The sequence below is a fragment of the Colias philodice genome, chromosome 12, assembly GCF_061535455.1.
Source record: "Colias philodice isolate Cphi_HAF_F1 chromosome 12, ilColPhil1 Martin Lab GWU primary, whole genome shotgun sequence".
NCBI lineage: Eukaryota > Metazoa > Arthropoda > Insecta > Lepidoptera > Pieridae > Colias > Colias philodice.
The window spans coordinates 4,057,361-5,210,793 of NC_143097.1; the positions used below are offsets into that span (position 1 = coordinate 4,057,361).

At 33.5% G+C, this 1,153,433-nt stretch overlaps 64 protein-coding genes, 12 long non-coding RNA genes and 2 pseudogenes across 117 annotated transcripts; 33 read left to right on the forward strand and 45 right to left on the reverse strand.

Moving 5' to 3' along the window:
* Positions 1-16,465: 16,465 nt before the first annotated feature.
* On the forward strand, positions 16,466-31,089 carry LOC149483898 (arylalkylamine N-acetyltransferase 1-like). The gene is made up of 8 exons (XM_089701910.1): positions 16,466-16,492; positions 20,692-20,766; positions 28,222-28,272; positions 28,443-28,608; positions 28,993-29,105; positions 29,357-29,449; positions 29,806-29,936; positions 30,852-31,089. The coding sequence occupies exons 1-8, from the start codon at positions 16,466-16,468 to the stop codon at positions 31,045-31,047; spliced, it is 852 nt and encodes a 283-aa protein (XP_089558036.1). The 3' UTR covers positions 31,048-31,089.
* An 805-nt stretch (positions 31,090-31,894) lies between these two features.
* Positions 31,895-36,808, reverse strand: Ppt1 (Palmitoyl-protein thioesterase 1). Of its 2 annotated transcripts, XM_089701391.1 has the most exons (7): positions 36,653-36,803; positions 36,432-36,530; positions 36,109-36,346; positions 35,734-35,898; positions 33,769-34,045; positions 32,460-32,617; positions 31,895-32,290 (listed from the first exon to the last, which is right to left on the reverse strand). In XM_089701391.1, exons 2-6 carry the CDS (start codon positions 36,511-36,513, stop codon positions 32,492-32,494), a joined length of 888 nt encoding a protein of 295 aa, XP_089557517.1. In that variant the 5' UTR covers positions 36,514-36,530; positions 36,653-36,803; the 3' UTR covers positions 31,895-32,290; positions 32,460-32,491. The 2 variants fall into 2 exon arrangements, with proteins under 2 accessions (XP_089557517.1, XP_089557518.1); XM_089701392.1 differs by lacking the exon at positions 31,895-32,290 and having other exon boundaries at positions 32,457-32,617; positions 36,657-36,808.
* A 1,813-nt stretch (positions 36,809-38,621) lies between these two features.
* LOC149483900 (uncharacterized) lies at positions 38,622-63,312 on the reverse strand. Its single transcript, XM_089701390.1, has 2 exons — positions 62,893-63,312; positions 38,622-40,058 (listed from the first exon to the last, which is right to left on the reverse strand). Exons 1-2 carry the CDS (start codon positions 63,051-63,053, stop codon positions 39,758-39,760), a joined length of 462 nt encoding a protein of 153 aa, XP_089557516.1. The 5' UTR covers positions 63,054-63,312; the 3' UTR covers positions 38,622-39,757.
* A 9,136-nt stretch (positions 63,313-72,448) lies between these two features.
* Positions 72,449-73,279, forward strand: LOC149483901 (uncharacterized). Of its 2 annotated transcripts, none has more exons than XR_016316446.1 (2): positions 72,449-72,683; positions 72,855-73,279. It is a non-coding gene; the product is annotated as an uncharacterized LOC149483901 (long non-coding RNA). The 2 variants fall into 2 exon arrangements; XR_016316447.1 differs by having other exon boundaries at positions 72,449-72,624.
* Positions 73,280-75,077: 1,798 nt separating this feature from the next.
* Positions 75,078-78,618, reverse strand: LOC149483902 (uncharacterized). Its single transcript, XM_089701393.1, has one exon. It carries the CDS (start codon positions 78,584-78,586, stop codon positions 76,358-76,360), a length of 2,229 nt encoding a protein of 742 aa, XP_089557519.1. The 5' UTR covers positions 78,587-78,618; the 3' UTR covers positions 75,078-76,357.
* A 3,332-nt stretch (positions 78,619-81,950) lies between these two features.
* On the reverse strand, positions 81,951-96,187 carry MsrA (methionine sulfoxide reductase A). Its single transcript, XM_089701394.1, has 5 exons — positions 95,977-96,187; positions 93,265-93,425; positions 85,016-85,136; positions 83,980-84,116; positions 81,951-82,811 (listed from the first exon to the last, which is right to left on the reverse strand). Exons 1-5 carry the CDS (start codon positions 96,022-96,024, stop codon positions 82,577-82,579), a joined length of 702 nt encoding a protein of 233 aa, XP_089557520.1. The 5' UTR covers positions 96,025-96,187; the 3' UTR covers positions 81,951-82,576.
* A 2,660-nt stretch (positions 96,188-98,847) lies between these two features.
* Positions 98,848-134,307, reverse strand: MYPT-75D (Myosin phosphatase targeting subunit 75D). Its single transcript, XM_089701395.1, has 10 exons — positions 134,069-134,307; positions 132,430-132,521; positions 119,768-119,919; positions 117,783-118,231; positions 116,049-116,174; positions 115,798-115,873; positions 115,355-115,496; positions 113,716-113,833; positions 103,761-104,253; positions 98,848-102,831 (listed from the first exon to the last, which is right to left on the reverse strand). Exons 2-10 carry the CDS (start codon positions 132,507-132,509, stop codon positions 102,605-102,607), a joined length of 1,863 nt encoding a protein of 620 aa, XP_089557521.1. The 5' UTR covers positions 132,510-132,521; positions 134,069-134,307; the 3' UTR covers positions 98,848-102,604.
* Positions 134,308-137,196: 2,889 nt separating this feature from the next.
* Nhe2 (Na[+]/H[+] hydrogen exchanger 2) lies at positions 137,197-169,994 on the reverse strand. 6 transcript variants are annotated; one of them, XM_089701399.1, is made up of 20 exons: positions 169,826-169,994; positions 155,519-155,780; positions 151,941-152,211; positions 147,473-147,736; positions 147,170-147,395; positions 146,225-146,452; positions 145,723-145,940; positions 145,555-145,638; positions 145,163-145,371; positions 144,970-145,095; positions 144,284-144,441; positions 143,964-144,102; positions 143,619-143,759; positions 142,650-142,716; positions 142,217-142,306; positions 141,215-141,415; positions 140,694-140,747; positions 140,334-140,510; positions 139,468-139,816; positions 137,197-139,150 (listed from the first exon to the last, which is right to left on the reverse strand). In XM_089701399.1, the coding sequence occupies exons 2-20, from the start codon at positions 155,627-155,629 to the stop codon at positions 138,958-138,960; spliced, it is 3,306 nt and encodes a 1,101-aa protein (XP_089557525.1). In that variant the 5' UTR covers positions 155,630-155,780; positions 169,826-169,994; the 3' UTR covers positions 137,197-138,957. The 6 variants fall into 6 exon arrangements, with proteins under 6 accessions (XP_089557525.1, XP_089557522.1, XP_089557524.1 ...); XM_089701396.1 differs by having other exon boundaries at positions 142,626-142,716; XM_089701398.1 differs by having other exon boundaries at positions 142,626-142,716; positions 155,519-155,795.
* LOC149483906 (uncharacterized) lies at positions 147,928-150,336 on the forward strand. The gene has a single exon (XM_089701896.1). The coding sequence runs from the start codon at positions 147,928-147,930 to the stop codon at positions 150,334-150,336; it is 2,409 nt and encodes an 802-aa protein (XP_089558022.1).
* Positions 169,995-176,736: 6,742 nt separating the features above from the next.
* Positions 176,737-181,194, forward strand: LOC149483907 (uncharacterized). The gene is made up of 8 exons (XM_089701403.1): positions 176,737-176,812; positions 176,892-177,032; positions 178,332-178,595; positions 178,896-179,040; positions 179,559-179,700; positions 179,797-179,989; positions 180,191-180,329; positions 180,558-181,194. Exons 1-8 carry the CDS (start codon positions 176,739-176,741, stop codon positions 180,915-180,917), a joined length of 1,458 nt encoding a protein of 485 aa, XP_089557529.1. The 5' UTR covers positions 176,737-176,738; the 3' UTR covers positions 180,918-181,194.
* Positions 181,195-181,308: 114 nt separating this feature from the next.
* Positions 181,309-183,437, reverse strand: LOC149483908 (mpv17-like protein 2 pseudogene; annotated as a pseudogene). Of its 2 annotated transcripts, none has more exons than XR_016316358.1 (2): positions 183,308-183,437; positions 181,309-182,268 (listed from the first exon to the last, which is right to left on the reverse strand). The product of XR_016316358.1 is annotated as a mpv17-like protein 2 pseudogene, transcript variant X1 (transcript). The 2 variants fall into 2 exon arrangements; XR_016316359.1 differs by having other exon boundaries at positions 183,304-183,437.
* On the reverse strand, positions 182,329-182,996 carry LOC149483909 (mpv17-like protein 2 pseudogene; annotated as a pseudogene).
* Positions 183,438-190,955: 7,518 nt separating the features above from the next.
* On the forward strand, positions 190,956-196,102 carry Neos (nuclear receptor coactivator protein neosin). The gene is made up of 8 exons (XM_089701405.1): positions 190,956-191,127; positions 191,218-191,494; positions 192,201-192,325; positions 192,777-192,929; positions 193,699-193,813; positions 193,925-194,124; positions 195,165-195,337; positions 195,743-196,102. The coding sequence occupies exons 1-8, from the start codon at positions 191,121-191,123 to the stop codon at positions 195,974-195,976; spliced, it is 1,284 nt and encodes a 427-aa protein (XP_089557531.1). The 5' UTR covers positions 190,956-191,120; the 3' UTR covers positions 195,977-196,102.
* Cdc27 (cell division cycle protein 27) lies at positions 196,095-199,905 on the reverse strand. The gene is made up of 4 exons (XM_089701404.1): positions 199,748-199,905; positions 199,595-199,670; positions 199,282-199,429; positions 196,095-198,927 (listed from the first exon to the last, which is right to left on the reverse strand). The coding sequence occupies exons 1-4, from the start codon at positions 199,769-199,771 to the stop codon at positions 197,061-197,063; spliced, it is 2,115 nt and encodes a 704-aa protein (XP_089557530.1). The 5' UTR covers positions 199,772-199,905; the 3' UTR covers positions 196,095-197,060.
* Positions 199,906-200,527: 622 nt separating this feature from the next.
* Tmep (Transmembrane endosomal protein) lies at positions 200,528-230,158 on the forward strand. Of its 2 annotated transcripts, none has more exons than XM_089701408.1 (8): positions 200,528-200,860; positions 203,594-203,741; positions 211,973-212,138; positions 216,784-217,010; positions 218,645-218,846; positions 220,747-220,982; positions 221,841-221,925; positions 229,992-230,158. In XM_089701408.1, exons 2-8 carry the CDS (start codon positions 203,595-203,597, stop codon positions 230,141-230,143), a joined length of 1,215 nt encoding a protein of 404 aa, XP_089557534.1. In that variant the 5' UTR covers positions 200,528-200,860; position 203,594; the 3' UTR covers positions 230,144-230,158. The 2 variants fall into 2 exon arrangements, with proteins under 2 accessions (XP_089557534.1, XP_089557532.1); XM_089701406.1 differs by lacking the exon at positions 229,992-230,158 and adding an exon at positions 227,500-229,331 and having other exon boundaries at positions 200,532-200,860.
* A 4,560-nt stretch (positions 230,159-234,718) lies between these two features.
* On the reverse strand, positions 234,719-462,041 carry LOC149483913 (uncharacterized). Its single transcript, XR_016316368.1, has 2 exons — positions 461,958-462,041; positions 234,719-238,082 (listed from the first exon to the last, which is right to left on the reverse strand). It is a non-coding gene; the product is annotated as an uncharacterized LOC149483913 (long non-coding RNA).
* LOC149483914 (dual specificity protein phosphatase 22-like) lies at positions 237,019-267,446 on the reverse strand. 2 transcript variants are annotated; one of them, XM_089701469.1, is made up of 9 exons: positions 267,001-267,446; positions 258,685-258,801; positions 252,443-252,567; positions 246,004-246,175; positions 244,505-244,658; positions 242,708-242,875; positions 241,565-241,751; positions 240,118-240,205; positions 237,019-238,421 (listed from the first exon to the last, which is right to left on the reverse strand). In XM_089701469.1, the coding sequence occupies exons 1-8, from the start codon at positions 267,019-267,021 to the stop codon at positions 240,151-240,153; spliced, it is 999 nt and encodes a 332-aa protein (XP_089557595.1). In that variant the 5' UTR covers positions 267,022-267,446; the 3' UTR covers positions 237,019-238,421; positions 240,118-240,150. The 2 variants fall into 2 exon arrangements, with proteins under 2 accessions (XP_089557595.1, XP_089557596.1); XM_089701470.1 differs by lacking the exon at positions 240,118-240,205.
* On the reverse strand, positions 270,702-272,302 carry LOC149483915 (uncharacterized). Its single transcript, XM_089701472.1, has 4 exons — positions 272,076-272,302; positions 271,678-271,827; positions 271,211-271,333; positions 270,702-270,909 (listed from the first exon to the last, which is right to left on the reverse strand). The coding sequence occupies exons 1-3, from the start codon at positions 272,220-272,222 to the stop codon at positions 271,211-271,213; spliced, it is 420 nt and encodes a 139-aa protein (XP_089557598.1). The 5' UTR covers positions 272,223-272,302; the 3' UTR covers positions 270,702-270,909.
* LOC149483916 (uncharacterized) lies at positions 273,116-273,945 on the forward strand. Its single transcript, XR_016316367.1, has 2 exons — positions 273,116-273,322; positions 273,755-273,945. It is a non-coding gene; the product is annotated as an uncharacterized LOC149483916 (long non-coding RNA).
* On the forward strand, positions 277,059-281,006 carry CIAPIN1 (cytokine induced apoptosis inhibitor 1). Its single transcript, XM_089701410.1, has 5 exons — positions 277,059-277,382; positions 277,768-277,994; positions 278,370-278,535; positions 279,652-279,758; positions 280,811-281,006. Exons 1-5 carry the CDS (start codon positions 277,241-277,243, stop codon positions 280,913-280,915), a joined length of 747 nt encoding a protein of 248 aa, XP_089557536.1. The 5' UTR covers positions 277,059-277,240; the 3' UTR covers positions 280,916-281,006.
* On the reverse strand, positions 281,545-314,117 carry Atx-1 (Ataxin 1). The gene is made up of 4 exons (XM_089701409.1): positions 313,565-314,117; positions 286,509-286,903; positions 285,926-286,159; positions 281,545-285,507 (listed from the first exon to the last, which is right to left on the reverse strand). The coding sequence occupies exons 2-4, from the start codon at positions 286,893-286,895 to the stop codon at positions 285,217-285,219; spliced, it is 912 nt and encodes a 303-aa protein (XP_089557535.1). The 5' UTR covers positions 286,896-286,903; positions 313,565-314,117; the 3' UTR covers positions 281,545-285,216.
* On the reverse strand, positions 340,149-352,500 carry axed (BTB/POZ domain-containing protein axundead). The gene is made up of 2 exons (XM_089701411.1): positions 352,256-352,500; positions 340,149-343,275 (listed from the first exon to the last, which is right to left on the reverse strand). The coding sequence occupies exon 2, from the start codon at positions 343,248-343,250 to the stop codon at positions 341,871-341,873; it is 1,380 nt and encodes a 459-aa protein (XP_089557537.1). The 5' UTR covers positions 343,251-343,275; positions 352,256-352,500; the 3' UTR covers positions 340,149-341,870.
* Positions 356,719-357,647, forward strand: LOC149483920 (uncharacterized). Its single transcript, XM_089701412.1, has one exon. The coding sequence runs from the start codon at positions 356,872-356,874 to the stop codon at positions 357,523-357,525; it is 654 nt and encodes a 217-aa protein (XP_089557538.1). The 5' UTR covers positions 356,719-356,871; the 3' UTR covers positions 357,526-357,647.
* On the reverse strand, positions 357,847-359,846 carry vnc (GNAT family N-acetyltransferase vnc). Of its 2 annotated transcripts, none has more exons than XM_089701413.1 (4): positions 359,720-359,846; positions 358,945-359,286; positions 358,722-358,870; positions 357,847-358,105 (listed from the first exon to the last, which is right to left on the reverse strand). In XM_089701413.1, exons 2-4 carry the CDS (start codon positions 359,102-359,104, stop codon positions 357,875-357,877), a joined length of 540 nt encoding a protein of 179 aa, XP_089557539.1. In that variant the 5' UTR covers positions 359,105-359,286; positions 359,720-359,846; the 3' UTR covers positions 357,847-357,874. The 2 variants fall into 2 exon arrangements, with proteins under 2 accessions (XP_089557539.1, XP_089557540.1); XM_089701414.1 differs by lacking the exon at positions 359,720-359,846 and adding an exon at positions 359,371-359,621.
* Positions 363,158-551,410, forward strand: LOC149483922 (uncharacterized). Its single transcript, XR_016316365.1, has 3 exons — positions 363,158-363,485; positions 364,111-364,341; positions 550,051-551,410. It is a non-coding gene; the product is annotated as an uncharacterized LOC149483922 (long non-coding RNA).
* LOC149483923 (uncharacterized) lies at positions 364,829-369,887 on the forward strand. Its single transcript, XM_089701465.1, has 9 exons — positions 364,829-364,995; positions 365,083-365,435; positions 365,524-365,592; positions 365,846-365,867; positions 365,956-366,091; positions 366,467-366,616; positions 368,560-368,713; positions 368,929-369,026; positions 369,670-369,887. Exons 1-9 carry the CDS (start codon positions 364,949-364,951, stop codon positions 369,865-369,867), a joined length of 1,227 nt encoding a protein of 408 aa, XP_089557591.1. The 5' UTR covers positions 364,829-364,948; the 3' UTR covers positions 369,868-369,887.
* p130CAS (Serine_rich_CAS and FAT-like_CAS_C domain-containing protein p130CAS) lies at positions 370,831-426,196 on the reverse strand. Of its 4 annotated transcripts, XM_089701451.1 has the most exons (10): positions 422,999-423,113; positions 408,402-408,437; positions 378,629-378,769; positions 377,147-377,287; positions 375,966-376,268; positions 374,147-374,333; positions 373,411-373,651; positions 372,986-373,154; positions 372,556-372,779; positions 370,831-372,322 (listed from the first exon to the last, which is right to left on the reverse strand). In XM_089701451.1, exons 3-10 carry the CDS (start codon positions 378,764-378,766, stop codon positions 372,010-372,012), a joined length of 1,716 nt encoding a protein of 571 aa, XP_089557577.1. In that variant the 5' UTR covers positions 378,767-378,769; positions 408,402-408,437; positions 422,999-423,113; the 3' UTR covers positions 370,831-372,009. The 4 variants fall into 4 exon arrangements, with proteins under 4 accessions (XP_089557577.1, XP_089557574.1, XP_089557575.1 ...); XM_089701448.1 differs by lacking the exons at positions 408,402-408,437; positions 422,999-423,113 and adding an exon at positions 426,067-426,196; XM_089701449.1 differs by lacking the exons at positions 408,402-408,437; positions 422,999-423,113 and adding an exon at positions 423,139-423,833.
* On the reverse strand, positions 427,059-435,093 carry Ns2 (nucleostemin 2). Its single transcript, XM_089701416.1, has 5 exons — positions 432,894-435,093; positions 431,216-431,714; positions 430,384-430,561; positions 429,915-430,062; positions 427,059-427,088 (listed from the first exon to the last, which is right to left on the reverse strand). Exons 1-4 carry the CDS (start codon positions 434,961-434,963, stop codon positions 429,969-429,971), a joined length of 2,841 nt encoding a protein of 946 aa, XP_089557542.1. The 5' UTR covers positions 434,964-435,093; the 3' UTR covers positions 427,059-427,088; positions 429,915-429,968.
* LOC149483926 (transmembrane protein 170A) lies at positions 436,264-437,682 on the forward strand. Its single transcript, XM_089701417.1, has one exon. The coding sequence runs from the start codon at positions 436,548-436,550 to the stop codon at positions 436,944-436,946; it is 399 nt and encodes a 132-aa protein (XP_089557543.1). The 5' UTR covers positions 436,264-436,547; the 3' UTR covers positions 436,947-437,682.
* LOC149483927 (uncharacterized) lies at positions 437,916-441,840 on the reverse strand. The gene is made up of 2 exons (XM_089701418.1): positions 438,571-441,840; positions 437,916-438,161 (listed from the first exon to the last, which is right to left on the reverse strand). Exons 1-2 carry the CDS (start codon positions 441,691-441,693, stop codon positions 438,021-438,023), a joined length of 3,264 nt encoding a protein of 1,087 aa, XP_089557544.1. The 5' UTR covers positions 441,694-441,840; the 3' UTR covers positions 437,916-438,020.
* Positions 442,950-457,426, forward strand: LOC149483928 (RAB11-binding protein RELCH-like). The gene is made up of 16 exons (XM_089701439.1): positions 442,950-443,408; positions 443,595-443,765; positions 443,913-444,073; positions 444,396-444,620; positions 448,422-448,735; positions 449,282-449,476; positions 449,880-450,042; positions 450,309-450,474; positions 450,902-451,273; positions 451,617-451,962; positions 452,223-452,507; positions 452,737-452,855; positions 453,262-453,418; positions 453,988-454,202; positions 454,622-454,748; positions 455,255-457,426. The coding sequence occupies exons 1-16, from the start codon at positions 443,180-443,182 to the stop codon at positions 455,472-455,474; spliced, it is 3,465 nt and encodes a 1,154-aa protein (XP_089557565.1). The 5' UTR covers positions 442,950-443,179; the 3' UTR covers positions 455,475-457,426.
* On the reverse strand, positions 457,940-460,048 carry LOC149483929 (uncharacterized). Its single transcript, XR_016316366.1, has 2 exons — positions 458,977-460,048; positions 457,940-458,729 (listed from the first exon to the last, which is right to left on the reverse strand). It is a non-coding gene; the product is annotated as an uncharacterized LOC149483929 (long non-coding RNA).
* Positions 460,262-465,076, forward strand: LOC149483930 (pyrimidodiazepine synthase-like). The gene is made up of 5 exons (XM_089701471.1): positions 460,262-460,490; positions 463,283-463,450; positions 463,536-463,693; positions 464,409-464,648; positions 464,924-465,076. The coding sequence occupies exons 1-5, from the start codon at positions 460,373-460,375 to the stop codon at positions 465,047-465,049; spliced, it is 810 nt and encodes a 269-aa protein (XP_089557597.1). The 5' UTR covers positions 460,262-460,372; the 3' UTR covers positions 465,050-465,076.
* Positions 465,145-468,128, reverse strand: dup (chromatin licensing and DNA replication factor double parked). The gene is made up of 3 exons (XM_089701452.1): positions 467,406-468,128; positions 467,189-467,318; positions 465,145-466,752 (listed from the first exon to the last, which is right to left on the reverse strand). The coding sequence occupies exons 1-3, from the start codon at positions 467,924-467,926 to the stop codon at positions 465,580-465,582; spliced, it is 1,824 nt and encodes a 607-aa protein (XP_089557578.1). The 5' UTR covers positions 467,927-468,128; the 3' UTR covers positions 465,145-465,579.
* On the forward strand, positions 470,333-472,294 carry LOC149483932 (uncharacterized). Its single transcript, XM_089701446.1, has one exon. The coding sequence runs from the start codon at positions 470,333-470,335 to the stop codon at positions 472,292-472,294; it is 1,962 nt and encodes a 653-aa protein (XP_089557572.1).
* On the forward strand, positions 473,280-475,980 carry SRPK (SR splicing factor protein kinase). The gene has a single exon (XM_089701453.1). It carries the CDS (start codon positions 473,400-473,402, stop codon positions 475,209-475,211), a length of 1,812 nt encoding a protein of 603 aa, XP_089557579.1. The 5' UTR covers positions 473,280-473,399; the 3' UTR covers positions 475,212-475,980.
* On the forward strand, positions 480,066-523,283 carry Gbs-76A (Glycogen binding subunit 76A). 3 transcript variants are annotated; one of them, XM_089701456.1, is made up of 2 exons: positions 480,066-480,218; positions 520,593-523,282. In XM_089701456.1, the coding sequence occupies exons 1-2, from the start codon at positions 480,210-480,212 to the stop codon at positions 522,213-522,215; spliced, it is 1,632 nt and encodes a 543-aa protein (XP_089557582.1). In that variant the 5' UTR covers positions 480,066-480,209; the 3' UTR covers positions 522,216-523,282. The 3 variants fall into 3 exon arrangements, with proteins under 3 accessions (XP_089557582.1, XP_089557581.1, XP_089557580.1); XM_089701455.1 differs by lacking the exon at positions 480,066-480,218 and adding an exon at positions 488,799-488,974 and having other exon boundaries at positions 520,593-523,283; XM_089701454.1 differs by lacking the exon at positions 480,066-480,218 and adding an exon at positions 505,046-505,382 and having other exon boundaries at positions 520,593-523,281.
* LOC149483935 (uncharacterized) lies at positions 494,645-495,660 on the forward strand. The gene is made up of 2 exons (XR_016316448.1): positions 494,645-494,840; positions 495,198-495,660. It is a non-coding gene; the product is annotated as an uncharacterized LOC149483935 (long non-coding RNA).
* Positions 498,303-499,912, forward strand: LOC149483936 (uncharacterized). The gene is made up of 2 exons (XR_016316360.1): positions 498,303-498,835; positions 499,326-499,912. It is a non-coding gene; the product is annotated as an uncharacterized LOC149483936 (long non-coding RNA).
* Positions 525,901-605,903, reverse strand: pip (heparan sulfate 2-O-sulfotransferase pipe). 4 transcript variants are annotated; one of them, XM_089701462.1, is made up of 10 exons: positions 605,752-605,903; positions 605,186-605,345; positions 570,789-570,928; positions 538,317-538,405; positions 537,854-538,067; positions 536,882-537,020; positions 535,688-535,844; positions 527,123-527,247; positions 526,491-526,645; positions 525,901-526,348 (listed from the first exon to the last, which is right to left on the reverse strand). In XM_089701462.1, the coding sequence occupies exons 2-10, from the start codon at positions 605,227-605,229 to the stop codon at positions 526,122-526,124; spliced, it is 1,290 nt and encodes a 429-aa protein (XP_089557588.1). In that variant the 5' UTR covers positions 605,230-605,345; positions 605,752-605,903; the 3' UTR covers positions 525,901-526,121. The 4 variants fall into 4 exon arrangements, with proteins under 4 accessions (XP_089557588.1, XP_089557585.1, XP_089557586.1 ...); XM_089701459.1 differs by having other exon boundaries at positions 605,186-605,421; XM_089701460.1 differs by having other exon boundaries at positions 605,186-605,437; positions 605,752-605,898.
* Positions 571,257-574,382, reverse strand: LOC149483938 (uncharacterized). The gene is made up of 2 exons (XM_089701419.1): positions 572,899-574,382; positions 571,257-572,593 (listed from the first exon to the last, which is right to left on the reverse strand). The coding sequence occupies exons 1-2, from the start codon at positions 574,289-574,291 to the stop codon at positions 571,407-571,409; spliced, it is 2,580 nt and encodes an 859-aa protein (XP_089557545.1). The 5' UTR covers positions 574,292-574,382; the 3' UTR covers positions 571,257-571,406.
* On the forward strand, positions 587,292-588,996 carry LOC149483939 (uncharacterized). The gene is made up of 3 exons (XR_016316361.1): positions 587,292-587,638; positions 587,938-588,113; positions 588,514-588,996. It is a non-coding gene; the product is annotated as an uncharacterized LOC149483939 (long non-coding RNA).
* A 3,481-nt stretch (positions 605,904-609,384) lies between the features above and the next one.
* Positions 609,385-610,427, reverse strand: LOC149483940 (uncharacterized). The gene is made up of 3 exons (XR_016316363.1): positions 610,222-610,427; positions 609,899-610,072; positions 609,385-609,568 (listed from the first exon to the last, which is right to left on the reverse strand). It is a non-coding gene; the product is annotated as an uncharacterized LOC149483940 (long non-coding RNA).
* Positions 610,428-610,485: 58 nt separating this feature from the next.
* On the forward strand, positions 610,486-611,437 carry LOC149483941 (uncharacterized). The gene is made up of 3 exons (XR_016316362.1): positions 610,486-610,723; positions 610,859-611,013; positions 611,344-611,437. It is a non-coding gene; the product is annotated as an uncharacterized LOC149483941 (long non-coding RNA).
* Positions 611,438-614,939: 3,502 nt separating this feature from the next.
* Positions 614,940-617,898, reverse strand: LOC149483942 (uncharacterized). The gene is made up of 4 exons (XM_089701421.1): positions 617,400-617,898; positions 616,781-617,129; positions 616,114-616,360; positions 614,940-615,868 (listed from the first exon to the last, which is right to left on the reverse strand). Exons 1-4 carry the CDS (start codon positions 617,896-617,898, stop codon positions 615,563-615,565), a joined length of 1,401 nt encoding a protein of 466 aa, XP_089557547.1. The 3' UTR covers positions 614,940-615,562.
* A 6-nt stretch (positions 617,899-617,904) lies between these two features.
* On the reverse strand, positions 617,905-618,464 carry cnir (cornichon-like protein). Its single transcript, XM_089701422.1, has one exon. The coding sequence runs from the start codon at positions 618,379-618,381 to the stop codon at positions 617,905-617,907; it is 477 nt and encodes a 158-aa protein (XP_089557548.1). The 5' UTR covers positions 618,382-618,464.
* A 7,840-nt stretch (positions 618,465-626,304) lies between these two features.
* On the reverse strand, positions 626,305-665,542 carry Mrtf (Myocardin-related transcription factor). The gene is made up of 6 exons (XM_089701423.1): positions 665,349-665,542; positions 632,319-632,538; positions 631,776-631,918; positions 630,346-630,411; positions 629,877-630,010; positions 626,305-629,783 (listed from the first exon to the last, which is right to left on the reverse strand). Exons 3-6 carry the CDS (start codon positions 631,900-631,902, stop codon positions 627,669-627,671), a joined length of 2,442 nt encoding a protein of 813 aa, XP_089557549.1. The 5' UTR covers positions 631,903-631,918; positions 632,319-632,538; positions 665,349-665,542; the 3' UTR covers positions 626,305-627,668.
* Positions 665,543-666,984: 1,442 nt separating this feature from the next.
* On the reverse strand, positions 666,985-676,401 carry Pect (phosphoethanolamine cytidylyltransferase). 2 transcript variants are annotated; one of them, XM_089701467.1, is made up of 8 exons: positions 676,194-676,401; positions 675,476-675,726; positions 675,082-675,148; positions 674,345-674,422; positions 673,806-673,962; positions 671,157-671,345; positions 668,489-668,647; positions 666,985-667,786 (listed from the first exon to the last, which is right to left on the reverse strand). In XM_089701467.1, the coding sequence occupies exons 1-8, from the start codon at positions 676,241-676,243 to the stop codon at positions 667,604-667,606; spliced, it is 1,134 nt and encodes a 377-aa protein (XP_089557593.1). In that variant the 5' UTR covers positions 676,244-676,401; the 3' UTR covers positions 666,985-667,603. The 2 variants fall into 2 exon arrangements, with proteins under 2 accessions (XP_089557593.1, XP_089557592.1); XM_089701466.1 differs by having other exon boundaries at positions 666,986-667,786; positions 673,806-673,965.
* Positions 676,402-677,273: 872 nt separating this feature from the next.
* Positions 677,274-680,022, reverse strand: LOC149483946 (meiotic recombination protein DMC1 homolog). Its single transcript, XM_089701473.1, has 5 exons — positions 679,698-680,022; positions 679,430-679,597; positions 679,213-679,315; positions 678,243-678,410; positions 677,274-677,531 (listed from the first exon to the last, which is right to left on the reverse strand). Exons 1-5 carry the CDS (start codon positions 680,018-680,020, stop codon positions 677,274-677,276), a joined length of 1,020 nt encoding a protein of 339 aa, XP_089557599.1. The 5' UTR covers positions 680,021-680,022.
* Positions 680,023-680,370: 348 nt separating this feature from the next.
* LOC149483947 (uncharacterized) lies at positions 680,371-694,675 on the forward strand. Of its 4 annotated transcripts, none has more exons than XM_089701440.1 (16): positions 680,371-680,507; positions 681,179-681,925; positions 682,033-682,184; positions 682,681-682,779; positions 683,378-683,516; positions 683,979-684,132; positions 685,397-685,547; positions 686,607-686,791; positions 687,368-687,530; positions 687,881-688,113; positions 688,980-689,060; positions 690,230-690,383; positions 691,183-691,270; positions 691,817-691,934; positions 693,139-693,218; positions 693,551-694,675. In XM_089701440.1, the coding sequence occupies exons 2-16, from the start codon at positions 681,181-681,183 to the stop codon at positions 693,691-693,693; spliced, it is 2,685 nt and encodes an 894-aa protein (XP_089557566.1). In that variant the 5' UTR covers positions 680,371-680,507; positions 681,179-681,180; the 3' UTR covers positions 693,694-694,675. The 4 variants fall into 4 exon arrangements, with proteins under 4 accessions (XP_089557566.1, XP_089557568.1, XP_089557569.1 ...); XM_089701442.1 differs by having other exon boundaries at positions 688,995-689,060; XM_089701441.1 differs by having other exon boundaries at positions 680,382-680,779.
* Positions 694,676-695,020: 345 nt separating this feature from the next.
* Pop1 (POP1 ribonuclease P/MRP subunit) lies at positions 695,021-697,948 on the reverse strand. 2 transcript variants are annotated; one of them, XM_089701425.1, is made up of 4 exons: positions 696,336-697,943; positions 695,851-696,212; positions 695,485-695,766; positions 695,021-695,384 (listed from the first exon to the last, which is right to left on the reverse strand). In XM_089701425.1, exons 1-4 carry the CDS (start codon positions 697,726-697,728, stop codon positions 695,085-695,087), a joined length of 2,337 nt encoding a protein of 778 aa, XP_089557551.1. In that variant the 5' UTR covers positions 697,729-697,943; the 3' UTR covers positions 695,021-695,084. The 2 variants fall into 2 exon arrangements, with proteins under 2 accessions (XP_089557551.1, XP_089557550.1); XM_089701424.1 differs by having other exon boundaries at positions 695,485-696,212; positions 696,336-697,948.
* A 3,890-nt stretch (positions 697,949-701,838) lies between these two features.
* Positions 701,839-769,561, reverse strand: LOC149483949 (uncharacterized). The gene is made up of 4 exons (XM_089701911.1): positions 769,376-769,561; positions 733,498-733,558; positions 712,038-712,133; positions 701,839-702,173 (listed from the first exon to the last, which is right to left on the reverse strand). Exons 1-3 carry the CDS (start codon positions 769,559-769,561, stop codon positions 712,075-712,077), a joined length of 306 nt encoding a protein of 101 aa, XP_089558037.1. The 3' UTR covers positions 701,839-702,173; positions 712,038-712,074.
* Positions 769,562-773,137: 3,576 nt separating this feature from the next.
* Positions 773,138-815,925, reverse strand: Zip48C (Zinc/iron regulated transporter-related protein 48C). Its single transcript, XM_089701468.1, has 7 exons — positions 815,631-815,925; positions 815,321-815,555; positions 810,255-810,442; positions 809,638-809,828; positions 790,447-790,545; positions 779,688-779,846; positions 773,138-773,357 (listed from the first exon to the last, which is right to left on the reverse strand). Exons 1-7 carry the CDS (start codon positions 815,736-815,738, stop codon positions 773,279-773,281), a joined length of 1,059 nt encoding a protein of 352 aa, XP_089557594.1. The 5' UTR covers positions 815,739-815,925; the 3' UTR covers positions 773,138-773,278.
* Positions 815,926-827,215: 11,290 nt separating this feature from the next.
* LOC149483951 (uncharacterized) lies at positions 827,216-846,379 on the forward strand. Of its 2 annotated transcripts, none has more exons than XM_089701457.1 (9): positions 827,216-827,490; positions 840,585-840,615; positions 841,166-841,401; positions 842,878-843,014; positions 843,337-843,478; positions 843,688-843,833; positions 844,269-844,477; positions 844,743-844,975; positions 845,311-846,379. In XM_089701457.1, the coding sequence occupies exons 1-9, from the start codon at positions 827,449-827,451 to the stop codon at positions 845,461-845,463; spliced, it is 1,329 nt and encodes a 442-aa protein (XP_089557583.1). In that variant the 5' UTR covers positions 827,216-827,448; the 3' UTR covers positions 845,464-846,379. The 2 variants fall into 2 exon arrangements, with proteins under 2 accessions (XP_089557583.1, XP_089557584.1); XM_089701458.1 differs by having other exon boundaries at positions 843,337-843,469; positions 845,311-846,377.
* A 1,252-nt stretch (positions 846,380-847,631) lies between these two features.
* On the forward strand, positions 847,632-848,834 carry Aptx (aprataxin). Its single transcript, XM_089702037.1, has 2 exons — positions 847,632-848,342; positions 848,642-848,834. Exons 1-2 carry the CDS (start codon positions 847,916-847,918, stop codon positions 848,800-848,802), a joined length of 588 nt encoding a protein of 195 aa, XP_089558163.1. The 5' UTR covers positions 847,632-847,915; the 3' UTR covers positions 848,803-848,834.
* Positions 848,835-848,982: 148 nt separating this feature from the next.
* On the reverse strand, positions 848,983-852,083 carry ldbr (lariat debranching enzyme). The gene is made up of 5 exons (XM_089701426.1): positions 851,695-852,083; positions 851,397-851,563; positions 850,960-851,185; positions 850,459-850,788; positions 848,983-850,329 (listed from the first exon to the last, which is right to left on the reverse strand). The coding sequence occupies exons 1-5, from the start codon at positions 851,889-851,891 to the stop codon at positions 849,765-849,767; spliced, it is 1,485 nt and encodes a 494-aa protein (XP_089557552.1). The 5' UTR covers positions 851,892-852,083; the 3' UTR covers positions 848,983-849,764.
* A 7,500-nt stretch (positions 852,084-859,583) lies between these two features.
* On the forward strand, positions 859,584-877,456 carry LOC149483954 (transcription factor SOX-9-like). The gene is made up of 3 exons (XM_089702039.1): positions 859,584-859,863; positions 872,001-872,147; positions 876,450-877,456. Exons 1-3 carry the CDS (start codon positions 859,754-859,756, stop codon positions 876,841-876,843), a joined length of 651 nt encoding a protein of 216 aa, XP_089558165.1. The 5' UTR covers positions 859,584-859,753; the 3' UTR covers positions 876,844-877,456.
* Positions 877,457-881,023: 3,567 nt separating this feature from the next.
* On the forward strand, positions 881,024-885,118 carry Naa60 (N-alpha-acetyltransferase 60). 2 transcript variants are annotated; one of them, XM_089701427.1, is made up of 5 exons: positions 881,024-881,194; positions 881,441-881,546; positions 881,752-881,983; positions 883,033-883,204; positions 883,411-885,118. In XM_089701427.1, the coding sequence occupies exons 1-5, from the start codon at positions 881,178-881,180 to the stop codon at positions 883,625-883,627; spliced, it is 744 nt and encodes a 247-aa protein (XP_089557553.1). In that variant the 5' UTR covers positions 881,024-881,177; the 3' UTR covers positions 883,628-885,118. The 2 variants fall into 2 exon arrangements, with proteins under 2 accessions (XP_089557553.1, XP_089557555.1); XM_089701429.1 differs by lacking the exon at positions 881,024-881,194 and adding an exon at positions 881,202-881,353.
* Positions 885,119-886,130: 1,012 nt separating this feature from the next.
* On the reverse strand, positions 886,131-925,218 carry Shab (potassium voltage-gated channel shaker cognate b). 2 transcript variants are annotated; one of them, XM_089701430.1, is made up of 13 exons: positions 924,952-925,218; positions 894,225-894,490; positions 893,486-893,713; positions 892,982-893,288; positions 890,314-891,160; positions 889,468-889,589; positions 889,145-889,237; positions 888,757-888,834; positions 888,324-888,474; positions 887,603-887,994; positions 887,237-887,309; positions 886,960-887,099; positions 886,131-886,656 (listed from the first exon to the last, which is right to left on the reverse strand). In XM_089701430.1, exons 2-13 carry the CDS (start codon positions 894,419-894,421, stop codon positions 886,561-886,563), a joined length of 2,724 nt encoding a protein of 907 aa, XP_089557556.1. In that variant the 5' UTR covers positions 894,422-894,490; positions 924,952-925,218; the 3' UTR covers positions 886,131-886,560. The 2 variants fall into 2 exon arrangements, with proteins under 2 accessions (XP_089557556.1, XP_089557557.1); XM_089701431.1 differs by lacking the exon at positions 888,757-888,834.
* A 7,342-nt stretch (positions 925,219-932,560) lies between these two features.
* Positions 932,561-948,694, forward strand: Setx (probable helicase senataxin). Its single transcript, XM_089701432.1, has 16 exons — positions 932,561-932,963; positions 933,538-934,513; positions 934,600-935,440; positions 935,563-935,723; positions 935,947-936,081; positions 936,180-936,418; positions 936,962-937,070; positions 937,515-937,676; positions 938,778-938,917; positions 939,843-939,962; positions 940,050-940,183; positions 941,092-941,236; positions 941,624-941,864; positions 942,615-942,771; positions 944,153-944,333; positions 947,481-948,694. The coding sequence occupies exons 1-16, from the start codon at positions 932,781-932,783 to the stop codon at positions 947,625-947,627; spliced, it is 4,071 nt and encodes a 1,356-aa protein (XP_089557558.1). The 5' UTR covers positions 932,561-932,780; the 3' UTR covers positions 947,628-948,694.
* Positions 948,695-950,962: 2,268 nt separating this feature from the next.
* scny (ubiquitin specific peptidase 36) lies at positions 950,963-962,754 on the reverse strand. The gene is made up of 11 exons (XM_089701444.1): positions 962,330-962,754; positions 961,805-962,032; positions 956,492-956,645; positions 956,229-956,403; positions 955,873-955,986; positions 955,623-955,787; positions 954,543-955,531; positions 953,851-954,088; positions 952,804-952,953; positions 952,503-952,618; positions 950,963-952,413 (listed from the first exon to the last, which is right to left on the reverse strand). Exons 1-11 carry the CDS (start codon positions 962,598-962,600, stop codon positions 952,380-952,382), a joined length of 2,634 nt encoding a protein of 877 aa, XP_089557570.1. The 5' UTR covers positions 962,601-962,754; the 3' UTR covers positions 950,963-952,379.
* Positions 962,755-965,133: 2,379 nt separating this feature from the next.
* Uev1A (Ubiquitin-conjugating enzyme variant 1A) lies at positions 965,134-966,975 on the forward strand. The gene is made up of 4 exons (XM_089701433.1): positions 965,134-965,368; positions 965,467-965,609; positions 965,775-965,900; positions 965,984-966,975. The coding sequence occupies exons 1-4, from the start codon at positions 965,344-965,346 to the stop codon at positions 966,122-966,124; spliced, it is 435 nt and encodes a 144-aa protein (XP_089557559.1). The 5' UTR covers positions 965,134-965,343; the 3' UTR covers positions 966,125-966,975.
* Positions 966,976-967,047: 72 nt separating this feature from the next.
* On the reverse strand, positions 967,048-977,602 carry Snrk (SNF related kinase). 4 transcript variants are annotated; one of them, XM_089701436.1, is made up of 12 exons: positions 977,469-977,566; positions 977,325-977,371; positions 977,167-977,246; positions 976,851-977,071; positions 976,475-976,680; positions 976,059-976,394; positions 975,700-975,990; positions 974,797-974,914; positions 973,469-973,624; positions 972,840-973,182; positions 972,287-972,447; positions 967,048-971,958 (listed from the first exon to the last, which is right to left on the reverse strand). In XM_089701436.1, exons 4-12 carry the CDS (start codon positions 977,058-977,060, stop codon positions 971,830-971,832), a joined length of 1,950 nt encoding a protein of 649 aa, XP_089557562.1. In that variant the 5' UTR covers positions 977,061-977,071; positions 977,167-977,246; positions 977,325-977,371; positions 977,469-977,566; the 3' UTR covers positions 967,048-971,829. The 4 variants fall into 4 exon arrangements, with proteins under 4 accessions (XP_089557562.1, XP_089557561.1, XP_089557560.1 ...); XM_089701435.1 differs by lacking the exons at positions 977,167-977,246; positions 977,469-977,566 and adding an exon at positions 977,578-977,602; XM_089701434.1 differs by lacking the exon at positions 977,167-977,246.
* A 3,769-nt stretch (positions 977,603-981,371) lies between these two features.
* LOC149483961 (putative ATP-dependent RNA helicase DDX20) lies at positions 981,372-984,715 on the forward strand. Its single transcript, XM_089701445.1, has 3 exons — positions 981,372-981,898; positions 981,991-982,161; positions 982,278-984,715. Exons 1-3 carry the CDS (start codon positions 981,718-981,720, stop codon positions 984,155-984,157), a joined length of 2,232 nt encoding a protein of 743 aa, XP_089557571.1. The 5' UTR covers positions 981,372-981,717; the 3' UTR covers positions 984,158-984,715.
* Positions 984,716-984,920: 205 nt separating this feature from the next.
* On the reverse strand, positions 984,921-988,575 carry LOC149483962 (protein disulfide-isomerase TMX3-like). 2 transcript variants are annotated; one of them, XR_016316364.1, is made up of 9 exons: positions 988,258-988,575; positions 987,920-988,169; positions 987,637-987,820; positions 987,417-987,561; positions 987,108-987,330; positions 986,781-986,997; positions 986,438-986,633; positions 985,966-986,290; positions 984,921-985,587 (listed from the first exon to the last, which is right to left on the reverse strand). XR_016316364.1 is itself a non-coding variant. In XM_089701464.1 (8 exons), the coding sequence occupies exons 1-8, from the start codon at positions 988,292-988,294 to the stop codon at positions 986,268-986,270; spliced, it is 1,275 nt and encodes a 424-aa protein (XP_089557590.1). In that variant the 5' UTR covers positions 988,295-988,575; the 3' UTR covers positions 984,921-986,267. The 2 variants fall into 2 exon arrangements, 1 of the variants encoding a protein (XP_089557590.1); XM_089701464.1 differs by having other exon boundaries at positions 984,921-986,290.
* A 2,576-nt stretch (positions 988,576-991,151) lies between these two features.
* Psa (puromycin-sensitive aminopeptidase) lies at positions 991,152-1,004,672 on the forward strand. Its single transcript, XM_089701475.1, has 12 exons — positions 991,152-991,597; positions 991,683-992,644; positions 992,896-993,085; positions 993,170-993,283; positions 994,406-994,540; positions 995,358-995,450; positions 995,797-995,946; positions 996,128-996,405; positions 996,919-997,138; positions 997,429-997,551; positions 997,739-997,954; positions 1,003,883-1,004,672. Exons 1-11 carry the CDS (start codon positions 991,211-991,213, stop codon positions 997,949-997,951), a joined length of 2,865 nt encoding a protein of 954 aa, XP_089557601.1. The 5' UTR covers positions 991,152-991,210; the 3' UTR covers positions 997,952-997,954; positions 1,003,883-1,004,672.
* Positions 1,003,121-1,003,876, reverse strand: LOC149483964 (uncharacterized). Its single transcript, XR_016316369.1, has 2 exons — positions 1,003,577-1,003,876; positions 1,003,121-1,003,305 (listed from the first exon to the last, which is right to left on the reverse strand). It is a non-coding gene; the product is annotated as an uncharacterized LOC149483964 (long non-coding RNA).
* Positions 1,004,673-1,015,534: 10,862 nt separating the features above from the next.
* Positions 1,015,535-1,021,750, reverse strand: LOC149483965 (F-box/LRR-repeat protein 16). Its single transcript, XM_089701476.1, has 7 exons — positions 1,021,557-1,021,750; positions 1,019,934-1,020,597; positions 1,019,732-1,019,854; positions 1,019,303-1,019,471; positions 1,018,887-1,019,082; positions 1,018,601-1,018,749; positions 1,015,535-1,018,076 (listed from the first exon to the last, which is right to left on the reverse strand). The coding sequence occupies exons 2-7, from the start codon at positions 1,020,504-1,020,506 to the stop codon at positions 1,017,928-1,017,930; spliced, it is 1,359 nt and encodes a 452-aa protein (XP_089557602.1). The 5' UTR covers positions 1,020,507-1,020,597; positions 1,021,557-1,021,750; the 3' UTR covers positions 1,015,535-1,017,927.
* A 2,270-nt stretch (positions 1,021,751-1,024,020) lies between these two features.
* Nup160 (nuclear pore complex protein Nup160) lies at positions 1,024,021-1,044,996 on the forward strand. Its single transcript, XM_089701568.1, has 27 exons — positions 1,024,021-1,024,301; positions 1,024,377-1,024,482; positions 1,024,571-1,024,787; positions 1,024,871-1,024,976; positions 1,025,067-1,025,262; positions 1,025,606-1,025,778; positions 1,026,585-1,026,748; positions 1,026,834-1,026,927; positions 1,027,146-1,027,297; positions 1,027,542-1,027,681; positions 1,027,889-1,027,970; positions 1,028,221-1,028,341; positions 1,028,916-1,029,109; positions 1,029,414-1,029,540; positions 1,030,098-1,030,194; positions 1,035,091-1,035,231; positions 1,038,354-1,038,563; positions 1,039,839-1,039,957; positions 1,040,223-1,040,395; positions 1,040,497-1,040,592; positions 1,040,685-1,040,817; positions 1,041,080-1,041,241; positions 1,041,973-1,042,136; positions 1,042,681-1,042,762; positions 1,042,857-1,042,990; positions 1,044,244-1,044,444; positions 1,044,853-1,044,996. The coding sequence occupies exons 1-27, from the start codon at positions 1,024,208-1,024,210 to the stop codon at positions 1,044,955-1,044,957; spliced, it is 3,783 nt and encodes a 1,260-aa protein (XP_089557694.1). The 5' UTR covers positions 1,024,021-1,024,207; the 3' UTR covers positions 1,044,958-1,044,996.
* An 861-nt stretch (positions 1,044,997-1,045,857) lies between these two features.
* PMP34 (Peroxisomal Membrane Protein 34) lies at positions 1,045,858-1,048,466 on the reverse strand. The gene is made up of 3 exons (XM_089701590.1): positions 1,048,144-1,048,466; positions 1,047,837-1,047,897; positions 1,045,858-1,047,750 (listed from the first exon to the last, which is right to left on the reverse strand). Exons 1-3 carry the CDS (start codon positions 1,048,198-1,048,200, stop codon positions 1,047,029-1,047,031), a joined length of 840 nt encoding a protein of 279 aa, XP_089557716.1. The 5' UTR covers positions 1,048,201-1,048,466; the 3' UTR covers positions 1,045,858-1,047,028.
* A 2,211-nt stretch (positions 1,048,467-1,050,677) lies between these two features.
* Strump (WASH complex subunit strump) lies at positions 1,050,678-1,060,268 on the forward strand. 2 transcript variants are annotated; one of them, XM_089701572.1, is made up of 11 exons: positions 1,050,678-1,050,922; positions 1,051,128-1,051,230; positions 1,051,361-1,051,552; positions 1,051,689-1,051,900; positions 1,052,124-1,053,541; positions 1,054,122-1,054,381; positions 1,054,681-1,054,808; positions 1,055,367-1,055,768; positions 1,055,845-1,056,071; positions 1,059,109-1,059,259; positions 1,060,001-1,060,268. In XM_089701572.1, the coding sequence occupies exons 1-11, from the start codon at positions 1,050,801-1,050,803 to the stop codon at positions 1,060,140-1,060,142; spliced, it is 3,357 nt and encodes a 1,118-aa protein (XP_089557698.1). In that variant the 5' UTR covers positions 1,050,678-1,050,800; the 3' UTR covers positions 1,060,143-1,060,268. The 2 variants fall into 2 exon arrangements, with proteins under 2 accessions (XP_089557698.1, XP_089557697.1); XM_089701571.1 differs by lacking the exons at positions 1,050,678-1,050,922; positions 1,051,128-1,051,230 and adding an exon at positions 1,050,933-1,051,076.
* LOC149483969 (leukocyte receptor cluster member 1 homolog) lies at positions 1,060,153-1,061,790 on the reverse strand. Its single transcript, XM_089701588.1, has 2 exons — positions 1,061,565-1,061,790; positions 1,060,153-1,061,426 (listed from the first exon to the last, which is right to left on the reverse strand). The coding sequence occupies exons 1-2, from the start codon at positions 1,061,585-1,061,587 to the stop codon at positions 1,060,568-1,060,570; spliced, it is 882 nt and encodes a 293-aa protein (XP_089557714.1). The 5' UTR covers positions 1,061,588-1,061,790; the 3' UTR covers positions 1,060,153-1,060,567.
* A 767-nt stretch (positions 1,061,791-1,062,557) lies between these two features.
* On the forward strand, positions 1,062,558-1,074,270 carry LOC149483970 (uncharacterized). The gene is made up of 5 exons (XM_089701478.1): positions 1,062,558-1,065,124; positions 1,065,239-1,065,414; positions 1,065,788-1,065,998; positions 1,067,072-1,067,215; positions 1,072,923-1,074,270. The coding sequence occupies exons 1-5, from the start codon at positions 1,062,854-1,062,856 to the stop codon at positions 1,073,079-1,073,081; spliced, it is 2,961 nt and encodes a 986-aa protein (XP_089557604.1). The 5' UTR covers positions 1,062,558-1,062,853; the 3' UTR covers positions 1,073,082-1,074,270.
* On the reverse strand, positions 1,067,376-1,069,460 carry LOC149483971 (uncharacterized). Its single transcript, XM_089701489.1, has 3 exons — positions 1,069,342-1,069,460; positions 1,068,484-1,068,663; positions 1,067,376-1,067,902 (listed from the first exon to the last, which is right to left on the reverse strand). Exons 1-3 carry the CDS (start codon positions 1,069,435-1,069,437, stop codon positions 1,067,471-1,067,473), a joined length of 708 nt encoding a protein of 235 aa, XP_089557615.1. The 5' UTR covers positions 1,069,438-1,069,460; the 3' UTR covers positions 1,067,376-1,067,470.
* On the reverse strand, positions 1,071,596-1,072,306 carry LOC149483972 (uncharacterized). Its single transcript, XR_016316370.1, has 2 exons — positions 1,071,834-1,072,306; positions 1,071,596-1,071,636 (listed from the first exon to the last, which is right to left on the reverse strand). It is a non-coding gene; the product is annotated as an uncharacterized LOC149483972 (long non-coding RNA).
* Positions 1,074,271-1,075,429: 1,159 nt separating the features above from the next.
* Positions 1,075,430-1,092,788, reverse strand: LOC149483973 (chromosome transmission fidelity protein 8 homolog). The gene is made up of 2 exons (XM_089701490.1): positions 1,092,649-1,092,788; positions 1,075,430-1,075,781 (listed from the first exon to the last, which is right to left on the reverse strand). The coding sequence occupies exons 1-2, from the start codon at positions 1,092,666-1,092,668 to the stop codon at positions 1,075,460-1,075,462; spliced, it is 342 nt and encodes a 113-aa protein (XP_089557616.1). The 5' UTR covers positions 1,092,669-1,092,788; the 3' UTR covers positions 1,075,430-1,075,459.
* Positions 1,075,643-1,092,788, reverse strand: hay (ATP-dependent DNA helicase hay). 8 transcript variants are annotated; one of them, XM_089701483.1, is made up of 17 exons: positions 1,090,966-1,091,224; positions 1,089,502-1,089,531; positions 1,089,339-1,089,403; positions 1,088,948-1,089,095; positions 1,088,334-1,088,474; positions 1,087,755-1,087,949; positions 1,087,343-1,087,491; positions 1,087,045-1,087,193; positions 1,086,581-1,086,747; positions 1,085,651-1,085,821; positions 1,083,845-1,084,065; positions 1,083,165-1,083,348; positions 1,081,371-1,081,714; positions 1,080,618-1,080,760; positions 1,080,458-1,080,541; positions 1,080,072-1,080,247; positions 1,075,643-1,075,781 (listed from the first exon to the last, which is right to left on the reverse strand). In XM_089701483.1, the coding sequence occupies exons 3-16, from the start codon at positions 1,089,394-1,089,396 to the stop codon at positions 1,080,074-1,080,076; spliced, it is 2,328 nt and encodes a 775-aa protein (XP_089557609.1). In that variant the 5' UTR covers positions 1,089,397-1,089,403; positions 1,089,502-1,089,531; positions 1,090,966-1,091,224; the 3' UTR covers positions 1,075,643-1,075,781; positions 1,080,072-1,080,073. The 8 variants fall into 8 exon arrangements, with proteins under 8 accessions (XP_089557609.1, XP_089557607.1, XP_089557606.1 ...); XM_089701481.1 differs by having other exon boundaries at positions 1,089,502-1,089,610; XM_089701480.1 differs by having other exon boundaries at positions 1,089,502-1,089,618.
* Positions 1,092,789-1,097,030: 4,242 nt separating this feature from the next.
* LOC149483975 (uncharacterized) lies at positions 1,097,031-1,103,151 on the reverse strand. Of its 2 annotated transcripts, none has more exons than XM_089701492.1 (4): positions 1,102,624-1,103,151; positions 1,100,913-1,101,013; positions 1,098,031-1,098,211; positions 1,097,031-1,097,476 (listed from the first exon to the last, which is right to left on the reverse strand). In XM_089701492.1, exons 2-4 carry the CDS (start codon positions 1,101,011-1,101,013, stop codon positions 1,097,162-1,097,164), a joined length of 597 nt encoding a protein of 198 aa, XP_089557618.1. In that variant the 5' UTR covers positions 1,102,624-1,103,151; the 3' UTR covers positions 1,097,031-1,097,161. The 2 variants fall into 2 exon arrangements, with proteins under 2 accessions (XP_089557618.1, XP_089557617.1); XM_089701491.1 differs by having other exon boundaries at positions 1,100,913-1,101,030; positions 1,102,624-1,103,113.
* Between the last annotated feature and the right edge of the window lie 50,282 nt (positions 1,103,152-1,153,433).

Consider the following 1,153,433-nt stretch of genomic DNA (forward strand, 5'->3'; position numbering starts at 1 on the left):
TTCCCTACTATTGTATCCGGATCCAAAACCAGGAGGTACGACAGGCTGATTAATTGATTCAAATTATACATATAATAAAAAATAGATGATTGTTCTTTTTACAAAATCTTGAAATATAGGTACCTATAGATGATTGTTTGATTAATAAAAGCTATTCTTTTGTATGTAATAATTATAATTTTTAGTTTTAGAAAGAAAGAAAGTTCTAGTTAATGGCTAAGTTCTAGTTTTTAGGCTTTGCCTTGTGTTAGAAGTTATATGACATCGAGGACAAAATGAATTAAAATTGATTAAATTCAAAGATTCTCATATCTATGTGTCTGACCTTATGACCTTATCTTCATTATAAACAGAGGTTCCTAACTCTTTTACACATTATAAATTACCTACTCTATAGATGAGATACAATAAAATTTGACATAATATAATTAATAATATATTAATTAATTGTGCAGAAACAGTGGCACCACGGCAGACATAGAGATTAAGAAAATGACGAAAGAAAAAAAAAACAGGCTGTTTTTATAACATAGTGGGAAACTATGTATATAATATTACCTTTCACATATTCATTAAATTGAAGATACAGATGGTGTTTCTTTTTTTAGTATTCGTAGTTCAAAGTCTTGATCCTATCGACTAATTACTGTAAAACCTGCAATTGATAATATGTACCTATCCTGTATCATGAATCATACCACGGATTATAATCAAAATAAAATCTGAATATAAACCATATTTTGTGAAATCAAAAAAATCTCAAAATAACGAGGAACTAAACTAAAATTACCTCTCCCTTACCAAAATTCCAGTTACTAAGCAATTTTCGTAGCAAGCGTAAAATTCAAGGAAAATAATAAAGCTGCATGCAAAACGTAGCCGGTATGTCAGGGCAGTCCAATTAGTTAATTAATCTTTTTTTCCGCGTTAAAATAGCATTTATAAACGAGACGCAAACCAGTGGGAAATGCCTCCCCTGTTACACGGCACAGGGCTGCCGCTCTGATGTTTTAAGCTGTGTCATAAAAGCTTTTTAAATAGGTATATTAATTATACATAGAGAGAGTAAATATCACTCTGTTTATAGGATTTTTTTTATTTCGCCAACAGTAGGTATTATAGATAAATGGGTTTGTATATTAAGATATAAAACTACAGTTACATAGTTGGTTAGTTTACATTCATTTCTATGTATAAACTATAAAGCTGTGCTGTTGAGATATTCCAAGTGTAAAGATAAGTGATTTTGCAGCGCAATACAGTTTTTGTTGTTATATTATTGTCATTGATAGTTGAGTTCAGTACATCACATTTTATCGTTAGAGAAACACAGAAAAATAACAAAGAAAAAATATAGAGTTGGATGTACTCTTGATTGTTAAACATTCTAAGCTCTTCAAAGAATAACACTATTACTTGATTTTTCGTTATATTATGTATTCAAATCAGTCTTAATTATTATGCTAGAATAGAAAGCGACTTGATTATTATCAGATAATTTACCTGTAGCACTCTGAAATATTACGATTGCTCTACAATATCACCAATCACCAAATTAGCTGGAGCCTGCAGCTTCACTAACGTACCCTGCAAGAAGTGTACTGCCCCCCTAGACCCTAGTCAAGTGGCTTTCTGTTAGCGTAGCGTTCAATAGAATAGACTACGAATGTATGAGATTGACGTAACCTGTAGATACGTTTATCTACAGCCTACGTCAATCTCATACATTCGTAGTCTATTCTATTGAACGCTACGCTAACAGAAAGCCACTTGACTAGGGGGGCGTATAATACAGTACATCTATCTATTTCTACAAGCTTTCGCATTAATTTAATAGGATGAGAGGTAGCAGCCCTATGAGGTACAGTCGCTAACAGAGTTTAGTTATTCGCTGCGCAGCGGTCGGACAATGGCGACTGCGCATCTCCGTGCTCCACATAGCTTGCTGCACCTGCTAATTAACTTAGCTTGATTAGATTGCTAATTGAAGAGCTTATTGTCAAGCTTCGTCTGCTTTCCTTGCGCTGCTGGTACAGTCGTGTTAACTGTAAATGCAATGAAACGATTCGCTTATATTCCCGACTAATTAATGAGAGTGAGAAAGTCAATTGTCTGAATTGTCAAAAAAGTAATACATAAATGACTAAAAATATATCGAAAAACTATGATTTACAATCTGCAGGTCATTGACTGGAGTCGATATGTTAATGGGTTTTGTTTTGGAAAAATTATGCCTACGTATTAATGAATACGTAGGCATAATTGAATGATACGAATACGAATACTACGTATGAATGATAGTTTTCCTGCTCTATTTTTTATAAAGCTCTAAATTTATCTATGATAATTTATGAGAAACTACGGATTGACTACATCATCACTACATAGTATAAAACAAAGTCGCTTTCCCTGTCCCTATGTCCCTATGTCCCTTTGTACGCTTAAATCTTTGAAACTACGCAACGGATTTTGATGCGGTTTTTTTTAATAGATAGAGTGATTCAAGAGGAAGGTTTATATGTATAATAAGATCCATTAAGTAGTGGAGAAGTACTGTTATTTTTGAGGTTTCTAATGTGATGTCGTAAAAAATTACATTTATTCCGCTTACATTGCAAACGCAGGCTGAACCCTACGAGTTTTATCAAAATAATGTATGTACTAAGTATTATACACATTGAAAAGGTCTACAGAAAAGTCCGCGATGGTATATATGTCTATCTCTTATGGATAACCCACAATAACTTTTTTTTGTCATTTACTTTTTACGACAAATAATGGCTAATTTTCGATGCGATTTTAACCAATACAGCATTAATCCTTAACCAATTAAATACCATGGATACATTGTTCATTCAATATAGATCTATATGGCCCTTTACACCGTATGATTTAAGTGAATATTTTCGAAGATATTACAGATTTAAAAATTGCAGGACGTAGCGTTTGCGGCCGCCCGGCTATGTATTTTATACCCGTGCGATGCCGGAGGCCGGAGCGGGCCGCTATATTTTTATACCTATACAACGTTCACAATTTTTCTGTAGTGTATTTAGTATCAGCATTGCACCCGTGCGAAGCCGGGGCGGGTCGCTAGTTAAAAATATATTAAAGTATAACCTAAATAATATCTACTATTACGACATGAATCCTATATTTTTTGAAATACTCGAAAATTATTTACCTAACGCACGTAATTTCGAGATAAGTGTAAAGACTAGAGATGTAATATGTGGAATATTCAAGAAACTTATATTTTATATTCACGTTAAGTCGCCTTTGCGAGGAAATGCTGAGACAAAGCCTTTGTGCTTAACCGCTTTTATTTAATCTTTACAGTAAATAAGAATGTGAGACCCAGGAAACATACGTTTATAACAAAACATTCTGCTTATAAATAATACTATTAATATTTTTTCAGAATGATGGGAAAGTCATACTGAAACATTTATTTGATAAGTTATTTTTCATGTATTCACCTTAAATGATTCTTGATATGAATATCGGGATGCATGGTGTCAAAATTGAGAAAAGTTTATTAATTATCTTAAATTAATTAATTTATTCCGATAATCAATTAAAGTAGGTTGTTGTATTATATTTATTTCTTCCACCGCTTCAGCTATGTTTTTTATCTTTCAAATCATCAAAATATCCTACGTTAAAATTAATAAAATTCATCATTTCAATAGCCTCCTAGTAAAAAATTACCATGCTTATAAATGTATGTACTATTAAACGTAGTCTAAAATAGATTTACAAAAAATAACTACTGATTAATTTTAATAAAATTTCTATACTCGTGTCATGAAAAGCGAATTACATAGGTACTTTTCATAATTAATTGAGTAGTTATTCTAAAATTTAAACAAGGCTATTGATGTTATAAATAGCATTTTTTAAATTAAGAAATGAATGAAAAATAGGTAACAAAAAATAATGTATATATATATATATATGTAATTGTAGCCTGTAGGTATGTATATTTTTTAATTTTCTTTAAATTTTGTTTATTTTCTCTTAGAAGTACCTACGTTCCATTGCTATGTATGTAATATGTTCATCATATTATCTGGGATATTGCATATCTGCACTTAGATAACTAATTCAAATGAAAATAATTTATACCTAAATACTATTTAGTATACGAAGTCATACGATTAGGTACAGAGAAAAAGATCTAGGTTGTAAATTAAACAATCCTGAAATAAACAGTACCTGAATATAAATCAGTTTTATTTACTAGTGTAGGTATGCGATATACCTGAAATCGGGAAATGAGCTTATGCACGCTAAAATAGTTTAATAACTGCATAGAAGCATATCCTAAAATTCTCATCTGGAGGTCTCCACCTTAGTCTTCATTCGTGACTTGACTAAAATCCATGCAAAAATTTTTAAAATATGTATAAGCAAAAGGATTGGATATACGAGAGTAGTTATACAATTACATATAACAAAAATAATAACCGGAGTAAGTACACTCATTATTTTCTAAACGCTGGTAACTTATATGCATTGTCGAATCCGTAGACATAAACGGTGTACATAAGACGTGTTCATTAATCAAAATATGTTATGTATGATAATATCAAAAGGCTCGTAATACGGGAACGCGTCGCTTCCTTTGTCCAAACTCATCCGTTTTGTTTTAACACCCCTTTTAACTTTCATACACTCATGTGCATACCTCCTTCCAGAAACTTGAGACGTGATTACACTTGATCTTGTTTACCGTAATTTAATTTGTAGTGAAATCAAAGTTGTTTGTAATTTATTTTGTAAAATAATTCATTTTTAGGTGTAGGGAAGTTTCATGTATGCTTCAGCTTCATGTAGGCATCTCTTTAAACTCACTCACTGTTAAACGAAACCAAGCTGCTTCGTTATTTTAAGGTGAAATAACTAATTGTTAGGTGTAGGTTCTATTGAGGCAATGCTTCATGTATGCTTTAATTGCTTAAGCTTTATCACAATTGCTTTATCATTAATTATGTAGGTACCTACTTGCTCATTGCTCTATAAGAAAATTGCATGGTAATTTAAACTATTTAATAAAACTTAAGGCTTTAGTACTTCTTGTAGCTCAAATTGTAAAATGAGTTATTGGCTAAAAAGAATAGTACCTACGACTACTGTAACTATTAGTAGGAATATAGTTGTATCAAATACACAAAATATATTATTTTCTCTGGTCTTGCTTATTACAAATAATCAATTAGATAATTGATTGTTACACAATGAGTAATATAACCTACTTAACTAGACTATTATATCCGTAACGACAATTAGAAACTTTATTAATTTACGAGTAAACATCGCAATATATAATGGTTTCTTCGGTTATTAGTCGAGAATCATGCCACGTATTAGATCGTAGAAGATCAAAATGAACTCTACTTTAGCAACTAGTCATACTCTACCAAACAGTCGAAGATTTGTTTAAGATTTTTCTTTTACAGGTGTAAAACTTAAAGATAACTGGATAATCCTGTAAGCCAGCATTGTGCACACAGCCTATCCGTGCCTCCACTTGATATATTTATGATTAAGCGAGTCCAAAGCGCGATATTGTCTTTGCGAGGCCCCTCTGTGGCGCCCCATCTGTCTTGCTTTCACACCACTTCCCCCTTTCTTTGCAGGCACGAGATTTTTTTAATTATGACGTTGGGCTTTTTGTCTTTAAAGTTGGTTCAGATGCAACGCGAAGCGCGGAAGTGGAGTCGATTCCGGTCGGAATCACTTGTGTCTCGCTTTGGTGGAATTATGATAAAAAATTGCGAGAAATAATAAGCCATTTATGTTTTCTATACAATGATTATTGTTTATGGTGTATCTTTTAAACCGCATTCATAGACTAGATTTTTTAGTTCTAAGTTCACCTAATCGACTTTTAAAAAGCTCTACTTTTTTCTCTATGACTAAATAGCCTACTTTAAACTGATAAAGTGATCCTGCAGTTCAAAGAGCAATCGTCTTTCAAATTCAGCTTTAACCGCAAATAAGCTTAATCCCATTGTCTAAACCAAGCGAACGAATTGTAATAAACGAAAATATTCGCAGCGTAAAAACCAATTTTGCCACCAGAGAATTTATAACAGAAAGGCACGTCCGTGATAAAAATTCAAGAGTTTCTTATAAAGATGTTCGAGCTCCGCAACAAATAAACATCTTTGACAAAGTGAAGATACTGCGTCGCGGGGCGGGCTTCACGGAAGTTCTGATTACGTAGAGGAATTAATTTCAAGCGCGACGAAACTGTACTGTAGTGCTGGGGTGAGGAGGGAGGCGTGTGATGAAACAAAACTACCCCGTCCGCACCTGAACAACGTAATAACTGAGCGCAAATCAGTTTGAGTCTTGCTGGATGACGGAGATTGCCTTCATGCCTTGTTTGTTTTAATTATGAAAATACTGTTTTTGTTCGGATTTCGGATTTATGTATTCACTGGCTAGTAGGAATTGTTTGGATTGAGTTGGAGGGAAAGTAAAATGTGGGTAATTTGAATAAAGAGTTGAACAATTTTTAGTCAAATGTTGTTTTAAATTGATAAAAAAATTTCATTATCTTGTGCAAGCACATTAATAAATTGTTCAAACACAAACGTATTCAGGCTGAACCACGCTCATTGTTATCTAAATGTTTAAAACGTCGGGATAAATAGTACCTAATCCATAAATCGCATTTAAAATAAGAACTGTTCGAAAGTCTTTCATTTCTAAATTTATTATAATAGATTATACCTATTCTCTAAAATTTGGGATTGTTTCAAACAATAGCAAGGTTAATAATGACGTAAAACTATATTAAAAACGTCACCATCAACGTCAAGATGTATCTTTTTATTTTAATTATTAGTTTGATAACAGGGCATTTTTCCTAGTCTATTACTTAGGTTTCTTTGATAAAAAAAATACTTACACTTCTGAGAAATTTTTAAAGAATAGAAAAAATTCGATCTCGAGACGGGACTCGAACCCGCGCCTTCATTGCCTCAATAAAATAATTTTTAAGATTTTTTATAGTAACATTGATTTCATTTTTCAAAATGTTAAAAAGTTTAGTTGCAATAGCGCCAGCTAATGTACAGTGATGTAGTGGTACTTCTAAATAAAACTACTGATACTGATATTTCTATACCGCATATCCAATTGGTTTAATGCTAATAATTTACTATTAAATACAAAAAAAACAAATTGTGTAGAATTTATCCTCCCAAATGTAAAAAAGGTGAAAAGGAATATTATTTTAAACGGGGAGGCATTATACCCTGTGGAATCGACTGTTTTTCTTGGTTTGACATTAGATGAGAAGCTTCAATGGGGGGGCCCATGTTACCACCACCGCTGCTAAGCTCAGCTCATCTGCATATGCAGTTAGAAGAATAAGGCATCTCACCGATGAAGAAACGGCTAGATTGGTTTACTTTAGCTACTTTCATAGCATAATGTCCTATGGAATTCTGCTATGGGGCAGGGCTGCAGATATAGAAACTATATTTATATTACAGAAAAGAGCCATACGCTCTATATATAATCTGCGTGCTCGAGACTCACTAAGAGATCTCTTTAAGAATACTGGTATCCTTACTGTACCGTCGCAGTATATATTTAATAATATTTTATATGTACACAATAACGCTTACTTACACACAAAAGTAGGAGATAGACATTGTTATGACACCAGAAACAGAAATAAAATTGAAATGCCATTTTTCCGGCTAGCTAAAGTTAAAAATTCATTTATGGGCCAAGGTATACGCTTTTACAACAGAATTCCTCATAATATTAAAGAGTTTAGTAGTTCTAAATTTAAAACTTATATAAAAAATGTACTTGTCCAGAGAGCCTATTACAGTATTAAGGAATTTATGGACGATAAAAACCCATGGAGGGTTGTCGCGTAAAAACCACAGGACAGTTCTTTGGCATATTATGATAATATATTATGATAATATTACATATGTAATTTGAAAAATTGTAAATCTGACATGATTAAAAAGAGCAACTATGGAGTTTCTTGCCGATTCTTCTCCGTAGATACTGCTTTCCGAATCGGTGGTAAATGTTAAAAATATGTACTTAATGACGTTTCAAAAGTGCTTCTAGAAGAAGTCTAATTGAATAAATAAATGTTTGAGTTTGAGTTTGAGTATACATTCATCAAACTATATTAAATAGTCATGCTTTCCAAAAAGTTTGACTAATAATGGAGTGAAAAGTTTACTTAAACAATGGTTTATGTAAGGTTCGGATTCGTAACAAAAATTTAGTAGCTCCTTATAAAAATATACCATCTTACAAATACAACCCCAAAATCCGGGTAATAAAAGCTAATTAAGGCATGAAATTTTTACCTCATTCTTGCCGGTTATAATTCCATACGTATAAGTCATAATCTCATCCACGATGCGAGATGATTAAATGGCTATAACACAATGTTTGGAGGGTCTTGCCTTTGTGAGTGCCTCTCGACATGCTATTAATATGAAAACAATTCGTCCCCTGTTGGTTACATGCGTCGGTACAGTGCGGGACAGTGTTGTGGACGAATGTCGGGGTTTGTTCTGATTTTTATTGTCTATTTATTAGGTATGTAATTTTTAACGAACGAATTTCCGATTGTTTTATTTATTAATTTTATGTATAATTAATAATTATTAATTACATTAGGTACTTAATTCTGCAATGTTATATCGTGAGTATAAAGTCGTACCGTCGGTACCTAAGTTACGTCAGAAAATGGAAATAGAAAATTGTAAATGTGGGCTAATAGTTAGACCAAAGTTTTATTTTTGCCTTACCCAGTTTATTAAATGGCTGCAAAACATTCTTTCTTTATATTCTATCTGTAACAAAATCTAGATATACCTACTTTCGACCAAAATTAGACTAAAAAAGGCAATGTCACTTCAAAATTATTTATCAGCTTGCAGCTGCAGTAGACAACACTATAACTTAATCAATCAACTGCACATCAATTGAAATGTTTCTACAACCTTACCAGCAGTGTACACTAAACGTTCCCCAAAGAGTATGCATATGCGCACCGCCTGCAATCACCGATTGCTCCCATTGTGGCGTAGATTAAAATTTTAGGGTTCAGCCGCTAATGTGATTGCACTCTTCTCACTACGGAACCGACTCATGTGATCACAGCTATCATACGGGCGGTGTGTTATTTCTAATCATCGCAAATCACATTCGCCAATTTTTGGACTGAATGTGGGGTTGTAGGTATGGCTGTTTATTCTGTGTTAAATGTGTCATCGCATTACGCGCTACCAAGAAGCGCGCTACTAAAATGTGACTTTCTTAAATATATTATGCATATGACCATTTTCTTGTTAGTTTTGTTTACTTTAAGCATACATAATTTACTTTAATATTTGTAACAAAATTTAATTTCTTTATTTGTTTGTTTACTTATAAAATGGTACGACTTTTGCGTCTAAGAGCATTAATAATTTTCGTGATAATCGTTTTTGAACGTAAGCTTCCAATTTTTTTAGATGGATATAAAAATATACTTGTAAATCTTCATTTAAATTTGCTTATACTTCTCTTCTACCCTATTTTTAAACAAAACTGTATTTCTTAAAACATTAATTTACTCAACCAAACGTCTACAAAGCAAAAAAACAACAGCTGATAAATGAAAAGAGAATTAAGTGCAGCCGAACGATTTCCATTACAACTAGAAAGATTTTAATTTCAATTCCCATTTTTCTATAGCCAGCAATGATTGAATAGGCAAATTGATTGCTGCAGTCTATTGTACGACTCGGAGTACGATATCGACTCGCAAAGTTGATTAAACGTACGTCCGGAGCGTCTACCATCTCGCCAGTCGATCAACAATTGTTTTTACCACTCAATGTAATTACTGCTTGCGTTGTTGTAAATGTTTATTTGTTATAAAATACTATTTGTAATTCTTTTTAAATTCCTTCTTATTTTATATTATTGGGACGAAGTTCCCTATCGCGTGGTACGCGGGCAACTCTTGATTACATTTAATAATAGATATAAATACAACTTTAAAATAAAACTCACAAAATTAAATATCTCATGAACTTCAAGAAGTGCCTATTACTGTGGCTATTATTTTGGCTATAGTCACAGAATATATAAATGTTGCTAAAGTATTTGTTTTTTTTATTCTACTTGTTTCTCAAGTACATATTTATAATTTTAATATTGAACATATTTTAATTAAAATTACCTACCTATAAATTAAAATTACAAATATTGAATTCTGGAAACTAGTTTGGCTTATCTTCACTAAATATAATAGTATAAAACGTTAATTTTTGTCCCTATGTATGTTTAGATCTTTAAAACTGCGCAACCTATTTCAATGCGGTTATTTTCAAAAAGTTATGTACCTATACAGTGATCCAAAAGGATTTTAGACTTCTGGGTAATTTGAAAAGAAAAAGGGATTTCATGAATTATCAGTAAATATTTAACTCTCTCCTAGAAATAAATATCTCTCTTCTTCAGATTCTTTCAAAAATTCAATAAATCATCATCAAAGCGTAAATTCCATTTTAATCTAACATCGTATATACTTTAAAACTAATTGGATACTACGCAATGAATGTACCGTATTGAAATTTCGAATAAAATATTCCATAAAAAATACATAAAGAACCCGCGAAAGCAGATTATCAATAAACGTTAATGCGAACATCTCATTTCAAATAAAATATCCTGGGAAATATAAATCACTTGATTTTCATTCAGCTCGCATTTTGCTCGCGCTCATTCAATATTTTGGTATGAAATAAATGTATTGAATATTCGATATTAATGTATTCAGCGGCGCCGGGCCGCAATTTTCATTTTGTAATTTTTACCAAGCTCCCATTTGCTTGTCAGCGGTCGTCAACATGTAGCCAGATATTTTATTTCAATGTTATTATGAAAACGTTTTTAATGCGATCTTATGAAAAACGCGTAATGTAATCTAGTCATTATTCTGGTTGTTTAGTTGATCGTAATCATGTATACGTAATATGGCTTGGCGAAGAGTGCTAAAAATAGTATATTAGACAAGGTCTAGAATTGTTTTAATCTAATGTATGTACCTACAGATTTTTTTTTGTCTCAAGCGATTTAGTTTAGCGTTAAATACTAGCAAAATTAATTGATGTAGGTAATTATTAATTTTTTTACTCCTATCAGATATTTTAATTAAAATGTATTGTAAATTAATTGAAAAACGTGAAAGTTTGATTAATAGTTTGGTACCATTATTTTACGTTTCATTTCAATTGCACTGTTATACATAACAATTTTATATATAAAATCGATTACCCTAACACAAGAAAAAGCAATGTTTTGTATAGATGTGTATCATGTAGGTATGATACATTAGAAAACAAAGGCGTAATTTTCCTTCGACGTGCCACATATCTATAAGCAGGTGCATTATAACGTCTTTGTTAGTGAGGCAGATTGTTAGGTCTTTTGTTATCTATTCAGCTAGACTCCCTTGTCTCACTATGTGACACTGTTAATTAGTAGGTGCGCGGTGTCGCGGGCGTCAGCGGAGTAATCAATCTTGCACCTGCCGTTGTGGAGTTAGATGTCGTGGATGTGATTGGGACAGTTTAGGAAAGATTATGAAGAAGTGCGGCAACAAATGAAGGAGTATAAACCGGACAGATATTACCTATAAATTGACGTAATACAATAATTATGTTCGAACATAAATAAGCACAGATAATTATAATACTACACACTTACTAATAATGATTTGTAGGTATTCTATTCCAAATGCGTTTCATCCAGTTGCAGTTACTTATTTGATCTAGTCTAAATTACATAATTCCTATACATGTACATTGCAAAAATGTATGTATTCCAAATCAGCAAACAAACCACTTAAATAGGCCCCACCAACCATACGCATTAGAAACTATATCTTCTTATTTTCCCCTGAATTATTTACTTTTACTTTAAATGGGAATTAAATAATATTATGTATGCGATACAATGTAGGTGCCATCGATTGCACGATGCGATTTGCTCTACGTATGTATTTTATCCGGGAGCAATCAGTCAATCACTTATAAAGGCAAACAATATAAAATCATACCAATATTTTTAAATGGTTAAGTATTCTACCTATATTCTCAACTCTCTCTGTATAGGTAGGTGTGGTAAAATATATTAAGGAACAGGGCGTTTCCAGCGGCTCTACACCCCCATTACACCATCTTGCGGCTACAAGCTCACCTGGTACAATCCGTGTAGTGCATTAGTTGATGACGTCACGGTTCGTGTGCCAGCATTGCCACACGTGGTAATCCCCTAAAAGATTGAAGTACCATTTCTGAGGTGGGCTCTACGCGAGAAATCTGACACATTGTGTAAAAACAAAAGAGGTCACATAATGCTATGCTGGTGTTAGGTGTTAATATTTTAGACGGGTGACGCCTTTTTGTGCTTTAATTTCAAATGCACATCTTCTATAATACATACTTAGGTGAAATGGAACAAAAAATGTATATCACTTTGTGGATGAATAAGATGGATATGATGGAACAAACAGTAAAGGGGAAGAATGTTAGTTAAGTCTGTTTCATTATAATTTAGATATTGAACAACAGGTACCTATTTATTTATAACCTACTGTTTTATTCGGTAGAATCATATAAATACGTGTAATAAAAAGGTAATTTTAAAATTACTTCTTTCCTTCTGTATGACATCAATACATAAATAAATAAAAGCTCTTTAAATTTATGATTACATATAGTCCGTTTTCTTATGGGCATGCTTGTATGGAAAGGTATACATTTTTGAGTAAAGCAATGAAATTTGGTTCGAATGTTGTAATCGTCCACCTATGCCCAAATCGCCTGGTAGCCAGTGTCTACTCCCCGGCAGAAGGGAGGGAGGGGGGGTTATAGAACAGAGCGCCCGGCGCTCGGAAAAAAATTTCTGGCGGATTCATTTGGCCCTTTGAGTCGAGTTTGGTGTCGTTATCAGGTAACTAGATGATGCCCAATTCATTCCCCATACCAGTTTTTTAGGGTTCCGTAGCAAAATATGTCACAATCTTTAAAATAATAAACTTTTGGCAGTGGCAAAATCCAAACAAACCAGTATATTTTTATATTTTTGTATCAAATTTGGTTTATAAAAAATACTGTCTGAAAAGCCATTTCATGCAGATTATAAAAAAATTAACATGTAACATATATCTTACCATTTTTAATGTGAAATAAATTATAGAAAGTACAGGAACGTTCGTCAGCGCAGCGTAGGGGACGGCTAATAGACCCGAAATATAAGCAATAACATAAAACAAAAAACAGTCAAGTGCGAGTCTGACTCGCCCATCGAGTGTTTCGTACTTATTTGTCCTATACCATGTTATCTTGTCTGGTAGGACCTGGTTAACTGATACACACACACTTTCGTCTTTATAATATTAGTGTGATTTTTAATCATCTTTAAATTATAAATGAAGTCAGGTAACATTGTTAAAAATAAAGATATATAATAATAGAACGTTTTTGTATTAATAATAATGACAACCACCTCCACAATTACATAATTCGGTACATTTGAGCTGGCGTATAAAACACTTCAATCTGGAATTGCAAGATTTCACGCACGTATTCCAAGCTAAAAGGTCTAAAAGAACTATAGGTACACATGCATTTGAGGTATGGAAGGCATATCCGAATGGCACACGAGGATTTCAAGCACTTTAGGGCGCTTGTGCACTACAAGGAATTTTACTGTCCGGCATTCCGATTTTTTACGGTCCGGTGTGGCATGAAAAAACCGATGAATTGCTTGTGCACCTGTCCGTCTTTACTCGGATCATTGCGGTACAGTTCAAGGAAGTTTGGCAGTATTATGCTATCATAAATGATTGTTTTTGCATTTTAAAAGAAACGAGTAAAAAATATAGAAGGTGAAATATTATATTATGTACTTCGTTATAATAAAAAGTAAAGTTCCGTAAGAGATTTAAAATGCGTGTTTCACTTATTTATTTTAATCGGTGACGAGGAGCTAAAGCTATTCCCACTTGAACTTTAACTTACCAACACTTACTTAGATAATAATTATAGGTCAATGCTTGGTCAATGTATATAAAATAACAATACCGACTTCACAAATCTCATTGCCAACTAAAAGAAAGTAAAACAAGAGCTTGCTTTCAATTGGCATATGCAGTAAAAACAGTAAAATCCAAGCAAGTGGGCATTCGAAAACAATTATACCTACAGCGACTCGTAGACACAAAAAACCATCCGGAATAGGGAAAAGTAAAATGTCGGACAGTAAAATTACGTATAGTGCACAAGCTAGTATATAGATTAATGGCGTGCCATACCGGACCGTAAAAAATCGGAATGCCGGACCGTAAAATTCCTTGTAGTGGACAAACGCCCTTACAGTGACAAATATGCAGACAGTGAAATTGAAAAGTTTGTGATTACAATGCATGATAGGTAAGGACGGTCACGATATTTTAAGGATACTCTTATCCAGAACTTATATTTTTTTTATAATTATTATAAGTACATGTTTATTTTTCACATTGTACCCCGCTGTGACAGTAAATGAGGGTCGCAAACTAATTTTTAACAAAAACGGACAGGCAAATCGAAAATTTGCCTCCCACAGAAGCTGCCCTTAAACAACACACCTTAAGGGCAGTTTTACAGGCTGTATATATTAAGGGACCTAAAAAAATCAAAATATTCCTTGCCCATTTGAAATAAAAAGAAAAGAGAAGCTTTGAATTGATAAGATGTCGGTGCGTGAAATCTTGCAATTCCAGATTGAAGTGTTTTATACGCCAGCTCAAATGTACCGAATTATGTAATTGTGGAGGTGGTTGTCATTATTATTAATACAAAAACGTTCTATTATTATATATCTTTATTTTTAACAATGTTACCTGACTTCATTTATAATTTAAAGATGATTAAAAATCACACTAATATTATAAAGACGAAAGTGTGTGTGTATCAGTTAACCAGGTCCTACCAGACAAGATAACATGGTATAGGACAAATAAGTACGAAACACTCGATGGGCGAGTCAGACTCGCACTTGATTGGTTTTTAGGGTTCCGTAGCCAAAATGGCAAAAACGGAACCCTTATAGTTTCGTCATGTCCGTCTGTCCGTCTGTCCGTCTGTCCGTCTGTCACAGCCGATTTACTCGGAAACTATAAGTACTACAGTGATGAAATTTGATGGGAATATGTATTGTATGAACCGCTACAAAAATATGACACTAAATAGTAAAAAAAAGAATTGGGGGTGGGGCCCCCCATACATGTAACTGAGGGATGAAATTTTTTTTTTCGATGTACATACCCGTGTGGGGTATCAATGGAAAGGTCTTTTAAAATGATATAAAGTTTTCTAAAAAACATTTTTCTTAAAGTGAACGGTTTTTGAGATATCAGCTCTCAAAGTCGTAAAAAGTATGTCCCCCCCCCTCTATTTTTATAACTACGGGGTATAAAATTCTAAAAAAAATAGAGGTGATGCATGCTAATTAACTCTTTCAACGATTTTTGGTTTGATCAAAGTATCTCTTATAGTTTTTGAGATAGGTTGATTTAACTGTAATTTATTATATTTGCTGCTACGGAACCCTTTGTGCGCGAGCCCGACTCGCACTTGGCCGGTTTTATTTTTTTATGTTATTGCTTATTTTTCGGGTCTATTAGCCGTCCCCCACGCTGCGCTGACGAACGTTCCTGTACTTTCTATAATTTATTTCACATTGAAAATGGTAAGATATATGTTACATGTTAATGTTTTTATAATCTGCATGAAATGGCTTTTCAGACAGTTTTTTTTTATAAACCAAGTTTCATACAAAAATATAAAAATATACTGGTTTGTTTGGATTTTGCCACTGCCAAAAGTTTATTATTTTAAAGATTGTGACATATTTTGCTACGGAACCCTAAAAAACTGGTATGGGGAATGAATCGGGCATCATCTAGTTACCTGATAACGACACCAAACTCGACTCAAAGGGCCAAATGAATCCGCCAGAATCTTTTTTCCGAGCGCCGGGCGCTCTGTTCTATAAAACCCCCTCCCTCCCTTCTGCCGGGGAGTAGACACTGGCTACCAGGCGATTTGGGCTTAGGTGGACGAGTACAACATTCGTACCAAATGGCATTGCTTTACTCAAAAATGTATACCTTTTCCCATAAGAAAACGGACTAATATCAACTCTTCCTTCTTCATGTCACTGACTAAACTGTGTAGTTCATAAAAAATTCAATTCATAAAATAATAATAATCATACCACATTTTCATTGCAGATATTTCATACGACGTAAATAAAAATCGTACCAACAACCTGCCTTGAAATTAAGATAAGATTTGAATTTTCGTCTTAAGACGTCTCGCTCGTCTCGCGGATATGATTTTCTTCGTTCCAACCGAAATAGAACTTAGGAATGACTACACAAAAGAAATCTCAGAAAGTAAGTACATTATGATATCATGAAATGTACAAAGGATTCAGCCTTCAGAATGCGAGAATAAGAAAAAGGGCGGCACATGCCCAACGTGGCATTGTAACAAGAGAATGGGAAAAATTTTATAAAAAATAAAGGTGCGAACACACTAGACTTATCACATACGAGTTATGATGAGCGTTCACTGTGCAATAACTCATTAAATAGTTAAATGGAAGACTTTGTGAACTACTCAGAGTTATGCTTATCATCCGTTAAGGGTGGATACTTGAATAAGAATAACATAAATTATTTACTTTACGTAATATCACTGGGGATAAATTTAATTTGAACAAAATTGTCTGCGATATAAGCATAGGTATGTAGTTAAATAAGAAAATATAATCAATATGCAGGCATGAATGACAAATAGGCACTGAATTTCTTCAAGGCTTCTTGTGACAACTACTGTATTTTTAATTTCTCCAATACGAAATTAGTAAAATAAATTCAATATAATATTTATCCAAAACCAAAGCCAACGATGAACGCCAGCAGTCGCCACAACGAGGTATAATCACGATGCGCCTTTACGAGCGAATGTGCACAACCATTGTTATACCAACAAAATATCCCAATTACGTTGCGGTGAAAAGAATATAATCAAAAGTGATCTCACTCCTGTAAGGACAGGGCGGGCGGGAGCTGAATGAAAAATTTTAATTTCGAATGCAGTTTGTTAAAGAGCGTACAATAATACGCTCGGAGGAATTATTCAGCGGAAAGTAGATAATGTACAAAAGGGGTCCAAGTTTTTTGTTTGCATCTGATAATTATTGCCGGTTCGCTATTGTGAAAAATTTTTTTAATGTTACATGATAAATATGAATATAGCCGCTCCGGAACGTAAATGAAAATTTGCGGGCGCAATGCAGTTTACTCGGTTTACTGTAAAGTGTGGAGTTTTGTTTTTTTTTCTAATACCCTAGCTGTGTTTTGTAGGACTTTAGATTATACCCATACCCATACATAAGAATGTATTTAAGACATAACATAATTATTATAAAATCTTCTACTACCTATGTATAGACAACTAAACATATTTTGTAATTGGTATGTAGATACATAATTTAAGAGCACTTGATATTATACTATTTTGATTGATTGACAATAAATTTATTTCTTTGTATCCAGAATTTCCATTTTATTTATCATATTTGTTATGACATAGTGTATAATTTCTACTTGTCTTTTACCTATCTACTTACTGACTTATATGTACTTACATTGAATAATAGGTAAGTTATAATATGGATTATGGAGCCAAATTGTAAATTACTATTTCATCTATTTTGTACTAGTACATATTATAGTGCCTATTATATTATCTGTGCTTGTACTAAATGTTGTACAATAAAATAGTAATACAACGTTATTACTATTGAGTACATTAATAAAATAGATTAACTCTATCGCCAAAATGTTAAAAAAACAAATGACTGAAACCTGTTTCATACGTATAAATTGAAATAGAAATTCAGTCCAGTCGGACGAATGACTAAACTAATCTTTTTTAGGACATTCTAAATAGCAAGAGAGCCCTTTGAGGCACGTCCGCAGTCCACAGAGGCTAGTGATAGAGTAACCGTGTTCGGAGTGAGCAAAAACGAGTAATCCTTTAATTAAAGCTGCGGTCAAAGATAGAATTCACTGAGGGTGACAAGGATTTTTGTTGGAGTTTTTTTGGTGGTGTATTTTGAGATGAGGCGATTTCGAAACGGTTTAGGACATAATGAGCAGTGTCGAGCCAATGAATGAAATTAAAAAATAAAGATACTTTTTTGAAGATCTGAATAAATTGGATGTTATTCTGTTTCATTGTTTATTTTATACGAGAGTGAGAAATTTACAACAGTCTCGTGAACCCTTAACTTGATCGGTACTTTTACAATATGGAAGTAACTACATAATATGAAAATGTGAGTATTGTAAGTAAATTATATTTTGCATCAGTTTATTGAGCAACTGTTCATTTTATTTTTGAATTTGCTACTCAAGAAGAGCTTGAATATTTTAAAGATCTTTCGGACATGGAGAGATTTATAGCGACAACGTTGTAATTTTAGTCGTCTATACGTGATGGATAGTGATTATGATAATATAACATGAAGTTTGACAGTAACTATATAATGTTTGAGGAACAGCAGAGGATAAAAGTACAAATATTTTTGATGAAAAAAACTAAAAATCCTCAAAAAGTAGAACATTTGGAGACCCTAATTAAACGAAATTCTATCAACACAGTTCATTTCGAGTAATTACTTTTACGTTTCACTTTTCCCGGTAATTTTCAGACGTTTTAGCAAGCGGTCGCTCAAAGCTATCTTCCACTCTATTTCATTTATCTTAATTAATATGCTTTAACAAATTCGCAGTTTAACTGCTTCTTATCTTGTAATACAGAATCATATATCCTAAATTGTAAAATATTTATTATTATTTTAGCTTTTAATTAAATTCATGTTATACATATTATTATGCTATGACTTATGTGTTGCACCTCACATGTAATAATTAGGTAGGTACCTACTTATAACTAACTATAAAATACATATATACTATTTAGAGTTCTTTTTAGGATTACGAACCACAAAAGGAAAATCCCTTTTCTCTACTCTAATAGAATCACATTTTGTTCGTCTGTTTATTATTTTTTTAATAAGAACAATTCGCGTGTTTGAAGAACAATTCGCGTGAAAAAATTTGGAAATAAGTTCGTTAACATAATATTTTGCTGATATTACAATACCTTCAGAAATTTATTGTACAGATAACATTCGAGATACAATTTGTAAATTCTAAAATCATACAATCATCACCACTAATCCAGTACATCTCTATTGAGCGATTCCCTAGAACGAGTAGAATGTTCCAATGAAAATCAGTTGGCCTTAATTACCTCTTAATGAATTGACTCTGGATCCCACCGCAGCCCGCTATCCCATCCGGTGGAAAATTGTCCGGCTTACGTGTTTATCTCTGCAAATGGCTTCTTTAATATTGTTCAGGGATTTTGGTTTGTATAGCAAGTACACTATGTGTAAAGGTATAACATTAGCGGTTACGGTTTATGCTACGAATAATTAATTATTTGTCAGTTATTTCAGGGGAGGTGGGAAATTTATTGACACGGATGTTGTAAACATGGTTTTTGTTCTATTTCAGAAAAAAAAATAGATTTATAACTGGATGATAAATTGAAATGTTTAATTTAATAGATTACGTAAGTAGTTATTTAGTTTCGTACATTTTCAAATGCTCTACATTTTAAAATTATGCATAAATAGTAAACTGTGCTTTATCATCGTCATTTTTTCAACAGATAAACATGAGATTATAAATAAAAATCCATCAAGTAAAAAATGTATCTATTGGTAATCAACCAAATTATTTTAAATTTAATCGAAGCACTATAACAGCCATGTTAAGTAGGTACATACCTACCTACTTATAAAATTTAATTTTTAATATTACCCATGAAAAAAAAACGACTTAGGCGTTAAGAATCATTAGCGATACACTACTGATAGGCAATCCCATAAAATTCCTATCCCATTCTTATAAGGGCAGACATTTGCGTGCCATTGAGCCGCGATCATCTGTGGGGGGAGGGGGAGGGGGGGCAATTATTGAGCAAATGTAATAGCAGCATTGTGATAGAACTGCGCTCTGCCGACGAGCGTTGATTAGTGGCTGGAGTGCTGTGGAGTCGATGTGGTATTATTTCTGGTTATATGTACTATATGGATATGATTTATTTAGGGATGGTTTAGTTAGTAAAATTGTATACAATTAGCTTATGTCACTCTTGAATAGTTAGCTTGGTAGCTTTAGTAGCTTTAGTAGCTTTTTGTTAGTAAAATAACTTTCATGATCGGATCGTATTTTCCAAGATTATCCCCTACAAACATACAAAACTCTTTATTATATTAGTACCTATAGATATAGATTAATTAAAAAACATCTGATGTGATAAAAATCCTAAAGTATAAGCAAAATTGCGTTGATTTGTCTTTCTTTCACGTACCTACCTAGTACCTACTTAGTAATGAAGCATAGTTTCTGTGTCTGACTTGAAGCTTTAAGTTTTAATTTTTAAACTACTTGTTAACGCATGAAATATCTCATCCCCAGATGGACTTACTATCTACTATTATACTTAAAAGATTAAACTTACTCACTTTACTTTAATCATTAAACTATCAAAAATATTAAGAACATATTGCCGAAAACTTCTAATTATCAGTATTCAATACTGATCTTCATTATAAAAATATTTAGATTAAAGATAATATAATTATATTTAGGCAATTATAATTTATATTTTAATTTCATCTAGCATCGATAATCGATATCTATAGTTTATTCATATTTATTGGTAATGTATGTCGACTCCATTGGAATCCCTGTTCCTGATTATATTTGCGACGAGCCACGAACACGCCCTCTTCCATCCCCTATTATATTAACTAAGTATTACAAAACGACATATTTGCCCTCATAGAAAACTGTAAATCCAACTTTAACTCTATACAAATAAAGCTTATTTTCAAGTTTTTCGTTTTATATTATGTAAGCACATAAATTCACGCAGTTTCGATTTGTCTATAAAATAATACACTTTGAGCTTTGTCTGAGAATCATTGAGAGGCAAGTGATGTTTTAGCATTCAATGAATTTAATTAATTAAAACCCGCTTTTGTTCGCCGCTTTTGATTAAATAAACATTAAAAATTATTACTTTGCTGGCCATTGTTATTTGATTATTGTTACAATATAAATATTATAATATTTATTTGAATTAAACATTGATTTTATAAGAATATTTAATACAATAGAATCAAATTATACCTAGAGATTGATTTATATTACGGTTATGACTTATGATATTTAAGTTGTTTGAATCGGTGCTAAATTATTTATGAAAAAGAAGTAATTAATTTCACAAAAATAATTTAGAAACCGAATAACAGCTGTTATAAGATTATTTTAATATCAAAATTCAAACTAATTTCTAAAAAACTACACTTTAGGGGAGACCGAGGGGAGTTGAAACAATTTTCAGGTTTTGTTTAATATAACTCATACTATTATCAGAAATCTTATGGTACTGGTACCAATCGATAGGTTATTCTATACACTTGCGAATGGTTAGCATAAATAAACGGTAAGCGTTAAAAATGATGGTGAAAAATTGACTTAATCGCAACAAGTCAACTTGTTTCAATTCCCCTCATACCGAGGTAAGATGAAACAGAGGTCGAGGAGAGTTGAAACATTATGATTCTGGGGAGTAAGAGGAGCTGCAAAATAAAAATGTTGATTTGATTCAAAGGTTTTAATTAAAACTTATATTTTCAAGTGATCAACGACCTTTATTTGTAATATTTTAATGACATATCAGTCAAGTAGGTCTAATACAAATAATAAACACTTAAATTAATAAAAATTAACATGCAAATAACAGTAAAATAACAGTCAAATCAACAAAATATTTTACATTTTTATAAAACTAAATCTTTGACATAAAATAGTTAATAATCAGTAGTTTTTTAAGTATTACAATCAGTACCTACTATAAACTATTTAAGGAACAATAATTTAAGAAATTTCAAAAACAAAGTTCTCCACCAGCATAAGCTTCATGAGCCCGAGTCCACAATTGGCATTTCAGATATTGAGCCCACTTTTCTTTGGATCTGTTATTTGAATATGATTCCATACAGCAAATGCAGCAGGATTCCTATTTTTCTTCATCACTATCGTCTTTTCTTGACAACCTTAACCTTTTTAGTTTTACAGCCTGGTTTTGATCTTTTTCTTGCTTTAGTTCCTCCAGTAGGCATGCTTAAACAAATAAACACATTAAATCTAGGGGAAGGTGAGGTATAATGATCCCCTTAAGGGAAAAAATTTAACTGTGGCTAAAGTTGAAGGCAAAATCGTAAAATTTCTATTGTTGGAAGTAGTGAATTTACCTAACTTTGTAACTGCATACTTATTTTTTATTATATGAATACAGTTTTTTTGTATTAGAGGTTTTTGTTAAAGTTTAGTAAAGGATCATTTTATACACACCTATGTATAAAATGATCCCTGGGGTTGGGGTAAAATAATCCCAGGGATCATTTTATACCATAAGTTAATAAATATCAGTGAAATAAAACACTCGGCTGTTTATTTTAATCATATGTATTGTTCATAACAATCACAAGTTACACAAAACTTTTGCAGTCTTCTAGTTTCATTAGAGATCTTTTTTTTGAAATTATTTAATACTCAATCAACAAAACTAAACATTAAATTTTGCACCAAACTTTTAAAATGTTTGGAAAATCAACAACTAGTCAAGCAATAAGTAAACAAATAAACTCTTCTTCTAAATAAAAAAAAAAAACAAATAATACTCATCCCTATCAAAGGTTTTTTATCAATGTAAAATGCAATAGAAAAATCAACTCTTCATTAAAAAAAATAATAATTTGCATAGGAATTTAGAAATAGAAATTAGAATAGCCTTAAAAATTTTTTCACACTATCAAATTGATTACCAGAAAGGCAAATATCGCAAGTAATATATTATAATAATAGTTTCTTGTCTTTGGAGTAGCTTTCAGTACAGAAGAGGCATTCGGTATCACTCTCCTCTTCAGAAGAATCTGATCTGTTTTGCTTTTTTTGCCTTTTCCCTTTCCGGCTCCTTTTCCTTTCCCGACTCCTTTTCCTTTCCCACCACCTTTTCCTTCCCATATAAATTCTCGGCATGATCTGTAAAAACAACAAATACTAATGTGGTAAAATTATTCCAGGGATCATTTTATACACACAGAAAGGGATCATTTTTCCCCAAACACCAAATTCCAAGATATCGATCAAAACATAACCTTCAAATACCGCGTGTGGTGATCGAAAATTGCTTAAATATTAGCTAACTGTTATTAATACCCGCAAATAAAACAAAATTTCAATAAACACGAACATGTAAAAAGTAATGAAAGTCCAAAAACAGGCTTACCTTAGATCAGAGCCAAACTTTTTGATGATTTTTTAATAAAATCACGCCAAGCGCTCATACCGCGATGATACTTAAAGAGGCAACTGGCAGGGATGCAGGGAATATGTTTCATGCGTATTTAGATAGATGGCACTACTTGTCTCTGATTTACGCCGGGGGATCATTTGACCTCCAGGGATCGTATTACCTCAGCTTCCCCTACTATCAAATCCTATAATCTTCGTACTTTTTAGCTATAATCAGATATTAAATTGAAAACAAGGAGAGTTGAAACAGTCTGTTTCAAATCACCTCGGTGAGAAAAAACCTCCCAATTTTTACTCAAATCACGATCAAGCAGTAAATACACAGAAATCAAATTTACCAAGTATATTTCAAGAATCTATAGATAATAAGTTTTTAAAACGTATATAACTCAACCCAAAAAACAAAACCAATATTAAAGTACGAGCATCGTAAAAAATCATGAAATACTTACTTTTTGCGATTTTCGGCACATGTCATTCAGAACTACAAAACTGCACAAATGACGCTACCGGCGTGAACTGACGTGATAGCTGGTGGCGGGAGGTGGTTAAAAAAGACGTTGCCAGATCGCTAAAGGTTTTAAGTTCCGAGAAATCGGGACTGTTTCAACTCACCTCTGTTTCAAATCCCCTCGGTCTCCCCTACCTTCCCTATTTAGCAGTAAAGTATTAAGTAACAACGGAAATCTCATTTCACGATTAGGTAAATTAATTTTTATTGTTTTATAAAAACGAATTGGTCTAAGAGCTTAAAAATACTTATTTTTTTTTTTTATAAAGTATTTAAATTTATGAACTTACCTAGTAGTAGTTACCAGTTTTTCAAGAGTATTCATGGGCCATGGCCACACCAGTCACGCCATACCTACACTTCCACTAAATATGTTATTTTTTAAACATTTTATTAATTTATAACGCTTCAGTTTTCATTTTATTATCTTATTTTATTTTATGAGTAGGTATTTGTGCTGTTGATCATTATCCCTACCTGAACACTATAAATCACATTTTATTATAAAGTAGGTACAGCAATAAATATCTACTCACCTTGCCTGGAAATTTTTATCAAAGTAGACAATTAATATCTACTTAATTTTTTTTACAAGCATCAAAGTGGAAATAATGTTATCATTATACTTTATAGTAATTATCAATATTTCAATTTACACACACTTAGTCCGAACAATAACAAATAGAGAATTTTGAATATCTTTTCTTATAATACTACCTAATGGACGGACGGACAACTCTTATTCACAACCAATCTTCATATTCCTCAAAAGCATTGTTCCAAACATCATACTTACCCGTATTTTTAAGTAGTAACTTAAAATATGGCGTTCCGCGCAATTTCGAAATGTTCATATAAACGAACAATGGACGCGTTACTTGTATCTCTAAGAGGTTCTATTGTTTAATGCCACAATTAGTTGTGAATTCTCGAATGAAAGAAACTGCCCAAGTCGCTGGACAGTGGTGTGAGAAGGAACAATCTTGATACTTGTATTTGGCGCTTTAAAGTGTAACACATTTGGTGTTGGGAGAAATGCAGTATAAATAATTCTGATAAAGTCGCTGATCCAATTTAGTTATGATCCGATAGTTATTGTGTGAAAGTTACAATACAAGCTTTCATCAGAACAATCTTCTTGTATAATAGTGTTAATTCATAATTGGATAGGCTTTACTCGTACCTACCTGCTTTGTAAATTTCAGAATAACCGTAACATTATATTAATTACTCTAATCTCTATCAGAAATAGTTCTTCGGCAAACGAATGTAGGTAATACTTAATTCAGACGCGACAAGCACTAGCACTTTTTTCTTATTGTTTTCCTATTTACTTAATTCAAGGAAAGTTTTACAAAAAATATATTCCCTTATAAATAAAATAAAATCGTTTTGGTAACATAGTATCAACACGGTTCGCTACACGACCGCTTTTCGGCAGTATTCTGTCCACGAAGCCGAATGATAGCCACTGAAATATGTTCACATACACGGAAATAAAACATTGATGTACCTACATACATTTTATAAAATCCATTATTTTTATAATTAATTATTAAATGATATTGCATATTGCGAGTAGTATATAATATCACATATAAATAACTACGAGACAAACTTCTATTATATATTTTAGTGTACGCGATCCAGTATCCTTTTCCAAATTACGATGATTATAATAAAACCAAACATTCAAATTGTAAATTATTATACGGCGAATTTAAATACCGGCATAAGTTTTATCGATAATTGTGTATAATAATTCATTATTATTTATTATCTAGGTAGTTACTACTTACTTCCCATATTATAAAAAAATATATATATTAGAACTTATTGACCGGACATTTTAAAACCTGTCAGAAAAGAATGAATTCACGGCAGTGTATCTAGGTTTTTTAGGTCCACGCTAAACATGGCTAGACTCCAAACTCATATTCATAAAGCAACTGCCGAAACAGTGATCAATTTAGCAATAACGGGGCTATTTTTATGTTTCACTGTACAATGGACATTATTTAAGGGCTGTATAATGTAAATTCTGTATATATCCTGAAAATCTGATGATTACTATGATAATTATTATTTTCTTATTTTATATCAAATAAAGTTTGAATTAATGCTTTTGCTTTTTGGAAATGTAAGTTGATAACAAAAATAATAGTGATACTTGTTATTTTACTAATGTTCAATAAGGAAAGACTATTAAAATTTGTAAGTCGATGTGCAATTCTTTATTTTACTTTTTCTGTGTAACTCAAAAGAATTGAGACAACAAGGGTAACGCAGATCACATATTGGCTTCTTATTAAAAAAAATAATAATGAAACGGAGTAAATAAATATTGCCGTAGTAAATAGCGCAGTATTACATTCCCCAAACACTTGGAGCTGGTCAGCCCTACACTCAAAATATATCTATTTCACATTCACCTAGACTCCATTGTTTATTAAGCCAAAAAAAGTTTCCATTTTTCCATTGTTATGCTCTTTTGTTTTATGAAATGCAAAGCTTTGGATACTCGGTTTTTATACAAATTGGGGAAGAGTTATTCGTACGCGAAATCTATATTTGTAGTTTACATGTATTTATTCTATCCAATTTAGTTCAGTTCGTTTTGCCAGCCTTTTGTGTAATATAAAATATGCTATTATTTTAGACAAAGGGTGTGATTATGAATATGTAGAGTATTTTCCAACACACGTTGAGACTATAAAGAAAATTATATTGATAGGAGAAACACGTGTGTTCACACGATCAAATCAAATTATTATGTATCTGATATTCAAAAAATATATGATAAAATTATCTAGTTATAGATAGATATACCTATGTATAAACAAAAAATAATGGTGATCCAGTATGAACACAACTTCGTTGAATTGGATGCACTGGGATGGTCCAATTAATGCGAGAAAAATATTAATTAAGAACGATGGAATAATATTAATGTAAATACACATAGGTACCTACATAACATTATATACCTTCTATTTTTAAAAGCCCAGATATCCTAGTGGGAATTTGAAACTGTCTATATAGTCAATACAATTTGCTACCATACTGTATATACCTATATTAAATTTATTAAACTAGCTCTATTTCAACAAAACCACTCGCTTCTTCGTGTCACCCGTATGAGTTGCATTCATGTATTGTATATGCACCTCCACTAACTGTCTAACAAGATTTGTTGTATCCACATTTGTATGGACAATCAGTTCAAATACCTTCAATTGTTCTAGAGCCTTCCAATCATCCTTATGTCTTATAGCCACATTAAACAATTCGTTAAGAACATCCTTAGACTTCTTTATAAGACTTAAAATGAATCCAGCTTTGTACGGAGCATCATCTTTATGAAAATCTTTTATCGATTGAAGTGACTTTATTTTAACCTGAGAGTCGTATAGAGTTTGCTCTACAAGCGTCGCAATTTTGCTTTTAATGTTTTCATCTTTGTCATCTTCCTCTTCGTTAGCATTTTTAGGAGGAAGTGGATCATCTAGTGTTCCAGAGACTAGCCAGTATCTTCGGCCATCTATGTGTTTGCTAGTTGTGACTGTTGTTTCCTTTTCAATGTTAACGGTTCGTGGCGAAATTGTCGATTCCATATCATTAGAGACTGTTACGTCAATTAGATTTAAACCATCACAATAATGAGGACTCGTGAAGCCTGAAAATTTTGCGTTATATATATTGATTTATAAAATAATTTGTCGAAAACAAATTACTAGATTAAATTACTACTAGGTATTACTTCAGCCCATTCTTACCGAGAGAAAATATTAATAACCACATGATTGTACATACGGAAAATACGTTCACATATCGCTTCGGTAATAAAAATCTTAATAACAATAAAAGCGGAGAACTTAATTTAACAGTGTTTAAACTGGTAATAAAAATATTATGGGTACTGTTTTAAGGTTTTATCACTATTTTCCATCTGTCTTCTATACAAGATCTTCGTTTTATTTCTGCACGAATATTTTGTTCTTGACATTGTCTATCAAATTATGAAATAATTATAAATTGGTGGCTAAATTTGAAATTATAAATTAATTGTAATAATATAAAAATGATTCGAACATCTCAGCGTATTCTAAAATTTTTCTCACATGATTTTCAATTGAGCCAATACAGATATTGTCATAATGTTTTTGGCATAAAGGATTTGCTGCAGCCTGAAAAAGTAAAACGTTATATTAATATGTTATTTTAACAATAATTATCTTTTGATCCTCACCTAGTGGAAAATAATTTAAAATTGAAAGTGACGCTAACTTAAAAAAAAATCTAAAATTTAACGAGTCGGTTTACCAGCAAATTTAACTAGACTGATTTCTGTTTAACTGTTTTTAGCATGAACCATTAACAATAAAACAAATAAGGAGCGACGATCATAATGTAGTTATAAATATAATAAAAGAGTATTATCTAACTGAGCATGTCTTCGTAAAAACAAGGAATATGGACCTCAAAGAAGATCGTGCAATTGATGAATATATTGCTATGTTGCTCAAACAAGGTATTATTATTCATGCACATATTATTTTAAAAGAGTTCACAGTTTATAGGAAGCTAGTTATAAATAACTAGCTTATCGGATTCCTTCCAAATTAATCCAGTTTAGTGGCTTAGATGCGAAGAAAAAACAGACAGACAGAGTTACTATCGCACTTATAATATTGGTAGAGTATAAATCCGTTTTTAGGCTTTATATTAGCAATCCTTCTATTAATATCTGGTGTGATGCCTTTTTTACATTAAAAAGGTAGGTAGATCATCTAGCTTGATTGCGTACCTAGTACCTACCTACTGTCCATTCTTTAAAATTTTGTCAACAAAATGATTCGATCCTATTTATCGTTTCATGTATTTAAAAATCACTGTACTACTTACAAATTTACAGGTAATTCAATGTATGCAAGAGCTAAAGACGGCTCAATAGCTGGACTATGTGTTAACTTCGCTTCGAGTCCGGTTGATCCGAAAAATCTCAGAAACTATGCTTTTTATCGACAGGTAGGTAGGTATAATATTATTGTAATGTGGTCGCGGATCAATTCTTATTCATTGTAAACAGTAAAATTAATTGAAATTGTATTTATTATTAAATATACGTAAACATATTAGATAAGTATGGTTCATAAAGGTAATTTTTTAATATCTAATTTAATATTTAATTATGTATTAAAGTAATACTCAATAACAAAACAATTTTTATAATATTTTTTATAATAATCGTTGTTACCTATAACATGCTATAACTATAGGATCCCAACACGAAAGACTTCCTCTACTTTATTGCGAAATTGCAAGAAACACCCAATTTATGGAACATTTACAAGCAGCCGAAAATTTTCGAGGTAAATCTTTACTTATAAAATAAAAACTCTAAATAAATCACATGCGACATCTGTATGTATTTTGGATAAACACCGCATTTTACTTGAACCGAGAGGCCCTATGCCGAGTACGGACTAACAAAAAAATGTTTCTTTTTGGAAAAAAAATGCTGGTCACTTGTAAGTAAAAACATCGATGTTTAAGTTCAAAATATTTGAAATACATCTGGCCAATACGTCGTAACAAAAAAGAAGAACATAGAATCTAGTTTAATATTATAATATCTGTGATAGAACTTTACTTAAGAACTTTGGGGAAATCTACAATGCCCTAGCAAACTACTAGCTACATTACGTTCATGCATTTGGTTTTCCAGATAAAAATGCTCGCAGTACTGCCGGAGTATCGTCGCCAAGGTGTAGCTGTGATGCTGGCTGAGAAATCCAAGGAACAGGCTCAGGACCAAGGCTATAATGTCATTAGGATGGATTGTATTAACCAATATGAGTAAGTTGCTTTTGTTACTATTCTTATTAAAAGAAATACGAAAAAACTTTGGGTATGAAATGCAACAGGATGGCAAAATTATTTCAAGTGTAGCTACCTACCTGTTAAAAAAATTACGCCAGATAAGAAAATGTATTTGAGGCATAGAAATCTAAATAACAAGACACTGTTGACGTGTCTTGTTATTTAGATTTCTATGATTTGAGGTCTAAGAACTCGCATATTATTTACTTTGACTGCAAGTGATTATCATTTTCGTACCTATATACTACCTATAATGTTTAATCCTTTTTGTTTGGTAAGCTAGCTATTTACCTTTTACACATAAACAGATTTTAAATACGATTCTCAATAAGGCGTACGTTTATGCGTATCCTTTCAATGTTATAGCTGTGCGAATTATATACACCGTTAAATATAGCAGTAGTTAAAAAGCAATTAATATGTTTTTGCACGTGCATGTATGTGACGATGTATGAATTTTATATGGTACTGAGGTCTATGTACGATGACAAATGATTTAGCACAGGTGTATGTATCAATGTTCAATGGTAAGTTGTTATAAAATCTACTTAGATATTAATGTATTCAATACTTTAAGAATTATACGTCTTATTGAATGATTAGACAGTGATAAGCTGACAATAGCGATAAAATACCTCAGAGATACCTAACTACACTATCAAAAAAGCACAATACATATCAGGAAACTTACATAACCACTTCATATAAAAGCAATTTACAAAACAACATGCTTATTACATTAATTTTGCTGACCATACATAATACATTGATCTGTTACCTACGACTTCTATGGATGGTAATATATTTCTGCCCACCATTCCTGTACTTTTTACGGGCCTGTACCGACTTATTTATATCTACATACCTAATCTTCCTATTTCTTATTGCCAGCTTCAAGATAGCAGAGCGCTGCATGATGTCTTGCCTCGTGAAGTTTCCTCTGCACAAATTAAGAGGACCAAACGCACCGTTTATAAAACGAAGTTCCGACCACAATAGATGTGTGCGTGTGTACGTACACGCACGCATTCACACGGATCGCGATAAGGAGATTCGAGGACGGGATTTTGAGAATTTGTTGGAGTAAATTGTTTTGTAAGGATGAAGTTACAAGACGTGTTGGACAGATTTGTTGATTTTTGTATTTATTTTGTTTGTGAATAAATATTTTGTTTAAAAAGGTGTTGTTTATTTTTATAGATAACATCGCATCGTGCAAATAAAATTATATGATTTGAGGTTATCCATATTTTTTACATTATAAGGCTTTTAATGATATATACTCAATACAAATAAGCGAAGAAGAATTAATTAGAAATCGTTTAATTATGTGCAGTCTGTAAAAAATACTGCGACAAAGATGGTTGGTGAACATAAGGTGAACATGTTGAGAATCTTGGAATTAGGTTAATTAGATTTCTCACTTTATTTACCTACATAATTATATTGTATGTATGTGTGCCAAGTAATAAAGCGCTAAATTGTCCATTTAATAATATAGAGATATAATATATAGAGCATGTATTCGTTAGATTTGATATTGCAAATTCACAAAATATATTCTCCAATTGGCTTATACGATCATATAATATAGGCACAATGTTTTGGCTGTTACCCAAATAAATTGGCTTGAACATTTTCCCTTTTACGATGGATTCGCGTGACTTACCTCGCTCTATTGGAAATTATTTATATTTTTACATGCCAAGGTTTTAAATACCTACGAGGTTTTGCATAAAAAATATATAAGTAGCTATTTAATTATTTCAATGGATTATGATTTATGACGTTATTGAATACAGTTAAAAATATATTTTTTTATAAATTATAGATGCGTTTATTCTTAATCGCAGTTAAACTGCTCGATAGAAGTCAAGGTTTCGGTACATAATTTCAAGTACATATTAGGTACCAAGTGTATTAAAACAAAAACGATAAAAATTACGATTTTATTTGTTCATATTATAATATCACTGATTTACATATTTTGGTAGTATTATTGCATTTATACTTATATCTACAATATGAGATTCAATTTTAAGTCTTATACACTTCAACATAAAGTCCTTTTTGAAATCCTGCTTTGCATGTGTGACAATAATACAATATTACTTACCTACATCGCCAATAAAGCGTTCAATCTCCATCTCTTTGTACTAAACTGATATAAAATAGTTTTTTTTTTATAGGTATCTAATAATTAAATCCAATAAAAAAGAGAGCATAAATTAATATTAAAATTATTAGTGTAATAATAATTATTTTAGAGTTTATATTTTACTACAACACTATTATTATTTATTAAATCATTGGATTTTTTAGTTTTTCTAAGGGCCGATTTTTCAATGCTTGGATAAAACTTATCCGTCCAATAAAGTATTACACGATACTATTAAAATGTCACGTAAACTGTCAAATACGGGCAATTAGAATACGATTTTAAAATGGTAGTTTTATACATTATTTGACGAATAAGTTTTAACCAAGGATTCAGCCCTTAAACTTACATTACAATTAATTTCGAAGAGTATTTAAATCAAGTAAGTTTTAAGAATATTTTGTATGAACCAATCTTCGGAAAAGCGAAGGTGATCGCCAGGTACTGACAGGAATACTAATTTACCAACCTCGTCCATTTTCTTTAAACCTAGACGGTCCTGGAAAAAGAAAAAAAAACGTTATACAATGCCAAATTTAGTTCAAGGTTCCGTGTAATACATAAAACCGAACTAGGTTTCCGCAAACCTTAACAAATTATATACGTAAACTACAAGCTTCCTCCTGAATGACTTTCTCTAATTAAAAAGTCGCTTCAAAATCATATAAGTAGCTTACATAGGGACGGTCATATAGCGACGTTGTTTGCCGAGGTTCGTGGTCCCCGTCAAGGGGGGACGCCCTTGTGCATGTCGCTACCAGGGTGAACCTTCAGTTCACCCCCGCGTCCGCGTTAAAATGTAGAAGCCCTTCTGGCTAACATTGAGAGACACCACACAAAAAAAAAAAAAAAAAGACGTTGTTTTATACAATGTAGTGAAACTGTAAGTTTTATAACTTAAAAAAAATTCATTATTTTATTATATAGGTTTATAAAATTGAATTTAAACTGGTTTCTATGTATGTATATAAACATTTGAAACAGTTATTTTCCTTCGTAAATAACAGGTAAAATGCCAGAATGTCTTATCCTAGGACATTGAAGCCTTACATTTTACGAGAAATCATTGAAAAATATCTTAGAATAAAGGAAAAAATAGTACGTTTACGTCTATAGCATAATTACTACTTAAACTGATAGTTTTACATTCACCGCGACAGATAAAATTACAACCTACGACCACTCGATCGCTAGATAATCAGAAAGTTTACTTTCCAGTGTCATATTTATTTGCAATATACTTAATATAAATTTACATATACACTAATTCTATATTATAATTATCACTCGCGGCTTCGCCCGCTTTGTCTAAAACCTAATAAATTACATATAATATATACCTATTAAAACCTTGCTCTTGAATCACTCTATCTATTAAAAAAACCGCATCAAAATCCGTTGCGTAGTTTTAAAGATTTAACTATACAAAGGGACATAGGGACAGAGAAAGTGACATTGTTTTATACTATGTAGTGATGACTAGTTCCTGCTACTCCTAAGTGCTACTCACATACATTTAGGTAATATAAACTAAAAGATTTTTTTAAGTTAAATAGGTAACCATAATTCGTTCCTGGATTAAAATAAAAAGAATTTAACCATATTATAGATACTAATAATAAACGAATCAAATATATTCACGAAACTTACTTGCAAATACAACTCCGACTCTTGTAAAGTAATCAATTTCTTTGCTTGCCCAGGCTCATAAAAACCAAACCATTCTGTTTCCTTTGGCTGCACTATGCTATCTCCATCGAATTTAACCAATACAAAATGTTCCAGATTATTCAAGTTTTGTATATAAGTCGTATTGATTGTTCTTTCGTTGTTGATATCTGCTAGGAATTCGCTGTGAGATTTGTAAGTGTCTTCGTCTAGAGGGTCATGCCAGTAGGTTGCTTGGACCAGGGATTTTTGGACCCAACTGGGAACAAAAGTAAATAATTAATAATTATATTTTAATAATATGAAGTTCGTATATGACGTCATCGAATATGAAGTATAAATAAACATAAGAGATGCGTGTAATGTGTATATTGTATTCTAATAGAATAACGTTGCCGGATCAACGGATTTTGATCATACTTTTCAGTGATGTAGTTATGCACCAGAACAACACTAATCTATAGAAGTACCAGCAAAAAATTAGAAAAAAAAATGGTTTAACTGCAATCGTTATTTACGATTCTCTAAGTGGCGGTTAACAGTGGTCAGTGACACGATTGAACACAAGATAACCTTTGCACGAAACTTGTACGCTTGACCTGACTATCGTTGAGGACAATATTTATCTACAAATAACTTCACATGAACTCTTAGAAACGTGATGACTTTAATTATTGTTCTAAACTATTGGGTATAGTTACTGAGGTTTATGTACTTCACATAATCCGTAATCGTACTATTCTTAGGGCAGAACTTTCAATGCTTGGATAAAACTTATTCATCGAATAATGTATAAAACTACCATTTTAAAAACGTATTTTAATTGCCCGTATTTGACAGTTTACTTGACATTTTAATATTATCGTGTAATACTTTATTGGACGGATAAGTTTTATCCAAGCATTGAAAAATCGGCCCTTATTCTACTACTAGCTGTGTTCTGCGGTTTCACCCACATTGCTACGCTCCTATTAGTCTTAACGAAATGATATGTACAGGGTGTAATCGTTAAGTGTGCACAAGCGATTATTCCGTAACTATTGCAGATATAAAAATCTTTAAACTGATGTCGAAAGTACTTAACCTAATGAGTAAAATGGCCATAATAAATTTTTAAAAATAAAACGAGAAATATCCAAAAATGTTACATTAAACGCTCCCATACATTTTGTATTCATAGAAGATTTTCGAAGTGACGACTGACGTCCTCATTGTGCAATACAATCAGGAACTCTATTTACAGTTTCTAAATGAACTTTCCTTCAAATTTGCGAAGTAATTTATGCAGAAAACCAAAAAAAGAAAGAAAAAGCTAAAATCTTTCATATTAAATGTACATGGGATATTCATATCTCATACTAAACCATTAGGTCATTTCCTATTTACACTGTGTCTGTAGAAAAACACTACATAATATGCGGACAGACTTTTTTCTTCTCAAATGCGTCCTTGTTGTTTCTAAAGACTGTTATTACATAATGAAATTATTATGCAACATTACTAGTTAAATACATAAGCATAACAAGACATTCTCTAAGTCTAAGACAAGATATAATCATGTTACATAAGGGAGTTAATTTATATTATACATCTGATAGTTATTTACTTCTTCATGTGAATGTTTTATATTAATATGGAGCAGATATTTCCTACCATATCCAGTACACTTATCAGATGCAACATTCTTCCTTTTTAAAATAATATTTAAATATGGATTTTTACTCTAATACATGGGCTTTATTGGTCTATGTTATTAATAACAATAACTAAGTGCTTGGAAGTTGGAACATAGCCTTCTGGAAAATCTATAAGACTTTGAATGTAAAAGTAACTGTTATTTAATCATTAAAATAAGAAGCAGATTAATTTCACACAGAAAATGCTTCTTATAAATTTATAACATGTTTGAATACAATGATGTAACAATCACTGATAAAAAAAACTTACCTATAATATGCAGCATAGTTCAATAGTTTCCGAACATAGTCACAGCTCTGATGCTGCAAAGCACCACAATGAGGTAGACCATACACTCCCTGATGCTGTCCTCCGAGGCTTATGAAATTCTTTATCGGCCCTATTTTGTGACCGCATCTCTGTATTACTGCTCGGCTGAAATATATTTATACATTTACCTTTTTACTTATAATATCATTGTTGACAAGTTGACAAGTTTAATTTGATTAGCTATCTTTCACAGCAAATGTTTAAAATTCACACTGAGAACAAGACCTCAAACTAGGTTTTTGGTAAACATCTAAATGCTAGTCTTACGTGTAAGCTATTAGATACTATATAATATGCTTAGGATATTGTACTTACAAGAACTGACATCCTTGTGAAAACCCAATTGCATTGAAACCATTCTGTAATTTTGGATCCTTTGAAATCTTATCACAAACATAATCAACTTGTTTGTTGGGATACATAAAATATCCATTTTCCATATCCTCTACAGTAGAATTCCCAACCCTAAGTGAGTGAACATACACTCCTGGAATTTGTTCTTGGAGAAATATTTTAAATGAACCTAAACTGAAGGAAAAACAGCAGGTATCACCTAAAAGAAATCAACAATAATTAATTTGATACCCATTTAAGAAAAAAAAAATATTCAAAAATAGAATATTGTAAAAAAAACATACCCATTCCATGCCATAGCACAATCGGTGTAGGGTCTGCATTAATACTTTTTATTAAAAATAATAAAAGTATTTTCGTCCACATTTTAGAGCAAATATTTTCTGAAAACACAAATAAATAATTTATAAAATAATGTTACAAACGTATAAACGTCGTTAAATAAAGAGAATACTTAAATTAATTTATTACCGGCTATATTTTATTTAATTATCATATAACATACCTACGTAAACAGCAGTTTTCTTGTAGGCGTGTAAATGTTTCTCAGGATCAATATTGTGCCAATTTAACTTGCAAATATTAAAGAACAGAAAACACTACTTCTATCGAAATCAAAACAAACTGAATAACGTCAAATGTCAATAACAATTAACAATTCCTATTGCTTTTAAATGTCAATAACAATTTGCCAAACATGTCAATGTCAACATGGCAATTCTCAATAACTGGCAATTTTGAATCCGTATTCCCACGCCACCGTATTCCAAATCCGAAACAACATTGTTCCAAGCTTATTTCATAGATGGCATAATATCAAGTATAAACGAAACATTCAAGATGTAAGATGGCGCTAGTTGTAGCTTTATGAATTCTTTACTGCCTGGTTGTTCCATCAAGGCTCTGCAGGAAACTAGTAAGTACCTAATAACCACTTAATAACTAATAATAATTTTAAATATTCTATCGAGCTATGGCTAGTTGTGCATACTTTGAGCACGGTAATAATATCTCTATTATTACCGTGCTTTGAGCATTAAGCCAATGCTCTAAATCACACTAATCTTAATCATATTGTTGTAAGTATTAAAATACGTTAAATTCTTTTAGATACTGAATACTGAATATTGATACAAAATCTTCAAAATTGTACCTACTACCTGGTTTAATGCTCTAAGTACTACCTACATGAATAATAATAAGAATATTAAAGATTATGCATTAATTTTATAATTACCCACTTAACCTAGGTACTATGTATAAACGTCAAACAATAGACAAGTACCTAATTCTATATTTATATAAATACGATTAATAAGAGCAAAATATATGACCAACCTGAAATTGTGCAATAGACGCAGAAAGTATCTAAAATCTAAACCTGCGTAAAGAATGCGATAACGTATTCGAATAAATTTACATAAAAATGAGATCTATGTGTAAATAGAGGAGCAATGGGTGACTTCTACCACCCATGCAAAACTTTTTATTACGGTTATGCAGTAAAAATTGGTTTGATTCGTCTATTGATTCGAATGCAATGGTAAAAACCTTATCTACCTACTAGATATTTTATAAATTAGGTGGTAGGTATTTGTTTATCTATGGATAGGGACATAATATCACATATTATTATACCTAATAATTGAAAACATGCTTTAATGTTTTTAAATATTTCTTTATTCAAAGGTTTAACCAGAAATTGTTACACAAATTGACAAGTATACATAAAATTAATACTGTGTTGTTTGATTTTGAAACTTGCGAATATATAATAAGTAGGTATAATAATTTATCGCTTGCTCTTAAAATTTTCATATTGATGAATTCTAATAAGAATCCCTATTTAATACCTTTTAAATTCGAAAAGTTAAAAAACAAATTACCTAGTTATTGCCCTCATTAATAATTTAATCAAGGAATAATGAAGCTAGGTGCTACTGGCACAGATAACATAATATACCTAGACCTACTAGGCATCTACCTGTGCATCTACTGGTGGATGAATTTGATTTTAGATTACATTCAAGCACTAAGCAGTGCAAACTGCAATGTCATAGTTTAATATTTAAACTGTGGCCATATTATCTACCACGTTTTATATTATGGTTTTATTATAATTAGGTACTTAGGTACTTATAGGTTTTTTTAAATACTTAGTTACTAATAAATAAAACAAGAGCGTACTTTTAATTATGTGTGATTTATTCGTTATCTTAAAATATCTCACTTTTCTTTCGCCATTCGTAAAAAATATAAATGTAGGTACAACGCAAGTTAATAAACATATATAAACCTTTTATGCAAACATAGTCTCAATATTGTTAGGTTATTAATTACAAGATGACATCATTTCTCTCCATCAAGAGTAATCAAATAATCACAAATAGTATTGTTTGTTTAATAAAAGAAGCGATTAAATTCAAACAATGATCATTTGCTAGATACATTTTTGTTAAACCAATTAATATTTAGTTCAAGCTTTATCATCATAGATATTCAATAGATCAACACATACCTATACAGTAATACAGTACATAAACAATTATAAAAATTAATGAAAAGATTAAATTTGGTATAAACCAATATATATAGACATAGACTTAGACAATTATTCGAAGTTCGAACTTTGTCGTTTCCTTATTTTTTAGTCTTTTTTTTAACCAGAGTGCGTTTCCTCTTGCAATCAATTATATTTTTTATTCGAAATATATATTCTGCGTCATTATTTAATGTTAACTTATCTTAATACCACAGTCGCATTCAATATTTTATCTAATCTTACATTAAAAAGTTAGATTTGTTATTATCTTTAAAAGTGAAAAATTAAACATATTTTGTTGTTTAAACAGCCCTCGTGGATATTCTTAAATAAATCCTTTTTATTTTTACAAAATACATATATCTTAAATCTAAATCACTTTTGAGATAATAAATACATTAACATACTCTAACACGATCACAGTCTCATAAGGAAATCACTTAATTTAACCGTTGGTATATTCACATAGGCTTGGCTTGTAACTGACACACCCATTGTCTTAGGTCTTAACTTATATAGCTTACTCACGCTAGGCACCATGGACTCACGAAACCTAATGTTAGGTCCCTTTTTAAGTAATATAATATTTCTAAATCATCAAATATTTACGTTTCATTACAATTTGCAAGAAATCATTTTGTAATAGTGACTTAGAAAACATCAAACAAATTGCAAAAACGTTCATATTTTAATGATGATAAATTTTCCATCTAGCAAGACCTCAACATTGTTTTCAGAGGTTTTGCATAGAGGATTTGCAGAGGATTTTATTGTAAAGTCTACAAATGTCAAATTGATACTTAAAACTATATTAATTTCAGTAGCACTAAACATATTCTACAAGTATCCATGATGTTTTTAAATATAAGTTATAGATGTATTTCTATTTGCAATAGAATACATATCAGGCACCATTTCATTCTTACATCGTCAATAAACTCAAAGATATGCATCAGCCAATTGATTTCGTATGTGTGCGTAGAATGTAACCTATTTTTCTGTATGAGAAACAGCTCACATCGATGTTGTGCATTAGCCTGACCCGCGAGTCATTCAAGGCATCAGATCTTATAGAATTCTCATTGAATCCGAGTGTTTCACGATGTTATACTCTATGCTCTTCCTTTTTGGTAGCTCGCAGTAGTCGCTGGAGTCTGACGATTCAATCTTTTGTCTGTTGTAAGCCATGATTCTTCTAGTGCGGGTATCAGAGTCGTAAGAGAGAGAGAAGTTTTTCTTAGACCTGAAGGGCAGTCTGTATGGTGTACTGCTCTGAACATCAGACATGGAGCGTATATGCCTTCTGTATTTGTACTCCTTTGTGAGGGGTGTGAAAACGAAAGTCCGAGTTTTGTTTTCCTCGACTGACCTGTAATGAAATAAAATATATAGGTATTAGAAATTGATCAAGAGTCAAATCAAATGAGACAATCAATCAAGAATACCTAATAAAGTTTTCTTGATTCTTCATATATTATAGGAACACGGATACCATCATAAATCAATCAGCAATCATGCTTATATCGAGCCTGTTTATTTTTGTCTTATACCTACTAAAAATAAATGAATGAGAACTACGTAAGACCTTTGTTAATGCCATAATGAATCATGTATCGCATTGCATTAAACATTCTTGCAATATGAGTTTTCTTTGATAAAAGTCTTAGGTAACAAAATTACTAAACAGAATTTAATTTTTTCATCGCGATTCTTAATTACCTCGTTTTACAATTATCGTTTAATGAGCACCATCTCCGACCATTTTCAAAGTTAAACAAACAAAAACATTAATATATTTATTTTAATACATGTATTTATGAAATATGTAGCGATAAAATTGATAACCTATTATTATAAAATTATCTTTCAAGTTTAAATAATTGAGATATGTAGATAAGTACAAGACATTATTTTCATAGCAAATACAGACAGGTATTAAATATGTATCTAAGAAATAATATTGCAGAATAATTTATTTACTTTACATGTAGTAGCGCAGAAAACCACATTAACAATAGTCAATACATTTCAGTATTTTTCCATTTTGGATCTTGTAATTTTCCTAATTAAGAATTTCGTCATCGTGTATACAATTACTAAAACGTTTAAAATGCCATGACTAATGACTAATTCAAGAGAATTAGTTTCTTATCATAACCTATTCAAAATATTTAACACTCCTGACTCCACATAAAATGGTTTAAAAATATAATGTTGAAGCATTGTTTCATTTTCAAACATAATTTCATTTGTCATATGAGATATGTACTACCTAGATAATTAGATATGAAGTTCGTTCGTGTTAGTTAGAAAATATCAATCGAAATAAATCGTATCTAATGACTAATAACAACTTCACTATTTTTTTTCTATTGCACTGTTCACCATATTTAAATAAATAATATTATACCTAGTGATTATGATGATCCTTTATCATAATATCCCAAAATAATCAGTATTTTTGTTTAAATAATTATATCGTAGTATTCAATTATAACTTCCTAAGATTAAATTAATATCGGATATATCAATCAAGGTTAATTTAGAATGATTACTATTTGTCAATTACCTGGTATGTATAGTACCTACCTACCTAATGACCTATTGTGCTGTAGCATATTTTAAATATAATTAATTCAACGAAGCATCGTTTCTTGTGAATGACAGTGAATTAATTATTTTTTCCAGTAACAAATTACTATTATATCGTATTTAATAGAATCAGTTCCAAGGTGCAATACAAATGAGTAAAGCAATAAGGGTTATTGTAATTTGTAATTATAATATGTACCTGAAGTCGTGAGGAGGCTTCTAAGTTTTAGAAACTATTAACGATTTTCATTCTGCAGAAGGCCTAACTTCAGTTTATATCTTCGTGATCGTTTGTTTTCAGGAAAAAGTAAAATACATTATGTTGTGTATATTATAATTTATGAACATAAAATTATCTAGGTAACTACGTAGGTGCTCATTATAGATTTTTTCCAAAAATGGTGTAGGTGTTTACTGCTTGATATACCCATTTAATTTTCACATTAAGTAGGTACAGTACCATTCATTGATACAAGAAGATTTTGAATATTTTTTATGAATTGCCACATAGAATCAATTTCTGCCAATTCAATTATAGATATTATAAAATTTATATAACCCATAATAGAAAAAAAGGTTTAAGGTTTAAAGACATTTATTCCCATTAAGACAATAAGTCACTTACATGAGAAACTTAATTTTAAACATAGGTATGTATAAAAAATAACATTCGTTAGTTAAATATTTAGAGTAGGTTATTTACATAAGTTAGGTTAGGTACCCACTCATTCATTGCATTCAAAGTTTGAGCGTGTGGTCTTCCAGGATGTGTTTCGCTAATTGTTTTTTGAATACAATGAATGAGTTTACACTTTTCAATTTGCTTGGCAATCCGTTATAGAAACGTGCTCCCTCGTATGTTGCCGTTCGCCTTCCATAATTCGTTCGGATCTTCGGGAGGGCAAGATAGCTAGCTCGTCTATTAGGATAGTGGTGATTTGATGTTGAGAATAAAATATTTGTATTTATGTTTTTGTGTAGCGCTTTGTGGATGAACATACACGTATTATAAAAGTATAATTGTTTTAAATTCATTATTTTAGTATCGTCGTAGATTTTATTCGTAGAAGTTAAAAAAGGATAGTTAAAAATGGTTTTAATAATTTTATTTTGTAAAATTTGTAGTGGCGCTAATTTATTTTTGTAAGCGCTACCCCATACTTCTATTAAATACATTAGGTGCGGTTTGACTAACGTGTTGTAGATGGTGTGGCGTAATTTATGAGGAATGCAAGAAGTGATATTACGCAGAGATCTAAGAAGTGCTGATAATTTATTTTTTAGGTGGTCGATGTGATAATTCCATTTTAGAGAGCTGTCGATTCGCAAACCTAGTGTAGTGTATGTGAGTGAAAGAGACGGAAGTATTATGTCATCTCTTGCGCACGTGCAACGGTGACACCGCTCACACAGCTCAGTTGGCTGCAGGCGGTCGGAGTGAGAGGTCGTGTGCGTCTAAGAGCCGATAATAGGGAAGGACATACACTACATTTTTGGCGACGAGGTAAATCGGGAATATATGTAAGTAATTTTTTTTGATAATGAAAAAAATTACAAAACAAAAAAAAAAGGGAGGAAATAGGTGTGCTGTGATAACTATTGAACTAATTATATCCACAGTCGAGTTACATCGAAGGGAATATTAAAGTTAATAATAATATACACACATACCTATTTTCATTATGATATTTTGTGCCGCTTACATAAAAAAAAATATCCGCACAAAGTAGATAAATAACATGTGCGTGCCTTTCGAGAGGCCTCCGGCCTCCGCGCCGTAGAAAACGAAGGTTTCGTTTACATAAAGATTTAGCAAAACCTCTTAAATAATTGCAGCCAGAAGGATAAACTAGGTGTTGTCAATTGTTTCTCGTATACATAACTACACCGATACCAATGCATACGCGGGCTGTCCTTATTGTTGAGCGTATGGTGCCTGTTTGATAAATACACTGTACAGTGTACGGGTATACAGCTAGCGTCGTCCAGTATATGTACTCACGTAGTCATGCATAGGACTGTAACTGCGTTATGCGAGACTAAATGTGATATTTTGTTTAGTCGAGGCTGTAGATTATTATTTTGGGACATTTGTTTACATATAAATTTATTGATACTGATATGTAAAAACCTGCTTAAAGGATTGGTTAAACATGATTAAATGAGCTAAGAAGGTTCGATTCCCTATCAGCTCAGAATAGATTTGTCTGGTTACAAAAATATAATTATACCAAATACCCACTTATATCTTATTTAATTACTCGATGTGAAGTTGCATGAGTATTATTTAAGATTATTCATTATTGCATAAAGAATTAATTAATGGTTATCATGCAAGGAACGTAAGTTTCCTGGACAGGCTAATATAGTAACATTATGGAAGTTCATGTAAGTTGATGTATGTGTTTCGATGGTGATGTGGACCACGACAAGGGATTTCTAAAGTTGTTGTTGTTAAGCTATAATGTTACAAGATGAAGCCTGACAAAAAAAAAATGTTGTGTGGTTTTATGAAGCCACGGTAAAAGTGAAACTGTTCGAACGGTTCCGAACACTGCTTTATACCTACTCGGCAGCCGACCGTCACGCGACATGCGCTACACAGACCAAAAAGTTTGAGACGATGTAATAAAAGTGTACTGTGTTACCAGATAATGCCTGGTGGTCAAGAAAAATTGGGTGACGCCCGTGTGTATTTTATAATATTATACCAGATGATGCCTGGTGGTACAAAAACTAAAATCGGGTGACGCCCGTGTGTATTTTGTAATGTTATACCAGATGATGATGCCTGGTAGTGCAAAAACAAAAATCGGGTGACGCCCGTGTGTACTTTGTAATTTTATACCAAATGATGCCTGGTAGTCGTAATATAATTACAATACAGGTGATGCCTGTAGTGATGTGATACGGGTGATGCTCGTATCAAATGTTTATATTTTGGGTGATGCCCATATTGCGAACTCATGCACTTAAATACGCGATCTTAAAAAAAAAAGTGATAGTTCGTCACCATTTCACAGTGAAGTATTGTTCGTAAGATAGATTGTATCTTCGAAATTACTTACGGTTAGTATTGATATCCAAATAAAAAATGGAATAATACAATTTTTAAGAGCATACAGTAAATACTAAAATATTTACAGTAGATTTTATTATTCTTATCTAAAAGTGACTTAATATTTTCATAATTTCATAGCAGATTTTGTTAAACAACGAAAGAATAATCATAATGATAACAATACCTAAAATATCTGCGATAGGTATTGCACATTTAACCGACAACTATAAAGTTAGACAGGTTAAGTGATAATATAATAATCATAAACAGGGTAAGGTAATAAAACAATGAATATTCGAAAACAAAAATAAATGGAATGAGAGACATACAGAGTAGTCTCAATATTCATTATTTCAAACTACCCACCTGGCAGACGTTGTAATGCTCTTTCGCCTTTTATTGGTTCGTTAAACGAATTGGAACATGAATATTATCCGAATTGGTCGAGCCGATACGCTGCGCGCCGAGGTTTGAGTTTTACACTTAGCAACATATTTGGCTATTCATTTTTATTGTATATACTATGTGGCGTTGTAGGTGAGGTGGAAACAAAAAAAATAATAATAAGAACTAGATACTCACCATACAGTCGGCAATTAATTTAGTTAATTAATAAAATAAAATACAAATATCAGTAACAATAAGGGTCGTGGTGTACCTAGGTCCAAACCCTCCGGTAGGGCTCTTACTGATATAGGTGGACGTAAGATGGAGTGCGCGTCTCGTTGCGAAGGCTAGGCGGTAGGGTGTCTTTAGGGTTGGTCGCTGAATTCCTTCAACAGGAATTAAGAGCCGAAGCAAGCAAGACGTAGAAGGATTTCCTTAGCGGCAATCGTAGCAATGTCGTAGTACTACTGAAGATGGGTCTTAAGCGGTATGTAGCAGCGTATGAGGTTCCTTATCGGAACGTGGCAAGGACGCGACAATTCCCTGCGCGGGAACGTTGCGGGTATGTAGAAGCTTTCTAAACGGAACGTAGCAGTAGCATAACACCACTCTCTCAGCGGAAATGTAGCACCCCGGTTTGGGGTTAGGTATAACACACTGTTAATCATTACATGTTGGAACGTTGAAAACGACTTTTACGTAATTTATATGTATATAAACAATAATATACCGTGAAAGACAAAAGTTGGACAATAGACAGTTGGCATAAAATATGAATCGTTAATTGTTAATAACTAGCAAACCTGGCGAAGTCCGTTTCGCACCAGAGACACCTTTTCCTTGTTATAAACCTCACGGAGCCCGAGACCTTTCCAACGAGTGCAAAGCCGTGGAAATCGGTTCGTGCGTTCTGGAGTTGTAGCGTCAGGAAGGAAAACCCGACTTATTTTTATATAGTAGATTACTTTGATAGATAGTGTATAGTGACAAACAACCTGTCAAATATACACTTAAAATTTTTAGATAGATAATAAAGGTTAATTTCAAGACGAACATTTAATGTAAAATAAAAAATGGATCATAACCACATCATACCGCAAATATTGGTATATGCAAAGTATATGTAAGAACCATGGTAAAATCATACACCATGTGCATATAGTTATTACTATATTAATAAATATACTACTACTATATAAATATCGCACCTAATGCATTAACACCGCTGCGAAAAAATAATGGATATCGTACTAGATTGAATAAAAGATTATCAATTAAGAAATACGGTAAAGATTTCTTGTCAAAGCAAAAAAAAAAATGTATTATCGCGAAAAGGTCACCATTCGTGCCTTAGTCAGAATATAAATTCCAAGTATTAATCTCTACAATATTGAGGTGGTATAGTGGTATTGATTTCGAAATGCAAAATTGAATATTGTAAATTCAAGTTAATTACATAATTTATGCAAATACTTATATAGTTATAGGAAAACAAAGTTTTTATTGATTGTTACAGTTAAATTTGTATTACTGATTGTTACAGTTAAATTTGTATTACTGATTGTTACAGTTAACATTGTACAGTTAAAAAAAAATATGTATCCAACTACTTATTTTCAGACCATTAATGTGTGATTAATGTCTAGCCATTATTATTGTCATTAAGTTATCTTTTTCTTTTTCAAGTGGCTATTAAGTTGTCAGTAATACAAATACAAATGTTATCATAAGTAACAAAAAAGTCATCAACAAAATGATACATTTTGATTCGTTTTAGGTTCGTTACATTAATTGAATTTTAAATACCTATGTGTTATTAATGTAATAATCATACAATGAACAACACCGCGTGTGTGTTAAGGTTACAATAAGAAGTATAAAAAAAAGTAATACATTATTAATCACGCTTTACTAAATATTCATTATTGTATTGTCAATAAATTGTTGTAATATTGTCACTGAAGTTAAATCTGTACGGTTTGGGTAGGTCATAAGCGAATCGAAAAGAATCGGTTGCATACAGTTATACGAACATACAGGTGAAGCTAAAAGCGGTTCAATAGAAGTCAATGGCACAGTATAGTATGATATTGTACTGTTGCAGAGCAAGCTCCACTAAGACTATAATTCTGTCAGAGTGGTTTATACCCGAAAGTTGGTATTTAAATAATTGATAATTATGAACCTTAACGTTGTAATACTATGTATCTGTATGAATTAAATATATTTAATGCGCTATAAAAAAGGCTGCCACTTTCTAGCCTCTAAACTTTCACCCAAAAATATATCATAAATCGCTTTATTGCGATATGAAAGAGAGACGGACAAAGGAATAAATAAACAAATCTTCCTTGTGCCTAAGGATCATATGATAAGTTGTTGTTGCTTAAATAAGAATAAATAATGAACCAATTAATGTTTGGTTACAATTTTGCCGTATAATATTTATTATATTATTTAGGGTACAGATATATACATATTATATTACATTCCGATTTTATTAGGTATATTGAATTAAAATCGGAACATATATTGTTTTAGTAACGAAGTACATATACAGAATATAGATATTAAAGAATAACCGAGCATTTAAGTAGGTATGTACCCAGTCTATAGGCATTTCACTTGGTAATAATTCGGTTTGCAGCTATCGTTTATTAATAATTTTAATATGTGGGAAAACAGTGGAAACTTAGATGGTGCAGATGCCGGTGCAGGTAAAGTGAATTAAATTATGCGTCAGAAGAAGCAGCATTCACCTCTTCTAAATGACCTGGAGTGCAGGTCATGATAAATAGTGAGTGAAACATATCAACAAGGTAGTGCAATAGTCATGTAAGGAAAAAATAAAACAGGTTAAGTACAGTACAGGTACAGTACAGGTACAGTACAGTACAGGTACAGTACAGGTGCAGTACAGGTGCAGCACAGGTGCAGTACAGGTACAGTACAGGTACAGTTAGTCAAAAGTATAGTTAAGTTACAGAAGGAACATTAAGTTACTGAAAACGATTTCGTCCCATTGGTTAATAAATAAATAATGACTTAATAAACTTAAATATAAGTGTACAACTTATTCATGATAGATTGTCGTATACTTAAATAAATTGTCATTATTGTTATTATAAATACTATGATTTTGAAGGAGCGACTATATGTCTATATATTCTTGCCGGCTCTTCTCTGTTGAGGCGGCTTTCCGAACCAGTGGTAAATTCATATTTTGTCCTTATACTGACGAAACGTTTTAAACGTTTCTGGACGAGGTCTGGTTGATGAATGAAGGTTGGAGTTTGAAAAAATTATTAATTAATATCGATTTGAATACATATATTGTAAAAATTATTATAATTTTGAATATATATATACTTAATGGAAAAAAAAAAGAAAAAAAATGAAAAGGAGAGATGTTGCATATAGATAGAATTATATAACTAGGCCAGGTGACACATTCTACTCTATCGCTGGTATGGAGCGGACGTGTCCCTGAGCTGTGTTTACTAACAGTGATACCTATGATATATAAAAAAGCTAGATACGTTACCCGCTCTCTATTTTGGCAAGAAAAAACTCAGCTAAGTGCCCGAGTTTCACTTAGTCACGCACCATTCAGCGTCGTGGCTGGACGTTCTTTTTATATTTTAATCGGCAGTTGTTATTACGAAGTACATGAGTGAGACGTGTATTATGTCTCGTGCGTGAGAGTGAAAGAGAGAACAACTGTAATAGTGATAATGCGTTAGTAAGTAGGTATGTATTAATTACGCTGTTTTTTAGTGCAATGATGTTGGCGTATGCCGCGTCTACTAGTATAATAGGTCATTGACTGATACTGGTGCTTAGGTATAGACTAGAATAGAAGCGTACATATAACATACCCGAATAGAACATAATATTTTATTTAATAAAATTAATTGAAAAAATTAAAAATTTCTAAAATAAAGGAGGGATGTAGTGTATGTGAGTGAAAGAGAGGGAAGTATTATGTCATCTCTTGCGCACGTGCAACGGTGACACCGCTCACACAGCTCAGTTGGCTGCAGGCGGTCGGAGTGAGAGGTCGTGTGCGTCTAAGAGCCGATAATAGGGAAGGACATACACTACAGTATTAATGTATTACCACAGAATATATGTAGATGTAACTGCACAGTTTAAAACAAAGTCCCGTTATGTCTTTTTCTATTTAGGTTTAGATCTTAAAAACTACGCAACGTAATTTGATGCACTTTTTAGATAGAGTGGTTAAAGAAGAAGATTTTAGTGAGCGACTATATGCCTATATATTCTTGCCGGTTCTTCTCTGTTGAGGCGGCTTTCCGAACCAGTGGTAAATTCATATTTTGTCCTTATACTGACGAAACGTTTTAAACGTTTCTGGACGAGGTATGGTTGATGAATGAAGGTTTGAGTTTGAAAAAATTATTATTTAATATCGATTTGAATACATATATTGTAAAAATTATTATAATTTTGAATATACATATACTTAATGGAAAAAAAAAAGAAAAAAAATGAAAAGGAGAGATGTTGCATATAGATATAATTATATTACTAGGCCAGGTGACACATTCTACTCTATCGCTGGTATGGAGCGGACGTGTCCCTGAGCTGTGTTTACTAACTGATACCTATGATATATAAAAAAGCTAGATACGTTACCCGCTCTCTATTTTGGCAAGAAAAAAACTCAGCTAAGTGCCCGAGTTTCACTTAGTCACGCACCATTCAGCGTCGTGGCTGGACGTTCTTTTTATATTTTAATCGGCAGTTGTTATTACGAAGTACAGGAGTGAGACATGTATTATGTCTCGTGCGTGAGAGTGAAAGAGAGAACAACTGTATTGGTGATAATGTGTTAGTAAGTAGGTATGTATTAATTACGCTGTTTTTTTAGTGCAATGATGTTGGCGTATGCCGCGTCTACTAGTATAATAGGTCATTGACTGATACTGGTGCTTAGGTATAGACTAGAATAGAAGCATACATATAACATACCCGAATAGAACATAATATTTTATTTAATAAAATTAATTGAAAAAATTAAAAATTTCTAAAATAAAGGAGGGATGTAGTGTATGTGAGTGAAAGAGAGGGAAGTATTATGTCATCTCTTGCGCACGTGCAACGGTGACACCGCTCACACAGCTCAGTTGGCTGCAGGCGGTCGGAGTGAGAGGTCGTGTGCGTCTAAGAGCCGATAATAGGGAAGGACATACACTACACCTAGGTATTTCTCGTGGGTTTTCTGTTCTAATACAACACCGTTAATTTTAAGTGGAGCGTGTGGTGGAATAATTTTGTTCTGAGCTTTGAATTTAATATAACACGTTTTAGATATATTTATTGTTAGTAGATTGTATTGAAACCATTTATTTAATTTATTTAAATCATTTTGTGCTTGCTTTATCATGTCATGTATAGAGGGACCAAAATAAAACAGACAGGTGTCATCCGCATAAAGTGTTAGATGACCATTTAGTTTTAAATCTTGTAAATTATTAATATAAATTAAAAAAAGCAATGGGCCTAAAATCGAACCTTGTGGTATGCCACATGTAATTGGTAAGGGAATGCTATTGTAGTTATCTATTTTAACGATTTGTGATCGATTTTTTAAATATGATTTCAGCATATCTAGTGCTTTACCAGTAATGTTAATGGATGCTAATTTCTTTATTAGAAGTTCGTGAGAAACGGTATCGAAAGCCTTTTGTAGGTCAATAAATACTCCCAAAACTAGATTTTTTGCGTCAATGTTCTGTTTTATTTTAGTAGTCAGGTCTATAGTCGCTGACAGAGTGTTACTTTTTGGCTTAAAACCGTATTGACGAACTGATATAAAATTAAATGAGTCTAAATATTTTTCTAATCTCGTGTGTAAAATCTTCTCTAATATTTTTGACAACACTGGCAAAACCGAAATTGGCCTATAGTTACCAGGTTCAAATTTTGAACCACTCTTATAGATAGGAGTTACCTTCGCTATTTTCAACGAATCCGGAAAACGTCCTTGATTTATAGCTTGGTTGAAACAATCGCTTAAGGTATGATTTAATTTTTCTTTAATGCATTTAATTGCTTTTGTGGTAATACCATCAAGACCTGTACTACAGTTTGAATTAAGGTTATTTATAATTTTTAAAATTTCATTAGGTGTACACGGATCAAAAGTGGATAATTCGTACTTTTTTGATGGCGATTTAGGTAAGGTTGAGGTAGAGTTGGTTTGATATTGTAGGGGTATTAAATTTGCTAGACGAGATCCTATAGTAGAAAAATATTGATTAAATATCTGGCATATTTCATTTGGCTCGGTAATATATTCAGAATTTATAAGTAATTTAGTAGGTAAAGTACATTTTACAGTTTTATTATTAGCTAATTTATTTACTAAAGTCCATAATTTCTTGGGTTTTTTTATATTCCTTGTAAATTCTTGGTAATAGTAGGAATCTTTCGCTAATAGAGCTATCATATTCATAAATAATAATCAACCCAGATGCGCAAAGTTCACGCAAAAGGGTTCAGGGCCACTCCTCTATTGTCTATTACCCATATCGATCCCCGTACCTTTGAAGCAATATTAATTAAGATTCCTTCAAGGCATACTATGTCACGACATCATAAATAAATATAATGAAAGACACGCGATACTGTAATATGTCCGGGTACTAGAAACTTCTAGGTAGGTACCTAAGCCTTTTAAAACATTGATTTACTAAATTTCAGTGATCTTAATTGAAGGACAAAGTAATATAGACTATAGAACGATACTGAAGCTATTAATTAAAGAGGCGTTATATAAACAGGTATTTTAAGTGCTATTTGATTAGCAGTGATCATCACAAGTTCATGGACTGACGTGAACTAGGCTTGTTAGTGTAATGACTTAACCGTGATAACATTGAGGAAAATTAATATTATGTTGTTACTACATATTATTATCCCTACTAATATTATAAATGCGAAAGTAACTCTGTCTGTTTGTCTGTCTGTTACCTACGCTTTACCTCTCAACCGATTTTGATGTGGCACAGACAATCTTTTGACCCTGAGAAAGAACATAGGCTACCTTTTATCAAAACACCACGCGGGCGAAGCCGCGGGCGGAAGCTAGTTGAAAAATATACTTGTTTGTGGTTTTCATTAATAATATTCTTCATTAAATATCTCTAGGTACCTACTTGCCTCGGTGTTGTTCTGTTTGGGCGCATGATCAAACAAATTATGTGCACTAATAATAGGCATTTTGAATGCTAGCGATTATGATAAATTATAATGAGCGTTTTACTTAACCCAATTGTTTAAATTAACCTATGATGGATGATTATATTTATAATAGGAATTCATAAAACATAATATTGGTGATATTTTTATCAATTACTAGCTTTCCGCCCGCGGCTTCGCCCGCGTTTTCATAGAAAAACCCGTTCCCATAGGATTTCCGGGATAAAACCTATCCTATGTCCTTTCTCGGGTAACAAAATATCTCTGTACCAAATTTCATGCAAATTGGTTCAGTAGTTCAGGCGTGATTGAGTAACAGACAGACAGACAGACTTTCGCATTTATATAATATTAGTATGGATTAGTATAGATAGCGCTATAAATCAATTTAGTGCATTTATTATATCGAGCCGCGAAGACTTTGTAGCTATAAAATATTATATTGAATCGATAAATTACGTTATTCATAGAATAGGCATGACGACAGTATCCATAAATGGTCGTATTAGTGTTTTTAAGGGAAAATGTATAATAGATAAATTACATATAGTGACTTAGAAATCTTAAAAACATTAAGATTAATGAGATTATCAATAAAATAAAACATTGAAATACTGCAGTTGGCCATTTTGACTAAAACACGCGTGACGTCACGCTTAAGTAAACAACTCAAATCAGATGTTTTTTGTTGTTATGAATATGTTGAGAATACGCATTTTTATTTATTTTCTATTGTTTCACGTATGATTTATCGACTCAGAACAGAAATATAATTGCGAATTCACGAATACATGGTTCGGGGTTCTCCGCGCCAACTTTATACAATCATTTCTTATTATTTTCTCGCTTAAAATAATTACTTACACATTTTTGAGCATTATTTTTATGTGGATTCACACTGCAATACTGCACACCACTTATAAACTTTGAAATTCGTTTCTATAACACATATTAAATAAATATTTTTTTAATTTTCTTCGCAATGCGTACAAATAATTACGTATTTACCAAAATGTGACGTCACGCCTACGCCATGACACCTGCGAGCTGTTTTGGCACAGTTAATAAATATTTTTTGGAAAATGGCTTTTATCTTCGTTAAATTTAAGTATATTACCGAAATATAGGGTTTTTCTTGTATAGTAAACGTATACACACATTATGGAAGAGGATTTCAAAATCTTTCGTCATGTCTATTGTCTACTGAGTCATAATTGTTGTAAATCAAAACAAATTTATAAAATATAGCCCCATAATCTACGCTAATATTATAACAATGCTTTCCACCCACGGATTCGCCCGCGTTTTCAAGAAAAATCCACATAAGTACTTAGTTTCCATTCCCATGAGATTTCCGGGATAAAACCTATCCTATGTGTTAATACAATTTTGAATTTACCTTCTATATGTGTGCTAAATTTCATTGTAATCGTTTCAGGAGTATTTATTCGTGAAAGTAACAAACACACACATACATCCATTCTCACAAACTTTCGCATTTATTATATTATACTATATGTAGTAGGATAGAATAAATTATATTATTACACTGTTAGATAGTCTATTTATCGAGGTGAGCTATATGCTAAAATATATTATCATCACGCTAAGACCAAAATCAGCGGTGCAATGCGGGTAAAACCACGGGGCACAGCTAGTTATATTATTATATTATATTTGAAGAAATTGTTAAAAATAGTAGTTAATATCCTGCCATGAATAGCAAAAAACGTGGTAAAATGTCTTATAAACCAAGACGATATCTAAAAACGAGAAAAGGAAAAGTAAGCCTAATAATATTGGCAGAAAAAGTTGAGTTACCTAATATCATTAATTTAAAAATATATTCATATTATCAAGGGTCAAGGAGGTCTCTAGAAAGTAAATTGGAAAGCTTTGAATAATGTAACAGACCTCTTAAATCTAAATATTCAGTATAATTTTGTCAACCGTCGTTTAAAGTGCCTTTATAAACCGGAAGGAAGTTGGCGCGGAAAGTTTTTTTTTTAATTATTATTAATAATATTATTTATATTATAATATTATTATTAATATATTAATAATAATTTAAAAAAAACTTTCCGCGCCAACTTCCTTCCGGTCCTTTATAAATAACAATAAGAAAAGAATAAAAGATATGGGATACTAAGAATTAGATATTATGTATTATGATAAAGGTTGTTATCGATAAAATTTAATATTTTCTTAATAAATAATCGCCAAATCCTCCGATAAATTTATCAATGATGACACCAAATAGATATATATTGACTCCGATTACATGTATCTAAATACGATAAGAGAACTTTCTTGGAAAAGTGATGATATAACGGTCATAGTCATCGGACTATCAAATGGCAAAATTAAAAAAATAGAGGCACATTTTTTTTGCGAAAACAGGTTTAGATTGCAATTTACAACATACCTATACCAAAATTTTTAATCATTTCTTTCAGCAATTTCTTGATCGTTTTCTATGTAAATTTATTATATTTCTATAGATTAGATATTGGTTTTTGGGATTGCAACGGCACATTTAGATATCTACCTTTAAAAATGTACTTAATTTGAAAGGTTTTCTTGATACAGGTAGACGTCACTACACAACCATTTAGGTAGTTAAACTTAATTACATTATTAAACCTTTGAATAGTTATAATCCTGCTGCACAACTCTTCATTTATATCACTTTTCATTCATATCGATCTCGCTCATTAAAATTACCCACAAATGATAACTGGAGTTCATGAAAACATGACCTTGTTATTGCGTTTTTCAGCGTAGCGTGTAACTAATTGGTTTTGACAATGACGTTCCTAATGTTGGTATTTGTCGGTAATGTATATGAGCATTAACAAACACGCAAACTGATAGATAATATAGGTATTATATTAAATATTCACCACATTGACATTAGATACCCATTACCTACTTGATATTATTTTTTAATTTGAATTCTAAAATGAATCCATCAAGAGATATTGGTATCTTATTACATTTTATTAACTTACTAGCGGTCCGCCCCGGCTTCGCCCGTGGTACATAATTACGTTTTCTCGAAGAACCATCCTCGTACTTCAAGGAATATAATAAAAAAATAATTATCGAAATCGGTTCAGCCGTTCTCGAGTTATGCGCTTACCAACACATTTTGCGATTCATTTTTATATATAAGATGTATGTATTGTAAGTTTTGTTTTCCGTTGTCCTTAATACAACTTAGTACACTTTACAATTAAAATCAAGTACATAATTGACTCCTTGATTGGATGCTAATAATAAGGTAGTAAGTACTGCTATATTAAAACTTAAAAGCCGTTTTATAAATATTCAACCCTAAAACCTAATTCAAACCAACGCAACGCGACGTCATTAATATTCAATAATAATAAGACGTAGGCAAGGGCTTATCAATAAACAAAGAAATGAAAAATGAAAACGTATATTATAACAATATATTATGAAACATGAATAGATCGAACGACATTTAATCAAAATTGCATTTTAAACCATGAGTACCATAGAAAATTAGAGTACCTACAGCTAAATGTTCACAATAGATTTAAAAATATTCCATAACGCAATGAAAACGTTGGATTGCTTCCAAAGAACTGAAATCCGAGTCGCTCGTAGGTCAAGTTCATTTCACTTATTTTCAGTAATTTATTTGAAAAGCTGCATTGGTTTTACTGCAACCAAAGTAGATTCACAAATCATAATTGCGAGCTTTTTATAAATACGAATCGCTTCTTTATATGTACTTCAATCCTACACAGTTACGAAAATTATTTAATAAGTAGGTAAGTATATGAATTGCATCTAATCACTAATGAATTAATTTTTGTATTAGGTATGTGAGATTAAAAAAAAATCATTTTTTTTAGGAATTTTCATAAGAATTTTCATAAGAAACTATGGATAGGATTTTGTTAAAAAAATTTTCGCTTGGGAAATAGACAAATATCAAATTATGTGAAATTGTTGTTCGCAGTGAATATGCTATGAATTATGATGTAAAATTTGGCACAAGTTGCACCATTATTTTGAAGTGTTATATAACTAGGCATAGATTTATACGACCTTCCCCAAAATAGTGATTATGAATACCAAACGTAAATGTTTTGTCTGGCAAATTTGAAAAAGGCGTATCGTAGCGTGTTTCTTGTATTCCTGGAATCCTGGATTTCAGTGACAATATAGACAATTCCTTGCGAATGAAAATATGACCAACTTCCGTAAATGATGTGAATGTCTGCATCAAGTATTAATGAATTCATCATAGAAGGTAAACTATATCAAGCTACATGTTTACGTGAACTCGGAAGTGCTCCGCAACCTTCGTGTAACCGAACTGACTCAACCGGTTATTTTTAGAACTTATCCGAACAGCACTGTATTTGTTAATCTGTTGAATTGATTTTTCATTTATTAAAATAAGGATGAAATTTTGTACTATTGGACACATTTCGAGAGGAGGCAGTATAGTTCTCAACTGTATCGAACCGTAACAGTATCATTATATTGTTAGATCCATAAATAATATTATGTTCTACATACATACCTAATAACTAATAAAATGAAAGAGGATTCTTTAGATTGAATGGACCGAAAATATTTTTTATACTTGTATTATGAAATTGTATTATGAACCAAAATCATATTCACAATGCAGAACGTCTGAAAATTTTATTACATGTCGTATTATATGGATTGTCCATCGATACAATGACTTACAAATCTGACTATTTCTATAGAATTATTTGATTACAGCAAAGCAGTCTCTTCCCTCTATCTGAATGTGATCTATTATATGACATTCAATAAAAACCAATGTAAAATTTGAACAGAATAAGCTTAATAAATGACAATGATAAGGGTAAGCCTTATGAATATCAAATGAGGGTAGAAATTCAATGTATGATTTGTGAGAGTATCTTTCAGTGTGATATTTTAGCTGCTATTTTAAACCCTATTCCCACATCAATGTCGATAATTTTAAATTATCTAATCTTGCATAATGTCATGAATCACGTGTGATTATTGAGTGTATTTACGACATAGTGCAAGTGTACATTACTACATACATGCGTCCAAAATAATAGATTGGACTCCGATATTATATGATAATAGATCAATCAATAACTTATGAACTTTGGCGCGATACTTGTAATACTGTTCCAATTAAATATGCAAAATGCAATTAGAGGTAGGTACATATTACAAGCTGCGACCATGAAATTATTATTATGCAATAATGAGGTTTAAAACGAGGCGTTAGTGTTTATAATGCATTACTTCTAATAATTTCCTGGCCTTTGTTTAATATTGTTCTCTCATAATAACAACGTCTCGGATAACTTAATTCGACGATAAAATAGTGAGTAATGTTCTCCCAAGTTTACAGAGCATCTATTTAAATTTATTACTATTACAGTAAAGTCCCTAGAATGAGGTTAATTCCTTATATTGTTAGGTGCCCACGTTTTATTAAGCTAATACCTGCGTTTGCCAACTTTTCTTCCAAGTATAGATAAAATAATATATGTACCTACATACTACCCAAAAGAATAAAGATGTAGTTACTACTACGACATTAAAGATTCAAAATCACAATAGAAACTGATAATTTTACCTGAAAAATGCTTAATTTCTTTCACTTCCGGCCCCATTGTTCAAAATGTATGTTTCTAAATCATGGTTTTTGGATAGAAATCATCATATTTAAAATCCTAAAAAAATATATAGCACAGATAAACGTTTGATCTAGTGACTTTTTTGGATAAAAACACAATATTAAACATTTAACTCGATCAAAAAAAAATCAGAAGTAACATCGATTTTGAAAGCATAATCAGTTTTATGAGAATTAGGGGAACGCTATGTTTATGAAAATTTTACATTTAATTTACTAATCAGGTTTTACAGGGAAATTTTTGGATAGATTTATAATTTAGCCCTTATTTTTTTCTATATAAAATATAATACGTAAAATGCGACTCGCGCGCACCACGTCAGTGCCGCCAGAGTCCAGCCGGACGTCATCGAAGGAGGACCTGTGCTAGTTTTGCTCCCGACCACGTTGTAGTCGCCGCTCGCGTATTAGAACCGAGCGGCGAGTAAAACGGCGAGCACGTCACGGTATAAATAAATCAGTAGTTTGATTTTGTTTGTTATCCTAGGATTATTGTTGTAAATATAAATTAACTTCTTATTCTATACTATTAAACGAGCAATATTTGCATATTAATATATTTGTTTGTAAATACAGTGTGGAAATTTTCGATGGGCCCTGGGTGAAAGTACTAGAAATACTGGAGATAGCAAATTTCCTTTATTTTAAAAAGAAATAGAACTGCATTCAAAGATTTTCAAAAATTCATTTTCTTCGACCGGGAATCGAAAGAACTATAAAATCCGTTGCGTAGTTTCAAAAATTTAAGCGTACAAAGGGACATAGAGACATAGGGACAGTGAAAGCGACTTTGTTTTATATACTATGTAGTGATTTAAAAAAATTACCTTGTAAAATGTTTTAAAAATTACCTTGCCTGAGATCCTCTTTTATATGGGTTGTTGAATAGGAATAGCGGCAAAGTTTTGAAGTACTAGTAGAAAGACTATTATGATGTTGGTTGATCTGTATTCAATGAGTATGACAAATATTATTTTTATAAAACAACAATCCAAGATGGCGCCGACGAAAATTTGACTTTTTTCGTGATGAATGTCATTTTCATGGTTTTTGGGGTAGCTATTAACGAATATGAGGCCAAAACTAAAATCCAAGATGGCACCGACGAAAATTTTACATCTTTTCGTCATGGGTGTCATTTTCATGGTTTTTGGGGTAGCTATTAACGAATATGAGGTCAAAACAATAATCCAAGATGGCGCCGACGAAAATTTTACATCTTTTCGTCATGGGTGTCATTTTCATGGTTTTTGGGGTAGCTATTAACCAATATGAGCTCAAAACTAAAATCCAAGATGGCGCTGACGAAAATTTTACATCTTTTCGTCATGGGTATCATTTTCATGGTTATTGGGGTAGCTATTAACCAATATGAGGTCAAAACTAAAATTCAAGATGGTGCGGACGAAAACTTTACATCTTTTCGTCACGGGTGTCATTTTCAATCATTAATTGATTATTATTCAAATTGTTGTAAAATACACTTTTTTAAGTTGGTTGAATACACTAACATACTTATTACATACTTATATTCAATTACATATTATTTTGCCTTTTTTATTTGTTTTACTTTTAATTATTATTACCAATATTTTCAGAAGAAAATAAATTAATGTATCCAGAACGAGAGTTTCATTTTAAACTTTAAATGTATGTATAAAATAGACCAATAAACCAGAAGCGTTCTTTATGTTGAGATGATGTTGATTCTACAATAAAAATGTTAGATTCCATGATATTTTTATTTCTAAGAGCAAATATTTTTACGAAAAATTAACAATAAATTATATTTTATATTGTTTCTATCGATTTTAATAATAAAGTAAAATTTGAAAAAGGAATGTTACCTTTCAGAAAAATTTGCTACCCCTAGTATTTCAAGTACTTTCCATTTAGGGCACATCGAAAACTTCCACACTGTATATATACAAACAAATATATAAATATGCAAATATTGCTCGTTTAATGGTATAGGATAAGTAGTAAATTTATTTATCAAATACATTCCTACGATAGCAAATAAAATCGAACTACTGATTTATTTATACTGTGGCGTATTCGCCCGCCTTCATAGGTCACCGGAGTTCATGCCGCGCCGGCTCCTGCGCAACGCGGGCGCGAGCCGTCTCAGTGCCTAAAATGCCTAAACTTTCAGTATAAGGGGCTCTTAAATAAAAAGCGGGAAAAAATGGCAGGAAATGACAAAATAAAATTCTAGCAAAGATAAAAAATCACAAGGGTGGGTTGCCTAGTTTTTTATTTGTAATCAAGTTACTATTGTTTTTAGTGGTGATAAAATAATTTGCTTTTAAAAACTAAAAATGTAAACTGAAAACAAAAGGGATTAATAACGCGCAGCTATTTTTCTTTTTTTCAAGAAAATAATATTATAAACTTAGGTACTTAAGTACCTATGTTGACAATATTGTAAAAATTTATATCCTTGAATGGATTACGTAATTTATAACATTTCGAAAATATTGTAACTACCTACGCAGTTTATAGAAAAACAATATTTGCGAAATAGTAAACAAATATTAGTAAATTTATTTTGATGACGTCATTACAGAAGCATGAGGCCGTTTTGTGAATCACTATCTACGTCTTCATAAGACATGAAGACATAATAATTATTAGAAAATTGTTGCTTTTGTTTTTCCTAAGATAAGAAATACCAACCTATGTGCTAATAGACTTTTAATTGATATTTTAACTATTTCATTAAATTATTTATCAAATTCCTTGTCTGTGGTTTTACAGTTTAGTTCCATGTAAATAATTAATTGCCTTTATCAAGTAATTAACAAAAATATTTTAACAGTTAGGTAAGATGATTTTTCAATATAATTTTGAGATATATCAAGATTTTTAAATTTATTTATCAAATTGGCAAATGTGCCTGTAAAAATATAAATTTTTGGTGCCAAGATACAATCAGAAAAATGACAACGCGCTTCATAAACCTATTTATGATACGACTGCCCTAAAAAGGAGCGCATTGTCATACCTACCCAGTAAATGATTTCAGGGTAGGGTATGACCGTATATGTACTATGTAGATTGTAGGTACCTATAATATTATACTTTTTTTGTTGTATGGTGACTACGGTAGGTATCGTAAAGAGGCATTTTTACATGGAGCCTGGAGGTAGTACATAAGTTCAAGATTTATATTTCCTAATAAAAAAAAATAATTAAATCTATAAAATTTGTAATTTGGAGTGCTTCCCGTTATCAAGTTCTAACAAAGTACCTAGATATTAGTTAAAGTAGGAAATCAATCACAAACACTTAAATTAAAATAATCATAACACTTCAGCTGTTCCTTCGCAGTTCACAGTTCTCATTAAGATAATATTAATAATCTAATTAACGACATTTAAATCTTTACTAACATCACATGTTGTTTTTGTATGATGAACAAACAAAACGTGTTTATTTGTTAAACTGATGCAAAAACAATGGTTTATGTCGCGAATGTAATTGTTTCAAACAAACAAACAAAACTAGTTAAATCAACAAATTTTGTTTACAAATTCCAAAATCTGTCAAATTGAATGAATTGTTTGTTTGTTATCAGAAAGAAATTTACATAACGTTTGATCACAAATTGATTAATTATGATTTATCAAAAACTAGCTGCGCCCCGCGGCTTTACCGGCGTTACACCGCTCCTGTTGGTCTCAGCGTGATGATATAATATAACCTATAGCCTTCCTCGATAAATGGGTTATCTAATACCGAAAGAATTTTTCAAGTCGGACTAGTAGTTAGCAGATTAGCGCGTTCAAACAAACAAACAAACAAACAATCTCGTAAGTAGGTATAGATAAAAAATAAATATGTACTATCTTATAAAACGATTTTGACAGAAAAAAATCCATTATTAGGTTAACATTACATAACATTATTTCCAATCTTAAGATTAATAACAATAATATGTTCTCATTTCAGGTACCTACGGTAGATTGTAGACGGATGTGTCTAGTTCTTAAAAACATGTCTAATAACATTAAAAGTATGGCATAGGTACCTACTACCTATATAACAAAATGTTTTAAAACAAAAAATCACTAATCAGAAGAATAATTTCAATTAATGGAATATGAAAACAAGGAAGGCATTAAGATTCATGATAAAGCGGTTCATTTGAGATGTTCTATGATTGTTTATTATATTCAAGGTACCTAGGTAGGTACCTAATTGTGCAAATAATTATTTTTACTTGAACATTGTATTTTATTGACAATTCGGGTACCTATGCGCATATTTCCACTAGGTAATAGTTAGGTATCTATGTACGCATAATATCCGGTATCCCTCGCTACAAAATCAGTTCGTAGCAAAATGCCATAGCATTCACTTTACACTTAACCCTTGGCATTCAAATAGTACAAAACGTATTTGAATCAATCAGAGTACTTCTATAGTCTATAAAGATTATATTGTCTATACTCTTTACTCTATAGTCCAAATACGCCTGTAACCTACTCTATACTTCTGACCTATCACTAGTTTGTTAATGTCACGTGCCTACATTTCGAGGATAAGCCATTCGCATTGCTAGCTTCAGAGTTGTCGACAAAGAGATTTTGTTTATTAATAACGACCCTAACTACATAGCTATTACAAATCAATTCGTATTCTTACCAAGACTTGATCAAGGATGCAGGTTAGGTTAGACCAATGAAAACAATCAAGTTCAAACTGTTAAAACTGTTATAGTTTTGACATTAAGATAAGGAAAAGTGGTTCAGAGACCATACAATGGTGGAAATATTTGAGGATTTACGGTTACAGAACCATAGACAAACCTATTTTTTTTGGAAATATCAATCTATTTAAAACACAATACAGTTTTCAGTACCTATATTATATCTACATGTAAACTGTAAAGGTCTTATGAAGCAATAAAACGTGACACTGACAAGAATTAATGAGTTTGCTAAGAGAATTTCGTATCAAAAACTACCATTATCCTCTGACCAGAGAACCTAATGTTAAAAATATTACGACACAAAAAAAACTCAAAACTAGAATCGAACATTGGCTGTATAATGTATTTGGCATATTAAAATAATTAATGCAAATGTTAAGGATATAATTTACCGTTAAAAAAATATTTAAAAATTAGTCTTATCCGCATACAAATAGAGTGAGTTTTGCACTACACTCTGCCTTCGGAAAAATCGGTAAACAAAAATATCTTGCAAATTCACAGTTTACAGTATACAGTATACTCACTTTTGTTTAAAATAGTCCGATATTTGGCTCATTTTCCAAAATATCTGCAGCAACAACATGAGCAGCGTGTGGTTGATCCATGTGTACAGTTTGTAGCAACTTTCCATGGCGCCCCCTTGTTTCTCACGGTCCACCAGCAACGAGAGCGAAATGTCAGTCATCCGTCTGGATTATGTGAATTTAAATCGGGAAACTGTTCGGAAATCGGTCACAGCACTTATAACGTTCGTCGTCAACGGTGGCGCGCGCCAGGTGCACACGTACTCTGCCGGCTTATCATTCGCGTCGAGTGAACAAAAATAGTGGTTCGATTGATAGTGGCGGGTCTATTGACTGCGCTCTATCACCGGTGCGCGCGAACTGGCAGCGGCAGCCCGCACTCGGTCGACGCGGTGGAACGATGACGACAGATGACTCAGTTGTATCGAGCTGATAATGGAATTCAAGAATTGTGCGATTCCGACTCAATGCCAAAACAACAGCGATTCGAAGATTTTATTTCAAAAATACTTTGTAACAAGCCTTCTTCAACTTCAATGTAACTTTTATATTGACCTAGAATAAGTATTCTAACCCTACAGTAGTTTTTATCGTGGATTTAAATATATCTATGGGATACTTGGAATGATACGTCGTTATCGCTTTTGGTGTCAAACACGTTTTTGAAATATTATTACTACGAAATATTACCTTCAGCAGTCTGCAGGACGATAGCGATAGACATTTTAATTTTTATACAAAGTTTATTGTTGTTTGTTAATTTTAAACAAAAAAATAATAAAAACTTATAACTTTAAATTGTAATAAATAGACCAAATTTAAAGGGGTAAACCGGGAGGCACCAGCTTTCGATTGAAAAAAGAATCATCAAAATGAGTTTACTCTGTCGAAATTCACACCCCAAACCCCAAAAATCAGTTGCATTGAAAACCTCCTCCTTTTTTAATTTGTTCGAAATTACTTAAGATATGGTAGAGGCTCCACCCAAAAAATTTTAAAATATTTAGTCAGGCCATAAAATAGTCAACGAAGTCAGAAGAACCAATAAACAAAATGGACTGATCATTTTAAAGAACTACAGTCTATTATAATTTCCAAAAAGTAATTAGTCATTATATTATTTTAACATACCTAATATCCATTAAGTACATGTAATATTATGTAGTATATACCTATGCTTATTTACTTTAGGTATAGCCATACTTATACAATTGGCAATACTGAGCTTAGAAAACATCATAACGCCATGTTCTATGTAAACTATTTTTACAGGCTGGGGTTTCCAAATCTACAAAATAAAGTTAAGATAATGAAGTCATAAAAGCATTCTATCTTAAATGTTTGCAGTCTCGTCACAATGACTGTACATTCCTTAATATTTAATCCCATTAGATACATAATATTGTATTCATAAAATCACAAAAATAGATATTTTATTTTTATGAGTCACAGGCGATTGCTTCAAATGTACAAAGTCCTAGAAATAAAACGTCAATAGCTCTATTCCTATACTTTCTTCTATTACCTGCCATAATCTCCACCTTTATTTAATCTCTACATTAGTTATATAGAATTATCTTGTACTAGAGGTCCGCCCCGGCTTCGCCCGTGGTACATATTTCGCAATAAAAATTGATTTTCGCAATTTAAATTGGTTCAGTAGTTTAGGCGTGATTGAGTAACAGACAGACAGACAGAGTTATTTTCGCATTTATAATATTAGTATGGATTTATGGACTTTTCATAACCCTTCTTGTTATTAAAGCCGATTACATATTATATAATTGTCAAATACATGACATTTTAAAGGTATTGTTTTGTGGTTTCTTGATTTCAAAAAGGAAATTTAGGATAAGGAAGTTATAGGTAGGTATTAATTATTGGCTTAACATGTAGTAATAATATACTATGTAGTTACTCGTAGACATGACCTAATTACAGCTAGAACTTAGAAGATATGATTGGAATTCGGTATGCTTGATTTTTGCCATATAAAATTAAAAAGTGAAGCTGTTTAAGGAAAGTTAGTTTTTAATCAAAATAATCATGTCTAACCAACCAAGCTTACGGCGAAACAATAGCGTGCATTTAGCAATTAACGAATAGGTACAGGTAAAATAAATTCATTTGTTGAAAAAATATATAGAGCGCTGTAGAAGTTCTAAGTATCTTTCTATTATAAGACATTTTGTTTACAGTAACGTATCTGTTTGCTATTTATAGTTATCTAGATATACAAAAAAGGTAACGCATACATCATATCATGTAATATACCGCACTCATTACCATTCCCGCTTAGAGGTGTGGCTGTTTAGGCATCGTAAACTTATTTACAAAGTGATAATTGGAACGTCTGTTTTGTTTTTATCTTGTAATTTTGTGTAATTACAATGTATAATACTTTAATGCTTCAAACTTCAAACTTCATTAATGTATCGGAAATTAATAATGAATTGATAAACCTAATACAATTTAAAGAAATAATGTATTCAAAACAAATCTAGGTTATTATAACATACATTCTTTAGTTTGAGGCTTCTAAGAAACCTAATAATAACATGATTTCTGGGAAACCTCAAACATAGTAGTATCGTCAAGTATCGTATTTATTATTCTCTGTTAATTATAGATAAGTATTGTGTAATGTAATTCATTTATAAAAAACCATAGTCTGCATCATCATCTGTGTCTTGCATCATGCAATTAAATAAATATATTTAATTTAGGTATCAAACATAGTTATATGATAAATATGTATTATAAATGTTATTTTCTATGTATTTGATAAAAAAAAATCAGTTCTAAAACCTGAAGGTCCATGGAAATGAAGCAAATACGGAAGTTTATAGCATTAATTAAACGTCATGTAGGTATATTATTTTGAAATCGAATGCACAATTGAAACTAATGTATGCATGCATAGTTGCAATAGGGAAACTGTAGTGTAGAAGATTTGTGATGTATTTATTTTTGGATGACTTGCTTGCAATTTGCAAAGAACACGGTCCAAGGCGGAAATTGAAAACGTTTCTTCAAACGAATCGTAATTAATTGTTTTTTGTTGATAAAGGTAAACAATTGTTTTTTGTGTTCGTAATGCACCGATTTTTAAAAATTCTTTTCAAGGTTAAGCTTTTCTATTCTGTATTAAGAATTTTTAATTATAACGCTTCCTGATCAAGCCGCGGTCAAACAATAAAATATAGGTAGGTTAAAGGTTTAGGCGTCGCGTCGCATGAAACACGCCCTTTTAGCATTTCATTATTATCACAAAATAATAGTGTAAGTTGCCAATTGTATTTCATTAATTATTTAAATTGGCGACTTCATCGTTACATTAAGGTCTTTGTTAATTTCGTACCTTGTGTGTATGTATGTGATATGGTAATTTTATAATTATTTATGATTGCAGTTATTTGCTTATGAATCATCTAAAACAAATAAGACACAAATAAATATTTCACCACATATGTAAATATAATTAAAGATGAAAGACAAGCTATTTATTTAGCGTGTAGTTAGGTACGTGCAATTTTTACGATATTGTTTCTTTTTACACATAAATTATTACGGTTGTTTGCAAAGCTTTTAAAGTTTGACGAACCCAGACGTAGAGAAGGGCGTGCCGCTAAACATAACATGTTACTGAATGATATCATATTACGGTAAATAAAATTACGTAATTAAATAGAAAACAAGATTATATTTTGTTAATTTAATTAAAGTTATTACGTAAATACATATTTGTTTTGTTAAAATATTCAACGTCAGTACTAGTTTCATTGAATTCTATCTATCATTTGCCTGTTTTTGTTACTATGGCAGAGGCCAGAGATACGAGAAATGTTTCTAGGAAGTTTAATTTCACAACAGCGGGTAAGGGTAGGCAAAAATTAATAATTATTGGTTCATATTGTTTCTCTCATAAATATGTTGTTAATAATATATTAGATACCTGCCTATTGTTGTAGTTTATATTCAATCAATTAACTTGAAAATTGTCCTAATTGCTTTCTCATTAAACTTTTATTTACAAATACCCTCTTCACAATGATAACAGAAAATGAAAACGACACGGTTGCTGAATCACACCAATTCGAAAGGTCAGTTACAGTCGGGAGTCAATTGTTTCCTCGTTGGCGCACTCAGATTGTTATCTCAATTAATATTCTAATGTTTATTTTTAATTTAGCGTTGATTGAGATGTGTGGCTGTGAACTGGTTGATCTATATTTATGTAACGTTTAAATGATAATGATATAAAGTGTAGGCCGTAACGAATACGTATATTTTACAGTATACTGATTACTGGTGCGGGCTGGTAAGTTATTGAGTGGAATCAAAGCTATAATATCAACTACATAATATATGTATGTATATTTGTATGCCTCACTAGCTTTCAGCTTTTTGCCTACGTGCGCGTTGGCACTTTTAACCATTCTAAAAAACTGTATCAATATCCGTTGCGCTTTAAAAGTTAAGCATACATAGAGAAAGGCGAACAGCGGAAAGGGACTTTGTTTTATAGTTTTACTAGCGACCCGCCCCGGCTTCGCACGGGTGCAATGCTGATACTAAATACATTACAGAAAAACTGTGAACGTTGTATATAAAAACATAGCGGCCCGCTCCGGCTTAGCACGGGTATAAAATAGATAGCCGGGCGGCCGGCCGGTACCGTCGCAAACGCTACCTCCCGCAATTTTTAAATCTGTAATATCTTCGAAAATATTCACTTAAATCATACGGTGTAAAGGGCCATATAGATCTATATTAAATGAACAATGTATTCAAGGTATTTAATTGGTTAAGGATTAATGCTGTATTGGTTAAAATCGCATCGAAAATTAGCCATTATTTGGCGTAAAAAGAAAATGACAAAAAAAAGCTATTGTGGGTTATCCATAAGAGATAGACATATACTATCGCGGACTTTTCTGTAGACCTTTTCAATGTGTATAATACTTAGTACATTATTTTGATAAAACTCGTAGGGTTCAGCCTGCGTTTGCAATGTAAGCGGAAAAAATATAATTTTTTACGACATCACATTAGAAACCTCAAAAATAACAGTACTTCTCCGCTATTTAATGGATGTTATTATACATATAAACCTTCCTCTTGAATCACTCTATCTATTAAAAAAACCGCATCAAAATCCGTTGCGTAGTTTCAAAGATTTAAGCGTACAAAGGGACATAGGGACATAGGGACAGGGAAATCGACTTTGTTTTATACTATGTAATGATACTACCTATGTAGTGAAACAATACAGAGTCAAGAAGATACCTACCTATATCTGCATTATGCATAATGCCAAAAAAACAAAATCTGGCACCACACCAAATCCGGATTATTGATTGTATTCTTGATCCAGGAAGAATCTCAATTCTACTTGTAAGTACCTATTTGCTTATATATATATATATATATATATATATATATATATATATATATATACACTTATTAATAACTGCGCTCTGCGGTTTTAACCGCGTTGCTCCGCTCCTGTTGATCTTAGCGTGATGATAATATAGCCTTCCTCGATAAATGGGCTATCTAACAACGAAAGAATTTTTCAAATCGGACCAGCAGTTGCTGAGATTAGCACGTTCGATCAAACAAACAAACTCTTCAGCTTTATTATACCTAATAATAATATTAGTATAGATAGTAATTATTACATTGAATTATTAGTATAGTCTATAGATGTGAACTTTGATAAAAAAAACTCTTGATACATAAATTATAACCTGTAGCTGTAATATATTATCTGTGCTATAACTAATCATACAGTTTATATATCTATCTCAACAATTAACAAAATAAAAATATCTCATGATATTCTGTTATCATTTTCCATTCCATTTAAAAAATATAACTCGTGTAATTATTGCATTCTCTTGCATACGACAACACGCTATCAGTATTTTATTTAAATCTCAAGCTTATTAATGTCCATTTATCTTAAATGATGGTTTTAAAAATAAACTGGCACATATTGATAGTGAGACGGCCAATTGATCAATGATCCGTATTGGCTTCGATGCATGAATCTATTAATGTTTTAATTGCATGCATTGTTTCTGGCGCCAACTTTCTTTATCAGTTCATCCATGTGTAGTCCTTATGTTAATTAATAATGAATGAATGTATTTACAGACAAGGCGATCTAGATAGTAAAGGGGGACAGGCAAATATTAACTCGATCCAATTTTTACTCGTACAATGAATGTTCTTTCAATAAAACTTCTACTGAAATATAAATATATATGTCTATTTATTTATGGTAATGGTTAAAACTTTAAAAGTAAGTATTCTTAGATATAATTATTTATTAACTATCTTATGTGTAGAAAATTGAACAAGAATTTTCCAAAATATGTATAAAAAAATAAATATATGGAAACAGAAATGATTACCATCAATTTACAATTATTGTCCAAAACGTATTACGTAGATTGAAATTCGATATCTGAAAGTCCGACGCGGTAAAAATAAAGAATCCTACAAAAATGCTCAAGTTAAATCGATATAAAACATTAGTAACTCAAGCAATGACCATAATATTGACTTCCCTAACTTTGAGTTCAAACTGAGTACACTTGTACTAAGAATATGATTCATGATATACCTTGAGCTACCGGTACTCCGTACTACACATTACAATGCAAAGCATGCTTTATTAGTTATTACATAGTTTAACATATTCTATGTTTAGAAATTTAATTAGTGTTAGTACCAATTTCACGGAGAATTAATAATGTTTATGTTTTGTTTGATTAATCCATACTAATATTATAAATGCGAAAGTAACTCTGTCTGTCTGTCTGTTACTCAATCACGCCTAAACTACTGAACCAATTTTCATGAAATTTGGTATGGAGATACATATTTTGATACCCGAGAAAGGACATAGGCTACTTTTTATCCCGGGAAAATGAAGCAATCCCGGAAATCCCACGGGAAAGGGAACTATGAGGGTTTTTCTTTTACTGCGCGGGCGAAGCCGTCGATAAAAATAATAATTACTTAATACTCGACCCAGATAAGCCTAGATTTAAATCAGAGATGAAACAAAAATATTATTTAGGTATTTCTATAAATAAACCTTTCAACAATTTTCAAATTTGGTTTCTTACATGTGTGCTTCTTTATAAAATTGCAAACAATCAAACTTTTCACTTTAATAGGTAATACCTGTGGGTAATACCTATCATAAATGGCTTATACAAGATTAAAATATTTATGTTCTACATATTCCATTTTTCTCCGGAAAAATAATTATGATGGAATTTCCCAATCTATATAAGGCTTAAGCTATTCTCAAGTCATAATAATAGAGACACGAATAATATAATACGTTTATAGTTACGGGCATCTTATAATAAATTCTAGCTCTTTCTCTTGAGTAATATCGTTATATAATATATAAATAAGTCAATATAACCTTGAAATGGATTAATAAAAATTACTATAAAAAGATAATTTACGTCATGTTTATGCCGTACCCAGATAATTAGATATACCTATTAATTACATTAAATGGGTGATGAGCGAACACGTGATCGTATAATTAAAGGGTAAGATGTGTTTCAATAGAAAGAATAAAGAAGGTGGTGGACACAGTAATAAAAAACATTAAATCAATCCTGAAATTACTATTGTTAATTTGTTAGCATTATCCAAAAACGGATAAAACTGATAGGTTGATAAGATAAGTATAAATGCGTTTGTAAGGCGCCACAGCCTGTATCTAAAGGCAGAATTAAAAGATAAATTATAATCTTGTCTGCATATCTACGTTTTATATTATGAGCATAATGAGATGACTAAATATTGACTAGAGCAGGGGTTCCCAAACTGTGTGCCGCGGTGCCCTGGTGCGCCGTAGATCCCGTAGAAAGTTAGAGGAGCGCGGGCGCCGTGAGTCTTCTTATATTCGCGAGTACCTTTTTGAGCGCTCGAGTCGATAAGAAACATAGCGTCGTAAATGACATACAGGGTAGGGTGCCGTGACAAAAAAAATAACATAAAACTGCGCCACGAGCTGAAAAATATTGGGAACCCCTGGACTAGAGAATCGTCCATCATTCTGAAACATGACATAGTACCTAATCATGTATGTCTCACCCTTCACGAAGTCACACAATGTCAAATTAGTAACTCATGAATTTATTTTATTACAGGAAAAATAAACGAAGCGAAAGAAGTCTGCTATCAAGCGATAAATGGCGAACCTTTTTTGGCGTTGAGGAAAACTGCAATTGCGCTGATAAGATGGATCTATCGTCGAGGCTTTTCGCGGAAATGATTCAATTGAGATCATTTTTACCTGTCATCTTTTATAAATTATCGTGAGGATTGAATACCTACTTGTGCAGTATCACGCAAAAATACATTATGTATTCAGCATTAGCAGTGAGGCTAAGTGAGGAGGGATTCGTAGTTCCTAAAATAATAAGATATTATATACATAGTATTATGAAGTGGTAGTAGATCGAAACAAATAAGTCCACCATCAATTAATTTAAGAAGATGAAACGAAAGCTGCACATATCCATTTACCAAGATTTATTTTATAAAAATTCGTTAAACAATTCGGTATCTAATAATGGAGAAATTCATGTATAGAATTGACGTAAAAAGAAATGTAGCTTTTTACGTCCACGTAAGGAAAATACATTTAAATAATATTTGACATGCCATGTTAGGGTCCATAATATAACAGTATTTCAAAGTATATCTTCTGAATTATTCATTCGGTATTCAATACGGTCGCGAATTTTCCACTGAAATCATTTGGAACATTTTATTTAGCAATAAATATGAAGCTATTGAAATTGTATAATTGAATGAAGAAATCATCACGATATCTTTAATAATAACACATATTAGAGAGTTACATAGTCAAATAACATGTTATGTATTTCGTTTATATTTTCTATACCATTCATCGTATGACGTATCACTTCCGTATTTACGAACTTCATTTATCATTAGTATCCGGTCCAATATTTATAACATCACCAATGTATATTCTAATCTGTCAATAAAATATAAACTGCGTAGTTAGTAGTTTCTAAAATGTTCCGTTCGCTAAATGAGTGGAGTGGGTATAAATGTATTTACAGTGGGCTAATTCAAACATACAAATTAGCATAAGCTAATGGTCCACCATAGAACAGTTTTAATGAATCAGTAGGTACCTACTAATAAACAAGAACATGATATTTTGTAGCATAATTCCATAGTTCGATCTCATTTTAAAACGTGGTCGAATTATGACTCACAATGGTTATGTGATCATTATTCAATGTCTATAATAGGATTTTTGGCCCAGATTACTAACACTTTAATTATCACATACACATTAATATTTATTCATATTTAATTAGTAAAAAAAAACATAAATTATATTAATCATTTCTTAATGATTTTTCAAGCCTTTTTTTTAAAACGACCGATGTTCTTACTTCGTAGCTCATATTAAAAAAGTTAAGTTTGTCACTCAAACATTCATTTCATTAAAAGCTGTAGGGGAGCAAGGGGCTAGTTGTAACAGGGGTAAGTAGTAACAGACCTTTTTCAATAGCAATGTAAACCTTATTGACGTCTTTTTTTTACTGAATCTTACGATTATAACTGGCCACACCGCTTCATCACAGCCAGTGTCTTGCCAGCCAGATGATTAGCTAGATGTGTGCAAGGGCTTCATTGGCGCCAGTTAACGTATTATTTCACTTTCGTAACTTTTTGGTTGGCTTTACTATTTACGACTAATTAGAGTTGTATATATTTTATTTGATGATAGAATATAACTATTAATGATGTTCTGTAATTGTTTTTAAAATTACTAAGTTGATTTAATAGTTATCTTGATAAATATTAAAAATTATACCTAGGGGCTAGTTGTAACAAAATCTCGGGGTTAGTAGTAACATGTTACAACTTGCCCCCAGATTGCTGTGAGTTCCACCATACAGGACATACCATACAGGACATACCATATTTGTTTTGATTTAGAATGAAAGAGTATAAGAGAAAGACAGAGCGGGCAATACTAAGAAGAAGAAGAGCAATGAAAGTCCAAAAGTAGGTTATGTCAAGCCTAGACAAGTATTCACAGAAGAAGAAGAACGTAAAATGTCTATATATATACTTAAGTGTGCCGAAATATACTTTGGATTACTTCCTATCGAAATAAGGAAACTAGCTTACTAGTTAAAAACTTAAATCGTTAATTTGTTGATTAAGTATATAAAAAGTATGTTTCAGTTAATTATTTAATGAGAAAATACATATTTTAGAAGTACTTAGTTAGTTATTGTTATAAACAAAGCAAAATAATTAGATATGTGAAAAAAATAAATGATTGAAGGTGTCACATTTTTGTTTTTAATTGATGTTACTACTTGCCCCAATAGATGTTACAACTAACCCCAAGCACGGGGTACGTTGTAACACTTCCCTTTTTTAAATAAAACAGTAATTGCGGAAAAGTTATCTGGATTTTTGATATTTTTTCGATTTAACATAATAGAAGAATAGTTAAAGTTTCAATCAAAGTTTAGTTGATGATAAGCTAGCCAAGATATCGCGAGATATAAAAGTATTTTTGAAAATTGTTACAACTAGCCCCTCGCTCCCCTATAATAGCTACCATTAAAGTATATTCCTACATGAATGCCCTAATAATCACAAATTGACGGAAGCATATAATATGTCCAATAATTTACACAATCTCACGGGTTGGCTTACACAAACGAAGCGTGAGAAAATCACCAATTGATTAATGATAATTCGACGAAGTAATAGAGACAGCTTGTTTTTACATTTTTCCTTCACACGGATTCGTAAATTTGAGATGGAATCGCATTACTATTTTTATTCCTAACTAAAGGCTGAAATGCTCTTTGATCAGTTTTTACTTTTTAGTATCTGTAAACGTTTAATAATATTTCATTTTATGGTCAGTGGTTACATAATAGCTATGTAAGTCACACAATACCTATTGCAGAAAACATAAGGAATAACGTTTAGTTTTAAATCCATATCAATAACTATACTTTTCCTCTTGAATCCTACTACTCAGATTCAGAATTCTAATAATCAAGTAAATCCCGTCAATCAATATAACAACAAAAATTAACTTTTGCATTTACCACCTAACACCTCGAACCTTAAAAAAGAAGCACTTGATGAACTCACCATGACCCCAGAATCACTGAATTATCTTGTTACTGGATCAATTTCGTCCGGTGCATTCTAAGTGTGGCCGCACTAACTGTCCTTACCTATGCCATATTTAATCGTACGTGAATCATCGATCAAATCGCATTACACATGATTTTAATGGCCTAACCTTCTGTTTGTGTTTAATATGATGATGAACAGACCGTCTGAAGGAATATTTTTAGAAAATTCATCGATAACAGCTTTTGATTCAGAAAAATAATGATGATATAGCGCAAGTTTTCATTTTATATCGAAAAGGATTATAATGACTGCTATCTACAATCTACATCTATCTAAAACGAATGACATAAGCTCGAATCGGGGCATTAGCCAGCAAGCACATCATCAGGAAGGAATAAACAATAGTAAGTACATACATCATCATAATAATTATCAACCCATCTTTATTCCTCCATTAACACATATATATAATAATAATAATAATAAGGGCGTAGGGATGTGACGACCCCATCGCCCACGGTTGGAATATCTATTGTCTACGTGACAATAGATATTCCACCCGTGCAATCAGTCAACCCGCAGGACACCTTGTGGCGGGGTGTCGGGGAGTAGCGACCCCGCGGGAACCGAGTGCTCCCGGGGGAGGCCCCTGTCTTCATCTCCGGCTCGCCTTCACCGGCCGGTCGGAGTGAAGCCTGACGAGGACAGGACCCCCACCTCTGGCTTGCCTTAACCGGCCGGCCAGAGTGGAGTCGCGAGAGCTTTTAGCTCGAAGGGTGGATGCGAAGCGTAAGTGGCGAGTGGGCACGTGATGCTGGACCCTCAGGGAGCGCGTGATCGTAGTTTAAAGTCCAGGGACGCCTCTCCACCCTTAGCTGCTCACAATATGTTGCCCCCTTGTCGCACTTTTGCAGCGACTTATTTCGGGGGCCCATACAGTGAGAGGGCGAGTCAACACCTGCCAACATATTTTTACTTTCCTTTAGTAGAAAGGCAGGTGCCATAGTTTCCAATAGCCCCTAAATACCGGCCCATTTAACATCCCACTCCATAGCCCAGTTTATTTTGTTTTCCATATCTCGAAATAGTCCTACATCGGCCGCGGACTGCCTAGGACTGTATCTCTATAGTGCAGTCATGGGCAGGCTGCGGCTGGTGTCCCACAACACAGTAAAGTTCTCTAAAGGGCCTCTGCGTGTTGGATCCGTGTCCCCACGTAAGCCTTCCAAAGGACCGGGTACCTTCCTTATGATGGTACCCGAGTATTATGGATGAGATACACATAATAATAATAATAACGGCGTAGGGATGTGACGACCCCATCGCCCACGGTTGGAATATCTATTGTCTATGTGACAATAGATATTCCACCCGTGCAATCAGTCAACCCGCAGGACACCTTGTGGCGGGGTGTCGGGGAGTAGCGACCCCGCGGGAACCGAGTGCTCCCGGGGGAGGCCCCTGTCTTCATCTCCGGCTTGCCTTCACCGGCCGGTCGGAGTGAAGCCTGAGGAGGACAGGACCCCCACCTCTGGCTTGCCTTAACCGGCCGGCCAGAGTGGAGTCGCGAGAGCTTTTAGCTCGAAGGGTGGATGCGAAGCGTAAGTGGCGAGTGGGCACGTGATGCTGGACCCTCAGGGAGCGCGTGATCGTAGTTTAAAGTCCAGGGACGCCTCTCCACCCTTAGCTGCTCACAATATGTTGCCCCCTTGTCGCACTATTGCAGCGACTTATTTCGGGGGCCCATACAGTGAGAGGGCGAGTCACCACCTGCCAACAATTTTTTGCTATATCTTAGTAGAAAGGCAGGTGCCATAGTCTTCCATAGTCCTTAATTCCGGTCCATTAACATCCCATTCCATAGCCCAGTTTATTTTATTCCCTTATCTTGCAATAGTCCTACATCGGCCGCGGACTGCCCAGGGCTGTATCTCTATAGTGCAGTCATGGGCAGGCTGCGGCTGGTGTCCCACAACACAGTAAAGTTCTCGAAAGGGCCTCTGCGTGTTGGATCCGTGTCCCCACGTAAGCCTTCCAAAGGACCGGGTACCTTCCTTATGATGGTACCCGAGTATTATGGAATTGAGATAATAATAATAATCATTTATTTCAGATTCATCCTAAGATTACATCCATATAGTGTTAGTACAATTGCGAGCTTACATACTAGTGTTAGTAATAAAGAATGTTTTTTTTTTTTTTTTTAACCTAAAATAAACATAAAGTGGCAGGTCCGGGTGGACTTCCCGATGATGGCGGTAAATCACTAAACGACTGCGTGCAGCCGTATCCAGCGCGCCAGCATCGGAGAGTCCCACCGGTCCGCCAGCGCGCGCAGGATGGTGTTGGGACTGTCGCGCGTGCGGCGCATGATAGATGCGCACCGTTTACGCATGATGGCCGCAAAGCCGTCTGTGTCAGCCGCCGCGAACATCGCGGAGGCGCTGCAGTGGCGCGGCAGCCCCATCAGCACCCGGAACGCGTTATTGTATTGAACGCGCAGATCGCTGTATGTCCGCTGTGTATAGTTAACCCACAGGCTGCAGGTGTAAAAGGACTGACAGTACGCTTTAAAAAGTGCAACTTTGACAGTCCCCGTGCACCGTGAAAACCTGCGGGCCAACATGTTGCATCGGACAGACAGCGCTCTGCGCTCCCTTTCAATGTCCACACTATCCTTAAGGTCTTCGGTGACCCAGTGGCCCAAATACTTAAATTGCTCGACTTTGTTTAGAGCTGTACCACTCAGAGTGAAATTCGGAACAAATGTGTATCGCTTGTTGTCCGGCCTGAAAATCATTATTTCACTCTTTTTCGCGTTGTATTTGAGCCCATGAGCCACTGCGTAGGATTCACAAATTTTTAAGAGCTTTCGTAAGGCACCAATCGACGGGCTCAGCAGCACCATATCGTCTGCGTAGCTGATGTTATTCATGCAGACTCCATCTATATGACACCCTATGCCGGTGCTGCTGAGCTCATCGATCAGTCGGTTGACGTACAGGCTGAAAAGCATGGGGGAGGTCAACCCCCCCTGCCTCACCCCGCATTCCAGCCCATACTCCCCCGAAAGAGAGCCTGCCCATCTTACAAAATTCTTTTGATTGTTATACCAATGCATAAACAATTCCACAATTTCCCTAGGTAGACAAGTTTCATTCCTTAATTTACCCCATAGAATATCGTACGATACAAGATCGAATGCTTTGGATAAATCGAGGTAACATGCATAGACTGGAGTCTTTCTACTCGTGTAATACTGTACAGTCTGCTTGAGACACAGGATAGCACTCTCGGTGGAAAGCCCGGGCCTGAAACCAAACTGAGCGTCGTTTAACGAGACGTGTTTATCCAGGTGCTGACCAAGCAGACTGTCCAGTACTTTGGCGACCACTGTAGCTAGTGAGATCGGTCTATAGTTGTTTACATCCGATGTATCACCAGTTTTATTTTTGATGATTGGTACAACTATAGTACGCATTAGATTATCGGGCAGATGGGAGTGGCCTAAACACAGGGTAAAAAACATAGCAAGCACTCTGGGTAGGTGTACACCTGCGTGCTGCAGGTGCTCGATGCTAAGGCTGTCGTGACCCGGGGATTTACCCCTCACCATGCCTTTGATCACCGCACGCACTTCCTTCGTAGTAAAATAAACACTACGCTCACCACCTTCCTCAGCATCGGGCCCCTGCCGCGCTGGCCCCAGAGGCGAGTCCACCCTGAAATGGTGGGAGAACAAGGTGGCAATCTCACTTGGCTCGTGCACTCCCGCCACGCTGACGGGGAGGCCCGGCTTATGATTCATTTTATTGGTGTTTTTCCAGAACTGACCAAATTTCTTGTTTGAGTGAAGTTCAGCAATAATATCCATTTTTATTTGCTGTTGGTTATTCTGACACCACTTTAATTTTGATTTAAAAGTGCGCCTTGTTTCACACATATCATCATAAAGACGGCCGGCCCCGGGCTTACCCCCATACAACCAAGCCTGAAAACATAGCCGAGCCTTCTCGTGAGCGCCGCGGACGTGCCTATTCCACCCGGTAATGTATTTACATCTACGCTTTTCGGTAACATTATAACTACTAATAGCGGCCTCCGACAGAATAGAAATAATCTCGTCATACATGTTATCTAATAGGATTTTATGATTTTGGTTACGACACATATCATCTGAGCAGCTTCTTAATTCTGAAGGAAAATTAATCTCACGAAGTCTAGAGTGACATACAGTTTTAAATTTCGTTATCTGAGTTGAGTCACGTTCGCCCCAGACTACCCTATTTATACAAGTAGTAGGTATAGAAATCTTAGGTTTAAGCAAATTAAAGTTACATCGTATAGATACAGGGTAATGATCAGACCAATAAGTATTATACAACACACAGGCCGCGGACACGGATTGCCGCGCGGCACTTGTCACAAGACAGTGGTCGAGCCAGCGCCGACAGCCGTGCGCATCACTTACAAATGTATGACTGTCCGCCGGCATAAGTTCCAGGTCTACACAGGACCACGATTGTTCCGCACAATCACAAATTTTTCTGGATATATGTTTCGACTTTTTGAATGAAGTCGGAACTATGGTGGACATCCTAACCTTTGAAGCACCGCTGGTCAGAAGGTTTTAAGTTATAGGAATTTAAATAGTTGTTACTGTAAATCAATATAGGGGAAGGCTTGAGGCCCCTTTAACTCTTTAGTCCAGATGTAAAAAGTTGTAAGTAAATCCAAAGGGGACTAATAAATGCTCAATTATTTCAATTCATTGTTGGCTTCCGAAACTGCCTAAAGCAATATATGGTAGGTACGCAGGATGCTATATTAAACTGAACACACGTGACCCGATACTTTAATAATAGGGGCATTTGGGAATAAAATACAGAATAACTAATAGAAATGCGTATCTAATATCCATCGATTACATACTTTTTAGTGACCTCCACGGTATCGTGAGGTCGATCGCCTTCAGAATGCTAATGCTAACATAAATATTATAATATCTATGAGTTTACAATACATACATGTTTACCTACAAACCGTTTACTCATTCTTACAGCTCGCAAATCATTGCAAAACGTGAAACATACATTTAGGTATATTTTTCTGGATACATTCGAAATTCCTAAAAAAAATTAAATAAACAGCTTTCGTGATTCGTCATATACTATGCCACAACTCACATGTCTTCTACAGCTCCATTAAATTAGTGGAAAATGTCACTGATTAGTGAAATATAACTTTTTCAATTCGTTCAACTGAAATGCTTCCATTTTACTAGTCTACTCTTAAAAATTGCTCCTCAGTATCCGTTCTGGGGTAGAGCGAGTGGAGCCTAGTGTCTATAGCCAGTTATAGCTCTAGCCAGTGACTCTAGCCAGTGGCTCTAGCCAGCTATAGGCGCCAGCCAGATCGTAAGGGGCGCCAAAATACATAATGCAAGAGATAACACCTAGTCGTATCATTGAACAATATGCATTTTATTCATAGATGTTTATCTTGTTGGAAAATAGCAGTAGAGTCATGAAATTGAAATCACTAAATAGTAAAATTGTTCCTACTATTTAGTTTATAAAAAATATGGTAAGTGTTTACATGTCATTTATAATGAAAATAATCTATGCATGCTTCGATGATAGGGGGGGCCTTTAGAATTTTCGGTTCTACCTTCAATACGTGCTACGCTATCAGTCCTGCAGATGTCGTAGTCGCTCCTGTTGAGTCTGTGGTTGAGTTTTCAACTCGATTTCTAATAAAATATGATAAAAATAATATTATTCTTATTTGGGATGATATGGCAGATGGCTTTTATATGTATACGTACGTAATATTTGAGTTAGATCTTAATTTTTCTTCTGATCATATATTTCTCGCCACGAAAAGAAAATTTGAACTTGGAAAATGAAATATGCGGAAGAAAATTCTGTTGCCGTGATGCTATTATTAAATATTTTATGACACGTTATGCTGATTATTACTCCAAGAGAACAAAGCTTGAGAATACAATTTATTATCTAATAAAACTATCTAAGCTTTGAGAACGTAAACACATCTATTACGCCGAAGTTACACGGGGAATATAAAACAATGACTATTATGCGTTTGTAACCATGCATCGTGATAGTCATGCCGATGCGTGTTTCCGATAAACCTTTTTATATTACCTACTACTTAGTACTTGCCTACTACAATATGTTGACATTCCGCAATATAAAATAGTGTTAACTGTTAGATGTAAGAGTTATTAAAAAATACAGTTCAAAAACATATAGGTAGGTTCATAATATTTATAATTATATTCCTCCATATTGAAGTGATTTTGAATAGTTTTTAGAAATTGTCTAATTATTGGTATCCAACCTAATATCAAGCTTACTTTATAGATTTAATGTAACGCAATGTTTTTTTATGATATTATCAATATTTATTAGTGTAGATGCATTATTACTCGACAAAGAGAAATTAAAGTAGGTAAATTCTTTTAACGCTATAGAATTGTAATTAATATTATGTAATTATATTTGAGAGAGAAGATCATGGTTTACTAGGTGTTTTCTTTTCAATCAGGCTCTACCACAGATTAGTAAATAGTCCTACGTAGGTAAGCTCTACTCTGCTCTGGGTAGTACAGAAACAGAAGAGAAACGTAATTCAATTTATACATATAAAGCTGATGTACCTACCTATTAATTAAGAAGAAAATTAGTAATGCAAAATTATCTGTAAGTAAGTATGAGTGTTAGTATTTAAGTAGTATTATTATAGTATTATATTATCAGTGGTATGAGTTTGAGTTGTGAGGTAGGTAATACATAAATATACCATTTAAACTAGACGCAGACAGAAGTAGCTACTTAATTATTTTTCGTTCAAAGTTATGATTTATGAAGTATCTAATCGTTTGAAATGTGAATTGCAGTGACATCTAGCGATCAAGATGAACACTATGTAAAACCTATTATTTACCTTTCAGTTATTAATTTCTACTTCAATTAAAAGATGGCAGGAAAGTTGCAGTTGTTGAAAAATAATTACCTACTGAAATAAAATATATGAATTCAATCTGAATAAAAGTGAAGTCCCGTGTCCCCAAGTGGGGTAAGGGGCAGATGCATTATGCATACATCTGTTTCACTGATCGATTTTCTTTAGGGACTAGTAGGTGATCAGCCTTCTGTGTCCTGACTCCTGCCAGACCGAGACTTTTTTTTCTTCGTCTCCACCGGGAATCGAACCCAAGGCCCCTCGGTCTACGCTCACGCGTCAACCACTGTACCAAGGAGGCGGTCCAATCTGAATAAGGATCTCCAGTAAATATTTGCTATAGATTAATTTTGAATACATATTATATTAATTATTATACTCATTACTAAATAACCTGTTGTTAGTTTTTGTTTTGCCAGAATTAATACTTAGGCAAATTGTTTAAGTGGGTAGATAGTAATTAGCGTTACATAGCCGTTATATATTGATTTCAATACTTTTCAAGATGAAAACTTTATAAAAAAAAGATTGCAAGCAAGAATCCTCTTCCTGGTTCCTGCGAGGTAAATAAAGAACTAACATTCATGATACTGAAGCCTCTTGAGAAAATGGAAAAGATAATAAATTGTGACTAGGTACTCTATATGTATTTTGTAAAATAAATTAACTTACTGCAATTTCTAAACATATTAATTAGGTATATGTTATTTCGAATTCAATCACGAGCAAATAGAAGGTATGTAGTTTCGTCATGAAAAAAAAAATTAAAATGATCTATGTTTTTAAAAAACAGCATAATCAAGGTTCTTTTCTGTTCATACGGCAAAAGCTAAGGCATAGAAATTACTTAGATAAAAAATAAAACAACCATATTCTCTAAAAATACTTTTATGTAGTGTGTACATAAATTCCTTAACTATTAAAAATATAATCTACAAGTGTTACCACAATTCCAATTATTATATTGTCTCAAAAATAATGATTTTAAATTTGAAAATCAGATTCAAATCACGTGCAATCATTTATTTTTCTGTAACAATACTGTATTACTTAAATAAACCGTACATTAAAAGGAACGAAAACTTAACAAAAATCCCCTGAAAAAGGACGTGGAATGGACAAGTACAAAAGACTTTTTTCTTCTTTACCATTGTGTAAGAAGATGAAACAAAATATACTGTTATAGTATTCAAAATTTTCATCAAAAGTTAAAATGTTATACAAGCGAAACCCTCAATATTTCATATCGTTTTGCATTTCACAATAAAATATATTTTACTTAATTAATTTTAAAAGCAAAATTTATAAGACAGATCTTTGAAACATTACTCATTCTTCATTATAAAAATACTGATTATTGAATTTGCGTAAAACATATGGAAAATTAACGCCTTTTTTTCTTTAGACCTGAGTCTTATCAGCAATCTGCATTATTTACCAAAACAATTAGAGAGAAATATAATTAATCGTAAGTATCTATGCGGAAATGTTAAAACATTTAGCAAGCGAGTCCACCACCCTCGTTTCTTTCCAATTCTCTTCGCACATATTCTGCTTGTTTCTCTGTTAAACCCAATCGCACGACTTCTTGTTCGAATTGCGTTTTCCCACCAATTCCCACGAGGTAGCCATTGAGTCTTGCCGCCAAATGTGATGTTTGCAACTTCGAAGAATCTAGGCCAAGGCTGCGGCACAAATCTTTGTGACCTTGCAATCTGTATTTTTGGTGATAGCTGTAAAATAAAAATAAAAATGTGTAGAAATTTAGAGGATTTTGAAGCTTCATGAAACCGAAAAAATGTTACACAGTTGACGGTATAAAAATAACTTATAAATAATGGCTGTAGTTCGCAATTTATGAATTAAATTGATATCAATTGAAATGATATCAAGATCAAAATCATCGACCTCTTACTAACTCTAATCAAAATTCATTAAGCAGCTAAATTGCAAATATGTATATATATATAAAATATAAATAAAAAATAGCTGTATTCTTTGGAATAGGTATAAGCTTAGGTATTTATCTAGGTATTAAGATTATGAGGAATTTTTCACGGTGAATAGATAACAATTCCGCCAAAAGATTTGCTTCTTTTTTTCGATACAGGTAAGTAACACAGATTATGTTACGCAAGAAACAACATAAATTTTACAAAAAAGGACAATAAATTACTTTAAAAATATACCGCTTTACAACTGTCAAACTAATCTTTGAATTCTTGTCTTTCATCTCATCAACATTGTAGCAGAGGAAAATGCACGCGACATATAAATGGTAAGGTTAAGTGCCACCATTGGCAACAGATCACGCTAAAACGTGGACCTTGACATAATTAATAATAATCGATATCCATACGCAAACAGAATAGTGGTGCAGTGCCCCGTTTGAATAAATGTGACTAGGAAATCGAGGCCAATCTTATTGCTAAGTCAGTAATGTATCTAACATTGAAAAGATTGTGTGACAAAACAACTAGCGGAAAATACAGATCCAGACAATAATTTGTTTAGAATATTTTATTGTTCCGATACCTTGTTAGATTAAGGAATGCTTACAATTCCTATACATACATTTTTATACTAAACTAGCGGTCCGCCCCGGCTTCGCCCGTGGTACATATTTACGTTTTCTCTACATAAAAACCATCCTCGTACTTAACGGAATATAATAAAAAAAGAATTATCGAATTCGGTTCAGCCGTTCTCGAGTTATGCGCTTACCAACACATTTTGCGATTCATTTTTATATTATAGATATGTATAACATGACACCTTTTTATTCAACAACGCGCTAACCTGTACCTACCTAACTTAAAGTTAGAGCGAAATGTTTCCTAGAACAATGAATTTAGGATCCCCCATATGTTTTTAATTTTACAATTATTCTTATAAACTTACTCTTCAGCTGGATAAAAGGTTCCTGCAGGTGCGATTTCAGTCCTCAACTGTCCGTTGCAACGAACTTGCATCTCTTTATGGGACGCCTCGGCTGCTGTCCGCTGCTCCTCGTCGTGGTACAGAATCATGGATTGGTACTGGAATGAGGAATTTATATGTCAATTCACATATACGTAAAGAAAGAGGGATTTTTAATATCATATAACTAACTTCTCGCATAGATAATGTAGAATCTAGTGGTTAAAAATTCATCAGTAATTTCAGAAGTTATTCTACTAAAATACAACAATATTTTTAAGAAGGTGTGGTGGAATAAAGAAGAGCTAGCTGCCTCATTGGTTAATAGTATGTAGGTTGAGGACCTAGTTTCAGAAGCAGGGAGAAGCCGAAAATTATGTAGGCGTTTTTCAAATTTCCCTACAGCAGAAAACAACGAGGTGGTGTTGAATCATTAAAATGAAACCAGAATATTTTTGCCATAGCATTTTTTGAATGTGGTAGTAGACATTCAATGTATTATTGTTCTGTTTTATAGATATTTCTATACATGAAATTGAAGTTTATTATCAATTTATTATTATAAAATCAATAATACAATCTACGTAGTATATTATTATTAGTCTGTGATACAATTGAAACAATGTATAGTTATCATTTATACTATATTCCAATAAATATAAGAATAGGTGATAAACATAATATAATATTTGTTACGATCAAATACAATGAAAATTTGCTTTTCTTGTATACTTCAAGAGAATACGCGGACCATAGAAATCTAAATAAGTGATCTATCAACGCACAGCCCAAACCACTGGACGTATCGGGCTGAAATTTGGCTTGCAGGTAGATGTCATAACGTAGGCGTCCCCTAAGAAAGGATTTTAGAAAATTCATCCCCCAAGGGGATCAAATAGGGGATGAAAGTTTGTACCATGAAAATTTATCTTTTCCACGCAGGCGAAGCTGCGGGCAACAGCTAGTACAATAATAAATATGAAATATACAATAATAAATAGTAAAAAAGACAAATTACCTGTCTTTTCAACTTAGTAGTTAGACCATACTCGTGGTTAGCCCAAAACATCTCCAACAAGTCTTCATACGTGACGCTCTTAGGATCGAAATCTATTTCTATCACTTCCGTGTGGTCTCCACTGTAAAGATAAAAAAAAAATATTATCTTTAACATTTTAAAATAGCTAGTTTTTGAATACGTTGTAGAAATATAATAGAAAGATCAAAGAACCTCCTACGGTTCTACCTTATATCAAGTAAGTACTGTATGCTACGAGTATTCGTTTTTTTTTCCAAAAACGTTTATAATAAAACGAAAATAAAGCTGAAAAACGGAAAACCTTAAAAAAACGTTATACCGGGTCAGAGTCGGAGGGTGCAGCAGCTAGTTAATAATATATTAATTAACTATGTGTTTATTAATTACTTGCACCTATTCAATTAGCATTAAGACAATCTACGATTAATTGAATTAAAAACGTTTAAGCCAATGGATAAGCTTTTAGCATAACATTAAATAATTAGTTTTCCACTTTTCTAGGAAATAACAATTAATAAAACCGGCCAAGTGCGAGTCGGGCTCGCGCACAAAGGGTTCCGTAGCAGCAAATATAATAAATTACAGTTAAATCAACCTATCTCAAAAACTATAAGAGATACTTTGATCAAACCAAAAATCGTTGAAAGAGTTAATTAGCATGCATCACCTCTATTTTTTTTAGAATTTTATACCCCGTAGTTATAAAAATAGAGGGGGGGGGACATACTTTTTACGACTTTGAGAGCTGATATCTCAAAAACCGTTCACTTTAAGAAAAATGTTTTTTAGAAAACTTTATATCATTTTAAAAGACCTTTCCATTGATACCCCACACGGGTATGTACATCGAAAAAAAAATTTCATCCCTCAGTTACATGTATGGGGGGCCCCACCCCCAATTCTTTTTTTTACTATTTAGTGTCATATTTTTGTAGCGGTTCATACAACACATATTCCCATCAAATTTCATCACTGTAGTACTTATAGTTTCCGAGTAAATCGGCTGTGACAGACGGACAGACGGACAGACGGACAGACGGACATGACGAAACTATAAGGGTTCCGTTTTTGCCATTTTGGCTACGGAACCCTAAAAATGTGTTAGCGTTATTAATGTGCATAATAAATTAATTGGATTTGCTACATCCGTTTTATATCTATTATTATTTACTTACCTAGGTAATACATCAGTCTACAATTTACACCTTTATAATAAAGAAAGTAAGTACCTACCTATCTACCTATATAACCTATATTGCAACAATTATTATCAATTTAAGAAAAGGATGAGAATATGACTTATAGTGTAATTTTGTGAAGTAATTCGATAAATAGCCCTGAGATCGTAATACAATAAACACATACATACATATTATGAATGTACATATTATGTGTCCAACGAGTGATGTTTCATAATATTATGAAATTCCATCGTCATCACTATTATTAACATAAGTCTTTTATTTTAAAACATATCAAGGACCTGAAATTTCACGAACAATTGTGTTAGTAGGTTAATTGTATTTTAATTTATACGTTGTAGGTGGCTATACTTTTTTAATACCCTCATCTGGCCCATACAACGGTTTCCCTACTTTTTTGTTTTTATCGCAAGTCGGTCAAGCCGCCAAAAATAGTGTCATGCGTAGACGCATGTCACAGACTAATCGACTATCGCCTTGGCCTTGCGACGGAACCTTGGCTCGAACAATTTTACAATCTTTTAATTATACTTTTATAGCAGAGATGTATATTTTCTACTTCCGCTATATACAATGTACGTTTTGGGTTTTTATTAATGTTTTGTGGTTAAAGTTGATAGTGTTGTTAGTATAGTTTTATATTTTTGAAGCGAAACTTCTTTAGGCGCGTTGAGAGTAAAATTTCAAGGTCGTCATGGCTATACCGTAACGTAATGGGGTAAGGCGACGATACTGGTATCTTTGAATCTTACCAAAGAAGTTTTACTTCTGACACGTGTGCTCGGCACTCACGCTCTTTTTTTGAATGTGAATAGCAAACTCTACATATAGAGCCATTTTATGTCCATTATTTTAATATTATTCTACGTTGAGAAATATATTTAACAACTGATTCATCTATTTTGGCTATAGCGCGACTCACATATTATTTTAATTTATATAATTATTTTTTTCTTTTCTATGACATTAATAATTAAAATATAGCAATCTTTGTTACTATTATCTAAGTAATGAATATGCAATAGGTAATGTAAAGTAATGCATCGGAATCAAATTGCCACACGTGTCTTTCTGTGAAAGAATAATAATAATATGATAAGCTGCTACCGTGTTAATTGCCTGCCCATGCTTTAATACAAAGATATTTTATTTCACATAAAATGCTTGACGGATATTTATGAATATAATTATGTATTCAAATTAAAAGGCACAAATCAAGGTCAGACAAACATCAACCTAAAAGTATTTTGATTATTTAGTGTTTGATAATTAAAACTTATCTTTCAAGTTTTGCAAAAAATTTGAATTTAATTTTGAATAAATTGAGAGACGATAAAAAAATATCTGATGATTGTGTCAGTTTATGTTTAGTGGAACACGCAGGTAATATAAAAATACATACATAATATAATAATACAAAAACAATAATAAATGAATTACGCAACCGACTCGTGTAAGTGCATTAACCTACGTAGATACTACGTTTTACTCCGTACGTAAACACATGTTCGATATAATTACCATGTTCTTACTCATTCATCGTAAAACTATCTATTTTCATTATGATTTATTAATATCAATGATATTATATGAAATTCATACTCGTATATTATCATAGAGACGATGACAATGTATTTTAAACAGCTAGCAGATATGTAGAATGTAGATCTTATGTTCACGATTGTGCCATAAAATATTACAATTTTCTAATCTTTCATCATTCATGGTATCACGACAAAGATAATCTTTTACAAATTATAATAAAATACACTGTGATGTGATATTATATGCCTCTCACATTGAAATTATTGTAGTTAAGTACCTATGTTGTAAACTGTAAATTGTATTTCTCATCTCAAAAACGGAAATTTGTACTCCGTTTTTGAGTTATAAGTGGTGTAACTACGACTTTTTGTAATAATAATAGATAGATTGCAAAATATTATGAAATAAAGTTATTTGTTACTAAATAAATTATGTAAGTATATTCATGACGAATGATTTTTCAAATGATAATATCATGCTATCGTCATCAAGACATCAACTAAAATCACGCGTACATATTATATCATTACGCTGAATCACTTAGCAAAATATATTTAAAATGCAGATAAAATAATAATTAACCTTGACATAAATAATTTACTGTCTGGGTACGTACTCTACAAATATATAACAAAAAGAAATTATCTATTCGTTTTTAAACGACTTTCGATTGTAAAAAAGCTCTACTACCAATTCTAAATACGTAAGCGTATAATGTATATGTAATTGTAACATGTTTATTGCTCATTTAAAAAAAACACAATGTATTGTGTTCTTTTTTTAGACATTCATATAAAATGTAGAGGTTTCGCGGCAAATTACATCCCGATGGGTCATGATTTGTTGCCATTTTGTTTCAGCATTTTTTAGAGAAACGAAAACGCTTCAGAATTTATTGTTTTATTCTTGTAAACGCTTGCTTAAATTTATATCAACAATAAGAGTTAATCTGTTTAACGGTGTAACTAAGTTTAGTAACTAAGAACAGTTAACAGTTTTAGAAATATTTTAATAATATATAATATAATAAATTCTTTATTTCAGAACAATTTAGTCCCATAATTTACATGTATACAATTTTAATAATTTTAATACACCAATGAAAAAAAAAAAAAAAATATAAAGCCATTACTTAATTATCTCATAATAATTGAGATCCAAGTTTTATACAAACTACTAGTTATATTTCTGTCAGCCAGACTGCGTACAATTTTATTTCTACACTTGTCAACTCTGGACATAAATGTAGCAATCCTGTGTCTCTGGATGGCATTCAAGGAGTTTACTCTAAAGTTGGTATACATCTCCGAAGCGCTGCAAAATTTGTCGAGCCCCATCAAATATCGGAAGATGTTATTGTGCTCTACTCGAATGCCATCGTATGCTTTTTTGGTGTAATTAGTCCAAAGTTGACAAGTATAGAGGGACTGACAGAAAGTCTTAAATAAATGAACTTTAACGGAATTGGATGCCCTACGAAATTTCCGGATGATCATATTGCCGACGACACAGAGGGCACGTCGTTGTCGCTCAATATCGGCATCATCTTTTCTTTTGGATGTAACAATGTGGCCAAGATACTTAAAGCTATCTACTATTTTAATAGGGTGACCGTTAATGCAGATTGGCGGAATGTTATCCGGTCCCTTACCCGATCTGAATATCAACATTTCTGTTTTCTTTACATTATACTGTAGACTATGTGAAAGAGCATATCTTTCACATATGCCAACAAGTTTTCGTAGCCCTTTGATTGAGGGGCTGAGTAGGACCATATCATCAGCATAACTCAAATTATTGACATATCTGCCATCTAGTTTGAGTCCAACTTCAGTCCTACTCAGCTCCACAATCAAATCATTAATATATAAGTTAAACAGATCGGGAGAGGTTACTCCACCCTGTCTAACACCACACGGGAGAATATAGCTGTCGGATAGAGTACTGCCCCACCTAACGCTGTTCGTCTGATTATCATACCAATATGTAAAAAGACCAACAACGTCGGAAGAAACATCACTGCTGCGAACTTTTTTCCATAATATATCATGGTTCAAGGTATCAAAGGCACGACTTAAGTCTAAAAAACATGCATATACACTAGTATTCTGATTATTATAACAGTTAACAATTTCTTTTAATGTATATATAGCCATATCAGTTCCCAATTCAGGTCTAAAACCGAATTGGGCATCGTCAATATTAATATATGGTGACAATTTGGAGTGCAAAATTTTTTCAAGTATCCTGGCCACAATTGTTGCCAGCGAGATAGGTCGATAATTAGCCACGCTCGAGATACTACCGGTTTTATTCTTAGGGACAGGGATAACTATAGTTTTAATTAAATCCTTAGGTAAATAGCAATGTTTGAGACAGAGAGTATAAAATTGAGCCAGAACAGGGTAGATGTTTTTACCAGCATATAAAACGTGTTCTATACTAAGAGCATCATGACCCGGTGACTTTCCGCGCTTCATATTTTTAATCACCTGAGAAACGTCCTTAGATGTTATGATATTATTACTTTGCTTATGTTTCTCAGTTGATTGTACGGTCTCAGCTGAAGTTGATACATACACATTACCATTGACATTTGCATTAGCTATAGGGTTCGTATTAAACTGTGCCTTGAAAAGATTAGCTATAGCTTTAGAATCTTGTTGTCCATCTACGCAAGCAGGTAAAACGTTTTTGTAATCCATTTTCTTAGTTTCCTTCCAAAATTCAATAAAATTTCCGGTATAATGATTTTGAGCTAAAATATCTAACTTTATTTTGTCTTGATTTTTTTGAACATATTTTAATGCAGTCTTAAATTCTTTACGTGCCGAGAACATAGCATCGAAATAGTATCCCGAACGCGGCTTACCGTAGGACACCCATTCCAGGAAAGTTTGCCTAGCGAGTAGATGAAAATGTTTAACGTGTGAATTCCAACCAACTATTTTATATTTACATTTTTTCCTATTATTAAAACTTCTTTCAGCTGATGATTGCATAATCGAAATAATATCACAGTAAAATTGATCCAATAATTTAAAATGATTGTTGTTTATACAATTGCTATCACAGTCTTTACATATAAAATTACATTCATTATCATATTTATTTTGTATATTAGTAAATTTTAGTTCACACATTTTTGTATAAATAGCAATATGCTCTTCATCTCGTATACCCCACATATATTTAACATTATGGTTGACATAATTATCACATTTCTTAGGTGTTATCACATTTAAATTACAATTTAGGACTAGAGGTAAATGATCTGACCAATAGGAGTCATATTTAATATATATTTTAGTGACTAGAATTTCGGCAGCCGCCGTTACAAGACAGTGATCGAGCCATCTACACGACCCGTAAGAGTCACTTATGTATGTATATGTGGCTGCCGGAAGCCTGTCTATATCTAAACACTGCAAGTCCTGTTCACTACAATAATTTGACATTTCTCTGCCGAATCGTGAGTCAGGATGTGCATTATAATCCCCACATATAAATGCACATTCGGTGTCAGAGGCCTCAATTACTGTAGTAATCAGTGCCAAACATTCAGTAAACATTGGTAGATTTTCTTCACTGTCTGTTGGCATATAGACAGAAAACACCAAAAAAGATCTATCGCCCCTACCTAGACGCACAGCCATGACTCGATCACTGTCACACGGTATAACTTCAACCTCAGAAAATAGATTCGTACGCCATATGACAGCAATACCCCCATATGGCCTACCACGCAGAAGTGTGGATGTGTCTACAGAAGACTTGGCTGAGCCTCCAAAATCTTTATGTATTTCATTCACGAAACCTAAGTCATATGGCATCAGCCAAGTCTCCTGCAGCGCAATAACATCCGCATCGTTACATAGGTTCCTAATTTCCTGCACGGAACGCTTAACTGATTTACAATTGTACGAAATTATAGTTATATTTTTATCCCAACAATCCATTACAAAGGTTTGCTAACAGTCGGTTGTTTAAATTTACGAAAAACTAAACCTTGCGGCCAGAATTCATTATTTAGAAAAGTGTTTAGTTTTGTCGACAGGATAGATATTTTAAATGAGTTAAAATTCGTCTCCCTACTTTGTTTCAACAGTTGCACGTCCAAACATTCTTCATTCATACTTATTATATAATCTTTAATATCATTTTCTGTTATATGTTTTTGTGCCCGTGACAAATAAATATAAGAATTGGGAATAGTCGCTTGCAGTTTAGACGTACTCTGCAAAGTACCGCGAGTATTACGATATTTATATATCTTTTTCTTCTTTGTAACCGTAGTATAGCCATCGTTATTTGAATTACTAGATTCTTGACGAATCGCGTTATCTCCAACCATTATATCCCGATACGTAGGTATAGGCGTCAGCTGTAACTTGTCGCAATCCCGCTCCTTACGAATAAGCGCAGCCGCAGTCAGCGAGCGGCCGCCGTGCGGTGCACCCGTGCTATCGCCGCCTGCACATGGTTCGGACTCGCTATGAATGTGCTGTGAGATTCCACTTATTGCCTGCGTTGAATGATCCATCGTATCATTTTGCAAGCCCGCTGTACTGCCACTGCCTGTATCATTATATTCATTGTTTCGTTTTCCAGTATTCTTATCATCACGATAAGACTTAGGAAAGGACGAGTGAACCGAGTTACGTGAGGATTGCAACTCGTGCATTAACTGTTTAACGTTCTCTAACTCTGTCTTGATGTACACAATATCTGATACATAGTCATTACAAGAGGTAGAGGTAGATTTCATATTAGCGACTTCACTTTTTAACAATGCCATTTCCTTCAGGAATGTGGTAACGTCAATATGGTCGAATGAGACCGGCGGTAGTTTATTTAAGTTACTCGCTACAAACTTGGGTAGACTGTCAGGTTCAAATTCTTTTATTAATTTTATAATTTCTTGTAAGCTTTTCTGCTCCGATCCATCCTTCCTTCTTAGAAACTTTTTATTAGGCGCCATCAGCTTATAAACAATTTGCCTCGCACATTCTATTTCATCACAGGAGTATGTACTTAAACATATCTGAATAATACTAGTTTCTGGGAGAGTGTCAACCTTATTTGATATAAAAGTTAATAGTTCATTTATAACGACATCACATTCAATACATTTATACTCATTTCGAACTGTCGTTTGACGATTCACGTTATTAGTACTATTTAAGTATTTACGCGAGTTATCGCGACGTCAGAGGAAGGAGATCGGACCATCGGCATCGTGTGAGCGGCTCACACAACGGCCGTAGGCAGACTGAAGTTTGAAATTTTAAGTGATAGATACACTATATTTATCTATCAGTCTGCCAAATGACTCGTAAAAAGATAGGACATGACTTCACATATCTCCTATTAATGTAATAATTTCAACCATTATCAATTATATTTGTCTGAGACGACGTATAATTAAATTCTACTTCCTACGTATAGAAATACCTATAAGGTAGAAGTAAATAAACTTACATGTTTCTATAATGCGGGTTTTTAGTAGTTCCACCGGAGTAGCCGACTCTAGTCCGTATGACGCCTGGTGTGACTCCGAACAGGGAATCGTTTGACCAGAAACACCCCATTCCGAAGGTGGCCTTCTTCGTTGGAATGTCGACATCATGCAGGAGAGCGGCCTGTTTGAAAAAATATCTATGAATAGGGATCTGAATTGTATATGATACGTTGGTTTAAAACTAACCGTTTTCCAGGATTGCGTAAATAAAATCAGTTAGGTATATCAGATGTATTTCGTCAAGAGCGTAACAATTTTAGATGTTTGTTTGTCAGGATTAAATTATATCTTTTAAAGTTTGTGATCAAAGGGTATATCGACTACTGAAGAACTTTAAATATTTCAATAAAAAATTATGATCTATTCTTATTTATCTATTCATATCTATCTTACATATTTTAAATGAAATAACCTGCCTTTTTAGGAACTTTTAAAAATTTCCAGTCATTATCTACCTACCATTAAAAAGTTTAAAAACTTGCATCGGCCCAAAGTTCGCTTACCTGTTTATAATTTAAGAAGTTGAACTTAAACCAGTTTCAAAAAACATATAATTTTCGGCAATGCAGGTTCACGGCTTTATATATCGAGATTCGAAATCACAATATTAATTTAAAAATATTTCGATGTATCTTTAGGTACGTGTTGTACGTTTCAATTAAAAAACTTAGATTAGATAATCATCATACTTAATATTATTACTCATTAATTAATTATCTGATATTGTACTTTAATTGATGCATAAACAATAAGTGATGGTACTGTATTTAACTACCTACTATGGATCCCCTATATTGGCGCAGTCAATTTGACCTGTCAGTTAAGTTAATAAGGTCATATTACTTATCAAATATGACAAAGATACCTTTGTTTACTTATCACCCATGAATAAACACTATAGAGTCATAATTATTATCGTGATAGTTAATTTTCTCTAAGGTCCATTATCTAAAAATTCTTCCGAGTTATCATGGGAGACCTCAATATCACAAACTACGCATAAATTATTCATTAATATTACTATGACTATGAGTATGTTAATAATAATTATTATTCATTAATATTACTTAATTAAAATTACCATCGCCCATTAGCTTATTTTTATAAATCACAACGATTTCACTAATGTAGAGTCATGACCTCTATGATTTTGGTGTGTATTATAAATATTGATATTTGGCATATTTTCTACTGTTTTTTTTCTTCTTGTTTAGTAATGATATGAATATTTTGTACATATTATTTGATATTAACATATTTGCAAGGTCTTATCTTTTTTATGAAGTAATTACCTAACTTCAAGTGCTTTATGTAGTTAATCTGATTCGAATCCTAAAATTCAAAATATCTGTACTGATCACTGATGACAATGATTTTATTTATACATGTGGTTTCGATGTACTAACATTAAAAAAAATTCATAAGTTATTTTATCTAAGATAATTTCAGCAAAATTGTAAGACTACAGCAGACAGCTACGCTATCTACGTTGACTAGACTATTTGTCGCCAACTGGAGATAAGCATCAAAGTGAAAGTGAAATGTCTTCAGTACCTGTACAATAAATAAGCTAAAGAAATAAAACACTTTACAAATTTACTTCTAATATAGCTTAATTAACTACAAAATATATAACTTCATTATGATTTATGGATTACTCTAATTAATGTTCCTTAATTTTCATTCAAACATTCGATAAGTAGGTATAGGTATTATACAGTTTTTTTTTGTCACATTTTTCTAACTTTTATTTATAACCGAAGAATCTACACTACACTGACAGAGCTACATTGTATAATATCGACGAATCAATCAGTTAAATTGATACGTGTGTACATTGATCAATCACACGTGATAAATCTATTTTTATTTATTAAAATCGTTGACTTCCCTCGAGGTTCCATTTATTGGCTGTTCACGTGTACGGTGTAACTCTTAGAAAATGAATCGTCAGTTTGTATGTGAGCAAATTGATAATGTGATATATAGCAAACATAATATTATTGTGATTAATGCTATTGAAAACCCTCTACAACTCTATAAGCTGTTTAATGACTATGAAATAAACTATATTTTATTTGATACATAATTAATCAATATTTTAAAATACAAAGTTCTACGTTTTTTTTAATGAGTCTTTTATCTCACTAAAACTTATTAGTCTCTACATTATGCATAACTAACAAAAAATATACGCTATTATAACTTATCATACATTATAACATCCGCAAAAAAAATAACTGAACGATAAGTTCAGTGTTCTGATTTCAATCGCAAAAAGTCTCATTACCTTTGGGCGATAATCATATCAATATTCAAGTAGCTCTACCGTTAACTTTTATAATAAAAAAAACTTAAAGAACAAAGCATATCATTGAGGTTAATTTTATAATCATGTGTGTTTTAATGTGATTATAATATTTTAATTAGTAAGTATTGTATCATTTTTCCACTAACTTTTTCTAATGTAGAGCTTTTTTAATGTAGAGGCATAGAATACAACAAAAAAATGCTTGCTTTTACATAACATAGAGTCAATAACATTTTTTCACAAGAAAGTTATAAGACTACACCATTCCTTTAAATTAATAAATATTACATCAGAAAATTTCCGAGAAAAGTCGGTGATGAGGAGCAATTAAGCAAAAAGCAGGTTACAAAAAAGGACTTACGTTTGTCGGTGGTTTCATGGTGCAGATTTGTTTGATAAATCGCAACATACACGGGTTGGTTTGTTTCGTGTGTAACAATTGTTGATTTCCTTGTATTTCCCGGATTGTGCTTGCTCCGCGTGTATGTCTGGGGTATCTGGAGTGAGGCCGCGACACGTCTGCACGTTGTGGCGGTCCGGCGAACACTGTCAAGTGTCAAGTATCAATGCCGCAGTGTTCTTCAAACCGCAATATTTTCTATTGTCACGCCGTATTTTTACAACAATCACACACATGCGCTACTAAATTCAATACATTAATGCTGAATAGACTTGACTAGGCTAGGTGCTAAATGTATAGTAACGGTGACAACTTTCCATACAGTTATTGTGATTGAGCACTGCGCCTATTATGGGCCTATGTAACTCTGTTAATTGATAAAAATTGGCAGGTGATTAATTAAATGATGCAATTAGTGTTTTGCTTACGCTATAATATATTGTCTCTACCATGACGTAGTCTCCTTACCTTTTATTATTACAATACAAATATTTGGTTATAATCAATATACCTAGCTGCCAATCAACTAATAAAATAAAATAAAACTCTATCATAGATAAGAGCCTCAGATTATCAATAAACAAATTAACAAGGCTAAATATATTTTTGCTGTATTTACTATGCTTGTTATACCTAATATTATATTCTTTACCATATGTAATTAAGTAAAATTCAAATGACTCTACAAGAATGTTTAATGTGTATAGAGCAGGAGTCAGCAGCAGCAGGAGTCACGGAGATGCCTATGAACCTGAATAGTTCAAATAATTTTTGAACTACTCAGGTTCATTATAAACATTCCAAGAAAATCATTTTTGCAAGCTATTAGTAGAGCCAAAAGAAAAGTCCCTGCAAGTATTGCACTTACCTACCTACTTACGTAGGTAAGTTTCATTCAGTCTAACTCTACATTTTCTTTTATTGCTTTTCCAAGGTAATTCTGCATACTTTGACTTATATATACTATATATGTATGAATGAATGAATGAAAAATTCTTTATTGCACACACATACAGGATTACAACAGAAGAGCGATAAAAGTTAAAAAAAGATAAAAGTTAAAATTATGTATATTGTATGTGCTAAAACATTATTATGTATTGATATATGTAATAGAAAAATATTATTAAGTAGTGCTTTTTCTTTGCAGCTCTATCCAATTTTAGAACGGACCAAGAGCTCGCTAGTTATCATCAAACATACATTTTTATTGTATAGGTACTTACGTACTGACATTTTTACTGAATTAACGATGATCATGTAAGTACCTACTTACCTAATCCCTACTAACTTTAGTTTCCAAAAATCACATCGATCAGTTTATAATTTTTATTCCCGAATATACTTCACTACATAGTATAAAACAAAGTCGCTTTCCCTGTCCCTATGTCCCCATGTCCCTTTGTACGCTTAAATCTTTGAAACTACGCAACGGATTTTGATCCGGTTTTTTTTAATAGATAGAGTGATTCAAGAGGAAGGTTTATAGGTATGATAACATCCATTAAATAGTGGAGAAGTACTGTTATTTTTGAGGTTTCTAATGTGATGTCGTAAAAAATTATATTTTTTCCGCTTACATTGCAAACGCAGGCTGAACCCTACGAGTTTTATCAAAATAATGTACTAAGTATTATGCACATTGAAAAGGTCTACAGAAAAGTCCGCGATGGTATATGTCTATCTCTTATGGATAACCCACATTAACTTTTTTTTGTCATTTACTTTTTACGACAAAGAATGGCTAATTTTCGAAGCGATTTTAACCAATACAGCATTAATCCTTAACCAATTAAATACCTTAAATACATTGTTTATTTAATATAGATCTATATGGCCCTTTACACCGTATGATTCAAGTGAATATTTTCGAAGATATTACAGATTTAAAAATTGCGGGACGTAGCGTTGGCGGCGGTATTCCGCGAAGCTGGAGCGGGCCGCTACGTTTTTATATACAACGTTCACAGTTTTTCTGTAGTGTATTTAGTATCAGCATTGCACCCGTGCGAAGCCGGGGCGGGTCGCTAGTTTAACTATAAAGTTACATACCTACATTTGCGGTCAAAATAAATATATTGTATAAGTATGTAATCAAGGTGTCTGGAATTAGATAACGTTATACAAGAATGAATTTATATGTTCCTAATTGTACAGTAAACACGTGACCATTATTGATCGTTTTCTTTTGGTGACGTAGATTCATTTCGACTATGTATGGTTTATTATGATGTATACAACCGAATAAATAAGACAAATTACTAATTTGTAGTTAAATAAAATAAGTTTTTTGATAAAACTGAACTATGAAATGGAGATTAATAATATTACGCATCAGCTTATCAATAGATATGCAATATAACTATAATATGCAATAAAAAAAATGGTGTACCGGGAAATTATAGATAATCGAGATATACGGTATCAATAATCCAAATTCATGAGATTTAGTCAATCGATAGTGGATAAGACTAGCATATATACCTAGTTATGTGGCTTCATTGCGTGGGTGCTATGTTTATTTTGTTTATATACTATGTCGTCTTGTACAGTGTCATTTCTATAGTGTAGACCAGTGTAAACAGCGTAGTCATAATTATGTACTTAACTACTATTTTCTTTACTCTTTAGGCCAGGTGCAATATTATTATATGGGACAAACCGTGGCCACCCCCAAATAAAAAACAAGAATTTAATTTAACCTTGACATTTTAATATAAAAAATAACCCGGTCTGTAATACACGGATCGATGCTGTATTGGCGTTCCACTAGATAATATCCCCTTAGAATTGATATTAACTATATTCAGGCTGTATAAATAAAACAAAGTATAATCTCAATAACAAATTTATTTTCACATTTTAGGAAGTAGGAATCACGATTAATAATTTATAAAACTACTGCTTAAACGTAATTAAGTACACAAGATAATATAAATAAAATATGTAAATTATTATGAGCAAAGGGGAAATTTTTATTACAACAGTATAAAATTGCATTGATGTAGACATCTATACAAGGGATAACATTTGTACCATACAAATAGTGACTTTTAAACAGTAGTAGACCTTACCTCCGAACACTTAGACGGTACTTAATTTTGAGGCGTGTCTAAATATTCTTAAGGCATGCCTGAACATATTATTGCTATTAAAATTTAAGCATTTTCAAGATTTTTTTCCTTGTACAATAATATGCTATGGCATGCCATTTATACACTGTATACAAGACAATGAAGGTAACCCGCCTCAAAATTAAGTACCATTTCAGAGTTCGATACTAAAACTAAACAATACATATATTTCTTTCATTTCACATTAATACAATAATTTTATAGGATCACAATATCTGGAAAGTATAACGACAAAACACCGCGCTATCTGGGCAAAATAACTGATACAACCTTATCATATAATTTTGTATAATATTTTAGACAGGGGCTGAAATAACGTCAAAAACGAGTGTTATATTTGACCTAAGTATCAAATATAACAAATTATGAAGTCCTTTCTCAGAATCAATATTTTTTTATATCCTACTAGTATATCAAGGGGAACACATATGCTCTTATCTATAAAAAGTTCGAAGAGACATAATTTGTGAATAATAAAGTTTTAATCTTCGGTCTTAAAATGGTAGACATAGATTTTTTAGTCAGCTTTTTTTTTAAATCAGTGTTACTCTAAAGGTGATAGTGCCGCTTAGGATAGTAAAAATGCTTTTGAGCTAGACAAAATAACTAGATATCTCTTAGAAACGTCTGGTCTAGGCCATAGTGTTGTGCCTTTAAAATTCTACTAAAAACAATAAATTTTTGTAATTTTAACGTATTTTCTGGTTAAAATTGTAAATATTTTAGGATCAATTTGAAAACTTGGTCAGAGTCAAGGCAAGATAAAACTGGCAAGTTAAGAAATTTTGTGACTACATATATTATGTGCAGTTTTATTATCAATTCTATCAAGTATTTTACGTATTCTCTTTATTAATTTACATTAAGATATATTTATTTTACAGATGAATCAATACGGCTATATTAAAACCGCTTTAAAGAAGTTTGAAATAAAAAGTTCGTATGGCCAAATTTTTTTTAGTTTCACGAACACGGACCAATCAAAATAATTTAAACAAGTTTAAAACGTAATTTGTTCAACATATTGCATAAAATATAAACTCTTTTGAGTATTCAAGCAAAATCAATTACATTTTTCAATTTTAAGGCAAGAATTTATGAGGCACTGATATGACTTCCTAAACATATAATAATTTAAAATATTTCTCACATACTTTTATGTTCACTGCTCTTTATATACATAATTTTTCCTTTATTCAAACATAATTTCAATAATATTTTAAAACCAGTAAATATACCTTTAAAATATAAATATTGTTTCAATTGCGCCGTATACTTTGTTATTCATATTAAAAATAAATTTATCGATATCTATAAATGCTTTAGGGTCCGATGAAATAAATAAACTATCACAAATTATTTAAAATGCGTTATAAAATAATACTGTACCGAAAAACAAATAAACAACCATATTGTGCTAGCGTAAGGCCATCCATATTGCTTGATGTTTGTAAACACCTGATTGATTAATACAAATTTAAGTACTTCTTAAGTACTATAAGTTCTTAAGTAATCGATGATTTATCCTAATGACTATGATATGGACGAATGGTTTACTCATTACTGGATGAAACTTAATCTAATAAATACATTTCCAAAAGTATTGTACATAAATATTATAAAACAATGGAATGATTTGAAATTTTTTCACTAAGGATGCCGAGGTGGCGTGACGGTGAAATTTTAATATTAAATCTTATTTTTATAGTATTAATTTTTATTTAATAAACAATAACACACATGTCTATGTAACATCAAACCACCTCATATACTAAGTTACGTTGAACACCAAGGTAATAATTACAATATTTACATATATTTTCACGAATTGGAAGGGTTACCATCAAAACAGGATAACACGTAAATAATATAATGACAATAATTGGCACACACAAGAGTAAAATCGCCGAAGTTTTAATGAATATAACATCTACATTGCGCGAGGTTAAACAATATACATATAAAATTTAAGCTAAACGATGACATTAGAATTATATTTGTAAAACAATAAATAGTCTACCGTGTAATGGGGTTTTTGTTTGGAAACAAAATAGTACAATGCAATGGCCCCCTCGTTTGCATCAACCGTAGCTGCGTTTTATTAGAGCTACTCTTCATTTACTTTTATTAAAAACCGTTTCAAATATAAACAGTTGTTTGGAGAAATTATTATATCCCTCGTTCCGAATATAAATTATTATAATATTATTACGTCATTCTATTACGCATTTATTATTAAATTCAATAATATATATACACAACAATTCCAGTCTTAAGTTTCGAAACTCTAAGAACTATAATGTATAAGGAAGCATTGTATACGTAACACGAATATAAATTAATAGAATTATATACAACAATATAAGGATCTTGTTTGAAAATTTCCTTAGGAAGAAATATTCAACAGATAATATAAATCAGGTCACGTGATAATGAAATTGGAAAAAAGTTTCGATACCATGAACCCATCTGAACAATGCACGATTAGTCGTAATATCTTAAATACATAGTTTCAATCCCTTTATCGATATATCACACTAGTTATTTCCAGGCACTTCTCACACCCAAAACTTTTTTCATACAAAAGTTTATAACGATTTTATACTTCAACAAGCAAAATACGATGTTTCAACTGAATTCAACATATAAAATCAGTTTGGAATGTTCGTTAAGGAAAAAGGTTCATAAAATTTACAATAATTTCTCGTACAACATTAACGAATATTATAACATAGAAACCATAATCCTTACGATAATCATCTTACAAAACTATCACATGCTAAGCACATTGCGAAAGATAATGGCAATTCTTCAATCGGCAAATCGATTTTCTATCGATAATAATCGGTTTTTACAATCGATTTAAAATTATAGCAATACGCGATTCGATAGATATAACTTTGTACCGAGTATAGCGATTATTGGATATTCAATTATACTGAAGAAGGAAATTATTATATTGAAAATCTAATATAGGCCTTGTTCCTGAAAACAGAATCATTTATATACAGAAAAATTAATAGCTATTTAGTATATTTGTACAAAGAAAATGTTTACATCCAATCATATCTTTTTAATTACAGAACTACAAGTACAAAGTTATAGTTCGTAGAATCGACGGTTGCATATTTAGTTTAAAATATATCTTTGAAGTGTCAATGACAAACAACAATTAACACGCATTTTTAAAAACACAGATACAATTAGCTGCCATAAACCACAGACTATAAAAGCGCATTATATCTTACATTTTTAACAGATTATAAAAACCATAGATCAGAGAGTATAAAAGGTTGAAGTCTTTCACACTAACGTCAAGGGAATCATTTTCTATACATAACAGCTGCCATAGGCTGTGGTCACAGAGTAAAAACGTGGTAAACAACATTTACAGATAATAAAAGCCATAGACCACAGAGCATAGAACGTTCAGTAACATCAGTTTGAATTTTTTTTTACATTATTATACAGCACCGATGAGACTTAGTATCTCCAATGACATCGCTCGTATGTCCTGAAAACCTTGGCACTGCGCCCGTACTAGGCGTTAGTACTGAGTTTTGTTCCTGTTTCGATTCTGGTATCGAACTTAGACTGTGGTTATTTGAATTCATACAAGACTCTATTGGACTGCCGTTTGTTCTTATTTGGGCGCGTTGTTTCTTCAAATCCGCGAGCGTTCCTGTAATTTGATGATGTTTATTATAATTTGTGTTTTTATTGTTTTTTTTTTATGAAAAATGGTGCGTTGTGATTATTAAATATAATTGTAATAATATTGATTGTTAAAAATAAGTTATGTTCGTGAATGATTATAATTGAATATTTAAATAAAATGTTAATTATCTAGAATGACTATACAAATAAAGAACAATTAAAGGCCACGTGTACAGCAAATAAAAAGAAGAAGAAAATAGTCTGCAAATATGTAAATTAGAACAACACTATTTACAATGATGTATGCACGACTGTAACGGAATGTGTTTCAACGCATACACTTTCACGTGCATTTAATGGACATAAATAGTGATTTTCATAAAAACGCCAACGTTTGAAAGTAAAATAAGCAATAAAAATTACGCAATTATTACTTGAGACGCGATGGAAATCCATCGTGGCGTGAAAACATGCAGAAGATTTGAGATTTTTTTTGGAAAGGAAAGAAACGACACTACAGCCATCTATCGGACACTACATAGCACTATCTCTATACATTTAACTACACGAAATTAAACGATATCACAGTAAGGAACACTAGACATCTACAGTTATTCAGAGACCTCTTGCCTCCAATATGCATCCTCAAGATTATCGCCCTCACTATTCCGCTGTCAATCCCTTCTATATATAAAACTGTGCAAAATTTGTTAGATCAATTATGTATTATATGTTACGGCTATTTCATATTCGATGGGTGTGGCTAGGTCTTACATCAAATTTCATGCTTTTTTAAACAATATAACATAAGCAAATGTATGAATTTTTCAGTGCATTTTATATAGTATTTTTATTATGTTGTTTTAGACCGAGCCACACCCGCGTTTAGCCGTAACGTATACATGTGCAAATTTACATATAGTGCAAAATGTTCGTAAGGATGCATATAATTACCTGCGTTAATCATGACGGTGACATGAACATTGATTTTACCATTATTGTCCGTTGTGTACGTCGCCGTACTGCCGTCGGCGATCGCAATCTGGTTTGGTATTACCACCTCTTTCCTACCATCGAGCTGATCTTCGTTTTTGAACGCCTCGTTGTCTTGGCCTTCAGGTGCTTTCCTTACACCGTTGGGCAGAGTTCGTTCGTAATGTTTACCATCGTTCTCTTGTATGGTCTGTATGGGCGCCGGCGAGTAGTGCGAGGCCGCGTTCACACCGAACAGGGGGTTCGTAATCTTCGGCTGGCCGTACGGGGTTTCGTTCGCGTCGATGTCGTTCGTGCGGTGTGTACGCGGGTACGGCTGTTTGGGCACGGCGTAGTCGACGTTCTCAGAGTCGTAGCTCTGGTTGGAGGTCGTTGAACTGATGGACAGTCTCGTGTTGGATATGTCAGCTGATAGACTTGTGTTCGGATCGTTGTCGACGCCGTTCGCCAAACCCTGGAAATTAACAAAAGCAAGTTCATCCATCGCTTCAGTAAACATTGCACTGATAACTATTATTAGTATAGAGGTCAGAACCACTGTAAGGAAACGGCAAGATTTCGAAAAAATGTTAATATTTTTTGTTTTATTAATACGGTTTTAATTTATGTGAAATTAATCAAGATCATATTATTTATTTTGACAAAACTAGCACACACACTAAGTGCAGTAAGTCACGACTAACAAATAAAGTAAGATTAATTAATGCGTCTCGATATATCGAAAATTACTTCAAAAAGTGTTATAAAAAACCGCACTATTATAATAGAGTAAAGACAAATTGCTCCATAAACTTTATCTTACAAAATTTACCACTATAGACTAAGGTCACAAGGATTATAAATCGCGATACAAACTAATCTTCTACATAAATAACTGCATCATATTTTGTTTGCGATGAACCAAAGCCAATATTTGGAATATAGCGCCAACAAACTAGATCATATATTATGTTACAGCGAGATGAGCCTTTGTAGTTCGTATATAGTTTCAAGGTTTGATCATTATTTAGTACATATTCCTTAATATTTATTCTTAGATTTTGATGATATTAAATACGTAAAGACGAGAAATGTTTTTCATATACGAAGTGTTCAGAACCCTTCAGTTCGAAGATTTATAATAATTTATTCATACACACTTATTTTCATCACACACATAACGTACCTTACGTTATGTCAATCGATCAAGCAATAATAAATAAAAGTTAATATTTATATACCTAATGCTTATATTAAACAGATTTTCAACACTTGTACATACAAGGAAATCTTGAAAGTACATAAAATACACATAGTGATGCCAAAGATAAATAGTAAAAAAAATCTCTTCATATTATTACTACGTTCTACGTTCCTACACGTGGTACGGGTACTTACTATGAGAATACATTTTCAAAATAACGAAACATAATGATGAAACTATTTAAAAGTAAACAGTTAAATAAAAGCTGACATAGTGTATATTTATCAATGACACAAACACTCATTCAATCACAAATAACTTTTAGACACAATAATTTTATCCTCCGTTATAAATATAATTAACGTATGTGTTTAATTACTCGTTAAGGAATTATAATTAATAAAACGCTGAAAACTATAATATCGGATGGTTGGAAAATTATTTCCTTTCTAAAAGAATTTATACTTTTTATTTTATAATCACGAATTAAAATTTGCTCTCATAAGTTTCGCTGTAGGAATTTTGACAATTTTTACATTAAAATAAACATTTACTCATTAATATTAGATTAGATACTTACTTATAACAATTCGGAAAAAAATATGTGTTTGTTTATTTAAATTAAAACGTACCCTATATCTAAGACCAAGCACTTCGGGCTCCCTGCGGCCGCGGTGCAAATTATCGTTCGTCAAAAACATAATATCCAACGACATTTTCGTTTGAAAAATACGCACGCACACTAAAACACTTTAGCACAAACACATTCAAACTTGGCACTTGAGTATATCATAATGCATTATATTTATAAAAAAAAAATTGCGCGGCACGATTAAAAAAATAATAATTTTGCGCGGCGCGTATAGTTCAGTTCTGAAACCGTCTGCCGCGTACGGGCGGCGTGCGTGATAAGCGTTGGAGGGAAATCGCAAGAAAACGTCGATTGAAGTTCGATGCGTTCAACGGAACGGGATTCCGCTCGCGATTATAGCGCCCCGGCGATTTTCATAACTCCTTATGAAATTAACATTTAATAATAATCAGATATATAAATATATCATATGGAGTCACTATTTGTGGGTAATTATGGAGAGAATTTTGAAACTAACGTGTTAAGAGTAGGTACAATAAAAGCGCGCTATTTCATGATTTAATTCGAGCGTTGTAGATTTAATCCGCAGATTTGGTTTAGATAGAACAAAACCTATGATTTTATAATAATTTTCCAATTTTCAAGTGATTATCATATTATCAAGGTTTAGATTGATTATGCACTTTAATTTCGTGTAAAATCTAAATAAAGATTAAGAAGCGAATTTTTAAAGAAATTACTAAGACCGTGGAACTTACAAAAACAACGAGTTATTACCAAATAAGGTACCAAATTCAAAGTGAACAGACAAACATGTAAGGTGTAAAATTAATTATCTAAGTACGTCTAATTATCCGGACTGACGTTGAAAGTAGTAGACCGGGAGATACTGACACAAAATTTCGAGTCATTTGTAACAGGATGGCGGTTCTACAGGGGTCTTAGTACGCAATGACAAAAAGAAAAACGATGGCGTGAACGCTGGTACCGGCGGCTTAGTCGCGTGGGCGTTAGTCGAACTCGTCGGAAAATAGCGAAAGTCAAACGATTTGTAACAGTATGGCACTTATTTTTCCTGTAAGTTTGAGGATCAACAAATATAAATACAAAATTTCAAAGATCTAAGTGTTGGAAATCCTCACTTATATAAATTAATAATAAATTAAGTTTTCAAGTATAACAGCACTTTTTCCCCCTACTAGAAGTATGGCAAATATAATAATGGTCACATTTTATCAAATACTCTCCAAAAATCCAAATGCAATACTGATACAAAAAGTTTGGCGAAATAAAAATTTTTTGCAGATTTTCGGCGGTATGGCGACCGTTTGGAATCGTCCGAAAAGTATGGCATGGCGATTTTCGTAAATGGCTGCACGACGATAGTTACCTGTGCAAAAGTTAGCCTGGTACAAATGGTTGAATGATTGTTTTATTTAAATCAACACATTCGCGTCGGTATGGCGGGCTGTAAGTCACACCGGAAAAGTATGGCATGACACTACCGCCTACTACTTTTTTATGGGCTATCGGTAAATTCTAAAATTTTTGTGTTACAAATCGTTTGACTTTCGCTATTTTTCCGACGAGTTCGACAAACGCCCACGCGACTAAGACACCGGTACCAGCGTTCACACCATCATTTTTCTTTTTGTCATTGCGTACTAAGACCCCTGTAGAACCGCCATCCTTGTTACAAATGACTCGAAATTTTGTGTCAGTATCTCCCGGTCTATAGAGAAAGTACGGCCAGCGTAAAAACGATTACAGTGAATATTATTTATTATGATAAAGGAATTTCTGCACATGTTTTAATGCCAACTACTTACGATTTATGGTTTCAACATATAATTAATATTATTAGTGAAGAATGAGTGACAGTAATAACTAATAAACATTAACGGTATCATTGAAAACTTCCTCATACCACCATTAGATGCGTATAACGAAATGTCTTGGAATTACAATCCATTCCGTTTGGTTTAGATGTTCTCTGTACTTTAATGATAAAAAAATAACATCCTGAATTCAGGGCGAAATGTTTCATTGCCATCTATCTTATCTCTTTGAGTATATTAAAAAAACTTTTTACCAACAATGTCCATAATATACAAAATACAATATACGTATCTAGTTCATCATATACATCTACGTCATCTCTATTAAGCATAGGTACGCTCTACTGTTATCCTACAAGATAATCGTTACGCGCAACATAAGAAAACAAATGAACCTATAATTTATTCCCATACAGCTACGTCATAACTCAGACCTTTATCGGCCCATAGACAACATCGCACACATAAGATCTATGGCTTGCAGAGTGCTCTGTTAAAATAATAGCAATTAAGCTTAGCCGGGCCGCAGTAAATACTTTCTGCCAATTAGTTCTGTACCCGATCTCAATGGCTGCTCGCGCATATGTCCGTTCTACTTGTTATTATCAAGTTATTAAATATAATTATTTTCTTATATCCACATACTCGTACTAATACGTTAATGTATTAGTACGAGTATGTGGATAGACATTTCTAATAATTATCGGATTAAGGAAATAGACAAACACATTAGTTCCATGAATACACCGTGTTTAATGATACAGAAAATTAAACTTTTGTTAGGTTCCCGTTTTTACTATTTCCACATACCCAAAAACGGATGTTACGATGCATTTAGACCAAACGAACATAGAGCTAAAGCTAGAGCAAGAGCATTCTTTCGTGATCTTTTAGTGTAAACGAAAACTCGTATTCAGATTTTAGTGTTGTTCAGTATTAGAACATTGCATAGAATCTTTTCGAACGCACTTAGAAAAACGAAAGAAGCTCTACGTCTGTTAACACTAAAAGAATTTTACATGGTGGGGTTAGAATGAGCATTTGCTCGTTTAAGCTGAATTTTAATTATTTTAATTAAAAGCACCCAACTTTAGAAAAGTAATGGTTCCTTTAATCAAAGTTAAAATGCTAAATTAAAAAAAACATGAACATTGACAACGACCAATTCTAGTTTGAACCTAAAAACGAAGTACCGGTTAAATTAATAACTTTTTTTACTCCGTTCGTATACCGTTCATTTCGTCTTTATATTTACAGCACGACAAAATTTAAAAATGTTTATTAAAACTTTTAATTTAACGCTAAATCGGAAAACTTTTTATCAAAACGATCTATTCGAAGTTGCCATAGTTCACCAATCTATTACATCCTAAAAACAAGAAAAAAAAATGTAGTAATATAACACAAAAAATCTATTACACTCAAGTAACCGCAGTTCACTAATTTGGTATAACGAAAATAGAAAAACAATGATCGAATATATTTTCCGTATTATATTATATTCTTATCTACTTTGATTGGGATCTTTTTGTTTATACAGTAGCACCTCGTTAAGTCGAACCTCGATAAGTCAAAAACCTCCAAATCTCGAAAAAATGTCTTGTTCCCTTCCCTTCAAACCCGAAAACCTCTATTACTTGAAATTTTGTCCCTCTGTTAGTCGAAATAATCACCGAGTCCCTCCAAGCCATTTTGGTACATATTTTCACTCTATAACTCGAAAAATCAAATTTGACCTCTGTATCTCGAACATAGCAACGTTTTATTTTACAACCAGTACACTATTGTTTCTTAGAAAACATTTTAGGAGTACTTATACGATAATTAATTTATGACTCACGAAACACGTGTTTGCGTTAAGTATCTGATGACGAAATTATCGATTCAGTAGCTCAGAAAACCGATACTAATGATTAAGATGACATAGAAGACGTGAATAGTACATGCGCTCCATGGGTTTCCATCAAAGAGGCAAGAACCGTATTGAATACCTACCTTACGAAATTTTATAAAGCAAACCAGTATCTTTGAAAAACAAGAATTTTCTGCTCTTTATAGATTATAAAATGCTAGAGAACAACCAAATTATCTAAAGCAAAAAAAAATACTGACTTTTTTAATGCCATATTTTTTATTTTAAAATGATTTGAAATAATGTTGATTTATAATAAATAAAAACATGTTTGTGACCTCTGCAAGTTGAATTTTAATTTATTTTACCTCTGTAACTCAAAATTGATAAGAATAAACCTCAAACTCTATATGTCGAATCAAAATCCGCCTAAGTCGAAATCCTCCATAAGTTGAAAACTCTATAACTCGAATTTTTTGGCGTCTCCCTTGATATTCGACTTATAGAGGTGCTACTGTATTATAATTTTGTTATAAATGTATATTTTTCTTTCTTTCTTACAAATATTTTAATTAGAGCTTAATATAGATGGTAAATTAAAAAAAAATGGAAGCTGTCACGGCAATATTATTATAAACATAACCGTTGTACCGCTATATTACGATATTTGTAGACCATTTAAATTATGATAATTTCCTTAGAAAAAAGACTAGCTGAGACTGAACTCATTCTCGGTCAATCGGAAAGTCTAAATAAACAGGAAATGACAATTAAATACATGCTCCAAAACAACCCGCATCGATTGAGTAACATTTCCTAGAGCATAAATGCTGCACTATTATTTTTCTAAAATTAATTACTCCAACGAACAGATTAATACAAAAAGCATATAACAATTACACAACACAGATACTATCTTGAGGATGGCCTAAAAATCCATTCAGATATACTATTGAAATGAACGTTGATTAAGATAGCATTACATATTATGCGTGTTCAGACATTCCAAGAAATTTGTATGAGTTATCTCGTAGCACGATGCAAAATTTCTCATCCATAAATCGTAATTAATAAAGCGCGATTTATTTTTATCTGCACATTGCATACGTAAGTTATAATGTGAATCACAATATTCAAATATATTCAGTGTATTAGGCAGATATTTTATTGTTCATTGAGGTTAAGTATAGATTACAGAAGAGTCGAGACAACTGCTTAGTTTAAAAATAGCATATAAGTTAGTTAATATAGTTTCTCAACATTTTTATGCTATAATATATCTAAGAGGATATAGATTATATTGTCACTTTATAGTTTATACAGGGCATGACTATTTTTTCTTACGTTAATACATATCATATCTAAAAGAAAATCCTTATGTCCAAAAGGACCAATACTTACATATGGTTGTGAAGCCTGGACCCTAACCCAGAACGAAGAGCGTAACCTTTTAGTTACCGAACGAAAGCTTCTTAGGAAGATCTTTGGTCCTATCCAACAAGAGGATGGAAGCTGGAAAGTCCGTAAGAATGCCGATTTAGAAAAACTCATGGCCGAGCCAAATATACTTGGGGAAATAAAATCACGACGCCTGCGTTGGCTCGGGCATGTAGAGCGAATGGGTGAGGAGCGAGGTCTGAAGAGAGCATACTTGGGTCGTCCGTCGGGCCGACGGCCAGTTGGTCGACCCAAGTATCGCTGGCGCGATCAAGTGGAGAGGGACCTGAGTAAGCTCCAAGCCAATGACAATTGGCAAGAGACCGCTCAGGACCGGGGAAGGTGGAGAGTTCTCGTCTCGGAGGCCAAGACCCACTTCGGGGTTTCAGCGCCACAGGAGTAAGTAAGTAGTAAGTAAGTAAGTATGTCCAAAAGGGCCACGCCCGATATTTAATCTACTACGAAAACAGGCAAGTCTCAAGTCAGTTGCTTGCTACATTGACCCATGGTAGATGAAGCGGACGGTTCAAACTCCGTACCCTACCTAGTTGATAAATCCAAGTTTGTTACTGTAAACTTCTTAAATAATATACCAATACATAAACCTCCAAATTTCTTTACAGATCAAAATTTACTTGTGCTTACGAAAATGTCATCAAAATCTTATAAAAAGTATCACGTCTCGTTCAAACTGATAATTATCGCCATTATAAAAGTCAAGTACATTTGAAATGAGATAAATATCTCCAATATCTTTTCTTTATGGTGGAGAATGTATTGTTCCAAGAATAGAATATAATGTTTCTAAACCTAGTCTGTAATATTTCAGTTTACTCAATTCGCCATCTTGAAATAATAATTGGAAATCCTGACAGCTGCAATTCTCAGTAAAACTTTTAGTCCTTCCTATACAAACTTGGATTCCATTCAAAGAAGACATTAAAAAATCCGACCATGATGCCCAATGAACCGGCATGGTCAGGTTTCCTTTTCATGGCCGCTGGCCTAGTTTACACGCGTTATGCACAAAATTATCGCTTGAATGATTGTATCGAATCTACGGAATCGACCTTAGGAATGAACCTTCCGTCAACAATAGTGTAGGATATGAAGGGGCGTATTCATTTAGCAATTTGATCTGCAGTTTGTATTAATTTTTTTTTTATAAATATGAAGTTAAAACAATCACAAAAATTTTAGTTAAACCTATTTTTCTTTTTGAGGAGCCGTGTGTCATTTCAAGTAATTACAATTTTTTCTCAAATGTAGGTATTTTGTTTTTAGGTCTACCAAAACCATACATAAAAATATTTGTGCCTCCCTTTCTGTTACTGTATGTACGCTTGTTTAAGATTAAGTTTGGAAAGGCTAATTAAAATGGCATATAATATAGTGGATCGTTATTATGCGGATATAAAAAAATGATATTTTTTAAAGAATAATAAATATTAGTTCAAATAATCGACACTCTATTTTATAAACTAATATATAAAGCTGAAGAGTTTGTTTTTTAACCTTTGGAAACAATAGACCGTTTTCAAAAATTATTTCATCGTTGAATATGTACGTGATCCCTGAGTGCTATTAATAAATAAAATATCGCACTATGGCCATGCTATACAGTGTATTTATTATCTCTAAATTTGCACAGGAGGCAAAATTGGTCGATAATTAAATTAATAAAAATATTATTATTATACATAGTTATTATTCTCAAAAATATTATAATATACCCATTTTACATCCTAACACACAGTGTGTGGGTTAAGATCTATTTATGTTCATTAAATTATATTCACTCTACATACATAGGTCCTTTATTAAGGAAGATATGAACAGAAACAAAGCAATTCATAATATGAGAAATATAGCATTGTTTTACAATTTACAAATTGGTCAAAGAATTTCTTTCCTCGGTTTCAGCACTACCAGAAAGAACTACATAATAAATTAATAACAAATACAACGATTATTAATTATTGTATATAATTATAGTATAGAATAAATTATCAATCGTTTTAATAGCCATTCAGATAGTTAGTTAAAATTTATTTATTTTGAATTTATGTATATTTTATATTGCAAACATAATTGAATTACTATGCGATTCACCTATGAAAAGAAACGTCAATGACCTTTATGCAGTAGTGTGCAATCCATAAAGACACTGCCTCCATTATCAAACAAAGATCAATATTTAAAATACAAAAATTATATATTCTATCCGAATCCAAAAAGTATCCTTGCTCATTTTATTCTATTTAAATGCTCAAATGTTTAATTTATTGTTACGAAACGTAATACACACGTAATATAAATCAACTCCATCTACCGGAATTTCGCTGCAATATTATCGATGAATTAAACGACTCCTACGACAAATGCGCTGTAATTACAGGGGACGGCTTTTATTTTATTTTTTTAGTTTATATATCTTTCGTGGACACGGAAATATTGCTTGTGATACGCAGCACACAATCTTATTAATAACCCTTATAGAACGTATAAGTGTCTTTTTACATATAGAGATGAACTCGAAACTGAACCATAAGACCGATTTAAAAAGTAAAAAGTACCCTTACTTTTTTTTTCGTTGATTGATTTATACCACCTCAATTTTTTAACGATTCTGTTTACAATCCTACATAGAAGATTGTAATGCGACGGCAAAAAATTATCCTTAGCGGTGGTAACATTTAAAAGCAGTCATTTAGAACTGTCAGAAAACAGTGTAGCGTTGTTATTTTCGTTACTGACTACTCGATGATATCTTAAGCTTTTAAATTAAAAAAAAATTGGTTGTTTGTAAAGTAGGTGTACGATCGAGATGTTTACGTGATACCGTCTTATTGGTGGCAGCGCTCGAGATGAGACGGGAGATCGGTCCGTCTCTCTCTCGTTATACCTGCGATCGCGCTCGTGAGTGAGGTTTTGGTGTGACACAAGTTTCTGAACATGTCACCCGACTAAAACGATTTTAAAAACGTTATCATGTCAAAACAATAACTACAAACCTGATACTCATCATCGACAGCGGAATCGAACGTCTCTCGCAGTCTCGCTTCGCCCCGCGCGTCCGCTTTCGCCGCGAGCTGTTTCTCGCGTAGTGACGTACGACGCACCGACCGTACCCTGGTAAGGAAAAAACACTTTTAATACATTGAGATAATATTATTACGTATGGAGGAGACACCACGAACAAAATCTGTGCGCCATTTTTTTGCTCTGACTAATTTTTAAAAATTATTATCTAGTTAGGTACTTACTGATGAAAAGTTATGTTAGTCACTTTTCCGTATTATTTGTATTATTTGTGCAATATCGTAACATATCGAAGGCATATTTGATGCGTTTCACTTTAAAACAAATAAAAAATAAGCGTGCAGTTAAGCCTTATATTGAGTTAAGTTAAGTTAAGGCTTATATTGAGCGGAACATAAGTGATGTAGGCGGTGTCGTCTCCATATGTATATCTCAATGTATTTCATACAAGATAATAATAAAATAAAAATAGTAATAATGCATTAAAAATATGAGTATGTGAAATTTAATCTGTTTATATATTCCACCATGATTTCCTTATTTGTACTTCCAAACTTAATAGATAAGAAAAACTAATCGAAATGTGTTTCATTACCTCTGGGTGGAAAATAAGCGTAGTATAAAATATAATGTTACCACACTACAATAAGCTGCTGATTAGGGCGCCGTCTGAGAAACGTCGGGATCCACACTTTAGCGTTGCGACAAAGCGCTGTTGCCGCACTTATAACAAGTCTTAAATGACGCATAAAGCGACGTCGCCACGACTAACCAGCTAGTAGAAGCCGTGGAGCTCGATCGGAGTACAGTTCTCACACACACGGTTGCCAATGAATGTACTTCAAACTCGACAATAACAATAGCGCTGTTGCCGCAACAAAGCTGCTAGCCGTATGCTGCTGGCTGGAGCAGCGTAAAGTCCACAGACGGACGCCAACGAATGTACAACGAACCCAAAAATGACACTGCGGAAAGCCCTATTGCCACACCACCACCTGTACAGTTCCGTATAGCGACAATAGCGTGCAGTGTGCAGAGGGTCGCAAATGAATGTACTAAGAATTCAACAATAACAATAGCGACGTTGCCGCACTTACACCATTAACATTTCTGTATAGCGACGTTGCCGCACTAACCTGCTAGTAGAACCAGTAGATGAAGATTGGCGTGCAGTCCGCAGCCGGTCACCAACGAATGAACTACGATTTCAAGAAGCTATGTTGCCGCAATGTTCAAAGCGTCCGTGTACACAGTTAATGCGACGTTGTCATAACTAACCTGCTATTAGAAGCAGTGGAGCTGGCGCGGCGCGCGGTCCACAGACGGTCACCAATGAATGTACTACGACCTCAACAATGACGTTGCATAAAGCGCTGTTGCCGACTTACACCATCGACACTTCCATATAGGGACGTTGCCGCACTAACCTACTAGTAGAAGCAGTAGAAGAGGTTCGACGTGTAGTCCGCAGCCGGTTGCCGACGTAAATACTATTAACTCAACAATGACGCTGCCTAAAGCACGGTTGCCGAGCTTATTCCACCTGCACTTCCCCATGCAACGTTGCCGCACCGTATCATGTACACAATAAAGCGACGTTGCCGCACTAACCTGCTAGTAGAAGCAGTAGAACTAGATCGTCGTGCAGTCCGCAGCCGGTCGCCCGCCCCGCTGGCCGCGCGTCTCCGTACTTCCTCTTGTTCTGCCGCTAAACGAGCTATGCGGCCACGCATTTCGCCCTCCTCGCATATATCTGTTGAAATATAATTGTATTTGTTATGTATATAGTTGTAATACGATACATTAAACTTAGTATAAATTATGCTTAAGTAACAATATAAATAATCTACAACATAAATAATAATTTACTATATTTGTAAGCAATCATTCTGATAAAGTTATTTTTATTTATTAAAATAACTTTATGATCAAACAATACACCTTCTCGCTTACAAAGAAATAAAATGTCACTTTTCATCCAACAAAATTTATATTTCAATACTATGTATTATTGACTAAATTAATATAGTATTGAAATATTTGGTTACACTAACCTGCAGGTGTTTCATCGTGCTTATTTCTTACATTGAGATCAGCTCCATATTGTACTAATAGTTCTAATACTTCTAACTGCAACAAAAAAAATATATTAAAGAATAAGAAAAAGCGTTTCATATTATTGTATAGTACTTTCAAAATCAGTTTAAAGTATTTTTGATATCTGTAATAGTTACGGAATAATCGTCTACGCACACTTAACGATTACACCCGGTATAAATATATAAGTATTTTATACATTACTCACATGTCCCCAGCAAGCGGCCGCATGCACCGGCTGCCACATATCATGATCCACCACGTCGGTGGACGCCCGATGTTCTAGAAGGAACTCCACTACTTTGATGTAGCCGTTCGCGGACGCTATGTGCAACTGTAACAATGTAAAAGTATATTTTTGGATGCTTTTAGGATTCGGAATGATATAGTTTTTGTAAGTGTCCTAGTCGAATGATTAAATGCGTGAATTTGAATGTGAATGATATTTCTAATTAGATATTTTGACAACTTAATGTGCAACGAATAAAGGACAGCGTTATAATTGTATTCTTGTAATTATTCAAAAATTCCAAGTGGCAAAAAATAGAAATTAAGTTTAAATTTCCCGGGTAAAAATTAGTTTTTTTTTTTATTGAATAGAGAAACCATGTTTCATAAGATCTAGTTAAGAGATAAACAAATATTATGAAATCCAACATTACTTAACTAAGAAACAGGAAATTGACATGTAAAGCGAAGATGCGGTTTAGATACTGTATCGAATTGCGGATGAAGGCAAGCCGCGAACTTGTATAATTAATTGTATCCATTACAAGAACTTTTTTCCTTTTTTTTTTAATGAACAAGTTTCATATGACGATGATGATGGTTCAAACGAGAAATTCAAAATCAGGTAAGTACATATTTAAACATTGTTCTTCAATTTTACTATGAGATTTAGTTGTATACCTTTTTAACTGACTTCAAAAAAGGAGGAGGTTTATGAATCGACTTTGATATATATACTTTTTTGTTTATGATGTAATTTATATCACAAGTATCAAGATTAATTGATGTCTAAGCATATCAAAAAGCCACAAACTCCATTGAATGACAGTTTTAATATAATACGTCATTTGAATAATACTTATTAGTCCGACTCGTAACACGACCCTGTACAATGTCATCCTCTTCATTACTCATAATGGAGTAGCATACACTTGGGGGCCATCTCTAATTTCACAACCACTTAAGGAAATATCAAATAATTCAAATTGTCTAGGTCGTTTATTTCAATCATAATTAGCACCAATTTGTGTGTTCTTTTTCACATCTATATGATGTCGTGAAAAGAACATACAAAAAAGTAAGGATTTTTTTTTAATTTCTTGCAAAAATAGTCTTTGCCTATTTTAAAAAGTTTCAATATTTAAGGTAAAAAGAGTATGAATAGAATTTAATAAAATACGTTTATAGTTTCCTTGTAAGATTATGGCAATCATTATCTAATCTGGGATAGAAAAGGGATTTACTATTCGATTACAAATTTACACATTTTCTTGGAAAAAAACATAGCGTTTAGATAGATAACTCAATACATTCTGATAAATATGTTTGGACCATAGTTTTCCTTTACAAAAACTATGTTCTTCCTATTCTACATTAAAATACACTTAGACTAATTTTTATGTTCCATTTAAACTTTAATTAACAAATATATAAAAATGAAACCCGTTTTCCTTGGTCACGGCATCACGCGTGAACGGGTGGACTGATTTCGATAATTCTTTTTTTATTATATTCCTTAAAGTACGAGGATGGTTCTTATGTAGAGAAAACGTAAATATGTATCACGGGCGAAGCCGGGGCGAACCGCTAGTTAACAATAAATAGATTATCACCTATTTTGACAAACCAGTCAGAATCACGTGCTGTCAAAAATAACGTCAACTACACACAGATGATTCCTAATTACCGTCTAGTAAGCCATAAAATTACTCACCAACGTCGCACCTTGGTTATCTCTCGGCTCATCCAGATCCATCCCCTGCTTGACCATTTCCGCGACATCCATAAGCATTTTCATCTCTGTAGCTGCTCTTGTTTCATCTATCAGCCTTTGAGTCACTCCTCTAGCGGCCATCTCACTTTCTATCGCATCTAATGTTCTTTCCTCTTCACATATATCATATGGCATGTTTCCATCTCCATTAACGGCTAGTAAATTAGCTCCCCGTTGTATTAAAATTCGAACTAGATTGAGATTGCCACAAGTAGCTGCCGCGTGTAATGGCGTCCATTTCTCGCTGTCTTCTGCGTTTACGTTCGCGCCGTGGTCTAGTAGGAGACGCATCATGGCTTCGTTGTTGTCTATACAGCATTGGTGGAGCGCTGTGAGACCGTCTTCGTTTGTTGCGTCTGGCGTCACGCCACGGGCTAAAAGACGTCGCACTGAAATATATGAAATTAATATTATTTTCAAGTTTAAACCACTTAAAATAAGAGGTTCTCAATTCAACTTTTTTGCATTGTTACCTCTGAAATTTCGAATGGGTAAATCGATTTTGAAAGCTGGTGCCTTTTGACCTATTTCTATTAGTTTGAAGGCGGTATAGTTTTTTGTAGAACAATTATTCAGTCTGTGATTGAAATACTATGGTTTCAAGCTATCAATGCCGTTACAAAATACACAGCTTATAACAATCAGCTTATATGTGAAGTAAATCATATTATCTATGTAAATCTAAAAAACCGTATAAATAAATCCATTTAAATGCAAAATCGGTTTAGCTGTTCAAGCAACAAACATAACTACAGAAACTTTAGATTAAACTAGCCGTCTCAGCAAATGTTGTTCTGTATTACCTACTCTTATCGGTATGAAAAATAGATGTAGTCCGATTCTCAGACCAGACTCAAAATTTCATGAGAATCAATGCAGCCGTTTTAGAGCAGAACGGTGTAAGAATTTTATTTTATATTAAATGTGCGCAATTTTGTCGTAGATACATTAAGCATTACAACCTAAACACATAAAAAGATGATAATGTATAGCTATCATTAATAATGAAACGCTAATTTATCACTTAACGGTGTAACGTTATACGAACAACAAAGCGAGTAAACGTCTTTAATAATGCACATATTGTGAGCTATAGACACAATAAATAATTTCCAAGGCGATGACATCATTTATTAGCTTGATGTTATAATGTAAGCGAAGCGATTAATTCGCTCTAATCCCGACAAGTCGAAGATTTCTAAGTTAAACAACACGAGACATTCTAAACAGCTTATCACTCTACAGTCAACGACTCAATTAAGTGTATTATTAGAATCTATTTTTAACTCGACAATTCAATTTATTACTTGTTGACTTCGTCTAGAGTAGTGAAGACAAAGATAAAACTCAATAAAAACTGAGTGAAAGTAAATTATACCTACCTAAAAGAATATTGCTCGATTGTGGTAAATTTAAAAATGTAATGACGATTCAAAAGTGCTTCTGGAAGAAGTCTAATTGAATAAATAAATGTTTGAGTTTGAGCCAAGTCCTGTAAAGACAGATTCATGGCCGATATTTTTAAATTTATGTAAACGAGATAAAGATAACAAAACAAGATATCTAAAGCGTAGGATGACCTGCTAGATACAAAACATGCGAACATAATTCTAATAATCAAGCGACCCTTTAACCTCAAGAATTTTTATGTATCGCTCGAGACGCTCGAGACTTTGTAATTCGGACATAAGGATAATAAGTGAAAGTGAGTTTTACATACATACCTACATTATTGGTAATACTTTCACGGATTCTGAATAACAATATTATACGCATTTTAACATTCATAATTTTGTCATAACCATTTTGTTAATTCCGGGACTTAAATAAATCCACCAGAATTTCGAGTGAAGCCTGTAACATTGACGTCATTCTAATGCATGTTTACATTTTGCCAAATTACTTTTACTATCAAATGTATGTACCTTCTTCGATATCATTCCTCGCGGCAGCTTCAAGCAGCATCACGCTGTCGCTGAAATATATGCATCTCTTGTTGCTCTTCTCTCTTTTCGTTTTGATCCTCGCCCACTCCTTTTCCCTTTGCTGCCATATCTTGAGCTGTTGCATGCGACGTCTGGAATGATGATAATTGAATAATTAGTACAAGATTAGTATTAAGAAATAGATTTTTCGCCCACGGTTTCGACCGCGTTTTCAAAGAAAAGCCCGCATATTTCCCATTCCTGTGGGATTTCCGGGACAGCCTATGTCTTATTCTGGGTCTTCAGCAACCCAATTTCTTGCTAAATTTCATTGTAATCGGTTCAGTAGTATTTGCGTGAAAGAGTATCAAACATCCATTCTCACAAAGTTTCGCATTTATAAAATTAGTAGGATTACTCGTAAATACAAGTGAATACTATGATATATATTCACAAATTAGTGTCATATATTATGTAACTAAATCTAAATAAGAAGACAAGCCGATTGGCGCAGAGGTTAATGAGCTTGACGGAGTAGGTTCAAGGTGTTATTCGAAGGTACAAGATGATGTTCTGTGAAATGACAAGGAATTATTTTAATTCTCATTGGAATTGTTTTCATTATGTGAGAGAGCAGTGTTTGCAATAGCAGCATTTTGACTAATGTTAACAAATTTTCTATCATATCGTAGAACATACGGAGGATGTTTTTATTGTAGGTAGTACTCCTATTAACTAATTTATCGTCAAACGAAATATTTACCAAACAAAAAATCTGAATCATCATCATACCTACTTTTGAACCAGTACATTTCTTCGTAAAAATATTTGTAATTCCACTATTGACTTTTACACGGTATTCCCCCATAATATTTGTTATCAAGATAAATTAAATGTTTCATGCGGGTGCATTATAGTTAAAATTCCAATAGATTAAGATAGTACCTATTACAATTTCGCAAAAAATAAAACAGTAGGCACTTGTAAATTGGTAAACAGTGATAAATTCAGTTTGCCAAAACTAATGACTTTTGTATAGTGACGATACGTTTGTCAGATAACATAGATAAATAATTGATTCACGATTGAATTTTGAAATTTTATATCTTGCAATCGAACGGCAAAGTTTTCGGCACCATCCAGATACATATTACCTGTGCATATTACGATAAAAACTGGCTGTACAATAATTCTTTATTTTTTTCAATTGCGTTAAATAACTGGAAATTTTTAATTAACAAGATATTAAATATATGAAGTATGTTACAAATATTACAGTGAAGGTATTAAGTTAATTATATTATTTTTCTCTACGCTTTGATATTTTGACAGATAAACCAGTTTAAACTACAAGAATAACAGCCAAATTCCTAGTGTATGCGCACACGTTTAAAAGCATCAACCAGAGAAGGAAGGATGCATCACACAGCCGAGTATAATCTCCGCACACGTTTAAACCTTGTTTTCTAAAGGTAACCGCTAACCACACACGACCAATAGCCGTCAGCTGTTAATCTCGTCATTAAACAAACGGCCCTCAATATAAACAGTACGAGAACCGGTCGAACGCGACAGGCACACGCATTTGTCCAGGATACGAATGTGTTATATTATCTTTTATGTGTTATAACTCAGCAACTGGGTCACTCGCGAAACGCACGCTCTAACGCAATACGCTATCGAATAAAACTTTATGGACACGACGATGCAGTAAAACAGTTACATATGCATGTATATTTTAATCACTACTATCTATATTTTATGAAATCGTCATATCAGTAAATCATAACAGTATCAGTAATTTTAGTATTTACATACACATCTTATCAGGAGTATATTAATTAGTTTCCTTTTTCGCATGCAGGCGTAGACTATGTTAAGATTTATGCGTGTGATAATGTCCATAAGATTAGTTAGTAGGTACATTATAGCATTGTATAGTATGAAGAGTGGAGACTATTTTGGTTTAATAATATAGTTTGACGCCGCATAACCGTAGAGGCATTCCTGTTACATTTAAGTTAATAACCAAACTTAAAAACAACCAGAAATTCTTTTACCCTTAAACAAAACTCATCTTAGACTTGTGTTTCCAACCGTATTAAGCCATACTCTATAATCTATATGAATGCGCTAAAAGTAACGATTGTATGAATCATGGTAATTTCATTTTGAAACGATTTCACCAAGTTACTTCTATGTTGCGGTGCCAATCAATTTGACACGAGTGACTGAACTTATGACACAAATCAGCATAAGCCCATATTTTGGCAAATAACACTCGGTTTGAGCAAGCATCGTTATAGTTCACGACTAAAGAGTGAAAGTTGTGCTCCAAAAAGGGTATCACTTCTTGAGGAAAACTGTCATAGTCTGATTAATGTTTTATTAGATGTTTCACATTGCTTAGCTGATGTCTCAGTCATCTATGTACCTTTGAGGGCATAAATAAAAGCCTTTATTAGAAAACAAAAAAGAATGTTACTAGAGTCTGACTCAACAAATTTGGCTCCTTGTTAGGTACAAGTTTTCAATAATACACAGCTCCAGTTTAAGAAGCCCAGAACATTGATCCCTATAGGTTTGGAATATTATGTATACCCTCTGCATGCTCCGCTGGTTCACAAGATCTTAGAGGGAATAAAATATTCAAGTAAACAATGGTCGATTCAAATTACGTAGACTTTTATACAAATAATTATAATTTTTTTTACATCACAATTTAATCACAGAATACTACAGTTTCAGTTCAAATTAAAGGAAAAATAACTAAAAAAAACAATCCTACCCTGTCATGTCTTTATTGTCACAATTGCTGTTCAATTTACACTGCATCTTGTTGAATTGAAACGTAAATAAACTGAATCACAATTAATAAATTTAAATGTGAAACAAAACACCTCACAACTATCTCTACATTTTTATATGTCTATTACCTATCTATTACAAATAAATTTTGAAGAAAATAAAAATAGTGTGTATACAATACGGCTTCGTTTATGTTATTTATAAGATATTTAAATGTATACTTCCATTATAAAATCCTGCGTTTAAATTACAATCTTTATAGAGACACTCATTTAAATCTTAAATGTGTTTGATATTACTACTTCGTAAACATATTTTTCAGCACGCACAGGTAAGTGAGACTATTCTGTAGTACTGTCTAGAAATCTTGAATATAATTGATCTTTTTTTTCGTATTAAAATTTGCAGTAATATATGTTTGCCTATTTGCCGCTTATCTGCCCCCTCCAAACATGTTAGTTATAACGAATTATATCAGAGAGGAAAATGCTTGATAGAACTTTTCACACATATTCCAGTAATTTAACCACTACGTAGGTTATAAAAGGTCAATCGGATATAAGAGTGGAACAGAGGAAGGTCTTTATAATAAAAAATAGCCAACGACCTGCCCTCGCCACGCTGCGGTTTTCCGTGAGAAATGATGTCGTTAAAAGGATCTATTGAACGCAGACCTCCCCATTTGGTTTATATTTCAGATATCTATACAGTATATTTAGTTTTATCAGCATTACACCCATAGGTATACAAGCTTTCCGCCCCAAGCTTCGCTTGCTTTCACGCTATCGCGTGACTGTACATATTTCCATCCCCTATTTCACTTGTATCAAGTTTTGTTTTCTTGATAGAATGTATCTTCTGCCTTTTCCAAAGCTTCAGTTCTACTAGTATGAAGTAGGAAAGCAACATAAACAGAAAAACAGAGACATTCCGTATTTATAATGTTAGGACGGACTCTATCCTATCTCTATATTTGTACAAAGAAACCCAATGCAAACATGTTCACATACAATCCCCCAATTCATTAAGGAAAAAGAAAAAATTGTTAAACAGTGGCCTTGTGTCAACGTCCACGCCTGTTCTCTTGGGCCAAATTCAATTACATTTAAGTCGAGTAAACGTCAATTACACGAATTAAATTGCCGCAACAGCCTTATGCCGTTAGCGCTTAATCTTACAAGTTACAAATAACATGCGATAAAATTGTAAACGATTTAGAAACCAAACAAAACGTTTTGTTGGTACAATTTTTTTTCTTTTTGTTTTACGATTAGCGTCTAGTAGAGCCATAGACCATAGTCACGAATTAATATCAGATCTTATCGATTCATATTAAAGAACGATTAATGTACAAAAACTAAACTGCTCATTACCCGTTGTTTTAATATAAACACATTATTAGATTATTGCCTATCTTCTGAACGTTTTTAATGAAGTATACCTTGCAGCAGTTAGTACTTTCCTCAAAATAAGCCTTGTATAATGCATATTGAATCTTAATTGAAGCAAATAACGTATAATGAGATAAATATATTTTTTAAAAATTGTAATAATAACACCAAAGGCTTTCATTATTTTTCTCATCATATTAAATACATTACCTAATCATTTCAAAATTAAAAAAGTAAGCTTCCATTTTGTTTAAGTATTTTAAACTAAAAATTCAACAAATTTAAATCCAAAAATAAGAAAGTATGATATTTGATGACGTCTGCGTTCAAGCCGCAAAATAAATTAGTTTCTGTCGTGTTACCGACGCAAACGGGCGAAACAATTAAAATTTTCACGATGTTCTTGAGATACTTGTAAATTAGAACGTAGAGAAAGAATTAATTGTGTTTCGTTAATATTGCAATTGTTATTTTTTCGAAATGTATTTTACATTATAAACCTAACATAATAGTTTACACAATACTTACAGTGTGAAGTTTTTCAAAATTAATAAACCATTATCTATACTAATTATATTATAAAGCTGAAGAGTTTGTTTGTTTGAACGCGCTAATCCCAGGAACTACTGGTCCGATTTGAAAAATTCTTTCGGTGTTAATTAGCCCATTTATCGAGGAAGGCTATAGGCTATATACAATATAAGGCTATAGGCTATATACTATATACAATATAATATATGAATAATATATGTATAATCACGATAAGACCAACAGGAGCGGAGCAATGCGGGTAAAACCGCAGGGCACAGCTAGTTATACATAATGACAATAAATTATATAATTTGGTACACGTGACTGTGTATTGGAAATTACTGTGTCGCATTCCTAGGCGTGTTTTGACTAAAATTAATATAATATTATATGAAATCATAATTATTAATGCTATGTGAGTCCTTGAGTGAGAGTTGTCTCAAAGGAACTTGCGTATTTGTAACCCCAGGGCCTTAACGCATGCTTATCATAAAAGGCAAACAAAAATGACTTATTCAAAAATTATTAGCAAGTATGCGATGTTGTCTTATTTTTAACCGACTTCAAAAAAAAGGAGGAGGTTATCAACTCGGCCGGTATGTTTTTTTTTTTTTTTGTATGTATGTACACCGATTACTCCGTGGTTTCTGAACCAATTTACGTGATTCTTTTTTTGTTCGATGCGGGATGGTGTCGAATTGGTCCCATAAAAATTTTATTCGGATAGGCCCAGTAGTTTTTATTTTATGAGCATTTTTGTCTGTATTTTTAAATGTTGCAAGTGCAAGTTTGAAGTCGGTTGTTTTTAACGCAGTTATTGACTTGTTATTATTAATAATATGGTGTACGTAGTCTAGGAATATTATTTTGCTCATATTTTTAATAATAAACTTGTCAGAAACAAGGTAAAGCGGAGAGCATATCGGGTTAAACCTACATTAACGTTGTATCGTACCTTTTGTCTAGATTAATTAAAGCCTTTAATTAGTAAAGTGGGTAAAGTAATTAATAGTATGTACACATGCTACATAGCTCAGACTTATTTATTCCTAGGTCCGTATTGAAGAAGCCGCGTACATAGATAATGACTTATTTATACAATAGCATTCTCTACTATCAAATACTTGAAATGGAGAGACACTTATAGCCTGTAATTACTAAATATTAGTATACCTTCCATAATCATAATATAATGTATGTTGTGTGCGTTTTTATTCAATTTGCTAATATTTCAACCATCAGAAAACATACCTTCATTTTTAGTATATAAAATTATGTCAATCGATTTATAAACGAGATTCTAAAAGGAAACAGTGTGTACTGTTTTGTTCCATCTTTATCAGCCAGATAAAATCATACCTACATACACGTAACACATTGTTGAACACATCTCATTGTATATCTGAATAAAATTATAGTCTCACTAACATTTTGTAGTAAAAGTGTTCGCCACTTTCATCATTTCCTAAACGTGCGTAAAGAAAGTATTGCGTGAGCATTGAGAACAGTTTTAATTGATTTCTTAATTTTGTATTACTTAAACGAAACATCTCGTGAATAACAGCGTTTTTCGTACAAATGTTAAATATAAATAAGACAAATCTATTTTTAAAAACGTAAACTAGTATATTATATCAGTGCCGATAATTTTTGAAACAAAAAAGATCACAGTAGTATGAAACCCATTTGAAAAGGAGGGGGTGTGATAAAAATGAAACGAAAAATATATTACGGTCGATCCGAGTTCGGGAAGTGGGGGAGGATTCAACAGATCTTAATACTATTTTGCACAGCGTGTATAGTTTCGTCTTTGGTTCAAACAGGCAGGTATCAGCTAAGAAAAGAGAAAATAATCCAAAACTGTTGAAGAATTTAGAAGATAGGTGAAATAAAGAAAGCCACAAACATACAAAACCCTGAATATCCTTTTATTTTCCTTTTTAGTAAAATAACAACACAAGTCTAGCCAGCCAGAAAGTTTCCTCTACGTCGTCTATCTCAATTCTCAAGTGCCTTACATATCAATACTTTATCCTTTTATCATTGGCTAACAGCTGTACTTCATATTGAATTGTTTTCTTATTATTCAACAATGAAGTTTGAACGCTACATCTTCATTTTACTACAGTATTTGGTAACTTTTGTTGAGAGCAATTAGTTATAAGAAAATGCTGTTCTGGATTTGAAACCCATTCCCGACATGTTGTGTTCAAATATTTCAGTTACAGAATGATTTACTTACTAACATCGCACTGAAAAAGCAACCAGAAATTTAATTTAGATGAATCAATAAGTTATTATAACTTTTATAGAAGTAAAATAGTCGTGGACATATACGGTAATCATATCTACATGGCATTAACAGGGATCTATTACAAAAATAATTCTTCAATTGGCATAACGGAACGCAAGATGCATTGCAAACCTTAATGAGAAGAGTCGGCGAGAAATTCAGATTCTCCTAAATCTCATAAACTTAAAACACATCAAAGACTTGATATATTTAAAAATTTCATATAAACTCTAGGTAACTATTAGCAACGCTCATGTTTATTCACGCGCCTTTTAAATTTAGCGAATAAAATGTATCAAGTAGTTACCATTTCAGGATTTTCAAGGTTATCTCTCGTATTTATTTATTTTTTTGACATTGCTCAGTCCTCAGTCCTCACCTACACTTGAGTGACTTATATTTAGAAAAGGATATTAATAAACAACTAGGTTTTACATACAACACGAAATACTTTTGAATATGTATAACTTAATGTATAATATCAATATGTTACGGAAACAATAAAAGAACAAATTCTATCAGAATTGAGAAGTGAAAACACATTAATCAATAGTATAGTTAGATGAAATAGAAGACTGAGGTAAGTTTGTTATTGTTATTGGAGCAAAATCATTTTTGACTACAGAATATTGACCTAATAAGATGTTGACGATATATCAAAACTATAAAGTAGGTACATACCGCTTCCTATACATAGCGAAATATTCTTGACTAGGGAGAATGAACGAGGAGGATATACTTGTATGTTATTTGATACACGATTGCAATTTTACATTTCTCCACCAAACATCCTCTCGATAAAATATAATCTTTGCGATACGGAGACGTGACACGTCTGCTAACGAGACAAAAATCACGAAGAAACTAATTTAGTACAAAACGTGATCTACGAACGTAGCACAAATCACAAACGCACATATTATGACATAAATATGCGTGATAATAACGCATGTTTTCCTGAAGGTACACAATATATCAAAGAGAGACGGGAAAAGGCCAATACTATCAGTTATTTTGTTACATATTTAGTACACAACCTTCAGTAGCCATTGCTAATTATTATTATGAACAAGAAAACGTAAAACCTAACAATGTCGTAAAATATTACATAAATATAAATTGATTTCATGGAATCGTATCTTATCTGTTTAGTGGTCCTTTTTTATTATATTCTATAAGACAATAATGTGTTATGTGATAATATTATATATCTTCTTAAATCTTCTTTAGTAGATGGTATCTGCAGTTCTTAGAAAATATTACCTACTATCTTCCAAATAACAAATTAATTACAAATAAATTTCAACAAGTACCGTCTGATATTTTTTATTTATTATTTTAAAATACAAATCCTAAATAGGTATACTTTGAAAATAATAAATTTCCATGAAAACTTCGTTTTCATTGTACATATTCTATAATAAAAACATATTTATCAAGATTGGAAACTGTCCACGGGGTCGTTCTTTAAATATGTATATCAATGAGTATAGTGTAGCATTTATCTAATATCTGCTGTATCGGAGTAAATCGACAGGCCGATATCTTAACGTATCACTAAATAATCTGTGTATATTCAAAACTCCTTCAATATATCATGTTTATCTAGCGAGCGTATGATAACATAGATATCCTCTATGAAATAGCTTCAAGTGTCTTAGAGCAGACACAACAATTCACGAAAATTCTTACCAAAACCACCAAACATGTTAAAAGATCTCACATTCATACAATTTAAGTTGGTTGTTTTATGGACATATTCAGCTTTTCGATACATTTTTCACACGACAGTTTTAGCTCTAAAAGTCTTCTTTATTTTGGTGCACTATCTTGTCTCGAAATTAAATTCTCCATATGTAATATGCATACTTAATTGCACGCCTCATAAGCGAAGCGTTGAGGTGGGTACTACTGTCACTTCGCGCAAAACATCTGATTTTTCAAACTTAAAATGTCTTTATGTATCATACATTGCACTTGTAAGATAATACATACACACACATATTAAGAAAAAACACTATTTTTAACGTTCATGATATTTTAGATGTAATTTTTGTTATTTAAACTAGTTAAAAAACAGTTTAAAAAAGTTCTGTCTTGGACGTCCGTGTGTCTGTATGTGCGGATCCTTTTTCTTGTTAACACGATAGCGACCGAAATACTTTACTAATCGAGTCTTTTTTTTTCTCTTACGCTTGAGTATGCTCAGGAATAGAACCCTTTCATTTTTCAGGGTCTGATTCGATGTGGTTTAATTGTTATTAAATAAACAAAAATAATAATTAATAAATATTTATTAAAAAAAAATTATGAGGCGTGCACTTTTGGATGTTCCAAATTATTTTTAAATATTGTTCGTAGTTGTTGCATGTCTTTCCTTGTAATAAATTAAACAAAGTATCTACACATGGATGTTTTTGCTAAACAATGTGAGTTATGTTAGTTAGCTTCAGCATGTGCAATTACTGCCAGCCGTAATAGTTAGTTATCTTCTACAATGAGTAGCAAAATTGCAGCAAAGTACCATGATACATGAGGCCATGAATTGATTAAAAATGCATACTATTTCGAAACTCAAGCCTTGCCATTCGTTTACGGGAAATATTCGAAATAGCGAAGTATATTTGGTAAACACGATCGTCGATGTTGTTGTCTTAAATTCATAGAATACTATTATAGTGTAGACAGACACATTCTACAGACAGATAAAAGTAGCATATTTTAAAATATTTATGTCTCTCTTATTGTAGGTACTTTAATCTATAATTTATGAGGCAAATGGTAAAACAAGATTTCTTTATCAATTCAACGAAACCTGTATTTTAAATCATTGTAAATTAAAACATTCGTTCCTTTTCATTACCAAACCATGACTGGATATTATACAATCGTTTCGTTATTTTAAGTCAATTAAGTATTCAAGAAAATTACTTATTATACGAAGTCCTTTTTTTCTGAATAACATTTCCTTGTTTTAATAGGTCTATGGATTCAGTAGAAATGTATCTACACCTGTGATATAAATGGTTCACTTGTCAGTTGGTATTTCAGTTTGTCGTGTTTCATGAAAGGGGTTCACGTCGTAAAGGACCAACTACTAGGCATGAATACCAGCAGTACAGTATGACAGTGACATAGGCAACCTTTAGTAAGGGGAATTTCAGACAATATTCTATAATAATATGTGTTGTTTATAATCAGCAAACACATATTGTATCACATGATAGCAAGTGCTAGTACAATATGGATTTAGGAATTTGAGCAGATATTTAAATTACGTTATCATTTATTAGCTTAAGCTTTTCCGAAATCGTTAAGTCTAGTACAAAAACACATTTAGCGATATGGCATTACAGGTAATACTGTACATTTATCTTGTTTTTATTATTTCCTAGAGATTATCTGCACGATTATGTGTAAAACACGTGTTTATTAATTTAGCTAAAACGGTCTCCAGTGTTGATATAATAGGTGTAAACATTAATAGAAATATAGTTTAAAGTTTTAAGTAAGTACTTACTGATAAATTGATAATAATAATTCATTCGTAGATTTTACAATGCAATAAAAACATTCCTACACTTCAGTAAATTCAATCGTAAATCGCAATTTTACATATAATCCAATATTTATTACTTATATAACAGCAATCCTGTTCTACCAACACATTAGCTCATAGCACTAAACCATACAATTTTGTCTTAAGGTTTATTTTCGTTTGAACATTCTTCCATGTAACAAACTGTACTTCTAGGGTGGCCCCTCTTCACGGTAGAAAGCACAACCCGTTGCCGTATAAAATCAAATTTACTCAACCCGAACGGTTAGGCATGAGGCAGGTACCACATTTTGTCTCATGTAAAACGGACCGTGTTAGGTTCCATACGAGCACCATATGTACAAACGGAACTAAACCGCATTGATGACATCATTATCTTGTAGATAATGTTGTATTAAATATAAAGACGTGCAATTTACCTACATTTTTTTATTATTAAAATTCGCTAAGTTTCATATACACATATACATCCTTTTTTAAGATTAAAATGTTAAGACGATTTTTGACCACTTTCTAGACAAAATTTTCCTATGGAAAAGGATACACGTTTCGACAGATTACAGAAAACTTGAATGGACCAAAGTAGAGAAAATTAATAGCAATCTAATCAAATACACACGATTACTTGATATGCAAAACCGCTGCCATAAATGCTTAATAAATTATACAATGAAATAAAAGATCGCAAATTGTGTATATTCGCAGAGATAATTAAAATAAACGTCCTACTTGTCTCGACAATCTTCGTCACTGCGACATTTCCATAGAGAAAAGGACAAACACTCGATTAAAATTCAAAAATGCGCTAGATGTGGCGGATAAAAATTAATAACACAGAAAGACATTGTCCTCGCGTAAACGCAATCCATTTATGCAACGCTGAACTTATAAGCAAGGCCAAGAACTTGGATGTCGCAATTTTTTTATGCCTTTGTAATGCGAAATGTAAAAGCTTTATGGATTTTTTTCATAATTGTATAACATTCTTTGTTTGTTTATATATTAGTAGACATAATATCATAATATAATATATTGTTAAACTCATAAAAAGTTTTCTGAGCACCTGACAAATATTTTTACGTCAATAAACAAAATACATTGAAAAATAAAATGAGTGTGTACGACAAGGGCATTTCGAAATCCGGATATAACTTAATATCCAAAGGCATTACAGAAAAAAAAATATCTTGATAAGTACCTTTAAGGAATTTAACATATTGGGAATATGAAAAAATTCGATCAGCTTAGACTTTAAATTATGAGCACCATCTTGCTAAAAAATGAATAATAGTAATGACCTTTTAATCCATACTATAATATTATAAATGCGAAAGTAACTCTGTCTGTCTGTCTGTTACTCAATCACGCCTAAACTACTGAACAAATTTGCATGAAATTTGGTATGGAGATATTTTGATACCCGAGAAAGGACATAGGCTACCTTTTAGTGCGAAATATGTACAACGGGCGAAGCCGGGGCGGACCTCTAGTTCTAAATAATATTTCGAGGCTCAAGACAAAATTGACTAGTCTCTAGAATGAAATTAACTTTACCTTATACAGAGCAATTGCATAAATAACAGCAATGAACTAATATCATACAATTATGTATGTAACTTCGACACTTGCAATAAAAGTAAAGGAAAGGCAGGTTGAAGTGAGAGGTTGATTAGTCAACAATATGTAGTAAAACATAATGTGGTTGATAAATATCTCTAGCTAAAACCTATATGACTCAAAATAATCTATACTAATCTATACTAATACATATTATAAATGCGAAAGTAACTCTGTCTGTCTGTCTGTTACTCAATCACGCCTTAACTACTTAACAAATTTGCATGAAATTTAGTATAGAGATATTTTGATACCCGCGAAAGGACATAGGCTACTTTTTATCCCGGGAAATAGGATAGATTTTATCCCGGAATTTTTCTTTGACTGCGCGGGCGAAGCTGCGGGTGGAAAGCTAGTATAAAATATTTATAATAATGTACATTAAAAATTTGAAATGTCACAAGAAACAGACAAAAAGTTTAGGGCTGTTAAAGTTTTGTTATGTAGAAAAATATATATTTACCTGCGAGCTAGGTGAAGCCTCTCCTGCGTTGTGAGATGCTCCACCTGTGCCATTTCTGACACCAGATCGGCATGCTCCATAATTGCCGATAACTAGAAGGAAAAAAATAATTAAACTTCTACAGGGTTTTTCACAAAAAATGGATACAAAATCAGAATTTTTTGTTGCTCTATAAATAAATCTATACTAATATTATAAAGCTGAGTTTGTTTGTTTAAACATGCTAATTTCAGGAAACAAAGGTCCGATTTTATAAATTTTTCCACAGTTGGATTAGTTAGTTATTTATCGAGGAAGCAACAGGAGCAGAGTGAAGCGGGAAAAACACTGGGCCTAGCTAGTTTTATTATATCGAAACATTATAAATACTTAATAATTTTTCTTTCTATCATCACCTTCATTGGTTACCACTGTGGGACATGGCTTTCCAATGAGATTAAGGCCATAATCCAGCTTGCCGAGATTGTTATCAATCTTTTTGGTTTTTTGACATGCCACTTTCTTATCAAAATTTCCTTCACCAATTTGACCAGAAAATTCATATAATAGTAAAAATTAACAATAATTTTATAATGAACTAGTGGTCCGCCCCGGTTTCGCCCGTGGTACGTACATGTTTAAACTATCTCTCAAGTTGGATCAAACTGCACATGGTGTGCGAATCTTAATATCTTAATCTTAATCTTAATACTATTATAAAGGCGAAAGTTTGTATGGATGTATGGATGTATAGATGTATGGATGTATGGATGTATGGATGTTTGTTACTCTTTCACGTAAAATCTACTGAACCGATTACAATGAAATTTAGCACACATATAGAGGGTAACTTGGATTAACACATAGGATAGGTTTTATCCCGGAAATCCCACGGGAACGGGAACTATGCGGGTTTTCCTTTGAAAACGCGGGCGGAAATCTAGTTTTATTATAATCGGCTAAGAGGTTTAGGAGTCCATTGCGGACAAACATTGTGACACGAGATTTATATATATTAAGATTACTCTATTTAGTATAACAACTATAGAAACAGAAGCTTATGAGATTTTCCCTACACCAGGTTTCACTACAAAGTGGCATAAAGCCTTCATAATCCAATTTGAATCAAAACATGGTTGTATTCAACAAATAATACAGTAATGATAAAATACACAACTCAATTTTTATACCATTATTTATTATTTCAAGTTCAGTTGGAACTCAATATGATCTTTTTTTTTAATTGCATTTTTACTGATATCCCAAAACTATGTAAGGAAATGATCTGTAGTAACAAAACTATGTCATGAAATATCCAGCAATTTTATTGAAAAAACAAATTTGATTTTTAATAAGAAAATATCTGAAGTGGCTTTTCAATTGATAAATTCAACAACTGATAAGATAAGTGACTGGCAGTGTTCTTACAATCATGCACGAAATTATTGTTCATATATTTATTGAAATATTTATAACAATGACAATGTAAACAAAATCTATTTCTGAGCAATATCAAGAACGGTCAACAACTTATTAGAAAGGTGACAACCATGTTAGGCCTTTACTTAGCTTTCTTTAAACTTTTTATTATCAGTACTGTAAAGGATAATAAGCGTCTACAAATATTTATTTAAATTTCAGAGTTTTATTAAATACATACCTGTTTATTTAATTACTACAAAGCCCAAGTATGTTTCATTCCCGTCTTGTTATGTTTAACACACATAATTCACTATAACTAAGTGTACACGCTGACTGATTTATTTTAATTAAGTCAGAACGATTCAACATAAATTTTTACAGTTACACGGCATTTTCCGTTATTTTTCATGAAAATTATGAACACTTCTCGATAAAGAAAAACTGAGACACAACAAGCAGCCGAGTGAGCAACTACTGTCACAAAGACACAGACTAAACCGGAATATGTCAGTGAAATGAAAACAGATAACAAATAGTAGTATAATGTAATCTAGGTATCACAGATAATTATTATCTTTAATTATAAACATTATATTTTAACATAAATATTATGTTTACAATATTAATTATTATAAATTGTCATTTTATTTCATGTTTGTTTTATTGAATATAATGTAATAATATTATGTACAGAGTATCGGCTTAGTTCTCATCTCATGTGTACAAAAGCCTTGTATTCGATTTCAGGTGGATTTCAGACAAGATTTCCGATAAAGCCACAGAAGATCTGTGGATAAAGCCTAAGGGCGTATTCAGAAAGAAAGCTTGAAACTTATAAGCGCTTATAAGCGCCAAAGTTCCAACAAGTTTCAACAAACTTGTCGGCGCCGATCAGCGCTTATCGGCGCATGTTCATATATTTTCCTGCGCGGGTTACCAGCGCTGATAAGCGCCGATAAGCGCTTATAAGCGCTTATTAGTTTCAAGCTTTCTTTCTGTATACGCCCTTTATTTTCTTTTTCTATTCTTAATTCTTATTTGACAGCCAGTATCATAGTGCGAAAAAAGGCGCGATGTTTCAATTTTAGAAGGTAAGTACCTACCTATTTTTAGAAAATATAATCAATACAATATGTAATTAAATGATAGAGTAAAGTAATACTGTGGGATTAAATGATGGTAAGATTACAATATATTAATTAATTAATAATAATATACTAGAATATTATATTGAATAAAATCTGTAGTAACAAATAATGTCTAAAATGTTTCCCAATACATATTTTAGTGGGTAATTTAAAATAAAAAAAACAGACTTGAATAATCGTTATTTATTTTCATTATTTTACATAGCTTGTCACACTATACGTCTAATTTACAATAATTATATAACAATACTCAATTCAAGGTTTATAATAATATCAGTGAGCGTTCATAAAATATTCTAGGCACTATTTTCTTCAATTGACACACCAAATTTTAATCAAAAAGCTTACTTAGGTAGGTATATTTTTTATAGTAAATCAATGTATAGATTTATTTTAGATGTAGGTAAGATTATATAATGTGCACGAATTAAATATTACGCATCATTTATTTTTTCCAACATAGGTAGGTAGGTATAGATTACCCAACCAGCAAAGATGTCCTATAACAATAACTTACATCACTAAAAAGCTTTTTAAATGACGTATAACAGTGTCGCGGTGACAAGCTTGTTGTATAATAGCGTTTAATGAGATGATTTTGCTCTATAATCATACACAGCAAATTTGTCCCATAACAAGGTGATTTAAACGTTTATATCACTATTTTATACGGCGTTTATAGAGCAGCTCTTATCCAGATTTTGGTACAGCAATAACAGGACGATATTATCACATAACAGCGCTAGTGGTCTCTTTTTTACAGCAAATTAGTGCAATAAACGATTCTAGGGTAACCTTTATAGTCCCATGCCTATAGAGGCGTAAAAAAATCTACAATAGGACAATTTAGTGTTGTAATGGTTTTCCTTATTACTATTATAGCACTGTGAATCTTCATGGTTGCTGAAACTCCATAATAGAGCAATTAGGTGATATGTCCGAGTTTTATATCACTTCTTTGTAACCTAATTGAATTATATTAGTGTTTTTCTGCCCATTATAACGCAGTGGTTTAATAGCTGAGTGGTCAGAGTTATAGGACTGATTTACTGTATAAAAGAGTTAATAACTGTGTTATGTAACAAAAACGGCGTATTAATGTAGTAAAATGCGACACTTACGAGAGATATACGGCCTATAAGAGAGTTTCTTTCACTTTAAAACAACAAAAACCTGCCATATTGTCAGCACCGTCTCGTAAATAATTGAAGGGTTCTATTTAATAATCATGGATTGAATGAATTAAAAAAAATCGCAGCTTCAGTAACGATTGACACCAGACAAATTCAAGGTGAGGCTTCGAATACGGACAATGATTCCGTACAATCTGTTACATCCTATGAACAGAACCAAGTTAACAGCCATCATGTGGTTTGTGATAATTCAGAAGCAGACCATTCAGACACTAGTGTTTTGCTTGACACTTCGGGATCGGAATCTAAAAATCGGAATTTACACTAGAAAATACAAAATAAAACATGTTATGGGTTTTCTATTTACATCAGGGAACCCTACTAATTTAATCCAGTATATGGCATGACAGTTGTCAAAACTACGTTCGTTTGCGGACGTATAATAGCCACGGAGTTGCTATTTGGCATCCTATACAGCAATTTGGTGTAAAATTAGTTTTTTAATTACTTAAAACTCAATAATTCGAGGGGGGCATGAAAAAAACAGCGTAATTATACATATAATCTATCAGTAAAATTTCATTCACAAGTCAGTTTATGTATCTAACATAATTAACAGTGTAACAAAAATTAATACTCGACACCACGATGATGGTTCCTATAGACATTTACTCGTATTATCAATTGGTACACGATTTACCATTTTGTATTATAATTATAGCGTCGCAGTGACTTGTACATCGCAACTTCGTGCTACAAAAGATTTGCGGTTACTCTTAAAACACAACTTCGCGCTGTAACAGCATCGCGGTTCCTTTTATATCACTACTTCGCTCTATAACAGCATCGCGATTCTATAAGTGTACTCTTCTATAGGTCCAATTGGCATCTGAGTTGCTGCTACAGCAACACAATACCATCAAATGGCTTTATAAATGCGCCACTTTGGGGTTTATACAACGTTCTTATCACCCTTATAGAACTACCAGTTAGCACCTCTGAAACGTTCTTATCCCTTCTATAGAGCAACGATTTGTTGGTTGGGTATATTTTATACATACGTACATAATATATTATTATACAGGTGTTTTATCATTTATGAAATATTTAACATAAAAGATGCAATATTTTAATATTATGAACACGATTGTAGAACAGTATATTTTATGAATACATAAATATATGAACATGTGTCTAAGTATCCAACAGCTATTTTTTATAACCAACTAGGTACGAAAGGGACATAAAACAAAGAGCCTCTCGGAAAGTAATACTTCCACCCTTCTTAAGTAATGTTTCAGGGAGGATTCGAAATATTATGTACCTATATTACTTACTTTTGAACTGTTACATAAATTAAAAAGGTATAGGTATATAATAATATAACAACAACAAATTTTGTCTATCTATTAAACCTGATAAAGATCTACTGCCTTATATTTATTAAAATGATTCGAATATCTTATTAAAAAATTTAGGAAAGTGAGTACTAAGGTGCAAGGAAAAATATTCTACTCTATTGTCAATTTTGCCTACTTTCACTAACCTAAGCTTCATTTTATTCTAAACTTATAAATTACCTATGTGTTATTTACAATATCACAATTCTAGTGAATAAATAATAAGTAATACACGTTAAGTGTTTTCTATTTGGGCCTCAAATATATATATTTTCTTTAATAAAAATATATTTTACGAAAAAAACAACGATCCTTTTATTTGTAGTTACTTAACACAAAAAATTAAATTGTAAAGTTGATTTTTAATACTGTTTTCTTTATTCAATAGCAGCCACTAAATTTTATGTTTATCTCGACCTCCCTATACACCCCCTATTTAACCACACAATATCACATTGCCAATGACAGTAAGATATTTAAATCTATAATATTTTGTAATAAATATTATGTTATTTGTAAAAAAATGTGTTTTGAAAAATGTTGATGATAGTAGGTAATTCATACTTGCACAAAATGAAGGTATCATTAATAGGTAAAAGGCAATATAGGATTTAAATCTTCTTTTTATTTTAATAGTTTATGTTCACAATATTTGTAGTTTAGTGATTAAAATTGGTGGTTATTTTTACACAACAAAGATAAACAATAAAAAATTGCGAAGAAATTGTTCCATTCCGACCTAAGCTTAAACTATATCTATACAATGTTATGAATTAATGAATTATGATATATAATACTATGAATTATATACACAACAAATTAATTATCTACAAACAGTTAATTACTATTTCTATTTGTATTGTCATTGGCAACCGGTACCGGAATAGGAAATTTCGACTCTCCTAAATAAATAATAACAAGAACTTTGTCTATAATTTCACTACCTTATCATACCGTATCATAAGTACATACTTTGTATAATTTGTATTTTAATATACAAATTGCATAGAAAAATACTGTTGAAACATTTTTCTCAACGAAACATCTAAAATAAAACGGCTAGGTACACAAATGAAAGCCATCTCTTATAAAAACCTGTAATTGTTCAAATTGAAATTTAATAATATAATAATATCACATATGCAGGCGAATATTATGCTTTTTATATTATTTATTTTAATATAAATTGATTACAGCATCGGGTAATACCGGTATCGATTTTACTTACTAAGCATCTAAGTATATATTTACAAGTATACGTCAAATCGTTCAACTTTTGCTAAACAACTTCTACGGCTATTTCGATAATTCATTCTAAAGCAAAGTTTTCATTTTCAATAATGAATCTAGCCGGGTTATATAAATGCTATACAGAAAAGCTAACTTTTAATTCAACGTCCTATATTTAAGAAGTGGTAACCGATCTGGGTCACCACGTCTTGATACTCAGGTGTTTTCGTCGGAGGAGTCGTCTGACGATGAGCTGGTGAGAACGTTGGACGTGAGGGTGTGCTGTCGGCTGAAGGTTTCGCGGGGAAGGCTCTGTTGACCGAGGGCGAGCCGGCGAACACCCATTCGCTCGCTCTCTGGTAGAGATTTGCTGCATTTCTCTTCGGTTATCGCATCCCGTGACAGTGAACTGAAATCGATACAAAAAAAAATGAGACTCTATCGTGCTAAAAATCCACCTACTTGTGTAATAAGCTTTTAAGAAACAGTAAGTTAACATAGTCTAACATCAATATAATTTTGTGATATCTTTCCAAAGTGTGCTGTTTCGATTTCATTAAAAACAGTGAAAGGGCGAGTGACATTTGCTTCTACTATATACCGATTGGATTGATTTTCCGAAATCAACATCAGTGGATTAAGCCACTAAACTTTGCCCAGAAATGTGACAAAAGTAACATTTTTAATAACAATATCAAGCTTATAATAATTCTAGTAAAACCTTACCCCGTAAGTTCTAGCATCGATCCTCGTCGACACTGGCCTCTGTGTGGGCCCTGCATGATGCTCGCAGGTCTTGACGACGCGCCCAACGGATCTGAATGAGCTACGTCCTCCATTAGAAGCACCGTTGGTCCTCCCAAGCTCGTGCTTCTCTTTGACAGTAGACTAGGGCCTTGCTTCGCTAGCCCACTTATATCACCTCTACTCGAAGACGTGTCCCCTTTGCTCGACTCCGCTTTACCCTCAGAATCTGACATCACAGGAATTTCACTCCCACCTTGCGTGGAACTAGAGCTCTCTCTTCGGAACAAACCTATGATAGATTTCGGATGTTTTGGCTTCTCTATACCACCTGAGTGATAGTTGAATGAGGGGTAGGGGAAAGAAAAAGAAATAAATAAGTTTTAAAAATTAATAACTAATAAGTTAGGGTATCATGTCTACATTGCTTCTGTTGAGCTGTGAGCAAAAATTGTAGACGTTGAAAGGATAGAATGTGCAATAAAGCATGTTGTGCTCATATTATGCAGTTAACATGAAAATAAAAAATAATTCAAGGGGTATAGGTACCTACCAACTGCTAACTTTGGGCCAAAATGCTACTCGCGCAGAATTCGTTAAGTCGTAAGTAGAGCGTTTTCTTTTTAAAGTTAAACGTATATAATAAAGAACTTATTAGGTACTAGATAACCGTTTGTCTTTGCATTTTTGCGATTTAATAGTTAGCAAGCTTTTTTTTTTAATATCATCAATCCATCGTCATTTAACCATATTATTTAATAAGTAATTTAAATAGATTGAAAGTCCAAAAAATTCCATATTCAACATCAAAAATATGAATCCGCTAATAACATTGATTAAGTAGGTACCTAAAAATGTAGCGGAGGGTGAGCTATAAGCCAAGTATTCCTTGTTTGACGCCCAAGAGGGGAACTCGAATTGTTTGAGGGCACTGGCCTCCGTATCTTCCCGTTTCCATGGCAACATGGTCTCCGTAGCCGTTGGGGTCGCAACGCGCGCTTGCTCAGCTACCGTCATGTATGTATCTGAAATTACGATTTATTAATTGTGTATGACAAATTGAGAATTCCCAATAAAAGATCATTTATAATAAATAAGAATGATCTAATGCTAAACAGTACCTTTCTAGGGATAGAGCTTACGAATTAATGATTCGGAGATACAACTTTTTTTTGTATTATTATGAAGCAAGTTAAAATGTTAATTACCGTTATCATCGGACATTCTCCTTTCATCTTCTTCGAGTATATCCTCATTTGGTACTAAAAGAAAATTTTCCAATGAAAATTAGCAACTTACTATGAATTTGTAAATATTATTTTGTGTGAATGGGCATGCGGCTAATGTTAGTTCCCATTGCTATATTTAAACCTGGCAAATTATCAAAAGATGCAGTTCTACATCTATGTGATACCAAGATGGCAGTCGTTTATTGGTGAAATGGTGCCATTAATAGTTACGTTATGCAATATTAGTAATTACGCTAATTATAAATAACATAACATATACTTACGATACGAATAGGTAACACATAAGCTATAACTCATAAAATATATGTATATACATAAACTACAATAAATAAAAATCAATAGGTACATATAAACGCGACAAGATCAACATTGACAACTAAATACGTAAAGTGAATTAGAAAAAATAATAAGACATATATGCGAACAAAACATCTGAAAAGCTGGTGGTGCTATCTACGTTGGTCTCCATTAACACATACCGAAGTTGTACGTGGATCTGTCTCTTCTCCACGGTAGAGACTTTTCGACAGCCGTTGGTAGTATCTCTTCTGGTGTTTTAGCATACTGCTTAACGATCCGCGCTTTCAACGGATTGAATCCGGGCAAATTTGCCAACTGGTTCAGTAACGAACTACTGTTTTCTTTATGCGAAGATGTTGGACTTATTTGTTTATACCCGGCTGATTCAATTCGGTAGCCAGTTGATGATTTTATCAGGAATTTTCGGTGCCACATGAAATTTGCCAGAAGGGAAGAAACCGACAATCAAACATAAATTATATAAAAACAAGCGGAAAGAGCAAGAAAATATACGAGGTTGAAAACTGGCTACTGTTACTGTTGCTAGATATTTTAAAGATCAAAAATATTGAAGTATTGTAAACGTAGCTAACTTAATTAGAAAATAAAACATTTTTAGGAAGCAAGCTGTCGAGCTTAATTAAAACAAAACCAAAATAAATTTAACATTTCAAAGAAATCCATAAAATTCTGTATATTTAGAAATGTAGAAAACAACAACTTCACACATGCAGGAAGATATTAGATGACCAAATAAAATCTTCTGTAGTATAATTAAGAATTTAGTTTATGTACATACCAATAATTGACATACCTAAGTGTCCATTATTATTGTATAATTTTACTATTGTTAAGAAAATGAATGATAAAGCGACAAACATTTGTTAACAACATCAATTAAATCAAATTTGAACTTGCAAAATAAGAACGAGCCCAATTCTCGTTTTTATAGTGTTATTCGAAAGTAGAGCAAAATAAGAGAAAAGAGAGATTTTAAATGTATATAAATCATTCCCTCCAAAAAGTTATCAATTTTATTTAGACACTAAATCATAGGAACCTAAATGTCATAGACAAAAACAGCTAGATGTTGTTATAACAGTTTTTGCTCTACATTCCGACTATTGTTAGAACAATGTTCAAATTCAAAAAGGGATCACACAAACATGCAGAATACCTACGTGGAGATTTGGCAGTGAAGGTAATACCACCATCATCATTTTCCCGCCTTGGCGTCTCCTCATCCTCTTGCAAAACCTCATCTATATAATCTGTGGAAAAAAGTTATGGTTTACGTAATTTATCATATTACGGTTTAATACAGTGTAAAAATATCGCTTTATCTGTTTTACTTATACCTAAGTGTGGGCAGCACATGCATTAAAATTAAAAATAGCAGCGTAATAACTTAAAATCGTCTCATTTATAGAAATGTTTCGTAATATAAGAAGAGTTGTCTCTATACGAGTGACACAGAAGCACAACAGTTTCGCAAATAATAAATAGATAGTTTAAAATAAAAATTAACCAAAAACCCACGCTTGCATGCGACTGACACTCGTGATATTAGTAAGTAATTTATTTAAGTACCTAATCTATAATACTTTTTTTTACCGTGCGTGAACTGTTTTGCCGAACCATTTTGCTGGAATTCTGGGAAGGAGACATGGTTTTTGCCATCCTGAAAAACAAATTATAATTACTTATAATTTCATGAAAAATGCCAACATTTAAAATTATTTATTGAATAATAAAATGTGTTTATTGCCTAAAAGGCAAATTACGTATTCCGTTATGAATATATATATATACTTAGGTATACAAATAGGTACAGCGCGCAAAATATTCATGATATTTGCATAAAAGACCAATCCTGTTGCTATGTATATAGAAGAAGAGTCCTCGTAAATGAGACCTACTGTCATATTTGGCTGAACTCCAAAGCATATTTTATGGCAATCGATCTTAGGTAATTCTCGAACTAGAACTCTCTCTCTCTCAACGGACTTTGAACCGCTATGATTTACCGTCACTTGAAAGAACTGTCTCGGTTTTTCCAATCTATACTAATATTATAAAGCTGAAGAGTTTGTTTGTTTGTTTGTTTGTTTGTTTGTTTGTTTGTTTGAACGCACTAATCTCGGGAACTACTGGTCCGATTTGAAAAATTCTTTCGGTGTTAGATAGCCCATTTATCGAGGAAGGTTATAGGCTATATTTCATCACGCTACGGGCAACAGGAGTGGAGCCACGGGGGTGAAACCGCGCGGAGCAGCTAGTGTTTTTATATACAACGTTCACAGTTTTTCTGTAGTGTATTTAGTATCAGCATTGCACCCGTGCGAAGCCGGGGCGGGTCGCTAGTACATAATATAGGTGGTATAAATTCAACACATTCGAAATGATATGAAGCTACGAGTAGAATGTTAATGCTGATTGGAATGCTTGACCGATATTAATCTGGTCAATTTCAAGATTTCCAAAATTTTCCGACTTAGATACATGTTTACTCACACTTCATAGATACCACTCCATTCATATAGGTAATGTGGAAAATATAAATTATTTGATTGGTTCATTTACCTGTTTCCCACGCTTACTACGCTTATGGTGGTGCTTTCTATCGCCAACCAGCCTTCTAATGTTCATGTGCGTTTTGTAGTTCACTTGCATTCCTAGATCACGGTCATTTACGGCATGGCGGCTATAACTCAGACGACGATGCTACAAGAAAGTTGTTCCTTTATTCACTGATTCGTAAAGATAAAACTAAACGAAATCAAGAAATGCCTATAAGAGAAAGGAAATTCTTGCAAAGATGTGATGAAGATTTTTCAATTTGAATTTTTCCTTTCAATTGAAGTTAATATATTATATATATTTTTTTGTTTTTTTAGACCAGTAATTAATTAATCATCATTTACATACACGTCTATAAGGTTTGCACAATTCTTCAGCAAGAAGGTGATGAATTCTAGCATCTGTTAAATCCTTTTTGGACGGATTATATTCCAGTTCTTGCATATCTATATTCCACGTTGACGAATCTAATTGACTGAAGCTTGGACTGGAAGAATAAGAAAATATGAAACATTCCAAAAAGAAAGAGAAAGAAACATTTAATGGCATGGAATTTTATGGTATCTCAACAATGTATATTGAAACAGTGGTATACATATCAAAAATTAAGGTTTAATATCAGATAAATTATCCTATGTATATAATATTAGTATAATATACGTACGTACCTTCCATTTAAATTAGCATTTGCATAGTTTTTAAATATACCCGACATCGACTCTGCACCGGAAATGTTTCCAATAGTAGACGCATTTCTTTGCATGTACTCTATTGCATCTCGCATGGCCAATTTGGAATAAGTCTCTAGAATCTTTGGCTCCGCGCCCTGTGTACAAATCATTTGTATTCCATAAAAAACACAGTTCTAGGTAATCTCTTAATGGATTCACATGATAAGTAAGTAACTACAGTACGTGTATACGTAGGTATACAATCGAGATAAAGGGCAAAATTTTAAGTTGAATAATGTATTGGTACATGACTCATTGAATAATTATTTAAACTGCTACGACTAGTAAAATCTTGCTTTGATTTTGCCACTTACAAAGATAAAAGAAGTATCCAAGTATAATCTACCATCCTATAATACAACATTGTAATAAATCAATATTATAAGATACAAAAAGAAACTTAAAGTGGCAGAACAACAAAGCTTCGCGAATGGGGTCAAGACTGTCCACAGGAAGTTATCAGTCACGATATCACAAACGTTATTGGAAATTGGTATTTAGAAATAAGTGAAAAGGACCGACATACAAAAACCGTTAATAAAACTTATACTAATAATTTAAGATTTATAAATGAACTTTAAAAATTTAGCCCGAAACTGATGAAGTATATTGAAAACAAATACCTGATAATTTCTCAGCAAAAACGGCCTTATGAATCGATTATCGAACCTCTTGAATTTATCACGCATGTGATGATTCCCGTGTTTACCCAAAATATCTTCAATTCCCGCCATGAGATGGTCCATAAACTATAAAATATAAACATTGTAGTACAAGTAACTAGTTTATAAATACTAGAACATGAATCTCATTTACCCTTTCATGTATGCGTTCATTCATAGTAGGCTTTCTTTTCTCGGCCGTCTTAACATTGAGTATCTTTACTAGAGGCTTTATCGTGATCCCTTGTATAAATACAGTGAAATATATAACAGCTATCGTGGTCGTAACGAACATTGGTTGCAGTTTCACCACTTTCGGATCTATTAATAGCACCAGAGCGAATGCCACCGCTCCCCTGAGACCTATATTTTCCGGAAAATAATTAGATATGGATTAGTGCTGGTTATTGAACACACCCAGTTAATACGCTTAGCATACTCTGGATATATAAGATAATACTTTACAAAACAATTGAAAGGATTAAAATACAAATTCATTTAAATATAATCTACCTACTACTACCGATATAATTAACTATTACTTACCTCCATAAGACATGACAAACTTCTCAACCGTATTTAATTTGTGCAGCCTAAACTTATTTGCTACAGCGCTAAATATGTACACACCTAAAACAAGAAAATGATCACAATACCTTATTAATATCAAAGATATTAATACAAAAATAGAGACATCATATATTTTCACCTCACCTATAATACGAAAAACGGAACAGAATACAATTGTCAATAGCACAAACCAAGTATTCCAAACGTGATTATTATTAACAGTTGCAACACCAAGGAACATGAATATGATAGTCTCTGAGGATGATGATAGCATCTTCATTGTATATTTGATTGTGGTGTGAGACTTGTGCGATATATTTGCTTCCACGTAATTTTTCATCGTTATTCCGCAAAAGGTTATCCTAAAAATAGTCAATATGATATTAAGTTCTGCAAAACAGAGTTTATATTTTAAATCAGTTAAATTATATTGAGTTTAAAAATCCCTAATTCCATTATAACGAATGAACTGAGCTACAAAATTAAATTCCCTTGAAAAAGAAGTTCTTAAGTTAATTACTGACAAACTTCAGAAATAAAGTGAAATAAGATTGCAAAGTTTGAAGGAGCTTTGTAGTAATACGGTATAAAGTATTTTATCTCGTTTTTTGCTTCGTAATCGTGTAAAAAGGAAAAGAAAACTTACGCCAGGATTCCACTCATGTGGAACATTTCAGCATTCAAGTATGCAAGATATGCCATCACAAAGATGAATATCGGCTCTATCACTCTCACTTCATGTGTGAACCTTGTAACAAGGCCTGTAGCAAAACCCCAAACTACTCCAATACACGTACCACCAAAAGCTACCACTATAAAAGACGCAAAGCCTGCGAGGAAGTCAGTGTACATTAGATTCGATGCCCCCATTTCTCTACAATGAAATAAAAAAGAATTATTTGGATACCTTTTTTATATTGGATGGCACTCCGCCAAGAATTAGTGCTAAGTAGGAGCTAATATAAATATTCTATTATCTAATCCATACTATAATATTATAATTGCGAAAGTAACTCTGTCTGTCTGTCTGTTACTCAATCACGCCTTAACTACTGAACCAATTTCCATGAAATTTGGTATAGAGATATTTTGATACCCGAGAAAGGACATAGGATAGGTTTTATCCCGGAAATCCCACGGGAACAGGAACTATGCAGGTTTTTCTTTGACTGCGCGGGCGATGCCGCGGGTGGAAAGCTAGTTAAAAATAAATCAAAAGTAAGGAAAACATACCTACACTTATATCTTATTCAATGTCGATTTTACCAATGTCAATTTTTTCCCTCATTTTTTATTACTTTTATATTTGATTATACTAAAAGCATTCTAATTTTTATTGAAATGGGCTTTTATTATATTACGACAATCCTTCAGAAGAGATAGGAATTGTTGGCAAATGGATGATAAATTAATAGGAAGGGTCTGTGTTGATCCAAAATACAAACTTTTGTTCAATTAATTTTTTTCTTACTTTCAATATCATTTTCAAGGTCTGATATTTAATCGTTCATACATATAGAAGAACTTTGAAAATACATTTCACATTCATTAAAAAACCATGCAAAGATTACGAAATGATATGGGTACATACGTGTAAGCTTCAAACATGTGATAAAGAACAACAGTAACGGCATCATTTAGAAGAGATTCCCCAAACACTACTATGTACAATATTTCATCTACGTGAATCTCTTCAAAAACCGCTAGAACTGCCACCGGGTCCACAGCCGATATTAAAGCCCCGAATAATAACATGTCCAAAAGGGGAGTTGGAAACGCGAACATGCCGGTCTGGCCACAAGCCCACAACGACAACCCTATAAACATTCGAATTCGAATAAAATGACAGTGAAAACTATAACGGAATTTGAAAAAATAACATTGTCGTACTTACCAATGGTTAAAGTATTAAAAACTGTTCCAACAACTGCAAACAGCAGTATAGTTCCAAGATGGTCAAAGAATAACCTGTTAGGCATGAAGTATCCTGCGTCCAAAATAATAGGAGGCAGCATATACAGAAAAAATGTATCAGGCGTTAGAGGTTGCACATGAACACTATGTGTGCTTAATAGCAAAGCGCCTATAAGTACTCCTACAAAGATAAGAAGGCAGGACTCCGGAAAAATCTTCGAAAATCTGGGAGCCATGTGAAATCCTGCAACCAAAGATAATGTATTATGAAACCTTCTTTATTTTTTAAATGTATAAGCTGACATTTCCTGCATGTCTGTGGCTATTTTATGTGTTATGATTTTAATATGACAAACAAAAAATCCAAAAAAAATTACGATAAATTTTCTAGTTGTAAATATTAGTTTAGTGTTTTGAATCCTTTATTATTTTATAATGGCAGAGAGGAAAACATCTCCAAACAAAATAAGAAATCACATAGCGAAATCCTATACGAGTATTTATGATATTTTTGTACAAACACGTGAAAATGAAACTTGCTATTCAAAACCTAAACAGGTATCAAACTTTCAAGAAATTTTTAATGATCCCCATAGAAAATATTCAGAAATACGCGAGTCGTATACATTTGATAATACTCCATACGTTACTAGCGAAAAATATCATGCTCTCAATAAAAGATCGAGCGACAAATCAATTGTTCGTTCAACTAGCACTCTCTTTTACGATCTAGATAATTTAGCAAAACGACATTCATATCATTGTGGCTCGGATGTAAAAATATCTACTAATAATATCGTTAATTTGGTTCAAGACTGTAAAAGTAATGGGTTTGATACAAAAACAGATGCAATAGGACAAGAATGTGCTACAGATATACAAACAGGAATACATGCAAAAGACAGTGTAGCAATCATTACAAAAAAAGTAAAAAAGTCACCAAATGCATCTCTTATCTCATCTGAAATATATCTTAAAGATAATGGATGTATTGATAAGAATATTAAGTTTAATGAAAAACAGCAGAAGTTTTGGTCATATGCTAAGTATCGTACTGAGTACACTAAACCTATTCCTGAAGAAAAGAAAACTAAGAGAACGGATCGTGGTAAACGCACTGAAGATCCATGCCCATGTCAATTATTTTCATATGCCTGCCCATGCACTGATAACAAATCATTAACTAAACTAGCTGGTAATAGTAAAACTATCACTGTAGCTAATCAAGTGGTTAGTGCTATGAAAGTGGGCTCGTACCAAAAAGAAAAAGTGAAGTCAGATATTGCTGTAATTTTAGCGGATAAAGAAACAAGTGCGAGAGCAAGCAATATACACGTAGAGTATGAATCAACTAATAAACACGATGAGGGAATAAAGCGCGTTTCAAAACAAAATGGGTCAAACAACACTTGTAACGAAATTAAATCTAATAATAGTGGCAAATACAGATGTAAAAAACCTCGGCAATACTTATGTCCAAATTGTAATGAGAAAGTTGAAATCGTAACTATAAGTGAGCAAGAAGAAAGTTTAAATCTAAATCTCTCACCTATCCATCGAACGCAAGAAAATTTCAGTCCAGCTCAGTATTCTTATGTCAGTAACATGAGCCAAAAAAGTAAACCTATAGCAGATAAAGATAGTTGCAAACATGAACCACCTTGTGAACTTGTTCCTGTCTGTCAAATTCTTCCTTGCGAACAAGTATATAGTAATTCTACAAAATGTTTTAACAACCCACCAAAACTAAAGAATATGCCAAGAACAATTAAAGTCACCAAAGCTTGCCGACACCATCCACCATGCACTGTCGCACCTTCCTGTCAAAGGCTTAATGTATTAAAAAACAATTGTGAATACATTCCTCCCTGCCTTCACCGACCACGCTGCATCAATCTACCTTTATGTGTTCCTTTTTCCAAAACCCTGAACTACGATGAACTTATAAACAAAACTGCTAATGAAGAAGACAATAATTTAGAATATCCTGTTTATACTCCAACTAAATACGTTCCCACACATCAGCATGATTCACTTAACAGCGACTTGGAACATCGTCATCACTTTCACACAACTCAGAATACATGTGAATATGTGAGTGAATATGAACCAAGATATTTTTTTGCACCTCAAATGAATTATACTTCGCCATCACGATCTCCTTATCAAATGCCATCTACAATGCCATGCGATTTCCCAAAATCAAATAAATACTGTCAATACGAATGCACATATTCCAAGAGAAATAGAATAGAAGAACCTGGAGATAATGTTGGTGGTGATGCCATAATTTATATCAGAGACGTTGGCTGTCAGTTTAGAAATAAACATAATTCACAAGATAATTCACTGTTGCACTCAAAAGCGTATAATGCTTCATTTGATGAAAATCATTCAAAAACTAGCAACTTTTATTCGAACTATCACACATTGCGATATGAGGATAAATTTACTAATCCTTTATCATGTGGAGATCATTCCATGTCAACAGTATCAACAAGTTCTATTGAAATTGATATTCATTGCCCCTCCCACGGGAAGGATTCCAAAAAAATTAGTGATACTAAGCCGATAACGGGGTTTGAACCGAGACAATCACCCGTTATTGCGAATTGCTTTTTGGAGGATCCTATCTTAAACTTGTGTGTTTCCAAAAGCAACAATTTAAATAAAAAACTACGTCGTAAATCACGAAAATGGTTACACACACACCCAGTATGCTCTCGTAATAGTTTTCTCAGAAATAAATGCAAGAAAGTATTTTCTGTGAGACGACGGGGAAAATCTCGACTTAGTTATCAAAGTATTTTCAACTTAAGCTCAGCGAAGCCTTCATCTCACTAAAATACGTTGTAGTTCTTTTATTTGTTGTTATATTTATATATTTTGTTATTTTGATAAAAAAATATATTACCGTTTGTTTGAAAGTGGAGTTTTATTACTACCTACCTTTCCCTCATTATCTAGAAAATAGATGTAATTTATAGACTATTTTTTATATTTAACACTAGAGAAGAAAAGCTCAGTTAATAGCGCATGCAATTTTCCAATACAACGTTTCTATTTCGATATGGCATTTAATAATATGTTTATGATCAGGAATAAACTTTACTGCAATGTAGTTCGAACCAAAGAGGATTTCTCAACACATAGAGTGACTGGCTTGTGTCGTAACGAATCTAATAATAAACTTCAGTGAGCAGAAACTGTGAGCTTTCATCATAAATATGCACATTGAAGTTAGTAATTCTCTTATATCAAATGTCGAAGTACCTAATTATCAAACCTCACTGTTGATATGTTCATTGTTCATGTTGTTATCGTTGTGGAATTTGTTTTACTAGAACTTGTATGCTATATACAGGGTGTCCAGTGGCAGATTTCAATGTTTGAGGGCTTGTAAAAAAAGAATTATTATTTCTAAACAAAATATTTTTATTAAAGTCAAAAGAAGACGAGTGCGGATTTTATCTCCTGAAAATTACATTTTCCAAATGCCGCCCTTCTACTCTCACACACTCCTCAATCTATTCCGCATGTTGAGAAAAACTTGTTTGCAAAGGGTACTGGGACTTCTGTTTATTTCAGCCCGGATATTTTCCTTCAGTTGTCTTATGGTTGTTGGATTTGATTAGTAAACCACAGTTTTTAGATAGCCCTACAAGAAAAAGTCACATGGACTTAGGTCTGGTGACCTGGGTGGCCACGGGATGGTGCCGTTTCGGGATATGTGCTTTTCAGGAAATAACTGCCGCACTGAATTCATTGACACATTAGCAGTATGAGCCGTAGCAAATCTTGAATAATCTGAATTTAGTATGGATGGAGCTTAACCTTTTTTCACATAATGACCTGAAAAACGATTTAGGAATTCCCAATATCGACGAACGTGTGCGAAGTGATAAACGAGGATTTTCAATTACAGAATTCATAACAAGTTTAATGTTTTCTATCGTGTATACTGATGGTGCTGGTCCCGGCCTAGGGTTATTAATGACTGAACCTGTAGCCCTAAACCTTGCTAGCCACGACTGTATCAAATTTATCGAAGGTCCATCTCTTAAACGTTGAATTTGATAATGGTTATTAAACCAACGGCGTGTTTTTGCCAGCGAAATCACCCGAAAAGTATGCCTCAATAGCATAAGCGCGATGCTCTCCGCTCCACTGCTCCATGGCGACAAAAAAATCCGCAGAACTCACGCGCTGAATGACACCTCCCGCGTCCCCCTCGCACGTCGCGTTTTAAAACTAGAAGCGTTCAAACATTGAAATCTGCTGCTGGACACCCTGTATTATGAAATGTATATTAAAGTCCCTAATTAATTTGAACAAACTACGAACACACATTACATCAACGACGTCATATCAGTACATAGCTATAGCATATCTACGAAAGACTAAATTTAGTTAACAAAAAATCATGTTTGAACATAAAAAGCTCTTACCAATTTTAGCGAGGCTGGCAAAAAATATCCATACACCAATTAGGAACGGTGTTTCAACGCGATGGAATTCGAACGCGGCTATCACCAGTGTACTCTCCTTTTTCGGCTCTTGAGTGACCGGTAATTCTGTTGTGGTCTCCTGTTTCTGTTGGAGCTGGGTGCCCGGCGGCTCCCCAGGTAGGGGTGCCACAGGACCCATGGGGCCAAAACCGAGTCCCGGATACGTTGAGATCCCATCGACTGCTATGGACGGACTTGCTTTTGTGGTGCTCTGGGGAACAGGTGTTTTTATTGGTTGACTATTGTTCACGTAAAAATATTCGTTGGTCAACAATAATATGGGCAAGGAAATTAAAAAATAACATTGGGCTAATTGGGTCGGTTGAGTTAAGATAATGTGTCCACTTAAATGCATAAGCACAGTTATCGTATTTTAAATGATATATATTACGTATTATTCGCGTGAAGTCTATCAAAAACAAATCCTTATCATTAGGTCATTATGGTTTTAAAAACATCAAGACAAGGCTCACAATAATTATACTGGTTTAAAAGTCTCAATATTTGAATTTATTATAATTATGTATTTTTTATGAGACCAGGATAATTATAAGAGTCTACATACATAAATAAACCTTTTTAAATATTAAATGTCTTGCAACATTGAATCGCAGACAACAAAGGTATGTATAAAATAAAGTCTGCGGGATGCTGAGCGAATATAACAATCCTCTATAAACCGGATTACTATCTAATCCTGTGTCAGCATGTTACGGGAATAGTCTCCGAAATATTTCTGTTGTACTGGCTTACGTAGAATATTTGTTAGATAAAAATTGGTTCGAGGAAGTGCAATTATTTATTTATTTTACAAACTAATCATGATAAATGTTAGAAAATTATATTTGTTTACGATTCCAGTAGTGTGATAAATTATTGCGAACTAAAAATAACCTAAGTACAATGACTGAATTAAGATTGATGATATTGGTTATAAAAGTGTTATGTAAGTATATAAAACATAAACTCTACATTTTTCGAACACTTCAAACATGAAATACATGTTCATACGACATGATCATGATGAATTAATACAATAAAAATAACCAACTCAATTAGAGCCTATTTCTTAACTTATTTCATATAACGTCTGTAATACAATAAAATTTAGATTAGATGTTCTCTCTCTGTCGAGAAGGCAATCACGTTGCGCTATTGCTGAATTCTTGCCAGCCACAAGCCATTGAAGGTTCATCTTGACCTTTGGCTGGACATTCTCTGTTCTAGAACTTTCTTGAACATTCAACTTATAATGGACGTTTATATTTTTGTGAGAGTAAATGAAATTATAGACGACAATAGGAATTATAATCGAAGTCCGTAATTCACTACATAGACCTACTATGCAAACATGGAAACATTATTTTAAATAGATTCAAGTTTTGTTTATTTAACATAAAATGCCTAAACTATACATATCTATAACTATCGTCTATCCTATCATTGAGTTACCTAAGTATACGGAATAACTGCAAGAATATCCTTTAATATTTAAAAACTGCTTGTTTATTTCTAAATCTCACAGAAAGGAACATGAAAAGCATCTTAATATATTCCAATACACTAGTGTATTCAGATAAGAAAACAAAGAAGAAAATTCTCTTTAGTTATTTATAAATATGCGAAGACCAATAAAATACGAATATGGCATCCATTTTCTCAGCCATAAAGTTATTCATATAAACATTTTGTTTATACCGTCACTTCAATAATCGATTATATTCTTGCAAGGTCAACACAACCATGAAAACACGTGCAGTATTTTACTTGCATGAATATTTCGCTTTAAATATTTGGAAGCAAAAATTGTTAGCTTACATTTTGCCGTGTTCGCACAACGAGAGGAATTGAACTAAAATAATTCTTATTTAACAAGACAATTGAAGCTTTCTTGTAGCAGTAGTCAGCAGATGAGTAATACAATTTTAATAGTTGTAGATTAGATCCTTGAGTAAGTCTTTTACTCAAGACTTGCTCTAGTCAAAATCGTATATCGATAAAAACGAAAACAAAACTAAGATTAAAGAATGTGAAATGCGTCTACCCTATATAAAAACAATATGTTAGTATTCTATACATAGAATCACATTTGGTTATCTTTCGTATAAAGATTGGTGTATTAATATGGGAGATTTCATTTTATAAAAAGAGTTGTAATTTAATAAAATATTTGTTTGTATAAAGATCAAGTACAAAATCAAAAATAATAGAGTTGCTTATTTAGTTGATTTGTTATAGTACCTTTTTTTTTTTTTTTTTTTATAGTGGGGAAATCTTCTTAGATACCCCCGGCTCCCGGGGATGGAGCCGTGGTTATGTCGGATTTCTACCGACTAAAACCCCACTCTGTTCCATCGCGCTGCTTTGGACGGAACTGCGGGAACGGTTACGACTCTACCGCGTGTCCCGCCCAGCAGATGCCCGTTTCCAGGCCCACCACTAGAACCCCCCTCGCTGGCGGCTGCTGGAACGAAGGCTTACGCCACCAACGCGCAGACAATGGATCTTTCCCCGCTCCATCATCCGCGTTCCCCCGAACCCCCGACCCCATCACCGTCCGGCCGGAGGGTGCACGCCGGAAGGTCCTCCGATGTGTGAAATACACGTCGGGGGACCCTCCGGCGCACTTTTATAGAGATTACCTCGCAGCCCCCACCTCACCAGAGGTGGCGGCCCTCGGTCCGGCCCCACGGACCGGATTACAAGTTGGCAGACGGCCGTTTTACAGCGGCCGCCGCCCCACACCTCTCTGCAGGAGTCTCCGCACGTCATCACAATGACGCGTCGGGATCCCGCCCTCCGCTGCACGGCGTGGCTTGCTAAAACAGCGAGCCCGCCGCGCCACGACCTCTGGCCGCCATCCACCGCCGCATAAAAGCCGGCTCCTCTCTGGCCCACAAACAGGACCTCTGCCGTCGGGTCAGTCGAGGCTTTCCAACCCCAACTGCCGTTCAGCGCCACCTTTGCCTAGTGGACACGGGGTCCGCCAAGCCACGACCTCTGGCCGCCATCCCACGCCGCACACAGCGGCCGCTGGGCCACACCTAGCCCTGGCCGTCGGGCCGGTCGAATCTCCCCGACTCTAAACCAGCCGTTCAGCCCCTCGCTGGTCCAATTTCGCTTCACTCAGAGGGCCATAACTCTGAGCTACTGAGCCCCTCCGCCACGACAAGGCCTGGACCGTTGGGGGGTTTGTTATAGTACCTGCCTCTACGTTAACTAAATCGAACTTTGCTGAGCTACAAATATAAACTTCTGACTAAGATTTTACTGATACTTAAAATAACAGATTTACGTTGTCGTTTAAAGTTCTACAAACTGTTAGGAAAACGACCGTGAAAAGTAATGAACTATTACGAGAACAAATAAAATAGATTATTTGCTGACTGAATGATAAAATATTTGAAATTCTAACGTTTTCATACTTTAAGATATCGGTAGGCAATATTTTAAAAATGAACCTTACTTTTCAGTTATACATTTATGACATACTTATAATTAATTAACTGAATACTTACTTCGATAGGATTTGAGTTAGCAATTGAGAGAAGAACAGCGGCAGTAAGCAGGCCAAGCGAATGCCTGCACGCCCGCCGGCTCAAATTGACGCCATGCTTTAGCGACGTCATATCTTCTAATCCAAATCACCTCCCACACATTTATTTAAACCAGTTTACTTCTTATTTCTTGTGCATTTTGGTTTATCACAAATATCACTATTTAACTGTTCAGTACTGCGGATAACGGACTAATGTTCTTAGCTCATGCGGGTTAAAAATTCTGTAATTCGCGATGCTGATAAGTTAAAAGCATAGTTAATTTTATGGCTGTACGTCGTAATATGAAATAATGGATCCTTTGTAATGTAAATTAACATTAAAAGTTATATTATTTTTTTGTTTAAAAATGAATTATAATATTGTATGTATAGATTTATTATTGCAATTTTATATTCAAATTGGATACGAATAAAACTATCAAGACATTGTGCAGTTTTATTTAACAATTGAAACTCTGCCGGTATCAAATAATACGATTTGCTTTACAAATTCCAACCTAACCTAACCCATATTTATACATGTGATGTAGGAACGGCTTCTACGATATCGTCACTTATATCGGAGAAACAGTCTACGATATGAATGATCGGAAATTAATTTACTTGAGCGCGAGTAAATGTGTTTTGCTATAAATTACAATATTTAGAATTAAAACCACAAAATTTCACTGTAGAAATTCCTTCAAGTTTAAAATTGTGTATTGTATTTTGATTTTCAAAGACATCGAGATTGATAGAGCTTAATTCATTATGCTTCAATGTTCTGTTTGATGCTAATTAATTATTATAATTACTCGCTACCATTTCATAGTTATAGAACATCATTACTTCCAATACCATACATACCACACTATTGATCACTACCATACACTTTGACTGACGATATTTTTCACTCTTAAAAAGTTCACGCGTTAAAACTACCTGGCTTTATTTAAGACAAATGACTCTTAATAAACGCATCCTTAGGGCATCATAAATAAAATTTCCCTCAAGCGATACACAATGAACTTCTTTCATAACTGTCACGGGAATAATTAATATGTTTCACTATGAAGGAAATTCTACTATCTAGACAAGTAGGAGCAAAGACAAATGCCGTCCAGTTGGCGCCACGCCGCCCTCAACTCAAGAATGTAAGAGCTCCAGGACATTAGTATTTAGTACATATAGTACTACTAGCTGTGCCCCGCAGTTTTACTCGCATTTCTCCGCTCCTGTTGGTCTTAGCGTGATGATATATAGCCTATAGCCATCCTCGATAAATGGGCTAAGTAACACCGAAAAATTTTTTTTGAAATCGGACCTGTAGTCTGTACTTCCTGAGATTAGCGCGTTCAAACAAACAAACAAAGAAACAAACTCTTCAGCTTTATAATATTATAGTATCTACATATATACACAATGTCTAAGCATTGTAATATCGCTACTACTAATACACAATACGGTAAGTATAAAAGCTATGTGTATTGTAATATCGCCTTATTAGTGCACCTCGAGCAATTATTTTTATATTAGTACATGGCCACGATAGCTACATCAATTTGTTTTATTAACCTTGAATGCTTTAATTATACTTATTACAATTATGGATAAGGTTAATCCATAATCCATACTAATATTATAAATGCGAAAGTAACTCTGTCTGTCTGTTACTCAATCACGCCTAAACTACTGAACCAATTTGCATGAAAGGAGAATGACCACGGGTGGTATCGGTAAAATTTTAGTTGTGCCACGTATTCGTGATATTGTTAATTCCTATTTGTATTTATAATGAACACATGTATCACTATTAAGTCTTAATTATACCGGATAAATTGAAATAATAGTAAAAGTTTGTGTTTTGAAACATGTATGACCACGTATGGAATCGGTAAAATACTAGTTGTGTCACATGTTTGTGATATTGTTAATTCCTATTTGTATTTATAATGATCATATTTATCACTATTAAGTCGTAATTATACCGAATAAATAGAAATAAAAGTAAAAGTTTTTGTTTTGACACATATATCTATCTCTCTTGCAAGCGTCCTGCGTCATCTGTCATTAGCGGCCTTTACACGCAAACTCTATCGCGCGTTCTGTGGATCGTACAGGATTACGCGCGGGAAAGCCTGCACGCTCAATCGCTCGCGATTACCTTTGTATGTCTTAACTGCGACACTCGTTCTTTCGCGCGCGATTATTCGTGTTTGCTTTCCTTAGCGGAATGAGCGGCCGTGTAAAGACTAATCGCCCGTGATAGACCGCGTGAAAGAGGCGCGTGTTGGAGTGTGTGCAATGCACACGGTTTTATCGACAACCGCGAGTGAAAGAAGTGAAAAAATGGAGACAAGATATCGCGTGGCGCAAGTTATCATCGTTAGAAACGTTCAGTGTGGGATAAAAAATATAGACAGCAATATTGTCACATGCCTTTGATTAAAGAATTAAGAGAAAACTATCCAGACGATTTCAAGAATTATTTGCGTATGAATAATGAGTTATGTATTTAATATACTGTTAAATAAAATCAAGTTTAAAATATCAAAACAAGATACTGTTATGAGAGAATCTTAAAAAATCTTGTTTTTGTACTCCTCCGATTTAATTTTCCAGAGACATGGGAAAGATCTGTTCCAATACTAATTCCTTGCTCCACGTGCGTATGTCCGCCATCTTATTCGTGCGCGAAAGAATTTGTGTGTAAAGGCAACCACAGTACAATCGTGAGTGCGATTGCGCGCGCGACTGATGAGCGCGGCATGTGGTCTTTCCTTCCGCGCCCTACACCCTTTATACGCACGCTCATTCACGCACGATTGCTGTTTCATGCGCGATAGAGTTTGCGTGTAAAGGCCGCTATTGTGTTCGACGCATTGTTCGACGTTATTTATTTTGAAATAATGTTTATTACTTTTCACATTTGTCTTGTAAATTAAAATATTACCTATGTAATAAATGTAAAACTTAACGTTCATCGTTAGTTTAAACTCGATAAAGTATTTTTTTAAAGTGTTGAATAACACTATTGTTTTATTTTATTGTCGCAAACTGCGGCTTATTTACATAAAAACTTTAATCGTTTCTAAAAGTACTAACATCAAGCTTTAAATTGAGCTATATTTCATCTTGACACAATAAGTTTGGTTGCGATACCAAGTGCCATAGTAACTTGGGCAATCTCCTTTGGTATGGAGATATTTTGATACCCGAGAAAGGACATAGGCAAATGTTTACCCCGGGACATAGGATAGGTTTTTCGGGAACGGGAACTATGCGGGTTTTCTTTGACTGCGCGGGCGAAGCCGCGGGTGGAAAGTTAATACAAAATAACATAGCTATTTATAAACCCATTTTTATATTATATTCTGTAGATTATTTTCACACTCTCTGAGGTGAAATAATAACGAAAGAAAATAAATATGTTTCTATAAAGCAATTGCGAAATATGAGTTTCATTTAGTTATTTTTATTCATTGCTTTGAACATAAAATTATATTCACGTTATTGAAACATTTATTGGCACATGTCTCTTTTATGTTAACATTTAAGATAAAGATCTATATAAAAAATACTGTTTCATTTTCTGTTATTATTCCGATGTTCAAAAGAACAATATCTTCCTATAAATAGGGAAATTAGGCCGCGCGAAATCATTTTAAACCAGCTACGACGTAGACGCGTAGACAATGTAGAGCCGCTTCGTAGCAGATAAGCATGATGAGCTTATTTTATGTCATACTAGCGGTCCGCCCCGGCTTCGCCCGTGGTACATATTTACGTTTTCTCTACATAAGAACCATCCTCGTACTTCAAGGAATATAATAAAAAAAGAATTATCGAAATCGGTTCAGCCGTTCTCAAGTTATGCGCTTACCAACACATTTTGGGATTCATTTTTATACTATAGATTACCGATGCATATTATAATCACTTATATACTAGCTTATGTAATACAGTATTAAGTAATAAGATACAATGCCTTTATAATAAACGATATCATAAATCACGGTGAGAAATAATGATAGGAAAAAGTTAATACAAAAAAATTACCTTTCACTGACGGTTTATTTTGATTTAAACAATTTTAAATGAATTATTATTCATTGGAACTGGAGTTGTGTTATTCAAATAACTTTGTGATGCGAATTCCAGCTAGCATTGTGAAGTTTGGAGAATGTGCCGAAAATGATCAATAGCATTCATCAGAAGAGCGAGTGTTCAGTCAAAGTTTCATACAGTTTTAGAATATTTTGAGACATAACTTCAGTATATTACAAGATATTATTTATTACTATTAAATATATTTCGAAAGTATCACGTCATAATCTTTAAAAAACCAAAATTAATTGCATAAATATCTATCGTATTATGCTAAAAACCATTTTTGACTACCCCTTTTAAATATATGTACAGGTACATTTTAAATCGATCTCAATACCATTATCATGAATCTACACTAATATTATAAAGAGGAAAACTTTGTTTGTTTGTTTGTTTGTTTGTTTGATTGTAATGAATAGGCTCATAAACTACTGGACCGATTTTAAAAATTCTTTCACCATTCGAAAGCTACATTATCCACGAGTAACATAGGCTAGGTTTTATCCCGGAAATCCCACGGGAACGGGAACTATGCGGGTTTTTCTTTGAAAACGCGGGCGAAGCCGCAGGCGGAAAGCTAGTGTGTGATAAAATTATAATAGGTACCTATGTGTTTTTCTTCATCGTAATCTTTAACAAAAAGCTCGCGTTAAAACTACATTTTACAGAATTTTACCTCTCGAACTCTCGCGATGTTATTTAAGTTGTTATGCTTAATCGCTTTCACAGTAAGCTGTATTAACATTTTAATCAAAGTGAAACATATTATTATAACATTGTTCGTTTTATTAAAACTTGTTATTATTATTTACTTAATAAGCTTTAGAACAATCGCTCAAGATTCATAAAATAATAATTATATTTAGAATATATATAGCCATATTCCAATTTAAATATTCATTAGTAGCCGTGGTATAAATATTTATTCTAATTAATATCAAAATCGAATTGCACTTGTATTTGTATAAATAGGTTAATAGCGTACTAGGATACTTAATGCGAAAGAGATAAACAAACAAAACTTCCAAATAGCTAACATCACGTGTAGCGACCGTGCGTTACTAACCGATATTAAGCGGTTCATCAGTTAAATAAATATACCATATAACCAGAATAAACAAAATTTATGTAGTAGCTATGATTTATCGTATTACACTCGGATGTTAGGCTTCTCTTTCGAGAAATCGATCCAATCTAACGATAAGTATGGAATGTGTGTGAAAAATTATTATTTTACCCACGATTAAACGTAGCATTCATGCTTCAGCCCCATTTGAACCCTAAACAGCTTTTATAGGGCAGCACTATGTTTGTCATTTCACAAGTAGGTCGCCAGTCGCCAGTCGATTGTCTTATTTCAAGAGAAACGACTAACAGTCAGCAAAACCTTATGTTCAACCAGCCATTAAGCAGCGGCTAATGGAATAAACCAGCCAACGTTGAATGAACATACATAAACTGATTTGATTTGATTTACCAACACTTTATAACACTAATTAAATAGTCCTACGTCAATAAGTCTTTCATAGCGTTAAAACAATAGAAGAAACTGAATTAGAAAATTAATTACGTAAATATTTATAGAACCGTATAAGGTTATTCCGTACTCAAGTACGATAATGTTTTGATTAACTAACGGAATATATTCTTCTACTAGTAAATTCACGCTTTTCTATCGAATTGTCGGGACAGATGATATCATATTTTATAGGTAGACATTATTTGCGACAGGTGAGATATTTACGCTGCCATTGCCATTACAATGCTCGAATGGTCATCTGTTGTTGACAGCTACTGGCTCCCAGTGGAATATTTGTACAAAATATTACATAATAATAGTTTCACAGAGTGGTTTCATGGAATTTAATCAGAATGAAGAGTCGGGTTCAGATTCCAAGAGCGCTTTTCAACGTCGTGTTTTAACTTCAATATGCCTTAAGCGTATCATAGATTCGATGACGTAGGTGGGTAGGTACCTACTTTATTAATATTAGATATTGAGATTTATTGAGATGAGGAGGCTAGTATAACAAGCCTACACGTAACCGTTTTATGTACGATCTGTATACTATATTTTGTGAACTTATTGCCTCAATTAAATGAGTTTAGTCAATAGTCTAATAGTCTAATCTATAGGTATCGAGATGAAATTCATGTTATACACTCTTCTTAGTTTTAGAAGGAACTATAGACTTTTAAGATTTAGTACCAAATTTTCTTTTTGAGAATTGAGCGTCTCAGCAAGCTTTATACTAACATCGAAAAGTCATGGTATATGTCGTCGTATTGTATTGTTCTTATAGTTAATGATGCGTGACAATTTACAATTTGTATAAGAATCCAATGGCGTCTTAACTATCATATGCAAATATGCCTTTAACCACTATAGAGCTTTCAGTTAGCCTTGGCCGCATGTATAACTTCATATTTCTACTTTCCATAACTAGGGAGACTGTCAATTTGCATACAATAACGATAACCTTGCGATGTCATATCAAATGGTTTATAAAATCAAATATAGAAATACAGCTCGAGGACATAGTGGAATTATTATAGGGACATTGGTCTGATTTGGTCACTTGGCTTTATAGAACATTAACTATAATGACACAGTATGTAAATCTAAACTATCGGTCAATTTTATGACTAGTTTATTTTAATCGCTTTTTCAACAACTATACCATAATCACAAATTACGATGTCTTTTAAAGATATGAAGACTAACACTCTGAACCGATTTCGATAATTCTTTTTTTATTATATTCCTTGAAGTACGAAGATGGTTCTTATGTAGAGAAAACGTAAACATGTACCACGGGCGAAGCCGGGGCGGACCGCTAGTTTTATATAATAATAGGTACATTGCACTTATCTGCACGTGCTATATAGCATATTTATACCTATAGCATGCACTTGGGTCCGTACATGTTCCGTACTTTACTGAAGAAAAAAGAAAAAAGTTAAACTACTCGAGCCTATATACTGAAAGGTACGAGTGACCATCTCAAATTGAACTGAAATTTGAAGACTTTAGACTGTTTATGAAAAACAATTAGAAATTAAAGTAATAGGTAGGCGTTTTTTTTTCGATCCCTTGTGAACCAGATGCATTTGAAAACTGGTTGAGATGTTTTCACTACTCGTTTCTAAACATCTCGGGTTGGCCGATAGTTTTTATAGTCTCAATATTTAAATCGGCACTAACTTTAGATGAATCGATCCGAATTCATTTAAGCCAAAACAATTGCGTAACCCGCCCAAGGTTCGTGTTTCGTAACGGGAAAGCGTACACGTGCAAGTTTAACCAAATTTTAATGAAAAATTTTACATCGAGCTTCAAGTCACGCTTTCACGTGGACCGTGGTATACAATTTAAATTGACCGTGACGCTGTTAATGTTTCTTACTCTAGGTACATTTTTCAACAAAATATTTGAAATGTACTTTTAAGGGTGTTGTGTAAGAAATTGGGTGTTTTTGTTATTTAAAATACGAAACCGTATAACAATGGTATAACATGTCGCATGTTACGGTTTTTTTATTAATTTATGTTGATAAAATTACAATTTAAAGTATAAATTTTTTCTTGATTGCTTTTTATTATTTCATGTTATTTGGTCGTTTTTATTGTTTCAGTTTTATTAAATTAGATAATTATCCACATTTAAGGCTTATGCTTTCAACGTCTTATAATATTACACCCCCTCAAGGCTTCTTAATCGAGGTATGAGCTAGCAGTTTTTGAACGTCGCTAGTTTGCCTCAAGGTTATCTGAAAAAGATTCTGAAGTAATTTATTTTTTCCAAGAAATTTAATTGCATACCCTCGTACACACATAATTATGTTTTAAATTACTATATTAAGATTTAAATATTGCACTTATTGTTATTATAGTAATAAGGTATTTAATCTTAATATGCTTTGTTCACGATAATTATATGTATTATAATTGTATAAAGCGTAAATTAAGCCATAAAATATCATAATAATCTTGATAAAAGCACATTTAATCTCGTGAAACATCTCGTATTCGGCCAGTAAATTCTCATTTTGTTAGAAACATAGTAAAATGAGGTAATTATTTTCGAGAAGAATAATCTATTGTTCTACCGTTTATTTATACTCATACATCCAAGTTGCCTACGTCATTCATCTTAATTATGCTATAAACTCGGAAGATTGAAGTATCTTATTTACGGAGAATTCAATTCAATGCATTATCCGAGATAAGTATCTTATTAACTTTATTATCATAACAATATTATACAAGAGAGCTTTTCACTTAATATGATTTTATCATCATAAAAGCTGATTCAAATGTATGATGAATATATTTTTTTATTGTTTGTATTATTGTACATTTATTTCTTATGCTCTATTAAATGGCTTCGTAATAACAATTAGATAACCTTCCTTGAATATAACTAGTTTCAGCCGAAGTAGAAATAAGCTTACTAGAACAGTTAGAATTGGAAAAAAAATATACGACATACTTGTAACTCTTACGTATAGTATTATACATATTACCTGTGCTCTTAGTAATTTTGTATGTTATTAATTATCTATGTTATTATATGCAATATCCCATTTACTTCATACATTTCCTTTCCCATCAGGTTGCCTGGTAGAGATTGCTGCTTAGCAATAAGGCCGCCTCTTGTACAAACTATGCATTTCTTTTGTATTAATGTTATTTTTGTCATAATTCAGTTTGTGCAATAAAGTTTTATAAATAAATAAATATATTTAATTTAGTATCTACAATACAACCTACAATGTACATAACATAATTGTACAAAGAAAATGTATCATTGAACTTTAGAGTGGGTGTTACAAGGGACAACAAAGTGAAAAAAGCTGTGAAAATAAAAAAAGATTAATCGAATCTTTTGTCAGCGTCACGCTTTTATCATATTTTATAATTCATTTTCTCGTACAATGTGTCATTTTTAAATTAAAATAATGATAAGAGTGTTGTCTCTGTTTATAAATAAATGTGTTCAAATTAAGAAACTGTTCCCTAGAGTCTAGACACTAGACAATATAAATTACATACAACATTTTCTGAAAATTAAAGGAAAGTTCGTCTTATTTTTAATTCAATAAAACCTTATTGCGGGCCATGTTAATGACGTACGTTTCAATTAATTATTTAAATAATGAATTTCACGTTGGATCTCATGCTCGTGCTCATTTTACATTTATGACGTACCTTCGCTGTTAGGATAATATGGTAATTATGATAATCCCCACTTTAATTGCGCCTAATTAGAGCTTACCTCTCAAAGTACCTACTCACGGAGGAAATAATAACGCAGAATTCATTCCTAGTTACGAAGAATCCAAGATGAAAGAATTTTTTTAACGATGTCTCTACCGATTCCGATTCATCAAACACGTTCTTATATTTAGAAATTGTATCTTATGTAATATTAATTGCCTATTTGTGAAGGTATTTTTTATAAAAAATGTAACAAAATTGTTATATATATTTCTTTTTCAAGATTCATCTTTAAAATAATTTATTTTTATTTGATGTGTCAATATATTATTGAAATGAAATGAAAATGAAAAGAAAAATACTTTATTGCACACTTAGTACAGAATATATTATTATATATATATATTAAAAATATATATATAATAATATTATTATATATATATATTATATATTTTATTATATATATTAAAAATAAATAGAAGATATTAATGTCATTTAAAATATCTATCGTTGCTTCATGTGCTCTAAGAGCCAGCGCGCACGAGCAACTTTGTCTCCGCAACTATTTTGTCTCTCCCATCAATTTGTATGGGGAGTTGCGTCGCTACGTGCGCGCACTTTCATACTAGCCCATGGGTGGGAGAGACAAAATAGTTGCGGAGACAAAAAAGTTGCGGAGACAAAGTTGCTCGTGCGCGCACTGTCTAATTTGTCACAAGTATTTAGAGCGAGCGCGCACGAGCAACTTTGTCTCCGCAACAATTTTGTCTCCGCAACTATTTTGTCTCTCCAGCCATGGGCTAGTATGAAAGTGCGCGTACGTAGCGACGCAACTCCCGGGAGACTTTTTTGTCCGCGGGTTCGGAGACAAGCCCGCGACGCAACTGTCGCCCTATCTATTGGTTTCAATGCAAGTGCGCGCACGGCGACAAAAATGTTGCCTGTCGGCGGCCGCCGGCCAGTTGCCGCGTAACCGGCGTAGCGATAATACGTATTTATGTCAACGTTTTTATTCTCGTACACAGTAGTTTTAACCGACTTCAAAAAAAAGGAGGAGGTTATCAATTCGGCCGGTATATTTTTTTATGTATGCACCGATTACTCCGAGGTTTCTGAACCGGTTTACGTGATTCTTTTTTTTTTGATGCGGAATGGTGTGGGATTGGTCCCATAAAATTTATTCGGATAAGCCCAGTAGTTTTTATTTTGTGAGCATTTTTGTCTGATCTCGATGACTTAATTGAAATGTAGCAAGACTTTGATTCATTTCCAGGTAACCGATTGAACTAAAATTTTGTATACGTATGTAAATTGGATAGCGATAAAACATTATCATGACATAGAGCTGATTTGATGATGGAATCGGAAGGTGGCTTAGTAATATATTGACTCAACTTTATCGAGTTTGGGCTCGTTTGATTCGTGTTGAAAACACACACTAAAAAGTATTAAATAAAAATAACTTCGTTAAAAACAACCGACCTCAAAGACGGAAAAGTAAAAAATAAAAAAGATTTGATATTATTAATTACTACATATTATTTACCTAGATGTGTTATTTACTACAAAGGTTTGATGTCGGTGCACGGGCTTTACTAAGTGCTTAGTGCTTGGCACCGACTTCAAACCTATTTAATAAATTAATAATATTGTTTTTAATGAAGTTATTTTTATTATTAGTAGTTTTTCTGTCTATAGTAGAGCCATTTTAATAGGCAACATTGACAGTTCAACAAAATTCAGCAACGTAATCTAGTAACGACGCCATAAAAAATATGTTATTTCGTTTGTTGGAACTGCACATTTACTTAACTTTTTTCAATTACGATTACATATCTATACTAATATTATAAAAAGGTTTTTCAGTTTTCACGCATAAACTACTGAACCGATTACAATGAAATTTAGCACACATATATACAGGGTAACTTGGATTAACACATAGGATAGGTTTTATCCCGGAAATCCCACGGGAATGGGAACTATGCGGGACAAGAGCACAGACCACAACCGTTTCTTCGAAAGCCATGTTGATAAATGCAGAAAATTTTAAAGAAAAAGTTGCGTTGCTGTCGCTTTCGTGAGCGCATCGTTCAAAACTTTGCGAGGAGACAGCGACAGAGACAAAATAGTTGCCGGGCAACTAAGTTGCTTGTGCGCGCTCGCTCTTATACCAAACATACATGAATCTTTCACATAACTAACTTTAATTTTAAACTATTATTTTATTTTATACCTCTACCTTCTTCCTATGCGAATTCCTATAAATATACCTACCTATGTCCAAAAATATTTATGGCGTATTTTATCACAGTAGCTTTTAAAATTTATGATCTTATTAAAAGCATTAGCTAGTAAAATCCCGTGAATGAATACATATAGTTTTAATGCATATACTACTATTATACCTAGTATCTGTGCTTCCGTAAGTAGTGGACCAAAAGGTTATGGGGGGTAGAGAGACTTATTATCTAACAAAAAAACTAAAATTTATTGTCCTAGACCATACATTTTTTTTACACCAGCTTTGTTTAAACTTTAGTCTGTAAACTTTAAAACGTAAAATTTTTACCTATTTTTTGGTCTAATTTTCTTGTTGCTGTTATTATTATGCTTCAGTATCATTTTAATCAGGAAGACTTATGTATTCTTAAATACCTTGAACAATAAAATAAAAAACAGAAATGGTAAAAGTTCATATTTAGCTTATGTGGATGATATTTTTATCAAATTTTGAAAATAAAGCATAAATCAAAAACTTTATGGTCTAGGACTATAAATTTTGGTATTTTATGTAAGTCTCTCTACTCCCCATAACCCGTTGGTCCACTACTTACGGGACACCCTGTATAATATACAGTACCTATCACTTCAGATCAACATAACATAGATAAAAAACTCCTTTGACCTATTCTTTATTTGACGTAAATAGCCACTACCGGAATCGAAGGGCACAACGGTATTTACGTATGTTTGTTTGTTTTTCTTTGACGCCGTAGCCGTTTGCATACTGGTAAAGCAAACATTATACACGCCAAGGTTCATTTACCAGTAAATATTCATTTAAACTGAAGACTATGAATCTATTTTCAATTACCATTGTTGTTACTGTATCCTACAATAACAGTTTAAAAATAAGTTTATTTTTAATATAATAACATGCTTAGTTGTTTACGTATCAGTCACATCTACACAGGTAAAGTTTTAATGCTATTTAAGATGCCGTAACTCTTACGTTTAATCAAAGGGTTTGTATCGGTGAACAAAGGGAAATTGGTCCTATCTCGTTACAAACTTAAAGCTGTATCTATATTGAGGTGTTATTTTTACCATTACTTTAATTATTGTGTATTAAGTATTTTTGTTTTAATCAATCATGACTTAATTTTGTTTGTGTATTTAAGGTTAGAACTAAAGAACTTAAGTTCATATCGTAGGACTACATAAAAAAAAATAAACTTAACGTTTAAAAGATTTACATGAATTAAAGATAAGTATTCATTTCACAAAGCTGTTTATAAGATTATAACGCCTCGAGCAGTTATTCCACCTACGTGTTTTAGAGTTAAGGCTGAAATTTCAGTAGCCAGTCCTAGACATCCTTGAAATGAGACCTAGATGAGCTGGCAATTTTTTAACCGCAAAATATACAGGGGTCGAATATACAAGGCCAATATGGAGGACGCCGCTTGAAGTTTTCAGGGGCAAAATTCTCGAAAACAAATTACTGTAATACGTTATAAAGAGAACTATGACGAAAAATACAGTTTTGATTTTATATTAAATACGTGCTTCATTTAAACGGAAGATTAAGATGCTCGTCTCCACATTCTGTTAAAATTTCTTTCGCTACATCTTACTGGCATAGTTAAGATGCAGATAAATAAGGCTGAGTAATTAAGAGCTTTTCAAAACCTAAGAAAAATAAAATTAAAACAATATTTGAGTATAACGATAATACATTTAAAGTATTGATTGCAGTACTTAGGTACTACCTCATTCTATTAAAAATATTTAAAAGTTATTTAAATGAAGAAGAATATGGAACATATTAATATTATCACTAAAACAATTGACAGTCTAGCGGTTGTAAATTAGTCAAGATTTTATTATTTTTATTTTTACATACAAGTTAAATAATAAATAATAATATTTATAAAAATAAAAATAAACCTTCTATGTGACAATAAGCAATAATATATATGTAATATAAAAATAAATATATTTTACTGTTTTTCTTATAAGATTTAAAAAAGCAATGTTCCAATATCAAGGTTAAAAGTACCGCAGGATATCAGCTGTTTCAGATGTTATATATCTCGCACTCTTTGACAGAAACCAGACTAAATAATGATAGATTATACACATACGATACTTATATAAGGTAATAAGAAATTATTAAGTGCAAATATGCATGCAATTTAATAAAAACCAGTCTAGGTATCTAAGCTATATATACTTGTATCGTACTCATAAGACAATAATTACGTCACAAGGATAGCGTTATATAATGCAAAAACCTTTATGACTTTCGCCTTATAAATCATATCGCATCAAATACTTATTGCTCATTTATAATATAATAATACTTAATATTAGAAAATAATAATTTGATGGCTATGGCTTTTGCTTTGCCTTCAAGCGTTTATTATGATTTTATATTAATTTTCTTTGTTTATCTAACGATAACATAATTAAAAAGAAACCGTTCCTTGTCCCATCACTTGGAGTCTGCGGGTCTGTAAAATTAATAATTTATCGATTTCAAAACGTCCGCCGTAACATTTACGTAACGCGGCAAAGCACGCGTATCCATCAAAGTTACACCGGCCGATATATGCAAGTGACGAGCACATAAAATACAATTTTAGTATCGACGATCATGTGTTTGGTATGGTGGCCATATTAATGGTGATGACAAGTTCAGCATCGCGAATTGTATCACTGAAAAACTCACTTTTACGCGTTCGTAACAACCGATAAATTTTGTTCGATGGTGGTTATGGTTATTTTAATTAATGTTATGGTTAAGGGTTATGAGGGTATCGATCGCGAAAGACACCCGATGTTCGCGCCGGCGGCAGGGTGAGCCGCGACTGGGCGGGCGGCCGCCCGACGCAAGCGGTCCAAACTACGACTGCGCGTGTTTTTATGCCGGCTACCGACTTACTTGAAGCCGAATGAATTACACGTGAACATGATTCTAATTTACGTTGTTTATTTTATCTTCTCAGCTAATAATAGAATTTGTAATGGATGTGAAACTAGCACACACATAACACCGCCGTACACTATAATATTAAGCTTCATTGATACGAGCAGACATTTCTAAGCCGAAAATTAGACATATACCAAGCATACCTATACTTTAGCAAATTTGGTTAAATTTCTAAATCTACACTATTCTTCCTATTACATTGGGGACCAATAAACGAACCGGTTATTATTGTTTGAATATAACACCCGAATAAAAGGAATATTATAAAAGAAATATTGATTATGCAAATAGGTTTCCAAAAAAGCGTGGGCAGAAGTAGCATCAATTGTAAAGGATAACAAGACGATTCTAGATATAGCCTGACAACAGTTTGCTAGCGATCGAATATATTCTTACATTTATTTTTTTCCTGTGGCACATCCACTAAATCATCAGAGTTCAGACCCACTTGATGTTCAACGAACACCTACAAAAGAAAATTCAAAAACGAGAGAGCTTTGGTTTTTCCCAACTTTTAAAATCTTTTTAATTGTTGTATTGTATGGTTTCTACTTTCTTTCGTTATAACTATTTATCGGATAGAATATTTAAATTTAGTTGTAAATAAATTACATATAGAAGTATATCCCTATTTATCGTGTTATTAATAATTTTATAGTATTTTAAAGTTCCAATTAACTTATAGTAGGTAAGTACAATATGGATCGCAAAAAAACTTGGCAAACACAAAATGTTTTTGCGTGCTAAGCGCATTCTAACTATCATACCAGGTTTATTTATCTCGCAAGACATATAAATTAATACTCTCAAACTATTTTCATGACAGTTTTTATATCATTAAAATATTAATTCGTTTCACACACATTGAAAGTAGGTATATATGTACAACTAAATTCTTAATTACTGCGCTTTTGTTTCCCAGAGTATAGATATATATATCAATAAAAAATACCATTTATTGTTAGTTACAAATGAAAATGAAAACAAAAGGGACTAACTGAAATGGTTCAGTGAAAACAATAGAAAATGCTTCCGAGACCTTTCTTTCAACTATTTACGCTTTTTTAATTCTGAGTTTGGTAAGAAATTAAATATGGCCGCATAAAAATAGTGAAAATAAACTATGAAATCTTGGAATGTTGTTACAGAATTTAAGAATTACTTTGTAAGCGTTTATTTACAGGATGTAGTTTCAAAAGGCAACTTTGTTGCACTTATTGTAGTAAGTATTTTCCACAGAGAACTCTATTTATAACATACTTACACTTTTTTCCAGATTTATACAAAATGTCGCAACTTATTTCCAAGCATATTTAATACACCTAATTTAACGTATACTTATGAATATATGTAGGTTTCAACCACAAAATACGAGTACCTACCTCTACAAGACTTATTAATTATTCGTAGCCTACAAGTAGGTAGGTACCTACATAAAAGTGTTTCTATACGTGTATCGGTTCGATTCAGAAATAAGAGCTGTTATTGTGTGTTGATCAGATAGTATCAGACACCTCCGAGTGTTAGGCTTTTAAAAGAGTTACAAAAGCCAAAGAGTTTGGAAATTGGGTCGTGACACCGATCCCCTGTTAGCGTGATACCCTATACACTATACAGTCTAGAACAAATCCAATTACAATAACAACGTAAAAGAATTCGAACCCAAACCCTCAGCTATGTTAGTAGGTCAAAGAACCTCATAATAACGCTATAGATAAATAACTATATTAAACTATAGTAGAGCCATTTTAATAGGCAACATTTGACAGTTCAACAAAATTCAACAACGTAACCTAGTAACGACAACATAGAATAACATGATATTTCGTTTTGTTAGAACTGCACATTTGCTTAACTTTTTTCAATTACGATCACATATTTATAATAATAATGACCGATACAAGTAATTTTAAGATTTCATTTTACTGATAAACCATTCTAAACATAATAAACAATTTCTGAATTGAAGAACTGACGTTGCTACAATTTTGTGTCAATAAACCTTTTTTCTTTTTAAATACCAGAGACGTTACTCTAAAAATCGAAATCTGACATTTAGAATCGAATGCATTGATTACTTGTGAATAAAAATCATCATAAATTAATAAATTCGATTGACAAATGTTTAAAATCCGTATCGATTAATTCACTTTAATCGATGTTTTTAAGCAGGTTACCTCTCTTCGAAGATAAAATTGATAGACGTCAAATGTTGCCTATTAAATTGGCTCGACTATAGTAATCCATCTGTACAGTGTACTTCATGCTGTCTATATTCGTCCATTCTGTAAATACCAAAGATTTTTTCTAATATTTTCATCACGCGAGTTTGTGGTTGGCAGTCGTAAATTTTGTTTGTTCTAGGTCATGGTTTTTATGTTTCCTTTTACCTTTCTACCGTGAAGTAAAACGTTCATAAACATTCCTTATTTTTTATCAGAAATGAGAAGACTTATTGTGATATTTTATTGTAGATAATTATAGAAATAAGAATTTCTTTTTAAATTATCTTTTGCTAATATGATTTTAAGTTATAACATATCTATCTGTAGCATTAAATATATTCGTAAATATATTCGTAATAATATATTTATATACGATTCGCAAATTTATTTTTCAAGAAACAAGTGACGCAAGCGACCTATGAATAATTCACGTGTCTGCATCTCAATGATGCATTTCGTCTTCTCTATGAAACATGTGAATGTTCCATTTATAGGGGAAGTCTTTAATTAGGAGTAATGAGACGAGGTCGATAATTGTACCCGTAAAGTAACGTATATATAGTTACGGGTTACCTATAACACAAGATATAACGATATTTAAATAGATACCTCATTTTCGTATTGATTTAAAATTTATGTAGAGCTGTGGTAGAGCTAAGTTATCGTATTACAAAAGAAAGCCTTTTACTACGACGGGCTTTCAAAGTAGTTACTACAAATACTACAATCCTTGGTTAGTGAATATAATATTATATTAGTAGACATATATTTTATTAGTCATGCAATTAACAGACTTACTGCAAAAATAATATATTGCTGATAATTGCTTAATAATTAAATTATCTTTTGCATATTTATATAAAAGACATTGAAAATGTTTTCAGTAAGTCACAAATCAGCTACATCTCAATACATTAAAATGCCAGGTGTTATTTTTATTGTGTGCATTCCGACAAGTAGCTATGAACATATTTTGAAATATGGCAAACCAAAAGAATTAATATCCTTAGAAGAGTCCGATATGAAAAAATGTAAATTGGAAGTGGAACTGCGAAACAAAAAGGCTAAAAGTATACCTATACATTTGACTCAACATCAGTATAATGACGTTTACTACAACCACAAGTTGGAAAAAATAAAGGAAGACGATGAACTGATTACAATGGAAAATGTAAGTCTTGTAGCTCGGCCTACTTTAAAAGATGCAAGCTGTTTATTCATTTTAAACGCAGCTTTACATCGTTTAAAAATACTGACTGACGAAGCGAATTTTTAAGCCGTCTTTATATATTTTACTTTTCAAGATTTTACATGAATTACTAAGAAAACTTGATGTAGAGCACGTAGTGTGGATTAGCGATGAAATGGGCAATTATTTTGAAGTAATTTTCCCGCTTTCTACTGGAGATAAATGTGAGACGATGCTTCACTGCCTTACTCAACTCGGTATTGGAGTATGTTGTAAATCTATTGTTAGGTAAGGTTTAATAGAAAATATCTGTAGGTATTTGCCTCTATCTACTACTAACTGTAACTACTAATTATTATAACAACATACAAAGGTCAAAAGCTTGATTACCTTTGAGAAGCCCACCCAAGATGTAAATGAGAAAGTCGAACACTTCAATAACCTCGTCATTGGGCTTTTTGATAAACACGCTCCGTTGCGACCTATTAAACTGAAACACCTGCCCGCTCCTTGGTTGACCGAGGAAATTAAAGTACTGTTAGCAGCAAAAGCCAAGGCTAAATCCAAGCTCAGATCTGACAATAGTGAGATACTTCGGGAAAAGTTCAAAAAAATTCGAAATCGTTGCAATACACTATGTAGAGATGCACAAAGACGCCATATTCACAAATCGGTCGAGGACGGCGACTCTGCTAAAGTTTGGAAATTCCTTAGATCCCTTGGTATTGGCAAATCCCCAAATAATTCCTTACCTTCATGCGTAAACTTGGATAGTCTCAATACGCATTTCTCTTCTCATGTTAACAATTTCGACGCTAAAGTTAAACAGCGTACTTTAAATAGAATTACCTCTGACTCTGTTCCTTTGCATCCTCCGTTCAAGTTTAGTCAATTTTCTGATTGTGATGTTAAGAAGAACATATTAGCTATAAGCTCAAAAGCTGTCGGCAGTGACTGCATTAGCCGTAATATGATCATTCCCATCCTAGATACTATTGTTCCCGTAATCACACATATCCTGAACTATTCAATTTCCTCACATACCTTTCCAAGTGCTTGGAAAAATGCTTTCATTATCCCTCTACCAAAACATTCTAAACCCTCTACGCTCACCGATTTCCGCCCGATATCTATCCTTCCATTTCTGTCAAAAGTCCTAGAGCGCTTAGTACAACAGCAGCTTAGCGTTTTCCTTAATAAGTATGATCTCCTTAATCCTTTCCAATCCGGTTTTCGTCCCGGTCATAGCACGGTTACTGCTCTAGTTAAAGTCACTGACGACATTCGCTTTCATTTGGATCAAAAACAGCTTACGCTACTAACATCTCTAGATTTTAGTAATGCTTTTAATACAGTTGACCATGATATCCTTCTCAGCACGCTTAGTTCTCTTAACATATCTCCAACAGATATTGATTGGTTTCGTAGTTATCTACAGGAACGCCAGCAGCGTGTCCAAGTTGATAATTCTTTTTCCTCTTGGGCTGACGTTACTGCTGGTGTTCCGCAAGGCGGTGTGCTTTCTCCTCTTCTTTTTAGTTTATTTATTAATTCAATATCCCTCAACATCACTTCTCTCTATCATATGTATGCCGACGACTTTCAAATTTACTGTCACACTTCGCTTGAAGACCTGCCGAATGCTATTGCTAAAATGAACGACGACGTATCCACTATTGTTGATTGGAGTTATAGTCATGGCCTAAACGTAAACCCAAAAAAGACGCAAAGTATAATATGCGGTACGAAATACTTTGTATCCAAAATAGATTTTTCTACTTTGCCTAGGGTAATAGTTGATGGGATTGCTATACCGTATAGTACCGAAATTAAGTGTCTGGGGATTTGGATTGATTCGTGTCTATCTTGGAATCGTCAAATAAAGGAGGTTCGTAAAAAGGTTTTTGCTGCTGCGGGTTCGCTCCGTCGCTTACGTAATTTTCTGCCGATACCGACTAAGATTGCGCTCGTCCAAACACTCCTTTTACCTATCATAGATTATGCTGATGCGTGCTATCCTGACCTCTTCGAATACCACCTAGACTGCCTTGAGCGCCTTCAGAATTTCTGCATAAGATTTGTGTTTGGCTTGCGCAAATACGATCACGTCTCCGAGTTTCGCACTAAGCTCAAATGGCTTCCCATCCGTCTTCGCCGAAATACTCATATCCTTCACCTCCTGTATTGTGTTCTGTTCGATCCGAGAACTCCGCTATACTTAAAAGAGAGATTTGAGTTCCTTGTGTCTAACGTCAACCCGACGCGTTCCTCTAATAAACACCGTCTAGCAATGCCACCGCATGTTAATCATGTTTATAACTCTTCGTTCACTGTGCGTGCCATTAGACTTTGGAATGCTTTACCCTTAGACATAAGAGCAGCTCAATCTCTATCTACGTTCAAAAACTTACTGAAGCAATTTTATTTATCCAATTAGTCGGTAATTTCATTGTTTATTTTATTAGTCAATTGTGTTGGTGTGCGTTTTCTATTTTATGTATGTGTATTTATATATGTATGTTTATTTTCCTATTATAATATATGTATATGTTTGTATCTATTTATTTAGTTATATTATGTATGTACATTATGTATATGTATATATGTGTATGTTTATGTATATTTATAAGCTTATATTATTATCTATTTATATAATATGTATTTTTATTTATTTTTAATTTATTTATTTTAAGTATTTTATTTTTTCTGTTCTTAGTGCACTTTGCCCTGTTTTTAATTACTTTTGCACTGCGTCTCCTTGTCCACCAGGTTGTCTGGAAGAGATCGCTGTCTGAGCGATAAGACCGCCTGTTGTGCTCTTTTATTAACTAATGTATTTTGTCCTTATTTGTACTTTTCTCTGTGGTGCACAATAAAGTATTTTTGTTTGTTTGTTGTACCTTTATGTGAGACATACATTGAAATATAGGTATAACAGAAAGGCTAGACTAAGAATTGAAACTGGTTAGAATTTCAGACCCATCAAGATAAAAACGTGACAGAAATAACATGACTCCCAGTCCCAACTCTATCGAATTAACGTCGTCTGTAAAATATTGCGTTAGTGAGCCACGTTTTGTTAACTATTAACTTTAACAGTTTCACCCCTTGCTTAGGTACTAAACATTTAGATAGAAGTACTTAAAATGATTGAGAGCTCTAAAATTTACAAAAGTTTGTTGTTGGTTAGAGCCCGTAAGAGCACTCGAAATAAATTTTAGAAAACTTATGATATGGAATGTTTTCTAGTGTCCTTCCATGCAACGTTGTACATTCGGCAATAGAAATTGCAAAAGATGATGATTGCATTCTGTAAGTTTATTCAATAATTATTTAACAATTTACTCGGTATACTTATTACTAAATACCTAACTATTTTTTTATAAAATAGAAAGAAAAACGAAGACGCAAGGCGATGGCGGCAGTTTGTAGAGTCAATTAGATCGAAGTTAACTGTCAAGCAAGTGGTAGACGGTGTAAGAGGTGGTGGTGAACTGTCGTTTGATTATCTCACACTAATTATTACAGCTGAGTAAGTGTTAAAATGCAGTAAGTATGCCAATATACCAAGGGTATCTGTATAACCCCGGACCAAAAAACTATACCTAGTTAAGTATATATACCAAAAAGTATAGTTTTTTTGGTCCATGCCCCGGTATATCGGCACATAACCCTAGTTTTCTTCATTTAAATGTGCTAATTAAGTTTATTATTAAGTTATTTATTTCTTCACCACATCAAGCCTATTAATATTTGATATTACAAGTGCAAATGAACATGTTTTTTACAATTTTAAATTCACATGCGTAAAACCATTTTTGCATGATGGAAAAATATTTGCAGTTTTGAGTCACGTTTATTACTTTTTTTACGATATCGATCGACGGACGATACCGTACTATCAAGTGCATTGACGTAGCTGAAAGATTAAATCATTCCTTTGGAGACATTGAGACACATTAATTCCAAGAGAGATATTAAAATGAATTGAAATGAGACAGCAGTATAGGTAATTTTAAGTAGATTTACTTAGCAATTATCTAGCTATATCTACATCTAGATAACTCTCAGAGAGTAATTCTGAATAATTTGGAAAATCCAAAAGTGCACGCCTCATAATTTTTTTTTAATAAATATTTATTAATTATTATTTTTGTTTATTTAATAACAATTAAACCACATCGAATCAGACCCTGAAAAATGAAAGGGTTCTATTCCTGAGCATACTCAAGCGTAAGAGAAAAAAAAAGACTCGATTAGTAAAGTATTTCGGTCGCTATCGTGTTAACAAGAAAAAGGATCCGCACATACAGACACACGGACGTCCAAGACAGAACTTTTTTAAACTGTTTTTTAACTAGTTTAAATAACAAAAATGACATCAAAAATATCATGAACGTTAAAAATAGTGTTTTTTCTTAATATGTGTGTGTATGTATTATCTTACAAGTGCAATGTATGATACATAAAGACATTTTAAGTTTGAAAAATCAGATGTTTTGCGCGAAGTGACAGTAGTACCCACCTCAACGCTTCGCTTATGAGGCGTGCAATATCAAATCTGCTATTCATATTGATTTTCATTTTCATAAATTCTTACCTTTATAGACGTACCTAGTGCTTGTAGAATGTAGATATTATATTTCAAAGAAAATATAAAATACGATCCTTATTACCTTCATACGACTGTGTCACGCGAGATCCTTATTTTCTGTGTGAACTAGGTTATACCTTTAGATAGTGTTCCTACACATTTACACAATAATAACCTGGAATCAAATTATTTCTTAACAAATTCGTAATATTCAGGTACTTTCCTGTATCTTTTCAGTTCTCTTGCAGCACTCGGTCTCGTAGAAAATAACGCTTCAAATATAGTGGCTGCCATGTTGGTTTCTCCCCTAATGGGCCCCGTCATGTCAATTACCTTTGGAACTATAATAGCCGATAGAAGTCTTGTGAAAAGCGGTTTTGAAAGCCTTATAATCGGAATGCTTGCATCTTTGCTGTTTGGATTTATTTTTGGTTTGATATTGGGTACAACAGAAATGCCATGGGGGTATGGCGATTGGCCTACGGAGGAGATGAAAGCTCGGTAAATTTTACAGTATACTTTAATTAAAATATTTCAGTAGTTACATTAATGTTGAAGTTTTTGCCAAAATATGCTACCTACATTTCCGTAATGCTGCGATCGGCACTTTAACTCTCGAAGATTCAAATCCCGTCCGTTGTAATAATTAAGCCAATTGCTAATAATAAATAGCCGATGACCATAAATTATTTTTTTACCTTATTTAAATACAACATCTTTAGTTACATAAAATTACTATATAAATCAGTAAATAACAAGCAAATAGTCATAAAGCTTTGAGAAACTATCATTATTTTGCAGGGGTAATGTAAGATCGTTATGGATGGGTGTGCTATGGGCCCTTACATCGGGCACTGGCGTGGCGCTGGCTCTCCTGCAGGGAAGTGCAGGTCCACTCATCGGCATTGCTATATCTGCGTCTTTGCTACCGCCAGTAGTTAACTGTGTACGTAAATATAGATAATATTTGTATCCTAGATAATTATGTAGTAAAACGCTTCGATAGATTATATTTTTGTCAAGCAAGATAAGAGGCTTATTTACCGCTTACAGATGTGTTTTATATCATTGTGCATTGCATTACCATACAATATTAGTTGTCATTTAGTCTGGCCGATAAGCAAAACAGGAGATATCAGGAAGCTGTGAAACACGCATGGTAAGCTGCAGGGCGCTACCTCAATTAGCTTGTTTGTACTTTTTCTTATTTCTAACTAGATTTCCACCCGCTTTGTTTAAAACCTAATAAAAATCACTCCATCTACTTAAAAAACCATATCAAAATCCATTGCGCAGTTTTAGAAAAGCATACATATGGATATAGGAACAGAGCAAGCGACTTTGTATTGATTTAATTTTATCATTTAATTATACTGTCAATCAAGTAGTTAACTATAAATTAAAAATTGGTTTCGATTTATTCTCTTACTCATTCATGTGAAATTATAATTTAAATATTTTCAGGGATTATATTGGGCTTTGGCCTGTATATGGCTTCTGTACCCAGGGACAAAAATTCCCCATTTGAAGGGAGAACCTTATTACGGAAACTCATCTTACGAACCGCTTTATCATAATTATTTGCCAATTGAATTCGCCGTAAACGGTAATAATAATAAAACCTTCTTTGAAGAATATCCTGGAGCCATTTACAGATTTCATTTTCAATACGGTAGCGTTATAAAAAGGTTTTTTTTTTCAGGAATAGTGAGCTGTTGCTTAACAATTGTTAACGTAATATGCATATTTATAACAGCTATAATGTTTCTCAAAATAAAAGAAGTCGCAGCGCCGTACACATCCACACCAGATTTGCGAAGATTTTGGGAACAAGACATAAAAGTCGCACGTGAAGCTAATAAAAGCAATGCCAAATCGGATGATGATACAGCTGAGTAAGAGAGAATACAAAATTGTCCTAAATTACCTATCTTAAATGTTAGTTCGAGAGATGATATGAAGTGTGCTTATATCAGCACTAATAACAATTAGGTACTTGCATGATGCTGTTTCGACGGAAAATTGCAGAATTTTGTTTTCTTTTAAAAATAGATACCTAGTTAGTAAGTATTTTATTTTCATTCCTTATATTTTAGGCTCGTGATGGGCGAAATGAATCAAGCTGAAGACGAGGAAATGAAGGAAAAGCTAGAAGCAGCTGTGCAGGAGGCGCTAGATGACGAAACTTATAGAAAAGTGAAACGTATGAGTTACCAAAGCCATACTGCGGACGAGGTTTGTTTTCAGCACAGTATAGACTTCAGAAACTACATAATATCCCAGTTATTTCTAACTAGCTTACCGTCCGCCTCTTCGCCCGCCGTGTCTAAAACCTAATAAATTATACATATAAATCTTCCTCTTCAATCGCTCGCGATTAAACATACATAGGGACAGAGCAAGCGACATTGTTTTGTACAATGTAGTGAAGAAAGGATTCCAGTAGATGAATTTTCATTTCAGGTTATCCGTACTATTGGTCTACAACCGAGAACGCCTACCTCAGTGCGCTCGAGCGTCGTATCTGGAGGAATTTCCCCGAAATTACTACAACCTCCAAGAGGTTCCAATATCAACGACATAGCAACATTAGATAAACTTTTAACTTCATTACTGGGACTTCAAAAGCGACGCTCATATAGATCCCACATTGGTACTCCTAGAGCGAGTCATTTACCGACTTTACAAGAAACCGGATTAAACAGACGGTCAGAATCTTGGCCCGACAAAATCTATGAAGATTCCATTGTACGCAACGTGCTGCATAATTTGAAAAGTAAACGTAATTCTCCCAACGATGAAGGGTTTTTGACACCAAATTGATTCAATAGTATAAATAGCTAATCAATAATTGTCCGTGCTTAATCATACGCACAGTAAATAACAGGTTTAAGGAAAAATCTGTTATTTGTGATGCGCACATACTAAAAATTAATTAACATTTCATTACTTAATTACATAACAACCTTAAATTATGGAACTAATAATCTGATTATATTTAAATATATTGTACTGTTGAAATATGGTTGAAATCCATTTACAACAGTACAAAAAGTATATATTTTTTCATTTAAATTATATTTTAATGATTTTTATAATTGGACACATGCAACTTGGAAATCAAACTTCACAACAAAACATCAGTTAAATTAATAAAAATAAGATTTAAATAATTTTCATACATTTATACACAGTATAATAAAATAAAACTACATTTAACAATTAATTAGTTTGTATGTATATTTGATATGTACCTATCTATTGTAACAATATTTGATATTTCATATCTTATGGTAACAAGTATTATTGAAAATATAAAATATATTGTACATGATCACAGCAGCTGAGCTATAGTTCTTAATAATATTTATTTATATCCCTAGCAATAATTGTCAATTATTGACTATTATGACATTATCACAATAATGTGCCATTAGGTGTACTTAAGAACAATGTACAAAGTATTACATTTAGTAAACAATTAAATAATAATAATTAATTAATTAATTACCTAACGATTTGTTAAACATCAAGACAATTTTTTGTCAGTTGTATTATTACTTCTAAAATTTTTGCCATGCTTAACTTGTGAGGTATAAATGTCATATCCTAGAGATATTGTATTATCGTATAAAACTCTAAATCTAGTTGGCAGGAAATAAAAGTTAATTATTTGTGCCGGCGGCCACACCATCCACTCCGCTTTGTATAGTGTGACAAATTTATCTTTTACTTCGTCTTTAAAATTATCTACAGGATTATCTTCTAACAGGGCTAAGCTTCCGAAAAATGTGACTATCATTATTGGAGAGAATATCAATTGGTCTAAAAGTAGTTTCTTTATCACCATGTCTGTAGTCTTGCCTATAATAAACCTATCTAGCACTTTATACCAGTGGTGACACAGCACGCCTACAGCCGCACCAGAAAATCCCATATGCATAGTCCGTTTGAAATCATATTTGTCCATATCTTTTGTATACACTTCATAGGTCTGTTCTAATAAATCACCCACTGCAGATAAACTTATAGAAATGGTCACATTGGTGTACAGCAAATATTTATTACTGAAAGCGACCGTCCCTATATTCTTTAACCTTGTTATCGAACTGGATTTCCGTATGTTTGTTGCTATTTTTCTCCAAGTAACACCTATGGCTTGCATTGTATGTATCTGGAAATAAAATTAATTAACATGAATAAGGTTAAAATAAAAACAGTTTTTATTGAAATTTTTTATTTATTATTTTACAACATGCATAATTCTATGTCTTATCTGCTTTATCATCTTTTTGCTCCTTATGTGAATGTTTGATTGATTTACTATGTTTTATATGAGAGGTGTAGATATCATAGCCCAATGAAATGGTGTTGTCATACAATACTCTATATTTAGTGGGCAAAAAATAGAAGTTTATAATCTGTGCTGGAGGCCACACATACCACTCAGCCTTATATAAGATCCAAAACTTATCTCTCACTTCGTCTGTGAAATTCTCAAAAGGATTTTCTTCAAAAATAGCAACAGTGGCAAAGAATGACATGATAACTATGGGGGAACATATGAACTGGTCGAGCAGTAACTTTTTAATGACCATATCAAATGTGCGGCCTATGATAATTTTGTCAAGGAAAATGTACCAATTGTGGCATATAACACCAGCAGTCATTCCAGAAAATGCCATTTGCGCTGTTCTTGCATGGTCTAATTTATCTATTTCTTTAGTGTACAATTCGAAACATTGTTCTAAGAAATCTCCAGTAGTGGATATTCCAATGGAAAGGAAAACATTTGTGTAAAATAAATTCTTGCTACTGAATGCTCTTTTTATTGCCAACTTGTAAATCTTATATCCGTTAAGAAATAATCTTCTAAGAGTCATTGAATATCTTCATCGAAGGTAATTCCTTCAAAAATTAACAATATTGTATTATTCTAATTGCTCACAAATAAATAAAAGGGCAGCAAATATATTACTTAACACCAATGGTACTTAATTATTAATTATGAAGGCTATTTCTAAAGTTGATAAATTACGAAAGACGCATTAAGTATATATTTATTATATAAATACACCCATTCTAATCTTGTGACTACATTTCGTAGATAAATATAGATATTTGACGAAATAAATGAATAATATAAATAAATCATTATACTACAATAAAAATCAATATAAAATACTTTGATATCACTTTACTATAATACTTACAGTATTCAATTAATATATTGCTTTTTTGCCCACACTTCACAAAAATACATAACCTAACCTAAAATATTAACGTGAAAAAATAAACTAAAACCTATAAACTTGAATTCAGCCAATATCAGCTGCTGTTGCCTGTCAACTGTCAAGTCACAAGTGCCAACTAGATCCAAAAATAAATATACTGAACATAGACAAGTTGACTACCATTTTATGATTTATATAAGATATATCCTTATTTTTAGAGAAACTAGAATATGATTATTTCAAGTATATCTATTCATTCTAAATTCAATTCCCTACTCAAATAACAGCATCAATACTGTCCATATTTTGTTTTTTCTTGTATATGATCAAAACACTGTGAAAAGCGGACAATGTTGGAGGATATGACGGTCTGCTTTGTGTAATTTTTTATCATAAAAATCTTAGTTATATAAAAAACAATCTCTAAACATTATAGAATTATATTAAACTATTAACTAGATTAATAGACTCTTACAAGACGGCGTATCCACAAAATCACAGAGCAAGTAATGTAGTACACAAAATATTTGATTTGATAAAATTAGATTTGTTATTTAGTATTTTTTTATAAGTTTTCATTGCTATTTTCATAAAAGCGGAAGTCGAAGCGGAACCCGGTCTGTAACCGGAAAAGAAAGGTTTCCCAACGGTAGTCGGGAATTTGTCTTTGTTCTTACTGTTCTCTGTGCCGACTCAAATAACTTAAAAGTTATAATGGTAGGGTCATTGCGCTTGTTCGCGTCCACTTAGTGCAGTTGGAAAGTTTGAAGGAGAAATTAAAACTGTTCCAGTACAGATTTCAACGCAAAATTTATGTAACGTAGTCTATTTTAAGATTTACTTTCTATAGTGTGTATATATTGTGTTGAAAATATCATGAGGTTTTTATTTATCTAGGCAAACAGCAGAATTTACCCAGTTCGCGTCCAAAAATTCCAGTTTGCGTCCAACCGTGGACCAGTTCGTGTCCACCATCTTAGAAAAGCTTAGTAGAAAAGGAATTAAGAGTGTACCTACTGGGTGATATTATATTATCAGATAAATGCAAATCAAAATTATTATTCAATAAATTATATTTATTATGTATATACGATTATAGTAATTTGATAAAAACCGGGCAAAAGCGAGTGGTATATAAGCCACGGTATAAAAACTTTAATCTTGCTGAAGTTGACGTCCGATTTTGCCACTACCATGGGCGTAGCCACGGTGGGGCAGGGTGGGGCGCTTGCCCCACCCTGGCTCTGACCTGGAAGGTACCTAACGAAATCTAAAAAAACTAAATTATCTAGGTACTAACTACAAAACCAAATATCCGGAAGAAAATTCACACTCGAAAATCGTCAGTCGACACAAAAAAATGTGTAAAAAATGCTTTGGCATGATTGGCCCCATACGTATCACGTACACAAACGTAATCGTTTTGTTTTTCTTTGCGTGTATGAGTCAAGTACCTATGTGCAATTATTTACCTCTAAATTGACGGATTAACAAATTGTCATACGCCAAGCGCTGTTTTTTGGCCAACCTCGCACAAAATTTCCGATAAAATTTTATTTTTGTTTTAGGTTAAGGTTCACTTACTGCCATAAAAACACAAAATGCTGACGGATCTTGGTGTAACTTCGCTCGCAAAAAAACTATCCACTAGGGCAAAAGTTATTCAGACTTTTTTGTAGAGAGTAAAATTTCGCATCTTTTATACCCTGAAAACTTTTTTGTAAAATTTACCGTTTACGATTTATGGCCTATTTAATGAACCGGTTCATCGTTTATGACTGATAACTCTTAAAATATTGGATTAATCGATAAAACGAAAATATCAATTTTAAGAGAGCTCTATTCTGTACAACTTCTGTTTTAAACTTTTTTTTTGTAATGCCCACACTTTGAGTTATTTTTTTTTGTAATGCCCACACTTTTTGAGTTATTTAATGTTTAATGTTGGATTACCGGGCATAAAATTGTAAATTTCAAGGTATGAATGGCATATAATGGTACAAATTCAAAAAACTTATTAAAAATTATGTCCTGTAGTACATAAAAATTAGTAGTTTATTTCCTCACTTGCTAATGTGACGTTGCTGTAATGGACTTAATAATATTAAGTTATTATTTTATATTTGGATGCCAGAATAAAATAAAAGAAAACGAAAGGAGAATATTTTGAAAAATGTATAAAAAAGTCATTTTCTATTAAAAAGTAAATCTATTTTTTTTTTTTCAAAATTTTGAGCCGTTTCGGAAACGGCGAAAATTCACTTACATCTCATCTCTTCTTGGTCTTCATTAAATCCGTAAAATGTGGTAAAAATCCGACTACGGTTAATTATAAAACTAGGTATACCGCAGTTATATATTTTTGTTGAAAATTTTAGATTCGCCCTTGGCCGGTTTTTTGGTTGTTTCTACTATTAACTACATCCATGTAGTATAGAAGACACAACTGTTTGTGTATCCGTGTACATATGTTATAGTCAAAGTCCGATACACAGTCTCTTCGCGGAAGGACTGGTTTATCCTAGGTTTGGCCAAAGCCATCAGGCAATCCCCGAAATACATTTCAATTTCGCCCTTTGCCTGAAGTATTTTTAGTCAAACCCAGGAGCTCCTAACTTTTCAGTCAAACGTCGAAAGTAAATTATTCTGTTTCGGTTTTGGCCTAGTCAATCCTAGAAGCGACTGCAATTCTCGGTCAAACGTTGAAAAATTTCTTAAGATCGAAGATGTGCCTGACGTTCGGCTGTCTCTTAGAGAAATCAGTGCAAAGGATTCAAAATTTGGTGGCCAAGGCTTTATAAAATGCCACTGCAATAAAAAATGCTCTTCAAAATTATGCAAATGTAAAAGGTCTAATGTATTGTGCAATTCTAAATGTCATAATGCCTCACCATGCCAGAATAAAGATTAATTTTTCATTTTAATTACCTAAGAAATTATTAAAACAATTAACATTAATGCCTCACCATGTCAGAAAAATGATTAATTTGTCACTTTAATTACCTAAGAAATTATTAAAACAATTAACATTAAAAAATTTTAAAAATGTTATTTTTTTATACTTAATCTTATACAAACTAACCTCCGTATATTCCAAAGCATTTATTTATTTATTTTATACTTTATTGCACATCGTACAAAAGGCGGGCCTAATGCCACACGGCATTCTCTCAAAGCATCTCAAATATAAAAGTGAAAATCACGTAAGCACGTAATCAACCAATCAGGTGTCAGAACTGGCAGAGTTAAGCGGTTCTTAAGACTTGAAAGCTGCTTAAATGATAAAATGCTTCCAAATATACGAAGATAAGACACTTCATACCTATATCGGAGTTTGACTCGTCAAACCCCGATTTAATAAAATTGTGTTTTGACGTTTGCCTGACCAAATTAGTCTCTCCCAGGTTTGACGAAAATTGTTTAGTCAAAGGCCGAAAATTTACATTTGTTTGGGCTTTGACTAAGGCATTCAGTCTGACCTGAGGATTGACCAGTCCAACCTAGGAGCGCCGGAGCTTCGGAGTTTGCCTATAACACATATACCTACAAAGTCATAGATACCAGGTGCAGGTAACAGTTTTTTTATGAAATAAAAACCGCCCAAGTGTCATTCAGACTCGCGCACTGATGGTTTCGTATAAAACCGTTTCTTTATATGTTGTTACTGTATATTTGAACATTTTCACAATTTTTCCTTTATCTGTACTATAAGGCGTAGCTTGGTACCAAATTTCATAGGTTTTGATTCCCTTGCAAATTAAATCTGTTTTCTTTCTTCTTTCTTTCAAATGTCGAAATTTGTGGAAATTCGCAAATTAAATGGCTGTAGAGTTTCGTTTTTTTTCTTTTTAGGTTGTCCGTCAGTCCGTCTGTCTAACACCCTTTTTCTCAGAAACGCGTAGAGATATCAAGCTGAAATTTATACAGCCGTAAATGCTGAAAATTTTAGCAAATTTCAACATGAACACAGAGTCTTGAAAGGTACAAAGTAACGTTTTATAACACACAGGAATAATTTCGAAAAACATGAATTTTTAATTACATTACATTAAAAAAAAAATTTTTAATAATTTTAAACTTACAACCCCTTTACTCATGAATGCTTAGGTACATGTATTAAATTGATATTCACATAAAAAAAGGTCTATAATACTTTTGAGCTGTAATAAAATCAAACTTCTATCATTAGTAGAAGATCCGAACATAGGTCGACCTTCACCGGCGTGATAATAGAATGAGACCAATTTTATAATAAATGTTGTCTATTAAAAAATCTATTAAAGATGGGTTTGCTGGAAAAATCCTGGACAGCTACGAAGCAACATCTTGTAGCACAGATAGAGGAACTAAAGCAAAAAATACCTCATATAAAAACAAAATCTTTTAATTTAAAGTTTGTCTGTCGGTTAAGACCTTTTTCTCAGAAACGCGTGAAGATATGAAGCTGAAATTTATATCGAATACTCAAGTCTATAGTCCCCTTAAGCTGAGTAAAAATTTATAAGCTAACGCAATCAAATGATACAGCCATTTATTCTGCAATCGCAAATTTCAACATTCACAAGGGAATCAAAACCTACAGGGTGCATTCCGTGATCACAGAGTCTTGAAATTTGGTTAAAAGCAATGTCTTATAGCACAGATAAAGGAAAAAATTTTAAAAACATAAATTTAAAGTTACAACATAACAAAAAATAGGTTTGTTCGGAGCCCTAGGTGCGCGAGTCCGACTCGCGCTTGGCCGGTTTTTTTATTGTTGCCCCACCCTGAGCCCATGGCTAGCTACGCCCATGCCACTACAAAGTACAAACCGATCCAGCTTTACTGCAAAATGTAAGATCCGGTGCAGTGGTATAGCGCATTCAATACATGCGTTACACACGCGCTCTTGTAAATGTTCAGATAAGTTTTGCAAGTACGTCTATGGTTTTACACTAGCATGGCATCGGGAATCGGTAGATAGGTCAACTTTTGAGTCTTAGGCCGTATTCAGAAAGAAAGCTGGAAACTGATAAGCGCTTACGGGCGCTTGTCAGCGCTGGTAACCCGCGCAGGAAAATCTATTAACACGCGCCGAGAAGCGCTGAACGGCGCCGAAAAGCATCAATACACGCTGGTCAGCGCTGGGCGCTGCCATAAAAAAAATTGTTTTGGTCTGCATCAACCTGCTTCCTTTGTGTAGAACGAACCAGCGCTGACAAGCGTCGGTAAGCGCTTATAAGTTTCCAGGGGGCCTAGTCTCGACACATTAATCGACATCGATCTCGACCGAAAACGGTCGGTAACTAACGATGTTCAGTAACTATAGTATGGACCTAAAAAATTTAGTGTTGTTTTTCCAAGAAATTTACCCTGATATTATGGAATATATAGTAAATTAAAATTAGTTACATAAATTTTTCGCATTATTACAAATACAATTGCATATGAAAAAAGCACATGTTATGCATAAAAAACATGGCAGTTAATTTAATTTTAATCAAATTCGATATTTTTTTATATCAATCGATTAATTAATGTTCTATTTATTACATATTCATGGAATCCAAAATTCCATGTATGGCAATCTCCTTATTTACTTTTTTGACATTTGACATCAATCAATCAAAATAATATTTCTATCAAAATAAATATAAATTTTGTGTTTTCAAGAGGATAATTTTTAATTATGTTCTTAAAAATCCTATAAATCTATGGGATAACAAATATCCTAAGAAAACATCAATCTGCGTTATGTTTTTATATAGTTAAAGCTATTAGTTTTAGATTACTAATATTTTGTTATTTGTGAAGTGCAATAAAATTCTAATCAAAAGACTCTAAAAGCTCTACAAGATAATTCTGCTCAATTCGAAGCCTTTCGAGAAATCTTTAAGACATTATAGAAACGGACGGAACTAAAACTAAGGACGGAACGGATAATTTGTATCACTTGTATTTTTAGCTTGTATTATTACATATATTATATTATGTGCATCATTGTATATTTTATTACAGTTAATAATGTTCACGGGTAATTATTTATGTAACAAATATAAATATTTATGTATAAATTTTATAATTTACAGATGAACAAGTTACTAGAATTATGTTGATGAGAGATGATGGTTTTGAGCCAAATTTTCAACTACGCTATTATAAACTGTTAAATTTAAATTTTTCTAATAAATTTTTCTCTTAATTCGGTCGTTTTTTATTTGTATTCATCTGTATAATTTTATTATCCTAGAAGTTCAGAAAGAAATTAATCGAATATGAATGCAATAATTTAGGCTGAATAAATGCAGACAGCAGTACACTACATATTTTAATATTTATTTAATATAATATAAGAGGCTTCTTAACATCCATACTATAATATTATAAATGCGAAAGTAACTCTGTCTGTCTGTCTGTTACTCAATCACGCCTTGACTACTGAACCAATTTGCATGAAATTTCTAAATGAACATAAAATGAATAGGTTTTATCCCGGAAATCCTACGGGAACGGGTTTTTCTTTGAAAACGCGGGCGAAGCCGCGGGCGGAAAGCTAGTTTTCAATAAAATTTTGAAACCATCTTAAAAATAAAACATTATTTGTTTATTTTATTTTAATTGCAATAACTTTATTTAAGAGAAAACAATATTGCGTTAAATCATGTAGCATCGGAAGTTTGAAATATCTTTTTTATTATAAAATTATAATAATTTATAATTTTTCCGACATTATCAACCGTATCTACAAATCCACACAAACCGTAAGGCCCTTCTCCCATTACGATACTTCTAGAATACGATACTCGAGTAGAATACTAGTTAGATATTTGCTCGCTACCCGATGCTCACATATTATGCGACTGAAAAATGACTAAATTCATCATTATTGTGCCTCGTTTTTGTAGACGGACGCTATGTCGAGCGATTCCAGTGACGACGTAAAAGTAGGGAAGTAGGTACTGCAGGATTCATCCATATATTGAAAGAAACATAAATTGTAGTTTTTATAGCCGCACGAGAACTACAACATGATGATAAGAATTTTTTATCTTTCTACCGAAGAGATACGCGCGAAACGCGACGCAAAAGCGACCAATCAAACTAGTCGCGGACGTGTAGGATACCGGTAGCGTAATGGGACAAGGGCCTTCGAGATCTTGTCGAGATCAAACGTCGGTATCATAACGATTGACAATGTCAAAGAATAATTTGTTTTGACAATATTCGAATGTGTTGCAAAGAAATGATTTTCCAAATCCATGAAATCTATATTTTATTTATTTTTCATATATCTACGGAATTGAAATAATGATGTTATTAATTTAGATAAAAATGCATTGCTACAAGGCTATTATTATATAAATATTTTGACGCATAACGGAAAGTTTTGTGAAGAATAAAAATTATAAACAAATATGTATCCATTGTATACTTCCATCAAATTGGGGAGAGGTATTAAGCGACATCATTTTCATTGCTGAAGACGGGACTATAAATTAGTTATCGGTAATTACCGTCTAATTTGTACAGACTACGGCCCCAGCTTTCTTTTTGAATACGGCCTTACATAGTAAATAATACTAAAGTCTGTCTCTGTGCTTGAGTCTTATCTGTGATTCTTGTCAAATGCCAACGAAAGCTTGACTTCTTCACTTTCTTGACGTTTATTTGTCGGCTATCGCAACTCGCAAAGTGCAAATTCGATAAGTTTTGTCAAAGAGTATAGTTTTGTATTGTTTTCGTACAAATGTAAGAAACGATCTTCTAAATTCCGAATATTTTTTGAATAAAAGTTAAATAAAAACCAATCACAATGTCAGGTTTGTATAAAGAGTATTTAACTGCTGTATTGCTTATTTCATTATAAACTAATATCGTGATATTAACCGGTTAAATGCATCATTTTGCAGAGAATCTAACCCTCGATCGTAATGCTATGAAAGATAAGTCTACAGCTCACCTGCGAATATATGTTGGCGGGTTAAGCGAAGATCACACGGAAGTGGATGATTTATACAATCATTTCATAGCATATGGTCAAATCGATGGAATCGTGGTCAACCGAGTATTTGGATTTGTGCAGTTTCATAATGAATCAAGTGCACAAGAGGCAATTAATAAAGCTAATGGAAGTATGTTTCAAGGCAGAAAAATTACAGTTAGATCTGTCTTGAAGAATGAACAGAGGTGAGGAAGTTTAACTTTGAAAGAAATTAACTAGATAATGATCTCGCAAAAATGTAGTCGATTCTAAATTATATATTACAACCAGTGAGTGTTATAGGTAACTTGCAGCCTGTCTAAGCGTCATACTGTGATAAAACATAATATTTTATTCAGGATAGATGATTCTTACATAAAATAATATTGGTAAAACTGTATAGAACATCTAGCTGTTGAGAGGTGTACATTTTTTGTGCTTAGTACATTTTGATTTTATTACCCACTAACTGCTCCGCGCGGTTTCACCCCCGTGGCTCCACTCCTGTTGGTTGTAGCGTGATGATATATAGCCTATAGCCTTCCTCGATAAATGAGCTATCTAACACCCAGAGAATTTTTCAAATCGGACCGGTAGTTCCCGAGATTAGCGCGTTCAAACAAACAAACAAACTCTTCAGCTTTATTATATTAGAGCGAGCGCGCACGAGCAACTTTGTCTCCGCAACTATTTTGTCTCTCCCATCAATTTGTATGGGGAGTTGCGTCGCTACGTGCGCGCACTTTCATACTAGCCCATAGGTGGGAGAGACAAAATAGTTGCGGAGACAAAGTTGCTCGTGCGCGCACTGTCTTAGTATAGATATGTATTGTATTGACTGTGTCAAATTGTACAGTACCTGCATAACGCTAAAATGATCAGTGGCTAGCTGCAAAACTAAAACCTTTTCAGACGAGAAGTGGAAGTAATTCAGCCAGAAGTACCGCCAGCAGTGGCTCTCTCTGACAACATACCTGTTGACGATGATAACCAAGATGATATGTATGATAACTATGGAAACTATATCGGTGATCAATGTGAGTGCAAACATTTCATAAAGTAGAATTTTGAAATGACTGATAGGTTCTAAATTCTGATAGGTAAAATATGACTATAGATGACCCGCAGCTTTGCCCACTTTTTCAAAGAAAATCCTGCATTGTTCCTGTTCCTGCTGTCTTATTCTGTGTCTTCAGCTACTTACATACCAAATTTCATTGTAATCGGTTCAGTAGTATTTGCATGAAAGAGTAACAAACATCCATCCTCACAAACTTTCGCATTTATAATATAAGTAGAATATATAAATATATCTTCTTATTGTATTTAACAATAAAAAGCTCCAGTAGTGGAAAGAGTATGTAGGGTAAATACTAAATAGGTGGAACTTTACAAACAAGCACTTTAATACATACACCTGCTTTAATAGTAATTTTCAAATTTCGGAGTCATATTACAATCATCATTAAGAATGTTCTATTTAAGCAGCTAGAGAAGAAGAAATACACCAAGAAGAGAAATACAATAAGGGCTGGAATGAGCCTCGTGACCTTCCCCCAAGGGGCAGGGGGAGAGGGGCACCGCGTGGGAGGGGCAGAGGCAGGGGGCAACCGGGCTTTCGAGATCGGTCTCCAGTTAGAGGTAAAATAACCTTCATTAGAAGAAAGATGAAAGAAAGGAAAGACATTTAATTCATTACTTGCTATGTATGCTTGCCGACCGCCTCCTTGGTACAGTGTTTGACGCGTGAGCGTAGCACCGAGGGGTCCTGGGTTCGATTCCCGTTGGAGACGAAGAAAAAAAAATGTCTCGGTCTGGTAGGACACAGAAGGCTGATCACCTACTTGTCCCTAAAGAAAATCGATCAGTGAAACAGATGTATAATGCATCTGCCCCTTACCCCACTAAGGGACATGGGACTTCACTTTTATGTATGCTTACTTATTTATTGCTAATGCACAACTATAACAAACTTCTAGCAACATATAGCATAACCTGTGACAAGAATATTAGTTGTTTTAATATTATGTTTCATATAGGTACTTTCTGAAACAATCTTGTTCAACATGCTTATCATAAAGTATTAAAAAAAAAGTATAATTATGCAGTTTATGACCTATTCTCAGATCCACCTAAATATACACAAATATTGTAAAAAAAATTGTCAAGCAGTAATACAACAAGTAACATTTGTAGTAGTAGTATTTAGTAACATTTGGTTACAAACACTAACAAGAATAACGTCATAGATAAATGAGGGAAATATTTTTTTTTATTATTAAGACGGTCTATAACTCATGCAAGTCATTTGATGGTGTGATTTAGAGTTTCTCCGGTATTTATAATATACCTATAATAGTGATTAGTAATTAGTATAGGCATTTACATTTATGTATTTGAATATTTTTAGCTGGAGGTGAATGGCCAGAGAGAGAACGATTCGAAAGATTCCCAGAGTATCCAAGAAATTTGCCTGTACCAGAGCGCAATGACTGCGAAATTATTGTCGTATCAAAAATGTTGACGTAAGTTTTATTTGCGTTAATTTTTAAATTTGATTTCCATACAATTATATATTTTGTGCATGAAACTAATTCAAACCCAGAAAAAAATTATTTCATAATTCTGCATTCCAGTGAATATGCCGAATACATAGAGGGTCGTCTAAAAAGACTGGGCATAGTGGTAGATCTACTATTTCCCATGGAAGATGTGCCTATTGGTAAAGTGCTGGGAAACATTGCGTCTCGAGGCTGCCTCTATGCTATTCTAGTCATGCCACAAAATCAAGAGAATCGATCGCTAACTTTAACGATTTTGCATGGGTTACCTCAAGGTGAGATTTATTTTTTGTTCAATAATTTTAGGCAAATTTTGTATAGACGACTGAATTAATATAAATGCTACTAAGACAATCATACCTTTCATAATTGAAATTTACTATCGTAATATGAAACTGTACATGAAAAATCATATTTCATAATGCACTATATATAAATTTTATATATATATATATATATATATACAGGGTGTCCCAGCAACGGTATACTAAGCCCCAAGGAGGTTATAGTTTTGCATACGCTGAGTACGTAAAAAATACTTATAAAATTCCAGACGAATTTTTTTGACAAATAGATGAATTCTCAAAACTCTATGTGTATACCCCTAACAAGCAACCTGCTCAACTTTTCTACCCACTCGTGAGCTATCGTTTAAGATTATGTTTTCATAGACAAAATGCTCACATTAGCGAAGCGGTATATGCCGGCTGCGCGAAGCTAGAGACGAAAACATGGATTTTAAAGAAAAATTAAGCAAACAATTTTTGGCGTAATTTTGTTGTTTCAGTATTTTTTACGTGATCAGTGTATGCAAAACTACAAGTCCCTTCGCGCTTAGTATACCATTAGTGGGACACCCTGTATATATATATATATATATATATATATATATATATATATACTGGCTATAAAAGGTTTGTTTTTTGGGACGTGTCAAAAAAAAAATACTAATACTAATAACACAATGTTATATATTATGTTACATGGATAAGATGCTTTTTATCTATACAAATATTGAAAATAATTGTATAACATGCAAAACACAGTTATTCCTTTTCCACCCTACACAAAAAAAATCATCAAAAAATACATGTTAAAATTGGTTGTCTGTAAAGTCGGTTTACTGACGATAGTTGAACGTGACAACGTCCGATTGTGCTTCTTTGTCGCTCGTTCCGCGCTCTCGCTCGCACTTCAAGTCTTACATGGAACGCCTCAGAGCGAGGTAACGCCGCATGAGTCATTTTCGTGCGTGCAGCCGGCTATATCGAATTATAAGACGTAGTCACGTCAAAAATAAAACTTATTTTTCCAGAACACCGTAACATGCCAATAGAAGACGCGTTACAGTTACTATCTAGAAACTTCCAAGAGGTACAACGCGGTGGGCCGTCCGGTCGGGAGGCGGTGTATGCGCTCTTGGGCCAACTAGCGGATGGCAGGACGCTAACCGTGCTACAGTATGATAAAGTTATGGAGTATTTACAGGTATGTTAATGGCTAGGAAGAAATTTTTTGTGTAGAAAAAAATATAATTTTTGTGTAAGAAAATTATTGGAACAACTCCTCTTTGCAAAAAAGCAACTGTCCCACTTATATTTACTTCATGTATGCTTCGCGGCAGAGTTAACCTTGGTTAAAAATAATTCAAATAAATCTTGATTATTGATAAGTATGGTTTTATGTTCATGTATTATAATTATATTATACATATATAATTTTAATACTTTTTATAATATTATTATTATAGAAAGTGAATTCAAGTTCGTCTGAATGTAAGAATTTAAAACACAAGAATAATGAATAATGTGATTAATTTATTACCTACTGTTAGTTAATTAGACATAATTTACGGTCTAATGAGTCAAGTTTTAACTTTCTATTATTTTTCAGGAAAAACGAGAACAGCAAGTAAAGATCGAATTGGGTGAGCCACTTACTACCGCGGCGCCCACAAATAAGACTCAAGTTGATCTTCAACAAAGGATTTTGAGCATACTCAATGATAAGAAAGCAGAGGTTGAAAAACCAAAGCCCCCTACGCCACAAAAACCTGAGCAAAGCAAATTACTAAACGACCCAACAGTTAGAAAAGCTTTAGACTCTATCCTACAGAAATTTACTTAGATGTATTTTTTATTTAAATAATTTAAGTTATATTATAATAACTTTTTATTGTAAGAGACTGGAAAAATATCCAATTTTATTGTATTTCTCATAGAAAATAAACAATAAAACATAAGTGTACCAGTACATTTGTTTTATTTCTGTTCTAGTATTAAAATGAAACACAGTTTATTTTAATATGATTTTTATACGTTTATACATTAATAGGTGGTCTAGACATGTTTTCACAGAGCTAGCAGTTGAATTGTGATTTGCAAGACAATAGTGCTTTATTTAATTTTTTCGTACATTCATATCGACACAAAATGACTTCACTAAAAACCTACTTATTTCTGTACATAACAATCAAACTAATATATCTAATAGCTCAATGAACATTGCGGCGTTTAGATGTTTCTCGCAGTTCAATGCTTTATCGAGCTCTATGTCCCTTTATGGATACTATTAAAACATCTTGGCGTGTCCAATAATGTTAGATTACAAGTTATGACAGTGTTGCAAAATAACAGTTTGTCAAACTACAAAAAATTACAAGCCATTAATGTTATGAGAGGTGTAAGAGATTTATTTGATTATAAATAACCTATGAGAATACCGCCAGCGGTTATTGTCAATTGATAGTAATAGTCGTTTTTAATTTTAAAAATTTCATAATTATGTTATAAGTAGAAACCTCGCGGATTAGCATGGCAATTAAATATATTGCAATGTCAAATGATTTATATTTTACACAATACATTCAAATTATAAACTCCACATTGAGATCAAGGCCCTTTGTGTTTAACAAGCATATCTTCCATATTTATATAATTATTATTTTGTGTTATAGCTATACAGATAAACTAAAATAATATTAGGAATATCCACATCTTACTCTATATAAACAAATCCACATACACCCTAACTACTACAGCAACTAAATGCCTCCACACAAACCAATTTCCAAAAAACTTTGGAGGATTTTAGTTACATTTGGGAAATTGATCAGTGTGTGCTTATGTACAATATTCAGTCAAACATGAATACAACATCTATAGCCCTGATATAGGCTCGATTATTATATTTTTTTACCAGTTATGACAACTTAAGATCTTTCAGAACTATCTTCTTGTTTTAGAGGGTCAAATCCTTCCTTTATATGTCCACCTGTTCCTTTAGGATCTAAATCAGTCGCCCAGCTAAAATGCATAAGCGCTAAATGTGAATTGCCTAATTTATTATGAACCTTTCCAAGTAAATAGTAAACTAGAGATTCTCTGGGTGCGATATCCTTTAAATGTTGGAGATCAGCTAATGCGTCTTGTGGTCTTCCCGCTCTTAATAAAACAGATGCTCTGTGGAATCTACATAATGGATTTTCTGTGTCAAGTGCAACAGCCCTTTCTAGTGTAGCGAGGGCTCGGTCCATTTTGCCTAACGCTGCCTGTGCGAGACCAAGTTGACACCGTAAAACACCAGAATATGGATGTATCGCTAACGCACGACGAATATGAACTTCAGATGCTTTCCAGCGCTCTTGTCTAGCATAAACTGTGGCAATGCCAAACCATGCTACATAATTGCGAGGGTCAATGCTAACAGCAGTCCTAAAGCTCGATAGTGCTTTATCAGTTTCTTCAGCAACTGCATATTCATGGCCCAATAAGGCATGAGCATATGCAGCATCAGGGTTAATTTGCACTGCTCTTTTGAAAAATTTAAGGGCAGTTTCCCTCTCTTTATGTAACGAGAAACAGTTACCAGCAGCCAACCACGAAATTGCATTATTTCTATCTAATTCTACAAGTTCTTGTGCTAATGCTGACAATTGAGCTTCCTTTTGCAAGTGCCATAAACAGGTACTAAATATGTCCATACCTTCTGTCCGGTTGGGATACAGTTTACGAATTTCAGTGAAGATCTTTACGGCAGGCTCATATTGAGCTAGTTCGTAGTGAGCTTTAGCTATCATTGTTTGCACCCATGGGGATGCTAACTGTTTCGGGGGGATGTCTTGAAATTGCTTTATGGCATTTTTACAATCAAGAAATGCTAGTGACTTGTACGCCTCTCCGAGCTCTTTTAATAAAATTAACAATGATACAACATTAGAATTCTTTGGTGTGATTGTTGGTGTTGCAGTTTCTATACTCTTATTTCTTTCATTTGTCTCAACATTTGATTTAACATTCTTAGCTGTGCGCTGTTTATTTTTCCTTGATGGACTTTTGGGCGCTACAAACTTACGGCTAGGTGATTTATTATTTTCCTTCACCGAATAACTGCTGTTATTAGTGCTAAAAAGTCTCGATGATCTTCTAGGACCCGGGCCGAGAGTACATCTTGGTCCAGGATTAAATACTGCATCCTTTAGTTGACCTACATGAGCTCTTAAAGAATTAACAATTTTTGGGATAGCTTTTTGTTCATTCGAGTCTGTAAGGGTGGGCGTATACAAGACAGGTGATTGTATTGGAAGCATTTCAAATGATGGTGAAAATGGTATCGGAGCCATACCACTGAATACGCTATGCATTTTACTTTTAACAGGTGCCGGTGGCTCTGGAGTGACACTAGGTGATATGGCCATTGGCATGCGTGTGGAAACATTATTTGGTGTAACATTAGTGTTAATACTATTATTATTAGGAATGTTACTATTAACAATTGATATATTTTCTGAATTGTTGACTAGATTCACTAATGTGGAGACGCCAAATGAAAACTCGGGATTTATATGGAACACTTGGCTTGGTTCTATTTTCTCCCCCATGTTACATAATTGAGCGAAGGACTTCCACATGAATGGATTGAGGGATAAAGCTTTCCGGTGTGCTTCGGCTGCTTTACTTTTCCTTTCAGTGATGCTATAGATTTTAGCAAGCAATTGTAATGCATATGGTGCTTGTTCTCCAAATTCAGAAGCCACAATGTCTAAATTTGTTCCAAGTGCAATTTCAGCATCTTTATAGCTGCAAATAAAATAAGAAATAAAAATTACCAATTATAAAGAAAGCTATGATAATATGATTTTGCCTGATTAAAGGTTAAATTACTTGAAGAAACGAAAAAGTTAGAGATATTTGTTAACATAACATTTACTTTCAAATAAACTGGATAAGAAACTAAATATAAATGTTTAATTTTATTAATTATTCCATTATGCATAGACTATTTAAAATGAGATTATTTAATTTAAATACATTTTAAGAACTAATTAATACACTAACTCAATGAGAAATTATCCTAACTAAAGGTAAAGCTATGTTCCTACAAGAAAACTATAAATACATAATTATAACAAGTGGACAAGAAAAATTACTTACGATTTGAGATCTACAGAACATTTTGCTAGAAGAAAACGGGATTGTGGTAATGTAAGCGTTAAATTTTGTAATAAATGTTGTGTCTCATTAACTCTTCCAGCTCTATAGTAACAGGTACCAAGTAGAAATGCTGTTTCCTCAGAACCAACTGCAATTTAAATGTTCAATTAGTAAAGAAGCGAAGATTAAATAATCAATTAGTATTTAAACAAGAAATTGTACAATGCATATGCAAAGTTTGAACATAATCAATAATGTAACATTTTCACCTCAAACTAAGATCAATAATAACTATTGAAACATTATAACTCACCTTCAGCGTGTAATCTTTCAGCCAAAAATATAGCATTGTCATATTCGTAATTATTGAGGCAATCCCAGACAATAACCTGCGAGAATAAAAATATTTTATATTTCCTAGTAGTTAGATACTTTGACAGTTAAGAAAATATTCGTTAACACTTACCTGTAAGGGCTCTTGAACAATCATTTTGGTTTGGTATAAAATTTAGCAGTATAATGTTAAAATATTTTACATTGCTTGCCACATTTGTTACACAATAAGAAATTAAAATAAAAACGTATCATCTACGACTACGACGGACATTTTTCGAGTTTGTTGATTGTCTATGTGCAAACTGTCACATAGATTAAAAATATTGTAGATACTAAATTATTTAACAATTTAGGGTGCGCAAAAATATTAATTTTAAGATCTCAAAAAAATCTGTATAATTTGGAATAGCAAATAAATATTAAATAAACATCTATTTATTAATTAAATGCGATATAATGAATTGTCCTATCTTTATTATTTCACAAGCTATTCTTTTTCGGAATCCATAGATACACGTTTTGTAGAACTACGAAGTTGCCATACTTTGAAGTATTCCCCGCTCAGAGCAATTCCCCGATAAATAGTGCTTTTTTGCTTCTGTGAAAAGTCTGCCAATTATTTCCAAAAATTTTAAAGAACAAGAAAAAAATTAAATAAAACGTACTAAACCCTTTTCTCTCATTATTGGAATTTAAAAAATCAATAATAATAAATCTTTATACTTTTTTATTTTACAGTTTATATCTAATTGAAGACTGATCATTTACATTAGATAAACTTTGATACTAAATATGTAGGTGAAAAAAAAACTGGCACTAAAATTTTATTAGTTATTTTCATCCTTAGATAATTTAGACATCATGGCAGTAACACAATGGCCTTATTTTTTAGTAGTTTCGGGAATTTATGCATAATTTATTGGCAACACTTGTTTTACTTCTAAATACGATTTACGAACGAATCGTCACGAAGATAAAGAATTTATTTGTGATCATATAAACATATTTGTTAGTTTTAGCTATAGAAAACACCTAATAACAGTTTGGTGTTTATAATAAAAGTGCGCTTTAATATAGTGTTGTGTTGGATAAGTGTTTATATTGTTTTGTTGTGACAATATTGTGTGGAAAATCAATGAGATCCTGTATGGAGCAGCTGCTACAATATGTGCAGTGTTGATTACGAATGACATCTGACGTGAAACAAAAAGAAAATAGTACGAAGGAACTGCTAACGTAAAAGGTAAATCATATTGAAAGTAAATGGCTTTCATAACTTTCTGGGGAAATCAATCTAGGACGTATGCTAAAATCGCCCTTCACTAGAAGTATTGCAATAAATCAAGGAAAATGTTAAAAATATGACCTCCAACTACATCTTCCTATTTGTTTTCGACGAAATATGCTTCAGTGAAATTCGAAACAAAGTATATTAATTGATAAGGAATCTCGATTGTTCTAGTTATCAAGTAGGTGAAGTGAAATGGTTCATAAAGAAATAATCAGTCTATAATTTAAGAAATTATAAGAACACATAGAATCATACCAAGTACCTACATTAAATTTTATGAATGTAACAATGAAACATGAAAGTGTGTTAGCACAGTTGTTATTTTGTTTATATTGGTGTAATGACCTTGTTATTTGTTTCAATTTATAACTTTATACTCGTTGCTCAGAGGAGCTAAATTGCACACTTTTATAATATAGTAGTACCTCTTTGATGCATTCATATCTGCTATATTATTAAGATGTTGATAAATTGGTGAAACAAATAATTGCAATAAATCTAGAAGAAACATCACAATAAAATATATAAGTACCTATTATAGAAGAAATATCATTACAATGTGCACACACTTATTAAATAAAAAATACTCCTATTTTTTAATCTCTAGAACTTGATTTTATAATAGCACACATTCATAAACTGACCTTAAAGCCATATAGAAGCACTTCATATAATTATGAGAGCTTCACAAAAACAAGTTTATAAATTGCCACTTTATATGACATTTATATGCAGCCAAAGCATGTGTGTAACTTTAAGATGTGAAATTTGTAAATGGTGGTTTTCCATTAATTATTGGGGTAAAAGTATCTGAAGTTGTGGTGGCTTTTTGTTATTAATAAATTAATAAAAAAAAACTGTTTAATTTTATTAAATTTTAAAATTGTATACCTATTAATTAAACACAAATTTCTCTTAGCTAGAATTTCTATGTTATTTCCATAGACTGATATTTTCCTTATACATACAAATTCATTATGTTGTCCTGTAACAGGACTAGACACAAGGTTTGTGAAACCTTGAGTAGTTTGCATAATCTAGGTTAGTAAGTACATATTATAATTTTTTTTTTATATTAAATTTTATTATAATTACTTACTAGTTGTGATATAGTTTCCGTGACTGTGTCTGTCTACTTGGATTAAAATTCCAAAGGTGTTCGCTAAAAATAGTCAGTTCCCAGTAAATTGCAATGCTCGCCACCTATTCCATCTAATTAAAATATTTGAAGGGCTGTTCAAAAACCATGGGAAGTTTATTTGTTTGTCTCCTATATTTAATACAAGCATAAGGCAAAATAACACACAACAATAAGACTATATTACAGGTGCAATAAGCCATATCAAACTTTGTACCTTATCAGCTTATCAAAAGATTTATTTTACGAAATGGCTTATTGTGTTCATAATACAATTTTGTATTGTGAGAAATGATTAATCTATTTGGCACTGCAATTCGTAAATTCAGAATATATTTATAATTTCAAATTTTATTTTTTTCAGTCGGTATTCAAAATGTTGATTGTTCAAATAAAAGTATGTGTTTGCATTGTGACATCAATTCTGAGTAAAATACTTTGTTTAACCCTTAATTACTCGCGTCCATACAGTTACACTTACGCTCGCGTGGGGTATATTTAACCCCAATTTTAAAGGTACAATAAAACATATTTTTAATGACATACTTTTATTTTTATTATAAAAATTAGAAAGAGACAACATTGTTCTAAATTATAATACTATCTTCAATCAATATAAATATAATAAACTTTTAAAGATGAAACTTTAAATTTAGGACCTTTTTATTCAATACATTTATCACATATCATAGTGGAATGGTCGTGACAAACTTGCTGGTGGAATTTGGCACACATAAATTTTATTTTTTTATCCTTTGACCTTGGACAGATACGGCACTTTTTATAAGTTGTCGATGGACCACCTCTGGAAGTGGGGCTAGGATCCTGAACTTGAGCATTTTTTTAGCCGTTTTTGTATGGCCCTAGGCAGTGTGGTAAATATAACCATAGGCCATCTTTTTGTTCGTCTGCCGACGTTATAGTTAGCACACATTTGGTTGAGTTGTGGTCACTCTGGATCACGTCCTCGTCTACCTCATCTTCATCGGAACTATGTATGATGCTTTCTTCATCGTCTTCCAAACGCTCAACAATCTGGTAGTCAGAAAGACGCTTACTTGTCATTTTAGGCGTTCTAACCTAAAACAAATAAACATAAAACAAAGATAAGTAAAAAACGAACCATTTAGTATATGAACTGCACATTATAAAATAAAAATACACATACTCACTCGTCCAAAAAAGTTGCACGAATACTCGCGTGGGGCAATATATACCCCAGACGCGATCTCCTGACACAACCACACGACATGGAGCGGCGCTCGCGAGTGATTCACGGCAGGGGAAGGTATTTAGGCAGCTACTAAGAAAGACACGCAGGTAGCTTTAAAAATGGCGGAGATACGACGCTTCAAATACGCCGTGGGGTTAGATATACCCCACGCGAGTAATTAAGGGTAAAAATTTTTGGGCTGCATGCTTTGTCCAATGCAAAAATATTGCAAAGAAACAAATCTATGTATCTCTCACAGTCATCTGGTTGAATCTGCTATTTGATTGAATGACTACCACCTTCATTAAATGACGACATTTAATTGTTTTCCTAGGATGGCAGAACAAGTGATCAATGTGACGGCTCAGCCAATGTCTGAGCCTGTCCACAACATGTCGAAGGCTATATTTCTACAGACGACCACAGCACAGGCGATATCTGGAATCTTTGTGTGGACGGCCCTATTTATTACTTGCCAACAGGTAATCTTTTTTGTTCTATAAAATATAAAATGCTAATAATAATGATGGTTCTAAGTTTGTCATATTTTTTTGTGTTAGTGTAAACAATGTAAAAGTGTAAAATATAACAATGTTACTTTCAAGGTTATAAAATAAATTCTTCAAATTTAAATAGTATTAAATACTGAAAAAAAAATATATTTTTCAACTAAATTTAAAACAAGACAAAGTGAAAGTTTATTGCTAAATTTAGACTGAAGTTGCAGGATTTCTTTCAAAAATAATGTGAAAATAAATAAAAATAATTTGGAAAATCCAAAAGTGCACGCCTCATAATTTTTTTTTAATAATTATTTATTAATTATTATTTTTGTTTATTTAATAACAATTAAACCACATCGAATCAGACCCTGAAAAATGAAAGGGTTCTATTCCTGAGCATACTCAAGCGTAAGAGAAAAAAAAAGACTCGATTAGTAAAGTATTTCGGTCGCTATCGTGTTAACAAGAAAATCCTCCGCACATACAGACACACGGACGTCCAAGACAGAACTTTTTTAAACTGTTTTTTAACTAGTTTAAATAACAAAAATGACATCAAAAATATCATGAATGTTAAAAATAGTGTTTTTTCTTAATATGTGTGTGTATGTATTATCTTACAAGTGCAATGTATGATACATAAAGACATTTTAAGTTTGAAAAATCAGATGTTTTGCGCGAAGTGACAGTAGTACCCACCTCAACGCTTCGCTTATGAGGCGTGCAAAACATTCATTTTTTTATCTTAGAGAATTGAATAAAATTTTAAATGACTTCATTGATGATACTATAAACTTGTACACACTACACCATCATGACACATAGTATTGAATCATATAAATAAACCAATGTTTTCCTTTAGCTATCGACACTTACAGCATCATCATATTAAATATCTCTGATACAAAAATGAACTGCAACAATTTTACACACAAAAAAAAAACAATATAAAAAAATCTTTATTGTTACTAAAAATGTACCTAAAATTACAAAGCATACATACAGGTACCTGCAACATTTAATATTAACTATAATACATATTATATTGTATTTAAATTTTAAGTAAAACCAAATTTACTTTGTCACTTACATTGATACATGTTTTCCCGAAAAGTAGGTATAATATACCTACCGCAAAAACTAACTAAAAAAAATATACAGACAATCATAGTTAATATTTCGACGAAAAACAATTTATTTTTTGTCGAATATTGAATTATTTTGTGTAATCGTCCGTACAATACATAATTTGCTTACCTACACCGTCCAATTCTTTCCCACTGATGCTATTTTTCTATTCTATACAATAATATTACTAAACCGGTTTTCTACGAACGGCGATTTGTCGAATACTTGCTTCATAATTAGGTATTATGAGGGTATTATGCTTTCTAATGTGGACGTTGCCGCGTAATGGTTTTTATCGTAAGTTACCTGTAAAAATGCTTAGAGAAAATTTACGTTGCTAACACGCCAGTCACTGTTGTATTATAATGATTAGGAGTCAGATTACATTACCTTCATTAAATTTTACTTTCATCGGAATGACCTGTTCCGAGTAATAAACTAGAAATTTAAATACTTTATAACTTAATAATGATGAGGATTTAATTATTATTGTAATCTCACCTTAATATATAAATCTTTGTGTATAAATCTCGTGTCACAATGTTTGTCCTCAATGGACTCCTAAACCACTTAACCGATTATAATGAAATTCGCACACCATGTGCAGTTCGATCCAACTTGAGAGATAGGATAGTTTTTATGAAAAAAAACGTAAACATGTAGGTACCACGGGCGAAGCCGGGGCGAACCGCTAGTCTAATATATGTATACATATTCGTCTATTAGTAAATTTGATTATTTACTTAATTTTCTTTTAGTTTCAAATAAACACTTTTAATTAGACAAAATATGCCCAAAAATATATACATACTGCTATTAGGCTAAAAGGAAACAAAAGTAAATTATTTTTAGAGAATGTATTCGAGATAGAAAAGCTTTAAGCCTTAAATCAATTCAATAAAAATGACAAAAAATTATACGTCGATGTTTTTACAACAAGTTTCGTATAAAATACAGAAAATAGGTATCTTTTTCTACTTATAAATTATACTGGACTTATAACATGCTATGCTCCATTTATCCATCTCAAGCTTCTCATATTACCTACCTACGTTATGTGTTACAGCTGTGTTCGTGTGCAATTACTGCTACCATATCTAACATAGAAGAAAAATATTAGCATACGAAATAATTCTAATGTATGGATGCGAAAGTTTTTTTTGTTTGGTTGTTAGTTATAGCAATAATGTAGCAAAGGTTTACAATGATTAAAGGGGGTCGCTGAAGGATTATAAAGTAATTTGGGATATTTCTATTCATCGTAATGTCCTTTAGTCACGTAGTTTAATATAATACACGCTGAACTAGTAGAGAAACTCGATTTGATCCCTTTGGGATATGTCACATTAGGTACCGCGCTAGCAATTCCGGTCTATCTAGTTATGTAATAATTAATAAATTTCCTTTAGGATTTTCATTTTCTTTCCTATTTTAAAAGATAAGAAATGTTTGGAGTGCTAGGTCGTAGGTATTGAGTCCATTAAATTAAATTAAAGTATTGAAAAACTTGGCAGTTTATTTATAAGGTGAACTTCTTTTAGGTAAACTTCGCTCTATTTATATAGCGAATTTATATTCGCTCTATGTAAAATTACTTTTATGAAACTAGCCTTCTACCCTAAGTACCGTACCACAGTATAATCCACAAACTCTAGGAAAATTCATCAAATTTTCAAGTAAATCGTTTCGTTAAGAATAAGAACAGACTACATAATTCCAATATTAATGTTATTCATTATGAGCTAGCTTGGTTAAGACTTAAGTCGCCTTATAAATTGACTTAATCCAACCTTCAGAATCAGTTCTTACTGCAAAATCTGATTAATCGAGAAAATTCTGTTCACAAATAAAAATAAGTGTGAGAACTAAAAAACTGGCGTTCGCTTATCAAGGTCGTACGGTCTTGAATATATCGAATAAAGGACGAGAACCGATGTGGTTTGTCAACATAAACTAAAATAGACGACATAAAAAACTTAAGCAATGCTCATAGATCCATTCACCCGTGTCATTTTATCGAGATTCATAAATATCTAGGTGTTTTGTTTACAACTATGTATCTATTTTTAAATATGTTGTTAATTTACTTTTTTCTAATTTGTGAAACTCGTAATTCGCGTATTATAATATGTAAATAGATTCTACAATTCATATTTTTAACCCGTATCATATTGTTTATTAATCTTAAACGCAATAAGTTAATTTATTATGAAAAATAAACAAACTATACAAAATAGCCACGCGGTTTGATGTACTTATTTTCCATTTATATTAATTACAACAGTTACTCTACTTAATAGGTTTCTACACTGTTTGAAATACATAATTTGCTGGGTCATCAATTACATGCGATCGTTGACACTAACGTTACATTACACGCTAAGTAAATTGAGAAAATTAACTATCTACAATAAAAATACTTAGGTATATTAACCTATGTAGTTAACTATTTATAAATTATCACTTTAACTTTCGACAAAACTGAAACGCGCAGTCAAATTAGTTTGTTTACTAAATATAGGTAAAACTTAGGCGAAAAAGGATTCTCTTCACAACTTAAATTGACTTACAAATTCCATCTGGTAGGTACCTATAAAAGAACGCTAAGTCTTAATTAATAGAAAAGCAGTGATTTGAAATAACTTAAAAACAACACTATCTAAGAAATATGTTTAGTTCGCTAGTTATCCACGAAGCCAGCTTGTGTTGGTGAAATGGGGTGTCTTCCATTGAAAACCCTAATAACTTTAATACCATTTCATAATCCATTCCTTTCGCCAATCTACTCTATCAAAACCTTGACATATTAGCATTGACGGACATATTTACTGAAGGTAGCGTTTGCTATTTCAAAGAATTTTATTGGGAGCCTAAAAATTGCACGTCCAATTTACCAATTCGTTTTGCTATTCGAGAATCAAAGCTTCAATGCATGTCAGAATGTAACTTTTAGTCGGTTGTGATGGATGACCTCTAGTAACACGATCGTTTACACGAATAAAGTTTAAATCAATAAACTATGGTGTTTTTATTACGGACACGCCCATTAAGGACGGAGTAATGTGCCTATAGCATCAATTTTAAACAATATGCTAAACTGAACTTGAACTATAGCCAATCTTGAAACTTAAGTATAACCCGAAACTTCTCAAACTAAGGGTCCACTTAATTCATGTTATTACTGCTTTAAGTACGCTATAACCTAACACTTAAGAGGGTAGTATAAAAAATAATAATGTGAGAACAACATTATTAAAAAGCTTGCGGTCATTAGCCTTGAAAATTACTAAACATTATTCACAAAGCCTTTGCCCTTCAGTGTACAATTGTTTTAGGTGACAAAATGATAATTTTATTTCGTTAATGCTATTGTATTGTGAAATCTCATACAAATGTTTACACTCAGTATATATTATGATAGATATCGAGCTCTCATCTGGGCGAAATTGCCAATTTCACTCGTCGTAACCGCCGCGTTATCAAACTCCATCATTGTAGTGACATAACCACTCATAAAGTATCACTGCTAGTAGAGCGATAAAATCTATCCTTACGATTATTAAAAGTTAATTAATAATTATATTAAATCGTATTATTAATTACAAAAGAAGAGACATCACAGCCCATAAGGTAGTTAGAATATACAGGTTCTATGCCAGTAGAAAACCTTATTAAAATTATTCAAACATCTCAGTATTTCTTTACCAAATAGCTCGTGGTGATTAAATCGAAGTTCATTTCCCGGGTCAATCAGTATGGGAAAAGTTCTCGGATCTTAAACGAGTGACAACTCGTGTGCTGGAAAAACTTGTGTAATAATAGACATAGTTGCCTAGTGTATCCAGTTTTTTATAAGATTTATCAAGAAGCTGATCTTACGGTTGAGCGTTTTGTTACAAAAGCGTCATACCACAATGTACACAGAATGCTACTGAATATAGTTGTAGGGGAATACCGCATAAATAAACAAGCACAACATTACATCACAATTATATTTCTTTTTAATTGTTCATACTTATTCTGGGATTAAGCTCTTAATTATTGAAATATCGGAAGTGTATTGCACGCCTCATAAGCGAAGCGTTGAGGTGGGTACTACTGTCACTTCGCGCAAAACATCTGATTTTTCAAACTTAGGGTGCACTCACACACATCAGTCACCGTCACGGCACGTCACCGGACAGGATTAAAAAAAAATATGTATCAATAGTTCTAGTATGACTCTGTTCCCACACGACAGTCGCCGGCACGAAATCTATCAGTGACGTCACCGGTCAGGCACGTCAAATAATCTTTCCATACATGTATCATACTTTTATCCCCACTCACCCGGTACCGTCACGTCTCAGTTCAGTCAGCGTCGTGCTACCGTCAATAATTGCTACATGTTCTCTAGCGTGACACACGTCTAATCACTGACTAACCTGATGTATGTGTTCAATGATTCAGTCAAACCGGCGACGTGACTGACGGACAACATGACGGTGACTGGTGTTTGTGGATACGTACACAAACCGTCACCGATCAGTCATCGGTGCCGTGACGGTGACTGATGTGTGTGAGTGCACCCTTAAAATGTCTTTATGTATCATACATTGCACTTGTAAGATAATACATACACACACATATTAAGAAAAAACACTATTTTTAACATTCATGATTATTTGATGTCATTTTTGTTATTTAAACTAGTTAAAAAACAGTTTAAAAAAGTTCTGTCTTGGACGTCCGTGTGTCTGTATGTGCGGAGGATTTTCTTGTTAACACGATAGCGACCGAAATACTTTACTAATCGAGTCTTTTTTAGGGTTCCGTAGCCAAAATGGCAAAAACGGAACCCTTATAGTTTCGTCATGTCCGTCTGTCCGTCTGTCCGTCTGTCCGTCTGTCACAGCCGATTTACTCGGAAACTATAAGTACTACAGTGATGAAATTTGATGGGAATATGTGTTGTATGAACCGCTACAAAAATATGACACTAAATAGTAAAAAAAAGAATTGGGGGTGGGGCCCCCCATACATGTAACTGAGGGATGAAATTTTTTTTTTCGATGTACATACCCGTGTGGGGTATCAATGGAAAGGTCTTTTAAAATGATATAAAGTTTTCTAAAAAACATTTTTCTTAAAGTGAACGGTTTTTGAGATATCAGCTCTCAAAGTCGTAAAAAGTATGTCCCCCCCCCTCTATTTTTATAACTACGGGGTATAAAATTCTAAAAAAAATAGAGGTGATGCATGCTAATTAACTCTTTCAACGATTTTTGGTTTGATCAAAGTATCTCTTATAGTTTTTGAGATAGGTTGATTTAACTGTAATTTATTATATTTGCTGCTACGGAACCCTTTGTGCGCGAGCCCGACTCGCACTTGGCCGGTTTTATTTTCTCTTACGCTTGAGTATGCTCAGGAATAGAACCCTTTCATTTTTCAGGGTCTGATTCGATGTGGTTTAATTGTTATTAAATAAACAAAAATAATAATTAATAAATAATTATTATTTAAAAAAAATTATGAGGCGTGCACTTTTGGATTTTCCAAATTATTTATTGACTATACGATGTTGTTCCTATCGTCTGTGATCTCAGAAATAGAACTATACCATTACTTTTAAATACATTATGTAGTAGTACCAGAAATTAGAAAACAGAAGCTCAAATCTTTGTGTTACTGGAGCACGCTTTGTGTGAAGATGATTGATGGTGGTTTCTGTACTCTCTATTTTGTGATTACGGTACCTACTACCTACTGAGACAATTGTTTCATTGCTCTCTGATCAATGGTGTATCTATAAGGTTACCTATTTATGTTAAAGAAAGTGAAAAAAGAACCAATAGTAGGTAATGAGTAGATATAAGCTCTAAACAATCTACTTTTGTATTCATTTTGTTTGTTAGAATGTTTACTAGTACGAATAGTATGTAGAATTGTGGCAATGTAAATTTTTAATCTCGTAAAAGTTGGATAAGTTTAAAAAAAGGTTTTTCATTAAAAATAGTTACTTAAATTAATTTATTCTTATCGCGCACTCCACATAGGTAATACCTATTTGTACGGTTTGTTAAATTCTATAACTGCTAATAACGTTTCGTATTGATTTTATATACCATTGTTAATTGTAAAGCACTTGACCTTGTAATCATCCATAGTTATTAGCGAATAATTTTCTAAACGCTTTGTTATGCAGTTATTAATTATGTTCTGAGATTAGCAATTAATAATTATTAATTATCAATCATTATGATAATTTGATGCAATAATAATTACACTAATGCACATTTTTATAGAGCAATATTTATTGAGTGCATTTTAACCAAACTGGAGATCGATTTTCTGTGAAGTGATGAATCCAATTTTTTATTCACATGAAATTTGTTATATAAAGATATACCTACGTTTTACCACAAAAAGCTACAACAATATAGATATTGTGTATGTGTATGTCTATATAAAGTTTATTTTCGCAAAGTAATCATAATAAAATAAATTAAATATTGTAGTGAAAGGCCAGTATCAATTTAATTGAAGGTATGACGTTATGATGTCCAATAAATGACGAAATACTGACAGCAGAAGAATTTTCGGTATTCATAACACCTGACAAAGCACCTATTGCTTTAAAAATTTACCGATTTGAATAGAACTATCTTTGGGGAAGGGAAGTACTATCTTTTTTCTACAAAGTTAGAGTAAAAAATAAGAACTCTATTTAATATAACCTGGTTTCTGAAATGTTTGGTTATTTTTATCAGTAGTATACAGTTATAATAATTATTTGTATTTATAGCTATTAAGAGTATGCAATATGTATCAGGCTGATAACAAATGCTACTATAAACATTTGCAATTAATTTTCATTACAGTTTTCCTTTTATCCGCTTTGAATAAGGGCAATGTGCAGAAATTATTACCAACGTTACGTCTAATACTCAAAGGTTATAATAATTTCTTACTTCATAACATACAAAGAAACTAAATCTCGCTCTAACGATATATTGTATAGCCGAAATGGCATTCATAAAAATGTCTTTGTTCAAGTAAACGAAACAGACTATCACTATATACATTGCTTTCCATTGCAGATTTACCAACACCTGCGCTGGTACACGAACCCCTCGGAGCAGCGATGGATTGTGCGCATATTGTTCATTGTGCCCATATACGGTTGCTACAGCTGGATTTCGCTATTGTTCTTCATGGGAGACTCGTATTATGTGTATTTCTTCACAGTCAGGGATTGTTATGAAGGTATGGTCTCATTGAAATTCCCTTAACGTTCTAACTAGTGGAATGAACTGCTTTATAATGTACCTTTTTTAATAAGTACACGTCTACATAGACTGTAAAACTTTATAAATATTTTTGGTATATTTTATATGCAATAAATTACATTAATTCATGCACCGTCGTTTGAGAATTGAATTTCCGCCTAGTCGTAATGAAGTCTAGAATAATCCAGTATTCATGACTTAAGTAACCTCACGATCGAACTTTTTCTATCCTTAAACTATATGAATATCAGAAATATAATTAATTCCTTGAAATTTATGTATTAACAGATCGACACTCACACATGCATTCATAGTAGGGATGTAACGATACATGATTTTGCCGATACGATACCGATACCGATATTTGTAGTAATGTATCGGCGATACCGATACCGATACCGATATCGATGGCTTGGTAGAAAAATAAATAGTGAATTATGCATAAAAAGTTACCAACATTTAACAGAGACAACTGTTAATCGTATTCTTTTAAATAAAAATGCCAAATCAAAAAACAACAAAACCATTTATTTTAGTATTATTATTTTACGAAGTCATTTAAACTTTAAGTCATACACATACAATCAGTACCTAATAAAAGTTTACTATAATTGGTAGAGTTTTTTCAGAAAACAATCTCAAATCAACAACCTCCCGCATCGTTCATTGGGCGCGGATTTTTGAATTATTTGATATCAAAAAAATTGGTTGTTTGTAAAGTAGGTTTACGATCGAGATGTTTACGTGATAACATAATGCAGTGGCAGCGCTCGAGATGAAACGGGAGATCGGTCCGTCTCTCTCTCGTTATACCTGCGATCGCGCTCGTGAGGTTTTGGTGTAACACAAGTTTATGAACATGTCACCCGACTAAAACGATTTTAAAAACGTTATCACGTTAAAAATTAAAAAAATTCAAAATTATTTATTTCTTTCCTTTACATAAACAAATTTGTGATTGGAACACTCCTAGTAAGCAAATAAAATGCTTGTGTCAGGAGGTTCCGCTCTTCCTTAACACTATTACAGAAACAGAAATAAAACAATATGAATGAATACAATGCAAAAACATAAAAGAAAAGAAAGAATTTAATAAAAAAATATCGGTATCGGCTGATTTATTATCGGCGATACCGATATATCGGCTTGCCGATATATCGGTATCGGTATCGGTATCGTTACATCCCTAATTCATAGTGTTATTTGTTAATGCGAAATCTTGTATGTGTGTGTAGTGTATGTCTGTGTAGGAATATAATATTAAAATGCGGTAAAAAGTCTTTAATTTCTAAAATGTGGTAAATCTTTAAATATATCAGTGATTGTGGAAAATCGAGGTACTTATTTCCTGTTTATAGCTTGTCAATGCTAAGCGATTATAAAATAAATCGAAACAAAACAACTTTTTAACATCATGGTCTTGTTATACGAAAGTCCAAAATCAACGAAGGTTTACCACTTTTGCTTATATCTCTAAAGTACCCATTTTTCTTAGGTAGTGTTTTTTAAGAGATTCGCTTTCCATAGATTGACTCATACACACACGTTTTCTGTCGTAAACTACTTCGATCCTCGTTCATTTTTCCATGTGAAAGATTTACGTAAAACGTGACTATTGCATTAAAATGTACATTAATGTAATTGCAGTATTAAGGAAATAGATGACTATAATTGCCTATAATAATAATTAAGCTATTATAATTCTAATGCATTTCCTTTTGAACGTACCTACTGTATCTTGTTTGTTTGTCCTCACTCTATTTGAGGTTATCGCGCCTTTTTAGCTCATGCAAATGGTTTTTGTTCTTGACCTTTAAAGGTGCTGTAGGAGAAAATAAAGCACGTTAACGAGATGAGTTCTTTAACTAAGCCAGTTTCATAAGCCTTTCAATGGTAAAGTTTTTTTTTTGACTTGTTGGAAATCACAATGGCAGTGGAAGTTTAAATAAAAGTGCAAATGGACTGCATCACAGCACAGTTCCGAGAGTTGATTATAAGTTATTATATGACCTAACCAGGTATATGGATCATATATTGGATCACGTATTGGATTTCCAAAATGAACTAATCCAACGTTGCTCTGATTTGCTCTTGCACTAAAATATCCGAACGAGGTCGCTGTATTTATACATGGTTATTTATAAGTAGAAATAAGCTTGCACGGTACTGATAATGCATATTTCGAATTACCAAATGGTATTAGATGCATTGATTGCGTTCGTTTTCCTTTTGCATTTGTACGTAATTTATTAATATTGAAATTTACATCTGGTAATTCGGATACGCATATAGATTGGTTTTAAATTAATGTTTCTAATACACGTTGATGTATTTAGATTATTTTGTGAGTGCAACATTTCTGTTTAAAACTATTCTGGAGTAGTGCAATTGCATGTTAGCGTTTCTCTATCGTATTTCTACAATAAGCCGTAAAACAGTAAATTGCTCGTTAAAGATGAAAATAAAAATGCACAATACAATAATAAAGTAACCTAGTTTTCGCCAGCATTCAATTCGCTAGAGTTCAATCTATTTAAGGTACAATCGACTTTTAGGGGCTCATAATGATTTCCGTATCTATTCCATTAGTTAAGTGTTGCACAAAACAGTAATTTAATTACCTGTAATGGCGTTGCGTTCCGTTAGCAGCTGTACTTCACTTTTTCTAATGAATATAAATTGCAGACATACACAGTGATGTGTAACCTCATTTTATGTAATCACGGATATTAAGGGGGCGCATAAAGCAAAATAACCAATCTTCTATTAGATGATACGTGTAATATGCAAGACCAAATCTAAAAAATAAAATATATATCAAACTAGATGATATGTTCAACGATTCTGTTTAATCAAAAACATAAAATATTAAAATTTACTCGATAAAAAAAAATCACCAAGTTAGCTCTAATTTTCACACTTTTACGTTTTCTACTTGACATGGTAATACTTATTATGATTTTTTTTTCATAAACAATTATATTAAAACATTTGCAAGATATTTGTCAGAGCATTTTGTGTAATTATTTTTAGTTTTGGTTTTATCTGCGATAAACCACTTTTATCGTGACAAAATCAAACGTTTATCTCGAGAAAAAAAGAGCGCCAAAAGTGGTTTATCGCAGATAAAACCAAAACTAAAAGTAATTACACAAAATGCTCTGACAAATATCTTGCAAATGTTTTAATATAATTGTTTATGAAAAAAAAAATCATAATAAGTATTACCATGTCAAGTAGAAAACGTAAAAGTGTGAAAATTAGAGCTAACTTGGTGATTTTTTTTATCGAGTAAATTTTAATATTTTCTGTTTTTGATTAAACAGAATCGTTGAACATATCATCTAGTTTGATATATATTTTATTTTTTAGATTTGGTCTTGCATATTACACGTATCATCTAATAGAAGATTGGTTATTTTGCTTTATGCGCCCCCTTAATGTAGGATCGTAGGCGAGTGGATTGGATAATATTATTAACGTTCGTGCGGTGTAAACTCGTATGTTTAACTCTATTAAATATTCTTCTTTTCACTTATCCGTATACCGCAATGTACAGTATTCTATCAAATCTGTCGAGTTTTATTACACATTGAATAAATTATCTGATCAGAGATAAAATCTGCCTTCCATTCCCGATGATGAAAAAGGTATAAAAGATTGGTCTAGACTAGACTAGACTAGACCGAGTCGAGCCTAGCTTGAAATTAGTTTTATCGAAATGTAACGTGCTTGCAATTTAAATTTTCTTTAGCCACCTAATTTATCCTATAACTATAGCTCCAGAACTCTGGCATAATTTGTCGGTATATTCTGATAGTATGTATAACCCACATTTCAGAAACTAGGAAAAGAGATGCCCTCATTGCATTGTAAACTACGGTGCAATAGTAGTATTTTATATTGTAACTATTGTCCGTAATTAGATTATATGTAGATTAAGACAAGGGTCAATGGACACTAATAGCGCCTAAGGAATATACCTAGTACCTACTTCTATAGACACTCCTGCGTTTTACACGCTAACAAGTGACAATGTCTTGTCTATATCATGCTATTGACGTTTCTTATTTCGAGCTTCGTTGCTCACTTTCACCTTCTCATTTCCACCACCACGTTAGCAAAGTGTTTGTCACGGTGTGAATCATTTAACCTTGCCCCAGTCAAGCAGAGATAAATGCTTTTCGTATGGCTTTTAGGAAAGCCGTTAGGTCTTCGAAATGTAATGATGTATTGAGAATGCCTTGATATATTCGAAGTCAATATTTGTAGCAACACAAATGTGGAAGTTGTATAATGTAAGATTTTAAATCTTAATTTGTTTTCTAAATATTGAAAAGTTGAAGGTAGTTGTAGGTTGGCCTTTAGGTACTTTACTGTTACATACATGGTTCACGTAAATAATAATTTTTAAACAGTTCTTGTCTTATTTATTTATTCTTAGTAATTGCATACATCGTAATACAATAAATTTTTGAGGATGTAACAAAATACAACTTGTTTATTGCTATGTAAGAATAATTTCCAATAAAATTTAAATTCTCTTCACGTAAAGGACGAATATAAATCAACCGTTGCATCAAACGAAATTATATAACACCAATAATACATCCCGTTTGCAGCGTTCGTGATATACAGTTTCCTATCCCTCTGCTACGAGTACCTGGGCGGGGAGGGTAATATAATGTCGGAACTGCGGGGTCGACCGGTTCGGGCCTCTTGTGTTAATGGGACCTGCTGTCTCTCGGGCGCCACTTACACCATCGGCTTCCTGCGGTTCTGCAAACAAGCGACGCTGCAGTTCTGCCTGATCAAGCCGGTGTGCGCGTTCGTCATTATCTTCTTGCAGGTGAGATTTGGATTGTATTGTGTGTGTGTGGGTTTGTTACAGGAACAAAATGGGAGACGTTAGAAGATTAGAGATCCGGCTTAAACTTTAAGACTGACCGTTTAAGCAAACTGACCTTGATTTAAGTGTCGCAAAAGGCTAAATGGCATAAGTGGCATATTTCTAAAATAAGTTTCCAGGATTGCTCCTTGCCATTAAATTGGGTCTTTGAATCTTAAGCAAAACCTGATCTCTGTCATTCTTGGTAAGGTAGAAACAATAAGGTCATAAGCGTTTTAACTGAAATGATATTGGACTATGTAATTGAAGTAGAGCTGTTTCGAGCTAAAAATAAAAAATGTTCTCTATCTGCGGAGAAAATCTTTATTCGAAATTAGTAAAATTATAGATTGGGTAATCATATACGAGTATGAAAATTTGGATATAATAAACATAAAAATGGTTTAATTTATAAATCGGACACAATACTTTTCTATCACGATAAAACATTTCATTAGAGTTGGCAAACTCGTCGCCATATTCGACAACCTGATAATTAGACGATAAATCTTATCTTAATTATTCCTTGTAGATATGATAGTGTACAATGTACATGATTCACGACTGCGTAGTTTTTGTTATATTGAGTTTATGAAACTGCTAAATACAAAACATACGGGTAGTAGGAATGCTTATAATCTTCTTAAAGGTGTTACGAATTTCCTAGAAAGTTATAAACGTCAGACATATGGAATGATAAATACGTTAAGAACGTTCATACTGCATTTTACATACGATTAATACATAGAAACATAAGAAAAGAAAGCCAATAAGTAGATAATTCATATGATTAGATATTGACACATGTTGAAATTAACAAGAAGTAATTAGTAAAAATCTAGATGGTATTTCGATTATTTTTTGTTGCTCATCTTTATGATAGTGTCTGTATTTACAAATTTGAAATTCATGTTTTTTTCATACTTAAATCAAAATCACCCGTAATTTTAGTTTTCTATATTACGGTAGGATATTATGATAGCTTTGCCTAGCCTGCATTTCTTGTTCTTAATAGAGACAGAAGTCTGCTGAACCTGATAAAGCTCGATTTTTTTTTTAATTTGGCTAGGAGTATTTGTTGTATCTACTCAGACATCAGATTTTGAAGAAACCATGACACATACATCATTATTATCTATACGATAAAAATGAATCACCAAATGTATTGCTATTTGCTAAGCGTAAAAATCGAAAACGGCTCGACCAATTCGGCCAATGTGCGTTAACAAAATTAAAAAAAAAAACTCAATTAAGTCGAGTCGTTCTCGCGTTTTACGCTTAGCAACATTTGGCGATAGATTTTTATTATATATAGCTATACTAGCTGTTTCGGCAAACGTTCTGCCTTACTCTTATCACTGGGTTATGAAAAATAGATGTTGCCCGATTCTCAGACCTAACCAATATTCACACAAAATTTCATGGAAATTGACCAAGCCGTTTCGTAGGAGTTTAACTGCAAGCACCGCAACACGATAATTTTTTATAACAGATTGTTAATGAATCGTAACTATAAGTTAAACTGCAAACACCGCGATACGAGAATTTTATTATATTAATAGTTTTAATAAATCGTTATAATATTTCCCTTGCAGTCAGCTGGCCACTACCACGACGGTGATTGGTCGCCAAGCGGCGGGTACATCTACATAACCATAATATACAACTTCTCAGTGAGCTTGGCTCTATACGGGCTGTTTTTGTTCCTGGGAGCCACGAGGGAAATGCTCAAACCGTTTGACCCGGTGCTCAAGTTCTTCACCGTTAAATCTGTTATCTTCTTGTCGTTCTGGCAGGGTGAGTATTTCTTAATATGGACATGTGTTTATTTCTGAAGAATGAATTAGAAAGTATGGAAAGGTGTTAAAACTAAAAAAAAAATTGAGCGTGTGTGCCGAGCACACGTGTCAGAAGTGAAACTTCTTTGCCAACATTTAAGATGCCCAAATCGTCGGGTATCTGGTCGTACTCTATGGCGTGACGGTATTCCCATGACGCGATATTTAAATTTTACTCTCAACGCGCGTAGAGAAGTTTCACTTCAAAATGGAATAAATATAAGACGCAGAATATTGAATTTTTATCTATGTAATTGATGTTCTTTGAATTAATTAAATGAACTTTCAAATATCATGCGACATACATAATCTTAAAAAATCAATGGATGTCAATACAAGTGTCGTCTACATTATTTTTATTATGTGAACACTGCTTTCGTCATGTATTTGTAAACAGGTGGTTTCTATGGAACAAATAACAATGTGATCGTTTAATGCGAAATTGTATACGAATAATGAATGCTGTTTTGAAATACAGATTATTATCATTAATATTTACTTATTTTTGTTAAAAGATTACAATATTTTTGTTGTTAGTATAAAAAGCTTTCAAATATTGAAAAAATCAGATCAGATTTAATTGTTAATTTAGCAATTCTGACCGTAAGTTGGCCAATGTAATTTTAATTAAACTGAGGAATAATCAATTAATGGATCTTAATGTTATCGCTTATTCGCTATTTGCAAAATGTCCGCTTAAAATTCGTCTTCAATTTCTAATAGTAGGGGAGCCCAGGATGCTAAATGTGGATTTACTCGAGCGTCACGGGAACCTATTAGAATTGGTAGATTAGACCATAGCGAGAAAAAAAGGTCCTATAATGTTTTCACTTTTAGCGGTGGGGAAGGGTTTTTTGATTTTTTTTAATTTAAAAAAGAAAAAAATTGGCTTGGAAATACTCAAGCGCGTTAGATATTGATATTTTGCATGCTCCAGGACGTCACTGAAAAAAAGTATACGTTAATCTGACGATTTAAGTGGCGATTTAATCGCTATGAAGAAAGGGTAAAAAATTAAAGTAATATTATTCGAGCGCGTCAGATTAATATATGGGGGGGTTAATTACAATATAAGAAGTCCCCATTTCGCTAATCTGACGATTCGAGCTCAACCTTAGGGAATTATGGATTATTCAAATTTTCCAGCGGGGCCCCTGAGCGCACCCACCAACCATAACTGCTCATATTGACTAGAGGTACTAATGAATAGCTAAGGTACCGTCCCTTATAGTAATCTGACGCGCTCGAGTAAATCCCAAAATCCCCTCTTGGCCTCCCCTACTATAACAGTTTACATTTCCAAACAACCATTTTGAAAATGTTATAGATTATAGAATATCGCGAAATTGGTAATATAATGCAACCTTTCGAAATAACTAGCTGGTTTCGCAACTTCTGTATATGCTCTGTATATCTTTTCCCAGATAAAATGTCAAATAAACTCAAAACTCAATCATTTATTCATACAATTTCCCTCATCACCGATTTTTGAACCGTCAAAAAATGTGTATCATACATTATATTTACATTATGACAATAATTAATTAAAATCTGATCCTTTGCTTGCTCTGATATAAAAAAAAAATTGAGCCCCGAACAACAATCGATCGGGCCACGATACAATAGATTTTCTATTGTGTCTGTGATTCCCTGTCCCCGCTTTCCCTGTCCCTGTGTCCCTTTGTTTGCTTAAATCTTTAAAACTACGCAACGGCTTTGATGCGGTTTTTTTAATAGATAGAGTTATTCAAGAGAAAGGTTTTAGTATATAGTTTATTACTTATTAGGTTTTAGACAAAGCGGGCGAAGCCGCGGGCGGTAAGCTAGTTTGTTATAAACCCATTATTCCAACATTCCAGGCGTAGGGCTCGCGATCCTCGAGAAAGCCGAGGTTATATCACCAATAATAGACGAGAACGGCATCCCCACCACCGCCGGTACAGTGTCCGCGGGGTACCAGAACTTCCTCATTTGCATCGAGATGGTCGCCGCAGCGGTTGCGTTGCGTTACGCGTTCCCCGCGGCGGTGTACGCGCACGCGCACCGCGACCCGCACAGATCGGTCACTATGCAGTCGATATCCAGCAGCCTTAAGGTACGTGACACGTGCGTTTGTAGGTACATGTATCGACACGTACGCTACGCGCACACATGCGTATTATACGGTACATATATACAGATACATATACGCGTATAGAAGTTCCAAGTGCGTTGAAAACACGGATACATAATATTATGTACACGCACACATACGCACGTGTGTAGATATGCAGCCACACGGTTTACACATGCGTATGGGTGTGGTTATGGAACCACGCGCGTCATTATGCTCCACACATACACGAATACATGTACACACACGCACCCGCGTATAAGTATGTAGACATGGGTGCATCAATAGGCACTCGTACACATGCGTGTAGAACTCTAGATATAGACACCGAACATGCAATTACAAGAAGCAAAAACACGCCTCCATATACACGCATACTTACGCTTATTTACTGATACGTATTCAAGTCCGTATAGTTTATACACACAAACACACACGTATAAATACGCACACATTTACACGTTCACGTACTAACCCGTAATCTCGCACACATACGTGTTAAAATACAATCATAAAAACACGCTTAGACGTATACACCGACACTTTTTTCCACATGTCCACATAAACACATACAATAATTATTTTTCGTTGTTGAGTTACATTAGTAAGGGGAATTATAGGGCACTGCTCATAGTCACACATATAACATACATAACATATATTTCATATAGCTCATAGTATTTCATGTAGGTAAAAATTGTAATACTAACACTAGAATAAGATTTTACTAATACTATATGGGCTATGTGACCTGAAATAAATGAATTTTATTTATTTATAGTCTACGACTGAAAGCAGATGCTTTACAAAATAAATTATGATTAATATTTGTCCCCACAGGAAACAATGAACCCGAAGGACATAATGACGGACGCGTTCCACAACTTCCACCCGCAGTACCAGCAGTACACGCAGTACAGCTCCGGTGAGTTATATGTATATGTGTGCACGTCTGTACGCTTGTCATGTTTCTTTTGCTAACGTTTTTTTGTTATTATCGTACTTTTGTACTGTAGGGTTGTTAGAGTTTAGTAGTGAGAGTTAGGATTTTGTCTTGATCATTTTTACTTTTTAATATCGTATGTATACGTATTTTAGGGTTGTTAGTGTAGTTAAATAAGGCTTAAGATCTTTTTGTTTTTGAAACTTTTTTGGTTAAAAAAAAATGAGGAAGTGAATAAGTATGGTAATTTATGTTATGCGGGTAATTATTAAAAGACATACTGGTTAGGATTGCCAGTTTTTAATTTAGTCATGTAATCTAGTCAAAGTGCAGACATTTTAACAATCAGCGATATTAGGCAGAATTTAGTCCATTGAATAAAAAGTCCTAGAGTGCGTGAGTTAGTAACGTAAGATGTTTCTTCGGAAACATGTCAAGAGTCCCTAGGTAATAAACATACTAAAACCCCGGGCCACTAGGAGGAGCCCCGGAGTGGGGGGAGGGGGGAAATGGGTCCATTTTTTCATTTTTCGCTTAAATCTCAAAAACGGTACATGTTAGAGAAAAACTATCAAGGAAAAGTTGAAAGGCCATAAAATTATCTACAAGTTGTACCTGAATCATTTTTTCCTATATCCTACCGTTTCTGAGTTATACGCAGTAAAACATGATTTTGGCTCAAACAATTTCCACATCAATCGATCAAAAAATATTTCTTTCTTCCAAAAAACTAAAATGTGCAACTTGTGACCGGTACTGATAGATTGCTCTTAATTAGGTCTATAATTGGTAAAATAAACACATTCCTCCATGGAAGCCTTTAGGAGGAATCGATTGTCAAAATATTATATTATGGTAGTTTGAGTTACTGAACTTGATCTTTTTATTTTTTTCTTCCAAAAAACTCAAAAGTGCAACTTGTGACCAGTACAAATAGATTGCTCATAATTAGGTCTATCATTGATAAAAATACCAGATTCCAGCACGGAGGCGTTTACGGGGAATTGAATTTTATTAGGGTAGTTACGATACTTGAACTTTTTATTTTTTTTTCTTCCAAAAAACTCAAAAGTGCAACTTGTGACCGGTACTGATAGATTGCTCTTAATTAGTTCTATAATTGGTAAAATAAACACATTCCTCCATGGAAGCCTTTAGGAGGAATCGATTGTCAAAATACTATATTAGGGTAGTTTGAGTTACTGAACTTTATCTTTTTATTTTTTTCTTCCAAAAAACTCAAATGTGCAACTTGTGACCAGTACTGATAGATTGCTCTTAATTAGTTCTATAATTGGTAAAATAAACACATTCCTCCATGGAAGCCTTTAGGAGGAATCGATTGTCAAAATATTATATTAGGGCAGTTTGAGTTACTGAACTTGATCTTTTTATTTTTTTCTTCCAAAAGACTCAAAAGTGCAACTTGTGACCGGTACAGATAGATTGCTCATAATAAGGTCTATCATTGATAAAAATACTTGATTCCACCACGGAGGTGTTTACGGGGAATTGAATTTTATTAGGGTAGATACGATACTTGAACTTTTTATTTTTTTTCTTCCTAAAAACTCAAAAGTGCAACTTGTGACCGGTACCGATAGATTGCTCATAATTAGGTCTATCATTGATAAAAAAAACCAGATTCCACCATGGAGGCGTTTAGGAGGTATTGAATTTTATTAGGGTAGTTGCGATACATGAACTTTTTAACTAACTACCCTAATAAAATTCAATTCCCCGTAAACGCCTCCATGGTGGAATCTGGTATTTTTATCAATGATAGACCTTATTATGAGCAATCTATTTGTACCGGTCACAAGTTGCACTTTTGAGTTTTTTGGAAGAAAAAAAATAAAAAGTTCATGTATCGTAACTACCCTGATAAAATTCGATTCCCCGTAAACGCCTCCGTGGTGGAATCTGGTATTTTTAGCAATGATAGACCTAATTATGAGTAATCTATCTGTACCGGTCACAAGTTGCACTTTTGAGTCTTTTGGAAGAAAAAAATAAAAAGATCAAGTTCAGTAACTCAAACTGCCCTAATATAATATTTTGACAATCGATTCCTCCTAAAGGCTTCCATGGAGGAATGTGTTTATTTTACCAATTATAGAACTAATTAAGAGCAATCTATCAGTACTGGTCACAAGTTGCACATTTGAGTTTTTTGGAAGAAAGAAATATTTTTTGATCGATTGATGTGGAAATTGTTTGAGCCAAAATCATGTTTTACTGCGTATAACTCAGAAACGGTATAGCTAGAGAGCTAGCGCAAAGCTACCTGTATGTATTTGACCAGACCTGGATTTTTGTGTGTTGATTCCCCTATACCTACTATACATGAGATGAGGAGTCACTAAGCCCAGAGTGGTGGACGAGCCGCGCGCTTAGGTAAGACAGGTGGAAATTTTTGGCGAACTTTGAAACCATTTGACCACGTCTGCCATTTTGATATTTGAAAATAGATTATTATTACTATCGGAAAATAACAATGGCAGACCATTATCACGCGGATAACATTCTGGCAGACACTTATGAAAGTGCTGAAAAAAATACAATTTTGAAAGTATTTGACCAGATCTGCCATTCATATATTTTATTTATTAGGGTCTTAAAAACTTATTTTCGAAACGGCAGACATTTTCATTGCGTACAGACTTCAGCAGACAACAAAAACTAGCTACTACATCGTCAGATCTATGCATACAGTAATATCTCTGTAGCTATTTTTTTTCCATATATATCAATATTATTCTCACTCTAGCCTATAGTATTTTTATTTTATATAGTTACTAGCATTCAAATAGTCTAGGTTTTATACCTGAGAGTAGGGATGTAACGATACCGATACCGATACCGATATATCGGCCGATATAATCGGCAAGCCGATATATCGGTATCGCCGATAATAAAACAACCGATACCGATATCAAACAATTCAAAAAACCGCGCCCCATGAACGATGCGGGAGGCCGCCCGCGCGTGCGCACTTTGTTTTCTGAAAAAACTCTACCAATAGTAATTATTAGGTACTGATTGTATGTGTATTACTTAAAGTTTAACTGACTTTTTAAAATAATAATACTAAAATAAATGGTTTTGTTGTTTTTTGATTTGGCATTTTTATTTAAAAGAATACGATTAACAGTTGAGTCTCTGTTAAATGTTGGTAACTTTTTATGCATAATTCACTATTTATTTTTCTACCAAGCCATCGATATCGGTATCGGTATCGGTATCGCCGATACATTACTACAAATATCGGTATCGGTATCGTATCGGCAAAATCATGTATCGTTACATCCCTACCTGAGAGGGCTCTTTTCGGTTCCCACTCTAACGGTTATTGCCAGATGTTTTCAGTACAGATTAGATACTAGCAGATACATCACTTCCATGCAAAAGTGAAAATTACTACGCTATAAATAGCCTAAAAATCTTAATAATAATAATTACGCTTCACAGCAAGAAGAAATGTACCATATGTACCCGCACAAAGTCGATATTGTGTTGCCTACCGTTCGACTCAATGGCTAGGGTTGTAACTACCTTTAATAATTATTACCAAACTAATAAACCGAGTGATGCGAAATAACCATAATTCTTTAAGAGTTTGATAAAATGATCAGGCAGGTATTTTCTTTAATCCTTCTCTGAATTATCGGTTACTAAATTGTATCGTTGAAATTATTCTTAATCGCGTAAATTTAATAAATAATCATATGGAAAACACTTTTCATTTGTTTTTTTACTTTCACGCCCAACTACTAAATACAATAATTACGTTGTTTCGGTATTTTGACGAGAAAACGCAGGAAACATCCGTTGTATCATTTTAGATTGTATATTTTGTATCTGTAGAATTGAAATCAAAGCTATGTATATGTTGTCTCCATTCTTTTCTTATCGGATTGTTGATCCCAATGCGAATGCGTCACTTAAATTTTATAAAAGACAATTAAGAACATCAAAAATAAAGTGATACGTAAATATTTCACAGTGCAATATATTATGTAATTAATAATAATTATATATTTATGAAAAAATAATTACATCAGATTTAATAATCGCAATTGTTTTGAATGTACATATGAATAAATGATTACATCATAATAGTAATAATCACAATTGTTTTATTTCCCATTTGTTGCAACCCTAGCATATTTTCATGTAGCAGCAGAAGTACCTACACTGGCGGCGCGGCGGCATCGTGCGACATCAAAGGCATTGCCTTACTAGGTAAGTTTATAATGATTAACTCTTTAATAATTATTTTTGACTTTACTCATTTCTTTTATTATATAATTTACGTTTTACTTTTACAGAATCCGATTCAATGGATTATGAAGACGAGTCACACAACGCCATACGATAGTGATGATGAATGAACATTTCAATAAATGCATGCGTGTTTTTTTATGTTGTTTTGTAATTGTTAATTGTTTCTTAAATAAAGAAATAAACTAAATATTTAAATGATGATTTGTTATTTGCAACACAACTTTATATTTGAGATTCTTTACAAATGTATTTAGTTTTGTATCATCAAATTTATAAATTTTATTCCATAGTTTTCAAAATTAAATGTAAATGACCATAAAAACATTAATAAAGTAAATCATTGATGTAAGGTCAGGGAACGTCATACAAATATACATCTGACCATGTAGAAGCTAAGTCTTGTTGACTGCTGAAGTCTGTAAAGTTTTGTTGTCTGCTGAAGTCTGTACGCAATGAAAATGTCTGCCGTTTCGAAAATAAGTTTTTAAGACCCTAATAAATAAAATATATGAATGGCAGATCTGGTCAAATACTTTCAAAATTGTATTTTTTTCAGCACTTTCATAAGTGTCTGCCAGAATGTTATCCGCGTGATAATGGTCTGCCATTGTTATTTTCCGATAGTAATAATAATCTATTTTCAAATATCAAAATGGCAGACGTGGTCAAATGGTTTCAAAGTTCGCCAAAAATTTCCACCTGTCTTACCTAAGCGCGCGGCTCGTCCACCACTCTGGGCTTAGTGACTCCTCATCTCATGTATAGTAGGTATAGAGGAATCAACACACAAAAATCCAGGTCTGGTCAAATACATACAGGTAGCTTTGCGCTAGCTCTCTAGCTAGTAGGATATAGGAAAAAATGATTCAGGTACAACTTGTAGATAATTTTATGGCCTTTCAACTTTTCCTTGAAAGTTTTTCTCTAACATGTACCGTTTTTGAGATTTAAGCGAAAAATGAAAAAATGGACCCATTTCCCCCCTCCCCCCACTCCGGGGCTCCTCATAGTGGCCCGGAGTTTTAGTATGTTTATTACCTAGGGACTCTTGACATGTTTCCGAAGAAACATCTTACGTTACTAACTCACGCACTCTAGACCCCCCTTGGAGGGACTCATTCAGTGGACTAATTAAGATTTAATAATTAATTTACACGCGAAATCGTATTTTTTTTACAGAACTTTTATTATTGTTTATTTGTCTACTCATAATTTTAGCCGCGAATCTCGAGATGAGTCTTCATTTGTTTTGGTTTTATTTCCTTTCAGATGTCACTTCCCACCTGCCTTATGAGAAACTATAAGCTCTGCCATAGCTGTGCTCTGCATGAAGTGCATTGCTGTTCGTTGTAAAACATGCATTTATCAGCGACTGAAATTTTAACATACATTGCTCCTTATATTAAGCTCTCAAATAAAAACAATAGTGACAAACGAACATAAGAAGCAATGTACGTAAAACAATTGTTATCAGTCGCTGATGAAAGTATACATATTATGTACGTTAACTCCCACGCTGTTATGTTACTTGCGACTGATTTAAAAATGGAAAAAGAAAAAAAAAAGAAATTCTAGCAACACCTTTTGTTGCCAGTAACATAATTTTCCACCGAGCATGGAAAGTCTACTAACAGTATTTAATTGTATGGGACAGATAATATTATTTTATCGTCTGCCATATCTTGAAGTATTTCGAGTATTTATAGATTATTGCATTATTCATTATTAAAATTCAAACAATTGATAACAATTTTCCAGCTATTATTATTTTATTATCATTGAGTCACTTTTGGCATGCCTTTGACAATTCCCTGAGTATTAATTTTTGGGGAACTTATTATTATATTTAAACAGAATACAGCTTTAATAAAAATATAGACATAAATGTAAAGATTCATTTTTATACTCTTTTGACTGTCCCTCCATAATATATATATTTATTTCTATAGTATTTATAACACATTTTCTAATAAAAGAAATACAATTAATTTCATTCAATTTATAAGAAGAACAAAAATATAACCATTATGAAAACTAACTCTTTTCACAAGGCTTTAAATACTTGACAAAGCTTTTATTGCTGCCAAATATTTATTTTGCTTCGACAAGTACCTAAGTGAATAATTTTTTAATATTCTATAAAATCCAATGTCATAATAAAAAAAGAAAAATAATTAGAATTTCGGTGCTCGGTTATTTGAACCCTTCGTTAAGTAAGATAATTTTAGTTCTAGATAAATTTTAATAAATTTACGGTTATTGAGTAGTCCGAAATTAAAGACCATAAATAATAATAATATATTGAGCGCTTGTAATTATGTAAATTTTACGCTTTACTAAAACATATTCGGACTAATCATTGCCATATAGGACTTGTACCCTTTTTTGTACTTATTGCCTAGATTTCGGACCGCGGGTTGGCAACACTTTCTTTCATTATCTATATTCTATGGTCAAATATTATCCAGTTATATTTTTTAAAAGTAAAAAAGTCCCGTTCTATATTTGAAATTTCGAATGTTTGCATGATTTGCATGCGAATGAATTTCGTTTAAATACTTTCTTTTTAATTATAGCTCTGGTTAAATAAATGATAAGTTTGTTTTTAATAATTGCCTCCCTTCGGTACCCACCATAATATTAAATGTTAGTGTTAATGTTAGAGAATAAAATTATTGTTTATTTCTGTGATTATATTATTTCTTTTTATGTTTTTTTGTTACGTACTTTGAAGGATGTAATCCCTTAGTTGAGCTAGTATTGTATCGAAAATGAAAACGAAATATTGAATACAGGTTTGTTAAATTGTTGGGCATTTATTTTCTGTACCGGTGTTTTACCGAATTTATTATTTTGCCAAAGACAGGCTTTTCGATCGATGTATCTAGGCAAAATAATGCTTTGTATGTAGCCGTCTTGTAAAGAAATTATTTTTTATTAGTTAAGTTTTATATTCAGCTTGATTTAAATAATATATATTGCTTAAATTAAAGTTATCGATGTCTTTTGTAATATTAGGTATAAGTCATTGTCAGCAATTTTATTATTTTGTTATTTTAGTCCTACTTTTGCGGTTTCACTAATAAATGTCATTCTGTCTATTTAATCTTTTATTGAACGTTATTTTTGGATAATCGTAAGGTAAGTATGAAGTTATTTGGTTTTTTTATTATTGAGTTTGCTAGCATGTGTATCTAATGTGTATGTTTGTTCGTAACAAGTCATTATCACTAATTAATTTTGCTTGTATGCACTGCGTATTAATGAACACTTTAGGAATCATATTCATTAGTATGTACACTAACTAACGTAAATTTCCATGACATGTTAGAGATATAAATCTTGTCTGTTTTATTATGTGTTTTAAAATAAGCGGGGTTTTTAAGTAAATACGATAGCATTTTTAGGGTGGTGGTCGTCATGCATATTTCAAAAACTACCCATGTTTTTTGTATTTTTACTTATAACTAATTATTTCTTTTTGTAGTTCTACTATTGTCTGTATAATATAATAACAAACAATTGAAAATTACTTAAGGTGTTGCTTACTTATTTTTATGAGGGTTTTTGCTTCATTGAGAACGATAAAAAATATTAAAGAATAATCATGCTAAAAGTAGTGTGACCCACATATCGAATAATGACCCCATAGTTTATTAACAACTTCTAAAATACCTTGAGTGTGTTAGTAATTTCAATTAACGGTGGTGGTTTAAAGATTTTTTGGTGGTGGTATCATTTAATATTTTCTTATTATCTAGTGATGCGTGGTACCGGCGTGGGTAAGCGCAATGGTGAGGAAGGAGCAGCTTTAGCCCCAAGGCCCCCGCCACAGCGCGTAGCTACCATCAGCCAAGCAGCAAATTACCACGAAAAAACCACTTTACTAAGCTCTGACGACGAGTTTCAGTGAACTATCGTTTATTTCTCCTTTAGGCGAACGGGATCAATGTCTCTTCGACGGGTTTAAAGTCTAGTTTACAACTTATTGGTTATACTTTTCCATTTCTCGATGTCATTGCATTAAGCGCTTGGATAGGCATTTATGTGATACCTTTATGTTAGTTGTTGATCGTTGTTTTCGTTTAGACTTCACCTAAAGTAATATATTAAATAGGCACTTATAAATCCGGCACAAATAATATTTTTAATAAATGTTATTGGATTGTCGTATTTAGATGTTATAAGGGAACGATCACAGACGACTCTGGCGTGAATATATTTAAATATCGCTGTAAGTTAATAAATAACGATATGTATAAATAATATTTTATCCATAGATATTATAGATCATAAATATTTTGGTAGATTACTTTAATTTCGTCTCTATTTCTATGATGATATTTAAAATAAACAATACATTTAAATAATGGCACGTAGTTGCAAAAGAAAATGTTTTAAAAGTTAGATTACCCTGATTCTTTAAGTAATCGATAGAAATAAAATGTGTACAGATAAAAAAGATGTGACATGCAATGGGTTGCCATAAAATAATTTGAAATAATAATGAATATCATATTTGCTGTATATAAACTAAATAGTAATATATTTTTTTAAAGGAGTAACCTTGCACTTCTGTTATAGGTAGTTGAATTATAAGAGGTTCGCTTCAAAACAACACTGCATTGCTTCGCCGTCCAATTTTAATACTTTCCATTTCCGGTTTTTGAATCTATTTTTAAATGTGGTAATAATAGAAATTAATAAAACATTTTCTTCAGGTCTTTAAGAATTTTTTTGAATGTTCCAAATCTTTATTACCTATATTTATTGTAATTAAGGTTATCTATGATGCATGATACTTATGATACAAAATTGCACATTTGCCTACTAATTGTAGCTGTAAGTAGGGAATTATAATATCTTTAATTAATGTGCGATTCCGAATAAACTGACGTCATAGGGCTTTGTGTAATTGCTGTTTTTATTTCATTGTAGTAGTTATTTGTCAATGTGTATGTGCCCCGGTTATATCTTTGGGAATCGTTAATATGTATTTATTGTAAATAAAACAAATAGATTTGTTATTTAACAAACTAGATAGTTTAAATGCTTTCTAGATTTTTTTATCCCATATATTTCTAAAGACGCTATGTTATTTTTCATCTGTAAGAGTCAATTAATAAATTTGACTAACATCGTAAACATAAAAAATGTTTATCTAATGGTAGTTCTTAAGGATTTCCCTTCGTTTGAAAAAGGAAATTATTTTTGTAACAGAAATAGTAAAGTTTTATTTCATGACAAGTATAAGATTATAATTAATGTTAGTTAATATAAAATATGTTTTAGCCCGAGTTTTTAAGAGTATAAATACATGATATTTAATTAAAATATATATTTTCGTTTTATTTCTGAATATCCCTCTCCTTATACAGAATACACAATTATGTTTAATGGTGTTCACGAACTTCTATACAATTTAAATAATATGTAATCTTGCTGTGACACACCTCTTTATAACACCTAGATTCTCATAAATTGATAATAATTATTAAAGGAAAGAAACTGGAGAAAATTTTTATTCATAGGTACAAAAATAGTTAAATATTGGCATACTAAACTATTCGCAAAAATAACTAGCGCCTTTTTTCTACACTTACGAATACCATAGTATAAAGAGAACAAGTAGCCCGACTCCCGGCGTTTAGGAGCGCACGACACCTATTCGTATAGGAGCTACCAACGTTGACAAGTGAGAATTTTAGTATAGTTGGTTCTTTGATATACTGTTCCTCTTGCTATTTCGGTTAGAGTCCGGGCTGTCTGGCTGGTCGCAGTGGTTGCGTTTAGTAGTGCGCATCGTATCTGCACACGATAATTTCCTTAATTTTAAGTCATTTTTTAACGCGTAATTTTTAATCTTTTGCCTTTAGATAGATCCATCAGACATATTTTTTTTATTGCAAGACGTTTTTTTCGTTGTTAAATAGGTGCCAGACGCAATTTTTAATTTCGTTTTTATAAAAAATTCAAATTATTTTAGAATGTCTGTAAATTTCATATTATGTTCTTCAAACATAATATAATCTAAAATTAATTAGCCAGACGCTAATTCGATTGTTAAGTATTAAAAAATGAGTATAAATAAAAAAAAGTAATGAAGCATGCAGCTCATCAGCTAGTGTATTTTAATTATGCGACAGGAAATAATTGCAAGAATACAATATTATTTACACTTGTTCTTATAAATTAAAAAGTTAAAATGAAAAAAAAAAACATAAAAGTGAAAAATAAATTAAAGTTACCATACATTAAAAAGAATGGAATAAAATCTATATCAATGAAGGTTAAACAATTACATTGTTAAATTTAAAAAGCCATCTTCATAATCATCATCATCATCATCTTCCCTCTCACTGTCAGAATTATTTATGTTATCGTCTAAGCCGTCTAAGGAATTGTTATTGTTTTCCAATATTCCATTATCTGTAACAAAAAAATAATAATTCATTTATTCAAAGTAAAAAGATTTGTTCGTTATAATACCTATAATAATTTAGTTTTTCTTGATTAATGTTCTATTCAATACTTACTTTGAATAATAACATCTACAACTGTGGAAGGTGATTGCTCTTCCTCAAACCAAACAAAATCGTATTTATCTTTGTTGATGGTCCAACCAGAAGCAACTGGAGATAAAGCTGTCGGTTGTTTTTGGTGTGCATTTCTCCATAGCTTAGTCACATAGCGAACCCTTAATAAATGTTGAAGCAATTCAGCTTTACAGGGTGGTAAACTGGAAGAGTCGAAGTTTCGAAATTTTTTTGCAAAGTTTTCTTCAGATTTTTTACACTTGAAAGTATCTACTTGAAAACAGATGAAATCGAACATCATTAAAAACTCGAAAAAAAAAAAAAAAAAACGAAAACTCCTACAACTCACACCTCTTTTGCTCATAAATTCTTCTCTTTCCTGGTTCCTTACTTATTTAATAAAATCAACATTAAATTAAATATTCTTAAAATGATTAGATGGAAATTAAAAAAGTCCCAGAGTTTTTGAAATTGGAAGCGAGACATCTAGAAAATTAGTTTCAATATTGATGTACACAACACACACACACACACACACACACACACCAAACACGACACACACAAGTGAACACACACACACTCGCATATTTAAGTTTGTATTGAATTTAACTAAAGTAGTTAGCATGAATTTATATAGGTATACTAGCGGTCCGCCCCGGCTTCACCCGTGGTACCTACATGTTTAAACTATCCTATCTCTCAAGTTGGATCGAACTGCACATGGTGTGCGAATTTTATTATAATTAATCGGTTAAATGGTTTAGGAGTCCATTGAGGACAAACATTGTGACACGAGATTTATATATATATTTTAGTATCAGCATCGCATCTGTGCGAAGCCAGGGCGGGTCGCTAGTTGAGTAATAAAAAAAATTGTTTTGTATAGAAGATTGTTGATGTACCCTAATAGTTTATTTTTTAACCTAAGGAATAAAATGTACCAATGGAAGATACTTGTTCCCACAACACAGGGAATCCTAGAGTAGGAACAATTCAATTTCTATGCATTTTATATTTTCGAAAAAAAAAAGTTATTGTTTATTGTCATTTAATTTTCGCGGCCGACCCTTTCTATCTCTCTTGCACTTTAAACTATCTCTCCATATACACAATCATCAAATTGTTATACTTACCTACTTTCACTACGTTTTTATTTGTACATATTTAATACTTAACAATCGAATTAGCGTCTGGCTAATTAATTTTAGATTATATTATGTTTGAAGAACATAATATGAAATTTACAGACATTCTAAAATAATTTGAATTTTTTATAAAAACGAAATTAAAAATTGCGTCTGGCACCTATTTTACAACGAAAAAAACGTCTTGCAATAAAAAAATTATGATTGATGGATCTATCTAAAGGCAAAAGTTTAAAAATTACGCGTTAAAAAATGACTTTAAATTAAGGATAATTTCCTGTGCAGATAAGATGCGCACTACTGAACGCAACCACTCCGGCCAGCCAGACAGCGCGGACTCTAACCGAAATAGCTAGAGGAACAATATATCAAAAAACCAGCTATAATACTAAAATTACTTTTTTTTCAACGTTAATAGCTCCCGTACCATATTTTCACGAGACGCAGTGTTTTCAACTTTTCACTTGTCATATTGATATTTTAAATATTTTTTAAGTAATACAAACACCGACCGCTCACAGCAATGGCGCGGCCCTCACGAGAACGGTCCATGAGAAAGAACGGCGGCGCACATGAACATGATATTATTATTTATTACATATCATATTATGATTATTGCTACATACACTATATACATTGCTTAACGTGTAACAATAAGGTTATCCTTTACGTTATGCATTTATCAGTTCAGCGACTACTTCACACACTACCGTCAAATGTTTTTGATTAAGCAACATTATAGGAATGTCGTAAGTCGTTGCCAACTGGCAAAGGTTGGTCACAGGTTGGATGAAATAAAACACAAAGTTATCATAAGTTTTTTATTAAAAATATATACAATTGCATAATTAATAAGGAATAAATATAATTATTATAGTAACATATCGTGTTATTGCTTTATTTCCATATGTGTAGGTACGTGATCATTTTTTTAAATAATATTTTATCTAATTACGTTATGATAATCTTATGAATTAATAACAATGATTCAATCGTAACACAGTAACATTTGTTTGTGTATATTTATATTTTATTTAACATGTACATATAATTTAAAAAATGGACAAAAATAGTGCTTTAATAACCTTCTCAAAATATGTAGGTACTGCTATTTTTGCTACACTTTGATCAACAGATTTACATGGAAATTATTAGAAAATTATAATTTGACGAATGACGAGATGTTTATGTGATTCCACCACATAAAAAGTATGGTCACAAGGTCAATCTTTTTGTCATACTAGTAGGTACTAATTATATTTTGAGAAGAAAACATTGAATAGGTAATTCAACAAGTAGGTTCAGATTTCGATTATGATTATGAGAGATGTGAATTTCTATTTTATTTATTAGTTCTACTAACTACATGAACGTCTTAACTTTAAATCGTAACCAAGCCACGTGGGATGGATTCGTATTTATATATCCTACGACATTTCCCATAAATATACTCTGTGGTGCAGGTAATAACCATCCATAGCCTATAGTATAGAATAGGTACATAATTAAATTTTTATACAAAAAAAACAGTTTCGATTGGTATAAGTACATCGTAGAAAAACAAACATCATGTTTCTAGAAGTAATAGGTAGGTAGGTACTTATATTTCTTTTTTTTACTTCGGAACTAGGTACGTATACCAATCAATTATTTTCATATCAGAACCGCATCACAGAATAATTTGTGAGATTAAACATGAGATTATACTCTACTCATTAAGAGACAAGCTAGAAATAGGAAATGTAAGAACTAGCGGTTGTGGTTGGTTACATTCTTATATAAATTAATATCTACGCCGAACTCTAAAGCATAATGAAGTCTATTCACAACGGTTTTAAACCGTCCAAGAAAGACACTGTGCGCACAATGTAAAGGCATCTAAATCACCATTGTCCTTATATTATTATAACCTAAATTATTATATTTAGAGAGAGAGAGGGGAAAGATATGCAAATTCACAACTTATTATTCTTTGTCACAACTTTAGGAGGTACACGCTCACTCCACAGAATAAGGGTGCAGAATATTATAAAACTATTGCAACAATATTTCCACAGATGATATAATATTCTACTGCCATACGTCTTCTATTTCAATTTGATTGAGACAGGGATGCAACATATTACATAATTATTATAATGCATAGACTAACCTGTCTACCTTTCAGTGTACAATAATTTACACCAATAAGGCCAAGTCCAGAAATCGTTTAAAGGCAAGGATTACCTTTTGTTGTTCAGACAATTATCATTATAAAATGGTAACTAACTTTATTGGTAATCAATACAAATCCTTTGTAATTTACCTTTATGAAAATTATAAAAATATTTATTTGATGGAACATTTTTCGTTGTTTAATCTGTGGTATAAATTACATTACATCGTTCACTGGCTGTGGTACAAATTACATTACATATTTCTACGAATAGAGAAAAAGTGCTAAGCAATAAATAATGTATTGCTTGTTTAAATCTACCAATAGCTTAGAGATACGCGCCAAATATCGACCTACTGTTTGAGCAAAGACATACTTAATAGTAGTTTTTGTGTTTAATCCATAATCAAAATACATATAACAGTTTGTCTAATAGAGCATGACACCAATTATATTTCATAATAATTGAACTGTCTATACTCTATACAGTATACAGAGTGTTTTTAATTTATGTATTTCATCGTGCCCCGTGTCTTTTTAAAACAGTCTGTTATCTAATCTCTAAAATAATAAATTTTCAAAAGTTCTTAAGTAAAATGTCTTTAAGTAATTTCTTAAAATCTTTAAAGAGATCTTTATATCTTTACTTTTTAGTTTAACTTAGTATCATGCTGCATTACACAAACTATGTTCGTTTAGTTCGCGCCAAAACTGTTAAGTATGTATTATCTAGTAGGTATTAAATTATCTACGGTAATATTATCCTGTCCCAAATATGTAGTAGACGTATAAAAATACCATTTATTTTACATTATTACATCAGAAATAATAACATCGAAAGAAGAACAATGTTAATTTAGAATTGATGGTAGTTTTGGCGCCAACTTTTAAATCGTCATCATATAAATAAGTAATCATTTAACATATGTGCTGCTAATTATAGTTATTTTACAGATTAAATAGAAGTAGGAATTGGAAAGATTGAAATAGTTAGTAGAGAATATTAATTAGAAATAGCTATTTAGAATTTACCTTTATTTACCTACAAAAATCTTGGACAATTTTATTGTAACGAGATTTTTTGCGCAAAGACTTTTTATTATTTACACATTCGAATTCAACTTTCTATTAAATTCAATATATTAATTTGATCTTAAGATTTTAGAAAACGATTCGTTTCAATCCCCTATTCAATTCCCTAACTGACATTGGGTAGGCAACGCAGTAAGGAAAATAACTTACTTTATTAGTGTTTTAATTGTTTTGCAAATGTTTGATTACGAATATACCTAGGTAATAAATGGTAAAGTAACTAGATTAGGAACATAGATAAATACGATATGCAATTCATACAAAATCAAATAAATCTAAGCAGTTTATAGTTACTTTATAGTTTACATTGTTCTTAAACGTTTGTTTACTTCTATGTTAAACCCACTTTACCATTTTAATTTTTTATTCGCGGATTAATTCCTTAATGGGCTTGTAAATCAGCTTCCTTGATAACACAATCGCGAAATATAATAAGTATTTATATTTAAGATAGTTAACACGTTGTCAAACCCGGGACCTCTTACGTTTAAAATAGTTCATGTTTGTTCATAATAGAACCACTCAAATTACCAACTGGGTTTTCTAGAAGACGTGAGATTTCATCTCTCAATAGTCAATAGGTATTTTATGTTTCATAAAGTTACTACGAATTTCACTTTTTTAGAAGTGAATATAACAAAGTATATTTTGGATACCATACATTTTAGACATTGTCCACATTGCTCCATTCATTTTTAACCTAGTCAGCCATCGATAAATTCTTCATACATACCTACGATTAAGAATTGTGCATCAATTGAGATTACTATTCATCAAGTAATATTAATCGCTTTACAATTTTATTTACAAACTAGGAAAACAACGGCCGGTTTTTGAATTGAGAATTTGACGTAAACAGCGTATCAAAGTTGGCATCAAATCATGTTTAAACGCTGCTTAAATATATTTTAAGCTATTGCATAGCTTCTATCGCGGGCCTCGAGCGCGGGGACCGAATCCAGAAATCCCGTAACGAAAAAACCTCACGCTCCCCACTCCGACGGACACGGAGGTGTGGCTTGAAGGCATAGCATGCAATAGCTTTACCGCGGCAGTCCCCGAGTGCCACACGTCTTTTTTTTATATGAAGCATAAGCTTTAACCTTAACCAAATCAATTCTCAAATCAATAACCGGCCTATGATCGCTTTCCAATAATGGCATAAAGATAATTATGACAAGAAAGTATCTACAAGCTACTGTAATGGCCGGATGAGTCGTGCGTGCGGTGCGGTGCTACGAACACCTCTGTAATGCTCGGGATCTGAAAATTGGGAATATTGAATTAATTTAAAGACACTATTTATTTAGAAATTAAAGACTTTTTAACGGATTTTAACACTTTACATCGAGCGTGGTCACGTGTCTCCCCGTGACCACGCTCGCTGTAAAGTGTTCGAAACGTCGGGAAAATAATAGAATGAATATATCGCGTTAAAAATCCGTTAAAAAGTCTTTAATTTCTAAATGTATAATACTCGCGTAAAATCAAACATTAGAAGACACTATTTATCTTTATATTTTATTGAAAACCCTAAGTTGTTTTTAAAGGTATTGACAAGTTGGGTAACACAAAAGTCAGGTAATTGCCCGATCGAGGCAAGCGATCGAAATGTATTCTATTTTATACATAAGAGTAAAAGAGACATAAACCTGTATATCCTTTCGATACATCATTGCTCTACCCCAATTTTATTCAGAAATAAATCTTTGTATTCCTGCCGCGACGATGTCTTGTATTACAAATTGTAATACGGTACCTACCTACTGCATCGTACAATACAATGCAGGTTTGTCGAAAATGTATTTCATCACGATACGTGCAGTGAAACCCAAGAGAGTCGTTACATGACGAAGGATGGAATCTTATTTCGTGAAATTCACTTTTAGGTTTCTTGTATGTATGGTCTGAGTAAAAAAGGCTAAATCATTGGACGATACTACAATAAGATAAGACCTCAATATAACCAAATAACCAATTTGTTTTTATATGTAACTCGTAATCTAATCACATCTCTTGCAGTGATCAGAAAAATATGTTATTCCTAACAAATATCTGACCTACATAAACCGAATGAGGCTGTCATAACAACCAAAAGGAAATTTCAATCTATTGGACGGGTGCAGATAGCAAGATGAAATCGCATCTGCTGAGTTAAGCAGATATATCTATGGAAATTTATACTTGAATGCAGTAGACGTCATTTTTATATTAGAAAATTCTTATTAAGATTTACTGTTTAGCTCGAAAATACATACTATTTACCAGCTAGTTTTGTCATATGTCTGTATTTATCAAAAACTGTGTTTTACTACTGTGTCTTATAGAGTGTTAGGTATAGAGAAAAAGCCATCTATATATTTCTTACAAATAGGTAGATACCAACAGATTTTTAATGGCATAAACTTTTTATTATAATATAGAAACAAACTCATTACTATTTTAAAAACTGTATGCAGACGAAAATATATCTAGTGTACTGTGTAATCAGTGTACCAAGAATACAATATAGATAAAAGTTATTAAAATACTACAGATAAACAAAAAAACCTCTTTTGATTTTACCCGAGCATTTATTCATTTACCGAGAGAAATGTAACGTTTCTCCTCGAGAGTAAACAGATTTAACCAGATTAAGGTTTTAGCAGATTATCTACTTATTATTTCATGTGTGCAAAGCGGCTTTCACAATATATACGCTGTGTTGACTTATTTAAATGAGCCGAGTTGTGGGAATATTTCAGGAATTTGGTAATTAATATACTTGTTTGAAAAAAGTGGTTTTTTATTTCGTATTTTGTCTGAATAGGTAGCTATATATTTAAATAAGGATTCAGTATGAGAAATAAATCACAAAATAGGAAACAATGGTGATCGAGTCAATTCAATGTATAAAAATAATGTTAAAAAAGGAAACTAAAAATAAACTAAAATTCGAAGAGATAGCAAGATAGCTTACGGATGAAGGAGTGACGATATGAAGTGATGATCGCTACAAAGATTTTGGATCCCATTGCACTGTCGGTATCGTCCAAGAACATCCACCCCTAGTGAAACATAAAAATAAGAGAGATAAATAAAACAAAGAAAAAGCGGTTGATAAATATTTTATGCTTATAGGTACTCTTCCGATCTTTTAAAATCAACTACCGTTTTGCTCCGTGTAGATATATAGAAGAAAGAAAGATGTAGGTATATTTCCATCAATCCAATAAAATTTGCGAATTTATAATTTTTAAGATTCTATTTAGCCATATTTAAGAGGATGAGATAAAAGTATGCCGCTAAGTGAGTAATTCGAAGCGTCAGTTGAGCCAATTATTAAAATGGCACATCGTACTAACAGGCGGAAGAGCGCTTTTTATTCTATTAAGACTTGAACATTCGTCAAGCATCTCAGATTCTGTGCAATGAAATATCTCCTTAAATTAAGATTTAAATTTGGCTTGAAAACATTTTGTGAAGTTTGTTACATCTCAGTGCTAGCGTGAACTGATAAGAAGAGGTCCACCATAGTACAAAAAATTTGAAGTTTATACATTTTGTGAAGTTATCACAAATTTGTAAAGTTTAGGATAATTTGGGAAGTTTAGGACTATCAGACCAGTTTATAAAAATTCACACAATTTAGGATTAAGGGAATCAAAAAGGTTAAGGAAAAAGTTTAAAGCTTAGTATCATTTAAGAAGGTTAAATGGGTTAGTTTTTGACATTTCTGAAAGGTTACAACAATGAAAAAACCGGCTAAGTGCGAGTCGAACTCGCGCACGAAGGGTTCCGTACCATCATCTATAATAATATCACGTTTGTTGTAGCTGTATATTGAGCAAACCAAATACGAAAAAAACGCGTTTATTGTATGGAGAGTGGAGACCTCCCTTAATATTTCTTTTTTTGTATTTATAACGGCAATGGAAATACATCATTTATCACGGTTTATGAGATACAGTCTGGAGACAGACAGAAAGACAGCGGAGGCTTAATAATAGGGTCCCGTTTTGTCCTTTAGGTACGGAAACCTAAAAACTATAGGTAGGTAATTGAAGTTAATGTCAATTAGAGCTGATTTTTCAATCCTTGGTTAAAACTTATTCGTCGAATAATGTATAAAACTACCATTTTAACAACGTCTAATTGCCCGTATTTGACAGTTTACGTGACATTTTAAATTTTAATATTATCGTATACTACTTTATTGGACGGATAAGTTTTATCCAAGCATTGAAAAATCGGCCTTAGGTAAGTGTATTCGCCAACCCGCACTTGGCTAGTGTGGTGGATTATGGCCTGTATTCTCATAGGAGGCCCACGGGCCTCCTATGAGGATACAGGCCATAATGGACACGTCCCAGCAGTGGGAACGTATGTGGGCTTATGATGATGATGATGGTGATGATGAGAGTGACCTGTGCGGCGCGCGGTGCGGCGAGGCGGGCGGCGAGGCGGCGGGCGACGGCGCGGGCGAGGCGGGCGCGGACGCGGCGCGGCGCGAGTACGCCGAGCCGCCCACCGCCAGCGCCGTGCCGCCGCCCGCCGGGTCCGTCACGCGCGTCACGCTCAGACCAGACACCGAGCGGCTCGGCCGGGACGGCACTGCTCGGGAATAATACATATAAATAAACAATAAATAAATAAATAAATAAATAAATATTATAGGACATTATTACACAAATCGACCTAGTCCCACAGTAAGTTCAATTAAGGCTTGTGTTGTGTGTGGGTACTAGGCGACGATAAATATAATATTTAATAAATACATATGTATATAGATAATAACACCCAGACCCAAGAACAAATAATTGAGTTCATCACACAAATATTTGCCCTGACCGGGGATCGAACCCGGGACCGTCGGCTCAGTAGGCAGTTACTTTACCACTGCGCCAACCGCGTCGTCAAATAAATTCGTCAACAACAACAGTCGTCAACAAATAAATAAATATTTCAGGACACTTTTCCCATACGGCCCCAGATGGCTATGGAAACCAGATGGCTGATAAACATACATATATAATTTTAAATAATAATAATTAACATCCAGACACAGAGCGAACGTGTAACGAACTATATTCATCACACAAAATATATTTGCCCCGGGTGGGAATCAAACCCACGACCTCTGACATGGAAGGCACTACCGACCGAGCCAACCGGTCAGAAATAGTCAATACATCATCTATTTTCACATAAGGATTTGACACAGGTCACATGCCAAGCGCGCCAGCATTGGCACCAACCAGCATACAGTATATCAGTGACAATTTAAATAAAATCAATAATCAATTAAAATTTACAGAAAAGAATATAGAATAGATAATAGATTGTAATGTCCCGTCTGGTAATCGCATCCCATGACCCATCCCATCCCGTCTGGTAAGAGACATTTTAAACTTCAACTAAAAACAGCGCTTTGTTTTGATGAGTATAGTTATAAGGATTTTGCGTATCTTAACCCTATCTACTATCGGTCTGTGATAATGAAAATATAAATAGAAATATATAATAAAAAGCCCAAACATATGTACTAGTCTTGTATCTATATAACTTACCGCCAGTGTAGCTATAAAGGCCAGCGGGAGAAGACCGCGGCCGGTAGCCAGAAGCAGTGGAAGCTGTGGAAAGTGTTGAGGGCGAACGCTTCAAACCCGAGGAGTCTCCCGCGCCAGACGCAGACGGTCTGCGGCGGGGCTGCCTCTTGGAGCCGGTCCTACATACACCTATAGGACAGGAATGTATACGGGTGGTAGAATAGTGGAAATCATCACAGTTTCAATTCACAAAAGCATAAACATCACGGGACTGGAACATGCTTCCTGAATCTGTGTTCCCCAACGAGTACAACATGGGGGTTTTCAAGCGTAGAGTGAACAGGTACCTTCTAGGGAAGCGAGTACCATCTTAGACCACATCTCAGCTCAACACCAGGCGAGATTGTGGTCAAGCTCTTCCCTATCGTCAATAAAAAAAAAAAAGACGTGTGGCACTCGGGGACTGCCGCGGTAAAGCTATTGCATGCTATGCCTTCAAGCCACACCTCCGCGCCCGACGGAGTGGGGAGCGTGAGGTTTTTCGTTACTAAAGTAACCGTCATGAGAAGCTATAAATTTTGTAAACAAGTGTTCAGGAGTTCACAACATTTGGACCAACAAAAAAAATGAATTTGTTTAAGATTTAATAAATTATTAAGTAACAAATATTACAATTAACAAATATACCAATACACATATATATACAAATATAACAAATATACCAATTAACCTAACCAATTACTTCACAATTTAAAACCTACTTCTAATATTAACCTTAAGTTTCCAAAGATTAGCGCGTTTGAACAAACAACTCTTTCTTTTTACTTATTATATATTTTAGATAAATTGTATTACGCACCTTTTGACGTTTTTTTCGTGGCGAATTTATTTCCTTAGATGTACTGGCTACTGGCTCCATTATACGTAATAACAAATAAAATTAACGCAACAATTAAAGTAACAACAATAAAAAAGTGATAACGAAACAATAACAAAATTAACAATAACAACCAGATCCGCGATATATGCAAAGCAATGAAACAAACTCGTACGCATTCGAAACTCGAATGATGCGTTTATTTCAAAATGGCGTCCCGATAGTTCACAATCCCTGCGACGGACGCGTTCCGGTACCAAGAAACACAAACGATAGCGCTTTGCGTCGTTAAAATATGATCCGACTAAATTAAATAGGTTGTTACTTTCATATAACCCGTCTATATTTCATGTCGATTGAATATGGTCAATTTATTATTATCTCGCAGTATAAAATGTTTACTTAGTAAAAGATGTTTGTTTACATAATTTATAGCTTCTCGTGACGGGTACTTTAAATTTCTGGATTCGGTCACCGCGCTCAAGACCCGCGATAGAAGCTATGCAATAGCACACCCCGGACACTCCATACAAAATTATCGTTTTGACAGTCACACTGTAGAGACTGCAAATGTGTGTGTTAACGCTTTATGGTTGGCACATTTGTGACTAGCGTAAAAAAAAATTCGCGTTTTTCTGATGAAATACATCCGTAAACAGCACAATATCTAACCATTTTCTACGAAAAACGATAATCACAAATCCAAAATAATAAAATTACTTTAAGTCAATTTGATTAATGTTGTCAATCTTCGTTGCGTATCGTCCTTGCAGAAAAATATGGCCCATTTTAATCACGATCGCGCGGGGTGAGGTAAGTTTAATTTTGGCGGGAGGCGGAGAGTGTCCGTTCTGTAGCGTTTAGCTACTATTATGTATTCTGTGGCCAATAGCTTAAAACATAGATAAAATGTAGAAGAAATTGAAACCGTTCTTACCGACCTGTCGGGCACTGTCTGCCCATGGCGCACTTGCCCTCGCAGATCGTCCGCTGGCTCAGCATGGTCTGATACGAATCGAGCATGACACGACACTCCGCTATGTCACTGTCAGCAAGCGCTAGGGACGGGTATCGTTCTTTTAAACGTCTTCTCTCCTAAAATAGGGAAATGGTGTTTAAATATCAATATACGACTAGCAAACCGGGCGAACTCCGTTTCGCCACCAGAGACACCTTTTCTTTGCTATAAACCTCACGGAGCCCTAGACCTTTCCAACGAATGCAAAACCGTGAAAATCGGTTCGTGCGTTCTGGAGTTATAGCGTCAGGAAGGAAAATCCGACTTATTTTTATATAGTAGAATATGCGGTATTAAAGAACACAAACGAACACAAACGCGTTAGTAAATATTATGTAGTGCATTCCCTTTTCGACCTGCATTTTTCCCTGTTCGCGAATTCACTCAGTAACTAATATTTTATGTTAGCAGGGATTTGTTTACCTCTAATCTAGAGACATTGCATGAATGAAAATCCCATCTTGCAATATGTAATGAGACAACCGCAAACAAGATTGTGAAACTTGGTTATTCTCTAAATATTAATGTCATAACGTCAGAACTCACAACCATATTAGGAGAATCATCAAGAGATATCGCTTGCAATTTGTATTCATGTTTATATATATTTTATTAAGCTATTCATATGAATGACTCTCGTTATCACGTGGGTGGGGAAAATCTAATTAAAGCGATGGTACCGTCAATCATTAAATTGGAAGTAATGTGGCGGTTCGGTAAGCCGTTAATCGTAATTATTCTACACAAAGGTATTAAATCGTTTTGTTTCAATTAGTGTTCAGTTTAAATGGCGATATGCGATTAATTAGTATTATTTACGAAACTTGTGATTCAAACCTGATCATTTATATTTAGTTACACAATTTCGTACTTGTATGAAGTTAATTTGTAGATCTTTTGCTGTTTTAAACGGGCATTGGGTATCGTAAAATATGTTTCATTTGGTCGATATCATTCCAAGTTAAAAATTCAAAGAATCAAAATACGTACCTAATGGTAGGTCTACCTTAATACTATAACTATTCTAACTTATTATTTAAACGGATGATACAAATTCTATTATTCAATGGCCCAATTAGATTCCAATTTAACACCAGGGGTTCGATATTGATGACATAACGCTATTTATGCACTTAAAACTTGCATACACCTAATCTTATGATTTTCAAAGCTAGCCTCTAGTCCATCATCGCAACAATAACAAATATGTATTTATCAACAGTTTCATTTAAAAAGGCTACGCTCCCACATAGTTAACTGTATTTAAGTACAAAATACGCCGTTTCTGTATTAACCGATCCGGCTGGATATCATTCAGGTAGTTAACAAAACGGCGCCGTTTGACTAAGAGCCTAGGCCATTTATAAAACGACTGATTCAACCAACTGGTTCCGACTAGGCTCTACTGTAAATAATACTTACTTCAACAAGTTTATAAGTCTCAAAGTCCTGGAGTTGTCTAAGAAAGCCAAGATTAGGGTTCGCCACTGCGCGGCCAGCTCGCACCACCTTGAGAGCTTCGCGCCAGGAGAGAGGTGTCACTGACATTATGTACGCTACCGCCACGGTCACGCTTCGCGACATTCCCGCTAAGCTAAAATGTTACAAGTATTATTTATTTTTTCATTTCATTTACTATAAGATGAGATAAAGTTTATTAGTTATCTAGATATAGTTTATATATCAAAGTTTATACATTTAAATTTTAAAACATATATAAATAAATAATAAATAAATATTATAGGACATTATTACACAAATCGACCTAGTCCCACAGTAAGCTCAATTAAGGCTTGTGTTGTGGGTACTAGGCGGCGATAAATATAATATTTGATAAATACATATGGGTGATTATACAAAAATGGGGTAACTCGATGTCATCAGCCAATTTAAACAAATTCTTATTATATTTTATTCAAATAACAATCTATTTTAAAACAATGAAGCGTCCTTTATTTGGTCACTCAATTTCACTTCTTTATTTAAAATACAAATGAATAAAAATAATAAATTAATACCTTAAATGTCAGTACTTTGGCATGTCACAACTCCGAAAACCAACAATCAAGTGACTATCGTTTAAACATTATCATCGATTTAAGAAAACTTACTAATTCACTACAATCTTTGATGTACATAGTATTATATACTACAACTTTCATAACGCAATGTTTTCCATTTTATTTAAAAAATAAAATTAAACTTTGTCATCGTTTTCACTAGTCAGTCCGTTGTGTGTTTTTTAAATTCGAAATTCTCGCTAAATATCACCAAGTCGAGGTCAAATCCCTGTCTAAGTATTAATGTTGGTAATGAAGTTACTTGTGCACCGCATATTTTGACGGCCGTCATAACTGTACCAGCGCTAGGGTTGTGTTTGTCCTCTAAAATCTTGCTGCGCCAGTCAACATTTCAGTCCTATGGTGAGTCGTTATTTTATTGTTAATCCGATTTTTATTTTCATTTATAAATGGTTAACTATGATTTGTAAAAATATAGTTTGTTGATATTAGAAATTAGGCAAAAAAACCTAATTTGTGATTATAACCTCATATTAAGTCCCTTTTCATCAATCCGCTGGCATCAGTCCTTTGTCAGATATCGCGCCAGAGGACTGACGGGCCCCCATAGTACTGATGACTCTATCATTTTTGAGAACTTTTATCTTGATTGCTATTGGTATAAGCATTTCTATATTATATTTCAGTTAAAAACATCATGCGCCACGCTAAAAGAAACTGAATTTGACTAGGGAAGAAACATTTAAAAAAGAGTAGCAAAGAAAAGAGCTATTGAAACAAACTACTAATAATTTTATTAAAAAGATCTTATTTTCTTTTAATTATTGATTTTGATGCTTTCAGGGCATAGCTTTTTATATTTATCAGATAAATACGTATACGTATAATACTGTGAAGTAAAATTACCTCAAAATAACATAAAAGTTAATTAATATACTTAATAACATTATAAAAATGTCAAGGGGCTCCTATGAAAACTCAGATGAGACTTTCATTCGAGCCTTTGGTTTTTATTTTTATAATAATTAGTACTTTTAACATAAATATTGGTAGATTTTTAGGGCTCCGAACCTCAAAAGGAAAAAACAGAACCCTTATAGGATCACTTTGTTGTCCGTTTGTCTGTTAAGACGTTTTTTTGGAACGCGTGGAGATATAAATCTGAAATTTATATTGGATACTCAAGATTAAGAACCCTTGGGGCTGTAAAAAAATCAAACTTATAACGCAACGCAATCAAAAGATACCTACATCCGTTAATACTGCAAATTTCCACAAAATTCAATATTCGCAAGGGAATAAAAAAACACACAGGATGCTTGCCGTGTATACAGTCTACTATAGTTTACTTCTACTCAGTAAATAGCAACGTCTTATAACACAGATAAAGGAAAAATTGCTAAAAGTGTAAATTTTAAGTTACAAACATAATAAACAATAGGTTTGTTAGGAGTCCAACTCGCACTTGGCCGTTTTTTTGTTTCTATTGTTTGTGAATTACTTAAAATATCAAGTAAAACTAATTCAAAGTAGTAAAAGTTAAGTAAGAGAGTAAGAATATTCACGTTGCGTTAAATGTCAGAAGGCTGTTTTAAAAATTGAGACATTGTTTTTCCCAGTATCACATATTATTAATTATCATTTTTAAACATGTTAAGTACGTAAAAGACATGTGCCATTATTAAAACTGAGAGATTTGTAGTAATTTTCATTGAACTTCTTTAAGAATATTACAAGTTATAGTTTTTTATCAGTACCATGTTAGCCTCGTCAGTCCCCTGGAGGCCAAATCCAGAAAATTTAAAATATCTCACAATCTATTTAAAAAAGTGGCTGGCCCGATTTGGAACAATATATTCATTAGATTAGCTATCATATACACCCTAATTTGTAACAATCTGATATAAAAAATATAGTAAACAAAATATCCTCAAAAGTTACCCCATTTTTGTATAATGACCCATATGTAGATAATAACACCCAGACCCAAGAACAAATAATTGAGTTCATCACACAAATATTTGCCCTGACCGGGGATCGAACCCGGGACCGTCGGCTCAGTAGGCAGTTACTTTACCACTGCGCCAACCGCGTCGTCGTCGTCATATGAATTCACAATTTAATTATTCAATCCTTGTTCGCTATTTTAAACATTTTAAATCGAACTGTACAAAAACATTACTATATTTTGTTTGGGTATACCTACCCATATTTTTAATTTGGTTTTCGATACAAAATTAAAAATAAGTAAACAATAATAATAAATTGTAAAATGGTAAATTGAAATGGAGTTGTGCAGGTCTGCCGACATAATGTATTGCTATTTTTATTATATTTCTCGTAAAATAATAAACTAATAAAAATGCCATTACATCGCATGTAGCTTTATTTTATTGTTAATTTTCCGATTAGGTTCACCTATATTTAAACATACGAAAGCACTGTAAGCTCCAATTTATGAATTATACCTAGATTATGGAAGAATTTTAAATGAGAATCGGTGGTAAATGTAAAAATGTTATGACGATTCAAAAGTGCTTTTATAAGAAGTCTAATTGAATAATTAATAATTGTTTGAGTTTCAGTTTGAATCGCTGATGATAAATCAAAATGTAGCAATTAAAACGAGACCGCATATGTTTTGATCGCTTTAGCATATTGCACTCATATCGTTAATTAAATTTAACTATGACATTACCATCTGCACATAAGGCTGATTGTAATCAGCCTTATTCAGAATACGAATTAAATATATGATTCGGATTGTACAACTAATAGTTAACATAGTAGACATAGGTATCTATCTTTGGAGAAGATACTGATTTTTTATACAATAAAAATAATAAATTTAAATAAGCCCACATATCGACGATGAATAGATGATTATTTAAACCGCCAACCCTACTCATTTTATGTTACAGAGGGGTACTTTGCGTTTGATTAACCTTACATAATAAAATAGTTACGCCTGTGTGAGTTTTCAATAAGCCCCTAGGTATCGATATAAAAAAGCGATAACTTCGCTTAACATATTGATTTTCTGTATTATAACGATAGGTTTGTCATGAGCTTCTCTAATATCGCCAATAAGTAATAGAAAAAAATCCATATATACGTGTATAGTAGACCTTATACTTAATAGTTTTCAGTACAAGGAATAAAAAAAATACAATCATATTGAATGTAACAAATGCGCCATGTCATTCACGAAAAAATATATGGAATACATTTCCCGATAACATTCCACCTTTTTTATATTATTCTAAGATTGCATCTATCTACCTATACCTAGTCCTATACCTATGTTAGAAACAAATAGAAAGGAAAGTTAAGTATAAGAATAGTTCAAAAGTAGGCGCTAATCAATTGTAAATATGTGAACCGTTTGTAGAATATAAAGGAGAAATCCTTTATTCGTCGCAAGATTATTGGATATTGCTTCGAATGAACTTCGTGCCGTTGGGAACTGTTAAATTGCTTTGAGCTCCGAAATCCACGTGTAAATATTTTCATCAATATTGTTTAGTATTCTGGTACGAAAATAATGAAATATCATAGACGTTTTAACTACTTTTGGCTTGTGAGGAATGGTACAACAGTGCCTAATATATTTTTAAGTATGATTAATGGTCATATATACAGTCCCCGGCACGTAAGTTGGCAAGGTTTTGGCGTAGTGGGGGCAAGTTCGCGCATCCTACACTTAGTGGAACAAAAAACTGATCACTTTTATTGATTGTTATTATGGTTATTGCCATCATTTATTTTTAATCTTGTAGTTAAACAAAGCGGAGGAATTCGTGACATTTAATGGGTGTTATAAATAAAACATAATATTATGCATTTTTTTATTCAGTAAAAAAAAATATTATTATTAAAAATTATAAGTTCTCGTCGTCACTATCGGTTAATAATACTGTTACACCTGGCCTCGTATACCATCGTATACATCGTATACCATTTTTCTGGCATGTCTGCGTAAAACAGTATTTGGTCCTGGCATTGTAATACACGTTACAAAAACTAAAATTAAAACAAAAACTATAACACTAACAAAGCCAAAACAAAATCAAAACTTAATTTAAAACTGAACTCGTAACAAAAAGTCAACCAAAACAAAGGGTACAACTTTCGTGCACGCAAGTGTAATCGGGAGCGAACGGAACGTGCGGGAGGCAAGGGTCGACTGACGCACCAATAGCGAGTCGTGATCGGCGCTACGTTATACCCCGCGTCCCGCTTGACCACCAAAGAGACCTAAAGAACGACTTCTGCGCATCTAACGACTCTTGCCAAGTTACGTGCCGGGGACTTTACCTATATTATAAGTGGGAAATAGTTGTTTACTATGTTTCTATACAGTTGTCAATAAATTCTCACAAAGTTAAAACAGAGTTGAAATGGAAATTCAAAACTTAAAGTCGATTTCAAAAAACGTTGCTTTCATAAGTCTCGGTGCCGATTACATCACGTGCATATAAATCTCGTACCGAGTGTGCAGTTGTGGCTCCGTGCCAGAATAATTGAAGATGGGTTGTTATCACGCTATTTTTAAGGTTATTTTACTTAGTTATGGTAATAATATAAACGTCAAATTGAAAAGCTAGATTGGATCTTGAAGAATCAATTCAGAATACCTGAATGACAAAGCCTTTGTATTTTCTTGTTATCGAAATAAAGGGGCAATAGTTTCCATTTTATGCTAGACAATTCACAACATTTTAAAATTTAAAGTATCAAGTTAGGTATTAATTGGACAGTCGAATCGCAATCCTTAAACTGAAGCTGAAGCTGAAGAATTTGTTTGTTTGTTTGAATGGTTAAACGCATTGAACTTTCACATAATATCTTATATATAAAATTCTCGTGTCACAATGTTAGTCTGCATACTCCTCCGAAACGGGTGGACCGATTCTCATGAAATTTTCTGTGCATATCGGGTAAGTCTGAGAATCGGCCAACATCTATTTTTCATATGTACCACGGGCGAAGCCGGGGCGGACCGCTAGTCTTATATATAAAATTCTCGTGTCACAATGTTAGTCTGCATACTCCTCCGAAACGGGTGGACCGATTCTCATGAAATTTTCTGTGCATATCGGGTAAGTCTGAGAATCGGCCAACATCTATTTTTCATATGTACCACGGGCGAAGCCGGGCGGACCGCTAGTCGTAATATAATATTAGTAAGATCAGATACCTAGTTCATAAGCAAATTGGAATCAAAATGTATCAAAACAATCTATTAATTTATATTTAAGTACTAAGTATAACTTTTACTCATTAGTGTAGGCTTATCGAAAGCCTGTCTTTGTCTCCAAATTTTAAACTACGTACCTAATAGATCGATCATCAGTTTTAATTTTCTTACATCATCGATGTAAGAAAATGAAAACAGACTGGTACGAAAACTTGGCCTATTAGGCTAAAAGCTTTCAATAGGTAATTATGTAGTTTGTAATACCATTATTTTTTGCGCTATTGCGTCAGTCTGAATAAGATGAGTAAAAATAAAGGTAAAGACTAAATATAATATGATTCAAAACAGATAGAAAAAGGTGCATTTTTTGTATAAATTAACTTTTTGGATCCCTGAAATATTTGTAGATAGAAAAATTAACTTCACTATTTTCTTGGCATTGTAATATTGACAGAAATAAGAAATAGCAATAGGTACCTGATGCTTAATTTAAGATTAAGGCTCTACAATTTTATAACTAACTAATTATCCATAGCGCAGTGTTTAGTTTGCTCAAAACCGAGTTGCCCTTTTTATTACCGAGAAAGTAGGTTCATCCTATTATAAAATTGCCAACTAGGTAAAAATCAATTTTACTCACCAATGAATTAAAACATTTCCGTCACGAAGTCTCGCTGCATGAATGAAATCGTTGCACAAACTGAAGTATTGGGTCAGATTCTGATCGGGTGAATCTGATGCCATTATACATAAATAATGCTTGTCCTGAAAGCAAATTATAACTTTGAAAATAACCGATATGAATATGATGATCTTGTCAAAGATAGGTGTATGTATTAGTCGAAAGTCAAAACCAATAGGTTACACATATTATAAAGAGGAAAGACGTATTTTTTTCCTTTGTTACGATTTAACAAAAAGAACTACTCGATCGATTTTATTGATTCCGGGTTAAGACGACCGGTCTACCGCCCATGTAGATTTTTCACGTTCTGGTCAGGGATTTTTTTTTGGGCATAAGACTATCCTTATTGGTTTCCTTTTATTTGATTTCAATAAAACATTCCAAATTTCATTGAAATTGATTTCGTAGGTAACTTCAAACTTCCTAAACACATGTATATTTGCCCCTTTTAGTTTTAAAGGGAAAACAAGGGTGTGCCGTTACACTATAATAAATGAAAACGGTACCAAACATCCATTGCCTTTCACTGAACCTACCCTCAAACAATAAATCATGGAGGGCGAGCCACATCCGCTACGCAACGCGGTTCGCCGCCCGTTTCCATATAGTTTATTTTATTCGGAAAAAGGTTTGTTTGCATTGTTATGCAAATATAAAAGCTTTTTGTCATTACGATTGACTAAGAGGAGTTTAAAAGCAATCTCACGTAAAAGCGCTTACACAGCGTCTACAATTTCGTGATTTTTAGCCTTTTAGGCGTCGTTTCTAAATGGAGTGAAATGAAAATGTGCATCTGGCAGACTCAGGGCAGTGGGGCGTTCAATTAACTTTACGAGATATACGAGCATACTTGACGAATGCTTAGAATATATATTTCAAAGGGGCTGAATTTCCAAATGAAAAGGTGAATAGATTATCGCGGACAGAGGCATTCTTTGAGAGTAATGAGGTTTTTTCAGTTTTTAGTAATTAAAAAACTAACTTCAAGTATGTGACCATATTATTATGAGAATTTACTTTATCTCAATTTGCTTTAATTTTGTCATATTCTGTTTAGGTAATTAAAATGAAAAAATCTATTTTAGCTATTACATTTTCTATTCAGGATAAAATTTAAAATGAAAACCAGCATAGCCCTTGATATGAAGGGCGAAAACGGTTATCATTGTAAACTATTCACACGATCATTTTAAATTCAGTCTCCAGACTAACACAGTCATAGCATACTAAATTGTTTCGTTAGTGTCTAGGGAATAGACCCATTTAAAGTTGAGAAATGAATCTACGTGACGACCTAATAATGATTATGTTTATTTTTTCCTTTATATATAGAAGGTCCTCTTAAATGGTAGTAGGATATGGAATGATGTAGGGGTAATGATGATCAATGGGTAAATTGAATGAGCAATTAGAACGTGGTAATCATAAAAAAAATACTTGAGATACGTTTACCGCTGGTAGCTAGTAGCTTTTTATAACTGAATGGAACTGCTAAAAGATGGAAACTAAATATAAATTCATTAAAATTTGTAACAGCACAATCCCTTTAATGAAAAGAGCCGCAAAGCTATGTTAGAACTTCCAACTTACAATGATTACATCCATTTCACATATGACTACTTACATAGCTCTCGCATACCACTATGCAGTTTAATTACTCTACAAGGCACAGAAGGGTCTTTGTACTGCCTACATTCCCTAGTTCTGTTAATGGCTATATTTCGTGCAACATTCGTGGACTAGTTTCGACTCATTCTCTAAAATACGGCCGCGTCATACAATGTTAAACTACACACAAAGGATTTGTTCACAGAAATAAGAATTATAATATAATTATACAAGTTCAAAAGTCAACCGTGTTATTAAAAATGTAAAAGTTTTCTATGAGCCTTTCTGGATCGATTTTCTTTATGGGAAAGTTCAGCGGTTTAAAGCTCTATACTGAGAATAGAACGCAATACTCCAATTTAAAAACAGCGAAAGAAGGCCTACAATTTACAAAGTTAATAAATGCAATAAATATCTGCATTTATCTTTTTTTTTAATGAGCATTATAAAATTAGTTTCCTTTTCACGGTATTAAATCAATGAAAGAAACAACTCAGAACAATTTAACTGCAAATTCATCTATTGTATAATTCCAAGCAATAATTTCTTGCTGCAATTTTTGTTTTTTACTTCCCGTGTGAACTACCCGGTGAAACAAATTACCCTGTAATATATTAACGTGGTTTTTCTACTGCAAGCGATGAAACTTTATTCCTGGGAATTTCGGTTGAAAAACATGAAATGATAAAAGGCGCTGTGAAACGAGAAGTTTCAAAAAATGTGAGCTTTATGTTATTAATTTTTCGTTTTTATATCTCTGTATATACATATTTTTATTTTTCTGTAGTAAGAAGGCTTATCTCCGTATAAGGCTATGGCTGTTGTATATTATAAGCATTCATTTATTATAAACATTTTATTCCCCGAAATAACTTCTAAGTATAATTAGACAACGTATTTTCATTTTATATTATGCAAACCGTTATCTCACAAACGTGAAAAAATAAGCAAAGGTAGACAGCTTACTCGCTCGTTTCGTTTTTATTTACAAAGGTTCGTTACGTAGCCCACAATTCTCTCGGCTTATCGTTATTAAGTTATACAAGCCTTCGTCAGCTGAATGTGAATAAATGAAGGGATGTCGAGATTAAAGCGGCGTTATTAATACCGCTGAAGGTGTAATAGGGCTGCTAACCTTATATTTATATAAAAAGTTTTGATTAGAGCTACATAATGATGTCCGCATTTTTGCATGAGCGAAAGCTCGTCCTTTGTGTATTACTTCAGGTTTTGAGACTGAAAAGTTTCTACTACTTAAATCTGAAAAAACTTATAGCTTTAAAGTGTTACAAACTCATCAAAGTTTGCCATTTATAATAAACTAGCTGAGCCCGGCGATACTACAACGCCCAACATTTCTATAACATAATATGTTTATTACTCTGGGATATAAGACACAAGTTTTATCGTACACAAGCTTCATCAAAGCATTATGATACATCAAATAGTGATTATACATATATCCAACCAGTCATACTTTCTTCTCGGTATGACTTTATTTAGTACGTATCTAATGATAGTTATATTAGTTATTATTGATTTAATAAAATATACATATTTTGATTTTCAGACAAAATAATTATGAATAAAAAGTAAAAAGGCCATTTTCTAAAGGTGCCAGCCCTACAAACACCTATGTTACACATTGGAACATATGAGAATTTTATAGGGATGAGCATCACAGCTCTCTTAAGACGTAACAATGGCTCGATATATTGCTGAGTGGGGAATATAGATAAAAACGTATTTTAATACGAGTTTTATGTGTGTAAATCCTTGAATAATAAGCTTTAATATCTAGTTGTGTATTTAATATGGAAGAAATAGCTTTATTTCTTAAAATATCCTCATTTAATAGGGTAATAGCGATTCATTAAGAAATTGATAAAAATGTGAAATGAAAATACCTAGGAAATAAAAAAAGTTGCGTGTAGGGTGTGGTCGATCGAACCTATCGCCACAACACTGATCTAAACATCAAGTCTGGCTTTATAGCGTCTAGCTAACTATCGATTTATCACAACAAAGTTAGGTATATTTTTTCACAGCGAACCTAATTCTTTTGCACGCCTCATAAGCGAAGCGTTGAGGTGGGTACTACTGTCACTTCGCGCAATTCTTTATTCAAATACGTCTGAAGTTGTTTTTCTAAGTTTTATGTTCTTGCTTCGTCGTTCTTTGCTTTCACAAACAAATAATCTCAACTATGCTACTATTAGTATTATTAGTAATTAACTATTATTAGTAATAACGTCAATGAGTTTATTAATTTATTTGTACATTCCATTTTCGCGTCACTATGATTTATCTTTCAGTTACCAATGTTGTAAGGGTATAGCCGCAAGAAGTACACACAAGCGGAGCCGTGGGCATTTAACTAGTAGGTAAAACATAAAAAGTACATACAATAAAAACGCATATAAATGTTTAAAAAATAAGCTGCGATTACAAAAAGTATTTTCCACAAATCCTACATTTAAACTTCACTGTTCATTCAAGGGAAATGTGCATTTTTTAATGTGGCAATGTGGAATTTAAACTTACCTACAGAAAATTACACCCACGCTTCTCCCGTATATAATGAGGTCAATTCATATGTAAAACGCGAATGTCGAAATATGTTGGATGCAGAATGTGTACTGTGTAGGTATAATAAATACACGAGTGCAAATATAAATTGTATGCATATTTCATTCAATCTCAATAATGAAATACATTCCAGAGCTTCGTTTGAACTTTGCTCGCCCACTTCTGATGTTATCATTTTTATTTAAACTACGCGATACATACAATTGTAATATGTTCAATAAATTAATGCGAATTTAATTAAACATTAGAGAAAATGGAAGCGTTATAGAAACGGAAAAGCGGTCATTGAATGATAACGTGAAACAAAACCTAACGGCGCGGACAGACATCCGAATATTCACTATATATGAGATAATATTTTAATAGGATACAATATGCAAATGGGCGCACAACTGGTCTGAAAAGCACGATCCATCATTCTTAAACCTGTCTCCACGAACATATGTTCAAGATAAAACCATTATTCAATGATATTCATGAGTGTCACTAGCGTATCTTTACTAAAACAAATACGTCTGTGATTGAGTCTATTTTGATGAAATGTTGGCAAACACAGATTCAGGGAAACTAATGCAATCTTAATCAAATACCCAGTATCTAGAACGAATTTAAATCTCTGAGGAAGCGTAGTCTAATTTAAATGTAAATAAAATGAAAAAGGTTTAATAGAAAAAGTAAAGAATAATAGAAAAAGCTGATTGATTTCTATGCGCTGATTGGTCGGTGCGGCGAATGGTTATTCAATAAAAACAATAAATTAAGTTTTAACCTTCCATGGGGAGTAGTAAACCTAAAAGAGGATTACAGGTTATTAAATTCATTCACGTTGGATGTAGAACAAGACTATTTTACACAAAAAACATAACAAAAAACCCCTTTTTAGTACTGGAAAAGAGAAAAAAAGCTTAGTCCCTAATGGCAGATGGCAGGCGTCGAGATCAAATAATAAAAGTCCATCGTCCTACATTCTAAAATATTCTGACCCCGACATAGTGTGTGGCTCTACATTATACGATACTTACCTGGTGTTAAGCAAATATCGGCTTTCTTTGTAGTATTCAAATACCATTTTAACTGAATTAGTTCTGTTATTTTTTTTAATTAAAAAAGTAACTTTTTTTTACATAAGTAGATATTATATTCTTAACTGGAGTGACTATATTACCTAAGTACCTACAGAAGGTATTTCGGATTCAAGTAAAATCTGATTACCCTACATCACATTGAAGTATACTTATTACACAGCGACAGGAATCCGATAATTCATTCAATGAGAGTCTTCAGCCACGCCAATATTATATTTACCGTGCTTCAGATTGCGTAGGCTATTTTTGATATTCAAATTTTATCAATTTGCCACAGCATTATTAAAAAATAATAAATATCGATAACACGTATTTCGTAGAGGACATTTTGTTAAATTTTCTTAAATGACATCTGTGGATTTTTTAATCTGTACAATATAGGCACAAGGTTCTAAGATATTATCTGTGACATCGGGTCAAGTCAAACGTTATAAGCTGCGCTTAGTATAAAAATAAACGCAGAAAGGAGAGTAATGTAACAAGGTCACAGACGCCTTCGTCCAAGGACTAGAAGCTTAGACTTTTAGAGGAGATAATTGCTCCCTCGGTACCTACAGATCGTGATGAACTTGAAACTTTGAAACGAGAACTGAATAATGTTCATACTTTGAAGGACTCGTGTATATGTCATTATGTGAACAATTAGCAGCTTGCCCTGGCTATGTTCGGGTTTATAGAATTAAAGATACGTGTAGCTTTCTAATAGCTAATTAAAGATTTATAAAATCAATGGAGTAATTTTTGTTTAAATCGTAACAATAAACAACTCAAAATTCTTTCCTCTTTATTATTTTATAAGTTAATGAATAATTAACCGCTCGCCCTTAACTACCTTCTTTTATAATATAAAAAAATACTGGTGATATTCTATGGTACATTATGTAGTAGGGGTACTGAAATAATTAGATTACTCACCGAATGTATTCTTCTCGCAGCGTCGTGAATAGACAAAATGTGCGTAATTTTATATTTATCTAATTGTACTGGATCCTTTGAGTCTCTGTAATTACCCACATAAAGCCCGGGAAGCACCTGAAACAATTATTAATTTTAAATAAACAAAGAATAGTAGTTGTGTATGAATTTATAAATTACGGTTAATATCTGCCTGAATTCACAGGTAATTAAACTTATAATAGTCTATGTTTATCAGAATACACCTCAGTAAATGTGATAGAAGTTTAGAATTAGTTTAGTAGTTTCAAACATAAACCTACAACTTACGACTAAGCAGTAAATCCCAAATCCCAAAGGAACCTTTAATCAACTCTTTGTTCAATGTCCATATAATAAAGTTGTCAGTTGTGTCACAGATTAGTAACTAGGTTGTGTATCATGTACTAGGTACATGTATGTACATGGAGGCTTTTATAGTTTTTAAGTATATTGAAAATACTGAAACTACAAACATTTTTAATTTTCAGATCATTCTACTAGGTTCCTAATAAGAAAACAATTGTAAGTTGCAATCATTCCAACAATTTATATTTCGTGGTATTTCGAAATAAAAACGTTTCAATGAAAAAATACTATTACAATACAACCTATATTTGCATTATATTCTGAATATTATTTTTTATTCATGCACACAACAATGGGAGTTATAAAGTTCAAACTGCAGTCTTCATTACAAATGCGGGTATACAAGAAAAATACGGCCCCAAACACAATGCATTCTGATGATAAAAGAATCTAGTAGAAAAGGGTTATGTCCGTTCATAGACTTTAATAGATTTTAATCAACAACATTTCAAATGTCGTCTTACAGCTTCTATGAAAATACCAAGAGGAAGGTTGTTTCAGAAATGATAATAACAAGCCTTGGAATACATAATTGCAATGTAGATACTTAATTAGAACTGTAAATTGTCATTGTAAATTATTCATTCATCATAATAATTATTAACCACATCATTAAGAGATACGTAAAAGGGTATTTTTACAGAAGTATCTGACAGAATATAGGTTACAGAATTGTACCTTATTAGTATTGGTATCAGATAATAATATTTTTCTTTCAGGATTTAGAAAAATATTCTCGTAAAAAATTTACTAAACAACTTTTCCTTCATAGCTGTAGCAACTTAAACTTCAATTCCCTACTCTTGTAAAATAACAAAAAAAATGTTAAAATAACTCCTCGCACAGAACAATATGGAGGAAATTGTATGTTCTTTTGTTGTGAGCAAATTAGTTCCCGCGGTTGGTTAAGTGTAACCAAAGTGCGGAGAACAATAGCTTTGCCGCGTAGAAACAAAAGTACCTCGATTATCTACAGCTATCATTTATTTCAAGCTATTAAGGTAAATAAAATGAGGGGTCGTGGTTTTAATGTCTTGAAATAACACCTTAGTTAGGGTTTTCCTACACTTTTTATGTTTTGTTTAAGTATCTGTCGAAATAAAGTTCTGTATCGTTTATCGCTGCATTGTTTTTCTCTACAAAACACGTTATAATTTATGTATTAGTTTTATTTTTATGTGGCTCAAGCCATAAGACGACTTTTGACACAAGACAAATGGGTCTACCATTTGTCTTGTGTCAAAAGTCTTGTGAGCTTTTCGTATATTTCATGAAACTTATGACACGGACGCGATAAAGGTGAAAACGAAATATAGTTTATAAACCTAATAAATTCCCAAATTATAATGTGATTTATAAAAATCCACGAACAATCTGAATGAACGAATTGCAATTTATGAATTGCTTTTAAAATCTGTAATAAATTATGTAATTCAAGACCAATTAATTGTTGGAAAGATATTTCATACTGCATTTACATTGCGTGACTGTACCTATAGCGTGACGATGTCGTGAAGCTTGTCATTTCAATGCGTCATTCGTAGCATTTAAAGCAGAGGCAAACATTTTATGTGACGAGATAATATCAGCAATGAGCACTATCTTTGAAGTGGCACACAACTTCATTTAAAAAGTGAAATTTAAAAATATCTTAGTACATTTTCATTGGCTTATGCATCGTTACATAATTAATGTAATGGATAGAGCACTTTATTAAATCACTAATACTCTTTAGTATGTTTATGTAATGTATTATGTACCTAGTAATATTCTTAGTGGTGTTTGGGACTCATTTTATAGCACGCATCTCCTGTGTTTTAGCTACGATTTTACGGCATTGACCTTATGTTTTACGACTACAGCCAAAATGAAGCGAATGACCTTTTTGCAGGACAAATTAATAGATTTGTATTTGATTGATAAGTTCAATTAATTATCTATATGGTGACAAGCTTTGTCTCTTACTTTGTCTAGTCTGCCAAACAACAATTATTGCACGCCTCATAAGCGAAGCGTTGAGGTGGGTACTACTGTCACTTCGCGAAAAACATCTGATTTTTCAAACTTAAAATGTCTTTATGTATCATACATTGCACTTGTAAGATACTACATACACACACATATTAAGAAAAAGCACTATTTTTAACGTTCATGATATTTTTGATGTCATTTTTGTTATTTAAACTAGTTAAAAAACAGTTTAAAAAAGTTCTGTCTTGGACGTCCGTGTGTCTGTATGTGCGGATCCTTTTTCTTGTTAACACGATAGCGACCGAAATACTTTACTAATCGAGTCTTTTTTTTTCTCTTACGCTTGAGTATGCTCAGGAATAGAACCCTTTCATTTTTCAGGGTCTGATTCGATGTGGTTTAATTGTTATTAAATAAACAAAAATAATAATTAATAAATATTTATTAAAAAAAATTATGAGGCGTGCACTTTTGGATTTTCCAAATTATTTTTCTTCTGTAAGCGTTGTCTGTTAGTATAAAACCGGAAGAGAATGGATTGAGAATTATTTAATTTTATGCTTTTAGCTATATTATGGCAGTTTGTAAGCCTATTGTAATAATATTATAATTTTTTGACAAATAAAACGTAGTTGTAAAAACAATGATTTATATTAATGTTATTTATAAATAATCATACACCGACCTTCCATTGAAGCCTTGTTTAAGAGTTCTTAAGCGTGCTGACAAAAACAGTTCGAGAAGAGATGATTGTTGATACGACACGTAATGGTCTAAAGATATCCGTTTTAAAAAGTTCTTCCATTGAGCTTTAAGATAAGTTCAGAGGAGATAAAATGTGTCGATAATATCTGGCTGTTGACATTTCACTAACGCTACACTGTGTTGCAGTCGACTTTCAATTTAACAGACGATAGCGTTCAAGTATTTTCAATCATACATATTTATAATTTATATTAGTAACTTTAAAGAAATTTCATTTTTTTTATTATTGGGAATATTAAAATATCGATTATTATCGACAAATGAAAATTACCAATTGCGTGATACATTGTAAGCACTAATTTAAATACTGTTAACATTTTAAATGCATTCTTTTCAACTTCAAACATAATGCTTGTGTTTGAGACGGATAATTTCTCGATATTAGTTAATTTTATAAAATTAAAATAGCTTAGTATATGTATGTTTACATTGGCTATAGGTATTCAATAAGGCACAGGGCATACTTAATAGTAGATAATGCTTATAGTTCGAATGAAGGTCTCGATACCCAACAATCTGAAAGCTCAAATCTATCAAGCCACGAATTCCTAAATAATGATCTGGATATCATTATTGAGTAGGTATCATTTATTAACTAGGTATCAATTTTACAGTAAAATGTAAATGTGGGTTCATTATATTTAGAACAAAACGATCACTGAAGCCGTTCTATTTAACAACTGAGACGACTGTTTTCAACAATTCAGAATTGCAAAGTTAAAATTTACACAAGCGCGGATTACCGGTTAAATAAACAAAAACCGGGCCTATTTGCCCGCTGGGTCGCATCTTTGGGCTTTTGACACGTTTGCGAGACTATTTCCAATTCGTTTTTACTGCAAATCGTTACATTATTGGGGACGATTACCTTTGAGTCTCGCGATTGTTAAATGAGGCTTTATTTGCCTGTAACATACAATCAATTACGTATGATATTTGAAAGCATTTTCATATTACTACTTTCGCTTAGGTATACTGTATTAATATACAATGCTAGATACTCAAAAGGCCAAAGAAATTCGTGTTACTTCGTCCTATTTCTGAAAAAATCAGAAGTTAGTTTGGTATACCGGGTTGAACAAACTACAACAGAGCCACGGCGACATTTGCCCTAAATAATAAAATTAACTACCCCACACTATAATTTAATTGAATGTTTTATATTATTGAAACTTTCTTAATGACTGACTTTTTTATGCTTAAGTGCCTATCGTAATCCTTATTTAAATCCTATAAAGAACTGCCTTATTCTACTTGATCCGATTGAGTGATTAGGTCCTAACTCCAGTCTCATCGGATTTTCTGTCTCATCAGATTAAGAGAGAAAGCTTATGGAGTGTTCTTATTGTATTTTAATATACTAGGTAGAGTACCTCGGTTGAAAGTAGTAGGTAAGTTAAAGTATGGTAAGTAGCAAGTAAGTCTAATCTAGATAATAATCTCTGCCGAATAACAAAGATTCAATCAGCTGTTATTGCGTATAATCGACACTCCTCCTTCCAAACTTTAACGTTTATAATATACTAGGTTTCCGCCCGCGGCTTCGCCCACGCAGTCAAAGAAAAACCCGCATATTTCCCATTCCCGTGGGATTTCCGGGATAGCGTCATTTTTCCGGGATAAAAATATGCCTATGTCCTTTCTTGGATATCAAAATATCTCTATACCAAATTTCATGAAAATTGGTTCAGTAGTTTAGGCGTGATTGAGTAACAGACAGACAGACAGAGTTACTTTCGCATTTATTATATTAGTATGGATTAACCAGGTAGGATTAAGAGCAATAATGCTTATTCCTATGCTGTTTACTGGTCTTCGAGGAATAGGAATAAATCTTTTAGGTCAGGGAACTCTTTTTTAAGTGTACATACATAAAACATATACCTGCCATAAATTATTTAAAAACTGCATTAACGAAGTTTAATTAATGTAAATGTCTACCTAAAGTAATCACAAGAAAAGTGTTTTAGCGAAATAAACGCCGTATAAACTCCGTGGCCACTTAACATAACATGCCTCTTAATGTCAGGTTAACAGCCAAGTAAAGTTTTCTTTGCGAAAGGGAAATAGAACGCGTATTATTAAACGAAATTGAAGCTGAAGGGATAGGTAAATATATGAACAGAAATTATATAATAATATAATATGACTCTATATTAGATATTTTGCCACCTACATAAAAGACATAATATGTGAAGACGTAAGTAAATAATATTTTTGTGCGTTAAATATTGGTAAAAATATTGAATTCTTTCTATGCATTCATTATTTTTACCAATACATATTTCTTTCCAAGTGCAGACATAATAATATAGTCGTTGTATCTATCGTATGTTTGAAGCGAAGAGAAAATCGGTCTACCGGCAAATTAACCATAAATTTGCTACTACAGCTACAAACAAGTAAATTATTAAAAAAACAAAATACCCGACTGCACACTAAAAAAAGAGTGATTGAAATGAATCTAATGATACCGCATACATATTTTTTTAAAGGGAAATTTAGAAAAAATATTATTATGTCTTTATCCCGTGGGACTTTTAGGATAAAATGTATCCTATGACACTCCCGTAATCAAGACAAATCTAACGATACCTCATACATCAAAACCCATCAAGCCGTTTAGGCTACAGGTGGTCACAAAGGAAAAGACATACATACATACTTACATACACTCGAAAAACATTACCCTCCTTCTTTGGCAGTCGGGTAAAAAGGACGACTTCAAATATTTTCCGTCAAACCCGTCTACCTATATTTTATTCATAATATATAACCCAAGCACGCTAAAGCATTTTCCCCAAGGTAAGCATGTCTTGCTCTATTATTCTTGTTTATTCCTCCCAACAGGCAATTTTTAAAATAGGTTTACTTCAGGGACTCGGGACTTACAAAAACTCTTTTGACAGAACGTTAATGCACCCACAAATAAAATTATATTATAAATATCATATACCCTATACCTATAAACCTAATTATTATAACTCTCAATATGTTATATCGTGCTTAAATTTTTTTTATGGATTTTAGTACGTACGAGGCACATGCGAAGAAAGTTTTAAGGCTAATCGTTAGCCTAATGGAAGGGTAAAGAGAGTATGTATTTTACTTGTTTTAAGGGGGCGCATAAAGCAAAATAACCAATCTTCTATTAGATGATACGTGTAATATGCAAGACCAAATCTAAAAAATAAAATATATATCAAACTAGATGATATGTTCAACGATTCTGTTTAATCAAAAACATAAAATATTAAAATTTACTCGATAAAAAAAATCACCAAGTTAGCTCTAATTTTCACACTTTTACGTTTTCTACTTGACATGGTAATACTTATTATGATTTTTTTTTCATAAACAATTATATTAAAACATTTGCAAGATATTTGTCAGAGCATTTTGTGTACTTGTACTTGGATGCATACACATAATATGTAACTTTCTCCGTTTTGTCTTTTTTATGTATATCGTTTCTAAATTCAATAGGTTTTAGTAAGGTACTGTAAGTACAATGGAAAATCTGGAAATGGACTAGATTTTATTTATACATAAGCTTAGATTATAAAATAAAAGGCAGATGGAGCATGTCAATCGTCCGTCGCCCTTGTCAAAGAAAATACGAAATCAAAAACGAATACGAACCTCCGCCAGTGCTATAGCGATTCTAGTGTCATGCAATACGTCAAAATGGATTGATATTTTAGTAAAAAAATGCTGTCTTGTGATATTAAAACGCTGTAAAAATTGTTCCCGAAAACAAACAAAAAGATAAAACATCGTTTTACAGGTTTTCTGTAGATTATTTGGCTTATTTAATTTTATATACAAATAATAATTTTACATATACGAAGGAATTCAAAACTTCAACGTATGCTGCCAGTATTTTGAAAATGAATTTGCCAATTTTAGGGGTAAAACGGTAAAATGGGGTAGTGCTGTTGGATTTTTCGATCGTGAATGTGATTATTTCTATAGTGCAATAAAGGTTCATGATCATTATTAGATTATTTTAATAAGCATTATACATTTTTTTGTTACTTTTATAAAAAGCGTCATAGTCGTTTTCACTCGCGTTTTAATTCATGTAAACTCCATGCTGGATATGATGAAAATTCCGCATTCTCGACTAAAAACTACCGCTATCGCATTCATATGTTTTGAAAAATAAAAACTTATTTAATTAAAAATTGAATAAAATTATTTCGTCCATATTTAACTTTAGTAGATAGGTGCTTCATGTAACAAAATAATTTTTACAATATTATAAAATAATATCATAAACCCGAATTTATATTAAAATTAAAATTAAAACATGACTGCTAATTTATGTAGCCTACGTCACTACCACCACAACCTTCATAATTCAGATGATTGCAATGACACCTCACAACTCAAAATCGATCCAACAGTTTATACTGCAGGGCGTCTCAAAGAAATATTATACATACATACACTCGAAAAACATAACCCTCTTTCTTCCGTAGTTGGGCAAAAATTTGGGAAATTTTTCAATATCTGGTAACATAACACGCACACAGAAGCACAGTGTTCGTACAGTGCAACGGCGAAATGACAGCACACATAGCTTTATGGAAATGACGATAAATCATTCGGTTTAGTTCGGCAACGCTCCATCTGTCTTTTATTTTGTAATCTAAGTACATAAGTTAGATTTTATTACAGAAATATAATTATTATGTTATTAGTTGCTACTCTAGAGTCTAGAAAGTAACTATTTAATAATCTATGCTCTCCATTGACTCCATTGATCCCCAAAACCTATTTTAGTAAATATTTTTTTATCCAAAACGTACTTACATAGACGATAAGTTTGATTTTAGATTAATCATAGCAATAAATAAATATGTTATGTTTTGTTAAAGGCAAGAATAAAAAAAATATTTAATCATATTTCACTACATAAATAAAAGTTCTATTATAATAAATTATATAAATAAAATATTATATTTAAACTAAGTCGTATTTTGTACTGTACTAGAAAATTTGACCAAATATTGAACTGCAAATCATTTTTTACATTATTTTACAAATTCTCGTAGTCTGGGCTACGAAATTTACGTGCGACAAAATATCGTAGCGATGCTACGTTAACATTACGTAACCAGCCCCGCTCCATACCCTCTCCGCAGAACAACAAAAGGTATGTGAATGTGATATCACTTATTCACTTACCTTATTCATTCCATTCCCCATTTTTAATGACGTTTACTATCTAACTATCGAGTAAATTATTGTCGTTTATAACAATTTCTATAACATCTACTATGGCTAAACTTTTAACACTTTTTGTAAAATATATAATTTCAACATTTGATACAATTATTATTAAGTTGTTAATGTCAATTGTCAACATTCACATCACTATGACTACATTGTTGATACCGGTGAAACGGGATTTCGTCGATATCTTTACGACTTTTTATGTTACATATTTTGAAATTACGGTACGCCGTATGACGCGCCAGTTTAAAAAATGTTTTGCCCGCGGAAAAACTTGCTTATTTTCGCTGAGTAAACGTGTATCGATCGCGTTTTTTGACTCGTATTATAATTTAAGTCACGGGTCGTTCGTGCAGAATGAAATACATGCAGTCATCGTTGCTGGCGGCGCGCCACTGCCGACGGCGAGTGCCGGGCTCGGGCGTCACTGCGTCTATAAACTGAAGTGGTGCTCGGCATAAATATCGATATCGATATTTTACATAAGTTTTATTAATTTATTAATTTATATATGTGTGATTTTCAGGTACCACGTTAGCATGCCATCACAAATCGAAGTGGTTTCGTCGTAAATATCGTATCGGTATTCAACTTGTTTTATTTGCTTTTTAAGTCACCTAGGTACCTACTTAGTACTTCTCAAAATTGGTTTTCTAGATTTTTTGCCTGAAATATACCTACAACGATGTGCAACATTAAATAATTGAGGTGATAATACATAGTGTACATGTTTGCTACTGCATAGTAATAGAAGAAAATTATTAAACAGTTGGTTATAATAAAGAAAAAGCATATATACAGATGTTTATTTTACTATCACTAGAATCCTAAATGATACCTACTTTAATCTAATCAAGCAAATAGTAGGTAGTTTCGATAGTTAACAATAATCACAGGACATCACTATCATTTTACTGGTAGAAAAGGCAAAAGGACCTGAGTTAAGAGTGAAAACATGTAAAAGGTCGATTTAATGCCCCTACATTTTACTTCTTACGCGGTAAAAGCTATTGATTCTTATTGTTATACTATTCGTGTAAGTAATGATTTCAAACATAGACTATTTAACTTCCCTGACTCGTTCCGCGTAGATTCGATAAATACAATAAACTTTCCAATTGATAAATGAACTAATAATGTTACTCATTGGAAACACCCACTGCAGGATAGTGTGTTTTGTCAAATATAAATCGGGTATCTTTCAAATAATAATAATTAATGTAGGCTGTAATTTGACGTGACAAAAATAGGCCAATTATTTTTAAACGTGGAAACTCAAGCCTGAGTTGAAGTATGTTAGTCTGAAGCTAGTCTGGACTAAAATATTTTTTTTTTGGTCTGAAGTTTTATATTTAAAAATAAACAATTACATACCAATTCTATGTCATAATTTTAACATTAGTGGTGAATACGAAACAAAATATTATGTAAGTACCTACCTATGAGTAGGCAGCGTTAGACCTCATTGAGTGCCTACGTCTAGACATTCCACCATGAATGCCCCGACGCCTTTCTTCACCCATTCCTAAAATAGTATATGTATAACTGTAGAAAGTATCTTCCAACGACACAGTTATGTTGGTCGATAAGTGACCTACCATTTTTTTTATAGTGGGGAAATCTTCCAAAGATACCCACTGCCCCCGGGGAAGGAGCCGTGGGTTATGTCGGATTCTTACCGACTAAGTGACCTACCCTATAATATTCGTAGGCGTGATACATAAAATGTCCTCGAATATTTATTTCCCATATCTTAGTGCATACTTCATGTTCGGAAGGCCGAATGAAGCATATTTTTCCATAAATAAATCTACATTTTCACGCTCCAATTGGCACATAATCCATCAGTGTAGAATTTATAGATGTTCCCTTTAACGGAGCTATTCAGTAAATATTTATGAAACACGAAGTTTGAGGTGAAGTCTAACAAACTCTTAACTTTTAAGTACCTCCTAAACTAGACGACGACTGTAATAGGAACTGCGATAAACTAGCTGCCAACTTTATCAATTACTTGGCACGTTATTTTCATAGTACCTAAAGGTCTAATTACTTCAAAAGACATCCACAATTATTGTATTAAAGCTTTATAAATACACTTTTATAGAACCTTTATACAAACATTTTTACAGAACTTTTACAGGTAAGAAACGATCTTTCGTCCTACCAAACGAGATGATGGAAGCTGGAGAGTCCGGAAGAATGACGAATTGGGAGAACTCATGGCCGGGTTATCTTACTATTAGAATATTTATTTGACAATTTTATGTACCACACCAAGTTAAAATATTTACAAGTAGGTACATATACTATAAATGACTATAAACGGATTTATACTGTATACTATACATAAGGCGGCTTTATTGCTTACCAGCGATTTATTTCAGGCTACCCAAGGTAAGGGATAAAAAAGGTAAAATAAAATTTACGCGAGAAGTGGATATATAAAATACATAAATTACTATTAGGACACGATAAAATACATAGGTAATATTAATTATAAGGAAAGAAGAATATTAATTAACATTTTTTAAACGACAAAGTTATATTTATTTATTTTATCCGGCGGATCGGGGAGCCGAAGCTGGCAGTTAGTTTCAAAATATAAATATATTTAAACATCTTCTGAACAGCCACGGGAATTACGAACAGCGATACCTACTAATTACAAAGTTATCAGTATAAACTTTAGCGACTCATCGATGTTTTAATAAGTTTTATTTAATAACGTTGTAGTATTACATAAACTTTTCAGTTTTATTTATTTAGAGTTCATTTTATAATTAAATTGTTAATATTATGAATTGGTTTATTATAATATGTAAGTAAGTAAGTACTTATATGAAAATGGTTATGTTTTTCAATGTTATAGGCGTAGTTCTAGCTGCACGCATCCTTATTTAACTCATAGTTCACTAGGGACCCAGGATAAAACATGAAAGTTATATAGTAAAGAATCGATTTTCCGGTCCTCAATTATTTATTTATTATACCCCATCAAATTACTTTATAAGTACTTACCTTAATTTAATTTAATCGAATCGCAGGGCGGGTAAATCGGCGCAGCAAAGCTAGTATGAATGTAAAACACCTGAGGACTTTAATATCCATACTAATATTATAAATGCGAAAGTAACTCTGTCTGTCTGTCTGTTACTCAATCACGCCTTAACTAGTGAACCAATTTGCATGAAATTTTGGTATACTTAGAGATATTTTGATATCCGAGAAAGGACATATAGGCTACTTTTTATCCCGGGAAATAGGATAGGTTTTATCCCGGAAATCCCACGGGAACGGGAAATATGCGGGGTTTTCTTTGACTGCGCGGGCGAAGCTGCGGGTGGAAAGCTAGTACGGAATATATGCAAAAGGCATTAAATAAACGCTAATTATTTAAAAACTTTAATGTATACGGTAAAAAACAGTTTAACATCTCATCACTCATGATACATTTATTAATAAATAATAAATAAATACTTACTCGTAATATGTTAAGTTACATCACAATATGCAATATGTTTATTCTACTATATGTTTATGTTTATTCTAATTTTAATACATTATATCTATCATCTCTGATAAATTTTTATTTCAGTTACTTTAAATGCAAATACTTAACAACAAGAATCATATTATATTATATATTGTATAAGTAATGTATAAGAAATATATATGTATGAAATATGATTCATATATCAAAATGAAATTTTCGAAAATGCGGAAGAATTCTAACCAATACCCGCAGCCCCATCATTAAAGCGATTTGATGGAACACAGTTCGATTTTAGTCAGTAAGAATACTACATAACCCATGGCTCCTTCCCCGGGGACCGTGGGTATCTATGCAAAATGTCCCCACTTTAAAAAAAAAAGATGGGTTGCACTCCTCGAGTGCCGGCAGAAGTGAAAACTTGATTATTAACGTTCAGCATGTTTGATATTTTGGAATGGTATCCGTCTTACACATGGAATATAAGGGCTAAAAAAAAAAATAAACATCCGTCTTACGCTTTTTCGATCAGGCCACGTGTCCTGAAGCGAGTTTAAGATTTTATACCCAACGCCGCTAAAGAAGTTTTCACTTCAAAAAAGTTAAATACACTATCTTTCACTTCAGTTCGTTTTAGGAATGTTGATTAGACAATAAAAAATGAGGTACCTATGTTATTTTTTGCTTGTTACGAGGAAGTGATACAAGTAAAAGTCCAACAATTATAAATAGAGCACCGATCCACCATTTTATAGATGTAGCTTCATTAAATAGAAATACTCCTATTAGGCCCTGGAACAAAAACAAATATACTTACAATTAATATAGATTCATGCATTTTTATATCAAAGAACTAAAAATAAGCGTTCTGGTTTCATTGAATAATTAATAGCTCCATAATTTTTATTCACTTTTAAGTTTTCATTAATTTCAAACTATTATCAGGTTCTTTTTATGAGAAACATGTTGTTTCTGCCTGAGCTAAACATATATGTAATTTTAAAGATCCTTATTACTGCAAAGAATAAATTATTTACCTATTACAGTTGTATCTATATTATTTCTAGTGTAAATTCTTTTTTACTGTCACTGAATAATAAACAATGCAATTATAATATGATATAAGATATACTTACAGATAATACATAGCTAGATGCAGAGGAAATGACAGTTGGTGTTACAGTACTAGGTGCTGCATCAAGGGATCTCATGAAATGCCGTAAGCTCCATGTATTCACTGTTACCATCAATAGTAATAAGGCTGCCCAGATAATGTAGCCATCACCCTGGAAATATAGCACGTTTTTTTAATTAATTCGAAATGAAAGGGTTAGAAGCTACATAGTTCATATATTGTTATGTTGAATTTGTATAATAATGATTAAGAGTATTTAGAACTTGGATCATAAAATGTTTGCAACAACAACAAGAGCTGTTATTATGTGGGAATGATTATATTAACAGTGTAGTATTGCAGACATACAGCATAACTTACTACTACCACAGACTAATAATAATATACTACGTATACAACTACTACGGAAGATGTGCCTGTTAATTTGCCTAATGTGTTTCCCATGGATGCCCATAGTCCAGCAAGAAAGGCTTCGTTCATCATTCTGATTGTTTTGTGGTTATAATAATTGCTATTTGAGATCAGTAGAGTTATATTCGATAGCATTAAATACTGCTTTACTTCATAATACCCTTATATAAAAGCGTCTGAAAAAACATGATTTTGAAATGGAAGTTATTAATTGTTATTGAATTGTTAAGCGCGCTCCACATTCTCAAGAGAATCTCGCGAGAACGCGAGAAACATGCGAGAAACGTGAATGTGGAAGCGATTTCTCGAGTTCTCGCGTTGTTCTCCAGCTTTTCTCCACTTTTTGTCGGTTTTTTGGCGCGAGACAAAGGAGCGCGAGAACGTGAGAACAGGCGAGAACGTGTATTGACTCCACACTCGCATGTTTCTCAGTAGCGCGCGCGCCACCGACTTGAACGGAAGTAATTGTGTACCTTTTGTCGTCAATATGAGCGTACACTTTATTCAATAAATATTCAAAATCCACCGAAGACATTCGAGTAAACTTTTTAAATTCATTTGATGGTTCGATGAATACTTGTCATCCACCATCTTCTTTTTCGCCACTTCTTTTTTATAACTTTTTTCTCTTTAGCATATGCATCATTATAATATGCGAATGCGCATAACAATAAACTTGTCGCAGCGGTTACTTCTGCGTCCATCGTCATCGAACGCGAGTACTCTAGTGAGAACTATATAAAGAACTTTGTGAGAGTGTGTACCCAAAGAAGTTCTCACTACAGTTCTCGCAGAGAATCTCCGGAGATTCTCGCGTGAATGTCTCGCGTGAATGTGGAGCGCCCATTATGGCATGAAATATGAATACAAATCAAGATTCAAGATATAAAATCTCAGAGGAATAAACCTATAGAGTTCTTATATTGAGACAGAACAAAATACATATTTTCTAATCTACTTACTCTTAGTCAATAACAGCATAAGTCAGATTGAGATAGCGATAGAGTATCTGCACTATCTTCAAACGTAGCGCGCCGGCAGTCAGTTTGTTTTCCAACCAGCTGGTGGGCTCAGTGCGTCAAGTGTTTTTAACGAAATATTTAGAAAATATAAAGTGTATAGTGTTTCTTTTTATTTGTCAGTGTGCTAAAATGACTATTGTATGTTTAGCTACCGGCTATTACTAGTCGAATGGGAGTTTTGGATGAAAACAATGAAAAAATATCTTTCCATCGGTAAGTGATTTTCAGAAAATTGATAAATATTTATGTTCTAACCCTATTTGAAGGTTTTATCAAGCGCTTTTTTATAAGTTTATGTTGTAACTGTAACATTTACCCACTTTATGGGGTTGTGGAATACAAAAGAATTAAATAATTTAAAAAAAATGTCACAATATTATCACGTTTGGCATTTTGTTTACCACCGTAGTGTTGTAACACATCTAGCGTATATTATCGATTTATGACAAAAAATTTATTTCATATTAACGTTGATTTATTTATTTTGTTTCTTATATCAGATTTATATGTAGTTGTTGTTGCAAATAATAGATGTAAATTTTCTACAGCAGGAAAATAAAAAATACCACGTGGTTGTTTTATTTGACTTATCTGTTAAGTTTGTTGTTTCTCTTTTAGATTATTAATAAATTCATTTTGTTTTAGATTTCCAGAGCTAAATAAAAAATGGGTATAAAACATGAGACGTGTAGATTGGACGCCGTCGAAATTTGCTAGATTGTGTTCACTGCATTTCGAGCCTGCGTGTTATCAAGATGGATACTCTAGAAGAATTGTGCAATCTTACGCTTACGTTTTTTTTTGTTCCTTTAGATAATAAATACATTTGTGTGTGAGTGAATTTTTATTTGGAAATTTTTTTTACACAATACCTTAAATGTGTAACTATGTGAAAATTAAACGGTTGATTAAATGACAGTTGTCATAGATGAGAAACTACTATTGAAATACATACTTAATATACATGCGTTTTCAAAGAAAAACCCGCATAGTTCCCATTCCTGTGGGATTTACGGGATCAAAAGTAATTTTTCCAAATTTCATTGTAATCGGTTTAGTAGTATTCGCGTGAAAGAGTAACAAACTCTTACAAACTCCCAAACTCCCTCACAAACTTTCGCTTTATTAGTAGGATGTAAGGAAAATGTTTTCTTTAAGACTGTCCTTTTATGAACTTGTTAAAATTCATGCTGACTGTGCCTTTCTCCTCACTCCTTTAACTTTATCATCATTTCCATCTTTATTTTAAATTAGTTACATTTCAAGTTTTAAAATTTATTTTAAAATATACTAGCTTTCCGCCCGCGTTTTTAAAGAAAATCCCGCACAGTTCCCGTTCACGTGGGATTTCCGGTATAAAACCTATCCTTTGTGTGTATGTACAAAATTTCATTGTAATCGGTTCAGCAGTGAAAGAGAAAGTTATCCATTCTCGCATAATTTCGCATTTATTATATTCGTAGGATTAAACAAATAATGTATTCAACTGAAATTTATGATAAATTTTGTTTTTTTTTATTATTTATTATTTCACGAAACCATAAATGCAAAATGCATTCACGATTTTATCGATTGAAGCACATCCCATCACTATCACCTTCTATCTATCTAAATACGTACCTATAGTAAAAATGGTGCCATGACTATGTTGAAACGTAGCTTGTAGTCTATAGCTATCTCATTCTTTCATACGACGTTTTCTTTAGATAGAGAGAAACAAATATATGTAAATTGTATACGCTCGATACAAGTACTCTATAGGTTTATAAAATCATAATATCAACACAAACGTCAAACAAAAAAGTCAAAACATTAAACTTAATAGACATGTCAAATGTCAGCCATCATTATTTACTATAGTTTAAACAAGATTATTTAATTATTACCACAGCTCTTTACCAACTCAATAATAAGTTATAGATGTGGTTAGAGAACATCTTACATACATACTCCATTACTTGGCAAGTTAGGTGTGAAAGGGATAAAAAACATACAGGCGTCATTCAAGGTCATATTTTCTTGTTACAAGTTAATGTTCATACTGAAATCTCCAGTGTATTAGATATTATAAGCTTCTTGAATTTATCCAATGATTGATGTAAAATGTAAATGGACCATTATTAGAATAACCATGTTTTTTGAAGTGAAAACTTCTTTAGCGGCGTTGGGTATAAAATCTTAAACTCGCGTCAGGACACGTGGCATGATCGAAAAAGCGTAAGACGGATTTTTTTTTAGCCCTTAGACAGTGCGCGCACGAGCAACTTTGTCTCCGCAACTTTTTTGTCTCCGCAACTATTTTGTCTCTCCCACCCATGGGCTAGTATGAAAGTGCGCGCACGTAGCGACGCAACTCCCCATACAAATTGATGGGAGAGACAAAATAGTTGCGGAGACAAAGTTGCTCGTGCGCGCTAGCTCTTATATTCCATGCGTAAGACAGATACCATTACTAACACCGAAAAAATTTTTCAAATCGGACCAGTAGTTCCCGAGATTAGCGCATTCAAACAAACAAACAAACAAAAAAACAAACTCTTCAGCTTTATAATATTAGTATAGTATATAAAATAATAAAATTTGGCAGTATTGACATTTAAATTAACATATCTTGAGGCACCTTAAACATCTGAGTTTTTAAAAAGTATTTTTAATTTAAAAAAGTATTGAAATACCTAGAAAGATTAACTTACAGTTTATTACGAATGATATAAGGTTGAAGTTATAAAATTACTAGCTTTCCACCCGAGGCTTCGCACGCGTTTTCAAGAAAAACTCGCGTACTTCCCGTTCCCGTGGGATTTCCTGGATAAAACCTATCCTATGTTTTAATAAAAGTTATCCTCTATAGCTTAGAGTATAGATATAGTATAGAGCGCGTGTATTGCACAAATTGCTTAATGCTTTGTGCACATCGTAGGCAGATGAGCTATAGATAATAGATAGATGTGTGTGTGACAAATAGGGATGGATAGATATCAATTGCGTGATGAGCTATCGATAAGTTATGTAAATAAATATGTATCATATGTAAATTTTATGTTCAATATGTTATTAAAGGAGAAATGTATGAATAAAGTATAAATATGTAATTTTAAAAATGAGAAATAATTAATAATTTAAAATGAAATAACTAATAAATAATATTAATAATTTTTTATTTAATTTTATCCATTCTATACCTACCAAAATCTTCAAAATCAATTTAGCGGTCCATATATCGTAACATTACATACTTTTCATTTACACTATAATACATTCGCATTCATAATATTAGAAATTGTATCATACCAAACACACCACAAAATTATTTACTTATAATACATTTCTAGAAGAGTTTTAATTTTAAAGTAAAATAAATAATAAGTTAAAATATAGTTCTTCTAGTAAACTATCGAGTACAGCGTTGGTCAAGTCACATCACTACGATCACGTGAGTTGCGCGAGCGAGCCTGCGCGGGTCCCCTCCCACTTTCCCTTCACCCCCGCGATGCTAGATTTATTTTCATAAAAATAATTATAACAATCGACTTACCGATGAAATGTGATACTGGATTTCAATTTTGTGATTTTTCTAGTATCGTTTTTGCAAGATAGAACTGCACATTTCAGCATGTTTATTCGTAAATATGAATAAAATTCCAGAGCAACGCACTTCGTCAGCACTCAACCACGACTACGAGCGCGCGCGGCGGGAACGTCGTGTTGTTCCCACCTGTGCCTACTGTTCCCACTTGGTTGTTCGCGCTCTATAGATATCTATATTCTATACTCTAAGCTCTATAGGCTATAAGTATGCTTTTCATTGTAATCGGTTCATTAGTATTTGTGTGAAAGAGTAACCATAATTATTATGAATGGTAACATTAAAAAAGAAAAAAAGAAGTTGTCCAAATTTCAATATGTCAAAATGAGTTTAATTTTGTGACAGCAGACAGACAGTTCGATTCAATCGGTGCAATTCTTCGTTTTATTGCGTTTGCGTCGTCGCTTAATCGCAATATTATTCATTTTAATAACTGAGGCTTTAATCCAGCAGAGGAAACATTAAATCAACGTAATTAAATTACACAGTACAAGTTCGCGTCTAATTTTCTTTCTCACAACAGTCGGTACATTCGAAAGCGGAAAATGGAAAATATCAAAACTGGCGATTCTGTCTTATTGATCTGGAATGATACTAATGAAAGCGAAATTGAAAAAATCTTCAATGATATTCAGAAAATTACAAACATCCCTGTGGTTCTCGAAAATTCAGCTATGATTACAGAAGGTTCGTATGAATATTTTGATTTATCAATAAAATTAAACCACAAATTCACACGAATGTTATGAAAGGAATAATTATTCTTCAAGTATATCAGTGTAATTATTTAGAACTAGATTTCCGCCCGCGGCTTCGCCCGCGTTTGCAAAGGAAAACCCGCATAGTTCCCGTTCCCGTAGGATTTCCGGGATAAAAACTATCCTATGTGTTAATCCAAGTTACTCTCTATATGTGTGCTAAATTTCATTGTAATCGGTTCAGTAGTTTTTACGTGAAAGAGTAACAAACATCCATACATCCATACATCCATACATCCATACATCCATACATCCTTACAAACTTTCGCCTTTATAATATGTATTAGATTCATGGATTTCATTCAACATTTCAGGTTCAAGACCCCATTCCTCATTCAACGTAATTTTATCGAATTGGTTACCGCCTCATAACATTGAACACAACGATAAATTACTTTCTATATTAGTAAAATTATTGAAACCCAGTGGTAAAATACTATTAAAAGATAGCAATGATATAAGTTCCAATCTCAAGCTAAATGGGTTTGTCAATATAACATCATCGGAAAATGTTTATATTGGAGAAAAGCCAAATTTTGAGGTAAGTCAAATAGTTGACTTCATCATTTACTTTATAGTTATAATATTTATAAACCAAATTGTATAATTCAAATATTTATAATCACTTTGTCAATGAAAATGCCTGTATAAATGTATTAAGTGAAGTCCCGTGTCCCCGTAGTGGGGTAAGGGGCAGATGCATTATTCGTACATCTGTTTCACTGATCGATTTTCTTTAGGGACAAGTAGGTGAACAGCCTTCTGTGTCCTGCCAGACCGAGACATTTTTTTTTTTCTTCGTCTCCACCGGGAATCGAACCCAGGACCCCTCGGTTGTACGCTCACGCGTCAACCACTGTACCAAGGAGGCGGTCATATATAAATGTATTAAAAAGTAAATAATGTTGATTTCAAGGTTGGATCTAAAGCTTCGCTGAAACTAAATGGAAAACCAGCAGTATGGAAGTTAGATGACACAGTAGAGGAGGCATGGACTAAACCAACTGATGACGAAACAATTGATGCAAACAACTTGCTGGATGAGGATGATCTGAAGAAACCTGATCAAGCATCTTTGAAAGGTTAGATTTTATTTGCATATTGATGATAAAAAGCACCAGTTTACATGTGAGCTACTGATTAATGTTTGCAAATTTCATAATAATTAATTAATTATTTATCAATTGAGTATATAAGGTGTGACAAACAAACTCACTTTCATACTAATTATGAAATAAGTATGTGTTATGTAAATATGTAGGTAGTGTACTAATAATATTTTAATTTTGCTCTGCTAAAACATTTAATTTTAATTCTATAAAAATGTACATTTATTTTTAGACAATTAGTAATATTTTGTATATCTTGTTTTTATCATGATAGACAACATTGAGGTTTTGTGTTCCGAGCGCAGTTGAGGTTAAGTGTTTCAAACATTGTCAATGACTTGTGGTGTCGAGGTTTTGTGTTCCAAGAGCATTAATGTATTGAGGTTGTCAATAATTGTAACTTCATGACTTGAACGTGAATCACCTGGATGTTTATTTACTTATTTGTCTATTATAGTGAAAAGAAATGTTTTTGTTATGTAGTTATGCATGTATTTTATTCTTCAGTGGTAACAGGAAAAATTGTTTAAGATATATTTTTAATAATAGATGATTTAATTTTGGACAAATACTATGGAATCTGAATAAAATTAAACTAAAAAAAAATAATTATTCATCTGACATGTAGTTAAATTCTATACTGTTTTAATATAGGATACACTTATCTAATATCTTCATTCATTTAGCCCTGCAAATAGTGATAAGCATGGCCTTGAAGAACTCATTCATCAATATGTCATTAGTAATTTTCTAAACAATTTTATTAGTAAATTAGCTGTTACCTGTGGCTATGCACATTGCACATAGCAAATTGATTCCCATCTTAATGTTAATCTCCTTAACCTCCACAATTCTCCAATGTTTCGACACAGTAAAACATAATCTATAATTTTTTCGCTATTTTGGCAAGCCGCTGGTTCGAATCGTGATCGATAGTATTTGAATGCTATAAAACTAAAATATTTAAATTCAAACAAACTATATTACTAAAGGTAACCTACTTTTTAGCCTTTTGACCCAAATAATTGCCCAGCCCAAGCAAGAAATAAACAAATTTATAATTATAATATTACTAAATAATAATTTCAGTGTGTGCGACGACTGGAAAACGCAAGGCGTGTGCCGATTGTTCGTGTGGACTAGCTGAGGAGTTGAGGGGAGAAACTAAGGACACACCAAAATCTTCTTGTGGAAGTGTGAGTATTTAAATATTTCTTGTGTTTTATGTGTGTGTGAGTAAAGGTATTAAAGACTGTTGGAACAGGATGGATGCATATTACAATGGTTTTACTATTTATGTAGAATCAAGCGTTATAATCAATGATCATTATCTTGTTATCTATACATATAATAAATCTGTAGAAGGGTCAATTCTGTACATTAAAAATATTGAAAAAATAAATAGCAGGGGGTGTTACTGGATCGATATCAAACCCAAATATGTGATTAAAAAAATTTTTGTCTGTCTGTCTGTCTGTCTGTCTGTCTGTCTGTATGTGAAGACATCACGTGAAAACTAACGGTTCGATTTCGATGAAACTTGGTATAATTATACCTTCTTATCCTGGGCGTAAAATAGGATACTTTTTATCCTGGAAAAATACGTAGAAAAAAAATTATCTTAATTTTTCAGTTTTATCCATAGACGTTGTTCTGTAGAACCGCGAACACACGTTGCGTATTATTATAGGCCTAGCCGTATTTGGGTCCAATCACAGGGTCCAATAGATATTAATAAGATGTCATTGTTAGAGTTAATGGAGAAATAAACCATCCACGCGAAGACCGACATCCGCGCGGACGGAGTCGCGGGCGGAAGCTAGTAATACATAAATTTTTGAAGTGATTCTTCTTTAGGCGCGTTAAGAGTAAAATTACAAGGTCGCGTCATGGCAAAACCGTCACGTAATGGACTAAGGCGATGATTTTGGCATCTTTGAATCTTGCCAAAGAAGTTTCACTTCTGACACGAGTGCTCGGCACACAGGCTTTTTTTTATAACAGCAAAGGTCAGCGCCAGACAGCGTTTCCTTTATTTTGTGAAAATCGTGTTTAAGCGTTCTTACAAACGAACGGCAAGTTATGAACGGCAGAGACTTACTTCAGCCGTCGCCACCTGTCGACGGCAGTCGTCGAAGCGTCGGCGGCTGCAGTCCAAACGTCGACGGCTGCCGTCAGAACACTAAATAGTTTATTGTCATAAACATTTGTTTATTTATGTTTAGTTAATATTTTTTTTTTCTTTCAGTGTTACCTCGGCGATGCTTTCCGCTGTGCAACTTGCCCGTACCTCGGAATGCCGGCCTTCAAACCTGGTGAAAAGGTCAAACTGGATCTCAAATCTGATATATGAACGAACTCCATGTGATTATCTGTAGATTACTTTTAGTATTTAATTTTTGCTTGTGATGTCTTATGCAAATATAATGTTATGTTTAGGATTATGTTTTTGTTTTTTTTTTTTTTTGTGGTGGATAGTTGGTATCCTTGATGCGTTTTATAAGTTGTTTTTGATCATTGACTTAGAAATGATGTAATAAGATATGACATGGAAGAAGTATTATTACTGAAAAAGATTGCAAGTAAGCATTTTCGGCGCACAATCGGCATCTTTACCATGCCAATTATTTATTAATATTATAAATAGTAACAAATTTTGTTTTGTATCTTCAAGTTGAGGAAGAACTTGCTTTTAAAGCCGTTTGTTTCTAGTCTAAGTCAATGTTATTCGAATATTTATAAGACATTAATAAATGTATTTATTCCATGGATGTGCTCGGTATGAACGAATGTTTCATAAATCAACATTAATGTACGCTTAAGCCTGCTTAGACATAACGTAGATAACATTTTTAAATATATTCAAATAGATGACGCTAGCGGGATATTAAATTATAGCTATGTCTAAACGGGCCGTTTTAGCTTTATGTAGAAAAGTGTAAACTGGTAGTAAACAAGGTGAAATAAATAAAACAAAAGTCATAGCAAATATTCAATTATACATATTCTCTTTCTTTTTACAAACAGTTAACTTAGTTTAACATATCTCGGTCTATAACACTTCAATTTACATTAATCTGAAATATTACTCAATCCGCTATACAATAAAATATACATATATATTTGTCATATATAACAATTCATAATATCTATTTATTAATTAAAATGACACAGTATTCCCGTTCTGCGATTGGCTAAATATTGAAAAACAGTTAGTGACAATATTTTTGTGATATTTAGACAATGAACTGCGATCAATTATCACATATTATTATTAGATGTAATATCAAAATGGCGGGTATCGAACCCATTGGTCATTTTTTTACACCGAGAAAACAAGGATGGCACAATCATTTGTGTCAAAATATCAGCTTGGCTATTGTAACTATAGTAATATTTGAACCATTACTGGCCATTTTTAACATTGGCAACATTTAAAACTTATTTAATGCGATCTATTGTAACTATACAACACTTATATAACTCAGTCATACAGTATCATTCACTCGAGTTAACAAGAAAACGTAGCGTATTGAAAATAATGATTTAAAATCAATTTTACAATAAATGAAACTATTAACGATTATTCGCTATATAACAAAACACTTGCGGAAACAAGCTTTTAATTTTAATTAATTAGAAGCAATTTAAACCAATTTATACATTACTGATATAACAATAGTAAGAGAATATTACGATATTTAAAAAAATAATTGCTTAATTTGTCTGGGGTAAAACACGATTTATTTGTACATCAATTAGATTGGCCCTATTCGAAATATCGAATCAAAAATAGTAAACATTGGTAGTACGAATCAAGGGAATGAATTAGTTAATCGGTTTTAACACCTGTGACCAGTTGTTATAAATTACAACGACGTAACACACTAGAGGCGCGGAAGAACATCGATTGTGCCAATACTATTATAACTTATTAAATGTGCTTAGGCTTCATAGTGCATCCATTTTCACGTACCGTGATAGCACCTTTCAGCGGAAAAATTAATACTTTTTTGAATTTGGATTTTGGGAAATAATACTTTTTGTAACGAATTTTGTACTAAACGATTGTCCATCCTGTCGGAAACGGAGCTAGCGCTTCCGAAAACAAAATAAATGCTCCTATCTCATAATTTAAGTAATATCTTCGAAGAAACTACTATCCCACAACATTCAGTAAAGCATCCCAGTCTTTTTAAAAGTTTATTTTCATCAAATTGAGATCTTGCTTAGACTTGAATACGACCGGCTCGGCGTAGCGAGGCTAGTCTTAAAGTTTGTGAGGTAGGCTTAGTCATGATCTAATGAAAGCGCCTTGTTAGAAAATACCGATTAATAAAATGAGATCTTTCATTACAATTACAAATAATAATATAAGACGATAAAACTAGAATTACATAATATATTATACAACAAATTATTAACTCTTACGACACCCTTCCTATAAATGGTGTATTCGTAGTCTATATAGTCGATACTTTAACATACAAATAACAAGCACGCATCGTGTGCGGTACAATGAAGCGTTCCTTCTTAAATCTTACAATTCGTTTCCTTGCTATTATGTGTTGGGTTCTGCATAGGGTATATTCTGATAAATAATGTTGGAAGTGTGGAATATACGTGCATAAATAAAGAAATGTGTTTTAATCTGAATGAATTGAAATGTATGGGTAAAATACGAATATTACAATATCATGATAATATTTTTTTTTTAATATAATATAACGCTATTTTTGATAATATTTTAGAAGTAATGGAAGGATTTTCATGAACATATATATCGTATTTTACTGGAACAAAGTTTCGATAACTATTGTCGTATAATTGCCAAGTTGCAGTTAGACAATAGCTACAGAAATTATAATCATTTAGCATTTAAGCTGGATTGAAAAGGTTTTCACAGACTTCGGTCAATGTTAAATCTGGAAGAGCTGTATAAAATATATTTGAAATAGTATTGTGCTAATTTTCAATTGGCGAAGTGTGTGAAAGCTTTTCAATACGACCCAGGACTGTTATGACAACATAACTGTTCAATTAGAAGTTTATTTGCGAATTCTTATATAATTTCTTAAGAATATATTTCTTTTTGATATGGCCATGCATATTCGTTATACCAGATAACGATATATGTGCATTAATCACAGACTCTAATTTGTTGTTTATTTAAATATATTTTCGTTTCTATTGCCGTTTAAATTAACTATACATTTTTCTTACCAATAACGCGCTTATTATTCTTAACATCTATATTTTGTTTATTCAAGCAATACTTCATACCTACTCTCACCAATAACTACAAAATATCACAGACTGTGTGTTTATTATGTATACATCTTCTCATAGAAAAGTTATGTGTATCACACATGGACGTTAAAAAACCAATAGAGATGGCATCTAATAACCATGACCATTAAATATATATCTTTATACATTATATAGATATTAACAACATTTACTTATATTATAAAGTCGAATTATTTGTCAGAAGTGTTTGTCAGTTCAGAAGAAACTACCGTAACCTACCTATGCGAATGAGAAGGTATCAAAAAAATGCCCAGTCGAAGTCTACGAAAACGAATAAACGACGAAGCATCGTATGGATATGTCTGCAGTCACAACCATGAGGGAAGTACGAAACGATGACTGCGCGTAAAACAACATTGAAAGGAACCTTCCGAAAACCCACAAGCTCTATTCAGTCAACATATAAGCACACATCACCATACCTGTAATCTAACATTCATTGTACCTTTAACAATTTGTCTGGACACTACCGCAAGCACGATAATCTGCAGACTGGCGATTTGAAATCTCATTAATTATCACAATATCTATCCTATATAAAGATCTGGTAGTTTACGATTTGTTTGTGCTTATGAAAATTACGCTTAAAATACAATGTGACGTACGTACGTCATTATTGCGGCGCCTACGTTGCAGCATTACTAGCCAGCTCGTAAACGCGGCCCAGCGTTATTGTAATTTGTAACGTTCAATCATCTATTTTAAAAATAGCGATTTATTAAAACGAACCCAGGACGATCGGAATTCAAGAACTATGGAGCTTTGGTTCTAAAGATTACAGAATACAATGTATCAGCGAGTTTTTGACAGTAGTAGATATCGATCGAAGTGAAAAAGTTAAAATATATATTTTTTCATCGTAAAGCCATGTACCGGTTAAAATCGTATTTACAAGGCATATGCGTGAATTACTATGCCTTTCGAATTTATTGATATGTCGCATTCTATATGAACCTACTTAACGCTGTGAATTTCGTGATACATTGTTATCAGCAACAAGAAAGATTGACTGACTTAAGATACATAGATATTTACAATATCGTACACGAACTCATATAGAAGCACCCGACTGTAAAAAGCACCTAGTTTCCAAATAGATTATTAAGCGTACGATTGTGGATTGCCGATCGCTATAGAAATAATTACATAATATTATATGCGTCGAAGGAACGCATTTAAATCACTGGGGTGATCTATCTGCCCACGCGTACGTGGCGATAGTACCTGTCACGAGTCTTTCGAGCCTCGATTGGATAGACACGACGGATTCATCCGTACGTACTAAACCAGAGTCTCGAAGTGAATGTTTCTGACTAAAGATCTCTTCGCCGCAACTGTAGAGCTTCAACGTTTCTTTAATGGGGGACCATCGTCGACTACGTCAGACGCGGACCACCGGCGTTTTCTAGCGTCCTCTTTCACACTGAGGTTTTCTGGATGCGTCTGTGGCGGGGCGGCTGACAGGCCCGTGCTTGGCGGCGTCGGTTTGCGCGCCACTAAGGACACGCACACGTCGCCAACTTGCAATCTCTGCACTCGGAGTCCGTATCTTGCTAGGGTGCGTTCAGGCTTACACGACGCCCAACCGCGACCGTACACGAAGAACGGATGCTCCACGGTTGATTCTAACTCTACCTGTAATTGAAAACCATTATATTAATAATCTATGGTATAATTATTACATTAGAGTTATTTTTCAATCGCTGACGTGTTTTGTTTGCTCTTTACGAAATAAGAAGTTTCATTCATTGGTGTTCAAGGCTATCTATTTTCAGCGCTCAAGCGTTGAGTGCTGTGACTTTATTTACGCTTCATGTTTCACTAATTTTACAATGTTTAGTTTACGTATGTTTTTACAAAATTTTGCTTGTTTGAACAATTAATTTTGGACTAATTTCTGCTTCTGTTGATTTTTAAGACTAAGCTGAAGATTAATTTATTATAAGACAAGACAATCTTATATAGGTATGCTTTTCTAAAAATTTATCTTATTCAATATTTCCAACAACAACTTAACTGTAACTGCGAAAATTGAATATGAATTTAAACTTACTTGTGAACGATTTCTATCATATGCAAGTGTGAGAGCGAGTCTGTCGCCTCGCTCGTCCAGCCTGAGCAGCGTGCACTGCGTCAGCGAGAGGTCTCCGCTCCGTTCCGCGCTCATCACGAAGTCCTCCGTCCTCATCTCCTCTACTCGCCTCAGAGTGCCATCTTCTAGCCGTATTAGTGCTCCACGACAGAAGTACGGTGCGGGCGCCCCTCGCTCTGGTGACATAGGCGGCTCCTGGAAATCAACATACATATTTGAATCAAATATATTTATAGTACGTCACTGCTTTAAATCTAGAATTACAAGTACATATATAAATAAAAACTTTGCCGCACGATAAAATGCTCATCTTCGGGCTATATTGAATTATTCATGTAATAAATCAAGGGTCTTAAGTAATTTCAAAAGTTATTAAACTTTAGCTCCGGTTAGCGTTACGCGTGCATAGTATTAAACAAATTAAAAACTTTATAAAGCGTTGATATACTGTTATGTATTGATGAGATGAATTATTTTCTTAATATTATTCACATAAACGTAAAGTTTATTTTTGAGATTTAGATTGCAATGATATTCAACTTACTTCTCTGGGAGGTGGTTGAGGAGCCGGTGCCGACACGGGTGGCGAGTGCGGCGAGTGCGGTGCCGGGGCGGGCGGCACGAAGCCCGACGAGTGCCGGTTACGTATCGGGTATGCTGGCGGCTGCGGGGCCCGCGCGCGGTACAGGTACGGCGCGTACGACGCCGGGTGCGGCAGGAACGGGGAGTAGGCGGTCGGCACGGGGGGGAAGGGCGCGGGCGCGGGGGGCGCGGGCATGGGGTCCCGCGGGCGCCGGGGCGCGTAGCGCGGGTACGGCCGCGGCGGCGGCGCTAGGAACTCCGGCGTCATCGTCGGAGGCGGGTACAGGTGGCTCAGTTGCAGCTGCCCGAGCTGGACCAGCGCCTCGCCGGGGAGGCTCGCTGAGATCATTGGACGCGCTGGAAATAAACACACATTCTGTTAACATATATCTGTTGCGTCCACAAACAATAAACAACACATTACACGTAATATTGAATCGTTTTCCCCATTCCGAATCAGAAAATTTCCATATCTGGATATTATAATGTAACCACAAAAACAGCTTTAGCAATGCCAAATTCCTTTTAAATTAGTATAAAGTTTGATGAGGATAACTTTGCAGGTACCTACCGATGATATCAGAATACTAAATATTGTATTATGAATTATGATACTAAACGAGAAACAATTTATTATAAATTATTATGTATGAATATTTTACTCAAATTCGAGCAAACTGTAATCATCCGTAGGTATTAACATTTTGGATATATAAGGTGATTTTATGCGACAATAATATTATGTTGTCCTTGAAGTGGTTTATCATGCATGTTTCATAAATACTCTTTATAAATATTGCACTTTCATAATGTTTTATAGCCTATAAATCACTAACGTACAATGGTTGCAACGAAAAGTCGTATAAGTTGAATAACAACGTACCTATCCTTAAATACGATACGACTATAATATTGAAATGCTATAGATAAGACAATAACTCTTTCATAAAAGTGCTATCGCATCGTTTGCATTATTTATAACCTGCAACACAATTACAGCCTTGTCCGTAATGATATGTTGTTCCCACATAGTAAAACTACATGTGCGTTCCTTTCTTGCGTGACTCGTGTTTGGTGATGAGATAAGAATGTGGAACGGGCGACGTCAACATTATAAATAGATTTTATAAGTTAGCAATTGAATACACAAGATACGTGGCGTAGTTAAACCGAATGTTAATATTATTGTAAACGTAATGCGTAAGGTTTATTTTTATTGCAGGAAAGACCTGTTGATTAGAGTCTTTCCTGTTTTGATTTATTTTCCAAATCCTCGTTGCGGAGGAAACTGCATGTGATATTATATTTATTACCTCATGTCTATAAATAGCACGTAAACACGATAACCACATATAGCTATACAATTTCGTGGTGAACCAACAATTAGCGTCGAGGGTTAGAGTAGAGATGGAGATGATCGTCAACATTCCAGTTCGTGTTTGAGCAGTGAGCGATAATTTGGAGAACAAAGAGTGTGGTGCACCTGCGTAAACATTATCCATGTTAGCACGCGTCTTTGTGTTAGGGGATGCATGTATGTGCTGCTAACTATGTAATAACACGCTTTCGTAAATGTAAGACGAACCTCTTATGTGCGTATTACACGAGTATCTAATAGGATTATTGGGAATCGTAAGCCATGGTGGTAGACGAAAGTAATGAATAGGTACCTATATATAGGATGTGTTTTCGTCGTTAGTTATTACATGTCTTTTATTAGCTTATTGAGATTATGAATGTGAACATCTGTATTTGAAATTCGTATATTATAATGTACCCGCAGACCGTTGCACAGTATTTTTTTGACCCTTCTTTTGCGACAGCCTAATTTTATTGAATGAATGTATGGATATATACATGACAAACGCAAGAGTAAAACTCCCATGAAGCTCACTATCATACTTTTCGAAAAAATTCAATCTGAATAAAAAGTACCGGTATTTTATATAATTCAATTTTAATTTTTTATTAATTTTTCTACCATTATAACACATTTTTTTGCATTGCGAGCGTCAAGGCTAGCCATAGGGCCAATTTTCGATCCATTCGGGGAAGAGCTGTGACTTCGCAATTTCGAGATAATCGCATAAATAACAAAATTTCATTTCTTTTTTTGTGACTGAACTTTTAAGAATAGGCAAATTATTTTTACTTCAAAACATAGTTATATGTATGGACTACTTCCACAAAAAAAACCGATCGCGAAAAGAGCGGGATTCGCGAGATATTAATTTCTGAAAAAGTACCGGTTCTTTAACGATTTTTTTGTATAAAATCCTAAATCACACTTTATCAATATTTTTATTTCATACTTTCATATAAAGGTAAGTAGGTACCCCAATTACTATTTTTTTTCTTTATTTATATACTTATACCACATTATACTATGAAGAGGATTACATAAATTTGTAAGTTTCCTTGTTTGTAAAATTATTAAAATAAACTTGACCTTGGATTTGGCAGGAAAAAATATGTAGCTAAGGGAGTGAAATGAAATGTGAAAATGTCTAAACTAAAAATACGTCATTTTCATTTGTTAGAATGAGTGAACTGTCTTCAATTTCAGTACAATATGATTCTTCTTCGTTGTGTTCATCTTCTTCTTCATTAAATTGAAATGGTTTCAACATTTCGATAACAGCAGAGGGCAAAGGCAATTTTTTCATACTGTTTTGGCGCATACTCAAACGTGTATTCGATATAACTGGATCGGACGATTCCAATGCCCTATGAAATAAGTCTTCCATTGTGTGTTTTCTGTCGTCTTTTCGGCTGTGATGTTCGCGGTCATATCGCCAATATTTATTTCTGGACTCTCCAGCTTGTTCGGATAAAACACCTACGGGCAGTACCGAGTTTTCTATAATTTCTTGGCCGTGAATAAGGATTTTGTGCATTGTCGTCGTCATGGGGTGCCAGTTGTAATTAGCTACATATTTTTTGGCTAAATTTCTGCAAAAAATTCCGAACTTCGTTGAGTCTACCGGTAGACCGCAGTTAATTGCCACTAAAATTACGTGTATGTCATCTACAAGCCATCTACTTATTCCTAATATGTCTGCAAATATGCCGCGACTTTCCTCATTAGCGAAAACTCTTCGAGCAGTATTTCCGTCATTAGTTGTTCCAGAGTTCGGACGTACAACATCTACTAGTATACCCAGACGATCCCGTATTTGCGCCTGAATTGTTTTTTTTCGGTCTTCAGTAATTATGCCCGCAGGTGACAACTTTGAGACTCGCCACTGTCTTACTCGGGGGTCATTTTTGTATCCCAAGTGGAGTAAGAACTCTAGAAATCTTATAAATGCATGAAGAGGGCTCAGACCATTTTTTATAGCTTCTTTATTAATTTGTGTAGAGAACGCCAAATCCAGGTCATTGAATTTAGTTGCTGTCAACCCGCAAATTGGACACCTTAGTTGAGAAAAGGTATTGTTGATGATATTGTACACCTTGCCATCTATTATACTTAATGTAAGATTACAAATAGTTTTTACTATGAAGCCTTTTGATGTGGCTGCTGCGATAGGGGACAAATTTTTTAATTGTTGTTCAACGTACTGTTTTTCTCTGAGAATAAGAGACTTTGACTCTTTTCTATATTGAATATGTAGAGGCCTGCAAGAGCGATATGATTGAGGTGTTGGATTTACCCAGAGAATTTGACTGCTGCACGTTTCCATGACCTTTAATGGTACGAAGGTTGTGGCAAATATAGTATTTTCATCATACAAAGGATCTTGGGGTGCCTTCTGCTTATATAATGATTGGCCTGTGCTGCCGTCAAAGCCCCAAGAGCCTTCAAATTTACAAGACAATTCGTCCAAATCCATTCGTTCGCAATACGCATTAATGACATCATCACAGAGACTTACAATTCTTTTAAATGTGTGTGCAAGCAGACCTTGTAGCGAAACAGAAGCTTCAACTTCATTTGCCAAGACTCCATCCTCTGGGTAACACTCCAGTTTTGCTTTTGCTACAAGTCTGTACGGTGGAAAAGCTTTAAAACCTCTTTTATTTAAATCTTGTTGTAAAAATTTATATGTTTCGACACTATATTTTCGGTCAATAAGTATACCAAGCGCTTCTTCTGGAGAGTATGGATTACTGTACTGATTTATTTTTGCCAACACTTCAGTTGATTTATTTGCAGACTCCAAACATATCTTTATCACAGCTTCTAAGTCATGGGCACTTTTTTTGCTTAGTTTTTTGTTGTCATGAGATTTAATGACTTTAGTAAATGATGAAATCAGTTTTGCTGATGGTTCATTCTGAATCAATAATTCTAGTGATTTTTGTTTTCTAAGTTGCGTTCGTTTATGAAGTTTTGCATATTCTTCATCTTTATTACAACAGGCAATTTCACGCAAGACCAAGCGATGAGGATCGGGAACTATTGGGTGTTCATCGGCTACCTCAGATGGCACGTCCAAAACCATAGGCGATACATCCAAGACGGCAGGTGGTACATTCACAACCTCAGAAGGTTTCGAAATGACATCTTGAGGAAGATCATTTATAAAAGGCTTATTCAACCAAGCGTTATTTTTTTTTCGAAATTGTGACAAAATTCTGTTGCTATCGTTATATCTTTTCTCAACTTTGTTGATAAAACGGTTTATAGCAATGTTAAAATTTTTCTCCTGTGGTTCTGAAAGGGGTGTATTTAATATAGTTGCAAAAATCGATTTTACAAAAATATTCCTTTCCGATTTGGATAAATCAAACGGTTTTCCATAGCGACCATGGAGTTTTTTACTCTCTTGATCCAGATATATGTATATATCATATCGAGTTAGTGTATGGCAGCCTGTTTCTACATCTAGCCTGTATGAGGCCACCTCCGAAGGATAAGAGGTTCCAGCTACAGCGTTATCCATAGCCTTTACGTATACAAAACTGTATGAATGGCAGTGAAAGTATTTAATCAAATAAAATAATTGGATTAAAGAAATTAAAAAACAAAGTAAAAAAGAAAAGTCAAAAATCAACAACCAATAAATGGCTTTACAAAATGAAATAGAAGATTTAATTAGGGTTTTGACCCACAACCAACCAACTGAAACGGTTGGACCGATAAAACCAACCGATTTTTCGTTTAAAGCGGATAAAACGCTAATTCAACCAACCTTACTTTTCAAACTACCAACTTTACTTTTTTTTACTTATTTCTCCAAACCAATTAACCCAACTCATGGAAATCAGCTTACATCTTATATGTAACTAACAAAACATTTCAATAGCGCGATTCAGCGCGCAAAAGCGCCCTCTAGTCTGGATTGCGAAAACTCCACACACCCCGATAATGTCAACTAATAAGTTGAAATAAATAGTCGTAATCTTGATATCTAGTGCCTAGAGAAAGCAATTTCAATTGATGGATGAGTTGAATAAAAAAAATTTGAACTATTTATTTTTATTTATCTAATTAAATGTCATCCGACCAAACAAATAGAGAATTTATTGAAAGTCTTTTAAAGCAAAAACATTTTTATTATAACACCTTATGTCGCGATAAACGCTAAATAACATCAATAAAAAAATAATTAAGATTAATTTGTAAATGATGTAATTTTACTGCATAAAGAAATTTTGTTTAATTTTAACTCAATTTTTTTTATAACTTTTTTATTTTTTATATTTTGTTATAGACACTTCAATTTACTAACAATATGTCTCATCAAATTTTCTGTAGTATTCCGTCATCTGAGAAACGCAACTCTATATAAGTTCAATTTATATTGTGGATTTTATACAAAAAATTCGTTAAAGAACCGGTACTTTTTCAGAAATTAATATCTCGCGAATCCCGCTCTTTTCGCGATCGGTTTTTTTTGTGGAAGTAGTCCATACATATAACTATGTTTTGAAGTAAAAATAATTTGCCTATTCTTAAAAGTTCAGTCACAAAAAAAGAAATGAAATTTTGTTATTTATGCGATTATCTCGAAATTGCGAAGTCACAGCTCTTCCCCGAATGGATCGAAAATTGGCCCTATGGCTAGCCTTGACGCTCGCAATGCAAAAAAATGTGTTATAATGGTAGAAAAATTAATAAAAAATTAAAATTGAATTATATAAAATACCGGTACTTTTTATTCAGATTGAATTTTTTCGAAAAGTATGATAGTGAGCTTCATGGGAGTTTTACTCTTGCGTTTGTCATGTATATATCCATACATTCATTCAATAAAATTAGGCTGTCGCAAAAGAAGGGTCAAAAAAATACTGTGCGTTGGTGAATTGAACAATGAAATAAAAATTATAATTACCACGTTGTTTTACTATTTACAAATTATCACTGAGAAGGTAATCATTTAAATCGTGATTCATGCTTATAAGCAATTGCAGTAATAAAGTTAAGCAATTCCATTGAATCTAGAATTTTAGAAATCATTGAAGATGTGGAAATGTTACTTAAACATGTTTCTAGCTATTTGAACCTTTGTTTTCTAGACGTTTCCAGTCACGAACCTTGTGTGACCTTGTATAAAATAAATAGATTAAGTTTTTAGGTAGTATTTAATTCTTACTAGATTTCCGCCCGCGGCTTCGCCCCCGTTTTCAAAGGAAAACCCGCATAGTTCCTGTTCCCGTGGGATTTCCGGGATAAAACCTATCCTATGTGTTAATCCAAGTTACCCTCTATATGTGTGCTAAATTTCATTGTAATCGGTTCAGTAGTTTTTACGTGAAAGAGTAACAAACATCCATACATCCATACTTACAAACTTTCGCCTTTATAATAGTAGGTATTAAGATAGATTAAAACTTCGATATAAATTTGTTGCTTACCAGTAATATTAGTTGATTGCCACGACTAGATATTTATTTTATTTATTTCATCACGAATAATGTTTCACCTTTATTTGTATTGTATTAAAATGTTTTCTTTCTGTCAATCAATCCGTAACAAATTGTTAACTACATTTGAATGAATTTATATTTTTGGTTTTTATGGCATTCAAATGCTTTATAAATATAAATTTATAAAGAATAGAAAAAATTCGATCACGAGGCGGGACTCGAACCCGCATCCTTCGCGCCATTCCGGGGCGGATGCCTCACCAACTCAGCCACTCGTGACCCGCCCGAGTGATCGAATTTATTCTATTCTTTCAGTTTTATGTGTCTGAAGGGACACACCGCGCGCCATCTATTGAGATGATTAACAACCATTTCAACCAATATGAAGCACTTTTCAGTGAATACAATATTGTAACGATGGAACACGACCTTTTTTGTTGAATTTATATTTTTGGTTTTTATGGCATTCAAATGCTTTATAAATATAAATTTATAAAGAATAGAAAAAATTCGATCACGAGGCGGGACTCGAACCCGCATCCTTCGCGCCATTCCGGGGCGGATGCCTCACCAACTCAGCCACTCGTGACCCGCCCGAGTGATCGAATTTATTCTATTCTTTCAGTTTTATGTGTCTGAAGGGACACACCGCGCGCCATCTATTGAGATGATTAACAACCATTTCAACCAATATGAAGCACTTTTCAGTGAATACAATATTGTAACGATGGAACACGACCTTTTTTGTTGAATTTATATTTTTGGTTTTTATGGCATTCAAATGCTTTATAAATATAAATTTATAAAGAATAGAAAAAATTCGATCACGAGGCGGGACTCGAACCCGCATCCTTCGCGCCATTCCGGGGCGGATGCCTCACCAACTCAGCCACTCGTGACCCGCCCGAGTGATCGAATTTATTCTATTCTTTCAGTTTTATGTGTCTGAAGGGACACACCGCGCGCCATCTATTGAGATGATTAACAACCATTTCAACCAATATGAAGCACTTTTCAGTGAATACAATATTGTAACGATGGAACACGACCTTTTTTGTTGAATTTATATTTTTGGTTTTTATGGCATTCAAATGCTTTATAAATATAAATTTATAAAGAATAGAAAAAATTCGATCACGAGGCGGGACTCGAACCCGCATCCTTCGCGCCATTCCGGGGCGGATGCCTCACCAACTCAGCCACTCGTGACCCGCCCGAGTGATCGAATTTATTCTATTCTTTCAGTTTTATGTGTCTGAAGGGACACACCGCGCGCCATCTATTGAGATGATTAACAACCATTTCAACCAATATGAAGCACTTTTCAGTGAATACAATATTGTAACGATGGAACACGACCTTTTTTGTTGAATTTATATTTTTGGTTTTTATGGCATTCAAATGCTTTATAAATATAAATTTATAAAGAATAGAAAAAATTCGATCACGAGGCGGGACTCGAACCCGCATCCTTCGCGCCATTCCGGGGCGGATGCCTCACCAACTCAGCCACTCGTGACCCGCCCGAGTGATCGAATTTATTCTATTCTTTCAGTTTTATGTGTCTGAAGGGACACACCGCGCGCCATCTATTGAGATGATTAACAACCATTTCAACCAATATGAAGCACTTTTCAGTGAATACAATATTGTAACGATGGAACACGACCTTTTTTGTTGAATTTATATTTTTGGTTTTTATGGCATTCAAATGCTTTATAAATATAAATTTATAAAGAATAGAAAAAATTTTTCTATTCTTTATAAATTTATATTTAGACACAGACACAGACCTTCAGACACATAAAACTGAAAGAATAGAATAAATTCGATCACTCGGGCGGGTCACGAGTGGCTGAGTTGGTGAGGCATCCGCCCCGGAATGGCGCGAAGGATGCGGGTTCGAGTCCCGCCTCGTGATCGAATTTTTTCTATTCTTTATAAATTTATATTTATAAAGCATTTGAATGCCATAAAAACCAAAAATATAAATTCAACAAAAAAGGTCGTGTTCCATCGTTACAATATTGTATTCACTGAAAAGTGCTTCATATTGGTTGAAATGGTTGTTAATCATCTCAATAGATGGCGCGCGGTGTGTCCCTTCAGACACATAAAACTGAAAGAATAGAATAAATTCGATCACTCGGGCGGGTCACGAGTGGCTGAGTTGGTGAGGCATCCGCCCCGGAATGGCGCGAAGGATGCGGGTTCGAGTCCCGCCTCGTGATCGAATTTTTTCTATTCTTTATAAATTTATATTTATAAAGCATTTGAATGCCATAAAAACCAAAAATATAAATTCAACAAAAAAGGTCGTGTTCCATCGTTACAATATTGTATTCACTGAAAAGTGCTTCATATTGGTTGAAATGGTTGTTAATCATCTCAATAGATGGCGCGCGGTGTGTCCCTTCAGACACATAAAACTGAAAGAATAGAATAAATTCGATCACTCGGGCGGGTCACGAGTGGCTGAGTTGGTGAGGCATCCGCCCCGGAATGGCGCGAAGGATGCGGGTTCGAGTCCCGCCTCGTGATCGAATTTTTTCTATTCTTTATAAATTTATACATTTGAATGGATTACTTCCATATAAATAAATGCGTTACCGAGGTGTTGTTTTCAACAAAGTGACAAGGAAACAACGTAGAAATTCTTAGCTTTTCTGACTCACCAGCGAGATGAGAGGCCATGACTAAGGCTTCAAAAATGCATTCCAATCTGGTTTTAGTCTGGACTTACCCGCAAGTCTATTTAACGAACTGCTGAGAAACTCATTAAAAATAATAAACTGTCATTTTGGAATAAATAATGTAAGATTGATCGTTGAAGCTTATTATGAAATAATCTCGATTGGAATTTGGAATACAAGTCTATATTAAAAGTTATGTGCAATTAACCTGTTTTTAAAAAAATCGAAGGTAATTAAAGTTATAAATAAATGCTTATTAACACAAACTGATATTAAATGCAGATGATATTATGTAGAGTAGGTACTTTAACTTATATTATTCTACGGTAGGTACCTACTAAACTAATTCTCTCAGAAGCTCTGTGCAACTACGGTACTCAAATGCCACCGGCTGTCGTCCGGTTGTATATATTATTATGTTGTTAAATATAGATTGTTCTAAATTCGTGGCGTTTTGGCGTGGTGATCAGACCGTCTCTGTTATAGTGGACTGTGTAGGCGTAAGATGCCGTGCGCCGGGGGTTCGCCGCCCGACGGCTAGGTACTTTGTAATGAATGGCCGATGAAGTTAGCGCTAAATACAAACAGCCTTGTTGAAAACTAGTATAATAAATATGTGCATGTGTGTGCATATGTGTTAGGAATCGGCTAATTGAAATGATATTATGTAATAAATGAACTATTTACTGCAATATTATGAGTGCTCTACAATTTAGACATGTGCTTCTGGGTGCATATTAATTCCAGGAAAATAGGTGTTGTAAAGATTTTTCCTTATTTATAGATGGTTCTTTACAATGTATTTATATTTAAAAATACGTGATAATAATTCCAAGGAAATCATGATATATCAAAAGAACAGTGAACTTGTCAATTATTTGGCTTATAGCAAAGGCGAGATAAATGATAAGGCTCGATTCTTATAGGCATAAAATAATATATTATTCGATGAGAAAGAAATCAACATCACTTTTCTTTGTTACTTGTGTATTGAAATACATATATAATGTTTTTATTTTTCCTGGAAAATATTTATTCGTGGAATCTTTCCAAAATCTGCCTATTTTCTTAGAATTCAGTTATTAATTCTTATTATATTATTTATATAAATATTTCACAAAACAGTTTCGTTATAGCATGAAAGGCGGACAAATGAACACATTTAATTTTTATAACATTCACTGTGGATACAATAATTTGAGATATGATTTATTGTGTAAGCTCGGTCTGCATTCAGCTAAGCCCAATCCCGAAAATTTAAGACGTCGCTAATGTTACTGCGAACACAAAAGCACTTCAATTTACCACCCACGCACTCAGTATCAAAACAAACGAACACATCTAAATATAGAAGCGCTACTTAAGCCAATAAGCGATCTCGATACTTTTTGCAAGTTAACCAGTAAATAATAACATTGCAAATCTGAGGCGGTGCGGTCGATAGGGCGCCCGTAACCCACTTCCGGCGTCCGTGACCTTGCCGTAACCATTCACACCGCATCTTATCACCCGACCCCTAGAGCCACCCAGCTAGCCCCCAGACACCCCGTCCCCTTGCACCCCGCAGCCTGCTTGCCCCAGGGTTGCCAGCGGGGATAAATATAGCACAACATTTCATGTACCGTCACCGTATTGAAAATTTCGACCCAACGTAGTTAACGTTGGGTCGAAATTTTCACCTACATAATGAAATATTTTTGCATATTATTGGATTTAGAAAAACAAGAACACTTGAACCAGAAAAGCTTATGAAATACACTGTATGTTGTCAACATTTTGTGTAGAGCTATTTCTGTTTACTGTTTTATGTGTTTACCTTTCTTACTCAAATGGTGACTGGTGACCCTAAGTGCGCAATTTACAAGCCGGCTTACTTCCACTATTGCCTCCGATTCGCATCTTACGACCCGTATGTACTAGACTCCGATAGCTTTTACTGAGATTGGGCGTTCATCTTACGAAATTTCTACTTGAAATTGATATTATGTACATGCTTATTTACAATGTACTTTTATTATAAGGATAAGTGAGTGTTTTCATTTTCAGAGTTTGCTGTTATTGTTATAAATAAAGAGCAGTTTCTTTGTTTGTAATATCTTTGAGCAGTCCGCTCATTATGACCATCTATTAAAAAATAAACGATCGTTATACAGGCACGCTGAACACTAGGCATTTATTTTTAGATTTTATTACGACTTCACTATTGTTTAAACACAGAAGGCTGAAACAATACTTTCATATCGTACACCGTAACTGTAACGTAAACTATCAGTTACATTGCTAGACCAATTTAAGCAAATTACTATGAAATTACGTATCGATAGGATCGTGATTCGTGATTGGTGCAATCGTGAGTTTATCTAGTTAAGCTCATTACTGTTACCTTTGTAAACCTTCATTCTTAAACCGGTTCTAAAATATCGCTTTGTAATTCATTTATATAGTACATATGTATATGTATTGTTAAGTATTGTAACTGCTTTGAATGATTCGAGGTAAACGTAACATTTAAATAATTAAATTATTGCAGAATGACTACGGCACTAACAATGTACGTAGAATTAGAACAAATGTAAATAACGTTAACTATGCATAATTAGCATCAAAGATGTTTGTGGCTTAGAAGAAGTAGGCGTGAAGTACCTACCTGCATTGTATAATAGAGTTGGAGGATGAAACATGGAGGATAGCCAACTAGCAATTGGCACATTGGGAAAATTGGCAATATTCGTAGACGCAAATATTATGAACGCGTCCGTACGTCTGTTTATTAATGAGCGGCTTGACGGCGTGCTTTGTGATGCCGAACATCGCACCTGTTGTCTACAGCTGTCGTAACGCTACTGGCTTTCCTAATAATTACATTACTAGATGTTTATGCAAATGCTAACGGAAGTCCAATAAATAGACGAAATCGTAAATTACTTTAGAAGACGGTGGCGGTACTTACGCTAATGATGTTTTATGTAATAGCTGCATACAATGTCATTATTGACGTCGGTACCTATTCAGTTGTTGAAAACAAATTTACTCAATAATGAAATGTAATTATCTTTTTTCATCAATTTAACGTGAAAGTGATTAAAAAGACAAAATTGTGCCACATTTTCACAATACAGAAAATAAGGCCATCATTTTTGATGGCCTTATTAGTATCATAGAGATATAACAATATTCCATGTAATTCTACGAAAAGTAACAATGATGTTCATACTTGACATCGCTAATGATATATTATTTGCAGAAAGACAAGGAGCAAAATTAGTAAGCTTTCGTGGTGTTGAATGAACGGGCGTCTAGTCACGCGACAGTCATTACGTAACTCCCTGTTTCAACAAAGTTGCTTCGTCGCCTCGTTCGCTACAAAAAGAAGGCTGACGTCTTAATTGTCTTGCAATAGTACTAATTACAATAACGCAGCATTTATATTACACACTTTCAATAAACTGGCACAGTTCTACCTAAACGCTAAAAGTTTCGCAAGATAATTATCCGTGAATAAAACCTTTACTCGCTATACTAGTAAATGAGGTTTAAGTACCTATGCAGAATGTGATAAGTCGAATAAATGGCGATACGGCGATTCGTGAAAATTCACGGATACAATTTGCGCGAAGCGGGCGTTAGTTGCGAGCAATTTGGAGTCTTAACAACAGTTTTATTGAGTGGATCACGCAATAGAGTGGAGGCAAACAACCCCGCCTACACTATGCCGCGACGCGGACGTTCGGTACGCGGACACTGCTATATTTGCATACTCGTCAATATGCCGAGTCGTGGACTACTGAGCGCTGGCCCGTGGCCGGCGTGTCACAAGAGCCAGCGCCCACGCAGCCACACATCCTACTACGTGTGAACGATCAGTGGTAACAGGCGCCATCAAACTGTGAAACCGTTTAAGAAACAGCATCTAACACGACTAATAAACGTGGAAATTGGTATCGTCAAAATAAACATCGTGATGTATAATGTACACAAACATATTTAGGCTGCGGGAAGAAAGTTGTTTGTAACAAATTTCACGGTTGATTTCATGTTTAAATAAACCGGCGATAAATTTGTATCGAATTGCTGTCACATTAACATTAATTAGAGAGTTCATCGACCGACGAGCTATTAGCTAATACTCTTTTAAATCTAGGTAATTGCAATGCTGCTCTTTATAGCATTGGATCATGATAAATGGATTCATTTTGGTAGAGAATGAATGGCGTTTTTGCCCGAATACTGATGCTGGCGCCTACGCGGCTGCCTGTCACAGTCACTTTATGTTCTCACAACTATTTTACAAATAAATAAATACCTACTATTCTATAAGCCGATAATAAGCTTCTATACCTTCCAGGCACGTAACAAATAAATACAATTACACGACGCAGTGTTGTCAGTGTTAGTAAAGTGTTCATTACAGTTTATTTGTTCTCAGAAAATATCGCTACGGTATTATGGAGACAATTCATGAGATAAATTGAAGATTGATAACATTTATCTGTATCGGGTATTCAGTTGCTATCAAGATCTAAATGTCTCGCATTTTTTTTGTTAAATCTCAATTTTCATAATAATTATGCGCTTTCATAAGAGCTGTCCATCGCCCACAGCTAAACACTAAAAGCCTCTAATTTAGATGAACTTTATTAGACGCGGTCAAATACATATATATAGGCACTAATAAATCAGAGTGAATATCCATTCAGCTCTTCCACCCTAACATTTATACACTAACAGATATGACCCAATTGTCTAAAAATTTCGCAGCCTCCATTAGTATGCAGTAGACGCTTTCAGAATTTAGATCTGCCAACTTTAATTAAAATTTGCTTTTACGACCTAAAACAGTAGGTAATTCAAGAGAGTTGAAAGCTATAATTTTAACAAAAAAGTTATGCTAATTGGAAAAATCAAAGTTTCATCAAAGAACGGGTTATTAAATAGCTCCTAAAATAAAAGTAATTTAAAGGTAATTCGGTCACAAGTATAGTTTTTATTTATAATAAAATATGATTCAATCAGTAATCATATCGAAAGTAAACGGGTAATTAAATTAAACTATGAATACATAATGGGCATGCTTAATGTTTAAATAGGTGTAGATTACATGAACCAGATCTTATCAAAACTCCTTAAACAAGATTTCGGGTAGGTAGTGTTAATTAAAATTGAAATCGATAACGACATGATGAAATAAGATGACCTTATACAGCGAACCTCCAAAACCCTTTACTTTACGTATGCAAGATAAATAATTATTGATTGGCGAATTATATTTCTTACATTTGGTTACCACACAACAATTTAGTGACATAGAAATGAAAACAGACATTGCACATTATTGAAATTGTAATAACTAATAATGTGTTAAATTATGCTTGGTATTTAAAATATTATTTTATGACAAATTCCATGTTTACTGTGTCCGTTCATATATTTTTATCTATAAAAAATGAGAATAATGCTCTATTTTTTTCAAAAGATTACCTACTACATAAAAAACAATAACTTAACAAAATGATTACGTAACATGGCATCCTAATAGTAAACAAACAGTAACTACATAAATAATTCAATAAAAATAAATTCAAAATGGTCGCCGTGCTTCTCGTAAATTGGCATAATAAAGTACTTAAGTTGAATCGCCACAGAATACATATTCAATCAATGAAACGATCAGTTAATTGGCAATCACACACACAGTAGCCACACTGACGTCAAATTAATTCAATAATTATTACACTCGTACGAGTTTTACTCATTTTTCGGTACATTGGAGTGGTTAATGAGTTTCGGAGATGGTAATTAAAGAAAAATTTGTGTCGTTATGTACATAATGTAACAAAAAATATTGTCAAATATCAATCGGAAATGGAATTCATGAACACAAAAAATGGGGCTTGCAATAGTAAGGGATCAATCAATTGGTCGCCTACGGAGCGACGTTGGCAAGTGTTCTATACAATATAGAGTTGCCAGGATTGTTTTGTTATATTCGTTTATTCATTCCCGATTAAAATACTTGGAATCGCGATCAGACAGCGGCCGCAGCGAGCGCATTGGCAGGTCTCACGTAACGCAGGCGTGCGCCATATTTGCGGCGTGGATCTGTATTGAAATTATTACAATTCGCATGTCCTATTTCGTATATGCAAACATATCAATTCTGACCTCGTGTGAACAGTTATTGTTTGTCGTTATACATTCTAACCGTGAGTGCAACACGCGTATTCTAAGTTTGCCTTTTCGGAATATTAATGGCATATCTGACTTACCGCGTGACTAAGCCACCTGCAGGATTTACCAACGTTTGTATGCTAAGAAGCCTTCGTATTCACTACATGTTTGATTCAACAAGCGTTGCGTTTAGATATCTAATGGAAACTAATGTAGGATTTTCTTAACAAATGCACGGGATTTCCAAGTACGTATCGACTGGCGACGGGTTATTTTAATTCTTGAAGTATTTACTTTTTGTGCGGATAACTTGTATTAGATTCTTGGTAACTTATTATACATATTATAATAAAAAAAAATACATTATACCTACTAATGAAGTAACACATCATGTTTGATTTTGTTTCCATAATAACTTCGTTATCTCTGTTATACCTATTATTATCAATGAGAATATGACAATAACAAAAACGGTTAAACTAATAGCATAATAAATAAAACAGTAATCAATAGTTATGCGTATTTTCAGGTGATACTCAATGTAAAATAACAAGAAAAAAAATTTTTTTCATGGTACATTATTAACGCTCATCAAAAACATGCTCACGTGCACTTACTTTCCGCCTAGTTACCGAATATTTAAGTATTTTTCATATATTATGTATAACAATATCACGTTGCATGGATAAGATAATTCTGAGTAAACAGTTTCTGTTACTGTGTACGTTTGTAAATATCAAGTGACCCTAACGGAATGGCTCCATATTGGATCAAGTGATTATAATTTATAATGTAATCGAAATAAAAATAAACTACACGTTTTTCCGACTCAACCCGCTGTCTGGACGTTATTAGATTTATGAGAAATAAATGTCAACACCGACGTTACAAATTATCATTATTAATAAATATTGGATCGATAACTAAAGTACACAGATGTTTCAAGAGTGCTATAAAATATTCTCTACTTCTGTTTTCAAGAATTATTTATGTATTTAATAATATTAATCAGACACTAGGTTTTAATGTAGGTAATATTTTACTACATTTTGTTTGCGGTAAGATAGTAGCGCAAAGCCTTCACTGTCAAGAGCCAAGTCATCTATTCAGCTAACCATGAAGAGAGCTAGACTAGAAATTTAGTTTTCAATTTTCGTTATTTATAATAATTAATATTGAAGCATTAGCGATAAACTGTGGTCCCTGTTATCTCCACACATACAGTAGTCATTCTGGCGACCTCGATATCTTTGAGTACATGAAAACAAAATTTGCTACAAACAGTATTATCGTTAACACAATATTGTTCAACTTTGAACTTATATTTATATTAATCACTTGTGTTTCATTTCACTTGTTTTCAAATTTGTTTCTGAATTGAGATGCTGGACGATATGTTTATTATAAGAACATGTAAACGAAAATCTATGTACATATTTAAAGCACTGCATTCTCAAACATCTTATTATTCTTATACTTTAAACGAATTATTGTTGTTAAATGTATATCTGACAATAAAAGCAGTGGTAAGTTTGATAGGAACATTGATATGTATTATAATACTATAATATAGTAGCTGTACATTGAATGACGTGCGTACGCCGTACTGCGTATGGCAACAGACAATGTAGTGAACAGAATGCGCACGCGCGTTTCAGGGAAGTGGGGTAGTTGGACAAAACGCGTGCTGTTGTTATCACAACGAATTTTTCTTAGAACACCGGAATATTTATTAATCAAACGGTAATTCTGCGTAGGCAGTGTAAGCTATTTTATGAATTTTAAGTATAATATTTTATTTTTTATCTTTATTATCAAAATATTTTTCGATAGATCAGATTCTCGGAATGATTCATGATTATATAATAGTAATTAGTTTGCAAGAATCGGACAGACTGAAGCAGAATGCATTAAGTTGTAAGCATCGAATGATACCAAATATCACAAGTAAAACGTCAGAATATCCAATTTGTATATATGTTTAAATTATCAATTAAAAAGTAATTTATGAGATCATCACTATATACATATTTATATACACAGATGGCATTGAGACTGTATTTCGTATGTATATAAAATCAATTATTGCTGAAAAAGAGGCTATTTGCATTTATATGAATATTAAATTAGGTGGAAATTAATATGCACCGTTTATCGAGCTCTACATTTCTAAATATATTGAAATGTCTTTCTACTGTTGCTTATCGCTGTGACCTTGCTATATCCTACTTACACAATAAGTATTTTATTTAAAAAAGTAATACAAACATGAAATGTTATTATCTGATACAATTAATATTTATAAATTTCGATAAAGTAGTAATGTGTAGAGTTATAATGAATACAAAGCATTTTTGAAAAATAAAACTGATAAGCACAATTAATAAAAATGAAGCAAATTCTTCTAATAGGTTTTCCAATAACCAAACCTATTGGCTCTGAACTACACCACCTTGACATAACCTTCCAAAACGCAATTGCCTTGCCCGCTTGAATAAGTCTTACATGCCACCTACTATAATAATTATTAGACAATAAAAATACATGATATTGTCAAATCTAAGATCGTGTCTGACTCACAAATCACAATGCACAAACCATTAGATTCCTTATACATGTGGACTTGAGGGGTCAGAAAGACTCTGAAACTTATCACAGCGTATGGGCGCTTTTCCAACAATTATGTGCGAGGATGTGTCGCACATTACTGGTGGAAAATACACCCTTAGGTTCCTTATTATAAATGTAGACTTGTAAGGGGTCAGAACGACCCTGAAACTTATCACAGCGTTATCGTTGGTAAGCCACGGTGAAATTAATATCCAACATTGAACTTGAACGCTATGCGTGTGTGACGTCAGCCTACCTACACGTGAAACCGCAAGGCCACAGCATATCGCCTGCCACATCGCCGTTACAATTCAAACATTTTCAAGTAGATTAACGTAGTTTTTTGAACGCCAGGGGAATTCGTTCAAGCTATTTTTACATGAAGATTGATTGTTGCCTCGTTTTTTATGGTATTGTCAAAGTATTGAAGATTTGTGGCGAGGCTACTAGTTATATCGCTACTAATAAGTAGAACCACCGCTAAACAAAGAAAAAAGTATACACTTTTATCTATTTTATACCATTGTTCATTCTCTTTTTATTTGATTACAATTTATCACGTGGCAAAATACTAAAATAGCTTTCGTAGTTATAGCCGCCGCAGGTAGAGTCTGCCTTGAAAGTCGTTATAAGTAGGTACCGCTTTTCATATTCAACATGTTTCTACATGTTATAAAAGGCTACGCGTTGCCTCATCCATATTTTATTTTAGAAGATGAATAAAGAATATTAAACACATGAATGACTAACTATTTCAGATGCCAATCATTATTTTTTGCTATAAAATAAAGAATATCTTTAAATAAACGATTTCTAAGCTCTATATTCTGCCAAATCTATGTTTATCTCTTGTACTTACATTAACGCTTCTATTTTCAGCGTATAAACAAAAATCAATTTACGAAAGCGTGAAATATTGTAACAGGATTTGATTATTTTAATTCATATCCATAATCTAAATTAATCTCTTATAAAGATTATTAAATCCTTAGCCTAGATGAATCTAAACTACTCAAAACAAAATAGGGCCCACCCTGATTTTTTGCTGTGTTGTAAAAACTCTTCACTTTTTTCTTATTTTATGAATGGGTACAAACGAACAAGGTGTAGGACAATTGTTTTAACGTAAACTTAAGCAAAAATTAGCGATTTTATGAAAATTATGCAAAATTAACAGTATTAGAGAAAAATTGCACAAATAAGACACATGACAAAAGTTTCAATAAAACCATTATTAACAAAAAAATCTGGTTTATTTTGTAATTAGTAGCGTGTGGGACCCCCTCTGCTCCGTATGCACTCTCTGAGCCTATCTGGGACACTTTCAATCAAATGGGTTACATTTTCGTCAGGTATTTGCTCCCAACAGACTTTAAGAGCATTTATGAGATCTTGTTGGCTGTTTACGTTCCTGATATTTGCTTTGACGCTCCTTTTTAATTGATCCCACATATGCTCTATTGGATTGAGGTCAGGACTCATGGCTGACCACGGCAGAACTCTTATATTGGCATCAGAGAGTGCTCTTTGAGTGATACGGGCTGTATGTGGGCGGGCATTATCTTGCATTAAGATGAATTCTTCGCCAATTCTTTGTGAAAATGGGATCATGTGAGGCTGGATGACCCGTTCGACATAGGTATAGTAGCAGTCACGGTACCTACATCAAGAACTACGAGCTCCGTTTTGCCATGTAGGCTTATGCCGCCCCACACCATGACGCTTGGACCTCCAAATCGGTCAGTTCCGTGGACACAAGGTTCAGAAAAACGTTCACCTTCCCTTCTCCATACACGCACTCGACGATCGTCACGTGTGGTCGATGCCCACTTGAGAATAACATTAAAAAGAATAGTTAAAACAGCAATAAAGTTTCGTTAACATGTCAACAACGTAAGGGAATACTCAAGTACCCCAATAACTACCCTATAAATTACGTGTAGGCAAAACTTTGAGATAAGTGTAGGTGGGCCCTATTTTGTTTTGAGTAGTGTAATATGTACCTAATATAAAACTGATACTGTGGTAATGAATGAAAACATCTATTTTAAGTGTGTATGTGTATTTTTTATATCATTATATTATTAATAAACCTTGAGTAGGTGGGATTTAGAATCGACAAGAGGCATAAGAGATATCTATCTATATTTATTTACAATCTTATACAATAAGTAGAGGTAAATCTATAATCTCTTTTTATATATTTTTATTATGTTTATGACTTATGTATTGTTACTTGTTGAGAAAATTAGATACACCGAGGCCAATTATTTATCCAAGCATACGAAGCCTCTGACCTTTTATGCCTAGAATTTTGCGGCCTGATATTTGTCTTTCACGATCTTGGGATAACAATTTAATCAGAGTTCCTAAAATAATAAGAGATAGTATATCAAATGTATTTCGTTATCTGCTGAATAAATGTATAATGAATGGTGGCTATCCGATAAAAGTATTACACTTGTGACTGTATCTTGAGATAATAGTCATGTTGATAAGACTTCATTTGTGTTTATTATATAAGTAGGTACTATAACTTTGTACTATCAGTTACACAAATAATGAAAATTTATAAAGATAATAATAATATGTACACGTATATGCAAACTTACTTTATTTCACGGTTGTTATTCGTTATTCACAATTTGTGTGTGTTCAGAGTTACATCACAAAAATATTCTAAAATGTTGTTCATTGAGTCATTCCGATTGCTATTTTCGTATCATCACATAAGAGTTTTATGCGAGCTGATAGCGAAAAGTTATGTAAACAGTGTGTGTAAAAGATTGCTATAGCATTGAAATGATAGATTGCTTTAAGAAGATTGCCTAAACCTTTCAGCTTATTGTTTCCTGTAGAAAAGAAAATAGTAAGAAAGTTATCCGGGTGAGAGAGCCGTATATCTTTCTCCACCGATACATTTATAAGTCCAATATAAATATCAATGACACGTTTCCCGATTGCCAACACAAGATGCATTGTACATACTCTGATGAATTTGCGTATCACATTATTGCATAAGGCATATATTTCGCAAACACTCGCCACTGCAGCGAAAGCTGTGACGTAATTTGTGCCGGCGCAGGCCACTCATTGATTAGACCTGTGAATGTAACCGGTTACTTAATCCAAATCATACGAATATACTTTTTAAATAGAAAAACGTGAAATCGTATCACGACGTCCATATTCCATACCACGTAGTTGCACCAGTTTGTTTGAAACTGCCGACAAAAGGATATATTTTGTAGCTAAATATATGACCTCATCCAATAAATATGTTTGCATAAACTTTGTAGATTATAAAATGTTGCCAATTATAAATGCAAAAGGAAAACGAACCAAAATCAAGATACATCAGGTAATTGCAGATTTGGGTTTTTATTACTCTTTAAATATAAAACATGATGCATAATTAACTGTTGCTATGCTGAGGTAACCTTATTTGTTTATTTCGCACTAACCCATAGCAAAGGTAACACATACAAACAAACAGTTAAAGGGCCGTATTGGTAAACAGCTCATCACAGCATATTGTTTACAACACAACAATGTCTGCTATGAATTTAAATGCAAATTATTTTGTAACTCACTATTGTTTATTTCACGGAATCGACTGATAAGGTATGCTCGATATTATAATATGAAGTGAGAGGGAAGGAGGGAAGAGGATATGAACTATTTTAAATTGTTTGCGAAAATGGAAGCTCGAATAATGTAAATAATTGCGAAATGTCCTTGTTACTTAAAATTAACAAATAATTATATTTTTAATTACCGTGTAGATTTAAATACTAAATGATATTAACATTTTAGTTCTCTCTAGATGGTTTTAAATTTTAATATGTTTTTTTTTTATTTTTCTCTCTTAACTCTACATTTCTATACAAACTAATATCACTTCCAGGAAATACGAGATGACATATTCAAACAAGTATACTCTAGAATCATTAAAAGCCTTTGGTTATATGCTCACATTTCTTCATATCTATTTTATTAAATATTGTACAAAAACCAGGCAGTAAATGCATTAGCATTCGATTAAAAATACTCGTTTTATAATCGGTAGACAATAATTGAAATTTCATGAAAGTCAGATATTCTCTCACAAAGTGCATTTAGCGATAACTTTAGTAATTGTATTGCTATGCATTAAGTGGAACTGTTGTAGAAACGATAACACCAGTATTTAATATACAAGAAATACGAAACAGTACGGTCACGTACGGTCATACAAGCTTTAATGTTGACATATTATAGGAATATAATACCGTTCTTTCAGCCGTGAGAAAATTATTCTTTTCAATGCAGAGTTCACGATAACCGTAACATAATCCATATTTTTTATCTTATTAACGAACCGCCAGTCATTGTTTCAATTCAAACCGCTTTTAAATGAAGGCTTTTTAAATAAACATAAAGAAACCAGAAAGAGCGGACTGTGGATACTTATATTTCTTTTTGTATAATTGGAGTGTTCAAATGATTTAAATTAGGGATGTAACGATACATGATTTTGCCGATACGATACCGATACCGATATTTGTAGTAATGTATCGGCGATACCGATACCGATACCGATATCGATGGCTTGGTAGAAAAATAAATAGTGAATTATGCATAAAAAGTTACCAACATTTAACAGAGACAACTGTTAATCGTATTCTTTTAAATAAAAATGCCAAATCAAAAAACAACAAAACCATTTATTTTAGTATTATTATTTTACGAAGTCAGTTATACTTTAAGTAATACACATACAATCAGTACCTAATAAAAGTTTACTATTGGTAGAGTTTTTTCAGAAAACAAAGTGCGCACGCGCGGGCGGCCTCCCGCATCGTTCATTGGGCGCGGGTTTTTGAATTATTTGATATCAAAAAAATTGGTTGTTTGTAAAGTAGGTTTACGATCGAGATGTTTACGTGATAACATAATGCAGTGGCAACGCTCGAGATGAAACGGGAGATCGGTCCGTCTCTCTCTCGTTATACCTGCGATCGCGCTCATGAGGTTTTGGTGTGACACAAGTTTATGAACATGTCATCCGACTTAAACGATTTTAAAAACGTTATCACGTTAAAAATTAAAAATATTCAAAATTATTTATTTCTTTCCTTTACATAAACAAATTTGTGATTGGAGCACTCCTAGTAAGCAAATAAAATGCTTGTGTCAGGAGGTTCCGCTCTTCCTTAACACTATTACAGAAACATAAATAAAACAATATGAATGAATACAATGCAAAAACATAAAAGAAAAGAAAGAATTTAATAAAAAAATATCGGTATCGGTTGATTTATTATCGGCGATACCGATATATCGGCTTGCCGATATATCGGCCGATATATCGGTATCGGTATCGGTATCGTTACATCCCTAATTTAAATTTTATGATCTTATTCTAAATTCAGTTTATTCAAAAGGTCTTTTAGTCCTCAATTCACAATTACATACCTTACCTTACCTTAGACTCTACAATCTACATCCTCATTCTTCAGGACTTCATTAGAAAGAAAGAAACAGAAAACTTGATGATGACATAAAACATAAAATATGAAAATTATGAAAAATTTAGATTTTTTTATACTTAAAACTAAAACTATGGTAATATTTTGACGCATATTAAGTGATTCATATTCACTAGATTGAAAAACATAATATTGGTTAGGTATTAAGGGTAACAGATAGCAGATTATATCACAACGTAGGCGGTGGCTCGTTTGATAAATGCACATACTCAAATACTCTACGCACACATGGAAAATATTGTGTGTAGCGTAGTGCAAGATATAAGTCTTTGTTTTCTTTGCAACCCGTTTCTTATCTGACATCTGACCGTTTATTCTATTACGTATCCCTTTACACAATATAAAGAACTACGATGACCCTGTTAATTAATTATGGCCTAAGGTACATTTCAATGTAATTCTCCTCTACCTTGAGCCTCTAGTTTTTCCAAGACATGAAACTGCTACTTATTTAGACTTTTTATGAGTTTGTAAGGATTATATCTTTATGGATAAAAGGTTTCTGAGGTGGTCCAGAGAAGTTCACCAAAGTGGAATTGATGCTAACTACTTATTTATTTGTAGATAAATGGTAAGCAATAAACTTATTATTTTACTAAGGGCTGATTTTTCAATCCTTGGTTAAAACTTATTCATCGAATAACGTATTAAACTACCATTTCAAAAACGTATTCTAATTGTCCGTATTTGACATTTTACAGGTGACATTTTAAAATGTTCGTGTGATACCTACTTTATTGGACGGATAAATTTTAAGCAAGGATTGTAAAATCGGCTCTAAGTATAATTTTAAAATATGCTCAGATATATAATTTTTAATTTTTATATAGAGCTAGATAAGAATATTGTTTTTGTAATTATGTATACTATCGTTTACAACGATCGCTGTGAGCATATTTTCTTTTAAAATACCATTTAATATTTGAATTGATAAGACTCAGCAAACAATTAAACAATTATTATCTACACGTGCGCAAATTCCTCATTTTTTAATTTTATTTTTCATATTAATTAAACTATTTATGTACTAAAATGCAATTAAGGTTTAAAATTTAAATGTAAAGGCATGTTTATCGTAATAATTATGCATGATTGACAACGAGTTTTTAAAACAGCATTATATCATTACAAACTGTGGCTTATTTTAAAATGCATTACAATTATTTTTAAATTAACAAATTATTATTGTTCATGAATTATGAATATAAGTACCTGCTATGACAAAAACTTTATAATTCTACACATGACGAGGAAAATTAACCTACTCCTACATTCGAATACCTATTCATAAGTCAAATTTTTGTTTACGTTTTAATATAATCTAAATATTACATTAGTTGTTTGTATTGTTGAACAATATTTCTCCATTGTATAAGAAAAAGCAATTAAAAGTTTAAATACAAGTCTAATGACTTATTCAATTATTTTCCATGGGGAAAAATGTGTGTTAGTATCATGTGAGATCCATACCCGTAATATGTCAAGGGTACTATGCAGTAATTAATTACATAATTAAATTATTATTCTGTAATATTCTCCAACGAAGGTCGTGAGAGTTGGACTGGAAATAATTACATAACACACATGCTTACGTCACGCTAGACTGCCTAATTTAGAGCTAAAAATATATTAGGCATTTACAGCCTGAAATCCACCCAATGCCTGTAATTTTGCGATTTAAAGGTAAATTAAAACATTGTGTAGGTATGTTATAAGTTATTACGCGACAATATAGAATATCATTTAATTATTTAAAAATACCTAAATAAAAAGTATCAAATCGATTAGTAAGTAGGTATGTAGTTAGATTGTAAATTTTACAATGATATGAATTACCTAAGTATAATAATATTTAAATAACGTTGTTTTGTCTATTATTTACTAATACTTTATTTATGTTATCCTTATTTAATTTGACAACTAAGCAGCCGCTATAATGAGTTGAAGTAATAGTAAAATACAAGATAAGATAATGTTAATGAACTTTGAAAATATCTGACGTAGGTAATTTACAAATTCTTTGAAGACCGCGTGGAATAATATTTTATGAACCGTATTTGAGCTATTTACGTTAACTGTTCTAATTAGTGCATTGATATACAAAGGATAGATATGTTACTATAAATGTCAATAATTGTGTAAACAGGGAATCTCGTGTAAGACAGGTTAAAAGTTTATCGCATGTATAAGTGCCGGCAGAGTGCTCTGTACTTTTCCTTGTTCTAATTTTAACATAATGGTAATTGTACTATAATCGTTAAATATAACATATTGGTGATTGTATTCTTATGACGTGAATTATTTTACGATATAGATGAAAGTATTTATGATGAAAATTGATTAGTTAGTAATTCCTGAATTTTTTATTAATTTATTAGAAAAAATACAGTCATTTTAATGCTTGGAATGACGACTTTGCATCTTAACTGCTCCAAAAGATTGTAAAATATAGTAAAGTATAGAAGCCTTGTTAGGGAAATTATGTAAAGCTTTTTATTTCAAATTTTTTATTTAAGATTTTTACCATACTAAATATTCGTCTTAAAATATGTACAAATTGATGAACTTCCTAACTAATTTGAAGTCCCAAGTCCCAACCTACAATTCGCTTGCAGCCCGTATGAATGCTAATAATTCAATTGTTTTTGTCAATGGAAGGTCAAGTAAGCACCTCATAAAGGTTTCCTTTGTAGATAATTCCAAAAGGACATTCCGAAGGTTGTAGCAAAATGAGGTGAAGAGTAAACAAATGTTTATCGAATATTGTTGAACCGGTATTGTTGAAAATAATCTCGTTATAAATTGTAAATACTATGACGTCAAATCAAATAAATAAAGACGTATAGACTGTATCACACATGTGAACGTAAAAAGAGTAAAAAAATGGGGCATTCGGGTTAAATTGCCAAGCGGGGAGATGGGTACGAGGAAGGTAGAATAGAATGTAGAGCGGCGGGCGGAGTGTTGTCGACGCGCTCAGAAACAACCTAAATAAAACAGGCCAGCAGGGAGTAGCCGTCTCGATGAACAGTGAACACGGAACGCACACACGGCCACTACACACGCTCGCCGGCTCGCACACTCTCGCCACACTCACACAACCGCTCTCCAGACGAAAATAAATCCACTCGTATCGCCATGCAAATAGGAAGGCGCACGGGCAAAATAACGCCAGCTGTCATAAACGAGGAGATCCTTACGTTTCGTGGTACTGTCGTAAGACGGTCACGGGCGCAGCATCTCAGGCCGCGGGTCACGGCGACGTCAAATCTCATCCGAAGGCGCCGTCCGCCACTCCGAACTGGTTTTGTGGGCGCGTTTGGATTCCGATGGAAAAGTACACGAGCGTGACGTCCACTAACATTCGGCACTCGCGGTATCGCGTCTCACTGCGGTCACCCAGCAGGAAAATCAAACGGAGATTAGCATGAATGATATAAAAGTAAACGCGAACGAGGTGCGACGTCGGCGCGGGTCGCAGCGCGACTGGCGGCGGCACTACGAGGAGCTCCGTGCGTAGTGAGTGGCCGTGAGCCGTGAGGCGCGGGGACGAGGAAACCCGGCGCTCGTACGGCGTGCCTCGCTCAGCCCACGCGAGGGGGAGGGCGCGGGGGGGACGCGGATTAATCACGTAGTAAGTATGCCCCCCGGGGCCGCACCGACCCGCGCATAGAACCTGCGCCCGGCCAATACATGAATAAATACTAAATGCAACGAACGCTCGTCGTGCCAGACTGAAACCGGACACTTATCGAAGCTAAATGAATTCCTGCGTGAACGTTGCCACCGAATCTTGGCCCAACGTCGGCCTACGAGGCGCCACACCTCAACAGCTCGTGATGCAACATTGTAATGCGTTTAATTTTATGAAAGTAATTGACTGGAAATATCTGCTGATGCTTTAACTTTTAAATCTTGATACATTTCTTAAATAATGGATTGACAGCTCTACATTTATTAACTCTACATTAAACTTGTCTGGCAGGTTTGAGAAAAAGGTGGTGTGAAATTTGTAAAAATAAGTCTCTATAAATGACAGCAATAGAGTTTTTATTTATTCAAGAAATACTTAAGAGTCCGATTTAACTCAAAAAAAGCACTATATTTAGTAATCTGCGCTACTACTAACACTGCTAGTGGGAAGTTGTTATTTGTAAATATCTATATCACAGTGTACGTATAATTAAGTTTCTACACCGAAATGTTTTGTTAAAACAATTTCACTTCATCTTAAGCGTTAGATAATCAACAATTAACTAAATGACTCAGTCACGAATTCCGTAAAACATGAAATCTCTTATTGTCTTTTGTAAAAAGCTTACAAAGGCTAGAGGAATGATTTTCGCAATACTACAGTCTACAGTAGCAGCCGTACACTCGAGTGTAATCCACGTCTGCCTATTGTTCGACAAACGGTATCTAAGATAAGCCTTAAAAAGGAGCGAGGCGGTCCTTAAGGACAAATAGACGTTATTACATCCATTGTGGGACTTCGTTTTATCTAGATTAACCATTTAGAGTTTTAGAATGGCCTTATCTTCATCACGTATGTTTTTGCACTTAACTGCTCCCAATTTTGGAAATTGTTTTATATATAATGTTATTCATAAAATAGGTATGTTTTAAAAGATATTAAAGTTTTGGTTTTTAGTGGTAATTTGAATTAATTGAATTTCACGGAAGGTAGGTTGGATATGAAAATATTACTATAAAAAATTGTAGAGGTACACACCTCTGTTTTAATTCAATGTTTTTTGATATGATTTGTTAAAAATTTAAGAACATAAATACTCGTTGTGGCATTTTTTCCATCACAGTATAAAAACCATACAACATATATTGGACATTATAATATTAGAGGTATAGCTGGATTATATTTTTGGAATATTTTCTGAATACGTTTGTCTAAAGTGTACATTCACTTTAACGTTTTACGATGTTTCTCAGAAACGAATTTACAAATTATATTTTTTTATATTTTAACATATTAAACAACCAATTAATCATTGAAAGTGATAAAATTTCTTCTCGTACATGGGAACTTATTTAAAAAAAGGTCTTAAACTTAAATTCTAACGCGTTGAACTCTACTTAAGGGGCATCGATCGATTCGATACGCACACCTCAAGCGATACCTACTTAAACATGTTTTACTTAGCTCCTTCGTGCGTCAAGCATATAAATATTAATGTTTACTTAACGAAACTTTGATAAATTCGTATATCTTTATAGTCTGGTTAATATTTCATGTCGAGAGCAGCTGTTGAATAATTAAGAAAAACTATTAAGATAGTTGTAAAAGGGTTATTTAGGACGTCCATCCGTGATCTTGATAGCTTTATATTGTTATCTCGTTATTTACCACTTGAAATATCACATTTTGTGTTTTTAAATAACAGCTTGTAGAAATACTTTAGTATAAGTAATTCAATTTGCAGGTACAACGTGTAAATGAGATATTTAAAAACACACACGTGTTTTAAGAAAAACTTAAAGTTATCAAAGTTATTGAATAAGACGCTACAAATATATTTTAATACACTGAATATTTGGTATTATTCAAACAACATGATTGTAATATACAAATATTAATATAGCAATACTTGCGCTAAGATTAAAAACACGTTCATAGCAGTTTGTTATTAACAAATATTGTGTTGGTTATGAATTCGATTTAGCAGTGACCTTACAATATAGAGCCTACGCACGGTACTCACAACATACCAAGGCCGAAAAATATATTCAGAAAATTTAGGTATTAAACTATTGAAATCGATTCTCCTGTTACTAATTTGCTTGTTTTTCTATGTTTTTATCCAATCTCGCTTATCAGCTATCATACATAATCCTTTCAATTTATAAGCCTTTCTTTTTATCTGGTAGGTCCGTAGGTATATAAGCTCTACGTTGAACATAATATACTTTTTTAGACATATACCATTCAAGTTAGGAACTTGAATGGTATACTCATACGTGTTTACATATCTTACATCGAAAAACAAAAAATGTTTGGAATAAATACATAACAATATTTTTCTAACAGAATAGTGGATTTAGAAAAAAACACACTCTTTAATTAACAAATTGATTATTAATGTAAACTATTTGTTATTTACTAGTAACATGCTTTCTCAATACTTTTTGTAGAGCGTGGTAAATAATTTATCCCCACGTTTGAGAAGATTTGTGTGTCTTTGATAATAATAATCAAAACTAAATTAAACTAAATTACACAGTTTATAGCGCACGTCATTCATTCTCTAATTCTTATATATTGGTACCTATAGATGACATGTAAGTAGTAGCAAAATAAGTATTTAGTGATCTGTGGTAGTAGTGTGTAGTACTATAGACCAAAATTGAACTATCGAAGCATTTGGCAGTCTCTATCAGCTATCCTAAACCTTGCATTAGAAAATAGCAATTTAAATTCAAAATAAACTAATTGATAATACAATGATGACCACTCGCAGACATGCGTGGGTAAGCGCGTACCAGAGCGTGGCGGCAGGTGGCCCCGGGGTGATCTACCATGTCACTGAACTGTGAACTAATATTTGTGTAATTACATATATATTGTTTGCTATTTAAATTATCTTGAGAACGTTAAAAATAAAACGTTGAAATGGTTGTGTGCTATTTGTGGTCACTACTGTGCTAAAATAGTAATAAAACACGTTTTACGTAACAGGATTTTTTAAAGAATATTTATAGTATCTAAAATATAAATTTAGGCATAAAGAATTTGGAAAAGGATAGGGCATTTTGCAGTAATATCTTTGATTGAGTAATTTTGATTATCATGAACATGTACTTATTTTATTTATAATAAAAAAACCATTACTATGCTACTTTGTCATATTGTTTTTCTTTAAATTTAGGATGACCACGCAATTTAATTAGTAGTAAACACCTAATCTAAAGTATTGTAATGCGTAAATGGGTGCAAAGGTATTGCAAGTGATTGCAGTTTGTTGACTCTGTCTCTTCCCGTCCTCCCCCCTCCCCCCTTTTCACCTTTGGATCCTGTGGCCCAGACGTCTGCCAACCCACGCTTCCACTATAATTATTGCTTTCACATATCACTAGTCATAAATATCAATCCCTTCGGAAAGTTAATACCTGGCTGATTTTATGTAACATTAATATGAAAATATTGTATGTCATCATTATTCAGCGTGATCGAAATACATTACGTTCATTATAAAAATAAAAATACATAATATTTTTAATGGATAATACTTTTACAATGTAGTCATCATTATTTGCTGTTTGTATTGATTCGGATCAATAGTTTATGAAAGATTTTTGAGTATTTCGGCTGCTTACAGTTAATTTGACAATTGTATGCACAATTGTTCAATTGATTGAATTTTTTGGAAGATGAGGGGTTTAATATCGAGTACCATTAATATTTTATATGATTTTTTTTTATTTTCATAAAAGTTTACTAAAAACATAGCTACTACATATTAAGTATTCTGTGCTAAAAATTAAATAGCACAACCAAACCTTAGTAAAATTAGAAAAGTATGCAGGTAGAGCTCCGGGAATATAATATGATACATCATACATATACACATGTATTCTATCATAACGATTCACGGCATACTTTAACTTTCGTTTTAATAATTCCACTTCTTGAATTAAAAATAATAAACATCTTAAAATTCAATCTTCATCTTGCTTATATTCAAACAGACAAGACTTCCAGAAATTACCCAATCATCAGTTATTGATAATTCCTAGTAAATGTCTTAATTATCTCTAACAAGAGATAAATTACATGAAACGTGTCATTATGGCGCCCCGCGCCATGTTAGTGCAATAAAAAACACGAAAGAATAATAAATTATTGGTTTTCTTTCATAAAGAAAACGTCTCTCGTAAACTTTTTGCTCCTTTGATTTTCATACAAATTGGAAATTCTATAAGACTCATTATTTGCTCGCAATTTATATAAAAGCTTTTTAATGCCAATATCATTAAGTCCAATCTTCTTAAAAGGCGATCTTGAGAGACAGTACTGCTTTTTTGTTGCAATGTTCATGTTTCAAGCGCAATGACTTCGTATCAAGCCGAATCTGATAAGATATAATAATTATATGACCAAATGTCAGCTGACGTACGTACACTATGTGTGAACATTACATTATCAGTATTTACGCAACCCGGTGCTATTTATCGCAATTCACTCATGATAAGTATTGATGAAACTTTTTGCATAACCTGCTGTAATCTTCCGTAATGTCTTGTATTAGAAAATGTCACTAATCTAACGTCTTTATGCTAACAATGTGTGATGTTATACAGATGTCGTAGATAGAAGTTTGGTTAATTTTGTAGTTCCTTTTTTATACACTTAACTTATCAAATTAAAACATTTATTTGCGCACCAAATTATAAATACCTACGCATAAATTAAAAATTTTATGCGTAAAATATAACGGGTTAATTTTAAACTGTTTCTTAATTTTATGTTATTCCTTTTTACGCATAAATGTTAATGTTAATTACGTGAAAACTATTTTTAACTCTAAGAAATGTGTTTTCTTAAGCTTGTTACGATTAATTAAAATGAATAAACCTAACATTTTTCTCTAGTTTGTGTCGCGTTGTGCGTTACAAATAGCGCAAAATGCGTAACCAACGAGCTATTCTCGTCTGCCATTTAATCTATTTTTGTTAGTGGCCAGACATAATACAATGTACACTCCGAGACTGAGGCGTGTACCTATTACTATTATAATAAATTATGATATATAACATCACCGTAGTTTATTTCTAGTTATTATGAAGGTATGTATTACTATTTTACAACCAAATGCATGGCGAAAAACGTTACGAGTTCAGTAAAATTCCATTAAAAAACAAGCAACTCGTGGACTCAGGGTCACGAAATAAAAAAATATTAAAATTCATCAACTCTTCCAACCATCCTTGAATTTATTTTATTTATTGATAAAACGGGATTCTATATTTAAAATTTCAATTAAGGAATATCACACCGCATTACCATAGATTATACAACCACAGATTACGTAACGATTCTTTTTGTAAATATTTTAGCGTGCAATTTTTGTAATATCGCTGTAATAAATAATTTACATCAAACAGCAAATGTATTAATAATAAACAAAATTATATTTAACGCAGCAATTATTAGCAAAACACACCGGAATGTAAACTATAATCCAAAAACCCACGCACATCGGGTTTCATAGTAAACAGACGGCAAGCCGCGGCTCGGTTTTGTGTCAAGATTTTATTTTTCCCAGAAAGACGCGGACGTGGCTATGCGCCTGAAATAAGTTTCGAGTTCAAAGAGTCGTGCGAGCTCTGGCTAATTAGCAAATGTACAATAGACGTCGCCCTCACACAAGTATATTATATTTTAATTATTTTTTATTTATTATATCTTCGTTTTATTTTGAAAAATATTTATTTAGGATTATAATTTTGCATACGCAGATAAGGTAGTAATAAAGACTTATACCTAATATCACAGAGTAATAATAATATACTACGTATACAACTAATATGATATTTTTAGATCTGTGTTGGACAATGTTCATTTTAATTGCAAAAAGACGATTTTTGTACATTCAGAACTAAATGTAAAAGTGGGTTATAGATTAATTAAAAATAGTTTTTTGGTATGCTTCGACACACAAAAAATCTATTAGAGTCAAGGCATTAAAGCTGAAAAAATATATTATTTGCATAAAGCATAACTTACTGAAATAAGCAACATACAACATTTATTGTATCATATATGTATATTCAGTATTGCAATGATAATGCCACGTCTAACGATCTAAAAATAACTAATGCGCCTTCACAATGCGCGATAAAATTCCGATGTCATCCGAACCACCCATACGCGTACATGATGATTCTTCTTTTTAAGCTCAGCTATTTAAAACGTATGCAAAGCTGCAATTATTTCTTGTGTAAGAAAGCTAAATATGTACACATCATAGGAATCCGCCACGACGTGCTCTGTCGGGGAGCGCAAACTAACAACGAGCTATTTTAATTACAGCAGTCCAAGATTGCACTACGACGAATTAATGTAATTAATCATTGTAATAAAACTAAAGCCAACGGCGGCGTCTGTCCTCCGCTTTGAACTTACGTTTAATAGATCATTTTTATTGGAGCCGAACATAAAAACACGAACGTTATTACAACATTTTGGTTATCATTATCGCTATAACTCACAATAATATCAAGAGTTGGAGGACTCTCTTGGAGTTAGTAAAACACAAAAGCTAATAAATATAAGTTCAATTATATATTTCCATGAAGTAAAGAAAAACATTATAAATCAGAGCTCAGAATAACCGGTCATTTAATAACATGATAGGTACTTAATTATTATATTTTATCGTATGGATAATGGAATACACATGAATGTACTCACGAAGCCACCACAAAATTGCGGTTAAACAGTTCTGAGAACTATACCTATATTGTTGTTTCATTTAATTAACCTTATAAACCCGCCAAGTTGATAATCCCCAGATTCTTTATCCGCGTAAATGTAGTAGGTCGTGCCAGATTTCGCAGTAATATACGTCTTTAAACAATGTTACTGAATAAAGTACCTTATACTTTTGATGGAGGATAGCTTTTACATTATCTCTCGAATACTGCATAGGCTTCTTTCGCTATAAATAGCAAACAAAGTGCGTACACATGTCATAGACCTCGTGCACAAACTGCGATGCAATTAATTGTCCCATTGTTGAATCCAGGACGTCGTCCTAACAGATTATTTGACGTTGCACAATTGATATATTTACATGTAGTGTACTAGTGTATAGGTAATGTTGAAAAGGAATAATAGAATATTAGAACTTTTTTAAAGAAATAAAACATATTCTTGCGAATAATATCATGTTCTAAAATTATAACTACGACAATAAGCTTAGATTCGACAATCTTTGAACCTCTTGTGAATGCTAATTAAGTGTTCCTTGTCGACAAGGCGCACATAACGTGACCTACATTTGTGCGGGTAATTTGTTTATGTCAATCGACGAATCCCAGTATAATCCAGAGCGTGTCGACTTTAAATTAAATGTCATTACACTAATGACGAGGTTAGCTAGTGTGGGGCAATGTCTATTCCGTGTAATTAACAAATGAATTCCTTACAGTATTTTGATAAATTATAAAGCTATTTTTTTATTAGATTTTTTCATATATGTATCATTTTGTATTTCGCATTTGTTAGTGTGTTGCTTATATTTCAAAATTTTGTTTTTATTTGCCTTGTTATTCTTAAAGTTTTGTCATGTATCATCCATGATTTATAAATTTAAATTATTTTTGTCCTTTTAAAATTAAATTGAATGAATGTCTAAAATCTCAATCATCCTTTACAAGTTAATGATTGACAAGCGTCCTTGATGCTTCATGATAATGATTTATTTATGCGTTTGATCTACCTTAATGATAATGTCATATAATTATAATGACACTATTAAACAGACTACTATTATAAATGAAGACTTCAATGAACGTACTTCTACGACTATCCGTATAAAGTACTGCTAAATATCAATTGAAAATATTGTATTTGCATCCCTCAGAGATAGGTCACCGTATCTCTGTTGGATGCACCCTTAACCCAGATGTAGACAAGGACAGGCGATCCACCCCGAATACACCACTAATTTGTAAAGAGCTTCGACATTTTTTGTGTGATCGCGTTCTTTTTGAGAAATTGTAATCTTCATATCAGTTGAACAGGTCAGTGTAAACTGGTTGATATTAAAGTAAATATTTTTAAGTAATAATTAAAAAAAAAATTTCCCGAAACCAGATCAAACAAAACCTTTACAAAACTACATTATGAAATAAATTCTGATTAAAATTTTGTTTTTCTTTTCTGGAAATATCAAAATAAATAGAAGCTATCACGAATCTCAAATTGTATTTGTAACGTGAAATCCGTCTTAAACCACCTCATTATACAAGAAACTACACAAGGAAGGTAAAAGAAATGCCGCATACATAGATAGGCTTCGACATGAACGTGATTCTAAGAATTTATTCACTAAACAAGTCTTGGAGCTTGATATCAACACAACAACAAATCGTTACACACACAACATCGCTATAGTATAGACTCGGTTGTAGAGCAGGCGCGTTGAAGCCTATTGCTCGTACACAGAGATATTTATGTCTGTGTGCTGTAATGTCGCGGCTGTGTGTGTGTAGAATGTTCAGCGTGGGTGTAACGTACACAGAGCTTTCACGCAGCAGCCTTGGCCGCAAGACACGTGCGTCATTAGGGCTGTGCCCTGCGCACTATAATGGGCCAATGTTGACCAATTAATTATTCCTCTAACGTGAAACGTAGGACTAAAAATAGAATCACGTAAGCTTATGGGACCACTCCGTGTTTTGATTATTCCTGTATTTGGTTGTAGAGCTCGGTTTGTATGAATAATTTACAAAAGATAATCATAGAATAGTGTTTCAAATGTTATTTCTGTTCTATTCGTGGTTGAATAATTTATTATTTTTGAAGGAGATAATTGGGTAAATTCCAAAAATAATGTCAATGTCAAATTTAAAAATACATTAATATTCTACTGAAGTATAACAGTTACTTTTAAAAATCTATTTATATAACACGAAGGTAACCAACACTTTTAATTCAATTAACCATTTTTGTCCAAGAAAAATATTAAAGTTAATTATAAATACATTTTTTTTTGCGATTTTCAATTGTGTAGATAGTTCCGATTCGATGCATCGATCAATTACTATCGATAAGTATCGTACGTCCCTAGGCGGGTGGCTGGCTAGTGGGGGGCTAAACCCCACCCTATCAGCTGAGCGACACGTGCGAACTATCCCGTCTAGTGTAGTGTAGATACACGATTGGGGTCAGGTGCAATACACTCTCATCTTACGAATACATGTAAAACGATGCCTTGCTCAACGCAACGAACGGTAGTACTTCAATTTCTTGGAAGAATTAAATTGATGTGATTGTTTGTATCGCATCAAAGCGTTATCAGCTTGTAGATGTTACTTCCTTATACTTTTTCAATTCCCTGTGCTTTTAACAGTGTGCAGTAGAGCCGGTAGAGTCACAAGATGTGGGTTTGTATTTGACTGCTGGGAAGTCTGTAATATCATTGTGAAAAAATCGGATCGATCATCGAACGTCCACTATAATTTAGTTTGTTGCTACTTTTCACTCTTATACTATCTACACTAAAGTATTATACAACTTTGTTTTTAGCTTATTATAGGATTCGGTTTATACTCCAATTAATTGGATATAATTATTAATACATTTATTAATAATATAATATTGGAAAAACTGTTAAAATGCTACACTACAACTGAATATAGCCACGGAAAAGTTTTACAAAACATTATTTTCCTCATACTAAAGTACATAATATTCCTGTTTGAAGAAAGTGTGCACTTAGAGATAATTTCCCTTAACTTTATAAATAATTCATGGAAGCTACGTAATACATTGAATATTTACAACTATTAACTACTAATCTTCAATTTAAATTTCATGGTAATTTACTTTATTTCACGTAATACAATTCCAGTTATACTTAAAAAACAAATTGAATACCGATTAGTATTTTGCTCAACAAAATTGCTTTTCAATTTTTTTCCTCCAAGAGAAGTGGAGCAGTTAAATGTAATTATATAAAATTTGAACAAACAACAATGCTCAGATATTATTTATGACGGATTCGGGCATCACTTTGTTTTGCGTCGCGTCGATAGGATCGCGCGCGCATGAATGCATTCACGGTGTGACGGCTTCCCCATATGGCCAAGGCTGGGCCTTTTAAAGCCGCGGCCACACATTGGATTCAACTTTGCGTCCAATATTGGCTATAATTTGAAATGATCAAACTACTGCACTATACATTGGCTTCAATGTCAACTTTGTAACCAATCAATGGAAACAGACTAGCTCATTGGGCCAGCCCCAACTGTGGTAGCAGAGAAGCGAAGACGATGGACGATAATTTATTTGCACGAGCGGCTTTAAAACAATTTAAACAATTTAAACAATTTATTTATTTGTTAACATGGCAGTGTGGTCACAAACATTTGGAACTTCCCTTTAAGTTAAGGCTTACGCGTACGGACTAGGTACATATGCTTATTACTTGCATCAGACAAGTAATCAACGAAAGAAAAGGCGATGGTGGATGATAAAAATGCACACTTCAGGCGACTGACAGAGACGATATGTGTGGCGCGAGCGCGGCGTTGTGTCCAAGATGCCCCCGCGCACTCCCCTTTCATTCCCCTCTCCTTTGAACGTGTATCAAAAACCGACACTGAGCGCGTTAGTATTGGGCATTGGACAGTGATTGGACGCAATGTCTACATTGTGTCAAAGTACTGATACATACATTGGTGTATTGGGCGCAAAACGTTACGTTGGTGCAAATATCTCCAATGTGTGGCCGCGGCATAAGGCTCACATAAGTGGGCACTCACCTACCGACTGAACGAGCCAGCAATATCAATGAACCGGCCATCAATAAAACATGTGGCACTAAGCCAGGAAAGGAAACGGCGAAATGAGAAAAAGAAATATTTGAAAAAGGCATGCGCGTATACTCGATTGTTTGTGCGATTGGAAAGCATTCAATGTAAAGCTGCGCGCACATTATGAATTATTCTCCGATAATATTTTTTGTTCGGCGCACTCAATATCTTCCATATAGGTTATAATTAATTTTTATTTCGTTACATAACTCGTATCGCTGTGTGGCCGGACGTTCACAGAAATATTTGATGTAATAACTCAAAGATCTATGCTTTTCTTGGTTGTTTCAATTACGAATTCACTCGTTTAGTACCTACTCAGCGTCCAAATTAGGCATTTAATGATATATGTCAAACATAACGCTAGAACTGAAAAAAAGTAATTATATCTTTATGAGATAACGTTCATATAATTTTATCAAAAGTTGTTAAATATTAAATTGGCGTATCTAGTCATCAAAATTTTATTACTTAAATGTACCTCATTCAAGTGAATTTTAACTTCTTTCATATAAATTCAGGTCAGTTAAAATTTTAAACGAGTTTGCCTAAAGCTCTTTTTAAATAGAAACTTTTTGATCGAGTATGAACGTCGTCAACGGACCCCTAATGAAGCTGGTTGCGCAGCTGCATTCCAGCCGCCATTTTCTGGGAACACACTTTTTTAATCTGGTTGTGGAATGTCAGTTTTTAGAGCCGGTGCGTATGATTTTTCATTGAAATTAAAAAGAAAACGCTTCGCGCTCGTGTAGACGTAATAAAAGCAAGACTTAGCATGCCACAGTCGTCCGCACTGCTCTTTTTATCGTCTGCAATCCTTCACTTGTTTTATTATATAATGACGAATATAGGTAGGTATGGTCGTGAAAAGTTTTAAAAGGAAATCTATGATTAATCTCACATTATTGAATACCGGTTAAGGAATTTAGTAATGATCGTACTTAGCGCTGATAAAAACTGCATAGAAACTACTCTATCAGAACTCTATCAGTATTCAGTACACTAGAGCTATATTACTGTTAAAGTATGTATTGATATTAATCCTCATTTTTCATAATAAAACCCCTGAAAATAATTATCCGTTTTCGTTTTATTTATTTTAATGTAACTAAAAATTTATTTGTATATTGTCTATTTATTACATCCATGTTTTTTTTTAATTAAAAAAAAAGACTTTTACATAATAAAAATGTATATTTTTTACACTAATTAACGGATTTTTATTTTAAATTATGGTACGAAATTTCCCATGGGATGGATCGAACTTGATACCAAGAGACCGACAATCACGCAAACTTTGGAACGCACGATCCGCGTGTGAAATTTAATAACTGAACTTTACTGAGATTCTTTCTCATGACTTTATTTTTTTTTTCTTGCTGAAACATATCTACGTATAATTTATGTATAAAAAGGTGCAATGAATTCTATGCGTATTCATCTTTATATTGTTCGTATATTTTTTCTTCTAATCAGATTGTTCTCTAAATTATAACGGTTCTCAGAAATTCCTATATGGTGAGTATTAATCACGAATTGAAGTAATATCTTAAACTGGAATCCAAAACAAAATTAATGTGTAAAGGAGCCAAGTTTGAATACAGTAAATGATATCTAAATGAGGACTGGTTATTTAAATCTTATTTTTAAAAGGCACCTACACGTTTCTAACCTGACTGAAGTAAAAGTTTTTGCTCGATTTTATGTAAATACTACCTTTATTATATTGCTTTTTGAAATTTACGTAAAACATAAGCAATTTTTTAATCACGATCAAGTGATAATTTTGATTGTTATTACAGCTATTATTACAATTCATCCTTCGTCTTCTTAAAGATATACCTACTATACTTCTCCATACTAGTTAGATCCCTATCTTAAGAATCTTCTCATATAATACAATTAAAAAAGTACATATCGTACCTAGTATACTTTAAATACTCCTCAACAATGTTATCATAACAGTTAATCAACCACACGTATGCAAGAATAATGAGTTACTAGGAACAAATAAATTAAAACAAACAAGGTATAGAGACATCATACTCGTAGATTCAACTATTATTCCACACTCGATTCAGTTGAATCACGACCACGGTCACTTAGTAATAAACTGATTACATTAAGTTGCGGTAAATGTAAATTTACACTTTAATGAACTAGAAACCGGGTGATTAGAAATTGATCCTGATTGGTTTATCGTATAGGGTACACATGACGTAATAATGAGGGTACATACGATGTAATACCAGAGGGAACATAATATCCGTACATTATGCATACAACATTTCTAATTCTTTTAGCTTTTTTGTTCTTGCTACCAGGAACAAATATATATTGCTATTTTTTGTTGCAGAACCGGATTGGTAAAGTTGCTTATAACTGGATAGTGTGCAAACAAAAGGCCTGAAACTAGATTTAATAAGAGAGACTTTTTATATAAAAGAAAATGCTTATCACAAGCTCAATAAATAGGTATAGTATCATTTTGAACTCATTTTTAAATGATGTCGTTGAAAAGCAATAATTATTCCTCCAAATAAAAACATAGAGCTTAGGAAGTTAAATGTTTAACGTAAATATATAAGTGCAATAAAATATTATCCGTGAACGAAATAGATATTTTAAAGCTATTAATTGTAATACACAGTTATGACTAGTGACTACACGACCAACTAAAATACCAAAAATAGTAAAATACTGAACGATACGACAAATCATGAATCAATTACCGTGTCTATTATCTCTCAAGCTCACATGTATATGTATCAGCTTCCTGAATTCAACTAAGTGCACACACATTTCCAATTTCCACAAATTCTACTTACGTCACAGCTTTTAGCAGTTGTTTGCGTAACAAAATAGTTTTTGTTTTAAAAGCAAACATCATTGTCTGATTTCGCTCATTCTAGCATGAATCTGAAAATTGCCTAGAAATGATTTCACAAACTGAAAGTTCTTTTAGTGTTGCATTTCACAGTTCCTTATTATCGCCTAGTTAGTGTATGACTATCTCTTTGATATTTTTGTTTGATGTGGAAAAGTTTGCAACGCACTACTTCCGTGTTATAACTTAATATTATAAAACGTGAATGTAGAATACGGAGATTATAATAAAATTATAAATTTCATCTTTTCATTTGTGACAATACAATAGGCATATAAGATTTTTATTTCACCCAAAAGGCAAAAACTAACACAGAAGGCTCTACAATTTATAGTTTATACTTATATGATAATGTGAATTAGTTACAACTTGTCTATATTTCAGTCCTTTTCATTATTACCGGTTGATGAATTTCATGAAATGTATGTTCAACTTGAGTTAACCACTCAAGGTCAAACAAATATCCTATTAAGACCTCGAATCAGTAGGATACTTTTAAGATTGGTATTCGTTTACCAATCTTAAAAGCGTGACAACTTTGAAACACGTTGGAAGCCGGGGGCGGAAAGCTAGTCTGAAATGTACCTACCTGCAGGTTCGTAACACGATTCCACAGTCCACTTCAATTACCAAAACGAATGTATCACGTATGTAATTTAAACACGTTAACTGTAAATACACCAGGTTCTAATCTTTATTGAAGCAACTTTCAACATCTAAAACTCGTTCTATCCACGTGGCGCCAAAATGAATATTACCTATAAGCACAAGGAACGCCGCGGGGTTATTAACACTCATTGCACTAGAATTACAGATAAAACAAGTAGCAGCTTACCCATTTATCATGTTTGCCTAATTAACACCATTTTAGTTTTATCTCGGTTCTTAATAAGTCGCTCGTTACGGAGATGCGGATAATAATAGTTGCGAGCGATAAGTAGGGCAGTGGAGGTCTAAAAATAGCGAATGTGCAAGTGTAGTACCATAATATGATGATATTGTATACGCGGGTATAGTCGCTAAACTAAATGATCGATGACAATTAGTCAATTATCGCGAGGTTGGCGGCGGCTGCGCGGGCGCAGATCGCGTAACGCGGTAGCAACCAGTGTTGAGTCGAACACGTGTCGATTGTACTAAAGTATTGCTCCTAGCCGTGAGATAAATGAATGCAAAAAATCCTTAGGATAGGTTGTTCTAAGTCGTTTGAAATTTAATTTGGAGTTCAGAATAGATAATAGGCTACGTTGCTAGAAAGTGGATTCCAAAGTCATAATAGAGTTAAAATCTTTCATTTAAATGTTATTGAAACTAGGTACAGGCCAACTCTCAATTGAATAGTCAAGTTTTTAGGACGGTAATGAATAAAATATCCACTTGCTTACACATTATTCAATTTACATTATTTAAACGTCTATATTCGGTCCGGTTTCATAATCAAGAAGCGATTCCTTGTGGCCGCTTGAATTTATATTGAACATAAATGAAAATTCTACAATTCCTAAGCAAAACGAATAGCTTTTATGGAATGCTATAGGCAATTTTGTTTTCTTAAAATAAATATAATTTTTTTATTAATTGTAAGGCCAAAAAACAAGACATCATAAACTATTGGTACTATTGTTTTTTTTGTTGCTCTATCTTTTAACAAAAATAATGTAGAGTCAAAACACACTAAAGATCTAATAGGATTATTAGCAATCCGGTCTGCGACCTTTGAATTTCCTTTTTCAATTTAGAACAACAAGCAATTAAGATTCTTTCAAAGCTAAAGTCCTTGTAATTTAATGTATATTCAGATTAGGTCGACATGGACGCACCTCACTACGCGCTAAGTTAGGCATTTTGTGCACTACGCAAGGACGTCGACCCCGGCAGCCTTGAGCTCGCGCTTAATTTCAATCGAGTTTTAAAACTCTTATGTGCTCGCATCCAATCCAATTTAAGAACTAATCTTTTCAACGAATTGCTAACGTTTTCTGACTCAAATTGAAACGGTAATACCACTGGGAACTGAATTCAAAATACCAATAAAATCCTTTCAAACACAATAAAGATAAATAAGTAAGATGATAAATAAAAATTATTACAACGAGTGTAAACAAATATAATAATGTGACTATTGATAGTGATATTTTTTAGTTTCCTTTTTCGTTTCATTACGTATTGAAAGACCTTTTAGTAAGGTTGAGCTATTATTAGTTTAGCAGTTTCATTGACTATAAAGGTTGTAATAAATAGTTGTTTATGTTTAATTTTACTGTAAATTACGATCGTTAATTATTTAATAATTTGCTACTAGTGAAAGTACTGTTCAATTCAAAATCTGTACAAACAACGTTAATTTTCATTTTCTTTTATTACGCATTCTCAAAATCCAATAAAATAACTTTTCCTCTTATCAACCTATTAAAAACTAATTAAGTATATCTTATTTTTTTACAGAAAATCTTTATTTCGGGATTATAGAATTCAATGACTTATGGTAAAGAACAGGCACGGTTAGAACTTGCGAACATTTTTATGGAAGCTAATAAAACTCTACTTTTTCGTTTATAGAGATGCAGTATATCGCAAATAAAAATAATTTGGAAAATCCAAAAGTGCACGCCTCATAATTTTTTTTTAATAAATATTTATTAATTATTATTTTTGTTTATTTAATAACAATTAAACCACATCGAATCAGACCCTGAAAAATGAAAGGGTTCTATTCCTGAGCATACTCAAGCGTAAGAGAAAAAAAAGACTCGATTAGTAAAGTATTTCGGTCGCTATCGTGTTAACAAGAAAAAGGATCCGCACATACAGACACACGGACGTCCAAGACAGAACTTTTTTAAACTGTTTTTTAACTAGTTTAAATAACAAAAATGACATCAAAAATATCATGAACGTTAAAAATAGTGTTTTTTCTTAATATGTGTGTGTATGTATTATCTTACAAGTGCAATGTATGATACATAAAGACATTTTAAGTTTGAAAAATCAGATGTTTTGCGCGAAGTGACAGTAGTACCCACCTCAACGCTTCGCTTATGAGGCGTGCAAAACAATTTAGAAAAGCTGTCTATTATTATTGGCGGTGAACATAATATAGAAAAACCGTAATAAATAGAACTCTTTCTTTGTCGATTAATAAAATTCAGAATTACGTTATTAATTAAGCTCTATTTGTATCTAAAAAGCTTTTAAATACAACAAGAATATCCTAAAAGTTAAATCATATCCGTGATATTCATGACGCAATTCAAAGAGAGAAAATATATCAAATGATAGATCATTGTAAGTGTTCATTGTGTGTGTCTGTGTGTGTGTAGTTGCAGGATAATGACCTACAAGCATGATGGCCGCGCCTGTACACTATTGCAAGCGATGCGTACGGACCACAATACTATAATATACTATTAGCACTTTAAACACTCCTTCTATTTTTAATAGTAAGCCATTTTGTATTTTGTATTTCGTGAGACGATATTTATAATATATCCATAACTTGCTTCTGGGCTTTTGATTGGGAAAATCATTCCTATCAATTGCTCTTCTTATTCTTTTGATAATGGAATTGATATTGTTAAAAAATGGCTCTTAAAGTCATTTACGTATTGATAATAAAATACTTGCATTGCAACTTTTTGATCTATTTAGGTAAAGGTCTTACGTGAGTTATGACGTTTGTTAATTTCTGCTTCGTTTCCATTTACATTAAAGTTTCTGAGGTTATACGAATGATTCATTCTACAAATACGGGTTTCATTTTCTTCGTTTTTTAAGGTTCACCGAAAATGCAAACTTTGATGTATATTTTTCCAAATTTAGCAATAGATATCAATTCTAAAAAAAATAATCTGTAGGGAAAGTTAGCGTTTATTACTTTTGAAAGTTTTGCGAAATAGAATAATGTGCCAAAAGCCTGGATACAACATGAACTGCTGCATTAAATAAAAATTACATTGAATTGGAATTCACAACACGTGAATGAAAACGTGGACATTTAAAAGTGATGAATGTGTGCGTATATCAGTTTTTTGTGACAGTTGTTTCGCAATATTTTGTTAAATTACATCAGAGCTATTTTAACCTGAGTCCTGACCGCTTGAATCGCATTGAGCTTACAATTGAGGATTAAAACCTCCAGGAATAGGATACCAATTAGCCTAAATAAAAAAAATGACTTTTGGCGCCATTTCAAAGAAAGATCAGTCTTTTTTCTATGGCTTATTAGGGCCTTAGGCCATAGACTCTATCGCTTTACCTATGAACTTCATAAAAATCCTAATATTTAACAGTACTTTTTATTGTAAACTATGGAAGCAGGCCTCCTGGTAAGCTATCTACCACTGTCCACTACCACTCTTTTCCTGAAGACACCCATATTGTACTCGCCAGGTTTGTGTTTCCTCAACTATTTGGACGTTATTTATTTATGTGTTAGGTACTTACTAAGAAAAATATTATGTCTGCATATAAAAACATAATAGGAAAAACTTTGGTGGCCACCAATAATAATTAATTCTTATTCGAATGTATATAGATTACAAAACATTTTATGGTTCATATAAAATCATGTTTATTGAGGCCGTAGAGTCAGGCGTTAGACCCGTTTTTGGTAATTAGGTATAATATTATCTTCATATAGCCTAAGGACGTCAGTTATATTGATGGAAGGTTCGTAATTAATTTTATTAGGAATCTAATTAATGGAAGCCTTTTTACTTATACTTCAACTTTGTTAAAATGTTTATTGCAATACAGACCTACAGAATAGCTACATTATAAAATCATAAAACAAACAAAACTACAATTATAAAATTCATCAAATAAATTTTATACTACATATTTTAATACTTACATCATTATATTTACTGAAATTTGCTGTAGGTAGAGACAATACTAAATTTGAGAACTTGCTCGCCAAGCCAAAATCGTAGCATACTTATAACCTGCTTATAATATCTGTTATATTTGCCAAACACTTATACATTATGCGTTTTGCAATGAATGAAAATAATTTTTTGAAACGTGTGATTTATTTTTAAATAAAAAAAAAATACCTTTTGCAGTCCGTGATGCACAGAGCTAATTTATTATTTTTATATAACCGTTTTGAAGTCTGTGTTTTGCATAAAAAAGCACTAAAAACCGAATAGGTATGTATTACAGTTTTTGTTGTTCAGCACGTATTATATCCTCTTTATATAATTCCGCAATATTTAATTTAGTTCAAATAAAAGGTACATAAAATGGGTACCTATGTAATGTTGCTCTCAATGTAGAGTAATTAATGCTAGCCGTTTTTAAAGGTTATTTTTTTTTTCGTTTTATTTCAACAGTTTAATTAAAGTATTGCTTATTACTTAACACGAATAAAAATCAGTTTTTATAATTATTTATCAGTTAATGTCAATGAAAATAAGCTCTTTCTATTTTTATTCTGGCCTCTATCCCTACTTTTGCCATAACACATAATAACGTTAAATTATTTTGTATTGATTTTGACAGCCACTTTTATTCATTTCCTTTATTTTCACCGATAAATCACTTTATCATGCTATTTCACAAAGTTTGACAATATTGAAGAAGAAATTTCAGTTTCAATGGATTCATTGGAGAATATATACGAAGATGATGATGATGAAGATACAACATATTTTTATAGGTACCTATACTCAGAATTCCACATGCTACAGTTCAAAAACATAGGTATGAAATTTGATAGTAAGTTTTTATGAAGAACTTTCCAATCAATCGGTAAATTAAAAAGTATAAAATAAATAGAACAACGAGTTTGCACAAATAATTAAAGGCATGATAATCAACTTTTTAATTACTTTATGTGGAAATGAGTTCGATTTATTTTATCATTTCACCTTGTAACAGTAAGGTATATGTTTAAAGCACTTTAAAAAGCAATGTCATAAGAACACGATTAAAACAATAACAAGATCCGAATACTTCAAGGCAACTCTGCTATTATTTCAAATGTAATGATCCCGAAAATCGTCGCTCTGCCAAAATTTACTTTGTTATTCCGACAGAATCGACGATATGAATGGCAAATTCCTCTGCCCACTTACCGCACTGAATGATTTCGACATTCTTGGCGGAGTTCCGATAATCTAAAAAAAAATAAACGTACAGCGTAAATAAGCTTATTCCAAGTTTAAAAGTTTGCACGGTTGCATGAAATATAAATCACTGAGATATGGTACGTTCAGTATAACGTATTTTTACGCAACGCAAGTTCTTTGTTTATATTATATAGCTCGATGCCGGCACACAAACGGCTGGTTATTCAACCGGGCGCATTCCGCGACGGCTCCACTTTTTGCTCGGCTCGTCCGCCGTCCGTCCTCCTGGTCGAGGAAAAACGACCAATTAGAGCTTTTAGGGCAGGAATTAACGTCGTGCATTATCCACATTTACTCCGTGTCTCCACGCTTCAAAAAATCGCTGCTCGATACGCCCAAGCGTCGGATTCCGAGCCGTCCCACTTCTTCCTTGATGTTTTGTTTCAGAACCAAGACTTATTTTAATTATATTGGCAACCTCTTAGCGCCGACGTAAGAGAGACGCCCGCCGCGGCCGTGTCGTACATTGTTTTGTTTTTCTTTATATCGGGAACTAGAAGATCTCTTTGAACGTGCTTTATGAATTATCTATTAACGTCAATCTATTAGCAAATAGAATGTTACTCAAAAATATTCACGTATAGTTTATTGCCAGTGACGTTACATGACCGCATTTAGATTACTTTCGCTACTTACAAAGTGGCCATCTCTTTCCATTTGTACTAGATAAGTATTGTACCTATGTACATACATATTATGTACCTCTTTGATGTTCTTTACACTCTATTATGCATTAGTTTAAAGACTTTAATCAGAAAATTACGTCCGTAATACATTGTACATTAAGATATTTATCAACTGAATGATGTTTAATAGTGTTTATTAAGACTTAGGTGATAATTTCAAAAGCGTTTGAATCAGTTTATCATGTCACTGTAAATTATATTATCATCTCTAAATTCTTTCCCATGAATAGTGAAGCATATCGTTATATTATTATCTAGTCATATTATGATAATATGGCAATTGGTAATAATTGGTGCTCTTCTTGAAAATTCAGGAAACATCTTGAGAAGCTTGAACTTTGAATAGCTCTCAAACTATGAAATAACGGTAGGTAACCTGTAGCCAAGTATCTTTCGTGCAAGAAAGAGTGGAGTGCAATTATTCATGTTTTTTTTTTGGATATCAGTATGTTTACTTCCGAAAATTTATTTTAATTTATTTATTTACGCCTTTTTTGTTATTATTAATATTGCTCTTAATATTAATGTGATGTATATGTCATCCAATCTTTTTTTTAAGGAATCAAAAATTAAAGTTAAGTAGTTTCAATTCACATTAATATGTATATCTGAAATTGTATTTCTTGTTCATTTTTTTTTTCCTTTCGGTATTAATCTCATGTCGTAGTGTGCTATGTAGCCTGAATAAAAAATATACAACAGAACCATTTTATAGGTGTACGTGGCCCCTTAGCAGAGGCGGCTCGCCCTAAGGAGCGCTGGTGCAGTGAACTCCCATAAATAATTATAATAAAATCATACTCCTTAATTTCATTATTAATATTAATTATTACTATTTAAAATCAATCGTAATCGTAAAAATCTACTGTCAATACCAATGAATATATCCATCATTCCATACACTTGAATAATACTGTATTTATACAGTAACGCGCGAAGGGGAGCGCTCACGATTGCGATCCAATGAAAAAATATTTAGTACATTTCCTAATACGAAATCCAATAGGAGTGAAAGAGATGGTTTGCCAGTGCCCTGAGCGCGTGAAACAGAAGATTTTCTATGGAAAGATAGCAAAATTCGGTGCGCCGCTCCCGCAAACGTTGCCGGTTCGTTTTTACCGCCGCGCGCGACATTGCCACTATTTATATTATAAACAAACACTCGACTCTCGAGTCAACTTCAATGCACGCGCGCGAATGCAAATTCGGGAATTTTCTAATTAAAATCATAAGATACGTGTGTTGAAATAGTCTGTAGTTATCAGTATTACTTGTGAGTGTGAAAATGAACAATTATAATGTGGCGTTCATTAAAAAGTGTGTTAAAACGTTACAAATTCGGCTTGAATTGAAAGCAGGGACTGCCACGCGACGGCCTGAACTTGACCTTACGCAAAAATGTACGACAAAAACGAAAACATATACCTACGCGTGTGTTTAAATCCGAACAATATTATGTGAAAACACCGTGGTTGTATGGTTGTGATGAAAGCAACAACAGACATTTACGAATGTCTTGTCGCTTTAAGTTATAGATATTTTTGCACACCAAAAAGAAAGACGTATGTATTTCCTTTATAAGTAATTTTTTTGATAAATGTACTGCTTTACACCATGTATTTTCAGTGTTTTATTTCAAGTGAACACCCATAAAATTTTGTCACGAGCCGCCTCTGCCCCTTAGTATTGCCTGCAGAGCTAATAAAACCGATCAACACGGAACAGACATAACAAAAAGTTAACTCCTGTGGCGAGCCATCAACATTATTTACATTTTTTTCCTAAACTACGCCGGAGGAGTGTCGAATTACTATCTCGGAATTTAGTTTCTTTTTGTGGACATCGCTCCGAACGTTTTGTAATCAAATAGAAAAGGATGGATACTTGGGAAATAGAATTTGTATTACCCGGTATCTCTAGGCTCTAGCTACTTTACGTATCTTATTAACGTATCGAATTCTTAGAATTATGCATACGTAATTTCTTTTATCTACTAACCACTCAAAATGAAATCGATCCGTCCGTACGGATTAAACACTTATTTTTGACAATATTTCACAGAAATGTGTTTGGGGATTACCTTTTTTTACTTTTTTATTGGTCTGAGTTTTTGTCCCGAAATATTTTTACCTGTCTCTGGCGACGAAACCTGTTTAAAAAGAAATCTTACTACGAAATTACGTTTGGTATCAGAAAAAAAAATTGAATAGTTGTCTAGGTGGCGCTTAGCTATGAAAAAGCGGGTCGCTTTCAATGGTTTGCGATAAATAGGAATGAATTTCGAGTACCCATTATCCGTTGAGGACACCTACCTGTGCCGTTCCCATTTGACAGCCCGTTAAATTTATTGTCACGCACAATGCAAGCTTAGTGGGAGTGCCGCACTTATGGTCATGCTATTTTTAAATTAATATTACATATTACAATCTATAGTGAAGGTGTGAATAGAGATGGAACCGTATGTTAACTGTATAGACAAAATTTGTTCAATTTTCTAAAACCAGCCAATAAAAGATATTATTATCAAATAAACATATTTAGGTACATACTTACCAACTACATTTTGGGGGTTGCTTATACTTTTAGAGAATAATTACATTAACTTTAATAACCCCTTGGGCCTTGACCACCGAGCGGCCCGATCGGGCCACGACACAATAGATTTTCTATTGAGTCTGTGATTCCGGGGGCTGAGGCAATAATATGTATTAGTAAATACTTAGCTAGATTGTGGTATTTTTATATATTATTATGTGATAAAATTATATTTTATAATTATGTAGTATGAACTATGATGGTTTTAACTTTTAACTTTTAAAAGGCAGTGAACATATTGTTTTCCAAGAACCGTTATTCATAAAAGAGTTCGTAATTAAACTGATATATGAAATCAAATCGTGGGAATATTGCACTCTATATTTTCGTAAAAAAAAAAGAAGTGAAAAGGACACTTCACACACCAGCGATCATTAGGAGCGGTTCACATGACAATGGACATATTGGACCCATGTGTAAAATGCTTCACGGACGATTGTATCCACAATGTGTTTAGATTTACAAAAAAATGCTCAAAGAAATAGCCCCGACTTTTGCACTTCATCAAATATAAATTTACGCTAGGATAATAGAATATCAACCTGCTAGTCCCTTTGTCCTGTATACAATGGTGTCATAAAAAGTTGGCCCTTCGTCCATTGTCGATACAAATACGATGTTAAATCATTGTTTTTGGATATTTTTCTTTTGTATTCTCAAGTGCTTTCAGAATAGGTTGTCTCAAATGTAACTTTTTATTGCATTACGTAGAGGGCACATAATTCAGGAGTCATTCAATATTAATCAAATAAAGCATCGACTAATATTTGAATGTCTATTCAGACTAATACTTCTAATTCAGATTGACTGCCTAGTTAAATTATTTGCCTATAGACATTTGGTTGAGGGGCAGGGGCATATAGAATATCTCTTCTCCAATGGTGCCGTTTATTAAGGTAGAGCAGAAAAATAAATCGGGGGTCGTGATTGATAACGTTAACGTTACACTGGTCAAACAATGTACAACAAACAAAACAACGTCCTACTAACTTAAAAATACCTATGAAAAAATGCGGTTTACCTGAAACATAAATTTCCCTGAAAACATTGAAATGAAATAAAAAAAAATGTATGCGTGTACTAGAGTACACACGTAAGAAGTGAAACTTCTTTATGACCTTAAAAATGTCACGAGTATGGCGTAACGCAAAAATGTCACGCGTACGGCGTAACGCAAAAATGTTACACAAAATTTTTTCCCACCCCGATAAAGAAGTTTCACTTCAAAAATATTGACCACAAAAAAGTGTCGTCTGTTCTTATACAAAACCAAATTGCAAAATTAAAAATCCATAAAACTTTAAAAACCATAGACTAAACTAAAAAGTAAAAACCATACTCTTGTATACTTAAAAACCACAGTTTAAAACAGTATAGTGCTGCCCTCTGTCCGTTTTCTGTGAAACTTACAAAAGTTTCATAACGAAACTTTACTCCTTCCTGTAGATATGAGCAATGTTGTTGTCACAGGTTGTTAAGACACATTAAGGTAAGCTGATCACTAGATGGCAGTTTCTTAAATTATACCATGCTACATCGAAAGCTCAAAGATTTGATCGATTTTATTTTAAATTACTTAATTACTTATAGGTGAGAACTGAGAACCCGATGAGAAATAGATATCAAATTAAGAAAAAAATTCCTATGGTAACTTTTATAAAAATAGTTGTAATATACTTATCGTCATTGAGTTTTGGGGACTTGAATTTCAATTGACATTGGCAAGATGTCCTAAAGTAGAGACAAAAATAAATTAGTAAAATAAAATAATAAATTGGCATTGATTACAGTATTTCCATGATTTTTTCTGTGTTTCCTAAGTTTTTTCTTTAAAATTAGATGATCGGTAATGTCAGATATTTTTCATAAAAGTTGTTACACATCACGCAGCGTTGGCTACAAATATCGGACATTATCCACAAATACAGGAGAGAAGAAATGTAAAGAGGGCAAGGAAGGTAATGTCTTCGACATGAAATTTAATGAATTAAAAAATGCTATTACATCTCGAATAAATCAAGAAGTGTCTGAGACTCGATCAGCCCGTAACTCTATTCAAGAAAAATTCGAGAAAATCGATGCCAAAATAAATACAATGCTTGATTTGCAAAATACAGTGGCGGTACTTCGAAAAGATTTGCAAGTTGCTGAAGATGTCTTAGCCAATATGGTAGAAAAGGTTGAAAAGCTCGAGTGCATCATTGGTGAAAGCGAAGCATGCAGCCTTCAATCACGCAAAAACTCTTTTGACAGAAATATTAAGTTCCACTTTTTATAATTATTTTGGATTTCTGTTTCATTTATTTGTAATAAACATAATATTATGGAGTAACTACCTTTCCACTCGTGGCTTCGCCTGCGCAGTCGAAGGAAAACCCGCATATTTCCCGGTCCTTATGGGATTTCCGGGACATCAACTATGTCCCTTTCTCAGCTATATTTGTACCAAATTTTATTCAAATCGGTTTTGTGGTTAAAGCGTTCAGAAGAGACAGAAGGACAGAGTTATTTTCGTATTTATGTTTAGTAGGGATTGCAATTACTGGCCTTCGGGTTTTTTTTTTATTTTAATCTAGCCAATTCTCAAACCTGCCCGATATGCAAACAAAATTTCATAAAATCGGTTCAGTCGTTTCGGAGGATATATTAGATGATGGAAGACAAAAGGATTTTTAGTGCTCTATGCATAGATGGCGCTCAGTGCACACAGGGTATAAATATTTCAAGATAGTTGAAGCAACGTAAGTTCAGCTATAGATACAGCTGAAGGTCTGTCCTTCGAGCTTTTAGATAAAATACGTTAAGAATTGAGAGCCTCTCATGAAAGTCCATAAAAAATGCCAATTTGTAACTTTGTTCAGTTTCATCAGATTTAGCGTGCAAAACATTAGTGTACCTACATATTAAAATGAAAAACAGTAAACGACATATTTATTTTATTTTTCTATTGAAATACATACATTCAGCTTTTAGCTGGACACCTTCATATTTTCACTACATTGATTAATGATTACATTTAATGCAAATAATTTCTAATTTGTTAAACACCCATTTAAAACAAGGAGATACAATTTTATTGTAATATTATAATGGTAACATAATTTATGGTTGTAAATGCATAGGTAATAACTAATTTGAGATTAATACCAATAAATAGGTATACTTATTATAATAAAATTTATTTAATCTTACAGAATTTACCAGTGAATAAAATCTTCTACGATGAACAATCGATGAGCCTACAAATAAACATTTGACATACAAAACTTTTTGCCCACAAGTATATTAAATTATTTAAATACTGAACCTCACAAAAAAGTTTGTCGTTGTTTATAATATTATTCACCAATAGATCCTGCATTATTCCATCATCATTTTAGAAGATAATACAATGCTCGCTCTTATTACAATACTGTTCTTCTATAGCAAATTTAATAAGAATTAAAAAAAGAAAGCCCTTCAATAGATTCACCACAGGTCTAAAAAGTTCTTTATACATTCATAGTTATATATCTCATATAAAAGAATACGTAGAAAGTTCATAAGAAGAATTTGTATTTGAATTGTACGAAAATAATTCAATTTCACTTTATATTAAGACTAGCGGCCCGCCCCGGCTTCGCCCGTGGTACATATGAAAAATAGATGTTGGCCGATTCTCAGACTTACCCGATATGCACAGAAAATTTCATGAGAATCGGTCCACCCGTTTCGGAGGAGTATGCAGACTAACATTGTGACACGAGAATTTTATATATAAGATATGAGCAATATTTACACATGAAGTTTCAATTTTCGACGATGAGAAGTAACTTACTTGTATGATTTCTACTTAGTATGGCACCGCCTTAATTCCTTCTTCTTAATTTTAAGAAATTATAGGAATATAGTATTAACATTTTAATGACATTTAAACAAAACGACACCGTGCGTTGAAATCAAGCTAAAACATAAAAATTATCTATAAATATTTATATACATAGTTAAAATAACAATGTACTTAAGCTACCGACTAGCAAATTAATATTTAGGAAACAATAGTCACCTAATTAAGGAGCATAATATAACTAAAGTAACTAAAGATTCTATTTAAAAATAAGGTACATACTAAGTAACAAATATAAGTAAATCGTTGCGCAAATGCAATAAAATTTGCTTTAAAGAATAACAGTTTTAACAAAAACTTTCTAGAAATTATGTTTGTGCACCTAATTTTTGTATAAATTTCAGCCAAATTGTCCAACAATTTGATTCAACTATATATTTTAAATTACTTAAGAAGAGTTTTAATACGTATTACACCTAATTTGAAAATACTACAAAATATGCAGCTGAGCTACATAAATAAATAAGGAAGTATACACAAGCTTGCTTCGTCAAAATATTAATGTTAATTTTAAATAACAATTAATTATTTCGATTCAGAGTTCTTCACCTACATTAGTTGTAATTTCTACATAAATTCATTTCCATTTTCTCATTTTTATCATGTACTAGTAAACAATCCAAGTATCTGCCTTTCCTTAGTTAAAAGTATTATTTCTAAGACACATATTACACAAAAGGAGATCGTCAGTTTTATAATGAAGATATGGATTATTTTATAAAAGGTATGTTAACGTTTAATACAATATATTTATATAAGATTTTTCTAATCAAATAAACAAATAAATGCTCGAATTAACCCATCCGCAAATTTTGAGCAGCAGCCTTTTTTGTTATTATACGAGTAAGAATATGGATCCTCTATCTGATATTTGGGGTGTTTCAAGCGTTTTGGGCGACGAGCGCAGAGCTTTGTCGGTTTAGGTTCATCTTGTTCTGGCTCCGAACGAATGCTCAATTTAACTGGAGCGGCGGCCGGGTCTTTTGGTCGAGGACGAGCCCAGCGACGTAGTAAATTTTCTTGATGAGTTCCCACCGGAATAGGAGCCGACAATTTCCTAGCACGAGCTAATACCAAAGCTCGTTCCATTGGCTCCAATAATTCAAATCCTAAAGCTCGGTCCAATTCCTCACCCTCAAGTAGTAAATAGCGGGGGCAATATGAAAGCTCACCTAGAGCAGCTCGTTTGTTACTGGGCGTCAACTCTCGTTTATATCGTTTGCATATTGCAGTGCTCCAACGTGATAAAGCTTCAATCAATACGAGTTCGTTGGATACCCGAAGCGTATCTCGCTTTACTATCAACGAAAGATCCTCGTAGGTCAAATCTTCTAATTTTTCGTGTTGTAAAGCTGCATCTGCGTTGTCGTCTAGCACAAGAAGGGTGTTATGCGCCAGCATGTCGCACCAACTAGCGCATTGTGCGTGAGAGCGAGCCGCTCGATCGTCTGACAGTGTCGGCAACGGTGGTGCTGATGCCGCTCCTGGAAGCCTCGCACACAAGAAGCGCAAATCTCGCAATATGTCCAGTGCAACTTCAGCGTCTAGCATCTCATCGAGCTTACGAGCGCAACGCTCGGTTAGTTGGGGACATAAAAATTTATAGGCGGCATCGAGAGTTGATCTAGCTGTCTGCACTGTGTTGAGTTGAGTAGGCTCGCAATAGTAGTAGCGAAGCAGATTTTCAAATCCGCGATGGTCAATATAGTCGACAACAATAACATCTGTTTTTGCTGATAGAAGCGCGGCAAAAACAGGGCTCGTGGCAGCTAAAACCCGGCGATGGCCAGGGAAACGGTACGTGTCATCGTTAATACCAGCCACGAACACTATATCACTTTCAGTTTCATCATCATAAAGATTATTAGGGGGAGATTCCGGAGAGTTGCTGCTGCTAGAGTTAATATTGTCATTATCAATGTCGGATTGGGGACTGCCATAGTCAACGTAGTCGTCGTTGAGCGTTGGTTCATCAGGCGAGGGCGAGGATAGAGGGGGTGACTCAAACTCAATATCGTCAGGTAAGGGATTGGAACTGGGAATGGGATTAGGAATGAAATTGGGAATAGGGTTTGGATATGGGTAGGTTGGAGACGCCAAGTCTTCTGTTGAATCAGTTCTCGCAGGATTTACTACGACCGTCATCTTGATTTGTAACTTTTTACTGATTCTGAAATAAGAAAAAATATTTGTTATTTTCACGTAGAAATATTTATGACACAAACAATATTTTAATGCAGTAGTTTTTGAGATGTATTATACATTATATACATAATTGTATAAATAGGTAAATATTTTAATAAAATAATTACATGATGTAGAATATTAATCGTTTTTACATTTTCATATTTAACAAGTTTTTGAAAAAACAATGAAAATAACATTTTCACAGACCCAGAATTATATAAGCAAATTTTTGTGTATTTTTACTGTCAATTCTGACAATAATATTATATTAACACAATTTAATATTTACAAGCCTTATTACAAGCAATGTTATCACCCTTGTTATGCCTATGTGTGGATTTCAATACCATATAAAGAATCATTTTTACCATTGGTTTGTATTACGAATCACTTAAAGTGTTAAAGACTTTCAAGGGCATGCATCTATTTGAGTAGGTCATTATAAACTACGCTTTATATTCCGGCTTCCGATTTGTCATTATATTTCTTCAATAGATCAATTATTTTCCTATTATATACATATTGTTTGCTTTATTTATTAAAATAGTTAACTATAAATAAAAATATCTGTAATTCAATTTGGTATTCGTTTCATATTCGAACAGATTCAATTTTATCGTAAAATTCCTCAATAAACGCATAATTTTATGTAAAAATAGAACAAACACTACCATCTTCATTGTTATTTTGCACAAACATTTTGCGATGCGTCATCGCGTTCGAATTCAGGATCGGATGCAAAACAAAAATATACTGCGTGTACAAGTATGTAAGTTGTTACTGCAATATGAACTCCCAAACAAGAGATACATTTAGTAAAATTTAAATATTGTTAATTCAGATTAAACAAATCAAAAGATAATCATGTCATTATCTATTTTAACACTTTCACACTTCCTTGTTCAAAATTTTATTTTAAAATTTGGCCACTTCCCCACTGTCACCTAAATATTTCATTGCATGTCGCAATCTAATCGCACGATTTCCTCGTGTATTTATAACAGCTTTGTGAAAATCATTTCGAAACAGCGGGACATTAACTACTGTAACTTGAAATCATTCCTGGGCACACTGCATTTGCATAGTTTAATAGTGTTGGTCTGGAATTGCCCTATATTTAGCGTAATCCGAACGTATGTACCTACTACGTTGCGAAAGCATAAAAGCTTTCTTCATGATCCATTAGGATCGCTCTGAAACAGAGGCGGCTCGCCCTAAGGAGCGCTGGTGCAGTGAACTCCCATAAATAATTATAATAAAATCATAGTCCTTAATTTAATTATTACCATTAATTATTACTATTTAAAATCAATCGTAATCTTTAAAACTACTGTTAATACCAATGAATATATCCATCATTCCATCATCCCATACACCTGTATAATACCTACTGTATTATGTAACGCGCGAAGCGGAGCGCTCACGTTTGCGCTCCAATGAAAAAAGATTTAGTACATTTCCTAATACGAAATCCAATAGGAGTGAAAGAGAGGGTTTTGCCAGAGCCCTGCGCGTGAAACAAAAGATTTTCTATGGAAAAGTTGCAAAATTCGGAGCGCCGCACCCGCAAACGTTGCCGGTTCGTTTTTACCGCCAGGCAGGACAGCGATTGCGCGCGAGGTTGCCAGCTGTTACCACTTCTATAATATAAACAAACACTCGAGTCAACTTCAATGCACGCGCGCGATTCATGCAATTTTCTAATTAAAATTATAAAATACGTGTTGAAATAGCCTGTAGTTATCAGTATTACTTGTGAGTGTTAAAATTAACAATAATTATAATGTGGCGTTCATTAAAAAGTGTGATAAAACGTTACAAATTCGGCTTGAATGTAAAGCTAAGGGACCGCCACGGCCTGAACTTGATCTTACGCAAAAATGTACGACAAAAACGAAAACATATACGCGTGTGTTTAAATCTGAACAATATGTGAAAACACCGTGGTTGTGTGGTTGTGATGAAAGCAACAAACTATTTTGTTTTCCGTGTCTTTTATTTAAAGCGGGCGCGGCCGGCGGAGGTGAGAGTGCTTGGACTGAAACGGGCGTTGACGACTTAGCTCATCTTTCAATCAAGATGAAAAAACATTCACAATCTCGGTACCATTTGTTGAATGAACTGCAATTGGCGTCTATCGGTCTTGTCGCTTTAAGTTATAGATATTTTTGCACACCAAAAAGAAAGACGTATCACGTATGCATTTTCTTTATAAGTAATTTTTTTGATAAATTGTACTGCTTTACACCATGTATTTTCAGTGTTTTATTTCAAGTGAACACCCATAAAATTTTGTCACGAGCCGCCTCTGCTCTGAAATGCTATTCATCTGTTGATACGAAGTTTCGCTGTTAATGTCGGTATTTTAATATGTGTAACACACTGTAATGCTCGTAATCGGATAGACTTGAATTGAATCTAATATACTTTTATTCGTATTATGTTATACGCTTCGTTGCAATGCAATTAAAATAAAAATAGGTCAGTACCATATGAGTAAGATTTGAAAGGTTTCGCATTATCAATAAATATGATAGACTAATAAAATTGAAATAAAAATGGACACGGTCCGTATACGCCAGTCTGTGCTCAACCGTACATCCTACAAATTGCGCAAGTCGGCTTAAGAGCGATAATGCCTCCAGCCTTGTACTGAAACCAAGGCGTTCATTAATTAGATCATGTACGATATCCTTTGTACATGATGTAATTATTCATTTCTTTGGTGTGCGGAAATTGAGTCAATCAGGGTTCATAACGTGATCGACCTGTCGGACGTGACGCTCGATGGCCGTGATCAAATATTACCTATACAATAATTAGGGAAAGGTTCTTAGGATATTTAAACTATTGCGTATTAGGTATGTTGTGACCATTACTGAAACATTGTTAAATTTAATATATTGAAATATGATACCTACGTGTGACAATATTTTTGATTACCTATCCTCTTTCGTCCTTTTTTTTAGATTTTGGGTATTAGGCCCTGATAATAAAGCGCGGTCAATGTTAGCTCTTATCAAGCTCTTGTAAACATCCACATTTACTAAACATATTTAATTATGGCGATTGCAGTTTTATCGCAGTATTTGTTTTATGTTCCATATGCCGCGCTTATAATAAGTTATTTCACAAATATTTTGATCATGTCTTTGAAAAAACATTATCATTTATCATGTTTAGTATTCGATGCCTGAAGACTAATAATTATAAACAATTACTAGAGCACAACGTTGACATAATTTAGTTGTATGTATATTATTTTCCCCCCACAGCAGAAGAACGAAGATCTTAAATTTATTTGATCAACATTATTGAAAATTCATACCCAGATTGAACCATACCCAAATTTGATAATTTATAAAGTTTATTTGATGCAATCATTTACTTTTAAAGATGATCCGTGTACAACATGTCGCGTTGTGATAAAAAGCAACAACATGGAGCTGCTTCGGAAATAGAACTGCGACACGCGGAAACGATGTGCAAGGCGCTAGCCGCAAGGGAGTCGACCCAGCCCGTTTCGTGTATTGATTTCCATTAACAGGATTATGCTCTATAAGGGCAAAGGTTACGGTTGCACTCTGGATCAGGAGATGGACCATACGAGGATGCAACGTAAGAAAAAGCTTTCAGATGATCAGTGTAAAAAGCTAAAATTTATATGTACCTACTTTTAAAGTAATTATTGCTCAGCGATTTGCTTTATCTATTTAGGTATACTGGTGTATACACCGGTATACCTATATATTCTTTAATTATAAAGCTAACATGTTTTTAACTTATGATACTTCATTGTTATAAAGAGAAACTTCTAACTTTATATGTAAAGATTCGATCATAAAAATTCTTTCACTTTCAGCACGCTGCCCTTTTCAGAAGCGACGTGCGAGGTTCTTTTATTTTAGGTCATCCTGGGTGAATCCAGGACAAGCGTTTGGTATGTTATACAAATACAATCCTATTTATTATATGTATATTTTATTTGACAGGATTTACTGCTCTAGAAGAACAAAGGAGAAGAGAAGAGCATTTTGATTCAAAAGGATGACCAAGTATCAGTTTCAGTTCGACTTCGTTTATTTAAAACTTGATACTGAGGACTTAATTGGAAATTATTTGCTAGCAGGTTTATTCATTAATTGAAAAATTTTGTAAATGGAATAGGAAAATACACTTATTTTGAATATCACAAAGAAAAGCAAAGACAAGCTTAATAGACGCCTTGCCTCGAGAAAATAACATGTTCCCAAAAACAAATTCGATTTTTCCTTAAATAAGTGTAAACAAGTGTCGCATGATTTTTGATGAAGTTGAAAAACAATAAATTAGCCTTGAACTGTGAACGGGTTATCTAGGGTTATCTAGACCCAAATTAATTTCTATAATAACATATTGAATTTGTTCTTTATCAAGTTATTTAGACAGTCTAGATATTAAACTTACTACAGCAGTTAATTTCGTAAGCAAACGTATTGAAATCATTTATTTTGAAACAAGACCTTATAAGGACCGTGACATTGGAAGCAAAGATGTGGTTAACGAATTGTATTAATATTCACTTAATGTTTAAAAGCACAAACTGAAATGACTAGAATAAATATAACAACAATAGAGCACTACAAATACTGTTCTACATTATTTAAACTATATATTAGAATGTACATACATGTTGTAATATTTCAAACAAATAACAAATTTTGGTATGATTACGTCAAATTAGTTTTCCTTGTTATTTTTATAAATTAGTAAATTTCGTAACATCGGTCATTAATTTGAATTACATTATATGAACTCATGATAAATAAATAACATATTATATGTATATAATAGGTTTAATTTAATTAGGTACAACCTATCTTATTATAATTTCATGATATCTATTATTTATTTATTCCATGTTGAGTTATTTATTCCAACCCGCTTATAAGGAAAAATCTGCACTATATATTATCTACCTGCTTTAATATGATAAAAGTTTAATTAATTGAAATTCAATTTCATGGCTGTACATTACAAAAAACTTTACCTTTAATCTTTATTTATTAACAACTTTATATAAATCGATACAACAAGTACTTTAAACTTTTATATGTAAGCTGAAAGCTCACTTATGAATAACAAATGAATTCTATGAAAACATCGTCCGAATTATCACTGTATTTTGAGCATAATATGTCTCTATATAAAATTACATAAAATTGACAAAACAAGTAACTTTTGTTTTGAATAATAATGCATAATAGACTAATAGTTAATAATGGCTACTTGATACATTGATTCGTTGTTATTGTTAATGTTTTATTAGGAAATGGGTCCACTGCATCTGCCAAATATTACTTTCGTTGGGCGGGCTGGAGCGAGCGGCCCCGGTATGCCGCCCTACATTTGTAAACTGGGTCAAGAGTAAACTGGCTATAAAACTATGGGATATAGGGAAATTGTAATATGAATCAATATTAATCAATCAATTAAATTACCAAATTACGAAAAGAATATGTTTCAATTATTAAATGGATAAATGGCCTCAATGTAAGTTTTGAACTCAAATTCTTTTAAAATCTAGTAATTTAAGTATTTTCTTAAATACTAGATATTTTCTATCAGGTAAACTATAAAACGTTCTTACTTTTACGTAACTTGAATAATAACATTTCCACAAACATGACGGCATCTTAAATTTGAGGTCAAAATCCTTTACGATGAGCGAATGATACAAATTTGTATTCGAAATTGATTCATACGCAAGTTTAGGTTCGAAGTGTGAATCATTGCAAGATAACATTAACTATTGTAAAGTACTTCTTGGTTTTAATATTTCAACATTCGTACGCAAAACAGTAGCGCTCTTATCTGGGCGATCATAAAAGGATACATTGTGACAAACAGTCACGAATTTGGACCATTAAATTTTTATGTGAATTGCAAAATCCATCCTCAATAATCTATAAAACAAATGCTGAACTTCCAACTACAATTCAAAACGGAATTTGTATAGAAAATATATTTGAAGTACCAAATATTTCTACTAATTTTCTTGTATGGAACTCTGGAGATATAATGTACATTATATAGGTACCCTTTAAAATTGCAGTAAGGAAACGACGCGAAGGGTAGAAACAGTCAGACGTTGAATTTAAATTAAGTTTCTATACTACTGGGGGGAGCTTTCCTATAGCAATAAATGCTGTCTAGACGATCTAGACATTCTTTGTTAGATACAATGATTGGCCCTACACAATGTCTAGAAAAATATATAGGGAATATTATAATGCTAAATATTAGAATCGTACCACACGTTAATATTAGTTTAGGGTACACCAAGTACACAATACCTACTGAAGTACAGCATAGATTACTATGTACCTACATAGTTACTATACTATAATACTAGATACTTATGAACTTATCGATATATTAAGTACAAAACGGTAAAAAATTAATGAAAACTTAGGTAGGTACTATATTTAAAGGAGTTTGCAAATCTCGATGTATGCCTTCAGGAGCTACTGTTTATAATATGTTAACTATACAAATGAGGGATTATTGAATAAATCCTGAATTAATATACCCCTGTATTACTAATGCCTTTAAATCCCGTACGTATGGAAACATTTTAGCCAAATTAAACTTTCCGTTCGTGGAAACATTCACTGGATGGGATATATTCTCTGTAATTTCGTCCATAGCATGACGTGGAGCGCGTCATCGTAACCACTCATGCGGAAATTACAATTAATTTTATAATTTACTTCAAACTCGATTGCTAAGAGCAGCTTCAATAATAATTAGACACATTAACGATCTAAATATAGTTTCATCATTAGTTTTTGTGAATGAGTTTAGGCAACTATTTAAATGAGGAATGCTTATTTGGTTTCATTTAATTACTTCTTGTGTAAATATGTAAATATAATATTATCTTAGAAGATCTAGTTACTACGTTTTAAAACCGTCTCATCTTCACCGAATTCAATCACAAAACATGTCATTAGTAAAGAAGGGCAAGTATACAATACATAATGCATCTCTTTGTATAATTTAACGTATAGGAAAATGGTATGTACCCATATCAGTTAAAATTTATTTCGTCGTAACTACATACGTCCTAGTGTTTGGCAAAATTATTAATCACAAGCTAATTTCTAAGAATCAATATTATCAGCTTCTTACTTATGAGAAGCTTTATAAATAGGTACATTATTATACATTGGCGATATGCCAAAATGGAATTCTTTACGAACGTTGTGACTAATACCCATTATTTTTAATCATAAATTATCCCATTTAATAATTCCTTAATTGTAGTATTGGTAACCTAACTTATTGGTGTACCTATGTTTATTGTTTCTTTGATTTATTCTTTTCCCTTCCTCCGTTAATACATCTAGGTAGGTAGATGAATCCATGCGAACTAATACGAAGTAATTAGCTATGAGTCGAGAACTAGAGTCATTTCGCACTAATTATGCCTAAAACATAATACCTATAACAAACAGACTATCAGTAATAGTATTGCATACATTATAAGCTGTGATAGTATATGCAATACTGTTATTGATAGTCTGTCTGTCAACTAGTTCAAAAGATAGTAAAAACATAAAGTAAACCATATTTCAGAAATTAGAACGTATCCTAATTATTAACAATGAAAAACTGTTGGAGTTTGAACATTGTCAACTGAAGAATAAAATTATAAAAAGTACAAGTGTGTATAATTACCGATAAATAGTAATTAACGGCGATAGAAGCAAGGGATATGACGATGAATAATGTCACATGCAAATTTGAACATATCGCAAAATTGTCGCAAAAGTAGTGAAAGAACAAGCTCCGTTTTATGTGGTTTTATGCCATTTAAATGTTTGTAAGAAACCTATTGAAGTAAAATACGTCTTAGTACGTAAACGAAATAGTCATAGAGGATAAATTCCGTTTATTTATTTCCCCCTAATTTGTTTATTGTATCCTAATTAATAATTACATAAAGTCAAAATAAAGAACATGTTTTTTCCTACCAACTACAAAACAACACGAGAAAGAGCGGCTTTTGCATTTCAAACAGGATAAAACAATAGATTATTAAAATTAATCTTCCTTAAGTTACTTATAAAATATAATATGGTAATAAAAAATATAGTAAATATAATTCGTATAAATATACATATATAAGCGTAATGCGTAATTCTTATCAATTCAGCACCTACATACATAAATAAACTACGTGATAAAGGACTTGTTATTTAAAATGATATTTTAATTTTGTCAAAAATACGTACTTATTTTTGTTTCGCTCTTTTTCTTTAATCTATATATGTATATATGTATATAAATGAAACCCGTTTTCCTTGGTCTTTGGTTTTTTTTAATTTTTATTGTATTCGCTTATAGGTTCTTAATATTTATGTAGAGAAAACGTAAATATGTACCACGGGCGATGCCGGGGCGGACAGCTAGTACAATATAATGTGGTGTGAAACTGTATACCTCGTCTTAAATCAATATTTTTCTTAGCAACAAAATCACCTAATCAGTACGTGAAATAATCATAAATGATCATTTTTTACGGTCAAATGAAGCTTTTTTGCAGTCCGGTAAAAATCCTTATTGATTAAATTCATTGGTAAGTAATAGATCTAATAACAAAGCGTTTGATTTTCTATTAGCTTGTTGGTATAATAACCATAATAATCTAAATTGTATACATATACAAAATAATTCAATTATAATATAAGAATGAAGATTATTATTAAGAGTTAATATAATACTATGCGTCATATGATTCAATTAATTGTTTAATTAGGTGTTTATAAATTGATCAATATCGCTTTAGCCTAACTATGTAAGATATATTTTATGGACCTACTAAGAATTTTGATATGATATTGTTATGAAAGCAAAACAAAATTCGTGGCCAAACAACAACAATTTAACATTACATAAGAATAACAAAACATAACTACCTGTTGGAGAGAGCTGCAGCACATCTCACGAACAGGCGGCTGCAGTATCACAAATGCACAGTCACTCTTGCAGGGCTATCATATGTTGTGTTTGAACTCCTTTGTGCGTAGAATGTTGTTTTCGAAACGGGTTAAATATTGAAGTGGAGGATGCGCGCGCCGCCCGCCCTGAGCCCAGCCCGGCACACCCGTCGCGCCGCGTTTCCCGCGCCAATATTAGCAGCGGTTTTCGCGTGAATTCAGCACTGAACGCTGGCAGTGAATGTTCACCGGGCGATATCCGCGCATGCGTTGTTCAGCTATCAACAAAAGATGCCAGTCTCGGCCCAAGCGGTTATTGACGAATACTTTTCAGTTTCGAAGAACTCAGCTGATGAATGCTCCTATACACAATCCGCTGTTTTCAGGCATTTATTTTAACATAACTGATGGCATTTTTACAGCATGTTCCAAATATAGCCAAAATATTCTTCCTTAATATATTTCTATTATTTTCGAGCTACAGACAAATCGACTGCCTTATATTATTATTGACTGTTTAACAATAGCAAAATTACAATAACGCGTAAAGCAACTATTAAATCTCAAGGGCGTATGAGTATTTTAAAGTTCTTGCAGATCACTGTATAAGTAGGTAGGTATTATGTGACGATAATAATGAAATTATCTTAGAAAAATTTTTTTTAATTACCTATATATTCAATATGATTAGGTACTTCAATCTGGAACCCGAACTAATTTTATATCTATTATTTATTTTGTGATGGAAAAATTATTTTGTAAAAATTAGGTAACTACTATGTTAATTTTCCAAATTGATAAAATTCGCAAAAGTGTTATGCATACCAACAATATTTAAACTATATATATCTACCTAAAGTACATAAAAAATGGGTCACTCACAACGGTTTCCATAGCTACACTCTACGGAAAACCGAAGGGTGTATTAATAATACAATTTTATTATTGAGCAATATATAATAGGTCGGTAAAAATAAAATTTTCTCTCGTTTAATTTCTTTGAAGTAGGGGACTTCTTCTGCTTGAGTAAGGGAGTTGAAAAATAAATACAACACACAAGAACGCACCGAACAAAAATGAAAAAACAAACTTTTTGAAACTTTTTGTGTTTCATTTTTAAAGAAAATAAATTTTACTTTCATAATTAGTAGCCTAACTACCTACTTTACAGAGGTCCCTACATCATATACCTACCTATGATTAGGTACATTGATATTATAGGTAAATAACTTTTTTGAATTTCAGGAATGTAAAGTTTTTGCATGATAGGTAATGTTTAAAGCATTTGCAAACTAAGTTTATTAAACCACGATACTGTCATATATATTTCATTTATCTGATCTCTTTGTAGGTAGATTAATTGCTGAGGATTGTATTAAAATCTAATACTATACCTACACATGCTTTGGCTTAAATAGTAAGCCAATAATCGTTATACAGTATACAGTACACATTTCAATTCTACTTGTTCCCTTTTACTATCTTATTAGTTTAGGCTTTGTACATATTATCTGGATTAAATATGCGTTTGAACTGCCTTAAATGAGGTAAAGTTGCCTCTTAAGTAATCATTAGATAGCACACGTGTAGGTAAACCATTATTTCAAAAATGTACCAACCTACGGCCATTAAATTTACAATGAAGTACCTAAAGGCTTAGCTTATAGGTAACAATTATCACTATCACTACATAGTATAAAACAAAGTCGCTTTCTCTGTCCCTATGTCCCTATGTCCCTTTGTACGCTTAAATCTTTGAAACTACGCAACGGATTTTGATGCAGTTTTTTTTAATACATAGAGTGATTCAAGAGGAAGGTTTATATGTATAATAACATCCATTAAATAGTGGAGAAGTACTGTTATTTTTGAGGTTTCTAATGTGATGTCGTAAAAAATTACATTTATTCCGCTTACATTGCAAACGCAGGCTGAACCCTACGAGTTTTATCAAAATAATGTACTAAGTATTTATACACATTGAAAAGGTCTACAGAAAAGTCCGCGATGGTATATGTCTATCTCTTATGGATAACCCACAATAACTTATTTTTGTCATTTACTTTTTACGACAAATAATGGCTAATTTTCGAAGCGATTTTAACCAATACAGCATTAATCCTTAACCAATTAAATACCTTGAATACATTGTTCATTTAATATGGATCTATATGGCCCTTTACACCGTATGATTTAAGTGAATATTTTCGAAGATATTACAGATTTAAAAATTGCGGGACGTAGCGTTAAGAGCTATTACGCACTGTCGACCTTTACGCACTGTGGACGACTGACGACTAAGTGCGCAAGCCCCTATTTAAACTATAGTAAGTCACAGTCGCCGGCGACCGAGTCGCCAGCGACTGGTCGACAGTGCGTAATAGCTCTAAGCGTTTGCGGCGGTACCGGCCGGCCGCCCGGCTACATAATATTTTATACCCGTGGCCGTGCGAAGCCGGAGCGGACCGCTATGTTTTTATATTGTACAACGTTCACAGTTTTTCTGTAGTGTATTTAGTATCAGCATTGCACCCGTGCGAAGCCGGGGCGGGTCGCTAGTAAATTTATAATAGACAACACAAATCTCACAAATCTCTAAAATTTATACCAATATTATAAAATGAGTAAAGCTATTTAATAATATTAATACAAAATAGCAATGAGCGTTAGATATACAGGGTGTCCCACTATTGGTATACTAAGCGCGAAGGAACTTGTAGTTTTGCATACACTGATCACGAAAAAAATACTTGGCGGGTCGCATCGCAACGGGCCGTCTCTAATGGACGCGCTGTTTGCTCCTGCGTCCACCTGTACGGGGCGCGGCGGACCGCCTAGGCGGATTTTATCTAACAGACGCTCGCCGCTCACATCCGCCTGCCTGCGTCCACTAGACGGGTCGGGGCGGGCCGGGCCGCAGCGCACCGCCGGCAGAAATCCGCCTGCGAAGCGATATCCGCCAATGCGTTGCGGCCCGCCCCGACCCGATCCGTCGCTAATGGACGATGTTTCATACAAAACATAGGCCGGCGTATTTTTGCGTTGCGATGCTGGCCCGGCCCGATCCGCCTAGTGGACGCCTAGCATTATAGACCATAAAATAAAAAAAATTAAAATAAATATTTCAAGATACCTAGTTATGCAACAAAACATTACGGCAAAATTATGTAGTAGGTATAATTATTATTAAGCTATTGCATAGCTTCTACGCGGGCCTTGAGCGCGGGGACCGAATCGAGAAATTCCGTAACGAAAAAACCTCACGCTCCTCACTCCAACGGACACGGAGGTGTGGCTTGAAGGCATGCTATGCAATAGCTTTACCGCGGCAGTCCCCGGGTGCCACACGTCTTTTTAGGTAGTGACGGAAGCACAGATGGAAGTATTTTTTTGTCTTTGTGTTTCATGGAATTAAATTATGCAGGCAAAGATGAAAGATGCTATGCCCAACTGAAAATTGCATGTCAATTAATGATACTGTTAATGTGTTTACTGGTTTCCACACAGGTTACCACGATTACCTTGTGGTTACCATACTGCTATACTGTGACTATAATGCTTTAAACTAATGATTGTACAATATAAAAATATTATATTGATTAGCTGTTAAAATGTTAATTCGTAAATGAAAAATGAAGGTATCAGAAACTAAATTATCTTTTGAATTATCCATATTTTAGTATCGGTACCATAAAATATCAACGAAATATTTTGTAAATGAGACCCTTTGCCTAGAGATTGAAAAAAAAAGACGGGTTGCACTCCGGGAGTGCAGGCAGAAGTGAAAACTTGATTATTGAGCATGTTTGATATTTGGGAATGGTATCCGTCTTACGCTTTTTCGATCAGGCCACGTGTCCTGATGCGAGTTTAAGATTTTATACCCAAAGTGCTCAACGTCGCTAAAGAAGTTTTCACTTCAAAAAAAGACGTGTGGCACTCGGGGACTGCCGCGGTAAAGCTATTGCATAACATGCCTTCAAGCCACACCTCCGTGCTCGTCGGAGTGGGAAGCGTGAGGTTATTTTCGTTTCGGAATTTCTGGATACGGTCCCCGCGCTCAAGGCCCGCGATAGAAGCTATGCAATAGCTTAATATTTTTGAAGTGAAAACTTCTTTAGCGGCGTTGGGTATAAAATCTTAAACTCGCGTCAGGACACGTGGCCTGATCAAAAAAGCGTAAGACGGACTTTTTTTTTTTTTAGCCCATATATTCCATGCGTAAGACGGATACCATTCCAAAATATCAAACATGCTGAACGTTAATAATCAAGTTTTCACTTCTGCCGGCACTCCCGGAGTGCAACCCGTCTATTTTTTTAACTCTATAATCATGCAGTGATTTAGTATTGTCAAATAGAGTATTGTCTTCCTCTTCTTCTTTTTTCAAGTGGCAAGTGGCAACTCCAGAGTATTGTCAAGACTCAAGTGTCAACTGTCAATTTGCATCAAACTTAAAACATTTCACAATTCACATTTCACATTTGTTTTGTTATTGTTAATTGCTATCAAATATCAATACTAATAACTTCTAAAATATATAAAAAAACGGATGTTAAAGATAATTTATAAATAAATAATAATACACATTAAACATGACATCGTTCTATGAAAGACAGAAGAGTCTCTTTAATACATTGAAAGATGCAGAAGAACAATATAGTTTTTCGAAATCCAACAAAGCTTCAGAATCACAAGACTATGGTGTTATTGATAAACAGAGTTATAGAAAACTTAAACGAGAAATGAAACAATTCAGAGGTAGAGAGAGCATTTTTAAACGCCAAGATGCTAATATCCGCGAATGTTTACGATCTAAAACAGTTCCACAATACATGAAAGATCCTCAGAACTGGGTGTACTATTCTTTGTCTGATGTTACACCAGATCAAATGTCAGAATCGACGAACACGGCTACGGCTCTTGCTTTTATTCGAGAAATGGAAGATAGAGATACAGACAACTTTCTAACCGTTACTGATGAAACTGGTGCAGTTTTCAAGAAACCCATGTTTCAGATATCAAAAACTATTAAGTCTAATGCAGAGGTAGAGCAAAAGGTTGCTTTTAAAAGTAGTAAACTTATAATGCCGGAATATGTAGTAGGTGTCACTCGGAATAAAAGAAAGAACCAGAATAAGGCAAATAAAATAGTGGAAACCTCTGATAATGAGAAAAAGGCTGAACTTAAACTAAACCATCTTTACGATGCAGAGGAAGACTGCATTAGTGATGAATTAATTGAGTAAATTAGTTAATAGTAATAAGAAATGATATATTATGTATTTAAGCTTTTTATTACTGTTGTATATGAGGAAATATAATGAACTCCTCTTTTTAAAATTAAATGTGTACTAGAGTACACTACTAACTTACGGTTGTATCAATTCTTACAATTCTACCTGCACAACAAAACAATTTCACATAGATTTAGGGTTCTTGTTAGACAAAATTAATATAGTATTATGGCAATATAAGTTATGAGACTTGAAAAGTTTTAACTCAACTCCAATTACTACACTGTATTTTATTACTGAGCAACAAAATGATGATATTAATAAAATACACAGTGCAATTAAATGATTTATTTATTTTTCATCAACACTGAGATACTATTGCTGACTCTGACTTAATTTCCAAGTTCTCGGTTTGCTGGCTTTCAGTCTTATTTTCAGCAAAAGCACTAAGGTCTCGCATCATTGAGTAGGCATCTTCGCCATCTGCATAGTATTTTGGTTCAATTTCCAAAATTTTGAACCCTAGAGAGTTGGTGTACAAATTTAATGCAGCTCTGTTGCTCTTTCTCACATGCAAGGAAACATATTTGGCCTGAAATGTTAAAAATAACATAAATACATTATATAACAATAATTATGAATCAACTAGCTTTCTGACCGTTGCTTCGCCCGCTTTGTCTAAAACCTCCCTCTTAAATCACCTTTTATAAAAAACTAGCTTTCCGCCCATGGCTTCGCCCGCTTTGCCTTAAACCTAATAAATTATATACTAAAACCTTCCTCATGAATCACTCTATCTATTAAAAAAAACCGCATCAAAATCCGTTGCGTAGTTCTAAAGATTTAAGCATACAAAGGGACAGTGAAAGCGACTTTGTTTTATACTATGCAGTGATTATACAAGTACAAAAATATTTCTCATTATAGTTATTCTACAGTACCCTCTCAGTAAATTTTTTAATCTAGTTGACCACAACATCATTACTGTGTACCTTGAAGCAAATTTACAAAGCTTATACTATTAGGGTCACGAATCAGACTCTAATAGATGAGCTTTTGTTCACGGTTCACGCATATAACTCAACAAAACCTAATCTATCTCACTAAAAAAATGGATTAGCTAGCGTGACTCAAATGGATTAGCTTTTGCCGAGATATTTTCAAACATTACATACAAACAAATAGTAAAGGCTTTTTAAATTCGCTACCTGGAAGCATTCAACCATAGCAAGTGATGCTTGATTCATTAACTTTTGTGCTAAACCGAGACGCCTGTGTGACCTCTTCACAGCTAAAGATGTAATGTGTCCGTGTCTATTGTCTTCACCATCTTCTTCCATTTTAGCCAGCACATATCCTGCGGAATTACAGTAAGTATTCAGCATTCTAGAAGTTACACATATGAATACCTTTGCTGACACCATTACTCACCTACTATATGACCCTTTTCATCCTCAGCAACATAACTCAGTTGTGGCCAGGAAAGTCCATGATAAAAATAGTATTTCATTTGATAGTTTTCTGGTAAGCAAAGCAGATTGCAGTGCTGCATATTCATAAGATCGCTAGGACGCGCGCAACGTATATTCATTGTTGATAATTTTTTGTTTGTGTTATTGAGTAAGTGAAAATATTGCACAGTTTATTCTTTACGAGTTTTCTTTAGTTTCGGCTGCCGGACTTCTGAAGCAGGTGGTGTTTCTGACATACCACCTATAAGCTCACGAACAAAGCGAAATTTAGATAAACAACACTTCCATACGACGTACCAACCTGAAACAAAGAAAATAATATATTAAAATATCGTTAATATATACCACAGAATACATTATAAATATAGAAATTTGGACTACTTACAAAATAATACAAATGCAAAAACTAAAAATATACTACATACAAAAGTTATTATGGCTAATATGACTTCCTTCATCTCATAAAAAAGTCTCGATCCTTAAGCACTAGATTAAATTGGAATGCATAACTATTAATATACTTATCAAACAAAATGATTTTTCATTAAATGCTGATTAATTGGAAAAAATAGAACCGAATCAAAATTTTATTGTTGTACTTTACGTGCATGTCAGGCATGAACACGTCCGCCATATTTTATCAAAAGGTGTAAGGCCACAGGTTACTAGCATGTCGTACCAAAATGAGTAATATTAATTATTGTATGATGCAAATAATTATATATTTGAAATACCTGTTGTATATATATTTTACTATCAGTTGCATTCGTCTCAGCTGATATTTTAAAGGTTTTTATTTATATTTTATAGACCACATAACCTAAAACCGGATTTATCGAAAATGTCATTATTGACTTTGACATTTGTCATCTAAATTTTGCAATGTGCAGATAATAAAAAATGGAATATTTTGTGAATATTTCTGTCGTTCTGCAAATTCTACCAGAGAAGAACTTGACTTATTTATACAGGGTGTTATCGTTATGTGTGCACAGGTGATTATTCCGTAACTATTGCAGGTATCAAAAAACTTTAATCTGATATCGAGAGTACCTTGGAGACGTATGTTTTTTTATCCCTTTCACACCAACTTGACAAGTTAGGTGTGAAAGGGATAAAAAAACATACAGGCGTCATGACGTTGAACGTCATATTTTCTTGTTACAATTTAATGGTCATACTGAAATCTCCACTCTCCAGTGTATTAGGCTGTTTTCCAATTACAGAGCATAATGCGACTCAGTGCCGCACAATGCCGAATTATGCTGATGCTTAATTGGAACGTGAAACGCACCAGCAGGTTGCGCTTAAGCACAGAATACATAATAGTAGCTAAACGCTACAGAACGGACACTCTCCGCCTCCCGCCAAAATTAAACTTACCTCACCCCCGCGCGATCAGACATAAAATGGGCCATATTTTTCTGCAAGGACGATACGCAACGAAGATTGACAACATTAATCAAATTGACTTAAAGTAATTTTATTATTTTGGATTTGTGATTATCGTTTTTCGTAGAAAATGGTTAGATATTGTGCTGTTTACGGATGTATTTCATCAGAAAAACGCGAATTTTTTTTACGCTAATCACAAATGTGCCAACCATAAAGCGTTAACACACACATTTGCAGTCTCTACAGTGTGACTGTCAAAACGATCATTTTGTATGGAGTGTCCGGGGTGTGGCTTAAGTTCAGTGTTGAAAAAAAAAATATTCATAGAGTTAGCAATAACCTCATTAATGTGTAAATAAAGTGGTATACATAATAATTGGTTGAAAAATATTTACGGTTACTTTAAGTAATTTGGATTTTGATTATTTCATTAACATTTTTTTCAATGTTTGTACCTTCATCCTACTTATATTTATTTTTTTAACACAATTTGAATTAACTTTGATTATTTCGAAAAAACTACAATGAAACGAAAGCTTTAAATTTTTTCCAACAATTAATAATTACTAACGATAAATCGATTGCACGCATCAATTCACACGCATTACTTTTTCTAGTGCTCGATTGTGCGAACCGTTGCTGTAGTTGGAACATTCAACGTTAAGCATTATGCCGCATAATGCGCTCTAGTGCTGTAATTGGAAAACGGGGATAGGGCGTATTCAGAAAGAAAGCTTGAAACTTATAAGCGCTTATCGGCGCTTGTCATGTTCATATATTTTCCTGTCAGTGCTGGTAACCCGCGCAGGAAAATATATGAACATGACAAGCGCCGATAAGCGCTTATAAGTTTCAAGCTTTCTTTCTGAATACGCCCTTAGATATAAGCTTCTTGATAAATGCAGTTACTTTGTTATGAAGTAGTCACAGAGTACCTTTTTATATGAATAACACAATAATTAGTAGTACACAAGAAGCTTATATCATATACACTGGAGATTTCGGTATGAACATTTGACGTGTAACAAGAAAATTGTTGTGTTCTATCACTTTCACACCTAACTTGGTATTGCCACTGTTAATACGAAGTTTTCCCAAGGCTACTATGTATGCTGTAATATTCTGTGCAAAAGGTTAGTTTTTGTACATGAGTTTGTTGATAAATTGCCAACAACGTCATTCAGAAGCATTGTTGGATGAGACAATTATTATTTATGCTAAATAAAATAAGTATCTGAACCAATTATTAAAAAGCGATATTCCCTGATTATGGGTAGTTACCATAATAAAATTGTAGCAACTCTCACTTTGACAATATGACATAAGTGTCAAAAAAATTGCGTCGCTTCGAATATTTAAGTTAATATTGTTGCGTATTTAATAAATATTTTCCGAATATTAATAATGTATTGCATTGTGAAAAATTGCAGAAGTTTTTGGAAACCAAATTCTGGCCTAAAATTTCACAGGCAAGTGTATATTTACGTTATTTACAATATTCCTCAATACTCATGCATTTACCTGTTTAGAATCATTTTAATGGCAAAAATCGTCAAATTTATCATCATTTTACTAAGCAATCATGTTAAATAAGTTCTTTTCCTAATACTTTCATCATTTTTCAACAAGTTTTCAACAAACAAATTTAACAAGTAAGGTAACCATGATGATGGGTTTTTACGGATAGCGACGATAGTATATTGCTAAACAATATTATGATGAACATTTAGAACACCATTTTAAAATTTTTTATACTAGTAATGAAACAACACACGACATCGGTATTGCACTCACATATTGTGGTTTGTTCTTTTTTACATTGAAATTTATACTTTTTAACCTAATATTTTATTGTTTTACGTATTTCAGCTTTCCAAAAATGAAATAAAAAGAAATAAATGGCTGTCCATAGTGCCTATCAAGGGTAAAATTTATCAACATGCCAGAATATGCAGTTTGCATTTTAAGCCTGAGGATTACGGTCCAGAAAAAAAAAACCTTTTGAAAAGTGCTATACCTTTTTATTTACCACATTCTTGTTACTGCGTCTCAACTGATAAAGTAATTTTAATTATATTATAATTAACCACCATGAAACCATTAGTAACCGTAAGTACAGCTCCTGAAAGACATACGAATTTCTGAGAACTGTAATATCGTTACCACACATCAACACTAGCGATGCAACTCTCCCTTTGGAATATTGAAAAGTTTTAGACTGAAGCTTGAGTAACCAAAACGATGTTTTAATGTATGTAGCACTCATTTTAATTAAAAAATCGTAGTATGAGATCAAAAGTTATCAAGCGTTATTTAAAACTATCATTCTCTACCAATTAAAATGGTATGTACCTATAAAGATGATAATTAATATAATCACCTGATTTTGTCAAACTTTGTGTGTGCAATAAAGAGTATATAAATAAATATATAAATATAAATAATTATTCATGTAAGTTGACCAGTAATATTATAATATAAATACTGTTAAAAATATATGTCGTTATTATTTATAGACCATGATTTTTATTTTTTTTTTATTTCGAAAAATCCTGAATATACAAACCAGTGTGGTCACCCACAGAAAGAGACAAAAAACAACACTGACGTCATTCAAGGTTATATTTTCTTGTGACAAGTTAATGGTCATAGTGCAATCTCCAGTGTATTAGATATAAGCTTCTTGGTAGTACAGAGAAGTTCAGTCATTTTTATTGCGATTTTAATTTTTACCACAGAGCAATTATTAATATATTAACATTACTCGTCAGAAGCTTAGATTATACACCTATAGATGTAACCACTAAAATGACCTTCCTTGAAAGAGCGAGATCGTTAATTGTCAAACCCATGCAAAGAAACAGGACAGAATATATAGTTTTTGTCTTTGTCGACATGGCCGGTTTTATTGTTTGGCAAGAACAGATTGTGACAAACAAACTTGGCGTCTTTTAGATTTTTCTGTGATTGTGTGAATTTACAGTGTTTATTGCGTATAAAAATTGGATAATACAGAATATTTAGTGTACGTGCGATGGTGGGTTGCAGTGTTTTGGGTTGTAAAAGCCGGAGTGAGCGAAAAATTGAAGGAATAACATTTCACACGTAAGTAGGCGAAATTATCATTTCTTTCGTTATTACAACGCCAGATGATCATCGATTATGATGTTTTGTGATGAATTCAGTGATGTGATGCCAAGAATATTGAGTTGTGATACGTGTTTTCACTATCTTAAAATAAAATAACGATTAACGATGAACGGTTCAGGGTTGCCATAATGGCTACTTTAATTTACCCAAATAAATCATATTTCTTTATTGTCAGTACATACATACGATTCGAGGTCTTGTTTTGTGAAGAGAAAATAAAGATTATGATTATAATTAAAGATTATGATTGTTGGGTTTGCTTATCATGGTAGGTACTCATCCTTCTTATATTATAAATTCGAGGGTTTGGATGTTTGTTTGTTACTCAATCACGCAATAACGTCTGGATGGATTTCAATGATATTTTGCACATGAGTAGTTTATTACCTGGATTAACACGCGGATGAAGTCGCGGGTAAAAGCTAGTAGTGTAATATTTTTATTGAGAGGAAATTAATTCTTCTGTACGTAAACTTTAATTTTAGTTACATTTATTTAAGGGCTTTATTGTAGTTTATTTAACTTATTACTCAATAAAGATAAACTTTCGTAACATGCGAATAAAATCTTCTTTTTTCAGGTTTCCATCCAATATTGATAAAAAGAAATGGCTGGATGCCACTGGACGAGAAAATTGGCTGCCAACAAAATATTCAAAAATTTGTTCCATTCATTTTGATGAAGATTCATTACTGTATAAAAATAAACGAGTACAATTAAATCATTCAAAGTGTTGGTAACGAGTGGACAGTAGTGACTTCCGGTTTTCTACTCTTTTTTGCCAAGCTGTACTTATTTCATTATGTATATAGTAATAAATAATAAACATGTTTATGTTATAGACTGGTTTTATTTCATCATTGAACGTGTCGTGTGTCATTGATGTCCATACAATTCTCCTTACCTACCTTACGGAGGTTTAATTAAAGTATTTCGTACGACTACGACATAAGAGTTACATTATTGAAGCTAGCATTTAAAATATGCAAATTCAGAATTTTTAGTTTGCGAAGTACTTACAGGTATTTATAAAGTCTGTTCGCGATCAAGTAAGATTCATAATATTTTTTACCTAATATGTGGGAATTGCCAACTTATTAGGCAACACCACAAAATTCTATTTCTGTTTCAAGTGCGGTCACGCCATGGTTACATCTATAGGTGTATAATCTAAGGTCAGAAGCAATGTCAGAAGAGACATCAGACAGGAACCAATTAGGTACCCAGTACCCACAGACAAACCCACAATTACGAAACAAGATGCAAACAAGTTTTGAAAGAAATAAAATAGAATCTTGTTGGTTTTAAGTTTTAACAATATAGAAGCATTTATAAATAATGGTTATGTTAATTTAAGTATGTTTTATTTGTTGAATGTGTACAGTATTCATTTACCAGCTTATTCTAACAAAACATAAATGGATCATTCACCAAACCGCGAACAATCTGCAATCGAATTAATTGGGTAACTAAAGCTTAATATCCGCATTAGTATGTAATAAAATTTTTTGCCGTATATGATAAAAGTCTTATATAATCAATATTATTTCAGCCATAGGGGTCCATTGTTTCGTATAAACGAAATAAAAGTGCTAGTAAATCTAGTTGAAAAATATAAAACGGTGGTATTAAATAAGAACACAAATGCTGCATCAATCAATGCAAAGGATAAGGTTTGGGCAAAAATTACTAAAGAATTTAATGAAGATAATGTAAAATATAAAAGAAGTGTTGAAAGCCTGAAAACTAAATGGGAGAATCTTAAAAAAGTGGCAAGGAGGGCATCAAAGAGTTTAATAGATTTAAACTATAATGAATTCGATGAAATCACCAATAGAGTGGTTTCAATGATACATGAAGCTGATAACAGAGTTGAACCAATAGAATGTGCTTCATTTCTAGATGGTATATAATATAATATTGTATCTAACTATATTAAAATTTGATTTAATTTTTGTTACCATTTCATCATATTCATAACTTTTGTTTTTAGATTGTGATAATGAAATAAAAGAAAATTCTATGAATTACTGGGAGGATGACAAATCGTCAGATGAATGTGGTAATTATTTCTCTCTTTCTGTATAATATTTATTTATTTATTTACATCATATACTTACCAGCTAAAATTATAGACCCAGAAATAGGAGCCTCAACATTAACAAAAAAAGCTTAGATCAATATTGAAATATAAAAAAAGAAAACATTTATATTACCTATAAAACTTATATATTGTGTATATATAAATTATTATAGTATAAATATGCAAAAAAATGCTGTTGATGTAATAATTTTTATATTTTTACCTCTTTCAGAAAGTGCTCGAGAAATAGATAGGTAAAGTGTAATTATTATCATTATATTGTTAAATGACATTCAGTTATATTTTGTTTGTACATTTAAACTTTATATGAAATCATTTTAGAAAGGCAAGATCTACAAACTTTTCACCACAAGAATGTGATTTACTTTTGAAATGTGTAAAACAAGAACAGGACATTATATTCAGCAGGGAAACAACCAAAAAAGCCAATGAATTAAAAAGTTTAGCTTGGAAAAGGGTGAGTTTGTATCTAGTATTAAATACACAGATCACAGAAACTAAAGGGAGATATGGTTAGGGGTCGGGGCCGGTGTCGCAGCAATATGCCCAAAAATAGAACAAACTGTATTGATGCTGTATACGTACGTCACTTACATTCTAGTGTGCGAACGAATAGTCGCTCTCATATTTTTGTGTGATGACACGCACACAACGCGAAGTATTGTTTTGATTTTGTTTACTTCAGTTGTGTGCGTAAATTTGTAATGAGACACAGGTTTCGTACTCAGCGCAAGCAATTGGCATCTCTCTAGATCTCTATGATTAAATATAATATTCATAATAATATAAATATAATGTTTATTAAAATTGTTTATTCATTAAATTATTATAGATTGAAGAAGAGTTCAATAAATACAGCACAAATGCAAGGTCAATGAGGGTTCTGAGAAGAAAATTAGAAAATATGAAAAAGGTCATGAAAAAAGCCAGTGTAGAAGAATATATAAAAAGGTTTGGCAGTGGTCTGGACTTAGATAATAGGGTAAGCAAATATTGTTTTAAATGTATAGTATCAATTTAATTTGATATATTTTATCATAGATCAAGAGCCCACAACGGCCAGACATTCCTTTCTTTAGGAAAGTTGAAAGTTTCTCTGTATATGTCTCCGATACAGATAAGGACGACTAGCGATTATCAAGTCTGGGTTGTGGTTACTTTGGCAGGAAACAGGTAGTAAAGGTGTATAAAATTGTACCTAACTTTCATTATAGTTTAAAAGCTAAATTTTATATAATATGTTACTTCGGGACCTATAAAAAGACCTAAAAAAGACCTATAAAAAGATGTTAGTTAAGAACCATGAAAACTGTCTTGGCTCTTAGCCGGACAGTTTTCATGGTTCTTAACTTCTTACAACTAGCCAGACACATTTAAAAAATAACTAACATATCATCAAATTAACGTTACTACCTAAAAGTGTAACAAATATGAAATTATTATTATTATTAGCCTTTGATCGGACTTTACACATGTATGATGTATGTAGTTATATATGCTCGGTTTGATCCATTTTTGCGTGTCCGTTTGCCAGTTGGCAAAGGCCTCCTCCAATCTCTTCCATTCGGGTCTCTCTATGCCCACTCTACCCCAGGTTGTACCCGCTACCTGTCGGAACTGGTTTATTCTTGCAATTGAACAACGCCTTTTACACAGTCATTTAAATTATTTTCGCGGAGCTCGTTATCTGACTTGCTTACGACGCCATTACCGGAACCGGAATCCTAAATATTATATAAATGACACAATAAAAAAGTCATCGAGATACGTGGAATTCTATCAAGATAAGTCCCCGTAAAAGATAAGTAATAACTTTATTACTTATATACATGGACGTATAAAAAAAGACGGACGGTATATCGCCTAAACATTGAGTGAAGCCTAGTAATGGCGGCGAAACATCCATGTGTGTGTGCCATGTTGCCATGGCAACAGCTGTCCTGTTGACAATGGCGGCTGTATTTTTTTCTATAAATTTTGCCGTAATAATTTTGTCATTAAAACATAAAAGAAATAACTTGCTTCCCTGTGGAATGTAATCCCTTGTGTTTTGTTATTTAAAATTGTACTGTTGCGACACCATTTAACCACGCTAGACGGCATTTTAAATATTTTTTTGTGAAACAGTGACGCAGTTAATCAGTCGGTAGTTCACGACGTAATGGCGGCCGACTAGCTTACTATGGTGAGAGTGTGTGCGTGTTTATTGTCTTTACACGATCGCTAGCTTACTATGGTGGCTTCACGTTGTTTGTTCGTAATACGGCGTCCGTCTTTTTTTATACGTCCATGCTTATATATTATACTTTTTTTTTTAAATTATAGTTAACTAATGTTTTTAGTGGGTTATTTCATATTTGATACACTTTTAGGTAGTAAGGTTAATTTGATGATATGTTAGTTATTTTTTAAATGTGTCTGGCTAGATGTAAGAACCATGAAAACTGTCCGGCTCTTAAGGTAACATCTTTTTATAGGTCTCCAAGTAACATATATAAAATTTAGCTGTTAAACTATAATGAAAGTTAGATACAATTTTATACACCTTTACTACCTGTTTCCTGCCAAAGTAACCACAACCCAGACTTGATAATCGCTAGTCGTCCTTATCTGTATCGGAGACATATACAGAGAAACTTTCAACTTTCCTAAAGAAAGGAATGTCTGGCGGTTGTGGGCTCTTGATCTATCAGTATAAAGTAAGTATCGCTGATCTAATTATGTGTTTAACTTCAATTTAAATAACATTTTTTTGCATGTAATATATTAAAATCATATTTAACTAAATTCCTCTTTAAAATCCACATACATATAATTATTTCAGAGTAGTTCTAATTAGAACTTTTGTACTAGTACAATTATTTTATACTATTCCTAACAAAATAGTGTAATACTTAACTTAACAAAAGAAATTTTCTATTACAGCCATTCAAATCAGAACCATTGTTTGCAAGCAAAATGGATGATGATGATGTCTTGGATGGTATTGACCGTAGTGACCTTAGAACATCACCACATCAGAATAATGATGACTGCATAGATCCATTACAATTTGTTATGAATGCTGATTCAGGGATTGGTGGGTATTTCAATGATTAAATGTTATAATATAATTTATATTTGTTTAATTTTTCAAAACATTCAAATGTATTTGTAAATGGCAAAACATTATATTTGACATTTACAAATACATTTACAATATGTTTTCCTAAGAGTTATGTTCAATTTAATTTATAGTTATCTGTATTTTAGCTTATTTATAAGGGTACTTTTTTGATTATTTTATTTTTTCAGGCTCAACAAGTTACATGGCACCTTGGAATGAATTTGAAAATAAAGACGTTGTTAAGTTGAAGCTAGAGTTACTTAACTATCAGTTGGAAACAGCTAAGGTATGATATTTTATGATTTTGTGGCCTTTTAATGAATGTAGAAGAAAAAGAAATAAGTACAGACTCAATTGTTTTTTTTGTTTAATTATTACTATAATATTCGTATTTTGGTGTTATTAACACTATTTTGGAAGTTCAATGAAGTACACAATACTTCAGTCTTCAGAATTCAGTAGTCAACATAGCCCTAATACACCTTTTTATTAAAGGTGCCTAAAACTGTGTTATATGTTAAATACATAACTCTTTATAATATTAGTACAGATAACAAAGTGTTAGATAGCATATAGTATTATATTATCTGTGAAATACACTAACAAACCCATTGAGGTATTATTATAGAGAGGACACCACGAACAAAATGTGTGCAACAAGCGCGGCGGCGCGGGCCGGCTAGTGAATCATACACTTTGTAGATATTCTGCCTCTTATTACTTATGAATTAAAAAAAATCAATGTAACAAATAAATATTGTTTATCTTATTAAAAAAATATGAATAAAATTATCAATTAAAACCAATCAATGTAACAAAAAAAATAGTTTGAGACGATTGACTCTAACTCGTGTTACAAATAGTGTAGTAGCGATGTCCTCTCTAGTACGTAGTTTGTGTGTCCTCTCTAGTACAAACCTTCATTTCAGCTCAAAAGAAAAAGATTAGAAGAGTCAATAAGAGCAGATGTTGCGGAGAGAGAAGCGAAATCTCTCGAAACATCTCTTCGATTGCGGACCGCGAGACTGGAAGCTGTCGCGGCGGAGATGAAACTACCAGAAACACATCCTGCTCTCGTTTATACGGAAAAAGAAATACTGGCGCAGGAATATTTGAAGTCACACTAATAAATAAAATGTTCAGTTTATTTTGTGTATTTATTTTGTAACATTGAATGATTTAACGCATGAAATGTAATTCACTATTGCATCGCGCGATGAAGGTGGATCGCAATCCTTAAGACGTAGGTATTAATAATAATAATAGGTTAAGAGCGAGTCAGACTTAGGTACGACACTAATGGTTCCGTACAAATAACATTTTTTTTTCACTAAATGACCCCTTTTAGGTAACCGCAGTAAGACTTGATAATATTTTTAAATACATCTTGTTTTACTACTGTGATAATGTCCCTTCTTTGTATTTTATACATATGAAGGTATGTACTTACTTGTAAATAAAAATACTATCATTTGAAAAGGGACTATAATACTATCATTATAATATAATACTATCGTTTGATTTGTAAACGGGTGACTGTTTAGTGAATTAAATTAAAGTTTTAGGGGACAAAGATCATTAATCATCAGGGTTACAGAATTACTAAGTGAGCGACTGTCTGTGAGCAATGAAAGATCCATAGAGTTTCTTTATTAAAATGGTAATTAAATGTAACCATGTATTCTATAGTATTTCTAGTCGTTCACTTAGAATATAATATGCTCGCTGTAGGTAGGGTCTAGGATTAAATAAAACGATTGTGTAAATACGAAATTTTGTATATTTACTTGATTGCGTTTTGCAAGACGATTAAATTATAATACAATCAATAAAATTATTTAATATGCCTTTTGTACAATTTCATCTATACCTAGCTAAACTACGACATCTAGGAAATATATTACACATAGCTAATATACAACATGTTTTTACATTGATATATTGTATTCTACGCTTAGTTATGGTTTATTTATAAAATACAAGATATCGCGATACTGTCGATTAAGATCCATTGCATCGGCTTACAATAATTATATTATATTAGGTTCTCAATTATTATTCTGCCACGAAATAGTCGGTAAATCTTGGTGTATAAATACAATGGTATGCTATAAAATGTAAAATGTTTTCGAAAGTTCCAGATTTGTCAATATTGATTAAAAATCTCATTTACTGGCAGTGTCCATCTACTTTGTCATTTGTTGAACAAAACTTGGATAATTGAGCACAGACATTCAAATTCTTGACATAAAACACCAAATAATTTAGTTGTCTTACACACTTATTGGTCATAAATTCTAGCGCAATACTGAGCTTGTATAGCCTTAACATACATAGAATGCTTTCAAGGAACATTTATAATTAAATTTATAATCACTGCATTGGAGCTACATAGTCAGACATAATCATATCCTGCAGACCACTGGAATATGATTATGCACTTTAACAATAAAGCAATAAATTGCTTTTTACTACGAGCACAATTTGTACGCTTTACAACACATTTTGTTTACAAATATAGCTTTATTTACACAAAGAAATGTTTGTCTACGTGACCACACTTCTCTATTTTTTATCGTTAGAAAGACAACGATGGAACAAGAATAACATGGTACGTTAGGTACCTACGTATTGATGTTCAAACATCTCCTTGTGTAAAGTAAGGCTTTAATATCATTGAACGATATTCTTAAATTACAATTGATGCAAAATTGTATAAAACTGGACGGACAACTCAACTCACTACAGCAAATGAGCATCCAGCATCTAAAGTCATTTTTTATGCATTCCATTCTGAATCATAAATTGATAGCCTTTTAAGTTTTAAATTCCATATCTTTGACCAATGTTTGCAGAATCAAAGATCGGAATTATATTGCTAACATTGAATATAAACTATTCGCATTTTGTTTGCATTAGGCAGTATACTCGATGTATAAATTGCGTATCATCATTTGTCTTTGGTACCGGCCTTAAGTTTTTGGAGGAAAACCAGCTTCCTCGGTGTCCAGCACAAATCCTGTCATTCCCTCAAACCATGTAAAATATCCAAAATAAAATCATCCTTAAGTACACACGTCTATAGCATCTTATTTATAAAATCTGCAATAGGTTTTTCTTGAGTTTGACAAATATTTCGTTAGTCAAAATCAATTGTCCAACCTCAACCCACCGATCAAGACGTCGAACACTGGAGCATTTAATTCTACTGAATATTGTCTGCTTGAATTCCATAAGCGTTTCAAATCCATAGCATAAGCAGGAAGAATTTATAGTACTGGGAGGGAGGCGCCGTGGGGAGCGATGGGAGTAAGAGGAGTTAACGGGGTACTCGTCGTGGAAGGGGGTACTGTAGTAGCCGGAGTATCTTGCGGTGGTTCTGCAGCCCTTACTAAAGCCCTTCTCAGCTCCTGTGCTCTTGCTGCGAGGGTTCTAGCCGATTCTGCCATTTCAGCTACGGCACTCGCGCAAGGGAATTGCTGCGCTGCCGCTTTCGTCTTAGCGACTGTTGTTGCCAGTGCATCTGATAGAGCGTCAGAACATCGGAGTATTTTCGCTTTCAAGCCCGCGTGCTGTGCACTCCTGAAACAAAATAAAAAGGTCATGAATCTCTTTAGGAACCACAGATACCAGATAGTTATCATAATAGAATGACATTATTATCAACATTTCTATAAGATTTCTATTATATAATATTAAATATTAATATTGAACTTTTTGCTAGCGCACATTAAATGATAAATTTCTTATGGTTTTAAAGTTACTAACATTCAGTAACATTCGGCGTCACATTAAATACCAACTCATCAACATACCTATGTACCGTATCGCCAACGTGCACAATCCTGTGCGCACTCAGCACGACGAACTTTCCATGCGCGAGGAACACATCTGGCGGCTGGCCCATCTCTATAGTTCGCAAGAAGGCTTCTACTGCCGTGGAGAGGTGAGCGCCGTATGTTGCGGTCTGCGCTGCGTAGAATGCCGCCAGCTGCCTGTCGTCTGGGGGCAAGCGGGTGGCTGCTGCTACTGCGCTAACCTGTACACAAAGAGGTATTATTTAGTAAGATAAGTCGATAGAGATATATTCGTGCGATTTGTAAATAACATGTTTAAATGTCGATACGCAAGCTCTATTTGGGAATTTAAATCTAAAATTCTAACAAAACGTATTGTCCTTTATCGTATCGTGAACAGCACACCTTGACATTTACACATTTTAAAAGTCCTAGTTCGTATAATTACCTCGCCAGCATGGTCAGCATCTCTGACTAGAGCGTCGAATGAAGCCCGCAGCTTGTCAGGTAAAGCCGCTCTGATCTCCGCGTTGCGACGTCCCACCGCCGTCCGTGATTCTAGCCTCACATAATCGTATTCTTCTGTCCATTCGTGTTCGGGGACTGTGGCTGATCGTCTGTAATTGTAAATTTAACTTGAGTTGCGATATCACAATCGATTTTAAATATATCCTACAAAACAGCTATTTTTTTAAAATTACTTGCGCATTTCAAATTGACATTGTTTAGAAGAAAAGTCGAAGACATTTCAGAACTATAAGCTCAGTTCAGTTATAATTTTATATGTAAGTGAAACAACCATCATTTTAAAATTGGGCTAACTTTAAAATATTCACATTGGAAAACAAAATAGCACTATAACATTAAGTTTACCTGAAGAGCAGCGACGCGTTTCCATGTATAAACGAAGCAGCGCGCCTCACATCTTCAGTGAGCGACCTCGCACACGCGACGAGCTGGTCGAGCGCGTCCTGCGTGCCGTCTGTGGGCTCTCTGTCCCGCTCCAAGCGTTCTGGCGCCCAGTCGCCTGCGTCTAACGCGCTTGTCGCCTCGTGTGTGATGCGTTCTGCGTCCTTTAGCGCTTTCACCAGCGGCCGTAGCTTTACTGCGATACCTGGTAGATTTGTGTGATTAGTTAGTGAGAAAAAGCGATTAATGCTTAGTCTAGAAACTATGCTAGTTACTTATATTTTTAAGAGGAATAAGATTTCGAATTAAGCGCAATATATTAGGAATGTAATATCCATTCCAAACTTCATTTCAAAGCAGATTAATTTTCTGTTCTGCATTCACTTCTATTAATCTCTTTTTATCTACAATACACAGCACAGAACTTTCATCAATCCCTGTTTAACTGCCTCACTTCTATTTGTCTACGAACTACCAGACCCCCTAGACAAGTGGCTTTCTATTAGCGTAAAGTTTAATAGAATAGATTATGAATGTATGAGATTGACGTTTGATTACGACGACGACGACGATTGATTACGTCAATCTCATACATTCATAATCTATTCTATTAAACTTTACGCTAATAGAAAGCCACTTGTCTAGGGGGGCTGGTCTCCTACCGAAAACCGAAATCATTTTGTATAGTATACTTGCTTACCTTTATCTTGTGCATCGTGCGCGTTAGCCAGCGTGGCGTCCGCGAACACGGCGAGGTCGTGCAGCGCGGCGCGCAGGCGGGCGCCGGCCACGCGCACGTCCAGCACGCGCGCCCGCAGTGCGCCGCGCCGCCGCCACCCCGGCGACACGTATGACAGCAGCCGGGACACTGCGGCTGATGCTTCTTCCTGTAATAAGTAGTTTATTAAAGTATGATCATTTTGGTCTGTCTTTGTCTTTGGTCTGTCTGAACCAAGAAGCTTATATCTAATAGGGTTGTTGAGGATTCCTCTTCCGCTTCCTCATAATGTGGAAGTTCCGCAATATTTTGGGTTCCTCAACCGTTACCGCATCCTCAAAAACGAAAAGAAAAAAATCCTCTTCCGCTATCGCTTCCTCAAAATTTAGAGGAAATTTATGAGGATGCCATATTTACGGCAACGCACTCGCTGCATCGCAATGCGCCGCGGCCGGTCCGATCCGATCGGACAGCGAATTTACAAAGCCTATTTATTATACATCCATACTAATATTATAAATGCGAAAGTAACTCTGTCTGTTACTCAATCACGCCTGAACTACTGAACCAATTTGCATGAAATTTGGTATAGAGATATTTTCATACCCGAGAAAGGACATAGGCTACTTTTTACCCCGGGACATAGGATAGGTTTTATCACGGAAATCCCACGGGAACGGGAACTATGCGGGTTTTTCTTTGACTTCGCGGGCGAAGCCGCGGGCGGAAAGCTAGTACAATATAAGTATACTATTGAGTCACGAGTCGGACTCTAATAGATGAGCTTTGGTTTATGCATATTTCTCGACAAAACCTAATCTATCTCAGTAAACAAGGGACTCAAACTAAGGGACCAGGTTTTGTTCGTATGTAATGTTTGAAAAGATCTCGACAAAAGCTAATCCCTTTGAGTCACTTTTTTACTGAGATAGATTAGGTAATGTCGACTAATATGCATAAACCAAATCTCACCTGAGTCCGACTAGTGACTCAAATAGTATATAGTTATAGGCTTTGTAAATTTGCGATCGGACGTGCGAGACCTCCCCTCCCGCCACCCGCGCTCTTTCTTGCTTGTTCTACTTGTCTTTTTTTTGTTGTTGTGTTTTTTTTAATTTTGATTATAATTTCCTATCATCCGCTTCCTCTTCCGCTTCCTCATCCGCATCCTCTTCCTCAAAAAAATATCCTCATCCTCATCCGCATCCCCTAAATTTGCGTTTGAAAATTCCTCTTCCTCCTCCTCTTCCTCATAATCACTTCCTCAACAACCCTAATATCTAATACACTGGAGATTTCAGTATGAACATTAACTTGTAACAAGAAAATATGGCCTTGAATGACGCCTGTATGTTTTTTTATCCCTTTCTCACCCACCAAAGTCATATTTTCTTGTTACAAGTTAATGTTCATACTGAAATCTCCAGTGTATTAGATATATAAGCTTCTTGGTCTGAACTAGTCCTTGTACCACAGAAAACTGAACACTATGGAGTTTCTTGCCGATTCTTCTCCATAGATACTGCTTTCCGAATCGGTGGTAAATGTTAAAAATACTTATGTAATGACGATTCGAAAGTGCTACTAAATAGTAGTCTAATTGAATAAATAAATGTTTCGAGTTGAGTTTGAGTTGAACAGTTACTACTTTTGCTAACTAAAACTCGGAGAATAATTTTGTAGCAGCTAACTTACAAATTTTTGGAGAAAATGTTAGATCATTTCGATATTGAATAGATAAAACTTAATATACTTCTACAGAAAAAAACATACACAAGATATAAATCGAATCGAAACTCACTTGTAATCGTTCAAGCGCTTCCAACGCTGCATCACAGGGCAGAGGTAGAGCGCGCGACCGCGGCACATCGTACGTGCTGGACGCAGACGCGGCTGAATGTACTGAGCTCCCTGAATTCGCTGAAGCGCTTGACGTGGCTGAGGTTAGCGAGCCGGTGCCGCTGCAGGCTGAGTCAGCGCTTGCGGGTCGAGGGGCTCTCGGGGCGTCGTACCAATCAGCCGTAGGGCGGGGACAGTCGTACGTCCCGAGACGCTGTACGGGCATGGGTGCTCTGGGTACATCGTAATGTGAACATTCTTCGATCTGGAAAAAAATATATTTTTATAAGTCACTCTGTCATCTGGGTAGGTAAGCGGGAAGCTAACCTTAAATTTATCTTATCTAAACAGATTATTATTATTAGAGGCCTTTGTCCAGCAGTGGACGTCCCACGGCTGAAACGAACGAATGATACAGATTATATGTATTATGTATTATCATTGAGATACAAAAGGTTCAATAGTATTCAATTACATTGCTTTTCCTGTAATTTCATGTTTAGCATTTAGTTTTCCTGTTTATTGCGTTTAATGACGTATTAATTAGGGTGTACGTGATCAAATACTGTCCGACATCGACGCGTCGTTATGGAATTAAAATATAAGTAACTACGTAACTCAGTTTTGGAAACTAAACATAGGCGAATTTCCTTTTAAGTGTTTATAATCATCCATTGTTATTCACACAGCAATTAGTACCTAAACACAATTTATGACACAATGTTGTTATATGATGGACTTTTTCCTAAAATATTGACTCAAATATAATTACGGGTTTCAGTCAAAACGCTCTGACGAGGAAGTTAAACTCTTTGCGATATTCATTAGTGAATTATCAGTTTGCTTATTTCTGTCCAACACTCTATTTTAAAATAAATGACTCTTCATGGCAAATTTTTTCGACCTGTCTTCTTGTCTTAATTAACTCAATATAATTAAATGAAAATTACGGCCCTGTGTAGTAAAGCACTCATGAAATTATAGGCCCTTAGGCCTATAATTTCATGAGTGCTTTACAAGGAACTTCCAGAATCAAACAGCACTTACTAATTTTTAAAGAACAGAAAAAAAATCGATTTCTCATCTTTAAACAATTATTTATAAGCAATGCTATAATAATAAATATCAAAATTCAGCACTTACTTTGGTAAAAGCTGGAGACTGTTGAGCCGGCATTGGCTGATGAGCGACTGGCGCGGGTGTCCGCGTCCGCCGCCTCTGTGTCGTGGAGCTTGCATCGAACACTCCGGCCACTATCCTCAAACGGTTGCCTGGACATATTCCCTGGAAAACATTGTTATTTCAGTCAATTATAAGTACTTAAGAAGCAGGTTGTGTTGTTACGTTTACTTCATAAAAGTTAGACCAATTTATAATTGTCAATATTCTTGTCTAGAGTACGGGAAATGGTTGTTATTGAAAGGCAAAATAATTTGATAATTTCATAATATTCACAACTTCACACGTGTTTTTAGGTAAGTATCTACCAGGATACTTATTATTGTACAAAATAAGGTAAGAATTTATTTTCCTTGTTATAAGATGAGATAGCAATTTTAATCAAAAACATTATGTACCTTTACTTTATTTTAACAAAATGTCACGCAATTCGAAGTAAATTAAAAAACTAAGATATGCACAAAATAAGAAGTATTTTCCGGTGATGTAAATGAAAAATCTACGTTCAAAGGTAGCAAACGAAAAGCAACAAATAAGAAGGAACCACTTATGTGGAAAATATAACTTTTTGGAGAGCTTTTGCGGTGAGCAGAAAAAGTAGCGACGTTGGCAAGTTAGGGCCGGCGCCCACTGCCGGCACGGCGTGGCATGGCAGGGCAGAGGATTTTATTACTAATGAAGTTATTTTGAATCTTATTTCAATCAGTTTAGAATTCAAGTTACTTTATTTCGATGCCACGATGCCGCGACGTATCGCAGGATGCTGCAGCATGACGCGGCACGCCGCAGGATGCGGCGGCATGACGTGTCTTGCTTTGGGGTCGAGGAATTATGACTGCTAGCTAGTTGAAATAAGGTTGAAACTTATGCAGCATTAGTGGGGCTTTTAGCAGGATGCCACGGCATGCCGCGGGATGCCATTGCACGCCGCGGGATGCTCTGCCGTGCGATGCTGTGCCGTGCCGGCAGTGGGCGCCGGCCCTTACGATTAAAACAACTCGTGTTTCTCTTTAAGTAATGTATTAAAGAAGCGTTGATTTAATTAAAATTTTGTAAGTAGATTGCTAATTTTATACAAGTAATAACGTTTGTCTTATATTAATACAAATATATTTACTGAATCGTTTTGAAATATTTTCAACGTTAAGTTTATAAGAAATAACTTCATTCCACTGAAATATTCATTGAAATAAATAGGACATCATTTTAATTTAATTCACCACGAGGACGAACTTTTAAACATCTAATTTCGTACCGGTAAGTTGTTATTCAGGACAATGTCTTGCGGTAAGTTCAAGGAACAATAGAATGGAGTTTCTTGCCGGTTCTTCTCCGTAGATACTGTTTTCCGAATCGGTAGTAAATGTTAAACTGTTATGACGATTCAAAAGTGCTTCTAGAAGTCTAATTGAATAAATAAATGTTTGATTTTGAACAGTGTTTTACCTGTCTGCCTCTTAGTGAGCAGAGCCACCAGCCCTCGCTCCCTCCCGTGTTCTGCTCCAGTACGGTGAGGAGGTCGCCTCGTCTGAATGCCAACTCGTCTGGTGACTCCGCTATGTTGTCGTACAACGCTCGCGCCATGCACTGTAACAAGCAAAAGGTTTTGTTAGTTGGATATCATACAAGGTTTAAAGTTAGTAAGAAATAATATACAAACAATTCGCAATCACGTATAGAACTTTTTTACAAAATGTTAAAAATTAAATTTAGAGAGTCCAAAAAAAATCCAATCTACTTAAAAAATTTTCATGTATGAAAACCACATGATAAATATACACACTTTATTGTAATATGTATAAGGTTTGCCGATTTCTTAAGATGAATGAGAATAAAATTATTCATAAAGCTCTAAATATTAACGCGAAAGATTTAATAAAATATCCCTCTTAAATTTCCTATGCAAGAGTGGTCTAACTAGCTTCCTCATACGGGAAATTTGAATACCTTATTATAAATTTAAGACGCAGGGTTCGTTTGTGCAGCTATTTGAAAGTAGGTTAATGGAAAATTTAAAGTTGTTATTCTTTGCGCTATTTTGCAGAGTACAAAGTGCTAATGAGAAAGAAATCTGAAAAGAAATTTTCTTCAGTATAAAACACGGGTACAATGTTAATATTTTAAAGAGTTGAGATAAAATAAATGTTTTCTAGAGAGGGTGCCGCTACCTATAAACCTAGTTGTCGGTTAAGTGATTGCTTAACCGACAGGAAAGCTCTGGAATTTACTCGATCGCAACACACGTACAGTGTGCACTCTCCCGTAGTGCTTCGTAAATCTAGATTTATTAGTTGAAGAATTGAGTATCAGCTCTACTTAACCTAAATACTTTCAACCGAATGGCAAAGAATTCTTCGTGAATCTTTAAGATTTCAGTGGAAATGTTTTACATGAATGAATTTGGACGCATTTCAGATTTTTAGGCAATTTGATAAATGGATTGAAAATGGTTTAAATTACTACTAGAATAATAATATAACCATCAATATAAATTGCGTGATAAAGTCACCGACGCACGCCAATTTTTCGAAACATTTTTGCACAAAAAAATAATATAACGTACGTAATTTATTGATGGCCTATAACTGCATAACGAGTAACATCCGAGATTTAAGATTTATTTGTAGGGTTAAACGAATATACACGCTATTATTAATAGCCTGTTTATTAACATTTGACACCTTTGCACCCTCTACCAGGCGCACATGTTTCGCATAGAGCTTTCAACGGCATCTATTAAATTTACATCCCGGCAGTACGGTAATATGATTTACCGAATCACTATTACATTTATGCAGAGACAAATTTATTAAATAGGCAACTCATTACAAAATATGCTTCAATGTTTTATTTTAATAACAAATATATAATATATTTTTAGCGAACAGGTACCGGCGGTACCGTACCGCACAATACTTCTTTAATTGTAATTAATTTCAGCACTGAATAAATGTTTATTAATTTTAATTAAAGGAATCTAAGTTATTTCTTATAATCTATCTTAACTACCAAAATAAGCCTTACCGTTATTATAGGCAGACAATTAATAATTAAATTTAAAAAATTAATAACTTTCAGTGTCCATTGCATATAACATTCATATACATTTCTAAATAAAAGTAACAGAAGTGTATTAACATAAAGTAACGGCGTAACATTTGTAAGCCCGTCATGGCATCCCTATCGCGGGATAAATATTGACATGTACGGCACAGCTGCAGCGGAACATTGTCCCAAATCTGCCGATAATGACAGATTGCATTGTGCAACATAAGAGCGTGGGCGATGTTGGGGTAGGCCATGTCCGTTTCCACGACACAATCGTTTATGCAACTGATACGAAGGCTATCAACAAATGAATAGCGAAGATGCACTTAAAAAAATAGAGCGCACGAGTCTATGGGTAATATGGGCATTTTTTAGTCATCTTAAATTCTGCATGTATTATAATAAATATATTTAAAGTCATCCCATTTAAAAATTTAAAATAAAATTTAATATGTAATATAAATAGCCGTAATAACTAACCCCTTTTTTGGATGCCTTCCTTTGGCTAAAGCTTTGTCTGCTACATTTGCACATGTCACAAGGTTTCTTCCTCAGTCCTCGTAATAAACCAAATAATTTAACACTCATCACCATAATAATTATTATTAAAGCATGCGTTTCAATCGAATAACCACAATATACTGCACTAGTGCCAAACAAAACTCAAATATATGAATGGGATACATTCGAACTGGTTTGAGATGAGTCATCTTGCGTACGTCTAGTGACGTCTCACCTCATCTATATAAACATGCTTAATAATATGCTATTATTACCTTATCTTAACTGTAACATGTCCATTAATGAGAATTATTGAATGAACACATAGGTAGTATGTTCTATGTATAAAGTCGATCGTGGTTGATAGAAAAATAAGCACTGTTTCAGCGAAATTCGAATTGGAAGAACTCCAGAAAAAGAACTTAAAATATGTATGAAAGTTGTCGAATATTTTATTGTATTTACTATGTGCAGTATGTGTTGTATGCATAATCTGCAGTTCTCAATCATCTATAAATAAATTGGCGAGATCAATGATACCTTTTATTCTAATAGTATTCCTATTAGCTGATTGCAAACCGAACCATAGGTATCCCTATAAAGGTTGTTCCTATCTTTGTATGGTTCGTTCGTTGATCGTAAAGTATGACAAGGATGCTGCAAGACGGATTCATATGAATCACGGCGCCAGCGTTCGCGGAATCAATGCTATTTAGCCGTGAGTACCGCCGTTAAGTCGTATCGCACGTACCCATGGTCGATGAGGTCATTGACTGACTCTATTCTTTGATAAGGGAAACGTCTCAATGGAAGAGGGTAAAGAGGCTGTTTGTAATACAGATGATTGGTTCAATGTTTGTAGAATAACAACAAAAAAGCTCACTGTGTTATTATTTCAACTGGAAAAATGGCTATAACCACTATAACCAAGAGTCCAAGACATTATCATGCGATCTCTTGGAGATTGCAATAAAATACTAAAAGGATCCATTACTTTTTTCGTGTTCACTAATTATGTATATGTATTTCGTTTTTGTGATCCTTATTGAATCACAAATTATTTTTAAAGCATTTATATACATATATAAATGCTTTAAAAATAATAAAAAATAATCTGAATATATTTCAGAGGAGGTAAAAACTCATTTAAATAGCAGGTACCTATATAAATATTTAATAATTCATGAGAACCGAAATTATTTTATTTATTTTGGTTATTCATAATTAATTAAACATAAAAGGATAGTAATTGTAATTAAATGCATAATTGGTGCATTGGCGTATATTCGTTGTTGCATTTTGCAGAACACAAACGTCATAAACATCTTCTGCGAAGGATCAATGTACACTGTGAACTAACTTCCTGCGTTTGAGTATAAAACGTAAGGACAAACTGTTATCGGAGCTTTCTTAGAAGACCTTAGCAACCGTTTGCGGAAAGTGTAATAGGTAGAATAAATAACCAAATACTCGTGAAATAAATTATAAACAAGAAACCTAAATGCGTTTGGCATAAAAAAAAATATATGTATGTATATGTATAAAACATGTTGCGGTTTGTTTCAAAGAAAACAATAGTTAGGTATCTCAATTCCACAATACAAAACTTTTCTAAACAATAATAATATCCAAACATCCTTAAATACTTTTTTTTATAATAATGCAAGTTTTAATAACAACTGAGAGCACAACATAACAACAATTAAATAAATAATAAAAATAACAACAATTACTGCTTTAACGTACTTATGATTTATGATAATCAGGTGCATCAATAAATTTTTATGCATCAATTAATATTGATAGTTTCCATTATTAATATAATTTAGGCATTTGTAAAATATATCATTTTCTTCTTTTTTCAAAATTAATTGGTATGATAAGCAGAAATACTGTTATATAATATTATCAAACATTTTCATTCGTGTTATCTCTACCAAGATATACCTACCTACCTTTTGTAGTAGGTTACTTGTTAGTTGTTACCCACTTGCAAACAATCATTCTTTGTACTATTTTATAACCTTAATACCAAGGTTTTATAAACAAGAAAATCATATTTATTTGTAACAATGATTCGTTACAAAACAGTTCATAAAACCACAATTTTACTGAATGATTAAACACAGTTTGTTTTGCGGTTATTTCGTTTGCTAATACATTTAAATAGATCTATTAAGAATAAACAACTTCTTATTTGAACCAATAGAATTATTTTTAAAAGGAAAATTTTGTTCATTGCATAATATTTTCCTCATATGGAAACAGTAATCGGAAAACTGTTTATAAATATTTCCAAAACATTCAATGTATATTTGGAAACTCTTCTTGCTAAATTCAAAAGTGCACATAAAAACAGGCATAAAAAAGTCACGATGGCTTGTCCAGTCATCCATTTCGACGCCCTAAGTACGCCGCCATATGGCGAGTCGAAAATCAATGAGAAATGGGGTCTCAATGGCGGGCGGTGACCTACGAAGGTCGGTCTGCTGTAGTACGCAAGGGAATAACGCATGCGTACGTCGATCAAATAAGTTTTCCTATTTAATATGGCTAAATATACATTGATAAAAGACATATTAGGGAATGGTCGTCATTTTGATCAAAAATGTCTTAGGCAAATTAATCTTTATTTAATTCACTAACAAATTCACTATATTATCACCGAATAGACAAGCAAAATTTGCATATCTAACCGGGTCATACGAATCTCTCTGATTGAGAGGCTAGATAGACAGTAGACTCAACGGAAATTTTAGCAACAACCCAATTTAATATCAGACTAAAGTTAGCTACAACTCACGCATAGTTATAAATTATAATCTAATAAATGGAACAAAATAATATGTACCTATATGTAAATGAGGATAGTACAAACTACCTACGCATAGGCGAACAACACACCACAAAGGCAGGTCAGCTGTACATAATTAGTACCTAGAGTGAAACATTTTCGCTCATTAAGCACTGGCTAACTGTGACCGAAATAGCCTGGTAACGTTCGATGTAGACTTGAAATGAACAATAGAGCATACACGAAATTGGTCTGCAATTCGATACACGATCCGGCAGTACGCAATTTGGCAGTTGCCGTTTTCAATCTTCTGTTAATACATACTTTTATTTTGATTTCAAATGAGTATATTTGATTGGTTAGCAATTAATCAAATAAACATGTAATTTGTGAATTGAAACGTAGTTATCTTCAGAATGCAAAAATATGTTTGTATAGATAAATATATGTATCTATAATCTATAATCTTCTTATATATAAAAATGAATCGCAAAATGTGTTGGTAAGCGCATAACTCGAGAACGGCTGAACCGATTTCGATATTTCTTTTTTTATTATATTTCTTGAAGTACGAGGATGGTTTTTATGTAGAGAAAACGTAAACATGTACCACGGGCGAAGCCGGGGCGGACCGCTAGTATATATATAAAACTCAAAGGTGACTGATATAGTGATCTATCAACGCACAGCCCAAACCACTGGACGTATCGGGCTGAAATTTGGCATGCAGGTAGATATCATAACGTAGGCGTCCCTTAAGATAGGATTTTAGAAAATTCATCCCCTAGGGGTATGGGATAGGGGATGAAAACTTATACCATGAAAAATTATCTTTTCCACGCAAAGCGAAGCTGCGGGCAACTGCTAGTTTTATAATAATGTAGTTCCAAAAATATTTCCAATCTCAATTTGAAAGTTATATTTAAACCGCATCTTTTAGATACATGTTAGCCAAAAAACCGGTTGGGTTAAGACATAATACCTATTGATACTTATTTTTTAGAAAATACAATAAGCGACCGCGTTTCACGTTTAAAATCAGGAAATACGGACAACCGACTGACCACTTAAAATAGTCATAAGCGTCGAAGCCATTTTAATATCACGTCATTGATGTAGACGGCGCCAGACATATCATTTACAGACCGCATACATTTTAATTAATATATTCCTTTTTATTTCAAAAGTATATTGAAAACAAAGAACGCAAGGACTTTATGAAACAAGTAACCATTTTCCAGTGTGTACAATGCATCGTTAACCAAAGCTGGACTATGATTACGCTGTCGACTAACACAAACCGAGGAGGCTAGTGAATATAAACATTGCATTTTAAAATCTCTCGTCCAGTTGTTTCAAAAGGTTAAGAAAAAGAAACAACAGAGACGTTATGCCGAGAAAATTTGAGTGGAGTCGAGTGCACGACTCCCGTGCGCTGGTCGCTTCGGTCTGAATGGCAAAAAAACGTCCACGTTTTAAATACATTTTAGCGACAGTCGAGTGAAGTTATGTAGATTGAGGGCGGCAATCAGAATCACAGATGACACGAGACGCATACGAGTGTCGCATAAGTAGCCATAAAAACGCGACCACTTGTAGAAACTCGAGAAGATAATCGCCGGAGATAATGAGTTCGTACACATATGGAATTGCATACATGTCTATGTGAGTGGTTTGTGCTTATTGCAAAAACCACTCGAGTGACACCTCATATGTAGAGTAAGGAACCATAATTTTAAAAGTTTTACGTACCTATTTAATGTAATTAAATATAAAATTTCATTATGTGGTAACATGTAAATTGTAGATATCAGAGAAATTAAAGATAACGAATCTATTGGTATTCCATTGGTATTTTTAGTGTCACTGCGAAATTCATTTTGTATCGAGGTGCAAATATTTTACAGTGATGGTCTCTACAGTGGCAGTAGCTTGAAATGCCACAGGCTTTTGAACTGAAATTGTGTTTAGATTCACTGTTTTGTGCAAACATAGACAGCGTAACAATTGTGTATGTTTAAGCCTCATACACAGACTATAGATTACACTCATTATAATAGAAATACACTTGAATAAGCTAATGAAATAGTGGTCCTATTAGCTTTTACACATAAAAATTATCGTTCAGAAAAACAAAATATAAAAATAAATGTATATTATAGTTACCAAACATAATATTATAACTAAGTAATGTTTTTGAACCACTATAATACACGTGCCAATTGTTTTCTAAAACAAAGCAATTCTATTACGCCCCGCATTATAAAATATGTCACATGCACAAAGTTCCAGATTAAAATTTTAAATTGCTCTCAATTTATTCATCAAGGGAATTGAATAAAAACATTGCAGCACCAAGTTTGAGTACCGAGAGGGGTCGGGTTGAAAGGACCTCCTCTCCGCCAGAGGGTGAAGCCGAGCGAATGCGAAAATAGTGATGCAATTCTCAATCAATCTCTATAGATAAGCGAGTGTTAAATGAATTTAAATTTTAATCAACGTTACAAAAGGTTTCAATTTTTCATCTTGCTCTCCCATCTCTACATAAAACGTTTTATGCAACTGAACTTTGCAGATAATTTAAATGTCGTTGTAACGAAAATGATGCCTTTCAAAAATAGCATTTTATGCAATGAAAACAAATTATAGTGCCGGTACATAAAACGAAAGCTTATTTTATGTGAAATGGAAATTAGGGCATTTTCAAAATAATTATAACATAAAATTTACATAGAAGCATAAAACAGTTGAAGCAGCATGGTTATGACTTTAAATAAAACTTGTAAAGCGCTCGCCAACAGTTTTACGAACAATATAAATAGTATAGAAATTGAGAGCAGGGGAACGTATTCAACCTGATGCATATTACGAAATAGCCAATCAGTAATTAAATAAAACGAAAACAGTAATCGCTTCCCTCTGTCCTCTTTTCTGTTACCCAATTGTGAATGATGCCAACCGATCGGACACTTGTAGCTTGCTGGTGTCTGATTTGGATGTCAGCCAAATGCTTCCTATACTTTATGCTCAAGTACCTTTTGAACTCCATTGCGGGTTATTGCTGGTGACATCGCTCGGTGTTCGAAGCGTTTGTGCAAGATGTTTCAAGATTTAGAATGTTGCAAGATTTGTAATAAACAATTCAATGTGTATTGAATAATTGAATATATCTTATAAGTACATGTTTTGGGTTCAAATAAAAATCTTATAGTTTATAGACAATGCATAAGTGTACTAAAAGCAAGTCTTTCCACAATTGAGCAAAGTGTTATCTTCTTGGTTATCATATTGTATCTACGATTATGATAATTACATAATTATGATTACTATTTTACATTTCTCAACATTGTAAGACGTAGTATAATCTCGTAATTACAAAACGCTTTCATATGCTTCAAACACGAATGTTTCATCCAATTGATAGAGCACGTAGAGCACAGAGAGTGTTAGCCCTTGTTACTGGCGGCTCACAAGTAGCAAGTTGAACGACAGTCCTCCAACGAAACAATTTCGTTGTCCCAACTGCTCTCTGACACTTGAGTGCACTGTGCCTGATTAAAACTCGTCCGGTTCATTCTCTTCGCTTTATTTATTTAAGCATAGCGTAAACCATCTCTTTAAATACAATATTTGTTTGAATAATATTTTTCCTTTCAAGTCCAAAATATTTACACTCCTCTGGACTATGCAAACAAGGCATAAGCTTTAAATGAAGATACTTCTAGACTTTAGCTTTAAAAATGCTTAAAGCGTTACATTTCACTCGAATATGATACCGGAGGTGACGAAACATGATCGCGATGGACTGACCCAAAAAACGTTGCCTATAGATTCCGATTTCAATAAGACGTCCAATAACTTATTTATTTGAGACATTACTCAAAATGAATTATATGAAATGATAATACATATTTATTGGTGAGATATTCTCTTGTGAATTGTGATGCATTGGCAACAATGTAATGGATGGTACATTGAAGATATTTTACGATGTCGTGACTTGTTGTTGCAATTTTGGGATTGAATAATAAAATAAGGGGTAACGTAGGAACATAGATTTAGCATTAGATGGGCTAGACAGTGCTGTATTATGCATTGAGTAGCACCCTAGGGGTCTAGACGAAGCAGATGTTTCAAATTGTCCGAGCAATAAATGGTTATGTAAAAAAATGTATGTACGTACTTACTTATATATAAGTAAAATATGTAGTAAATGTATTAAGTATATTATAATACATCAATTGAACGATTAAATTTCATGTCTGATTACATAGATCGTCCATAGATTTTAAATACTACGTACCTACACGGTAACGGCAAATTTATTGTAAGTAAAGTCTCTTTGTCCGTACCTACTAAAGTATATTTTCCTATTCAAATACCAATCATGATCAATATTAAATACCAATTGAACTATAGAATTTCCTCAAGGTATCACAATATCCGCCGATAGAATGTCCATTAATATCGAACTTATATTGAACTATCAATCTCAAGATTATTCCGCTGCCTGAAGCGATTTAGATTAAAGCTTTGCAACTTTGAGGTGAAGTTTGGAAGCCGGTGTCGGCAGACAACTTAATGGCACCTTAGAGAACATAGTTTCGTTCACGACACATATTGCGTGCATATTATAATAGTTATAAATTACATGCATATGTGCTAATGAAAATTACTATCATTTATAATGCAGTTAGAACTACAACCATATTAGTTCGTACTCTATATATATAACAGTCTAAAGTTTAATGTAACTCTACTATATATTTTATTAATAGAGAATATATATATACTACTCAATATAATTTAGAGTAACTGAAAATTTGTTCGTATTTAGAAGTAGGGGCTTGGAATTAAATTTATTTTACGTGAATAGTATAAACCAAACACGAAAATTTAAATGAAAATGTTCAAACACACGCCCGCTTTTCAATGGCGTTCAGCGGCAGCCACGAGCAAAGTACTTTTTAAATTAACAGGTTCTATCTGCATTCAATCCGACTCATTCATTTAGTCCTACTGTTCATTTTTAATCATTTCCTCCCTCAAATAAGCAGGTTTCTGCTTTCTGTACAAATAATTTAAAATCGAAATACTCACAACGACTTTTCCGAAAATATTCCAAGTAATCCATCTGTTATTTTAAGAACATAGATTAAGCACTATTGAACGTCTGCCGAAATAGAAATTCCGGATTGTTTGATCAGCAAAAAACGACATTTCTCTTTACCGAACATCCACAAAATGATTTTCCGAGCCGTTACAATACGGCGTGTCTTCTTCGCTCCCCCGGGCTAGGCGTCGTCTCTTGACAGGGATAAATCCTGCGCCACCCTCGTTTTTATATCCACTCTATATAGCTAGACGCGGCCAACTCATTACTGTAGTTTTATTCCCCTATTGCACAGTCAAACAATGCTATAAAAAATAGGCAACCATCATTTCAAGACATAAAAGGCTATATGTGAACCCTCTTAATAACAATTGAAGATCGGAACACATATAGGTTTACTGCCCCATTGTTCTTTGTCCGAAAACCGTTGTAATTAGCGTCCCCATCCCGATAGCAACAAAAAGGTGCCTTATTTAGTTGCTCGGTCATGGGGCTTAATGAAGTTATCTAATTTTGTAGCAAAGTTTCAAGAGATATTGTTCTGAGCGTAGGCTTGTACTGATTGTGTAAGTTTTACAAATGAATGGGCAATTGTCTCAAGTATAATGCGTTCGTAGTGTTCAAACAATCTATTATAATGTGACTTATTAATTTACTAATGAGTGGCATTGTCTTCTCAATGTTACATTTCAAATCTTTGTTTTCTTCAGCATAAGAAAAAGTACAACAGATTTAAATTTTAAAAGAGAGAAGTTGTATATAATTGGATGCAAGGAGGCACTTCAGTCCCCTTTCTGTCGTAGATGCTTGTGAAGTCATTCCGAACCACTGCAATTTACCACATTGTCACATTGTCTTTTACCGTCTCAGTTGAAACGTGGCTCGAGTGATATAAGACTTGCTATGATTCCTCGCGTTAGAATGTGGTTAATACTTCTAACAATTACAGCATTCACTACCTTTGTACGTCAAATAGGTACCAGTAGACAAGATGAGTATATTCATTGATTAGAAAATAAAAATGCATTGACTGTTATTAAAATAGAATTTACGATATAGTCTATGTTTAGTAATTTGATTCATTAAAATATTAAAACTTAATAAAAACTTGTGTATGAAATGTCCAATTATGACATAGGTACATACTAAATATCTTACAAGTAGTTTAGGTGCCAAGATATAATATTTTGTCTAATATACTATATGAGATCAATGAATGTGATAAGTCGCTCGTTTTGGTACTCTGCAAAAGGAAACAAGACATGTTGACAAGTTGATTTATAGTCATGTTATGTATGGACTTCTGTTTGACCATCATAACATTATGTTGTTGATTGCTAATGGAATATTTATTAAGTGACGACGATATAAACTTATATTAAGCAGTGTGGATGGGAACTAGTCTTTAACTAGTCTTTTAATTTTTAATTATGTCGTCATAGACTTTCATTTTACGAACGATAGAGTAAAAATTATTTTAATTAATTAATAAACTTATATAATAAATCGCTTTTTATATGTTTAATAACACAGATGGCAGTAGATAATAACAAAAGTCTTATAACTTACTGTATAAGAGCCGTAGCTGGCGACTTATTGATAAAGAATTAGACGGTAGACCCTTCTTAAAAGTACCCACTTAAAGTCAAAAGAGTTCCAATATTCAATGAATTCTAAAACCCGCAATTTCAAATCACTCCAGTTCATTTAATGGTAGGGTTTTATTTGCCTATCATACTTCTTAGTTCTTATATAAAAAAGAAGAGAATTTATTTCTGCCATTGTTCAGTAAGACATAATTTAGATGTTTCTAGATTAACATCTAAAAAAATCTCAGCACAAAATGATCTGGAAAACATTAACAACAGCACGATGTACATAGATAATGGTCGTATGTGTGCATAACATTTGTAGTACTTTCTTAACGTGTCCTCGCAGACTAACAAACATCCTGCGAGACGATAACAAACGCATTTGAATTTCCTAACTCGATAATGGTCTGCCGATACGGGCGTGCGATGGGCCTGGCATGTCATTACTCCCAAAACGTCATGGTACTTCAATCCGCCAAACTGAGTCACTGTCGATGACATGTACCTTATATAGGTACTGGAAAATTTTACAAAACCATTTATTGATTTGTCTCAAGGGTATGGCGGATTGGCAGACTGAATATGATTATGAATATGTGGCTAGACAGCGTAATCGTGGAATAATTGGAATAAGGTAGGTATACGTTTTCTTTTTCTTATATGCTCTGGAACGAAGTGGATTAAGTAATTGCTGAATATAAATATATCTACAATATCTATATCCTTAAATAATCGCACGCATTCTAAGTTGTGTCTGTGAATGAAACATATACGTTTTATGCAATTGCTGTTGTATACATTATACATCTTACATCTATGATATAATCTACTTAGTACATACTATTAATCACTTTAAAGTGAGTTAATTGAATATCGATTAATCGGATCTATATTAAATAATTGATAAATATTCATTTTGTCCCGGTGTCTGCAAGACATAACACCGAGAAATAGATTGCACTATGTAGTATGTACATGAAATAAATTATTGAGGAATTAAATAAATAAATAATAATAATAGAGAAAATTTTTTTAAAGACTGTGTGTGACATGACATGTTTATGCATTAGTGATCAACAAAATTTATATTATAACCGCATAGAATAAATAATCTTATGAGTCAGCTTAGTGACTTATGTAATAGATAAAGCTCAAAAATCACTTTGCTGACTACAATCTAACATCCCCTACGCCGGGGTTTAGGGATGAAATACGAGGGTTGTGACGCAATTGTAAAGACCTCAGATATCTCTTATGCAAATGTAGCAGAAACGCGCTCAAGAGTATCTTTAGCCGAACATAAAAATTCGATCGTAAACATACTTTCGAGGCTTATAAACCGCATTATGAGCGGAATTGAAATACCAATGGTAACACCCATAAACATTTAAGACCTCCCATACGGTTTTTTCATGTCCAGAGAAGGAGTGTCTATTGTTCTTCAAAAATGCCAAAACGAGAGATTCTAATCATCGTTATGGAATGGAATGGTCCATAAAAGACGTAAAATATGTATAGCGTTATGGTCATGATAAATGAAATAAACGTGCATGTAATCGTATTCCGAGTCCCCTAGGCCTGCACTTGCCGAGTCTATTCTGTGACGCTCACACGAATAATCCCCTCAACAGAAGTATTTGCACGCGCCAGCATTATTGATGACAGGCTCTACCATAATTCCTATGACATTTGTGAAGGGTAGGGTTGCATCACACACATTTCTTACATTTTCACATAATTGTTATTTATATGGTAATGCGGTACGTTACTAGTTTCTAATTGAATATAAAATGTATGGTATTACATGATCGGCGCCAGCGGTTTGTAAATGACTACCGCTATAAACATCTGCATCCGTTGCAAATGCGTTAAACCTACTAAAGTAAATCACGTATCCGACCGTGCTGAATTTATACACTATAAAGGGTAATATTTAAATGTTTATTGTGGCCCTTACTATAAAAGCGATGACAAAACATAATGGCTTGCTTTGCTATAACTTGATACTTTATTTCATACGCAATTGACAGCTGCCTAATAAATTAACAATTTTTCATTCCTTATTTAGTATTTCCACTGTTATTAATTTTCTATCATTAAATTATTAACCATCAAAAATTTTTAGTAATTAAAATTAATTTATAGTCCGTCAGATTTCCCGTCCCAATGATTAATTGATTAGTAGGTATATATGCAGAACTAATGTCTAATGGTGGCATATAAAATAGAAAAATAATCCTTGTGGGAAAGAATTCATCAGCCGATACAACTGCGCTGATAACTTAATTATAAACAATAAGAATTAAAATAAACAAAATGGATCTTTATGGATGCCATGTTATGTGGTAATTAAGTTTATAACCCCCAATAAAACTGGTGGAATAAGATATCTTTAGAGATACGAAGTATCTTCGGCCTACGCATCGGACAAACCAAACCTTAATTACTTTACTAATTCAGCATTAGAGGTAATAACACGTATGTAGTAGTGATTAGATTGAACAAGTTACACCCCACAGCAAGATCATTTTATGTTATGTTTATAACACGTGTTCGATAGATAACAATTTTTAAAAGGTATCATGACTAAAGTCCAATAAAATTTAACAGTATATCGATTACTGAAACCATTTATTATAACCTTAATTTACATTACTGTATCTTGAAGTAATCTTTAATAATCAATTACTCAAAGCCTGTTAAAATGCTATTTTAATCAATATTGGATCTATGACACAATTAATTAGAACATGCAGGAATGCTAGCAACGCCCCGTAACTAGATACGTAGAGCACTTGCCTCTTATCAGAAATCGATTTAATACGCCTGTGATACGGAATTGTAACTATATTAGGTTCTCAATAATCCAGACAAGCTTAGAATGCGATGCCAGATTATTCCCGAAGCATCCGGATTGCAAGCTATATAATATATATCTTCATTCATTCATTCATATAGTATTAGAAGGTATATTAAATGCTCATAAGAATAGATTAGTAATATTTAAGGACAATCGATTATGAAAACGTTTTTTTCTTAAAATACATCATATCAAAGTCGACCAAGAATTAACATTTTGTTATGAAATTCATATGTATTATTGCGGTCACTGGCTAAGTGGGGGTTCCAGATTATCGGGGTTCTAATATAATACTCATATTTTAAAGATAAGTAAATTGAATTAATTATTAATCTTACTTAAGAGCAAAGATTAAAAAAAATATTTGAATGGTAGAGTTACATATGAATTTATAAATAACTATATCTATTTATACTGGGTCGACCCGGACAAAGCGGCTTACTAGATTTATACGCATTTATTTGTATAAATTTAACTTTTTCATAACTTTTTATACCTATCTTTATTTGAAAACAACAGTTCACATGTCTCTAGGTGCGCTCTATGTAACATAATACTACAGTGCAGTAATGATTTTTGAATCAATCCATTATTGCGTTGTTTTTTTTTTTTTTTTTTTTTTTTTATTGTACAATAGGGGAGCGCTTGGCCACAATCTCGCCTGATGGTAAGCTGAGATGTGGCCTAAGATGGAGCGCGCTTCCCTAAAATGTACCTGTTCACTCTCCTCTTGAAGACCTCCAAATTGTACTCGTCGGGGAACACAGATTCAGGAAGCATGTTCCAGTCCCTAGCGGTTCGAATAAAGAATGACGATCCGAACCGCTTTGTCCGGGTAAATGGAACGTCAACCATGTGGCGATGCCTAGAATCTGTGCGCCTCGACGAACGATGGAAAAATGGGGATGGCGGAATTAGGTCGTGCAATTCCGCAGCGCACTCTCCAAAGTGTATCCGGTAAAAAACCGATAAACTTGCCACTCTGCGACGGTGGGCGAGGCTCTGGAGTTTTTTGCCTACTAGCTCATCGTCGTTTATTAGCCTCTTGGCACGCCTCTCTATCGCCTCAAGTGTCTCCAGCTGGTATTTGGCAGATCCATCCCAGAGGTGAGAGCAGTATTCCATGCACGAACGGACCTGTGCTTGATAGAGGTTGAGCAACTGTCCCGGGCTGAAATACTGCCTCACCTTTGCCAGTATACCAAGCTTTTTTGAGGCTACTTGGGCTTTTGATTCAATGTATGAACCAAAGTTGAGAGTAGGCGTTAAGGTGATACCAAGAAGCTCGAGGTGGTCAGTTATCGGTACGGATACACTTTGGAAGGACGGAGTTAAGTTGAATGGACTCCGTTTAGCGGTGAATAGACACGCCTGGGTCTTGGTCGCATTGAACTTGACCAGATTGGCCTCGCCCCATTCGGAGACTGCCTGTAAGGACAAGTTCATGCGTTCGACCATCGCCTCCCGTAGAGACTGGATTTGTGCCGTACTGGCTCGCGCGCTGGATGCGTATCTCTCCACAACGGTGCTATCGTCTGCGTACCCATAGATACCGGGTTTCAGCAGATCGTTAATGTGTAGCAGGAATAGTGTTGCGGAGAGAACTGATCCCTGAGGGACCCCGGCATTAATAGCCAATTGGTCGGACGAGCAACCGTCGACGACTACTCGAATCGACCGGTCTCTCAAGAAATCTGAGATCCATGCGCAAAAACCAGTAGGCAGACCGTACGATGGAAGCTTGCCAATAAGACTATCATGCCAGACCCTATCGAAGGCCTTCGAGATATCGAGGGAGACTGCGAGTGCTTCACCATGATTCTCGATGGCCTCACTCCAGATATAGGTGGCATACGCTAGAAGATCCCCAGTGGACCGATTTCGGCGAAATCCGTATTGGCGGTCACTGAGTAGATCGTTCGCTTCTAGGTGTGCCATTAGCCTGCTGTTCAGTACACGCTCCATAGTCTTGCAGAGTATGGACGTGACTGAAATTGGCCTATAATTGGAGGGGTCGGCACGACTGCCTTTTTTGGGCACAGGCTGCACGTTGGCAAGTTTCCATGATTTCGGTACTTTTCCAGTCATCATCGAAAGGCGAAAGAGGCGTGTCAAGACAGGAGCGAGCTCAGGCGCACAGGTTTTAAGCACTATGGCTGGTATTCCATCAGGGCCACTAGCTTTGTTCACGTCAAGATTTCGCAGCGTTTTCAGAACCTCAGTCTGACGGATGCGAATTTCTGGCATGCTCACCTCGCATCCAGGTAGACTGGGAGGTTTGGCGCTTGCGGGATCTAGACGTGAATTTTCTGCGAACAGGGTAGCTAGTAAGTTCGCTTTCTCCGTGGCAGTGTGAGCCAGCGACCCGTCTGGTTTCAGCAGTGGAGGAAGTGAGGGGCGGCAGAAATTCGATTCAACCGACTTTGCCAGGGACCAAAACGCTTTGCTACCAGAAGGGTAAGAAGCCAGTTTGTTCCCTATACGGCTAACGTGGTCAAATCGAGCTTTCCGTAGAGCCTTTTTGCAGGACTTGGCGGCCCGGTTGAAGGCTTTCTTCTTCTCAGATACGTCCTTGGCCTTGCGGTGTCGAGCATCAGCCCAGGCTAGATATGCTTCATGTTTAAGCGCTTCAGCGCGTCTACATTCAGCTCTGAACCAGGGTTGAGCTTTGCTGGACGTGGCTACATCGGAGAATGGAATGTAGTACTCCATTCCCTGCCGCAGCACATCAGTCACAGCATCCGCACAGGTTGAAGGGTCTTCAGAAGAAAAGCAAACAGGCCGCCAGGGATAAGATGCAAAGAAAGAACGCATCTCGTCCCAATCTGCTGACTTGTATCGCCACACGCGCCGAGAGCCCCTGGGACTGGGATCGGGCGGCGAGTAGACAGATACAGATTTCACCAGACAGTGGTCGGAGCTGCCAAGCGGCGATGAAATCGCTACCGAGTAACGGTCTGGATCGGTTGTCAGCAGAAGATCCAAGCAATTGGCTGTATGGCTCTCAACATCAGGAACCCGCGTCGCTTCATGAACCAGCTGGGTGAGATTTAACGCTATAGCGAGTTTACGCGTCTCTCTCCCAGCGAGGTCAGTGCACTGGTATGGGTATAGCCACTCCTGGTGGTGGGCATTAAAATCCCCCAGAAGCACTAGCTGAGCGGAAGGGTATTTGTGTTGAGCAGCATCCGCCGCCTCACTTAGGTACTCTGTGAGCCTGATCGTCTCCTGGTCTCCGCTGTGCGCTCGGTAGACACAAGCATAGATGAGTTTCTCTAGGCCTGTGTCCACCAGCATCCAAAGTACAGAGAAATGGGGGTCTTCAAGGTAACGGAGACGCCGACAGCAGATGTCGTCACGTACGTACGCGCACACACCTGACCGAGCTTTAAAGTTATGCTCCAGGGTGTAGCCGGGATACAATAGGTACGCCTGATCAGACGGACATCTAATCTGCGTCTCCGTGAGGAACAAGATACAAGGCTTGCTAGTCTCTAGGTGGAAGTGGACTGCAACGAGGTTGGAGTGTAGACCTCTGATGTTAGTGAGGTCTACTTTCAGCGAGAGGGAGTGCTGCCGCTGTACAACGTTTTTCTTGTACCTTGTCTTTTTCATTATTTTAATGGAGAGTGAAGTAGGTGTGAAGACGGCAGTGAATCGAGGCGCTATACTTCTAGACCTGAGACGCACATTCAGAAGCTACACTTATGGGGACTAGTCTGGAGACTGCGGGGACGCCCGAGCCCCCCCAAGGATGTCCATAGGGCCCTCTCGTCCGGTCGCCAACCGGCACTATGGCGCATCTTGGGATTTTTCGCTAGTTGGCGGGGCAGCCTTTCACATGTGGCTAGCACGCTACTTGGGCCCCCTACTGACTAGCGGTCGGCCAGCGGTGAACCGTGCCTCGGATCCCGCTACCCTCCATGACTAGTCTCCAGGTGCAACAACATAAGTGTGCGTCAAATCGTCCAGGTTGTATAAGCGCAACTGATTCGACCCGTCTTCACATGGGCTACATCAGCTTCATCGTGTCGGAACGCGGACGCTTGGCGACACGGCTTCAGCTGATGGGTGGTCATTATAGCCGCGACGATTGTCTCCCACCATGTCACCTGATTAGCACCACCCAGGGGCCACGTGTAGGGTATCCATACTCCGGGTAAACTCCTACGGACGAAGGTGACTCGGCCCCCGGCGTTGTGTTATTTATCAATAATTGTATTCAAATATTAATCATAATACACATTATGCAAGCAAATAAATTAATCTCAATGACGCACTGCGTCTGACCGTCAACGATGCTCCTATACGCTAGGCGTTTAAAATAGGATAGTGTTAGAATGAGAAGCGTTGACACACTGATTTATTACAATTGCTTCAACAAACACTGTGCTAGTGTGGCTATTAAAGGAATTGGTGTTGTAGGGATGGCACAAAGGATAGAGATTCGCGTGATTGTGTGGAGGCGCCAGTGTTGATAGCAAGGCACCCTACGACCTTGCGCCCGCGTCCGTCGTCGCGACATGACGCTAGGGACGCTCTCTCGAATCTGATAACACGGAATGGACCTGACTTCCGATCTCATTTTATACTATAAATATTCGTTTATTGTTTATAGCCAATAAAACTATTTTAAGTGTATTATATTTAAGTGCGCAATGCGCATTGATGTTATACGGTAATGAATGGGTTATTTACGTCGAACTCTACATTGTATAAATACCTTATATGCGATAGTCGCTAAGTAAGCTTCAATTATAAAATACACATTTGAAGTGAATTTCTAAAAACACGCATTTATTTTATTTCATTCTTATTTAACAAAAATATAAAACAATTTAGTGACCATTTAAAACATTGAACTAAACTAAATAACCTTTAAAACAAAGTTAAGTCTAGCTAGATGCACAGCCCTGTATTAGGAGAATAGACAAGATCCGATATGCCGAATGCTAAGATACATGGCGCCTAAGTATGCGCCGGCGCACGTAAGTACATCTCGTCAAGCAACCAAGCTCGCTGCTTCGTATTGCACGCCTCATAAGCGAAGCGTTGAGGTGGGTACTACTGTCACTTCGCGCAAAACATCTGATTTTTCAAACTTAAAATGTCTTTATGTATCGTACATTGCACTTGTAAGATAATACATACACACACATATTAAGAAAAAACACTATTTTTAACGTTCATGATATTTTTGATGTCATTTTTGTTATTTAAACTAGTTAAAAAACAGTTTAAAAAAGTTCTGTCTTGGACGTCCGTGTGTCTGTATGTGCGGATCCTTTTTCTTGTTAACACGATAGCGACCGAAATACTTTACTAATCGAGTCTTTTTTTCTCTCTTACGCTTGAGTATGCTCAGGAATAGAACCCTTTCATTTTTCAGGGTCTGATTCGATGTGGTTTAATTGTTATTAAATAAACAAAAATAATAATTAATAAATATTTATTAAAAAAAAATTATGAGGCGTGCACTTTTGGATTTTCCAAATTATTTTTTTATATCTATTGGACAAATGCTATTTAAACCAAAATACTAGACTGGAACTTTATTATTTATACTACCTATTTTTTTAATATAAATTGAAGGTGACTCTACAATTACATATTTAGTTTTAAGTGCTTTGTTAATAGCATAAGCTTTTATTCTAAGGATCTCACAGGTAAGTAGGTAGCTCTATCTTCTAGTGTAGGTAATGATTGTATTGTATAGAGCCCCACCTCTATACAATATTTTTAATAAATCAACGTAGCACTAATCTAAATCATACCGCATCTGGAGTAAAAATAAATGGTTACCTTTAATACGACACTACATCATCCGATACATACACGTAACATGCCACTTGCGATACGCCAAGAGCGAGATTACACCTAAGATACAAATCCCTCCGTAAACAAAAGATTCTCATCGATTGTGTTCCTAATAACACGAAATTCCAAACCCTATCACCTTGTAATAGAGCATATTTTATCCGAAATACACCGCTAAGAAAGCTAAGTGTCTCATAAAAGAAACACCTGGAGGCGGCATAATCCTCGGACGCAGGATTATTTATAAACCTAGGGTTTAGATACTTTCTTATAAAATAAACAATGATGAAAGATATAGGCGTATTTATTAGTCTGACTTCGTATTATTATAGCAAATATTTTCTTTCACTATCTTCTGTTTATTTTAAAATATTGAAACTTTAAGAAATCAAGATATAGTATATATAATACAATTTGCAATTTATACAAATCATACATTATAAAATACAAGTATAAGGTTATTTTAAAGTGCAATTTGCTGTATTTGGAAATAAGTCAAACATCAAAATAAATGTCGACAAGTAAATAATTCTAATGTAAGAAAATGATAGTAAACATTCTCAATAAATCGATATATAAACACAAGTGCAATTTTAAGGTCTTAGATATTTCCTGGCGCTATTCCACCATCGTTGTTACCATATTTATAAAATCTTCGCCATTTACGGCACAAAGGGAAAGGTATGAACAGATTGATTTATTCCTTTGTGCTTGATCAGCGCTATTCATTAGCGATCACATATCCATCAATGTGGATATGGGTACATTGAGATGGCCTACAAAAGCTAATACAAAATTCCACGATGTATGATATTTAATGTGTACTGTCATACTATACATTAAACTTTTAAATGATGCAGAACAATTTCTGTAGATTCATGGTAAATATAAATAAATAAATCGCACATATTTTTAAACAAACTGCAATATCAAAATAGTACAGAATTTGAAGCTCACATGCAAGTCATCGGATAAACAGAAAGCTAGCGCGTTGATGAATAGTGCTTGATATTAAAGGCAACCATATTGCAAAGAACTCTACATTCCAAATGTATAAAGCAAGGATTAACGTTGATTTTTTATTCACACGCTGCGCAAATTAGGAAGAGGGATTCAGAAAAAAGTTCAAGAGAAAATGAGGACAGTTTTTAATTCCGGATACTGAGAGGAACTTATACATACGGTTGTGAATGAGACCCGAATCTCGATACGATTTATTCAAAACAACTTACATGTGACGTACTCGCGCTATGTATCGTGTATAGAATTCCCTTGTCGGCCGTGAGCGTGAAAACTTAATGTCTGAAGTACTAAAACTTGTTCTGAAGCTTACAGCACTTTAGCTAAAGTGTTAGAAACTCTTATCTTTGAGTCAAATTTTTACAAAGTTTACGAGAGCAAAGTATCTCTTTGGCAATAAAGAAATTACTGAAAGATGTAGATTGAAAATATATTATTTTGCGACAAAATACAACAGAAACGCTGATTGCTAATAATCTTATCTATTTCAAGGTTACCAAATGATAATATTAAAATTATACACTCCCTCACGTAGTACAATTTTTACAATCTTGATAAGATAGCCAACATTTTAATTTATTAGAGTAAATTACACGTTATAAATATATTTTATGTATGCGTATAGAAGCTTTATCTCGATGGTAACTAGATTACATGTTTGAGTAAGCCTTTGTGGATGTAAACAAGGGGCTGCAGTGTCAATAATGAAGTTAAAATAATAATTTCGGTTGGGCGATTTTCATTGGGCGCGATGCAAACGCAGCGGGGCGCCAGGGCGCGAGGGCGGTAACGAGATGAGCGGTCACGCAACGCTGTCCGCGAGAGATAAGCGACCCCTAGCCGAATAACCTCATAACTCTCTGTAATGTCGCAAACAAGTTAAATTAGCCCCATTCATATTAAATGTTAACTAACCTTAACGCTCTATTAAAACTAATGGACGATTTTACGATTTTAGTGGGATTATACAAACAAATTGGGTTATTAGGATCCATTGTAATTAGGTCACAACTATTCATCCTTTTGTATTAAACGATTTACGTATAAGTGGAATGGTTTTGTCATAATATATCTCGATTTTATTGAATATAAAAATAGATGCTTACATAACTACCTCATACCAATATTAGGTCACCATTGTAATGTAATTCCAGAAGATAAAAACAAATGTATGTAAATATATTAGAGAAAGGCATTGCCTCGGGCCTGGCAAATAAATAAAAGCAATAAAGCGGGATCGGCGCCGGGTTTCCAATCAGCGATATTGACGGATCAAAATCGTTGAAGCTATTCTAATCTTTTATTTGTTCGCACATGTACAATCTCGTTCATCACAATAGATGATCATATATATAATGTATTTCAGCAAAGCTGAAAATGAAACGGATATTCATTCCTCGCTCTTTTTCATACGTGATATTAAAGTATGTTCACTTTTGTTATCCCTAGGTAAACTTTGCGTCTTTGTTCTAAATCTCTAATAAATTATTTCGTTCAATTCTAAAATAAAATAAAATTACGTTCGTGTACTTCCAACTAGATTTCGGCGACTCCCCGTTTTATGATTTTCGAAATACTCTGATTTGCTTTCGAAAACAAAAGTAGCCCGACCTATTTACCAGCATAAATGCATATGAGCAAATGAAAATTTAGTTGAAGTCCAACCATTTTAAACATAAGCCGAATTATGACGACAGAGAGTCGAACATTAAAAAATATATATGTATGCTATTGTTACAAGTACTCTACATACTTTCAAATGCATTTGTCCTTTGTGCACTGAAATAGTGAGTACGTTGTCCTTATTTATCCCAAGGATTTGTGTTTCAGAAAGCTGTTATTTTGACATTTTATACTGAGATACATTATTTTTATATTTAAAGTTAATGCACTGCCGCTTGCATGCATTACAATAGTTATCGTTGACGGTTGTACTCCTAAACTCTCAACTGGTATTCAAATGTATATTGTTATTTTAGATACAACCACTCGTAGCAGTCACACATGTTTGAACATTTAAAGCCTATTTAGATACAGATAAGACAGGTCAGTCCGACTCTTCCTCGTACTATTTCGACTGTTTGTTTGACTAACACACAGATATCCGTTGTTGGATCTTGACCAAACATCTTGGGATTATTTCCAACTTAAATAACTGTGATGTAAAACAGCGACGTGTTATTGTTAACAAGGAAAACCTTAAGTAAATATATCTTCTTGATGTATTCTTCAAAAGTCTGTTCTTAGAATAGTGTAGCATTATTATTCAGAGCAATGATTAATTCTAATTCGGAGTTAAAATAAAGACTGTGTGATTAATTCTAATTCGGAGTTAAAATAAAGACATTGTTGAGCTTGAACAGTAAGTAATATAAATAATACTCATAAATTAATAGTCCAAATTATAGCTGCCCCAAAATCATCGTGAAGATTTTAAAATATCACTACCTACATTAAAGACTAAAGAGTCACCCACAGCCTGTACCAAAAGGTATATAATATAAAACTAATAGAAAATCATAGACCATCTGTTATATTGCATTCATCGATGAATAGATTGTCACAACTCACACCCATATCAGGGAAATTCCTATCGTATCGATCCTGCCTTTGTGTCGTTTAATCAATAATTTAATAACGCTGCCAACGCATACCCATAATAGATTGTATTCTTTGACATAGAATGTTTATTCTACATAGTATACTAAGAACATTCCACTATGTATATGAAAAAAACATGAATATAATGTATAAACATAGGGCTCACCATTGGTCATCTTTACTAGACAACGCAGAAAATTTGAGTAAGATTTCAGGACTTCAGGTGAATGATTTACGCATAAAAAATGTAATAATTTTTTTTTCTGTTATACAAAGAAGCTGATTAGTAAGGATACATATACATATAACAAATGTACATACGAATTTAATTTATTACATCATAACTGTTCGTTGATAAAAACTCAAGAAAAGAATGTTCATGTTTTTGTCGCACGTCACTAAAAGCAACATATGAACTTAGACGTCATATCCCGTTCGCAAGTTTTATTGCCCTCTTATGAGAGCCGCCATGTGCAGGAATCTACATAAACCACACTGTAGGGCTAATTTCATATTCGGAAGTAAACGAAGATCAAAAGTTGCAACGCGTAAACGTTTTATAGCCATTTTTTTAAAACTCTACTATTTTGTATATTTCCTTTATAAGTATATGTACTAGCTTCAGCTTCGCCAAATGGAGTCTAATGGGAATGAGATGTTTCATCTCAGCAGAAAGTAGCCTAAGGGGGACAGGACTTATGTCTTGCTCATGCTCCTGCCTGTCAACTATCTTCAAACATAAAAATCATATCATAAAATTACTGAGACTTTACCTGAATAAAATACGAACATACACACTTTCGCATTTATAAAAAAAGGTTATCTATTTTATTCGAGTCAATTTACTATTTAAAATGTTAATTTAAGTTTACTGATTTTATATTAGAGCTGGCAACCGAGCACTCTAGGACATCACTCATTATCCGGTCCATCCACCAATTTAATGCAGCTTTTATTGGTTAGTCATTAGTAAATAAATATGCAATAAGTTAATTAAATATGTATATTTTTATATACCTATGGAAATTTGTTATATGTAAATTAAACTTATAATTTTCCTGGAGCTGTAATTAACACAGAAATCGCTTCCCAGTTAACAAGGAAAAAGAAAGTAGCGTATCGTAAAAGTAACTTGCGAAGCAAACTGTACTAATAGATTAAAGTCAAGAAACGTGTTTGCAAGTGTGACCTCAATTATCATTATTCGCTTAATCAATCGTTAACCGTTATTTGGCTAGCGAAATCTTTAGGTTATCGATACGAAATCGATTTTGCGAGTCTGCATGTGAAACCGGAACGAAGATCGAATCGTGTGACGAATTAAACATAAATTAAAATGCCTCGAGCTTGTGTATAAATACAATGAGATTAAAGTATGGCTAATGGCCATGAAATGAATTTATCTTTTTATCTTTTGAACAATTTAAACATTTAAAACGTAGGTACGCGTTGGTCTTGCATAAGTCGCATTAAAACATGGTTCACAATAAAAACTAATTACAGTCTAGACAATGTTGACTTAAAAAGATAAACTACATATAATATATTTCTGCACAATGTATAAATTGGGGACAATGTTTACGAAAATGTGCATTCCTAAAGTCTAGACTCTAGACACTATTAACGACACGATGTAGATATTATGTCGCTGACAAAGTCTCCGATTTTTTTATTTTATTTTATTATTATATCTTTATAGACAAATTAAACTATACATAGGTACTTTGACTGTTACATAATAATTAGAAATAATGGTCAGCATCATCGTTTATAAAAGATTTCTTGCAAAGTAACCTAGCAAGGAAAAAGTTAATCTCGGTAACTATTGGTTCGAATTGAAAGTTATTGTTGGCTTGGAAGTTGGAATGTCCATTTGTAGAGGATGACTATAGGCTGTATAACAATAACAATAATCAATATTCCTATAATTAAATATTATAATGACATATGGACATAAATATTTTTTATAAAATAATGACGAAATATACCTATGTCTATTTACCCTGGCATTTATTTTACAAATCCCTTGAAGTTTATTTTACGAAATTATATCAAAACTTCAACCTCATTCCTAGAAATATCATAATATGAACATTGTAGGTAGCTAACCGCATGAATCTAGACATGCAAAATAGCTCACGGATGTAACTAAGTATTATACGCATATTATATTTCAGACCGTCAGCAATTCCTTTGTTATAAATGCAAGTTATAAATGAGTAATATTATTCCGTATGTGCGAATTGTCCATAAACGCAATAGGTATAAATATTTCAAACAAAAACATAATTTTCTTGTCATTCAGCTAAATGAGAAAGCGCGAAGACTTTGCATACTTAAGCGTTCATAATAATTAATAATGAACGCGAACATTTATCGCGAAAGTCACATAAAACTATCCTAAGCAGCCAATAATAAACAAAGTTATAGGTAGAAACTCAAAACGGACAGAGAAAAGCGTAACTAACATCGCTCAGCTGTTATTGATCGTTTGTGAGGGACTAGGGAGGGACGCACCGTCTTGCTTTGACGGCTCATTTCTACATGTCGTGTATCGCTTAACCCTGCCACTGGCAATGGAATAGTCATCGTGACGTGCCACAATTGAGAATGAAGACAAATCAAGAGTTGCATAGAAAACCTCGACATTCACAATGGCCAGACTATTTATAGCTTTCAGAATGCCTCGCTTTATATAAATGCAGCTTATAGACTATGAAGTGGTATTTTCAATGTTCATATACAAACACATCAGTCTTGTTTTGAAATGTCAGGAGGAAGTTCAGGCCTTTCTCGAAATTTTACATAACAATTATTGAGTTCATTTGCTACCCTTGCATAATGACATTCATTGGGTACAACCAGTAGCTGACCTTTCATATTGAGTACTTTCCACGGTCCTTGCCGTGAGCGATCTGAGACTCAGCTGATTCATATAAACTATGGCCAAAATTACGTAAACTTTACTCATCAAGATTAGTCATTCATTCATAAGTCATTTTATATTAAAAAATTCCATCGTCCATTTGGCATCGAATTATCTTGCAAATTATAGGTATGTACTTATATTATATCATAATTATATGTAATACAATATATTTTTTACATCATTTATTATTTACTATATTTCAACCATTCTTTTTCTCAATATATTGTCTTAGGAATTATGTAGTTTGAATCAGTGTATTTTGCTGTGTAGTATCAACTGCATAGAGAGCAATCGGGAACCAACCAAAATAGGGAACTAATAAAAATACGTTTAGTTGGAAATTCTAATAAACACTCTATACATATGTAGGTTTACTGGTTAGGCGCAAGTTGTACTAGATTTACGATGACAACATTGGCTCCGCTTCAATTTTACTAAGAAACGCGTCAAAGGGTCAATAAAAACAGTGTAGGCTGAGCGCCTGGGCGGTCACTTTTTTCAACACTTGCGGGAACAAGTCCGGTATAGAAGGAAATCGTACAAAAAAACCTGTTAATGATCGTGGTTGTGTCATGTTTGAATGAATAAATTAGGACGGTTAAAAATGCGCTTACATGGACACAAGCTGAACAAAAAGTGAAAATGTATTATATCTTTTCCTTTATTTCATTGCGTAGATGAAAAACGTATCTTAATGTTATTAAAAGTTCACTCAATATTTGCAAATATTTACTAAGTAGTAGGCATATACATAATACAACTATATGTAATGTATGGGTTATTACTAATTAAGTGCATTAAACATATTATCTTATCTCAGCATTCCGCTAAATCATTCGGTCCCTTTATTGAAATACCGCTCGGTCTATTTGAACCCAAAATAAAACATGTGGCATCCAAAAGGGCCGCAGGGCGGTCACTTAAGAAAATATTTGCACAAAAAGTAAAAAGTTTTCCGAATAAAACCATTAAAAACAACTGCAACGACCTCGGGCGGCCTTCCAAATTCCAGCATTCAGAGAATGCAGCTACCTGCTTTTAAACCATAGATATGAAGCCGACAAATATGCGCAACCCGACCTAATTCGATTATTGATCAGGGAGCAGCCTCCGAGCGGAATGGAGCGACCTTTCGAAACCGATAGAGTAATGCTAGTGACCCAGTACGTCAAGTGACGTACAAACAAATATGCGCGGCCATATGGTTTCGCCTATTGCAGTCAAGTGTTCATTTATGGACGAAAACGTTTGCGGACGCCATCTATAGAACTATTATGTAGCCGGCCACTTAGCTTGGAATGCTAATATTGTAATTATCATAATTCCTACCTGTAATAATGTTGGCTTATTATAATAATATTATTCGATCACACGTTGCAATGCAAAGCCTTATTTTGTAATCTATGTTGAGCTTTTAATATCTACAAAGTGTACTTCAATAGTTTTTCATCATGACTACAGCTAGAACACTAAATACACTTTTAATAAATATGTGGATATATTAGTGTCCGACCGAACTTTCGGTTTCGGTTTCGGTTTCGGCCGAGTTTCGGCCAAAAATCAAGTTTCGGCCGCAGTTTCGGTTTCGGCCAAAATCGGCCGAAACTTTTGCCGAAACCGAAACTTATTTCGCAAGTTCAGTGAACTTAGTTCACACACGTTCACGCTCGCCTAACTTCGTTTTCCTCGGCAACGCTTTGACGGACGCTGTCAAAGCGTTGGTTGACCCACGCTGGTGGAAACAATTTTTGATTATCTATGTTGAGATTGGAACTGGGTGTAATAGTAATTAATAATTATTATTTTTATATAAGAGGTACCTAAAAGAGACTGATTATTCTTCTAAGTACAAATATCAATCCAAAGTATTAAAGACTCTTTAATAAAGAGAAAGATCTCAAAATACCAAAACTTAGTATTTAAAGTAACAGTAACAATTACTGATTTGATTTAGATGACTGATTTTACTGAGAACTTAATTTGAAAAAATAATAAAAATTAAAGTTGTTATTCTTAATATTTTAAAAATATTATTTTTTTATTTTATTATATTATTTTTAAATAAATGATTACAACAAATTTAATATATGTACTGTGCTTTCATTTCATGCCCTAATTAAGGCAAAATAGTAGGTAAAATGCACCAAAGTTCAGTATTTTTAGAAATTTCATACTTGACCACGTGAGTTTCGGTTTCGGTTTCGGTTTCGGCCGAAACTGAAGCCACGGCCGAACATTCGGTTTCGGTTTCGGTTTCGGCCTGGAAACCAGTTTCGGTCGGACACTAGGATATATGCAATTTTTCCGAATAAATACGATATTTAAGGATTTGATATAATAATGGCTAATTATGGAAATTTTGTATCACACCTTGTGTCTAAGGGCAGCTAATTTTCACAATTATGTAAGATAACACAACTTTCACTGAGTACCAGAACAAAGGACGACAGAGAATACTGAGACCAATAGAAATTGCCGCATGACACGTCTGATTTTATTGTCTGCCCTGACGCGCACTTTGTCGGCGGCATGAACAGCTCCAAGTGCGCAGACGTAACAGCTCTATACAATAAACTTAATGAAAAATGAAACTCACTCGCACAGTGATAAAGTTACGGCTCTAGCAATCATTATTCAACTCAGCTATTACTTATGGAAGTATTTCAGTCGTGACCGCCCGGTTTTTAGCAAAGGAGGCGTTCGCATTGTGTTGCACGAAACGTCTTCATAACTTTGAAACCGTAACCGATAATTTGTATGAGCTGCCGAGAAAACGACTCTACAATATTGCTGAAGTACAATATAAACTTTGGATTATTTCAGTTCGTTCTAATATCTCCAAAATATTAGAGAACACTATAGGCCGATTATTAAATTCAAAGTTTATATACCTCATCGATACAAAAATAATGTATACCTACTATCAAAGGCAAAAATTACTCACGCTTGTGACTTAAATAAATTTTCATGAAGGACGCACCTGGAACAATGAAAATGTAATCAGTATTATATCAATAACATAAGAACGATATAAATATCATACAAATCGTTCACACAATTACATTCAGTATACGTCGACGTGCATTGTGTATCACACAAAGGGTGTAAGGAATAAACGAGTATAAAAAGTATCAATAAACAACCTTCGCTTGATTTGTAAGCTTTAGCTCTTAAGTTGAGGTACATAAGAGTTCTTGGCGCGTGCAAGTTATTGGACGACATATTATGAGAGGTTCTATTATTTATTGGATCATAGTTTCGGAGGTTATCAACCTGGCTTCTGGTTCCTGCAGGATAACAACGACAGATAACTGTACCGTGAGATTGTTTGCCGACAAAACGATTATATAAAGTGATAGTATTTAAGAGAAGAGAAAGTAAGATAGCTAGTATTCGTCTGCGGAATTAAAATGATCAGAGATGTTATTAAGGTTATAAGTTAGAGATAGACTACAATCATCGCTATCATAATAAATCAGTATAATGATTGTAATAAACAAACTCGTTCCGGAGAAGCTGTCGGTTCGGCTGTAAATAAACAACGTGCCATTAAATTTGCATATAGCCATATGTCTGCAGGATGTGAACGAAATCGGGTCCGCTCGTAAAGCGACCGCGGCTTTCAGCTTAAAGGTGTAATGGCCTAAAAATTGGACCGCGTTGCGCATTCGAAAAATTAAACTTCACGCATTCGAGGCAGCCTCTGTCGTTATTTTGAGCTTTTTATTACTATTGTTCAATGTTTTATATATATTTTGTACAATATATTATATTATGTTCAAAACTCGTTCAAAATATATAATTTTAAACCATTCCGTTGAAATAAGACGAAAATAAACACGAAAGAGCATTTTTATTTTGACTTTGTCTATAAAATATGTATTAGCACAGACTAATAATAATATACTACGTATACAAGTATTAGCAACTTGGGAGGGCTGAGGGCGGTATCGATAAAATACTTTAAACGTGGGTAGGTACGTGGCTATTATACTGTCCGCAGCATTAGCAGAAGCACTTAAGAAAACAGCAATTAAATGTTTACCTTTTAATACACATAGAATATGTATGTACACCGCAAATTAAAATACTTTTTATCTTAGGGATCTCCGAGAGTGAGTTTGTTAGTAACCAAATCTGAGACTGTTTCCATTAATTGATACCTGTGTTAGATACCATTTTTTCATTTCATACCTACTACGGATACAAAAATACACATTCTATATATTTTGATTATTACCTATATTAAACCTCTAAACATCTATGTAATAATATAAAAAGGGTCAGGACGGGAATATACTTGAAACGTTGTGTTAAGTTTTTCTTTTTCAAACTAAAATTTCCTATTTATTCATGGAGTAGTTACGCGACAATGTAAGCCAACAGGTGTCACAAAATTGTTTCAAAGTGCTTCGTTGTTGCTTATGTATTTAAGCGCTCTCAAAGGTAATTTTTCAAAGTCTTTCATAGGCTTTACAGGCCTCTAGAGGCCTAGTTCTGGAGTGTACGCTATTACGCGAAGAGTTTACAAGCATGCAAATGGAAATAATTTGGAAAATCCAAAAGTGCACGCCTCATAATTTTTTTTAATAAATATTTATTAATTATTATTTTTGTTTATTTAATAACAATTAAACCACATCGAATCAGACCCTGAAAAATGAAAGGGTTCTATTCCTGAGCATACTCAAGCGTAAGAGAAAAAAAAAGACTCGATTAGTAAAGTATTTCGGTCGCTATCGTGTTAACAAGAAAAAGGATCCGCACATACAGACACACGGACGTCCAAGACAGAACTTTTTTAAACTGTTTTTTAACTAGTTTAAATAACAAAAATGACATCAAAAATATCATGAACGTTAAAAATAGTGTTTTTTCTTAATATGTGTGTGTATGTATTATCTTACAAGTGCAATGTATGATACATAAAGACATTTTAAGTTTGAAAAATCAGATGTTTTGCGCGAAGTGACAGTAGTACCCACCTCAACGCTTCGCTTATGAGGCGTGCAATAGATGAGTTTAATAATTTTATTCAACCTGCAACCTAAATACCTACATTTAAGTCAGATACATAAAATTAATCCTAATATATGAATATACTTGTTACAAAGTGTGTACCTACAATTTTACTTTTTGCTTAATTATTATTTATTATTGTATGCAATATCTAGATACCTAGTTAAATTTATATTGATATAAATGGCTATTAATTTCCAGCTGTCCATCTGTTCCCAGATTTAAATGTGGCCTGGCGCCACATGGAGTAATTTAACGTCGACATGTGACAAAATGTCGACCACGTTCAGCTCGTCCCGAATAAAATAGAAAGATAGATCGCTCACCGTCTGTCTTCTAACCTAATTGTTGTTGCTACAATTTACAACTTTCCGCAACTGAGAGATTTAGCGGTTCCCGAAGTAAACCCATTACGAAAACTAGAGTTTTTGGATTAACTTCTTATTTATTGGAAGCATAAAGGTAGAATGTAAAAGGATAGAATAGGTCGAATAGTTTGTAGGTATGTTCTGATAATAGATTTCGATGTAGAGAGATAAGAGTTTTACGATACTGATAGTTATCATAGTAAAAATGTATGTCAAAAATAGAACTAATATTAATGTACTCAGATATTCTATGATTTTACAATTTATAAATATACAAATTTCGTATCAGTGGAAACTTGTTAACCTTTTCTAATACCTTAATTTGGTCATTATCTCACTTGGTGTGCATTTGGTGTGCATTAAATGTTTTATCATGTGTATATTGATAACAAAACATCTTGCAGCACACATACTGTCATGTCAAAACACATAAACATCAATTGTACGAAGGTGGCCAACGCACGTGAACCGAGAGACAAATTACAAGTCTCCTTTGTAATTTGTCGGTCGGCTCTTGAATAATTCATTATTTTACTACGTCAATCAAATTAAAGGTTGTGTCAGATTCGAAACGCGATCTGGTTTTGTGCATATCACCCATGAACATGTGTTCTTTAATATTTCACATTTGTCCATGATACCGTTTGAAAATAAACTAGACCGTAATTCCGTGATATAAAAATTGACAACAAATTCAGTGGTTATAGTCACAATAAATTGTAAATGTTTATCTATTCTTATTGTAAACACGTAAATTCTTAATCAAGTGTGTTTACATTTAAAGAAATAATCGTACTAAATAACAAATAGCTTTCAGCTAGCATGTCACAATATCGCATTATTGTTCGAAAGTCGATCCCAATAACATTCCAATCTCTATCCCTAATTATACCTCCTTTTTAAACAAAATATTTCCTTAATTAACATAATATCATGTTTATTGTTCCTTCAAAATCGGACATTCTAGCAAAATTAAGACATCAATGCGTAAAAAAAGTAACTAGTTGTATTTGATGGAAAAACTTAGTTCGCAGTTGTTTTAGCAGTATATAAAAAATAAATAAAAAAGTATTTACCGTATTGGAAATAATGGAATTTCGATACTGGCAAAATACAATAAATGTATCATACCTGACACTAAGTAAAATACATATTATTATTTTGCCTTCAAAAGCATATTTTTATTGGATTGTGTAACTTTCGAAATCTTTGGACATAACACCGTTATTTAATTAAGTTAATACCGTTCGCACAGATAAAATAATTCAGACATTTATGGCGGACTGGTTTACACTTTTTTGCAATACCGCTGTAATTTGTTTGACAAATAATTAAATATTTTCCGGTTTAATATTTCGAATATTTAACTTAAAGTGGACACATAATATAATATATAATATGTATATACCTACTTATTAGTCTGATAAGAGAAAACGTAGTAACACTCTACACGGCACCAAAGAGCATTGTTCGTTTCCTGGTATTACAATACTGTTATGAATTCATGTTTAAAACTAACCCCTTTATTCTAGTTTGTTCTCAGATTTCTTAATAAAATAATCCAGTAGCGATGGCAAAACAGCGGAGTCACGATCACGACTGTCAACCGTCAGCATACGATAGTCTGATTTTATCAATTCACGAACTCTCTTATTGCCCACTTTTGGTTAACAATCCGACACTTGCTAAGAAAGAACGGCTACTTATATGGCAGTGTACTTGTTTGTTTACACTAAAGTTTCGTGGGCGGAGTGGACGGTCAAAACTGGAAACTTATAGATAGCCTTAATCTCATAATAGTTTGAAATGACTTAACACAATGCTTTGATATTATATGTACATTAAGCTTTGACTTAATTAAGGAAGAAATATTCAATACAAACCTTCAATAAGTTTAATGTGACCACAAATACAAAGCGGAGCTTTTGTAAAGCAATCAAATAATTTTCTGCAATATGCATATTTTGAATTCTACTTTTTAGATAGGAGTGAATATTTCTTTACCAACACAGTAATTAACAGCAATTTCACTGTGAAATTGTTGTTAATTATTTCATAATTACAGACATATGAACATACCATAAAATAAAATATAACTAGTTTTATAACACTATGGAGAATGGATGCTAATTGTGTCCGTAGAATGCGTTTTATGCGCAACGGCTCTAAAATTCGTGCGCTGATATGAATTTATACACACGTGCTAAGAATACAAAGTGGCAGTAATAAGAACTGAAAGCATAACACAAACGTATGGGCCAGACAGTGTTTTAATATTTGATTTCAATTCGTTTAACGACCCTTTAGGAGTAATTTTCTTTTAGAACCTACTCGTAACGAATTAAAAATATCTCTTGACCACGAAAGTAGGTTCATTAGTAGCAACAGATAAACAATATTTCAAAGTAAGTAGGTGATAAATAATATAATAATTTCATCTCAGGTTATATGAAGATTACACAGAATAAATTAGGAAAAGCAATCTACTATAACAAGCTCTAAGCAACAAATAAAGCCTCCACCAGACCAACCACTTTCGCGAAACGTGGACCGGCTTTTAGCAAAAATTTGATCAGTGAAAGTCATACACCATAGCGCTATAGAGCCCTAAGGGAAAACAATGACATTATTACTTTATGGGACGAACAATTTTCTGAAAGCATTTTATTTTTTCCACAATGTTTATTTTAAAACTAGAGAAGTATGTTCAACCGGTCGAGGTCTCTTATCTACAGTTATACCAAGTAGTGATTGATAAGATAAATAATATTGCATTTAGTCTTGAAATATTAAATTGTGCTGAAGAACTTTACGATCGTCGTTAAAAGTCCCGCAAAGTTAATATCCGATATAAAATATTCCCTTAATCAAACTATTTGTAGACAAAATTACTAATTAGACCACCCAACGAGCCCCGAGGCACATCGTTAATTTATAAAGTTTAAACGATGAAATCCGAAAGTGCTTTATTTCAACTCGTATTATTTAATTGTTCAATTTTAGTGTCCGACCGAAACTGGTTTCCAGGCCGAAACCGAAACCGAAACCGAATGTTCGGCCGTGGCTTCAGTTTCGGCCGAAACCGAAACCGAAACCGAAACTCACGTGGTCAAGTATGAAATTTCTAAAAATACTGAACTTTGGTGCATTTTACCTACTATTTTGCCTTAATTAGGGCATGAAATGAAAGCACAGTACATATATTAAATTTGTTGTAATCATTTATTTAAAAATAATATAATAAAATAAAAAAATAATATTTTTAAAATATTAAGAATAACAACTTTAATTTTTATTATTTTTTCAAATTAAGTTCTCAGTAAAATCAGTCATCTAAATCAAATCAGTAATTGTTACTGTTACTTTAAATACTAAGTTTTGGTATTTTGAGATCTTTCTCTTTATTAAAGAGTCTTTAATACTTTGGATTGATATTTGTACTTAGAAGAATAATCAGTCTCTTTTAGGTACCTCTTATATAAAAATAATAATTATTAATTACTATTACACCCAGTTCCAATCTCAACATAGATAATCAAAAATTGTTTCCACCAGCGTGGGTCAACCAACGCTTTGACAGCGTCCGTCAAAGCGTTGCCGAGGAAAACGAAGTTAGGCGAGCGTGAACGTGTGTGAACTAAGTTCACTGAACTTGCGAAATAAGTTTCGGTTTCGGCAAAAGTTTCGGCCGATTTTGGCCGAAACCGAAACTGCGGCCGAAACTTGATTTTTGGCCGAAACTCGGCCGAAACCGAAACCGAAACCGAAAGTTCGGTCGGACACTATTCAATTTATTTCCGTCAGTCCAATTACCTTAACATTTAATCCATTCTCTAGGAATTCAAGGCATTCGATACATTTAACGACTAACATGGCTTATAATGAGAGCGTGTTTATCAAGAATCAATCGGTAGAATAAGGTAAGTCAGCGATGTCGCTTCGTCCAATATGGAGTCAATTTGCAGTGCGTCGGGCAGCTTCAAGTTGCTTTTTATAACATTTGAGGTCATTGACTCGACACTAAACAACACACGTAAGTGTCAACGTACTGCAATGGGAAACATTTCCGCGGCCTCCGCTGCAAATTGTTTGTGAATAATGAGTTAATTTGTTTGTGGCTTTGCAGCGCGCCGGCCATTTGTTAATTGTATCAAAGAATTCTGTCACCCTCAACCCACCTTACCACCGACGAAGTCGAATCTAAACCGCATGCATAAACAAAAAAAACTAATGGATTACGAGCTATAATACCTAGAGCATTAAAACAGTTAATCAGGAAAATAATGCTATAAGAAAACTAAAGATACCAGTCATGTTCATTATAACCGTCTAATAAATTTTAGAGAAAACAAAGGCACCCTGAATAATTATTTCAAAAAATTACATCTAATTAGTCTCATCTTAAAGCAAACTGCTGTATAACAGGTAATTGTTCTATCTCTTTGCAGCAGCTTTCAATTCAGACGAACCTTTGTTCTAATTCATCCAATTCAATCCAAATACCCAGTATATACGTATAAACCTGTGGTATAAACGGAGTATAATATAATTAATATTAATCACCTTTATTCAAGAAAAGCTGGCCTCTACATTCACGTCGACATTTTAATATTCATGCAATTTATTATATCATATACTATTTAAAATTTTCTTTCCTGACAATAGCAACTCATCCATTATTTTAACAAGGAAAGGAGGAAGCCATTTTGAGGCCTATTGTCTGAATTTAATCTCCCTGAAACAATGTCGGTTGATGAAATTAAAAAGTGCCTTTGTTATCCTGAAACTATTAAACAAACCGTAATCAGGACTGTCAAAAACATAATATAGAGACTATGGATTATTAGTTTCTCTTTCGATAATTCATTTTTGTAGTATGAGAAAATCTTTAAAAATAAAAATCCTAAAGAACTGATGCTATATGAAAAGTTAAGACCATGAAAGTAATCAGAACGGCTTTTTCATTAAGTACTAAATAAAAAGCCATGTTCCACATATTCAACCGTTATAGTATCTTTTAAATAGAGCAGAATCCTTGAATATAGAACAAAGTCATAACAATAATTATAACTTGCGCTTCATTGTTTAAAACTCGCATTTTAAATAAAAGGATATTAATACGTGAGTCTATAAACAGCCTCATATAAGAGTAGTATTAATTTTTGAACTAATTGGAACCAACAAAGCCTATTGATTCCCAACTAAAACGAGAAGCAAACGGTGCTTATAATGAGTGGATTTCCGTTTCTGCAGCGAGCTTCATTTTAATTGAGTTAGTGCTTATCCCAGCTTTGACTTCAAGCAGACTAACTTAGCTTTTATAATTCGTTTTGAAATAATCAGCGCGGCGAACTGACGCGAATAAAGCACTAGTGACTCGGCGTCAACGTTTCCAAGACTATTGCGTTTAACGTCTGTGCCTACTCATTTACGAATCTTTCTAAATTATCTGTATTTTCGTGGTAATTTCATATTTTCACATTACAATTTTACATAACATGAGAGGTAGTAGGTACTTGACCATTTTGAGAAAAACAAGCCTTTGTCATGAAATACAAAGATGAATATGTATACATTACTTATCTTATTGTATACAATTAGTTAAGCATGTCATCGTAAATAGGGACTTGTTATAAGTTTATATGAAGGTTGTGTTACACGCGATAAGTGTCGGATACAAAACGTACCATGTTGTTATATCTAGTTCATCATACATGACCTAGTTAAATTAAATATTATACTAGGGTATTATAACAAATATTTAATAAGTTGTAAAAGGTTAACGTGCTGGCCTTACACCATTACCGCTACTAAAATAAACTAATGCTTATACACAAATGAGTCATAAAGTTTTAAAATATTACAGAAAGTTTTAGGTAAATTATATGCTTGCTAAGAAGCGGTGAACATCAAGACATGATGTGAATAAAAGCACAAATATGCAAAACATGATTATTCTGAGTATACCTGATGTTACCGAGGTACATGGGTGTACATGGTAAGCTTTCATTTGCTCAAATTAAATACATATTAAAACTTGTTTAAACCGATGCATAAATGATCCTTTTGTCCCAAATATTAACACAAATGCTTAAATCAATATTAACAGTATGTAATCACAAATTGCATCCAATCAACTGACCCGCAACTTCATATTGGAGTGAGGAAAATCTCGAATTAATTGATTTTATTGCTTATCGAAAGTCCAGCATTTTATTAATATAATCATAATTGATGTTTGAATGCTTTATCGAGGTAACATGACCATGATGATAAGTGACGTTTGAAATTTAAACTTTAAAGTATCGCATTAAGGCTTATACATGCGCTAATAACCTTGACCATACTTGACGGATCTCAAACCTCTCCCGCTGCACCTTCTTTTTTCCTCGCATTTTGTATTTAAAAAGATACTAATCAGTGAAACAAAATATCCTCGTCAGGGACTGTTGTGTAACTGATAATTTATTAAACATAAAATTTTCAGAGCTCTAAGTCTGCAGGTTACGAAGTTTATAGAGTATTTGCGGAAAAATCAATGACCACGGCACATTTTTTTTCTAGAAATCTATTAACTTTGGAAAAAATTCCTCGCGAGCAATTAAAGATCAAAGACCATCCTATTTTATATATTTTTTTCGGTATTGTGCTTTATGTTGTACCAGACTTTATAGAGGTTGAACATAGTCGAAATTGCCGGGTAACGCCTTAAATAAAGTATCCAAATCCAACGAATCTACGAGTATCTCTCTGGTGATCGAAAATCGTAACTTGAATCTCATTTTCCGATAGAGTCAGATTCGATTTGTTCACACCACCCTATTTAGAAGTTTGTATGAGATTTCGAACTTAGTTAAAGTCGAAGTGTCGTAAGCTACTAAGGTCTATATTGGATTATCCCAACACCAGCCGTCAAATGCGAAGCGGCGCGGTCGATAGAGGCTAACCAGTTAATTACGTTGTAAAGAGCGTTTGCGCTAGTTTTAGCGTGTCTTATCTCGCCGAGTCAATAACCATCACCAAAGAGTAATTGATTCAGATGTAGACGGCAACGGTGATCAATTAAATTGTCGAGAGCCTTACCTTAAAAGTTAATCTATCAAGTTCAAAGAGAAACCAACAAATGACGACTAATGATATGATAACGTTCGTGGTAGAGAAATCGTTGCGAAACTTTTGCTATTAACTTTAAAAAATATGAAACAATTTAGAAATCGACAATGAGGGTTCGGGATTCCGGCACATCTCATAAGAGCTTAAGACAATGGTGTAATAAATATCTCTGTTCGAAGTGAATATTAAGATTGTCGAAACAGTAATCTGCGACAGATAACTGCTGGCCTTTGTGAATAATTGCGTCCGTTAAAAGGTTAACAAGGTATGAGAGAGTATAACGGACTGTAAAAATCTTCGCGACGTACAAGTGTACCTTAAACATTCATAAAAACATTTTCTAGAGAGCTCCCGGAACTGACATTTACAATCTGACCGAGACCTGCCCTAACCTATAGATTATTATAGAGCATATTACCAACCGATGTAAAACATTCACATAGCAATAATAGAATTGTATTTCAAAAGACTGCGTGCAGTTAAACAAAATAAAACCTTTTATATAAAGGGATTGCAACACAACAAAGTACATGTGCAATTAACATTCAGAACTAAATGGAACCAAATTGTGGCATAGATATTTGAAGTCAGCTAAGAAAAATTCCTTTCACATGCATTGATTATATTAAAAATATACAATACCACAATTATTAACACCTAGCATATGAGAAGTTAAAACATGCTGTAATTTTGTCATGAGACAAGTCGAAAAAGTAATGTTATAAAGTAATTAAATAAAGCGAATAATGTAAACATGTCTCAGTAAGGTGCCCTGAGGGGACTTCGGCCTCGATGGCGCCCTATAAGGTCCTGACGGTCAACGAGCCAGCTTACGACACTACCCTTTACGATTTTAGGAATAAACCTCGGAAATTATATTCAACTGTCAAGTGGATTTAAATTTCCGATTGAGCAGCAATTATCAACATACAAACGCATTAATATCTTAGCGTTTTCTATTTAAACACAGATTTTAAAAGCCTTCATGGCAAAACTTGTTTTAAAGCTTTCAGATTGAGCATATATAAATGTATATGTACTTTAAATATAAGCTTGATATTAGTGTAACATAAAATTTAGCCTCATATAATCGTTCAAAGCCTACTAACAAAGAAAACAATATCTATGTTGAATAAGAAATCAATGCGAATCAAAACATCTCAAGAATCAACGCCTATAAATAGCAACTAAATAATAGTAAATAAAAAAACCTCATAAATGCCGGCAATTTCCAAACTGGGCGAAACAATCGAGAGCTGAAGACACGGGAGCGATTGGTCTCACCTTATATGGAGGGCGGGAGCATTCTCCAAAAGTAGCCTAAAGGACGCCGCCGAGGACAGCAGGCAAGAAGTCGATATACCGGCCCCGGGTATTTAAGGAAACGATAGTTCCACGAAATCACGCACGCGATTCGTACTCCAGAAACGTTATTTGGATGCACCGGTTTTTACTAATTGGCCAGAACAGGCCGCGTCCTTATAAGGCATCGCATACTTCGGAAGATGCGTGAGATCAATATTTTAGACCTCTCAACAATGTACCAGATTCTTTTACGAATTTATTTTTTCAAATTCAAATTATAAAAATTAAATTTTATTTTAAATAGCGATAAATATTTTGTTACATCTCTCGCTCCACATTCGCTCTACATTATCTACATATACCTATATAATTGTAAAAAACGAAAATAGGAAGTGCTTTTTCAACTGTTAATAAATTTAAATGTGTACGTGAGAATAAACCAGCGAACGATAAGGCGTTGTTATGTTTATCGCAGTGACAGACGATAGCCAAAACAAAATGGTATTGCTATCGTTTTATCGATAACATTGATACGAGGAGAAACTATTGAGGCCGCCTCACATTCACGTAGCAGTAAGTATTTGAGATAGTTTTTCACATGTACTATGTATTTGTTTGCTATTCCATTTTTTTTACTGTGTCATTTAAATTTTCTAGTTTAACTAGCATCCTTTTATTGATTAAGAAGTTAATAATGTATGAAGGTAAACCATGCACTATATTATAACAATGATTTTAAAGATAAAAATTATTAATTTAACAAAAGTTTATTTATATTTCGATGCATGGTAGTTCTCCATAATAAAATGAACACTAAAATGAAAATCATTTAATTTGATGCCTACCCAACTTAGGCAAATATAAACTTGATCGTCGTGACTAACCAAAACGCAAAAGCCTCTAATTGACGACAAAAAATTAGAAATTGGGGTTAATAGATGTTTTGATGAAGAAATGTGGTGTTGTTTTCTAAGAAAACGTGACTAAGCCGTTTGAAATCTATTAAAGGATATATATTTAATAGATATTGTGTCAACAACAAATGATTTGTATTATAATATAAATCTGCGTTTAGAACATTAGTCATTCTGATGGTATAAATCATTTGGTTTAGCCGGGCTTTAATTATATACCAACCTACCTATTTTTACATTAGAGAATGAATTTATTCTCAAAGATCTATAAAATGTTTTAAGATATCTGTGATCAAACAAGTCTAAATTATGTACCTGTATTTGAATATCACGTTTATATGATTTACGTTAGTAATTTTTGAAAAAGCTATTACCTCAAGTTTAAAACTATTATTAAATATCACAAGATAAATTCATATCATTCTGAAACTTATAATTTTCGAAAGCACTTTATATTTATGTATATTAGACTAATATAATATCTCAATACCACGATTCTATTAAATAGGCCAATGGTGAGATGCAGACAATGTACCGCTGATAAGGATATAGCTTCAGGATAGCTTAGTTAGCATAATTTCCTATTATACTTTAGCTTATCTCATTGCACTGGGGCGGATAGACTCTAATATCGTTTTCAGTCTATTGTATCGGTTTAGAATCGCTCTTTTATCGCCGCACAATCTACATAAGAGAAATCTTACTTCGTCACAAGTTATTATTTCATTGGTACCGTGAAATAAAGTGGCAAAAAAGGATTACTGAATAAAAAGAAATAATAAGATTTTTTGCTAGCTTAAATTAAAATAACAGAACAAGTGTCTCTTAGTGATATGTTTGGTTAAAAATTATTTGCAGGTATGTATTATTTTAATCATGATAAATTTCATTGTTGTATTGAATTCTTTTTATTTTGGATATTCAGTTAAAACATGTTATAACAATAAAATAATAATCAGTTAATACTTTTTCGCATTTCACTGAGGCGACCACATATCATGACTCATTCTAGAGCAAAGTATGTGGGACATGCGCAGACGTCGCTAAACGCGACTCGGAGCTATCTAGGCGACCAGGACGCTAAGTATATCTGTCTAATCTTAACGGGTTATACAAATAAAAGTGTTACTTACCTATATACGTATTAATATAACAATTATAACACGCATGAAGTGTGAGTACTTTTATCGCGACTCAACGAGGATTTTACTCGAACAAGAAGCGTCACGAAGCTTTAGAGACGATTAATGTACATACATACACCTTAGACACGAAAGTCTATCCACAACAAAGAACTCATAAAAGGTATGGAAAGGACTCACAAGGATATTTCAAGATGTCAACGATTTCAATTTTAAGCTCTCGTTATAAACTTGCAAATCAATAAACTGATCTAAAAAATAAGATTTTATTTATTTCTTTCTATTTCTATTCAATTAATAATCATTGATTATGCATACGTAAGAATTTTTCCGAAATTATTTTCAAACTAAACATAGATGTAGAGTTTTAGGTTATGTAGAGTTTATTTAAATAATTTCGTTGTTTTCATTTTTCAAGGAGAATGTACGTAAAGATATCAAAAATAGATAATCATACAGCTTGAAAATTAAAATACTTACATAACAGTTTGAACGATTTGAAACCTATTTACAATGATTAAACGCTATTTAAACTGAAGCTCTACAACAAAACGTAAACAATTTTCCAAATAATCATTTCAATGGCAACCCAATATGGGAAGAAAGACGTATTTCCTGTATTTGTAAATGGAAAGCTGGAAAGTGGAAACAATAACCAAAAATAACCGGCCAACCTTGCACACGCCTTTTGGATCAATAGAGCCTTGAACTCAACCGCGCTGAAACTGTAAGCATGCCAACGAAAATTGCCTTACGATCGCGAGTTCCGATTCTCATTACGTTAACTAGAATAGGAATTGAAAATAATTTCTTCTTTTTATAGATGTTATTTCGATTTAGTTTTCTTGTTATGGAAGCGATCACATAATTTGAAATCAAAAACGTAAAGTCCGATTGTATTTGTATTTCATTTTAAATTAAAAATCTAGATATTATTGCCATGATTTGAAATCTGTAAGATATGAAAAAATATATACAAAATGAAAAGTAAATACATTTTCCTTGGACGCTAAGAAAATTCTATTTTTAGAACTCTCTTGTGACGTAAGTTTTCTTGCAACTGTGTGATAAGGCAAATCGATAAACATGCGTTCATTGAGTGACTCCTGTTGTTTGTTTGTTCCACTAATGCTGATTAATATTAATAAGAATAGTATATTTCTTTTACAACGCGATTAGAAAGATAATTAGCTGTCTTAGCGAGATATTACACATAACTAATAAATGAATCATTAATTATGTAATATTGTTTTTATGCACACACATTTTAATGTTTATTTTGTTATAAATAATAAATAATTATCTCTATATTGTTAAAGCGAAATGTAAAATAATGCGTAAAAATTAAAATTTTCATGCCACGGCCACGGTCACGATAAGTAATTACTTTACCGAGATAATCATCCATGATGACATTACTTATCAGTACTACGCTTACACATTATTTTGAAGTATTGAGGAAATTAAATGTATAAATCGAAGGTAAGTACCTATCGTATGATAAAGTGATAAGAATAAAAGATATTATGTGCATATTTTATAGATTTTAGAGGAAATATTATAACGCCGAACCTTCTCTTAAATATTAGCTTTGAGTGTATTTTATGCCTTGTTAAAATGAAAATAATAAGAAAAAATTGAAATTTAGAAAATACGCGCATAATAGTACATAGTAATTACCAATTCCCGTCGTCTTCTATTTACTCGAGGCCTAGAAGCATTGTTTGACCGTACTCCGACACCGGTAGCGCCTGTACGATTACGCGCACGCTCGCACTGTACGTCCGGAAAAGCGAGAAAAGCGTAAACTCAGAACTCACCTGCGTGGGAAGCACAGTCTCCCGGCCAAGGGGTATCGACATTTTGCTAGCGGCGCCGCCGGCCGCGCCCCGGCGCCCGCCCGCGCCGCACCATCCACCGACCCGTCACTACAGCCCCAACACCGCCCGCCGCCGGTCCCACCGACTCCTTACCGACTCCAGCGCTCGCAACGATAAACACTTCCCCAACTATTTCAAAAACAAATCCAGCACGGCACTATTACTGTACTACCATCGCACATCACCTGAAACTTTTTACAGCTGCGTAAAAACACGCAAGAAAAACAATGCCGATTATGCGAGTACGGGCGAAGTAGCGGCGCGACGGTAACTCGATAAACACCCGTTCGTGCTAGCGTGAGCGTACGACTGGCGGTGCGGAGACGATGGAGCCGCGCGCAATTCGCCCCGCGCCTTTACGGCCCTCGCTAGTCGCTACCCACTACGCTACGCCGCTGCGAGATCACACAGCCTCCTTCATCTCGATCCTTGGTCACATGGACACGTGCGGTGGACGCGGACGTAGTGCGGTTATCGAGCGCGAGTACACATGCGCAATACCTCCTCACTACTTCTCTGTGTTCTCCGTAACTCATTCATTTGAACTCATAACATAACACAATGCACACCTGAACAAATATTATGAACACCACGATCATAGGTGCGGTGCTACCTAAATACTTCACATAATAGAGTTAAGAAATGATGCTCTCCGTGACATATTTTCCGCACGGTTAGTTATTTTTACTACAAAGCTCAAAGGACCATTTTATTATTTGTACTTTCATATTTTTTGTATTTTACCACACAAAAACGTAATCGATCACACTGGAATATATACCCGATCTGACACAGCCAGAAATTATAGTAGATACTACTTAATTCATTTAAGATTGTTTGTATTTATACACAGGATGGAATTATTAAAAACATTTTTCATTTATAATATTATTATAACTATCCAATTATGAAACGTTATTTAAGTTTTCATTGGTGATAAAACACGCATTTAGTTCACGAAATTTCATTCATCATCCACCAAACCCACGCTGTTTAGAAATGAATGAATATTAAGGACAAATGTAAAACAAGAATCCTAGTACGAAATTCCAGTAGATAGAAGGGATGTGGGCATGCGTAGGCGCTTCCGAGGCTGCAAACTTAGGTGGTTCGCCCACTTTTCCTTTCCGACACGTTCACCGCTCCAGATTACGTCATTATACATTATCTTAATATTAGTGCATTTAACTAGTCTTGGCATGAAATTGACATTTGCTTGACCACTTGAGCGGTGAGCCCTTCACGAATCAAAGTAAATAAAATCGAAACAATGTCTTGTACGAGTATGGTGCTTAAATAAATCATCTATAAGAAATTTTTATGTATAACATATAATACACAATACACATATGATAATAGAGTGCTTGAAAGATTACAGGTATTATTTGATTTAAGAAACAATCGCCACTCAAACTTAACTCATAATAAAGTTCTTTTTATTCGCAGGTCCTTCGAGTATAATTTGATATAATATAAGCATTTTTAATGATAAATAATTAGTTTAGATAACTATGTTTTATACTTTGTAAAACTTATTTCCCTCTCTAAATAAAATCTTCAAAATAAGAATGTTGTGTTTTTATTTTTTCTTTGAAAGTCGAAGCTTTTAACCCGACAGCTAGGGAGGGTTGGTTTTCTCAAGCGTATTATGTATGGACTCGTATGTAATATTGCTTATATCTTTATAATATCTTAAATTAAACTAAATCCAAACTAATAAACGTCTCTACATACCTAATGATAGAGATATCGTTAGATTCGTCTTTATAACCCGAACGTTCATATTAGAAACATATGATATTATAATATGTACTTAAACAAGACGCTTTACTTTAAAGTATTTTTAATCGTGCAATGTGTGTATTTAATGAATAGAATATGAAAGGGTTTATAACATAATATGATGAAAATATAAAAGTGGTAAAGCATATTTTTTTAGTTTACAATTTATTTATATTGTACAAAATAGCGTCATGGGAGGCCCGTGTCCCAGGTACCAGCAGTGGGAACGTATGTCAGCTGATGATGATGATGATGACACAAAATACCCGAGGCGCGGATGACTCTACAAATGTGAAATGTCTTCCCCTTGTTATTTTCTTTTTCAAATATGTATATGTATAGAGCTGTAAAGGAAGGCTAAAGCAAGAATGCCGTTCAGATATTATGCGCGTACTAACTATTTTGACCGTTCATAATAGAAAAATATTCTGTAGGTAGAGCGCGAGCGGGAATATGAGAAATTATATTCTTGATCATATCCCATTTAAAGTTACGAATTCTAGTACTCATCCATTTCAACATAACGTTATATTGTAAATAGGTATACTAATTCTAAAATTTATCGCGCAAAATAATGTGAAAGTATGGTGGAATACTTAAGAGCCTTCCTAAAAATATTTGTATTTGCAAAATTTTCAAAAAGCGCTTTTCAAATTCTAATTATTCATTTTAAAGTCTGCCTTGTTTAAAATAAATAATTAAATATATTTAATATAAATAAAGGTGCTGGTGCATATTATAGGTAAAGTTCGAGGAATAACGAATAAATATTAAATTAATGGATGCCCACTCACAAAAGCTTATTAGTTAATGATATGTACCTCCTTTTTAAACATAAAAAAATAAGGAAGAAAGAATAGATACAGAGCTTTTAGCCTAGAATTCATATTAATTATGGCTCAATGTTGTGTATTTTATATACAGTAGGCACATTATTTCTTCTGTAAAAATATTCATTTTGAATAATTAAAAAAAAATGTCTAAGTAATCTTTTTAGAACCAAGCAGTGTTATAAAAATGTATTTACAATAATAGAAAACATTTATAAAATTCTCTAGATTAAATAGAAAATATACAAATTAGTACCTGAACATCTTCCATATCACCTTCAAACATGGTCCATCTACCAAAACCCGACATATTTTACCCACACAATTCACATTTAAATTTAATTCTTATAAAAAGCATATTACAAGTGCACTCGTGCGCATGTTTAAATCGGCTACGTGACACTGCAATGACAAAACACTATTTAATGTTTGTTCAGCAAATTATACCGCAAAATATTCTATGTTAGACAAGCCGCTTTCACACTGGCGTCGCTTGATAAAAGATTGAAGAACCGCTACGTTTTCGGCACATATATGTCTACTACTAAGACATTCGTGCGTAAATTTGTTAATGCTTTTAACTTTGTCCTCAATAAGTCCACTCATAAAATCTCGTCACGAAAATATAAATGTAACGTTCCCTAAAATATCAGCATTTTTTTGCCACTTTTAAACACGTAGCTGTTTGTAAGTCGAATATCAGAGCGAAGCTTGGCCTAAAATTGAAATTGATTGCCCCGAGTCGTATTCATTGACGTGATTGAGGCGAATGGATGAAATGGGCCTTGCGAGACTGCTTGCTATAGTAATTGACCCAACAAAACGTACATAATATGCAATGTCCATTGATTTGCCTTGAGAAAATTGTCGCTGAGATTCGCTAACTATTGAAACAAATAATTTAAAGTGCAAATCTTGAAATTTTGCAAAGATGTATCAAACTTTTGCAGCACATAATATTTTAATTGTTAAAAAGATTTAATTTTTATTATAATTCTACTGTTTTTAAAAATACTTATAATTTATAAAATATTTTAATGATTAAGTATATTTTCTTCATTCTGATATGATAGCTGGTTATAGTTGACTATTCATGAAATTTTATAATTTTACTTTTCCAAGTTTTTTATATTTTACACTTTCGAATGTACGTTTCCCGTCAAGTGAGTCCAATCATATAAGTAGTTAGTAGTAGGACCTAGTTAATTATGAAAACGACGCAGTATACTCTATGATTAAAACACATCATAACAGCAAAGTTGTTTATTACAAATTAAGGCTGCAGTCTAGCAAAATTGCGTTTTCAACAAGTTATTTGACAATTTTTTCCCGGCTAATGAAATGATAAACTGAATTTTTTTTTCTTGTTTATCAATTAGTGTTATATACGCAATGCGCGTGAATTTTTTCACATCTATAAAGTTACTTTATGTTACCTTAATCAGGCCTTCAAGATAAGTCTCTTTCCCCCAAAGACATTTCGAGCTAAGTTTGTGCACTCACTACGTTGCAACCGATTACAATTTACACAATCTGATCAGCGCATTATTATCCTTATATAGTCGTTATTAAAAACTGCTGAATACAATTGCCGAAAAACTTATGATTTTCTTAATTAGAATGTTATAAATTCATTAAATTTCCCATTTTTTGCCTTACAAAATCTATTGATAAATACTGCTAAAAGTTATTTTTTCCATTAATTTATTCGAGTTGGTTGAAGACCAATGAGTATTAATCCTTTAAAATTTTTTTTTTTTGAATTTTGATAATTCTTTAAATATTAAAAAAATATTTAAAATAATTAGGAAAAATCCTAGCGAATTTCTTTAGTCGCGCTCCTTGGGCCGGAGCGTTCTGACGTGTGCTGTACGCTCGATTTTCCTTCATACCGAAGTGAAAGTTGCTCTACTTCATTAAATTTAATATTTTTGTTAATTGATTATTTTTATCTTAGTTTTGTGCAAATATTCGTATTTTTAAACTTTTCGTATTTCTTGATTTCGATATGGAAAATAAACGAAAAAAATACGCGTGTAACTACTAGAAAAAAAATTATCTTCGAACATAAAGTTAATGAAACCAAATAGATTGCAAAGGTGATTGGCAACAATTTCTTTATTTTACGGGGTGTCAGTAAAGGGATGTATATTTCTTTAAAACTAAAGTAAGCTCATAAGTTTTCTTATAATATAATTTTTTTGAAGTTCCAAAAATGTTTATTTTTCGTTTGAGAAATACGAAATATAATATAAACTTGTATTGAGAACTTGAACTTCCCAAGTTCATCCGGGGAAATCCCCATACGGGGAAAATGATTTGTTTACTCCAAAATTGATCCGAGGTGTTTTAATTTTTTCTTCTAGTCATTTTCAACGTAGCGGCATTTTGTTTGATTATTAATTTTGTAACTTAAATACAGGATGTTGGTTTTATATTCTGATCTTACAGACGCGCTGACAAATTTAGTCCGCCATTTCTAGTTTAGTCTACCAACTCTAAGTACCAATATTAAAACGAATGGATTATCATCACATCATCAAAACTCAGACGTAATGGAAGATCACAATAACATAGAAAATTCAGTGGGTGTTGAGAACTAAACAAACAGAAGTAACAGAGACGCGAAGAATAAAAAAAGAGGACGAAAACGATAATTCGTTGATGCTTTCCCTTTTCGACGTATTGTTAGGGTACATCACCAATCTGCAAAAAACAAAACTGATGATTCCCAATTGCTGATTAAAAATGAAAAACAAATAATCGACAACAGTGGTGAAAATTTGCTGATCACAATGAAACATCCTTCAGTGGTAGCAGATTTACTCATTTAAAATGTATCGGTGAACAGCGTAAAGGAGAGGAGGACAGGAAAACATTATGAATGTGGATGGTGGATTGTATACAGGGTGTAATCGATAAGGCGATTATGACGTTATTATTGCAGGTATCAAAAAACTTAAAACTGATATCGAAATTACTTTACCTAATGAGCAAAATGACAATAATAACTTTTTAAAAGTATAACGAGAAATATCTAAAAAATTTACTTTATACACTCCCATATCAAAAAGGGAAAATGGGACTAGTAGAAGTTAAATGTCTAATTCCGGCAAAAGACATGAATGCGGAAGATGCGGTTAAAAAAAATTTAATATTTGAAATACAATGCAAAAAATAACACTTTTGTCATAGATAAGAATCATGACTATTTTTTCCAAATTCAGGGACAACTAAACGTTGCAGAAGCAGAAGTCTGCTTATTTGCTGTTTGGACTGGAGTGAATCATTCGTTAAAAATAGAATATATAAAAAAGTATGTAACGTTTAGGCAAAATAAAATGATGGACCATTATCAAGATTTTACATAAATTGCCTACTGTCAGAATTGATTGATTCGAGACTTCAGCATTCGATGACCATCAAGGACCCATCCTATATCATTCAAGCGATTGAAAAAAAAGAGATAAATCCAGTGCAACCGATAAAGCATCAGAATGCTAGCAAAAGATTTATTAGGTTTATCAATATAAATCTATATATTATACATAATATAATAAATCTGTAGAAGACGCGAAGACTGACATCCGCGCGGACGGAGTCGCGGGCGGAAGCTAGTCAGAAATAAATATCTTTTGTTTTAATTTGTGTATTTTTCTATTTAATAATTTTTTAACACAAACATGACATTTTTTTTATTATATACAAAATTTGTTTATCCGTTTTATTAGTTAAACTGAACAACTTTCACTAAGAAACTTAGGTCGAAAAAAATGTATAGAGTTATGCATTTTGTATGGAAAGCTTATTTTTTTTTATATTTCGTCCAAATTTCTATCAGTTATATCAACATGAAGTTGAAGATATCAATAGAAAGTATTCGCAAATTTTGTGTACTGATAAAAAAAAAAATCACCCGGTGTAATTTTCACGAAAATTGTTTCAAATTGTAATTTTTGGTACTTATTACGAATTTTAAAGTATGCATACGAATGATTTAATTTTTAAAAATTAAGTGGAGCAACTTTCCCTTAGTACATTTGTATTATTTACATATAGGATGACAGGATGCATTTGTTTGCACTACTAGACCAAGCCCTTAAGTAAGAGTATAAGTGTAGGTTTTATGGCAAATTGTAGCTATGTCATTTTGTTCGCTCATCGATTACTGCGTTTGCTCATCCTTAAATCTCGTTCAATCTCATACTGGCGTACATCTGTCCGACCAAGGAAGTCTTGACGTTCCAAGTACCTGCAAATAAATAGGTATTAATATTTGTTTGCAAGAATATTTATTCACTTTTTCAATCAATTATTATGAGAGAAGATTAAGATATTTGAGATAGATACCTAGTTCCTATTCAAAACGCATTGCATTCATTTAATAACGTACACCGTTTTGAGCAGTGGTATCAACAAGTTCACATCAATTGAAAATCAATTTTATTTCCTGCACGCTCGCCCGGTTCCGAAACCCTGGCTTTTCGATATTAAGTCCGAGCAAAACGAATGTGTGAACTAAGCCACCACTGCTGCAACGTCAATACGACAATATAATAAAAATAAAATTTACCCAGCCTTTCCCTTGTTGTGACTGGTTATTTCTTCCTCGATTCCTTCATCCGCCTTATATGTATTCCAATCTAATTTGGACTTTTCTAGAGTTGACAATGTGTTCTTCTTATTCAACTGGCCTACAATACTGGACAATCCTGCTGGTTTTGCACGTGGTGAAGGTCCTTCTTTACATACTGAAAAAGTAAAATTAAATTTTAAATTACTTACTTAATACTTAAATAGTATCCGTTTTATAAAGAAACTACCACTATGAAAGGAATTTTAAATGAAAAAGGATAACTCAAGAGTACAATATGCTTTCAGCAGTATATATGGATATACATATGTACAAACACATATCATATAATCTCAAAATTGATTAAATGCATTATTAAAGATAAAACATTTGTTGGATTAAACTGCTTACATAATTATTATTATCGATGTTTATTCAAATTATTTAAAATTTGTTAATTATTTTTGGTTAAATTTAATTCAATAATGGCGCAGTTTCATTAGTCGATAGGCCCGCATGCGGGGTGCGAGAGATTTCTGGAACGCATGCCACAGGGCCAGCATTCGGGGAACCGTTTTCATTAGTCGATAGGGCCCGCATGCGGGGTGTAGTTAGAACCTCCATTTTCCAAGCTGTATATTGACCGATGAATTTCATTGGTCGATATCACGGTCGGTATTAAGCATGCGGGGAACTTGTTTTCATTGGTTGTTATCTCGCCTGCGGGGACTCCCCGTATGCTGTATACCGAACGAGTTATCGACTAATGAAACTGCGCCATAAAGGCAATTGTCTTTATTTCAATTTCTAGAATATTGTGAACTTCACCTACCTAAAGTTGGTTTTTCAGCTGTCTTTACTCTTTCTTTAATTACGTTATTTTCTACTACTATAGTTTCGCCTGCAAACTCAAATATCCTTTTTTCCCTATCCTTATCAGTGTTAGCTTTTGGTGGTTCGATTTTCTTTTTATTTGCTATATTGACGGTATCTCCCTTAACTGGTTGACTGATGATCTCTTGTGTTTTAGGTTTTGGTTTTGAATCCGTTCCTTCTAAGAATTTTGCCCACAGATCTTCTTCTCTCTTCTTTTCCTCTTCCGGATCAGCTGTTCCTTGTTTTTCTGGTTCTGGTTCTTCTGTTTCTTCTGTCTCATCTTTTTTTATTTTCTTCTTGGGTGCACTTTGTTGTTTACTCTTCCGCTTTTTTGTTTTAGTTTCAACTTCATTTTCAAACTGTTGTTCAGTTTCCTCATCAGCCGATTCTTCTTCTGAAACTTTCTCTGGCTCCTCTGGTACATAATCATCATCACTTTCACTCCCTGAAGACATCTGAAATATATGCCATCATTTTTTATAATAAATAATTTTAAATTTACCTTGATCTATATTTTTAAGATTAATGAAATGCAAGATTGATAATAATTAGAGCCAATGGCTATAAATAAGATTATAATATATATGTCACGGCTAAAGGTAGGTGAGAACATAAACTTAAGATTAGCCGGCTAAACTTAGGTTTATTTTCGACGAGGTGTTAATGTTAGTTTGTTCTATCTTTAGCCGGCTAAACTTAAGTGTAACCGCAGGCCCGTGGCTAAAAATGTCGGGGTGGGTAGATTTGGTTAGCGCCGGGCCGGTGGAGGGCTTGAGGGGCCCGCACAGTGCCAGAAAACACTCGCCCTGTTCCTTACATGTATTATAGTAACCAAATCTACCCACCCCGACTCAGGGCAGAAAGCTGGTGGCTAGGTTAGGTTAGGTTAGAACTCTTAAGACCCGCACGAGCCGAGCGAGCGCAGCGAGCGTGCTGCGGCAGCAGCCGGCGAAGTGCCAGAAAACACTCGCCCTGTTCCTTACATGTATTATAGTAACCAAATCTACCCACCCCGACATTTTTAGCCACGGGCCTGCGGTTACACTTAAGTTTAGCCGGCTAAAGATAGAACAAACTAACATTAACACCTCGTCGAAAATAAACCTAAGTTTAGCCGGCTAATCTTAAGTTTATGTTCTCACCTACCTTTAGCCGTAACATATACATGTTCAAAGATAGTAATTGTTTCGTATTCAGTTCCTTAAATAAAAATACTGGAATTTTATTACCACCAAAAATATATAAAAATTTAAAAAGGTAAATAATGACTTGAATGTTGATTGATTTTAGCAATAATTTCAAAATATAAATAAACATTCACATTCTAAATTATACCTAGCTCACTGGCAATATACACAGTAACATTGTCTTTATTAGATTGCTGATATCAGATGCCATATATGCATATGGCATGAAAATAAAATCTATTTCATGCTAAACTAATATACATAATAGCATAATAAATAATTTAATTAAACAATTAACATGCAATCAATATGATGCTAAGTTATTTAAAAAGTATTGATTATGAATAGAAAAACCAAATTCTGGCAATAAATTTTATTTTTAAATATTGGTTACAGAGACATTTACAATTTCTAAGGCTTCTTCTTATTCCTATTCCTATTTTTAACATTGGACACTTCATAAAAGTTGCTGCCTGTTTTGGTACGCTTCTGTGCTCTCTCAATAGCCCTTCTTCTTTTAGCTGTTAACTTTGTTTTCACAGGTGCCTCTCCATTTGCCTTCCTTTTCTTTCCTTGTTGAGTTATTTCTTCAATAATAAATGTACCACTGGCAGCTTGAATTCTCTGTTTCTTAATTTCCTTAACAGTTTCAGGATCATTTGTCAAATAATCTTCAACATCACTGCATTCTTTGTCATCATTGCTATAGAAACTACTAATATCTGAGTCACTATCATCACCATCTTGTTCTTTATCATCTTCAGTTTGTGGTGTTTCTGTAACATTACTTTTATCCTCATCTTTATCTTGGGATTCATCATTCTCATCATTATTTTGTTCATCAATTCCTTTAAGTTCTTCTGGTATATCAACATTGTTTAATGGCTTGACATCATCTACATTATCAAATTGCAATCCTACTCTTATTTTTGCAAAATCTTGAGCTATCACTAATTTATTGATTTTTAAAGTTGGTTTATCTGTAGCATCAGTTTTAGTCTCTGTCTCAGTTGCCTCAGCAACATTTTCATCTGTTTTGTTTTCAGGTGCAATTTCCTGCGCTTCTTTTGGTTCATCATCCTTAGTTTGTTTGGATAATGGAATTTCAAATCCTTCCGGCGCAACATAGAATGGAAGCTTTCCTCTTTGCCAATCATTCAATACCATTTTAGCCACAGAACTAATATCAGGTTCTCCTTTCTTTAACAACTTTCCAGTTCGAGCTGCAAGTTTCTCTAAAAATTCAGTTGATGTATCCCAGCCATCTACCTTGTAAGTTTTAACTAGATATTCTTTTCGCACTCTTTTGATTACTTCTTCGATATAGTCTTCTGGATTTTGAACTAATTCAACTCTAACCACACCCTTGAGGACTTTTTCAGTGTCTGTTTCAGCGGATGGATACACAACACCAGGACAATCAATTAAGTATATCCTTCTCATTAATGTTATGTATTGCCAGACTTTCGTCTCACCAGCAATAGGAGCCACTTTACAGACTTTTTTCGCTCTTAATGTATTGATCACAGAAGATTTACCCGTATTCGGATAACCTATGAGCCCAACACTAATCTGTTTCTTATCAATGTGAAGTTTAGCAAACTGACGCAATAGATTAATTAATGATCCTTTACCAAATGGATGTGTCATAGATGCATGGAAAGCTATCGTTGGGTATTCTGCACTCAATATAGCTACCCATCGCTGTGTTACCCAATTCGGCACCAAATCTACTTTGTTCAATATGAATATTAAATGTTTATGGGGCTTTTCCTCTCTTAGAAACTTTTCAACATAGGGGCTCCTTGTACCCATAGGATCACGAGCATCTAGAACTTGTAGTAATACATCAGAAGAATCTATTACTTTGTACAATTCATTCCATATTCGTCTACTCATTCCAGCACCAAAAATCCACTCTCTTTGGCCGTCTTTCATACCTGTATCCTCACGCACTCTATCAATATCCTTGCTTTCATCATATTTTTCAGCACTTTCTTCAACTGCTTTAGACAATGTATCTAAATCATTAAATTTAAGGTTCACTCTCTTCCTTTGTTTCTTTGGACCAAATGTTTTATCAAATCCTTCTGTATCGAGAAGATGCACACGAGCATGTTTAGCCTTTTCATTAAGTAGAGTTATTGGTAAATTTGTTGGTTTCATAACAACCTGATATGGATTTTTGACTGCAGCACCAAACTCATCTTGAAACTTTTGTAGAGCATTCTGGGAAATAACCCTAGAATTTCCAAACCACTTTTGATTAGGTTCTACCCTTGCCTGAGTTCCCGAAGGAAGCCAACCTTGGAATGGAGCAGGTGTTAATATTTTTCCAGTTTTATCTCTTTTAGCTTTAAAGTTCCTGTACATCTGCAGTCTCTTTATAGTGCCTTTTGTACGTGGTTTACCAACACCCTTTAATCCTTCAGTTGGTCGATCAGGATTCATTGAATGTCCAGATTTATTGAATCCCTCTTTTCGGGGAGCCCCCGGAGCGGACCGTACTTTACCCATTTTGTGTTTGTAAAAATATCACTAATATAATGTTAGCACACAATAAAAATATACAACTAAACTTTAAGTTGAGGTTATGTGCATTGTGGACTTACACCACAATGTTCAATTTTCAATTGACATATCAATACGATAAGCGAACTAACTTCACTTCATTGACAGTCATTAAAATAATAATGAAAAAACTTAAGATGCGTTAGAAAAGTTATACACACCTTAGAACCGTTGAAGGAGCGTCAAAATTGATAAATAGTCGTCAATCATATGAATCCACAAACGTTTAAAATACACACACAACCAATTACACCAAAATGTAACCGTAACAAAAAGTAAAAAACAACAGTTCGATTTTATTTAGTTTGTAGCAAACTTCAGACCAATGTTAATGTAGATAACAAATGATCTAGATACAGCAATAAAAATTACAGATAACATAAATGAAACATTTATATCTTTACTTAATATTTTTAACATCAATAACTGTCCACTATAAATATGCACTTAATAGTTGGCATTTTCTAAACAATAATTAACATAATATGCTATTCCTCTAGTAGATTTATACGACAAGTTTTACGATATAAGCCAAAGTGTTTATAGTTATTTTTTAGATTGTCATTATCTTTCAACTCATTTTTTTGTAATTTATAGCCACTTGCACATTACAAAAATAATAAAAAAAGATATTCCCCGTTTTCCAATTACAGCTCTAGAGCGCATTATGTGGCATAATGTTTAACGTTGAATGTTCCAACTACAGCAACGCTTCGCACAATCGAGCACTAGAAAAAGTAATGCGCGTGAATTGATGCGTGCAATCGATTTATCGATAGTAGTTATTAATTGTTGGAAAAAAAATTTAAAGCTTTCGTTTCATTGTAGTTTTTTCGAAATAATCAAAGTTAATTCAAATTGTGTTAAAAAATAAATAAAAGTATGGATGAAGGTACAAACATTGAAAAAATGTTAATGAAAAAATCAAAATCCAAATTACTTAAAATAACCGTAAATATTTTTCAACCAATTATTATGTATACCACTTTATTTACACATTAATGAGGTTATTGCTAACTCTATGAATATTTTTTTTTCAACACTGTACATAGCGCAACCTGCTGGTGCGTTTCACGTTCCAATTAAGCATCAGCATAATTCGGCATTGTGCGGCACTGAGTCGCATTATGCTCTGTAATTGGAAAACGGGGATTGTGACTGTATAAAATGTGCCGAGAGTCTGGAGTATTTATTATCTATCGAATTATACACTGCGTTAATCTGTCAAACTTGACATAATGAAATATGTCAAAGCAAACAAAAACAAAATGTCAGAACCTACGAATATCGAGTTGTACATTTTCGAATAGCAAGTTTTTATTGTATTTATTACTAATAATTTAGTATTCTCATCATATAAAAATGAACAGTCTTTCCGATAAGTACAGGTCTAATAATTTTGCAGCGACATTTTCGAATAAAGTGCGAGTGTTTAAGTCTTTGATCAACGCATAATAATAATTGATAAGATTATTTAGTGATCAGAACAGCTACCCCGATGCCTTTATGCATCAGACTCTATGAGACAACATGTATGACATGTTGTCAGAATTCAGTGTATCGGAATTCGATTCATTTGTCGATATACTAAAATTGACTCCTGTTGACCCTTTAGATACATTTGGTGAAATGTGGTATCCAGTGTTTCTTTGGTCTCTGTGCTCCTCAGTGTTTGTGCATACCTGTGCTGCACTAGTTGCGTTTGGAACACTAAGAAAGCATAAATACGGCAAGTTTTTTCCGGTACTCCTTATTGTAATGGGTGTTATGAGTCCAGTGACTTCTGGTGTAGCAAGCAGTGCAGCTATAGCCTTCATATACCGAGCCGCCAATTTAACAATGCCACCGATACATGCAATGATATGGGGAATAGGACAGACTGTCCTAGGAGCAGGAATTGGTTTTACTAGGATTTTAGCTACATTGTAAAAAAACAAAATGTATCAATGTATATGTAAAGTTATGTCAATTACGATAGAATAAATCTTTAAAAATGGGGAATGGTGCTAAAATGTATGTTTTTAGTGTCTAGATTATTCAGCTTTGGTGTGGTAATACTCATTAATTTACCAATATTAGTCAAAATATAAATATATATGTATAGTTGTGTGCTTATACTGTTTAAGTAATGAAATTTTATATAATGTATTAAGAATCTACTTAGCAACTGATATGACAATCTTAATTATTCATAACAGCATTCATAATAAGGGGTGTCTGTTGTAATTATTCTATAGAATAATAAGGTCAGGACCTATGTGCATAATGTAGTTTTTGTAACTAAGCATTCCATTACTCGAAATTCTTGTTCCTTTACGTTTCACCATATTAGATGTGATTTCCCACCGACATACCAAAATTTTTAAATTATTTTATCTAAATTATTTATATTCAAAATCCATTTTTGGTAAACATGTTGTAAAATTGACATTTCAATAATAGTTGAATTGTACTTAAGTCACTTATTGGTCCAGTAAGTATATTGTACATAAATTAAACACTATCATTTTCTACAGTTTTCAAAACCATTGTTTATAAACTATAAAATTGAATGTATTGATACAATGTAGTTGTAGTGGTAGGTATTGTTCTTATTTGTATAAAATGTAATGTATGGACTTATTTGATATATGAGCAAAATAAATAATCTGTTTTGTAAATACTTGCTGTTCCTTTTTCACTTAATCCTTGTTCACAAACATTTGTAATTTTTCTCCAAGACAAAAAAGTAAAGGTTATCAAATTTTCTGCATCTCATCTTTTAAACAATCATAATGGCTGCTGAATATACTTGTATAATTTCTGTCAAGGTCTTAACACTTATCATATATCTAACAAAAAAACATAGTTACAATTAGTAAGGTTGCAATAGTAAGCAGAAAAAATAAAAAAAAAACATGACATTTAAACTTTATTAAAATTAAAATAACATAATAACATCCTAATTATAAGTAACACATTATTTTCAAATTTCATCTCTGACTCAAAATTTATAAAAGTTTATTACAAAGTGCTTCCATGTGTATAATGTGACCTTGTACGCAATTCATGAGATCGTCCACTATCATCATCTTCATTACTTTCTTCATGTATTGTTTCATCAAGTAAAAGTGGTAATTCCAGTTCCTCTCTTGTAAAACGATTCTGAAAAGAGACAGTAAATTTCTATTATACTACAACATTTCTATCAAAACTAATAACTTGGAATTAAAACTTTTTTGGTCTAATGACTGTCATGAAACAACAATAAAATTAACATTTTACAAATCTGCAAATTCTACTTATATTAGGATACATATTATAAATTCATTTCTATGTGAAATTTGGTACATAGATTTTAAATTCAAATTCAAAATTTGAATTTGAAATCTATAAGATAGATACATTAATTATTATAGTCTGGTTATGAACATAAACTTTTTTACAGGTACCACAATACCACACAAGTAAAGCTGTGAGCTGCAGCCAGTACAAAATATTTCAAGGGGCACCTTAAATTGAATGGCAATATAATATTTTTTTTAGGTGCTTATTAAGTTTATAAAAAACTCACCTCAACCAAATCTGATTCTCTTCTACTGTATGTGCTCATTCGTTCCTGCAATGATTTGGTTTCAGATGTAGCATCCTGTAATGCCAATTTTAATTCAATGATTTCTCTCCTTGCATTTGATAAAAGGTTTTCAGTTGTTGAGATCTTTTCAATTAAGTCCTTCTTTTCTTCCTCCAATTTTAATTTGGAATTTGACAAAGATTTTATTCTATTCTCATATAGTTTTAATTCTGAGTCCACATTACTAATTGTGCCCTGTTTTTGATCACTTTGTAAGTTTTTACACATTTTCTTAAGATATTGTACATTTTGTTCTAAAACAACTTTTTCTTCTGATATCAATCTTACTTCATTTTCTAATGCATTTATCTTACAGGTCATTGAAGCAATTCGAGCAGACTGGGTTTCTATAATTCTATCTTTATCTAGGACCTTTTCTTCTAAGCTTTGTATCTTTGAAATATATGATTGAAGTTGCAATGATTTTGAAGCTGACTCACTTTCAAGGGAATGATTTGTGTTCTCTAAAATATTTGCTTCCACAGACAAACTTGCAAATTGTTCCAACATATCTGATCTATCTGCTTCTTTTTGAGACAGAAGTTCTTCTATCCTTCTAATTTCCGCAACATAATGTTGTAACTGTTGTTTGAGACTGTCCACTTCTCTTCTAGATTTGTCTAATTCAATTTTGGTCAGTTTTAATTCCCCATTAGCATCAGCCAAACTATTCTGTAGATGTTTATTTTCTATTACAGCTGTATCATATTGCTGAGTTAATCTCAATATTTCTCCATTTAAAAATGCCATTTGTGATTCATAATCGGAAATTTTGTGTTCTGATACTTTGTTAACATTTAATTTTCTCTTAAGGTCTGATATTTCATTCTCCAGCTTGCTAATGTCAAACAACTGAGATTTAAGTTTTTGTTCTAGCATACTTGTATTTTCTGCCTTTTGATCTAATTCCAAAACTAATTTATCTCTTTCCCTGTCAATCATTTTTATATTTTCTATTAAATTAGATTTGTCATTCTTCAGTACTGATATTTCTGTTTGATAGTCTTTACATTTTTTCTCTAAGCCTTCAATAGTATCTTTTGCCATACTTAATTTCTTTTGGGTACATAATAATTCATTTTGTGATTCTGTAGTGCTTCTTTCTGTTTCTTGTTGAATGTTTCTTATTTGACTGGCTAGTGTTTTTTCCTTTATCAATTCACTTTGTAGTTTTTTTAATTGATCTTTCAACATATTGCACTCATCACGCAGTCTATCAGCAGAAGCTCTTCCAGTTCTGTTTGTCACTTTATAAGAACAATTTTCCTCTTCTAATTGTTCAATTTGAGACTGTTTAAAAGCTAAATCTCTTTTGAGTTTATCACATGAATCCAGGGCATCTTTATATCGAATATTGTGCTCTTGATTATCTCTTCTTAGTGAGTCTATTTCTCTTATAAGTGAGTCAATCTTTTTTTTTAATTTATCATTTTCGTCATGAAGGTAGGTGCTCTTATCATAATTTTCTGTTCTGCTTGTCTTATATTGACTAAGTTGCTGGCTTAGTGATATATTTTCTTTAGACAATTCTGCATTTTCAATATTTAAATGTCTAACTATATCTTTATAATTATTTTTGTTGCCATCTTCTTTAAAGATTGCATTTTTTCTTAAATCCTCATTTTCTTTTTTCAGCATCAACATTTTTTGTTCACTTTCACATAATTTTAAATGTAAGTCTTTTATGAAAGCATTTTCGGATGGTGAATTTGGATTAGAGATTTTCTCATTGCTTTTAAAATGTTTATTGAATAAATTCATGGCCTCATTTAATTTATCTTGAACATCATATATGTATCTTTCATACTTTTTTCTTTCATCCTCAAGTAGTTTTTGCAAATCAGTTTTTGCTAGGCATCTTGAACTAGACATGTCATACTCACAATTATTGATTAGTTTATTTTGTTGAACCTTGTTTGTTTGAGATAAAGTAAAGATTTTATCTTGTAGGCTTCTATTTAATTCTACAAGATCCTGAATTTCTTTTAAGAAAGCAGCCTTTTGATTGTCATGTGTTTGTGCTGAAGTTTGGTTCATGTTGTTTTTTGGAGACTGATCTCGTAAGTTTATTTCCGATAAATCCCTTTCTAATTTTGAGTTTCTTAAAACCAAATTTTCAATTTTATTTTGTAATGTATTAATTTCATTCATTGTAGCAGCAAGTCTTTTATTGCAGTCATCTTCAACTTTTAAAGCCAATGTGTCCATTTTTTTCAATTCATCTTTTAGACCTTTATTTTTGTCAGCAAGATCAAGAGCTCTAAGCATAGCTTCATGTTGTTTTTCTAGACTTTTTTCTAGTTCAGCCCTAAATTGCTCATTGGACTTTTCTAACTCCTTAACTTGTTTCATTAAATTATGTATTTTGTTCTCAGGTTTGTCGGTATAAAAATCTTTTGAAATTGCAGAGATTGGTCGTCCACCTTCTAATAAAATAGTGAGTCTTATAATTTCATTATCCCTATGGTCCACTTGATTTTTTAGTAAGATAATTTCATCACTATAACTTTCAATTTTCTCTTGTAAAGACTGAATTGTTCTTGATAGTTCTGCATCTTTCCCTGAATAGTCATTTTTATCATTACATATACAGATTTTTGAAACACCAGTGTTATCCCCAGCATCCTTCCTCTTACTCCGATTACGGCTGCTTAGTGTTTCAGCACATAATCCTCTAAGGCTTAAATCCCTGACATCATGTTGCAATTTACTTATCAAGTTCTCCTTTTTCATTAAATGTTCAGATAGTGATTTAATTTTCCTTTGACTGTCTTTCACTAGTCTTAAATGTTCTTCTTTTTGTTGAATAATTTCGCGATGTAGTTGATTGTTTTCTTGAATTAATTTAGCATTATCACATTTGTACGGTTCTAATTCGATCATTAAATTATCTCTCTGTAGCAAAGCTTCTTTTGATAGATCCATATAATGTTGTAAACTTCGAGTAGTCTGCAACAAGTCAGCTAAAATACATTCTACTAAGCTTACAGCTTCAACAGGTAAATTGTTGTTGTATCCAAGCTCCTCCAGTTTTCTTTTTAAACAGAAATAATTCTCCCCCATTTTGCTTCTTCTATTCAAAATCAGCGAAACTAAACATAAAACTGATTTTTATTTTTAAGAATAATTTTATTACAAAGAAGAAAATTAAAGATAATTTGTGTTTTGTTTACATCCTAGCTTTTGGGTTGCAACTTGCAGTCAAATTGAAATTTGCCTGGTGTCAACTGTCAACTGTCAACTGCCAAATCTCTAATGTATCACCACAGAGTAAATAAACAAATATAGATAATATAATTTAAGTCTACGGCAATCAACTTTTTTAATGGTGGATTTTTATATTTATTTTTTGACGTGACAACGTCTTATAATTCGATTGAGCCGGCTGCACGCACGAAAAAACATGACTCATGCGGCGTTACTTCGCTCTGAGGCGTTCCGTGTAAGGCTTGAAGTGCAAGCGAGAGCGCGGAACGAGCGACAAAGAAGCACAATCGGACGTTGTCACGTTCAACTATCGTCAGTAAACCGACTTTACACTTTTACAGACAACCAATTTTTTTTTTATAATGTACGGATAACACTGAACCGTTAGTACAATAAGAAATAACTTAAAATTAATGTTAGTAAATTAGATCTAAGTTAGGTTTAGCCCACATAACACTCTACGCGTACATGCACATGTCGTTTCGACGAATGTAAACACAAAGTGCTCCATAATGGGCGCACTGATGCAGATGTCCTCAACAATGGCCTTCAAAATATTGTTGAAATTTACAGTTTACACAATCAGGGCGTATTCAGAAAGAAAGCTTGAAACTTATAAGCGCTTATAAGCGCTTATAAGTTTCAAGCTTTCTTTCTGAATACGCCCTCACTCGAACACGTAGGCCATTAATTATTGAAGCGAATAACGAACAGTGCATTCGTTACACCATTAATTTTCAGACCGGTTTGCTGAGGACAAACCAACGAATAATAAACTTTGTTTGAGTTATATTGTAAATTAAACACATTTATTTTGGTACAGTTTCATCATAGCCTCATTTTATGAACCCTACGGGTCATGATGGTAAACGGGAATAACCACAGGGAATAACTCGTTAACTTTATTTTACCATAGGCCATAGGCCTGTGCCAATAGGCCCAACTTTTTGCTTTACACAGTGGACTTTTTTCGTGGCAAGTACCCTACAGTAGTTAGGTAACAATCAAAGTTTTTTGTCATGTGTCCGTAGCATGTGTCCCTTGTAATTAAATCTTAAAAAAAATTGTCTATCCTCTAATGTCATCTCATATGACATGTCGAATATGTCAAATTTACATTGTCATGTCATGTCACTTTTCTATAGATATGGAAACAACAAAATAAAGAAAATAAACACGAAAATTTGGATAAAATACGGATTTCAAATTACTTGTTATGATCACAATCAGCTGTAACGTAGATAATATCCAGTTTAATGTTTGTATTTAAAATTGTCATAGTCAAACTTCATACATGTATTTTTGATGATATAATTTCCGTAATATTGTAAGAAGTGTAAAAATGAATCCGTATAAGGATTTAGAAGAAACTTCTTTTGCTGCCGCACCCCATCTCAATTATGAAGATATTGCAACAAAATTGTTAAAGGATCATTACTTTTTGACGGCCCTCGAACTTCATACAGAATTGGTAGAGAGTGGCAAAGAACTTCCGCAATTGAGAGAATTTTTTTCTAACCCCGGCAACTTCGAGCAACATGTTTCTAGAGCATCTGAGATGAGTTCTATGCGTAAGTTTTTATATTTTGGAGCACTGAATAGAAATTTAAACCTTTGATACTTTTTTTATTATTAGAATGTTTCTATCAATGTATGCAATTTTAAAATACAATATTCACTGAAAGAATTAATATTGTCTGTTATTTGTTTAGCACTTAAAGTTTGAGAATGTTTAAAAAAAATAATATGTGTATTAGATCGTACACCCAGCATAGCCACCCTAGATTCGTTAGATACTGCTAGATATTCTGAGGATGGTGGCGGTGATCGCCTCGGGAGTGGTGGAGACATAGCGGTACTGGAGTTTGAGTTGAGAAAAGCTAAAGAAACAATCAATTCTTTGAGAGCCAATTTGACCCAATTTGCTGGTAAGATACAAATATTTTTTTTAACCATAATATTATGTAGGTATATTGTATATGGATGTCATTGAATTAAATTTTGTTTTGGCAAACGCTATTTATTATGTTATTCTTAAAAAAGGGTTCTGAAAAAATGTGTTTATGATTTTACAGATGGTGAATCAACTTTAGATAAAAATGTAAAAAATAATTTTAATCAGAAATCATTGAAACCTCATGAAAAGCGAGCTCTTAATTTTTTGATAAATGAATACTTACTTTTACAAGATTATAAACTCACAAGTATTACATTCTCAGATGAAAATCCAGACCAGGTAAATTAAATATATGCTTTGAAGTGAACATTAACTTTTTAATCCTCTTGGCATGAAAATAATTGTATCTATTTGCTTTTGTATGTTAATGAGTGTTATGGATAATGTTCAATTCTTACTTTCTTTCAAAATGTTCTAGGCTAATTTGAGAAAATGCTTTGTAATAAAAAACAAATTATGAAGTTTAACTCTAGTGTACAGAGCTTACAAATGAAAACAAAAATTTAGTATCCAAGTCTGGTAAATGTTCTTTATACGATGTATGGAATCAGTTCTCATGACTTTCATTTTATATTTTTTAATTCAAACCAACATTTATTAGGAATTTGAAGACTGGGACGATGTAGGATTGAACATGCCGCGGCCCTCAGGGTTAATATCATTGTTCAGAGGCAGTACAACTGCTGTGAATGTTCCAAAATATGATGTGGCTACACAATATGATAGTGATTATTGGTCTGATGCTGAATGCCAAACAGATTTGGATGAGAATGTCTGTGTGAGCTGTCAAACGACCATAGATAATGATTCTGATTGGAACCATGAGGTAATTTTTTGTATTCTTTCTTTATTAAGAACTATTGAAGAATATGGATGTAACAGATTATGTAGACTAATTATTTTAATTAATTTAAAGAATTAAAATTATGTTTGTTAAATTATGTTTTTATTACTGGTACTTGTACAATAAAGTGTCATGAATAATTAATAAAAAAAATAAAGACTTATTGAGCACTTAGTTATGTTTAGGGAATGCAAACCGGTTTCACCGAAATTCGAAAACCCGGGTTTTTGTGATATTTTAAACGATAAAAAAACTCGGTTATTTTTAACAAGTTTCCGGTTTTCGGTATTTTCGGTTTTTTTGTAACGGCAACACTATAGCACTGTCAAAGTGACATTTGTGAAGCAAAACCGCCAACCGTTTCAACTGTCATCATAATTTTCTTATAAGAGATGTTTGTTTCTATGCGCTGATTACACCTAACGAGTACAGTGGCGAGTCAGTAAATACGCTCTCGGCCGAGACAGTTGCCGAACCGAGTGGGTGTTTACACGTATTTCACTAGTGGCGAGTCAGTTCAGTTTTGATCACGACGCGGACGTCTGCAATGGAACGAAAAAAAAAAGAATTTAAACGGGTTTTAAATCGGCTGTTACCAGATATTATTAACGAATTGTGGGATTTATTAGAAATAATGAATAAAAATAATAATTCTTTGAAAAAATACAATGACGAAACGAACGAGTGGCGAGTGGCCGAGTGACGCGACGAGTGCGTGTTTATACCTGCCGAGCGGGATAGCGAGTGGGTACTCGGCCGAGTAAACAAATTGGGATTCTAGTGACTGTCTCGCCGCTCTTCTCGGCCGAGTACTCGGCCGAGCACTCGTTGAAGTGTTTATACCAACCGAGCACTCGGCCGAGGACACTGACTCGCCACTGTACTCGTTAGGTGTAATCGCCGCATAAGATTTAACGTTAACGTTATAACGCACTAGATAAAACGTTCCTAAAATACTTTAAAAAACCTTTTTAAAAGCAATGTTTATTAAGTTAAGAATTACATTTTTATAAGTTAATTTGTTAATTTCAATATTTTAGTTTAGCGAATTACTTTGTCTAAAGTTGATTATTGTAAAACTGATTCCTATTTCCTACTTCGTAATAAATAAACTAAACATTTTATATTTGTTTCCATGTAATTTATTTAAAAAAGTACTTACAAAAAAAAACTCATTTTAAACTCGATTTCACCGAAAACCGGGTTTTTTGAAATAGAACTCGAAAAAAAACCCGGGTTTTAATTTTGGCGGGTTTTGCATTCCCTAGTTATGTTATACTTATATCTTCATTACAATTTACAATTTACAATATGTTATATAATATTAAATATAAATTTCAACTTACAGTAAGGTAACGGCACCAGTGGTGGACAAGCATCCAGTAATGGACAAAATAAATATTAAATTGAAATATTAAGACCAAAATTAACGTTATATAATTTGGCAATACTTAAAATAAAAGTTTGGTTCATAAGCTATCAAAATACGACATTTCATCTTATTCGGCCAAAATGTTTGAAGATGGCAGAACTTTATGTTTAGTTGCTGCGACTCGTTTCGAAGAAATTCGTTTTTACTAAGAAAATCCTTAAGGAAGTGAGGACACAATTTTGGTTATAAGAATTTTTGTATAAATGTCAGCAAAATTTTATATTACTTTTATTCATAGTAGTTAAGTGTACGAAATATTACACGATTTAAAATCATGATAGGTTATGTTGTTTAAATAAAATTCATCAGTGTCCATAACTGGATTTAATTCTATGGATATATCCATTTATGGACATATGTCGAAAATAAACTTTTTTTAAAGGTATTAATTACATGCGCTTTTCTGTATTGTCTTTTCTTTCTGATTAATAATATACCTATCACGACCATTTCAAACAAAGGGTTCCAATATTGTACAACAATTGTCCATGACTGGATTTGCTTTGGTTCCTATAATGGACATTGATATTTTTTGTTAAAATTACACTAATGGGTCCAACAACATAATATCTATCTAAACATGAAGAATATATTTTAGAACAATGATGGGTCATTATGTGCTGTGCGACTCGTTCTCGGCTTCATTGTCTATCACTGCCTAGAGAAGTCGCATACTTATGCGTATTGTAACGCATCTATCATAGAGAGTTCTCTGATGAACTTTTTGGATCGCTGTCTGCTGCTAAATTTCACCACCATATAGCACACACGCTTAAATTTCATCCACACCATCTTGACAACAGTTTACAAAAAGCTTTTTGCCTCGTGCTACAATTTGGAATCCATATCGATGGACCGATCAGATTAAGGCTGCTGGCGGATTCAGATTGGCGATTCACTTCACGAGTGTAGCGGAATGCCAGGAAACAGAGAGATATGGCGGAACATCGTGAAGCGGGTAACATCTACCCCCCTAGAGTGATATGACGAAGAAGAAGAAGTCCCAAAATGGATGGAATGGCAGTAATTTTTTTAGTTATATGTTTCATCCCTGACTTATTGAGAAAAAAAACCATATTGGTGTTTCTTAACGGACATAACTCGTATTTAACGATGCATTTGTCCAATTTTTGCCTAGAAAATGGAAATTAAGACTGTTTTAAATATTATAAGTATGTAAAATAATTAATAAGTACTATTTTTTATAAATACATCCCCGATTTATTGTATTCCAATCATCATTTTCAAGATTCTATTGATAACTATAAGTCTTCTCCAAGTGTAAATAACTGGAGAAACGACATTAGGTACAGTCCATAAATGGGTGTTCATAACTGGATGTTGTCCAAAACTGGGTGTCCATCATTAGATTTTTCACTGTCCAACACTGGTGCAAAAAAGTGGTTTTTTAATTTATAAATAACTTAATTATTTATGCATTGTAATCTTTTTTCTAACATTGGTTACGTTAAACTAACATTGAACTAAAGGTATAACTAAACAATATCCAATAAAGTTAAAAAACCTACGAGAAATTTGTAAAAAACTTCAATTTTTTCCTTAATCTGTACAAGACTGGTGCCGTTACGTTAATTGAGTAAGTATTTCTCAATTTTTTGTACTAAACGAACTTTTTAACTGGTGGCGACGATTTGATAGTTCCCATGTTACATAACACTTTGTATTCTTTGTTCTCATCCATTTGAATCTAGCCTTGAAATATTGGTATATTTCCCTCTGTATAGTTTTTTGTTCTAAATACTCATTAGCAGGGTCATGATCATCATTAAGATAGCCAAATGAATTAAAATTGACAGTTACTTTATTCAACCCTTTTTTACCAGAATTTTCGAGCAAAATACATTGGTTACTCTCTATGTAATTTATATTCGGTTTATTTTTTAGATTTTGTAAGTGCGATTGGTTTTGCCATTCAGAATACATCGTTATCTTGTCCATGACATAAGATATAGTTGCATATATATACAATTTAGCTTCTTCTGAATCTACTACTACTTAATAAGTCTTCAAGGCGTTATAGTCTGATGATGAATCATTTAGTGACATAGAAACCTCTGACTTAAATTTACTTGATTCCGTCCATTAGAATGACTTAACTTCCATATGTTTTATAACATTCGCTGCATCGACCTTTGGTTCTTTTGGGAGGATCTCCCTTCATATATGGCACGTGCGTCACAATGTGACGCCTGTTTCTGGCCACCTGAAGTAATTGGGGTGTTGATGGACCGGGAGCTGGCAGTGAATAATTTTACTGATGATTTATATTTAAAAATACATATTAATATTTAAAAATATTACTTATAATTAATATCAATACACTTTTACAGATACTTATCCAAGCTGAGGAAATAAATCTACTGAAACAGAAAATTATTGCCCTAGAAACAGAGAAGTTAAATTTCCAAAAGCTATACGACGCTGCTATTGTCAGCCTCAACTCATTAACTAGTCCAGTGTCAGAGAAACAAGTTTTAGAACTACAAATCCCTAGTGATAAATTAAATGCAGTACAAACAAGGCTTGAACAACAATTAGAGAAACCGATCACTTGTATGGCAGCTGAAAATCACTATGGAAGTAGTAATTCCACTCATAGCGCAACTCCAGATCAGTTTGAAATGATTGAAAGTGAGAAACATATGTAAGTATAATACATGTTAAGTATTTAGTATTGTATTTATTTTTCATACAATTTAAAAAAAAAATGATAAGTTGTTATGGTTATTGATAACATACATGCTACTTTTTGCGGGCAGTGCTGTGAAGTAGGGCTTGCTCTTTGTCTATACAACAAATAACGACACTAAGCAGATTTGTAAAAACATGTGTGAAAGATAAACCTTAAAATCAAATCAGGAACTTTCGAAAGGCGAAATTTACCAAAAATTATATGCAAAATTATGTTGATGAATATGTACTAGAGTTTAGCTAGTGTCCTGATTAATTTCAAGTACAATCTACTACTCTATAACAAACTATTTTATGCATAATAAATTAATTAAATATATGTATAATAAAAATATCAAACCTATACAATATCTTCATGCCCTTACTTCACGATACTTACGATAAAGCGATGCTCTGAAGTGGTATTCACAATTTTCTGAAATTACCCCTCATCCGAAATTCCCCCAGTGCACTATATTTAATATTCAATAACTTCAAATAATGACTTCTTTAATTTTAGGACAAAGAAAGAGGGCTCAAATACAAGTTCAATAGAGCCAGCATTGCTTGACGGTAGTGTAAGAGATTCCCCATTAAGACGTGGTAGTGTCACCACTCTTGATGATACACTCAGTATAAATGACGCGGGCGAATGGACGCGGTTACAATATGAATATAATATCGTGGAGAATTCTAAAGAGATGTGGATTGATAGGTAAATTGCTATGAGAATAAATAGGTAGACAAATTACTTGTGAAGTGAAATATATTTGGCAGTCTGTTACTACACAAACTGTTTGGTGTTATTATTATTGTTCAATGTTCATTTAATGTGCTGAGTACACGTGTCAGTAGTGAAACTTCTTTCTCCATGACGCGACGGTATGGCCATTCGAGTAAATTTTCAATGTCGCGACCTTGAAATTAGACTCTCAACGCGCCTAAAGAAGTTTCACTTCAAAAACAAAGAAAAATGCGGAATATGAAAACAGCAAATCTTTTGCCAATTTATGTATTTACTTACGAGTTACGACTAAACATGTAACTAACATATTATCATATTATATCTTATTTCTAATTAAGATATTTTACACTCATACAATAATTTTTGTTTTCAGTGGCTTACCAAATAATTTAAAGGAGTCTTTATTGACCTGGTGTAATGAAACATTGGATATGAATGAAGCTCTGTCAAATGATCTGTTAACAGAATTAGTGAACAATGATAAGCCAATTCTATTGCCGGCTTTATTACAACTAGTAGCGGATACTTTACCGCGGGTAAGTATGTTCAATATTATGAAGGTTGTTAGTTTTAAATTTCTTACAGAAATATATTATATTTGCGAATTATAAGTGGGTATGCTAAATACTCAAAAAACGTAGCTCTACAATCATAAATCGAATTATAGTGAGTCCCGTCACAGTACAGATATGAAACAGTATGGTAAAAGAAGTTCTTAATTATACGCTATTTTTTTTAATTGAGCAATTTTAATTATAATTAAGTTTGTCGTAACACTAAACAATCTTTTTTTTTTTTCTAGATCCTTCCACACACATTGGTCGGTAGGAGAAGCGAATCAGCAGCCTTATTATCAGCGGCCATTGTGTTGTTACCGCCAGCTGACGCAAAACGGGCTAAATTATTGCATACTTTACTTACGCTGTTTAAAAAACCGGACCCGCCTGACGCTAAAATTATATGTGAAGGTAATTTTAGGTTTTAATAGAGATAAATTTAGTACTTGTGATTTTATATTTTATTATTTAATTTAAAGTTCAGTGGAACAGTAATTTATGTTTTATAAGCATAAATGTTAATCGACGTAATATTGTCAACCCCGTACAGTAAGAGCTAGCGCGCAAGAGCTACTTTTGTCTCCGCAACTATTTTGTCTCTCCCATCAACTCTATGGGCTAATAAAAAAAGTCCCGGGAGTTGCGTCGCTACGTGCGCGCACTTTCTTACTAGCCCATAGAGTTGATGGGAGAGACAAAATAGTTGCGGAGACAAAAGTTGCTCTTGCGCGCTAGCTCTCAATTAGAACAATTTTTTGTTCAATTATTTTTATGTGATGAAAGTACAAACATATGTACAAAAATATGTTACATATTTAAAGATAAATTCCAATTCCAGCAACATGCCTCATAGTGAAATGGGGGGGTAGTGGCGAAGTTCTATCTTCCATAGCGGAATTGCTTGCATCCAGGTCGCCAGAACGCAGGATTTTAGCCAGTCAAATATGTCTGGCCATAGCCCCATATGTACCTATAGAACTATGTACGTCTTTACTGCTAAGTTTGGTTGTATTAATGTGTGAATCAAATGAAATTGAGATTCGAGTGTTGGGTTTGAGAGCGGCCTGTTTGATCTGTCCAACGTCGGAACATAAGTATGGGCAATTGGAGAATATACTGTTCAACTTCTTGAAGGACCCCGTTGATCGGATTGTGAAGGATACAGTGGGTGTTTTTGTTCCTGTGTTGGCTAGGAGTGCTCTGATGGCTGGTATGTAATTTTTTATGTGTAACTCAAGTTATTTTTTTTCCGTTTAAATTAATCTTATTTTATCTCTTTAATTTAATTTTGCAACAATTTATGTTGAGAAATTAATCAATTTAGGTAAAAAATTTGAAATATTTTATCAATCTAATTTGGCAAAAAATATTTTTTAGTTTATTTTTGCGCGAAAATAAGTAGCGTAAATGCTCTTCTATGACGATCAAATCTACATGAGCATTTAAATTAATGGAAATCTGTTCAGTTATTTTCATTGTAATTACATATTCAATTTAACAAATCGTACCGACATGTCCATAGCTTGAACATAAAAATGGTACCATTATTTTAGGTAAATTTTCATCATCACTATACAGCCGAATAATATCGATTCTAGTGAAATCGAGCACAGAAGGCGAATGGAAGTCTGTGCTATTATATCTAGAGGTTCTAAGAGTTTTAGTGCTCGCCAAATTGGCGTATGTAATTAACGTACAAATTGTCAAAGAAATGACCCACAACTGTGATATGGAGATTAACTTACAAGACGTGTTATTGTGCGAACAAGAGAGTTTTATAGATTTACAGTGTTACATGAGCGATAGTTATGATGCTAAGAACTTGATAGTGGCTATGAATAGCTTGCTAAAAGAGAAACCAGATGTGCGGTGGGCGGAGCTAACTTGGTTCGTGAAAGTGTGAGTGTTTTCATTGGTTGTTTTAATTATTTTTTTTTATTGTATTTAAATCTTACAAAATTATTATATTTAACTCTAGTGACTGATGAGGATTGAAGAGATCTACGATTATTATTGAATTAATTGTTTTTTTAACCAATTTCATGAAATAGTTGTCTTCTAAGTCACAAACAAATGACCTTTTCAAATATAGTAAGACTATCGTTATTAAGAATGTAAGACGTCTAATATGATTTCTCAATTTTATATACTTTTTTCAGAATTAAGCAAATATTAGAAATAGCGACCACATCCAAAATACTAAATCACTCTGCAATATATGAGCTTCTTATAACTTTATTCAGTAGTTACGTATACAATTTCGGCGTACATTTTACAACAGAAGTGATGAATCCAATATTCCTGAATATTATTAATGATTTGGAGAATAAATTGGAAAAACTGCACGCAGTTAATGTGGACAGTGTTATTATTGTCGGTATATATTTAGTCACTATTGTGTTTTCTGTGGAAGAGAGCGAGCAACAGTCGGAATTTTTGCAAAAGTAAGTATTTGTATCTAACTGTTCTTAGGATTTTGTAAAACCGGCCTTATACGTGTCCTTACACACGCACATTTTGGAAAAATTAAGAGGGCTTTTAAAATCTTACATTAAAAGAAAGCCGATTCTGGAAAAAAGGAATAATTCTCACGAGATTATTACTTTAAAAACATGGTAAAATTTACAGATTTACGAAAAATAATTAGTATCTTCATGACCATTTGTTTTTCAGGTGGGTTATGTACAGTAGTATAAGAAGTCTTCCAAGTAAAATAATATCTATACCGTTGAAGTGGCTTGCAAAACATAGGCCGGATGTCTTAGATTTCTATTTACAATGTCTAAGAGAATGTAAGTATTATTCCTAATGTACTCAACTCTAACTCTAAAACTTTACTGGTAATTTTACATTAATGGTAATTTTCATTTATTGAACACGAAAACTATACACGACTTTTTATAAAGCTTGAATTAGATATGTAATAGTCATTTTGCCTTATGTCACCACTTAGGCACCACCATTTCGTTACACAAAAAGTAATAAAAACAATAGATATATTTTTAACCAGTATGTTTTAGTCCAAAGATTTCACAAATAAAATCTTCAAACTCCAAATAAAACATTTCAATATTGATCTTCCTTCTGAACTAGATTACCTGTATCTCAGATAAGAGATCTAATTTAAATGTGCATAGAAATTAGAAACAGTAAACGTAAAGTTAATATTAAGTTTATAAATATTTACAAAACTTCCAGTTTCAGCCAGTAGCTGCGACTCTACCAGCGGTAGCGCAATACGCGTGTACATAGCTAACTTGATCACAGAGTTATTGAACATAGCGCAAGTGAGCGATGAATGCATAGAACGGCATTTACTGCCAGCTGTTACTGCGCTGCTCTATGATGATGATGTGTGAGTGTGACTCTATCACTCTAGCTTGTGTAGAGCTATCAAATTCATAATATATGACTTTATCGCTCTATCTTTTGTAGAGATATCAAATACTTGAGACTCTATAGCTCTACCTTGTGTAGAGCTAAGGTAGAGCTATCAAATACATGTAGAGTTACTAGTTCCAATGTTCTAAGCATCCGGTCTGACCTATTCTATGACGTCTGCCTCTATCACTATTTTGTGTGGGTATTATATTATGTAGCCGTAAATTTCACAAGAAGTGTTTTGATCCGCCTTCACTGCGTTGCTCAGAAATTTACAAGTGTATTTCATTTTTTAATCCATTATTCTAACTTTTTAAACATAATAAATAATAATTAATGTACGTACTGGAATATATTACCCTTATCTACTCGAGAGTATAGTGTTTAGTGCAATGGTCGTCGTCGATATGTTTTTGTTATCTATGACTTAGTCGCTCTCAATTGCATTGATATTATATTTGGTCTCCACAATAGAATTTTGTTTTACTTTTGTTAATTAATGAATGATGTTAATTATGTATTAATTGATTTCAATATTAACAGCTCAGTCCGCGAAGCAGCAATATCAGCGTGGGGCAGTGTAACACGAACATGCGTGGTTCGAGCTCAAAGCACGTCACTACAGACAGTGTGTTGGCCGCCATTCGAAGAGCTATTGAAATCACGCCCTCTGTCGGGCAAAGAAGGCGCTAAAGCTGCTGAAGCGCTTACTTTATTGGTCCTGCCGACGGTAGAAAGCCACGCTGTGTCTGAGAAAGGTTTGAAAATGAAAAATATATTTATTTAAAAACCATTTGTTTTACACAGTTACAATTGTATTTATGTTGCACGTTTTACATACATTTGGTTTGTTTTCTATTAAATGGTCTAAAGGCTTGTATCTTAGGTATGGTTTATGTACTTGCTTCGTTTGAGGGAATTTTGCACATTTGTTCAAAAAATGTTTGTGTTTTCAATTAATGATTATTTTTTTAGCATGAAAAGCTCGGTCAGAATATATTCATTGTTGAAATATAAACTACCAAGACTCTTAATTAAATGTCAAGATTCATTAACACAATCCATTTATTTTAATATTAAGTGTATAATTTGTGTATAAATAATATCTAAAGGATATTCTATAAACTGTACGTCATATTATATGCAATATAGTTCAATTACTTACATTTTATTGCAGCGGTATCATTACTATGTCTGTTATGCCACCGGCAATTATCATCTGAACTAGTAGCCGCGCTAACACCGGGCTTACAGCTGGCAACACACCACTGCAGCCACCATCCGGCATTGTTGCCAGCTTTACGGTAAGTTATATGTATTTTTTATAGAAATTTTGCAATACTATTGTGCAGTATAGTATACAGTGTAATATTCAGTGCGCCTGCGTTCGTTTATTTGTGGTAAATTTGTCAGCGAGTAAATAAATTGAAATATTTTTGACGTGACAACGTCTTATAATTCGATAGCGCCGGCTGCACGCACGAAAAAACATTACTCATGCGGCGTTACCTCGCTCTGAGGCGTTCCATGTAAGGCTTGAAGTGCAAGCGAGAGCACGGAACGAGCGACAAGGAAGCACAATCGGACGTTGTCACGTTCAACTATCGTCAGTAAACCGACTTTACAGACAACCAATTTTTTAATGTTTTATTCATCGCTTAGATATATTCATCACAGATCACAGATATTTTACAACTACAAATTGTAATAGTACATTGTATTGATACATTATACAACAACTACGACCACAATAATCAATACAATTATAATATCTACAACTAAAACACCTAATGTATCAACTCTTTTCCAGGAAATTAGAAGAAAGCGTTCAATCCCCACCCCTCACACAATATAAGCCGGCCATTGAAGCGCTACTCCACGTGATTACAAACGAAACGCCAAGAGTTCCTTCACCAAAACCAGCCACGAACTTACAAGCGGCACAAGAAGTTGGCCGCCGGGTCACACAGATGTTCCAACAGTCGAAGACTAACATGAACCTACAGAATATATTCAAAAAGAAAACATAGTAGCACAGATTATATATTATATTTATCTGTCACAAAAAAATTAAAAATTAAAAAAAATTAACCCAAACTACTAAGTTACTTGGTAGTAAAATTAAAAAAAAAATAACAATATTGTAAAAAACACCAACCATAGTGCTACACGGATCTTTTGGCACTTAGATGATACTTTCAGGGGGGCGTGCGAATGAAACAAGGTTTGCTGGTGAAAAAATGTCCTAGTTTCAAATAATTAATGAGGGATGGCCCGTTTAACTCATCTTAATAATCATTACTAATATACCCAGTGCCACTCTTGAGTTCTGGCAGTTTAATCATTTGGGCTATGGAGCGCGCCAAAGAAACAAAACCCTATTTCTGTCGCAGTCGGGTAAAAAGCAGAAGTGTTTTATAGAATATTATTTGCGATCAAAAATTAATTAAAAGTGACGGGATTAAAATGTAGGTGCTGTAGCAAAGATTAATAATATTTTCTCTATGTCTTCAACTAAAAAAGTTTATAAAAAATTAAAAGATTAATATATATTTTCATACTAGTAACAACTCAGCTTATGTAGTGTAAATTATGACATTATAATAGTTTTTCATTATAACTCATCGGAATGTTTAAGTGTTAAGAATAATTAATATTTAATTTATTATATACAAAGTTATATTATGAAATTAACTAATACTCGTAGTTTCTATTCATTGCAGCTGTCTAGGTTGTAAGATAATGAAAACATTCCATTTTTTGTTTCTAATTTACAAATCAATATTTCAATTGGCATTGTGTACTTAAACATTTGTGATATACATCTATCCTTTAAAAGAACCAGTACAAATATGAAATTACTCTTAGGTTAAGTTTAAATGGTATAATATTATTTTATTATGTATATTATTTAAAAGGTATAAATATAAAATAAAAAAAATGCTATGTAGAACGTCAAAAGGGGCCGTATGGTGCACGCAAGAAAATACAGTTTACACTATCTATCCAGTATTTAACTTATTATTTTTTGACGTGACAACGTCTTATAATTAGATAGAGCCACCTGCACGCACGAAAAAACATGACTCATGCGGCGTTACCTCGCTCTGAGGCGTTCCGTGTAAGGCTTGAAGTGCGAGCGAGAGCGCGGAACGAACGACAAAGAAGCACAATCGGACGTTGTCACGTTCAAATCGATATCTATGTAACATTTCTGATCGGAGATATATTTACTTATTTATTTCAATTTTACGTTTATGTGCAATATGAATGAGGTCCAATAATAATGATAACCAAAATAAAAATATATTAATTATTTATTTGATATTATGCTTGAAGTTTGAACTTGCAATAAGTTTTATTTTAAAATATGTAGGTACCTACGTAGGTTTATATCGCTAATCGAGTTAAACGAGTCTAAAGGAAGCCACAAAAAATACACTAAAAATAATGAATTATTTTTGTACTTATTGCCTATTTATAATAAGAAATATCCATCCGCAAAGTCGCATTAGAGATATTTCAGATTATTCCTAATATGTAATTTTATTTGATTAGGAAAAAATAATGTTAGTTAAGTAAATACATTTTTATCGCCAGTAATCGCAGTATAAAGTGCAGAATAATCCAAGTTTATACATAATTGCTATGATTTTCATTTTACGTACTTATTGATGCTGTTTTCTGTATTTTATACATTTATTTATAAATGTTAGTTTAATAATTCACTTGCATTGTGTTGTAAGTAATGTGAGTTCTCGAAAAATTCCTAAATAAGTACTTCCAAAGCACTGTTTACCTTCTAAAAATTGCACTACGTTTTATGAATCTCATTTTATGATCTATGTATATCTTTAATTTTGTTAATGTTGTTGTCAATTTTAGTGATATGTTGCAAATTAAATTATAAATAATTATACAAAAATTAGGTTGTGTATATTAAATTAAAAGTTTTAACAATGCTATGCGTATTTTTATTTCATACTTTAACCCTTTGCCCCTTTGGAACTTAGGCTTCAGTGGACTATTTAGATACAATATAGTGATGTTGTGCAACTCTATTCATTTTTCCATTTATAGATGTATCAACGTCATTCGTGTGCGTTACCCAGGCAAAATGTTTTGCTTTAGAGAGATGAGACTTAAACAAATAATTAGTGTATCATGAGGAGCAATTTGTTTACTAATAGCAAAATTTGTTTGAATTGTAGTTTTTAAGTTATTTAAGAAAAACAAATTTTGCTGGAGTAACGTTTGAAACGTTACCCAGGCAAAATCGTCTTTCAAAAATTAGTTTCAGCACGGAACCAAATACATGAATAGATAGCTTTTGTTGCGTAGTAAATGTTTATAAATAGCAAAATTTGTGTGTGGTATAGTTCTTTAGTTATTTAAGATTTTGCTGCGGTAACGTTTTGGGATTTCCCAGATCTCGAAAACGGCTCAACGCAGAAGTTTGAAAAAAATACCAATAAAAGACCTCAATTTGTTTAAATTTGTTTAATCATTAGTTTTTGATTTGGTTGACGTAAACCAATGTAATTAAATGGTTTCAAAAATCAGAAGAAACGGGTTTGCAAGTAAACCAATACACTTATAACCAAATAAACAGCTGTAAAAAATACCCGTGGTTCGACGCTTGTTTACATCAGAAATATTAGATTTCATACTTTACACATTAAGAAGATAAAAACAAATTTGATTTATTTTAGACTGGTCGTACTTTAGCGATCAAATACGCAGTTCCCATAACATTAAGAAACATGGCATACTTTAAACAAATTAAAATGATTCCTGAAAATTCCTTCCTGTTAATTGCAGCTTTGAATTACGGCTCTAATGAAAGTTATCTCAAAAACAAGATTATGTCAGCAATTCTCTAATGAGCCGACCAAATTGAAAAGGTCACATAAAAGCGACCGCACCATACATAAGCGCAACCATCTGAAATGAACAGGATAATATAGATGTTTTGTTAGTACAGTTGAATACAAAAGTTTTCTGGTCAGGTTAGTTAAAATAATAAAATGGTTAAGATTCATTATTTTTATTTAAAAAATCAGTCTCATACAAATTATATGTATTGCTTTGCCTTAGCATCAACATTTTTGAGTTTTGTTACGTGTTACTTAGAGTGAATATTTTAACATTACATGTGACTGCCACAGGTGGATAACCCGTGAACCAATCATTGTCAAAGCGTCGTAACCTTCTTTTAACTTAATGTTGAAATATCCACTCTAAGTAACACGACATAAAGCTCATATTTCAATACCACAGTGTGACTTGAGTTGGAATTGAGTCGGCGTTGTGTGTGTAATGTGCAAAGCACATTTAATGTTTTTTTTTACAAAATATGTATTATCGGCTTAAATATGTATTAAGAGTAAGTAAGACAAGGCATATAGCTGTTGCGTTGCATTGCACACAGCGATGCGCGCTGCTCTGACTAGCATCAAGAACGTTAAAACGTTTTTAGCGTGGCTTTGCGTTGTGGTATCAAAATAAAACATTTGGTTTAACAGAAACAACAAATTAAGTACTAAAAATATAGCTACATGTATATATGTTTGTATTGTTTTAAATCACACTATAAATTATACACTATGATATTACACTTTTATTAACTAGTAAAAATTGTGTAATATGGTACTGCACTTAAAAAATATTAAAAAATCGGCTTCACGAATAACGTTTTTCTGCTTAACTGTACAAAACATCGGTTACCAAGCTGCTAATTTGCGAAGATTACCCGTACGTACGGTGCAGTCGCTTTTACGTGACCTTTTCAATTTGGTCGGCTTATTAGAGAATTGCTGACATATTCTTGTTTTTGAGATAACTTTCATTAGAGCCGTAATTCAAGGCTGAAATTAACAGGAAAGAATTTTCATGAATCATTTTAATTTGTTTAAAGTATGCCATGTTTCTTAATGTTATGGGAACTGCGTATTCGATCGCTAAAGTACGACCAGTCTAAAATAAATCAAATTTGTTTTTATCTTCTTAACGTGTAAAGTATGAAATCTAAAATGTCTGCTGTAAACAAGCGTCGAACCACGGGTATTTTTTACAGCTGTTTATTTGGTTATAAGTGTATTGGTTTACATGTAAACCCGCTTCTTCTGATTTTTGAAACCATTTAATTACATTGGTTTACGTCAACCAAATCAAAAACTAATGATTAAACAAATTTAAACAAATTAAGGTCTTTTATTGGTATTTTTTTCAAACTTCTGCGTTGAGCCGTTTTCGAGATCTGGGAAATCCCAAAACGTTACCGCAGCAAAATCTTAAATAACTAAAGAACTATACCACACACAAATTTTGCTATTTATAAACATTTACTACTCAACAAAAGCTATCTATTCATGTATTTGGTTCCGTGCTGAAACTAATTTTTGAAAGACGATTATGCCTGGGTAACGTTTCAAACGTTACTCCAGCAAAATTTGTTTTTCTTAAATAACTTAAAAACTACAATTCAAACAAATTTTGCTATTAGTAAACAAATTGCTCCTCATGATACACTAATTATTTGTTTAAGTCTCATCTCTCTAAAGCAAAACATTTTGCCTGGGTAACGCACACACGTCATTCTGATACATTAAATTAAAATAACCATGATATTAATGGATCTGTAATCTATATAAAAGAATGATTACAAGCATGATATGAAAAATTTGTACGAGTAGTTTCTTATCACGGCATTGATAGTGCCGTCCACGCGCCCCGCCACTTTTTTGTTGAGTATAATTGCGGAGTGGGGGGAGTATTTTTCCTGATTAGTCTATTTATAATTTTAGTGTTAACTCATAGCTACCTAGCAATTAGGAAAAATAGTGGGGCGCGTCTGCATAGATGAATAATTTATCTATAGGTACACCCGATATGCAGTAAACTGATAAACCCGCTTGGGTCGGACGGAATGTTATTTAAACAAGTCTATCCACTTACGATCTTCAATCTTGTTGAAAATATCATCTCGATCAGAGCCATGTCTTCAAGCAAAACTATTAATTTTAATAGCAAACATTTGAAAAAAGGTGAGTGAGTAATTGTAATTTTTTATTCTATAGATATAATTTTTTATTCTTATAGGTAAGTACCTACCTATATACCTAATGCAAACTTATATTATATTATGTTGTTAGGTTGTAGTTAATAAAATTTCATGAGTTCATAACAGACAAAGTAAATAGAATGGTGTCGAGGCTTGCTGTACTTTCAACTTTGTTTGTTAGTAAATTTAATAAAACAGCTGATATTGTATAAGATGTGTAATGTGTTGTACATTTTCATTTTTCTATTACGCAGTAATCTTTTAGAAAAATAAGACATCATCTATTTAAATACGCACACGAGTAAATTTTATGTTCATAATTAATTAATTAGGTACCTATTTATTAGTTAGTAATCTAACTATAATAACTTATAATTGAATTTATTCGTACCTAATACACATAAAGATAATATTGCAGTTAGGTTATACCTAGACATCGGATTATATGCATTTGCATATTTGCATATGCAAATGCATAAAACTCTCTAATTACGGCGTTAGTGCATAATATAGCCTTTTTCCCCAATCGTGCATATTTCGTTAAGTAGCGGGAGTTTTGATTGGTCGACTAACCTTTATTAGCCAATCAGAACGCTCAGCGAGTAAACCAACCCTATTTTGGCATGGTAAAATGGCAAAAAATTACAAAATGGGCTCCATTTTAAGTAATTTTTGAGCCATTAAAAATAGGGCTAGATTACCCTTTGGGGCTAAAAACTTAAAACACGGGTTGAATTCCAAAAAAGGGCTAGATTTAGCCTGGAAAGGTCTAAGGTGGCAACACAGGGCTCGCGGGTGACAAAAGTCACAAATTTGCGCTCGAAAATTTGGTTAAAATGCTAAATTGTATATTGGCACAAAAACTATACTTAATTTCAAGAAAATTTCACTGTTTTTGTACAATCTTTGATTTAAATTTAAAATTAATAAAGGTTTTTTGATTTTGTATTGTGCATATTTTAGGCATATCAGTCGTTTTAGTGCATATTTCGGCCTTTTTTAGTGCATATTTCGGCCTTTTTTAGTGCATATTTGCATGCATATTTTGGCATTTTGTTAGTGCATATAATCCGATGTCTAGCACTCACTTATATACCTATACATAAACACCATTTTAGGTTAATTAAACCTATCATAATCAATTAGTCAACTAAACTAAAATATATAGGTAATATATTTTATAGTAAGTAAGTATATTTTATTCTAAGCTTACCAAAATAAATATAGTAACTAGGCATTTTGCTTTTGGCGGGAAATTATAAATTTCAAATTTACTTTGTAATACAGTGGCTATTTATGTTTATTGATTGGCTACTTACATTTAGGCTTAGAAATGTGCAATATTACGTATTATAATTATAGTATATTGTCTAATCAATTATGAGTTTGTTATGTTCCTCCTCTGCAGTTATCTACTTAAAGTATTTACTCAGATAGTTGAAGTAAAAACTTCTTTAGCGGCGTTGGGTATAAAATCTTAAACTCGCGTCAGGACACGTGACCTGATCGAAAAAGCGTGAGACGGATGTTTTTTTTTAGCCCTTATATTCCATGCGTCAGACGGATACCATTCCAAAATATCAAACATGCTGAACGTTAATAATCAAGTTTTCACTTCTGCCGGCACTCCCGGAGTGCAACCCGTATTTTTTTTATTTGTTAGATAATGATTTTACAAGTACCTAAAACGGCATGTTAAAATGAGGCTAATAAGCCCCAATTGACATCAGCTGGTTAACTGCGTCAGCTTTTTATTCGATCACAATAGCTGTAAAATTAATACAGTATTAGCTTTACCTGTATGTAGCTCACTCCTCGACTCGATTCTGTAATCTGTCTCATATTCAATAAATAATAATTCTTTTAAATCATTATCCTGGATAACAAAAAAAAAAATAGTTTAGTTGATACTATCGAACGTGTTTTTAGTTTTTTTAACTAGGTACATAGGTAACTGTAACAATTATTATTACTTAAGTAGGTATAATATCATGGGTATTTACTATAATACATATATAATATAGTTTACTATGTATTTACTATTTAGTCGTGCCAGACATCCGTCTTGCTGCTTTTTGGAGTGATAGCGATCGCTATCACCACACATTTCCAAATATTTAATTAGGTATCTAACAAAATAACAAAATTGTTATTACGTCTATCAAGTATCATCACTCTGATAAGGACAAAACGGATGTCTGGCACTACTATCGGACCAGTCGCCTTTTATAAAAATAAGACTTACGAATCACAATAACTAACTATAATAAAAATAAACGAGTGGATTTTATGTTATTAATTATTAATAATAATATACTTACATTCTATGTAATTAGGTTTCTGTCTTCCATCGGCTTAGCCTTGAACTCTATGTAGACACCCGCACATAAAAATAACACTATGTATGTACCTAGGTATTGCAATTATGTATAAAGTACTATGTAATTTAAATAATAATTATTGTAGGTTGTAGAGTACCTACCTAAAATTTATTACAGTAAAGTCAATTATTTTGATTTTCGCGGGCCAACAAACATTTTAAATTGTTGTGATTTGTTTTTGTTATTCACTCAGATAGCATTCAAAATAGCTATATTGCGTGCATTTCTGGGTATCTTTTAAAAAAATATTGGTATCTATTTATTATTTTTTATAGTTAGGTACATCTAGGTACAATATAAAAACAATGCGTAGAATAAGTAGGTACAATCTTTAAAAAAATATATATTAAATTTAACGGTATTTATTAATTAATTATCTCTTTTTTTCTTTCAGGGGATCCCCTACCGAAATGGAATGGAAAGCCGAAATTGTATAACATGCGATACTGTCCTTTTGCACAGCGATCAGTTTTGGCATTAAATGCTAAAAATGTTGATTATGAAATAGTGAACATAGACCTATTGAACAAGCCAGAATGGTTGCCATCTAAAAGTTCTTTAGGTAACGATGGTGTTTAGGTATTATCATATTTTATCACCAAAAATCTTTGTTCCTTTAAAGGCTAATTTAAAACTTTGAATTATAGGTAAAGTGCCATCGCTAGAAATATCAGAAAATGTCTCTATAATAGAAAGTCTTATCGTCAGCGAATACGTAGACGAAGCGTATCCCCAAAGGAAATTATTGCCACAGGACCCATATAGAAAGGCGGTTGATAAAACCATCGTTGAAATGTCTGGCTATGTAAGTATAGATTTAGTCCAAAACATACGTCTTAAACCCAATAAATTATCCGTCACAGCAGAATTTATAATGCACTTGCATTTTTGTTGACCATGTAACACTTAGGTATAACCGAATACATGGAATGGCATAGTAAAAATTTTTATTATATAAATCAGCATATAATAAAATGAAATTATTACGGAATTATTTATTTATAATTCCTAGAACATTTTGATCAAAGCACATTCATGTGTATAAAATAAAAATATTTATTAATTTAGTTGGGTATGTTTGAACGCGCTGATCTGAGGAAGTAGTAGACCGATTACATACATTACAAAAAATATTATACTGTTGGTCAAGTAAGTGAAGCTTGATTGCTATCGTAGTATATTATTATTAGTATGTGGCTATAGTAATGTATGTACTAATAAAGCTCAATGGGACACGATTCACCTATTGTAGCACTGTGAATAATGTGCAGATAAGATAAAATATTGATTTATTTTTGAACGGTCTAGATTCTAGAACTTGCATTTAACATTTTATCGACCGACGTCAAAAAAGGAGGAGGTTCTCAATTCCCCTGTACCTTATTTTAAATTGGTACTTCAGAACTTTCGACTGATTGAACGATGAACGAAAGCTGGTGGTTGACGGCGGTTTAGTTTTCTACAAAATATTATATACTATTTACATATAGGTACCTAATGAATATTATTATATTTTTCAGATACATTCGATGTTTTTCAAGGTCGTTAAAGGTATTCCAGTCACAGAGGACACTACTAACGGGTTCTTTAATGCTTTAACTTTTATTGAAAACGAACTTAAGAAACGTGGTTCAACTTTTCTTCATGGAAGCGAACCGGGCTTTGCTGATTACATGATCTGGCCGTGGTTTGAAAGAATGCCTGTTGCAGCCGAATTTGATAAGATACTAAGCCTTGATGAAAAGAAATTCCCTACTCTAGTAAGTTACAATTACATACTCGTAATAATAATATTGATTGACTATAAATAAATTAAAATTTGATTACGATCAATAGAAAAGCATGTACCGCTTTACCGGAAATCCCACTGCAGAAACGAGAACTATGCGCGTTTTTCTTTAACCCCCTGGCGGAAAGCTAGTGTAACATATAATTTTAAGTACTTACAAGTATAATTTTTGAATTCGTATTTATTTACAACCAAGTTAAATTAATTTTAAAAATATTTATAAGCCAACTTTTTTTTTCTTTACAGGTGCGTTACGTGAAAGATATGGAAAACGACCCAGTTGTAAAAGCATACACAGTTCCAAATGATATTCTTAGACAATATCTTGAAGGTTACAGAAAAGGAGAGGTTAATTTCAACCTTTTAAATTAAAATTAGTTTTTTGTATTTTAAATAAAAAAAAAATTGAAGTAATTACATATTTTGTGTTTTATTTCTGTAAACCATTGAAAATAAAATCACTTGCATGCGATTAAAAAGATTTAATTTAAAATGCTTAAGTATATAAGTGAGTAGCGAAATCATAGCAGCCAGGACTGGCGAAACTATATAATTTAAAAACACGAGAAATATTGAAGGCACAATAGAAATAAAAATTAAATTAATACTTAAATAAAATAAAACTATAGTAGAATGTCAACAATGCATGATGTCTAATACATATTATAAATAACATGTCAATGTTAATTGCTACTGTACTAATTTATTTGATGTCAAAAATTTTTCTACGAAAATCAATGATTTCATGTCAAAACGAAAGTTCCTTACAACTAGCACACCACAATTTTGCAATCAAAAGTAGAAAAAAAAATCCTCAATGAAATAGTTTTGAATACAATTTGTACTTTAAAATCTACAATAACAACTGCTTAACTTAAAATTCAGTCTTCATTTAACATTAATTAGTCTGTCTTGTATTTGGCAGCCATTTCATCTAATTTGGAAATAATCGTTTTAAGATCTGTAGTTTTATCTAATTTTAAATAAGTTGCATTTCTTATTTCATGCAATTTAATCCAATCTGGCACTTCCTCTGTCAATATTTTTATATCTCTTTGCAAATCACTTGAGGAGACATTAGACTTAAAACTGCTATCCAATTTAGAAAGTATTATGTTCAATGCAAGAACATTCTTTCTCTCTGTAACAAATATGTTTCTTAGAGTTCTGGCAAGATCTGGCAGGCGGCTATAAATAGCATATTTTTGTTCATTCTCTGAAGACCTCGTCATAGCTTCTAATGCTTTTGCTGCTTGTTTTGCTTTAACTTTCTCAAGCAGTGATGCTGGCAAGTTCCGAAGAGCTGGGTTCAAAATAGTCACATTGCTAGTTGATGGTTTGTTTGTTTGGGTCCCGGCACTTGATGTTGTGGGTTCATCATTTAGTCCTGTTACTGCTTTTTCTTGTTCAGTCAAACCACGCGCCTTGGCCGTTGCTAGTTTTTCCAAAGCCCGTTCCATTTTAGTGTTGCATTTGAAAAGTTCTCTGGCTTTTGCAAGTACGTCTTGAGCAGAAGTCATCCTTTCTGCGTTTGGCATTTCTGGCAACTTTGAACTTTCAATTTCAGGAACTTTTTCCAGCTCAAATTCAGGATGCCAGCGCACCAACTTGTTATCTGAAATCTCAAGTGGAGGGTCAAGAGTCAACAAATATTGAGCATGGTGCTTCTTAACTACTTGTAGTAGCGTGTCATAGAAGTATCTCCTTCTTTCCAATAAAACACTTGGATTCATTATTTTAATATCATTGGGGAAGTTGGGAGATATAATCAGCTCATATGTATCTCTGTTAGACGAGGAGCTGAAATTTTTATTTTTCTGCACTTCAAAATTGTAAAAATCTGGCACTAAATGCTTGATTTGAGCTAAGTGTTTCTCTGAAAAGGTTCTTTTGAGCATTTCTTGCACTGATGGTTTTAGTTTGGCAAATGTAATCTTTTCATTTCTGTTGTATAATAATGCAACAACAGTTTCCATGCCACGGAACAACTCAGCGAGGAATCTGTAGTGGTGTGGTAACGGTAGTAAAGTTGATGATGCAGAGGCTAGCGATGCATGTCTTATGTATGCTGGCACCTGTTGAATTATAAACAAATCAATATCTAAATATAGGTCCATTGCAAAATATAAAAAAATACTACACAAATGTACTTTAATTGTTTACTTTATTTTGTCATAGAGTAATAAAATGCATATGCATACTCAATTTTAGGTCAGAACAATGTCACACAAGGAAAATAGTAGGTCAGCATTTATTTAGCCTAGAATGATTTGTTATTGAGTGCAAAGAGGATTTTAAGAGATTTTTAAAAAGTTACTATCTTGACCTACATTGTCTTAAATTGAATATAAAATATGAAAATGATGATGTTTTTATCTTCTTTTTTTATTTGCAATATAGGTACTACTATAATGAAGTTTGCAAAGGCTATTTGCAGGCTATTCAAATGTAAAAAAATTGAAGAGTATCCATGTTTCAAATATCTTCCAGATAATTTGTTTGTAGACTTACCTTACTTGGGCTCTTGACAGGGCTCACAAATACCTTCCTAGGAGACATCATTGGTCTTTGAGAAGTGTGAGCTTCAACTGTTTTCTTGGGTGATAAGAGTTCATTTTGAATCTGAGCTTTTTTACTAGGACTGAAACAAGAATCAAGAATTGTTTTAATTACCATGACGTCACTTATCTTTGAAATAGGTACGAAATAGGAATCAAATGTTTATTACCTCTGAGGAACGTCCACATCAATTGACCTAAATTCTTTTAGATTTTTCTTATCAGATTTTTCTTTGAGTTCTTGAATTCCCTTGCTTAATCGTTCAGCTGATGCTCTCAATTCTGCTAACCGGGAACTACTTGCTAACTTCTTCCTGATGTCACCTAAACTTAGCTCTTTTCTAGCTACATTGAGTGAAACACTTTTACCAGAGTTGGTATTCTTCACAATATTCGACGCATTCGACTTCTTTGCAAATGCTCCCACATTTTTCTTCTCCCCTGAAGCAGATTCTTTTGCAATCGGCTCCACATGCTGTGTCTTTGGTAATTCAGATTTAATAGTTTTATTTAAAGATGATTTATTTGATTTAGTGATTGTCTCACTACTTCTTGTACTGGACTTTGTTTCAACTTTATTAGCTTCTGGTATTCGTTCTAGATTAGGTATTTTACTTTTGGAGCTAATGATATCATCAGAGGCAGGTCTTTTTCTGCTATTAAAAAATGTAGTCAGCGTAGTTTGAGACATGTTTGTAAATTATTAATCACTGATACTTCACTTAAATTGTTTGTGCCTGTATAATTCACTTTAAAAAATAAATAATTGTAAAATAAACGGGACCTAATGATGCTACGCGTTGTTCTTTTTCCCTCCAAAATGAAATTCTGTCATAGATTTATTCATGAGTATCATGTCGCTTTGAAGTTTGACGGTTAACCACAGGTAACCACAGACAATTATTATTGAATAGAACGTTGTAAACCTCGGAGTTTGTAAACGGTCTTTGACGTGTTTATTATTTATGGACAGTGTTACCATTCGGCAGTCGGCGTATTTCGATTTTCCTAAACTATAGCCGTCTGAATCTGGAATCTGATAAAAACTGGTAAAAAATCAAACATAAGTATAGTACGACATAAAAGAGATGAAATTAATTATTTTGGAACTAATTCGTTTTTCATTACCTGGCAACCCTGAATTGGCAATGTAGCTGTCAAGTTGAATAAAAATTTGTTGTTTTTTTCGTGAAGTGGAGAATTATTGAGATAAAATTGTTATTTAGAACAAGAAATTTAAATAAAAAAGGAGACATCATGAAAAAGGTTAAACGTAGCGGTGTCCGTGATGTGGTGTATAAAGTTTTTATTCGGTGTTTGTCCGAATTTCAAGCTGGAAAATTATTGACTGATTTGGAAAACGTTTACAAACGTACAGCAGAATATACCGGTGAGATTCCATTTATTTTTCTCAGTACTACGTAAAATAGAATATTCCATTAGTAACGAGTGTTTAATGTATGTATGTATGGCGATTATTACGTTTTCGCAAATTAATTTGAGGTTATTTGTATGTAAACAAAAACTAGTTTTTATAGTGCGACCAGCACAATTTGAGTCAAGAAGTTATATCCAATCCAACCAGCCTCAAATAAAGTACCTAGTTTAGATTTTACTACATAGTATAGTGATAACTGTTTTCATACAGCTAAGTATCTATCTATTAATCAATCAAACCATAAGAAAAAAAATCATATTTACTGTATCATATTTACAGATACTGAAGATGCCCCGTACCCTCTTGCCAGTACTTCGAAACAGAGTGATGATCAGTCCTTTGAAGGAGTAGAATATTTAGATTTTGATGAATTATATTAATGTACAAAATTTATCTACAAAAAAAATAAAAATATGTGGTTTTCAAATCGCCTTGTTTTTTTCTACCCGACGGACCCAGAAAGAGGGTAATGTGTTTGAGCTGCATGTATGCTTGTTTGTTTGTATGTTTGATTCTATGTGCGCCTCTGCAGTCTAAACACTTGACCGATTTTTATAAAATAACTAATTCCAAATATGTACATTTAAGTAAAATTTGACCTAGGTAGGTCAATTAAAATACTAATGTATTTTTGTCTTAAATTACACTATTGCTACACTGAAACAATTATAACGGTTTAAATCGCGGTATTTATTTTAGATTATATTATATAGATTTTTGGATTTTTATTCTATAGTATCAAGATCGCTTGTGTCGCAGTATCAGTGTTGCTATATGAGCGACGGTGGCGCCCTCATTTATTTTCATCTCTTTTGTGTCGCACTGTATAATTATTGAATAAACAAATTTTGAGTTTGTGTTTCGAGTTTGAGTTTGAATATAGTCAAATTAGAAAAAGTGCGTATTGATCACAGGTATTGATATTGAGATGCCGATAGAATTATTATATTGACATAAGTATTCTAAGGGTTCATACGCACTATGCGGGTAGCCGCATTACGGCTAGCCGCGCGGCTGACCGCAGGATGCGGTTGAAGAACCGTTGCGATTTGCGGTCATGTCGATCCATTTCAAAGATGGAGTGGAAGAAGTTGCAACAATTTACTACATTTACACACGTTACCTAAAGAAGAAAAAACAAAGAAAGAAGTACTGGGTGCATCGTTATTTGCAAACACGAGATGAGAGCAAGCATTTTGCAACCACATGGTCAGCCGGATGGCTAGCTGCAATGCGGCTACCCGCATAGTGCGTGTGAACCATGAGTAAAAGTATTTTTGTAAAGAGAATCTACATTTCATAAGTACTTTTTTGACACGTTTGAAATTTTTTGAAAACATCTTATTCCTCTTATCTTCTCCCCTGAGTATTTATGTTCTGTGCTTATCTTTGGAGAACAATTCATGACACCAGATGACACCATTTTTACAGCCTTGAAGTACTGTAATAGAATTTTACTTTAGATGAAGTTGTGCTAAGTATATTTCCATTTACCAATTCAACCTAAGTCTGGTTACTTATTATAATCATTATCAAAACCAACGAGGGATAACTTGCTATTATGAAAAGGGCATGTTAAATGCATGTTAGAAATACTCCTTAAAATGACAAAAGTTTAGTAGAAAATAAGGGTACTGCGAGTTTAATTGATACAAAGTAATGCCACCTAAACCTATTTTGGTGAAAAATGAAAACAAAAAAAGTACAATATTTACACCAAGTAGAGTTGTCAGTAGGCCAGATAACCTCGAAGGTGGAGAAGAAACTGAAATTGCTGCACAAATATCAGTTCCCCAAGAAGGAGGATATGGCTGGGTTGTTGTTGCTGCTGCTTTTTTATCTATATTTATACTAGACGGAGTAGCATTTACCTTCGGTAGTTTACTTAATGATATGTCTGTAGATTTGAATATGCCTATCTCAACTTTACCCATAGTGAATTCCATTGCCCTTTCTATTTACTTTATGTGCGGTCCTTTAGCTTCTGCTCTAATAAATAGGTTTGGGTTCAGAGCATGTGCAATGTCAGGTTCGATAATTAGTTCATTTTCTTTACTGACATCATATTTTTCCACAAATTTTACGTCTCTTTGTGTTTTTTACGGATTTTTTGCGGGTTTTGGTTATTGTCTAATTAATATGGCATCTGGACTCGTTGTGGGATTTTATTTTGAAAAATTAAGGTCCATAGCGTTGGCAATTACTACTACTGGTTCAAGTCTTGGTATTATGTTATTATCACCTTTAAATGCATATTTATCAAAACTTGCTGGATGGCGTGCCGCAACTTTATTTCATTCCGGGCTCTTCGGGATAATTTTTTTCTTAGGCATGGCATACCAGCCCTTACTGTCTTTCACTGTTGTAAAAACTACAGAAGATCCAACTCGTACTGTGACTTATTTACCAAATTTATCAGCAGCTGCTTTAAAAGCTTCATCATCTCGCACTAAAACTGAAGGTATTATGCCAACTACTACAGAACGCTTGTTTGGCGCGGCTTCCAATTCTAATTTTCCTACAGCTGCAGCAGTAGTTGAAGATGCAACAGCAACACCATCTACACAGCCTGGACCGTCCACGGCGACCGTATCTAAAATTACATTAACTGCGAATGCACCGCAAGGTGGCATTAGTCCTAGGCAGTTAAAACAAGTGCAATCAATAATGTCGAAGACTAGTGTTCAAGATAAGGCAAAGAAAACTATTGAACTAAATGTTAATGTAGAGAAACCGAAAAAGACGAGTTGTTGGGGACGTTTATGCCAGTGGGAAGAGCACATTCCTGAGTCAAGACCCATGTATCGAGATGATGTATTTTATGATGGAAAATTGGAAAAATTACCAGCCTACCAAAAAAGTGTAATGGATACAACGACTGAAAAGACTGGACTTGAATATCAATTAGCTGTATCACGGGCAGCAACAGCTGTAGATTTACGGGAACGCAGAGGTGTTTTTACAACAGCTGCTCGACGAGTTTTAGCTACTATGATGGATCCTAAATTATTAAAAAGAAATTCATTTTTATTACTTTGTTTATCTGGATTTTTTGTGTACATCGGATATTTAGTCCCTTACAATTTTTTAAGAATAAGAAATGAAAGTGCTGGTATGCGCGCTGAACATTGTACTTTATTTGTAAGTGTTATTGGATTCTCAAACGCTGCTGGAAGATTAATATTAGGCGCTTTAGCTATTAAGGTAGAACCTTTACAAATATTTTCTTTTTCGCTTGCAACAGCAGGTATTGCTACAATGCTTTCAAACTTATCATTTAATTTATATTTTCAATATCTGTACTGTTTTTTATTTGGATTTTTTGCATCTTGTACGGCATCATTAAGAAGCTTAATAATTGTGTCTATTTTTGGCTTAGATAATTTGACAAATGCCACGGGAATTTTATTATTGTTCCAAGGCTGCGGAAGTTTATTTAGTGCACCTGTGGCAGGCATGTTAAAAAAAATATTTGGATTTTCTGCTGCCTTTTATGTGGCAGGACTATTTATTACCCTAGGTGGTCTGCTTATAATCCCTGTTAAACGAATGTCTAGTCGGGAAGAAAAAGAAAATAATAAATCTCAAAAGCCATCTATAACTCCAAAAACGATAAAATAATTAGTTAAATTATGAATGTGTATACTTAGATTATAATATTATATATGTTGGAGTAACATTACCAATATAACATTGTAATTCATTCTTCAATGTAGTTCCGTGGTAACAGTGCTATGCATTTTTACATTTTAGTTATGTATTTAATAAAGAAATAATAACTGAGGTGAAAAGTTTTTTGTTTGTCCGTGTTACCTCTTTTCTTTAAAAAAAAAATGCTATACGCGACATTATAGAGATAAACAAAAAATCTCATAGATTATTGTGTTGCTTGAAGAACTATTACAAAATAATTAACATTTTAAAACTATGTAGTTACACACAAATAACAAATGTTCAGATTATGAGGTTAAGCATGTTTTTAAATTTTTTTTAAGAATAATAATATTATAATTGTATTGTATTCAGTTCACACAATAATTACTCGACCGATTTGAAAAATTCTTTTACCAACAGAAATATACCTTTTTTTCTGAGTCACATAGATAGTCACATACACATTCTTAATTTCGATTTGATCCCGGGTCAAATACCTACTTACACGGAACGTTCTATAAAGGTTTGTTAATAAAGTAAAGGCGGTCGTACACGGACTGCTCGAGAGTCGAGCGGTCGGTCGTTGACGGCTCGAGCTGTCGCTACCAACCGCACAGTTGACCAGTGGTCGCGACTGCACGAGCAGTCGGTCGGTCTCAACTGCTTGAAGCTGTCCGTGTACGGCCGCTCTAAAAACTGATAAATTCTTAATTTAATATTTCATGACAGTCTGAATATACAATTCCTTCCACATCAACAATGATTATCAATATTTATTTCAATTATTATTTATAGTCGTTATAGTCAAGTATTTACTATTTACCATCATTAAACAAATTATTTGAATCAACAAATCAATAAAAAAAATACAATCAAGAAAATCAATATGAATCTATCAATAAAAATGTTATCTGTCTATTTTTGGATATTTAGCAATGGTAACATTAGAGATTTTCATGTTCGAACGCATTTTGTTCTGTCTGCAACCGGCCGCCATACTCAAACAAAAAGATTGAGATGAAAAGATAAATTTACTTAGATCGAACTGGTTGAAAGTGTTGTAATTTACTAAATGAGTTCTAAATCAGATGTAAATAGGAGAGTACTCGCCATTCAGGCGAAAAAGAAACGTCACAAATTGGGGAAGAAGAAAAATCGAGAGGAGGATCACGGCGCTGGTGTACAAGGGAACGGGGTGCGCAATCAAAATCAGAATCGCCTCGAACCAACACACAGTTCTTCCAATGAAACGATTGAAGAGGATGATGACGAACAATATGCTAGTGATGACGAGGAACAAGAAGATAGTGCCGACTATTGTAAGGGTGGTTACCATCCTGTCAAAATCGGAGACTTATTCCTAAATCGCTACCACGTCACTAGGAAGTTGGGATGGGGTCATTTTTCAACGGTATGGCTCTGTTGGGATCTTGTCGATAAGCGATTCGTCGCTCTGAAAGTAGTCAAGTCAGCGCCGCATTTCACAGAAACAGCTCTAGACGAAATTAAAATACTTAAAGCTGTCCGCGACAGCGATCCTACTGATCCAAAAAGGAATAAAACTGTTCAATTATTAAATGATTTTAAAATTACAGGTGTAAATGGCACCCACGTATGTATGGTGTTTGAGGTTCTAGGTCATCATCTTTTGAAGTTGATATTAAAATCCAACTACAGAGGAATACCTCGAGAAAATGTTAAAACTATAATACGACAAGTTTTAGAAGGCTTGGATTATCTTCATACAAAGTGTAAGATAATTCACACTGATATTAAGCCAGAAAATGTGTTAGTATGTGTTGACGAGTCCTATATTCGCAAATTAGCGGCCGAAGCAACAGAATTACATTCCTTGGGTCTCAGATTACCTCATTCTCTGATTAGTACGGCACCAAAGGAATTTCAAGAGCAAGTTGTAACAGGTAAAATGAGTAGAAATAAAAAGAAGAAGTTAAAGAAAAAGGCAAAACGCCAATCTATGCTACTTAAAAAGCAAATGGAACAAATTGAAGAAATGGAAGAGCAGAAAAAGGTTACAAATAATAGTGAGTCTGCACCCATGTCCCAAGATAATGATGAATCACCCCAAACTCCAGAAGAGGTGAGTGTTGTAGAGACTCGATCTGAAAATGATTCTACAATAAATGGGTGCAATGATAATCAAAGAGCCGATGAGGAGGCGTTTGATACTGACGCAGATGCTGTGCAAGTGAGAACTAAGCAGTACAGCTGCGGTGATGATGCAGGCACTCCAATGTCAGAAGGAGAAATGACTGACACACCACCATCCTTTAATTCTCAAAATAAAAAATCTCTTGATAAAAGACCTGACCCTGCATTTGATATTTGCGATGTTGAAGTAAAGATTGCAGATTTAGGCAATGCTTGCTGGGTTCACCGCCACTTCACAGAAGACATACAGACCCGGCAATATAGGTCATTAGAGGTTTTACTCAGTGCTGGCTATGGAACATCAGCTGACATTTGGAGTACCGCATGTATGGCATTTGAATTAGCAACAGGAGATTATCTTTTTGAACCTCATTCTGGAGAAGGATATAGCCGAGATGAAGATCATCTAGCTCATATAATCGAGCTATTAGGTGACATTCCCAAGAGGATTGCTGCATCTGGCAAATATTCAAAAATATTCTTCAATAAAAAGGGTGAATTGAGAAATATAACTGGCCTGAAACCGTGGGGATTAGTATCTGTATTAACTGAAAAATATGAATGGAGTCAGAGTGATGCAGAAGAATTTGCTGATTTCTTAAAACCTATGTTAGATTTTGATCCAAATCGGCGAGCCACTGCATATGAGTGCCTTCAGCACCCCTGGCTGAAGCTGGCCAAACAAGAACAAACTGAATCTGAGGATAATTGAAGCTGCTCTCTTTGATGTTTGAATGATTGTTAACATTCATAAAATCAGTAGTGTCAACTTACTATTTCAATGTTTTATGTTTTAATCAAAAGTTTATTTATGGATTTGTTTGTGAATGGTTTCATTTGTACTTGTATTGTTAGCTGTCCTTGATTCCATAAATTATGTACAATATAATTGATGCTGATAAAGAGATAATATAGTATATTAAAGTAGCAATGTATATAATACACCTGCTGCTCAAATGTAGTGCATCATATTAGATGAGCATTATTGGCATTCAGATAACACCAATTACCAAAATTGTACAGATAGCTGTAGTAAAAATTGTGATGTATGATGATAGACAATATAGGTTTTATCACATTAACCTTTAGGAATTTATTAGTTGACTTAGTAATGCACTAAAGCCACTCCTAATGTGAGAAACCTTAAGATGTCGAGCATGTATACTGTAGCCATTCAGGTAGTAGATATTTCACATAGTTTAAGTTTGTCTTTTATCACTATCACAAAAATCTCATAATGTAAACTTTAGAAAGTAAGACAGTATTTGTAATACCACAATTCCGAGACTGCCTTTTTATATTTGATGAGTCACTTAAATTTACAATGGTTGGAGTTAATACAGAGGCAGCGTGATACAGTGACCTTAACCAGTTGATATAGTTATATTATTATTTAACATAGATCCCGATCTACATGACCATAATTTGTATTAATTATATCTGCAAATTTACATGAATAAAATTATAAAACGAGCTTGTTACTATGGATTTTTACTTTGTATCTCCGCATTAACCTTATTACACAGTTACTTCAGTTTGTTTTTTGAATAAGTTTTATGCTATTTAAGTTTTGTGTATTACAAAAAGGGTGGAGCAGGAAATAGGTTATATTGTCTTGTTATGCAGTGCCTGTGGCCATATTATTGTATGTTGGTAACAATTGTGTTATATGAGATGCTATGTTACGGTGGCATGAGCACATTTAATATTAGATGTGCCATGAACAGCAATAGATTCTTTGATAATTATTAAAATGACTTATCCTGCTCTATTTTATGTTTTTCATTCCAACTAGGATATTATTTAGGCTACTACTACCCTACCCTATAATTTTTGTAATGTAAGTATTTGTTCATTGTTGTAGGAGGATTTTTTCTCCAACTTTGGTTGTAGGTAGAGTGAAACAAATAGGACAGTATCACAGATTAGAGAATAGTTTGACAGTATGCTTACATTAATTATATTTTAACTAGTTGAATATTAATATAATATTTTAGTATATGTGAATTTTAGTAATTACATACTTATCTATGGGTTATCTTTTTAGTTGTAACTTACTAAAAACAGAATCCTAATTCCTCACTGCCACTGGTGGATCTACACCGGACCTACTTAAAGATATTAAAAATACATTTACTTAGAAAGTGTAGACTGTAGGTCTCTGATATACCTTCATACAATGTGATTCTGACCTATAACATATTTCTATTTTTATATTTCTGGGTGTTTGATATTTTCAAAAATTACTAAAATACGAGAAATTAACAATGAAGGTAGGTAATGTAATTTATTATTTTTCTAATTTATGAATTATAAAGATGTGGGTAAAACTAGCTTCCGCCCGCGGCTTCGCCCGCGTGCTGTTTTCATAAAAGGTAATAGTTAGGGAGCCAGGTGCAAATTGGGTTCATTATTTCCTCTCAAGAGATAATTCGTCAGAAGCATCAGAGTATAGTATTATAAAGCCTCGTGAACGTCAGCTGGCGCTCGGTTGGGGGGGTGAGCGGTTGTAGCCTCCCACGCACGTAGGAAAAAAAAATACATTCATTCATTTCCTCTCAGCTAAAAATTTGTCAAATTGTAGCTAACCCAATATCTCAACGAAAAAAAATAATCAGCTGGTTACAGCATGGTGTATTATACGTCAGCTGGTGGCTCGAACATGAAAAAAAAATATTATTTTCCGTGATTTCCTCTCAAACAAAAATTTACCTGATGATAGCTTATATGTAACTGTGGATAAATATATAAGTCAGCTGGCTGTATCTTGGTGGAAAAACCGTCAGCTGATACTTTGAAACTTATTACATAGGAGTATCTATTGCCAATTTATATGCATCAGCTGACTAGATTTTCCTCAACTTATTGCTAGCTGATTCTTTTATTTATCGCATCAATATATTTTTAACACTCTCACTCACAAATTTTCATCTGAGAGGAAATGACGATATCTTTAATTATTCGACATTACGCTTCAATATAAGAGTTGAGTTGAAATAAACATTCAGTATCAATATTTTTGAAACGAATAAGTATGTAATCAAATAATTTTATATATTTAAATAATTAAATAATCAATTAGCAATAAATGAACTAGTTACTCGATAAAAAAAAAAAACAATATAATAAACTCTGCTCTTTTACGCATATCCAATTGGTTCACTGCTAATAATTTATTATTAAATGCAAAAAAAAAAAACAAATTGTGTAGAATTTATCCTTCCAAATGTAAAAAAGGTGAAAAGGGATATTATTTTAAACGGGGAGGTATTATACCCTGTGGATTCCACTGTTTTTCTTGTGATTGGTTTGACACTAGATGAGAAGCTACAATGGGGGGCCCATGTTGCCACCACCGCTGCTAAGCTTAGTTCAGCTGCATATGCAGTTCGAAGAATAAGGCATCTCACCGATGAAGACACGGCTAGATTGGTTTATTTTAGCTACTTTCATAGCATTTTGTCCTATGGAATTCTGCTATGGGGCAGGGCTGCAGATATAGAAACTATATTTATATTACAGAAAAGAGCCATACGCTCTATATATTATAATTTACGTGCTAGGGACTCACTAAGAGATCTCTTTAAGAATACTGGTATCCTCACTGTACCATCACAGTATATATTTAATAATATTTTATATGTACACAAAAACGCAGACTTACACACAAGAGTAGGAGATAAGACACCGTTATGGCACAAGGAACAGAAATAAAATTGAAATCGTCATTACATTCTTTAAATTTACCACCGATTCGGAAAGCAGTATCTATGGAGAAGAACTGGCAAGAAACTCCATAAAGATAACGTCATTTCCTCTCAGATGAAAATTTGTGAGTGAGAGTGTTAAAAATATATTGATGCGATAAATAAAAGAATCAGCTAGCAATAAGTTGAGGAAAATCTAGTCAGCTGATGCATATAAATTGGCAATAGATACTCCTATGTAATAAGTTTCAAAGTATCAGCTGACGGTTTTTCCACCAAGATACAGCCAGCTGACTTATATATTTATCCACAGTTACATATAAGCTATCATCAGGTAAATTTTTGTTTGAGAGGAAATCACGGAAAATAATATTTTTTTTTCATGTTCGAGCCACCAGCTGACGTATAATACACCATGCTGTAACCAGCTGATTATTTTTTTTCGTTGAGATATTGGGTTAGCTACAATTTGACAAATTTTTAGCTGAGAGGAAATGAATGAATGTATTTTTTTTTCCTACGTGCGTGGGAGGCTACAGCCGCTCATCCCCCCAACCGAGCTCCAGCTGACGTTCACGAGGCTTTATAATACTATACTCTGATGCATTTTACTAATTACCGCTTGAGAGGAACTTGGTCATAAAATCTGCTTCTGGCTCCCTAACCATAAACTGTTCTTTCTCAGGGTCTAATGGGGTCTAAAGATTGTCTGTGCCAAATTTCATCAAAATCGGTTGAGAGGTTTAACCGGGAAATCGTAACAGACAGACAGATTTTAATGAAATTGAATTAAATAAATAAATAATGCTAGTCGGGAAAATTTATAAAAAGTTAGTTAGTTAAAAACTTACTGATATTAAATAAATAATGCATATTCCACACCTATTTATTCTATAGCCAACCCTAAATTCATAAATTTTATGAACATTTTCTTTTGGCAATCAATTTAAAACCTATTATGTATCTCGCTCTCGTTTTGACTTGAATTTCGTATTGCATGTGATTTCACTGTTTTGAAAGAGATGGCGCTGGCTGTACCATATTTCATATTTATAAAATCTTGGAGACTTAGAACAAAATCCTAACCCTAACGCGAAAGTTTGCGAGGATGGATGAAGGGAGATTGTTACTCTTTCACGTAAATACTACTGAACCGATAACAATTAAATTTGGTGTGAAGGTAGCTGAAGACCCAGAATAACCAGATGAAGATTGAAGACCCAGTGTAAGTATATACTTAGGTATACTTGTATGTATATTATTATTAGTCTGTGCTTATACACACTTTTATCGTGATAAAATCAAACGTTTTATCACAAGAAAAAATGAAAGCCAAAAGTGTTTTTGCGTGATACACCAAAACTAAAAGTAATTACATACACAAAATGCTTTGACAAAGCCCTTGTAAATGTTCATAATAGGTATTACCATATTATATTATCAAGTAGCGATCGTAAAAGTGTGAAAATTAGAGATAACTTCGTGATTTTTTTTATCGAGTCAATTTTAATATTTTATCTTTTTGATCAAAAAGAATCCTCGAAAATATAATCTAGTTTGATATATATGTATATGTATTTTTTTAGATTTGGTCTTGAATAAGTATTAACTACAAGTATTATCTAATAGAAGATTGGTAATTTTGCTTTATACCCACTCTTGAATTAATGAGGCGTTAGTATAGGTAAAGGGCACAGTTGGGCGAAAGCTTAGGGCGGCAGTTAAGAAGGTTTGCCGAAAACCAGATGTGGCCGCGCCGGTTTCGCTAAAACCGGCGCTGGTGGTGGATGTTGGCACCTACTCTGATAGTATTCAAGAGACATGACGCATGCGCAGAAGCGCGGGCGACCTTCCTGCGTCCTTACCGTCAGTTGTCACGAAGCTTTGCACCGCGCATGTAAATAAAAACTTACACTTTCACTTTCGTTACGTACATACGAAAGTAAAGAGTGTTGTGATGTAAAAAGAAGACACGTTGTTGTTTTTGCGTTTGATACAGGCGAATGAAAAAGGTGCGTAATAGATGTAGAGGTTTCAATGCAAATCTATTTTAATTATATAATTTTGAAAATCAGTTCCTAAAATCTCAAGTTCTTACAAATGTATTTATAAAAATTACACCAAAGGAAAAGGTTAAACAGTTAAAGTATAATAGGTATGTAATTGAAAACTTGCGTAAGTTACATAATATTTAGTTTGAGAAATTTGTCTGAATTTAATTACATTATTTTTACCTTATCGCTTTTGACCTTGACCTTTGACCTATGTCAACGTCCTCTAGAGCTTGCATGTAGTACTCATTCATTCATGGAAATATGATTGCGTTTTACAAAGTTTTAACGAATAGGGATGTAAGAATACAATTACACAAATCAGACATATATAAATAAAGTGTATTATTTTGAAATGTGAGATGATGTTTTTTGAGGATGTTAGGATATAGTCCCTGGCCGAATGTATATATGTATATGTATACTTAGCACCTGAGTCCTGTACCTACAGAAACTTTCTTATATTTTTATGTCTGCGCTAATTTTAATTATTTTAATAAAAATAGAATAAAAACATCGGGTCCTTTTTGGGTTACCTAAATAATAAATATATCATATTTATGTATACATATTTATAAACTGCATGTCGACTTACCTTATACCTACTATGTATAACAATCAAGGCATGTACCTATTATGTATTTTGTAAGTTAGCTTCCCAACTCAAAAATCTATGTCAAGGTCGTTTCAATGTCCTATTGTACGTCATTATTTCCGAAACAAATAAGTAGTTCAATTTATATTAATATATTGGTTCCTTACCTTATATAGTGTTGATGAATATATCTGTGTATATCTGTTAAAAAGCTTATGTTATAGTTTATTCCTTATGAGGCACTAGCTGTGCCGCGCGGTTTGACACGTGGTCATGGACGAAAACAGCCGGCAATATTAAGTATTTTTATAGGCTATAAATAAGTATATGTATATTCTACATTTAGATTACCTACTGAAAAGTTTCATCCATATTCGTCCAGTAGCTTTTTCGTGAAAGAGGAACAAACATACATACATCCATCCTTACTAACTTTCGCATTTTAAATATAAGTAGATAATGCATTCCACACAGAAAATGGTGAAATTTTCTCTTTCTCTGGTGAAATTTTTACGGACAAGGAGATAGGTACCATCTGCTGTATCTGGTATTTGCCATTCCCTTTTTTAGATCTGAATTCCTAATTAATTGGTCTTTTTTACCCTAATACATAAATACCTATTTTCTATAATTCAATGAAGTTTCCAAATTTTTACCCATTTATATTGGTAAATACTCAATATAATATGAATGTCCCTATTTACCATGTCAAATAAAAATTCAATAGAAATTATCTCTAAGATAAACTAGAAGTGACTAATGCAGTAATTATTTTAAATTCTTCGTAACTTGCGTGCCGGTGTAGATCTGTACTTATTGTGATTATCTGTGCTTTTCTAAGAACTGTCGAGAAACACTAATCTAATTGATATTATATCTATCAATTAACAGGTAAGTAACAAGTACAGTGCCTATTTTCTATCCTTTTGAAATACCTATTTAACTTTAAATTATTTAAAAAATTAAACTACCTATATAAAAAGATATTTTATTAACTTTTGCATCTAATTTGTTACAATCATAAAAATACTGGTAGTTATATCAATTTATGTTTAGCTTCAAATACGTACGTATTCAATTTATGTAGAGCAGCAATGCACAAGAAAAGCAAAACTGCTTTCATTCAACACAGTCTTAATTTAAAGCCTATATTGTCAGAATCAATTACTGTAATTTGATACAAAGTTTATGCGGTAAGTTTATGCGGTATGCAAATGATCTCGCGTTGGCTCGAACTGTTTTCAAGAGGCTGTTTAATGTTTATCATACAAGGTATCTTTGCTCTACAATAATTACTTATTATGACTCATGAGATAAACTTGGAATAGTGCTAATAAAAAATTATAAGTGTATGGATTTTCTGACGTACCTTATAGCTTGACTGCTTGAGGCGAGTTGTATCTGTTAAAAAGCTTTCATGGAAAAATTATGGAAGATAGCAAGTAAATAATAGGTACAAACCATGAATCTTTAATTTTATCAGTTACACTTTCTTTCGTTCAAGTATCGTAGTTTAGGTTAATAATTATTCGATAGGTATATACCCTAACTATTTTACTATTATTACTACATAGCTTAACTTACCTGAACCTGATGATTAAAGAAGTTCATGTTATCTTCTTTAATCATCAGGTTCAGGTACCTAATAGCCGAGTCCATACAGAGCGAGCAGCCTCGTCAATTATTCTGTTCAAATAACATTTTGATTGACTTTGACACTTTTTGTTAGTGTTGTCGTAGTATTTTTTTGATAACTTTAAACAACTGACGAATTTGTATAACACTTGTAATTACAAAAAAAACACAGGTATACTTTTTCCTTTTAGCCAAGTATATTTCATACATTGAAGTTGTAGTCTCGCGAGATTGCCCATGGCATTCTACCAGGAGGCTATTCTAATTTAACGCTTATCTCTCCAGCATCCTATAAAACTAAATTCGATCTGACATTCACTTATTTATAGCTCCATGGGGCTTATGGGCACTATAAATTGGAATCGTTTATAAAACGATTTTAACTTTGAAATTGTTTATGTGTTGTTCAAGTAATTGGAATCAGTAACAAAGCATAACATTTTATTTTGTAATATCCAAGTTCAAATGAAACTAAAATAGGATAGGAAACTTTCAAGACAAACCATGTCTATTAACTTATGCAAGTTCAGTAAAGTCTTTTTTCTACGAATTGCGAATATATCCTTTAGATTTATCCTTATAAGATAGATTTACAAGTGACGGCATTGTGCTGAATGCTATTATTTTATGATCCTCTCTATCCAATTTTATGATACGCCGCGGCCGGCTCCTCATTATGTATCTTCTCCTGAAAACAAAATTGCGCAATAAGAAATCGATATTTAAAATTTCGTTATACTGATTTATGGTTTGACATAACATTTGCGTATTTAAAAGGTTTATCAATTCGCACGTGACGCGCGCAGCTGAGATACGGGCTTACATCAATAAATAATGTTTTATTAGCGGTTGGTAACAGATTCAAGTGAGATTTATGCCGTCATAAACTATTACTCGTTTCAATGTATTGGTATTTGTGGTATAGGTAATATAGATAACAATATAACCTAAACTATGGAAGTTCGAAAAGCGTTATCTTCTTATATATAAAATTCTCGTGTCACAATGTTAGTCTGCATACTCCTCCGAAACGGGTGGACCGATTCTCATGAAATTTTCTGTGCATATCGGGTAAGTCTGAGAATCGGCCAACATCTATTTTTCATATGTACCACGGGCGAAGCCGGGGCGGACCGCTAGTAATAATATATAATTATAAGTGATAATCCTAAATAAAAACCATACCTATTACCCATATACAAAAAACGGAGCGTGCTGCGTGTGTGCCGAGCGAACGTGTCTGAAGTGAAACTTCTTTGGCAAGAGATACCAAAATCGTCGCCTTTCTCCATGATGTGATGGTATTGTCATGAGTCATGACGCAACCATTAAATTTTACTCTCAACGCGCCTAAGGAAGTTTCACTTCAAAAATTTGCAGTAAAACTTTAATTTTATCGCGTAAATGATTGCTTTCTCAATGAATAACTACATAATTGCATATCATACTATGCACTTTATGTCAATGCTTAGATACGACTAGTATTTTAGTATTATATCTCGAGGACTTTGTCTTTTAAATGAGCGAATCTGTTCAATATCGCACGCCTGTCTAGACGAAGACAGAATGAGGTAAGGATCTTTTATTCATCAAACTTATGTGTGTTTACTGCAAGTCTAAATTATTGAAGCGTCAAGCGATCGTCAATTTTGGGCACGTTTTTCGTAGTCGTCAGCCAAATTATATGAGTCTATATATTATTAATTAAGGGTGCGTATAAAGCAAAATTACCAATCTTCTATTAGATGATACGTGTAATATTCAAGACCAAATCTAAAAAATAAAATATATATCAAACTAGATGATATTATGTTCAACGATTCTCATAAAATATTAAAATTTACTCGATAAAAAAAAATCACCAAGTTAGCTCTAATTTTCACATCATCGTCGTCCTGGCACGAATAACACACGGTGCATGCCAAAAATGTCGCCTGATCTGGTCATGCATTTCAACTATGCCTATTTATATGAGCCAAAAACATGTTATTTACAAATACATAGGTGTGGCCATAATATGCATATGTTTTATGCCATTATGCATTCAACTTAAAAACTAAGTGGCTATACGAACATACAATTATAATATTTCATTCATTATAAGTACGTTAGCCCAAAAGTTGAAGCAGTTGCGTAACATTTTATTTATAGAGGCAATTAAAGAGCTCTACATCTCTATTTATCATTAGAATTAAATTGAGATATTGGTGAAGAGTGCCAAAATACACATAGGTAGACTTATCTAGAAGTACCGGATGTTAGTTAATGACAAGCTGTCTGCAGTGCCTAAAGATGGAGGTCCTCTGGTTCCTGTCTATATTTATGCTATGTTTTTTTTCTTTCTTCATGGCGAGAAGATATATTATCTACTTGCCAGTGTCAAGTAGTAGAGTTTCTTCGTTTAACATGTTCTTTTTTACTGCGCAAAGTACCTAGATAAGAAGAAATAATAAGAGTATTCAGGCTTTTTTCTGTTTTCAAAGTGTCGTAAACCAAATTATTTTTAACGCCAAAAGTATTAACGTCTTTCATTAGAAAATAGTAGCAAAGTCCTTGTAATTGTTGTCTAAGGTCTGATAAAACTGAACAAACGAAAGTGCGTGTACTGTACACTTTAGATAATTGAGTTAATGTTTGTCCTGACCAGCCAAGTCGTCGTCATGACTAAAGATGGAACAATAACCTAACAATTATTATGGCACTTATATAATTAGTTTTACTGCGTTCCCAAATTAAGGTCGTCACATGTTTGGGGTAAATAAACATGACATACGCCTTTATTTCAGTTGTTTCAATGTCACAAATGTACAAACCTGGAGTTATGAAAGACGATAAAATAATAAGAACCTTTGCATTTGCTACGTTCATGCATTTAAAATCTTAGTGATCGCAACCTATTATCCATATATCCTTAATTAATCCGGATAAATAGACAGCTAACCTTTCACTTTTTAGTAGACACGTAACGTCGGATACAAAGACTATGAGCACATAAAAAAATATTCGTGGTAATTAATCGATGAAAATAAGATCCTCTCCTATTGTGAGCGACTCCAGTTGTTTGCAGTTTGTAACATGCAGAAGTTTTTCTCAATTGAATTATATTTCATTAATAAATGATTTCCAATAAATGAACAATTTAGTAGGTCTGTAAGAAATAAGACACTCGCATACATGTGTAAGTAACGAGCGGAGGTGTGGTTGACCGCACGTCTTGGTTTTGATTGCACATGTGCCTAGAATACTCTAATCACTTAATATTTTGCATTTTACACTATCTTAGATTTTTTGGCTTATTTCTCTACCCGTCTAGTACTTCTAAAATATATTCTAATCAAATAAGGTCCAAATTTTTGTTTGTTGAATGGAAGTTTTCTGAGAAAGTATATTTGAATTTTGAAGTGTGTGGTGTGTGGTACGTATAATCCAAAAGAGAAATATTTCAGGAATAGGCAGGAGATCTTATCATTTAATTCACCATTCAAGTGTTTGTTCCCGAAGTCTTTACTGAGGAATGAGGATCGAATCTATACCATAAACGAAGTCGTTGAAAAAGGTAGGTTACCTAAACTAAAAAAGCTGTTTTTTGTTTGCTTAACAATTAAGTTTTAAGTTGTTTGTGAGGTGCTGTGCCAACAGTTAAATCGGACGAGAGTAAATGTTAAAAGTAAATTTTACATACGCTCGCAAAGTAAATTATTATTGGCGAATTCTTGAAAGCGCTGCAGCGCGCTGGATGTTTGCTTACATTATTATTGATGAAGTTTGTCATTACATAGTACGTGCTATTGTGAGAAAAGTACACATTGATCGATGGATCGATTACTTCACACCTTGAAGCCATATTTGTTGTCGTATGAAAAACGCGACAAATCTTTTCTCGTTATTATGGTGTTAATTATTTGTTAAAAAAATAGCTATTTTTCTAGCTCGCTCACAATCGCAATTAATATTATTTCTATTTTATTAATTTTCGAATCACGAAGGACCATTTTGTAATAGGCACCTACTAAATATTAGGAAAAAATATTAATGTGTCAAAGGGCAAACATTCTAGATGCAACGAAAGTCAATAGCCGGTCCTCCTGAATCATTTTTTAACAATTTGTTTTCAAGGAGACTGCGAATTTAGTAACAACAAGAATTATACATATTATATCTAAGCACATAGCTACTACGGGTGTAAGCACGTTATAATGTTGTTTAGTCTACATTTGTTTTGCAATGAAGTGTTTATTTTGTGACCTGTCGACAAAGCGATTGCATATGCATATACCGTATAGATGACTCTACGAAGACAATGATAATAAATAAAGTAGAAGTTAGAGACGATGACATGAAAACAGAAATTTTACATAAAAGTTGTATTGGGAACTAACAGCTAACTGTGAATATGTCTAGTTTCTTCATAATAGTTATACTTACGAGAAGGGAACAAGTAGAAAAGAGCAATACAGAATATTGAAATTAGAAAAACAACTTTATAATTTAATAAACATTTGTATTACAACTGAAACATTGTTTCAGACAATATTGATAGTAAATATATTATCATTGTCCATCATTTTAATATTCCATCTTTTACAGAAACTAAAAAACATACAGTATTTTAAATTGAACTTTCTTAACGAGCTTTAAGCACATGTTTAAAGCTTACAAACTGAACACAGAACAGGTTACAGGATTCTTTCTTAGTTTACCACGTGCCGAGGTATCGTAGGCGTTTAGAATATTTATTGAACTGTGTAGTTACTGCTTAGTATGCTGGAATTGATACACAGCAGTTTGGTGAAATGGACCGGTTATTGTAGAGTCTATAGTTGTAGTGGTTGCCGTGGGTTGTTTATTAGCGGTTTAACCACTGTTTATATGGACATGGGCTGTGACTTGGGTACAATATGCACTTCTCAATTTTTTGTAATTAGATTTATTAGAAACAATTTTTCAGTGTAGGTACATGCAATTAGTAGGGAGATTTGTCAGTTAATTACATAATTTGTGTTTGTTTTGACATTATAAAGTATATCAACATATTAAAGATATGAATGTAAATATGACCATTATAAAATTTTATGCCACTCAGAAGAAATTGTCAGACTTTTTTTGAATTCCGCGATGCAACATTTAAATTTCGTAAACGGCTGTGTTTACATTAAACAAAAATAGCAGTGTCAGTGATGTCAGTGCAAGCTGCATTTAGCGGCATATTTTATATCTCGTGTGCCAATTTTTCGCACCAAGCCGCCCGCCCACCGCGGCCGCGTTCCCCGTTGTACTCACTATTTATAGATAAATGTGACATTGTTTTATTCGCTCACAGAATCGTACCAGTAAATTTCCATGCGAAAACCGTTAACCCCCGAGTGATAAGAGGAGAAAGTGCAGGATCGTGCCGGACCGTACTGAATAGCGAGATAATTGTTTCGCTTTTAACTAAATTGGTTCGTCTAGTTGTTGTCTACTGTTTTATTAGCGATCTGCATTCTAATTATTAATTATGAAATGAGTGATTAGCACGTTTTTTAATATAATATAGTGGGTAATGGAAAACATTCTAAAACGTTGCTCGGATCTTTAGATGCTTAATATTATTAAGAGGTGGTCAGTGTTGTTAAATTATAAAATGATACACATTATACGTAGGCATTAGATTGATAGACATTATCATTATACGTAGGTACATTTGCATTTTATTTTAAGGTTAAGGTACCCCGGATGGCTATAAGATTGAATTATTTATAACTTTTTGTTCATCTTGGCTTCGCCGCGCATCATCCCGGTCAAAAGTATTTATATAATATTAGATTTAATCGAATTATTCAACCACTGTTTTTGTAAGTTTCAGCAAAAGGTACATACATCTAAACATTAATCTCTTATTTCTCATTTATAGTAGGTATTAGTGGGAAAGTTGAAGCCCAGTTACACTGCATTTCGAGCCAGAAAATTCAATGCTTTCACATAAGCGCTATATTGCCTAAAAGATCAACTACTTATTAGAAATTAAGAGTCTTCAGTTTAAAATGATCAATAAGTTTACATACGTACACTGCTAATTTTGTATTTCTCATATCCTTGCAACAATGAAATCAATTTGTCATACGATACATACAAATTATCCGCGTAAACAAACGTTGCATAAAGTTATAAGCGAGAGTGAACCAGGATCACGCTATAGTTAACCTAGACTAATTAATTATATTATAGGGTTAATAATGTACCTCTGTGAGTAAATAGCGATGGTAGTGATATAGAAATGTGCGTACAAAAGTCAGTATCAAAGGGAACAGCTCAAACGCATCTTGTGTACTTTCTCAGTGGACCCTAACGAACCCTGCGTTCCTTGTCGGAGCCATTCTAGTCTGGACCGTCCTGCCGCGCAATCAACTACCGTGTTACTTACAAGCGATCTGATAAAACATTGGTTTTGTTTACTTATCCAGTGACAACGTGCTCTGATTGTGTTTGATATGATATGGACTTGCGGGTAAGAGATTTTGATTTTTTTTATATATATACGTTGAGTAATACAAATTTCTTGTTATAGTAAAATAAAATAATTCTTATTTATATCATTACGACAGACTACAATAGCTCCAAAAGGAATTAGTTATCTAATTAACTTGTTTTTTTCACTAATTTGAGTCATTAACTTGCTTCATTATAAAAATGGACAATAAGGATCCTCACTGTAAACGTAGGTATACAACCTAAAATGTTGACGAATTATTCTGGATTATTCCATTAGAAATGTTATAAATTTCAATTGGTTATCGGGCAATTGTTTACTCCAAATTTTAAAGTCAATCATAGTCACGTTGACTCTACATGTAGGTAGGATGTTTTAAATAGGTCAAGTGTATGTGATGATATTTGTTGTTATTATTGAGGGATTCATGCAGCGGGCTTTAAATCAAAGGCCATAGGTATTACCATATTTTTACATTCTATAAATAATATCGTAAATGTACTATCACTTCTATTAAATAATGAATGTTGTAAATATAAGTTATCAATGTCACGTGTACTGGAAAAATAAACAGACATTTACCAACCAATAATTTTATTATTGTTATAACAGTTTAACTTTAAACAATTTCAACCTTTTATTCTTTACACCGAGTTTTCCGATTGTATTGCACAATAATAATGCATGTTTTGTTTTTTAATTATTTAAGAAATGACATAACTGTATAGCAGTCATGACCGGTTTCATAATTTCTCAATATGTTCTAATTAGCTTATCTGTTAAATCAGTTAAATATAAAAATAGGCTAATAGGGACATTATACAAAAGGGGTGAAACCTCCCTTTAGTCTACAGATATTATATATTTTAAAACGTAATATCGAATGACTAATTAATATTAAGTACCTATGCTTTTCGTTCTTTCGTCTTTTGATTTGGTTTCATAAATTCTGTTATGGGATTCATATAGTAAACTCTTGAAAAGATATATAAATGTATTTCTATCGAAAAAAAGACAACTAAGTCTAAAACGTGCTGAAACACTAGTCTTCTATGATAAAATATAATAATATTTTCTACAGTGCAGTAACTGCTTGTAACAGCGTAGCGCATCAATTCTCGGTACTAAAGATGTAAAGAAAATCACATGGCTGTGGTAAACGGGTCTCAATTGTGGTACTTAAGTCAGACAGAACTAAATTGTAGACCGCTTATCGTAAGGATATAATAGTCCAGGATCCTTCGCCCATTTTTGCACGTGATTACTATCAAGCTAATTTTCCGTGAGTAGCTTTATTTTGATGAGACGCCCTATAATTTCCTGTACGAAACTCTCGATTGCGGTAGCTAACAGAGGTAACAAGGATAAAATGTGTTGATTTGATGGTTCTCAAATATTTATTACGCAATTTGGAGGACAATATGTCTGTTGAATTATATAAATATTAACTAAGTGAAAACAAAAAAATCAGCTGGTTAGTAATCATTTATGATGACCTCGTTATCGATACACATTGGAAAGAGGGATCATCATTTGATCAAACCAAACCCAAGGAAAAATTCAGCGTTGGAAATAAGGGTTCATCATCATCATGAGAAATGACAGGAGCAGCGTGAGAAATGACAGATGTGGCATGAGAAGCGACAGGAGCAGCATGAGAGATGATGGGAGCAGCGTGTGAAACGATAGGCGCAGAATGAGAGATGGAAGAACCTACATGAGATTAAAGGTTTCTCTTTGATCAAACAAAACCATAGATTTTGTAGGACAAATATTTTTTCGAATAATTTAGATAATTATCTTGAGATTGAACAAAAAAAAATTCAGTTAGTAATAAATATTTGAGAACCATCAAATCAAAACATTTTATCCTTGTAACCTCTGTAAGCTACCACAATCGAGAGTTTCGTACAGGAAATTATTGGGCGTCTCATCAAAATAAAGCTACTCACGGAAAATTAGCTTGATAGTAATCAAGTGCAAAAATGGGCGATGGATCCTGAACTATAATGACGGTTATATCACCTTTACTTTTGTTTTTATATTTATCAAAGCAAACAAACTTTAGAAAATATTATTGTAATATTAAATAACATGTAATCGTCAAGTATTTAATAATAAGTTAGGCGCATGTTTTAAGTTAGAATTCAAAAATGTTTCATCAATTTGTCTATTTATAAAATTAGAGCTTATAAAATTATCTAATAAGTATAAGTAGCACGTGACTAATATAAACAATATCTATGCAGTGTTTAGACTTTAGAGCTAAATGCAAGTCTGTGTTTATCACATACTAACAGAGTTAATTTATATCATCTTATTCCATTTGACCTATCTTTTTATCACCTCTTTCCCTATAATTATTACTATTGAGAACATATTATCCAATGATAAAGTTCAGAACTGATACCTACAACTAATGAAAAGAAAAAAAAACAAGAATAAATAAATTTCCTTTTATAAGAATTTCTACCTGAAATATTATTTTGTAGGAAAGCAACAGAACTGCGTGCGCCCTGGGAAATCTTTAACCTTATTTCCAACCCTGAATTTTTTTGTAAATTATTAATAAAGCTTTTAATAAAAAATTTGAATATAAGTCACCTATGGTTGCTTGAAATTTAAGAAAAACTTAATTAATTATTATTTGATTAGTCATATTTGCGAGTAAAATTAACATCTTGGAAAACATATCTTTGGAGTTAATTCAATGCTTTTGAGCTTTCTGGCCTCACTTGAGAACTTTTGTGGCGAACTATTAAATGAATATTGAATTGTTTTTGAATCGATTTAAAAGTAAATGAAACTTATTAAAAATTATGCTTAGATTTTTATTGTTTCTTTACCAATTATAAGTACATAATATACAGTACATAGTAATGACATAAAATTATCATTATACCATATTAAGTAATAAGTATAATAATATAGTACACATAACATATCAATTTCTCATGTTTACTTCAACTAGGTACCTGTTTATTATTCGAGACGTGATACCTACACGGCAAAATAACATGAAAGGTTATCTCACTAATAAACGTGTCCTCAAATATTAGATATTAATATAATAATTATACCTCTGGCGCCGAAGTATTTATATAATGTAAAATTATTAAATAATTATTTATTATCACCTGATTTATTTTAGGCACAGTTATGTCAACGGAGATAACTTGATAAGTTCGGATGGTTCGGATTAATTAATGTTCTTTAAAAGGTCAAATACAATAAATTATATTTGTTATTTATATGTTTTTAGATTAAAATCGAACCACGTGTGAAATGTTTCTTATACTTAAAATAGAATTTGTACAAAACAAAAGCATATTTTAACTACAGATACAGTTGACATGAAAGATATATTTATAATGAAAAGGAATTTTTTCACAAAACGGTTCTACTTTTATACTATCGAAATTAAGTGTTGAAAACAATATAAAAATGAAAAGTTTCATTATAAATTGGCATATTTTCTTGAAAAATACGGAGGATCTTAATATGCGCAATAAACGTTTACAATTTTAAAATTGTAGACAATGACGCTAGTTCATCGGATCCACCCACAATTTAGAAGATTCGCGACGTGCTAAATTGAAACTTGTAAACAAGTACGTACCTATTAAACACCGCGGTGTTTTTCCAATAGAATAAGGGTGTTTTAACTGCACCTATAAATACATTTAACTAAAATCTATATTATATGTATGTACTATACTATAAATTATTCATGCATGATAAGTTACATCTTTATGATTCTTCAGTGTGTCATTTCTACCATATACCATAACGCATTACTTAATGTCTAACTTCTAAAAAAGAAGTTTAGTTATAAGAACTACAAAAAACTGTTTCATAATATATTTTATGTTGTGAAACAATTGTTCCCTGTGTGACAGTCTCGTCAATGACCGACCTTATCCCTTGTCTATACACAGTCTAGTCTATATAGTTCATTGAAATGTTACATTTTTTAGGCCTAACCTCGCATTTTTTAGAGGACGCAATTTTGTTTTTTTGATATGTAGGGGGGGTCAGTGTGAAGCTAAAACCAAGTTTGTGGGGTCGCCACCCTTGTCCCACGGCCGCCATCTTGAAAATAGCGGTTGGAATGGTTTTTACGATATATCTCTTAAACTATTTATTTGATGAAAAACATTGAGTAACATTATTTGTTGCAAATTAAATTCTCTACAACTTTGGTCCAGTAACTTTTTGTCGTAGAACTATAAATAAAAAAGTTATAAGCGAAAATGTTCAGAAATTAGAGATGTTTATATTTTTCAATAAAACTTTTTTTTATAATTTTACGAAGAAATGATATTAGACCATTTTTGTAGATTGTTTTTTGAGGAACAACTTTTATATACAACATTTTTTCATTACGTCAATAGCTAAGGTTTTACAGCGCTCAGAAGTGAGTACTATTTTTCAGTAGTAACTATACATAATATATTGGCTATTGGCTCTTTTTCCAGACTCCACAATAATGGAAGCACACTGCAGAACATTTCAGCCCTGCTTTTCGACGTAAAAAAACGCGCTTCCAGACCCTATCTCCTGGGTGGTGGGGAAAAGATTCAATAATTAATTATTAATAATATTGCAAAATTAATTATTAAAAATATTATAATAACAAAAAAAAAAAAAATTACTGATGACAAATTATTATTTACACACATAATATAAGTATACTGTATAGATCAGAGTACTGAAAATTAGTACTCACTTCGGAGCGCTGTAAAACCGTAGCTATTTACTTAATGACAAAATGTTGTATATAAAAGTTGTTCCTCGAAAAACAATCTACAAAAATGGTCTGATATCATTTCTTCGTAAAATTATAAAAAAAAGTTTTATTGAAAAATATAAATATCTCTAATTTCTGAACATTTTCACTTATAACTTTTTTATTTATAGTTCTACGACAAAAAGTTACTGGACCAAAGTTGTAGAGAATTTAATTTGCAACAAATAATGTTACTCAATGTTTTTCATCAAATAAATAGTTTAAGAGATATATCGTAAAAACCATTCCAACCGCTTTTTTCAAGATGGCGGCCGTGGGACAAGGGTGGCGACCCCACAAACTTGGTGATAGCTTCATACTGACCCCCCCTACACATCAAAAAAATAAAATTGCGTCCTCTAAAAAATGCAACCCCAAATGTAACTTTTCAATGGAGTAATACCCACTATGAAAGTGTGGATTCGGTCAAAGACAATATTCCCGGTATTGTGACGTAAACGTGTAAAAGGTGGTCACGCTAGCCGCATGTAACGCTATAGTGCCTCGCGTCACACATACACACACACAACGAGCCCTCCAAACACATACATAGGTATATTACTTGTAAATTCTTATAATAGTGGGTGTATAATATTATGTGACATAACGTGCCAAAGACGCAATTCTTTAATGGACACGCCTTCGTTATGCACGAAATATACAATACATTTGTAACATTTCGGTAGTGACTTATTCGAAGATAAATATTTCTATATCAGGATTTTCTCTTTCTTCCAATCTAGCTATGTATATATTGTATGATTTTAAATAATAAACACAATGCGCTGTAGACTCGAGCACTAATTAAATAAATTTTGTAGAGCAGTAGGGTAAACTCACCTAATTATGTGACTCACTTAATTCGGAGATACAAGGTTTGGACTCTTTTTCAGCGTTATAGGAGTAAAATCCAATACATTAAAATTAACCCTATGGTATGGTAATAAAGCTTCTTTTCGTGTACAAATTTTTGTTAAAATCGTGCGGGTGAGATAGTAACAATCACGGGATTTGTCACTGCGCCCGCCATGTTTGACGTTTCACCGGTAGCGTGCAACTGTGTTGTCATTATTTAATTAATTTTAAATAGAAAAGGTGAGTGTAAGTTCATGATACTTTGACAATTAATTGTTAAAAACATATTCTTGTTGATACCGATAAAGGTTTTAGTAATTTTTCATTTGTTTTTGCATAATACCTTATTTCCTGGGTTCAAAAAGTTAACTATTTTCAAGATTGCAACTCAAAACAGTGTCACCGAATTAACCAAGCAAATTTTTATTATTTTCAATTCGTGTATTAATAATTATCTTCAGTACGTTTACGTTAGTCGTTTAAGTCAGAAAATATTTATTTTTATTCAGGTAAAAAGTAGGATCGCTTTCAAGCATTTTAAAAAAGTCCGTTATTTTTTTGTATCACATAATTATGTGAGTTATTTTTTTATTTTAGACAGCATGGAGGAAGACAAAAATAAAAATAGAAAATATAATGAAACAACCCTGACATCCGCAATTCAAAGTATTCTGCAGTCAAAAATGAGTCTGTACACACAAACAATTATAAAGTCCAATATTGTTTTTTATTGTTCCCCTCTTTTGATAGTTTCTCGTTGATTAATAAATACATAATTATTACTTTCAATATGTTTATATTTTTTATTAATTGTATTTTTTTTTTACTTTTGTGTTAAAAAATAATAAATACTCACTTAATTCGGTTATAACAGAATTAGAGAAGTACTATCACCGAATTATGGTGATTGTCACAGAATTAGACAAGTCATCGCGGTTTGATTAAGCTCATTTTTCGCTGAGTTTATTCATATGTGTTAAGATTACACTTGCTCCATATGATAAATAGAAGATTGATTAATGTTCCTATTAAAAATAAAAATAAAATTTATAAACTTTAACCTGTTCTTTTTTTCATATTCTGTTTTGTCACAGAATTAGATGAGTTGACCCTACATAAATCCTATGTAGTTTATAATTTTATAAAATAATTAATATCTGTGCTTCAGTTTAAATCGGGACAAGAACGATTTCATTTGTTTCAATTAAATGAAAACAAATATATTTATGCAAACGCGTATTTTTTCACTTGTCACTGAAGGTCACGCTGCGCGCGCGCCGCCCGCCCTCCGGCTAACAAAACTGTTACCAGGTCGTTGACCCAGGCCAATTATATTGTGATCAAAGCACTTGCTATTTAAGGAACTGAAAATATTTGTTAAAGGAAAATAAGATTAGAACAAGCTCTTGCTTGAGGTGACATAAGTTTTAAATAAGTACGTATATAAAATTAGTAATAACAAGGACTATTAGAGACATATTTAAGAACGAAAACAGTGTTTAAAATTGAATATTTATTTATAAAAAGTTAAAAACATTGATTTATAAAAAAAAAATATTCAATATTTTTTAAACTCAGTAAGGATCGCCATTGCAGTCATCATTACTTTATTGACTTCGTTGCGGATGACCTTAATTAAAAACCTTAATTAATTAGTTGGTAACTTTTGTAAACATAATTATTAAAACATTTAATAGATTGTACCCTTTGAAAACGAAAAGACGTAAAACAAAAACTCTATTTAATAAATTACTAATTATTATAAAAGCGACTATAGAAACACCGATCAATCAATTCTGACAGTCGCGAGGAGAAAAATCTTTTAATTTATTTCATACATAAAATGAATCTGAATCTCTATTTAAATCTTATCTATTTTAATAGACATGGCAATCTGCCAAAGACCAAATTCATTTGTATGGTTCTCGTGACGTCCGGTTACGTTAGTATACTAAATTTATTTCGTGTAATCAGAAAAATATTTTTCAGGAATTTTAATGAGGACAAAAGATTTATCCCATTCAATTACAGCATTTACAGCTGTTAAGAACATTCCTTATTCGGTTAACATATGTAAATAGGTTTGCTATTATGCATTTAGAATTGTGTTTCAGATCAATTGTCCACTGACTTAAGTATACAAATCTTAAACTAGATGAGATTTCAACATTATTGTTATTTTACCTTTCCAAAATATAAGGTCCTATGCATATACAAAAATCTTTGATATCATACGAGTAGGTACTAGGTATATCTTTTAATTGTACCTAGAAGTCAAAATTATTGTTGGTGTTTCCAATTTTCAAATTTATAGCGTGTTTGTGTAACTGTAAAGGGTATGCAATTTCGTAGTATTCATCGTGATAGCTCAGATTCATTTAACGGCACACCGTATTTGGATATTCTAACTGATATCTCTAGATGTTTGTTTTCAACAATTTCACCGCTAATAGTCTTGAAACCGTGAGAAAATTTAAAGCGGCTTAAATTCTTAAACGCATTCTAACTACATAGACCAGATTATACTCCCACTTTTATGTGTAACTAGATTAACGCCCGCGGCTTCAGTCGCATTTTTTAAGAAAACCAGCATAGTTCCCGTCCTTTTGGGAAATCCGGGATAAAAAGACTATGTCCTATTCTGGGTCTTCAGCTACCTACATTCCAAATTCCACTGTGATCGGTTCAGTCATCAGTGGTATTTGCGTGAAAGAGTAAACATTCATCCATCCTCACGAACTTTAGCATTTATAATATTAGTAGGATGTTTAAATCAGTATTATTACAATCCATATTTCCATTTTTTGACGTTTTGATTTTAAGATACATATATATACGTACAGTTATATAGAAAATTATAGAAAATTAAAACATAATATTTTTTTCTCTCATACTGAATATATAAAAAGTTAAAACTGAGGCTTCAAATTAAATAAATAGATAAAGTCGTCATTATTATTATCAAAGACGTTTTGTTTGTTAGTACCTAGTAGATATATTGAAAGTGACAGCGCTGATAAGTTTTTATAAATAAATATTATTTACTTTTAGAATGTTTATAATTCTGTTCGTAATGTAAACATTTCACATCTAGTATAAATTGAATTTTGACGTCAATTTTATTACTTGTTTTATTTGTTATTACTTGCCTACGTTTTATTAAATACGTCGTAGGGGTCATATTTTCAGAAACTTACCTAGATCTCAATATAGCCCGAAGGTAAAGAATAGAAGACATAACAAAAACTAGATATATTTTGTCTTCATCAAAAAAGAACAGTTTCAAGAATACAGAAACATAAGTGAAATAATGGTTGTGTAATGTGTATTGTTTATTCAAAGGCATTCGTAATAAACGCTTTCGAAAACTTAAATCGTCAGCGGTCTGACCACAACCAAAGAAAGACGAAAAAATGTGCAATAAGTCGTAATGCGAAACTCAATATAATTTCTCATAAAATATTTTGACTAGATCCTGATTAGAGATAAATTGATTTGCTATGCAGTTAAACCAGCTTAAATTTCATTACAATAGATTCAATTTTAATCGTTGCATGTCCGTAACTCTCTAGGGTGTCGATTGCTTGCCCAACTATTGGTATCCAGTGACAATTTGACTGGCTCTAGACGTTTATGCAATGTCTAACCTGCATGACAGCTGTAGCGTAACAATTATAGGTACATAATAGGTAAATGTATGTACCTCATGGAACTATAGTCATACTGGAACCCAAACTCCTAAGAATAAATAAAAAACTGATAGAATGACCGCAAGTAACCCCTGTTTACCCCATAGGGTAGCCAGCGTGATTGTAAATTTTTCCCCTATTGACGTGCATTAAAAAATCGACTGTCAGTAATAATAGTCTATATGACATAAATCATTAATAAAATCCGCTAAAAAAATGAAATTTAAACGAGATTCATGCAGGTTTGCTTTTCCATTGAAATAACAAAGGTTTACAACTTTTAAAATGGACTGCTTATCGAACACGCTCATAATTTTTTTCCCATATTTTGAATTATGTTATGAAAATCGTTGCGCGGCAGCCCCAATTCTAGGTGTCAAATAATGTTTACTGCAAAATGGCGGGGCGGATGTTTATGTTCATTTCGTGAGTTTGTTCTTGTATTTTGGAATTATTCTGAGCCAAAATTAATAGAAATGGTTGTAAATATATTGTGCGCGGTTGCAAAAGTGAATGGCATCCAGGATGTGATATTATATTTCATTCGTAAGTACAAAAAACCATGCATAAACTACGCTTCATGTAAAATTGTAGTTTAGTAATATTTCTACTTTAATTGTTGTTAAATCTGGAATAATAGATCGAAGTTGTGATTATAATGTTAATTTTGATTAGGTTTTTTCCATTTAACATCGTTATTTGCTTATTATTAAATGTTTCATGATTGTAATAAATATTAGACTAGGGTGTCCATACTTTATAAAATTGTGTACATATATTTCGGTATGGTATTTTATATGAGGAGAAGTCTTTCTCCACTTGAGTTAGTTCAATTGGCGTGAAAGTTAATGGTATAAAAACGTTGTTTACTACTTTTATATAATGATATATTGTAAAATCAAAAACTCAAAGTACATACATATATGGTACCTACTGAAATAGAAGCACAAGACAACAGCACAAATTTTGTGTTATCTGTATCTAAATGACATTTTTTTTTTTATATTTTGCAAATAATCTTCTTTTCTCTTTACAGGTTTCCGTCCAATCTAGCGGAACGTAATACATGGCTAAATATAGTAGAATTAAAAATATCCTGTTTTGAAAAAGTGAAGATATGCAACATTAATTTTAAACCCGCACTTGGCCAGTGTGGTGGATGTGGCTGTAACCTCATAGGAGGCCATGTCCCAGCAGTGGGAACGTAATATATACGTTACGGGAAATAAAATGTATGGGAGGGTTTAAAGTTACATTTTTAGATATTTCTTGTTATATTTAAAAAAAGTTATTATTGTTATTTTACTCATTAGGTAAAGTATCATATCAGTATCATATCGATATCAGTTTAAAGTTTTTTGATACCTGCAATAGTTACGGAATAATCACCTGTGCACACTTAACGATTACACCCTGAATATATTATATTTTGTTTTTTATTGTATGATAGGGAAGCGCTAGACCACGATCTCATATTTCAAGTACTCTTAAAACTATTTAAATACTTAAGGGTATGGAATGATAAAAATATTTTCAGTGAACCGATTTCGTTACTTTTTATTGTTATTATCTTATAATTTGCAAATTTGTAAAGGCAGTTGGCATTGTAATGATAAATAAATATTATAAAACACATTGATATTTTACTTCATTAATTCCTCAAATGACTGGACGTAACGCCAAATTATACAGCAAAATGTTGTCATAATTTATAGCGGTCCTGTGTTCTGAAGATGCAAGACGGAAGACGCAAACATGAAAAAACGCTGAAAGGAACATTACAATTTTCCAATGTTAAATACTTGAACATCTATTTTTTATCTATTTGCAAAAATTCTACAGTAACTATATTAGAATAATAAATGCAATTACGTAATTTATTTCCGCCGTAAATCATCAACCATCAATCAATCAATAAATATAAAACTCTCCCGTTACTTAGTGACTGACAGACAACGCACAGCCTAAAATCACTGGACCTAAAGACATGAAATTTGGCACACATATCTAGAGTATCCTAAAGGTGCACTTAGAAAGGCTATTCCGAAATCCCCACGGGATAAATGGGATTTTATGTTTTATGACTTCAACGAGGACGAAGTCGCGGGCAAAATCTAGTATTATAGTAAAATTTTAATACGAATAAAATTGATGTATCCGTTATTTTTTTCCTTAATATCCTGAATTTTTTACATTTATACTCACCCCACGGAAATATAGACATACTATATATATTATGACTCACCGTAACTAGAAAGAGACGGAGGGGAAACGATAAGATTCAAGGTCAAATTTTTTGACTTTACTTTTTCTTAGGGAGTGTGGGTTCCATACGTAGTATATATAGTTCCATGATGTACCTGCAAATTAGATTTGCATATTCCATGTGTTTGTGTTTCTGTGTCAAATAAACTTTATTTTATTTTTTACTTTTTATATTGAATAATCTGTACATGTATTAATAGATTTCGTTAATCTACGAATCTACGTACTTACTAACCTTACGTTAAAGAGTTATACAAGCAATGACGTGATTAAAAATATCTTAGTACCTAAACAAGCATAGTAGTTATAGTCGAGCTAAGTCAAGTCAAGTACTACTTATCTGATTTTATATCATTATGAATGAATATTGAATAATGATCTACTAAAAAGCCCGGTAAAATTGCACAGAAACGTTATTCATTTATATATTTAAAAAAGGGCCCTATGTTAAATTGTTATACTCAATGTTATACTTACCTTGTGCCCGCCTCTATAATAATTTTCTGCGAAATGATTCAGATATAATGAAGGAACACCGAACATAGCTATCCCACAATCCGCTATTATTATTATTTAATATTTCAGTACGATTCTGTAAGTACAGCTTATCCGTTATCAGCACTTGTTTAAGGTATGGCGTGTCTGGTTTGGTTTATTTCTGGTGCAATTTCAAGCAGGACCCGGTATTTCAATATGATATAGATATAGGTAGGTCTTTGTCGTTCTATACAACTGTATTCATTGTCAGAGGGAACTTGAATTATCTACAAGCATTGCGGGGTCTGTTACCTGGTAACAGGCTATGCATTCCAAGGATTTACTATAGAGACGGAGAAATGTGCAAACTGCGAATACAAAATAGTTTATGTTCTATCTGCAGTTTACGCACTTCGGGCACCAGTTCTCATAAGGTTACCTAATATATTATGTATGTGTATTTTTCATTCATTGTCAAATCTTTAACCCTTGTGAGAGAGACAAATAAAGGTTTTTTTAATTTTTTTTTTATTTTTATCTGTGTGTACCTACATTTTTATGTTTACGCATTCATAAAGACGTCTTGAACGTGCAATTTGAAGACGAACATAATGCTAGGAACGCATTCCAATTCAACATTGTAGAAATGATCTATGGATAATTTCTTTTTTCGGTAATATCTATCGTTATTGCCGATAACATCTAAATCATTTAACTGATGGCATTTTTAGAGTTCCCTAGTAGATGAAACATGATCGTCAATCGTGTGTTGGAGTTAGTTTTGTTAAGGTTTACGCGTAACTAAATATAACAAACATTTTATAAATATTCGTAAGAAAGTCGAAGAGGGTTTTCAAATCGGTACGTACCTATTTTATTTTACAATCTACTTGAAAGTTATTTTATACGGAACGAGTAACGCATTCCATGTTTAACGACGTTCTTTATGAATTTATTGTTAAGCCCAATATTAAATTGGTCTTTGGGACTTAATAGGCAACTTTTAAATGTCATTTCATATAATATATGTTGGGCGTGAATCGTGTGAACTTAATTATACTACAGCTTTGTTTATAACCTTAATCGCATTAAGTTCGAACTGCATAATATAAAACTTGATTTTCCTGTGTATCTTCTTGAAAAACTTGTACTTTTTATATATCGATATGTAGCTCTTTTCTTTCTTTTATATACCGGCAAATAATTTCAAACCAATAAGATATGCATTGAAGTCCTAACTCCTAACATTAGTATTTTATCGATAACGGTGCGCTTGATAATTATACATATTACCTAGGTATTATTTTTGAATATCTAAAAATTTAATCTATTATTTTGTTTGATATCATTTTTTTTACGTTGTAACAATTTATTAATGAGTAGACCGTAGATTAATCATTGTTTGAGATAATTATTCGTTTCTGCGACAGAAGATATAGGTATGACGAATTATTTTTTAACCCTAAAGAAGGGAATAGGCGTCCCGCTTCTAGAAAGACCAAGATGCATATTTTAATGAGCAAATCGCTAGTTATACACCTTGTAAATTGATCGAATTTAAGTACTTCATAAAAAATAAATTTAATGTTTACATGTACCGAACTAATGCCGAACTAACAAAATGTACTAAGCTTTGTAATACAAAAAAGTGACATTCGATAATCTTATCGTCTTACTTATCGTGTCCAAAGTTTTTGCCCCCTCTATAACCAAAGTGTAAAGCTGCATAGGAATTCATTGAATATTTGAATGGATAGTATCGGGTGCGCCGGCGCATTTATCACAGCATCCGAGAGAATGCATGTCGAACTTCATCTAGCGTAATCTAATTTAGGATCCGTTCTTGCGACATGTAACAAATTGAAATTTATGATGGCTCGTTTATACTGGGTAGTGATTTTGGATAAGTTTGTTTTGAGTTGTCTATCATTTCAATCTATGGAAGTAAGATGTTTTAACACGTTCGCTGCGAAACAGGGCTTGAAACACCCTGTCCGTGTCTCGTCGTTATAGCGGTAGGAAAAAACTTAAACTTCTCTGTCGTGCGGGAGGCATAACTTCCATCTGGTTCAGTGTAGGAAAGTGATATCTATATATCTGAGATGTGCTATTGATTCCTAGTTCAATGGTATACCGACCTTAATACCGGGTTTCTTAGACCTCGTGCCGCACTGAACAAATAAAAATTCTAACACAGTGCGGAACGAGGTTGCGAACACCTCGTACCACCGCGCACCTCGTACCGCACCTTAAGCTAGCTTCACGCGGTTAGTGTTGTGCAACGCATTCGAGACTATTTGTGGAACAACTTATTGAAGCTTTTACAAAGAAGGACCTGAATGTGGATACAGGTAATTTTCAAACATCCTAACTACTCGTTAATCGTTATCCATACTAATATTATAAATGCGAAAGTAACTCTGTCTGTCTGTTACTCAATCACGCCTAAACTATTGAACCAATTTGCATGAAATGTGGTATGGAGATATTTTGATACCCGAGAAAGGACATAGGCTACCTTTTATTGCGAAATATGTACCACGGGCGAAGCCGGGGCGGACCTCTAGTAATAAATATCGTTAATAGAAACGTGAATGTGACATGTTGAGTAACTTTCTACAAATATGTTGATAATCATGATTACTATTAGTGTGTTTGTTCATTGAATCAACTAGCGGCAAATCCAAAACACCCGGCAATCGGTGTATGGCTCATCAAAATTTAACTCTTGCCTAAGTCAACAAGCCAACAAACAAGGCACATCATCTCTTAAAGGGATCAAAGAAGAGGAGATGTGTAGGATGTTACGAAAAACTCCGCACCTTCTTAACAAGTCGTAAGGCCGACAAAAAATTAAAGGAAATTCTCACAGAATGCACTGGTTGCCAACAATATTCTGGTTTGGCCTGTTTTAATAAAAAACATCCATAAGTTTGATAAATAAATACAATTAAATAAAAATCGATATTTCTTTTCCCATCACTAAATTATATGAAAAACTGCTATTGTTCAGTGCGGTATGGGGTACATCAGACCCCACATTTTATTTTACCCATAGAATCTAAACTAACTAATCTATCCTCGGGCGGTGGTAGATTTAGGTTAATGAACTCATTGTTAATAATAATCACGACAAAAGCCGCACACTTTGTCTTATTTGGTGCCAAAAAAAGGATTTTGGTCTCCTACGGGTGGTGGGGTTTAATATGCCTCGTGCCGCCACAATGTCTGGTATAGGACAAGGTTTAAAACGACCCGTAACGCAGTAATGGAAAGTACAGATACATCTGTGCCGCAGCGAACGTGTTAAATACATACATCTATTGTCATTATTTCTCAATAATCTTCTGTTTTGGAATAGCATACCTGAATCTGTCCCTATTTACGACACGATTTAAATAAAAAAACATTTAATTGGTCTGAAATCACACTTTTGATAATATGAACACGAGTAAATATGTGCATCTAATTGGCTAGTAAATAGATCAAAGTTTAAGTACCTATGTAAATAAGATGAAAACTGTTATGCTAATTTAATTGATTGCTTAGTTAATTATTCTGTTTGTTTACAAAGAGACATTTTACTCTTATTTTCAATTACTAGATGTACATCATAATAGGATATCATAGACCAACAATTCGATAATTTCATTCAATGATTGAAACATTCAATGAATGTGAGTTTAACTTATGTTTCAACCTTTGGTATTTTACATTCCTTACAGTTATGTAGGGTGGGAGAGATCAAAAGTGGAAACCCCGTATTAATTGTCTTGTCTTAAAAATGTAATTTCGTAATATATTTCGTCAAGTTGCCAGCTTTAGCTCAATGGTGGAGGTGAAGGCGCCATATCACGCGGTGGCGCATGCTCATCACGCTCTGGCTGCATGACTTCTATTTATATATCATAGTATACAGGCCTATATCGACGGGATCGGTATTATCTGCTATTGACATAATTAGTGTAAACAAAAGTAAATTAGCTATAATAAAAATGTCGATTAGATGCCTAGAATTGGAAGTGCAGTGCGCGGGCTGTCTGCGCTTGTGACGGACCGGCCGCGATAGATTCTGATCCTCGTCGATCGGCCATTCTGTAACCGCGCGTGCGATGGGCGGCCGCGCTTCACGCTACAATATATATTTTTAATCTACCCACAACCGCCTGCAATTTTATATTATGCTAAAGTAATAGTGTAGAATTTCAAACCGTGCAACCGTGACAGTAATTAAAGTGGGATAAAGGACAATTGTGATTGTGTATGGACCTATGTGAACATTACAAACTTCATGAGTTCTCCAGAAATTAAAATGTCATTGGAGCATCAAATACCGGTGTTGATGAAAAAGGTATTTTTACTTTTATTTAACGATGTATCACTCAAGAAAAGCAAATAACATTGTTATAATATGTTAGCATCCTTGAAATATTAAAACAATTAGGATGAGAAGAAAATGTAAATCAGTTTTTGACCAGTTAGTAGTCTTATTTAGTAATCTTATTACTAATATATAGGTAACTTAAATATTAAATACAATTCAACCTACAATACTTTGCAAAAAAAAAAAAAATAAGAAGGTTATGTCAACAAATTTTGTTTGTCTCTAGTTTAAAGAAAGCCTGTCACTCATCTACAAGGTCGCTTTAATTTTATCTCAATTTATTTAGCAAACTATGTCTAGGCCATTTTTCTATTATTAAAGTATTTCATTGAGATTTTACCAAAATAAAATAATTTTGTATTTTCTCTAAAATTCATGATTTTGGCAATTGCTACAGGTCGTTTTTAATGTTAAAAATATCAATTAATACAATAAACAAATGTGTAAAAAAAATTTTGTCGACAAATTGTAATTAAGTTTATTAAAACTTTGCAAAAACTTAATTCAATCATTCTTACAACGCGACGTACCTAAGTAGAAAGCTGCAATATGTCTAGAATGCAAGTTTTTGCTCTTTTGCAAAAAATTAATGGGACGCTCAGTTATACGCCTTTCCAGTCTGGAATTGTCAACCGACTTAAAGAAGGAAGAGGTTCTTAATATAACTACATAATATATGGTTTTAAGGACGTACTGCACTTGCACATTTTGCATATATGTATTAAGTTTTTTGTAACGTCGTTTTCTTTTTTAATACAATACCAAATATTAAAACTTACATGTCTATAAGACGCTTACTTAAAAACTGATTTAAAAACATGGTATCTTGAACTCCTACTGGTAATAGTTATCTTTATGGAAATAGTATTCGTAAATACCAATTTTTTGGTATATTATATATATTTTAATAATTTCCTGTTCTCATATTATTATGTTGTTGTTTAAACCCGTTCGATCATACAAAAATTTATGACAGAATTATTCCACTTTATGTATAGTCAGATAGGCCTATAACAAGTCGAGGCAAAGTATGTAATCATATTGATAAATGACTCCTGAATAACGAGCAGAGAACGGGATGCTGTCCAATCAAGTGGAATCTTTATGTTCCATTGAACTATCTCCCGGGCGATACAGCACGGTTGTCGAAGAACCATTTCCATTTTCAGCTCTTAATAAATTTAAGCTGCTTCTAATGCTCGGGTATGGTTTAGTTTATGATTGCAATTTGTACGTCGCTTTCTTGATATGAAATAGAGAGTAGACATTAAAGGTGTTTGAAATTATTTTAATGTTCAGGTTTACCTCATATTATAATATGAGCTTTTATAAGTTGAAATCTTACGACATAAATAAAAAGACCAACGATCAAAAATTTGTTATAGTTTACAAAGCAAAAGATGACAATCTTGAAGGTATAATATAAATATATTTATTTCATTTGTGCAATGAAGACACCAAGGTTAAATTTGTTTCCTTCCTGTATTATTTTAACTGACTGTTTTATAATATTATAATTTATAAGCACAACGCCTCAGACTTTTTTTTATAAAGACTATTTCGTAAACATGCACTTTAATTAAATTAAAAGTAATTAAGTAAACAAGCACAGGTCAACCATTACTAATTATCATATAACATCACTCGCAGATATCGGAATCAGACGAAACTGAGATTATTAATATTGTCATTGACCTCACATTGGATCTTGAAATAACTTATAGTGCGTATTGTGAAGGTTGTTTAAAAATAAAATGGTCCACGAGAATTCTGGATCCATTGTAAACGTCTAGCGAAAGAAAGTTTGTGAAGAATATCTTTAATGATTCTATTTTAAACTTTTAGGAAACAAGAACAAATAAATAATGAATGTAAAACGCTTAGAAACAAGGTTCATATTTAATAAATGTTAATAGGGTTAAGACATAAATATTCATGGAGTCCAGCTCTCAATGACGAGAGGTTGCTCAGAGTGTCAGATACAAGCAAGCATGACAGGGTTATAATATCCTACTTAATTTGTTATCTTTCCTTTTCACGTTATTGCTACGTCAGCTTTCACATTCAGAAATTAATTCACATTCATAAAAGATATTCCAGAGAGAATCATAACAAGAGTATATATTATTAACATTATCAGTAGTTATGCAGTAAAGGGTGTCACTGGTCGATAAAAATGTTCCAATTTACTTTATTATCGAAAGACGAGGGCAATGAAAGGCCAGATAGCGTTCAACCTTAAAACCTGCATAGCAATCAGAGGGTATAAATCATCTTTATTTTATACAAACAAGCGCTTATTTACATTAAGATCTGTTTGTAAGGAGATAGCAAAAGTATCTACTTCATGTTAAGCAAAAAATGCCACAAATGGCCATACATAAGACCTTGTAGCGGGTGTACAATTTCGGAATGGAATTTTTCAAATCGGACCAGTAGTTCCTGACATTAACGCGTTCAAACAAACAAACTCTTCAGCTTTATACTTAATATTAGTATAGATTATATTTTATCACCAACCTGGTATAAAATGACTCATTAAATTGTAGTAGCTCCATTTACTTTTTAATAGTTATAAGACATTTCTATTGAAGAATATTTTGGGACGGATTCTGAAAGCTTAATAAAAAAAGATGGGACTTTAAAAGAACCCCGCAAATAGATATTCATTCTTTTGTTGTTTTGAATGTTTTATAGGTGCAGGCTCTTTATTTCCTGTACCTTTTTTCCTGTACCTTTTTTTAATCTTTTTTATTGGCATAAACTAAGGTACACCTTCTGTGTTACGTATCTGTGTGACTTATCATTTTTTGCATGTGTTAGAAGTTCACCAGACAAATTATTTGTACTCACTGCCACACGTATAAAATAATAAAAGATATTTATAATAGTATAAATGTGTTCATAATAAAGCTTCTAAATAAATAAATAAATAAATAAATAAAGCTAGTAGATTCGAAAAAAAAAGGTAATGAAAGAGATTTCCGTCCAAAACTTCTGTAAAGACTAATTTACATGTAGGCATTATATCATCTACGAGTCTGTAGGCAGTTGACGCAAGAGGCTACGGATATTGAACGTAAAATTCAGCGGAATTACGTTTAATATAACAAAATTTGATTACATTGACGAAAATAAAATATTATATCCGTTTAGATTCGATTTTCCGTTGCTCATATGCCAAATACACAAGCAAGAACTTATTTACTAATGGATTAATGCTGTATTGGTTAAAATCGCTTCGAAAATTAGCCATTATTTGTCGTAAAAAGTAAATGACAAAAAAAAGTTATTGTGGGTTATCCATAAGAGATAGACATATACCATCACAGACTTTTCTGTAGACCTTTTCAATGTGTACAATACTTAGTACATTATTTTGATAAAACTCGTAGGGTTCAGCCTGCGTTTGCAATGTAAGCGGAAAAAAATGTAATTATTTACTACATCACATTAGAAACCTCAAAAATAACAGTACTTCTCCACTATTTAATGGATGTTATTATACATATAAACCTTCCTCTTGAATCACTCTATCTATTAAAAAAAACCGTATCAAAATCCGTTGCGTAGTTTCAAAGATTTAAGCGTACAAAGGGACATAGGGACAGAGAAAGCGACTTTGTTTTATACTATGTAGTGATAAAAGGTTGTCTTGTTTATACGATTATGTACCTACTCGTTATTAACTTAATGTAATGTATATCCTTTTTTCAAGAAATAAGCAGTTTGTTTATCAAAAGTTTTGTGACATTTTATCCTGGAGAAAACTTTTAGTGACAAATATTGAACATAATCATAGAATTTAGCGCGAACAAACTTGGTAATGCGATGCTAAATTCTTTCACTAAACAAATAAATGGCGATAAAATGGGGTGAGCAATGTTGATAAATTTAGATAACAAATATACTTAGGTAATATTGACAGATGCCATCGTTGCATTCCAACTTGAGTTCGAGTTGTGCCAATGTTTACAAATACGAATTTAAATTGGCCCTCTTGACATAACAGAAGCTATGGTTAACAATAAACTTATGTAGTATTTTTATATGCTTATATCAGTATTTAAATTATATATTTGAAATAAATGTCTGAATGTTAATTGTCTTAAATAGTTCCTCCGATTGCTCCTATTATATGATGACTAAATATCTGTTGTCGAATTTACATTATTTTAACTAACGCCTTTTGAACCGGTAACAATAATTGTTATTATTAACACAAGAACCCAAGAGAAGAATCTTGACAGAGTGGTAGTGGACTAGTAGAAGTAGCATGGTGTCTTATCAGAGAACAACTTGTCATACACTGTCTCATTACATATTTATGAATGTCCTGCTAATGTAAAGTACCCTATCCTGCAGTCATTACTAGATATTATTGTTATCCATACGGAACATTTCGACCAGATACATTCTCTGCGGGAAACCTGTGGTGTTGCACCAAATGTCACCTCATAGAAAGCGCCTTTAGTTTTCTTATAAACCGGTCCCAGTTCTAATCTACATCGTTCGACAAGTCTAGCCTATATTGCACTAATTGCTTGCCTTATCACTGTAATAGTGTGTGATTTCTTTAATTATTTAGTTGGGGTACATTGTAAATACCTCGGTCAGTTCATGTTAATTATTATGTATGAGCTGTTGAAAGTAACTATCAAGTTTCCTGATTGCCTTACTTTGTAGAATCTTGATTTAATATGACTCTATTGCGTAAGATTTTTTCATAATCACGTACACAGAGTTAAGCATATAATTTCAAATGTTTCAGTCTATTTTTGCTTTAAAAGTATTCACTGTCTGGACACAAAGTAAACAACCCGTGGTATATTTAAATAAAAAATGTCCTCAAATAAAACGAGTCATCGGTGTCGAAATTCGAATGTAATAACATTACCTATACTAAAGAAAATTTAAACATATTAAAATAATTTAATTCAGTTCGTGTTGACTGTTGACATGGTTTATATTGATCATGTTATTCTTGATTTTAATAAACTTCAAGAATTACAAATCCAATACTGTTTATACTTACTAATATTACATCTATAATATAAAAATGAATCGCAAAATGTGTTGGTAAGCGCATAACTCGAGAACGGCTGAACCGATTTCGATAATTCTTTTTTTATTATATTCCTTGAAGTACGAGGATGGTTCTTATGTAGAGAAAACGTAAATACGGGCGTAGCCGGGGCGGACCGCTAGTATTAAATATGAATTAATAATATTTTTAAAACGACATGAGTATTCTAGTGTAGAGGTCAAATAGCGGTCGTTTTGGTCAAGTGCGTTGATTCTGCTTCAGACAATGCCAAGCAACATCACATCATTGTAAATCGTACTATTAAGGTCATGAAGAAGGATCCACGGAAATATAGTTATTCAATTGATACTATTTAGAATCAATTGTGTAGACAATTTATAACGCAATTTTCGCCTGGGTAATGTATTCTACTAATACTAAAGCGTTGTAAATAAAATAACTTCAGTACATTTCAATAATAAATCTATAAATACACTCTTTACCTATTCGGCCTAGGCATTTCCAAAATAAAGTGATATTATTCGACAAGTATAGAACTACCAATTAACTTATTTTAATATAATTGTTTAAAAACATGTTAATCAACTGCATGACTGCACTGCGCGTGTTTGAACGGTGATACTTTTTTGGACATTTAGCGGGTCAAAGTCAAGGTCATATTATCATAAATAAATTTTTTTCGCGTCTGTCGTTAATTCCACCTAAAACTCATAGATTAGATTCAATATATGAGTACGTCTAATCTGATATTAAAATATTAGTATTGTAACTACGTAACATGTTTTTGTAAAAATACGTTATCTATAAAAATGATGTGCTTTCTTTTAAACTTTGTTTATCTTTGACAATCAATTTCATAATGTTAAAAAATTTCATAATATTCATCTTGATTTTATCACAGTATTACCATATTTCCTACAGTAGTGCAACGAATGTACTTGTGCAGAGAAACGGAGGGGAACTGGCGGGGGTCGGGCGACGCGGGCCGCGTAAGGCAAACACGCTTAGTTTGCCTTACCTAGCGCGAAAGGACGACGCAGTCGTATTTTTTGTGTAATAATTTTATTATACATAGGTACTTACATATTCTATTATAGCGCGCACAAACTGTTCCGTTTACGGATGTAAATCTACATTGAAATCCTAGAAGGAAACAATATTTCAGAAAGATTGTATTAATTGTATCTGTTGAATTAAAATCAAAGCTATGTATATGTTGTCCTCATTATTTTCTAATCAGATTGTACATCCCAATGCGAATGCATTACTTAGTTAAATGTTATAAATTATAATATACAATTAAGAACATCCAAAAATAAAGTGTCCACGTAAATAATATTTAGCAGTGCAATATCTGTAATTATATATTTATGAACAAATAATTACATCAGATTTAATAATCGCAATTATTTTGAATGTACATATGAATAAATGATTTCATCATAATATTAATAATCACAATTGTTTTATTTCCCATTTGTTGCAACCCTAGCGTATTTTCGTGTGGCAGCGTAAGTACCTACGCTGGCGGCGGCATCGCGCGACATCAAAGGCGATTCCTTACTTAGTAGGAAATAATATTGTAATACTGTGATTTTATCATAACCTCACAAAATTAGTCGCAAGTGTGTCATTTCAGACAATTTTATACTTAATTTTTCACGCTTTTCGCTATCCGGGTGGTGGATAGCCAATCAAGCATTTCTCAATCTATAGGGAAACAAAGCAATTGACAAATCATATTTCAAACACATCTTTTTAAAAACAAAAGAGTCAATGTGTAAGTAAGCGTTGTTTAAACAGCCTGTCTTTAGCCATAAACTCATGTAACATTGAATGTTTAGATTTGGCAGTTTATCAAAGTTGTAACGTTAGCGTTAAGCGCGTCACACACGGTGAAGATACTATATTATTTTATCTTAAGATACGGTAATATTTTATATTACAGTATCTTAAGGTATCCGGTATCAGCGTTCAGACCATCATTTTTCTTTTTGTCATTGCGTACTAAGACCCCTGTAGAACCGCCATCCTGTTACAAATGACCCACAAAATTTCGGGTCAGTTGTAACAGGATTGCGGTTCTACAGGGGTCTAAGTACGCAATGACAAAAAGAAAAATGATGGTTACAACGCTGATACCGGATACCTTAAGATATTATATTATACAATATTACCGTATCTTAAGATAAAATAATATAGTATCTTCACCGTGTGTGACGCGCTTTAGTCTATGGCATGAAATGAGCCGTAAAGTCGTTTGTAATATTTTCAGTTACAAAGACGCACTAAAATAGTTCACAGACGCATCTAGACATAACTAGTGGCTCATACACGGTTTATAAATAATTGTAGCCCACGTGTTTGGCACCAACTTGCCCTTTCTTAGTGCAAAACGCTGATTTGTCATTGTGACAAAATAACTTACGTAATTTACACGTAGCATTAGCTCAAACAATACATAGTAAAATCTAAATTTAGCAAGACTAGCACGGATCAACGTTCATCACATGGTAATCACTAATCAGTAATCACACGCTGCGTACCTAGATAGTTTTTAGGGTTCCGTACGGGAACCTTTTACTGAGAGTTCGTTGTCCGTCTGTCTGCAAGCTGTAGGTATGATAGCTAGAAAGTGTAGAAAGCTGAAATATTCACAAATGATGTATAATTCCGTTTCCGCTATAACAACAAATACTAAAAATAAAATTTTAAGGGGGTCCCCATATTACGGAACCATTCGTGCGCGAGTCCGACTCGCACTTGACTGGGTTTATTTTTTATTTAAACTAAGATAAGGATTAAATTCGTTTCAAACAGATATTTAGGAAGTACTAAGATATTGCATTGGTCATCATGAGAAGTAAAAAGTTATCAAAAGATATTTCAGTATCTGTATTGCTGTTACCCGTTAGATAAAATGTATAAGAAGTGATTAATTTTTATTAATCATAGGTATAATATTATCTTATATCATTGAGTTAATATGTACTTCTTATATCTATTTAATTTAATCTTGTTTGCAGTTTTGCTAAAACAGGTCCAAAGTGAAAAATATAATGAGAAATGCTGCTTTTCAATATTAAATAAAAACAAAACTTATTTGTGGAACGATATTAAAGTTGAATTTAAATAAGTATACCTATCAATAACACAATAATATTTGAATTGATTTGTTTGCTTCTTTAAAAAATAATAAAACGAAGGTGCCTTTGAAAGACGTAAACATCATGTTCTTCATTGCCAAATGTAATCCAGTAAGATAAAAGAATCTTATATGTCTAAATAACAAGAAATTCACTGATATAGGTATCAACTTTATAACTAGATAGGTATAATATTATGGCATATTATATTATATTCTGTGATTATGGTCAAATGGAACACGATGTTGTTCAATAATTTTGCAAGATATGTAAATTATTATCGACGAAATTACAGACACATATATAGGTAAATACATACATATAGAACTAAGATATTTCTGATCAACACAATAATATGCTATTCTATAAATCAATACTGTAATGATTGCATAAATCATTACCTACTTGATTGTGCCCATTTAGCAAACGAGGTTCATTCGAAAATTCTGGAACGATTGAATAATTCCCTTTGAATTTACGTAAACTTATGACAAATTAAATAAAGAAAAAAAATATCTTCGTTTTAGTTGATTAAAAGAAATAGGTAGTTAATGAAATATTTTCTGCAAGTACCATTTTTTTATTATATTGACAATTAGAGTCAATATAATTATTGACCTTACAATTATAAGAACTTAAATTAAGTGTTGTTTTTGTTTATTTATTTTTTGAGTACCTTTATCACAATAGAATTATATAAACGTTTAACTAATGACTTCATTAGAAGAAGACAAACAAAACATCAATATCGCTTATTCAATTATTATCGTGTTAGACTTTAGAGAGTTAAGGAATTTAAATAATTATAATTTTACCAATATAATCCAAAGATATTCCCTTATCTTGGTTCAATGCCCGCTTATCAACCTCTTGAATGAGCGTTTCATGACGTTTTCTAATGCATGGTATAACAATGGATTTATATTATCTCAAAGAAGAAAATAGGAGAATAATAACGATATATTTCTTCCCTCATTAAATAACAATTAATTAATGACATTTAGTTGTTTATCAAAAAATCAAGTTACATTAAATTACAGATACGTAGGCATATTGATATAATTTATTTGGATACTTTTTGATAAAAACGTGTTACTAATTTTTAATTATGTTTTATCAGTATTCTACAATCGTGTTTGGTTTTATATAGTCTTAAATGACTCTGAAATAAATCGTAATACGAAACTTATGAGTTAGTTTGAACGCCCTAATCCCAGGAACAACTAGGCCGAGCTCAAAAATTCATTCACTCTTAGATATGTCCGTGATAAGTGTAAGTTTTAAAGAATGTATGGATGTTTGATACATACATTCTTAAAAACTTAGGTAGGTACCCAAATGTTGGTAAAACTGATTTGATCATCCGTTTAAGTATTATGAATTAATGTTTCATGTACTTTTTAAGGTTAGCAGAGTTCATTACCAGATAAGGCAGATATACGAACCAATGAATAATTAAATAAAATTTTAAGTCTGTTTACGCATATTTGAAAGCTAACACGTTTGGGCTGACTACCACATTCGAAAGCAAATATTAAAATCCATAATTAATGTTAGATGGCGATGCACGATGTCATTCAACTATGATTTGTTTTTTACTAATTGCAATTCAAACAGCTAGGAAATTAGAGGGAAAATCTATAAATTGTACGTAGAAGTAAAATAGAATGAATGAATGAATGAATGAAAGCTTTATTGTACACACCAAAATAATGAAATAACATTAAGTAAAATATACATAAATTGCACAATAGGCGACCTTATGGCTACAGAGCCATCTCTTCCATGTAACCCAACCAAGGAAAACAGTAACAAAGGACGAATACAAGTAGGTGGTGCATACCAAAGCAATATATACAATAATAATATTATAGTAATACCAAGAAAGTAGGAATATAAATAATACATAATTTACAACAATAAAGAAAATAATATATAATAAAATAATATACAATAAAATAAATAAATACAGATAAGAGAAAGAATGTATAAAGTCATCACTTAATTAAGGACATGTGGTAATCAAAAAGCATATTTTTGAAAACATCAATGGATCTAGCTTTGCGTATGGCTATTGGTAATTGATTCCATAGTCTTAGCTTTGACAGTGAATGAGGTGTTAAAAAATTGTTTTATGTATAGGTACATTAAGGAGGCAAGTATCGTTCGATCTCAAATTCAACCAATGATTACGAGCGTATTCAAAATTATTTTTTAAATAGGGCGGGGTTCTGGGATCGAATAAAATTCCAAACAATAGATGCAGCACATGCCCGGCGATATCTGATAGGCAGCCATTTCAGCCTGTGACGATAAGCGGAGACGTGGTCAAACTTGCGCAATCCAAAGATAAAACGGATGCACAAGTTCTGAAATCGCTCAAGCTTGTCAAGCTGGATTCCAGTTAGGTCACAGAAACTGACATCAGCGTAGTCGAGGATGAGAAGAAGGAGTGATTGCGCTAACAAAATTTTGGTCGGAATCGGAAGAAAGTTTCGTAATCGCTTAAGGGAGTGGTATGCCGCAAATAACTTTTTACTAACATGTTTCATGTGCTCATGCCAGGAAAGTGTAGAATCTATATGGACACCTAGGTTTTTAACAGACTGACTGAAAGGGATTTTAGTGTCGTCAACGTAAACAGATGGTAAATTATCTTATACAATTTTTGACATAAACTGCGGACTTCCAATAATAATAGTTTGCGTTTTGTGGGGATTAATTTTAAGGCCATACAGCTTGCTCCACCTAACGATAAAATCGAGATCAGTATTAGTTGAGTGAATGGCTGCAGGCAAATCCGACAAAGGATCATCAATAGATATCTATCAATACCTAGTGATCTATCAACGCACAGCCCAAACCACTGGACGTATCGGGCTGAAATTTGGCATGCAGGTAGATGTTAGGACGTAGGCATCCGCTAAGAAAGGATTTCCCGAAATTGCGGGAACGGGGAAAAACGGGGATGCACGTACAAAGTCGTGGGCGGAAGCTAGTATACAATATAGCTACAAGAATAAAAATGTCTTCAAGCTCATTAGGTGTACAAGTTGATTATTTTTATAGGCATTTAATATAGTAAACTAACTACACTACACTATAAACTAAAAATAATAAATAGGTACTTAATATAGACTAAAAATAACATTTATTTTTTGCTTGTATTCTTTTGTTAACGTATTGGAAAGCCTATCCAATTAGAAAACAAAATATGGCATACGTGCAAGTGAGTGTAGGTACCTACCTATTGGAAATATTTGCTGTTTGCTTTCGCTCTATGACTCTTCAGAGAAATACGTTTTGTATGTTTGCTGCGAATTACATAAAGTTGACACGTGACTTTAAAAATTCAATTTTATGTAAACACGTCTTATCATGAAAACAAGTCAATAATAAACACTCTTATCGCCGAGGTATTTGTGTGCATCTTGACCCGATCTATAATAAATCATAAAATACTCTATAATCTACCATAATTAGCTACATAACTAATTTCTTCGACCATAGAATAATGCGGAAAATATTTTATGTAACCTCATAAGTTGTAAATATTGTGAGTTTTGTTTATTTACGTATTGATAAAATAGACTTTGTGTGAAACGTTATTACAAAGGTTAAGTACTGTCACAGAATAATAACTAGTAGCTAAGCTACTGTATAATAAACTGCGTAGAAACTAGAAAGTGTTAATATACTGCAAACTTCTTTTATTCAAATCGGTCAATAAAATAGGAATAATTTATGGCTCTAGTCAAAAGCTTTCACGCAACTCACGAAGTAACCTCCTGTAAAATATTTACCATTTGAATGTCAATCTTCTGTAATGGTGATCGTGTATTTAGAGTAATCCTTACGAAACCTATGGCTCGACGTTTTTTGTTCGGACAATGGAGTTATGGGTATTCATAGTTACAGTGTAAATAAATTCACATTCTAAACTCTAAAGTCATATATTATGACGTATAGTACTAAGTTTTATAGTGTTTTCTTCTAGTTCTAAAATGAATCACGATTCAGTACTTTGATCAAAGTGGAAAGTACCGAGTTATCCCTTTGAGACATGCCGACTTTGATATATTTTATTTCTATGTTCATTGCCTTCAGTTAAGCCCACTCCATTTATATCTAAATCGATATTATTTTATCGAACATTATCGGGATCGTCCTATCTGAATTTGTAATGACATTTTATTACTGATCCTTTGAAAGTTTGAAACATGCTTGAAACTGATATAAGTTTATTAACTTATCATCATAGTCATCCCTAAATGGAGGATTAGGATGCGAAATAAATTATAATATATTCGAGATTAGGAGACTATGTCATGTCTTTAGCTAGTATAGTCTTGTCTTAGCAGTAATTATATTTTTGTTATGCGAGATAATAAACGCACATACGATACTTGAATTCCTCTGTAGACTAATGGGATCAAGAGATTGACAAGGACCAAATCTACTTCTTACTCTCTCAAATTAGCCAGCATCCGTGGCGCGATCTGCTCATCATGTTATTGCGTTTGTTATCTAGGAGTGACATCATAGGTGCATTATTTATAAACTGAATGCGCGGGTCGGGTGCGTTGACAGATCCCAATTAGGGCTGTCAGTTCGAAATTGTAAGATTCTGCCTGCCTGAAGCAACTATGATAAGAAATTGGATTTACGATCCAGTTTGTTAAGGTTTACATTGCAAATAGAGATGCTGATTATATTTTTGCAATATTTTTTAAAATTTCACATTCCGATAGTACATAGTTTAACCTTTAATCCTTATATTCACCAAGTTAACCCAGATAATACAACATAAAAAATTAAAGCTCGGTGTAACGAATACTGTAACTATTTGTCTTTATAATAACAGTCTAAAAAAACTTTTCTTAGATTCATTGAATAGGTATGGTAAAGTACGGCAACCCTACTGAATTGAATAATAACCCTATTGAATAATCGATTATTGCACTTAATATTGATTTATCTGTACCTACTACCTACCCTTCATCTATCAAAATACTTTAATTTTTTAAACGGAAAAGTGGCCTTTTCGAGCGTTCTAATCGTTGCATTTTTGTCTCGTAAACACGGCCCTTTTTATCAAGGAAACAAACAAAACATAATGCATTGTGATAGGTCAGTTCATACATAATCAGTAAAGTTACTTTATTTATTAAATTATCCTTTGCTTTTACGATTTTAATAGGTTACATATTCAATTGAATATTATGCGTAATAAATTTATAAAATATTTAGTTTTAATTATTATTTTTATTAGGTACCACTAAACATTTAGTTGTTTATTTGATTTTTCGCCTACCCACAGCTATTGACGTGCACAAATTACGTATTTTGGCACCAAATACTTAGCACGTGACTGGAGTAGTTTCATTTCATTTCATGTAGTTATATTTGTTTTTACGTTCATAAATTACCTGTTTATATCTTATACATATAATGCATCATTGTTTTTAGTTTACAAAGTCCATGTAACTTGTCAGTTGTCTCAAGAAAAGTAGCTTTTATTAATAATATTCATATTCGTATTACTGCGAACTGTTTTGGTATGTTACTTTATGTTTCAAATTAAATACTTTTTATTTTTTTGTGAATAAATTAAAAAAATTTCTTCAGACGCTTGTTGATAAATCCATATTGTTGATTAATTTAAATACGCATATATTAACAACATATTAACACTCATTGCAACATACCTTAACCCTTAAATAGAATTTAAGGTTAAATTATACATAAAATAAATCATTACTTAATTTGTAAAGTACACTAGCTTGACCATTAGGAGATATCTCTTGTTGCCTTGACAACGACATATAAAAACTTGCTATCAGTTGAGACTTGATGATGTTTTCACAACGAATGATCTGTTCCACTAAGAGAAAATGTAAATAGATTGGTTTTGTCATTTGTGTTAAATTGAAAATATGGTTCTTTTACGCATTTGTGTTGCTTGTAGTATGATACCTTAGGGCTTAGAAATTTTAAATTGACATAGTTTCGTATAAAATAAACTGCCATACTTCGACCATGCTCTTAATCTTTGTCTAAGGTTTTGTTAATTATTCATGCAGTGTTTGTTATGGGGTTCAATAGGTCATTAGTTGTTTGCTTTGTGAAAATAATTCTATTATTCAAATTAAAAAAAGTCATATTTTGGAATAAACGTTGTTCTATAATAAGGGAAAATAAAACAATTGAGTTTTCAGGTCACCTAAGAATGTAACTAATACATCTTAGTAAATAAATAGGACTGTCTACAGAACTTGGCACACATTTAGATCTCAATTCTTTTTTCGGCAATTAAGTCAACGATTGAACTTGGCTCCAATTTTTACATTTATGTTTTTGGTGGGATATAATATAACTAATGACAGAAGATAGGTGTTTATTATCAATGAAATGTTTTTGTACCATTATAAAAACACTTAACAACAAATTTAATTTAATCATAATTAATAATCACACATGACGAATATATTCAGCTTCAAAATTACGTTTAGATAAGCTTCACAATTTTATAAAATATTTATGTTTATATCATAGTTACTTTCGATCTGCGAGGTGCGTGCCGACTGCTGATCATACCGCAGAATTTTAATTTATCTTATCGAGGTCGTTCACTCTTGACATTCAACTTGTATGTCATGATAGTCACGATCGAATAGTCTCACCATTGTATAATATGCAACTGTGCAATTCAGTAAGCAACTACTGCAGTTCTAAAATAAATGCCTATTGTATTATTCAGGTCAAAGGGGGTAAGGTGTTTGACCAAATAATATACTTTACTCTTAAAATATTTAATTATTTTTAAAACGTTTAAAAACATAGTTGACATAGTAGTTTAATAGACTGATAAGATTTATGATTAAAAAACCATATAGATAGGCTATCTTATTTAATCACATTCCTAGGTTTGCAATTTCAAAAATGTGTCGTATGTTGTGCTAATTAAGGCCTCTTTTTTTTCAGACGCAGATGAGTGGTGATCGCGCCGGCTCCCAGTGCGGTCTGACATCGCTATTGCCCATGTCTTGTCGCGGACGCGCTGCGGCGTTCGCACGCGACCTACACTCTAGACTTCGCAACCTCGGCGCCGCGCAAGATGGAGAATGTGTACACGAGAACACCTGGCTCACGCGCGACAGTGGCCCACATCGACCATGCACATCTTCTCAACGGGAACTGGATACTTTCTACGATTTTGAGCTGGAATGTGAAAGCCCGTCTAGTCCCGTAGATGAAGATGATGCCCCTTTACCTCAACGACTTTCAGAAGATACCGAACCGCCTTACTACGAAGTCGACTGTGACGAACTCAAGGAACAAACCAAATTAATGTTAAAGCAACCCGACAATGGTAAAAATGGATTTAAATTCTCAACAGCTTACACAGAATCACCAATCAAAATGCAGCCTATGCCTAAAGAAAATGGGCATGCAGATAAACCATTATACTCTCCAATAACTTTCGAAGGTTGTGCTCGACATAATAGCTACGATGAAATAGATTGTTCGATATTATCACCTATTACCCTCGGGGAGAATAGCAGCATACACTTACCTAATCACATAAATTCTACCGTTGATAGTGATTCTGAATTCGAATCGGCTAAAAGCGAACCTTCGGATGCCATTGAAGATGATTTACAAAACGGAAAAAGCTTAGAAAACGATATCAGTGCTGATGTAGAAAACTTATCTCTCATTGATGTAGAGCTTCCGGATGAAACTATAGTTGAAACAACAGAGATTGCAGAACCTACCAGTAAAGTCAACGAAGAAGAAATCCAGCTTAAAGTAGTCAGTTCGGAAGTATGTGTAAATGAAAAAGAGTCTTCGCCTGCAGAAATTGAGCAATCACTTGTTAACAATGAGTCTCAAATTGACGAAGAAGCTGAGGATGATAGACCTCAGCGATTACGTCGCTGTTCATCATTAAAAACTGGAAAAACGCCTCCTGGAACACCAGGACGTAAAAAGATTGTACGATTTGCGGATGTTCTAGGTTTAGATCTGGCAGATGTGAAGACATTTATGGATGAGATACCTGTAATTCCAAAATCCGCTTACGATGATCTCGCTGGATGTGATGTACAAAATTCACCACCAGTGCGATCCACCCCAAGACTTGGTGCTCTAACGCTAGTTCCGCTGTTTCAAGTGTCTCATGATGTAACTGAAAAACTCGAAATACAAAATGTTTGTTTAGAAAGCGCAAGAGTGTCTGATGGTGTTCACGTCACAGTATGTGGCTCGGTTCGCGTAAGAAACTTAGACTTTCATAAGACTGTCCACATTCGTTATACAATGAATCGATGGAGAACTTACACGGACCTCCAGGCGACATACGTTCAGGGCTCATGTGATGGTTACTCTGACCGCTTCCAGTTTGTTTTATACGCACCATGTATAGCTTCAGGACAGAGGTTAGAAATAGCAGTGAGGTTTCAGTGCAAAGGACAGCAGTTTTGGGATAATAATAGCGGAGCAAACTACTGTTTTGATTGCTTAGCTTTGGGTGCAACACTAAATTCACCTTCGCCCCCAGGTTCTCTTCACCCCACTCTGGACTGGCATGCCTCCTTCTACTGATGCGATCTAGCTAGCTTGAAGCGTAAGAGAAACGAATACGTCGATGGCGTTATAGAAGAACATTGGTGGAGTATCCGGCAGGTCTTGGTTCGACTGTGTGTATGCAAGGCAACTCGCAGGACGCCTGTTGCTAGTCACATTCCTGTGCCTGCTTCCATTGCTGTCGGTTCCTACACGAGAGAACTTGGCGTACTAAATTATTGAGGCTTCAGATGTAAAGCAATGTTGTGATATACCTACTTTAGATTAGGTGTAGATACTATGTAACGAGTGAACGACTCGTGAGGAGTGCCATTTGCAATAATTATCACTTATTTTTATGATTTCTCATTATTTGTCGATAGATGTACGTCCGCGGGACAATAAAACTCAATTATAAGTGTAAAGTCAGTTATGGGAGAGTAAGGATGACGCATGCGAGCTGCCCTCATGGTTCCTTTGTAATGTTTGTATATAGGTTGAGAGGTGATTTTGAGAGAATAAATATTTTATTAGAATATTAAGGAAACTGTTAGCCTTATATTAAGCAGTATGTTGAAACATCACCTAGATAGACTGTCATTAATAAAAAGTAGGTATTATCTAATAAGAGATGGCAACGTGTCATCTATATAATATATTGTTATTTTATTGAATGTTGATTTGAGATATAACTCGTAAATACAATGTATAGATAATATTAATTAATCTTTGTAAAAACGATTTATCAACTCTGTTTCACATTTTTATGGTGTTTTAACTGATACTGTTTTCTATTTTTATAATAAACAATAAAACATCAATCCATGACAAATATATCTAATTATATAAGTTGAAAAAATATTTTGTTTACTGATATTTTGAGATTCTATTTTATAAAGAGACTATTAGGAATTATGAAATTAAATTATTATTATTATGTTTAAGAAATCAGCAATATTTATTAAGAATCATTTTCTATATTATTTGTACCTGAATTCTGTAATGCGGCCATTTTAATTTTTATTATTCGGTTTAAAAATTAATATGCCTTTGTACTGATTTATAATTGATTATTGTATTTTAATTAAATTAATTGACCGTTGTTTTATTGATAAACAATTCTAATAAACGAATGTGCATAATATTTAAACTTGCTGTTTCATTTACCCGTCTAACATGTTAATAGGTACCTAATAATACAACATATATTATTTCTAAGACTAATGATACTTAATCGCTTTATAGACTATATTATACTAGCTGTGCTCCGTACTCCGTTCAAACAAACAAATTCTTCAGCTTTATAATATTAGTATAGATTTTGAACACTTATAAATAGGTACCTAAGTGTTATTTAATATGTATAGTATTGCTACAAAATTAAATTATCAATTCAAAGCGCAAAATGTATATAAGACATAGGTACACTTAGGACATGGTGACAAATATAATAGTTAGGAACACCGAACCCTAATATTATGTAGTACAAATAGGTTATTTATTTTTACTATGAATTGTGCATTGAATGGTCTCATCTCATAAGTTAAATAATATCACTTATAAGAAAAGCGATCATTTTTCATTTCTTTATTAAAAGAAAATGAAGTTATCTTGACAGTGATCCTATTATGTTTTTTTTTTATAAGGGCCGATTTTTCAATGCTTGAATAAAACTTATTCGTCGAATAATGTATAAAACTACCATTTTAAAAACGTATTCTAATTGCCCGTATTTGACAGTTTACGTGACATTTTAATATTATCGTGTAATACTTTATTGGACGGATAAGTTTTATCCAAGCATTGAAAAATCTGCCCTTATAAAAACAAAAACTAAGAATAACATCGACCTGAAGAGCCATCTAGCGATAGAACTGAGAATATAATAACAATACAATATTTACAAAAGCTTATGAATGTTCATGCCGAGTGGTGTAGGTAACTGTAATTTGAATATAATTAACTTTATAACATTCAATAAATAAGGTGGTAAATTACAAATAATGACGAATTGTTTTTGCAATACAAGCATTTTTGTTATAGCTGTGGTTACAGTTAAGATTGAGTTAGACATATACATATAAGCACTTATTCATCAAAACACGCTCATATGAAGAAACATATACTTACCAATTTGTAAATATGTAAGTATATTCGTACTGAGTAACCCGCGTTGTTTAGCAACAGATGTTATGAAGAATGAAAATAGTAGACGCCTATCAAAATGTTAGTAGCAAATGTATTGTAAGTGTTAATAACTTAAATATAAATCAACATTTATATGCCAATAATGCATAGCCACAATGTGGTTATTATTTCAATAGATAATACGATATACGAATACATTCTAGGTCCTGGAGAGCGCATTTCATATTTAATGTCCTATCCGTTAAGGAATTTCTCCATTTGCAATTTCTTGATGCTACTGGAGCCGTTTAAAGATTTACTTTATTTATTTATTGCTGGTTCACAAATTTTCACAAATTTTCTTTCAATCAATATTTAATAATAAATCAAATAGACCAATTAAAAGTATTTCCATTAATAACGGCACAATACAATTATACTTTATAGAGGCAGTCAATAAAATAAGTTAAAATAAAATAACATTATCTACTTGTAAATCCTTTATTATTTACGTAAAGCTTATTTTATCTATTTAACAGACTAAACATATCACAATTATTGGACGATAAATACAGAATAATAAATATTGAACAGTCAAAGAAAAGAAATTTGTGATTTTATGAATTCAGTCAACATACTAATTTTAAACAATTTAATAAATAGCTACATTAATATTAAAACAATTATGATTCGTAACTCGACTGTTTCGTCTTTTGTAAAAGTTATGTTTAGTGTTTTTTTTTTTTAATCAACTAATGTTTTAGTTAGATGATGACAACACACGCTTATATATATCACAACTTAAAATTAATATTTACAATCATTTTTAGTCATAATTTAGACTTTCTTAATCAATACTAAAATTATATTGCCAAGTGCCTGTTATAGCTTTAAGAAAGCAGCATAATTTTCGTCTCGTTATTACTATATTACAACAAAGATAATATAGAGGACGTAAAAAATATTAAAAATAATAAAAATTAAAATGCTACGAGTTCGTAGTACCGTTTCACTTTTAATATAAATTTATTCCAACAGCATACTTAGCTTTGAATATTTTACAAAATATATTGATACATAAATATCATATGTCTGTATTTAAAATACAACTTTCTACTCAAATTTAAAAGATAGGAATTTGGTATTTATTATATCTATAACAATCTTTAATTACTTTTGGACACCAACTAGAACTTTAACTTTTAAATCAAATTGAGGAACAAATTTCATAAATTTTCAGTTAAGTAATAAAAAAAAACATCACTATCTCAAATACAATTAGCCACCATTGAGATATTATTACTACGTATGGAGGAGACACCACGAACAAAATCTGTGCGCCATTTTTTTGCTCTAACTAAGTTTTAAAAATTATTATCTAGTTAGGTACTTACCGATGAAAAGTTATGTTAGTCACTTTTCCGTATTATTTGTATTATTTGTGCAATATCGTAACACACACGAAGGCATATTTGATGCGTTTCACTTTAAAACAAATAAAAAATGAGCGTGTAGTTAAGCCATATGGCTTATGTTGAGCGGAACATAAGTGATGTAGGCGGTGTCGTCTCCATATGTATATCTCAATGTTAGCCACATACAATAAGCCAAAATTCGGATACTTATAGAATTTAAAAGACTTTCTAAACTTAACAATAATTCAGACCTTATTATACAAAAAATACAGATACAAAATCGTTATTTTGAACTTCAAATTATGATAAAACTTGGCTATAGATCTATACATAATGCTGTATCTTCTATAAGACTAAACAGAGTCGTGACTGGGTGAAGTATAGCACAGATAAAACAAAATATTTATAATCTGTCATACAAATGTCGTCTTCCGAAACTGGATGTAGGAGCCGAGGGTAGGGTAATGGTGGGATCTCTTAGCGCTTTGAGTTGCATGTGAAGCCTTTGCTTGCAGAACTCGTAAAATTCAATTTCTCGTGTGAAATTTGCTCGGACGATATTTTTCACTTCCTCGGAGACAGGTGGCTTGAATGCGTTGCGGTTTATTTGGTTGAATGTATGAAGTTCCTCTGTAATAAAATTATGTTCATTTTTAATGTATGTTGATAAATAATAATAACATATTTATATGTATTATCAACTATAACGAACTTGATGAGCTATCGGTATTTTTATTAATAAATGAAAAAGAAGTAAGTAAATATTATATACCCCAATACATCCGCCACGCGCCTCTAAAGAACTTAGGGATGTATCGCTCGAGGGCCAGTAGAGTTGAGTTCATGTCTTCGAGCACACCCACGACTGCATATTGTTGTTCCACCACACGCTTCGCCCTTTGTAGAGCTTCCACTGTATTGAAGGGCCTGGAATGGGAACGTGTATTTTTTTATAATTGGTGGCGTGATTATTAAATTTACTGACGTTAATGAGTTAAACATATATTTTAATTCATTTAATGGTTGGTTAATAGATTCTATGATAAATAACTAATTAAAAGGCAGGTCCCCACAGATCGAGCTGCTGCGTGCAGTATAATTGCCTAGCGAGGCTGCTCGCTCTGTGTGGGCACGCCTAATGAAAATTTACGTCAAGTCTAGTATCTTATCTGCGGTCAAGTGTGGAATAGACTTTCAGGCATATTATTAACAAACGTATATAGTAGTATATTTATTTTATTATAATGAGCAAAACCAAAAACCACAAAACCGGTTTTGACAATGTTTCACCAAAGCTTCATTATTCCTGAGACTTCCTAGAAAAGAACATAATTTTGTGTATGCAGGTAAAGCGCAACCAGAGAATCTATCTATTTAATACTAAATACAATTAAAACTACTTACGTGCATTGTGGCTCATGTCCACAGAAGAACAGGGTCTGTCGTCGATGATCTCCGATACCTTCGTGGGTCTCTCCTTCTATGTAGCGACATTCACGGTCACCGCTCAGCACACAGGTTTCGAAGTCCTGCAACAATTGATTGTAAAATTGATCAAAATATATAAAAATACATAAAATAGGTACCTCATGATCTGGGCTATTTTCTGCTTAAATCAATAGTTTCTTTTATATTTAATCATTTTGCAATCTGCGATTTTGCGAGATTTTTCAGTACAGGTTTTACAGCAAATAAAGAATAGAAATTTGGTAGGGCAGTGCCGCTTATTTGCTGGACTTGGCGAGGGCACTGCTGTGTCCCCAGATTTTTTTTATCAAAATCATAATATTACCACAGACTAATAATAATATACTACGGATATTACCTTTATTGTAGACCGTAGATATACATCAGATTACTGTATACGTTTTTGTATATAGGTACCTAGGACGTACGTTTCTAATAATCTCTATGATTAGTTACATGATACAATTAAAAGGAAGACCAAAATATAATACATTGTTACATTGACAAAAAATCTCCACACGTGATACAGATCAATATTTCGTTCCGCCAATGTAATTAAAACATCACTTTTTATCGAGCAAAACTAATTTATTTTTTGCCGCCACACTGAAACGTCCTGTCGTAACTCCAACTAAATACGTGTATGTATCTTATTTAACAATAGACCAATTGTATGGACAAGAATTATACACGTACAGTTGTAATGACTCGTTAGTACTTACTGAACAATAAGAAAGTCATAATCATAATCATAATCATAATCATTTATTCACCATAAATACAAAATTAAATACATAGAAATAATTATCTTAATTAATTAAACATAAAAATACAAGGATATCATAATAGGACCTGATGATTAAAAAGATAATATGACCTGCAGACCTACACTAAGACAGCTTGTATCGTAGGCCTGCAACCCTTCCTGATAACACAATAAGGTAAGTGGTACTCATTATATATCAGGTATTAAAAATTATCTGATATTACCAATCAAAATTATTTATACATAAAGATAAGACATTATTTATACATATTAAGATTAAATTTTACATTTTTATTTATTAATTTATAAACTAAATGAAATCTGCGCCTATATTAACGCCTTTATTTATAAGTGTGTAACTATGTGTGAACGTGTGTGTGTGTGTGTGTGTGTGCGTGCATGTGTGCGTGTGTGCGTGTGTGTGCGTGCGTGTGTGGGTGTGTGTGTGTGTGTGTGTGTGCGTGTGCGTATACGATTTGTGGCAAGACAGAGAAAATAACATGGATCAGACTATAACTTTAAGCATTTTCTCAATAGCTTCATAATCACACTCAATCAACCAGTTTCTAATGGCACTGTTGGCATCTCTTATGGACATCGAAGGCAGAGCTACAATATCTTTGGCCATTCTATTGTATATGAGAGGTCCAAGAAATGCTTGCTGGCGTTGAGCAAGTTTAGTGCTTGTTTTGGGCTTAGAGAAGACTTTATCTTTCCTTCTTTTACCTATAGGGTTAGAACTGATTAATTGGTGCTGATTTAAGAGAATTTTTTGAATAAAAAGTTGTCTTACAGTTAGTACCCCACATTCAGCGAATAACTCTGATGTACCAAAATAAAAAGGCCTGGAAATGGCGACTTTCAAAACCGCTCTTTGAGCCCGTTCCAGAATTAACATATTGGTACTTGGAGCACCTCCCCAAGAACTGCAGCAATAGGTTAGTAGTGGCTTACATAGTGCATTGTAGACTTTAATTATTAGGTCACGATCTGCCACTTCTCGGAGATTTTTAAAAACATAAATGAGCTTTCGAATTCTCTTACTTAGATACTCAATGTGAGGTTTCCAGCAGAACCTGCTGTCTAGGATAATTCCTAAGTACTTGATGGAGGTGACGCGTTCCAGTTCAGGACATGCACAGGAAGAAATTTGGCAGCTTAGATGTGCCTTTAATGAAATTTGCTCAGAACGATTACGCGTGTGGGAGAAAAGTATATACTTGGTCTTTGCTATGTTCAGGGAAAGCTTATTATTCTGAAGCCAAGTAATTACTTGTTTTAATCCTTCCTCAGCATTTGACTGAGCCTCCTGCCAACTGTTCCCAGTGAATATTAGAGCTGTATCGTCAGCATAGGAGAAAATTTTACCTTGCTTCAAGGAGATACTAAAGAGGTCATTTACGTAGACCAAAAAGAGACTCGGGCCGAGTACACTGCCTTGAGGTACACCATAGCTAACTTCCCGTTTTTCACTGATATAGTCACCAATTTTAGTTTTTTGTTTCCTGTTTGTCAGATAATCTTTTAGTAGAGACAGTGCATTCTCCCTGATACCTACTTTCTCTAGTTTATCCACAAGGGCGGGTATGGAAACCGTATCGAATGCCTTTGCTAAATCAAGAAAAACTCCAACTACTTTTTTTCGTTTGTCCAAATTATCAACAATGTATTCTGAGATATTGGATACCGCATTTTCAGTTGATCGGCCCTCCCTAAAACCATATTGCGATGAAGATAGAATTTGGTATTTTTCGAGAAAACTCATTAGTCGTTTGTTTATTACTTTTTCAAGCACTTTGGATAACACCGGGAGAATAGAGATGGGTCTGTAGTTTTCGACACTATCGCTGCACCCACCCTTATGAATAGGAACAATTATAGAAGTTTTAAAAGCATCAGGGAAAATCCCTGTCGTGAGACTTCGGTTGCAAATGTGAGTTATGACGGGCACAAGCACAGTAGCCGAGCTCTTAATGATTTCTGCTGTGATACCATCATATCCCGCTGCACAATCACTCTTTAAATTTTTAATTATGCCAAGTATTTCGTCTGGGTCTGTTTCTAACATGACAATGGAATTAGTTTGTGAAAGAGTATGGTTTATTTTAGTTGACATAGCTGGGGCTTTAATCTTCTCAGCTAGAGTCTTTCCCACGCTAACAAAGTAATCGTTTATAAAGTTGATAGAGCTAGTTGGATTATCCTTTACTTTAATTAGGCCCACATTTTTATTTTCATCTCTTTCAGTATTAGTGACTTTTTTTATTGCCTGCCATGTTTTTTTGATGTTGTTTTGATGTTTTAGAAGTTCAGCTTTGTAATAATCTCTTTTCAAGTTTTTTAATAATTTCGTACAAAAGTTTCTATAACGTAGGTAAGTAATCCTTAGAATTTGGTTATTAGGAACGTCTTTCAGTCTTATGTGCATGTTGTCTCGAGTCCTTATACAACGGAGAATTCCAGGTGTAATCCACGGTTTTAGTATTCGTTGCTTACCTGATATCTTAAAGGTCTTAGAACAATATTTCATGAGGTTAATTAACTTACAATACAAAATATCTGTCGCCAAATTTACATCCATTGCTTCGAGAACCTCACTAAAGTCAGCAGCCTTCAAATCATTGCATAATTTTATTACGTCAATTTTATTTATAGTTCTACTAAAGCTCAATTTACTAGATTTTTCTTTAATTATATTTAACATAACTGGCTTATGGTCAGTTACAAAAGTGTCAATAATAAGTGTGGTATATTTACCTACACCTTGTTTTGAGCATTACATGATCAAGGCACCTATTCCCACGGGTTATCAGCGTGTGACTAGCTAGAAGTCCATGACTAGCTAGTAAATCCAGGTAAGTAGTAGAATGTTTGTCTGTACTATTGGAATGGATGTCAATATTTATATCTCCTATAACAGAGATAGTCTTGCATTTAGAAACCGTGGTAAGGACTGAATCCAACGAGTGCAGAAAAGGATCTATTCCCGAAATGGATGGTGATCTGTATAGGGCCACAATAGCGATTTCATTTCCCACATTCAAAAGAAGGCAGTTAGCGTCTTGAAATTTTGGCTCTTTAATAGATATATCCAGACCGCTTTTTGAGTAAACAATTATGCCTCCATTTTGATTTAGACAGTTTTTAGTAGACGATGTGCTATAATTGATCATTTTCGGATAAGGCTTCTCATTGTCTATCCAACACTCTGTTAGTATTATGATATCACATTGCATATCTAATCTTTGTATAAGAACTTCGAGAGCTGGATAATTTTTATTAATACTTCTAATATTTAACGTTAGAATACTGAAAGAATTCTTCGTTAAAGTGACAAAAGACCTGCACTCTTCTGGCAAGCAGTTCCTAGCATTCGTTACAATGAAGTTGTCTATATATGTGCACAATTTAGATTGTTGATTTTTATCCATATTTAATAACATAGGTCAGATGCCACATGAAAATATGAAAGGTGCTGATTGATCTTAGATTAGTATTAGTGTGTAATAATAGATATTGTGTTTGATGATTGAGTGTGCTGTGAGTTTGTAAGGTTGGTGAGAGGTATGTGAAAATGTTATGAAATATTAGATATATGAAGTATGAACGTATTTTTAGTGTATATTTACACAACAAGGACACTTTTAACAACATATAAGATATTAAGTAGTACACATAACATAGTAAACAACAATTACATATTATCTTGCACAGAAACATATTTACACTGTATTTATTAACCCGTTTTTTTGTTTCAGGTCGACGAGTTGCTGCTCACTATTGATTATTATAGGAGGCGAACCTTCAATTTTCCTGATAAAGACCCGTCCGTTCGAGGTCCAGCAGAAATCATATTTATTTGTTTTTGCTAAATCCCGAGCCAAAAAGTATAACCGTCTTGTCCTTGGAGTTAGATATTCTGAGACGTACACATAGCTTTTGTCCCCCAGGCCTAAATGAGCAGTGTTGAGTCGGTCGGTTGTATTTGACGCGTTATATTTTTTACTTGCATGTAGTATATTAGCTTTCGTAATAGTCGAACAATATTCAATGATTAAAGTTCTATCAGTAGCTGATTTACCCCTTATTCGATACACATCTTTTAAATCGCTTTGTTGGTAATCGACTCGTAATTTATTATGAAGTTTCTCTACAAGAGAACAAAGTTCAAGTTTAGATTCGCGGGGCTTCGCAGGTATTCCCCTTATTTCCAGGCATGTGCTTCGATTGTGACGATCCGACTCCTCCAGTTTGCTCTCCAATTTTTTTATATAATCTTCGCTTTTCGCCTTCTCGCTTTCAAGAGATACCACTCGTTTGTTTAACTCTTCGCATTGTTTAATGTAGTACTCAAGGGATGCATTCATTTCGATATTTGTTTTACGTATTTCGCTCAACTCCGCAAGCACTTTCGAGAGCATGGACATGATTTCATCTTGCTTATCAATTGACGGAGACGGGGAGTGTGGGGAGTTGTTTGTACGCTGTCTTTTAGTCCTCGAAACTTGGTTTACAGCAGCATTAGTTGAACCCTCCATGGAAGAGACTTTGGGTGGTGTGCGTTGCATTTAAAATAATGGTAATTTAATATTCACTATTTAAGTGTTCCTTACTGCAGCGCATTAGCAAACTCGCACCTCAATTTATCTCCGCTCTCGAGGTACCAGGAATGTAGCAATATCAAGAGGTGTACTCACTGCGGATGACGTAGAAGAGATGGGCGCGCTAGTGATTGGAAGCGGCCAGAAGAGGTTGGGCATGGGCGGGCGGAGTTTCCAATTGGGCGTGGCTATCCCCGATTTGTTCTCGTACCAGGCGCACAGAAGTCAGCGTCGCACTTATACGTTAACCTCTTATTCGTATATGCACTCCTATTTTTTGATCGAGAATTAACTAAATTGAAATTCGATTTAATTATTGATATACGAACAAAAATAAACTTATTACACGTCTACTCGCGAGCGAGATTCGGGGGGAAGGGGGATCTATAGATTATAGAAGCCAGAATATACTAATGATTTCAAAAGATATAAAGAAAATAACAAATACGGATCTCTAGAAACCATACGATATTAAGTATAATGTCATTAGTTTTTATCAAATATTTAGCAAAAAATAAATGCCTTCTGCACGAGGGATAAAAAAAATTATCGCCGAAAAGCGAGAGAAGCTTTTTTACGCCTTGATACTTATAGGTATGATAAAAGTTATGATAGCGTTCATCGTAATCTATAAAACAAATGCTTATGCTTTTGAAGTTTTATTTCATTAACACTCGTATAATTAAAAAGTACATATTATGTATTATAATTCATATTTAACGCTGTTTAATTAAAGTATCATGTCATTGATGCAACAACACGACTAAACAGTTAAACTCTACGTCAATCACATGCTATCGTTCCCATTAATTATTCTCAGTACTGTTATACAATTAGCACGCCTCGACCCCAAGGCGAGTAAAGGATATATGTAATTGAATCGATCAAGATTAGATAGCCTTACATTTAAAAATAGGTATTTAATTAGTCAGGAGTCGACTGTAAAATCAAAATACCTTTAACGCTAGTTCTTATTTTTACGACGATGTTTTTCTTAGTATATTATAAAATTATTTGATACTCAATAATTTACAAACAGATAATTAAAATTTGTCAAGATGATCAAATTGGGGGCCAATTTTGGTGTAGTCTAACCATTTGGACTTTTACGCAACATCACGTGACAATCATTTCGTGAATTGTTTCGGGCCCTTTTTAAACACTCGTTTTTTTCTTCCAATGAAAAGAAAGTGGAAGACAAAATACTTGAATGTTTCCATTTTGTTCTATTTATCGAAAAGTTCCGTAACTTTCACTAATAAAATAAAACTATAGGTACCTTACGCACCAAGGAAAGCCCTTCACCAAAGGTATAATTTTGTCCGAAACTTTCAAAAGCAAAATATATCCCATCGCAAACATGACGTTCCAATGTCTTGACATATAATAAAAAACATGTCTACTGACAGCGAAAACGAGATCACACAATACAATAATGGTCTATCTGGGTCTTTGCACCTGTCGCTTTGTCGTGGTTACCGAATCGGAGTCAATTCTCGTTTCTTCGAACTACCTACTTACTTTATTATTATCGTGACTCTGTAGGTTTCTTTGGGAGATAACTAATCTAGTATTAGTTCGCGATTGTGTGATATAGTACCTACTCAGTAATTGGGAAAGTTTGTAAACATCTTCAAATTAAAACAAAATTAAAAGGATGCTGAGAGTTACGTTAGGTTACGTTACATTGGCAAACATAAAATTAGTGCTGATTTAAAGAAAGTGTTTTTGAAATTGATATTTTTGGTTTTATGGCATTCAAATGCTTTATAAATATAAATTTATAAAGAATAGAAAAAATTCGATCACGAGGCGGGACTCGAACCCGCATCCTTTCGCGCCATTCCGGGGCGGATGCCTGACCAATTCAGCCACTCGTGACCCGCCAGAGCAATCGAATTTATTCTATTCTTTCAGTATAGATGCAACTAAGCATAGTAATTTACAGTTGCCGGGTCTACACGCGCCTTTATCCTCATCACAATGTATATAGGCTCTAAAATCTCAGTTACACGGAGTGCGTGTCCGATCGCTAACTCATTGATCTTCAAATCGACACGGGCTGAACAACCGCATCTAATGGACAACGCCGAATGAAGATCGCAGCGTGAGAGTAATGATCCCTTTGCGAAATACACACAACGAAATAACACATCTCTAACACCGCACCGTTTGAAACATTTTCATTCTTATATACGTGAATTTAAGCTCACACTCGCTTGATTGCACTGAGATGATGGATTAGATACCGCAATGGTAATGAAATGTTTTTACTGTGAAGCTTCTGGCATAATGTATCTATCTTCGATAATTTTATACGCTGTTTAAAACTGTTAAGTCCTAAGACGAAGGTGTATGTTTAAAAAGTCCGTTATATAAGGTTTTTCATGGAGTGCGAGTGGCTAATTTTATAAATAAGTTGTTATTTGCATTAATTGACTAGGGGAGCTAACGTAGCCCTTTACTTATCATCAGTTTATGCTAAAACATTAAACGGTCAAGACCCTCGTCTATAGACGATGTCTTTGGCCGACTGGATTGTGTAATTTGCATTAATATTAATATTTTATATAAAATTAATAAGATTCCTTAATGCTTTATGTCGTGATAAATTATTATAAAGTGTTTCTATAACCCTAAAAGATTCACGGCCTAACAAAAGAAATAGCGAAGTTAGTGATATTATTAAACAAGTCTCTTATGAATTGCTTCGTGGGAACTCACAATTGAAATAATTACACATTGTCAGGACACGTCAGAAAAATGTGACAAAGACAAATCGTATTCGAGCTTCATCTGCGAGGCCATGCCGATTTAATTTTGCAAAGTTGCAATTTGTAGCGTGACTGATTAAAAACAACTTGAGGGGCAAATTAAACCATAGCCAACAATGCTTAATTTCGTGTTTGCTTACGCGAGAATTAATTTAGCAATTAAAGTAATATTACTGTTTTACAGCGATTAATTTGTTTTCTTATCTATTTATGTCGACATTTTGAATACCTTACACCTTACAGTGAGCGTAATCTCGTGATCTCGACAACCAGATAATAGGAAGGGACTTAGTTGTATTAACGTAGTTCGTCAAATATTTTCTTCGTTCTGAGCTAAAATTAAGCAAACTGCTAAACATACCTTTCTAAGCCACGCAGGATCAGGTAAAGGCAAGTCTGGGAACACCCTTTTCCTCTCCACATAATACCAGGGAGCCCTCACGTAGTAGTACCACGAGATAACACGTTCCACAGGATCGCGGACTACGTTTATATAAATTGGTGATGGTAGTCCAAACCTGGAAAAGCAAGTAAAACAATAAATCTTAAAAGTCTTCATATTATGCATCTTATAAATATTTGCCAAAGTTTTAAAGAATAGACACAATTCGTCTTCATCAGAATTTGATAACATTACGGAGTAAAATAGTTACGTGTTTTGGCAATATCAAGAGAGAGAATATTAATATCTAATTCGTTTTGTGCAGTTATATCATGTTGTGTAAAGTATGTATGTTGTAAGTTTAAGTTATATCCACGAATAAACATCAATCAATAAAGAATAACAGCTAATAAGGCAAACTATAGCAACCAATCCAATTTATCAAATAAAAACAACAAATTAATAAATGTAAGCTACAGAACTATCATTCCGTAATAGAAACATCGCTCTGCTTGCTTTCAACACTTTAATAATTATTGAGAAGGCGTTCCTAATTATCTCTATGGTGTATAATTTCACTCATTATTTATAGACAAGTTAATCAAGATGAAACAGCAATTACGGTTAATGAGTGTGTAACAATAGAATGATTTTAGCACGTGTATTTAAATCTATCATATGTATAAATATAGAATGGTGTTTATCGCTACATCGTTGTGTGAATTCAAAACAAAAGCATTGATTGATGTTTGGCGCTAACATAAAAGCATTCACCTAGTTTCAGAAATTGTAATTATGTTTATTAATTAATGTACAGTTAAATATGTAAATACGTTAAGCTTATAAATTATTTAGATAATGAATTCACGGTCATCGTTATGAAGAACAGAAAAGTTGGTCACGTTTTAAGATGATTTAAGTCTAGAGGTTAATTATGAGTGACATTAACTACGCATCTGCTTATGAGAAATTATGTTCAGAGAATTAAATTTATGGCCCACAAAGCCCTTTCATAAATTACATTTTTATGCGTATTTATTAATTTGATTCATGGAGATTTTATCTCTGAATTATAACAAGAATGTATTTACAATACATTCTTGGAACAATTTTGAAAATTATTTAATTTATCTGTCTCCTTTCTGTCATATATAAAGAAAGTAATATAATTACCGTGTGAAGTTCGTATAGCACACGTGCTTGGCGTAAGAAGCCGGTGGACTGTATGCGGACACCAAGCTGGCGAGGACCTGCTGGTCTGCTGGCGCCAGTCGAATGGTCTCTACACGCTGTACTGTGTCTCGGTGGAAGCCTGTAAGTAATTCATTTTGTAAACTTCTGTCATGGAATCAACGACAGCCAAGTAGTTAAGAGTTCCTTTCATTCTTAGTATTGGGATGTGTGTTAAAGTTTGTGGCTATAATATGACATTTAAATATTAAACATAGGTATGCATTAAATCTGGGAATGGCACTTCATCATTTTAGTGCTATACTCAGCTAACCGAAAACTTGTTTAGTTACACATTCAACATACTGCTTAGTTTCAGAAACTAATCTAGAAGCAAATATGTGCGGTGAGGTCTAACGGTTCGGACTGTAACGTGCTCGCAGTGACAACACAATGCTGTCAACAAATCTTTGTTTTTACCCAAGGTAAAGTAAGTCATTAGTATTGTTCGGTGTTAGCAACGAGTTATATAATCATTACCCAGTTTTCGCATGGCTGCTTTAACAAAAGATGTTATTTTTAAACACGATTCCGTAGAGACCAGGGACAAAATGATTTGACATAAAGTAACGTAGTTCTAGTATGTTTCCGTTATGAAATATTACTATTGTAGCGATTTTCCACTCAACGAGTTTGAGCAAAATACGATATTATCGCAAATGTAGTTTAAATCGTGAGTATATCTTCTTTTTTGGGGATGGATGAGAATAAAATCAGCAACTGCAAAAAAGACTGCCATTGAGTAGACTGGTACTATGTAGAAGTAATTTATACGTCGCTGAAGTATATTTTTATTGCATTATATCGGCATTTGTAGATTAGAATTATCAATCATTGTCACAATTTAATTTTTATCTGGAGACGCGGAGCAGACTTACGCGAAAATTCTTACTGTACACATATAGAGACGCTTACCAAATTGATTCCTTATAGCGAGGCGCCTCAGGAGCTCCATGAAGGTTTGACTACCCACTTTAGGTACCCTATTGAAGAATAGCACCTCAACATCAGCTCGAGCCGTATTGTTCAACTCCCATGGATCAGGAAGGATTTCTTCCGTTATTTCCTGCAATGCTTCATCTGATCTCACTATCTCTGATTCCAAAGTTCTTTGTGGTTTACTCCGTTCCTGAAAAAATCAAACATTTAATGTGTGGACAAATAGTTATTTGTATCTATACCTATAACCTAGTTAGCTATTGCAGGTTCTTCCTATAATTCATACATGTCATTTGCAAAAAGATATAACTAGCCTTACAAAAACGGAATACATCACTGCCGATACAAAGCCTTTTTATACTAATTCTATTATTACACTTGTTCCTTCACAAAAAACAATTTATTCCTGTCCATAGAAAATTAACATAAAATGACTTACAACGCCGGTGTTCCTGCGCAGAGCCTCGAGCGCCTCTTTGTACTCCTGAGCCGACGCGTACGCATGTTCTGTGCGATCTGTCTGAATCCCTATGGACAAGTATAGTATCATTAATTATATGTTATATTTGAATAGTTATCGAATAACATGAGTCAAAAGTTTCAAAAATTCAATCGCAATTACAGTCTGGCAAAAAATAGAGGCAAAATTTGTTCACTTTTGTAAGGACACAATTTTAGTTCGATCTTTAGCTGTATTTTGCTATATGAGCATTGCAATAGCGGTATAGGGTTGTAATAGGAGAAACATTATTTAATTAAAATGAAATAGATAATCTACGGCTCTACATAATAATTCTGATGAAGATTTGAATAGACATATGAGTTGGAATATAGTTTTTATACCGATTAACATAAAATGGATGATCTCAAATGACCACACAAAAGAGGAATAGAATTTACAAAAGGTGATTGGACCTATAATAATCATTAAAACACATATCTTGAATAGTAAAGTACAATGCACTATATTTTCAAATTATATGCGTAATTTATGTACCAGAAACCAATAATTTGTAGCCGCAGTTAAGTGAATAGCATTATTTATTAGAGAAACTGTTTTTTGTTCTCACTCGATAATAATGGGGACAAATTTGTGCTTTTATGGGCATTGAATTAAATTACAAAATCAGTTTTTGAAATTCCTTTTGTGATTTTGAACTCAGATGAATTTTGTTACAATTATGTTTAACAGATTACTATCGAAAACATCACATCATCAAATTGTATAAATATTTTAAACTACGACTTTACTAAACAGAAGTTTAAGACCTCATTCGCCTGGTAACTTTGTTTAATGGTAATTTCCCATTGAATTGTTCTGTTTATTTTTGCATTTCGCACTATATTAGATGGAAATAGCTGTCATATTCGCTAATACAATATTGATTCATGGTTGCAACTATTCGCAGTGTAAACTATTGAGATTGTTTTGTTTATGTAAAAAAATATTAATAAAATACAAGTCAATAACTGCGTTAAAAACAACCGACTTCAAACTTGCACTTGCAACATTTACAAATACAGACAAAAATGCTCATAAAATAAAAACTACTGGGCCTATCCGAATAAAATTTTTATGGGACCAATTCGACACCATCCCGCATCGAACAAAAAAAGAATCAAAAACCACGGAGTAATCGGTGTACATACATAAAAAAAAACATACCGGCCGAATTGATAACCTCCTCCTTTTTTTTGACGTCGGTTAATAAAGTATTTAGTTTTTTATAACCTCTCGATCACAAATAGATACTTTTTTCAATTATCCATTCATCCATCTGGGATATTTCTTTATTTTCATGCTTAAAATTAAGAGATAATACTTTTATATTAAGCGTGAGAAATAATTCAATTCGCTTCATCTGAACAAAAAAGTGTCACGAGAAATGACATCGCGGTGGTCGGCGCCGAGCTCATGACTCTAGAACTAATCGGTTACAGAGATTAGCCGTAAAATACTCGCTAATGTTTCATTATAATTTATAAAATCATGTTTATAAAATTAGATTGATAGATGTATATAAAATTATATTCTATAGCAGTTGTAGTGTTATAGAATACCTTTAAAAAAACGAACAAATAACGAAAAAGAAGAAAAAGCTGATAACGTAAAAAAATATTTAGACTGAATGCTCTCTTACCACGTTATTGGCTCAATGAGTAACACTACATCAACGTATTCTTCATGTTATGACTTATGAATTATGATCTATTATTTTTCACGTACTTATATATTAAAAGTGGTGGTTTCTTAACGATAGAAATTAACTAAATACAACCATGAACTTTATCAAGCCAAATACCAGAGAAATAATTGCCATCGGCTAGAAGTATCGCTATTAAAGCTATGTTATCTTAAGCATATGTATACCACGATATACGTTGGCATTTGCGCTATCGTCCTGTATCATAACGGTGATGTCATCTGTAAATTTCTCCAATACACGTTATAAATCTTCCGATCTTACTTCGTGACCCTATATTCAGACGTGGAAATTGTCTTTCACGAATCTATAATCTAGCGAAGGTTGTTGGCATCAACGCTGCAAGAAATTTGTAGTAGAACAGACATTAGCCAAAAAACAAGAGCTACGTTCTACCCGTGTTTAGTAACAATTACAGTTTTAACTTCTTTTATACAAAGAAAAGGAGAAAATAATTAGCGAGAAAATAAAAACAGAAATACCTATAGTTATTACGAAGCCTCGCTTTTTCTTTTCTTATAGTAGTCAGAAAATTAATTTACTTTAAATTATTTTTATAACAAGGTTTTACTCGGAAGAAACCAATTTCATTATGAAAGATTGGAAAATAATAACTTTTATGCTTTTTTTATAAATTAGATACACCTTTCGGAAACTCATTGAAAGTTATCTGAGAGCGATGATCCGATTTGATAAAATATAGTCGTTCCGTATTAGGTTTTATTTTATTTATGCCTAAATATAGGTCTAAACTCTACATGTATAATTACCAAAATTACATAGGAAACTTGTCTTTAAACTCATTGTAGGTGTGTATCAGTGTATACTTATATACATACTACTAGGTACTACAGTCTACACTCATTGTAGGTATAGGTATACTTATATGCGTGTGCATTTTTCTTAATTATTATTTATTAATTCTCTAATCACACAAGATCTATCCACAAACATTTAAGTAAATTAATGTCGTTTATAAGTAATATAAAATTTTTTCCGTTTGTTTTCTCCTTTACGATAGTTGATTTTGTGTAGCAGGACAAAGCTTTTCCGGTTAACTTAATAATCGAAAATACGTAAAGTTCTAACCGTATTGGCGTATTATAAAATATTATATGCGACGAAAGATCTGATAAAAACATGAAACCTACCTACTTTGTAATAACAAAGACGCTCCAATTCAAATTAAAAAGTCTGCTACGAGTAAGTTTTCTAATTTCAAATGCACTTACGTTGTAAAAGATTGTTTTAAACTTTTAAAATACGTGTGCAAACAAAAAAGCTATCTACTTACGATTACAGATGGAGTGTGAACTCATAATAAGCTATTCGGAAGCGTAACCGCAAAAACTACATCTTCATTTTGAATACTCACGGCGACTAAGAAAATAAATAATACCGATTTAATACATGAGTAATAATGATTTCGATGATGTAAAAAATGAGTCTATAATGAAGAGAATGTTTACAGCATCCGGCCGTTGAAACTGTGCCGTGAACAATAAATTCTTCGCAATCATTTATTTGATGAAGCGACTGATGAATTCCCAGGTTGAGCGATTATGATTGATACGTTTTGATATCATTTTTTGCTCAATTATCTCAAGATATATTCTTTTGGAGAGAATTAGTATATTTTTGCAAATGCATAATAAAATAGATTATTTTTCCGACCCAAATATCGACCAATAGAATTGCACCATTCGACGTCACGTGGTACAACCTACATGGTATTATCACAGTATTACCATATTTCCTACAGTAGTGCGACGAATGTACTTGTGCAGAGAAACGGAGGGGAACTGGCGGGGGTCGGGCGACGCGGGCCGCGTAAAGCAATCACGCTGAGATTGCTTTACCTATCGCTAAAGGACGACGCAGTCGTATTTTTTTTATACATAGGTACTTACATATTCAATTATGGCGCGCACAAACTGTTCCGTTTACGGATGTAAATCTACATTGAAATCCCAGAAGGAAACAATATTTCAGAAAGATTGTATTAATTGTATCTGTTGAATTAAAATCAAAGCTATGTATATGTTGTCCTCATTATTTTCTAATCAGATGTACATCCCAATGCGAATGCATTACTTAGTTACATGTTATAATATACAATTAAGAACATCCAAAAATAAAGTGTCCACGTAAATAATATTTAGCAGTGCAATATCTGTAATTATATATTAATGAACAAATAATTACATCAGATTTAATAATCGCAATTATTTTGAATGTACATATGAATAAATGATTTCATCATAATATTAATAATCACAATTGTTTTATTTCCCATTTGTTGCAACCCTAGCGTATTTTCGTGTGGCAGCGTAAGTACCTACGCTGGCGGCGGCATCGCGCGACATCAAAGGCGATTCCTTACTGTAGGAAATAATATTGTAATACTGTGGTATTATACTGATAATTTTTTGAAAATTTTCTCTGGTAGTTGACGTCAAACTGACAGGTTGAATTCAATTGTGAAATTATTGGCCGACATTTGGGACGGAAAAATAATCACTTATAATACCACAAGAGCTTCAAAATTGTCGGGTATTTTCCGATAGGTTCGTTGCAAACAAATGAAGGAGTCAAGTTTTTAGTCAAGGTTAAAAAATCACGAGCGCGAAGCGCGAGTGATTTTTCCTGAAAAACTTGACGACTTTATTTGTTTGCAGGGAACCTTGAGGGAAATGCCAGATAGTTTTGAAGCTCGTGTGGTATTCGGGAGATTATTTTTCCGTCCCAAATGTCGGCCAATAATTTCACAATTGAATTGAACCTGTCAGTTTGACGTCAAAGACCAGAGAAAATTTTCAAAAAATTATCAGTATAATACCATGTAGGTTGTACCACGTGACGTCGAATGGTGCAATTCTATTGGTCGATATTTGGGTCGGAAAAATAATCCCCCGAATACCACACGAGCTTCAAAATTATCTGGCATTTTCCGATAGGTTCGTTGCAAACAAATGAAGGAGTCAAGTTTTTCAGGTTAAAAAATCACGAGCGCGAAGCGCGAGTGATTTTTCCTGATTATTTGTTTAAGTATATAATGTAATATTTACCTAAGCTTTTTCATGAAAAATAAAAGAAATAATCGTATCCACTGAATAACCATTTATTGCCTATACCTTACGAATTAAGAAATTTTACCCTACCTATAATTTAATAAAAGTTTATTGTTGTATTGTTACTTTTAGAGACAAAATTAAGACATAATATATGTATAACTATTTTAGACAAAAACTACTAATAGTCGTTGTTATGGCGTGACAGCTAAGTCCTAATGATGCCCATTTGTTTTAATGATAACTATTTGAACGTGAGCCGACAAATACAGTTTAATTCCATGCCCGGAGGTCGTATGTAGGTAATTGTTTTATTTAATATTTCGCTAGATAAATCCTTTATGTCTGTCTCTAAACGGCAATTTATAACAATTAGACCTATGTTTAGTCCATAATTGCCTATAAATGCTGTACCTGTACATTATTCACTTTTTTTCTGTGTGGTTTGGATAGAAATACTTCGTGGAAATCCGTGTTTAAAGGAAAAAAATACACGTACGGCTTATTATTTATGTTTTAATGTATGTATTTTTAATTACTTGGGTATTTTTCTGATTATTAGAAAAATGTTAACGGTTTTTTTTATTATATAGAACGGACATACCTATTGAAAAAATAGGTTTTCTTGTTTTAACATTTTTTTCTTAATCCCTTCAGCATATTTACTTATATGTAGATTAATCTACAAGTGCGTAGGAGATCTTGATTATAGTTTATGGTTAATATTAAACCCACGTAATAAATGTTTATTTTGCGCTGTATCTCTGTAAGGAGTAAGGACCACACGGTTTTACCTTCTTATCGTAGACTGGTCTGAATTATTGCTAGCTATTGTTAGTGGGTTTCGCCTGCTTCATTCTAAGATCAGTAGCAAATATCAATATATTATATACATTATAATGAATAGTTATTAGTTGCATACCGTCGTTGATTCGATCTATTTTTACTAAGATTTAAAAATATATATATTTATGTAGGTATGTACTTTAATAAAAGAAAACATTTCTTATTTATACTGTCTTTATAGCTACTATTATCTATAAAATTATTAATATTCTCAAAAAAATACTCACGCAATTTTTCACAAGTGTCCGAGACGTTCTGTAAAATATTACGCAGGACGACATAGTAATGGCCTTTTTAAAAAAAGGAGAATATTTATTGGTAATTGGTATCCTTTTCTAGATTTATGGGCATCCAGCAGAGAAAACGAATAATCTAGAATATGATACACTGTATTTCATAGGATCAGCAAATTTTCAAGAAATAAAAAAATACCTTTTTGCATGCTAACTTAATACCTTTACGATAAAATATATTTTTTAAGCGCCTATTAAGGCGTTATTTATAACAATCTAATGTAAAAACTAAGTAGAATAAAAACAGAAAATGAACGATATTACAAAAAAGGTATCATTTGTACAAGAAGCGGCCTTATCGCTGAACAGCAATCTCTACTAGGCATCCTGGTAGGAAAAGGAAATGTATGAAATTCATCGTTATGTATTTCTCTCCATATGAATGTTAAAAATATAATAAATTATCAAGAATAGGTTTCTAATATAACTTTCGTAGGCTCTGCTAACGAAATTACCCATAAAAAGCTAAAATCAAAAGTACTCTAAAATTTATTACGAATAAAAAGATACGACATTTTTTTATTTTTAAATGCGTCTATTAAATAATAAAAAGCGGTGTAAAAGTACATTTTTATGTATTTTTTACTATCCCACCAGTGGTTGAACCAGTATATTATCATTGCCATTTGCTGAGTTAACCTTTATATGGGATAGACTGCTGACAATAACCAGCTAACTTGTTCATGTAAATGTATTCTGTGTTTGCAAAAAAAGTAAAGATGCTTTCCCCTTTGAGGGATGGGGATGTCGGATATGTTTGTATGTCAACTTACATTAAATGAATTGTTAAAGCTTAGTAGAAAATAGACATATTGCCATGATATCCTTACGCGGACGATTAGGCGCATTATATGGGATAGCTGAATCACCAAAAAATCCACTTTGATTTTATATGTGGGCGCTAAAATGTTTTTGTAGTCCCACCTTTTTTAATTAATGTTGTTTTTCTGTCTTTTTCGAAATATATTTTTCAATAGTGATCTATGATTTCAAGCCATAAAATATCGAAACTAAAAACCGTACCATGTTTTTTTTAATTTAAACTTACTAATATGTACCTTTGAATAATTACAATTTGATCATATAAAAGTTTTAGTGTTAATTGCGTCCTTACCTAAATTGCATGCCATTGACAATTTATGGATTTTTTAATTGCAACAATTCGCAGTGAAGGCAATCAATCGCAAAAATTCATGAGTACTGTTAATTACTGTGAATTGTGATTGGTATAACTTCCAGGAAGAGCTGCCAACACCAGAGGATGGTGAGACAAGTTTTTATTCACAATGTTATGTTCTTCTAATGATCTCCTCATTTTTATGAGCTAAAGGTCTATGGACTGTGTTAATGGCTGTCTATTTTTATTCAATTTTAAAGGAATAGCTTGTGCCATGTCTGTAATATTATATATCTATCTAGTAAAAAGCCTACGACAAAAAAAATAAAATTAATTAATAGTAATAATCAACTCTCAATTAAAAAAAAAACTATAAACAAAACTTCCTTGATTGTACGAGACGATTACAATTAACAATTCACAATAATTTCACTTGGCTTAAACAGTATTGGCTTATAGATAATGATTATCATTAAGTACCATAAATTACGTTCTTTAAAAAAGCATTTTCTCAATACGAAAAAATGTGCAAGTGAAACGAAACTCATTCATATTCGACTACATAGAGCAGCATCAGAATATAAATCAAACGACTAGAACACGGTTATTACTCACGACGTCGAGTAAACAAAATGGTTCTCGGATTCAACAGATAAACTAACTTATTAAAATACATTTTCAGTACAAATTCCGGAGCGGCATGGCATGGTAATGACATTTGGAAGCGTGACTCGGGCACTGCGCGGATATTGGAATCCTTCGTTTTCTCAAGGAAATGTTGAACTCACTATTGACCTGAGTTGGAAATAAAACTAACTCTGCCATTTCGAGGAACGGTACTATCGACTTAGCATAAATGTTTCGAATGTTTTGGATAAACTTTACGGTGTGTCGATCGAACGTCTTGAAGAAAATACCTAATAAAATAAAAAGAAAAACAACTTTCAAATAGCTCATAAATATGGAAAATTGTTGACAATACCAGTTACCACATACGGTGAGAAGATAATTAAAACTATATTTCACTCAATATTGATTAAAGCTGGATTAAGTAATATTAATAAATGTCAACGACGGATTCAAATAGGACAACATCTTCATCTTGGACATTCGAATTGAATCATAATGGTTTCCTTTACCGATTACTGTGTAATAATGTTAAAAAAATAAAAAGATTAAATCGTGTTCTGCCGAAATCCCATTTACATTACAAAAAAAAAAACATAAAATAACCACAGCCTAAACCACAGACAAACAATCTGTGGACCACGAAATGCATTCCGTTAAGGTTGATGTTCCGACCGTCCCTCCATACATTTTTGATTACCTCTAAACACTTAACACAGACACTATTTCTTTAAAACTAATCATTTTATCACTTCTCTATAATGAAATGTGTGCGCGTTCGACCTTTTTAATCAATAATTTACAATATTTACTTAGAAAAACAACAGTAAAATACCGGAAAAATTTGACACTTCTACAGTAGTGTGCGTGTCTTTTGCCAAGCGAAACACGACATAAAGCACGACATCTAGCGCATAGACTATATACTTATTACAGATCTAGCGCGTCAATGTCTAAACGAAAGGCGATGTTTAGACATTGACGCGCTAGATGTCGTGCATTCGCGTTCGTTATCTTATGCATAATGAGCATAATTCTAATAAATCAAAGTTCTGTGTAAAAATTGAGTAATTTCATTTCCAATCGTTCAAAGAAAATAACAATAAAATAAAATAAAACTAATGACCTTAGAAACTATGTTTTTTTTTATTTATTACTCATTATTGTTCGTCCGTCGTAGGTCTGTAAACTGTATTGTACACTGAAGGTAAATGGTACTGTAGGTACTTTAGTTCGGCGTCGTCGCTCGTCGGCTTGATATAAAATTACATTCTTGATTTCATTGACACGCGCTATGATTTGCGCGCGGAATTTCTTGTGTTGTGAATTTATTTTTGTATGCTATGCATTTTAATTGATTCAAATTGCAATGTTTCTCTAGTATGCATTTGAGACTATATTGTAAATTGTAATAATTGATCGTGGGTATAGTAATTAATTATTCTAATAACGCAATTAGTAATATATGTATTTTCGGTGGGATTCAAAACAAAAAATTGGCCCGTGATTTTTATGAAATTTCACCACATTGCAAATCACATCAATCATAGTTCATACACATGTATGACGAAAGTGATTAGTATTGTGGCTAACATTGACTCATCAGTTCATCACTGAAACCAGTGATAAATCAGTACCTATATCATATTGTGTTTGAATATTTTTAAACAATGATATAAGTATACAATTATTATAAATCGGTAAACTATCAAAGTAATCACAAACTTGCAAACATTGCATTGTTAAAATGTCCAGTAGTTTATGAGCCTATTCATTACAATCAAACAAACAAACAAAGTTTTCCTCTTTATAATATTAGTGTAGACAAACACTATGAATACGATCACGAATGCAAATTCGGGGATTTTCTAATTATTGCTAAATAATAATTGAATTCGTTTTGAAATACTCTATAATTTTTAGACATTTATAATGTGGTGCTCATTTTTTTTGTACTGCTAACGCTATTGTAGGTTCCTATTTTCGTTGTTTTATTTCAAGTGAACACGGCCATACAATTTTGTCACGAGCCGCCTATGATTGTAGGTACTTTTGTTAGGCTCCTTCGTCGTCCGCGTCGGCTCGAAAGTTCTTGATTTCATTGTCACGCGCTATGATTTGCGCGCGGATTTTCTTGTGTTGTGAATTTATTTTTGTATTATTATTATTTTTTATTTATTTTTTTATTTTATTGATTCAAATAAAATATTTCACTAGTATGCATTTGAGACTATATTGTATTATGTATAATTTATCGTAGGTATAGTTATTCTTATAACGCAGTTATATTTTCGGTGGGACAATTTGACCCGTGATTTTTCTGAAATATCACCACGTTGCAAATCACATCAATCATACACACGTATGACGAAAGTATAGTGGCTATAATTGACTCATCAGTTCATCACTGAAACCAGTGATAAATCAGTACATATATCATATTTTATTGTGTTTGAATATTTTTTAAACAACGATATATACAATATTATTATAAATCGGTAAACTACCAAAGTACTTCCGAATTTTCAGACAGACAAACAAGTAGTTTGAACACGCAGTTTTCTTATACTAGTAGCAAAAATCAAAACCATAATATTATGTTTCCCTACTATATTTTACTAAAAGTCGAGTGCGTCGAAATCGTAAATAATAATATGTTTTTCACCTTCCTGGTTATTTTCCCATAGTAAATAGTGTTTTAGGTTTGTTGTTGTAGGTAGGAATAATAATAATTATTCTTACATGTTGGTTATGAAATGTAAGTATATTGAAATAATTTACTTTTACAAATCATTAGTGATATAAGTTTTGAGTGAAAATGCTTGGATCAGCATAATATTATATGGTACTTCAAATACATGTTTTGATAAAAAAAACAATAGTGTAATAAAATAAAACTGCGTTTTATTGTAATCAATGTTGACAATTTTAAATTCCAAAATTATTGATCAATAAAATAGTTTACACCAACAAATATAACTTTTATTTTTATAACAATCGTTCATAATATAAATCGTAGCAGGTGGCGTTTTGAAGTTCTGTCTACTCATACAGAAAAATGGAAAACTTGTTTTTTTTGTAAACAATTTATTACTCATGTTGTTTGGCAACTCGAAGCGTGGTCGTCCGTCGTAGGTACTTTTGTTCGGCGTCGCGTCGTCGTCCGCGTCGGCTTGATATAAAACATTCTTGATTTCATTGACACGCGCTATGATTTGCGCGCGGAATTTCTTGTGTTGTGAATTTATTTTTGTATGCTATGCATTTTAATTGAATCAAATTGCAATATTTCTCTAGTATGCATTTGAGACTATATTGTAATAATTGATCGTGGGTAGGTATAGTAATTAATTATTCTAATAACGCAATTATATTTTCGGTGGGATTCAAAACAAAAAATTGGCCCGTGATTTTTATGAAATTTCACCACATTGCAAATTATATATTATACAATTACAATTACAATTATTATAAATCGGTAAACTATCAAAGTAATTACAAACTTGCAAAATATGCTTTTCCGAATTTTCAGACAGACACACAATTTTATTAGTTTGTTTTAGCAAAGTAGGTACCTATACCTATACGCTTACGTCGCGCGTCGCGTCGTCGAAAACGGTGCGCCCAGAAACAAACATACCTAAGTAATTCAGTTACAATCCTTTTTTTGTTCCGTAATTTATTGTATTTATTCTAATACGATTTTTTTTATTCGTCGGTCAGTTCTACTAGGTATAAAAAGATAAAATTGAAATATAATTATTGTAGCGACAGCCATATTATGTTACTATGTTTTCGTAAATATGTTTTTCACCTTCCTGGTTATTTTCACATAATCTTATTCTTATATATAAAAATGAATCGCAAAATGTGTTGGTAAGCGCATAACTCGAGAACGGCTGAACCGATTTCGATCATTCTTTTTTTATTATATTCCTTGAAGTACGAGGATGGTTTTTATGTAGAGAAAACGTAAATATTATGTACCACGGGCGAAGCCGGGGCGGACCGCTAGTATATATATATAAATGAATCGCAAAATGTGTTGGTAAGCGCATAACTCGAGAACGGCTGAACCGATTTCGATAATTCTTTTTTTATTATATCCCTTGAAGTACGAGGATGGTTCTTATAGCTAGAGAGCTAGTTAGTTTAGTTTTAGTGCAGTGGCAGTGTAAATGTTGTTGTTGAGGTTATGTAAATTTAACACTTTAGTTAACTACCAAGATATAAAGAAATGAGGATAGGACACAATAACTATTGGTTGAGGTATTTATAAACTCATAATATACTTTTAAAAAAATCACGTTTTAATAAATTTCTAGAATTAAATTAGAACAGCTGATTCAAAATAGCCTAAAAAATCTTAATAATAATAATTACGCTTCACAGCAAGAAGAAATGTACCATATGTACCCGCACAAAGTCGATATTGTGTTGCCTACCGTTCGACTCAATGGCTAGGGTTGTAACTACCTTTAATAATTATTACCAAACTAATAAACCGAGTGATGCGAAATAACCATAATTCTTTTAGAGTTTGATAAAATGATCAGGCAGGTATTTTCTTTAATCCTCTGAATTCTCGGTTACTAAATTGTATCGTTGAAATTATTCTTAATCGCGTAAATTTAATAAATAATCATATGGAAAACACTTTTCATTTGTTTTTTTACTTTCATGCCCAACTACTATACAATAATTACGTTGTTTCGGTATTTTGACGAGAAAACGCAGGAAACATCCGTTGTATCATTTTAGATAGATTGTATATTTTGTATCTGTAGAATTGAAATCAAAGCTATGTATATGTTGTCTCCATTCTTTTCTTATCGGATTGTTGATCCCAATGCGAATGCGTCACTTAAATTTTATAAAAGACAATTAAGAACATCAAAAATAAAGTGATACGTAAATATTTCACAGTGCAATATATTATGTAATTAATAATAATTATATATTTATGAAAAAATAATTACATCAGATTTAATAATAGCAATTTTTTTGAATGTACATAATATGAATAAATGATTACATCATAATAGTAATAATCACAATTGTTTTATTTCCCATTTGTTGCAACCCTAGCATATTTTCATGTAGCAGCAGAAGTACCTACACTGGCGGCGCGGCGGCATCGTGCGACATCAAAGGCATTGCCTTACTAGGTAAGTTTATAATGACTCATTTCTTTTATTATATAATTTACGTTTTACTTTTACAGAATCCGATTCAATGGATTATGAAGACGAGTCACACAACGCCATACGATAGTGATGATGAATGAACATTTCAATAAATGCATGCGTGTTTTTTTATGTTGTTTTGTAATTGTTAATTGTTTCTTAAATAAAGAAATAAACTAAATATTTAAATGATGATTTGTTATTTGCAACACAACTTTATATTTGAGATTCTTTACAAATGTATATTTAGTTTTGTATCATCAAATTTATAAATTTTATTCCATAGTTTTCAAAATTAAATGTAAATGACCATAAAAACATTAATAAAGTAAATCATTGATGTAAGGTCAGGGAACGTAATACATATATACATCTGACCATGTAGAAGCTAAGTCTTGTTGACTGCTGAAGTCTGTAAAGTTTTGTTGTCTGCTGAAGTCTGTACGCAATGAAAATGTCTGCCGTTTCGAAAATAAGTTTTTAAGACCCTAATAAATAAAATATATGAATGGCAGATCTGGTCAAATACTTTCAAAATTGTATTTTTTTCAGCACTTTCATAAGTGTCTGCCAGAATGTTATCCGCGTGATAATGGTCTGCCATTGTTATTTTCCGATAGTAATAATAATCTATTTTCAAATATCAAAATGGCAGACGTGGTCAAATGGTTTCAAAGTTCGCCAAAAATTTCCACCTGTCTTACCTAAGCGCGCGCCCCGTCCACCACTCTGGGCTTAGTGACTCCTCATCTCATGTATAGTAGGTATAGGGGAATCAACACACAAAAATCCAGGTCTGGTCAAATACATACAGGTAGCTTTGCGCTAGCTCTCTAGCTATTACTTCTTATGGAGAGAAAACGTAAACATGTACCACGGGCGAAGCCGGGGCGGACCGCTAGTAAATAATAAAATAATAAATAGTGTATTAGATTTGTTATTGTATCTTGTATACCTACGAATAATTATTCTTACGTCTTGTTGGGAAATGTTCAAATACCTACCTATTGAAATAATTTACTGTTACAAATCATTAGTGTTATTAGTTTTGAGTGAATAGGCATGGATCAGAAATTCAGAATATAATATGCTACTAACTACTCAAATACATACATGTTTACACAACAAACACCACTGACCTCTATAACTATAAGTTATAGAGGTCAGTGACCGTCAGTGACAAACACTATGGATACCTACGCTCGCGAATGCAAATTCGGTGATTTACTAATTATTGATACCTAGTCATTGACTTCGTTTTGAAATAGCCTGTACTTTGTAATTTTTAGTGTTATAGACATTTATAAAATGTGGTGCTCATTTTTTTGTAATAAATCATCCCGAACGCTATTGTATTTTCGTTGTTTTATTTCAAGTGAACACCTATACAATTTTGTCACGAGCCGCCTCTGGCCTCTGGGTGAAATAAACAAGTCAAATGATTTTTGTTCTAATTGTATTTTGGTAGTAGTTTGTTTAGAATTTACATTACCATTGTTTAATTTTTATTTTGTATTTGCAGTAAAATAAAAAGATGAAAAACTTCATTAGGTATATTGTACGACACCTCACTCTGAATCGCGCTAGCGAAATTTTTTCGTTACAGAGCACATATACAACTTTCGGACAATCTTCATTGAGGCCGGCCGGCAAATCGAGTATGTCGAGAAACTTCACTTATTCGATGGAGGTATTCTACCTTCCTTCCTCCACAGTTGTGGGACCCCGACGTGCATTGAACACGCAGCTTTCTGATACTAGTAGCTAAAATCAAAACCACAGATATGTCTGTGATCAAAACCATAATAATATTTTTACCTATTATTTTACTAAAAGTCGAGTGCATCGAAATCGTAAATATGTTTTTCACCTTCCTGGTTTTTTTTCCATAGTAAATAGTGTTTTTGATTTGTTGTTGTATGAATAATTATTCTTACTTGTTGGTTATGAAATGTATTTTGAAATAATTTACTTTTACAAATCATTAGTGATATTAGTTTTGAGTGAAAATGCTTGGATCAGCATAATATCATATTTGCTACTTCAAATACATGTTTTGATAAAAAAAAAACAATAGTGTAATGTAGGTAATAAAATAAAACTGCGTTTTATTGTAGGTAATCAATTTTGACATTATTTATTTCCCAAAATTACAATAAAATAGTTTACGCCAACAAATATAACTTTTATTTTTATAACAATCCTACTTCCTACTAATGCGAAAGTTCATACATGTTTCAAAAGAAAAACTTTTACTTTTACTATTATTTCAATTTATCCGGTTTAATTAAGACTTAATATTGATACATATGATCATTATAAATACAAATAGGAATTAACAATATAACGAATACGTGGCACAACTAAAATTTTACCGATACCACCCGTGGTCATTCTCCTTTGTGGGTCATTTGTAACAGGATGGCGGTTCTACAGCGAAAAAAGAAAAATGATGGTCAGAACGCTGATACCGGATACCTTAAGATACTGTAATATAAAATATTACTAGATTAGATAAAATATTATAGGTAGTATCTTCACCGTGTGTGACGCGCTTTACATTCACGCCATCTAGAGTTAAATCTTTATCATTTTTGTATACGTCTGTGTGTGTAAACGACCCTGTATGCAATGACAGATGTTAAAACGCATAATTTTACCGAATTGGGTGGATTTTAAGGCAATGATATAACATATTTCAATAAAATATAATATTCAGTAACCGCCATGACTATTCCTAGGTTTGATGACTATTCCAATTACGCAAAAACTCAAATAAACTAGAAATGTAGAATTCAGCGCCATCTAGCGGGATATTGGCTGGGAACAGATCGTTGCAATCACCTTAAATTTGAATAACAGGAGTATAAATTCATGAATTTCCCATTTACCATAATTCAGAATACGAATCCGAAGCGGTAACGGTACTTTCGGCCACATTGGTATCCTTTTACCGGTGTACAATCCTATAAGTGACGATAATGGCAATAAGGCAGATAAGATATGTTTATTAATTTGGGTTAAGGTGATTGCAACGATCTGTTCCCAGCCAATATCCCGCTAGATGGCGCTGAATTCTACATTTCTAGTTTATTTGAGTTTTTGCGTAATTGGAATAGTCATCAAACCTAGGAATAGTCATGGCGGTTACTGAATATTATATTTTATTGAAATATGTTATATCATTGCCTTAAAATCCACCCAATTCGGTAAAATTATGCGTTTTAACATCTGTCATTGCATACAGGGTCGTTTACACACACAGACGTATACAAAAATGATAAAGATTTAACTCTAGATGGCGTGAATGTAAAGCGCGTCACACACGGTGAAGATACTACCTATAATATTTTATCTAATCTAGTAATATTTTATATTACAGTATCTTAAGGTATCCGGTATCAGCGTTCTGACCATCATTTTTCTTTTTTCGCTGTAGAACCGCCATCCTGTTACAAATGACCCACAAAGGAGAATGACCACGGGTGGTATCGGTAAAATTTTAGTTGTGCCACGTATTCGTTATATTGTTAATTCCTATTTGTATTTATAATGATCATATGTATCAATATTAAGTCTTAATTAAACCGGATAAATTGAAATAATAGTAAAAGTAAAAGTTTTTCTTTTGAAACATGTATGAACTTTCGCATTAGTAGGAAGTAGGATTGTTATAAAAATAAAAGTTATATTTGTTGGCGTAAACTATTTTATTGTAATTTTGGGAAATAAATAATGTCAAAATTGATTACCTACAATAAAACGCAGTTTTATTTTATTACCTACATTACACTATTGTTTTTTTTTTATCAAAACATGTATTTGAAGTAGCAAATATGATATTATGCTGATCCAAGCATTTTCACTCAAAACTAATATCACTAATGATTTGTAAAAGTAAATTATTTCAAAATACATTTCATAACCAACAAGTAAGAATAATTATTCATACAACAACAAATCAAAAACACTATTTACTATGGAAAAAAAACCAGGAAGGTGAAAAACATATTTACGATTTCGATGCACTCGACTTTTAGTAAAATAATAGGTAAAAATATTATTATGGTTTTGATCACAGACATATCTGTGGTTTTGATTTTAGCTACTAGTATCAGAAAGCTGCGTGTTCAATGCACGTCGGGGTCCCACAACTGTGGAGGAAGGAAGGTAGAATACCTCCATCGAATAAGTGAAGTTTCTCGACATACTCGATTTGCCGGCCGGCCTCAATGAAGATTGTCCGAAAGTTGTATATGTGCTCTGTAACGAAAAAATTTCGCTAGCGCGATTCAGAGTGAGGTGTCGTACAATATACCTAATGAAGTTTTTCATCTTTTTATTTTACTGCAAATACAAAATAAAAATTAAACAATGGTAATGTAAATTCTAAACAAACTACTACCAAAATACAATTAGAACAAAAATCATTTGACTTGTTTATTTCACCCAGAGGCCAGAGGCGGCTCGTGACAAAATTGTATAGGTGTTCACTTGAAATAAAACAACGAAAATACAATAGCGTTCGGGATGATTTATTACAAAAAAATGAGCACCACATTTTATAAATGTCTATAACACTAAAAATTACAAAGTACAGGCTATTTCAAAACGAAGTCAATGACTAGGTATCAATAATTAGTAAATCACCGAATTTGCATTCGCGAGCGTAGGTATCCATAGTGTTTGTCACTGACGGTCACTGACCTCTATAACTTATAGTTATAGAGGTCAGTGGTGTTTGTTGTGTAAACATGTATGTATTTGAGTAGTTAGTAGCATATTATATTCTGAATTTCTGATCCATGCCTATTCACTCAAAACTAATAACACTAATGATTTGTAACAGTAAATTATTTCAATAGGTAGGTATTTGAACATTTCCCAACAAGACGTAAGAATAATTATTCGTAGGTATACAAGATACAATAACAAATCTAATACACTATTTATTATTTTATTATTTACTAGCGGTCCGCCCCGGCTTCGCCCGTGGTACATGTTTACGTTTTCTCTCCATAAGAAGTAATAGCTAGAGAGCTAGCGCAAAGCTACCTGTATGTATTTGACCAGACCTGGATTTTTGTGTGTTGATTCCCCTATACCTACTATACATGAGATGAGGAGTCACTAAGCCCAGAGTGGTGGACGGGGCGCGCGCTTAGGTAAGACAGGTGGAAATTTTTGGCGAACTTTGAAACCATTTGACCACGTCTGCCATTTTGATATTTGAAAATAGATTATTATTACTATCGGAAAATAACAATGGCAGACCATTATCACGCGGATAACATTCTGGCAGACACTTATGAAAGTGCTGAAAAAAATACAATTTTGAAAGTATTTGACCAGATCTGCCATTCATATATTTTATTTATTAGGGTCTTAAAAACTTATTTTCGAAACGGCAGACATTTTCATTGCGTACAGACTTCAGCAGACAACAAAACTTTACAGACTTCAGCAGTCAACAAGACTTAGCTTCTACATGGTCAGATGTATATATGTATTACGTTCCCTGACCTTACATCAATGATTTACTTTATTAATGTTTTTATGGTCATTTACATTTAATTTTGAAAACTATGGAATAAAATTTATAAATTTGATGATACAAAACTAAATATACATTTGTAAAGAATCTCAAATATAAAGTTGTGTTGCAAATAACAAATCATCATTTAAATATTTAGTTTATTTCTTTATTTAAGAAACAATTAACAATTACAAAACAACATAAAAAAACACGCATGCATTTATTGAAATGTTCATTCATCATCACTATCGTATGGCGTTGTGTGACTCGTCTTCATAATCCATTGAATCGGATTCTGTAAAAGTAAAACGTAAATTATATAATAAAAGAAATGAGTCATTATAAACTTACCTAGTAAGGCAATGCCTTTGATGTCGCACGATGCCGCCGCGCCGCCAGTGTAGGTACTTCTGCTGCTACATGAAAATATGCTAGGGTTGCAACAAATGGGAAATAAAACAATTGTGATTATTACTATTATGATGTAATCATTTATTCATATTATGTACATTCAAAAAAATTGCTATTATTAAATCTGATGTAATTATTTTTTCATAAATATATAATTATTATTAATTACATAATATATTGCACTGTGAAATATTTACGTATCACTTTATTTTTGATGTTCTTAATTGTCTTTTATAAAATTTAAGTGACGCATTCGCATTGGGATCAACAATCCGATAAGAAAAGAATGGAGACAACATATACATAGCTTTGATTTCAATTCTACAGATACAAAATATACAATCTATCTAAAATGATACAACGGATGTTTCCTGCGTTTTCTCGTCAAAATACCGAAACAACGTAATTATTGTATAGTAGTTGGGCGTGAAAGTAAAAAAACAAATGAAAAGTGTTTTCCATATGATTATTTATTAAATTTACGCGATTAAGAATAATTTCAACGATACAATTTAGTAACCGAGAATTCAGAGGATTAAAGAAAATACCTGCCTGATCATTTTATCAAACTCTAAAAGAATTATGGTTATTTCGCATCACTCGGTTTATTAGTTTGGTAATAATTATTAAAGGTAGTTACAACCCTAGCCATTGAGTCGAACGGTAGGCAACACAATATCGACTTTGTGCGGGTACATATGGTACATTTCTTCTTGCTGTGAAGCGTAATTATTATTATTAAGATTTTTTAGGCTATTTTGAATCAGCTGTTCTAATTTAATTCTAGAAATTTATTAAAACGTGATTTTTTTAAAAGTATATTATGAGTTTATAAATACCTCAACCAATAGTTATTGTGTCCTATCCTCATTTCTTTATATCTTGGTAGTTAACTAAAGTGTTAAATTTACATAACCTCAACAACAACATTTACACTGCCACTGCACTAAAACTAAACTAACTAGCTCTCTAGCTATAAGAACCATCCTCGTACTTCAAGGGATATAATAAAAAAAGAATTATCGAAATCGGTTCAGCCGTTCTCGAGTTATGCGCTTACCAACACATTTTGCGATTCATTTTTATATATAAGACTAGCGGTCCGGCCCGGCTTCGCCCGTGGTACATGTTTACGTTTTCTCTACATAAGAACCATCCTCGTACTTCAAGGAATATAATAAAAAAAGAATTATCGAAATCGGTTCAGCCGTTCTCGAGTTATGCGCTTACCAACACATTTTGCGATTCATTTATATATATATACTAGCGGTCCGCCCCGGCTTCGCCCGTGGTACATAATATTTACGTTTTCTCTACATAAAAACCATCCTCGTACTTCAAGGAATATAATAAAAAAAGAATGATCGAAATCGGTTCAGCCGTTCTCGAGTTATGCGCTTACCAACACATTTTGCGATTCATTTTTATATATAAGAAGATAAGATTATGTGAAAATAACCAGGAAGGTGAAAAACATATTTACGAAAACATAGTAACATAATATGGCTGTCGCTACAATAATTATATTTCAATTTTATCTTTTTATACCTAGTAGAACTGGCCGACGAATAAAAAAAATCGTATTAGAATAAATACAATAAATTACGGAACAAAAAAAGGATTGTAACTGAATTAGGTATGTTTGTTTCTGGGCGCACCGTTTTCGACGACGCGACGCGCGACGTAAGCGTATAGGTATAGGTACCTACTTTGCTAAAACAAACTAATAAAATTGTGTGTCTGTCTGAAAATTCGGAAAAGCATATTTTGCAAGTTTGTAATTACTTTGATAGTTTACCGATTTATAATAATTGTAATTGTAATTGTATAATATATAATTTGCAATGTGGTGAAATTTCATAAAAATCACGGGCCAATTTTTTGTTTTGAATCCCACCGAAAATATAATTGCGTTATTAGAATAATTAATTACTATACCTACCCACGATCAATTATTACAATATAGTCTCAAATGCATACTAGAGAAATATTGCAATTTGATTCAATTAAAATGCATAGCATACAAAAATAAATTCACAACACAAGAAATTCCGCGCGCAAATCATAGCGCGTGTCAATGAAATCAAGAATGTTTTATATCAAGCCGACGCGGACGACGACGCGACGCCGAACAAAAGTACCTACGACGGACGACCACGCTTCGAGTTGCCAAACAACATGAGTAATAAATTGTTTACAAAAAAAACAAGTTTTCCATTTTTCTGTATGAGTAGACAGAACTTCAAAACGCCACCTGCTACGGTTTATATTATGAACGATTGTTATAAAAATAAAAGTTATATTTGTTGGTGTAAACTATTTTATTGATCAATAATTTTGGAATTTAAAATTGTCAACATTGATTACAATAAAACGCAGTTTTATTTTATTACACTATTGTTTTTTTTATCAAAACATGTATTTGAAGTACCATATAATATTATGCTGATCCAAGCATTTTCACTCAAAACTTATATCACTAATGATTTGTAAAAGTAAATTATTTCAATATACATTTCATAACCAACATGTAAGAATAATTATTATTATTCCTACCTACAACAACAAACCTAAAACACTATTTACTATGGGAAAATAACCAGGAAGGTGAAAAACATATTATTATTTACGATTTCGACGCACTCGACTTTTAGTAAAATATAGTAGGGAAACATAATATTATGGTTTTGATTTTTGCTACTAGTATAAGAAAACTGCGTGTTCAAACTACTTGTTTGTCTGTCTGAAAATTCGGAAGTACTTTGGTAGTTTACCGATTTATAATAATATTGTATATATCGTTGTTTAAAAAATATTCAAACACAATAAAATATGATATATGTACTGATTTATCACTGGTTTCAGTGATGAACTGATGAGTCAATTATAGCCACTATACTTTCGTCATACGTGTGTATGATTGATGTGATTTGCAACGTGGTGATATTTCAGAAAAATCACGGGTCAAATTGTCCCACCGAAAATATAACTGCGTTATAAGAATACCTACGATAAATTATACATAATACAATATAGTCTCAAATGCATACTAGTGAAATATTTTATTTGAATCAATAAAATAAAAAAATAAATAAAAAATAATAATAATACAAAAATAAATTCACAACACAAGAAAATCCGCGCGCAAATCATAGCGCGTGACAATGAAATCAAGAACTTTCGAGCCGACGCGGACGACGAAGGAGCCTAACAAAAGTACCTACAATCATAGGCGGCTCGTGACAAAATTGTATGGCCGTGTTCACTTGAAATAAAACAACGAAAATAGGAACCTACAATAGCGTTAGCAGTACAAAAAAAATGAGCACCACATTATAAATGTCTAAAAATTATAGAGTATTTCAAAACGAATTCAATTATTATTTAGCAATAATTAGAAAATCCCCGAATTTGCATTCGTGATCGTATTCATAGTGTTTGTCTACACTAATATTATAAAGAGGAAAACTTTGTTTGTTTGTTTGATTGTAATGAATAGGCTCATAAACTACTGGACATTTTAACAATGCAATGTTTGCAAGTTTGTGATTACTTTGATAGTTTACCGATTTATAATAATTGTATACTTATATCATTGTTTAAAAATATTCAAACACAATATGATATAGGTACTGATTTATCACTGGTTTCAGTGATGAACTGATGAGTCAATGTTAGCCACAATACTAATCACTTTCGTCATACATGTGTATGAACTATGATTGATGTGATTTGCAATGTGGTGAAATTTCATAAAAATCACGGGCCAATTTTTTGTTTTGAATCCCACCGAAAATACATATATTACTAATTGCGTTATTAGAATAATTAATTACTATACCCACGATCAATTATTACAATTTACAATATAGTCTCAAATGCATACTAGAGAAACATTGCAATTTGAATCAATTAAAATGCATAGCATACAAAAATAAATTCACAACACAAGAAATTCCGCGCGCAAATCATAGCGCGTGTCAATGAAATCAAGAATGTAATTTTATATCAAGCCGACGAGCGACGACGCCGAACTAAAGTACCTACAGTACCATTTACCTTCAGTGTACAATACAGTTTACAGACCTACGACGGACGAACAATAATGAGTAATAAATAAAAAAAAACATAGTTTCTAAGGTCATTAGTTTTATTTTATTTTATTGTTATTTTCTTTGAACGATTGGAAATGAAATTACTCAATTTTTACACAGAACTTTGATTTATTAGAATTATGCTCATTATGCATAAGATAACGAACGCGAATGCACGACATCTAGCGCGTCAATGTCTAAACATCGCCTTTCGTTTAGACATTGACGCGCTAGATCTGTAATAAGTATATAGTCTATGCGCTAGATGTCGTGCTTTATGTCGTGTTTCGCTTGGCAAAAGTCACGCACACTACTGTAGAAGTGTCAAATTTTTCCGGTATTTTACTGTTGTTTTTCTAAGTAAATATTGTAAATTATTGATTAAAAAGGTCGAACGCGCACACATTTCATTATAGAGAAGTGATAAAATGATTAGTTTTAAAGAAATAGTGTCTGTGTTAAGTGTTTAGAGGTAATCAAAAATGTATGGAGGGACGGTCGGAACATCAACCTTAATTTATTTATTGCTCCGGTGCGTGCGATGATCTTCATTTTATTGTTTATTTATTTAAATTTGATTAATAAGACCGTTTTAGCTATTAGAATTATAGCCCTGTAAATAATGGCATTTTTGCACCGTTGCGTAACGGGGTTTTATGTTATTATTTAATATTTATACATTATTTTTATAATATACGTTATACATATTTTATTCTTCATTCTAATTTCATATTATATTAGGTAGCTATTTTGAACCGAGACAGGATTTTATAGAGATAGAAAATTACGTGCTACCTATTAGTATCTAGTTATAGCAAGAAAATGTATCGTTGTTGCAATTTGTTCCCATATTCTTCCCTGCTGTATCAACAAGAGGCGGATGTAAACAATGGATGTCCTAAGGCCCATAAAGGAGTCACGACAAGCTTCCTAGACCAGCCTCGGTCAATGAACTAACCCTAAACAGCATAGACTATACACAATAGCACCTGGGAAGAAATTTACTGAAAGCACAGATAATATTTTTTATTACTCGTATATTTTAAAGTCCAAAAACATACATATTTAATAGATAATAATGCATTTTTTCTGTTTGGACGATAAATGTTTGTGCAATAATAATCTTAATTAAATACTTCAGAACATTAATTAACAATAATTATGTCAATAATTTATGGACTACTAAACAGTTATACTAGTCTGTGGTTATACTTGTATACGTAGTATATTATTATTAGTCTGTGGTTATACCGTTTTATATATTATTTTAATTAAATATTTATTATATGTATATTGTAACTGTTAAGTGGCTCAAATAGCTCCTGCATCAATGATCAAGTGTGTTGAAAAATAAAAACTTTCGATATAATTAAATAAAGAAATACCGCTATGTTTATTCAGTTTTCTACCATATTATATTTATGTAGTGCACTGTGCAACGTCGAAACCCATCCAAGTAAGATGATTGAAATACATCATCACAATCATACAAAGATCACACAGATTCATACATATTACATATTATGTTAGATATGAATAGTCGTTGAAAATGAAAGTAGCTCTACAAAACGACAAGTGTGATTACATTAATCGAATTTAAGATTTACGCTCTCATAATGTTTATGAATAGACCATTTCATAACTTTCACTTGCGCTTACTGTCACATGTTGCTGATTTATGTCTAGGACTAGCTGTGCCCGCGACTTCGTCCGCGTGGAATAGTGACTGCATAGTATTTAATACTTAACACACAATTATTGAGTAAACACGTCTTGAAACACGTACTATCATATAGAACTAAATTATAAGTACTATATTATTATTATAAAGTTAAGAAATAAAATAAATAATAACACAAAAGAACTGTTAGTAAAATTTATTACTAAACTGAGCTAGGTATAAAACTTAGGTACAGAAGAGTTCAAAATTTCCAGGATGTGGTTATTCTCCCGCTCCCATATTCCTTCTACTTTCACAGACGTTCAACTTTTCCCTTTCACCCCTAGTAAATGGCAGAACCGATTTTGATCTAAACCATGTCTAATCATACCTATATATTATGTACATGTCATATCCTTTCGTTTGGTACTCCATTTGGATTATTTATCCCCACTATCACCCCTAAGGTGCCCTATATGTAATAAACAGATTAACCAATTTTGATAAAACATGACTTAATTGTAATTCACACGTCATTTGATATGTCGCTTGATTATATTATTTGACCACATTCGATTATGCATTCCCACTTTTACCGCTATAAAACAATAAATGGATGAACCGATTTTGATTAAATATGCCTCATCATACTTCTCACGTCAGGTCATGCCCTTTCATTTGATATGCCACTTGGGTATATTATTTGACAACTTTTATTCCCACTTTTATACCTATATCCAATAAATGGATGAACCAATTTTGATAAAATATGTCTTATTGTACTTTACACGTCATGTCTTTCATTAGATAAGTCACTTGAGTATATTTGATAAAATTTATTTATTTATTCCCACTTTTACCCCTATATCAAATAAATGGATGAACCGATTTTGATAACATTGGACTACTTAATTGTTTCTGACAGGTCGTCTTTTTTCATTTGATATATCACTTGGGTATAACAGACAGCATTCGTTTTTCTCATTCCCACTTTTGCCCTACATATAATTATTGGATGAACCGATTTTGATTAAATATGCCTCATTATACTTCTCACGTCAGGTCATGCCCTTTCATTTGATATGATTGATATTCGACAACTTTTATTCCCACTTTTATACCTACATATTATATCCAATAAATGGATGAACCAATTTTGATAAAATATTATGTCTTATTGTACTTTACACGTCATGTCTTTCATTAGATACGTCACTTGAGTATATTTGATAAAATTTATTTATTTATTCCCACTTTAACCCCTATATCAAATAAATGGATGAACCAATTTTGATATAATTTGACTTGTTGTTTCTGACAGGTCGTCTTTTTTCAATTGATATATCACTTGGGTATAACAGACAACATTCGTTTTTTTCATTCCCACTTTTACCCCTCTATATAATAAATGGATGAACCGATTTTGATTAAATACCTATGCCTCATTATACTTCTGACGTCAGGTCATGCCCTTTCATTTGATATGCCACTTAGGTATATTTGACAACTTTTATTGCCACTTTTATCCAATAAATGGATGAACCAATTTTGATAAAATATGTCTTATTGTACTTTACACGTCATGTCTTTCATTAGATACGTCACTTGAGTATATTTGATAAAATTCATTTATTTATTCCCACTTTTACCCCTATATCAAATAAATGGATGAACCGATTTTGATAAAATTTGACTAATTGTTTCTGACATGTCGTCTATTTTCATTTGATATATCACTTGGGTATAACCTACATTAACAACCTACATAAACAACTAACATTCGTTTTTTTCATTCCCACTTACCCCTATATAATATAATAAACAACTAATGTAACAAAAAAACGCATCTAATTTGTATTACCCGTTAGCGAGCTACGGTGGCACAGACAGACATGTAAACACACATAGCGGACATAACACCCCTCTTTTTGCGACGGGGGTTAAGAATATAATACCTACGACATAATTTCAAAGACCTTTTATATAGAAAATTTACCTAGAAGTAACCATAATGCTATTTGTGCAGGTTTTAGACTTATGAGCAAAAATCTAAATAAAGGTCCTTTGACCCCCCCACTACTACCCCCTCAGCATAACCACCCCCCCCACGCTTGGGGACTTTCGATATGATCATCTGGACATGTCAAGGAATAACTTTAGCGTATAATTTACGTAATAAAGTAATTCATGTATAGAATGCCTTAGCAAATGTTCGCTGTGATTACTTAAATGGTCATAACTTTTTAATTTATGAACCGATTGACATGAAATAAACACTAAATGTTAAATGAAGCTTACCACAATATATTAGTGAAAACCGCATCTAAATGGGATAAGCCGTTTCTGAGATTAGCGTGTTCAAACATACAGACAAACAGACAAACCGACAAACAGACAAACAGACAAAATTTTTTTTAACAACAGTTTTGGGTTTGGGATCGATTTAGTAATAACCCCTGCTAATTTTTTTTTACATATTTTCATTGTACAGACACCACTTTTCTAGAATTTTATTATATGTATTGATTTAAATAACATCAGACATTCATTATGTCATACGTTTTTGATGTCATTTAATAAATTTAAATCATCGTTTATTTTGTTCTCATTATCCAATTATGTGGTTTGAGTGATCACTTCCTCACTGTTTAAATAACTTTTAAAATTTAATACTCCACACAGAAGGAAAGAACATAAATATAGGTACAATAAATACAACACTGTAATTGTACACTTTTAAATAAATACAATAAATTACTGCTACAAATAAAACAAGCTAGCGCATTCAATTCTAATATGGCTTATGAAAAGTTTAAGTAAGTAATACTTTCTTGATAAAATTTTCCATTGCCACAGTACATTTAGTTGAGTTACCTACGAAATTACATCTCAGTAGTAACTTATTAGTTATCATCCTGAATAGAAAGTTCGATTTGTTGCATCTGTGGGTTTTCCTTTCGATGGAAGATTTGAATAAAATTGTGTAAGCAAGATAATATAATATTATATTGACAAGATTTTTATTTTTTAACAACCTATTATTTTAGGTGACACGCTCAAAATATATATATCTATAATTCAGTTGAAATAATTATTTAACTAGAAAAGTAGGTACCTATATAAAAGTAAAATAATAAAGACTATAGATGCAAAATAATAAACCAAACATTCTAAAATTTCGTAATAATTTATATTGTTTTACTCTCTTACCTTCACAAATATTATGTAGACTGTAGGTACCTACTGTATCTTCTACTAATTATTGGTAATAAATAATAAACGCTCCGTTGCAAGTTTGAAATAGGTTTATTTATTATAAAATACAAGTTTTACAAGCCATAAAGATGCGTAAGTAATAAATTTATATCACTTTTGATTTTGCCCCGTGATTACTTTATGCTTGTTATAATATATACGTTAAGTTGTTAACCTAATTGGAGTCATAAAGTAATAGGTACATTTAACGTTCGTGTGAAGAATTTACTCTTACTTTGAAAGATAGTTGTTAATTTAACAGGTATTTTATTAGGTACTACGTTTATACGTTTACTAGAATCGTTCTCGTTTTTCATTTCCTGAAATATCGTCTTAATAAAATTATTAATTGTTCTTAAATCAGAAATATTTGCTTTAATGAAAGAGATAATTTGGTGGTCTAGATTGAGAAAGTAAGATAAATTAAAGAACCTTAAAAAAAATTACAATTGATGAAAGCGTGAAAATTCCTTACGAACGTACTAGTTATTGCCATTAATATAATTAATGTTACATAATGTATGTGAGTAAATTACAATAAAAATTATAGCTAGTCCGGACGATACATCACATCGCACGGTTCCTAGCAAAGTAGCAATTACTCAATTTAATATCAATTACTCAATTCAATTCAATTATCAATTATCAATTACTCAATATAATTACTCAATTTCTAGTCAAGCGTTGGCTGTGTATAATTTTACCTGTATCTATAAAAATATCTATAGAATAATCAAGTGCATGATTATTAATTTATTTTTAATCATTTTTTCGAAAGTATTAATTTAATTATGCAAGTGGATACGTAAATATAAATTTAACAGAAGCAAAATACATACATATCTATTTGCAGAATTTTTAATTAAGTTTCACAAGCAAGCGCATACATTTAAAAGTTTTAGAAAGTCATTTTAGTATTTATTACTTACTTTACTACCTACTGCAATTTCTTGAGTTTAAGCAAACACCTATCCCCTTTCACGGCGGTTCGTTAGAAGTTCAAAAGTATGATATCTCTATACTGCAAGTCTATTGATAAACAAATGAATGCCAACTTCATAAAGCTCGTCGCTCATTAGCCGACTTACCACAAACTTGTAATCGCATATCTGACACTGAATACACAAAGCGGATCATCCAATAAGGAAATGTACTCGGCCTGGAATTGCTCGCACGTGCCCACTTGTCAGGGTTGCCACTTGCTAACTAAGGGGAAAAGCGTGTAAGAAAATTGGAGCTTTAGTTGTTCTTCTTTATGTTAGGGGAAGGCAAATTTACAGTTGTGGTCCTGTTGCCAAGTTTAAACTGTTTCTTTAAAGAAAATGTATGTCAGGGTTGCCACTTGCTAACTAAGGGGAAAAGCGTGTAAGAAAATTGGAGCTTTAGTTGTTCTTCTTTATGTTAGGGGAAGGCAAATTTACAGTTGTGGTCCTGTTGCCAAGTTTAAACTGTTTCTTTAAAGAAAATGTATCTGAAATCTGAATCTCGTCTCTTCGCTACAAATGATAGATACCATCAAATGCTTTTATTTTACTTTTTTCTGTGTTCAAGGAATGTATGGATCACTTTGTCAGAATTTTGTTTTTATAATGGAATATTAATAAAAATATGGCATTAAATATTTTGCATCCATTTCTTTATCTCGATACATAATATTTTCGAAGCTGCAGAAAAAGTTTCACACTTGGGATAAAGATCATTCAAAATTTGAACTAAAGTACATATTTGCAAAAAAGAGTGATCTATTTTGATATATATCTACTTTAAATGGGTTCACAACTTCCAGTATCAGAATAGGGTAACCCTTTCTACTGACGTTCACAATATATCTTATTATAGTAGAGCCATTTTAATAGGCAACATTTGACAGTTCAACAAAATTCAACAATGTAACCTAGTAACGACGACATAGAATAACATGATATTTCGTTTTGTTTGAACTGCACATTTGCATAACTTTTTTCAAATACGATTACATATTTATAATAATAATGACCGATACAAGTAATTTTAAGATTTCATTTTACTGATAAACCATTTTAAAAATAATAAACAATTTCTGAATTAAAGAACTGACGTCACTACAATTTTGTGTCAATAAACTTTTTTTCTTTTTAAATACCAGAGACGTTACTCTAAAAATCGAAATTTGACATCTAGAATCGAATGCATTGATTACTTGTGAATAAAAATCATCTTAAATTAATAAATGTGTTTCAAGTTCGATTGACAAATGTTTCAAGTCCGTATCGATTAATTCACTTTAATCGATGTTTTTAAGCAGGTTACCTCTCTTCGAAGATAAAATTGATAGACGTCAAATGTTGCCTATTAAATTGGCTCGACAATAACTTGCGGTGTCTTTGTTTTATACATATATACATACTTACCTAATCCTTTAAACACAAATAGGTATCTTTTAAAAATGTAATATCTATACGACTATTTTATTCTTTACTTTGTATTTGCTGCAGCCTGCATGAGTTGAATTAGTTTAGATTTAGTATAGTAATTTTAGTTTAGTAACATAATTGATAATTGTTTTCTTGTTCATACTAATCGTTTTGTAGAAAAACTAAGTTAACAAGCCATTTAGTTTCAATCAGGTGTTTAGTAGTGAGATCCTAATGCGAAATCTATGTTGAAAGTAATTGAAGTCCGGTCGAGTGTTCTATTTAGGTATTTATTATCCAGAAGTAGATTTATCGCTCATTGAAATAAATTAAACAACATTAGAAAAAATGTGCAGTTTATGAGAAAATTTTATGCGTTAAGTATAAGAAAGTCATTCAGAAAATGACTAGAAAATAATTATCTACATATTTTAATTTTCACCTAATAAAACTTGTTATTAATGTATGGTCTTGATTGGCGGATTACGTTTGCTTAATCTTCTTATCTTCTTATATATAAAAATGAATCGCAAAATGTGTTGGTAAGCGCATAACTCGAGAACGGCTGAACCGATTTCGATAATTCTTTTTTTATTATATTCCTTAAAGTACGAGGATGGTTCTTATGCAGAGAAAACGTAATTATGTACCACGGGCGAAGCCGGGGCGGTCCGCTAGTAATAGATAAATCCTTTAAAGCTATACCTTTATCTTTATTATATAAACAATAATTTCCTACAGCGATCATAAATACGTAAATTATATTTTTAAACATTATAACCGGTATCATCCAAACGTATACTATAAACATATGATTTAATATCGTATAAAAATAAGGAGAAACATGGACATAACACTTAAATAGAAAACTGTTAACGTAATCACGTGTATCCTCGTTTTTATGGACCATGATTACATGAAGTGAGATAGTAATACCATTATAGACTCTAAGTCTAGACACTACAAGAAAGTTGCTCAGTGGTGATTGTTAAGTTGCTTTAATCCCTTAATCATAACAACGACCTTTCTAATCTTCATAACTATTTGCATATTATATATGTTTATAAAAAATACAATAACGGTAGATCACTTTAATGTGTCTTATAGAGATTCGTGCATATTACTAAAACTTAAGTGGCTTCAGTTAAAAAAAATCTAGTATGAAACCTCTCTTCTTCATATAATTTAATATTACATTTAAATCAAGCACAAAAAAAAAGTCGACGCAATAACATTGAAAGCCATAAATTTAAATCAAATCAATGCCACGGAATCGTGAATTTGAAATCAGAGCCCATTAAATGTTTTTTCTAGCTAGTGAAAGTCAACAAATTCCCATAGTACAAGAGCATTCTCTAACAATAGGCCGTAAATACGATAAATGTAAGTTGGAAGTATCCTTCCAACTATTTCCTTATTGCCACTTATTAGGCACCTCACACGATCGTCTCCATAAATTTAAAAGTAAATATCATGTCGTTAGTACCAACTGCACTTATTTATTATATGTTATTATTTAATAATTATTGCCAATATTTTGTTATACATATTTCATCTACATTAAATCAATCGATCTTGAGTTGTCTTTAGCCAAAATTTCTACCTAATGAATAAGTATATAATTTAAATGATTCGATATACAATATACATATATAATATTCCAATTTCCACATAGAAATAGATACTTACCATATTTCGTAACCGAATAAAATTTGTCCTAAAGCATTTGTGCACAACATAAATCGTGGCAATATTAAAGCATTATGCATGCATGATGATAGCATTACAGAATTCTGCGTGGAACGTATGTTTGCTAAACTTCCTATGTAAGTAACTGACTAGTGAATGTCCTTTTATAAATTATGCAACATAAAAGCACATAAAAGTGTTTATAAAATATTATCATGTATCTCCACTTTAAATTTTTTCAAATTGATTGAATATTAATATTGATTGATTGTGATAATCGAATCTCAAAGAATTAACATACATAGTAATATATTTATTTTTTATATTTTAGCAGAAAGCAAATCTATATTATGTAATTAGAAATTGGTCTAATCTTGATTGGTGAATGCAACGGCCTAATATACCTACAGATAATTAATTTATTGCATACTTGATTTGAGCACAGATAATAAATAAAGTAGACCACACATATTGCCATTTTGTATTTCTATAACCACATACTGATGATAGTTCATACAATGATACTTACGATCTGTGAGATGGTTAAAAGCGGTGACGTCATCATTCAGCTTCCCTTGAATGCGTCGAAGTTTTGTGTTCAAGTCCCTGGTGTGCAGGAATAAGAAGAGTGTACACGATACTGCTACTAGTGCTATTAGTTCGCTAGTTCTGTAACAAATGAAACATATTATATTTAATTGTAATGCAACTTGCATAAGCTTTGAGCGAGTCAGAGTAAAAGTATAGTCCTTCTTAGTTGTTCTTGTTCTTTATGTCTATGTCACTTCTCAATCGCATTAAAATGGTATTCTCAAAAAAAAATATTTTATTATTACGTATTCTCTGCAAATTGTGTAATCACAATGACATTTTATACTTTTATCGAAATGTTTTAGACTAGGTATAATTCAATTTCTAATATACTTAGGTAGTAAAGTAATTAATTTCTTACAAATAAGTTCTTACATAAGATTTGATAACTCGCAATTAATAGGTAATCAATAAAACACACTTGAACCATAAACTTATATTTATTTGGGTTTCTCAGTTACTGAGACAATATGATAATACAGAAAAACTTATAAACTTAACAAATATTTCTCTAAACATAAAATATTACTTAAATATTAGGTAATTACTAAAATAACTATTCAGACACCTTGTTCTCATCATATTTATTTTCAAAAAAGTAATTCGCCCGAATCATAGCTAATTTTATTAACCGATCCATATCTTGTTGGTCGCTATTCTGCGTATTTTCAGTGAATAATTTAGATTTGTAATCACATGGAATACTACAAGGGGCACTCAAAAGTTTTATCGCAATTTCTGATATTTTCAAATGCGAACAAAAACTTTTCCACCATATTCGCGGTTCTAATAAATTCGCACTCGTCCAAATGGCTTTTACTTTCGCAAAGTAACCAGTCTTCGTCTTAAATTCAGCCAAATTTTTCATTATTTCCCCAGGATCGTCAGTGAGAGATGTTGCATACGAAGATATATAGGACATTGCTTCAATCATTTCTTCGTCATTTAACATAGAACCGACATACCGCGGGTCTAACAAGTTTGCCGCCATATGAATGGGCTGAATAAAATTCTTCCTGCGATTTTCTATAGTGGCTCTTATAAAATGTTTGTCGCCGTTATAATTTTCTCCATAAGAAATAAGTTCATTCTCTATATTTGACAATAATTTAGTGAAAATGGCGGGCACATCGGATAGAATGCATTTCTCAGATCCCGCTTCGGTCAAGGCCGTGTTATATTGTTTGATGATTCTAATGCATTTTTCGTTACCATCCCACCATCTTTCGCTTAATATTGTCATTTTAATTCCTTCTTCAATGTACACCATGTCCGAAAGCACAAGCGACTGTAATGTATTTTTATGTTTCATCAACACTTCCAATTGAATAAGAAAATCCTTCCAGTTTTCAGCATTTGGGAGTTTCAGTGAGTTAATAATTTCTGTGTGTACGCTTGACAATAAATCCTTTGAAACTTCGTTTTTTAAATACTTGACAACGATTTCAACATCGTAAGTTGTACCCTTTATAATAGATTCTTCAACAATATCTCTGAATATGGAGTACATGGTATCAAATAAGCAACATAACCCACTTATATTGGGAAAAGTACCAGCGAGTTTTGTTTTTGTCTGCGTCATATGCCAGTTACTTTTTGTAATAATGGCTAATATTTTGTCTGGTCCTATTTCGTTTATAATGTTACTTATATCTTCACTGCATTTATTTTGCTTATACTCGAAGAAAATAATCTTATAACAAACAGTTTTTGAGGCTGTAGCAACCATAAAACATAGTAACTCTGTAAAGAAAATAAATTAAATTAATAAATAAATAATTTATTGTTAAAAAAGTTTAGGACAAAAAATTATCGAACTTTCGTTTATAATGACAACTAAAATAATTTTGTGCATACTTCAACTTCACAAGTTTATTGCAATTTTTTAATTTTACTTAGTGGATTCATAAGGGTTATAAATTTATTAAAGTTTAACATTTACTCTAGTTATATAAATAATTATTATTAAATAATAGGTATACGCAATAAAATAGGCATTGAATCATCGAATTTCTGAAATAAATATTCATAAAATAATTAAATGTTACCTTTATCATCTACATGCATCTCGTCGCATATCAGAACCAACATATCTGCAGATTCTTTTATTTCATAATCAATATTTTCCTGAAACCTTGCGTGTTCACCTTCAAGTAATCTGCAGCTAAAATCGAGTGCAGACGGTATGTTATAATCAGGACGAAGTTTATTTATTGCTTTTTTCCAATATTTAGAATCTAATAATGAAAAGGGTACGCCACTTGCAAATATGGCACGGGCTAATGTCGCATCAATGTCGTCATCGACGTTTTCAACATTGACTTCAACCACAATATGGTTCTTATTGCATATAAAAGAACTCGTAGATGCAATTTCATTATCACACGTTGCATTATTATCATTGTTTATTACTAGTTGAGATAGCGAATAATCCGCCTCATTGGACGAACCCTCTGAAGACATAGTCTCGTCCTCGCTGTCACTACTCGATTGCGAGTCACCAGCCAAATAATTATTCTTTATAGGTTTCGGACACTTTTCACATTCTACGATATGCTTAAGTAACCTCGTAGCGTTGCTGTGTCTATATTCCTTACCACAAAACATGCAAGAGGTATGCCTTTTGTATACTGACTCATGATTGATTTTAAAGTATTTCCAGACGTCACTCAAAGGCCTTCCTAAAGCTGGACTTGTTTTTATACTTATGGGTCGGTGAGACGGATGTGGTGGACTTTTAATAGACTGGTATTCCAAAAATTGATTCTTCACATCATTTGGACAGTTAGGACATCGACATAAATGTACTACTAGCCTAGTGGCATTAGAATATTTGTACTCAACATCGCAGTATTTACAGGCGGCGTGACGTTTATATCCTTCTTTGCTTATTATTCGAAAGTGCTCCCAAACTTTTGGACGTTCTGTTGACTTTTTTATTATTAGTTGAGGATCGTAAGAATTGTTTGGAGTATTATTTAAGCTAAAATTCTTAATCTTATTTTTCACATCTATGGGACATTTCGTACAAGATTGAAAATGCGAAATTAGTTTCTCAGTGTTAACTTGTTTAAATTCGGTATTGCAAAACACACAATATGCGTGAGTTTTTTGTCCTGGTTCATTTGTTATCTTAAAATATTCCGAAATATTAAGTCGACGTTTAAGTTTCTTCCTCAATACTTTATTGTGTAAAAAATGCTTCGCAGACGGTGATGTTGATTTGGAACAATGGGCTGATTCCAACCGCTCTAATTGACTTCTGTACATATTTCTTATATCTATTGGACAAATATCGCACTGTACAATATGTGCCGCGAGCCTGGTGGAGTTACTGTATTTGTATTCTTTTTTACAATAAACACACAAGCAATGTTTTTTTCTTCCCGATTCACTTAGCACTTGAAAATATTCCCATACATCGCTCAAACGCCGCGGCATTGCCGTTGTATTCACGTATTTATAACTCTCCACGTCGAAATTGAATAAAACATAAGTTATAACCACTTCAACACAACAAAAACTTCCTTTTTGCTACTAAAACAGCGTTGTTTTCAACGAATGTGACGGACGAATATGACGCTTTCGATCGGTTTAAAATAGTCTGGTTACATTTGACCTGTCAGACAATATCTATCTCTGTCTAACTTGCGGTGTGTAAGCGAGTACGCTGCACGGTCTACTAAGCAAAGCGGCAGCGTCGCATGAATACGGCTGTTTTAATACTTTGGTAATAATAATTTAACGAAGCAATACATATACAGTGATAATAAATAATATTATTATTCTATCGTTCTAAGTTCTTTAAAACTGTAATAAAAACATATACCTATGTATTTTATGAAATACTTAATACTTAATATTATCTTATAGCGATTTTACCGCGTTTGATGTGTGTAAAAAATTTCTAATATTCACATCTATAGGTACCTACCATGTCTATACACAATCACAGGTGTGTTGTGACCAACGCGATTTTTAACCTTGTGTTTGCAAAGATAGGTAGGTATACTTATTATGTAAACACTAAACAGCAGCGAGTGAGAAGTGACACTAGCATAGCACCGGGATGATATTATTTAAATAATCGCATATAAATTAGTTTTATTTCATTCATTTTTATTTACCATATCAAATATACCTACCTAAATTTGAATTGAACTCTTAATTTTGCACAGTTCTGATCCTGATAAATGAGCTATAAAAAGAAATGTTATCATTTTTATATTTCGTAATCCGAAGGAAAGGTTTTGATGTTCGAGCATTCTTCTTCAATCCTTCCTACTGATATTATAAATGGGAAAGTTTGTGAGGATGTTTGTGTGTTTGTTACTCTTTCACGCAAATACTACTGAACCGATTACAATTAAATTTATCACACATATATAGGGTAACTTGGATTAACACATAGGATAGGTTTAACACATCCCGGAAATCCCACGGGAACGGGATCTATGCGGATTTTTCGACCTTACAATTTACATTTCAGTAAAAAAGTTACGGTGGGTACAAACAGGATACTTAGAGGGATAATTAATTACACTATAGACGTAAATGTTGAGACTTGAGACCAAAACTTGAATTTTGATCCTTTGCCTAAAAAAAAAATCGCATCATGATGGTTGCTGCGATAAGTTGTTCATTGATTGATGAGTGTTTTTACACTTTTGCATTATAATCTTTATTCGACGCATAAAAAGTTAATTTAATTTATGAACTTCCTGTGCCATAATTTTTCCTTTTTTTAAATAAATTATAATATTCTATTTTTTTTTAATGTTCAAGTAGGTACATCAATAATAATATTATATTATTCATATTATGTGTATATAATATGTAATTATACGAATACGGATAGTATATATAAAAAGTTAAACGATAAGTTTAGAAGCAAGCTTTATTTGCCAAATATGACTTTTCAATAAGTCAAAATTTACACTTAAAACTTTCTGGCTGGGAATTCGAAAACTATATAAAATAGATAAATAATAATTATGAACATGTATAATTGGATATTAAGGCCCAGTTTCATTAAGCTCTGTTAGTTAGTTTAACACGCTGTTAACTCTTTTAACGGGACATCAATGTAAGGGAGTGTCCCACCATGACCTAATCGAGGATTAGTTTCCTTAACACGGCATTATATTTAACCCGTGGCATAGAGGCTCTTTAAATTTTTAACAAGCGATTAGAAAAAATGATTTGAAGTTTTCTTGCTGACAAGATGGACTCTGCATACTATTTTATTTTTGTAAATGAAGATGTGTTGGATGATTTGTATAATTTGGATTATATAGTGCGACCGCGACGGCCCAGAATTTATAAAGACGTCGTCATTGTTTCGAAGAATATGATGATGTTGATTTTAGTACAAGATTTCGTTTATCAAAACAATCGGTTTTGGAAGTATTGCAATTAATTGAAGATAAACTCGAATAACCGTCGGATCTGTAAGTAAAACTATCTCGTGAGGTAATATTTATATTTATGTGCAATGTGCATAAAAGGTTCCTTCCTACATACTGTATTATTTTCAATTAAACCATAATAAATCCTGTGAGTCATGTCAAATCTAGTATTGAATACCAATATAGGTACTTAAAATGTAAACTTCACCACTACTCAGGTAAGGCTCAGGCCTCCTCATGATTATGAAATGTACTTATCTTAATTTTAAATTCTGTTTTAGGAATCTATCAGTTTCACCTACAGACCAACTGCTTATTGTAGTGCAGTGCAGTGATGGCTCAGTGGTGAAAAACATTGTGAGGAAACCGACATATCATAAGATAGCGTGGTGGATAATGACCTGATCCCTTACCGTGTTTAAGTTTAAGTTAGCACTACCAATCCCATGTCCCAGCAGTGAGAAAGTATATGGGCTGACGATGATGATGATCCTAATTTAATTTAAATGTGACATTGTTATAGAAATATGTAATTTTTCATGTTACCTAAATAAATAAAACTTGTGTTTTTATAAAACATTTTTATTGTACCCTTAGATTGTACCTATCAACATCATTCAATAAATAGGTTATAACAACTAGATACTAGGTTATTACAAACAAGAATTTACTATTAATTTACTTTAAATGTATCTTGCTGCTTTGTCTTTATTTTTCTTGTTTTAATTGCTCTTCTAGTATGAGATCTCTCGCACTTTCCTTCGGACTCCGAATTTTTTTCGTAATTTCAACCAGATCCAGTTTACCTTCGACCAAGTGAAATTGAACCGCGATTTTTCTTCAACATTATTGTATTTATTCAACTCAAAATAAAATTAAAATAACACAAGAAAAATCACAACAAAACAATCTCCAAATAACATCAAACATTTGTAACCATGGTAACGACCAAATCGTTTGACATATAAACCAGCAAACGTAAAAGTTTCTACATGATTATTAAATTGTATACTGTGTTAGAACATTTCAATTTAGTCGAATTACCAAACATGACAGTTATTATACAACTAGAACAAATAGCCCCAACGTGCGAAACTATGGCATTGTCAACTATGACATTTTGTTTCGGGCGGTTTAAAATACGAATGAATGATTCGTGAGTCGTTCAGTTAAAGGTCGATTTGATAATCGGCTGTTAGATTTCCTTCTTGGGACCTGTAGAGTTGACAACGATGTTAAAATACATGTTTAATTTGAAGCTCGATTAATAAATGTCTGATTTAGAAAATATTGGTGAAATTGGGTCTTAGAATGTGGCTTATTTAATATTTAGTTACGGCAACAATCGATAAAAAATTCTGCAAAAGTCTACACCTTTTAAATTCAATCTTAGGTAGGTAGGTTACGTTTACTCATTACAAATAGTTACAGATGGAATTCAACCAAAGTCTTGATCAATCTATATAATTAAGTAGGTACCTATGAAGTAGGTACCTACCTATGTTTGAATGTTAAAACTTAAAAGTATCGTTTTACCAACTTTTTAGTATATTTTCCCTTTCCCTATCAGTGGAAAGATCGAGATTATTGAAACATTTAAGTAAAGAAAGTTATCGCTGCACCACTTTTAGGTTCAAATAACAACTTTCACGCCGGCTGGCATGATTTAATTCAACAAATTCACCATCGGCTTACTTAAATAATGCAAAATATAAGAATAAATATAAATTAAACTGTAACTAAACTTAATATATTGAAATTAGTTCCATGACTGCTTGAAATTGACTTATTAAAAATTTTATAATATCCGAATCCGCATGACATTCCGAAACAAAACCCAACCAAAAACTGCTTTAACTCAAAATGAGCACCACTGACCTACACAGTACAAGTATAGTACAAAGTAGTATAAAACAAAGTCGCTTTCCCTGTCCCTATGTCCCTATGTCCCTATGTCCCTTTGTACGCTTAAATCTTTGAAACTACGCAACGGATTTTGATGCGGTTTTTTTTAATAGATAGAGTGATTCAAGAGGAAGGTTTATATGTATAATAACATCCATTAAATAGTGGAGAAGTACTGTTATTTTTGAGGTTTCTAATGTGATGTCGTAAATAATTACATTTTTTTCCGCTTACATTGCAAACGCAGGCTGAACCCTACGAGTTTTATCAAAATAATGTACTAAGTATTATACACATTGAAAAGGTCTACAGAAAAGTCCGCGATGGTATATGTCTATCTCTTATGGATAACCCACAATAACTTTTTTTTGTCATTTACTTTTTACGACAAAGAATGGCTAATTTTCGAAGCGATTTTAACCAATACAGCATTAATCCTTAACCAATTAAATACCTTAAATACATTGTTCATTTAATATAGATCTATATGGCCCCTTACACCGTATGATTCAAGTGAATATTTTCGAAGATATTACAGATTTAAAATTGCGGGACGTAGCGTTGGCGGCGGTATTCCGCGAAGTTGGAGCGGGCCGCTACGTTTTTATATACAACGTTCACAGTTTTTCTGTAGTGTATTTAGTATCAGCATTGCACTGCACCCGTGCGAAGCCGGGGCGGGTCGCTAGTGCATGATAAAGTATTCTATAGACGCAAGGTATGCACAGTGAAATGATAGATTAGATAAGAATCCGATGAATCTCACAGCATGAACACACGGACACTATTCATTTGCTGACTATTCCAATCAATTTCCATCAATCAATTAATCACATTCCGAAGGGCTAAGTAAATATGATTTATTGCATGAAGTATTTACTACCAATCAATTCTTTGGCTTCCTACAAGCACTTAGCAATATTAATTATGGGTAAACTAATTTAAAATACTATTTAAATTGCATTTGTAACATCATCATCAATCATAAAAGCTAGTCACGCTTACGACTTCGACCGTTCGACCACATAATTTTTTAAAGGGGCCAGTTTAATGCTATTTCCAGAATATAATATACAAAAAATTTATGATTTTATTTTAAACTAGCGGTCCGCCCCGGCTTCGCCCGTGGTACATGTTTACGTTTTCTCTACATAAGAACCATCCTCGTACTTCAAGGAATATAATAAAAAAAGAATTATCGAAATCGGTTCAGCCGTTCTCGAGTTATGCGCTTACCAACACATTTTGCGATTCATTTTTATATATAAGATTTAGCATAGGTGTGACACATTGAAGAAAAAGAAATTTATCAGCAGCGCAAGTTGTACACTGCAATTATATTTATATGCTACGACAAAACCAGCTTACCTTAATTTAAATAACCATTTAAATGCATCATTAGCCTACTTCTTTCAATAACAGGCCTCACTTAACATGCTATCATAACAGTAGCCGATATGTGTTAGGAACACTTGTAATGTGAACAACACTTTCTACTCGTAAAGGTAATATTATGTGATCGTTAGTTGTTTATATCATACATCATATCATACACTAACAGAAGGCAGGTGATTCACTTGAGCTTTGATATAAAAATCATAATCAAGCATTATCGACAGATAATTTACAACAGTCATAGACAAATATATCAACAGAGAAAAATACGACCAACCCTAAGGACATCAAAACTGTTACATGTTTAATAGCAGCAAAACTGTTTCAAATTAAAATTAATTATCAATGAAAATGTATAAGTAGCAGTTTTGCTGTAATAAAAAATATATATACCTATATGTTTACCACGTTGCAAAAGCCATGACTTTCATATCCTACAGACATTATGTTATAAAGAACACAAGAAATAAGTTTACTAACTGAACCAAGAAGCATTAAAAAAATGACATGACAATATTATTTATCTTTCACATTTACTTCGTACGCTACCTAGTAAAAAAAGATAATCATGTGTACAAGTTTACATAAGAAGAGCAAAGCCATAAAGTAACTGTCATTTAGCAAATTGGTGAATCTTTTTAGAAAATTTAGCAGTAAATTGTTTGATGATGACAAAGCGCAGTTACACGCTCCATTTGTCTACGTTTTGCAGTTGTCGGTGAAAATGTTAGGTAAAGATTAAGTTTTATTCTGGTACTTAGTTAGTTTTAATAAAAATATGATTTATTGCATGAAGTATTTACTACCAATCAATTCTTTGGCTTCCTACAAGCACTTAGCAATATTAATTATGGGTAAACTAATTTAAAATACTATTTAAATTGCATTTGTAACATCATCATCAATCATAAAAGCTAGTCACGCTTACGACTTCGACCGTTCGACCACATAATTTTTTAAAGGGGCCAGTTTAATGCTATTTCCAGAATATAATATACAAAAAATTTATGATTTTATTTTAAACTAGCGGTCCGCCCCGGCTTCGCCCGTGGTACATGTTTACGTTTTCTCTACATAAGAACCATCCTCGTACTTCAAGGAATATAATAAAAAAAGAATTATCGAAATCGGTTCAGCCGTTCTCGAGTTATGCGCTTACCAACACATTTTGCGATTCATTTTTATATATAAGATTTAGCATAGGTGTGACACATTGAAGAAAAAGAAATTTATCAGCAGCGCAAGTTGTACACTGCAATTATATTTATATGCTACGACAAAACCAGCTTACCTTAATTTAAATAACCATTTAAATGCATCATTAGCCTACTTCTTTCAATAACAGGCCTCACTTAACATGCTATCATAACAGTAGCCGATATGTGTTAGGAACACTTGTAATGTGAACAACACTTTCTACTCGTAAAGGTAATATTATGTGATCGTTAGTTGTTTATATCATACATCATATCATACACTAACAGAAGGCAGGTGATTCACTTGAGCTTTGATATAAAAATCATAATCAAGCATTATCGACAGATAATTTACAACAGTCATAGACAAATATATCAACAGAGAAAAATACGACCAACCCTAAGGACATCAAAACTGTTACATGTTTAATAGCAGCAAAACTGTTTCAAATTAAAATTAATTATCAATGAAAATGTATAAGTAGCAGTTTTGCTGTAATAAAAAATATATATACCTATATGTTTACCACGTTGCAAAAGCCATGACTTTCATATCCTACAGACATTATGTTATAAAGAACACAAGAAATAAGTTTACTAACTGAACCAAGAAGCATTAAAAAAATGACATGACAATATTATTTATCTTTCACATTTACTTCGTACGCTACCTAGTAAAAAAAGATAATCATGTGTACAAGTTTACATAAGAAGAGCAAAGCCATAAAGTAACTGTCATTTAGCAAATTGGTGAATCTTTTTAGAAAATTTAGCAGTAAATTGTTTGATGATGACAAAGCGCAGTTACACGCTCCATTTGTCTACGTTTTGCAGTTGTCGGTGAAAATGTTAGGTAAAGATTAAGTTTTATTCTGGTACTTAGTTAGTTTTAATAAAAATATTATTAACGGTAAGTCTGGTACAATTGTTAGTTATTATCAAATGTAATTTTTTTTGTGTCAATTATGTAGGTAGCTGTATTTTAATTACAAATTTAAATACGCCCTCCAAAAACTGCTACTTGTATTTAACCACAGGTTACTACGTATATTTAACACACAAAAGATACACTTTTGTGTGTCAAATATGTACAATAAACTTAAAAAGCTGTCTCTACACAAAATCCATCCATCACTTTCTATAAAGTCTTACTTTCGTTGCATTGAACAAATAACATAAATGACAGTCATATCGAATTCAATAGACGTCAAAAATAAACATTATGCAATCGTCATAATATTTGATACACCATGACCAAACACCTCACGCGTTACTGGAAAACAAGCATAGAAAGTGCAGATTATACGTATAGCTGCCAGGTCTAGACGGGATTCGAAAGTTTGATGCATGCGGACCGCTCTAACGGGTTGTATGCACTTTCCATGCGAGATGCGCTTTCTGATATCCAGCATTTATAAACAAATTTAACCTTAATGACTATCAATTATAGAGACCTAAATTCTATAACCTAAATACGTTAAGTACGCCCCGTACCCGTTAGCATCTCGTATTCGCAACCAGTAACTCGGTAGTGTCATAAGAAGTGGCCATTGACCAGCCATTGACTAACTAACATCATCATTAAAGTATACGTATATTCAATATCCTATTAGAACTAACCGGTAAAAATGTCATCAGCAATTAATTTCTTATGATAAGTCGATACATTACAATGTGGGACCCTCTCGCAGCATTAATAAACGCATAACTTTGCATAAAGTATAGATACAACCTCCTATCATTTAAGAGTAATTGAGCAAAAAGGTTTATAAAAAGACATTCCCTTACTACTCTAGATAAATCTTAGATTATAGTACAATAATGTTTAGAGGAGATGCTTATTAAACGTGAATATCCTTTAATGTAAGTACAAATTTATTGTCGATTGTATAGTCGGATAGATAGGGCAGATGCCGCCTCGGGGTCGTGCACTATAATTACTAACTCCTTTAATTATACGTTTAACAAGGATTTATAAAGTTGTAAGACCATGTAGGACGCAGGGTAACTGGTAAGAAGGACGATTGAGATAACAATATGAGAAGGTTTCTATTAAATAGCTTTGTACCGATTTTTCACAGAAAATAAGTGCTAATCTATGTATTTCAAAGGTCGATACGCGATTAACTACTATTGTATTAATTAGAAATCTATCAATAGGTATTTCGTTATAGTTTATTTTCTTTTATAAATCAAGAAATTGTTAATATTCTCAAACAGTCTCTATCTTAATATTTTTATAGACACTTATAGCTAGGGGTTATCAACGTAAAATATCTCCCAAACGAGACACTTTCCAAACCTAACCAAAATACGAGATATTTTATAGCTTTGAATATTATCTTATTAATATCACAATGACGCCAGTTCCAAATTCAATACATATAAATAACAACAAAATAACAATAATTTTAATCAAATCTAAATTATTTACATAATAGAATGGTTGATTGAGTTTTATGATAATATGCTAATCAGTTGGTCCTAAATGTTCGAATTTCGTTGCATAACTATACTTTCTCGGAACAATTTTTCGATGCAGTGCGTCACGTGACTGACCATCCTCTCACTTTCTGGCTTGGCGTGGGATCATCCGCTCTATGCGCTTATACTGTCCAAATAAACAACTTTTACTTTCCATAATTGACGATCTCATAGATTAACGTAACAGTTTTAAGTCATAACGAGTTCAAGTTTCGTATATTGCGGCTTCTCGAGACATGTAAGAGTTTAAGGGCAAATGTTAATGGCACTTGTTTGAATTACGTTTTTATTCAAGTGAAACCAGAATTAAGTGTATCTCGATGATATTGTAAACTTACATCTCATTTTCTCTTAATGTCTCTACTGAAGTCTCCCGTTTGAAAGTTTAACTGAATATACTCAAAATATTATCCCATAAGTTTAATAATATGACTAGCAATGCCCTGCGGTTTCACCCGCATAGATAGCGATATCGTTACAGTGAAAAGTCTACTATAGGTCGGACTATAGGTTTAATTTTTAATCACATGAAAATCACCGTTACCCCGTCCCGCACTACGGCCTTTTTTTTTTGTTTTAGTGGGGAAATCTTTCATATATACCCACGGCCTCCGGGGAGGGGCCATGGGTTATGTCGGATTCCTACCGACCAAAACCCCACTGTGTTCCGTCAAGACGCATATTGGTAGAATTCCTCCGTGACCCCCGCACTACGGCCTGCTCGAACAGTATACCTACTATTTTCTGTAGATTGACACTTTTAAAAATTCGTTATATCTTTTGAATGGAATATCCAATTCTTTTCATTTAAAAAGTATTTTGCTGGTATTGAAACAGTCTATAATAAAACATCATTTAATGGGATAAGGATTAATATATGTGTATGGATAACATGGTTTGATTACTGTCGGCACTTCTATTTACTTTGAAAACGTAAAAAAGTTGTTGTAGTAACATAACTACTGAAGATGGACATATGGTATCGCGGACTTTCTTGTAGATATTGATCCATTCTATAATACCGTAGAACATTTTTTTGTTCTATCTTCAATAGATTCCGCAGCGCACGCGATGACAGAAGTTTTATTGAGGATTTTTTTACACCTTGGGTTACATTATTGCATTTTTGGTAAGGATCTCTAATTTTTTTGAAAATGCAATATAGCCTATGTTGCTCAGTAAAGATGCAGCTTTCTAATGGTGAAAGAATTTTTGAAATCGGTCCAGTAGTTTTTGCGTGAAAACCATACATACATACATACATACATACTTACAAACTTTTCCTCTTTATAATATTATTATATAATAGTATATATAGTATAGATACCTACCTATTCAGTATAAGTGTCAATAATAGTAACTGGTAACAAACTAAATAAGCATAATTTTTCGCGATTACATGTTATATAATATATATCTGATTGAATAACAAACATTTATTTATACACTATAGATACAAACTTTTACTTTTCTACTAATAGAAGAATTAATCATTAACATACTCTATCTTTGAATTAATTTAATTGCTTTTAGAAACATTCAAAAAATGTTATTTAAGAATATTTTATTATATAATCAAAATTTTGAATAAACACTAAAACCAATTTGATTCTATGAGTCATTATAAAAACTAACAAAATGAATTGATGAAAAGCGTGAAGAAAGTAGTTCGTCGTGGTTACTTTCGGACAATTATGAATTACCAATTTTTACATGTTACACCACGTAAGTATAGGGAAACAATTATTATAGTCATTTGGACTTATTACATTATCTTCCATTACTATTACGGTGACTGGATATACATTTACTGACTGGAAATTGGAATTACTTAGTAATTACTGCATCATCCGCAAGACGTTTTCAGTTATTTTTTCAAATATACATACACCTGCGTGATCTAGAGCAATCATCTTGCTAATAACTTCTTCTTAAAATCGATAAGAGAGCTAGATACAAATGCAGATGTATGTAGGCAAAAATAGACTAACCAACTTCGTAAAATGTGGAGGTAAGAAACTTGTTAAAGTACAGAAAGCTTATTATTTTGAATAAATTTTGAAGTTTAATTTTCATAATAATGAAGAATCTGATTTAAAAAATGGTCTGATAACAAGCATAATATATATAATTACATTAAAAAAGTTTTTAATGACAATCCAAAAAGGCGGATGTAGCAAATTTTGCCTCAAACGTGATTGATGTTAAAATGTGATTCGGAACTGGTTAGATTGTTACTAGAAGGTTACTAGTTATTTGTTAGTTATGTTATCTCCACACAGTAAACTGTAAATCCTTAACCTGTTTCGATACAACTTCAACTGAAATAAAGTTGAATATAAACAAACATTATCTACACATATTTCCATTTATTATACTTAAATTTACTTAAATACATATCTATCGTGCTAATTTACCAGCGGAAGTTTCCTTCTATTCATTTACGGTAACTATTGTTGTGAGTATATTTATATCAGCAACTAATAATATAATTATATTAGATAGTGCTGAGCAATTTACGATAACTAATTAAGACAAAAAATTATGAATACCAAATACCAATGCACACAAATACCATCAATGTAATACAGAGTTACCAGTTGTTAAGCAATATTTATATTATGGTCTTACTTCTGGCGGAAAATGCATAATTAGCAAATATTTGCAAATAAAACATTCTGGTCTTTATTTGTACAAAATATACTAAAGCCTCTACGTTTCATTTTTGTTGGTAAAGTTCTTTCTGTGGTAAATTACGGTAACATAACTTATCCTACAGAAACTTTTCAGTGTGTCTTTTTTTCAGAATTTGATACGTTGCAACTATTTCTTGTATGCTTTAAAGTTTTAAAGTTTTTTAGAAAAGCCAAAGAACAAGAATTTTCATTTCGGAATGAAGTTATTATAATATTATATTTACATTATGTATAGGTACATTTTTAAAGTAATTCACTCTTATGAATGCCATGCTTATATCAAGTACCTACAATTTATTTACTTTTTACCAGTGCAAAATAGGATGAGAAACATATCTGAATAAAAAGTTTATTATGTATACAATTGTACAGTAATTTATAATTTCAAAGCAAATGTGCAAGATTAAGACCTTGCTACATTCACGTAAGGCTCAATTTTAAATTTGATACGAACTTTATCTTTAAGTGCGAAGTTTTCACAGTTTTTTATAAAACTTCCAACTGCATAAGTGACAAGATCTGCCCGTAAGATCAGTTACTCTATATTGTATGGTAATGAAGCATCCAATATCAGTAAGTAACTTATCTACCATTCATGAGTCACTGGATCTTATTATCATGTAGGTAACTGTTTATAATTTTACACTTATTTATGTTTTGTATTGAAAATTTTGATTATTGCGACCACCTCTAAATGCTTATTTTAGTTTTGTGACTAACTTAGTGTGACTTATTGACATTTGAGGATTTAATTTTTTTCAGTATACAGTGATCTAAATCATACAACTGTTTTATTTTAGCAATACATTTAACAGCTTTTTAGTTAAAGTAAATGAATATTTTTTATTACAAGGATCATAAGGCTTCCGTATACTTTTCTATTTTCTCGAATGCCTGAAGCACTAAAAATAATTACATACAATCATAATACATATATTACAAAAAGAATATAAGCTAATGCGTTGTAAACGATCTCCTTTCTATTTTAGAGCAAATGTTTCAGATTCGATCACGATACACGAATACAATGATTATGCGATATAATATAATATATAACGATTTCATGTTTACAGAGTGAAAGTAAATCAATACAACTTGAATATGTAGAATGTAGATAATAAGATTGAGGGCAATTTCTAACAATACACTTTGCATGCAATAAAATGATATACATACAAATCTCACCATAAATGTTGTTAACCTACAAGGAAACATTAAAGGCAACATGAATGTACATTTATTTGAACTCGCATAAAATCATGTTTTATTTAAGAGATTCAGACAGAGTACAGACGGACATTTACGTTGATTATAATAAATTGTCTGTGCTTACCATTACAAACGGTGTTAGACGTAGAGGGAGAATGAACTAGAGGAGGCACTAAAATGACAAGTAATGCGTGAGAGAAATACACTTATGACTATAAAGCTAAGAGCAAGCGAGACAGAAACATTGTTTTTTGTTTCTCTCATGTTATGCGATTTCTTTTGTTGGGGACAAAGGCAGTTTGTCCCAAACAAGCGGCTACAGTCCATTGTTTTGCTAGTTTTCTGTTTTTTCTCGCTGTTAAGTGACTTCAAAGTTTAATAAACGTTGACAGTGATCTGTTTTAATCCGACTTTAAGTGAAAATATGGTGCGTTGTAGTGTGATTGGTTGTAAAAATCGGCCGGAACGAAGATTACCAAATATTACCTTTCACACGTAAGTAAACTTATTTGAAGTATATTGTTTTATAGAACTGGGTATAGTTGATACATTTTCATTAACTCTAATGTGAAATTATCTACAAATATATAATATTTTCATCGAAATAGACGTAAACATTTTTTTGTGTTATCCGACTAAATTACGAAGTGTTCTTGTTGTTCAGGACGCCATTTGTTTTTACGTAGTTTCAAATTTATGGTATAATCATGTGATTAACATAAGGGATACCAGTACAGGGTAAAATTTTCCCCAAAATCGTGAAATGTTTTTTTAATATTAAATATGTTTTTTAGGTTTCCAAAACAAACAAGTACATTAAACAGATGGATTCGAGCTACCGGAAGGAAGAACTGGTTACCAGGAAAAAGTCACAGAATATGTTCTATACATTTTGAGTCGCGTTATTTTCGAAAAACGAAAAAAAAAAACCTATTTGATGCCCAATGCAATTCCAACACTTTTTACAACAGTGAGTAATTTTTGAGATGCGTTTAGTTTGGATTTAAATGGTGTAGTTTAAATATTCATAGACCGATTTTGTTGCTACGTCTACATAATAAACAAAACAAGTTATTAATTTATTTTTATAGAGGTATATTTTGTCTTATTTAGGTACATCTGTGTGGTCTTAAATTGGTCTTAAATTCTATTTTTTTAAATTGTAAAATTATTTAAGTTGGAAAAGGTATCAAATCTACTAAAATTGTGAGGGGAATCTAAAGCCTGTAACATAGTTTTGAACTAATACATGCTTTAATTTCCCCAAATATATAAACTGTTTTATTGTAATACTTTTTAATTAAAGATTTTTTTCTATTCTATATTTCTGTTTCTAGTTTGCAAAAAATAACTTAATATTTTTTTTCCAGGTGGAAACACCGAGAAAAATCAAATTAAGAAAAAAATTAATAAATAAAGAACGTGTAGCCGAGCAAAGAAAAAAGAAAATTGCAGTATTGAGGACTTGGGCGTGGCGGTTAAAGAAAAAGAATGCAGAACTGTGCAGCATATTAGTACTCCCCACGTCCTATAGCACAGACAAAGAAAAAATTGCTACAAGCAACATTTAAAGATACAACATAATAAAACAATTAGGTTTGTTCGAAGCCCTCGGTGCGCGAGTCCGACTCGCACTTGACCTTTTTTGTCCTAATTTTACTGTATTTTCTATTATTATTTACCATTGATTGAAAATATGATATCTAAACTTTAGCCTTGTTTTTTTATAAAAAATATATGAACTGGGATATTTCGATATTTGTGGTTAATTGCGAGAAGTAATTTGTAAAAGCAAAAGTTGTAATAAATATTTTAAATACCTACAACTTTACCATTAAACTTTATTCCGCAGTTATAGTTTTTTTTTAATCCCGATCTCAGATCGATCGTAAATAACTTTTCCTCTAATTTTTGTTACCTATATTCTCTTCCGTTTGAAATTGATTTCATTGTTCTATAATATTACTTTTATGTTTCAAAAGTTAATAAAAAATCATGTTGAACAATATTACTTTATTAATTTCAAAAGTTAATATTAAATTAGTGGTCCACTTAGGTCGTGCACATGGCCCAGGGGGGGGTCATGACCCCCATGACCCCCCCCTGGATCCGCGCTTGTACCGGCCGGCCGCCCGGCTATATATTTTATACCCGTGCGAAGCCGGAGCGGGCCGCTATGTTTTTATATACAACGTTCACAGTTTTTCTGTAGTGTATTTACTATTTAGTATCAGCATTGCACCCGTGCGAAGCCGGGGCGGGTCGCTAGTTAAGTTAATAAATAACAAAATCTTTTCAAATCTGTCTTTTTCTTCATAAACCTATCTTACAAAAAAATACCCAAACATTTATAGATATTTTGCCAGTTTTTCGGATAAAAAGTTTTTGTAATAGTTGGCAACATTGACGTAAGGATTCGCCATCTCGTTCGGGTATACGCCGATGTGATCTCTAGTACATTCTCCCTCTACGGTGTTAGATAACGGTTATTATAAAATATCGGTTGCCAATGTATTTATGTAATGTTTTGACAGCTCTTACAGTGGTATTTAAATTCGCACATTAGTCTACTCGATCTTGTCATGTCAGTGTCAGAGTAAGGACAGCAAAAAATTAATGGACTCAGTGCTGAAGTCTTTTGTATAAGCCTCATAATAAGTTCGTATGCTTGGCTTAGGATTTTTTGCAGGGTCCAAGAATACAGCATTCGTGACAAGTCTAAATACACTTCTATAGGTAACATGTAAAGCTCTGATGGGTTGATGCGTTTGAAATAAGATTTCAACCATATATATTTGAAATTGTAAATAAAGAATATAGGTACTGTATGTTTAGTTTCTGTATCTTTAATCGGTTAAAATATAATAACTATTTTGCAGCACAAAATACCACAACAAACACTTTGTTTGCTTTTCTAATTATTTAAACAGCTGTAGATGAACGATAAAACAATTCGCTCGTTATTCACAGTAATTTTGACAGGCGACAAAAACTAAATATTTTGTATTAACATGGCATACACATTACACATTGTATAAGCAAGGCGACCGGGACCGCTTGGTAAATGATGGATAGCAATAAAAAATATTAAAGAAGCACTGGTTAGGAGCAATTGAAATACCTGTTACTATTAATCGAAATTAAAAAAAAAACGATAGTAGTACATTTTTACAATATGTAGGTATATACTTTATCAAATTATTTATTGTGCATTGAACTTATTAAACTTTATACATAACTAGCTGCGCTTCGCGGTTTCACCTCCGTGGCTCCGCTCCTGTTGGTCTTAGCGTAATGATATATAGCCTATAGCCTCCTCGATAAATGGGCTATCTAACATCGAAATAATTTTTCAAATCGGACCAGTAGTTCCTGAGATTAGCGCGTTCAAACAAACACACTCTTCAGCTTTATAATATATTAGTATTAGTATAGATATAAGTAATAAATAGTAATGTTCAAATTACGATCATTAATTATAAAAATGTGTTTATTTTATTTCTCCATCGAATATAACACTATCTGCTCCCGTTAATTGAGTGTATCAATGAAGATATCAGTGTTTTGATCTAATTGTGATTGGATTCTGATTGACTACTAATTTGTATGCCGACCAGACTCGCAGGCTGGTTCATAATAAATGTTGATCTGACGCGATAAAATTATTAACTACTAATTAAGATGAGTGTTCAGTGAAAACGACTTTATCTCAGAGTTTAATTGCAAAGCGTGACTCGAGATAGATATACGGAGAATTAAAATTAACTAAATATTATATGTAATATTTATGCAAAAATATAGTACCTATTTGTAGGCTTTCTGCTTTTGGAATTATTTAATACTTATTAATTTACTTACCTGTGCTCAAAATTCTCACGAATAATTTAAATATTGTTTAGTGTATTATTCTTACTTCGGAAACATGATATTATTACGAAGTAAGAAAAGAAATATACAAGTGGTTTTTGTTAAATGTGGTCAAGTTCTTTACCGCAAAAGAATAATCTAATTTAAATTTACATTCAGTGACAAGTTTAATTACGGTGAAAGTATACCTACACAGAAGTTTATTACAATTTTGTGTTTATAAAATAAATAATTTGTTTGATATTCAGCTCTATATTTTGAAATTTCTCTATTAGCTTTACTTAAAATTACGTAATGACATAAATCAGACTTTTTGTCTATAAAAGTTTCTATAAGAAAGAAGTAAAAGTATTAAATTAATTGGAAGCGATAAATTAACGAGGCACTTGTCGAATTTGTTGCTATCTTACATAATAACTCTTAATAAAGGCGCTACACCCGTACATGTTTATGAGCAATTATTTTTTGCAGCTCTCCAAAAATAGTTTATGCCGTATGCGTAACAACGTCCTTAATTGGCATGATTTAGAATGTCATTCATTCCAATATGTCCATCGACTTCGTTTGAGAAAGTGGTAAAAAATATTAGAGATATTCTGTCTACAATGTTGTTATATAATATTTTTCTATTGGTTTATGACCTTTGGATATAGATGATAATATTAAAGAAAAGTGCAGAAAGCTTAAATACCGTATAAACGTATCCGTTAAAATTGTATAATTCAATAATTAACTGCAACTGGAACAATTGTACCTAAACCGAACCTATGAAATAGTTATTTTACGATTCTCTGTAGTACATACTTTGATTTTTAACTGATTTCCGGGAATGGAAGGAATAATGCAAATGCTTGTAACAAGGACTTAGTAATTTGAAGGCATCAAATACGTTTGTATTTATTAATTTAAACAGAGAAACAATGAATGACATTCCCATAACCATATTCGTAGACAATAATTATCCGCTCATTGACTAAAGTTCCCGGGCTTAATTATCCGCTTTGTTTGGTTTTATTTCATTTTTTTTTATTGTTGATAGGGAAGCATTATTATCTTTTAGTAAATTATTAAATTTACGAGAATAGAAATATACGAAGTATTAATAAAAACGAAAGAATGTTTTTAGAGAGAATTATTCATCTTTCTCGAGTCTAGACAATAAGGATATTTTGTCTTTGTTTCATTCATTGTAACATAAGAATGAGAGAAATCGTGTCAGTAATGTTTCATCATACTAGAATCATTCAATCTTCTTGTTCCTTGAAGCATGCCATTTCTTTATGAAGAGTCTGAGGTAGAAAAATATTGCATATACATATATACAGGGTGTCCCACTATTGATATACTAGGCGCGAAACAACTTGTAGTCTTGCATACACTGATCACGTTAAAATACTTAAACAACAAAATTACGCCAAAAATGTTTTGCTAAATTCTTCTATAAAATTCATGTTTTCTTCTCTAGCTTCGCGCAGCCGGCATATACCGCTTCGCTAATGTGAGTATTTTGTCTATGATAACATAATCTTAAACGATAGCTCACGTGCGGGTGGCAAAGTTGGGCGGGTTGCTTGTTATGGGTGTACACATGGAGTTTTAAGAATACACCTATTTGGAAAAAAAAATGCGTCTGGAATTTTTTAAGTATTTTTTACGTACTCAGCGTTACATGCAAAACTATAACCTCCATTGAGCTTAGTATACCGACTGTGGGACACCCTGTATATATAATATGTATTGTTCGTAAATGACGCATATTTTTTTATCTTTCCTAATTACTATAGAAATTTCTATTATAGAATTAAATAAAAACAATTGAAAGTTACATATTAATATACTAATTACAGACAATAGTTTTCACTTTTCAGTGAGCTTCAACGCCGAACTAAAGTTTGATTATATACTCTAATAAATAACTATAATTATCTAATCTGTGGAAGTACGTTACAAAATCCACATAGAGCCCACACGATTACTTAAAATATATTTAATACCACCAAGCCTACGTTTTTTTACAGTCATCCTATTTGTCATACATTATCTGATAAAAATTAATCAACACTGACTAAAAGTCTATACCCGCTTACTAGACCTTATGACAAGATTAATTTTACGCCAGTCGCTTAATAAGCCAGTATATCAACAGAGCGGCATCATTAATTGAAAGCTTTACCTGTTTTCATTTTATTTGAATTATAGGGTTCTATTTTAAAAATCCCAATTATTTTCTTGTTTTCTGTTTTGTCATTAATACTTTATGATTGGAAAGAAATAGGGTATTCATATTAAGCGAACTGAAATAATCCCCTATAATATTTCTTGCTTTAAAGTTAAAACTTAAAATATAACTAGCTCGTGAATATTTATCGGTCTTCTTCGTTTTAATAATCTTAATTGTAAAGTTGCGGAAAGAAATCTTCATAAAAAAACTTGTTATTATTTTTTTATATTTTCGAATGCTTCCGATAAAAATTAATATGGATGCCAGTCACAGAGAGCAAACACATTATCTTTTATATTATACAAATGTCTAGAATTCTAACAGTGGTTGCAGGAAATTAATCCGCAGCATCTGTTGAAAATGTGAAGCTACGTGCCTCTATGGTAGATTGGGTTAGAAAATATTTTAAATATTTTAAATGCCAGTTACAAGAAATTGTAAATAATATATAAATAAATAATTTCCATTATAAAATTTGATACTTATCCTCTTCAGCTGTATATTTTTTAAATGAATTTTAAAATCAATAACTTACAAGTTACAACCATAAAAATATGTAGGTATTAATTGTTTTTCAATACCGCAACATGGTCATTATTATTTTCATAAATTAATAAATAAATTTTGAAACTTTATACACTCACCGGCACGGAATCTTGGCCACTTACAAATTTGCCGATAAAAAAAGTTTGAAGTGTTTTTCACGATTTTTTTGTATGCAGATATGTTAACATATTATTTGTTTAATTTTATGGTAAGAAATCATTAAGTTTGAGAATAATCTTTTACCACTTTTTAAGAGTTACTCGAAATTTGTGATTTGTGTGGTTAAGCCGAAGTTACGAATTGTTCGTTTTAAACTTTTTTCGATATCGTTTATGCCGTTTTAAGATATTGTTATTGTTATACTGTAGTCAATGATCATAACAAACAATAAAAAAATCCGTTAACATCTGAACAACCTGCTCAGGCCATCACAATGTTAGACCAATTACTGCCGCAACGTAAAGTACCTAATGTACAGTACGTACCACGTTCAGCGATGCACTATGCACGGAGAAGATACCAGGAGACTGGCACCTACACGTGCAGACCAGGAAATGAAGGCGTGAGGTGCACATCAGCTCGAGAAGACCCGTTTATTGTTCAAGAGATACTCAGAAATGGCTTTCTGACAGTTTTTGAGATACGCCACCGGCTCTAAAACACCAGGATAATAAATGTGAGTGAGCAATCGGTGGGAAGACTAATGAAGGAAGTTAATTTGAAGGTTTGCAGACCAGCACGCCGTCCAGAACTCCTCAGACATCATAGAGAAGCACGTCTTCGTTTTGCACGAGAACATGAAAACTGGACCCACAGCCAGTGCGCTCGTGAGGTGTTCACAGATGACTGCTAAGGCACTTTACGAGCTTCTGATAGCCAAGAGTCAGTATAGAGGAGACGAGAAGAGAGGTTTTCACCCATCACCACACTCAAACTGCGATTTTTCATGGAGGGTCAATAATGGTTTGGGGAGGTATAAGTTCCGATACTCGCACGGAGTTAGTTATCGTAGATAATGCCTTAAATTTGATTAGGTACATCGAGGAAATTCTCCAGGAACATGTTCAGCCCTATTACAGGTTTATCAGTGAAGGAAATTTGCTACTAATACACTATAACGCACATCCGCGTGTCGTACGATGCGTATAAGAGTACCTTCAAGAGGTTATTATTGAAAAATTGGAGTGGCCAGCTCGTAGCCCGGATCTTAATCCAATAGAACACATCTGGGACATGCTTAAAAGAAACATAAAGTTAGATTCCAACCCAGCACCAATGTTAGATGAGCTTAGAAATACAGCTGGGGCCGTTTGGTACACTATAGCTCAAGTGGACATCAAAAATGTCTTCTGGAGTATGCCAGACTGGATGTGCCAGTGTTTAAGGCAAGAAAAGGAAACACCCTATATTAAAAGGTTCAATTTTTTTTATGAAAACGTTCTTTCTAATTTTTGTGCATTTTTTAAGAAATCATTTAAATTTCACAGGAAAAGTGTTAATTCTTGTTTACTTCATATCTACGCGGTAGTACTTCTTATAAACTTCCAATTATTACTAAAAGTTAGTAAAAACATTAAAGTAACTAGTTTTGATTAAATTTTTATTGAATTTTGTAGTAGAAAAGAAACAGTGTTATTTTACGCAAAAATTTGCAGTGGCCAAGATTCCGTGCCGGTGAGTGTATGTAACGAAACTTTAAACATTGAATATTTATGAAACATTAAAACTCGGTACCGTGTTGACATATTCACCGATCACATGAAGCAGATTTTATTATGAAATTCATGAATCACTGTCTAGGTGTATTCCAGTTTATGTGGTAAGTTTTTAATCACGCTTATTTCTCAATGGAAATCTAGATGTTGCGCTTAAAAATTATATATCCTATATACCTATTTGCTAGAGAGTTGATAATGTTTAAGTACGAATTGGGTCATGCTCTCACTGGGTGGTTGTTGGTTAGGTAAATATATTTAAGTCGTTTTCCCCGCTCGATTCCTCTAATGAAGCTAATTCTAGGCAGATAGAAAATAAAGAAAGAAAAATTATCTCAACGTACGCTTATTTCTTCTTATATGAAAGATTATGAAACAAATATTATGGAATATATTGCTGTATAGGTACTATTTTCTTCCTTTGGTGATACCTACTCTGGAGATGCTATGTAATTTTGTGATAACACAGGTCAGCAATTTTCTTTTCTTTTTAAGTAAATCAAGATTGAAAATCCTATCAATCCTATTTACATCCAATTAATATTATTAAAACTTCGATAACGAATTTGTTATCTAGGTACGTAAAGAAACTTTTAAATAGACCGTCTAGGAATGTCGTTCATTAAGCCGGTACGTAATTAATTCGCCACTTTCTAGCATTAACTGCATCAACAGTCCACATAGAATTTAAACTTTAAGTGGTTTCGTTTGTATAAATAACGATCAAAATAAAACGGTGAAGACAATCAACTATCCCGTCATCGTGAGAGTACACGCGCGAATGCGCACTTTCCACGGCCGACTTGCGCACACGCATCCGTTTGATTACATTCGAAGTTCGAGCATGATGTTCACTAAATAAATCTGTTTATAGAATCTGATTATTAAGAAAAGATAAAGGTCGCTAATACCCCTCTTTTAATGCCTAAGTACTATTTAATGAAATGCCTGAGTCGACATTATTTCATTGTTGTTCATATTATATGTAGACTTTATAAAATAAAAATGATCGTTCGCGTCGCTTTTAAATCATCATTCGAGAATAATATTAAAATTTAATGGCCCCCAGTCATGCAAAAGGTAAGGATTACAGGTGCAGTTATGTTATGCGCGTGCTATCTATTTAGCGTGTCAGTCTTTACTCTTTACCATATGCAAATAACTGGAACAATTATTATCATGAAACAAGATAACTGGCACGTTACTTTTAATTACATTTCTTCGTTATATTTCATTATTGCATGCACTTTCCTTAGACTCGGCTGAAAAGTAAGTTGATGTTAAATCATTTTGAATAGTGTTCACTGTTAATTTTTATAAATGCACAAAAATGGGGACATTTCACTGGAATTTGACTCTTTCAGATTTTTTACATTGACAGCTCAAGCCTCTAAATATAAAAAAAAAACATGTATAGAAATCAGAAGTATGCCAACCCTATCGAACATAGATAATTTGTATTTCATCTTATTAAATCCTATTTTCCATTGAAGTGAACTACAGCTATACACGTACTACCGTAGACTAGCAATTCGATAGGTGGACGACGAAGTACGATTGCGATTGACATGAACTATAATTCAATAGAAGGCTCAAGTGATAGTTGCCACCTCACTTCAATAGATAATCTAACAATCTCCGATTCCTTGCAGACTTCCAATTTGAATTCAATGCAGCAATCAGATAAATGCCTTCGATGATGCCAAGCATTCTAGCAATTACGACGTTCGCTTTTACTCACATAAATGGGAATATAGGTGGCATTTACACACACATTCAATATAAAATCAATTAAATGCTTGCTATTTTAGAATCATTTCCTTTGTTCAATCTGTAAGTGGCTGGGAGAATTCAACGGATGTCGATGGCAATTATATTTTTCTATATGGATATGTACATTTATATATTGCACTTTTTCTTTTTTAATTTCTACAATGTACAGTAGAACTCCAATTATCCGAATTAATGGGGACCGGGACCCATTCGGATAATCAAATATTCGGATAATCGGATTTTTTTTTTAAATTTGCAATTGGAGAGAATAAAAGCTACGTTTTGATATTGCACTATATTTTTATTGAATTAAATGAAAGAAACATGAAATTTTCACATGTTTTAAATATATAAATAAAATGTACCTGCTTATGTACAAGTTTAGAAATAAAAATCATTGTTTTTTAAACATCTCAAGTCAGTGTAAGCACAACAAGTCAAGTCAAGAATTGACGCGCAAACACTGGCTTCGCGGGGGGAAGAATAATAGCGCACTTTGACTTTTTTTGGCCAATTTTTTGTGATTCGGATAATCGGCGATTCGGATAGTTGGAGTTCGGATAGGTAATTGGAGTTCTACTGTAATCGTATCAAGAAATCCATATACCTACATAAACATAATGAAAAGAACCTTTTTTAATAGAGTAACATTTACATTAACAAAATTTACCGTGAAAATCTATTTCTGAAAGTAACATAATCCCAAACTACCTTGACAACTACCCTGTTACAATTATGTATGTATAACGAAGGTATATCATTTGAAATATGTACGTTTATGTCTGACACAAGTACTAGCAATACAATCTCACAGATAGGTTTGTATCAATTTCATCGTAATTCAATAAAGCAGTACGGGAGCTTATCTTTGATTTAAATTACTTAACCGTCTATTGATCGATGTTTTAAGATGGGAAACTGGAACACGAACCGTAGTTGTTACGCGGAGGAATGTAACACATAAGTGCGTTACGGACTACGGTATACATTTTTGTTACCTTCGCTGTAAATTTCGGTTAAACGTAAAGTAGGCCTGTGAACCGAAATAAGGTACGCAATTAAAGATAAAAGTGAAAACGAGTGGGCTAGCTGACTGTGTGGATATTTTATTGAATTAATTTGTGTGGATTTAACATTATTAAACAAGATTATTCAAGTCTTTGAAAATTATTGTGTATTTTTGCTAAATTTGAAGTAAACGCGTTTGAAAAACTGTACCTTATATTAATATTTATGCGTCGTACCGGTGCTTACGAAAAAAAAATTAGTTATCTTAATAACTTTTAACTACTAAGATAAGTAAAATATTGTCGTTTAAATTTTTTTGCTTTTTTATTTTATGTACCTATTCCGAGACATTTGTGAAACGAGGAAACATTAATGTTACTCCTCTGTCGTAATCGTAAACTGTTTTATATTAATTAAATACAAGAGCAAATTAAACATTAAGTTGATTGAATGCATATCTCATAAAATCTTCATGCTTTATTATCTTATTTATTATATATTTGTATGATGAATATAAATCTAGATTTAAACATGGCTCAATCTCACGTAAACATGCATACGCTCTGATTAGCGCCTACACAACTATCTTGAGACTTGACGGACGTTGGAGTGTTGTTACTATCATATCGTGTGAAGCAGGACATTAGAAATACATAATATTATGGAAAGTTCTATTTTCGGTATCAAATTGTTTTCATGTTCCTCATAATGTAGTCTAGATGAAATTTAGGAGACGATGAATATTCTGATATGGTTAAAATATCTAGTATAGACGTTTCATCATTCATGTTAACGTTCATGGATATGTCACCATTGGTATACATTTGGTGAATATTATAGGAAAATTCATAAAAAAATTAAAGCAATACTGCTGAGTCGGTCTGCTTTTTAAATTGTAGAGAAATTTACATTTTCACTAAAATATAGATGCAAGTAAGTGTACATATTTAAAAAAACATACCAACTGAAGATAATATACATATATAATTTTACCTTTCTATTACCTATAGCTTTTAGCAAGTGGATGCAAAAAGATTAGATGCAAATGCATAAATAATAGTTGAATAAAAAAATATACTCTTGAGACGCCTACCACGATAATAAAACTCTAGATTTGCAGCTGTGGTAAATGGAACCGTTGATTGCGGTTGACAGAAGAAATACCGAAGAATATACGAGAATAGTTCTTATTCTTACTGTAAAGAGGCGCAATTTCTGAAGCGCGATCATATCATGATCCTCGGTTTCCGTAAAACACTATTGTATTTCACTGTTATCAGATAAGTGGCACAGTTATTAGCTCCCCGTCCAGGAGAATCCGCCGGAAATGCTAAATGCTTGAAAATGCAACAATAGTGGCGAAAATCCGGTATTTTTCTATTTCTATTTCATTTATTAGGTCCGTTAGGTCCGTTATTCTGTTGGTAGAGACACAGGCACAGCGACTCTACTATCAGTATCAGTCTTAGTGCGATACCCTAAATACTGGTAATTATATTGATAGACTTTATGTACATAGATAATATATACAAGGACCATACTTTCAAAGAACGCTTAAGAATTGCATAATAATATCTAACTACTTTCTGCTAATTATGGTAATTATATTCAGTACGCAGGAGTTGCTTATCTACCTACCTATTTTAAAATATTATTATTCAATATTGAAACTTTTACTATACCTGCTTTATTTTTCTTTAGAAGCTAGGCAGTTCTATTTAAAGATCATTAAGCAGATAGACATTTAGATAAACGAATGTCTAAGAAGGGTACGATATAGCTACGTTGCAATATTAATATATTAGAATGTTGTGAATAAATTTGTTCGACGCACTATTTGTATTTTCTCATGCTAATAATACAGTATACACGTATCATTTAATCAGGAATTAGGATTTATGGCAATGTAACTTGAGCATGAGATACAACATGGGGAATACATGATTGTAAATATGTATATCAATTGTCTATCTACTTAGTAATTCCGTTAGCATTAGATAAAACTAACAGCCAACAGGAAGCAAAACTATTTTTACCCTTTAAATAAAAAATCAAGTTTCTTACTTATTTTAGTAATAATCACGTTCGTATTTCATAAAACACTTGACTTCTAAATCTCTATCTCCATGACAACCAGTAAATCACTAATTCAGTTCGATAAAAGATACAAAACGATGCCGAATTGTATTTCCGATACAATGCAGACCGTTATCATTGTACATTTTTGTGTAAAATCAATTCTTAGCCCCAATTGCTAAGATCTGATGGCACAAAAGCTTGTGCTACTTTCTACAAATGCCTTTTCGATGGTTTTATTATTCCAATGATGCGTGTCATTGTTTTAACAACCATGAATACGAACACCATGTGAATACTAGTGGTTGATAGATCGCCTGCACTTGCTTACGTTGGTAAAGAGTTTTAAAATTTTATGTTGGTGTATTGTTCTACTGAAATATGCAAGTGGCACACATGTTAGTAACATAAGACAGATAACAAATAAATGCAAATAAGATGTACGAGCACCATATTGTAATGCATTATGGAATTATGAAAAGAAAAAATAAATAGTTATTCGTAGTTTCACAAGTTCAAGGTTCTAGAGTCATAACAACAACATAATAATAACAACATATAAGAAGACTTAGATTGCACGAAAGTTTCATAGATTTAATAAAGATTTTCATTGACAAAATTATTAATAAAAAATAAGATTATAATTTATTCAATCCTCGTCCACATTTTAATCTTGTCATTGTGACAAGAATTAGAAATAACAGTCTTCTTACACAGGGATGATAAAAGTTCCTATTTGGCAAGTTATCTCACGCGCGTTTCCCATTAACGCGGATCAAAATTCAAAACTCTGAGAAAGTTTAAATCAACTTAATTTGTGTGTAATTTGATCTCTGTGTTTATTTTATGTTTATATTCTACATTTTTCTTTATATTTGAATAAGTTTTTAAGATATTCTTTTAACAATAGGTGACTGTTGATTAGCCATATAAAAGCGAGTAGGTATTGTATGGATCAATACACTCAAGGTATTAGTTAGTTTCGTTTTTGTATCAGTTTACAATTGAGAAACGAGAAAATATATAAGTATATACTTTAATTTTGTTGTTATAACTGTACCCAAAAAAACATAATCTTACACCAATCAAATTATTAAAAAGCTGAATCATATATTTTACTTGCAATGCCTCTATAATTTAACGAAGCTAAGTATAAAATAAAAAGCAGAATGACTAACTCTCTCAGCGCTATAGAAAGCACAGTCAGGCCACTTTCGCAAGAAACAAGAAAATATTTACGGAATTCATTTACTATGTATCTTTTAAATCAACGCGTTAACGGACTAATGAATTTATAAAATGCGTGATCAGATATCGGTTTTTTCATTTAACAATTTTATAAATTGTTAATTTATTAGTGCAAAGTATACTTTATTACATTTTTATTCATTGTAATGGTTTTCTTATAAAGTTTATTATCTAATAGTTAACGTTCAAATTGAATAAGTATCCAACACTCAAAAAACAATTTTACTATAATTTTCTTTCATCTTAAGAACGTAGGTACAGACCTTAATAATACATGTAGGTAGAAATCAGTCAGCAAATTGGAATATCTTTACTTTAAATCCATAAATTCCCATAGATATTATAAAAATGAACGTATATTTACCGAACGGTACATCAATAATACAAAAAGACCAAAGCGTGTCTACTGACCCGTGATCGGTAATAATCTAACTGTTCCTTAGGTACCAATTTTCGGACCCAATAAAGCGACCATTGTGCTACCTCACACGTCCACAATATAAAGAGTTTATAACAACTATTCAAATGAGATCAGAACATTGGATTGGAACTTTCTAGGTTGATTTTCTAAGGCGACACAGATTTCCACCCAAGAGCTATTTCTTTATCTAGAAAATAATAACTCGCCGCTGAGATTGTTATGGTCGCTGCAAAAAGAAATCTAGACTGAATCGTCCAAAAATATTAAAAACAACTAGGTTGATGACATGCATTTAAATTACTGTAGATCTAATCGTAAAATTGTTAAAAGAGAAAATTGGAGCAAATACCGCAGTTTTTTCGGTAACTTATTCAGACAGTTAAAAAAACTATTTGTTTATAAACAGAAGACGAAGGTAAGTGAACCCTTTTATACAAGGGAGCACAGTTATAAGTTCGCACACACGTCCGAACTCCGAGTGTAATTATTGAATAATCTCAGGAGGGTAGCGAATGATGCGTAGCTGTTGCTAACTGTCTTGCGGCCGTCCGCAATCATCGCCTCATTACATCATATGTGCCACTTGACGATTATATTTTAACTTATTATATTTAATTAAAAATTAAAATACTTCTGTATTCAGGTTAGACGCAGGGTTGAGAAAAATCTTCTCTAATCCAAAACAATCTTTGATAACACAAAAGCTAAGTTAAAATACAGATAAATTGAAAAGCTTAACCTTGTTAGTCATAAAACAAATGTAGAAGATAATTACATATATTCTTTTAAGAGGTTCTCGCGCTTTAACTTTTTTTAGTGTGTAAAGAGTAACAAGTTAACTACAGAAGGTACAGCTTGTTAATTCGATCTTATATGTACGTAATGGGTATCTACTATAGTCTACTCTATAATTCCACTTACAAACACGAAAGCACAGATCATTTAAATTTTAAACTGTTTTAGAGCAAGACTCTACCTATAAAGGTACCCATTTTACTATTATGGTAAATGAGTTCTCAACATTTTTGTAAATCCAGTGAAGACTGAAGATATTAATTTTTTACGTACCTAGTTATTATGCCGGATAAGAAAATATTAATTAATATTTTATCAGATTGCATACTCTATTATTAGTTAGGTTGGTTAATTTCAAATATGACTATTGTTATCTCTATCCAGTGTTTTTGCATATAACTCGATGTTTTTTCCGTATCGAGCTTTAACTTTAAATTTTTAATTTACAAAAAAAACTTTCGTAAACTCGTAGAAGTAAAAAACACACTAAAAATAAATAAATAAATAAAATACTTTAAAGATATGTTAAACTCTAACATAAAACATCTTACAAGATAATATTAGGCCAAAAACCACCTAAATCTCCATTATCTTTACGTTGTATTCTCATATTCGTGTTCCCAGAGAGCTTAGATTTCCTATCAGTTGTTACTACTGTTCCACGATGAAAACATTTTCAAATGTGTTTTTAATATTGCTAAGAATTTCTTCCTCGTAATTTTAAACCCATTATATATGTCGGTTAACGTGCCTTAATTCAAAAAATGCGGAATATGGTTGTGGCTAGGTATGCTTATTGCTTACTAGAAAGTCCAAGATTCATGTAGTTATGTTAATAATAATAATTGTGGCAATGAGCTTACTAATAAGATAATTAATTGTGCTTAGTTTTCTCACGAGAAAACCTATGCAATAGGAAAATGCAAAGCTCTCCGAATGAATAAATTTTTGATGATAAAAGTAGAGGTAAATTTTTAGATTAATCATTAAATACTATTACTAAAAGTAAACAGTATGGGTTTATTGGGTAGAAAATACACACGCATACTATGTAGGTAGGTACATATATATATATTACCCATGATATTACTAAACAATAAGGACTAATTATTAGGATATTTGAAAACTTGGAAAACTTCATTAACAAGTGGTGTGGACTTCAGACTTGCATTATTAAAAGTTATGTCAATCTGAGCTAAGACGGGTAATTTACTCCCACTTAGCTCTAACGAAGCAGGTAATTGAGATTCTCGTAGAATACTTATAAAATGCATTCAAACGTAATTAAAACAATTTATATTAACTTAAAAATCGCCTCATTAAAGCGAAAATGGAATTGATAGAAAATGAATGAACTATTTGTATAAAGAGAAATTCAGCGATTAAAATTATTAATCGAACTTGACTCGCTTCAATAGCAATCGCGCTTGTCAAGTTCGCGGGCAATAGTTGCAACATTGCAAAAACGAAGCATCGCCGCGAGTCATTCACCTTCAAGAAATCGATGTTTACGCCGACTACGATCTATTTAAGATTAGTCAAATCTAGATCTTTTTAAATCGTTGTTTACCCCTGTTTGTTAAGATAATTGCATTAAGTCGTGCGCGTCTGGGTAGAAATCTGATGGTGTGGTTTGTAGGGAAATCTAAATTCGATTCGTGGAGACACTAATTGCGCTGCCGAGATTTTGTAACCATTTGTTCATTGTTGTAGCTGGAAAACGGTAGTAGAATGCAAATAAGCGGCTTAATGGTGCTATTATTAATCCACCGACCTGCGTACGCTATCATCTGACAGGATAATGTACCTACTAAGTATAGATAAAACATTACTGATGATGATTTGATCTGTATACTTTCTCGTCATTCTTGATTTTGTGAAGAAGATAAATATGTAGAGTTTTTTTTTATTTAAATTTAAATTATATCTCCATAAGTAGATATTTATAAACCAATTGTATGGTCCAACTCTCAAAAGCGCTCATTAAATCTTTCGGTAACTTTATTATAATATGTATATTCACACATACTTCGGCTCCTACAACTTTATTGTTCATCACAGTTCCATATTAAATATGCCTTTTTTTTAATAATTACATATTATTATAACGTCTGGGCAATCGGATACTAAAATAAATAATGTTGAATTTTGAAAGTATCTTTCGCTAACTGGTGCGACCGGAAACATAAAATTAACTGTTTCACTAGAAATTATTAAGTTATACGACGATGCCAAATTTAATTAGGTACTTATTTACTTGTTTTGACTAGTTTATTATTTTCTTGTTATAACAACCATTAATAATGCAAAAGAAACGACTTCTGTTTAATTTATTTTTTATTTTTTCAGGGTTTTTTTAGTGCATAGCTCACCTTTTTGGCACACTAAGCCTCCGTTGCCGGAACAGGTGGTCCATTGTTGCAATTCTTTTGTCTTCTCGGAGAAAATTATAACAAACTTTCACTGTATGATTGTTAGTCCACGTTATTGAACAAGACTCATTCAAATATGCGCTGAGAGTATTCGCGCGCACTGCAAAAAAGTTGTCACTTCACAATTGTCTGTACTTTTTATAGAGATAACAATTTGTCAGGAAATTTTACACACTCTGTAAGAAAATAAACCTTTTTTTCAGAAATCGAAAGGGATTAATTTCAACAGCTAAAAATTAAATTAATTCTTCAGTTGTTTCAAGTTCAAGTTGAGACTCTACTATTAATTCTAATATTATTTTCATTAAATGTATTTGTAAATAAACGAGTATAAAGATATATAAAGACACGGAATGACTCTATCTTTTTTAAATTGACCGAATATTTAAAATAGCATTAAATATTTGTGTACAAGAGTATAATTGGATTAAACGCTAATTATATCTACCAACATTATACAGTAAATACATAAAAATATTTATAATTAAATTTACGAATTAATGTACCTATTTCTCAATTAAATTTTATTAATTTTCTTTAATTTACACTAAGAATAACGATCGCGAATCCGCGTGCGTATATGACGCGGGTCGCAGCGAGCGTGCGTTCGACCGACAACCACCGTACCAACTAACGTCAGTCACTTCTCAGATATCGCTAAAGCTCGACAGTGAAAAGTTCCATTAGTCTCGTAGCTTTTACCAGCGAAAGAGCGAGGCTCGATCACACCCAGGCATTGCAGGGCCAGGACCTATCTTTCACTGCGAACGGGTGAAAGCAGAAAATAGTATCAATAATTTATAATCACGGTAACATTCATGCATTTAACTCTACAACCATGAGCCGAGTAATAATTATATGAATATGCTTCTCGTATTTTTTGGTATTGTAGACTGAATAAGAATCAACAGTAGATTCTCTAGGCAAGACCACTTAAATCTTGTTACTAAGAAATTATATATAGGTAGTTGTAGAGCAACTATATTCGAAACATTGTAAGTAATATTATTTATGTCTCTACTTCTGGGTTTACCTGTCAAATAAGTAACATTCAGCTCAAAATTAATATTTTACACGGGAAAGATTTCAACGCAGGTAACCTCATTCTAATTGTATTAAGATTATAGACTTCGTTGTATTGGATTATTATTTATAAAATTTTCCGAGTTAAGTAGCATGAAAAATCTCACAATTTATGAGAGTTTTTTAGTATTCATTCTATAGTATGATACGTTTATCTATCTATCTATATAGTAACTGCAGAGTACTATGTAGGTACTTACTTACATAACATATGTTACATATAATGATGTACCTAGTCCTTATTATGACCACTTTGATTAGGTAACATGTAATTTAAAACATAATCGCCCTACTGCGTCTGAGCAGTTTATTCGAATAAAACGCAAAATCACAATTTTATAATTTAAACAATGAAGTGTCTATATTATGGCTACTTAACATTGTATGAGCGCAAAAAGAATGACTATGTCCCATTATAATCAAATTATCTTTACACAATATTTGTCATGTACCAGGTACCTTATACAATTAAGTACTTCACGGTATTTACTTACATGCATATAATACACGCAATTCACATGATCACAGCAGAATCGTGTCACCTGCTTCTCTGTATTAGAATTTAATGGCAAAACACCATATCGTATTGTGCACACGCGATTTTACAAAGAGCTAAGAACTAATCCATCAATAAACCGTAAAAAACATTAACGCTTCAAGCGGATCAATGCTATTATACGGAAAACCGTTCATTGAGCTAGTTTTAATTCTGTTTACGTGCAATTTGTAAATTTCTTGTTTGTTAGATATAGCGAATAATAGTACCTATGTACCTAATTGACTCTTAAAGAAATAAAAATTATTATTATATACTTCTTCAATATAGACTTAATCAAGTTTATAAATGGATATTTCGTCAAATTATATCTATCGTTTAAAAATATCTTATAGGTACGTAAAAACTGAACAGCACAATATTAATGGTAGTTAGTTAGTACTTGTATACTTAGCTATCTATTAAAGATAGTAAAAACTATAAAATCAAATGTCCATCCATAAAAAGCAGTTTTTGAGCAAAAGTAAATAGTTTGAGATATATCATAAACTATATAATATGAAGATATTTTTTTACAAGCTGTCAATTATCTTCATTGCGATAATTGTGTAGCAAAGTCTTATTCCATGTTCGCAAAAGCAGGGGATAACATTATCCATGGCTAATTTTGAATAACGGTACGAACATTATCGCCTAGTTTACATAATAATACATTATACACCGATTGATTACCGCACCACTGAATATTTGCTTATTATTTTCTCGTTAAGAATATCATTATTACCGTAGGCAGTGTTTGAAACACACACAAAAAAGTTATATTTCCAAGTTACTGCTTAGAACGTTCAAACGAATCAACAGAGTTTAACGATAGAATAAAAGATAATTGTAATACTCCACAATCTACATTATATTTATTTTTGATAAATTGAATGCATTCAAACAGCCCAACAACAGAAAATTTAAACTCATTATGTACTAACTTTATGGAGATAAATCTTCTTTTAACACCAAAGTACAGGATTAAACAAAGTAAATTGAATTGCATGGCGCATTAAATTAAGATACATATTTCTGTAAGTACCTACCTGAATAAGTTGCATTGTTTGAGAATAATATTATTAATACTTACTATAATTTATAAAGTTTAAACGATCGAAATAAACAACATTAAGATTTTAAATTCGACGTAAAATACCAAGTCTGGACCACAAGACAACGGCTCTACCGAAGACTCATAAGTTGTACCTGGGGGGTAACCGGCATCTCTTATAGCAAGCTTATTATAACATTACTATGTCTTTTCGTACCGTGACACCCTTAACGCAAGCTTGTTGCAGCGTTAAACTGATTTTGTTTTTCTAGCAATTTTGATGACGTCACTCGTAATAGTTCACTCAATTATTGGGACCGGTGCGAACTGCGATCTATTTGACAATTTGACAGTTATCAGATAATAATAGAACTTTACATCGGCTTGTTCGAAGTAAACAAGTGCGTAATCATCACGAGTCCCTATGAGATATGGGGGCATCATATGAACAATTTGAAAATACAATATAACCTACAGATTTATCTGTATAAGATAAAAGTAATGTAAGTACCATACCCAATGCAAATCTATTTAAAAATACGTCTGTATAAGTACACATTCTCCACTTGTTATTTCTCTGTATAATAAAATGCAACTCTACTTATTCCCTAAACATAAATTTTATCTTATACTTAATGTAAATCTATAAAAGATTGTTTATTATTTCTTCATGATTCAATATATTTTATCATGTTATTATTTACCTATGTAGAATATAAGACTATAAAAGTAAATCTACACTCAAATGCACTACCCATATTATACTTATGTAGTCTGTTGTTAAGGATCTCATTTAATTTTGAGAAATAAAACCATTATTTATTTCCAGATTCTACAATCAATTCCGAGCACAAGGAATAAGATTACCCAGAGTAACCACATGGAAGCATTGATAGTATTCAAGAAGCCATAGTGAACATGAATATATTTTTTTCAATAGGAAGCAATATCATAGTTACTTTAAATGTTTAAGTGCAATAAAAAACATTTATAAATCCAAAATCTTTATTTAGTCCTTTTTATTTATTTATTGACAAATCATTTGCTCCTTTACTTCTCTTGATATCATTTATATAAAAAAAAGTGATAAAATATGGAAGTATTCGAAATTAGATTCAATTCTATTTAGGTTAAATATTTATTAAAAACAATTAGGTAGATATATAACTCAAATCCAAATTTGTAAGTAAATAGCATATTAAAAACACCCTTGATTAAAAAAATTAAGTTTTATTTATAGTATCAGCCTTTAAAACTTAAAATGCAATAAACAAAAACTTTATATTTACATCACAATGAATAATTCCTACACTAATAGATTAATGGTATTTATATTTTTATTTTAAATTTAAATCAATTATTGTATTTGCATAATAAAGAGTAGATAAATAATTTAAAAACTTGCAGTACTTATGTATACTTTTAATTTCATTTTTATTAAACTCAAAATGAAAACAATGTAGGTACCTACTATATTAAGGTACAATTAAATTTTTACATTTTCAGATGTATGATACAAATATGAATATTTTAAGTGTAGACTGTAGACATGGTGGCGCCTCCCCCAACTTGAAGTTCTCACTACCACATGATCATCTCCCAAGCCGGTAGTTCCTTGTTCAATGTTTGGGCAAGCCGGCAATCAACACAACTGTGAAAGATAAATTGGACTTAAACTGATTCTTTGTTGCTTTAAAATTTAATAAGTACATTTAATATGTTTACTTTTATTATTAAAGGGCTTGTGATGGTGTATGTAAACGTCTAAAAAGAAGTTTTTTAAACAATGTCGGTATGGTTTGTTAAATACCTTATTTGTTAATAATTTTTCAAGTATTTCAACGTTTTAGTTGTTTATCTTGCAATTCTTAATATTGTATTAAAAAAAACTTAAATGTGTAGGTACAATGCCTTAGAAAACTTTAAGTAGCTTCTAACCAAACATAGATAGGTTTGCTTATAAATTAATATAAATATTTACTTTTGACCAGCTGCTCTAGTTTTTGTGAACTCCCAAATCATTTGCACTTATACTTTCAGAGAATTCTATCAACTTCGTCTCAGCATAACTTTTAACTCGTTGGGAGTTATTTATGTACCTTTGTCTTTGTAACTTCAGGGTCAGGGAGCTTCGCGAACTCTGCACAATGTTCTGCTGCAAGTTAAATAAAAATTACTTCAATTAACAATAATCAAAACAGACGAAATCATGCAAAAACCAATACTTTATTCGTAAAAATATATCTGTGTTATCATAAATCGTCCAATGTTTTAGATATATTTATAACTCGTATATTATCTTACCTTGCTATTTCAATTGCTCTTTCATGCATTCTTTAATGCATATTACTTATCTTTCGCAATTTTTCAATTTGATTTATCCAAATTTTAGATAATAATACGAGGACAGTGATTATGACATTTGGATTTTTGACGTATAATTTTCAATCACCGCCATTTTTATAATAACAACCTTGTTTTGTTGAGTTCACAAAATAATCTTACTTTATTTTGATACCGGGAGCCTTTTCAACATGATTACTATACGATTGCCTACAATGTCCAATGACCGAATGAATTCCGAAGTTTTGTCTATTTTTTTAAGATTAATGGCTTGGCTACGAGGCTTTTAGGCCAAGTCGTAATGATTTGTATCGAACATTAAACGTCAAAAATCAAAATGTCATGTCACTGTCCTCATAATTCATATTAATATCTAAAATTTCAGATAAACTTAAACTTAAATATGTGAATCTCATCTCTGGATAAATGAGAAAGTGCGAAAAAGCAATATTGAAATAGCAAGGTAAGATAAAGCACGAGTAAGGACGATTTATGATAACAGACTACAGAGATATATTTTTACGAATAAAGTTTTGGTTTTTGCATAATCTCGTCTGTTTTGATTATTGTTACTTAATTGAAGTAATTTAACTTGCAGCACAACATTGTGCAGAGTGCGCGAAGCTCCCTGACCCCGAACTTACAAAGACAAAGATAGGTACATAAATAACTTCCAAGTTGATAGAATTCTCTGCTGAAAGTTTAAGTGCAAATGATTTGGGAGTTCACAAAAACTAGAGCAGCTGGTCAAAAGTAAACATTTATATTAATTTATAAGCAAACCTATCTATGTTTGGTTAGAAGCTACTTAAAGTTTTCTAAGGCATTGTACCTACACATTTAAGTTTTTTTTAATACAATATTAAGAATTGCAAGATAAACAACTAAAACGTTGAAATACTTGAAAAATTATTAACAAATAAGGTATTTAACAAACCATACCGACATTGTTTAAAAAACTTCTTTTTAGACGTTTACATACACCATGACAAGCCCTTTAATAATAAAAGTAAACATATTAAATGTACTTATTAAATTTTAAAGCAACAAAGAATCAGTTTAAATCCAATTTATCTTTCACAGTTGTGTTGATTGCCGGCTTGCCCAAACATTGAACAAGGAAGTACCGGCTTGGGAGATGATCATGTGGTAGTGAGAACTTCAAGTTGGGGGAGGCGCCACCATGTCTACTGTCTACACTTAAAATATTCATATTTGTATCATACATCTGAAAATGTAAAAATTTAATTGTACCTTAATAAAGTACCTACATTGTTTTCATTTTAAGTTTAATAAAAATGAAATTAAAAGTATACATAAGTACTGCAAGTTTTTAAATTATTTATCACTACATATATAAAACAAATCTACTCTATATTATGCAAATACAATAATTGATTTAAATTTAAAATAAAAATATAAATACCATTAAACTATTAGTGCAGGAATTATTCATTGTGATGTAAATATAAAGTTTTTGTTTATTGCATTTTAAGTTTTAAAGGCTGGTATTATAAATAAAACTTTATTTTTTTAATCAAGGGTCTTTTTAATATGCTATTTACTTACAAATTTGGATTTGAGTAATATACCTAATTGTTTTTAATTAATATTTAATCAAAATAGAATTGAATCTATTTTCAAATAATTCCATGTTTTATTACATTTTTTTATATATATAAATGTTATCAAGAGAAGTAAAGGAGCAAATGTTTTGTCAATGAATAAATAAAAAGGACTAAATAAAGATTTTGGATTTATAAAATATGTTTTTAATTGCACTAATACATTTAAAGCATGATATTGCTTCCTATTGAAAAAAATATATTCATGTTGCGCTGGCACTTTATAGCTTCTTGAATACTATCAATGCTTCCATGTGGTTACGCTGGGTAATCTTATCCCTAGTGCTTGGAATTGATTGTAGAATCTGGAAATAAATAATGGTATTACTTCTCAAAATTAAATGAGATCCCTAACATAAGTATAATATGGGTAGTGCATTTGAGTGTAGATTTACTTTTAAGTGTTTTATTATATAAATAATATAACATGATAAAATATATTGAATCAAGAAGAAATAATAAAGAATCTTTTATAGATTTACATTGAGTAGGTATTAGATAAAATATATGTTTAGAGAATAAGTAGGGTTGCATTTTATTATATAGAGAAATAACAAGTGGAGAATGTGTACATAAACAAACGTATTTTTAAATATACTCTTAAGATTTGCATTGGGTAGGTATGGTACTTACATTACTTTTATCTTACACACATAAATCTGTAGGTTATAATTGTATTTTAAGATTGTTCATATGATGCCCCCATATCTCATAGAGACTCGTGATGATTGCGCACTTCGCAATAATAAATTATTTACACGATTCTTCTTAAATCAAAAGGTTTAAAGCCTTTTCTTGGAACAACCCGATGTAGTTATGTTAATTTTGCATTTTTAATATAATAAATGTATTATCTTCTTTAAAAGCTTCATTTATTAAATAGATTTCCAACTACATACGTTTCACTTAAATTTGATGTGTATTCTTTTAATAATATTCAAAATAATGTTATAAAAGTTCCATATTTACAACTTCACTAAAATTGCTTAAAACTGTCATTATTGACATTATAACAAGAATGCTAAATGTCAAAGAGAGCGTGCCGGTTCCAATTTTTCGATTGACGTCTCGAAACCGCTCGAAACAGTCTTGTTGCAATTGGTTTTCTTAAGTTTTAGAAGGTCCCGGTGCCAAAAAAGTAAGATTATTTTGTGAACGCAACAAAACGTACCCATAATAAGACTGTTATTCTAAAGGTGCCGGTTACCCCCCTGTTTAAAAATATAAGACAAACTCGCACTCAAAACTATATTTTCTATTCAACAATTCTTCTGTTAAATATAAGTGCTCTTGATAAGGCTGTCGTACTAATTTAGGTAGGTACTATGGTTCTGGAACATAATTTCTCCACACAAGAACCGACAAGAATCTCTACCATATACTTGTTTTATATCATTAATGATTTTGCTGTTTGTGCAACTAGTTACCAATGTATCCACGTGTAGGTAATGTTCTTTGAATATTTGATTTAACAGTCTCACAGTTCCTCATAATATACAGCACCATTAATTTCCAAGCAATTGTAATAAAAATGTTTAATTTTAATTTGATTTCAACAATTAAATAGCTCTTTCTCGCAGATTAAAAGTTTTCTACTCTTGGTGTGTGCTGCAGATAGCATCCACCATAGAGACAGTAGGTCAGTAGATACTTCCTACAATATCCTATTGCTAAATCTACTATCGAAACAGCATAAAACTTAATTATCTGAGCACGAAATAACGTTTTCAGATCGTCAGCCTAACCGTGTGAAGAAGCCCTAAAAAGGATTGTGTCAGTTTCTTTAAAATGCAGTAGTTTTATTAAAACATAATTTCAGGCTGAGTTATGATTACTGTTGCATTATGAATAATCATTTCTTATTATTCATTTTATGCAGAATCATTTGCGTGTACACGGGACACCTAATTGACAATTACCACGGAAATGATTTTTAATAACTGCCGTAACGAACAAGCATGCAGGATCAAACTTGCCTTTGTATAAATTTCCTATAGGAAATTCGTACATAACTAAACCACAGAACTAAACTGCTTATTACCATAATACATATTATACAATCGTGTAGCATTTATTTCGATATTTTTCTAGATCAACTAAAAATAATTTTTATAACGTCCGAATAAGTATTTTTCACAGGTATTTTTCTAATAGGTGCCATCTAGTGACGATTTTTTTGTCTGTGTCTAAACTAAGTGTCTAAACTGTGTTGTGTGCTTAGAGCATTAAACCAACGTGTGTGTATTTCTTTCATCGTGGAGGATTTTAAAATAAAACTCATTATTTACAAATATTTTATATTTAATATTCAAAACTCGTACATTACACGCTGCAATGGATTCTTAAAATTTACTTATATAAAAGTTGTGTTCATTAACATGTACTATAACATAAATAAAAGAGTACAAAACTACAAACATACTCACAAATTATCACTATTTTCACGTGATCAATGCTTGTTCGATACAAAATGTAAAAACTTGCCGTTATTTCAACAACAACGAATCCTTCATAAACTTACAAACTTCTTACTATAGTAGAGCCATTTTAATAGGCGACATTTGACAGTTCAACAAAATTCAACAACGTAACCTAGTAACGACGACATAGAATAACATGATATTTCGTTTTGTTAGAACTGCACATTTGCTTAACTTTTTTTCAATTACGATTACATATTTATAACAATAATGACCGATACAAGTAATTTTAGGATTTGATTTTACTGATAAACCATTCTAAACATAATAAACAATTTCTGATTTAAAGATCAGACGTCGCTACAATTTTGTGTCAATAAACGTTTTTTCTTTTTAAATACCAGAGACGTTACTCTAAAAATCGAAAACTGACATCTAGAATCGAATGCATTGATTACTTGGGAATAAAAATCATCATAAATTATTGACATGTGTTTCAAGTTCGATTGACAAATGTTTCAAGTCCGTATCGATTAATTCACTTTAATCGATGTTTTTAAGCAGGTTACCACCCTATGAAGATAAAATTGATAGACGTCAAATGTTGCCTATTAAATTGGCTCAACAATAAATAATAAAAGTACCTATAAAATATTTCGTAACTATATCGCTCATTTGAATTATTCCAAATCTTAGTATGCATAAAATATAATTAATATTATTGATGAATTACTGATAAGTTCTTATTTGTACGGTTATTCTATGAAAATACATGTGTTTTTATCCTAGACAAACTATAGTGAGATTTTATGTACTAGAGAATAAATATGACTATTATTTTATGGTTTATAGTAATTATAATAGGTAAAATAATATTAACTTGTAAAACTTCATTTATTTACCCTATGTACTCATACTTCATTTAATATTATTATATTTTATTATATGAGAAATAAATTAAAACCGTTTTGGAGATCCATTCAAATATTTAAGAACTGCTACTTCATCACCTTATTTTTCTATATTATATGTAATGAATATTAGGGTGTATTTATAATAGTAAAATTAATGTACTGACATAGTATGTAAAAATATAAAGAACTTATGACAAGAATCCTTGTGCAAGCATATATAGTTTTTGCATTGGTGAGCTTGATGAGCAAAATTATTTGGTGACTGACATCTTTACTTATAATTAATAAAAACGACACCTTATCAACATTGTAATATTTTGTCTTACCATACATTAAATAAAAACTACTTATCTACTTTCGTGGTAACTTTTCCCCAGCCCATATAAACAAAGACAGTAGAATATGAATAAATTATGCCAAATTGAGGACCGGAGTCCATCCGGGTCCTCTTAATATTTTTAGGCCATTCTGGTGTGGGTTTCTCTGGATGGTTTACACCTAACTCTCCATTCCCATAGCATCCAGTCAGACATGTGTTGGGAAATGCGGCTCTAAAGCAGTCTTGTTCGAATTTATGCCTCCTATCTCGGCCAATGCAAGATAGTCTTAGGCACGCACTGTGTTCATATTGTGGCACGTCTTTTGCAAACTGTAATAATAAAAAGAATATGTACATAGAATTATATTATTTTAAATTATAAAATCCTTCATTAAATGCTTTTTAATTTGAGTTTAATTCTCTATGATACATTGATCAGTTTAAATTATGTTAAACATTTCAATTTATGATTTTGTATTGGCCCAGTAAATAATAAAATGAGACAAGTTTTTGAACAATTCATATGCATTTATGCAATAGCAAATAAGATTACCTCATCAATATTTACTACACACCTGTTTAATAGAAGACTGTATCTTTGCTTTATCCCACTCAGATGATTCTAGAATTACGGAGAACATGTTGAAATTGCATTCATTCTTCTCAGGGGCTTTAGGCACAGTAAATATCCCAATAGATATCAGATTGTCACTCACAGCCTCAGATGGTGTAGTAGAATTGACTATATGAGAAATATCATCTGAATCACACAAGGTATCTTCACAAATACAACCTCCTAATGCATAAGGTATATCTGGTTGCCTGAAATAAAAATATAAAAATAATTAGTTATTACATGATCTTGAATTACTTTCAAAACCTAGAAAAACAGTTGCTTAGGCAGCAACAATTAAATTAAACCATAACAAATAATTGGTTAGATTTAAAATTTTACATTTTAACTTTAATTAATCCATCAGGCCCCGGAATCACAGACACAATAGAAAATCTATTATGTTGCGGTCGGATCTGGCTGCTCGGTGGTTGAGAGGTTAAGAAAGTTAAGCATTGGTGGTATCTTCCTGTTAGTATCAAATTTATAATAAACTAAATCTATCAATATTCAATACTAATAGTTAGTGTGCATTTTTTTTTAAATATGAGATATTAGATATTATTCAGTCCCAGAAGTACCAGAAAGTTGTTACAAAATATCCAACTAAAAAAAAATGAAGAACTTACACATCCTTGATATGATTCAAGAAGACAATATCCTCAACAGATTGCAGTAGATGTTTGTCAGTAACAAATACAAGAACACCCTTTATAACTTGATCAATTACAATATTATCAATAGCTGTATAAAACTCCTGCTGCATTGTGCTATTTGTTTTTAAGTTAATCTTGTGAAACTGTACATTAGGTATAACTGGTAGGTATAGGCCTCCAATAAATGCTTGCGAACTGAGTCTTGTAATAGTACCATCTTTTGTTTTGGCTGTTGGCAGAGGCATGTAGGATACACAATGGGCTTTTGCAGCAAGCATGCAGTCTTTTGGTGCACAGCTAAATTTCTGTATCACATCTACTGCTGTAAAGGAAATTTTGAATATGAATATTGTGTAAAAATAATACTTCTAATAGTTAGACTATGTTTAAAAAATATTTTAACTATAAATATGTTTTCACAGTATATAACTGTTTGTATATACTGTGAAAGGGAATGAACATTTCGATAATAAATAAATATATAGGAATGAAGGGTTTTAAAAGACATTCTAATAAGAGTGGATGTTTTTACAGATCTACAAAAAAACAATTACAATTTTAGATCCATCTATCTATTTCTTAAAATGCTTACCAAGATGTTCTTTTTCACAAGGTGTAAAACATGGACTGGGTGTAATATTCTGACATTTAGTGAACTTTGAAGCAGCTGATATATTCATAAATATAAACACAACTAAAGGTTCACTGTGGAAATTAGAAGACTGTTTCAACTTAAACAGAACTTTACCACCTGAATTACTAAAGTGAATCATAAAATCAGATGGGTTAAGCTGTTCTTTTTTTAGTGCTTTTATTGCAGAATGCCAAGTGCTGCACACATGTTGGTACAGCATCCTTTCTTGCCAGGACAAATTGCTTAAAATCTGTTTTGCAATTACATAGTTAGTGACAACTTTTTCTACCATCTCATTCTCACATGGTATAATTTGGTTTTCTCTCTCCAAGTGCTGCTTATTCAAATAGGCTTTTATGTGATCATCCAACTGCAGCTTAGACAAAGAATGGCAATTTAACTGCTTCTTACTCGAGTTTTCTTGCACAATGCTCTCATTTAAATTATTGTCCGACATTTTCGCTTAAATCCTTGTTACAATTTCGTACTCATTACCTCTTGGTATAGGATCTCCTTTCAAGAGAGACAGTATGAGGCAGTACAGATAAATAAAGAAAAATAATAAATAATAACCAACATGAATTAAAACATCGCGCATATATCTTTTTAATTGACCTCTGTTGTGAATTTCCGTAGGATCATATGCACCCAAGTTACCTTGCGGAATCGTAAAATACTGAAAAGTTAACCATATGCACATAGGTAAGTTCAATACAAACAATAATATTTGCCCATGAACTAGCAGTAAGAAGGTGGTAAAAGATTGGCAGATATATTTCGGGACGAGCCAATAATTCAGCTTATCACAACACTCTTGAGCGTTTAAATAGTCACATTCTAAGTCAGAAAGTGTAATAATGAAATATATTAAAATAAAAAAAGTAACAGCACAACCAAGTAGTGCTAGTGCAAATAGTAATGTTTCAGCAAATATCATCATCAATATCACTGTCACTTATCTCGTGCTATCAGTTCTTAGATAAGCCGCCGCTATTTATTCTCAAAACAGTAAACTCACATTACGTGTAGATCAAATCTAAATAAAAAGATGCATTTTATTAAGTGTAGCTGTTTATATGAAAATTGAAAATAGAAGTATGAGAATTAGGGATGCTCGATGAACATCGATGTTCGATGATCATCGATGTTGAAAGCAAAAACATCGCTGTTTTAACATCGATATTGCTATACGAAAAATATCGTAACATCGATGTTAACGGCATCTGTCATCGATGTTAACTCACGGCCTCACGCACGACACGACCAATGCAACTTACGAAGTTAAGAAACAAAATATGTCTTTTATGAACGCATCCACAACACAAATCAAGTTTATTTTGAACTTTGAACGCGTATTCATTCATTCAGGGCGCACCGGTCGTTCCTTTTATCAACAAAGAAATAGATTAAAAGGTTCTTCTTTATCAAAATTACTCTTCCTGCAGTCAATTGATAAAAAATATTGGAATATGTAACCATTTGATCTCTTTCTTAATAAATTCCGAACTTTTACACTGTGTTTTATTTTTTTGTCAGTTATTATTGCATAAATCATCGATGATATCCAACATCGATGTTCAGTTTTCCATAAATATCGAATATCGATGTCGGGCTTTCGATTATGACATCGATGTCAACATCGATGTTTTTCGAATATCGATCATCCCTAATGAGAATTGAGAGATAATGAAATTAAAACTCAAAACTGTCAAAATTCCTCTAAAACCTGACATTTCCTGTCAACCACTGCCAAATTTTAACCGTGCGTCACAGATTACATAAGTAGCTAAAGGCCTCTAAAGGCTGTTTTCCAATTACAGAGCATAATGCGACTCAGTGCACAATGCCGAATTATGCTGATGCTTAATTGGAACGTGAAACGCACCAGCATAGCAGGTTGCGCTAAGTTCAGTGTTGAAAAAAAATATTGTTATAGTTAGCAATAACCTCATTAAGTGTAAATAAAGTGGTATACATAATAATTGGTTAAAAAATATTTACGGCTATTTTAAGTAATTTGGATTTTGATTATTTCATTAACATTTTTTTCAATGTTTGTACCTTCATCCATACTTATATTTATTTTTTTAACACAATTTGAATTAACTGATTATTTTGAAAAAACTACAATGAAACGAAAGCTAACAGTTATTTTTTCCAACAATTAATAATTACTAACGATAAATCGATTGCACGCATCAATTCACGCGCATTACTTTTTCTAGTGCTCGATTGTGCGAAGCGTTGCTGCAGTTGGAACATTCAACGTTAAGCACGGCGCATAATGCGCTCTAGTGCTGTAATTGGAAAACGGGGAAACGCTACGTGCGTAGTATAAAATGATTGATAAAATGCAAGAAGCTTATAACTAATACACTGGAGATTTCAGTGTATTAGATACTCGAGATATAAGCTTCTTGATAAAATGACATGGTCGCTCGGCGACTTAATGCCTCAGTCCCCAGTCTTTAAAAAAAGAAAGATCTGAAAATGTTTATAGTAATTAATAACCATTAAATATGTAACGCTCTATTATTTTGTTTGCTTCAATTTTTATTTAACCGAAGAGTATGGAAATCATAAAGAACAATGTATGAACCTGTATACATATTATAATTACATAATATGTAATTATAAATTATAATATGTATACAGGTTTTTATCAATTACTAGTGGTCCGCCCCGGCTTCGCCCGTGGTACATATTTCGCAATAAAAGGTAGCCTATGTCCTTTCTCAGGTATCAAAATATCTACATACCAAATTTCATGCAAATTGGTTCAGTAGTTTAGGCGTGATCGAGTAACAGAAAGACAGACAGAGTTACTTTCGCATTTATAATATTAGTTTGGATTTAGCACCCAAAGTCAATTATTTTAATATGAACATATGAAGGGAATTATTTGGTTGTTTACACACATATAAGATTGCAATCCTTCGTTTATTTTGAGTTCGTTATATTTTGACGCGGACACGTCTGTAGCGAATATCGCCATCAGCTACACTTGTGCGGTGTGTAATAAATTGAGCAAAATACAACCAGATTCTTGGGTGAGCTTTTGAAAGCTTTTTGTGAGTTTGTTTGCTTGTTTTGTGCATTATATGTGCAACTTAGAAAACATTTTTATACTGACTCAGTTTCAACCTTTCGTGTACCTTGCATTCACTCATGTTTGAAATATCGGCCCTACAGGTTACAAGGCAATAGGCATATGCGTAGCCATTGTGTAGCCTTATCTAGAAGGATATCAAAAGTCAACTGCATTCACCCGATTCATTTTTTTGCTTGTATGCTCTTTGGTTTTTAAAACACGTGTTCAAAAATCATTAGCGACTAGCGTACGTTTTTTGTGTAATAAGGGGATATAGGTACCTATAGTAAGGAGAATAAATAAAACAAGATTTTAAATTTTTTATCAACAATCTTTTCTTAAGCTAATAAAGGCTTGGTAAGTATTTACAAGGCTTCATTATACGGCAAGGTAAAAAACTATCCAAATACTTTTACATTTTCGACTTAAGTGATTATCACATAATGATCATGAATACTTGGCTCTGCCATATATTGGGTTTATATCCCCTAATAAAAGACTTATGAATGTAAGTGAATATTTTCTGATAATATCAAATATACGTTAATATACATACATACAAACCCTAACTATAGTTAAACACGCAATATAACGAAGCCAGTTAATCTATATCCACTATACTACTATAGTAATGTTTATTTTAAACAGTTACTCAGATGTAGCACTATGTATCACTTCAGTACATTAATATTATGTTTGAAAAAAAAAAAACAAATGTTAAAACTCTCCTAAAATAATTGCAACAATTAACAAATAATCGAAAAAATAATCTCACTTGATAGATAGAATTCAAATTTACGTAAGCAGGTATTTGGTGATGTTGTGCGTGTACTGAAATCTCTTCTGGTTTTCGAGGCTAAGTCCTTTAGCTATTGAAATTGATGATATGTTTTTAATTTAAAAATACATGATTATGCTTATAGTATTGCAAATTCTAATTACTAAGCGAAATTACAAATGAGATATACACGCATAACAACAAAATAACACTTGCTTTTCGTGAAATGAAATATTACACTGTTAAAACTAATTTTCAATATTTTCATACAAAGCTTAAGAACATACTAGGCCCAAAACGGGAATGGTACAAAATTCCCTTTAGTGCTTTAAATATTTGGCTAAAGGATAGGTACAATTTTGATGAGCAATTCTAGAATATATAAATATATTTATGCTACACGAAATACGTAGTTATTATAATTTATTTATTTAATGGAATATTACTTACGTTTAGTAAACAAAGAAAACCAATATTTTACAAATATGTTATGTTCGATTTTACTAAATCATTATAAAATATTAGTAACTATCCCATATAGTAATAAATAATGGGTAATTAAACGTAAATGGCGATTTAAATACGATACAAAATCTAGATATATTTTACTATACATATTTTCCCGCATACCTTACGTTTATAGCACCATTCCATATGCGACGGAACTCCGAGCGCTCAGCGCTGGCTGGGAGTGCCGTTGCATGTTAACACCGTTTCATACACAGAACATATAAAAGAGGTTAGAAAGGCAGTGTAGGCGGGGCAGACGCGCCAAGGATATGAGCACTGCTCACATCATCATCATGCGTATGATTCGTTCCATTTTAAATCGCGTGATCGCGCGGCGCTATGATTGGCTAGATTTGAAATTGCAAATATGTGCGTAAGCGGACTTGCGCGGACTTGGCCACACCCACAGGCGACACCGGTGACCGGTACTTATAGGAACAGCGAATTATTGCCATTCTAACCTCTTTTATATTATGTTCTGTGGTTTCATACCACACCACAGACATACGAAAATCAATAAACTACACATGGAAGTATTTCAAATCTTATAGTATTGACATTTATGTAATCAGTGAAATATATTGGCACATACGCAGCAGTGAAGCCACATTCGTTGTCGTCACAGGCGTCAATATTAAATTAAATATAAATGCAAATAATGGCAATTTGGTCTCCGATTTTAATAAATCCTTAAGTTATTTATTTATTTATTTATTTATTCTTCACTGTATAGGAAATACAAGATTAAGACGACACAAAATAAAAGATACAATCGGCATACAGTGGGCGGCCTTATGGCTATAAGCCATTTCTTCCAGGCAACCGTCGGGTAGAGGATAAAAATATAATAACTTCGGTAGTGTGAGCCAATAATTAACATGAGTTATAACTTATAAATATTTGAATAATAAAATATATAGTAACACATATACATAAATATTATATACGTATAGAATATAATAATCACATACATACATACATATACAAATATCATACACATACTTACAGATACAAACAGCAATACGATAATTACATAAATACTACAATTAGAGGGAAAGGAAATAATCTTTCAGCATTTTCTTGAAAGAGCTTATTGATTGAGCACAACGAATTCTCTCAGGTAGGTTGTTCCATAAACGGATTGCAGTGACAGTGAAGGAGGAGGTGTAATATTTAGTTGAGTGTATAGGGAAACTAAGCAAAAGATTGTTGGAAGATCTAAGAGAGTAGGTATCAGTTGTAAGGAAGTTAAAGTTAGATTTTAAGTAGGAAGGAGAATTAGGACAGAAAAGAATAGAGTAGAGAAGTTTGAGGACATGCATATTCCGGCGTGAACGGATTGGCAGCCATTTAAGTTTCCTACGATACTCGGAAATATGGTCAAACTTTCGCAGCCCATAAACAAATCGGATGCAAGTATTTTGGAGCCGTTCGAGTCGATTAAGCTGCTCTTCACATAAGTTTGTGTAACACGCATCAGCATAATCCAGGAGTGGCAAAAGAAGAGTCTGCGCAAGCATAACCTTGGTAGGTATAGGTAGGAAGTGGCTTAACCGTTTTAAACTGTTTGCGGATGCATACACTTTTTTAGAAACAGCTTTGACTTGTGGTACCCATGATAGTATTTCGTCAAAGGTTAATCCCAGATTTTTCACCTCAGAAGTGTATGGTATAACAAACCCATCGAGTTGTATACATGGAAAATCGGTCCAGTTAATTCTTGAGCGTAGTTGTGAACTTCCAATGACTATTGCTTGGCTTTTATTAGGATTAATTTTAATACCAAATAGTTTACTCCATTCGTGTATGGATTCCAAATCAGTGTTCAGTGTTTGAATAGCATTAGAAAGAGTGTTGAGTTCTGAGTGAGCATATATTTGGAGATCATCTGCATACATATGGTAGGGAGAAGACAGTTTAGGAGTAAGGGAATTTATAAAAAGTGCAAAGAGGAGTGGGGACAACACGCCACCCTGTGGGACACCAGCTGTAATGTTGCTCCAACACGATATTTGATCGTTCATTACTATGCGTTGCCGGCGTCCAAACAGGTAACTTTGAAACCATTCAATTACCGTTGGAGATATGTTAATAGAATTGAGCAAGCTCAACAGTAACTCGAAATCAACACAGTTGAAGGCATTCGTGAAATCCAGTAAGACGAGTACTGTAAGTTGCTGGCTATCCATACCTAAACGAATATCGTCGGCAACTTTGACTAGAGCAGTAACCGTACTATGACCAGGACGGAAACCGGATTGAAAAGGACTAAGGATGTGATTTGAGTAAAGGAAATTACTTAGTTGGTTATAGACAAGACGTTCAAGAACTTTGGAGAGGAATGGAAGGATAGAAATAGGGCGATACTCATTGTAGGATGAAGGATTACTTTTTTTAGGAATAGGAATAATATGAGCATCTTTCCACATGGTTGGAAATGTATGTGAGGTTAAGGAAAAATTAAGGATATGAGTGATTATAGGAGCAATTATGTCAAGGATGGGAATGATCATATTACGGCTAATAGCGTCACTGCCAACGGCCTTCGAGGTGATGGATAGAATATTCTTTTTAACACCACAGACGGAAAATTGACGGAAAAAGAACGGAGGATAGGTAGGGGTCGGAATAAGAGAAATCTGATTTAAAGAAGCATGTTTGTTGATGTGAGCTGAAGAATTGGAACAAAAGAACTTATTAAGGTCATCTAAATTTACATTTGAAGGAACAGTACAATTTTTATTGCTTCCGACACCTAGTGACTTAAGAAACTTCCATACGTTGGATGGGTCGCCGTTCTCGACCGAGCTATGGATATGGCGTCGTTGCGCATCCCTACACATAGTATTGCAGCGATTCCGAATGTTCTTATATTTTTCACGACGCTCATTCGATTTACACGTTCTCAGTTTTGCTTTAGCACGGTTTTTTAACTTCATTATTTTTTTAATCTCAGGAGTTATCCAAGGCGACGGCGCTTGTTTCAACTTTACAGGTCTGAGTGGAGCATGTTTATCGTATAACTCGGTAAGGAGAGAATTGAATGTCTGAATTTTAGTGTCAATGCTATCAGCACTCAAGACCTGCAACCAATCAATCAACTGAGCATCATCACAAAGGGTTTCCAGATCCATACCACCAAAGTTACGCCGCAAGACCGTTCTTTTTTTGCTTTTAGGAACCCGGAGGTTGTACGAGAGAAAGATCAAATCATGAAATGAGAAGGCTTCGGCGGGAAATTGGCCATGTTTGGAAACAAGATGTGGAGCAGATACAAACATAAGATCTAAAAGAGAAGGAGCACAATTTGGGAAAAAGTGAGTAGCGTTTAACGGAAGAGAATGTAGATTAAAAGAGTCAATAATAGAAATAAGCTTGGAACTACGCGAGTCTTTCTTCATTAAACAGGTGTTGAAATCACCCATAAGAATTACGTGATTGAAGAGAGGAATAAAGTTATGAAGTATGCTTTCAAAGTTTAGGAAATAATCAAATGAGACAGATGGGCTATAAAATACACCAAGAAGAATTTTAGCTCGAGATATAGAGATTTCTAGAAGAAGATGCTCAGCCGCATTGGCTAGGGGTGGTTGAGGTGACATACTAATTATTTTAAAAGGAATATCTGTGCGCAGATAAATAGCAACACCACCTCCACCTCTACCCACGCGGTCGTTGCGGATTAAATTAAAATTAGGGAGATGGTAAAATGAGGAGGGTAGATTTGGCTTAAGCCACGACTCAGAGACCAATAAGGCATGGAGATTCACTCCTTCAAAGGACGCCAACAAGTCTGAGAAATGTGCAGGAATGCTTTGGGCATTTATATGCACAACATTGAGACCACTAAATGAGTTAGCGAATTCAGATTGCAATAGAGAATTTAAAGAAGGAAGAGATGCGTCATGGAAACTATCACTACTGGACAACTCATCATGAGATGAAGCAGAAAGAAACTCATCCGTATCGGTATCGCTAAAAGACATGTATCATAGGTATAATATAATATAATATATAAGTAAAATTTTAAATTAAGATATATTATAATATTGAAAATAGATAATATAAAAATATAATACTTATTTATAAATAAGTATAAATAATTATAAAGATAAATTAGTTTAATAAATGAACAAATAATTATTTTAATTAAATTAACAAAAATAAGATAATTAATTAATTAGAAGTTATCCGCATTTACCCTGTACCCTCCAGCACGTAAGAAAGGAAGTAATCACATAATAAACGCTAAGTAATTATACAAATCAGAACAGAACGAAATATAAAAAACATAAATTCAACAATAAATAGAACCAAAGTCTCAGTATCAAGGACTGCAACGGGCATTAACAAAAAAAAAATTACAGATCTTTGACATTTGATGACATTACTATTTGACATTTGACAACTGAGTGACACATGAAATAATAATATAAATTATAAGTATACAACGTAGAGTGAGAATGAACCATAGAGGAAAGTTAAGTGCTAAGCGGTGATGAACGCGAAAAATTAACCCTAATACACAACATTTTTAACATCGGAAGGTATGTTACATGGGATATAAATAAATAAATAAGTCACGAATAACGCACTCAAAAAATTATGCAACCACTCTTTACATTCCCTAAAATGACTACTGTGCACCTATCCTAAGCTTTAGACGATAACAGTGGAATGATACATTTTCAAGAATGTTATGTTGATACAATATTACTAATAATTCTTTTAAATTAAAACATATTAAACAAATTACTAAACATTTTGAAGAAGCATATACACCACAACAACACCTAATACAAGGGCTAGACTTAAATACGAGTGGAAGTTAAAGGTAAAGAATCAACAACGGAACAAAGAGTGCCTACATAATTTTTTGCGTTGTGAAAAAGTCGGCTCCCTACTTTTAACTAACTGAAATCGTATCTACAATTGATCCCAAGCTGGTCCCACCCATGACGATGGCTTGTGAATATGCAACTTGCCCCTGTAATGGATAATTAATTATTTGAATTTTGAACAAATTCCATACTGGGAATAGAGCTGTTAAAGAGACAAGTTTGCTTATTGCCACTTTTGCATTTCAACAAGACTGGAATGTCACTTATTTGTTTTCGGGAAAAAGTATTCGTTCCGATTGAGACGAAATGACTGCTATTTATAGTCTGCATATGAATATATTAATATTAGGCAATAATGTTTTGGGTAACTAAAGTTTGAGCAGATTTCGTCTCGACAAGGTAAGACTATCCCTATAATTTTTCCTAAGTTTTAGTCGTCGGGCGGAATGCCTAAATCCACAACTATGTTGAGTATTAAATTAATAAACATTCATTATATACATAAGTAGATATGCCTCAGTAAATAAAATGGATTTATAATAATGTGAGCCAAGTATGTCACTGCGCACACAAAGGTGACGAAACGCTTCACACTCGCTAATAAATAACACAAAACCTTAAACTAATTATAAACTATCGATACAAACATAATATGTATCATTTTAAGTACCGTAGAAAATCATCCACTCAATTAATGTCAACACTATGTGTTCTGACAATGCACTTAATATTTATTCCTTATAGTCACGATCATGGAAGTATCTCGGGTCACCAAGCGTAGAGACTAGCGTAAGTTACATGAAACCGCTACCCAGTAGCGTCACACCGTACCTTCTATATTACTTTTAAACAAATCTAGTCTAGCCAACTTTAAGAGGAGAGCAATCGTTTATTCCTATTTACGTAACCGATATACATTAACTCACTCAATTATTGACATACGGTTCAGAGATCATAGTTTAGCATCGTTAGAGAGCGACACCTGGACGTAGCTGCGCGAGTACGGGTCAAGTGGCGTCGAATTCGTTTTTGTCCCAGGAATAAATTTTGTGAGCGGGTCTCGGCGCCGGCCTCGACAGCACTCCTCCGAGCAGCGGGTCACACTGCGGCATGTGACCGCGGCCGAACAGGTTCGGAATGAACTCTGTATTCATATAGCATTCTGTGTCCATGTTCATATTGCCGCCCAGCTCGATGCCAAACTCCTTAAAATCGAAGTCACACGACCGGTCGTCGAATGTATTGTGACGTGTATCTTCGTTTTGAAATGATGGAAGCGATAACTCATTGATATCTTCAAAGCCGGTTCTAGTGTGATCCAATATGTCCCCGTTCGTGAGGGGAGTCATACTCATTCTCTCTTGTTGTTCATCGTCAATGTCCATTGCACCGTGATTTTCTTCGCTGTCGCCAGCTAGAAGTCTTCCGAAGAAGTCATCATTCACAGACGACGAATCACAATGAGCGAAATTAGTATTGAACTCATTAGTCGCCAACATATCCACGTTTAAATCGTGATCTATGCCGTTCGGATCGACGTCACATCTATTCGTCATATCCGTGACGTTGCTCAAATCGCCGTGGCCCAATATTTCATTTTGAATCTCGTTCAATTCCCTCTGTAATTCGTCAGCGGCTAACGAATCACGCACGTGTGAATCACTGAGAACATCATCTGTTAACACATCAGTTGGCGTGAAATCACTGGGGCTCGCCGTGAGGTAGCCAGTGTCGATAGACCTATTGGAGGCTACGTCATTGACAGCAGATGGGGGTAGTTCACCATTCTCGACAAGTATTTCAAGAACGTCGTCCATAATTTGACTATCTTCAGCGCTATCGTGAATGGAAAGTGGTGTCTGTGGCATCGGGGGAGGCGGAGGAGGAGGAGGAGGTGGCGGCGGGGGGGCAGCGCGCTCCGGTTCATAATGAGTCGTCGGTAGAATGGCTATAGGCACAACCTTCACACCATTCAATATATAAGCCGGATTTGCAGTTTTTGTTTGAGAATTGTCGGTTGTCACTTCAGTGGATGGTGGAGTTACTGTAAAGAGACGCACTAATCGGTCAGGGGCAGTGTCTGGAGTTGCAATAACGTATCGCGGTTGAGGCGGATTGGGGGCCGGCGGTTGCTGAAGAGCGTCAAGTTTCGCTCGCAACTGTGTGACACAAAGATGTGCTTGCAGCAGCCGCCTACTTTGATCGCTAGCCGCGGCGCCGGCTGCCTCCCGTCTGACAGCTTCCAGCTGCTGTCTCGATTCTTCTAACTGTCGCTCCAGTTCTTCGATAAGCCGCCGTTGCGATTGAACTATGTCCTCTGACTGTTCCGGCTCAGTTCTCGATTCAGGCGACGCTATTGATACGGGCGATCTAGGTGACTCCTCTTGCATTTCTTTCAAATAAGGTCGCAAACGATCAATGAGTTGTGGTTTGGGACCAGAAACCCGTAAGTTCCGTCGCTTGCATTCTGCGCGTAAATCGGATACTTTCATGTCTTCAAATCGTGCCGCGCAAGAGAGTGGACCAATCGATGAAGGGAGTGGCGGAGGAGGCGGTGGGACTGGCAAAGCATCTGAAGAGTCCGAAGCTATAGAAGTAGATGACGGTGCTGGAGATGCAGGTAGCATCAGTTGTAATAATAGTTGTTGCTGTTGGAGCAGCAATTCGTATGGCGTCTCCACCGATCCAGGCGGAGAACAGGACTTCTGCGCGTTCGGAGGTCCCTTATACTCATGGAACTTGAAACGCGACTTTATTTTCTCCTTTTGTTTCGTCTTTTTGCGGCACTTCTCTTTGCCGGGCGCAGGATGCTGCGGCGTCGAGGTTATGCTGACCGGTGATAATGTTGAAGGTGGCGATGGTGATGGGGAGACTTCATCAGGAGGACCACAATAAGAAGATGGGTGTTGTGGTCGCCCTGAAGCTCCTTCACTTGTCGCCTTAAATGCGAGACTTCCACTTTTGACTGCTGTTTCTATATTCTCTTCTGTATGTAGTATGTTTTTCTTTATTAACTCAAGTGGACCAGGTCGATGCGACAGCTGATCGTTTAATTGATCTGCCAATCGAGCCTTTTTCAACATGCGTTGCTTTTCTGCCAAACTTGGGTCTACATGACTCTCCTGGAAATAAATAAGAAGACAATCATGAAACAGAGTATTCTTATGTTAAATAAAATAAAATATGTTATTGATTGTTTCGATTTTTCAACGTACTTGTTCTAAAATATGTCTGCGTTCAAGTTCCTGTCGATCTGGTCGACTCTGGATCTTTGCTTTGAGCAAATCCCCTGTTTTTGCTCTCTCTAATTGCATGCGTTGTTTAAAATACGCAGGCGGCGTTTTTAAAGCTGCAACACAAAAACAAAATATCGTTCGTAAAATGTGTTCTAACTTGCGTATTTATTGGCGATAAACATTAGTCTTTCTAGATCACGCGATAGTCTCATAAAGTTTATAAAAGTGAAAAATTCTAATTTTTATTGGCAAGTTAGAAATTCTCATTAGCTGTGGCGTTTAGATCGTAAATAAAATTCCACCGCCTACGCACGAGTTACAACGGGAGCTGCGCAGGCGGTTGGGCGCCTAACCAAGACTCGTCATCTAGCATGATTAGTAATTGTCCTGTTTATAGTATCATTTACAAACTATTTCAGTTATTATGCGACTACGTGACTTTACTTACGTGGCATGATGCCTTGAGCCACCAACTGGTTAATAGGGCGCCGCATCATGAGTTTCACCTTCAATGCTGAAAACGAAATTAAATATAAATTAACCATCTACTATTAGTGCTTTACTAAATTAATACACATTAGTATGTGTGACTTGTGAGTAGTTATTAGTTTATAAAATTATTAGTTAAAATAAATTATTGCAACTAAACAACCATTTAAGTATTTATCCTATTTTTTATTTAATTAAATTCATGGTAAAATAGCAATAATACAAAAACAATTATAATACCGCATGTATATGTAGCGTTGTGCGCTATGATAAACCGTTAATTGGCATTCGAATAATATATATTATTGTAAATATGAGTGATAAATCATATCCCAGTCCATGAAAAATAGGATGTTGTGACTGGCGGTGACGAATTTTGACGTAACATGTAGTAATGTGGCTCTCTACGTGATCGATACGTAGATCGATGCATCACTTTAATATCGATAGATTTCGATGGGCGTAGGCGAACGAAGCGAAATGTTGTTTGCTTGCAGATGAACGGCGTCGGACGGACAACACTGGCCCGACGCCAACATAAATAAACACTGCACAAGGAAACTAGTGTTATGCCGCGACCGTAATACAGACGAAACATTCACTACCACTGGGCCGAATATTGTGGGTTACTAGGCGTCTTCGCCCGCTCGATACCAACATTTTATCTCCGCGATTTCAGCGCTTTCGATATCAACCAGAGAAATATTCGATCCGCCTTCACGTGCTACTCCTACGCGCTGTTATATATAAAAATATAGCGCTTAAAAAAAATAACGATGTCGTTTGTGAAGGTGTGGCGGTTATTTTTCTCTCGGTCCAGCGTCAAATGTTTCACTAGTGTAATATTGAAATATAAAAGAATATAATAAATGTGTGGAAACAGGATGGCAATTTATTTATACGATTATATAGTGTGTAAAGCATACAAATGTTCGTGCGCTGTTGAGAGTTGGGTTGTTTATTACCGATGCACGCGCAAGCGGAGGCGCAACATCGCCGGAAACACGATATGCGAGTCGCATTCTGATACAACTATCAGACACTTATTTTAGGAGTATTAAGGAAAACGCTGCTTGATCCACCCGACAATTAATTCTTGTTATAATAGTAATTATATTATGCCTGATGATTCTGTGTACACTTTAAACATTTCTAGGTAAACATAATATTATATTAGTGTGTAAATCAATTAATAAACAGTGGTTTGTTTTCTTGTACTATTTAAGTCTTCCCTACACGTACGACGTACTTCGATTTCGTATTACAATACTGATCTGTCTGAATGTTTCATCGCATTTCGCGAAATGCAAAATAGCATTACGAGAAATCTAAATTTTGACTTGTTTTGGGGTAAACTGGTAACTATTGTTTCTGCTATAAACAACTTACATTCTTTATGTTTTCCCATAGCGGGCTGCAGCGGGCTGTCGTCGACGACAACCTTCGGCGGAGACACGCGCGGCGGCGAGCTCGGCGGCTCACTCGCGCCGCTGCTGCTGGCTTGACGGCCGGCCATGTCCTCCGCGCCAGAACTTTGTTAAAAATTACATAGATACAGATTATTATGTTATTACAATTCAAGATTAGGTACATAATATATTCGCCTCTTCTACGAAACAATCTTAATATGCTGAACTTGTTAAATGGATCACCTGCATTAATTATAAAACTATTGACTACTAGACTATTTGCAAACGCGAGAAATATGTTTCTATCACTGGGCTCAGGCCTCAGCAGGACATATAAACACGTATATTTGGAACCAGAGCTTGTGCCATTTTTGAAGAGAGTGTTGTTGATGTAACTCCTCTCCGGTGTTCACTTACAATTAATTCTTATAAACTGCTGTTAATCTAGTACCAGAAGTATCTAGTCTAGTGATTTTACGGGTCTTGGCAATTCAAAATTAATAAAATTATAATGTTATTATACCTGAAGATATCCTCTTCAGGCGAGGTAGCCGGCGTGTGAGGCGACACGGGCAGGGGCGAGGCGGGGGAGGCGGCCCGGCTGCGCTCGCGGCGCGGCTGCTTGAACCACTCGGGGTATATCGCGCTTAGCGTCTCCACCAGGTCGTGGTCCAGCGTGACCCGCCACGAAGTACGCTCTTCCCCCTCCGACCCACCGCCACCGCCGCACGACGATCTGCTCTCTGCGAACATAGAGTAACACTTAGGTATGCTTATCTTTGGGTCAATGAAAAGCTGTACAAGATATTTCAAATGTGTATCTAAAAGTAACGGTAAGTAGTTGCTTTTAAAAAACCAACGCACGAGTCAGGTTTTGCGTCACTTACAATTAGGAAAACCCAGAAAGTTTCTTGTGTCACTGAATACTTTAATAACTGCTGTATTATCATCCTATGTCAGCGAACACAATTATCTTCACAGCCTAAACTGATCACTCAACATTGTTTTGTTGTATCCAATGCTTAAAATATATTAAGTTTAACAAAATTATTATAGAAGGAAAATATCCCTTTTGACGTGATGACGTAAACAAATCGTATTTAATCATAATTAATTCTTATACATATTTAGCAAAATTATAAATTTTAAATGTAACTTATAATAGAAACTAAAACGAAAAAGGAAATTGATGGGGTATTTAATATTTATCATGTTTGACATACCACATATTTTTTAAATATAAAAATACACGTGTACTGAGAAAACGACTAGTTATATACTATTAATAATAATATAATTATACCTACTTATAAGGGTCAATGCACAGGAAGGCAAACCACAAATTATGTCGATCATAAATTTTGAGTAATTTGTCAGTAGGTTAAACTAAATAGTAAATATATTAGATACTAGTGTACGCCCCGGCTTCGCCCGTGGTACATATTTCGCAATAAAAGGTAGCCTATGTCCTTTCTCGGGTATCAAAATATCTCCATACCAAATTTCATGCAAATCGGTTCAGTAGTTTAGGCGTGATTGAGTAACAGACAGACAGACAGAGTTACTTTCGCATTTATAATATTAGTATGGATTATAATCGAGTTATGAATATTTTATATTGTTTGGCTTTTTCCATCACGCAAACGGCAAAACCAGGCGAAATTGTGTCCTTTTGTCCTACTTATGGGATACGATAATATATATGTATTATAATTATTAATTTAGACAGTTAAATACAGTTACAATAGTAAAATAACATTATTAAAATATGACCTTACATAGTTCAAATATAACAGGGGTGTGGCGTCTGCCAAATAAGCTTGCCTATAAATCGTAATGCATAGCTTCTAACAATATAATTAATCTTTACCTACAGTAAATTGTTACTGGGCTATGTAATTGTGAATGTATAGTATACATATAGGATTTATTAAGAAAATCTATGTATATTTAATCCGCTGCACTATGACTGCGGTTTCACAGTTTATTGATGGTTGCTGTTGTCATGTACATCACAATATGTCAACAAAACTTGCACAAATGCACACACAACACAACACACACAAACTTACTTAATTATTGCCGTGGAAAATATGAATACATGTAGGTATTATGTTATTGTATACGCATGGTTCTAGGGATAGACGGCTTCATAATTGAGCATATAACAAGCCAGTTTTAAAATTAATAGAGTACATATACAGACAAACCGATCCCCTATTCTGTTTAAATTAAATAAAGTGATAACTTTTCCATTACTACCTATGCCACAGACATAAAAGCATATTAACACCTTTTCATTAAACATTTCGAACACGTAAACAGTATTTTATTATTCTGCAGGCAGAATTATGAAATATTATATCACACAGTTTGAGACAAACATCAGTCTAAAATAAATTAAACATAAATTCACGATTTTACTGATTCATAACCTCTGGTCGTCACACACGACAATCAAGCCAATAATATTTTGGTCTAGACTGACTAAGTGACGCTTTCAGTAATATCTCTTACATGTTTTTAACATTAGACGTGGTCATATTAAATATATACACACTATATATTGTTAGATTTTCATATCAACACATTCAACCTTTTGGAAATCTTACAATATGTATACATATTATATAGTATATACGGAACAACGTTACCGAAGGAGGGACTTATGAAGAAAAGCGTTCAATCAGGTATCGAATAAATACGGGTTATATCGTTATCGGCCTTGACAGTTGTTACACAAGATGCGTAACATATAAATCTTGTACGTACAACATACGTTTCTTAAAATGTTACAGATTACACTGTAAACACGGCGCACCGCGCACGTGCGTACCGATGCTGACTCATCGAAAAGTTATAAAATATGACAGCCGCTCAGATGCAATTCCCTATAAAGAATGAATAAAAAGAATGTATTCGGCATACATTTTTTTAATCTTTCTTTATATAGATAAATGCAAATGAATTTATTTACCGTATTATTAGGTAAAAATAAACCGCTACATAAAGAACTCGAATACCTTATTAGTAAGTAGCTCCCTTAATTTTGTTTACTATTTGTATCAGTACATGTAACGAAAATAGCCTAGCGCTTATTTTGGCGACATCTATTGCATCATGCCGACGAATAACAATTCGTGTGTATTCCACGAGGAATTACGTGGCTATTTGTCACAGTAATGACATTACCACCAACGTAGGTTACTCTTTTAATACATTTTTTCTTTTAAAAAGTGTCCATACCGTCAGAACAGCATTGAATGAATCCACATGTAGCGAAATGGCCTTCAAATTGCTTACTTATATGCATAGCTTTTATCGATGCCAAGTCTATTTTTTCTTTCAGTAACATCTGTATAGAAATTGTTCTCTAGCTAGCGAACGTTTACAAGTTTACAGTGGAAAAGGTTATCCTAAACAATAATCAAATGCGCGTAATTGAACTACGTTAAAAGCTTGGATAAAAGACCTTGCAAACATGTTCCATTTAAAATTTCACACATTCGTTTTCTAAATCTTCTTTTTAACGAGCTTAAATGCACACAACTTAAATAAAACATCCATCATTATTATTATTTATCTAACTGAAGACGGACCGGAAACTCAGAAAGAATATGACATAAGAATATCGTAAACATTTACAACTTTCCAAAAATATATTGTTACAGCATAGACCATAACATTTTGTGTCTTGACATGGACGTCAGTCAAAATGACAGCATTGATGCGCTAAGTGTTTACGTTCTACTTCTGTATAAAATAATAGTTCACCTACTAGGTATATACTTAGGGCCGATTTTTCAATGCTTGGATAAAACTTATTCGTCGAATAATGTACTAGGGCCGATTTTTCAATGCTTGGATAAAACTTATCCGTCCAATAAACTCGATATAATATTAAAAATCCACGAAAACTGTCAAATACGGGCAATTAGAATACGTTTTTAAAATGGTAGTTTTATACATTATTCGTCGAATAAGTTTTAACTTTTAGGGCCGATTTTTCAATGCTTGGTTAAAACTTATCCGTCCAATAAAGTATTACACGATAATATTAAAATGTCACGTAAACTGTCAAATACGGGCAATTAGAATACGTTTTTAAAATGGTAGTTTTATACATTATTCGACGAATAAGTTTTAACCAAGCATTGAAAAATCGGCCCTTAGTTATATTTACCAAAGTATATCCTGATAGATACAATGCACATAAGGCACAAACAAATGGAATAATTAAATAAATAATACTCAATATACTAAAGGTACTGCATATTTGACTGAATTTTGCATTCTCAATTTCTAGCTCGATAATTAACATTCGATTTCAAAAATAAATCAATTTAATGCATATACGCTTCCTTTATTTGCTTCATTATTCAATGAACTGTTGATGTTTATGAGAAAAGTTTAGGTCAGTTATAAAATTAGAATGTTAATCCTAGTTCCGTGAAGTGAAGGTCTGTATGGAGTACGGAGGTTGTAGCGGTGACGTCACACTGCACGCGGCACTCCGCGGCGTGGGCGAAGACAGGTGCTACCTCCTACGACAACACGCGATTGTTTGTGTGCTCAACTGATCATTCATAAAACAAAGGATATATTATAGGAAGTCGGAAAAAATTATCTACCTTTACACGATGTTTGAATGACAGTTTAATGAGAAGAATGTTTTTATCTTTCTGATCATGCTCTATTTATTATTTCAGAAAGATTCAGTTAAGTAATGAAAATAATAATTTAAATTACCTAAGAATTTGAATCATTGCAACAATATAAAACTGATATGAAAAATAGCGGTCTAAATATTTTCTTAGCTCTCCTTATTTATTTTTTTTGCATACTTGCAAATAGCATTAAAAACTTTACAAATTAAGTTAAGTAATGAAAATAATAATTACCTAAGAATTTGAATCATTGCAACAATATAAAACTGATATGAAAAATAGCGGTCTAAATATTTTCTTAGCTCTCCTTATTTTTTTTTTGCATACTTGCAAATAGCATTAAAAACTTTACAAATTAACGACACTCTGAGACAAACTGGTATATTTTTATTTTCCTACGCTAAATATGATTTATGGAACACATCATGACCTCGTTACAGCACGTCACCTCCTAGCTACTGTTGTAGTCGCCGCATTAAAACTGGAATCCTTCCTGAGAAAACTTCTTTGAGAAAGAATACGATTGCCAATTAAAATATCACGAGTGACCTATTTAAATTTAAAATATTTTTTTCCACTAGTAAATTGAGAACATTCGTTCGTATACGTTTGCAATTGCATTTGTTATGATAACCTAAAAACGCATAAGAGGAATAAATTCACGCAAACAGATACCCACGTATTCAAGAATGATAGATTACATACATTACCTATATCAGAGTTTGGACTGATAATGACTATGTGCTGCCCGAGCGGTTCACATGTGAGCTCTCTTACACAACGCATAGTTAGATTTGGCTTGCAACTCTAGGCTAAATTCGGATCGCAATTGACTTTGTAAGTCGATGAATGAATAGCCGGTAACGGTAATCGTTTATATGGTAACCTGGATTAACTTTGTTTGTCGAGTGACTGTATTACATAATGCATCCGTATAAATTCAGACATTGAGAGGTAACAACATTATCTATACGCTTATACGCTTAAATCAGCTTCGTATCGTTAGAAAAACAAAGTCGATTCATAAAATACGTAATTCATCGTTATAGCCGACTTTACCAAACGAATGATTATATATTAGATTGTGAACATGACTTATCAATGATTCGGCAAGGGCATTAACATAGATTTATTGAGCGTAGCGTAAGGGCGTGTTTGTATTTACAATGGAATCAATAAAAATTTAGTTCAATGTAAGCTAATCGATAATTTTGGGCATTATTTCAAGGTGAGTTCCATGTACCGAGATTGGACGTGGAAACCATAACGGGCCGATGACGTAAAAGGATGTTTTCAGCGAGTCGGCAACACTGGCCGTCTGTTTATCGTCGAAGCACAGTTAGAGCTACACCGCAATTGGGCTATACTAAAATGCAGCTGTAAAAACAGAATCACTTTAGTTCTTCCACTCGCAATAGTACATACTACATACATACAATGCGATAGTTCGCCTGTTACGCAAGTTGCGGTATGCGGCACGGCGCCTACGTAAATGGAAGCAACTACAAATTATAAACAAAGAATAGCTCAAACATATTTCCTTTATTGATCATACCACAATTATACTTTTAATGCATATGCGATAAAAGATATATCCCATCCATACTAATATTATAAATGCGAAAGTAACTCTGTCTGTCTGTCTGTTACTCAATCACGCCTAAACTACTGAATCAATTTGCATGAAATTTGGTATGGAGATATTTTGATACCCGAGAAATGACATAGGCTACCTTTTATTGCGAAATATGTACCACGAGCGAAGCCGGGGCGGATCACTAGTTTACTATAATTACAATTCTTTGTAATATCATTTAATTACTTCTCTACTCAGCCTATGCTCTCCAAATAGCTTTCAACTGTTATTTTGAAAGCTTCGGAAAAGTGACGATTCTTTTGCGTAAGAATTCTTTCATTGACGCGATCGCCAAATTAATTGAAATAAAACTAAGAGTATTTGTTGATAAAAGCCAGATCTACAGATAAATAGTTGTCACGCTTAATAAATGCACATAAAATTTTAATTCGACTTTGAATGCCAACAATGTTTAGTCTCGCAACTCGCAAGAGTTGGCTTATATTTAGGTGAAATTTTTCAGATATTACATAAGAAACTTCATCAAAATATATTAAACTCGTTGGGTGGGAATAAAATTGCCACAAAACATAATATAAATGTAACTTTTTCTCTTAAAATATATAATCACGACGCGGCACGCCCACATCTTTATATTTTCACTATCCATAATTCACATTGAAGAATGCGTTTTACCTACTAGGTATATATTATGATAGACTTCGACGTAAGCAGTGGAATGTATTTCCTGAAATAAACTTAGAACTCAATACTATATCATTATTTATTACATGTCTAAAGACATTAAAATTATATACCAACTTATACTGGTAATAATATCGTAACATTGCTTTGTCTATTATTTTCAGCACTCACTTTCTAGAAAATAAAAACTACATAATTAATAAGTAACGCTTTAATAAGTGGGTGCAGGATGACTTGTCGATTATTAAAAACCATGAAAAATGTATATATATGTTACGGCTAAAGGTAGGTGAGAACATAAACTTAAGATTAGCCGGCTAAACTTAGGTTTATTTTCGACGAGGTGTTAATGTTAGTTTGTTCTATCTTTAGCCGGCTAAACTTAAGTGTAACCGCAGGCCCGTGGCTAAAAATGTCGGGGTGGGTAGATTTGGTTACTATAATACATGCAAGGAACAGGGCGAGTGTTTTCTGGCACTTCGCCGGCTGCTGCCGCAGCACGCTCGCTGCGCTCGCTCGGCTCGTGCGGGTCTTAAGAGTTCTAACCTAACCTAACCTAGCCACCAGCTTTCTGCCCTGAGTCGGGGTGGGTAGATTTGGTTACTATAATACATGTAAGGAACAGGGCGAGTGTTTTCTGGCACTGTGCGGGCCCCTCAAGCCCTCCACCGGCCCGGCGCTAACCAAATCTACCCACCCCGACATTTTTAGCCACGGGCCTGCGGTTACACTTAAGTTTAGCCGGCTAAAGATAGAACAAACTAACATTAACACCTCGTCGAAAATAAACCTAAGTTTAGCCGGCTAATCTTAAGTTTATGTTCTCACCTACCTTTAGCCGTGACATATATATATATATACCTATACATTTTTCATGGTTTATATATATATATATATGTCACGGCTAAAGGTAGGTGAGAACATAAACTTAAGATTAGCCGGCTAAACTTAGGTTTATTTTCGACGAGGTGTTAATGTTAGTTTGTTCTATCTTTAGCCGGCTAAACTTAAGTGTAACCGCAGGCCCGTGGCTAAAAATGTCGGGGTGGGTAGATTTGATATGTCACGGCTAAAGGTAGGTGAGAACATAAACTTAAGATTAGCCGGCTAAACTTAGGTTTATTTTCGACGAGGTGTTAATGTTAGTTTGTTCTATCTTTAGCCGGCTAAACTTAAGTGTAACCGCAGGCCCGTGGCTAAAAAGTTACGGCTAAAGGTAGGTGAGAACATAAACTTAAGATTAGCCGGCTAAACTTAGGTTTATTTTCGACGAGGTGTTAATGTTAGTTTGTTCTATCTTTAGCCGGCTAAACTTAAGTGTAACCGCAGGCCCGTGGCTAAAAATGTCGGGGTGGGTAGATTTGGTTACTATAATACATGTAAGGAACAGGGCGAGTGTTTTCTGGCACTTCGCCGGCTGCTGCCGCAGCACGCTCGCTGCGCTCGCTCGGCTCGTGCGGGTCTTAAGAGTTCTAACCTAACCTAACCTAGCCACCAGCTTTCTGCCCTGAGTCGGGGTGGGTAGATTTGGTTACTATAATACATGTAAGGAACAGGGCGAGTGTTTTCTGGCACTGTGCGGGCCCCTCAAGCCCTCCACCGGCCCGGCGCTAACCAAATCTACCCACCCCGACATTTTTAGCCACGGGCCTGCGGTTACACTTAAGTTTAGCCGGCTAAAGATAGAACAAACTAACATTAACACCTCGTCGAAAATAAACCTAAGTTTAGCCGGCTAATCTTAAGTTTATGTTCTCACCTACCTTTAGCCGTGACATATATACCCTGTGCACTTGATTTATCCATTTATATAAATTAAAGTATTTGTATATAATACATTGATATTCGTTAATGTATATTAAACTTCACACGTATTCGTAACTAAACTTAAGAGGTCTGAGTTCCCTCTAGAGTCTAGACTATGCCTAGACGGCATTTAAACTGCTCGATGAGGGCTTCAATCTATAATATTTGATATTATCGATGTACACGAGCTTGGCAGCTGTTGTAAGACGATGCGATTGAAAGGTGACAGTTTTTCAAATACTAACCTATTGTGTCCATAGTTTAATAATAATAATATGTAGTTTAAAAAAACTAAAAAAGACGCTTTTCATAGAAAACCGAACTAAAAAATAGAAAATTTTATCAAATTATTGTATTGTCATCGGTCCTCAATAAATCTACAAAGTTTGAACGAAATCTGGCCGTTTAAAGTGGATCAAAATCGCGCCCAAAGAAGTCGGTTACAAACATACAGTCGGTTACAAACTAAGGTTACAAACATACAGGTAAAGCTAATATAAAGCGTGTAAAAACCCAAATGATTTTATTTTTAATAATCAAATCTGTTCATAAAAAATACTCGCGCGCATAATAACTGGTGAAATATGAGTTAATATTTATTTTCTGTTCGCACGCGAATATATCTTATTTTCAGTAACTAATCGTTGAAAAATTAGACATGCATTTTGTCAACTGCGCATTAAAATTGTTGAGGTAGGTATATTTGAAATTGAATTTTCTGGTGCATTTGTCGTTTTGGCATCTGAATATGTATCAAAACAAACGTTTACCACAATACCGATGTTAATTGTGCAGACAATACCTAAATCACTGGCTAGCTGAGAAAAAAATTCATTTCCTTGGCAACAATGTTACGGCTGCTGTTGCCACTAAATAAGTTGCCAAATTAAATGTCACTCTGTGATTGAATTTATCTCGTACAGATTTAGAACCCATTGCTTAATCATAAAATTAATTATAGTCCGTGACTAAAAAGCACTTTAAAGACAAACAAAGTTATAGAATGAACAAAACGGCAACGCCTTTTTGAAATGAGGACTTATAATTAATATTGCTCCGACGAAAATATGTTTAAAAGATCAGAGTAAAAGTGATACATACGTAGATAGCACAGGGTTAATAGAGTTCGGGGGTACAAGGCCTGGCTGTTAACCCCTGTCGCCGAAGATGAACGGTGGCCACCCTTGGGTTTTAGTGGGTAGGGCTTCATGCGAGTCCCACATACCCCCTCGAGCAGTAAAACTGTAGAGGGGGATGCGTAAATGCATTTCCCAACGATAAAAAAAGGGTTAATAGAGTTGAAAGATATATCTTTAATCAACATCCTGAACTGTTTCAAACTCTGTTTGCTGTGTCTTGTTTACACATGAACTCATGTTTTCGATATACATATTTATTTTATTTGCGTTCCACATCTAATGGAGGAGGTTGTCGCACGTGATGCCTTCCATTCATCCGTCATGTTCTACGTGTGGTACGGTTCTGCACGCTCTGGCATCTTGCCGCGTGACGATACGATACAAAGGAAGTACCTGTCTTACATTCATGTATTCATACAATAGTTCAAACATCCAAAATACATCTCGAATCTGCCCTTCACCAGCTAATACAATCGAATATGTATTTGGCAAGTTAAGTCCAGCGCGCTGTACTATATTATCGCGCGGCTATAAATTGATAAAGACCTTCTCGCTTTTGTCGAAAGAGAATTTGGCTTAGTAGTGATAAGTACCATGTACATAAGACTAACAACTATAAATATATATGTGACAAAGTCATGAGAGGCGGTTGAACGGAATGGCAAACAACAAACGAGCAAAGCGAGCTCTGTTTTAGGTCAACGTTGAACAAATACCAAACGGGTCGTTTGGACGCTTCCGGGGGTCTATTTCTAATCTCATCTGGACGACGCGTACTGTGCGATGCTTTGATTTGCAAGTGAGATTAAAGGTTTCATAGAACAATCTAGAACACCTGGATCAGTATCTAAAAAAAGATTTAACTGGGGTTTATATTTTGCTGCGTTTTATCCTGGTGTTTAATAATATTCTTTGAAAGAAATGTCAAAAACGCGACCAGGAGAAAATGAAACAATTTGCCCTTTTCTATTATATCATGGTGGTTTTGTGCCAACGTTTTAAATCCAGGCTTAGACAAGGCACAGATTGCGGAAGCCAACATTCGTATTTCGCAGAGCAAGCGTGTCCCGATTGCGTCGGTCGTCGTCTCCACTTCTATAATCTAAATAAGGAGCAAAAGTTCAACGGCCGCTTTCGACGACTAGGAAGAAACCCACCTCGAACGTCACATTTCGAACAAATATATTATATACAGAAAAATTAATAAATGATGCTGTTTATTTTTCACAATGTATGATTTTTGTTATAAATCTTGAACTGCCTTTATTAAGTATCATCAAGTGCATAATTTAAGTTGCCGCCGCGCTACTGCAAACCTTTGCGCTGTTAAACAAATGGACAACATTAACTAATTGCCTTCAGACAGAAATAGATAAGTGTTTTGCTAAGAGACACGTGGTTTATTATGACGGTATTTAAATAGGTCAGTGGACCTGTCACCGGCATTAGTAAGATTTGACATGGAACTTAATTTTTCTTAGAAACTCATGCGAAATAATAATAAAATGTGACGGTCCCTTGCTCGTATCTCTAGCAACACTTGTGACGTAGCGTCTTGGCAAGAGTTAGGATATGAGGCAGGAATTGCGTAAAGATAACGTGAATATTTTACTCGAAAGGTGTCTTTCAAAATCCTTCAAGACGTCGATAATACAAAAATACGATTAGTGTCTTTCAACAATGTTGGAAATAGTGAGTACACTGAAAACATTCACATACTGTACGACTCGTGTAGAAAATGGGATAAACAAGTTTATATTCAGCTTTTTCTATTCAAATAGCTCTTAAACAATAAATACAATCATTCGATAATTATTTACTAATTTTCTCTTAAATTTTACAGCAGAGCAAAACTTTAAACTATTACCTGCTTTAATATTGCGCTCTTGGGCACTAAATATACTTAATTAATTGATGAAACTTACAAATAACGCGACAAAACGAAAATTTAGCAAACTTGATCGTATTCAAAATTAAATGTTCAAAGATTAATTCGATTTATAATTACAGCCATACAAACCCGCTTTGTTATCCATACTAATATTATCTCTGTCTGTCTGTCTGTTACTCAATCACGCCTAAACTACTGAACCAATTTTCATATTTGGTATGGAGATATTTTGATACCCGAGAAAGGACATAGGCTACTTTTTATCCCGGGAAAATGACGCAATCCCGGAAATCCAACGGGAACGGGAACTATGCGGGTTTTTCTTTGACTGCGCGGGCGAAACCGCGGGCGGAAACCTATTAATAAATAAGTACCTATTTGTTACATTGTCATTTCGTGATATCTATTATTATAACGTAAAAAAGTAATTTTAAACAATTAACAAAAAAAAATTGGATCACAAAAACACATTAATTGTTGATGCTTGTTGCGAAACGCGAGGGCGACAAGATGTAGTCGAATTCAGCTAAAACTACGAAACCTAAACGTGGAAAAAATTTTGGAACACTTCCAAGCAGCTGATTGATGAGGATGGTCATTTCGTACACGGCCAATCCCGAGATTTTTCTTATTATTTAGCAAAGTAGTGGATGAGTCTATTTTCGTGAAACAGAAAATAAAACGCCACAAAATATGTCGCCGTTTAAAAAAACAAAAACTAATAACGAATTTGTCATGATTAGACATCACAATGCTAAATAAATCGTGTGGAAAGTTAAAAGAAAACCTAGAGAATATTAAATCAGCACCTATAATAACTAAACATTAAAGATTGTATATAAATAACTATTTCGGCACCGTTAGACTGTTTAATGCATTGTGGACTAAAAAATCCGTTCACTTCTGGGCTTTACACTGAAGAAAGAATAAAACAGTTTATTCAATTCGAAAATAGTACACGGGGTGTTGTTATAGTAAAAACGAAAAACCGATTTGTGCTCTTGTGCGTAGGCGTGCCTAAATTGCTTGCTTTACTTAGCAACTAGTTCTAAAGAGCTAAATCTTTAACACTTTGTTCACTGCGACGGATAATAATTGGTCGGCTAACACAACATAATTTAGAGCTTTGAATTCCGGCAAAAGTATAATATGAAAATTTTGAACATTTTCACTTGCGTGTACTAAAGCGACAGAAGTTTGATAATTGATTGAAAGAAATCAAACCAAATTAAAATCGAAGATCAACTACATATCTACAAGGTCTGTTATCCTTATTCTTAAAATATTTCTGCAGAACATATAACGGGTTAAATAAAAAGGTAGACTTCGGATTATCTTATTTTACTCCGCTAACTAAATATTAAAAAATGAAATACGTGTCTTCATGAAATCGTAGAGTAGGTCTGGCGCTGGCTATTAAATTGTTGAACGGAAAGCATTAGCAGTAAACACCTTATCAATTCCACGGTACCTAGTCCGATGGGTCGTTTAAGCGCCAGTAAATTGTGCCAAATCGATCGGCGGTAAACATGACAATAATATAGAGCTGTCATAAGTTTACCAGATACCGAAGTGCACCTAATTACCTAATGTTTGTCTCCCGACTCACCGGATTATGTTGCTCTGCCAAGCATTTGGCGATGCGGTATAAGAGGAACGTGAAGGTTAATTACCTGAAAGTACAAAATAAACAATTAGCGCGCATGTACACTGCTAAACGCTACATAGTAGTATGTGGTTAGAATCGATCGGAAACGCTCCCATAGTGTAAACATGTGTGTAATCTACCTTCGTGTAAATATTATTATAAAGAGCTTTTGCAATAATTATGTAAACGTACATGGTAGTCTCAAGAAATACAAGCTTCGTAAAAGTATATAATATTACGTCAATTGCAAACTTATATTAATAACATTGTATGATTTCATGTGGGTATTACATATTATCAAAAATGACCACTTTAAACCATTTTTAAAGAATTAGAAGTTTTGCTACTTTAGTTGTACTAATGTAGCAAAAATTATATTATGTATTTATGAAAAGTGTTATATTTTTATATTATATACGGAACTACATTTAACATACGTGAGTAACCACACCCTTCTCTGAATAAGAACAAATCAGCATAGGCGCTAAAAATTAAATTGCGCGTAAACAATAAAAAGCGATATTTTTAAATACTCAATGTACAGATAAATCACAATACTGGCGAACGGTGGTACACTAATAGATTCATTCGGGTAAACAAGACTGACAGTCATGTCAAATACGCTGCGGTGACGACTTTACGACCAACCGACCTACGCGCGCTGGGCCTACTATCTCGTAAACTGTTCAAAACATACACCGCTGTAATAACTCTTTGAATTGCAATCCTAACATTGTTATAATACTGAACAAAGATCGTATGTTTATATAAAGGAAATGGATAGCATTTTATCACTAATAACTAAATTATTTGACATTAATTCTACAATATTTTACTAAAATATGTACTAGTCTTTAGTTGCTGTTTCTCTTGAGACGCGATGCCTTATCATTATAACTGAGAAATTAATACCTACATAAGCTCACTATACGCAACCGAAGCACATCATAAATTAGCATAAACATAAAATTATTTCAGTTAAAACAGTCTCAACTCCACATATCATGTGTTATACATTTAATAGGTCACCTGACAGAAGTTCGTTAGTCTCTGTACTGACATTATTCCATACGGTGCGGGTATAGGTGTATCGACAAGCCAAAAGGATCGGTCATTCTGGCTTTGTACCAAGGAACGCGAACTCAGGCCTAACTAATGTGCATTACGAGACCCAAGTTGGCATTTTGATGGCAACGTCTAGTCGCCAGACGCACACCTATATTCCCCGTATGCTCTACTTCGCATGCGATACATAATACTTCACTTTGATGTGATTAAAAGTGAAGCTTTTATGAATGCGAGGAAGGGATATTAAACGCCTTCTTCTATTTCTTAATGTTTATGTTACGATGAATTTTTCGTACCGCATCGCTGTTGTGCGATATGTAACTGTATGTATTTGAGGAAATATTTTATTTAGAAATATGCAATTATATTTGTATATTGCCTGAAACACGTTTGCAGAACAGTTACTAATATAATATTTAATAAAGATAACAGAAACAATAAAAGAAAGATCACAAAAAAATTAAAATAGTTTTGCGTCTGAGAAGTTTTTAATGTGGGTATCATTAATCTAAAATTTTATTGCAACAAAATTATAACGAGGCGTGAAATACCGTGTTGATCTTGGAAGTGTTCTAGTGACAGGTGCACAAAATAACTGTTATTTTAGACTACAGATATCTTTTCACGCTTTCTTAGCTACATGCCGTATCATACGAATCTCTTTTTGAAGGAGTAGGCGCCTACCGTGCAACGGAACGAAGGGGATTAATTAGAACTTTGAATTGCTGTCCTAAAATTTTTCTGGCATTTTATAAAAAAAAGAGTAAGAAAAAGATTTAAGTAATTTGTAATACAACATATAAAATTGCGTCAACATAAAAGGATACGCTCACGACAATTTCGTAAGAATCGTAAGATGCCAAGAAGGAATTATTGCACACCGTCAAAAAAGTCCACTCGCACATATGGCTCCATAAAAGCAAAAATAAGTGCAACCTAAACAATCCAGGCATTTCCGGCAGTCACGTGAGTGCTGAGTGCTGACACAATTAAATATTCCTGAAATGAGCTGCGACGAATAAATACCACTCGGATGGAAGACGCCAAGAGACAGTGCAACAATCTTTCAGATGATCCAATTAAAACTTGGTTCTATATCAAGTCTCGTAATTAATTGTTATGAAAGTTAATAGCTTTTGAATGGATGTATAATTAAAGCGCGCTGGTAATAATAAGCAATAGGTAAATTATGAACTATTTTTATCGTTGAAACTAGACGAAAAAACACTGTAAGGTGTATTTTTTATAAAACTAATCGATCATCACACTCCTTCAATCTACATACGATTGACATTAATAATTATAAATTATAATCAAAATATGATTTCGTATTTAATATGCTGTCCACAACAAGGATTGCCACTCTTGGAATAATAGTCGTATTATTTGCCTGTAGTATTGTATGAAAATCAACTCCATTAAATTAAATTTTATGAATATGCAATTACATACGTCGTCAGTCATTACGTGTGCAGATGTATATATGTAACGTTTATATTGCAACTGAGTCACTACTACGAAATTAACGTGTCCAAATAGTCTCACTTCTCACACCTGCTCCTTACATGAAATATATTCATACAGGATTTTGATTACTGGATTTAAATCTCATCTTTGAATTAATATACGGCTTTACGGTAGAAAATACAATATACTTACATACACATAGATTTTATGACACTCGTATAATACAGGTCTTTTAAGCGGTCTGACTTATATTTTTCTCATAGATGTAGATAACGTATAATCGAATCATGAATGAGTTCTTTGGTCCTTCGAGCTTGAAGGGGGTGATCATTAAAATCGACGTTTCTAATGGTTAGGGAGCCAGGTGCAAATTTGGTTAACTATTTCCTCTCAAGAGATAATTCGTCAGACGCATGAGACTATAGTATTATAAAGCCTCGTGAACGTCAGCTGGCGCTCGGTTGGGGGGGTGAGCGGTTGTAGCCTCCCACGCACATAGGAAAAAAAATACATTCATTCATTCATTTCCTCTCAGCTAAAAATTTGTCAAATTGTAGCTAACCCAATATCTCAACGAAAAAAAACAGTCAGCTGGTTACAACATGGTGTATTATACGTCAGCTGGTGTCTCGAACATGAAAGTTAAATTTAAAGAAAAATTTATTTTCCGTTATTTCCTCTCCAACAAAAATTTACCTGATGATAGCTTATATGTAACTGTGGATAAATATATATGTCAGCTGGCTGTATCTTGGTGGAAAAACCGTCAGCTGATACGGGAGGCTACAACCGCTCTTCCCCCCAACCGAGCTCCAGCTGACGTTCACGAGGCTTCATAATACTATACTTTGATGCATTTTACTAATTACCGCTTGAGAGGAACTTGGTCATAAAATCTGCTGCTGGCTCCCGGACCATAATAACATCCACACGTGTAACTGTCAATAATTTATAACAATTTTAACTTACGTCTTACATAGTAGAAGCTTCTGTAAAAAACTTAAGACCAAATATGTTAAAGTTCACAAAAACGTAACTATATTAATAGAAAAATGACCTATTTTTTAACTCAAAGTTCCACTAAAAATTTATATATGAACAAGACATCAGACGACTAATACATAAATGTTTTAACTAAGGAGGTACATAATGATATTCTATGTAACGTTGTAAGCGCTGCCGTACATGTAAACAACATCCTTCGCGTATTTATAACGTAGCTATCATAAACTCTCATAAACTGATTTAACTCTATACTAATGAAAACTTTACACGGTGAATTAAAAACAACATAAACTTTTTATCTGTCAATAACAGAACTTTACTGAATATATAGCCCGTGACTACACGACCTAAAACAAATGAAGGTTCAATGCGGCGCGGTGCGGTAAATCTGCTCTTTATTTTAGAATACCTATAAACATTTTACAAGATTACAACGTTACACATTCTACTACATTCACGTGACATTATTTTATATGATACGACTTCGGCATAGACTAGATAAATCATAAAGTGCGTTAAAAATAAACGGAACTTCTAGATCTCGCAATATTTGGTGTGATTTATGATGCTGCCTAGAAAATCTTTTCAACTGTTTCAAGTTTTAATTACTTTTTTCTTTTTTTCGAATCACAATTAACTTGTAAATGTGAAATATATGTGCTGTTTTAATTTATATTTATTTTATATGAAGATTCAATTGGTTGAAAAAAATGTCAGTGAAGATTCAAGAAATTTTGAAATTATAATCAAAGATTTCGAATACCTAAATAAAACACTGCTACCCCTCAAAAAAAAATTGTTACTAAGAGCAATTTTTTTTTAATCCCCAAAACATATTTCTATGCGCCGCTCCGCTGGAAGAAATGCGTGATGAAATTTTGAGACTATTTTTATAATAGCGGCCGAAATGTAACCATGTAACATTGTTAATGGATGTCATAATATAACTTCGACCCAATTTAAACCTTTCCAACTGCTTTAGAGTAAACAACGATCTATTAACAGTGGAAGAAGCCATCAAAATATCTTATTTAAGGATACGGGTTTATTTCAGTTTTATGTATGGATCAGAAAAATAACTTTGATGATGCTACATCATATAAATCCAGAGTTTGTATTGCCCCTTTTATGGCATTTCATCATATATGGTAAGCAATTCACCAGTTGCTTTGACGTGCGATCTTATCTATCGGCGATATTACATAGTAGGTACCTCGATACCCCGAGCCAAGAAACTTAACAATGTGCATTTGTATACACTTAAATGCAATCAATTTTGATTGTTATTAGCCTTAAATTTTTATGGCCTTTTATACGCAAACGCCAAATTGAACAACCGGCAGAAATCGAAAGTGGTTTACGAGCGGACATATTTTGACACAGCTCCAAGATGCTGTCGGCGATACTGCAATACAGTGAAGTCGCACCTTGCGATAATCGCCTTTGACGACACCCCACCGTTAATCATGATATACGGAGCCAAACTTATTCATACCGCTTTATAAGTTTCTGTCATTATTGGTAATGCATTTGGCATTCGACTAGCCGCTGCTACTTAGTTACATAAAAGCTGTGCTATTTCTGTACTAATTGTACAACGTGCATCTGAACTCATTCACGTTACATCTCTAGAGGAGGGTCATCAGCCAGATTTTCACATACCTGCTCCAGATAGGTTCAAGTACAACAATGATATATGGGTTTTGATCGGTAATGTAATGGCATTGTAATGGTATGAGCTATTTCTTATGGATAAGTTTGAGTTTCTTTTGAGCTGTATGTTAACAGATTGTAGAAAGTGTGAATAGATTACGATAAATGTAGGTTTAAATCACAGAAACAACTAGATCAGTGAGGTAAATATTAATGAAAATATGTTCAATAGTTTTAAGAATGCAGTACGCTTAAACATACCGTCTACCTAATCATTAAAGGATCGCAATAAGACAATTATTTAATTAAAAATTAAATTACGCCCTTAATTTTTTTGTTATACGCATAATACAATCAAATCACCGAGAAGCTTATTACTACCTACCTATGAGCTAGAATTTAATATGGCCAAAAGTATCGTTTTATACACATCAATTTTATGACTCCATTAATAGGTATATTGTTCGTAAAGATTTATTATGCGACGACTGCGCTTCCACCTGCCGTTTTATGAGAATTTAGAAAGAAAAGTATAAAACCGTGTGGTACCTCGTAAAGCAACGAGGTCAAGGTGCGTCGAATGAGGGCGACACCGCTAATTACTGTTTCAAGAAGATCATTTAAAACAGTTTTTTTAGCTTTCAAGAATTAATTTCATGTTAAAAAAAAGTCCGCAACGTTTGAACCGATTCTTAAATAAATTAGCCTATTCTGTGTGCTAGAAGTTTTGCAATGGACGTAATGTGTTGGTATATCTAAGTATACATAATATATATATTTTTTTTACTGAAAATTATTTTTTTAAATATTACAGATATATCTTTTCTTTGACGCCTCGGTCAAATCGTTAACTTGGTCTCTGTATAAGCTCCGTATTTAATAATCATTTAGTGCTCTAAAAGTTTGTTTAAACAAGTTTTCTCCATAATATTTATCTAAAATAAACTCTGTGTGAACGATCAAGAACAGTGCAACAAGTATTTAATGAAATTATATATAAAATTTCAATCAATTTAGTGTGTAAAGTGATTCTTTCGCAATTAATAAAGTGTCGGGTAGTGTCCTGCGGCAGCATCTCCGTGCAAGCGATTACCGCACGTAAGTCCTGTGAGCGACCGGGTGACATCTCCGTGCGGCCGCTTGCCGTGCGCTACGAGTCAACGCGCGGCAAAGATAAGCTTCCGCAGAACTGACACGGAAGTATATTGTAAAAAAATCACGGCGTCACAGTTTATATATTATTAAGTTAATAATATGAAGTGCTCCGGTTGCCTTAAATCTTTTAAGGATAACAACTTCGTCAAATGTTCGTCTGCGGTCTGTGGAAAAAAATTTTGTCCATTATGTATTGACGTGAGTGGATTATCCGCAGAACATAAAAGCAAATGGGAGTGCCCTAACTGCTCTTCGGCCCAAAAGAGAGGGGGTGATAATAGCAATACCCCGGTGAGGTGCACTAGCGACTCTAATTTTATTACGATGCGTAAAAAAGATACGGCCGCTGCGACGGTGACGGGTGAAGAGGTAAAGGAACTCACTACCGAAATTCGTCGTCTGACCCAGGAACTTTCCTCCGTCAAGCTGAAATTAGAAGACGCCACTCAATCGTTGATACTTTGTAACGAGCGCCTTGATAAACTTGAGGAGAAGGTTAATACAAGCGAATCGCGTATCAAGCTTTTGGAATGTAACTCTGGGCAGATTAATGACCTGAAAGTCACTATATCTAATCTTCAATGCGAATTAAACCTTCAAGCGCAACAATATCTACGTAATGAAATTGAATTAGCCGGTATCCCGGAGACTTCTCACGAAAACCTTCAGCATATTACATTGTTAGCGGCTCGAAAAGTCGGCGTGGAACTAAGCGATGCAGACATAGACTGGGCAATGCGAGTGGGTCCCCGTATTTCGAAGGAGAAGGGCCCTAACAATACCAATAAGCTATCTCGTCCCGTTGTTGTCCGATTACTTCGCCGTTCGAAGCGCGACGAGATATTGAAAGCCGCAAAATCAAGAAAAAACATTAGTAGTGCAGATTTTAATTTACCCGGAGATGCCTGTAAGATTTATATAAACGAAAGATTAACCAAAGATAATCGAATTTTATTTCGTGAGGCTCGAAGTCTATATAAGAACTTCGGTTATGCCTTCTGTTGGTGCAGTAACGGAAATGTTTATGTTAGACAGCGCGAAGGGAAAAGCGCCATTCATATCCGGTCGCGAGAAGTTCTTGCCAATATTTTTAACACAGACAAACAGGTCCCTAGTCAGCCGTAGTAATAAAATTATTATTTCATTATCTTTCAATTGTAAAAGTCTAATTTATTGTTCAATTAGTCTGAAAAGAATCCTATTTGTCTTATCCATGTTAACCGTGTATAACTTTGTATTATTCCAACTACTAATGTATATATTACAATCTATAATCTATTTTTATATGTATTTATTTTATTGTATTTATTATAAACATAAAATATTATATTATCTCACATTAATTTTTACTATAGAAATTCATAATATTATACTATTAATACAGTTTTGTACATACACAAATTTGCTACAATATAATCGCCAGGCGAGAAAAAATGTTCGTTGCATTTTTAAAAAATTATTTTCACTTTTTTCTCTATACATAAAATTAATAATCAAATGGATTTTAACAATCATTTTAAATGGCTGCGAATAATATTGCAATAGACTTAGATTCGTATAAAATAAAATGTAACACTGTTTCTAACCTTGAATCATGCAGAACTTATCTTACAAGTGAATATAATTTAAAAATTTTTTCGTTAAATATTCGCAGCATAAATAAAAACTTCGATAGTTTAATTGTAGCATTGAAACGCTTAAATATAGTGTATGATGTTATTATACTCACTGAATGTTGGCTCAATGATCTGTTGCAAATTCCTATACTACCTAATTACACTGCATATAAATCCAGTAAGTTCATTAACCAAAACGGTGGAGTTGTGGCTTATGTACGGAGTGCCCTGAGCGTTTCAGTGTCGGAACCTTTAATCGACGATGCAAATTGTTTGCAGCTTGTGCTGGATGAAAAAACCTGCATATTGGGTATTTATCGCTCCCCGTCCTTCAGAAATCCTTCAATATTTCTTTGGTCCGAAGTATTGGCTATAGATGATATACATGTTTTGGTTGAGACATTTACAGAAACACTACTAACAATTATTCATAAACATACTCAAAAAATTTATTGTTCCAGATCAAAATATATTTTAAAGCCGTGGATAACTCCCGGTCTTTTACGTTGCATACGCCATAGAGATCGTCTTCACATTAAAGTTAAACGAAACCCTCTCGATGCAGTATTACTCCATGTCTACCACCGTTATCGTAACTTTACTAATAATCTGTTGAAAAAACTGAAACGCGAGTATGAAGCCAATATCCTAAAATCTAGTGTAGGAAACCCCAAAAAGCTCTGGAATGTAGTTAAAAATATTTGTTACATAGATAACCACAAAAATAAGCCTTTAGATCTCTTAAATATCAATAAAAATGGAACTACAGAATCTCTTAATATATGTAACGAACATTTTACCTCTGTCGGTGAATCATATGCTACTAATATTTTAAATAAATTACAAATTACTCAAGACACGTTAGCTTCAAGTATTAAATCGAACAATATCCCAGCAAAATCGTTCTTTTTGAGTCCAACGGATACATCCGAAGTTGAAAACCTTATTTTACAATTACGGAATGAAAAATCACCTGGCATTGATGGCCTTAATAATTCACTAATTAAACAGATTCGGGAAGAAATTTTATATCCTTTAACGTCAATATATAATCGAAGCCTATCACTCGGTATTTTCCCTAATAGCTGGAAGGTTGCTGCAGTTTGCCCGATTTATAAAACAGGAGTTCGTGACAATCCCAATAATTATAGGCCGATATCACTTTTAGGTGTTTTTTCGAAAATCCTTGAGAAAATTGTTAACTCCCGACTTACCAAGTTTCTAGAGTCCAATAATCTTCTATCATCTCGTCAGTTTGGTTTCAGATGTCAAAAAAGTACGTCAGATGCTGTAAGCCTATTGACATCTATAATATCTTCACATTTGGACAAAAAGAACGCATGTCTCAGTGTTTTTCTCGACCTTGCTAAGGCCTTCGACACTGTTTCTATCCCGCTGCTGCTTAGAAAACTTGATAATAAAGGTGTCAGGGGACATGCACTGCTATGGTTCGAAAGTTATCTCAGAGGGAGACTTCAATGTGTGAAGATTGGAGAGAGTGTTAGTGCCACGAAAGAAGTTAATTACGGTGTTCCCCAAGGCAGTATCCTGGGTCCCACTCTCTTCATTCTTTACATGGATGATATTCACAACCTCCCACTTAGCGGTGCTGATATTCTTTGTTATGCGGATGACACTGCTATCACTTTTCACGGTGGCAGCTGGGATGAGGCAGTGTTAGCTGCAAGGCAGGGAATGATACAGGTAAACTCTTGGCTCGAACGTAACTTATTGACCCTGAATCTAGACAAGACGAATTTTGTCTGCTTTCATAAGACTTCTGCGTCCGCCCCATCACTGATCGAATTAATAAATGTATCTCCTGACGAATGTGCACCTCAATACATTGAAAGAGTTGAAGTTGTCAAGTACTTAGGTGTTTTGGTGGATCAAAATCTAAGTTTTAAGAATCATATAAATCTTCTGTCTGATCGCGTGCGTAAAATCATTTTCATTATGAAGCAACTCCGCCGATCTGCCGATTTCAAATTGCTCAAAACTATATATTTCGCGTTATGCCAATCACTAATTACTTACTGCATTGGTTCGTGGGGAGGCGCCGTTAAGACAAACCTAATTCGTATTGAGAGGGCTCAACGAGCGGTACTTAAGACTATGTTACAAAAACCTTTTAGATACCCTACTTTTGACCTTTATAAAGACGCTAGTGTTCTTACAGTTCGCCAACTTTTTATCCTTGAAAAATTTATATCGACGCACAAATGGGTCATTACCTCTCCCAATTACAAGAATTATGTGAGAAAGCGTATTTACAAAATACCAAATGTTCGTGTAAATACTTCTTTTGCTAAGCGTTTCAATCCATTTGTTGGTATATTTATTTATAATAAAATTAGCTCCAATTGTAATATTAAAAACTGTACTTCTAGAAAAGCAAAGATCATCGTAACTAATTACCTTAATTCTCTGAACTACGTATCAACAGAAAATCTTCTTGCATCATTATTTTAGTTTTAATTTGAGTATAATCGGCACCTATATTATTTCATATATTTTATTATATTTATTGTTATATAAACATTATCTATATATATGTATATATAAATATATTTATTTATTTTATAAAATATTATGTTAATTGTATTATTTAGTATCTTCAGTATTTATTTTCCTGTAGCTTATAAGTGATAAAATGCCTTTGTACGTGTAAGATATAAGCGTTGATCATACCGAGGACATCTAATTTTGTTTTTTTGGTAAAACGTCTCAGTGCCCACGATACAGGCTTGCCTAGTGTGGGTACTATAGGTAATCCTTTTTTAATAAACCTAGATTAAGCCAATATGTGTAAAGTGTGCAACGTCAATCAAAGTGTATCTGTGTAAAAACATATGGTTTTTAAATAAATATATTTTTCATTTTCATTTTCATATAAAAATTATTTAATTAAAAATATGAGTAAATCAACAACCACAATTTTTTTTTTTCATTTTTTGTTGATTTTTACAGCGTTTTTTCGTATTTTGTTTACCAGACTTAAAATAATTGGAACGGCTTGTTATTGATTAAAGTAGATAATGAATAAATGAATGTTAAATAATTGCTAGTTATTATAAAATACGACACAGAAAACAATGTTTATTTTAAAAGCATCGACTTCTAGAGCAAGGTCTTTACTCTTTACCATTTTAATATTTCAGTTTCGATAAGAATTGTGTTATGACAATACAATACAATAAAATAACCGGAGCAATGTATATGCAATGTACCTACATTAAATTTCAATGAAATTTTAATGAACATAATGTTCAGAAACATTGACGTATTAAAAGTGACAAGTTATAATAAATCAAGAATATATAAATCAATGTCATGTATTAATGATATAAATTAATATCCCATTTATATATTTAAATGTAACTTTTGATTCGGTAGCAGAAAGCTTAGATATGTAGGTAATCACGTACGTCAACTGCATTAATTTTAACATTCAAGATCAATAGTAATGGTTACAGATAAACAAATACCTTATTTATCATTAACTAAGAATGTGGACAGATACTAGTTAGAATTCTACAAGTGTTTTCCATATGACTTACACAACTCAAGACAGCCAGTGCCAAAATTCTATTCGGAACGACAAACCGAGACGGGTATATTTAACTGCCACCCATAAACCGTCGAATATTGTCGTTAACTTCGGACAATCCCTACGAAATAATCATAAATCAGAACGATTTTTAACTGGCACGTTAAATATAAGAATGCTAATAAAAACAAATAACAACATCGTATAACATTGAAAAAAGTATTTTGAAACGTTTAAAAGTAAATATGTATGAAATATGTATTTGCCTAAAAATTTAACGGCGTATATAAATACGCTCAAAAATCGACAAGATTATATAATACGAAAGACGGATGATCGGTTTTCTCAAAACGATACCAGTTTAATTACACAATGTATACAGACTTCGTTTCTGAGAATAATAATGAGTTTGTTTGCGATTCCTCAAACAAACATTCCGTTCTTATGTGCGACAGAATTACCTACCACCCATACGCCAACGCTCTGTGCATAAATAGATTCATTTTCTCAGATGGAAATTCAAATTTTATACTAGGGCCGTCATCAAAGGCGCGAAAATCTTCGTAGTCACGGCCTATTTACGATCGGACAAAACATGACGTCAGTAGAGAAATATGAAACGCCATTGCTCCTAATAATTTTCTTCTCGGTGAAAAATTAATACTTGTTTGAGATTGTTCACAGGCTATAGATCAATGTTATGTGACAAGGAGTAATAAAGTTGCTTCTCGTAAGGGCGTATTCAGAAAGAAAGCTTGAAACTTATAAGCGCTTATCGGCGCTTGTCATGTTCATATATTTTCCTGCGCGGGTTGACAGCACTGACAGGAAAATATATGAACATGACAAGCGCCGATAAGCGCTTATAAGTTTCAAGCTTTCTTTCTGAATACGCCCTAAAGTTCCATAAAAACTGACAGCTGGTGCCAAACAAAATATAATGAGCTTACTGGTACTAAAGTCCGAAACGTAAAAAAACAACAATTGTTTTGTCTACTTATACCCTTCGTTACATCACATATTTACATTTAATTGTTATTATCATCATAAACTTTTTAATTTACCTAACAATCACTACATAGTATAAAACAAAGTCGCTTTCCCTGTCCCTATGTCCCTATGTCCCTATGTCCCTTTGTACGCTTGAATCTTTGAAACTACGCAACGGATTTTGATGCGGTTTTTTTTAATAGATAGAGTGATTCAAGAGGAAGGTTTATATGTATAATAACATCCATTAAATAGTGGAGAAGTACTGTTATTTTTAAGGTTTCTAATGTGATGTCGTAAAAAAATATATCTTTTCCGCTTACATTGCAAACGCAGGCTGAACCCTACGAGTTTTATCAAAATAATGTACTAAGTATTATACAAATTGAAAAGGTCCACAGAAAAGTCCGCGATGGTATATGTCTATCTCTTATGGATAACCCACAATAACTTTTTTTTGTCATTTACTTTTTACGACAAATAATGGCTAATTTTCAAAGCGATTTTAACCAATACAGCATTAATCCTTAACCAATTAAATACCTTGAAAACATTGTTCATTTAATATAGATCTATATGGCCCTTTACACCGTATGATTTAAGTGAATATTTTCGAAGATATTACAGATTTAAAAATTGCGGGACGTAGCGTTTGCGGTGGGTACCGACCGGCCGGCCGCCCGGTTATCTATTTTATACCCGTGAAGCCGGAGCGGGCCGCTATGTTTTTATATACAACGTTCACAGTTTTTCTGTAGTGTATTTAGTATCAGCATTGCACCCGTGCGAAGCCGGGGCGGGTCGCTAGTATTTACTATAATGTTTTGTGGAGTTTAAATAATATTTAATGCCAGTATTTTTGATTTTAATTACAAGAAGAAGTTTCGCAAATGTTCAAATTTCATCTACTTTACGATAGCTCAGTAAAATAAAATGTTATTGTTAAACACTTTTTAACATAGTAACATTAGGTGTATGTATATTAATTACTACATATAATATTCAATTACCGTTTCGAGAAAAAATAAACGTACAAATTTGAACGTCGTACTCCAAATAAAATGATTAGAATAACAAATAGCAAAACCTTAACGCTATTTGCACAACTGGTTCAAATCAACCTTGTATGAAAAAAGAAGTATTTGAATTTGAAAGAGCAAATAGTTTATTTTAGTGAGGACAACTTTTAAACTAACGCTCGATTAACCTTCATATATCTAAATTTGATAAAACCCTTAATCCTTCGCTGTGAGCTTTAATGAAGTTGAATTTATTGAATTGAATGTTCTTGTTCTTCATATAACATATTATGTAGTAGGTTATTTAAAATGAATATTTGATAAAATTTATTTACTTAATATTCGTTACTACTTACACCTCTCTCTTATCCTAAGCCAGTAAAAGTCAAGAAAACAAATTGCATCGACCCGACTATAAAAATTTGCGCGTAATGCTCTTCGCATTACGCATATTCGAATGTCCTTAAATAAATTAATGAACATTTAAAAAGCTTTTGTTTCTTATATATTTTAGATAAAAATACGTTTTATCTTTATATTCATGTAGCTCTAATAGTCTTGTTATGGATTTATCAAATCTCATCTCAAGGTGCGTCTAATGTTAGTTCTAAACCAAGCGGTTATTGATTAACAATATTTGCTATCAGTGTCTGGGTCAGCGTAATCAACAACAACACTGTTGGCATTCGCGCTGTGACGCTACCACCTGCCACAACATTGCATCACATCATAACACACCTTCGACGTTACATATTATTACAAGCTAGTTGATACGCGTATTTATTATTGCTAAAAGTTACTACTATAGAAGTGAGTCATTTAATATTTTTAGAAAATACTATTCCTGGGTGATTTGTATGACTGTCATAAGTAGTAATTTTTAAATTATGGTGACTATTAATAAAAAGAAAACGCGTACGATAAATCGAATTAAATATTGAGCGTACACGGGATTGTTAATTATGACAATTATATTTTTTCAATGCAACTAAACTGATTCCTGTGTCTGATGCAACGTATTACTATCTGTTGTTACCGATTTCCCACATTTTAAATAATAAATAATAAGTAATCATGTAAGTTTGTTTCTATAGTGAGATTGTTTTTTCATATTTTAAAATTCGGCTTAAAATTCCATATCAAGTGCATAAGGAAAGCAAGCGGCTTTTTCTAGATAATAATATGTTCTGCTAAGCTTATCCTAACAAGCTATCAATGTGTGTTTAAGATGCATCACGACTGATGATCATTAAAAATTTCCACATCACGAGGAAATAATGCAGTAATTGAAAAAGTCGATTTTTTTTAGGTTTGTAAATCATTTTTTTATGACTTTGCTTTCCTCTTTCACTAAAATTGTGAATGAAAACTATATTGTGTCAAACAGAAAATTACTTTATTTCTTTCTAAAGATTGAGGGTAAATACAAGAGAGACTTTTTTACAATACCTACTAATTACTATCTACCTAAAATCAATTTAAACACTGAATTTGTTTTAAGTATAAACACAGTAACACATTGAAACATTTTCAGTTTGAAATGAACTATTATTATGACAATACTTTCATAATATTAGTGCTACACAGAAAATCAAGTAAAATTGTATTAGAAATACAGGCAAGGTTATTACAAATCTATAGAATACCTATATTATTATAATTTTTTGTTGTTGTCGATCAACCAATTCGAGGTCGAAGGTAACCTCGATTACCGCCTACATTATGTAGGGCATTACATCAGTAAAGGGTCGGCTGTACCAGCTCATACTAGATGATATATGTACTTAATACAAAGTATATACATAATACGGAATACCTACGTATAAAATACATTGTACATGTTAAACGTGTATTAGACAATACTATTTAGACAATAAAAAGCATATGCTCATAAAACTTCTGCTATGAACATTATTTTACCGCATAAAAGTAATGCATGTTGGTCCGGGAGCCAGCAGCAGATTTTATGACCAAGTTCCTCTCAAGCGGTAATTAGTAAAATGCATCAAAGTATAGTATTATGAAATATGAAGCCTCGTGAACGTCAGCTGGAGCTCGGTTGGGGGAAAGAGCGGTTGTAGCCTCCCGTATCAGCTGACGGTTTTTCCACCAAGATACAGCCAGCTGACATATATATTTATCCACAGTTACATATAAGCTATCATCAGGTAAATTTTTGTTTGAGAGGAAATAACGGAAAATAAATTTTTCTTTAAATTTAACTTTCATGTTCGAGACACCAGCTGACGTATAATACACCATGTTGTAACCAGCTAACTATTTTTTTTCGTTGAGATATTGGGTTAGCTACAATTTGACAAATTTTTAGCTGAGAGGAAATGAATGAATGAATGTATTTTTTTTCCTATGTGCGTGGGAGGCTACAACCGCTCACCCCCCCAACCGAGCGCCAGCTGACGTTCACGAGGCTTTATAATACTATACTCTCATGCGTCTGACGAATTATCTCTTGAGAGGAAATAGTTAACCAAATTTGCACCTGGCTCCCTAACCATGTGAATGGAATAAAAATATCCAAATAATAGATTAATCAAATAACATAATTTTAAATAAAAGCAACTAGGAAAATTAAATGTATCTTAAAAAATTTCACGCGCATAATAATTAACCAAGAACTACCGTTGTAACTACCGCAACAGCAATTAAATGTTAGTTAGATATTAGAGCCAAAAAATTAAAAAGTTCAAACTCGTCATTAAGAGCTGCTTACGTAGAATTTAATTATGTCTTCATGAATATTGTTTTTGGATGTATAATTATAATGTTTAAAGTATGTATAGCTATAGCATTGCCAAAAAATCAATGTTTCGATTGATTTTAGGGAAAGGGTACTATTAAATCGAGTTTTAATTTATAGATACTGACTACTCCATCAATTAGAAATTGTTAATGTTATTATAATATAAAATATGTAATAGTAAGTCATTCTAAAAAAAAGACGTGTGGCACTCGGGGACTGCCGCGGTAAAGCTATTGCATGCTATGCCTTCAAGCCACACCTCCGTGCCCGTCGGAGTGGGGAGCGTGAGATTTTTTCGTTACAGAATTTCTGGATTCGGTCCCCGCCCTCAAGGCCCGCGATAGAAGCTACGCAATAGCTTAAAAAAATTTTTTTGCTTAAAAATTCAATTACTAAAAATTAATACTGATATTGACAACAAACAACACAAAACACGTGAAACACGCGGCGCGACAACAATGATTAGTAGGAGTATTCATAATATGGGAGCCGTCACACCTGTCATCGTGCTTGAGAATCACAAACACTCAAATATTGATGCATTCTGATTGCATAGCAAATAGGCCGATTCATTGTTAATTTCGTAGATTAGAGATAAAGTTTGTGATGGTGTGTACCGTACCGTCGCAATGCCTGCAGCGCTTGGCCTCCGGGGGTGCGATCTCGTCGCCCAATTGGTGTGGTACCGGCATGGCGGCGCATCCCGCGCCGGCGCCGCCACCACCCTTCACAGTACGATCCTGGCACGCTCCAGGGCGACCGCTCCTCAAGCGGCTCGGTTGCCACTGAGCCTGAACTATCCGCCCGCCCCGGCCGGTAGGCGGCGCCCATGCCCGAGTTATTTTCGGCATACGTGACTCATAGCTCACAGCAAAGTTCGATATCGGCGCCCGCGCATCTCAGGCTTTTCTACCACCCTGCGACGTGCTATCGTTCGCGGAGGACGATGGGAAACGTATGAGGGATGAAACAATTTAAAATCCCATCAAACCAGCAGCAGCAATGCAATATTATTGTTGATGGTTTTTCATCCATTCTAATGATAAGTTCAGTTCAGATGCTTAATATGGGCCCTCAAATGTATTAAATATTTCTATATTTATTCCTACTTGCAAAATTGTTTGATAAAAACTTAATATTTTAGAAGAAAAATCTAATCTGGAAAGAAACCGTGGTGTGTGTTTCAATAATTGTCTTATTTATGCTGCTTTATTTGCCATGAATTTCACTGGTAGCACCAATAGAAATACTTAAGTCCATTGTCTGATGGATTGATCTATGTTTCTTTATATATTTCAATCACACCATACAGATACATTACATGACAGTAAATTAAAGAAGGAAAACCGTATTTAATATTACATATCATTTTACAAAAATTTAGTCCAATGCCATTAAAAATTTCTTATCGGATTACTTATCTTTTATCATCAAAATGATTAACTTTTAGCTATTTTGTTGACTATAAAAAGTATTTATAAATGTTATTTTATGTAATATTATAATCTATCCACTGACTGTTTTCACAATATTTTATTTATTTATTTATTTATTTAGAAAAAAAATGGTCAAGCAGTTTTCAAACCCACAGCCTCCATTCCATAAGTTCCAAAACTAACTTCCTTGTATTTTATATTGAATAATTTTAATGTTCTTATGAAAGCTTGCAATTTTTTCATCTATAGCTCTGTGTATCAAAAGAAAACTAATAAAAAGACATCAAACGTCAACGTGGTTATTACATGAATAAGCTATAAATTAAATTTTAGGAAGTTGTGATAGTTTAAATTGATACAACATTATAATGAGAAAAGCATGTTACTTGCTTGACCTTAACACATTTACCATATAATAAAAATTTAGAGTAGAAATGAAACTTTACATGAATTTTTATTGGATATGCGAAGGTGAACTATATTTAAGTGCTTAAAATATTTTTTTAAATGCAAGTATTGAGAACATTTCTGACATAATTAATCCAGTAATATTGTTCCAGTCCTTTTATTTTCAATTTTCTGTTCCTTTTGCATTGTTTCTTTTAAGTTTGAGTTTGCATTAGCAAAAAAAAAATATTGTTTTGCTATAATTTATATTGTGGGTAGAAAAAAATATTTTTCTTTCTTTCTTTAGTCCCTTATGTTAATATTTGGTAAATATGAATAAGCAAAACAGAGTGACACAATGTTACATTACTTGCCAATATTTTTTTATTGATTATCATGAATTAGTATATTTTTTCTGTCTACTACGAAGTATTGTGTATTGCATTAGTTAATAGTTAACAGGATGTTTATATATTATTTTTCCATATTCATAAATCAAATAGAAGAAGCTATAAAAATCATATGCAAACAAAACAACAAGCATGTATTGAATTTATTTGATTAATTAAAACTATTTTCGATAGGTTGTTAGAAAAAGAAACACATGAGATAAGATTTGTCTGAATTCTTTTCATCATTATTTCCACATAATGACTTAAATTGAATATTTAAAAACCATATTAGCAATAATATTTCACATATTATCTTTTTTATGATTTTTGGTGAGTTTTTCTTAAACATTTATGAAATATGAATATGTTTTATATTTAAAAAATGGCATATACAGTAGGCGCTCGATAATCCGGCGCTCGCCAATCCGGCACGCTCAGTAGTCCGGCACTTCGGGACTCAGACAGCCCGCTCTATAATCCGGCATTTTACATAGCTGAACGCCGGATTACTGAACGAAAACGTCACAAATGATGAACCTAATATACTTTAATACATAATATATTTTAATACATAATTAATTAATATTTTAATTAATTTATGTATTTTTTTTTTATAATAAATTCAATTTACCATTTTAAATATGAAGTCTTATTTCCTATACTAATTCGATAATCCGGCATTTCCGACAATCCGGCATAGAGGAAAAATTGCCGGTGCCGGATTAGCAAGCGCCTACTGTATTTGTCCGTCACTCCATGCACAAAATATACTAAATGTACTGCATGCGGTGATATAAGTTTATTACCAATCTATTGATTATTGTTAATTTTAATAAAAAATATCAGCATTTTTAATGTTTGCCAATAAAAATTATAGCTGTAATTGTTATACTTTCTCATAATTTAGTCTAACTACTTATAGATAAGCAATATAGAATGGCTTTGGTAAATGTCTACAATGTACAGTTTTACCATTAAATGATATGGGTGGATCAATTTCTTAATTAAAAATAATATTTCTAAATGGTGGAGTATACTTTTATAAAGTAAATAAGTAAATGGAACACACTTGATTATTTTCTTTTTAAAGTTTTGGCAGTAGATGGTAGAAAAATATTATTGGCAAAGATGTGTTTGACACATTTTTATACTTAGGTATAATATTTTCGGCGTTTCTTCTTTTTACTTAAAATTAAATGATTAGACATGGGAATGAATACGACACAACGTGTGTAAATCCTTTATCTAAACAGTATCTACGTTTAAAAATGCCGGTGGTTTTCGCAATTTCGGGGACCGTAGTTTTCCGGGGCTTGGCAATTATTCTAATGTATTTTTACATAGGTAGGTATTTCATTTAACTAATGAACATTGAATCGACTGATTAATCGACAAGATATTAATAACTTCACCGCTGATGCGTAGTGTCCAGTTACAGATATTTAAATATGAACAGTTTTTAACATATACAGTGAAATAAAGGGTTTATTTTTTACTATTAATTAGTGTTCCTTAATTATTGATAAAAAATTGTGTGACAATGAGAAAGAGTATATAAATATTTAGATAAATTCGGACAGATTGTTACTGTAGTGGGCGGCTACATTACAAAAAAAACTTACCTGTTACGAGAATATTGGTGACATGTATCCTCTTGATTTGTATAACTTAATCCAGTCCCAAATTCACTAATTTTCCGTTACACCACGTCACACACTATTTTATTATTTATAAAATGATTTAAATTTAAAGGTAGTTATTTACTGTATACTTTTCTGCCATTTTGAATTTTGACAACAGTGTTGCTATCACAAATTACCAATCAGTGTTGCAGTCTCATATAACCATAGACTCGCTCTAGAGTCTAGACCACGGTCTAGACCGTGCTCACGCCATTGTCATACGCAGTTACGCACAGGCTTACGCACCACCAGCTTCGCACTTCGCACATACGCGTCGCGCTGAGCGCGTCTATTATGCGCTGTGATCACAGTATTACTTTAGCCATAGGCTGTGATTATGCGAATGTTTTCACGAAACTCAAAGGTTTTCACACAATATAATGTTGTAAGAGAAATAATTATATATTGAGTTGTGAAGGAGTTGATATGTCGTGGCCATATCGTAAATTTGCTCATTTCATGATATGATCGATCATTTCGTGAAATGGTCGCATTTCATGAAATGGCCAACATTGTTTGATCAGATCGTTAAATCGTCAATGTTTCACGATTTGGCCATCCACGTTTGGATCGTATAAAATATAGAGAGTCCATAAAATATTAAAAAATTCAGAATATTTTAAGAACTTGTTTATTGTCATTTAAGTTAGTGCCGCGGCAGCGGCCGGCGAGTGCCAGAATCGATTAGCGAATCGCTTTTTAAAAAAGAAACAATAAGGTATAATAATATAGTACGATATTACGTAAATATAAGATATCCGCATTTTCCATAGTACTCGAACCTCTTCGTCGTAAATTTTTTGCTAGGACTTTCTTCATATTGTAATTAAACGAATTATGAAGCTTTTAACTGTGAATAATTAAATTTTCGCCAGCGGCCGCCATCTTTTCACATAAACACAGCGCTTGCAGCGCCTCTTACAATAATTAATGTAACTATTTTACGATATGATCAAATAATTTTGATAATTTCATGAAAAAACCTCGCGTTTAGTTGGCCATATCGAGAAACGATTTCTTATCATTGATCTGCACAAACCACATCATGATGTGGCCAATAGACATTCAACCATTTCATGAAATGCGACCATTTCACGAAATGATCGATCATATCATGAAAATCATGAAATGATCAAATCTACGATTTGATAATGCTTCTCCTATCTCTAAAAAAAGTGAAAGAATTTATTCTTCCAGTCGACAATAAATTGAAATGTTTTCTGCGGCGATAATGCTAATCCACATTAACTATTAAGTATGCTATGCCTGTATTTATTAAAATAATTCGAGACATCAAAAATAACGTCCTGATTGCGAATATTATCACGTACACGTTCAGTTCCTTTTTTTAAATAATTTTATATGTATTGTTAGGATTTATATTAAATCAATTTATGAAATGATCATAATATCTACCTACTAGGTATTTAATATACACGAAATAAAAAAAATCAAATGTTTAAAACATAATTTAACTCAGAGGCAGAGAGAGAGGGACTATGTGTTCATAAAAATCATTCGATTTGAAATTTGGTAAAATAAAACAATCATATTTATTTATTGATTATTTATTTTAATTATTTATAAATAAGGATAAAATATTAACATTTAAATATGACTACACCATAATTTAATATGACTGATCCACAAATAAAGTGAATGCCATGACACCATAAATTTAATTACAAGACAAGAATAGCTTATCTATGGAATAATAGAGTATTTACAAAATAATTGTATATAAATAGAAAATAATAATAAAGCACATGGATCTAAAATATTTTGAGTTTAATTATATTAATATTCTCAACTATATAACTTTTTGGTGTTAACTGGCTCAATGTGGCCGTGCCACTACCTAGACGATATTAAAATGTATATTTTGTATATTTAAAAGCAAAAAAAACACTGGAATTCATTTGTTTCTAAATATAATGTTTGTACATTTATATTAATACAGGAATATGTAAGTGTATAACATTTAACGGAAATAAACACTACAAGCAAATAAATTACTATCATATTAACAGTATTCACCAGCCATGATTATGGCAACACAGTTATATGACTGACTTCATTAGATGTTTTCTAATGAAATCTCTAACTATAACCATTTAAATAGCACAATTGAATTTCAAACATTAATATTGCGGGATAGAAGTTTAAAGAATTATCTATATGTTCTTAGATTTATTTTATACTACTACAGATTTCGTTGTCTTACAATCCCCGTTTTGAGTTGGCTTTTTGTTTATGGCTTTCACAGCGGCCATTTCCTTCTTTTCCTTCTTCGTGTTTCTTTCTTCAAATTCAAGTCGATGACGTATTATCCTCTGCACTATGTCCTCTGTTGTCATTGTGTTGCCAGAATTTAAAATCTGAAATGATAAATTTGCAATATCAATATTAAATGTCGTATGACCATTTTATATAGGTACTTTTCTGTATGTTTAAAAATTTTATTCTCTTGTATTCGATCTTAATGTTTGACGGATAAAGTTGATTTTCCGGATAAGGTACTAATATTTTATATTTTAAAAAAATAATTTATCTCCAGAAATTCCATCAAACCCTACAAGAACAATCAATCATACAAAATTATATTTTAGTAAACTTTTTAATGCCCTTGCTTATTTATTATATTAAATCTATTATGTGTCGTAATTTTCTCTTTTTTCAAACACGTGACACAAAAAATTAACACTGAGTGTGTGTGTGTGTATGTGTGTTTTAACCGACTTTAAAAAAATGGAGTAAGTATTCAATTCGGCCGATATTTTTATGTGTATTTAAACTGAAAATTAGTGCTGCGGCTATTAAGCCACAGATTTGCTGAGTGGTATCCCTGTCCAGCACACATACTATAAGTCAACCCCATAATATAATACCTTGTTTTTTTTTATACTTGTACAAACGTGACCATACCTACCTACCTACTTCTTTTATAAATTGTAATTTTTATTTAATTGTTTTTGTTCATTGTAAGTTACTTTGTTGTTTTTGCCTGTATTTTTGTGTGCTGGATTAAATGTATTTTCTTTCTTTTTGTTTCTTTCTTTCTATTTCCAAACTACACGCACCTTAAAACAGCCCCTCTCCTTGGGCACCTCGTACGGGTCGGACTTGTCCGCGTCGAACGATATCGGTGTAGCGCCGTGACAAACAACGTCCACGTTGAAGTGGTCCATCAGGTCCGCGGTCACGCTGTACGGCGCGCCTATCACTACTTCGTGGACGTACTGTAACATGATAGTTAATGAAATATGTTGTAATAAAAAACGGTTGTTTGTAAAGTAGGTTTACGATCGAAATGTTTACGTGATAACGTCTTATTGGTGGCAGCCAAGAAGCTTATATCTAATACACTGGAGATTGCACTATGACCATTAACTTGTAACAAGAAAATATGACCTTGAATGACGCCTGTATGTTTTTTTATCCCTTTCACACCTAACTTGGCAAGTTGGTGTGAATGTCATAGTGCAAAGCTAATGGTCATAGTGCAATCTCCAGTGTATTAGATTTATGCTTCTTGGTGGCAGCGCTCGAGATGAGACGGGAGATCGGTCCGTCTCTCTCTCGTTATACCTGCGATCGCGCTCGTGAGGTTTTGGTGTGACACAAGTTTCTGAACATGTCACCCGACTAAAACGATTTTAAAAACGTTATCACGTCAAAAACAATAATTTTAACACTTCTTTTATCCTACTAATATTATAAATGCGAAAGTTTTTGAGTATGCTTGTATGTTTGTTACTCTATCATGCAAATACTACAGAATCAATTAAAATTAAATTTGGTGGCATACGCATAGAGGGTGGATGAACATTCTAGTTTTAGTAGTGTTTTGTGTTACTTTTGTAAACATTATAAACTATAAGCCACATGCCATTACTGTTTCGTACAAATTAAAAAATAATTTTAAATTCATTAAAAGTTTCCTAGCCATAGCTGGTTTTATTTACCTATGTACTTTTTTTTGTCGTAGTTTATAACCTGTTAATGCAAATATCCATTTCAATCTACATTTTGAACTGATGTGGAATGGAATTATGGGTGAAGCAATGCAAAATATGAATTTATTTATAGTACAATAGGAAAAGGACGAATCGACAGATAGGAAGTAACAATCTACTATTATTATATCATCCGGTCCCCATATCAGTATTGTTATAAATGTACAGATTTAAAATTGTAAGTGTAATATGCCAAATTAAAATGAAAAAAAAAAATGACTAACAAATAAATAAAGTATAAGTCAGAATTCCCGAAAGCCCGATTCAAACAATATATTCATTAATATTAAATCAAATAACCAGATAAAAAAGAACAACTTTTTTTATTTCAAAGGGTTTTTATTTCTTCTCTATACTGTGTTTATGTATTTATTGGTATAAATACATACATACATGCAGAAAAAAAGAAAATTCTGAATGAATTGCCCCCCAGCCGTTTCTCGAGCGCTCAAAAAAATAATCGGTGTGTCCTTCAAAAAGTAATAGACCCATAGAAATCTAAATAACAAGACACATAGAAGTGCTATAATGTCATAATTCGTATGAAAACCGCTGTCGCCAAAATCAACACATTCAAACCGAAAGCTAAACAGTACACACAAGTAAACTATGCCTTTTATTGGACAGCTTGATTTTAGTGAAAACTAACTTAACTATTAAATTAAGCTTTTGAATATGTATCCTAACGCACGAATTTACGGTTTATTTTAGAATAACATCCCTAAGTATATGAGACTTTTTGCTCCAATACGAACAAACGTGATAATAAGAATGGTCGACTGTGTCATTCATTGTTATTTCGATTACTATGGTGATACTCGTAATACTTGTAAATATTCTATAATTTTAAGGAAAAACGGCATTATTTCTAAAAAAAAATATTTTCCGATGAAATATTATTCCTTTATAAGTATAATTACAACTTGTGGAAGAATTTCCGCAATGGGAATTGCTGAAACACACCATGTATACACTCATACGTCTCCAGAGCAACTGAACAGTGACGAATGCACTGGTGATGTGAAAATCACCTGAGTGGCGACAAGGTCACCCACGCTTACGACTTCTAGTGTCTTGTTATTTAGATTTCTATGAATAGACCAATAGACTTGCATTATAATATTAGTACAAATACCACTATAATGCTCTTAAACAAACGCTATACATTGTTGTCGAAGTTATCACAACATATGTAGAACGCGAGTAAAAACATCTAGTAATTTGATTATATGTATATGAATAGATAAGTGACTATGCACACATTTAAAGATAAAAATATAATATGTTTAGATTTGTTTGGTACCGGAAATCTATAAAATTTTCCACAACCTTCGGAAACAAACATTATTGAATGATTCAGTTTAGCACACGATCCTAGTTTCATTACCTTATCGATTAATCAATATTATTCTCAAGTACATAATATGTAAGTACCTACCATTTTTTATATTTTTATTAATAGAAATGTATTGAAAGTGGTATAAAAATATATAGTGATATAAAGATATATTACGACTCCTACATAAAGCGTGACTCCTCAGTACCATTGATAAAAAAATGTTCAAACTCAAAGGCCCAAAATTAAACATGTCCTACACTGTCTATCAATGTATAAATAATTCTGACACTAAAAATAAGTACCGTTATTTTTAAACACGCTATTAATAAATTGCACAGATAATACAAACATGTATACAAATTATTAATTACGCTAATTATAATATGCAATTACCTTGCAAGCCAGTACAGATAGCACGCGTTCATGTAGATTCATTATGGGGTAGTTGGACCCTTTGTATCTATTCACTTCTAGGTCCGTATGAAGACCGACTATCAAAAAGTCGCCTTGTGAGTGTGCGGCTTCCAAAAAGTCAAGATGGCCGACGTGGAATAGATCGAATGCACCCGCTACGTATACCACCTGAAAAAAAAAGCAATGTATGAAAGTAAACAAAGTAGTCGGATAGAAAAAAATGGACCATGATGCTGGATTTGAAATGATCGTGTTTAACGGGCTACGGTAAAAAAACTATTTATCGTAGCCCGTAAAACACGATCAGACAGTATGACTTTACGTTCCGTTTAATGGAATAGAAAAACAATGCCACTCGTCTACCAATTTTCGTTTCGTTACGCTCGGTCACGTGACGTATCTCCAGCTTATGTCAATATCATACATTCGTTTATCGATTCTATTGAACTTTACGCTAATAGAAAGCCACTTGCATAGGGGGGCAGATCGAATCAAACCTAGCAGATTTAAAATTTCTAAAATTAGGTACCTATACATATATTTTTTTAATTCAAAAGTTCTGCGTTGTAATTATATGTATTCAATTATATTTCATTATGATTCAGCCATACAGATTATTCCGGATTACGCATATCAATACCTAATGGGAATTTTACAAACTTTTCCTAGTATGGAAATGATTCAGAAAAATATGAATGGCCGTGTTCTCATATCAAACTCACGATAACACGATAAAGCGCTGATAGTCATCAGAGAGTGCATACAATATTGGTAAATTAGGTTAAAATATGCATTACGATAGACAACATTAATCACTTAAATGATTTCATTTTCCGTGCATATTTTTATTACTGCCATATGATAACTACATACTTATGTTATGAAGTAAAATCGTTTCTCCATATCGACCTTCAAGTATTGTGTTCACGTTTCAAGTTAACGTAACGATTTTACCGACGATCTAAGTTCAAGGTTTAATAAATTGTTCATACAAATTTATAAACGTTCCAAGCATTGATATTTGATTTTTTTTAGATCGTGATCATGTTTCGTTCGATGCCCATGGATATTTAAAACTATCATTTTTTTAAATAATAAATAAGTTACGTTCGATCGTCACGCGTAATCTAACAAATTGAAACAAGGCAATGCCAAATGGTACGTAAATATTTATGAAAAGTGTAATTTCTTAACTCAGTTTTTTCCTTCATGACCAAAATTATATATATATACCTAAGTATTGTAATTTGTCAAGCCCGACCATGTAATTGTGATTTCTCGGCGCTCGGTTAACATGTTTAAATTTCACGGAACATTTAAAATAAAAAAAGGACATTTGCCGAGGATAAAACTATCGAAACAAGTTTGATGACATTTAAAAACATTTTACGGTTTACAAATGCATGCGTCAATAAATAAAACAAGCATCTAGAAAAATAATAGTTCAGATGGATTCAAAAAATTTAAAATTATCTTGCAATCCTTAAATACGATTCATTAAAGATTTGAATATGTTTATTATCGTTATTTTAATACACTAGTAACTATGTATCAGTCTCAAATATAACACAATTCTAAACTGTAACGACTTGACGAAGTGAGTCTGAGTGAGTCTGAAAAGCATAATCCTCCTCCTGGCTCAGACAAGTAAAATAGTCGTATTTTATTCGAAAACTGTACAGCTTTATTAATTATTACCAACTACATTCGGCTATTATTAGTATTTTTAAAATAACTAGATAATAACAAACTCGATTAGATTAAAGGTCAAGGCGAAGAGCATTGAGTGTGTTTTGTTAGTATTTAGGATGAAGCATTCAATAATTTAGTTTCATAAATAAATTCAATTCGTTATAATTGCATACTTCATGAATACCCCGAAATTTTGGGCACGCAAAGGAATTTCAAGAATATATTTTCTCTTTTAACGAGTGAAAAGGTATTAGCTAATACCCGCAATCTGTTACGTAAATGTGAATGTTATTTTCTTTAACGTCGCAAGTTTTTGAAACTGTGACTATGCCTTCGTGAAAATAAGGGATTGCATATTTTAATATAATTTGAGTATCAAAATATTCCACCAATATGCATTTGTAAAAACCTACCCAGATATTAAAAAAAATGATACAATTTTGTAGAAACCGCCGTGTTTTAACAATGCTAAGTCCTAACATTATTACAATTTCAGTTGTTCATTGTTAGTAAGTACTTCGTCAAAACTCGATTGATTTCCTGATTAAGATAAGCATGAGTTGCGCATTTATAGGTACAGTCAGCCTCATAAATAGCTAAATAAATTAGTACGTGTTTAAAATTTGTTTTCATTTATTTATTTTTGCGTGATTTGTATACTAAGTATAACGAAAGAATTAAAATTGTACTGCGTTTTAGTGGAGATAAAAATGTGCATATCACGTTGTAAAATGTAAATAATAGAGTATCACTCATTTCCTATCGGAAACAAACAATAGAGTAATTATGCATTAACATTATTTATATTGTAAAATCCCTTAAAACCGTGTAACAAAAAATTACTCAACATTTTTTTTTTACTTTCCAACTATTTTTTTTTATGATTTTTTGTGATTGTATCCTATAGAATGACTTTATAAAAACAAACACACAAACCCTGTCTGTCGGCTTCGGCGACAATCCACTGCTAAACTGTATAATCTTCTGTGTGGTCGGCAAGAATTGTGAACAGCCTGTATATGGGGATCGCGCGGTGGAATCTGTCCCGAGGTTTGACGAATGGTCCAGAGCCACAGTGTACTCTTTGTCACCTCTCCTAGAAGATAAGGGATACTATTACTTATCGGTCATTGGGTGCTATTTAATATTTAAATAAAACACAAAAAAATAAAAATCTAAAAAATACGAATAAAATACGAAATCTTTTTATTTCCATTCAATGTTAGGCCTGGCAGAAATCGCTACCTAGCGATATGGCCGCCCTTTGCTGTTTGAAACACAGACCTAATTAAAATAAACCTAAGACCTAACAGAAGTCATAAACAGCCTGTTTCTGACTTCTGTTAGGTCTTGTATTTATTACAAAAGCATTTTCATTCATTCAAAACACGATTTTTTTATAACATTAGAAATGTAACTAACTATATCTGATACTTACAATAAAAATCAAAGGTAAAAAAAGAAAAAAGGTTTACTTGAAATGCTCTCTGGTAAGTAATAGCATCCTTCCAACAAGATCTGTTGTAGATACTCCAGCTGTTCTAGACACTTCTCTGAAAAAAATAAAATTATGTAACTATATTTTACCCACTTATTGAAAACATATATTAACTCTAAGTTAAATAATCTCCAAATCAATAATTGAAACAAAGGTTTACATATGAACATATATTCAGAAGCAAGACAAAAAAATAACTAAATTCTTTAACAAATTTTTATTGACAAAGTGTACATTTCTATTGAAACAAGTGTTCATGAACTATACAATATGTAACTTTGCTAAATAAATATTTAACCAAGGTCAGAGCTATTCCTATAAGAACAAAACATGACATATTAATATGTATATTCAAATTTGTTATGTTTTTGTAGAACTTGTATAAATTGCCTAATATAATTATGTGTATAGTAGTTTTTGTTATAATTAGCAAATTGTTTGACTGATTAATAAAAACAGTGTAAACCAAAGAAAGAAGAAAATTATGCTTCTGCATACAGGGTTCTTATTTGAAATGAAATTCTGTTTTTTTAGGTTGCAGAATGGATTTTGAAAAAAGAAGCATCAAGCCAGAAGAACAAAATATTTATTGTATTATAACGCATTTCGCGTAACGCGTTATATATTTATGTGAAAAACGCATAACGCGTTATATATTTATGTGAAAAAATGTTACTTCCATTTAGTTTAATTTTATTTTCTTTCAATATTTACCTATATTTACCAGCAGTTTTGACTAAATGATATGTATCAATTCCTTCTGCTGTTACTGTGATGTCATCTGAAAAACAAGTAATTATTATTTATAAATTAGGCATAAATATTTTGATTTGAATACCATGAAATGCCTGACAATGGATATATGTATTTATCTTGTAGATGTAGATGATGGAGTTCAAGTTTGTTTTATAATATCTTGTACCATCAGGTTGTTTTTATACATATAAAAAATGATTCTGATTAGAATTACGATGTATGTACATCCGTTCTTAAAGCTAATTTATATGACATTAATTTTAGTCCATAGCAATTATTAAAATGCAATTTTTTATTTATAAAACTTCAATAAAATGATTTAGAAAACAATCAAATAGAAATTCTTAAATACCTCCATGTACACAGAAGTCACACTGATATTTATCCAATGTTTCAAGAGTTGTGACATAAGGTGCACCCTCTACCACCTGATCCACCCATTTTATGGCTCGCACCATTTTGTATCGCTCCTCTTGAGTGAACACCGGTGGCCCTTTATGTTTTGAAATCTCTTCATCTGTGTGAACACCCACTATCAACACATCACCTAATGCTTTTGCCTGTCTCAATGAATTTGCATGTCCAAAGTGGACCATGTCATAGCTGAAAATTTTAGTTTTTGTTAAGATATTAATTTTACATTGACTGTGTGCTTATAATAAATTAATTTGAATTAAATTAAATCATGTAAAATGTATTTTATATATGCAGATACATTAAACATATAGAATAGAATTCTTAATAAATTTTATTTGTAAAATATTAATATTACTAATACTAAAACAAGTAATTCTAAATTTTCATCCTCTTTAAAATTAAACAATGCATGTATGTGTCATCATGTAAGTAAAGACTATTTCTGAGTTAACATGAGAAAAAATAAAATTAAGCGCCAGGCGCTAATTACGCCGAAACCTTCTAACAATGCATTTATATAGGTGTAAATATTAATGCACTCTGATAACCTTTGCTTCTGTGAATTAGCGTATTCATAATGCAATACAAAGGCAATAAAATCTATTGTAAATCATAATAGGCGGCTGAAAAAATATAAAAAAATCTTGACTTACCACCCATCACACCAAACACGTACTTGCTTTTTTTCATTAGAATCACTCATAATAACACAAATTAAACACTAAGGAGATTCACTAAAATGTATCTTGTTAAATAAAATAAAATAATTTAGTTTAATTTTTATATTTCACATAAAATACGAAATCTTATAGAAATTTACCGTATCGACTTCTACACACTACCTAATTCTGAATTCAACTGACAAATGACAATTCAATATTCTCAAATGACTTTGACAAATTGCAGGCATGCGCCACAGCATGCGCCCTAGCGCCGGTCTCGGGTCGACTTGTTTTAAATTGTATGTAATTAAAAAGGAATAAAATTATACAATTTATGAAAATTATTGTTACGTTTGCTATTTTTAGTTGGAAGTATTTTCAAGCTTTATATAACACGTAGGTATAACGAACGAATAAAAACAAGAATTTAGTTTAAGAAAACAACAACTTATTAATTTGTCATTATAATGTCGAATTATTATTTTTTTCTCTTTAATTTAACTATCAAAGAAGACTTATATATAAATTTTACAAATAGGTACCGGACCTGTCTCTTTTTTCTTATATAGAAAAATACATTTTTGTGCATTATAAATGTTCAGGCGATTTGGAATTGTATTTATAACATAGTTATTTCTGAATGTATAAACGTGTAAGACATACAATATTGTGTTGTAGAACAATACGCACATCATTTGTCGCATAGTTTATCTAATCTTGTTTTATTCTAGAGCGTCAACACAATTGGCTCAATCGAGTCACGCCACTATGACGATGTTAAGGCGATGGCGATCCTGTTTGAATGGACTTTGGCGCACGTGTGCGTCGCGTCGCTTTGGAATTCCTTGCCATCGGTCATCCATCGGTTCAATATGTTATCAACGTTGAATCATTATACAGGCCAATCACTTTAGATAATAATTGTTAATAAGCAGTAACCTGTCTGCAATCATTTGGTTACTACTTACTTATTTCTAACGATACACGCGACTTGTGTGTAAAATAGTAAAATCAAGGTAAAATCAGTAAAAGATTAATTGTTTGACATTAAATTTGTTTATTATTTTTTTACTAATCTTTGGCGTCAGCAACGCCACCATTCGTTATTGCAAACGTAGCTTCACTCTCCGGCAAATCCGGGGAATCATAAATTTTCGCGATTCGATTTTCACCGCGCCCTTTTCTGAGGGATATTCTTGTTGTAGAGGCATGGGCTAAAATGTTTCCACCGATAGGTTTTTTGGGATCTACTTGAAAAGATAAAGTGGCACCTGGATCAGCAGTCATTTGATTTGTTATAAAAACTGCTACATTGTATTCTTCCGATATCTAAAAAAATAATTGTAAACTTAAAATAAAAGTATTTATGATATTTTATTTCATTATTAATAACCATTAATCATGATTTTTCCATAAATAGGGACGATCTTTTTAGACAATTGTAATAAAATAATACTTAAATCTAAAATTGACCTATGTCGCTATTTGGAGATAAAAATATTCTCTTCTGAAATCCAATATATAACATTTATCTTATCTGAAGTCTCGAATTGGAGTCATCACAACTTATAGTCCACCCGGATGCTTTTATCTATGCATTTTTAACACGCGTTTACTTGATGGGCAGTTTTAAATGAAATCATTAAACAAAATTTTGATTGATCATACTTAATGATCTATGATGAATGGACACATGTGTGAAATATCTTGATAGATAGATAATACTTTATTCCACACACACAAGATTTACATGAAACACAGAAGAAAAGACAGCATAATATAGAGGCAAGAGGCATCTTCCTCTTTATAATATTAGTATAGACTAGCGGTCCGCCCCGGCTTCGCCCGTGGTACATATTTCACAATAAAAGGTAGCTTATGTTCTTTCTCAGGGTCTAAAGGTTATCTGTGCCAAATTTCATCAAAATCGGTCCAGTAGTTTATGCGTGAAAACCATACATACATACATACATACAAACCTTTCCTCTTTATAATATGTATTAGTATAGAAGTATAGATAGTATAGATATAACCACGAACCTTTTGTAACCTTGAAAGCACTTGTGCTAATTTTTGTTGTCTGTCTGCCAGTTCACCGCGACCAGAGAAATCAACTCGAAATAATGCCATAATAGAGTCTACTATGAGAAGTTTGAAAACCCCGGCCTCTTCATGAAATTTAGCAGCTACGAAATCTAATAACTCCGCCTTTGTAAATGCAAAAAAAGAGTCCTTGTGAAAATTTTAATGTGAAATAATAATATACCTAAAAATGATTTTTAGGTTTAGAATATGGGTTAGGGCCCTGTAGATTTATCCGCAGTTGAAGGTATAATTTTTAATTTAGAGCTAGTTACGTTATTATTTAAAAATTTATGAATATGTACTATTTTATGATACGATTCATAAATCAAACCCAACATGAACATAGATATTGATGTTATGGATTAAAAAGTGGGGCAAGGAACGCCATATTTAGATCTTGTTTATCTTTAGATGTTAAAACTAGCTTCAGTATTGATGCTAGTGACCTCATTAGTTCTGTTATAGTAAACCTGCACCATGAGATGTGTACTCAATTTCCATAATAAGGAATCATTGACGTTTTAAATATATTGTGTACTTATTATAGTACAAACTTAGCCTATAGCAATTAGCAAACACTGTAATTTCATTAATACATAAAAAATTGATTGCCATTATAGGTTCTGTTGAGCGTAAAAAATATTGTTATTTTTAAAGTGAAACTTTTATTACATCGTCTCAAACTTTTTGGTCTGTGTAGCGCATGTCGCGTGTATCGCGGCTGCCGAGTAGGTATACCTACTCGGCAGCCGACCGTCACGCGACACGCGCTACACAAAGCAGTGTTCGGAACCGTTCGAACAGTTTCACTTTTACCGTGGTTTCATAAAACCACACAACATTTTTTTTTGGAAAGGATATTCTATTTATACCTACATTATTATTATAAGTAACTGAATTTTTTTGTTTGTTTTTGGTACTCTACCTGATGCTCCGAAGTATATGCTCTTGCGTACAAAACGTTATCCAAAACTCCATTTTGATCTAAGTTAAACCTATCTGCGATAGGTCTTAACCGGTCTGGGCGACTTTTGAGTGCGTTAAGAAAATAAAAAGAACCACAAAATTGGTACGACTTCAAAATTTAAATAGTAAATTTGTTAGAAAATTGCGAATATATTTTTATATTTAAGAAAGGATACAAGGTATGTTCCGTGTCCAAAAACATTACTTTTCCGCCATGATAACCAGAAGAGTTCGGTATTTGTGTTGTAACGCATAGAGTATGGGACAGTTGTGTTTTTCCAGTGCGAAATTCTCCAAAAACTTCAGTAATTGCCATAGATTCAATTCCTCCCGCCAGTAGTTTGCTTTAACACACAAAAACGTGTATTATTTATATTTAATTATTGGCGCAAAAAGTGGTTTTCTGAAGAAAAACATATTTAAGTTTATTAAATTATTGCTTACTCTAATTCACTGCTACCAGTGCTGATTTTAAAAACTTGTTTTCGTCGGTCACTAACTTCCAAGGCTGTCATAAATCCAAGAGTTACGACTTTTAAACATGCTTCCTTTATTTTTTCAACCTTTGTTTCGGAAAAACCTTTTATATTACACAATTTCTTCTTTGTAGACATTTGAATACCTTTTATCGTGCAAATACCTGCACCCTTTAACTTTTTTATATCGGCTACATTTATCCCATGTTTTTGTAAAATGTCTACGTCTTGGAAGAAACTTTCCTCTTCATCATTTTCAGAAATGTTGTCATCAAGAGCTTGATCAATCATATTTATAATTGCTAGAATCAACGTATAAGTGCGAAAATGAAGATTTGCAAAGAATTAGATTTTTTCAAAGTAAACGAAATTTCAAACTATCAGGTTTCGCGCCTAAAGATCTTTTTTAATTTATTGATTGTAATCTGTCACTGGATACAAGTATTTGTTATATTAGTATGGTTTGTAAATTGTACGTATTTTGAATTTGTGTGTTATGTATAACTGTAAAATATAAATATGAAAAATTTACAAATTAATATTATTATTTTAAATTTTATTAATAGTTACAGACCATAGACTAAATTTTTTATTTACAAATTACAGACAATAATCGAAATATTATCTGTTGTCAGTTGTCGATGACGTTTATTATTTTTAATCTACGTAGTCGATTGCTGCGATGCGATGAGAAAGGCTTTCGGCGCAAATTGAAGATTTTTTAATTATAATTTTAATATTACTTCAAGAATTTTCCGTCTATTCTTCCTAAGTTAAGGTAAGGGCGTAAGTTAACCTTACGGAAGCTAAGAAAAGTGATTATTTATTATGTTCTTATATATTTCCTCCTGTATCACAGCCATGTTGAAGTAGTGTTGATTTTAATAAGTTTTCGTCAGTTTATCGTTTACCTAGAAAGTCAAAGTTATCACAAGTATATGTGACAGACCTAAGTTTCGTTTTGTGTTGTGATTAAAAAAGTTAAAAGTCTTAAAAATGAAAAGTGATGTAAAGTGCCATCGATACTGGCGTCAAGGCGTTCATTATAAGGTAAGGCTGGATGTGTCTCTACATACATCAGAAAGTAGTAAACTACCAGTAAAGTGAATATAGAACTTTATCAAAGTAAGAGAAGTATAACAATTTCCAAGGCTGATTTGTGTATCGAGCTCTTCCTTAATTGATTAATATTCTAAGATCTTCGAACATTTACTGACAAACTATATTGTAATAGACTTGGTATATTATATATTGTATATATGAAAGTGAAGAGGAACTTGTCAAATTTTAAGTTTATTGATTTTATTTATATTTTGTTTGCTTTTTTATTATTATTAACAACCTTTTGTTTCAATTTTCAATTGCATTAATTATACTGTGCTTGTTTGGGAAGGGCGACATTAAATGTATAGAAATTATCTACATGGATCATTATAAAAACATTTACAGGAATGGATTCAGAAGATTCCCGCGATGCTGGGGACACACAGTCAACATCAAGCAGTAGTAGTTCCAGTTCTAGAAGCAGAAGGAGTTCTTCATCCGAGAGTTCCAAAAGGGATCCAAAATCTCCTCCCCATTCCCCCACACCACCTAGATCTAATGGCCCGAGATCTCCATCTCCAGATAGTAGGTCCCAATCACCACAAAAGTCACCAAATAACAGACCACAAACACCAGATAACTTGAGTGGTGCACATTCAGATATTAACTCTCCAGAAAATTCTATGCCAGCTTCACCTGGCAGACCAAAGTCTCCTGAAGCACCGAAATCCCCAAGTGATGTGGGTTCGAATATTGATTCTCCAGAAAGGCCAGAACAATATTCTGCCGGTCCCAAAACACCACAGAGCCCTAATAGTTCTGCTAAATCACCTGTTACACGGTCACAACCAGTCTCCCCCGATTCTGCCTCTCAAATAACATCACCTGCTTCTAGAAATCCTGAACCTAGATCCCGATCATCTTCACCATCACCAGACAGGGCTTCACCTCGGACGTCACCTCAAAGAGCAGTAGTTAGTAATAATGAATGGGAAAATAAAGACAATTGGAGAAGACATACAAAGGCTGAACAAAAAATGGTTGCTGCACCCAGGGGACGCAGCCAATCGGAATCTAGCCAGTCCAGCAGAAGTTCTTCTTACAATAAGAGGACAAATGCCAAAGATCCAGCTACTGAAGAAATTTCAGACGGTAATTATTCTCCCTTTAAACCTTCACATTCTACAGTTTGTCTTATCAATATTTCCTGTTGTATAAATATTTGTGTTACATTACAAATTAGAAACTTATTTATTTAGGTGAAATGGAATCTGATCAAGAAGACAGGAAGTCAAGAAGCAAATCAAGGACAAGTGACAAAGCAGAAAATAAGGACAATAATTTAAGCCATGATGATTTGTCGGATGTATCAGACTTAGATTCAGATGGGGGCGACGAGAAGTCATCAAAGGTCAGTTTTCTATTTGCAAATTACATAGTTTTACAAGATGCATTAAAATCCATATCAAATAAATTCTTACATAGCTAAAAAAAGTCAATTTATATGTTTGACTGAGCTTTAATAAATTTTTTGTCTGAAAAGTTATATATTATAAGTACATATATTTTATATAGCTTAGTGTATGTGAAATCCTCAAAATGCATTTTATAAAAATACTAGTGGTCCGCCCCCGGCTTCGCCCGTGGTACCTACATGTTTAATCTATCCTATCTCTCAAGTTGGATCGAACTGCACATGGTGTGCGAATTTTATTATAATCGGTTAAGTGGTTTAGGGGTCCATTGAGGACAAACATTGTGACACGAGATTTATATACATATAATTATTAAGATTTAAAATAATTAATAAATTATATAATTATATTTTTTATATTTTCTTCTGAAATAATATAATTATAATAAGATCTTTACTAATGATATAAAAATTATGAAATTTATTAATTTAGGCAAGATCACATTCAAAGAAACATGAAGCAGTGAATGGAACAAGTAGTCAATCATCACCAAAATCTGAAAAGCAGAGAGAATCACCCAAGATGGAAAAGGTATTGTTTATTATTTGTATTACTTAAATTTTATAATTATTATTTTGATAATAATTCAACATTATTACTTTTATAATTAAAGTTGATAACATCATCACCATCCTCCAATTTTGTTTGTTCCTAAATTCAAGGAATGAGGCTTTTAAAAAGAATAATTATTTATTTTAGTATAGTTATAACATTGTACATCAATCTATCTATACTAATAATATAATAATAACATTAAAGAGGAAAGGTTTGTAATTATGTATGTATGTATGTATGGTTTTCACGCATAATCTACTGGACAAATTTAAAAAATTCTTTCACCATTAGAAAGCTGCATCTTCACTGAGCAACATAGTAGCCTATGTTGCATTTTCAAAAAAATTAGAGATCCTTACCAAAAATGCAATAATGTAACCCAAGGTGTAAAAAATATCTTAATAAAAATTCTGTCATCGCGTGCGCTGCGGAATCTATTCCTTGAAGTACGAGGATGGTTCTTATGAAAAAAAAAACGTAAACATGTAGGTACCACGGGTGAAGCCGGGACGGACCGCTAGTGACTATATAATATGATTATAGAGGTTCCTATATATTTTATGTATATTTTTAGGTTGTACAAGAAAAGACAAGTAATACAGAAGATGCTGAAGAGCAGTTAGATTTTGAGGCGGAGGAGGGTGAATGTGTTGAACCTTCCAAACCAAAGGACCAGTTTAACGGAGAAATTGACACACAATCTGTTGACAAAGGTAAAAATTGTAATATTTGTCAGGCAATTTTTATTACAATAATTTTAAGTTGAATGTTTTCTATAATATATTTTCTGGTGTCAGCAAGTTTTTAGGCATTACTAAATGTTGCAAAAATTTGAAAAAATATCATTAAATTGTTGTAGAGAAAATTATATAATCAATAATTATTAATTATAATGATTGTGTTGTGATAAAAGTAAAAAAAAAGTATTTTTATGTAATTCGTAAATAAAATAAAAAATTGGTTGTTTGTAAAGTAGGTTTACGATCGAGATGTTTACGTGATAACATGATGCAGTGGCAGAGCTCGAGATGAGACGGGAGATCGGTCCGTCTCTCTCTCGTTATACCTGCGATCGCGCTCGTGAGGTTTTGGTGTGACACAAGTTTCTGAACATGTCACCCGACTAAAACGATTTTAAAAACGTTATCACGTATATTGTAATACTTTATGTTCAGATGAAGACATAAAGCCTGGAAAACGTTCGCGCGGATCATCGTTAGAAGAAGGCGAGGTGTCAGATGAAACGGAGAGACGACCAGAGGAGAGTGAACCGAAACCTGTGTGCAGGTTCTTCTCGAGAGGCGCTTGCACTTGGGGTGTTAGTTGTCGGTAAGATAGAGCTTTAAACATTATTTTTTCATATAATATAATAATCCATACTTATATTATAAATGCGAAAGTAACTCTGTCTGTCTGTCTGTTACTCAATCACGCCTTAAATACTGAACCAATTTGCATGAAATTTGGTATAGAGATATTTTGATACTCTTGAAAGGACATAGGCTACTTTTATCCCGGGAAATAGGATAGGTTTTATCCCGGAAATCCCACGGGAACGGGAACTATGCGGGTTTTTCTTTGACTGCGCGGGCGAAGCTGCGGGTGGAAAGCTAGTATTATATAATATATAATAATAATATTATAAAGAGGAAAGGTTTGAAATTATGTAATTATGTATGTATGTATGGTTTTCACGCATAAACTACTGGACCGATTTTGATGAAATTTGGCACAGACAATCTTTAGACCCTGAGAAAGAACATAGGCTACCTTTTATTGCGAAATATGTACCACGGGCGAAGCCGGGGCGGACCGCTAGTTTTTTCATAAAAATATGATTGGTTGTTATATTCAATTTGCATTGCAGTAATTAAATCCACTAATAGGTAAGACAGACAGACTGATATGTAAAAAACATTGTAATCTTTTATCCTCATTAGTCAAAGTCCTCTATTTAGTCAACAATTTTTGGATTCATAAAAGTGCTGAGTTATGTTAAAAACTATTTTTTTGTTATTAAAATCCTTTGTCATATTATCACACATGGTTCACAATCATGTGTTTTTCTACTATTGTTTTATCTTGCCATTGGAATATTTTATATTGAATTTCGTGACTTCACTCACATGTAACATTTTTATTAAAATCTATCTATTAATAACTCCGGCCCCGGAACCACAGACTCAATTGAAAATCTATTGTGTCTGGGACCGATCGGGCCGCTTGGGGCTCAATGGGTTAGATGCACAGATCACAGAAACTAAAGGGAGATTTGGTAGGGGGCGGGGCCGGTGTCGCAGCAATATGCCCAAAAAAAGAACAAACTGTAGTGGTGCTGTATACGTACGTCACTTACAATCTAGTGTGCGAACGAATAGTCGCTCTCATATTTTTGTGTGATGACACGCACACAGCGCGAAGTATTGTTTTGATTTTGTTTACTGCAGTTGTGTGCGTAAATTTGTAATGAGACACGGTTTCGTACTCAGCGCAAGCGATTGGCATCTCTAGATCTCTATGGTTGGATGAGATGGCTTGGAGTCTGACTATGATCTATCTCTTTATCAGATTATATCTTTAATTGTTTTCACAGGTTCCTCCACCCAGGTGTAACAGACAAGGGCAATTACAACATGTTTGATGTTGTGCGCGGCGTGCCACCCGCGGGATTCCCCGCAGCCGCGCCGCGTGATACTGCGCCTCCTGAATCCGCTTGGGAAAGGGGGCTAAGGACCGCTAAAGAGGTACAATGCAACAAATACACTATAATTTTTAAAGTCGGATTTAAGAGCGCATATTCTATTTAACGCAAGTCAAAAACTCCGCGATCTATTACGATAGATCGCGGCTTGCGCTATCCTTTTACTATGAACAGCATAGGTCCACAGGAGAGCGCCGAGCAACATGTCCTCTCTCTGGAAAGGCTCGCTGCCGACTGATTTTAATCGGGTCGCGCGCAGTGTTTTATAGTACTTTAAAAAAAATTGTAGAAAAATAATAGAGGTACCTTAGTTGATTTTTTAAATTTTATCTTATAAGTAAGACATTCTTTTATTGCAATATGTATAAATTATATTCAATAAAGTCAAATATCTTGGTGAAAATAATAATTTTGTCGACTATAATTTCTAAAAAAATTCACATTGTTCGGATTTTAATTTCGTAAGTTAGGAGTCCAAAATAAAAAAATCTTTTAACTAACTATTTTAATAAGGATTTTTGCAGTTAGTTAAAAATAATTGTGTGTTAGATCTGTCAGCAATTTCAGATATTTTTAGCTTCGAAATTGACACTAAAAGTGAAATCAAGTAATCATCGGATCAGTTATCTTGATGGTATTCAGAAATACTGTATTAATTGAAAAAAACTCTTAACTAACTACATAGACAATAAAATTCCCTAAAATTATTAGTAATTCATATGTTTGTAAGATAAGTGGTTGATGGACAATCTGGTTTGAAAAATCACATATTTGAGCCAAACAGCGCACGGACCGCGTACACAGCCTTAAGTAAAACGCGAGTCGATGAATATATGCAAGACGACAGTAGTGACTTCATCACGGCCATTATAATTAGGGTGTATGTGTTTGAAACTAATAATAAAGTGATAGTAATAATTCATTGATAAATTAAGTTTTTTATTAAGTAGATTATATTCTTTTGCAAAGTTTTTTTTAATGATTTAATGTATCTGTCTCAACAAGGTCTCTCTAATGTTATAAGACTAATGTCTAATTTATAAATTATTGACTAAATGCATATTTATATTATATTATGATGCTTATAAATCTTATAATACAGATGCTCCGGATAGCGAACAAGCGCAAAGAACAAGACATGGACTTCGAAGAGAAGAAACTGCATCTCTCCGTAGGCGGTGTGGTGCACGATCCCGACGCGGAGCTGGCGTACGCGGCCGCAGCTGTGGGCGCTTCGCCCCCGCCGCCGCATGAAGCCCCGCCGGCTAGGGATGCGGAAGTGTATAGGTATGTTTTATATGTTTGTGGATAAAAAAAAAATTGTTTTACAAAAATACAATAAGATGATACAAGAAAAATTTCATTCCAGTTTGCCTTGTAGTATTAATTTTATATTTAAGTATTTTTTATCTCAAGAATATGTCAGGTATATATATATAGCTCATTTTTGTGATATATTGATAACTAGGTTTCCGCCCGCGGCTTTGCCCGCGCAGTCAAAGAAAAACCCGCATAGTTCCCGTGGGATTTCCTTATTGCGTCATTTTCTCGGGATATAAAGTAGCCTATGTCCTTTCTCGGGTATCAAAATATCTCCATACCGAATTTCATGCAAATTGGTTCAGTAGTTTAGGCGTGATTGAGTAACAGACAGACAGACAGAGTTACTTTCGCATTTATAATATTATAATATGGATAGTATGGATAATAATTATTAGTACCTAATATTGATAGGAATTAAAAAAATACTGTTTGTAAATTATGTTCTGTGGTACTAAATTGTAAAATATTCTATTAAAAGTGATTTTAAAGTCTATAGACAGCAGCAGTACTTGTTAATTTCATGTACATAATATTATTCAGGGCATACGGCATGCCGTACCGCGGCCGCTTCCCGCGCGCTCCAGGCGACGAGCGCGAGCGGTACTACGAGCGGGAGCGTGGCTACGAGCGGGAGCGGGTTTACGAGCGCCCGCCGTACTATGAAGAGTATGGGGTGCCGCCTGAGGACGCGGCGCATCATAAGGTATTACCACAGATAATATACAGTGTGGAAATTTTCGATGGGCCCTCGCGGGAAAGTACTTGAAATACTGAAGATAGCAAATTTTGCTGAAAGCAAACATTCTTTTATTTTTAAAAAGAAATATAACTGCATTCAAACATTTTCGAAAATTCACTTGCTTTGGGGTGTGTCTAAATGTATATTCTTAATTAATTTATACATGTTATTTTAAACAAAATCTGCAATTGTTTATTATGTAGTTAGTGTTCCTTAGTGTAACAGTAAAGTGAATATCAACAATTTTAAATTCTACCTTTATATACTGTATGCTGAACCAAGCACAGTTGCTATAATTAACACTATTTGTCTAGCGCCGCGTGCGTCCATCCCGCGAAGTGATAGTGCAGCGCGCGGAAGTCGAACGCCGCGAGGGTCGCGAGGTCCGCGAGGGCCGCGAGGTGCGCGACGTGAGGGACGTGCGGCGCGAGGGCCGCGAGGGCCGGGAGGGCCGCGGCGACGAGTGGGCGGACCCCTGGATGAGGGCCGAGCCCGCCGCGCGCCGCCGCCGGGCGCCCTCCAGCGACGACTCGTACTCATCCTCCAGGTGCGTACAAGTGTACAAGTAGTGTACGTGCGTAGATGTAGGTCGCGTCTAATAAGTTATCGCTGTACGAGCAACTTTGTCTCCGCAACTATTTTGTCTCTCCACCCATGGGCTAGTATGAAAGTGCGCGCACGTAGCGACGCAACTCCCCATACAAATTGATGGGAGAGACAAAATAGTTGCGGAGACAAAGTTGCTCGTGCGCGCTAGCTCTAATAAGTTATCGCTGTACGGCGGTGTACGGTAGTGTTACGGTGAGGTGCAGTATAGGGTTTGGTTAGTTTTTGGTTTGTTTTTTGTCCTATATTTGATTATTTACGTGCACTATATTTATATTTTAAATTATTTTTACAGTATGTATATTGTATATTGAATAGATTGGTTACTTAACTTATTAGACGAGTGGTGATGCAATACTTTGTGCACGAAGCATATTTTTAAGTAAACATTTTTTTTTGCACATAATTTTTTTTTTTGCTAGAATGCGTCCCAAATCACTGCACAAAGAATTGTCATTTGTTATTGTCTCAGTAATTTTAAAATCGTAACGAAATCTTCGTAAAGACGTTCATTTGTTTCAATTCGACAAACGTTATTAATTGATCAATTTTCTCCGTCCCCCCCTCTCCCTGCCGGGTGACGCTTTCATAACAAAATCGCGGTGTTTTGGTGAATCGATCACACTGACGACACTCGAATCTCTATATGCATGCCTCTTATCACTCATTGGGTTCCGCTGCTACTCTGCGTGTGTGTGTACATGCGTGCACGAGTGACGTGTACGCACGTGTGTACGTGTACGTGTGTGTGTGTTGTGCGCGTGTGTGCTCCCCCCCTCGCCCCTCGGCCTTCCCTCGGGCCTACAGCTCTTCTAATTCCAGTTCGCGCAGTTCGGGAACACCGGGCACGAGGCGCAAGAGGAGGGCCTCGTCGTCTTCGAGACAAAGGTGAGGGCTTGTTATAGTAGTATAGATATCTGTTAGTATAGAGCATGGTACACTAATTTAGACGTAATTTGCATGGTATTTATTTTACTGACTCTTGCGAATTTTATTGAAGTGAAAACTTCTTTAGCGGCGTTGGGTATAAAATCTTAAACTCGCGTCAGGACACGTGACCTGATTGAAAAAGCGTAAGACGGATGGATATCAAACATGCTCAACGTTAATAATCAAGTTTTCACTTCTGCCGGCACTCCCGGAGTGCAACCCGTCTTTTTTCTAATATTTTAAGATCGAAATGAAATCTAGTTTCTCAAATTTTGTTTGCATGATACTATTACAAAACTGTTCTTCAATAACTTACTGTTCTTTTCAAATAACTCCTTGAAAAGGCTATACTTTTAATTGTGTTTTTCAGTTGATTAAGATTACTGTGCTTAACATACTTCAGCAAATGTGTATTAAGTTGTATGATTAATTTGAATTCTTTGGTGTTTTAAATCTTGACGAAGAAGTATTAATTTTAATATTCTCAATGTAACTAACCTTTGATGTTGTATCACACATATTTTATTTATGAAAAAAAAAATATATCAAATAAATTCGATTTACATTTACTACAGAGGGCTACCTAAAAAAAGAAACATTGAAGTGCCAAGCGTCCTAGGATTTTGATTGCGTTGCGATATTATTTTAATATCAGTTATCAATAAATTATATGTACTTACATATACATACTTAAATTTCATATTAAATATTTGTCAATTGTGTACTTTTTATGTAAAATGTTTCAATCAATCAAAATTCGTCGTGGCCGTGGAACATACCGGAAAAAGTATGTTAATTATTCCAAATACTCCTTAAATTCTAAACATACCTTACACATTTCTTTATTTCTATTTTACAAACATAACAAATAACGCAAAGTTATCCTACTACTATTATAAAGGCGAAAGTTTGTAAGTATGGATGTATGGATGTTTGTTACTCTTTCACGCAAATACTACTGAACCGATTACAATGAAATTTAGCACACATATACAGGGTAACTTGGATTAACACATAGGATAGGTTTTATCCCGGAAATCCCACGGGAACGGGAACTATGCGGGTTTTTCTTTGAAAACGCGGGCGGAAAGCTAGTACAAAATAAATATCCTAATTACTATGTTCAGGTTGTCCCCATCGGTGATAGTCCGCGAGCGGCGGTTGGCCAGCGCTCGTGCGACCGCCATGAACCCGCCCGCGCCAAGACGACGTGCGCCATCGCCGGCGGCTGCGAGACAACTAGCGGCCAATCCGCCTGCACCCGCGTCGCATAGACATAAGGTTAGTTAGTGTGAGTGTGATTGACAGATCAATGAGTGGGTGGGTGTGTTTGTATGTGTGTGAGTGATGTGGATGTGACCGCAATGAACTACTCCGCGCCAAGACGACGTGCGCCATCGCCGGCGGCTGTGAGACAACTAGCGGCCAATCCGCCTGCACCCGCGTCGCATAGACATAAGGTTAGTTAGTGTGAGTGTGATTGACAGATCAATGAGTGGGTGGGTGTGTTTGTATGTGTGTGAGTGATGTGGATGCGACCGCTATGAACCCGCCAGCACCAAGACGACGTGCGCCATCGCCCGCGGCTGTGAGACAACTAGCGGCCAATCCGCCTGCACCTTTTTTTTTATAGTGGGGAAATCTTCCAAAGATACCCACGGCGCCCGGGGAAGGAGCCGTGGGTTATGTCGGATTCTTACCGACTAAAACCCCACTGTGTTCCGTCGAACCGCTTTAATGATGGGGCCGCGGGTATTGGTTAGAATTCTTCCGCGACCAATCCGCTTGCACCCGCGTCTCATAGACACAAGGTGAGATGTGTGATTGGATGAGTGACGTCGGACGTCATAAACATAAGGTGAATTAGTGTGTGTGTGTGTGACTCCGGTGGGATATGTGTGTGCGAGTGACACCGGTGGGATGTGTGTGATTCAGATGATGTGTATGTGTTTGTTATGATCATGTAATCAAAAAATTTCAAATTTAAACACATACTTTGTGTACGTACATAACTATGTGTTTAAATTCGAATTTTATACAATACATATGTCGTATATTTATGAACATTTATTTTTTGCAGGATGAAATTGATCCATACGGACGTAGCAAAGCGACAAGCCGAAGTAGGAATAGGAAAAAGTATTCTCGTTCTTCATCTTCGGGATCAGGTATGGAATTAAAAATCTACTATCCTTAAAACTTAAGTACGTCAAAACAGTTTCCTTGCGTATTAAAAGCTCCCTCATTTAGCTTATTTTAAGTTACAGGCTGTAATAAAGCCTGAAACAGTCCTTAAACAATAATTTTGGCAATTCTTTCATAGTTATGTAATTGGTCAACAAACATATAAACTTTCGCTTTTATAAAAAAAAATTGGTTGTCTGTAAAGTCGGTTTACTGACGATAGTTGAACGTGACAACGTCCGATTGTGCTTCTTTGTCGCTCGTTCCGCGCTCTCGCTTGCACTTCAAGCCTTACATGGAACGCCTCAGATGAGTCAGAGCGAGGTAACGCCGCATGAGTCATGTTTTTTCGTGCGTGCAGGCGGCTCTATCGAATTATAAGACGTTGTCACGTCAAAAAAAAATTAAAATTTGATTACCAAAAATATCTTATTACTTACTAAAGTTTTCGTAACCTATCCATCTATAAAATATGTACACATTTTTTTTAATATGACGACCTATGATTAAACAATGATAATTCCAAACAGAGTCATCATCATCATCAAGCGAGTCGGAGAGTGAATCTCGCTCATCATCAACATCGGGCAGTTCGGGGGCGCGGCGCGCGAGGCATGCGCGTCTACTTAACGCTGCCGCTAGACCTAGGTACGAATTACTTGTGTTTTACTTTATTATCTGACTAGTAGTCCGCCCCGGCTTCGCCCGTTGTACCTACATGTTTAAACTATCCTATCTCTCAAGTTGGATCGAACTACACATGGTGTGCGAATTTTATTATAATCGGTTAGGTGCTTTAGGAGTCCATTGAGGACAAACACTGTGACACGAGATTTACATAATATACATATTAAGATAATGGTAGATAATATTTAATGCACGTAATAATTCAAAAAAGTAAATTTAAAATATATAAATCTAGTTTATGGGTGATTGGTGAACCACTTTCATAAAACGTATTTAACACAGTATTGTGTCTATTGTAGTAAGACACTTTATTTTATTTATCTGGGTATTTTGAAATTAGGAATGTACATATTTGCAAAAAAAAAAAATTGACACTAGTCACTAGACTAGACTAACACTTTTCTTAAATTACAGTCAAATTATATAGGGTGATTTTTTTGCTGGTTTCTTTTTGGCAATACTGTTTTTGATAGATCACGCGTGAATCGTGTCTTGTGTCTTTATCAAACTTGTTCAGTTTGGTCTATAATTTAACCATGAATCGACTTACGAACGAACAACGCTTGCAAATTATTGAATTTTACTATCAAAATGCATGCTCGGTTAAGAGAGTGTGAAGTCGGTTAAGAAGTGCGCGATGCACTTCATCGATTGGCGATTTTATTTTTTTTTGCTTAAAATGGAAGAATTGGACATGCCTCACACGTGGTTTCAAAAAGACGGTGCCACATGCCACACGGCACGCGAAATAATAGCCCAATTGAGAGCCGCCTTCGGCGAACAGTTTATCTCACGTTTTGGGCCCGTCGATTGGCCGCCTAGATCGCGTGATCAAACGCCTTTGGACTATTTCTTATGCCTACAGGGATAAACCAGCAACGATTGACGCACTGGTAGCCAATATTGAAGCATTTAAGTATTCGTGATATACCGGCCGATATGTTGTAGAGAGTGTGCCGAAATTAGGCCTTGCGAATGGGCCATCTAAACTGGAGCCGCGGCCATCATTTGCATGAAATCATCTTCAAACATTAAATTATATTGATCGTTTTATCAATTCCATTATAGATTACATCAACATTTTCAAGTTTTTTGTGTTTTTTTTGAAAATCAAATCCTATACCTCTTAAAAAATCACCCGTTATTATTGTAAACTATATTTTAGGATGAATGCAAAGTCTACGGCGGCAGGATTAGCAGCTGCCGTTGCAGTTAGCAGTAAGAAGGAGGCGTCAAGCGAAAGAGGTACATGTTACTGAGTTCTTAACTCCTTTTCTTTCTTCCGTTCTCAAATTCATTCAGCCCCCCTAGACAAGTGGCTTTCTCTTAGCGTAAAGTTGAATAGAATAGATTATGAATGTATGAGATTGACGTTTGATTACGACGACGACGACGATTGATTATGTCAATCTCATACATTCATAATCTATTCTATTCAACTTTACGCTAATAGAAAGCCACTTGTCTAGGGGGGCTGGTCTTCTTTATCTCTTTCTCAATTCTGAAACCATTATAACCATCATCTCATTCCAAAACACATTATTCCGAATCAGAAACTAATTTCTCAAAACTTTCAGAAATGGGCGGCAAGAAACGTTCAGCCACATCACCGGTAGATGGCGCTGCAGCAGCGAAAAAATCGGTTTCTAGACGCGAAGAATTACTCAAGCAGTTGAAGGCGGTAGAAGACGCAATAGCAAGAAAACGCTCCAAGATATAACTAGTGTTGTGATTTGTGACCTGTGCTGTAATCGCACTAGTGATGTGCTCTATGTGAATCGGTTTTGTGCTTTACGGGTTATCGATTTTTTATACGGTTTATCGTTCTGTGTCGGCTTTTTGGAGTGTAAAATGTATAACCAGGCGTTTGCGAGCCTAGAATCTTACACATTTTATTGTTTGAGATTTTTTAGGGATTAAAGTATTATAACATGGTAACAAAGTGGATTAGATAGTAGTTTTTAACATTTTTCATTTATTGATTACTCCAGACATTTTTTACAACTATAAGTGTGGTACAGATAAACATGTTAAATGATTGAGAATATCAAATTCAAGCAAGGAAGATATTTAAGGTTTATGTGTTAAAACACATACATTCCATGGATATTAAAACTTAATTTCATTTGCCTCTCATACATACAGAAGAAAGGCAAGATATTTTTTTTATGAGCCTCTATAGTTACTTATGAGATGAATTTCTAAAGAAATACTTTAATTATTTCAAGATCGATTTATGAAGAGACTATAAAATATTGTTACAATTTCCAACAAAATGATTCGAGCTAATTTTCGTATATCAAAACCATATTTTCATGATGTAAGATTTACATAGACACATTTTGACCTGCTTGTTACGCGAAAATTTGCAACGTTACAGGACTGTACTCAATCAGTACATAATAAGTATTGAATAATTAAGTTTGGTGTAATTGTGGCTTTACTGCATAACCTATATTATCTTGAGATTCTGGATAAATAAAGGGCAATTTCAATAAGAATAATTTCTCATAAAGGTTTTGTGGTAAGGCCGTAGATGTTAAGTGTATTACACCTGTATACGCATATGTTTGTATCAATTTAAATGCAAGTGTAATAAGATATTCAATGTTATCACAAAGTGAATAATATGCAACTGAGTGAGGTTTGTGATTGTAGTGACTGGACGAGTTCGTGTAAAGAATAAATGCATTAGTTTTGTAGTTTGTTGTTTTATTTAAAAATTTTAGTCCCAACAGTTCTAACTTCTAAACCACAGTTAAAATTGAGAAAATAGAAAAAAAAATATTTCAACGCGGAATTCGAACCTGCGTCTTGTTTAGCCTTTGCGGTCTCGTGGTCGCGCCAGAGCAATGGAATTGTACGCTTTCTTTATCTGTTTTGTGTCTAAAAGAGAAACACCACGCCGTCTATTGATGATAATCGATATTGGCTATACCTGCAGGTGTACGCGCTTATAAATACAGTAAAACTATCGATTATCGATATCGATAATCTTTCTTGGTTATAAGCAAGGTTATAAGGAACATATGAATAAAAAAACATAGTATATAATATAAATTTTATTTCTGTACAGATAAAAGTTACATTCAATGTATTGTTAATAATCTTTTATGGATTAGGTATTATCCGTAAACTCGCCAATCTATATTTCCTCGACGTTGGATTTCTTATAAGAACTTTATTTATTTTCAATTCTAATAGTTTCACTAGTGCATTATATGCAATATAGCCAATACCACAGCTCCTCGCTTCAGTGAAACTAAATGAGCCTTTAGTTACATAGCCCATAGTTTGTCGTATACATGAATTTCTAACACTTATTACATTTGATGGAACCCATAGTTCTTGCATACTTTTTACAAATTCTGATGGTTCACTGTGTTGCATTTTTTGTTTCTTATCTGGAACCTGAAAAACAATCATTATCATTAAAAATATTCAATTATTTCATAAATTACACATGTCGTAAATATCTTAAATACATTATTTTTTAAAATAGCAAACTTACATCTTTAATTGTTTTTCTAAGTTTTATGCGCTTTCTTCGTAACTGTTTTAATAATTTCTTATTCTCTTTTCGTTTTTCTTTCCTTAGTTTAGCATTTGTGTCTTCATGCTGAGGTTCACAGGGTAATTTTGTTGAAGTTATATCTTCTACATTTGGCAAACATATTAATGCATGATCTCTCATAACTCCTTTCCCTTCAATTTTCAAATAAACAGCAATCAAGCAAGAAACAGTACTTATAGGATGTGCACTAAGTATCTGCTTTCTCTTTACAATTGATTCCTGAAAGAATAATTTATAAATAAAATAAATCATATAACTCTTGAAGCTGAAACTTTTATGATTGTAAAAGTATGAAAGACTTACCTGTAGTTCATTTAAAATAACTTTATCTCTTAAAATGAAATACTTATCGACATCAGTGTTGCTCCAATCTTTCAATAAAATATTCCAGGGACATATAAATGGGTTTGATATGCCTAGTTTGATATAATTAACTCTTTTACTAGGTGAACGTCTAAAATAATGTTCCCTTAACTGGCTTTCAATCCTCTTCTCTTCTATTCTACCAGAATTAGAATCTGGTGAGAAATAGCATTCACCCATTTCATGTGCTAAGTTTTCTGTTTCCCTGAGTCCTCCTGTTCTTGCTCCAAACATAACAAATGTCAGCCAAAATGGAATGCCATAGCCTGAAGGTACTATTATATCCCAACCACTTCCGTAGCCTAAAAAGTAAAATGTATTTTTGTACAAAAGATAATATTAAGAATAATATGAAATGTCTGAATTAGATATTAATTAGTGTGTGATCTATTCATGTTTTATGTATTTTGTATACTGATGCTTACCAATTTTTTTAGATTCTGAATTTTGTGAACCTGCCTGTTGAATTAGTATGACAGGAATGCTTTGTAAAGCTGGATCATCTTCATTCACCTCCCCAGGCACAATTTCTGTCATTGTTACATGGTCAATAAATTTAGTATTTGATACAGCATTTTTCTTAACTATATTACAAATATTTTCATCCCATAAGGGAGATGAGGAGGCACATGATGGTATACTGGTTAAATTTTCTTGACTTGAGCTAGGCTGTTTTGTTTGCGCTTTTGTACGTTTTCTTGGGCGACTCCACCTAGGATCCTTAACAATCAACCCAATAACTATCCTCGGAGGCACTTGAGCCGGAGAGAATAAATTATTTATACTAGACCAGTAATTAGACTTGTTTTGTAGATCTAAGTTAATATTACTCTTTTTAGCTACAGCCACCCATTCATTAGAGTCAATATTTTTTATATCTGTAACACATTTTAGTGAATGTGTTAAAACAGCATGGCTTTTAGGTCCAGTAAGTCGAAATCTATTATAGTTTCCATACATTAGCTTTATTTTCACATTTAACAGTTCATTTGTTAATTTTACCCGTTTATTATCATTATTTTTAGCAACAAATGCTGTTGAGCCTGTGATAACATCAGTTAAAGTAGACTCTACTTCTTTTATTTGAGATGGATGAACAAATAATATAAGAAAAGGCCGTGACTCAGTTTGCACCCATACAAATTCTACTTTTCCAATAAAATCAAATGGATATGAATTTGGATGAAAAATATTTATATAGCCAGATCTCAGTCCAGATAAGTAAGCTTTAGCAGATATACTTAATCCACAAGATTTATTTGTAATACAACTAAATAATTTCTGAATGTCTGCAACAGGCCCTTTAACTTGAATTGAGATGTAGTATGAAATATCCTGCAAGAGACAGTGTGCTGAAGATGCTCTGTAGCATGCTCTAAATGCTTTGTCACACGGTCTATGTGCTAATCGGTAGCCCCATCTCTCAACCATATGAAACCTTTTAGCATGCCAAATGTGTGTTTCTAACCACACAATTCTTCGTTGTCTCCTAGTGTATTCTTCCAGCAGGTTGGCTGGTCGCCGTCTATACTTCCTTGATGGTCTTTTTTGTTTAGGGGGCAAACCATTCTTTTTTAATTGCTCTAAATGTCCCTCTCGTAACCTTCTTGGCATTCTCTTGCAATTGTGGCTCATAACTCGTCTACGCATATGAACAGGTAAAGCTTGAAATATTAATTTAGATTTAACGGGCCTAAGTATACTTTCAGTCATCGCTGCTATTTCAACGCTCCTCGACGCAGCAAATTTAAAACTGTTCGCTGTATGCGGTAAGTGCTCCGTGCCACCTAAAGTGGCATCAAACTCTTTGGAATCCATGTCCGTTTAGTTAGCGTGTTATAATCTGAAGGAAAAATGAATATTGTGTGTGAAACTTAAAAAATTACGAGTAAATGCATTGATATTTAATATCAACATTCAACACATTCCCACTTCCCAGTTCCCAGTTTCCCACATGGTTATGACATATGTCAAGTTGACGTATGTCAAATATCAACTGACATTGGCACGGTAACTGTTGCCATTAAACTGTTTATTATAAGAAAACATTATCTATATACTCTATGATGGGGAAATTCATGTTTCATTGAAATGAATACCATGTGATTACGCTGAACTCAAAACAAAGGAGCATTTATTAGCGATACAATTACTGTATCGAAAACTGACATATTTTTTTACACTTATATTTATATTTTTTATATTAGCTTCACCTGTATGTTTGTTTGTTTGTAACCGACTTCTTTGGGCGCGATTTTGACCCACGTTAAATGGCCAGATTTTGTTCAAACTTTGTAGATTTATTGAGGACCGATGACAATACACTAATTTGATAAAATTTTCTATTTTTTAGTTCGGTTTTCTATAAAAAGCGTGTTTTTTAGTTTTTTTAAACTATTATTATTATTTGTTAAACGACACTGTAATGTTTGTAAATAAAAATGAGCGTGCGTGCCGTGCACACGTGTCAGAACTGAAACTTTAATGGCAAGATTGAGATATATTAACAAATTGCATAAAATTGGTTCAGTAAATCTAAAAGAAATCTAAAATTATACATAAACTCGGGTAAAATGCCCATACATTTTCTTTTTACTCCTTCAACTTTAGTGCGGTAAATTATAATATTAAAGTTAATGAAAATCGGTTCCGATTTCAATTTTTTTACGGAGTCATGAAAAAAGAATCTTAACTTATGAAATTCATGTGTATGTGTTAATATATTGCTCAGAAAGCGATTAACCTACATGTCCTTATAGAAAGATCAAGAAATCGATCAGTTTAACAGATGAAAACCAAATGCATCACCAGAGTGTGAATTGATTTTTATTTATAGGATATGGATAAATAAATTCGGTGTATCTGTGCAATTATTTTATTAAGCTTTTTCCAAGGAACTGCTGCACTTAATAAATGAAGATTCACGGCAATCACATAATTGTGTGTGGATGTTTGTAACAGCATTTTCTTTCCATAAGTAATGATAATCGATCCTTCAATTTTTAGCTTATTATACAGATGTATCTTCATCTATGCATCCTGGGAACAGTTTAAAAAAAAACTTTAAATTTCCTTAACTACAAGTTGGAGTACAACAATTTTTGTTAGGTTTTTATTTCTAAGTAAATACTTTTACAAAAAGTGAAACTTAAATTACCTACTGTTAGTCATCTGTTAGTCGTGTTAGTGTTAACGTATAACGTATTATAATAATAGGTATTATTAGTCGTTATGGATCCCTTATTGGGTGAAGGCTCCTCGCTCTTTCTCCACTTATGCCTGTCCTAGCCACATGACAGCCAGCCTTATAATTATGGTATACGTATAAATAAACATAAATTATTAATATCAAAATTTTTGTTCTTCTTCGATTTATCTTTTCACCATATCTTTCAAATTGCTAAATCGATATCTACATAATTTTCAGTGGTAGATGATCTATAGAAAACGAGATTTTTTTGTAAGCTGAAAGAGAAATAACATACTTATGAGATTATAATAATACATAATATTATGTTAATATTACCACGGATAATGTACTACAATAGTAGTATAACTACAAATTGTACATGTACATATTGTACATACCTACAGCATACTCTTTAGGGAGCGTCCATAAATTACGTGAGGTATTTTTGTCCATTTTTTGACCCTCCCTCCCCCTCTGGTGAGATATCATGAGATTTTATTGAACCCCCTCCCCCATCCCCCCATCTCACGTGAGATTTTTCAAAATGTGGGTTTCTTATGTTTATTTGTCATTGTAAAAAAATAAAATAACATTTATTTGCCAAAAACATGGTACAGAGAGGTGTGAAGAGATAATTGTTCAGCATGTTTCGCTTTGTATAAAGCATGTAAAAAGAAAAAAAATTGCTTCGTGCTTTTGTTTACGACTATGTAGTTAAAAATAGTAATTAATATTGCTGAAAGTTATAATAAGGGCCGATTTTTCAATGCTTGGATAAAACTTATCCGTCCAATAAAGTATTACACGATAATATTAAAATGTCACGTAAACTGTCAAATACGGGCAATTAGAATACGTTTTTAAAATGGTAGTTTTATACATTATTCCACAAATAAGTTTTATCCAAGCATTGAAAAATCGGCCCTTAGTGTTATAACAAGGTAACAATAGAATATTTAAATCTTAACCGTAACATTAAAATCTTAAGCATGTTATTTGGATTAAATGGACCAAAAGAGTATAATTTGTTTTGTTTCAATTTAAAAAAAATTGCGTGATATTAGCCGACACCCCCCCTCTCCCCAACGTAAGGTTAGATGAGATTTTACTCGACCCCCTAAAACAACTCACGTTATTTATGGACGCCCCCTTACAACAGTCACATTATATCTACAATATACATAGTTACGTTAAAGTGATTTTTGTTAGTAACTAAGTAAATTTTAATAATTTAATAATATTCTTTTTATTAATCAACAAAATAGTCAAATCTTATTACATGTAAAGCTGTTGGATTACCAAAAATAAATAATAAATAAATATTCTATGGAGTAGGTTTACAAATTCATTAACTTATACTATAGATACAAAATTGGGGCTGTTTCTTTTTTCTTTCAAGTCGAAACGGAGCGATTCTATGATATAATTTTGAGTCTGGAGAGAGTTCGGTGGCTAGAGAGACCTCTGGTAAAACATAATTTCCATTAAAATAAGACACAAACAATAATAATATTTTTAGGTTCTATTTCACTTTGATTATTATAATGATTATATGTACTGCTCAGTACCCAGCTAATTAATGTGTAAAACCCATAGAAATCTAAATAACAAGACACATAGAAGTGCTATAATGTCATAATTCGTATGAAAACCGCTGTTCCAGCATGCAAATGCTTTTTATGAATTAAAAAATTGAAAGAATAGAAAACAATCGATCACGAGGCGGGATTCTGCCCCGGCAAGGCGAAAGGCTGGTTTGAAATCCCGGCTGGTGATCGAATTTTTTTATTCTTTAAAAATTTCTCAAATAATTGATGTTTAAAGTAAAAAACCTGACAACACGTGCGTGCATTTTTTAACTGCCATGTCAAACAGCTGGTTCTTTAAACAATAGTTATCTATAGTGTCGATGAAAATGAAACTTAAATATTATACAAACAAAGCATATAAAATTACCTACAGTAGAGCCATTTTAATAGGCATTCGACAGTTCAACAAAATTCAACAACGTAACCTAGTAACGACGACATAGAATAACATGAAATTTCGTTTTGTTAGAACTGCACATTTGCTTAACTTTTTTCAATTACGATTACATATTTATAAAAATAATGACCGATACAAGTAATTTTAAGATTTCATTTTACTGATAAACCATACTAAACATAATAAACAATTTCTGAATTGAAGAACTGACGTCGCTACAATTTTGTGTCAATAAACCTTTTTTCTTTTTAAATACCAGAGACGTTACTCTAAGAGCCAGCGCGCACGAGCAACTTTGTCTCCGCAATTATTTTGTCTCCGCAACTATTTTGTCTCTCCACCCATGGGCTAGTATGAAAGTGCGCGCACGTAGCGACGCAACTCCCCATACAAATTGATGGGAGAGACAAAATAGTTGCGGAGACAAAGTTGCTCGTGCGCGCTAGCTCTAAGAGCTCTAAGAGCTAGCGCGCACGAGCAACTTTGTCTCCTCCTGTCTTTGTTACCTCTCTTCGAAGATAAAATTGATAAATGTCAAATGTTGCCTATTAAATTGGCTCGACTATAAGTACCTACACTACAATTGGTACAAACATATTGTATGTCTTCAAATTCAGTCTTCTTTTCTCTTCAATAAGATGTTGTCACGATGCAGATGTCAATGTCGTCTTCTTTATCAACATGGGAACAAAATCAGCTTTCACAATGATCTCAGAATTTAAAACAATCTGTCAAATCATTATGAAAACCAGTTTCGTAATTCCTCATTGCTTCATCCGCTTCGGCTTCTTGTGATCTTCGAACTTTCTTCATATCTTAAAATACCTTATTATATCGACAGCTACGCTTAGAAAATAGTAAATGATTTACGACTTTAAAAAATGAACTAACAAACAAATGTAAGAATATAAACACAACAGCGAGGCACAATAGAGGAATATGAATGAATTTGTCATCGCTCGATTGGCCGAAGTATGCGGCAGGAATGGAATATGACGTGTAGGGACGCTCCCATTAAGCCGCCATGACATCATGCTGACTCAGCCCGGAATTCGCCACCAAGCATCGCCCCGATCTAGTGCCCGATCTGTAATGAAACAAACTCCACGTTATTAAAGCATTATAAACAATTATTAACGATTCGATTTGAGTGGCCGCGTTCACAAGGACCCTATTATTGCGCTCAGTAGAGCCGTCGACTAATATAGAAATAAACGAAGGCGGCAGGGCGTACGGAGCATGTTAAAGTTATGCGGGTTCACCCACACCACGAGTCGACACTAATTAGGCAAAACGGAGTACGCCGGCGCTGTTGGCCACAAATGGTGCGAAAAAGCGCCTCCGGCCTTGTTGGGGCGGTTGCGCGGGAGTCGCGGCGCCGCTACAATTATTTCACTTATTTATTGTCAGCCCATATCTACCTATGCCTTTGTTAAAACTTACAATCGAACCCTAAGAAAGAAGAGTATTTGCAAAAATATATCAATGACATCGCCATTGTCTTACAACCATTGTAGCGTTTCTCGACTAAAACCCTCGCACGTTTGACAGTTTATATTAAAGAAAATTGTGGGAGCGCGTTTAGAAATCTAAATAACTATTGAGTGTTGCAAAATTGTATAAATGATGACTATTAACTGGCACTGTATAGTAATGGGCGGAAGGCCTGCATTATGTCGACAAATATGTACTTAGATTGTAGGTTTGTGTGCTACAAATGCTACAATACCGATGACCTGAAAACAGCTTGTGTTTGTTGGGAATTAAAATCTGTAAAATTGTTAACGGTATACGATGTATAAAATTTGGTGAATTTCTTGACGGGCAGGAAATAATAATCTCAAAAAAATGAATATCGCTGTTTAAAGCAAAGGTGATGCGATGCAGGGAGGCAATGCAGGTGCGCACAAGGCTGCCGCGTGACGTCACGTCCGCACGCTCAATGGACGCGCTATGTGGGCCACACGTGTCACCGGCCCCCTCCCCGCACCCACCAATACTGCTCTAATTGCTGACAACTATGGGAAATAGCGCAAATGTGTCGCGTATCGCGGCCCATGTTACCTCGCGATAAACGCCGTCTTCGCTAGCTTCGTAACCGGAAGCGTTCGACTAAAATCTAGCGTCAAATATAAAACCCATGGTACGGGACAATGGTATGTAGCCGGTGAAATGACGAAACGAGAAGCGACATCGCGACAAGTATGTATAGTCCAGGAGGAATCGGCGCATGAGTACCGAAAACTATTCCACCTCAATTTTTTTACGTGATCCTCTTCAAATTGCCCTACTGATGATATAAATGCATGTTGCCATGGGGCAACCCGGTGCCATATTGTTTAAACCGAAATTGTTTAAACAATTGCAAGGAATTGTTATTTTTCAACCGGACAAATTTTTTTTATATTTTTTATCGAAATACCAATAAAAAAGGTCCAATTACTTTTCACGATAAAGTTAATATTTTCAAAGATATGAATTTTTTAAGGTTTGAAAAATCTCAAATTTGGGTACTTTCGACCCATGAAAAATATATTTAAAAAAAAAATAATATATAAGTAATATTTTTTTTTCAATTCTCTATACAATAGTTAATAATATTGTTAATAGAGATTTAAGAAAATTTCATTGTTTATATCTGTTTTTTAATTGTTAACTTCGCGCGCTCACAAGTACGCGCCGCTTACCTGTATCGCCGTCTCTCTCTTACTCATGCGCTGCATCGGCCTCTCTGTGTCTTGAATCATTATTTATCATTTATCTTAAAAACTATCAACTTTATCAAGATTTCTAAAGAGAGCAATCTTATTAATAATTAAATTGTCTACAATTTGTTTCTTATATATTTTTTTCTGAAATCAATTTTTTTAAAGTTATTTAAGCATAAATTGAAACATGTAATTAAAATTACTTTTTTATCAGTTTATATTACTTTTTTGTTATTATCATAAGTAATTTTTGCATTTATCTCAACAATAATAAGATATAATAGTATTTGAACATTTTTTGAAATCACAATTATTTATAAATAATAAAATTATATTGGGTACGCACTTGGATGTTTAGAAAAAACATTCAAATAAATTGAAAAAAAATAAAATAAAAACTAATTTTATAAATATATATCATGGTGTGTGTATGATTGTGTCTAAGTAAGAAAAAGATTCTTTTCTTTGTTTTTTATTTTCTCAAGGTTACTCTTTGTATTAAACCGCAAGATGTTTGTTTGTTCTTGTGACAAAATTATTGATTATATATAACATTTAAAATAAAAATACAAGTTAGTGCATGTCGATTCTCAACTGATCATTCTTTTGTTTTTTATTCATCGTTATTCAGTCTTTTTTATTTCGTTCAAGACTTAAGATTGTTAAATGTTGTTGCACCCATTACAGTGATTTCGTGTGTTATTAACATTTTTAGATGGATATATAACTGGGTCTTTTACCTTACTTGCTGTTTCAATAACAAAAAAGTACTTGTGAGCGCGCGAAGTTAACAATTAAAAAACAGATATAAACAATGAAATTTTCTTAAATCTCTATTAACAATATTATTAACTATTGTATAGAGAATTGAAAAAAAAATATTACTTATATATTATTTTTTTTTAAATATATTTTTCATGGGTCGAAAGTACCCAAATTTGAGATTTTTCAAACCTTAAAAAATTCATATCTTTGAAAATATTAACTTTATCGTGAAAAGTAATTGGACCTTTTTTATTGGTATTTCGATAAAAAATATAAAAAAAATTTGTCCGGTTGAAAAATAACAATTCCTTGCAATTGTTTAAACAATTTCGGTTTAAACAATATGGCACCGGGTTGCCCCATGGCAACATGCATTTATATCATCAGTAGGGCAATTTGAAGAGGATCACGTAAAAAAATTGAGGTGGAATAGTTTTCGGTACTCATGCGCCGATTCCTCCTGGACTAGTAGGGCGACTGGCGAATGACAACGACGTCTATTAGTGCGGGCGACCGCTATAGACATGATTCTGACATTCTGACAATTCTATTCTGAGTTTGCGAGCGTCTGCATGCTAATAGCATTTAGCATAATATATGAACCGTGAAATTCGCTTTGTAAAATTGCATTGCGTATTACAATTGTGTACTGAATGCATTTGCTTAACGAGATAAATGTTTTATGGATATTTGAAGTCACTTACTTTCTCATAAGATATAAACAATAGTGAATAGTGGTTTAAGTATAAACATGAAAATATTGCATATTATATAATTACTTCCTAAAATCATACATAGATAATAAAATTCCAACTTCTAATAATTTTGACAACACCACATTTGATTTGTGAGATGAATCATATTATCACCGCAAGGATGATTTACCTACCAAGTTTACGAAGCAAACTTTACGCCCAACACTAAAATATTAGATATTAAATTGAACGATAAAATGCCATTCTATTTTATGTCTCCATTCATAGTGGCAGTGGGTCAGATGTAATTATACATATACATTCAAGTATAAATAATTATCTAGCTTTAAAACGAGAATTTATAAGGCTGTATAAGAGGTTTAAGATCGGTATTCAGTAAACAAATAAAGAAGAAAGTGGTCGCGGCGAGATGTTATCACTTATCAATGTTTATCTCGGTCGGTGTTATGGTATGCGCAGGTATAGAGATAGGGCGAGCATTCCGCGTTTCTAACGGTGTGTTATTTCGCCGATCACGGCGGTCGGCGGCGTGAATGGCCGCGAGATGCAGCGCAGGCTGCAGCGCCCCCCCGCTCCCCGCCGCCCGCCGCCCGCGCCCGCCGGCAGCGCCCCCGCCCCGCGCGCGCCGCCGCATTCCGCCGCACAGGCCGCTTGCGCAACCTCCGCCACATTCCATTCATAGCGGCGCGCGACTCAATAACCGCACCGCGAGCCTCCTACTATTTGAACTGAGCTCGAGCATGCCTTCCCAGAATGGTTAAATGAGCGCAGTTTTTGAAATTTTAGAGCGTTACGCCACATTTCTTTGTAAAGTTCACGGCGTTCGGTTGCCGTGAATTCCGCCGGCCGTTGACCCGCTCGCCACGGCTTTCTCTGCCTCGCTGTTTGCTATTGGAACGAATCTATTAATTGGAGAAACTCGGTTCACACATGAACGTGGAAAGTAGACTGAATAAGCTCGGCTAAGTTTGAAGATTTCATCGGAAAAGTCTTTTGATAACTTTTCAATATTTGACACACAAACGGGACAGATAAATGATCGATCGATAAAGTTGTGTCGTCGCATTCACGGCAACAATACCGAAGTATTATGTTGACAGCGTGCGACTTTCACACGGGGATTTCCCGATATCTGATAGGCTTGAATCTCGCGTTCGGGGACAGGCGTGTGGGAATATATCTATCATGTTATTGTGAGCTCACTTATGTTGCCGAATTTGATACTTCCCAAATCAAAATAGACGAAGAAAATAACTTTCTAAACAGATAGTACCTACCAGCAGTAATATTAGTAATGAGGCTAAACAATTTGTATATTCTATTACAGTAAAATCGCGAAATCAATCATGATTAAATCTGCCAAACTCCCGATGTCAACATTAGAATCAGTGCAGCATCGAGGCACGGTGCAGCGCGGTGAGTGCAGCATTCCCCTCTACCGTGGGTGAAATGTCACCAAACAGCATTCCGAAATATTTGAAACGACCTTTATGGCGCGAAAGAAAGTGTCTGGAGTGCGGGACGGGGGGAGGGGTACTCGCGACCGTGGGACAGAGGCGCGCGCGCCAGTCGCACGGCGCCCCCCGCCCGTACCGCACCTCCTGCATTCCATTGCGCCTCCCTCCGAATTTATTCAGCCGCGACCCGAGCTGACCGTCCGACGAATCCGACCACCCTTTACAATAGATTTCGCAATTTGATAACACGCGATTCTGTGTTTTTGTATCTTTGTTTTTTCATACTTTACTTATCATCGCTATGTACCGAATTGAGAACGGCGTATAAATGGACACCCTCTAAATTTTTACATAATTAGCATGGAGTGGTGAAGACGTTAATTTATTGCTTGAACATATAAAGAAAAAGTTTATATTAGTATGCCAACTAAGTATAAACATACGATGAATATTTTCCACACTCGTATGGATGTAATTTACTGGCCGTTACTGGGCCTATTTTTCTATTATAATATTCCCATAAAATTTACATTTCTGCACCTGTAATTTGATTCTCAGGCTATAATCTTGAAAGATTTAGTGTTAAGTACCTAATTTAAGAGGTTTACAAGTGGAAGCGAAATTGCGTGAAGATCGTCGGGCGTAGCGTGTGGCGTGTGGCGCAACTTGAAGGGACTACACAGCTTCGAGCGTCCGATTTTGGCGAACTAGGAGCTCGGCCGGGCAGCGGAGGCGGCGTCGCAAATAGCCCGTGACGCGGCGGGCGCTGCACTTTCGCGCGGTCATATGCCCGGCGCCGCAGACGCTCGTAATCGTCTCTATTTAAAAACGTCGACGCCGGCGGGGAATGTGAGCGACAATGCACGCGTCAACGACCGCTCGCGGCGGAAGCACACTTCCAGGCGGAAACTTGCGCCCGCGCCTTAAGGGATTCGCTATTTATAATCCCAGGACTGATGTAACGAGTAATCTCTACACGTGTAGCGGCGGAAAGGACGAGAATTGGATGCGTATGCGCATTCTTTGCTGTTGTGACTGGCTTCATTATATTCATGTTTTACTCGTAATAACAATTACATTCCAACCTTATTTTTCTTTTACTCTGTAGTATACTTTGTTATAGTGTTGCAAGTGTCCCTAATAGATATTAAAAATGTTCGATATATGACAGGATATAATAATAATACCTACCTATAGGTATATCAGATGATAATATTAGGATACCTCATTATGGAATCTAAAGCGTCTGAGCTCGCAAACCTATGATCATAAAATAATGGTCATACATCATTGTCTAATTAGAAATAATTACCGTATAAACGGATATCAATAAAAACGTAATAAGCAGGTTGATCCACAAAATAGCTAACGATATCTTTTAACAAGATGCCTGAAAAACTGAACGATCAATCTGTTTATAATTGTAGTGATGCTGCCGTCGCCATAACGAGTAGCTTCGTAATAACTCAATCGCTTTGTTGCAAAGCGGTAATCGGAAAAAATATGTTCTCAACGCGGATATCTATCATAATAGAAGCGATGGGAAATAGCTTGCTATTTAGTGAAATACCAGATACAAGTGACCGCAATACCACTGAGTTGATAAATAATTTAATACGTCATAACGTCGCCTTATAGCTTTTATACAGCGTAACGTTCTCAACAACAGAACAGAATTCTAATAAGAACAAATGAAATAGTCCGAGTGGCACACTGGTACTAGCTAAACGAGTATGTTTATTATCAGCTACGAGATCGTTGTATCCCCTTGCCTCGTTCCGGTCGGAGCGCATCCGTTGGATCCCTATAAGGAGGACCCGCACTTAATTATTATTATACGATACTATCTGTTACCGAAATACATGTATGTGCACATCGCAGAACTATTTCATATTCAATTATATTTCCTGATTCTTAATGACCACCAATTAGATGTGGAGATATCTAAATAGAATTCCATTTATAATTTATAGTGGACACTAATATGATTATTATACTGTTTGACGTTCGCTGTTTACGCATGTGAAATGATTTCGAAGTTGTTCTTGTATTGTTCGCTTGTTTGTTGTACGAGTAACACTTTAACCAATTAAGAACTATTTTTTATTCAAATGTTTTTTTTTATATTGATCATAGTGATAACTCCGAGATTTTTGTTGTAATTTTATAAGCAAGTAATAATAGATAGTTTCACAATTTACTTAGCTAGAAATAATAGATTTTTTTGATACATTACGTATTATATCTAAATTACATGAATTGTTCATGAATAATAGGTACCTAAAATGTAAACCGAACACAACCGTTTACAGTAAGCGACGTTTAGCCGTAATTGCCGTGCATGTTTTAGTTACAAAGAGCCTATAACTACATTAAGATTCAATTAAGCCACGTTACAGTCCGTCATTTTCGTAATTGTCACGATATCGAAGTTTAATATGTATTAGGCGGTGGACACAGAGTAATGGTTGGTACGTGATCGCCATACTACACGCATCCTAATAAATGTTGTTATTATGGAACAAATTAAGGTACAATTTCTAAATGTTATGGTGATACCTGAAGAATCAAGAGGTGTGTTAAGATTTATTGGGGAATTATATGACTAGTACATTTAGTAGGGATAGTAATGAGAAAATAGAGGACTATTTGAATGACTTTGGTTTTAAAGACATATTTTTATTAATTGTTCAAATTGTTAGAAAGGCAAATTATGTGTTAATAGAAGTAGAGAGAATGCCTTCATTAGTAGATCGCAAGAAAATTAACTGAAGCATATATTATGTTGGTACCATTAATATCATAAATTATTAATTTGATTTTAAATTAATTTACAATTTTTATTGGAATTTCCTTAATACAATTATAATATTAAGAGTTGTCAATATTGTACAGAAACGTTTATAAAAAAGTTTAAGATAGAAGAGAATTTAATTTGAGTGAAAGTTGCTGTATTAAAGCCTTTCGAAGGCTGCTACGATAATGCTACGAAAGTGCTACGAAGTCATTATGATAAGATAGAGAAAGGTTTTATTTATTTAAGACATTATTTTCTTTTTATAACAATTATTTCGCAAATGTTTAATATAATAAAAACAACGTGTTGTCATCATAACATTAAAATCTCGATATTTTAAGTGCAAATATTTTGTTATTACATAAATGCACAACTCGGACTGAATAATTTTGCATTCATTACACATTCTTGTCAATTGCGTTCCAATTACCGTGTTAGTGATTTTACTAATTACTTAGAAAAACATGCTTTATATCAAATAACGGCGGTGTATCATTTTCAATCAGAAAATATTTAGATTATTTCTAAACGCCACTATGTAATATGTTTATATTCTAGGAAAGTAAAATATTCAGTGTCATCAATTTATAGTGAACTTTAAATTGTAGATATTATATTTATTATTTTACAACCCGTAACAAAATTGATTCAGGAAAGGTAAATATTTAAATTATATCTAATTGTTGCGAACAATGTAGTTCAACCATAAATCTGTTTTATTAAAAATTCGAGGCATCGCATTACGCATACGATTCAAAACTAGCATCACATAAATGTGCGTACATATGTAGTTATACGTTAATCCGATGTACCTACAGACTACAGACTACAGAGCAGTGAGTAGGTCGCAACTCGCAAAGCGGTGCGCACACAACAGATGTAAAACGTGACACAGTTTCAGTTTTCAGGACGGAAAGTGTGTCTAGGCGCTACATTCCGTATTGTTTTAGTAACGACAATGTGTGGCGCCAAGGCGCGGCAGCGACATGTTTTATTCAACGCGGGCCACGACCCGCGCCGCCCCCCAAATTCTGTTAGCCTTGTCTCGTCCCGCGCACCGCCGACTCTAATTACTTAGTAACATGGCCGACTTTACTGTGTCACGATTATTTCGATTATCGGTAAAGTCAACAAGTGGAAATAGGCGACGGCCGACACAGAAACGAATATCGCCACTCGGAGGATATAATTGGTATAATGAATGGGTTTCGGATGCTAATCGCAGGTTCAGGTGCGATGGGGTGGCGAGGGGGTGAGGGTGTTGGAGAGAGGAGGGTAGGGGGGCGGCGGCTCGGGTGTCGCGTCCATAGTGCGCGCGGCACCTCCGCGGTGACGGGGTCAAGGTTCCACTGGCGCCTACCTGACGTCCAGACTTTTCTAACTAGGACGGCGCGCCGATTGCCGGGATTTATCGATATTCCGCGCGAAAAATGTAAATAATGTTTAAAAGCTAAGTGATCATACATTATGCCCACCTACTTGTGTTGATATAAACTTTTATACCGCGCAGACGCTATTGTATAATCTGTATACAAATCAATTTGTATGTCTAGACTGTGGATGGAGGTATTACGTATTTTTATATTTTAACATGACTAAGATTCGACAGCTCGAAATAGATTCGACCACGATTCGACGTTTCGGGCCCTGAAATTTTGTATAAGTACATGAAAACGAGCGCACACAGCGAGATGGGAGGCTCAGTTTAGGTGTGAAGGTCAATGACCGATAAGGTTTGCGTTACGTCGACCTCTTTTTCTCCTCACCGCACTATCGCCAAGCGACCTCTTAACAAAACATGTTGCCAAATGCCTCGATCTGCAAATAGCAGAACGTCGATTTAGCTACGAACTTCGTCAGAAGTAGTCTAATTGCTGTAGGTACCCTTGTTTATAGTTTAAAGGTAAATGTACTGGCGACATTAAAAGTTTTCTAATATAAATATATTATTTGTGTCATTCGTAAAATTTAAGAATCATTCTATTACAAAACATGTCTGCAGAAAGCGAAAAGGCCATTTACAAATCCCCTGCTAATTACGTGTGCACCCAAATAAAGATTTGAATTGGCGGTTTAACATTGTTGATACGTTGTAGTTTTGGCGCAAGGGGGAGCCTATCGCGCGGACGTAAGGTGCACCTTATCGCACCATTGTTCGCCGACGGATTTATAACTTCCCCTTGCCCTCAATAAGGGCCCGTGACCTGCCACCTACTCCTAAACAATACAAATAACCGTTCCATTTGTTTATTTCACCACCAATTTAGAACCGATGGCAAATAAATCATTCCTGTTTGGATGTTCTTGTTGGTTTTAAATAGGTCTGATTTGATATACCTTCATACACAGAAAAGAAAGCGCCTTTAGTAATTTTATAGCAAATTAAACATAGCAATATATTTAAATTGATAAATATAGAATATTTTGTAAAATAAAACATTATATTTCTATTCGCAGTATTGCATCTAAAATAGATTCAACAAAAGAAAGTACCAGCTTTTTACATACCTCTGTTACGGTGACGTCGGATGAAAAATTTAGCTGATCATTGTCCCAAATTCGCTCGCCTAGCGCGCAATGTTGTAACTTGTAGTGTTGCCAGAGCTGAAAAATTACCAAAAGAAAAGTAAATAATTGTCGCTATAAATGATGTCGATAAAAATGCTAATTAATGAACATTATTACATTGGGAATAAATAAAGTGATGTTTTCCCAAGAGTTGAGACAATCAGTGAGAAGTGTCACGACATCACATCGGTATCGCGGTGAGAACAACAATTCAGCTGTGGAATATTACCATAGCTTTTGTTTATTATATAAAACTATTTGATTATGTGATCTCGATATTATGTACATCTCGATACATGTCAATTATGTACATTTTTTATATTTTTAACATTTCGTAGATTTAATTTCAAATGGGTTATTTGTTATATACTAAAAATTAATCTTTCTATTAATTAAACAATTTTCGATATATTTAATTTATACGAAAAAATAAATCCTACATTAAAGATCGACATAAAGAAACATGAGATTATGTGCTATGGCTATAATTAATTATCAATACAATCATTCCTTAAAAATTCGAAAATCAAACATATCTACTGAAATCTAAAACAATAAAACAATAGTGTTCATAATAAATAAAAAGTCAAATTGGCAAGCACACAATCATAAGACATTAGACGTGGAACATACATTTTGCTAGTGAAGGTTGTGAAGGCGTTATCTATGAGCGTGTGATGTCACAAAGCGAAGACAGGCGATGTAGGCAGCGGCAGCAGTAGGTACCTACGAGAGGAATGCGGCGCGGCGTGCTAGCCGAGTAACGGTCCGCTGCGATACCTCTTGACGTTCCCAGGCTCAGCCGTGCCGATCGCCGGCCCGAGATAAGCTCCGCTCCTATACGAAACCCAATAAGCCGTTTCCTTGAACCGCTCACAACAGTACCGCTCCCGTCAAAAAAATGACCAAAACCGAACAAAAAATGCCCGTGAATAAGGCGGGAGCGCGAAATAAGAATGACCCCGGTTCTGGGAAGGCTCGGCGCCGGTGCAGTCTTTACAACCTTTATAATGATCGCTTTTTGTAAAGCGACCCTTAATGGCTTATCGTGGGGCTGAGAACTGGCGTAGTGAGACGTGCGAAACAGCCTCGTCTCGCTGTCTCACCCACCTACGTGTACTTTCTTTAACGGATAACGTTTTACAATGCGGTTTGCGCCGGGCCGTTTGTGTACTGGGAGAGTATGCGACACTCGGCATATAGATCGGTGGAATGGCTTGTAATGGTTAATTTTGGAATCGTGCGTCGAGCAGGACATATCCCTCGGTGAGAGGAAGTGGCGAAGGAAATGCTTATGAAACGTGCGCCCACGCCGACGGCTGCAGCGGAAGCGGAGGCGCTCCGCTCATAGTTTGGCGGTTGTAGGCGTCACAACCGAAACGTCCCATATTCAATTGATGTGGGCTTAAATTAAACGTAATAGAATGAGCAAATATACGGAGTAGGACCGGGCCTGGGGTGCGCTGTGGGTGACAGCCGACGTCATTATTAGCCATGAGTCAATGATCTAACTTCTAACGCATGCTTCTGACGTCGACGATACCTGACTCATGGTATATTCACATCTGTGCAAAAATATATTTCATGTTTCTCCTAATTACCTATAGATAATCTACAAGAGTTTCGCTGATTGTCACATGACTTAGTTATTTTGTATAATACGTTTTATTTAATAAGACTGTTCTTAAGAATTGATTAAAATTAACAATTAAAATCTAATGCAATAAGTCAATATTATGAAAGTGACCGAGAAAAATGAAATTCAATAATTGCTAACCACAAAGTTGAGGAATTTACAAACTATGTATATTTCAAGAATGGCAACTTATTTCAAAAGCTTTAAAAGTCTATTGAATTATGACATTGTTAATTGATTGATGTTATTTTTAAATAGGAATGAGGGTTAGCGTAGACGAGGGCAACGAACAGACAGGGGTGATGTTGGAGTAAAGCAAAACTAGAGCGTTGAGAGTGCGAGCAGGACGCACGACGTCACGGTCTGTGACGTACGTCCTGTCGATAACGCGCCACCATAACTACACATCTCATTGTTTCAATTTATTGCCTACGCATGAGAAACGATTCTTATCGTTTCCATACTACAATATCTTTTGATCACTAATGACATGTTTTTGCCGCTTCTACTATCGATTCAAAAATTGAAGGTAGATGCGAATTCTCAAACTCTGAATGGTCGTCGAGCATTCGGAATTGGAATTTCACATTTAACGTCGACAGTTTCCAACAAAAGCGATAAATAGTATTTCTAATCTTACATTATTTCCTGTAATATTCCTCGAATATGGGAAATAAATTCACTATGTAACTCACTTTGCACACAATATTCACATTGGAACGGATATGGCAGAACTGAACTGTACGTCAATGACACTTGTTCTAGCACTTAGCACGAAGTCCGGCCTGAACTAGCGACGTTCACTAAACAGCGCGATAATTCAAAAAGAAGTCAGAGGTTACGATGTTATCGATGGAGACATGAATATTCGAAGACGCGAGGGTCACGAGTGAACGGTCCGTGTAGCATCGCGCCGCGGCGTGAATGGAACGACCGACATTTTATGAATCGAGAGCCGTCACTCATTGACCTGAGCGATAGACCAGCGAGCGGGGAGCGCGCGTAGCCGGGCTGCGTCCAGGGCTCGGGCCCGCGCGCTCCAGCGCCGGCGGAAGTGACGTTCCCGCGGAACATGGCGGCGCGCGCGCAGGAATTGCGCAGCTTACCTATCGGGACGTCTCCGCCGCGGTAGCTCCAGCGCTACCGACCGCCTGCCCGACCCGCCACTTCGCGATCGCACCGCGCCCGCATGCGCCGGTACCCGTATCCACAAAAGTGCGCGCGATCACTACTTGCGAATAAATCGTTCGCACTGTTATCTAAAAATATTCGTGTGCGACTGCGAGCGGTCGGAAGTCACAGGGAGAACCGACGCGGAGCAACACGCGCGAACTGCTTCCCCGTCGCGGGGAGACTGAAGAGGGCAGGCCGCGCCGGCGCCGGCGGAGGCTCAGCCGCACGCGCACTCCGCTGGCCGTCCCGCTCGACCCGCGGCCGCGCGCGCCGGAGCGAGCGAGACGGCGGAGCCTCATTATCACAGTGCCGACTCGTGAACACCAATAAACCGAGGAGTAGGGACAAAATATTCGACCTTCACTTTACGTGCACCCACACATGCGCGTTCGGATCGCAACGCACGCGCACACACGCGCGCTTAGCCTCGCAAATTGCTCGCTCGTCGTCGCCGCAGCGTTCAGACTGCGCTGTTGTGCTACACTTGACAACTTTTCCAGAAAATTGACATGCATCACACTCGTGAACAAACCGTCCCCACGCCCCCGGGGCCAGCGCGGCCGCCCGACGGGCTGGGGCTTGCACTTGCGCATACCTCAGGCCTCGCAATCAGCCACACACAACACGATTAATCATCGAATTGGTGAAAGAATGCTAAAATTACACAATGAATTGCAAATCTTCGTTTGCTGAGTATCTACTAACAAATAAATACAACTGATTAAAACAACCATAAACTTTGTTTAAATAAATTGAACAAATTTTTAATGGTTTTTGAACGTACATTCAAATTAAAGTTATCACAATTAATGTGTATTAATTTTATTTGTAGTGGTTCAATACACTATTCCAATTTTAAAAGCAAAGTACAGAATTCATGTTAACTTGTCTAACTAAAAAGAATCTTAATACATTGCAATAAAACACAAATTCATATGTCGTTTCGGCCAGATCAAGTGACTAGCAGTTAATTTTTATTTCAAAATAACATTGAGTTAATAAAAATACACTTTAATAATTGGTAGGTACTTAGGATTTGTAATATTATTAATTGTTTCATATTTTATAATAAATAACTATTTCTAAATATATTAAGGTAGGTACAGCTTGAGCTGTTTCAATGATGTTGTCAAGCATTTACAAAAATGTTTATCTACCTACCTTCCTTTATTTTTTTCAAAATTTTTATGTACTTAGTGTAAAGTTTACTCAATGAATAAAAGCTTAAATAGAGTTTCAAAAAATATAATTATCTACTTTTTGTGCATTGACTAATAGGTACTATAGGATCCAATATTATATCCATGAGCAGATATTGATATGAATACCTTATACCTACCTACCAAAATTTATGATATTGAACTATAATTAAATATAAACAATTTGTGTGAAACCCCTTGATTACTATTTATGAGAATATTTCAATTTAAAGCAATGTCATGAATACATTATAAGTAAAAATTCTAATAGGTAGGTACCTACATAAGAATAAACTGAACCATAACGTTTTATATTTTATAGCAACACTGAAAATAAAGTTTAAGTTATTGCTATTTAAATACCTTTAAATAACTAATTTAATAATTAATAATAAGTTTAATTAATAAAATAAGTACTTACCTAATGTGTAATATGTCTTATTGTTTGGAATCACTGTACTATTAATACAAATAAGTATTTAATTTTAAATCTAGTTATTTAGTTAATTTATCTTATTTTAGTAATTTTTTATTAAGTGAAAATACTTTTATAATCAAGTAAAAGTTATTGTGTTACTATAAAATATTTATTATTAAATCATTTCTTAAATAATTACAGTAAAACCATAAAGGTGGATGAAGTTTCTTAGAGGATATTAATTTATTAAATAATTAAATAAAATTAATATTATTTATATTAATTATAAATAATATTAATTTATTATTTATATTTAATAACAATATTATTAACTAAAATAGCTCATAACATTCAAAATAATTCTAATAAAATTCACTGCTATGTATTGTTACATAAATTTACTAAGAAACAATTTACAACCATTTTAACTCTATTTTTCTCAAAAATCTCATAAATATTCTTTATTTTTCAATTGTAATTGTTAATAAATATAGTGTTATTATGTAATTGAAAGAAAAAAGTAATAAAAAATAATTTTAAACGCAAAAAAGAGGGTACTTTGAACAATTTATTTGAGGATTCATGTAATGTAAGCATGGTGTGTGAAAAATGTGTATTTTTTATTGATAATATAATATAATGTTAAGTTTTTTTATTAAATCTGATAGGCGCTGAGTTGTAGAGGGGGTTTCTGTTTAAAAAGTGCGCGAAAAGTGTGCGCCAGTGTTGCCACACGCAGCGGTTTCCGTGCGTTTCGGCAAACTCGCCGACCAGCGACCCACAATCACTATACACATTTAAATATTTCCTTTAAACACGAATTTTAATTTATTTTTATAAAAGCAACATTAGGTAAACAATTTTTAAAATAATTCATATTAGTTTTTAATTAATTAATATTTCTATTTTTTACGTGTTGTATATGGCAACGTCAATGTTCAAATAAAAAATATTAATTTATTAAACGAATTAGAGTAGAAAGTCATAATTCAACTAGTTCCAAAGGAAATGACGCGACAAATTTATAAATAAAAATAAAAAAAACAATAAAAAAAATTGGGGCGTGTAGGTATATTGCGTTGGAATCCGGTATTGTTATCAGCAAATAGGGCAGTGCCTATCTAATCTTGGTCTCCCACTTTAAGTCATAGATAACTCACTTCTTTCGATATACAATTCATGTAAATTGTCAAATAATATTAAGAAACATTTTTTTTCACGGCATACACATTTTCTCCCAAGATTTGCTCTAAAATATCAATAATAGGTACTTCCATACCTACCTACTTAAGAACTGATTGTATAAGTAGGTATTTATGTTTTTAAAGTTTTCAATACAATTTTTACATGTTTTTGGCATTCAAAGGTTTTTTGTGGAATGTTAATTTTTTTTTATATATTAGTTCAGTATAAATTATCGAAGTAGCATTATAGTACTAAATATAGGTAATAAGTAGGTAGGTACTCTAGTAGATTTTTAAGAAAATATTTCAAGTTTTTGATTTAAATATTTTTTTATTCGCTTATAAAGGTAATCTACTCTATATTTCATGAGAGATTATAAAATAAAAGAAATAAAATTTGTTAATAAAAGAATTTAAATATTAAAAAAAAATATAAACAATTCAAAAACCTAACCTAACCTAACCCCTGTCTTAAGTAAAAGCGTTTCATGTAGCTTTTGAACGAAGAAGTTAGTACCTACCTACAGCATTGTTATAAAAATATTTTGTTGACTTTCTTGAATTTTTTACGTAACTAGATATCTAAAATTTTAATATTAAAAAACAAAGTAAATAAAGCTACCATTAAGAAATATCTTACAAAGATCTGGCAACACAGTACCCAACTGTCAAATAAACCGTTGTGTTTGAATTTTCGCGCTGCGAATTCTCTTAGACCTCACAGTAATTAATAACCTCAACTATGAATACGTCTACAACGAAATCTTTAATTAGGTATTATTGAACTTTTCCTATTATCTGAATATTTCGAAACCGTTGCTCACTTCCGATCGACACAAAACAAACACTTCCCCATAACTGATAATGCGAAGTCGTTAACATAATGTTATTCGAAAGGGGCAATAGACACATTTTAGGAGATAATAAATCATGAGTACCTTCTCGTTCATTTCCGGCTCACATGTGCGCGGGGCGTGCACGTGGTCGCGGAATCCAGCGTCTTGTCATTTGGGTTTCTCATGTAATTAACGGGAATAGGCACATTAGGAGGGATCCGTGCCGCTGCGCCCGTCCTCTCCCGAGCGTGACGTCCGGCCAGGGTCACTGAACGCAGGGCCGATCGCTTTCTTGTGCCCGACGAACGACCCTTCCAGATGTCATTCACATGTCCCATCGAAACGCGTAAACGCACAGACCGCCGCTCACCCGATTTTCACATCGGGCATCTCAATTAGTAAAATTAATGTGGAGCCGCTCCGCGCATAGACATCGGCGCTCACGGATCGATCGCAGCAATGTATCACACGTGCAGGCCGTGCTAGCGGCCCTTCTATTTGTAAACCGGCGCCGAGGGCCGCACATTCCGATCATGCCTCGTGCCCTGCGCGCCACCAGGCCGCTCTACCGACCCTACCGCGCGTGAGCGCCCGGCTTACATTACCACCGAGCCCTGAAGGCCCACCGCGTGCTGTCTAACGAACGCAGCAGTGTAACTCTCGCCACTGCATTCCACCGTCTAATGCACGGTGCAGCAAGCGTTCGACGTGGCTCTCGAGTTCTATTAAAGGCAATGCAACTGTAACTGTCAAAAGTACGATATTGTAGAGAAGATCTTGTCAAATTCCTTAGCCCTAATACGGAAAGGCTAGTAATTCTATACGATATAGAGCGCAGGTAACTTAAACGTTGTTATTGGACGTTCACCTTTGTTAGTTTATCAATTGTTTCATTATTCTTAACTACGATACCTAGTATTTCTTGCCCAGAAAAGATATACCTACTTATGATAATTAACATCTTTTGTTGAGAAAAAAAGGGATAATCTGTATTTTAACTACGACGAGTAAAAAGTCCCTTTATGATAAGCCGTCAAAATTTATGAACTTTGGGATAAACAGCGGTACCTTCCTGTTTGTAGGTATATAAATTGATTAGGTAATAATATAAAACCGGCCAAGTGCGAGTCGGGCTCGCGCACAAAGGGTTCCGTAGCAGCAAATATAATAAATTACAGTTAAATCAACCTATCTCAAAAACTATAAGAGATACTTTGATCAAACCAAAAATCGTTGAAAGAGTTAATTAGCATGCATCACCTCTATTTTTTTTAGAATTTTATACCCCGTAGTTATAAAAATAGAGGGGGGGGGACATACTTTTTACGACTTTGAGAGCTGATATCTCAAAAACCGTTCACTTTAAGAAAAATGTTTTTTAGAAAACTTTATATCATTTTAAAAGACCTTTCCATTGATACCCCACACGGGTATGTACATCGAAAAAAAAAATTTCATCCCTCAGTTACATGTATGGGGGGCCCCACCCCCAATTCTTTTTTTTACTATTTAGTGTCATATTTTTGTAGCGGTTCATACAACACATATTCCCATCAAATTTCATCACTGTAGTACTTATAGTTTCCGAGTAAATCGGCTGTGACAGACGGACAGACGGACAGACGGACAGACGGACATGACGAAACTATAAGGGTTCCGTTTTTGCCATTTTGGCTACGGAACCCTAAAAATGGACCGACCTCAATAATTAAGCATATCTAAATTCTGATATAATTGAGGATATAAAATATATTTTGTATTCAGCTATGCTTTAATAATATCACCAACAATCAAAAGTCTTTATTATACCTTAAAATTTTTAATTATGTAGTGCAAAATATCAAGAAATACTACCTACCGACTACATATAACTATTGTATTTTCGTTATTTTTAGGTACCTATCTCTTCTTAATAAAAGATCTTTATTAATTATTAAATACGGAAGATATGCAATTGCAACAGCAAAATCCTATTTTATCCTACTCAGATATCAAGGGTGATAGGAAGAAATGCTAAAGAATGTGTCAAAAGCTTCCAAAAGATTGGCTATGGGTGGTCTTAACTGGAATTCGGAAAATGAAATCTAATAAAAAGATCTAGAAAGGGCTACATTTTAATTTAAATATTTTATTTAAACTTAGAATATAGTATATACAAACAATATTATGGCATTTGATCCTAAATCCATAGGGTATCCATTAGGGATTAGGTATAATAACTTCGTTCTTGCAAATGATTAGTGTTAAGTTTAAAACCTAGGTTTGTTTGTACCACCCCTGATAGATACGTCATACGCTTGATATATATATACCAAAGCTACATCTATACTAATATTATAAAGCTGAAAAGTTTCTTTGTTTGTTTGAACACGCTAATCTCAGGAACTACTGGTGCGATTTGAAAAATTATTTCGGTGTTAGATAGCCCATTCATCGAGGAAGGCTATATAATATTATAACGCTAAGGCCAACAGGAGCGGAGCCACGCGGGTGAATCCGCGGAGCGCAACTAGTTTAGTTATATGACTCTACTTTACGTCTCCAACTGTTTGACTGTTAAGAAATAGACCATTGATGCATTATAATGGAACAAGTCTTTTTCAAGTCGGTTTCTTCTAAAAATATGGCATAAAACCTGGAGAAGGATGCATTTCCTATAGACAATAAAATACTGAAAAAATAAATAAACTTCAAGTTTCATGAAAAAGAAAAGCGCATACAATGTTTTTAAAAATTTATTACTGAAACTTGACAAAGTTAAAAGCAATCTTATGTCATAAATTTTAGAGTCTATTTTGTCATCGGTAAAACAACATTTGATGGGATAATACATATATTACAATGGCAGCAATCTTGTTAAGAAAATATATTAATATCTATGGATATTTTTTAAGCCAAATTTTTTTAATTTTAATTAAGTTCAGTTAATGCTTCTAGGTATAGTAGGTACCTATGCAATGGCCTTAAATAGGTAATTAAAAATATTTCTAAACTGCAATATTCATTCATTCAATTTATTCATTCATTCAATCACTTTTGTATATAAAAAAGAAACAAAAAACTTGATACAAAAACCTAAACCCTAAAAGACATGTTCATTTAAGCTCCCTTTAATATCAACACACACATTAATGAAAAAATGTTAACGATCAAGGAAAAATACAATCAACTTATTAATTATTATAAAAATGAGAGAATTCCAAGAATGTACGATATTATAATTCACTAAACCATTTACAAAATATGTAAGCTATATCTACACTGATGATATTATGGAGTTTCTACATTAATAACGGAGTAAATTCCAATGTTGTAAGCGACACTACTAAAGAACTAGTATATAAACAAAATAATTACTTAACGGCATTTCTATTTTTATATACTTTAATAATTATTACAACGGAATTTATGGTCAACAATATAATTACCAATTAATTTAGACTAGCTGCAGTGTTTTTGCAAAGGTTCCGAAGCTGTTCCACTATTAATTACACTATATTGCCATGCATTTGGAAAGGTTCGTCGATCATTATCACGTGACACGATCACGCTTTTAATTTTTTGTATGAATGAGTGTCTATTATTATCATGCGTTTCATTCACTGGTGCGCAGTTGTCGGTTCAAGAATCTAGCAGAGCCAGCGACAGCCGCTTACACATGTTACATGTTTGAAACGACCAAAAAAGAGTAAATACCTACCTCGCTAGCAGTACTAGAGTACCGTACCGCATTCCGATGAATGGTGGCCGAGGGCCGGCGAGGGGTTCGCAGGAGACGCGCGGGGACAGGGGTCGCATGCCTGCGCGTGCTAACACCGCCGTAACAATCACTACAACTAATTCTAACAGGTGTCTACCTCATCACAATTTTCAGTACAGTTACGTGGCATATTAAACAGGAGCCTATTCATAAGTTGGAAATGGAATGGCTTCTTTTGAAACTTTACTTTGATACCATTCGTTTCAAGACGTTTTTTGTTTATGTCAGCGGTGATATAAAGTGGATGAATAGCAGTTTTTAAGCTCGATGGAACAAAGTGCTATACGTTGAAGAATAGGAACAGCATTTTTTTGAATGAAAGCAATTACTTTACATCATTTGCTTCTTCAAAAATAGGGGACAATTGCCGACAATTGAAAATCCGATATTAAATTTAGTCTTGTCCATATATATTTACCTAATTGGTCAAATCTTCATTTATTTTTTCAGGAATAAATAAAATCCTTGGCAACCAGTTCAGATAGACACTTAACGAAAGACAGTAGTCAAGACAGGTATTCAAAGTGACTTCCGGGTATTTGATAGACCAAAAGATTAGAGATCTACAAGAGATTATTCATAACGTCCTGTGTGGGTAAGATGACGCAGAATGTCGCCCATGTCGTAGAGTGCCATGATTGATACCAAAATCATTATAGACCAAGTGGTTGTGGACTTCTCAAATCTGTGTTACTGCAGATCACACAGACTTAACCATTTACTAACAAAACAAAGCTTTTCGCTAAAAAGCTTCCTCATGAGAATAGAACCATACACTAAAAGCCATTAACTATAATAGGGCTAGTTTAAAAAGCTCAGCTATCCGTTAAATCTCAAAGCCAGTTATACGATGTATTAGTACGGCGGTCAATGGAATGGTAACGATGGCGGTGCAATGTTGTAAATGAGTCATGGAGATGTTAACTCGGTGTTAGATATTAAGAACGTACTTGCGTGGAATGCGGATGCTTAGAGATCGAATGTTCTCGAATTGTTTTGTGAAAAGGGTGAAAATGTGTCAAATAGTTTATTCTTTTGTGACAGAAAGGAAAATTAGATACACTTTATAATAGGTACTGGGCTTAATCCTGCGTACCTGTTTTCTTTTCTTGAGCTAACTGCAAATTTTAACGTGTTTCAGAATCCCTTTCGCCTACACAGGACATCTATAAGACATTAATCTAATATTCTCAGCAAATATAATATTCATTACCTATCATCTATTTATCAATTTGCTTTGATATAGTGAATTTTTGAACTTCAGTGTATAAAAGCTCCTCGCAAAAAATCATTTTTCAGTTATTTATAATCTACGCTCAGCGGGCAATCAAAGGAACAAGGAAGGTTATACACCACCCTCAATTTACATAATAATGTATCGTAGTTATGTAAATATATTTCCTTATGAGCTCTCAAAAACAAGTACGTAAATATTCATTATTGTTTTACAAGAGCGCATTCCGTAGCACCGGTTGCGGTGTCAATAGTAACTTCATATAACAGGGCTCAGGTGTATCGTGCTTGGGGTCTGACGCAGTACATTGCCTGTTAGGTTCCGGGGGTCGGTGTTGCGGCGCGGAGAAGGCAGCAGTGTACTGCAAGCGGTGCGCTGTGTGTGTGTGCGGCGGCGGCGCGTGCTACAGCAGGTGCGCCCGCGCAGCCGGCAACCTCGTTAGACCCCGAATGCCTGTTAAAATTACTACTTACTTAGGGTTCTTTGCTGTGAATACACGCTGTAATTGCTCCCGTCCGATCGTGCGATTACGTTAATTTCATTCCGTTTTTTAATCATTACTGATTTTGGAGGCATTAATTTGAATTGACAGGTGCGGGCGGAATCCACGGTTTGATGCTCTACTTTTGTTTTATGATATGAATATTGAATATATTATTCGGATTCGTGTAAATTTATTTTCGTGGAAAGCAACATGTGTTGCGTTATCGTGTAAATGCGGATTTAATTAAAAAAATTTCATTGCAATAATTATTTTGAGCTTATTTCATAATACTCGATAAAGAAAAAACTAAAAAAAGATTCCAAGAAACGTTACAGTCTATGCACCCATAAATAATAATATTTTTCTAAATAAGCAGCTTATCTTAAATTATTAAAAGGAGCTTTCAAAGCTTACCTAACTTTCATTTGAAATATACAAAGAAAAGTTCTATATCCATTTTTGTATTCAACAAAGACAAACACTTTCCTGTGTTAGAAACTTCTAGAATTATCCTATACCCAAAAAAACTCACTCGGCAAATCTCAAACATACTCTATTATTGCATGTAAATCGAGCTTTCGAGTAATTTCCACATATACAAATAAAAAATCACAACGTTCTCTTAACATGCATTTTTTTTTTGTTGTGTTGCCCTGGTTTGAAATCATTTGTAGCTTATGCGTACCCTTAATCTATTATTATAGTATAAAACTAATCGCAAATACCGAAAACTACTAATTTGACTATTTTCTGAGGCTAATTGCTACGGCTACGGCTGAATGCTCTAGCTCAATTCAGTTAAGAATGATTATGATTTGGTTAATCACCTGCATCTACAAAAAGAATACTGTTATACTTTTACAGAACGAATAAATAACATAACAAAAATATGGAAAATGATTAAACATGGGTATGAGATGTTGAGAATTTTAGTAACTTGCCAGAAAATTTGAAGATTATAAAAGCCTGTAAGGCTGTAGGTGTCAGTATCACATTTACAGCAGCTAACTTGAAACAATTTTAAACATTTCCTACACCATTTAAATCAAGCTGCAAGCATATGTTTAAATGTTGGTACCTCAATAACTTATAGACAGGTGGAATACGCAGTGTTGTGCAATAATGAAATCCAGTAATTACTATAAAACTTTTCCATGTCTCAAAAGTGTCATATTATGAGGTAAAAGCTTTTCTTGAGTTTTCTAGGTGTTATGGAATGGTGTGAACTAAAATGAAAGAATTCCTGAAGGGATCACCAGTTGATGTACCTTTTGATGATGTTAAGGAAAATTAGTTTCTGAAACCTACAGCATTTGTTGTTGAGTACATTGGGTAAGTTAAGGATTTGTATTCAATGAATAGATATGTACTTCTATTCTCTATTTATCAACAGAGATTGCAGGATAAGTTACTTTGGTGAATCTCTATTACGAGGATGGACATGGACAAACATTTTAAGATCGTAGTGTGAAAGATATTTTAACAAAAAGGACTGAACAAAGATGTTAACTCAATGTTTTCGTTTAAGTGCAAGATGTTTAGAGGAGATAGTGCAGAGTGAAGCAGTTTTATAAATCACACGACACATTCAATTATTCCGGCCTTTGAAATGCAAATGTACCTACAGCATATAAATGTGTTTACTTTATTCAGAAAGTAAATGCAGTGGCGTGCCATTCAGCGTGGAATTTATTTTGTGTTTGTTGTGACTTTTCGGCTTTGACGCGCTTATTGCATGTTTATAAACAACCGTGCATATCTTGAATAACAATAATATATTTAAATTATATTTATGATGGGCTTGTCCGTACCCAGGTAACGTTGTAAGATAACTTGTACAGTAAAGTGATTACTATCTACTGAGAACGTCTTGTATCCTGTTTTTATTTAGCTAATCATTTTAATTCAACCAAAACATGAACAACATAACGGTGAGAATGATGTCGCCCTAAATTATTTTATTTTACAAAATTCTCAAAATTAATTTATTCATAACTCGTCGTAGTAGGTAGGTACGGTTAGATCTGGTGATAAAATTAATTTTCAATTGCATATCAGTTCAATTTTCACATTACCAATGACTTTTAAGATAAGTAACTAGCAGCTGTACCTTGTTTACATATTTCAGTTAGTGTAAGGGCCTAAAACTGCAAAACTACTTATATTGAATTATTTCTGAGACAACAATCAAGAACTTCATCATGCACATGCGCAACTAATGACGCAGTTCGATAAACTTATGAGTGTAACCGATACAATTGGTGCACAGTTAAGTTTCATACGGTTCCAACTCCAAGTAATAATTATTTAGTGAATTACAAAGTGTGCGTTAGAGAGGAACGCGAGTCAAGTCAATTGATAAGGTTAAGGCACGGAACGAAAGTGGAACAGGGTTTGTCAACATGGACCGTCAGCTGGCCTCACGATAGCGCTTATCGTCCGCGGGACATAGTCCGCTCATTCACAAGCCGCTCCATTCATGCTCCCGTTCCCATCGGCTCCCCCGCGCCAATCTAATCTCTAGCACTTAAGAAAAACGGTTCAGATTCCATCGGGCGGCCGCCGGGGGCGAGGGGCGGGGGTAATATAGATCGAGGATATCGCGGGGTCAGCGCGGATTGCAAGCGCCCGATAAACGACGCTGACGAACGCTGCCCACTAGTACAATAGGATAAACACTTATTTTACCTCAAAACCACAAAAAATAAATGCATATATTTTGCTCCCGTACCTGCTTGTTGTGAGAAACTCGACATCATAGCTATCTTACGATCATAATAGCGTAATAAATAACGTTCAGCTTCATTGATTGGAATAGCATGTTCCATAGAAAAGTATTCTAAAGTGTGACTAAAAATCGATATTTCCAACAAGATTTCTTAGCCTACTCATTATCGTTTGAAGTCGTTAGCGGTGGGAACCCTCGGCCCATTCACTTATTGCGTGCTAGTAGGTACACACGATAAGGGGTTACTACGTGTTGAAAGAGACCACTTATATTATATCATCGTTCTAAGTTTTTACAGTTTTACGACCCTGCAGTAACAATTTATATAATGTTTAAATAATTAAAATGCCACAATGCTAATTGCCTTTTCATATAAATTTTAGGGACTAGGTACAAATTTTTAACTGAGTAATTTTCCAAACTTTTACTATTTTGTCAGTCATTGCTGTTGTGAAACTCATAGACTCAAGTTTGGTCGACACTAAGTGATACTATTAGATTTATGTAAATACTCATTAACAGATGTATATAATATCATTAGTCATCTAAAGATTGATAATACGTTACTGTTTAAACTGAATCATGAATATTGTGAAATCGTGACTCACATGCTCGCTTCCGGGTCAAGTATGCTATAACCCGGGACCCGCGAAGTTAGGGGATGACTCGTACTTAATCTCCATTCACATAAATTATCTTTGTCATAATTTATTTATTGCTCGTGATTCATACATTGCACAATTGCATTCAGACCTTATCAATAGAAGTATTGATACGGATTTCCAAAACTGATGCTTAAATCTTCCCACTGTCATCTTGCAGTATGATGTTTAAAGGAAATTGAAACCTAATATTGAGAGTATAAGCTATGTATTGGTTTAACAGATATATGCTGCGTTTAATGAGAACGTATAGACCTATATTATAAATTGTTTTGACCGGCCGCTGCGCAGTAACTCTCATGTATGTGCGTAATTCTTTTATCTAATCAAATAGTAAGGACAATCGGAATTCAGGATTTTGCATGTGATGCTGTTCATGAAAATATATTTAGATTAATAATAGTAGGTAATACAATATTGGAACACGAAGAGATCTAGCATTATCAGCCTTAGAATTTCAGGAAAACAATTTTTGTAGGTGTTCCAAATAAATTGTATAAAATTAATATCGAAATGATCTATTAATCATTAAACATTTTAACTTGTATACTGTAACTATCTCTACCACAGATCTCTACCCACAATTAAGAATAAGATTACGATCAAGGAGTTGCAATAATTGTTGGTACCACTGGAACGCCCTATAAAAGCAGTGCAATATAAATTTGAGTAGTAATAAAAGTGTAACAGTTAAAGCGTCCGAGTTCAGTAAATATATCCAGCGCGGTGATATCTAGAGTATTAAATGTTGAATGGCACTATTTGTCGGTTATAAAGCGTCATAGGCGCCAACGCAGAAATGCTAACAAGTTATCAATGTAAACGGTGTGTTTACACAGTTAACCGTAATCTTATCCAATGACCTCTTTTCACTCTCCCGTTTCGAAATGGTAACGTAACATGAGGCCAACTGCGCTCGAAGATAGTGTCATTTTCAAAACGCTGCCCTAATTTAGACTTGATAAACTACTGCCAGATAGTCGTTAATTTATTTCCGACATTGCCTATTTTTTAATTTGTGGTCAGGTTTAAATGGGGCGGCCTACTTTTGAAAGGTTTTACGTGTTTACAAGGTCCGACTGTGTTTGGCATTACGTCATTTTGTTTTTAAATAACGTATTTATCATTGTTTACAATAAATTGCTTTTTTATACGACAATTCATATAATTGTCATTAAGTTTCGTTTAAAAAGTGGGTACCTTAATTGCTCATTATCTCGTTGGAATTAAAAATTATAATGTGATGGTTACCTGTTACATTCTTTATAGTTTATCTACCGGATTTTACGCGTCAAGTTTAAACCTTCTATAGCTGTTAGGAAACCCAATATGGAATGAAAATAAGCCACAATTATTATGATACAGTTTGGTCGATGGCGTCGTATGCAGGCGTCTTATCAATGTCCTTAATTCTTGAACGGAAGTACGCGTCGAGCAAGCAACCGTTCATTCATGGTCTGTGTATTTATTTAGTGTACCTACTCTATTGATAATGCCTTGAAGGGTACGAGTATAACGTTCATTGAGCGATCACGTGTACAGATCCACTTGGCTAAGGATACTGTTCTGGATTTAGGGATTTATGCTCCCGGATATTCGATAACTGCGCATGTTTAGATTAGTGTAGTGAATGGTTATCGATTCACAATTTGAATATAGTCCTTTGTCTTGTCGATTGAATTTGTGTAGATTTTCTTTATCCATGCAAAGTATAAAACTAATTAGTTCTAATTATTTTTCACTCTTCTACTTTAAACTATTTCAATAAAACATTGGAATTATTCAAGTTCAAAAAATTTACTTACGTTTCCAGAAAATAGTTTTTAACGTACCTTAATGACTATTTCTGAATTGGTCTGATTTCCTGTAGTAATTTAATTGAGTACCTTGATAAATCATACGAGCAGAACCAGGTATCTGCCATTATAGGGCGATAGATAAGACGCAAAAGCGTGGAATGTTTGCTCAACCGTCTGAAGGTGTTCAAAGGAAGTGTGGAGGGCTAATTGGCGGCGTTTCGGTGGCCACCCGATAACCTCGCTCCGGAAACCGATAGCTTTGATGTGGAGCGCCCGTTTCCTCGTGTACTATGTGCGTACATCGCCCCTGTTTTGATCCAGCCCTTTGTAAACGTATATCCATGTTGGTATTAAAAGTGCTAAAGTCAGTCTATCTGCTTGTATGCAAAGTATACCTATATAGAAAGGTATACAAAGTATTTAATATGTTAAGTACATATATGTATATTGTATACCTAATAGTAAAGTAACAAGTAACCTGTGTAGGTACTTGATTGCGAATGTAGAGCAGTGGTAGAGCATAATTTTGTTAGACGCATCAGTCATCACTCATCAGTAGGTACCGACTAATATCGTACAAATCAAAATTTGAATATATGTTTGTAATGCGACTGGATGAGATGTTTTACCTTGATATAGATATAAGATATGTTTTTACTGTAACAGGATGGAGTTCAAGAATTTATAGTTGTAATGCTCGCGCTCTATCCACTGTAGGTAGGTATCTACCATAGAGTCATTTAATTATCTACAATAAGTAAACTTATTATCTGAATTCGGATACCTATATAAAATAATTTATTTTCCAAAATAATATCAACCCTATTTAAACTATGATTTATTATTAAATTAATGTTTTACAAACATCTAGTTAAGTTTTCTATTATTAAAACAATGGATGGGTTTCTAAAATCTTAGCTATTTTGATAAAAATGATAGTTGTTAGGCACTTTTTAATTTAAATTGTAAGTAACTGCAATCAATCAAAATACTAGTGTCTTGATTGTATTTTTTTAAGATTTTTAAACGGTTCAAATTAAGTGATATCATCTATAAATGACATGGGCTAATCTTTTGTTCATATCTCTCATTTCATGCATAATATAATTATTTAGGATTAACTAAATTCCTAGAAGAACATTAAACGGCTATAAATTATAATCAAATTGAAACGTAATTGTAGTACTTACTTCCTTACTTTGTTTGAATTATATTCACATAACAACATTTTGATATAGTTTATTCTAAGTGCATTTTAATTTCACGTTTGTTGTTCTGACACATTTGGTAAAAGCAAGGGATCATGTAATAGATATTCGTTAAACATAAACTTTTTTTTCCTATGTAATTTAACCCACAATTTTGCATCTCCTAAACTACCTACCTATCTATTAGCAGATTTTTCTATAGCTCAAGCTCCTACTTTTTCTAAAGAAAGTTAGATCTTCCTATTTTAATTAGGTAATCTTGAAACGCACTGTCTCTACCTCAATGTTTCTGCTAATAAATCAAAAGCATACAGTTTTAAATACAAATATTACGGTATTTTTGTTCCAGAATATTATAATATAGAAGGAAAACAGCGCTATTACTTATCAGTAATTATCGGCCAATGGTACTTCGTCTGGGAAATACCTATTATTGGTCCCTTACATGGACGTCATAACAATATTCCATAAACCTTTGTTCTCATTAATTATGGAACTCGTGTTCTAATAATTAAATAATGGTATTTCCTTATTTCGAAGATATATTCATGCATGCTTCATGGAGATGTGTAGTTAATTGTTGATTGTTCTTACGTTGTACTTTGTAGTTAGCTTGGTTGCGATAAATACGAAAACTGATTGAGGATACCTACGTAAAGAAATGTCATAGAAATGAAAGTTGCATTTTGGGAGATAAACATTTAAATCTTAATATATATAAATCTCGTGTCACAATGTTTATCCTCAATGGACTCCTAAACCACTTAACCGATTATAATAAAATTCGCACACCATGTGCAGTTCGATCCAACTTGAGAGATAGGATAGTTTAAACATGAAGGTACCACGGGCGAAGCCGGGGCGGACCACTAGTACTATAATATGTTTTATTTAAAAAAGTGAAGTGAATTCGTCGAAACGGCACTGCACTCTGCACTTGTACTACAAAGTATTGACGAATGGGAGTAGATATTCTTAGTACCTATTTATTATTTATTTAAGTTCTTTAGATTTTATTTTAGGAACTAGGTAGGTACGACATAGTTTGAGTCATTTCCTTAATTCCTAGTGTTCCTGTTTCGTACATTCTCCAATTCATAATCATTTATATAATATGGCCATAGCCGTATGACAAACACATTAGACATAACTGAAAAATGTATAGAAATGAAATCATCATACACAAGGCTCGTTGTGTGGAACCGATCCGTGGAATTTGGGAGCCGTTAAAATTTCATCCGCGTTTATCTCTTGACGTTATAAGATAACTCAATGATTGGCTCTGTTACAGAAAAAATCAATTTGTGTCAACTAAAGTCAGGAGGACAAAGGTTGATGCTGTTATCGGTCTTTTATTAGGTACAGTATACGCCGTGCTATAAAAGAAAATATGAGTAGTTTTTGACATCCGCCTAGTCTTCGTTTTAGAAGCTATGACAAATAACTTATAAAAATAAGACTGTGGTACGTTTAAGATTTTTGTAATTTAAGTGATGCAATAATATCTATAGATTACATACACAAAATATAAGTAAGTACCTAAGTAACAGCAGTGAAGAAGCATGATTGATAATTTTTGACGTGACAATACGTCTTATAATTTGATAGAGCCGGTTGCACGCACGAAAAAACATGACTCATGCGGCGTTACCTCGCTCTGAGGCGTTCCATGTAAGGCTTGAAGTGCAAGCGAGAGCGCGGAACGAGCAACAAAGAAGCACAATCCTACGTTGTCACGTTCAACTATCGTCAGTAAACCGAATTTACAGACAACCAATTTTTTTTGATGAATTTGATTTGTATATCGTGTACCTTACTGATAAGTCTATTATCAGACTAATGATATGGGCATTTAATTATCTCATTGCATGAGGTAATGACCGAGTGTAATTGCGTTATTTTGAATCTTTTCTTTATTCGCGCAGATTACACGCAAAGTTAAGTTCTGAATATCCGTTTGGTCTTAACTTACTACATGTCTCTTTAATCATTAATTGTACTGGGTTCGTAGATTCTGTAGTAATTCTACCTTGTCTATTATTTATATTATAGACGGTAGTGACGAAAGTTTGTTTATTTTAATATTTAATGCCGACTACCATTAGCTTCCAATGTCTGAGTAAGGTGGGTAGGTGGGAATTGAGTCCATCTTCCAGAAGCTAAAAATCTTCATAGAATTGAAGCCGCCTTAATAAAATCTCATCCTAATGTTTTATTTTCATCACCTAGGATTGTCACTACACAATTTTTCAGTTATGTCCAATGTATTTCCCAAGTATTTTTGCCTTTCAAAGGCAATCACAGAAAATATGATTAATTCAGACTGCATATTAAGTAGTGTGTAGAGTCATGTAAAAACTGTAAAAACTGTAAAAACTGTAAAAATATAAAAACTGTATTTAAGGGAGGAGGGTTGACTGAAGATAAAAAAATCCATACTTAATATTATAAATGCGAAAGTAACTCTGTCTGTCTGTCTGTTACTCAATCACGCCTTAGCTACTGAACCAATTTGCATGAATTTGATTTGTATAGAGATATTTTGATAGGTAGGTACCCGAGAAAGGACATAGGATAGGTTTTATCCCCGAAATCCTACGGGAACGAGTTTTCCTTTGAAAACGCGGGCGAAGCCGTGGGCGGAAAGCTAGTCTTCCAATATTTTGCTACCGAAAACCTCTGTTGGCGCGCCATACCTATAGCCAATGCATATCATTTTTCAAATTTAGATCTTTTATAGGAAGAAGTTTTTAAAGTGATAGTATTTTACACTTTCAGCTTCGTATATTTCAAGAAGGGAAAATAAGAACTAGGTACATACCTATTTGGTAAATAAATCTCACGCTTTCCAGATTTAAAAACAATTTACATATAATAGAATTATGTGATAAATTAAATATACAAAAAAGTGTTTATGTAAATTGCGTTTTGGCCATAAGGATCTAAAACTTGTAATTTTTAAAGATCGAATCTATATTAGCAATACTGGGTAATTCTACTGACAAAATATATGCTAAGATTTGTATTTCCATATTTGCTTATTTTGTGAGAAAATATTATACAGTGATTATACACATACACATATTACCTGTCCAATGAATTATAGTTGATGGAAAGAAATTTCGTCGCTGCCACACGATCTGAAACAAAAGGTAAACTGTAAAAACATTATAAAAATAAAAGCTCTTTCTTCAACTTATTACAATATAGGTACATATTAACAACATATTACATATTATATCCCTTATTTCTACACGCTACCACACCAAATCTCATATCGCTCTCCAAATTGCTTTCTATCGTGTTCTTCAAATCTATTGTATCAATGAGTTGCTATATCAAATCTCAACCTAAAACCAATGATATAAGTTCCAATTTCGCTTGCCTGACCATTAAAATAAGGACATTATCAAATTTCTTTTGTAAGTAGTTGTGTATAAACAAAATGTCGCGAATCGAACCGGTACCCGGTCAAGGATGGCCGTTCTAGATTTACAAACATTGAGCGTCTTGTGTCTAATGTTGAAAGAACTTTTAAATATTACCAAATGCTGCCTCTTTATGCGGGCTTTCGTAACCGCCGTCCCGAATTTTGCAATTTGGGTCCAATGTTTACATCCTTGTTAGACGAACGTTGTATGATAGAAAGTTACTCTGAACTTAACATACGTTGTATGAATTTAGAAATCGACTAAAGTATGAGGGGGCTTATTCTTTCTTCTTTGCTTACAAAGCTATAAGGTCATTTACGAAAGGTGTCGCCTGATTGTAATATTTTGTATCAAATAAATACGTAAATAAATCTATCTGCCTGTTGATAACGTTTTCGCGCCTGACCGTTGTATTGAAATCAATTTCCTTATAGCCTTTAAAAACATTGACATTGGTGTGAAGACTTTATCATGATATTCTATAGAAATGTGATCTAGGGTACAGGAGAAAGAGTAACATTTATGATGTGGTAGTTATTATATACGGCTGAAACTAAGTTATTATATTCGTAAAATATAATATGGACATTAATTTGGTACCTACTCCTCCTTATAATCTTTAGTTGTGAAAATTTACTTAGAATCCGGATTGTAACTGATTGTAGAGAATAACAAAGAATATCACAGACTATCAATTATATTACTTCAATTCACTAATTACTAGTACCTAAGTTTACCACTTCAGAGAGACCATATTTATTTGAGTCCTGATGCATATCCATTTCAGGCCATCCCAAACGATCATGTTGATGACGTCCAAGTTCTAAGGTGGATTAATTTGTAGAAATTAATTAATTAATTATGTCTTACAATTATTTAGGAAGAGCTGTCTTTTTACACGCTTTATATTAGCTTCACCTGTATGTTTGTTTGTAACCGACTTCTTTGGGCGCGATTTTGACCCACTTTAAACGGCCAGATTTCGTTCAAACTTTGTAGATTTATTGAGGACCGATGACAATACACTAATTTGGTTTTCTATAAAAAGCGTGTTTTTTAGTTTTTTTTAACTATTATTATTTTGCTATTGCACCCAAATTGGGTAAACTCTACAGTTATTTTACAAATTGCTAGAGCTTCTCTATGCAGTGCTACTGAAGCTCCCATTACAGATTTTGCAGAAGCCAGAAAAAAGCTTTGAATTGTTTTTTACATAGTTTAGTCTTGACTGATATTAATTGTGTAATTGACTCTAGGATCACAAGAATTCTAAGAAACATCTAAGAACTTAAGTATAGCGTCTGATCAGTAGTCCTTCCTGGGCACATCTTTTGCCTCTTTTATTTTTTCAAGTGACAAAAACTGGTGTACCTAGTTCTGTCATTTTTTTAATATGTATTGAGTTTACTTAATAAAAAAATGTTTACTGTAGGTATACCTACTGCAGAGAGCATGTTGCAATTTATAATTGTACAAAATTCATGGAATATTAGACCAGAAAAATGTTGTTTTCAATTCTAAAGGTTGGTTTAACTGTAGCTATTGCTACGTGTCAAATTGAAAAGCTTTCTCCTACTTTACAATTGTTTAGATTTGTATCAACTGTGTGATATTGTTATTATCATTAACTTATGGCACAAATGTTTACGTCTATACCTTACTGCATTACGTCAGGTATTCAATTGGATTATAAGAAACTGATTTCAGGACATTACACTTTTTCATAGGAAAATAAGTACTCGAGATTTCGCGAGTGGGTTAAACCACTTCATCCGCCTATTTAGGGATTTTAGGTACATATACTTCAACTAATTTTTGGGAAGAAAAAAGAACTTAATTTGTGCAATTTAGGATGAATTGTGTTACCATCCAGTTGTTTCGGTAAATGGATAGCTGGTGGTACTTAATTGATTCAGAAACCTGTAAACATAATGAAATACTACGTAGGGTGTACTACGAATGCATTAATCAAAAAGAAGCCTTATAAATACCATTAGCTGCGTACATGCATGGTTATAGAAGGTGGTCATATATTGTAATTTTACATAATAAGTGAGTTTCGTAGTGTGACGTAGGGGCAGCTGTAGTGTATGTGCGCAGGTGTGTTTGGCGAAATCAAAGGAACACCAATGTGACGTCACAATACTATTGCTAAATTTATTGTTACTAACTGCCTCTTATAAGGATCGTGTTTGATACGTTTTCGGAAGGTTTTCGGGTCTATTTCGCTGTGAAATGTGTTTCTATTAAAGTCCATTTCAAATTACAATAAAAAGATGCCAAAAGATCACCTTTTGTAGCACCCTTTTTAAGTAGAAAAAGTACTAGATAGTTAGCTACAATTTTATTAAATAAATAAATGTAATGAACTTGATAATTAGACAAAAGAAGATTATTGGACTAGGTCATTGTAATCAGTGTATAAATATTATGACAACGTCAAGTTTTTAGCACATTTTAGATAATGTTGTGAATTGTGATTAGGTACTTTTACTTTTATGAATTAAATAATTTAAATGTCACAAAAAGGTTTAAATCTGAGATTTTATGAAGCAGTTAATCAGTATTCATAAGTTCTATTAACTCCCAGACATATTCTTGCAGAAGTTGGAGTGTCTAACTGTCTTTAGAAATAAATATCTACTAATTAGAAACAATGAACATTTAGAACAGTTTATAAATGATCTGAAATCATAGATTAGAATACATAGAAACTTAATGAGCATAACCACATGCATCATTATCATTCAGAAACATACGAATATAATTCTACCCTATTATAAAAAGGCAATATTTCATACGTGTTCTAAGATAAAACGAACTTCCTTCACATTAATATTGTAGACATTTCACACGCCAAAAACTTTAAAATTCCTTTTAACCGTTAAACGGTGCTTTGGCAAATAGAGCGATTCCCAGAAAAGAGGTTGGTTGTATCGTACAGTGGCGTGCCTAGGGTATAAGGACTGGGCAAGCCCAAATTTTTCAAAGTGTTTGATGGGTACCCTTTTCATGAATAAGATACCAACCTAGGTAGGTATACTGTGTAATTATGTTCGTTATAAAACTTAAAAAAAAACGTGAACATATTACCTAGGTACATACCGAATCAAATCTTTATAACACGTGCGCCCTCAAACAGTTGAGTCAAACGTTTATCATTAAAAATTAAAATCGATAAATTATATAAAACTGTATGACATTATATTATTAATAAAATTGTACAGATCATTTATATTCTAATTCAAAACGCCAATCTTTCTGAAGGAAAGATTTTATAACATCGGAATTATAGAAAGTAACTAGGTGTTTGTTTTAGAATTCAATTAAGTACAGGCTAACAGCTACTTTTCTATGGCAATTATTGATACCTAATACAGAAAGGCGTTCTTGGCCAAATAAATACTTATACGTATTTCTTAATAATTAATACGTACCTATGAATACGATTTAACGATGAGAAAGCACGCTCCGTGGAAGAACTACCTACTACCTATTTACTAGCAGGAATCGTAACTAACAAAATATGTGCAAGTTTCAACAGCTGGGGAAAGGCTTCTTCTAAGTAATTCTCATTCATGAAATCGTTCGTAAACATTACAATTAAAATTTCGTATAAGTGACTTACTAGTTTCGGTAATGCACAAATCGGGAGTTGGTTTTGATGAAGAAATTAATTGTTTTTCAGTAAAGTTTAATGATTTTACCTTTCCCCCGCTGAGCACAAAGCAAACCACCACAATTTACAACACAATCTGCTGTCGCGACACTTATTTTACCACAAAATTCGAAAAACATAACCTAAATTACACCGGTATAATCACCCGCTCAAACAAACTATAATTTAACAATAATATTCACGACGTTCGTTCGCGCAATCGTAACTATCTTCACACTGTTAAAAAGCCGGGCCTTTTTTCCCTTAGAAATTGCTATAGAGTTCTATAGCTAGGTATGTATCTACTCCGACGAAATTTCATACGTTAGAAGAGATGAGCGCAAAGCCCGGTAAAAGCCCACGCGTGCAAGCGAGACACCGCACTATTTATAATCCATCGAATTTAGGTTGTAACGTCCAAATAAAAGGTACGACCTTATTCCGATAGCAAGAAGGATGAAATTAAAAGTTTACTCGAATTCGTCATTGTCTAGGCGTATTATACATATTATATTATATTATTGTAGGTGAGTTTTCATTGAATTCGGAGTTGCTCATTGCGCGCGAATATTCAAACGTGAATATAGGTATTTTCCTGTCTCTTAGCGAATTTCTAAGGCAAGCCGGGCTTTTCGGCTTGTATGAACGTACCGCCACTGGTATCGTAGGATCTTTGAACAGGTATAGTGGGTAAGGGAGGCCCACCTGCCTGACGCTTGAATGCCTCCGAAGGGCTATATAGGGTTAATTTTTAGTTAATTAACCATTTATTTAGCGTTAGTTCTTTTTCACTTGTTACAACAAAAGGGTGTGTTATTTTGTGGTTTTTGTGAATATGTTTTAGTTTATAAATTAAGTACCTAACCTTAATTATAACATAACCTAATTATTTAAGAGTCGTGAATGGTGAGATAATGTGTCAATTAAGTTCAAAAGGGTTGTTAGTGCGTTCGAAAAGATTCTGTGCAATGCAAAACTTCAGTGTTCAGTGTTATAATACTGAACAACACAATACGAGTTTTCGTTTAAACACTAAAAGATCATGATAGCATGCTCTTGCTATTGCTCTACCTCTAATATGTATTATGTTCGTTTGATCTAAATTCTAAATGCTCAGTTAGGTGAATTTATCAAGCAGAGGATAGGTATATTTTATAAATAATATTATAAAGAGGAAAGGTTTGTTTGTATGTAGGTATGTATGTGTGGTTTTCACGCATAAACTACTGGAGCGATTTTGATTAAATTTGGCACAGATAACCTTTAGACCCTGAGAAAGAACATAGGCTACCTTTTATTGCGAAATACCTATGTACCACGGGCGAAGTTGGGGCGGACTGCTAGTATTTTATAAATTTACTAGGATAGTAGGTACAAAACACTTTATATGGAACGCTTTATAGGTACCTACCTACTTAAAATCTAAAATAAATACAATAAAAGGTTTGAGCGACATGTTTGGTACCTACGTACCTAAACCTAATAAAAAAAATATTATTGGACGAGGTAGGTAGGTAGGTATGTACCTGCGTGTATTTTAACTATTGAAATAATCATCAATAAAATCTTTTTTATGAATAATTTAAATAATTACTACTTAGGTTTATAATTTAAAAACTACCATACCTATAATTACCTACGTAGGTAGGGAGGAAACGCGAATGCCTTAAAACTAAAAGAAAACTAAAAATAATTATTGTTGTGTCTTTATTGGAAAATATAACTTGCACTAAATAGGAAAAATTGTTAATTTTTATTGTTTTATAAATTCTATTTTAAAACGTTAATAAATGTTATTTACCATAAAATATTAATTATACTTAGGTAGGCAAAAGTAGAGCCTTTATAATAAGTATACCTAGATATAGGTACCTACTTAACCAAAATAATATTTCAGAGCTTCCGTTTGAACGTTCATTTTGTGATAATAATTTGTAGATGTTATAGATATAATTCTTAAATTAATAGCGCATACCTTTAGGTAATCCAATTTATAAATGTATTGATTATTAGATAATTATCTACCAAAGTAGGTATGAAATTTAGCATCAACTTCTACCTATTGTAGGTAGGTAGGTAGGTACTTATATGTCATAATATTCTTTTTATGAACATGAAGTAGGTGGATATCAACAATTCTACTAGGTATGATTTTATTACTGTAGGTATAAGAAGGTGGGTACCTACATAACTCTTAAGAATGGACCAAGTACCTAGGTAGAATGAACAATAATTATCTAAGTACTTATCTTTATTATTTTTATATAAATAAAATATACTTTATTCTTCAAATTTATAAATTTACTTGTTTAAATTAATTTTATTCTGAGGCGCAAATAATTAAAATTCACGTTTATCACTGAGCGTGTTATATTTGTTTCTGGGTGTATTAATTATTGTGATATTTTAAAATAAAAATAAGTAATTAATAAAATAATATAAATGGTATGATATAGAGCGGATATCGCGGGCGGTAGGTGTGCGGCGGGAGGGGGCGGCGCGACCAATGAGCGCGCGGCAGGCCGCGGACGACGCGCGCCTAAAACGGAATTTTCTTACCAAAAATTTCACCTTTTTGCACACCTTTAGGGTGCGAGCACCCTCGCGCATGCCTTCTCTCTCCATTCTTTAAGGGTTCGAACCAATTCGCGTCACGCTTCGCGCTGAAAAAATTATAAAAGCACGCGACCCGCTGCACCGCCGTACCCTTCGTTGCGGGAAAATTTTCACAACTTTCATGAATGTTTTTTTATTGTTTAATTTATTTTCATCGAATAAAGCGCGAATAAATTATTTATGTTGAAATAAAAGTGAAAATTTTATTTTAATTTGGCAGTTTCACCCGCGCGACCCTAACCAAAAATTTTAAGCAAAAAATTTTTTATTTAATTTTTATTACAATATTTCATTGCAATAAATGCGTTTATGAAATAAAAAATCATTATAATAATTAAATAATACTCTTAAGCCGCAGTCGGCGGGGCCCGCCCAGGCAGTGTGGCGGGCGCGGGAGCCGTGGCTTCGACGCGCCCTCGCCGCAACGTGCTAACTCAAAAAAAATTTTCGCGAACCATCACGTTTTACCCTCATCAGATAGGCGCAAGCCCGTACAGCAGGATGGTGGCACAACCGAGTCGAAATACCCAAACGTGCGTCGAGGAAAATTGTGCAAAATTTTCCGATCGCGCTTCATCTGTGACGTCAACAGCTCGCTCGGAGCGCAGGCAGAGTGCAGGGGATGGCTGCGATTCCTCCAAGAGGATCACTTCGTACGTTTGTGTCACACAAAAAGCGGGATAATATATTAACGGGATGCATCGAGAGCGAGGGTTCGCCGCGCCGCGTTACTCGTTAGGTAGACGTTTCCGAGAAGGGTGTTTTTATTGTGAGAATGTTAAAATCCGTGACAAAACACTTCTTGAGTTAGTGGCGACAAGAAAAAATATCTCATTCATAAGGAGGAATGTTAGCCGTGCGCACGCGGCGCCGACACATTTCCAATACACAGAAAAAGTAATTATCGATTAGTCGCCGCCTTTATGCCACTCCACTGCACTCTCATTTGGTTTGTTTCTAATGTACTGTCTCTGAGGTTTTTGTCTCATTTCAATATTTACAATTACTTTTTAAAGATCGGGTGGAAACTGAATAGAATATTAGTGTCTTGTAAATTTAAAGATAACCATGAATAAGAAGCCATTTAAGTTGTGAATGAATGAAAAATAAATCATAAATGATAATCTGTCGTAAAAAATTTTTATTTTACTTTTTACTTCAATAATTTAGAAATAGATAGGTACCTACCTATTGCGATTTTTAACGGTTTTTAAAAATTAATATACCTAAAGCGGTAGATTTTATATTTATTTATATAAAAATTTTCAAAATTTACATAAAGAAGACTTGCAGATAAAATTAGCATATTAGTCAAATAACCAATAGTTGTATAAAATAAAGTAATAAAGTTACCATGTAAGGTAGTTAGTTACCTTGCAGGTATTACCTTTAATACGGTAGAGTAACTTTCACAGCGTAAAAAATAAATTCAAGCTGCGTTACAGAGTAAGTAATCAATTTAGTAGATATTATTATACCTATGTATTAAACACTGATAGTACCTAATTAAAACATTTTAGTCATAGTTATATATACCTACATACTTAATATCTATTACCTATAAAAAATTTTGAACGAATAAAAAATCATCTATCTTCGAAAGAACAGTTTGATTTTTAATATTTTATTAAAGAGAGACAAGTATGAAAAATCTAAATTTATAAAATATATCAATATAAACTAAACATAAGTACCTACTCGTATATCGTAGATCGTTACCTACGATAGACTACCACAAATATATTTTATTTAGGTAGGTACCTAGGTACATTAAAATAACTACAACAGGTAGATTCTATCAATAATTTTATGATTTCCATGAACCATAAAGCTTTTTTCCGATAAAATAATATTAAACATTATATTTGTTCTTAATATACCTTATTGATTTTTAAGTATCAAAAATTAAAATGGGTAGGTAGGTAGGTAGATACCAACTTATTTTGTATCTACATTCCAGGCCACTATGAAACTTACAAAAGGTCCTGTATATGTTTAACAAATAATTTATTATTAGTAAATTCTCACTAACTCTAAAATCATGCAAAAACATGAAACGATTTTTGATAAATTTGGCAAATTAAGAAGATAAAGGATAAACATAAGAGTATACTAGATTTCCGCCCGCGGCTTCGCCCGCGTTTGCAAAGGAAAACCCGCGTAGTTCCCGTTCCCGTGGGATTTCCGGGATAAAAACTATCCTATGTGTTAATCCAAGTTACCCTCTATATGTGTGCTTAATTTCATTGTAATCGGTTCAGTAGTTTTTATGTGAAAGAGTAACAAACATCCATACATCCATACATCCATACATCCTTACAAACTTTCGCCTTTATAATATTAATAGAATTCATATTACATTTTCCTTTATTTGCACTGAAACAATACAAAGCGATTTGTAGACAATTTACTTTCGACTAAAGCTACACAAAAGTATAATAAATCGATTTAAAATGGACTTTAAAAATAGAGCTTTTAATTATAAATAGTGTAATTAAGCGAATGTCTTGGGGGCGCTGGATGTCGGCACACGTGACGCATGATAACGTACTAACGTTACGACGAATTTTGTGTTTAGGTACTGGCCATTTACGTTGCTTTTAATAGAATAGTATGTAAGTAGGTTGTAATATTGGAGTGTTATTTAGGGTGCATTATCTTCATAAAAATCTATGACAAAATGAAGCTCGGAAAATAATGATGACAAAATGTAGAGCTTATAAATTCGAAATACTTTGGTATCGATTTTAGTATAGATATCCAACCAATAAATTTTTTTTTACATTTTATGCAATCTATAAGTATTATCAAATTGATAGTAAAAATATTCTTTAAAATAGTGCTCTATCTAAATTATCCAATAAACTATAATGGACGCTTTCGAAAAAGCTCTTATATTTAAATTCTAGAGAACTCTGCGGGTAGTTACCATATTCACGGTTTCAGAATGATGTTATAGCTGAGGCGTTGTAGTATTTAGTTGAATTTGTTTATGTGAGAACTGAATTTAGGATCATACCTACTGCTGTTATGCTAACTTTACCTGTTTGAGGACAACTTTGTGGGTGTTCAAAATTCAAAAAATTCAAAATTCAAAAATTCTTTATTTGGAACATAATAACAAATTGTACATAAACTTAAATTACGATGACATCCGTAAAAGCATAGTGTTGTAAAGATTATACCTTTATCTTTTGAAGATCCTAATCAACATAGAAAATTTGTATTTTAGGTCTTGTTGGATTATCTATAATTCTATAAGAATATTATCATATTAACGAAATATTTATAAATATCCTCTACTTTAGCAGCTTTCGCACTCTACATTACTTCGCATTCATAACACCCACGTATACCAAAAGGTTATACAACAAATAGGTATCTATTCGCAAAGGTACTAAGGTATGTGCACATGCCACAATCATGAGTAAGTGCTGACGTCATCGGGACGTGCACATCAATTATTATCAACATACAAATTGCTTGTACGACAATTACTGGTAAACCTAATAAATAAATAAATAAATAAATAAATAAATTGGTGCTACTGTTTTCCTCGTGTGTCTATTTTAGAGGTGATGTATTGAATTTCCCTCAATTTTGTACTGTGTGAATGTTTGTGTGTTATATTTGTTAAAATAGATTTGTTGAGAAGTATTAAAACAAATAAAGTATGTAATTGTATTTTTTTAGCTGTTTGTTAGGTAGGTACTTTAAAGCTGAATTTGCCACATAATTGTGCAAAAGCTTAACAACTTTTGAATAGAAAGATTGGTAGAAAATCTATGTGGGTTCAATATTGGTGAAAAATTGTTTTAGTTTCCATTTTCCAATAGGTTTTTTTTGTTTTATATTAAGTGAATAAGTACCTACATTTTTGTAAAAAACATTCATTTAACGTTTTTTTAATTGTTCTTAACAATAAAAGCTGCTCTTTAGGTAGGTAAATTATACCTACTCATTATTAATCTCGTTTTTGCAATAAGGTAAAACTAGCGAATAATTACTGAAAGAGGTATTTAATGATAATTAACGAGTAGGTACTTACATGTACTTTTGGTACGAATTAAGGTGTTCATAAATATTATTGTCCTATTTCAAACCATAATTTAAATTTATCGTTTAGATAAAAATGTTCTTTTTATCTACATGTAACTTCATTACCTACCTAGGTATATGAATCTAATTTTCGAATAAGTACCTACATACCTACACAAATCAATCCGTCCGTTGTCTTACAACTTTCAAAATAATCTAGGTATATGTAGGTATATAAATAGGATTCATAGTATAATTTAAGTAAGTATCTCTACAAAATCGAGATAAATCCAAGATAAGTAGGCGGAGAAAGTTCATGTAGGTAAATTGTTTTCCTATACGTATGTGTTTTGTTTTATCAGATCGATAACGGGGTAAGACAGGCTTAGTGATGTGATAACAATTGGTTCAGTTCGGTTATCGATAGATATGAAACGGGAGCCGAAATCTACGGCTTAGAATTGCCATCCTTGTGTGACTGTGTGATAAAAATGTATTAGATAGAAAAAGTATATAATGGAGTATGTAATTGAAGTATGTAGATGGAATAGATGATGAAATATATACATACGAGAATAATATAAATAGGAAAAATGACATTTTTCCCATTTTAAAGACGATTTCAGTGTTGCATATTGGTTAACTTTAAACAAACCAATACATTAATATGAAATAGATTTTCAAACGCAAGCCGAACACAGAATATTCATTGAAGTAACCAAATTCGCATACAGTTCGCCAATTAAATATATTTGCGAGCGGTATGTAAAAACCGTTTCGCGATGCGCGCGTGCCTACTATGGGGCCGCCAGGGTGCCTGACCACGCCTCTACTCTCATATCCTAATTATATCTTTAACTTTTTACACCCTGCAGTTGCTCTTCCAAATTTCCAATGTCTCTAACGTGACGAGGCATATAGACTCACATAGTGTACGTCGCGTCGAACTGGGTGCTGATAAGGGCGCGTTTGCATGTGTGAGTGGCCACCAACGAGGTTATCAATCTTTAGTCGTCGCCTATTATTACTGTAAAAAAATCGTGCGCTCGCCTAGCTCATGAATGTACAGATTATAGCTTTCTAACGGCACTTTGCATAGTCTGTGGTTTTGAATAAAATATTTCGCGATAAGTTCGCAATTACACGAGTTCGCAGTAATCGACCGGGAGTTTGTTCACATTAATTAGCCATTTTAAAATAGACTTATGTTTTAACATAATTTAGTAGGTCTGACATATCTTTGATAACATAGTTTTGGGCAATAATTTTAGTTTAGAGTAAATGTATGGCATATAAAGTCGTAGGTATTCTTTAAAAATGTGTGACTCTAGTGTAATTCTAATCTATGTTTTATATCTACGTACTATCTAAACGTTAATACCTACCTACGTTCTTCTATGTTCCTCTACAAAACCATCGCAATTACCAGTCTTGGTAGAATTTTTAGTATTTGGTAGAGCTGATAGAGCTCAAACAGAAAACAAATTTCTTCATTTCATTACCAAAAAAAAGTATCAAAATAATTAATTAAATATTCGATTATATCGATTCTGAGCCTGTTTTATAAGATTTTACCATTACAAAAAAGGTTTATTGTGAAACTGTAGACTTAATAAGTAGGTACGACCTACTACGAACTGCCTAGAAAAACAAAATTCTTGAGTTCAATACACTCTTTCTTATTTATATTACGAGTATCTACAAATCTAAATATGTATAAAATAAAATTATAAAATTATTTGTTATAGTAATAAATTGAAATAAATTATGTATGAACCCTCACAATAAGCTCTACCTACCTACGCTATCTTGAAAGTTGGACTGAATTTGTTTGAATCTATAAGATTCACTAGATTCACAATCTATAGATATGGATAAAAATGAAAATTACAACCAGCCAAGGAAAATTTATTGAAATACAATATTTACATAATATGTAGGTATTAGGTATAAAATTAAAACAAACAAGTAAATGTATAAATTTGCATTCTTAAAAAAGGAAAGGTATCGATCTAGTCTTCTTAGATATAGCGATATAGGTAGGTAGTATATTATGGTTTCTTCTACGCTGCCCCCCTAGTCAAGTGGCTTTCTGTTAGCGTAGCGTTCAATAGAATAGACTACGAATGTATGAGATTGACGTAGGCTGTAGATAAACGTATCGTAGTTACGTCAATCTCATACATTCGTAGTCTATTCTATTGAACGCTACGCTAACAGAAAGCCACTTGACTTGGGGGGCTGTTCAAACTAAACTAAATAGATAGAGGCGAAAAGACAAACTCCTTTGGATTAGTATCTACTTGATTTTGGTTTTCAATTAGGTAATATTCTAGAACAGTTTAGGTAACAATAACAGACTTTATTAGATATACAGGTATTAAGATAAGTTTAAATATAATGAGTTCATATAAATCATACATTCGGTTTCAATGAAAACCGTCATAAATAATAAGTTAATTATCGAAACGCTCCGTCTTGAAATCCGACGCAACCACAAAATTCCCAAAATGCAAAACGCAAAAACCGATCGCCGTTTAATTCCATTAACTTCATTGGGCCGTTTTAAAAATCCATAATCGAGCCTACAAAAATGACGTCGCGGTAATTTTCAGAAGCATAAAGCAAAGCGCAGTTTGCATTATGAAAGCGCATCGGTGGCGCATTTTTTAGCATCGCTGCAGCGGTCGGCGGCGACGGCCGGCGCAGGAATGCAACAGGTAACCGATTCCAGGAAGGCCGCGGCCCGTTACCGTGTCGAATATCTCCGGCAGTCAAACGCGCCGACAAGTGCGTCGGCCACTTGCGACAACGTGCGATGCACCGCTTAGGGCTGCCAAGACGCTCTTACTGCGAGGAGGTTTAGCGACTGAGGAGGTAGGAGTATAGATAATATGATCTGATGATGCTTTTCAGTTGGTCTATATTGATTCTAGTTTAGGAACATAGATTTGCTATAAATTTAAGCTATGATTTGGTTCATGAAATTAATCCACAATGTTATCACGCGTTCTATAGGTAATCTTCTTATCTGTGTGACAAAATATTGTAGTTATACGCTGAAGTTTTAGGTGAAATTTTAAATTAGAATCTGGCAAGAATGAACTGCATGATTTCAGCCCGGCAGGCAGCCCTAACCACCCGCCCCGCGCCGCAGCCCGCCGCATTCCAAGCGACATTGAGTTAGAAACCAGTCGAACGATCCCGCATTCTATCAGCACCACCCGGACCTTCTTCACCTAAAATTCATCGCTTTATGATGCCTCCGATATGGATTCTACGAATGCTACACGCGACTTTTTGGCCGCGCCATATTGGAAACGTTCCTGCAATGCGATAACAAATTGGATGTCATACGTCGAATACGAATACGCGGGAACGGAATGTTGCTCGTCGCCGAACAGCTGCGAGCCTCCTAAAATATAGAAATGTAGCGCCCTAAAGCGATTCTAATTCGAGTGAGTGCATTGTTGGCCTCTTCCCGTATCGCCGGTGACAGATCGAGACTCGAGCCGACACCACCCTCACCCTCGCGCGGCTAAAAATAAATAACTTAAAGCATTATGATATTATGCATCTGGAGTGCATGTTATCTTTTCCTTGTGGCTCCCCTGCGACCCCGCGCGTAGTAAACAAAGGTGGAGATAGGTAGTACATAGTATACGTATGATAAAATTAACTTTGTACTAATGCAATGACGAAGTTCTAACAACGTTTAAAATGTAAGAAAACGATTTTTAGAAGAAAAACCTTAGAATTATCTAATTATGTGGGATAAACTTTAAATTTAAATGAAAAGAAAAGATTAAAAATACTATAAAAGATTCTGCAATTTAAAACTATTCAGTCTTGCATGAATTAAAATAGCAATTATAATAATAATTGATTTTATTTTAATTAATTTGCCAGAGGAAAGTGAAGCGTACCTACGCAATTTTTTTTTCTATATTCACGCAACTGATGATGCAACGACTTAATTTGTTTACAAGCCATTCGTCATGAAGTAAATTATCTTTTTCTTTAACCTAAGTAGCTGTTTATCAGAATAAAAATAATAATATGTACTTTCCATTTAAAAATAAAATCCCTTCTTTATTACCTATTTGAACAGGAAAATTTTTTAGTACCCACATAAAATTATTAGTTTAGTAGGTAGGTACAAACAGAGTACCAAATTAGAGAAACATCAAACAATTAAAAGTTTCTTACACCATTCATTATTTTGTATATTTTTTTTAGTTAATAAATAGTATTATTCAGATAAATTATTATAATTTACCTACATTATTAAATACCCATATACTTGGTACTGCAAATACCTACCGGATGGAAATTATAACACTCTATCAAAAGTAAATTCGTATAAAAATATACAAATTATTCATGAATGAGGTCAAGAATGAATCAACAGGAAAATCTATGTTCAAATTGGGTGAATATGATAAATTTTATATTAGAACGTGGTTATATAGGCCAATCGTATCAAAGGCAAATTATATATATTTCCTGCTCTATATATACTTACTAGCTTTCCGCCGGCGGCTCCGCTCGCGGTTTCAAAGAAAAACTCGCATAGTTCCCGTTCCCGAGGAATTTCTGGGATAAAACCTATCTTATATTACTTGTAGATAATGTAGCTTTCGAATGGTGAAAGAATTTTTAAAATCGGTCCTGTAGGGTAAAAGTGGGATAGATGCCGCACTAGGATAGATGCCCCATTTTCAAAAAACCTCACTTCCCAGAGTCCTGACTACGAATTAATGATTTAAATAGGAGCTCCTATCACCCCGCACCTCGTGTACGCATGAGCTGTTGTTTGGTGAAGACGTGTTTCGCTAGTGCGTGTTATAATATCGGCGGCGAACTTCACGAACACGTTAAAATTTAAAAAGGTTGATATTTGCCTTTGCATAACTTTATAAGTATTAATAAATTTCACTATATTTCTTATTATGTCTATACACTGGTTCATTAAGTACAAATCTAAGTGAAAATAGTGGCTCTTTTGTTTTTATTTAATAAAAAAACTACTGGGGCAGCTATCCTTATCAAAAAGGATAGTTGCCCCTTTTTTTTCGAGGGATAGATGCCCTTAGGGGCCTCTAAGGGCATCTATCCCTCAATACATATGTACATGTTAGTATCGATAATCACAGGTACTGTTTATATTTTTACCTGATTGCGTCAGAGGTTTTCTCTATGTTAACCGATTTTACTCGTTTAATTTGCTTTTTTTTTGTTATGTTTACTTACTTATTAATGATCTGCCCTTATACTGATTGTAGGAGAACCACGCCACGAAAATACAAAAGAAAAGAAGGAGTGCGAGCGCAAGTATATTCTTGGACAACAGAACAACTATGTGAACTTGACATTTGCTGGTTTATCATATTAATTTTATTAGATTTCGCGTTTATAGAGTATGTCAGGCATCTATCCCACTCTGCAGGCATCTATCCTCCTTAGTATTTTCATGGTGGGGCAACTATCCAACTAGGTAGGCATCTATCCTCAAAAAAGGTGTTCTACAAAAATATTTATTACACATTATCTATAAATGATAGGATTAAAAATATATATAGTAATTCAAAACAGATAATTAACCTAGCTATATTCATACAAAGTGTTCGTATAAGATTCATGTTTTTTAAATTATGAGGCTATTTCAAAAAGTGGGGCATCTATCCCACTTTTACCCTAGTTTATGAGCCTATTCATTACAATCAAACAAACAAACAAACAAAATTTCCTCTTTATAATACAAATATTAGTGTAGATAACATTTACTATGAACTACATTGAAATATGTAGAATATTAGAAGTGAGGATATAAATCATTGTTTGCTGTGTAGCTTTAGTAAATTGAGTCCGACTGAAGGAGGAATTAAAAAATAATATACTTTCCAATTAGAGAATGTAGAGAATTAAAGTGTGTATGTAGAAGGGTGTTAGAAATTAAATTCAAGTGTACATATTATTTAATAGAACTATGTATCTGAATTCTGAATATTATCTATAAGTACCTATCTAGTATTGATATTATCTAATATCTGTTACATTAAATATCTTTTGATTCATGATGGTATTTAAAATGTGCTTTTTTATTTAAGTAACACATAATGATAAAGACAGAGACAAAAAAGACTTCAAATTAATTACTGCAGTTTTCTCTAATTGTTTCATTGTAACTATAGGTTTCCTAACAATAATTTTTAATATATAAACTCATTCTTATCTGGGGAAAGCTGAATTCACGTGTAAAAAAGTACCTACTTATTGGAAAACAAATATTTACAATATTTGTGCCGGTTTAGTTAGAGTTTGGTAATATTTTTGGATTATCCTCCAAAATTAACGCAGCGTGTTTATTTTAGGCGAGTTAAATAGAGGGCAAGACCCTTTATTTCGTACTATTTAAAAGCGAGCGTTACTAACAATTTTAGAACACTCAACAAATATTTCATTCTAAATAAAAGCGTTTCATCTTTACTGGCAAAGGACGAAAATAAGTTTATCTATTCTTAGATAAGCAACAAAATTAAATGACAAAGCGACATATGTTCCCAAGATGCGACGGAGACACGGAGCCACACCGGAAATATGAAAACGATATATCTAAGCGCCCCCTGCGACGCATCTCAATCATCCACTAATAAGCAGACGGAAGGAAAGTAATCTAGACAAAAGTGTATATTTAGACGGCTAGAAATAGATCGAAAGGTGAGCTACGTGCGGCGGCCCCACGGTTAAAAATATACCGTGCTATCGCCCTAGCAACGATCAGCCTCCCTTGCATGCTACAGGAAAACTGCGACACTACTCCGTGCTTGTGTTGGCCAGATACCACGCTAGGAGGAAATGATAACGAGCTTACTGTAAAGGATACCGCAATTAGCTGCGAACTTTTAATGGGCGCGAAGCTTGATTGTAGTTGTTAAGGAAATCTTATGCTTTGTTTATTTGATTAAGTATAGTTTTTGCACACTGGATGGTTCAAAACATGTAATGTGAACTACTTACTTCATTTTGTAACTATTAGTAGATTCAGTGTCACTTCCTTTGTAGAACAGAAGTTTGAAGTAACTTTTAGTCTTAACTCTACAAATCCAATACATACATGTTTCAGTTCAGTTGCCTTTAGTTTCATTAAAAATTATACCTACCTACCTCTTAAATCGTGTGCGGGACAGCCCCAATGTAATCATGCACTGTATAGCGAGTCGGCTCGACTGCTGTTAAGTAAACCACTGCTGCAAACTCTCTGCTTCCTTGATAGCTTTGTAGCGGTGGAGTGCATTTCTAGCAGTCTTAATAAATTGTATTTTTACTACATATTTACTAGATAGGTTACTTGAATAAATAAATGAATTATTACTATTAAATCTCGTAACACAAAGGAATTGACGATCTCTACAAGCTCTGACATATAATACGGTAAACAGAAGAAAAAGATTTAACACGTGCTGGACTGTAATTTTATCTTTGTAAATACACGATGTATTTGTTCTACAAGTAATAATAATACTATTAGAGGTGTGTACCGCCATTAATTAACCAATTAGGTTTAACCAATTAACGGTATACGTATAGTTGAACCACTGGGACAGAGAACAGCCTAGAAGCAAAAATAAGCAAATATTTTACATGAAATATGTTGACCCAGGTTCTGTTTGTATAAGATCTTCTGAGAAGAACCATGATAGGTTGTATTTGTACTGATATTCATATGATTATATTTATAATCAATGTATTTATTAATCGGTACGCATAATTTTCATGAGAATATACTTTACTTAGGAGGGTAGTTTTAAATTCACCTCCATTTTCTTTGGGGAATTCTTATATGAATGAGTCTTTTAATTTAAGGACAAAGTATTGTATAGGTATTTCTTTTAAAAGATGCAAGATGTAATACGTAAACAGTAAACACACGATTAAAGAACGAAAATGCAAAAATTAATTAACTCATCAAAAAGCCAATTAAAAAATCACACAGGACATTTTGAAACTCCCATCACAGACAATCGTTTAGAAACTGAAAATTTATAAGCTCAGAATGATGAGGTTGTATAAATCTCACGCTGTCACGTCTATCGAGGAGATGTGCACAGAATAGCTTAGAAAGGCAGTCTGGCGCCAAAGGTATCCGGGTGGTCATACTCCGCGTTTATGGTAGCGCAATCGACCAATAAGGCTGCATAACAAAACACCCTATACGTCTTTCAAACTTCACTCATTTATTACGAATGCCTTTAAGGCCTCCGATGAATTGATGTCGGCCGTTTCTACGGAAATAATAAATTTATTTTTGTTGAGCTCTTTATAGATGTACCTACCTACATAGCGTGGTAATAGATAGTTCATATCGCTTGGGGCTTACCTAGTGTATCTACTAAAACTTCGTGACTGTAATAGCAATTTTTAACGTTTACGGAACGTGATTTTATAGAAAAGGTATATGAGCAATAATAGCATAATAATTGTAACTTTCAATTCAAGAGAAAAATATAGAATTTCTTATCAAACACTTGTAGAGTGTGCAGAACGGTAGGCAAGACAATAGAAATAGGGGATGAATTGACATATGTTTAGATGAATTGTATTGTATTTAAATCTGTGATTTAAATGTAAAGATGCAATAGACAATCCGTCTATTATTAGATCAGGTTTCCTAGTACTTTCATATAAACTAATTTATAGGAATAGTAAAGAAAAAAATCACTGGTCCTGTAAAAATTGGCCACAGCTAGCACACAGTAGGTAGCCAACTAAATCGCCAGAAATAACCATCACCTATTTACATGTACAGATATGTTGCAGGTATCTTATTTATTAATAAACAACTCAAAGACTGTTCCAAGTTAATATAGAAAATGCTCAAGTTCATCTTCCCTAAACACAGTTACATAACGGTGACCTAAATAGAAACAGCGAAGTAGACAAATTGCAAAGGCATGAATGCATTAGAGGCCCCTGAGGCTGTTTGCAGTGTCATGTATCAGCCAGGAGATGCTTGCGTCATTTCGCGGAAAACGCGGTGTCGCCTTCCCAACGTCCGATTTATATTTCATACTCGATTAGTCAAACAGCCGACCATAGGCATTACAATACGACCACCACGAGATACCAATAACGACCTTATCACTTTCAACATAAGCGCGATTATCACTCGACAATCAGAGCAGGGAATCTTATGAGAATAGTGGACAATGTCAATAGTATTCCAGATGCCGATACATTTGGTTTGTTAATATTCAATTATACATCTATGCCAATGACGTCGAAAAGTAAATTTATGTGACGAGTTGAATCAAAACATTGAATTATTTTTTTTCATAAAATACGAAATATATAATAGATATTATGTGCATAAACAACTCTAGTCTTTTTTCTAGTAGATAATTATTGTATTGAACTTTGTAAATGCATTGTACGGTCCTACCGACAATTAGTTAAATGATACATGTTTCAAAGCGATAAAAATGTTAAGAAATTTTTGGGCATAAAACTAAATATCAATCTTTGAAACAAATGCTACATGCACCACCTCAGAAAGTCAGAAGGTCCTTTTTAAACTTCCCATAAACATAAAAACTTAAAAAGTTTCCTCTTTAACAACGTTCCCTTATGTCCCAAATCACCAATCTATTTGGAATGGCCACATGAAATAGAAACTATTCAGTTCTCACGGAAACCGATTCCCGCACAAAAGGTACGACATAGTAAATGTAAGTCAAGGATGTTCCGACTTGCGATGTCTTTGGACCGTGGGAGTATCCTCGGCCTGCGCGCACGTGAGCCTGAACTAGCCCTGAAAACGTTACGGATCTACTGGATCCCATACTCGGTTATAATGGCTGTTTGCGGAAATGAGCTTCATGATGCTATGAGTCAGGTCAGTATGTAGGTCAGGTCTGGGAAATAAGTGCGGTCTAATATGGGCTGTTCTGCAGTGAAACTGATGCTAGTGAGATTTTTAAGTTTTGGAGATAACTACTATTTTGAAGTGTTAACGATGAGTATGAAATTTCTTTGCTCAGTCATATCACAAAAACTACAGAGCGCGCCGGTGAGCTTTTTCTAAGTATCGTTTTTATTTAATTCATGCGTTTCTATTAGGCTGAAATACTAGGTCGCTTGTCAAACCACATTTCAAATACATTTTAAGCGCGATAAAATTTCCTCAATAAATGTATTTCCATTCATCGTTTTCTTTAAGAATGGCAAATCGTATATTTATGCGCGACTTAGCATTTTAATTTATTTTTTGTAACGCTCTATACCTAAACTACAGCAGACTCGAGACCGATAGAGCGTTCATATATTATACTGTAACCGACTTAACGTTATGGTAAACATTGGTTTTAATAAACGTATTCAATTAGATATGATTTATTAGCGCGATGACAGCTGAAATTCGAATTATGTATTAAGCATGATCGTCGTGATTATGAGGGCGAAGGAGAGCGGTGCGGATATAAACAGTCTTAGTGAGGTTCATTCAATTAGTGTCAGGACTCGGAGTGGGAGTCAGGTCGTCATTGAAGGGCCGCGAAGGGGACCGGGCCCGCGGGCGGCGCGGGGCGGGGGCCGGGGCAAGCGGGCCGCGGGGGGCGGGGGGCGAGCCAGGAGCAGGAATATTCAAAGCGTGAGAACGCCGCGCGACCCGCATGCCGCGACTTCACTCACATATCTCACGCGCAACCTCTGCGACACACACCCCGCCAAAAGCCACTCTATCCTCACACGGGTAGAGTCGCAATTCACGTTTCCGCGGTTTGCGGTTATCGCTCAGAACATTCGAGGACAATACTTTTCTAGTTTAGGTACGGCTGGCATTGGCCCGGATACTATCGATGAGCGCGCGCGTCCATTCGCTACATACGACGACAACTCATAATAATACATTACTCATCGGCTGGAATGTTTCCAAGACATCCTTTATCAGAGATTCGCATTTTTCACCTTTTTGTTTCGAATGTAAAATGTTGAAATAGACAAATTGCTATTTCTGGTATTTAATTATGACGTCCGAGCAATTTATTTACAGTTAATAAAATTTAAATGGTCGAACAAAAAAGCATGGTTATAGATTTTTTTATGATCTCCGAGTATATTTGCGGGATGCCGAAACTTTTTGTTCCTTCAGTAGACTGGTGATTAGAAATTCTTATAAGTTTGTGAGGATTTTTTTGATGTACAAATATCTAGATGTGCGGACAACGTGTTTATAATAATATGATAGGTCGCCTTTCGCGTGTATACAATAAAAAAGAAATATTTGTTTGTTAATCACGTGAGCCCGTGAACAAAGCTCGACGTCAAAAACTGTGAATCGACATTAAATGGTCCTTTTATTGCCGGAGCGTCGTCGGAGCGCGCTGTGGGCGTGTCGTTAAATGTTTTCTTTCGTCAATAACTAGGCGATTTTATTTTTGCGGTAACAGTTCATGGAAATGTATGAGGGAAATGAACAGGAATAACTCGGTACATGGAATCGGTGTTATTTCGGTGGTCTAAATGAACAAATTGTAATTCTGAATTTCAATTTTCAAATTTCAGTAGTAATAGGTACGTGTACATACATTCATAATTTATATTATTAGTTATTCATTTTAATTTTTATCTGTTGTTGTATTGTATTAATTTTATCTTATTTCGTAGACTGTAAGTTAATTTGTTTATGTTGTAAATAGTGTATTTGTATGGAATTATGGTGTTAGTCAGTACCGCATTGGGTTTATTCTGTAAAGGTTATTGATTTATGTAATCTTATATATAAAATTCTCGTGTCACAATGTTAGTCTGCATACTCCTCCGAAACGGGTGGACCGATTCTCATGAAATTTTCTGTGCATATCGGGTAAGTCTGAGAATCGGCCAACATCTATTTTTCATATGTACCACGGGCGAAGCCGGGGCGGACCGCTAGTAATAAATAAATAAATAAATAAATAAATATTTTTTGCTTTTTTAATTCTTAATTGACGTTGATTTATGTGAATAACGTGTTTTAAATGCTGTAAAAATACTTACCTATCCGCTCTAATTAAAAATACCATTTCCTTCAGTTTATAAGAATATTAGAAAAAATTTAAATTGTATTGAGGTAGCTAAATATGAAGCGGCATAAAACAAAATAAAAGTATTGATAGCAATTTAAAACATGATAGGTATTATTTAATTATGTATCAGTAATAAATTAACTTTAATCACATCATATTATTACCTATATTTCAGCGAGTTTACGAAAATTATTAAATATTATTTAAAACATGAGAAACATAATTAATTAATTCATGAACTTGATTATAATTGTAATTTAATTTTTACATTTAACTTGTAAGTACCTACTTAGGTACATAATTACATTAACATTACACATAAATTATCTTTTAATTTCTTAAACTTAATTTTGGTCATGTAGGTAGAGTTTCAGGCTTCAGCCCACTTGGTAGAAAATGTATTTAATAAGTACTTAAATAAAATTTGCAATAAGAAGGAAAAAATGTACCTATTCATTTCATATATTCTTATCTATCTTCTATCTTGAGGAATATACTTAGTTAAGTGGGTAAAATGGTTTGAAAATTATCACGAAAAAAATAATTTTGCTAGGTACTTAGTTATATTAAATAAATACCTATTATATATTTTTGCCACAAATAATACAAAAATAGAGTTCAGCCAAATCAGAAATTATATGTGCAAGCAATATAAATTTTCATCGCTATATATATCGCAATACTATTGAATTTTGCATTACATCTTAAATACACGTGAAAACTATTACATGGGCGTATAAATACCTATATAAAATTGTAAAATATCCAGTTAAAATTTAGCAATAACTACACTATCATTCTAACGAACGTCATAACTTCAAACAAATTTCCAAACGTTCAAAAAACAATCGACGCGGAGTAAAAAAAGAAAAATAAAAAAAACACATTCGTAAATTTGAAATTGGAATCGAAATGAAAATGCAGGGGTTGCGTAGTTTTCGGGGCCCCGTTCGTCGACCTCGTTCGGGCCCGCTCGTTGACGCGCCGTTTCCCGCGCTCCACCCCGCGGGCCCCCGGTCGCCGCCCGTAGATAGCGGCCCAGATGCGCTCAACTCGCGTACCGTCTGAAGATTATTTTCGCACTTTATATGTTTGCGTTTTTCAGTTGTTGGACTATTGTTTTTGTTTCATTGCTCTTGGATGTTTATTTGTAGGTGCACGTAGTATTATTATGGATGATTATTATGAATATTTTACGATATTCTACATGAATATCATTGAAGACTATAAATGTAATCCTGAGTTTCTTTCGATTATACATATATAAGTAGCGAGTAGCACCTCAAATATCAATATTATGTCAGGAGGCTGATGAGCCTTTATTCGCCGTTGTTAAAACAATTACCTGATTAATAAGCTCTAATACCTGTTTGTCTTTTAATAGTTAATACGTTAGTGATTATAAGTAGGTATATAAAGGGAAAATAAACTTTCATATAAATTACACATTTGTTTAATTAAAGCATTTATCTATTCATATTGATGTTCATGTTATGTACGCACATGATTTATTACAATTATTTACTATAAATGATCTTTGATTTATGAACGCATATTGTAATAATTAAATAATTTACAATAACTGTGACATAAATGGTGATTTCTAGTTTAAGTTAAATATGCACGACATTGTCCTACATAGCAAAACGTGCAGCCAACCAAATCCTTTTGAAAAAGGAGCACAAATCGGAAAAGCGGGCCGCTAGTTGGCGACCCCTGGCCGCCGCTCCGCCGCCGCTTCGCCCTAATTAAACAATAATCGAAAAACTACAATGAACGGGCGCGCGGCTCGCTGTCCCCCCCCCCCTCCTGCCCCCGCGGCCCGCGCCCGCTTGCCCCCCGCCCGCGCCGCGCCGTCCCGCGCCACCCGCGCGCCTTGTGACGTCACCATTGCACTCCTCATTATCGCCTCTCGGCTAGAACGCAATGCGCTACAATACATATGGCTCACTTACAAAAACTATGTACGCCGATGTCGCTCCGAGCCGCGAGCCGCGAGTCGAGCGGTGTGCGGTGTGCGGTGCTCACTGTACGGTGTACGGCCGCTAGTCACAAGTGGCGAGCGTCGCCCGCGACACGCGATACTGAACGCGACGTGATCTTGCGATATTTTCGTCGACAATGTTACTTTAAATATCGATCGACTTTTAATAGATCTCGATTGGCATTTGCGGTTCGCTTTATTGCGACTAAAAATACTTCGGATACATTCCTTATCGCGACAAACTTACTTTTAATTTTATTTTGTTTATAGGTACAACGAAGATACAAATGTCATAAGTATATTAATGTCTGCCAAATAATTTTATAATGACATAAATAAAAGCTGTCTCTACATAACTTATAACTCCTATTACGAATTTTCCTCTCAAATAAATGTACCTACAATGTAAAGCATTTTGTTAGTACATAATATAATAATATGTATTTGTCTATCACGTTTATTTAATTATATAGTTTTATAACTACTCATAGCTTAAAATAAAAAACAAAAATACAGCTAGGGGCTCTATCTATGAAAAATTGTAAAAAAACTGTAGAGCGTTTACAACCCTAATAGATTGACCACATTACAGCATTAGTGAAGAACTTTTCTCCAAATACATTTCCCAACGATATTTATAAAAAAAAAGAAAGCACATTTGATTATTCTATTGTTATTCGATATCTAAGCTGTTTAGCATTGGACACTAGAAGCGATACAGTCCATTGCGCCGTTAGAAATAACGGACGCAATAATTTGACGCATATTCACGGCAATGTTCTTCTGTACTTTTTTATTGCTTTTCAATATTTTTTGTTATCGCGAGCTTTATTTGATAATCAGTGGAAATGTACCTATTAGTGAAGATTAATCAAATGGTTCTGTACAAAAAATCCTTAATCACCACTACTAGACAACAATGTGAAACAACGATATACAGTTAATTGTTAAAACATTACAGTATTACAGTAATTAACTATTTATTAATGAGGAAATAAATGTTTGTCAATCTATCCTATGTAATGTACCTACTAAGCTACCAATCGATAGAAAATCAGATCAGTACCTATTGGTAATCTCTGTTCTAATTCCCAACGTAATCCATGTAACATCTCATTGTGTTATTGTCAATTATAAGCTGTATCTCTAGGAAATAGGTAAATATGTATACACATCACTAAATGTACAATATTTTAAAAAAGCATTTACGTCCAGCTTCATTACTTAGGTGAAACATTTCGTGTTGTAATCAATGAAAATCTGTATCGCTATAGAGGTAGAGGGAATTCGTCACTTGGTATATACTCTACGCAAGCCTACGTACTCAAGCTTAATTAGGTAGTAGGTACTATGAAGGGTGAACGGCTAGAAAGGCCGCTCCACTAGTAGGTACCATAGTATAAAGAGAATTATACATAGGTACTATGCTAGTACTTTACGCGAAGTACGGTTACGCGCAGTGCGTCATCAACCGCGTAACACATAAAGCGTGATTGATGTTCCCGTGTTGCTCAATATTTTCATTTCTTTGATTTTTACTTTAATTTAGTATCTGATATAAAATGCTGTGACGTTATATCGTCAAAATTTATCCTTAAGGAAAATAAGGTATTCCTATATGTTTTGTTTATCTCTTATCAATATAATATATGTAATATAATATAAACAGCTAATACTTGTATTGTAACTAGGTACAGCTGAAATGTATGTTAAGACATTCATCATCATAACAATACCGGCGCTACTTAGACAACTCTATCATATTTAAAAGCTTAGATATATAAGATATCTCTTAAAATTGCAGTAACAAGGATAAACAAACAATTTCGTCTCATATTATAAATGTATCTACCATACAAATTCATATTAGTACCTACCGCAAAAAAAAACCAATGACCCCAAAGTCAAAGTAACAAATCAAGAATGAAAACATATTTTGGGCACGTTAATTAATAATTAATTAATAGATTATTTAATTTCCCTCCAAAATACGACATGCATACCTATCAAAAGCCAAGTTTAATATCCTGTGTAGTACAATTTTCTAACCAATGTGAATGGAAATAAAACAAATTATTGTGCACAAAGATCATTTTAATGAAGACCACAAAACACTTATACAATTTGCAGAAAGAATTTCAATAGCGCCATTCAATGAGCGCGTGGCGCCATCTAATGTTAAACTTAGTACTATAACATATTTACTTATGCAACTTAAACATACCGCCCCCCATGGACCTAGTCCATAAAAAAAAAACTTAATGTTGATTGACAATTAAAATACATGTGTTGTAATACATTAAACCCTTTACCAGTAACACAATATTGTTATACATCTATAAAGAAACATAAATTTATTTTTTAGCATTGCTATAGCATCACTTAGTAAGCCAATTTTAACTTAAACCATAATACATACTAGTATTTCACAAATGCCTAAAATATTTCAATACTTTGTTGTTGCTATAATTTATTACGTTTAATTATTTAATATGATTTTGTTACAGTTAATTTGTCTTTTAGATTTAAATTTGTTAGTGCAAAAAAAAAAATGTGCAGCGTTTATTTTCACTTAGTACTTAAGGCAAATCACGAATATGAAAGGTAAGTTACAATTGTATATAATCACTCTGAATTTGGAATAAATATTAGTTTGGACAGAGGACGTTTGATAATGTGGCCCTTACATTTGAGGCTGCAAACGCGTGTAACCCCATCATGCCCAGGATGCTTCTCTACGATCACTCCATACAGCCATCGAGCGGGAGGCAATCCGTCTTCCTTTATTAGAACTAAATCTCCCACATTCGGTTCCGGAATACGACATCTCCATTTGTAGCGTTGTTGCAGTTGGGTGAGGTATTCCTCAGTCCATCTGCGCCAGAAGGTTTGTGTCATTCTTTGTGTGAGATGCCATCGCTTCAAATTAGTGACATTTGCCTTCTCATAATTGTCGTCTGGAACCAACACAAGAGGCTCACCTACTAAAAAGTGACCTGGTGTCAGCGGACAGGGATCTTGTGGGTCACTTGTGAGCTGCGAAATAGGCCTTGAATTGAGGCATGCCTCAATTTGAGCGAGAGTGGTGGACATCTCTTCGAATGTCAGTGTGGCATTTCCCACAATTCTGGCCAAATGGAATTTAATTGACTTTACAGCCGCCTCCCACAATCCTCCGAAATTTGGTGAATGAGGCGGAATGAAATGCCAATCCGTTCCATTTGACGCTAACCAGTCGGCGATTTCGGTGGCAACAATCGAGCTCTCGATATCGAATAACTCAGTGAGTTGTCGAGCTGCACCCACAAATGTTGTGCCATTGTCGCTCCACATTTCTGTGACATGCCCGCGCCTAGCAACTAGTCTTTTAAAGGCTGCTATGAAAGCCTCTGCCGTCATGTCACTGACCACTTCTAAGTGTACCGCCTTTGTTGACATGCAAACGAACACACAAATGTAACCCTTTGTTGCATGATGACCTCTTCCCTTTGTAGCTCTTATGGCTATTGGACCGGCATAATCCACTCCCGTTTTGCTGAATGGGCGATGTGATGTTACTCTGACTGTCGGTAATTGACCCATCATTGGCTGATTATTTTGATTTGAATATCGCGTGCAAGTTACACATCTTCTTACAAACTGGCGAACCAATCCCTTGGCACCAATAATCCAATACATGGACCGCAAATAATTAAGCATTATCTGCGGACCTCCGTGCAATGTGCTTACATGAGCTTCGTCAATAAGTAATTTTGTGAAATGCGATTTATGGGGAATTATGATTGGATGTTTCATATCCTCATTGAAAACAGAATTATTGAGACGACCACCAACTCTCAAAATTTGATGATCATCGAGATACGGATCCAGCGAAATGAGCGTGCTCTTCCGATGGACCATCTGCGAAGACGACAAACTCCGAATTTCCTCGGTGAAATATTTTCTTTGGCACATTTTTATGCAGGTACGTAATGACTCCTTTATTTCACTCGCTGATAACCTATTTACTAGATGTGTATTCTTCTTCTCAGATTTTCTCCAACGCAGTGTTCTTCGACAGAATGCAATCACCCGGGTAAGTTTTTTCAGTGAAGAAAACCTTGAAAGCAATTCTTCAGCATCATCATCGTCAGTAACAACTAGGTTGCACTTCCGGTTTGATGGTTTTTCTTCAAGGTGAGTATCCTTTAAAATAGTTTTATTGTATTTTATCTCAAACTTGTGTAAATAATCGGGTCCTTTTTTCCAGAGATCATTACAAACCAATTCACTAGACAGAAGACCCCGCGACGCGCTATCTGCAGGATTGTCTTCGCTGGAAACATGAGACCATTGATTGCCGTCCATTGAAGTTAAAATATCAGAAACCCTATTTGCAACAAATGTTTTCCATCTACTTGGATGGCTACTAAGCCATGCGAGTACAATGGTTGAGTCTGTCCAAGCATGAATGTTATTCTTTGAAACATTCAATACATTGCTTACTTCGTGTAGCAATTTTGATAGTAAGACTGCCCCACACAATTCCAGGCGGGGTATTGAAATCTGCTTTATCGGTGCTACACGAGTTTTAGACGTAACGAGATGAACATGAATATTTCTATTTTTATCAACAACTCTAGCATAAACGACGGCTGCATACGCCAAGTTGGAAGCATCTGAAAAGCCATGGAGTTCCAAAACCAAGTCACCCTTATTGAGTTGCATCCAACGAGGAATTACGAAAGACTCCAGATTGATTAAGTCCTCTCTAAAACTTAACCATTCCTCTAGTAACTGGGGACTCAATTGAGTATCCCAATCTATACCTGACAGCCATAGCCTTTGAATAAAGATTTTAGCCTTCGTTACAACCGGTGCTATCCAGCCTAAAGGATCGAATAATTTAGCAATATCGGATATGACTCGTCGTTTCGTCACCAAATTATTACCCAGGGTTGGTAACTTCACCTTAAAATGAAAATTATCCATTTCTCTGTTCCATGCTATTCCTAAAATCTTAGTAATTTCGTCAATCTTGATCTCGAGGTTTGGAGCGTCACTCTTCCCGATGTTCTTTAAAAGTTCCTTACTATTACTGGACCATTTTTGAAGAGGAAATCCTGCACACTTGAGCAATTTAGTCATTTGCGTATAAATTTGCATTCCCTCCTCCACTGTATGACAACCAGTCATTAAATCGTCGACAAAAAAATCAGTAAAAACTCGTTCCGCCGCCGCCGGGAAATTGGACCCTTCATCTCGGGCTACCTGTTGTAGTGCACGAACGGCTAAGTAAGGCGCCGATGAAGTTCCAAAGGTGACCCGTAGCAACCGGAAATGTTGAATCGGATCATCAGGGTTCACGCGCCAGAGAATACGCTGGTAATCAGCGTCTTCGTCCGTCACCTTAACCTGGCGATACATTTTAACTATGTCTGCAACTAATGATATGGGAAAGCAGCGCCATCTCATTACTAAATGTCTCAATTCCGGTTGTAAATTAGGACCTACCATAAGATCACTATTAAGGGATGCCCCATTTGATCCCTTGCATGAGGCGTCAAATACAACCCTGACCTTTGAAGTGTCTTTATCTTCTCGAATTACCGCGTGATGGGGTAAGTATATGGCACCCTGTTTCTCCCCCTTTTTACATAACTCCATGTGACCCATATCCAAGTATTCCTTTATTACCTTGCAATACTCCTCCTTTAAGCCAGGGTTATTAGACAATCGTTTCTCAAGCATTAAAAAACGCCTATATGCAATGATTTCACTTTCACCATACTTAGAAGCAGGGTCATGATCCTTAAATGGAAGTTTGACTATATACCTTCCTGTTTCATCTCGGTTTGTGGTAGCTGCAAATAGCTCTTCACATGCCTTTTCTTCTTCAGTCATCATTTTAATGTGTTGTGTGGGTTCAGATTCTAGTTCCCAAAACAACTTGAGTAAAGCATCATCATTATGCTCACTAATTGTTATGGTATGACAATTAACCCCCTTCTCAGTTTGCTGGTTTATATTGGAATTATCAATAAATCCAGACAAAATCCAGCCAAATTTAGTGTTTTGTGCTATAAAATTACCACCTACACCATGATGTAAACCTTGCATTAAGATTTTGCAATAAACCTCTGCACCTAGAAGTAAATCAATGCCACCTGGAATATTAAATGAAGGGTCAGCTAGCTCTAATTTAGGCAAATCTAGTTGAGAAGTATCCATTACCTCAATTTTATTGTTTGGCAACAAGGTTGTCAACTTATCCAAAACATGGGCCTTAACATTCAATGTAAATTTGGAATCATAACATGATGTAAGACATATATTCACTGATGCCTTAGATATAATTGATTTGCTGTTACCTACACCAGAGATTTTTATTGTTTCCTTAAGCTTCTTAATACCCAACAACTGAACAGCCGATTCAGTGATAAATGTTGCCTGCGAACCTTGATCTAACAAAGATCTCAAAATGGTAGCTGAACCATCTGAATTTTGTGATCTGACATTCACCAAAGCAGTAGCCAGTAACACGGTATTGCTAAAGGTGGCAACACAACTTGTGACTATATCAGAAGATTCGTTGCAATCTGAATCTATTTCTGATGATGGTGATGCAGCTTCAGTCACGACAGCTACAACCTTACCTGTCTCCATATGTGAATTCATCTTACTGCCCTGTGTTAATTTAGGGTGTAACAATGAATGATGACGTTTCTTACATACACGGCATGTAGTGGACACTGTACATGCATAAGCAGAGTGTTCAGAACTGAAACAGTTGAAGCATAATCGTTGAGTCTGCACAAACTGCCGTCTCACATCAACAGTTTCGTTTGCAAACGCCTTACAATGAGCCAACTTATGTTTTTCAGAACAGAACAAGCATAGACTAGTCGCTATAGTTGTTCCCATAGAGAATTTTGAAGCATTCTGTACGACATTTTGGCCTTTGTCAGGCACTTTATACTCCAGTGACCTAAATCTAGTTTCAAGAAAATCCTCCAACTGCTTGTACTTAGGCAACCCTTCACAAGTTTCACTAACCTTAGACTCCCATTTACTTCTAGATTCCGGATCGAGTTTCTGGCAAATTACATAAATGAGAATTAAATCCCATGAACTGCAGTCAACTCCTATGTTTTGTAAAGATTGTAAGCACTCTCTAGTAGTGTCCAACAACTGTCGAATAGCCATGGCAGATTCCTGCGACAAAGATTTTTGATTCATTAATTTTCTGATAATAGAATTTGCCATAAGCCTTTTGTTGTCATACCTAAGCATCAACCTATCCCAACAAGTTTTATAATTGTCTGCTGTGACACAGATAGATTTTACAAGGTTTGCAGCCTCGCCAGTAAGTGAACCCTTCAAGTAATGTAGTCGCTGAACATCATCGAGCGATGAATTATTATGTATAAGAGATAAAAATAGATCTTTATAATTAGTCCAATCAGAATATTGCCCTGAAAATGAAGGCAAGGCAATTTCAGGCAATTTTACAAACACCTTCCTTGGTTCCTGACAATTTGAACTAACACTTAAATTATTACATTTTACTTTAAACTCGCTTATTTGTTCCTTTAATAATGTTTTATAATTTAAATATTCCTCCTCAACTGTATCATACACTTCACTTTTATTGTACTCTGTTCGTTGGAAGTCTTCTCTTTTCATTTCATATATAATTTTTCTATGAGTATTATGAAATTCATTCCATTGAGATTCTAAATTTTCTAAGCGTGTTTCTAAATAGGACAGAGTCAGACGTTCTTTCGGAGATTTCTTTAAATTAGTTTTACCCTTAACAATTTTAGATGCAAGATCGTCTTGCAATTTAAAATAGTTTTCAGCCATTTTAATAACAGTGTTTCTAACAATATTTTCTTACAATCCAAAATTATTGCTTCACACATATAACCTTTGTGATAAATTGGGCATAGGTTTCCCGTCACTCCACTTTTTTACGACTATTCTAAGTTTATGCAAACACGTAAACGAATATAAGTTTTCAAATGATTCACTTTTTCTAAGTTAAATTGACCAACAATATAGAGTTCAAAGTTCAAGTTCAAGTTTTTTTTTGTTCCTTTTTTTTTTACTGACACTTAAACGTCACAATCGTGTTCCAGGTGACATTTGACAGCAAATGTCAATAATCTTCAATGACAGCAAATGTCAATGATCTTCATACGTCACCTAGGCTGGCTTCTTGTCATATATGAGTGATGACAGATGACAACTGACACCGATCCTGTGAGAAGAGGTGATCCGCTCTGATGTACTGTTCCCTCACGTAGGCAGCTCGATGACTCGGGGGGTGCTCCTCCCGCTCAGCTACAGCCTCCCGTGCCTTGGATCTTCCAGGTTACCAGGGGTCGCTCTTCGCTCCAGATTGTGTGCTCCACTTAGCAAACGAGGTGTACTAGTGCACTGTCAACTCTTTGCTTATATCCAGCAAGAAAGGACCATGTACAATTTTCTAACCAATGTGAATGGAAATAAAACAAATTATTGTGCACAAAGATCATTTTAATGAAGACCACAAAACACTTATACAATTTGCAGAAAGAATTTCAATAGCGCCATTCAATGAGCGCGTGGCGCCATCTAATGTTAAACTTAGTACTATAACATATTTACTTATGCAACTTAAACACCCCAGATTGAATAACCATTTCATTTTCTGTAATTGAGTATCAACTAACAAACAATCCTATACAAAAACATTCTCACAAACTATTATTTTATTAATAGGACGATTTTAATTCGAAGCCCGCATCCCATTAGAAAGGCCTCGCGTTGTAAGAATCAATGTATGTCTCAATAATTCATAGATCGCGGTTCCAGTCTAGACAATACGGTAATTACGTACCTTTATGAATGCTAATGCTTACTATAAGGCGACTGCAAAATACGACTATGTTTCCACACTTTATGTTATAGACGGCGATAATATAAATTAGTTACAATTTATATGAAACTCTCCGTATTAATTTATACATAGAGTAACGTAAAAAACATAGAATAAGTAATGATCCATAGAGAGTATTAGGATATATATGTGTGTTGAATATTTATGTTTTATCCGTTGCTGAGAAAATTATTTTCAATATGTTATTGTAGCATGCAATAAGGAAACTATAGATTCGATAGAGTCCTCTTAGAAACAAATCGCAATATTTGACTCTACATTTGGTATCGTCGAAACAATACGGTAGTTATCAAAATATAGTACTTCTACTTTATAATTCGGTCGTCGTAGTAGAAAGGATATATATAGATATATATATAAGATATCTTTCATCTTAAATAAATTTGTATTATATCCTTTACAGAACAAGAGAAGAAGAAGAAGATAAACTTTTTGAAAAGTAGTAAATTTTCTGTGAATCTTGAAACAAGCAATCGCTCTACTAATATTTCATCGCTTCTATAAAGCCTTCCTATTCAATAGAGATGGAATAATTCTTCATAATAATCATTAAATTGTGTCCAATTATATAATGCTTCAATAAATGCACTAGTTCGCATTCTCATTGATATCGAGCGAAGTTGCAATGCGACGTTTTCTTCCACGTGTATGTTTGCATGGGAAGTGATCCATTTTATACAATTATAATATTATTCAATATGAAACGTATGTAAACGTGTCGTTAATATGTTTTTCTTGCGCTTTGTGTTTCTGTTCCTGTAAGCACTAATTATACACTTTCTTGAAGTTATCGTATAAAATGATGTGTGACAAAATAAAGTGCAATTTTTGCAGACAGACTGAACTAAAATGGTGATATGAAAAATGACTAATATAAGGGACGTTTTTAAGATGAGTTAAAACATATGTTTCACAATATTTATGAAATTAAACATGAAACATCGATAGATAAACGATGTTAAAAATCATATTGTGAAACTTCAACACATCAAAACACTTCCCAAGATTATATTTAAAATACACAAGTATTAGATTTACCTACCTATTTTGAAGAAGAAGATTAGGAAAATAAGTTTGGTATCTGAAAATTTATTCCATGACATAAGAATAAAAGTTTACAGTTTATTGTTAAATAAACTTGCGAATAAGCTTTTTACATGAATTTTACATGAATTAAGTTTAGGTACCTAGGTAGGTACTACAGGCAGGTATTTTACATTTACGATAAGGTTGTAATAAAATGATTGAAGAAAAATTATGTAATGCTTTCCTATTATTATTTAACAGTGTACTATTCAAAATCACTGACCACGGTTATTGATACGCCCGTATTTTGAAATACTGTTAATATTAAATTTCGAACTTCTTTCAGTGTATGATAGAGTTCATATTGGCTTGAACATGAAACTAATGTCATTCCTTTAAGTGGCACTTTGAAATTAATCATGTAGAGTTTTCAAAGAATCGAACTTATTAAACATTTAAAAATGCGAAAGCTCGTCACGCTTTGCCAGTTCAGCAACAAAGTTACATGAACATTTTTCAAATACATTATAAATAAACGGTATTATCTAAGGCGTTCAATAACCTAATAATGGTATCCAAATACAAATAGAAGTAATCAAAACAGAATCCCACTCAGGTGGAACATTGAATGTTAGAATTATCCCATCATTCGCAATAACACGCGAAGTTGTATACTGCCATTAACATTTAGGAACGTCATTAAAAACATTATATTTTCAGTTTGAATGCAATTATAACCTCGCGTTCAATAAATAATTAATTAGTATACATATACACACATTTGTTATTGTCTCTTGTTTACAAATAAATAGCTAATTACGCGCATTCAAGACGCATAAATAAGATCGACCGCTGCAGTTGTTTACGCACACGAGACAGTAAAAGATATAGACAATAAATTAAAGGCTGAACGAAAATAAGGCAAGCGGCGTCGGAAAGGCAGCGTGACGGGCAGGTGTACGCTGCGTTCCCACTTCCGACCGCGGCTCTACGCCGCAAATTGCAAATCACTCCCCGTCGGTCGGGCAAAAGTGAACTTTGTTGGCACTAAATAAAATACATTTTGCCAAAATCGATAAATTCACGTCAATCTACCACAAAAAAGATTCATATTTCGCGAAGAAAGTAATCGCCACGATCGACACCGGGGCCGGCGAAAATGAAACGGCGGACGGGCATGCGTCGTATCGTGAAATGCACCGCATGCATGACTTACTGTTAGGTGACGTAAAGTAGGTAAGGGTCGTCGGCGCGGGCGATGGGGATGTGCGGGCGCGGTGCGGTGGTGCTGCAGCGGTGCGGCTCGCACGTGCGGCGGCGCAGTGCAACGTGCGCGGGGCGCAGGCGCGCAGTTGCGACTGCAGCGCGCGCCCCGCCCCGCGCCGCCCGCGCTCCGACACATTGTCAACAAACACCGAATGAATGGAAATGAGCCCGAAGGTGCTTCACATTACACGATCGAATGTACTGCCCCATATATCTCGCCATTCGGTACACTCTACACTTGACGATGACACAACTTTTTGAACGGAAACACTTACAAGGCACTTTTTGTTATTGTTATTGTACACAGTTTAATATTTACCCTGATTTATTTGATAATGTTTATGACAAATATCGATATCATATCGTTTTAAGTAAATCAATTTCATAATACTTGGTCTCTACATAGAGCATGATTTAAGAAATATTACTTAGTAGTTATGCACTTTTTACAAAAAAACATTAAAATAAATATCAAATTAATTATTGTCTTTCCTTAACATAACGTTAGTACATTGAAATTAATAAATGCAGCTATAAATATTTCATCCTATTTAAACACCAACAAATGTTATGAAAAAATGTTACAATCCCTACGACGCGACGGTAGCTGAACACTTTGTATATCATCCAATTTTTTTGCCCAAGATCACATAAATCCCTATAATATTTTCCTTTCAAACTTTAAATTCAAGAACAAGGCAATAATTTCCTTAACGACTCTACAATCAAACATATCAAACGTACTCACAAAATTTCGACCCACCGATGCTCGTAAATCTTAATATTCCTAACTAACTGAATGAATTTTCCTTCTGGCTCCTTATACATATTATTTTATTGGATAATTTTGATAAATGGGCGAGGTCAATGTACGGGTAGTTTATAGCTAATACGTATATGAGGCAACGAGATGGGGTAAAGTACAATAAATGTTTAGTGTGTATTCAATTAACATTTGGTGTTAGTCGTTGTTATTATCCCTATGTGATAAAGAAAACTTTCAAGTGCTTTTGTGTAAGCTATTCTTTTAGTAAATGCAATGATACATACCTACCTGAAAGTCGCTCTCAGCTTGTTCGACTTTTAGAAAAGTCATTTCAAATTGCAGAAATCTTATTATTCTTTATCCTGAAGCAACAGGAAATAAAAGCCAAAAAGGAATTTGTATAAGGCATGGTTACAAGTACTTTTATTCACCTTTTGTGTAGCTTTGATGAGATTAGATTCATTATGACTGACAAAAACAATGACTTGATCGTGTCATCGACATAGGGTATTTTCTGGATACATTTGCAGAATAGGAAGGGTAAATATCTACAACCTGCTCGACAAATTACAAAAAATTGCAAGCTTTGGCTCTATTGATCACGTATTTGTTACACGATTCCCTAAAAGACGAAAGCTTTCAGGGCTTATAGATGTATGATTCCAATATTTCAATTGTTTGTTTCATCATCTTCTCAAATATGTAGTCGATAGTAGAAAAATGTTTTTTTCTTACATCGTGTTATTAGTAACAAGTCGTAAGTAAGTACCTATAGATAAAACTTAAATGGTTAAAATAAATAAATAAATAAATATAAATATTATAACTAGGACATTATTACACAAATCGACCTAGTCCCACAGTAAGCTCAATTAAAACATACAATAGTATAGTTTATGGGGACTCATTTAGTCCTCTCGATGAACTACGACAAAAACACCAACAATCATATAATTTAATGGATCGATAAAACCTTATTTAGTTTAATTTTAATACTTCATCCTTGAGGAACCTTGGTGACCATAATATATTTAACATGTGTTGAATATAAATAAGGATAAAAGGATATTAGGAAACATTAAACAGTTTTGAAAAGTGCATTTAGTGTTATCGACGCAGCTGCGTATGCGCATTTATTGTGTACTTACTCGTACTTGAGTGAAACTTACGATTTGAGTTCTACCTCGTTAGACCTAGTATTTTACCTAGCTCGTTTATTACAATGTAGTGTCACTAATCGATTCCTTGCAATTTTTATCCTAATTAAGAGCATTAAGTTTCTTATTGTAACTGATCTCTAGTATATGCTTATGTATTTTCTATCGTGCACATTAGCTATCTATAAAAATACTGATTGGAAAATATCACAACTGTTTACCTACTTCAAATTAAGAGTCTTCTTTTGCAAGGCACTAAAAGTAGTATTTTAACAAAACCTTACACAACTAGTTATATAATTGTAAACAAGGGTTATTGGAACAGATAGTGGGCGCGCAGTGTTATCGATGCAGCTGCAAGTATTCGGGAGTTCGGGAGCCGGGGTCAACGACCGCGGCTCCCTTGCCCTTTTCTAGTGCAATTCCTGTTGTTTGTCACGTATAATACGTGTGAGTGGATGAGTTAAGTACTAATAAATATATTCATAATATGTATTATATTAGATATTCAAATGACTGTAGTTTTTTTTATCTACGGGTAGGTATGGGCACAATGAGTGAGCAACTTGTAATGTTTAAGTGCATTTTTTGTTAATTACATAGATTTCAATGGTATAAACAGAACTCGTGTAGTTACTAAATTGTTAAAGAAATAAATTTTTCAATAATTCCTGTTACTGGTTTATGGATTCAAATATGTCGGATGAAATTAAATGAATTGTAATATTTTAAAAGTTATGTGTTTATATTAAATAAAGTAAATATTTAAAAAACTAAGCTCAAAATATGTTATATAATATGATGAAATATGATAATTAGTTATTTTATTTGGTCCTAAAGCCTAAACAATCAATTCTACTGACCAGTTAAGATGATAATTATAAAGGTTAAAGCACAATAATTTTCCGAGTAAGTACCTTATATATACATTTTGTGATATTATTTTTGTGTATATTGGGTATTATGAATATCAATTCAAAGGAAAGTAAAATAAAAATACAATAAAATGCTTTATACTTAATTTATTAAAATAATAAAATAACAAATTCGTTAAATTATTCTGTCTTTTACACATCTCACAATAACGCGATTATTCAAACAAAACCTAACACAGGTCCGTAAGTACATACGTATTTTGTACAGTCCAGGGGTTTCATTCTATGAGCAGTTCGAACATACAAATATAATAAAACATCTCTATCAAATACATCATATCAAAGGATAATTTAAAAATGTCAAATAAATAAAATTTCTGCAGCCTATTTACAGCATCACTGAAGAACGTTCATCGAACAATCTAGAGCTCGTCAAATTGTAAATAAAATAAATAATTTGCTCATTACACATCAAATAAATTATAATACTTTCAATGTAAAACTGGTAAAATAAAAACAATAATAATTTCATTTCATTCTTAATTAAGTAATTGGAATCGACCGTATTGTGCGAGTGCTACATAATATTAATACTTATATACTAAGTTTCTATTCTATTCTTTAACTATATACATAATCATGTACAGAATTTGGCAAATATCGTTTAAAACCATTGACACGGCTGGATTGGGGCAACTTATTCATTAATATCTAACGTTAAAATACTTAGGTCCTTTACGAATACACGTACAAGGCTTCGTCAAAATTAGTCACAATATAAAAGCAATACATTAAGTAAATACAATATACATTCTTAAAATTCACATATACAAACAAACCTTACCGACAATTTAAGTAAACTTGTCACTTAACACAACTTGTAATAGAAATAATTCATCTGAATTCGATTGAGTTAAAATCATCCAACAACTAAAGTTTTTATGTAAAAATAAAATCACACGTTATATGTTTCATATAAATAATTCCAAAATTAACGAATAAGTCGCCCAAACAGATAGAAGGAAGGCACGGTGTGAGTGTGTGCGTGTCGGTGTTTACCCAAGACCTACGTCTAGACACATCATGACTAAGAAGCCGATGATGCAGCCCCAAGTAGCCAGCTTACCGTTGCCGCTGTAAAAAAATACAAAATTATAATATAGCTCTATGGATTATACCAACTTAGAATATAGTTGAAACTATAGGGAATAAGTTGAAGGGTTTCTACTACTGATAATAATTAGTGTAGGAACTGAACTTGCAGATTGCTTGCTTGCTTTAACTGAATATCAGCTTTATTTGTAAATTAAACATTTCTTAAAATCTATTCTTAAAAATATGTACCTAACTACTATAAATGCAACGTTCATTCCGCGTCGCGGTAATTAATTTCGAGTGAGGTTTTCAGACAATTTTCTGTAGATTTGCAGGCAATAATTAACGATTAATTATAGGAATAGAAAGTAAGAAAGTAGAATCTAAAGTAAGTAAACATTGTTGACATCGATTCCAATAGGACTTCAGGATATTGATCACTGATAAAAAAAATCTGAACCTCCACATATTGTATCTGTTCATCTATACTAATATTATAAAGAGGAAAGGTTTGTATGTATGTATGTATGTATGGTTTTCACGCATAAACTACTGGACCGATTTTGATGAAATTTGGCACAGATAATCTTTAGACCCTGACAAAGAACATAGGCTACCTTTTATTGCGAAATATGTACCACGGGCGAAGCCGGGGCGGACCGCTAGTAGAAGATATAGTAGAGTTCATACTTCATAGTACCAAAGAAATACGCGTCAACAATATTAATAAAAACTGAAACGTGAAAAACCCTATTTATTAAAAAATATCCATATCCATATCTTTTCTCATAAAACCTTGCCAACTCCGCTGGTCCGTTAAAACATAACGATACCATGCATTCAACACAAGCAATTACGATCCCCATTATAAATTAAATTCAGACACGTAAAATATTTATGAACTTCATTTGCAAGCGCGGCTCGGGCGAATTTAATGCTTCCGTGGTCAAACTGCCACGGTGGGGCTCACAATAGTGCCACACATCATACGCCCGGCCCGTTATTAACGTAGTCGTCATACGAGCCATTGAGAAACGACGGCATTAGAATACCAAGCAGCGGAATGATATCGGAAAGGCCGGCGATGGCGCTTGCGTCTCACGCACTCGGATTTATAGAAACAATAGTCATTGACGGCACGCCGGGACCCTAGCTGGAATTATGAGCCATTACAATAAAACGATTCCCCGTACACGCTTGCATGGCGTCTGAGCCGGACAATATTGTTAATCCGATCGCGCGTCTAATAGCAAGAATCGTGGTGTACGGTGGTTTATTAACAGATACAAAGGGTAAGGTGCGGAAAAATTATTTTTTTACATTTGGTTATTTGATACAAAATTCTGGCATAAGAAAGCTTTGTCTATATGTATAAAAAAAACACGTGGTTATTATTGATATCATGTAAATTCCAAAGGCTTAAAAATCAAGCTCCGATATAATTATTATAAATATCAAAAATATACCTATTGCTAAAAGTATTCATACAATTTTAACGCCATAAACAACTCAATTTACGTATCGTCATTCAAAAGATCGCTTACGTAACCGGCACGATGCAATTTAGTTGCAACATAAGGAAAAACCTCTGCAAAATAACAGAGGCATCCGGCACCCACTCTGCTTATTGATTGTACCAATTTGCATGTGCGTTTGACATTGTTGCTAATGTTAGGGCTCGCATTCTGTCATTCTTATGTGGTGCGCAATGTAGTGCATCATTGCAATTTGCATAACATCAGCATTCTAGTCAGTTTAAGTGTGAGGCACTGAAAATACCATCAATAGCATCAGATATGACTAACCTAGTGCCATTTAGCCTATATATTATGTATCGATAGAGATACCCTCAAAATTTAAGTTTAAGATTTATATTCTTTATTAAAGAAAATTGGCTGAGTAGCCAGAAGGGGGAACATAAAATTAGGACCACTTTAGACGGGGTAGAGTATGAATTTGAAAATAACTGACATGTCTGATAGGACTGAACAATTAGGAGTTTACAGTACTCCAATGACAATCCACGCGCCATAGATAATCTGTAAACCTAAAAACTGTTCAGACTCTTGCTCAAGTCTATTTATATGCATGTCTTCTTCTAGCAACATAACTCTTTGGCAACTGTATGCAGATCACGTATGGAGTGGGAAACACCAGGTGAGCAACGCACCTACATACCAACAGATTGCTGACATCACAGTTACATTTGACCAAGTTTAGGCAACTTTGCAAAAACACCAAATGTAGCGATGCAAATTCCATTTTTTTTACTTTAAGCTTAAATATGAAATGAGAGTTGCTAAAACTAGTACGTCTTACGAGATAGTACTGAGTGAAATTGTGCGACAAGGATAATGAAAGAATAATTCTTTTCGTCGATTGGGGATTAAAGATATTATGACATAATTTTAGTTAAAGTAATCACTACGTGCATACACATTACAGTTTAATGCTTCGTAATCCAATTCTTCTATGTTTTTAGAAACGTAGAACAAAAATACAGTGTTTAAAAATCACTAGGCATTAGAGGGCACTATGATAAAAGTGCAGCAGAAAATATCGAAGAAAAGAGTAGGTAACATTCGAAGATGAATTCAGCTGAAATCAAGGAAATCTGCAAAACAACGAAGACAAATAAGTCCCAGCGTATCTTGCTCAAACAACTGTTCGAGTTGACACTTGAAGCATCCCAAAAATCCTTCCAGGATTCGCCTTGCGATGTCTGGAGGTAGGTCAGGGAGCCGGCGCACCGGATTCCCAGACAGTGACGTCAGCGTTTAGACAAACTAGAACGATGTCACCGGCCTTATCCCGGCAACAAATACGTTATTTTATATATTTATTATTATTGACAGTGGCGAGACGGTGGCAAACCCACGCGTGCACCGAATTTACTTCATACTGCGGGAACGGCGACCGCTGCAAATAGACTTGTCGCCGCCGGATCCGACGGCGCATATACGCGGCTATCTGTTAAACGTTACACGTGCATTGCCTACGCACCGACATCAAACAAAACAAATATCATAACGCGGTTTTAAATCATCACATATAAATTTATTCTTTCATCTACAAAGCCCGGCAAGTTTAACAACTCCGCCGACCCGTGTACGACATTCGTAATTATATAGATACGCTTAACTATAAACCAGGGAAATATGAATATAATAGCGTTATTTACGGTGTGAGGACAGCTGCATCACCGGTGCCAAATCTCCGCCAATTTATGTTATGTCGCCCATATCACTTTTAACCAAACACTTATTAGTCAGTTATAGCGCGGAATAAAAATGAAAAGTGTGGCAATAAACGCGGTATAAACTTTTATTTTCTTAATATATTATGCTGTGATGGAAATAGAGAAATTCCTAAACAATTCTTTACAAATATTTTATCCTAAAATATACTTACTCATATATCAATTACATAATATCACATATAGTCCGGGATCCATCGCCCATTTTTGCAAGTGATTACTATCAAGCTAATTTTTCGTGAGTAGCTTTATTTTGATGAGATGCCCAATAATTTCATGTACGAAACTCTCGATTGTGGTAGCTACCAGAGGAAACAAGGATAAAATATTTTGATTTGATGGTTCTCAAAAATTAATTACTAACTGAATGTTTTTTTTGTTTTATCTCAAGATAATTATCTAAATTATTCGAAAAAATAGTTGTCCTACAAAATCTATGGTTTGATCAAAGAGTCCCCCTTTCCAATGTGTATCGATAACGAAGTCATCATAAATGATTACTAACCAGCTGATTTTTTTATTTTCACTTATTTAATACTTATATAATTCAACAGACATATTGTCCTACAAATTGCGTAATAAATATTTGAGAACCGTCAAATCAAAAATTTTTATCCTTGTTACCTCTGTAAGCTACCACAATCGAGAGTTTCGTACATGAAATTATTGGGCATCTCATCAAAATAAAGCTACTCACGAAAAATTAGCTTGATAGTAATCACTTGCAAAAATGGGCGATGTATCCCGGACTAATACCCACAATCTCATTATGAATAGTTACAAAATGGTATATATTGTATTTATTTTGATTTTTAGAGAATAAACAGTACAATAATGTTGTATTTACTATAATTGAGGTTAATCGGCCAGTCTTAATCAAAACTAACGTCATCACAAAAAATCACATTGGTAATTTACGAACGATCACTATGTTACACTGACTTACTACTATTTAGTACAAACAAGTTTTGTAACAAAATTAAACTTTAAACTAATATAAAAAAAGTTAACAAACGCAGTCACACGATAATAATACAAGAGTAAAGTTCAATAGCTACAGTGACAGTTTTGTCTGCTCGTCATCCAATCGCTTCAATATTCAATCAATTCGTATTCCATACAATAATTGACTTCGTGGTAGTTGCAATTCGTAGAATGTAGTTAGCACATCTACTTGGATATGTCTTCTACAATTCTAAACATACAAACAGTAAGACTGATATATCACCAGGAATTCAAGATTATAAAAGTTGCAACTTCCCAAATCACAGTACAAAGAGTAATCATAAGTATCGTTCTATGTATATAATATCTGAAATACGTACGAAATAAAATTCGTCTAAAAACAATTAGAATTCTAATCTTACTTCTGTACGCAACACTGATAATGGTTCCAGGATTCCAACACGCTACACATCGTCTACCAAAAATGCGATTATAAAGGTTTAAACTTCCCCTATCAACAACAATACGAGCAAGCATAATATATTATTATGTAGATACATTGGTGATACATAATGTGTGCGGTATAAGGCGCCGCGCCGCATTGCTACCAGGGTGTCAGACGGCGGGTCGCTATTTCTGGACGACATTATTTGCGTCGCAACGTGCCCATAATTATTGTGCTAGATGCACTGTGCGAAACTTCGCCGACAGCTAAACTTTTTGACATGCTCACAATGACATCTGTATTCTCAAACTCACCGGTTTTTGTAAACGTTACCATAATACAATACCACAAACTCACATAAAAGCAATAGCGTACGTATAATCCGGGCTTGCGGTCTGAGAAATTTCGATTTTACTTAAAAAAATTCTAACAAGTCTTAGATATGGATTTAGTCATTATTGATTTATAAATAAAGAAATCGTTAGCAGTTTTGAAGTTTGAAAGGCGGGAAAGAATGTATGTAATTCAAGACTGTATGAAGATAAATCTTTTTAAAACCCATATAAATTTTATGTATCAGTAAATCGGATTTGTCACGTGACGGCTCTCTTCGTGTGAATGAGTTTTGATACGGTAATAATCGATACGATCCATGCAACTCGATTACAATAAATTTACGATTATATGTGCGAATCCGTTACCTAATAAAATTCATAATATTGTCAGTACATCGGACGAATTTTTACACCGACTTTCGGCGTTACGTAACCGACCGCTTCTAGCGAAACCGTGAGAAAATATGCAAGAAATGCCAATAAGATCAATAAATTGGAAAATTATGAGCGGAATTAATCACTGAGAGAGTAATAGCGTTAAATTTATTAGCATTATAGCTAAAAGTTTGTAAACGCCGCGGTATCTTCTAGCGACAGCGATATTCGAAGGGAAGGACTCGTTTTGACAATCCTTAAATTACAATACGCAAATTGTTACCAAGGGGAAGTGTCTGTGAAGCACAATGATTACTTCGCAAACCCTAACGGGATTCAAAGATTGCGTCGCTAACAAGCGCTCTTCAAATCTCAATCTATCGAAGTACCGGACAATGTAGCAACAACCCTTGTCACTCCAATTATGACAAGGTCTCGTATGACGCGCGGGGAGATTTTGCGTCGTAGATTATTGAAGAAGAGACTTTCGATATGTATCTATGAAAACATATTATTATACGTTCATTATGAGAGCATTTGAAATGAATGTCGCTCGAATTACTCGTAGACGCAATAAAGGACGTTATCTCGTCTGTACTGACATTGAAAACCAGGTCGAGGGCCGCATCTCGCAAGGGTCAGAACAAAGAGCTGCTCGATCTCGTATTTTTGGGTCATTCTCAAGGACAAGTTAATTGTTCATTCCTAAAGTAATATATGTTAAGGACTACATCCTGTAGTGCTCAAAGAATGTGCGCAAATGTCGAGTGCGACATTCGGCGGTTACGAATGTGCGACATGTTGGCCATATTTGTAAATGCAAGCTATTTATTTGCATGTAAGCGTTATAAGTGGTTTAAATAGCAATGTACGCCCAACTATAATACACAGGCGACTGGAACATTTATAACGTATAAATACTTAAAATAGCTACATGACATTTATTCATAGTTTCCAGAAGTCATCCCTGTGGGTTCTAAATATACAACAGTTTACATGTCCGCAATACTCACGAAGCATTGGCCTCAGGGATGATGTCATCCGCAACGACGTAGATCATAGCACCCGCCGCGAAGGCCAACGCATACGGCAGCGCGGGCTGCGCCGCCGCCACCGCTACCGCTCCCAGCACCCCGAATACTGGCTCCACCATGCCGGAGAGCTGCCCATACCTATAGACAAACAATTACCTGCTGTAAATAGTCCTATAATTCATGCATCACACAGGCGAAAAGCTGTGAAGTATATAGACACTTCTACCAATTCAACTTAAGTATACTAGAGCATAACTTAGACTTAGGTTTCCAAGAACATCAATTATCTACGTTATCTACGTCAGTTTCTCCTTAAATGAAGCAACTTCGGACCATTAATAGCACACAGACTGCTTACGAATAAGACGTGACCAAAGCTAATGGAAAATTTTGAAATTCGCAGGCCCAAATCATGTTCAACGAGTCTCGAAAGAAACAGAATGTCGTCAGATTATGCATTGGAATTTTAGGAGCCGCGTCATTTTACCGCCGAACTGAATTTGACAATAGCGTCTCATTTATAAATTGTTCGATAGAGTCGCGTTAAGCGGAGTTTACGGTTTGCGTTTTTGATTTTCGAATGTAGGAGCAACGCGATGGGATCGTGCGGGGTGGCGGTATGCGGTACGCGGTGCGGTGGCGAAAGAGGCCGCTAACGAATTGTTTTGGTGAAAGTGCAGGCCGGTGCCGCGACCACATTCCGACGAACTGGTCGAGGAGCCGCCGCTGTGGGAAATGCCGCCGTCGATGGCGAGCCAACCCATAACCGTACCCCAATGCTAAACGATCGCCCATCACCACATGAAAAACTTATAATACGATTCTTCAGATGGACTACGTTACTACTTTTGTAATGTGGCAGATTAATCTTTCAAATCATGACGCACAGGAATAGTATGATTATTTTTCTTTATCTAGAAATCGAATTGCGTTTGTACCTGGATGGAATGTCTGGTCTCGAATGTATGTAACATAAGGGGAGAATCAAATGCCATGTAAGGCAATGATAATCTTTATCAAATAGTAGCGTACACGCGTTCTATGTAGGTAGTCTAAAGTGAGTGGCTATGTAACAAGTTCTGGTAGTCTTTGTTCCGCAGTATGTGTGACGAAGACATTATGTTGGTGAACGGCAAGGCGGATCGGCGAACGACGTGATGTTATGTTATCGCATGCATTATTCAGCGGGCGGCGAAAGCGGCAATTTGCGACAATATCCACTGATTCGCAGAATCGTCTCACTGTTGAACCGCCGACAACACATAAAACAGGATGCCCGTCACTCAATAACTAACATGAATTTAAATAAAATCTGTGGTGAACCCAAACGTTGTGTTCAAAATTTTTGATCTTTGTCTTTCAACATATTAAAAGAGTCCACATAATTACACACTTTTTTTATAGTTTTTACAATGTACAAGTAACACGTACTTCGTGTACTCTAGAATTTAGAGATTTTGGTGAATTTAGTTGGGATTTGAGATGAAGTGATTTCGGAGAAAGTTAGATTAAGTGTTTAACTATGTTCTATTAATATAATACTTTATAGATATGTTACCAAGTGTCAGATGAAATATATAACTTATCAGACAAAGCATATTACGTATGTAAATTAATCCTCGCCGCAAATTTTTTCCCACGCATGAGTAGGTAATTGGACGTCATCGATCAAAAAGTAATACGTTCGAATAGTCTAGGAAGGCATTCGAGAAGATTAGGCGTGGCAGGCGATGTGCGCACCGCAAACCGGCCGCGATTGCGCACAACAGCGCCACCAAGGCTGGCAGCGCCTTCCGCCGTCTTCTGCGGCCTCTGGGCCGATCGCGGCATCGCTCTCTCGATTTAATTATTTAACTCTGAAGGCCGATCGCCCGAGGCGCTGCTGCGACTGGTCGGACGGGTGCGCTCCGGAAGAGCACGCAGACAGCGCGCCGCCGCACGCCGCTCCGCTGCGCCAGACTCCATGGCACCGCAGCGACACATCGCCTCACGCAATACACATTTCGAAATAGACAACTTTCTCGACTCCAGTTAGCAGCTGACGAAATGCTCATTTATGACGAAAGCGAACTTGTAACTTTGAGTGCGCCGCCGCATCGCCTCGCCCACGACACCTCGAGCTATGTCAACTGGCCGATCGCGAGCCCGAGACGCGCAAAGCGAAAAAGGCCTCTGCTTGCTTACTTTATTAGATTCGCAGAATTCTGAGACAGCTGCGCCCGTACACAATTGGAATGGCTACGTCGGTAGGATGATGAACCGATCCTATATGGTCTGTGTCGTGATGTTTGCCCGATACCGTGAGTCATGCGCATGCGGTGAGAAATGTTCTGTAGACGCATTGTCTACACAATGGATCAACGTACCGCTTAATTTGATTATGTCATAATCAAACAAAAACCTTATAAATTATAAATCAATATTCACATTAGCCACACTACGACACGTTCCGGTACATTTATGTCTACTTTGCCGCACTCGCACTCCACCCTGTTTGCCAGTCATGTTAGAAGGCTTTTTTTGTCAATTACATATATGCAATATTCAAAAATGTTAAAGAGGTTTTTGCAATAATATTGAACTCATATTAGCGAATCATAATCATAATAATTTTACTTTAATGGTCTTATTTAAAACTTCGTTAATTTATTTGTAAATATGTATAAAAATTTTAAATAACTTAAGATTCTCAAAACTGTCAATACTATATATCAGTAGAAGGTGCCTTCAAATGTAAACTAAAATGTCGATGTAAAAAGGATATTATAAATCAATGAAATTTTATCTTAACTTTAAACTTTGAAGATTTTGCAAAAACAATTTAAAAAAGCTGAGAAATGCGCCGACGAAAGCACGAAAGTACAAGACTGAAATAGGATACAAAAGATTGCAATAGTGATTTTCAATATCTCTCTCTACACGTTATCTAAATCACCATATCCCAGACTAGAAAAAAAAATTGGTTGTCTGTAAAGTCGGTTTACTGACGATAGTTGAACGTGACAACGTCCGATTGTGCTTCTTTGTCGCTCGTTCCGTGCTCTCGCTTGCACTTCAAGTCTAAAAGGCTTATTACACTACCCGATATGAAGGGCCCTGCATCAAGGGTGGGCGTGTACCCTAGTTAGTGTGGCGCTTATTACACTTCTCTGCGAATTGGGCCCTAACTCAGTTTATACGCTTATGTCTAGAGAGATAAACGTATTGTTGCATTTTACATTATGCCGTCTCAGTATCGAAACTTCAAAAAGTTGCTGAAGCCGTTGTCGCAATAACAAATATTAAAAAAGAAATAAGAGAAAGATCTGGGTGAGAGAGTATTTGCGATTACGTGAAAAGCTTTCAAATATGCAAATATTAAGCGTGGTAGAACCGGGAGTTTTAATAAATTAATTAGAGTAGGTGCAGAACAATTTGAACACTTGTTGAGTTTGGTGACACCTTACATACAAAAGCAGCCACTCCACGCACTAGTCGCGCGGCAACTGAGCTCCCTAACCGCCCTAAACGTTATTACATTACCCAATCTGCAGGGCGCTTAGGGAGTTAGGCAGATCGGGCAGACCCGATCGCCCTAAATCGGGACACTAACTCCCTAAGTCTTATTACACCACTCTTAGTTAGGGTTAGGGTCCCTAAAAATTGGGTGGTCTAATAAGCCTTTTACATGGAACGCCTCAGAGCGAGGTAACGCCGCATGAGTCATGTTTTTTCGTGCGTGCAACCGGCTCTATCGAATTATAAGACATTGTCACGTCAAAAAAGTTTACGACAAATACAATAAACTAATACAATCTTTGACAACATTTGATACCGTGTAGGTACCGCGCGTAATGTGAAAAGGAAACGATTCCTTATGACCCGACGTATGTTTTTTGTATAAAAAAATAATAATTTATATGGACCTTATATTACTTAACTGCTGTCTTGTGTTATCCATAGGCAATGCAGGGGTAGGTAAACAACATAGAGATTCTGTTATCTGTGGTATACAATATACATAATTACGTGTTGATATTTTTCGGAGCCAAATGGTTAATTACCATTATGCATAAATCATTATTACGCTTACCGTACCGAATAACCGATTGCTTAAATACTTATCTGTCCTTTATTCACATAATTATTATTTATAATTTCTTATTGAAATATAAGCAGAATTGTAGATACAGCTCACGCTTGGTTCAAGTCACACACCTCGAGCGGTTTCTGTTTCTTAGTTGTTAGTAAAATATAGTACCTAATTCCTATTGTTTATGTTCAGATTGTAAAATAATTTAATAAAAATAACTTGTTTTTTGAGTAAGATTTGAAAAATTGAATAACCTTCGTTTCACTATTATCTCCTGCTTCGCTTTTTGCGATTATCCATACAACGCGATCATAAAAGCTCCTGTTACAAAACCGAACAAAACCCATAACATCTTGCCTTGTAGATCCTACAAGTCCGACTAGCCAATTGTTCCAAGCTTTGCCACTCCGCAAGCCAGCAAGCAATCTCCGTACATTTCGTAGCTCTATTAAATGGAAGCCACAGGGCATTTGCGATGGGTCGATTGCGAACGAATCCCACGCGGAGAGCACGCGGCAAACAGCGGCATTTCTTGCTTAGCCCGCATTCCTGCCTCTGGCATTCCTCGGACCTACCTACTTACTCCTCTTACGCCGTCTGCTATACCACTAACATACGTTACGGCATTTCTGTTTAGCTGGGAAATTTTATTCGTTCGTTCGTTTAATCCAACGAGATTTAAGACTTGTGTCGTTAAATTTGTGGTTTCTGTAGAACTTCTATCACTCCTGAAAACATAAATCTTCATAATAACGTTAAATTTGAATTTGTCTAGGGTTTAGTTCACTCGTGAGCACACCATAGGTACTGACATGAACTTACTTTGACAACCTCAAGAATATCTCAAACTATCATAATATAGCATTTTTTCATTTCCTTTAGAAAATTCTAGAAAAGCTTGCGGTAGGAAATCTTCCCTGTTAAAAAGCCAAATTCGATATTCAACTTCAAAATAACTTGAATGAATGAATGAATGAATGAATGAAAAATACTTTATTGCACACTCTATACAGGATTATAAACTAAGAACCATACAACTAACAACATGTACAGAGGGCGGTCTTATCGCTATATTCAATAACATTCCCTTATTCTGATGAAAATAAAATAAAGATGCAAACATTTTTTTCTGATTCGATAAGCGATAAGTAATCATTTTCATACTACGAAAATTTCCCACCATAAATTCTTCGACTTCGACTTCTATTAGAATTGCGGATAGCCACAACTTCCGAAGTGTCGCATTTACCATAGAAAACGCGGAAAGTATCCATTATGCCAAAACGTGTTCAAATAAACGAGGCAATGTAATCGAAATGCGAACACGCGGCGATCCAGCACTTTCTGGAGCCTTAGTGTTAGGGTACTAGGGAGCCGGGGTCGTCGTTCGCATTCCCCCGGCTGGATCGGACAACATTCCCACCCGCGCATTCCCGCCGCTCCTACCGAAAGAGTAGCCGCTCCACTGTACGAAATGTTCAACCCATTAGCGCTTTCTAACAATTGTTATGTACAACGTTTTTAAAATTGCACTTCTTTCGTGTATAAGATTTTATACATCGTTCGAAACCTTGCATTGCTGCTCAAGTGTAGCTGTTAGCGAGCTTTGGAAAGTTTAAAATATCTGTATAAGTTATGATTACTTATGAGTTTTGTTCTGGAAATAATTAATTCAATTGAACCTTCCTTCATCGAGATGACTACAAATTGTGGTCGAAATTATGTACATTTTATGTAATCAACTAAATCAAACCATAGGAAACAAAAAAACCATACAATACTAATTTTACGACCAAGTAATCCTGACCGTCTCAATTACGGGTACCAACATCTAGACCGCGTTTAAAAAAGTTGCCAAACAACGGAACACGGCAAAAAGAATCCGAGACATTCAAAAAGTTGACAGTGAGGACAATATTATGAAAGCTAACTAGGCCGGCCGTAACGGAAGACAGACCACATACCGCACAAGGAATTCAACGTTCCGCGCGGACCAGCGGTGTTACTGAACTGTTACTACGACTTCTGTGAATCTGTGCCGTTGCCGTTGCGAATAAATGACCATTTGTAAATACTTGATACTTATCGACGTTGTGTTCGAGTGAACTTATTAAAGCAGTTCCTATTGAAATACAAAATTCGCGTATTGGACTTAAGTATGAATATCATTTGAACATGCGTAGTGCGTACTTAAGGGTTACATGTAGATGATAAGGGTAAAGTAAAAAAAAAATAATTTGGAAAATCCAAAAGTGCACGCCTCATAATTTTTTTTTAATAAATATTTATTAATTATTATTTTTGTTTATTTAATAACAATTAAACCACATCGAATCAGACCCTGAAAAATGAAAGGGTTCTATTCCTGAGCATACTCAAGCGTAAGAGAAAAAAAAAGACTCGATTAGTAAAGTATTTCGGTCGCTATCGTGTTAACAAGAAAAAGGATCCGCACATACAGACACACGGACGTCCAAGACAGAACTTTTTTAAACTGTTTTTTAACTAGTTTAAATAACAAAAATGACATCAAAAATATCATGAACGTTAAAAATAGTGTTTTTTCTTAATATGTGTGTGTATGTATTATCTTACAAGTGCAATGTATGATACATAAAGACATTTTAAGTTTGAAAAATCAGATGTTTTGCGCGAAGTGACAGTAGTACCCACCTCAACGCTTCGCTTATGAGGCGTGCAATAGAGTAGAATGCAAGTTGCATAAACATCTACTTACATTAATACGTATACCTACATAGATAAATGAATAAATATATTATTGTACTTAGGTACCTACGTTCATAGCATCATATATCGCGCTGCGCGCATCGTCTTAACATAGCTGTTGATCATATTTAGGGTATTGCACGCCTCATAAGCGAAGCGTTGAGGTGGGTACTACTGTCACTTCGCGCAAAACATCTGATTTTTCAAACTTAAAATGTCTTTATGTATCATACATTGCACTTGTAAGATAATACATACACACACATATTAAGAAAAAACACTATTTTTAACGTTCATGATATTTTTGATGTCATTTTTGATATTTAAACTAGTTAAAAAACAGTTTAAAAAAGTTCTGTCTTGGACGTCCGTGTGTCTGTATGTGCGGATCCTTTTTCTTGTTAACACGATAGCGACCGAAATACTTTACTAATCGAGTCTTTTTTTTTCTCTTACGCTTGAGTATGCTCAGGAATAGAACCCTTTCATTTTTCAGGGTCTGATTCGATGTGGTTTAATTGTTATTAAATAAACAAAAATAATAATTAATAAATATTTATTAAAAAAAATTATGAGGCGTGCACTTTTGGATTTTCCAAATTATTTTAAAATTTTCACGAAGTATTAGTATTTTCTTGATCCTTAGACGAAAAGGAGATCACACAACAGTCTATTATTAACGGACAGCGATGAAAGATGAGAAATGAGCATAAATGAGCTTTATACACCTTATGAAAAAAAAAATACCTATATATCTACACCTACCGTCGTTTTAAAATCATAAAAATATATCTGCATCTGATTCATATTATAATCTTAAACAATATTTATTTTACCCTTCACCTGCGATACAATTTTGATCAGTTAACTAAACATGAGTCAAATATCTGTCTGAGATATGTCTAAGTTTTTGTGGTAAGGCTGTAAGAATTTATTTCACGTTTTCCTTGTATTAATAGAAGCAACGCATACACATACTCGCACGCACATGCACACAGCGAAGCAAGCACGTGTACCGTTGGAAATTAGATAACACAATCAATATGCCATATCCACTATTGTGAAGGGACGTTTCGCAACTACGGCATGTAGGGCTACTTCTTTATTTGTACAATTTCAAAACGACGATATAAATCTATAAAGACCCTCATTTATCGTTAATTTAATACCTACACACTGCATCTCTTAAAAGCATAAACATTTAAAAGATAGGTAGAAACCTTTGTATTTTCATACACACGTCTATACAGCAATTACAAATTAAAAAAAAATATTTATAGATTCAACATGAGTTTTATTAGAACTTCCTGTCTAAAGCCTTGTATCCACTTGAGCATGCTCGGGCGAATGAGCGGCTCACATGGCCGAGCCGCTCAAGTGGAGACGCCTGAGCACGCCTGAGCACGCTCGGCCCGAGCAAATCCGAGCGCGCTCAGGGCGAGCCGGCGTCTGTCGGTTTTTGTCCGTGCTCAAAGGCGCTCAGTATTCGCTCGGCGCTCAGTGTGGACGGTTGTTGAGGTGTTTGAAGTGTTTGAGGCGAGCGCGTCGAATTCCCCAAGTTTAGTTTAGTTTTAGTTTAGTTTAGTTTAGTACTTTTTCTGTTACCTATTTGAAAAATGAGTGGCTTGTGGGATAACGAGACTTGTTTCACATTAATTGATGCATATGAATCAAAGAGGGTGTTATGGGATATGGTTAGGGAGCCAGGTGCAAATTTGGTTAATTATTTCCTCTCAAGAGATAATTCGTCAGACGCATCAGAGTATAGTATTATAAAGCCTCGTGAACGTCAGCTGGCGCTCGGTTGGGGGGGTGAGCGGTTGTAGCCTCCCACGCACGTAGGAAAAAAATTACATTCATTCATTTCCTCTCAGCTAAAAATTTGTCAAATTGTAGCTAACCCAATATCTCAACGAAAAAAAATAATCAGCTGGTTACAACATGGTGTATTATATTATGTCAGCTGGTGTCTCGAATATAATGAGACATTAACAAAATCATCACAATTTGACAAATTTTTAGCTGAGAGGAAATGAATGAATATACTTTTTTTTCCTACGTGCGTGGGAGGCTACAACCGCTCACCCCCCCAACCGAGCTCCAGCTGACGTTCACGAGGCTTCTTTATACTTTGATGCATTTTACTAATTACCGCTTGAGAGGAACTTGGTCATAAAATCTGCTTCTGGCTCCCGGACCAATAGTACATACGAAGAATACTATAATCGCATCACATCACGGAGCCGAGCATATACTGAGCAGCCTGAGCACAGCTTTGGCTCGTTCGACCAAAACATTCATTATGTTCCCCTGAGCATGCTCAGGCGAATGAGCGGCTCATTCGCCCGAGCATGCTCAAGTGGATACAAGGCTTAAGTAGTTAATTAAGTAGGTGACTTACCACGGCCATTTTTTACGCCAATTTTTTTTACCGAAACAAAAAAAATATATTATGTAGGTATGTAGAATATTTGTTAACAATTTTACATAAATTTTAAGTAATAAATTACAATTCTCATATACATTGAATATAATAATATCAATCCAATAGAAAAGTGCATCACGCCAGCCCTGGCCACTTCGGGCCGGCCGCGGCGCCATCGTTTCCGAGAACACCACGGAATGCGACTATTTACAACTTTTACCTATTTGGTAACATTTACAATACGCGCACGTACCACATACGTCAGTACGTGTAACCTTTTGCTCTGACAATTTGAACATTCCACCGTTGAACCCGGCTAGGAATGTAAATTGTGACTTAGATGCATATGTGCCATCTGCCTTAGAAATATTGTTTGTGGAATACTATTTTAATTAGGGGCCGCTCGTGCTATTGTTATAAATGCGTATGCCAGCAACAGTTTATTTAATTTGAAAGATAATGGGGCTTATATTGGTTTGTTCTTTTTAATGTATTAATATTGTTTTATTAATGCTATTGGATATGTCCGCTATGCGCCTACGTTATTTATACGAATAGGTAGCAAGAAACATATGAATCTGCAATTTTAGTACGTATTCTCCTGCACAGTAATTGCAGATCCCAAAAGTTAGACAGAAATAGAATATCTTCATCAGCTAGGCTTTTCAAAAGTCGAATATATAGATCTACCGCCGTTTCGGCAAGCAGTTTCTACAGAGGTGACCTTACAGAGGAGAGTAGATGCTCTTTTCACACCAGTCAATTTATTTTAACATTTAAATTGTTCATACAAGTTAATATTTATGCCTCAGAACTATACTTAATATGTAATATATCATGGAGACTTTACAGTTGGGATGATACCTAATCGTCCGGTACATCATACTCCATTTGCAAGCACACAACAGTTCAATAAAGACGTTAAAGTAGTAGTATATCAGCAGTGAAATATAAAGATAACCATCAGCGATTTTAAAACACTGATGGGGTAATGTAGCGTGGTCGCTAAATGAATTAGCCTGAAGAGGAATGGGGTCGGCCAGTCTGGCTGCGTTGGCATCCGTCCTAACGACGACGCGCATTCTCAGCTCCTACTAGCCGCCTATTGCGCACTCGTTTATTCGTATTTGTCACTTTAATGTTTTAAAATCTATCATTTAGAAAACACTATATTCTTTAATAATTAGGTATAAATGTGCCCGTGATTTCCAACATGTGAATGTGGATAATATGTTTTTCCTGATTTGGAACATTTATCTATGATGTGCTGTTTCACAAAACAAAATCTCCAGTAACAAGGCTGAAGAGTTTGTTGAAATTGACTTCGAAAATTACCTTATAACACATAGATGTTGCAACAGTAGCAAATGCTTTTCAGCGGTTATTGAGCAGCTGTAGCCATTTCATTCCATATGTAGGGGTTTATTCGAATAATCTATCTTATGTACTTACTTCACAAACGAAATTTATGAAAAAAAACATTTCAGGTATACCGCATATACAATAGAACTTACCAGAAAGCTCTCCACACTGAGAAGCCAGCGGAGTGCAGCGGCAGACTCACCGCCAAACCTTCTGGGAAGTTTTGGATGCCAATTCCGATCGCCAAGTTTCTGCAACAAAATAATTTTCTTAATCACTTGTTCTTCTTGTGAAAACTCACGTGAACTCTTAAAATAAATGTGTAAATGTACACATGATATTGAATTGAGCTAAGAATAAACAAAGACATAATGTCTGATTGAATAGCTCTGGGAAGAGAATTAGGTAAATAACTTTTTTTATACGAAAAGTTAAGTCTTTTACTGCCCTTATTTCATCTAAGTCATCTTGAATCTTTAACTCTTTCAATAAAAATAATAATATATTTGTTACGCAGAAATAAAAACATATCTGTTTACTGTTGTATTATTATCCTTATCCACTTAGAAGTCCAAACACAGCTTGAACATCTGCCTATTATACCATTCTTGTAAAACAAATAAGTTCGTTAGAAGAATCAACTTACACCGTAAGTCTTCATGCCAACACATATTTTTGCACAAATTCAAGTTATGCACAACAATATAATAGTTTCAGTCCGTCCACGAAATAACCCAAATAGCTGACCCCTTCAGGATCCAACAATAGTTCGGTCGATTACGAAATTCTTCTTTTTACCGGTACCGTTTTAGATGCAGAAGGAATGCAATAACATTCCACAAGAGGGCGTTCCTCCCTAGCTTTCTCGCTTGCACCTGCTCCGACTCTAGGAATGCTAACTGTATAGCCTCCGTCACCGTTAAACTTAACTATTCCTTTTAAAGGTCATTACTAGTACATGTTACGTAAGATTATATCATAGTTTGCAATTTTATCAGGGAGGTCTCGCTGCGTCTGGTATAAATAAACTATGTGCGACGATAAAGGTTACGTCGGTTCTCAGCCAACCCTTGCTAGCTCTTTTGAATAATATTTCTTAGTTTGTTATTTTTAATGCTATGCATTGCAACTACATTTTGGTTTGATAAGTTAAAAAGGTTAGTATAATTTAATATTAGGTATGCCTTGTAAAAGGCTATATATTCATACTGCATATTATTGTATATTAAAGACTGCTTAACATTGATGTGATTGTAATGGCTCTATTTATGTTGGGCTTGGAAATGTAAACCATCGCAATATACATGAGTTTCATGAAGTCCACCACATAGGTACGCAATCCAACTTTCTAGTAAGCGATAATGAGAAACAACTGTACCTACATATAAGTTATCTTGGGTTTCAAAAGAGTCGACAACCGAAAATATTTGTAGGCACTAATAGCGACGTAAACGGAAAACTTGGAAATACCTGTTAAAAAGGTTAACTTAATAAACATGCGCGGGAAGCCTTTGAGTTCGGTGAAAGCTGTCCGCTACGAGCGGCGCACGCGCAGCCGCTACTGATCAACTGTTCAGGGGCTCCTTAGTACACATTTTACCTTGTTATTTTGATTAAATATCAACTCAATTGAATTGAAATTATGCCGTTTAGTTTAAAAAAAAAATTGCTTGTGATATTATTTATTCATGCGGATAAAAGTATTATTTTGAACTAAAATGCGAAGAAATATACTGAATTGACTGATAATATACCTAAAAGTTAAGATAAGGTGTGATTTGAATAAACTAAGATAAAGCTTTTAACTTAATGAAAAATTATATTCAGTCATCAAACAGACCAGTCTCGTGTAAGTACTAAGTATACAATTATGTGTTTAAAATTAAAAAAAAAAATCTATTACTGGAACATGTTTTAAAATTTGATCATAGTTAAATAGTACAATCCATATGATATCATATTATGTTACTTTTTCATGCAATTAATTTGATGATACCAGTACATTGAACATTCTGTTATAAATTTGAGTAGTCCCAAATGCCGGCAGGTCATTTAACTTTATCAAAGATTTTAGTTCACCAGCCATGAATTTAATAACAGATTAATGAAATCGTAAGTTATTATAAAGTAGGTATGCAAAATTATTGGAATACGTATTAAATTAAAATCTTTATCTACCTAACACTTTAGTGTCAAATTTATAGTTTTAGAAGAGCTATAACTTAATGTACTTCATAACTTACATACATCAATATGTTTACTCTCAATAAACACGTTAACATTCTTAACCAATTTAGCAGTACATCTTATCGCTTCACCTCATTTTAACAAAACATCAGAGAGTAGCTTATAAGAATTCAATTACTTATGTTTAATTATTAACAGTTTGCTAACCATGCTATGATTTAGCATGTAACGAAATAGACAGCGGCGCGTAACCTATTATGTCAACAATCTATAGAAATTTTGTAAGTGAACGGTGTAACGCTGACTCCGGATACATCCGAATTCCAATTACATCACAGACGAGACCATTTCACTTTCCGACCTACCCGGAAGTGAATTCCTGAGCGCGAGCATACAGCGCGGCCGATATTCCGTCGGTCAGCTCGATTCGAAACTCTATAACGAGAGCGGTAGAGTTCACGACGCGGCTACCCGCAAAAAGTGTCAGAAGCGACCACGAAATAGTGAAGCGGATGTGAATGTTCGAGATACATTCACTCGAAAAGTGACTTAGTTTTCGAGCGGCAGAGTGTAAATTATCGTGCGGCCTAGCGGTGGCGGTCGCGAAAGTAGTGGCAACTTTCACGGCTGGGATGGGGGCGCGGAAGGCGGCGAGGCGCGGGGCCCTGCGACGCGACGGCCCATTGACGACACCGTGACCTACATACCACGGCTCCATTCATGCCGCGGCTTCGCGCCGCCGCTGCGGCCGCAGGACCTCCCGCTGCCTTATTACGGATCTTGCAGACGATAAGCAACAACCCAAAATTGCACAATAGCTGTTGTCAATCGTCTATTTCTTATTACGTAAAAGCAGACAACAAGCAGATAATCTGCCGTCAACAGTGCTGCCTCTGTCGAGCAACTGAAAAACTAAAAATGCAGTTGTCGCTAATGTAAAGTCAAAGGTTGCTTTGCAAACGGTATTATCTATGACTTGTGACAGCAACACGACAACAACAACTTAGCAATTCATCTGTTAAATATGCGACAGGTCTAATGCTTGTTGTTGACTAGTTGCTGCTTGTGTTATCATCACTAAAGTGTATAAAAACGCGAAATTACTCACAAATATAGTGTTTTTTATTGATTGTTAACTAAGATCATCAAATATTTATAAATATAATTAAAATATATTGCGGTAAGTGTGCAAAATGTTTTAGGTTAAAATTTTCGACAAGTTTTCGAACATAATTATTGTAGCATTGTACCAATAAGGAGGTATTAAATTTTGTCGTCGCATACATTAATAATATCTTAATTTACGGTTTTATAAACAATGGCACGAACATGTTTATTAATTAATAAATGTTAGAGGGAGAACTACGAGTGTCTGTGCTTGTTTATAAACATACGTAGTACCAACAGTTGCCACTTGATTGTGAGTGGCGCTGCTTTCCATACAAAATCAAGTGCATCGGTCGAAGAAAGCAGATGTTGTGCGACAGCGACGCAACAGCTTACATAATACGAATTTATTTGACGTTTTGCGAACAGTCGCGAACCTGTCGCGCTGCTGTTGCGCGGTGGTCGTTATCTGCTGATTTTTAGCTAATAAGGCCGCCGGGCTCCTGCGATACCCGAATTACCATCGCCCGCTCGCGACATAGCAAGCGGTAAGCGGTTGCCGCAATCGAACCCCAGCATTACGGGTTAAGCTGAAGCTACGGCTGCGACATTGCAAATATATTCATTCAATACAAATCTACTAAGATCGCGCTAAGCTAAAGTGTACGAAATAATTCCCTATTCGTTCTTTAATTAATTAGTCGTTATACTTTATACATGGTAATAAAACAAGGTATCGTAAAGTTCCAGTATCTATGTACATAAGCCTCGTATAGTGCTTAATACTAGACATGGGTAGGTAATGCGTGTAATAGTACAAAAGTAATATCACTTTGACACGTAATGCAACATCACGCATTACGCATCAGTTACAAACATCACTCGCATCACTCACTTTTTTTTATTTTGTTGTACATTTGCTTGCGTTCATTACAATTATTAACAAACAACATAAAGTACGTGGCCAAGTATGAAGGAAAATCAACTACATTTTTAAAAATATTTACTTAAATTGTAATTTTACGATATGTAATAACTAATAAGTATTGCAGTTATTATTGCTATTTTTCAATATGATCTGTAATACTTCACGTATATCACCTTAAACATTACTCGGTCATCATTTCATTAAAAATCGATCGGGTAATGTGTGATGTTACGGAGTAATATCACTTCCGTGGAAGAGATGCGTGATGTTGCATTACTATTTGACGTACTGTTTTGCGCATGTCTACTTAATACGTTATACGAGTACAGTTACACAATTATTATAAGAAACTATTTAATAGTTAGCAAACGACGCAAAGAAAGTTCGATAGCTAAAAAGCGCGCTTAACCTCGGCGAGCGTACATAAATGTCGTGTGCATTTGGCGTATAGAATATGATAGATTAATTATTGGTAACTGGTATTGCGAGGTGGCGGAGTGTAGGTATCTAGCGGAGTGCAGGCAGCCTGCAGGGGCGCGGGGGGAGCGCGCTGCCAGACAGCGGGGCTCCGCTGGGAGACCAACAACAGCCTCTTGCATTGCTAGAGATCTAGAGATCGCCGGCTGCTCCACTTTGATTAACATTGCATATTTTATTCGGTGAAAGATGTTTTTGCGTTGCGATATGGTTACCTAATCGTGCGAACATCGAAACGGTGTCTTGTTTATTTTGCATATTTTGTTTCTAAACGACGATAAATGTTTAGCATTAGGAAATGAGACCTTAATTATTTAAGTTCAAGAAAGCTAAGTTAGATTTTCATTAGAACATTATATATCATCGATCACATTATGTTGAATTTACGTCTAGGTAGGTACTTAGTATTAACTATCTTTGTTTTTTTACTTAAGGTGAATGACATACCAGAACTATAACTAGCGTTTGTAATAAAGTTAGTTATATTGTACTGCAACATAACGATTACAAATATGTTGAAAATGATTACCTTTTATCATCAGTGATTGAATCAGTGTTAACTTTTACAAGCACAGATTATAAACCATTATTTAAGTTTTGCAATTTTCCAAAGATAGATGTATTAATTATAAACTAAACAAAATTAACATTAACATAGTGTGGTATGTCGACTTATAGTTAAGTAGTATATTGCAAGAAATCCTTTAACTAACTATCAATTAGAGCTTATACGATGGTGGCTTTAAGCTGAGCCTGGGAAAAGCAGACATGGAATATGTACATCGGAAATAAAATAAGAATTTTCTGGGATAGTTGTATTATTCATACAGGTAAATGAAAAATATCCTTTTCAAACAAAGAAATCTGTAGGTATTTTTCCATCACATTAACTCACTTGATTAAGATACATCGTTGCATTAAAAGGATGTATATATACTTATCATGTGAGAGACTCAAGTTCCGCCAATCAATTAGCGATTGTGCTGTAGTTAAGTGTGAAAACGTTGTTATTATACCTCTTGGGGGTCTTGTGTGTGAGCATTGAGTAAATTAAGTGTAATACTACTATCAATTTCGAACCAGTTGCTCGAATCACAATGGATAAATGTACGTACTCATTGACATTAACATACATCTACATCGCAAAATCTATTCTTATTTTCACCGAATAAAGAATTCCATTACTTAATTCTACACAGTAAATTTTTTACGAGCGGCCCCATCGGCCGAATGAAAGAGATCCATCAGATATACATTAAGATATCGATTGAAATATCAAAGTACAAAGCCCATGAAATAAAACTAGTTCTATGTTGAAGTGCAGCAAGATCAGCGTCGGCGCCGGGCACGTCACGCGACCGCATTCCATGGCGCCTCCATTCATGGGGCGCGAGTGAGAGACTGCCCGAGAGCTTTGGTCGGAACGAGAAAGGAAATCGAGCGCCGTTACCCTGTATGGGAATGCAATTCGTAAGCACGCGCACGGATTCGACGCCAGCCTCGCTGCGTTCCATCCGACGGCCGCGGCTCGGCTCCCTCCGCCAACATTCCTTCAGCATATCTGCCCAGTGCCCATGCGTTTGTTTGCATACGGCCGGTGTGATTTGATCGATCGCCGGTTTCCTGTGAGAAACACAGGTTGTTTATCGAGTCAGGTGGCTCGGTGCATTACCGTTACCTTTTTTGTTGTGACCGCTTGCAAGTTGCAATCGCTCAACTATGCTCTCCTTCAAGATAAAAACGGTTCGGACCCGACACGAAGAGGGAACGTATTCATAACATGCAAACTTAGCTCGAATCCACCGCTACAAGGGATTTGTATAGCAAAGCAGCTACGTTAGCAAGTACAAAGTTATATTACCTAGTAAGTGGAATGTGGTTGGACATGACGCCGGCGAGCTTGAAACAGGTTAATATTACTCAACCTTATGTTTAGGCATATGCCAGTGATAACATTTTATCCTTAACGTTTGCAGCTTGAGTTTCACCAAGCAGTTATTTGAAAGCGGCAATATAGAGCGGCGCTCGTTCTGCTGATTCATATCCGCTTAAAAGTATGCCAAATAAGAGTCGAAGAACTTAACTATCTTAAGCGCTTTTCTAAACAATTGTTGTGTCAAAACTATTATTGATGGTAAGCTTAAATATAACCATTAATGTATTTAAGGTAAATAGCATAGAGAAGTAGGTATTAAATGGCTGGCGTATGATAACAAATCCAGTTTAATTGAACTTTGATATAAAGTACTTTGCTATATGAATTTATATCTTCGTTTTCATTCGTTCAATAACTAGATAATTTTGAAACGAATACAAGCAGATGGATTATAGAGGTATAAAAAAAGTGGGAAATTTATAGGGACACGAAATAGATTCAAGGGCTTTCGTAAGTACCCCGTTGCTTATGCTATCAGTCTCATAGGTGATTACGTGATGGGCAATTTGTTCAATGTCACAAACTGGAGGCTAGCCAAAAATGTCACAATACAGAGAAAGATGTAAACACAGCCGCATTCTGATTAAAAATAAGGATGAATCGGAGGAAGGTCGTCTTGTCTGCACGCGAGAAATCTCGCCAAAAATGACTCATTAAACAGTCTATGATATGTATTTTTGGAAATGTAACGGTGATCGCACTTTTAAATAGACATGAACACTTCACGTTGAAATTATTTTGCTCGTCTCGTTCTAAAATATTGTGTTGGCTAAGTATTTTATTATTAGTAAATTTGAGCAAGATTTAGATATCGTTTTCAAATATTTTGAACTTCTTTTGTCTCGATTATACATTTTTATATTTTCTTTCTACGACTTTGCGTCTAATGTTCAGACTTAAATATTATGGCACGAGAAATTAAAAATTAACTAATGACTAAGTAGTTGTTCCATTTGTTGTTATAAAAACTATTCCAATTCATACAAGTAAGAGCCTTTTTAACAAAGAAAAATAGATTTTCCTAATTAAGAAATCTTAAACCGATAGACGTTTATAAAATTCCGATCAACGTACAATATTCAAATTTTTCACGAACTTTAATCTCTTCATATCTGAGTCACGAGATCCAATCAGGAACTGAAGAACGCAAGAATAATGTCACAGTGTAATCATCGATAAAATCACCTGTATGCAAATGAGTATGATATCACAGAGCAAAGTACACCTAAGTACGGTAAGTATGACAACGCATTCTAGGCGCCAATGCGGATTTCCTTCGCTCCTGCAACATTCCTAGCAAGCTTCAATGATGACTCGATAGCATTAATCACGATCTAGTGTACCTGTGCTTCGAGGACTAACAAGCATCGTTTATTAAGTCCTCGTTATACGAATATATGTTTGCAATTGCTGTAATTTGCTTGAAATTGAAATGCAAATTACCATATAAGGTAAGCATAAACACTAGATAAAAAAATTGATGGCATGCATAGTTTGCTAACTTAGACGAAAAATTTACGATCATAAGTTTGGCAGTTCTATATTTAACTACTTAACTAAGATCAACGGGCATTATCAATTGTAATACATATTGAAATTCAAGAAATTTCACATCCCGCTGAATCAAAGACTCCGCTTCATAAATCTTCAGGGATACCTACTCCAAATGTTAATTCAGATACAAATGAGAGTTGCCTACTTTTAACTGCCACTTTACCGCAATAAGTATCAGCATAATTCAATCATAAATTTGATACATCAAAATAGCGCCATGCCGATGCCAATAACATTCCACGTTTAGGTCGTAAACAGACACGTGCAAAAATGCCGTGGCCATTACTCATCCATTCATCAAGTGCGTCAAGGGCGGAGTCGGGACCTTCCATCGAGATTTACTTATTACCATTACTGGCCGCTTAGGCTTGGAACACATGATTCGAAATTGGATAAACTAGGATAAAAATTAACGACGGATATTGAACGGGGTTCCTATGATGTGAATATTACCCAAAAAGCCAGTATGAAATTTCCCTGTGGAAAAAAAAATGTTTCGTCAGTTCTATGTGTACTTTTTCTACGTGAAAGTGACTCTGAATATGATATACCGTTTGATTTTTAAGTGCTTTATTACCCAACCCATATGCGATGATGTTCAGCGTTTTCTTTAGATCTACATACATGTTTATTATTTTTAGTTATCAGGATTAGCAATAGCAGAGGCAATATTTTAGGTGCACGCTTACAAACGTAACCAACCATTTAAAAAGCCACCCAGATAATTATTTACTACACAGTACATCTCAATCAGATATTTAAGTTATGTATTTTTAATTTTTGGCAATTAATGTCCATCTGGACAAATATGCACACAATAAAATTGTGTTGGTACTTCCAAATTAATTCCAATCCAAATCCATTTTTTTTAGTAATTGTAAGTACCAACCTACACCATGGAACCTTAAACTTTATTGAGTTATTTGTTACCGCACTCGTACTCCATGTTTGCATTTGCATGAAAACAATGTTTAAGGAAGACCTTACCTTTGTACTTCTAGGATGTTTTTTAATATTTGCATCTCCATGAAAATAAACAAATACTTAAGGAATAGATGATGAATAATGTTTTGTTGAGGAGAATAAATGATAAATGCTTTGTTTGCAGTTAATAAAAATTCTTTAACAAAATTAAGTACAATAAAAATGAATCAAAAGTAGAGTGTATTCACAGACTTACTGGGTAAAACGATGCATAAAACAAGAACCAGTACAAACAATCATGACTCAAGTATTTCTCATTAATGAATATTGTATTTTCTGTAACAATTTGAAATAGCCTGTTGTATCATTCTTACTTTGAACTCATGAATGAAACAGGCTTGTGTCCAAATTGCGGCAAACTTAATTGATTCATAAATTAACCTTTTCAATGCATCGATATCATAATATCTTGGAATAATTTGATACTCAACGTAACGAGCCTTAAGAATCATTTATTTTTATCTTGGAGTTATTGATGTTATGTAACTAGCAATCTGCGAATACATTGGAGTGTAAATTTTTCTGGTGAAAGTTTAAATTCTATAAATAAAACAACTTTTAAGAGAGTCAGTACAATACTCTTCATTACGTTATATTTTGTACTCGAGACTCAAGCATAGTAAACATTTTATCATCAAGAATATCATCACAAACCATTAAATATGAAGCCATTGCGATTTCGGAATAAGCAATACCGTGCAATTGGTAGAAATAATTGGCGCATTTATTGGCACCGCGATGACGTACGAATATGCACGGCTGACGCGGCCGGCGCCTGCCGTGACGAACGACGAGTTTATGCAATCAACCTCTCGATTCTCTTGAAATGCACTTGACGTATGCAATTCTAGCTATGAAAAAGGAAATGCACATTTAATTGAAGCCGTTTACGCAAGCGTGCTATACGCTTTATCAATAACGTTCAGTTACCGGCGTTATTTATTGCACATTTGCAAGTTTGTAACTTGGCAATGGATAATAAATGTCACCGCGCCGAGTGTGTTGTAAAACTTTATCTGATAATGTATCGAACACGATGACGATTAAAGTTAAAGGTTAATTCTCGATTAACGAATAGGCGAGGTATAAAAATTGGCACGTTGCAAAACGTCGGGTCAGTTTAATGCGGGGCTTTGCCTTTTGCAATAGTGTCACTATCGCGCCGATTATGGGTCTGTAGTATGAATTGGCTCCAATCATGGTAGATGAGTCATTAGCGCCGTTCGGTAAGGAGGCGGCGTCCGGCGCGGGCGCGCAGGAAATCGTAAAAGCGCATCTAGAGCATCGGCAGCGCACATCTTCCGGAAACGCGCTTTCCGGCATGCCGTGCCTTGCTTCCTAATATCCTTCGCTTTATGACCACTCCGTTGAGTAAACTCCTCTATTTCGAGAGCGGAACTCGAATCGCGGAATGCGTCCGTTTGATTTGATTCGTTTCTGGTTATCGAATTGTCCAATTTTACAGTCTTTATAGGTAACGTTTATGGTTTTAATTAAAGCTCGGTTAATCTAGACCAGGAAACTAAGCTTCAAGGTGATTTAAGAACTAACTGTGTAATTCATATAACAAAGTAATATAATATGCATTACATATGCGACTAGAGGGACTGCTTCGAACTTTTGCAACATACCTACCTACACTAATATCATTGTATGGTGATCAATTATTGCAAATGGCAAATTGGGTTTGAACATACCAATCAATTCGACTAACAGCTTGGCCACGGACACCGGCGGCGCGACCGACGGCGCGACCGGCGGCGCGGCAATTCGCGCGGCGCGGTAAGCACGCCACGGGCAAATGCGTTCGCCGCCGCGACCAGTGTAGACGAGGAGACGAGATAGCTTTATCAAAGTTAGCTCGACGTTGTTTGGAGAGTAGAAGCTTTTTTGCTCAAGATTTAATGTTTGGAAGATATAGTGGAGTACACGAATTAAATAGAAATCGTGTTACAGACGGAGAATTCCACCAAAAATATGAAAAATATAGGCATGATGAAAAATTATGTTGCGGGTGGCTAGACTTCCAAATAGCTGGTCTAGCTAGAATTTCTGCAATAAAAGCTTCCGTCTCCATTTTCGCGAAAAAAAACAAACTATTTTAAATTAAGTTCGCTCCGGGAGTAGTCGCCGCGTCTGCCGCTCGACTCCGTGGCCTGCGCCGTAATAACTCATACATTTGTTTCGATCGCTAGTCGTGCCGCGCGATTCGCTCGGGGAAATTCGCCGGTCGTCTCGCTGGTCGCCGCTGCGCGTGGCATGCCCAGTACATTTCCATACATTTGATTCATTCGCAAGACGCGCCGCCAGTCGCGCCGCGCGAATTTTCGCTATAGCGAATTGTCCGTGGCCAGCACGTAAGGGCTGATTTTTCAATCCTTGGTTAAAACTTATTCGTCGAATAATGTATAAAACTACCATTTTAAAAACGTATTTTAATTGCCCGTATTTGACAGTTTATGTGACATTTTAATATTATCGTGTAATACTTTATTGGACGGATAAGTTTTATCCAAGCATTGAAAAATCGGCTCTAAGAAGAATTCAGTAAGTACAAAGAGAAAGGAATGTGAATCTAAGGTGATTTTGTAGGTTAAACAAGAGCTACGCGACTCTGCATTCAGGGCTACCACAGAAAGGAATATTAAACAATTTGAAAAGCTATTGTTTTCAAAGAAAAAACAAACAAAATGTAAACAGTTGCGCATTCCATTGGCTAGTGCACGTGGTACATTCCACCGGGGTCATGCACCAGGGCGCGCGTGTGTAAAAACACGTGCATCGACTGAATTTTATGTCACACTTTTACCCGTTTATACAAATTAGTAGTAACATCAATTACTATCTGAATCGATGAGTATTTACTGAGAAATTAATGCAATGAAAATCGAGCATCGCGCGGTTAATATTTTGGACATGATTTCGAAACACATATTTCAGGACAAAATACAATTCAAAGACTGAAACAGGTAGTAGGTATGTTGAAATAAAGGAATTTGCGCTATTTGGTTTTGCATCATATTTTATTTTACCAAATACCAAAAACTCAATACATGAACTGCTTAGATTTTCAGTTGAATTACTACAAATTTTTCCACATTCAATAACATATCAATCACAACTCAAATACCAACATATAACAAGAATCAAACATCTGAGACGATATAAAAGAGGACGGCGATATAAAATAGCATACTTTAGTAGACGTGTTATAGGAATTAGGCGGCATTCCATCCCGTTGGGAAAGCGGCAGAAAGTTCGGCATGCAGTCGAGAGGCGGGCGAGGGGGGCGAGGGGCCAGGAGGGGGGGGGGGGCTCGGAGGCTAAGGAGGAATGCGACCGGACACAACCTCGCGTCCCTCCCGCTCCGTTCCCAGCATTTATTCTTAACTCGACACTTATCAACTCGAATGTACCCTTCAATCGGATTGCTGTTGCGAATTTTACCCGTGTTAATAATGTCTTCATTTTATAGGTTCATTTATTGATTAAATAGCTTAATATACATATTACATGTGTATTTAGTTGTATTAAAATTGTATCTTTTAATTTTGGTTCAATGGAAAACAATAAAAGACAGTTTGCAATTTCTACCACATATTATGTAGAGCCCAATTCTTTTTTCATACGGTAAATAAAATATAGTGTTGCATACCAAATTGCGTATCGCTTTTAAATGCGCTTCATACAATGCAAGTACCCATGCAATTTGACCGCTATCAACGTAAAAAATCCATTGAGAGCGGGCACAAATTGCTCCTCTCAACGGGGTGTATCTAATACAAAATCAGCGAAATGGCTTAAAAATCGTTCGAGTGAAGGCAGATTATTTCTGAATCGTAAATTACAAGAACGCGATCGGCGCCGGCGCCGGGAGGGAGCTTGTTACGATATTTGAACAAATTCCCGCCGGTGTTAATCTGCATAATAACAGCGGTGGGTACAAAGCGGTTGCCGACTCCCATTATATTCGGGGCTCGGGCGCCACCCCCCTTCGCCGGCCACCTCGAGGCATGCAACGCGGTCACTTTACCTGTACGATTACGTGGAACGGCCGACTAACTACAACAGGCCTCTGTCAATTCCCTTATCGCATTAACAAACGTCTGTGAGAGCATCCTTCCATTAAGATTTGCTTCATTCGTTCATATACAGACCAATATTTTATTTATATTTGGGACGTGCTCACGAATTTGAATATTGACTTCTTATTATACAATCGGAATTAATTGTTCGCTCTTAAGGATTGAGAGAAAAGTCTCTAATGTATACGAACGTTACCACCCTACATAATTTTTTTTTTATAGTTTATTTAAAATCATTTATAGATTTTAAAGTTACGTAGCATAATTACGGATTTTTTATAAGTAAGTATGTACCAATGACAATATACATATCATCATTTCGAGAATGGCAAACACTTCTCAGGTTGGCAACTTTCATGGAAACAATAGATCGAACGGCTCTCATTGCTTAGAGCGTAAATATTTATTTTGAGTGATTTATTTGTCTGTGAATTCGTCTACTGCAAATTGCTTTTGAGAAAGACATAAATAATATTATGTATAAATAAGAATTACCCTTTTATCTTTATCTACAACATCGGTTACAATTTAATCTGTTTATAGGCTCGTAAGCTAATATTTAATTGATTTTATATTGATATATAAATTCGCATATCGAAAAAAAGCTCTGAAAGCGGAAATCGATATTTTTAATTCTCTATTTATAAATCAATTATGCATAAATTACTTCCACCTACATTCAAGGTATATTTTCAATTTAAATAAAATGACTGTTAACGTGCGCAATTTGAAAAAAAAAACATATTCTTAAATATAATCGCCACTTTTAATAATTTATTTACTGATTTATATAGATAAACTAGCGGCCCGCCCCGGCTTCGCCCGTGGTACATATGAAAAATAGATGTTGGCCGATTCTCAAGACTTACCCGATATGCACAGAAAATTTCATGAGAATCGGTCCACCCGTTTCGGAGGAGTATGCAGACTAACATTGTGACACGAGAATTTTATATATAAGATTTATGTGTAAGATATAATTCAATTATGCGCATATTTCTACGTTGACAATTTCTATACGTTAAGGCACTCGCGAACATACAAATTACACGTGTTACAGAAGTGTGAACACATGTATAGTTGTTTTCGTATATAATTAACAATAAAGTCTGAAATATTGGGACTAACAGTCGAATTAACATCAAGTCTTCATCGACGGTACAGTAAATATAGAAATAAATTGCAAATATGCGATATTTATCGCCCATAGCTCAAAAGTTTGGGTTAATAACCATGTTTGTCTGTTGTCATGATTCTAATCACCTCTGGACCATCCTAAACACTTATATTTCCTAAGAGTCCAAGCAATTGCGGGAAGTTTTTACTGTGAACTTTATTCAGTGCAACTCGTGGAAGAATTAAACATTCTTCGAACTTTTCGTCGATATCATTACAAATACATAAAAACAACTTGGGTACTCTGAAAGTACTTTGCAGATTTTGCGTGTCATCCCTTATCATAGCATGCTTATTCAGACTACAGAACCTAAACCTAAACATATTTCAGCAAGTTCTTTGTCCTAGAGACAAAAAATCGTAACGACACGTACGATCATTCAGCGAACTAGGACGAGGCCTTGCACCCACGCGGCTACGCAGACGACGCGACAAATCGTCAAGGTTGACTTCAATGATACGGCGCGCCGGATTTTTCAGTGAAATAGTTTCATCGGATGGCTGTGTCGGCAGACTGGCGGTGGCGGGTCGTTGCCCCCGACACGACATTTGTCCGCCAACACCAACATTCCTTGCCTCTTCCAGCACTGTTCCATGACGAAATCATGCCAATGATCCATTGAAGTACGATTGTTTTCCTTTTCATCTGAAAAACCACATAGATTCCGATTCCGACTTTTCGGAGAGTCTTTAAGTTCCTGTTTCATCTAAAGATGGTATCAAGAATCAACGTTAAAATTTTCTCAGATTACCCCTTTTGCTAACAAAATCTATTGACCCTAAATGATGTAAAAATAGCTCCATACACTAAACACCAACGGCAAAGAGTACCTAATGTTAATCTGAGATGACTGAAAAGTTACGTACGAAATGATATATGTGGGAGGGCGACTTCTATATTTAGAAAAGTTATATCTAGTATAGTATTATTATATGTAATTAGTTACAGAAGCTACGTTACTTCAGCTATAGGTACCACTCATAATTCTAAGACAAAAACTGACTGAAACTTCTCATTGTAGCTACGATTGTTTGGAATTCATTCTATCTATATTCGAAAAGGCTACAACTTATCGACTAATTTCTGCAAGATTGATAATGTATAAAAACGTCCATTACCAAATTTGAAAGCGTGTCTTATTCCCACTGTTAACTGTTTATTCCAAGGCGAATGACTAACACGTAAACAAATATAATTCAAAATATGAAGTCAAAACTAAAAACAAACAATCCGCCTTCGTGAGATTGGAACGCTATAAATATTTCAGCTAATTACCATGATTATAACAGTGATTCAACGTAAACGTCATATCGACTAACTGACCGATTCACCTTGTATGAAATTCCATGGTAGAGACCATAATCAATGACGACGACATTCCTTCATAGTGATTTCATTGATGTGATACTTAGTTTAGAATTAATAAACGATTGCAATGTTAATACCTTTTAAGGTAATGTGGGAAAAACTTTGAAAATTATTCTTGTGTAGGTACATTCTTATCGATATCGATGTCAATGGCGGGGTGTTTTTCAGATTTTCGTATTGTATACATAATTTAATTTCTTTATCTAATATATTATCTATTTAGGTTTTTGGATACGCTATTATAAAATTGTTTGTTATTCAGATGTTTATTACTAGGTACTTTATTCATAACACAATATAATAATGAAAAAGTTTTATCTCTACTTCCTTCCCCTTCCTTTATCTTTCTAAACGATCTCTGGATAACAGCCTACCCACACCATCTCTGCGATGACTACAAAAACAATCCCACCCAAATAATGTTCACATATCAAACGGAAACATTCGAAAAGAATTTCAGCCAGTAGCGTGTGTCAGCTTTAATTAGCACTGACACAGCGCGTTAAACGTTTCGAAATTAACTCTAGCCAGTCGGATCACCCCGAACTAAGTGGCCGTGCGACGGCTCCTGCCAAACAAACCATTATCAGAAATACCATTAGATATCCGACTGACGACGTTTCCTGATGCTTTGCTAACGTTTCATTTGGAGCTTTTGTTTTACTCGATACTTTTGATAACCATGATTTGGTTAACGGGACTATTGGAACTAATACTTTTCTGAGTATTGTGCTGCGTAAGGCGAAAATTTATAGGAAATTAAACCCTTATGGAAAGACGACATAACAGAAGGCCCTTCATATTTAGATAATGTATACGCAAACCACTCAAAACGCTTAAAATACATTTATTCGATACCAACATGGATTCCAAAAATTCGAAACGTACTTCGTTTACTACGTCATAGGCGAACGTGTCGGTGTCGGTGTCGGAGCACACAACAGAAACTTCTTCAAAGGAACGAATGTGACCCTACGACGCACAAACTACTAATTGGAATCCAGTTAACGGTGGGTCCATAGTGCAACTAGTTTCATCCCGCTCGCTCCGAGTTATCAATGAAATTCCTGCACCAATGCCGGCGCCCTCCGGTGCCTCGCGTTACTTCTGACGTAACAAAATGGCGACCAACTTACATGTTAAACTTTATCTAGCACCGCATTCGTTGAATATTTGTCAAATGTTTTTTTTTTTTTTTTCACAGTTAAAAAGTCGAACGGTGTGATATATTTGCGCAGTTTGCAATGAAAAACGAGTTAATGTGGCATGAGTTTTGTTTATTTATGTAATGGCCAAGTTGAAAAATAAGTAGATACTTAATAATAATGGATTTCAACTATTTATGCAAAATTTAAAAAATAAATTTAGAATAGGAAATTCCTGTCTATGAAAAACGCCAACAATACCATAAAAGGATATCTATGAATTTAAGTAGGTACCTTTCGATTACGACACCACTACTGCCCTCTATGGGTAAACTGTATGAAACAGTATAGTTCATAGTAAAAGCTATATTACGATAGCTAAATAGTTTACGCAATCTTCAATAGATGGCAGTGGTGTTTAGATAATCTGACACTGACATAAACTACAAGATGGCGCTTATTTCGATGCAATCTTAAAAAAATAAAAATCAACAATATAAGAAACTAGGCATCATTTAAAAATAGTCAAGAAAACCAAGAGAAGCGTTTCATTATAATGGCCTGAAAGCGTTAGTGACAAAAATTACATCTTAATGTCATGTTAGTAGTGCAAAATCATTTGACATATTACAAGTTTTCGATCTGTAACGATTAGTAAGGTTAAACAGTCACAAATTATAATTAAAACAAAATTGTCCAAAAACGAAACTAAGACGAATATTCGAAAAAATCACTGGTACTTAAATTTTCATGCAAATATAGTACGAGGAGCAATGCGTCGAATGAATTTTAATAAATCTGCATATATGCTATCCACGTAGATGCATTCAATGTGCTTATTTGGATTATATTCCTCAAATGATGTACATAAAATGCCATAACACTGATGTCGTCATTATTATGTTCAAAACGTTTTAAATATTTTACCAAAATGCATATTTTTTGCGTAAACAATATACCTTATGGGACTTAAATATATATAATAGATCTTGGTGTGGCATATTGTAGGTATTGTTTTGCATTCATGTAAAGGTCATCGTATTTACGTCTAAATCTATGACGAATCGATTTCGCTTTTTGTATTCCAAAACATTGAATGTGTTAAATCATAAATGTGCATTGCAATTCACTTAGGATAGATAAAGTAAAAGTATTTTACCATGAATAAACCACAAAAATGTTGCTTCTTGTGCAGGCCGGTTTCCTCAATTTTTTTTCCTTCATCGATTATATCAATAGTAAAGGTAATGCGAATGTGATGTGGGTAATGCGAAGATATATCGCTTCAGAAAACAATTTAGTTTTTGTTCTGGAACCTCCAACTTGTTTTATTGAAATCGGAGGACATCACAACTAAGCTACCAACCGCTCGCTGCTCAATGCTATTCGCATTAATAGACTTAATACCAATTGGTATTTATGCATTTTAAACTTCTATCACTTCAAAGTTAATCGATACGAATAAATCTCAACCAGATAGTGTTACAATTTTATATTCTTAGGAGAGTAAATGGAATAGCATAATATTATCACACATTTCAATATACCAATATGTACATGACAAGTACATGATTAATTTAATAATATAATTAACATGTTTTTGTATGAACAGACGGACAGTACCAGGTCATGAGTGGGAAGCGGTTGCGAATACGACCTCAGTATTACTAACCTCTAAATAAACTGTATGTGGGCCAAATGATTATGGACTACATTATAACATTTGAATAACTTTTACTTGTTTAAAAATTGATAAGAATAGCAATAGCAATTTTTATATCATTAGGTAATAAATGTAATCGCATAACTCACGTTGTTGATACGACAACTTTCTTACCATTTTGCGAAATGAATTGGAGGAAAATATATTATTAGTACCTACGCTATTATTGTCAAATGTGTAACAAATCTTAACCTTTAACAATGGAAGTAGTACAACTATGAAGTTTTAAAAATATACCACTATACCAAAGGGTTTTTTTTAAGTAAGTATTATCAAAATGTTAGACAAGGTCCTTGGTAAATTTTTGTTCTATCTTCAGTATTGCAGGGCTTTTAATATACCCACAGCATAAAACAAAAGGCAAATGTTGAGTTAATACCGGCAATATGGTATTTATCTCTTAAGTCATACTTTGATAACTTTTTTTGCTAATTTCAAATTCCTGGCCTTCTAGAAAGCAAACGACTACCACCAGACTCTCCGGTATATGTTTAACTATAATGATCACGACCAGAAGCATTATTCTCTTCCACTGCGAATCCCAGGCTGATCCGGACGAAAACATCCCCGTAATAACACAGACCCCGGAATCACAGACACAATAGAAAATCTATTGTGTCGTGGACCGATCGGGCCGTTCGGGGCTCAATGGGTTAACTGTGTTTCACATACCTAGCACTCTGGAAAGAAGCTTTAGACGAGGAAGCAGACGCGCCAAACGCGACTCCCACCGCCAGACCCTCTGGGATATTGTGTACTGTGATAGCCACAACCAGCAACATTATCCTCTTCCACTGTGACTGGCGTGCTTCCAGTGAGCGACTGATACTGTCCCGTCGGTCTCCCTCGCCGACTTCGTTTTTCTGGAACGTTCCATGTTTATGTCAGGAATTTGTATATGATACAGGAGATAGATACTGTCTTGGAATAGTATAAACTGTCTAATTTATCCTACTAATAATATAAACGCGAAAATTAATTGTAAAATGAGGTGGTCATGATACAGAGATAGATTATATTCGTCGGAAGAATACACAATTAATGTTAAAAACACTTACTACGAACTATAACATCAATCACTATTAGTATAGGTATTAGGTATATAGAAAATGGGAGAGTGAATTCACTTACTTCGTAATCGTAACTTAGCTAATTTCTGAATATGTGCGTCTAAATCTATGAACTAAATATTTATGAAATTTGTCACTGTTATAGATGAGGAGATAATCAAACAGACGCGTCAGCTGATAGCAAGTGAATGACTTCACCCATATGTTTGCCATACTCACAAGGGAATTCTGCGACTGATGATGCCCCCGCCGTCTTTGCGCCGTGTGCTGATTCGATATGCAGTCCGCGAACTCAGCCGGCTGCGTCTCCATGGTAACCACGGTCGGGTTCGACGGCCGCCTGTTGAGCGCCGTCATCATTTCCAAATCCTCTAACTTCTCTTTGGAGTCTTTGCTCTTGGTGATTGCTGGAACGAGCGTGCTACAATTAATATATTTATCAAAAGGGTTCACTTTTTGTAGGTCACTAATTTGAGATTTGAGAATTTTACTGGGGTTTTAAAAATTCAGTAGGTATTGTCACATCGGGCGAAAATATTCTACATATTAATATTGATAAGCAGTTTATTATTATTATAATACATAATATGTATTTAGTATTTACAGAAAGACAGAAGTAGAAACTTGACAATTATTTCAGTTTATCGGTAATACAGTGAAATACAATTACTCTATTTTAGCAAACCGATACTTGAATGGTATAAATTATAGTAAAAAAAATAAACTTTTCAACAACTTTTTTTAAAAAATAAACTTGCAAGTATCATAAAATTAGTGTTATTTAATAGATATTATGGTAAAAGACCAACAGATAACATTCAATATCATTCAATGTCAATTTCCATAACTATATTTTTGCACATTTCTTTTAATTGCACATTTTGCTGTTTTGTACCTATGAGAAAAAGACGCATAGTCAAAAACACCTAGTTCATTATCTAGTAATCTATTTCATTAACGAAATCATCGAAAGAAATAACTAAAAGTATAACAAGGTGATTTTGGAATAACGTATATTTCGTTATTTAGGTAGGAGAATTTCAATGAAACACAATGTCAAAAAATAATTATTAGACATTGCCAATTCACTCTCGATGTGGCACCATAAACACAAGCGGGCCTTAATTTATTTACACAGTTGCAAAATTTGCAAAAACTAGATTAGGTACCTGCGGGCCACTTCATTTACGTGCATATTTTATATAAAAAAAAATTAAAATGGATTTTAATTAAAATAAACTTCAAAAGTACTCTACATTATCGATAATCTTATATCACTTAAACGTTCAAACATTTTGCGATAAAAATCTCTTGCAAAGCGGTTTTAAAATTAAACGAAGTGTGACGAAGTCATATGATCGGTATAAAGTAAACATTTTTTATTTTTGTACAAATAAGCCATGTTAACCAAACCTACAACAATGTTAGGATGTTATAAGAACAGATAACTCGTTTTTATGATTTGATAAAAATATGTGCCAACTTGTTTAGATCACGAATAAATACATATTAATAATGTCCAATGTCTACGTAGGTATATGATAGTAACTATGTATTTCTATATAACAATATTAATACAAGCCTACTTATCGCTTAATGCAAATAGGCAGTAAATCAAATGTCGAGAGCTTTCATGATAACAAGGAAACATAGATCAAAGAAATTAAGAGATGCAAATTGCAAAAGATAAATTACTTTCAAAGCATTCTCTGGCATGAATATGAATGGCTCGTTTTATTGCTTGATCTAAAATATCTTTATTAAGTTCAAATTAATCATGTTTTCTATATCCGATACGAATATGATAGACGTTTATATGCTCTGTATTATTTAAAATTTATTTTAATTTAAACACCTGTAGATGTTTAAATTAAAATTTTCCGCATTTTTTAATTTAGTTTGTTCGGGAAGCGGTTCTAACCCTGTTTTCCGTAATTTTCAACAAACATACAGGTATATTATACATACATATTTTATCGACAAAATATGCTCAAGTTTCAAAATATACTTTTTTGCGTATAAATAGTCGCGACGCGATTAAACTATGCCCTCGTCTACTTCTTTCAAGTTCTGATAGCGTATTCAAAAAATAAGCAATAACAAATAATATGACCATACAGTGGAATTTATTTGATGTAATATGACACCTGTATTTATTATGTAAATTGAGGGTAATGCAATCATGATAATATGTTAAAGTGGGACTCTTAAAAATAAAATATAGCATACAGTACCTACCTATAAGTACGATTATACACGAGTCGTAGCTATCCTAACATATTTGATAAGATATATTATAAATATAAATCATGAAATAAAATAGATCTTGTTTTCTTTGTATGCGTGAGTACAATTGATCACAGAGATATGCTTTGAAATATTGGTTTATCGCGACAGTTGCAAATAAAATACACTAGTTTCCTCATTAGCAGCGGGATTTGCTAGTCTGAATAATTCAGTGCGTAAGCAATTAGCAGAATTGGTACATAATTAGTAGTCAATTTAATAATCAACATTTGACAGTTCAACAAAATATATATTATTTCTTTACATATATAAAATAATATCTATATTATTTCGTTTTGTTAGAACTGCACATTTATTTAACTTTCGTCAATTACGATTACATAATGATAGTAATAATGACCTATGGAAGTAAGTTTAAGATTTGATTTAACAAATAAACCATTCTAAACATAATAAACAAATTATAATTTAAAAAAAAACCCGACGTCGCGTCGTTACAATGTTGCGTCAGGTAACTTTTAACCTGATAACTTTTAAAATTGACATATTGTTAAAGTTCCTATCGATTAATTCACTTCAATCGATGTTTTTAAGCAGTTCACCTCTCTATGAAGATAAAACTGATAGGCCTCAAATGTAGCCTATTAAAATGACTACCTACTATAATTAAAATAGGCGATAGCAAATAGCAATGAACTTTTAATCACTTCGAGAGTTTGTATTTTCCAAAAACTCTCGAAATGACGTTGTTGTCGTTTATACAATACTAGCTTACCGCCCGATTAGGTACACGAGCAATATTAACAAAGCTGCTTTCCTCACTTATAACCCATAAATCAGGGTTTTCCTTGGGTTTTCTTAAAGAGAAAAAAACACAAGTATTGAATGGAAATGTTTATGTCTGTAAAATAAAACTAAACAAAATACCTAAAGGACTTGGATTTTTACAAGTTAAAGAAAAAATGTTTAAAATTAAAAAAAAAAAAACAATAAAACAGTATCTTAGTGTAAATGTTCCTTATCAAAGAGACAAATGAAACTGTTTACTATACAATATAATTACGCCATAAAAATATTAAAATATATACATTTAGTTTATACTAAAAATTATGTTAATATGTGGTAGTCTGTTTGAGAATTAAATTATTTGCTTTTATTAATTATTATCTATATTATGGCAAGGCCAAAATATGTGACCTTGGCAAACGAAAAAATACTTACATTTTAAAAAAATGATGACGCTATAATATATTACTGCAGTCTATAAATAAAGCTCTTAGTTGATATATAATTGAAAAACCTTGAATTTGAATTAGCAATGGAGAAAAGTAATCCATTTTTACAATAGCATATTTTTGTTTATTATATTATATTCAAATAGTTTTTTCACACAGTTATTTTTTAATAAAAATAAATAATAATGTGTTAATGAAAATGACCTAGAACAATACAAAAAATTAAGATTATTTTAGATCATAGATAAATACATACCACTTAATTTAATAAATAGAAAAAGATTTTCTTATTGGTTAATTCAAAAACAATAAGTTTAGTTAGCACAAATAATAGTTTATATCCTGGTGGGCACATCACAATTATTATTACAGACATAGAAATTTTATTTGTAAAAGCATCAACAAACACATTTGGAGCATTGCTATGCTCGTCATTTTAAAGGACGCAACATACAAATAATTAAAATTATTTTATCTATTATAACCTTGTCTCATATCTAGACTTTTTCAGAAATTAATTTCCTCATTTTTTCAATAGGGCCGTTTTTATATCTTAAAATTTTAGTTGTTATTTAAGTTATTGTTTTCTGCATTGAATAGAGGTGACTGCCAAATTTCAAAACCTCTGCAAACAATAGGTATTTGGTAAGGCTAAGTGAAAAGGCATTCTGCTGTGTTTGGTCAACTTTACAACATTATTTATCATTTACTTTGTTCTGAGGTTAAACAATAAATGAAACAAGCAGAATCCAAACAAAGAGACACTAGGATATTAAAATCAAAGTAAAAATAACTGGAGTTAAATCATGATTTTGCATTGATACAATTTTTTTTATGTATGTACAATAAATAATAATTAATAAATAAAAAATTGGTTAGGAGAGACAGACTCGATTCGATTCGGTACTAAGATTCCCTACAAATAAGCAAAATATCAACTGCAACAAAAGAGTACCCAGTCAATTTATAACCGTGTTAACTGTATCTTAATGCCAATTTTTTATTATTTGTTGTGATAGTGACAACAGAAATACACCATCTCTGAAAATTTAACCCGTCTAACATCTATGTATTGTGAGATCTGTGATTGAAGTCCTAGTAATAGGTTCTCATTTTACGCTTTTGTCATGGAGCCCAAATAAATAGTAAAGATTTGATTATTTGTTACCTTTACCAAATAACACAGTAGGTATATAGTATTTTTAACTGCACTTGTATTTCATATAAAAATATTTAAATAGATTGATTTGTGATTCAACTGATTGTGTTAAAAATAAAAACTAAATATAACCAAAAAATTACTTTGGCAATGATTCAGGTACTAACAAATTACTACATGAATAGTAATATTATGAGCTCTCCCGTCATATATTTTTCTCCTACCCAGTATATTTTTTATTTTCCTCAAATTGAATCCAATATTAAAAAGGAAAAATTTGATTATTAGCTTTTTCTAATTTAACTCAAAACTTTTTGACCAATGTCAAAAATACTTTCACTATTATGACTCTGGATTTCTGTTGATTTATTTTATAATTCTATGTAAACCGAGTCAAAGTATAAAAGCTTATTCTCAGGGATGTTCAAACTCATGTCTAAGTTTGTTATTGTTGCCTTTTTTATATATTTGACTACTGGTAAATTAATGATATTCACAAGGTATTGCCTATTTTATAAACTTATAAATTAAATATTCATGGAAATTGTATCAGGCCTTGGAATTATAATTTATAATAAATGGATAGTTCCTTAATGTTTGTAGTATAATTTTATCATTTTATAAAAAAAATAAACAATACTCACTTATCATCATATTAGTGGAATTAATTCCTAAATAGTCTAAGAATCTGTCAGTGCCAAACACAAATATTGCTCCAAACAAAAAGCCTCCAGCTACAGGCAAAAAGGCATACTGTCCTTCATCACCGTACATGCCTGATTCTTCACACATCTTTATTGCAGGTTCTAACAGAGACCAGTAGGATGCGGCAGTCATAACACCTGCAGCGAATCCCAAAGACACATCTAGTAATTTCCTCTGGAATTGAAAAATAGTATTGTAACTCATGCACTAACAAGTAAAATAACAAAAACAAAAGCTATTTTTTCTCACATGTTTCCCTCTTATAAAGAACACACAACCGGCCCCAGCTGCAGTCAACCCCCACGTCAGAAGCGTGCCCAAAAGGGCTTGTGTAACAGCACCGTATCCCGGTAACATTTTGGCTAAATAGACTAAACGTTTTTAAGTCAATAGTTATCTTGTTAAGTACTATTTACATAAAACATCTCAAGTTAAGTTTTATACTAAATTTCTATCATCAATCACGATCTTTTTATACCCACACGGCACATGTTTATCGTTTAAACTTTGACTGAATTAATTCGTAAATTAAATGTTTGACAAAATATTGAGTTTGACACGTAGAGTGAGAATGAACTATAGAGACGACATCGGCGTATACCCGAACGAGATGGCGAATCCTTACGTCAATGTTGCCAACTATTACAAAAACTTTTTATCCGAAAAACTGGCAAAATATCTATAAATGTTTGGGTATTTTTTGTAAGATAGGTTTATGAAGAAAAAGACAGATTTGAAAAGATTTTGTTATTTATTAACTTAACTAGTGACCCGCCCCGGCTTCGCACGGGTGCAATGCTGATACTAAATAGTAAATACACTACAGAAAAACTGTGAACGTTGTATATAAAAACATAGCGGCCCGCTCCGGCTTCGCACGGGTATAAAATATATAGCCGGGCAATATAATATTAACTTTTGAAATTAACAAAGTAATATTGTTCAACATGATTTTTTATTAACTTTTGAAACATAATAGTAATATTATAGAACAATGAAATCAATTTCAAACGGAAGAGAATATAGGTAACAAAAATTAGAGGAAAAGTTATTTACGATCGATCTGAGATCGGGATTAAAAAAAACTATAACTGTGGAATAAAGTTTAATGGTAAAGTTGTAGGTATTTAAAATATTTATTACAACTTTTGCTTTTACACTTCTCGCAATTAACCACAAATATCGAAATATGCCAGTTCATATATTTTTTATAAAAAAACAAGGCTAAAGTTTAGATATCATTTCAATCAATGGTAAATAATAATAGAAAATACAGTAAAATTAGGACAAAAAAGGTCAAGTGCGAGTCGGACTCGCGCACCGAGGGCTTCGAACAAACTTAGGTAATTGTTTTATTATGTTGTATCTTTAAATGTTGCTTGTAGCAATTTTTTCTTTGTCTGTGCTATAGGACGTGGGGAGTACCTTGTAGGTTGTGATTCCTTTGCAAGTAGTTGCTAGTTTCAGAATATGCGGTTTTAATTGCTATTTCTTCTGATTCAAATTCAAATTGAATTTGAATCAGAAGACAGAATAATATGTTATAAAACAGATACGGGAATAATTACGAAAGACAAAATTTTTTTATTACATTATATAAAAAAAAAATATTTTTATTTTTAACTTATAACCCCTTTACTCATGAACGCAAATATTGTAATGTATTCAATTGATATTCACATCAAAAACTTAGCTTTATAGTCATAAGTGTATTTCTCTCACGCATTACTTGTCATTTTAGTGCCTATTTATAATAAAAGAGTACTGGGAATAGTTCAAATTTAAAGCAAATTAAACGAAATACATTTATTTGAAAATGAACAGCAAAATGACGGTAGAAATAAATGGGTAGAGGTTCCGCGATAATGTGCGCGCGAGTAGCAGACGAAAGCGCGCCGCACCGCGGTGAGGAAGGCGCGAAGGGGGGTGGCCTTCCGGATTTTACTCCAACACGGCCTCTCCTGACGGGGCAGCGTCCTCGCTGCCTTCAGTGGCAGCTGCAGCTCGTGTGGAAGGGCCAGCTTCGCAGTCTTCAGCGTTATGATGTGCATCGTAACCTGGAATATACAAAAAAACCGACATTGAAAAAAAAATACTTAAACCAATGCAAATGAGGAAAACTGAACCGGAAAACCGAACCGTGCAACAAACTTTACACAAACATTAACATTTAATATTAAAAAAAACATTTCACGATTTTGGGGAAAATTTTACCCTGTACTGGTATCCCTCATGTTAATCACATGATTATACCATAAATTTGAAACTACGTAAAAACAAATGGCGTCCTGAACAACAAGAACACTTCGTAATTTAGTCGGATAACACAAAAAAATGTTTACGTCTATTTCGATGAAAATATTATATATTTGTAGATAATTTCACATTAGAGTTAATGAAAATGTATCAACTATATCCAGTTCTATAAAACAATATACTTCAAATAAGTTTACTTACGTGTGAAAGGTAATATTTGGTAATCTTCGTTCCGGCCGATTTTTACAACCAATCACACTACAACGCACCATATTTTCACTTAAAGTCGGATTAAAACAGATCACTGTCAATGTTTATTAAACTTTGAAGTCACTTAACAGCGAGAAAAAACAGAAAACTAGCAAAACAATGGACTGTAGCCGCTTGTTTGGGACAAACTGCCTTTGTCCCCAACAAAAGAAATCGCATAACATGAGAGAAACAAAAAACAATGTTTCTGTCTCGCTTGCTCTTAGCTTTATAGTCATAAGTGTATTTCTCTCACGCATTACTCGTCATTTTAGTGCCTCCTCTATGGTTCATTCTCACTCTACGGTTTGACACTTCGCTCTTCGACGTCATTAACGTCAACTTCAGAATACTGCTCTAATGACGTACAAGGGAGTCATTTAGTGATGTACATACTACTTTGTTAAAGTCGGTTCTTATTATATTATAATTTTTTAAAGCAAACGAATAAAAAACAAATATATGTTTAAAAGAAAAATTGTCTTTATCATTTTAACCCTACAGTAGCGCGTATCTAAAAATGACGTGTGAGGTCGCGTGGTCTACAAGGGTATACCATTTTTAAAACAAGAAAAAGTACAAAAATAAATTAAAAAGTCTGTTTATTTATTTATAAATCTTCATTAATATATAATATTTTGTATTTAAAATAATTAACAAAACATACAACCATATCTTTTACGATTAGAAAAAAACAACTTCAACAAAAATTACCTCTTTTTCAGTCGTAATACACATAATTCACATTTCACATTAAAAGAGATAAAAAAAATGGGTACCTATCATTTAAGCTGTCACCAATTTAATTAGTTTTGTGTTTCTTAAATAATAGGGTTTGTCCTCAAAATAGTAGATCTGTCACCAAAATGAAGTCACCAAACAATGCAAAATCAGTTCCACAATAAATCACCTAAAATCCTGAGATATAAGGTCTAGTACCAAATAAATGTTTTTGTATGTATTATAATAGTGTGTCCTAATAAGTATTTAAGCAAACTTATTTAAAGAGATCACCAATAAATCATATAATGTTACTAGAAAATTGCATTAAGTTCAAATAAAAAATTAGGGTTGTCATCATCGTTTCAACCAAAAGATTCTGCTACTTAACTAGACTCCTAAGGTTCTAAATTTCCACTGGTAGTATAAATTATATTTAAATAAAATTTTTAGCAGAGTAGTAAATAAAACGATTAAAGTCAAAATAATCAATATTTATTGTTTAAAATAATTACCACTGAACAATCAGCGCTGGTTTCAAATAGCTGGCTTATGGCTAAACACTTACTTAAAGTTAAAATAATCAATATTTATTCTTAAAAATAATAACCACTGAATAATCAGCTCTGGTTTAATAGCTGGCTTATGGCTAGCATAATTGTAGATAAAACACTTAATTAAAGTTAAAACAATCAATATTTATTGTTAAAAAACAATAATCACTGAATAATCAGCGCTGGTTTGGATTTCGAAGGGCGCCCCCTTTTTCTTTTCTGGCCGATAAGCACATTTTTTGCTTCTGGTGGGGGGTTGGCCAGCTTTAAGCGTATGGCTAATCCGATAATATGTTTGCACATATTTTATTTCTTGTAAAACGCAGGGCAGTTGCATTTCCGTGTGATCGAACCTAGTTACCTACTACGCATCGTTGAGGCTGGATTGGTCAATTTTTAAAGCGCGCCAATTTGTCTCGGCCCCTTTGATCATTTTTTCATTAAAATTATAAATTGATGTATTAAATTGGTAACGAATACTTTTAATTTAATATCTGAACGAAATAAAATGTTACTACTGTATTGGTGACAAAATCTTATATATAAAAATGAATCGCAAAATGTGTTGGTAAGCGCATAACTCGAGAACGGCTGAACCGATTTCGATAATTCTTTTTTTATTATATTCCTTGAAGTACGAGGATGGTTTTTGTGTAGAGAAAACGTAGATATGTACCACGGGCGAAGCCGGGGCGGACCGCTAGTATCAAATAAAAAGGAGTCGCAGTCAGGAATCGATAATTGATTTATTTGGTGACAGATCTACCATTCTGAGCACAGAGCTATTATTTAAGTAACAAAACTGCTATTATAAGAACGAAGTTTATATTCATGTAATGCAATATAATTTTATTGGTTATCGATCTCTTATTTTACACATATGTTAACATTAATTTGATAATTCATACCTGGGAACAATTTTTGTTTATCTGAGAACGAAAATATTTCGTGGTGATAGATCTGATTTATTAGGTGATACAACTTGATGACAAATATAAATTTTGGTGATAGAAAATATAGTTCCCAAAAAAAATTATACTTAAAACGTGCTTAAAACATAGTGTAATCAGTATTTTGCAAAAAAATTATCCACGCGATTTCAAAATGGTTAGAACATATTATTATAAACTTTTTACGGGCTTTAATGCAGTCATGGTAGCGATCCAAATAATGGTCCTGCTGTCGATGGCCGGGTTTTTTGGTGTGGAAGAACTAAGAAATCTTTTATTTTGAGGGAAAGAATTCTTGGCAATGTTATTAATTTGTCTGATCTTTTGGCGTATCCACACATGCCGCCGGCTTATGCTGCCGGGTTTCAGACCGCCTTGCCGCTAAATGCAGGCCGCCGCGCCGGCTTTATACAATGGTTCATTTTCTTGATACTTTTCTATGAAAAAAAGTACTGCACTATCATCCCTGTTCAATTCTGTCATGTCTATATTTCGTTATTGACTTATATTAAATTATATTATACTACTGGGCATTTGCATGGCATTTACACGGCATTTGCACGGCATTTGCCGTTTGATAATTTTCATGTAGAATAATTTATGTGATTGGGTACTGTGAAGAGAAATAAATAAATTATTTGGTTTGATTTGATATGAGTAGATTTGATTTTGGTTTGGTTTGATTTGATTTGATTTGATTTTTATTTGCTGAATGTATGCATAGCGCATTAAAGGCACTGAGGTAGATCAGATAATAGAGCACGGTTACAAGCCATCTTCTTGAATTTCTGGACGTGAACAATATAATAGAGTAACAATACACTTTTATCAATTAGATCCACTTCATTTTTAGTGCGATTATAGGAAGACATTATTTCCGGTTTCAATAATTTATCTCCAGTATAGGCATCTATTGCTGCTTCTCTACGTGGTCTTCTAGAATTTCTATCTGAACTAGACTAGTCGCCATCAAGATCATCACGACACTGGTCTTCGGTCAATCAAGCCTCGATCATCGATCGTTCGATCGATAAGTCTCTTTCGTCTGAAAAAAAATTTCTTCAAATGACCATAGCTACAAGATTTTCTCACGTTTCTGCTTATAACTTCTAAAATTTTCAATTCATGGCATAAAGTTACCTCAACATAATTTTGTGGGCATAGTAATTAGCTACCTGTAAATTATTTTTCAACGATTTTTTTTGTAGGACGCATAGTTGCCGAGGTATCAGGAACATTGTGTTTGCACCCATTTTTGACAAGGGTGACGATCCCTTATCTTGGGGTCAATGGACTATTTCTTTATTATAATATTCTAGTAATATCTTTTTAAGTTATAGATACGGTGTACAGTGTACACGCTCAGAATGGTAATACGAAAGTCAGGTAATTCGTATATAAACGAAGAAGCGAAATGTAATTCGTTTTATACGTGAAAGTGTGAGTAACCCATTTATCTTTTGATATAAGGTTGATACGTTATTGCTTTTGACCGTGATTTGGTTTATTATAATTAATCTTTAATCTATATATATATATATATATATATATATATATATATATATATATATATATATATATATATATATATATATATATATATATATAAAACTCAAAGGTAACTGATATAGTGATCTATCAACGCACAGCCCAAACCACTGGACGTATCGGGCTGAAATTTGGCATGCAGGTAGATGTTAGGACGTAGGCATCCGCTAAGAAAGGGTTTCCCGAAATTCTTGCGGGAACGGGGAAAAACGGGGATGCACGTACAAAGTCGTGGGCGGAAGCTAGTTACCTATATTAATAAACCGCACGGTACAGTAAGTAGGTACTTAGTACTTAGTAGGTACTCACGGCGACAAACATGGTTGCATGATTTATTCAATTCATAATTAAGTAGTAGGTATATTAAATTAGGTTAATCATTGTGTGTCTACAAACTTCAGACAAATCTACTACTACACTTATATAAATAATAGTTTAACGTGGTTAAATTTTTTAAACAGAGGCTACGTGACAGATTACTTCTCTTGATAATACTGTTTAGAGAATTAAGTACATATTATAATATGAGTTATGACGTCCGTGTGTAAGTACTAATATTTTGCGTAGAAGTATCGTTGTAACGGCGTTTAAGAAGTGACTCATTACAGTCGTATTGTATGAAAATAAAAATAATTATTATTTATCTAGAAGCGAGCTCTCGCATTTTAATTCTCAGCGTTCCCTTGGCTTTAATGTACTTTTTTACAATCAGTACAGTATTTTTTTAATATCTAATACCGTCGTTAGATAAAATGTAAAGAGTAAGAAACTATATTATATATATGCATATAGGTATATAATATATATTATGAATGTCTAGTTTAAGAAATTCTCACCTAATTGGTTCAAGATTGCAAATTGTTCTGTCCTGCTCTTGCCTTAGCGTCATAAGAATATTGATAGCTCATCGAAAGTAATTAGCGTATGAGTATTTTATTTGATAGACTTTAATAAGACACGGTCTATTCAATTCCTTTACCATAAACGGCAATGAATTTGCACCGTTATGTATCTTTGATAACATGTCTAATACCGTAACATAAAAACTATTATTAACATTTCCATACATAATTAGCATGACATGGAAAAATATGTCTTCTAATAGGTACATATAATTATTGTATCTGCATACTATATCAGACTGCATTATTAACAACGTGTACGTTATAGATACTGAAAATAATGAAGGGGATAGGAAATTATTAATTGTTCTGTGAGATGAGAATTCCTTCCTGGAATAAAATATAGTGAAATTGTTCCAATGAGATTCCCATAAAAACGAGATACTACGTACATACTCTATCCACTAATCTTTCTCGATAGAGTTTCGTCTCATGTAAGTTTTCGGTATATATTAAATAGAGTCTAAGAGGTTGGTCACTGTGTATGGAGCCGCCTAATCCGAAATATATACCTAATTTAGGCAGGCACGGCGTTAAAACACTTTTAAATTAGATATTTTTAATATTTTCTTACGTTATTAATAAAATCAACCCCCATTTTTGTTGCTCACTTATCTAAGTATTATACAACAAAGTAAGGCAATATACAAAGTTTCCACTTAGGTAGTCCCGCATGCTCTACAAATGTCGTATCTATTCGGTTACGTTACTATTAACGGATCCAGAACGCACAAATAGTGCAAATACAATTTATCTTTAACACTTTGTAATGAGTTTTTAAAGCGATTCTCCACAGCCGACAATACCACAAATCGTTAACATAGAAACTTATTTTTTAAATTAATCTGCTTCGAATTTATTAATATTGTCTTGGTATTTAAATACATAAACTATAGATAACTAGTTACACTACGCTTTATGTGATAATATTTTGTGTAATTTTTACAATATTGGCATGTAATTTTAATGAAATGAGGTAAATTAAGACTAATCCTCAATGTTCGTCTGTTTAACGGTGATATCACAATGTTAAGCGTTACGTTGTCTCGGAGTATATCTTCAGTCTTCCCCGCCAGCGCAGCCACCGTAGCGTTAAAAAAACGAAATATTCCGCTAGCTCGTCATTATTCAAATTTTCGATGTTCTACTTGTGCGTATGTTCCGGCCTTTGATTCTTAGCCTATTTCGACTAAAATACGATCATCGAAATAAGGTTCCGAGCGGTCAACTGAGATTGCCGTGAGAAATCCGTTAAGCAAACAGATTGCGCGGTTTGTCATCTATTGGAGACACCATATAAATTGTTAACCGCAGAATCTCATGATTGTTTCTTAAATTTAATACTTCGTTTCTCTTCTATTTTATTCAAATGCCGGAAATGTTCTACCTAAATATCATATTCAGGACCTACTTTCCTCATTTAAATCGCCATTGAAATTGCATGCCATATGGCCCAAAACATGTTCAAACCTTTCTCTCTATAAATCAAATTAATGTTGCATCTGTTGTCATTTACAGTACATTACAGTAGTTTCAAGTATAACACATTAGGTTAATTATAGCTCGCCATAATTCAAGGGCAATGCTCTCAGAATAAAAATGTTGAATTAGATGTGATGTATGACCGTATGACGTGTCGAACGTGCAGACATAATTGCATGGGCGATTACACCGGCGATTGTGTAACGGGCTCGAGCTTTACTGTTTATATCGATTTCGGAACGAGCATCCATATAGTCGTGATGTCATGAGAGCACGCGGAAGGTTGGCCATCAATCACTGCATTCGATTCGGACCGCACTGATGTGATGGAGGCAAAAACGTGTCGACGGCACGCGCAGCTCTAATGATTTCAATTGCTTTACGATTCAGAGAATGCACTGGAAATTGAACATTTTATTGACATTGTATAACGATGCTATTTTATAGATGAATGTTATAGAGCTACATATATACACAATACACACATCTACTTATATTACACATTTAAATTACAGATTTACAGATTATTGATCTTCGAATATTGAAATCATAAAGCATAATAATTCAAATAATGTTGATACTCAAACGTCTCCAACTAATTAAATTAAAAAGTGTGGTAAAGTTAACGTTCTTACGATAATCAATAATCATTATACCTAATACCTATATTATAAAACTGAAGATTTTGTTTGTTTGATTGGTTGAGCGCGCTAATCTAATCACAGGAACTTTGGGTCCGATTTGAAAATTTCTTCCAGCTTATCAGCATTTATCAAAAAAGGCAATAGAGTACCTATCATCAATCTAAGACCAATAGGAGCGGATAAGTTTGAAATAAATAGAGAGATTGGAACGGAGAAGTTTTTGAGAGGGAAAATTTTAAACAGTTAACGAAGAAAATTAGGAAATATGGGAAAGTGTGTCGCTTTTACAGAAATTCTGACTTTAAACTTGGCTTAGCTTTTTTAACATAGATGTTTAAACTAATATTACAAAAGTATACAAAGTTAACACCACCCATATAATATTACACTGACGATAAAAATATATAACATAAAACATTCAACAACAATGTATTGCATTACAATTATACTGGCGTTATCATCAAAGCTTTTCTAATACATATAATCGTAAAAATTATCTGTATGGAATAAAATTGCTATCGAATTGATTGAAAATAACATTCCAGAACGCAATAAAAACGAAAGTAATATTTAGAGGTTAAATCTAACTATTAATAATACCAAATAAGCCATTTTAGTTATTTTATTGGACTGGTAAATCGGTGAAAGTAGGTACTAATCTAAAAAAGCGTTCGTCATTCATTTCAGTTTTCATCACATTTCTCTAATAAATAAATAATTGATGGCGGTACCAATTCATTATGTACATAAATTAAAACATAATATAAATTAAAACAAATATTTTAACAACGCAACGCCACACCTACCATCACGTTTGTAGAAGCAGTAGACAGCTGTAGTGTAAAAATGCATTGTTTGAATAAATCATAAATATGCGTAATTCGTAAGAAACTTAAAACTTTTATAGGTAGGTACCTAATTAAAATCGATGTCTCAGTGAAAAAATAAAAAGTTAAACTGTAACTGACTCTACCTCTAATCTCTATGAATTTTGATATGTTTGTTTTTTTTTCTAATAAAGATATTGATGAAATAGGTTAGAGTTGGTAATTTGACGAGTAATTATGAAATAAGAATTAATTTTTCGACATTTTCTTGTTTGCTCTGCGTAAACTTACTCAAACGGCATACACAATTTAACGAGAGAGCCTTTGGATTTCAGTCGTTAAAATTGTTTGCTTACTTATTGTTTGTTAGTTGTTACTACTTACTAGCTGCGCCCCGAGGTTTCACCCGCGCGCGTGAATGAGTTTTTCTAATCTAAATCCTAATTACCATAATAACCTACAATAAAAGAAAAGAAAATTATTTTATTGTAGGTTTGTTCCTTCGTTAGTTGACTTTAAATTTAGATATTTAGCTTGTAAAATGTTTTTTTTTTATATATTACCAAGGCTTATTTAGTTATTTGCTACCAAAATAAAAAGGTAACTACCTACTTAACGTTACTGACGAACGGTAGCACCTGAAAAATAAAAGCTTAGAGTTTTTTCTGTGCGGTATTTAGTTGCGAAACGTCGGAAATCATTCCAAAGATACGGACCGGACATTGTTATGATAATTAGCATCAGCTAAAGAAATTGGTGGAACCTTTGTTATGTGGTAACTAAAAAAGGGCGTCACTGAGCTCATCGTTACGGATGGCTTCGCAGGTGCCGACGCTCTTGCTTCATAAACTCCATCTGATCTAGTGATAATGGGAAGATGCATACAAATTTCATTTAATTAAAACATCATAAGATGCGCTTTAAGGGCTTGCACTCTTTAAGTTGTAACCTAATATTTAGATACTTTATAGTAAGTAGGTAGGTAGTTCATTCAGCTAAATTGTGCCTGTAGGTACAATCAGGTACCTGATTATTATTGTTGAAATTAAATTCTAATAATAAAAAGGTACCCTAATAGCAGCAAATATTAAATTTGCAGATTTGGTATAATCTCCAATCAAACTTAATCAGAGTGCGTCTATGGTCATTGGGTTTTTTAAAATTAGCAATAGATAGGTAGTCTATAACTGACTACTATTCTCTATTCGTATTGGCTGCTCAATGAAATACATTTATCTTATTCATAGACCGGTTATTTCAGATCGATAGTTATTCAGCGAAACAAACAATGAATGTCTATAAGGTAATGGTATTTGGGTAAGTGAATCAAATGTTTATCTATATTCATCTGGGAAGTTGATTGACTTTCTACAGTCGCTATAATTACGGATCAAATCGATAGACTCAGTGAGCTCGGACAAATAGCGTATTTAGTTATCTTATCGTTCGATCGCGGCGCCTCGCATCCAACATGCCATCGCCGACCTATAGCCACCGCGATATCGAAGATTTCTCCATGCGAATGTCACGGCACCGAAGTCATCTACGACGGAGCCTAGTTCCCTCGAATCCTACGCCAATCAATAATGTAGATCACGAGATTGTCGAATTGCGAAGCGAATCAGTGATCGTGTCGTGAGAACGGTAGGGTACAGGTGGTACCCTCCCCAGCCGGCGAGCGCTAACTGTTCGGCAGCGCGCGCGCACCACCGTGCAGTCCCGGCCCGGTTCGCTGTCGCATCGCACTAGCAAAAGCTGTAGCAGCTGCAACGCGCGGGAAAATATCCACGCACTTCCGCAGTTCTTGTGTTGTTCTCGTATTATTGTGATTGTATTTAATATACGTTGTCAACATTTTGTGGTAGCATCAGTAAGGTAATCGGGGCAGATAGCATTAACGGTTGGCTCCGCGCTCGAGTGTGGCAGACCGCAAGCATGACGAGCGCCAGAGGCTGCGCTCTCGTGCTTATCTACTTGGTATGTTCCAAAAATTTTCATAGCTTTGTAGTTTAAAGTGCACCGCAAATAGGTTAAAGCTTTTACTGTCGCCGTTGGCATGCAAATTCTTGAAGTAAGACTAATCTAGGCATTAGCTTCGTTACCTACATACAAGCGAGGGTGTCATCAATCTTTCTCTAATGAATCATTGCATGAGATGACTTTAACCGCAAAGTGGAAAGCTTTGCATTAAAGCACACATTAGCACATTTCTGCATGATTGTTGCTTGTTTATAAACAGAAGCGTATATTTATTATAATAAGTTTTAGTTAGTATAGTATATTATATTCTATAATTTATATTGATTGCCTTAATCTTGAACGGCTGGACCGATTTTGATGAAACTAAGTGCGGCTTACTTATTTTAAAATTACCCATCTTATCAGATAAATTGTTTATTTTTATATTTGAAACATAAGTAATATAATATTAGAAACGAATTTTCAAAATTTAATAAAAAAATCCATATCTAGTTAACTAGAGACTATGTATAAAAGCTCAACGAACCGTTTTCTCCAAAAATAATTGAAACGAAAACGAAACTTAATGACTAACAAATGTAATTTAAAATGAATTTATTAATTTAATAACAATTGCACCAAATCCATAACAAAGTGTACGGTACTCTGTAATTTTGTTAATAAATTTTCGTTCTATCGTGATCGAATTAAACGTACAACTGTAAAATGTACAAATGGACTTACTTGAGCATTGTATACACGTGATTGAAAGATATTAGATTTCACGCTCCGTAGATTGCGTTACGCGAATAAAAAGCCAGCCATATAAGTGCAAGCTGAGCTTTTGAAAAAGTTCCATTTTTTACAAATTAAAGATCGCGTACCAGGAAGTAACAGGCGGTAATTTTGTTAATTATTGATAAAGAAAAGTGTTTACCTTTTAAGCATATATCTACATAAAAATTTATACAATTGTATTCCACCTATCGTCGCATTTATATAAAAATATTAATGTCAATTTTTAAATAACTATTAACATAAAATAAAATAGAGGTTTTGTATCCTACACACTCTAAGGACGAATATTCGTTATTAATGAGTGAAATTAAAATATATCTACTCTCTGATCTCTCTCTCTCTTATTCCGAAATTTAACCTTGCTAATTTAAGAACATCAATTTAAAATCTTACAAAAAGCGGTGTATCTTGACTATTTGAATCTCATAATGCGACCGAATTACAATATATTTATTTATTAAGATGCTTACATAATAAAATCCGATAATTGTTTCATAATATTATCTATATCTATGTCCAATTTCACAGCAATTTGAACGACTAATATAATTAATAATTAACACGTTCACTGCGGCACCTAAAATGCCAAACTTACCGTTGTTGCGGCATGTCTTCCATACTTCACATCGGCAAGTTCACCACTGTGCGTCATGAGCCATTTTTATCACATCGCACCTTCTGACTTTGAAGGTTAATAATTTCATGAAATTTCAAGATATTTCAAAAAATTTTTTTACAGATAATAGTATATATAGTCTAGTATATACCGCATAAATAGCTTTTAGTTTGACCTTATAGTTTAAAAGATATGAGGGAAAATGTAAACCCCTGATTTTGTGAAAAATTATTTGCCATCCCGCACTTCGTTGGTACGGCATGTTTACAGTAATAGCGATGGGAAACACTGTAAAATAAAACATCGATATCGATATAAATCAATTTTGTATATTTCAGTCTGTTTGTTAACAGATAACGAGATCGTCGATACAAAAAAAAAACACATATAAAACAAGGTACTTGATAGAGTACTATCAGGAAATTGTTCAGTAACATTTGTTTTAATTTGTTCAGTAACTATTGTTTTAATGTTTTATATTATTTTCACAACTGTCATCACATTTTTGCATTTATGCTACGAAATAAAAGAAAGTAAAAAAACTAAAGCCTCTAAGGTATCATTGTCATTTAAAAAAACTCAAAAGAAAAGTGCTTCGGTCCTGGTGCATCACTATGCGAGACTGACACGTGGCGCGCTCGCAGTACAGTGCGGCATGAGGTGCTTGTCCATGGCAAAATATTTGACATGCCGCACACAAAAGAAATGGTTTCTTTTCTATGCGTTAGTCCAATATTTTGCCATACGATTTTTAAACGAAATTGAGTCCTACTTCAAACTGTGATCACAAAAATATATTTGTCTCTTTTCTATTCATTGATTAACATATAAAAAACCTCGCCGCACCACGGTGAAAACTGTGATTTTGGGCGCCGCACTGTGGTGTAGTCGCTGATGGCCCGATACTGGACATGCCGCAGTGAACGTGTTAATTACTAATATTATGACTAAGATCTATGTATTCTCATTAGTTTAATCAAAACTTGGTCCACGTATCTGTAACGTATACCCATCAATAACAATAATAAGACTTCAACGCGTGTTGGTAGTGAGGCGTGAAGTGTTTATGACGTGCAACGTATGTCCGATTATGTGGAAATATTAGCATCTTATAACAATTGATGCTTGATGTAATGGCCGAGCTTCAGTGAACCGATGGCGAGCTTTTTTTTACTTGTGTGGTTTATTGTTTGCCTGTCTTTTCTCTAAGTAATGAAAATTGAAAAGAAAGTAATTTTTAAACGTAGTAAACTGCAAACTATCAATGAGTTCATTAATGTCCCTTTACGTCTGCATAATCAAAGAAAATTTCTATGGAAATCAGCTGTTTCGCCGCGTTTAAAATATTCTGTGTCACTTTCTTCCCACCTTAATATCAATAGAAACAAAAATCTGATGATAATATTACCACAACAATATTCCTTTTAGTTTTAAGCATCACTTACATTTTTAGTTCAACCCTACTTAGAAAGCGCTGTAATCTTAACGAGTTATACAAACTATCATTTACGGGAGAGTTTTGTAAGCACAAACACAGCTTTCAGATAACGAAGTGGGTTGACGTAAAAACGCTTGAAGCGCTATCGAGGCTATAAAATTCTAGCGGCCAGCCTCATTTTCTATCTATTTATATCTGCATACTGCATATACATCCTTAATGGATAAGTAATGAGCTTGTATCATATCCAGGTCGACGTCTGCAGTGTACAAAAAAAATGAAATTATTGACCTTAATATTAGCTACATCGTGATTTTCGTATCAGAAAAGCTTGAATGAATGAATGAATGAATGAATGAATGAATGAAAGCTTTATTGTACACACCAAAATAATGAAATAACATTAGGTAAAATATACATCAAATTGCACAATAGGCGACCTTATGGCTACAGAGCCATCTCTTCCAGGTAACCCAACCAAGGAAAACAGTAACAAAGAAAGAATACAAGTAGGTGGTGCATACCAAAGCAATATATATAATAATAATATAGTAATACTAAGAAAGTAGGAATATAAATAATACATAATTTACAACAATAAAGAAAATAATATATAATCTATACATATAATAAAATCGTAGGAAAGTCAAAACTGTACATTGAATATTTTTTTAAAAGAATACATAATCCATGATCTATAATCGATATAGAAGCCAAAAACATAGTTTTTAGAATTTTTGTCTGTTTGTCTGTTTGTCTGTTTGTCTGTTTGTCTGTATGTTTGTCCAGGCTAATCTCAGAAAGTACTGCACGGATTTACTTCAAATTTTGCATGAATATTACTAACAGGTCGGGTCAGGCTGTTACATACATATTATCATGCTATCACCTTCGGGGGAGGAGCTGTGAACCTTTATTTTTCTTACGTATTCCGTGTACTACGACAGCGTACAATATAAAGACTCATGTTTAAATGTTGTTTTTGAGTAAGCCATGCTATTGTCTACCTTTACACTATAAAAACTACATCATTTAAGTAATTTTGGCAGAGAAACAGTATAATGAATCTTAGTAGTATAAAGACAAATTTAAAACAGCGCCATCTATGAGATTTCATTAAAATTAAATCAATTTACATAATATTAACGCTCCTTGGAAATTCATAATTTAAATATTATGATGTTGGTGAGTTTGTTTTTTTTTTTAAAGTTAAATAAATAATTCATATCTTCCCAGAGTAAATTTCAGGTACGCTTATATTTCATGTGAATATACTAAATTTTTATAAGTGAGGGTAGATGTTTATTATTTGATGTTAGTTACAGTTATATAGATAATAGACGTAGTATTTGTATTCTCTTTGGGTAATAGTAGATAACAGTGATTTTAAAAATGTAACCAATGAACACCATTGGTTACATTTTTAAAAATCTTCGGCTTTTTTTTAATTTTCGCCTTCTTGCGTTCCCACAAAAGTTAAGTTGTAGCTTTTATATTTATTGTTTATTATAATTATATAGTTAGACTCATGTTTTTAATTAGTTAAAGTTATGACAAAATAAGAAAATGATGAAATTTTATTTTTATCATGTATAACTTTTACAAGACTATATTATACGCCCAAAGAAGGTCACTTTAGTTCTTGATAAAACTTTATTTGTTAGTAGCTTTTTATTAAAATTAGGTACACTTATCTTTTGATTTTTTTTTTATTTACAGATTCAATGTTCATAAAAATTGACGATTTGCGTGAGGATGTAGTGGAAATTAGTAACCTTGCGCGTGGTCAATCAATATTCAATACATATTATAATAAAATTCTAGAAAAGTGATGTCTGTACAATGAAAATATGTAAAAAAAATGTGAGCCGTCATGGGACGCCTGGCAGATGTGAAACATCGTTCGGTTTACAAGTGAGCCTATAGATGTGTATAGCGTGGCGACCCGTCGCCATGGCAAGCGTCGCCACGTCAACAATTCGGTTTACAAGTGAGCCTATAGATGTTTCACATCAAAAAATAGCAGGGGTTATTATTAAATCGATCTCAAACCCAAAACTGTAGTTATATTTTTTTTGTCTGTTTGTCTGTATGTTTGTGCACGCTAATCTCAGAAACGGCTAATCCGATTTAGATGCGGTTTTCACTAATATATTGTGGTAATCTTCATTTAACATTAAGTGTTTATTTCATGTTAATCGGTTTAAAAATAAAAAAGTTATGACCATTTAAGTATTCACGGCGAACATTTGAAAAGGCATTCTATTGTACACTATACAGTGTACGATAAAACGTAAGTTATCTGTTATACGCTACAGTAATTATTCCTTATAAATGTCCAGGTGATCATATCGAAAGTCCCCAAGGGTGGGGGGGTAAGCTGAGGTAGTAGGGGGGGAAGAAGTCAAATTAGAATTATGCTTACTTCTAGGTAAATTTTATACATAAAATGTCCTTTAAATTATGTCGTATTATATTTTTAACCCCTTTTAACCATTTTTAACCATCAAAAAGATGGGTGATAAGTGTTTGACCGCTATGTTTGTCTGTTTGTGCCACCGTAGCTCGCTAACAGGTAATACGAATTAGATGCGTGTTAGGCAGCATATTTTCCGACGCTGGTTCTTAGATAAAGTGTATCAAAATCGGTTCATCCATTTATTATACCTAGGTATATAGAGGTAAAAGTGGGAATGTGGGAAAAAATATTAGTTATATTTTTATCCAATTCGGTTTATCCATTTATTAGATTACAGCGGTGAAAGTGGGAATGAACAATAATCGAATGTGATCAAATAATATACTCAAGCGGCATATCAAAATATAAAAGAGCAACGTGTTTTATCGAAATCGGTTCATCCGTTTATTACATTTAGGGGTGACAGTGGTTAGATAAATAAACCAAATGGAGCATCAAACGACAGGATATGACGTGTACATATAGGTATAATTAGATAATATGGTTTACATCAAAATCGGTTCTGCCATTTACTAGGTGTGGAAAGAGAAGGGTTGAAAGTCTGTGAAAGAAGAGGGGGATATGGGAGCGAGAGGAAAGCCACACCCTGGAAATTTTGGACTCTACTCAAAGCCACATAGGCCTGGCTCTTGGCAATTTTTTTTCCTAAAGATACCACTTCTTTTGCCACTGTGATCCATTACAATTTGTGCACGGTTACGGCCCAACTTAAAAGATGTCAAGGAGCAACAAACTTATAGATATCAATATGATGTAGGAATGTAATATGGAGGTAGAGGTAGGTCTCGCTCACTTGAAAATATCACATGAAAATAAGAAACCGAAGTTAAAAATTTAAAAATTAAAAAGAAAAACCCAACGCAACGAAGGAAAAGGAATAAATAATAATTTTACAAACTTCCCGACGATCTTTAAAATTAAGTACCATTATAAAAAAAATATAATTGTATATGATATGATAATGATGGTATGGCAGCCCCGATGACTTTGTTTTTTTATTTTTATAAATATTTAAAATGGTATTTATTTTTAAAGATCTTCGGGAAGTTTGTAAAATTAGTGAAACTTTTATTACATCGTCTCAAACTTTTTGGTCTGTGTAGCGCATGTCGCGTGACGGTCGGCTGCCGAGTAGGTATTAAGCAGTGTTCGGAGTCATTATCGTACAAATACGATAATTTTGTGCCTAAGTTTCACTTTTACCGTGGTTTCATAAAACCACACAACATTTTTTCCTTTTTCTATGCACTTTTCTTCGTTGCGTTGAGTTTTTTTTTTTATTTAATTTTTATTGCACGGTCTAAACGGTTTAGTTACTACGGCGTGAGACAGGAAAGATCTGAGCGCTGAGACAAACGTCAAAACGCAAAGGAATAGAATCCGCTATCGATACTAATTATTGTCTTAAGCGTATGATGTTTTGATAAGGATTTGTTCACCTTACCAACGACGACGACGACCACGAACAAAATTTTCATCCAGTCGTAATTTAATAAAATTGTGCAAAACACAATTAAAAATAAATTATTAAAATTTCCTGTCGTTCTGGTGATTGGAATTTTTATTTTTGAGATCAACGAATGAAAAAATATATTTTTCGTAGAAACGGTTATATATATTGTCAAAAACATCCATACAAGGAAGGAAGAAAAATAAATTTGCCTTCCCTCCTGGTGCCTAAAAATAATATGACATAATTTAAAATAAATTTTACGTAGAAAATTAACTAGGTATTTATTTTTATTTTTTAGCTCAGTTTAGTAATAAATTTTACTAACAGTTCGTTTAATTATTTATGGTAGTACGTGTTTATTCAATAAAAGTTAAGTAGTAACTACCTACTATGCAGTCACTATTCCACGCGGACGAAGTCGCGGGCACAGCTAGTATATAATAAAATAAATAAATACAGATAAGAGAAAGAATATATAAAGTCATCACTTAATTAAGGACATGTGGTAATCAAAGAGCATGTTTTTGAAAACATCAATGGATCTAGCTTTGCGTATGGCTATTGGTAATTGATTTCATAGTCTTATAGCTTTCCTTTAAGAAGAGATTCATATCTCGATACATAAATTAATTTTTATATCTATGACTTAGTTTTACTTGAGCTTTTCTCTTTGTTTTGTTCATTTATATATTTGGAATCGGAAACAGAGAGACAAGTTATTAATAAGTTAGTAAATGTAAACATTTAAAACACTCAATAATTGTGTTTTAATGGATTATAATTTATATTGTATCTATGTATAAGTTCACATTTATATTTTCTGTACAGTGTGTTTATAGGTGTAACACAAAAATACATAATTTTCTAGCTCGAACTAACGTTAAAATATTATAATTAATTTTAACCAATTTACGAAATTTCATCCTACTTTAAAATACCGTTTCAACGGCAACAAATTTTATAGAGCATCATTTTTCGTCGAATACAGAATAAGCAAATTGATGGTAGAGTATAGAGTTGAAACCAAATTAATTAATTCATTTTTTCTTTTATGAAAAGAAAAGCTCTAAATTTTATTCTTGAATTTTCGCATGATTTTATGATGAATATTGTATTTGGAATTTACAATTTTCACAAATTTCTATCAAATTTCTAACAAATTTCTATCACACTAACCCAGTTTTTATGTATATAAATTATTCTAATTGCGATGTGATAATCAACGTCATGTATTTTTACATACCTACCTTGATAGGAAATGTTACTTATCTACTCGTATGAGAGTAATATGCGAATGCTCTATCACATTATTTGTATGCATGACTTGCACAACGAATGTATTTCATTCATTATTTTGTTAAATGCACTCGATTTTCAACTAAGAAGGTATGGCATGGGCTAAATTTGTTTCTAAACTTCTAAATATTATTGAATTTAGTATTTTATTTCAATGTAATTAAAATACTTTATAAATAATCCAATTATCTTGGGATCTTTATTTTCGTAACTTGGCTATTTAACTATTACAAATATATTTTAACTACTTAATAAGAATAGATAGATATTTCACGAATATATGGTAAATGTAAAAAAAATATGTAATGACGATTCGTTTCTAGGTACCTTTTATTTTGTATTCGAATGAAATATCTGCAACAATGAACAATGTTCAAAGTTCTAGATTCATGTTTCAAAATATTGTAACATCTGAACTGAAAATATTACCAGTCATTTTTTAATATTATAACACAGTGTTTAATTCTAAAATTTACGTGTAAATAGTGACAATGATATCTCTAAAAATAATTCCCACTATCTCTGCCTTCCTCATATTTGTTAAGCCGCTAAAATCCCACGACAGTTTAAAATGTTCTCAGGCGATTTACTTTATAATCGTCATTTAAACGCTCCGATTATGCGCCGCTGTGAAATTAATTTCTTTATTATGACATTAAACTTGCCACTATGTTGTTAACTTGATTTACAGTAATATTAATATTCTCGTAAAACATTAAATTTGTACCTATTAAATAAAAAAAATTACAGTATAATAGTAATGAATGCATATTTTGAATGCATTGACACACTTTTTAATAATTTCTTTATAATTAACTAGGGAATGCAATCCCGATCCCGCGGGATCCCGATCTCGCGAGATCTCGTGTAATTTTTCGGGATCAATCCCGACGCATCATATGACGAGATCCCGTTCGAGATTGACGGGATTGGGCGGCAGTGGTCAGCGACGCAACACACAACCACTCGGGGCGCAAGCGGCTTCTAAAAGTCCTTTTGCACGTATATCTACGTCCACGAGCTTAGACAAATTAGAATCTACCATTAAAAAAGAAATGGATTTGTTTGAGTGTGGAGGAACAAGGGGGCGATTTTTGCAGTTTGCATACTGGGTGTAATCGTTAAGTGTGCACAGGCGATTATTCCGTAACTATTATAGATATCAAAAAACTTTAAACTGATATTGAAAGTACTATACCTAATGAGTAAAATGACAATAAGAACTTTTTTAAAGTAAAACGAGAAATATCCAAAAATGTTACATGAAACGCTCCCATACATTTGATTTCCCATACATGTTGTATTCAAAGCAAATGTTCGAAATGGCATCCTCGATATGGAATACCATTGTATTCCACATCGAGCTCTATTTACAGTTTCTGAATGAACTTTCATTAAAATTAGCGAAGTAATTAAAGCACAAAATCAAATAAAAAAGCAAAACCTTTCATATTAAATGTATGAAATAGTCATATTTCATACTAAATATATGGGAGCGTTTCAAGTGACATTTTTGGATATTTCTCGTTTTATTTATAAAAAGTTAATAATGTCATTTTACTCGTTAGGTAAAGGGCTTTCGATATGCGTTTAAAGTTTTTTGATATCTGCAATAGTTACGGAATAATCGCCTGTGCACACTTAACGATTACACCCTGTATAATTGCTTCGCCAGTGGCGAATCGCCACGCTGTTGCCAAACAGCGTTGAGTCGGAGAGGGCATTCTCAGCAGCGGGGTACATTGCAACGGACATTAGATGCCGTTTAGCAGATGAAACTATTAATACCCTTTGTTTTTTAAGGAGTCATTTAACATTCTCAAAATCACTCTTTTTCCTAATTCCCTTGAAATAAGCTTATTGTTTTGATTACCTAATTTACCTTCGTTAATTTCCTTACAACCTGATTATTATTTAGTTGGTAAGATTAAAGAATAAAGGTTTTTATTTTCTTTCGAGTAATATGTTATTTGAGTTAACCTTATAAATCACAAACAAGCAGTTATTAGCTTTTTCAGTCATCTGAACTCAACATTTTTTTTTAATTAGACGGGATCCCGAAAATTCCGGGATCCCGCGGGATTGATATTTCTAATCCCGCGGGATCCCGAATTTGCAATCTCGAGTCGGGATTGCATTCCCTATAATTAACTAATGATATTTTTTATATTTATGAGTATTTAATTTAAAAAATACTGTGTAACGTTACATTTTATTATCGACTACTGAAAAAAAAATTACTTTACATTAATTACAACGTGAAATGCGTTTTCCATTAATGGATTTTATAACAAAAAAATATTTAAATTGATTTAAATTCTATAAGTATAGATTTTCAAAAACAATTATCTACTTAGGATCCGATTATAGGTTCTCGCGATTTTCACCGAAACGGTAAGTTTTATAATAAAATTACCTCACATTTAGAACAAATAAAGAAATAAAAGAAAAATCAAAAACATAAAATTACCTAGATCAAAACCTAGGTATATACTATATGGAAGCAAAAGCGAAAACCTAGAATTTCGACAAAACTGTACCAATAACATATTTTAATCGTAGAGGTAGAGACGTAGAGATGATTTTTTTTCTGAAAAATATCTCATATGAAAACTTTTGAAATGTAAACCACGGTCTCCTCTGCTTTATATAATTTGTTAAAACCTACAATGAAAATAATAATCTGTAACTTAAAAAGTGAGATGGCAGTGAGAAGGTTTTTATTTATAGGGACTTATACAAAAACATGCTTAAGAAAAAGTCGCTAATATAGCTTTACGCGTATTACTCCATCAGATAAGTAAGACAATATAAAAATAAACGATACTCAGAAAAAAGCCATTTGGTTGCCAATATTCAGTAATTAGACGTGTCGTCTACGGTCTCATAACAAATCGATTTATCTCAGCGCTTAAGCATTGATGATTACACTTTAACCGTAATACTGCTATCGCACCGGCCCTCAACCGTAAAAACAAGTGGACTGTGTCTGACGGAAACACAAATGTTTTGATTTTTGTTGAGAAAATTTACGACATAAAATAAGTAGGTTTAGGGTAAGAAATTATTTTATATAGGTACGACATCTGAGTTATAACTTATAAGGATCGCGAGAAAAATGTAAGATCAACTACGTACAGAGAGATTTAGCGTGGAGCCCTCAAATCAATTAAAAAAAGTTTTTTTTTTTTGTTAATCTGTGGTAGAACTTATGGTAGAGTCTCTGTTTGTGCTCAGAGTTTATTGACATGGGTTACATCTAAACTCCGTCTTCTGTTGAAAAAAATCTCCAAACAATAGGTTTGTAGTTCAAATACAAACGGTCTTCAACTCATTACCTATTTTATATAAAGGTATCTTGAATTTATATTTTTTGTTTTATGGCATTCAAATGCTTTATAAATATAAATTTACAAAGAATAGAAAAAATTCGATCACTCAGCCAACTCAGCCACTCGTGACCCGCCAGAGCAATCGAATTTATTCTATTCTTTCAGTTTTATGTGTCTGGAGGGACACACCGCACAGGCATCCGCCCTGGAATGGCGCGAAAGGATGCGGGTTCGAGTCCCGCCTCGTGATCGAATTTTTTCTATTCTTTGTAAATTTATATTTATAAAGCATTTGAATGCCATAAAACAAAAAATATAAATTCAACAAAAAAGGTCGTGTTTTGATAAAGTGCTTCATATTGGTTGAAATGGTTGTTAATCATCTCAATAGATGGCGCGCGGTGTGTCCCTCCAGACACATAAAACTGAAAGAATAGAATAAATTCGATTGCTCTGGCGGGTCACGAGTGGCTGAGTTGGTCAGGCATCCGCCCTGGAATGGCGCGAAAGGATGCGGGTTCGAGTCCCGCCTCGTGATCGAATTTTTTCTATTCTTTGTAAATTTATAAAGGTATCTTATCATATTTTACTTTACATAATTTACATTAAGGTAGATTTCAAATATGTAGACTATGACTGCTTCAACAAAATGCTAATTAATTATGCAGGTATTATCAAAGACAGTGGAGTGTAAAAAGTCATAACATACCTACTACGGTATAGATAGGTACGTCTGTTGATTATTTATGTACTTTGTATAGTTTTTGTACTTTTGGTAACTAATAAGTAAAGTTTTTAATAATTTTGCGATTTAAGATCAGCATAATCTTGCAACTACTTTCGCGCACACTACTTCTTCTGCAGTTGTCCTAAATACCGCGGTCATTCATTTCATGGTTACTTACGTTTATTTAAAAATCTTATTAACTTCTCATCTTGTTTAATATTGTTTAGTCTTAATACCGAAAACCCAGAATGCTCCAAATTCGTTTATAATCCGACAGTAAATTAATGTTGACCTCTTCACGCCTAATAAGCAGAGTAACACCGTTTTAGGAATAACCGTTTATTCGTCTGAGAATTAATTTGCATACAACATTTAATTGCAAGTCAGCACGATACAAAACAATAGTTGACGGTCAAATAAAGGAAAAAAAATTATTCATTTTCTATAATTGGCGTGGTCATTTATTTAAAAGAATCTTAGACTACAACAATAGATAGAAACTTCTGTTAAAAGGCGTTCCTAATAAGCAAAGCTAACCTAATATTATTTACCTATTTAACGTACTTATATTTTACAAACATAAATCAGCAACTGAACAGACATTGCATGAAGTTCATAACCGATCACGAAAAATGTAGCCACTTTCAAGACAAAAACAGGTTCTAGGAAAAATAACTTATTATTACCGACTTGCACATAATTACCTAATCATCTTTTTCATTCGGATCTGTCATTAAAAACGAACGGCAATATTGCATGTGTGCTCCTAAAATGATTTTATCTCTTTATTATCCAAGCGGTGGAAATTTAACAACCGTAATGTAATAGCCTGTAAATAATCTCGCGTGGTTCAACGTCAGATATTATCTACTATAAACTACTTTAAACTTAATCAATTAACGCCACAATTAAGAACAATGTTCATATTACGTAACAGTTCCTTCCTCTATATTTGAATGTTCTTTGTTTTCAGGTTGGAAGTTCGTTTGCGCAGGACTATGATGGTAAGGGCAAACAATTACCTTTTACTACTCTATTAATTTACCTTCAAATAATTAGCAGCTTATACCTACTATTCCTATTGTTAAAACTTTTAAGACAAAAGAAGCCCAAGGGAAAGTACCTAAACTTCATATTTGTACAAGGTACACTATGTATGTTTATCAAGTTCAAGCCCTTTACGGGTATTTATTTCTGTCAGAAATTGATCACGCGACTCATTTCTTCTTATAAAAGAAACACTAGGTAGTACTTTCTTAATAAATGATACCTAAAATGTTGATTAGAATAGTTGTTAGTTGTGTTAGGAAGATGTATGTAGGTAACATACATCTTCCTATTCAATACTAGTTATTATCGAAAATGAGCCAATACATTATAATGACACCTACTGAAACAAATTAAAGAGGTACCTAACTAGTTAGTAGTAGTTTATTGCACGCCTCATAAGCGAAGCGTTGAGGTGGGTACTACTGTCACTTCGCGCAAAACATCAGATTTTTCAAACTTTACTCGAGTATTTTCCTTGCTATTATTACATTATTATTATTACAGTGACGGATATCCAGTGTACATTTTCAAACGGAGGGTCGGGGATACGAGATTCAGTGCAAGCATTGTTAAGGAAGCCGGAAGGTTTCCGAGGGGCGCCTCTGTTCGCTGACGACAGAACGACTGACCCCATCGCTGATCCTGTCTGCCAGATCAGACCTGAACCAGACGACCCCACCGGTCTGCTGTATAGATTACGGATATCAGACTTCACAAAGTGTGGCGTGTTGAAACGAAATGTAAGTTTTATAGTCTTCATTAATTAAGAAATTTTATAAAATTCAACAATAATTTTGAGATATCAACAATTACATATTCATATAACGACAGTAAATTCAACCATGCAGTATAATTATTATTCAAATTGCATTTGGAAATGTGATACATATACTAATAAGGTGCCTACTATATTACTAGAACTTACTGTATAGGTGATGTAACTGTGGTATAATTTGAATGGCACTGATATATTTTGTCTTTTTTTTTGCTTAAGGGCCGATTTTTCAATCGTTGGTTAAAATTTATACGTCCAATAAAGTATTACACGAACATTTTAAAATGTCACCTGTAATCTGTCAAATACGGACAAATCCATACTAATATTATAAATGCGAAAGTAACTCTGTCTGTCTGTCTGTTACTCAATCACGCCTAAACTACTGAACCAATTTGCATGAAATTTGGTATGGAGATATTTTGATACCCGAGAAAGGACATAGGCTACCTTTTATTGCGAAATTTGTACCACGGGCGAAGCCGGGGCGGACCTCTAGTATAATATATTTTTGAAATTGTAGTTTATTAGATACGTTATTCGATGAATAAGTTTTAACCAAGGATTGAAAAATCAGCCCTAAGTGAATTAAAATAATAGACGAGTCTGGTGATAGTTATAAAAATTACAATACCTACACTATAACAATAACTGTGAATGTAGGTATAACCTTTTTATGGTCAAATTAAATTTTACTACGTGCACAACTTTCAGCTGCATAATAACTATGTTTATATTAATTATCAACATTGCTATCTCATCCATAGCTTTAACCAGTTACCGAGTACCGGTAACGTACGGATTTTTTGTTATAATATATTAATCCATTCATTTTTAGGCAACAGGCCGTAAACGTGTTGATGTACCACATACTCGTATCTAGTCTCGCACATGACACAGCTGAATCTCGAATACCGTTTCGTAGACCGAGTCCAGTAACGAGGCAATAAGTTTAGGGTGTTATTACACGAGCCTCCCATTGTGTCCCATGTGATGTTGTGTCATCGACATAATATGAATGCCGTTACAATAACAGTTTGAATTGCAGAGTGGCCTACAGAACGTGGTAGTAGATGGTGTATTATTAAGTCGATGTGGACCGGTACCTGAATCGAGGTGAAAACACGTGTCCCGCGCTAAAGACTGTAATACCACATAATCACTTAGCTCACTTTACTTCAGTTTTGCTGACATAAATGTTACGATCGGTGACTTTCACCGTTTAGTGCCAGATATGTGGGTTAGTGGGGAAGAAAATCAAAAAAGGACATTATAGGGAAAAGTAAATGACTCACGCGTGTCAATGATCATTTTCAAGATAAAGACGCGATTAAGATCACGAACATTTTGATTCACATTAAACACAGATAAACGTATTGCCCCCGTTTCAATCAACCTAATTTTAAAATTACTAGGTAATTGTTTATGTTTTTTGCTTTAGGGTTTCGTGCACGTCCGAGTGTGGTTCCCTCAATTCCCAGGGGTTGTGATGCAGTCAGACCAAGAATTAATTATAATGTGCAAGCCGCCAGAACCCACCATCATTGAGAATAAGGCTGCGGGATTTGCCGGTAGCTTGTAAGTAAAACGTGTTCAATTATGTAGAATTATACCTTCTACCGAGAAGCTTGTTGTTTGGTACCTCATTTCAATAATTATAGCTATAATTAACTGATAAAATTTAAAATAAATATATTGTAAAGCAATATATTTTCATGCATACTGTCTGTAAATTGGATTAATAAAAATAGTTATAATGTTAAATTTATTTTAGTAAGTTAATTTGATCATACATATTTGTAAAATACGAAGACCTCTTTAATTATCTACCTATAAATACCTATAATCATAAAAAACCCCTGAGCTTTCAAAACTTAGTAAAAATATATAATTCTTTCAGTCCACACGGCGCTCGCGTCTCAGGCGTGGTGGAAGAAACGCCAGGCCGTCTGGAGTATGAAGTAGCGCTCTACAAAGAGGCCCCGCCTGTCTCCAGGCACTCCAACCACTCGGTGGACATGCCTGTCGATCAGGTAAATACTGTACGTGCATTTGTCCAAGTGTTAATCAATTTTTACGCGCACGTATAGTGAAAGCGGAGCTTTCGCTAGTACGGCACGCGTTTCGTATTCCTCCTTTTTTACAAAAAAAAATAAACCTATTACATTAATTTGAAATAAAAATAGAGACTATTGTAACAAAAATTGCGCTTTTTATAACTTTAATATAGATTGATTGAAATCTATTTTAGGCAGTGCCAATTGGTACAAAACTTCAATTACGAGCACGAATTAATCCAGATTCAGCATGGCGTCACATTAAATTGTTAGAAGTCGCTGTGTCACCGGACCCCGACCGACCACACGCCTCGGGCGCTGTGCTTTTAGTGAAAGACGGGTAAGACTCTCACTACATAATAATGTCTAGTCATTAGTCCATTAATGATTAAGTTTCATTACACAACGTTAATAAATTGCACACACAATGAAAATCATCACGGAAAAATAACTCCACCCTTACTCTACCTAACTCTAGGTACATGCTTTTAAATTTGGACAATTTTTAAACGCTGCAATTTTGACTTCATTATACGATATAATTAATAGGTAATTATAATGTTACATCAAAGGCATAAATATTTGCGGTACCTAACTAGGTACTTTATATATTTCAATTTTGCTGCCTGTAGGGACGAGGGCACTCGTAATTCGCATTCCTCAATGAGAATAATGAATAATGGCACAAAACTTTACTTTTTTTTCTATTTTTCCATCCATCCTGTATTATCTTTTTTAATATTTATTTTAATTAATGCTCCATTCTTATGCAAAGGTGCCGCAATCGTGACTTCGCTTCAATCATACCACACCAGCCAGCCCGCTACCGGGAGCGGCACAATGAAGTATTTCTGGACTTCGAAGCCTTCCTTCTAGCATCTATGAAGGAACGCTCTACTCTATGGATACACTCGCAAATAAAAGCCTGCATGGAAGCTGCTGATTGCCAACCGGATTATTGTCTTGATTTGTACGAACCCTCAGGTACCACATCACCACTATACCTACGTGAAAATTGTTTCTTCATTTGTCAGAATAGTGATCGGATACACTTAAAACTTAGTATAGCAATCGAATATGCATTAAAATGATAAACTAATGAGATTAGTGTTAATAAGTACTTACCGACCTCTACCTAACTACCATAATACCTATACCTTTATTTTGAATTCAATAAATGTATTTCCAATATTTATTTAAAGGCAAACATACATAGTAATTTAATATTTTTTATTTTCTAAATCTCCAGGCCACGGGCGTCGAAAGAGATCGTTACCACAGATCGACTCCCACAACATAACCAGCTCGTCCCTAATCGCTGACAACAGCAGTACACCGTTCACCCGTTTCAAAGAGAACCTAGAGTACACGGTAGTGATGCCCGGAGAGCTCTTCCATAGAACACCCATAGAGGTCACGTGCGCCACGTCTATGATGGTGGCTGTCGCGCTTGGGACTCTGTTGTTTATGTCCGCCCTATTGGTAAGATTTTGATGGAAATATGTTCTTGAGAACAAGAGAGCGTGCGTGCTGAGCACACGTGTGAGAAGTGAAACTTCTTTGGCAAGATTCATAGACATCAAAATCGTCGCCGTACTGCATGACGTGACGGTATTGCCATGACGCAACCTTGAAATTTTACTCTTAACGCGCCTAAAGAAGTTTTACTTCAAAAGTTATTTGTGCTATTTGAATAATAGATGATTAGATTTGGTCTTAGGTAGGTACAGTAAAAAACTAACTAGATACATATGCATTTTATTTGTACTAGAAATGTTTATTTATTTTACTAATACAATATTATGTTATTTTTTCAGATGTGTTATCTCGCAACCAAATTAAATTCTACGATAATGAAAAACAGCAGTCTTCAAACACCGCCTGGGAAAGGGTTTGAACAAATCTTGAGGGAACTCGCCCATCACTCCATCCCCGACACCGGCTACACAGGACGACCCACCGTGCAATAAAAAAACACTTTCAATCTAAAAAAAAAGCATAAGAAACTACCTACGTATATTCTGTTATAAAAATTTTACACTCAAATTTTCCATCCATTTTCCATCTTTACATTAACCTGCGGCTTGTTCTAATAGTCTAAGATCCGGGATTAGAAAAATATACCCTCATCTGTTATTTAGATCAAACAATTTTTTATAAGCTGATTTCAATATTTAAACAAACTCTGCTACCATAAGCCTGAATAACGGTAATAAAAATATTTACGGTTTTAACTTACTACATGTATCTAACTAACATGAAAAAGTAAAAATTAAAAATAAATTAGATGTTAATTAATCAAATAATATTAATTGCAGCAGGCTTATGATAGCAGAGGTGGTTTTTATAAGTTCATGATATTGAAATCAGCTTATAAAAAATTGTTTCACCTAAATAATAGATGAGGGTATATTTTTCTAATCCCGGATCTTACGACTATAAACTGAAATCCCATAAAATTTTAAAAATATTAAAGATGTCAAGTACCTACATTTTAATATTTTAACTGGTAACAGTATTGTTATTTTAAAAGACAATATGTAATTTTATTTGACTATTTATCTTATCGTAGTTAACTAAGTATTTGTTTGTAAAATATCCAAATTTTATATAAGTAGGTTACCCTTTAAAAACGCCTAAGTAAACAGAATTTAATTAATATACCTACTAGATATTTATATTACGTTGATACAATATGTAATTCTACAATTTATAAGTTTAAAGGATATTCTTATGACTGAAAAAATAAAGTTACATTATGAACATATGCTTTTTCAGTCATGACAATCATTAAGCATTTAGATTTTTTAGCACATAAAATATTTGTTTAAGTGATTTTATAGTAATAAGCTAAGTAATAAGCTCTTTGTATGTAGAATAGTTTTATAAAAATATAATAAGTTGATAAGATCGATACATGCGTTGGTTTTATTTATTATTTTATATACCTTGTAAATTTTAAATCTTGAATCTTAACCCTTATTAAAACGCTGGGAGCTATACTTCCCACCTCTCAGATTGAAGTAAATCGTGTTTTATTTTTATATGCTTAAACCTAATGCAATGTAATATTTATCTAGGCAATCTTAACATTTTAGAGAACTTTTTTTCATAGAAACACTTTTCAGAGAATTATCACATGTCATGGTAAACACACGTCAAAGTTAGGTGACGTGATTTTGCAGCCGAAAACGACCGTTATTTTTTAGTTTTTGGTGTAGTACTCAAAAAAAATTAGATAAGTAGATTTGAGTTCTAGCTATGTAAACTAGACTATATTACGGTTGCGTGAAACGTAAAAATATGCCCAGAATCTTTCGTATATACCTTGGTAGAGTCGATTGAAATTAAGTCTTTAAGTGGGAAGATATCATCCCAGTGTTCGTTACTGCACACGACATTCGGAAATTCTATATATAAAATCTGTGTGTCTAAAAAATCTTTTTTAGTTGGTATAAGCAACTTATTTATTGTTATTCGTTATTTTCTGATCAGAAAATTAGAAATCCTAACTCAATACATTAGTATTTACCTATTGTTTTTATTTTGTTTTAGAAAAAGGCCATTTTTATGTTGAAGTCATTCATTTTTCAATTCCCGAATTCTTCCCTCATTAAAAGAAACTTGCATTGATGAGTACTTTCACCTCCTTTATTAAAAAACTTGATCTTTATAATTTTTTACGATAACATTAAATTCACAAGTGGAGTCAGGGCAACTAACTAGTGTTTTAAAATATTGATGTCTGGAGTGGACACTGGGAGCTATAGTTCCCACCTTTCCAAACTTTTTACAAGAGAGAACAGATGACGGGATATATACTTCCCACCGAAAAAAGGGTACTTCCCCCCCACTAACCCCTTTTTTGTGTGTATTTTTGAAATCTACGACCCAAAATTACCCAGGAACGTATATTACTTTTTTGTTAGCTCCTCCACAGGCTCGCGTTTGAATAAGGGTTAATTATAGATTCTGTTTAAAACTATTTGAACACCTGGTTTTAAGTCATGCGATTTACCGTGGATTTACCACTACACTTTTTTTTTCAAGTGTAAAGTATACATTCACCACAACATTCACGAACAAAACACAAGAAAATTAAAAAAAATTGACAACAGGATACAGCTCAACAGCCGTCAACTGTCAAGTGTCAAGTGTGATATTTTAAACTGAAAAGTGAAAACAAATAGTGGTTACATTAATGCTTCAAAAGTTCAAATATATGAAACGTGTATGAAACACATTATAAATTAAAATAAATAATATATTTTTATGCTAGATATTAATATAAACAGTGCAAACTATGTAAATTTTACAACTTCTGTACTTAGAGCATTTTAAAAAGTACCTAAATCAAACCTGTACTTACAGTTAATAAAAATAATTAAAGTGTTAAGATATTCTATTTCCAATTTATTAAAAATGAGCAAGCAGGGTGTAAGAAATGGAAAAGAAACTGCAACAGAAAAACCAAAGAAACATTGGTCCTTAGGATTGTTGGAATCCATGAACGATCCTAAGAGTATTTATAAGGAAACCAAGAAAGTTGTTGTTATAAAAGATAAGTATCCAAAAGCAAAAGTACATTATCTCGTTCTTCCTCGCGATGAAATTAGTAGTATTTATAAACTTAATAAGGACCATGTAGATCTATTAGAAGAATTTGGCAAGATATTTGAAGAAATCCAGACAGAACATATAGACACGATGCTTTGTAGTGGTTTTCATGCAGTGCCCAGTATGCAAAGATTACATATGCATATTATTAGCAAAGATATGATTTCACCATGTCTGAAAACTAAAATTCATTGGAACAGTTTCACTACCAAATTCTTTATACCATACAAAGGTACTTACTCTTTTGTTTCATAAATTTTAATGGGTAGTTGTTTGATGTTGTAGATTCCTAAACCTTTCCTGTTTAACCTTTCCAAAACAGCAAATTACAGAGGAGTAATATAGTATGCAGCGTTTGTATAGTATGTAAATAGATGCTCTAAACAATGCATTAATTGTGAACGCACCTTGTCACATATTGTCAGTTTGTAGGAAAGTATTAATTCAAATATCACAAATATATAACTACTACCAAGTCCAGTTATAGTTGCAATGTTAAAAAAATATATATTATCATACATATTTTTCCAGATGTATTCAAGAAGTTAAAAGAGGATGGATGCATAGACAAAATATCACCAGAAGCACACAAAAAGTTTATGTCCACACCACTAAAATGCAACCAATGTGATTTTGAACCAAAAAATATGCCCCAATTAAAACAACATTTGCTGACCCATTGTGATGAATAATTTGATAAATAAATAATAAATTATGTTTGTGACTGTTCTTGTGTTCTTTAGTCTGTAGACATGTTGCTTTCTAATAGCAAAATAATATAAATATGGGAAATAATTATTAAGGGAAAAAGAGATGAAAATCATGAAATAAAACATTTTTATAAAATTGCACTATTTTATTGCCAAAAATATAAGATACTTTATGTGTATACCAATGGTTGATAAAAGAAAACTATTAGGTATTAGATTTAAAAAATATGAGTTATGTAACTAGTGACAATTATTAATCAATTTCCAAATTTAGAAAATTCCAAATATTGATACGTACCTAATTCTTTCAACTTACATATAACTCAAAAAAAATCTAAAAAAATGATATCTAACAGCAATTCATACAAATTATTTTATTCACAATTAACTACAAATCAAACATAAAATAGGAGCTGTTATAGTGATGTTCCTTTTCTATTAAGCAATACATTTATTAACTTAAAACTTGTAGGGTAATTTCTTAAAATGAGGAAAAATAAAATAGAAGAAAAAAGAAAGAATAATTCTAGAAGTAACTGGATATTATAATTAATATTATAAAATTTTTACTGACATCTAGATAAAAATTCATTCCATTCACATTTTATTCTAATCAAATATTAAATTGGGACTACTAAAATTATTGCTTTTCAATTAAAAATAGTTTATAACTTATTGAGTATTTTATTAAAACAAGGAAGTGAAGAAGATAGAACAAAGTTTAGTTTTTACTTAGATTTCATTAAAATTATTTATGCTATTCTATTATTTTTATTATCTTGTCAAAAGACAATAAATGTTGCAAAGCGCAAACAATTGTGCCTAATAACTCATAATACAATCTAATTATGAAACAGAACTCAATTTTACTATTTTCCCATTCATTATCATAGTGACATCTAAATGATGCTACTTAGTATTCATTTTACTTCCAATTGAAAATACTATAATTGGTCACTTTTACACGCAAGCTTACTGGACCGTGGACTGTCTGAATCCATCATAGAGCCAGAGGAATTGCTACCGTTTTCTTCTTCTGGTGTGTACATAGCTAAATTTCGTCTTTTGAATACTTTTTTCATTGATTTTGGGGGTGTTTCACAATCAGTTGTAGCGTTACTTTCAGACATAAAGCTGTCATTTTGCGAAAAAGCTGACACTGTTTCTGACAGATCTTCATTTTCACTTGGTGTGATTGGAGCAGGGAGTGATAACCTGGAACACTTTATAGGTGTGCTTGGCACTATACTGTCTGGTATCGGAATGATCAAAGGTTGTTTCATACTTCTGCCAGATCTAGCTAAAACAACTTGCAGGGGATCATCAATACCAAGTTTTTCACACAAAGTGACAGTTTGTGGATTCATTATTGCTTCGTTAGGCGGAACTCTTGGCATGTTAGGTTTGTAAACAGGTGCGGTTTGTACAAATGTCTCATGACTTATCATTAAATTTCCCATTAATTGTACAATTAGATCCTTTTCTTCCTGATTCGGTGTAAAATCGTATCTGAAAATAACAATACATTTGCTTTTTTAATATGATGAATGAATATGGAATGCATCTGCCCATAAAAGAGATTTTTCCAATTATTATGTAATAATAATGTATACTCTCCAAATTAAATTTATAGCTTACCTTTCATTGCCTCCTGGACCAGGTAAATGACAATCAATATTTTTTACAGACAAAAGATGATTTGTGTTCTTCAAAACAGCCAGCCATTCTGCATCATACTTCAATTGTTTGTCTCCATCAAATTCCAAGGGCAGATCCAATATTTGTAAATGTCTTCTCTTTGGTAGACATTTATCGAGAGCTAGAAACTTAGTTTCAGTACCATTTTCATGCTTAACTAAAGCTGCAAATTGACAGTGCAAATGTGCAGCAAACCAGTAGTCAGGTTTCAATGTGTGCAAGAGTTTTTCTGCTGGTGGACTTCCGAGCTGATTTGATTCAATGTCTTCTCTGAAAAGTTTGTTTTTGATAAGTATAATTTTTTTTTTTTTATATTTTAACTAAGTAACTCAATACATACAAAAAAATTTACATTATTCAGTTTACATTTTTATTATTACATTCTAATCTACAACTTTCTGTTACTTTCTATTATTTTAAGTATTCCACTCATTAACTTACCTGAAAAATGGTTTTCTCTTTAACAAAAAGTTCTTATCTCCATAATCAGTGATGCCTCTTGGCCAGTCATGTGAGAGCATAACATGGATCTTCTCTTTTAATTGACTAAGTCTGAATACATCTAACGCTCGTATGTGGTAAACGGAACGCAATGAGCTTGTGGTGTATGGTGGACTTTCCCATAGGCCTTGTAAATAATCATGCCCTTTAAAAATTCCTGACATACCTGCAATGAAGATATAGAAAAAGTTATAATTTAGTAGTATCTAAGCAGAACTGATGCAAAATATGTGATTTTTATTGTCATATTTTAGCTTGTCGTCATATTTTAGCTAAAAAAACATATTGACTAGCCTACTTCATTACTTGCAAAAGCAAGCAGGGAACAATTTAATAAAATCTTACACATTTTATTTTTCAATTATATAAAAACATACCACCAAGCCTTAAATTTCCAAATTGAATGACACCAGCTCTTCCTAAATAATAAATGTTTGGTGCAACCCAACCTCCAAATGGTAGCTCTTGTAAATAATTTGATGCTTCATGATTTCCTCCAATAAAAATTGTAAGTATAGGTGCAACTTTTTCTCCACTATAATATCTGAAAATGATGATTATTAATTGCATTGATTATAGTCAGTGCATATATTATAATCAATGCAATTAATAATCAAATAAATGATTCCTTTGAAGAAATAAACTTTAGGATTGGTTATAATTGGAACAACTTACTTATGAAAAGTGCAGATATTTTGGTACTTCTCAGGTACAGCCATGGCCCGTAAGTCTCCATTATTACGAACCGCTTGAAAATCCCCGCAGCAGATCAAAAAATCTATTTTAATGCCTTCTCGTTCTTGTAAAGTTTCAATACATTCGTATATTTTATCTAGCTCTCCATGAGCACAACCTTCCACGGCGATTTTCATTTTAATTGATTGATTTTGCTATTCAAATGTCTAATTATTGTGATGTAGGGTATAATTTACTATTTTCTAGACTTTAAAGTTTCGATATCACAGCTAAAGTCATATTTTAACGAATATTGGAAATAAACAACAAGCAAAAGCAAATAGCGCCCAAAGGCGAATAACCTGTAATGACGTATGACAAGTGTCAAATTGACACATATCAACGTTTACGTCAACACTTTAGCAGCGTTCGTAGACCATTAGAAATACATATAATTTTTAAACATACTGAAAAAAAATCTCTGTTATAAATAATTAAATTTATTTAAACCTCCTACCAAAGACCTTCTTATACTAACTATAATGTATATGGGCGCAAAAACCGGTCTGAGTGAGAGCGTTCCCGTCCCCAACTTGTCTCTTTCTAAATGAGACCATAGCCAAAAAAATAAGGGATTGTGAAGGGATTGTTTTTAAAAAAACGAGCTTTTAAATTACCTCATTGAAAAGTTACATTTGGGGTTGCGTTTTTTAAAACAATGTTAACATTATTTGTTGCAAATTAAATTCTCTACAACTTAAGTTAAGTAACTTTTTGTCGTAGAACTATAAACAAAAAAGTTATAAGCGAAAATGTTCAGAAATTAGAGATGTTTATATTTTTCAATATTCAATTTCAATATTCTTATAAGAATTATATAATAATAGGCGATTTTAACGCAAAAATAGGACAACCAAGACAGAATGAACATTTGTTAATGAAATCAAATGGATTTGGAGAAAGAAACCAGAGAGGCCAAAGGCTAATTGATTTTGCGTTCGAACACAAGCTTGCCATCTTAAACACTTTTTTTAATAAAAAACCAAACCAAAGATGGACCTGGCGTTCACCTAATGGTAATTACAAAAACGAAATAGATTACGTTCTGTCAAATCAACCAAACATCTTCCAAAACATAGAAGTATTAAATCTGAACTACCCGTCGGACCACAGAGCGATCAGAGCAACAATTTCCATCACAAAGCAGAAGAAAAAACGCACAGCGTTCAATAACAATCGATACTCATCACTAAAAACAGAACAAGAAATAATATCTTATAAACAAAACATTTCATCTCAACTACAAGACCTACATAAATGCCAAGAACAAACATCAGTACAGGCTTTCTATAACACATTAACCAAGACTATAACCCAGAGCTTACAGGACGCCAGAACCTTCAACGAAAAGTCAAAAAGTAACCATAAAGTCCTAAAAGAACGTACACTGGAACTTATCAAAAGAAGACAAGAGTTACAGCATGCTAAGGAAAAAACTCGAGCCACAAAAAACGAACTATCAGCTCTATACAAACTAATAAGTAAATACATTAAACATGACTACAAAAGCTACAGATTAAATACTATTAAAAAACACTTAGAAAATGCAGGAAGCTCAAAAAAGGCCCTTAAAGAATTAAAAACAAACAAACATTGGATAGATGGCTTAGAACGCAATGACATAACCGTAAATAACCGCAAAGAAATCATAGATGTAGCAACCCAGTTCTATAAAACCCTATATAAAGCACAAGGCAACGAGTGTAACACCCTTACCTATGCAAAAGACATTTATAGCTCTACAAACAAGAATGAAAACATAACACCAATAACGGAAGAAGAAGTCTTACAAGAAATTAAAAGGTTGAAGACAGATAAAAGCCCAGGACCAGACGGCATTACAAACGAAGCCATAAAGACTGCCTGGCCGCTGCTGATTTCGCCATTAACACTCTTGTTTAACCTAATATTAAAAACTGCTGAAATACCATCGCAATGGGTAGAGTCGGAAATAATTTTAATTTACAAAAAAGGAGACTCAAAAGATATCACAAACTACAGGCCTATAAGCTTGCTCTCATGTATTTACAAACTGTTTTCCTCTATAATTAACAAAAGAATAAGTGTCACAATAGAAGCAAACCAACCAATAGAACAAGCCGGCTTTCGCAAGCGTTATTCAACAACTGATCACATACATACTCTAGAGCAAGTAATGGAAAAATACCAAGAGCAGCAAAGAGCGCTCTACATCGCATTCATCGATTATAAAAAAGCTTTTGACACCGTGTCACATTCAAGTATTTGGACGGCCCTGCAAGCTCAACAAGTTGAACAAGAGTATATAAATATAATCAGGAACATTTACAAAGATAGTACCGCAAAAATAAAACTGGAAACCACGGGCCCTACGTTCCCTATCGGAAGAGGCGTGAAACAAGGCGACCCGCTGTCTCCAAAATTATTTATATCCATACTGGAGTTCATAATAAAAAGATTCAACTGGGAAAAAACAGGACTAAACATTGATGGCAAGTACTTATCCCACCTTCGCTTCGCAGATGACTTAGTCCTGTTATCAGAATCTAGCACACAATTACAAAACATGATTGATACACTAAACACAGCTAGCAAGCAAGTAGGGCTGGAAATGAATCTTTCGAAAACAATGGTCACAACAAATAGTATACAGAGAAGAATATCAGTGGACAACGAAAATCTGAAATATACAGAAAATTACATCTACCTTGGAAAACAAATAGGCTTCAACAGAAAACAAAATGAACTAGAAATAGATCGAAGGGTAAAAAGCACTTGGAATAAGTACTGGTCATTGAAAGAGATTTTTAAAAGTAACATGCCAACAAGTATCAAAACGAAAGTCATGACGTCATGCCTCCTACCTTGTCTAACCTATGCATGTCAAACGTGGAAATATTCAACAAAAACAAAAAACAAAATCACTACCTGCCAACGTGGAATAGAAAGAAGTATGCTCAATATTAAAAAGATATACAAAATACGTCATACAAAAATTAGAGAAACCACCAAAGCGAAGGATGCTCTAACCCACGCTAAGAGACTAAAATGGAAATGGGCTGGGCACGTAGCGAGGCTAAAGGACGAGAGATGGACCAGCAGGGTAACAACGTGGAAAGGCCCTATCGGCAAACGTCTCAAAGGCAGACCCTACACAAGGTGGGCAGACGATTTGATAAAAACAGCTGGCACCTGCTGGCCACAAATAGCTCAAGACAGAGATACATGGAATTCTTTAGAGGAGACCTTCACCCTCACTTGAGGAGGGGTTCATGTAAACAACTTTTGCACAAATTTACATACTTACATTATTTAATATTTTTTTTTCCATTACTTTACATGAAATAAAAGGTTTTTTATTTTTATTTATTTTATATTTTTCAATAAAACTTTTTTTTATAAGTTTACGAAGAAATTATATCAGACCATTTTTGTAGATTGTTTTTCGAAGAACAACTTTTATTTACAACATTTTTTCATTAAGTAAATAGCTAAGGTTTTACAGCCCTCCGAAGTGAGTACTATTTTAAGTACTCTTTATTATACAGAATACGATATATTATGTGTGTACTAATAATAATTTGTCACCAGTAATTATTTTTTTTTTGTTATTATAATATTTTTAATAATTAATTTTACAATATTATTAATAATTAATTATTGAATCTTTTCCCCACCACCCAGGAGGTAGAGTCTGGAAGTGCGTTTTTTTTTACGTCGAAAAGCAGGGCTGAAATGTTCTGCAGTGTGCTTCCATTGTTGTGGAGTCTGGGAAAAGAGCTAATAGCCAATACATATATTATGTACAGTTACTACTGAAAAATAGTACTCACTTCTGAGCGCTGTAAAACCTTAGTTATTGACGTAATGAAAAATTGTTGTATATAAAAGTTGTTCCTCGAAAAACAATCTACAAAAATAGTCTTATATAATTTCTTCGTAAAATGATAAAAAAGTTTTATTGAAAAATATAAATAGCTCTAATTTCTGAACATTTTCGCTTATAACTTTTTTATTTATAGATCTACGACAAAAAGTTACTGAATCAAAGTTGTAGAGAATTTAATTTGCAACAAATAATGTTAACATTGTTGTATTATCAGATAAATAGTTTAAGAGATATATCGTTAAAACCATTTCAAACGCTATTTTCAAGATAGCGGCCATGGGACAAGGGTGGCGACCCCACAAACTTGGTTTTAGCTTCACACTGACCCCCACTACACATCAAAAAAATAAAATTGCGTCCTCTAAAAAACGCAAGGTCAGGCCTAAAAAATGTAAAATTTCAATGGACTAAATGTCTTGATACTTATTATATTCATGATACTCTCCCTAACTTAAGAGTTAAGGTACATATGTATATAAAAAGAAACTAAATCATAGTTTACGTATACATATACGTAAAATTGTAAACACCTGCGCCGTTAGTTATAGTTTAATAATAAATTGCTGAATAATACAGATTTTCATACATTATGCAGTTTCAATCGATAAGTCGTGTTATTGCTTACATGCTTGAGGGTTTGGCTTATAAGTCCGAAATTTAAATATTTTTACCTACCGATATTTGAGATGGTGCATTTCTAAAAACATCAACGATTGCTTTATTAATTGTCAAAAGATTAAACGAGGAACATTTACCGTTGAGTTACCTCTAGTTTGGTAGTTTGGACCGCTTTTGTTAGCTTTCGCTTATATTGAAAAAGCAACCCTTACCTTACCAGTAATAGATCTCTCATTTTAGCAGTTAAAAAAATATTTAACGTCCTTGCTTCCAACGGCTAGTTCGCTAGTATGTATATTTTTGTATGTATTGTTTTACAACAATTCCTAATCTTAAATATTAATACATAAAATTTCTCCTAGTTAGGTAAGTAACTATTATTATTACCTAACTATGATTTATTTTATAATCAAATTGAATAATTTTCAAAAAATTAATCATCGTATATGTAGCCAGTAGTTAGGTACGCATAATTTAAAGTTGACCAATCGTAAGTAGGAATGCCTACTAACTTATAATTACTCTCCTCATTACCAAATGTATTACCTACTTTCCTATATATGTAGCTGCATAATACATAATTCGTCGTTCAATCGTATGTACATACGTACATTTGATAGCTTGTGTTATAGAATATAGGTAATATTATCTAGATATAATATGTAGGTACCTATTTGGTTCATAAGCTTTAACTAACACTGCAAAGCATTGCAAAGTAGGTAGGTACTATAAGTACATTACATATTATAGGTGGTAACTTATAATTTTTCTGTATTTTGACGATTCAAAAGCGCTTCTCAACGACAACATCCGTAAGGTCTAAATAAGGTCTAAATAGAGCGTCTAATAATTTTAGTAGGTAGTAAGTTTTAGGTTCATTAAGTTTAAATTCAAAATTAATATTTTTAATTTTAATTACCGATGTTAGTTTGAGATATTGATATGTTGCAAACACAATTGGTGCGGTACTCACATCCTTGACAACTCAATTAGCAGTTTCTAGCGTGTATTGGGCACAAAATTAGAGCATTCTAATTGAGCAAATGGAAGTTTTAATAAAAAGCAGCTAATTTGTGAGTGTACACTAAACAAACAATGTTCGGAAAATGAATACTTAACGTATTTTGATGTAGGACCTACTGTAGGTATGTGCAATACCTATCGCCTTTATGAAGGTAGGTAGGTACAATATTTATCTGCTTATGTGAAGTGCTATATATGTACCTATAGCTGGACTTTTGAAAACATTTAAGTATTATTTTCTACATACTTAATGCCTATCTCTAATACTAGGTATATAGCAGAAAGATTTGTATTTCGTTGATTTGTAGATACCTACCTAATGAATTAAATCATAACCTATCGGACCGATTTCAAAAATTACCTATAAACTTCGAACTTACCTATACTTGGATAAAAAGTTTTTTTATTAATCAGTCATAAATATATTATAACGTTTGAAGTGTTGGGTCAAATTGGCGCAAAAAAGTTTATCGACTGGAATGCACATGGGCACAGGTGATTTTTTTTTTCATTAAAACAGCCCGAGCAAGTGATAGGTAGTTACATTTTGCAAAAATTAAAACTTTCACTTAGGTAATTAACAGTCAAGGTCCAGATGCTGTTCAATCATCAATGGTTGGATAAAAGTCGCTGATAGGTTGAAATAGGTGAGAGAACCGCCTTGGATGGTTTTATTTATTAAGCACTTGAAAAGAAATAAAAAAATATGATAGGTAGGTACCTATATTATATGCTAAAATTGAAAATCCACTAGGTACTAGTTTAATAGGTACACCCTGTATTAAACTAACAAACTGTAGTAACTTGTCACTTCTATAGAGGTAAATTGTATACCTATTCTAATATTAAATAAGGTCGATATCAACATCTCCAATAACTTAGTAAACTTACCTATAATTTTTTTTGGTAGGTACGTAGGTATTGTGATAGGTACCTAAACAGTGAAAAGCAATGATAGTGTTTGATAGGAGCACTGAGGCGCATAGGTGTTATTATTAGGTAGGTAACCCATGTTTATTGATATGTACCTATTCTTTTTTTGTTAATGAAAACCTCATAAATTTAACTTAAACTGATTCAGCGCTTATTAAATAAATAGAGTTCACATGTCTCTACTTTACAGTTTTTCTTTTATTTTGGATTTAATACAATATTGTCCTACTTAGGTATACCTATACCACTGCTTTATATTTCTGTATTGAAGTCGACATGCCTGGCTTTCTTCTGCACATTTATTACCTATACTAGAGAAGAATTGTTAAAATATTTTATCTTTTCAGAAAATTGTAGACCGTATACCTGCCTATGATTTCATTTTTATTTGCTATCGAAAGCTTATGAAAGTATTTTTTACATTGAGGTTATATCTAATAGTTTAACTAAATCAAGTTATGAGACTTGAATATCTAATCTTACTATCTAAAACTAAGATTTTTAACACCAGGTTAAGAATTTTTGAGATCTTAGTGTAAAGTACCTATACCTACATAACATAGGTATCTAACTCAGAGCTTAGTACTTTGAACAGCATACAGCTTGATTACATAGTCCTGTTCACAATTTACATCTACAATACAGTATACTCAGCTGACTGCTGACCTGGGATTGGGAAGAATTGTCACTAAGTAGGTAAATGAAACACTTTGTAAGTATGCGTGTATATAATAGAGTTTTGACATACCTACCTATTAAGAAACAAATAAAAGGGCCAGATACCTATAAAATAGACCTTCAATAAATCCTTTTACGTACCTATCTCGTAATTGATATCTCTCTTACGTCTTATTCATCCTTCAACTCAATGTAAGAACATATTCCAAATTCGTTTCACGTTTTCGGATGTGTTGAAATCAGTGTCACATTATAGGTAATGGAGATGCGTGCGCGCAGAGCTGTGACGTCAGAGCGGCCAGCGCGCCAATGGCGATGCGAGGCGGTGCTAATCACCGGCCAGTAACGCCCACTGCGCAGCTTACAGGAAAACTTGGAAAATTCTATAAATAACCACATGTGTATCTCTACCATCTACTATAATGTGAGATTGCTTTAAAAATATGGTTCAAATTATTGTAATCGATAAAGAGCATTTACTATGGACTTAAATCACAAAATTAACTTTGAGTTTATCTAAAAATTATTTTGGAAACATAAATTTACTAACGATTAAAATATACAAAGTACTTAATGTGAAAAATACGCTCACCTTATTGAACTTTACAAAATAATTATTAAAATAAAAAAAATACACTACACAATAAAATAAATTAAACCTTATCACGCACAATTAGTAGATGTCATACATAATAATATATCACATGATATCGTCCACACCAAAACAATTCCAATGGCCATAACTCAAAAACAATTCAATACAGTAAACACGCGCAAGCTATCCGAGCTTTTATACGTATCCACGGAGCATAAGGGGCTCTTTATAGTGATTGCGCGCGAGTCGACCGCACGCGTCCCCGCGCTCCACGTTGCGTCGCGATGATGAGTTGGGCACAAGAGCAGCCAGCTGACAAGTTGGAGATCAACGAGGCGGTCGGCAAACTGCTGCAGTCGTTCAATTATGAGACCATAGTGCCGCAGCCTAACAAGTAAGTGTGCATTGCAGATTCAGGTGGGCGTGTGGATTGAGATTTCAATCTATGAAATCTTTGCGAATAATTGGCGTAATTATTTTTCGAACTTTTTGAACCTTATTTTATATACCTAGTTCATTATTACTACTTTTAGAATAGTGATTCAATTGTTATCTCTTTCAATTTAACCAGTTTTCGATCGATTGAATCGATATAATTATCGTTGTTAAGTTTTTATTATCTTAAAAATATGTTCAATAATCGATATAATAACTAACGATTTATAATATCTACGTTTATTTATTTTATTTTGTAAGCGTTACAAGTTACAACCCGAACATTCTAAGGCTGTTGATTATTTGACCTATATAAACCAATCGCGTACACGCTAAAAAGCTCTCGAAGCTTTATTCGGAAAGAGTTTCCGTGTCTTTTAGGTAAATAATGTGAAAAACATATTCAATCAAAATACCTATAATATTATGTTATTCTCTTAGTTATTCTATTATTAGAAACACGTCATTTGAAAGTCTGTAGAATAATAAATTTATCTAGAAAGTGCGCAGTCGCATTTGTTTCGCGTCAAAGCTTTTAATTTAAGCTCGTTCTCGGCTAAGGGCTGGATCTCAAGTGCCTGACGTCTCAAGCACAATGCAGTGCAAACGAACATTACACATTTCTTCGGGCTATTAAAGTTTTATTTGTTTTTATCTTATACTATTAGAGGAACATTTATTGATGTGTCAGTCTTGTTTTTTATTTGTGGAACATATTGATATTTATTTAATTGATATTTTCTCTTTATTTAGCTGATAATGAAGGTATGAGATTAACAAATTTATCCACATACACTTGATAGGAATACACATGAAAAAAATATTAACTATATACTGTTATGCACCTACTGCTAAGTAGGCATAGGTATATACAAAATACATAAACCTATTTACATTGGTTTATTTGAAAAAATATTAGGAGAAAACGAAAATCTTAATCGTAATCGTAACCGTATCAAATTAATCGGCCAAAAACAAAATATTTATTTCTACGTGAACTTTTGATGAACATCTCAGCTTAACCCCTTATTGCATGAATTATTAAGGAGATGAAATAAAAATTATTTTTTTGCAAAAAAGTGTTTATTAGACCTTACATTATAAGATCAAATTGAGAAAAAAAATTATTTACTTATATTATAGAAAATATGAAACGGCGCCATATATGGACTCGTATGCAGTGTTCGTTATATTTTTTCTGTCATATATGGCTTCGTATGCAATTAGAAAAAAGTGTCTAATTAATAAAATAAAAATATATTCCGTACTAATTTCACACACATGGTTGCTAAGCCCCAAACTAAACTTAGGCTTGTATCCTGAATGCTAAGTCAACTGATATACTACATATATTTTACATAAATCCTTTCCTACTAATATTATAAATGCGAAAGTTTGTGAGGGTGGATGTATGTGTATGTGTTTGTTTGTTACTCTTTCACACAAATATTACTGAACCGACTTTAATGAAATTTAGCACACATAATATAGAGGGTAACTTGGACTAACACATAGGATAGGTTTTATCCCGGAAATCCCACGGGAACGGGAACTATGCGGGGTTTTCTTTGAAAGTGCGGGTGAGGCCGCGGGCGAAATGTTAGTACTTTATATGGATACCTAAATAACACCCAGAATCACAGCCAACTTATACTTCGTGAAATTGCTTAAAACATTTACGTTTGTCATAACATAAAAACACGTTATATTTTTCACATAACATGAAGGAACGAAATTGGAACAATATATGCATAGCTCACGGGTGTTCTTCTTCCAAATTGGGTAATGACTAATCCCATCAGATCGTACAGAATCAAAGTGAAAATCTAGATGTCTTGCAGGAGTTTTTCGTAGCTTTTTTGGGCAATTGGCGAGTCAGGAATACTGAGGAGACTCCAGAGATGCCGATGTTCCTAAGTTTTTGAGAGACGACCACGTCTTTTGGTAATAAGAGCTTTCCCTGACTTTCGCATTTGCTCTGAAACGGCTAATTAAAAATCATACAGTGGCATATAGCATGTGTCTGTATTTATTGATGATGATATGATATTTACATGCTTAGCAGTGAGATAAAAGTGTCCAGGAATCGATACTGGAACAATCAGTAAAAGTATCCTTGAATGCATACCAAGCCACATATGACATAATATATTTTGGACGGAATGCATGTGAAGCCAAATATGACAGATTTGGAAAAGTACAAAAAAACATGATTAAAGCAAAAAAACAACCAAACCAAATGTTTTACCTTATTTTAGAAAGACTAAAAAATGAAGTAATATTTTTTTTCATGGCTTTACTCACCTTTTTGATATTGAAATCTTAATTTGAAAATCACGGTTTTTTCCGCGCACCCAAACCGTCGCACGCGCTAGACTAAATCTATAATATATCTGATGGATAACATTTACACTGTATAAATTAATTACATTCCAATTCTCGATGAAATGCTGTTTAAGATGTAAGGTAGTTTTTTTTAGATATTGTTTATAGTTAGCCTATAAAAAATTCTTGAACTTCGTCGTCCATATATGGCTTTGTATGCGGTAAGGGGTTAATTTGTATGTAGCCAGTATGAGCTGGCGCCTGCTCAACATACCTACATTCATAACACATACTCACTTACATTGTTGCGCTAAGTATCTTTGCAAGGAGTTTAAAATGTTATCGCAGTGTAAATTTGGCAAGGCCATTTGATATTGATATTTCAAGTAGGTATCCAAATGGACCTCTTTAAATTACTACTTAACGATATAATGAAATTAACGGAAAAGTAAAACATTTAAAACTTTCAACAAAATAAAATAAAACCAATAAAAGTAAAATTTATAACAAAAAGTATCAACTTTAATAAAATATCGAAACTTATGGATATATTTTATATCATTTACATTGAATTAAAACACATCCTTTTATATTAACTAAATTAAGGGTAAAATAAGTAGTTGTATACCATAAAAAGAATAGCTCTACATCAAAGAAAAAACCCGATAAACGACACAGACGTATACCTACAAATATTTTTTGTTGATACTAAAATACAATTATCTTTAGAGCTTTTGATAACTTTTTAAAGTTATCTAATAGATAGATGCTCTATCATTTACAAATACCAAAAAAATAAATTTGTAAAAAACTTGTAAGTTTAATAGAAATAATAGGCAATATTTAATATTATATTTCATCATTTTCTTAACTAAAACTGTACAAAGACGAAGAACGTGATTAATCGTTTATTTGTTGGTTTTTGTTTAATGATTTAATTCAAGACAATTTTTTTAAATAATTCAAAGAAAAAGATATCTTTTTATAAGCGAGGCCGGTACAAGCGGCTTGTCAAATATTTTTTTACTACAATAAACATGGACATCATTATTCAAAACTAATTAGCATGGTAGTGTGTCTAACAGAGACTCATAATATTTTTAAGCTAATGACACCAGTTTAAAAATTCACAAAGAAATGTTTCCATAAAATAACTTCGGCTAATATTAAATAACTTAGACAGATAGTAGGCTATATTAAATAACTTAGACAGATAGTATTCATACTTAGTTGATTTTCAACGATTAACGAAGTAACGATAAATTTGGGGCGGTTATAAACACTGAAATTGTTCTTTTTAATTTTGATAATACCTACCATTATATATTACATTCCGTTCGCATTCTGCGTGATTGTCCCTTTATACTGGATGTAATCCCACTTTGCAAGAATTAGTAAAATAGTCCCGCAAAACGTTGGATGCGTCCCCATGATCCATGCGTCAAAAGTGGAAAACAGTGAAAATTCATTTATTTTCGTAGGCATTTGGCTGGGTAGTGTCATCCTTGCGCAAACTATGATTAGAATCAGTTTCTATCAATATTTTCGGAGTTAATTAATTTTATTTTAGATTTATTTTCATATCTTTAAATCTAAATTAATTTGCCGTTTAACAAATTATTACTTCGATTTCATTAAAAGTAAAATAAAAGATTCACGGGAATAGTGCTTTATCGTCCTATTTCAACTTAGGTATAAATAAATGACAGTCGCGTATAATTTTTCTAGTCGATTCTGATACAAATTATTAAGTTTCATAATTTACTAATACTTATTAGTGATCGGCATTATTTATAGAATACAAATAATAATAAGTATAGCATAGATATTACAATGTTATTTATGTAGAGTCAAAACATGTAACTTTCTGGCCGCAAAATTGTGTTTTAAAAATAGCTTGCATAGTTTTATAGAATTAAGAATACATAGGGACACAGATAGAGGGATGCGATTTTTTTTTATAAGTGAAGTCCCATGTCCCTTAGTGGGGTAAGGGGCAGATGCATTATACCTACGTACATCTGTTTCACTGATCAATTTTCTTTAGAGACAAGTAGGTGATCACGATCGGCCTTCTGTGTCCTGCTAGACCGAGACATTTTTTTTTTCTTCGTCTCCACCGGGAATCGAACCCAGGACCCCTCGGTTCTACACTCACGCTTCAACTAGTATAAAAACAATTGACCAAGGAGGCGGTCAATTGTTTTTATACTAACTATATTTATAATGAACAAAACCTTTTGCACGCCTCATAAGCGAAGCGTTGAGGTGGGTACTACTGTCACTTCGCGCAAAACATCTGATTTTTCCAACTTAAAATGACTTTATGTATCATACATTGCACTTGTAAGATAATACATACACACACATATTAAGAAAAAACACTATTTTTAACATTCATGATATTTTTGATGTCATTTTTGTTATTTAAACTAGTTAAAAAACAGTTTAAAAAAGTTCTGTCTTGGACGTCCGTGTGTCTGTATGTGCGGAGGATTTTCTTGTTAACACGATAGCGACCGAAATACTTTACTAATCGAGTCTTTTTTTTTCTCTTACGCTTGAGTATGCTCAGGAATAGAACCCTTTCATTTTTCAGGGTCTGATTCGATGTGGTTTAATTGTTATTAAATAAACAAAAATAATAATTAATAAATAATTATTAAAAAAAATTATGAGGCGTGCACTTTTGGATTTTCCAAATTTTTATGTTCTCTTAGACGTAGATTGTAGGTACATACATACTTTATGTTTCAATATATTTATTTATCCTGAATTTATTACTGTGTATACCTAATATCGAGATTGAAGAAAAAAAATATTCGGAAAAATATTATTTATTTGTACCTATATTGTTATTCATTTCGATATCATGCATAGATACAACATAGGACATAAATAATGATTGTAATACCTATAAATAATATATTTAGGTATCAACATTGCCCATACCTAAGTACCTAATTCATGATAAGAGTGGGAGGAGTTTCTGAGAATGAACTTTATATATACTCTACAGAGAATTGCCACAATATGATAAGCAATATTATTGTCATGTCCGTTGAAAATAAATAAGCTGTTTTTAATAATCCGATCGTAAATTCAATTTAGTAACGTAAATACTTAAAATAATAGGTATATCTAAGGGGAAAACTATTTAAATTATTACATTACTTCTTATGTAGGCAAGACATAAAAATACTTACCTAGCAAAAGGATAGCTTGTATAGATAATTAAAATCCTGAATACTTAATAGTAGCTAACGCTAATAATAGCTAAGATTTAAATTGCTAATAGACAAAAAAAATTGAGACTACAAAATCTGTAGTCAATTTAGATCTCTGAATATCGAAATTGGTTTGGGGGATTCTGAATCATTTCGATCGAAATTTACAAAGACTTCATTCTATTTGAATTGTTGTCTTATAAAAACTGATATAAAAGTGAACATGTAGCACGTATCGCACAAAACTCAAGATTTAAACCAAATTTCCCATAACAACAAGCTTTTACCTTGACAACTGACAATCATAAATATCCCACAAATAACCCCAAATAGAGATGAATTGTACAGCTTGTCATAATTATGATACGACGAATGTTCAGAAATTATAACGTAATTAGTACACACAGATGTATTCCGTCGCGATGACAGCTCGTGATATAGGAGGTACAACGTTAGGTGACCCGAGGCGGTCTTCATAAAAACGACACTTGATCTACCGCCTCTAATTGAATAGCCCCTCTTATCTCTTATCAGCTCCTTGTTCATTAATTTCGTATCGATATGCTGATGAGCGGTTGCTGAGGCTGTGTGCGTTATTTTAAACCAAACGCATGTTTAACCATAAAAGTCTAGGATCATAATATTATGATATAATATATTACTAATTATTTTTTTCAAAATTTATATGATAGACTACTACTATTTACTCATTTATATTGTGTTAGGCGTTAGCTACCTAAGTAGCATTATCATGCTAGATGAAGACGACTACGATTTATAATGAAGTAAAGCTTTTCAAAGATGCAGCTTTATGTCAGACTGAAAAGGTTTGCCTACTTTAATAGAACTGTATGATATTGTAAAGTTCTTTAGTAGGTTATTAGGGTGAGCTCGAATGTTTATCATCTTCCTGTTTCGCTTGGATTTGTTTCCGCGCGGGGCGATAGCGCTCCTTGTGCAAACATTCTCATTATAGGGTCCTTATCTACCTCAGGGACTCCCCTTGCGATCCCTCGTAATATTATTAACAATATCAAAGTCGAGGATTGATTGAAAGGGAGTAGGTAACTTTGCCTCATGCAGAACTCTTATGTATGATGTTCCTAATTTCGTATAGTTTAAACTGCTTAACGATAATAATCATCGCCGCTTAAAAACAGCTTTTAGATCTAAATTTATGAATGACGATATATTTCATTCCTTAGCATTTCAAAATTGTATGAATGAACTCATCAGCAGAGCTTGCCTTAGCTACGTAAACAACCGAAAGAACAATTAAATTCCAAACATTTCTCCCTAGCCATGAGTCATTAATATGAAAAACAAAGCACTCCACTAGATTAAGATTTCCTCGCCCACACCGGTATAAGTAAACACGGCTGGTTTGCGCGGCGTTTGGAGCCTACCCTGTAAGTGAGGGCGCAAACACGTACACAGGTGCCGCCGCGACCTCCGGCCTGAGCACCCTGTTTGTGCACCGTTACACATGACATTACTGATAGACTCCGCCGCTTATTCGCAACGGTACTGCTATATTCTTTGTGAGAAAGTTGAATGATTCGTAGTTGAGGTACACGGGTACCTTGAAAGTAAGAACACATAAAGAATAAGGTGTATATAGAACGTTGGTAGGTATGTATAAGGATTATGAAAATATTATGTAAAGTAACAAAAATACCTCCACTAAACAATAATAGAGCTAATAATCCAGCAAAAGTTCAAGTTATTAAGTCGTGTTATACCTAAGTCAATTAAGTTTGTTGTTGGTGCGTTGGGAGATTCATTCCTTCTATATTTCTGAAACAATTCCGCTCAACAACAAATTGTAACAAATCACATGTACCCTTCGTGTTATTTGTTCCTATGTGTAATCAATAAAATTAGACCACTTCTTAGATAAGTCTTGAAAATTAAACTCATATAAAACGTTATGTAATGCGGGACTTTATTGTCTTATGCAGCTCGACTTGCCGACAAACAAAGCAATCGGTGTGCGTGCCTAATTTGTTGCATTGAATAAAACTTGGGTTTTAGAGAGCCAGAGGGCAGAGTTTCAAATATTGACAGAGTGTAATCTAGTAGCGCGCGGCGGCGTGTGTGTGGTTAGCGGGCTGTCGGTAATGCGCACTGTTAGCACGTACAGTCTTCATTACCGCATACCTACTTATTTGGTAGAGCACTCGCTAAACGTTATTCGCGATATGTTTCGTACGTACATGATGATATCTCCCATGGTTATGATTTCGTGAGAAGTGCGATTGAAAATGAGTGCATGATGTTTCTTAAATTACGATAGATTGTAAGGATGATGACATATCGTAAATGTGGATACTGTAAGGGTTCAATGGAATAATTTAAAAATAACTCTACATCAGTCATGTTTTATTTCATATGGATTTTCATGTTGATTGTTACCTTTTAATTAGCATGGAAATATTATACCTAATTATCAAGATTGCCATAACCGAACAACGTCGTAATAGATCTATGTTTATATATTTTATAGTTGCGAGTTTCACAACTAACTTTGTAAGAAGACAGATTTTAAAAGATCACAGACTAATAATAATATACTACGGAAAAGATTGAAAATTATCATTAAGCAACTTATTACTACTAGCTTACCGCCCGCGGCTTCGCCCGCGCTGTCAAAGAAAAACTCGCATAGTTCCCGTTCCCGTGGGATTACCGGGATTGCGTCATTTTCCCGGGATAAAAAGTAGCCTATGTCATTTCTCGGATATCAAAATATCTCCATACCAAATTTCATGTAAATTGGTTCAGTAGTTTAGGCGTGATTGAGTAACAGACAGAGTTACTTTCGCATTTATAATATTAGTATGGATTCTCATACTTTGAATATAATAACGGTCTAATTTTGTGAAGTAGATAATATTATGTGGAAAAACAAATTTACTTATAAACATTTACAAAATAAATAGAGCTATTAGATCTATACGAACACGTGTGAACATTTAACCCCAATCGATAACGATTAAGGGGAAAATACCTTCACACGATACTATTTCCACAGTCCCCTTTCTAATTCCCAGGGGACAATCCAGGTGTCTATGGTCAAGTACGCACTATCTTTGTGATAAAGAAGTCAAGTCGAGTGCTCAAATGGTTGTAAACCGCTACCGTCATGTTTTACAGCACCATTAATTGTTTTATGGCCGTCAAATCGACTGTAAAGATAATGTCGTAGGGGATGTTTAGACGATTTCAGGACCCGGTGACAGAAACAACATCTGGTGTCTTTCCTAACTGCATTAAGTAGGAAACGACTAACATATTACATTGTAGTACAAATCATAAATAAATATTATGATAAACACTTCAATTAATTTTATTCAAATGTAAATGTTTCAAACGCAGACATACAACTTTGTATCCATTACAAAAAGATCTATCGTTACTTGTTTCAAACATTTTAGGGGCGTATTTAAATAGCATGTTATGTATTAAAGGCCACTTATGGTAGCTTTGCTTTTAGAGTTGCAAGCGTAAAGCTCTTAAACCGCTATAGTTACACCAAACTGTCCATTATAATGTTCCGTTTGCAAATTTATGTTACACTACGGCAATGTATCGCTGGTGCTTCGCTCGTAGCAGAAATAGTGTGGGCGGGAGCGTCACAGATGACAGCTATGTGTATTCTTTATGACTTCCTCAGCCAACGGCCTCCTAGGGCATTTATATGTTCCAAATACAAAGTCATAATTACGATATCATTCTCTAATTAGAGGTTAAAAATATATTGTGTTGCTAATAGGCATGGATTTTCACTGTTTGTAAAATTTCAGGTTGTAGTTATTTTACAGTTTCAATACAAGAAGCTTAAACTACCCCTACTGCTGTAGTCTCTACATTGTACAAAGACTGGTAGACATTAGAAATTAATTACATTTCAGACAAATGTTCTTCGAGGACTCTACATATAATTCATGATACTTAAAGATTTATTTATGTAATTGTCATATTAAATAAAATTAATTGAACATACGGCTCTAAAATGTATAATAAATTAATAATAACAAAAGCAAGCTGTTTCACGCGTAATAGGTATAGGTAGTAGGTTGTTTTACAAGCGAGGCTCGAATTGCTTGGCCTAGCTAAACAATAACATCGATATCGGTCCCAAATTTTGACACGTTCTACAACTTAGTCTATAAATTATACTACGGGTTATATTTCATTGTAACCATGTGTTTCATTGTTTATAGTGTTGTAATGAAGTCAACTTGCACACGTGTAAATATAACATTCAACAAGGCTCCTGGATGAATTTATGGTGTCTACCTGTACATGATTGTGTTTTAGCAATATAGATAAATGTTCATATAAGTGCTGAAAATGTTTGTAAGTATCTTTGTAGGTTTTCTTATTAGTGTCTTGTTGTTGTAAATTTAAAAATTAGAAATCGTCAAATTGGCTCATTGATGAATAAATTGCGGTTCAGCCATAGAAGTTTGTGATTTCATTGTAATTTGGAAACGTAAAACATAATAGAGTCATAAAAGACTATTGTTAGTTCCTGATTTATACAAGCCTTCTGGTACTTGTAATATATTAACGTACACGTGCCCCCAATTGCCTTTTTATCCCACATGTTGGCACTAGAACATGTTTTACATCTACCACTACTTATATATTATACGACCGTGAAATCCCAAGTTGTAAATCACTATTCCCGGCTATAAAACTTTTTGTCAAGACGTACAGTAATGGGTTTAAACCATTTGTAATTAACGTTCAATAGAGAAATCATATTTTAGTACAGTTTTGGCTCTAAAAAATATTCGTTCCAATACAGTATTAAAATTTTAAGGTGTTGGATAGATTGAGTTTCAAAATAATGACGTTTGAATAAAATAAGAAATTTTAAGAAACCTTCTCTTGTTAACGATTCAATTCAATATTATTTAAGTCATATTTACAAATAAAATGATTTATTGTACAAATTATTGATAGATATTGCGTTCACTTACATAATTTTATTCGTAATAACATTATGTAGAGTCATTATAGATTGAGGCAGTAGTATATTTTGTTACGACTGTGATTGCTAAAGTGTTACTAACCAGATGTCGTCGCGCGGTAGGTCCGATGTCTCTGTAAAAACTAATGATACTTGCTCTATGTTTACATTTAATACAATTAGTAATGATTCGACATCAAACTACGACACTCAGCGAGTATTTTATCTTACCCATTTCAATAATTCATAGCGCCTAATATCAATAAATTTCATGTTTCTTAGTAGAACTCGTTCTCACTAATAAACAAGGAAGCCGATGGTGTTTCGCCGAAGCAATAGTTAATTATTTCGCTTTTATTGGTTCCCGTGATCCGTTAGAAATCGATCGAATTTTAGTAACGTGTCAGCGTTTGAAAAAATTATAATTTATCGTCAAAGCTGGGATCGCGAGGAAACCCGAACGGCCCTAGAAAATAAAAAAGTAATAAAATACTCTCATTTTACGAGCGTAAAATGACGTGAGGCCAACCACTTGAAGCGCTTGCAAGTTTACAGGCTGACTGTTTACGTGACGCGGAGGTACATAAAAGGGGTACTCGTAATTTATTTTGTTTATGGTCGTCACTTGATGTTTTCAGTTTGTTTGTAATTATCGACGGACGGTCTGAATCGCATCCGATTTGAGTGTTGTCGATGCGGGGGCCCTCAAACGTTTTTTTATAAGAAACATTAGGATTTGATTTAAGAGCAGCACGCGTTACTTTAAAGAGAAATGTTAATTATAAAGAATAAGAATAATTAAGTGCAGTACTCCTACTTTAGAATATTTTTTTATCATCCTGGTTATTAATTATTATATTTTTATACCTACTAAGAAATAAAACTTTTACTTTTATTACAGCTATTATTTAGGAAAGCTGTTATTAGAAAATATTCTAGTTCTTTTCTCTTTTCGGAATAAGACTACTATTTTTTTTATTGTACGCTCTCTCCTAATATGTGCATCTCATAAAAACAAAATTTATTAATATATTTAATATCAGTGGTACCTGGTAATTAGTTTTATAGTTAATCTAATCTACACTGAATAAAAACATGAGAACGACGAATATTTTCGTTTATCGGTGCATTTACATCAAACGAGTGAATGCTCATTCCAAGCCCACTATATTTCTACAAATTCTTTTGTTAGTTTAAACGGGCATAGAGCATTCTTTCGTTGTTCTTACTCTGAGTGCGTTCGAAAAGATTCTATGCAATGTTCTAATAGTGAACAAGTCTGTCCCGTCCGATTAGGGCCCTTCTGGCCTCCTCCACTCAAGCGACAGCTCAAGCCGAGGTTCGTGGTCCCCGTCAAGGGGGGACGCCCTTGTGCATGTCGCTACCAGGGTGAACCTTCAGTTCACCCCCGCGTCCGCGTTAAAATGTAGAAGCCCTTCTGGCTAACATTGAGAGACACCACAAAAAAAAAAGAACAAGTCTGAATACGAGTTTTCGTTTACACTGAAAGATCACAAAAGATATGTTGAAATTAATATAATTAACGATAGCACTATATTCCAGGGGTGGAGGGTGCATCCGGCGGCCGCATGTGAAGCGACCAATGAACGCCTTCATGGTGTTCGCGCAAGCGATGCGCAAACGACTGTCGGAGCAGCGCCCGTCTCTACATAACGCAGAACTGAGCAAGTCCCTTGGATCTATGTGGAAGTTAGTATTTTATATCATTCTTTAGAATTAACAGTTGTAGCCTGTAGGAAATAATTCAGTAAGGCAATTAACATTTTAGTCCGTAGCTAGTATACGCAATACCTAGTATACGTAGATACAGATACAGTAGCTATCTCAAACGTTTTAATTGATGACGCATCTAGACAAAATAAGACATACAATGCTGGTCAGAATTAAAAAGAAAAGAAAAAAAATGATGCTTTAAAAATGGAATCCGCGAACCGAGATGGAAAGGAACGCGGCATTACGGGCGTGCGGCGGCGTCCAACCGTGAAACGTGCATCGATTGTTTACTCATTAAAATGCTATCACCGCTAACTTGGTAGATAAAATCTATAACTGTTCGAAATTTCGATATCGTTCCCAGTCGAAGTTGATAGTCATAGCTCTGGCCAAATATGAAACGAAGCTCATTAGAAATTGACTGCGGAAAATGATACGTTAAAAAATATGTTAAAATGTAGATGAATTATTTTTTATTTATTTTTATAATCGTGTGTAAAAAGATCGATGATTGAATAGTACAAATACAAAGCTAGCGTTGCTGCTAACATGATATTATGTATTAACAAAATCCGTCGCTTTTAATTAAAATTATTACATTTATTAGGTACAATAGATTCTTATTAGTATGTACCTATGATGTACCTATATAAAATACAAATTCGAATGTAGTACCTACCAATACAAAGCATAACGTAAAACTTAACGACGAAGAAAAATTATCACAAGGAATATTGTTATTCACGATGACACCAATTTTGAATTATAGTCCTTTTCATTTAGGATGATTCCTGTGACACTTCATCGTGTTCCGAATTACGTATTTTATGTTTAAAAAGCCAAAATAATTTTAGTGCATAATATTTTTATTTTATGGCGGCATTATTACCAAAAATATAAAAATGAAACATCTTAAGCTTATAAATCAAAAACAGTATTGTTTAGTTTAATATAATGAAAAATAAAATAAAATAACACAAAAATATAATACCTACGCAATTCGTGTACATGAAATGGATCGTTGAAAAATCATAGAGTTGGAAAATCATATAATCGGCGCCCATCTTGTGATCGTTTGTCAATCGAGTCAATCGTCTATACGAGTACGTCAGCCTTGTATACAAGTTGCATTTTTATATTGGTACTTTACGTGGTATTCTGTTATTTTTACTAATTGTTATTGTTGACTTTTTGTTGCTGTTGTTTGCTAAGCTTCCTTAGTTAATTGTTGGCGAAATGCCGAAAAAACTAATTTTGGTACTTTATTCAAATCGATTTCATTTCCATATAGAATATTATCGATTATCGGAAACAATTGATACGATTTCAGTAACCGACATCTCTACACGTGTCAAAAATCGATGTGTCACAGAAATCATCTTAGGTGGAAAGGACTATAATTATGATGAATAGCCCTCGTCGAACGGAAGCTAAGGGATGATAAATTCTTGCTTTAGGTACTTATTACATAGGTTCTTACTTCTTAGGTATGTTCTTGTGTTTCATTTTACGCGCGTATTTTACATTTAGAAATTGAAGAATTTAACGTATTTTAAACGCGATTTATTCCTTTGAATAATAATTGAATAAATTGTGTTTACAATACATCTTTAATTTCTAAATAGCACATACTAACTTTCATTACCTATAGAGACTTGAATACCTACTTGTATAAATATTTAATTAATTCACTCGCTTGAACTTATATGCGCGACTATTACAATTTATACACGATTTCTCCTGCCATTTGTGGTTCTAAACATAATTTTATAAGTATAGGTACCAAAAGCTGGATTCACTTATTTGTCATCGGCCACCCGCAGAGTCATTGTTATGACGCGCTCTGACGCGGCTATCTTCGCGGATCGGGTCAAAGAAAGGCTGGTGAAAAATCTGATTGCTATGTTTTGATTGATCAGATATTTCTACAACTGTCAACGAGTGCGCATTGAAATTTGAAATGCTCATAATATTTATGGGCAAATATGTTCTAATAATGTGTAGGAATGCTGCAAAGAAATTGTGTCGATAAACACTAATATACCATACCTAATATTGTGTTTTTAAGGAAATTCATAGGAAATAAAGAATTTAACTAAAGATATATGAAGGAATAAAATAAATGGAATAAGGCTGAATTTTACACAAATAAATTCATGGAATTTGGATAATTTGGTAACTGATAGAGTTAGCTACGAAACATACTTCCTGTCAATAATGTAAAGCCAAAAATTTTTCTGAATGGAGGTGATGATTTTGATTAGTTATTCTCAAAAACAATTCCTGAATTAAATAGATATACTAAGTGTGATTTTAGTATCTTTTTTCATCCTTACTGAAATTTATACTTGATAAATAAAATAATATATGATTTTTAATTTAATTGCTATAACAAACAAATAACTGAAATATAACGTTCTTTAAGATGTAGGTAAAGACTTACCTATCGTCTACCAGTTAATTTTTTTATAAATTTAATTTTTTTAAGATCCTTCGTTTTGAATTTATTTACGTGGGTAGTTAGGTACTACTAAAAGGCTACAAAAATATTGAAACATATACTCAAAAACATATTCCTCCTTTGCACAATCGGATAAAAAGTACCTCTAACAGAGTTCACGAAGCGCTCGCACTGACCGGCCGGCGCCGACGGCATCTGGTAATGTTCAGTCTTATCTGGAGCCGCTGATCCAACCACTTCATAATTCTTTTCTCTTGAAAATACTTTGTGATACATCGCACAACCAATCGTAATTCAAAATAACTCTGATAACATTAATAAATAACTCTATTTTGTCAATTGGCTGACGCACTGGGTACTGTTGCTGTCCTACTAAATACTGTATGCTGGTAGATTGTTCTTTTCTAATCAAATATATGTACTTGTATAACATTCAGAAATTAAAACGTTTTCTAAAAGTTATATATATGTGTTTAGGTATCTATTGGAATTATTACGCTTAGTTATCGGTACAAGTACGTACAATAAGAAGAGTGCAAAATAAACACATAGAGACTAATAACTACATACCTATAGATAAAACCGGGTCCAGCGAATGAAAAAACAATTCAAGTTCGTCAAATTTCATTCATTCTCTTAAAACTAAAGAATGATGTAAATGTTGGGTACATCGTCTAAGTTAAAATAAATATAGAGCATTCCTTCGCCATATTTGACTAAAGTTGTATCATTGTCTCTGGAACACGTCCAAGAGTACAGTAACATACTTGTGTCCAAAATTGAGACTCTCCTTGGAGAAGTCTCAGAGTGGGGTCGACAAAATCTTGTCCGTTTTAACCCTGGCTAGACACAAGTATGTCTTTTTTCAGCTAAAAAAGCACCATTTCTCACGGCGCCCCTATTTGAGAGCACCCCCCTTAGTATCAAGTCTAGTATCGGAATTCTTGGTGTCAATATTTCTGATGATGTTCAGTTCCGCTATCATTTGGAAGGCAAAGCTACACTAGCTTCCAAAAAATTGGGTGTCCTAAATAGAGCGAAGCAGTATTTCAGGCCTGAACATCTATTACTACTTTACAAAGCGCAAATACGGCCTCATATGGAATACTGCTCCCATCTCTGGGCCGGGGCACCACAATATCAGCTCCTGCTACTTGATAGCGTGCAACGAAGAGCCGTCAGAATTATTGGCAAACAAGCACTTACCGATCGGCTTGATTCTCTAGATTTACGACGAGACGTTGCATCTTTATGCGTTTTCTACCGTCTGTATAATGGGGAGTGCTCTGAGGAGTTGTTTGAGCTGATACCTGCCGCGGAATTCCACAACCGTACCGCACGGCATAAGACCAAGTTCCACGCTCACCATCTGGACCTCTGGCGCTCTAGTACGGTGCGATTTACCCGCCACTTCATTCCGCGCACAACCAAATTGTGGAACAGCCTGCCTTCGGCGATATTCCCGAACGCCTATGACATCGAGGCATTTAAAAAGAGAATATACCTCCACCTTAAAAAGTCGGCAACACATCCTCGGACACGTCTGTACTCTGTAGATGCCTATGGGCTGTGGAATTGCTTATCATCAGGCGATCCACATGCTCGTTTGCCTTCTTTCATATAAAAAAAAAAAAAAAAAATTGTATTGATTTCTTTTTTTTTACTTATTATTTTGTCGAACAAATGAATATTTTATTTGTCAGAAATCCCTCTCCTCATATTTTATAATGAATCCAGCCTGTTTCACATCCATTAAGTAGATACCTATATAATTCAAATTTGAAAAAAAGGCTATACTTAATTTTTTTTATTTTCAGAAGTCTAAGTGAAGAAGAAAAAATGCCGTTCATAAAGGAAGCCGAGAAGTTGCGGAACAAACACAAAAAGGATCACCCGGAGTACAAATATCAGCCGCGACGTCGGAAACCACCGCCGACATCCGCGGCGCGGCTCAAGCGTGAAATATCGCCAGATAGATCTCAAATAGATTTCTCACGAATCGAAGTGGACGGTGCATTATTAGCGGACGGCCCTCCAGATGGCGCAGAATTAGATCAGTATCTAAAGCCGACGCCGATACCGGAGTACCATGAAATGCAGCCTCGCTACCCTCACAGCTTGTCCCACCACGTCGCTCCGCTGTACACTCCCGTCCCCTCACACTTACACCCGCCCTGCACGGATTGGCAACACTACCCGGGACATCCTTAATAAAATGCACCGACGGAACAAAACAAACGGTTCCATGTTATCTCCTAGAAATTTATCAAAAATAGGTCATGTCACGACACATGGACGTCTAGTGCTGATGGTTTTTTGTAAATATCATATCAACATATGGGTTTTGATCTTGTGCGTAGTAGCGCACGTGCACTTAATCATAAACAAATATTTAAAATATGGTCCTATTAATGATAATAATATATTATTCTTATTTGCTAAGCTTTTTCGAATTGATAGGTAATAAATAATAACTACGAGTATAGGTATTTTAAGTGTAATAAAAAAGGGTATTTTAAATTTTGTAACTATATACTACTTCAAATTTTCCACAGTGCACACATTAAGATGTTGCAGAAAGTTCTTTATAAAATCTATCTACTTGGTTTCAATCTTTTAAATACTTCAGATAAATACTTCAAGGTACACTTCTATTGTAAACTTGAATAATACAACGTTTCACAATGTTAATAAGTAAAAATTCTATTTTTTGTAATGTATTCTAAATGTTTTTCAATATAGGGACTACATAGGTAATAGATAACTTAGTTTATTCCCTCAATTTCCAAAGTATGTAATTGTAGAGTTTATTAGTAATAATATATGTTAGTATGTAAATTTATTATAAGATATCGATTATAAGAGATCGTAAGTTGTTATTGTGATTAAATAGTGATAATTAAGTTGTTGTTGTTATTTTTAATAAATAATTGAATTATAATTTGTCAATTTCTATGTATTCAAGTTACCTGTGATTTAAACTGAATTAATTATTTTCACATTTTTTAACTATATAATTATAAAATCATAGAATATATTAATTCACACAATTATAATCCTTCCTATGCATTAAACCTATGCATTAAAAAATATAAGAAAACAAGACTCAATATAAAAGTAGAGCCGCGCCGCCAGTCTATCGGAAAAGGTAAGTAAGAGTAGGTAAGTTGTTTACCTACAGACTGTAACATATTTTTTGTAAAATATTAGCTTTTATAACATTAGTGTTAATACTGCAAAATTAAATAAGTAAATGTAGTATAAATAATAATAATATAATATAATATAATATAATATACGTAATAGAAATTAATCAATACAAATATAAAGAGAACATATTTTCATTAATTTCCCCATATTGAGCACGGTCTTAACTTCTCAGTAACGATTAGCATATCATGGTCTATAGTCTGGCCTCGATGATACTGCGACCCCAGAGTCGCTTCCTGCCGGGTCGCGCCCGCCCGCCACAGAGCCTCCCTTGTCATCTTATCTTACATTATCTTATATTTTCGCAACTGACGCTAATGAGACCAATAAACGTATCGGTTTATGTAATTATGATATCCGAGAATTTGTGTCGATTTATCTTGAGGTAAGTCATCGCATTTGGTGACTAATCTTAGTTATATGAATAAGTTATGAATAGATAATTATATATTAACTAAATAATAAAAGTTCATAATACTTTCAACGGCTCTACCTAGATGAATATTTTTACTCATTCCTACCATATTCTATGGATCTACGTAGAAATTATATTAAAGTTCTCTAATAGGTAATTACATCTAAAAGTCGCAGTTTAGTGATTCATAAAACTAATGCATATCTGGCTGGGTAGTAATCACTGTTGCTCAACATTGCAAAATATTTATTTTTCTGTGCCTCTATTTGTGCTGAAAATCTACTTAATCTACAATTAAAAAAATAATAATTGTATTTAAGTGTTCATTTGAGCTATATATGGCTTCTTTGAATTCCATGAAAAGTATCAATGACAATATTTTTTTTTACGCAAAACATCCTCGTAGTACGCGCCAAAAAAAATAGTGCCGTTTAAGACAAGATAATGGGAATAAAAACGCAATAATGGATGGTGTTGTGAATATGTAATCGTGCATCATGGTCCGGGATATTAAGATTGAGTGCAAATGATGCGCGCGCGTGCTCCAGCAACCCGGCTCGCGTTACACAAGAGATCGCCGCCCGATACTCTATACTAGCCAACTTTTTGCTACCACATGAGATATTAATTATTGGGGCGGAGGATAACAGCTCAATTTTACGCTTTAATATTTTATGTTTTTGTATAATAATATTTGACTGTTTGGGGTTCTGTTTTATTTTCTAGGAATGTGCACACATAATATTTGGATCAATTTGCTTACGTTACTGTATAATCAATATTTTAATACTTACTGAATACTATGCATTATAAGAGTGTCTTTTCTCTTTACATTTGTCATGTTACAATTGTGATCGCAATTTATCACCACGAACAAATATAAAAACAGCCATAAAACGAAAGCTATTTCAACTTCATCAACGCGTAACCACACACTACTTAACACGGGGCGTAAAGTTTGTTAATTAAATTAACCTACATTTCGTTAGAAAAGCCTCTACCTTGAAATCTATAATTATGATAGCACGATAGGTACCTATATCATTTGACAATAACAGTAGTGGATCAGCACTTTAGCATGTGGCTAAGTGTTTGAAAGCTCAAGTGGCGAGTAAACGACAGTTCGTGTGAAAGCAGCATCACCGGACATCAGCGTAAGACGAAACCGCGGCGTCTGGGAAGCATCGCTACGAAATCAAATCCAACAGTAAGTAGCAACATGTGTACAATACGCCTGAATCATTGCACTCCGTTGCGTCAGGAATTTGAGGGCAATGAACAATTATTATTGTGAGCTTTCGAGAGTATGCGTAGTTTTTTTACATCTTTAATATTCTTTAATTGTCTCGTGATCTTATCCTACTATCCTATCATAAAATAATATTAATTATAAATGCAAAAATTTGCGAGGATGGATGTATGTACTTAGGTATATATTCCTCATTCACGCTTAAACCAGTTAACTGATTTTGATGAGTACTTTGCAGTGATGTAGTTTATGTAGGTACCAGTTACCAGAGTCCAGAATAACACCCGAAATAAATATTTGCATTTGACCGCGGGCTCTTCTACGGTTGAAAGTCTTGAAACCACAGCTAGAAAAGAATTAAAATTACAACTCTATTGATCAAATTAAAGGTAGGTATAAAGGTAATGTGAATCCCTGAAATTAAATTGCAAATAGTTAAATCTTAACAAAATAATATGATAATGATTTTGGTCTTTGGATGTAGTAATTATACCGATTTAGTTACTTATTTTTACTTTCGCAAACCTTTCAAGTTTGATATTTTATAAACTACTAACTTTCCGCCCGCGGCTTCGCCCACGTTTCCAAAGAAAATCCCGCATAGTTTCCGTTCCCGTGGGATTTCCGGGATAAAACCTATCCTATTTGTTAATCCAAGTTACACTCTATATGTGTGCTAAATTTCATTGCAATCGGTTCAGTAGTATTGGCGTGAAAGAGTAACGAACACACATACATAATATAGGTACACATACATCCATTCTCACTTTTATAATATTAGTAGAATAGGATAGGACGTAATAATTATTATAGGTAAAAGTATAAAGTTTATCTCTCGCTACCACTGTTATATTAAGCTGATTCACAAAATTAATTAAAACGCAACTTTCTGAGCAAAAAAAGAGAAATAATGAAAGCTTTCAAATGTATTAAATTTCTAATCTTTCTAATACATATTTTGATTTTGAGATCTTACAGTTAAGGAATAATTTTATTTCTTTTTTAGAAATTTGGTACCATAATTACGTTTCCAATCTGATTTTTTTTACACTGAGCGTGCACAGAGCTCTTTTACGTGAAGTTTTAGTTACCTAAGCTTTAATTATTGAAGTACTTAATACTGTTACTGTACCCATGCTTTTACCTGGTAACATATGATGCCAAACCCTAAGACCCAAAGCCAAAAGGCCAGATTAATTAGAATTTAGACTAGAAACGTATTTAAATCGGCCATCATCGTTACTGTATCTCAGTTTCATTTTGACAGTATATTAATTTTGGCACGATTTAATATTAGCTAATCGTATAAGCTAACTTGAGAGTCGCTTAACTAATATTTAATAATCAAGCAATGATCATAGAAATTAATTGTTTTTTTCATTTGTTCAAAAGACTAGAATCAAGGCAAAACTTAAAGCAAAAAATAATATGTATTGTCTATAACTTACAAACCTCATCTGTCATATTTGAAATGACAGTGACATTATGAATGGAATGAACTGTCAGGAACATGACAGTGACATTTGATTATTGTTATCGCTGTTTCTCGGGATTCTTATTCATTACTTTATTTATCATTATTTTGAATTGAAATTTAATGGGTATTTATAAAAATTACGACACAACTTGTGAGAAATGTTTGAATGAAACTATTAATGGCCAATTTAACGAATGGCTGGATTCAGCTGGTAAGCAATTCGTTAAGTTTTGATTGTGTTATCGAGTTCCAATTGGTCGTGTTCAATTCGTAATTTGTGGGCATAATTGTCTTCCTCTGGGTTTAATTGAGTCAAATTATTCATTTATTTCTGCCATTGGGACCGCTTGATTTAAATGGCCTTTTACTGGTAAAGTGAATGATTTTTTATAAACTTTTCATAATTTTATTCAGTTTTTAATTGGTTTTTTAATTATAAAATAACTTTAATTCCTAGGTATCTGTCTGAAGGCTTCCAAGTTATTATTGAGAAGTCGAAAGATGCAAAATGTTCTTTGAAAGATGTGCAATTGCGTTTCTTGTGCCCTGATGACCTAGAAGAGGTATGTTTTTAAGTATTTTAAATAATAATGTTTTGTATATGCCAATTTGAAAGCTACAATTTTTTATTAAACTGCTGATCCATGAATATTACAGAAGCAATTGAATTAAAATCACATATAATTTAAGTTTATAATGTTTTATTTCATATATTCTTTATGTTCCCAGTTTATTAAGCTTATACCATATTGTATCAATTTCTTTCAGGTGAGAGCTTTATGCAGAGATTGGTTTCCAATAGAATATCCACAGTCCTGGTACGAAGACATAACATCATCGGAGAGGTTCTTTGCATTAGCAGCTGTATACAAAAGTCAGATTATTGGTCTGATAGTGGCCGAGATCAAACCTTACCTTAAATTGAACGCGGAAGACCGGGGAATATTGTCCCGATGGTTTGCGTCAAAAGATACCCTTGTGGCCTATATACTCTCCTTAGGTAATTTACATATTTATTTACTATGCCTTGTCCTTTTCTAGAAGTTATTAACGTAAATAATTTTAATGGACTTGATAATTGCTTAAAATCCTTGAAACTGTGCAACAATTATTATTAGAATTTGTTTATCCAATTCTTTCTACTTACCTTGAAGGTCTTAATTTTTTCTCAATTTTTAGAAAAGTTTCTATGAGTAATAATAAAGCTTTTCTTAATCATTAATAATTATAAGTACATGAAATTATAAAGTGATCATTATCATTAACTAATCAAGTTTATTTTAAATAAAAATTTCAAACAATAGGTCATAAGAAGTAACTTTATTACAGGTGTCATTTCATAAATGCATGCTTGCAAAATTCAAGATCATAAACATCCTATGATATTACACTTGAAAGACAAACAAAATGAAATCTGAGATTGAGGCAATATCTGACATTTTTCCATTATAAACAATTATTGTGCATTTATATATGTACTTTGATGCAATAAATTGAAGTCATGACAAAACATAGATTTTAATGTTTTTGTATTTTCTATAAATTTTTGAGTTTTCATTTTTTTTTAATGTAAAGTCTGAATCGGTATAGTTTTACTAAAGTTTCCATACAAATGAGCTCAAAAGTAACTGAACGACAAATAGTTCATCCAGCTTATGATTTTTAATTGTTGTTATAACAGCATACATCATCTCTGAAAATTTCATCTCTCAATATCAGTGTATAGCCTGATGACCTGGTTAATCCAATTGAAAATACATAATAAAAAAAAGATTTTTTTTATTTCATTTTCTTTGAGTCACATTTTATAACAAACTAGCTTCCGCCCACGACTTTATACGTGCATCCCCGTTTTCCCCTGTTCCCGCAAGAATTTCGGGAAATCCTTTCTTAGCGGATGCCTACGTCCTAACATCTACCTACATGCCAAATTTCAGCCCGATACGTCCAGTGGTTTGGGCTGTGCGTTGATAGATCACTATATCAGTCACCTTTGAGTTTTATATATATAGATATATATACAATCAAAAACATATTTCCTCCATCCAGGTGTAGTCCGTTCGTACCGCCGTTCCGGTGTAGCGACGATGCTCCTCGACGTGTTACTGAACCACTTGGCGGGGCCCGTGCCGCAGCCGCCGCACGAACATCGAGTTAAAGCTATATTCTTGCATGTGTTGACTACTAATAGCGAAGCGATACTGTTCTATGAAAAGAGACGGTAAGCTTTTTGTGTGAAGTGTGTTTATGTGCTGTTGATATGCGGTTATTTGAAACTATGACCTTTCAGTTCTAACATTGTAAGAGTTAAATGAAGGTGATAAAAAACGTGTCAAAATGTAATCTTTAATGCATATTTTCATCAAATTTTTGCAACATTAACTTACTCACTGTTCACTAAAATAATTCAATTTATTCCCTTTTCAGGTTCCGGCTGCACTCGTTCTTGCCATACTACTACTTTATAAAGGGACTGTGTAAAGACGGGTTCACATATGTCTATTATGTGAACGGTGGTCATGCACCCTGGGGTCTATACGATTACGTGAAGTATGTGGCAACAGCAGCATGGAGAGGCGGAGGCCTATATCCTTGGTTGTGGGGGAAATTACGCACCGCGCTCACCATAGCGTGGCATAGATAGCTATATTATGACAATATGAGTGAATGTTAGGAATGAAATACGATTCTATGTCAACTTATCAGACCATAGACAAGATTTGGAATGACTGGCAGGTTAGTTATAAATAAATATAAGTATAAAAAGTTGATTGTGGTATTATGGTTGCGATGTTTTTCATCACAATTTGACGAATGATAAATAATGAGACTTTCCTACATGCTCTGTCTTTATTCGCGCAATCCAATTCACACCTATGCACTGACATCTTTTTGACATTTCTCTCACAATTTTTTTATTTCACTCTTCTTAATACCAGACATTGTATCAAAAAACTATTTTATGTAACAGTATCCTATGTATCTCCTTTATTTTTTGACATAATGTATCAAAATCAATGCAATTCAAAAAACTAGTCGATTTCTTTTTAGCTGGGCTTGCGATGCCAGTTATAATTATTAACAGTATAGTATTTATTTCGGTTATTGAAAATGTTAATCGTGAATTGCGTTTAGTTTTCTCCATGTTGTACCAGTATCAAATAAATTACTATAAATATAAATACTTTGCACTGCACCTAATTCATGATATTATCATGAAATGCTATCTTATCGTTAGTTCATAGTCATAAAGATTAACGGTACAAGGTAATTAAAAAAATTGCAATAATATGGTAACGCAGCTTTACATTTTAAGAAAATAACAAATGTATCGAGATAGGTGCATTATATTATTTTGCGCGATTTTATATTAAAATCCATCAATTTTACATTAATCATTTTGAGAACAAAACCACTGCCAATTTAAGAGCTAGTTATTGGTAGAATGGATTTTTTCATTGTCATTAGATATGCCTGATAACTTGTTTTTTTCGTTTGGAATTGCAGTATTTTCCTATTTTTTCCCTGTGCTATTTTTAAATACCATTTCAAAATTTTCGATTATATTTTTACCATGGAAACTTATTTTTCATAAACAAAAAATTTTTTGCTTTCTATTTAAAACGATATTATTATTAGATACTACGGTACGAAATCATATACCTACATATTTAAATTTGGAAAAATAAGCAGATTATTTTATTTATTATTAATATATTTTGAGTTTTTATTAATAATATTTTAGTGATTAGACCGCATGTGAATAAATGTAGTTCCTTAGCTTATTTTTTAAAATTTAAAGTATGTATGTATTTCTTGCATTTTAATTTCTCACAAGTCTATTTTTTTGCAGAAAATTTTAAATTAATTTGTATGCCTATAGAAACAGACAATGTTAGTTGATAAAGTAATATGAGAAATTTTGAATAAGTAATTACGTTACAAAACGATGTATAGTGTGCCATGAATGTAACTCAGAATGTCAAGTAAGGTGCCTGTGTGTTCACATTAACGAATAACTATTTAATAAATTTGTACCGACTAGTGCATTATTACATATAATAATAATTAACAAGTTTTAAGGAAGAATATAAAAATAATTTTATACATTTTGTCTAAAATTTTTAAAAAGATTTCAATGAACAATTGATGAATTTCAATTTAATTTTAATGTGGGTATCACGTTTTACTTCCCTCAATTATTTATCTTCAACTAAGTATTATATTTTTAATAAATTATTTAATTTAAGAAAAGAAAACGTAATCATATTTCGAATGTTGAAATTTATCATATTTTCAAATTAAATTTTTTGTGTGTGACAATTTATATGGACACAAAGAGAGTATCACTTCAAGAAGAGATTTCATGACGGAATTTACTCATTTGAAACCAAAGCCATCCTTTGATATATTTCAAACTGAACATATTTTAGTCTTAAGTATTTAAGGAAATTATTTTAGTTTTATTGACAGTTATAAAATAGTATTATTTTATAATTCGTGCTTTTACATTATTTTATGTATTATTTATGACAAGTTTATTAAGTCAAAATTCTATGTTTCATTTAATGATATTATAATATCTTTATGTTACTGACATGTTGTTATACGTAACTTATACTGTTCTAATTCAAGTTTCAACACAACTCTTCCAAATAAATATCATTGTTGACAAATCTTTGTTTTTTTCTGGTTACCCAACTATTTATTTATTTTTGACCGACTTCATGTGAGAACCAAGTTCATATCAAATATTTTTATTTTATTTAATTCACTCTCATTCACTAACTATTAGTAGGTTGACCTATAACAGTATAAATAGTAGCCTTCAGCCAAAAAAAACAAATGTTAATTTAATGTTAACTTAATAAAGCAACGGTGATCGGTGGCTATGCGGAGAAAGTATAAGTAATTTTTTTTTTGACAAAACATGCAACAAACGGAGATTTTTTTTATATTCGATGTTACATACAATATGTAGAGCAAGTAGTTTGCAAACTTCTTGTATGTAACCACCAATATTCATTTGGGCGTGAAGACCTGTTTAGGGTTCAAGCATTCTCTACTCTTTTCTACTTCCACCACACACTGAACTATAATTTGGAAAAAAATAGAAGGAAAGACACTGTGCATAATAATACGCAAAATAATCTATAACAACTTCAGAAACTCTTTAATTTTTTTAATAATTGCTTTTCTTTCATCGACTATGCTGTACAAACTATATTCGCTTAAATTAGAATTAGCAATTAATAATTGCACGTAAAAAACTTAACAAGTAGGTACTTTCAACTTTTCGATTGGAATGAACAATTATTACAATAAGTAATACATAATTTACAATATTTATAACCCTACGAAATGAAATTCATCTATCAACAAGCAGTCACAATCGCCCAATGATATGTTAATTTTTTTATGTATTTTTAATTTTATTGCATTCTAAGTTCATTTTTATTAAGAAATCTATAGCGTACGCGTTCAGGGGTACGGCATATAATTTATCACTACGCGTTCAAATATTGGGGCCGTGGGCATGAAGAGCAGGGCGTGCTAATCGATTATAATTATATTTGTCTACGACACAATGTTGCTTCTCTCAGTGCTGCCTTTGTGGTTATGGCCCTTGAAGTCTTTTAGGCGAATAGGCGAAGACTCGCTGCCGGAGTCGCCCTGCAATAAAACGATTATTGAATAGATAATTAGATTGGTATGTAATAGAACGAACATAACGCTGTACAGTAAGAAGTGGAAAATTTATACAATTTATTTTTTGAAGTGAAACTTCTATAGAGCGAGAATAAATTGTAAGAAAAAGAGAAAAAATCATGGCAATACCGTCACGCCATGGAGTAAGGCGACGATTTTGGCATCTTTGAATCTTGCCAAAGAAGTTTCACGTCTGACACGTGTGCTACACACGGCACAAACGCTCTTTTTTATAGTTTTAAAAGAAGAGAAATCGTAATAACGTACATTTGCACCCAGCGAGGTAGTCTCTTGCAGGAGCAGCTCGCTGTCGGTGCCGCGAGATTCCTTGTTCTTAAGAATAGACCGAGATCTGGAGTCGCCCTCAAGCGGCCAGCCGCCGCTCCCGCGCTTATTGCCATTTTTTCCTTTAAATATTACATTTTTGATATTGTTAAACCAAAATTAATATCGTTATTTTTCGCCCACCACTGATTATCCCCGATAGAGTTGGAAAAAAATAACAATACAATTTTACAATCCCCGGCACTGATGTAGCACGTACCAAACAGAATGTGGTGATTGATAATCCTCGTCGCTATCCCGCGAGGTGGTTTCTTCTCCTCCTCCTGCCACTCCTAAAACATTTTAATTCGTAAACATCTTCATTACGAAAGATACGTCTGTAATACAAAAAAAGAATAGAAATAGAAAGAAAGATATAGAAGAAGTTAATTATAGGCACATGCGGGTAACGAAGAGGACAATGTTATATCATGTGACTACACGTGCAAACATACGAAGGACGATACAAACATCAATTTCATGACAAAAGCGAAAAATTTGTACCCCATTGCCAATACTGTCTTAGTCGGTATGTTTGAACGCCATCGTTGTCTTCGTTCTCAGAGGGCCAGCGAAAGCGACTGACCTGTTGAAATCTTGCTTTTCTATGTTTGGGCTTGGTGTCGTCGGCCGCTGGCGTCTCTTCGAGCGGCTGAAGGCTGGAGCGAGAGGCGTCCAGCGGCCGCGCGCAAGCCTCGGCCGAGGCGCCCGCTACGGTTCCTACTGCGCCGAGACTTCCCCGCGAGCCCCGCGGCGAAGTCTCGCCCTGCGAATCTTTCGCACACAATACGCTCCCATCCCCAGACGCGCTCTTGCGCACCCCCACAAACTCGGGCGGCCCTCCCCCGTCCACCCCGACCCCCGCGCCGCCGCCACCGCTACCGTCCAGCGGATTCACATACAAGTTTGAGGAGTCGTTCTCGCACGTGATGTCGCCCTCTGAAGGAAAAGGGTGCGTAAGGCATGATGCAAATGTATCTGCAACGCAAGACAGACGCATATGGAGCCGAGCACGCCCAATGTAGGTACTACCTACATTGCGTGTGCTCTACTCGAACAAAAAATACTGAAATGTGAGTGCATTACAAATATTTATTACGACGTGACATGATCAGCAATGTGACATTGATACTTGTTTATTATTTTACAATGTGCAATTTTTATACATACGAGCATGTCTTTCAGACGATCACATACCTATAGGTTTGTTGCACAATATAATTATTATCACAAACAATTAAGGAATCTTTATTTATCAAATGTGAGAAATGTACGTGTTTTAAATAATGATGATAAGTTATATGTACCTGGGCTGTCGAGGCTGTTGGGAGTAGCTTCGGGCAGGGCTCGTGGCGCAGGGTGGCGCTGTAGGCAGGCGAGCTCCACGCACACGGGCTGCCGCAAGTCTGATGTCGGCATTGGCATTAACTGCTCAGCATCTATGAACTCCTTGTAGCCCTGCGTAATGAAAGTTTCATATAAAATCACCTTGTCCAGTTTACTGATTATCTCATTTATGCATATAAGCTACATGCACATTTTTCTAACATATTATATAATACCCACCCACTCAGGATATTTTCTCCATCAACGCCGACATTCTCCTTCGGTTCTGTGATAGGTTTATTGAAATACTTACGCTTTATTGGAGTTAATAATAAATATGTTAAAAACACAACCACATAGACATTTAATTAGTGCTACGTTATTGTGACTTGCAAAGCCGTTAGTGCTTAGTACCTTGAACGTGCAAAAACAACATTCAAATTCAGAAGGGAGCTGTTCCAAGTCAAGCTGTTTTTCAGCAATCTTCTTTTCCTAGAAAAGAAAAATATTAGTTGTTAACGAGATTCTCTAACTACTACAGACATATACTGTCGAAACTAATGTAAATCTGTGACGATGCTTGTTAACAACAAAATTCTACACACCCAATAATAGGTATTAATGGTAACTTTGCTAACATTTTAACATTGTCACTGATTTATACACATTACACAGAAAGTACAGTTTCACTAAATAGTTCTATGATAGGGTTTAGTACCTGTTAGTATATCTATAATACATTAGAACACCAATTTAATACACTGCAAGCGCTAGCAATAAATGATTTCATGAAATATCTTACTGGTGTTTGTTCAGGGTTTATGAGCAAGCGTTTCTCCGGTGTGCCCAAGCCTTCTGCGGAGAAGCGTCGTTCTTTCTTAGGACTGCTCTGAAACTACAACTGAATGATTTACAAGCCGTTTCTAAAGCACGTATGCTTGTAATACTTGCTTCTACAGCTGAAATTTACAATGGAACTGCAATTGAACCTCATAATATTCCAATTATTAAATATGTATCTAATGCGATGCCGAATAGGTACCGAGGTATTTTAGCGTTCAAATAAATATAACATTTGCAATAACATACTGGCTTTGGTGGTTTCTATTAAGTAAGCGATGGTACCTGATTAGCTTCAGCTTGTGGTATCCTGTTGGCAAGCGCGTGTTCGTACTGTTTGTAGCAGCCGGTGATGGGCGGCGCTTCGCCTTCCAAACTTGTGCCGTCCGCCTGAGACAGGTTGTGTCCTGGAGACACATACCATTCATAAGTAGCATCGTTTCCCTTTCCACTTAACCCCTTAAGCGTTTTAACCTTTGCTCAAATATGCATGATATACGATAGTTTAGCGATATTAATAACGAATGACGAAAATAGCAGCGTGAGATACACAACACACATTCCACACGAACAGTCTAATAATTCAGCTTCCTCCGGATACACACAACAGACAGGCCACAGAAGAATGGGTGTTAGTTCTATGAAGCGTTAGGCTTACGCTGACAATGTAATCGACCTTAGGTAAAGTGTCTTCGTCGCACATCGCAAGCTACACGCGACGCGAACCCGACCCCAAGCTACGAACATACTAATAAGGGGTCGAGTACGACGGTGCGATAGGAGTAAGTAGCTCATCTGACGTCGTCTCTCGCCTCAATGAGGACGCATTTGTCACCTGAAGACAAGGAATAAAATTCTCTGAATGCACCTCTTTTGATCGGACGAGTAATCATAGCTGTAGCTGCGATGTAACGTGATCTGTTTGATTTTGAGTCTATATGTCTGCGAGTCCGGAGAGCGTACTACGCGACGTGCATTCCTTTTACATTCATTGCATTCATTGAACACATCAAACTTAAAATGAGCACAGACCATAAAAAGCATGCATGCAAACGTGACAAGATAACAATTAGACATAACATAACACATGACATGGAAAAGCATCAGCACACGGCGAAGACTAGTACTGACCTGTGTCGACGATCACGTCGATGAGATCCATGCTCTTGGCGAAGGCATCGCGCAAGTTAATGTGGTGGAAGGACACGATGGAGCCTTCGCGCTTAGCGCGCTCGAGCGCCTCCCGCCGTTTGAGCGCCTTCTCGCGTCTCATCTGATTCTTGTAAAACTCGGCGAAATTGTTGACGATTATAGGGATGGGTAACGCAATTACCAACACGCCGCAAATGCAGCAAACGGAGCCAATGACCTTGCCCAGCGGGGTCGTGGGATAGATATCTCCGTATCCGACCGTCGTCATTGTGATTCCCGCCCACCAAAAAGTTTCAGGGATAGAAATAAATTTAGTTCCCGGTTCTTCTTTCTCCGCAAAGTAAGCCAGTGAAGAAAATATGAGGACACCCATCGCAAGAAACAACATGAGAAGTCCCAGTTCTTTGTAAGAATTCCTAAGTGTAAAACCTAGTGATTGCAACCCGGTCGAATGTCGAGCGAGTTTTAATATACGTAATATACGCATTATACGAAATATTTGGACAACACGACGCACATCTTGAAATTGATCGGTCGCGTTCTTATTCGTTTCCAGAAGGAAAAGAGAAACAAAGTACGGCAATATAGCCAACAAATCTATAACGTTCAGTCCACCTTTGAAAAATTTCCACTTATCCGGCGAAGCACTAAATCGCAACACGTACTCGAGCGTGAACCACGTGATACACACGGCTTCTATCATAGCCAGCTGCGGGTTGTCCATGGGCGTGCCTTGCTCGTCGACTACTTGCATCTGTGGTATCGTGTTGAGAGTGAGCCCTATCGTGGACAGCACGATGAAGAGGATTGAGATCACGGCAATCACCTGCAAGCACGCACTTTTTGAGCTCGGTTGCTCAACACCGCGCTGTCACACGTCATGTACAAACAACTAGACCAATTATTCAAGTTGACAGTGTTAATTGTAAGTTTCGATTATTTATACAACATTGTGTTAACAGTGATTGTTTGAAAGTTATTTTTAAAAAGATAGTGTTTGCATGTGGTATGTATTTACAAAAGTGGATAAATAACTCAGTACCTTTGCTGTCTTATGTTATAGGAGGCCTTATTAAAATAACTGAAATTTTGGTGTAAAAATAACATCTATTGTTGTAATATGTCACAGTAGTGTTGTGTTGACGTGGTGTTAATAAAATTAGTTATGTTACAAATATTAGTTTGTATATAAGTATTTAAGTATTAAACAAACGAGCGTCAGCAAATCTTAACTAAGTATATGCGGATTCGTTACCTACATTTTTCCATGTACATAAATAACGTAGGTACTATGTATATTGTGACGCTCGTTCGTTCTTTTGTATTGTTAGTGGTTTATGATAAAGCAAAAGCATTAAACAGTTGGAACTTTATAAAGGAGAGGTGTGAAAGTACAGTGGGGTAAAAAAAGGGGTCTGCAAAACGACGCTCAGCCAATGTGAGAGACGGCGCGGGCGCGGCTGGCGCCGTACGAAGTGTGGTTCGCAGGACGTCGGACCGTCCCGTGCCGCACCGCACAAGGGCCACCGGAGCGACGTCAGCAACGGCTGGTCACATCGCGTAAGCCCATCCCATTTTAGCAATATTTGCGACAACAATTAAGCTTTGTTTTGGTATTTTCGTCAGAGACCGACGCGGCTGTGAACATTAAAATTAATAGCAAGTGATGTTATATTGGCAAGTTGTGCCGACCTGCAACATTGGCTTTTTATACCAGCTTATATTAAAAGCGCCTATATACGACTATATACAGTGGATGTTCCATCGCACTTGATACAATAGTGATATACAAGACATAAATGACTTTATACTATTGTTTATCTTATAAAATGTTGTTAGTTGAGTACAAGTCCTAAGAATCTTTCAAATTTAACCCTTTCCTACTCGTATTAGTAACAGTTTCAGATTTGATACTTTAATATTTCTCTGCAATGATATTGCTGATATAAATATAAATAAATACTTACAGACCATTTGAAGCATCGCTGATGTCGAAAACTTGAATCTTATATCTAATTGTTGCAATAATATAGACAAAGACATCACAGTACATACAGGCAGAGTTTCGACAAAAGCGATAGGATCACAGACTATCTACGGTTGGAATCGTGCAAGACGGGCACACAACACCACAATTAACAAACTAAAACAGTCGAATTAAGAGTCAATGCAATATATAGATGTTATTCATGCACCACATAATATACAACATTTACGAACCATCGTGCTAAAAAGAAGAAAATAGTAGAGACGTGATTATTTTTATGAATACGAAATTAATTTTGAATTGGTTGGTGTTATTGTAAATGACATAATAGGTAAGTATGTACTTATCGTTAGCCATACATTCATTTAAGATTTAGTGGGACAATGTTAACAATTTTTCAGTAAAAAATGTAAAGACGCAATTTTGTGAAGTGTAAAAGTTAATGACGCAAAATAACTTACAGAATCTCAAATATTTATGTAATCTTTAACTTACTGTGCATTTACTTCTTTCATTCAGTAAAGCGACTAGCACTACTTTATCATAAATTCAATTAGATTTGTTAATACCTTCACTTAATTGTTAGCATCCTGGCAGCTTAGTTACAAAATTAGTTATTTATTCGTGTTATGAAAGACGTATGTTAACTGAATACATTACCCTAGCGGCTATACTCGTCGTGGGTTTTTCTAGTAAGTCCCACAACCACTTCTGATATTGAGCACAAGTGCCTTGACCAAATTCCTCCTCTTCCCGCTGTCGCAAGCTCTCCGCTTCCTTGCGCATCTCTTCGTGGACGTGTTCCTTCCTCTGATGATATTTGTGCTGACAACACGATTCTAAATACAGTTCATCCACCCCCCAATACTCTAGATCATCGCTAAATGCCAGTACACACATTTCATCCACTAAATGCAACTTGCCAGTTCGATAGAAATTTAATATTGAACTAAAACTCTTCGGGTGCCTGAAAAATTATGAATACAAGATGAATTCTAAAATAATCTCATTAGGGACCTAACTAAAATGTAACTTTACAAAGTGATAAAAAAGTAAAACTATTGATAGTATTTAACAATACTTATGTAAACAGCACAAACAACTTTGACCACTACAAAAACTAAAAACTACCTATATCGCATTTTAAAAATTTCACATGTGTACCTGTCAAAGAAGTATTCATTGTCCTGTAAAGAGTAGTCATCACAGAGTTCAGTTATGGCCTCATGCGTGTTGCAGTCCCGCAATCTGCCCAGACGAGTGTGTGGGAGCCTCTCCAGCGTGCGCCAGAGGACCTCGTGTCGAACACCGCCCACGTTGATGATCACTCGCTTGCTGAGGGCCTTGGCCCGGAGCATCATGAAGGGCTCCGGTGGTAGAGATGACATTGATCTAAAAGACATCATTCATATAATATTTGGATTCAATTAAAGATATAGTAATAGAAATGTGTTTCGATGTTCAGCCTTATTATTATAATCTTTAAATTTTAATACTTACTACTATTATTTTAGAAAATAAATAGCATTGCCGCCGAATTCGTGTGAACTAGTAATTAATAAAGCTAAAGAAAGTTGAAAGCTTTTCCAAATATTTAATCCTTCGACCTCATTTTGCATCGTCACTCAGTAAATATTTACCAAGTTTGTTTACATTCGAACCCCAGAGCTTATTCAGGCTTGGTCTATTAGACCGAATAATCATAACAATTAGTTCAAAATGTTTTACAAGAAAAATCAACATAACGTGTATTCATCTTTTCGTTCATAATATGTATATGATAAGGAATCATTCTGAATAGACATATTAATTCCTTTTTGATTTGGGTGATAACCTGCGAATGTGGCTGATGTAATTTCACCAGTTTACGTAAGTATGCGTCATGTGGTTGGTAATAGAGTACCTGGAGTGTGCCCGCTGCAGGGCGGCATTGGCCGCGGCGGCCTGCGCCGGCGCGCCCGGGGCCGGCGCCGGCGCCGGCGCTTGTCCGCGGTCGAGCGGCGCATCTTGCACGGGCGCCGCGAAGCCCATGGGCGCGCGCGGGGGCGAGTCGCCCACGTGCCAGTGCGCGGCGCCGCGGCCCGCCCCCTCGCCTCCCATACCGCTAGCTCATCGCGCTACCCGCCGCCTCCCCATCAACCCGCTTGTTTAATACTTTCCCCCGACAATCTGAAACAATTCACATAATTAATGATTTAGTGTTTGTTTGTGTTGGCATTGCGTGTTAGATTATGTTGCGTTGGTATTGGCAAGTATGTAACTTCTGTGTAGTTTTATATTAGGTAGGTACATAATATAAGTATTATTCAAAACCTTAAAACAATAATGATTAAGTAACAGCGATCTAACCTACACTGCACAGTGCACTACAGTCCACACTTAACCACTCGGTTATCTTTTATTATTAAAACTTTTCCTATCTGAAACTGATATTGTTTCGACATTTATTAGGTATATTTTTTACCATATTACTTTATAAATAATAGGTACCTTTAGCGTCGATCGATGATAAGCAATAACATAATTAAAATACATTTTTGTTTGACTTTCAGATTTTAAAGTCGTTGACCGAATTGCGTTAAAATTCTAAAAGGTTCTCATAACACGACATAAAATCGATCGTAGTAAATTCATAGTAACAAAAAACTGTCCGCTCATTTAGCTCACGTGTCTACGACCATTAGAACAACGGTATGGGATTGATATTACGATTAAATATTATGTAGGAAATCTAAAATGACCATACAACAAAAAATGAACAGAAACGAAAAAGATATACCTACCTAGTAATTTTTATAATACCTAGAATATAGAACAATTAGAATCTAAGAGGATTCTTAACAAATAACAAGATATCTTATATCCGCGATAAAGAAATTCATCACTACGTCAGGATACCTACTTCTTTATAAACCGATTTGATAGATTAGGTATGGTGTGGGTATGGTAAACGCAATGCAAATAAAATAGAATGACACTTAAGGGCCGGCGCCCACTGCCGGCACGGCACGGCATGGCACGGCAGAGCATCCCGCAGCGTGCAATGGCATCCCGCGGCGTGCAGTGGCATCCCGCGGCGTGCTGCATGATCCCGCGGCATTCAGTGGCATGCCGTGGCATCCTGCTAAAAGCCCCACTAATGCTGCATAAGTTTCAACCTTATTTCAACTAGCTAGCAATCATAATTCCTCGACCCCAAAGTGACGCATACGCCTCGCGGGATGCAATGGCGCGCCGCGGCATTCCTTGGAATGAAACAGCAAGACACGTCATGCCGCCGCATCCTGCGGCGTGCCGCGTCATGCTGCAGCATCCTGCGATACGTCGCGGCATCGTGGCATCGAAATAAAGTAACTTGAATTCTAAACGGATTGGAATAAGATTCAAAATAACTTCATTAGTAATAAAATCCTCTGCCCTGCCATGCCACGCCGTGCCGGCAGTGTGCGCCGGCCCTTATTGTTACAAAAACTGTATTCTTGTACGCAGTTATTTATTACAATTTCATCAACCAATGGAATCCGAATGCGAGGCCTTCACATAACAAAACTAATCTGAATAATTCATAAACAATATTCTTAGCGTAGAAGTATAGATAAAATTTATGTGGGAATAATATAGAGTAGATGTAACAGGGTAGATTGGTTTTGTGAGAGTGGGCGGGAGCAATCGATTAGTCTAGCGCCCAGCGGCTTTCCAACCTTTGCATACAGCCTAATCCAATCATACGATCATCCGCTGCATACTATTGTAAACATCGCTTTTATGAAATCATAATATTCAGATTGATATGCCATGGTAACATAAATACGTAAACAATTTTCCATTGTCAATTAAACTAATGTTTATACGATCAATACATCCATGATGATCCACTTACAAAAACTCATGGTACAACCCGTGCGTGTATGTATTACAAAATCTATAAAATATAGAAGTAACTTGCCACATAATCTAAATTTCTAAAAGTGAAAAAAAAAATCGTCTGAGGAATAAGAAAAGTAATAATTTTTTGTAGCCAGCCATTTATGAAATGAGTCCAAAAGAGGCTGAATAAATAATGTAACTCAAATGTAGGTCAAATTGTCTACATGCATTAGTTAACTAGTTATTTACCCCGGCGCCACTCGGTCTGGTCGCCGCGGCCGGCCTAACGGTCGATAACATTATTATTGCTATCCTTTATAACATTGCCTCTAACTGTATAATAGGGGACAAAGTTAATTGAGGTTACACGAAAATATTTTTCGTCCTTGCACGTAAAATTACCTCTCATACTTCAAATATGTTTATTGGGAATTATTCTTATAATTTAGATTTGTATGTGTGATATGCAATATTTTTAAATCAAAAACTAACATTAATACGATAACTAAAATATTTATTCTTAACGAATAACATAAATTATCTCTATACGTAACTTATGAACTTCAAATGTGATGTTATAAAAAATAATTCCTTATTCTATTCCAACATACATAAAAATAAAAATATGGAGTAAAATATTTAAGAGAACCCTCTAGTTTTCGCAAACTCACTTGGTATTCATGACGTATATTGTATATGAGTTACGAAAATGGAAGAGATCTTAGTAAATAGGCTCGCTACGAGGGAAGCTCGTAGCTCCGTAGCTCGTATTGATCTTGAGGGCTACGCGACAGGCGTGTAGGCGCCGCGGCCGCCGCCGGTAGTAGGCAAATAATCTGATAGCTTTCCCCAACTTGTATCATTGACTTGCCAACTTTCTGTTATACGTTTTCTCAATTTTCGTGATAATCTATTACAATCTTGCTTGTGTTATTTTCGTGATACTAAGTGCTGTTAAGGTTTGTTATTTTGTTAATTATTTCAAAATTACATACACTTTCAATAATCAAAGAAATAATAAAAATACCATATCATTTTATTTATATTTTAAGAGGCTTATCATCTGATATAATATTAATATTGTAAAACGCTCCAAAATGTCTGCTCCCATAGACGGAGTGTCGCTCTGTGATGTCTCAAGTAACAACGTATTAAGAGGTTGTAGCTCTCATTAGTCGCTTTATTTCGTCCTTGACCCTGTAACCTTGTCTTACATTTTACTTGGTTTATCTTGCTTGCATATCAAAATCAAAGCAAATATAGCGTATACATAGATATACACCTATTTAAATAAACACTCTGTAATATTTATATTATATCGAATCTTTAAGTTAAGTGACGTTTTAATTTCTTTTACTTTATTTATGATTCTTCAATTTTATATAGTTTTTATCGCATATAAATTTTAATGATATTAAATACATAATATGAATTCTATAATTACATCAGAATAATTTTGTTGTGTTGTAATAGGTAGGTATTTTATTTAAATAGGTATCTACTGATGGACAGACAAAAAATGAAATCGACTTCATCATAACAGACAAAAAGCGAATATTCAGGGATGTCTCTGTGATCACAAGGATTAAAACCGGCAGTGATCACAGGTATCTAAGAGGCTCTCTGAATATCAATTGCAATCTTGAACGCTATCGTTTGATGAAGTCGACACTTCGGCCCAACAAAATCCAAACTGATGCGGAGCCCGAGTTTCAGCTAAAACTGGAAAATCGCTTTGCAGCTCTGGAAACCACAGACGATATTGACCAAAGACTTGAACAAACTGTTGATATACTTAGGCGGGAAGGAGCAGCCTTCTTCAAAAGATTGCGCACTGGCAGAAAATCAAAACTCTCGGAGGGGACTTTGGAATTGATGAAACAACGACGTGAAAACCCACCGCTAACTTTGTCAGAACAACGGGCTCTAAATAAGAGAATCAGCAAGATGGTACGATACGACCTCAGAAGCACCAACACCATTGCAATTAAAAAAGCAATCGAGGAAAATCGAGGCTCGAAAGTATTCGCTCGAAAACTCAATAGAAGCCACTTGACAAAGTTAACAACATCCATGGGGAGCGTCGTTACATCGAAGCCAGAGATTCTCTCCGAAGTTGAAGATTTCTATAGCCGTTTATACGCTTCGCATGCACCGCAGCCTGAGTCCACCTGCAGTCAAGACCCGAGAGCCACCTTGACACGTCATTATACAGAAGATCTGCCAGATATAAAAAGAAAAAAAAAAAAAAAAAAAATGGCGGCGAACAGCTGAAGACCGAGCCAAATGGCGTGCCTTAGGAGAGGCCTATGTCCAACAGTGGACGGAGAAAGGCTGAAGAGAGAGAGAGAGAGAGAGAGGTATCTACTTCTAGAAGTATACAAAAAATGTAATCTATTTGTTATACACTCCTTGGCGTTTTAAATCAAATAAGTATCAAACATGGAATATCTTACTGTCATGCCTATTGCCTGTTTAAGAAACGTAAAAAATATATTTTCAGGTCACCAACACATAAATCAATCCATTAGAAACCTGGCAACACGCCACATAATAATAATTTGCCATGGCAATTGTACTCTTATCGGAATGATTTTTTGGTGAAATATAATATAATTCACTCTATATTTAATTCAAAGTCACGTCAAAGCAAAGAACAAAATTAAGGAAAAGTTGTTTGTATTAGCGAATATTTATGTAGCCTTAATAATATAAAAGTTGAAAGGCTATTCTTTTATTTGATTGATGTTTTTCCACAATTGTAACAATTTTTCCATTTCCATAATATTTTTTACTATAGTTGATTAACACGACAGAATTCAGAAATACCTATGGTCATTTGTTATACAAATGCAAATGCATGATTATAGCAGGAATTAACATCATACTAAAATTATAAATGAGCAATGAGACATGTACAAACTGGCTAGTACAAATATACAGATAAAAACATCAGGTTTGTTCGTTAACTCTTTTGACACTACAATCATATAACAAATTTCTTACATGATAGGTAATACAAGGGTAATACACATTGCATGTTTTTTTTACAATTTTTAACAAACATGTATAAACTGGAACTCAAATATAATCATAATTTTATCATGATATGCTATATATAGAGCACAGCCAACCAATTGAAACCTACAACAGAATTTGAGGAATATGGAATGCGCGGTTACGTTATTAAATGTTCTAAGTCTGGAGGGCTGTATCGCTTCACCCTTGACATTTGCCGGCGTAGCGCTCCATTTAATGCAGGCTGTATGCCCCGGGCAGGATCTAGTAATTGAATCGCACGTGTGCATGAATAAGGCATCAATGCAACGCCCTCAATATGAAATGGTCGGCAATTTACCTACCTTCCTACACTGTGTTTATTAAAATCACATTGTATTTGTACCTATTCATTATTTTTTTAAGGTCAATGAAAATAGATTGTTTTATATTAAAGGGACGTTTGCGGTGAGTAACTTATAAACAAAAAGTAATGTAGAACATTTTTTATTTAAATTAAGAAAACTGTATAATTATTTGATGGAGAGCAAGGATTGTATACTTTTTGTTATTGAATTAGTGCCCTTATCCTCTAATCAACCTTTATATTGTAATATTGTAATTAAATCATATTTATTCGTACTATAATATCTTCTATCAAAAAGCAATTACAGCGTAGAGTTACTCCCCTATAAATCATGTCACCACTTATAATCCTTTATAGTTTAAAAGCAGTCTAACCTCGTTTTACCTAAGTACCTACCTACTCGTCGAGTTGTCGAACGTTCCGTGCTGTATATCATCAATATATCATAGTTAAAACTTGAAGCTGTCAATGTTAAATTGCTGATAAAACATTGTGTAATAACTGCATACTATTTTGGCTACGAACTGAAGCACTGCGGCATTAATAGACAATATGAAATATGTGATATGGAATAAAAAAAACATATGTAATATGTTTTATAAGCAGAACGTTCCGACCTGGAGTACATGTACTTGTATATACCATAGATTTTTTTTGTTGTATTTGCCCATATTCTCGGTAGATCCTATACCTGTTCGTTTATAGTTGGATTCCTAATTTAAAAATGTAATTCATGCTTCATAAATGAGTAGCTAATATTTGAGAATTAACTTTAACCAATTCCATTCTTCAAATTCAAATCAAGATCAAAAAATAATAATTAGCACTCTAGAAGCAATCAAACTCTGTTAAATATTCTGTGCGTAATAGTTGTAACTATAGTATAGTTGTAACTAAACCCGATGAAAGTATATTAGTCTTATTCCTTCCAGAATATAAAACGGTAATAGAATAAATTTTCTATGCGATTACACTGATGTGAATTAGTACGAATCACCGACCTAATGACAGCAATTATGGCGTTGTAAACGTTTACAGCTACGAAGGTACATACCTATTACCTACTACATACCTCTCATACCTATATTCTACATCACTACATATGTAGTACTAAGACATAAAGGCGAAAGTTTGTATGGATGTATGGATGTTTGTTACTCTTTCACGTAAAAACTACTGAATGGATTTGAATGAAACTTTACCACAATATAGCTTATACTTCAGAATAACACATAGGATAGGTTTTATCCCGGAAATCCCACGGGAACGGGAACTATGCGGGTTTTCCATTAAAACGCGGGCGAAGCCGCGGGCGGAAATCTAGTATAGTATAAATCAAAGTCGCTTTCTCTGTCCCTATTTCCCTATGTATGAAAATCTTTAAAACTGATTTTGATGCGGTTTTTTTATTAGATAGAGTGATTCAAGAGGAAGGCTTTAGTAGATAATTAATTAATATGTTTTTCTACTAGGTACAATTTATCCTATACCGATCATTTTTGTACTTCAGAAGGTGTCCACAAACATAGTTTTAAGCGTGTTTTTGCCAAAGCCAATTTTTTTTAATCTACGAGATTTTATTGGTAAAATTTGAGGAGTGAACAGAATTACTTCGAAAGTTCAACAAATTTTGAAGTGAAAACTTCTTTAGCGGCGTTGGGTATAAAATCTTAAACTCGCGTCAGGACACGTGACCTGATCGAAAAAGCGTAAGACGGATGGATATCAAACATGCTCAACGTTAATAATCAAGTTTTCACTTCTGCCAGCACTCCCGGAGTGCAACCCGTCTTTTTTTTATCCTAGATACGGGAGATCCAACGTCAATAAATTATTAGATAATATATTTATGACAAAGTATTCGTCCTCGGTTCAATAAAAACGAATCAAACATTCAACCTTAATTATGTTACCAAGTATACAGCAGTAGGTACAGCCCGAAAGAATTTTTAAGTTCATTAGCACCAAACAATGGGCTCGCATTAATCAAGCCAGCTTTCGGTCATAAGCGAGTGTGACAGGTTCAAATACAACAGCAATTAACGAATGGAACGCAGCAGGTACCCGAATCGTCACTCCGTGCGTGACACTGCGGGTGATGTGTCCGTCCGCATTTAGCGCGAAGTGTTTTTGGCATGCCTCCCGAGCTCTACCCATCCTCCACACTTGCCACTATTAAAACTGCATTTTCATAAACGTAGTAAATTTCGAACGACCGATCCGGTCGTGATGAGCTTGAGTTTATACTAGAACAAAACGAATGCGTATACATTTTATTTGTAAGGTCAATAATTTATAATTTTATTTATGTACGAGAAATAATAAGATATATTTTAATACATCCCATTTCATTCATTCTTAGAATGAATTTAAATAAGTACGGTTGATCGATTAAGCATCGTCAATATGTGTTATTGTTAATTTTTTGAGGACTCTCCGCTATCAATCTTCAATTTTGAAAAGAATAATGAAGCTGTGGCAGATGCTACGGTCCTGCTATTATTCTTTCAATTGTCAAATGGGAACAATGACAGGAATTTTCAGGAGGAAAAACCAATACTACTAAAAGCTTTTAAGTGCTATTAACATTTTTTCATGCAAACTGAAACGTTACGTCAATGTAATAGTATTGTTAATGGGTTTATGGTCAGTTAATATGAAAAGTAATTGGCTTTTAATGCACATAACCACTATTTTCTATTTTAACAATGGAACCACTGCAGTTTTTTAAAGTAGGTAGGTATGTGACCCAATTACGAATACAAGTGTACGCGAATTGTTTTTCCGCTCGTATTTTTAGAAAACCAAACAAATATCTCAGTAATGTGACTCTATTTATGTAAATGGCCTCCATTCTGACATTTTAACAGTTCCGTCTCAAAGGGTTTAGTTTATATTTTTATGTCTTGTTTGTTATTTTATTATTTTTTTTTTTATATATAATTGAAAATTAAATTGAAATCAAAAATTGAATATAAAACGGTATCATAATACAAATTAAACAATATTATGCGATTGTTGGAAGTGACCGAGTTAAATAATAAGCTCCCTGAAATTAATCAGATTCGAAAAGGTAAAAAACTCGAATATGCACATAAAAAGTACCTACTACAAATGTTATTTGATTATTTAATAAATAAATTCCTCATCATTGGCCATTTGCGTCTATTTCAGACGATTATCGTAGTCAGTAAGGAGTCTATTACACTTATGATGGCTATGTAGCCCAATACGCGATGCACAGGTGCGCCCACATTTGGGACACCTGTGTTCTCCAGGGAGTTGAGCGGAGACGGGTAGTTGTGTTTGGGCGTGTCGTTTTTGTCTATAATCAGTCAGTATTTATGAACGAATTTATTTACGTAATAAATAAATTAACTCTAAGGCAATTTTTAGTGTTATTCTAATTTTGCCTAACAGCATATATGTATCTACCTACAAAATTGAAATATTTCACGAAATATTCAATATCATCAATCTCTTTATGCTCTTCAAGTTGTTGTGTATTACATAAATGAAGAATTTCAAAAGTGTGAAGAACAACATTGACGAGGCCATTTCTGTCTGTCATAGCCCATTGAAATAAAACGAATGTTTATTTCTACGGATTAATGAACGGGGCCATCGACTTTGACCAACGGCATAATGGCCCGGAACAAGTTCTTCAGATCACAAATAACGAGGAAACGCGAAGCGCCGGCGTAGGTCAACATGAGTATTTTCGTCCTCGCCTTGATACAGGGCTAAGGCATATGATATGCGTCAGTTTAATATTAACTCTTTCGTCAGCCCTCGTGAATGTCGATTCTGTGCCACTGACAGCTCTAGCAAAATAGTACATACGTGACTAACATATTCACATATTTATGTTCAATAACAGCCAGATGCTCATTCGTTGTTGGTTTACTCAAGCTTATTTATCACGTATATTACCAATTTCAACTAGTAACGCCTGCACTGTATGCTTGATAAACATTAGAATGCATTTATATTTGTAAGACAAAAACAATACTTATTATTTTAAAAATGTAAAGCGTTTTGAATAATTATTACTACTTAATAATAATGTACCCAATATTAAATAAACATGCAATTGACACATTATTAGCGATCGTCACGTTATTTATAGCCATGTTGTTAGTCTGTATATATTAAGAGTGGGCAAGAGCGTGCTCGATCTAGCCCAAGACATTGACCTATCTATTTGTCCGGCCGGTATCGGCATTAGAAACGTAGAGAACAAATATATAAGCAGAGTATTTTCGCCGAGCAGCTGTGCGACCACGACTCATCTGGCACGTTGGATGAACGCACGCTTTCACTAATGCAATTTTCAATTTGAATCAGTCATTATCGTGCAGTCAACAAGTAGGAATTTAAAATACTTGCAACACAATAAACATAGTTTGCAAATTTCTTTATACTCAGAAATTTAACGTATTTTCTAAAAGCTTTTATTCATCAAGCTACTATAATGATACGAGGAAACATTAATAAATTTATGACTATTTTACTGATATTGAATTGCAATAATTTACAGGAAAGCTCCCATCGCTTAAAACGCATTAGAGTGTCTGCTACCATTACCTTAAAATAGTTTAAAACAAATGGTTTTGTATGTAGCTTTATTTGTTGAGAATTTCCTACTTGGCGAATTCTATACTCTCGAATAGCAACAGTATTTATGAACGAATTTATTTACGTAAGGTATATAAAGCATTATATCATACGATGAAACCTAGATATATTCTACTTAGTATTTAAAATGATTTTATATTCATGTATCTACTTAATAGTAGGCCTTTATTTTTCACTTGTAAACCATCCCTCCCCACAAACTTTTGCATTTAAGAAAAATATAAATATTAGCAGCAAGCAGCCGGTGGCAGCAGCTTAATTTATAATTAATAATAATTAATTGCAATTCTTTATCTTTGGAACTCCTAAAATTTTGAATTTTGAAAAATTCTTCACGTGGAATTTTACAATCACATATTTAATTAGTTCCGTATAGGTACTTACACTCCCGACATACGCTGATGAACACATTTCGTATCTGGGCTGTAACAATGACGTAACTTTCGAGATCTGACGTCATGGGATTAAGATATATCTACTTCTGGAGCCAGCAATTTGACCCAATTTGTTGAAGTATCGCACAGATCCTCACAGTTCTTTTAATACTAAGCTGGCATTTAGCAAATACAATTGCCTAAAATTCTTTATGACAATTTACATTGTTCATTGGCCCAACTAAATAAAAGATATTCTTAATTAAATCTTATATCACTACGACAACTCATTTCTCATCTACATTGTGAGCGTATATCTTCTATCTATTTAATATTAATAATGCTTTAAGGTATACCTATTGATTATTTTCTGATAGACAAAGGGTAACAACCAGGTACAAACAGCAAGTTTAAATAAAATGAGAATACAAAAATATAATCTTAATGACTATAATGTAAAAAGTTTTATGTCATCCGGCTGTCTGGTTTTTATAATATATCACCGCAAAATTACCGCGATCCTGTAAATATTTGTTTTATATTTAAGCATTAATAGCATAGCTTCAAATATGAGTAGATGTTTGTTTAAATAACGTTTGCATCGCTTTTAATTTATCTATATATAACGGGTGGATTTCTCTGATCAAAATACTTACTATAAGATTAAAAATAAAAAATCTACAAATTTCATAAAATCCTCTTAAATTTCTCGGACCTCTCTACCTTTGTTATACTAATCGGTATATTGTCACATATTAAATATAACATCTTATTATATTTAGGTACCATCACTTCCAACAATGCTTCCAGCATATTTAATTTTAAACTTCCTCCGTAGCAACTACTAATATACCGTACCTATACTTAGTTGCTTACCAGTCAATTCAACAACCTTCTCTTCTCGACACTATACAATTATTTAACCAATCCATACTAATATTATAAATGCGAAAGTAACTCTGTCTGTCTGTCTGTTACTCAATCACGCCTTAACTACTGAACCAATTTGCATGAAATTTGGTATAGAGATATTTTGATACCCGAGAAAGGACATAGGCTTTTTATCCCGGGAAATAGGATAGATTTTATCCCGGAAATCCCACGGGAACGGAAACAATGCGGGTTTTTCTTTGACTGTGCGGGCGAAGCTGCGGGTGGAAAGCTAGTTTAATATAAATTATTATTTTATTACAAAAGGAAAATGTCCATAAACGTCAAATGGTCATTGAACTAACAACTTTTACATATAACACAGGGTTGGGTCTGATCACGTAGCTTTTCGCAGGGGCTGCTGTCATTACACTGAAGCTGAAGTCATAAAGTGCCCGATTTAATGACTATCAATAATGGTCGAATTTACGACTCATTCTGCCAATTTACGATACATTGGCAAGCAGCCGATCCAGTAAAGCTTGTACATGAACGAGCAGTTTTTTCATCGTTCAAAATTGTATATATACATAAATTTTATTTACATTGTTAACGCTCCGACTACACGGGATCGTAAAATCGATCACTCAATTATCTACTTATTTACAAATATTTAATCGAAGTAAGCGGTGTTTTTATTTAAAGTTTCAAACAAAGAAAACATATAGATACCTACAAGTATGTGAAAAAAAATGTTTAACGCGAAGTTTTGATATTAGCTTTGTAGTTGTTGTATAACTTTTGTAAATTGTAATTGTACATGATAATCAATATCCAAACATAGAAATAATATATGTACATATCCAAATAGCACATGTTATCAATAACTTGTTGTTTATATAAGCCCGTGTGATATACATATTGGCCATTTGAACCACCACTGCACTGGGATAGACATTTAGAAAGATACAGAGCATAAAATAATCACTTTGAGTAGATAATTTGCCGTCACTTCAAGGCTTTATTTAGGCTTTAGGTAGAGCTATTTTTTTTTCATACATTTTAATTTTTTTTATAATACATATATTCTGACCACCTAATAGATACGTGAAAAATAGAAAGAAAACACGTAGTGCCTCTATAAGTCGGAAAATTTACATTCGTGAGTAATATGGTCGTGGATTTTGTATAACCGCATCGGTAACATATAAAACAATTTCAATAACTCTTCAAATCCAATATACCGCATCGCTATACAAAAATCATGCGACAAGGGCGAAAATCAAGTGTTTCAACCCTCTCCCTTTCAGAAACCAAGAAGTGATTTGACACAACATTAAATTTATTTATTTTAATAGTATTTTATGAATATACATATATAACTGTTTTTCATATGCCGGACATTTTTTTTGGATCGGTAGGGGAAAGAAACTTCCCTGACACACACACGGTCAGGCACACAACAAACAGGCAGATTGACGGGCATCGATGTATTAATAATAGAGTCCCGTTTACATTTCAGGTATGTAACCCTGTATCTAGTAAATTAGTATATATTTTTTTATCATAATAAAATTACATTATTTGGCATTTAAAAAAAAGGTTACAATTTGAGGTTCTTTTTCTATACACATGTTATTTTTAACCAAATCATTATTACATACTTAATTTGTTCATAAAAGAACACCATTTAAACCAATAAACATCGTATGAAATGTAGCCTTTTGAAATAAATCTTGGATAATGTTTTTATTCATGATCCAACATTATTTATGTGTGTTTTCAACAGCTATACAGATTGTTCAATGGCGATACTCTATAATGCATAAAACTTTAACTACCTACATTGTTTTCACGAAGCTCTTGCAGTTCGTGTTACACTAACATAATAAAACTCTAATCTAGTGTCTAATAAAATTTATTCAATTGTTTTAGTTAGTTATAGGTATGTAAAATGATGATAAGTAACACTAAAACTTCTTAGTTCTATTCATTTAAAACACAGTAGTGGGTATAATTTATATATTCGTAGTTGTACACCACTATTAAGTTCATTATAGTCGACATTTTCTAGTTTCTCCGTTTTTATTTGTGTTATTATCCATAAAGTTGTATTTATAATTTTCGACTCGAATCGACTAAACCAAACGTATACTTAAATAAGAAAAATTGAAAAAAACTCTATTAGAATTCCTTACTGTACATAATATATAGTATTTGTTTCTTGTAAAACCGTCCAAAATTGCTCTACTGTGGTCAACAAACGCCCTTATAAAAATTCATGGAATCAGCTTTATGCAAATGACTGGCAAGTCTCCAGAGCATTATATAATTTGTCCCCGACAGCAGGCAGTCTCCTGCCTTACATGTTCAACCTTCTGCCTCAGCTTATAATGTCAAAGCCTCTATAGGTACTAAAAATAAGAAAAGTGTATTTTATGTGAGATGTTTGACGCGAAAATAATTTCAATGTTGATGTTTCTTTTGATAATTAACTACAAAAAAATCATTGCCGACTACGTACGTATAGAAATAGTAAGTATACAATAATTCATCCACTCACGTTTAAGAATTCTTCTAAATAAGTATTTCGACACACGAAATCGATTTTAGACTTTGATAATATAATATTATGTTAATATCTCTGAATAACGATGAACTTTTGATCAATCTACAATCTGGTACCTATACTGAATATTGTAGTCCTGCTAATTCAAAAGTACGCATTACCGAACCCTAAGCTCTAAAATATGTTTTTGCAGTTGTTACCACTTGTTTATAAGCACTTCAATCTCATTTCTATATTTATATCCATCATTCGATACGAATTTTTAAGCTTCTAGTGGTCTCTCTTCGATTTATTGCTTGTGAATTTTCTGATTCATTCTCATTCGAGATAAAATTATATTTAGATCGTAGTTTAGAATAATGTTTATATAATGTGTCTGCCATGTTCGTGAGCATGTAGGTATATTTCACTATATCCGGGTTTTAGACTGTCACAAATAAATTACCACCAACAAAAAAATATTTATGTAATTTTAATACAATCAGATCAACCAAAAATAAAAAGGCTCACATTACATGAGGAAAATTATAAAAAAAAAACAAATATACAATGAAGAACACGTATTGAAAATTTACAAACCGCGTAACTATTTATGAAAAATGTTTTGATCCACGTTCGTGATACAAGACGGTAATGTTTATTTTTCTTTAACTAAAAAATATAAGGAATATCTAGTTATAAGCTGTTTAGAAAAGTTAAAAGTGAAAGTGAAAAAAAAACAAATAAAACTTTATTACCCACATTTTACATAACATTAATTTATTATTAGTAGGTATTTGAAATTAGACAAAGCTTTTACCTAAGAGGTATGACTTAATATATTTATTTGTCGAATAATTATTCATGATTGGTACATATTAAACGAATTTTAAGAACATAAACTAAAAAAATAACGTGTATAATGAAGTAATAAGCAGATATCTATTTATTTAGACATGTTCTCACTTCTCTATGAAACGACTTGTAGATAGGTACTTACCTACCTACATCCAGAACTATAAACAGTGTTGAAACATAACTGACATTAATGAAGCTACATCTTTCTGAAAACAGTGGATAATTATGAAGTCAATAACAATAAATGTTAGAAATCCCAGTTAATAGTTGTGTTGTGGCTTCAGTAATAAATTTTCATTAACGACTCATCTGTGATCACGCGCTAGCTGGGTAAAACATGAAACTGTATAACAACACTGATTTATAATGCAATATTGTTAAGTATTAAGCCAATACAAGCTTTTTATATCACCATTTTATTTTCTTTGATTCAAAGCGAAGTGGCCTTCCATAATAAGGAGTATATAATATGTTTATATTTTATGACGGGTACAAGGACATAGGATTTATGGCAACTTTTTAAAAAATATGTAAAATTTTAATAAATGTTTTAAACACAGTTTTAAACGTGTCATTAAATTCTCTTTGATGTTGAAAATCTTAAAGTTCAATATCTTTAACAAAGAAAATGGCAATTATAAGGTCCGTTCAGAAAGTAAATGCGGAAAATACGAGAGTATCGTCGGAAGTTATGCCGCTTGGCAGCTCGCCAGCTGCGCTGTCACAGCGTGATGTTAAACGGAAACTTTTCGCAGCATTTTACACTTCTTTTTGCCTTTTATTTCATTAGACACTGAACTTCACTTATCCAGTTTGGACTATTGGTATGTCAAACCAATATGCTCTTATAAACAATGAGCAATTAGCAAAAATGGCCGATAAAAAATTTCGCTCTCGGCTTTTTAAAAGAATGGTGGAACTCTATCTACTACTAAATAATTTTCAATATCTAAAAACTGAAAGAGGTCTAGAAGCCTGACCGCAAATGCGGGTTTCGCCTTTAGTTTAAAATTTGTCTTTAAATTTATTTCCCAAATGCTCTATTTATCACCGTTTTTGGAACTTTTGTTTATGATTTAATATCAGAATTATAAATAAAACTTATGCAATTAATACGAGAAGATATAAATTTCCGAATATTTCATATGTAATTGCTCATTTTAATATACCTACCTCAAGATGGAAATGAAATAAAATAAATAAATGAAAATGTTAACGAACCTTGTTTACTACTTTTTAATGATCTCTTACTTACGTTCGCGAGAGTCATCATAATTGAAAAAGAGGAATTTGCACGAGCACAATTTGTTTCAATAAATATCAAACTTCATGCGTCTTCACTTTCCTTTGTTTTCAAGTAAGATTGATATTCGTTTTACAGCTGAAAATAAGCTCAAATAATTTTACATTAACATGTTAACTAACAACATATTCTGTAAATACAACACCTAACTATTGCAATATACATACATCTTATATATATTTAAATAACATCAAACGTTTCTCGTCTAATATCCAAACCTATTAAGCTTAGTTAACGCACTGAAAGTAATTACGGTTGCAACATCATACCTAGGGAGCCAAGTTTACGCTTTGCATGTTATTAATAGCTTAGGACAGGTGATGTGTGGTCAGAAATATACGAGGAATGGACAAACCCAATCTGGGGGGTTGCCAGTCCGTCCTGCCAATTGGGTGAACATCGTCCTAATGGAACTGGGGCATCAACCTTGCTGCGTCGATTTGTATTTCACGAAAGTGGAAACATAAATTGTTGTTTTTATTTTTCTGCAAAAATACATAAAATATCTCAAAAACCGCTTAGACAGATACAAGAAAGATTCGACTCTGTCTCATTAGATTACATTTTCTGCCATTTAAAAAAGAGAAAGATATTTGCAAACATAAACTATACAATGTCAGTGGCTGTCGAGGAGTAAGCTGTTTTATTAGTGGCATATCTTCAAGGAACGTTTTTAAGCTCAAATAGCAGAAAGATGGAACATTTATAGCCCGCTGCGTAGGCGACCTTGCTCTTCAATGTTATTTTGGTCCTCGACTATATTTTATTTATTATTTGAGCTCACCGGAATGAGCCTGTAAATTAAGGTAACAAAAGATATTTAGGCAATTGCTCTATTTTCTGTAATACTAATAAGCTCAAATAGCAGAAAGATGGAACATTTATAGCCCGCTGCGTAGGCGACCTTGCTCTTCAATGTTATTTTGGTCCTCGACTATATTTTATTTATTATTTGAGCTCACCGGAATGAGCCTGTAAATTAAGGTAACAAAAGATATTTAGGCAATTGCTCTATTTTCTGTAATACTAATAGATACCCTAATTTCGATGTCTTTTATTAAAATTTCTTCTGCTCTTCCAATTTCAGCGCTTATAACGTTCGGAAACGCGATATTGAATAAAAAATGAGATTAAGAATTGATTACCTTCACTGATAGGTAAATAATTGATATACTTTATTTAGAAGTTAATTAAATCAAATAAATAATTATTTTATTAATATAAATAAAATATAAATAGAAAATGAATAATGGTAGATGGTTTACAAAAATTAATATTTGTTATTTTGTTAGATTGTCAGTTTAAATATTATATTATATATTAATATTTGTTATTTTGTTAGATTGTCAGTTTAAATATAATATTATATTATATATTTAAACTGACAATCTTTATAACGATTACGGACAATGAGTTTTCATTAACGGCAGACGACAAAAAAATATGCAGCAAAAAAATAAATAAATTATAAAAGCACATTATCATGTTTCTTTACGACTTCCCCGAATTGGCGTTTCATGCATTTTCAAAATAATACAGATCCATTTTTAGTCTTGGAGACAACAAAACCTGAAAAAGAAGAAGTCGTCCAAATAATGTTGGTTGGTAAAAATAAAACTAATTATTATTAACAGACAAGTACGTGACTTCGTTAAGAGGAAAAAGTAGGATGAAAGCCTGAGGCCTTTAGAACTAGGTCACGGCAGGGTAAAATACGATAAATGAGAAACGAGATTCGATATTTTTTTTTTTTTTTTTTTTTTTTTTATACAACAACCGACAAAGGAGCAGGCGGTGTACTGATGGAAATAATCACCGCCGCCCATGAACAATTGCAACGTTAGGTAACTTTGCGATTGTTTTGCCGGCCTTTGAGAGACGCGTAGGCTCTTTTTTTGAAGGCATCCATATCATAGGTAGATGGAAACACCGAAGATGGCAAGCTGTTCCATGGCACAATGTAAATAAAATTTATGTATATACAATTTTGAACGATGAAAAAACTGCTCGTTCATGTACAAGCTTTACTGGATCGGCTGCTTGCCAATGTATCGTAAATTGGCAGAATGAGTCGTAAATTCGACCATTATTGATAGTCATTAAATCGGGCACTTTATGACTTCAGCTTCAGTGTAATGACAGCAGCCCCTGCGAAAAGCTACGTGATCAGACCCAACCCTGTGTTATATATGTAAAAGTTGTTAGTTCAATGACCATTTGACGTTTATGGACATTTTCCTTTTGTAATAAAATAATAATTTATATTAAACTAGCTTTCCACCCGCAGCTTCGCCCGCACAGTCAAAGAAAAACCCGCATTGTTTCCGTTCCCGTGGGATTTCCGGGATAAAATCTATCCTATTTCCCGGGATAAAAAGCCTATGTCCTTTCTCGGGTATCAAAATATCTCTATACCAAATTTCATGCAAATTGGTTCAGTATAGTTAAGGCGTGATTGAGTAACAGACAGACAGACAGAGTTACTTTCGCATTTATAATATTAGTATGGATGTTTGGATCCACGTTCGTGATACAAGACGGTAATGTTTATTTTTCTTTAACTAAAAAATATAAGGAATATCTAGTTATAAGCTGTTTAGAAAAGTTAAAAGTGAAAGTGAAAAAAAAACAAATAAAACTTTATTACCCACATTTTACATAACATTAATTTATTATTAGTAGGTATTTGAAATTAGACAAAGCTTTTACCTAAGAGGTATGATTTAATATATTTATTTGTCGAATAATTATTATTCATGATATTTCGGTTGGTACATAATATTTTAAACGAATTTTAAGAACATAAACTAAAAAAATAACGTGTATCATCAGTTAACGCACTGAAGTAATAAGCAGATATCTATTTATTTAGACATGTTCTCTATGAAACGACTTGTAGATAGGTACTTACCTACCTACATCCAGAACTATAAACAGTGTTGAAACATAACTGACATTAATGAAGCTACATCTTTCTGAAAACAGTGGATAATTATGAAGTCAATAACAATAAATGTTAGAAATCCCAGTTAATAGTTGTGTTGTGGCTTCAGTAATAAATTTTCATTAACGACTCATCTGTGATCACGCGCTAGCTGGGTAAAACATGAAACTGTATAACAACACTGATTTATAATGCAATATTGTTAAGTATTAAGCCAATACAAGCTTTTTATATCACCATTTTATTTTCTTTGATTCAAAGCGAAGTGGCCTTCCATAATAAGGAGTATATAATATGTTTATATTTTATGACGGGTACAAGGACATAGGATTTATGGCAACTTTTTAAAAAATATGTAAAATTTTAATAAATGTTTTAAACACAGTTTTAAACGTGTCATTAAATTCTCTTTGATGTTGAAAATCTTAAAGTTCAATATCTTTAACAAAGAAAATGGCAATTATAAGGTCCGTTCAGAAAGTAAATGCGGAAAATACGAGAGTATCGTCGGAAGTTATGCCGCTTGGCAGCTCGCCAGCTGCGCTGTCACAGCGTGATGTTAAACGGAAACTTTTCGCAGCATTTTACACTTCTTTTTGCCTTTTATTTCATTAGACACTGAACTTCACTTATCCAGTTTGGACTATTGGTATGTCAAACCAATATGCTCTTATAAACAATGAGCAATTAGCAAAAATGGCCGATAAAAAATTTCGCTCTCGGCTTTTTAAAAGAATGGTGGAACTCTATCTACTACTAAATAATTTTCAATATCTAAAAACTGAAAGAGGTCTAGAAGCCTGACCGCAAATGCGGGTTTCGCCTTTAGTTTAAAATTTGTCTTTAAATTTATTTCCCAAATGCTCTATTTATCACCGTTTTTGGAACTTTTGTTTATGATTTAATATCAGAATTATAAATAAAACTTATGCAATTAATACGAGAAGATATAAATTTCCGAATATTTCATATGTAATTGCTCATTTTAATATACCTACCTCAAGATGGAAATGAAATAAAATAAATAAATGAAAATGTTAACGAACCTTGTTTACTACTTTTTAATGATCTCTTACTTACGTTCGCGAGAGTCATCATAATTGAAAAAGAGGAATTTGCACGAGCACAATTTGTTTCAATAAATATCAAACTTCATGCGTCTTCACTTTCCTTTGTTTTCAAGTAAGATTGATATTCGTTTTACAGCTGAAAATAAGCTCAAATAATTTTACATTAACATGTTAACTAACAACATATTCTGTAAATACAACACCTAACTATTGCAATATACATACATCTTATATATATTTAAATAACATCAAACGTTTCTCGTCTAATATCCAAACCTATTAAGCTTAGTTAACGCACTGAAAGTAATTACGGTTGCAACATCATACCTAGGGAGCCAAGTTTACGCTTTGCATGTTATTAATAGCTTAGGACAGGTGATGTGTGGTCAGAAATATACGAGGAATGGACAAACCCAATCTGGGGGGTTGCCAGTCCGTCCTGCCAATTGGGTGAACATCGTCCTAATGGAACTGGGGCATCAACCTTGCTGCGTCGATTTGTATTTCACGAAAGTGGAAACATAAATTGTTGTTTTTATTTTTCTGCAAAAATACATAAAATATCTCAAAAACCGCTTAGACAGATACAAGAAAGATTCGACTCTGTCTCATTAGACGACCGCTTATTCTTGAGAATACCAAAATTACATTTTCTGCCATTTAAAAAAGAGAAAGATATTTGCAAACATAAACTATACAATGTCAGTGGCTGTTTTATTAGTGGCAAAGCTTCAAGGAACGTTTTTAAGCTCAAATAGCAGAAAGATGGAACATTTATAGCCCGCTGCGTAGGCGGACCTTGCTCTTCAATGTTATTTTGGTCCTCGACTATATTTTATTTATTATTTGAGCTCACCGGAATGAGCCTGTAAATTAAGGTAACAAAAGATATTTAGGCAATTGCTCTATTTTCTGTAATACTAATAGATACCCTAATTTCGATGTCTTTTATTAAAATTTCTTCTGCTCTTCCAATTTCAGCGCTTACGTTCGGAAACGCGATATTGAATAAAAAATGAGATTAAGAATTGATTACCTTCACTGATAAGTAAATAATTGATATACTTTATTTAGAAGTTAATTAAATCAAATAAATAATTATTTTATTAATATAAATAAAATATAAATTATAGAAAATGAATAATGGTAGATGGTTTACAAAAATTAATATTTGTTATTTTGTTAGATTGTCAGTTTAAATATTATATTATATATTAATATTTGTTATTTTGTTAGATTGTCAGTTTAAATATAATATTATATTATATATTTAAACTGACAATCTAACAAAATATTAATTAAATTGACAATCTTTATAACGATTACGGACAATGAGTTTCCATTAACGGCAGACGACAAAAAAATATGCAGCAAAAAAATAAATAAATTATAAAAGCACATTATCATGTTTCTTTACGACTTCCCCGAATTGGCGTTTCATGCATTTTCAAAATAATACAGATCCATTTTTAGTCTTGGAGACAACAAAACCTGAAAAAGAAGAAGTCGTCCAAATAATGTTGATAAAAATAAAACTAATTATTATTAACAGACAAGTACGTGACTTCGTTAAGAGGAAAAAGTAGGATGAAAGCCTGAGGCCTTTAGAACTAGGTCACGGCAGGGTAAAATACGATAAATGAGAAACGATATTCGATATGCCGTCCTTGAGATGTTAGCAGACACATAGTCTATGCCGCAGTCATCAATCTGTGTCGCCGGTGTTGCATCATTGCATCTTCCCAGATATTGGAACCGATATCATATAGCGCGATCCAAATTTTTAAAAGTACGTCCGTAAAATTTTATCAGATGCCAAAACTGCCTAACTTGTGGCATCAGATTTATGACCATATATATTTTTGGCTCAGAATGTACCGACTAAATTTTCTTGCCGATTTAAGCATAGTAAATTTGAAAAATATGTGTGTTTAAATATATCAACTTTATATTAATCAACTTAGTGTCGATTTGAATTAAAAAAATGTTTTATTTAAAATGAGCGATAGTGAAGTACTTTATTATGGACAACTATTAAATAATTACTTGACAATTACGAAGAAAGGAAGAAAGAAAAACATTTATTATTAGTCTTATCTATTTTTTATACAAGCTCATAGTAGTAATCCTAAACATTTGATTCTTAGCTACCTTTCAGTGAACGTCTGGTGTTTACAATATTCTCTAGTTTTTATTTATTATCATATTTCCCAAAGCTATATCCTATCGTTTTAATATCAATATGTGTACAGTCGTGATTGTTATGCTATCTCATTTAATATGCTGATAAGCAGACGAGGTAAGCTAATGTCTACTTAACATAACTTGTAACTACAGCAAGCGTTTAACATTATCGATAATCTCCAAGTGCACAATATAAACATCATCTACGTCATTACACGATAACGGATAAAACAATATAATCGCCATATTGAGGGGAAATTGTATATCGTAGCTCACATTTTATTTACAAAATAAAAATAAAGAATAAACACCTTATACCTATACCTATTACCTTCAAAACAAGATTTCAAACAGTAACTGTGTCACAGAATACATAATAGTAGCTAAACGCTGACTGTGTCATACAACGTCAAGCTCTAGTTAAATTTAAAGCTAAGATTTAAAGTATAAAGTAAAATATTATTAATTTCTTATTGACAACTAGCTTTCCGCCCGCGGCTTCGCCCGCGTTTTCAAAGAAAAACCCGTTCCCGTAGGATTTCCGGGATAAAACCTATCCTATGTCCTTTCTCGGGTATCAAAATATCTCTGTACCAAATTTCATGCAAATTGGTTCAGTAGTTAAGGCGTGATTGAGTAACAGACAGACAGACAGACAGAGTTACTTTCGCATTTATAATATTAGTATGGATTGACAGGATTGATAAGATTAATAGATAAAGGATAAATACTATTAAAAGATTCTCTACGTGCCACGTTACCGTTTTAACGCACGGTTTATATTCGTAGCGAACCTGAGAAATGTTATGAAATGTTTTGATAACTGAAAATAGATGCTTATATTGCGATTACTGTAATAAAAAGCATGCTTATGAATGTAAATATTGATGAATACATGAGGAAACAGGAAAAGATTTAATAGCCCTATTATTTATAAACCATTAAGATGATAGAACCTTCTGTACTCGAATGATTAAAAATCTAACCTTGATATAATGCGTAGAGTAAACAATTTGGAGTTGGCACGCCGTCTCCTTGTGGAATGCTAACGAGAATGGCCCATTCCACGCTCGTATCGACGCTTATTCGGCCGTTTGATGAAGCTATTTACAGTTGTAATTAAACACGATACAGCTACTCTGAGGTGATTTTAATAATTGAAGCAGAAACTCACTGACAGATTTCAACTATGTAAGCGAAATATTTCATATTTCATTATACTTTTACTGAATTTGCGCCTTTAATTAGAAATAGCTATATAAGATAATCTAATCTAGATATAAGTGTATAATTTAAGGATTCCGTATCTTGATAATTCTCAATAGTCAATCAATAACTCAATATTATTTATAGAAATTGATGAGTAAGACTGAAACTGCATCAAAACCATTAGGATGGTTATATCCGAAAGAAGCAAACGAAAAAGATGTTTTGTAAAAGAATCGCAACAAATATTTAACTCGATGCCTAACCCCATCCTTTCCTATGGATACTTTTGAATAAGAAGATTAAGCGACCGTTACAAAAGGATGTTTTCCTTGCTGATGATAAATCTCCGATGCTCTAGACAAGCAGAACTTATTTCTGTTGAGTATATTTGTTTATTGTAGACTGTAGAGGGGATGTTTGTAATGTGGTGTGCGTGTCCATGACTCCGGCAATACAGGAAATCCTGGTGCAAGTTATGTGTATACATTTATTTAAACGATACCAATCTGTTAAAAACCCGCGATATGATTTAATTTTTAATTAATCAGAGATGGCGTGCCTAATTTAATAGAACTTGGATAAAAAATTTAATGAGGTACGAATTGTACAAAATTGTATAGCTACAAAATATGCTCTGTCCGTTTGAGAAACAAAAGTTATAGAACTTTTGATACGTATTCATAAAAGATAGACAATCTCTAATAACCTTTATCATTAGCTAGTTCAAGTAGTTTCTTATCAAATAATTTCTACACAATTTACGAGATTAATATTTTTTTTTGCATTATTAGCAAATTACAAACAAAAATTAAAGAATAACTACTGGCCAATGTAGTTGCAATCAAAGTTGACATCAAAATAATTTTTTAAATAAGTTTTATTTTTGTATATCGTCAAAATAGACAATGTTTTATGCATACTTAGTTTATATAATGTACTTATAATAATAATACTTCATATTGTTATAATTCTATTTAAAAAAAATATTTTATAATTTTTTTTTAATTCTTGGAAACGCTCTACATCCGGTACAAAGTAGAGCTTTTAGCATTTCCGGGTATTTTAAATCGTTTTCATACAAATATGCCAATCAGTCGGATTTATAACTGACAGAGTCACGTGAAAATCAAATATTTTTTTGTAAACGAAAAATCTGCTGTTATCTCAACGCAAAATTCCACAATGAACATTAAATTAAATTTGCTAAACATTACAAATTAGTTTCTCTTTTCCTGTTACTGTGACTATTTTAGAGCTAAAATGATTTTAATTTGGTTCTAAGTCCTATGTATGTTTAAGACAAAGCTATTGATAGTAAATCTTATATATAAAAATGAATCGCAAAATGTGTTGGTAAGCGCATAACTCGAGATCGGCTGAACCGATTTCGATAATTCTTTTTTTATTATATTCCTTGAAGTACGAGGATGGTTTTTATGTAGAGAAAACGTAAATATGTACCACGGGCGAAGCCGGGGCGGACCGCTAGTTTTAAATAAAACACTTAAGTTTACGTATACAATAATTGTGTCAGTTTGTTACTACAATATTTATAAAATACTAGCTTTCCACCCGCGGCTTCGCCCGCTTTGTCTAAAACATAATAAATTATATACTAAAACCTTCCTCTTGAGTCACTCTATCTATTAAAAAAACCGCATCAAAATCCGTTGCGTAGTTTTAAAGATTTAAGCATACATAGGGATATAGGGACAGAGAAAGCGACTTTGTTTTATACTATGTAGTGAAATGGCACGAACTAAAGTTCTACCGAGAAGAAAAAGCAACTAGTTCTGCACAAATTACATTTTATCTGGCTCCGAGGACCAAAGTTTTTATATAATCCTGAAATCCTATCACAACTTTCTGATATATAAACAAAAATTACATACTGTAGGTATAAGAAAATCTTGGTGAATATTTCAGAGCGCAACATCCATTTAATACCAAGTTAATACCTATGTGTAATGGCATTTTATCTCATTACATTTTGATTATTTAACACAGATTATGACGTATGACTTATGAATCAATTCACATGCTCTGAGAAACTTTTATGACGGTATTCGAACTCATTGTTAGATAATAAAGTACGTTTAAGAAAAATATACATCCACGTTTAGTGTAAACATGGTGTTAGGTGAGGGCAGCGATGAAAGGTTAATTAATGTTCTTCATATACACTGTGTATGACCCAATTATATCATCATTACCCTTTATGATTTATAACGATTATTTCAATAAAACCGCGGAAGTATTTTTTGAACTCAATATTATGTATAATTATGGAACTGAATAAATTGGTCTGAACTGTATGTTTTTTTTGCCTTTATATGAGATATTCTGAGATGTTTTATACTTATTGTGAGTAAACCCTTCAAATGATTGAACTACAGGGTTTGATCCTCTTCCGGGTCGTGTAGGAGAGATCGCTTTTAGCGACAAGACCGCCCGTTTTATAATAATTGTATTAATCAATTCATGTTTTGTAAAATATTTTGATATTATGAATCCTAGTAAGTTGTTCAGTTTTTTATTTCATAAAAATATGAAGAATACTATTTTGTAAAATGTCGGATAGTAGTCAAGTATTTCTGCAGTTTAAGAAGACGCCAAGTCGAGTAAATGGTGGAGTTAAATGGAATGAACCTATACTGGTTCATTCCATTTAATTTCCTGTTGCAAGGTTCAAAAAGGTAGTATTCTAGGCTGGCATATCAAGATCACCTGTTACCTGCCTGTTGCGAGCACGGCGGCGCGCCCTGCAAGCCAAAGCTCCCTTTGTTGTAGCCGCGCGATCAATATCCGCTCTGCTAACAACTTCACCACGTCAACGTGTTACCATATATGTATTATTAATTGTTAACTGATAATCAATTCATTAGCCATTATTTATAAATTTTGCATGCGACGCGGAAACATAGTAAGATTTATTGCTGGCTAATGTTTTTATAACTACATATTTATGAAAAAGTTTTCTGACTTTTGCACGCCTCATAAGCGAAGCGTTGAGGTGGGTACTACTGTCACTTCGCGCAAAACATCTGATTTTTCAAACTTAAAATGTCTTTATGTATCATACATTGCACTTGTAAGATAATACATACACACACATATTAAGAAAAAACACTATTTTTAACGTTCATGATATTTTTGATGTCATTTTTGTTATTTAAACTAGTTAAAAAACAGTTTAAAAAAGTTCTGTCTTGGACGTCCGTGTGTCTGTATGTGCGGATCCTTTTTCTTGTTAACACGATAGCGACCGAAATACTTTACTAATCGAGTCTTTTTTTTTCTCTTACGCTTGAGTATGCTCAGGAATAGAACCCTTTCATTTTTCAGGGTCTGATTTGATGTGGTTTAATTGTTATTAAATAAACAAAAATAATAATTAATAAATATTTATTAAAAAAAAATTATGAGGCGTGCACTTTTGGATTTTCCAAATTATTTAGTAATATGTGCCATTTAATTGAGCTATTTTGATCATATAAATAATATTCATATACCGTGCAGTTTATAAAGCACAGTCCTATCTGTCATAAACTTATTATTGAAATCGAATAATGACTGCATTTAACTACCCTCATGATAACATTTTAATTAATGCATAACATTTTTTCGTACTTAAAAAGCTTTTATGTTATATTACCCAGAGTATAATTAATATTGGAATAGAGTGTGTTTATGATTAAAATCTTTATTTTGACAGTCACGAATAGGTAGGTACTAACGAACCAACTACACAAAGAAAATAAAAACGACATGAATTGGCTTCAACCCTTTTAGTCCTATTTTTTATAATACCACGGAAACCTTTACAACTGCCGGGTCATGGCTACTGATAGTTGGATGCTATCCAGGTCTACTTTTTACTTGAATGAATTTAGTACACCTTTCGTGCTTTAACATTTTACTTCATTTTTAACTACGTTTTTATTCTACCTACTCGCAAATCCTACTATAATTTTAAATTACTCAAATTGTAAGGAATGTTAATATGTCTCTATTTTATAATTTTTGTATTTAAATGATAATGAATAAAAGCAAAGAAGCAAATATTACTGTATAAAAAAAATGTAACAGAAATTAACGAATGTAAAAGTTTATTCGATCGATACATTCAACGGTGTACCTTTGACACGAGTATAGACTGTAAGACACTGGATCAATAATATAGATAGAGTTCTCGTAACAGCAATAGACCCACTTTCGTGTTGCAGCACGCCAGACATACCTACCTACTTTTGTTCCCTTACATTCGTTATGCTCTAGAAATCTAGATCCAGAGTCGAAATACAATAGCGATACCTATAGGTACCTACCTACCTTGAAGGGCCTTGTAATTTTCCATACACTGAACACGTAAAAAATACTTATACAACAAAATTACATCAAAAATTGCTAAATTTTTCCTGAAAATGTTTTCTTCTCTAGCTTCGCGCAGCCGGCATATACCTACCGCTTCGCTAATTTCATTGTAATTTTGTCTTTTGGCGGGTTGCTTGTTATGGGTACCTTGGGGTATACACATAGAGTTTTAAGAATTCATTTCTATTTGAAAAAAAACTTCGTCTGGAATTTTTTAAGTATTTTTTACGTACTCAGTGTATGCAAAACTATGACCTCCTTTGAGCTTAGTATACCAACAGTGGGATATCCTGTATATATTTATATAATTTTTCTTCGACATTTATTTCCTCCCTATATTTGTAATCATAGGTAATTTATATTGCGATAAAAGAATTTCTCAAAAATGTTTCTTGTTTGAAAAGAATCAAACCAATTAAATATTAACATTTTATATTCTCTTTTTTTACTTTATAACTGTACATGACTGTTACGACAGATTAATTTACGTAAGCATAATACCTATAGTACCTAATAGTACTTGGAAATTGACGGAACTATTATAATAGTTTGATGAAATAATTGTTTTTAAAAAGTAATGACTGATGGATGACACTTATTTTATTGAATCTAGTGGGCATCTACTCCCGAAAAATGAAGGAGGAGAAAGGAATGCGTGGAATAGATATGAATAAATGGGATTATTTTTCCGACCCAAATATCGACCAATAGAATTGCACCATTCGACGTCACGTGGTACAACCTACATGGTATTATACTGATAATTTTTTGAAAATTTTCTCTGGTCGTTGACGTCAAACTGACAGGTTCAATTCAATTGTGAAATTATTGGCCGACATTTGGGACGGAAAAATAATCTCCCGAATACCACACGAGCTTCAAAATTATCTGGCATTTCCCTCAAGGTTCCCTGAAAACAAATAAAGTCGTCAAGATTTTCAGGAAAAATCACTCGCGCTTCGCGCTCGTGATTTTTTAACCTTGACTAAAAACTTGACTCCTTCATTTGTTTGCAACGAACCTATCGGAAAATACCCGATAATTTTGAAGCTCTTGTGGTATTATAAGTGATAATATACCTAGGTAACTAAATATGTATTATTATCTTGAAAGTGCCCAAAATGAGTACATATAACTCATTTTGGGTATATGTACTCATTTTGGGTTGGGCATTTCAATCTTAGGAATCACCGACTTCGAATTAATTTTATTAAATACTAGAGGTCCGCCCCGGCTTCGCCCGTGGTACATATTTCGCAATAAAAGGTAGCCTATGTCCTTTCTCGGGTATCAAAATATCTCCATACCAAATTTCATGCAAATTGTTTCAGTAGTTTAGGCGTGATTAAGTAACAGACAGACAGACAGAGTTACTTTCGCATTTATAATATTAGTATGGAAGTATGGATTCGAGACCTTAATATTATGATAGATAATGTATGTAGGTTTGTATATACAGTGCAGTTGTATTAGATAGGTTATATTATCTGCAAATTACGGTACACTTTTTTTTGACGTTTTCATTTTTTGTTCAGTTCGTGGTTACATTTCAGTTAGGTAAGTTTCTTAAGGTATAGTTAATTCAAATATAATGTTAAGTCATATCGTTTCTACCCGCATTACCCGACAAAAAACAGTAACCTCAGGATGATCATCAGATCTAGGCTAATTTCTGAATTGCCGCCTATAATAAAAGATTCTGTAATATATAAATGTACAGCGGAATTTGGGTCTTGTATAAGATGTAGCTTTTTAATTATATCCATTAAACTTATAAATATTTATTCACTTTATTATCATATCGCATGTAAAGAGACAATTTGGTGTCCAAATAAGTTAATAGTTGATTCTTACGTTGGCTCCTCCTTTAATATATGCATTGTTATGGACATCCAGATACCTAGCAGAGTATAAGTAACTACATAATATAACTTCTATTTTTTTTATATAAAAGAGCAAATAGTCTCATTACATATACAGAATTTGTTGAAAGAAGAACTCTCCACTCAATGATAAGTATTGTGGAACAATGTTTTCAAACTCAAACTGCACGATCACTTAATACGTTCTCAAAGCATCTAAAGTGCCATAGATCTACAAAGACAAAGAAAGCACTCATCACAGCATGCATGGGATCCTCTTATATTCAACTCGAGTGTAACGCGGCTTTTCCTCTTCAATCTCAGGAAGTATTTGTTTACTTCTTTTTTTTAAATAAATTAATACGTATTAAAATTACATAAACATATTTTAATTTACATAATTTGTATGAAATATATCCTATTTAATTTTTTTTTTTTTTTGTGTGGTGTCTCTCAATGTTAGCCAGAAGGGCTTCTACATTTTAACGCGGACGCGGGGGTGAACTGAAGGTTCACCCTGGTAGCGACATGCACAAGGGCGTCCCCCCTTGACGGGGACCACGAACCTCGGCTTGAGCTGTCGCTTGAGTGGAGGAGGCCAGAAGGGCCCTAATCGGACGGGATCCTATTTAAACAAACGAACGTATGAAGGTGTAGAGATGTAAGAATGTTTGTAAAACAATTTCTAAATGATGAAACTTGACAATTTAAAGAATAAAACAGACTAAGTAATAGGTAGGTAATAAATCAAATTCGTTCGGACTTTGCTGTGCAAAATGTACAAATATAATAACAAAAATATGGCTCCCGGCTCATTGATATAAAAAAGAATGTCGTCAGGTGGCTAAGTATTATTTTTGTCATGTAATGTCATTGTAGCACACCGTTTGTATTTTAAATAGTTTGTAAAAGTTAAATTAGCTGAACATACCATACCTATTGCCAAACCCCGAGTTTTCGTGTGTCGCTCCAACGAAAATAGGTCACTGACTGTCATGCACTTACACAAATCGATGCAATAGCACCGGTACTGCGTTTAGTTTATCTCGATTTAAGCTCTAATTGTTGCCACTAATTGCCTTCCTTTATCTTTTCTTATCAGTGCAATACTGCGCTAATCCGAAACATATATGCCAAAACTGTTATGAATGAAAATTATGTTTACCTCCCCGTGTGACCTTGAAGATGAGGGTAAAACGAGGAGGTGATGGCTGCTATCGATTTTGGAGACACGTGCACCACGGCGATCAGATGACCAAAAGGTCCCAGGTGTCCAGAGGTAATTCACTGTTTTACTCACACTCACACATGAATTTGATCCGACTTGCCGCGTCAAAGGGTTAAGAGCCAGCGACGGCTTTCGAATTTCGGACGCGATGTTTAAAGGGTTACGGGTATGTGACGGCGAGGCGCGCACGGCCACTGACTGGCAGAGAGCTTGCCGACTGCGCGGCTATTTGCGCCCGCTTGCCGCCCGCCCCGCACGCAACCGCCCAGAGCTTTCTCTGCGCAACGCAACAAAACAATCCCTGCGATTGAGAGCTTTTACGTTTCAATGCATGATAGTTACAGTATATTATACATGAATTATATATTACTTAATTAATAATCATAAGTTAAATATACCTTTAATACTCGTGATAAGAGATAATTCTAGCCGCTTGTTCAAGCTCTGTCCGGGCTGAGCGGGGTTGAAACAAAAAAAATGTGTGGCAGTGAGGATAAAAAATAAAAATTTAGCTTATACAAATAAGATGAAGAGTTTTTGAGAATACCCAAAATGACTTTGACAATGATATTTACAACGAAAGTAATCAACTTATACACAAACAAACCTCATAATGTAGACTAACTGATAACTGCATCTTCAAACGCTTTCAAATTATTTTTAACTTTTTAGTGAGCCTCTCCTAAGTCCACTCAACTTCTGAGTTGCCTTCAAATCCCCTAACCGTGGATATATCGCACAATCCACTTCTATCCTATCTCACCGACAATTTTTAACCGTAAACTGTCTTTCGGTATAATTTCAAGTAGGTACCTATGTAATCTGTAAAACCAAGGACAGTGCTTTGATCATGCAAAGTTTGATTTTTAGCTGCAGTTTTTAGCACGTCCCATACTCGTAAACTACATCAATACCAAGTTTTATAATTCAGAAGTGAAGTAGTTGTATAAATTATTAGCGGTCCGCCCCGGCTTCGCCCGTGGTACATATTTATGTTTTCTCTACATAAGAACCATCCTGGTACTTCAAGGAATATGATAAAAAAAGAATTATCGAAATCGGTCCACCCGTTCTCGAGTTATGCGCTTACCAACACATTTTGCGATTCATTTTTATATTATAGATTACTAGCGACCCGCCCCGGCTTCGCACGGGTGCAATGCTGATACTAAATACACTACAGAAAAATTGTGAACGTTGTATAGGTATAAAAATATAGCGGCCCGCTCCGGCCTCCGGCATCGCACGGGTATAAAATACATAGCCGGGCGGCCGCAAACGCTACGTCCTGCAATTTTTAAATCTGTAATATCTTCGAAAATATTCACTTAAATCATACGGTGTAAAGGGCCATATAGATCTATATTAAATGAACAATGTATCCATGGTATTTAATTGGTTAAGGATTAATGCTGTATTGGTTAAAATCGCTTCGAAAATTAGCCATTATTTGTGGTAAAAAGTAAATGACAAAAAAAAGTTATTGTGGGTTATCCATAAGAGATAGACATATACCATCGCGGACTTTTCTGTAGACCTTTTCAATGTGTATAATACTTAGTACATTATTTTGATAAAACTCGTAGGGTTCAGCCTGCGTTTGCAATGTAAGCGGAATAAATGTAATTTTTTACGACATCACATTAGAAACCTCAAAAATAACAGTACTTCTCCACTACTTAATGGATCTTATTATACATATAAATCTTCCTCTTGAATCACTCTATCTATTAAAAAAAACCGCATCAAAATCCGTTGCGTAGTTTCAAAGATTTAAGCGTACAAAGGGACATAGGGACATAGGGACAGGGAAAGCGACTTTGTTTTATACTATGTAGTGATATTATAGATCCCTTCTCTTAATTGTATTTATTACTAGCGGTCCGCCCCGGCTTCGCGCGTGGTACATGTTTATAAAATCGTTTTAGTCGGGTGACATGTTCAGAAACTTGTGTCACACCAAAACCTCACGAGCGCAATCGCAGGTATAACGAGAGAGAGACGGACCGATCTCCCGCGCCTCCTCTCATCTCGAGCGCTGCCACTGCATTATTAAACATCTCGATCGTAAACCTACTTTTTTTTTCATAAGAACCACCTCGTACTTCAAGGATTATATAAAAAAAAGAATTATCGAAATCGATCCACCCGTTCACGCGTGATGCCGTGACCAAGGAAAACGGGTTTCATTTTCATATATAAATAGATAATGCGGTAGGTATTTATGTATAGCACTTTTATAAGGTTCTATACAGGTTCTTTTCCACAGAGTACCTAAGTAATATAAGTTTAGGGGCCGATTTTTCAATCCCTGGTTAAAACTTATCCGTCCAACAAAGTAACACGATAATATCTATTAAAATGTCACCAGTAAACTGTCAATTGCGGGCAATAAGAAAACCTACATTTTGAAATGGTAGTTTTATACGTTACTAGCGACCCGCCCCGGCTTCGCACGGGTGCAATGCTAATACTAAATAGTAAATACACTACAGAAAAACTGTGAACGTTTGTATATGTATAAAAACATAGCAGCCCGCTCCGGCTTCTCACGGGTATAAAATATATAGCCGGGCGGGCGGCCGGTACCGCCGCAAACGCTACGTCCCGCAATTTTTAAATCTGTAATATCTTCGAAAATATTCAGGTGTAAAGGGCCATATAGATCTATATTAAATGAACAATGTATTCAAGGTATTTAATTGGTTAAGGATTAATGCTGTATTGGTTAAAATCGCATCGAAAATTAGCCATTATTTGTCGTAAAAAGTAAATGACAAAAAAAAGTTATTGTGGGTTATCCAAAAGAGATAGAAATATACCATCGCGGACTTTTCTGTAGACCTTTTCAATGTGTATAATACTTAGTACATTATTTTGATAAAACTCATAGGGTTCATCCTGCGTTTGCAATGTAAGCGGAAAAAATGTAATTTTTTACGACATCACATTAGAAACCTCAAAAATAACAGTACTTCTCCACTATTTAATGGATGTTATTATACATATAAACCTTCCTCTTGAATCACTCTATCTATTAAAAAAAACCGCATCAAAATCCGTTGCGTAGTTTCAAAGATTTAAGCGTACAAAGGGACATAGGGACATAGGGACAGGGAAAGCTACTTTGTTTTATACTATGTAGGTAGTGAGTAGTGATTCTACGAATAAGTTTTAACCAAGGATTAAAAATTAGCCATAAGGGTTATAATACGGCTTATAGAAACATTATCTCAATTGTTTTTCCATGACTATAACCATTGTCCACATTATATTTGTAGTCGCAAAGATAAATCCATGGAAGTCTGACGACCTGGTTTATATTACATTTATTTATTGTACAACTTTATGTGCAAATGTGGGAGAAATAGAAATAGCGATAAAATAATATTTAAAACTTTTTTATTAAATTATTTATAAACACCTTTAACCTAAATAGAGCTAATGGTGACATACCTTCCGTAACATTGAATTTTTCTCTACTTATAACTTTATTGAAATAAAAAAACATGCACACGCACAACCCCCCCCCCCCCCCTTCCCCGGTAATCATAGTTAAATAAACTTTCGCGCATCTCAGGGGTTATATTCCTAAATGAAAATGTTCTTACATTATTTGGAACCATACCACCAGAAAGAAAACTTTTACTCAACATATTACGTAATAATTATTATTCGTCTGATTACATACTTATTATTAGATACCTACTCCTCTACCCGCAAGCCGCAATTACCATAATATTATCCATTCATTACGGCACACCAGCTGTATACAGAAGATGTTCGTAAAATATAGGTTCAATATCAAAGATGAATTATATTCCCGGTGCCTCATAAAACTCGGAATACCTACCTACCTACAATTTTTTTGCTATCGGAAAAAGTAGAAAATAAATAAGAAATTCTAATAAAACCAAACTTCTTTATGAAAACATACACATTAATTAAATAATTTATTTAAATATCCAGACTGGTTTCTGTAATGTAATATATTTCCACCGCCCACGATTGCCCTTTTGTGCATCACTGCTCCAATCGGACCGCATGGATCAAATCAGGTTGATCAATATAGAATAATGTATACTTGACATAATCTATGCCGTCCTTCAGACTGCACTATGCCATTTTAACCATTTATTCTTACCCACAGTTCTTACCAATACATTTGTATTACATATATACAGCTACATATTTATGTAGCTGTAGGTATATTATCATTAAAACATTATGATTGTTTACTTATGTAAAATAGTAAGAGGTAATTAGAAGTCAATTGCATGTCGAAAACCTACAGCAGTTAGAGTAACCTAATGGGGTGGCGCGAGGGTTCATTTTCAGAGCTTTCAACAAGATACAATAGACTACAGGCCTGTGTTGAAAAAATTATGGGTCATTTGACCCACCACCTGACCTATCTAGAATGATATAAGAGCATAAAATAATAAGATTCAGCACTATGACGTCACTTGTAAGCTGTCCACCTGAGTGTAGATGAGAATTCGAAGGTTCAGGTAGAGATTTTCTCCCCTTGTCTCCATGATTTTTGTACGGCGTTGCGGAATAATTGATTAAAAGTAGTATAGAAATAGTATGACACAGATGCCGTACAAAATCAAATGACCAAATTTACCCCGGCAACTGTCGAAAAATAAAAATAAATTCCGACTTAGTGGACCACCATTTTTGTACGGCATCTGTGTCATACTATTTCTATACTGCTTTTAAGCCATTATTCCGCAACGCCGTACAAAAATCATGGAGACAAGGGGAGAAAATCTCTGCCTGAACTTTCGAATTCTCACCTGCACTCAGGTGGACAGCTTACGAGTGACGTCATAGTGCTGAATCTTATTATTTTATGCTCTTATATCATTCTAGATATGTCAGGTGGTGGGTCAAATGACCCATAATTTTTTCAACATGGGCCTGTAGTCTACAAGTAGCTTAAACGTGTTGCGGTTATCAATATCGGTCAAAAAAATCACGTTTGTTGTGTGGGAGCCATTTATTCTAATTTTTTTTTCTGTTTTTTTTTTGTATTTATTTCTTGTTATAACGACAACGCAAATGCATCAAGCATCATCTCTAAAATTTTCAAATTCCTACTATCAAGATACATGAGATACAGCCCGGTGACAGAGACGGACAGACAAACAGATAGATAGACAGTGAAGTCTCAGTAATATCCTAAGGTAAAATCAGATACTTATAATACTATACTAGTCATTGAGTCCCGTTATACCCTATCGGTATGGCATCCTAAAAAGAGTAAATAGGTAAACACGTCTTAAAAATATAATGCTAGTCTAAAATCGAAATAAATATTTATTAAATTCTATTCTACGTTTTGAAGACAAAGCGATAAAAACTATGTAACCGTTTGGTTACAAAAACTATAATACAAAAGGGGATAAACAGCGGCAAAAAGTTGGAATGGTAGTACAATAGGCATGACGACAGTATCAATAAATGATCGAATTAATGTTTTTAAGGGAAAATGTATAATGAATAAATTAAAAATAGTGACATAGAAATATTTAAAACATTAAGATTAATGAGATTATCAATAAGATAAAACATTGAAATTCTGCAGTCGGCCATTTTGACTGAACTACGCGTGACGTCACGCCTATGTAAACAACTTCACATCAGGTGTGTTTTGTTGTTATGAATATGTTGAGAATATGCATTTTTATTTATTTTCTATTGTTTCACGTATATGCTTTATCGACTCAGAACAGAAATATAATTGCAAATTTGCGAATACGTGGTTTGGGTTTCTCCGCGCGAGCTTTATACAATCATTTCTTAATATTTTCTCGGTTGGAACAAGTAGGTACTAACACTTTTTGGGAATTATTTTTATGTGTATTCACACTGCAATACTGCACACCACTTATAAACTTTGAAATTCGTTTCTATAACACATATTAATTAAATAATTTGTTCATTTACTTCGATAAGCTTACAGATAATGACGTATTTACTATAGAGTGACGTCACGCCGACGCCAATTTTTGAAAAATGGCTTTTATCTTTTATACACAAATTATGGAAGAGTATTTCAAAATCTTTCGTCATGCCTATTATAATAGGTGTATACCTACCTACCTGTGGTACCTATACACCAAGTAAGTATACACTTTTATTATCTTTAGTTCACGCGTGAATGAAGTCGTCGAAAGCACAGTATTACAATTTACAATATTATCCTACTGCGTCGAAAGCTTTAGAGGATTTTTGTTTTTTTTTTATAGTTTTATTTATACGTTCTAATCTCAGACTGGACTGATTTCAAAAAGCGTGCGTTGTTATGACTTACCGTAGCGTAGGTTCTAAACTTTCTGTTGAAAAATAAATTATATTCCGACTCGATATAGCGTTTTTCTGTACAAAACGTATTGGGAATTTTTTGGCAATTTCTGTCATTTCTAGAAATCAAATCTAAAACAGTCCCATGACCAACCCATGACCCATCCCCGGTCCCCCATCCCATAAGTCTTTCAATCCCCACATGAAATAGTATCAATAGGCTCAGTGGTTTGTAAGTACATATATGATAACTCTATTTTTCAAAATCCCTATTAAACTATTAAATATGGGATAAAATTAAATAGGGGTAGACCGAGACGTGAATAATACCATGTACCTACTCCATAGCCTCAATATATGTAGTACATAGCCCCGGCAAACTTCATTAGGACATGTGCCAGGTATTGATACCAATTAGCAATTTTTTTTAAACATAAATTTATTACTGTTGCTCTAAAAATCACGAAAAGACATTTTTTTTTAATCTCAAACATTTTTTTTTCTTTACCTACCGGAAAAGGTACCGGTAAGGTGGCTACCGAAATTGCAAATTATATTGATATTTTATTTTTAATTATAAATTGAACAATTTAAATTTATAATTTCAAAAATCAGGGAAGAAATATCAAAATATAAATTCGATAAGTATTATTAAACATTGGAATATTTTTACGATCGACAACTTTTGCCCTAATAAGTATTTATTTTAAACCATCCTTTTTTCCAAAATACTCTCATTTATTTTAAATTAGGTACCAGCACAGACTAATAATAATATACTACGTATACAAGTACCAGGTAAGTTCTTTGAAGTCAGATCTCGAAGTGCAGAAATTTAAAAGATGTGTACAAAAGATAATCTATACTAATATTATAAAGAGGAAAGGTTTGTATGTATGTATGTATGGTTTTCACGCATAAACTACTGGACCGATTTTGATGAAATTTGGCACAGATAATCTTTAGACCCTGAGAAAGAACATTGATAGGCAACCTTTTATTGCGAAATATGTACCACGGGCGAAGCCGAGGCTGACCGCTAGTATCTAATATGTATAAAGACAAAAGATAATCTTTGGTCCTTGTGGTTGTGTTGTGGTTCTTCATCTTAGCATCGTAAAATTAAAATTTGGAAATCTGTGGTATTATCCTTTATAACCTGCACGTACGATGAATAAGGTCTGTGGATGAATATGAATTTGACATACGACACATGACATATTCAGAATTAGTGTTCAGAATGACAGTTTATTTAAACTTTGTGGGAAATTGGGAAGCGGCGATGTTTTTGCGGTTTTTTTGTTTTTTCTTCCAGTGAATTACAATATAATATCTTATGAGATATAGTGAATAATTAGAGAGTAAGGCAAAACTTAGCTTATAAAAATAAATACATTCTGTAAGTGACCTCATGTTGAACACATAAACAAAAATAAATTCATAATTGAATCAAAATGGATAAATGGAAACTAATTCGCCAACACTTCGGAAGTGAAGAATACGAAATTAATGATGAAAAAGATGTGACTTTAGGACGAGGCATTAATAATACTATAACTATTTCAAGCATAGTTATATCAAGAAACCACTGTGTTTTTCAAGTGAAGGATAATCAAGTAACAGTAACAGATTTGAAGGTAGTACACCTATTTGTTAAGAGATTCTATGTTCAACTGCAAATATGATAACTAATTTCTATAACAAGTGTAGGCATTATCAAAATTATTTTTTTTCAAATTGGTACATTACATTCGAGGGGTTATCTGATACATAATAATATTTTGTTTCTCCCAAATAATGTTCAGCAAAGTAGGTATATGCTGATGATTGATGATGAAGGGTAATAATTTCACCATCACTATCTCCATCAAGTCAAGAATGGGTTTCTACTTTATAATATCACTAGCTTACCGCCCGCGGCTTCGCCCGCTTTGTCTAAAACTTAATAAATTATATACTAAAACCTTCCTCTTGAATCACTCTATCTATTAAAAAAACCGCATCAAAATCTGTTGCGTAGTTTTAAAGATTTAAGCATACAAAGGGACATAGGGACAGAGAAAGCGACTTTGTTTTATATACTATGTAGTGATTTGACCATACCCATCTTGGCTTGTTTTATTATTCTATACAAATTATTTATCCATGTTTAGGATTTAATTGACTAATTTTTAAAGAGCATAAATATTAAATATTTATGTGTTGTTTCAGAGTTCAAATGGCATATATGTAGGTTTAAAAAGAATTCCTCCAAATATTCCTTATTCATTGAGTGACAATGATATAATTGGACTTGGTTGGACAGTTGGCGCTGCACTTTCTGCTATTAATGATAATGAGAAATATGTATTTAAACTTGTTAAAGAAAAGGCCAATATACCCATTAAAAATAGAATTCAATTTCAAAATGAAGATGAAATCACTGAATCAAAATCATCATTGAAAAGAAAGCTGAGCTTATCCCTAGACAGAATAAAGAAGGAAAAAAATGATGATAAAAAAGAAGTTATTTGTGTATTGTCTGATAGTGATAGTGAAGAAAACAAAATAAATGTTCAATCTGATGTGAAAAAAGTAAAATTAGAACAAGAACATTCAGATAATATAAAAACTGAAAATGATGAATTACAATATGATGCATTTACAATAAAACAAGAGTATTTAGGTCACGATGATGATGATGAACCAATTCAAATTGATAGTGACAGTGACACTGAATCACAGCATTGGTATTTAAGACTCTCCCAGAGTTCACCAGGAAAACCATTTATAAAAATACCTACTGAAAAACCAAGAGAAAGTTCACAAGAAAATTCCTACAGTCAATGGGATGATGTTTTACCAATGGAAGATGATGAAGACATCTATTTACATGACTTGATTACAATTCCTCCTGAACCTCCTAAAAATGATGAGAACATTGTAAATCAACAGCATGCTGATAAAGAAGAAGTAAATACTAACTCACTAAGCAATAATCTAGATGTAGTTGAAAAACTTCCTCCACATCTGGTTGCCAATGACAATGTTGATGGCGTTCTAAGTAATGATATCATCCCAAATTTAGCAAGTTCAAAAATAACCAGTATTGCACAAAATGAAGCAACAAATACAAAGGCAGCACAATTAATTGACCCACTTTGTAAGCCAAGTAGAAGAAAATCAAAAGCCAATCAAGATTTCGAAAGTAATTTTGTTTTATATTCTTTATGTAGGTACAGTAAGTGTATATATATTAAGCTAATTTTATTCATTTTTATTTATTTTTTGCAGTCAAACAGAAAAGTAAACATGATAAGGATAGTAAAACTACACAGAAATCCAATAAATCAACATCAAAACGGAGTATAAGTAATTCACAGAAAGAAGAACGTAAAAGGAAATTAAAAGAAATTGCAAACAAGGAAAAAGAAACTGGAGATTCAGAAAACAGTTCAAACAACACTCATAAAGCAGTAGTAAACATTAAAATAACTAATTCTAACCGGGGCGCATTTTTAAGTAATGTTGTACATGCTACTATTAAACCAATGAAAAAGAAGAGTGCAGATAAGACAGAAGAAACAAATAAATCTGTTAAAAAATCATTGGACAAAATTAGTATTCCTTCTGAACAGAAAGAAAAACAACATAAAGATGAAACAAAAGTGGTTAAAACAAAGAGCAAAAGAAAAAGTAGATCTGACAGTTCAAAAAATAAAAATGATAATAAAACTCAAACAAAAACTCCTGCACCAATAAAAACTATTAGGCCTTTAATGGAAATTGACCCTTTTAGTTTTTCTGGAAAGCCAGTATCAAAAGTGGAGCCATTACCAACTAATAAAACTAAAAAGAAAGTCAGATTTTCAGATGTAGAACCAGAGGTTCATGTCTTCGAAATTGAACCAGGGAATAGAATGAAAGAAATTAAATCAATTAAAACATCCTTGGTAGATGCAAGACAGATGCCAATTTTCTCATTAGAAAAACTAACTTTAATGAAAATTCTAAGGTGGAACCCACACTGGCTCGATGAACAAACAACTAACAATGAACCACCACCTATACTGGGACATAATAACACACCTATGGCAATATTTCATTCTTTTAATAGTCACAAACAATATATACAGTAAGTGATTACATTTTGTAAAGCACTTATAAAAAAATTTAAGATTATATAAAGTTAATAATTTATTGTTATATGTGTTCTGCTTGAGCTACGAAAGTATAAATATAAATAATATTTTTTAGGTTAGTTGGAGATTTATTACTAATGGAAATATGGGAATGTTTAACACAAGGACACATGAGAACAAGAAATCAAACAAAGCTGCTACAAATGAGAATTGAAAACCTACCACCTGTACCTCCACTTGAGAGATCTTTTGAACTTTTTAACCTCAGTGTAAACAGTAAGAAATACTATTGATGTGTTTTACTTTTTTTTTTGATGTGATTCTTCTTTAGGTGCATTGGGAGTAACATTTCAAGGTCGCGTCATGGCAATACAGTCGCGTCATGGAGTAAGGCGACGATTTTGGTATCTTTGAATCTCCAAAGAAGTTTCGTAGAAGGGACATATGCTCTTTTTTTTATTTGGAACACAAACTGAACAATAAATATATTTTATTTCAGTTTCCATGCCAACAACTGACACAAAGAGTGCACCCAGGGTAGGTGATGTATTAAGGGTGGAATTTGGACCAGAACAAGCTAAAAATTGTAGATTTTTCTTTGTACATAATGTAAGAACATTACCTGCTCCACCAAGTAAGTTACCACATTTGGAAAAATAATTTAATATTTTCCCATGTTTTTATTTTTATTTTTGGTATTATGTTCAAGGCATTGTTATTTTTTTTTTTTAGATAATAAGAATACATTCTTCAGTATATCCCTTTATACAACATTTACGGAAAGAATGAAGCTCTTAAAACCAGGTGAACTGTTGCTTGGACGAATCCTTGCTTATATAAATAAGGAGCTAATGTTGTTTGAAGCCATGGAGTATTTATCCGGATCTCCACTGAGTGAGGCCATCTTGAAACCTGAACCTCAACATTTTATGAGATATCAAAATAATCCAGCAATAAGCATGAGGTCTGAGGTTAGTACTGATTCATACTATTGAAGTGAAACTTCTTTATCGGGGTTGGAAAAAAATTTAGTGTAACATTTTTTCGTTACGTGTGACATTTTTCCGTTACGCGCCATATTTTTCTTATCCCTACCACGCGTGATTCGACGTATTTCTGTAAAGTTGCATATTATAGTAAATTATTTTTTGAAAACTAAGGTCATAAAGAAGTTTCACTTCTTACGTGTGTACACTAGTACACGCACACATTTTTTTTTCTTGAATTTTGAATATTTGTCTGTCTGTTTGTTCCGGCTAATTTCAGGTACGGCTGGACCGATATTGACGGGATATTCACTGTTCAAACTGTGAATGTTCATTCTCGGGACCCAAAGTATTTGTGTATCAATTTTCATCTTAATAGGTTCAGTTGTTAAGCCGTGAAAAACAGACAAGTTACTTTCGCATTTTAAATATAATACTTAGGATTTCAAAAATGTTTGTTAACAAATAATAATGTTATCGTTTTTTACCAATAAATATTTAACGAAATTAAATGTAACCCACTTTCAGTGGATAGAATCTTTGAATGAAAGTCAGAAACGAGCAGTGGTAGCCTCCGTAAGCGCGGCGCTCGGTGACAAGCCGAGCATACAAATGGTACAAGGGCCTCCAGGCACAGGTATATTGAGTCATTCTTATTCAGTTTTTCTTATTGTTTGACGCTATCATATATATGATTTTTTTTTATTTGAAAGGAGCAACCATAAGTAAAATAAGAGTTCTTTGCCAGATTCTTCTCTATTTAAAATGTTCTTCTCTATTTAAAATGTTTTCCGAACTTCCGGTAAACGAATTTTATGTATCATAATTATTGATAACGATACAAAAGCCTTTTTTTTTAAGTGGGGAAATCTTGCATAGATACCCACGACCTCCGGGGAAAGTCGGCCGTGGGTTATGTCGGATTCCTACCGACCAAAACCCCACTGTGTTCAGTCAAGCCGCATCAACGACGGGGCCACGGGTATAGGTAGAATTCTTCCGTGACCAACGATACAAAAGCCTGCTATGCCTGAAACCAAAGGCAATGATTATTTACGTTACATTGGTATTTTTCTTTCAGGAAAATCAAGAGTTATTTGTTCAATGGTAATGTCATATTTCTATGACGCAAACGGAAAGAGACAACAAAACCGAGGGAAAATATTAATTTGTGCAACAAGTAACGCCGCGGTCGACGAGCTTGTTATTAGATTACTGAATATAAGACAGAGCTTGCCGAAACGTGAGTATAAATCATCATTATAACGTTTTTATTATGAAGTAATGAATATTACCAATTGACCATTGAAATTCTGAATAATAATTTTATGACATATCAAGAACTAGCTTCTTGCCCCGGATTTCCCCCGAGATAAAAATAGGCAAATATATATTAAATATATAATATATTAAATATTTTTATATTGTTTTTTTTTTTTTGTAAATTATTTTGAAAAAACAGTAGAAAGGTGTATTTTTTCACGCCATTATATTTTATATCAAGGATGCAAACAAAAGTACGAATCACGTATAGATAATGTGAACTTACAAGTTGTGTATTTGTAAATTTTATTGCTTATTGCTTGCTATAATTCAAATAAAGAGGAATACAGTTAAAACCGTTTATGGCGACATCGTTTAGAACAACATACCGGTTAATTTGACCAAAATCAAAGGTCCTGACTGAATGTTATATGACCGCCTTATTGAAAACATTGGTTTTTACGACATTGTTTACTACGACATACCGCATTAAGCGACCACATTTGGTTAATATTTTCGGAGTATTATATCTGTAGAACGACCAGCTCAGCTGTATTGTAAACAATTTGAATAGGTAACTGTATCCACATCTGGCACGGTATAATAGTCAATGGCTATTATCGTAAAAGTAATCAAAGTTTAGGGTCTTTTGTAATTCTTAGAAACAAAGAACATGCATGCAGTAGCCTGAAGGCCCGCTTCGTCATATCTCTTAAGTCAGTTTGTTACTTATCTTTACACAAGGCACACCAAAACATATTGTTGAGTTAACTGTGAAAATTGTAACATGTCGCAAAAAAGAAAACAAATCAATATCGAAGAAAAATCGCGTATTATTTCAAAGCTACCTGGCAAAAGAATACAGTGTATCACACTCGACAATTTTAACCGTTTGGAAAGAAAGGGAGAAAATTCAAATCCGGTTGTTACAACTATCGGTTTTTACGACTCAATATGAGTAGTCCCTTCAATGTCGTTATAACAGATTTTGACTGTACAATAAAAAATTACCTTTTTTATATGTATTTTGTTTGTTTCAATGTATAATTGTGTACAATAAATATAAATAACATTGAAACAGAGGAGCGTTTCCGCATGGTGCGCGTGGGTCGCGTGGAGGCGATGCACAGCCGCGCGCGTGACGTCAGCTCGCAGCAGCTCGCGCACCGCGACGCGACCCGCCTTAACGCGGAGCCCGCGCACGCGGCGCTCGCTGAGGAGGTATATATTAACTTTCTTAAAAAAAAATGGTTGTTTGTAAAGTAGGTTTACGATCGAGATGTTTACGTGATAACGTCTTATTGGTGGCAGCGCTCGAGATGAGACGGGAGATCGGTCCGTCTCTCTCTCGTTATACCAGCGATCGCGCTCGTGAGGTTTTGGTGTAACACAAGTTTCTGAACATGTCACCCGACTAAAACGATTTTAAAAACGTTATCACGTTAATAATAAACACCAGTTTTATGGATTTTGACGTGACAACGTCTTATAATTCGATAGAGCCGGCTGCCACTCATGTGGCGTTACCTCGCTCTGAGTTGTTCTATGTAAGGCTTGAAGTGCAAGCGAAAGCGCGGAAAAAGCGACAAAGAAGCACAATCGGAAGTTGTCACGTTCAACTATCGTCAGTAAACCGACTTTACAGACAACCAATTTTTTTTGTCATTTTCTCTCTTTCTTTAATAGTTAAAGCCCAGATTCATAGTTTTTGTCATGTTCTGTACTATTTAGAACTATCATTTACTGCCATTGAAGTTCAGTTAACTTCTCGTAATAACGGTGAAAAATTGGCCGAAGCAAAACTGGCAGAGTTTTGAGGAATGCAATGACCTTTGAACATTACTGTCACGGAATAAGTTGTTATTTAGCGTGTACGCGATTTATTTATCATATTATCATTAAAAAAAAAAAATAATCTCTTGAGTATTTTTAGTTAACATTAATGTTTTTTCAATTATAATACTTGTGCATAGAAGTATTTTTAAATAAGAAACCTAGTTTATAATAAGGATAATTTTTGAAAATAATAGATTAAAATAACAGATTTTTAATCCATGGCAGAGATTTTGGCCCAAGTACCTGCCTGTATCGAAGTTTCCAATAATATAATGTAATTCTTATGAAATTGCTTTTCATCCGTTAACAGATTTCACACTTAGAAGCAAAAATCAATATGTGGAGAACAGCTGAAAGGGAAGCAAAGGATCCAGTGCGAGTAGCGTACTGCCAAGGACGGGTTGCCAACATTGTAAATAGGATAAATTTGGTAAGAAATATTTACATTTTATAGTAATGACCCACAAAAAATGGCTTACCATTTAAAAATTAATATGTTTCTTTTTCTGTTTTAAAGATTAGAAATAATGGCGGTGGATCTGGAGAAGAATTACAACCGGATAGGCTGATAGCAGCTGAGAGGAGAATTATCGATTGTGCAGATATTATCGCGACTACGCTGTCCAGTGCGCAGAACAATAAAATGAGAGGGTATGTCACAATGTATAAAAAAATAAGATTTTCCCAAAGAAACGCATTATTTTTTATTTATTCATACACAAGCGTATATACTTACTAATCAAAAATAGAAATAGCGACTCTTATTATATGTAGTACGATTCAAACTCGGCCATAATATACCATTAATGGCGGCTCGGAACATCGTACGATCCGATGCGCAGAAAACCATTTTAGGTATTAGCGAAACATAAAGGGACCTGGGCCTTTAGACAAACGTACGTAACGCCATGGAATAGAAACTTCTAATGCTAATTATTGACATAAGCTCATGACATTTTGGTAATGGTTCGGTCACACTACCAACGACGAAGACACATTTCGCTAAGACCAACAGGACCGGAACACTGCGGGTAAAACCACGGAGAACAACTAGTATACATACATATCTATACTAATAATAAAGCTGAAGAGTTTTTGTTTGTTTGAACGCGTAAATCTCGGGAACTACTGGTTCGATTTGATTTTGAAAAAATTCTTTCGGTGTTCGATAGCCCATTTATCGAGGAAGGCTTAATAAAGGCTATATATCATTTCGCTAACACCAACAGGACCGGAACACTGCGGGTAAAACCACGGAGAACATCTAGTATACATACATATCTACACTAATATTATAAAGAGGAAAACTTTGTTTGTTTGTTTGTTTGATTGTAATGAATAGGCTCATAAACTACTGGACAGATTTTAAAAATTCTTTCACCATTCGAAAGCTACATTATCCACGAGTAATATAGGATAGGTTTTATCCCGGAAATTCCACGGGAACGGAAACTATGCGAGTTTTTCTTTGAAACCGCGGGCGGAGCCGCCGGCGGAAAGCTAGTTATATATAAATTGATTGAATTGTAATAAAAGTAAATATGTTATATGTATGGTAGCGTGCGCGGTCGCATCGCGCTGTGCGTGGTGGACGAGGCGGGGCAGGCGATCGAGCCGGAGACGCTGGCGCCGCTCACGCTGCACGCCACGCGCCTCACGCTCGTCGGCGACCCGCAGCAGCTGCCCGGCTTCATCTGCTCGCAGGTACACATTCATAATCATTTATTACAACAAAAATCAGATAGACCCTGTCCTCTTAGGCAGGAAATTCCTGATACCTGACTGACATTCTTCTTTTAAATAAAAAAAAAAAATATATAGACTGTTCTTTATGCGGGTAAGATAAAAATAGTATATTCCTTGTTTCCGTGGCTACATATAATTAATGTTATATTTTAGGGTTACGTTAGGTATTTTAGGGGTAAAAACCTAAAAAAAAAATTACGTGATATTTGCTAAAACCCCGGTTTAAAAAAAAATTTATTCATTCCATATAAACTAAAATCGCGTATTTTCTTTTATTTAAAATATATGTAACAATCATGTATTTTTATCTGTTTCAATAAATTAAGCATATCGTTTCTCCACTAGCGCGCCAAAAAGCACGGTCTGGGCGAGAGTCTATTCGCGCGGCTAACATCATGCGCAGAGCACTGGAACACGAACCCGGTTGTGTTGCTGAACCAGCAGTACCGCATGCACCCGGATATCGCGGATTATCCGAACCGCGCGTTCTACGACCGGCGCATACTGAGCGTGCCGCGACCGCCTGTGGACTGGAACGTGCCGCCCTACATGATCGTCGGTATTAGTAGCGGGGATAAAGGACAAGGTTGGTTGTATGATGCTATACTAAAGTTTTCGCAAATTTCGACATTCGCAAAGGAATTAAAACCTACAGGGTACTTCCCGTAAACACAGAATTTTTAAATTTGCTACGAAGCGACGTCTAGCACAGGTAAAGGAAAAATTTACAGTTACAACATATAAAAAAAAGTTCTATACGTAGGTCTAAAAGGTATGCACAGTTCGACTCGCAAAAATGTATTATTGAGTTGATTGTGTAAATTTTATTTTTAACCATCGTATGTATTTTCCAACATCCCACCACACATAACAGCAACTATCATCAGTAATTTTAATAGTCGTAAATATACCCCATATTTTTCACAATTATTTACTTTCTTTGTCAAGGATTACTAGTGACTATCATTAATTTTTTTTAAATTAGAATAAACGAATCGTAAATTTACACAAATATATCCATAAAATACACTAAAGCGCATCACACACGGTGAAGATACTATAATATTTTATGTTAAGATAAAATATTACAGTATCTTAAGGTATCCGGTATCAGCGTTCTGACCATCATTTTTCTTTTTGTCATTGCCTACTAAGACCCCTGTAGAACCGCCATCCTGTTACAAATGACCCGAATATATAATATGTATTATCTTCGTCGTGTGTTATGGCTTATAGGATTTGTATGGCGATAATCGGAAATATGCTGTAAGATAATATATATTTTACATTATCTTCACCGTGTGTGATGCGCTTCATACATAAATATAACTTCCAGGCCCATCAGGTGCAAATGAAATGGAGGCGGTGGGCGTGTCCCGTCTCGCGGCGGCGCTGAGCGTGCTGACGCGCGCACGCAATCTGTCGCTCGCTGTCATCACGCCGTACGCCGCACATCGGGATCTTATCAAGAAATTCATGAGGCAACTTGACGCGTGAGTAGATATACATGTCATTTATAAATCCATACTAATATTATAAATGCGAAAGTAACTCTGTCTGTCTGTCTGTTACTCAATCACGCCTGAACTACTGAACCAATTTGCATGAAATTTGGTATAGATATATTTTGATACCCGAGAAAGGACATAGGATAGGTTTTATCCCGGAACTCCTACGAGAACGGGTTTTTCTCTGAAAACGCGGGTGAAGCCGCGGGCGGAAAGCTAGTAAATAATATAAATTCCCATGCTTTGCGATCATTTCTAGGATCACTACCTTTCCACACGTAGTTTCGCCCGCTTTGTGTAAAACCTAAACTAATAAGTTATATATATGTATTAAAATCTTCCTCTTGAATCAAGCTCTCTATTGAAAAGTATCCATCAAAATCTGTTGCGTATTTTTAAAGATCCAAGCATACAGACACATAGACGGCGGAAAGCTACTTTGTTTTTAAATTCACATACTATACGATTACTCCACTGAAAAGTTACATTTGGGGTTGCATTTTTTAGAGGACGCAATTTTATTTTTTTGATGTGTAGGGGGGGTCAGTATGAAGCTATCACCAAGTTTGTGGGGTCGCCACCCTTGTCCCACGGCCGCCATCTTGAAAATAGCGGTTGATATGGATTTTACGATATATCTCTTAAACTATTTATTTGATGAAAAACATTGAGTAACATTATTTGTTGCAAATTAAATTCTTTACAACTTTGGTCCAATAACTTTTTGTCGTAGAACTATAAATAAAAAAGTTATAAGCGAAAATGTTCAGAAATTAGAGATATTTATATTTTTCAATAAAACTTTTTTTTATAATTTTACGAAGAAATGATATCAGACCATTTTTGTAGATTGTTTTTCGAGGAACAACTTTTACATACAACATTTTGTCATTAAGTAAATAGCTAAGGTTTTACAGCGCTCCGAAGTGAGTACTTTTCTTCTTTTTTTTCTATTTTTAACCGACCTAATTTGCATATTATTGTTAAAATTGTTATAAGATGGAACTTATTTCATGTATGGAGGTGGGCGTTGGCATCCGTGCCACAGCTATTTGCTTTAACGGGTGTCATCGTAATTTAAGTTTATGTTAAACTAGATTTCCGCCCGCGGCTTCGCCCGCGTTTTCAAAGGATCCGCATAGTTCCCGTTCCCGTGGGATTTCCGGGATAAAACCTATCCTATGTGTTATTCTGATGTATAAGCTATATTGTGGTAAAGTTTCATTCAAATCCATTCAGTAGTTTTTACGTGAAAGAGTAACAAACATCCATACATACAAACTTTCGCCTTTATAATAGTAGTAGGATTAATTTTTATGTTCCAAATAAAGAATTTTGAATTTAAATTTGTACTGTAATTCAACAGATCGGAGTGCGCGGAAGTGAACACGGTGGACAGTTTCCAAGGGCAGGAGCGGGACGTGGTGGTGGTGTCGCTGGCGCGCTCGCACGGGCTCGGCTTCCTGGCGGACGCGGGCCGCATGAACGTGCTGCTCACGCGCGCGCGACACGCGCTGCTCGTCTGCCTCAACCCGCTCGCTGTTACCGTGAGACTTTGTTTATTACCTTTCATACTTTAACCACAGAATACATAATAGTAGCCAAACGCTACAGAACGGACACTCTCCGCCTCCCGCCAAAATTAAACACTTACCTCATCCCACACGATCATTCTAAAAATGGTCCACATTTTTCTACAGGGACGATACGCAACGAAGATTGACAACATTAATCAAATTGACTTAGGGCCGATTTTTCAATGCCCAGATAAACAGCTAGATAGACTTTATTCTTCAGTTAACAAAATATTCAATTTTTCAATAGACGAATAGGACTTATCTATAGAATAACTACGTTATTTGTGGAATTAATCTATTTGCCGCTCCAACGGCCAGATAGCGCGCTATTCGACGGTTAGGCGTTTGAGTTGACAACTGACGCGTCAAATTTGGGATATTTTCGTATGTCATAACATAGAACGTAGAATTATTAACAATTAAACCTCTTTCTATATAATTATTATCAATTAAAATCATATTGAAATTGATGTTTTTGATAGTACTGATGACCATGCCATTGAAAATTTGCCGAACGCTGCCTTTAAATATGTCGTTTCCACAGAACAATAAAAACAAATAGAAGTGCTATAATGTCATAATTAGTATGAAAACCAGTGTCGCCAAACCCACACATTTAAATCGATAGTTATACAGTACACTACAAGTAAACTATGCCTTTGATTGGACAGCTTAATTTGAGTAAAAACTGACTTAGGTTATAAATTCAGCATTTCAATATGTACCCTAACGCACCATGTTACGGTTTGTATTATCGATATGTGTTATCGATATCTCGATATCGATAATTCACAAATAAATATTTTTTGTGTATTTTTTTTTCTTTCTATTATAATAGTATAATGTGTCACATTTTGGAGTATATTTATTACTACTAAGTACGTCTTTTTATATTATGATTATTAAATAAAAAACGGAATAGAATAGTATTAATCTATATTTATAAAATACAAACAGAAAATATGCATTATTTTAAATCTTGGAACTGCCGTAGGTTTGCTGTATCGGTGGCCTTTGTTAGACTGCTTAGTGCTGTTCGGCATTCAGTTAACTCGTCACGTTGCATTTATCCATTTCTCTTTTAAATAAGCCTCTTTGGGAAATCTATAAATAAATTGGACAAATGAAAGCTAAGGAAAAATAAAATAAAATTTAATATTTCTAATGTCTTTTCTAAAGTATCGATACTGTCGATATGCGCCACAAGCATCACTAAAGCGACATTCGTTTGTTTATTGCAATAATATTCCAGAAATTCTTGTTTGCTGTTCAATCTATAATAGTACTAATTTCTTACGAATTAAGGTTCATTTTGACTAGATATTTGTATACAATTTTGACAAATTACAAGCAAAGTTATAACATAAAATATTATATGTAAAATAAATAAAAATAAGACTTACCGATGGTATGAAATGCCTCCATTGCTGATATTATTTCGTCTGCTATCATTTTTGCACTCTAATACCGAACAACACGTCCTAATTAATGAATAAATATGGAAAGAAGGTTTGACAGCTGACAACCGACTCGAATATTTTTCTGCGCACAACTGAGAGCAAGTTAGGTGATCTTACCTTACAAGTGACACGTGGGCCACGCCCACATCACACTTCTATCTACTTTACTGTTCTGTGGTCGTTTCCATCGTAAAATTAAAAATATATAAATTGAAACACAAATTTAACCAAACTCTTTACTCGAATCAAAACAACAATCAACAATCATAGAAGACAAGAGCAATACAAGACAAACTTAAAATGCACTCCTGACGTGAGTCATAATGACGGTTGTTGACAAATTGCAAGAGTTGACTCTATCCCGCTGTAACCTGACTAATTTAATATGTTTGTTTCGCCACTCCGAGAGCAGAGCTGCCAATATGGAAATATTTGGTCAGATAGTTATTCATCAAATAAATCACGATTGAAAAATAGGCGAGCCGTTATGAGTTAGATAAATAATTGAATAAATCTATTCGAGGGGTAGTTATTAGACTGTTTATCTCGGGATTGAAAAATCGGCCCTTAAAGTAATTTTATTATTTTGGATTTGTGATTATCGTTTTTCGTAGAAAATGGTTAGATATTGTGCTGTATACGGATGTATTTCATCAGAAAAACGCGATTTTTTTTTTACGCTAGTCAAAAATGTGCCAACCATAAAAAGTTAACACACATTTGCAGTCTCTACAGTGTGACTGTCAAAACGATAATTTTGTATGGAGTGTCCGGGGTGTGCTTTAACTAGCAAACCGGGCGAACTCCGTTTCGCCACCAGAGACACCTTTTCTTTGCTAACCTGACGAAGCCTTTCCAACGAATGCAAAACCGTGGAAATCGGGTCGTGCGTTCTGGAGTTATAGCGTCAGGAAGGAAAACCCGACTTATTTTTATATAGTAGATAGAGTTGTACACAGAGGAAACTTTGCAACTACTTACAAAAGAAAGAGAACAACGAAGCCTAAGCCTTATCAGTTATAAGCGATATCTCAACCGGGGAACAGCTGGTACCTTAAATAGATTAAAAAATTGGTTGTCTGTAAAGTCGGAGCGAGGTAACGCCGCATGAGTCATGTTTTTTCATGCGTGCAGCCGGCTTTATCGAATTATAAGACGTTGTCACGTCAAAATATTTATAGACACAATCCGCATGGACGCGGACGCACACACACAGAGTATAAAAACGCACACGTGCGTACTAAACGTGCGTTGTGATTAGCACGTATTTAATCCCAACGTATTTGTTACAACTCGGAAGACTTAGAGCGTATACGCACTATGCGGGTAGCCGTCCGGCTGACCGCAAGCACAATTATGTACGTAATATTCATTTCTATTGCGGTCAGCCGGACGCCCGCATAGTGCGTATACGCTCTTAGGCAATAATATTGAATGGTTTATCACACAATCAATCTTTTTTGTTCTGAGAAAATTAGCATGTTTAAGTCATCATAATGTATGTAAATCGAAAAATTTAATTTATTAGTTTCGAAATGAAAGGCAAACATAATATACTCACACATTATGTAATATACATTCCTACAGGTTTTTCATCAGTGGAAAAAACAAAAAAAATGGTAATATTAATACTCACTATTATTTTTTCTTTGTGCAGAAAAACCATCAGTGGCGAACGCTTTTAGAAGATTCACAACTAAGAAGACTTTATACCAGTTTGCCAAATAAAATGTGCCGAATGCCGTCTTCTGGACAAAATGATGACGATATACTTCAATACATATGTAATAAAAGAAGAAAATAAATCTCCACTAGATATTGATTGTACGTATTCGTTGATCTCTATTTCTTTCGCAATTGGTCACATTACTGACATTAATTAAATAACTGTCATGTATTATTATACTGCCAAATAATTATAAAATCTAGTTATTTTTTTTGTATAATTTCTTGAAACTATTGTAGAGCCATTTTAATAGGCAACATTTGACAGTTTAACAAAATTCAACAATGTAACCTAGTAACGACGACATAGAATAACATGATATTTCGTTTTGTTAGAACTGCACATTTGCTTAACTTTTTTCAATTACGATTACATATTTATAATAATAAATAATGACCGATACAAGTAATTTTAAGATTTCATTTTACTGATAAACCATTATAAACATAATAAACAATTTCTGAATTAAAGAACTGACGTCGCTACAATTTTGTGTCAGTCAACTTTTTATCTTTTTAAATACCAGAGACGTTACTCTGAAAATCGAAATCTGACATCTAGAATCGAATGCATTGATTACCTTGTGAATAAAAATCATCATAAATTAATAAATGTGTTTCAAGTTCGATTGACAAATGCTTCAAGTCCGTATCGATTAATTCACTATAATCGATGTTTTTAAGCAAGTCTCTTCGAAGATAAAATTGATGGACGTCAAATGTTGCCTATTAAATTGGCTCGATTATAGCTACCTATCAAAGTATGTAGTTTATAAGGTAAAAATATGCTAACGGTTTACTCTACATCCATGGATAAGGCATAAAACGCATTACAAAAAAACATAAATTAGTAAGTAAAACTAATGAATTTACTTAAATATTGAAATAATCAAAATTGACCCGTGCCTTTTTCTTGTAACAAATAAGTGTGAAATTCATTTCTACACAAATAGTTTCATAAAGCCGCTAGCTGTTATTTTTAATACACGTGATATTAGATATCTCGTACGTTAACGTAACTAGGTACTATATATAATGGAAACTACAGCAATGCAAAAAAACTACAATAAATGCTAGACATAAGTAATTGTACTCAGTATGTACTTTAAAGACGTAATTAATTGAATAAATTTTTGTACATAATGAAAACTTATTTTCTTTTTGTCCGTCTGTAAAAGGAGGGTTACATATTTCGACTGTATTACTACGGCCACACTACCGTGATATGCCAATAATTATTGCCACAACTTTAACAACACCTAGGTGTAACCACGACTTATGGCCATAATTCTACAATGCCAATCAATATGACAAATGGCGGTAGGCAATAGCTCCGGCGGCGGTATTCTTTCGCACATCAAAGAAGATTACTGCGGTAATTATTGCGTTTGCGACCACACTACCGTTTGTCCAGTGTGCAATATGAGCTCACCGGCGACGCACGTATCGACATGGAGTGGTCAAATGAAAAAGCGCTCGATGGCGCTCGTATTTTTGGAATTATATTCCAATCCGAACGGTCTCTTTTGGGATACTCGACAGAAGAAATACTAACTATAAAAATCGCAGTGTACTACACAACGATTTATGTCGGATCAAACAAAATTTATAATTTCCAAGTACAATAGATGATTTGAAAAAGATAAAAGAATCCCTGATGAATTATTACAGAAACCATATTATATTTTAATTAGTAATATTTTTTGCTGCGGTAAATGCCAATAATTACCGCCATATCTAGGTAAACTCTAGTGTAACCACACCAGCTCATGCAGCTCATTTAGACGGTAATTTAATGCCATAATTATTGCGGTAACAGCCCGGTAGACGGTAAGGTAGTGTAGCCGTAGCATATGTATATTTCTTTGGGACGCCAAATAGTCTAAGAGCGTATACGCACTATGCGGGTAGCCGTCCGGCTGACCGCAAGCACAATTATGTACGTAATATTCATTTCTATGCGCACTGTGCGGTCTGCGGTAGCCGCATCGCAGTGCGCATAGAAATGAATATTACGTACATAATTGTGCTTGCGGTCAGTCGGACGGCTACCCGCTAAGTGCGTATACGCTCTTAACCGCTTGAAGCATTTTGATTTATGAAGTGTCCCAGTAGTGACATAGGTTACATAAATGAGCAGTAAAGCTGTTTATCATCATAATATGTAATAATATTTTTTGTTTCCCTTCTCATAAAGCAAATAATGCATATTATCTTTACACTGAAAACAAAAAAATAACGAGATTCTTTTTTATGAGCATAAACTGAGAATCGATTCAAAAACATCTAGGTTGTAGGCTCCCTTATTAATTATCTAATTTGATAATATTTTATCAAGAAGCCACGATCGATATTTAAATCAAGGCAATTTTTTGCATCTAAAAGTGAAAACCTATTTTTATTCAAAACCCATAATGCGTTGATGTTTTGCAGTGCGAATAGAGTGGTGGCCTGTGGTGGTGGCTATAGGCACCAGAGGGGACGGTCGCCTTAATGTTTTACGTAAAAGATAACATCTAGTTCTTGCAATCGTTCGGCGAGAAAAAAAATTTGCAGATTTTCGGCGGTATGGCGACCATTTGGAATCGTCCGAAAAGTATGGCATGGCGATTTTCGTAAATGGCTGCACGACGGTGGTTACCTGTGCAAAAGTTAGCCTGGTACAAATGGTTGAATTATTTTTTTTAAATCAACACGTTCGCGTCGGTATGGCTGTAAGTCACACCGGAAAAGTATGGCATGACACTACCGCCTACTTCTTTTTTATGGGCTATCGGTAAATTCTAAAATTTTTGTGTTACAAATCGTTTGACTTTTGTTTTTTTTTCGAGGAGTTCGACTAACGCCCACGCGACTAAGCCGCCGGTACCAGCGTTCACACCATCATTTTTCTTTTTGTCATTGCGTACTAAGACCCCTGTAGAAACGCCATCCTGTTACAAATGACTCGAAATTTTGTGTTAATATCTCCCGGTCTAAGAGGTCCGGTTTTTGACGCTGATTGTATAACTCACAGAGTAAGGTATAATTACTAGTGGTGATTAATCTGGATACATTAAATTATTTTCTTAATCTTATTATTAACTAGCTGTGTCTCGCGGTTTCACCCGCGTTGCTCCGCTCCTGTTGGTCTTAGCATGATGATATAATAGCCTACCTATAGCTTTCCTCAATAAATGGGCTATGGTGTTATGTAGTTAGAATTTTTTCAAATCGGACCTAGTTCCTGAGATTAGCGCGTTCAAACAAACAAACTCTTCAGCTTTATAATATTAGTATAAATGATAAAGTAGACCAATAAGGTTGGTTCATTTGTATCAAACATTATTGTTAACTTTTGGGAATGAGTACCTAAGTAAACAGCATTTTTAATGTACAAAAATAATGTTATTCTGGTAAAATAAAACTACAAAATCGGATAGTAAGATTGCTTTATGCATTTAGTGGATATTCACCCACACTAACTTAACAAGTCGAAAATTATACTATTATACAATTAAAATGAGGCTTTTTTCTAAACATATTCTGTAACCCATGATACTTTAATACTTAAAAAAATAATTAAAATTAAATCACTCATACCTTAAAAGCAAGAACGGTTTTAAATGAAACAGAGGAATCCTCATAGTCTTTGAAATAAATAAATACGTAAACAACGGCTAAAAGACAGTATCTCGTATCAAATACGACATTCTTTTGTCGCTTCTTTCTATGTTTTACACAGCATTGTTAAGTAAGTTCATTGTAAAATGCATTCAATTGTGATCTTTAAAAATGTCAATATAAAAACAACCACATAGTGGATTATTGAGTATTGCTATATGTTTAGTCTTTCATTTTTCATAACTTATTATTTTAAAAATTAATTTTATGTCACAAGTGTTCTGTGTCTTCATATTCTGTATGAAAAATAGTAGTACACAGAAAAAAAAATATTCTGGGAATATTATTAACAGAAAACCAGTTAACACATTTAATCGGTTTAGGTTTAAATTATATACACATTTATAAAATAAAATAACAAATAAATCACCTTGTAAACAAATATAGAACTTATATATCTATTTACTTCTAAATTAAAAATAAGATTTCATAAATGTAATAATTTCTTCGGAGTCTCAAGCACATGATGAATAATACTAAGCAGTAAACTGTCTTTTTTTTTTCAATTCATCAGTAGTAATTTATATTGATTATACATTTAAACCTCAAACTTTTAATTAGAAATAACAAACAAAGGATAAGGAGAATAAGTTTTTTTTCACCATTACATTAATGTGCTTATGAAAACGAACTTTGTTACATGAACATCACATATCACTTACATGATAAGTAATGAATAGTAATAGGTAATAACTATTAAATATTAAGTAAAATTATTTGAAACAATGAGTAATAAGAATTACAGGGATTAGAAGATGTATTAAGTTCTAAGAATAGGCAAATATAGATTGAGCTAAATTGTATACTTGAATTCTCTTGTAGACTACTTAACTAGTGAGGCATACATCATCATTAATCACATTTTGAGGGAATTTAATACATCGTTTGACTATATTAGTCACTTTTATGGTTTACACTATACAAAATACAAGTTTCACAGCATATTATAATTTTACAAAAAATAGTAAAGGCTACCTGCCATTGACTGTAAAGTTTTTAGTCACATTAAATTTCACTATACTTCTTTTTAAATAACTTTATATGGCGGTTATGGCGTCTGAATACCATTCGGCTGCACTTAACCTATCGGCTGCTATAATATAATGTCTAGCTAATTTAAAGTCCATTCAACTATATACATTGACATAGAGCTATAGACCGGCCAGGGTCAATGGCGCCTGTAGTGATTCCCGTTGCTGAATCTAGAAACAAAATTACATATTATTCACAGTTACAAAAAATGATAAACAATCAAGAGTAATTTGCACGATAAAATACAATTCATAGTTACCTATTGAATCTCTTGTATTTGTTATTGCCATTGTGTTTATTGAAATGGTGGCCAGGACGTCTTTCATTGCGATATTTGAAGTTACTGCTACCCCAGTGCAATTTGTTTTGTTTTTCCTGTAAATATTAAGATAATTTTTGACCAAGAAATTAAGATAATGTTGTACCCAAAATCTATAAATCATTATCACCTTATTCATACAACCAAACTTGAATATTAAAAAACTTTAAACTTGTTTTCTGGTGTTTCTAAAAACAATAAGTAATAATAAATAAAACATTTTACTTGAAACTTATTTTACCTGAAATGGGTTGTATCCATTCCGACTACCATTGCTGTTGTTGAAGCGATTGTAATGGTGAAACTTCTTAACCTTTTTGGTGCGACCGCGGTCCATTTCGTCGGTTGCGTCCATAGCTCGTTTACGCTCCTCACGTTTTTCTTCAAAGACCTACATAAATCAAATATTACAATAAGACAATTATAAACAATAAGCATTAACATGAATTTATGCATAATTACCCAATTTTTTTATATCTAAACCAATAATTTCAATGCATGTTCGCAATGTTTTGACGCGAGTCTTCGAAATAGATAAGAGATACGATTGAACTATCGTAAGATTTCTATATAAGTAGCATGTTTAATATAGTAGAGTATATTTATTATCAACACTAGCAGTCCGCCCCGGCTTCGCCCGTGGTACATATTTACGTTTTCTCTACGTAAGAACCATCCTCGTACTTCAGGGAATATAATAAAAAAAGAATTAACGAAATCGGTTCAGCCGTTCTCAAGTTATGCGCTTACCAACACATTTTGGGATTCATTTTTATATTATAAGATTGCACTTGTGCGGAACCCAAGCGGGTCGCTTATAAGTATGATAATGTACATACACATTTCCCCGCAAATCTACGTAAAGTCAATTGAGATATACATATGGAGACGACACCGCCTACATCACTTATGTTCCGCTCAACATACGCCATATGGCGTACACTCATTTTTTATTTGTTTTAACCCATTGACCACCGTAAGCCCCGATCGGGCCACGACACAATAGATTTTCTATTGTGTCTGTGATTCCGGGGACTGATGGATTAAAGTGAAACGCATCAAATATGCCTTCGTGTGTGTAACGATATTGCACAAATAATACAAATAATACGGAAAAGTGCAAAGGAATAACTTTTATCGGTAAGTACCTAACTAGATAATAATTTTTAAAACTTAGAGCAAAAAATGGCGCACAGATTTTGTTCGTGGTGTCTCCTCCATACATAGTAATATTATCAATGCGTAAAGTATATATAATCACAAAAATATGGTTCACATAAATACGAACCTGTCTCGACAGATTACTATGTGTTCCGCTCCAAGAGCTCACAGGCGCTCCGTAACCTCTATGCGACAGGCTCTGCAAGTGCCTGCTTGTCTCTATCGTGTGGGGGGGGTTGGTGGGGGGTGGTGGCGCTGCGGCCGGTGGGGGGGAAACTTCCCCGCGAGAACTCAGCGGGGACATGCTGCTTACACTCGTGTTAGGACTCTGCTCTGTTTCACCCGTACCATCTTTGTCCTTCAACCTGCAATTTCAGTAGGCTCGTAATTTTTGGTTTTGTACAATTACGGTAATAAAGCTCTTTAGAGAATAAGTAATACAAAATATTAACATTGTAATAAGATTAAAAAAAATGTTTTGTGGTTTTATGAAACCACGGTAAAAGTGAAACTTTCCGAACACTGCTTTATACCTACTCGGCAGCCGACCGTCACGCGCTACACAGACCAAAAAGTTTGTGACGATGTAATAAAAGTTTCACTTTAAAATAATGTTGTTGCATTTGATATTTTACATATTTACTTTTATTGTCTCCAAAAACGGGTTCAAAATTTTTCTTCCTTCAACACAAACAATCATTAAAATATGTAAATTAAGGTAACTTAATAGCTGACAATTTAAAAATTAATTCATTGGGTCTTTGTAAAGGAGTTTGATTGCATAATATTTATTTATTGGCACAATGGTAACAAACTTACTTCTTGATTGTGTCTCCATTTAGACTTGGACTTAGTAGAGGAGCACTATTTTCACTGGAGACAGTCCATGCATGATGCATTCCTTTAGTAGTTACAATAAGATGTTGAGGTGACTGACATCTACTTGGCTTTGGTTTTCTTACATCCTTTGAGTCCTCTTTTCTTTGCCTTTCCTCATTTAACTTATCATACCGTTCATCACTGCTTGATTCAGAATCATATGGAACTAACTTAGACCCATTACTCCCATTCCTTTGAACGTAAGCAGAGGGATTTCCCTTATTCATTTGTTCTTCTAACTTTTCCAAGGGTGATTTTTGTATTTTAACTATCTTACTATTTAATATAGATTTTTCTGGCAGTTTAGGGCCTATAGGTACAATAGACCTGAGATCTGAATCAGTTTTTAAAATTTTGGGTTTGGGACCTTCTTCATTGGGTTGCTTTTTAATTATAAAACTTATCTTTTTATCATCAACAACTTTGAAATTAGGTTTATCTACACCATTTAGAACTTTAGGTGCTGTAACTTTCTCAACTTCACCATTTTGTTTCACAACCCAAGGTTCAGAATTTGAACTATTGGTGTCTGAAGACTTGCTAAGTGTTGAATTTAAAATTATTGGTTTAGGTTCCCATTTGGAATCATTTGTAGTATTACCCAAAGGAATAGGTTTTCTGTCTTCATTTCTGTGCAGAGTCAGTTTAAGTGGACTTTTATCCCTATTGAGAATACTTTCTGAAACTTGATTTCCATAAGTTGCACTAGAAGATGATGTGGTTGGTCCATTTGAGTCCTCTATAGTGTTATCCTTTTCAAAGAACATTATGTATGCATTTGTACCAAGAACAGCAGACAATGGTAGAGGCCGCACACAACTGTCATCAAACTGATAATAGTTGCCATTAGGAGCTTGACCTATTGCAGTGTAATGTCCACAGTTTTGTGAAGGACCCAAATGTGTCACTAAGCTTACCAATTTATAAGACTGAAAACAAATAACAATACAAATAAATCATACAGTATATTTATACAATACATTTTATACCTAATATTGATACAGGATATACTGCACTTACCAATTGCTGATGTGTGTTTTTATTATACATATATTTACTAAGGGAGATTTTCTTTCTAAACTGCACATGTTTTGATAGCTTTCCACCAGCCAGTGAAAATCTCTTTAAGGCAATACACAACACCATTGGTGCTCTTTCAACAAAAAACTGTTTGGTTGCAGAAACCTGAAACGTAAAAAGAAATGAAAATATATTTATTATTCATATAATTCTATAACTACAGCAATAATTGTAAAAGTTATATCTTTACCTTTTTATTACACGATTCACATTTGTAGCCGAGGTCTTCTAATCTCTCTCTTGAAAAGAAAGAATCCAGTGCTTCATCTAATGTTGAATGTTTTCTGATGTCCAAAAGCAAGTCCTGTTATAGAATGGTAATTAATTATTTTATATTTAAAAATATTGTTGAATGAATATTTTTCCAATTTATAAAAACGAAAGATACCATTGAATATGAATAATTAACATGATAATTATTGAATAAGAAAAGATAAAGAAAAAAATATATTTTTGAAACAACACATGATGTTTACATATTTATATAGGCTGAATTATATATTTTGAATCGATCTTTACATAAAGCCTTATTTATATGTGAGTTACCTCAAAATGCTGGTAAGTAGTAGACAAGTGATGACAAGCAAGGCAGCGTACAGTTGATCTCAAATATCCTCCAAGAATTTGGTTTAACGGTGTAGTTTCTTTACTGTATTGATCCAATTTGTCAGAATTTATAAAATTAGATAAATAACATTTTTCCATTGCTTCAACAAGATACCTAAAATTAATGATAAAGTAATTTAACATAAAAATGTATGTTAAAGACAAACAAAATCATTACTGCATACCATGTATAACTTTCATACCTTAAAAATTCATGAGCATCCTCTTGACGTCCTGGAGTTAAATGTCTACAAATAAGACGTAGTTTAGAATACACCTGCCATGGTTTTATCGGAGCACCACCACTTTTTTGTGTTGCCATCAAAGATGCTCTCATACCACAAATGACACAAGCCTCTGTAAACAATAATTAAGAAGAAAAAATTGCATAAAATAATGAAAAATATGTAAAATACTATCCATAAAGGTGAAGATCCAATTATCGATCCAATTATTAAAAAGGCCAATTTGCCAGATAAAATAATAAAAAAAAACTAAATATAGCTATAATATAATATAATAATTAATATATATCAGCTAAAACCAAAAGAGATTATATTCAATGTTGATTTGTAGAAGGTTGAATTTATATTTTTGGTTTTATGGCATTCAAATGCTTTATAAATATAAATTTATAAAGAATAGAAAAAATTCGATCACGAGGCGGGACTCGAACCCGCATCCTTCGCGCCATTCCGGGGCGGATGCCTCACCAACTCAGCCACTCGTGACCCGCCCGAGTGATCGAATTTATTCTATTCTTTCAGTTTTATGTGTCTGAAGGGACACACCGCGCGCCATCTATTGAGATGATTAACAACCATTTCAACCAATATGAAGCACTTTTCAGTGAATACAATATTGTAACGATGGAACACGACCTTTTTTGTTGAATTTATATTTTTGGTTTTATGGCATTCAAATGCTTTATAAATATAAATTTATAAAGAATAGAAAAAATTCGATCACGAGGCGGGACTCGAACCCGCATCCTTCGCGCCATTCCGGGGCGGATGCCTCACCAACTCAGCCACTCGTGACCCGCCCGAGTGATCGAATTTATTCTATTCTTTCAGTTTTATGTGTCTGAAGGGACACACCGCGCGCCATCTATTGAGATGATTAACAACCATTTCAACCAATATGAAGCACTTTTCAGTGAATACAATATTGTAACGATGGAACACGACCTTTTTTGTTGAATTTATATTTTTGGTTTTATGGCATTCAAATGCTTTATAAATATAAATTTATAAAGAATAGAAAAAATTCGATCACGAGGCGGGACTCGAACCCGCATCCTTCGCGCCATTCCGGGGCGGATGCCTCACCAACTCAGCCACTCGTGACCCGCCCGAGTGATCGAATTTATTCTATTCTTTCAGTTTTATGTGTCTGAAGGGACACACCGCGCGCCATCTATTGAGATGATTAACAACCATTTCAACCAATATGAAGCACTTTTCAGTGAATACAATATTGTAACGATGGAACACGACCTTTTTTGTTGAATTTATATTTTTGGTTTTATGGCATTCAAATGCTTTATAAATATAAATTTATAAAGAATAGAAAAAATTCGATCACGAGGCGGGACTCGAACCCGCATCCTTCGCGCCATTCCGGGGCGGATGCCTCACCAACTCAGCCACTCGTGACCCGCCCGAGTGATCGAATTTATTCTATTCTTTCAGTTTTATGTGTCTGAAGGGACACACCGCGCGCCATCTATTGAGTGGCTGAGTTGGTGAGGCATCCGCCCCGGAATGGCGCGAAGGATGCGGGTTCGAGTCCCGCCTCGTGATCGAATTTTTTCTATTCTTTATAAATTTATATTTATAAAGCATTTGAATGCCATAAAACCAAAAATATAAATTCAACAAAAAAGGTCGTGTTCCATCGTTACAATATTGTATTCACTGAAAAGTGCTTCATATTGGTTGAAATGGTTGTTAATCATCTCAATAGATGGCGCGCGGTGTGTCCCTTCAGACACATAAAACTGAAAGAATAGAATAAATTCGATCACTCGGGCGGGTCACGAGTGGCTGAGTTGGTGAGGCATCCGCCCCGGAATGGCGCGAAGGATGCGGGTTCGAGTCCCGCCTCGTGATCGAATTTTTTCTATTCTTTATAAATTTATATTTATAAAGCATTTGAATGCCATAAAACCAAAAATATAAATTCAACAAAAAAGGTCGTGTTCCATCGTTACAATATTGTATTCACTGAAAAGTGCTTCATATTGGTTGAAATGGTTGTTAATCATCTCAATAGATGGCGCGCGGTGTGTCCCTTCAGACACATAAAACTGAAAGAATAGAATAAATTCGATCACTCGGGCGGGTCACGAGTGGCTGAGTTGGTGAGGCATCCGCCCCGGAATGGCGCGAAGGATGCGGGTTCGAGTCCCGCCTCGTGATCGAATTTTTTCTATTCTTTATAAATTTATATTTATAAAGCATTTGAATGCCATAAAACCAAAAATATAAATTCAACAAAAAAGGTCGTGTTCCATCGTTACAATATTGTATTCACTGAAAAGTGCTTCATATTGGTTGAAATGGTTGTTAATCATCTCAATAGATGGCGCGCGGTGTGTCCCTTCAGACACATAAAACTGAAAGAATAGAATAAATTCGATCACTCGGGCGGGTCACGAGTGGCTGAGTTGGTGAGGCATCCGCCCCGGAATGGCGCGAAGGATGCGGGTTCGAGTCCCGCCTCGTGATCGAATTTTTTCTATTCTTTATAAATTTATATTTATAAAGCATTTGAATGCCATAAAACCAAAAATATAAATTCAACAAAAAAGGTCGTGTTCCATCGTTACAATATTGTATTCACTGAAAAGTGCTTCATATTGGTTGAAATGGTTGTTAATCATCTCAATAGATGGCGCGCGGTGTGTCCCTTCAGACACATAAAACTGAAAGAATAGAATAAATTCGATCACTCGGGCGGGTCACGAGTGGCTGAGTTGGTGAGGCATCCGCCCCGGAATGGCGCGAAGGATGCGGGTTCGAGTCCCGCCTCGTGATCGAATTTTTTCTATTCTTTATAAATTTATATTTATAAAGCATTTGAATGCCATAAAACCAAAAATATAAATTCAACAAAAAAGGTCGTGTTCCATCGTTACAATATTGTATTCACTGAAAAGTGCTTCATATTGGTTGAAATGGTTGTTAATCATCTCAATAGATGGCGCGCGGTGTGTCCCTTCAGACACATAAAACTGAAAGAATAGAATAAATTCGATCACTCGGGCGGGTCACGAGTGGCTGAGTTGGTGAGGCATCCGCCCCGGAATGGCGCGAAGGATGCGGGTTCGAGTCCCGCCTCGTGATCGAATTTTTTCTATTCTTTATAAATTTATATTTATAAAGCATTTGAATGCCATAAAACCAAAAATATAAATTCAACAAAAAAGGTCGTGTTCCATCGTTACAATATTGTATTCACTGAAAAGTGCTTCATATTGGTTGAAATGGTTGTTAATCATCTCAATAGATGGCGCGCGGTGTGTCCCTTCAGACACATAAAACTGAAAGAATAGAATAAATTCGATCACTCGGGCGGGTCACGAGTGGCTGAGTTGGTGAGGCATCCGCCCCGGAATGGCGCGAAGGATGCGGGTTCGAGTCCCGCCTCGTGATCGAATTTTTTCTATTCTTTATAAATTTATATTTATAAAGCATTTGAATGCCATAAAACCAAAAATATAAATTCAACAAAAAAGGTCGTGTTCCATCGTTACAATATTGTATTCACTGAAAAGTGCTTCATATTGGTTGAAATGGTTGTTAATCATCTCAATAGATGGCGCGCGGTGTGTCCCTTCAGACACATAAAACTGAAAGAATAGAATAAATTCGATCACTCGGGCGGGTCACGAGTGGCTGAGTTGGTGAGGCATCCGCCCCGGAATGGCGCGAAGGATGCGGGTTCGAGTCCCGCCTCGTGATCGAATTTTTTCTATTCTTTATAAATTTATATTTATAAAGCATTTGAATGCCATAAAACCAAAAATATAAATTCAACAAAAAAGGTCGTGTTCCATCGTTACAATATTGTATTCACTGAAAAGTGCTTCATATTGGTTGAAATGGTTGTTAATCATCTCAATAGATGGCGCGCGGTGTGTCCCTTCAGACACATAAAACTGAAAGAATAGAATAAATTCGATCACTCGGGCGGGTCACGAGTGGCTGAGTTGGTGAGGCATCCGCCCCGGAATGGCGCGAAGGATGCGGGTTCGAGTCCCGCCTCGTGATCGAATTTTTTCTATTCTTTATAAATTTATATTTATAAAGCATTTGAATGCCATAAAACCAAAAATATAAATTCAACAAAAAAGGTCGTGTTCCATCGTTACAATATTGTATTCACTGAAAAGTGCTTCATATTGGTTGAAATGGTTGTTAATCATCTCAATAGATGGCGCGCGGTGTGTCCCTTCAGACACATAAAACTGAAAGAATAGAATAAATTCGATCACTCGGGCGGGTCACGAGTGGCTGAGTTGGTGAGGCATCCGCCCCGGAATGGCGCGAAGGATGCGGGTTCGAGTCCCGCCTCGTGATCGAATTTTTTCTATTCTTTATAAATTTATATTTATAAAGCATTTGAATGCCATAAAACCAAAAATATAAATTCAACAAAAAAGGTCGTGTTCCATCGTTACAATATTGTATTCACTGAAAAGTGCTTCATATTGGTTGAAATGGTTGTTAATCATCTCAATAGATGGCGCGCGGTGTGTCCCTTCAGACACATAAAACTGAAAGAATAGAATAAATTCGATCACTCGGGCGGGTCACGAGTGGCTGAGTTGGTGAGGCATCCGCCCCGGAATGGCGCGAAGGATGCGGGTTCGAGTCCCGCCTCGTGATCGAATTTTTTCTATTCTTTATAAATTTATATTTATAAAGCATTTGAATGCCATAAAACCAAAAATATAAATTCAACAAAAAAGGTCGTGTTCCATCGTTACAATATTGTATTCACTGAAAAGTGCTTCATATTGGTTGAAATGGTTGTTAATCATCTCAATAGATGGCGCGCGGTGTGTCCCTTCAGACACATAAAACTGAAAGAATAGAATAAATTCGATCACTCGGGCGGGTCACGAGTGGCTGAGTTGGTGAGGCATCCGCCCCGGAATGGCGCGAAGGATGCGGGTTCGAGTCCCGCCTCGTGATCGAATTTTTTCTATTCTTTATAAATTTATATTTGTAGAAGGTTGTTTTAGATATGATAACAACAAATTCAACATTGCTGTAAAATCTTTCAAAAAATATCAATATAATCTTTAGTTACCTTCTTTTTGTTTTGTAAATAAGAACTAAATACTGTGTTTATATAATGAAAGTGTAAATCTTGTTTGAATTCACAAAACGAAACAATAACAAAAGATTTTCCAACACTGAGAATAGTGATTTTGCTACATTTTCAAAAATATTAATATGTATATGTATATGCAAATTATGGTCAGGGTTATACACTTGTCTTACCTTGTTGATTACATTTTTCAGAATGGGCAGCTTCTGACACAAGCCAGTTGGCGAAAGCAGGTACATGAAAAAGAGCTTGCAAAGTTGAGTTTAAATAGCATGTGTTTCCAACATTTTGCATTCCTGAGCCAGCAGCCCATGCTCCTTGCCAGCCTAGTTGAACCTTTTCAAGTGGAAATAATAATCGCTTAGGCTTAGGTAAGCCCTCTTCACCAGACTTACTTTGTTCTGAAACATAGTATATTGATACAAATAGTTGAATTTTTCATATTATACTTTATTACTTCTGGCATTGAAAACTATAAAATAGTACATTGATACAAATAGTTGAACTTTTCATGTTATACTTTATTACTTCCGGCATTAAAAATATAGTAAATAAATAAAAGTAAGCCGAGATACCTATCACTTTCGAAACTCATTGCTTTCAAGTCAATATTGACATCGCGTAAAAGATAACCTCTTAGAAAACGTTATCTAGTTCACGGGCGTTAGATATCTAATGATTATAGATTAATTTCTTACCGTTTGTCTGGCCGCCTGAGTTCCCATCCTTTTTAAGAAGTTTTGTTTCCAACACAGGTTTTTTAGGTCGAATAACCACGTATTTTGATTTGAGTCCGTCAAGAACATTACTTTGATAGTCACCAGATTCTTCAAATTCTATCTTTGATAGAAGTACATTTTTAGCTGATGAATATAACCTACTATCCAGTAAAGATGAATTTTGTGATTCTTCAGCCGTAAGAGATAAACGCAATGCGTTAGATACTGGGTCACAAATTGAAGCGGGCATTTTACCTCCAAAATGCACTATCACGAAAAATATTAATCAAACAGCGATTCGACACATGGCATATATTGTTTACAAATTTATTTAAAAATATCACAAAACAAATGCTTTAAATTTATATTAAAACCATGTGTGTAACTCTAAATAAAAGAGTCCACAATACCACAGAGCAAGTAATATAGTAAGAGACGGCACTCAGTACTTCGATTTCGAGCTCACGCACACATATGCATGTATTACTTAGGTCAAATCTTATATACCAACCTATGAAAAATTTACGTCAAACATGACCCACATTGCTGCCAACATTTAAAAAGTAGACGTTGCTAGTGATGTCTCTTTATGAGTGCTAGTATCGATAAAACTTCATATCGATATCGATAAAATTATCGATGCTGGGTAACAACACTACTAATTCTCATCCATATATTCAAATTTATAGGAAATTACAAATAAAACAACAATGTTGATCAATAAGTTTATTATAATACATATTAATTATATAATAACATTTTTATATAATATTAAAACTCACTATTATCAGCAAAAATGGATAATTCCATTTGAATTTTACTGAATATCTTTATTTAGGCATGTAGGACTGAATTCGGCTTTAATATTATGTGAATACAACTAGATTCACATTTTATACTTTTCCTTGAAATATTTTGCGGGATTTCTATTAAATCTCGTTCTAAATTTCGATACCAATATATCGTTGCCGTTCGGACTTCGGATCGCCATATTGGAATTGTATATGAAGAAGCCGTTGTTTTCTTTGGACATAATAATATTATCTCCTCCAATTGATTCTACAGCCAGAACATGACGTGTTAGAGATGTTTTCTCATAAATTGTTATCATGTTATGTAATTATTATGTTTTATCTTCCTTAAAGAACAGTAATTGGGTACATATTGGAAATATTTAGTCACAAATCACAATTATTACACACAAAGATTTTAACATTGTTTATACAATATAACACTTTTTCTTCTTTTTTCACTTTTGGCAGAAATATTACAAATTAAAAAATGTACTGTACATTAACTGAGTAGGTAAATAACAAAATTTACGATATACGAAGAACAAACTTTGTTTATCATGCAGTATGCACCAAAATAATAAAATAAAACGCCATTTTGAATTCAAATTTCAAACAACAAATCAACATCAAGACGTTGTCTATGCTTAAGTCTTAACCATTGACAAGAAATTGAAGAAAGAAAGAAATAATTTATTAATGTACTAGCTTAAAATTAAAATGTACAAAAATAAGGTTTAAAAAAAAGAAGAAATAATAATAAATAATTAAAACTAAAATATTAAATCTTTTATTATATGATTACATCGGAGAGGCCAACATTAGAAATATTTTTATTTTTTCTAAATGTTGGCAAGCCAGACTTGACCTTAGGTCTTGGAAAAGTACAAAATAATTTGAACTCTATGTCAATTGAATGAAGTTTAAAATTGCTTGATAATGGAAGCCTAACCAAAACGATGTTCTAAGTGTCGACCCACTGCACAATACGGAAAAGGAAAAACGCACACACAACCAGCCGTACGCGGTGGTGTAATCCATAGAGAAATATAGAATTTAGAATCATATTATCGCCACAGATGCACGATAATATGAGACATGAGTCATGACATATATACTTAGCATAGATACTTAGCATATATATGTTAATGTTTAAAAATTTAAATATAAATTTTCTAAAGCCTCAAAAAATAGATTGACTGTTTTAAAATAATTATCACAATAATACCTAATAAATGAATCTTGTACACGAAAAGTCCTCATTTCTTTAGTTTGTAGTCTGTAATAAATAGTTTGGAATGAATAATAAATATATGTATTTAACTCATGTTATATTGTGATTAAAATTCATTTAAAAATCTTACCTACTTAATTTTTCATGCATACTAATTTGCTTACAGTACAGGGTACAGTCATTTCATTCATAAGTAATTAACTAAATCAGGTGGTTCACAGCACAGGACTGAATGCATTGCAGCAATTTCATATGACTGTGTATATTTTTTTCTTTGCTGCTACTGCTTTCCGAATCGGCGGCCTTATTAGCTAAAAATCAGCAGATAACGACCACCGCGCAACAGCAGCGCGACAGGTTCGCGACTGGTCGCAAAACGTCAAAGGTACCTAAAATCTAAATGTTAAAAATATGTAAGTTTAATGACGTTTCAAAAGTGCTTCTAGAAGAAGTCTAATTGAATAAATAAATGTTTGAGTTTGAGTTTGAGTTTGTTTCATCCATTCCTTTGCCCACAGGCCACACGCGCTTTTTAATTTTTTTATGCGTAAAAAGTATTGCACCGACTATTAGAATTTAGACCCACTTTTTTGCGTTTTGAAAGTATCGATACGTTGGTAGGGTAGATACGTCCAAGGCTCACCAAAGTTATTTGTCCACGACCCACGGATTGGTACAGCTCGGGGCTCGGCTCGCAGTGCGTACAGTGAATGCCACAGTGAATGCCGGACTTTAGGAAATGAAAATGGAGAATGAGATAGAAAAGTTTTGACATTTGTCAAAGTCAGCATAAAAAATCGCTAACCTGCTCATTGAGCAGTTCGATTTTATATTAAATAAAATTAAACCTCGTTTATTGATGCACAATAAAGAGTCAACTTTCTAATGAAAAATACATTATTAGCGAAATAATTTATTGTGCAGTAAATAACGTTACAGTAGCTTGTAAGCGCCGGGAACTAGTGATCATGGCGAATCCGTCATCAGGCGTTGGTAAGTTTTGCGCTTGGTATTATTAAACTTTACTGTTTATTGAGTTATGCGAACATTACGCATCATTCGAAATTATAATTTTTTTTATTCATCCGTAGTTGTGCCGAGAAATTTTCGTCTTCTAGAAGAACTTGAGCAAGGTCAGAAGGGAGTGGGCGATGGCACAATATCTTGGGGTCTCGAGAGCGATGACGATATGACCTTGACTCACTGGACTGGGATGATAATTGGGCCACCTAGGGTAACTCTGACATTTTGTTGATTTCATTTTTATTGTTGATTGTTGAATATTTGTTTTAAATTTAATTATTATGCATCATTTTTTCAATCAGTTTAATCAATTACTTATTTATTAATAACTTTATACATTAAATCAATATGTTTTCTCAAACTTTTCTTTTTTCAGACTCCATATGAAAATAGAATGTACTCACTTAAAATTGAATGCGGAACTAGATATCCTGATGAGCCCCCTACGGCGCGATTTATGTCTAGAATCAACATGAATTGTGTCAACAGTCAGACTGGACTTGTGCGTAGTAAAACAACTTCAAAATAAAGATAATTTTTTTGTTATTTTGTTTTGTGTTATTGACCAAGTGATTTATATTATAGGTTGATAATAGACAAGTTCCAATTCTTGCTAGATGGCAGCGTGATTATACAATCAAGACTGTTCTACAGGAGCTGAGACGTCTCATGACATTGAAGGAGAATATGAAGCTTTCACAGCCACCAGAGGGAAGCACTTTTTAAAGTTTCCTTTTTAATTATTGAGCAACCCAATCTACTGTATACTCTGCTGTGTACCTTTGTAATTATCCTTAACTATATTTCTTCAATTTTAATACATTATTATTGATCTTTATTATTCATAATTAGCATAAGTTAATTTTTACTCATTTTTTTCTTCAAGTTTAGTGTCATAACTTCCATGTTGCATTTAATGGGTTTAATGTATTAGACTATTAATATTTATATATGTATCGATAATAGTAGATTGGGTAAATATTATGTAACTCTTAAGAACACTATAACAAGCTCTACAATTGCCGTAGAGAGTTACACCCATTTATGTCTTACATTACCTAAATTATTGTGGCCTTTGAGAAGTCAAACTTGCTTTTTGTATGATTAAGAGTTAGTATCATTGTTTTTGATTCATGATTTATTTTAAATGCCTGTACTTATAACAAGTTACATATTCAGTGCATTCACAAACATTGTTACATCAACTACTTTTTTATATGATAGGCATAAAATTTTCATTTTCTACTTCATGTAAAATTAAGGGTTATTGAATATTTAAAAATCACTGTAAAATATTTTAGGAAATTTTTATTCTTTAGACACATAAGGTAAGAGTACTATTGATTAAACAAAGGGCTTCGCATTAGAATTTGTGTTTTCAAATATAACTGTGCAAACAATGCAGTGATCAATATGATTGCATTTAGCACTAAGCTTGTCGAGATGTGGTAGTTCCCAAGTTCCCTCTGCGTGAATTTATTGTTAAAACCAAATGCTAAGTCAAATTGTTTCATAGCCTTAATATTTTTACCAATGTATTATCTTGCAAAGGTAAATAAATCAAATAATACTGTCATGATGCTTGTTTTTTTACTATTTCTTATAGTTTTTCCAATTGCCATTTTCAGGTTGAAAAATAAAAAATGGTCCACATTTAATACATTTATTAAGACACAAAATATTTTAAGACATACATTCAAACTAATTAGAAAAATATAATTAACTACATAATATGATACAGTTGTTTGTCCAAAATATAACACTCAATAGTGAAATAACTATAAACTATAAATAAGTTTGCAAAAGAGTTCAATTAATAATGACCAAGTAATGCACAAAAAGTCCCCAAGTCCTACCTTATCTATTTCATAGAATTATATAAAATTAAACATGGTGGATTTTGTAAGACACATACATAAATCAATTTTGTTGTCTTTAAATCAACCAAACTGAAAAAAAGCCCCTATAGAATATTTTATATTAATTAACTACTTCCGGTTATGTACCATTAACTTATTGCTGGAAACTTAAATTGTAATATAAATATTTCTGTATTTTCTACATAACTTAAGAGAATTAAAATTTAATATTATCAATACGACCTCTTCTATCGTCAAGGTTTTTTTGTCCATTATAGAGTACAGTTTTTATAAAGTGAATATTTTTAAGGATAATAGTATATATTTTTGTCGATATTGTACTCCAAACTAGTAAGAAAATGCAAAACTGTATTGTATCGGTATTTAAAGTATTAAAACTACATCTAACAGGTACACATTTATAATAATTTTGTAAAACCATCTACGAGCATTCCCTACTACAAATGTATTTAATTTTGTGTGACAGTCCAAGTGGACACTTTGATAATTGAAAATATCTAAGTAAAAAATCTTAAACGATAATACAATTTTATCGTATTACAAAGCTCTTATTCATATTCCATATATACTTATTGCACCTGAAAGTGAATACCCATAATAATAAATATAAAGTTATACAAAAATGACTATCACAGCTATTAGCTGAAATCTAAATATTTATAAATAGTAAATTTATAATGGATGGATATAGCACAAGAGTAAAAAATACATTAATTAGTACATAACATAATATTTAATTACATAGGCAGAACACCATACAAATCAAAGGGTTGTATTATATTATGTAAAATAACATTACAAAATGATTTCACAGGGATTATAAAAGTCATAGTCGCATACAATTAAAAGGTAATTATTATTCTCAAATATGTATAAAGTCTACGTATTAGGAGAGTATTCGAATCGCGACTTACGATCGTATCGGCTTACACCAAGTGCTATCAGATCAAATCATAGCTACAATGTTTCAAAGTCTATTGATAGGTAGGTACTGTTTAACTGAATATGCTGAACAATGGTTCATGATAAATGAAAGAATAGGTAGGTAAGGTAAGTGTACATGTACCTACAACAACAAATCGTACCTCTTATTTGAATTTGAAAAATTAATTCACATTGTTCGTGTAATAAAATGTTATGGACCTTAATAACTCGCTTTAATATCCTTAAGGAGAAAATATTCACGATACTTAAGGTATAACTATTTATCTTCACACAATAATTAAAAGAAATAAGTATTAAAATTTAAAATTAATTATTGCTTATTTATTAGTAGGTACACCTTCATGCAGTCTCTGCACTCTGCAGTGAGTGTTATAAAAATTATTTCTGGTAAGTATTAATAATATTCGAAAAATCAAAGAATAAATTTTATATCATAGAGAGAATGATTCGTTTTAGCTTTAATCTTAGAATACAAATATAAATTATTGTAGAAGCGGCATATGCGTAATTGTAAAAATACGTTCCGTTTGAAGTCAGCTTATTTAGCTTGGTTGCGTTTAGTCGAATAGTCGGTTACGTCGCGTCGCTGACTTTTGCGGCTAATGGTTTAAATCAACGTTTAAATACTATATCTTTGTCTAACGCAGTACTGCTTTATCTGCTAGTTTGTTCGCGTATATACGTAGGTACCGCTTCTACGTCAGTTTATATACGTATTCTAAGCTTTCTAGGGCTATATCACGAAGTAAATTACTTCATCCACTAGGTATTAAAAAAAAAGAATAGCGTAGCCCAAGACCGAACGCGATGGCGGCGCACTGTGGACTCCCTCTGCCCCAGGGGCCATAGGACCTCAAGTCAGTAAGTCACTAGGTATTTAAAAGTGGCAATGTTTACCAAAATTAGCAATTTTATGCTTCGTCAAAATGTTTTATTCAGATTATTATAAAGAAATATAATTTGAAATGACGCAAGAACGAAAAACAAAATTGAATACAGAGTAGACCTGAAAATCGCCCTAGAATTAATATCTTAATAAAATATAACGGTAGCAATTATAGACTGTATTTTAAAATATACTTATGAAACAGCAGATTTTTTACAAAAAGCTACAAAAATTGCATTGGCACAGGATGTTAATTTTTACAAACTATTATTATATTTAGTATTCTTTGGTCTTGTGAGTACTGTTGGGGAAGGAAGAGCATCGAATCAAACAAATTATTCACAACGTTAAATAAACAACTATCATGCGCGAAATAAACTTACAATTTCAGGGTTAACTTATTAATTAATATAAAATTTAAAATAGACTATTTATTTACAACAATTAAAAAATATATGTACATAAATATTTTAATACACAACATTTAACTTGATCAACAATATTTAATTACAATTAAAATTAAATGAATTTTTAACAAATACGTGTCTGTGTTTACGCAGACTACTAACAAACGTTTGGCTGTTACACTAAAATTACCTAAGTTTAACAAATAAGAAAAAAATATCTACAGTGATTATTGTATCGTGACAAGATATTTGCTTTAACAAATGCGGACAAAGGTCTACTACTGACCTAACTCTAACTAACTACGTTATTGGGTAATTTACTACCAGCAATGCAATTAAACTTCAACAGGTAAAGTTGGAACGAAAAAGTCGTGAATAACGAGATTTGTTGAAATACGCTTGCTTTTTTTTTGTCATAATTGCTGAAATTATTCGTTTTTTGCAATTTACTGATTTTATACACAGTCAAGTCAAACGCACGAATTTCTTAGTTCTTACATACTTCGTCGAATCATTTTGTGAAAAAACACACTGAATACATACATAATATGCTGTACATACAGTAAATTTATTTGACTAGTGCTTTCGAAAATAAAAAAGGAAAATTACGAATAAAATTTAATGTAAGTATATTTTATACAAAAAAATATTATTAGCACCAAAAAACCACAACAACAATTGCTCAAATAAATAAAGTGCAGTTGAATATCTTTAATTTACCAGAAAATGCGTTACAATAAATTTTTATTTGCGAAAAATGTGCTTGATTATTTCTAATATAGATACAAAAAATGCAATTATGGCAAAGTACAATCACATTAATTGTAATGAAAAATATTAACTCTAATGTAATGATAAATTTTACTAATGTGTGCAAGTCTATGACACACTATGGTATTATATAAAGTAGTGTCGGGAGGTGCTGGAGAAAATGTAATGAATTATGACAGATATTACTTGAATAGCTACAGATTTTTTTATTTTTATTTATCAACCAAACCTTTTATAAACCCTGTTGAACAAATCTAATATGTATTCGAATCGTCCAACGTGTTTGATATATTATGTCAAAATGCAAATGCCGCCTTTAAAATGAAAATCTTCTCCAAAGTTAATATGTAATTCGTAAGCGTTTATTTAAATGTTTCTAAAATTCTTTTTAATATGTAGAAATTCGATGGCAAAAAAGGTTGACATTTTCTAATTGTCTCTACTCTTCTATAGTAAGACAGGATTTTGGCAAAAAACAAGTAAATCGGAAAGGAGACACAATCGTAGGAACATTACGTTTAGGATTACTATATCACGATAACCAATTTGTATTTGTATCGCAACCATGCACATACACTCGCTAATTAGTATAATTTATTGCGCACGAAGCCTTTATTGCATCGTTGATGGGGCATCGCGAAACACCAATATATTCAAATAATTATAATATCTTCTACATCAATAACGTCATATTTTTATACGATCTACTTTTTGTTTTTCTTATAAATACACGCACAATGTTAAAATTTTCTTGTTTTGAAAATTTTTACGACTCTCATATTTTTACATTTCGAAGACTAAGTACTAGAAAATATGGAAAATGTCAAAGGACTTTTGTATTTACGTATATTTTAATTTATGCCTTTGTTAATTATTTTCCTTAATAATTTACTTTTCGCAATTATAACAATAAAACTTTATCGTATTTGTCACAAATTTGTATGTGTAGTCATGATCAAAGACAGTGTGCAAATTTTTATGTGCAAAGGACAAAAATTTTTAAATTTAAAACATATTTGTAAATATTTTTCTCTCAATAAAAATAAACTAAAAAGATATGAGTTTTTGAATATTGTGTTATACATAGTAGTATACATTTCTCCATTACTTCCATGGTACAAAAAACGCATTACAAGTTGCAAGTTACAAAAAGCAAAGCAATAATAGCAAAGTACTCTTTCTTAATAAGGGTAGAAATGTACCATCATCTCTACTGATAATTGGTACTCCACCACTTCTACTTACCTTAGGTAGATAGAACATACTCTTGAACAATACTATTCTTGTATATCCATATCGGAGTGCCGGTGTGTATGAATAGATTACTAAACCACGTATTAATAACGCGTGCAGGCAAGTCCGGCGAGGCGAGTCCATAGACAATATTTTAAAACTGTGCTGAAACGTTATAAAGGCGTGATTTCATCTGTGGAAGTGCGTCAGGGGTATCGACTATCGTGTCCGGCGCGCGGGGCATAGAGGATAGACGATAGAGGCGAGTACGTCTGTGGTGTGTGGTTTGTGGTGTGTAGTCTGTGGTCATTAGCAGAGGCCGTGCAGGCGGCGCGCGGAGGGCGCGGGGCGCGCGGCCGCCAGCAGCCGCAGGAAGGGCCGCCCGCACAGCGCTACGAAACCGGCGCCGCCCCACCGCGCCGCTGTCGCTTCTTCCACCTGTATATGTTATATATTTTTGATTTTTTGAAGCTGAATAGAATAGAAGAAATTGAGGCTATTTATTTAACTGATGGAAATTTTTCTCTGTGCTCATAGTAACTACAGTTTTGTCATGGTGTTTTTTGTCAAATACAACAAAAGCGTGTAGTATAACTCTCTCATTCCCACACTTTTGAACATTTACATCTATACGCTCAAAACGCTCAAAACAACTATTCAATACATTTTAGTACACCACAATATAGAAACATAAAATTCAAGACAAGGAGACAATATAGGACATACTACATATTATAATATAATGTATTCAATGCGTAAAGTGTACCTCGGCGATCCGGTTAAGGCTCCGCGACTCCCGCAGGCGGCTCTCGTTGCGCGCGGCGCGGCGGCGGCGCCCGCCCGACCCCGCCCCGCCGCCCGCGCCCCGCGCGTCCCCCGCACCGCCCCCGCCGCCCCCACCGCCAGAGTCCGTTGTACCGCCACCACCTGTACATGTAAAAACATTTATTGCAAAAAAATATCTGACATTTATATGAAGTTGTGTAGAATCACAGTATTCAGTACATGATAACATTAATAATGCAAAAGATATAAACTATGATGAGATAGAACTTGTGAAGCAGTTGTGTAGAATCACTGTACATCGATTAAACATTATTTTTAGCGTAATAGGCATTTTGATTTCTAACTTGTGTACCTAACACAAAACATTGCACAATACAACAATAACAACAAATACGACATATTGTATAATTTGTCAATCTGAACTTAGCATAGTAGATCGACATTTGAGCTAAATAGTGGGAATAAGAATGAGCTAATGATTTGATTATGATATAAATAATATAATATGCCTATTATCAGTTTTTGGAACTCACCAGTAGGTGCAGCATTAGCCGGCGGTCGCGACGCGGGTCTACTCCCACGCGCGCCCGCGCCTCTCTCCTGACTGTCACTAGAGTCATCGTGCGAGTCGCGTCTCGGTCGCTCTATCGGCGGCTCTACATGCTCAGGAGCTCGCTTCTTCTTCTCCGAGTCGTCATCAGAGAGATCGGAGGAGGAACAAGAGCCGGCTCTAGGTCGTCGTCGGCGGCACTCGAGGCGTTGTCGGCGCGCGGGCGGGGGCGCGGGCGGGGCGCGAGTGCTCGTTGCCACTGTTAGCGCTACGTCCGCTTGCGCTATACTCAATCTCACTGTTTTCACGCTATCATCTAGGTTCACCTAGAGTATAATCAACTTGTTATCAAATATATTATAGATGTATAAAATATACTTATTCAAATAAATAAAGATACTTAACAAATACAATTCTATTTCAAGATATTTATAGTCTCTTACAGATCAGTGATTTTAACAGTTAGTCTGCAATATTACTTCTTTCATTGACACAGCATTAACTTATTCTAAATACTTTGGATGTATAATTCAAAGTATATCTATATTACAATATTTAACTAAAAACTTTTTATATTCAATATGTGCTATTAAACAGGACAAGTTAAATTACCTTAGTAAGGTTATCAGCGAGTTGCGCAGGTCGTGCGAGGTGCAAGCGCCCCTCAGAGCGCGACCCCCGGCGCGAGTCCTGCGCCCGCGCCGCGCCCGACACCGAGCCCTCCTCGTCGTCCTCCTCCTCGCGCACTATACTGCACTTGCGGGAGCGCTGTACACATCAAGAAAAAAAATTGGTTGTCTGTAAAGTCGGTTTACTGACGATAGTTGAACGTGACAACGGCCGATTGTGCTTCTTTGTCGCTCGTTCCGCGCTCTCGCTTGCACGGAACGCCTCAGAGCGAGGTAACGCCGCATGAGTCATGTTTTTTCGTGCGTGCATCCGGCTCTATCGAATTATAAGACGTTGTCACGTCAAAAATAATAACTAACTCATATTAGTTATTACTTTTTCTTGTAAACCAGAGTCAACTAAATCTTTCACAAATATTTGTAACAATTAACATTCTTATTGAACAACATGGCCTTAATCTTGTATGAATAAATAAGTTTCAAGTCAGTTTTTATTTTTTATAGTGGGGTACTACAAATGCTTAGACTTAGCATATAATGTAGGTAGGCACAAGGTCTCTTCATTCTTCAAGGCATATCTAAAGTTTTCTTTTCACAACAAAAAAAGTAAATTTAAGTTATAATAATATGTTAAATCAATGCAGAAGTTAGTAAACGCAGCAATGCATATTTATTACAAAGCCATGATTATGCAAATAACATGTAATGAACATCAAAATGCTTATACAATAACATTTTTAACAATTTGTAGTAACACTTATAATTTAATTCACTTTCATCTGTATATAGCTTTTTGAAGTGAAACTTCTTTCGCGTTAAGAATAAAATGTCAAAGGCATTATGGCAATGCCATCGAGTCATGAAGTAAGGCGACGATTTTCGTATCTTTGAATCTTGCCAAAGAAGTTTCACTCCTGACACGTGTGCACGGCCCACACGTTCTTTTTTTTATTTAACCCATTGAGCACCGAACGGCCCGATCGGGCAACGACACAATAGATTTTCTATTGTGTCTGTGATTCCGGGGCCTGATGGATTAATTGGGTACCCCTAAACACGTCTGTTGACTACTATAATACACTAGCATTCCGCCCGCGGCTTCGCATTTTCAAAGATAAACCCGCATAGTTCCCGTTCCCGTGGGATTTCCGGGATAAAACCTATCCTATGTGTTAATTCAAGTTACCCTCTATATGTGTGCTAAAATTCATTGTAATCGGTTCAGTAGTTTTTGCGTGAAAGAGTAACAAACATCCATACAAACTTTCACATTTATAATATTAATAGGATAAATAACTATTAATACTATACCGGCGGTACGTCCTGCGGAGTGCGTGGCGCTGCGGGCAACTGCGGCGGAGCCAACAGGCCGCGCCCGCGAGACACGCCCAGCGCTTCCGGCCGCCGTAAATGCGCACGACCCTCTTGCCTATTTGAACAATAAATAATAGTTAAAAAAAACTAAAAAACACGCTTTTTATAGAAAACCGAACTAAAAAATAGAAAATATATTAATATATAAATTAACAAAAATCATATTTTGCAAATTGAAAAATGGAATAATTTTATCAAATTAGTGTATTGTCATCGGTCCTCAATAAATCTACAAAGTTTTAACGAAATCTGGCCGTTTAAAGTGGATCAAAATCGCGCCCAAAGAAGTCGGTTACAAACAAACATACAAACATATAGGTGAAGCTAATAAAAAGCGTGTAAAATCATATAATATTCAGCATAGACTACAAAAAATATTCAAAATAACAAACTAGTGCTCTCCTTGACTTATAGCTGTAGGGAATTTGAATATGGTTTGTAATTTTGGACATTTTTCACTATTATCCAACATTAATTGATTTATTAAGGTGTCTGTACACATAATGCTTCGCTAATTGTTAAATTATTACTGTTTAATCTTATTATTTATATGACTTAACCCATTGACCACCGAGCGGCCCGATCGGGCCGAGACACAATAGATTTTCTATTGTGTCTGTGATCCGAGGACTGACGGATTAATGGGGTTTAAAATTGTAGTATGATAAAAATGTTCATTTGAATCATTGAAAATTTATTGTAATATATTGTAATATAATACAATTGAAATGAAAATTTATTGTAATATACATAACAGACATTTAATAAAAATAACACAAAGTAAATGATGAATATAAAAATTTTAAGGAATTTATTTTAGCAAAACTATACCAACATTACCTCTTGGATCTGAGTTGTCTTTCAGCCAATAAATAATAAGTTGCTGTAATATGGTTGTATTCACTTTTTTCTAGTTCCTCCAAAATTCTTTCTTTAGAAGCAATGTCACCATCTACCATAATTTGAATGATGGTCTGTCGATCTTCTTCTGTGAGATCTTGTTTAGTCACTAAAGGTGTATCAAAGTCTTCCACAGTCACCCCCTCCCCAGCTGTTACCCAGGGATCAGCAGCAATTTCTGATAAAGTAGCACGCTTTTCAGGCTCTCTTACTAACATTCTTCCAATTAATCTGTGTAAGAGAAGGTATTAATAAGACCTAAATAGTAAATATTCTACAGATAAAGAGTATGTACTCACCTTTTACAAGAATTTGAAATGTGCGGTGGGATAGTATATTTACAGTCCATTATCATTGTTAATGTTTCACTGTCATTGATCTCTTGAAATGGTGCTCGACCACAAACTAACATGTAAAGTATAACACCAAGAGACCAGACATCTACAGCTGGAGCATCATATGAATCACCTAATAAAATTTCTGGGGCAGAATAAGCCAGAGACCCACAAGATGTTTCTAATTTTTGTCCAGGACAAAACTTATTACTAAAACCAAAATCAGTCAATTTCACTACACCTAATTTTTCAAAAAAGACTACATTTTCAGGCTTTAAATCCCGATGCACCACATGTAACCTGAAAAAAATATTAATCAGTAACATAATAAAACTAACACACAAATTATACTAGGTAATTAGGTATATTAAAAATAGTACCTGTGGCAATATGAGATGGCTCTTACTATTTGTCGAAAATAATCCCGAGCTAGAGATTCTGATAGACCAGATTCATGTCTCATTATGTAGTCATATAAATCACCACCATCACCTAATTCTAATATCAAATACAGCTTTGTTTGAGTGTCAATTACTTCATAGAGCCTTACAACATTTGGATGCTGAACTAACTTCATACAGCGGACCTATAAAGATTAACAACAACAAACAACAATCAATTAAAAAAAATTGTAAATAATAATACTCTTTTTCAAAAGTTACAAAATAAAAACTAAACTTATAGAAAAATAATTTTTGATAAAGTCCCAATTGGGCAAATAAACTAATAATTAAGGTTTTTTATTTCAATTATTACCTCTTGAAATAAATGTGATTTAGAAACATCGTCCAATTTACTTTTGTCTATCACTTTCACAGCAACTTTTTCGCCCGTAAATACGTGGCGGGCTAATTTCACTACTGCAAAGTGTCCAGAACCTAGAGTGTCCAATAAATCGTACAATCCAGCAATTTTTGCATCATATGTACCAGCTCCTCCCCCAACAATTCCTCCGCAGTTATTCATATTTATTATCTCTGTAATTATGATATTCATATTAATAAATATCTAAACTTGGTAAAACTACGATAAAATAATGATAAATAGCTTTTTAAAAACCCTATGACCATACCTTACTATGTTTACAATTCAATAACAATTCAATAACAATGATTTATGAATTAATTTATATAATTGAATAACAATATCTCACTGAAATTAAGAAATGATTTTAAAGGACATTGTTTAGTTATTTAAGAATAGTTCACTTTCATAAATATAAATACTTACGTGGATAAATATATATTTTCGAAACTATTCATAGAGAAATCTTAACACTGAAATAAATATTGATATTTAATTGATTAATGTCACTATAATACAATAATATATCTAAATGGAATATAGTTTGTAAGATGAAAGATAGTTATTAACATTGCATTTGTTTTAAAATCGTTAATTTATCGAACGCAAAATAGATATTTCAAGAGCCCTATTTCGCCATTTCTCATAAATCCGTTTAGAAATAAGAATGTGCACAGACTATATAAAGTGAGTATAGATGAAACCTCAGCTGAAACTTTTAAATTGCACTCGATGTCTAAATAGTATGTACTACAGTAAAAAATATTGTAAAAATAATCTGTAACAAAGAATACTGTAATATATGTATGATGTAACCATGTAACTAAACTTTTCTATCAATGATGATGTGGGTTATTAAAATTATTGTGAAATTATAACCATTTTCAAATGGCGTTAAATTACAATATGACTGTGTTAATTCCGTATTAATCCACACGCCAAATTTTCCGAATATATACCACTGTACATTTTTTTCGGAAAAATAGATCAACTTCGATCAACTTGCAGTTTATCTTTTACATATCATCATCCGTAGATCATATAACAATATATTATCCAAGAAGCATAAAATCACAGCATAATATATATTGTACACTGGAGATTGCAATGTGAACATTCACTTGTAGCAAGAAAATATGACCTTGAATAACGTCAGTTATGTTTTTTGTCTCTTTCTGTGGGGTGATCAAACTGGTTTGTAAATTGAGGATTTTTCGAAATAGAAAAAACTAAAAATCATGGTCTATAAATAATAACGACATATATTTTTAACAGAAGTCAGAATTTATATTATAATTACTGGTCAACTTACAATAAATATCACCTTTATATCTTCATACAATTTTAATTGGTAGAGACTAGAGAATGCTTAAGAGAATGATAGTTTTAAGTAACGCTTGATAATTTTTGGCTACAAAGCTTGGATACGAACTGATATAACATAGCATTAACATCCTTTGTAAATAGAGGAAAGTTGTGTTTTGCATCAGATGCTGTTTAAAGGCTTATTAGACCACCCAATTTTTAGGGACCCTAACCCTAACTAAGAGTGGTGTAATAAGACTTAGGGAGTTAGTGTCCCGATTTAGGGCGATCGGGTCTGCCCGATCTGCCTAGCTCCCTAAGCGCCCTGCAGATTGGGTAATGTAATAACGTTTAGGGCGGTTAGGGAGCTCAGTTGCCGCGCGACTAGTGCGTGGAGTGGCTGCTTTTGTATGTAAGGTGTCACCAAACTTCCCTACTACAGGTGTATATAACTTAAAAGGGAAGTTTCAAATGTTTGTGATCACACCGCCAAGTTAACAAATAAATAAATTGTTTAAATCAATTGTTTATTTAATTGTTTTAAAACTCAACAAGTGTTCAAATTGTTCTGCACCTACTCTAATTAATTCATTAAAACTCCCGGTTCAAGCACGCTTAGTATTTGCATATTTGAAAGCTTTTCACGTAACCGCAAATACTCTTTCACCCAGATCTTTCTCTTCTTTTTTTAATATTTGTTATTGCGTCAACGGTTGCCACTGCTACAGCAACTTTTTGAAGTTTCGATACTGACGGCGGCATAATGTAAAATGCAACAATACGTTTATCTCTCTAGATATTCGCGTATAAACTGAGTTAGGGCCCAATTCGCAGAGAAGTGTAATAAGCGCCACACTAACTAGGGAACACGCCCACCCTAGATGCAGGGCCCTTCATATCGGGTAGTGTAATAAGCCTTTTACCAAATTGTAAGCTACTCAGATCTTCTTTTTAAACGCGTTGCTTCGACGAGTCAACTTCAAGTCAAAATTATCAAAGAAAAATTGTTTATGGCAGCCTTGCAAAAATTAAAGCTAACTTTACAAAGTTTAAGTTTAGTGCAATAGCCAATACCGATATCGTGTGTTGTTTCATTACTAAAGTCCGGTCGCGGAGCAGGAAGAATTTCGTACATTAACCTGTTATTACCTGTCACTGTCACTCCCTTGTAAATATAATGTGTCTTGCTCGCACAGGTGCAATGACCGCCGTCCTTAGGGATTGTAAACCTTTAACCTAAAAGCGTAAGGTTTGTGTTTGCTTGATTGGTGTCAGGTGTTCAATTATGATTTTGTGAATTCAAAATTTATAAGAATAAGCCTCAAACTCTTTATGTCCGCCTAAGTCGAAATCGCGTGTTAGACTAACGTATTTCTGTAATATTGTACATAGTAAATTATTTTTTGAAAAATAAGGTCATAAAGAAGTTTCATTTCTTGTGTGTGTACACGCACACTTTTTTTATATAATATATCGTGGTTATAGAAAAAGTTAAAATGTAACTAACTAATAAGTATTGTAAATGCATAAAGGACATTTATTTAATAAATTAGTAAAAAACATTTTCTCCTCCAAATATTTCATGTAAACTGCACTTCATTCAAAAATGTTTGTGACCACTGTCAGTAGGTAAAGAGTTCATTGTACGAAATTCTTTCTGCTCCGCGACCGGACTTTAGTATAAAAATCTTTAAATGGTGTTCTAAATGTTCTTATAACAATACATTCTCTTCGCTATCCGTAAAATCCGTCATAATGGCTACCTTACTTATTAACTTTGTTTATTGAAAACTTGTTGAAAAACAAATAAATAAAATAAATATTCCGGACTACTTTCACACACGGCACGATCTGATCCCATACTAAGCTTTCGCTTGTGTTATGAAAACCAGATGGCTGATAAATATACATATTAAATAATTTTAAATAATTACTTATATAGATAACTAGCGGTCCGCCCCGGCTTCGCCCGTGGTACATATTTATTATTTACGTTTTCTCTACATAAAAACCATCCTCGTACTTCAAGGAATATAATAAAAAAAGAATTATCGAAATCGGTTCAGCCGTTCTCGAGTTATGCGCTTACCAACACATTTTGCGATTCATTTTTATATATAAGATTAACACCCAGACCACTGACCTCTATAACTATTGTAGATCATTAAGTAATGGATAACACTCGCAGGCGTTTCCCCTTTTGTGTGATTGTGTTTCAAGAGTGCGAGTCCCTCCCCGCACCAAAATCAGCAGAAAGTTTGATTAAAACATTTGCTGGCGTACAGACTATAGAGGTCAGTGGTCCTAGACAATGGCTGTTTTCCAATTACAGAAATACAGCGCATAATGCGACTCAGTGCCGCACAATGCCGAATTATGCTGATGCTGAATTGGAACATGAAACCACCAGCAGGTTGCGCTAAGTTCAGTGTTGAAAAAAAAATTCATATAGTTAACAATAACCTCATTAATGGCTTGTTAATTGCTCCGAGCATTAATGTGTAAATAAAGCGGTATACATAATAATTGGTTGAAAATTATTCACGGTTATTTTAAGTAATTTGGATTTTGATTATTTCATTAACATTTTTTTCAATTTCTGTACCTTCATCCATACTCATATTTATTTTTTTAACACAATTTGAATTAACTTTGATTATTTCGAAAAAACTACAATGAAACGAAATAAATCGATTGCACGTCAATCAATTCACGCGCATTATTTTTTCTAGTGCTCGATTGTGCGAAGCGTTGCTGTAGTTGGAACATTCAACGTTAAGCATTATGCCGCATCTATAATAATATTATAAAGCTGAAGAGTTTGTTTGTTTGAACGCGCTAATCTCGGGAACTACTGGGCCGATTTGAAAAATTCTTTCGGTGTTAGATAGCCCATTAAGAGCTATTACGCACTGTCGACCAGTCGCCGGCGACTGAGTCGCCGGCGACTGGACTTACTCCTGGACGACTGACGACTAAGTGCGCAAGCCCCTATTTAAACTATAGTAAGTCACAGTCGCCGCTGACTGAGTCGCCGGCGACTGGTCGACAGTGCGTAATAGCTCTTATCGAGGAAGGTTATAGGCTATATATCATCACGCTACGACCAACAGGGGTGGAGCCACGGGGGTGAAACCGCGCGGAGCAGCTAGTAATTGATAATGCGCTCTAGTGCTGTAATTGGAAAACGGGGAAGATCTCCATTGTACAGCTTCTTGAATAGATCTATAACTTTTAGTCTATGATTGTCAATTGTCATTGTCAAATGTCAAGTGCGAAATTCAAATTTTCTAATTGTTATTAAAATTTTAATATCTAATTCGTCCCAAATTATTAAAAAATAATACTTATACCCAATCAATTGAATTTCGTCTTTACACACGCAATTTTTAATAAGTGATAAACGTAAAATAAATGTTTTATTTTGTATTATAACCTTGTAAACAATTCAAATTGAAATATAATTTAGAAGGACCTGCTTACACATTCCAAATTCCGAACATAAATTTTAATTATGGTATTAGCTCATAATATAGTTGAAGTACAAAGAACTGAAGATATTCAAATATGTCAAGATACAACATTCGATACCATGATGTTATCTCCGAATATATTAACCGGATTACAATCATCTGGATTTATAAAACCTTCTCCAATACAACTTTTAGGTATTCCGTTGGGAAAGTTAGGTTTCGGTATGTTCTATTATATATCGTTCATGTATTGTTTTATATTATGTATAATAATATGACAATAAAGTAATGTGTGTAACTCTATTTGTTTCAAGATTTATTGCTGGAAGCCAAATCAGGAACTGGTAAAACCGTTGTTTTCTCAACTATTGCATTAGAAAAACTTAATTTAAACAAAGGTTTACAGGTTATAATATTAACTCCAACAAGGGAAATAGCTGTACAGATAAGTGATGTTCTTAAACAGATAGGATCAAAATGTGCAGGTAACATCATCAATGATTTATCATCATCATCATAATAATTTTTATAAATAAATAAATTAAAAACATTACTTACTGTTTATTGAAATAAAGCAAAATTTTTATTATTACTTTTACAGGTCTTGCTATTGAAGTTGTTATAGGAGGACTACCATATCTGGAAGATGTGGACAAAATGAAACAAAATGTTCATATACTGGTTGGAACACCTGGGCGCTTGAAATATTTAATTCAGGACAAGCATATACAAACAAGTGCTATTCGTCTCTTTATATTAGATGAAGCTGATAAACTAATGGAGCCAAGCTTCCAAGCCGATATTAAATACATATATTCTGCTTTGCCAAAACAAAAACAAGTCATAATGAGTAGTGCAACTTATCCTGAAAATGTTATGAATGTCATAAATGAATTGGTTCAAGATGCACAACATGTCTGTCCAAATAGTAGCAATGTTTTACTTGGTGTTAGCCATAAAGTTACTTATGTTGCAAGTAATAGCAACAGTGTTAGACAAACAGAGATAAGATTTACAGAACTTACAAAAATTCTAACTGAAACACAATTTAAGCAATGTGTAATATTTTGCAAATACCAAGCCAGAGTATCCCAACTCCATAAAATGTTAACTAAAGCCAAATGGCCTTCTGAACTAGTGTATGGCAAACAAGATCAAACAGTAAGATTGGATGCCCTCAAAACACTACAGGAATATAAATGTAGAATTTTAATATCAACTGATTTAGTTTCAAGAGGTATAGATGCAAAAAATGTTGATTTAGTTATAAATTTTGAACCCCCTGATAGCTATGAGACATATTTACATAGAATTGGAAGATCAGGACGGTATGGGTCTATTGGCATGGCTATTTCCATCGTAAGTGAAGGATTGGAGAGAAAAAACTTTCATGCTATGCTTGAACCAATAATTCATTCCCTTCATTTAGAAAACTTTTGGACTGGTGAACATTTTGACCATTGTAAAAACAAAAATCTTGAAATTAAAATAAATGACCATTTTCATAATGTTGGCAGTAATCTTGAAGAAAACCATGATTTTGAAAATTTATGGAAATTCATAATAGGTGATGATAAAGAATCAGATAAAATAGAAAGCTTTGAAGATTTGTGTCACTCTTTTAAACAGATAGTTAAAGATGACGGTGACAAAATTGAATCTTTCTCAGATTTACTACAAAGCTATAAAAATATTAGTGATGATATCAATAAGGAACAGACTATAGAATACCAACAAATTAATTTTGATAATATTTTCTGTAGCAACTATATAAATGTCATAAGAAGTCTTAAAGAAAAATTTGAAACAAATACTACAAACAAAACCAATGGAATCAAAAGTAATGGTGAATATTATAGTAGTTTGCATCATAAGAACATTAATAATGCCTGGAAAGGAAATTTAGTTCATAAAATGATTGATGAGAATAGTAATTCTATCAATATCAAATTAGAAAGATATGAAGGAGTCCTATCTAATAATAATAACCTAATATCCAAAACAGAAAATTATATAGATTCCAATGAATTTATTTCACAACTTCCCAAGTCATTTCAAAAACCTACATCCAAAATCCAATATAAAAAGAAAAATAATAGTATGAATCAACATGAACTGACAAAAAAAGAAACACCCCATACTAACAAAAAGGTGAAATCTGAAAATAAATTAAAGACATTAAAAAATCAAGCAAATACAATTGGTACCAACTTTCAAATAACTTCAGATCATACATTCATGTCTGCTCAAAGACATCATGAAGATCATCAGTTACAAAATGGTGAGAAAGAAATTAAAGACAATTTAAATGTTAAGTCTTCCATTGATTATAAGACATCATATTTATATAATAGACAAAGTTCTAATGATAATCACGCAATAAGTAGAGAAACCTCTTATTACCAATGGTATAATAAATTAAAAAGTAATGTAAAACAGATTGAGCAGTTTTTATACATAAGTGAAATGAGTAAACCCTAAAGTGAAGGTTCAAACAACTTCACAGCACTCGGCAGGTTGTAACACTGCAACTGTGATAACAGGATAAATGAATCTAGGGCAAAATAAATAAAATGTCAGTATTTAAGTACAATTTTTATTTAAATCTTAAAACATCCCAAAACACTCACAAGACTAGATTAAAATTTGTAACAACATACCCATTCAATAATTTACCTATATGACCACCCTTAAAAATAACATATATCTTTTTGTTAAGAAAAAACAAGTACACAATATACAGTTTTCATTCAGTAAGGCACAGAAATATTAAATATTCGATAATAGGACTATTATTTAAGTGTAGATTTAGTAGAGAGACAATAATTTCTGTGCCTTTAGCATAATGTATTGTATGTAAGTATGTATAATATAAAACATAGTCTTTGTAATCTAGCTGATCTAAATTTACTTATAGAGGAGTGTGGAGTGGAGTGGAGGTGGTTAATTGTTATGTATTATACAATAAGATACATAACACATGTAGGAAATATGGCTTAAACTTAGTGTTAAACAATAAAATAATACGCAAGGTGTATTTGTGGGTTATTAAACCTATTTGACTAAGGGCCGATTTTTGAATGCTTGGATAAAACTTATCCGTCGAATAAAGTATTACACGATAATATTAAAATGTCACGTAAACTGTCAAATACGGGCAATTAGAATACGTTTTTAAAATGGGAGTTTTATACATTATTCGACGAATAAGTTTTATCCAAGGATTGAAAAATCAGCCCTAAGTAATATATTTTATATTTATTTATCTTAAATTTCTTACCTAATTCATCTATTACTGTTTATTTGGCCGAAAGGAATCAATGTATTAATATACCTACCATGCAGTAGGTACATTATTTAAATTTAAAATCTTATATATAAAAATGAATCCCAAAATGTGTTGGTAAGCGCATAACTTGAGAACGGCTGAACCGATTTCGTTCATTCTTTTTTTATTATATTCCTTGAAGTACGAGGATGGTTCTTATGTAGATAAAACGTAAACATGTACCACGGGCGAAGCCGGGGCGGACCGCTAGTATATAATATAAAAATGAATCCCAAAATGTGTTGTTACGTAAGCGCATAACTTGAGAACGGCTGAACCGATTTCGTTAATTCTTTTTTTATTATATTCCTTGAAGTACGAGGATGGTTCTTACGTAGAGAAAACGTAAATATGTACCACGGGCGAAGCCGGGGCGGACTGCTAATTTAAAATAAAAATACGTACATATAATATATCCAAAAAAATGGTTAAGTCTGTAAAGTCGGTTTACTGACAATAGTTGAACTTCCGATTGTTCTTCTTTGTCGCTCGTTCCGCGCTCTCGCTTGCACTTCAAGCCACATGGAACGCCTCAGAGCGAGGTAACGCCGCATGAGTCATGTTTTTTCGTGCGTGCAGCCGGCTGTATCGAATTATAAGACGTTGTCACGTCAAAAATTCCATAGAAAGTAAAAACAGAATATGTAGGTAATTTGACGATAAACAATTCATTTATTAAAATAATACCATTATCAAAATATAATTTTGCAAGAAAATAACTGCAACTAAATGCCTGTATAAATATATCATGTTATACAGCTGATGCCAATATAATAATAGCGTCTGTGCTAACGTCAGACGTTTTCATAAAAAGTAGCATAATATGAAGTATCTCTATTGCCCTTTTCTGTGTTAATTAATTCATTCCGTTATATGTAATTGAATAACAAATATCAAATTATAGACATTTACCCAAACCGTATGACTAGTTAATCTAATATTATGTTAAATATATACTGACCCTGGATTTTATAAAATATTCAAGGTTGTCCAACGTGCCAAGTTTTCCATATTATATGGCCTCTGTGCTTAAATTAATTTTCCAATAGCAAATTGTCGTCCACCTATCTGTTCTTAATAGAATCCACATGATTTGCAGGGTGAACTTATCATTAATTGTCATAGCCAAATATATAAACCAATTTGTTGTAAAAAAATAATATTTTTGGTGTGCCTACTGACTTTACTTTATTAATGAGTAACATTGGTTTTAAATTTTACTAGCATTATAATAATTTTACGATTTAGTCTTAGATCTGTATTCTAATCCTTCTTCTCATGTGATTCTGTAACAAAAAATAATAATTTAAAAGATAATTTGTATTTTCATGTAAGGAAACTAAGTTGTATAAAACAACAAAAATTTATGTTGTACCATGAGAACATAAAATTTAAAATTGACAGATTGTTACAATATTTTACTTTATTTATACCTGGACTTTCTTCTTCATCAGCATCCAGTATATCAGCACAACATATTGAATAGCAGAGCAATGATAGGAATCCGAGAGGTAGCCCAAACACAAGTGCAGTCAGTATTGGGTTTCCCCTCCACATACTTGACACAGTGGCTCTAGCTTCGTAAAATCCTCGGTATAGGCGCACAAGAAAACTCTTTCCTCCATATTTCTATATAAAATCAGATTCGATTATTATTAATTCAGACACTGAATAAAAATCTAGTTGAATAATTATACTTGAATAAAAAAGTGCATTTATGATAGTAAAAATGTTAAAACAATAATTTATAAAGTGAGTTAGAGTTGAAAAACTTACAGGTGCAACTTGATTGTGTATTTCGTCAAGGAACATTGAAACAGCTTCTGGTGTCATTAAAACTGGATCATCATCAGGTAAATGGTGGTGATGGGTTGTCGAGTTTAATACAATTATGTGTGGTACTGTCAAATCATACATAACAATTGAGTTGGCCAGTTCAGGGTTACCCATCCATCCAAATTGAAATTTGGGATGAAGTTCATGCTTCCTTTTTCTAAAATAAAAATTAAACTGTACTTAGTTCTCTAAATAAGCACTGCTCTGTGTGAACAACTCCTAAACATAAAAATAAATAACAATACAAAAAACAAACAACAAAATTACCTTATAATTCCTTCTACCATGTCTTTAAAATCTTTTTCAGTTTGTGTTATTTCATTTAGTTTATTTTCAGAAACAACAGTTATAACTAGGTATTTTTCAATGTCCAACAATTCATTGAAATTAGATCTTGTTATTTTAGGGAAGAAACCAAATCTCTCAGAGTGAACCCATTTATCCAATGTGGAATTTAAAGCTTCCTTGTCTTCAATCAGCTGTGGTGATGCTTAAACATAAAACGTAAACAACATACTCATTAAAGCTTTATTCTTAAACAACTTAATATAAAATCATCATTGAGATGGTACTTACTTTCAAAATAATAAACATCATCTTCCTTATAAACAAAAATACTTGTAGTATTTGGAGGTTTGAGATCTTTTTTTACCACCTCATATGACATCGAATAAAACCAATTATGGGGCTGATATTTAACTGCTTGAACTTTAAAAATCTCCTGAAATATACAATTGAATTTTTAGCATTGAACTATCCACATTATTTAGTCTATAATGAACACAGTAATACTTACCCACAAAGTACCCTGATGTTCGCCAATGTAGCCAAAGAATATATCATGCATATCTTTTAAGTTTCCTATGCTATCTGCATAAGAAATCTTTTGTACTGGAGGTTGTGCCATTCTCAGTGCATAATTTAACATATCATCTTTGATTCTTTCACCATTGTATGTATGCATAGATGATCCCTTTATACTTGAATAAAAAGATAAATAAAAATTATTCATATAAAATCTAAATTAAAAAAATGATTAAAATTGACCCACTGACTGACCCACGCAATTGTTTACTTACAACATGATTGTGGGATATGCCCTGACTTGAAAGTGACTAGCAACAGCAGGAAATCGTGTACAATCTACTTTGGCCACTTTAATTGGAGAATTATACAATCCCTGGGCCACATGTGCCCAAACAGGCTCCAGCCTACTACAATATGCACACCATGGTGCATAGAATTTAACAAACCACATTCCATCTTTGCTTATATCAATAAATTTATCACTTAATTCTAATACTTTTGAAGATACCACTCCATTAAATGCTGAAACAATAATGCATCTTTCAATAATTGTCTTTTCTATTCGTATTGATTTTAAATGCATAATGAAAAACGCCCTGAATTTACTTACCTACACAAAAAATTAAAATAACTAATTTTGTATTCATTTTAATGGAACAAAATTACATGTAATAATTAAACAGAATTTATGTTCAGCTTGTCCTTATTAATGCAGATATTTATTCAATTGCATCACATAAATCCGATATCATTTTTAGGTACTAAATAGAAAATGACACAGACAATTTTAAAGACATATAATCTAATTTATTTATTCGATAATTCGCTAAAATATGTACATCATCAAATGTAATTTCCAATTTCCAAATTCACCCTAATGGCAGTTGACATTGACACTATCAGTTATCACACTATCTGACACACGGACAACTGAGCGGACAACCGTAGAGGGAGAATGAACGACACAGACGGACAAGGTAGAAGTGCGTGCGTAAACGAAAATATTTTTTTTTAATCAAAAATGACAGAGAAAATATTCTCCTTTCTAGGCAGCCGACCCCGTAAGATACGGGATAAGGCTAGGAAGAAAGGAGAATATTTTCTCTGTCATTTTTGATTAAGAGCTAGCGCGCACGAGCAACTTTGTTTCCGCAACTATTTTATCTCTCCCATCAATTTGTATGGGGAGTTGCGTCGCTACGTGCGCGCACTTTCATACTAGCCCATGGGTGGAGAGACAAAATAGTTGCGGAGACAAAGTTGCTCGTGCGCGCTAGCTCTAAAAAAAAATATTTTCGTTTTTGACAGTCAGGTACGCCAACATAACGGCAGGGGAACTCTTTCGTCTTCTTTCGTGAAACTTGCGTGAAACCAGCCCCCCTATGCAAGTGGCTTTCTGTTAGCGTAGCGTTCAATAGAATAGACAACGAATGTATGAGATTGACGTAAGCTGTTGATACGTTTATCTACAGCTTACGTCAATCTCATACATTCGTAGTCTATTCTATTGAACGCTACGCTAGCAGCGTGAAACGCACTCTACAACTACATACAAACTCCTTCGTAAGGATGTCACTACACACATTGAAACAGTAATTTGGAGGGGCGCGCCATGTTATCGTAGTTTATCTCTACACGGATATGTCCACAGAGTAAGTAATTACATAATTACAGATATTTCAAGATTTGAAAAAAAAATGTACACCAGTGCGACAGTATTTTTGAAAAGTCATATTTATTGGATATAATAAAAATATATTGAAAAATGTTGTGTGGTTTTATGAAACCACGGTAAAAGTGAAACTGTTCGAACGGTTCCGAACACTGCTTTGTGTAGCGCATGTCGCGTGACGGTCGGCTGCCGAGTAGGTATACCTACTCGGCAGCCGCGATACACGCGACATGCGCCACACAGACCAAAAAGTTTGAGACGATGTAATAAAAGTTTCACTTTAATATATTATTATATGTTTCGCTCATTACTTCACAACGCTGGTTACAAGCACATAGCAAGTAATTTTACTGAGATATGTGGGATATCTAAAGATTTTCAACTTTTGGAGACATTCTGCTAAAAACACGTTATATATTATTGAAGTATATACTACGCAATTTTGTATTGTATATTCTTAAGATTACAAAATAAAATACAGATGGAGCATGTCAATCATTCATCGCCCTTGTCAAAGAAAATACGAAATCAAAAACAAATACGTTCCTCCGCTAGTGCTATAGCGATTCTAGTGTCATGCAATACGTCAAAAGGGGTTTGATATTTTAGTAAAAAAATGCTGTCTTGTGATATTAAAACGCTGTAAAGCTTGTTCCCGAAAACAAACAAAAAGATAAAACATCGTTTTACAGATTTTCTGTAGATTATTTGGCTTATTTAATTTTGTATACAAATAATAATTTTACAAATACGAAGGAATTCAAAACTTCAACGTATGCTGCCAGTATTTTGAAAATGAATTTGCCATTTTTAGGGGTAAAATGGTTAAAACTTTAAAAGATATTCGGGGTAGTGCTGTTGGATTTTTCGATCGTGAATGTGATTATTTGTATAGTGCAATAAAAGTTCATGGTCATTATTAGATTATTTTAAAAAGCATTATACATTTTTTTGTTACTTTTATAAAAAGCGTCGTTTTCGCTTGCGATTGAATTCATGTGAACACATGATGGATATGATGAAAATAAAATGTCCCGCATTCTCGACTAAAAACTACCGCTATTCGCATTCATATGTTTTGAAAAATAAAAACTCTTTTTTAATGTAATTTATTTAATAAATTTAATGTAATTTATTTAATAAAATTTTAATAAAATTATTTTGTCCATGTATAACTTTAGTAGATACTAGATAGGTGATAAAATAATTTTTACAATATTATAAAATAATATCAAAAACCCGAATTTATATTAAAATAAAAATTAAAACATGACTGCTAATAATTTATGTAGCCTACGTCACTACCACCACAGCTACCTTCATAATTCAGATGATTGCAATGACACCTCACAAGTCACAACTCAAAATCGATCCAACAGTTTATACTGCAGGGCGTGTCAAAGAAATATTATACATAAGAAAGAGGGTTATGTTTTTCGAGTGTAGGTATACACTCGAAAAACATAACCCTCTTTCTTCCGTAGTCGGGCAAAAATTTGGGAAATTTTTCATTATCTGGTAACATAACACGCACACAGAAGCACCGTGTACGTACAGTGCAACGGCGAAATGACAGCACACATAGCTTTATGGAAATGACGATAAATTATTCGGTTTAGTTCGGCAACGCTCCATCTGTCTTTTATTTTGTAATCTGAGTGTATATTAATTTGGATTTAACTCAAAAACTAATTTAAGGTACCTATTGTAACTAATACCAAGCTAGAATAATATTAACATAACCTAAAAAAATGATTGTCAAAGTACGTGACGGATGACACTTTGAAATGACATCGATTTTATAATTTATATATGTATTTAATAATTTGAGAAAACATTAACGGCACGGCCTGCTAATTCAAATTTCTTAATTGAAAATTAATTATTTTCCATGTCCCTACAAATTTCACAGGCTTTGCGTTCTTCTGTTCGTTTGCAATTTTATGGCAAATATATTTGTCAACGTAACTTAGGTCGCCATTGCAAATTGTTACGTAGCATAGACCGTTATTTGGAGTGGGGTAGCGGGCGTGCGAGGGGGGTACGTATTGGCTGTGCGGGTGTAATCGGAGTGGGAGTTCACTCTGTCACTCGGTCATTACGGTATTTCTCTTGCGTACGGCCCACATTTACGATATTGAAAGAAAAAGTGACAATGCCAGAAAACAAACCGTTCCAACGACTTCCTAAAAATGTTATTCCTAAACATTACGAATTACATCTAATTCCTAATCTAGAAAAATTTACGTTTACGGGCTCTACTAGGGTGAAAGTGTCGGTAAGAGGAAATTTCATCATTTAGTTATTGCAAATATGTACCTAGTTTCCATGTGACGTACTAACAACGACGCGCTAAATTTCAGATTGTTACCTCTACCAAAGAAATTGTGCTCAATAGCTTAGATTTGGAGTTCAAGAGCGTTAAACTCCAATATGATGAAGGTGGAGAGGCTACTACACTTAATCCAGTGGAAGTTAAAGTCGACGCAGCAGATGAAACAGCAACTATCGTGTTTGACAATGCATTGCCTGAAGGAACCGCAACATTGTTTTGCGATTTTGTTGGTGAAATCAATGATAAGATGAAAGGCCTCTATAGGAGCAAGTATTTGACTCCTAGTGGCGAAGAACGTTATGCAGCAGTAACTCAATTTGAGGCCACAGATGCTAGAAGATGTTTTCCCTGCTGGGATGAACCTGCCATCAAAGCCACATTTGATATAACTTTAGAAGTGCCCTCTGATAGAGTTGCATTGTCCAACATGCCGGTTAAAGAAGAAAAAATAGTTGGTGATAATAAAATCATGCAGTTTGATACAACACCAATTATGTCTACATACCTGGTAGCTGTTGTGGTTGGAGAGTATGATTATGTGGAGAAAAAGTCTCATGACGGTGTGCTTGTGCGTGTTTACACCCCTGTAGGAAAAAGCAAACAGGGATTGTTTGCATTAGAAGTTGCTGCTAAAGTTCTTCCTTATTATAAGGACTACTTTGATATTGCATATCCATTGCCAAAAATAGACTTGATAGCCATTGCTGATTTTTCAGCTGGTGCTATGGAAAATTGGGGTCTAGTCACTTACAGAGAAACTTGTCTGCTTGTTGATGAGGAGCACACTTCAGCTGTAAGGAGACAGTGGATAGCTTTGGTTGTGGGCCATGAGTTGGCTCACCAGTGGTTTGGTAACTTGGTAACTATGGAATGGTGGACGCATCTGTGGTTGAATGAGGGTTATGCATCATTTGTTGAATTCCTGTGTGTCAATCATCTGTTTCCAGAATATGACATATGGACTCAGTTTGTAACCGAGACATACATACGGTAAGTTATCTAATTAAATAGGTAATAAACTATTGTATAGTATCAACTTGGCTAATTCACCATCTCATCATGATTTTCAAATTTTAAATGTAATGGTTTAATTTAAACTGAAAAAATTGCTAATTCATTGAAGAATAAAATTGGAGCACCGCCAAGCTCATACCTAAAAGTCATTCAACTTAGTGTGTCAGTGTTTTGTTTACATTAAATATACAACAATATATATTATATACATTATTATACATTTTCAGAGCATTAGAATTGGACTGTTTGAAAAATTCACATCCTATTGAAGTCCCTGTGGGTCATCCATCAGAGATAGATGAAATATTTGATGATATTTCTTACAACAAAGGTGCATCAGTTATTAGGATGTTGCATAGATACATTGGTGATGATGATTTTCGCAAAGGCATGAATATTTACCTTACTAGACACCAGGTTAGTTTTTTTTAATAAAAATAAATAATTATTTTATTTTTTTCTCTCTACTAAATATAACGTAAATATTTATTTTTTAAACAGTACAAAAACACATTTACTGAAGATTTATGGGCAGCACTAGAAGAAGCTTCAAATAAGCCTGTAGGAGCTGTCATGTCAACTTGGACCAAGCAAATGGGTTTCCCAATGGTGCAGGTAAAGTAAAATTTATGTTTTACACTAAAATATTTTTCATTGAATTATACATAGTAATAATATTTAGGAAGAATAACATGCTTGTTCTATAATATCAGCGAATCAATATAACTATTGCTATTGTCGAGCACTTACATTTACACTCTAAATGTAATTTAATTTATTACTGTTTCATTGTGTTTATAGCCCATTGTTATGTGGTGGCAAAGTTGAAGTGATTCAGTCCATTGTAATTGTGCTTATGTGTATTTGAATGGTTCGTTGTTTCTAAGTGATACTTATTATTAATAATATATGAAGTGTAATTTTTATTGATAGAAAATGTTTTCTGATATTTTGATTAGTCTCAAGGTCATATTTTTATCTAGCCTTTTTTGTGAAGTGAAATTTACATGTACAGATCAAATATATTTCTAATTACTGTTATACTGATAAAAAAGTAAAAAGTGTAGGTAATTATCTTTTTATAAGAATTAAATTACAATGTAATCAACTTTATGTGCCTGACAATCCTTAATTTTCTCTCCAATTAAAAGCACATTAAACAAATACAGGCTATTATTTAATTAACTATGCTGATAAAACTTTGCATAAGTATGTCATTTATTTTAGTTTTATGAAGGAAAACAATGGCTTTATCTTATCTCAAATAATAATGTTTCTATATTATGCTAGGTTGAACAATATGATAGTGTTATTAACAAAATATAGGTTATTTTATATATTTAGTAATCATCTCTTATTTTATACAGGTACAATGAATTAAAATATGTACATAGAATTGTATTTGTTTAGAGTAAAATGGAAAAAAAGCATTAAGTTTTGTTTTTTTTTTTTTTATTACATAAATAAAATAAATTTATTGAATGAGCACTCCAAACATTATTATTTTATATATATTAGTATTTTCATTTCAATATGATTTTGTGCAATAAAAATGTGCGAAAGCGTGTTAAAAATGTAGTGGATCATCTATATTTGCCCAAACAACATCTTAATAAGTGGAAATGTGTTTGTATAATTTCGGAATATTGTTTCTATAGACAAATGACCAGTCAGAGCCTCTTTCAGTAACACTTGTGACTTTATGTATTTATGGAGGCTTTTTTTTAATTCTTTTAGGTCAGTTCTGAGCAAAGAGGGCCCCATCGTGTATTAAAATTGACACAACAAAAATTCTGTGCTGATGGCAGCCAAGGTGATGATATTATATGGATGGTGCCCATCACTATCTCTACTCAAGAGCAACCTTCTAAGGTAATAAATATTTGGTATCATAGATATCTGATATTGATTTGATATATCATTGACCTAGTTTTTCAAGTTCACTTCCTCATTCAATTGATAAGCTCATGTTATCTTTGATTAAATTGATGATATCTACATATCTTTTTGCATTGATTCAGTGCCAAATGTATTTTTATCACTTAAAGTGAGATATGCATAACATAAATATACTATGAAAAAGTTGTAGATTATACAAATGATAAAACAATTTTATTGCATGAATTGGCTATACAGGTTTTGTATTATTTACATAATATTTTTTATCGTTAATTTCTGTTTATAGAAACAGTCACCAGATAAATTATCAAATGAACAGACAGTACATAAAATATGTGAATGTGATGTTAACATACTTGCAAAACAATCAGCATCTACATTTCCTACTATTGAAAAATTTAAGTTGAAGGATAGTAAAGTAAATAATTATTTAAAACTAATTCTGTAGAAGTAAATAATGTGGTTTTTTGATATTAAATTCGTAACATTACGTTTAAATTTGAAGTGCAGTATCCCTTGTTTTGGTTAATCAAATATGGTAGCTAGAACTGTTTTAAGCATCTGAATAGCTGTTTGCTTATCAATACAATGATTACAAAACAGTCACTTGAAATTCCAGTAAATTTAGCAAAATATTTTTAGTGCTATAGAATTTTTACAACTAGCATTTGTGATAAGATAATATATGCAGCTGAATAATTGTTGATTGTAGGAAATGTATTAATTAATATCGCGTATCGCGATATGAAAAAATAGCAATAAAAAAATCATTTTTTTTTTTGTTTCACAGGTAGCGCTTTCAACAGTTCTGGATAAACATACACAAGAAGTTGTATTAGAAAATGTGGCTGAAGATTCTTGGGTCAAACTGAACCCTGGCACTGTAAGTATTCATCTTTACTAATATTATAAAGCTGAAGAGTTTGTTTGTTTGTTTGTTTGAACGCGCTAATCTCGGGAACTACTGGTCCGATTTGAAAAATTCTTTCGGTGTTAGATAGCCCATTTATCGAGGAAGGTTATAGGCTATATATCATCACGCTACGACCAACAGGGGTGGAGCCACGGGGGTGAAACCGCGCGGTGCAGCTAGTGATTAAATAAAATTAAAATCTCTATGTTTTATGTAATAAGATGTTAACTTTCAATAAGACTGCGTCTTGTTAAATAAGTGTTTAAATTGGTTTCTTATGTCAATTCTTATGCTATATTACTAAATGATCTTGCAGGTTGGATATTATCGCACGCGATATGAGCCAGTACTATTAGAGCGTTTAGTGGGCGCCATTCGAGACGGTTCCTTGCCGCCTCTAGACCGTCTCGGTTTGCTTGACGATTGCTTCGCATTTGTCCAGGCGGGACATGCACACACCAATGAGGTATGTTACATTTATATGTATTTTCCATTCATTTTTAAATCAAAATTAATGTTTGTAAAGCCGAATTTTGCACATGCATAATAAATTATGATGTGAAGTAAAAATTGCCTTATTTCATGTGTTTGTTCTAATGTTATTAAATGCATCAAAATATTTTTAATTTGTATAACTTTGTTTCCAGTCATTGAAACTTATGGAAGCATTCAGCAATGAAACAAATTTCACCGTATGGTCGTCTATAGCGAATTGCTTATCGAAACTTAGCGCTCTATTTTCACACACGGCTCTCGATAAACCGCTCAAAAATTACGGCCGTAAATTGTTTGCCAATGTTACCAAGCGCCTGGGATGGGACGCTGAAGAAAAGGAAAGCCATTTGGATACTCTGCTTAGAAGTTTAGTGCTCAACAGGATGATCAGTTTTGAAGATCCTGATACTATCAAAGAGGCTAAAATCCGGTAAGTTTTTATGAGTGGATGCCATGCGGAATGGATTTTTAAAATTTTAAGGGCCGATTTTTCAATGCTTGGATAAAACTTATCCGTCCAATAAAGTATTACACGATAATATTAAAATGTCACGTAAACTGTCAAATACGGGCAATTAGAATACGTTTTTAAAATGGTAGTTTTATACATTATTCGACGAATAATTGCATTGAAAAATCGGCCCTAGAACATTGGTCAAGATAAAATTAAGAATAATGTAATTTTATGATTTTTGTGAGTAGAAATTGGCTAAATTAGGCGTATTTTAGCTTAAAAAATATATTAAAATGAGAGTTAAGTAAGTATGTTATTTTAAATATGTCGAAACACACTCCAATATTTTTGTAGCGATGTTTTTTAAATAATAAATAAATAATTGTCTGTTAGTTTCGAGAAGCACAGTAGCGGCGCTATATTATGTAATTGTCTGTTAGTTTCGAGAAGCGCAATAGCGTCGCTATAATTATTATGTAATTGTGCCAGTTTCGAGAAGCACAGCAGCGGGTCGTGCCCGCTGCCGGCGGACCTGCGCTCGGCGTGCTACCGCGCGGTGCTGGCGGGCGCGGACGCGGGCACGTTCGAGCGCTTCCTGCAGCTGTACCGCGCGGCCGACCTGCACGAGGAGAAGGACCGCATCAGCCGCGCGCTCGGCGCCGTCAGGGACCCCGCGCTGCTCAACCGAGTGCTCGAGTTCGCTATCTCGGTCAGTTTGTATACGTTTATATCATATAAAAACTTTACGTTAAAAAAATAATGATGTAGTAGTAAATAAATTATGAGTGATTGTTCTATTCAACTATCAAATTAACTCAAAACTAACATTTATTTATTCAATAAGACTTCTTCTAGAAGCACTTTTGAATCGTCATAACAGTTTTCACATTTACAACCTACTAGTTGAATAATTGTGTTTATGGGATGATTTCACAGCTTTATGATGAGTCTGCGGGTGTTTTAAAGTATGTCATTATATGAAGTATGAAATATTTTCAGGATGAAGTACGTTCTCAAGACACGGTGTTCGTGATCGTTTCTGTGGCAGTGAGCAGAAATGGACGTGATTTGGCCTGGCAGTTCTTCAAGGACCACTGGCAGGAATTTATGGACCGTTACCAGGTAAATTTTGGAATCTTTATATTTTGTGCAATTGATTTATTATTTGAAATATATTGGATTTATCGTATAGAATTCGTATCATTGAAAACGAATTGATTGATGAAAGATTCATTTTAAAATTTTGGTAGTTAACGGCAAAACACATCCACCTGTTCTAACAAACTTAATTCACACTTTATCATGACAGGGAGGCTTCCTCCTCGCGCGCCTAGTGAAATCAACGACGGAGAACTTCGCGTCGGAGGCGAGCGCGCGCGAGATAGAGGAGTTCTTCGCGACGCACAAGTCGCCCGGCACCGAGCGCAGTGTGCAGCAGGCGCTGGAGACCGTGCGCCTCAACGCGGCCTGGCTGCGGCGCGACCTCGCCTCCACCACCGCCTACCTGCAGCCCTACCACTGACCGGTGAGTGATATGTGGCTGTACTATTCAATTCAACATAGAGGAACCTTCAAATAGGTATCATTACAGGTATACATTCAGGTAACGCTATCAGATATCCGTTAAAATAGTCTGCGTCGGAAATGAGACGGAACAAACAAAACAGTCGAGGGCGACAAGAGAAGTCGAAAAAATAAAAAGTTTGTAAGTCTCGGGACACAACGCTGAAGTGATAAATTGAAATAGGCTAGCGCAGTGGGTTAAGATCTGAGAGGAGCCTGCCTAGCGTTGCCGTATGCGTGAGAAGTTAAGTCGAACAAGCAAGCGCCGTAACGCGTTACGTAACGAAGCAGTTTACGCTCCGATAAAAGTTATCACTTCAAAAACAAACAGACAATGAACTGTATAAAACATTGTTCAACACGGCAAACGGCGGCGGTAGTTTTTTACATCAATATATTCGATACAAACTTGCTTCCTTATAAATTTATTTACATTACCTAGTATACAGGGTGTCCCACTGTTGGTATACTAAGCTCAAAGGAGGTTATAGTTTTGCATACGCTGAGTACGTACGTACTTTCTTTTTCAATATTTGCACACCCAATCAATGGGTAGAATGTATTAGCCACATAATATTGTAATTAAAAACATCTATAATTTGTAACTACATTCTTGCAAATAAATATAATTTGAATTTGAATTTGAACTACAAGTCCCTTTGCGCTTAGTATACCGATAGTGGGACACCCTGTATAAATTATTTTGTACACATTAAATAATTAGCTAATAGACGGTTTAAACAACAAAAAAAAACTAATTTGTATATATAGATATGTATTCCTTTCAAGGGCGGATCCAGCTTTAGTGCCAGGGGGGGGTCACATAGGCGTGGTCAATTTTCAAAAGCTATATTTTAGTAATTTAATTGATACGTAGATTTAAAAAAAATGGTCAAGTGCGAGTCGGATTGGCGAACCAAGAGTTCCGTACAAACATTTTTATATGTTTTAAATAATTTATGCTTTTTGCGATTTTTCCTTTATCTGTGCTATAAAGACGTAAGTTTCTATTAAATATCAAGATTCTGTGTTCACGGGAAGTACCCTGTAGGTTTTGATTCCTGGCAACACTTGCGAATGTTGATAAGCATGAAATGTATGTTTTAGCAATTTTTCCTCCATCTGTGCCGACATTGCTTTTAACCAAATTTCAGAACTCTGTGTTCACAGGAAGTAGTACAATACCTATAGATTTTGATTCCCTTGCGATAATGTCGAAATTTGCGATAATTTACGGCATAAATGGCTGTATCTTTTGATTGCGTTGGCTTATAAGTTTGATTTTTTCACAACTACAAGGAACCGTAGATTTGAGTATTCGGTATGAATTTCAGATTGATACCTCCACGCGTTCCTGAGAAAAAGGGTCTTGACAGGCAGACAAACTTGAAAAATATATATTTTTTGCAATTATTCCTGTATCTGTACTATAAGATGTTGCTTTGTACCGAATTTCAAGATTCTGAGTTTACGGAAAGTACCCTGTAGGTTTTGAGTTTTGATTCCCTTGCGAATGTCGAAATTTGCGAAATTTTTCACCATTTACGGCTGTATCTTCTGATTCGTTGACATAGAAGTTTGATTTTATTATAGCGTAAAAGTATTTTAGACTTGAGTTTTTGGTATGAATATCAAGTAAATACATGTCAGCGTTCATGAGTAACAGGGTTGTAAGTTAAAATTTTTTTTAATATTTTTTTATATTTTAATCTAAGGAAAAATTCATGCTTTTCGCAATTAGTAAACAAAGTCGTTGTCTCTGTGCCTATGTCCCTATGTATGATTAAATCTTTAAAACTACGCAACGAATTTCGATGCAGTTTTTTTAAAGATAGAGTGATTCAAGAGGAATAGTATATAATTTATAAGGTTTTAGAGAAAGCGGGCGAAGCCGCGAGCGGTAAGCTAGTCTGCGTTATAAGACGTTTGATTGTACTAAATTTCATGACTGTTTACTCGGGAACTATCCTGTAGGTTTTGATTTCTTAGGGAGTGTCGAAAATTTTCAGCAATTACAGCTGCATCTTTTGATTGTAGGTACTACATCTGTGCTATAACACGATACTTTTTATTCAATTTCAAGACTGTGTTTACGGGACAGGCTGCTCCCTGCAGGTATTGAGGTGTTATAGCACAGATGTAGTAATAACTGCGAAAACCCTAATTATTTAATTAAATTAAATAAAAATATATTTTTAAATAATTTTAAACTTACAATCCCTTTACTCATGAACGTCTACATGTATTTCATTGATATTCACATCAGAACTCAGGTCTATAATAACTTAAATCTGTTATTTAATTCAAATTCTATGTCAACGTAATCTGAAGAAAAAGCAATTAGAGCCGCATATTCATTAATTCGCAACTACTTGCAAGGGAATCATCAATCAAAACCTACAAGGTACTTCCCGTGAACACATTCTTGAAATTTGGTTAAAAGCAACGACTTAAGCACTTACAAGCACAGATAAAGAAAAAAATCCTTTAAACAAAATTGTAAAATACAACATAATGAAAAAATATGCTTGCTCGGAGTCCTCGGTGCGCGAGTCCGACGCGCACTTGGCCGATTTTTTGTTGTAATTTGACTTTATTTTATAGTGTTCATTTGAAAAAAAATTGCTATTTTATGTCTTATCCACGAACTGGGATATTTCGATATTTGAGGTTTTGTGTGAAAAGTGTAACAGCAAAAGTTGTAGAAAAAAAATTAATTACATACAACCACAGCATACAACTTTACCATTACACTTTATTCCACAGTTATAGTTTTTTTTTTAATCGAAAAACCTGTTATTTGTCCTTAAATTACGACCACTGGTCGACCCTAATAAACTTTTTCTATAATTTTTGTTATATTCTCTTCCATTACCGTTTGTAATTGATTTCATTGTTCTATATTACTTTATTACACTGGGGTAGATCCCTTTAAAAATAATAAAAAGTGCAAAAAAATCGCAGTCGGATGAAACCCATTAGAAAAGGAGGGGAATATGATGAAAATTAAAGGAAAAATAAATTACGGTCAATCCGAGTTCGGGAAAAGGGAGGGGGGAGCTTTTAAGAGAAAAAAATGGTTTCTCTCGATTTCCGACAAAACTACAAGTCCTACGGAAAAAAGTTCAATGGCAAAGTTGTAGGTAATAAAAAGATCTACAACTTTTGTATTGACAATTTTTTCACATAACCTCAAAATTTAGGTGAAAAATTCAAAAAACCAAGTTTTTGGTTTTTTATTTTTAACTACTTCAAAATTTATTTTTTTTCTACGACATTTGGTAGAAACTTGCTTTATTATGTCCTAAATACACTGTAATTTATTTGATTGAAAATATTTATTTTTTCGCCTTATTTTGAATTAATACCAAAAAAACAACCTAATTTTCAATCGAAAAGTCACCCGTCAAAATATCAGCTTTTTTCAAAAACTTTGGGAGCCTTTTATTCATCAAAATCTCTACTTTTATATGGTGTAAAAAAAATAAACCTTACCATAGTAAATGTTCTCAGGAAATGCTTACAAACAGTGTCATAATTAGCTTTTACTAAATCAGGCACACTTCTCGAACTCTATATCTTCTCTTGTATCGGCTTTTCGGTAATATTTCAAAAGAAAAAAATTATCTGTTCTAAGTATAATATTTTACAGCATATTCAAAAGCAAAATGATGTCGATAAAAACATTTCAGGTAGTTTGAGAAGTGTGCCTGATTTAGTAAAAGCTCATTTTCACACTGTTTGTATGCATTTTCTGAGAACATTTACTATGGTAATGTTTATTTTTTTTACACCATATGAAAGTAGAGATTTCAATGAATAAAAGGCTCCCCAAGTTTTTGAAAAAAGCTGATATTTTGACGGGTGACTTTTCGATTGAAAATTAGGTTGTTTTTTTGGTATTAATTCAAAATAAGGCGAAAAAATAAATATTTTCAGTCAAATAAATTACAGTGTATTTGGGACATAATAAAGCAAGTTTCCACCAAATTTCGTAGAAAAAAATAAATTTTGAAGTAGATAAAAATAAAAAACCAAAAACTTGGTTTTTTGAATTTTTCACCTAAATTTTGAGGTTATGTGAAAAAATTGTCAATACAAAAGTTGTAGATCTTTTTATTATCTACAACTTTGCCATTGAACTTTTTTCCGTAGGACTTGTAGTTTTGTCGGAAATCAAGAGAAACCATTTTTTTCTCTTAAAAGCTCCTTCCTCCCTTTTCCCGAACTCGGATTGACCGTAATTTATTTTTCCTTTAATTTTCATCATATTCCCCTCCTTTTCTAATGGGTTTCATCCGACTGCGATTTTTTTTTGTTTCAAAAATTATCTACTCTAGTCTATATGTCTCAAAATTCAATAAAAACATCATATTGAACAGTATTAATTTGTTAATTTAAAAAAGTTAATATTAAATTAGTGGTCCACTTAGGTTGTGGACCAAGCCCAGGGGGGGGTCATGACCCCGTGACCCCCCCCCTGGATCCGCGCTTGATTCCTTTATACTTGCTACGCACAGAACAGTAAAAACATATAGAAGTGCTATAATGTCATAATTAGTATGAAAACCAGTGTCGCCAAACCCACACATTTAAACCGATAGTTATACAGTACACTACAAGTAAACTATGCCTTTGATTGGACAGCTTAATTTGAGTAAAAACTGACTTAGGTTATAAATTCAGCATTTCAATACCCCAACGCACCATGTTACGGTTTATTTTAGTATAACATCCCTAGGTATATTAGATGTTTTGTTTCTCATTGTACAGAAATTCCAAATTCGAAAACATTCAGCTACTCCACAACAGAGGGCGTTAGTTTTCTATAGATATAACTATGAACCTCAACACATAGAGATAAGGTTGAAATTTGTGTAACTCAACATTAATGACATTAACTTGATATTTATCTGATGCTATGCCCTGAGGGATGTCAGCCTTGTTATCGATAATTCACAAATAAATATTTTTTGTGTATTTTTTTTCTTTCTATTATATGAGTATTATTTAGTAGTAGTACATTATTTATACATGTAGTATAATGTGTCACATTTTGGAGTATGTTTATTTATTATTACTACTAAGTATGTCTTTGTATATTATTATTATTAAATAAAAAACGGAATAGAATAGTATTAATCTATATTTACAAAATACAAACAGAAAATATGCATTATTTTAAATCTTGGAACTGCCGTAGGTTTGCTGTATCGGTGGCCTTTGTTAGACTGCTTAGTGCTGTTCGGCATCCAGTTAACTCGTCACGTTGCATTTATCCATTTCTCTTTTAAATTAGCCTCTTTGGGAAATCTATAAATAAATTGGACAAATGAAAGTTTAATATTTATAATGTTTGTCTTTTCTAAAGTATCGATACTGTCGATATGCGCATTCGTTTGTTTATTGCAATTTGCGATAATATTCCAGTTAGTCTTGTTTGCTGTTCAATCTATAATAGTACTAATTTCTGACGTATTAAGGTTCATTTTGACTAGAAATTTGTATACAATTTTGACAAATTACGACAAGCGAAGTTATAACATAAAATATATTATGTAAAATAAATAAAAATAAGACTTACCGATGGTATGAAATGCCTCCATTGCTGATATTATTTCGTCTGCTATCATTTTTGCACTCTAATAGCGAACAACACGTCCTAATTAATGAATAAATATGGAAAAAAGGTTTGACAGCTGACAACCGACTCAAATATTTTTCTGCGCACAACTGAGAGCAAGTTAGGTGATCTAAACTTATTATTGACACGTGGGCCACGCCCACATCACACTTCTATATGCTGTTACTGTTCTGTGTTGCTACGCTTTATATATATTATATGCTATTTTTAAATAATTGTAAATTAAAAGTACAATTTTTGTTTCAGAATCTTATAACACAAGACTGAAAGCTACAACGAAATATCAAAGCATCATTATTTTCAATTGGGTAAACATTGTATAAGTTTAATTTATTTTCTGACATAATAAAGTATTGTATTAATATTAACTTGTTGTATCTAATTTGTTAATTATTGTAATATTATAATAGAAAAATATTGCGGAAAAGTTAATGAGTTTGAACTTTGGTTTAAAAACACTTTGATTTGATGTCATGTAAAATTAGGACCTATTCACCAAGTAAAAATTGAGTACCATATCAATGTAATGAGTTATTCTTTTCCGTTGAATTTATTTTATATAAATGCACTTTATAGTTTATTATAAATTAAACTTAGCATTTACTTGAATATAACAATACACCAAAACTTGCAAAACAGAAGACAACTGTATAAATGTATAAATTTTAATTTATGTTTATAAAGACTTCTTTTGCGATATTGTAGCTAGTTCGCTATGGTGCTGAATACTTTGTGTTGATTCAAAAATGATTCTGTAATATAATCTTAGTTTTACTAGAAATTCACTTTAGTTGCTTACTAATCATATTATAATATAGTAAGGGGATATCAATAGGCACTTTCTCAACATTCTAAAAATTGTATTTAGTCGTCTTACATTTCCTGTAAAAAATAATATTGGAAGCATCATTTTGATGTAGATAATATTATATTATAAGAAATGTTATAAAGTTACCAGCATTTAATGTCCATTTGTTGTCTTGATTTGTTGTAAGACTGTGTTATTGAAATAAATCGTACAAAAGTACCTGCAAAATGTGTTTTATTTGCATATTGTACTACCTCACTCCTTAGTCCTTAGGGTATTCCACCAGAGATGTGCGAAGGTGCGTAGCGACGGATGTGTTTGTGAAATTAATCAAAGCGTTTAGCGTTTGAAGCTATACTATTTGTTATTTACAAAAACATTCCTAGCACATTATTGGTGGGAAACCCATAGAGGTGCTTTTCCAGTAATAATGCTACATTATATTAATTCACAATTAACTGAAACTAAGTTAAAATCTTATATGTAACTACATAAGTTTGTTTATTTGAACACGCTAATCTGAAGAAGTACTGGACCAATTTTAATAATTCATTATTTCACCGTTAGATATGGAGCTTTAAGTGCTATAGCTATATACGTACCACGACGATTAAAATAAGAAAGCATTCTTTGTGTCCCTTCGTCCAGCATACTCACCATGGAATCCTGATATTTCATGAATGTCAAAAAACTGTTCTGAAATAGTGCTAAATAGTGCCCAAAGGAAAAAAATAGTGCTCTTGTACTTGCGAAGTTATAGCCATAGTTCGATGAGTATGCTGGACGAAGGTTTCGCCCAGCATACTCACCTCCGTCCGGAGAATCTGTATACGCTTCAAACATAATTCTTACTTCAAAAAATAGTTCCCAAATAGTGCCAAACGGTGCCCAAAAAGAAAAAACCTCAAACAGTGCTCGAATAACTTCGGAGTTACAGGCTTCGTTCAGTGAGTATGCTGGGCGTAGGTTCTACGCCCAGCATACTCACCTCAGTGCGCGAATATCGAACGAGCTATAGGAACAATTTACGTCTCAAAAAATTGTGCTTGAAATAGTGCCCAATATCAGTCCAATTTTTGCTTGACTTTTGACCTAGAAAACCATTAAATTTGATTGTAAACTTCTACATACATTACATTGAGTACAGTCGAATACAATATTATTAACTTTCTTTCTAACAATTTTTGTCTTGTGTAAATTATTTGTTTTGTTATATTGTCTATGTAAGGGAGTATTTACTTTAGAATCGCAATATTATTAATTACACATTATTTTAATAATACTTTATAATAATATGATTAAGCCTTCGCGCGTCGCATGGGACCCCGGTAGCTAGGAACAATGATTTTATATATTTGTCTAGATCACGGCGCTTGAAGGATTAAGATATCAAATGAAGTAAATCATGCATGAAAAATAAAGTTGCTGTTATTAATGCTTACATTACAACTGACAAAATTATTCAAAATAATCATTTTCCGGATCAAGGACGGTACCATAGACTATATACTTAATACAGAGATAGATGCGCATCTCTAGGTACGAAAAAAGGGGTGTTGGTTGACGCCCGGGACCAACAGAGGGCGCTTTTAGTTCAAAAAAAATCCGGCAGGTAGCGTTAGTGTCCTTTTCTCTATTATGGTACTGAAAATAGTAAACTTAGGAATTTCATTAAATGAAAGAAATATTAATTAAAAACATTTATTGCTTCAAACACATAATTATTTATACCGTATACATCACTAAACAAACCAATGTTTGGTCACAAAGTATTGGAGTATTCTTAAAAACGAAACTTATTTTTAGCAAAATCATAAATAGCAGATTTTATATTATAATGAATCAACTATAATTTAAGTACTTTTTCATTTTTTTTTAAATAAACTCTAAAGCCTGAATCAATGATTATTTGTTGATAATTGATATTTATGATTTTCTTCTTTTTAAATAAAACTCTAAAGCCTGTTGTTTAACCTGGTCATTCTTATCAAATTTTGATAGCTTTCCGTTTATTATTCTATTTACTCCCTTACACCAACTGTGAATAATTAAATTAATCGCGAGATTATTAATAAAATCAATCAATTCATCTTTATGTTTTTTACACGAAATAACTTGCACAATTCAACATCAGCTTTATTTTTTTCTTAATAAATTTTGATTCAGGACAATCACGTAAACATGCAACAGTTATATAAAAAATATCTGTCATTAAAGTAATGAAGTTTACACTTGGGTGAAATAAAGATTTTTTGGTATAATCAATTTCGTAATTAAAAGAATGCAAATCAACTTCTGATCTACATAAATCATGCATGCAATATTTGCAATTCCTAAAAATCTTTGTTTTGCATTTCTTAATTACATACCCAATAACATACTTTTTTGCCTCGGCATACACCAGTTTATCATTATTTTTTATTTGACCCATCACATTCAATAAGCCATCAATATCACATGCAAAATCATCATTATTTGAATCAATACATTTTTTATCATTTAATAGATTCGCCATTGATTTGAATGCATTATTATCATCATTTTCACAATTGGCTCGCGGGGAGTGCGATGAGTTAAAATTATTAATTATCAATGTTTTAAATGCATTACAAAATTGATTGCAGGAAGGATTTACATTTCTAATTCCATTACTTCTAATACCACTAAAGAAATTTTCTAAAGGATCTTGATTAAAACTTCGGGTTGTTAAACTTTTGATATCATGCTCAGTACTCAAATAATGCCACAATTCTTTAAATGTTTTTATATTTTTTACCCAATTTTTCACAGAAGGAATTGATTCATACTTTATTGATTGAATTCCATTTTTTCTAACTACTGATTTGAATTTAATTGATTCTAAAATCGGAATCAAATCATCCCACAATTTGAAGTGAAGGGAGTTATTTTTTAAGCATTGCTTGTACTGCTTTTCTGACAATTTGTAAGAATGACCATTAAATGTGTCAAACAATTTATCGAAAATTAAAAGAAAATCTGCAGTCCCCTTGCATTCTTCTGGAAGCACATTATGTCCTGAAAAAAAAAAACAATATTTAATAAACTGTCAATATGACTAAGGTGCCTATAAAATCGTTTTTGCTATAATCATAGTTATTTTCACATTATCATATTAATTTATTTTGTGTAAGTAATTCATCTGTAGTGAGGTATTGCTTAGTACATTGTAAATAATGAAAGATATAATCAGGTTAATATCTTACGTGCTAGAAATCTCATTGCACTTGACACCCTCTGACTGAAAACTTGTGCAGCATATTTCACTTTCATTTTAGGTATTTTTTCTTTGATGATATGCATTTCTGTTAGCTTATTCAGTAGTCTTATTTCATCATCTCCATCATCAATGTCAAGTAAAAGCTTTAAATGTTCCCATTTAGCACATTTTGTTTCTCCATTTTGCAAAAACTCTGCATCTTTTTTTAGTAAATTATTACGAACTCCCTTTAACAAATGCGGTGTGTCAAACAACGGGAAAACTTTCATGTTTTCTATTTCAAACGCATTTGATTCATAAATGATCCCCCGTTGTTTATATTTATGTTTTGTGTCTTCTTGGAGCATTTTTATTACTTTTACGTTCGATGATGCTTGGTCACAAATGGTGGCCACAACCCTGAACCCAATATGTTGAAGTTCTTTTATAGCTTCTGTTAAAATTTCTTTTAAATCAGATGCTTTTGTGCAGCTTTTGCAAAATGTGAAACTAATGGCCTGTTTGCTTTTACTTTTTATGCCTTTTATCATCAAGACTAATGCATGATCAGCCAGAGTTTTGTGTCTCCTATCATTCCCCATGTCTTCAAATCCTATGATTTGGCCAGTTGTTATGTTGTACTCTGTTCCTGGTGCCAAAGATATTTCGTCGAATAAAAGTGTAACAAGCTTTTTCTCCGCAGGCAAACTTTGAATAACACTTTTAAGCTCTCTTAATATAGGTTCATTTAGCCCTGGTTCCACAGTGAATTTACTGAGCATAGTTTGCAAGCAACGTTTCGAAGGCAGCACAAACAATTTTTGCAATAATTTATAAGCTTTTGGGCTTTGCTTTAAAATTGTCAGAGACAAAATTTTTTCTGTTATGGTAAATCTTCTACCCTTTGGTTTTTTCAAACATTTGAACTGCAGTTTGGTGAAAGTCTGTATTTCACTAGGTAGTTTTTCAATTACAGACAAAAATGATTTTGAAAATGATAAATTTTTTGCAGCATAAATTTTCTTTTTTTGAGAGTTATATTTTTTTGTTAGCTTTTCCAATTTCTTTGTGATCTTAAAAATGAGCTGGTTTTCTGGATTCTTTTTTGGCCTCAAACGTTTCCGAGAACCTGAAAATAATATTTATATCCATTAATATTAAAATTTTATTATTTTAAAGAGGTGTTGTGTATTTTAATAACACATTTGGTGAAGGATGAAGGATTTAATATAGAGCAGAATAATAACCTGTTATAAAAATCAGAAATATGTTGCTTCTAAAACATTATTGCCAGCTACTGATAGCAGTTGGTGGGCAAGCCCAAATACATTGACAGGCTGCCTCATAGCCTGTATCCTTGTGGTTGAGGGAAATTAATATTATGTAAAGTAACTATTATTATACTAACCAGTTAATTCTGATGTGATAATAGCAGCAGATGTTGAGGATGTAGCAGAGGATGTTGGTTGCAACATATTATGTTCTTCCATGGAATGTTGGTTGGTTGATTGGTTGACTAGTTGTGGTTCTGTAAAATAATAATATGTATAATTACATATGTGTTATTTGTAACTGAAACATGAAGTTTGCAGAACATAACATCACTGTCCCCGGATAATAAAATGATAACTGCAAAAACATAACTTTTCAAGAAAAATAACAAACCAATAAGTGACTATAACTTGCCAAGCAATAGACGCAGAGAGATAAAAAGACTCAATGGTAGTTAATTTTTTAACCTTTTATTATGTTTAAAAAAAGTTTTAAAAACATTATCCAAACTGAAGATAATCAATAATTTAAAAGTTAGTAGCATTTGTCTGATGTCTTAATTTACTAATAAACACATCATTTTATTCTCGTTTATATTGGACAAATGCATTATTGGATAGTATCCAATGAACTTTTATTCTGGTGTTTTTAAATAATACAATATTAGAGTAGTTAATGAACTATTATAAACACAGTAAAAATTCATAAAAAACAGTCTTCCTGATCATCATCTTAATCATCATGTAGATGGACTTACCAGTGGTGCGAAATCATATGATTTTTCCATTTTTTAAGAGAATAAAATGATCATTGCCGATTCGTTTTTCCACAAATATTATTGTAAAAGTTATTGTCACGTAAAGAAACTTATTCACTATCATTATAGATTACAGGAGAAAAATTACAAATAAAAATTGTATAGATGTATTAGGCTACATAAGTTTCAAATATGGCATAACAATAAAACTATAAATATATTATCATTTTATTCTCCGGGGACGGCAACATAACTGTGCTAATGCACAAAAAAGGGATAATTCCCTATGCACTTTTGTAATCTTATTATGTCTATCTGATATTATAGGTACTTAGTATGTATGTCTATATGGAACTTTCAATATATGAATAGCACATAGCTATTAACTATTTAAATAGCATTCCGTTATGAGTGTATTAAAACAATCATAAAATTAATAACAAATAAATCGAAAACAACTTAAAAAGTTAAAACCCATGGTCATATTGGTAAACAATTTGGTGAATGAATATATTGCTTATATATTCACTTACCTAAATTTAATGTTGGAACTGCATTTTTTGTCAATCTGTGACTTGGTAAACAGTAACCTTCCAGAAAGTGGTTGTTACATAATCTAATGGTGTTAAAAATATAATTATCTCCTTTCTCCTGTAATGTTGCAGGAAGCACACTTTTCCAAACATTGAATTTTTCTAAGACCTCATATGATTCAGTTTTGGGATTTGGAAATAAGTGAAGTGGGCCTGAAAATACAAGCATGATATATAATTCATAATAATCTAATTTCATTTGACTGAAATTGCGTATTACTTGATTAAGTTTTCATTCAATAGGGATTACAAAATACAAAGCCATAACCGAAAGGTTTTGCTACTGTAAAGTCCGAAAATATTTATTTGAACTTACCATCATTTTTGCACCCAAAAAAGCAACGTAATCGCGATTTTTTAGGCATTTTAATGTTTGAATCCTTTAATCCTAATCGAAAGGCAAGTCAGTAGTCCAGGTATAGCGCCAAAGTAGATCAGAAAAGCAGTAATCGGTGTCCAAATTCAAAGCCAGGTGGTTTCAGATAATAGTCAGGGTCCGTAATTCCGTCTGTAGATCGCCAAGTCGTAGAAAAATAACAGAAAACACGAGAAATCGCAAATAACAAACCGATAGGTACCAAGAAAACGTAGGTAACGAACTTTTCAAACTCAAATCAACATTAGTCATTAGCAATGTGTTGCTGTTAAAAAAAAAGTACTATTTTCAAAGTAGGCAAAATATATTTAAAATAAATTTACATGATTATTTCAATGTTTCTAATATTCTTACAGTCTTCATTAGTATTTTAAATTTGATAAATTTATAAAATTTATACATAGTCTAACGTTGTACTGCCATCTAGACAGATTTACATGAAACAAACTTTAAAATCAGGAGGTCCTGGATCGTTAGATGGCGCTAGCTTTAGTGTAAAATTTTTAAACATAGGTTTGTTCGGAAGTTTCATGCCCCTGGACGGTACCACAACGTTTACGGAATTGACCTGTATTCCTCATGTGATAAAGTTCAATATAGTGTGGCAGTAATGGATGCACGTACGGTCAATAGGTATGGGGCTTACGACGCGCGGCGCCCGCGACGCTAAACATTTTTTTATATGTATATTATATACAATATTAAAACTACAATTTTTTCTATTTATATTGATTATATTATGAATGTTAACAAAAGCTGTGAACTAGTTAACTATAGTCCTTTTCATTTAGGATGATTCCTGTGACACTTCATCGTGTTCCAAATTACGTATTTTATGTTTAAAAAGTCAAAATAATTTTAGTGCATAATATTTTTATTTTATGGCGGCATTATTACCAAAAATATAAAAATGAAACATCATAAGCTTATAAATCAAAAACAGTATTGTTTAGTTTAATATAATGAAAAATAAAATAAAATAACACAAAAATATAATACCTACGCAATTCGTGTACATGAAATGGATCGTTGAAAAATCATAGAGTTGGAAAATCATATAATCGGCGCCCATCTTGTGATCGTTTGTCAATCGAGTCAATCGTCTGTACGAGTGCGTCAGCCTTGTATACAAGTTGTATTTTTATATTGATACTCTACGTGGTATTCTGTTATTTTTACTAATTGTTATTGTTGACTTTTTGTTGCTGTTGTTTGCTAAGCTTCCTTAGTTAATTGTTGGCGAAATGCCGAAAAAACTAATTTTGGTACTTTATTCAAATCGATTTCATTTCTATATAGAATATTATCGATTATCGGAAACAATTGATACGATTTCAGTAACCGACATCTCTACACGTGTCAAAAATCGATGTGTCACAGAAATCATCTTAGGTGGAAAGGACTATAGAATTCTGATTACTTTGGCCCTTTAAATAGTAATAAATAACGTAAGTAATTAAAAATGTTTTTTATTGCTAAACCTTTCATTGATGAAACTATTGGAAAGAGTTTTAAAAATTTGTATAACTATGTCACAGTACTAGTTTTGACTGGTTATAAGTTTTGCCTGCAACATATATACAAAAAGAAACTGTATAATTTCCTTTTTACAATTTTTCAAGATATTAATTTTATTGGCTGCAAATGACTGTTTTTATTCAGACAAACACACAATGCATTGAAGTAATAGACTTCATTTACGCTTAAAGCACACCCCGGACACTCCATACAAAATGATCGTTTTGACACTTGACAGTCACACTGTAGAGACTGCAAATGTGTGTGTTAACGCTTTATGGTTGGCACATTTGTGACTAGCGTAAAAAAAATTCGCGTTTTTCTGATGAAATACATCCGTAAACAGCACAATATCTAACCATTTTCTACGAAAAACGATAATCACAAATCCAAAATAATAAAATTACTTTAAGTCAATTTGATTAATGTTGTCAATCTTCGTTGCGTATCGTCCTTGCAGAAAAATATGGCCCATTTTATGTCTGATCGCGCGGGGGTGAGGTAAGTTTAATTTTGGCGGGAGGCGGAGAGTGTCCGTTCTGTAGCGTTTAGCTACTATTATGTATTCTGTGCTTAAAGTTTCATTCATTTATTATTATTTATAAATTTAAAATAATGCATTTAATCGAAAGTTTTTGACATGTGAGAAAATACCATAATTATTTCCAATAACATGAAGTCTACAATTAGAAAGTTTAATATTTTTGTCCAAAAACATGTGTCGACGACTGTACCCCATTTTACGTTAGTATGTAGAAGTTTACATTAAAATTTAATGGTTTTCTAAGTCAAAAGTCAAGCAAAAATTGGACTGATATTGGGCACTATTTCAAGTACAATTTTTTGAGACGTAAATTATACCTATAGCTCGTTCGATATTCGCGCACTGAGGTGAGTATGCTGGGCGTAGAACCTACGCCCAGCATACTCACTGAACGAAGCCTATAACTCCGAAGTTATTCGAGCACTGTTTTTTCTTTTTGGGCACCGTTTGGCACTATTTGGGAACTATTTTTTGAAGTATGAATTATGTTTGAAGCGTATACAGATTCTCCGGACGGAGGTGAGTATGCTGGGCGAAACCTTCGTCCAGCATACTCATCGAACTATGGCTATAACTTCGCAAGTACAAGAGCACTATTTTTTTCCTTTGGGCACTATTTAGCACTATTTCAGAACAGTTTTTTGACATTCATGAAATATCAGGATTCCATGGTGAGTTGTGGTGAGTATGCTGGACGAAGGGACACCATTCTTTCTTGATTATTTTTTGTAAGTCTATATTATACTAGATTTCCGCCCGCGGCTTCGCCCGCGTTTTCAAAGGAAAACCCGCATAGTTCCCGTTCCCGTGGGATTTCCGGGATAAAACCTATCCTATGTATTAATCCAAGTTACCCTCTATATGTGTGCTAAATTTCATTGTAATCGGTTCAGTAGTTTTTACGTGAAAGAGTAACAAACATCCATACATCCAAACATCCATACAAACTTTCGCCTTTATAATAGTATTAAGATTAAGATTACTAGCTTTCTGCCCGCTTTGCCTCAAAATGCCGTGGCTTTTTTATGATGTTTATTTCCAAAACATCTAATATCTATTAGATATTAGATGTTTTGGAAAGTTTGGAAGGAAAGTTGTGCAAGGATGTTTGTTACTCTTTCACGTAAAAACTACTGAACCGATTACAATGAAATTTAGCACACATATAGAGGGTAACTTGGATTAACACATAGGATAGATTTTATCCCGGAAATCCCACGGGAACGGGAACTATGCGGGTTTTCCTTTGCAAACGCGGGCGAAGCCGCGGGCGGAAATCTAGTCATAAATGAAATGTAAAAAACCGCAGAGATCTTGAAAAAAAGTTTTTAGCAGCTGTAAATTTTATTACCAAATTAATTCACATGTAAAAGTTGATCAAATAATTAATAACGATTCAAAAAGTTGACCGCCTCCTTGGTAGGTGCAGTCTGTAGTTGACGCGTGAGTGTAGAACCGAGGGAGGAGTCCTGGGTTCGATTCCCGGTGGAAACGAATAAAAAAAGGTCCCTGTCTGGCAGGACTCAGAAGGCTGATCACCTACTTGTCCCTAAAGAAAATGGATCAGTGAAACAGATGTATGAAATATGAATAATGCATCTATCCGGTGCCCTCACTAGGGGACACGGGACTTCACAAAAAGTTGCAAGAATGGTATGTTACATAATAGAAATTGGAATATACCCAATGAATATAACACGCATTTTAACTGCACCTTTGAGGTAATGTACTAAGCGCGTTTTTAACGTGAATTCTCCAGCATTCATCAATGTCGTTTTCTCAATATTATTATTATTTTCTAAGAACGTTTTTTTTATATTATTTAAAGTACATAATAATAAAATTTCAAATCATCATAATTATAAGATCGTTTAGTTTTTTCGTTGAGATTCAATTTTATAACTGAAACTTGAAGTCAAATTGTTCATGTAGAATGTTGTATTAAAGACTAGCAATGCCCTGCGGTTTCACCCGCATAGATAGCGATATCGTTACTGGTTACAGTGAAAAGTCTACTATTATAGGTTGGACTATAGGTTTAATTTTTAATCACATGAAAATCACCTTTAGGTCCCGTCCCGCACTACGGCCTTTTTTTTTAGTGGGGAAATCTTTCATAGATACCACGGCCTCTGGGTTATGTCGGATTCCTACCGACCAAAACCCCACTGTGTTCCGTCAAGACGCATATTGGTAGAATTCCTCCGTGACCCCCGCACTACGGCCTGCTCGAACAGTATACCTACTATTTTCTGTAGATTGACACTTTTAAAAATTCGTTATATCTTTTGAATGGAAAAAAGTATTTTGCTGGTATTGAAACAGTCTATAATAAAACATCATTTAATGGGATAAGGATTAATATATGTGTATGGATAACATGGTTTGATTACTGTCGGCACTTCTATTTACTTTGAAAACGTAAAAAAGTTGTTGTAGTAACACTGAAGATGGACATAATATGGTATCGCGGACTTTCTTGTAGATATTGATCCATTCTATAATACCGTAGAATATTTTTTTGTTCTATCTTCAATAGATTCCGCAGCGCACGCGATGACAGAAGTTTTATTGAGGATTTTTTTACACCTTGGGTTACATTATTGCATTTTTGGTAAGGATCTCTAATTTTTTTTGAAAATGCAATATAGCCTATGTTGCTCAGTAAAGATGCAGCTTTCTAATGGTGAAAGAATTTTTGAAATCGGTCCAGTAGTTTTTGCGTGAAAACCATACATACATACATACATACTTACAAACTTTTCCTCTTTATAATATTAGTATAGATAAGAAATAAAAAATAAAACACCTCATAAAACAGTACATCTATATTGCACTATAACATCTCACTTTGTATTATACAAATTAAAGGTGACTATTATACTATACATAAATTATAAAAACACAAAATTATAGTACTCAGAAGGTACTCAGTTACTCTACAACACAAATCATCACACAAAACATTCTAATTTTATAGGCGGGTGGATATTGGAATAAAGGATAAACAATCGAACAGAATTAGTGATAATGGCACGCATAATTTACAAATAAACAAGACATTGAATCATTAAATATATCTAAGTAATTAATTTCTACCACACATACAAAAATATAGATTTAACACACACAGTGAAGACAATATAAGTTATGCAAAAAAGACAAGCCACATACTTGTTATGAAAAAATCACAGAACGTTTTATTAGACTGTGATTTAGCATCTGTAGGCGAACACTATCTAAATAGATAAGAATTACATAGTATTGCTTAAATAGTTTAATTACAACCATGTTCATAAAGGTACAAATAACATACATCTTCTCAACAATGTAATATCTATTAAGAGAGAATTTTAATAGATAGTCTAATAATGTTTGATCCAGAACAACTATATACATAATGGTCAGTCTACATCTAAATAATAATAAATTATACTCTCACGTCTAAATTCTAGAGAGGAAGGGATGTGAGGAATTCAAATAATTATAGCAATACTTGAAACTTCTACTGTAACGAATACTACATTATGTTTAAGAAAACAGTCGTAATGCTGTGTTTGTTATTATTTATGTACCTTGATTGCAATTTCCAACTATCATACTATTTATTGCATTAGCTAAATTTCATTGTATATTCTACATATACAACTTTATCATCTAACTGCTACAATAATTACTTTTAAATCTGGTAATATTGCTCCAGAAATTCGTTATTTATTGAAATCTATAATATATTAATTTATATAAAGATCTTTTAATTAAGCTGTAAAAATCAAGAATAATTTGCATAGCCTGCATACTACATATATCGTAATATTTAAAATAAAATTTGGATTTAAGACCATAATATTTGTTATCAATACTATAAAGTATGAGCAGCATTTAATCGTGTAATTAATTTTTCTGCTTTATATTAATTATGAATATGTATGTAAATACATTATATGGTAATTTTACATTTTTATTCTCTTTACGTGTAATTCACACACACAAACACACACACTTGTACATAAGATTCGGACGGTATAGTAATAAAATTGTAAAAATAAAGATAATAAAATCATATAAAACAAATACAAATATTATCTGTGTAAATACACAGAAATAAATCACTTCCAATGAAATATAATGTTAAAAAATATTGACCTAAATATATATATATTAATTTTGTGTAAATCTGTTTCTTTTCTAAATCTACATGATACAAACTTATATTAAAAAATGCATTGACTAGACTTTGATTCAATTTTTTTTTTTTGAAGCGTAATAGATGTTAATAATAAGGCGTCGAAACTATTTTCTATACAACTGAAATAGAATAGACGTTATAGTTCAATATTTCACTAACCAAACATATTGTTTAGAGAGTAGGGTAAGGTATTTATTAACATTATATAAAGATTTAACATGAAAGATTTAAATCTTTTTTAATATACTCCATTAGTAGTATATAAATTCAGGAGCATCGAATGCGTATTATATCTGCTTGAAAAACGTCATTAGCAAATACAAAAATCGGGGCATTCAATATCATTCATATGGTGCATTAATAATTAATAATTTCAAATAAAACTTGAGCAAACAGCTATTTTTGTAAAAGTCAATTTGTAGAGAATTTATGAAATGTTTAATAAATATTGCAGTAAAGACTTATACTTTCAAATTTTATAAGGGTTTTTATTAAAAATTAAGTATACTAAAAAAGCTTATCTGACAACTTACAAAGGTAGTTTGCATCGTAACCAAAATTGGACCGCCCATTACTTTAATAATACTTTCGAGGTGCGCATATTTATTTTTATTACAAATCATCATCAGCACAGCGTAATAATATAACGAAGCTTATAAAATATAATATCGAAAATAGTCATTATATCATTCGAGATTCTGTAAAGTCTTTTAATTGAATATAATTACAGGCATATTGCACAAACTCTATGAATTGACTATTAACATTTTAGCATAAAGTGTATATCTGGTATTTTAATCAATATATTGAATACAAATTGTACTTTTGGCTGGGTAGGCTAAGGGCTATTAAGAAAATTTCGGCGGGATTTCGCGAACCGAACGCTGTAATTGTTTAGTCCATTTATCCATCATTATTGTTTGTTTCACTTTCGCCGTGTCATAACTGAGTTTTTGGGCGCGAAATTCTGCCGCGTAGTTTTCGTTACGTTTTCCCTGGCCACAAGCGGATAGTATGTTACTCGATGATGACGCATCGCGGCAGATGTTCATGCAAGTAGTCGAATAGTTCGGGCGAAGCGCCCGGGCAGTTTGTGAGCTCCAGTTCGCGCAACTGGCGCAGCTGGATCAGACTCGATAGCCCAGCAGAGGTTAGCAACGGGCACCCTGAAATATAATGCTCATATAAAATAATGGCTTTAATCCATAACTTCTTTAGTGTTGTACTCATTCTCAAATCCACACATAAAAAACTTCGTTAAAAATCGGACATGGGAAGATCAGCGCTGCGTCTGCTTTGTAGATTAGTTTGAAATGAAATGAATGTCTAGACTCTAGAGCCATATAGTGTGGTATACTGCAGTGCACATGTAGTATGCTGCAGTGTGATACAGTACCGGCCAGCGAGAGCAGCTGCAGCGCGCGCATGCCGCACAGGTGCTGCACGCCGAAGTCCTGCAGTGCACATGTAGTGTGCTGCAGTGTGATACAGTACCGGCCAGCGAGAGCAGCTGCAGCGCGCGCATGCCGCACAGGTGCTGCACGCCGAAGTCCTGCAGTGCACATGTAGTGTGCTGCAGTGTGATACAGTACCGGCCAGCGAGAGCAGCTGCAGCGCGCGCATGCCGCACAGGTGCTGCACGCCGAAGTCCTGCAGTGCACATGTAGTGTGCTGCAGTGTGATACAGTACCGGCCAGCGAGAGCAGCTGCAGCGCGCGCATGCCGCACAGGTGCTGCACGCCGAAGTCGCGCAGCTGCGAGCACCAACGCAGCCACAGCGCGACCAGCGACTGCATCGTGCTCACGTAGCCCACGCCGATGTCCGTTATGTGCACGCATCTGATGTTAATATTTATATTTTATTTATTGTAAACAAAAAAATACTTCAAAAACAAATTAATATCAGTATTATTAAATGAAAAGAAATAAACTACTCAGCACAACATTTTTTTTTATGGAGTGGTAACATAATTTACCTATCAAGTGTTAACTCTTCAAGCTGATTAAGATCACAGGCAATGTACTCCAAGGCATTATCGGTAACCCGCGGACACCAGCTCAGATCGAGACTGCGGAGACGAGGCAAGTTTTCCGCAACTAGTTCCACTCCTTCATCAGTAACTTTGCTGCAGCCACTCAGTGATAGCACAGTGAGGTTAGGTAACGAGTGCACTGGAATGATAATGGAAAGGTTGATTATAAGATAGTAATTACTAGATAGTATTGATTGAAGACAATTACATAAAAAAAACAAATATCATAATTTACAACTTTCTCTTAAACACTTTTCGATATTTTAACTGTTTAATGTGATACAAAGAAAGGTTCATAAGAAATTCAAAGTAAGCTGGTGATGATAAATCATAAATAATTCTTACTTGATCTCACTTACCTATATTAACAACTCCATGGTTGGTGAGTTCCCAACAACTATGTAAGCGCAATATACTTAGCGATGCACTTTGCTTTTGTGAGAAATAACCCAGTGCTGCATCTGTGACATGATACGCTTGCAGCGAAAACTCATACAGAGATGGTAGAAGTTGTGCCACAGCTCCAACCTGTTTTAGAAACCAAATTATTTGTATTCATATTTACTGAAATATTTCAGTAATAAACATATTATTAATATTATGACATCTCAATTATGTATAATAAACCTTTAATAGTTTTCCAAATATTTCATGAACACATTGTTATCTCTTTTTTCTTAACTTTAATCAATTTTATCTATTTTATGAATTTTACTTGTGTTTTTGAGAACTTGGAAACATACATTCAATAAATACTTTAAAAATACCAAATTTGTCTGAAAACTTACAGCTTCATCAGCAATGTTAATGCAATCAGTAAGTGTGAGTGAAACAATCCTTGGTGTTAAACATGCCCATATACCAGCTTCAGTTATTTCATTACAGCCAGTTAGTTCTAGTTCAAAAAGAACCTAAAAATGAAACATTCTTGTTAGAATAAGCTGTATGATACATTATGATGTTAATTAGTTTGATTAAATGTATACACACCTCTAAATGATCCAGAACTGATTCCAAGCCCCTGTCTGTTACTGTGCAGCCCTTCAAGCTTAAAGCATTAACATGGTTAGATGATAGTGGAAATATTCGAATGAATTCATTGATGTCATCATCAGAAGCTGCTATGAGAACCAAACCTCGAATACCTCTTCTAACAATTGAATTATAAAATCTTTGCATGCAACATTCTGATTCAGATCTACTTTCACGCAAATCTACAACTGCCACAAGACCCGTCCACCAGCGGGTAGATGAATACAGTATATCTCTCCATTTAGTGCAAACTTGAGCAAGCGTTCTCCTATCATTAGAGTTAAAGTAAAGGAAAAATTTTTCTAGAAATCTTTCTTCTAAAATAAACTGACTCCAGATGAGCGGCCGGGGTGCGGGTCGGCGTCTGCGCGGTATTCTGGGAGCGGAGGTGGCGGGGCCGCATAGTGCGTTTGCAACTCGTTCTACGACGCCAGGTGATCTCTTCCTGCCGCGCAGTCCGAGGCCGGTGATCCGCCGCGACAGTTCTGCGGAGGCGCGCTCCACGACGCCCTGTGCTGACACCGATGACATCTTCACCTTCACGCGGCGTATGGTGTCGGCCGTCCGCCCGCCCCCGGAGGCTGCGCCGCTAGCTCCGTGCTCACAACCCGCCACTTTGCCGCTGATAATATTAATATAAAGATTACTGTACAATTTTAACACATATCAGTCATAAACCAAATTACCTAAAATGCTATTAGCATATATGTGTAGGTACAAGCAGACATTGATTACCTACTGCTTAATTATTTCAATCAACATTACATCTTTTCAAAATTACTCTATAAATACTTTCAATTATAATATTACAATATGAGAGACATGAAGGAAGTTTAGGCAAATTTACTCTATAAATACTTTCAATTATAATATTACAATATGAGAGACATGAAGGAAGTTTAGGCAAATTTATATCAATACTAGCGTTCCGCCCCGGCTTCGCCCGTGGTACATATTTACGTTTTCTCTACATAAGAACCATCCTCGTACTTCAAGGAATATAATAAAAAAAGAATTATCGAAATCGGTTCAGCCGTTCTCAAGTTATGCGCTTACCAACACATTTTGGGATTCATTTTTATATTATCAATATTATGTGTATTTATTTGTCTGATAAGTCTTTGTTACATGATTATTTTATAACCTGGATTTGGTACAGCTTTCTTTTTCGTGATGAAAAACTTATTACTGTTATTATTATTATCATCCATGGTATGTAAAGTAATAATCTTAATCACTTTGAAATAATCTGTATGGCGATTCAAATAATATTGACGCAAAAAAATATTAGTGCCAAGCTGAAAACTATTTTTCTAATAATTAACGACTTTTGTTTCTGATATTTATTTATATTTTCATATTTTGATCAGTAATCAGGTAAAAAAAATAGTTTTGCATAAAATACGCAAATGATCATATTTTGTAATGATGAATGATTTGAAACATATTTTAAAGTGAAACGTTGGAAACTGAATTTACTGAAACAGTATTGAAAATGAGATTTATATCATATAATCTTCATATATTTTATATATTCAAATATAAATGTTTTAATAAAAATCAATGAAATAAAGTACAAACCTATAAATATGTATCCAGTTTTAAAATCCACATCTTGTTTAGAAAAAAAATGAAATAGCGCTATTCCTAAATAGATTTATTTTTCTCAAGACAAAGTAACTTATAAATAAACCAACTGTAATGCCCTAAAAATTAAAATAACCCTAAAATTGCCCCAAAAGTAAATTACAAAAAATTACAAATGACGCTGTCATTCAACCTACAATGCACAGAAATAACACAGATGAAAAATATTTTATAGATAATATTTCATACAGATTAACGTTAGCTACCTGTCTCAACCACAGATATATAAACATTACTTGAATTATATTTGGATGTCTGTGATCTCAACACAGAATCTATTCACACTCGTATGTATCACAGAATAAATAAATAAATAAATAAAAATTCTTTATTGACAATAGAATACAACATTTTGAAATACTGAAGTCTCTGACTCCCAAACTAGGTAAAACCTGTATGTCAGGAGTCAGGGTACAGAGCAAGTAGCTTAGAGTATATAATATTACAATAGTATAGAGCGCGTGTATTGCGGCGCTGACTCCACGAGCGAGAGAATCGCGACGAGTCCGCCCTTATATCGTCGGATAATCTCCACGAACGAGCGATAATTCCGCCGCGTATCGTCGTGAGTCGTAACAGAATCGCAGCGTTTCCGCGGCGACTCGTAACAATATCGCCACGTTTCCTTGAAGAGAAGACCAGAGGCAACGCTGAAATGCCGCTGCGTTTGACAGCGCGCCCGCTGCGCACTCGTCGCTAGCCCGCCGCGACTAGCAGCGGACTAGCGACGATGTAATGACGTTTCGCGCGCTCATTGCCACTCGTCGCATCGCGGCGATAATATCGCCGTGTGGAGACGGTTCCATAGAGAGTGTATAGAAATACGTGGCACGACGATAATATCGCCGCGATTCTCTCGCTCGTGGAGTCAGCGCCTTTTAGTGCACATCGTAGGGCGTATTCAGAAAGAAAGCTTGAAACTTATAAGCGCTTATAAGCGCTTATAAGTTTCAAGCTTTCTTTCTGAATACGCCCGTAGGCAGATGAGCTATAGATACTATATAGATGTGTGTGTGACAAATAGGGATGGGTAGGTATCAATTATTGCGTGTTGAACTATCGATAAGTTATGTAAATAAATATGTATCATAAGTAAATTTTATGTTCAATAAGTCATTAAAGGAAAAACATATGATTTATTCAAAGTATGTAATTTTAAATTTTTTTACCAACTGAATAAAGTTGGTTTATTCCATTTGAATATTTCTTGTATTCATTATAAGTACTTTAAAAAAATATGTTTTATTGGAATATCAGAAAAACGTGAGTACTTTTTAAATAATAAAGTTAATAAAAATAAAAGATCGGGTTTAGTGCTATTTCTTTAATAATAAATCAAAAAATAATAATAATGTTATAAAAATGTTAAATAAAAATAAGAAATAATTAATAATTTAAAATGATAATATAATTATTAAAAATGTTGTGTGGTTTTATGAAACCACGGTAAAAGTGAAACTGTTCGAACGGTTCCGAACACTGCTTTGTGTAGCGCATGTCGCGTGACGGTCGGCTGCCGAGTAGGTATACCTACTCGGCAGCCGCGATACACGCGACATGCGCTACACAGACCAAAAAGTTTGAGACGATGTAATAAAGGTTTCACTTTAATAAATAATATTAATAATTTTTTTTATTTAATTTTATCCATTCTTCTATCAAAATCTTCAAAATCAATTTAGCGGTTCAGAAAATATATCGTAACATTACATACTTTACATTTACACTATAATTCGCATTCATAATATTAGAAAGTGTATCATACAAAACACACCACAAATTTATTTATAATACATTTTTAGAACAGTTTTAATTTTAAAGTTAAATATATAATTTGTTAAAATATAGTTCTTCTAGTAAACTTTATATCGAGTACAGCGTTGGTCAGGTCACATAACTACGATCACGTGGCGGCTGTGAGGCGCGCGAGCGAGCCTTCGCGTGTCCCCCTCCCACCTCCCCTTCACCCCCGCGATGCTAAATTTATTTTCATAAAAATAAGTATAACAATCGACTTACTGATGAAATGTGATACTGGATTTCAATTTTGTGTATTTTCTAGTATCGTTTTTGCATGATAGAACTGCACATTTTACCATGTATAATCGTAAATATTTAAAAAATTCCAGAGCAACGCACTCCGACAGCACTCAACGACGACTACGAGCGCTCGCGGCAGGAACGCCATGTTGTTCCCACCTGTGCCTACTGTTCCCACTTGGTTATTCGCACTCTATAGATAGTATATATACTCTAAGGCAAGTAGCGACTCGTATATTTTGTAGGTTGCTTGTAGGTTGCAATAAGGTTGCAATACAAACGGAAAGTGAATGTAGGTCTTTATTCTATAGATAATCAAAATGTCATGTCAGTTGTCACTTGGCATCTTTGATTGTCATTAAATTGTCATTCACCATTTTTAAAATCTACTGTTTTCATGTGTGTTGTTCGGTTTCGGTTATTTTATGCATAACCGGTGATTTTTGTCTGATTATAACGTTTTATTTCCTTAATACTTATAAAATCACATTTGTTATTCATTCACCGTCAAAGTTATCTAGGTCTAAAATTATATATCTGTTAAAATGGAGTTTGCAGATGCGATACCGGTAACATTCAAAGAAATAACTCCAAACCATAATCTACTCGAAAAATGGAAAGAAATTGTTCTTAATACAGGTTTGTTTTTTTAATTATGGTTCATCGGGAGTGTATCTTTTGTTAATATTATTGTAACCTCTTCATTGCCCACAGGTGGTACTCATAGTACCCTACAAGATATAAAGTTACCACATAAAGCCGGTGGTTATTGGTACAAGGACTCTGATAAAGCTAGTACACGGAATAGATTTATTTACTGGTATGATTTTACTTCAAATAAGTAATGAATTTCTTTCTTCCCCAGTGATTAAGACAGATCAAGACATGATTTTTTATTTTTATTTTAGGCAAACTACATCAGATTCCATAGAATTTACAGAAGCTTCATTGGATGTTAATGTGTCAGCATGTAATTTAAGATGTAAAGTTGCTCCTGTAACTCCACCGTTGAATAATATAACTTTCTATGAAAGAACTTCATCTCAACAAATTGTAATTTTGGCTGCCACAGTATCATCAGTTCATAGATTAATATTTCCCCATCCTGAAAGCTTGGATAGAAAGGTGATAATAATGACTAAATTATTTACTATTTAAATAGCTATTGTGTAAAATAAAATATATTATAGTTATATCTTTTATTTCAGTCTACTTTTGGATCCCTAAGCAATACAACCACTTCAATATTTTATGATACGAGTGCTGTTAATAATCCAAATAATTATTATATTCTCAATCAGTATTCTATTTCTAGTGAGTACAATCTTTATTTATATTTTGAGCAAATTAATTAAAAATGCAAAAGCAAAATAATTAATACTAATAAAAATGACTTACTTTTAGATACGGGTGTAGCTCATTCCTGTGCATCCATATTAAGAGACAATGGAGAGGCAGTTTTTGCTTTGGCATTTGGTTATGGGGGAGAAGGAGGCTTGTTACTTGTGAAGCTGCCAGTAACAGGTGCAGCTGTCACCACTGTTTTGAAGAGAGAATCAAATGTACCAAGATTTCTTTCTGGACTTACTGGTGCTTTAAGGTACTAAATTGTTTTAATAGCAGTATTAATCTAAAAATATTATTAGGATTAATCCACTACTAGCTGTGTGCCACGGTTTTACCTGCAGTGCCCTGCCCCCGTTGCCCTTAGCGAGATGATATATTAAGCCTTCCTCGATAAATGGGCTATCTAACACCGAAAGAATTATTCAAATCTGACCAGTAGTTCCACAAATTAGCGCGTTAAATAAATAAACTCTTCAGCTTTATAATATTTGTATAGATTCAAATTTGGTTACTAAAATAATTGTGTTTGTAAATATAATACTATTAAAAGTGTTGTAAAAAATTTCTCATAAAGCCTGTATTATTATTTATTATAGAGGGAAAACTAACACAGATGGTGTAGAGACTTATGGAGTTGTGCTCACAAATGGACTAGCAATAGTAATATGCGGAGATACATGTTTGCGAGCTTGGCATTTTGATGAGGGTGGAGCCCCAATTTCGGTGTCTGCTCCTCTATCACAGACATTGGCTAAACCAAAGCCACCACGTAAGTCAATTGTATAAATAAAAAAAAAGTTTGTAAAATCCAAAAGTGCACGCCTCATAATTTTTTTTAATAATTATTATTTTTGTTTATTTAATAACAATTAAACCACATCGAATCAGACCCTGAAAAATGAAAGGGTTCTATTCCTGAGCATACTCAAGCGTAAGAGAAAAAAAAAAGACTCGATTAGTAAAGTATTTCGGTCGCTATCGTGTTAACAAGAAAATCCTCCGCACATACAGCCAACCGGACGTCCAAGACAGAACTTTTTTAAACTGTTTTTTAACTAGTTTAAATAACAAAAATGACATCAAAAATATCATGAATGTTAAAAATAGTGTTTTTTCTTAATATGTGTGTGTATGTATTATCTTACAAGTGCAATGTATGATACATAAAGACATTTTAAGTTTGAAAAATCAGATGTTTTGCGCGAAGTGACAGTAGTACCCACCTCAACGCTTCGCTTATGAGGCGTGCAAAAAATTGATTCATATTTATTGATAACTAGCGGTTCGCCCTGGCTTCGCCCATGGTACATATTTACGTTTTCTCTACATAAGAACCATCCTCATACTTCAAGGTATATAATAAATAAGAATTTATCGAAATCGGTCCACCCGTTCACGCGTGATGCCTCTACCAATGAAAATGGGTTTTATTTTTATATATACTTATAGATATGATTGTTACTATGCGTAAAAGAAAAAAACAAATGTGAACACATTAAATGTAATATTATTTATTTTTGTATTAAAAAATAATATTTTTCTCTCTATTATATATTATGTGATTTCCCATTGCAGCACATGGCCATATGCTTCAAAGTACAATTGGCTTAGATGGAAGCACAATATTAGTAGCATACTTATCATTCCCAAATGAGTCTGAATTCATTGTTATGAAGATGCATGATGCAGGAGCTGCAGGTGTTAAATTTTCACAAATTTGTCACATTTTTGGGCCCCAGGTACTTTTTAGATATTGTAATTGATCTTGCTTCTAACGATAGAAATGGTCATATTAATATATCATTTACATTTGAATAATTTCAGTTGGACCTCCTTGATTATACTATTGGTTATGGTGACAACAGTCATGTAATTTGGGCATTGTGGTCACAACCAGATGGGGATGCTGTGATAACAAGTAAGTAAAATGTTACATGGATTTGATTTTATTCTGCAATGCCAAGTATAACCTTCAATTATTGTACTTAGATTTCTTGGGAACATAAAAAAAAAACTTTGTTAGTGGTAGTTTTAAGTTCATAATAAATTGTTTATGATTTATTTATTTTTTTCATGTGCTGAATGTTTCACATACATTGCCATATTACCTAAAATACATGCATTTTATTTCCAAAGGTAGCGCCATAGGTCCCGAAGTATCATGGCGTGCAGTAGCAACCAAAGAGCCCCTGTCTCCACTACCCCAATTATCGTCACACCAACAATATCGCGATCGCTTGTTGGCCACTGGTCTATTCCCTTCTTGTGTTATTAAGAAGGCTCTTGTGGTGAGTGTTTACAAATTGCGTCTTGTATTTCTGCATGAACGAAAACATTCGCCTTATTTTCTACTAATTAAATGTTTTATTTTTAAAGTATATTAGTAATAACATACACAAAGTAAAAGTAGAGATATTTTGGCTATGTTTAAAATTTATTTGTCTTAAATTAACAATAACGAATTATTCTTAAGTCTTTTAAGAACCTTAATTCAATAAAAAAGTATTATTTATTTTTCGTACTGTATACCAGATCTATCGCCGCACATGGGGTGGCAATGAGCAAGTGATCGAGACAGATTTGGGTGAGGCTTGTGTGAACGCAGTGCAAGCGCGTCTACGCAATCTCACCGCGAGGGCCGCGGCACCAGACCACTCGCATCTCTTGCATAAGTACGTAATTAACTATTGTTTGATTTTGTTTTGTAGGTTCTTTTAATATAAATCTTATAACGAAAATAAAAGGATTTGGATTTAATAAATTTTGGTATTAGCCTCAATGCCAGATGCCAGTTGTAATAATATGAATGATAACCTGCAAAAATTTTGTAATCACTTTTAATGATAAATGTATTTATTCTATTTTTTGTTTTTATATAGATGTTGGTCAGACCTCTACAGTTGGTGTATGCAGTATATGGAGGGATTGCAAAAGCCATTAGGTTTAATGGTTACTAAACATGTAAGTCAAAATTAGGAATCTAAAAAGACACACCTCTATTTCATTACATGTTATAAAGTTTTAAATTTAATAAGTATGGTGCAGTTCTGTTAAGTAGAATAAAACTTGGGTTGTAGATTACTATAATTTTTCTATAAATTTCAGATACACCGCAAAAAAATTAAATTAAATAGGTTGTTTATCCTTTGAATTTTATTATCTTACAAACTGTTAACAATGCTTAGGCTAAGGTTTAAATGTGTTTTATTAGAATAGCGAAAGTGAGAATGGCTGGTGGTGTGCGGTAGTGCGCCGTTCGGGAGTGTCGCTGGTGCGAGAGCTCGAGCCGCTCGAACGGATGATGCTCTCTCCAGATATATCCATACCCGATGGTAGGTTACTTGGGCATATATGTAAATACATAGTTATGTAGATAGAAAAGTAATAAAAAAAAATTGGTTGTTTGTAAAGTAGGTTTACGATCGAGATGTTTACGTGATAACATAATGTAGTGGCAGCGCTCGAGATGAGACGGGAGATCGGTCCGTCTCTCTCTCGTTATACCTGCGATCGCGCTCGTGAGGTTTTGGTGTGACACAAGTTTCTGAACATGTCACCCGACTAAAACGATTTTAAAAACGTTATCACGTTAAAAATTAAACGATTGAAATGGGAATAAAATTGTAGTATTAGAAGTTGTACAGGATGTTGAACATGTAGTCTGTTTATGTTGGAATGGTGTCTTTTTTTTGTGACACTATTAAATTTATTATATGTAATTCCTAATATCCTCCTTTTATCAGCTGATGATTTTTGTATGTAGATTCCATAAATTAATTTCTTATTTTAGTTATTTAAGATTTGTTTTTACTGATTTATATGTCGTTTTTCGTGTCTATGACAATAAATCCTTATTTCTTTCTCATTCATAATTATTTGTTGAATTATATTGGTGTTATAATGTAGAGGTAGGCGAGTGCGAGCTGTCAGCGGACGCGATGCGCGTGGTGGCGGCGGGCGCGCGGTGGGAGCGGGCCGGCGGCGCGGCGGGCGCGGCCGAGCTCGAGCGGCGCCTGTTCGCGTGCGCCGCGCCGCAGCACCGCCTGCTGCCGCGCCTGCTGCACCTGCTGCTCGCCGCCGCGCCCACCGACCCCGCGCCGGTATGTGTATCCGCACACACACACACTATCAATGCATCGATGCTCAAACACACATTTACGCGCGCACGCACACACACACACATCGCGAAATATATTATATTGGCACACAAGATCGGCGTCGAGCGCTTCTCTATTGTTTATAAAAAACAAAACAAAATCGACTCGCACATGCAAAACGTAAAAGATGCACTGCGTACATATTAACGTAACTTTATACTTCATACTGATTTTTTACGATCCACCTTTATTGAACAAATAAAATGGTTTATTATTGCATGTTTCTAATAAATGGATATATTTTCAGAGCTTAACACCACAGCAAGTTGATGAGCTGACTTCAATTTTGGAGCCTATTAAAGATTTACAAAATGCCGTCTTGGAATTGAATGATGCTCTAAGATTAGATGTACCGGACATTGATACTTCGAAAAGTAGGTTATTGTTGCACGTTTGAAAGTAAAAATAATTTGGAAAATCCAAAAGTGCACGCCTCATAATTTTTTTTAATAAATATTTATTAATTATTATTTTTGTTTATTTAATAACAATTAAACCACATCGAATCAGACCCTGAAAAATGAAAGGGTTCTATTCCTGAGCATACTCAAGCGTAAGAGAAAAAAAAAAGACTTGATTAGTAAAGTATTTCGGTCGCTATCGTGTTAACAAGAAAAAGGATCCGCACATACAGACACACGGACGTCCAAGACAGAACTTTTTTAAACTGTTTTTTAACTAGTTTAAATAACAAAAATGACATCAAAAATATCATGAACGTTAAAATTAGTGTTTTTTCTTAATATGTGTGTGTATGTATTATCTTACAAGTGCAATGTATGATACATAAAGACATTTTAAGTTTGAAAAATCAGATGTTTTGCGCGAAGTGACAGTAGTACCCACCTCAACGCTTCGCTTATGAGGCGTGCAATTACACACACGACAAAGTTAAAACATAGGTACATTTTTTTTTCTTCAACCGTTTTAGGTGATGATGAAGATACAAGCGAGTACGACAATTTATTTGCAAGTGATCTTGGGGTATCTATTGTGACTGAAGCAATACGACAAATGGCTGAAATGAGGTAAGTACATGATCCTAGTACACATTACGTTCAAGATATCGAGACAGGAACTGCGATATACTGAACAAGATACGACGTAAATATTAGGGAATTTCTTGATTAAAAATTATTTTTATGATGATGTTAGTGGCATCCACTTTTTATGATTTGATATAAGGTTAAATTATACTTTTTTATCGATACGTGACGTCACCACTTTGTCAAGCACTAAGCCTGTCAAACTATTTTCTTTTTCATCCTAAAACAAAAAGGTGGAGGTTCTATGCTCGTATAATAATAATTTTAATTTATTTTTGCATATTTTGTATTTTTTAATTTAATTTAATTTTACGTTTTAAAAATAATTTAGTTGGTACCTACATACAAGTATTGTAAATTCTGGTTTAAAATAATTATTGAATATATATGTATAATACAAATATCAAGCATTATAAATAATTTAGGTTCTTTAAATTGCCTTCGGCGTCCATAACAAAACAAGATTTCGAAATATAGCACTGATAAAAACGTATTTACTTTTACAAGGTGTATTAATTCGGATTCTTTCTTCTTGTAAATTCATATTTAGGCTACACCATTTTTGTATTTTAACGGGTTTTAATCACAAAATTACCACAAAATCAACTGTGAAAAAAAAGCAAACAGCCCTTTATATTGATAACCTCCTCCTTTATTTTTGAAGTCGGTTAAATATCAAAAAGGTAACAGCCCTATAGCTATACGTCATAATTTCATCGCAGGGGCTTAGTTTCCTAACTGTATGTACGTAGTATATATCTGTCAACTGTGTGGCTGTCGTCTGCGCACGTACACTCATGAAGAAAAGACTTTTTGATTTTGCATAACCAACGTTTATGGTACGGGAGCTATTAAGGCTGCAGTCTAGCAAAATTGCGTTTTTAACAAGTTATTTGACAATTTTTTCCCGGCTAATGAAATGATAAACTGAATTTTTTTTTCTTGTTTATCAATTAGTGTTATATACGCAATGCGCGTGAATTTTTTCACATTTATAAAGTTACTTTATGTTACCTTAATCAAGCCTTCAAGATAAGTCTCTTTCCCCCAAAATCATTTCGAGCTAAGTTTGTGCACTCACTACGTTGCAACCGATTACAATTTACACAATCTGATCAGCGCATTATTATCCTTATATAGTCGTTATTAAAAACTGCTGAATACAATTGCCGAAAAACTTATGATTTTCTTAATTAGAGCGTTATAAATTCATTAAATTTCCTATTTTTTGCCTTACAAAATCGATTGATAAATACTGCTAAAAGTTATTTTTTCCATTAATTTATTCGAGTTGGTTGAAGACCAATGAGTATTAATCCTTTAAAAAAATTTTTTTTTTAATTTTGATAATTCTTTAAATATTAAAAAAATATTTAAAATAATAAGGAAAAATCCTAGCGAATTTCTTTAGTCGCGCTCCTTGGGCCGGAGCGTTCTGACGTGTGCTCTACGCTCGATTTTCCTTCATACCGAAGTGAAAGTTGCTCTACTTCATTAAATTTAATATTTTTGTTAATTGATTATTTTTATCTTAGTTTTGTGCAAATATTCGTATTTTTAAACATTTGATTTCGATATGGAAAATAAACGAAAAAAATACGCGTGTAACTACTAGAAAAAAAAAATTATCTTCGAACATAAAGTTAATGAAACCAAATAGATTGCAAAGGTGATTGGCAACAATTTCTTTATTTTACGGGGTGTCAGTAAAGGGATGTATATTTCTTTAAAACTAAAGTAAGCTCATAAATTTTCTTATAATATAATTTTTTTGAAGTTCCAAAAATGTTTATTTTTCGTTTGAGAAATACGAAATATAATATAAACTTGTATTGAGAACTTGAACTTCCCAAGTTCATCCGGGGAAATCCCCATACGGGGAAAATGATTTGTTTACTCCAAAATTGATCCGAGGTGTTTTAATTTTTTCTTCTAGTCATTTTCAACGTAGCGGCATGTTGTTTGATTATTAATTTTGTAACTTAGATACAGGATGTTGGTTTTATATTCTGATCTTACAGACGCGCTGACAAATTTAGTCCACTATTTCTAGTTTAGTCTACCAACTCTAAGTACCAATATTAAAACGAATGGATTATCATCACATCATCAAAATTCAGTGGGGTTGAGAACTAAACAAACAGAAGTAACAGAGACGCGAAGAATAAAAAAAGAGGACGAAAACGATAATTCGTTGATGCTTTCCCTTTTCGACGTATTGTTAGGGTACATCACCAATCTGCAAAAAACAAAACTGATGATTCCCAATTGCTGATTAAAAATGAAAAACAAATAATCGACAACAGTGGTGAAAATTTGCTGATCACAATGAAACATCCTTCAGTGGTAGCAGATTTACTCATTTAAAATGTATCGGTGAACAGCGTAAAGGAGAGGAGGACAGGAAAACATTATGAATGTGGATGGTGGATTGTATACAGGGTGTAATCGATAAGTATGTGCAGGCGATTATGACGTTATTATTGCAGGTATCAAAAAACTTAAAACTGATATCGAAATTACTTTACCTAATGAGCAAAATGACAATAATAACTTTTTAAAAGTATAACGAGAAATATCTAAAAAATTTACTTTATACACTCCCATATCAAAAAGGGAAAATGGGACTAGTAGAAGTTAAATGTCTAATTCCGGCAAAAGACATGAATGCGGAAGATGCGGTTAAAAATTAAAAAAAAAATAATATTTGAAATACAATGCAAAAAATAACACTTTTGAAATACAAATAAGCAGACTTCTGCTTATTTGCTGTTTGGACTGGAGTGAATCATTCGTTAAAAATAGAATATATAAAAAATTATGTAACGTTTAGGCAAAATAAAATGATGGACCATTATCAAGATTTTACATAAATTGCCTACTGTCAGAATTGATTGATTCGATCAGCATTCGATGCCCATCAAGGACCCATCCTATATCATTCAAGCGATTGAAAAAAAAAGAGATAAATCCAGTGCAACCGATAAAGCATCAGAATGCTAGCAAAAGATTTATTAGGTTTATCAATATAAATCTATATATTATACATAATATAATAAATCTGTAGAAGACGCGAAGACCGACATATAAAATATCTTTTGTTTTCATTTGCGTATTTTTCTATTTTATAATTTTTTAACACAAACATTACATTTTTTTTATTATATACAAAATTTGTTTATCCGTTTTATTAGTTAAACTGAACAACTTTCACTAAGAAACTTAGGTCGAAAAAAATGTATAGAGTTTTGCATTTTGTATGGAAAGCTTATTTTTTTTATATTTCGTCCAAATTTCTTTGTAAAAGTTGATCAGTTATATAAACATGAAGTTGAAGATATCAATAGAAAGTATTCGCAAATTTTGTGTACTGATAAAAAAAAATCACCCGGTGTAATTTTCATGAAAATTGTTTCAAATTATCATTTTTGGTACTTATTACGAATATTAAATTATGCATACGAATGATTTAATTTTTAAAAATTAAGTGGAGAAACTTTCCCTTAGTACATTTGTATTATTTACATATAGGATGACAGGATGCATTTGTTTGCACTACTAGACCAAGCCCTTAACGTTTTAAAAAAAGTCATTTTAGTATAGTTGGGTTTTTGATATACTGTTTCTCTTGCTATTTCGGTTAGAGTCCGCGCTGTCTGGCTGGCGGTAGTGGTTGCGTTTATTAGTGCGCACAGGAAAATATCCGTAATTTAAAGTCATTTATTAACGCGTAATTTTTAATCTTTTGCCTTTAGATAGATCCATCAGACATAAATTTGTTATTGCAAGACGTTTTTTTCGTTGTTAAATAGGTGCCATACGCATTTTTTTTATTTCAAAATCATTAAAATGTCATCGAAATAAGTGAAATTACATCAACATGATTCCGCTTAAAAGGTAAGTAATAACTTTATTACTTATATTATATTATCCTTTTTTAATACTTATATTGAATAATTAGTAAACTAATATTTTTAATAGATGGTTTCATATTTATTACACTTTTGGGTATTAATATGAATTTGATGATATTTGGTTTTTATCAAGTTTACATTAACGTCCTATTTGACGTTCGTTGGGAAAAGGAGGCACCAGGTAGATTGTTGCTAAAAAATTGTAAATAGTAAAATGAATATTATACATAGTATATCCTTCACGGGGACTCATGTTGATGAAATTTCACTTATTTCGATGACATTTTAATGATTTTGAAATAAAAAATTGCGTCTGGCACCTATTTAACAACGAAAAAAAATCGTCTTGCAATAAAAAAATTATGTCTCATGGATCTATCTAAAGGCAAAAGAATAAAAACTACGCGTTAAAAAATGACTTTAAATTAAGGATATTTTCCTGTGCAGATAAGATGCGCACTAATAAACGCAACCACTGCGACCAGCCAGACAGCCCGGACTCTAACCGAAATAGCAAGAGGAACAGTATATCAAAGAACCAACTATACTAAAATGCTCTCTTGTCAACGTTGGTAGCTCCTATACGATTACAACATTACACAAACTATTTAACAACATTAAAATACTATTACTTTGTCTTAAGTCTTTTCTTCATGAGTGTACGTGCGTAGACGGCCGCCATTTGTGGTCATCTTTCGTGAATCGTATTGTTACTACATATAATAAACGTGTTCAATAATTAATTTAATCCATACTAATATTATAAATGCGAAAGTAACTCTGTCTGTCTGTCTGTTACTCAATCATGCCTAAACTACTGAACCAATTTGCATGAAATTTGGTATGGAGATATTTTGATACCCGAGAAAGGACATAGGCTATCTTTTATTGCGAAATATGTACCACGGGCGAAGCCGGGGCGGACCTCTAGTTCCGTATAAAAATGTGAAGTGAATGTTGTCAGGTGTCGCGTGGTGCGCGGCGCGCTGGCGGCGCTAGGCGCGGTGCGCGGCGCGGGCGGCGTGCCCGGCGCGGGGCACTGCGCCGTGCACTGGCAGGCGTACCGCGCGCTGCTGTGGCTGAGGGCCGCCGTGCTGCAACACAAGTATGCTTTTTAACGTGACAACGTCTTATAATTCGATAGAGCCGGCTGCACGCACGAAAAAACATGACTCATGCGGCGTTACCTCGCTCTAAGGCGTTCATGTAAGGCTTGAAGTGCGAGCGAGAGTGCGGAACGAGCGACAAAGAAGCACAATCGAACGCTGTCACGTTCAAATATCGTCAGTCAAGCGAGTTTACAGACAACCAATCTTTTTTTTATATTTTTAAAGTGAAACTTTTATTACATCGTCTCAAACTTTTTGGTCTGTGTAGCGCATGTCGCGTGACGATCGGCTGCCGAGTAGGTATACCGTATAAAGCAGTGTTCGGAAAGTTTCACTTTTACCGTGGTTTCATAAAACCACACAACATTTTTTTTGTACAAAGTACAAGTAGGGAAGCGGTTGACTACTATCTCGCCTGATGGTAAGCTAATAAATCGCCTAAGATGGACTGCGCTTCCCGTAGTAGGTACCCATTCACTGTTCCCTTGCGGTTGTGCTGCTTGTTTGATAATTTGTATGCAATTTTACATACTGTGTGATGTTAAAAAAAATTAGTAGTTAAGTTTATTTTGTTTTTGAAGTGAAACTTCTTTATCAGGATTGGAAAAAATTTAGTGTAACATTTTTTCGTTACGCGTGACATTATTCCGTTACGCGCCATCTTTTTCTTATCCCTACCACGCGTGATTCGACGTATTTCTGTAAAGTTGCAAATTATTTATAAGTTGTAAATTATTTTTTGAAAAATAAGGTCATATAGTCCATTAAATAAAAAGTTCTAGAGTGCGTGAGTTAGTAACGTAAGATGTTTTTTCGGAAACATGTCAAGAGTCCCTAGGTAATAAACATACTAAAACCCCGGGACACTAGGAGGAGCCCCGGAGTGGGGGGAGGGGGGAAATGGGTCCATTTTTTCATTTTTCGCTTAAATCTCAAAAACGGTACATTTTAGAGAAAAACTTTCAAGGAAAAGTTGAAAGGCCATAAAATTATCTACAAGTTGTACCTGAATCATTTTTTCCTATATCCTACCGTTTCTGAGTTATACGCAGTTAAAAATGATTTTCGCTCAAACAATTTCCCCATACTACACATCAATCGATCAAAAAATATTTCTTTCTTCCAAAAAACTCAAATGTGCAACTTGTGACCAGTACTGATAGATTGCTCTTAATTAGGTCTATAATTGGTAAAATAAACACATTCCTCCATGGAAGCCTTTAGGAGGAATCGATTGTCAAAATATTATATTAGGGTAGTTTGAGTTACTGAACTTGATCTTTTTATTTTTTTCTTCCAAAAAACTCAAAAGTGCAACTTGTGACCGGTACAGATAGATAGCTCATAATTAGGTCTATCATTGATAAAAATACCAGATTCCACGACGGAGGCGTTTACGGGGAATTGAATTTTGATTAGGGTAGTTACTGAACTTGATCTTTTTATTTTTTTCTTCCAAAAAACTCAAAAGTGCAACTTGTGACCGGTACTGATAGATTACTCTTAATTAGGTCTATAATTGGTAAAATAAACACATTCCTCCATGGAAGCCATTAGGAGGAATCGATTGTTAAAATATTATATTAGGGTAGTTTGAGTTACTGAACTTGATCTTTTTATTTTTTTCTTCCAAAAAACTCAAAAGTGCAACTTGTTACCGGTACTGATAGATTGCTCTTAATTACGTCTATAATTGGTAAAATAAACACATTCCTCCATGGAAGCCTTTAGGAGGAATCGATTGTCAAAATATTATATTAGGGCAGTTTGAGTTACTGAACTTGATCTTTTTATTTTTTTCTTCCAAAAAACTCAAAAGTGCAATTTGTGACCGTTACAGATAGATTGCTCATAATTAGGTCTATCATTGATAAAAATACTAGATTCCACCACGGAGGCGTTTACGGGGAACCGAATTTTATTAGGGTAGTTACGATACTTGAACTTTTTATTTTTTTTCTTCCAAAAAACTCAAAAGTGCAACTTGTGACCGGTACCGATAGATTGCTCATAATTAGGTCTATCATTGATAAAACCAGATTCCACCATGGAGGCGTTTACGGGGAATTGAATTTTATTAGTGTAGTTAGTTAAAAAGTTCAAGTATCGTAACAACCCTAATAAAATTCAATACCTCCTAAACGCCTCCATGGTGGAATCTGGTTTATTTATCAATGAAAGACCTAATTATGAGCAATCTATCTGTACCGGTCACAAGTTGCACTTTTGAGCTTTTTGGAAGAAAAAAAATAAAAAGTTCATGTATCGTAACTACCCTGATAAAATTCAATTCCCCGTAAACGCCTCCGTGGTGGAATCTGGTATTTTTAGCAATGATAGACCTAATTATGAGCAATCTATCTGTACCGGTCACAAGTTGCACTTTTGAGTTTTTTGGAAGAAAAAAATAAAAAAGATCAAGTTCAGTAACTCAAACTGCCCTAATATAATATTTTGACAATCGATTCCTCCTAAAGGCTTCCATGGAGGAATGTGTTTATTTTACCAATTATAGAACTAATTAAGAGCAATCTATCAGTGCTGGTCACAAGTTGCACATTTGAGTTTTTTGGAAGAAAGAAATATTTTTTGATCGATTGATATTGAAATTGTTTGAGCCAAAATCATGTTTTACTGCGTATAACTCAGAAACGGTAGGATATAGGAAAAAATGATTCAGGTACAACTTGTAGATAATTTTATGGCCTTTCAATTTTTCCTTGAAAGTTTTTCTCTAACATGTACCGTTTTTGAGATTTAAGCGAAAAATGAAAAAATGGACCCATTTCCCCCCTCCCCCCACTCCGGGGCTCCTCCTAGTGTCCCGGGGTTTTAGTATGTTTATTACCTAGGGACTCTTGACATGTTTCCGAAGAAACATCTTACGTTACTAACTCACGCACTCTAGACCCCCCTTGGAGGGCCTCATTCAATGGACTAATAAAGAAGTTTCACTTCTTACGTGTGTACACTAGTACACGCACACATTTTTTAACGTACAGTATTGTGTTTATTAAGCTTGCCATTTGTTTATCATCCATGTTGTTTAAATAAACGTATTTATTATCTGTAGCGTAACTCACAAAAAATACATAACTAATTAGATAAATAAACACAGTTCATCGGGCTCATCGGAGACGTTCCGGCTGGCGCTGAGCGCGCTGGGCGGGTCGGCGGTGGAGGCGGGCGCGGAGGGCGCGGGCGCGGTGGCGGCGTACGTGGCGGGCGCGGGCGGGGCGCGGGCTCGCGCGCACCTCGCCACCGCGCGCGCGCACACCGCCTGGCACCGCGCGCTGCCGCTGCTCGCGTACCACCTCGCGCATCAGCTGTATCCTTTATACGTGACTAGTTCGTAATTGAAGTGAAACATTCGTTGTGTGGTCATAGTTAATTTTAGAACTTTGTTATATTAAATCATGTATCTATGACTGTTGTGTTCTTATAAAATAAAAAAATAAAATAAAAGTTCTACGTGCGGTTTGACGGTTTCAAATGTGATTGAGCTGACGCGTCGTGTTATGTAAGATGTAACGATGTTAAGAGTTTGTTGTGTTAACTTGCACAAACAAAAAAGAGTTTGTGTACCGAGCACATGTGTCGGACGTGAATCTTCTTTTACAAGATTCAAAGATAGCTAAATCGTTGCCTTACCTCATGATGTGACATGGTCTAAGATCCGAATCTGTCCAGGAAGTCTGTCCAGGATTTTCCCAGTCAACCCATTTTTAATATATTTTTTAATAGACTAAATTAATTATAAAATTGGTCTCATTCTATTATCACGCCGTTGAATTTCGCCTTATGTTCGGATCTTAGACCAACAGTATTGCCATTATGTGACCTTAAAATGTTACTCTCAACGAGCCTAAAGAATTTACACTCAACAAAAAAAATATTAATATTACAAAAAAATATAAATATTAATATTATAGACTACAGGCCCATGTTGAAAAAATTATGGGTCATTTGACCCACCACCTGACCTATCTAGAATGATATAAGAGCATAAAATAATAAGATTCAGCACTATGACGTCACTCGTAAGCTGTCCACCTGAGTGCAGGTGAGAATTCGAAAGTTCAGGTAGAGATTTTCTCCCCTTATCTCCATGATTTTTGTACGGCATTGCGGAACAATGGCTTAAAAGCAGTATAGAAATAGTATGACACAGATGCCGTACAAAAATTGTGGTCCACAAAGTCGGAATTTATTTTTATTTTTCGACAGTTGCCGGGGTAAATTTGGTCATTTGATTTTGTTCGGCATCTGTGTCATACTACTTCTATACTACTTTTAATCAATTATTCCGCAACGCCGTACAAAAATCATGGAGACAAGGGGAGAAAATCCCTACCTGAACCTTCGAATTCTCATCTACACTCAGGTGGACAGCTTACAAGTGACGTCATAGTGCTGAATCTTATTATTTTATGCTCTTATATCATTCTAGATAGGTCAGGTGGTGGGTCAAATGACCCATAATTTTTTCAACACGGGCCTGTAGTCTATTAGTAAACAGTAAAAGCGGGTAAGATCGCAATATTTATATTTTTAGTAGATATATTTTAGACAACAGAACAATAATACTTAACATAAAAATCAGTTGGGCTGTGAGTGGTGGATTTGAATTCGGTTGGTGGTTGGCTTCTATCAACCAACCGCGACTCGTGCAGAACTACGTCGATATGTTGGAACCATGGTGCGAGTGGAACTCATGCTCACGTAAGTTATTACACTTATGGATATTATATTTTCATTTTTTTTCTTCCAGCTAGTTCTGTTTTCCTTATATTTTGCATACCATTAATTGAGTGAGTTTTAATTAATCAATTTTGAAATAATATACTAGAGTCAATTAAATGAAAAAAAAATCACTAAAATATATAGACCCTTAGTGTTTTATATTTATCTGTACAACCTTAATCATTAAATAGGGCATAAAAAGGACTTGTATAAATTGAGCAAATTTTATTTGAATTTTTTACAGGTCAATTCATCCTTGGGTTATCGCTATTAGAGTTAGAGGACGCAGAGGGCGCATACACAGCATTCTGTCGCGCCGCAAAGGGCGTGAGCTCAGAACCGTTCCTGCGGCAGCTCGTGGCGGAACCGCGTGACCGATTAGCGCATCACCACGCGCTCGTGCTTTATTATATGAAAGTGAGTAATATTGACAAAATGGGTTTGGAACATACAAATTATTATTCCGTATTTGTATAAGAAAAAGTAGGTTTATTATAATTTCAATGTTTTGCTTTCAGGTAATTAAATTGTTCGAAATTCACGACGCCGGCGCATGTGTCGTGCGTTTAGCAGAAACAGCAATTTCGATCGCTGACAAAGATGATCCCAATTTGGTAAGTTGTCATTTTCAAATAATATTTTTAATTGCTAAATAAATTATAATAAATTGTATAAATATTGTAATATGTCGTTTTGTATTGTACAGGCGATGTTCCAATGGGTAGTATTCAAATGGCACCTATCGGGCGGGCGCACGGAGCGCGCGCTGAGTGCGGCGGCCGCTAACCCGGCGCCGCACGCGCGACAAGCCGCCGCCGCCACGCTGCTCACTACACTTGGTATGTTGTATGCTATATTGTTGGCTTGTAAGCATGTATATTGTATTTATTAAGAACATTTTGCAAACCGAGTAAAAAACAGCATAAGAAAATAATATGCCAGTGTTATATTATTATAAAGATTTTATTATTTCTTTAATATGCCAGTGTAATTTTCAAAAATCATTCAATCGCTCTATTGTGACCGAAGATGACAAACAAATAAATACATTTGTGTTTTTAATTTAAGAAAGGAAAAATATAGTAAGGTTACGTTTAACAGCGGAGCGCAAAGAACTGGGCGCGCTAGTACGGTGCAGTGCGCTGAGCGAGGAAGCGGAGAAAGCGGCGGCCGCGCGCGCCAAACTGCACGATGCACACGCTGACAATCCTTACTATGACTTCTTGTATGCGCTGAACGTGTCCCGCCATCACTATCGCAAAGGTAGGGGAGTTTAAATGAGAAGATACAAATTAAATACAGTGTATAATATTATCTTTATTTTTGTATTGGCTGTAAATCGATGTCGCAGTTTGTGTGTAATTTTTTTCCAGCAATTTTATGCTTAGCATAGATCTCCACTGTAACAAAAGTAACTAATTAATCATTAAATAATCTTTAAGGCCAAAGTAGATGAAAATTTGGATTAATTGTTATATGTTGTTATCAATACCTTCCTTCACGTTCACACAATATTATAAAAGCACTTACATAATTACGCAATAGATCATCATCATATTATTTGTTTATTACTTCCACATTATGTTGGCGTTAATGGTTGTACGGTTTACGTATTACTTCAATAGTGGACTGTTTATAGGTCGCGCTTAATGCTGCTAATAATGCTATGACATGGGACAACTGGTCACTTTAATTACTGCTTATAATTATATACGATTTACGCGGATTCTTTTGGAAGGAGTTTTGTAATCCATATTAATACTTATTATAAATGCGAAAGTAACTCTGTCTGTCTGTTACTCAATCACGCCTAAACTACTGAACCAATTTGCATGAAATTTGGTATGGAGATATTTTGATACCCGAGAAAGGAGGCTACCTTTTATTGCGAAATATGTACCACGGGCGAAGCCGGGGCGGACCTCTAGTACATAAAATGTGATCTCAGAATCACATGTGTAGTACAGAACTCAATATAAATGTTGTACCCCCAGCGGCCGCGGTAATGTACGAGCGCGCGGCGCGGTGCGGCGCAGAGCGCGGCGGGTCCCCGCTGCGGCGCCGCTACCTCGCCGCGGCGCTCACGTGCCTGCGCCTCGCGAGGCCGGAGCACGCCTTCCTTGCACGACCCACCGCGCCCAACCTAGCTGCCACACAGGTATATTTGTGTCTCTATACTAATATTATAAAGCTGAAGAGTTTGTTTGAACGCGCTAATCTAGGGAACTACTGGTCCGATTTAAAAAATTCTTTCGGTGTTAGAAAGCTCATTTATCGAGGAAGGTTATAGGCTATACTATATCATCACGCTACGACCAACAGGAGCGAAGCCACGGGGGTGAAACCGCGCGGAGCGGCTAGTCAATGATAAATATTCAAGTATACCTGTATTGATTGGGTGTCTGCGTTTTCGTTGTAATATTATGTAATTAATTCCTCTTGTTCCACTTGTTAATTCTTAACTAATTTCTAATAAATAATCATGTTCAGGAACATCGCGAATTGTATCTGTATTAGCATAATAAATATTGTGTATATAATGAATAATCATAATTATTTGCATCCGTAAAACGCTCTGCAATGCAATGCTCTACTTGATAACATTTCTTTTTTCTTTATGCGGTGCAATAAATAACTAAAACAACTACTGTGAAATTCAATTTAACTCGTCCTAAATATCCCGATCAACTTTTATTTTGCAGGTTATTGGTCCAGATGATTTAGCTGCTGAACTACGTAAAGAAGATCCAGAATCTCTAGATCCAGTTCAGAAAGCTTTACAAAGTAAGAAAAATAAATAGTACTTATCTGTAATATGATAATATGTATCTGTTAACTGTTTATCTTTTTCTTTTACGGATACATCTCTTTTTTTCAGGATCTGAAAATATCGATTTCGATCATTTGTACCCATACTTAAAAGACGCAGATCGAGAAACACTTTTAGCAGTTACAAAGAGGATAATTAGTACGGGTCAATTTTTACCGCGCTGGTTCCTACAACGATTTATGGTAATATAAAATTGCATTTGATTATTTATATGTTTTAGGTTCTTAATTCATACACGTTGGAATAAATTGATTCCCATTTTGAGCTAAGCTATTATAAGTTCTCAAAGCTGTTCTAGATGAAGAGTATTGAGATAGAGAGAGAAATGAGAAAAAAAATGTGTGCGTGTACAGAAATACGTCAATCACGCGTGGTAGGGATAAAAACAAGATGGCGCGTAACGGAAAAATGTTACACAAATTTTTTTTCCAACCCCGATAAAGAAGTTTCACTTCAAAAATTAAAATATCTGTCTGTTTGTCTTTTTGTAATGATTATGAGCTGAAGAAAGCTGCGTATGGAGAGCGCGTTCCTGTGGTACGCGTAGTCGGGGTACGCGGCTGTCCACGCGTACATAGGATATGCGTACAGCTCCTGTATGGAGCGCCGCGAGTTAGTAATCATCCGCCATGGCATCGACATCTTCATTATTGAACCTCTCGTGTTCATCGTGTCTATTCATTTTAACGTCCCAAATACTGTGAACCAGGGCGTGCGCGACCCCCTACCTATCAACATGCACGCTGTCCGTACACAGCTTTAGAAAAAATCTTAACCAAATAAATATTTCTCGGTTTACAAACTGGAATTGACAAACGCTTAAAACTATTGACAAGAAAAATTTGCAGTGTAGGTAATCCCTAATTTATTGAGCACATCATGCACAGTGAAACTACTTATATCAAGTTTTGATAGTAAGATTTTGTTTATAGGTATCATCGAAATATTTATCATCGGCGAGCAGTTAGGTTAAATAATGTAACAGTGTGTCAAGTATAAATAAATCTTTCAGGACAATTTTCACACACGGCACGATCTGATCCCCTACCACACTCCGACACTCCATACAAAATTATCGTTTTGACAGTCACACTGTAGAGACTGCAAATGTGTGTGTTAACGCTTTATGGTTGGCACATTTGTGACGCGTAAAAAAAATCGCGTTTTTTTGATGAAATACATCCGTAAACAGCACAATATCTAACCATTTTCTACGAAAAACGATAATCACAAATCCAAAATAATAAAATTACTTTAACTCAATTTGATTAATGTTGTCAATCTTCGTTGCGTATCGTCACTGTAGAAAAATATGGACCATTTTTAGACTGATCGTGCGGGGTGAGGTAAGTGTTTAATTTTTCCGGGAGGCGGAGAGTGTCCGTTCTGTAGCGTTTAGCTACTACATTATGTATTCTGTGGTATCACGTTGCAGGAGCTGGACGGGGCGGGCTGCGTGCGCACGCTGCTGCGCGGCGGGCGCGTGGTGGAGGCGGGCTCGGCGTGCTGCGGCGCGCTGCGCTCCGCACTGGTGGCGCTGCGGCCCGCCGCGCCGCCCGCCGCCGCGCCGCTCGCGCTCGCCGACCTGCTGCTGGCCGAGCTGCGCCGACACCAGCACCACCAGCCCTCCAGAGAGGTGACACACTCGTAGCAGCTTAGTTTATTGATTTTGTTTAGCTTGAATATCAGTTAAAATAACAATTATTGTATGTATCAAAGTGTAAAACAACTTATCCATTACGCAAGCAGCAAGCGGTGAAAATACTAAAAATTATTAAATACTAAATTCACTATCCCACTTGCGTGAAAATGTCTTTCACATATCGCTACATGACGCTAAAGAGAAATGAGTGTAAATGCGCATAATGAAAATGTCACTCCAAATGTTATAAATTCTTAAAAATGGCGGTATTATGTTTATTTAATATGAACCGCAAGTACATAGGTGATAGTTTTTCTTAAACACGTGTCAACAGGCAATGAAATCTTTGCATTTGCAAGCTCGTTTACTGATTTAAAAATTAAATCAATTTTATCTTTTCAGGTATATGAAGACTTACAAAAACTTGTTGATTCATACATTGAAATTGTTCAGCGTACCTCTGATGATATGAAAAGTGCGCAGCTTCAATACACAATTGTTAATTGAATATCGAATTACTCAAATAAAATAATTTGTATGTTTTAAGTTTTTATTTTCATCACATCACCCTTATTATTACTCCACAGCTAAAAACCCTTAAAATAAATATACCACACAATTTATAGAAATATTAAAATGATTGGCCGTTTATTTTGTTAAAACATATAAACATATGATTAGAATACATTGTTAGCTTTTTTGTAGTGATTCCATAATTATATAGCTTATAGTTTATACAATAAAATAGTTGATTGCCTTGAAAAAAAATCACTGATTATTTTTATTAATTGATGAATAAATCAATGACAAGAATAGAGAGCTAAGTATAGCTTTAATTATACTTAATTATATAAATTATACATTATTTATGATAACAAGTCAAGAAAATATTAAATATAATATTATTATGCACATGTTGTGACCATATCGTAGACTTGCTCACATCATGATATGGGCAAATCAATTTGACCAGTTCATTACATTTGTCTACATTTCACGATGGATTTATCGATTGGATAATAAAATCCAAATTTGACCTATTAAGTGGGCATTCGAAAACAATTATACCTACAGCGACTCGTAGACACAATTTCACAAAAAAACCATCCGAAATAGGGAAAAGTGAAATGTCGGACAGTAAAATTACGTATAGTGCACAAGCTAGTATTTAGATTAATGGCGTGCCATACCGGACTGTAAAAAATCGATATGCCGGACAGTAAAATTCCTTGTAGTGCACAAACGCGCTAAAGTGTATACATATTTTTAATCACAGTTATGATTGCAATTTATTATACAATAATCAAGTATTTCTTTCTATTGTCTACATATACTTTTAAATAATATACATATTAAATACTGTTTGTTAAAGTACATATTTGTGTAGAAATTAATTCATTGAAAGAAGGTTAGTTCTCTTACTTGAACACTTAATTAATAATAATTTACATTATTAACATCTATCAACAACAAAAATACACTACATTTGTAAGCATTTTGATCTATACGCTAAACATAAAAAAAGAAACATTATGATCCAGCTTAGTAAGTAATTGTTGATATTAATGGCACAATATTTATAATATTAAGATCCATTTTAACTTGCTCTGTCCGCTTTGTTTAACTATATTTGGCGATTTAGCTCGAATTAAAAAAAAATCATGATAAAAATATATATTTTTTTTATTATTTAGATTAGTGATTACAATATTGAGAAGGTGTTCAATGCAAGTAGTATAATGCTATACAGATTAAATTTTTCACAGTAATGCATATTTCTTCAAGACAATCCTCCATATTCTTGTATTTTAGGGATGTATGTTTGTTTTTTACTTTTACACGGGAAAACCACTGAACTAATTTTGATGATACTTGGCAGTGATGTAGCTTATGTATCAGAATAACACATAGGCTTAAAAAAAAGGTGCAATTACCCGCGGATTTAGCGGCAGGTAAAAACGCATACCTAGCTACTTTAGATATGTAATTTTATTCCATCTATGCTTAAATTCTTCTGAAATAAATCTCTAGGTCCAACAAGTCAAGATTATCTTACGGAACAAGTCTAGTTTCTCATAAAAAATAAACAAAAAAAACGAAAACATAACATTTGATAAAAATAAAACATAATTAAAAGTAATTGTCATGTCTAAGAATAACTTAATCACATTCACAAACTTTAATAACAAACACGTTAAATAAGATACTTTTTTTTGTTGTTGGAATGTTCATAATGTAAATGTATTTAATGCATAACTAAAATATTGTCTTTGTAACATATCACAATTCTGGTAATTACTCTTTGGTAAGTATTTGATTGGTTGAAGTTATTTCTACGGACAAAAAAAATATCTACAGTTAATTTGCCACCTATTCCCAAATTCCATTCCCATGTTAGCATAAATATTATGCTTTTATTAAATATTTAAAATAACTAAGCTAATTACATAATGTAAAAGCATAGTTTCCTCAACCACATAAAATTAGACTTATGTAATATTGAGCATACATGATCAACTATAACAGAAATCTGAATACATTTTCAACAATATATTCGGTGCTTTAAATAGTATAAACTTCATTTTTTGGTTATTTTTACCCTCATAATTGTTAAAACTAATCTCACTATTTTTTCATAAATAAGGAACATTAATGCTGCAGTCATAACAGTTTGCATAATTTTAGTTTCCAACCCTCTAAATAAAACTAGAGGATTAGATGTAACCTCATTATACAATGGTTTTAAGCTTTTGCCCACTCTTAAACGTGACTGCACTAGTTGAATAGGATATGTTAATGTCGTTGCAATTGCTTTTGCTATTGCTCCAGTAAGGAAGGCAGAGTAAGTGTCAAAACGTTTCATAGCCACCAAGTTTCTTTTTATAGATTCATAGATCATAAATTGTATAGCTGGGTTTGACACCAATAACAATGATGGAAAAGTACCAGACCACAATCCCTTTACACCTTCATTATTATACACATCACAAAGTCCTTCAAATAGACTGTTATATGAATTCTTATTGAATTTCATTCTCATATTAACAACCCATAACGGAGATGTAATTAAGACATTGATACTACCAGCTACAACACCAAAAAGCAAATCTTTTAATGCTGATGAATTTCCCACTGATGAACGTCTCAATGCATGAAAAGTATAGAAGTAGACAAAATTTGAAACAGACAGTGATTGCAAGACAGGACACAATCCACGATATAAAGATTCAAATCCTTCTTCTTTCGCCAATTTTAACACAAGCTCCCATACAGATCCTTGAAGTTTATTGGAGTCTTCAACTAAAACAACAATAACCTCAAATTAAATGATTTTTAAATCATTGACTTAATTGTTTGTTTGAAGTTATGTTCAAATATTATGTTACCTTGTTGTCTTGACCGCAATGTATCTAAAGGATAAAATGCTGCCATTCCCACAACACTTCCCTGAGAAGATGAAAGATATATAAGTATTAATGTTTGTATTGTTTACACATCTATAGCATGTGCATTCAATAGATTATTTTGTTTCATATATGCATGTCCTTTTGATCAGGAAATCCATACTTATAATATCTAAATAGACATGACACTAATTCATGTCTACAGGATAAGAAATACCTTACTTATAATAAGATATGTACTGTCCTATATATTTTAACATTATTATATTATTTCATTGTATATACCAACCGTTGCCCCAGCCAAAGCGTGCACAAGAGTTTCATAACTTAATAGAGAAGAAGCCATATTATTCTACAATATACTGAAAATACCAGTAATTCCTTTAATAGTGTCGAATATATTGTTTTCAATAAATATTTCAACAATACTTTCCGTTTTCAACACATTGATAATAGATCATTGAGAATTTAAGCAAGATACAATGATAATTTTAACAAAAAAATCGACAACTTGACCCTTGGAATATCGTTTTTGAAATGTTTGTTTTTTTTTTCAGATTTTTTTTCCCGGCATGAGTCAAGACCACAAACTGAGACAAATAAATGACATTGACATCACTGATCGCTTGTCAGTCAGAACCACAGAGCAAAAAACAGAAAGCATATAATTATCTATGCCCGCCCTGAAGACGTGAAAATACGCTGTCCAGTTATATATATAATTTATAAAGCTTATTTACTCAATATGTATTAGCTCTCTGAGTATTTGTTCCCCAACGAGTACAATATGGAGGTCTTCAAGAAAAGAGTGAAGGGATACTTGAGCTTTCTAGGGAAGCGCGCTCCATCTAAGGCTACATCTCAGCTTACCATATGGCGAGATCGTGGTCAACTGGTCAAGCGCTTCCGTATCATACAAAAACTTGAGCGATGTCAAGGGAAATCCGGATGGAACGAAGTGTTAAGTTGAAGAGAGACAGACAGAGAACCACGCGCACGCCGCACGGCAAAAAGTGTCGTGACAACTTTTCGTAAGAATTTTCTCCGTCTAGCAACACAACGCGCGATAAGGAACTTCGTTCCGATAAAAAAATGTATTTAATTTTGAATCGTCTAAATTAAAATGCGCATAGCATTTCTCTGGTGGAAAAGCGCCTTAAAACGTCTTCTTCTTCTTCTTTTTTGTTTATGGCCTTCCTTCTGTGTGTTCTGTGCACACACAGAACAATAAAAACAAATAGAAGTGCTTTAATGTCATAATTAGTATGAAAACCAGTGTCGCCAAACCCATACATTTAAACCGATAGTTATACAGTACACTACAAGTAAACTATGCCTTTGATTGGACAGCTTAATTTGAGTAAAAACTGACTTAGGTTATAAATTCAGCATTTCAATATGTACCATAACGCACCATGTTACGGTTTATTTTAGTACAACATCTCTAGGTATATTAGCTGTTTTGTTTCTCATTGCATAGAAATTCCAAATTCGAAAACATTCAGCTACTCCACAACAGAGGGCGTTAGTTTTCGATAGATATAACTTTGAACCTCAACACATAGAGATAAGGTTGAAATTTGTGTCACTCAACATTAATGACATTAACTTGATATTTATCTGATGCTATGCCCTGAGGGATGTCAGCCTTGTTATCGATATCGAGATATCGATAATTCACAAATAAATATTTTTTGTGTATTTTTTTTCTTTCTATTATACGAGTATAGTATAATGTGTCACATTTTGGAGTATGTTTATTACTACTAAGTACGTCTTTTTATATTATTATTATTAAATAAAAAACGGAATAGAATAGTATTAACCTATATTTACAAAATACAAACAGAAAATATGCATTATTTTAAATCTTGGAACTGCCGTAGGTTTGCTGTATCGGTGGCCTTTGTTAGACTGCTTAGTGCTGTTCGGCATCCAGGTAACTCGTCAAGTTGCATTTATCCATTTCTCTTTTAAATTAGCCTCTTTGGGAAATCTATAAATAAATTGGACAAATGAAAGCTAAGGAAAAATAAAATAAAATTTAATATTTACAATGTTTGTCTTTTCTAAAGTATCGATACTGTCGATATGCGCCACAAGCATCACTAAAGCGACATTCGTTTGTTTATTGCAATAATATTCCAGAAATTCTTGTTTGCTGTTCAATCTATAATAGTACTAATTTCTTACGCATTAAGGTTCATTTTGACTAGATACTTGTATACAATTTTGACAAATTACAAGCGAAGTTATAACATAAAATATTATATGTAAAATAAATAAAAATAAGACTTACCGATGGTATGAAATGCCTCCATTGCTGATATTATTTCGTCTGCTATCATTTTTGCACTCTAATACCAAACAACACGTCCTAATTAATGAATAAATATGGAAAAAAGGTTTGACAGCTGACAACCGACTCGAATATTTTTCTGCGCACAACTGAGAGCAAGTTAGGTGATCTTACCTTACAAGTGACACGTGGGCCACGCCCACATCACACTTCTATCTACTTTACTGTTCTGTGGTTCTGTGCAAGTGATTCCTCCCGCCACCAGTTGAGTGATTTATTGAAAAACAAGAAGTGTTATAGGGCGTTGTACAGATACATTAAAGGCACTGTCGGAGCGATTTGATTACGAACAAGGGAATGAAAAATATCTCGAACATTATTGATAAAAAAAAAATAAGAATTGGCTTAAAGGTCTAGTAACCAGGCCATTAAATATTAAAAAAAAAAAAATGTGTTCTGTGCTTAAAACGTCGGTCGGATAAAATTTGATTTTGACATTTTTAAAAGACACAGCTGACAGCAGTCCTCGGCAGCAGTCAGCAGTCAGCTGTCAGCAATACATTTCAATATTTCATGATTATGTTTATTATTTTCCATATTCATTAATCGTTGTGTGTTTTTCAAATGATAAATTGCAAAACATAAAAATGAGGGTGTTTTTAGCGGAAGATAATCTTTGTGCGCAAAATTTATTAAAGATAGTTTCTCATGGAAATGCTATATTAGCTGAAATATTAAGACTGAAAGATCACATTCCCTACATGTATTTGTAATTATCAAACACTTTTTATTCCATCGGTTGTTTCCCTGTACTTAGTTTTTTCGTTTTTATCATATATCCTTTTTATTATTAAAACAGTTTTTTATTATAAAATGAACAAGCACATACTTATAAAAAGAACTTTCACTGATGGTTTTTGCAAGTATGTATAATATTAATCTTATATATATCTATCGTTATATGTTCGTTTTAGATTTGAGAATAAGGAGATACAACAGCGATATCAGGATGTAATCATGGACTTTAGCTACTTTAAAATATCAGACATTCAGGAAAATAAAATTTCTTCTAATCTGGTATTCATTGATATTATGTACTTTTTTTTATATAGACACAAAGTATTTTATTGCATTCACTACACCATAAAATTAAACACAGATTTTCAACAAGAAAATATATTTAATTAATTATGATTTATATTTATAGAAACTACAAGATTTGGATGATGACTTAAAAGAAAAATATCTGGAGCTGATAACACGTTTCTATTTACTTTTCGAAAATATTTATCAATTTATTATTGATTTAAATTCATTTGTTGAGCAATTGCATGATGGTGCTTTCATTCAACAAACTATGGATACTGTCCTAAGAGATATAGAAGGAAAACAATTGCTTGTGAGTATTTAGCCAGCTAAGATGTGTCAACACCTTTATTGTTTACAAGTTTATTATGAATTTTAATAATGAAAAAAACTATCAAAATAGTGAATTTTTGCAGTATTCATACCATCAAAATACAATTAATTTTCAGTGTGAATCTCTGTACTTATATGGTGCAATGCTACTGTTATGTGACTTATATATCCCGGGTGCAGCTAGAGAGAGACTATTGGTTGCATTTTACCGATACAGCACAAATCAGTCTCAATCCAATGTTGATGATGTCTGTAAGTTACTAAGGGACACTGGTTATGACCAAGTGCATGGAAAACGACCATCTGATTATCCTGTTGAATATTTCAGGTACTTAATTTTTTATTTTATATTTAGAAAGACAATCATTCTGTGGTTTTTAAACCAATTTAGTGTTTTTGGAAAGAAGATTTAATTTTTGAACATTTGTAACAAGTAAATTCAAAACTACTCCAAGCCACAGAGTCAAGCTAATTTATGTTACATGCACTCACTATGAAAATGAAATAATATATTTTATGCAGTTTTTAAAATATGAATCCAATTTTTACAGTCGTGTACCTGTCCACCCTGACTTTATTGAGAAAGTAGTTGGCAAATTGCGATCAGAAGACATTTATAATCAGTTGTCAGTCTACACTATACCTGAACATCAAGCTTCTGCTCTGGCTGCACAGGCTAGCATGTTAGTGGTGTGTCTATTTTTTGCACCACATTATTTGCATGGTGATATGACTAAGATGCGGGAAATTGTAGATAAATTTTTTCCTTGCAATTGGGTTATACCCATATATATGGGAGTAACCCTGAGTGTGTTTGATTACTGGGAAAATTTTAAAGCTGCTAAAACCTGTCTGAATAATACATGTAATACTAAAATGGTAAAAGAAATATTTTCGAAAAGAGGAAGTTCTGTACCATTATTAATTACTAAAACTCATCAGCTACTTAAGGAGGGAACATTGACTGACGACTTTGTACTAGATAATGTGAATAAAATACTTAATGTAATCTTGAATGCAAACCATGTATTAAGATGGCTTTTGTTACATAACACTGATGTGATATTTTTTGATAACAATAAAAAAAGTAAACAAATGAAGGATTTGGTTATAAAAGAATCTGTCTATGATCCTCTGCAATTGTTAGAGTTACTTATAAGTACTGCTGAGTTAGAGTTGAAAGTCAGAGAGTTTTTAAAAAAGTTGTTGGATAGTAGAAGTGAAAGTTGGAATACAAATAAAAATCTTGCACTCGAGTCTTTAAACAACTTATCTGAATTGTTCACTGGCAGTAAGTCATTCACAAAAGTTGCTGAAAATGAACAATTGAAGGTCTGGTTTGCTAACATTGCTAAGCAGGTATCGTCACTCAGTGATCAAATTACCCCAAAGTCAATAAAAAAAGTAACAAGACTTATACAAGTATTAGATGATGTTGAAGAATTTCATGGCATAAAGAGTACTTCTACAGTTGTCCAATTACTAACTGAAACTAAAGAAGCTTTAAAAAATGTCCTCAGAACAGCTTCATTAAAAGATGATTCTTTGGTGACATTAGAAACTGTTGCAGACTTCAGTTATGCTTGGTGCACCATTGATCTGTATACTAATTACATGCAAGGTCGTATTAAAGAAAACCCAGCTGTCACAAGCAGATTGAGAGCATTATTTCTAAAATTAGCTAGTGCAATGGAAATTCCTCTTCTACGAATTAACCAAGCAGAAAGTGAAGATTTAGTTTCAGTCTCGCAATATTATAGCAATGAACTCATTAAGTACATTCAAAAGGTGTTACAAATAATTCCAGAGATGGTATTTAGTATAGTTGAGAAAATAATTGAATTACAAACATGGTCCATTATAGAACTGCCAACACGTATTGATAAGGAGAAGTTAAGAGATTATGCACAACTCGATCACAGAATGGAAGTTGCTAGACTTACGCATTCCGCATCAACATTTACGACAGGCAAGTTAATTAATATATATTTTAAATTTTAATTAATTATGGAGAGTGGTTTATCGGCCCATATTCTTGGCCCGTAAAAATTTGTTTAGAAAGAAAAGTTGAATCATCAGGCGGATTGCCCAACTCAGCCACCCTTGATCCGGCCAGAATGATCGAATTTTTTCTGTTCTTTCAGTTTTATGTAGTTTTATGTATGATAATTAACAACCATCTCAACCAATACGAAACATTTTTCAATGATTACAATTTACATGTAATGATGGAACACGACGTGAAAGGATGCGGATTCGAGTCCCGCGTCTTGATCGATTTTTTTTCAATTCTTTATAAATTTATATTTATAAAGTGTTTGAATGCCATAAAACCAATAGTATCAAATTCATGATTGTGTCGATCATGCTCTTATAAAATACGTAACTAATAAAATTCCTCCAATTAAACCCTATGTATTTATTTCCGATCTAATAAATTACTATAAATATTTTTATTTCATCTTTTTAATTAAATTAAAAGCTTCGGCTAAAACTAGGAAATGTTAAAAGCATCTGCAACATAATCTAATAAACATTCGAAAATACAGGTATTTTAGATATGAGATCTACATTAGTTGGTGTTATAAGAGTTGACCCAGCAGAGCTTTTGGAAGAAGGCTTACTAAAAGAATTAGACAAGCATGTAAGCAAAAAGTTTGTTGAATTCCTTGAACCTCAAGTGAAAAAACCGAACAATTTAATTTCGAGACTGCAAAAATTGGCTGATAGCATGGAGGGCTATAAAAGATCATTGGAATATATTCAAGATTACATAAATATTCATGGATTAAGGATATGGCAGAAACAGGTAAGGATCATTTAATTGTATTGACTAATAGTGATTATTATTATTTTTTGTGTAATAAGGCTTAATGTGTGCATGTGGGAAACGATTAACGCATCTGTCGTAAATATTTACGTTTATCATCAAGATTGTGTTTACGAATTACGATGTTTATAAATTGAAGCATTTTAATATAAGTAAATATTGAAGTAAGGACAGTTTCATCATCGATCCGCGGTCTCTCTTAATCTCGATTATTTTAGTAAAAATATTAGATTATTTAGTCGTATCGTGATTGAACTCTTTATTATTTACACTAACAGGTTTCAACTCTGATTAATGAAAACGTTGCTAAAGAAATAAGCATACGCAAGGGAGTAGCTTTGTATGGACCATCGGCAGGTTTTATGGGAAGCCTTGCGAAACAAATTTCTCAACTGACTGATGCTAGGTAATACAATTAGTGTTATACTTTACTAGCTGCGCTTCGCTTAGCGACTGTTCACTGTTGGTCTTAGCAAAATGATATATAGCCCATAATAGCCTTCCTCGATAAATGGGAATGAGAATTTTTCAAATCGGACCAGTAGTTCCTGACATTAGCGCGTTGAAACAAATAAACAAACTCTTCAGCTTTATAATATTAGTATAGATTACATAGGAGTTGAATTGCTTAGAGGGCAATTGCTTAGTAACAATGTCCTGTACTTTCTATTTTTATTTCATTTAGCACTAATAAATCCAATAAAGATATTTGCTTATTTATATTACCATAATATTATAGATGTGTGAAGGAAATACATGGAGCAGGTCCAGGATACTTAAATACATATTTCCGAATTTGGTTCTAATTTGTTTGTGCATGATATTATTTGGAACCAAAAAGTTGAGCGTAGAATAAAGATAACTTCTTTCACCAGGAAAAACACCTGAACAGAGAATTTGCATAAGTTGAACGTTGAGACTACAGTTTGTTTAATTAAAAATATTTCTCTTTTGTTATTTTCAGAGTAAGCACGTACATAAATGTTTGTGCAGCTTGGTTTGACATAAAAACCAATTCTGAAGTAGTGAACACAAAAACATTCTCCAAATTGAATGAAGCCATAGGCGTGGTTGGTCTTCATGGTCTGGATACATTGTACGGTCATATGATCAAAAACCAGCTTCAGCAAATACAACATATTCTTCGTACGACTCAGGAGAAAACAACATTGATTAATAAAAATGTAGATTTGAAAGAAATAGAACAAGTAACTCTTAAAAATTATAAGACTTTTCAGCAGATAGCAGATATTTTGCTAGCAGTGGGAAATTTGCAGTTGTTAAGAAAACATATAGCGTACCAGTTAAATACAACTTGTAAATTTGATTCCGCTCATTTAGAGGCGTCTTTACGGACGATGAATGAGTAAGTAAAAAGGAAGTGCAAGGTTATTCAGATTTTATATAAAAATTATTATCTTATTTATGAATCTCATTTACAGATGTTTAATCAATGAATTGAAGAAAACTCACAATTTAGAATCTAATCCCAACTGCTTAGCGTTGATGAGAGAGCTTGACCAATATTTAGTAAGGTGTGGACAATTTAAACCATTCGAAAAGATTTACATTAAAAATCCACCAGAATTCAATAGTGTTTATATGGGCCACATGATAGCACTAGTTTTGATTGCACAATTGTCCAAACTGCAACTGTGTTTTACTTCAGGTAAGAATAAATTTAATACATAAAAGGCTAAGCGAATAGATTTTAATGTTAGTAACAGTCTGATAATTAGGTAATTAATTTATAAGTTCTGGCACACATATTATGCACTGTTAGACTACAAGCCCGCATAGGACAAAAATATGGGTCAAATGAACCACCAGGGGACATATCTAGAACGATAGCAGAGCAAAAAATAATAAGATTCATCACTATGCCGTCACTTGTAAGCTGTCCAACTGAGTGCAGATGAGAATTGAAAAGTACAGGTAGACTCGGTAAATTTTGGTCATATATTTTTGTACGGCATTCTTAACCATCGATAGATCCATTAAAAATAATAAGAAACCGCTCAGTGCCGTACAAAAATGGTGGTCCACCAAGTCGGAATTTTTATTTAATTTCCGAGAGTTACCGGGGGTAAATTTGGTCATTTGACCATGTACGGCATCTGTGTCATACTATTGCTATACTGCTTTTAATCCATTATTCCGCAACGCCGTACAAAAATCATGGGGACAAGGGGAAAAAATCGAGAGTTGTAATCCCCTCTCTTTTCCCACTCCAGGGGGTCATTTGACACAACACGAAATAAATTTATTTTTAAAGTATTTTATGCATAGATAATATTTTTTCATGTGCCGTACATTTTCGTTGGTTCAAAGGGGAAAAATCTGAAAAAGAAAAAAATCCATATAACGAAATGTTTGCTTTATATTTTTATAATAAAACTAGCATTCCACCTGCGGCTTCGCCCGCGTTTTCAAAAAAAAACCCGCATAGTTCCCGTTCCCGTGGGATTTCCGGGATAAAACCTAGCCTATGTCACTCAGAAATGATGTAGCTTTCCAACAGTGAAAGAATTTTTCAAATCTGCCAAGTAGTTTCGGAGCCTATTCAATTCATACAAACAAACAAACAAACAAAAAATCAAACCTTTCCTCTTTATAATATTTGTATAGATATAAATATACATTAATATTAAGAAGCTCGAGGTGGTTAATTATCACCTTGGAAATTGACAGTCAGGTGGAATGGACTCCGTTAAATTGATGAACTAATAAAAAAGCTATGAACGAAAAGATGTGAATTATATGCAATCAGTCCATGAATACAGGTAAAGTCACAAGCAAATGCTAGTAATATATACATATTCAAAATGTACAAGTAAAGCGCTTTCAAATGATACCAAACACTGCATATTTATCTTAACTTCATTTTTTTACTCTGTATGTTTTGTCCGCTAGAGGGCGCCACATTAGATTTTGTGAAACCCCATATAGCCTTTAGCTAGCTAGTCGCTGGTTATCCAGTGAACAATTCAGACGCTTCTAATGATATGTCATTTGTCGAATTCTGATAAGTAGTTCAGAAGTTACGAGGGAATAGATGAAAATGAAAATGAAAATGAAAAATATATTTATTTAAAAACCATATGTTTTTACACAGATACACTTTGATTGACGTTGCACACTTTACACATATTGGCTTAACCCATTGACCACCGAGCGGCCCGATCGGGCCGAGACACAATAGATTTTCTATTGTGTCTGTGATCCGAGGACTGACGGATTAATCTAGGTTTATTAAAAAAGGATTACCTATAGTACCCACACTAGGCAAGCCTGTATCGTGGGCACTGAGACGTTTTACCAAAAAAACAAAATTAGATGTCCTCGGTATGATCAACGCTTATATCTTACACGTACAAAGGCATTTTATCACTTATAAGCTACAGGAAAATAAATACTGAAGATGAACATACATACATGACCTGTAAACAACCATAACCCTCCTTTTGCTTTGCCGTAGTTGGGTAAAAATATGTTAATGCCGTACTGTATCAAATGGCCATAAAGCACCCTTAAAATTGTAGCTTTCGTCGTTTTCATCAGCCTAAAAGATGTGGTCTGCACAAAAATGTACGGCATCGTTTTTTCCTAATTTATCTATGTTAATACTATTTAAAACAACGGATAAAGTGTAGAAAACTATTATATGTCATTAATCTACGATGTTTAAACTTTAACAAAATTTCTGGTTTTGCATTTCTCTGTAACTTTTTTTAGAACGGTTTCTTTTGAACGGCAATACTATACAACAATTGAATTTTACAATATCATGTTAAAAAATAAGTTCCCGTACAGGGTCAAATGACCTTACAGCTCTTTATATTAAGAATTCGATGAAATTAAGATGATTATTGGTATACATTTAAAAGAACAATTATTTTTTGACGGCATTGCTTTTAATATTACTTTTGAGTGCTAGATAATGTTTTGGAACCGAAGCCGTACTTAGTCAAATGACCCCCTGGAGTGGGGAAAGAGAGGGGATTGCAACTCTCGATTTTTTCCCCTTGTCCCCATGATTTTTGTACGGCGTTGCGGAATAATGGATTAAAAGCAGTATAGCAATAGTATGACACAGATGCCGTCCATGGTCAAATGACCAAATTTACCCCCGGTAACTCTCGGAAATTAAATAAAAATTCCGACTTGGTGGACCACCATTTTTGTACGGCACTGAGCGGTTTCTTATTATTTTTAATGGATCTATCGATGGTTAAGAATGCCGTACAAAAATATATGACCAAAATTTACCGAGTCTACCTGTACTTTTCAATTCTCATCTGCACTCAGTTGGACAGCTTACAAGTGACGGCATAGTGATGAATCTTATTATTTTTTGCTCTGCTATCGTTCTAGATATGTCCCCTGGTGGTTCATTTGACCCATATTTTTGTCCTATGCGGGCTTGTAGTCTATGTGGAATATTATTATGGCATTTTAATACCTAGCAGAAAAGTTCATGTGGTTCATATTCTTTCACAGTAGGTAACCAAACTGCGAATAGGTTACCAAAGCCTAGGTACCTATTTTACAATATACGTTTTTTCCCAACGATATAATTAAAAACATTTTACGTAAAAATGTAGGTCTTCAGTATATTTGAATCCAAATAAAATGAAATATGTAGGATAATCCTAATTAAAATATAGATCCAAGAGACCATTCTAATTATGGAAAGTTTGTTTTAGGTGATTTAATAACGAAGAAACCTGGTGAAAATATTGACGGATATCCATTGATCATTGGCGCTTATACAATATTGCGTCAATCTAAATCAGAACATATGGATGATTTTTTGGATTATTTATGCAAATATGTAAAAGTAGTTACTCTTAACAGGTATGCGGTATACTAGCACTGATGTATTGAGTTCTTAAGATAATTAAATTTTAAATCGATAAAAAAGTTTTGGTGGTGTGGTGTTCACGCTTATAGCGCGCTAGGCACGCTCGCTACTAGTTCACGCGAGTAGCGAGCAGAAATATTTAACTAAGAAAATTCGTTCGTATTGAAAGCTGTTTCAAAATGTATCCGTTGGAAATTTTTTCAATTATTCTACACATTGGTGTACCCCTAGAATAATTGACGCCAATGCGTAACCCCGGATTGCCGAAAGACGCGAGTTCGAGTCCAGGCGCGTGATCGGATTTTGTTCTGTTCTTTAAAAAGCATTTAAATGATATCTGTTACTGTTGAAACCCGTTTCCTATTACAACACATTTTCCCTAGTTAATATAGGTGGGATTGTCTTTGACACTATTTTTGTGTATCTTCTTAAACATATTTTTCGAATACTTTTTATCAATATTGCCGAAAAGAATTTAGCTCTAACTAGGGATAACCGAAAACGGGTTTAAATTGTAACACCTTCATCGCACTCTTGCGAAGCCCGGCCCGAAGCCCGTGCGGGTAGCTAGTAAGTAGTATGTAATAAAGTACAAATAGGTTAAAATCTACTTATGCTTCTTCATTTGTCATATTTTTTTAATGTTTGAAAAATCAATAACTGAGTTTTCAACTGATTTATGTAATATATACTTTTTTTAACCTATTTTATTCATGTTATATAATTCTTTTCAGGATAACAACTTCAGAGAATGGTTATGAAGGGCCATTAGTAACAAGATTTTTACAAGTATTTTGTGAAACATTTGGTTATTCATTCACAAATTTGGAAGATAAATTGCCACTAGCATTATTAACTCATTTACCCCAAAAGTAATCAAATAATGTTTTCTGCAAATCATTTATTTATCACGTAACTATAAAGGACTTTTATTGCAATATTTTATATGTATTATTTTATTGAATAAAAACATATTTATATAATCAATAAATATTATTCATATGTATTTGTTTCATGCTCCAATTGTTCATCGACAGTCCAGAAAAACTTTTAACCCAAAACAAGACTAGAATGAACAAACTTATCTGTATTTTACTAATTCTGTCTAGCAAGATCTGGATTAAATTGAAAGTGTACTTTGGCGTTATTTTTTTAGGTTTTTTTTTTTTAAGTTTAAATTGTGTTAATGGAGACTCCATAATAGTTTTTCTTATACATAGGTATATCTTGTTTTGACATACTTTGATGGTTTATTTACGTGAAGACAAGCCGGATTCTCGGCATATAAACATATTTCAATCTTATCTGTAATTTTGTCTTGCAAGCTCTGGATTGAATTGAGAATTGTACTTTGGCGTTATTTTTTTAGGTATTTCTTTATCTTCCAAGGTAGGACCACCATTTAATTTAGTTAAAAATAAAACAGTTTTTTGTTTTTCTTCTTGTTCTCGTTTGAGTCTTGCTTCTCTGAGTTTCTTAAGTTTTAGTTCTTTGTCTGATTTTTTGTTTGAGTGCTTTTCTGGTTTTAAATCAGTGACATCTACTTTATTTTTGCTTTTTATTTCTGTATGAGTTATTAGTTTTGATTTTTCTGATTTACAATATTTTTTAAATGCGTTAATTGGATCATGGCGTTGTTTAGATTTCCAATTAATTTCCCCATCTTTCTCATCACAATCTTTTGTCTTTGGTTTACCATCTTCATCTTTGAGTACCAACTTATCATAAGTATCTTTTACATATTCAGGTCTACAAAATCTTGATGAATCAGGTAGCACTTCATACCAATTTTTCTTCCCCAGTGCCTCATTGGTATCTTGTCCAAGATATGTCAAGTAACCAATCTTCTTTTCATACTCTTCTTTCTTTTCTGTTACCTCTTTATTGTGTTCCTTATTGGAAGTACTAACTGCATGTTCAATATCAGCAAACAAGTTAACATGTTCATGTGCATTACCTTCAAGAGTTTCTAGTGTATGTTTTTCTGGGAATGTTGTCTCTAAATTTTCTAACTTTTTTTTGCTCTTTTGCTTCAAAATATTGAGACGCAATTCACGGTCAGCTTGGTCTATCCTTAATTTTTCTTGTCTCTCCTTTTCTGCTGCTTCTGCTTCATCTCGTCTGACTCTGGCAATATTTTCTTTAGTCCGCACATGCCACCTGCAAATGATTTGATCAGTAGGTATTTAGTAAAAATGGTCACTTTTTATTGTCTTGTGAATAAGTAAACATAATAGGTACATTATAAAACAAATTACACTGTATAAATAAAAATAAAAGCAAAATTCATAAACATACCGTTTCTTTGGTAGAATATTCATTCTTATTTTATGTAGAAGGCTGGACGCTGAATATAATTATCACGGCAGATGGAATGAAAACACTTGTTAACTATAGTCAACTATAAATAGTTATTACTTGATATTGTAAAATAATTAAGATTCAGTATCAGGTATATAAATTTGTTCACAATCGCCTGGTTGTGAGAAATGTGAAATGTCATAATAACAACCACAGATAACAACTAAGGCCGTCAATTTCACAGAATGACAGAACACAGATCATGTTATGCATCGCCATAGACAAAATAGAAGAAGTTACGTATCAACCACAGAATACGAAATGGTATGAAACTTGGGCGTATTCAGAAAGAAAGCTTGAAACTTATAAGCGCTTATCGGCGCTTGTCAGCGCTGGTAACCCGCGCAGGAAAATATATGAACATGACAAGCGCCGATAAGCGCTTATAAGTTTCAAGCTTTCTTTCTGAATACGCCCTTTGTAATGTTTCGCCTTTGTTGATTCCTAATGTTAATAATTATTTAGCCTATAGATTGGTTTATATCACAGAGTTTATATAGAATAGTATATAAGGCGAAATAAAGTAATTAATTGTGATATTTTAGTAACGAGTTAAATCTAAGTGGATTTTTCAAAGGCGCTTTGTTTTATAAGGTTTTTTGTATAATTCTATAATTATATTTTTTATTTGGCTATATAATCGGCTGTTTGCAAATAGTACGGCAAAAAGGCTTTCTGTTTCATTCCTCGTTGTCTTATAATATTTTCAACAATGTGTCCATCCAGAAAATATTAAATTTATTATGATTAAAATATATAAAATCAACACTATATTAATTACGTAAGTATAATAATAATTATTGATACCTTTTGAAGTATACGATCTATTTTTTTAAATGTTTAATTTTCTATTGTTGTGTTCTGTGGTTGTAAAATAATCAAAATAACATGCGTACGTAGTTATAAATTATCTGTGGCACAAAGTGGAGTGGCACAAAAAAAGAATCCACATCTATGGTTGAAGTAAATCTTTTGAGTAGCTTCGAGTTTGACCGAAATGGACGAAAGTAGTGAAAAATAGAGAATAAGTGTTGTTCTATTTCTCTTTAGTCTTTATATTTTTGTTTTACATTAAAAATATCTTTTTATAATTTGTGTGTGTGTTTGATAATGTAGGCCAAAATTTTTAAGTGCATTTACGTTTGTTTGATTTATTTATCAACACCAGGTTATAAGATAAACTTTAATTAACAATATTCACAAACAATACTACACAAATAGTAAAAATGGAAACTGTTGAAGAGCATCCTGTTATAAATTCTACTATTGATGATATGAAAACAACCGTAACTGAGGAATTGCCGACAAACGTCGTCGAATCGGATGTATGTCAGAAGTCAAATGGAGTTAACTGTACTACAAACAGCGATGATAATGTGGCTGAATCCACAACAGAAGCAGAGAGTGTAGTAAATACGGTAACTGCTGTCAAAATCTTAGAGGTTTGTGATAATTCTGAATTTGAAGAACTTGTTAAACATGAGTCAGAGGAAGCCGTCGTAGAAAGCTCTAATGATAAAGAAATTATAGAATCTAAATCTGATATAGATCTTCACACTGAGGACCCAAACTACAAAGAACCTGAAGTTAACGAGTCTGGAATTGTTAATGAACTTGTAACTGTATCATCCGATCAGGTTATAATAGCAGACGAAAATGTTATAGATAAAAAGGATATTTGTAACGAAAACAATATAACTGAAGAAAGCATTGAAAATATAAATCAAAATGAACCCACTATTTCAAAATCTCAGATAGACGAACCGCAAGTATGTGAAGACAAAAATCAAAACAATGACTTGGAATTAGGGTCAACTGTTGAATTATGTACCTCATCTATAACAATTAATGAAGGTGTGCATTTTGAAACTGAAATATTAGTAGAAAAAAATGATAATGATGTTAATGAAAATGTCATAATTGAATCGGAAACTATTATAACTGATAATTCAAATAACATTTTGAGTGAACTAGGTGAAAACATTGAACTGAGTGATGTACTTCAATCATCTGACATGACAGGTAATGTAGAAAATAATAATGCAGCAGCTAAAGAAGAGGTCTTTAATAAAGAAGAATTATTGGACATCCTAGAAGGAAATGATGTTGACCAATCTTACATTGAGGAAAATGAAGCTGAGATAGCATTACAACAACTTTCAATGCTCAAACAACATGGACGGTCCACTAAGAAAGTAAAAAATAAATCAAAAGAAAATGTAAAACACAAAGATAACAAATCAGTAGCAAAAGAAAATCTAGAGAATAAAGTACAGGAGAAGGATAATATTGTAAATGTTTTAGTTATGGATTGGCAGGATGATGAGCCTGAAAATAAAGATCATCAGGACACTGACACAGTCCCTCCTGATTCCGATAAGCAATGTCCACAAAATATTGAAACAAGTGAAGAACCCAGTGGGCGATCATCCGTAGATTCAACAGTTAATGAGGATATATGTCAAAAACAAAGTAAAAGTGAAGATGAAAGCCCACCTAAGAGATTAGGTAGAGTGATTAAAAAAAAGGTAATCTTTGACCCTGATAATCCTGATACATTTACAAAATCTAAGACCCCCTCTAAATCTAAAGAAGTTCAGCCTAATAAAGAACAACCACCTGTAAAGAAAGGTAAGATTGAACACACACCTCAAAGAACTAAATCTAGAAGTCCAACATCAAAATTACAGTGGAAAAAACCATCTCCAAGAAATAGTAAACAAAATAAAAGACTGTCAGAAGTTGATAAGTTATTGATGGATGAAGGAGCAGTAAATATGATATATCAATTAACACCAGAAGCTCCAAAAGGCAGAAAAAATGTGAAGACCAAAGCCGAGTTTATAAAAAAGATACAGAGTTCCACACCTGAGGGCAAAGAAATGAAATTCAGAGAAAGAAAGAAGGAAGCTAGATATGATGAGAGTGATGCTAAAAAAATATTGGGAGGAAAGCACAGGAGCTCCCTAAGTAGTTCCGTAAAGTCGCCTTCAGTTTGTGAGGATTTTGAGACACACAGTGCTGATGATTCTATCATTTATCGCCGTCATTCCTCTAGTTCATATTCTAGCAGTTGTATGAGTCCTCGGCGTCTTAGTGATGTGGAAGGAAACTCTCAAAGTTCAAAACCAACTTCTGCATCCCAAACAGAAAAACAAAATATAACTAATCACAATGACTCAAAAAGCCAACCAGAAGACATTTTTATGGTGGATGTTAATGCAGTAACTTCAGAAATTAAGACAGAACTTATCAATAAAGAAGATTGTTTATCTATTAAAGAAAAGTTAAACTCCAAGCTATCACTTGCTCTCAATAAAAGAAAAAGAGATAGTGCAAAACTAGATAAACCTGCAAAGCTGAAAAAAGTATTGAAACCTGAAGAAAAAGAGGTGGTGAATGAAGTTTCTTATGATTTTAAGTTTGTATCAGTTAACATAGACCAACATTTGGCTGAAATATGTTTACAAAAAACAGGATCAAAAGACAGTGTGGCGGTGTGTATTTTAGTTTTTTGGATTTATGATAAACTATCTAAAATACATATAGAAATAAAAAGTAAACAGACTGATAAACACCACACAATTAACAATTTTTTTTTCTATTTTTAGGTTTTAAAGGAGTTGGAACAAGCTCTTAAATGCATTGATGAAAATAAAGATATTTCTGTGACCCTGTTGTCTTCTCAGTGTGGGACTCTTTGCTCCAGTTTGGACCTCAGTTTACTGTTAGATGAAAATAGTGAAATAAGAACTAAGAATGCATATGAACTTGCTGAATCTGTGAGGTAATTTTTACTTCTATTATACAGCCTCATAAAAAAATAATGCATTTTTGATAGATTACATTTTGCGATTTACATTATAATCTAACAGTTTTAACAACCTTACGGTGACATAAATATAGGGAAATGACAAATTCGTATCAGTCTATATTAACTTATTTAAAAAGCTTGGTTAAAAAGAAATATTAAAAGTGAAAGCTATTTCATAAAAATCACTGGAACTAACAAAAATGTTACATACAAGGTAGGTAATATGTAACATTTTTGTTAAACATAAATAATATTAAAAACTATTGTACTAATTTTCTCATAACTATTAGGATGACAAGTTCGTAATTGATTGGTTCAACATGTAAAACTGTGCGTGTCGCGTCAGGTCGCTGCTGGCGACGGTGAGCCGGCATCGCAAGCTGGTGTGCTGCGGCGTGTGGGGCGCGTGCTCGGGCGCGTGGGTGGCGCTGGTGGCGCTGTGCGACGTGGCGCTCGCGTCCGAGTGCGCCACGTTCTCGCTGGCCGCGCCCGCCGCGCCCTCGCTGCCCGGCGCCGCCGCGCTCGCCGCGCCGCACCGCGCGCTGCCAAGCCCGCTGGTCAGTGTCATACATTGTCCTACGCGTAAGCACAGAATACATAATAGTAGCTAAACGCTACAGAACGGACACTCTCCGCCTCCTGCCAAAATGAAACACTTACCTCACCCCGCACGATCAGGCAACGAAGATTGACAACATTAATCACATTGACTTAAAGTTATTTTATTATTTTGGATATATTTCGTAGAAAATGGTTAGATATTGTGCTGTTTACGGATATATTTCATCAGAAAAAACGCGAATTTTTTTTTACGCTATTTACAAATGTGCCAAACATTAAGCGTTAACACACACATTTACAGTCTCTATAGTGTGACTGTCAAAACGATAGTTTTGTATGGAGTGTCCGGGTTGTGGCTAAGGGTAACTTCCACCAGAGATGTGCTATTCAGTTATGCTGCGAAAATGCTACGTAATAGCTATGTTGTGAAACTATGTGACCCGGCGGTCAACTGTCCCGTAATGCTGATTCATGTACCGCAATTTGCACGAAAAGTGGAGAAGTGAAATTTTCCTTATTTTAATATTATTACAAATAAATAATCATTGTGTTGTATTATTACAAATAAACTAGCGGTCCGCCCCGGCTTCGCCCGTGGTACATATGAAAAATAGATGTTGGCCGATTCTCAGACTTACCCGATATGCACAGAAAATTTCATGAGAATCGGTCCACCCGTTTCGGAGGAGTATGCAGACTAACATTGTGACACGAGAATTTTATATATAAGACTAGCGGTCCGCCCCGGCTTCGCCCGTGGTACATATGAAAAATAGATGTTGGCCGATTCTCAGACTTTCCCGATATGCACAGAAAATTTCATGAGAATCGGTCCACCCGTTTCGGAGGAGTATGCAGACTAACATTGTGACACGAGAATTGTATATATAAGATAATCACATAGAGACTATATGAATTAAAAGTGAAGGTAGCATAAAATAATTAATAGGTAAAATAATATAATAAATAGAATTAAATTCTATAATTTTAAAAGAACTTAAAATCATAATGTAAACTACGTATTTAGCCGAAATAACGTCTAATAAACAATTACACATTAATATTTCAGGTGAACGACTTGGTGATATTCGGCAGGCGCATATCCGCGTCAGAAGCGCTCCGCGGCGGGCTGGTGTCGCGCACGCTGTGGCCCTTCCGCTTCGACGAGCAAGTGCGCAATGTTGTCAAGGATATTGCGATACAACCGACACATGTGAGTACAATTTTGAAGATATCTTGTAAACTTCCGATTTAACAAATAGGTATTTGGTGTTTAAGATATTATAATTTTTAAACAATAGTGAAAGTAGAAGATTATTATTTTATAGTACAAAGTACACATAGTAATGAAATTCTTGTAATTGTCGTTATTCATAAAAACGTTTTTTAAATATATAATGTATTTTATAGGTATATTTTTTACTTTTTATTAAAAACAATATCCCATATTTCTTTGTTTGATACTACATTAGTAATCATACTCATAATCATCGCTGATAGGTTGACAAAATGCCTTCCATCCTTTACCACGATACAACAATTCCGATATTTGTATGAACGAAATGCCACCATTGTGCACACAGATGTGATTCTTTGGGCACAAGCAGGATTGGTACAGGGCAAGCGAGTCATTGTCTACGTTACCGCAATAATCGCCTGACTTACACAAAGGTAGCGAGGAACATTGATACGTGGAAATTGTTACTTCTTCCGTTTTTAACTTCCAATAGTTCGGGTATCGACAGCGACAACTGACTACGATCTTAGGCGGTGTGAGTTGTTGGTTCTCGTGGTGCAAATTTTCTATTTCGTCGGGATTCATTCTATCGTACGACGTTTCGACGGTTAGGGGCGTGTCGTTTATTGTGCATTCGGGCCAGTCCGTTGTGGGTTTACAAAACTGAAATGAAATAAGCAATGTCGATAAAATATATTTTATATACTTAGATTGGCATTTCTTAACAATTTTATTGGGAAATATTTTATACTGTTTAAGAAAAAAGCGTATGGAAGATAATCATTATTCAATTTTATTATAGCAAATATGCAAGCAAAGCGCCTTATTGCACTTTGGACGTGCTTGCTCGTACAAAGAGAAATAAACATATATTTTTTATTAAGTACTAGCGGTCCGCCCCGGCTTCGCCCGTGGTACATGTTTACGTTTTCTCTACATAAGAACCATCCTCGTACTTCAAGGAATATAATAAAAAAAGAATTATCGAAATCGGTTCAGCCGTTCTCGAGTTATGCGCTTACCAACACATTTTGCGATTCATTTTTATATATAAGAAGAAGAAGAAGATGTAGTTAGTTAGTTTCAAAAGTGTTCGGAAATGCACTTGCTCTTCGCTTACAAAGAATATTCATATTTCATAGTGTATGTATATTACATACTTACATTATTAAATAGAAGATATATTTTACATAAAAACATTTAAATAAAATCCTGAACACATCCCATAAAATGAATAAAATGACCTGCAAAAACGCGCGGTTATTAAGCTCAATAAGCCTATCGGTGGTCGCGGGCGTGTCGCAGCGCAGGCGGTGTGCGCAGCGGCACAGGCGCAGTAGGGCCCGCGGCCGCCAGTACCGCTCGAGCAGCGTGGAGCACGCTTGTCGCTCGCTGCATGCTGGGAGACCGCGCTCACTCTCCTCCTAATGCATATATATTTTTATTTAATACTTTTTGACGTGACAACGTCTTATAATTCGATAAAGCCGGCTGCACGCACAAACAAATATGACTCATGCGGCATTACCTCGCTCTGAGGCGTTCCATGTAAGGCTTGAAGTGCAAGCGAGAGCGCGGAACGAGCGACAAAGAAGCACAATAATCGGCTTTAAGACGTTGTCACGTTCAACTATCATCAGTAAACCGACTTTACAGACAACCAATTTTTTATATATTCTTAGTTTAGTAGCTGTAGAATATCGATAACAGACATCGCAGCAACTGATCAAAAGCAGACACTCCTCTTTTTATAGACTTTACTTGTACGCTAAAAAATTTGCTCAAATAAAATATATTCCGGGAAGAATTCAATATATAGTCACTAAGGTATAACGTAGCTACCTGCAGCAGAATTTTAAATAATGGTTCAATATAATTTGAGGTTTTCCTTTACAACCCCGCATAAAGTCTTATTTCAAATCTTTTGTAAGTAGAAGTAGAATATTAACAACTGCTACAAAATTATCAGTATACGCATTGTTTTGATAAACATCAGAGTAAAAACGAATAATTTTAAGATTGAAAGTTGTAACTAGGTACTTAAATAATACAGTAATTTACTTATTGTTTTGTAATGAAATTATAAATGTATATGTACTTACTAAGCCGTAGTAATATAAAACAGTATCATCATTAATTTCGCTACTTTCCGCAAATAAAACTAAAGTAATAATTAGAAAATTGATGAATATCATCATTGCTTATTCAATATGTACATTGTACACTAAAGTAACCGTCATGAGAAGCTATAAATTTTGTAAACAAGTGTTCAGGAGTTCACAACATTTGGACCAACAAAAAAAATGAATTTGTTTAAGATTTAATAAATTATTAAGTAACAAATATTAATTAACATAAATATTATTTAAGAATAATTATTCGTCAGATTCAGATGTTTCCATTTCTGTGTCAGAATCAGTGACATGTATCACGAAGCTGTCTACAGTTTTATCAATCATCTCATCGATTTTGGAATAAAAATTATCTTCTTCCTTGATAACATGCTCCACACAACGCTTCCAATTTTCCGAAGTAATCTGCTGCAGTCCCTCTTGTAATAATTGTTTTACCTCGTCAAATTTAAAATTTGTATTTTTGCGAGCAACATATCCTTTTACGTTGGCCCAAATTAGCTCAATTGGATTAAGCTCACAATGATATGGCGGGAGTCTCAATACTTCCACCTTATATTTTTTTGCAAGCTCGTCCACTACATAAGTTTTAAAATTGTCTTTAACATTTTTTACTTTTAGCAGTAATTCAGTCTTAATTTCATTGTCGTCGTAAGAAATATTCTTACTTACAAGCCAATTTTGTATATCATTTTTTTTCCAGGCAGTAGTAGGAATTCTTTCAAGACGCCTTGAGTGGTATGGTGCATTGTCCATTACCACTACTGCATTTTCTCCAAGTTTTGGGAGAACGTTTTCGAACCATTGTTCAAAATGTGTTGCATCCATTGATTCATGGTAATCTCCCGTCTTCTTGCATTCAAATATATTTTCACCGCCCTCTACAAAACCGTTCTCATTGCCGATATGGGTAATTATTAATCGTTTACCTTTTGACGTTGGGTTACGTGCACCAATGCTAAGTCCTTCTAGGAAAGCCTGCTTCTTACTTTTAACTTGTTTGTCTACCCAAGTTTTATTTACGGTATGTCCTGTAAAAACAATTAAACATTTGTTAATTAGCGTCTTGCGCAGTAAAAGAGTTGAAGTACATTATTATTAATACACACTTGTGATAGCCCTTAAGAACTAATGTCTCAAGGTCGGCGGCGCGTGGGTTATATTTATTTTGCAAATAGATTTGCAGTATCATACACATCACTTCACGGTAAAGGCGACGGTATTTGCTTACAATCAGGCGAACCGTATGGTAGTCTGCCGTTTCACTGCAATAAAAAAAAACACACTAACCTGCATTCACCCATGTCTCATCCATGTAAAATATCTGGCGATTTTGTTGTCTATAGTCTTTAATAGATTTCAAATATTTTCGCCGCCATATTGTTATGTCATCTCTATCAATAAGGGTGCACTCACACACATCAGTCACCGTCACGGCACGTCACCGGACAGGATTAAAAAAAAATATGTATCAATAGTTCTAGTATGACTCTGTTCCCACACGACAGTCGCCGGCACGAAATCTATCAGTGACGTCCCCGGTCAGGCACGTCAAATAATCTTTCCATACATGTATCATACTTTTATCCCCACTCACCCGGTGCCGTCACGTCTCAGTTCAGTCAGCGTCGTGCTACCGTCAATTGCTACATGTTCTCAAGCGTGACACACGTCTAATCACTCACTAACCTGATGTATGTGTTCAATGATTCAGTCAAACCGGCGACGTGACTGACGGACAACATGACGGTGACTGGTGTTTGTGGATACGTACACAAACCGTCACCGATCAGTCATCGGTGACTTGACGGTGACTGATGTGTGTGAGTGCACCCTTAGTGCGTTATTTCGCTGTCGTTTTATATATTTAAAGTTTAAATGCTTTATTAGCCGCCTGAGAGTTGTTTCGCTAAAATTTGGCATATCTTCATCGTCATTGACTGCCTGAAGAATCTTGGGAATTGTTGGTAATTGGCCATTTAAAAAGAAACTGTGAATTTTTTTCCTAATTACGGATTTATCAAAATCGTCTACTTTCTGATAAAATTTAGGCCTGTCTTTAGACTTGATAGGTGATTTTATTCCCTCTTCTGATTTATATTCTTTTAATATATTATACACAGATGCTATGCCAATTCCCAAAATCGATGCTGTTTTTTTATTTATTTCGGTTTTGTAGGGATATTCATTCGATGGCCAATTTTCTTTCACGTACTTATATACGTTGATCACCATATTTTTCTCATTAACCGTAAAGCTCGTCACCTGTAAAAATCACCGGTAGTCACTTGTCACACGAAGCTCAAGCTATATCTCCAGGTATACCAATTAACCTAACCAATTACTTCACAATTTAAAACCTACTTCTAATATTAACCTTAAGTTTCCAAAGATTAGCGCGTTTGAACAAACAACTCTTTCTTTTTACTTATTATATATTTTAGATAAATTGTATTACGCACCTTTTGACGTTTTTTTCGTGGCGAATTTATTTCCTTAGATGTACTGGCTACTGGCTCCATTATACGTAATAACAAATAAAATTAACGCAACAATTAAAGTAACAACAATAAAAAAGTGATAACGAAACAATAACAAAATTAACAATAACAACCAGATCCGCGATATATGCAAAGCAATGAAACAAACTCGTACGCATTCGAAACTCGAATGATGCGTTTATTTCAAAATGGCGTCCCGATAGTTCACAATCCCTGCGACGGACGCGTTCCGGTACCAAGAAACACAAACGATAGCGCTTTGCGTCGTTAAAATATGATCCGACTAAATTAAATAGGTTGTTACTTTCATATAACCCGTCTATATTTCATGTCGATTGAATATGGTCAATTTATTATTATCTCGCAGTATAAAATGTTTACTTAGTAAAAGATGTTTGTTTACATAATTTATAGCTTCTCGTGACGGGTACTTTACACAATTTAGCGGTTCTCATTTGTTTGTTAAAGTAATTTATTTAGGTCGTAACCTATATCGATAAGATAAGTTTTATTCAGTCAATATGCCTCGCGAAGTTTAGCAATTTTCTAGTCGTGAAGTTTACTTTTTGTTTTATTTATGAAGCTTTGATATAATAACTGCATTGAATGATCTTATTGTATTTAAGATAGCCATTCAGTTCCTCCCAAATGACATATGATTAGATAATAATGTATGTGTGAAGTTTCGAAATAACTTCAATTAAAATTGCATGATATTAAGACTCCGTTTTTAATCCTCTCATAAGATATCGAAAATATAGGCTTAATGTTATTAAGCCTATATTTTTAGGTTTATCCGCTATAAAAATAAAATTGTTATATGCGAAAGCTTCTTTTTAAAAAATTACAAGTTCATAAATATATAATAGGTATCTCAATATTATCATTAATAAATTACTTTAAGTATAGATATCTGAATAATTAGCTGGCATCAGGATTAGGTTCTTTTACATTTAAAGAACACCAAATACCTATAATTTTTAATGGTTTATTTATTTGTGTTATTGATATTAAATATAAACAAATAAAATACGATACACGTTATTCCAGGCTGTCCTGTTGAAGAAACGTCTCCTCGGCTTAAAGAAGTCTGGCGAGGGTGAGGTGTCGTTCCTTTCCTGTCTCGAGGCGGAGCGAGACTTGCTCGTGGAGTACTGGACCTCGGTCGAGGGACAGGAGCTCCTGCGGACGGCCCTAGACGCCGCTTAAACTTCAATATCTTCATATCACTGTACTATTAATATTTTTACCCTCATTCTATTTAGAACTATTGTGTTACACTATTTTTCACCGTGTCTTTCGTTTCTTTTATATCTGATGAATAAAATATATTTACTCCTCTCACTTATCGTCTTCGGTGTACGTTTAGTGTAAATAAGGGATATGCACACAATTGACTGTTTTGATTCGTGGTGTCGTTTAGAATATAACAAGGTTAATGTTACATTGAATGATTGTGAAAGTATAATTATCGCATATATGAATGGTGTTGAAGTGTTAAAATTGTTTTTAAATTGTAATAAATAACGTGCTTTTATTTACACAAGAAGTAACTTTTCGTTAAATATATGAATACTGAATAAAATTTGACTATAATAATTTTAAACTTTTAACGTAAAAAAAGTACTATCTTTGTAATTGATAAAATTAATAAGTATACATTTTTGGAAGACTGCTGTTTTCATATTTGTGAGTGTACTGAAAAATTGTACTTTAAGCAGTGTTATGAAATTTAAAGGGTGTAGTGTTAAGAATACATAGATTATATTGTTACGTTGTAGATGAAATTGTTTATGTGTTTGTTTAGATGTTTATTAGTTAACAATTCATATTATGTAAATTAGAATTAATTTCAGCCAAAGTTATGTACTGATTTTTTTCCTTTAACCATGAAACTAAAACCATGTCATTTATTTTGAGGTAACAGACAAACTTACGTGAAAAAGCGCAGCATTGTTACGCAGAATTGCGTAGTTAAACATTAATTTAGTATAATTTTCTCAATTGTATGTATTGGATTTCGGTAAACAAACCATATTATCATATATTATTATATATTTAAAAAAGTATGCGCGTCTTTCACCAAGCTTTGTCCTGTACCTTATACATAATTTAATGTAGTTGGTGCAATTCATTCCTTTTTTATAAAGTTTGCCTTTTAGTTGTGGTATTAATTTACCGATTTGTTTTCGAATACAACTAGGCTTATTTAGACGTAATTTTATTAGTTTACTATTATTGTATTTAAGTATAGCAATAACTTATTTTCTGTTTCTTGAGGAAATAAAGTGCCTTTCATAAATATTTATTTCATTTTATACTAATTTCTAAACATTATAAATAACAACATAAAAATTAAAAAGTATAAGTTTTGAAGATATCATTTTAATTTTACTAAGGGCTGATTTTTTAATCCTTGGTTAAAACTTATTCGTCGAATAATGTATAAAATAACCATTTTAAAAACGTATTCTAATTGCCCGTTTTTTGACAGTTTACGTGACATTTTAATATTATCGTGTAATACTTTATTGGACGGATAAGTTTTATCCAAGCATTGAAAAATCGGCCCTAAAATAAAAATGCATTGAGATTTATTTTTATTTTTTTACTAAAAAATTAACCTTATAAGCACACCAGTCTGCAGTTTTGGTTTAGTGTTTATTTATTCTATACCTAAAAAATTTTGTTTTATAGTTTAAAATTATAAATTTTACCTTTTTATGATAAAGTGTAGAGAGAATGAAGTTATTACGATTTTACATAAGCATTAAATACCTATTAAGTAAATAAAGCAACAAAAACAATAGCGTGATCTAATTTTACTGCAGAAAATATAATGCGATAGCATTTTCATCTGCACTTATTACAATTTTAGTTCCTAGTTGTTTAGATTATTTTCCACAACGCATTGATACGCATATATGTGCTAGCTTTTCTATGTGTACAGACTTTCCGATTTCAACAATCACCTAACATATGGATGTGAAAATAAAATCCAAAAATAATTGAGAAACAAGTCATCTAGTCCGAGAAAATTAGTAAAATCAGCGGAAACAAATCGTGTAGTGTTGAAAATCGTTACAGTTATTCCTTGACATGTCCAGTGAATCATATCGAAATTCCTCAAGGGTGGGGTGAGCTAAGGGATTTTATTTTAGGATTTTTGCTCATAATGGCCCCTTGTCGGCTTAATTCTCTCGGACTAATCATGCTTAAACTTTACTGAATTTTGTTATTCTATATTTTTAAATTTAAAATTAATTTTCACTGAAACATTATTCTTTTTTTTTAACTTTATAAATAAAATATGTGTGCGATTGATATATTAATTTAATGATGTATGTTTTCACTTTACTTTTGTTTGATTGCTAACTTTGTTTTTGTTTGATTGGTTGAAGGCGCTTAAATATCAGGATCTACGGGTCCAAATTGAAAAATTATATCAGTTTGATAGCCTATTTATCGAGGAATGCTATATTATATCATCAAGTTAAGACCAATTGGACCGGAGTAATGCGGATAAAATAACGGGTAAGGATGAAATGAAACAAAAGTTATTCAAAAATAAAAATTTATTAGGTACTTTACACCCTTTCAGCCACATTTGATATAATTGGTTTAGGCCTAGATTTGAATAGTAATTTCTTTTTAACAATAGCTTTCACTTTATAGTCGATATTACCATTTATCGTTTCTTTTTCTATGACTGCCATTGGCTGTTCCAGTTTTATTTCTTTTCCATTTAAAACATGATGACCAAGAATTAACACTGGATGCTTATTCCTACTAAAATAATGTAAGTCTCCGACCACAGTAGGCCCTGACATAAGTTCTTTTTTTGTTTGTATTAAACCTTGCAGTTCTATAATAGCCCATTCTGGTACCCCGCTATGCGTCTCCGATTTACTGCAAAGAATAAAATAACTATGGTATAAATAAAGAATAGGGGAATGAAATAGTGGCGAACGGGATAAGAAGAAAAAAGCAAACTTGTTTTAATATTATTTTTAATTTTTCACAATTTGTCTAAATACAAGGGTGGTTTTATCAATAAATACCTGAAACAAAAAACACATAATTATATTTTGTTATGAATATATAGAACAGGCCTTAATAAAACAATCAAAGGAGGTGTCGATTATTTGATTTTAAATTTTAATTAAAAAGGGGGCAAATACTACTAAGAAAATTGATTGAGATAAAATTTTTGGGGTATTATTATAGGTCTACCAGAATCTGATGGCATATTTATAACTAGCTTTGAACCTGCAGCTTCGCCCGCGCAGTCAAAGAAAAACCCGCATAGTTCCCGTTTCCGTGGGATTTCCGGGATAAAACCTATCCTATTTCCCGGGATAAAAAGTAGCCTATGTCCTTTCTCGGATATCAAAATATCTCTATACCAAATTTCATGCAAATTGGTTCAGTAGTTAAGGCGTGATTGAGTAACAGACAGACAGACAGAGATACTTTCGCATTTATAATATTAGTATGGATTATAAAATAAAAGATTTTCATGTGGTAACTTTATTTGACAACTATCAAATTAGCTGTGTTATTTGTCTTCTTCGCAGTTGGTGAATAATTTTTGGGATTTTGTCTAAAAAATCATCGAACATGTCGAAAAAGCGGCTGCGATCACAAGCAAGAGGTGTTGTTTACTATGTGTATAGAAAAATATTCGATGAAAAAGGGTCAAAAACATAACAATTTTCAATTTTGAAGATTTTATTGGTAAAGGAGATTGCCCAAGTTACTATGGCACTTGGTATCGCAATCAAACTTATTGTGTCAAGATGCAATATAGCTCAATTTAAAGCTTGATGTTAGTACTTTTAGAAACGATTAAAGTTTTTATGTAAATAAGCCGCAGTTCGCGACAATAAAAATAAAACAATAGTGTTATTCAACACTTTAAAAAAATACTTTATCGAGTTTAAACTAACGATGAACGTTAAGTTTTACATTTATTACATAGGTAATATTTTAATTTACAAGACAAATGTGACAAGTAAATCGTAATAAAGATTATTTAAAAATAAATAACGTCGAACAATGCGTCGAACACAATGACAGATGACGCAGGACGCTTGTAAGAGAGATAGATATATGTGTCAAAACAAAACTTTTACTTTTATTTCTATTTATTCGGTATAATTACGACTTAATAGTGATAAATATGATCATTATAAATACAAATAGGAATTAACAATATCACAAACATGTGACACAACTAGTATTTTACCGATTCCATCAGTGGTCATACATGTTTCAAAACACAAACTTTTACTATTATTTCAATTTATCCGGTATAATTAAGACTTAATATTGATACATATGATCATTATAAATACAAATAGGAATTAACAATATCACGAATACGTGGCACAACTAAAATTTTACCGATACCACCCGTGGTCATTCTCCTTTGACTTACCCGTTTTGATACTTTTAATTAAAAATATTATAAGTAGGTATATTTTTTGTTGATTACAATATAATTTTATGAAAACTTATTACAGGAGTTTCCAATACGGCTATTCGTCAAGTCTAAGCTGTCCAAGTCAACTTTATAATGTGTGTATCTGTTAATACTTACGAAAATAAACATAGTTTTATTTTATTTTTGTTTTATTTTATAAAAAACTAGCGGTCCGCCCCGGCTTCGCCCGTGGTACATATGAAAAATAGATGTTGGCCGATTCTCAGACTTACCCGATATGCACAGAAAATTTCATGAGAATCGGTCCAGCCGTTTCGGAGGAGTATGCAGACTAACATTGTGACACGAGAATTTTATATATAAAAAATTATAAGCAATCTAGTTTTGATCTGCATTATCATTATATCCATATTTTGACATGGCATAATGATAATGATTTAAACAAATAAATAATAATCTAGTCCTTTGAAATGTTACATTTTTTAGGCCTAACCTTGCGTTTTTTAGAGGACGCAATTTTATGTTTTTGATGTGTAGGGGGGGTCAGTGAGAAGCTAAAACCAAGTTTGTGGGGTCGCCACCCTTGACCCACGGCCGCCATCTTGAAAATAGCGGTTGAAATGGTTTTTACGATATATATCTTAAACTATTTATCTGAAAAAAAAAATTGATTTGTTGCAAATTAAATTCTCTACAACTTTGGTCCAGTAACTTTTTGTCGTAGAACTAGAAATAAAAAAGTTATAAGCGAAAATGTTCAGTAATTAGAGCTATTTATATTTTTCAATAAAACTTTTTTTTATCATTTTACGAAGAAATTATATCAGACCATTTTTGTAGATTGTTTGAGGAACAACTTTTAAATATAACATTTTTTCATTACGTCAATAGCTAAGGTTTTACAGCGCTCTAAAGTGAGTACTATTTTTCAGTACTCCTAACTATACATATAATGGCTATTGGCTCTTTTCCCAGACTCCAGAACAATGGAAGCACACTGCAGAAGATTTCAGCCCTGCTTTTCGACGTAAAAATAAACGCGCTTCTAGACTCTTCCTCCTCGGTGGTCGGGAAAAGAGTCAATAATTAATTATTAATAATATTGCAAAATTAATTTTAAAAAATTATACAATAACAAAAAAAAACAATTACTGATGACAAATTATTATTAGTAGGTACACACATAATATATGTGTACTGTATAGTTAACTATACATATACATATACTGTATAGCTAAATATACTGAAAAATAGTACTCACTTCGGAGCGCTGTAAAACCTTAGCTATTTACTAAATGAAAAAATGTTGTATGTAAAAGTTGTTGCTCGAAAAACAATCTACAAAGATGGTCTGATATGATTTCTTCGTAAAATGATAAAAAAAAGTTTTACTGAAAAATATAAATATCTCTAATTTCTGAACATTTTCGCTTATAACATTTTTATTTGTAGTTCTATGACAATAAGTCACTGGACCAAAGTTGTAGAGAATTTAATTTGCAACAAATAATGTTAACAATTTTTTTTTATCAGATAAATAGATGAAGAGATATAATGTAAAAACCATATGAGCCGCTATTTTCAAGATGGCGGCCGTGGGACAAGGGTGGCGACCCCACAAACTTGGTTTTAGCTTCTCACTGACCCCCCCTCCCCCTACACATCAAAAAAATAAAATTGCGTCCTCTAAAAATCGCAACCCCAAATGTAACTTTTCAATGGACTTATCCGTGTTTTCCAATTACAGCACTAGAGCGCATTATGCGGCATAATGCTTAACGTTGAATGTTCCAACTACAGCAACGCTTCGCACAATCGAGCACTCTTAAAAGTAATGCGCGTGAATTGATGCGTGCAATCGATTTATCGTTAGTAATTATTGTTGGAAAAAATTTTAAAGCTTTCGTTTCATTGTAGTTTTTTTCGAAATAATCAAAGTTAATTCAAATTGTGTTAAAAAATTAAATATAAGTATGGATGAAGGTACAAACATTGAAAAAAATGTTAATGAAATAATCAAAATCCAAATTACTTAGAATAACCGTAAATATTTTTCAACCAATTATTATGTATACCACTTTATTTACACATTAATGAGGTTATTGCTAACTCTATGAATATTTTTTTTTTCAACACTGAACTTAGCGCAATCTGCTGGTGCGTTTCACGTTCCAATTAAGCATCAGCATAATTCGGCATTGTGCGCCACTGAGTCGCATTATGCTTTGTAATTGGAAAACAGCCAATATATCTAATAAACATATAAAACTAATATGTATATTTTACATGTAAGTATGTACCTACATAATATTAGTGGATATCTCATTATTAAGTACAGTATTGTCCACTTATGTAATGTATAGTAAAATATTGAGGACAAAATAAAAAATAAGAAGTAAGTATCAAGATCGTTCAGTCCATTTTCCCTAGGGTTGCACACTCAAAATTTTGATTTCCCTAATTGCCATCAGATTCTGGTTTACCTATAGTAGATTTTTTAATTTATTGAAATTTTTATCTATTTGAAATAATATATTGTATCCATCTGTTTAAAGAGTCGTTTGCTTGAGTGTCCACTGGAGACTCGTTAAGGTGGTCGTTTCCTCTAGTACCCAATAGAGACCATAAGACATGTTATTCCACCAAGAATGTGCGAGGATGTGATTAGCGTTTGAAGCGATATATTGGTTATTTACTACATCCTCGCACATTATTGCTGTAAAATCACCCTTCGAGGTATTATTTACCCGCACCATTAACAGCGGAACTTCTTAAACAGCGGGTGTTTATTATGTTGCCCGCGGCGGTGCTCCAAGTAGAGCGCATCGTCCGCCCCCGCGAGCGAGGACAGCGCCCCCCCGCGCCGCGCCACCCCGCCCACTACACCCTCGCGCTCTTCCTCGCAATCTGTTTCTGATGCGGCCAGTACCTGCAAATAATACCAGGTGAAAGGTAAGACGACAGACGAATTTAGACAGGAGCAACTCATGAAACTGAACAACTTTTGTTGCTGATCACTTTTAGCAAATAAAACATGGAGGCGTGTTTTTCGTGACAAATGGATAACATCATGAAATTAACTACATATAAAAAAAAATTAAGACTATACTTAGCTTGTACAAATTATTTGCACACTAACCTGTTGTAAAAGCATACCCTGCTCTTCCCTTGATCCATACATCAAATCTGGTTCTTGGTCCATACCTTTCAATTCTGTGATCACCTATAAAACGATGAATTTTAAAGATTAGTTACTAAAAAATTAAAAACGAACTAAATTTATAAATAATAAGACTCACTTTGTAACTGTAACCCTGATTGACAAGAAACCGTTGTCGTTTTCTACTGTATGCCATTTCCAAAGTGTCTTGTGAGACCAATGTGTAGAAGAATGCATTATATTCCTCGGCTATCGCGCCTTTCTTAGCTCTCAAAATACGACCTGTATAGATAATCAATGTTTAATAACGTTAAAACTCATTACACTGATGTGATGAGTATCTTAAAGTATTTTCAGCCTTGGTCGTAGCTATATGATATTTGAATGTACATATTCAGTTTGTGATTATCTTTCTATTATTATAATACTAGCGGTGCGCCCCGGCTTCGCCCGTGGTACATATTTCGCAATAAAAGGTAGCCAATGTTCTTTCTCAGGGTCTAAAGATTATCTGTGCCAAATTTCATCAAAATCGGTCCAGTAGTTTATGCGTGAAAACCATACATACATAATTACAAACCTTTCCTCTTTATAATATTAGTATAGATGTGCGAGTACACTAAAACCGATTACAATAAAATTTCGTATGAAGGTCTTCAGCTACCTTCATACGAAATTTTATTGTAATCGGTTCAGTAGTATTTGCGTGAAAGAGAATTAAACGTTTCATGTTTCATGGAACTATCCATCCATCCAACTCACAATAAGACACAGGCATACTTTTTATCCCAAAAATCCCATAGGAACGGGAACTATGCGGATTTTTCTTTGAAAACGCGGGCGAAGCGTCGGGCGGAAATCTAGTGTTAAAAAAAAGACTCGTATTATTTACCCAATCGTTGCGCTTCCTGTCTCCTAGAACCACCGTGCGAAGATATTTGAATTAGAACATTGGCCTCTGGTAAATCAAAACTCGTATCGGCGACTTTACTGACGAATATAGTATTGACTTTGGGGTTAAATTTGAAGTTTTGTAGAATCTGTATCCTTTCATTTTGCGATGTAGGACCGTAAATGTATGGTTTGTTCATTTTCACGGCGTAATGTCTCAAAGCAAACACATTGTCAGAGAATACAATGGTTTTATCGCCTCGCTTCTCGTGGTATCTTACAAGGAACTGACACGCACGGAATTTGGAAGGATTCATTACGTACAACAGCATCTTTTTGTTGATTCTGAAATAATGACATGTGATTTAGTTATTATTCATAGAGATTTAAATTACATTGAAAATGGGAACAAAAGTAACTTGTGAGAGTGTTTATTTACTTTTACTATGTTTTAAGAGTGGTGTAATGACGAACTGTTTTATCTTGAAGTGTTTTATTGTAGGGTAATATTACCAATGTTACTGTAATAAATATAATCCTACTAATATTATAAATTTTGTGAGCATGTGTGTGTGTTTGTTACTCTATCACGCAAATACTACAGAACCTATTACAATGAAATTTAGCACACATATAGAGGGTAACTTGGATTAACACATAGGATAGGTTTTATCCCGGAAATCCCACGGAACGGTAACTATGCGGAAGGAAATCTAGTATTATTATATGTATTATCGCGTAACACGCTTTCGATGACACTGCTGACTGCACATATCATACTGCATTGAAACTAGATAACTTTTCGGCGCACTGTGAGAACACGTAAGTGCACGCATGTATAATGTATATGTTTATGTATGTGCGAACTTTCAACTTGTGTACGAGCAAGCACGTCCAAAGTGCAACAAGGCGCTTTGCTTGCAAATTGCGTAAATCAAATTGTATCCAACATTTTACACATTAAATTAAAAACAGTTCATCGTCGACGGGCATTAAGAGTACCTCGCGTGACTCATCCATCCATTATATAGTTATTATATTCAGTTTAATACAAGTTTTATATAGTTTAAATAACTCTTTTATTTCAATATTAATTAATCATACACACGTACGGGATAGGCCCGTACAACTTGACATGACTTCGTGCATGTTTGTACGCTTTGTCACCATTGTTACTGTGAGGAGGATACGGCTCAGCACACCATAGAGTCGTGTCCAGCGTGGACAGCAGAACGAGATGCACTACGTGCTATGGTTGGATCAGACCTCTCACTTCCGATCATAGTTGGTGCTATGTGCGAAAGAGAGGACGTGTGGATGGCAGTGCTGTCTTTCTGTGATGCAGTGACGTCACAGAAAGAAAGTGCTGAGCGCGACCGGGAGCGTAGGAATCCCGTGCGTCGCAGAGCACGCCGCAGGGAACGTCGGGTCACAGTAGACCTGACGAGCCTTTATCGTTGCAGAGTGTGTGCGGCGGGCGCAGCGCACATTCAATAGGCAACGCGAGGAGGCACTGTTGTGGCTGCAGTCTGTTGCAGTGATAGGCATGCGCGTGGGGCAGTCGCGACTACAAACAAGTGAATTGCCAATGGCAGGCGCGCGAGGGGTACCGTGAGCGTTCCCACCGGAGATCCCGGGATCCCCTCTTTACTTGCGCGGAAGTAGGCAAGTCAGTAGGAGTCTGACATAACCGTCCTGCTGCCCCCGAAGCAGTCGGTGTTCATGATGAATTTCCTCACGTAAAAAAAAATGTTTGTACGCTTGCTGTTGTGTGCGCATGTGATGTGTGACTCACTTCTGCACGAGGTACTCGCGGTAGAACTCCGGCGTCATGGGGCACCACACCTCCGCGCACTGCACGCGCGCGATGTAGCCGGCCGCCTGCAGCTCGAGCCAGTTCGCCTCGTACAACTTCGGCCCGATCAAAAAGTTCAGGTCCGCGATCTTGTCGTCCTCACGCAGGAGGGTCGCGGTCAGACCTGTGTGAAGGAAAATACAATACAAAATATAATAAAGCCGTGGTTACGAAATTGTATTTCTAATTAACGTCATCTGATCGAACTCGGCTCGAGCGTCTGCTGCGCGTAATTTGAACGAAGCTTAAGCGTTACCCAAAACTATGAGCATAACTAAAGTGAAATAATGCAATATAAAATTATGTCTTTCTGAATGCAGTGCGAACAATACTAACTTTGTAAAATGATTGAATCTGATTCATGAAACTAGATACACTAAGGCACAAGTCAGTATTTTTAAACATAATCAAATTGAATTTCTACACCTTTTCAAATTCAAATTCAAATTTCTTTATTTGCAGAATGTAGATTTACAAAGATGTTAGGTAGGTACATATTACATAGGCTCTTAAACATTCTGGCTCTTAATTGAGCTTGCAAATATATTATAAATTACAATAAACAATTCATTTAATATGTATGTGATAAGTGGATATCCTAAACCTAGAGCCGTTCATACCTAGTTTAGCGTGCGAGTGTACTATAGTGAGTACACGTCGGAACATCTTGGCGGGTATAGTGTGTACTTCATCTAGTACAACCAGCCCCCACTCCTGCGCCTGAAGCCATTTCATCGTCTGCTCCGCTTCCCACGAGCGCCTCTGCCCGTGTGTTATCATCGAATATGTTGTGATTAGGATACCCGCACCCATTGGCTTGTCTTTCGCTTCTGATGTGAATCTGAAATAGCAAGAAAATATTAGTATTGAGTATATTAGTATCTGATTTTATCATTGTTAATTCGTGGTGTAGTTCATTTAGTAAATGACTAGCGACCCGCCCCGGCTTCGCACGGGTGCAATGCTGATACTAAATACACTACAGAAAAACTTTTAACGTTGTATATAAAAACATAGCGGCCCGGCCGGCCGGTACCGCTGCAAACGGTACGTCCCGCAATTTTTAAATCTGTAATATCTTCGAAAATATTCACTTAAATCATACGGTGTAAAGGGCCATATAGATCTATATTAAATGAACAATGTATTCAAGGTATTTAATTGGTTATGGATTAATGCCGTATTGGTTTAAATCGCTTCGAAAATTAGCCATTATTTGACGTAAAAAGTAAATGACAAAAAAAAGTTATTGTGGGTAATCCATAAGAGATAGACATATGCCATCGCGGACTTTTCTGTAGACCTTTTCAATGTGTACAATACTTAGTACATTATTTTGATAAAACTCGTAGGGTTCAGCCTGCGTTTGCAATGTAAGCGGAAAAAATGTAATTATTTACGACATCACATTAGAAACCTCAAAAATAACAGTACTTCTCCACTATTTAATGGATGTTATTATACATATAAACCTTCCTCTTGAATCACTCTATCTATTAAAAAAAACCGCATCAAATCCGTTGTGTAGTTTCAAAGATTTAAGCGTACAAAGGGACATAGGGACATAGGGACATAGGGAAATAGGGACAGAGAATGCGACTTTGTTTTATACTATGTAGTGATATAGAATAGTACGATATTGTATAAATGATGAAATAAACGCCCGTCCGATTAGGGCCCTTCTGGCCTCCTCCACTCAAGCGACAGCTCAAGCCGAGGTTCGTGGTCCCCGTGGCGGGGGGACGCCCTTGTGCATGTCGCTACCAGGGTGAACCTTCAGTTCACCCCCGCGTCCGCGTTAAAATGTAGAAGCCCTTCTGGCTAACATTGAGAGACACCACACAAAAAAAAAAAAAAAAAAAAAAAAAAAAGATGAAATAAAATAAATAAATATTAGGTAATTAAAAGCCAGTTTCTCATTTTCGGGATTGTTTTTTTTGAACTATTTATTTATTGATGTAGCAGATATCGATAGACGACGCGGTTGGCGCAGTGGTAAAGTAACTGCCTACTGAGCCGACGGTCCCGGGTTCGATCCCCGGTCAGGGCAAATATTTGTGTGAAGAACTCAATTATTTGTTCTTGGGTCTGGGTGTATTATCTATATATGTATTTATTAAATATTATATTTATCGTCGCCTAGTACCCACAACACAAGCCTTAATTGAGCTTACTGTGGGACTAGGTCGATTTGTGTAATAATGTCCTATAATATTTATTTATTATTTATTTATTTATTTATCGATAATCATACATACATTGCAAAATGGTACGACAGTAATATGTTGAGTGTAAAATAATTATGAAATACAAAAGCGAAATAAAAATTCTATAAAATATTTTCATGTCGCGTGTTCTAAATGCGTGTATGCGCGTGTAAGTATATATCTATACGTGTATGTTACGTTTCCGTGTGCGCGGTGTACCTGCATATGGTACTATCGTCCGCCGTGGACCAGCACTTGAACTGCTGCTTCCACTGCTCGACGGAGACGCCCGAGTTGCAGAGCACGAGCGCGCGCTTGCGCACCGTGCACACCGCCGTCACGCCCACCAGCGACTTGCCCGCGCCGCACGGCAGCACTATCACGCCCGATCTGGTATCAAATCGTACTTACTACTTATTTATAGATTAACTTTGTAGGTTTTTTTTTTAATATGTCAGAGCAAGCAAAGGAGCAGATGGGCCACCTGATGTTAAGTGGTCACCACCGCCCATAAACACCTGTAACACTTCCAGTGTTACAGGTGCTTTGCCAGCCTTTTATGGACAAATAAGCTCTTTTCTGGAAGTTCACTAGTGTTACACGGATTTTGAATGGCCACAATGGTTTCTCAGACATAAACTATATAATATACTAGCTGTTCCCCGCGGTTTCACCCGCATTGCTCCTCTCCTGTTGGTCTTAGCGTAATGATACATAATTTATAACCTTCCTCGATAAATGGGCTATCTCACACTAAAAGAATTTTTCAAATCGGACCAGTAATTTCTGAGATTAGCGCGTTCAAACAATCAAACTCTTCAGCTTTATAATATTAGTATAGATATTACAAGCTATTCTATATATTTTTTTTTAATATTTTCAGTTCTATATGTTAATCCTAACGGTACAGATGTTACAAACCACCTAATATTAAATCGTTCTTGAGTTACCAAAAATACGATGCCATGTAAAAGATGATCTTAGATCCTATCCCGGTGGAGTGTTAAGCATTTGATTTATTTTTAAGTTGTTAAACTTCTAAAAAAAATGGCGGTCATAGATACGTCATACTGACTAGTAGAAACTCAAACTTGTTGACTGATTTCCACTTATTATTTCAAAAAGACAAATTATTTGTTTCACACATACCTTGCTCTTCCGTTTCCAAACATTTTCCTAAGACTTTTCTCTTGATAAGGTCGTAATACTGCCGTTGGTTTGAGATCAATATTGATGTCCGGATTAACTGCGTCATTACGAAAGTCATACTCGGCTAGTAATGGATATTCCAGTTCAATGCAACGTTTTTGTATGACCTGAAATTACATTGATATTTAATTAACGAATATCTGTACTAATATATTTTATATAAAGTTGAAGAGTTTGTTAGTTTGTTTGTTTGAGCGCGCTAATCTCAGGAACTACTGGTCCTATTTGAAAAAAAATTCAAATCGCCTATTTATAGAGGAATGCTATAGACTATATTATATCATCACACCAAGAAAAAACAGGAGCGGAGCAATGCGGGTAAAACCACAGAGCACAGCTGTATTGATTACGCGGACGAAGCCGCGAGCGGAAAGCTAGCATACTTATAAAAAGTTACAAGTAACCTCAATTTTATCAGGATCAACTTCAAAAGCGACTGCAGTATTCGCGGTTATATCTGTTGCTTCTTCCTCTTCGTCATCTTTGTCCAATTGCTGGTAGAACTGACTGATATCTTCAGGCACACTACCGTTTGCAGCAGGTTTGTCTTCGCCTAATTCAAATATTGTAATTAAAAAAAAATAACTACATGGTCAACTTGTTCTAATTATAGTAATATGATGTCTAGGAAATTTTGTATTCCAATCAAAACTGTCCAAAATATTAATAATTCTTTTATTCAAGAAAAATATAAATAATCACCAATTTTAGTAGAAGCTGTAGCTGGTTTATTTGGAAGTGCCGATGACAATAATTCGTCATCACCATCGCGTCTTAACCGACACTGCTGGACCACTGGATCTTTAAGTAACTTTTGTAGTACTTCAACATGTTTACTTTCTACTAAATACCTAGAAAAGAAACAATTAATATGTCATCATTCTGAAAGCAAGGAATGTTGATGAAAAAAAAAACAAGTACTTTTTGAAGTGAAACTTCTTTAGGCGCGTTGAGAGTAAAATTTTAAGGTCGCGTCATAACAATACCATCATGTCATGGAGTAAGGCGACGATTTTGGTATCTTTGAATCTTGCCAAGAAGTTTCACTTCTGACACGTGTGCTCGGCACACACGCTCTTTTTTATCATAAGCCGTGTTTATTAGCCGTGCTTACCTATTTTGCTTAAGAACAAGTTTAACTTTTCCATATGACAAGGTACATAGTTTAATAAACTCCATGATGCCAGCAGGTACTGCGCATTTGCTTAGTCGTTGTAAGTATTCTATTATGTCATTTGTCTGCAATCCTACTGATACAGCGGCATATAAGCTGTATGCAGTTAATTTATATTCATGGATGTGTTGTGGCCTACAAAAAAATAATAACATTATAATTCATATTAAGAAAGAAAGAAAGAAAGAAAGATCATTTATTTGACTCCACAATAATAATTAATAACAAACACAATTGACACTGAATACAATACTTAATTCAAATTAAAACAACACAACATGAAACAAAACAATACAAGTATAATAAATGAAAGAGTAAAATAAAATAAAATGAAGCCGAAAAGGAGCAAGCTAAATAAAGCCAAAAAGCTACCTACTCTATTAGACTAGCTAATAGAGTAGGTAGCATAATATTAAGTTTAATCTTAAATATTATGTTTAATAATTTCAAAAAAAGTTCTGTTTTCTTCCACAATATTGCAAATACAGTAAATCGATACTTTATTTATAAAAACCTTACCTGCAAACAGGTTCTGCTATAGCAATCAAAAAGTCATGAGCATGTTTGTATACAGGTGAAAATGCTTCTAGGAATATGTGTCCATTCGGTGCAACCCATAGGGGACGGCTTGCATTATCAGCTTTAAGCTCCATTTGATTCCTGTTTACATAAAAAAAATATTTTATTAGTCATTATATTATGATTAAAGTGTCATGACAAACTACTTAGTATGTCACTTTAATAATAATATGTCAATTAATATAATATAATAATATGTAATAGTATGTCACTTTATATATGTAATTCATCATTCATTCATTGATGGTTGATAACACAATAACAGGCAATTTTTTTCTGAAAAGATTCAGTCTTTTCAAAGCACAATAAACACTTATTTTGATTCATTAATAAAAAAAAAGACGGGTTGCACTCCGGGAGTGCCAGCAGAAGTGAAAACTTGATTATTAACATTCAGCATGTTTGATATTTTGGAATGGTATCCGTCTTACGCATGGAATATAAGGGCTAAAAAAAAAAAAAAAACATCCGTCTTACGCTTTTTCGATTAGGCCACATGTCCTGACGCGATTTTATACCCAACGCCGCTAAAGAAGTTTTCACTTCAAAAATACCTGTAATCTTTGGCTCCAAATTCATCCTCTGGTACTTGATCATTTTTCTCTGCATCTTGCATAGCAGCTCCAGGGACACCAGTGTTTTCTGGGTTATCATCCTCAACAAGATCTATAGTGATTTCTTCTTCAATTTTCTTCTTTTTACCTAAAAAATGCATACTCTTAAATAAACATGCAAGGTATGATTACATGTAAATTATTCTTTATTTTAATAAATGTTAGCCCATTGGCTTTTTAAGTATCAATGATTGATGTGAACTTGAAATAGAATTTTGAGTTGTAGTCAACTAAGATATTTTTGTATATTATGTAAAAAACCTTCTAGTATCATGGTAATTATACAAATATACATTATACATACAAGAACTTCAATATTAATGAAATTTACCTGATCTCTCTCCTCCGGCTTTGGAATCATACTTTTTTATCTTCTTAGGTGGCCCCATGTTTAATCTAAAAAAAAGAAATTATAAATAATCTAATTAAATTGTTTAAAATTATGTATTTACATCATCCTATTAAAATGATTATAGAAAAGTTAGGAGACATACCTTTAAAATATAATGACAGACACTATAATCCTGTATTAATTGTGCAATAAAGTATTTTTCATTCATTCATTCATTCATTCACTATACCCGGCGCGGCGAATGATGATTCCTATGACACTGTCAGTTATTCTCAAGAGACAAACTTGTAATGGCGTCACCATTAAATTAGAAACGTATTGGAGGCGTCTAAAAATCTCATTTATTAATTTTTACGTAGCTTTATGCCATAACAATGATATTCCGTTGGAATTATAACAATTCTTAACATTTACGAGAAATTATATCAATTTGACTTTACCTTTACGTCCTTCAAAACTTACATCGTTGGCATTTATCGACTAGTGCGAAAAGTATCGATATACAAATTTCGATACTGGAAACGAGTTCACATTTTTTCCATGCTTATGTCTCCTCTACACTACTCGCGAAGTTGAACGAGTGTGTAGTCCACAGAGCAAGTAATATTGGTGTAGTCAGTAGTGTAGCACCGCGGACTTCAGCCAAGTACTTCGCCGAGGAACTTTGCGAGTAGGGTAGAGGAGGCAATAAGCTTTAGTTCATTCACTATTGAATGGAACAGAAGATCGCAGCATAATTAATTAATTAATTACCGTTCGCGTTAATTTACTAACCTATGATAATATAAGTTTTTTAGACAAATTAAATGGGGGATTCCTTTTTCATGATAAAATAATATACAGTATACACTGTGTTAAACGGGTTAAAAATTACGTGAAAACGATAAGGCACATTTTTATGTTTTGGAAAAACTTTCGTTTTACTTACCTACTTAATCTATGCTAAAAAACTTAAATTAATACAACAACAACATAATAGACGTTAAAAATTCATTTTATAATATTTGTAAGAACATGTTTACCGACGTGGCTGAATGCAAACCACGCCTTTGCCTATAAAATAGTAAAGTATTGACACGACCCATCATACGAGCAATCACTAAGACGAACTGTCATAGGGATCATCATTCGCCGCGCCGGGTATAATAATATGTATACTGAAAGAAATTCCAAGTCACTGTTGTTATGGTTCTTGCCTTAACTTTGCAGTATGGTTATACATAATAAGTTGGACATTCCTATAGCATAAAGTAATTTGTTAAGAGTATGGTTGACTAAATCAAAACAAAACCAAAGGCCAACCATTCATACAAAAAACAAATCACTTTACTATACAAAAATGTTTATTATAGTAAATATTGTGAGCATATACATATATGCATTTGAATCTTAGTAGAGAAATCTTTTTTTTTTTTTACAGTACAATAGGGGAGCGCTTGGCCACGATCTCGCCTGATGGTAAGCTGAGATGGTAATGTTTTTCAATAAATAAGGTAAGTATTTCACTTTTTATAAAAAGTCTTCAACAATGATTCACATTTTTATATTATTCCATATAGCTAAAGCATGTTTTTTTATTTGTCTTAAGCATATTCCTTGAACTTACAAGATTAGATAGATGGAAAAAAGATAGATTTTTGTTTAATTAATATGTTTTTTTTAATATATTTGAATTTTGAAACGCCTATTAACATGCAAAATGTTCAAAACAAGTCAAAACAAGTCTACACTCTACTGTCAAGTGTAATAGTGTCAAATGTCAGTTCTTTTAAATGTCAATGTCATACCTATATTTCATTTTACGCAGTACGCTGTTGCCTGTTCACAAGGTACCAAACATAACAATGATGCAAAAGCTTTATCAATAAGATAATAATATATATGTGATACTCCCAACAAAAACTATAAAAAAAACTAAACAACACACTTAAACTTATAAAATTATCGTATCAACTCTTCAACTCCTTGATAAGCTTAGTTGCTAAGTGTACACAGTATAAAGTTTGAATAAAACATATCGGTTTAGAAGTTTGGGTCAAAAGTAAGAGTCAAGCTAATAAAAACGTGTTAGTAAAAAATTGGTCACAAAGCGCTGTGGTCACAGTAAAGAGCCACAACACGAAACCCGTGTGGTAGCTGTAATGAAAGTGTTGACTGGAAGGCAGGCCATGACATATTCCAAACATTACTTCTTACCATTATCAGGTTTTTAAAATACAAGTGATGATGATATTTGCACATGTTTCTTTACAGCATTTGTAAAGAAAGCTTAGCTAAGTACTAGAGTAGTAAAATATTGAACAAAACTATTAGTCATTGGTTACTTAATTATATACTTGTACCTACCTAAAAAAAACCTTCTAATTTCAAGGTACCTAATTTAATAAGAAATATTTATAAGTTTTTTTAACAATTAATGTATAGTTAAGCAATTAATGATCAAAAGTGTTGTGACATTTGAACATTACTAAACCAAGGAGGTGGAGGTTGATAATAACATAGGTTACTTGTTATCCGGGTACCACACTAGTTAAACTATCAATATCAGGAAAACCTAATTACTAACATAAACTACTTTCACTGTAATGTGTAAAAGTAGAAACTAATTTTCATATAAGTAGGTATTTAATGAAAATTATAGATTTTTAAAACAATCAATTTTTGTTTTAACTTTTTTGCCTCATCAAGATGGATGAAAAGAGAATGCAGTAGCAAGAAATCTATCAAGAAATATTCATGCTTGGTTAATTTTATATGGGCCAAAGTTGTAACATATTTACTTTTATTTTGAATCAACAATATGGTAAATTTTTAGTTTCGATTTGTATAGAAAATTAAATCTGAAAAATTATTTTACATTGGGTAAAATAATGGATTTAACCAGAGATTTAACCTAAATATTTATTTCGTTTCAATAGTGACGTTAATCGTCACTATTTCTCAATCGTTGACGTTAAGAGTTGTATTGTATTGAATAGCTCGCTACCTACGGGAATTTTGATGAAAAAGTTTATACAGATAACGGAATTCATAAAGTATAAAAGCTATATTCATTAATTATTAAAAATTTACGTCAGTATTACGAATAATTGTCATTCCGCGAATGTAAGGTAAGGTGTTGGTGATACATAACTCGAGAACGGCAGAACCGATTTCGTTAATTCTTTTTTTATAATATATCCTTGATGTACATACGAGGATGGTTCATATGATAAAAAAACGTAAACATGTACCACGGGCGAAGCCGGGGCGGAACGCTTATAAAAGAATAATATTTATTATAACTTACCAGTCTATATAAATTTGCATTCTTTTTCAGTATTGAATTATTTAAAATGTTTGGTGAATGGTACCGATTCTTCTTTTTCTCCTTAACTTCACAAAACTAATTATTAATTACTGTTACTGATATTATTTTTATTTCTAAAATTACATATTTGCAAAACTTTGTAATAAATATTTAAACTTATCTGACAAGTGACAGTGACGTTTTGTAGATTGTCGTAAATCGTAAATCGTAATTCGTAATTCGCGGTTTCCTGCACAGTGCTGCCAACGGATTCGTTGTTAGATAGAGGGCGCTAAACGTTAAAAAAACTATTTTACTTTAAACCTTTTTATAAAAAAAATAATATTTTATTTTCATTGAAATCGACTTGTAACGACTTGAACTTGAAATTGACTTGAAACGATATGTTTAACTTCCTTTGGAATTTCATATTTGAAGCTAAGTTTGAAGCAATATTTATTCATTGCTTCTAGGCCCGTCCGAATATTATATAACAACGAATTAAGCAAGGGCAGACCCAATAGATTTCGTTGTTTTATTTAGCATTACGTTCTTATAAAGCACTAGATTGGGCACTACGCTCTAAAATTGAATTTTGAGCACTAATACATGAAAATAAGCACTGCCGAGAGCACTAAATCGGCAATACTGTTCCTTCATGCTGTTGCCAGTAAACGAAAAAAAAAAAAAACAAAAAAACAACTTAACCGCCGCACCGCGTGTTTAGTTTGAAATTTGAATTAAATTCTTCCATTTATAATGGATCTTAGTGGTCTAAACCAAGTTTAAAAGAGAAGGATAAATAATTATACTCCTAGCACATAAACAGGTAATAAAAAAGTAGGTTAACAGGTAATAATAAAAGCGTGTTGAAATAGGCTGTTTTTTACCAACAATAATTTTAATTTGTGATTTTCAGTGCGGTTGCATGACTGAATCTTTCCAAGGTGGAGACTATACTAGATGACTGATTAAAACTTAACTTTAAAGAGGGCACAAAACAGAAGAACTAGATCCGCGAAATTAATTTTCCGTTCATTATTGCTTCCGTTTTAAAATTACCTGGCTCAAGGTTTCTTTACGTATATAGAAGCCCCCAATATGTTATTTAGATAAGGTGAGCCTAGAGTCGATCTGCCGATTTTGCGTAAATGGGTTTATTTCCGCACACTTTTGTACTTTAGAAGTGGGGTAGAATTAGAAATAGGTACCTATATAGATATAGTTCTATTAGCAAATATGAAACTAAGTTACTATATTATATTTTGTTTAGACTATGAACACTCAATAATGCTTTAATAAATCTATTTATTATAATTAGATTAAGTGCTTGCATATGTATTCATACTTTAAATGCTATTAAAACCTTAATAGAAGAGTTTCCAAACCTACATGCATTTGAGACCGGAGTGTCCGCCTTAGCTCGCATTGAGGTTTTTAAATCGATTTCGTTACCAAATAATATTGACCATAATTTTAGATATTTGTTGATCATTTATTATAAGTTAGTGATTTCAATTTGATGACATGAGCAACGGCTACACCAGCTATACTTTCCATACCTAGGACATACCGTATATACATAGAAGTCTTTGCATACCGTTAACTGTTTAAAAACAGTGACCTTTAACTGTTAAATTAGGGTGGCGCTATAGTAGCATGTGGGTAGAGGAGGACAATCTCATCCAGTTCCGTTTATGCCACAATGGAGGGTAGAACTTGCAAACCAACTTGCCGTTCTAAAGCTTTCTCTATAGTGACGGGCTACCGCCGAGAGGGTCGCGGAAGAATTCCAACTAGGTAATAGGTACCCGCGCCGCGGCGCAGCGTCTTTAAAGTGGCTTGACGGAACACGATTTTAGTAAGATTCCGGCATAACCCACGGCTCCTTACCCGGGTCCGTGGGTATCTCTACTAAATAAGCAGTAAAAGAAGCTACTAAATAGCTTCTTTTAGTATATAATGAGGTTTCATTATGTTTACCTATACCAAGAAATATGAAAAGGAGGATTCAAATGAAATTCCATATTAATTACTGGTAGGTCATAATTTAATGCATTTTTTATTATTAATAATTTGCTTCTGCTTTCACTTATTTATATGACAAATGGAATATTGTTCGTTATCTAGATTAAATAACTATTCTGTGAAACTATTTTAAACAACTTTTATATTTTTATCATAGCATTTGTACAAGGATTGCTTTTCTACCACGTCTTAAAAATTATGACTATGAAAATAGGTATCTACAATATTATGAAGACACGCCCAAAGATTCATTAATGTCAGTTACAATAAGCTTTCAAACAAATTTAATTTGGACTTTTTGGGCCATAAGAACTTGTTGCATGCATAATTTAGGCTTTCTTCGCAGCTGATAATAAAATATGTTATTATACGCGAAAATTGCTAAGTGTAAATGTTAGGCATAAAGGCTCAAGAAAGCACAAATTCTTAAGACCCAAAGGCAAAATAGTAATCCTTTACTTATAATTATCGGAACACAATTTAAATTTGTATAATTATTCTAAATTGACATTTTATATAATTCATTTAACAAATAGCAAATTAACAAATTGTAACCGTCATCAACTTGAGTTCCAATGGATTGTTGTTTTATCGTAACATGTAAATCATTCAATCCATAAATATTTGGACAGTAGTACTAGTACACTCACAGACAGCAGTAGGTACTTATACAATGGTACATTTGAGTAAATCATTGACGGCGTAAACATAGGTATGTCTTTAGAGTACAAAGTAAAACTAAAAGATTGCAATAATAAATAACTCTTATCAATTATTGACCGATTTTAAATTAGTTATATATATTAATGAAAATTTGTTTAGATAAATAAAAATTTAGATGTTACAACTTACTACATTTTCGTTTTGTACTACCTTATCTTTCTAAGAATTGTAGGAGTAGGTGTACAAAATTTAGTGAATAATTTAAAGAAGTAATTTAGCATCTTGCTTTTTTTTGCAATACATGCCAGTTTAGAATACAATATTTTTCTGGTCTTTAAGTTTATTCACAAACTCACACTTTACCAATGAAGAGGTAGAATAACAATGTAATTAAAAATGAAAGAAACGTACTTTTATATAAAAATAAAATTAAAAAAAACAATATTTATTACATTTCTGCAGACATACCTACTCTCTTCATTAGTTAATATTGGGACATAGCACAAAATGGATACATATAAGATTGTCTAGTGCTTACATTTTGTTCTTAACGTTTATACATTTCACTATTGCTATGGAAAAGCATTAGCACCAATATGCATTTATCATACATAGAATATTAACACATTCGAACAAGCAAGCAGGGTGAGAAATACCAGTCTTAGAATAAAACATCTCATAATAAATACACTCTTAATTTAAAACTAATTCAACCAATATCATTTAAACAATGACTTTGACTATCCTCTAATGCGTTTTATCTGCATTGATAACATTACTCACTATCAGTTATTATTGTCAGTATAATAATGTTGTAGTTGTTCGGTGGCAAAGGGTGGCATGTCTGAGTATATTATGTATGTGAGCATGATTAGGACAGATAAACAAAAGCAAGTACAGTACGTATCGAAATAATTCAACATAAATATGGAATGTAGCAAACACTCAATTGAAATGACCGTCATAATTTGGCGGTTGGTCATTATTACTCTAGTATTAAATTAGACACAATATTTACAATAAAATAGTCACTATGCTTTGTAAATTAATATTCCTTGCCGCTACTGTACTGATATGCATTTTAATTTTATACATCATTATAAATTATAAATAAATATAAAAGTTGTTTAAACACAGATTTGTAGCTGTTGGATAGAAATTAACTTTAAAGTAGGTTACTTATATATGAAACTGTACATTGCAAGACACGTTTAGCTTACTGTTGACTGACCTTTTTCATAATATACAATATCATCAAAGGTTACATTCGAAAGATTCATTAAATATTATAATTTTAATTGTTTCTATTTGAATTAATTTTAGCTAAGACATAACATATTTCAATGTAGATTTTAAAGTGTTATACTTTTTATTTTATTTCAGTCTTCGTTTTTACAAAACTCAAAGACAGTGCGAGGAACACGGACGCACACTCTATGCAATGCCATACACACCTATAACACAAATAGCGGGCAGTGAAACCTCGTCTCGTTTCATAAAATTTCAATAGAAACAATTATTCCTATTTCTAAACCGATTAAAGTATCAAGACTAGTTACTCTTCTTCCGGCGGTCGGCCGCCACGCCGGGCCGCCGTATCTCACTCGCCGAACGGCTCACTGTCACAAGACGACCCCGTCGCACATATCACAAAGTACGCGTTCGAGTTCGCGCTCCGCGGCCCGCTCGGGGCTCGAGTCCCAAATAAATAAATTATCAAGTCTATAATACTCCGGGACGCGCGGGCACACCGGCGAGTCTGATCGTCCCGATAATGGAATGTAAGCGTGATATGGTAGAGAGATGCGGAGGCGCGGCGACGTCACGCGTCGGGCGGCGGCGAGGGCGCGGCGCGGCGCGGCACCATCACGCAGGGCGGCGGCGCGGCGGCCGGCAGGAAGGCGGGCGGCGGCCGCGCGCCCATGCGCACCCACCACCGCGTCGCCTTCTGCAGCAGCCCGTCCTTCTTGCCGCCCGCGCCCGCCGCGCCCGCGCCCCCGCCCGCGCCCCCGCCCGCGCCCCCGCCCGCGCCGCCGCGTCGCGCGCTCGGCGCGTCCACCGCGCCTGCCCATTCGGGCACGTCGCTTACGCATTTGTTCGGCGGAGGTTGAAAGCTGCTTCTCGTCAGCTCGGCTTGCTGGAAGGAGAAATTTGACTTTAAACATCACCATAATATTTCACTGAATATAAATAATAAATATTTATCTAGCCTCTAGATGAATGTCAATTCGAGGATAAGAATCCTGCGCACTCATTTAATTGTTTACCGTTTGTACTATGAGACATTTTTGGTATCCAACTAAGAATTTAACATTTTTGGTACTGAAACATAGTTAGTCACATCTCACGAAATAATTATTCATTTTATAAATATGTATAATCAATCAATAGGTAGAGATTGACACTAAGACATTACACTACACGACAAATATCGAACTAGGATGAGTCTATTAATTGTTGATATAGATTTACTAACTGATACCAAGTAACAACCCAGATTTAGCCTCAGATCTATATAAGTAGGTAAGGTATACCTTTGGTTATCTAATATATATGTAATAACGGTTAACATACGAAATGTTTATATTTTCACAAATGGTCCAACATCGAAAATACATTCGCAACACATACAACCAGACATGTAAAGTGCAGGTGCGTGCATAATTGATCGGAAGTGCAATACTTACTGACCTGATAAGGGACTCGTAATTGCAGGTGCGCGTCCTGGCCGTACTCGCCGTCCGGCAGCTGTATGCTGGGCGGCAGGCCGAGCCTCTCCGCCGCTGCTGCCGACCGCGCGCGCGTCTCCTGCTCGACCATCTCTTGCAGACGGCCAACCATCGCCTGCAGCCTTTGTTGTTTCTCCCATTCCCTGAAAAGAGCACAAGTTTCATTAAAACTATGATAGTGTGGACATGATTATAAGAGCTATAAGACAACTAAAACTACGCAAATTGTGAGATATGTATTAAAAATAAATACTCGAGAACATTATTTTAGCAGATTGCCTGCAGGTTATAGGATTATATAAAACTGTTAACTTCGACATACATATTTATAAAACAGTATGAAATAAATTAGTTTATATATTATGTTATAGTGTAAAATATAGTAGTGGTAGTTATGTTTTATATAAACTAAGAAAAATATTATCAATATAGTCTACCCTGTACACGAATGAAACGAGGAATGAGATAGGGCGATGTCTAGATTTGTTTGATATTAATATATAATTTATTAAGCTTAATGATATATATTAGCACAAGATTATCAATGAAGACAACGAGAATTACTTTTATCAAGGTAAGTTGTAAATATAATCATTCGAAAAGATAAGAAAGGGCATCAATATATTACGAGGAAAATGTACAAAAATTTACCTTTTTCAATTTAATTATAACGGTTATTAATTAATTATAACGTTACTTAAAACGGGTTAAAAGGATTATAACTGAATATCTAGAGATTTAATTTAAGCCAAACGAAAGAAAGTGGAGCCTATAAAAAATACTACTTAATTGTAGATGATAAGTGTTGCTTTATTCCATACAGAGTATTAGAAATTGGAGTATAGCAGATTTGTTCGAATATATTATTTTTTTTAAATACCGATTTGGAAAATCAGGCTCTGTCTGGGCAGACTAAGTAATATCACACAGCTGTGTATCTTATCTGTGACGCCTCATGTTATCTACTTACATTTTGTACCAAACCATTTTTATACAATATAACATAATACAACACAATACATTTTGTAAAATAAAAATTATAAAAGTACGAACTACGATAATGTTGCTGGTTGTCTATTAACCAAATGGTTGTCTATTCCACAAAATATTGCGATATACCATTAAAACGGATCCGTTTTTATTTATATTTATCAAAACTTTAAAACATACATGTAGTCAAAAATGTCCAAAAAGATCTGGAATTTGAACAAGTATTTAAATTATAAAAAGATCAGCTTAAGCTTCGATATAATTTGCAAGTAAAATATTATAAAATGTACCGGGTAATACGCATATATACGTATACGAAATGAGAATTTAATATACGTACGTCATACATTTATAATGATGGTTATTTAAAACAAACAGTATGTCGACTACTTGCAAATGTGAAATAATATAGCTCAAGATTTATAATAGCATTACATCTGCTGTGTATATTTTGGACGTAATTTATTTGTTTTAATGTAAAATAGGCAACAAAAATTATGCATATATGTACCTATAACACATTATTGTCGGATTGGAATGATAGAGATGTTTTAAATCCGGATTACTCAATATTTAGAAGATTAGGTACGGTTGTAATTGTTTTGTTTTGAAATTTCTGAACTATATTTCTTAATTTTATATTTCGATGTAAATGCAATTTAGTCACGTAATCGATGAATTATTTATGTTTATTCAGATAACAGATTTATTTATTTCAGTTATTAAGCAGTTATTGCAAAAAGGCATAAAGTCTACTATTAATAAATGTCTTATGCTTATCACAGTAAGTATATTATACATAATTTTATATTCTAATTCATATTTTATTTTTATCCGTATTATTAAGAATTATATACATTTCAAGAATTTAACGAATATTATATAAAAAGTATTTAAAATACACATAATAAATAATCGAAATTAAAACACGTAACTCTATTACGTAAACGTAGTTATATCTATAAGTTCTATATTCTATTTTGTTAATTTATAAAATTTCTGCATACCTATGTAGATAATGTATTATGATTCGATTTATATTAATTTCATACAATTTTAAATAGTCGTTTATTTTGTATTCGTATGTTTCAAGAATTTAAAGATCATATTGTGATTGTGTTCTTTTTTATTAGTGTTTTGTCTACTTAGTTTTCTGGAACAATAAATTCGCTTCTGATAAAATATATTTTAATGGCACGTCTGACCTCAGATTATGTATACGGTACTTAATCACTAATTTATGTTGTCATATCTCTAAAGCTAGGTATATAATAATTAATATTTAAATGTAACTATACCTATATCTCTATATAACGATAAGTGTTAGTATTTGATTCTATTTTCATACACATTTTTATATCCTTTGTTATTTGAATCATAATACGAACGTCTAAACTAAAATCACTGCAGGGCAACCAAATACTATTGCGACCTTTTCTTCGCATTTCAGAAAGGGTACAAATGGTACTAGACAATGTCACTCAAAAAGGGTTTTAAGCGGTTGCTCACTTTTGTTACTAGGGGATGATGATCGAGAGGATCGATCTTAAGGAGGTGATTATGAGCATTATTTTAAATATGGGAATTCTTTACTCTTAGACAAGATTAAAGGTGTACGTATTGATCAATACTTTGTAAACATTCAATCGTGCACGAGTAAGATATATTTTGAGTTTATTTGTAACTTAAAGAACTTCTATATACAGATACCTATGTTGATTAATTATTAACGTGTTATGCTGAAGATTCACACTGAGGATTATAATCATACCCTTTTGCTCTACATTGCCCGTTTTGCGTTCATATGGTGTAGAAGGTTCAAGTGCTAGTAGATGGATATTATGTGTTACTTACAATGAGGAATGATGATGCCTGTGTTCGTGCCGTAGGCGCGGTCCCCCCGGCGCGCCCAGCCGCTCCATTCCCGCGCACCCCGGTACTTGAACCGAGAGCATCTGTAAATCACAACACACTGCTCTCACTTATGTGGTCCTCGACAATCTTACGAAACACTACCATAGTACAAGGTAACATTGGACATGGATGCATCATTATACTAATACATCAATATTGCTTGAACGATACTATATCAAAGGCGATAAGTACTCAATATCAATGCAGATAGAGCTCTGCGCTACCAGCTTTGTAAAAACTTAGATTAAATTATCTAAAACAAGGAAAATATAGTAAAAAGTTCATCTGTCGACTGATAATGTTTGGGTGATATGTACTCATGTGGAAAAACATTTACCTACATAATATGCTTACGTGCATACCTTCCAAAGATAAGATATGAAAGTTTAGGACGATTTATAACGTGTAATTGCGTATTTTTGTTTCATTTGAAGTAACTTACTAATAAATAAATGTTTTTTTATTTGTTAGTAAGTTATTAGGTAAGTATCATAATATGCTATAAGTTACAATGACTATAAAGCCTAGCGATAAGTTTTATTTGTGTGTAAGATAATTTTAAAAATAAAAATATTTGTAAGTATTAGTTAAGTAAACCATTACCATTACATTATTATACCATTATGGTACCATTCATTGTCCCAATATAAGAACAGATAATATTAAATATTGTTATTTTATATTTTATTCCTTATATTTTATAATTATTATAACTCGAAAGGCACATGTAATTACACATTATAAGAACTTTGTGATAAATAAACATGATTTTAAATAGGAAATGTTTACGCTTGTTCATTTACTTTATAGATTTGAACATTCTTTGTAAACGTAAACAAAATAATATTTCCTGTTAGTGCAGGAAGGTAGGTATTAATTATATTAATTATTACCAAAGATGAAATTTCACACCTACTATCCCTATCTCTACTTAATTATTATGGCCAAGTTACAATTTCCATCAGTTCAAGCTTATCACATCAAGCTTATCGTATAGGTACCTACTTAATACTCATAATATTATTTCGTACTCCAGAATGTAGAGTCTCTCTTGCTACAATTAATTGTGAAATGAAAATTATTTTATGTATGTATCTTAGAAAATTCAAATAAACCTGTGGGTTGAGCTGTTAAAGTTTAAAATTCTTAAATTAATGATAATTTTATGTATCTTTGTATAATTAAATAAATTTAGAAATTTGGAATTACATTGTTACAAATTAATAAGGGCGATATATTTGCCAGAGCAGATATTATCGAGTTGGCATGTCACGAATATCGCAAGAGGTGATTACGGAACTGTCTGTCATGAAAATTTATTTAAATTCACACAAACAACGTCTGGGCGTGACGTCGCTATCGGCGCGGCTCTTATCACTTGGCACGCTCCCGCCGGCCGTCTCGCGGCCGTCCGACTACGACTCGGGCCTCACTCGTTTCCAGTGCAAGCAATATTCTTTTCTCGATTCGTTTTATACATGCTATCATCCTCTTTCTTTTAACATATTTACTATGTTAACCTCAGTAATTCGAAAGCTTTATGAGAAAAGATATATGTTTATGTAGAGTTATCGAGGTGAAATGTCTCTATTATGATTAAAATATGAACATTCCTTGTTTATATCAAAGATCAATGTATGTTTTAACTTACTATTTGAGTCAGTGTTGTCCACAATGATGTATGTTTTTACAGACGATAGAGTTGTGCTTGTTTCCTCTTCGATGACACGCAGATAGAGTCACTTGTAAACGAATCGATTACACTATCATGGTTAAACGAGCTTTCTGGTTACAACACTGCCACACACATTATAACTTGGCTTGGTAAAGCTTAGAATATTTTAAACAAAACAATCACAGGGCAATACACGGAGATTACAACACCCGTAAAGCGCTTTTACAATAATTAACTATCATTCACTAATAAATAAAATATAGTTTTTAATGTATTAACACTATAAAAATAAATAATTTATAAAACAAAGATAACATATAAATTCCACTATCGCGAATTTTGTAGAGTTGCTATGAACTCTTTTTTTCATATTGGCAGTAATACGGCTGCCATCGAGCGAGTCTTGTTGTTCAATGACGCGGACGCGCCGCGGTGTTCGCAGTCGCGTAGCGGGGAGAACGGGCGGGCGACGGTGCACCGGCTGCCCCGATGTCGCCGCACACACCCAAGCGCCGGCGTACAATGAGCACGCGTACACGTACACAGTCTGTCTAGTTGCATTGGTGTGCTCAATTGGAAGGTGTGATGATACGATGAGTCGGCGAGTGTGCGTCGCGCTAGACGATAGTGAGTGTAGCATATGTGTACATATGAGGTGGCACACATGTAAATAAAGCTCGATTGCTGCTACCGACACGTTTATGTATGCGCACCTATAATTGTAATAGTAAGCGATGACGCGTTTTGTCGGCTCGTGAGACGAGACGGTTGGCATTGCTCAATGATTGAGCTGTACTCGACAGTCGTACGTAACAACCAAAAACATGACCGAAAAAAATTGCACTGCTATTACACTGATCCGAGTCCGCAGAAGAATAGAGTGCCCGAGTAGAAATATCTATTTCCTATGTACTATTTTTTTTAAAGTGGAGTGTATGGAGATTATATTAAATGTCTGTAAAGAATATAGCAATACTTAGATAGATTGTTTTAATAACTGTGTACATATTATAAATTTGATATAGACGATTCAATTAAGAGTCATCAGGAGTCATCTCTAAATTGGAGTGGACTTTACGACTCTACATTGCTTCTGATTTTTGATTATGTTTTTTGTCTTCTTTAAAAATACATAAAATATGTACAACAATATACCTACGACACTAATATTTATAACTAAACTAGCGGTCCGCCCCGGCTTCGCCCGTGGTACATGTTTACGTTTTCTCTACATAAGAACCATCCTCGTACTTCAAGGAATATAATAAAAAAAGAATTATCGAAATCGGTTCAGCCGTTCTCGAGTTATGCGCTTACCAACACATTTTGCGATTCATTTTTATATATAAGATATACATTGAAAACATACGGTATTTAAAAAATTACTAAGATAAATTGAAATTAAATGTTATCTTTAAATCAATAAAAATAGAATGAGTGAGAATTCATTACACCAATTTTTAATGATAATATATAAATATCTTATAAAAACTTATCTTATCATTTAAACAATAATAAATTTTTATGTTTAACTAGCGGTCCGCCCCGGCTTCGCCCGTGGTACATGTTTACGTTTTCTCTACATAAGAACCATCCTCGTACTTCAAGGAATATAATAAAAAAAGAATTATCGAAATCGGTTCAGCCGTTCTCGAGTTATGCGCTTACCAACACATTTTGCGATTCATTTTTATATATATACTAGCGTTCCGCCCCGGCTTCGCCCGTGGTACATATTTACGTTTTTTCTACATAAAAACCATCCTCGTACTTCAAGGAAAATGCAAATGTAGAGCGTAATTGCAACGGAGCTCTATTCTTAATTTAACCTTATTTAAAAAATATGTATGTATACATATTACCTTCCTGAATACCTATATTTTAAAATCTGTTAGGGTGTTGGTTATAAATAATAAAAATAACGAATAAAAATTATTAATTTATATAATATTAAGTGTCTTTGGGATAGTCTTTGTGGTAACGACCAACATTTTTGGTCCAATAAGAATATTAAAATTGTCTTGGGTAGGGTCAGGTGGTTGCTTTGGTGGCTAAAATACAGCCCCGTGATATAAAAAAACCTTTAGGAACGGATGTTAATTTTTTACGGCGTTGGTTTCAGACGCAATGGGTGTTGAGATAGAGCGGCGCGTCATTAAAAAAAACTTTAAATAATACAATAACGTGTGTTAAAATTGAATGATTTCTTACGAGGCTGGTTGCGATATATGTGGCGGCTGAATTGCAGCAGCGAGATATTAACCAAAAACCTTTTTATAATACAAGAACGTGTGTTAAAGTGAATGATTTCTTACGGGGCTGGGTGCGGTGGCCGTGGCTGCTGAGATAGAGCTGTGGATAGAGCTAAGAGCGGTGTGATAACAAAAAAAAATCGTTTTTGCCGAGCACACTTATCAGAAGTGAAACTTCTTGGGGAAGATTCATAGGTACAAAAATCGTCTCCGTACTCCATCACGTGACGGTATTGCCATGACGCGACCTTCAAATTTTACTCTCAACGCGACTGAAGAAGTTTCACTACAAAAACCTTTTCGCATTACAAAAGAACGTGTGTTAAAACGCGAATGATTTCTTACGGGGTTGGTTGCGGTAGATGTGGCGGCTGTGTGGCGGCGGCGCAGGTGCGGCCGGGCCAGCGCGCCCGCGGCGCACAGCAGCACCGCGCCGCCAACGCATGCGCCCGCCCACCACCACCCTGTAAACATACAAAACAAATAAAAATACTTGCACCAGTGGGAAAAATACATACTTGGCTACATACGTAATTTTTTAGGTTTTCATAAATACTGATGGCCGATGGGATACTCGGAGTTCATTGAATGGTAAATAATTATGTGTAAATTCTAATACATATTGTGTTGTATTAATTTAACTACGCTGTGCAGTGTTTTTTTTTTAATTGCTTAGGCCTATATGCAGTGGTCGGTACCTAGTACCTACACTGCAGTACAATTAATACAGTTCAGATATACAAAGGATTTTTGGATTTTAGATTAAGTACAAAATTACATTTTTAATGTAATTATATTGTAATGTAATCTTGGTGACACGAAAATGAAAAATTCGTCCATATTATTTCAGGGTATCCGTGAACTTCGTTTTTATTGAAACTAGTAGGTTCAAACGCAAGTTCGCCGTAAAATGATGAATAAAATGATGTATAGATATTAATTTGTGTATCAATACGAATAAATATTATGCATTCATTACTGTTACGTGTTATTCTTCACATTTCGTGAAATAACATCGTTTCCTCTGTGCCTCACAGAGCGCAGAGTAACTTCAGAGTATACGTAGATTTTACTTTTTCTAGTGTTTGTGAAAGAGCTTTCATTGGATATACTTCAACCGACACGTTAACATGGGAAAGACGAGCAATATTGTGCTGAAGCATTTGAACCTCTCCTTTTATGTAAATTGGTATGCCTAAATTTACCTATTAGTTTTTTGTCCAAATTTTGAAGCTATTAAAAATATATAAAAAAATCCCTAATTAAAACTATAAAAACACCTGGAAATAATAACCTTTGTCAATTTTAAAATATCGGTTCATACTTCATATATTTATTCTCATTCATTTAGTCATGTCTATGCAATTGTTTACGTATTATATATTGTATAAACTATAAATAATTAATCTTCGACATGCTACATGAACCTAGGTACTACATATATGGTCTCCATAATAATTCAATTAAATCAATTTACCTTACACAATGAGCCATAGATAACTTAACATTATTGTAACTATGTATTTGAAAATGTATGTAGATCAGGGATTAAAAACAGTAGGTAGCTATTAAGATTATCGGATGTATTAGATAAAACTATAAAGTGACGATTCATTATTTATTGAAATAAAACAATTTTAATATTCCGAATACAAAACAATTGTGTAGGTACATTGTTACTCATGCTCAGGTTTTAAATGGCGTTATTACTTATAAATTTGAAATTTTTTTATCGTTTGAATCTATACCTATAAACTGATGTAATTTTTACGCAAATTTTTGAAATTGAATTCAGGAAAAACGGAAGGGAATAAGAGAGTAAACTCTTTTTATTTCTTGTCAATGCATATTGATGTAATTTGTGTAGTGTTTCATGTATGATCTCCAAATAAAATAATAAAATATGGATGAAAAATTTAGTTTAGTTCGACACGGAGATCAAGGATATTCACCTACCTGTGATAAATAATTGTAGTTCAAAACAAGTATGCAGTTTAAAAAGTTTGAAAACATACTTTTTGTTATGTAAATAAGTAAATTCTAAACAAACTTCACTACTGTTAGAGGACTATTTAATATACGACATCTTATGTTTATCAAAAACCTAACGAAATTCACGTTACTTATTCAACATTCAGCATCACATAGTAATTTTGTCAAGTGTATTCACCTTCAATTGTATTTTTATTCAAATGTCACGGGGGATCACTATGGTCAAAACCGAAAAACACCTCATAGATACATATATTGAATTTTTTTGAGGAAACTGTTCGTACGATTGCCTTAAAAATATATACAATGTGATACTCAAGGATATTATTATTATTGAAGTGAAAACTTCTTTAGCGGCGTTGGGTATAAAATCTTAAACTCGCGTCAGGACACGTGACCTGATCGAAAAAGCGTAAAACGGATGGATATCAATAATCAAACATGCTCAACGTTAATAATCAAGATTTCACTTCTGCCGGCACTCCCGGAGTGCAACCCGTCTTTTTTATATCCAAGGGCATAGCCTGCAGGGGGAGGGGGGGGGGCAGGGAGGGACAGTTGGACTACTTATTTACCAGATTTTTATTGCATAGTCAAGAGCTCGTGCTCGTGTAGCTTTACACATTGGACTCTGTACAGACTAATTTTATTACAATCGCTGTAGAGGCTCGTAGTACAAGTGGAAAGCTTCATGGGCTGTCGACTTTACCTACAATTCATACCTTTCTTTATCTCTCTCTCTCTTTTTTTTTCTCTTATTCATAGAGAATGAGAAAAGTATGAATTGTCTGGTCACCATTACCATTAGATACACCATGACATGGTAGAGGCCGTTGTATAGAATTACGTCAAATAATGTACTCCATCTTTTATATCTCTGTAGGTGAGATGTTCTCCACCCTAGTCATCATCAGGTCTCTAGAATATGTTATGTAGTAGAGTCCGTGTTGAATAAGATTAATTTTGACAGATGAGTCTTCCTACATTACAACATACATAGTAGGTACACAATATTTACTATTCATAAATGTAATGTTACTGCCTCGCAGAGAAAGCATAAATTAGGTAGAAACGACTAACACATTACGATACAATTTACGGATACATTTTACAATTCCTTAACCTTTGGTCACTTTTACTTCAACAACGATGTATATTTATAGGGGGCGTTTAAAAAAAACAAATTCAAATGTAGTGACAGAATCATCAAGGTCGTTGAACCGTGTAACAGCCTTAAGCGGGATCGCAGAAAAATAGAATTACACGTGTCTATACTATTCAACTGTAACGACCTCTCAGAGGTGAGGGCTATAATAAGGAAGCCACATGTTCGAAGCATGTGGCATTACGAATTAGCGTGAAAGTGCATTAATGATAATAGATATTTAAGGGTGTGGACTTGTCGTATCTTAAAGGAAGGATTGCATGATTGTCGGCATCACTGTCCACTGGGCACGGACAAAAAATGTTGGCTTTAAATAACATCCGTGACTCACATGCGGTCGCTCAGAAGGACACTCAAAATGAGGTTTAAACAACCTCGGTTCATTTAGTTCATTCACAAAACAAATATAACAGATCGGTGCTGATAACAGTTGCCTTTCAATGTCCAAATAACGTAGCACCATCATTCATCAAACTTAAAATAAGCGTTGTTATCGCAAAATTATGTTGTGACATAAATATAATATACCTATAGGGACTTTTAAGTCACTGTAAGCAAATGAGTATAAACAAAAGTGTTTATATAAATTCGCATATCTTCAACCGGTTCCGATAAAATCGGACTGACGATAGCACGACCGGCTTGCTCACCGCTTATATTTAAATTTATTCACAAACGACGGTCCACTATGTTTTACATTAAGGTATATATATTAAAAGTGTAAGATGGTGGCAGCAGTAAAAGATTGCGGTCATTCTGTAGGGCCAAAACAAATGTGGTTGCGCATACTCGACAAAAATTCGACATTGTTCGCCCAAGAATGCACAGTGCGGCTATTTTTAGAAGTTGGAAGAGCGCGGGGGCGGCGGCGACGTCTGGTGTCGGTCTGCCGGGGCCTGCCACCGAACACCGAAATAGCTTCTCCAGCTGGCGTTACCTGACCACGTGGTGAACTCGCTGATGGTGTTCTTACCTGCTTCACACCAACACATGCTTTGTATGGCAGTTAGTATTGGGTCTCGTGCTACCAGCCAGTCTCGCAATGGCCATTATTCTATTGTTAAAGTTTATTTAAACGCTTTTTCTTTCGTACGTCTCAATTCCATTTAACCTTTCTCATTTCGTAATGCATATTATCAATGAATCATTAAATGTTACATAAAATAATATAAACGATGTAAGATAAATATTGAGTAGATACACAGACTCTACATTCCTTTCTATAACTGTATGTTAAATTAGCGAACCACTCCGGCTTCACCCGTGGTACATGGATAGGTTTACTCTCCTAAAGAACCATCTTCGTACCATAAGGAATATAATAATAAAAGAATAAACGAAATCGGTACAGCTGTTCTCGAGATTTGCGCTTAGCAACAAATTGAGAATTTCATTTTTATATTATTGGTAAATGAATATCATAATAAAATAAATCAGTATACAATATTTCTTGCAGCTGGTTTACTTGGTTATACCTAAGATTTTGTGTTTATTTAACTGTTCATATTATACACACAGAATTTTACCCACGATACACTTCATGACAACAAGACGACCTTGACTAAAAATAATTATTCAGTAACATAGAGTCGTCGCTCATCACAATCACACGTCCTGAATTGTACGACCACTAAAAGATGAAAATGTTAAGAAGGTTTATATTAAGTAAATGAAATTAATTTATTTCATTTCAAGTAATATTTAGAATTTATCGCATATTACTACATTAACCCTCTGAATCATAAGAATGATTTATCGTTATTATAAATAAGCCCTGTTTTGTCGCATTCTTCCGCAAGTCAATTAATTTGATAGGGACTTATTTATATGGGAATTTTTTTCAAATATTGTAAAAAAAATCCCATATAAATAAGCCTTATTATATCCCCTTAAAGCATATTCACAAAGTGAACATTTTAAGGGACCTAGATAAGCGGTTCTATAGAGCAATGGGTTTTGTAAGAAAGCTCCGTTGCTGTTTAGTTATATTATGATTTGCTGTATAAAAATATTCAGTCAATTTTAATTTAACTTTTTCCATTTATGTATTTGTTTTTATTATTTTTATATTACATACGGGACCTTTAAAACCACAATAGAAGATTTAATAAATAAAATGATTTTAGTAGACTACATAAGCACAATAGATTAGAGATTTGTATCTTGTTGTTGTTATAATCATATATGTATGTATTTGTATTATTTATATAGTGATTTTATGAGTGAATTTTCTAATATTTTAATTAAAGGTAATACATATAAAATAATATGTATAATATAAATTTGTTACGATTATTTTTCCGACCCAAATATCGACCAATAGAATTGCACCATTCGACGTCACGTGGTACAACCTACATGGTATTATACTGATTATTTTTCCGACCCAAATATCGACCAATAGAATTGCATCATTCGACGTCACGTGGTACAACCTACATTACATGGTATTATACTGATAATTTTTTGAAAATTTTCTCTGGTCGTTGACGTCAAACTGACAGGTTGAATTCAATTGTGAAATTATTGGCCGACATTTGGAACGGAAAAATAATCTCCCGAATACCACACGAGCTTCAAAATTATCTGGCATTTCCCTCAAGGTTCCCTGCAAACAAATAAAGTCGTCAAGTTTTTCAGGAAAAATCACTCGCGCTTCACGCTCGTGATTTTTTAACCTTGACTAAAAACTTGACTCCTTCATTTGTTTGCAACGAACCTATCGGAAAATACCCGATAATTTTGAAGCTCTTGTGGTATTATAAGTGATAATTTTTTGAAAATTTTCTCTGGTCGTTGACGTCAAACTGACAGGTTCAATTCAATTGTGAAATTATTGGCCGAAATTTGGGACGGAAAAATAATCTCCCGAATACCACACGAGCTTCAAAATTATCTGGCATTTCCCTCAAGGTTCCCTGCAAACAAATAAAGTCGTCAAGTTTTTCAGGAAAAATCACTCGCGCTTCGCGCTCGTGATTTTTTAACCTTGAATAAAAACTTGACTCCTTCATTTGTTTGCAACGAACCTATCGGAAAATACCCGATAATTTTGAAGCTCTTGTGGTATTATAAGTGATAATTTTTTGAAAATTTTCTCTGGTCGTTGACGTCAAACTGACAGGTTCAATTCAATTGTGAAATTATTGGCCGACATTTGGGACGGAAAAATAATCTCCCGAATACCACACGAGCTTCAAAATTATCTGGCATTTCCCTCAAGGTTCCCTGCAAACAAATAAAGTCGTCAAGTTTTTCAGGAAAAATCACTCGCGCTTCGCGCTCGTGATTTTTTAACCTTGACTAAAAACTTGACTCCTTCATTTGTTTGCAACGATTCTATCGGAAAATACCCGATAATTTTGAAGCTCTTGTGGTATTATAAGTGATAATTTTTTGAAAATTTTCTCTGGTCGTTGACGTCAAACTGACAGGTTCAATTCAATTGTGAAATTATTGGCCGACATTTGGGACGGAAAAATAATCTCCCGAATACCACACGAGCTTCAAAATTATCTGGCATTTCCCTCAAGGTTCCCTGCAAACAAATAAAGTCGTCAAGTTTTTCAGGAAAAATCACTCGCGCTTCGCGCTCGTGATTTTTTGACCTTGACTAAAAACTTGACTCCTTCATTTGTTTGCAACGAACCTATCGGAAAATACCCGATAATTTTGAAGCGCTTGTGGTATTATAAGTGATAATTTTATATTATAATGGGTTTTTTCCCGACTACGGCAAAGCAAAAGTGGGAGGGAGTATGCAATATTCCACTATGTAGAGATAAATTTTCATGTTTGGATAGGCGTAGTCACACGTTACATATACCTATATACCGTAGCACTTTGACAACGTGTGACTGCGGTTTTCCAAACATGAAAATTTATTAGTGGAATATTGCATACTTCAGAATACTATTGTATGACATTATTGTCAATTTACAACGAAGGCATCTTGGTAGAATCTACTGTGTCCATTTACTTGCAACTACATTAGCAACTTTGTTCAGTTCAGTGTTCTGAAATCTTGTTTTATACTTTTTCAGCGCCGATTATTGTCGTAGCTGGATTTTATTTTTTTCACTTTTTATTATTAACCAACAACTTTATTCTCTTTATAACTAGCTATCCCTGGCTTTACTCGCGTAGTACCTGTATAAAAAGTGCTCTCCTTACGTACACACTTAGTCTATGCAGATTATATAATCTAAGTGTGTACAAAATTTCATACAGAAGCGATCTGTCAATTTTGCGTGAAAGACAAACATACATTCATCCATTGTTGTATACTTTCGCACTTATAATATTAGTGGGCTTTATTTGTTTAAAAAATGACATGGAATAAATAATGCCTTGGTTAGTAAAAGTCAAATGATCCGAAGAAGAATAAAATAATTGTTTCTTTCGACGTCTTAAGATTGGATTACTCGTACAATAGAAATGACTCTACATACCTACCTATTTACGAATTCACAAACATACGTACAATTACCTCATATTTATATTAGGTATTTGTCATATCTTTAATTACTTTATAAATATAACAGATAGGTTTCGTTTTCCGTAGAGTTGGTTAGCAACGGCCTACTGAGTATTGGTACGAGTCATTTAATAAAATGTACGTGGTGATCCGTGATCCCTGTATCAAAATAATATAGGGTGGTCAGAGGGAGGGTGGATATAGGTGGGACGCTGCGACGTCTGTCTAGACAGAGTGTAATTAGGAAGGTAAGCGCGTAGGCAGTGGTGGTACGGCCTAGCCTGCCTAGTCGTCTCACTTGCGTCATATTCTAATTAATACTATCAGGTAAACTGTTCCAACCAACGTAAGTGTGGGTATCAATCTTTTAATGGACAAAAAGGAAGTGACATAAGACCCCTCTTTCAATTTGTTTATCATGAAGCACAGGATCAGCATAATTTAAGTTAAAATGATCATTGACTAAGATGAAAGAATATTTTTAATATTTTCTTTCTTCTTACATCCATTGTTAGTTATATTCGCTCGTGTCCTCGAAATAGTACAATGACGTTTAGTGACGACATCGACTTATTTATCTTAGTTCTATTATTATATAGATAGATTGGATTCTGTGCTAAATATGTGCTCTAACTATAAAAATATATAGAACTTTGCAAGTTTGCAGAACATTAGTTGACTTTATCTTGTTTTCGGGACAAACATTCGCTATTTACGATAAAATATTTCAATAATGATAATATTTATATCAAATATTTCAATATCTTTGCAGTAGTTTTTAAATATTATAAAGCTAGTTATTACAATTTATTCCAGTTATGCAGTAGCGTAGCTTGAGACTGTAAGTTTATGGGGTTCTATTTCAGTAATGGCTATTTGATGTGTGGGCTTGTTGTGGCAGTGCGGTAGGAGATGATGTTAATATTAGGGTTGTTTGTCAACGTCGAGTACTGCCGATGTACGCTGTTTCTCGGTTCGCTATAAATAAGTAACATGGAGCCGTGCGCTGTGTCAGCTCGTGAAATTCTCGTACTCAAGAGCGCAGCTGCGGCACAAACAATTGTCTACGATGAATGTACGCACGTATGCTATAGCAATGTATCAACGGCAATGTATTTATTGATTGATGTGTATTTTATAAAACTCTTTGTTTTCACTCAATCAGCATGTACAAAACCATGAAGAACTCTGTGTCTTCCTTTTAAGTCTAAATGTACCTCTCGCGTTTCGAATCTCCATCGATTAGATAATACAACTGCAGCTCTAGCTCATGGTAATATAACGAATATCCTGCTAAAAATTTATTCAATTACGCTTGGAAAACTCATGACCAAGCAAAACATTATTGATGGCATATTTTTTTAGAATTCCGTTGTATTGTTTGCACTGGGAACATCAGGAGAGCTTCGTAATAGGGGGCGGGAGTATGTAAGAATAACCGTGGTTATTTACAACAGCCGCGTTCGCGCAACGAAATCCTTTGCGTACATCCGTACGACAACATTGTTGTGGTCGCTGGTCGTAGTCGTACATTAACGCCAGATAAAATTATTGTCTGTGTCGTTGTATTGCTGTAATAAATTATTCTCCGACATGCTTGAAGAAATCTGGTCAAGAATAAACGCGAAAGTGTACAAAAATTTAAAACGGAGTATTTAAATCTTATCACCTTGTGATCTTGATAATTCTAAGATACATAAAGTCCAAAAATATCTACATTCAATTATTATTCAGTAAGTAAAGGAAAATAAATTGCATTAAATGAGATTTATATTTCTTATAGCTACTGTTACGTATAAGGATCATAGTGACTAGAAGTTCTTGATTAAATTAGCAACTGAATAGCAAAATAACAGAGGCAAATTTCTGACGCATTTTCAACAAACAATCAGTAAATATCTCTTACTGGACCGACTGCAATGAAAACTTTCTTATGCCATTTGGAAATGCGCAAACGCATGCATGGCTGAACTCTTGGACATCGGAGTTGTGTAAATTGCTCGTCAAACTGGACTACTGTCATGTCCCGTATTTGATAGCACTTTCACTGTGCGTCAGCCGTCCAGCTAGCTCTGTTCATGCATATTTTCCTGTCATTTTTGCGCGTACGTGAGGGCGCAAGCTCGTTCTCAATTGTTTTCGTCGTGTTTCGCGGGTTATTTCTGTCGCGTGCGGCGGCGCGGTGCAAACCGTTTGAGTACGTCCCACTGTCCACATACGTTAGGTACCAGAACACCTTGATATTCGATTATCATTATCACTTAATCGAAGTTTGTACTAATTAATACTTATGATAATAATTCAAATAACTCTTTACTCTTTATTAATTGAATGATGCTTAGAAATCTTCAAGTAGGTAGTTTTTATTTAGTTAGACAATGTGGAGTAAAAATGTTGAAGTTCATTATTTAATATTCAATATAGTTCAATAATTTTAATTTATATCGACATGTATAATCTTAGTTTAATGTAGTAGATTTAAATGAATGAATTATGAAATAGGTAGGTAATACATTAAACGCATTCTTGGCTAGTATCAAAGTCTTTTCAGTCGTCTTTTCTCAAACCAAACCAAGTAGGTTCAAAAAATTATTATCATTCTAACCGCCTTAAAAAAATATTATCATTCTATCGCCCGTTCTTTTGAGACATATCTCAAGATAATTAAACAATTAAGAAAAAAATTAAGAATTAATTTTTGATCAATATAATTTAATACCAATATGGATTCTTATTTTAGTGAGAGGCTTAAGTGACTGAGTAATCTATCAACGTATAGCCCAAACTACTGGACCGATCGGGCTGAATTTTGGCATGCAGATAATTATATGATGTAGGCATCCGCTAAGAAAGGATTTTGATGTGCAATTAATCCAATCATTTATAAAGAATTATACTCTTCTCTAAAACATTCGATCCTTTCTCTATTTGGATTTAATTTGAAATTATAGAGTTGTCATACAGCAATACGAGCGAACAATGACATATAGATACACGTGTAGAGCAGAATTAATTGCAATAAAAATTTAATGAGGATTTGATTAATGTTGAACTTATCATCGGAATATGAAAAATAGGTATGTTATTAAAAGATAGTGCTATGTAGTTGAAGAACACACTGCTTAATGGTAGGTTCAAAGGATATTTTTTTTAATTACCTCTAGGCTCTAGGTAATAAAATAATTTTTATCTGTCCTATATAATTATATGAGGCTTCTTTGCTCTTTTCTGTTTTTTATTCTACAGTGTTTTTTGAGTTCTAAGAGAAAAGTACATTTTGAGTTGAAGATAATATGAATACCTATATAAAACATAGAAATACAGATTTTATTGTGTTGTTTTGTTATATCTGAAAAGGATAATCTTTATGTACTACCATATAAACCTAAAATAATAAAACGCAGAGGTGGAGAAAGTCGGTCGTCAACCCATGCACAATACCAAACTTATCACACTTGAGCCTTTTTTATACCTATACATTTTAATATGTATCAATAAAAACTTAAGACTACATAACATCCAATAAGATTAGAAATTCAAAAGGATGTGTAAATAAAGATTTTCAGTCCATAGAAAATTACAAAAGTTAAAGAAGGTACCTACATATTATAATTATTTTATAAAAAAGTGTTTTATTATTACATACTTCTTATGTTTCTAGCTCAGACAATGGAACAATAACATTTTATTGTTTACACAAAGTACCTACAGACTTTGTGTTACAATTATTTATTATTCAAGATAAGGAATGTCATTAGAGTAAATATAAAAGTACTATTCATGCATAATTCGAGGTAATAATAAGATTGTGCAGACTAATAAGTCTCAATAGAGCATTCCACTTTATACGGTGAAAAATATAGAAGATTCGGCACAGGGGTAGCGAGACGGTAGAGCCGGTCGTCGATGTTTAAGGCCGAGCCCGGGCGATGGCCTCGCGACCTATTTCCCCCTCCCCTCGTAGGCATACCCTCCCTCATCCTTTATCAGCCTGATAATTACAAGTCTATACTCCACATTGTCTAACTAAACCTACATTATATACCTACGCATTGTCTGCTATTGTAAGATCACAAAGAAGTGAAAACATCGCATTATTGCGTGAAGCATGTCGTCGATTTATATGTTATGCACTTATGTTTACAAAATAAAACGTCAACATTAACATGTCAACAGATAACAACGCCATACAGAAAATCGTGAGGAATTCGATTCGAAAATACGATGACGTCAATTTGAATAGTGCTTTATAGTGATGACCCCAATGTTGTCTAGTTGAATTATAAGGATTGCTATACGAATATTATAGAGGAGGATAATTCTCTATGAATATTGTATGCGAAGAGCTGGAATGGAATTTAGGGGAAAGATAAATAGCGTTATAGGTAGGTGAAGATTGGGGAAGAATGCGAGTAGGACAAAGGCTATGGTGTTGGGTCGGTTCGCAGGCGCCGCGCGGCGGGCGGCTGCGTCTACCCGGCATTGGCGCGCCGCGATCGACGACCTCATGTCTCAAGGCCGATGTTACACGTGCCACTGGGCGCTTCCTGCCGCCATAACAAACCTCTCCCCGCTCAACCCCTCGACACGGGTAGGACTTAAAACGCTTAACAACCCAATTTTGGGAAAGTACTTCGTAAGGATTCATAGGGATCATTTCTTTATAAATGTCCTCTAGAGACTTCTATATTAGAGATGGATTTGTTTTTTTGTTATCTGCCTACAACGTTAAAGTAAAATACAAAAGGCAACTCGATGTAGATAATTTGGAAATATAGATACATATAATAATGACCCAAGTATATTTTATGTAAGAACGTGTACGTCTACCTGCCGATTTAGTATGTATTTGGATTTTGGTACAACATAGGTCTCATAAATGTCACACACATTACACAAGTGCTGTATAATGAGATCATTTTATTTTTTATATGTGTGCGATACTCTGTTAACAATTTTGGATACATATTCTTTATTTATCTGACATAAGCTCGTGTAAAACATGAACAGAAAACGATGAGTTTCGAATATTTGTTAATTGCAATCATTCTTCTAAGCCAATGCTTAGATATAGTTATGATAAAACATGATTCATTTTATCATTCTTAAATCCTATAAATCAATATTAAAAATCAACCCATACGATGTATTATTGATCAAAAAACAATATAATTTGCGTATAAGCGAATATAAAACACATTATTTATACACGGTCCAAAGGGCCACCATTTTTTATCACGTAGAGCTAGCATGGCGAAGCTGAGCTAAACGGTATTAATCTCACTGCGAGCCTGTTAATAGAACTCAAGATAAATCACCATTTTTTACTCTATGATAAAATGTTAATGTCTTGTATGCAATAATATCAATTACTTATGTTAGTCACGAAGGTTTAGGTCATTTGGCGTGATGATTTCGTTATATGGACTTATATTAAGACTTGTTATTAGTCAGTTCAATAAAGAAACGAATCTTCAATGGCGGCCAAAGCTGACTTTGACAGATGGTAGGATCATCAAAAAAGAAAATAAAAATAACGTAAATTGATAATTATTTTATTAATTATTTCAAATTGTTTGTTGACAAACTTTTTTGTTATTGTATTTGTGTATTTATATGAATTATCATATTTACGTATACAGAATGTAATAAAATCCCCATAATACTTGTAATAAGCCCATAAAACTGAACAACTTTTCCCAAAGAACATATTTTGTCAAATTCCAATAAAACATTATTTACTTTCGCAAATGCATAATTGACATTGTAAATTTATGATAAAAACTATTATAGGGAAAATCAAATACATTTTAGTGATTTTATTTTTCCATTTTTTTTTTGCATACCGTACGGCCGTGTGTGAGCGAGAGGGAATGATAAGCGCCGCCATTGAAGATTCGTTTCTTTAAAGAACTAACTAATACTTAATTTAAATGACTGAATTACAGCAAATCACTAAAATATATGACTTCCGCAGGGGAAACTTTCCGTATAGCAATTCAGCATAAATCTGTTTACTTAACCCTTATTAAAACGCTGGGAGCTATACTTCCCACGTCTCAGATTGAAGTAAATCGTGTTTTATTTTTATATGCTTAAACCTAATGCAGTGTAATATTTATCTACGCAATCTTAACATTTCAGAGAACTTTTTTTCATGGAAACACTTTTCAGAGAATTATTACATGTCATGGTAGACACACGTCAAAGTCAGGTGACGTGATTTTGCAGCCGAAAACGACCGTTATTTTTTAGTTTTTGGTGTAGTGCTCAAAAAAAATTAGATACGTAGATTTGAGTTCTAGCTATGTAAACTAGACTATATTACGGTTGCGTGAAACGTAAAAATATGCCCAGAATCTTTCGTTTATACCTTGGTAGAGTCGATTGAAATTAAGTCTTTAAGTGGGAAGATATCATCCCAGTGTTCGTCATTGCACACGACATTCGGAAAAAAGATTTTTTAGACACACAGATTTTATATATTATATAAAATCTGTGTGTCTAAAAAATCTTTTTTAGTTGGTATAAGCAACTTATTTATTGTTATTCGTTATTTCCTGATCAGATAATTAGAAATCTTAACTCAATACATTAGTATTTACCTATTGTTTTTATTTTGTTTTAGAAAAATGCCATTTTTATGTTGAAGTCATTCATTTTTCAATTCCCGAATTCTTCCCTCAGTAAAATAAACTTGCATTGATGAGTACTTTCACCTCCTTTATTAAAAAACTTGATCTTTATAATTTTTTACGATAACATTAAATTCACAAGTGGAGTCAGGGCAACTAACTAGTGTTTTAAAATATTGATGTCTGGAGTGGACACTGGGAGCTATAGTTCCCACCTATCCAAACTTTTTACAAGAGAGAACAGATGACGGGATATATACTTCCCACCGAAAAAAGGGTACTTCCCCCCCACTAACCCCTTTTTTGTGTGTATTTTTGAAATCTACGACCCAAAATTACCCAGGAACGTATCTTACTTTTTTGTTAGCTCCTCCACAGGCTCGCGTTTGAATAAGGGTTAAATATGCTTTCAGAATAAACTATATTCTGAGAACTAACTTTTTGTTCTCTGAAAAAATTGGCATCGGACCATTGAGATAATATTAATATGGAGACGACACCGCCTACATCACTTATGTTCCACTCAACATACGTCATGTGACGTATGTTGAGCGGTATTTTTTAATGGTTTTAAAGTGAAACGCATCAAACATGCCTTCGTGTGTGTTACGATATTGCACAAATAATACAAATAATACGGAAAAGTGCAAAGGAATAACTCTCATCGTTAAGTACCTAAGTAGATAATAATTTTTAAAACTTAGTTAGAGCAAAAAAATGGCGCACAGATTTTGTTCGTGGTGTCTCCTCCATACGTAGTAATATTATCTCAATGCATCGGACGGAACGTTACTATCGATTCCAGTTATGCAACGCTGATACTATTCGTAGTTTTACGTAAGTTCATTGAATGAACATTACATAGCTTTTGCATCAAACCGTTTTTCTTTAAAACCAAAGAAAGAATATGAAAACAAAATACAGATATTACCGTACACGGCCAGTACCGTTTTTTTCTTACAGCTATTTATTTTTTCTTTTTTTATAGCACATTATTTCATATTAAAGTAGCCGATGCTCGCGTGGTTAAAATATATATTTTTTTCACATAGCGCCATCTACCGGAATATTTCGGAATTCATAAATTTTGGAGTTATTCAAATAGACATGATCAAGATTTATTCCAAGAGAATGAAATGATTCCTCGTGATAAAAAGAATTTGTCACTCTCTAGCCCCCTTCTTCATCTCCCGTCTTCAGACACGAAAAGCATACCGTAAACCGTTTCGATGCGACATGAAAAATAATTAAACAGACACACTTTCACATATTATATTAGTAAGGATCATAATATTATTATCAGGACTATTATACCGTATAACATAAATTACACAGATATACAAGAACGTTACGACAGCAATGGATTTTTTCTTGTATGTTTTCATAAAAGATTATCCATTTTATCGAATCCAGCTCATATTTTTAAAAGAAGAGATAAATAAAAAATCATAACAAAATTAACTTATGGATGTGTATAAATATCCGATTAGGTAGGTACCTTTGCAATTTGTGGTGTAACTGAGGAATGGATAGGAACGTGTTTCATATGCCGAAGTCTATTAAGTTAGCTAGTTGTAATAATAATTATTATATGTATTAACTTAAATGAAAAATATATACGCAAGACAAGGTTAATACACTAGGAAAATACTGTGCGCTATAAAAGGTACTACCACTCGTATCTATTAATCGATACCATCATAATAAAAAAAAAACTTAGGAACAAATTATAAAGAACAATCAACTCACATACACTTTTGATGTATACGTATATTGTATACAGTGAACACGTAATGGGTGTAACATACAATTTTAAAACATGAAAAGGGTGGCAAACTTTTGTCTTAAGGACCTTCATAAGAAAAATATAGGTATGTTTTGAGGTCTGAATGCGAAAATGCCCATTTAACAGCTTCTATTCATAAATATTTATATGGTGTATGACTGTATAGTCATACTTTGTATTTTTGATAACTTACCTACCTAACGCCACCTAATGTACTATTTTTAATTGTTTGCAGGCATTTTCAGAATTTGCTTTTTTCTCTATACATGTCGCTCTTTATGTAAAACTCACTAAATTGTAAGGGTGGCTTACAGCTACAGCTTGTTACGCCCATGAATTTGATATGGTAAGCCATACAATAGGGGCCTCCAGGCTCCAACGCTATTCTCAAAACATTAACTGGTAAATTTAATGCATTTTATCTAAGAGAGATGTCGATTTTCTTCATACACTACATTGTAATATTATACATTTGGTAAGGTCACCTGCATACCTGGAATAGGAAAAATGGGCTAGGATGGGTGAAAAATTACTAGCAGAATAAATAACATCTACTTTTCCCGCATGCGTGATAGAAAAATGATAAATAAACGTTTAGAAAGTAATACCAATAATAATTCTTGCTTCTTTATAAATGTAAAAAACCACAGGATTCAGTTATAAATGTTATATAATTTACAGAACAGAAAAGGCACCCTTATTTACGATTTTGTCTTGATATTCATTTAAACCATTCAACGTTTATTAAGGAAAAGACTAATTTTATTACGATTCTAAATCAGGTTAGGGTTATTACTAACAACGTGCAAGCACATTTCTTATTTAAATTGGTTGCCATAAATGGTCGGTCATTAGTGTACAAACATTTCAGAATTTGAATAAAAGAAAGGCATAAAATTAATTAAGCAATGAGCAGTTAATTCTCTTGCCATTTTTGATAATATTTTTGATAGCATTATGTTCTTTTTCTAGAATGAAGTAATTTCTTTGAATTTGATTAAGTTCCAATAGAGTTATGCCACCAGCCTGACCTGCATGTTGAGTCTATTGAATAGATTATGTTAGTGTTCACTTAAAGAAAACATTGTAATAAACTATTATCATTGTTCCTCCTTATCACACTTCAGTTGTTATCGCTGCGTAATAGTTACTGTGACCTGTGTTTGCGTGTTGATATTGTATCAACTTTCTGCTGAGATTCCGAGAAATTTGAAGCATTTTAAAATTATCCTATTTTGTCCGTATTGATAATAAAGTCAATAGAAATTGTACCTACTAGTCTTGTCCAATTTACAGAAGGTATAAAATTCTACAGGGTGTCCCACTATTGGTATACTAAGCGCGAAGGAACTTGTAGTTTTGCATACACTGATCACGTAAAAAATACTTTAAAAAAAAATTACGTCCAAAATTTTTTGCTAAATTTTTCCTGAAAATCCATGTTTTCTTCTCTAGCTTCGCGTAGCCAGCATATACCGCTTCTCTAATATGAGCATTTTATCTATGAAAACATAATCTTAAACGATAGCTCACGTGCTGGTGGCAAAGTTGGGCGGCTCGCTTGTTATGGGTGTACACATAGAGTTTTAAGAATTCATCTATTTGAAAAAAAAATGCGTCTGGAATTTTTTAATTATTTTTTACGTACTCAGCGTATGCAAAACTATAACCTCCTTTGAGCTTAGTATACCAACAGTGGGACACCCTGTATAATAATTTTTAAATAATGTGTTGTATATTTAACTTATAGAAGTATCTATTATTTGCTTTCTTCATTAAGCATAATATAGTGGTTATAATGATGTGTTTTATGTTTCTTCGACCTTTATCTACTTCTTAAATGTCATTTGTACTGTTTTAAAACGTATATTCATTCCTTTTCTCACATACAGGTTTTGGAGATGGATAGACGAAAAGTGAATTAGTCATTATAGGAGAAACAGAATAATCATTAAGAGGAGAGAATTATTTTATGATATGAAAGAAGTCGTTCACGAAAATATATCAATGTACTGACCGGTGTGTACAGGTGTATGGGCCGGCGGCGGCAACGGTGTTGTAGTTCCGGTGGTGTTGGTAGGCGCGCTCGCGCAAGCCGAGCAGGCGGGCGCCTCGGGCGCATCTTCCGCGGCGCGGGCGGGAGACGGCGGCGGCGCGCCGACGCCGGACGGGCCGGGGGGAGGCGCGCAGAGCGCGACCAGCCGCAGCAGCGCCACGCACCACCACCAGAGCACGGCGGCCAGCGCGCGGGCAGCGCGCCCTACGCGGCCCGGGGCCTCCTCGCGACCGAAATACGCACACCGTGAAGACGTGCAGCTCACTCTTTTCCGCGCTAGCTCAGAGAGATACGCATGCGCCGGCGCGGTGGATGGGACGCGACGCGGGAGCGCGCGCGCGGCCACACGGCAACTGTGGCGATCTTCCCGACGCCGTACGACCGCACCCGAACACTATTTCGGGAGCGACGCTCCGCACCGCTGCTGCCGCCCGCCCGTCGTGTGCTGCCAATTTTACGCGAAATTGCGGGCGGGCGGTGAGGCGATATGTACCTTGCGCGTTCGCAATGTACCGATAGCCCTCGTGACTCTCTATGCAACACCAATCAACAGGGTCCATGATGAGTCTGAAGGCCCTCTGTCACTCCGGGACCGGTAGGAATCCCGTCCTACTGCCTCGAGCTAAAGCGAATGCGATTCGACCCGTGTCAATAGATACAATGTCGCAGCAAGCAAATGGCAAGGAAACAGACTCGCACTATCTCACTGTCTCGCCCGCTGTGTTGTGAATTCTTATGCACGGTTTATATTTAGATGTAAAATTATTTCTGATATAGATAGGTGTTTGACATTACGTTGAACTCTCATACGTCGGGAAGCTCCACCTGTATAAATATTATCTACCTACTATAAAATAACTAATAAAGTGATGCATAAAGAGAACTAAGTTTATTTAGTATATTCTAACAACTGATCTTTACAAAAGAACAAAATTTGATAAATCTCGAAATTATTTTCAGTTAAATAAATTAAATCTGTGACTATCATTTAGAATGGTGTCAAGGATGAAACATAATTACACAATGTGGATATCAAGATGAGTCATATTTTTTCATATATGAGTTTGTTTGAACGAAATCAAACAAAAGGGAATCTATCAGTTATCAATATATTACTTATTCAAAACTAAGAAAATGACGTACAATTACATAAAAGTATGTTTGAACAAATTGGACTTCGTCGTTATGATTTTTATTTTTATAGCGCGTTATATCTAGGTCAAACTCACCATAACGTCTGAACAAGAGTTTAAAATATACTCTTCTCTTTATCAATAGAGCAAAATATGTAATGGTAGATAATCATTTATGTTAAACAATTTCCTTTGATATGAACTTTTATATTGTGTTTATGTCAAGTAAAAATGTAGAGTAGTTTTTTAGTGTTATGTTAATGACAATTTTTAAATCATAGTGTAATACATTTGATTGATATGTGAACATTTGTAAGAATGTATTTTTGTTTAACACCTGAAATTATATTTTTTGCGGACTAAAATATTATGTAACCGAACCAGAGTTTAGAAGGCAGAGAAGATTATGTACCAGAATATAAGTAGTAGACATACAAGCGCTTTTGTGAAACCACGCGGTATAGCTAACATTGGATTAAAAGCATTCTATTAAAAGTATATGTATTCCGGTAAATACGGATCAAATAACAAATTAAAAATGACATAAAACGCCTGCTTATATGCATTTCCTTTTTTTAGGTGCAGTTGTAGTGCAACTTTAGCTTTTCGAAAAAGCTTAAGTTGATTAAATTGACTCTATACAACCTAAAATATAAAGAAAGTTGAAATTTTAACTCTGGACGCAGTAGTGACCTAGTATTAAACACTTCCGATTTCGATAAAGGGGGATGGAGTGTATAAAATTTATTTTTTTATCATTATCAAGAATCTAAATCTCTACTATAAAGTTTGAAGACTAACTACTGATTGCACTTGGCCAGCGTAATAGTTTGGGGCCACAACTTTCAGAAGAATTTTGTAACACTACGTCGTGGTCGGAACTGATTATATTATCATTGATATTTAATGGAACTACATATTTCATAAAACTATTTTCATGAAATACCGTAAATAGCTGTGCTCATTGCTGAGGAATTTAAATGATACAAGTAAAAATTATAATTTGTATATGGGAATTGGATAATATACAATCTAAGTATTATTAATTAACACGTTCACTGCGGCATGTCCAGTATCGGGCCATCAGCGACTACACCACAGTGCGGCGCCCAAAATCGCAGTTTTCACCGTGGTGCGGCGCGGTTTTTTATATGTTAATCAATGACTAGAAAAGAGACAAATATATTTTTGTGATCACAGTTTGAAGTAGGACTCAATTTCGTTTAAAAATCGTATGGCAAAATATTGGACACAACGCATAGAAAAGAAACCGTTTATTTTGTGTGCGGCATGTCAAATATTTTGCCATGGACAAGCACCTCATGCCGCACTGTACTGCGAGCGCGCCGCGTGTCAGTCTCGCATAGTGATGCACCAGGACCGAAGCACTTTTCTTTTGAGTTTTTTTAAATGACAATGATACCTTAGATGCTTTAGTTTTTTACTTTCTTTTATTTCGTAGCATAAATGCAAAAATGTGATGACAGTTGTGAAAATAATATAAAACATTAAAACAAAAGTTACTGAACAAATTAAAACAAAAGTTACTCAACAATTTCCTGATAGTAGGTACTCTATCAAGTATCTTGTTTTATATGTGTTTTTTTTTTATATCGACGATCTCGTTATCTGTTAACAAACAGACTGAAATATACAAAATTGATTTATATCGATATCGATGTTTTATTTTACAGTGTTTCCCATCGCTATTACTGTAAACATGCCGTATCAACGCAGTGCGGGATGGCAAATAATTTTTCACAAAATCAGGGGTTTACATCTTCCCTCATATCTTTTAAACTATTGGGTCAAACTAAAAGCTATTTATGCGGTATATACTAGACTATATATAATATTATCTGAAAAAAAAAAAAATTTTGAAACATCTTGAAATTTCATGAAATTATTAACCTTCAAAGTCAGAAGGTGCGATGTGATAAAAATGGCTCATGACGCACAGTGGTGAACTTGCCGATGTGAAGTATGGAAGACATGCCGCAACAACGGTAAGTTTGGCATTTTAGGTGCAGCAGTGAACGTGTTAAAATATCTTGTATTTTCTTCATTGTTCAATTTCATTAAAAATATTTAAAGTTACTTTATAAAGTTACGAGAGCAATGACTAGAAGAAAGAATATTATTATTCACTTTTTTAGAAAATTAAACTATGATCACCTATCGACATTAAAGTAATTAAAGTTAATTTTGATATTCCATTAACCATTGGATGGAAGGTCGAAAAATTAGCCATTAGGTAGAAGTTTTCCAGTTCAGTTGATCCTACCTATTTTAAATACTATGTATGAACGGGTGGGACGTAATAAACAATCCATCCCAATTCTTGTTTCATTGCAATATTTTTGGTACAAAATCGATGATCGAAAGGACATTAACATCATGCGATATCGCCAATTTAATTTGTAATTGTGGTATAAACTACATGAAATTATAATTTATAAAGGTTTGTTGGTTCATCGTAGAGCTGCGCTAGGCGGGAGGCGGGTCACTGCACCGACCGACGCACAGGAGCATGTGGCCTGCCTCCTCCCGCACCCCACTGCAGCCTTAAGTCTAATTCAATAGCGGTAGACATTGGTAAAAAATGTATTTCAAGACCTTCACTTAATGTCATGTATAGCTGGGTTACCCGCAAATCAAAAAAAATACTTACATATATTAGGAAAAATATATACAAAACAAAGCTCTACGCTCACGTTAACATTAAATTGAATGATTTGACATGCAATAATTAAGCTTGTAATAATAAATAAAAAGCCTTCTTACTTTATAAATTTTTAACCCACTTCAAAAAAAGGAGGAGGTTATCAATTCGGCCGGTATATTTTTTTATACAAGTAAATAACTTATTAACATTTGCCAACATGTTTTTAAAATGAAAATTAATAACAAATATTATTTAACCAAAAAAACTTATTGAGAAACTTCTGTTTATAGTCGAGCCAATTTAATAGGCAACATTTGACGTCTATTAATTTTATCTTCGAAGAGAGGTAACCTGCTTAAAAACATCGATTAAAGTGAATTAATCGATACGGATTTGAAACATTTGTCAATCGAATTTATTAATTTATGATGATTTTTATTCACAAGTAATCAATGCATTCGATTCTAGATGTCAGATTTCGATTTTTAGAGTAACGTCTCTGGTATTTAAAAAGAAAAAAGGTTTATTGACACAAAATTGTAGCGACGTCAGTTCTTCAATTTAGAAATTGTTTATTATGTTTAGAATGGTTTATCAGTAAAATGAAATCTTAAAATTACTTGTATCGGTCATTATTATTATAAATATGTGATCGTAATTGAAAAAAGTTAAGCAAATGTGCAGTTCTAACAAAACGAAATATCATGTTATTCTATGTTGTCGTTACTAGGTTACGTTGTTGAATTTTGTTGAACTGTCAAATGTTGCCTATTAAAATGGCTCTACTATAATTTGAAAATGACTTCAGATTTTTGCAGTCAAAAGTGGTTTTGACGGCAATAAGTTTTGATTTTGACGTTAACATATATATCTTTTTTCATGTTCAGTCATCAATTGAAGTATAATTTCCATCATATATGCCAGACGATGTAAGTACCTATGGTAATTTTTCTTTATTTATGACTATCTAACACCGAAAGAATTTTTCAAATCCGACCAGTAGTTCCTGAGATTAGCGCGTTCAAACAAACAAACAAACAAACTCTTCATCTGATATTAGTATAGATTCGCTCATCGTTAGTTCCTTGCGCCGACGAAGCGCCCGCTCTGGTTACTTTAAATTTTCATTAGCACAGCGCTCGTCGCTCGCCGCCCGACACCGCTGACAATTACATTTGAGCAATATAGTTTAACTACTTTTGTAGTAACTGTCACGTATTTCCATCCCCTGGAAATAGAGAAAAGCTTATTTGATATGTCGGGGTGAATGTGAGATCGCACTAGATACTTTTACAAGTGCTTCGATGAAGTATAATTTGCATTATGCTGGGTCCTTTTTTATAAAACCTAATTTAAGTAGTCCCTAATAAATATAATTGTAAGATAATTTGTTAACATATATATATGGGCGGATGGCCATAATCATCAGAATCACCCATATCTTCAGTAAATTATAATGTTGGTGGAAACAAATGAATCATCAATGTTACAAACAAATGTTATGTAATCGTACAAATCTATGCACTAGTAATTAGGGAATCACTTGATCAATCGCTTTTAATTAGTTTCGATACAACAATGCACAAGATTACTCGGAACAATAGCGATTCGTCGCAAACGTGGTGCTCTAGCCGTTCTTCGTTTGTAACCAAGCAACGTCTGCAGCCGACCATCGACGCGACGCTCCGCCAGATCGACAGTTGTCAAATCTCGTTCCGATGTAATTCTCATCAGCCAGTAATACTTCTACCAGCCAGTAATACTCCTACACGGCCATTCTGACTATCGACCGTCCTCGGGCGCATCAAATTGCAGTCCTGTAACAATAACACAATCCATCGGACGGGTATCTGTCAATATCTACCCGCTCGCCCATCCTGACAAGCTAATACGTCGTCGTCGTCTACGTCTACTACGTAATATTATGGTCATACAACAATAATTGTCTCGGAATGAAAAAGCGTGCGTCCTTTCGACCACTCATGGACCGGACGGCACCTTTTTCTACTCACACAACAAACAATGCACTCTTTATCGGCATGTCCTATCCTTAGGACCAATTTTTACACAGTATCATTTGGACCGGACGGGTGTGTCCTTTCGACCATGTGCATGGACCGGACGACACTGTCCTTTCGACCAAAGAACACTTAGGTATGGTTGAATCGGATAAATGTGTCACTTCGACCAGCCGCTATCAGCTGCATGGCCCGGACGACATTCCCTTCAACCACCTTCACACACCACATTATTATCAAACCAAATCAAATTTAACATTAATCGATAACTATTCTCACTCAACGTACCAACATAGATAAGTAGACTTCATGCAAACAATGCTTACAGATTACTCATTAGTTACGGATTGTCTTGCTCTGCATGAATTTCGACCAACTTTCAACAATTCATGGTCAATGATTTCACGATCTCAGATGTTATGCCACGCCACGCTTTATTGGGACCGTTTTAGATAATCGTTAGCAAACTTTTCAAAGTGCGCATCACACGCTCTACTTGCCCGTAAGATGCCCAAGATCACTGCGCACAGTATCTGGCAACTTACTAAGATACTCTATTTTATCAAAAAGCAAGACGATCCGCTTTCAAACAAAAAGGGGACTGACTCACCGGATTACGGCCTCAAGATGCCACTCGACAGTCGTTGTTCACAAACATTAACCTCTTATTTTGTAGTAGCTATACCTCCTTTTTAACCGACATCATCCTCTTTCATAACAATTTGTTGCTACGTGTCCAGCTTGACCGCATAATATGTAGCAGGTTACGGTCGCAATTTTCTCAGGAGCACGTAATGCAGTTGACGGATTTTGCTGTAATCTTCTCGAAGACGCTTTTTACAGTCGGCTTGCCGGTATCCGGGGATTCCACAAAAATTACATTTATTAGGAAGGAACTCTTGCGTGTACAAATCTTTTTTGTTATTGTTTTAAATCAGGCTCTTGGATTTCAATAAGCTCCGATCTTCGCTTTAGAGAAATGCCTCTTAAGATTCTAAATAGCTGAGGTTTGGTAGTGGCAGTATATGCGTTTAGCTCATGGCGTATCAAACTATCCATCTGACATAAGAATGATATGACAAATCCAGTTATAACATTTTCTGGCATTCGAGTTTCGATCATATTTCATAAGCGCAGGCCAGCTTCTGCTGCAGTTTCTTGTGTTCCAATTTGACAATGCAATATTTCATCAAAGTAGTCTTGAAATAATTTTGGTTTACAAAATCTGGCCATTAAACTTTGTTTTACAGTCTCCCATGTCATTCAAATTTAACTTTGTCAAGCAAGAGGCAGCGCAGCCTTTCAGTGCATAGGTAAGAGCCACAAGTAAATCTACGCCCTTTAAATTTTTAGTTAGTACTATAAACTCTGTTATCTTACACCAACCTTCTACATGCACGTCTACATCTTACTGATTAAACTCTACAAGATTAACTGTACAAGACTTAGCGCTAGCAGTTGCCACCGGAGCGCGGTTGCGTCGTTGCTATCATCCGAGTAAGTAAGACTTCCATATTGCTTAACAAATTCAAGGCGCTATTTTCGTCAGGTGGTTGGTTTTCCTCGGTCTTTAGCGCATGGTATATCCCACTTCTGATATGGGCGGATGGCCATAATCATCAGAATCACCCATATCTTCAGTAAATTATAATGTTGGTGGAAACAAATGAATCATCAATGTTACAAACAAATGTTATGTAATCGTACAAATCTATGCACTAGTAATTAGGGAATCACTTGATCAATCGCTTTTAATTAGTTTCGATACAACAATGCACAAGATTACTCGGAACAATAGCGATTCGTCGCAAACGTGGTGCTCTAGCCGTTCTTCGTTTGTAACCAAGCAACGTCTGCAGCCGACCATCGACGCGACGCTCCGCCAGATCGACAGTTGTCAAATCTCGTTCCGATGTAATTCTCATCAGCCAGTAATACTTCTACCAGCCAGTAATACTCCTACATATATATAAAATTGGTGTTTCCAATAGATATTATTAGAAAAAGCAGGTTTTGATAACTTTCTCTTGTCAGATCTCTCATACTCAGAGTTGATATTATTCCTAAACTAATACATTTGTAAAAGATACCACAAACAGACCGGATTATGCAAAAACGAATTATCTATTAACGTTTTCATGTCTGTCAGTTTTATAAGTACAATTAGCTTATCAGCTACGAAAGAATCTAATATATATGTAACACAACCGAGAAAAATGGATGAAAAGGTGGGCACTTAGATGAGTCTAAATATAGATGCTCGTCATGGAAATTAGAATTTTCTTTTCTTTTTGCGATTTTGTCCTGGGTCAGATTCTATTTATTTCAGCAACAATTACAAACAAGTAACATACTTTGGTACAAGATATAAATATAAGTAAGGACATAAAAAAAAAACAAAACAAAACAAACAAAATAGCCTGTGTGAAAACCTGCAATAATTGGCAGTAAATTTTCGGCACCAACCATTACGGTTTAAAGTTACTTAAAACAAAAAGTTTTTGAAGTGAAAACTTCTTTAGCGGCGTTGAGCACTTTTTCTGTAATGGGTATAAAATCTTAAACTCGCGTCAGGACACGTGACCTGATCGAAAAAGCGTAAGACGGATACCATTCCAAAATATCAAACATGCTCAACGTTAATAATCAAGTTTTCACTTCTGCCGGCACTCCCCCAGTGCAACCCGTCTTTTTTTTTATAATAAGTTGTGTACTGTACATATTGTTTCTACAGATATAATTACTTTATTACTTTTTTCTACAATACAATCATCGTACCGTGCCCATGTTGCTTCATACAAAATGCAAAAAATTAAAATATCTTGGATTATTTAGTATTAAACGTTACGTAACAAATGATAGAATTCTGCTGTCTCATAGAGATTATATGGAGGATACGAAAAACTACGTTGTAATTAGCAAATAAGTCATTATTAATTATTTTAAATGTGCTAGATAAATTTCGAATCGTATCTAGATCGTTACAATTTTCATGGCATAATTATATAGTTAATTTATTAGATAATGAAATTTAACTTTAACTTATACATATAATGTCATAAAATGTACAAGACAGAAACAAACGTGTATAAAATTATGCAAAAGCAATTTTTTATTTAGCTTAATATATATTATAATAATGTTAAGTCAACTCGTTGATGTCTTTTATATTACAAGGTACCTGAAACTGTTGTAAAAAGTTAAAATTTACACAAACGGTTAGTGTAAGTAAGTTACCATAGTTTGTAGGTGCTTTGAAAATAATAACATACTTATTTATCATATTCCAAAATGGCTCTTTTATTTAATTACATGTGGCGACGGCTGAAGTAGCCTCTGCCGTTCGTAACTTGCCGTTCGTCTGTTAGAACGCCTACTGTTAAAGTGCTCAATTTAAACTGTATCATCATTAAATAATAGAGTTAAGAAAAATATTGTAAAAATCATATATTCATAATTTTAAAGTAATAGATTATTTTATTAGTAGGTACATATGCATCGTGTTACAAGAGCACATAATTATTGAACAAAAATAAAAAAAGCATTTTACATATCTCGTCGACATTTTACGTTTTGGATTGATTATTGAACTTAATAAAATCTAAAGTGATTTATTTGTTACATAAATTATAAAAAGCGGTTCGCGCGGATTTTTAATCAATGGCTGATTTTACAAATCGGATTTCCCACACCGATTTTATCTTATCCGATTCTAATTTTCTTAGATATCGGGCGAATGTTACTTGATTTATAACGCTATATAATGACTTCACATAAAATTCCAAATGATACGCAGAAAATTCTGAAGTTATCTTTTTAATAGTATACATATCTTCAAATAATATTTATAAACATTAATTTAATATAAACGAACATGATTACATCCTGATTATAAAAGATGCGAAAGTCATACTAATATTATAAACGCGTAAGTTTTTAAGAATGCATCTATAGATGTTTGTTACTCATTCGAGCTGAAACCACTGAAGGAATTTTGTTGATATTTTGCAGTGGCTATCTATATTATATCACCAATATTTGTAGAATATAATTAACATAAAACGTTTTCCAAATGAGTGATAATATGTAAATAATAAAATCTATCTATTTACACTCAATATATGAACATACCTACATTATGCGCATTAATGGCTATGAAAGACAGATTCTTTTGCTTGAAATATTTGATAACATTTTTAAAAACTGTAAGAGAAAATTGTGAGTAAAACGTTATCGCTGAAATGGAGTGCATTAAAGGCGCTGTGACGATGAAAAGTGCAACCGACACCATAACTGTTCGTAGCTGCCGTAACCCGATGCTACAAAGCACTTCACTCCACTAATATTACTCATTCTCTCTGAGTAAAAACTCCTGCTATACCTATATATAGTTTTTATTCTTTCAACTCGACAACTATGCTTATAATGAAGACGTGTTTGTTTTTTTTTGTTTAATTTGTGTCTTAGAAAAATCTCTGAGCGACGTAATAAATTATATAGGTTTATCACTACATACACGTTGTACGATTTAAAAAAAAAATGATGATTTTAAATGCCATATTTTTAGTAAATTCTAGCAACACGAATTCAATCGTATAGATAGAACTTGTTTTAACAGTTTTTATTTATGGAATAAAACAAATTTGAAAAGTTGGTAGGTAGGTAATTTACAAAATTTTGTAAAACAAAAAATGTTCTCTTTAAGAGAATCGAATGCATTCGTGCATAGCATTTATATTTCTTTATTTATTTATTTCTTTTCTAGTTTAAACACTGATAGACTAGAGTAGATAATTTTTGAAACAAAAAAAAATCGCAGTCGGATGAAACCCATTAGAAAAGGAGGGGAATATGATAAAAATGTAAGGAAAAATAAATTACGGTCAATCCGAGTTCGGGAAGCGGGAGGGGGGAGCTTTTAAGAGAAAAAAATGGTTTCTCTCGATTTCCGACAAAACTACAAGTCCTATAGAAAAAAGTTCAATGGCAAAGTTGTAGGTAATTAAAAGTTCTACAACTTTTGTATTCACAATTTTTTCACATAACCTCAAAATTTAGGTGAAAAATTCAAAAAACCAAGTTTTTGGTCTTTTATTTTTATCTACTTCAAAATTTATTTTTTTTCTACGAAATTTGGTGGAAACTTACTTTATTATGTCCCAAATACACTGTAATTTATTTGATTGAAAATATTTATTTTTTCGCCTTATTTTGAATTAATACCAAAAAAACAACCTTATTTTCAATCGAAAAGTCACCCGTCAAAATATCAGCTTTTTTCAAAATCTTGGGGTGCCTTTTATTCATTGAAATCTCTACTTTCATATGGTGTAAAAAAAATAAACACCACCATAGTAAATGTTCTCAGGAAATGCATACAAACAGTCTGAAAATTAGCTTTTACTAAATCAGGCACACTTCTCGAACTACCTGAAATGTTTTTATCGACATCATTTTGCTTTTGAATATGCTGTAAAATATTAAACTTAGAACAGATAATTATTTTTCTTTTGAAATATTACCGAAAAGCCGATACAAGAGAAGATATAGAGTTCAAGAAGTGTGCCTGATTTAGTAAAAGCTCATTATCACACTGTTTGTATGCATTTCCTGAGAACATTTACTATGGTGGTGTTTATTTTTTTTTACACCATATGAAAGTAGAGATTTCAATGAATAAAAGGCACCCCAAGTTTTTGAAAAAAGCTGATATTTTGACGGGTGACTTTTCGATTGAAAATTAGGTTGTTTTTTTGGTATTAATTCAAAATAAGGCGAAAAAATAAATATTTTCAATCAAATAAATTACAGTGTATTTGGGACATAATAAAGTAAGTTTCCACCAAATTTCGTAGAAAAAAAAATAAATTTTGAAGTAGATAGAAATAAAAGACCAAAAACTTGGTTTTTTTTAATTTTTCACCTAAATTTTCAGGTTATGTGAAAAAATTGTGAATACAAAAGTTGTAGGACTTTTAATTACCTACAACTTTGCCATTGAACTTTTTTCTATAGGACTTGTAGTTTTGTCGGAAATCGAGAGAAACCATTTTTTTCTCTTAAAAGCTCCCCCCTCCCGCTTCCCGAACTCGGATTGACCGTAATTTATTTTTCCTTACATTTTTATCATATTCCCCTCCTTTTCTAATGGGTTTCATCCGACTGCGATTTTTTTTATCTTTTCATTATTTTCAAAGGCTTCTACCCCAGTGTATGATTGAAGGATAATTATCTTTTTTGCATGAAGTTTGTAGACATACACACGTCAATGACCGGATGTTACACAACGCATATTAATGTTCATCGGTTCGTCAATCATCAATTGCAATTATGAAGCAATGAATTATTCACATTAAAAGTAGACTCATATGTATGACAAAATATTGGACCAAATTAATTCAGTAGTGGTATCATTTACAGGTTTTTAAAATAAGTGGCAAAAAAATAATGGTATATATATTTTCCATTATTTCTCCGGTCTAATAGTTTTTCCTTTTTTTTAGTTTCGGTCTAGTAGGGCTAATAAAGAACATCAGAAACAGGAAATATATTTACTACTAGCTTTCCGCCCGCAGCTTCGCCCGGGTTTTCAAAGAAAAACCCGTTCCCGTAGGATTTCCGGGATAAAACCTATCCTATGTCGTTTCTCGGATATCAAAATATCTCTATACTAAATTTCATGCAAATTGGTTCAGTAGTTAAGGCGTAATTGAGTAACAGACAGACAGACAGAGTAACTTTCGCATTTATAATTAGTATGGATAAACAAGCTAATGGAACATGTAAATTTATTTTTTGTGAATAATAGGTATGTGTAAAATTTGAAAAAAGATTTTTTAAATACAAAGGACACGTCTAACATAGCTAGGCGTATATAAAAATCATAAGTAATAATAAGATATAAATATTTTTGATATGAATAAACTCTTGGTTTTTATTAAATATTCTTTTTACGTTAACTTTATACTATATGATTTATGAACATTGATCTACTACATATTACTATACTTACTATGTGAGACGATGCAAGACTTGTATTAAAATAATATTAATTAGTGGGTAAGCAAAACCATATTGAGTCATAACATAAATGTATTTAGGTATATTATTTGTTTATTTGGTTTATTTTATACGAGTGGTGTTTATATACTGCTTTGAGAGCGACAGACAATAATATTATAATCAATTGTTCTTATCTATGTACTCGCGGTGCGTCGACCCGATGTGCTCGCGGGCTCTATATTTCTAGGGTTTCCGCTTTTTTGAGAAAACATATTAAAAAAATTTAACTTTTAAGCCTTAGACAAAACAAAAGAAGTAACAGGAAATATAATAATGAATGCGACATGAAATTTCTTATATTGCATTCTTTCTTATTCCTTAAAATAATGATCATTTACGTCTTTAATTCAAACTCAAAACTCAAACATTTATTTATTCAATTAAACTTCTTCTAGAAGCACTTTTGAATCGTCATAACAGTCTCTATACCACCGATTCGGAAAGCAGTATCTATGGAAGAACATCAAGAAACTCCATAGTTGTTCTTTTAAAATCATGTCATAATTAAATTTTGTTTTACATAGTACTACTATGCACATTTAACATAATGATGATGCCGAAGAACTGTCCTGTGGTTATTGCGCGACAACTTTCCATAGATTTTTATTTATTATTTAATTAACTAACAATACCGAAAATATTATGCTCTAAAAATATTATATAATAACTGAATTTAGTTAAGGTTTATCTTACATTTTATATTATTAATATAATTATTACAGAAAATACGGTGCGTACGACAACCCTTTGTTTCGCTTATCGCTGTTCATAAACACCATACGTATTTGTTCATCGCACTGCAATAATTACAATACATTCAATCGTTTATTTTAAATAGAATAGTTGTATACTAGTATCTTTTATTAGTAAAATGGAATAAAAAGAGAGATAGAGACAATAATATCTGTATGTGTCTAAACTGTAACGTCGTATGATGTTTTATTTATTATATCGATTAAAATGGCTTATCTTATTTTACTGGAATTTCGGGTGAAATTAATATTTTGGACAAAGCAATACCTACGTCACTTATTTTGATGTTCAATGCATTCATCATAAGTATCAGTAAATAGTGCCCAAAGAATACTTATGTAGACGGTTTGGACGGCTACACACTATAATAGAGAAACAAAATGAAGAAAAATTAAAAAATCCTAACTTTAAACAAGTTCCGGTATCTATGACTCTTAGATATCTTAAAAATTCAGAATCAGATAGTAAAAAGTGTAACAAAACCCCCAATGTGAACTCTGGTATATGTGTGTGTGTATAATCTGTAGAAAGAGGTGCATTCTGAAATCTGAATTCATAATCTTAAATTTTCACTCAAATTCCGGACTAACATTTTCTCAGATCGATTTGAAAAAATCAGAATATGTTTGAAGGACAGTAAATTTGTAGGTACGTATTCCTGTAAATTTTGAATTCAGAACCTGATTTAATATACTGAATTCAGAGAAACATTCTGGATGAGTGAGGTCAGCCTTATAGTATGTATGTAGGTACTGCTGTTCAAAGAATGATATAGAAGAACAACTTTAAAGACGTCACACTTGATAAACACAGACTTTTGTGTGTGGATGTTATCTCTGTACCTTATACCTTATGCATTTCATATTTTTTTGTTTTCATATTTACATAAGTATACATATACAACTGGTACTGATCAGTCACAGTCACAGTAAAAGCTTGTCTGTTGTTGTTAACAATTTACCTGAAAATACGGATTGTTATGAGTCAAACTGTATATATAATAATTAATAACCTATTATAACAAAACCTATTATAATAACCTATTATAAAAACGCATCAAAATCCCTGTCCCTATGTATGCTTAAATCTTTAAACTACACGTATGTATACGTGTAGTAAAAAGCTTGTCTATCTAGGCGGTTAAAATAAATATATTCTATTAAAATTATATGGTTCTAAATAGCTTGTGAAACACGTAAGTATATGATATTTATATTCTTCTACTAATTATTGACAGAATTATAACTAACAACATAAAAATAAGTAATATTTCCCAAAAACGTCCACAGGAGATCTTTTTATCATACGCAAAAGCGATACTAGGTACCTATATTCAATAATTATTCTATTGATGAACTTAATTGTCAATTAAAACTTCCAATGTTTATTTCTAAAGTTATTGAACTGTGACTAGTGAGGGCACATAACAAAGAAAACTAGCAATATTAACTCCAATGAAAAATTTCCACCGCCAAATTGAAAATCAAATCAATATTTTATGGATATTAAATGCAGTACAATTACGAGCATTAACGTTGAAGCATGGTTGAAGCGTTACGTAGTCTTATTTTCAATAATAATGTATAATAAACAGGCTATTAAATATAACTTAACTAAATTGCAGAGGTCATTACAATAATTCTGTGTTGAAGTGAAATCGGCCGAAGCTCTGTAGGCTTGTGTGCGTGCGGGCCAGACGCAGCGCAGCCTCCGTGCGTCTGCGGCCTGTCTAGACGACCCCTCCCCCCCGCGAACCGAACACCCCTCACCCTTCTGGCATCACCGAGCGCCATGCTCCTTTCACTGGCCCACCTGCTGTATACCGATGTTACCACAAAATATAAGCTAGATAATCCATACTAATATTATAAATGCGAAAGTAACTCTGTCTGTCTGTCTGTTACTCAATCACGCCTAAACTACTGAACCAATTTGCATGAAATTTGGTATGGACATATTTTGATACCCGAGAAACGACATAGGCTACCTTTTATTGCGAAATATGTACCACGGGCGAAGCCGGGGTGGACCTCTAGTGAAAAATAAATGTGTAAATGGAACACAATGCAGTTCGTCTTAATTAAATATGGGATTCTATAAATAGAATTAATACCTATGTGTTTTTTTTTTTCAAATAAAATGACAAATTTCGTTAAAGGGTTGATTATATACCTTACCTATACGTAATACGATACAACTTATTAATTTAATTCAATGCCTAATGTGACTAAGAACAGTAGGTACATAAATTACTTGAATAAATCTTCGATTAATTCAATATTTTAATATGTTTGATAAATATATTAAAATATGTTATCCTAAACAAGTGTTATGCCCATTTTTTACAAGTAAGTATAGTAAAGTCTTCACTTGAATTGTATTGAGCTGAATTTTTTAAATTTAAATACGTAATAGGTAAAAATATGACGTAGTAGCCGCGTCTACTGATGGTTTTCTAAATTGGTAGTTCATAATTCCAATTGATTACGCAGTCACGAAATTCGTCATCAATTAATAACTCTTTTGTTAATGATTTACTGCGATCAATGTACCTGATAAAAAGAAGTGACTGGCGACATAGTAAAAAGGTAAAGTCAATGTGCTACAACATTGTAATCTTTGTCTGTAATAACCGACTTCTAAAAAGATGAAGATTGGTAATTTATGAAATGACCACTCAAGATAAACAGACATGAAATTTATATTTAATTAATTCTTATCTATAAAATTATTTATGTATGTAATTTACTGCTATAATTAGATTTTAGTATCATATGAATATGAAAGTTCTCTACATTTCTTGTATTTTTACTCTGCATAAAGTTGAATTTTTTCACTTTGAAAAGTTTGAAAACCCGCCAAAGCCGGGGTGATCAACTAGTATAGACTAAACGGTTTACATTATGCATCGTTTAGAAAATGTGTTTATGATGACTACAAATGCGTTTCTTTTACAGTTAAAAGCATTTTCTTGTTATGGTTGCGAATGTTTAGTTCCCACCCACTCTCTAAGTATCATAGTTGATTGTAGCGGTACCTATAAGAAACTTAAAATAATATTTTTCGTTCACAATTCTCCTTCTGTTATTCTCTAAATTAATATTTATTCATTGTTTAACACCCATTTGCAACAAGTATATCTTTCCCAATTTTTAATATTTATCTGCTCTTCCAATTTTTCTCGTTATCATTAAAAGTAATAAGTTTATTTTAACTCTATGTAAGAAGACAATAATAAAAATCGCAGCCAGACAACCAGTTTTATCGTTGTAAACAATCTCTAACAAACACTTGAATAGTAGAGCAAAACCAGAAAAATATATATAATATATCTAGGTTAATAAAATTACACAAAAATGTTATATCTATATTTTTATACGATCATTCTTTCTAATCCTTATTAATATCAGCAAAATTGCGCCCTATTTATAGACCCTGCATATATGAGATAAACGAAAATTTTGATTATTATTTACGTCCCTTCTATTTCTAATACTTATCATAGATTCTTTCATAATACATTTTAGATTAAATTAAACTTAATAGTTAAGCTGATAGGTAGATACAATAAAACTACGCAATAAACAAGATTAAAATATATCTAGCTCTATACGCTTCAGTTTGTCTCAGTATATTATTTTTAAGTATGACCCATCAACGTTGTTTAGTCTACAAAATGTTTTCCTAGTACCTATTGCAATGCTGTTAACTAATGAATATTTTAAGTAGTATCTAAATTGTAATTCAATGTGGGCTAACGTCTGTAATAAAACATTCAAAACAAGGAAAACTTATGTGGTTTTATGGTATTTAGATCCTTGTTTTGCATTGTTCGTAGCCCACTACGCATGACAATGGCAAGAAATAAAACGTGTAATACATTCGCAGACGTCGTCGATTAATTTTAAATTACTTCACGTATCTACTTATAGAGCCTTTTTTGTTTTGTCTGAACAAACATGTGAAAGCTAGCTCATGACCTCCTGATTTTTTTATTATTAATATTCACGAAAGAAAAATGTTGCCCTGCATATGAACTTAAATTCAATTTTCTTTTTTTTTTCAAAGTCTCGAATTTATTCATTTTTAGTTATTTATAAAAAAAATATTCAATTATACAAGCTTTATTGTTCTTTTTTATTTTACAGCGTTTGTAACGCTATTCATATCCAAGTAAGTACTTATATTATGTGAGTTTCAAAATTGTTGTAATTAGTTAGAGGGTTAATTCTTTCGATACCTAGGTACATTGTTTATCAATGTATGTATCGATCTATGAACTATGTATCAAGTACATATGCATTTACATTTCGAGAAATCAGACCGTAATAATTTTCAATAGGCCAATAACTATTTAGTCAAGACACTAAGACTGAGTTGTTTATGGCTGTTTTTAATTAAAATATCACGTCGCAGTAAAGTGATGTGATTATTCGTGTCTATTACGCCGCGCTAGGTGCAGGCGATCCGTCGCAGTCGTATTAAAAATTCGTCTGCACACTGTCTAGACACGTTTTGCTTATTGTGACGTGTACCTTCATACTACGTATATGTAAGCGTTCTAACAGACGAACGGCAAATTGCGAATGGCAGAGGCTACTTCAGCCGTCGCCACATGTCAACGGCAGTCGGCGGCACGTCGGCGGCAGCAGTTAGTATGTCGACGGCTGCCGTCGACAAGTGGCGACGCTTGCAGTTTTGTGTTGAAGGCAAACTAACTGAAAGCGTTTGACGTTTGACGGCATCCGTTTTTGCCTGTCGACGGCAGCCGTCGACATATTAACTGCTGCCGCCGATGTGCCGCCGACTGCCGTCGACATGTGGCGACGGCTGAAGTAGCCTCTGCCGTTCGTTACTTGCCGTTCGTGTGTTAGAACGCTAACTTGCTAATTCGTGACATACCAAAACTGTTATTTTGTCATGTTTCCTGCATTGTGTCACTCTATTGTTTCGGTGGCCTGTACTGTGGCCATATAGGTCATTGTTTGATTATAATTAATAGAATGCTAGACTATGCATCAATCTACATCAAGCTATTTAGTTAGATATTTTGTCAGAATATATACACACCGGCACAATTAGCGGAACAGAAAAAAAAGTGAGACTATGAGATAATAACGCATATTTTTGACGAAAATGTAATTAGACACAAACTAAAAAATTGATTAACATCTTTTAACAACGACTTTGAAAAGTCTTCGTTATTTTTTATTGAAAAAATAAAGAAATTTGAAATAAGTGAAATTTTTGGATAATTATGAACCATCACAAAAAATAAAAAAAGTATGCATTAAATGATTTAACAATAAAATTAAAGCAAAATTAATAACGAGTGTTTCCCCCTCTTGCTCTGATTACGGTTTTCATTCGTCTGGGCATGCTACAGATTATGTTATCGATGATTTCTTGAGGCAACCGCTCCCACTTCTCAAGTAATGCGTTTTCAAGTTCATTAAGATTGTTGGGGGCTGGCATTCTGGATTTAACCCTTCTTTTTAGCAAGTCCCAGACATGCTCTATTGGATTCATATTGGGGGAATTTGCTGGCCACTGCATCACCGGTATACCTACGTGGCTCAGATATGCCTGTACCGATTGTGCTCTATGAGTACGAGCATTATCTTGCATTAGAATAAAGTCGTCACCAATAAATGGGGCAAATGGTACAACATGTTCTTCTAAAATGTCTCTGATGTATCGATATGCTGTCATGGTCCCTCCTGTGACTATCACTAACTCCGTGCGAGCTCCCAAACATATCCCTCCCCAAACCATAATCAAGCCGCCACCATAAGCCACTGTGTGTTCAAAATTAGACTGTATGTGGCGTTCTCCTTTGCGTCTCCATATTCGCTGTCTCCCATCGATCTGTTTTAAAAGAACTCTGCACTCATCAGTAAAGAGAACCTGCTGCCATTCGTTCAAATCCCAGACGATGTTCTCGCACATCGGTTTGTGTTCCGCTAATTGTGCCGGTGTGTGTATATAATAGACAGAATAACAGAATATATACCTATACAGGGTGTCCCGCTATTGGTATACTAAGCGCGAAGTAACTTGTAGTTTTGCATACACTGATCACGTAAAAAATACATAAACAACAAAATTACGTTAAAATTTTTTTGATAATTTTTTCCTGAAAATCCATGTTTTCTTCTCTAGCTTCGCGCAGCCGTCATATACCGCTTCTCTAATGTGAGCATTTTGTCTATGAAAACATAATCTTAAACGATAGCTCACGTGCTAGTGGCAAAAATGGGCGGGTTGCTTGTTATGGGTGTACACATAGAGTTTTAAGAATTCATCTATTTGAAAAAAAAATGCGTCTGGATTTTTTTAAGTATTTTTTACGTACTCAGCGTATGCAAAACTATAACCTCCTTTGAGCTTAGTATACCAACAGTGAGACACCCTGTATATATATATTATTTATTCCCTGGCAAACAATGTCTCTTTAACGCTTCTCTACCAAATATTATGTAAAATTCTCGTGTCAAAATGTTAGTTACCTACCATACTCGTCCGAAAGGCTGGCTGTGCCTACTGGGTAGATCTTAGAATCGGCCAACATCTATTTTTCATACCTGTTTTAATATGTGAAGAGTAAACCAGAAGAAAGAAGAAAGAAAGTTTTCTGGGGCAGCTAATAATATAAACAAAAGGATAGAGATGATTTTAACTTAAGAATAAAAAGTGAATTCCAAGAAAAATATTGTATTTTTTACCTAGAAATTTAATTTCGGGAGACTTCCTGCTGACTATAATGAATTGCTATCAGTCTGGATTTCCCACAGTTCTTGGAAATACTGACGCCATTGTTGCAAACTTTTTTATACGTAGATGTCGTCTAATCTACAAAAACGTGTTAAAACCAATGGTTTCTAGTAAGTAGCAATTATCTAAAAGATAACAAAATATGTATAATCATTACCATTAAAATATTTCTAAGATAATCAGTTAATCTCCCATTAAATATTATAACATTAATATTTTGATAGAATTTTACACACATTACCTAAGTCGACTAATATAACTATATTTTAGTACTCAAGCAAACACCCACGACCTGTTAGCCAAACACCTAACCATGAACTTTTCTTAAGCTTTATACACGTGTATGAACTATGAATAATCTTTTAATGCTTCTATTTAGTCTGTAAGGCGCAAAAACTAGATTTAAAATTCTTCATCAAATTATAGCCACTTGACCTACATATATAAGTACTTCAATCCATTTGCATGCTATCATTTGGTATATATTTAAATATTGTGTAAAGCTCACGTTTACATTCGATTATAGAAGATATGAGATTTGTAAAACATTACTTAATTAGCTACGGAGTTCTTTTTTAATTGCAAGTGTTAAATTTTAAATAAATTATAATTAAATTATTCTTACAGTTAAATTGGAATTGCTTGTATAAAAGTCCAGTCAATATTTAATAAGTTAAGATATTTTCGAGTGTGTGTGATGAACCGTGTACGAATAAAGAGATAGGTAATTTATAAGTTAACGAGAACAAAGGGAAACTCGCATCCCTATTATATAATTCGCTCCCCATCGTATCGTGTTTGTGGTTTAATTGCTCTTTTGAGTTTATTTGTGGCTGTGAGTATGGGTGCCCGTGAACAGAGTTTGTTTAAATACAATTACAGTTTTTAGGCTTCCCCTTTAGGTTACTTTTCGCTTTTGCCTGTTGTTTTCGTAATATTACTAAGCAATGGCGAACAAAAGCTGAATAAATGTCAAGGAAACTTTCAGAGCTCATTTTACTGATATTTTCCTGTGCTCTAATAAACCATGCATCCATACCCCGAGACATATTTAATTAAATTTTTATTGTAATCAAGGAATTTATTGTTAAAAATAAAATAAAATATATCATAAAAATATTTAAGCTAGGTCAGAAACGCGCAGTGTTTAAAAATCACACCTGTTTATTTATTTTTATTTGGTCTTCAACCTGTTTTAATAAGATTTATGTTCGTTCGCGATATTTAAAGCAAGAAAAAGTGTGTCATTAAGTTTATTATGCGTAACGCATTTCGCGTGGCGGCCTATGCACGAGCATGCATGTAAACAAACATATTATACCGCGGATGGCACGTCCATGAGCCATATATGCGACTCATAATATCTTCAGACTGATCACTACCGCGTTATTAGAAATTATAATTTATATAACGTTTAGTTTCACTTACTAGCATAATGACTAGCGTTTTTGCTTATACTAATATTCAACAATTCTTGTTCGCTTTAACTCGACGTAATTTATAATATTATCTTACACTAGCTATACGCGAGCGGCTTCGCCCGCTTCGTAGGAATCTTAATAATACTATATAGAAAGGTTTAAGCATATAATTTGTTTTTCTTAAGAAACATTTTATTATGAGTAGGTATATTGATTTTTTTATTATGTATTTCTTTACTTTTCATTTTTATATGGATATATATCTGTTACCTAAATTCCATTCTGAGTGAATAGCTCAGAATTGTTCACATAATAGACATTTTAAATAGGTAACAGGAGTTGAATGTTTAAAAGGTGAGCTAAATCATCCTAGTATACTTTTTAACAACATAATGGTCTAAGATCCGAATATAAGTCGAATTAAAAATGGGTTGACTGAGAAAATCCTGGACAGGATATTTTTTATTAATTATTAAAAATCTTTTATACCTACTATTTTTAGCGCTGACATATTTTTTTTTCATTATCCTATAAAGTGAAAGTAACTGGTACCGACATACCTGTTTATACCTGCCAACCTAGCCGTTTGTCCCGGTAAATATTAGAAAACGACTATAGCTCTTATATCGTTCTAGATAGGTCACCTGGTGGTTCAAATGACCCATACATTTTTCAACATGGGCCTGTAGTCTAATAATCCGCCATCTTTCTTTCAATGTCCATCATGTCCCATTAGGAATGAAGCAAGATATTATGAATAATTCATTTGGTATAATATGCATGGTTATTGGTTACTTGTATACATTTAATGTATTATATTAGCTCTAGAGATGTAGCTCTATGTTGTACAAAATCTGAGTTAACTACGCTACTCCTTACTAGAAAAAGTAAACATTCACATTCGGTTGAGTTTTTTGGTTTTAGCTGAAACAAACGGACTGACAGATAGGCTGATACTTTTTTAATAATTTTTAATACTTAGGCTGTTTGACAAAAAGTTGATAATTTGTATAGTTTTTAGAAAATATAGAAATTGTTCGGTATGGTGCTTCTGCAGTCGCCTATTTAATACCAAGTTCGTGTACCTACAACCTTAATAAGATTTAATTTTATTCAAAAGTTGAATCAATGTTTCCAAGCTTTAACATTTTTGTCAGGGTCAACGCTTGGAAAAAGTAAATAAAAATGGAAACATCCAAGTACGAAATACTCGTTCCTGGCAGTTTCCTGTTGATCTCGTCAGGCGGTTTCATATGTTATACTTACCAATAGTCTGGCAGGTGGTATGTATGTAGGGTTAGCGGCTGCGGACGGTGCACCTTGTGGAAGAACAGGTCGCGAGGGTTGGCGCGGGGGTGCGCGCGGGCGGGGGGAATGAGGCTCATCGACCTCACGCTCGCACTTCTACCAGCGCCCGCGCACCGCAAAAAAACGCCTAACCCAAATTTCGGTAGCCGTCTGCCGCAATCTCCCCTGTCTCAGGTCGCGGGCACGTTCGTTAGTGTAATCGACACGCGCTTGTAGATTCGACACCGCTAATTAAATGGACCAAGACGAGATCCTCTAATTGATATTCTTTTTATCAATGTTTGAATTTCTTATTTAAATAGATATTTTAAATCTACAATTTATTGAAATGGTAGTCTTCATTTATTTTCTTTGTTATTTAGTTTTTTCTTGTAAAATTTGCCAAACTGCAACAATAAATTCGGTATTCTCAGTTCTCACAATAGTTTTGTTATGCAAATGTTCGTGTATTCTCGAAGTTTTATTTAATTGTTAAGGGATCATTTTGTTTGACATACATTATCATATTTATCTATCTAGTTAAGCTCCCCTTTACGCATTCTAATCTAGGTACTAAATATAACACAGCCGTCCAACAAAGAATGTGTCTAATACGAGGGTATCATCGCTAGCCTTGAACTCCTATTGAACCGCCGGCTGCTTTTGAACCTATAAGAGGTAAGTAGATATAATTTAACAGTGTGTCCATTATGTCAGTCGAGCCGGCTAGACTGCAGACAGGCGCGGCGGCCTAGACATACACGCTCACTGAACGGCCTTCGCCCCTACTTATAATAATCCAGTGACATCCACGTTCCATAATAAATATCAAGTTTAGCTATCTAGATGAATGGAATGAACGTTTAAATGCACAAATTGGTCTTTATGATCACCACATACATAGAGAAGAGAGAATATGAAAATGATATTGATATGAAAGAAAAAAAATATTCATAAAGTGCAATAAAAATAACCTTATTTTACTGCAGATGACTCCTAGGCGTCCTGAAATTGGAAATATAATGAAATTTTCTATTTCCATGAAATGAGGCTTCTGAGTATTACCTACCTATATGAAAAATATTTGCATTTCATATTTGCTTGTAATATAAAGTTGCAATATTGAATGATATGGGCTATAAAAAATGCATTTGAAAATGCAGAATATAGATGAATAACCTTGTTAGTAACCTTGTATATTCTTATTGATTTCGAAATTAATAGAAAATTCACATCTTAAAGTTGTGACTTGTATATTATTACTTCAATTACAAATTACAATTATCTCATGTGCAATGTACATATTTCGTTTTACGTAAATAATTTACATATGGGTTTACTTCACAATAGTATTAGTGATGTTTTAATTACACATTGAACATACCTATTATCATATCAACGCATTCATAATTCTGTAATTGCTGTGTATTAAATATAGTTAAACTTGTTGTTAATGTGTCTGGCTTGTGATTAAAACTACGCTAACAATAATGCGTAGAATGTAGATCATAATAAATTACAGTACATTATTGTATTTAGTGACAAAGAACTTTTGGACCATTCATATTTTAATAGAACATTTAATATATTATTATGTACTGCAAAAGTAAAGAAAAAATATATATGAATAGGTACCTACAACGCGAGTTACATATAATTCAAAATATTAATTTATTTAATTATCAAGTTCTTGGTACATAATATTATCAAGTTCTTATGTTTCATATATAAGACAATTTTTTTATTTTATTTAACATTATTGTGGTTAAAATAACTAAATATGTAGTTCCTAGTTCCTAGTTCCTACCAACTAAGCAGTAGACATATGAAATATGAGATCCTAAAATATTTTTTCATGTTTACAGACAAACAATGTCTAGACGATATATTTAGCACGGCAATTACTGTTTAGTAGCGTGGTGAGCTGGTTAATACTATAACTAATCGAATTAGCCAGCCATTCATGTAAATACAATATTGACGTTAATAGGTTTCAATAAAGAAGTTGCAATTAGATTCTTAAGGATTAATAACATCATAAATTATTGCGTCTAAAATGTTTTAGACTTAAGTTTAACAAAAAATATTTATTTTACTCTTATCATTTATTTATATTTTATATGCCTTAAAATATTCACATACATTTTTGATAAGTACCTATTTGTAATCAATATGTTTTATATCGGTATTACTGGAAACTTTTACTCCGATTACTATTACCTAGGTTAATAATTCAAAAAAGTCATTAATATAGTTACAACATACAATGGATATACAACAAAATTTCTCATTGGTATCTAAATGAGTAAACATTTGTTCGACGAAAATTAAAATGTTTCAAGTAAGACATGTAAATAAAATTCAGTGTTACACAAATTAATATTCTGTTGCAAATGACACCATATTCAGCGGAAGTCTGGCTGTCTACTGTTCAGATAACCGTCCTGCTTTCATTTATTACATTTTGCGAATTAAATTTCTCTACGTAGGAGACGAAAGTTATTATGTAGGGCTCCAAATAATATTTTAATAATTTTCCTTATGTTTGACAAATTCATTTTTGCCAATTATTATAAGTAAGCAAAATATGGGCCATATTAGTCATATTACATTATTTTTTGAGTTGTGGACTGTGGTTAATACAAAATTGTTTAATGATTTCCTTCTATTATTCGGTACCTATTCCGTGATAATTTTACAGCTAAGATATCTATTTTTTACAAAGAAAATATGCTTTAAGCATTACCTACACAAAAATGTACATAGTATATGTACAAGAAATGCACCAGCCTGTTAAAAACCATTTATATTTGGGAGCTTTGTGAAATTTTCTGAAAATAAGTACATAGGTATTCAAAAAAAGACGGGTTGCACTCCGGGAGTGCCGGCAGAAGTGAAAACTTGATTATTAACGTTGAGCATGTTTGATATCCATCCGTCTTACGCTTTTTCGATCAGGTCACGTGTCCTGACTCCTGACGCGAGTTTAAGATTTTATACCCATTACAGAAAAAGTGCTCAACGCCGCTAAAGAAGTTTTCACTTCAAAAAATCTGCCCTGATAAACAGTTAGATATGTATTTTTTACTAAATATCAGTTTCAACGGCCTAGATAACATAAAAAAAGTTTACTTATTGCTATCAAAAATTTGTTCTTAAAACTGGGCGCAGGTAGGTACAAAATTGCTCATGCATAGCCAAAGTGCAAACTGCAAAGCAACCTAAATCATTCTAAATAGGCCAATTTATTTTTTTAAACTGATTTTTGATGACTTATGCACAGAATATATAATACGTAGTACACGTAAATTAGGTTCTAAATTTTATAACTAATTTTTTTATGAAATGTCAGTTAGCCCGCTTATGCTGCGATCAGATTCAAACAAAATAATATTAATATAAATTGAGTTGTGTCAGAAATAAAATAATGTTAATAATAAATTATATAGTTTTATCAGCTGTCAGTATAGTCGGAAGTATATAATAGGACGTTCAATCAGCATTCAGCAGTCAAAATACAAAATAATATGTGGAAAATACCTACTTACACAGATGACAGAAACGTTTACAAAAATCTATCAAAGATTGCAGTTATGCTGCAATATTAACTTAACAATAATGACTACTTACTAATGTATATAAATTTATATTTATAAAGCATTTGAATGCCACAAAACCAAAAAAAAATCAAATTAATATACTAATATACCTACTTACTATTTACTATACCTACCTACTACTAATATACCTACTTAATATTATACAGCTGAAGAGTTTGTTCAAACGCGCTAATCACGGTCACTACTGGTCCTATTTGAAAAATTCTTTCAGTGTTGGATAGCCCATTTATCGAGGAAGGCTATACGCTGGATATATCACATAGGCTAGGTACATATATCACCACGCTAAGACCAACAGGAGCGGAGCACTGCGGGTAAAACCACGGAGCATATAGCTAGTATAATATTTGCTTAAGGCTCTGTTCAATTTCTAACTGTGAAATCATCTTAAAAATAAACAATATTTAGTTTTTTTACTCCAAATGAGATATACTTTTACCCTTTTAAAACTATTACACACAACAACCCTATATCAAAGTGTTCACTGTTCAGTTTTATTTACTAATAGAAAACTAATCAATAGGAATGTAAATGGACTCCTATAGATTACCTACCTATACCTATTAGCTATTAGAAAAATATGTATATTGAATGTGTATATTTGAAATGTTAAAAATTATAATTCCATTTTCAATACACGGACTCTACATTATAAAGTTCTCCCTACGCATTGCATAAGATCATTTTTCAGGTGGCATTTTGGGCGTAAAATAGTTAAAAAGGGTCAAGAACGTTAATTGCATCATGTCGCACTTGGCATAACGAATTATATTATGCACCTCCACGTGACCTACCTGATGTTGATGCGTTCGAGGCTTTAATATTGCAGCATTACCGTTTGAAAAGATAAACCGGAGTGCATGGTCGTCGGCGCGGGGTGAGGGCGGCGGGCTGGCCGTCTAGACGCTACGTCACGCGGCCTCGCGATATCGCGTCTGTAAACAAGAGTGTGCACTGACCGAATATGGCACTCTGAGCGCCCGGAGCGGTCACCCTGTACTAGCTGCCCTATCAGTCCGAGCTCCCTAAACCAATGGGTTCCCAGCAAGACCACAACAATGATACGGTCCGCCACTTATCGTCATGAAAAGCACCCACATACTTGGATGTTATAATATTTATCTTCTTATCAACAAGACAATTATCGCGCTAAACATCTGACGCCTATAGTCTGAATAATACATGAAGTAAGTAAATACTCCTGTGAAGATATCAGATCTAGATCTAGATATCAGAGTAATCATTTTATTTTTGCTGGTCAGTATATAAGTTGTATACAACGATGTACTTTTTGAATGATTAACGTTTCAATGGTAGAGCAATTTTATTTAAATAATTATGTACTTACTTACGCTTACCAGAAAATAATTAATTAACATTTTACAATTACATATTATTATACAAATTATTTTGAGAATTATGAATAAACTTAATTTTTATTATCTATTAAATATATTTTTATTAACCTTTAGCCGTTATAACGGAGCTATAAATCAATAATTGTAAATTAATATTAAAGTAAAACCTACTACAATGTATGCAGCAAGTGTAGATATTAAATTTAAATAATTATATATGCAGTTAATCGAGCTGAAAATTAAAGTAGACAGCGCAATACTTAATCACTCATTTCATTTGTAATCTTGCCAAAATGACACTTGACATATCTGACATGCAGTGACTACCTAAAGTATGGCTATTTTTAAGTCTTGTTATCAAAATAATATGCGCGTTAGTCATAGGTATTTTGTGCACGAGCGCATGTGAGATCAAAGGAAAAGCGTCTCAGTGTTTTACGGGCTTCTCTCAATGAACATATTTAATACGGTTCAATGAATGTATGAACACGTAATACGTTGCTAACACATAATGTAAATTCATTGAGCGTTTACAGCTCTGATGCGCCGAGCTGGACGATCCAGGATTTCTGTTTCGTTTGATATTGTTTATTCGTTATGCGCCAAATGTAATTATCAGTAATTCCCACGGGAATATAAACTATGTTGCTTTTGATCATCTCATTTTATTCATTTTTCCATTTGCATAGCTCTTATTAATTTACTCTAGGGAATGTTTGCAATGATCATTATATCCGATCAGCGAAGACATATTTTGTTCTAGCGATTTACGCATCCTGTCAATATATTCAACGTGTATTTTTTATTCTGTTTCATTAATGCGCTTTAAACGTTGTGTTTGCGGGATGTAAATAAATATAAATGTGCTACATTATTATAGTTCAATAATATGTTATTAAATATAATATATTTTTTGTAATAGGTACCGTAGGTACCTATGTTTCCTTCAATAATTTACCATTCTTTTTTATAGCATTTAAGTAATGTTATTTAATTTTCTTTTAAATAAATTAAGATTTTTTTTTAATTTTGAAAACCAAAGTCAAAAAAATTAATAGTTTTGATGTTACGAGGTGAATTAAATTATTTTATGTCTCGTCATATCACGAGCCAGATAAAAATTTAATGTCTTTTTATCATTTTTTTACCTGTTATTCTCAAAGCAGGTAGGTATCTACCTATTCAACTCTGTCATAGTTTTTTTAATAATTATGGCCAAAATAATTAATATATTATATTCTTCTAGATTCTACTACGTTCATAATTATGAAACTCATCATCTAGTATCTATAAAATAGGTATCAAAGTATAAACATTCCTTACTATCTATTACACAATATATGTATTATAAATTAATTTATAAGGGGAACTTAAAATTTACATAGATATATCTTAGTCAATTATATATAACAGTGTTATGTACACATGTGAAACCAATTACCCATTTCACTCAGTCAGACTCAGTGACCCAAATAAACAAAGAAATAGAAAAAAAAGATACGTATCTAAAGACAACATACGAGATATCAAGATTCATTCAACCCATAGTTATCTATACGAATGAGTACCTTGATAAGACATACATAGGTGATAGGATTGAGATATATACACAAGTTTTGAATAGCTATAAAATGTACAGATTATGGCTGATAGAAAACCATTTTTGGGAAAATTTGATAGGTATATTTATAGGTGGTTATTATCGTTTTTATAGAGATGAATGTGTTTTCAGAATAACGGTAGATTAAGACGGTTTCAATAGTAAATAGCTGTTACAAATTCCTGTCAGTAATTGTGCCAATTTAAGTCTTGTTCTTTAAATGGAATTTAATAAAAAAATATTTTATTATTATGTCTATTCAACTCAAGAGCATAGATTATTTTACAATTATTACGTAGTCATGAATATATTAGCACTTCTACTGTAAGGAAAAAATATATGAATTATATGTATAGGTATGTCAATAGCACAAAACGGCCTTGCGAAAGAAATTGATTGATTCAAAAAACATCCATTAATTGTTTCAAAACCTTTTAAATATTCACATATATACAAGTTCTCAATTATACTATTGAATAGTCCGTAATGTCCAATTTTCTATCGTGTTGAGGGGATTGGTTCACAAGGCTGTATTGTGCAATCGTTTACATGAATAGGTAAAAGGCGGGGAGTAAGCGACCCACTAAATAGCTGTGTTTTACCTGAAAATAAAACACATATTAAATACTTACCTATATTTGAAGCTTACTTCATTGGAGAAGGTACCTAGCTTTTTCCGCCTATTTTGCCCTCTCTTTCCGTTGTATATATGCTATCTCTCTCGCACACCTC

Excerpts from the sequence above, each read along its gene's own strand:
- LOC149483915 (XM_089701472.1), bottom strand. The coding sequence starts at position 272,222 with ATGCTATCGAATATAACTCTACTGATCTCAAATAGCAATTATTATAAC. Across the intron at positions 271,828-272,075 it reads CAGGCACATCTTCCGTAGTA|GGTGATGGCTACATTATCTG; the intron begins GTTGTATACGTA and ends CTATATTTCCAG. Across the intron at positions 271,334-271,677 it reads CATCTAGCTATGTATTATCT|GGCCTAATAGGAGTATTTCT; the intron begins GTAAGTATATCT and ends TTTTTGTTCCAG.
- Nhe2 (XM_089701396.1), bottom strand. The coding sequence starts at position 155,629 with ATGACGTCGCTAAAGCATGGCGTCAATTTGAGCCGGCGGGCGTGCAGG. Across the intron at positions 140,748-141,214 it reads CAGATCCACGTACAACTTCG|TACCAAATGAGGATATACTC; the intron begins GTATGTGTTAAT and ends ATTTTCTTTTAG. Across the intron at positions 139,151-139,467 it reads TCGATGCTAGAACTTACGGG|TTCACTGTCACGGGATGCGA; the intron begins GTAAGGTTTTAC and ends TATCGATTTCAG.
- LOC149483900 (XM_089701390.1), bottom strand. The coding sequence starts at position 63,053 with ATGACTGACATTTCGCTCTCGTTGCTGGTGGACCGTGAGAAACAAGGG. Across the intron at positions 40,059-62,892 it reads TCGGACTATTTTAAACAAAA|GTCAGTCGAGGAAAACAAAA; the intron begins GTGAGTATACTG and ends ATTTCATTACAG.
- LOC149483975 (XM_089701491.1), bottom strand. Across the intron at positions 1,098,212-1,100,912 it reads AGGCATCATCATTCCTCATT|GGAATGGGAGAAACAACAAA; the intron begins GTAAGTAACACA and ends TGCTCTTTTCAG. Across the intron at positions 1,097,477-1,098,030 it reads AATTACGAGTCCCTTATCAG|CAAGCCGAGCTGACGAGAAG; the intron begins GTCAGTAAGTAT and ends TTCTCCTTCCAG.
- scny (XM_089701444.1), bottom strand. The coding sequence starts at position 962,600 with ATGCCCGCTTCAATTTGTGACCCAGTATCTAACGCATTGCGTTTATCT. Across the intron at positions 955,788-955,872 it reads GTGAATCGTGTAATAAAAAG|GTTTCTGCAACCAAACAGTT; the intron begins GTAAAGATATAA and ends TTTACGTTTCAG. Across the intron at positions 954,089-954,542 it reads AATGGAGACACAATCAAGAA|GTTGAAGGACAAAGATGGTA; the intron begins GTAAGTTTGTTA and ends CTGAAATTGCAG.
- vnc (XM_089701413.1), bottom strand. The coding sequence starts at position 359,104 with ATGAATATACGTTGCGCGCGTCCTAGCGATCTTATGAATATGCAGCAC. Across the intron at positions 358,871-358,944 it reads TGAAAAGGGTCATATAGTAG|GATATGTGCTGGCTAAAATG; the intron begins GTGAGTAATGGT and ends GTAATTCCGCAG. Across the intron at positions 358,106-358,721 it reads CTATGGTTGAATGCTTCCAG|GCCAAATATGTTTCCTTGCA; the intron begins GTAGCGAATTTA and ends TTAACATTTCAG.
- Tmep (XM_089701408.1), top strand. The coding sequence starts at position 203,595 with ATGGCAGAACAAGTGATCAATGTGACGGCTCAGCCAATGTCTGAGCCT. Across the intron at positions 203,742-211,972 it reads TATTTATTACTTGCCAACAG|ATTTACCAACACCTGCGCTG; the intron begins GTAATCTTTTTT and ends TTTCCATTGCAG. Across the intron at positions 217,011-218,644 it reads TCGTCATTATCTTCTTGCAG|TCAGCTGGCCACTACCACGA; the intron begins GTGAGATTTGGA and ends TTTCCCTTGCAG.
- LOC149483927 (XM_089701418.1), bottom strand. The coding sequence starts at position 441,693 with ATGGGGGAGAATTATTTCTGTTTAAAAAGAAAACTGGAGGAGCTTGGA. Across the intron at positions 438,162-438,570 it reads GAGAATCAGATTTGGTTGAG|AATCGTTTTACAAGAGAGGA; the intron begins GTGAGTTTTTTA and ends GTCTCTTTTCAG.
- CIAPIN1 (XM_089701410.1), top strand. The coding sequence starts at position 277,241 with ATGGAAAATATCAAAACTGGCGATTCTGTCTTATTGATCTGGAATGAT. Across the intron at positions 278,536-279,651 it reads TGATCAAGCATCTTTGAAAG|TGTGTGCGACGACTGGAAAA; the intron begins GTTAGATTTTAT and ends TAATAATTTCAG. Across the intron at positions 279,759-280,810 it reads CAAAATCTTCTTGTGGAAGT|TGTTACCTCGGCGATGCTTT; the intron begins GTGAGTATTTAA and ends TTTTTCTTTCAG.
- LOC149483923 (XM_089701465.1), top strand. The coding sequence starts at position 364,949 with ATGGATCATTCACCAAACCGCGAACAATCTGCAATCGAATTAATTGG. Across the intron at positions 364,996-365,082 it reads TCTGCAATCGAATTAATTGG|CCATAGGGGTCCATTGTTTC; the intron begins GTAACTAAAGCT and ends ATATTATTTCAG. Across the intron at positions 365,868-365,955 it reads AGTGCTCGAGAAATAGATAG|AAAGGCAAGATCTACAAACT; the intron begins GTAAAGTGTAAT and ends AAATCATTTTAG.
- Setx (XM_089701432.1), top strand. The coding sequence starts at position 932,781 with ATGGATAAATGGAAACTAATTCGCCAACACTTCGGAAGTGAAGAATAC. Across the intron at positions 941,865-942,614 it reads TAGCGGGGATAAAGGACAAG|GCCCATCAGGTGCAAATGAA; the intron begins GTTGGTTGTATG and ends TATAACTTCCAG. Across the intron at positions 942,772-944,152 it reads TTCATGAGGCAACTTGACGC|ATCGGAGTGCGCGGAAGTGA; the intron begins GTGAGTAGATAT and ends GTAATTCAACAG.
- LOC149483898 (XM_089701910.1), top strand. The coding sequence starts at position 16,466 with ATGACTACACAAAAGAAATCTCAGAAA. Across the intron at positions 20,767-28,221 it reads ATTGCCGAAAACTTCTAATT|AGATATTGTCATAATGTTTT; the intron begins ATCAGTATTCAA and ends TTGAGCCAATAC. Across the intron at positions 28,273-28,442 it reads ATTTGCTGCAGCCTGAAAAA|CATGAACCATTAACAATAAA; the intron begins GTAAAACGTTAT and ends AACTGTTTTTAG.
- LOC149483949 (XM_089701911.1), bottom strand. The coding sequence starts at position 769,561 with ATGTGTCGGAGCGCGGGCGGCGCGGGGCGGGGCGCGCGCTGCAGTCGC. Across the intron at positions 733,559-769,375 it reads CTACTTTACGTCACCTAACA|ATCGTGTGGCAGCGACGAAA; the intron begins GTAAGTCATGCA and ends CTTTTGTTTCAG. Across the intron at positions 712,134-733,497 it reads TCATTGGACAGGTAATATGT|CTCTGGCAACACTACAAGTT; the intron begins GTATGTGTATAA and ends GTAATTTTTCAG.
- axed (XM_089701411.1), bottom strand. The coding sequence starts at position 343,250 with ATGACGGTCGTAGTAAATCCTGCGAGAACTGATTCAACAGAAGACTTG.
- ldbr (XM_089701426.1), bottom strand. The coding sequence starts at position 851,891 with ATGAAAATCGCCGTGGAAGGTTGTGCTCATGGAGAGCTAGATAAAATA. Across the intron at positions 851,186-851,396 it reads TGGAAATTTAAGGCTTGGTG|GTATGTCAGGAATTTTTAAA; the intron begins GTATGTTTTTAT and ends TCTTCATTGCAG. Across the intron at positions 850,330-850,458 it reads GGTCCAGGAGGCAATGAAAG|ATACGATTTTACACCGAATC; the intron begins GTAAGCTATAAA and ends TGTTATTTTCAG.
- dup (XM_089701452.1), bottom strand. The coding sequence starts at position 467,926 with ATGTCTCAAACTACGCTGACTACATTTTTTAATAGCAGAAAAAGACCT. Across the intron at positions 467,319-467,405 it reads GATGTGGACGTTCCTCAGAG|TCCTAGTAAAAAAGCTCAGA; the intron begins GTAATAAACATT and ends TTCTTGTTTCAG. Across the intron at positions 466,753-467,188 it reads CTGTCAAGAGCCCAAGTAAG|GTGCCAGCATACATAAGACA; the intron begins GTAAGTCTACAA and ends ATAATTCAACAG.
- Mrtf (XM_089701423.1), bottom strand. The coding sequence starts at position 631,902 with ATGGCCGGCCGTCAAGCCAGCAGCAGCGGCGCGAGTGAGCCGCCGAGC. Across the intron at positions 630,412-631,775 it reads TATGGGAAAACATAAAGAAT|CATTGAAGGTGAAACTCATG; the intron begins GTAAGTTGTTTA and ends TTTCGTTTTCAG. Across the intron at positions 629,784-629,876 it reads GCAGACATATTTTAGAACAA|GAGAGTCATGTAGACCCAAG; the intron begins GTACGTTGAAAA and ends ATTTATTTCCAG.
- LOC149483970 (XM_089701478.1), top strand. The coding sequence starts at position 1,062,854 with ATGGAAACTGTTGAAGAGCATCCTGTTATAAATTCTACTATTGATGAT. Across the intron at positions 1,065,415-1,065,787 it reads GAACTTGCTGAATCTGTGAG|GTCGCTGCTGGCGACGGTGA; the intron begins GTAATTTTTACT and ends GTGTCGCGTCAG. Across the intron at positions 1,065,999-1,067,071 it reads GCGCGCTGCCAAGCCCGCTG|GTGAACGACTTGGTGATATT; the intron begins GTCAGTGTCATA and ends TTAATATTTCAG.
- PMP34 (XM_089701590.1), bottom strand. The coding sequence starts at position 1,048,200 with ATGGCTTCTTCTCTATTAAGTTATGAAACTCTTGTGCACGCTTTGGCT. Across the intron at positions 1,047,898-1,048,143 it reads ACGCTTTGGCTGGGGCAACG|GGAAGTGTTGTGGGAATGGC; the intron begins GTTGGTATATAC and ends TCATCTTCTCAG. Across the intron at positions 1,047,751-1,047,836 it reads ATTGCGGTCAAGACAACAAG|TTGAAGACTCCAATAAACTT; the intron begins GTAACATAATAT and ends TTGTTGTTTTAG.
- MYPT-75D (XM_089701395.1), bottom strand. The coding sequence starts at position 132,509 with ATGGAGCATGCCGATCTGGTGTCAGAAATGGCACAGGTGGAGCATCTC. Across the intron at positions 118,232-119,767 it reads GAGGAATGATATCGAAGAAG|TGCGACGTCTTTTAGCCCGT; the intron begins GTACATACATTT and ends CATATATTTCAG. Across the intron at positions 116,175-117,782 it reads ATAACCAAGGTGCGACGTTG|TTGCACATAGCGTCCGCGAA; the intron begins GTGAGTAATTTT and ends ACATTGTTACAG.
- LOC149483973 (XM_089701490.1), bottom strand. The coding sequence starts at position 1,092,668 with ATGCAAATTTATATAGACTG. Across the intron at positions 1,075,782-1,092,648 it reads ATGCAAATTTATATAGACTG|TAAATCGGAGACGCATAGCG; the intron begins GTAAGTTATAAT and ends TATTCTTTGCAG.
- LOC149483914 (XM_089701469.1), bottom strand. The coding sequence starts at position 267,021 with ATGGGGAATGGAATGAATAAG. Across the intron at positions 252,568-258,684 it reads CTGCGAGAAGAATACATTCG|GACAAGCATTATTTATGTAT; the intron begins GTGAGTAATCTA and ends ATTTGCTTTCAG. Across the intron at positions 242,876-244,504 it reads GGGCAGACAGTGCCCGACAG|GTGTATGTAGGACCGGCTCC; the intron begins GTCGGTAAGAAC and ends CCTGTCCTATAG.
- LOC149483932 (XM_089701446.1), top strand. The coding sequence starts at position 470,333 with ATGCCACCTAAACCTATTTTGGTGAAAAATGAAAACAAAAAAAGTACA.
- Ppt1 (XM_089701391.1), bottom strand. The coding sequence starts at position 36,513 with ATGTGGACGAAAATACTTTTATTATTTTTAATAAAAAGTATTAATGCA. Across the intron at positions 36,347-36,431 it reads TGTGCTATGGCATGGAATGG|GTGATACCTGCTGTTTTTCC; the intron begins GTATGTTTTTTT and ends GATTTCTTTTAG. Across the intron at positions 34,046-35,733 it reads AACTATGCTGCATATTATAG|TTGGGTCCAAAAATCCCTGG; the intron begins GTAAGTTTTTTT and ends TTTTGTTCCCAG.
- Pect (XM_089701466.1), bottom strand. The coding sequence starts at position 676,243 with ATGAGTGATTCTAATGAAAAAAAGCAAGTACGTGTTTGGTGTGATGGG. Across the intron at positions 668,648-671,156 it reads TATCTGTACTGGCTTGCAAG|TACGTCCACGAAGTAGTGAT; the intron begins GTAATTGCATAT and ends ATCATGTTACAG. Across the intron at positions 667,787-668,488 it reads AGGAGAGGGGCTGTTTTAAG|ATTTTAAATTCTGGCAACAC; the intron begins GTGCGTGTAGTT and ends TTATCATTTCAG.
- LOC149483902 (XM_089701393.1), bottom strand. The coding sequence starts at position 78,586 with ATGCCGGCGGACAGTCATACATTTGTAAGTGATGCGCACGGCTGTCGG.
- Shab (XM_089701430.1), bottom strand. The coding sequence starts at position 894,421 with ATGGGAGGCGAGGGGGCGGGCCGCGGCGCCGCGCACTGGCACGTGGGC. Across the intron at positions 888,475-888,756 it reads GTTGTTTTTGCACGTTCAAG|GGCTACAAGGAGTTCATAGA; the intron begins GTACTAAGCACT and ends TTCATTACGCAG. Across the intron at positions 887,100-887,236 it reads CAATCACCACATTCTGTTTG|GAAAAAATGGCAATAAGCGC; the intron begins GTACGTGCTACA and ends TAATATTTAAAG.
- LOC149483907 (XM_089701403.1), top strand. The coding sequence starts at position 176,739 with ATGTTTTCTAGTGTCCTTCCATGCAACGTTGTACATTCGGCAATAGAA. Across the intron at positions 177,033-178,331 it reads ACACTAATTATTACAGCTGA|TTCTCTTGCAGCACTCGGTC; the intron begins GTAAGTGTTAAA and ends GTATCTTTTCAG. Across the intron at positions 179,990-180,190 it reads TCGGATGATGATACAGCTGA|GCTCGTGATGGGCGAAATGA; the intron begins GTAAGAGAGAAT and ends CTTATATTTTAG.
- pip (XM_089701462.1), bottom strand. The coding sequence starts at position 605,229 with ATGGACCACCTGTTCCGGCAACGGAGGCTTAGTGTGCCAAAAAG. Across the intron at positions 538,406-570,788 it reads TTTTAACCATCTCACAGATC|GGATTCAGACAGATCGCACA; the intron begins GTAAGTATCATT and ends ACTTGTCCATAG. Across the intron at positions 526,349-526,490 it reads CGCGTGGCGGATGTATTGGG|AGGAACTTCATACATTCAAC; the intron begins GTATATAATATT and ends ATTTTATTACAG.
- cnir (XM_089701422.1), bottom strand. The coding sequence starts at position 618,381 with ATGATGATATTTGCTGAAACATTACTATTTGCACTAGCACTACTTGGT.
- Neos (XM_089701405.1), top strand. Across the intron at positions 193,814-193,924 it reads GTCGTATCAAAAATGTTGAC|TGAATATGCCGAATACATAG; the intron begins GTAAGTTTTATT and ends TCTGCATTCCAG. Across the intron at positions 195,338-195,742 it reads AAGTTATGGAGTATTTACAG|GAAAAACGAGAACAGCAAGT; the intron begins GTATGTTAATGG and ends ATTATTTTTCAG.
- LOC149483946 (XM_089701473.1), bottom strand. The coding sequence starts at position 680,020 with ATGATTGATCAAGCTCTTGATGACAACATTTCTGAAAATGATGAAGAG. Across the intron at positions 679,598-679,697 it reads ACTGGTAGCAGTGAATTAGA|CAAACTACTGGCGGGAGGAA; the intron begins GTAAGCAATAAT and ends TGTGTGTTAAAG. Across the intron at positions 677,532-678,242 it reads TGCTTTCAAGGTTACAAAAG|ATATCGGAAGAATACAATGT; the intron begins GTTCGTGGTTAT and ends TTATTTTTTTAG.
- LOC149483947 (XM_089701440.1), top strand. The coding sequence starts at position 681,181 with ATGGATTCAGAAGATTCCCGCGATGCTGGGGACACACAGTCAACATCA. Across the intron at positions 691,271-691,816 it reads TTCTTCATCTTCGGGATCAG|AGTCATCATCATCATCAAGC; the intron begins GTATGGAATTAA and ends AATTCCAAACAG. Across the intron at positions 693,219-693,550 it reads GGAGGCGTCAAGCGAAAGAG|AAATGGGCGGCAAGAAACGT; the intron begins GTACATGTTACT and ends CAAAACTTTCAG.
- LOC149483951 (XM_089701457.1), top strand. The coding sequence starts at position 827,449 with ATGACGAGCGCCAGAGGCTGCGCTCTCGTGCTTATCTACTTG. Across the intron at positions 841,402-842,877 it reads GTGGCGTGTTGAAACGAAAT|GGTTTCGTGCACGTCCGAGT; the intron begins GTAAGTTTTATA and ends TTTTTGCTTTAG. Across the intron at positions 843,479-843,687 it reads CTGTCGATCAGGTAAATACT|GCAGTGCCAATTGGTACAAA; the intron begins GTACGTGCATTT and ends AATCTATTTTAG.
- LOC149483926 (XM_089701417.1), top strand. The coding sequence starts at position 436,548 with ATGTATGACATGTTGTCAGAATTCAGTGTATCGGAATTCGATTCATTT.
- Snrk (XM_089701435.1), bottom strand. The coding sequence starts at position 977,060 with ATGAATAACTGCGGAGGAATTGTTGGGGGAGGAGCTGGTACATATGAT. Across the intron at positions 972,448-972,839 it reads GGCTAATGCTGCACCTACTG|GTGGTGGCGGTACAACGGAC; the intron begins GTGAGTTCCAAA and ends TTACATGTACAG. Across the intron at positions 971,959-972,286 it reads GCCTTAACCGGATCGCCGAG|GTGGAAGAAGCGACAGCGGC; the intron begins GTACACTTTACG and ends TAACATATACAG.
- LOC149483938 (XM_089701419.1), bottom strand. The coding sequence starts at position 574,291 with ATGCCGCGGCGTTTGAGCGATGTATGGGAATATTTTCAAGTGCTAAGT. Across the intron at positions 572,594-572,898 it reads GATGCATGTAGATGATAAAG|AGTTACTATGTTTTATGGTT; the intron begins GTAACATTTAAT and ends TTTTCTTTACAG.
- Naa60 (XM_089701427.1), top strand. Across the intron at positions 881,547-881,751 it reads GCCCTGATGACCTAGAAGAG|GTGAGAGCTTTATGCAGAGA; the intron begins GTATGTTTTTAA and ends AATTTCTTTCAG. Across the intron at positions 883,205-883,410 it reads CTGTTCTATGAAAAGAGACG|GTTCCGGCTGCACTCGTTCT; the intron begins GTAAGCTTTTTG and ends TTCCCTTTTCAG.
- LOC149483930 (XM_089701471.1), top strand. The coding sequence starts at position 460,373 with ATGTTATTTAAACAAGTCTATCCACTTACGATCTTCAATCTTGTTGAA. Across the intron at positions 460,491-463,282 it reads TAGCAAACATTTGAAAAAAG|GGGATCCCCTACCGAAATGG; the intron begins GTGAGTGAGTAA and ends TTTTTCTTTCAG. Across the intron at positions 464,649-464,923 it reads AAAAGAAATTCCCTACTCTA|GTGCGTTACGTGAAAGATAT; the intron begins GTAAGTTACAAT and ends TTTTCTTTACAG.
- Pop1 (XM_089701424.1), bottom strand. The coding sequence starts at position 697,728 with ATGGATTCCAAAGAGTTTGATGCCACTTTAGGTGGCACGGAGCACTTA. Across the intron at positions 696,213-696,335 it reads TTCAGAATCTAAAAAAATTG|GCTACGGAAGTGGTTGGGAT; the intron begins GTAAGCATCAGT and ends TTTACTTTTTAG. Across the intron at positions 695,385-695,484 it reads TTAGAAAAACAATTAAAGAT|GTTCCAGATAAGAAACAAAA; the intron begins GTAAGTTTGCTA and ends ATTGTTTTTCAG.
- LOC149483954 (XM_089702039.1), top strand. The coding sequence starts at position 859,754 with ATGATGAGTTGGGCACAAGAGCAGCCAGCTGACAAGTTGGAGATCAAC. Across the intron at positions 859,864-872,000 it reads ATAGTGCCGCAGCCTAACAA|GGGTGGAGGGTGCATCCGGC; the intron begins GTAAGTGTGCAT and ends ACTATATTCCAG. Across the intron at positions 872,148-876,449 it reads TCCCTTGGATCTATGTGGAA|AAGTCTAAGTGAAGAAGAAA; the intron begins GTTAGTATTTTA and ends TTTTATTTTCAG.
- Psa (XM_089701475.1), top strand. The coding sequence starts at position 991,211 with ATGTCCCTACAAATTTCACAGGCTTTGCGTTCTTCTGTTCGTTTGCAA. Across the intron at positions 993,086-993,169 it reads TTTACCTTACTAGACACCAG|TACAAAAACACATTTACTGA; the intron begins GTTAGTTTTTTT and ends TTTTTTAAACAG. Across the intron at positions 995,451-995,796 it reads TCAAACTGAACCCTGGCACT|GTTGGATATTATCGCACGCG; the intron begins GTAAGTATTCAT and ends ATGATCTTGCAG.
- Uev1A (XM_089701433.1), top strand. The coding sequence starts at position 965,344 with ATGGCGAATCCGTCATCAGGCGTTG. Across the intron at positions 965,610-965,774 it reads TGATAATTGGGCCACCTAGG|ACTCCATATGAAAATAGAAT; the intron begins GTAACTCTGACA and ends TTCTTTTTTCAG. Across the intron at positions 965,901-965,983 it reads TCAACAGTCAGACTGGACTT|GTTGATAATAGACAAGTTCC; the intron begins GTGCGTAGTAAA and ends TTTATATTATAG.
- LOC149483928 (XM_089701439.1), top strand. The coding sequence starts at position 443,180 with ATGAATCCGTATAAGGATTTAGAAGAAACTTCTTTTGCTGCCGCACCC. Across the intron at positions 443,766-443,912 it reads CAATTTGACCCAATTTGCTG|ATGGTGAATCAACTTTAGAT; the intron begins GTAAGATACAAA and ends ATGATTTTACAG. Across the intron at positions 453,419-453,987 it reads CTGCTCTATGATGATGATGT|CTCAGTCCGCGAAGCAGCAA; the intron begins GTGAGTGTGACT and ends CAATATTAACAG.
- Aptx (XM_089702037.1), top strand. The coding sequence starts at position 847,916 with ATGAGCAAGCAGGGTGTAAGAAATGGAAAAGAAACTGCAACAGAAAAA. Across the intron at positions 848,343-848,641 it reads ATTCTTTATACCATACAAAG|ATGTATTCAAGAAGTTAAAA; the intron begins GTACTTACTCTT and ends ATATTTTTCCAG.
- LOC149483965 (XM_089701476.1), bottom strand. The coding sequence starts at position 1,020,506 with ATGTCATCGGTGTCAGCACAGGGCGTCGTGGAGCGCGCCTCCGCAGAA. Across the intron at positions 1,019,855-1,019,933 it reads CAGTTCTGGATCATTTAGAG|GTTCTTTTTGAACTAGAACT; the intron begins GTGTGTATACAT and ends TTTCATTTTTAG. Across the intron at positions 1,018,750-1,018,886 it reads GAAGAGTTAACACTTGATAG|ATGCGTGCACATAACGGACA; the intron begins GTAAATTATGTT and ends TATTAACATCAG.
- LOC149483920 (XM_089701412.1), top strand. The coding sequence starts at position 356,872 with ATGACATCGTTCTATGAAAGACAGAAGAGTCTCTTTAATACATTGAAA.
- Atx-1 (XM_089701409.1), bottom strand. The coding sequence starts at position 286,895 with ATGATCTCAGCGAGCCTCCCCGGCGAGGCGCTGGTCCAGCTCGGGCAG. Across the intron at positions 286,160-286,508 it reads CTCAACCACCTCCCAGAGAA|GAGCCGCCTATGTCACCAGA; the intron begins GTAAGTTGAATA and ends GTTGATTTCCAG. Across the intron at positions 285,508-285,925 it reads ATGATAGAAATCGTTCACAA|GTAGAGTTAGAATCAACCGT; the intron begins GTAAGTTTAAAT and ends TTTCAATTACAG.
- Nup160 (XM_089701568.1), top strand. The coding sequence starts at position 1,024,208 with ATGGAGTTTGCAGATGCGATACCGGTAACATTCAAAGAAATAACTCCA. Across the intron at positions 1,028,342-1,028,915 it reads AGATATATCCATACCCGATG|AGGTAGGCGAGTGCGAGCTG; the intron begins GTAGGTTACTTG and ends GTTATAATGTAG. Across the intron at positions 1,041,242-1,041,972 it reads CCGCCATCACTATCGCAAAG|CGGCCGCGGTAATGTACGAG; the intron begins GTAGGGGAGTTT and ends TTGTACCCCCAG.
- Zip48C (XM_089701468.1), bottom strand. The coding sequence starts at position 815,738 with ATGTTACCGGGATACGGTGCTGTTACACAAGCCCTTTTGGGCACGCTT. Across the intron at positions 815,556-815,630 it reads TCTTTATAAGAGGGAAACAT|AGGAAATTACTAGATGTGTC; the intron begins GTGAGAAAAAAT and ends TTTCAATTCCAG. Across the intron at positions 790,546-809,637 it reads GCTTCTTTCCAGAGTGCTAG|AAACTTGGCGATCGGAATTG; the intron begins GTATGTGAAACA and ends ATTTTGTTGCAG.
- LOC149483942 (XM_089701421.1), bottom strand. The coding sequence starts at position 617,898 with ATGTCGGACAATAATTTAAATGAGAGCATTGTGCAAGAAAACTCGAGT. Across the intron at positions 617,130-617,399 it reads TTGTGAAAAAGAACATCTTG|CAGTAGATGTGATACAGAAA; the intron begins GTAAGCATTTTA and ends TTTCCTTTACAG. Across the intron at positions 616,361-616,780 it reads TTGAATCATATCAAGGATGT|GCAACCAGATATACCTTATG; the intron begins GTAAGTTCTTCA and ends TTTTTATTTCAG.
- Gbs-76A (XM_089701454.1), top strand. The coding sequence starts at position 505,323 with ATGAGTTCTCCAGAAATTAAAATGTCATTGGAGCATCAAATACCGGTG. Across the intron at positions 505,383-520,592 it reads TACCGGTGTTGATGAAAAAG|ACGCAGATGAGTGGTGATCG; the intron begins GTATTTTTACTT and ends CTTTTTTTTCAG.
- LOC149483961 (XM_089701445.1), top strand. The coding sequence starts at position 981,718 with ATGGTATTAGCTCATAATATAGTTGAAGTACAAAGAACTGAAGATATT. Across the intron at positions 981,899-981,990 it reads GTTGGGAAAGTTAGGTTTCG|ATTTATTGCTGGAAGCCAAA; the intron begins GTATGTTCTATT and ends ATTTGTTTCAAG. Across the intron at positions 982,162-982,277 it reads GATAGGATCAAAATGTGCAG|GTCTTGCTATTGAAGTTGTT; the intron begins GTAACATCATCA and ends TTACTTTTACAG.
- hay (XM_089701482.1), bottom strand. The coding sequence starts at position 1,089,396 with ATGGGGCCACCTAAGAAGATAAAAAAGTATGATTCCAAAGCCGGAGGA. Across the intron at positions 1,088,475-1,088,947 it reads TTTGGAGCCAAAGATTACAG|GAATCAAATGGAGCTTAAAG; the intron begins GTATTTTTGAAG and ends TTATGTAAACAG. Across the intron at positions 1,084,066-1,085,650 it reads GACGATAGTACCATATGCAG|ATTCACATCAGAAGCGAAAG; the intron begins GTACACCGCGCA and ends TTGCTATTTCAG.
- p130CAS (XM_089701447.1), bottom strand. The coding sequence starts at position 380,824 with ATGGTGATGAGTGTTAAATTATTTGGTTTATTACGAGGACTGAGGAAG. Across the intron at positions 374,334-375,965 it reads AAGCGCTTGAACGATTACAA|GAAGAAGCATCAGCCGCAGT; the intron begins GTGAGTTTCGAT and ends TACTTATTACAG. Across the intron at positions 373,155-373,410 it reads AACGCGTCGCTGCTCTTCAG|ACGATCAGCCACAGTCCCCG; the intron begins GTAAACTTAATG and ends TTACAATTACAG.
- SRPK (XM_089701453.1), top strand. The coding sequence starts at position 473,400 with ATGAGTTCTAAATCAGATGTAAATAGGAGAGTACTCGCCATTCAGGCG.
- LOC149483969 (XM_089701588.1), bottom strand. The coding sequence starts at position 1,061,587 with ATGAATATTCTACCAAAGAAACG. Across the intron at positions 1,061,427-1,061,564 it reads AATATTCTACCAAAGAAACG|GTGGCATGTGCGGACTAAAG; the intron begins GTATGTTTATGA and ends AATCATTTGCAG.
- LOC149483962 (XM_089701464.1), bottom strand. The coding sequence starts at position 988,294 with ATGAATACAAAATTAGTTATTTTAATTTTTTGTGTAG. Across the intron at positions 987,821-987,919 it reads GCATATCCCACAATCATGTT|TATAAAGGGATCATCTATGC; the intron begins GTAAGTAAACAA and ends TTTTTATTCAAG. Across the intron at positions 986,634-986,780 it reads TACACAATCAAGTTGCACCT|AAATATGGAGGAAAGAGTTT; the intron begins GTAAGTTTTTCA and ends GATTTTATATAG.
- LOC149483971 (XM_089701489.1), bottom strand. The coding sequence starts at position 1,069,437 with ATGATGATATTCATCAATTTTCTAATTATTACTTTAGTTTTATTTGCG. Across the intron at positions 1,068,664-1,069,341 it reads TTTTATATTACTACGGCTTA|GAGGAGAGTGAGCGCGGTCT; the intron begins GTAAGTACATAT and ends TATATGCATTAG. Across the intron at positions 1,067,903-1,068,483 it reads ATAACCGCGCGTTTTTGCAG|TTTTGTAAACCCACAACGGA; the intron begins GTCATTTTATTC and ends ATTTCATTTCAG.
- Cdc27 (XM_089701404.1), bottom strand. The coding sequence starts at position 199,771 with ATGATTGTTCAAGAGCCCTTACAG. Across the intron at positions 199,430-199,594 it reads TGAAAGATTACACGCTGAAG|TTGGTTCTGAGGAAACAGCA; the intron begins GTGAGTTATAAT and ends TTTAAATTGCAG. Across the intron at positions 198,928-199,281 it reads TGTTCTGTAGATCTCAAATC|CTATAAAGATGCTGAAATTG; the intron begins GTAAGTAATTTT and ends TTTTATTTGCAG.
- MsrA (XM_089701394.1), bottom strand. The coding sequence starts at position 96,024 with ATGTTGCGATTTATCAAACAAATCTGCACCATGAAACCACCGACAAAC. Across the intron at positions 93,426-95,976 it reads CCATGAAACCACCGACAAAC|GCCGCTCTCCTGCATGATGT; the intron begins GTAAGTCCTTTT and ends TTTTTCAAACAG. Across the intron at positions 82,812-83,979 it reads ACCTTTTATCCAGCTGAAGA|CTATCACCAAAAATACAGAT; the intron begins GTAAGTTTATAA and ends TTTATTTTACAG.
- Strump (XM_089701572.1), top strand. The coding sequence starts at position 1,050,801 with ATGAGGGTGTTTTTAGCGGAAGATAATCTTTGTGCGCAAAATTTATTA. Across the intron at positions 1,050,923-1,051,127 it reads CACATTCCCTACATGTATTT|ATTTGAGAATAAGGAGATAC; the intron begins GTAATTATCAAA and ends TGTTCGTTTTAG. Across the intron at positions 1,056,072-1,059,108 it reads GCAACTGTGTTTTACTTCAG|GTGATTTAATAACGAAGAAA; the intron begins GTAAGAATAAAT and ends AGTTTGTTTTAG.
- LOC149483906 (XM_089701896.1), top strand. The coding sequence starts at position 147,928 with ATGGCAGAGAGGAAAACATCTCCAAACAAAATAAGAAATCACATAGCG.
- Ns2 (XM_089701416.1), bottom strand. The coding sequence starts at position 434,963 with ATGGGTAAAGTACGGTCCGCTCCGGGGGCTCCCCGAAAAGAGGGATTC. Across the intron at positions 430,562-431,215 it reads AGCTGAAAAACCAACTTTAG|TATGTAAAGAAGGACCTTCA; the intron begins GTAGGTGAAGTT and ends TTACTTTTTCAG. Across the intron at positions 430,063-430,383 it reads CACAACAAGGGAAAGGCTGG|GTACTTGGAACGTCAAGACT; the intron begins GTAAATTTTATT and ends ATTTATTTGCAG.